The sequence below is a fragment of the Panthera pardus genome, unplaced genomic scaffold (genome assembly GCF_024362965.1).
Source record: "Panthera pardus isolate Hobbes unplaced genomic scaffold, ASM2436296v1 HiC_scaffold_16, whole genome shotgun sequence".
NCBI lineage: Eukaryota > Metazoa > Chordata > Mammalia > Carnivora > Felidae > Panthera > Panthera pardus.
The window spans coordinates 91,214,036-92,270,900 of NW_026526721.1; the positions used below are offsets into that span (position 1 = coordinate 91,214,036).

A 1,056,865-nucleotide genomic window follows, 5' to 3' on the forward strand; every position below is an offset into this window, starting at 1 on the left:
TTGCCACCATAGCCTGGAGAGATTCTAAAAGTATCATAGAAGACTACAGAAATGTTACCTCCCTGCAGAGGGAATTGGCTTGGGCATGAACCCATGAGCAGTTTAATGTCATTCAGCTTATGTCGTGTGTTATCCTTAAGCTAACTAAACTCCGCCATCAGAATCAGGGCCGCTGCTTGGGGGCCGGGGATTGGGGGGGTTGAGGGGATAGTATTCCATTAAACTTGGCATTAACTCCTCTTCTGCATATCTGCAAACCAAATGAATTTTCAGCACTTCCTCTTTCTCTCCCTCTCCCACCTCTTTTCTTCTCTCTCTTCTTTCCTGTCTCTCTCTCTCTCTCTCTCTCTCTCTCCTTTGTTTGCTCATGTAGTTTGTAAATTTTTACCTCAATTTTTACTTGGCCCTGTGCTAGCTGATATGTGTGAAAAGATTAAAAAAATACAGTGTTTTTTTTTTTCCTCATAGAACTCATAATCAGGAGAATAATATACAAATCAACAGTAATGATATGCCTTGATAACTGTTTGGAAGGTATTGTGCAATAAAAAGAAAGAGGAGCAATCCATCTGGAGAAGGGAAAGGAAGGGATAAGGGTCAGGGAAGACATTCTGAGTTGAGCCTTGAAACATAGCTGTGTGTAACTATGTGCATGTGTATTTCCTTTCTTGGGAGAAATTACTGCATCTGCACAAATCCTGAGGCAAGAAGGCCGCACATGGAAGAATTTGATGGAGAGCTGAACTTTCTGCCCCTGCTCCAAATTGTGGATGAGAAGTTGAGCCTCAATCCTACCACAAAATTCAAATGCCAAACTAGAGTTTTTCCCTCCTTCTCTCCTCTCTTATCACATCTCTCTACTCTTCAAATGACATTGCATCTAAAGACTTTGTCTCTACATACACCTGCAGGCCCTAGGACCTTGTCTTAACCTGTTTGTGCTGCTCAAAAGAAAAAGAAGAAAAGTAACTTTTTCTTTCTTTCTTTCCTTTGTTCTGTAGAGGAAGTGTCTATGTGCTGTCACCCATTTTTACTATTTAGGTTGCTGATAAGAACAGGACAAGGTCATCATTAGGGAAAGTGCCAGTAATTTAGAAGGGCTAGAAGGTACAAAGAGGAAAAGAACACAAAGTATGAGATTGGAAAGGTAGACAGTGGACAGATCTCAAGATGCCTAGTATGCCTCTCTAAAGAAAAAAGATCTTAGCCTGAAGGTGGTAAGAGCCAATGAATATTCAAGGAGGGAAAAGACACAGTCAGACCTACATTTTATAATGGGAATGATTAATCATATTTTGTAGTGTGTGGCATTGCCCAGAGAGAGGTCTGGCTTTTGCCCTCAGTTTGGGAGTTAATCTCCTCAAACCTGAGAGAACTGTCTTTGTTCAGGGTAGGGAATGACCATACCAGAGCTTAGGGTGGAGCCAGTAACATCTGATAATCTTGTGTGAGGGCTGGGACTAATTCTGTCCAGAGAGGCCAACCATATGATTTAGGGTACAGTATCAGTCAACCCAAAGGCTGAGATCGAGCACATGGACAATCAATCAATCCTGTGTAATGAAACTCCAATAAAAACTCTGAAATCTGATGCTTGAAAAAGCTTCCTGGGGTTGGCAATACTCCATGAGTATTATCCCATGTTGGTGCTGGGAGACTAATACATCCCAGCATGTTGGGGAGTGAACCAAGGAAGATAACATCTGGAATTGCCCTGGACTCTGCCCTATCTGTCTCTTCCATTGTCTGATTTTAATCTCTATACTTCCCTGTATTAAATTATAACCACGAGTATAATAAATTTCAGTGAGTTTTGAGTTGTTTTACTGAATTGTTGAAACCGAGGGTGGGTTTGGGAACCTCCCTGATGCTTGCAATTGCTGTCAAAATTGAGGACAGTCTTGGGGACTGTGCCCTCTAACTTTAAAGTTCACTGGAACTTCTTGCACATAGTAATTAAAAGTACAGGCTTTGGAGTCAGACCTGGATATAAATCCTAGCTTGGTTACTTTGCAGTCTGCGTTACCTCTCAAAAAGCTTTCTTTATGAGAAACAGATGACTTTGGTGCTTTGTGTCACCTCCCCTTGGCTTACCTTGGATTTAGCTGCAGCTGTGCTTAATAGTTTCATGTGAGCTCAGGCTCACCTTGCCCTGGTACTGGTCCAGCTCAAATGTGTGCTGTGTATCTTTTCTCTTTTTGTCCCTGGGCTGTGGGAGCCTCTCAATCAATGCAAAATTGGCCCAAGGTCAGTCCTCGAATAAGGGGGTTGCCAGCTGTAGTCATATTTTGAATGGCCATTTCTTGGGGGCATTCTGTTCATTTCTCAGATATTCCACCTTCTGTTGTTGATAGCAGCAATCATGATAATGCACCTTATTTTAGCTTTTCCTGCCCATTCTCTCACCTCTGCTTTCTACCTAAGACCTTTCTCATGCTCTCTTTTAGAAGCTAAATTAAGACACTATCATACTCTTGCTATGAAGATTGAGATATTTACTTAAAAGAGTTTTAGTACTTCATATATAAAGGCTGCTATTAAGATGGTGAGATATGCTAAGGGATAGTGAGGAATCTGAGATGACTTCCAGAATTCTGACTTTACCATTCTTTGAGAAAGAGACTAGGAGAGAGAGACAGGTTAGTGGTGGGAAGTACTGAAAATCATATTTGACATAAGAAGCTTGATACTCTTGTGGGTGGACAAATGTGACTGTCCATTATGATATTCTTTCTACATATCTAGAGCTAAAAAGACAGGAGGTCTAAAGAACAAATTACCATTGACCCTGAGCAACCCTTAACATCATCAGAGAAATGTATACCGAATAGAGGTTCCAGATTGGACCCCACAGGCCACACACATAGATGGCTTTTATTTGGTCTGACTACTATTTCCCCATATGTTGGTATTTTTGTTGTTGTTGTTGTTGTTGTTTGTTTTCATTTATTTGGAATAATTTTCTAGCTTATTTTACATAAAAATACAATACTAAGCTTGCATTTATGAATGGCAGCACTCAGATGGGTCTGAAGAGCATGTCAGCTTTAGAAAAGGACAAGCTCTCTCCAACCCAATGCAGGACACACCATCTGCTCTACCTTTAGACTGAGAGTCAGTTGCTCTTTATCATGAATGTATTTGTTAGTTTTCCTTGTAACAGAAGCACATCACTCACTTTTGTTATATATTTGCCTCCTTGTAGGCATTTGTGATTGAAATCTGTGCAGAATAAGGAAGTAAGGGATGAGGCAAACCCTGGGGAAGCATTACATTTTAAGGGGAGGATACTTTGGAAGAAGATCTGAGAAAGGAGACTGTACTGGGGTAAAGGGTGTCCCCTTAAAATTCATGTTCATCTTGAACTTGTGAATGTGATATAATCAAGTCAAGATGTAATCAAGTTAAGATGGCGTTATACTGATTGAGAATGGACCCTAAATTGACCGTTACTGGTGTCTGTTTAAAAAGAGGGAACACACATGGACACACACGCACAGACACACAGATACACGGACACACACACACAGACACACACAGACACACACCCCATGTGACAACAGAGGCAGAGATTGGGGTGGTGCATCTGCAAGCCAAGGACTGCCAAGGATTGCCAGCAACCACTAGAAACATTCTCTCTTAGAGTCATCAGAGAAAACATGGCCCGGCTGATGCCTTGCTTTCAGACTTCTAGCCTCCAGAAGTGTAAGAGAATAGTACATTTTTTGTTTCGTTTTGCTGTAAGTCACCTATTTCATGGTACTTTGTGATGGTGTTGCTAGGAAACAAGGGTAAGGATAAGGTGAAGAAGAGAAGGGATCAATGCAGAAAGTCTCTTCAAGAAAAAGGGTATTGCTATTAAAATGCTGAAAAGTGGTCAAATAAAACAGAGACTGAGATTGTTATAAGTGACAAGTAAGAATTTAGTGCTAACCTTGGGTGGAGCACTTTCAAATGAGTGATGGAAGTATCATCGAGATGGAAGTGGGCAGAGGAACTTCTCCTGGAAGGAGATGAGAATAACAAGAAAGAAAATAGAGGCAACAGAAAATATCATGTTGTTCAACTGGAGAGTGTGATGCTAAGTGAAACAAGCCATACAGAGAAAGACAGATACCATATGGTTTCACTCTTATGTGGATCCTGAGAAACATAACAGAAACCCATGGGGGAGGGGAAGGAAAAAAAAAAAAAAAAAAAAGAGGTTAGAGTGGGAGAGAGCCAAAGCATTAGAGACTGTTAAAAACTGAGAACAAACTGAGGGTTGATGGGGGGTGGGAGGGAGGGCAGGGTGGGTGATGGGTATTGAGGAGGGCACCTTTTGGGATGAGCACTGGGTGTTGTATGGAAACCAATTTGACAGTAAATTTCATATATTAAAAAATAAAAAAAATAAAAATAAATAAAAAAAAAAGAAAATATCATGTTGTTCAGATAACTTTCTTCAAAGATAAATACTTGTGCATTTCTGTAGTCACTAATTGCTGAATGTCACCATAAATCCACTCAGCACCCTTCTCTGGCTATTCTATCAGGAAGATGACATGTAAGAACTGCATCAATGAGCTCTCTTGCCCTCTGACTTCTGATTAGGTTTGATCAGTGGGAGACACAAGCAGAAGATGAAACGTTGTCCACAAGTGAGTTCAAGGTATTTGTTGCTCTGTCTTCCTCCCTGTTTGGGACATGGGTTAGAAGGGCTAAGTTCTACATGGCTTTTGTCTGCTGGTACTCTCCACAGCAATGGGAATCCTGCCTTCTGGTAACTGTACCCTTTTCTTTCTCCTTCAGGCCTATGGGTGGAGAAAAGAGAGCATCACTTTCTTTTGATGATTTCCCTTTACCCTTTACATATTCTCATATGCAATCTCTTCATTAAATGTTTTTCAGTTACTCCATTTCAACACATCACCTATTGGGAAGAAGCCCACGGAAAAGGCAACCCATAAGGACTGAGACCATGATTCATATAGGGAGAGAAATCCTGAGAAGTTGAGAAAATGTGAATTTGGAATTTCTTTCTACTTACAGTCAATTGTTCATATAGGCACCAGAGTGATTCCTTTAATAACAAGAGTCAGATCATATAGCTTCTCTACCCCAAGATCTCCAGGGACTTTCCATGTCACTGGGAATGAATCTACAGCTTCTCCCAGGGCATCCAGGCCTATATGACCCAGTCCTGATCTCATTTTCTTATAGGCTCTCTCTTGTTCTCTCAACTGGCTTCCCTGCTTTTCCTAGAGCAAGACAAGCATGCTTGCTCCTCATAACCTTTGCATTACTCTTCCCTCTATCTAGAATGCTCCCTCTCAGATACCAAAGTGAATTACTTCTTCAATCGATTCATGCCGTTGCCTGACATCCCCTATCAGAGACAACTCTGTGTCACCTATCAGATGACAGCTCTCTCTCTCTCTCTCTCTCTCTATGTATCTCCAGGCATCACATCTACAGAGTCCAGATGACGATGTACAATATTAAAAAATCCCCAGACTACTCTCAAAATGAATATTGACCCATTTTTATCCAAAATGGCAAGTTCAGGATATTTAAGTTGTGGCCATGAAAATGCCTATCTCAGTTCTCTCACCAGAGAAAGAATTCATGTATGGCCTTAGCGGCAGCTCTCTCAAGTATGACATCACATTTATGACAGCACAGCATTCTGGGGGCTGCTCCCAGCCCTTGACTGAGTGCAGCAGGGATACTAAGGAAGGCTCAAACTGGGGAATGTGGAATTTGTCTGATGGACAACTTTGGCTTAAGGAGTCTGACGTTTTTAGAAGTAACACTAATCTAAGACTCTTTTACTTGACCTTCGTTTCTTCCCTGTCTCTTTTACAAGAGTAGATGTACATTGCAGTCTTTTGGCTCTTCCAAGGTCCCCTAGCCTCCTCCTCATTTTCCCTCATAGACACTCCTTCTTGTAAGTCTTCTCCACATTTAATTCCATCTTGCTCTCTGCTTCTTGAAGGACCTGGACTAACACATAAAGGAATCTTTTCCCCAGGGCCCATGACATTCTCCCTTGCTCAGGTCTTTGCTTTTCCTGGAAAGCATTTTGATGACAAATCCCAAGGTGTTCAGAAATTCACTATCCAAATCAATGGGTTCCAAAGAAGAATTTCCTCCCATATTTTCCATTAGTGCCATTATTCTATTTTCTGACCTTTTCCCCACACTTCTCCTATTTCCCTCTTTTTCATTCTAGTTCTTTCCACTGCCAGAGAAGGCAAAGTGCTCCACCATGGTTTTAAGCCATGGAATGTGTCCTGTATGCCTCATCTGAGGGAAATACAACACATCACCAACAAATGATGGTGAACTGTGCACACAGAACCAAAGCTCATTATTGAAAGTATATGTGTGTGTGCATGCATGCACGTGTGGGCATAAAAGGGATTTGTTGGCATTCCAGAAGGCAACAATGGAGAGAAGTTTTACTTAATGTGGTTGAAATGTCAGGTTCTTGGCTTTAGTTCATGCTTTGCTAACAAACAGCATATGACCCCTGATAATTCCAGGTTTAGAGTTTTTCTTCCTTTCTCCAGCATTTTGGGTTCCTTTGTCTTGTCCTTCTAAGGGGTCTGACTTTTAGATCCTTCTTTCCCTCTCATATACAGAATCTGCTGCCTCTTGAAGGAGTTCTTCTCTAAAGCCTATAAGCATGCTTAATTGTCTCCTATCTTAACAAACAAAGAAACAAACAAAACACAAAAGACCATGCTTTCTCCACCTACTTCACAGGAATGTTATGGATGGGCATGAAGTTGGCTTGGGTATAAACTCCATGTAAGCAGGGAGTCTGTCTACTTTAATCTGTGCTGCATCCCCAGACCATTGCCTATTACCTAGATCGTGACAGAAAAGAAATAAACAATTATTGAACAGATACATGAAATAAGATAATACATGTGCTTATTGAAAGATAATATGTGTGATTTGAAAGTGGTATTCAGTACAAATATAAAGGCACAGATGATAATTTTTATCTTCCTTTTGAGCAAACTTTTAATCAGCTATAAAACACATGCAGAAAAGTGCGCATATCACAGCACAGTTCAATGGCTTTTGGTAAAGTATTTGTGCTTGTATAGCCAGGACCAAGATCAAGGAAAAAAATATTACTGGCACCCAGCACCCCTAAGTTTCCCTTATTTTTTTGTTTTTGTTTTTGTTTTTGTTGGTTTTTGTTTTTTGTTTTTTTTTACTACAGACCTCCATATACCACGTTGCCTTGTATCCAGTTTCACTAACTCAACGCTTGTTTTGGAATTTCATCCATATTATTTTGCATAGTTAATTCATTCCCCCCACTTTGTAACATTCCATTGTATGAATATACTCAAATCTACCAGTTCTACTGTTGATCGATATTAAGGTTATCTCCAGTTTTTGGCTACTGTGATAAGTGCTTCTCTGAACATTTTGAGCATGTCTTATGGTGGATCATATCCAGAGGCTGGAATTCCTAGTTTGTTAAGGCTGTGTATTAAAATGCCTCCTAAAATATCCAATAAGTAATAACAACTCCCTCAAATCCACTCAAATAAGAAGGGTTTTATTGAAAGGCACACAGGTTCCACAGAATTCAAAAAAATGGGGCATCCATCTGAATTCATAGAGCATAGCACTTGGGTTTGAACAACTTGACATATTTTAATAGATCCAGAAGCATTTCAAATTTTATAACTCAGAAGGCTGCTCATGAGGAGGCCACTAAGTTTTCAAGAACAAATTAAATTGTCAGGGTTCTATCATGTATTTTAGAAAAAAATTTATTGACAAATTAAAATATAATTTAGATCTTAATAAGAAAAATATTCAGTAATGTGGAATATCTTCTATTCTAATCTGGCTTTCCTAAAAAGTCTAAATAGCTGCTATTTTATTGAGAGAAAAAAACCCCACTATCTTTTTATATAATGAAGAAAAATATGAGGAACACCAAAGTTTATTTTTAGCATATTTCAATTTTATATTCTCATATATTTGAATATACAGTTATACATAGTAACCATTTATTAAATATATTGCTATATTTATAAATTATATAATTATCTTACATATGATATACACATAACGAAGTAGAAGGGCTTTCATTAAAATGTGTTGATTACATGATTATAGAGTTCATATAATATGTGCCACGTAAATTTTATCTCCATGTACCTACATTATTAAAAGTTCTATTGGCCACACAGTTCCTCAAGGTAATGAATTTGTGCTATAATCTTTATTCTGATTTCCACAGTGATATCCCGTCTACACCACTGGAGAAGTAATTACTGTTTTCTCTAGGTGCTTACATAGGTGACCTCCTGCTTTGTTATGCAACCTTCACTGAAATGTGTCATGAAGTGCAAGAGAGAACAAGTCTATTATATTATTAGATAAGCATACCTGTCCCCTGGCTAGTTCAAAAGAACATTGTAAGAATTAATGAGATTATATCATTGGAGTACCTTTAAATACTGGAAAAATTCAAACTATGTAAATGGTTATGACTTTAAAATGATCACCAAAGGTATATTTCAGGAGTGTGATTGTATTCCATTCAAAAATTATTAAGTCAATAAATTAGCTTTATAATGTCATTTTTCCTAAATTCAAAGGGTAGAATCTTAAATTAATTTAACTTTTGTGAAAGAGACCTTTTCTATAAGCCAGGATTCTTTTAGTTGCAACTCTGAAAACCCAGCCCAAAGGAGCTTAACTATTAAAGGGAATTGATTGGCTCAAGTAATTGAAGAGGCTGGGGGGTGGTATACCTTCAGGCAGGACTGGGTGGAGAGTCTCAAAGGATAGAATACTGCAATGATCACTCTGTCTTCTCAGTTCTGCTTTCTCCTAGGTTATTGTTATTGTTGGGCAGATTCTCCTACGTGAGAACAAATTTTGTCAGTAGCAGCTGCAGAGGTTTCTCAACCCATGTGGAAACCCCAGAGGAAAAGGATAGCTTATCTTTCCCAGCAGTTTTATGAAAATCCTCAGACTATTATTGGCCCGCTGTGGCAATGCATTTCCCACTGTGGTCAGTGAAATGCAGCCTCTTTTAGCCAGGACAGGTCACTGGTGTGTCCTGGAGTCAGAGGGTTTAATATTGTCTGATCCAGACCAAGAGGAAAAGTATGATAGGAAAAGATAGGATTCAATAGGCAGAGAGGGAAAGATTAGGACCTGAGCTCCCTGGGTGGGGAAAAGCACGTATTTTGCAACAATGCTGGGAGTGTCTGGCCTCAGCAAAACCCCTCAGGCGTAAGGCTCCTCTTGAGAATGTAACAGACCTCACCTACTTCCCCTCAGGTTTCCCTGAGGAATTTGACACAAGACCATAGGCCATTGGCCACCTCTCATACAATGGAATCCTGCCAGTCAGGAATGGACAACTCAGCACCTAGAGCTATAAAGCAAATAAGGGTAGAACCTGAGAAGGAATGAGAGGGCAGGGGGTGGGGCAGAACCTTATAAAACAAAGACCCTTGCCTACAGTCTGCAGGCATTCACTTTTAAATGTCTCCTCTATGTAAAGAGAGCTTTCCTACTCTTCTTACTTTCTGATTTTGTACTCTAATAAACTTTTACCTGCTGCTCATTTTGCATCCACCTCTTCATTCTTCAAAGTTGGGAGACTCCCGGGTATTGAGATAATAACATCCTGCAACAAAACGGCTGCCTGCCCAAAGGAAGAAAAGGTGCTGCTACCAAGAGTACACTGCCAAAGGCAAAATCAGCAAAGGACCAAGTACCCTTTTACCAGTGTGCAATGTGTAAATTAGAAAGTTCAAAAAAAAAAAAAAAAAAAAAAAGAGAAATGATTCCAATAAACCCAGTTTTATTTTTAACATTTGTTGAAGATTGACAAAACATTTAACGGTTTGTGTCTAAATGTTCTGCCACTGTAAATTACCTCCTGGGTTTAGCAAAACTACTTGTCGAGATTGTATTGACTCGGTGTTGCAGAGATTCACTGCTACATTTCTCCTCAGCAAGATCACAACTCTACACATGTGAGTCAGGATATTTGGGGCTCATAAGAGAACATTCAGTGAATACATAAGGCAAATTGGATGCCCTTGTCGTGTTTGAACATGTATTAGCTAGGGGCACTGCAAGGTTTGAGAGAGCAAGTGACAGGTTAAATTTCTAATGGTTAGAGGAAAACTAGAAGACCAATCAACTTGATTTTATTTGTAGAAGAGATTCTCTACAAATAAATAATTAAAAAGGAATTTAGAGCCTCAAGGGGAAAATTAAAGGTCTTATAAAATAGTAGGAAAAGTAACAAGGGCAAAGAAAGTCAAATTACAACAGATGTACTTGTTGGTGGGTCATTTGAATTTTGCTGGCGGGGCAACCCCAGCAGGAGGGGTATTTTCACATCGTTTAGCAGAGGCCACAGCAGGGATAAGGAGTTCTAATCACTTTATTAGAATCACAAAGTCGTTAAAGGAGGCACAGGCATGTGGGAACTATTTATGGAAATATTCAATGAAATGCTTGTATGACCACAAGAAATAATGGAAAGTAGATGTTGCTTATGGACACATTAAGAGAAAAAAAATGATTTATTTTGGCTGAATAGATGGACTCATGAGCTTCTCTTTGGTGAGGAAAAGAATTGTTCTGAGAATGAGGCATTTCGCGGGCAGCTTTGATGCACAATCTTGGACCATTGACTCCAATTAAGTCCTTTTGTCCCTTTGCTAAGAGTGATGAAAATATCAATTTACCTTACAATGTTGATTGTAACATATAAACTTGCTTGGAGTTTTTTAAAAATCACTTCTGATGGGGGAATTTTGAACTATTTGGGATTCTGCTCTTCTTACCAAGGAATTCTTTTCTTTCTTTTTTTTTTTTTTAATGTTTATTTATTTATTTTGAGAGAGAGACAGAGAGAGACCATGAGTTGGGGTGGGAGGAGACAGAGAGAGAGAGAGAGAGAGAGAGAGAGAGAGAGAACCCCAGTAGACTCCATGTTCAGCATGGAGCCTGACACGGGGCTCAATCTCATGACCAATCTCAATACCATGAGATCATGACTTGAGCTGAAATCAAGAGTTTGATGCTTAATCAACTAAGCCACCCAGTCACCCCCCAAGGATTTCTTAAAAAAAATTTTTTTTTAAACCTAGACACAACAGATCTTGGTGATTCTACAAACCTAGCTCTGCAATGTAAAATCTGCTAGCTCATAACACCAATCTCACTCATTTGCATGGTTCAGGGAAGTAAAAGTGTGCCTAAGACTGGGTATTGTCACCAGCTAAGCCCCAAGATCTGACCTTCACTGCTCAACTACTTATACCCATTGACCTTTGTCCCATATATATATATTTTTTTCTTTTTTTTCCTTTAACCTCTTCTTTCCAACTTATCTCATAACAAAAGACCCTACAGGCATAATATCCCATGATGAAATAAAAAACTACCCCTCAAGCAATAAGGACCTCCCTGAGGAAGAGCTCTGGTGGTCCAGACCACCAGACCAGGTTGAGTCAAACCCCCAACTTGTTCCTGTGCAGATGGGCCATAGAATGACCTCTGGAATGACCCACGATTACCTTTACATCATTATAATACTAAAATCTCTGCCCCAGGAGGAGCACCAGCCTCATTTGCATAACACACAATGTATGTATAGCATGTTTACTTAAGGCACATTCATGACCTTGTGCCTACTTCTGCATACAATGTCGAGGCTTCCCTATCTAATTACTCATCCTAACCCTAAATAAAAGGGACCCACTCACCCTTCTGAGGAGAGTCACAGCTTTGGAAGTTATTCCCCATGATCTCCTGATTTGCTGCAGATAAAGTTTCCACTGTGTGACAACTCATATGGTGTAGTTTCTATCGGTGAGTCACCAACGAGTGAACTCACATTGGTTGGGTTATACTATCACAACAGGCCAGAGGCCCTTTTGGGCTAAGGGAATATGTATTAGTGTTCTATTATTGTGAAACAAATCACCATAAATTTAGCGGCTTAAAACAATACCCATTTGTTAGCCCACATTTTCGTAGTCAGAAATTCAGACATGGGAATGGCTGAATTTTCTGCTCAGGGTCTTGCAAAGCTGAAACCAAAGTGTTGGCCAGCTCTGTTTTCATCTGGGGATTCTGGGAGAAAATTTGTTTCCAAGTTCATTGAGGTTGTTTCTTTGTGGGCTGTCACCTGCGGGCTGCTCTCTACTCCTATCCTAAAGATTGTCAGCATATCTTGCCACATGGCCCATGGCTTATCTGCAAACCCAGCAATGGGGAATCTTGTTGAATCTCTTTTGTGTTGAATCTCTGATTTCAGGAAGAGCCCAGTCCCTTTTAAAGGCATACCTGATTATGTCAGGCTCACCTAGGATAATCCCTCTTTCTTAAAAGCCACTGTCTCGTATACTATAACCTAATAATGGGAGTAAAATCCATCATATTCACAGTATCATGGGTTATGCAGGTTATTTGCAGTGGGTATCTTGGGGGGGGGGTCATCTTAAAATTATGCTTACCACAGGAAGGACAATATCTTTCTTTCACCTAAATGTAGGTGGTTAAGTCTACACTGGTCTATATTTCAAACAAAGAAATTATCACTCTAGTGTTCAACCTGTTTCTACCTATCACTGTCCTCCTGTCCCAACAACCGTGAAAATTGCCAAACTATGACACATTAGGCAGTGGTTCCTGTGAGAAGTAAATGAGACTATTCATTTTCAGAAATATGAAATAAAAGCTGTGCTGTCTAGTTAACAATAGGTTTACAACTTATTGGAAATATGCACAGACCCCTCTCCCCCCAGTGGAGTCCCAAACCCTTAGACACTTCACTTCCTAGTTCTTCTTCCCCTCTCCATTTCGTGGGCTTATTTTTCACAGGCTTTGCAATGAGCATGTGCCAAAGAACTGAAGTCTCTGCAACACCTCAAGGAATGTACATTTATTTGTTCCAAACAGACTACTTTTTGGTCTTACATGGGCACAGGTGACTTCTGGGTAAGGCTCTAACCTCTCTAGTACTCAGCCAATGAGGAATCAGGGGAGGGACTTCACACCAGGAGATAATTTGCCTGCTGTGACCACCTCAAGTGTGCCTGTCCATCAGACACCCACTCCTGCAAGAATGTTGAAAGCCTCACTTAACTGTGCTCCAAGTCTCCATGTCCCTCCTTTGTTTGGGTCAGTGGGCTTCTTTCTCACATTCCTGAACTTAAGTGTGCATGAGTCTTCTGGGAAAAATGTTAAATCTGTAGCTTGCTGGCTACCAGTCCTAACAAATTCTGGCTCAGTAGGTCTCAGAGAGAAGTCAGGAATATGCATTTTAAAACTGATTCTGTTGTATGCAATCAACAGAACACAGTTCAAGAAACACTATGGTTTCAGAATCTGTGTAGTGATCCTTGCAGTCTGACAGTGTGGCCCCTATTCTACTCATAGCCTGATGTACATAGCATTTTTTAAACTGTAAGATTTCTGAAAGTATTTGAGAACTAAATTTGAGATCTACTTTATCTAGTTCTTGCAAATGGCAAAATATTTTAATGTAAAGCAACTTTGGATGTGAAACATAAAACAGCCAAAAAACCCAACAAACCACCAAATATTATAGAGAAATTGCTTAAAGAGTTTTAATGTTGTTTGAGTGTCATCATTAAAAATGTCATTTTTTTCCATCTGTGCTATATTTTGCTATGTTTACAGTAGGCATTTTTCACTAAGATGAAGCATCATGAATATTGACTGCATTTTGCTTTCATTCATACATAATGATGATCACGGAGCAAAACATGAAAAAAGTGCGGTAGACTATGCGCTCATGCTGAAATAGACATTGTATTTTGGGATCATCAGTTAAAGTCTAAATGCAGAGTTAGAGTTGATTTATGGAGAGAAATGAGAAATGAAAAATGAAAAATAGCACCATAATAAGCACCACACTTAAAAAGACTGCTTTTTTTTATACAACAATTTTTTGGAATTACTCTCAACATTGGATTGTTTCATTTTTTCTTAATTACAGTGACTTCAGTTTATTCATATTTTATTTTTACAGGTCTTTCATCCCATCATTAAATTAAACCCTGTTTGTCTCTGGAAAGTATTAAACACTTTAAAGAAGAAATTTGTGCATTTCAACTAACATTTGCAACCAGGCAGGTAGTGAATTTCCTTCGCGATTATGCCAGTCTTTGAAAAACAATGCAGTAGATACACATTCAAATACTCTCTTTAAGAATTGTAAGCTATATAAAGTGCTTACCTTGTCTTACCTGGTGAAATGCAAATAAATCTTTTCAATTGCCATTTGCAAGCAATGACTGTGGTAATAAATGAATATGGATATCCAGCATCACTTACTTACCCATTCACATAAACCAGGATAACATAAATTGATCACATTTTTATGCCTGCTAATTCTACTATTAGATAAAAATAGTGGCTTTTTAAAACCAGAGTTCCATATGACATCTAAATATTTTATGATATTATTACTGAATTTACTAATTTCAAAATATATGTGATGATAATATTTAAAGATGACCAAATGAAGTGAATTCGGGAACATTAATTCAGCTAATATGGTTGAAAATGCAGCATATATCAATGTGGGTTTTTTTTCCAAGAAAATAATTTTCCCTTTCTTTCTTTCTTTCTTTCTTTCTTTCTTTCTTTCTTTCTCTTTCTTTCTCTTTCTTTCCCTTTCTTTCTTTCCTATAACTATTTTATTTTATTTTATTTTTTTCAATATATGAGATTTATTGTCAAATTGGTTTCCATACAACACCCAGTGCTCATCCCAAAATGTGCCCTCCTCAATACCCATTGCCCACCCTACCCTCCCTCCCACCCCCCATCAACCCTCAGTTTGTTCTCAGTTTTTAAGAGTCTCTTATGCTTTGGCTCTCTCCCACTCTAACCTCTTTTTTTTTTTTCCTTCCCCTCCCCCATGGGTTTCTGTTAAGTTTCTCAGGATCCACATAAGAGTGAAAACATATGGTATCTGTCTTTCTCTGTATGACTTATTTCACTTAGCATCACACTCTCCAGTTCCATCCACGTTGCTACAAAGGGCCATATTTCGTTCTTTCTCATTGCCATGTAGTACTCCATTGTGTATATAAACCACAATTTCTTTATCCATTCATCAGTTGATGGACATTTAGGCTCTTTCCACAATTTGGCTATTGTTGAGAGTGCTGCTATAAACATTGGGGTACAAGTGCCCCTATGCATCAGTGCTCCTGTATCCCTTGGGTAAATTCCTAGCAGTGCTATTGCTGGGTCATAGGGTAGGTCTATTTTTAATTTTCTGAGGAACCTCCACACTGTTTTCCTGAGTGGCTGCACCAGTTTGCATTCCCACCAACAGTGCAAGAGGGTTCCCATTTCTCCACATCCTCTCCAGCATCTATAGTCTCCTGATTTGTTCATTTTGGCCACTCTGACGTGGCGTGAGGTGATATCTGAGTGTGGTTTTAATTTGTATTTCCCTGATACGGAGCGACGTTGAGCATCTTTTCATGTGCCTGTTGGCCATCCAAATGTCTTCTTTAGAGAAGTGTCTATTCATGTTTTCTGCCCATTTCTTTACTGGGTTATTTGTTTTTGGGGTGTGGAGTTTGGTGAGCTCTTTATAGATTTTGGATACTAGCCCTTTGTCCGATATGTCATTTGCAAATATCTTTTCCCATTCTGTTGGTTGCCTTTTAGTTTTGTTGGTTGTTTCCTTTGCTGTGCAGAAGCTTTTAATCTTCATAAGGTCCCAGTAATTCATTTTTGCTTTTAATTCCCTTGCCTTTGGGGATGTGTCGAGTAAGAGATTGCTACGGCTGAGGTCAGAGAGGTCTTTTCCTGCTTTCTCCTCTAGGGTTTTGATGGTTTCCTGTCTCACATTCAGGTCCTTTATCCATTTTGAGTTTATTTTTGTGAATGGTGTGAGAAAGTGGTCTAGTTTCAACCTTCTGCATGTTGCTGTCCAGTTCTCCCAGCACCATTTGTTAAAGAGACTGTCTTTTTTCCTTTGGATGTTCTTTCCTGCTTTGTCAAAGATTAGTTGGCCATACGTTTGTGGGTCTAGTTCTGGGGTTTCTATTCTATTCCATTGGTCTATGTGTCTGTTTTTGTGCCATCCTATAACTATTTTAATTACATGCTCTAAAGTCATTCCTCAATGGGTTGAAAGGCAGATGTTTTTCCTCAAGTTCAGATCTTCCTTCAATATCTCCCTTTACACACATGTCCCTTTCTTTTCTATATCCTCCCCTCTTTTCCTTCTTGATTTAAATTCCTTTTTGGTCTTGAATTTCACTAAGGTGTTGGAAGATAAAGGTGGTACATTACAAAATTTCCATAATCTTCATCACTTTTCTCATTACCCTTATCACCTAAAGACATGGCATATAATCTTCCTCCTATTTTATTGAGTAAAATCCAAGCTCTCATATATAAACTCCCTCTGATTTTTTTTCTTCTTTGCAACTCAAAGTATATTCACTTAGCATCCTCGGCTTGCCTGACAGTAGGAATGCATTATTATATTAATGCTAATCCCTTTGACTCTGGTCCAGATTCCAAACGATAATGTCTTTTCTGAGAACTATTCTATCACCACCTGCTTCTGGATCTTCAGTGTAGCCACTAACTTTTTCTTTTTAGCTTTGTAACAGGGGAAAAATAATTTTCCCTCTACCTTTCAAGAGTTCTTGGCTGAGATGCCCCTGTAATAAAAAACAGATTACCAGTAGAAAAAAATTAATTACATATGTAATGTATGAGAGCCCCACAAAATATGAGACTCAGAAGGCAGCCAGACAATTGAGGCTTATACACCATCCACAGCTAAAGAAAGCTCAGACCCCTATGGGGTCTTTGTCTTCAAAAGGAGGAAGGTAATTTATGGGAAGGTGAGAAGAGGAAATGTTTGGTAAACAAAACTTGCTCTGCCTTGCAGATAAGTTTCTCAGGGTGGATGAGTGGCTTTGGGGGTCCAGGTGGGGTGGAAAAAGTGATCTTTGATAATAACTCTTTTCCTGGTACAGGCCCCTTTTCTAATGTAATTTCCCTCTAATATAAAAGGGGGAATATAAAATAATATATAAAGTATATATAAAAACTCTATTTTCAGAGTTTCTCTTGTGCCTGTTGTTTTTCAAAATAGTTCAAGGTAATCCTAATGCCAATGAGGCATATTTTGGGTTGACACAATCTGCTACTTCAGTTTATAAACACACTCAAGCATCTCCTAATTCTCCCACAAAGAACCAAGATTATCTCAACCTGCTGATTACTCTTCCCAGTGCCAAGTTTTCTTAAAAGGGTAGTCTCCATGAACTTCCCCATTTCTAATAAAAAGCTAACAATCTCTTATATTCTGGCTTTTTTTTTTTTTTGCCTTAAACTCACACTTTCCTTCTGAAACATTTCTCTTTCTGCTCTTTTTCTATTCCATCTCTACTCTTTTTGTTATTAATGATGCCATCTTTTTGGAAATTGTTTTATATAGATCAATATCACTTTGATGATATTCAGCATTTTTATTTTCCTATTATTTTATATCCATCTCTATTGCTATTCTAAGTTAGTCTTCTTTGCTTACTTTTACAATGTATATTCATAATTATCACTGTTATAGTTTCTGTTTCTACATGTTACCTCTTATTCTATTCACTTTCTTTTGGTAATTTCATAATAGATAACTGGAAAATTATTTCCTAATCAGATTTCTCTTGGTCCAACTTCTGCTTTGAATTTCAAGACCACCTTCTCCGTTGTTTTTTTGAATATTTCACAAGGGTGTCTTTTGTGAATCAACATTTTACCTTGTCCAGGACTGCTGCCAGAGTCACACCTGTCACTTTTTCAGAATGGTGCTCCTTCCTGATCATCTTTATTTTCCTAGTGGTTGGCACTGGGAAGGATTCAACATATGTTGAATAAGTTACTCCTTCTCTGTATCAGTGGCTTTTCTATTTTACTTGTTATGTAGGTGTAAGGCCATTTTCTTGAAATTCTTGCTTTTCTTGACCATCAATATAAAGAGGGCTCTGTCAACTCAATCTTTGCAATAACTCTTGCTGTCATAGTCTTCTTTCCTATTGCTTTTTCACTCAGTTGCTTATATGTCAGGGATGATACACTATTTTGTTCACAATTTTAGTACTTGGCATACAGTCAGTATCAATAAATATTTGTTGAATGAAATCAAACGTTCATTGTTTTTTTGCATGGAGTGTTATAATAGACTTGGACTCTCTGCACCCAGTCTTTTCTCTAATCCATCCCACACATTGCTAGTGGTCACAAACTACTACTCTTTTGTCTACGTATAAAAATTTATCCTGCCTCTTGGTTATCATTGACCAAATTCCTGGTTATTTCCCAACATGTGTCCAAGCTTTGGATGTGCAAAATACATTTTTCTTTTCCATTTCAAATTCTTCCATTACTGTGAATACTTTAGTATCTAAGTGTATGACCATTCTATATCAAATATCACAATTTCTAGTTCACTGTACCAATCTTCCAGAAATTCTTTAGTATCTTTCAATTTGTTGAAAGTTTACAGTCTAAGCCTTTGCTGAGGCATCTCTGTATCTTTTAGTTTGTTCAATGTATGTTTAGAAGTTTTCACCCAATATCAGAAAATAGCCTTGATAGCTTAAATGAGCTTTCATAATACTTTGGTTCCACAAAAACACATTGAATATCCACAAGACTGCCTCTTACTTTCTGATATGGAAAGCAGTGTGATGAGATCAAGAAACACTGTTTTAATCATATTACAAATTACTATCTTAGTATATTGAGAAGATAATATTCCATAAATGATAGTGCCTGACATTGTAGAAGACTGTGCTCTTATGAATAGCTCTCCTGAGAAAAAGAAATCATTTTCTGTATCTGAGTTGCCAATCCATTTATGTTATACTTTAATCAGATTAGTAAGACTTTATTTCTCATTTTATTCTTTGTGTTATATGTAAATATAATATTATCGTAAAACATCATATTTTGATTTTCTTTATAACTGTGATACACGTTGGTCTTGTTTATACTCTGTATCTGTTTTGGAAAAGATATACATAAAATGAACACCATGATCTACAGTCATGTCTGTGTTAATATGTCTTTCATTTCATTCCCATGGAATAAGATTCCTTTGACAACAAGCAGAATATGTTCCTTGGACTCTCCATATTTCAACTATAATTTGCATGATTTTTGGTATCCCACAAGTTACAAAACTTGGGTTGTTACAAAACAACCCAGAGATAATTTTCTTTTCACATTGAGTTATTTTCATTCATTATAATTGAGTAGTTTAAGGTATCACTTTGCCATTGCTTGCATTCTTTTGCAGAAAGTTTGGATTAGAAATGTTATCAATGATACTTTGGAAATGGAGCTCATATAACATTAGTAGCCATTTCTTGTATCACCACAGATGCAACAATTTGCATGGTTTAACACTGATTTGATAGATTAAATAACTACTAAGCTGAGTTATTTAACAACTCTAGGTAAGGAAAAAAATTACCCAAATTAAAATCAAGAAAGACCACAAAAAGGATAAAAGTTTTAATAAATTGGAAAACCTTAATCAAATGAATAATTTTCTAGAAAAGTATAAGCTACAAAATTTCAGAATAATTTTAAAAGTATAATTAGTAAAATATAGGGATTTCTGGCCTATATCTGGAGGAAGATGGCTTGTTAGCCAATTATTTAAAACTCCAAAAGACATATAATGCTTATAGTACATAATATGTTACATAGCATAGCAAAAAGGAGAAGACTATCCAAGTTGATTTTATAAATTAGAAAACCTTGGTAGTTTTGGACTTGACAAAAAACACAAAGCAAACTTTAGGTCAATATCTTTAGAAATATATATGTATAAATTATAAATAAAATATTAGCATGTCAAATTCAACTCTACATTAAAAAATATCATCTATCATGACCAAGTACAGTTTATTCCAGTAAAGTAGAGATGATTCAAGCTTAGGAAATCTATTAACGTAATTCATCACTTCAAACTGTCAAGGAAGAGAAGTCTTATGATCATCCCAATTGAGTCCAAAAATGTTATTTCCTGAGAATATCTCCAAGAAAACTCAGAAAGAAAAATGCTTACTTAAAATCATAAACAATATCTACTTTGACCAATGGCTCATGTCACACTTAATGGTGAAACATTTAGAAGATTGCCTTTAAAAATCATGAACAAGATAAGGATGGCTTCTGGTTGTCATTTCTAAAGGAAATATGGCCAGCATCCCTGAGTTTTCTAATCTCTTCCAATCAGCAGGTGTTGATATATCTACCCTTAGTTTTTACATGTGAGAAATGATAGCCAAATGGATACCTTTTCTTGTATGCTATGGCTTCAATCATGTTATCAGGGAAGATGTGTGAATCTGAAGGATCAAACTTAGCCCCTTGTGTGGTTTATCTACTAGTGAGAAGGGAGTCAGTCGAGCAGGAAGTCCCATCAGTTTCAATGTTATGAAACTATTCACATTAGACAAGGAAGAGAAAAAAGATATACAGAGGACAGAGAAAGAAAAATAATTTGAAATGAGTGGCTTCTCCCAATCCATTTCTACTTATTTAACCTGTTAGTATAGTCTGTTTTACTGTAGTTACACATTAACTCTGAAATCTTAGATACTACAATAACACAAGTTTGTTTCTCATTCATGCTACATGTTTAATGAGAATTAATGTGGGGAATTGTTCCATGTAGTTATTCAGCAACCTAGGCTGCCGGTGGCTTCCCCATCTTGTATCTATATCATATGGCACACATGACCTCCTCATATGGCTTCCCTAGAAAAGATAAAGAATGGTGATTGCTCATGGGCTTTTCATTGCCTCAGTCTAGTAGTAATTAGAGTCAATTTCAATCACATTTCATTGGGTAGAAAATCTTATGACCCTTTAGGAAAGCAAGTGGGATATTTGTTGAACACAAAATGTTGTCTAGCACAAAGATCAAAACCAATTTTCTTTGGTGGCCCTCAGACTCTAATCAGTATATGAAATGAGATCACTGGCTAGGATGGAAAAAGCAAGAAAAATGGAATGACTGTTAGTTCATTTATTCCTTACTCTAAGTAGCTGTGACCTCCCAGGTGTTACCAATAAATTGATTTGAAATGTACATACTAAATATATCCTATAATTGTTCACTTGATCAGTATTCTCTGCTTACAAACAAGCCATATGGGATGTCAACATTATCAGAAAGTTGAAGTGACCCTAGACTCAGAAAGTAATAGTAGCACTATGACAACAACAGGTACTACTTGTATTAATCTTCTGTAGTTGCATAACGAATCACCACAAAGTTTGTGGCTTAAAATAACACAAATCTTTTATCTTGCTATTTCCATGTGTCAGGAGTCTGAGTATGGCTTAACTCGGTAATTTGGTCAAGATCTCACCACAGTGAAATTAAGATATCAGCAAGAGCCGTCACCTGATGTTCGAGGTCGTCTTCCAATCTCATTGGTTATTGGAAGAATTTATTTCCATATATATCTTGTAGGTGCCCATTTTGTTGTTTGTTTTCACCTGGGGACCACTTTCAGTAGCTAGAACTCCTTGTCAGGTGCTTGCCCACAGCCACGTCCTCTCACAAAATGACAGTCCACTTAGTCTTTGAAGCCAGTGGGAGAATCCTCCTAATTCTAAAGACCCACCTGATTATGCCAAACCCAATGGGGATAATATTTCATTTGATTAATTTACAGATAATTGATTAGGAATCTTAAACATGGAAGTGATGCCCCATCATATTCAGTGATTCTTACCACAGTCAAAGGGAAGTGATTAGAGAGGGTGCATACATGAGAAGAAGGAATTTTGGGAACATCTTTGAATTTAGCCTACTACACTCATAACATTTACTGAGTAGATACTTTGTGCCAGGCATTATAATAAGCATTTTACATGCCCTGTTTCACTATTTTGTTTCACAAAACCCTATGAAGTAGGTATTATTAGTCTTATTTTAGAGATGAAAAATTGAATGTCCCAGAACAATCTACTCAAAGTGTCAGGGGTAGCTATTGCTGAGCCAGAATTTGAACCTAGGTTTGATGGACCCAAAGTCAGTCTGCTTCACTTCTATACTATATTGTACTTCCTTTTATTGCCATTCACTTAATAGAGCAACTGTTGGATGTGCCCACTATGACTGTCCTAGATATTGTTTGCATTGGTGTTGGATATTTTGTTTTTTCTCTATGCAACATCTATGTCCACATCCCCTTCTTTAAAGCCTTTTATTTATTTATTTATTTAATCTTAGAGAGAGAGAGAGAGAGAGAGAGAGAGAGGGAGAGAGAGAGAGAATCTTAAGCAGTCTCCATGTTCAACATGGAGTCCAACTTGGGGCTCGATCCCACAACTGGAAGATCATCACTTCAGCCAAAATAAAGAGTCAGATGCTTTACCAACTGAGCCACCCAGGTACCCCTGTCCACATCCTCTTCTAATGGACATATTCTTTAAGGTTTTATATTAGATTCAAGTGTTGCTGATCCTAGAACTATTCTGTTTCCTTAAGAGAGCTTTAGTTACCTCTGATCTGGTCTATCAGTTTTTAATGTAACTTCTTGAAAGCCTGTTTATTTCATCACATGACAGGTAGTTCCTACAGATACAAAAGTTGCAGAAAGGGACATGATGAGAGACTGAGGACTGGAGAGTCTACTTATAAAAATTTCCAATTTTTCTGACAGGCACTGTTCACTGAGAGAGAAGGATGTCTTTTTAAGTAGAGTTGTTGTTTTTAACCCAAGGCTATTGAAATCTTAATTTCATAATTTATCTCCTTCAGGGGCATGTCATCTAAGTGTTATGAAATTTACTTGTGATAGTTTCTGAAGAAATGGCACAAAATGCCTGACACCTGGTGGAATTCAGACCCTGGAGCCTTCTTCATCCCTCTTTAGTGATTGTATGCTCCCCTGATTCACTTAATCACTAATTCTCTGATTTAGTATTCAGAATGCTGATTCTCAGGGTGACAAGGAGTATAAATTTCAACTACAGTGCATTCTTTTTTTTTTTCAATTAAAAATTTTTTTTCAACTCTTTACATGTGGTTGCGTATCCTAAGAAATACTTTCCTTTAGGGGCACCTGGGTGGCTCAGTTGGTTGAGCGTCCAACTTTCACTCAGGTCATGATCTCACAGTGAGTGAGTTTGAGCCCTGTGTCAGGCTCTGTGCTGACAGCTCGGAGCCTGGAGCCTGCTTCAGATTCTGTGTCTCCCTCTGTCTGCTCTTCCCCTGCTTACATGCTATCTCTCTCTCAAAAATAAATAAAGGTTACAAAAATTTAAAAAAAAAGTACTTTCCTTTGTGTACCCTTTGCTCATCTCCATACCCTCAAATCACTGCTGTAATGAGCCACCTTACCAATGGCAGTAGATACTATCCTTTGGATGTATTGATATTGAAAAAGTATTTGAAAATAACTGGACTAGAAATGAGGAACTGCGTTGGAATCTTTTACTCAAATTTGAAAGGAAAATACTATTGTAAAGAGAAATATTGCATAGATTAATAGCTGTTAAAGTTGTTACTTTTGTTCTGGGATTGATTGCATTTTTTAAAGTTTGCGGGTGTGGTGCTGACATATTCTTATGTGACTGACTTTGGAAAACATAAGTTTGATAATAGAGTCTTGGAGCTTAAGTCATGCAATTTTTGGAGGTTGTGGAGGAGTAACCCAGCTGTAGCTGTTGAATGAGAAGTCTAACCAGTGACCCTCTGAGTAGGATTCAAGAGAATAGGAAGAAAATTGGGAGGTTGGTGGTGGTTTATGTACAGTTAGACAATTAAAACATACATTAGGTGATTTCACTGACTTAGAACATCAGATAGAGTTGGAAGCTTTATATTTTATGGAATGGAGTGTCAGACAATTGTATGTTGCATTATTTGGATTGAGATGATACTTTTTGGGGGGCAAAGGTAGCATAGAGGGAAAGCACTCCCTCTTTGGAGCCAGACTTCATGGATTCTAATCCCCTCAGTTAGTGGATGAATTAACTAGAGGTAATTACTCGGCCTATGCATTTGCTAATCTATAAAATTAGAATGGTAGTAGCATCTCCTAAATAGGGTTATGTGAGGATCAAATGGATTAATGTCTGTCAAAGTACTCAGCATAGTGCCCAACATGTAGTAATTAATCAATGTTAGATATAAACAGGGTGCCCTTAGTGCAGTAGGACAATAGAGTCAGTAATATTTTGAGAATTGGGAATAGCATAGGGGTGACTGCTGGACTCAGTATGTAAGGCCACCTGAAATATTTCACTAACAATCAGCATTTACAAATGACTACGGGACTGGAAGGAAAAAACTGGAAATAATTCTCATCAAGATGCAGACCCTTTTTAGGAATAATCCTTAAGAGACAAAAACAACAGCCAGAAAAAACTATACATTTACAAAAACATTGCTTTGACTCAAGGAAAAAACAAACAAACAAACATGATTGAGAGTGTGGGTTACAGGATTTAATCTCTTAGGAGAATTGAAGTATTCCCACCCCTCTTGCTACTTTAGTCCTCAGGAAGAGTAACTGAGATGGGAGACAAATACAAAATGGAAACCTCAATCACATTATCTTAGACCAATGGCTTAGGGCTTGATTTTCTGTGGGAGAAATGTTCATATCACAAGTAAATCTGACTCTACCTTGAATACTTTCTGAAACGGGTTGAGTAAGGAACAAACAGATAACTGTCTCAAATTTAGAAACAAATTAAATGGATTCATTTGATCATTCTCTTACACCCCTCTTTGAGCCCTCTCTAAATCTTTCTTGCACTGTGCTCTTTGATTTCTTTCATTAGCATTTGTGACCCGCGGTAGGATCGGCCTGGGAGAACATGAGAAGTCATGAAAGAGACTGGGTGTGTCCAGAGGAAAGAGTAGTGATGGATGCTTACACCTGGCCCAGCTTTCTTCATCAGAGAAGACATGATGAAGATTTGGATCCAAAGCACCAGATGGAAGTAAAGGACATACAAAGCTTAGGATATAACATATATACTAATGATTTGTAGTTGTAAGTCCTTTGGGTCCTGCTATCTTCCTTTTACATTACAAATACTCACCATTACTAGTATTACCATCATTCTCAAATTTCTCCCCAATGTGTAGAGATAATTCAAACTGGCCCCTCAAAATCCATTTTTTTAAATTTTTTTTAATGTTTTATTTTATCTTTGAGAGACAGAGAGAGACAGAGCATGAGCGGGCAAGGAGCAGAGAGACAGGGAGACACAGAATCCGAAGCAGGCTTCAGGCTCCGAGCTGTCAGCACAGAGCCCAATGCGGGGCTCGAACCCATGAACTGTGAGATCATGACCTGAGCCAAAGTCAGACGCCTAACCGACTGAGTCACCCGGGCACCCCTGAAAATCCATTTCTAATGTATCTCCGGTATAGAGGTTGGAAAGTAAATTATCTCTGGCAGAGTAACATGTAATCCAGTGATGTGTTGGCAAAAGTCCCCAGGAGGCCTTCCTTTCATAATGGGAAACAAAATCTCACCAAAAGAAACTCCTTCATTCCTTCCCGGGATTTCAGTCCTTTCCCTGGGGGGAATGCAGAAGTAATGCCTGAAGGGGGAGCAGCCATCCTGAATGATGAGGTAATACAGGCAACAAGCTGAGCTTTAGAAAAGCAGGAAGAAAACCCAGCTGCTAGGCAGAACTTCCTTCTTCCCAACTTCCTTAGATAAATTCTTAGTTGAAGTATAACAGAGGTAGAAAAGTGTAGACATCACGAGTACAACACACATCTGTGTAATGACTACTTGAATCAAAAAAGAGGATATTATTAGCACCAGAGAAACCCCGCTCATGCCATTTACTTGTCATTAACTCTCTCCCCAAAGGCAATTCACTCTTCTGAAATCCATCATCATGAAATAGTGTTTCTTGTTTTGGAACTTTATATAAATGGAATCACACAGTATGTATTTTCTTTTTAAAAAATTAAATAGCAATGTGACCAGTACTTTTCTGGACACACTGGAAATATATTGCTGGGTGGGCGTGGGGGTCAGGAAAGATTATAATTTTAAATCAAGTGATCATGAGAAGGAAGTATTTCAGTGAAGGCTTGGGAAGTTGGCAGGGAGACCTAACCTGGGTGTTTGCCAGACTCCTCTGTTAGAAATAACATTTTTATGTACACTCTTATGAAGACATAAGAGTACCAGGTTTTCTGTAAGTCATGGGGATAGGCAACGGTTTCCTCTTCTTACCTTGCTGAGAGCTTCTTCACCAGTCATTCAGACTTTGTTTTGAATAACCAAATGGGAGAATTCCACTAATTAGCAAAAAGTGGGAAAAAATAACAACCCTGAAAAGGCCAAACTTCACAACATGAAAAAGAATGGAAAAATTGGATTATTAACAAATGGAATATGGGACATGTAATATTGAGCCCTTTATCTTCCCTCCCTGCTTAACAGTGACCACACGCTTGACTATTGTTTCTTTCCAACCATATACAGAGAGTATACCAATTGGATAATGCATTTTTCTCCCTTGTCTCCAAGATGCATTGACTCCAGCAGCCCCAGCTTCACTTTCAATCTAGATTTATTTCAATTCTTCCTTTACAGTAGTGTCAGAGGGTCCTTTCTAAAATCTAAATGTGACCCACTTCTCTCCTGAAACGTCTTCACATAGAAAACTCTCAATATAATTTATAAAGCCCTTCAAGCTTAGTCTGTGCCTACTTTTCAAGCCTCCTGTCTCACACTTCTGCCACATACCTACCATATGCTAGCTAGATATGTCACCCTTTTGTCTTTCTGCGTGCTATTCTATTTTCTTGGATGTCCTTTCTTCTTCGTCTCCTTCAGTGATGGAGGGGAGTGTCTCTGCCATGGCGTGCTGGCAGCCTTGCACATATATACATAGGGCATTCAGGCAGAGGCTTGAACCACAGCTAATCTGAAGCTTGAAAGAATGTCTTCATGATCGATCATTCCAGGACTTGAAAGGATAGGACGCTTGTAAGGAGCTCCTATGAGGTCATCTCTTGCTCACCTCCCTATTTCGCCAGGGAGGCTATTAACAACTTCTCATCACCCCCGAAGTTCTGATGACCTGTGAGGCTTTCTGTCCAGTCTCCTTCGGACGAGAGCTGCAGACCATAACACCACTTAGCAGCAGTCTGGAACTGATTCCTCGGCAATGGGGTGTCCAACAACTCATACTGCAGTCAACCAGAATTTTTGTTTTCATGTCATCCTTTCTTGGTGTGTAGCACAGACTCACGGAGCTGGCACTCTCGTCTATTCTTCCTTTCACTGTTAATGCAAATAATAAGCTCCCTAGATCTAGCCGTGGCTCATTATGTCTTCACCGACTGTGTCCTTTGGCTCTCCTGCTGTTTGATGCTCAACTGGTAACTCCCAGGATTCCGTCAAGTCTCAACTCAGTCTTCTCCGCATTCTGAAGACTTTCCTGTTCAACAGCCTGCCTTAAATACCTTTCTCTCCCCACTCTTTTATATCCTGTACACACCTTCCTCTATCTTAACAATTAGAACATAATCTATTTATACCTCCTCTGTGTGGTATGATAGCCATTAGCCAGATGTGAATATTGAGCACTTGAAGTGGGTGTAAAATAAACACTGAAGTGCAAATATTTAGTATGAAAATAAGCATAAAAATTTTATTAATACCGTAATGATATTGATTACATGTTGAAATATTTGGGATCTATTGAGTATATTATTAAAATTAATTTCACTGATTTTTTTTCTTTTTAAATATAGTTTATATTTTAGAGCAGTTTTAGACTTACAGAAAAGTTTCCCAGAAAATACAGAGACTTTTTCATACCTTTGTCCTTCTCAGTTTTCCCCATTATAAATATCTTGCATTAATTTGGTATATTTGTTAGAACTGATGAACCAATACTGATATATTATTATTAACCAAAGTCCATAGTTTACATTAGGTTCACCTTTGTGTTGTATGTTCGAAGAGTCTTTACAAATGAGTAATGTCAAGTGTCCATCATTTTTAAAAAAAAATTTTTTTTTTTTTAACATTTACTTATTTTTGAGACAGAGAGAGACAGAGCATGAACAGGGGAGGGGCAGAGAGAGAGGGAGACACAGAGTCGGAAGCAGGCTCCAGGCTCTGGGCCATCAGCCTAGAGCCCGACGCGGGGCTTGAACTCACGGACCGCGAGATCGTGACCTGAGCTGAAGTCAGATGCTTAACCGACTGAGCCACCCAGGTGCCCCAAGTGTCCATCATTAAATATCATGCAGAATAGTTTCTCTGCCATAAAAATCCCCTGGGCCCCACCTATTTATCCTTCCCTTCCAATCTCTGGAAACCACTGATCTTTTTACTCCTTAGTTTTGCCTTTTCAGAGTGTTATATAGTTAGAATCATGCAATATGTAATCTTTTCAGACCGGCTTCTTTCACTTAGCAATATGCATTTAAATTTCTTCCATGGGTTTCTCTGGTTTGCTAGATCATTTCTTTTTAACTTCATCCCATTGTGGTTGCAGAAGATATTTTGTATATTATATTTTTAAAATGTATTGGCTTAATTTGTGGCCTAACAAATGGTCTTTCTTGGAAAATGTCCCATGTGCACTTGAGAAGAATGTACATGTTGTTGTTAGGTAGAGTGCTCCATACGTTGGTTAGATCTAGTTGGTTTCTTGTATTAAGTTTCTATTTCTTCACTTACCTTTTGTCTGGTTGTTCTATCCATTATTGAGAGTGCGAGACTGAAGTCTTCAAATATTTTTGTAGAATTGTCTATTTCTTCCTTCAGTTCTGCCAGGTTTTGCTTCATATATTTGATGGTCTGTCATATTTATGATTGTTACATCTTCTGGCTGTTTTGAACCTTTTATTTTTTAAAATATGTAACTATTTAATATATAATGTCCTTCTTTGTCTCTTGAGAAGGTTTTTGATTTAAAGTATGTTTGACTGATATTAGCAAAGTCACCTATGTTCTCTTTTAGCTACTATTTGCATAGAGTATCTTTTCACCATTTCATTTTCAATCTAGTTGTGTCTTTAGATCTAAAAGTGAGCTCTTCTAAACGGTATGTAGTTGGAGTCTGTATTTTTATCCATTCTACCAATCTCTGTCTTTTCTATTTAACTTATAATTCTACCACATTAGTCCTCAGGAAGAGGAACTGAGATATAAGACAAATACAGTATTAAATCTTCCAATTCATGAACATGAATGTCTTTCCATTTGTTTGTGTCTTGCTAAATTTCTTTCATCAGTGTTCTGTAGTTTTTAGTGGGTGTGTCTTTCCCTTCCTTAGCTAAGCTTATTCTCTGGTATTTTATTCCCTTTGGTACTATTGTAAATGGGATTATGTTCCTCATTTCCATTTCAGATAGTTCACCGTTCATCAGTTGCAGAAATACAATCCATTTTGTATCCTGCCACTTTACTCGATTAACATTTTTTAATAGAGTCTTTAGGATTTTCTCTATATAAGATCATGTCATCTGCAAACAAAGACAATTTTACTTCTTTCTTTATGATTTAGATTCTTTTTATTTCTTTTTCTTGCCTAATGCTCTGGTTAGAACTTCCAGTATGATGGTATATGAAGGTGGTGAGAAGGAATTTCTTTGCCTTGCTCCTGATCTTGGAGGAAGAGCTTTTAGTTTTTTGCCACTGAGTATGATATTAACTGGCGACTTCTTGTATATGGTCTTTTAAACTGGGGTACTTTCCTTCAATTCCTAGTCTATTGAGAGTTTTTATAATGAATGCATGTTGAATTTTGACAGTTTTTATCTATCTATAGAGATCATCATGCAATTTTTATCCATTATTCTGCTAATGTGGGGTATCACATTAGTGATTCGCATATGTTGAACCATCCTTGCATCCCAGGAATAAATCCCACTTTGTCATCATGTATGATTCATTTAATGTACTGTTGAAATAAATTTGTTAGTATTTTGCTGAGGATTTTCACATCTATATTCATCTAGGATATAGGCCAGCAGTTTTCTTTTCTTTTAGTGTCCTTATCTGGCTTTGGTTGCAAGGTGATTCTGGTCTCATAAAATATGAGTTTGAAAGTGTTCCTTCATTTTCAATTTTTGGAAAAGTTTGAGAACAATCGGCATTAATCCTTCTTGGAATGTTTGGTAGAATTAGCCAGTGTGACCATCAAATCTTAGATTTTTTTTTTTGTTGGGATGTTTTTGATTAGTGATTCAATCTCCAAACTAGTTATACATCTATTCAGACTTTCTTTAATTTTTTAAATGTTTCTTTATTTTTGAAAGAGAGAGAGAGTGTGTGTGTGTGAGTGGGGAGAGTGGGAGGGAGACAAAGAATTGGAAGCAGGCTCCAGGCTCTGTACTGTCAGTGCAAAATCTGACGTGGGGCTCAAACCCACAAACCATGAGATCATGACGTGAGCTGAAGTTGAACACTCAACTGACTGAGCCACCCAGGTGCCTTGTGACTTTCTATTTCTTCATGATTCAGTTTTGGTATATTACATATTTTTAGAAATTTATTCATTTCTTCTAGGTTATCTAGTTTGTTGGTTTATACTTATTCATAATAGTCTCTTAGGATCCTTTTTAATCCTCTGGCATCAGTTATAATGTCTCCTCTTTTACTTTAGACTTTATTTGAGTCTTTTTTTTTCTTAATATGTTTAGATAAACATTTATCAATTTATTTATCTTTTCAAAAAAATCAATTCCTAGTTTCATTAAAGTTTCCTATTGTTTTCTATTCTCTATTCCATTTATTTCTGCTTTAATGTTTATTATTTCCTTCCTTTTGCTAACAGGGGTTTAATTTGTTTTACTTTTTCTAGTTCCTGGAGTTATAAAGTTAGGTTCTTTATTTGAGGTCTTTCATCTCTTTTAATGTAGATGTTTAATGCTATAAACTCCTCTCTTAATGCCACTTTTGCTGCATTCCTTAAGTTTGGTATGTTGTGTTTTCATTTTTATTTGTCTCAAGACATTTTCTAATTTCTCTTTTGACTTGTTTTAATCCATTGGTTGTTCAAGAGTGTGTTGTTTAATTTCCACATATTTGTGATGGGCCTTTAAATGAATGTTTTGGAAAGTATATGGCTTTCATGATAATTGTTTTTAATTTGAATGCCTGTGGGATATTTAGCAGCTCTTTTTTTCTCTGCAGCATACTGTATCCATCTCAGTCATTATCCATATCACACTCTATTCTAATAGTTGCTTACTCCATTGTACGCAGCATCCTGGATTGTAACTATGTTGGGGATACATTCTCCTTGTGTCTTCACAGTGCCTACCTCAGTGTCTGGTGGCTTATGGGTACAAGTAAATGTTTCTTGAATCAGTGAACAGATGAATGGGTTTAAATGTTTGCACGTCATGTGTGTTCTAATATCCTTTAGCCAATAAGAGTATGTATGAGAAATAATTGTATGCTATACACGTTGGTTCCGAACTCCAGGACAATTTTGAGAAGAAGGAGGTTTTGAAAGGAGAGAGTGGCATGCATGTGTTACCCCAGGAGGCACAAAAAGTAATCCCATGTTTGAAGGCATGAATAACACTTCATGACAAAAGTCAATTTCCTGCCATATCCCTAGAGCAGCTAACACAGGAATTGTCAGTTTTTAACCTATTTGCAACTGCTATATTTTATTTTTCTCTTCAAGGGCAATATGGATTTTAGTAATTTTAGTGCTCTAGAGAAGCAACACATTTGAGCACAAGCCTCTGTTCTAATAAAGCAAGTAGCTGACCCCTTAATTCTCTGAATGTCATATTGTTGTTTTGTTGTTTCGCTTAGTGAAATAAAAGATTTTAGAAAATTTTTACAAAAGCTTTAGGAGTAACAGTAGGCCAGAGGACAAAAGAAAAGGAAGAAATCTGGAAAATTGATAAATGTCAACCACTTACTGCATACCATTCAGCTTATAGCAATCAAAGTATGTCTAAATTTGCAAAACAGATGTGTAATATTGTTTTTTTATTTGATTCAAACAGATGTCAAAGATAATTTGCCTTAATATTAATGTCTAAGTTTTTGCACCTTTCATCTAATATTTATATGCTAAAACCATCATATATTAATTCATATGAAAGGGTTTGTTACCAGAAAAGACATTTGTTTGTACCTGTTTATTCTTTGCTTTATATTTAAGTTTTACATGTCTAATTTGGCAAGGTTTTATTCCTACTAATCACAAATAGAGATTTCAATCTATATCCAAGGTATTTAAATATGTATAACTCTGCTGTAGTTGGCACATGCCATTTTGATGACAAATCATACTGATTATTCTCTCTTGAACCTACCAGAATAATAGCATATTTAATAATGTAGGAGAAAATCATGGTGAAACATTGGTTTCATATAGTACCAAAATAATGGCAACTTTTTTTTTTTTTGGCTGTTTACAAAAATTTTCCTCTAATAGCTGCAAAATGTTTTCACATGTATTTTTTTTTCACATGTGTTGTTTAGTCTTCAATTCATGTTATTATTATCCTCATAAGAGGTTCAGAGGTTCAGAGAAGTTAACCAACTTGCCCAGCATTGCTCAGCTCAAAGGTACAGTAGAGGTGCCAGTTGAACTCAGGTCACACTAGGGGACATTTTACAGACAACCTGTTAGGAATGTATCTGTTCCATGCATGTTTTATGAAGCATCTTATTTAGCTTTGAGAAGAAAAACAAATGTCCTACTTCTCAGAACCAACTAACCAATCCCTAACAAGTAACAAATACATCCATGCATAAATAAACTTTATTGCTAGCAGTGAAGTAACTGGCATTTCAGTTTCCTCCAAATATTTTTTTTAGGTTTATTTATTTATTATTTTGACAGAGAGTGTGCAAGTGGGATGGGGAGGAGAGAGAGAGAGAGAGAGAGAGAGAGAGAGAGAGAGAATCTCAAGCAGGCTCTGCACAAGATCATGACCTGAGCCAAAGTCTGAAGCTTAACTCAGCCACCCAGGCACCCCTCAGTTTCCTCCAAATCTTTTAAGGCTTGTAACAGTAGTAGTAGTGTGTTTCAGTTGATAGTATATGGTGTCTCCTTGCAGGAACATTGTCATCATAGGATCAACTATTTCTTTTAGGACTCTTAATCATTTTCAAAGGATCAGCTACTTATCACAATGTTACTTCTGAAAAGTAGTTTTCAAATATTTATGGAGTTCTTGTGTATGTTAGATTTTGTTCAGAATATAAATAGCTTAAATCCCTATTACTTGGAGCAGTAGTTCCCAACATTCTGCCACCAAGGGCTTTTTCTTACAAGTTGTCTGTCTGCTGATGGGTCAGACAAATACTTAATCATCCAAACAAACTGTTTAGAGCAGCTTACCATGGCCTCATTTGGGAGAAACAGGGTTTTTTCTCTAAGGATTTTTAAAATACTTATATTTATTTGAGATTTGTGTGGCTACTTTTTGGCTGCTTGGGTTCAAGAATTCTAGGCTGTCAGGTGCCAAGGTTTGGCTCCTTGGCCAACCTCCACACAGCGAGCAGGCAGAAGCTCCGTAATGAGGCTGGGGTGGTAACCATCTACTCCTCTGCCTGGGCACACTCCCTGCCCTACAATCCCTGCCTTAAAATGTTCACAATTTCCTTGGGTGAAATGAATCCAGACTCCAGAAGAGTCTTATTTTTTAGTTCAGAAGTAGTTTTAAATGAAAGAATGTTGAGAATTAATGGATTAAAAAAAAAAAAAGTCCTGAGCAAAGAATTGGGGAAAATTGAGAGAACCTGACTACATGAGAGGGGGAAGGATGTGGGAAGGTTAGACTCAGGAGGCTGTGGGAAGCTTGGAGACAATTTGGGAACAGAGACCGAGTTAGATGCTTAGGAGATGTTGTTAAGGAGGTGAGTAGTAACCAAGTGATAACTTGTATCACTAAGCTTAGCCCAGCCCTATGGTAACACAACACATTTTCTTCTCTTTCATTTTAGTAGCCTCCCACTGCAACTACAAATGTAGCATTCTTTAGAAAACATTATTTTTCTCTCTCCTTCTTTCATTTTTTAAAAATTTCTTATTTGGTGTGATATTGGTAGGGTAAGATTTCTCTGATAGCGTTTGGGTTCAAGTTTAACGAATGTTGAGAGTTCTTATTCTATTGAACTGAGTTTGTGGATATTGATTATCAGAAAACATTAAAACCTAACATTAAATGAATTATGTGATATTCAAATAGGATTTATTTTTAGTTGTGATATGATATGGGTACTACTTTTGGCCTCAAAAAACCTATCTCTAGTTTTGTAGTCACATATAAGTCATGTATGCTATCCGAACTTTAGTTTTTGTTCTGTTTAGTCTGGACTGGGGAGTGACTAGGAAGACTTCCAGAAGTCATTTCACCTCATGTTCAGTGAGAGAGCACCAGGTGGCCTTGGTGATTTGAGACCTTACAGAAGACAGGTTAGAGAAACTGACTACGAAATATGAGCAGATATTATGAAAAATATAAACCTGAAAAAAGATTAGATTATAATGGTATTCAAACCACAAAGTTTACTCTGAAATACTAGCTGAATGTAGGATCTTCTAGATTTAACCAGATGCCAGAAATATTGCTTCAGGCACATCTTTATTGAAGAAGTAAAACGATGTACAAAAATGTGTGTGTATATACATACTTGCATTAATATAAATATATACTATATCTTTCTGTACATTATTTTTAATGGTGAAATTAGTATTGGAAATTCTGGTTCAGTTTCTGTTCCAAGTTAGTCAGAACTACGGTTAGCAAAACAGATGTATAAATCACAATCCTTTGGGTAGCTGTTTCATTTAAACATTTTTTAAATTGTACAGTATAATATATATTTAAAAAGGGATAAAACATAAATATATAGTTTAATGAATTATTGTAAATGCAAACACTTGGGTAGGCACCTCTCAGTTCCAAAAAGAGAACGTTGTTAGCGCTCTTCAAGCCCTCAGTGTGCCCCTCAATTATAACTGTCTCCCTCTGAGAAGTAACCACTAATCCAGTTTCTATGGTAATCACTTTTTTGTTTTGCTTTATAATTTTAGCACCAAAGACTGCATTCCTAAACAAAGGAATTTAGTTTTGCTTGTTGACAAAAACAATACATTTTTGGCTAGAAATGACTTAGCGTATGTGGAAGACCAGGTCATCACCACTCCGTAGTGATTAAGTCAATATAATCCAATCACCATTTTAGAGACAAAGCATGCTCCCACAAACCAGCCTAGCTATGCCTTTATTAACACGAAGTTAATTGATTTTCAAACAATATTTTCTTCCATTTAGGTTCTTTTCCTCTTGATTTCTCCTTTTAATCTCCCTGCTCCTTTAAAAATGTTACTGGATGTAAATGTGAAACCATAGTTTCATAATAATGTTTTGTTTGTTTTTGTGTTTTACATCTTGGGCTATTTCTACATTCATGACTGTAGACGGTTCCAGCCTTGACATTGATTAAGCTAATTGATTGCTGTTGTCTACATAACAGCATGATTGGCAGAAGCCGGAGATACTGATTAATTCAATCTTGCTGATGTCTATGAAGACTGTTGAGCCATTTGAAAGAAAGTGGCTTGGACAGCTCTTAGTACCATTCTGCGATCTCCTGTGTAGATCAGACTATTGATCTCATAAAACTTATGGATGTACTTCAAATTGTGTTACTTGTACAAACCAATCTAAGAAGAGTTTAGCCCTTTAAAAAGCAGCTGCTGGGCATAGAGAGGCTAAGAGTTCAATGCCTCAGAGTATCTGGGGCTAGTAGAAAAAAATGAAGTTATTTTTCTTCAGATCAAAAAAGACTAAAGGGACAAAGACTCTAACACATTAATAAATGAGACATGACCCTTTACACTGATCCCAGATATTAAAGTTGCTTTTCCAAAGTAAGAGTTTTATTTTTCAAGAGAGACAGGGTCATATGGGAAAGAATAAGATCAGAAAATGAAAGGTGATGTCACATCAGAGTAGTTATAATTAATAAGTGCTACTGAAAACACTGTAAGAAATGTCAAGAAGGTAAAAAAAAATAATTTTAAATGACTATTGTAATTTAGAATATTGTTTTCAAAAGAAAAAATACTTTCAAACACAAATTTATGTGTACTTAATTGGATCAAGGTTAGTTATAGTTAGATTAAATACCAGATATACACTGAATGATTTCAGGGCACATGGAATTGATCTTTCTTAGTTCATCATGTGAAAAAGATAAGTCACCCTATAGCCCATGTCTCTTCCTTATTTGGGGAACCATGTGTAGCAACAAGTTTAAAGACTTTGTAGTATTGAAAATTAATAACATATAAAAATAGAATAAAACTAAAACAGAAACACCCTCCCCCCGCCACACACACAAAAGTAGAATAATAATGGCTCCATATTTCCATCATCCAACTTCAAAATGAGCAACTCGAGGGGCACCTGGGTGGTTCACTTTGTTGAATACCTGACTTTTGATTTTAGCTCAGGTCATGATCCCAGGGTCATGGGATTGAGCCCAGCATGGGGCTCCTGTTGAACATGGAGTCTGCTTAAAATTCTCTTTTTCCCTCTGCCTATCTACCCTGCTTGCACTCATTCTCTCTCTCCCTCAAGTAAAATAAATAAATAAATAAATAAATAAATAAATAAATAAATAGAAATAGTAAAAAAAAAAAAAAGCAAAAGTGAGCAACTGGGATCATTGTTGCACTACCAAAACACCATGTTCTTTCATTAGTAAAAAACATTCCAACACTTATCTCCAAATATATGGATGTTTATTGTCATTTTCATAGTTATCTTTGACGTTTTACATTTGTAAAATTTTTTCCCTGAAATAATTACTCCATTTTTTTCTTCTCTTGCATAACAGTTCTCAAACATCAGTGCAGGTGGGAATTATCAGGAAAGCATCTAGGATAGAGGTCAAGAAATCACATTTTATCTTACTTTATTTTATTTTTATTTTTTAACGATTTTATTTTTGTATAATCTCTACACATAACATGGGGCTCAAACTTACAACCCCAAGATCAAGAGTCACATGTTCTAGCCGGCCAGATGCCCCAGAATGTGCATTTTAAACATACATGCTAAAAATTTTTATACTATTGATCTGTGGATCCCACTTTGAAAAGCATGACTGTAGAAATTCATACTAGAGTTTCAAAGTATTTCTGTGAAGTTAAAAGGAATGTGTTTCACGTGAAGGCCACTTTTAAGGTGTTTTCTTTTATTCCCCTCTATGTCCATTGTAAGTACTTAGAATCCATCAGTGTAACACTATTTGCCATTTCCTTTCATGATGATTCTACATTTGTTCTCAGTTTAAATGATTTTCAAGTTTGATGTAAATAAAATCTAGGTGTTATATTCTTACATGAATGGAGGTTTTATCACCTCTTTTAGGAGAGGTTTGCTTTAGAAAACAGTTGTTTCTGATCCTGTCTACATTTGCTATGGGAATTATTATTTAATTTTGTGAATTGTGTAGCTGAAGTACTCTTTGGGAAGGAAGAGTTAAATTTGGGTTTCTCTGAGAAAAAAATAAACAGTAGCTAAATACAAAAAGGCATTCCTCTTATTGGTTAAAGAAAAATTAGAAAATTATTCTTCTGGTGGTGAAATGCTTGGGTGCTCTCATTCCACTTTCTGACTCTGCTCATGAAGAGAGATACAAATGAAGGAAAGATGAGTGGGCAGACTTAAAAGACAAGCTAACCCTTGGCCAAAATTCTTGGAGGAGAAGGATCATTGTGAAGAAAAGCTAAAGACGGCTCCTTTATAAGTTGTAAGTAAGCAGGGTTCTCACTAGAGAGATAAAAGTGTTCCCTGTTCAGGAAGATCTAAACAGACTTTGAAAAACGCTCTCAGCAGGTATCATTAGACATGATTTGGATCTCTATTGACCAGAGGTGGAAATCTGACCAGCAAAGGTGTGCAGTTACCAAACATTCCAAAAGAAAAATGAAAACCAAAGATCAACTTTTCTGTCTGTAAAGCACCATTAAGGATTTGCCCTTGTCTTGGCTGCCCATGTTGGACTCCAGATGAAAGAGCCTTCACAGTGAAGACAAATTTTCAACTTATTTTCCTAAATATCCCAACACTGCACATCCTACCTTTTCTTCCTGGTCTCTTCTCTGGCCTCAGACCAGATCTAGATAAGTCCTTGCTTTCTGCTTGCAGCTAGGCTGTATTTCAGACTCTTGGAATCCCAATTCTGTTGGTCCCTTCCCTTGTGCTGCTTCCTGACTATGTAGTAATAGGAAGGTTGAGGAGGTAACTAGGAAGGACAGCTCAGGGTTCCTATGTTAACCCATATGCCACTTCCCCACATCTTTTCCCAGATAAAGCAGAAATCATATTTCTTTATGGAATGTTTTAGTCCTGCATGGGGTGTTCCAAATTGTGGAAGGACATTTTTCCACATTTTCCAAATTGTGGAAGGACAGTTTTACTACTGGTCTTTTAGGAATAACAGTTTGTACCGTTAGGAGAGCACCATTTTCTGGGTAACATAGTAGTTTCTCATCTTGTATCATTCAGTGGGGGCTCTGGAGCCCGGGGTATAAGTACACTTATGGACAATGATATGGATATGCCTGTGGAGGAAAATAAAATGCAATTATTAAGATAGAGGCTTTTATCATCTTTAGTCTCTTCTGCTTTTAGGATAAAGGTAAGTGTGAATGTTGTAGGAAGGCCCAAAGAATATCTCACACCAGGCCCTGGTGCTGCTTAATGTAATTCTTGTACAGTTCCAGGTACATTTGAGATCCTTCTAGGTACATTTGAGATCCTTCTAGGTCACCAGTTGTACAGATCAACTGGAAGTTATTAGTAGATGTAAAAGGCAGATGTGGCACTAAGGGTTGAAGGAAAGCAATGAAAAAGGATCTCAATCTCTGTGGAAGCTAATATGATGGGTAAAGGAATGCAGGGAGCCATATTCAATTACTATGGTGTAATTGATAGTTGTGCTAGGATAGTTGTGCTAGGAATGTGCTAGTAGGCAGTAGAGGAATACAGATCAAGGGATATGCTCCACTAGGCCATGAGTTTAATTTCTAAGTGGGAGATTTGTTAACATAGCCTGTGAGTTCCTTAAACAATGTCACCAAAGCCAGGAGACATTTGGAGAATAATACTCTAATTTTATTTTATTTTACTTTATAATTTATTATTTTATTATTTTATTTTATTTTGTTATTTTATTTTATTTTATTTTATTTTGTTATTTTATTTTATTTTATTATTTTATTTTTTGAGAAAGCAATTGAGAGACCATGTATATGTATGAGCACAAACAGAGGTGGGGCAGAGAGAGGGAGAGAGAATCGTAAGCAAGCTTCATACCCAGCATGGAGCCCAACATGGGGCTTGATCTTATGACTTTGGGATCATGACCTGAACTGGAATCAAGAGTTGGTCACTTAACCAACTGAGCCACCTAGGCACTCCCCTCTCCTTTTTAAGAACACCCTAATTTTAGAGGATATGTGCTTAAGTATTTGTAATGTCATAATATGTGCAACCTACATCCAAATAGTTTAGTCAAAAGAGAAGGATAAAACAAATGTGGCAAAATGTTAACAATCAGTGAATCTCTGTGAAAGGTCCAATTCTCTCAGTGCTTCTGTGGCTTTGAAAATTTTGAAAATAAAAGTTGGAGAGTAAAAGAAATTATATATATGCGTATATATATATATATATATATATGAAGGTAAATGCCATATAAAAGAATCAAACCAGATGAAGTTAATTGTCTCTGGGGAGAAAAATATAATTATAGTGGCTGACTGTTGTTTTTCCTTATGTGACTTTTAGTACTATTTGGTTTTTAAACCCTCTGAACACATTATTTTGACAAAAATTAAACAATAACTTTATTTTTTTCCTTTTTTAAAAAATTAAATGTTAGTTAACAGTGCAATATTGGTTTCAGGAGTAGAATTAAGTGATTCATCACTTACATACAACATCCAGTGATCAACACTAACTTTAAAAGGAAAAAAAAATATCAAATAGACAAACTGGAACACCAGATTGCCAGGTGCTTCATGGAACTGGAAGCCCATTGATAAATATGCTGGAACAGTTTTATTTACATGTGCAAGAAAACAAACAAACAAACAACATCTTGGTGAAAAATACAGCCACCTCAGGGAGAGGATGATAGCCATAATGAGAGAGAGCAAATCAGAGATGAAACAGAAGGAATCTGTCAGGAGAGGGGACAGTATTCTCCTAGCCACTCAATTCAATCTTCCTTAAGAAGTAATATAAGGGGGCGCCTGGGTGGCTCAGTCGGTTAAGCGTCCGACTTCAGCTCAGGTCACGATCTCGCGGTCCGTGAGTTCGAGCCCCGCGTCGGGCTCTGGGCTGATGGCTCAGAGCCTGGAGCCTGCTTCCGATTCTGTGTCTCCCTCTCTCTCTGCCCCTCCCCCGTTCATGCACTATTCTGGTGTTTATGTTCAATTTTATTATTGTTTAACAAAAACACAAGGTCTCCTAAGGGGAGAGGGAATCCTGCTGATACTTCTCCGTATTCCGAGGGTTTTATTAGTGTACTTTTAAATGGCCTTATCCTTGATCTCTAAAGGAAAATGTAGTGAGGTGATAGCCAGAGCAGATACTGGACCCTTGAGTAGCTTGGGCAGTGGGTGGATGATAGGACTAAGTGGTTGAAATGCTCTATACCTATAAATTAATGGGAATAATAATTTCAACAGGAAATAGCCTTACATGACCAAGGTTTGGGCCATTATGCTGCTGCATATTTCTGAATCTTGACACCAGTGAATATGGGCTGTAAGTCTTCTTTCTCTGCTCTGTTATTCCATTCTTATTCTTGGTTGAGGTATAAGAATTGTACTGCCTTATTGGTCACTGATCTTGCCTCATGTCGAAGCTGTAGCCATCTCATTATAGATTGTCACAAACTGCAGTTTAGGGCTGAGCTGCCTGGGAGGCCATGTGATCCAAATGACTTTGCTTCACGATGGAGGAGAGATTCTGACTCACATCAGTCTTTATGAAAAAGAGAATGAAATCTTTATTATGTTAGGCTACCATTGAGACTGAGAATTGGGTGTACCTTTATTATGGCAGCTAAAAATGATTATCCTCATTAAATGCAATATGATTTGAAGAAAGAACTGGAAGATCTCCAGGTCCACAGTGAACCACTACAATGGCATTAGGGACCTCAGAGGCACTTGTGGAATAAGGGTTCTGAGTTCTAAAGTAAGAGAGTAGTTTCTGCATCTGTCATTAGATCATGTTTCCTGGCTGACAGAATTAGGTGGGAGCCTTCAGCAGCTGCCACAGTCAGGCTCTGCAGCAACTCTCAGTTGTTCCTTAACCAGAAAAAAATAAGACACAAATCAGACACTGAAGGACACAGAGAGGCTCATGAGAGATACTACTCCAGGGTGTTCTCGTATGTGGATCCCAGATGTCTTCTTAAGGACCCCTGGAGAGTGGGGTGTGAAAAGTGGATTATGAGAGTCACTTGGTGTTGATCTCACATCCATTTCCAGCCTTCTTTTGCTCTGTTTTGTATCACAAGGGTTTGACCTTGTTGGTTTACATTTGGTTTGGCCAATGGAAGGAACTGGCAGGAAATGGAAGGTAGAGAAGTCAAGTAGCCAAGGTTTTATTCCCTTTACTCTGACTTGGGAGAGATTTAGGGCAATGGCCATGTCTCTTCTTGTGGTACTAGCTTAGCATTCTGTTCTTCCTTCTGTGGTCTCATTTTCTATTGACATCCCTGGCTCCTGGATTCTAATAATTCCATATATATATATATATATATATATATACACACACACACACACACACACACACACACACATATATATATGTATATATATATATATATATATATATAAATATATATTCCATATAAATATATATATACATATATATATACACATATATATATGTGTGTGTGTGTGTGTGTGTGTGTATATATATATATATATATATATATATATATATTTAACCCTTCAACCCAAGGCATGATGGCAGCTTTCTGCTCTTGCTAACCTAGGGGTTCTCTTGTCATCCCTTTGAATTTTACATCTCTTCCAATACTTTAGAATTTATCCCTGTATTTAAGGTCCCTTTTGAACTACCTGTCAAGGGCTCTGTTTTCTTGATTCACCCTGACTCACTTGGGCTATAGACCTTGCTGAGGTTCCAGGAACCAGGTATGGATGAAGTAATGCATAGAAATGGACCTTTAGACTTGGGAAAAAGATAAAGAGTGATGCCATGGGTTTGTGGGGGGAGATTTGGAAAGGATTCTTGGCACAATGGGTCATTAGGGGAGGAAGATATCTTTTATGGGGCGCCCACATTTGAGTCTTTGGTAAGATGGTACATATTCTGCATCCCATTAGTCATGTTTTAGCCTCCCAGTTTTGACTAGGTGTGCTTGGGAAATCCTTAGAGTATCTAACTTTCCTTCTACAAGCTCTTTAGCAGGACCTGAATCTGGGTTTCTTTCCTAATGAATAACTATCCTCACTATCCCTCCTGGTGTTTAGGGGAAGACCTAGACCTCAGTAACATAGAAAAGTTGTTTTGGGGATGCTTAAGCTGTTTTGCTTAGGTCAATTTTATTTTCCATCCAGATGGGTTGCCTTTTGCTGATGATAAGGCCCATATGCAGATTCTGACCCACTTGCTAGGTAAAGGGATTGAACTATGCCAATGCTTAAAACATTTGGATTCAGGTTTACAAATGCAATTATTGAAGTGAAAAATAGAGACTAAAAATAATTAAACTAACAGAATTCTCATTTATTTTCTCAACAGTGAAGTATTATTTAAAAGCTAAATGTAATTAACACTGCATATTAATACAATAAAGGTTTATTTATCAACTTAATTATTGATCAAACATGAAAATGCACTATATTCTACCAAAAGTACTTAATATAGGCTTAGCTTGCATTCATTTATTTTTTGAATCATTTAGTTAGTGTTACAGTATTATCTTTAAGCAGTCACTTAGGAACTACTCTAATTGGTTTCATTACATTTCTACTCAGTTCTTCTAATATTATTTACTATTATTTTTTCTTTAATTAAGTGCATGCATGTATTTGTAAAGAATTAATGATGCCATAAAAATATCCTTAAAAATTCAGGTGTAAGTTCTCAGATTTTCTACCCTTAAGTTCACTATTCACACTGAGATATTAGAGAAAAAGAAAAGAAAAACTGAACGTTAATGCCATGAACTTAAATTTGTTGTAAGCTTTTGGAGAGAAGGTATAAATTGCTAAGGAGGAACCTTTAAAGACCAAACTGAAAAACACTCTATTTTATTGTAGCATGCTTCATTTCATGGTTTTTAAACTTAACCAGGGTGCTATGTACTCATGGTGGCAGAGGTGTTCTAGGATTGTTTCCACAATTCCACTCAGGCAAACTGGGTCAAGCAAGGAGGTATGATTGAAATGACATATCATTCAAGTTCTTTTCAATTCTTTTCTCTTCTCTATCTAGTCATCTCTAACTTGTCATTGAAGACCAACTCAAGAAATAGATATTGAGCTGTAAAACATTCCACTCATCTCACCACATAGTTTCTGCTAGCTGTGCTCCTCTTCTTTCCTTATTAAGTTTTGTGCAAATTAAGTTGGACAAAAGGATACGTGACATGTGTATGTCAAGCAAGACGTGTGTATAATGAAAAAAATTAACTCTCACATACGTTCAACCACTATGCTCCGATACAGAGTCAGAAAATCCTTTAGATAATAGGCTACTTATGCTCTCATAAAAACTGATCAAAAGAAGTAAAAGAAATAAGAAACTTTGAGAGGATTGGTGTTCCTGTGATGTCACAAAAATCTTTGTTGGGTAGACTGTAGGAAATAAAATTAAAAGCAATTTCTGAAATTTATGTGCTTCAGATCAGTGCTTATCAAGTTTGTAATGTGTAAATGAGTTACTTGGGGATCTTGTGAAAATGCAGATTCTCATTCAGTAGGTCCCTGGGAGGTCTCCAGGTTTTCCTTCTTTAACAAGCACCCTTGTGTGTGTACGTTGTTTGTCCATGGACCATTCTTTTTTTTTTTTTTTAATGTTTATTTTTGAGACAGAGAGAGACAGAGCATGAATGGGGGAGGGTCAGAGAGAGAGGGAGACATAGAATCCGAAGCAGGCTCCAGGCTCTGAGCTGTCAGCACAGAGCCCGACACGGGGCTTGAACTCATAGACCGTGAGATCATGACCTGAGCCGAAGTCAGACGCTTACCCGACTGAGCCACCCAGGCGCCCCCATGGACCATTCTTTGAGCAGTAAAGCTTTAGACCATGTTGACCATTTCTGGGTTGCTGAAACACTGATATCTTCTAAATAATTGCTAATATTTGCATTTTGAAAAAAATGCATTGCAAGCTGTAAACAATGTCCAAAAAGTGATGGTTTTATCTGGATTAATGATGGTGGAAGGCCAAATCATGAGTCAAAAGTGAACCTTTTGGGCGAGCTTCAGTCACAGTGAAAGCAGCTTCAGACCTGTTTTAATTCATATGAAGATAGGTCTACGTTGCTTCTCATGTCTGTAAGTGTTGAATTATTCATTTGAATGCTTCAGAAAAGCTTTCTATAAATCAAATGAAGAGAAATGAATTGGGAATTGTAATGGTGAGAAATTCTGAGCGTCTAACCTGATTTACCTGGGCACTCTCTCAGTAATCTTTCCCTTGTTCTGATCAAATCATTCCTGGTGATTTAACAGCACCTAAATTTAGCCCCAGAGACTCTTTCATTATGGTATGTGATTTTTAAGCTCTTGATTTTAAAGCCTTGTCAGATGGATATTAGAGTCAATATTGAAATCTCAAGGTGCCATGTGAGAGAACTTCTAGAGAAAGTTTGCAATGGCTCATCCAATTGCTTTTTCTCTGTCAACCATGTTGGATTAATATGGCTGTCTCATAACAATGGTTAATTGTTAAAAGTTCTTAATCCAACTCTTTTTACAGAAACATTTTGTTATTCCATCTAATAATAGTACAATGTTCTCCCTTCTTCCCCTTAAGACAGTTTGGCATATGTAAGGATTGAAATATTTTATATGGCTGAATTTCATTCATTTCTGTTGATTTTCTATTGATAAATGGCTCCTGAATATTAGAGGCTAGAAATATGACCAAAATCCTAATACTCTGATTAAAGTAGTAAGAAACTGAGCACATGTAAAATTATACATAAAGCTTTAAAAGTAGGTTGAAATAATTGTCAGTATCATACAAGTGATTTATGATGATATAAAAGATGTAAGCTTTTGATAATGCTTTGTCTTACTTGCCTCACAAGATTGCTATGAGGATCAAGTAAGACAGTGTCTTTTGAAAGTGATCCGTAAAGTATAAATGGTATTTTGTCTTGAGTCTCATTTCCTACCAACCTATTTTACATAAGGTCACCAGATTAATCTTCTGAAAGCATCTCTTTGATTACATCATTTCCTGGGTCAAATCCCTTCAGTGCCCATCCCAACCTCCTTCTGATGAATTGAGTTTGACTTCTCTTGGCATTTAAGACACATCATGTTGCTTTTCTGGCCTTATCTTCAGCTATTTTCTTATTTCTCTTATATTCAAAGGCTGTTTGATTAAATCACATATCCTGAGCTTCTGGACCAAATTTTCCATTGTCTCCTGGAGACCTCCATCTGGTCATCCATAATGACTCTAATACCAAACATAACCAAAACTAAGACCATAAGCTTTTTTTAAATATATTTATTATTATCCATTCAGTGGCCTAAGCCAGAAAATGAGGACTTTTTGTTTTGTTTTGTTTTGTTTTGTTTGTTTTTTACTTGCACTTCTAAAGCCCACCTTCAGTTAGTAATGGGGAATTTTTTCTTCACCTACCCTTCTCCCTCAAGCCACCCTCTGTTGCTATCAACATCCATTAATTCTCTGTTATTTTGTAGTGTAATATCTTGTGGTTCTTTTAGTGAACAAATATTTGTGAATCATTTGCCATGTGTTGGCTCTTGTATCAGTTTCACATTATTGCCATAATATATTACCACAACCTGGTGGCTTACAATGGCACATTTATTATTTTGGACTTCTGGATGTCAGAAATCCAAATGGATTTTACTGGGTTAAAATCAAGGTGTAGGAAGAACAGTGTTCCTTCTGGAGGCTCTAGGAGGGAGACTCCATTTCCTGGACTTCTCTGGCTTCTAGAGGCCACCTACATTCCTTGACTTGTATCTTTCTTCCATCCTCAAAGCTACCAGTTATATGTTCCAACCTGTGCCTCTATTGTCATAGCTTCTCTAACTCTTCTGCCTCTCTCTTTTATTTGTAAGGACACTTATGATTATACTTAGGTTCCACCTGGATAATCCAGGATAGTCTCTCCATTTCAAATTTATTGACATAGTCACATTTGCAAAGTCACTTTAGCCACATTAGGCAACATATGTACAGCTTCTGGGGATTAGGACACGGCCATCTTGGGAGAGGCATAATTCTGCCTACCACAGCGATCTTCCTAAGCAGTGTGAACACAAAAGTCAAAATGATGATACAGTCCTTGCCCTCAAGGACATCAGAGACAAAGCAGTTAAATGAGTAGGCAGCTATAATATCCTATAATTACTGCTATGGAATTATAATAAAAGCTATAGGAAATCTTTGGGGATCAGGGAAGGCCTTGGAAAGAAGTGATATCTAAGACATGATTAAAATTCTATTTGAGACTCTTGTTACATTTTAAGAGGGAGAATAATGGCACTAAATAAGTTTGGTACAACATTTTAGGCTTTAATAAAATCAGACAATCTGATTCTCTCACTTTTACAGTGGTGAGATTGGCTTAATATAGATATTAGTTATACTCCAAAGTTATAAATGCAGGTACTGTATAAACATATTATATTCATATACATATTCTTTATGTATATGTAATATACCATTCAACACATAAATAAGCAATAGAATCGACAAGTATGAGCAAAATCCTTTTCTACGGGCAAAGGGGAATAGCAAAATCAGGCACAAATTCTGCTCTCTGGATGCTCACACTTTACAAAGGGTACAAGATGTGGGTATAAATATTCACAAAAATATGAGGCAAAAGAAATGACTATCATAAGAGAGATATTTGGTATTGTGTATATATAGAGCTGGAAGGAAATACTTTCAGGTTAGAGATAGCAAGAAAGATTTCAAAAATGATGTCTGGGGTATCTAAAGATGGGTGGTTGGGCTTTGGCAATGAGAGAGACATAAAGAGGGGCAAGTGTTTCACTTCTTAGGTAGAGGAGAAAAAAAGTTCTTGTTGGAGATCTTTGAGTCTTTGAAACATCAGTTGAAGATATGCAAATTCTAATTCCAATTTCACTTCTAGTGAACAGAATTATTCACATGCTTCTATTACTCTCACTGGGTCTTCGGAAGGATTTCTGCTGCAGTCTAGTAAGGAAAATATGTATAAATAAATCACATACTTCCTTGTTAGAATGGGAAAGGGTAAGAAATTTACAAATGGGAAGTATTATTATCAAATATTTTCTGGAGGAAACACAGTAAAGTTTATAGCTTTGGGAAATTATTTCATAATAATTCATTCAGTATATATTAAACCCTGAATGCAAAACTCTGTGATAGATGATATAAGGGATACAAATCTATTAAGACTTAGTTCCTATTTTTAATCCATCTATTTTGGGAGAAAAAAACCAGAGATTGAGTATATTGCAAAGCAATGTGTGATTCATGTTACATGGTTAGAATATAAATCAGATCCATTTTAGTTGGTCTGATTAAGCTAGAGTTCATGAAGAAGAGAATACCTCAATCTGACCTGAAAGAATAAGCAGGGTTACAATAGACCAAGGCATGTACATAGGGCTGGAGGGAGAGTAGATTGGTAGGGATGAGATTCAGGCAAAAAGACAACATGTGAAAAATCACAGAGGTAGGAAAGTCAAGACTTTTTCAGGGACTGTACATTGCTATTTTTGTCCCCAAATTAGAACTGAGCAGTAAGCACAGAGAATACAACTGCAAGTAAGACAGTCCCTGACTTCAAGGAGCTTATAGCCTTGGGAAGGGAAGAGAGAAACAGACAATTACAGTAAAGTGTGATTTACCTTGTGGCAGAGAGAAAACACAGTGTCCCGTTTTTACCTAGTCTAGAAATCACAAATACCAGAGAGAGCCACCCAGAGGAGGTGGCATGTAAGCTAAGTCCTGAGGGATTACTGAGTTGGCTGAGTGAAGAGAGGGAAGCTGGAAAAGTATGTGCAAAGACCCATAGCAGAGAGCAAGAGCACAATGCATTTGAGGAACTTCAGAAAGATTTTTTTGGTTGGAGTCCAGGATTTATGGGAAGAGGTGAGGAAGCCTATTGATGTAAACAGCAGCTGAGTCATACAGGATTTTGGAGACCAGGTAGGAGTCTGTTTTAACATCGAGATCAGAATGGTTAAGGGTCAAAACTATGAAACGGCAATGAGGATTAATAAGAGAATACAGATGAGATAGACATGAGATACATGAAAGAAGATACCTAGAAACCTGGGTTATTAAGGAGGGGTTTTTATCACAGAAAGTCTCTATGAATGTATCGCTATACAGAAGTGATGAAAACTCGCTTAGGAGTAAAGCCAAGGTGAGAAAGACAAAGGTGGTGCATCTAAGGAGAAAGGATGAAACAAGATCGCAATAAAGGTTAGGGTCATGGGAAGGCAGAAGTGAGGGAAGAACTCAGGAAACTGAGAATCTGCAGTGAACTATTCTTTTTCATAGAAACTAGTATAGACAACCGTAGGTCGAAGGTAGCCTTTGTAATGAAGTCACCTTAGCTGGGTAAATGCAACTTGATGAATCTTTTTACCTACTGTACAGAAGAGTGGTTAGATGATTTGGCCAAGATATTTAAGGCTAAATCTTCATAAGAAAGAGACAATGTCATGAGCCTCAAATCATCTCTCAACTTTTCTGTTTTGTTGGTTTACATGGCAAAGACAGGATGTCATATTCTCTGGTAGGTGAGCATCGTTCCCTTCATGTCAAATGTATATAAAATCTATAGTTTGATATCTCTTGGTTTTTGGTGAATTTCTTGATTTCGGAAAGGGGAAGAAAATACAGTTTAACACTGGATTTTAACTGTGGAAAATTCAAGAGGAAATTGACAAGACTGACTCTTATCTTGATCATTGCTTCTTTCTTCTTAAGATTTTTCTCTATAAATAATTATTTCAGCTTTAGCTCAATCTTTCCCCATGTTTCCTATGTAGTTTTTACAGCTCTTGAAGCAAATGTATGCGATTATTATTCAAAGAACTTTTTCGTTGCCAGGGGAAAAAGATACTTAGAGTTCCCCCTCCTTAACACATCTGTTCACATCTGCTGGACAGCCCAATTCTTTCCTCCTTCCCTTCCCTCCCCCAAAATGTCTTATTGGAAACTGTGCACATATTGCTAAGCTTTTTTTTTTTTTGTCTCCCATAACACTGTGCAGACTTTGTGCAGAATAGCAACCCGATGTAGACGTAAGATAGATGGATGTTAAGTGTACTTGGACCATCAACTAAAAGATTTCTCTATATACAGCCTTGCTCACATGGTACCCAATTAACCTTTTATCACTTTTTAAAACATACACAGCTTCATGGCATGAGCTCATTCATCTTTGCTAAAAGCCTTCATGGAAATCTGAACAAAAGTAGTTTCCATTAAATTTTCTTCAACTCTAATGTTCAGCCTTTTATTACTTCCTTTTAGTTTTCTCTTCCCTTTTTTTTTTTTTATTAATAGCTGTTCTTAGGCTCTTTAAGGTTTAGAGTAAAAAAGTGTAGAAATAAGTCATGTAGCAAAGTGCAGACCCCAAGAGTCAGTTTCAAAAAAATGATGGCCAGAGAATCAGAGATGCAATAGATGTCTTGGGCAATGGATGAGGAAATTAGGCAGAGTGAAATTAGATTTCTCTTAGTAATGTAGAAAACGTGATCAGAAGACTACTCTATAGCTGTACAATTTGGGAAGAAACCTAAGACAAGAAAGATACTGTAAAGATGCCAAGACAACCATTGTTGTCTTTAAGATACTGTACTCGGTAGAAATCCCTGGCAATACTATGGCAGCATCTACCTAGCATTTGGTTTAGGTCTGTGAGTCCAGGGGCAGGTGGAGGTATACTTCTGTTGTAATTTCTCTTTCCCGACTCAATCTAGACCAAAATACTTACCCATTATAGTTCTTTGCTTGCTGCTGATTTTCTGATAATAGGACTCAGCAAACTTGTTATTCTTAATCTATTTTAAAATTGAATGGCAGTTAGAAAATAAGGTCTTTAGACATGAATATATTTTATAATCCAAAGCCCATAGCAGCACATATAAGCAGACTGGGATTATAAACCAGAGGACTTTCCTTTCACTGGCTGGATAATTTTAAGCTTTTTGGCAGCTTCCTATTTGGAGATAAGATGTCACATAGTAACAGGGCAGGCAGGTTTCAGTCATGGGCATGTAAGAAGACAGGCATAGGTAGTAACAATCCACATGTGGTTTAGTTAACGTCTTGCTCTTCTATAGTCCTGTAGATTTCAAAATCTGAAAATAAAAAGTTCTTATCTTTACAATAAAATACATTACTTTTACTCAGGTCTGAAATGTATTAAAATCTTGACTTAATCTGGGACAAAATAAAGCTTAACTTCCTCCTTAATCTGTTACGACAATATACATTTCAGATGGAGTAAAGATTTAACTATAAACAATGAGGATGTCAATAAAGAAAAAAATATGATTAGATTAAAAATTTTGGAATAGGGAACATCATTCCAAGCAAGACAGAATCCAGAAAACATAAAGGAAACACTGATACATTTAAATAATAAAATGCAACCATTTCCACCCTACACAAAATAACATAAAATTCAAAGGGAAATTGAGCAAAATTATTTACAACACGTGTGACAAAAAGTACTGATTTTATTCATCTATAGAGTGCTCTTATAATTCCATAAAAGATTAAAAAACAAATAGAAAAAATATACAGAAGAAGACATTTAATATAAAAAGAAATACAATGGCTTATAAGCATAAGAAAAGATGCTTTACTTCAATTTAAAATGCAAATTAATACAATAATGATATCCCATTTATATTAAAATGAAAAGGTAAAAAAGTGCTAATTACAATTTTGGCCATAGTATAGGGAAACAGGCACTCAAATACAGTGTTGGTGGGAGTGTAAATTTGTATACCATATTTGAAAATAAATCAGGAAATAGTAAAAAAAAAGAAAATATCTTTTGTTCTAAACTTTCTATTTGTAAGAATTATTCCTTAAATGTACTTCTATTCATGTGCACTTCTATTCATGTGCACAAATATATGTTCAAGGATTATATTCCATTCTTATAATAATTTTTGCTTTTCTCTCATTAACAATGGTCTTTTTGTTTGTTGCTTAGTTTTGTTTTTTTTTTACATCCTTCCCAAATTCAGCAAAGAAAATATAAAACCCGTACAAATAACTTTTTTCTTTTTGCATAATGAAACACATCAGATACTCTATCACTTTCAATTTTATTCTAGTGACATCTCTACCTGGGTCCCCTGTGTCACACTCTGAAGCTGGATTGGTTGTTCTCTGGCTGCCTGAGCAGACATGTTGGGTGTTCCCTTAGCTGTCCTCCTGGATCTATGCCTTCTTGGACTAATAGCACTGCACCAATATTTTGTTTAGATATAAATTCTAGATTGATCATAATTTCCCCTAAACAAATGTGAAGGCCATTATTCAAGGCATCTATTCTTATAGCTTCCAGGACTGGTGTTGAGAACCCCTTTTCTTCCTTTCTGGAAGCTGTAAGAACTTTTCTTTTCATCTGATGTCCTGACATTCCTTGATGGTATGCCTTGATAGGGTGCTTTTTACATCCATTATAGTAGGTGGTTGAAAGGCCTTTTCAATTAATAAACTCGTACCTTTTAAGTTTAAAACATTTTTATGTATTATCTCTTTTATAACAATCCTTTTTATTTAATTATAAAATGTAACACTGGCACAGAAAAAACTTATGAAATAAGTGGTTTGAAACATCATCAGAGCAAAACTCGGGAGAAAAACACCCAGATTAAGAAATACCACTTTGGAAATTACCCCAAAATCTTCCACATGCACCATCACAACCACTTCTTCTTTCCTATAAATAATCACCATGTTGAGGGCTTACTACTCACCTTGTTTTTCTTTATAATTTTATCCCCCAAAGGTACTTCCCTAAGCAGTATATTTTTTACATTTTTGTAAGTTTCTTTTAATCTACATGTTATCCCATCATATTTTTTCTTTTAATTATTTGTTGAAGAAATCAAGAAGTTTAATTGATAAAACTTCCTATAGTATGGATTTTGTTGATTTCATCCCCATGGTATATATTGACCTGCTCTTTTGTCCTGTGTATTTCCTGATAGTTGGACCTAGAGACGTCATTAGATACAGGTCCATTTTTGGGTGCAAGACCCCTTCAGAGGTAGTGTTAAGTATTTCCATTCAGGAAGCACATAATGACTGGTTGTTTTTTATGATGATATCAGCCACTGATGCTCAATAGTTAGATGCATTAATTCATTAGGAGTGAGAAAAGGGTGAAATTCTAATATGATGATTCCTTCTTTTATTAGCTGCAATAAATTTTATAAAGTGTACTTCCCTTTATCTGCTATTTGGCTACTTAGTTATATAGTTCACAGAAGAATAGTAGGACAGATTCTTTAATGCTTCCTTTTATTTATCAGTTTCAAAACAATGAGCTGAATTCCAGTTATCCTTCATATGTTCAACTTGATTTATTTCAATTAATGGAGATTATCCTTATTGACGTTCAAACTGTCCCGTATTTACGTAGTCAGATCTTCAAGTTGGCTTTTGAGTCTTTTTCATATAACCATACAAGTCTTTGACAAGATGTTCCAGGTTCATCTTGTATAGTTTCTTCCCCAGCTCTCTCTCTCTTTTACTTTCTGTGTGTGTGTGTGTGTGTGTGTGTGTGTGTGTGTGCGTGTGTGCGTGTGTGTGTGTGTGTGTGTATATTTTATCATAGGGAATGTTATTTCAAGATTATAATCTGAGCCCAGAGATGCTCTTTGCTACTGGTTTCGTCATTTTTTTGCATAACATTTTTCATGTTTATTCTGATACTTCCACTTTAAAATCCACACCATGGGGTTTAAACTTAACATCACTTATCCTGCCTCAGAATATCCTTTCTTCCACATTAAGATTGTTCATTCTCAAGACAGTGGAGGTGTCAAAATTAGCATATCACAGTATTCCTCATCTGCTGTAATCCTTGTTACACTGGTAACAGTCTCAGGGTAGCAATAACACTATTACCAAAACCAATATGATGACTGAAGGTAACTACAATTTCTGCATATGATTTACCTACTCTCCTCACATTTTTAAAAATAGTTATAATCTGTATCCATTGTCAAAACATATAACCATTATAGAATGTACTTTCCACCTTGCAATCTTCATTTAGTCGTAGTTCTTTGAGCAAATATATATATATATATATATATATATATATATATATATATATATTAAGTACCATCACCAGTCCTTGCATCAGTGTCACCTTTATGTTTGTCTGAAGGTCATTGTCTGTTAAATTTCTCAGGAAGTGTTCATAGGAATAGTATTACGTGAGCTCTTGAATGTGGATAATAGTTTCTTGTGGCCTTTATATTTGTTTCCTAAGTAAAGTTAGTTTATGACTTAATATAAAAATCATTGACTCACATTCTCTCTTCTTGAGCATCTTACACACTCAACTCAATTTTCTTCTGGCATAAAGCATTGTTTTCAAAAAGTTGGATGATAATCTATTATATTATGAGAGTCTCCCTTATAAGAGACTTGGTCTTTTTATCTGGATGTGAATGCCTGAAGAATTTTTTCTTTGATATTCAATAATCTTCCTGGAATGTCTTAATGGTTTTCTCAGATACTCAGTGCACCATTTCAAAAATGCAATTTTAAATACTTTTCTGTTGCATTGAGAATGTTGTCTTGAATTCTGGTTTTTATTGTATTTGTTCTGTCCCCTATTTTGATTGTCTTTTCTGAAGACTCCCTATATACATATATTGAGTCTTTTTTTGTCTGTCTTTTTATTAGTCAATTACTCTTGAATTTTTTCTTCTATCTTCTCTTTTCTTTTGGACATGTTCTCCCTTTTACCTTATATTTCTTTTTCGACATTTTTTAAGTCTCTTAAGGCATTCTTTGGTCCTGTGTTTCTTTCAACCCAATCTTCATGTTTTTAAAAAACATGTATATTTATTTATTTTGAGAGAGAGAGAGTGTGTGTGAGTGGGGAAGGGGGTCAGAGAGAGAGGAAGAAAGAAGCCCAAGCAGGTTCCATGCTCAGCATGGAGGCCGATTTGGGGCTCCATCCCACCACCATAAGATCATGACCTGAAGTGAAATCAAGACTTGGGTGCTTAACTGACTGAACCATTCAGGTGCCCCTAATCTTTACTTTTGAAATCATTCTGTCTTTTATTTATAATTCTTTCTTGAGTTCTGTTAAAGCATTTCAACTTTTCTAATTCTGTTTTATGTTATTATTTATAGATTTTATTATTTCCTTAATATCTTAGTTTATTTAATTTTAATCTTCCAAAAACGTTTTAGAACTTCTTAGCTGTTATCTCTTCTTCTATTCTCCTTGTTCTGATAGCCTTATGTAATTTTTTCCCTCTTATATTTTTGTGAGGATTAGGGAGAGGAAAGAAACAAAGACATATTTTCAATCCATAATATTTAATCAGCCTCATTTTTCTTGGGGATTGTCTTTTCTTTGATTTATAGAAGTTTTCTATCCAACTCATTAGTGAATTTTTCATTGCTATACATATTATAAATATTTACTTTTAGTATGTACTTGTCATCATTTAAGTAATCTTGTTAATTAATTTATTGAGATTTTCATTTCAATTTCTTATCCTTTCCTTTATGGTTTATACTGTTTTTTGTCTTCTTTAATAAATTGTTTCCTATTCAGAAGACATGGCAATATTTTCCTATGTGTTCTTCTAAAACATTTAAAATCTGCTTTTCATGTTTATGGATGCAATTTATGTAGGATTAATTTTTGTGTGCAGTAGGACATAGAGATTATTTTCCCTCAAGTACAGAGCCATTTTTAGCTGAAGAGTTTGGCATTTCCTCTTGGTTTGTAATGTTTAGCATACACCTAATTGTTCCTTTTTCATAGGTCTCTTTATGAGTTTACTATTATTTTTCATTTCTCTCTCTTTAAATTGATACTACTGTTTTAATTACAATAGCTTAATAGTAACTCTGAAGTGAAGTAGTTGCTCCTTGTTCTTTTGCTTCAAAATGATTTTGGCCATTCTCCACCTTGACCCATCTAAGGTCTAAACACAGACACACACAGAAACATGCTCTGTTACAATTTTGATCAGAAAAGCTTTGGGTTTGTGGATAAATTTGAGACTTATTTTAATGTACTTCAATTTTTTCATAAAGCAGACATGTACTGTGCTTTCATGGAACATGTCCAGATGAATTTAAAAAAGAATACATACATATAATGACCCTTGCACATATACATAGTACACATTTGCATGTTTGTATATGGATGGAATATTGGTAGAGATAGATATACAAATTAGCACCTGTCAATGTCTCTGGGGAAGGGGACTGAGGAATTGGGATCTGATGTGAGTAGGATGTTTACTTTTCACTGTAAAATATTTTATCATATTTGGGTTTTATTAACCTTGTGCATGTATTACCTTTTCTCGTAAGCAATTCCATTTGAAGACTACACTTGACTGACCTACATCAGCATCTTAGTTATGACAGGTGACTGGTATGAGAATTGGGGAAAACATCATAGTAGCAGAACCACATTCTTTTTCCATAATTTCTTTCATTTAATAAGCACCAGCAACTCAGAAATCTCCAAATGGGTCTAAAGTAATCTCAATTTTCTTACTTAGGATGACTATCACATCATTCAAATATTTTAAATGGAAGAAAACAGATTCTTCAAATTTATCTGATAATGTAGCTTGTGCTATGTGTGTAGACCAAATGAAGAATTAGTCAGTTACAAAAGAATAAAGGCTACATTTTCTTTCCTTTTCTATCATCAGTAGCTCAGTGACTCACATATAATAATAGATCCTTAATAAATAGGTCTAAAACTATTGATACGTTTTTGAGGGTGGCATGTAGTGGTTTATTGTGGGGTATGATACAGAATCTAGGATATAGTAAGTGCTCAGTAAATGTCAGCTGTTGATTTTCTCAGTAATATACATACTATTTCTATTAACATTACTCCAGAACTTTATCATTAACCTGATTCTGCATAGTATCTTTGTATCACCTGGGTGAAGATAAAAAAGGTATATTTATCACTTTATTGGATGTAATTACTCTGGGGTGGGTAAAAAGATCTTCATAGGCTGGAACAATGTGCCGAATCTAATGAGGTGGAATGTAATAGTGTCCGGTATCCTGATGATGAGATAATCCTCAAATGATCAAGGACAGGATGAAGGCATAATTTGCTTAACAGTAGTACATGTAGAAATTTTAAGGAGTTTTAATAGGGAGTAGGTCTCAATCTGAATTACCAGTGCACTGTGGCCACCAAAGAATATAATGTTATCATGTTATATTAAAAGAATACAGTTTCTACAATGAGGATATTGTTAGTAGTGCTCTATTAGGGATCAGTCTATACTTAAATCATTTGTTATATGCAATTATAGACATCACACATCTTAAGAAATATAAGATTGAGAGAATATTTTTAAAAAAATGATCAAAATGGTGAAGACTAAGCTATTATGTATTGAAAATAGGAAATTTGCTTTGAGAAGAAAATGACTCATGAAAGATGTGATAGTTGTCTTTAAATATTTGAAAGGAAGTCATGTGATGGAGACTTTATGACTTTCAAAAGAAAAAATAGAGTAATAGATCAATTTAAGGAAGAAATTCCAAATGCTCTCAAGAGTAGCCACCTGCTTTAGAATTCTAGACCAATGGTATGCAATAATAAAGTTCACAACCACATGTTAGAACTGTGGTAGAGGATTAAGGAATCAGTTAAGTGGCTGGATTGGATGAACTTTAAGCTGGATATTTCATGTTTGATTTATTTTGGCATAGTATAATGTGGCTTCAGATATTGCTATATTTATCATTGGAAAGGATTGTCACACACCTGCCTTTATGGGTGAACTTGGTCAATAGAATTCAACTAATATGGCTGTGAACTCAGCAAATACTGTTTTATATTTACTACTTTGAGACATTTAAAACAGATAAAACAAAGTATTGTGTAATGATTTGGTACAGTGGAGAGTAGAGAAGGATATCTGAATAGTTTAAGTGTTTAAACCTATTCCAAGGGTGGTAATAGTTGTATTTTATGGGGTAAGTGTTTAACATTCAGGCCATTGTATTTAAAATTCAGCACATTGGCCCATGATGAGCACTATTTGTTGAATAAATGAATGACTAATTCTTCTCATTGCTTGAATGATGTACACTAGCTTCTAACCTGTGTGAGGAACAGAGGAAGCCAATTCCTAAGGCACCATTCATTTGGATCACCTGGACACATTCCCTATAAATTCTACATTCTTGGAGAAGAAGTCATAGATAGTTATGGAAGATGGCGTGGAAATAAAAGCTGCTGGTAGAAAGTAGCTGGTAGGAAGATCTCTAGTGCAGAGGACAACTCAAGAATGAGGCTGAATATTTTTGTGGGAGAGAAAGAAATGTTTTAAAGGGATATTCAAGGAAACTCTCCAGATTTGGGGCAGTAAGAAGAACTGAAAACTTTGTCACTCCATTGGTAAATAGTGTTTTCAAATAAACATTTATGGAATATATTTGGGACTGTTTTTTGAACTCAGAAATAACATTCTGTAACCTACAAGGAAATGTAAAGATGTGGTAAGAATGTAATCATGTAAGACATCAAACCCTACAAAACATCTAAACCCTTTTGTGGAATGTGAAACTCTTTGAACGTCTTTTTGACATTTGGTACTGATGGTTATATGTGGCCCCAGAGACCTGCAAAACAAGACAGTTCTGTTATTTAGCAATTTGGAAATATTGATCTTTAGGGCATATTTTGGGAAATTCTATGATGGCTTATTTGTTTAACTGTATTCTTACCTAAGGTTATATATAGACGAGCAATGCCCATACCTCACTCAGTCTTCTCTATCAAGATCACTATTGATTAAATAGAACATGACTAGAAATATATCACTCTAGATTTTATTTTTATTTGTTTCCAGTGAAACAATTTGACCAAGGCCTGGATTAAGGATTAAATTCATTGTCTCTTCCTAAATCTTATTCTCTAAGGACAGTGGATTATGGTTTAAAGAGATTTATTTAAATTTCTACTCTTCTTTATTAGTTAGCTGTCATTAACCTCTAAAAAATAACTATTTGGAGGTATAAAGTCATTAATCTAAAACTGAGAAGTTTTTCTTCTTTTTTTCTCCCTCATTTCCTTACTCCTTCCCTTTTTCTCCTCCCCCTTTCCTCTCTCTTTTCTGACAAGCTGAGCAATAAGTGTTCAAGTTCCCCAAATTCACTCTCTAGATTCTTCCTCTGCATTCACCAAAGGTGAACAGACCATTGCTCTGTCAAATCAGAACTGTCAGCACATGTGTGGGCAATACAAAGAAGTTGGAAAGGAACATTTATCTTGGAAATGTTTTTGTGTGTGTCACACAGACAAGAAATTATTTCTGAGTTTAAAAATAGTCAACACAACTTGGAAAACATGGTAATATTTATTCATGATAATAAATGTGTTTTAATGAAAGCCATGGATGCCCAAACACAAACTGAATCATGACACCCAATGGCCTTTTTTACAAAAACCATGACATATGTCCCATTAATTTGCTAAATGATATGAGTGCAGAAAAGATGAATCAAAAACACTAAAATTCTTTTGAACATACCATCTAATATAGACAACAACCCTAGACATGGCATTCAAAAATAGTCCCTTTGTTTTAACTTCATCTGCTGTGTTTTTGTTACTGTACCTTTACAAATTTCTTTAAAGCTTTAATTGTTATTGTTCATTTCAACACAAAACTGCTAGCACTTTGGCTTGACCTTCTACAGAAGATTAAATTCTATGACATTAGTACATATGTAGAATGGAATACAAAGTCATTTGAAAATATATGAGTCTGGAAGGACCATCACAAACATCCTATAAACCACATACTATATAGGATATATATACCATGTGGTATATATAATGGTTGACTAGAAAAAGTGATATACTTTCTAACTTATGTTTGTCCCTAATAGCTTCAGACTCCTTTTAAGTTAAATTTACTTATTTGGAAAAAGGCTAAAGTTTGTTAGAGATTTAAGTTTCTACACTTAAATACTATTACATCAGATGCCTAAATAATTATTTGTTATTTTCCAAAAATTCACGTTAATCTTTTGTAGGAGTAGTTTGGACCCATTTGCTGTCATACAAAAATCAAATTAAATGCAACAAAAGATCTTTCTAAATAAAATTTTCTTTTTGGAAATTTATAACATGGTCGTCCTATTATATCTTTTGAGTTGAATTATCAGGATCTGCAAATTTAAAAAAGACAATAAGAAATAAAACCCTAGGAAGAAAGGCACTTATACCCTGCACATGGTAATTCTAGGCTGTATTCTCCATAATTCTTATCAAATGTAATTGATTTTTGGCCTATATACAAACACACCCAAGTGCCAGAATAAAGAGAATCAAGTTGGCTACCAAATGTTTCACATTAGCAGGATTTTTCTTTAGAGGCTTCTGATGGAAATTTGAAGTGTATGTTATCATATCAAGTGCAGGAGAGGTATAAGGCTGTTGGAGAAATTCCCTTAGTTTATTGACTAAAAAGCCAAAACAGTTGTTAACAGTAAAGCTTGACAAGATAATTAAATGAATGATAACAAAAATCTCAGCAGGGAAATGCCCATTAATTGAATTTATTTGGGAGCATGTTTTCACAAGTATATATAACCAAATTATCTAATTTTCACTCATGTTAAAAACTGATAGTCTATAACAACTAATTACTAGAAATGAAGAAAAAGCCCAGTACTTTAAACCAATAACACAGAGGAAAACAAACATCAAAGGATTGCCATGATATTTGACAGCTTCCTAAAAATTCCATTCATCATTTTGCCCTGTGAAAATCTTTCAGTGAAACTCGCCAAAGAAAAAACCCCAGTAGTTTTTATGTAGTAGTGCTGTTAAAGCTGAAACATATTTGCCACATTCTTTGTATCTTTTCATGATATTAATATGTGTGTCAGTATGAGTATGTCAATAGGTGAAATCACTGAGAAGAATATGATAAAGATACAACAATCGAGTTTTGGCATTTCTTTTCTGTAAGAAAATTAGTGAGTTGTTTTCCTTTTAAGTATTATATATGGTTAATTATTTTTAAAAATTTGTTGCTGTTTTCACATTGTACAGATCAAAAAATCAAATGAAAGCATCATTATGGTCAACTTTTAAATTTGAAATGAGGAATGAAACAATTTACACTTTACTCAGATTTTCTTCTTTGAGCTGCTAGCATGATCTCTCCAAATTCAAATTGACATTTTTAATGCTTTAGCAAATGACTTTCCAATTTTTATAAAGCTAATGAATCTTAGGACACATCTGTAGTAGCCAACCAGATTGTGTTCAGAGTCAACATATTCAATAGAAATTTAAAACTATGGAAATTATCACTTTCATGTTTCTAATCCCATACTCTAGGACAACTTTAATCTATTGATAAATGTCTGGCAATAATTTTATAGAATAGCAAAACAGTGAAATAAAGTCCATTTTGGCTTAATGTTGTATAAATTCTAAGCAGCCTTGACTATTTGCAATTTAATCTGAGGGAGGAAAATCTGAATTAATAAGTAATGTCAAAAATATTCTTTTAATTTTGTGACTTACTTCTTTCTAAAGAAGATTATCTAAATAAATACATTTTAAAGATATTGGTTAAAATTTAACAATATCCAAAGTCTTTCTTAGATTTAGAAATTATGTTTCAGCTTTAAAAACAGTTCTTAATATTCTGTTTATTGTGGGAAATCATTTTATGTTCAGAAAACTAGCTGCTGTAATTATAAAACTAACAACTAACACTCCTTCACAATGACTTTATCACAACTTGAGAACAGTAATAAAACCTAGAAATGCTTCTTATCTTTCACAGAGTTGGTACTACATTAATTTAGAAAAAAGAGTAGGACTACGCTTTGTTTTACTAAATCACTTCCCTAAATTAATATAACATAGATGTCAGTTATGGCATATATAGGTAGATTGATAGATTAATTTAGAGCAACAGCTACGTAGGTGGACGTAAATATGGCCATCATTAAGATATAACGGAATGCCTGATTTTGCCAAGTGAAGTAATGCATATGAAAGATTTCACTCATATCTCATTTTGTTACCATTTCTATTTCTGCTTTTTAACCAGTGTATTAAAAGACGGGTTTCTGATTAGCAATATTTCAGATGCTAAGCAATTCGTTTTCTTGGTTTACATTGGCAGTTCACAGCCTAAAAGCATAACCACATCAGGCAAAAACTGCAGGTAGACCGCTCTGGGTTTTGAAGACTTTTTGCTTCTAACAGGGATTTTTATTTGAAGTTATAGAGTAATTTCTACATTTAATTGATAGTTAATAATTGGGAGGGGAAATTACAAGCAAAGAAATTCCTTGATATAAAAGATTTTATCTTTTAGTGTCAGCTTAATGTCTTGCTCAGCACTTTTAAATTCTCTTAGGAAGATAACTTCCTATCCATTACTTTATGATAGCTTAATCACCCTTATATTATGAACCTAGCTATTCTCATTCCATGAAATATTGCACATTTATTTCCAATAGACCTTTTCCTTGACAATGAGAATTGGGACCTGTGTTTCTAATTGAAAACAATTGGCACATTTTATTTCTACAACACTTTCACATAAGAGGTATTTAAAAGTACAAAGCTAATATTTTTCATGAGTTCCTGGGCTTATAAAGTTTCATCAATTTCATCTTAGATGACTCTTGCCTTTAAATACACGGTGTGTTTCCTGTAGAAGTTACCTGTATGTCTTCAAAAACCCTACTGGTCTAGAAAAATGACTCTCTGAGACAGTCATGTTTCTTTTCTTTTCTTTTCCTTTTTTTAAAAAAAAGACAAAACAGCAATAAACATTTTAGCTCTTTAATGAGCAAAGATCATGTCTCTTAGCATTGGACTAATAGTCATTATCCAGATTATCTTTATTTCACGCAATGACCAGTGACATGGCCAAGATGTACAAAGTTGTTTCCATCAAGTAGTATACAATTTTTTTTTTGTATAATAAGCTTTCATTCTTGAAAAAGAGTAACTGAAAAGAAAGGTTTCTGTTACTGCAGTTAGTTTGTCAGAGAAAGTTCTTTGCATTATCTTACAAACTATCAAAATTGCTAGTCATCTGAAAAAATGTAAAAAAAAATCACATAACTTTAGTCTAATAGAAATATAGTACAGGTAAGAGAGAAAGTATTTATCAGGATGTGCTCTTTAAGTCCATCTCAATTTTTTTAATATAAATGTACATCTGATTACATATACAAACATTTGGAAAGGTCTGTGATATACTGTTACTGGTAAACAACAGGGGGATGAAGAGTTTCCTGTGGTCTTAAAGTATTCATTTAAAATCACACATACGTGTAAGACTAAAATCCTCTAGGTGTTGACTCTCCTTCTAGGTTCTGTATCTATGTTGTACTCTACTGAGATTGCGTCAGTAAATTCCAGTGGATGAACCTCAGTGAGAAAGATAAGTGATATGAGGAGGGACATAACTGTATATTGAATTATTAGTAGTAAACATTTTGTCATGCAACATGAGTAAATCAATTAACTGAGAACTGTAATCAGAGTGGTAATTTGGGGCATCCTCATATCATAAAAGACTGTTGCAAGTAACTCTTTGGACACACTTCACCTTACCAAAAGGAACAAAATACAGAATAACAAAAACCACAGAAAATTATAGATCCTGTAGCACATGTCCAAATAGGGCTGTATTTCTATAAATTATTTAGGTTGGCATGAAAATAACATTAAAAACACAGGAATGTTTTTTTTCCTGGGATTCATATCAGCGAGTATTCACCACTATAACTATAGTTTCTTCAAATACCTTTAATAACTAATTCTTTCTATTATCAAAACTACTGTGAATTATTTACTTCTAATTACTTTTGCCCCTTACAAATCTTCTTTAGGTTCTGCCAATTGATAGAGGAAGCTTCTATTAAAGACTCCAATGGGATGAGAAGAATTTTAATTACGGCTTAATCAGCAGCACAGCCACCAAGCATATAAATTATCATGCACATCGTGCTAAAAATATCCAGTTTCCTTTATCCCCACAACTTTATACTGACAGCACTTATGTGATAACGTTGTACCTGCCAGTCTTTAAACTTTGTCTTACTGGCAAATTTCAGCATGAGCCTCCGCTAAGGCCATTAACAGCACTGGTGCTTTGTGTACTTATCCAAATATGTAAATATGGTCTACACAATAAAACAGCTCCAAATAAAAACTGGTGAAAATTATCTGACATTCCATTGGTGTGTCCCTTGTGCATATTCATGGTTGTTTTTTTATTTTTATTTTTTATATTTCAGACATAGTTCTTTCCTGTTTGGTGTTCCACATGCCTAATTCCATTATGTAACATAAATCTTCAAAAAATTAATTCTTGAATATGAATGAAAAAGTATCATTCAGAACAATTGCTTCAAGCAATTGAAATTCATTTTTAAAGTTGATTTGTGTATATATGTACAATTTAATTTTTTCAAAACCCCCAAAGTTCTTGATATGTATATTCACATAATATTCCTCCTTATTTAAATAGTAAGAGTCTTGTAGGTTGAAAGCCAAGGAATCTTCAGTAATCTTTTACTGCAATCCATCAAAAAAATAGAGTTTGTTTCTCTTATCTGGCTATACCCTGGTTGTTGAATGTGAATGGGGGTGGGGATGGGGATGGGGCAGAGTATTGTTCTGTCCTCCGGTAAATGTATTGAATGTGTGTAAGGGTTGAATCCCTGGTATAGTATTGGGAATCATTGTAATGGTGTTGGGTGTCATTAAGGGAACATCATCAGGTGACCTCCTCATAGCTAGTGTGTAATCTGGGGGGCAGGCGGTCCGAAGAACCACCTCATGTGGATGGATGGACTCACATTCATGATCCAAATCAGTGTGCTTCATTTGGAGGGACATGATCTCCTCTTCTTGTGCGTGGGTCAGATCGTTGGTTGTAGTACGCTGAGGGCTGCATCTCCTATGAACGTCATGTCTCCTCTTATCCTTTTTGTAGTACAGGGCTGCAAAGGCAAGGATGTTCAGAAACAGCAGTGATGCTCCAACTGCAATAGTGACGCTCAGCTCTGTGGAGTAGTCCCTTTGATCGACTGAAAATGGACTCGGTTGTTGTTTGGGATCATCCTGCTTGGCAGTGGGAAATGCTGATGTGACAGGTACAGAATTCTTTCTCGTAGGTCTGAAAGTGATGTCAGTTGATGGCACTTTAGTTGTTGTCGAGGTATACTGAGAAATGTCATTGAGATTATGCAGATGAGGTACCAGCTCCAACCAGAGGTTCACTTTATTGGCTCTATAATGTTCTTTAACTCTTGGTTTTAATCCAATATGGAGATAAAGTTGATCTTTCTGGGAATATCTGGTCCATGCTACTTCTTCAAAGCGGTTGGGTTTGGTATGGATGAATTTTGTGTCTTGAGGGACTGGTTGATTTGGGTCACTAGGGGAAGAACAAAAGCGCTCATGAGAACAAAGTTGTTTTTGTTTTTGTTTTTTCTTATTCAAAATAGCACTAGTTTAACATCTAATTGAAGAGGTAACTTGGCAAGTTAGCAAGGCCTTAGATTGTGTTTTAATAACAATTTGGGTCAACTTAGAAATATAGATCCTATCATAGGCAGGTTAAATGGATGATGATGTAATGCGAGTAAGCCTCACAATCTTGCTCTCTCTGGCCATTTAGAGATGGGTTACTGTCTACCCAAAGGTTTTTAAATTCACACACATACACATTGTCTCATAGGCAAACTAGCAAGGACAGCATGGAATAGTGGAAAAAACCTGAGTTTTGGAATTGGCAGGTGAGGCTGTAAGTCCTAGTACTGCTATGTATATCATAGAGCTATGAATATCTATATGAGGCTAGGCTCTCATCACCTCAGTCCCTTATTTACAAAACGGATTAACGATACCTGACCTGCCCACCTAAAAAAGAAGTTGGAAGGATCAAAGGACAAACAATAGTCTAAATTGGAAAGCACTATAAAATAATATTTGTCACTACTAAATAACAAGAATAAGTCCCGTGTAATTAAAAAATAAAATAAATTTATTTATTGAGTAATACAACAGAAATATAAGTCTTTCTTTCTTTCTTTTTCCCCAGAGGTATGTCTTTCTTAATAAACTTCTAAGAAGTAAGAGCTAATAAAGCAATGATTTCTGAAACAGCACAATATACAAGTTTGAATAAAGAGACTTAATGTATTATTGGTATTAATCCATTAAGTTAAATCATTTGGACACAAAGTATGTATTATTTTTAAATGCTTACAAGGATATTTTTATTCAATTATAGGTAACTTTATTACTTAGGTACATACCCAGTTTTAGCAAAATTTGTCCAGTATGTCATTACAACTGCACTCAGCATCACATCATTTTTGGAGAAATTGCAAGGAAATAACTCTGTAGGTCCAATCATGGGGATTCCTAGTACGTAGGGAACTTCATCTCCATGAGCTGCATCAGCCCAAGCTGGAACCTGATCTGTTTGGCAATGATGGTAAAAGGCATAGAAATATGTAGGTGAACCAAAGTTTGAGTGAAGATCTGCTGTAGCTACAGCTGGTGCCACCCACTGATGGTCTGTAAACAAAGCCAATAATGTCTTCCTTCTGGTTTCAGGGTTATGACGGTCAGCCCAGTCAGTATACATGAATTTAATGGTTTCTCTCAAAACATCTTTGCCTTCAGGATATCCATATAAATTATCAACAAAATTGGAAACAGCAAAGTCAAAATCACTAGCTGATATACCGTCATCACTATCTACTATATTTTCAACAAATTTTAACCCTTCCCCTTGATTAACTCCTAACATTATATCATAGTTGAGAAACTCTCCTTGCTCCATCAATATCTGAGGGTCATCTGGTATTACATCACCATCAATCACAGGTCCAAAGGCTATGTGGTATCGTGCTGGTTGAATATCTTGGTCAACAAGTTCTTTGTAAGGCTTCTTCTGTAGGCATTCCACTAACTCTACTGTATCTGAAACATTGCAACCAACTTTTGTGGCCAACATTCTAGCATATTTTGCAGGTTGGAAACTAACAGCCCAGCTGGAAAGGGCTGTTCCACTTTGAGCTATTGCTCGTTGAAAAAGTCCTATAGGAAAAACAACAGAGTTTGAGATGACTTTTGAATAATGTTGTGGTAAAACAATAACATCTGATATTTTAGCTGTGTATATAAAAACCCATATACAACTCAAGAAACAGGAAGATAGAGACATTTTTGCTTAAGAGAAGGTACATAAAGACATCCCCAAGGTATAAGGAGTCAAAGAGGTAAAGTCTTATGCTTTGAGTGGCAACTGCTTTAAGGATCAAGAGGTCTAAATTGTTTAGTGTCTCAAAGAGGCAATAAGCAAGGAGAGATGGAGAACATGTAAATATTAGTGGTAAAAAGTCCCAAGTATTTTTTCACCCAACATGTAAACACCCATGTTATTATGAAAGCCAACCAGGTGGGCTTTCTCCCCCTTAACTCTTCATTAGAATTTGTACTGTTTTTTTTTTTTTTTTTGAGAATATTTCTTCCAATTTGGCTGCATGTATCTTCTTTCAAAATGGCTCTGTATGCTTGTTTTAATCAGATTTATTAAAAAAAAGAATTGCTGGGAGCTCACACAACTACTGGGGCTGGGGAATTTGCTAATACCCTGGGGATGGCCCAGAAGGCACACAGAACAGAATATCACTTTAGACATACTCTTTCCAGCTCTTCATGTCAGACATAGTGTGCTGAATATTCATCTTTCAGAAGAAGATATAACATTTGAAGTGTTTTCACTAGGTTAAAGAAAAAACCATCAGAAGAAGGATTCAGTGTGTGTTTGTGTGTGTGTGGGGGGTGATTTAACTTTTTCTACTGTTGAATACTCACTGCTATATTTTATCATAAAAGATGAAAAAGTCATGGTCCACTGCTTTTTACTTAATTGCGTTTAAGAATTATAAATCATGGTCCCAAATGCAGTTTGATAAGGGCTGCATCCCATTCAAATTTACAAATGCACTTTATCTACTCATTAAGATATTTTCAAATAAAATTTTTGTTTTTAAAACATAATTTATCTATTTTCTTTAAAAATTACATTTATTATCAATTTCCAAAAATACCTGCATAGTTGTTATTTAAACACATGCTCAATTATTCATATGTGTTAATGAGATAAGAATTATTCTTTTCAAAAAGGTGTTAAAGCAGTGTCTGAATTAGAAGCAAAGTTCTAGATTTTTCTCCAAACGTGTACATGTATTCAAAGTGTCTATAATGTGTTCTTAGATAATTCTAAAAATATTCAAAAAATCAAACAGTACCAATTTAAATTTGTTTTGGTTTCTGACTTCTTTATGAACATATTTTTAGTTTATCAGAGCAAAGTATGCCAGAGCAAATGATATAAATACAGATAATTTTTAAAAATTACATAGGCTATGTGTTTGTTAAAAATTGTTCAGAAAAATATTTTACTAATTAAAAACTTTACAACTAAAATAAACTTGGTGATTGTTTCCCATTTCAGGGGCTCATTGAGATTAATTAAATATACCAAAGAAGATTTGAAAAAAATATATATTTCATTATAGTCTGAAATATGCCATCTAGATAGTATTAGAAAAACCAAATACTTTATCATTAATGAAAATGCTTATTATGTTTATATAAGTTGTGGTTGACTCCTGGTAGATACCAGGAGTATCTGAGCATTGCTGTAACCTTGCTGTTTACAGACTTTAATTCAATGTCTGCACTGGAGATAGAATTAGCTTGATGATTTTAAGGTATCTCCTGGGCATCTCCTGCTAAAAATCATGCAGCCTTTTTGTAGAGATAGGCTTAGGACTAAATAAAATATAAGTCCATTTCTCTGGCCCTGCCATGGACAGTCTTCCTTGAAGAGTGTGATGGAATATTATATTTTCAACTATTGGCATAGACATTGGCCACTGTTCATTAAATCATCAATTGATGAATAGCAATGCTGGCCAACTTACTAATTGGTTCATCTCTTTATCAAATGTTAGTTTTATACTAGGTGATTAGCTTTGGTGCCCATTTTTGCTCTACATTTAGAAAAACTTTTAGAATAAATAGGAAGAAATAATATTTGAGATCAAACGACCCTAAGAAGTCTGAACAGATTGTCTAATGTTAACCTACATAAATATTGGCATTCATATAGTCCTCAGCTAGAACAATCTAATCTCTTCAATGAAAAAACAATAACAACAAAGTTTATTTCAAAATAAGTCACTTCATTATAGACCAAAATCCCTATACACTTGGAAATGTTCTCATATGTGTCATTTTGTCATCTCAAATCAGAACTCTATTAACTCTATAACATAAAGAAGATGTCACATAAACTATATCTATAAATTAAGTCTATGAAAATATATGATTCTCCAAATATATATACTCATTTAGTGATAGGCTGTTCTTTTGAAATTCTACATCAATGTATCTTTGATACTGAAAACACATATTCTATGTCTGATGCTCCATATCATAAAACTCAGTCTTACAGATCAAGATGCTTCATGAATTACACTTGACAGTATATACTTCTTTAATATATATAAAATGACAATAAAAAAAGCAGAAAACATAAAATGGTCTGTGTTGATGTGCCTGCTCTGTCTTCCTCTCTGTTATGTATAATAGAGAAAAAGTATTTGCTTTTGCAGTCTTTTCCAACAAAACACTTCTGTTCTTGTGGATATTTCAAGTTAATAATGCAATTAGAATGAGTGAATTAAACTCATGGTAAAATGGAAATTCATAAAAAAAAAACAACATGATGAGCCTTGGGCAGGCACTTTGGAAAAAGGGTGTCAAGGCATGAAAATGGAGACAAGAAAAATGCTTCATGGGTTTAAGCAGCCTCAGTGCTCCAAGCTGCTTTGCCAAGCTTTACAGGGAAAAAAAATAAACACTTTGGAGGTTGAAAATAGAAAAAGCACAAATTCAAACCTAATATTCCTTTTAATGAAAAGCTCTACTAGTGACCTTGATGCTTTGACAATTTTGGATCATGCATGCAAAATAATCAAACATCCATTCTCTATTCAGACAACAAGTGAAAACCTTGTTTCCAGACAAACCAGCTTGTGACTGCTTCCTTATCTTCCTACTGGTGAAGGGTTTTAAATGCCTATTGTCTTGAAAATAGATAATACACAATCCTTGCATTTAAAAAAAAAAAAAACACCTGTCTTTGATTTTTGATTACTGAATAAACAGAGATGACAGAACTGTGAACATCTTTGATTTTCCCCAAAATCACCTTTTAGAGGAAAGAAAAGTAACTGTAATGCTAACTATTCTGAAGTGTGCTTGAAAGGGCATCCTTACCAAGCTCCACAGGAGACAAAGAAAAGAGTTTGACAAAAATTTAAACATGCATAGAAAAGCTGAAGAAACAAAAATTTAAACAGTTATTGAGCTCAACCTAACACTCAGTTTCAACAGAGAAATATGTACAGAGCATCACATACTACTGATGGTGGTAGCATGCAGACACCAAAATTGTCAAAATTTGCAACCTGCATAATACCTTTGGTTGAATTGCTCCAACGGTTACCTTCAGAATAATGGGATAAAGTCAGCAGATTGACACATGAACCCCCAGCGCCAGATCCAAAAACAGTGATTCTTAAGGGGTCACCACCAAAGAATCCAATGTTCTCACTAGTCCATCTTAAAGCCTGTATGAGGTCAAGGAGTCCATAGTTTCCTTTTGCAGCCTGATCCCCTGTGCTTAAGAAACCTGGAAGATTGAAATAAAAGAATACCTTAGATCACCTTTTTGAGTTGACATGAATCAAACAGACATTCAATTAAAATACAATTAAAGAGGGGCGCCTGGGTGGCTCAGTAGGTTGGGCGTCCGACTTCGGCTCAGGTCACGATCTCGCGGTCCGTGAGTTCGAGCCCCGCGTCGGGCTCTGGGCTGATGGCTCAGAGCCTGGAGCCTGCTTCCAATTCTGTGTCTCCCTCTCTCTCTGCCCCTCCCCCGTTCATGCTTTGTCTCTCTCTGTCTCAAAAATAAATAAACGTTAAAAAAAATTAAAAAAAAATACAATTAAAGCTTGGGGCGCCTGGGTGGCTCGGTTGGTTAAGCGTCCGACTTCAGCTCAGGTCATGATCTTGTGGTTTGTGAGTTCGAGCCCCACGTCGGGGTCTGTGCTGACAGCTCAGAGCCTGGAGCCTGCTTCAGATTCTGTGTCTCCTTCTCCTTCTACCTCTCCCCTGCTCGCGCTCTGACTCTCTCTATTTTTTAATAATAAATAAACATTAAAAAATACAATTAAAGCTTGTATTCATCAAGGTGAGTACAGTACAAATTCTTTAGTAAAAAATTATTTCCCACCAGAATAGAAGAATATACTTGAGGAAGAATAGTAGACACTGAAATCTGAAAAGTGACATTTATCCTCCCCAAGTTACCCAGGTAATAGGTAACAAGGGGCAGATAAAGAGAATGAAAACATTCTGAAAAACCTCAAGGGAGACATTCTATAGGCCAAGTTACTTGGTGGAGATATTTGAGATAGTATCATGGGGAATATGAGAATGTGCTTTTGCATAAAACACTGTGTCAGTCCTCAAGTTGCTCATGATCTAACATGGTTGGAATTTAAGGAATGTGTAGCACAGGGGCAGGATGTGAGGGTGATGAGCACGGGTATTTTTCTAAGACTTGTGCATAAAATTATATGCAACTCTTTGCATGTAGATATATATGCACATTTTTATCAATGATGGTCCATGTTTAAGAAATAATCACTGTGTTGGGGCGCCTGGGTAGCTCAGTCAGTTAAGTGTCCGACTCTTGATTTCGACTCCAGTCATGATCTCGGTGTCCTGAGATTGAGCCCCATGCTGGGCTCTATGTTGAACATAGAGTCTACTTAATATTCTCTCTTTCTGTCTCTTTCTGCCCCTCCCCTACTTGCACTCACTCTCTCTCTCTCTCAAAATAAAATAAAATATAATCTTTAGTATATGTGCTGCCGAAGCGAGCACTAAAATATAATCTTTAAAGGAAAAGAATGAATCAGTGTGTTAGAGGTAATTTGAGAACACATTTGGAATACCTTAAATGCTAAACCGAGCATATTTGCTCAATTAGAAAACAACATAGAATAATTGGAGGTTTTTAAAAAGTTCAGACTCATATATCTAGAATGTTTAAAGCTCTGCTTAACAGTAAATCTGATAATGAAGAGGAATATATATTGCATAATACAAAGAAAGGAGGTAGAAGAAAGTTTATAGGGATCTGAATTCACAGATTGGCAAAGACCATTGAAAAAGGGGGATAGAAAAGATATTGTGGCTGTAACAGCTGGCTGAGTAACTTTCTTTATATATGAAAGTTTTAGAGAGGAGTCAAAGATAGTACTTTAATAATACTTTAAACATATTCACTCATTTCACCGACTTAATAGCTTTTATATTATGTTTATTACAACTTGTAAAACAAATATCTACTCTCTAATATATTTCCACATTTGCTATAAATGAAAAAGTATAAAGTAATTCATAAAAGATTCCATTTTATAGATTATTCACATATTGTGTAGGAAATATTTAGAGATATATTACACATAAATTGATTATATTTAGGGATATAATTTCCAATCTCACCAAGTGTATAGAACTCATCTTTTTAATTAGATATATTCCCTTATTGCAGACCCATTAGAGGAACTCAACATAAAAAAAAGTAAAAATTACTTTGTTCAATGTGAAATATACCTTTATTTTATAACTGACATTTATACCTGACTTTTATTTATAAGTCAGGAAGTCAGTGATACTTGTGAAAACCAGACTGTGATAACAGTACCTATCAGTTAAGTGAATCAATCCATACCCAAAATGAATAAAGGGACAGGAAATTCTTAGGATCACTGTAGGAAGCAATAGATGAAGACAAATCTTTTTGAATAGTTTTGCAAAAAAAAATATGAGTTAATGTTGATTAGTCATTCTTTTTCTATAAGACCAAAAAATTTAAGAAACAAAAACACAATCTCTAGTCCATTATGCGAGCATATGTGTTCACGTGTGTGCACGTGTGTGTGTGTATGTGTGTGCGTGTGTGTGTAACCACAAAACCAATCACCCTTGATACAGAGGTTAATTTTTAAAAAATAGGATTCAAATAAATATATCTTTCTGGACATACTCATTACTTTTTTATTAAATATACATAACAATTTAAGGAAATCTTCATGGTATCTTCTTAACATAAAAGCACTTTTGAATATTCAAAGGTCATATAAATGAGAGCATATTAAAATACAAAACAAAACATGGCAAACAGCTCTTTTAACTTTATTTGCTATTAAGTAAATTTTGGTATAAGATAGAACCATTAGTTTAAGTTCCTGAACGGGTCTGTTACACCTTTTTTTCTATAAACATGGACTGATGTGTGAACTCTGAACACAACCTTATGAAAGGATTACTATGCACTAGATACAAGTGACTCTTGAAGGATAAAGTGACTCTTGAAGGATATAATAAGGGTGTGTGTGTGTGTGTGTGTGTGTGTGTGTGTGTGAAAGAGAGAGACAGAATAAATGAATGAGAGAATGGGAGTACACTCTAGGTAGTTTATTACCTATAATTTTATATCCAGATAGAAATTAGATTTCTGAATATAGCTTATGCCACTCAGCATAAACCCCAGGATTTGTATTTAATTCCTTTTGAAATAATATTGAATAATTCCAGTATTATTCAAATAAATCTCTATATTCATACAAAATTGACTTCCTAATAAAATAATCATAACTTAATATGTAGCATGTAGAGAACCATAGTAATAATATTATTATCTCTAACTTAACTAAAATATAGGGCCTCTATAATTCCAGTTTTAGTAGCATCATTTTAAGGACTCTGGTAAGTTGGTCAAGTAATTTTGTGTTTATATCATAATACTTGTAAAAGCATGTCAATTGGCCAAAAAGCAAGTTCTAATTTATATATGATTTAGTGAAATCTTATAGCATCATCAAGAAAAAATAAAATAAAGTCAATTCAATTCCAAAGTTGCACTGTTAAGTCATAGCATGGAAAATGGAGTAAATCATCAGATAAAAGATTGTGGTCCTAGGCTTGGAATGCCCAAGCTACTCTGTCAAACTTCATTTTTACCTTTCATTACAGAATTTCCTTTACTATTAATTTTTATTTCATGTGTATGCTGTAGTTTATCTATATCTATCTATCATCTATCTATCTCTCTATCTCTCTATCTATCAATCATCTATCATCCTCTAACTAAAAGCAACTGATCATTAGCATGAATTAGGAAAAAATAATACCTACTGCCTTTATTAAGGTCAGCCAGCCAATCAAAATCATATCTCTTTAGACCTGATAAAGTAATACTACATGCTTTTATGAATTCTTTGATTTCTGATGCTATATTCAAACAAGAGTTTGTGGCTCAGCCAAGAGCAATAAATGAGGAAAGTTAAGTAAATCGCTGCCTCAAAAGAGACACAGTTCGCTAATTACCCAAGTGATTTGCATTGGCAGTATTCTTTATACTTTGCTATCCAGTGAAGTGTCATTTAAAGTTCTTTTTAAAATTGACTTAGCTGCTGTGTCCTTAACAGCAGAATCATTTCAGATCACTCTACTTGGAATTTTACATTGGACTTCTCAACTACAGGCCAGCCATGGCAGAACTCAGTTTTGCAAAGATCCCAGTGTTCCTTACCTTCCTGATTACTTTCGAGAAGGTTTTTCCCTTAATGTCACTTAAGTCATTCTTTATAGTCATTCAATTTATCAGGCCTTTCCTGGCTTTCAATTGTAAGCTCCTAGAATGTATGACTAATTATTGTCCTAACACAATTACACATTATTTTGTAATATAGAACAATAATGATTACAAGTTCTTCTTCTTTTTGGGGGAGATAGCAACAGAATTCTCCAGAAAACAATATTTACCTATTTAATTTACTTGACTCATGAGTATAAAACCTGAAAACATTATTACATTTAAACTTAAGGTAAACTTTTCAAATTCATAATTACAAGTATGCCAAGAATTGTTTCAGTGGCTCATGTACACACTAGAATTCTCACCAACTATGTGTTCAAATAGAATTTATTTAATGCCTTTTTTTCCCCACCTAAAAATTAGTCCTACTAAAAAAAAAACAAAAAACAAAAAACAAAAAACTTCTCCAATCATTGTTTTTACTACCTGGACTACTAGTTTTACTGATCTGATTAAATTTACTGAGCAGGGTTTGATGTTTACCTGATCTGGCAACTAGGATTACTTTCAGGTGTTAGAAACCAAGCAAACTGAACATGGGTCCACAGGCCCTTGGAATGGAAAAATCAGATCAGGCATAAAATAAATTGGCAAGGGAGAAATAAATAAAAACAGATAATGGCTGTAACCAGCTGTTGGCTTGGGCTACTGATGCCCACCAAATTCAGACAGACCTGAGAGAGTAGGAGAGAAGCTGAGTTAAGCTGTCTGGCAGCAGCCCTGCAGCTTCTTGGTTGACCCGATCTATATTCAGGTCGCTTACAGTATAACTGTAGAGACAACATATTTCGAATGTAAAACAAAAGGAAAGCAGGGTGCTTCTCAGTAAAAAAGATCTAAACATATTCAAGGAGGACACTGAGAGTAGCAAAAATGCAGACTGTTTACATCTGAGATGACATCTAGATTTTCAGAAATTAAGATGTCAGTGATTCTAGGGGCGCCTAGGTGGCTTAGTTGGTTAAGCATCCGACTTTGGATCAGGTCATGATCTCACAGTTTGGGGGTCAGAGCCCTGGGTCAGGCTCTGTGCTGACAGATGAGAGCCTGGAGCCTGCTTCAGACTCTGTGCCTCTCTTTCTCTCTGACCACCCCCGCCCCCCACCCCCTGCTTGTGTTCTCTCTTTCTGTTTACAAATTTGTATAAATAAATAAACTTAAAAAAATAAGATGTTAGTGATTCTATGTTGTAGTTATGCTTTCTTTTTTAAGGGCAGAAGGGCAAATCTGAATGCCTATGCTTATAGTGTTTGATATCTGACAGTGTTAAATATATATATATGTATATATATGTATATATATATACATATATATATATATATATATATATATATATAGGAGTCCTCAGTATGTGTTCGTGCTATAAAAAAGTAAGAAAGAAATCTTGTCTGTTTATCAATGCTGTTGCCTGGATACAGACGGTTGTGGTTGGTCTTTGAGTCAAATTGATAAGAACTTCAAAATAGAGGCCATACTGAGCATTCAAGAGCCTGCCTTCAAGACATGAGACTTTGAATGATAGCGAGGCATCCTTCTAGGGACTTGGGAATATAGATCAGAAAAATAACTCATTAAGGATTTTGCATCTTAAACATAAAAGGATTTAAAACAGTAGGATTAATATCTCAAAACCTCCCAACTAAAAATCCGACTGAAAATCCCATGTACTAACTTTCCCTGTCTTCTTAGCTGCCAAATCCAGTCTGTTCTTCCTCTGTACTCTGTCTCTATTTCTTGCTTTTCACTCCTGTTCCTGACTTACTCTAGTTCCTCCTCTTTCTTTCTTAGACTCATGAAATTCTTTGAGCTAGTCATTCAACCTCCAAACTTTCAGCAAACAAGTCTACCTTGCATTCTGTCACCAGACTCACTTTTGAAAAATATTCTGTTCTAATGGTGGACATTGTTATATCAAATAAAACCCTTATGTTAACACATATTGGACAGTTTCTCCTCAATTTCTCTTTGAGTCAGGATTGTTTAAAATATGATGGTTTAAAATTCCCCAAATTGGACAATTTGGGGTCTGTGTAGGGAAAAAGAATACACATAATATTATTAATTACTCATCACCTCGAGCTTAACTTCCCTGCTAATGTGTTCTTTTGAGAGCTATCATCTAAATTTTTCTTAGAAAGCAATAAAAGACAAAGTCAAAATAATTCCCTTTTTGTATGTATCCTCCAGAAAAAACTTGCTCTGAAATGGGTGATATCTTAATATCAAATAACTTGGTGGTATTTCCAAACTTTATATCTTGGTACATTTACTATCTATCTATCTATCTATCTAATCATCATCATCTATCATCTACCTATTTTTTTTATTGTGAGGTAATTTGCTTTTTAATGGCTCATGTTTGGGAAAAGCAAACTGAATTACTGGCCACATCTCTTGATTGCTGACAGCTGAGATGGAAAAGGTGAAGGTGACCGCCAGCAGATGTCTGGAAATAAGACACCTGTAGATGTCTCTCTATTTTTCAATCTTCAAATTTCCCATATGTTTGCCATCTCCAAGGTAAACAGGTGAGTTTGGTCTGTCTATATTACAGTCAATGGTAACATTTGTGACTCTTTCCCCCATAAATAGTAATGAAGAAACAAAGGTTCTGGTTTGCTTGGCTCTGAATTGTGTACACTATTCCCATCTCAAGGATAGCCCAAGATACCAGGGAAAAGGTAACACTCAGTTCCTGATCCCATGCCATCACCTCTATTCTTCACCCCAACCTGAGACTATTAATGTTCACAGTTCTTGGTCTCCATGTCAAGAAATGCTTATGCAACACTCCTTGAAGTTAGGCTTTGTGCATTTTCTGGCTATTTGAATCTGGACAACAGACCTAGTACCAAAACTGATAAAATTCCCATCCTTTCTGAATAACTGTTCTCACAAAGAAGTGAAAAAGGACTCTCCCTTCTAAAAAAGCTATTTAGAGGAAAGAAATCACATCGTTAATTTCTAACTGTTCTGATTATGCAGGAATGTGTCTAATGACTTAAAAGCATAATTTACTTCAAAGCAGGACATTCAAGGAGACACAATGGCTGCCATATAAGAAAAATCTTCAACACCTATATATATAGTTCAGAACTATATAGCTTCAGGAACTGTAAAGACTATAAGAATATTCCAACTATCTGTCTAATGCATATTTTGGTCTTGTTATAATGTGTGTGTGTATTTTGTAATTTATCATTTGTATTTACAATTTGTTCATCTTTTTTATTTCCTCTGAACTGGATGCTCCTTTGTACCTGCCCCCAAATGGCCATTCTGTACATGTTTTCTGAATGAAGGCAGGAATTAACATGTTATAATTCTGTTATAATATGGAGACCAACAATTAAATTCTTTCCAAACAGAAAAGGTCTATGTATCTTTCTTTGATGGCAGCACTGAAGTGAGAAGTTAGGAACCTCTCAGCAGCCAATCTGTTTGGAAATTGCTCTTAAATATAGAGTGGATGGTAGCAACATTAAAGGGGGAAAAGTAGAGCCATACTGGGTAGAGACCTCCTGATGGAAGAAGAGGACATGCCAACCAGCAAACTGGCCCCGATATTGACTCAGATTACCGTCCCAAGGACATAAAGTTAGAAAGGCATTTGAGATTCTCTCAATAGTTAGTGTTGTGAAAAAAGCACAAGGCTTTAATAGGACAACTTTGATGTACAAGCAAGTTGCTGGGTAAGTTAGTCAGCCCCTCTGTGCCTCAGTTTCCTAACAGATAATATTAATAGTAGTACCTACCCTACAGAGTTATCATTATTAAAAGATAATGTCTTGACACACAGGAGGGCTTAATATATGTTAGTTAAAACTGCTTTGGTTTTAATTAACTAATTTGACATTTTCCTCATTTTCACCTGTTTAATTAATTTTTTTTTTCCATTTTGATTGAAAAAATATGAACTTCAAAAGGATTAAAAAGAAAAAAAAATTTGGGGTGCCTGGGTGGCTGAGTCAGTTATGCGTCAGATTCTTGATTTCGGCTCACATTGTGATCTCATGGTTTGTGGGATTGATCCCTGTGTTGGGCTCTATGCTGACAGCACGGAGCCTGCTTGGGATTCTCTCTCTCCCTCTCTCTCTCTTCCCCTGCCCTGTTTGAGATCTCTCTCTCTCTCAAAATAAATAAAAAACATTCAAAAAAATTAAGAAAAGAAAAACAAATTTCAATTACAAAAAAGTTAAATGTATGTATATAGACAATAAGGTTAAATTAACCAGAGGTTTTTATTTTATTTTATTTTTTATTTTATTGAAGTATAATTGCCATACAATATTATATTAGTTTCAGGCATACAACATAGTGATTCAACTTCTGTATACATTACAAAATAATCAGTTCAGTAAATCTAGTTATCACTCACCACTATACAAAGCTACTACAGTATTATTTTCTATATTCCCTGTGCTGTACATTATATCCCAATATGACCTATTTATATTTTATAACTATATTTTATTTATTTATTTTGATCCCCTTCACCCATTTTGCCCAACTCCCAACCCCACTTCCCTCTGACAACCACCAGTCTGTTTTCTGTCACAGAGGTATTAAAATTGTTCTACGGGCTGTGGTTGGCAAGACAACTGACGATACATATGTTGCCCTCTAAATTCTAGTCAGGTCGTAAGGATATTTGTTGTGACATAAACACATTTAGGGAATCCTATTAAGCATAGAAAGCATGTTTGTATGCATTGTAGATACATCCTTCGAATTCAACTCAAACATATAATTGGGTTGAATTGTAATGAGAACAGTTTCATAAGCCAAAATACTGTGATGATGACTAAATAGAACACGTGGCATCTTGATTTGCTGATCACTCATTATTTTAGAATAGTCAGCAAAATTGCTGAAACATATTAGTAGTACATTTTTTTATGTAGAAGAAAATAGCAGAAAAAAAAAGATAAGTGATTTTTTTAGTAATTTTGACTATTATAAAACAGGCAACAGTATTCAACTGCACATAGCTGAGACCTGAGAGAGACGGAGGGGTGCTGTGTTCTTCAATCCCACACTAGCTGACCTCTGAGAAAGATACAATTAATTAAAAAAAAAAAAAAAAGAAAGAAAGAAAGGTAGGAGATAAGGTCTGGGTAATGAATAAATGTCTGGTAATGAATAAACTTAACTAACTTAAGACAATTTAACTAATTTCATATGAATGTTAACCAAACCAGATTGTTTTATGTATTTTGTTTCTACTATAGTAGGAGTTTTTGAGAAGATAATATTGTCCTAAGGTATGACTAATAAAATTTGATAATCTTTAATGCTGCTTCCATTGTATTCTTCTCTACTAAAAGCTACCCTGATTTACCAATTTAAATTTTTTTTTATTTTTGAAAACTTTCAATATTACCAAACATTTCAAAAAATAGTACACAAATTTACCATGTATTCATCACCCAGATTTCCCACATATTAACATCTTCTTTCCTACCTTCCTTCCTTCCTTCCTACCACTAGTTCTCACTCCCCCTCACACCATCAAATCTAGAATCACATGCTGAATTTAGTTTTCTACTTAATCTCCTTAATTTTGAACAATTTGTTGGTCTTTCTTTGTTTTTCTTAACCTTGAAATTTTTTAAAGAATACAGATCAGATCAGTTATTATGTAGAATGTTCTTCAATTAAGATTTATCTGATGTTTCTTCCTGATTATATTTCCTCAGGTTATCAATTTTTGACAGAAGGTCCATGGAAGTAACGGTGTGTTTATCTCAGTTCATCAAAACAACAGGCACACAATGTTGATTTGTCTCATGACCACTTGGTTAAGGTGGTAATTTTCCATGTTTTTTCACTATTAAGTTACATTTTTTCCCTTCACAGTTAATAAATATAAGGTAGGCAGACTATATTGATACTATGTAAATATCTTGTTTCTCATCACACTGTCATCCACTAACTGGCATCTGTTTATGATTCTTATCTGAAACAAATATTAATTTCATCATTTATTTTATTGTTAGTTGGAATTGGCAGCAAGAAAAAGGCCTTCCCTTCTCTGTACTTTGTTTTCACTCATTTATTTGTATTGTAATGGACTCATGCGTTTTTATTTTATTCTAGGAGTTTGAATCTTTTATCATTTACTTTTATACTTAAATTGTTCCTTATTTGGCCAGTAGGATTCCCTCCAAGCTGGCCCCTGTGTCATTTTGACATGTCCTTATCATCTTCGAGCACATGGTTACTTCTCCTTGAAACAATAAAAATAGTATTTTTGCAAGAAACCTCTAACTACTCTTGGGGTGTTGGACTTCCCTTTGGTTAAAATTTCTGAATACTCTTTTCATATATAAAGCAATTACATTTTTTTTAGTAATTGCAAAATTAATTAAATTTCCAAAGTAATTTAGTAAAGGTAAACTAAGATTATGAAAATCATTTACAAAAATAACAAAAATATTTAGTAATACAAAAAAGCAGAAACTGAAGCTTATTCTTGAATTTTGGAGTATAAGGTATCTCATTTGTGAAAAAGTGTCATACAGTGAGGTTGAAGCCACTACCAACTAGTGTTGGAACAACACTAAATAATTTCACCAACACCACATATAAAATATTAACATACCACCACACACACACACAAACACACAACTACATACCAAACAAAAACAATGGCAGTAACAAATCTATGACTCACCCTAGCTAAAAATATTTTAATGCCTCAAAGTATACAGATTATGGAAAGAACATAGTAATATGGGTTACCTGGAGTGAAAATCTACAATATAAAGTAGTGGAAGCTACAATATGAAGATTACACTCAACTACCTTCCAGTAGTCAGATCTCTGATAAAACTTGAATGATAATCCAAATTTCTCACTCTCCCAAATTTAAAATTACAAAGGTTATTTATTTATTTATTTATTTATTTATTTATTTATTTTTTAAACTAACTTTTCCTAAGAAGTTTCAATTAGTGATTCTTAAAAGGCAAGTTTGTGAACCCTAGATTAGGACCATATGGTATGCCTTTGAGAGCAGCTGCTGAATGTACATAAAGGCACCAGAAGGGACCCAAAATATCCTGAGGCAAACCAATTCCAGGGACCAATGTAGCAGCACCAGCAGCTAGCCTTGTGTAATCTCATTTACTAACGCCAAAGGGATATATGATAGGTGTTACTTAGATGTTAACAATAAATCCACCTAATCTTGAAAATTGGAATAACTTTTGGGTTTGTACTTGAGCATAAGTAACACAGGGCTATTAGCCCCTGCAATCCATCGGAAGTATGGTCTGAAGCCCCAAATCTATTGCTGTGTTAATCTGTGAAAGCTCACCAAGGAGAAAATTACTCATGTAACTTGGCCTTCAGTTGGAGGAATTTTTCAAAAGTCTTCCTAGACCAGCAATTCCTACAGTAGCTAATATGGATCTTCAGCTCAGAGGGTCATGGAATGCTGTTCAATAGTGAAGGAAATATTGAAACAAGTAGAAGGTCAATTTAGAAGAAGCAGTGATCTGAATCTCCCCCAGGGTGCCCTCATATTAAGCTTGGATTTGTAATTGAAAATAAATCTTTCATGTCTGGGTGACAAGTCTGAGGTCCTGTCCTGGGTACAGTTTTCACTAAGCATTATATTTTCCAGTTTGAAGTCACTGTCCTTTTCAGCTGGTTTGACCTGCAATGCCAGAGTAGGATGTTGGCTGCCAAGTGATTAGCTATTCAAGAAAAAAGTGAAACTAATCTCTGTATTAATATACATGAGGGGAAATGAGAAAGAATCGGAGACTCGAAGGCACGGAGACTGATGTTACAAGCTGTGCAGTGAGGCATACTCCCCCGGATCCAGTAACAGAATCAAACCCCACAGAGGAAGGGTGACATGTGGCAGAGGTGGTGCAAGAGACAGCTGCTGTGGGTTGAAGTGACAGCTTGATTCTCTAGCACTTTAATGGAAAGAGTTACTCCTTTTTCAGAATAAAAAGAGCATCCTGTCATTATGGCACTTAGTAAAATGCATACAAGTGCAGAATTCAATTTTTTCCTTTACATTGAGGATTGGAGAAGTGCGATATTGAAGAGAAGCTATGATTTTTCTTTTTTTAATTTGCTGACCTACAAAGCACTTCTACATCACTTTGTGGCTACCGAGGATCTTTATATAAACAATTTTCCCTCTGTTAGAAATACCCCTTCTTTCTCTTAGAGAATTTGATAATCATGGAGATCAATTAATATCACAAATATGAATCTTTTAATGAAAACAGTTGATTAAATCCACATTCGGTGGGACCTACTCTTTTCCAGGCATTCTGCTAGTTTACCCAATATATGTCATGTCCTCTGTCCTTCAGAAAGTTAGTTTTCGTTTGAATGTTTCTTGAATGTATTCCTTGATTTTCCTGCAATCTCACCATGGAGAGAGTGTGTGAAAAAGATTCTGTGGACTCTACCTGTTTAACCAGAATGTCTGAGAGAAGGGCCCAAAATCTGGGGGTGGAATATGCACTTTGAGCAAGTTCCAAGGTGAGTTTGAAGCATACCAAAATTTGAGAACTCTGATGTCTTAAAGGTAAAGAATGTAGGGAATCCTGACCAAAAATATTAGGGCTGGAAGGAACTTTAGTAACTAGTGCAACCACATATGTTACAGATGAGAACACTGAGGGTTGGAGAGTGAATATAAATTATCTGGTGTCACACAGCTGGTTAGGACCCCAGTTTTCCTGTTTTCTAAGCCCAGTGCTTGCAAAGTAAGAACATTGTTTTGGATTTCTTAACTCAAACAATGCATTGTATATGTTCCCCTCTTGTTTTTTATTTAGTAATCAATTATTTCCATCAACTATGATGACAAAAGTTTGGTATATGAAGCTCTCTAGTCTCCTGACCTTTTCTACAGACTACCCTTCATCCACCCTTAACTATCTAGACAAGCAAGGGTATTGTCCCATGCAAAAATTAGATCTCCTGCAACAAAAAATGATTATGTGAGGCCCTCCTATTCTACATACCTTTATTAATTTTTCTTGCAGTTAAAAATGCTAATTTTTATTTACAAGTTATCCTTTTATTTCCAAAGTAAAGTAAAAACTGGATTTTAAAGTGTGAGGCAATAGGGGTGCCTGAGTGGCTCAGTTGGTTAAGATTCTGACTTTGGCTCAGGTCATGGTCTCAGGGTTTGTGGGTTTGAGCCCCGTGTTGGGCTCTGTGCTGAGAGCTTAGGGCCTAGAGCCTGCTTCGGATTTTGTGTCTCCCTCTCTCTCTGCCCTTCCCCCACTCACTCTCTCTCTTTCTCTCTCTCAAAAGTAAATAAACATTAAAAAATTAAATAAAAATAGAAAAATAAAATGTGAGGCAATAAAATCTTTAATCTTACTTTTAAGGTTCTATCTACCTTGGGGGAAAAAAGTTCTCTTCTAAACTAATTTTATTATTCTCTTTGCTAGGAAATTCTTTTCAGAGTTGAAATATCTATGTAGCTTAAGCCAGTTTACTTTTGTTCTGTGCTCAGAGAAGATGGAAAACATCTGGCAGGTTCTTTTGGCAGGATATCCAAGGAAAATCTTTACTCTTCAGGCAAAATAATCCAATTCCTTTTTGTCTACATTGTGTGGAACTCCTCTCCAACTCTTATATAAATGGATAAATTGCATAATGGAGATGGATATTTGTTGATCAGAGCCAACTTATAGTAGTTTAATTTGCCATTTCTTTGAATAAAGTTAATTATAACAAAAGCAATGTTAATAAATTCTACAGGAAATAATTTGCTCTTTAGGTTTTTCATCTGTTAGCCATGCCAAAAGAAATATCATTATGCAGCATGTTAAGAATTTTTTTTTTTTTTTTTTTTTTGAGCTTATCTAAGAGGAAAGGCTGGCTGGTAGCCTGCATTTGACCAGCCTTTACCAGGTGTCGTAGGGGTGCCTGTAAGCAACTTCATGGTGAGGAAATCATCACGGCACAAGGCTGCAAGGGGCACCTTTTTATCTAATTTACACAAAGGTGCCTTATGAGTTAGTGGCACCTGGCCCGAGGTCCACCACAAGCTTCCACCAGTTGTTCAGCATTGTATTTGTACAGGTTTAGACTCTTTTCCTAGACATAGAGAGAAGGCCATTCTACCATTCTCACAAAGAAAAAATAAGAATAATATATTGTACACTGCAAATTGGTCCAACATTAAATGAACATCATTCGAAAAGTTTTCATTTTTTAGTAGCCATTTCTGTGAATATTTTAGAGTTCTACAATTAGCAGCTTTCTATTTTGTACATAGCTTCCTTTTTTTTTTTTTTTTTTTTTAATGGAGTTAGTGGATTTTGCTAGCATCTAAGATGAAAAATTCCACAAAAGCACACTTGGTAGGCTGACTCTAAGTTTGGCAATGGAGCAAAGCTTGATTTCCTACTAAGATGGGCTAGTATAATCACACTGTACTCAGTGGAAAAACAGAAAAGCCCTTTCCTTATTAAAACAGCATGTCAGATTCTGCCCAGAGAAACCTTGCTCACAGGAACAAGTAAGGCTCTGAGGGCAGAAGGGGTGATCAATATTTGATTATCTATACATCCTAGGTCACAGCTGCTTCTCTTCCTGAGCTGGGCCATAGTTCTTAAATTATTTACGATCAGAAGTAAGGAATGTTAACTTCTCAAACTCAGCTTGGAGGCCTACCACCAAGTCTGCTCCACTAATATGACCTCCTTCTCCCTCTCTTTCTTTCAGCCTCTTTGATTCAGCCAGGCATACTTTTATTCCTTTCTTTTCCAGAGTCTTCCTCCAGGCTTTCGGTTATGCCAGTGTCCTTCAACTTGTCTCTCCTTTGCCGTTTTAAAGTTTCTCTGCATCAGATTCTCACTCCTCAAGTGATCATTTTTTTCTTTACCATCTTTTTTCTTGAATACAAATAAACCCCTTATTCCAAGCCAAATAAAATAAAATTTAAATTAAAAAAATATAAAATCTTGTGTATATATATATATATATATATATGTAAAATCCTTCCAGAATATGGGCTAATTGTGTGATTTTAATAATTCCTATTCTATTACTATAATAATTAAAAATAATGGTGATTAGTCCTGTGTAATATGGCTACAAATTACTGAGAACCTCACATCACTCTAGGCACTTAGTTAAGTACTTTGCATGCCACATTTCATTTAACCTATATAATAACTCTGAATAGTAGATAAGAGTTTGAGGTCACCTAGTGAGTTAATGACAGAGTAAGACTTAAGGATTTGCTCTGAAGAATGGTATACACTTAATATTTTGATAATGAAGTGTGTCTTTACTGTATGATCTTTTTTTAAGCAAAATATTCATCTGCTGTAGCAACATAAAAGACAAACTTTTCCTGGGCTTCTAAGCGTCTCTATTCTGAACACTTAACATTTTCCCCCCTTAACAAATCATCCAGCCTACATAACCTCCTTCTATTCCTTGATAATATAATCTTCTCCTTTCCATAGGTCACACACTGGAACAAATGCATGATCCATTTGTGACAATGAAACACAGCAGCCTCCTTCTTATAATACAAAGGCACAATCAGAGAAGAGAAAAATAGCTAGGCAAAAAAAAAGGAAAGTGAGAGAAAAACTACTCTGATTTTAAACATAACTCAATAGAAAATTTGTCTTTCATCAAAAGTATTTCCAGGCTAATGACTTGTGGTTTCTTTAGTCCTCATTTAAGTAGAATAGGACTCACTTTTCATAAAGTAGGTAAGTGGATAAAGTACTCATTCAATTCTACATTAATTTTAAAGGGAATGTGAATTAGCTCCACTTGATATGAGCACTCATCTCAAAGAAAGCAGGTTGTCAGAGTTCCTGGGGACAGAACTGTCTAGTCTTATTTCCAGAAAGGGCCATGTTCCCTGGTCATGCAACTTAAAGAAATGGGCATTGGATCTTTGCCCTAAGTGCTCCATTTTTCATAACTTCTGACCATGTGGTTCTAAGGGGGGTAGGGTGGGGGAAAGAGTGTCCTAATTATATTCAGAATGTATAGTTTAGTTCAATGGAAGATTTATTGGAACATGTGACATGCACAGCACTAGGCACTGAATTTGGAGAGGCATAGAACAATCACATTTTAACGACAATGAAGGAAGAAATGCATTTCTTACTTATTGCTCTCCAAAATGGAGCAGTGCCATAATATGAAAGATGGGATGTGGGGGGAGGGCAGTATTACAATAGGTACGTTTTTAACATGTAGAAAATATGGGGCATCTGGGTGGCTCAGTTGATTAAGCGTCCAACTTCAGTTCAGGTCATGATCCCACGGTTCATGGGTTCGAGCTCAGAGCCTGGAGCTGCTTTGAATTCTCTGTCTCCTTCTCTCTCTACTCCTCCCTCACTTATGTGCTGTCTCTCTCTCTCTCTCTCAAAAATAAATAACCAAATTTCAATAAAATGCAATTCTTTTAAAGGAAAACATGTAGAAAATAAGACTTTGGGTGTGCATTATTTTATTCAGAGTCTAAGGCCATAACATGAAGAGACAAAGATATGGGCACTAACATAATTGTTATATCTCCTTTAGGGTTCCTTACAACTCTCATCTGAAACTTTCAATTGTATATAGTACCATTACAAATCTCCTGGACATGGAATTAAGGGGGCAGAGAAGGAAGGGTGGAGAAAATGACAGTATAGAAGTAGTATAAAATACTCTATAGTGTACATTGTATGTATTGTATACTGTAAATTGTATATTGGATTATAGAGCTTACTTTTGTTTCTAACCTCCCAAACTATTATCTGTGAGATACAATCTTTATATTAGAATTCTTTATTGTATAATACAGTAAGTGCTCCTAGTATACTTTCTAATAAATAATAAATACTCAATTAATGCTTGCTGCCTTGGTGACTATACATATTTATTGTGGATAATCCCTTTTTTAAAGTTTTTTTTAAAAATTTATTTGGGGGGGGAGGGGGCAGAGAGGGAGAGAGAGAGAGAATCCCAAGCAGGCTCCTTGTTGTCAGCACAGAGCCGGATGTGGGGCTCCAACTCAGGTACCATGAGACCATGACCTGAGCCAAAATCAAGAGTCAGATGTTTATCCAACTGAGCCACCCAGGCACCCCAATTGTGGATAATCTTTATAAATAATTATGTGCATGACTTTTTTTCCATTTTAGACTACAAACATTTGAAGGAGATTGAGGGAAGAGAAAGAGAATTCACCTTTGTATCCCCTCCCAGACTCTGGCACACAGTAGGCCATATTTTATAGAATGGCAAAATGTGTAATTGAATTTGGGTATCTTTTCTTCTAACCCCAAATGGGGTCTTGGCTCTGCCAACCCCTTGCTTGTTAATGATCTAGCTGAGCTCCACTTGCAAATCTGAAGGTGGAGCTGGAAGTCTGGTACCTACCAGTTTGGAAGCTGAACTGATCGTGCAGTGATCCACATCACTCGCTAACACAGCCAATATGAATGAATTAGTCATGCCTGGTCTGCTTATTTCTTGTGTACAGACACAAGCTAAAAGCATGTCATGTGGATTATTATTTTTTTCAAGAATCTATAATTTACACACATCTGCAAATTTTCAGGCAGCTTTACAGACACTCTCAGCCCTTATTCAGATGAGGTTAGATATTGAGCAACGCAGAGCAGTAGCCATCACTATGAAACCTGAACAGGCTAGTCTTTCACAGCCAGGGAGGTTTCCAGCTGGGATGGCTGTTAGTGACTTCCTGAGATAGTGGTAATGGACTGTTGGCTTAGGCTCTCTATCTCTTCTCCGACCTGGGCTGCTTGATTGGTGAATGATGAATGCAAGCTGGTCTAGCTGACAGCTGTCTACTGCTGAGGGGCTATAGATAACTGTAAGTACAGTTAAAAGATGGGAGACTTCTCAGCTGCACTGATAAAATCATTTAGATGAGAAGTCTGAGTAAGAGGTGGAGTCCTGAGATAACCAGGACAAGAAAGACCTGTCACAAGGCCCTCGGTAAAGGTTTTGAGAGACAGACCCTTAACAGAGAAATAAAGGTTGGGTTTTTCTCTCAGACATTGAATATACCTTCTGCCAGATAAGGATGGAGAACTCATGTTAAGAAGACATTCACTGAGTGGTGAGCCTGTTGAGGTCAAAGATTATTTTTACAGTTTTCAAGTGATGTGTATCCCTAGGGCTAACCACAGAATAGGCTCCTAATACCTGTACACAGACTTGAACTAAAATGGCCACAGTACTGTCAAGACTAGAGCATCACCTTCGATGTTGATCTCTAATGCCAAAAAAATAATGACAACCCATACATTTTATTGGCATTAGAAAGAGACATATGCAATCTTTCCTACTGTATGATTCACAATAATTTAGAGAATGCTTAATATGTATCAGTCTTCAGAATTGGAAACATTCCAATTGAATAGGCTTTTGTGGTATTGATTCTTAAGAATTATTTTCTATATACCTATCTGACCCATAACATAACTAGGTTAAGAATCAATGGGCATTTGAGTTGGATGAACTCAATTTACTAGTCACTTTCTTACAGTATACTAACTGTGCTCCCTTTAGTTCTTACTGATCACGTCCATCAGTGTGAACATCTGCTGATTATCAAGAGCCATTTTTCACCACTGCAAGGAACTTAACCACCCATTCATTCTTGAGTGTGCTTCCTCTAGGATCCAGAAAAGGGTCTTGTTAAAAATGAAACTAGGGTCATCCCAGTGAGTTTTTTCTAAAGCATACCCCTGCCCGTTTTTCCCACAAAATTTTGTCTGCTTGTAGAGCTGGTTTTACACTGATAACCAGATGGGTGTGGAGATCACATATAGAGCAATCAATACACTGAAAGAACAATGACTTCATTTTCATTAAACACGACTTAGGCAAAATAGATAAACAAGAGTGTGGTGGGAATCTTGACATTGCTGCATTTCTTTTAGATCATTCTGCTTTCTTCTATCCTCTACAGGTATCCAGTGCTATCCAGGGCCAGCATTACCATTCTCAGTCCTAAAATATTTGTTCTGGGACTAGGTAAATAATCTGATGAATGACTTTAGGTATGTAAGGGCTTGCCAAATAATGTGCACCCAATAAATGTACATTGCATTTAATTGATGATAGGCACAACTTTGTCAAGGCTAGAGAACCATGTTTGATGTTAGTCTCCAAGTAATGCCAGTTCGCCTCCATATCAGATACCATATTAGGTTACCATATTGGGTAATATTTTCATGTAATAGGAGGCTCTTGGAGACAACGTTCAGAGCTGGCTATAGGTTTAAGAATGTGAAAAGTAATTGGGCAGGATATTTTAATCAAAACATAAACTGATCAATTTGTTCTTATAGAGAATTTACAATTTGGAAAACACCTAGAGGTATCCTTGATATAAATAGTATTTACTAGTAAAGAGGAAAACTGGGAAGCAATTTCATCAAAACTTTATAGTTTTGTACAGTTAATTGTATCTATATCTGTTCAATTACTGTTGTGTTTAGAGGCCAGGTTTATTGTCTTCATGTTTTTTTTTAAATTTTTTTTTAACGTTTATTTATTTTTGAGACAGAGAGAGACAGAGCATGAACAGGGGAGGGGCAGAGAGAGGGAGACACAGAATCTGAAACAGGCTCCAGGCTCTGAGCTGTCAGCACAGAGCCCAACGCAGGGCTCGAACTCACAGACCGTGAGATCATGACCTGAGCCGAAGTTGGACGCTTAACCGACCGAGGCACCCAGGCGCCCCTGTCTTCATGGTTTTTAATTCCAGGTAAAAACTAATAAACCAAGAATATTTTTCCAAATGATACTGGTTATGATAAAACAAAAGACCATAGTTTTAAATCAGTTACCTATTAATATTCAGCAGCTATTGGTGATATGTTCTTCCAGCTGTTTTTAGAATTGGTAGAGTGGAATGCCTAGTATTGAGTTCGCTTGTGTTGCCCTTCCCCACAAACCAGACAGAAAGCTTAACATGTTTTATATATTAAACAACAGCAGCTATGTAGGAGAATTCATTTAAAAAATAACAGAGGTAGTTGCCTTTTGAATTAAAAATCACAGACTCTAAATGCCACTTTGAAAAAAAAATGAGTGCTATTAATCTACACTTCCCAAATGGAATCTGGGGAGATTAAGCTACTGCTGGCTGCACATCTGTTACACAAAACAGCTGCATCAGAGGGTAGAGATTAAAATAGAAATAGATTGTGTAGATGCTCTTTTGGCTCCAGCACATCCTTATAAAACACCTAGTCACACACAGTCTCCCTCTAATTTTCCAGCAACAATTTAAATAAATACAAGATGTCAGACAATAGTCCCAGTTCAGGGAAAAAAAGGGCTTCAATTCCACCCAAGTTAATTGAGGCGAGAATCATTCCTGCAACATCTATGGCAATTTCACATTGGTGCACTTCAATTAAGGAATAATAAGAGTGCAAAGTAATTTATACTCATAGATTAGATGTCGTCTGTGAAAAATTACCGATTAACTCAAAGGCGGCCTCTGGAGTGCTCACCAAGCATTTTAATGGGGGTCTCTCTGTCACCTCTTGTCCTCATATCTGGTCAGAAACTAGCAACACTCTAAATTTGCCTTTTAAAAGACTCAATATACCTGTTTTACACATCTATGACTTCTCCTTTTTAAAATTCCCTAAACGACAAGTGTTTTGCAGTAATAATCAATTTTAATCATCTCCCATTTTTTTTCTATTATTTTGCTTACACATTTTTCTTTTATTTCAATTCTGGTTTTACTTAGCATTAAAGGACATTTTCTTCAATAAAGTAACAATAAGAAGACATTTTTTGAATAACATTGTTATTCAAATGTTCTGTATTGTGTTTTCACCTCAATGAACATACATAACTAACTTTCAACAATGTGAAAATGTAGTGTTTGTAGTAAAAAGAAACCAGATTCTTAATTACTGTTTTCCTCAAACTAAAATTTTAAGTCTTAGTAGATGATGATCATCATGAAGAAATTTTTGTGCGTAATATGTTAAACTCTCCTCAAATTAAGCAGGAGGATTATCCTTGATTATCTGTTCTCAAATCAGTACTTAAGTGTCTACAGACATGGCTAAGAAACAGTAAAGAAGAGAAGTAAAAATAGCTTTATTGAAACCATCCCTTTCTATTCTTCAGTTATTATCTGAAGAAAAACAAACTGAAATATAAAGAAAACTCACATTTATTGTATTAAGAAAGAAAATGGTCTACTTAATAACTTACTCGTAGATACAAAAGAGCAGAATTAAACACAAGTGAAACAAGTTGATTTTTCCCCTTTTCCTGTGATGATGGAAGTATCCAGAAGCTTGGACCTAATAAAGTCAGACAATCTGTGTCCTCAAGTGAGTTCTACCACTTACTAGCGGTGTGAATTTTGGGTGGACATTTTGATTTCTGTGAAATGGGATTCTCTGGAGAATGAGATGATAGCTCAGGGGGTTGTTACAAGGACTAAATGGATTAGCATATATTGACTGTGTGTAGTAAGGGCAATTGTCATTTTTGCAGGGTACTTTTCAAATAGGACACCAGGATAATTTCTAAAATGTTTCTGAGAGGGGCTCCTGGGTGGCTCAGTCGGTTAAGCATCTGACTTCGGCTTAGGTCATGATCTCACAATTTGTGGATTTGAGCCCCACAGCGGCCTCTGGGCTGACACCTCAGAGCCTGAAGCCTGCTTTGGATTTTGTGTCTTCCTCTCTCTGGCCCTCCCCCATTCGTGCTCTGTCTCCCTCTCTCTCAAAATCACATAAATAAATAAGTAAATAAACATTAAAATGTTTCTGAGACATTTCTTTTTCTCTCTGTAGCAAGTATTCTACGGTCCTTTTACTAAGAGGAAGGAATCACATTAATTGTAATTAGTGAGCACCTGTAAAACCACCAACCCAATCTGACTTCTAAAGAACATATTAGGAAGGTTTAAAAAGTTGTTGGGGTAGAAAAGGGGTCACAGAGGTTAATTTTAAGGAGATTTTGAGAAAGGAAAGACCTGGGTAATTTAATATTAGGTAAAAATTTCTGCACCTACAGTCATTAAAATGTGGTTCTATGTTTAGTTTAGAACTCTTGCTTTGTGGCAGCAGTTTATTTATATTGCTGACACTGTTAAAGCTGTCATTGCCATAGTGACTAAGTCCCTGGCCTGCCCACCTGTGAGCCTGAAAAGTCACATTCAGTTATTCTGCAAGCCCTGTATCTGGGAAGGACAAATTTAAATATGATCTCTGGTTTTCTTGAAGAAAAGGGTTAGCAAAACAGTAGGCAAAGGGAATAATTTTTTTGAGAAATTAGAAATGTTTGTAAGTGAATATTTAAATACATCAGTAGCTTGGACCTGCTTAGATATCCTATTCAGCTTTGGAAGATTTTTGATTAAAAATGGCATATGATTTAGCCCCAACATACGTTCTCTCAACTTCCCTCAAATAATAAAAAACACATAGAGAAATTAAAAGCTGGAAATGACAAAGAAGTCAAGGCTGGGAGTTTAGGTATAATAAGCATCTTGGAGGATTTGTAACTGATCATGAAGTTGATCGAGCTAGATTTTATTTCTTTAACATCTGTAGATCACATGTGATGTACTAAGCAATCTAAACAACTTACAAATGTTGACTCATTTGATCCCAATGAATCCTATTAGATCAGTATTTTTTTAATAAATTTTTTAATGTTTATTTTTTGATGTTTTATTTTTCATTTTTGAGAGAGAGAGAGAGAAACAGAACAAGCAGGGGACGGGCAGAGAGAGAAGGAGACACAGAATCTGAAGCAGGCTCCAGGCTCCAAACTGTCAACACAGAGCCTGGCGTGGGGCTCGAACCCATGAACTGCGAGATCATGAACTGACCTGAAGTCGGTGCTTAACCGACTAAGCCACCCAGGCGCCCCAGATCAGTTTTATTAACATCAGCTCAAAATCACAAAACTGGTTAAGTAGTAGAGCTTGGATTTGAACCCAGATGCTCTAATTCCAAAGTCCTCTCAAAAACATTCCACTCTGTGACTGTGAGATAAAGGGTTACTTTGGGGAACAGAGCTGCTGTGCTGTGTTAGCACATGCCCAATTGACAAGAATGTGTATGCAGGTAGGTTTATTGTTTTAGTACCTGTATCCCCCAAAGACACAAGATCCTTCAAGACAAAGGCTATGTTGATTTTGTTGTGTTTTTTTTTTTTTGTATGTTAAATACCAGAAAATGTTTGAAGAAATTTTTTATTTGTGGATAAGTGTATGCCTGAACAATAGCTAGAAAATTGTTTTCAAGGATTCCTGGCTCCAAAGTCCAAGATCAACAATATCTGATTGGGCATCTCTCTCTCTACTGTATGAGAACAGCTTTTTGAAATTTTAATCATCTATTGTTTCTTTTTAATCATAAAAGCAGTAAACTAAAGAATATTTAAAACCTGAAAAGTAAAACAACAAAAATAAAAATAAATTAGAGAAAAAATAAATTACTCAGTTCTTACTAGACAGACAGGGAAACAACAACTTAGGTTATAAGATAAGAATTTTAAAAAGATATAGAAAGATATGATCAAATTTCCTAATAATTATAATGATTAAAATTGAACTTTATCCACCTCCACTTTTCTAGGAGGGAAAGAAAGGATAAAAAAGCTTTATTCAAGATTTTTTTTATAAAAAAGCATTCAAGATGGTGTGTAGCTGTCAAAACTAAGCTTGTCGTTGTTAGCAAGTATTAGACTAGGACAGCACTTACTATTTTAAGTAGTGACCAAATAAGTCAAGAGAGGCCATTTCAGTTGTTGGGGTGCCTGGGTGGCTCAGTTGGTTAAGTGTCCAACTGGCTCAGGTCATGGTCTCATGACTCATGAGTTTGAGCCCTGCATTGGGCTCTGTGCTGACAGCTCAGAGCCTAGAGCCTGCTTTGAATTCTGTGTCTCCCTCTCTCTTTGCCCCACCCCCCTGCAAATAAACATTAAAAAGAGAGAGAGAGAGAGAGGCCATTTCAGTTGTAACGTGGAAGACAATGCACAAAAAACACCTTTTGGAAATTGATGGGAGTGTGGAGGCAGAAGGGAAACAGCTGAGGAAAATATTAGAGCCCAGTAACTCCCTTGGGTTGTAGAATTCTCTTGACATGGCGTAGTCCACCTGGATTCCTGAGTTGGGACCAAAGGTATGAAAAGAGCCATAAGTCCTCTTATAGACTTGTGCTTGAATCCTTACTTTTGTTTCAAGATGAATGCAGGTGTGGTGTATATTGTGAGCCTTTGAATATCTGAGAATAGAATATTATCCTCAGGTCACAATGTTTTTGCCTAAAACTATGGATGCTGCTCTGTCATTTTCTGGAATGACGTTCCAGAGAGGGCTGAGGCCAGTGTGATTTCTTTTTTTTCCTTTCCACAATAGGTATACTATTGTGTGTTAGTTTTGTTGTTTTCTTTGTGGATTTTATTTGCGGTGGGGGTTGGGGTGGCCTGGAAAATGAGAGTACGTGTTTTTCATTCTTTGTAATTAAAAATGCTTTAGGATTTATTTAAATATGGGTATCTTTTTTTAGTCATTGCTTACATTGAAAGCTTTTTCAGTTTGGATACTCGAGCCATTTTTATCAACTCAAGAAAATTCTTCCATAATATATTTCATTATACTTCTATTCCAATATTACATCTTTCTTAGAAAACTCTTCTAAGGTTAACTTTCCATATTTTTAATATCATACCTATTTTTTCTCCCTCCTCATGTCAATGCTATTTTCCTTTTTTTCCCTATATTATGAGTAAGCTTTTAAAGTATGACCTCCACATCAATGAATCGACATCAATCATTTTGGATTTAAAATCTGCCATTATTATTTCATTCTCTTGATATCCTTCCTTATCTCACCACCCATTTTTTAATATCAGCCTGCTGCCTTTTATTTCAATCTGTGTTCTCCAAGTTGATTTATACCTCTGTTTCAAAGGTAATGTATTATATATTCTAGGAAAATGTCAAATTTCTAAAATTATATTCTGGTTTCTACATCATTTTCAGAGGTCTGCTTTTCTTTTTGTATGATGAAATCTTTCTCTTGCTTGATAATATTTTAAAATGGGAAAAATGTATTTTTAATGTTTTCTGGTTTTTTAGTTTTCACCTGGAACATAGTATCCAGACAGGAATTTTGTCAAATTATGAATTTTGACTTGTTCTTACTTCTACTCAGTCAACTTTTCAACTGGTAAAATGCCCTTCTTAGATCTAAGACTTGTTACCTGGTTGATGTCCACTCTCCTTAACCCTGCTTTAGTATCTACAATTTTACGGGCTCTCTTTCTGACATAATAAAATACATGAATATTAATAACTATTGTATTAGTCAGGATTCTTTTATAAAAGGGGAAAACATAAAAATGAATCCAGCAAAAAAGAGCAACAACAATAAAAGGAATTTATTGGGGCATATGATGAAATAACTAAAAAGTAATTGGCATCAGGCATGGTTGCATCCAAGGGTTTAACCCCTACCATCAGGACCTTCTCCTGAATATATAAGTTCTAGATACAAGATCAGTACAGTACTAATGCACACTAAAAGCAAAGATGTAAGTACTCAGATTTAGGCAGCATACCATTCTGCCTTTTACCTATAGGTATGAAATTGGTATCTATGCAGCTCTCAGGGTAGTCAGTGATTGGAGCCATAACCTTCTACCCACACTATTGAGTATAGATGATATTTCATTTGACGATAAGTAAAGAAAATTAAGGAGAAATTGAAAGAGAGAAAGAGAATTATCTGTATGACTGAAGATGAGTTTTTATCTCTAAAATTATTTACTACAGAGGTTGGAAAACAAATATAGACAGTACTATTTTGCATTCTCTCTAGGGTACAAAAATATATAGTTTATAAAACTGGATTAGGAATTCATAAGAATCAAATAAAGCTTGATTTGAAAATGGAATCTGTAAGGAGAAAGAAAAACTTAGGAAGCTTCCCTATAATAGAAAATAAAAGGACAAAGATACAAAAACAAAGAGAGAACAGAAATTAGATATTGAGAAAATGGCTATGTAATCTTAGAGTTATAGATATTAATTCCAGAGGAAGACATCATCAGGGCAGTTACAAAGTGGGCAATTAGCAGGTACAAATTATCAAAGCAAAAAGTCAAGTACAGGGATACTTGTACTTGATTGAAAAACAAAACAAAACAAAACAAAACAACTAAGTACTCCGATGATCTAGCATGAAAAGATATGAACATATAGGCATGTAGTAGAACAAAATTTTGGAATCAGAAGGATAATTAATACATCCTACTGTCAACTACACAGGTGAAAAGGCTGTCCACAAAGGAATAAAAGTCTGACTAGCAACTAACTACTTTGAGACATAAAATACCTGGAGATAATAGAAAAGGTGCTACAGAGTGTTCAGGGCAGGATATAAACTTATGGCTTAAAATTGTATACTAATGTAAAAACAATGGAATGATAATTTCAGATATGCTTGGCTCAGCAAGTTATGTCCATTTTGCAAATATTACTTAATGATGCCTTTCACCTGACTGATGAACTAAAACTCGGAATTGAAAAACAGGGAAATTATATCACTAAAGGACTAGTGTGATTTAAAATTGTTAAACATAATTAATATTCTAAGTAATTATAAATTTGGGTGGGCAAATGAATAAAACATAACACATTGCTAAAATAAAACTATAAATAAAAATCACTGTAACTGTTTAGATCTAAACACATAGAATATATTAACAAAGTCTTTAAATTGGGAGGGCAGCAAATAGAGGTGAAGATAAAGTATTTGAAATTCCCAACATTAAATTAGAAAAGCAGAAAGGATTTTATTTACTTGTTGACTTTATCAATGAATTAACTGTAATATAACACTTTTTTTTTTATAATTTCTTAAAAGCAACCCATTAGATTGCAAATTCCATAATTTTTGTATTTTGGCTACTGATATACCTCAACTGCCTACAACATTTCCTAGCACATGGTAGATGCTCAATAAATATCTGTTGAATGAATTAATGAACTTAGAGTTAGAAGCACAGTGTATATATGTATTTGTATTTATTTTTATAGGTTTGAAAATAGTTGTACTCATTGGGAAACTGAAAGCAAACCCCCAGAATCCATATAATAAAAACACAAAAAATGAAGATAACAGCCAGAAATTACAAGCAAGATAAAAAACAAATGAAAATATTTAAAACTAGAATAAGGAGGGCCAAGAAGTGGGGTGCCTGGGTGGCTCAGTTGGATGAGTGTCTGGGTCTTGATTTCTGCTCGGGTCACGATCCTGGGGTCAGGGATCAAGCCCTGCATCAGGCTCTGCGCTGAGCATGGAACCTGCTTAAGATTCTCTCTCTTGCTACCCCCCCTCTCCCCACTCATGCATTCTCTCTCTCTCTCTCTCTCTAAAAAAAAAAAATTAAAAAAAGGAAGATCAAGGAGAGTAGCAATCATAATAAACGCAAATGGGATAAATTCTACTTTTAAAAGATGAAGAATTTCTGACTGGTTAGGATGCAAATTCCAAATAAATGCTGACTGCAAGCAATACATTTAAAAATGTAAAAATCAATGGGTGAACAAGATTTGCAAGGTGATACAAACTAAATGGAAGCACTGAAGGCAGGATTAAATTTAGACAAAGTAAAAGTCAAGAAAGAAAGTAGTAAACAATTTGATTTTTTTTCTTTTTTTTTAAATTTTTTTAATGTTTATTTATTTTTGAGAGAGACAGAGACAGAATGCGAGTGGGTTAGGGGCAGAGAGAGAGGGAGACACAGAAGCAGAAGCAGGCTCCAGGCTCTGAGCTGTCAGCACAGAGCCCGATGCGGGGCTGGAACTCACAAACGGTGAGATCATGACCTGAGCCCAAGTCGGACGCTCAACCGACTGAGCCACCCAGGCACCCCTTGATTTTTTTTTTCTAAAGAGGAACTTTTTTTTGTTTGGACCAGAATTATAACCTGCAATGATAATAGTTGTCATGAATCTTTACATGACAAAGAGAAGAACATTAAAATTTGTAAAATAAGCCTCTTAGAAATATAACAAAAAACAAGGGAAACATTGGTAGAAACACAAAGTTATTTTAGAAGACTTTATGTAACTCTGGGCATTTGACAGATTACATAAAAATAAATATGGGTACAGAGAATTTGAATTACATGATATGAATGCATGTTGTTTGGATTGTAGGTTGAATTAACATGCCTAAATAGGACCACAAGCACCCTATAGAGAATACAAGTTCTTTTCAAGCACCTATGTCATATTTACCAAAATTGATTAGACAACAGACCTCAAACCTTTATAGATATCAAAAAGCATATTAGCCATATTCACTCATTTATTTATTACTATTTATTGAGGGCCAGCACTCAATATTTATGAGCCAGATTTCTTCTAAGCATTAGAAATACATCAGTAAACAACACAGAATAAATACTTCCTGCCTTCTTGGATTTTATGTTTAGGTGGGGAAAGACATGAATAAACAAATAAGCCAGTAAATATATTGTATATCAGATGGTGGAGAGTGGTATAGAAATAAATAAAGAAAGGTCAGGGGAACGAGGGATGATGATTTTGGAAGAATTCACTTTAACTACTTGCTTTTTTGGAGTCATTTTTTCTCAAACCTACTGGAAATTTGGGCTATTCTTTAGTTCTGCTGTTTAAGACAACACTATCCTGTTTAGAATTAAGCCTTTTATAATTTCACATAAGCTATCTGACCATAACAAAGAGGGTAAGTTAACAAATCCACACTTTTAACATGTAAGTAGCAACCATATATCCTGTTTGTACCCACAAAGAACTTAAATCGATAGAAAGAATATCAGCCTATTAAGGAGGATTTTCCATTTTTAATTAAAACAGATTCCTTATTTTTTTTTTTTTTTTCTGGGTTTAGGAATCTGACCTTATGATTCATCTGACTAGGATATTATAAAAGTACAACTAGGTGGGGCGCCTGGGTGGCTCAGTCAGTTAAGTGTCTGACTTCGGCTCAGGTCATGACCTCATGGTTTGTGGGTTCGAGCCCCGCATTGGGCTCTGTGCTGAATGCTTGTTCAGAGCCTGGAGCCTGCTTCAGATTCTGTGTCTCCTCTCTCTGCCCCTCCTTCACTCATGCTCTGCCTCGTTCTGTCTCTCAAAAATAAATAAATGTAAATAAAATTTGTTTTTTTAATAATAAATGAACAATTAGGTGATATGTATTTGAAAAGGTTTGATAAATCACTGAGTTAGAGTCACATTGTCTCCCACAGATACAGAAGAATACCGGAGTGTGAACAAGTAATCATATTAAGAAATATGTGCTCTCCATTGTTCACTTTTCCTTACACCAGACTCACTCGAGTTAATTATTACCACTCCCCAGGACTGAGGTTTTGGCCCAGAGAAAAAGTTCAAGGAAAGGGCAGGAGAAGGACTGGGGGTTACATATTTTCCATATTCCAAAAAGGGGTAAGAAGGGGACAATGCTTATTGGGCTAAATGTTCTTAAGGGGAGATTTCTAAATGAATTTGGGGGAAGCATACTTAAACTTCAGAACATATGAAATCTGAGTTCTCAGTCCAAGTCAGTGACACAGTTGGAAAAATTCAGGTCAAAGGCTCCACATGTTGATTTCATTATATGTTAATACTAAAACAAAACAAAACAGGAAACAAACAAACCTAGCCATCATTAGATCAATGAGAGGAATAATTTCCTTTTGTTGTTGTTGTTGTTGTTGTTGTTGTTTTACAAAGCCCATAAGGGTGGGTTATAAAAATATGCACCAAAGAGAAGAAATGTGAAGGAAAATTATTTTAAAATTCAAGATATAAGATAATTTGGGGAAGAGAAGATTTTATATATATAAATATTTTTTTAAATTGAAGTTATAAACTGCACAATTTTATTTTACATTAATTTGGTGCTAAAAGCATAACTGAGTGATTTAGTGTGGAAGGGTTAAATGCCATATTCTTTTTATTCATATGGAACTTTAAGTAGGTTACTGAAAAAAAAAAAAAACTATAGAAAATTAAAGTTTAAATGCCCACATAAAGAATAAAAGGAAAAAGAAACTGTATGTCAGTATGTCACAGGAACAATCAAAATAAGCTAGAAATTAACATATAATACTGAATATAATAAATACTGAATTTGCATTATTACTAAAGAATTAAATGGCTAGGGTGGTAATGGTGACTACTCTTTAGAGGTTGGTATTCACTAAATGCCATCTTCAGTGCAAAGTTCTCTCTGCTGAAATCTCCAAATTTGTAAATCATTCCTTTGGCTCAAGAGGATACTCATCTAAATTTTCCAGTATCATTGTGCCATAAAAACAAGGAATGTGCAACTTCATGATTTTATAGAGGATTAACCCAGACTTAGATGATGCCATTTCTCCATGTAGCCACCATAAACAGGAGCCTCACAGGTGAGAAAAGAATCAAGTATGGAGCATGTCAGCATCGGCCAGGCCGACTTGAACGTGGCATCCCAGTTTGGGTTCTGGGATGATAGGAAGGCATGAGAGCCCAAGATTGCGAAGCATGAGTGCAGAGGCACCTGGATTGGGGAAAGCGCTACTTTGCAGAGAAGCACTGTTGGCAAGTGTGTTTGCAAGTCTGCGTATTTTACCACTCTTCTAACACCAGTCCTGTTGGCAGCCGGCAATCCTCAACATTGCAGACACACTCCTTCGGAAACCATGGAAGACTTGTCCAGACCTTTTAGGCTCCCTCACGTCTATCTTCAGCACTTCCTGTTTGTCATGAGCTAGTCCTCCATGTCTTAGACTCAGAAGGCCCTAATTTTTCCCACTTCCCCTTATAAATCATTCCTCAGCAAGTTGACCCATTGGAAAGACTGTGACAAACATCAATCAAAAATTAAATTCTATTGGGGGCACCTGGGTGCCTCAGTTGGTTGAGTGTCCACCTTCGGTTCACGTCATGATCTCACGGTTTTTGAGTTTGAGCCCCTCATCGGGCTCTGTGCTGACAGCTTGGAGTCTAGAGCCTGCTTCAGATTCTGTGTCTCCCTCTCTGTCCCTTCCCCACTCCTGCTCTGTGTCTCTCTTTCTCAAAGATAAATAAACATTAAAGAAATTTTTTAAGTTAAAATCCACTTGAATAAATACATACTTTTGAGCACCTACTCCCAGGCACCCTGGGAATATAAATAAGATCTAGTCTTTTTAGGTCAGTGAGGAACATAATTTGTAATAAAATATAGTATGAAAAATTTGGCAATAAAGAATCTAGAAAACAGACGTGGCACAAAAACCTAGGGAAGCCTTTGAAATGATATAGTTGGTTATTGGAGGATAATAATAACAAAAGCTTGCTTTTATTGAGTATTTTCTGTTTTGGGTAGGAGCCATATTATGAAGGATCATATGTGTCATGCTGAAAATGTATCTTCTAATCTTACACCAAAGTTCAGTGCAGGGCTTTAATATGCAGGAGAAAACAAGAGGTTACATGGATTTTCCATCAGTTTGACAGCAACATGGAAAGTACATTGGGGAAGCATAAGGCTAGAGGGAAAAAATTTATTTTAAAGATTATTGGATTATTCTTAGTGTAGAATAATATCAACTAAAACTAAACCCCTAATAAGAAGGAAAATAGTAGATGTTTTTTTGCACATAACAACAGTTCAATCTATTACTCTTTGAGGTTTATTTGTGTAATATCAGGGATTACACCTTCATCAAACCAGGACATTTTTGAGAGTGATAGTGGACATTACTAACAATTATATCTAGAGAAGAGGTGTAAACCAAGACTATTCCAGGTAATCTTTTAAATTAGTTTTTAAGAACTAGTGCTAGACTGACAGAAATCATTTGGGGGTAGAAAGAAGAAACATTTCAGAATGTCCAAAGTACAAGTGGTCAACTTTTAAGAACTTCCTGCTGAATCCTAACTCAACCTATTTTTTGGAAAGCAGAGGACGGATGTGCATAATTTTTCAGCTATGAGTATCAGACATAAAACCACCCAACATTTAGAGGCTTCCAGACTCATTGTGACAACCAACTTTCCACTGAGGTGATTTCTCAATGTCCTGCCCCTGCCTGTGGCTCTAGTTTGCTCCTCCTTTGGACATTCCCTGATTCTCACTGAGTTCCTGGAGGGACAGAACTAAAGGGGCAGGACGTTCCATTCACCTAGCTGTGCGGTGATTGGGATGTCAGAGAGTTGCACAAATCTCTTCTTTAGAGCTTGAGCAGTACAACTTTTAGCAATGGGGCGGATGTGCTTCTGGGTGTTACTGCTGGACAGCAAATTGACACATAAATGAAAGCAGAGGGTTATGTTTCTTTCTCTTTGGATTCATTAGACAACTTCCTGCCATGTGGATGAGAGTTTAAATTAATTTTCATAAACCAATAATATGCTAATATCTTAATATTCTTTGCTATGTTTTCTAATGTCATTTAAATCAGATTTCTATAGTTTTAAAAGGCATTCAGTGACTATAATACCAGTACATGCCATTGTTGAAGAATTAGAAAAAATAAAACTATAAAAAATTAAATTAATTATCACCCATAATTTCTTCACCTGGGTATCTCCTGTTAATCAAGAGAATTTCTTACATTTATGTATATAGTGTGTATAGCTTTCATGTGGCTTTTTAACTTAAAATTGTATCAGAAATAATTCCCTATATCATTAAAGTCACCTCAAAGTATAATATGTAATAACAAGATAATACTTTGTCTTATAAATCTACTGTAACTTATTAATGATTTCTCTATATTTGTACATATAGATGGATGCCAATATTTCACTAAAACAAATAATGCCAAGGTGAAGGCTTCTGGGCATATATCATTTTTTTTCCATATTCTGATCATCTTTAGCTTTTTAGCAGTGAAATTACTGGGGAGATTTGTACTCATATTTTAAGGTGGATATATACTATGAAATTTCTTTCAAGAAAGTTTATATCACTTCACACACTAATACTATTGAATGTTAGATCCATGTTATTATATTACCCTTAGCACTGGTTATTATAGTTTTTGTAATCATCTTTGATAATTTCATGGGGGAAAAATGGCAGCTCATTTTCTTTTAATTTGTATTTCTTTGATTTTTAGTGAGGCTTAAAATTTTCTCATGTCGTTCACGAATACATTTAAGCTCCTTGATTGAAATTTTCCCAGGAAAATACTCATCTCAATTCTCAGGCATCTTTTGAAGTTGAATGTGGTGTTTTTTCAATTTTATACTTCCTCTCCAATGACAGGGCCTCATAAGGCACCAGGAAGGCACTGTGCGCATAGTGGGTGTTTAATATGTATTGGAGTGAGAACCTTATTTGCATCTCACTATATTGCCATGAATGAACATGTAAGGATTTCACTTGTAGGAAACTCTTCTAGAAAAATGTATCTGAAGACTAAAATGAAATGGGGGGAAATGTTTTGATGAGAAGGAATTTAAGGACTTTTCTGAACTTCCTTTAATTTATGAATTTGAGATGAATATGTTTCTTGTGAAATTAGTATCACACAAGAATTGGAGGCTCCCGCATATTCTGTTCAGACAGAAGTGGGGAGACAGATCTCCGTATGCAAGCAATAAATGGCAACAGGAACAGGTTTATGTAAACCAGACCTAAGAACTCCTTTTAAAAGTGACATTACATAATCATAATTACAATAAAATAGAGACTTATTCTATTCTTTTGATTTCTTCTAGTCGAACACTTCCTTAAATTAATGCACCAAAATTCCAACAATATTTTAAAGATATTTGGCAAATTCTGTAAACAAATATATCTATTAGGTTTTTTTTTTTTTTAAAACATTCATTTGCAGGAGACTGCTAAAGAAAAGGGCCTGAAAGAAAATCTATTATACTTCAAATTAAGCTACTAAAACAAACTTATCATTTGAATTTTATTAATTTTGGCATTACAAAATCTGATTTTGTCTCAAGTTTGTAAACAGAGTTTGAAGAAAAGTGGTGAGGGAAAAGGGTATGTAAGTATTATAAGCCTGGCTTGATGGGTACCTGAGTCCTATTTTTAGATGAGGAAACTGAGACTCACAAATTTTAGAAAACTTGTACAAGATCTCACAGGTAATAAAATGGCAGATTCATAATTAAAACATGGGCACCAAAGCCCATGTTCCTTCTAGTTAATTTTTTGCCTCCCAGGTAGCTCATTTAATTTTCTTAATACTTCTATATGATAGGAACTATAACTACCTATTTTACTGTGGGGAAATTAACATAGAGAGAGGTAAAGAATTTGCTCAAGGTCACACAGCTAGTAAGCAGCAGGGCTAGGAATCAAATCCAGGTAGTCTGAGACTAGAGTCTGCACACTGGATCACAACACCACACTACCTCTTGACGTGCTGTGGAAATAGATGAAATCAATGATCTTCAGTGAATATATGACATCACAGCCTAATTTCTACCATGTGACACTCTCCAGGAAATCATCAATGTCTGCTTTATCCAATGTCTGGATATAATAGTCTACTTACATAATGAATATTTGTACTACTTCTTGGTTCCCACAGAAACCTGGTAGACTAGAAACACCATGTTATTTTCCCATCAATAGATTTGTACAAAAATGCTTATTTGGAGACAGGGCATATTCAGAAGAAAGCTGTGAAAAGAAAGGGCATATTTCAGGCTATAGTTTGAAATGAAATTTTTTCACCTAATGTAGATAAAGGGCAAATGGAATTTTATTCGCAGGAATGTAATATCAGTGGAATTAAATGCAACTGTATAGTTACTATATAGCATCTATGCCACACTTGTTTTCTAAAAGATATTTTCAAAATGTCCACCTTCCCCTTATATGCACAGTGAAGAAAATACATTGGCATCTCTAGTTTTGTTTCCGTAGCCCCTATCATGTAGTAGTATCCTGCAAATGCATGCCTTTGGGGGATTAAGGTAAATGATTTATGCTAATAGAACCATGATTAGACTCATAATTGAGCCAAATTCTGTTATGTGGAACTGCATGCTATTTGATTTGCAAAAGTTGTTCCATCCGACTTTACGGGAAGATACACTGATGATCTATCATTTTAATTTCTTTCATGAGCACTCACTGGAAAAAAAGTAGCAAATGACAAGGTTGTTTATTTGTTACAGTAGTGTTCCTCCAAAATCAAATGAACAAAGGTAATCTTAATTTCATGAATCAATTATCTTAATAAATACCTAAATAATTAATTAAGGAATTCTCTTTGGGAAAGCCAATTGAGAAATGATTTCAATGTAAGGAAGTAGAAAGAGATAAACACAATAATTCTAAGGTAATAATAAACTCCCCCCCCCAAATATGGTATAGAAATTTTCCTAGGCATATGTACAAATATACATCAAATATGACTTAAGTATATATAATGTGCGAATTATATCAGGTTTGATTTTGTTATTTGGGCTTATACAGTGGCCAAGTTTCCAAGCAACTAGCCAAATTATATTTTTAATACACTTGGTATATCTAAGACAAATATGTATCAGATAAGGCTAACATTAATTTCTTTCTCCATCTCTGTACTTGAACTATAATTCCACTGAAATTAACTTAGTAATGCTATTTTATAAACATTTAATAAATTTATTAAAAATATTTATTAACAATTATTAACAATTTTGACAGATTGTTGAAATCTGGGTCCCAACACCAGACACATTTGCCACCAGACATTTATCAATCTTTGACATTTTCTTTACCTGTTGTGGTCACAGTTTTCTCATCTATGAAATAAACGGGTTTAACTAGATGAAATCTAAGGCTTGTTTTCTGTTACAAAAATATACTTTTAAAAATATGACTATATTGATAAATTATGAAGTCATTAAAAGTAAAAATAAAATAATTATATTAAGTGGTATGACTACTGTGTGCTTAGAGGAATCAAGAGCAGATTTGTGGTCAAATGCCTGCTGTAACTCTGGTGAGCTTTATGACTTTATACTAACTTCTCTGAGTTTTTGCTTCCTCATCTGTAAAATGAACATGGTAGTAAAAATGTTGTTTTTCCCCAGGAGGTAGCAAAAGCGAATATTCCTCTCAGGTGGCCATATTTTAGTCTTACCATTTCATAGGAATTTGATTAATGTAATGAATCCATAGTATTTATAATTACTTAAGTGTTCAATTAGCTACTTGTAAAGGTAATAAACATGGATTTATGCTTTTCACATAAAGTCTATGTGAACCTGGCAGGTAAGTACAAGGATTGTTCATTTCCATGTATAAATTCAGGTAAAGCCTATGAAATTAATCCTCATTACTCTTAACAACTTGTCTACTATAAAACTTACTAGACCAAGCCTAGAATTAGTTTTAATATTTGAATGACTAAAAGTCCAGGATCCTGGGGTGCCTGGGTGGCTCAGTTGGTTGAGCATATGACTCTTGATTTCGGCTCAGGTCATGCTCTCCTGGTTGCGGGTATGAGCCCTGAGTCAGGCTCTGTGGTTGGGTGTGGAGCCTGCTTTAGATTCTCTCTCTCTTCTCTTTCTCCTCCTCTCCCTTGCTCATGCACTCTCTCTCTCTCTCTCAAAAATAAAATAAAATAAAATAAAATAAAATAAAATAAAATAAAATAATCAAGGATCCTATCTCTACTTGTTTTCATTTCTTTTATACCAGCAATAAATAATCAAGTCTTTAACTTCATTAAAACATGTGCTCCTTTGCAGCTAGGATAAATGGAAAAAGTTATCACCCCCTGAAGTGAATAATTCTCTGAACTCCCAATTTGGATAAAATAGCCATAATCAGGGAGCCAAGAAGTAGGGGGAATATTCACAAAGGAATATTTCAGCAAGTCACTTCATTTTAGTGTTGTTTTAAATTTTAGTGGATGGTATATAACCTTTTTTAATTGAGTAACAGACATATAGCACCTGGTTCTTATGTCATAAAATACTTCAGAAGTAGAAGAAGTAACAATAAAATTCAATGCATCATGAGTCTAGTAAAATTTGAGTTAAAGAAAAACGAGCCTAAAAGCATCTTATACATAGATTGTCTTTAATAGCACCCTAATGTTACAGCAATAGAGAAATCTCACACAAACTAGCATTTAAAATTACTACTTCAGTATCATGCTAAGTGAACCAGGAAAAAAAAAAAACAACCAAAAACAACTCTAGAGAAAATCCCTCTTAAATCATGACCTGTTTAGGTCTTCATACTATGAGAGATGGATGGTCACAGGTACACCTAGCTAACCAGGGGAGCAGCTAATGGCCCATCTCCCTCTATGACTCAGTATGTGCTTTTAATTAGAAACCATATACTTTCTTGGCATCCACAATCGTTTTCTAGTTGTATTCATAAAGAACTTCCATGCTTTCTTCATAGCGGAGACAATTCCAGCCATCTGTCTCTTAATCATCTCTTTGAACATATTTTGATGATCCAGGGGATAATGAAGACTTGGAGGCCATTAGTGAGTTTCAATTTTGTTTCACATAGGAAACATGACATTCAGTATAACGGAGAAAACTGTATGGAAAATTGTGATCGTATCTGCACAAATTCTAATAAAATAAGATCCTTCTGTTCTTTTGCTATATTTCATATTGATAGTTCTGCTGTAGAAATCTTCTCCTTGACTTGTTTAATATGCTTTGCTACTCTAGAGTTTAACTGTAATGATACAAAATACAAACAACTCTAAATACCCAAAAAAGTAAAAACACTTCATAGTCCTAATTATAAGCTTTGTTTTTCTCCTTGCTTGTATTTATGGTTTGCAAGGCTAATCTAATAGTACAGGGATAAACCAACAGTACAAGGCATGTTATATCACTTTGGTTATCCATGTTACAAGATGGTTGGACCAGATGCTCATTGTTGAATTTTCTCTTCCCCTTATCTACCACACAAAATGAATGCCCATTAATCCCTAGGGTAGGGATTCTCTACATGGGATCCCTGGAAGTGTTTACTGGGATCTGAAAATCCTTAAAATTCTAGACATTTTTTTTATCTGTAGAAAAAGGCCATATTTTTCATTAAGATTTCAAACAAGGCCCTAAACTCTTGTCTTGAGATTATTTAAAAAGATTATTTTATAACTAACATCTCAGGCTGCACAGATAGGACAGTTGTCTTTTCTGTTCTGGGAGAGAGGAAAGGGGCAGGAGGGACAAGGAAGAGCTTGTACTGAACCCCCCCCCCCCCCCCAATGATGGGTTATTAGAAGGTTTGGATCTTCATTTTTTTAAAATATTTATTTATTTTGAGAGAAAGAGAGTGCAAGCAGGGGAAGAGCAGAAAGAGAGGGGGAGATAGAATCCCAAGCAAGCTCTGTGTGGTCTGCACAGACTCATGAACCGTGAGATCAGGACCCGAGTCAAAGTCAATAGTGGGACACTTAACCAACTAAGCAACCCAGGTGCCTCAGATTGACTTAACCCATGAAAACTTCTCTAGATTTATACTTATCAATTGTCTCATTTTGGTCTTGGATTCCTTGTCTCTAAACAGAGTGTGTTGGGTTACATCAGTGTGATGTTCAAAGCATGTTCTTTGATGTCCTAAAGGGCCCGGGGTGTCTGGAGAAGTAGTGCAGTGGCCCTCCCAAGATAAAAAACTAGTGTAAAAAAGCTCAGTTAGCTTCACGCACCTCCTAAAAGGAAAGGTAGAGGTGGTAGATGCCAAGTGAGTACATAGATTTACGTCTTCAAGTTCACCAATTTAAATTATGTTAGGTTGTTCCCTTGGATTCTCACATCAGATCTTTTCGAGATGTTGAAATTGCCCGAACTTCTAGGAGAACATTTTATATGTGGTGTGGTAATTATTAGTTTACAATTTTATTTCCTCCACGGGATTGTTAGTAACTCAGGAGAGGCATTATTTATTGCCCATGTCTATAACCGAGGAAGTAGTTGTTATATAGAAGGAGAAAGGTAAACAGAAGGTGAAGGAAAATAATTTGTGCAGCAGTATGGAAGATGGATTAAATGTTCATGAGACAAATAAGACACAAGCAGAGTGTCAGGACTGTCATGCACTAGTCGTCCATGCAGTGGGATGGAAGGATGGGAGTAAATTTGAGAGACAGTCTAGATGTAGAATGCTTCTGACTTCATGGCCAACATGGCAAGAAAGATGAGGGAGGAGAACCCAAAATAACTTTCAGATTTCTCTATTGGGGTCTCATTAACCAGAAAAGAAAATACAGAAGGAGGAGCGATTTGGGAGGTAATGATGATTTGTTAAATTAAGGTCATGTTATTGGGAGCACCCAGTCAGGTGTCCCTTTTGTATCTCTGGGTATACTTTGTGATTTAAGATGCCAAACGTGTTTATTTCTGTGGGCAGCAGTCACCATAGTTTAAAAAACATTTTTTTAAAGAAGTACGCATGAGATATTCAGTTGTCAACAAAGTACTTGTTCTCAATTTAGGATACATATTTAGAAGTTAGCAAAAGACATCTGGCTGTGCAGAATAATTTGAGAGTTGCCAGTGGGCAGGTTAGTTGAAGGCAGGTGAGTGGGTGAGACTGGGTAAAGGAAAAGTGAGAAAGAAGAAACTCTGGAGAATACCAACAGTCAGAGACTGAGGAAAAGGAGACAGGAAAAGATACAAAAAAGTGTCCTGAAAGCTAAGAGAGAAGACCCAGCTCATCAGGGAGCTAATTGCGTCTGATTCTTAGGTTTTGTGCCAAGAAAATTACACAGATTTGAAAATTACACAGATTTCCCTGTAGGAACTTATCATCAAATACCAAGTCGACATTGGCCAGATTAACAATAAATATAAAAAGCAGAATAGGCACACTAATTTGGCACAAAGGGAGAGTTAAGATAGATAAAACACATATTTGGTGAGGAAGCCAAGGGTAGGAGGAGATGTGGGAGGTGATGTGAGGGAGGGATAAGAACAATGTGAAGTTGTCAGTTCTCCTCTGATCAATGTGAGAACCCTGTTAGCAGAAGGGAAAGTATTCTCAGTGATTTGCAGAAGAGATATATAAAACCCCAAAGGAGTTGTGATCAGCTACTCACCTCTCTGGTGGCACAAAACATGCAAGAATCTAAGAAAATAAATCAGATGAAATGTGAGAATTGATTTTGAAAATGTGAAAAAATTAGTGGTACACTTCAAAAAATAAAGTACAACCTTAGAATAGTAAAAGTATAGGGAGAAAAAAAGATGTGTTTTCAAATAAACACTTCCATTTATATCAATTCAACAACTCCATATGGTAAAATAGATGCAAACAGCAGCTAGGATGGTCTAATCAACACCTGGGAAGACATGGATGAAAGAAATGAGCCAGTGGTGTGCAAAAGGAGATTACATTTACATGTGTCTTGTGAACCTGAAAAATGGAAGAGAATTGCAAACCCAGAGAAAACATTGCTTGCCCAAACAGGAATCTTATTTGGCCAGATATATTGACTGAGCTGAATCTAATGAGTTCTTGTGCCAATGCAAAATGGACCCCAAACCTAACCTAGGAACCTTTTATTCTAAAAATGATTAAGTGAGAGAGAACCATGTTGATTGTGAAAGAGTAAGTTATTTGCTTTGCAAGCCACATATTACATCTGTTTAGACAGTAGTATATGCATTGATTTGGGGAGGGGAGAATGCTCTGGTTTAGAAGTTTTCTAAATTCTAAATTAGATTAACTTTTACCTACTGAGTCTCCACATAGAGCAAAAGAATGAACGCTTAACCCTAGAAGTCTTTTGTTAGTTGAAGTATTTGTAAAATAAAGTTCAAGAAAGAATTATAAAATCTGCTTCTATTATAGCTATCTAAGAGGTTTCAAATAAAATAAATGCTGCATAAGTTAACATACCATAAAATCAAGCAGACTGTGTCCATGTATAATACGTATATGCAATAGCCCATTAATGAAAGACTTATGATTTAAATTATTTGAATACTCATGTCTAGTCAGCTCAAAATATTAAAAGATTTGGGGCTATAAATTTAATTCTCCTCATGAAGGGGGCTGAATAGTGTCTTCTCAAAATTTATGTCCCCCTGGGACCTCAGAATATAAACTTATTTAGGAATATGATCTTTGCAGATATAATTAGTTAAGATAAGGTCATACTACATTAGGGTGGGCCTGAAATCCAATGACTAGCGTCTATAAAAGAAAAGAGAGGGACATTCAGACACAAGCATGCCGGGGGGAGAAGCCATGTGATGATGGAGACAGAGACTGGAATGGTGCAGGTATAAGCCAAGAGACACCAAAGACTGCTGGGAGTCATCAGAAGAGGCAAGGCTGGTTCTTCCCTAGAACCTTAAGAGAGTACATGGCCTTAGCAACAACTTGATTTTAAATTTCTAGCCTCCAGAACTTAAAATAAATTTCTGGTGTGTTAAACCACCAGTTCGTGGTAATTTATTATGGGAGCCCAAGGAAAGTAAAATACCCAGTATTTTAGAAAAGGAGATGTTTATGTATGTTTACATAAGTACTGCTTATCCAGAAATCTGACTTTAATGAACTTCAAGCATTGTTTGAGTCCAAGAACTTGGGTGATTTGCTCAAGGTTATTTGGTACATGTGTCTTTGTTTTGTAATTGGAACTCAAGACCACCAACTATTGGGAGTGTTTGCAGTAGTCTCTGTCTCTTGCTGCCTCTGACTTTACAAGGATAATTCTATAGAAAAATGACTCTTGTAAATTCTGCTGTCAGTCAGTGGGAGCTGGCAAAGTGCTGGTGCTGATGGCTTTTGTGATTAGAATGCAGGGCAAACAGTCCCACACTCTGGCTTATAAAACAAGCTAAAGTGTCGCCTGCTTCCTCACCTCATCATTTCCAGAATGGTACTTATCTTTCAAGCCACAAAACAGTGCTGATGCCAAGGCCATAAAAAGTATTATATGGTTCTGCCTGCCATCTTTTCAAGGTGGGCTGGCAAAGCAGAGGACCACAGACAGAAAAATGGAGTAATAAAGTTTAAATAGTAGGCAATAATATTAATCTGCTGTGCTGCAGTGCCGATTAAGAGATTGAACCAACTCCCCGCAGTTCTAATTGGATTTTCCTGTGTTTTCTACAACCCTTAGGGCTCTACCCTGATAAATCCTATTTTTGCTTGCCATTTATTCCCCATGAATGACTCTATATAATGGACTTATCTGTAAAAACACACAAACGTTTGTATTGCCATAGAATATTTTGTGATTTTCTTTGTAGGTTGCTGGCATGCAACTTTCTAAAAAGCAAGTAATTAATACACCAAATCGCTGGACTGATTGCTGTCTAAATATTTCATATGCATTGTAAGATAGAAGGCTATAGCTCAAGTACTGAGAAAGCATGGTCATATGTAAAGTGATGTCCTAGAAAACTGTATTATGCTGAGACTAGCAAAATAGATCCATACTTCGTTATGGATAATATCTGAGGTAATCAAATGTAAAATGAAAGAGGAATAAAGCTTTATATTTACACATGTCAGGGATATTTCTCAAATCTGTGAGATCATTTTCACATGGTCAATTCACTGTTATTTTTAATAATGCTGTCTTTGTCTAAATTTGTCTTCAAGTATGTGTATGTGTAGTCAAAGAATACTTTGTTAGAATATTCTAGTCACTGCTTAGTTATGATTCCAATTACAACCGTTTAGCTCCAGTTATAAGGTATTAATTATGTATTCCTAGGTCTAGATCAGAGATGGAGAGTATGTGAAAGAGGGTCTCAGTAGGTGCATTTCTTCAGAAGACCGCCACGCTGATTTACAACCAAAATTTTGATAGAATAGGTCTGCCCAATTTGTTTAATTTTATCATAGAACTACTGATGTTTCTATTTTCTTTTGGTATGTTTTACTTTCAGTTTAATCTGGTACCCTGAAACTACTTACCTTTGACGATTTGTTCACCAGAAATCTCACAAATTCTCAGACTCAGTTAGTCACCCAAATTTTCTGCTTCAGACTGTATGGACAACATCTCTGCTCTCTAGCTTGTGGTGTTTTGCCCATCAGACTTTGCGGACACCTTAGTCCTGACTGCCAATGAGTACTGCATCATCTCTCTGCCTGGTTCCTTCCTGCTACAGTATCCATTCTATCTTCTACCTTCTTCCTTTCACTGTCTTCCAGATGGCTGCTACTTGTGTGATACTTGCTGGCTGCTCTTCTGCCATAATGCTGACATCTGGAAAAACTGAACTGCAGTCAACAATCCTGCTTCCTTTCTGATGGTATGTCTTGCTTTTATGCTGTTTCACTTGAACCAAACATTCCTTGACCCTCCTGGTTTTCACCTCCAAGTCTGACCAGTGATTTCTAACCATCCATATCAACAAACATACACTAAGCATTTACTATGTGCCAAGGCATTGCATATTGGGGATCCAAGGTGGAACAGAATTTGTCCTTATTTTCAAGGAGCTAATAGCTTGTACAAGATTGCTCTGTTTTGTTGTATTCCTACTATGTAGCAGGAGGGTCACACTTAAATACCACAAATGTGGGTTCTCTAGGCTTGGCAGACTTGGTCATCATCTGGGATGTTTGCAAAAATACCAGAGATCTGCACTGCATTCTAGATTTAGTTATTCAGAATCATCATGAATGGGGTCAAAGAAACTGCCTAAGCAAACAACTCCTATGATTATGTGATTATGTAGTAGATGATCTGAGGACCTTACCTTGAGACATACTGTCATAGCAACTCTATGGACTAGGTTGAATAATCCCCATTTTATGGATAAAGAATCTGGGGAAGAGTGGAAAGTTATGTAAGTTTCCCAATTGAAGAGTGGAAGAGGCATGAACCAAACCCAATCTATATGGTTTGAAAACCATTGTCATTTCCACTCTCCTTCACAGAGCATCTTACCTGTGGGTCCCTGATTCACCTTCCAGAGTGGTCTCCCAGACAAACTGTATAATAGCAGTAGCTGGTACTATTGACAGCAGTAATGGTTAATTATATGTGTCAATTTGACTGAGCCATGGGGTGCCCAGACATTTGGCCAAACACTATTTTAGAAGTGTCTTTGAGGGTTTTCTGGACAATACTAACATTTGAATCATACGCTGAGTACAGCAGATTGCTGTCCCTAATGAGGGTGATATTTATCCAATCAACTAAAGACCAGACTAAAACAAAAAGGCTGAGTAACAAGGCTTGATTGTTGAGCTGAGGTTGTTGTTGTCTCCTGGTCTTTGGTCTTGGAAAGAGACATCGGTTCTTTTTGGGTCTTGATCCTGCTGGCTTTTGGACTGGAATTACATGTTAGCTTTTCTGGGTCTCCAGTTTGCAGTTTGCAGATTTTAGGGCTTCTCAGCCTCCATAATTGCATGAGCCAACCATATATATCATCTCCCCTGTTGTATTTGTTTCTCTGGGGGACCCTCACTAATAAAATAGCATTTTCTAGCATTTTAGAAAATATGGAACCATTTTTTGGATATCTTGACAAGTTGCCTGAAATAAACCTGGACATTCCATACTTGCTTTAAAGAGGGAAGACTGAGTGTGAACAAATATGGCAGAAAATGTTCTAGGTCAGAATGAGTCACTAGCTGAACATAAACCAGGATTGTTCTGTCAGAACTAGAGCATCATCCCAATGTTGATAAATGGCAATAACAGCCCAGAGGCAATCCTTGCACTTGAGGGGACTGATGAAATGCTCTCAAACAATAGAAAATGGGCTACTGTCAGTTGGATCCCTGAACAGAGTGGGAAACTTGGAGAATGCCAAGAATCAAGAAACTACAATTACAATGTAGCCCAAGGGGGGAAATAAAGCTTGAGAAATGTAGGTTACTTATCTGATACAAGGCTCATTGAGCAATGCCTCAATTATGCTGTTCTGATGCACTTCTCCTCTGAGAGGTCTTATTTTAAAGGGTCATGTTAGCTCCCATCAAGAGTTTTCCAAAGATGAGGATGTCTTGTTTTGAAGGAGGTCCACAGCATGGACCTTGGCTACAATACTATTACAGAGTAAGGTTCTCAAAGACATAGTGCTGTTTACTGAAAAAGTTACTCTATGTTTGTGTCAAAAGGCAAAGAAAAGGAGGAAGGATTTTGGTTAAACTGAGAAAAATCTGTAATTCTGAGTGAAGTAAGGCAGCATTGTACTTAAACCATTTCTGATAATCTCCTTCCTATTCCTTAATCTCCCTCAAGGAGAGATGGTACAGCAATACTGGGGGGGAAAAAAAAACAACCTGTACTGGGAGCATTTTTATTATCTGTCTTAAATCCTCCCTAATGCAATTTTACCTTATTACTCTCGGGAAGGTAAGGGGTGGTCAATGAATGGCATTAGTCATAGTTTTCTTGGTAAGCTATATTCCCCTGGTGGCAGATTCTATTACCATGAATATTCTCATTTTAACCTTGCTTGATTATTTAAAGGGAACTTAAGTGGTATGGATTCAACTCGTCTAAAGCATTAATTTTTCCCATGAAAAAAATGGTATAAGCCATAAAAGAGCTGTGAGAGGGCCAAAGACAATTTTCTGTGGAAATTATTCATTGACTTAATTTACTTTAAATTGCAAAACTCTGCTTCTAAAGTTCATTTGTCTTCTGGCCCAGGCAAACTTATGAAGTAGGTAAAGTTTGTCTTTTTCAGCCCTCCTCACTCCTTTAGCTGGCATAATCTTGTAGCCACCCCCACCTCGATGCCTCACATACTTATATGTGTGGATTCTGGGTTGTTGTTATTATACCTCTCTTGGGCCTGGCATCCTGGCTTCACTCTTTGCTCCTTCACGATGCTGCTATACCCTCCTAACCCCCACTTTCACTTTGTGAGAACTTATTCATGTTGTTTATCATTTTTTAAGGGTTCTTGTTTCCTGCTAGGTGAGGTCTGACAAATCTGGTAAACAACTTAATGTGTGTTACTGGAAACTGTTATGGTTTGAATTATGTCCCCCCAAAAGAGATGTTGAAATCCTAACCCCCATTATCTTAGAATGTGACATTATTTGGAAGTAAGGTCATTACAGATGTAACTAGTTAATGTGAGGTCATACCCTATTAGGGGGGGCCCTAAATTCAATATGATTCGGGTCCTCATAAAAAGCAGACACATGAAAAAAAAACCACCATAAGATGTCAGAGGCAGAGTGATGTTGTTACAAGCTGAGGAATACCTAAGGCTACTAGAAGCTGCAAAAGGATGGAAGCATCTTCATCGACAGGCCCTGGGAAGAACATGACCTTACCAACACCTTGTATTCAGACTTCTAACCTCTAGAACTGTGAGAGAGTAATTTTTGTTGTTTTAACACAGAGTTTATGGCAGGCACAGGACACTAATACGGAGACTAACTCACTAAGATGCTATTTCTGAGAAACTTACATACATGTCTATTTTAATAAGGCCTTCAGTAGACAAAGTCATAGCAGAAGCAATACCACCAATGACCCAACCGGTCAATGAGGAAGGTATTTTGCAGTGGAAAGGGATGTGTGGTATCTACCAAGTGCACATGAGAGATTCTGATTTCTGACCTAGCATCACAACCTAACATCTAAACTATCCCGTGGGGCTTCAGTTCTTAAATGTTGCAATACAAAGAGGAACATGGCAAGGGAGGCAGTTGTCACTGGTTGAGAGTCTAAAGTATTAGGCACTCTGGTACATCCTTGCTCTCCTCCCGCACTTTCCCTTCATACAGTCTTCTCCGATTCAGGAAGGGGCACTTCCATCTACCCAGTTGTTCAAGGCCAACGTAATATTTTTCTTCCCCTTAAATCCCCAGCTCCTTTCATAATGCATAGGACACAGTATGTATTCAAAAATATTTGAAAGAATGAATGAAATAATCAGTCCAGAAAGTCTGAACTGGTTTATCCTTGGGACAGGGGGGGTCACCATTTGTTGTGATTTCATGGGTGCTTTGCTGGGGGACTCTATGCTCCTTTGTTTATCTCTCTCATTGTTTCTACAAAGCCTTTATTTTATTTTTTATTATTTTAATTTAATTTATCTATCTATCTATTTATCTATTTATTTATTTGGAGAGAGAATGCAAGCAGGAGAGAGAGGAAGAGGTAGAGAGAGAGAGAGAGAGAGAGAGAGAGAGAGAAAACCTCAACTAGGCTCCAAGCTCAGTGCAGAGCCCAATGTGGGGCTCAATGTGGGGCTCAATCTGGGATCATGACCTGAGCTGAAACCAAGAGTTGGATGCTTAATTGACTGAGCTGCCGAGACCCCTACTCCATGAAGCCTATTTAAAAGAAAATCTGAGAATACAGATCAATTGGCTGATAGCAGCATGTATAGAAGGAAGTATTAGGGAGTCAGTGGGAAGAGTCTGGATTCTGGTCTCAGCTCACCTACTAACTAGATACCCAAACCTGGACAGGGCACAATTTAACAGGAATTATTAACAAACACAGTAATGCAATTGAAACTGGATTGGAAATCCACTAAAATTGGATTTCTAATCTCTGTACTGCCAAAAACTCACCCCGTGGGGTTGTCCTGAATCTCCTCTGGGTCACATTTTTCCCCTCAGGATTTTAAGGAGATTTGACTAGTTAAGAGGAAGTAAGCATAAAGCCATTTGGCTCTGTGGGGTGAGGGGCTTTGGAAGGATGAGCTGAACGGAGGGAAGAAGGTTGTCAAGCTGGGAGGCTGCGGTAGAAAAGATAAAAACACCATTTTATTTGGAGCCAGTGATGAGTGTAGAAATAGTTTTCTTTTACCGCCCTCAAGTATATTCATTGGCAACACACTGCCCTTCTGTTAGATTTCCATGGTTTTGTGTGACCTACATTTGCTGTGATGTTTTACTGACTGCTTCATTTGAATTAGCTGCTTTTTTTTACATGCTTCCAAATGCCATTATGAATCACTGAAGCTCAAGACCATCTATCACAGTTACAAGGCATATAAAAGATGACAATCATCAGTCAAATATCTTCACTCTGCCTGAAACAAAATTTTCTCAGTACAAAATAAATACTTTCCCTCCTGCTGGATTAGCTAAGATTTATACTCCTTATATGCAAATAGTCCTTAAAGTTTCAGATGAAGGAAAGCATTCAGTGCCTTGGCTCAATCATAGGCAGGAGCTATCATTTTAAATAGGTATTTCTGCTTTGAAGCTTATCCACAGCTTCTGGGAGTGTCACATTTTTTATTAGTGGGACAGCACGTTGCACTCTGTATGCTTAAATATTTCTCCAAAAAGTTCTTATCTTGTGTCTTGAGCATACCAGGAGCCTATATTAGATAATAGTTAAATCCAACCATAATTTGTTTCTTAGACCAAGAAAGAAATGTTACATAATAGGAAAATATAAATAGCAATGCATTGTAAAATTACTGAATTCGGGAACTGGAAGAAACCAACACATGGTCACTGTTAAATCAGTTGATGATTTGTGACTCAAAGTTTAGAAAGAAATCTCCTAATTAATAATACGTGGACCTGAAATTCAGAAGTCTTGACTTTGATTTGAACTCCCTGTCAATTCCATCAGATTCTAATAAATAATTAATTAAGCATGACAGAAACTGCTCATTGCTACTGAATAATCATTTTTATCTTTTCCTGATATTATTCTCAGCAACAAGGCATCTAGTCCAAAAACTACATTTTCCAGGTAACTTTTAGACAATAACATTTAAGTGTGAGACTGGCGCATTTTCTAAGAAGTTGCCATCTTGGACTACAAGATGACTTTCAAGGAACACAGGTTACAATTATAGAATCTTGGGTCCCTAGCAACCACAGATCCATTCTACTTAACATCTGTGAATTTCTTTCACTTGAGAAACAAATAATCACCTATTTTATAAGCTACTGTTATTGTGGGTTTTCTATACTGTATAGAGCTAAGACTAATTCAAACTGTATACTATGCTATTGCTATGCTTGAAACAAAACAAAATGAAAATAGAAAGCTTTCTAAAAACTCAATAACTGAATGTTTTGGAATCTGCCATCTTGGATCAACAAAAGGGCACCTAGGTTTATCTCAGAAAATAACACTAAAATGTATGCCCATAACAATGTTAAGAACTTATTAATACTTTTAATAGGGACCACTGTGGCTCCCTGGCAAAGAAAGCTAAGAAGTCACTAAAAGCAGTCTGTTTTTATAAGATAGTTTCACAGCAATTTACTAAGCATTTCAGAATAGCTAATGCAAATCCAGGTAAATAATTACATAATTCAGAAAATCAGAATGTGGTGAAAATAATGATTTTGAGGAAACGATGAAAATAGTGGGTATGTTTAAATTCTGAGGACATAATAGGCACTGCAAAATTTCATCTCTGGTAATGTGGATTACGATTTGCATCCATTAAAACAAATCACAAATATTCTAAAAGACACAAGCTGTATCTAATAAACTACGGTAACATCAAAAAAGCCCTCTAGAGTAGGTCAAAATCTTCCAAGTAATGAGTAACATTGTCTTAAATGATTTATTGTTAAAGTGCTAAAATATTTTATATATATTAACTTGCTAATCCTTTAAAAATCCCTTTAAGACAAATAATTGTAAATTAGTTATGGTAAAATAGCATCACAAAGCCGGTGCTTTATATATATATATATATATATATATATATATATATATATATATGTAATTTGCATACATTATAAATATACATTATTTATATACATTATATATACACATATATTATTTATATACATATATATACTATATATATACATATATGTTTATTTAGTTTTGAGAGAGAGAGCAGGAGCATGAAAGGGGAAGGGACAGAGAGATGGAGACACAGAATCCGAAGCAGGCTCCAGGCTCTGAGCTGTCAGCACAGAGCCCGACACGGGGCTCGAACCCACAAACCATGAGATCATGACCTGAGCTGAGGTCAGACACTTAACTGACTGAGCCACCCAGGCACCCCATTCATTCCTAAATTTAAATCTAAGGGAGACAAACACCATGAACCATCACCTGCAAATGCAGTAGTTTTCAAAGGTAAATTGTAACTTTGAAATTATAACTTTTAACTCAATAGTCCTTTTAGAATTTTATTTATTTTAGTTAAGAAAAATTATCCAAGGTTTAGGAGTAGAGCAGAGTGACTATAATCCTTTCCAGTGTCATTATTTTAATAGGCACACCCAGGAATCAAAAAATTATCTAAGAGAATGAACCTAGATGTTTGATGACAGTGCAGGCATTGTAAATGACATCTTAACTAGTAGATTTCTATTTTATAGAAAAGAATAAATCCAAAGGTTATAATTTTATGGTCATATATGTTTCTTAACATTAGCAAAATCATTTAGCATTTCTTTGATTGATTATATACATCTTAGTTCCTCATATACTCCTTTGAACCAGTCTCATAATCATGGTTCTATTATTAGATGATAAGTGAATAAAATCTTTGACATGTGTTTATTTTAAACTTATATGAGAGTTTTATTTTTAACTTTTGATAAAGTATATTTTAACAGAAAAATGAACTATGGATCTGGGCAACTGCTTCAGCAGAATTTATCAGCACCAAAAATTGCCTACAACTCAAATGGTACCACACACTCCAATGTAAACCATAGTTACTTTGGAAGAGAGAGACTTTTCAAAACATTTTTCATATTGCTTCTTGTAAGATGAATAATGCCCCCCAAAGATGTCCATAGCCTATTCCCCAGAATTTGTGAATGTTCTACCTTACATAGGGGAAGGTTGCAAATGGAATTAAGATGGTTAATTAGCTGACCTTCAAATAAGGACATTATCCTGGATTATGCAGTGTGGCTCAGTGTAACTGCAAGGTTCTTAAATGTGGAAGAGGGAGGCAGACCAGAAGGTCAGAGTGTTATGGTGTGAGAAGGATGTGACCATGCGTTGCTGCCTTGAGAGATGGAATGAAGGAAGGGCCATAATCCAAGGAACATGGCTAGCTTCTACAAGCCAGAAAAGGCAAGGAAATGATCACCTGTTAGAGTCTCCAAAAGGGAATACTGTCCTCCTAACACTTTAGTTTCAGCCTAGGGAGACCTGTGTGTGACTTGACACACGTAATTATAATGTAATAACTACATTATTTTAATCCACTACCTTTGAGGTAACTTGGTATATAGCAGCTATGGGAAACTAATAAACTTTTCTATATTTAAAAATGTCATTTGTAATAAAGTGAGTAGGAAAGCATAGTTTAGAGCCTCAAGGCAAGGGTTGGAAGGGAGAAGGAAAGCAATACACAAAGACTTTGGACTTAGTCTCAGCTCTGCCAATTATTAGCCAAAACACTGAATATCTAATTTTCTTGGGCCTCAAGCTCTTTTCAGCTTTTAAATTCTATGGCATTTCAGGGCCTTCGGAAAATTTGGTCATCAGGGAAAATATGCAGTGGTTCTCCCACTTTCACCTTCGCTGACACCAGTCATGTTTATTAATCCTTTCTGCAATACACTTTGAAGGACACATTAATTTATTCAACAAATATTTGTTGTATACCTACTATGTGCCAGGCACTCCTCAGGGTGCTGGAGTTACAACAGGAGGGGATAGAGACAAGGCCTTTAATCTCATAGATCTCTCACAGTGGAGAAGAGAGAAATACACAGGGTAACAAATAAAATAAATAGAATAAATTTATATGGCGACAAGTGAAATGAAGAACACCAAACAAGGGGATGTGACAGGTAAAAACCCATGGTAGTGTGCAAGGAAGGCGTTGGGGAACATAGATGATTTAAGTTTCATGGAAGTCATATATGAGCTTGGATGTAAATATTAGAAGGGAACCTGCCATGTGACGAGTTGGAGGAAGAGGCAACAGAAAGTCCCTCAAATAAGAATGAGCTTAGTGGATCTATAAAGAGAGAGAATTCCAGAGGGTCTGAGAAATGGTGATCTAGGTGGGGGTAGTAGGAGATGAAGGTAGAAATGTTGACAGACAAGCAGTGGAGTAGCCAGAGGGGATGTACCAGTGTGGTCAACTTGGTCTTCCTCCAGAGTGATGATGTGTCTACTCAAACACATATTCTTATCTGACCTAACTACTTCATTAAGCATTTACTTGTAGGAACAAGTCTACAGTGTGTGGTGGAGTGATCTACTGGAAAACACAAGATAAACACTATTTTTATGGTGCCAAGCACTGAAACAATAAACTTTGTGTTGTTCTTCCACACCCTGATCTAAAGTATGTATAATGCGCAGTGCTAAAGATCTCAGTAAGAAAGAAACAGAACTGCTGCGGTCACAGGGAAGGATAAAGGATTTAACAAATCATCAAAAGGAGAAGTGTCACAGTTAAAAATGTAGAATTACTACCTGCCTATATCACTACTCCCTGTCTGAAATATACTAAAGACCCTCACAAACTCAGAAGAAGAAAGAAAGATGAGTGTTCAGTTCTTTTAGGTCTGATGCTGATTTCCTATGGGCCTTTGCTGATTGAATTGAGGTTCTAGGCGCTGTGCTTATTTTCTTGGCTCTCATGATTGATAAATTATCATTTCCTTTTTTTCCCTGTAAAGGCATTATGTTGGAATAATGGAACACCTTTGAAGGCAACATATGGATAGGCTGTCAAATTTATAAATGCAGGCTACTTAAGGCCGGCTGTGTGCCCACAATATTAGAGAGGGTTAGGGGACTTTCAGAGAGAGCCCAGACTACCTGATCCCAGACTTAGCTCTCTGAAGTAATGCTGATCAGATTTAAATCAGGTGTTTGAAATGGGGGTCATGTCAGCTATAGTAATGGTGTATCATCTACCTTGACATACCATTTGTTTCCTCTTCTTGTCTGGATAAACTCACTGTTAAGCTGTGGTAGCAAATCAGATGGCCCCCATTTCTGTTCCTTGCTTTGTAGGTTTAGTACAAGCTTTGCAAAGCGCAATAAAATTTAACCTGACTGAATTCAACTGTGTCTCCCCACCTCCTACAGACTACTCTCTTTCGGAAATGAGCATACAAAGTTAGGGTGCTGCTTTCCTTTGGGTGGCCATGCAGGAAACACAAAATTGGAAATGAATGATATTTTCATGATCTAGAAATAATGGGAAGCGGATGCTTTTTTTATATCATTCATTCATATCCCCCAAAGGCATTCTTAAGAAGTCTCTGTGAAAACAAATTGATTTGCCTTTTGCTAAAGCTTTGTTTTATAATGTGTGAAGGGGTCTGAAAAATATAGGCAGTATTCAAAGAAAGCAAAGCAAACACATGCCCTATTTGCATTATTTACCAATTAGAATTTGGCAAGCAGCTCTAGTTTGCATATATTTGAATTAAGAGAAATTCACTTGTACATCTCTAACAAGAATATTAATTCAACTTTCACTGAAGGCCTAGAATGTGCAAATTTCTATGCTTGGTACAATGAGGGGTTCAAAGAGGAGAAAGATTATGGTTTGGTGAGGCAGCAAGATATACAACGATTTAATAGTCATGAAAAGTTACAAGTAAACATCTTTGGGGACAGTTATTCTTGGCCATCTTACTTGAAGAATAGAATAAGAAAGGTATCCTGGAATACAAAATATCCTTACAGTTGAAATTTCTCATAGTCAGTGACATCCATGTATAGGAGCCACATACATTTGGACTATAATAAAATCCATTCAGTTTACACACTTAGCTTGGCAAGAGAGGATGAATCAATTTCTTCATAATAGAAAAAAATAATCATTTGATTTCTAAATGAATTGAGAACAGACTGCATTCTGTCTGTATCCTTATGTATTTGCTGGGAAGATATGTATTGAGTGTCTACTACCTGTCAGGCCCTGTGCCTGTGGCTGAAGAACCTGTTGGGGTCTCACTGTATGTACGGTCTTGGTAGGGCCGCTACGCTAAGAGATACGATAGAGGAGTGCTCTGGTCACCGAATGTTCTCTTTATTCATTATTAGCACGTACTGTTCCCAGATCTTGCCTTCATCACAAACGAGCTGAACAAAACAATGTAGAGTCCTCACGTATCCCCTAGATTTCTCAAGTCTAAATACTAACCTACTAGGTCTGAGTATGCACCCAGGCATTTCTTATTTATTGTTCTTTCTACTCTTTTCAGACCCCACTAAATCTTAAAAACATAAGCACCATTCAGTTTTAAAATCTCACCACTCCAGAAGAAGAGGAAAGAGGAAGGCAATTTTTAATATCCTTTTACTATTCTTACAAAAGGCTAACCCAGCAGCCCTTGGAGCTGGGCAGGGTGGTCTTAGCCCTTGGCAAGTCTTTGATGTGTGTGTGCTTCCACTGTAACTTTGCGAGCAGTCCGGGGTCTAGGGAAAGGGATGATAAGGCAAGTATGCAGAAGTCCATACTTCATACTCTCAACCAGAAATAGGCTCATAGGCTCTCTTGGATAATCTAGAAGACTCATGCCAATTGGTATCTCTTTTTTTTTCCAGACTTTGTACTAGGTCTCCGTGGGTAAATAAAGGTACATCTGTGCCTTTTGAAGCTTATCAGTTTCACAAGGATAGGAGCATATGGTGCTGCCTGGGTTCTAGAGTTCTTTTCTCCATTCCACACAGGTCTTCAGAATGCCAGTTATGAAGAGAAGACTAGCAAGCAATTCACAGCAATAAAATATTTTTTTAAACATATGTTTATTTACTTTAGAGAGGAGGGGGGGCAGAGAGAGTGGGAGAGAGAATCCCAAGCAGGCTCCTTGCTGACAGCATGACGACACAAATCATGAGATCATGACCTGAGCTGAAATCAGGAGTCAGCTGCTTAACTGACTGAGCCACCCAAGTGTCCACACAACAAAGACCTTAACCTGCACTATTTACCAGGAGCTGCAAATAAAGCCTGTGAAACTCCATGAAGTTACTCCTATAGAGCACTGACAGGTTTCCAGAACATTTTGAAATGCGAGCAGTAATGGAATGAGTCTACACACAGGATGCTTCTTCCTCATCTGGGAGTGGGAACCTTGTGGAGAGCAGTGATTAGATCTCTTGAGTAAATAAAAAAGGTTTGAGGGGAAGCCTATGAGTCACAAAAAGTGGTGTGAAGTGAAAGAGGGGCTCTCTCCAGAAAGATGGAAAGGTGTTCACACTAAAACATGATTCATGATTTTGCCAAGGACTGGCTCTGCTTCTGAGGTGCCTGACCATGCCTCCTTGATCTGGATTTGCCTTCCTGATCTTGGTGGCTTAAAGCTGATGTGAGCCCTGAGCCACCATCTGATTTCTCTCCTCTGGCCACAGACAAAAAGATTAAATAAAGAAAGGAACGTGATGCATCTCTAAGGCCTTTGGAAGTCTCTGCTCAAGTGATGATCTGTGGTTATCTTCTTGATCTGAAATCAAGTCATGTGTTCTTATTTTTGACTCGAAACAAATATGGTCATCACATCTGGAGAGTTTTGGTAGACTCGTGCAGACATTAACAATTGAGATGTGTGCCCAGTTGCTCCATTTGTTTTTTGGGTTCTAGACTGACCAAATTAACCACACAATTTCCATATCCACTTCTTATGTTGATGAAAATATTTAATAAAAATAATCATGGCCACAATCTGTTGGGCACTGGGTACCAGGAACTGCACTGAGGCACTTTACATGTAACCACCTCAGCAATCTTCACAAGAACCTTCTAAGGTTGAACTTAGAAGTTTGGGGAAACAGTCTTTAAAACAGTCCTACTCCAGAATATATTGGGGAAACATTAAAATTAAAAGAGCACATTTTCTAACCTGAATTTAAGGGCTTCTGTATTTCTTATTTAAAAATATACAGTCCTTTATCTCCATAATTTTAAAATGCAAATTCATAGAAATAGAAAACAGACATATCTTCTAATTTATATCTTCTAGTTTATTTAGTTAATTATTTTGCTATTGTGAGAATTAGCTTCCAAATTCCTTTGTTAACACAACTTAAAAAGAAATACAAAAGAACTGTGCACACACAGATACTATGGCTGAAGAGTAAAAGTCCCGAAGAATTGAAAACTTTAAAAATGACTACCATAATAAGCATTAAAATATTATTTTCAGTAACAAAATACAGCTACTTTGACTTTTCAATGCTAAGTGAAGTTTAAATTTTCATTTAGTATTAAAGTTGGAGAGGTATAGAGACTAATTTGAAAGAAGTACTGAAGTCATAGTGAGCAATGGAATTTAAGCGTCTCCATTTTCTTTTTGAAAAATGCAATGATATAATATTTAGCTTTAACCTCAGGCTAATTGTATTCTGAAAAGGGAATATGACAGAATCAATGTTAAATCTTCAAGTGCTTTGTTTTGAATATCTTAGTTTTCTAAAGAGAGAAATTCAGTGGATTCCTAAGGGTAAAATTACCACAACTATGTTTTCATGTCACTTGAGATATTTGTTGAAGATATAAAATGGTTTTTTATTTTGAATCATATTGAAATTAATAAAAGTCTCATAATAATTTGCTAACTATTGGTGTTAAGCACAGTTACATACATTCTGGTCCCAGAGACTTTGCAACCACATGATCACGTGACTAGTTTGCTAAGTTCCATTTCTGTCAATTCATTGCTGGCTATCACATTTAAATCCTTCTTTAATAAGCCACAGCAGGCTAAAATATGATATCTAGAGGTGGGTAATCCAGAAGGATTTACAGGTGGCATCTAAAAAAAAAAACCTGTTTGAAGTTCAGTTAATATGCACTTTAATGTTTTTCATGCCTACGAATTCAGAAGTTGGAAAGTTGTGGTAGATGACAGGCTAAGCTGTCTTAGAGATAAAGGAGTGCCCACCTTAACAACCGAAGTCTTCATCTCTCGAGCTTTTCTAGGAATTAGTCATGGAAACACCACGATCTTCTACAATTTACCATGCATAGATACAAATCCTGCTAATCAGATTACGTTTTTGCTTCTTCATGAGCTTATGCTGTCTCAGAACTTTCACCCCAAACTTCATTATTTAGGGGAAAAAAAGAAAAAAAAATCCTATGCTTAGTAGAGCAAATGCCAACAGAATCTGGCACACTCCACTGAGACCCCAGGGGCTTCAGTTACCATTCATAGATGAATTTATCTTATGAACTAAGCCAGTGATTGATCAGCTGGAACATTCAATAAAGAGTTCTTTACATCAGCGGAAACACAATTAATCTATGCTTTTGCTTAATTAAATTTTAAATTAAAAATTTGTTTGATACGTGAAGAATATTTCTCCTTTTGGAAACATGTTAAGAGTGTTGTGGAATGTTAAAATATATTCTGATTCACTGTCCTTGAAGAACAAGAAAACTACTCTGGCATTAGAGGTTATTAAAGACTTTAGCTAATGATATGCTAATTTTATAAAAACAAAACAAGAACCCCCACTGCTGTGAAAAAATTGGAGATTTGGAGAAATAACTCTAATTAATAATTACTAACTGATCTAATTTTACTTATGTAGATACAAGTCTGTTGTCTCTTACGTCTAATAGAAAGATATAAAAATGTATTCTTTTACAAAATGAGTTTCTTTCCCTAAAAATGTTAATATTAATGTTAATATTAATGCTTTGAGAAAAATATCTGTACAACCATTATAATTTTAAAATGGTTCTAATAGAAGTTCTATATTATCTGAATCAAATTATAATATCTATTTAAGAAACCTATTTTGTGTCTGTGTTGCTGTGGAAATGTTTTTTTAATAAACAAGGATTGGATTCAGTGTCTAATAATAATAGAATAGCCACAGCTTTATCATTTGAATCTAGAAATTCTGTAGAAATATTCTTTAAAAATCTGCCTCTTTGAAGATCCTATTCCATTAAGTATAATTCCACAACTGTTAGCCTATATGCATGTAACAGGTCATGTTACGTTTGTGATGCTGGAGCAGAGGTGACGGGAGGGTGTTCTCTGGTCTTTCATCCATTTCCTTCATACATCTGGGTACCCTGGTTGTATCAGATCTATATCTGCCTTCTGCAGCTGAAGCAGCATGGCTGATGATGGAATAACAGTGCCCTGGGCAAGAGAAGAAAGTCCTGAGACAAAACACTACAGGAAAGCATGTTTATGATGGCTTCTTTTTCTCCTAAGATCCATCAGCCTCCAGCTGTCCAAGAACAAATGTGCAACTAACTAATCTGTAGGGGTGAATGCCTACATACTCCCCTCACTTTCTGCCCACCCCAGGACCTTCCAACAAGAATTCTAAACATCTCTCAGTGAAAGAAATCCTTAGTGGCAATTGGAATAGTAACCTTTGCCAGACTGCACAGGGGCAGAAAATTACTCCTCTTGTCTAGGTCACTGCAGCATGAGGAAATTTCTACCAGTCAGGGATGTGAGATGGTGGGTAGACATGGCCAAGAACTCCAATAATCATAGGAGAAGAGATCTTAAGTGTGTGCTTCAGTAAGCAAGCACTTCATACAGATAGATCTGTTCAGTGACACGTTCAAATCTGTCAAAAAAAGCTCATAAAACTTGTAAAGGAAGTGCTTTCTTTTTATAAGAAAAAAAATCCAGAACTTCTAGCAGAAAGTAAGGGCAATTTACTTGACTGACATGTTTCAGCACTCACTGAGGGCTAAAATCCTGCCCTCCACAACTCATGTGCAACTCATTGACTTCTGTGAGTGCTGACCTCTATTATTACTGCTGCAGATATTTATTCTCGAATAACAGATTTTTGGATGAGTCACACTCAGTTCTCCTCTAGTTCTTCCCCACAGTAACACCAGAATTCTTCATTTGCATCTCTGTTGCCATGGAAAAATGAACATTCTGAAAATCAGCAGGCAGGATTATGAGTTTAAGGCAAAGTCTAATAGTAGGGGACAGAGAGAATGCAGGTTGAAAACATGCCCCAGCTAATATTACAGAAAAGTGCCAACTTAAATAATAAGAAAAAGAAAACAGAATTCCATTAAATCTCTGATAAGTAATCTTTTAGATAAAATACTTTATTTCAAAACTATTTTGCAGGTTTTGTTTGTTTTTTAGTAGAAAACACCCTCATGTTTAGGAATAAAGTAAGCATGCTATTTTCACCACCTGGTGCAGGGCTGGTAGACATAAAGGCCATTGTACCCCAAACAGCAGATAATTGGATTCCATCTACAATGTGAACCTGCTACATCATTAACAGTCTTTTCGTTTGGAAATAGAAATGGCTCTTTAAGAGGAGCAGGAAACAAAAATGAAATACCAAACACTCTGTGTTTAGCTTCTTGGACAAGAAGATTTGTATTTGGATCAAGGTCATTTTATCTCAAATTCCTCCTGTACTATGGGTATTGTGTATAGAAGACATGTTTCAAGGGGGAGAGATAAGAAAAAAGGCAGAGAGACATCAAGAGATAGGGACATGTCAAGATAGTGAAACAAGAAAAAAGGAATTGATGGACTGTATTAAGTAGAAAAGGAGAAGAAAAAAGAGAAAGGAAGAAATATATAGAGAACAGGGAAGTGAAAGAAGCATAAAAGAAAGAGAGAGAGAGAGACAGAGAATGATTAAAGAATAAGAAGCAGAGAGAGAAAGATGACTGGAAGGAAATTGGAATGAAAAAGAGAACACAATAGGAAAATTCCCACCTTTAACAAGAAACTTCACCCAAAAGATCTGGGCAAATTAGGTAAAATGGGACCATGGAAAGAAGCAAGTAATGGAATGCTACCATCATCCTACACTCATTATCTTGTCCATCCGAATGAGGCTTCTTTCCTTCACACCCCAGGCACAAGCTTTCCTTGGGAGCAAGTGGCAGTCCCGTTGGGAGACCTTTCTAAATGAGAAACCTCTTTGGATGTTGTCTTCTCCTTTTACATTTAAGTTCTGAGAAGAATTTGACATCTTGATCCCTCTACTTCTGGTTAGAATACATCCATTCAAATGTGCAGTCCCTGGATCTCCAGGCTGCAGGGTTTTGTTTTTTGTTTTTGTTTTTAAATTAATTAATATATTTATTTTTTAATTTACATCCAGGCTGCAGTTTTTAACCCACCTATCCAGGGATGAGCAAGCTGTCAGCGACCTGCCATCGCAGAGGAGAGGTGATACGCTGCAGTAAAGAGAAGGCAGAACTGAGAGTCAGGAGACATGGAATCAATCTCAGCACTGCCACTAACAAAAAGAGACTTTAGGAGAGGCAAGAACAAACTGCAGCCGATTTCTACCCTCAGGACATGCACACGTGTAGATTCTAAGGATGCTATTTCTTTCTTTAGGGGGAGAAGAAAAGGTTGTCAGTGCTTTATACCCCATGCGATTGGAATATGTGTGCTTGATGGCTAAGGAGAATCAGTAGTGAGAGGAGGGCTAAGTGGTCTGTTTAGGATCCAGTAAGGTAAAGTTGCCCAATTTAACGGCTGAGAGGGAGGATGGAGTGAGATTTTAGTCCCAGATAAAAGCTCATATAAAAGGAAGGGTTGTTACTATTACTATCTTGTGACCTTTATTAGTTGAAATTAACCTTTCCTCAACATTTAAAAGGCTTTCTTTGAAATCTATCCTATTGAGGGGCGCCTGGGTGGCTCAGTCGGTTAAGTGTCCGACTTCGGCTCAGGTCATGATCTCGTGGTTCACGAGTTCGAGCCCTGCGTCGGGCTCTGTGCTGACAGCTCAGAGCCTGCTTCCGATTCTGTGTCTCCCTCTCTCTCTGACCCTCCCCCCATTCATGCTCTGTCTCTCTCTGTCTCAAAAATAAAAAAACGTTAAAAAAAAATTAAAAAAAAGAAATCTATCCTAGTGAAGCATTTACCCCTTTCTACTATGTGAACCAATTATTGATGTTCATACTTCACCTTGTCTGCTAGACTGTAAGGACTTTCAGTGCAGAATCTGTCTGCTTAATCGTAATGCCTTCCACAGCCCCTGGATAGTATCTTGTGCACAGGAAACACTCAGTTTACACTCAGTGCATAAATTGCATAAATCTTAGAAGCAGTGAAGGGGGTCTGTTTCTGGGACAGGATATAAAGACTTAAGTTTTGAGTTTATCTCTAATTTTGTTGCTAATTTTGAGGAAATTGAGCTGAGAACATAGTTATTAATAATAACTATCAATTGCTATTATGTGCTAGGATCTTTAAAGCAGTTACCTTTCCTCCGTGAATTAACATTCCTAGCTAGTTGTTATTATCCTCATTTTGAAGATGAGGAAACAGAGAATTAAGTAATTTGTCCAAGGTGATGTAATGAGTAAAAGGCAGAGGCAGAGAGGCTGAATTCAAATTCAGGGCAGCTGGTGCATTAATATTGGACACATATTGGTCAGATCAGGAATTATAAAAGTTCCCCTGCTAAATCCAGACTGCGTGGAGAGCTCTCTATGCATAGATGATTAAAAAAGGTCACAAGCAAGGAAAAAAAATGCCAGACAAACTTAACTATAACTGTGGGCTTGGGCAGATATTAAACTCCTATGGCATTTGTTTCCTCCTCTGCAAATAGTATTACTCTGTAAATAACAGTACTTCCTCCACAGCTGTTGAGTATTTTTTTGTATTAGGTTAAAATGAGATGCTTGAAAAACTCACCTAGAGCAGTACCTTGGCACATGATAGGTACGTCAATGAAGGCCATTTGAATCTGTGTTTCTGCAGAAGTAAAATGGTGGCATTTGTGGTACCACAATGATAATTGTGGAACTCTTTCCCCAGCATTTGTAGCACTTTCTCCAAAGTCTATCCTATCGAAGCATTTACCACTTTCTAATGGTAAATTATTGAATGTACCAATTATTGATGTTCACACCTCAATATATTTTCATGGTTCAGAGTGCGTATTTGACACTCCTCCACCTCCAGCCCTAACTCCAAGGCAAATAAATCTCATCTAGCTGTCATTCTTGTTCATTGACACAGGTGTCTGCCAAGCAAGAGGACAATCCTGAGAGGAGATCTCCTAGATTTTGAGCTCTACGACAACCTTTCTACCCTGTCCAGACTTGCTCTCTGCGAGTTATTCAGATCAATGAGAATCAGAAAATACTGCTTTTAAGAGAAGATAACCTTGACCACACAATCACCTTCACTGTTCATACTATTACCGTTACTACTACTACTGATAGTAACTAACACTTGTTAACTCATAGTGAGTCACATATTGTCCTAAGCCCTTATGTTTTATTTCATTTAATCCTCAAACAAACCTATGAGATGTGTACTATTCTTTTTTTTTTTTAAGTTTATTCATTTTTGAGAGAGAGAGACAGAGACAGAGCATAAGTGGGGGAGGGGCAGAGAGAGAGGGAGACATATTCTGTGCCCCTTTGTGTGTAAACTTTGTATATGACAGCTTCTACCCTAAGTACTTTAACTATGTTGACATTATTAATCTTTATAACAACCCTATGAGTAGGGAACAGTTATTATTTCAATTCAGATGAAGAACACTGAAGGTTAAGTAGCTTTCTCAAGGTCATTCAGATTGCAGGTGGAAAAGTAGGAATTAATTCCAGGTGGTCAAGCCCCAGAGTCTGTGTTTTAGTGAATATTTCATTCTGTCTATTTAGAACGAAGTCTGTTGTAACATTTCCTGTTACTAGGGATGCATAGATGGCAAAAAAAATCAATTTCCTGTTTAACCATGACTTTTCCTGAAATATGGGGGAAGCTGTGCCCACAGAAGGTGAGAACATTTTATGTACCCAGTTTTAACAAATAGAGCATAGAATTGAAAAGGCAAGGATAAGTTTCAACAACATAGTGTACGTGTTGTGTTCTAATGATAAACTAAAATTCTTTGTATGTCTTAAAACCAACTTATTAGTGTTATTAACTAATAAGTGAATGAGTTTTTATTTAGTCATTTCTTCAAGACTGGATTCAATTACAAGCGAAGTGATCTCTGGATGCAAGCGGCAGAAGACAACTCTGGCTACCCTAAGCAAAAGGAAATGTATTCAAACAATAGAGGGAGGCCACGGAATCACAGGAAGGCTGGAGAACCAAGCTGGGAAACTAACAGGGACGATGTGATCTTGGTGGAGAAGGAAAGCAGAACTATAGATTCAGTTTACATCAGGTAGAGTGGTTGAGGGAATCATACCAAGATGACAGAATTCCAAATATTTTTGGTTCGTTTAGCTACTCTACTCAAATTCTAGATTCAAAGTATAATAAAGGACTTCAATAACATGATTCTTTCTTGGCTAGAAAAGGAAGGGGACTAGAGTACAATCCTGCTAGACTATGTTCAGTGAGGACAATATGCCTTTCCTGAAGACCATTGAGATTACTATTAGGAAATGGAAATAGATATGGGCAGTCAAAATTCCACAAATATCCATAGTTGTAACCTTCAAAATAATTACCACTGTCTTGTGTGTCTGTGTTTGTGTGTGTGTGTGTTGGTAGGGGAGAGTGTGGTTTAAAACAATCTATTGATAAAACTGCTTTAAAATCATATTTAGCTTGAGGCACCTGGGAGGCTTAGTCAGATAAGCGTCCGACTTCGGCTCAGGTCATGATCTCACGGTTCGTGGGTTTGGGCCCCACATCTGGCTCTGTGCTGACAGATCAGAGCCTGGAGCCTGCTTCGAATTCTACGTCTCTCTCTCTCTCTCTGTCCCTTCCCCTCTCACGTTCTGCCTCTCTCAAAAATAAATAAATGTTAAAAAATATATTTGCCCTGTTAACTTGTTGAGAACAACATTCCTGAGTTACAACATCTGCACAGCATCACTTATTTCTATAAGAATTTAATATTCTCTTAGTTGCATCTTCGATTGGACACCAAGCAGCTATTTGAAAAGGCAATGTTACTCCAAGAAATTACTAGTCATCAAGTAAGCAAAAAACCCTGTGTAATTGATTGAATTCATTTTTCAAAAATAAACTAGAGTAAACACGTAAACAAGTTTTCTGTTTAAGATTTTGAATTTTTCAAGATAAAATTCCTTAATGTGTTTCAAAAATCCTATGATAGCGTATCTTTCAAGATTTTTTTTTCAAATAAAGCAATTTTTCCCACCCTCTGACACTGTCAAAAACAAAACATATATGTCTGCTCTGGGTATCCTGCTGTATGGTCAATGCACAACAGCATTTCTGGGGTTTAGGCTCAAGGGAGACTAACTGAAGTGTAAGTGTTACTGACTTTGAATAAACCACAGCCATTTTTGTTTGTTTTAACAAACTTCTGTCAAACAGCATTGACAAGAAATTCTAATGGACTTCATTTGCAGAACTGAATAAGATACCCACTTGAAGCAAATTTTATAGATAAACAAAATGCTTACTCAGATTATTTTATTTGAAGATAGACCTTTGAAACTGAAAAAAAAAATCTGAAAATGTATGTTCAAGCTTCAAAGCCTGGGATACCGCATTTAAGTAATCTTAATGATTCCATTTCTCTATGCTTTGTTGCAATTATAATTTTGCTAAGCAGACAACACCTGTCAGCACTTTCTTCATAGCTTGAACAAGGTGGCCTGCTCAAACAAGCATACAAACACTATCAAACAACATGTGATTTATAGTTTCATTTTTGGCAACAGACACACTTCTCACATAATGACAGGTCATAGAGTTGCAAGCCAGCCTCACTTTTTGCTCTCTGTCAAGAGCAAAACTGGGGAGCAAAAATAGCTTTGTTCATTTGTCTTTTGCTTATTAGCTGTATGATTTGACTAACTGCTTAAAAGGAAGCATAGCTGTACCACTCCACTATGTACTAATAAAATATATACTTTGATTACTTCATTTCCCATGCATAACAGAGCAGTGGTTGTGACACCACCATTTTTACTTTCTAACAGCAGGTGGAATTTAGCTAGAGCAACAGTATGTTAGGGAGATCACTATACAGGTTTGCTTATTTGCATAAGCAAATTTCCTTACAATAAACTGGTGGAGACCAGAAAATGGATTTCTAAGGAAGACTAGATCCATGAATGAGCCAAACAAGGCTGGCAACTTTGGATTCCTTTCATAATGCATGCGATATTAACTATATGCAAAGTCTTCTCTTACATAGAAGTAAAAATGCAATGTATTGGGTGCATGCAGGAAAATAAAAGACATATATTATTTAAATATATGCATTTATATAAAGTACATAAGTATAAAATATGTAAATATATTGATATATAAATAATATATAAATTTTATATGAGTAATATGTATATCAGTATACAGCCTTATGTGTTTATAAATATAAATATATTTACATATATTATAAATATATTCATATTTTAAATTTAAATATATTTATATACTTTATAAAGTATATAAATATAAATATACATTTATATATCAAGAGGAGAGAATACAATAAAATTTCAGTTATCAGAAATTCCTGCAGCCAATCAAACCCTTAATATTTGCCTTTGGAAAGACAGATTTCTGGATTAGTTGCTTTGGCTACATGAAGCATCAAATATGACATTCCCTGATGAGTATGTAAACAGAGCTTGTTTAGACACAAGGAAAGGGATTCCAATTTGTGTGGGTAACACTGAGGTGATGACTACCCGAGGTGGGGACTTACATAATAATTATATGCAGTTAACTAATAAATTGTGTGCACATGTGCAAACCAACAGCTGTGTGTAGCAATTAAGAAAACTCTTAAGTGTGTACACATGCACAAATTAATATCTTAATGATTAGAATATAATGATCTTGGTGAACATAATCTATATTAAAAATGTTTGTTTTTATAATTAAAAACATGTTATTGTTGGGGTACCTGGGTGGCTCAGTCGGTTAAGCATCTGACTTGGCTGAGGTCATGATCTTGTGGTTCATGAATTCGAGCCCTGCATCAGGCTCTGTGCTGGCAGCTGGGAACCTGGAACCTGCTTCAGATTCTGTGTCTTCCTCTCTCTGCCCCTCCCCCAGTCATGCTCTGTCTCTCTTTCTCTCTCAAAAATAAATACACATTGAAAAAATTAAAATAAAATTTATTGTTAATTTTAAACTGATTTCATAGATATATCACCAAAAACAAATGCCTTTCTCTGAGTACTTTAAAAAGTTACATGTTTTCATTTTTTTCTAAAACTAAAAATTAACCATTTGATGACCTTTTCTAATACTGTGAGTTTCACAATAGGGTGAGTTTCAGCCAATCAGCAGGTTCATTTTCTTTGCTTTTTAAATTGTGCAAAATCCTGGTAGGTGCTATTCTGCACTTGAAATTATCTTTCTTTTAAAAAACATGGAGAAAATGTTGCATTTAAAACCATAAACAAGAGTCTAAAACTCTTATTCTCCACGCTACTTAAATACCACTCAACCAAGCAGGAAATGTGTTTTCTAAATCGAATAATAATGCACTGTTAAAAACTGAGTTGTAGCACAGTGCTCAAGTGTTGTACCTTTCTACTCTTAAGTCTCAAGTGGCATCATGTTCTCATTTATTGAATACCCCTGATAGTCAAGTCACCTAGCTGTAAATTGGCTTTCCTCCCGGCCTAATAACTTGGAGACTTTTTTTTGTAAAACAATTGTAATATTAAAATTCAGGCAAGTGACCCAAAAATGGCCCTAGAGGGCAGGCCTGCAATTTCCTGATTTGCACTTTCCTTATTCCCTCATTTGTTAAGTTTCACAACATCAATTTTTATACTGTTGCTGTTTTATCCTGGCCAAATGGTTGTTGAATTTTAATGAACTGTCTCTTTTGACAAATGAGTTATTGTTTGATATATTACATTAGGGATATAGAGAATAAACTACTTATGGATACTAGATATTTGGATAAAATACATTTACATAATACTAGACTATTAGTGTAATGAGTTCTATTAGTTGTAAAAAAGACAATACACAGCAGATTTTGAAACATGCTGAAGAATGATGGACATATACATAATTTAAATCTCAGAACCTCAAATGAAATGGGAAGTATGTTCACATTACAGAACTTGATTTTTTCCCTTTTGTCATGGTGCTAGAGAAAATTTTGCTTTCATGAAACAGATCTGAAGGATGGGGAAACTTTTTCTGGTTATTAGCAATTACTCAAATAGGGTGGTACTTGATTGTGCTGTTAATGAAATGAAATAGGTGTTGAAGAGTAATTTAAAAGGTTGAAACACTATCGCTAAGCGCCCTTTGTCCCATAATGCTTCCATCTCTCTGAGGAAGAGTGGTATTTTTTCTCTCACGTGAGAGCGTAGGGCTTGGATTGAAAGCACTCTTTGCTCTGTGTCTTCCGTTCAGAGTCGACTTCAAAATAATTTACCCAGACACTGGTACAGGAAAGGAAAATGTTTAAAGCCAACTCCCACATATTCAGAAGCTAAATGGCCCAAAGGTTCAAATACCCACACTTTAAAAATATTATTATGTGCTAACTATGTGTATGATGAAGCACTTCAACATTCTGAAGTACCTTTCTAATCACTGTAGAAAGAGGAAATTCTATTTGGTATGACTTTAATGTTAAGTGTAAGTATGTTATTTTGCTCTAGCTATAGTAAAAACTCACATACTCTGAGTATAATAATTTTCTCCTACCCAGAATATTTGATTACCGTTAATAGATGGTGGTGATTAAGAACATTGCTGTCTCTTAGAAGCACATTTGAGTTCCTTCTCTATTCTAACATTGACTAGCTTTGTGAACATGGGAGAGCAGTCACGATTCTTCAAAACTCAGTTTTCTCATCTGGGAAATAGGATGACCACGTACAACTCCCTATTTCTGTTCTGAGGATAAGTAATACAATGAAGATCCAACGCATAGAACATAGGATGAGTTTACAAATACTATTAGTTGTTGTTCTTCTTGTTATTTAGGCCTGGGGAAACATTTAGTGGGGGTGGTGAAGAGTCAGGACTTCGGGGGCAGACAAACTTGGCTTCTGTTCTGGACTTGCTATTTCCTTGGTGTATGATCTTTGACATTCTTTTAAGATTTCGAATTCTGAATTTCCCCCACTATAGCAGGGAGCTTCCAATAGTCTCTATTTCATAGAATTGTTGCAGGGATTAAATAAGATGACACATGAGAAGTATTTACCATATTAGTTGAAACATAGCATGAATGGTAGCTCATATTTTTGATGTTATTGTTGTTCCCAGTTTTATTATTATTGGCTATTATTTTATACCTTTTCATTTCTCCAAACATTCTGGGTAAACATATACTTATTTTATACAAATTCAAATATACTGATTTCATAAATATACAAAATACAAAACTAAAACCATAGAAAATGTCCAAAAGAATTTTAGAAAAGCATAAACTGTACAAACGTGTGGTGATGTAACCGTGAATGTTACTTTCATTATTAAAATCATTTAGCTGTTGTTAGCTCTGGCTTTAAAGTTTTGTTCTCTTTGATAAGTGCTATTTAAACATACACATTATAGAACTCAAATAGTTATTTAAGAATATTTTCCAAGTCTGTGAATTTTACTCTTGGATAAATACTAGAATATAGTTATTCAATACTATGTTGATTGATTGATTCATTTCTACCATGCAGTAGAAGTTGTGCTTAGTGTGGAGGATACAAAGGTAACTGAAGCACAGTCCCTGGCATGTAAGCAACCCATTGTCCCAGCACACCTACAATATCACTTCTCCCAAGGAGAAAGCCACGGTGGAAGTTAGAGATAGGAAATGATTCTCCCAGGAGACCATCAGGTCAAGTGAGGCTAAGAATAGTTGATGTCATCATTCCTGATTCCTAAGAAACTCTTCAGTTAGAGGCTTTACCCTAACGTATGCAGCACTGGTTGACAAATATAAACCAGACTCCAACCTATCAGAAATGATAAATTGAATATGCTAGTCAGCCTGCTTGGTCTGAAGCAGAAACATCAGGCAAAACTGCAATCTGTCCCGATTAGTCTTTGATGACATTTTCCCCTTGCATAGTGTTAACCTCTTACTATAAGAAAGTGAAAGAAACTCCATACAGGTCATGAAATATTAAAAGAAAATAGTGAAAGAGCCAAAGTGGTTGAAATTAAATGTAAAACTAAAAGCAATGGGACTGTATAGAACAATAGGTAAGGGACAGGGAGAAAACAGCAATTGTGATTTTGTTTTAGGAAAAGTCTTTGGAAATAACATTTACAGGTTTCTCAAGCACAAGGTGTAAATGCACGTATAAAGCAGGTGTTGCAGAATGTTTACTGATGATCGTTATTTATGGCCTTTGCAATAACTATCTTTTCTTTCTGAACATCCACTCTGCTAGTTTTATTAAAATAGTTTGTTTTCTGTTTTCTCATTCATTTCACTTATCCAGTAAATATTTATTGAGTGCTTACAGTGTTCTAGGCTTTATATTAGGAACTGCAGATACAGTAGAGATTAGAAGTTTCTGTTCTCAAGGGTGTCACAGCATTGTGCGTGAAGACTTAGATATAATGAAGAGAGTACGCTTTAGGGAGATAAATGTATTATAAAACATAAACAGAGAAATAATATAGAGCATCAGTATTTCAGCAGATTTTTAGTTAGTTTGCATTCTAGGCCACCGTTACCAATAATTTTTTAATGTAAACTCTATTCATGTCACATTATTTTTCCTTCTTATCTTTCCATAGTTAGTTTTATAATAAATGTTTATTCACTTTTGAGAGACAGAGACAGAGAAAGAGAGTGGGGAGAGGTAGAGAGAGAAGGGGGCAGAGGATCTGAAGCAGGCTCTGCGCTGAGACAATGAGTCTGATGTGGGGCTCGAATTCACAAACCATGAGATCATGACCTGAGCTGAAGTCAACTCAACTGACTGAGCCACCCAGGTGCCCCAATAGTTATTTTTAAGTGCCCTTAAAATTTGCAACATTTTCATGGGATCTAATATTTATATTCATTACTTTGAATACACATTGGGACCCACTCAGATTAGACCATTCATTTTATTGGATACATACCACAGTTGAATATGCTGAGGTATATGGATGATAATTCTTTCCCCTAAGAAGGTGGAAATGCACTGTCTGATACAGTAGCCACTAACCACATGTGGCAAGTTAAATTTTAATTCAAATCTTTGAAATTCAATAAAATAAAATTAGCTCCTTTATAACATTTGCCACATTTCAAATGCTTGGTAGCCAATGTGGGTAGAGGCTCTTGGACAGTGAGGATGTGTTTTCATCATTACAGAAAGTTCTATTGGACAGTGCTGGTTAGAATATGTGTGGGAGGGTTAGTAGTGAAGTTGGTGGTATGATTAGTTTTTAATTATAACCTATAGAAAGAATTGTTAATAGATGTACAGAGTAGGATGGAAATACGAAGATCTGGAAAGGCTTCCCAGAGGTGATAATGTTTGGGTGTCAAAGGATGGAATCAATGTTTGGGTCTCAGAGAGGCTTGAAACAGCATGTGTTCAGAGAGTTGTTCAGTAGGACCTGTGAATACAGTTAAGCAGGTTGTGCATGTCACAACTTTGAAGGGTTCCATTTGTATCTTAGTTGTACTACAGGTGCCCAGCTGTATGCCATACTCATTCTGGTCTCTGGATCTATGATTATGCCCTTTCCTGAGTCTGGAGACATTTACATCTCCTCACATCTCTTCACTCTGGACTGCGTGTCTGGTTCCTCTTGACATCTTTTTGATCTTTCCATCCCCAACCGTAAGACCATGCCTGAACTGTAGAACTTCTCAACACTGAGACCCCAAAACAATTTCACTCTGAGCTACATTGTAGAGACCATATACTGGCTTTCACAGTTTCTCACTGTTCCCACTGTTAGGCTTCTGACTACACTTTAATGCCCAGGAAAGTAGACAGAGTCCATGTCCTCTGTTTCTTCTATTTTCCTCAGGTCAGTACTTGGCATATAGGTAGATGCTCAGATTGGTTTATATAGTAACTAATTATAAATCATTTTTATTCCACTTCAATACATACAGAGTTTACAACCCAAGTAGGCACTCTAAAATAGTGGGGATAAAAAAAATGAAAATGAAGGAAGATATGGAAAAGTTCTATAATAATTTGGAGGGGGGACTAAATTATATACGGCTGCTATAGAAGAATGATGGGATATAGAGGATTACTGAGGTTAATCCTCATGTAATGTGACACCATGCTTTACAGTGTGAACAATCATCCATTGATGTTTCTATGTAAATTAATTTTTGGTGTAGTGGTTTTTGTTTGGGGTGAGATATAATGAAATTTTAAATCATTTTATTCACTGCCAAATTGCTTTTATTCACGTTAATGATGTAAGATTTCTGAGTAACAACAATTCGTATAATATAATTTGTTCAGGGTAAATGACAGGTAATCTTTCAAACGTTCTGTTTGCTTATCACTTTGTCTAGTGTTTTTTTGACTTTCATATTTTTATATGGAGAATTAGTCTAGAAAAGATGCTAAAGATATCCTTTTTTCTTACAAATATGATCATCTGTGTGGCTTTCTCATGAGTTGCTATGGGACATGATTTTTTTTTTCATTCAGGATCATCTTTGAATTGCTCCCTGATATTCAAGGTTGAGCTTTGTTTTCAACTGAAAAATAATAGTTCACAGATGTGTCTATACACACAGATATGCCCTCTCTAAGTAGGAGGAACATTGACTCCTCTTGCCATGAGATTTTTCATTTCAGCTCAGTCTAATATTCAAGACACAATTCACAGGACCTAAGCAAATAATGGAGTACTTTGAAAGGAAGGAGCAGTCACACACTTTTCTGTCTTTTCTGCTGATTTCTGGAGATGGGCTAAAATTAGGTTAGATTTTTTTAAGGCAACTTAATTATGAATGTGTGCACATGTGCAGGGGAGTAGAGACTTAACATGTAAGTTAGAAATATGTTTTCCCCTCGTTGCAGTGTTTCTTAGAATTTTCCTCCTCTATTTTCCCTCTCTTCTGCCCTTTCACCCCAACATTTACGTCCTAAGTAAGTAATTAGTTAGGATTTATTCATTCAGTCATTTTTTTAAGCAATAGTTATTGAAACACCTTCTATATTTTAAACATAACCTTATAAGTAGAGGATGCAAAGAAAGATGAGATTCGGAAGCTTCCAAATAGAGGCTTATATGTAAGTGTTGACATCAGTGGAAATAAATAGGTGTTATGTAGTATGGAACTAAAAAGAACACTGAATACTTAACTCTTCCTGGCCAGGTCAAGACAGGCCTCAGGAGGAGGGAAATTACCTCAAAGGATGAGTACACTTTGCCTAATAGACAATGGGGACAGAGCTTTCTGGGCAAAGGCAGCAGCCTGTAAAAAGCAGAGGAAAGAAAGGATGGGTGAGGGGCATCTGGGTGGCTCAGTCAGTTAAGCGTCTGACTCTTGGTTTCAGCTCAGGTCATGGTCTCACAGATTGTGAGTTCAAGCCCTACATCGGGCTCTGCACTGACAGCTCAGGGATTCTCGCTCTGTCCCTCTCCCACTTGCTTGGGATTCTCGCTCTGTCCCTCTCCCACTTGCTCTCTTGCTCTCTCTCTCTAAATAAATAAATAAATACATAAACAGAACAAATTAAAAAAATAAGAAAGCATGTGGTGAATGCAGGTTACGTGCACTAGCAGTGGTGGCAGGTGAGGTGACAGAACTGGGCAGGGCCAGTGTGGGAAGGGTCTTCAAGTCTGGAATGTATACAGCAAGTGATGGATAGACACTAATAGGCTTTAGGTCTGGGCATGGCACAGTCAGATTTGTATTTTAGAAAGAGCTTTCTGAGTGTACTTTAGAGGGTAGGTAAGAAGAGGGTCAGGAAGAAGGGCAGCAGTGTGACTGTGCCAAGGAGTTTCAGGAAGTCTTTGGGGATAACATGAAAAGTGAGTCAAGCCTTATAGGATTAGGACATAAACTGTCATCTTCTCAGCTTACATTCTTCCCTCAACATGGACAGGTTTTCATTATATCTCCTATTGCGTCCACGAAGCCTGTCTGCCTTTAAAATCTTCACTAGGAAGCTACTCTAAGGCACTCAATGGGTTTTAATATCTTTCTATTCAAAGGGTGTTTCATGGTCCAGCAGCACCTGCGTCACCTGGGAACTTGTTAGAAATGCAAAATCTCAGGCGTCACTTAAGACCTGTGGAATCTATATTTTAGCAAGCTCCCTAGGTGACTTGTATGCGTGATGAATAGGAGAAGCACATTTCCTGGTGCTCTATGCCCACATTGTATTTTTGAGGGGAGGGGAGTGTAGAGTGGTAGTTTCTATGCTCTGCTTCGTTTGGCTCCCCCGAAGCACATAATAGTGCATGTGGTAGGTGGGCAGCAAGCACTTCCTAGTTGATTTATTTTCAAAATAAGAGTGTTACTTCAAACAGTTCAACCATTTCAATTTAATAGACATTTATTGCAACTGGGAGACCAGTTAAGAGGTTATTGCAATATTGTCTAGGTGAAAAATGAAGTACTGCATTAAGGCAATGATAGTAGAGGTAAAAAAAAAAAAAGAAGTGGCAATAGAAAAGAAATATTTAGAAAGAAAGATTGGTAGGCTTGATAATTAAATATAAAAAGTGAGGGTAAGAGAAAGTACAGGATGTGTGGGTGAGGTGAGGACATCACCTGCTGATTTTATCGGCCAACTGAAGATTGGATGTGATTCCAATTTTATTCAGACATTTTCCCTACATTTTTCTATTTTTCTCTCTAGTCAACAAATATTTATTGAGTTGGTGCCTTCCAGAATGTGGGCTCTCTTCCAGGTGTTATAGATAAAAAGGCTCATCTGATATTATTTGGTCTCTGCCCTCAAGGAATTTACAGTCTAATGGAAGGGAGAGAAAAACAAACTGGCAACTGGAATGGAGTAAAGTACGTGCTGTGACCCAGGTAACCCCAACAGGCTACATGGCCCCGGGGAGGAGTCTGAATCTAGATTTGGGGTGGGTGGTTTCAGAAAACGCTTCTCAGAAGAGGGGACTCACACAAGACCCCTCAAACTCAATAAGCAGCCAGACATATGTGCATATATTCAGTGGATAAGAAGAGAGGGTGGGTAGACTTTCGCACACAAAGCAAATCATGTAGGGAAGACCCTGGAGAGAGAGTGTGGATGGTTGATTCAGTAAATTTATGTTGTTCTATGTGGCGGCAGGGCCAAGAGGAGGTTTGCTACACTGAAAAATATAGGTAAAATAATGTAATAAAGTGTCACTGATCTGGTTATTGCAGATCAAAGTACAAAGTAATTTCTTGCAAACCACGTCTCTCATAAGGAAAACACAGCAATTTAGTGTTATCCTTGTTGCTTGTCTGCTATGAAGTAAATCAAATTTAAATCTGTTTTCTCTGCACTCCAATCAGTTGATAGAATCCCACTGATCTTTCAGAATCCATTTAAATACTTCTTTTTTTATTTTTTAAAGAAGCTAACCCTATTCTCTCTCCCTTTTCTGTAGTTGCAAAGTTTTTCTAGCTCATTATCCATGGACTGCCCTTTTTCTTTCGTGAGGTCTGAGTCTTCTACTTGCTTGCCAGTGATACAATGTCCTTGGTGTTTTACTCTCCTCTCCCTAATGTGTGCTAACGTGCGCTCACATTTTTGCATTGTGTTTAATTTTTCTTTCATCTCTAACTCTTCTGTGACTCTTTTGCCTCCTTACTAAATTGAAAGAAGGGGCTGCGTTCTTTGGCTATAGAAATGGTAGCAGGGAGCATAAATAGTATTTGACAGCTCTTTTATTTTATTTTATTAAAGAAAAATAGATGGCCTCACTGAATCAGCTTGGGATTATATTGCTATAATTCTGTCACTGTTTTGGAAAGAACGTCCCTCCCAACCCAGGGCACCATAAATGATTAACTATGGGCACAGATCAAAAGCTGTTGCTATATAGGTTCTGTGGAAGGAGGTCACAAGTTAAAACGACGTAGTAGAGGATGGCTTTGCGGATGTTGCTCCTTAGAAATGAATTTCAAATTAAAACTCTATTCTTATAAACTGTGAAAGGCCTTGTGAGAAAGCGGAGATCATCTTTGGATAGCAGCTTTAGGGTAATAACCTCCAGAACTGTTTAATTTCTCTAGAGTTCAAATATACCCATTTTCTAAAGTAGGATATAATACTCTGGTTTTGCAATGAACTATGCATTGTCCTCCTTCCTCTCAAGGGCTGACATGGTGTTCTTTAAAAATATACAAAATAAAAGTTGTAAGTGAAAAATACATTTTTACCATCCTAAACTTTTTTCCTGTCAACATCTAACACATAATATTTAAGGTAATATAATCTCAGTCAGAGACACTAAAAAAAATCTACTTGGTATTTGACCCTGGCTATGTATACATCAGAAACTGAATACTGATGTTTTTCATTATTCTATTGCAAAAACTACAATATATTTCTTTTCCACTGCACCCATCACTTTCTCAAATACACAGATTCAATTTTACCTATTTTTTCCCCTGCAACTTCTAATATTTCTTAATATTCTTGCAGGTACACATGGACCTTGCAATCTCATTTTGTCTGCCCAATTAAAAACAAACAAGCAGGGTACCTGCTACTAACCAAGAACTCAATTTAATCCTATCTAGGCTTTAAGTTTAAGATGCTCTTGTGAGGCACACGATTCATTTAAAATAAGCATGGTGTTTCTTATGTCATAATCTTGGCCCAGAAATTGTTGGATATTTGAGGAATCTAACGAGACCCTTTGGTTTATCACTATGATTATCATAACCTCCACTGCTATTAATAACCTAGTGACTTAAAAAATAATCTGAAAAACAATGATGTGGTAGTTAAAATGAGTTTGAATTACATATTCTTTATAGTCTTCCCAGATGTATCACAGAATGATTTTATAACCTTGGGAAAGTCACTGAACCTCTCTATACTTCTACTCTCATCTCTTTAAAATAAAGATAATGACTTTGCCTTATTACCTAGTTCAGTGATGAAGGTGTGAAGACTAATAACCATAAAAAGTACATCAGGCTTTCTGCAAGCCAGGCTCAGGATAAATATAAAGTATTTATGAAAGAGAGCACACAAGGAGTTTTTAAATGCAAAGAGAAAGGTTTTATATAAAGCGTCTTGGAAAAAGAAAATACATAGAGCGAATAAATCATCTCAATAGTCATTTTCTGAGGTACTCCTGTGTCCACCATATCCCATGAACTGTTAGTCAAAATGAAAGACCTGGGGGAATTTATATGTCGTTGCATTTAGCATTCAGCTACGGCTTCCCATTGCTAGGCAGTGAAATACTCATCTTCTACTTTAAGCACCAGATTTACTGCTCCTAATGGGAGATTTGCATTTGTTCTAAGATTACAAATAACAATTATGCCAAAGCAATTACTCTTAACCTCAATTTGTAGCTCTTGCTTGCAGCAGGGCACTTTCATCTGTTCCATTTATTTTCATTCTCATTTTGGCCTGGAGGTATTTCTAAATAAATCAATCACGGTAGATGTTGGAACAGGTCTATTGAATAACACCTAGGCTGACTATACACACTGTGTGGAGAATGGAGAAAATTATAACTATAATTCAAGCATACTTCAGGGGTCAGTTATCTGAATAAATCAAGAGATAAAGCTTTTTGCCCTAGATTAGCTAGTGTGCTCTCCTTTCCACTTATTCTGGTGGGTACAGAGACAGCCTTTTATGTGACAAATATAAAACAAATAATGCACTTCCTGTTTAGAAATAATTTGAATACTTCAAATGGTATAAATGAGTTTCCTTTATCAGTAACTATAATTGGTAGAAATCACTAATTATAACTATAATAACTGTTCATCTTTATCCTGAACGTCCCACCGTGTCAGGCACTATTAAGCATTTTACCTCCCTACCCCCATTTTGCAGATGGGAAAACTGGGGCAAGGGGAGATGAAATTCATAAAGCTAGTGAGTGGCAGAACAAACAGTCCATCCTGGGCCTGACTCTAGAGCCTGAGCTCTCACTACTTGGCTCTCCTATCTTCCCATGGTGGAACAAATGTGTCACCAGCAGTACCGTTGTCTGGGTTGTCTTTCCATCATGATTAAAGACCGATTCCAACATGGAGAATAAATCAAAGGTTTATTAATTGTGACTATGCTTTTACTTCTATTCTCAAGACTACTCATATTTCTTGGGAATATAACACAATGAGAGGTCAGCAGTAAATGACTATGTTTTGATTGTAGGCAATTATAATTGAATTTAAAAGTCTTACATTTTTCTTTCTATTGAGACTTACTAACCAAAGAATAGTCTTTTATTTGGTGTCCTAAAAATGAAAAGAAACTTGTTGCACAAATTTCAATAATGTTCTCCCTTGCTGAAGACACTGACTTTAATTTGTTATTTCATCATATTTATCATACATGATGTATATGGAAAACCAAGAATGGAGGTTATAAACAAAGGAATCGAGCAGCATTGATCACCAATCATATGGTCATAACTTCAAATCAGAATACTAATTAATGTTAAAATTTTCAGTAAATATTAAAATTTTGTACTTGACAATTTCCTACATAGCTTTTAAAACAAAAAAATATAAGATATGTACTTAGCATAGGAAACTTGGGAGAAAGAAACTGTGAAAAAGGAGAAAAATCACCTATAGGTGATACACTCAGTTGGAGAAAAATAATGCGTTGATTTATTTCCTTCTAAAATATTTTCATGAATATTTTAATAAGGAATTGTTAGTTAGTGAAGCAAAATGTCCATGCAGCCCAAAATTCTGAAATCGTTTCCAAATTTTTAGTTTCTTACATAGACAAGGGCACAGTTGAATTATAATAGCATATTGGGGCACCTGGGCGGCTGAATTGGTTAAGCGTTGGACTTCAGCTCAGGTGATGATCTCACGGTTTGTGAATTGGACCCCGCATCAGGCTCTGTGCTGACAGCTCAGAGCCTAGAGCCTGCTTCAGATTCTGTGTCTCCCCTCTCTCTGCCCTTCCCTTGCTCACACTCTGTCTGTCTGTCTCTCTCTCTCTCTCTCTCTCAAAAATAAATAAATGTAAAAAAATTATAATCGCATATCTTCTACACTAACTGTTTGTTCTACAATAGCATCTTTTTAAGTTAAATATTTATAGCTTGTCAGATTATGAAAATCTCTTACTCTAGGCCTTGACCAGATAGCTATTTGATGTATTACATAAAATTTAGCACCTCACAATCAGTAGCATGCACGGATTAATTCTCAGTTATCAAAACCAAGGCAGTGTTGGGTTGAGGCAAGTCATACACATTACTAGTAGCTCTCTTTTCTGTCAGAATGTAATGTATCTAAATTATGGCCAAATTATATTAGCTGTGACTATATGGGGGTGCCTGTATGATTACGTGCACAGGCTTACATTTAAAGATATACGTTTTTGATCTTTAGGTCTAATTAAAATGATATTACTGGCTTCTGTTCTGTTCTGTTTAGACAGCAATCTATATCACAAAGCCATTACTCACTGTTTCTTCACTGTTCTACACTTGAACACACACAATAACTTACAATCCGCAAAAAAATAATATAAAATAAAATAAAAACAATTCAGAGCACTAAGCTGTAATGGTTCTCTCCTTCCCAAGGAGGCAGACTACTCAGTAGAAAAAAGGAATCTTACATCTGATGGCTCGCAGAAAAGCTATTTACTTTAAATGCAAATTTCTGTTGTTCTATACATTAGGGTAGGAACTTTTAAAATGCCACTGGTGATTTATTTCACTTATATCTATGTATAGCTGGAGGTAACAAAAGACAATAAAGCTTTAAACATTTATATGGAGATTTTTACTGTAAAAATCCTGAATGTTTGTGTAGGTAACGGAGTTACGGAGATTCTTATTTGGCCACTTCCTATATTTGATAGAAATGTATTGAATGAGGCTCCATTGGATACTCTAAGGTAAAAAGTGAAGGGTATTTTGCACTAAAAATGTATAATTACGTGTTCCCATTTCCTAATGTGACTCGTAAACGATGTAGTAAAATACATTATTCAACAAAGCTGATACCAGAGACAGAAATCTGACCTGAAAACAGAACTCCTGGATGCGTGGTACAGAAGTCCTCCTAATAATGTATGCTTTGAACTGCTAGTGAATGTGGATTTAATATGGGAAGCATATGCACAGTGGATGAAGGGGAAAAACAACTCTAACATTTTCCCCATGGGTGGGAGAAGAGAAATATCCCAAAGACGTCTCAGTGGCAATCTGACCAGTGGCAAGCACAGCAGAGTTGGAAGCATTTGTGATATCTCTAGCATGCAGCCACCCAGGATTGGTGTGGCTCTCTTCACCACACCAGGATTACGGTGGGCAAATCTTTACCCTCCTTTGAGCTTTGTTTTCCTCACTCTGAAAATGGTGAAAAACACTTGTGGTCCTTTAAAATAATTAAATATTAGGACGCTTTATAAATGCTAAAGCCATCTGCACATGAGAGGTGGAGGGGTTAATAGATGCCACAGGTTTCTCGCAATGAAAGTTTAATGATAACTTTCTATGCAAAATGCATGCCATTAAAGTAGGGGGTGGGTATTTAAAGGTCAGGAGAACTTCATAAGAGATATTTAGCATGATAGAGAAGGCTTTGGGAAAAACTCTTGAAATCCAAAGATCCAAAGATCTGGGTGAGCTTAAATTCTACCTAAGAATTACATTGGAATTTGGGGTTTAGCAAATAAATTGGGAAACGTGAGGGAAAGAATTAAAATGTGAGGGAAGAATAAAAAAATTGAATTCATGTGAAACATAAGCATCTCAAGGTCACAAAACTCGGATTGAGAGGTAGAACAATTGGTGATAAGGAGAGAGTCCTGGGACTGTTAAACAAGAAGGTAACTGATGTAACTAAATGCTTCATAGTTTGGGAGTAAAGTAATACCTAAAAATTCAAACTCCCAAAGTATGATATGATTTGTGGTACTGGTATTATGAGAACTCCATGAAAATGCTTATGAACTCATTTTACCCAATTTTATTAGTGGCCTCAGAAGGAAATTAAAGACTTTAATATTTAATTTTTCAACATAAAAGATCTCTCTAAAACACTAAAAGAGTTATTAGAAAAAGATAAAAACTAGTTTTTAAAGCTCATATTCTAGATCAGGTTCTCTGCCAATAGTGTGCCACTATTTATTTTTGAATGGCAAATCCTATCATTGAAAAATGATACAGAGGGGGCATACTCAGGATAATAGATATAACAGGTTTTATTGTCAAATTCATTTTATTCATGATGCTTTTTAATTTAGTAGCAAAGAAGAACAGTTACACAGTAAGTCTTTCAAAGCCCATGTTTTCTGCACTTTTTAATGATTACCAATAGTGACACCTGATTTTAAATTATTTTTCAGATTTGTATGAAATGTTCATTTAATTTGCTTGCAAAAATATTTGACTTGTTACTCTCAAAAACATGACATTGCTATACATTTCAAACTGAACTTTAGAAAAAAATGTTTATTTATTTATTTGAGAGACACGTGGGGAACAGAGAGGCAGAGAGAAAGGGAGAGAGAATCCCAAACAGGCTCTGCACTGTCAGCACAGAGCCCAACACAGGGCTCGAACCCACAACCCGTGAGATCATGACCTGAGCCAAAATCAAGAGTTTGGTGCTTACCTGACTGAGCCACTCAGGGGACCCTGAATTTTTTTTTTTTAAGGAAAGAAGTGAACTTAGAGGTTTAGTCATGCATTTGTCTATCTATTCCTTCCATAGACTTATTAAAACCCTATGAAATGTCAAGTATTGAGTAAATGGATAACAGGGTTTATGATTGGTCTTCCTAAATAAGAATGCAAATTTTTGTTTCACATTTTGTTTCATGTATAAAAATATGTAAAGAAACATGTAAATAGGTACATTTGACTCCAGAGATAATTCTGTCATCTGATAGGAGTACAAATGTACATGTAATTAATTAAACATTTGGGTTAATAGAGCACCAGAGTACATTATTGAAGAACCACAAGTACGCAGATTAAAAAAACTTATACTGATATTACTTAAATCTTTTCTTTAACTCAGATAATTGATCCAAAGTTCCTTGGACGTTGCCAAACACATGGTCACCGTTAACCAACATTAACTGATATCATACTTTTCAAATGAAAAGAAAATTCTATCTTGTGAACCAAGAAAATCTGGTGCCTGATTTCTCATGTATATAATTCAATATACAGTTGAAAGGTATAGTGAGTTTTCCCACTCATCCATATCCTTTCAAAACTTTTTTTCTTTCATTAGGACTAAAACAATTTATGGAAGAGGTCTGTTTGAAGCACTTTCCTTCCTGTCAGCCCTTGGGCTGATGATGTAATACAACAATCCATCATGGAGCCAGGGAGCCCTGCTGATGGATTAGAGTAGTGGATCATCCGTGTGCCATGTGCTCTATAATACACTCTTACTGGGGCACAAAACCAAAGTAGCTTTGAAAGAACTGGAAATTCCAGATAAAGCTCTCTATTTTTTTCCATTTTAAAAGACATTACCAAAGGTGGAAAGAGGTGAGAAATGTTGATGGACTAGTTGAACACATTTTTAGGTGACACAGAAGAAAAAACAAAAATTTTTCTAGGTTTCTGATCCAAATGGAAATATACTCTGCATAGTTTAAAAATATTTTTAATGTTTTTTTATGTATTTTGAAGGAGAGAGAGAGAGACAGAGCATGAGCGGGGGAGGAGCAGAGAAAAAGGGAGACACAGAATTCGAAGCAGGCTCCAGGCTCTAAGCTGTCAGCACAGAGCCCGATGCGGGGCTCGAACCCACAAACTGTGAAATCATGACCTGAGCCGAAGCTGGGCACTCAACGGACTGAGCCACCCAGGCACCCCAACTTTGCATATTTCAAAGAAGCAACACAAGTTTTATTAGAGAGATTGGGTTTAGAAATATCCATGGGTAGTGAATATGATTTCATAAAAGGAGAAAAAAAGAAAAAAAATAACTTTCTAACCAGGAGAAGGTTGATGCTTTTTCTCCCAGTCTAGAAAATATTACAGTCTAGCAGGTAGAGATGTCCTGTAATTAGTAATAACCTTAATATGGACAGTACTTATTAATGAAAAGTCTCTGGGGGCGCCTGGGTGGCTCAGTCGGTTAAACGGCCGACTTCGGCTCAGGTCATGATCTCGTGGTCCGTGAGTTTGAGCCCCGTGTCGGGCTCTGTGCTGACAGCTCAGAGCCTGGAGCCTGTTTCAGATTATGTATCTCCCTCTCTCTGACCCTCCCCCGTTCATGCTTTGTCTCTGTCTGTCTCAAAAATAAATAAAAACGTTAAAAAAAAAAAAGTCTCTGTATAGTTTAATCTCATCTGCTCTCCACTTTAAGATATAGATTCAGGGTACTTGCTTGGAATGCATAGCTCTCAAGTGGTGGATAAAAAATGTGAGCCTGTCTCTGGATTTTCAATTCAGTGTGGCAGACTACAAAGAGAATATATATGTTTATATTTACCTCTTAGTGTCAATAAAAACTGATAATTCATACACTTAGTTCTGTGCCAGACAGAGCAAACACAGCCGTAAAGTGATCTTTTTTCTTTCCTTTCCCTAAGCCTCATTTAATTACATGTTTCTTCCTTGAATTATAGGCTCTCACATTATCGTACATTTGAACCCACAGAGAGCTTGCATTTTCTCAAGATGGTAGAATAGCCATAAGGATGCTTTAAATTTGTCCCATTTCTTACTTCAAATCCATAGTCAGTATCCATACCCATTCTCTCACTGGGGGCAATCCAATTGTTTCTTTAGAAAATAGCAAAGTAAGATTTACAAGAACAAATAAAAAAATCTTGACTAAATTCAAGACGTCATTTGTATAGTACAGAATGGGATATAATTCAGTTGATACAGTTTATCTTAAAAAGCAGAACAAAAAATAATGGTTTTATTGATCTCTTTTTTTTCAAAATTACAATCCTTTTCTAATCCTATTGCCCAGGGAGGAGATAATATTAATATTCTCCAGCTTGGGTAAAAATGTGGTCATGTCACCTTCCTCCTGTATTATTAAACCCAGTATCTTCACCCTGGGCCTCGCCCTCCTCCTATCCTTTTGTGGGGTTCATTTACTGAGACTAACAGGGTCATCCACCCTGTCAATCACTTTTTTAATAAATGAAAAAACTATGAGGCGACTGCTTTAGAATTAGAGGAATGGCGGGGCGCCTGGGTGGCTCAGTCGGTTAAGCGTCCGACTTGGGCTCAGGTCATGATCTCGCGGTTCGTGAGTTCAAGCCCCGCATCGGGCTCTGTGCTGATGGCTCAGAGCCTGGAGCCTGTTTCGGATTCTGTGTCTCCCTCTCTCTCTGACCCTGCCCGTTCATGCTCTGTCTCTGTCTCAAAAATAAATAAAGGTTAAAAAAAATTAAAAAAAAAAAGAGAATTAGAGGAATGGCAACAGTTTATATTAGTGTTTTTATTCCCATCAAATTCAATCCATACCTGGATTACTTGGTATGTCTCTGGATGTTTCATTTTGACAAACTAAAGCAAGATATTAGAGTCTGGAAACCATCTCATGTTAGTTAGAAACAGAAAAACTGACTAAATAAATCCAACAAATGGGGGACAAAAATCCCAAGAAGAACATGAGAGGTCTTGTCTTTGTTTGTGGGTGAGGGGTACAATGTAGTCATGTTTATATTGCTCAAGAAGTTATAGCGAGTACACATGTGTACAACATCCTGGGAGACCAGACAGTTCCTCAATTTAGACACTAAATTGTCCAGAAGTAGGTTTGTCTGCTTTTTTATATGACTTATGAGGGGTCAACTGTAATTGTTAAATTAAATGATGGAAGACTCCTGTGTTGGATAGAGATTTGGACCAGCCAGCTAAGGCCCTTCCAACCTTAGAATTCCTGTTTTGTGAAAGCAGATGGAAACTGAGGCTCACAATAATGAAAACAACTGAAACACTTTTTATACAAGTATGTACAAGCACACATGTGTATTGAGCACACAGTAGGTACTCTATACATATTTTTCTTCCTTGATTCCTCCAGAAGTTTCTTGTAAACACTAAGCCTATGTGAAGTCCAAACAAAATATTCTTTTCTTTTCTGAGTAAATATTGTGCTTTCTGACATGTGAAACTCCGACAGTGAGTTATGGTTTTCAGGTGAATTGTTTTGGTTGTTATTGCATTTCTAAGCTATGATCCATTGACTGAATATTATTCATATAGTTTTCCATCACAGATTCAGAGTTGATTTCACAACGTTTTACTCAACTGAGTAGAAAAAGGGAAAGATAAAGAAAACACAAATCTACATTATCAAGGTGTTTAGAAATTGGTCACTATTTTCTTTATGAAAATGGAAGTGACTGTATATAGTGTTACAATTGATGTTTAGTTAAATTAACTCCTTAAGGACACAGTAATTTTCATTGTTGTCACATTGGTTCAAGAATAGAATTATATAGGTAATAAAAAATAGAATATTATCCTAACTGATTACAAACTGGAGATGTTAAAATGTAACATGACCATAATATTCCACAGGGAACTTTATAGTCTACAAAGTACATTCACAAATATTCTCATTTAATGGATAGATAATAAGAGAAATAGATTACAGTCAATAGGAGTATTGGAGTGTGGAGGGCCTTGTTTCCAGTGTTTGGAGGAGGTAACCTGGGAATGTAATTTAGAAAGAGTAAATGGGGGAGACATAATATGGTGAGGCCTGGCCCGGGCTGGTGACAGTAATGACAGGAACACATGCTATTACAAAAGCAGAAATAATCAGATGTATTTGCTAAAGGATAGGAATAGGAATGAGGTGGCAGGGACTGAAAGGAAAGCTGCTTATCATTCTAAGAAATTGAACCTGGATGCTTGGGTGCCTCAGTCAGTAAAGCATCCAACTCTTGATATAGGCTCAGGTTGTGATCTTGTGATCATGAGATCGAGTCCCGGATTTGCCTCTGTGTTGGCAGTATGGAGCCTGCTTTGGATTCTTTCTCTCTCTCTCTCTCTCTCTCTCTTTCTCTCTCTTTCTCTGCTTCTATTCCCACTCCCTGTGCATGCATGCACGCTCTCTCTCTTGAAGTAAATAAATATTAAAAAAAGAAATTGAATGTATGTGGCTAAGAATATGATATAACCAAGGAGAGCAGTAGGAAAATAACAGAAAGGAAAGATGGTTTTGAAGAATTTTTTGATATAAAAATAATAATAGTAGATCTTATATAATACCACCAAACATTGTTCTTAAGTTCTTTACATTGATTAACACATTCAGTCCTCACAAAAACCTTACATGGTAGATATCCATATTGACATGGTTTCAGTGAAGTTAGGAATGCAAAGATTGTTGTTCTAGAATTTTACATTGGCTAACCAAAATAAACCATTTTCAGTTCTTCAAAACACCATTGTTAAAGCGGTATAGTATATTATACTGGTATGATTGAAAGTTATTTAGGATTGAAATATTTGTAGGGTTAAGCCTGGAATTTAAGAAGGAGGTGGGAATAAATATTTAGAGGAAAAACAGTGTCCAAAGTTTTATGCTTTGCAACCATCTCCTCCAAAACGCTTCACAAAAGGATAAGAATGAATATGAAGAGACGAGATGTCAGTAACTGAAAAATGCTCTTGTGGAAAGAAAAGCCAAAATAAAGATGTTTTTTAACCACTGATTTTATTGTAAATAAGACATTCAGTAGTAGAGGGTGCCAATCAATTTTAATAGTAGAAATAGTCTTAAAATAACTGATTGCTATGGTTAAATATAAAAGAATTTCTTTTCTTTTTCCAGGAGGTGGGAGGAGGGAAAGAAGTATTTAGGAGAAAGAGAAATCAGGATGTACAGGTCTACAAGTTCCTCACAAATGGCTCAGACAAAAATAATAAGAGAGACAAAATGCAAAGGTGGTAAAATACTAACGTTTGAAACATTTCAGTATAATTTTTTGAATAATTCTTATAACTCTTCTTTAAACTTGAAATAATTTTAAAATACAAGATAAAAAAGGAAAAAAGTAATGGCTTCTGTTTGTAGAGGCTGTGTGTGTGCATGAGTGTATATGTGTGTGTCTATTTGGGGATTCTGGAGCTGGATGAAAGGAAAAGTTCCATGCTAAAAATAAGGGAACAAAATGAATATGTGTTTTGCATGAAAAAGAAAATCCCATAAGAAACTGATTTCATCTGGCCCATTCCAAGTACTTATGAAATGATACTGCTATGATTGTAATGCTGCATCTAAGAATAAAATCAATCCCCCATGGAGGCTGTCATGGTATCTTGTTAAATGCTTACTGAAGGTTAAGCATAATAAGTATAGTTGAATAGTAGTGGCTAGTGGATAATTGCTGAAAAGCTCATTGGAATTTCAAAGGATAGGCATAACAGGTGATAACTTACTTTGATGACTATCCTACAAATAAACTGTGGAATCAGACTAGCAGCCTAACTTAATTAACACATCAACCCCATAGCCTAGGGAACTTGTCTCTTGCTGCCTCTCTAAATTTTTTTCTCTTCTGTGTGATCTTCTCTTTATAAATTTTTTTGTCTCTCCACCTCTTTTAGAAAAGCTTATTCTTTATTGGGCTTTCTTTTTCCTTTCCCTCTCGTTACTTTTCACTAGATCCTGTTTGTCTCCCTCTTATCCATTTCTGTCTTTATAAGCAGAACAAACAGGACTTTATAAAATTGAGTTGTTGCAATTGATGAATACAATGTGTGCCTTACTATTTTATACTTAGATCTGAAGTTTTAAAACTTTTCTTGTAATTAAACTGCCCTCAAATTGCTATTTCCTTGGATTTGGTCCTTTATTGGTTTATTTTTTGGGGGGAGGGTGGTTGTTGGTTGTTGGTTGAGTGACATTTAGTTTTTAAAAATGGATCAAAATTTAACAGCAGTCATATAGGGGTAGATACCAAGAGTAAAAATCTCTCAAATATCCTATTTCATACTTGGCTTTAGACACCATGGGTTCAGAGAACTGTGGATAAAGAAGAAGTCTTGCTTTTATGGTAGCAGATATTCCCTAGGGAGCCAGTCAAGCTATTTCACAATAGATACAATGCTACCCAGTGCATACTGGATGAATATCAGCCTGGCTATTCCTGAGTCGACCCAGTGGTTATTCAGTAAGGAATTCTGCACCCTAGAGAAAAAAATTTTAATATCTTTCACATACATTGTGAAGACTTCAGAAGCAAGATTTTTGAAAGGGAATCTAAAAAAAGATGAGGACACCCAGTAGCTGTGAGCATCTGTTACCATAGCCTGGATTAACATAGAAATTGATGGGAAATGCCTGAAGAATGAAGGAAGTTGGTTCATAAGGTGGTGTTCAGAAGCTCAGATATGAGTCTGATGTCTGTACTAAGCAATCCTTGATAGTTTGGTTAACGGCTTTTTCAAACTTGTACATATATCCTGTCCTGGCTCCCCTCATCCTCTTTCCACCTCCCCAGATCCCTCATCTTATAAAATACGTACACACCCACATAAGAAAAATACTGTTCTATGTAAGTGTTTCTCAGACATTGATGTGCATATAAATTACCTGAGGATATTACAAAAATGCAAATTCTGACTCGGTAGATCTGGGACAGAGTCTGAGATTTTGCATTTGTAACAAGTATCTAAGAGGGCCTAGGGCTTCTAGTGGATACGCCACAGAGTAGCAAGATCTATATCTCAATGACTTTCTGGTGATTTTCTACTTTATATTGTCTCTAATGTTTATATGATTATAAATGTTATGTTATCCTTCCCCCCTCCTTAAATATATAAACTATTTAGGATCTGGTTTCTACTTATATTTTATCACCATATAATATATACAGTGAAAATAAATAAAGGAAGCTTTATTAAAAATAGAGCTGGGAAGCCCTGAAGGGAGAGCTTTCACATGCTATTGCTCAGACTCCGAATAGGAAAAAGCTTACTTTACATATCCCAGAAGGAGGAAAAAAGAATTTCTCCTTGTACAGCAACAGCTCAGCCAATGAGAAACTGCCACACTTAGTGAATGAGAGGCCATCACCACCTTGAACTTTTTGAAAGAACCCCTCCCGGCTTCCTCCTTTCCTCCATAAAAGCAAGCCCCTCTCTTCTGTTCTCCTGACTTGCCTATGGTTGACCATACTTTGCTTGTCCTGAATTGCTATTCTCTGCTATTCCCAAATAAACCCATTTTGCTGGCAAAATAGCTGAATCTTTTTTTTCTCCAAAGGTTAATAACCTCGAGTTCCAGATGCACAGTAGGCACTTAATGAATGCATTCTCAAGTAAGTTCCACCTTAAATTTTATCAATTTATCTAATTTTTGAATAAAAATTTTCTTCTTTGCACAGGGGAAACTTATAGGTGAAATTTTGTTGGTTAGTACTCCAAAATAAAGTAGAAAAATAATTATCATGATTTGAGGAGAGAAAACACACTTAACAACGTCAGTAAACACAAAACATACTGCTGTTCTTTGTGTAATCTTAATGCCATAGGGACATAGCACTTTATTTATTACAGATATTCTCTCCCACTTACAACCCTCCAGAAGCCTACAATAGATGGACTAGTCTACTGGAAAAGTGCTTTCTACTTAGGACAGTGGCAAAGAAGTAGTTTTAATGAGTGGCATTACAATCTTAGATTGTTGATTAAGACTAAGGAGTAGTGAAGAAAAATTATGTAGTAATGAATAAGAGAGTTCTGAAGAGAAGGAGAAAAAAAGGATGTATCTAAAAAAAAAGTGTCTATTAACATTTCCTCAAAAATATTTTTCTTCCCTGCCCTCATTCTGTTTTTAATATCCTTTCAGAATTCTGTCTGCTTCTTCCCTGTGCTTGAGGAGATGGCTAGAAATCATGACCACGGCAATCTATTTCCAGGAGGTCGAGGGGTTTGGGTTGGAAGTAAAAGTTCTCAGGTAAGAGGTATTTGCAATTATCTAGTCCAAATATGCAAGTAGAAATATGTATAAATGTGCAAGTATATATACTTTATATATATACATATATATATATATATATATATATATATATATATATATAAACCATGCAAATATATAATGTGTATATATATATATCATGCAACATTTAAAAAGCTTACTCTACTTTCATAATGAATATCTCAACTTTATTGAGTACCACCAATGTATTAAGCATTTGTCTCTTATTTACTTTTTTGGGGGGTGGGGAGAGGGGTTATATCAACTGATGTCTGTGGGGAAATTCAAAGCATATATTTTGAAAGTATATCTGAATTGGGGTGCTTGAGTGTCTCAGTCAGTTAAGCATCTGACTCTCAGTTTGAGCTCAGGTTATGATCTCATGGTTCCTGGAATCAAGCCCCACATTGGGCTCTGCTGACAGTGTGGAGCCTGCTTCGGGTCCTATCTCTCCTCGCTCTCTGCCTCTCCCTCTGCTTGTGCTCTATCTCTCTCTTTCAAAATAAATAAATATTCCACATCCGAAAAACAAATAATCCAGTGAAGAAATGGGCAGAAAACATGAATAGACACTTCTCTAAAGAAGACATCCAGATGGCCAACAGGCACATGAAAAGATGCTCAACATCGCTCCTCATCTGGGAAATACAAATCAAAACCACACTCAGATATCACCTCATGCCAGTCAGAGTGGCCAAAATGAACGAATCAGGAGACTACAGATTCTGGCGAGGATGTGGAGAAATGGGAACCCTCTTGCACTGTTGGTGGGAATGCAAACTGGTGCAGCCACTCTGGAAAACAGTGTGGAGGTTCCACAAAAAATTAAAAATAGACCTACCCTATGACCCAGGAGTAGCACTGCTAGGAATTTACCCAAGGGATACAGGAGTACTGATGCATAGGGGCACTTGTACCCCAATGTTTATAGCAGCACTCTCAACAATAGCCAAATTATGGAAAGAGCCTAAATGTCCATCAACTGATGAATGGATAAAGAAATTGTGGTTTATATACACAATGGAATACTATGTGGCAATGAGAAAGAATGAAATATGGCCCTTTGTAGCAACGTGGATGGAACTGGAGAGTGTGATGCTAAATGAAATAAGCCATACAGAGAAAGACAGATACCATATGTTTTCACTCTTATGTGGATCCTGAGAAACTTAACAGAAACCCATGGGGGAGGGGAAGGAAAAAAAAAAAGAAGCTAGAGTGGGAGAGAGCCAAAGCATAAGAGACTCTTAAAAACTGATAACAAACTGAGGGTTGATGGGGGGTGGGAGACTCTTAAAAACTGATAACAAACTGAGGGTAGGTGATGGGTATTGAAGAGGGCATCTTTTGGGGTGAGCACTGGGTGTTGTATGGAAACCAATTTGACAATAAATTTCATATATTAAAAAAACAAAAAAATAAAAAGAAATGGAAAAAAAGACAAAATAAATAAATAAACATTTAAAAATATATCTGAATTATCTAAATCTATTAATGATAAAGGAATTTTTAGGAAACTTGCATTAATCATATTTAGTAATATTACTTGTAATGCTTTTTAATAAACAAAAGCCTGCATATTATATAAATATGTGCTACATTGTTTATTCTTAATATGTTAATGCACAAAAATATGAAAGAGAAAAGAAAAAGTGTTTTGAGGTTACTGATTACACTTGTCATTATGTTTATGTTACCCATTAAACAAGCATCTTGTTAAGAAACATCCTTGATCTAAAATCTTCTTCAGAGCACTGTGGTCAAATTGGCTTTTGAGTAAAATAACCATTTTCTCTCCAACACATCTCCAGGTCTACCTCTCACCAAGTGCTTTTGAAGTTCTCATGTTAATGAATGTGTAATTAACATACTGGGCATTTCCATTTTATTTAAAGAGCATAGAGTTTAATTTTTAAAATCGTATGTTTAAAATTAATCTTTACACATGATAAGGAGATATTTCTATTTCCCATCTCAAGTAGTACTCTAGTATAGAAACAGAGTAGTAATATATATTTATAATTCACTTGGTCAGTTAGCTTTGCAATTTTGTTATTTTTGATGTTTTTATTTTAATTTCGGCATAAATTTTTATTTTGTATAAAACCTAGATTTTGTTAATATTACCAATATCACACTTTTTCAAATTTGTTAATTGGAAATTATATTTACCTCTTAAATATGAGGACCTCCTTAAGTGAGATGTACCCCCTTGTGTTTAAATTTAGACTGCGTTAATTAACATCATTCTTAAGACAATTACCTTTGATGCATAGGTATCAAACTTACGTAACCCATAATTTTGTAGGCAAACCTCACTCTGTTGACAGAGGAGTAATTATATAAAGTCACTGAATGAAAGGGGTTTCTAATTTTCAGTATATGTGCTGCTGAAGTGAGCACTTAAGGAGGTTTCTAAATATTCAATTCAAGTTAGATCATCTTATTTTCATTCAGAAAACCAGGAGCATTAAAAGAACGAAAACAACAAAATAGGTTTGAAAAAAAAAAACAAACAAAAAAAAACAAACCCTGGGTGCTATGGACTAAATTGTGTCATTTCTCCAAATTCATATGATGAAGCCCTAACCACCAGTGTGATGGAATTTGGAAAGAGAGCCTTTGGGAGATAATTAGGTTAAGATGAGGTCACCAGGGTAGGGCTCTCATGATGGAATTAGTGTTTTTTAAGGAGACATATCAGATAGCTCTTTTTTCCTTCCCTCCCTGTTTCTCTCTCTCCCTCTCTCCCTTTCTTTCCTCTCTGCTCACCACTCCAGACCTCAGCCATGTGAGAACAGAGTGAGAAGGTGGCCAGCTGAAAGCCAATGACAGGGTCTCATCAGAGGACTAAATTGGCTGTTGACTTGATCTTGGACTTCCCTGCCTCCAGAACTATAAGAATACATGTCTATTGTTTAACCCACATTGTTTAATACATGTGATTATTTGGTTATGGCAGTCTAAGCAGACTAAGATATCAGTCCACAGGGATAAACATATTTCTGGAAACCCAACTGACCCTGATTGAAATATCTCCTAGACAGATTTTCTAGAGAAATAAACTGTTCTGGGAATAGCTGTTAAAAAGGTTTACTACGGTATTAAGGCAGTTGACTGGCTTAAAAGATATTCCTAAAGTCATATCCAGGAAACAATGAGTTTCAGCTGCTATAATGCTATAAAGTCCTTAGAGTAGAAAAAAGCAGAGCATGATGTTAATTATCAAAGGAAAATAACTTTGTACACCAAAACTCTACCACCGCTCTTTATGCCTTGACTGGTTAAAGGTGGTAAATTTTCTTCTCACAGCCAACGTATCACGCTCCTTCAAATAATCAACATGTATCCTAAATTTGGCCTCCTGCCAGTTTACCTTATCATGGAAAGGTATTTCAAAGTATTGTAGCTAGATTATAAATGAAGACAGAAACACTTGTAAGGGCAAAAAAAATTAAAGGAGTAACTTTCTTTCTTTTCTGTAAGGCTTATAAAAGGGATTTCTCTAAGATCTACTTTACTCTCTGGAAAACCTGCAAGGCTTTCTTTACATTTAAAAAACAATGTGGGGGCACATGGGTGGCTCAGTCGGTTAAGCCCCCGACTTCGGCTCAGGTCATGATCTCACAGTTGGTGAGTTCGAGCCCCGCGTCGGGCTCTGTGCTGACAGCTCAGCTTCAGATTCTGTGTCTGCCCTCTCTCTCTGCCCCTCCCCTGCTCATGCTCTGTCTCTCTCTGTCTCAAAGCTAAAAAAAAACATTTAAAAAAAATAAAAAAAAATGTGAACACACACACACACACACACACACACTCCAGTTCTTGCCATCCTTATTTCTTTATTCATTTTCATACTTCTTCATTCACTTTGCATGCTCTTGCTTATTTTCATTACAATTTATGCTATATACAACTTCTACAATATAAAGCAACTCCAGCTAGGGAGATGTTTCTTTTGTCTGAAAATGAGAACTAAATGGAAAAAAAAATCCATTACACCCTTAGTAACTATATTATTTGACATATCATTGAAACCTGAAAGACATACCAGTAAGATATTCCTATATTGTTTAATGAAAAGTTTGCAAGCATATTTTCACTGTATATTGTTCACAAATGCTTCATTGTCCCCTGACAAATGGTCTGTAGCAAATCTCTAAAATCTTCTTTTGCAGTACTACAGCTTAAAAGATTCATACCATCAAACACTGTACCTCAAAGGCTAATGTCTATTTTCCAAATTTCAAATACCATAGCCTAATAAAAATTTAAAGAGTCCGAGTTCCTCTCCAGGGAGCAGCTGTCAAGCTTCTCTTGAAAGAAAGAAACATAAACAGCTTCCACCTAGAGTACCAATGTCTTGTCTTTGAGAAAAGACATAGTAAGGGCAAGATTTTTTAATAAAAAAAAATCCAAGTTACGCTATTTGATGTTAAAATGATGGACTTTTGATCTCTCAGTAACCAAGGAACAAAAACATTCCAAATATATCAGATGTATTTAGAAAAGAAAAATGAAAAAAATGTATATTATATATATATACACACACATATGTATAAAACATGTATAAAACATATATATGTATACACACATGCACAAACACATATACCAAACATATATACATATCTATTCTATTTGGGGGACATTACAGTTTCTTTTTAACTGCTTTCATCGTCAATTTTTTCTGCAGTTTGATTTATTGAACTCAAAGCTGTATTTCATTAAGTCATGGCTGCCCTGGAGACAAAACAAAGTTCATTTTAGTTCAGCAGCATTTCACATTTTGCTCTCTTCTCAACACATTTCATCAATTATCCTTCATTTACACTTTCTGGTTCAGTAAAATTCTTTGTAGTAATATTCCTTCATAAAAGCTTGATCTGAAAAATCCTGTGTAGATAGGACCAAACCACTTACTTTATTTCATCTACAGAACAATTTGAGAACAGAGAGCCCTAGATTAGATTGGAAAGATTGCCACTTGCTTCCACAGAAAAGGAACTTCATTTTTCCATTATAGCATTTTAAGGTGTATTTATACCATCACCCCAATAAAGAGATTTATTTAAAATCGGTTTAATATTGAAGTTCTTTATAAAATGAAGCACAAACTATCTCTTTTGTAATCCATATTCTAAGATGCTTTCTGCTGACTTCTGCCTTGAGAGGAAAAAATGCACATCCTAAAAAAGATACTTCTAGATTCTTCTTGGTTCTCTAATAACCTAATATGATTCAGTGAAGAGGGGTTGTCTTCAAAATTTTCCATGGGCATTAACCACCTGCAATTACATATTATACCTACTTTTGTAAATGTCAAAGACAACAGAAAACACTAATAGAAAAAAAAAAAATAGGCAGCCACTGTGAATTGGTTAGCATTTGAAAATAATGACTTCTTTAAGGAGAAAAAAATTCACTCAAATCATTTGTATATAAATTCAGTAGTTAAACCATATTCATTCATAGTCTCTTATCCAAATTATTTTGATATTTGATTATATCCAAACATTGTAAGCCATTATAATCTAGTACTGTTTAAAAACAAAAACAAAAACTTTAGAGGCACCTTAGGTGGCTTAGTCAGTTAAGTGCCAACTCTTGATTTTGGCTCAAGTCATGATTTCGTGGTTGTGAGATGCAGCCTATGTCAGGCTCTGCACTGACAGCTGGGAACCTGCTTGGGATTCTCGCTCCCTCTCTCTACCCCTCCCTTGCTTGCTCTCACTTTCTCTGTTTCTCAAATAAATAAATAAACATTAAAAAAAACTTTGAAAATGACCATTTGCTAATTAAAATTCAATTATCAAAATGCAACAATAAAAAATTATAAAACAAGATTTAAGTAAAATTTTAAATCCTGGAGGCTCAAAATGCAGCTGATGTTTTTAAAAATATGCTACAACATATTGTGGCTTTATTCTATGATGATATGCCAACTTTAACTCAATTTAAATTTAATAGAATCGTAAGATTTAAAATATTTTTTAAATCTTAAGTATAAATAAGAATGTTGTTATAAAATGGTAGAGTTGACATTAAAGATGAAGAGAAAAGTTAAGACCTCTAGCCAAACTATATGCTATTTTTGGTACTATTTGCTGAATAGTGTTACATATATCTATACCTATGAGTATTTTAAACGTGTGGGGGAAAGTGAATATCACCATGTTCACTTCCACATTTTTTTTTCAAACGTGAAGGAAATAGAGGTTAAAATTGTCCTTGAAATGTAACCTTGCTTACATTAGCTACACTCATCACACTGACCATTGTTCTATAAAATGCAACTGTCACAATATGTCAAAATGATAAATCGGGGTAAGTTCTATGAAGTGCTGAGGAAGACTAATAAGTTAGTGACATATTAAGGTAAACATCTTCAAGGAAGTGCCATTTAAACTAAGACTTGACGATGAGGAAGTCAGCTAACAGAAGAGTCTAGTTACCCATAAAGAGCACCCAAGCAGGTGTTTAAAGGCTGTCTGGTGCATAGTGAGAGAGGGAGATGAGAGAAACAAGGTAAAGCTGGGAAGGTAGGCTAGGGCTAGACCATACAGAGCTTAGCAGAGACTGAAACAGAATTTTCATTTTATTCTGAATGAATGAAAAGCCAGTGCAGACATAAAAGCAAAAGAGTAAAGTAATTTGATAAATTTTAAGAATTGATAGATCATCCAGGCTTATGCACAGGTAATGGATGGTGGTGATGACATGTGGTACACAGAAGTAAATGGTTCAGGATCTTCAGTTATATTATCTGGATTTCTTAGATGAGTATTAAATAAAAAACAGTTTTCCCACAATATGACAGAACTCACTGGATGCAATGAACACCATGTGCAGGCATAAATGGTGTATCCTTTAAAGCTAATATATTTGATAGGTAACATACCATTCATCTTTAAATTATTTTGCTTTATTGAAATTGAGAACATCCATCCTCTCCTTCTGGTGAAGAATCCTAAATATACTAAAAGTGATTTGATTGTATATTTATGCATACAGACAGACAGGCAGATAGATAGATAGGTACATTTTATATATAAATCTTGTTATATGAATAACATATGGTATATTTGCGATAAATATAGATGAAAAGCTTAGTTCTATTTTCCTTTAAACATTTTAGAATTTTAGTTAATATTATTTATTTCCCACCATTGTATTTTGCAATTTAGAAGAATACAAAAATGAGACCTATTCTGGTTGGCTGCTTTTTCATGTGATTTGTGGTTAAAGCCTTTCCACAATGTTTTGAGATGAAAACTGATACACAGAGGTGTTTGGGGACTTATATTCTTTCCCTCAGAGCCATTTTCTTTTCTATTCATATTATAAGGTCCCCAAAAATGCTAATAAATGTTCATGAGATATTTTTCCTTAGCCAACTTTTAACTTGGAAATGGATTTTTGAAATATGTATTTTGTCCATCTGTAATGTGAGGATCAGTTAAAGAGCTGAAGAGGAACTCTTGACAGTTCAAATACTGTAGGGATATCTAGATCTTATTTAATACACAAATGGTTCAGGCAGCATATTTGATCTAAATCAGTCAATCAGTCCTTAATGCCAAAACCTTTTTAGAACTAGGTTTCACAAAGGAAATCCATCAACATAACACAATGATCTGAATAAATCCTTACCAAGCTATGCTTGTTTTCTGAAGGCTATGTAAAGGTTTACAAAGAACAAACATTCTAGAGATTCATGGGAATGTAATCTGTCTGTGATAAGTTCTTATGAGAAATTTATTTGGGAACATAAATATGTTCTAACTTAGAGGCCTGAGGACAATTCAACTTTTCAGAGAAATGTAAATGAACATATACTATGACAGAGATGTCAGAGGAATATTTTTAATTATGCACATCACCAGCATATTCAACATGATAGCAACTATTTCAAAAGCCTGCAAAGGTTGTCAGAAGGTGATGAAGGTAGAAAATAAAATTTTAAAGTATTGACAAGTATAGAGTGATCAACCAACAGATAGCAACCTATTTAATAACTTTTCTGTTTAATAAACACCTTTTTCTAAGCTATAGTACAAAAGCAGCTTTTTTAAAGCTTGCATAAATAAGAATGAGGAATTAACTTCTTTTATGTAACTCAATATTTCAAAATGAAGATTGTTTTTGTTGTTTTCTATATGTAAAGGTCATCATTTGTCAGCATATAAAACTGCAGCCTAGCTCTGTCAGACATACACACTTAGATAAAATGAAAGAGGGAATTATGTGAGCAAAAGAGATGTTTCCAGACTTGGAGAAAAACATGTCTATGGCCCAAGGAATTCTAAGACAGAGGAGAGTAACTGCAATGGGGAAAATGCTATTAGAGACAAATGACCTGCTAGGTCAAGTCCCGTTCGTTTGAGAGGACTATGTTAGATGCCATAAGTAATGTGATATGATGGTAACATATGAGGGAATTAATTAAAAAAAATTTTTTTGAGAAAGAGAGAGGGTGAGCGTAGAGTGGGGTAGGGGCAGAGGGAGAGGGAAAGAGAGAATCTTTTTTTTTTTAATTTTCTTTTTTTAACGTTTTTTTATTTATTTTTGAGACAGGGAGAGACAGAGCATGAACAGGGGAGGGTCAGAGAGAGGGAGACACAGAATCTGAAACAGGCTCCAGGCTCTGAGCTGTCAGCACAGAGCCCGACGCGGGGCTCGAACTCACAGACCGCGACATCATGACCTGAGTCGAAGTTGGCCGCTTAACCGACTGAGCCACCCAGGCGCCCCAAGAGAGAATCTTAAACATACTGTATCTATGCCAGCGTGGAGCCGGATGCAGGGCTCGATCCAACAATCGTGAAATCATGACCTAAGCCACAATCAAGAGTCAGATGCTCAACGAACAGAGACCCCCAGGTGCCCCAAGAATTAATTTTTATTTAGAATTTTTATTAGCAAGAACTTAACGATTGAATATTTAATCTTTTCTTATGCCATTGCATTCTCCAATATTAGAACTTCCTAATCTCTTTCCACATCTACAGTTTCCACTCCAAATAGAACTAGTGATCTGCCATCTCTACCTATATACGTCTCCTCAATCTCTGTAGATCCTGGCCATATCCCTGAACTGTAGCTTCAATAGCAATTAATATGAGGCTTCAGGATTCACATAGTGTCACATTATGTTAGGTTGTGTGATTTTCCTGGTTCTGGCTTACCTGTAGCCCGTGCTCCCAACATAACCCTGGGACACAGGGTTGGCTTTAGACCAGTGGTTCTTAAAAAAATATAAAAAAAAAACAGCAAAGCAAAACAAAAAACAGTGGTTCTTAACCAGGAGTGATTTTATCCTACAGGAGACATTTGGCAAGGTTAAGAGACATTTTGGGTTGCCACAAGCGAGAGACTGCAGAGGTCAGGAATGCTATTAAACATCCTGAAATGCATAGAACAGCCCCCTACAACAAATAATTAACTTGATACAAGATGTCAATAGTGCTGAGATTGTGAAGAAACTCTGCTCTAGGGGCATTTGTTTTGTAATCAACTTTGCTGAAACACATGAATCTCAGTATGAAAAAGAAAAGGGGGCAGAATTTGTTTTTGTAAGTGTTCGTAAACATTTATACTTCAAATAATAAGAATTTCTACCACATGGCATGATTTCTGATATTTTAGAGGAATAATTAAGTTTCTATCAATGGATTTTCCAGTCTACATATAATCCAAGTTACTAGCTGATTCCTTCCTTTACGCTGTTAATTACATTGTGACTATTTGGCTCATCCTCAGTAATAGAGTCTAAGAAGATGGGGAAAATAATGCTTTTAAGTTTTCCTGGTAAAAGAGTAGAGATTATCCGTCAATAAAGATTGAAAGCTACCCATGTATTGGAATGCCATATCTTGAGTTTATTTGCAAGAAAAAAATGAGGTTGTAAGTCACTTTTGACAGCAGGCAACATCTGTGTAATTCAGCATGCTTTCCTTTTTCTGCCTAGCTGTTCAGAAGCTCTCAAGCAAATTTATTACCCATCCTCCGTGATCTGCTTATCCAGGTTTCTTGTAGTACCCAATTTTGTTTTCTTTAGTCTCTATTCTCTTTTACTACTATCTATCATACGTTGTTCTAGGTTTCACTTGTAAATCACTTCAAATATCTTCAGAGATCTTTGGGTTAAAATTTTTGAATTTTATTGTTTATCAAATATTTGTTTAGTGCCTGTATCATTTTAAGAAAGTGATAAAAGGGGCGCATGGGTGGCTCAGTAGGTTAAAAGTCAAATTCTTGATTTCCCGTCAGGTCATGATCTCACAGTTTGTGAGATGGAGCCCCGCACCAGGCTCTGTGCTGACATTGCAGACCCTGCCTGGGATTCTCTGTCTCCCTCTTTCTCTGCCATTACCCCTCCCCCTCCCTCTCTCAAAATAAATAAATAAATAACTTCTAAAAAATGCGCCAAAAGGTTTGAAGGCCATAAAAAATAAGAACCAAACTCCTTACATTGAAGGATGTTTAAAATCTGATAAGTAAATGAAGAGAAGCATGCTAATAACTATTAAGCAAAACAGCAAAAGTAAAGGGGGAGATACGGATAGACTAAATGTTCAAAATACAAGAGTCACTCCTTTTTGGGAAGGAGTATGAAAGCTTCAGGTTAAGGCTGGCTATTGAAATGCAGGCTCTTCACAAGTGGAGATATCAGAGGAAGAAGATATTGCAAAGGAATAGGATGTGAGAAGATGAATATTTAAGAGAAAATAGTTAAGTTCGGGTTACAGTGAGTGTTTGTGGCAGATGCTATTGGTGGATACTTTTGGCTGGAGCATGATGTGACCCGATTCTAGCGAATGGAACCTTGGGGAACATGAGGGGTGGTTTTTCCTCCTTGTTAAATACAAAAGTATGAGAGCTGGACAAGGTCATGACTGCTGGGTGAAGTTATACCTTTAGCACTTCCTTGTTCATTAAGTCCTTGCAAATAAAAGTATTCTAATTTATAATATAATCAGATGTGATAGGATCATTGGCGCACATAGAAAAGTAGGGAATCATGTCAGAAGGAGATTATATACTGTTGCGACAGGTGTACAATGATATACTGTGGCAACTTGTACTTCATTTGGTAGATCTGCAGAAGGTGTATAAACAGAGTAATATAACTATGGAAATGTGTAATACAAGTGATAAATGCTTTACTTTATTGCTGTATTATTTACACTTATGCTAGGGTAAGGCACATAGTAGGTGCTAAGTAAATATATGATGAATAAATGAAGGAATGAAGCCACACAAATAGCTATTATAAAGTCTTCAACAATTCTCAATAGCTTATTGTCTTTTATCCCTGTTTAATGATCCTACTTGAATTTATAACATGTAAAATTTCTTAGAATACACGTACAAGTGTAGATGGTGTCTGTATCAAACAGATCTATATACTTAAGTGGGAGGACATAATTAAACACTAGTAAATTCAGTTATGCTGCTGAGTATTAATTACATGTTACTGAAAATGGATTTAAAGAAACATAGGCAAGAGAGTGGGAAGGAAAGAAAAAAATGTAAATGTAGCTATAAGCTTATGGCAATTTGGCATGTGTTTCCAAATCAGCAAGGTGAAAAGCGTTGCATATTTATATTTATTTATTTATGCACCTGGAGAAGAAGTACCTACCTTTTTGGAACAATTAGTTATATTCTACTTCCACAGGTAATGTGTGGCTTCTATAAGAACATATTATCCAGAACACATTATGTTACTTTTGAATGCAATCTAAACTAGTGAGAATGAATAGAAAACCAACATATTCATAAGTGACACATTTTGCTAAGGCCTTCCTTTTTTTTTTTTTTAAACCAGAAAAAGGATGTAACATTTACAAGTGGGAAAACACCAATACTCTTTAATCAGATTGGAGAAAAGCTGATGTTTGTCACTGACAAAATTAAAAATTCATTGTTCAGTTTAGGAGCTTGAAACCCTGTTATGTCACGTTCTTCACAGAATGACACACATTCTTTTGTAGAAGTGTTCTGCTAAAAGCACACCAGAATGTTGGCAATTGGGGCATGCAAATTTGTTCTGCAACTAGGAACAAGAGGAGGATTTAGAAGCTATTTTAATTTATGTGGTGGTACATTTATGTTTAAAGTACAATAATATTCATGTCATTATCATGTATTATTCATATGCAGTGTTAGAAGTAGAGGTCTTTCCAAATATATTAAGAAACTCTTATTCACAATAATCTAATTAATTCCCACACCTCCCTTCCTCTAGCTTCAGCAAGTGTGAATCTTCAGGCTGAATTATATCACAGGCTATAAACTGGCACCTCATGGGCCAGATCAAGCTAGCCATGCGTTTTGCTCATACAGTGTTTATTTTTTTTTAAGTATTTGCCAGAATCTAAAAATAGAAAGCATTCCACAAAAATTCAGATTTTCAGCCCCTTTTGCAATAATCTGCCCTAGCTCAGTAGACCTCTGAGTAGGGCCCCTACAGTCTGATTTTGTGCAGGCCCTACCGCACGCAACTTGTCTTCCCTTGGCTTAAAGAGGACTTCTGCAGACACTGGGAACATACACGGGTGCTACGTCCTTGCACACAGCCCGATTCAATTTCATTATCTATGGCTTTAGCTATAGTTTGGCAGGAATCAAAAACACTGGTGGCAACTAGAATACTGTTTCTGGAAATGCGGATGAATGGTAAAGCTGATCTCTACTATTAGAGGGGCACCTTGGTTATCTATATCCGTAAGCCATCTTGAAGAGAAAAGTTTTTAGTTCTTCAGTTTTTCACCCTTGTTAAAAGACAGTTTCCATGACATGAATTTTATTTTTCTCATAAACCTGTTTTATATAAACCCTACTAAAGAGAAGGGTGAATTATAGATTATGGACTAGTTTGTTAAAGGCTCACTTTGTAATTCAGGTACACGTCAGCTATTTTATAGATATTTTTATTTGAAACTTTAAACATGCAAAAGTATTTGCTTTTGATTTAAAATTAAAACTACCAACACTTTTACTGATGTCTATCATTTGTTGAGCAATTACTATTTGTTATAAAATTGTACTGATTGCTTTATATGCATTATTTTATTTATTCTCACAAAAACCATATGAAGTATGTGTTATTATCATCCTAATTTTATAACTGGAGATTAAATAACTTTCCCAAGGTCTCAAAGTGGTGAAATCAAGTCTTGAGGACAGTTTTGCTTGATTTCAGAGTCATGTTCTTAACCACTGCAGCAGTGTGAGAAAAGGAAGTAACGAAGAAGGAAAGAAGAAGCAGGGAAGAAATGACAGAGTAGAAGAGAGTAGAATAGAATAGATTAATATTATTGGTTATATCTAGGTCATGCCTATATTAATGGTAAATTTGATTCTGAAACTTTCCATGCAGTTATAAAGTTTGTGCATGTGTGAGTATGTATATGTTTTCATGTGTGCGTACATCCTAGAAGTGGTATATTTTTCCTTAATGTGAAATCTGATCAAAAAAGTTTAAAGGTGGGGCACCTGGGTGGCTCGGTTGAGCGTCCAACTTCAGCTCAGGTCATGATTTCACGGTTCGTGAGTTTGAGCCCCATGTCGGGCTCTGTGCTGACAGCTCAGAGCCTGGAGCCTGCTTCTGATTCTGTGTCTCCCTCTCTCTCTGGCCCTCCCGCACTCACACTCTGTCTCTTTCTCTTAAAAATAAATAAACATTAAAAAAAAGTTTAAAGGCACTACACTATAACCTAATGTCTTCTCCTATTAGAACTTATAATATTTAATGAAATTATATTCATATTTTAGGTATAGAGTTTAGATTTAAACATCTTTTAAAAACACATTATGTTCCTTTAACATTACAGTGCAAAAAATTACTAAAATGTATTGCAACTTTCCAAATTAAGAATAATGGTTATACCTTAGTCTTTTAGGACATTAACTAGTCTTGTAAAAAGGAGAATGTTTTTGGAATTGAATCAATGTGCTATAAAATTCAAGTAGCAATGTCAGAGATTTAAGACTGATGACTCAAAAAAAAAGTACAATATATGTTTTGCCAGTGCTTTTTTTAAACCATTTTGTCTAACTATTTTATTTTAAACATCTTATTTCTTCTGTGAACACAAGGTAGACACATTAGTTAGGCAACGTTGCTTTATTCGGCTCTGTAGATATTGTTAATGAGTAATTAATTTCTGTTGTGAGGAATTTGTTAACAAATCCTGAACTCATGTTTGATGGAGAAAAATAAACACATTGGAGCCTGAAATAACTGACCATATTTTTATACTTAAGCTGTTTCTCTGGGATTGTACCAAAGGGTGCCTTGTGGGGACAGGCGTTAGACCTCAATAATCTCCAATAGCACCTCACAAAGTTGACCCTAAATAAAGTAAGTTTAATCTAATAGCAGTTTCTTCTGCTGGCTGCTTCATAACCAATTTGCACAACAATGGAGTCCGTTTGGAGCAGAGACATTATTAGAGGGGACATCTTGAGGTAGGTGGATTGATTGCATCATATGTTGGAAGAATAATAATTGTAAGGTTTGGGCCAAACATCAATAATAGTACCTTTGCTTTCCGTGGTTTTCTTCCTTTTGGTTTCATAACTTGGATTTATTTTATAAAACACAGATTTCCCAGTGGCTCATGGTGGCTCTGGTTTTCTCCCTGCTCTATGAAGTCTGTAGCAATTTGTAAATTACACACACACACACAGGCACAGGCACACACACACAATATTGTATTATGTTATAGATTATAAATTACTTTATATCAACATATTATATAGCAATATATGTTGCACATTAATATTATTATATATTAATATATCATCCATATATATTATTGATATAAAAGAAATGTATCTATATTTGAAAGTTACCAACAATTTGGTTTAGTGCAAAAAATCATGTGCTTCTCATCCTGATCACTATTTCAAATGTCTTGCAAGACCTCATCTGATCTGGCCCTTTCCTAAGTTTTAGACCTTTAGCTATATTTGGGCTTCTTGGCCCTTTTTTCTCTTCTTTGAACAACAAAGTTCATCCCACTTTAGGGCTTTTGCTTATATTCTCTTTGTGTAGAATATTCTGCATCCAAAGAGTCTCATTTCCAGTGTGCATAAGTACTGCTACTTGAAAAAACAGAAAATGTATCTAGAAAATTTGAACACTAGCATACGCTGTGACTCAGAAATTCCACATCTAGGCACATATCCATAAAGAAACACATATGTATCAGATTACAAGTATCATAAAAAATGATATGTGAGCTATGTTTGCTGTAACAGCAAACAAAGAAAACAAACATCCTGGAAACAATCCAATATCAATAGAGAGCAGAACGGATAAATATTCTGTAATGAACTCATACACTGAAATTTAATATATAGCATTGAAAATAAATGAGTATGCATCAACAAGGATGGATATCAGAACAAAATGCAGACTCAAAAAAGCCAGTTATAGTAAATAGCTATGATTTCATTTTTATAACATTTTAAACACACAAAACAATATATTTTCAGGTAAGTGTGGTAAAATCATCAGGAAAACTAAGCAAATGGCAAGTACAAATTTTAAATGGTGGCAAATTCTGGATGTAAGGGGTAAGGGAAAAGTTGAGATAGGAAGGGCACATAGAGGCTTCAAATGTTTTATTTGTTAATCTTTAAGAACACTTTAAGAACCTATGTGTTTTAGTTTTACACATGTGGTATATACATGTAATAAATAATATAAATAAGAGTATTAAATAATAACAGCTTTATGTATTTAATATTATAAATTAAAACAATGGACCATCAGTCCTTTTTAAAGTCGTCCTGTTTTATTTTCTCATAATGTATCACTATCTGAAGTTACTATATTCATTTACTGCTGAGGCTTCTAGTCTGTCTCTGTCCCTTTCCCTACTAGACTGCAGGCTTCACAGAAGCTGATACCTGGTTCAAGGCTCAAGGTAGGAGAATGCCTCATACTCAGTAAGCACTACATACACTTATTTCTTATTTTAAGGAGTCCTAGCAGATTTGTTTTACAAATAAACTAACTACAGAGAATTGTGAGGGGGGCATTTTTTTATCATGCCCTTTAGTTGGATTTGTTCAACATTACATATCTTCAGTGAATCAAACCATTTTCTCTTATCAAACTGACTTTATGTCCATGTACCCATTGCTCTTCCTTGGATAGCTGACCACTGACACTTGTGATTTTATTTTCTTCACAGCAGACATACGAATTTTGGCATTTAATGAATCCTAATGTGGTAGGATGAAAGATCAGGAAGTGCTTCGGCAACCCTCCTCTCATCTATTCTATCACTGGGTAGGAAAATTAGTCACAAATTTCCTAAAGAATATAATCTTATTCCGGTTAACTGCCTGAAAAATAATTTGCTTGTATTAAAGGAATGTCTTTTTCTTGTTAATTTCTTAATGAAAAACAGTGTAGAAACTATTACTTAAATGGCACGGAAAATCCTGAAGTACTTAATTACCAAGAAAGACCAGAAAAATGTTAAGTGAAGTGTAACAACAATTATAAAATGAGCTGAGAAGCCATTAAACAACACTTAACATATGTATTTTAAAATTTTGCTTTTACTCAAATGGTACCATTTGGGTGTTTAATTATTTTAGAAATAATAATTGATAATACTTTAATGTAGAGATTAAAAATAAATTCCTAACATCATTTTCAAGAATTGAGTCATTAGCTAAGATAAGTTTTTTCCAATCACAGAGTTATACAAAATCATTAAAATTTTGGCTATACAATTTATGAACACTTACAGAAAAAAATAACCTAACTGGGGAGATATGTTCCTCCTCAGCTCTTTCGTCAAAATTTAATCTCTGTAAAAAAAAAGAATGATCTACAAGATAGGAAATGGAAGGAGATACTACTAACCAAGAGCAATCATGAATTTTAATGTTGCAGAGAAGAGGAACATGACCTACAGTAATGAAATGTAATAGACAAATCTAGGTTGTTGGACTATATTGATTTCTTGGGTTTGAATACTACTTCTATCACCCATGTACAAGTTATATAGCCTTCAGAGAGTTACCTTCTCTTTGCCTTGTTTCCTCATCCACAAAATGGGGATAATAATAATAGTTCCTGTCTCATAGGATTTTCAATGTTGAATGAAATAATACATATAAAATATCCGGAACACCCCCAGCATATAGTATAAGTTTACTACTACCTATATAAAACATGGAACTTGAAGTGTAAAGATTAATTTATTTAATGCTTAAGTTCTGTGTGAAAGAAATGATGGGTCCCTTACAAAATATTAACTTAAAGCTAACTCTAGTCAATGAATATGTCTAAAATAAATCTGGAAAATATGTTAGGAATAGTCGATTTAAGATATAAATTCATCTGGTAAAAAAAAAAACACATGGATCAATTTGATGTTTACAGTCTTATAATAAATCTTGTCTGTCCAAAATCAAATCTGTTTAAAATTGAATAAAATAAATAATTTATGACAAATCACCTTAGAGATATAGCTAATATTTCCACAGAAGAAAAGTATCTGGTCAATAGAAGAAGACAAACCAGAGACTAGGAGAAAATATTTGTAAAAGACATATCTGATAAAGGACTGTTATCCAAAATATAAAAAGGAACACAAAGTTCAACAGTAAGAAAACAAACAACACAATCTAAAAAACAGACAAAAGTTCTGAAGAGCTAAAGAAGATCTATAGATGACAAGTGAGCATATGAAAAGATCAGAGATTTGTACATTACAACAACGAGATACCATTATACACTCATTAGAATAGCCAAAATCTGAAACATTGACAACACCACAGGCTGGCAATGATGTGGATCAACACCATTCATTGCTTATGCAAAATGGTAAGCCACTTTGGAGCACAGTGTTACAGTTTCTTACAAAATGAAACTAATCTTCTCATACAATCCATTAATTGTGATCCTTGATATTTACCAAAGTCAAATGAAAACTTATGTCCACAAAAATACTGCACACAGGTATTTATAGCAGCATTATTCATAATTGCCAAAACTTGGAAGCAACCAAGATGTCTTTCAGAGGAGAACAGATAAATAAACTGTGGTGCATGCAGATAATGGAATATTAGATAATGCTAAAAAGAAATGAGCTATCAAGCCATGAAATGAAAAGATATGGAAGAAACTTAAATGCATATTACTAAATGAAAGAAGCCAATCTGAAAAGGCCACATTTCTTTATGATTCTGAAGGGGAGCAGAATATGCCACCCCAAATATGCCACTTTGGCCTATTGATTATTTTATTATATTTTTTATTTTTTTTTAAATATTTATTTTTAAGAGAGAGAGAGAGCAAGGGAGGGGCAGAGAGAGAGGGAGACACAGAATCTGAAGCAGGCTCCAGGCTCTGAGCTGTCAGCACAGAGCCTGATGTGGGGCTTGAACTTGTGAACTGTGAGATCATGACCTGAGCTGAGTCAGATGCTTAATGGACTAAGCCACCCAGGCACCTCTGATTATTTTCATAATTGAGAAATAGTTGGTGCAAGAAGGACTCTCTGACTGTCCTTTGTCCCTCCTGAAAGTAGAAAATAAATCTCCCATGTGAAGGTATCCTCCCTATAACAGGAGAGGAAAAGGCATACTTAATGCCAGAGATAGGGAATTCAAGGCCGAGAAGGCTGTATAAACAAACTTTGTTACTTCCTCACTAATATACTGTCTTAAGCCCAAACCTCTTTGCCTTGTCAATTCTTCACATTTTTTTTTTCTTTGCCTAAAAGATATAAAAGTTGCCTGCTTTGGTCACTTCTTGGAACCTCATTCTTTGAGGCTCTCATACATATGAAATTTTTTCTTCTCCTGTTAACCTGTTTTATGTCCATTTAATTACTAGACCAGCCAAAGAATCTAGAAGGGAAGAAAAGTTTTCCACACCTATAATTCTCACTGTGTGACAGTCTGAAAAAGGCAAAATTATGGACACAGTAAAACAGTGGTTGCCAGGGATTAGAAAGGCACAGCACAGAATACTTCGGTGACAGTGAAACTATTGTATATGATAATACAATGTAGATACATGTCACCATACATTCGTCCAAAGCCATACAAAGCACAACGCCAAGAGTTATCCTTAATGTAAACTATGGACTTAGGACAATAATGATGTGTCAAAGTATGGTCATCAATTGTAACAAATGTACCACTCTGGTGCAGGTTGTTGATAGTGGGGAGGTTGTACATGTGTGGAGACAAGGATTAATGGGCACCCTCTGTACTTTCTGTTGGATTTTGTTGGGAATCTTAAACTGTTCTAAAAAAATAAAGTTTATTAATTAAAAAAATATCCAGGTGGCCAACCGACACATGAAAAATGCTCAACCTCACTCATCATCAGGGAAATACAAATCAAAACCACAATGAGATACCACCTTACACCTGTCAGAATGTCTAACATTAACAACTCAGGCAACAACAGATGTTGGCAAGGATGCGGAGAAAGAGGATGTCTTTTGCACTGTTGGTGGGAATGCAAGCTGGTATAGCCACTCTGGAAAACAGTATGGAGGTTCCTCAAAAAACTAAACATAGAACTACCCTACGACCCAGCAATTGCACTACTAGGCATTTATCCAAGGGATACAGGTGTGCTGTTTCAAAGGGACATATGCACCCCCATGTTTGTAGCAGCACTATCAACAATAGCCAAAGTATGGAAAGAGCCCAAATGGCAATCAATGGATGAATGGGTAAAGAAGATGTGGTATACACACACACACACACACACACACACACACACACACACACACACAATGGAGTATTACTCAGCAATCAAAAAGAATGAAATCTTGCTATTTGCAACTACATGGATGGAACTGGAGAGTATTATGCTAAGTGAAATTAGTCAGTCAGAGAAAGACAAATATCATATGACTTCACTCATATGAGGACTTTAAGAGACAAAATAGATGAACATAAGGGAAGGGAAACAAAAGTAACATAAAAACAGGGAGGGGGACAAAACATAAGAGACTCTTAAATATGGAGAACAAACAGAGGGTTACTGGAGGGTTATGGGAGGGGGGGATGAGCTAAATGGGTAAAGGGCATTAAAGAATCTAGTCCTGAAATCATTGTTGCACTATATGCTAACTAATTTGGATGTAAATTAAAAAAATTAAATTAAAAAAAAAGTATCTAGCATGTAGATATTGACCAAGCAATATACAATAATATCAGTAGAACATAGAATCTGGGTTTTCTGCACAAAGATTTGAAACTAGGTATTAAAATATATTTAGCCTACATACTCTTTAGCCATAATTATAAAATAACTAGAGAATTAAATTCAAATAAACAAACAAAAATGTCTGTTTCAAATTTACTGCCTGGAATTAACTGATCAACCAGATGATTTAATTTTTTTTTTTTACATTTAGCACCCGCCCTCCCTATTTGTCTTTTTGTGAACAGCCAAAAATAAGGAACTAAAAACAGATATTTGAAGCAATATACTCATTATTTTAAAAAACATTTAGAATTATATGCAGAATGAAGTAAATCTTAGTTCAAGAGTAGTAGGAAGTACTAATAGTAGTAAATGTAGAATAAATTATAACTTTAAAACAATGGTATCATTCATTTTAAATTACAACTAGAATTATGTCTTGAGAAGACAAAAAGCAACCTTATTAAAAAAGTTTGCATGAATTTTGACAATCAACATTTTTTCCTAGTAACTTGAATTTACTTACCAAGAGAACATTGGAGACTAAGTTTCTATGCCAAATTTCACATAAATGCCATATATATACATTCTACTGAGACCAAACTTGCTGTTAGACTATTTAATATACCCAAATGCCAAGTTATTTATAGCTTATCTTAAGCATTATGCTAGATTTTAGGGGACCGAAAACTTACTAGTGTTTGGGATGATTAATAAAATAGTTAGAACATAGTGCCGATTCTGACTGTGAGTCAAATGGATTAGTAATGCAACTGGAGTGATCAATTTCTTCTATGCTAACAGTGTTAACAAGTAGAATGACACTTGACCAAATGTGACCAGATGAATGGTTTCCACGATAGTTTGGACACCTTATGTACAAATAAAACCTATTTTTGTCTTTCTAGAAATCAGGAGCTGGTATTACCCCTTTCTGCCCATGAAGACCAGAGGGAATCATTTACTTTTCAACATTTAAGTTCCCCCAGATGTAAGATAGCTGAAATAATTCAGAAGTATATGTATTTTCTTACACCCAAAAATGTCAAAATTAACATGTCTGTACGATTCGTTATGTGTAACAGTCTTCTGTTATCCTAGGGCATTAACTGACACATAGTATTTCTGGTAAAGCATAAAAATAGTCCTTCCATGTAAGAGTTTTTAAAGTTGCTTCATATCCATGACCTCATTTGAGAATTCCAATGATCCAGCAAGGTTGCCAAAATAGATAGTATTCCCATAGAATCAATGAAAAAACTAAGGTTCAGAGTCGATATTGCTTTCCCAAGGTCATATGACAAGTAAGTTAGGTAGAGTCTAGATGAAAACCTAGACTCCTAAACTGATCTTCTTAACTACAAAATAATGTTTTCATTCTTAATATTAAAGTGTTATTTTTAAATAGCCTTAGGGCATTGTATAGTTCATATTTGTTTATAAATTTTTATGTTTTGCTTGTCGGTATATTTCATTTTCTTTTAGATTACACAGAAATATATTCCAGGAGGTATTATTCAAAAAATAAAACTTAAAGCAGTGTTTTCCAAACTGTGTTTAGTGGAACACATTGTGTTCTGTGGGACTAAAGTTAATAAGTATTCTAGAAAAACAAGATTCTAGAGTTAAATTAGTTGGGAAATCTAGTACATTAGCCCCTTTTAAACAGTCAGTGTACTAAGCCCTGCAGTAAAGCTACCTGTTTAACTTTGCTGCATATCTGTTGTATACATAGGAATATAACCTAAATTCAACCTATCATTAGCTTCTTTTCTCATGGAATGTATTAATGTATAATTGACCTTGGAACAATTTCTGAAACATTTCCTTAAAGAAAATGGAATGAAACATAAATTTCTGTAGTTTTCTTTAATTTTACTTTTTCTAGTAAAGGCCTTGAATCCTTTCTAGTGTTAATGACAACATTTTCATAACTTTAGGCACTCAGAGGGCAGGGACTATATGTTACTCATCCTCTTACCTCCTACTAACTAATAATTGCTGGACACATAATGGTAAGCTTTATATGAATACAATTACCAGACATTTATTAAGTTACTATGAATAAAATGCTATTACATTAAGAGGAAAAACAAATTTATGATCACTTTGTACTAATTTTCCTAGTATTGAGTAAATCAATGATGAAAAGGAAAGATTAGAGCTCTAACCTTGAGATTTGTCTCTTCTTTTCATATGAGAATACAAATGCATTCCATTCTGATAGGGAATGAAGAAGAGCAAAAAAGCATATTTCCCCAGTGAGCCCCCAGGTTCAATAGGGGAAAACTGGTTCCACTGTTGATAAGATAAACTAGAATCACACACACACACACACACACACACACACACACACACACACACACTTTTTAAGTAAGATGAAATCAGAGGATAATAGCACTGGGGGCAGGGCATTGATTGAAGAGTGCTTTCATGATAGAAAGCAAGTGGATCTTCAAGCATTGATTATAATGTTCTTAACACCATTCACAGAATGGTATGACTAAACTCTAACCCTCACGAGGCCGAGACTGTTTCCTTTGCCACACAGTACCTGGAACTTGACTGAGAGCTGACATAAGGCAAACACTGAATGAGTGTACAATTGATCCGGCCCTTTCCAGTAAAATTTAACTAGATTTTTCATTGGGCCAGAAAGTTAAGAGTATTTTTAGGTGAAAACTCCTACTATTTTCTTTTCATAGTTTGTGTGCACTGAATAAGTTTGAAAAAAAAAAACAAAAACACACAAACCTCTCACCAAGACTCGAAAAGCAGTAACTTAATACACAATAATGTGTATTCAATTTAATTCTCAGGCATGCAGTTGCACAGTAAGATAATTGCAGGGATAGATCACTGTAAGCTATGCTAGTGGGAAGTCTGAGCCAGGGCCAAAATGGCCGCTAGGTGCTATTACAATTACGAATGATTGCCCCTCTTTGGTAGTATCTGGCTCTAGAGATAGTTAAGAAGCCTAGAGAGCTCAGCCTAACACAGGATCCCAACTCCTTGCCCTAAAGTCTTATGCAAAGCTGCTACGCAGACCTGCCTGGACCAGACATTGTTTTAAATGGAAGAGAGCTAGTTTATTCATAGTAAACTGAGTTGTTTCTCCTGGACCAAATGAAAAATGTCCGTGTATCTTTTCTGCCTCTAGTAGAATCCCCTCCCAACTTCCTTTGAGCCAGATGGTCTGTTCTTGGTGTGTTTTATTATATTGGGGTAATTTTTACTGTCAGAATAATGTTGCAAAGTTTTCCAAAACGTGCAAAAATCTCCCTGTATCTTATCTGGCTTTGTGGTGTCACAATTCTATGACCAAGTTTTATAATACCGAGACACATAAAAACAGGTTCATGAAGGCAGACTTCAGTCTTCATTTGAGTTGGTACCTTCCTGAACTAGCTGGAAAGTGAAGGTAACAAACACCAATAATACAATATGTATTTCTATGTGCCTTTGTTTTCTTGTTCTGAATATTAATGTGAACATCCATCCCACCAAAACACTGGACATATATTTTTGTAGCTTACAGACATCTGCTATAATCCTGTGTGCTGCAAAATATTCAGTAGTTGAAGACTGTCCCAATCTTGCAATTTTTGGAATTCAAGATTTAGCAGAGATCAAAGCCCTCTACATGTGTGTATAGTGTCAAACATATTAGAATAGAAGCTAAGCTATGTGTGGCAAGAAAACAGAAGGGTAGAATTTTAAATTTTAAAAACAATGGTTTTTAAATAATAGTCACTTTTCACTTCATTGACTTTCAACTTTCAATGATACACTAACAGTTTATTTATTTCACCAGATTTAATCTAGAGCTGAATCTTAGAAATGGCTTTTTCAGAAGCTATTAATTTAAAATATTTCAGAACTACTTACTCAAAATAGTTTATGTTCTGTAATTTTTTGGCTACATACTTAGCACTTAGATAAACTTTAATTTTTATTCTAAATGAAACTAACGCATCAAATGACCACAGTGATGAGTGCATATTTTGAACATCATTCTATTCCACAGAAGATCTGGAAGTGACAGAATATGCTTTTAAAAGTCAAGACTGTTAGAACTTTAAACCCATGTACCTAGAACTAGAGTGAAATAATGAAATTGGGTTATTAATAGAAATCATTAAAACCCGCTGAGAGAAAAATATTTGCTGTAAGCCACATATTCTCTAGGCAACTACCAGCCTTCTCCAAGCATGGTTAACACTGTTTACCTTGAAACACATGTAACACCCCATGTCACCTACTTATTATTAGGATGTAACAGAAAACAATCCTATTGCATGTTCTAGCTAACTGCTCACAATTTTATTTGTCAAAAAAAAATAAAAATTTTACCTCATTCACTCAGCATTTTCAGACATTTATTTAATAAATGATTTAAAATAAACGTTCTGAGAAATATAATCTGTATGAAATTGCCTCAAAAATGGTTAACTTAGGAAATGCAATGTCTGATTAAGATGCATTAGAAATCTTAAGAAACAATAAAGTTACATGTGGGACGATCAGAATGATAGCTATTATAATAAAGACATTAGGGAAATGATTTTAATAATCTCAGAACTTTGGCAGAACTCTAAATTGCCTTTTTCTGTATCAGAAGTAGGTACAATTGCTTCTAAAAAGAAAGAATAAATAGCAGGCTCTTGCAGGGAAGGTGCCATCCACTCCAGGAAAACAGTAGAAGGGCACCGCCCTGGATCTCTCTTGGATACCCTTCAGAGAATTTGTGTGATAGTTGGGAAGGCAGGATCAGACAGACCCTGGCTTTTGCTTTCATCTGGATCCCCAGCTATATCACAACTGGTCAGGTAGCTTTTCACTGTGTATGATAAATTGATCCAGTGTTCACACCCCTGGTGGCATAAGAGTGTTTCCTCAGAATTGCTGGGGCCCACACCATGTAGCTTCAAGTCATTTACTTAGAAACTGCAGCCTCCTTGGGGGCCGTGTGGAAATATTAGGATAATCAGGTTTCTCTTAGTACTTCACACGCCTCAGTCTCTTTGTGTAATATCATGTTGGGCATTCACTGTAGGTAGGGCTGGTTTCTCAGCCTCTCAGTACAGGTCAGGAAGGGGACAGTATATTTCATTCAGGTTTACAAAGGAATATAGATTTTTCATCCTCAAAGCCTCAAATGCAGATATAATTTAAATTATAAAGATTCCCCAAATGATCTATTTATTTACTTGGCTAAGTACATTGCTTTGTATACATGAAAGCATTGAATGGATAACCAAACATGGGCCATGCTGCTTTCCCATTGTTTTCAGCTTTACCCTTAGATTTTGTAAAAATGCTGTTGGTTTTTATCTCACCAACTCCTCATGTTCTCTTCACTCCTTAATGTTTTGCAAATTGGCTTTCCCATCCACCATTTTCTAAAATGGTCTTTTTAATTTTCTTCTTAGTATGTTGACTGCTTAGTCTGTTACTCTCTGATTTCTGATTTCTTTTAACTACAACCATTCCTTCTTGGTCTCATGGTTACAATAAAATATAGTTTGTCCTCTTCCTTCACCTTCAAGATCAAAATTGAGGAGAAGGAAGGCCTTGCCTAAGAACCTACTAAGAACCAGGTCTGTTTCGAATTCTTAAAAAGGCTCAAATAAGAGATGTGTGTGTGTGTGTGTGTGTGTGTGCGCATATATGCACATGTTGTGCATGCACATGCACACACACATGACTGGTATCGTGGGGCAGAGATTTAAAAAAATATCACTGTTTTGTGTGATAACAAGATCCATTCATTCCATTGTGAGAAAGATGGCCTTGCTAATTAAGAAGGCAGGCAGGGAGGGGCACCTGGGTGGCTCAGTTGGTTAAGCATCTGACTTCAGCTCAGGTCATGATCTCACGGTCTGTGAGTTCGAGCCCCGCTTTGGGCTCTGTGCTGACAGCTCAGAGCCTGAAGCCTGCTTCGTATTCTGTGTCTCCCTCTCTCTCTCTGCCCCTCCTCTGCTCATGTTCTGTCTCTCTCTCTCTCTCTGCCAAAAATAAATAAACATTAAAAAATAAATAAATAAATAAACATTTAAAAAATTAAAAAAAAAAAAAAAAAGAAGGAGGCAGGCAGGGAAAGGTTTTCTCTCTTGGGACTTGACAATCTGCCTCCAAAAACTTGTTTATCTTTGGGAAGTATGTGAATTAGATCTCATGGTGAGAACAGTAATTAACAATGTTTTCAGGTTACCCTGGAGGGAAGAGTCTCAGGGGGACTAGACTAGGAGATCTTATTCAACAGATACTATTTGGCCTAATTGGGAGTACCAAGGCCTCTTTCCCTATCTCTTTGGTGCCTGCAGTTTTATGATGTATAAGAAATATATATTTTGTTATTCAGATGGCCAAACTTTATTTCACATATGCATTTGGTTTGCCAAGGCTCCTGGCTCACAGCTACTAACACACTTGGAATTTTCTGCCATAAGAGCAATAAAGGTGTCTTCTATTATGTTAATGATGTGGCTTTTATAAATTAGCTCCTGGGTAACCTAAGTGTGGGGGGATGGCTGTCAGGAAAACCAAACTTTTGATTAGAGGGTTGGAGCTTTCAGTCCCACATCCTTCCTTACCTTTGAGGAGGGGGAGAAGGGCTGGAGGTTGAATCTATCCCCAGTGGCCAATGATTTAATCAAGCACGCCCATATAATGAAGCTTCCATAAAAACCTGAAAGGACAGGATTTGGAAATCTTGGGGGTTGATGAGCATGTGGAGATACAGGGAGACTGGAGTACCTGAAGGGGACATGGAAGCTCCAATGCCCTTACTACATACCTTGCCCTATGCATTTTTTCCATCTGGCTGTTCCTGAGTTATATCCTTCCACAATAAACTGGTGATCTAGTAAGTAAATGCTTCTCTAAGTTCTGTGAGCTGCTCTAGAAAATTGATCAAACCTTAGGCGGAGGTCCTGGGAACCTCTGATCTACAGCCAGTCTGTTAGAAGCACAGGAAACAGCCTGAAGTTTGCCTCATTGGTATCTGAAATGGAGAGTGGGGAAGGCAGTCTCATAGTACTGAACCCTTAACCTGTGGAATCTGATGCCTGCTGGTGCGTCTGGTGGGGTGGGGGAATCTCTGTCTCCCAGTTTGGAATTGGGTCTAGGAACCCTAGAAAAACACTTCTCCACATGTCTCCCCCAAAAAGTAAACATTGTTTTTAATTCAAAGGACAAAACCCTCTAAAAAGTGATTGCCAGGTGACCTATAGCATGGATTTACACTGAATTTCCTAGACTTGGAACTTTCACTGTTGGGGAAAGGGGGATGGGTCCTGAAGGAGAGATTAAATGGATGGAGTTTCCTAGAAGGTCATTGGAAATTTAGATGTTAAAGGTTAGAAAGACATTTTCCCAGAGAGGCTCAACTTGAAGATAAGGAAACAGGATAGAATCTACAATTTTTTATGACCTGTGCAGGTTTTAACTTCTTGGCTGCTTTTTCTTTGTTTTACATATGACCCTTTCCTGCATAAATTAATGTTAGAGTAGGCATTTCTTGACTTTAACAGGATTCCTGGAGGCCAGCAAAGGGTCATGGCTAGCTATTGGGAGAAGTTAGAGACCTGTCCTGGCAGCACTCCAAAAGCAAAGCCACTAGAAGCCAGATCAAACTAGACAGGCCCAAGGCAAAGAAGATCAGAGACCCTGATCAAGTAAGGAAGAAAAAGGATGAAACCCTGGTCTCAAAGAAATCCCCTCCCCCAAGTAATAAATACTCTACCCCCTAGTTAACAATTGTCAATAAAAGAGAGAGACCCAAACCCTTGGGTTTGGGTTTGAGGTCTCCTTTGGGCTCACTCACTCTTACATCTCATTTTAATAAACTTTCCTATTTGTACCACTCAACCATTGTGTCTGGTCTATCCCTGAATTCTTTCTTGAGAGGAGACCAAGAGCCTTTGGTTGCATCCTGGGGATGGGCTGGATGGAAGCCTCAGGGCCTAAGGGTCTCCCCAATCTACCTGGCAACATATCTGACCACATGATCTCTGAGAAAATTCTAATAAGTATATAAAATCCTTGTTTTCATATGAGAATCAAGGAATCAAGGAGTGGGGACTGAGCTGCCATGGACAGAATAAGAACCGAATTAATTCACCATCAGATGAGCAGAGTCTGAGATGACCATGAGAATCTATAGCACCCAGGAATTCACAACAACCTTGGGGAGGGCCCTGGACTTTCCAAAAATCATGGAGTAAAGGTTAAGTCTAATTTATCTGCCAAAAGATAGAGTGCTCCTAGTAGATTTTTGAATCCCACACTTAGTTAACATTCCCTACAGTTCTCTCAACCTCTGTGTCCTAAATTTAAGCAAGCTCATCCACTCTCTTGGCAGACAGCACTGAGTCTTATACCTGGGACATATTCAGTCATTTGTTAGATTGAATTTCCCAGTTGAGATCACTTAAAATAATCTCATTACTAGATAAAGAACAGAATCATTTTGCTGACACCTGAGGCACAGTGACTGAGTCCACTCTGAACACTATTAAGCCCACTGTGACTAGTAGAGTGCCTTGATCTCTGGGAAGTGCTTAGTAAATGTTTATTGATGATTAATCCAAAAGGTTCCAGAAGCTTTCCAGGAGGTTATAAACAGACTGAAAAAAATCCATAAATCCCTCGAGCCAGGGCCAGTCTTACAAGAGTATTCAAACTATTTTCTCTGAAGCAGTTTTAGAAGAAAAGAACCATGCAAGGACAATTCTAAATATCCTATCTTTACGACATGTGTTTGCAAGTGCAAGCAGAATGCCAAATATTCATATAAAGGGCTTATCTCCTTTTTTGTTGTTTTAACCTTCCCTTATCCCCCATTTGATTATGAAAAATTTCAAACAGAATACTCATATGTTTATCATCTAAATTCAACAAGTATTAATATTTTGCCACATTTACGTGCTCTCTCTCTTGCTCTCTTCTCATTCTGGGAGGAACATGTCTTTCCCATGAATAATTCAGTATTTGTCTCCTAAATATAAGCATATTTTCCTTTGTAGCCATAATACATCATTATCACACTTAAAAATTTAGCAATTCTGCAATATTATTCAATATCTGATTCACATTCAAATACTGTCAATTGTCCCTAAAATATCTACTATAGCTATTTTTTTTCAGACCAAGATCCAATAAATCTTCCCATATTGCTTTTGTTTGTTTTGTTATGTCTAAAGCATTCTCCCCACCACTTTTTTTCCCCTCATTACATTGACTTTTTGAAAACATCAGGGTAGTTGTTTTGTAGAATGGCCTACAATCTGGATTTCTCATATTGTTTCTTCCTGATGTTAAGTAACCTGTTTCTCTGTCCTCTGCATTTCCTGTGAATTGAAAGTTAGATCTAAAGGCTTGGTTAGATATGTTAAACAATATATATATTTTAAATTTATTCATTCATTTTGAGTGGGGGAGGGGCAGAGAGAGAGAGAGAGAGAGACAGAGAGACAGAGAGAGAGAGAATCCCAAGCAGGCTCCATGCTGTCAGCCCTGAGCCCAACGCAGGGCTTGATCTCATGAACTATAAGATTATGACCTGAGCCAAAATCAAGAGTCAGATGCTTAACCAACCAACTGAGCCACACAGGCACCCCTTAAATTAAACAGTGTTGACAAAAATACTCTCTAGGCAATAATTTGCACTTCATATTACTTCAGAATGCACATAATATCAGCTTCTCCCACTACTAATGAAGTTAAATTTGATGTCTTGGTTAGTGGTTTCCACCAGATTTTCTATAGTAAAGGTAAGTTTTCCCAGTTGTAATTAACAAGTAATCTATAAGGTAATATTTTGAAACTTTACTATTACTCTGTTAACAACCTAAACTTTCATATAATGGTTTCAGCATCCATTGGTAATCCATTTCTGAATCAATCATTTTACTGGGGATTTCTCAGCACTTTTTATTATTACCATAAACACAAGTTAAGTGATATCTTAGAGGAAATACAAAGAGGAAGCCAAACCATTAATAGAAATGTTTTGTCTTGAACTCATCTGGGAGCCTCCAGATTAGCATATAAATAGATAGCAGATGGGATATGTTGAATATATGGCAGAACATGTTTGTTTCTGTGCAAAAGATACTTCAAAATTAGTTCAAAGATTTAAGGAAGTTTGAAGAAGATATCCTTTATCGTTTGTCATATACACTATGGAGGTCTTCATCCATTGTTGGTTATTTTAAGAGAATCTGGAACAGTTTGATAATAAGCATGTTAGAATAACTTAACAAGAAACAAGAAACAAAGGTGGGGGATAAAAAGTAAATACTTTTGAAGTCTGAATAGTAAGACAGTAAAAGTAACTTAAAAAGACCAACTGATACCTTCAAGAATGGAAAGAATTTCTAAATTCTCTAGTGCAGATCATTTCAACACTATCAAAATCAGAAATTGAATAAGTACAAAGGGCTGGAAGTTCCTTGAGTCATTAAGAAACACAGCTCATCAGCAAACCTGAGTTTGTGAGTGAGAGTGACCCAAGTGACCCAAGTGATTTTGTTAGCCTGACTGCACAAGGTGGTTTTCTAGTACTATGATCTAAGATAGAAATAAGTTTGCCTTTATTTTTTTCTGCTTTTATATACACACACACACACACACACACACACACATATATATATATATATATATATATATATATATATATATATATTTCTAGGCATCTCATTAGTAAAACATGCAAAATTATAAGAAGAATAATAAAGTTATCCCCTAATTACATTTTCTAGATATATCCTTTTCAAATATTTTAGTGTACATCATTCAAGATTTTTTTCTATACATATATATTTTAAGAAAAATACAATGATGCTATTTCACTGTTTTTTTGTAATATGTTTTTTCATCTAATGTATATTATAGACATCTTTATGTGTCAATAATATAGTTTTATATTATCATTGTAATGGTGGAAATTATTACATTGTATAGATGTACTATAGTTTACTAAATAATAACCTGTTGAAAGTAATAGGACATTACTAGATTTCCCTGTTGTGAAAACTATAACAGTGATCTTTCCTGTATTTCATTTTTTTATATTATCATAATATTTTCTCATATAAAAGTTCTAGAAGTAGAATTGCTAAATCAAAAGATACACACTTAAAAACAACTACTTGTGATACATTTAAATCTATTTGTTGCTGCATATTTAGCTTTCTGCTTAATTTTTTTGTTTAAATTTGACTAATTTTATTTTGCCTAAATTTAGTTTTAGAACATTTTCTTATCACATATTGCTTTAAAAAGTCTACCTATTGCTCTATAAGTCTACCATAAGGCTAGATATGACATCACCTTCAATTGTGTCCTTGTTTCGTAAATATCTTTAGCCTAGTAATCTAAGGCAAGTCGAGTTCTATAGATCTCCAGGCTACCAGGTGTTTATTACAATAACAGCAAATCTTACACCAAATTCTTTTACAAGGATTGATTGGCAAGCAGACACAAACATCATACATCCTTTTCTTGTAAGTTCAAGGGAGGCTTCTCTCTGTCCTGAGAATCTTTAGGAAAAAACTGTGAATGAATTTTCCTTTTCTTTTACATTCTAGGCATTTGCTGCAATGGAAGGACCAGCCAATTTTTGAGCTGGGTCAGGCAACAAAATATTCCATGAAATGGGAATGACATAGTACTACATGGTTGTTCAGACCTGAAACACATTTTTGAAAGTATTGAGCTGTTGGGCTTTTTGAATTCTAATACTTGCTTAGGAAAGGGCAGTGATGTCCTTATCGTCTTTCCAGGCAACAGCGAACTTTAAACATCTGTCATTTCACTACATAGATTTCTAACATCCTTCATACTTATTGGCAAACTTTCTGGTGTAGTTTCATTAATAATATTTGAAGTGTTTACCTTGGAATACGGATTCTTGATCAGAGCTTTTCAAATACTAGGGAATAATTTACATTTAATTTAAATAGTCACATATAGATACATATTACACTGTTTTACCAGAATTTTAAAAAAGTAAGTTATCTCAGGCAGTAAAACAGGTGCTATTATTTCTTGTTTTTGTCATTAATATTATCATTATTATTCCCATTTTATAGATGAGAGAATTGATGCTCAGAGTTTAACTAATTTGCTCTAAATCATACAACTAATATGGAAACAACTCTATGTTCATGTAAATCAAAACTTAGCTCTGGGCTTTCATCTTCCACAATAAAGAGGTAAACACTGCAGTTATGTAATTTTCACAGGTAATCAAAGAACTTGGAGAAAAAACACATATATGTGTGAAAACATAGATATTAATCATTTTGGAGAATATAATAGAGAATACACCTGTTGTTAATAGTTTGAACAATGCAGAGATGTTCCCATATATGATTATTTCCCATATTAGCCTTGGAGAAAGGCCAGGGTATCATGCTACCTACAGGAGAAGTTAAAATGCATGATGATGCTTAAAAGCTTCTTGGTAACCTGGCTTAATATAGAGATGAAGCTTAACAAATGAATGATTAATATATCCATTATACTATTTCACTATTTTTTCTCTTCTTGGGAAGAGGGTATGGTGAATAAGAATCTCATGAAGATCTTTCACAATATATGCCTACATCCCTATGACAATTTTTAAAATATTGTCCCAGTAAGCATTTGGCAGGAATGCCAGACATTACAAAACACAATTTCTAGCAAGTAGTTTCAGAATAAGTATTCTCTGCTGTTGACCGAGGGATGTTCTGCATGCTCTAAACTTTCAGTGTAAAAATCAAATTCCTAAATTGAGTTTTTATTGTCTTTTCTCATTTCTCTTTCTTTTTGTACCCCATTTTTTCTGTCTTCATGAATGACCACAACTCTGTTAACATTCTGTCGTGCCCCTTTGCCTTTATTCTTATTGCCTGCTCCATCTGGCACACCTTCGCCATACTGTGTCCTAGCCACCATCTCCCAGCTTTTTTTTATCTTGTGTCTGTCATATACCACATTATCAGACATATCACAGGTCCTCAAGACTGTGTGGAATGAATAAAGGCATGAATGTGTATTCATTTTTATTTATTACATTTTGCTTGATCGATTTGGATTTCCCAGGCCTTGCAGATGCCAGGAAAGGAAAAGATTTTGGTTTGGTCACTGGAAAAAGATTTAGAGGCATGTGGTGGGTCTGCAACACCTCAGAGAAGTATCATCTGCACTTTATCCTGATGTTCTATTTCTTACCTTGTGTGCACTGTGGCTGAATTCTGTATTTTAGCAATAGACAGGCCTGAACAGAGGCTGATGATTACATGAGAAGTGTGGATTTAGTGACCAACATAGTAAGATCAGTAATAAATGGAAAGGCATTATTTACTTGAAAATTACACATGAGTTTTCAGTGGCAAATGTATTGGAGCAGACACTGAAAAATTATACGTATGACCCATTTAACTTAAATTTAGGTATCTTATTTTATGAGGCACATTAGCTACTTTATTTTTGCATGATTTTAAGCAATTATTATTAAATACAAATATTTCTTTACCTATATAGTGGTATGGACTGGTATAGTTCCCAGTCCTAGGCTTAAAGATAAAGTTACACTATTTCATTGGCTGGGATACCCCAACTAGCCAGCAGCACAGATGATGTCTAGCCCATACAAGTTTTAAAAATGTCAAAGAACCTAATAAACCCATCTTAATCCAAGTGTCATATGCACCTTGATTGCTAAATTTAACTTTGTGAATTTAGGAAAATTCTTATTTCCTAAGATTATATGCATTTTCAGCTCCAATGAACACTTTTTATTAGATACAGTGGAATTAATGAATGTCTGTGTGTGTGTGTGTGTGTGTGTGTGTGTGTGTGCGTGTGTGGTATACCTGGTGGGGGAACAGGAGGAATAGGTGGTGTATTGAAACTCATTTATTCATCCATTCCATACCAACTGTCTGGGATTCTTATCTCTTTATATTATAAACCAAAAAATGGATTGTTTGGGCCCTAGTACTTCTAAGTCTTGAAGGTACAGACGATTTCCCTGGCAGCCTGAGACAACTGAAACCAAATGAAGGTTTAATAAGGAGCGAAAAGTCACCCACTTTTATATGATGCCTATCTGCTGATATTAGGTCTTTCATTCCAGATTTGACAGCAGACTAACCACACATGCTTGGACATGTTTGAATTGAGGATTGTTACCTATAATGTCTAGGTAATGACCTCAAACAGATGCAGCATTCTTTTGCTCTTCACAGGACAAGGACGCACTCTGAAAATAAATTTGTCTCTAATTTCCTTTGTTTCCCGTTTCTATTTTGATTTCCTGAGACTGCTGTATTTGGCAGGCAGACACATTTTCCAGATGAGGCCGTGAGAAAAGCAACAATCAGGACATGCTTTATGATGTTCTTTTCAGGTTGCTTTATGCAGCACCATATCTAAAGAAACCAGCCTTCCTGAATGTCCAGGCAGGTGGCTCCTTTATGAAGCCCACTGAAATAGCTCGTCCCAAAATGGACAAGTTACAAGCTACCAACTGAGCAGGTAAAAGCACTGCACTCTGAGTTCTCTGAGGTCAGTCAGTTTGACTAAATGTACAAAGACGAGAACTACACGAACTTTGGGGCTGCTTTTAAAATGGGTCAATAAATAATCACCATTCAATCAGAGCAACAGTGGAAAGACTGGATGTATTCAACAGCAGTAAAATGGAGTTGAAAGCTACTTTCTTTCCATTTAACTGAGCTGTTGTAAGGATCAAGTGAGAATCCAAATAAAAATGTTTCAGAAAATGTTAAATGTAATTCCTATCTATCCTACACATTATCTTTTCTATTATTATTTTAGTATTTTTTTCATGACTCCAGCTGGAGAGAAGCTAGAAGTAATATCTGAATTGATACCCTTTACAAACTTATTAAAAATGAATGCCCTCTTAAAAAAAAAACAAATATAGGATGGATAGTAAATTACTGGCTCTCAGGTTAAGCTTGTAGTTGTATTTGGTCAGAACAGGCTTTTCATCATAATGGACTTTGTCAGTAGAATTAAAAATTCAGAATGCTTCCAACAGAAATGTTAGGTTTCTCTTCTTTATTGAGAAATTGGGATATCTGGAAGCAATGGGTTCTCATTTAGCATTAATTCAGTCACTCATCCAACAATATTTATTGAGGTTCTACTATGTGCCAGGCACATTTCTAAGCATTAAGAAAATGACAGAACAAAATCTTGCAGAAAGCAGCTAAAAATATCAGGGGCTGCTTCTATGTATAAGCACATGCTGTCTAGTTTTATCACAGCACACCCCCATCCATATTCTGAGTACCAAGCCTACTGTATTCATTTAACTACTTGATTCCTGTAAACATTGCTGTCTGTGATGCCTGCAATGCATTTGCACTTTACCCATATACATCTATGTTCTAGAAAAAGCTATTTAATGGACAAAATTTATTCATTCCAAATAGTAGTACATGAGAGGTTAGTTTAGGAGGAAAATTGCTGTTATTAAACTCAACTCAAGCCTCTATCGAGTACCTGCTACATGTATATTTTTTGAGAGGGTGGTCTGGAAGTTGAGCCTTGAAAGGAGTGGAATTTCCACAGTAGAATGTGTGTGGGGAGGTAAGTGATATGTCTGGAGAAGGTGGTAGAACTGGACTAGTCAAAAGTGTTGAAGAGACCAGCGTGGCAGGAGCATGGGACAAGGAGAGGAGGAGCAATATTTCCTAACACTCCGCACAGTCAGAAGGGGCCGATGCTACTGTCACTCTGTTAAAGAACTAGCTATTACAGGTAAACAAATCCTCCAGAAAAGAACAGAAGGATAACATAGAATCAAGTAGCTTTAAAATACTATATTCTTATAATGCCTACATAACAGAACATGAGCACACACTTGGATTATGCAGTTGCTACTATACTTGTAAAGCTTTGAAAAGGGGAAAACTGATAATTGAGTTTTTAAATGTCTACCTTTGGTCCCACATAAATCCCACATACTTGGGCGTGATTGAGCCATTTAAATAAGTTTTCTCACACAGTACTCCAACATATTAAGCTTGATGAGTCATCGGGATGAAAATATTGATTAAGCCCGGCTTCAGTCTAGAAAATAGTTTTATTTAGCTTGTTCATGGGTCAGACATAACCTCTGAAATCATATAACTCCCATGACATTAAAGGGTGGTAAGCTGTAGTGTATTGTATGTGCACATAAATGATATATAACTATATTACAAATAGAGCTTAGAGCAGTAGTTAAGGAGTTAGAATGCCATGTTAGCACATGACATTTTGTAGTTCAGGAAAGAAAACTTCTAATGTCTTTAGAGGGCAAGAAATCTCTTCCTCATCAACATCCAATTTATTTACCTTATTTTCGTAAGTACTGTGTAAATACCATGTGCCTGGTGCTAGATTAAGTACAATGGAAATGGCAGCTTAGAGACATCACAGAACTTGTCCTTGAGGAGCTCATGATTTTCAGGGGTCTAGTTTTCCAATGTGGCATTTGCACAGGGTTAAGGGAAAGCAGAGTATCTCATTTTCTATTCTCTTCTCAGTCCCAGGGTAAGCAAGTTTTTGTTAGGAGTTGATTGACTCCTAAACTATATTAGCAATTATGATGGGTACAATTAACGGATGAAGAATTTATTATCACTTAACAGTATCCTAAGAATTAAATCTGATATATATTTCATCTTGTTGTGTAAAGCACACTGGGCAAAGAGGGATACAAAGAAATAATAAAAATCACATCCATTCAACACTTGGCTCATCTGTACCTGTCACTCCACTAGACACTTCATGGACATTATAATTTTTAAACTATGACCCAGGTCTGTCAGGTTGCAAAATCTATTTTCTTTCCCCCCTACACTATGCTCTGGTGCTTGCCCTTAGCGAACTCATAAATCTAGTGGGAAAGGCAAGGCTACTACATCCACCTAGAGCAATAACAGAATAAACAGAATCTAGTTCGGTGCCCTTGATTTTAATGCTAAAGCAAGCAAACAAACAAACAAACAAATAGCAACAAGAGAAACAGCAAAACTAATTCAGGAAAGGGCTAAGTCGTGCAGAGCATGACCATAGGACTCCATCTCTCCTGTGTTATAGACTTAGGTTTGAACCTCAGGTTTTCCCCCACCACTTCTTAATGTGTGACCTTGAACACTGATGCTATTTCCTCATCAGCCCCATGGCAATAAAACCTACTGCACTATGAGAATTACAGTTAGATGTGAGGCACCCTGCATGGTGTATGCCACAAGGAAGAACCTCTGTGTTACTGAATTCAATGGGCATTTTTTTGCTGCCTCATATTATTTGACCACAGTAATTTTTGACAAGGTAAGTGGTGCTAATTCTCTTGAAACAACTTCATTCCTCAGGGCCTAAGATTCCAGTCTTAAAGGTTTTCTTCTATATCTTTGGATACACTTTTATTTATTTATTTATTTATTTATTTATTTAGGGCTCAGTGCTAGGCCTTTGCTTATTTCTTTTATCATGGTACACTCTCTTTCTATACAATCTCATGTACAACCAACAGATACATAGACACATGCATTCCAACAAATCCATACAGGACATTTCAGACTTTGACTTCTCTTTTGAGTCTTAAACTGGATTATGCCACTGTGTATTGAATACCTCCACTCAATGATGAATCACTACATTCTATTCCTGAAACGAGTATTCCACTACATGTTAACTAACGAGAATTTAAATAAAAACTAAAAAAATACCCCCCAAACCCTCCACTTGACTATCCATGTGACCAGTATCCCAATAGGAATATGTCCATATTCCTTGAGCTCCTTATATCACACTGACCCCCGCACTCAACCACCTCTTCCTCTACTCCTGTTTTAGAGAATGACACTACTAACCTCCTAGTTGCTCAAACCAGACAGTCAGGTGTCATCTTTAATAATCATTTCCTTGTCCCCATATCAAATTGATTGTCAAGTTTTTCACAATATATTTTAAATATACTTTTGGGGCGCCTGGGTGGCTCAGTTGGTTGAGCAGCCGACTTGGGCTCAGGTCATGATCTCACAGCTTGTGAGTTCGAGCCCCACGTTGGGCTCTGTGCTGACAGCTCAGAGCCTGGAGCCTGCTTCGGATTCTGTCTCTGTCTATTTCTCTGCCCCTCCCCTGCTCGCTGTCTCTCTTCTCTCTCTCTTTCAAATATAAATAAACATTAAAATTTAAAATAAATAAATAAATAAATATACTTTAAATCAAAACTTCAACTTTTTATCTGCCCTCATTGCACCCTTGTGCAAGCCAACTTTGCCTCCAGACTGAACTATAGAATTTTATATACTTTTTCTTTTTTTGATCCACGTCATCCTACACACAGTCATCAAAAAGTTCTTTTAAAACTGAAAACCTACTTACACGGTACCTCTACTTTAAACCCTTTAATGGCTTTCCATTGTTTTTGAAATAAAGAAAAAATCTTAACCTTTGCCTACATTGTAATCTGCCAATTAAGTATTTCTTCAGCTTCACCTCATATCATTTATTCCACATCATGTTCAATGATCTTCAGCTAGATTATCCTTTGTCAAGTTTTTCAAATGCTCTAAGTCCTTTCCTGGGTCAGGTTTTTTGTACCTCCTCTCCCTTCCTCATCTTTGCCTGGTAAATTCCTCATTAAAATTACAAGTTTTAGTTTAAATTTTCTCATAGAAACCTCCAGGAACCTCCAGACTAAGCTTGGTGTGTGTGTGTGTGTGTGTGTGTGTGTGTGTGTGATGCTTTCACAGAACTCTGTGTTTCTACTTCCTATAACTCAGCATATTCATAATATATTTGTTTCTTTTCCATTTTTTCTGCTGAAGATTGATCCAAAGAACAAAAATTATGTTAGTTTTATTCACCAGTGCCAGTATATCCCCACTACTTAGTACAGTGCCTTGTATAAAATAGGTGGTCAATAAATACTTGTTGATAGATTTTTTTTAATGTTCAACAAATGGTAGCAAACAAAAGAAAACAGCCACTTGACTACAAACTCAGCATTGACTACTCATCAGCAGAAATCTTTGACCACTACAGTGGCTACATAGGCTCTTACGTATCTATCTCCTATTAATTCACCAGCAACAAATACCACTGTTCTGCCTACTGAGGTGACCATTACTTTTTCTGTCTTTTATTATTGGTTTCCATTTCCAAAACATACTTACAAATGGTTCTCTATCTTTACTTTGGGATTCCCAGTTGTGAATCCTGATGAGTTGGTATGGTATAGAAATATATTTGGTCCTTGTCCCTGGTTCATGGGACAGAGCTCTTAAAACCTTTGGGATTTTCTGAATGACAGCAGTGTCTTTTGTTATTTGTAAGGAGCTCCTTTTGAGCACATCTGAGTTTATGCTAATGAGGTGATTTGGGATGGGGTTGGTCACCAGAAAGACCTAGTGTTTAGAAGGTAGAGTTCTCAGCCCCACCCACCAACCCTTGGGAAGGAGGTGCAGGCAGAGAAAACTGGAGATTAAGCTCTATAAAAAGTATTGAACCATGGGATTTGATGAGCTTCTAGGTCATGGAAATGGGAGAATGTGGTGCATTCAGAGAGGGCAGGGAATCTCCACACCTCTCTCCTTAAGCCTCGCCCTATGCATCTCTTCCCTCTAGCTGTTTCTGGGTTGTATCCTTTTATAATAAATCACTAAATGTTTCTGTGAGTTCTGTGAGCCATTCTAGCAAATTATCAAACCTGAGGAGGGGATTGTGGGAATCCCAATTTGTTGCTGGTTGGTCAGAAGTATTGGTGAGGACCTAGACTTATGATTGGCATCTGCAATGGGAACAGTCATGTGGGACTGAGCCTCTAACCAGTGGGATCTGAAGCTATCTCCAGGTAGATAGTATCAGAATTAAGTTCAATTAGTAGGACACCTAGTCATTGTCAGCTGAGAAATTGGAGAACTGGTTGGTGTAGGAAAACCCCCACATATCTGATACCAGAATTATCAAGAAGAGAGGAGAAAAGTAGTTTTCCCTTCCAGTTGGAGACTACACTAAAGAGCCTCATGTCAGGTGAATTTACCTTAGATTAGGTATCTGTAGTGCCATTTGCCTACTACCTAAATGCGTAACTGGTAGTGTTTGGTATTCTCATTCTTGGTGTTTCTAAATTGTGCTCAAATATTAATGGTTATTTGAATACAGTTGACCCTTAAACAACATGGGGGTTAGGGGTGCCAAAAATCTACATATAACTTTTAACTCCCCTAAAATTTAATTTCTAATAGCCTACTGTTGACGGGAAGCCTTACTGGTCACATAAACAGTTGGTTACCATATTTTGGATGTTTATGTATTATATACTATATTCATACAAAAGATAAGCTAGAGAAAAGAAGATGTTATTAAGAAAATCATAAAAAAGAGAAAATATATTTATAGTATTATACTGCATTTCTAAAAAAAAAATTCATATATAATTTAATCTGTGCAGTTCAAACCCTGTTGTTTAAGAGTCAACTGTATATGCTTAGTATCATAAAAAGTTTTCTCCTTATCTCCTTTGAAGGAAGAGACATGCATTTGTTTGTTTATTTATCTATTTATTTATTTGTTTTAAAATAACATGGTGCTGAAACCAATTTTCTTTGTATATCTCTGACTATGAAAGTCTCTGACTATGAAGTGTATACAGGCATGACAGATTCAGCTATGAAAAAAAAAAGAAAAGAAAGAAATTTCTCTCCTCTGTTATTTAAAAACCATAAAAGAAGCAAGGCTAGGAATGATTTACCAGGTGAAGGAGAAGCCAGGGCAAGTGATCTTTGCTTTCTGAGATCTAGTTCTAGGTTTTGGCTTAAAAACAATGTCACTGTTAAATCTGAAGGGCAAATTTACCACATGATAATCACAGGATGTCGTAAATTGCATTCTTTCCTTCTCCCTGAAGAGGTTATTATAGAGCAAGAATTATTTTGAAAATGTCATCAGAGAGGTGGAAAAAAATAATCTTCACCTCTAGGTAGAAGATAATAAAAGACTAAGGGATCCTGGTGGATTTTCAGCTAACACAGGGCACAAACCTTCTTTCAGTTAAAGCAAGAAAGAACGCAGCAAGGTTACATTTCCATTGTATGACCCTGCTATTTTTATGTTATGGTTATTAAGCCTTCATGCTCAAACTCTTACAGAACATGCAGAAAGCCAGTTTTAAAAATGGGTTAAAACTTTAAGTGAAAAAATTTTGCTCTCAAAGAGGTTACCTCCTAAAAAAGGAAAAATAATCAGTTGCAGGTGGCTTTAAATAACATACAATGTTTTCATGGAGACTCAAAATGGGCAATATCACTCACTGGGCTTGGGAAATATGTTTACTCACTTCTCCTTTCACCTAGTTTCTTAATTCCATAGGACATTTCAAGACAGCATGATCAACAGCTAGTCCAGAGGTGAAGTGATTTCAAAGAAGGGAAAGAGAAGTCTTTGCTTATAAAAGATGGGAAATTTAGATATAAAATATGGTAAAAGAATAGATGCAGGAGCGTGTGAGTGTCATTTAAAAGCAGGAAAGTCTGATTGATGTAGAGAAAAAAATGACAAGTGTAAGAATAGTGAGTTTGGTTTCTCATATTTACATGCACATATAAGTTCAGCTCTATGAAGTAAAGAAATTAGAAACATATGTTCGGGTAGTATATTCCAGTTTTTGTTCCTGTAAAATCCTATGTACCTTAAATGTTGGGTGCTTTAATATATGAGTGTATAGTTCTCATTGTGTAAAATCCTGGAGGTGTAGGAGTTGTTTATATTTGATGAAAAATTCAGTGATGAGAATTGGAGATTGAGCATCCAGAAATGCATCTATTCAGAACTAAATCTCATTCCCCCAGCTAAGGAGCAAAGTTTTATTTTCTTCTTCTTCTTCCTTCACTGTGCTGAAGGTCTACCTTAGAACTAATTTCTAGGGCTACTGGAAGCTCAAGCCCTAATCACTGATTGCATTCATTTCATACACTTGCCAACTTGTCTGGAATACAAATGTGGATCAATGTGGCAGTGTTGCCCTGTGCTCTACACACAGCATTTTCACACAAAGCACAGGTCACCCTATTGGGTGGAAATGTGTCTGGTCAGTGATCTCAAAATAAAATGCTGCTGTAGACAATAGCACTCTCAGGCACACTCATTCCACTTAGGACCTATGGACAGAATGGAGGCCAAGTAGAGTTGAAAAGGTCAAGTGGCTCTCAGACAGAACTCACTGCTTTTGTTCTTTCAAATGCTGTCACTAGTCTCTGTTCCAAAACAGCAAAAATAATGAGTATATGTGCTTGGTCTGAACCCTCGATGTTTTACCAACTGTAGGGCACATACAGGGCTAGCCAGTTGACTCTAAAGGTATCATTCAAATTGAACTTGAATATCTGTGGCTCTGAGGTACTTCCTAGTGCATAAGTTACAGGAATTTGAAAGCTTCAGACAATTTAGATTACCAAAGTGAAGAGCTAACATAACAAGGCCTATTGCTGTGCAGATTCAGATATATCTCAGGCCAGATAATGACTGTCGGGCCCTATTTTAGCAAAAGCCAGGAACATAGGCAGCATAGTGGTATTAAGTGAAGCCTAGATTCAGAGTTAAGTAGATGGGAGTTCTAGTCTTGGTTCTAGCACTTTTAAATTATGATACCTTGGCCAACAAGCTTTATATTTTGAGGCTTAAAACTCTACCTCTTGGGGGTTTAACTTTCCTCTATCAATTCAACCTCCACTCTAGATGGATGGATGGAGGAAGAGAGAGAAGGAGAGAGAGAGAGAGACAGGGAGGAAGAGATTTTTCTAAAACTCGAACGTGACCGTGTCATATCCTGCTTTAAAATCTCCAATTATTAAATGCCACGGGATCAAAGTTAAGTTCCTAAAGAAGGAAAGTGTGTTTCTGGTAAATATTTTCTAGAGAGTCAAATTAATAAATGATCCAATGAGATGATCAGATAGGTAGAACGGATGATGAAAACATTTTTTTGAACACCTGCTATGTGCTGATGTCCTGTTGCATCATATAATCAATTTATTTGATCCTTACAATCACAAACTTCTAATGATATCCCTAGCTCTATTATTTTGTGATATTTGGAATCTAGTTTCTTAATGTTTGTTATTTTTAATGTTAATGGACATTTTGTGAAATACCTAGGCATCTACACCAATGGTTCTCAAACTGTGACTACAGTATTTCATGAGATATCATGATTATTAAAAAAGGTTTAGGGGCACCTGGGTGGCTCAGTTGGTTGAGCGTCAAACTTCGGCTCAGGTCATGATCTCACAGCACGTGAGTTCGAGCCCCGCATCAGGCTCTGTGCTGACAGCTCAGAGCCTGGAGTCTGCTTGGATTCTGTGTCTCCCTCTCTCTCTGCCCCTCCCCCACTCATGGTCTGTCTCTCTCTCTCAAAAATAAACATTCCAAAAAATATTTTTAAAAAAAGGTTTAGTGTCCATATTAAGAAAAGCTAGATGAAACAAAGATAAATAAGTTTCTTTACTATAGGAATTCCTGACTTTTAATAAAAGTTGGTGCCCCATGAATGTCCCAGGGGTACTGGGATACTATTGTATTATATGCCGAAGGATTCTTCTTGGTTGAACACGTATTGAACTCTATTAGTGCTCGACAGAACACACTTGGAGAAATTCTAATCTAGATAAATCAATCCTAGAATGATGAGTCCTTGGCAAATATACCCAGAGCACTTCCCAAGTCAAAAAGAGCTTGCTACCACCTGAGGGTTTAGCTTCTAAGTAAGTCATACAGCAATCTTGTAGTCATTCTAAGAAGAAATGCTTGTTCTGAAGCAGTTTTAGAGTCCCCAGCCAGAGGGGCTGTCCTATAGAACAGAGGACCTTAATGCAAGTCCACAGAATAATTTGGTACCTGAAAAAGCTTTCATAGATCCATGTGAAATTAGAACACTGTCCAATCTAATGGGATTGCACAAAATTATAACACAAGGAGGACTTAAAAAAGTTATGGTAAATCCAGTCTATGTAGTACTATGAAGTGGTTAAATACAGTGAGGTAGACCTAGGTGTACTTCAGGGGAAATTGTCTATGGCATATTATTAGGTGAGAAAGAAACAAATTGAAGAAAGCACATTCTATAATGATTTTGTTTATAATGTTAAAAAACATGTACATTTAGAAATACATAGAAATAGGTCTGGAAATATGCATACAAAACACTGAATGGTTTCTGCTGAAAAGATGAACTCTGGGGTGAGGGGTTGTGGGTGAAGGAAGACATTCAGTTTTACTCTAATAACCTTAGTATTATTTGAGATTTCGATAGCTGGCATGCATTAATTTTGTAATAATTTTATTTTAATTGAATCATACATATTCTAAGCATGAGGAAAAAAAACCATATTCTGGTGATTTTCTTTTCCTTTGTCTACAGATGGAATATCAATTATTAATGCCTTAAGAATACTGGGAATACATAGGGTTATTTACTATAGACTCTGGAAAACATCAGGCATTGCTCACATGCAACTATGTACCTTATGCAAGCCTAGGGTGTGAGTGGGAAAGTTGCTTTTAGTATGGAACCGAAGCCCCAGTACCTTACTTGCACTCCACACGTATAAAACTTCTTCCCAGATCCTTTCAAATGTTCAGATTTCTTTTCTTTTCTTTTCGACCACATAGGCAGCAAATGTTAGAAACATCCTTCGTTCTACTACCCATCCCACCCCCATGTATTTGTTGACTTCTAAGAATCCTTCAGGAATAACTTCAGAATTTTATTCTTTCATGAAATGTTGCCTGACTTAGCTCCTTCTCCACCACAAGTGAATAAATGATGCTTTTATTTACCATTTATTATAATGCATTGAAATTATTGTCTAACCTTAGCTTTTGTCACTAAATCATATACACTTTAAAATATGTATGTATGTATGTATGTATGTATGTATGTATGTATTTTCAATTCCTGAAATGGATGGCTTGGTGCACCTAGGTGGCTCAGTCAGTTGAGCATCTGACTCTTGATTTTGACTCAGGTCATGATCTGAGGGTCATGGGATTGAACCTTGCATCTGGCTCTGTGCTGAGTGTGGAACCTGCTTGGGATTCTCTATCTCTCTATCTCCCCCCACCCCACCCCATCCCTCGCCTCTGCCCCCTCCCCCATTGTCTGTATCTCTCTAAAAAAATGAAATGAAAAGAAAAGAAAAGAAAAGAAAAGAAAAGAAAAGAAAAGAAAAAAAATAAAGAAAATGGATGGCTTTGGTCATGAAGTTAGGATGCTATGTGTAAGATGGTATAGTGAGCTCTTTGAGGGCTTGAGGCTTAAGCAGGCTCCTCTAGGAAAATAAGTGAAATGCATACAAATAAGTATGATACTAAGAAGAAAGTGATTAGGGTCATGAGAAGAATTTAGAGAAACTTCTTGCTGTTCTCGCCCCTAAAAACATTGCTGAAAAGTGGTAAATAGTCATTGCTCAAACAATTTATGAATTTTAAAAATAAAAATAAATTAAAAGAAGAAAATCAGCAGTTATAAAAAGAGATGAAAAATCCACAAAAAAATAAGTAATAATGGCATGACCTTAATTATCAGAAAAAAGAGAAAGAAAAAAAAACCCCACTCCTTGTGAAATAGATTTATTCCCTGCATGTAGGATATTTTTTTGTTCTCTGTGAAGCCAGATTAGAATCAATTCCTGAAAGAGAGTGTTGGACTTGAATGTGTGTTAAGATTATGTTAAATAAAGGGCATTTGTAACGGCTAATAAAATAAAATCATCTATGGAAATGAAAGTAATAAAGTTTCCCTCCAGTCTTTGGCTGAATCAATCACATCTTTTGTACGGGTTTCAGAGCTTCCAAGCTGGTGTGTTGCAGAGGTTGCAGGTGTATTAGATGTTGACCTCCTGCAACCCTCATGGTCATTCCTCACCAGCCATAAGCAGGCTGGCTCATTTGTCCTAGTGATTTTCTTTGTGTGCTATGATATAAGAAACTTGAGACACATTGATCTACTGTCATTTGAAATCTTCATTCTTTCATGTGAACCAGCTTTTTGATAAATGCCTATTACAGATGGTAATATAATCGAAGGGAATGGCAGCACAACAAAATAGGATATAAAGTTTAAAAATTGATGATCATTAACAATTCAAAATTATCTGTGTCCTTAAAGAAGTGACCTAACCTCTTTATCCTTAGTTTGCTTATCCATGAAACATACAAAATAATATCTGCCAAACCTATTTTCACGTGACTTTTACAAATATCACATGAAATAATGGATATGAAAGTGCTTTGAGCATTGTGTGTTATTAAATTATAAGGCTGTCAATGCCAGCTTACACTCCCCCCCCGTATGGACTAGAAATCACTTAACATACATCATTTTGTTAATTCTTCTAAGAAATGAAAAAATATTGTAAGTGAAAGTCATTCAGTACTAAAATGAAATTTAACTGGAATAAGGTTCAGTTGCCTTGTGTTTCAATTGCCATCATCTATGAATATTTGAATTCTACACTTGTAGCAAGTTAATATCAAAATCCAAAATCAACATTTAGCTTTTTGGCATGTGAGTGTACAGTTTCCAAATTCTATTTTTTGCCTGTGTTTTCCCAAAATATCACATGTCTCAATTCATAGTGCAGTATTCATAAATGTAAGAAGATAGTAATGTTTTGATGATGATGATAGCGGTGGTGGTAAGGATGGGGATGAGGATGATGATGGTAAAAATCTCTTACTTTTGACTCAACCTTTGTCCAAAGCCCTTATGTCATCTAGTGCAGCATTTATAAAAGTGATTTTAGAAATTCCTTAGAAGCTGTTAAGTTTTGAATCTGAGGTGTTAATAATTTTCCTTTTGTACTGCACTTCCTACAGGTTTAATATTTCCTGCAGGTTTTCACTGTACATTTTCAGAGGGTAGATGGCAGATACAGAATTCCCCATGGGAACATTTCATTCCCTCACTCCAAAACACCAAGTGGAATATTAACTATTTGGTAGATTATACTTTATGATGCTTTCATCTCATGAATAAATACATAGAACCTTAGTGCTAGAGATGACCACAGTCTCATGTCATCTAGTCCCACATCTTCACTGAACATAAGGGGCTTTGAAGATCAGAGAATTTAAATGACATCTTCTGGGCTACATAGCAAATTAGCGGTAGAGGAGAAATTATAGTCCAAATTTCTCAATCTAGGGCTGTGTCCTTCTCATTACATTAAGTAATGAAATAATAGCCCCAGGCTTCCTTTATCTCTGCCCAGTCTCCAAGTTAACCCTGACAATCCTTTCCCTCATCACCTAGTCCTAGACTCTCATGCTTTTCATTTCTTGGATCAGGGATTCAAAAGTTATCTCCATGACCTCCAGGCTCTCTGGCTTCAAGGACTTCTCTATGAATCATTTATCTTTATTTGGATTCTGTAATATGGTTTTATATATCTGTTTAACAGATGAGGAAAACAATATCCAGAAGATAAGATTTGTTCAAGGTCAGGCAGCAGTTTGTGACATGAAGAACTAGGGTTGAAGCCTAAACAATGCCTGATATCTAAACCTATTTTCCCATAAGCTTTAATTTTTACAAAATAATGGCTATCATTTATGGAATTTAAATGTCAGTCTTTGTGCCTGAGTACTTTAGTTATCTCATTTAATCTTTTCACTGGCAAATGAGTAAACTCAGGGTGATTAAATTACTCTCCATAGTCCCAGAACTAGCAAGCAGCATTACAGGATTTGAACCCAAATCTAACTTCAGTATACTACTCTGCTGACCACACTTGGCTGACTTTGATTTTTAATTTTCAAATAAGAAAAACCCAAATCATAGGAAATGCTGAGAGAGACAGTCCACAATCTTGGGACCACTTTAAATGTCAGTGTAGTTAATAGTCCTTTGCTAACCGGACAGCATGGATGTTCCCATCAAGGTTTGGAAAACCTAGGTCCTGGTCCAAATTTTGCTTTTTATTGGCTTTCTAATCTTGAATGAATCACTCTGAATCTCAGTTTCCTTGCCTTGAAAAGATGAATAATAATGCTTACGATTTTGTAAAATAGCTCTGAGACTAAGCAATCTGGAGAGTCAGAGATGATAGGGAATCAGGAAACCCTAGCAGGTGAGAGAGGAGACCTAAAAGCTTTGCTGGAAACCTTCCAGTTTGGGTAAAAATGAGCCTAAAGGAAAGCCATGCATTTGCTGGGTACTTCTGTTGAGGTGGACAATGATAACAGCACCTTACAGATTATATAGAAGTACATGGAGACTCTGCAGCATAATACGCATGTGCCAAACATAACTAGAAGCTATGTGAGCAAAATCATGTTTCCCAAATTCAGAATTTAAGAGGAAACAGATTTTGAAAGAAGGGAGTCATAGATTTTGTTTTCTTTCATTTTTGACAGATTAATTATTTGTGTGGCTTGGTCTGGTTGAAACTGAAAGCCTCATTGAGTGAGGCATCAGATAAACTGGTATGAAGCATCCACTTTACAATATTTAGAGTACTCCTGGGAGTTTTGGAATTGTTTATATGCCATTTTAAAATGGAAGATTATGCAAAATGAGAGAAGAGATCATTTTTACAACTTCAGTCATATTACTAGGGGCTTTATGTTGATATTTGTAGATTGGTATTTTAATGAGTTACATAAAGTCTCCCCCTTAATGTTTATGACATATGGTTGTTACTGCAAGCTGTGTTTCTAGGAACTCAAATGCCTAAATACTTCCAGTACCCTAAAAGCCATGTGGGTAAAAACAGATAGGAAACACAGTAGTTAGGATCGCGTGGCATAAAAAATCAAAGCCTGTGGATGCACAACACTGAAAAATTAAACTCAGCACCTCAGTCTAAATAAATATGATGCGGAAATATATTTCTGTTACACAAGAGTAGTTCCATTTAACATATGCTGAATATTTCAAGCTAATATTTGTACCACTTAATCTAAAAATAGAGAAGGAGAGGGAGATAACGTTGGGGAAGAAAGCTGGCAAAATGAAAAATTATCTCTATTAGAGTGGCACTTACCATTGCTGGGTTGTAGTTAAGTTCTGTCTGAGCCGATGCAATAAATCCTGAATTCCAAAGATTTATAGTGTGACTATAAAAGGGGCTGATATAGCCCCTTCAAATTTTCAGCGCTTAAGATTTAAATTGACTCATCCATGTTCAGCTACTGATATATAAACTTAACAGTGTGCTTATCAAAACATCAAATATTTTAAGGATCATTTTATATGTTATATTTCTAAATATTAGCCATGTAAGATCTATACAAGTGATTTTATTAAATCTATACAACAGCTCTATACCATAATTGTTATTTGCATTCACATTTTAAATAATTAAATTGAGGTTCAGAGTAGTTCAGTGATGATTCCAAGTTCGCACAGCTAATATATGGCAAAGCAAGCATAGAAACCTAGCTTGGTTGATTCTTAGCTGCAATTGTTTATGTTGAAGTTAAGCTCATTAATTCTTATTACCAGATCTGAAACAACACAGAGCATCTCCATTTGCTGTCCTTATGACAATAATTGTTACAAAGCCCTTGGGACAAAAGGGTATTTAAATTTATTTTAGCTAAGGAATACAAGAACGATAAGAAAGTTGTACTACCACAAAGTTTTAAATTACCTTTTACTGATACTTTCCCCTAATAAATACTACAGTAGAATATATTTGAATTAAATAGTAAAGATCATGTCTCCTAAAACTTTGTCTCATTTTGAAAATAAAGCCTATCTTTCTTTTTTGTATTGCTTTTACTTTACGATTTTTCTTCAGAAACATTTGAAGCTCAAAATCACTGTATGGTATTGATTCTTGGAAGATCAATTGTTTGAAAGTATATGAAATTAATATCCTAATCTACTGGCACGTGAAGATGTATGTTTGGAGCTTGCATATTGTTGAGAAGCAAATGCTGTTAAGAGGTATGCATCCAAGTGAGGGAAAAAATGTCAAAGCTCTCACTCATGGTATAGAATATAAAAAGTAAACACTAAAAGTGTTTGAGGGGTGGGATTATTTCTATTTTGACTATTCTCATATTCCTTTCTTTACTAATGCTTCTATCCTATGATCACATGAATATTCCTTGAAAATGGGAATGCAGAAATTATAGAGAATACTATGTGCATGTAGGCATATTTGTTTATATGCATATTCTATAAAAAGAATACAAACATACATACATGCTTATGTTTAGCCAAAAAGATTTGTGATTTGTATCAAGTTGTTTTGAGGATCAATTAAAGGAGATAAAGGTCAAACCATCAATTCATTTTTTCACTATTTATTGAGTGCCTACTATATGCTAACCACTGTGCCATATTCATGATTAATCAGTAACAGGCCCTAAATAAAGAATAAATCATATTTGCATTTCAGTCAAAATATCTTAAAAATGTGATATTATTGGATTATAAATAAGCACTTCTAAATCAATTTATTTTTGTCTTCTGTTTGAATTCATCATTTTAATAGAGAAGCAGGAGTAATGAGTGACATTTTAGAATGACTTTTCAATACAACTGAAGATGTAAAGTACGTTCTGCATCCAACTTGGGCTGTTAATCAGTGTCATGGATCTATTGAACAGTGAGAAGACAAGAGTGATATTAGCAAATATCACTGAAAAGGCATTGAGTCAAAAAAAGAGAAATTGGAATTTTAGTGTTAAGTTCAGATTAATAATAATAATAATAATATTGACTTCTCCCACATTTATTTTAATGACTATATGCACAAAGTTCAAACTCTATTTTGTGAATTAATTCTCAGATTCAAAACAGTCTTCCTAAGTATAGAGTTTTTTTAACTTAAGATATGGTAATAGATTAAAAGAAAGTTTAAATTGATATCAATCTATCTATTTCAATCTCCAGATGACTGTATTTTTCAATTAGATAATTTGTGAAGTTCCTAAGTATGAACTACTTATACATCAAAAGACTTAGTTCTTATACCTCATTTAGAAATCTTTCCAAGCCATTAGAAATTTCCCTAGTTCATGATCTAGTATCAATGGCTTATATATTAATTTGGCAAATGTTCAGATATTACTTTGTGACATTTTTTGGGTCATTCTACTAAATTATGTTTTTCTTACACATCAACTTCTCAACTGGATAATAATCATCTTGCTAGCTGGGTCCTTCTTTTAGAACAGTAGTTGAAAATTGGTCATTCCCGGACTAGGTTCACTGGTAGATCTAACAGTACATGTATTTGATGTGGTCTAATATATTTTTAATTAGACTAAATATGCACAGAATTTGACCCTTGTTTCATGACATACTTTCCTTGTAGGTTCGTGTGTGGCACTCATTTATTTAGTTCTCATTTAATTGATTATTTTTAATAATGTAATAGCTCTCAGGAACCCTTCACTTAAATCATAAGACAGGACCTTACTGATAACCTGTATCCAATAATTCATTCTTTTCCTTCCTCCACCAAATATAAGTACCACATTCTGTATCCCTTGTGTTCATCATTCCATTGCTTTCTTTTTCTAGGTTTTATTGCATATGTATGTATTTATGAAAGACTGATTTTAGAACTTTAAAGGTTATTTATTTATTTGGATGGAGAGAGAGAGAGTGAGCAGTGGAGGGGTAAGGAGAGGGAGAGAGAATCCCAAGTAGGACCCACACTATCAGCACAGGCCCAATACAGGACTAGATCTCACAACTGTGAGATCATGACCTGAGCTCAAATCAAGAATCACTTGTTTAACAGACGGAGCCATTCAGGTGCCCCAGATTTTATAACTGTAAACTTTACAAAAAGGTAAAAAGACTAAGTGAATCATCTGGGGACTCTATTTTTCACTTAATATATTGTTAAGCTTCATTTTTATTTTGCGTATTCCTGTAATTCATTTGTTTTGGTCACAGTGGGTTTAAAAACACATGAAATAGTAGCTCCTGAGTGGCTCAGTCAGTTGAGTGACCCATTCTTGGTTTTGGCTCAGGTCATAAACTCATGGTTTGTAGGTTTGAGCCCTGAGTCAGGCTCCATTCTGATGATGCAGAGAGCCTGCTTGGGATTCTCCCTCTCTCTCTCTCTCTCTCTCTCTCTGCCCCCTCCCACCTCAAAATAGATAAATAAAAAAAACATGAAATATTTGCCACCATTATTTAAAGACTGGGAGAAATCCAAAGTTCTCTTAAGCAATTTTAAGATCTGGAGATATTTTGTCCCCATTTTTACATATTATAGATCAGAGGTAAGAAGCATTACTTTTGGACTGTGCTTTCCAGACCATACCATATGGTACATTCCACCCCCTGTTGATTTCACCACCTCACCTGGCATACTATGGGATATAAGTTGGTTCCTCCTTTCTTAGACTGGCTGGTCAGAAATTGACAAAAGTAATACCTAATAGTTCAGAAAAGCACAGAATCTCAACTCTTTAAAATGACTTTTTTTTGGGGGGGGGGGGGAGAGACAGTGAGAGAGAGAGAGAGAGAGAGAGAACTTTATTTTATTTTATTAAAAAAAATTTTTTTTCAACGTTTATTTATTTTTGAGACAGAGAGAGACAGAGCATGAACAGGGGAGGGGCAGAGAGAGAGGGAGACACAGAATCTGAAACAGGCTGCAGGCTCTGAGCGGTCAGCACAGAGCCCGACACGGAGCTCGAACTCACCGGCCGTGAGATCATGACCTGAGCCGAAGTTGGACGCTTAACCGACCGAGCCACCCAGGCGCCCTGAAAGAAAACTTTAAGTAGGCTCCATGCTGAGTGTGGAGCCTGAGGCAGGACTCATTTCCACGACCCTGGGGTCATTATCTGAGCTGAAATCAAGAGTCAGAAGGTCAATTTACTGAGCCCTAATGTGACTTTTTCTTTTTAAAAAAATGGTAATTTAAAAAATAGTCTGCTCTGGTTGATCCACAAGAACAAAGTTACTGCTGCTTAGTGCCAGGTGGTACCCAAGTGTGTATAAGAAAGACTGACAATAACTATTTCTCAACACTTGCCTTAGGTATTGCTGAATGTGACCTTTAAAAAAATAGCAATAACTGTTTACCAAAAGCCAGAAGAGGATTGTTCTCTGGAATAATATATTTCTTGTTTAGTGCTTTAAATTTATTTAACCTATCCACATTTTACCCTGGGTCTCCCTTGGTTAAAAGAAAATGTTCCAAGGCGCTATGTTTATATAGTCAAAGTACACTGAAAATTGAAGCATTTGTCCAGATAATTTAAGCAAAGAGTCATGATATTAAGAAAATAATTCTTTGGTCAAAATAACATATCTTGGCAGTCTACATCAACCAAACATTTTAACCCTTACAATTATTCATTTGTTCATACACTGGATATATTTTTCCTGTTTAAAATTATGGTTTTTTAAAAAGTTTTTATTTAAATTCCAGTTAGTTAATATACAGTATAATATTAGTTTCAGGTGGACAATTTGGTGATTCAACGATTCTATACATCACCCAGTGCTCATCACAAGTGCACTCCTTAACCCCATCACCTATTTCACCCATCCCGACTCACCATCCCTCTGATAACCATCAGTGTGTTATCTCTAGTTAAAGTCTGTTTCTTGGTTTGCTTCTCTCTCTCTCTTGTTTCCCCCATGCTTGTTTGTTTTGTTTCTTAAATTCCACATGAGTGAAATCATAGAGTATTTCTCTTTTTCTCTTTTTCTGACTGACTTATTTTACCTAGCATAATACTCTCTAGCTTTATGCATGCCATTGCAAATGTCAATGGAATATTATACATATTAGAATACGTATATATATTGAGTATTATATTTATATATACTGTGTACACACACACACACACACACACACACACACACACACATATAGTATCTTCTTTATCCATTGATTAGTTGATGGACCGAGAAGACATTTGGGCTATTTTTATTAGTTTGGCTATTGTAGATAATGCTGATATAAACATCAGGGTGTATGTATCCCTTTGAAATAGTGTTTTTGTATTCTTTAGGTAAATACTTAGTAGTGCAACTGCTGCATCATAGGGTAGTTCTGTCTTAAATTTTTTGAGAAAGCTCCTTACCCTGGATATTTCTTGAGTATTTACTATGTGGTAGGCATTGTCCTTGGGATTGGTGTTGCAATAGCTAACTCTCTTTTGACCATGTTCATTCATTTTTACAAGGTACTTAAACCCAAAGGAAAAATACTTGAAAAGCCAGTTAGTAAAGAATAAAACAGTTTGTTTTCCAGTAGTTTCAGGTTTTTATGCTTTTTTCCCCTACATGTTGGATCCAAACAACAACAGAAATAATATTTAACTTTATCTGAGAAAATGAAAGGAAACAAACATTCCTTTAAAACAGTAAGATAAAAATAAAACCAGGATACAGCAAAAATGCAAGCAACCCAACTGAATGCTGTGATGAGTCCATGTGGGAGGGAGATATGTGGAAAAGAAAGTACAAATCTACAGGGAAATGTAGCACTGTACTCAATGGAATAGAGAATTAAATAACTACAAATCAGGGAAATGTTCGCTAAGGAGAAGCCACCCAAGTGAACATCTGTAGTTTCAGGCTTTAACAAGTCTGGGGAAGTATGTACTGGCAGAATGTTCTAAAAATGACAAATCGAGTGCATACCACTCTGAAAACCGAAAAATGTGAAACACTCCACAGAATTCACTGAAGGCAGTGTTTTAGGTTTTTGTAGTTCTTTAACACGTTTTTAACTCACAAAAAGGGTTTTGCATTTTCTCCCTGTTCAACTAAGTGAGAAATAGTTTAGCAACTCATGGACAGCTTCTGATTTTACCTCAGACGTGAACACTACAGCATCAGCAAACATGAACCCACATTTAAATTTCAAAGGATTTGTTCCTAGAGAGTAACACCAAATGTAACCCTGGAATGGATCTTTAGAGGCTTAAAATATCTTCACATCTTTGCTTATCATAAATATTCTAATAAGGTACAACCCATTAATGGCTAATACTTTTTCCACACTGAATAAAAATTCAAAGAATCCAAAATAAAGAAGGATAAAAGAATATGTTTAATATGTTAGTTTCTTATGGAGTCCTAAGATCAGCAGGGAGAAAAATATCATCAAAGGAAAGGAGAGGTAACTCTTTGACAGTGTAGGACAAATAAAATGTTTATGAAAACTAGGTGGCTTAATGAAATGTGCATGGTCAAAAAAGAGGATGGGCTTCTTATAAGTTAGGAATGGAGAATAAAAATTGAGAAGCAACTTCAAAAGGCTATAATGGCCATTTGGCAGCACATAACAGTGACTTTTCAAAGCTGGTTAAATCCAAACTAGAAAGTGATGCACAAGAAGTAATGCACAGTCAACGAGAGGCTGCAAATAGATATGGGGGAAAATACTTTTGAAAGATTAAATAAGGGAGTTTATTTATTTATGTATTTATGTATTTATTTATTTAGAGGGAGAGAGAGAGAGAATGCACAGGGGAGGGGTAGAGCAGGAGAGAGAGAGAGAGAGAGAGAGAGAGAGAGCGAGAGCACATCCCAAGTAGGCTTCATGCTGTCAGCACAGAGCCCAACGCAAGGGTCAAACTCATGAACTGTGAGATCATGACCTGAGCTGAAAACAAGAGTCTGTTGCTTAACCAGCTGAGCCACCCAGGTGCCCTGGGGGGTTATTATTTTTTAAATTACTCCAGAAGGATAAATCACCCCCAAAGTAAGATAATTTAAGATCATTAGAAGATACTTATTTTAAGATTATAAAATTCTATTAGCCATTTTTCATTTCTCCCTTTCCAAATAGACCCATTATTTCTAAAAACTTAGCAAAGAAAAAAAGTCATGTGTACATACACACGCGCACACACACACACACACACACACACACACCCCTGATGAATCTCTAGAGAATTAATCAGAGTGAAAAATGCCAATCCCAAACCTTAGTTACTACATGATTCCATTTGTATAATGTTCTTGAAATGACAAAATTATAGACTAAGAACAGATTAATGGTTGCCAAGGGATAAGGAGCAAGGAGTGGGTGGAGCTGAAGGGAGTTGGGTGTGGCTAAAAAAGGGCAACATGAGAGTTCCTTGTGGTCATGGAATTGTTCTTTATCTTGGTTGCCATCAATATCAAGATCCTGGTTATGATATTTTACTGTAGTTTCACAATATATTATCACAGCAGAAAATTGGGTAAAGGCAACATGGGATCTCTCTGTGTAATTTCTCACAACTGTATGTGCATCTACAATTATCTCAAGTAAAATTAAGAAAATTTCATTAAGAAATATGGTGTTCCAGAAATCATGGCTATTAATTTCTTTGAATAAGTGAAGTGCAGTAAAATAATTCTCAAAATCCTTATGAAAGACAAGAATATTTTGTTGAGTAAGCCTGAGCATGGATGGCTGGAAGATTTTTGTACATTTGCTCTGGATCCAGGAATATTAAGAGAAAAGGTAGAAAAATGTTAGCTTTAATTTATAATGGAAAAATGTAACCAATCTTGAATTTTTGAGAAAATACTACATACAAAGAATACTACTAAATTCTTGGTGAAAAAAAGCATATATGAGAGAGCTCCTTAATCTCAAAAAGATATCAGGGCAGTTTACAAACTTTACACTAGGTTTAGATTTTAACATCAGTTAAAATTGTTCTTCCATGACTCTAGTTGTAAGAGTTTGGCCAGATGGTTTAAACTTTTTGAACTTCCTTTTACTCATTTGTAAAAGAAGACTAATAATTCTTATCAAGGATTGAATGAGATATTTGTATGTGTGTATGTGCGCGGGTGCCTTGTATATATCTGGGTTTTTAAAAATCATTTTATTTGAGTATAGTGGACACACAATGTTACATTAGTTTCAGTTGTACAACATAGTGATTAAACTCCTCTATGTGTTACCTTATGCTCAACGCACATGTAGTCACCACCTGTCATCACACAAAGCTATAATGGTACCATTGACTACATTCCCTATGCTGTGCCTTTCATTCCCGTGATTTATTTATTCCATGACTGGAAGCCTGTATTGTCCACTCCCCTTCACCCATTTTATCCATCCCCCTACCCCCCTTCCCTGTGGTAACTGTCGGTTTGTTCTTTGTATTCATAGGTCTATTCTGCTTTTTGTTTGTTTATTCATTTGTTTAGTCTTTTAGATTCCACATATGAGAGAAATAATATGGTATTTGTGTTTCTCATTGCAGCATTATTTACAATAGCCAAGATATGGAAGCAACCAAAGTGTCCATCAACAGATGAATGAGATATTTTATGTAAAGATCTCATCACTAGGTCAGATACAATATAATTCCCAATAAATGGTAGTTAATGCATTAATTTCAGGGATTCAAGATCCCAGGTAAAGACTAATCTACCTTCTTCAGCAGATTACCAATGTGCCCCAGACACATTTTGTGGCCATGGGATACTGTACCCATTCATACAATGCTCCAAAACCAACATCACTGATAGTATACATTTTCATGGGGTCCCTAGTGTCTTCTGTACTGTTATTTTTTTATTGGAGAAGTGGCAGGAACTCACCAGGTGAAAATTAAAAAGGTGGGAACAACAGAAGCCAGAGAGTTATATATTTCCGAGGGAAAAACAAAACAAAACAAAACAAAACAAAACAAATCTCCGCAATATGGTGAAGACACTTACCCAAAATGAAAATGACCTGGTGTCACTGATTTAAGTGAACAGCAAAATCCTTTAATCGAAACAATCAAGCTAGAAACTCAGTTTCAATTCCTCCCCCTCTGGCACCTTCCACATGAGTCAAAACTTAAGTCTTAGAAATTAGACTTTCTAACCTACTTTTTGGTCTCTCCTTTTTCTCAGCTCTACCCTACTTTCCAAAACATAAGTATATGTTATTTTTTACTCATACTTATGCTGTAGCCTCCTCACCAAAATCTGTGAATCTGCATTCTTTTCCTTTCTTGCTGCTGGTTACAATATGAAGGTACATATGTTGTTCATTATTGCCCACTCTTGCCACAAGCCATACCCTATAAACTCATTTCAAGTCATGTAATTTCCTGATCAGAAGAAATCTTTAGTAGATCCACACTGGCTCCAGAATAATTTCTGAACTCCTCATCATGGCACTTTATACCCTATATGATCTAACCCTAATTTCATGCTACTCATTTAACACAACCTATGATCCTGCCAAAATAAACTATTACCTTTAACTCTGCTGATTTGTATATCTTCACAAATATGAGCATATCTCTCCACTTCTTCATCACTTACAAAAATCCTATTCATTTGCAAGATTGTACTCCTCCCCGAAGCCCTTTTTAATCGGAGTTAGAATAAAAACAAAACCAAACAAAGAACTGCAACTTTTTATGTACATTACAGCCTACAAGATATATATTTATTATTTTATTATTTTTATTTATATTATACCTAATTTTTGTGTGTCTAGCTTGAGTTATATGTCATGTTATATATTGAATTTTTATTTTTATTTTTATTCATTTATTTTTCTAATATGAAATTTATGGTCAAATTGGTTTCCATACAACACCCAGTGCTCATCCCAACAGGTGCCCTCCTCAATGCCCATCACCCACTTTCCCTTCCCCCCCCCCCATCAACCCTCAGTTTGTTCTCTGTATTTAGGAGTCTCTTATGGTTTGCCTCCTTCCCTCTCTGTAACTTTTTTTTCCCCCTTCTCCTCCTCCCTGGTCTTCTGTTGAGTTTCTCAGGATCCACATATGAGTGAAAATATATGGTATCTGTCCTTCTCTGACTGACTTATTTCACTCAGCATAATACTCTCCAGTTCCATCCACATTGCTACAAAAGGCCAGATTTCATTCTTTCTCATTGCCAAGTAGTATTCCATCATATATATAAACCACAACTTCTTTATCCATTCATCAGTTGATGGACATTTAGGCTCTTTCCATAATTTGGCTATTGTTGAGAGCACTGCTATAAACACTGGGGTACATGTGCCCCTATGCATCAGCACTCCTGTATCCCTTGGGTAAATTCCTAGTAGTGCTATTGCTGGGTCATAGTGTAGTTCTATTTTTAATTTTTTGAGGAACCTCCACACTGTTTTCCAGAGAGGCTGTACCAGTTTGCATTCCCACAACAGTGCAAGAGTGTTCCCGTTTCTCCACATCCTCTCCAGCATCTATAGTCTCCTGATTTGTTCATTTTAGCCACTCTGGCATGAGGTGATATCTCAGTGTGGTTTTGATTTGTATTTCCCTGATGAGGAGTGACATTGAGCATCTTTCATGTGCCTGTTGGCCATCTGGATGTCTTCTTTAGAAAAGTGTCTATTCATGTCTTCTGCCCATTTCTTCACTGGATTATTTGTTTTTCGGGTGTGGAGTCTGGTGAGTTCCTTATAGACTTTGGATACTAGCCCTTTGTCTGATACGTCATTTTCAAATATCTTTTCCCATTCCATCAGTTGGCTTTTAGTTTTGTTGATTGTTTCCTTTGCAGTGCAGAAGTTTTTTTTTTGTTTTTTTTTTAATCTTCATTATGTCCCAATTGTTCATTTTTGCTTTTAATTCCCTTGCCTTTGGAGATGTGTCAAGTAAGAAATTGCTGTGGCTGAGGTCAAGAGAGGTTTTTTACTCTTTCTCCTCTAGGGTTTTGATGGTTTCCTGTCTCACATTCAGATCCTTCATCCATTTTGACTTTATTTTTGTGAATGGTGTAAGAAAGTGGTCTAGTTTCATTCTTCTGCATGTTGCTGTCCAGTTCTCCCAGCACCATTTGTTACAGAACTATCTTTTTTCCATTGGATATTCTTTTCCTGCTTTGTCAAAGATTAGTTGGCCAAAGATATTGAATTTTTAAAATAAATATTACAAATACTCAAAGACACAATCTATGCCTAGTAAGATTGTCTTTGAATTTCTAGTATCCTCCCTGGTGTTAGGTACATGCAGAGTACTCACATCGAAATGTTCCATAGATATTTTTTGATTAAATGAATGAATAACTACACATATCTGTATCTCTCTACAAATATACCCCAGTGCAATATATCTAGTAAGTGCTCAGTAAAAGCTGAGTAAAATAGCTTTGAGTGAAATATTATTATAACATTCCTAAAATTCATACAGCCAGTTTGATTGAAGTATTACTATAATATTTTTAAAGCTCAAATAATCAAACCATAGAACAGGGATAGAAGGAGAAATAACCAAACCGCTATAGAAGAAATAACGAAATACAGGCTAAAAAAAGATGATATGTAATGCTGAAAGAAGAAATGAGAACCTATTGTGAAAGACTATGAAATGGAAAATTGTATTAAATATATGTGTAAACAAAAGATAAAGTGAAATATCATCACTCTACAAGATGAGAAGAAACAGCCAGGTGTTCTTATGTTTCTGCCTTTACTCAAAACATAAACTAGGAAATGTTACCAATAACCTACATGCAGGAACAACAAAATAATAAATATCCGTTGTGTGAAGTACATAGCATTAGTTATCATGGGAAATGAAAAAAAAAGATGTTATATTCTGGCCATTTCCCCTCAAAATTGTAGAACGTGTGTATAGAATTTGACAGGTAAATAAATGTACAGCTATGCCATATAAACTATATTCCAGAACATTGGTAGTGGGGGATTTAGGTGTGATTCTAATAGGTAATAGTATCTTTTATGTTATGTACAGCAGTTCACCATACCACTAATATCCTGCAGCATAACAAAAAGCCTATTTTCAAAGGCATGTTTTCTTATAAAATGCAGATAGGTTATATTATTTGACTGTATTCTAATAACATATTTGATAATTACCTCTTCACCAGAGCATTTAATTGTCAACTTCCGTCATTGTTTTTAAAATAATATCTTCTCCAGTTCCAAATAGTAAGATGAGAAGATTATCTGGCTATTTGTGATAGTCCTTTCCAACAGTAAATTCTTAATTTGAGGAAAAGGTGGTATTTGGATAAGCAGGAATGAGCCTTTATCTGTAAAATTAACTACTTTGAAATATTTTTGAAAGCATTTTAAAAATGTTAATAGCAATTATTACTCTGTAGAATATTCCCTCTCAAGTCCAAAAATTTTTCAGGAAATTGCTTTTTATCTCTAATCAGTTTTATGCTTAATCAAAACCTTTCTTGAAACATTTCAACAAAGTGACACACTAGGAATTTCTATGTAGAAAAATGAAATGTTACTCACTATGACTAACTTCTAATGCATATAAACCAAATGTCAAAACAATGTTGAAATTATAAGTACAACAGCAAGCTGCGAAAAAGATTTACAGTTCTTCTCAGTCCCCCATTTATTTTATAGCTGCCATATGAGATTTTATTTCTGGATGAAAGCTGCATTGATAAAGAGGTTTAATTGTCTGTCAGTGTGCCTTATGGTGAAGTTGCTTCATTTACTTCAAGCCTGAATCTCATTACCAGTTCAATTCTCCAGGCTCCTCTTCATCTTAAGGCGGTGCTTAATTAGTGCAGCCGTGACGATGAAGGCAAATACGGTGAATCTAATAGACTATTGATTTTCCATCCTTAAATAGATCAGGCACCATTCAATCATGATATTAGCTGTCCATTAGCTGGAATGCCCCACTCTGATGGGCTGTCAACACCACCAAGGCCACCCAATCAACCAACATCAACCAATCAACAACTGGGTAGCACCTGCAAGTGGGGATCTCTTTAAAAACCAGGCCTAAAATGCTGGTCTTTATTTTTTTCTTTAGAGGAGTTTCTATTCCTATCCTCATTTTTCTTATTTAGCATTTGAATAAGGCTTTCATTTCCTAACAACTATACTACTTGGAAAGAGGTGTTTGCTTTTGAAAGGTTGATTGTGTTATCTGCCGACAAGCCATAATTTTACTCAAAACTAATTCTACCCCTTTTCCACATGTGTAATATTTTGAAAATAATCTGACACTATAAACAGAGCTTGTCAAAGCAAATAGATCCTTCTAATTTTAGAAAAAAGATCTTTATTAATTTCTACTGTGGTTTTAGGAGCTGATTATCATATTAAAAAGCAAAGGGTGGGGGGATGAACATTTCACTTACCCCCACCACTCAAACACATGAACATTCAACAGTAAAACCAAGAGGAAAAGAGCCTGACTTTTGTGATTTTTTTAAAAAATTGCATATTGACATAGGAGAAATCACAGCTAGCAACACCTCTGTCATTGAAAAGAATGGCAACCATAAATGCCTTCAGAGGGTAGAAAGTCTGAACTTTTGCATTGATTTAAAAATACTCTTCGTTGTTTTTTAAAGTTATAGTACATGTTATTTACTAAGATTTTTATTGTACAATGAAAATAATGGTGCTCAGGGCCTCTGTCTAAAATGCCATTTCTTCTCACATCTTTCTACATGTTGAAGTTTATTCAAGTACCATTCTCTCTGTGAATATTCCTTAATCACCCCAGTGGACACAAGTGCAATTTCTTCACTACTTACATTATCTTTTATTTCTTAGAGCACTTCTGACGTATACTATGGCTTCTGTAAAAGCACTTTTCTTCCCTTGAGGGCAGGTAATCTACTTCATTCATTCACTCATTCATTCATTCACTCAGTGAGTCAATCATTCTTTTAGTCATTTTTCCATTTCATAAACATTAATTATAAATCTATAATGTGGCAACAACTGTGCTAGGTCTCAAGGAAAAAATGGATAAAACACAAACACAAATCTGTCTTTAAGAAGTCACAGTCCAATGAATAGACACTCTTCCAAAGAAGACATCCAGATGGCCAACAGATACATGAAAAGATGCTCAACGTCACTCATCATCAGGGAAATACAAATCAAAACCACACTGAGATAACACCTCACACCGGTCAGAGTGGCTAAAATGAGCAAATCAGGAAACTACAGATGCTGGCAAGGATGTGGAGAAATGGGAACCCTCTTGCACTGTTGCTGGGAATGCAAACTGGTGCAGGCTCTCTGGAAAACAGTGCAGAGATTCTTCAAAAACATTAAAAATAGAACTACACTATGACCCAGGAATAGCACTACTAGAAATTTACCCAAGGGATACAGGAGTGCTGATGTATAGGGGCACATGTACCCCAGTGTTTATAGCAGTGCTCTCAACAATAGCCAAATTATGGAAAGAGCCTAAATGTCCATCAACTGATGAATGGATAAAAAAGATGTGGTTTATTTATACAATGGAATACTACTTGGAAATGAGAAAGAATGAAATCATGCCATTTGCAGCAATGTGGATGGAATTGGAAGGTTTTATGCTGAGTGAAATAAGTCAATCAGAGAAGGACAGATACCATATGTTTTCACTCATATGTGGATCTCGAGAAACTTAACAGAAGGCCATGGGGGAAGGGAAGGGGAAAAATAGTTACAAGCAGAGAGTGAGGGAGGCAAATCTCAAGAGACTTAAATACAGAGAACAAACTGAGGGTGGATGGGGGTGGGGGGGAGAGGGAAAATGGGTGATGGGCATTGAGGAGGGCACTTGTTGGGATGTGCACTGGGTGTTGTATGCAAACCAATTTGACAACAAATTATATTCATAAAAAATAAATAAACTTAAAAATAATTTTAATACCAATTGCTATTGCCTCAGCAGGGCAAGGTTTGATTGATAAAAATAAATCTCACAACTATAATGATTCAAGAAAGCTTATCTAATTTATCAATGTCAAAAGAGCAAAAATTATGTGAAAAATTGTTCGTAAAACATATTTTGTAATTTTGCTTAAATGAAAGTAAGGAAAATATTTTTATTAAATAAATGAAAAAAAAGAAGTTCGTAGTCCAGGGGCACCTAGGAGGCTCAGTTGGTTAAGCATCTGTCTCTTGATTTCGGCTCAGGTCACGTCATGATCTCATGGTTCGTGGGATTGAAACCTATGTCGGGCTCTGTGCTGACAGTGCAGAGCCTGTTTGATATTCTCTCTCCTCTCTCTCTACCCTTCCTCCACTCACAGCCTCTCTCTCAAAATCAATAATAAAAACTTAAAAAAAAGAAGTTCATAGTCCAGTGAAGGAAGTAACATGTAATTACTACACAGGGCCATTATTAACTTTACAAAAAAGGCTGTAATTTATTGAAAGCCTACAATGCACAAGAACTAAACTGTGAATTTTATATGCATAATTGAATTTAAAATCACAAACCATTAGAAGTAAGCTATCATTGTTCCAATTTTATGGATAAGGAAATCAAGGCCAAACAGAGCTTAGTCAATACCTGCGTTCATATCCTATAGTTGATAGAAGGTGAAAGTGGGGTTTGAAATCAGACCTGATTGGCTTCAAAATAGTCATGCTCTTGACCTCTTACTTGCTGCACAAGTAAGTGCACTTCTACACAATCTGCAGAAGTGTGATGGCCTTGTAATATATTACCCAAACCTAGAAACCACTATATTGCCAAGTAAAGGGGGTACTACCCAAATGGAATGCTGAGAAAACAGACATAGTTAGGTTTCCTAGTCAACCAGGACAATGGTTGCTCCATCCAGAAGGGGCATCTTTCTTACCCTTTAGAAGGATTTTACAATGCTTTTGGCAGGAGATGACCTCTGAACTGAAATTGGGAGATTCTCGAGAAAGAACACAAAGTGACTTTCAGATATAAACTACGGCCTCAGTAAAGGCCTGGTGGTTTGATGGGGGAACCACTCTTAGAATTCAGTATGATTGGAATCCAGGATGTGAGAGTAAAGAAGTTGGACTGTAAATCAGGTAGGTGAGGCCAGATCCTAAGGAACCTTGCATGCTACGCTAAAGAGGTTATGACTTTATTCAACAACTTTGTGAAGCAGAGCCACTGCAGGACTTAAACTGAGAGACGGGATTACCTATGCACTTTTGGAAGATGATTCCGTCAGGCGGACAAAGTTTAACAGTAGTATGTTAAATATAACCTTCAATAAGAGCTAATAATGTTACCACACATTTAAATGGAATCTGATGTTAGATCTAATCAACAAATTCAGTGAAGTTGCAAAATATCAAAGTAACATTAAAAAATCAGTAGCACTTCTCATGTCCTACTCATTCAAGTAAAAAAAGTAGTTGGAGAGTTTAACAATATGTAAGTTGTTTTAAAGATAACAATTGATTTTTTTACATAGTGCAACATATTAGCAACCTCGACAAGAGTGGTTTTGGCACAATGTTTGAGAAAAATATTTAGTCTGCAGACATGGTGACAGAATAGGAGGTGCTGAAGAAGAGACGGATCAACATAAAGAAATGTATCTAAAAATTTTGGTGAGAATAAGAGGTTCTAACTGGGTTATAGCTATTGATATATATGGTGTTAAGTGACAGTATTTAACAGGTAATATTTAAATTAAAATTTTTATAATGACCTTTACTACCTATGATTCCACTTGTAATATGATCTAAGAGCCAGGGAAGGGAGAGGTTGGAATACAAGGTAAGGTAGAGTAATTGTTCTTTGTCAGAAGCTGTTATTGGTTGAATTTTGTCCTCTAAAAGATATAACCAAGTTCTAAGTCTCCAGAGCTGTGATATAATAAATTTCTATTGTTTTAAGCAAAAAAGAATGATAATAAAAAATAAAATAAGTTAATTTAGAAAAATAAGAAAGAAATTTAAATTAAAAAAATCAGTAGCACTTCTATACGCTAACAACAGAAGCGTAAGAACAGAAGCGTAAAGAAAAAGAAGTAAAAGAAATTATCCCATTTACAACAGCATCAAAAACAATAAAGTAGGAGTAAATTTAACAGAGGAGGTGAAAGATCACTACATTAAAAACTGTAAGACACTGGGGTGCCTAGGTGGCTCAGTCGGTTAAGCGTCTGACTTCAGCTCAGGTCATGATCTCGCGGTCCATGAGTTCGAGCCCCGCTGTCGGGCTCTGGGCTGATGGCTCAGAGCCTGGAGCCTGTTTTCGACTCTGTGTCTCCCTCTCTCTCTGCCCCTCCCCCGTTCATGCTCTGTCTCTCTCTGTCCCAAAAATAAATAAACGTTAAAAAAAAAATTAAAAAAAAAACCCAAAAAAACTGTAAGACACTGATGAAAGAAATAGAAGAAACAAATAGAAAAATATGTAATGTTCATGGATTGGAATAATTAATTGTGTAAACCATGCCTATACTACCCAAAACCATCTATAGATGCAATTCTTATGAAGAGTCCAATGGCATTTTTACAGAAGTAGAAAAATAATTCAAAAATTTTATGGAACCACACAAGACCCCAAATAGCCAAAGCAATCCTGAGGGAAAAGAAAATGGTGGCGGGGGCAGGAAGGTATCCCATTTCTTGATTTCAAGCTGTATTATAAAGCTAGAGTAATCAAAACATATAGTATTGGCAAAAACAAAAACAAAAACAAAAACAAAAAACAAAAAACAAAAAACAAAAAACAAAAACAAAACCAGACACACAGACCAATGAAACAGAATTAAGAGTCCAGAAATAAACCCCAGAATATATGGTCAACAAATATTTGCCAAGGAGCCAAGAATACTCAATGAAACAAAGACAGACAGTCTCTTCAATAACTGGTGTTGGAAAGATTGGATATTCATATTTAATGGATGAAAGTAAAGCTCTATCTTATACACCACACACAAAAATTAACTGGAAATGGATTAAAGACTTAAAAGTAAGATTGAAAACAATAAAACTCCCAGAAGAAAACATAGAAAAATTCTTTTTGTCCTGGAAATAGTTTTTTTTTGGTTATGACATCTAGAACAGAAGCAATGGAATAAAAAAATAAGTAAATGGGGCTACATCAAACTAAAAATCTTCTGTACAACAAAAGAAACCACCAGCAGAATAAAAAGGCAAACTAAAAATAGGTGAAAATATTTGCAAGTCATATATCTGATAAGAGATTAATAACCAAAATATATGATGAACTCATAAATTCAGTAGCAAAACATAAATAAATAAATAAATAAATAATCCCATAAAAGTGGGCAGAGGACCTGAATTTACACTTTCCCAAAGATATTCAGTCAGCCAACAGGTACATGAAAAGGTGTTCCAAGTCACTAGTCAGTAGGTCATTAGGGAAATGCAGATCAAAACTACAATGAGACATCACTTCATGCCTGTTAGAATAGCTAATTTCAAAAAGTCAAGAGATAACTAATGCTGGTGATAATGTGGAGGAAAAAGCTCCCTTCGGTACTGTTGGTGGGCAGGAGTGGATTATAAAGTGGCAATCACTAAGCAAAACGTTATGGAGGTTCCCAAAAAAATTAAATGAAAGGAGAACAAATATACATCCAGTGATGTCAATTCTGTGTGTGTATGTATACATACTCATATATATATATATATATATATATATACACACACACACACACACACACACACACACAAACACACACACATATATATAAACATTCATGTATATATACACACATATATTCATATATATACATATATCTATATTCATATGTATATATGAAACAAACTTGCTATTTCGAAGATATATGGCCATATTCATTGCAGCATTATTTAAAATAAACAAGACATGGGGCACCTGGGTGGCTCAGTTGGTGAAACATCCAACTTTAGCTCAGGTCATGATCTCATGGTTCTGAGTTCGAGTGCTGCATCAGGCTCTGCGCTGACAGCTAAGAGCCTACAGCCTGCTTCAGATTCTGTGTCTCCCTCTCTCTCTCTGCCTCCCTGCTCACACTCTGTCTCTCTCTGTCTCTCAAAAATGAATAAGACGTTTAAAAAATTAAAAAAAAAACAACAACAAGATATGCAAACAGCCTACATGTCCATTGACAGAAAAACGGATAAAGCAGAGGTGGTATATATACACAATGGAATACTATCCAGTCATAAAAAAGAAGGGAATTCTGCCATTTGTAACAACATGGATGGACCTTAAGAGTATCATGGTAAGTGAAAGTCAGAGAAAGACAAATATTGTATGACCTAATTTATATGTATGTAGAAACTGTGCGTGCGCGCGAGAGAGGGAAATCAGATTTGTGATTACCAGAGGTGGGAATGTGAGGAGAAATTGGGTGAAGGTGGTCAAAGGTACACATTTCCAATAAATAAATACTGGGCTGTAAGTTACAACATGATGACTATAGTTAGCAATGCTGTATGATATATTTGAAAGTTGCTAAGAGAGTAAATTCTTAAAGTTCTCATCATAAAGAAAACATTTTTTTTCTTTCTATATGAGATGATGGATGTTAACTAAACTTACCATGGTAATCACTTCAAAATATATATAAGTCAAGTTATTATGCTGTGCACCTTAAACTTTTACAGTGCCACATGTCAATTATTTCTCAATAAACTGAAAGAAACAATCTGAATGAATGAATGAATGAAATCTGAGGTTAAGGAAACTCTAAGCATATCTTTTTAAGGTGAAATCAGGGCATTTAAAAAAGTACACTACCAAATAAAAATGACCACCCTTTCCTTCACATATATTAAAACCTGGAGATTATAAACAAACTTAAACACTACAAATTAGCATATGCTCTAGCATGGCCTATATCATGGTCTGTTGTCTACAGCAGAAAATAATATCTACAACTTAAAACGTGTATTAGGTATAAGTTATAAGTTATTTCCAAATGCATACATGTGAATGACCATATTCACATCTCACTACATATTTATGAGATTTGAGCCAGATGTTTATCATCTTCAATTTGTAGATAAAGAAAGCTGTTTCCATGGCAGAGCTGGGATAAAATGTCTGCTTCATAACTCCTACTGTTTTCCTTTGGACATCACTTTTTGATTTATATAGTTGTTTGTAAGGACTGCTTCCGGTTTTAATAGAAATGTCCAGTTTTAATAAAGCAATTTATCTTTAATACGACTATCAGAATTTCAGAGCAGGGAACCGGACTTAGTTGATACTTTCATTCTGTGGCATTTTCATTCATGTAAAGAGGTCTTACTTATGTTAACAAAGCTAAAATTTCTGATATATGCGTAAGTAGGCTCCTATTGAATTTTCTAATAATTTATGTATTTGGGGGGGTTACTCAATTTTTTGGGTCTTGGTTATAATACTCATTTGCTTTATGTCCAGTTCTTTAAACTAGATGTGATTCTACCTATTAATAGTTTAATATACTACACTTTTGCTACTCAGAGTATGATTGATTTATGGACCAACAGCCTTTGTGGGATTTGGTTAGAAATGCGGAGACTCAGGCGTCACACTGGACTGACTAAATCAGAATCTGAATTTTAATAAGATGCTCAGGTGGTCTGGATACACAGGAAAGTCTGAGAAATACTATTCTATACTCTACTTAAATAGTGTATCACTGCTGAATAGGATTGCAGAAAGCAGAGACTACCAGACATCCAACATTTACGTATGTTCTTATTGTCTACCATACTTGAAAAAGCATTTGAGGTAGCACGTTCCCTGAATTTGATAAAAATGTTTGCCACTGCTCTTCCTTTTACCTTCACCAAATAATTTGCTAGGTGGGTGTAGAGACAAATGGTCATGGACGTAAGTATAGTACATAAAGAAAATTTTTATCATGCACATAATTACTCTGAGTTTTCTCATTTTATTATAAAAACAAGTTTTGCAGATTTGCAGAAACTGAATTACAAGATGTGAAATATAGATAATCAAACATACTAAGTACATAGCCATAAATGAAGGAAAAATGTTTGGGGAGGTTAATGAAACTCTCAATGGAAACAGGGCTCAATCCTAGATAATCTCATTAAGAGCTTTACTGCAAGTAGCAACAAATTAGCAACATTATGAAGGCGATTTGTATTTAAATTCCCTTTTTATTTTTCCTGCGAATGTGTTTGCTTTGGTCCAACATTTATGGGGAAATGCTTTGATTTTATCAGATGACTGTTAATACCACTTCAGTGATATGCTGCAGAGAAAGTACTTGGAGGAGAGACAGATAAAACAGCTAATTCAGACACATGCTTAGAGCTACTTTAAAGGGTGGGCAGTTTTGCCGGTAACTGCACCACTCACCCACTGACAATGACTCACCACCTTATTAGGGCAAACTGGTGTGGAGTGATAATAAGTGGGTGTCCTTGTTGCTAATTAGAGCTGTGCCATCCCTGACCACTTCCATCAGCACTTGATCTTTCCATGAAACTCCATGAGTTATTTCAGTGACTCTTTGTAACTGCTTTCTTTGTATTCTCAGAGCAAAGATTTTCTCCATTATATACTATGTTTTTCTTCACAGCTGGATACACTGACTCCAAAACACTACATAATTGTGCCCTATATTCATATCAGTTGAAATAATTTGGGATTTAATGATTGACTATTCAAAAGGTTGAGTGAGTGACTGGCAGAATTATCTGTTTTTAACACAGACTTGATAGAAATGACTCACGAACTTTGTATTAATACATAAAAACAATTCTTTGCAGATCCAAATCCAAACATTTTTAAAAGCTCCCTTTTGGGCAATGAATATTCTATTTGACAATCTACACTGATCAAATAAATTGAACAACTGCCAAGTTTTCACTTTGGTGTTTGGTGCGGAGACCATCCAAAGTGATTCACATCCATTCACTGATTTTTGCTCTGAGGAATAAATATGAATGATTTCTAAAAGTGCTTTGAGTTCTAAGCAGAGCTAGACTTGAAATTCTGAATAGTTACAAAAATGAAATGATTAAGCCTTTGAAATTCCTTGCCATGAATGGAAATTTCCCATCTGCTTATTAAGAAAACATTGAGAAAATTGGATAATTATAATCATTTATATGAAGCTAGCATCTTTCTACAGTGGGGCTCATAGACCCACTGTCTCATTAACCCTCAAATCATTCCCAGAGTGGAGAAATGGAATCCCTTAAAATATGTGGTGGCAAAGCCATTGGTTCAAAAATTACACACACATACACACACACGTGCACAATTTAATTATTTAGTTACTTAATTCACTCCAGGTTATTACTTCCAAAAAGATGTGATTTGCTTTTTAAGGTCACTTATGAAAGTCTCTTAGTTTCTAAATACCACTGTCATTGAGGTTTCTAGAAATACAGTTACACTTTTTAAAAATTCAAACAAATATTAATTAAGAAGAATGTTGAGAGTGCCCACCAAAATAATAGAGTTCAATAAGTTTTCTCAAAAATGATCACTCCTAACAAAAACGTAAATAATATAAAGAAGATCAGGTGGTTTTCCATTGTTATAAATTCTGTTATTCAAAAAGTCATAAAGTATTACTAGAAACCCTGTCTTACTCAAGTGTTCATTTTTCATAGTCTAGGTTTCTACCTAGAAGTTTCTACATTTATAATTTATCCACTTTCAAACTGACCTCGTATCTATTTTTGTAAAGTAGACATATAGTCATAATCTCTTGCTATTGTTTTCCATGGTCTCTAACATTCCAGGTAGGATTACTCTTGATTAAGCCTTACAGGTAATTTTTGTTTTATTTTATTGTATTTTATTGTATTTTATTTTATTTTATTTTATTTTATTTTATTTTATTTTAGAGAGAGAAAGAGTGTGTGAGCAGGGTAGAGGGGCAGAGGGAGACGGAGAGAAAGAATCTTAAGCAGGCTCCACCAAGCCACAGGGTTTGGTGCAATGACCCTGGGATCATGACCTAAGCAGAAATCAAGAGTCCTGTGCTTAACTGACTAAGTCACACAGGAGCCCCCTTACAGGTAACTTTTAAATGCATGTATTCTAAGAATGAAAGAGACCTAGGTATTAAGCTATTCTGTTGCTATTAACACCTACTTATTAATCATTATGTATTAGTCTATCAGATGAGTTGGTTGTCATCTGGATTGTAAAAGAAAAAAAGTAAATCTGGATAAATGAGTGTGATCGTAAGAGGTATTAATGATAGAAGAAATGACTTTCTCAGGAGTGGTTCTTAGCACAGACTGGGGGAACTGTACCATCCATTTACCCGTTCTGCCATCAGTATTTGAGGGTGCAGTATCATTTAAAGGAGATGCATAAAAGACTGCTGTCACTTGGTTACAAAAATTTTGAGAGGCTTATTTATGAGGAGTGCTATTTGTTGGCACAACTTGAGTTTACCCATTCATAAAAGTAATGTTTCTATATTAATGTAAAATTGAGAGCCCCCAATGAACCAGAGGTTGTGCAAAATGGCTACAGTAACAATATTACATGGTCTCTGCCTTCAAGTATTTGTAGTTCACTGGGGACCCCTAAAAACCACTCATTTCATTCTTTCTCTGTGGGAGTGGAGGTGATGAGAATGAATTCTGACCACCCTCTAGAGTGTGTGTGACCAGCTTTGCCATTTAGACCTTTAAATATTAATAGAAGTTCACTTTGCAAAATTTCCAAAGAACTGCACCCTTAGGTATTTACAAATTAATAGAGCTAAATACACTGAGAAACTTGTAAAAAAATAGGATTCCCTACTTGTATGATTTGGTCTTCTTTGGTCTTCTAATTTGAGACTATTCTAATCTAAAGTTATTGTGAATGTACTGAAGTCTGTCATAACACTTGTGATATTCTTTGTGACCTTTATGATGAGCAGCACGTAGATTGATATGTTTGCTATCCAAGTTCCAGGTGATGGAATTCTAATGTCAAATCCGGAGGAACCACTTGATTTTTAATGCCCATGCCCTCCTAGGAAAATTTATGACAATAAAGTCACTACGAGCCTCGTTTTCTTCAAAACATGTGCCAAATTTCCCTCAAACCCTTCCTGAACTCAACACCTTTTGTGAAAATATTTATTTCATCTCTGATTTGTTGCTGCAAAAATAAGGTAAGAAATATACAGATAATTAATGCTCTATGAAATAATATTTCCTAGGTTACATTAAGTGTGTTTTAGAAAGTTTTACACTATTAAAGTATATTGGCGATATTACCTGTCATTGATTAAATCAGACCAAGTTGCATGAAAGACCATTCGGGGGCCATGATGGGAGATGGGGGAAAGACCAAGTGTGTGGGGTTCCCAATTCTTTTCCATAACTGTTTTAATCATAGTCATTCTATTTTTATCTATTTTATACATTCAAGGTCCATTAAAACTGGCATATGAAAAAACTATTCTACTGTTAAAAATGCTTGAAAACTCACTTCTTGGATTTGGTGCTTATGGTAGTGTCTATATACACTATATATACACTATATATATATATATATATATATATATATATATATATATACACAACATATATAATGTTTCATATGAAGTTTACTAAGAATTATGGTAACAATGTGTGTGTGTGTGTGTGTGTGTGTGTGTGTGTGTGTGTAGACTCTTATATAAGACAGTGACTCCCCTATCATGTGTATACAGTCTGCTTTTGCATTGATCATTGCAATTGCTAGTGACTTTCCAGGAAAGTAATCTATAAGATGAGTGAGGACTGCCCTTATTTGATTTTCATTGACTACCTGTTTGTTACTAAAATTAGGTTTTTCTTCTTAACCTTAATCGAGCTCCATACCCATGTAATTTATTTTTGACAGAACACCTTTATAACTTTTACTTTTGAAACTTCCTCATCAGGTTCAGGATCTATTTGTCCATTTTCAGACCGTGTCATGTGAGCCTTATACATTTTCTTACATCTGCCATGGTGACTGGGAAGAAACACCCTGACAAGGGTGCTGAGGCAAGAAGGGCCTGTCTGGTTATAAATACACACATGACCCAAAGAAGGTGTCCAGAACATTTGATACAATGGCTGTGTACCTGATTAACTCTTTTTTGCCCTTTTCTGGGGCAGAGAGAAATGGCCAGGTGTTGGATGCCAATCTTTGATCAACCTCAGCCCTGAATTTCCACTCTGATTAGTTTTCAAAAGGAAGGACTATTGCTCACCAAGTCCCCAAAACTGCTGAGATTTTAAGTTATAGGCTTCATGACTGGCTTACCAAGTTTCCCTTTATTAGCTGAAAATATATGCTCAACTCTTTTTTTTTTTTTTTTTTTTTTGCATGGGGCCAAGGAATGTTGAGCAGGGAAGCAATTCATTTTCCCTATAAACACAGAAGGAGAATATTTATAGATGTTTAATAGGGTATAACAAGGGAGTCCTAAAGAATAAATAATAGATACTATTGTTTATACCCTCAGGGCAGATTGCCTGAAAGAGAGGGAAGAATCAGGCTTTACAGGTTTTGTAATGATGATGTTTGAACGATTACCAAATTAGAGCTAAATTATGAGACAAAGGATTTGAATATATTTTTTAAAGTAACTTTACCAATATAAGTCATAATTATTAGAAATTATAACTTGGTTTTACAAAGACATGTGTAAATTACTGAATCTTAGGATAACGAAGTGAACTAAGTGGGAATTGACCATGTGTATGTCACTATGTTTGCAACTACAATAACTAAGAGAATACCTGCTCTTAATATTTTTATAACTTAATAGGAGATATTAACATGTAAATAAGGATAGAGGAACAGGAGACATGGACATGGGCCTGATAATGCAGATTTTCAGGTAAGAGACAAATGAACATGAAATAAGAATGAATCTGAAAGACTTTCAGATGGGAAGATCTACTTGGATGTACAGAGTGAGAAGATGAGAGACCTAAACATTATCCCCAAATTTACTCTTAAACTAGGAGGTGGATGGAATCATAACAAGAGATAGGCAGTGCATAAGGATAAGATGCTTTGGTGGAAACTATAGGAAGGAGAGAAATAATGAGCTGAGCTTAAGGCATATTGAGCTGAACTGGAGCAAGAGTTCCATAAGGAGATGATCAGTCAGCAATTAAAACCATCCAATCCAATCTTCTGAGATGGTGTCTCTAAACAAACTGAATGTTCACAAATGTGCTTAAAATGACACTGCTCTATTCTTTATTAATTTATTCATTTAATCAGTAAGTATTTATTGGGTGTCTTCTAGGAATCAGACCCTCTTTTAGGTATATGGAGAGGAACAAAAGAGTCATGGCAATCTTTTCTCATGGAGTTTACAGTCAACTGGAGGAGGCAACAGCAAATAAAGAGATAGAAAGGTCTATAATTACAAAATGAGATCATGTATTGAAGGAAAAGAAAAGGGTAAAATAGGGGGATGTATTTTAGATTCTGTAGTCAGAGACACTCTTTCTGATGAAATGACATCTAATCTGAGACCCAAAGGATAAGAAGGACCTGGATATTCAAAGATTATTTTAGGCAAAAAGAACAGTATATAAATGATAGATAGATAGATAGATAGATAGATAGATTGATCTTGAGGGCCACAAGACCTTGTCAATTTTAGGAATGCAAGAACAACGTGGTATGAGATGAAATTGGTGGATTTGTTAAATTTGCAATGACAGAGACCACTAAATGGAAATGTAAAGTGTGTGCCAAATAGGAAGCCAGTTTTGTCCAATGACCAGAAAGAAGAGGGAAATTTACTAAGAACGAAGACTCCTTTGAAAATATAAACATTTTTCTGATTTGCATTTAACTGACATCACTCTTCCTCCCATTTTGAAGCATCTCAGTTAAATGAAGCAGAACAGGAGTCCAATGAAGAAGACATAAGAGTAATCCTTCAGCAGATAAGCAGATAAGCAGGTGACGTCCACATGAACTTTGTTGTGAGAATAGGGAAGCCATACATTTAGAAATCCTACCCAACAAGGAATGAATATTTTTAAGATAAGCCATTTAAAATGTGAACATAATTTTTTTTTTGCTCTTTATAACACAAAATAAAACTGGTAATAGCAATCTGTAGAATGATATTATTGATAGCCGTATACAGTACAACTTCACAATTTACGAAGTGCTCTCTACACATTCATTTATTTCTTAGACTAATCCAGCGAGGTACATGTTACTATTATAGTTTTTATTTCATCAGAAAGGAAGCTGAGTCTCGGAGAAGAAAATTTCCTAGGACATTATACTTGCAGATGAATAAATCCCAGATATTACTAAAATCCCACCTTTATTCCATGAGACAATTATGCTGCATAATGAAAGCTTCAAGTAGAATTTCTCACAGAGATTTATTGGGGATTAATAGAAAGTGTAATCTTCAAATGTGAACCCAACAAAAACAACACCCAATGGATATCTGATAAATCTTAATGGAAAATGGTATAATAGTAAGCATCAATTACCATATGGGAAAACTAAGGCAAAGTGACATGGAGGGATTTGAGCCACAAGCCACACATGCTTCCAACCAGCTAAAAAATGGCCACTTCACTTTGTAGCCACAGGGCTCAGGAAGAGATAATGAGTCCTTACAATACAAATCCTTAAACATTTTAGATGGAAAACATTTTATATAGGAAATATATACTATTTATATAAAATCTATATTATATATCTATTATATTAGTATTATTAAATATATATTTCATAAAGATGGAAAACTTTATGCTATTTTGAGGATACTATGCTATTTTGAGGATATAGTTAATAAATTGCTTTTTAGACAATCAAATGGTACATCGATGAAATATAAAGTGTCTAAAATGTTTTTTTTAGTTTTTTTATATTTATTCATTTTTGAGAGAGAGTGACAGAGTGTGAGTGGGGGAGGGGCAGAGAGACAGGGAGACAGAATCTGAAGCAGGCTCCAGGCTCTTAGCTGTCAGCACAGAGCGCATTGCGGGGCTCAAGCTCAAGAACCACTAGATCATGACCTGAGCCGAAGTCAGACGCTCAACCGACTGAGCCACCCAGGTGCCCCTAAAATGTTTTTTTGAGTTTATTTATTTACTTTGAGTAGGGGCAAAGAGTGAGGCAGAGAAAATCCCAAGCAGTCCTTGTGCCATCAGCGCAGAGCCCGACACAGGGCTCGAAATCATGAACCGTGAGATCATGATCTGAACTTAAATCAAGAGTCAGATGATGAACTGACTGAGACACTTGGGTGGCTCCAAGTATCTAAAATGTTTTAAAAATATATAAAATAATCCTGTTACTTCTAGTTCTGTATGGGTTGCTACTAATTTGAATCTAGTCTATATGATACAGAACACTAGGATATAGATTTTTACTTCTTTGGATAATGTTTATATTTATGCATTCCTATAATAAAGACAAATTTCCTCAAGTTAATTTCAATAGAAAACAGAATTTCCTTACTTAAATACCAAGACCATAATAGCAAATTTAATTATATTATCCTCTTCAGAGATATGAGAATACAGACAATAAAGGCCATTAAAGAGAAAAACACATTTATGAAATATTTGTGAGTGGGTATATGTTGGGGGTGAGAAGAAACAAAGATGCTCAATCTTTATATTTATAATAGTGGATATTAACTAAATTATTCTGACATTGGCTACAAGGATTTTCAGATGTAAACCAACTAGCAGAAAACATTATATTTGCGGTGTGGACAATTTAATCATAAAGTCAAACTTGCAAAGCAGGCCATCACAATCAAATGCACACCTTGAATAAATGTTTCCCATGGTTTCATTTATATCAACTAAGCTAATGTGCAGCATTAACTTATTACCAGGCATTAGCATTATTGATGAATTTGTGTGTAACTATTAATTAGTTTGCTTCACAAACTGCTGTTTTAATTTATTTTCTTAACTATACTGAGATCTACCTTTATTTCCTTCCTCGAACCACTATCTCCTGTACAGCTGGGGTATGTATTGCAGCTGTTTAGTTGGAAGCTGTACCTCTAAAATACTCTCATCTTCTAACAGGCTGTGTGGGATGTCACTTATTAAAGAAAGCACTATTCTGAAAACATGTATCTTTATTGCTTGTACTTTTTAGCCATAACTGAATTCTTGTATCTGGTTAAATTTATTTCATATAGGTATCTCAATTCTTCCTTCTCCTTCTCTTCTGCAAAATCCTGTTTGCTGAAAATAAGGCTTCGTGTTGGTACAGTGCCTTTCTGGTTAATGCAAATAAATGGAAGATTGTATTCCTTTAGATCCCTGATGTGCTAGGCAAGGTTAAAGCTTCATTCTCATAAGAAAAGTAAGCCTTTTAAAGCCATCCCAGAGTTTGATTTATTTTTGCATTCACTGTTAGGTATGGTCCCTGGGACTGGCTAGCTCAAGGGAATAACAATGAGCTATGGGGTTGCTCCCTTCTAGAATCCTGGTACAAATCCAGCTCATCTTGATAATGACTTAGAAAATTTAAAGACTTGATGGATTAAAACTTGGGGAAAGGGAGATAGATGACAGATTTGAAGTTAGAATCCATGGACCACATTTGAATTGGCAATTGTCCATAACTTTTGAATAACCATAAAGCTGAATGGTCATGTTCTCTTTAGTGACACCAGGACTGGATTAGCTATATATTTTCATGAGATGACCAGAGTTGCCATGCATTAAAGTATTTATGTGGCAGCAGACGTGGCTCTAGAGACCCACTTTCCTCTCTGAAGTGAAAAAAAAATAAGAGAAATGTTATAAATCATGTCACCTTTTGGTTTGTCTAAAAAATGTGAAACACAGATCCTATTGTTGGTATCTATTTCATTTAGTTTCTCTAAATTATCAAATGACAACCTATTTCAGTAGTTTTTAATGGGAGGTAAGCACAGCTCTTAGAGCACCTATGGAAGAATGAAATGTATTGATGTACTAAAACTCTCACATAACCTCCCACACAACTTTCTTTTATAATTGCTAAAAAGACAACATACTGTATCTGTTATACCATGGTACCTGTCTTCCATTTTTTGTAAGTTTATTTTCTTTCTCTCTTTTCTTTTGCACTTGTGTATTTTCCTCTGCAGGCCCTCTTGCCTCTGGTTTATCTCATGTATCTTTTTCCAGATCAGAGTTTCTGCATTTCATTTGCTAGCCCACTCTTCTTACGAGCTCAAAAAAGTCATCTGTTTTGGACCTCTTCTCAGAACAACTGCACTTTATACTAAGTATTCATGTGGCTACCAGGTACCTCAGGAGTGCTTTGCACAAAACATATTCATTTTTTTCTTTCTTCATACTTATTTATATTCCATATATTTTTATTCATAATTATAATTTAGGTAAATTTGTCCTTTTATATGAGAGATTTATAAGCTCAGAGATGGATAATTATTTTTCAGCTAATTATCTCGGGACTTCCTTAGTACAGTATTCTTAGATTCAGTGAACTTGGGGGACTTGGCCATTTTTGAGGAGGCTGATAATAGGAGTGATATTATCAAAGTCTAAATGGCAGAAGGAGGCAGAGGAACCACCGGTTAGTAATCAATGGATTAGAAATATCATTCTAGGGGCGCCTGGGTGGCTCAGTCGGTTAAGCGGCCGACTTCGGCTCAGGTCATGATCTCACACTCAGTGAGTTTGAGCCCTGCATCGGGCTCTGTGCTGACAGCTCAGAGACTGGAGCTTGCTTCAGACTCTGTGTCTCCCTCTCTCTCTGACCCTCCCTCATTCATGCTGTCTCTCTCTGTGTCAAAAATAAATAAACATTAAAAAAATTAAAAAAAAAAAAGAAATATCATTCTAGGGGCGCCTGGGTGGCTTAGTCGGTTAAGCGTCCCGACTTTGGCTCAAGTCATGATCTTGCAGTTTGTGAGTTCGAGCCCCACTTTGGGCTCTGGGCCAACAGCTCGGAGCCTGGAACCTGCTTCGGATTCTGTGTCTCCCTCTCTCTGTGCCCCTTCCCTGCTTGCACTCATTAATTAATTAGTTAATTTATTTATTTATTTCATAAGTATAACTGGAATCAGGCAGTCTTCATAAGGTTTTATAATATCTTAAATGCAAAAGAACCTCCCCCCAAAACCCACAAACATATTCCTTTTAGAATGGCAAACTGTAACATTTTTACATTTTCCAGTTCCTAAGGAAAGAAAAAATAAATGATTCATCGAGCTATATTAAATAATGATATTTCTGGATTAAAAATGATAGTAACCGCAGCATGATCTCTTTGCTAGTTTTAAAGAAGAAAACACTGTGAAAGATCAAAGAATAGTTTTGTATCTAGTATGGTCCCTGGCTGAATAGTATACTATGCCAGCTAAGAAAATATTTCTACAATAGGCAAAGTTTGAAGGCAAGCTTATTATTAATGTGAAGTTTCCTTTAAGTAATTGGAAAGTATTTTCTATCATCAGATGTAATTAAACATAATACGCCTAAATAAATTTTTAAAAATTCACAGAGAGGAAATATATTCTATAATTGTTAAATAAATAAAGAAACCACAAGAGGCACCAGTCACCCAAACAGAAAGCTATAAAAACCAAATGCTGTTTTCAAAGGTTTAACTAGAGATGACCACAACTAAATCCCCTGAATCATCCATTTGCCCGATTGATTAGAGAACACCGCAAAGTTCATCTTGGCTTCACAACTTCCTTCAGTTTAATTTCCTTCAGGTACCAGGTCAACCAAGATCAGTCACTGCTCTGGGAAGGACAGAGCTGTCTGGAAAAGAGAAAGTTTACCCCACAGCTTCAGCACTCTACTTCCATAAGGGTACAACAGCTTATGGTCTAACAATGTTGCACCATTATTTACAAAGTGAGAATCAGGAGGAAAATCAAGTATTTTTGAAGGCTAAACCTTACTACTCTAGCTTTAAAGGGAGTGAAAATCACCTGGATGGGTCACACTATGGCAGAGATTAACATTTTCTTTCTTTTTTAATGTTCACTTACTTGAGAGAGAGAGAGAGAGAGAGAGAGAGAGAGCACAAGCGGGGGAGGGGCAGAGAGAGACACACACACACACACACAGAGTCGGAAGCAGGCTCCAGGCTCTGAGCTGTCAGTACAGAGCCTGATGTGGGGCTCAAACTCACAGACCACGAGATCATGACCTGAGCTGAAGTCAGACGCTCAACCAACTGAGCCACCTAGGCACCCTGAGATTGGCATTTCTAACCAGCTCCCTGGTCTATGCTGCCAATCTGAGGACCACACTTTGAGTAGAAAGGGTCCAAAGATGGCTGATAATCTGGAAAGAAAAATCTTTGCTCTCTTATATCTCCCTGTGCATCATGTTCAAATATTGCCAGTCCTCTGAGTTATCCTTATGTGCCCATATATTCAAACTGAATTCTACTGGTTTCGTGACAGAAAATTCCTTTTTAGTTTGGTTCACAAAAGACTGATACTCCCATTCTGTAGGAATTGATCCAAGTGTTCTTTCCCCCTGAAATATTTTTGTGAGCATTTCTAAAGCTATAAACAATTTTCTTAAGTAATTGTCTATTTTTTTCTATTTTCTCTTTAAAATTCTAACACAAAATAATTTCATTAAGTATATGGAACACTTTGTTGGTTCTTACACAGAAACCAAATGATTACACATAGGAATGCGTGCTTTTCTTATAACAGGCAGGTTGATTTCTCCCTACTTTTACATCTGTTCTATTTTACATGCATAGAATTTTTTCTTTATTCCTCACTTTAGAAATTAATGCATTGAGTGGATGCCTATTTTATGCGACAAATGATGGCTGATTCTTTTTTATTTTTTTAGTTTATTTATTTTTTGAGAGAGAGAGAGGAGGGGAGGGGCAGAGAGAGAAGGAGAGAGAGAATCCCAAGCAGGCTCTGCACTGTGAGCACAGAGAAATGATGGCTGATTCCTAATGAAAAGCACATCTTTATCTATTGAACTGCTTTTTGGGTGATAAAGAGTTAATATAACAGGTCAAATAAAAATAACGATAAATCTAGATATAGTGAATGCACCACCACAAAAACCTGGGTCTACCACATATTATCTTGAAAGAAAAAAAAAAAAAAAAAAGGTCTGTTCATAAGTCTCTAAGACAAATACTACATAGCATATTTTGCTTCCTGAAGGCATTTGTGAATTTGCCATAGAAATCCTGGATGCCTATCAGTGAGAGAATTACTTGAACTTAATTGGATTAAATGGATCTGTTGCATACTCCACATGAATACTTCAGAGCTCTCTTGAATGATTTATTGGTGGCCTCTTCTGTTATAACAAGAATAAAAGTGTTGCTAAACGATCTTCTAGTTTAATATATTTTAATTACTTTTTAATTTTTTTAAGTAGAGGCTTCTTTTACCCCAAGGGCTCATAAACACAAAGGATAAGAAATATTTTCAGGTAGTTGGGAAAGACTATGTGCTTACAAAATTGCACATGTTTTTAAACTTAGGAAACTCTGATTACAAATTTCTTAAATCTTTTCTTATTTTTGAACAAGGCTGCAGTTTCTAGGGACTCTGGATGACATGTCCTCAAACCTGAGTCAGAGGCCAAATTTCATGATATTCTGATCAAGTTCTAGTTGAAAGAAGGAAAGCAGTAATGAAGCACAGGCTAGAGGAAGAACCACATACTGAGAATGGCTAGATAAGTTTCCAGGGAAAATATTTTAAGCAAATGGTACTGAAAGCAGGTTATATGTTTATTTATGGGACAAACTTCTACATCTCCCGTTATTCTCTGAAGTGAATGAATGCTGATCATGCTCCAGTCCCTGGAACTATATGCATTTAAATTAAAAATATAGAAAGTACAGTATATACTGAGGTGGGATCTATTGACTGTGTCAGTAATAGGAGCGTTTTCATTTTTCCTTTTGTAATAGAAGTCATTGTGTGTGTTCAGGATGGATTCTTGGTCTTTATTAATCTCAGCAGTGAGAGCACTTGGGATTTTAAAAGCTATTGATTTCTAAAAAAGAGATCGCAGTCTTATTCTGGGTTACCCTCAACTCCTATTTCCAATCTGTCATGAAATGGGTATTCAGTGCAGAGGGTCTGCAACTTGGTGGTGCATTTTAGGCACCCTCTTTAATATGTCCTGAAAGATTTGGATATGAGTTTAACTTTAAGGAATAAAACAATCTTGTTTTGATTAATGATTTTCCTCCTTCCCCTCCCCATTCCTTTCTTTTGACAATTTGATAAACAAGGTCCTGGATTGTGATAATAAAAGTTGCAAAATGGATACTTTTAATGTGTCCCTCATTTTCATGTTGTCTCAAGGCCTCTAAGTGATCTATTTTCCCTGAAGTCACCTTTTTAACTTTCACTTACCTCTGAATCTTACTGCCTTCTCTCTAGAAGTATCTGAACCTCTGTTGGCCCCTGGAATGAATTGCTTACTCTTCTTCAAATGAACCTTACATTAACTTATGTTATTAATGTCAATATGAAATGAATCTCGAAACAAAATGGGTGTCTTTTTCCATTACTCGATGATATTACTTTATTTTACATCATGACATTATAGGGAAAAACACAAATTGTAACGAATGCTAAATATATATCATGTAGTAAAATCTATTAAAACTCTGCTTGCATTCATAACAATTTAAAAGTCTCTGCCCTGAGCGGTAAATGGTACTAGACTGCAGGAATACAGAAGTAAAGATGACGGTAAAAAATCCTTCCTGAGACGGAGAACACATTTGCTTTCTTTCCCTGTTACATAGCTTGGAATTAAGAGAATTCCATATATCACCACAATTCTCGTTCACAGCTATTCAAATGAGTAAAGCATGTGGCAATGGATTCACTATCAATGATGGAAAGAATGATAAGAATTATAAGAATATGGGCAAATATGAACATACTGGCATCAAATTTGCAGTGACTGTAGGTATAGCAGTGGCATAGAACTTTACATTACATTTAAAGGTCAAGATATATTCTCATTAAAAATCCCAGAGAATGAATGTATGAAAAGATCTAAAACTCATATTTGGGTTTGGATTTTGAGAGTGGAAGAGTAAAGCATATTAGGTAGTGAAATCACCTAAAACTTGGCAACAGTATACTTTATTTTTTTCTTTCACGCTCTCTCTGTGGCTCAAGATAATAAAGGCATTTATACCTTTAGCAATTTATGTATGCATTGGCAGTTTTGTAATTTTACATTTAAAGACCATAGAAAGGTTGATCAGCTTGTTCTTGTTGTGCTAGATATAAAACAAAATGGTCCTAAGGAGATGGGTGCTGCAAACACACTCCCACATGATAGTTGAAGATAAAAACAATGGTTTGTCTATGAAAAGATCATAAATAATATCCTTCAGAAAAGATTTTGTATCACATGCCCAGATTAATCACATTTTGGATGTGAAAAGGTATCCTTAATTTTGTCTTCAGGGATGTGTAACAAGAAAAAAAAAACCTACAAAATGTAAACATAATTTCATAGAGATTCTACAAAATCTTTTGATTTATAATAAGAAAAATTGATTCCTGTATTATAAATTACTTAATATTGTATTTTTCAAATATTCACTTCAAATAAGGTAATACTTTGAATATTTTGAAAAGTTTTGAACTGTTTTTGGGAGAATAGGAGGGGAAAAAATTTCGTGAATTGTACCACAAAGGTACAGAGACTATTAAAATTTCTGAGCTTTCAATTGGTAATGAAGAAGTAAAACTTATACTATTTGCAGATGGAAAGGTACTGCATATAGAAACTCCAACAGAAAACTGCTAGAACTGATAAATGAATTCACTAAGATCACAGGATAAAAAATCAATGTAAAGCAATATGTTGCATTTCTATACACTAATAACGAAATAGAAGAAAGAGAAATTAAGAAAATAATCCCATTTACGATTGCACAAAAAAAATCCAAAAAGATATCTAGGAACAAACTTAACCAGAGAGGTGAAAGACCTGTACTCTGAAAACTATAAAACATTGATGAAAGAAACTAAAGAACAACAGAAAGAAATGAAAAGACATTCCATGCCTATAGGTTGGAAGAACAAATATTGTTAAAATGTCTATACTACCAAAGTAATCTACACATTTAATACAATCCTTATCAAGATACCAACATCATTTTTCACAGAGCTAGAACAAACAATCCTAAAATTTGTATGGAACCACAGAGGAAAAAGAAAAAGAAAAAGAAAAGAAAGAGAAAAAGAAAAGCTGGAGGCATTACAATTCCAGACTTCAAGTTATGTTACAAAACTGTAATAATCAAAGCAGTATGGTATTGGTACAAAAGAGATACATAGATAAATGGAATAGAATACAAAATCCAGAAATAAACCCATAATTACATGGTCAATTAATATTTGGCAAAGCAGGAAAGGATATTCAATAGAAAAAAGTCTCTTCAACAAATGGTGTTGGGAAAACCGACAGTAACAGGCAAAAGAAAGAAGCTGGATCATTTTCTCACACTATACACAAATATAAATTCAAAATAGATTAAAGACCTAAATGTGAGATTTGAAAATTAAAAATTCTAGAAAAGAAGAGGTAATAACTTCTCTGACATCAGTTGTAGCAACTTTTTCTAGATAGGTCCCTGGAGGCCAGAGAAACAAAAGCAAAAATGAACTATTGGGATTACATCAAAATAAAAAGCTTCTACACAGTGAAGAAAACAATCAACAAAACTAAAGAGCGACGTAACAAATTGAAGAAGATATTTGCAAATGATATATCTAAATAAAGGGTTACTATCCAAAATATATAAAGAGCTTATAAAACTCAAAAGACAAATAATCCAATTAAAAATGGGCAGAAGACTTAAACAGACATTTCTCCAAAGAAGACATTCAGATGGCTAACAGACACATGAAAGGATGCTCACCATCACTTATCATCAGGGAAATGCAAGTCAGAACTACAATAAGATATCACCACAGTGTGTCAAAATGGCTAAAATAAAAAAACAGAAGAAACAACAGGTATTGTCAAGGATGTGGAGAAAAAGGAATCCTCCCACTGTTGGTAGGAATGCAAACTGGTGCAGCCACTCTGGAAAACAGTATTAAAGTTCCTCAAAAAGTTAAAAACAAAGCTACCCTATAATCCAGCAATTGCACTACTGGGTATTTACCCAAAGAATACAAAACACTATCTCAAGGGACACATGCACCCCTATGTTTATAGCAGGATTATTTACGGTAGCCAAGATATGGAAGCAGCCCAAGTGTTCCTCTATTGATGAATAGACAAAGAAGATGTGGTATATATACAATGGAATGATATTTAGCCACAAAAGAATGAAATCTTACCATTTGCAACTACGTGGATGGAGCTAGAAAGTATAATGCTAAGTGAAATAAGTCAGTCAGAGAAAGACAAATACAATGTAATTTCACTCATATGTGGAATTTAAGAAACAAAATAAAAGAGCAAAAGGGGAAACAAAAGAGAGAGAGAAAGGCAAGCCAAGAAACAGACTTCTAACTATAGAGAACAAACTTATGGTTACCAGAGGGGAAGAGAATGGGAGGATGAACGAAATAGGTGATGGGGGTTAAGGAATGTACTTGTCATGATGAGCTTGAGGTGATTAAAATAAAAACATAAAACAAAATAGTTTTGAGTTTTCCTTTCCAGTTATTTTAAGTAAGTGTACTGTTTATATAGTTGTTCATAGAAAGTTATAAAATTTGTATTGCTTTCTGGATTTAGCATTATGCTACATTCACTTCTCTACAGTTCTACTGAGGCTTTTTTCCTATTGTGTTGAAGGCTGTCATGAATATTTTTTACACTTATGACTTCTTTTCTTTAAGAGTGCATATTCGAGTTATTAATAATTAATGTATCAAGATCAGTAAAAACTTAAACATCACTTGTTTAACAATCACATATTAATCCCAAACTGTATGTATGTATACTTATACATGGACATATATATATACATGCTTCATCAAATATTTATGAAAGGAAAAAGTGATTGTGGTTGAGATAGGAGATTGGTGAAATATTTGGTACATTTGGTCAGAAAAGAGTAACTCTTCACTATATGTATACTTTTGTACTATTTTACTTTTTTTTTATTAAATTTTTTTTTTAACGTTTATTTATTATTGAGAGACAGAGAGACACAGAACTTGAGCAGGGGAGGGGTAGAGAGAGGGGGAGACATAGAATCTGAAGTAGGCTCCAGGCTCTGAGCTGTCAGCACAGAGCCTGATGTGGGGCTCAAACTCACAAACTATGAGATCATGACCTGAGCTGAAGTCAGTAGCTTAACCAACTGAGCCACCCAGGTGCTCTAATACTATTTTACTTTTTAAAAATCATCAATATTAACATTTTTATCCAAAAGTGTATTCATTTTACTAAAAACAATTGACAATTATTATTGTAATGGAAATTAGAAGACTGTTCTAGTGCAGATTGTTCTCAACTCTGGTAGGACCTCAAATTAAGTATGTTAAAAATATGGAATAAATAAATTCATTTGAAACAATTGAACTTAGATTCAGATATATTTTAAAATTGGTTTTCTGCTAACAAACAGGTATACTAGCTATTTCACTTTTCAATAAGTTGTTAACAATAAACCAAAATTAAAATTTTACCAATTAGATGTTTAATTCATGCAATAAAAAATGACCTTTTTCCTCTCTTCCTCAGGCTATCCTTTCTTCCTATTCTGTAATACTCTGCCATTGAGGACAAAATACAAAGAATCTTCCCTCAAAATGTTAGGAATCAGACACAATGACCACAATACAAGGTAGAATCTGGGAGGGACCTTAACAGGGGAAGAGTTGTATGAAACGTTATGAAAATTACTCTACATGAGGTGTTAAGTATCAGGGAAGAAGGAAATTTGAACAAGACCCAAAGGATAAGAGAGAAATTACTTATAGGGTCTATATTGCTCAAGAAATGACTTGGAGTCATACTCAAGCTTCATGAGATACAACTTCATGAAAACAGATTCATAAATGAGGGAGGGGTGGCTCAGTCAGTTAAGTGTCTGACTCTTGATTTTGGCCTAGGTCATGATCTCAATCATGGTTATGAGATCAAGCCCTGCATTGGGCTCCATACTGGGCAGGAGCCTGCTTAATTAAGATTCTCTCTCCCTCTCTGCCCCTCCCCTGTGCACATGCAATCTCTGGCACTCTCAATAAATAAATAAATAAATAAATAAATAAATAAATAAATAAACTTTTTTTTTTTAAAAATGAGCGATAATAGATAATTCAGTGAAGCAACTGAAAGTCTAATAAATGTTATTTTTCTTCATTTGAATAAGGTATTTTTAATTACTCTATTCCAAGAAGTATATTTTTCCCAACATTTTGTTTGGAAAAATTTCAAATCCACACCAAAGTCCACAGAATGCAGTAAGCATTCATATAGAAACTACATCTAACATTTTATTATACTTCCTTTATCACATATGTATCCATCTACTCATTCCTAAGAAGCAAATTTTCAGAAATTATTTTTATATTTTTATAATTGCAACTTTCATGATATTGAGTTGCATTTCACAACCAACATATACATTAAATATGATAGTGTTGTTTTTCTTTCAAGGATTGTTTCTAACTTAGTGATGATTCTGATAATACTTAGTAAATGAGGAAATATAGTCTTAGTTTTGACAAAAAAAAAGACAAATTGTAATTCAGTCTTCATATTAAGTTTTTTAAAGAGGTATTTCACATTTTTTAAATATTTGGAGTCAACTTGAGCAAGATTTTAAGACTGAAACTCATCATTCCAGTATTAAAAATATGAATCATGTTTGAATTACAGAATAGACTTTTATGGCATGTAAAAGAGCGAAACAAAGAATTTGGAGCACTAAATGTCAGGTACAGTATTTCTCGGGGAAGTTATTAACAGGTTGACATCCCTATCCGTGTATTTAGGCCAGAGAATCCTTTTCATTATTTTTTAACTTTTGAATGCTGATAAACATAACCATAAGAACTCCGTTATTTTGGTTATCTGGGTTCTTTTATTCTGAATTCTTAGAGAACAAATAATATGAGAATATCATTTATATGTTCAATCTCTGTTGATCTCCCTCTTCATTTTGCACTCTGTATCATCTTTCCAAGAGTAGAAAGAAGACTGCTGAAAAAATAATAAAATAAAATAAAATAAAATAAAATAAAATAAAATAAAATAAAATAAATAAGTAAAACCTGGAGAAAAGGCCTATGAAAAGCTATGTAAATTTTTATTATCATCTTCTCATTAATAAATCTTCAAGGACTACCGTTAGTTAAATTAATTGACTATAGCTATAATATACGTGCCTGAACAATCTTAGAAATATATCTGAGAAATTCAAAAGGAGAAAACTTTTAAAAACCTGTGATTTGGAATTTTTGTATTAGTACTCAATTATCCGAAATTGTTAAGGAATCTGCGATTTCATGTAATTATTTCTTCCCACATCCCATCCCACACAAAAGTATTAAATTAAAAAAAATTTCTAAAATGTGTGAAAAAAGTTCATGCTTTATGAAATAGTGAATTCTAATTGCACCTTAATGATAACAACTGAGCAGAAGCATCTCCTTTTTGTATTCACTGTATTGTAAAATACAAAATTATATTTTTCTGTCAGAAGCTGTTTGTCCACAGAATGAATGGTTCTCAGGCTTTTTGTTTTACTTTCGTTTTGTTTTGTTTCATAATGTACAGCTGGTATATCTCTGTCCTCCCTATGTGGCGCTTGGCTCTCTGTTTTTTCCTGTTGGAAAGCCTGTTATGAATGGCCACCATCTTTCCATCGGTTTCTTATTTGCTATGCTTATAAGGGGAAAACTGTGACCCAGTATTAGCACTGGGTTGAAAATAAGAACAAATCCTCTGAAGGCTTGAGAATTTTTAAAGAATGAATTACATTAGCATCAGAATATGAACTTTCTGATATTGAATTGTTTAAATATTCAAACCCTTAAAATGCATATTTTTAATTATGTTCCAAATAGTTAAAGATTTTAAGTAAATAACCTCAAAATTTGGGTGTTACCGAATATTATAAATCAAATTCTAAATTTTAACTATGTGCTTTCAGAGAACATCGCATGTTAGGTTGTCCTCAATTTGAAATGTAATTTTAATTACAAATTTAATCATAATAGCTAATACCATTGACTACCAACCTATGTACCAGGCATTATCTTAATTGCTTTATATACAGTAACAAATCTGTTATCACAACAAGACACAGGGGTTAAAAGTCTAAGTATGCACATTTTATAAATTAAGAGGTGGGGATAGAGAGAGTTGAGACAACTTGCTGAAGAGGAATCACCGTTTAAGCTCAATCAGTCTTGGTCCACGATCTACATGCTTAACCACTTGGCTATCCTATGCAAGTTCACATTAACATAAGTTTATCTAGATTTGTTACTTTCTTTTAAGAACATAATTTATGTTCATTAAGGAAAACTATAAATAAATAAAAAACAATGTAAAACAAAATGACCAGAAATTCTGCCACACACACGAAAAAAAAACTATTAATATTTTGGTACATTTCCTTATTTTTAAAAAATTTCATAGCACTTTAAAACAAAGCTCCAATCATAGTTGGTATATATTGTATATCCTTTCATTCAATTTACTGCTGTATCATAAACTCTTCCGCAATCTATTATGTAGTCCTTTTGATCATTATTTTAAATGATGGAATAACATGCCAGCAACTACTTTAATACTGGTTTAATTTTAAACCAAAAGTCATAGAAAAATTATTGCTAAAGGTAGTATCAACAAGGCGGATAAAATATCTACCATCTCTCTTTAAATTGCTACTTTTTTAATCAAATGAACGTCTCATTGGCCCAATGATCTGATCTAAACAAGGTCTTAGGTAAATGAATATTTATACTTTGAAAAGAATATTTGGATATATAAAGAGGGAGGGATGGGTAGTCATATCAGGAAAATATTGGTAATATATGGAGAAACAGGTACACAAGTATAATTTGGATAATAAAATCCATTTTTTAGATTCTCATTTTAACGCACACCACGAGTCAAATAATAATAACAATAATAATATTTAAGTAAAAGCCATATATGAAAGGCCCAGAGCTAATGTCCTTAATGGGGAGAGACTGAGAGCTTTCCCCCTATGATCAGGAACAGGACAGGGATGTTCACTCTCACCGCTGTTGTTCAACATAGTAGTGGAAGTCCTAGCTTTAGTAAGCAGACAACAAAGAGAAATAAAAGGCATCCAGATCAGCAAGAAAGAAGTCAAACTTTCACTCTTTACAGATTACATGACTGTACATGGAAAACCCGAAAGAGTCCACTAAAAAACTGCTAGAGCTGATACATGAGTTCTGCAAAGTCACAGGATATAAAATCAATGTACAGAAATCAGTTGCATTTCTATACTCCAATAATGAAGCAGCAGAAAGAGATATCAAGGAATTGATCTCATTTACAATTGCACCAAAAACCATATGATACCTAGGAATACATGTAACCAAAGAGGTAAAAGATCTATAATCTGAAAACTATAGAAGCTTATGAAAGAAATTGAAGATGACACAAAGAAATGAAAAAAATTCCATGCTCATGGATTGGAAGAATAAATATTGTTAAAATGTCAATACTACCCAAAGCAGTCTACACATTCAGTGCAATCCCTATCAAAATGACACCAGCATTCCTCACAGAGCTAGAACAAAACAATCCTAAAATGTGTATGGAACCACAAAAGACCCTGAATAGCCCAAGTAATATTGAAGAAGAAAACCAAAGCAGGAGGCATCACAATCCCAGACTTTAGCCTCTATTACAAAGCTGTAATCAAGACAGATTGGCACAAAAACAGACACACAGACCACTGAAATAGAATAGAGAACCCAGAATTGGACCCACTAATATATGGGCAACTAATCTTTGACAGAGCAGGAAAGAACATCCAATGGAAAAAAGACAGTCTCTTCAGCAAATAGTGCAGGGAGAACTAGACAGCAACATGCCGGAGAATGAAACTAGACCACTTTCTTACACCATACATGAAAATAAAATCAAAATGGATGAAAAACCTAAATGTGAGACAGGAAACCATCAAAATCCTAAAGGAGAAAGCAAGCAGCAATCCCTTTTACCTTGGTAGCAGCAACTTCTTACTAGACATGTCTCTGAAGGCAAGGGAAATAAAAGCAAAAATGAACTATTGGGACTTCATCAAGATAAAAACCTTTTACATAGCAAAGGAAACAATCAACAAAACTAAAAGGCAACCAATGGAATGGGAGAAGATATTTGCAAATGACATATCAGATAAAGGGTTAGTGTCCAAAACCTATAAAGAACTTACCAAACTCAACACCCCAAAAACAAATAATCCAGTGAAGAAATGGGCAGAAGACATGAATAGACACTTTTCCAAAGAAGACATCCAGATGGCTAACGGACACATGAAAAGATGCTCAACATCGCTTATCATCAGGGACATACAAATCAAAACCACAATGAGATACCACCTCACACCTGTCAGAATGGCTAAAACTAACAACTCAGGAAACAACAGTTGTTGGTGGGGATGCAGAGAAAGGGGAACCCTTTGCACTGTTGATGGGAATGGAAACTGGTGTAGCTACTCTGGAAAACACTATGAAGTTTCCTCAAAAAATTAAAAATAGAACAACCCTACAAACCAGCAATGGCATTTATTTATTCAAAGGATATGAAAATGTTGATTTGAAGGGGCACACGCACCCCAATGTTTATAGCAGCACTATTAGCAATAACCAAATTATGGAAAGGGCGCAAATGTCCATCAACTGAAAAATGCACAAAGAAGATGTGGTGTATACATATACACATTGAAATACTACTCAGCTGTCAAAAATAATGAAATCTTGTCATTTGCAACAACATGGATGGAACTAGAGGGTATTATGCTAAGCAAAATAAGTCAGTCAGAGAAAGACAGATATAAGATTTCACTGCATGGAATTTGAGAAACACAACTGACAACATGGGGGAAGGGAAGGAAAAAGAAGATAAAGACAGAAAGAAAGGCAAACCATAAGAGACTACTAAATACAGAGAACAAACTGAAGGTTGCTGGAGGGGAGGTGGGTGGGGGGGATGGGTTAAATGGGTGATGGGCATTAAGGAGGGCACATTTTGGGATGAGCACCGGGTATCATATGTAAGAAATGAATCACTGGGTGTGTGTTAACTAACTTGAATTAAAAATAATAATAATAATAATAATAATAATAATAATAATAATACTGTAGCCATCATCATTTTTCAATAACAGTCTTGTAACCTAGATGGTTCAAATTAGAACCCTCAATTGCTCTCTGGTATGAGTTAAACTGGGACGTAGATGTGCCCTTAAATTTGATTAAGTAATTCAAGGTAAGCTTTTATAATGTCAGTGTCCCCCTTTCCCCCAGGTCATAAAAACATATTACGTGTGTTTTTTCCCTCTGACACACACCAATATGGAGCAATGCAGACTTTTTCTCATCCAGTTTGCAACTCATAGTTGAGGTATGTAGCAGAAAGTTGCAGCCTACCAACTGATGAAAATGATCTTCAAACTCAGCAGCCTACCCAACACAGCAACCAGATTTCTGGCATTTAATTTCTATAAGAACTATAGGCAAGGGTTAATTTATTGTCTGTTATGATTCAGCATCTCTGTCTTATTGGCTATATATTTTGGATGCAGGCAGTGGCAAAATAGTTGTTATGACAGAAATTATTCCAATAAAGTGTAAAGAATCAGAGGTAATATATGAAGAGCATGCAGTCTAAAGCCAAATGCACTAACATTGCAATATGAGAGAAGGAAGAGCAGTATATTTACCTGTACACACGTGTACACACATAGTTTATACCATGGCATTTTGTTTCACTAAGGTAATATGATCTGCATTTTCAGAAATTAGAAATAAATGTTCTTTAGATTTGTAGGTGGGAAAGGGTTATGCAAGATACAGATAGTTGGGAAGAATGAGATAAAATTTTTCTTGAATTAACACAACCAATATCGCTTGTAATGTAAAACAGCAGTAATCAAATTGCTGGCCCCTTTCTTTTTCAGATACTGTGATGCAGAACAGGGAAAGTAATTTGCATCCTTAAGATCACCTTGTAAAACAAGAACCAGAGTCCTGTTACAAAGGTTTGAAGTGAGGATCAGGATTTAAGTTTTGGTCTTTCTTTTGACCCCAGAAGGTAACTTCTCTCCATCAGGTTATTACATTTTTGTTTGTGTGAAATATCAAGCATTCTTGTGAGAAAGAATCCTATATATACATGAATAGAAAAACAAAATTAAGACAACAGAATTTTAGAGTCGTAAGGGCCTTCGGAAACCATATAGTCTAATTTCCACCAAAACTCTTCCAATGGACAATTGATCACTATTAATTCTTTTAATAAATGCTATGGAATACCTCTCTTTCCTCAATGAGCAAATTGTGCTCATTCAGAACAACCCATTAACAAAATGGGTTTTCACTCTTTTCTCCAAAGGGATGAATCTAACATATGCAATCAGTAAAATAATCTGTTTTCCATATGTTGCTCTCCTTTGAAAACCTCACTGAATAGTAGCTCCTTTTCTAAAAATACAATGAAGTCATCATATAGACTTTTTAAAATACTGTACTTAAGTTTTAACAATCTAAGTTTTTCCCTCTGTACACAAAAGTCTCTATGTAGCTTATACAGCATATACAGCATACATATGTATAGAAATCATATACGGCATGAATGTTTACCTGTTAGGTTTTGTTCCTCCGTTCCCTACCTCACTACATCAGCTTTAGGAAACAGCCTTGTAATTCACTGGAGAGTAGTGGCACATTTGTGAGATTTTTCTGGCTTTCGTTCCCTCTATAGACCAAATGCCTGATATTTTGAGCCATACAAAATATGCCTTCCTTGAATGAATATTGTTAACAAGGAAACTGAGCAATAAAGATAAAAGTCTAAACATACCAACTTTCTCTTTGTTATGTGAATATTTTCCCAACATTTGCAACGGTCTATACAATCAGTTTTCCCCTCTCTATTATCACAAGTGTAGAAAGTAAAGCGCTTCCCTTAAACAGATTCCACTTTAAAACTAAGCTAGTTGAAACTTTTTCACAGATTTCAGTGTTCTAGTAGTGCATTTGACTCTTGTAAGGTTAGTCAGGGTATCTAGGTTGATGCCTTCCAATCTTCATGGAGTAACATTTTGTAAGTGTATAATGCTTCATTTCCTCCCACAATATTTCCTATATGATCTCATTTTAAGAATGGGGATAGATATTTTCAATTGGAAAAGAAATCCATTATTTTTTCTGTAACTTGTCACTTGATGTGCCCATCATAGTGCTGATTTAGCAGCAAAATAGCACACAAAAAACATAAAGTAAACTCTCTCCTGGAAATCAGTTTAAAATGTCATTGTTTGAACAAATTAGCTTTTATTAATACCTGCAGAAAATTCTGTAGACTAATTTTGTTCATAAGCTGGCATACCTAGAGCTGCTTTGGATAAGAGAAATTTGAATTAATTTAGGTATCACTGTCTGTGATTTCCAAGGGTTCCAACAATCTCATAGCCTCCTCAGCCAAATGGTGGTGCTCTTTAAAAGCAACAGGGAGTGCACATAGTCTATTCCTGTATCCAAAATGTACAGCCATGTAGGCAGAGGAAATGTTATTAAACAAGAAATCTTCTTGACTCACATGTTTGATTGTTTTGGTTTAAAATATTCTTTGCCCTCCGCCAGCCTTCTCCCTGGTATTTTCTCAGTGGGTAAGGTAAATATCTTATGCTACGAAAGGTCTTTCTCATCAAAATAGAACCTAGTGGTTCTTCCTTATTGGGTAAGATCAGAAGCTACCTGCTATAAAGAGAGCTGTTAAAGGTATATTAGCACTAAATTGAGAGTCTTTCATAGCTACACTTAGAATTATAAGAGAGAAACAGGCAGAATCTTTTCCTAAAACGTTTTGCTAATAGGATAAATATTCCTAATGGCAGTTACATTATTTTTTGATTACTTGCTTTGATTGCTTAGATATACAAAATATTTTAATTTTTTTAATGTTTATTCATTTTTGAGGAGAGAGAGCATGAGCAGGGGAAGAGCAGAGAAAAAGGGAGACACAGAATCTGAAGCAGGCTCCAGGCTCTAAACTGCACAGCTTAGAGCACAGAGCTCGGTGCGGGGCTTGAACTCAGAGCTGTGAGATTATGACCAGAGCCAAAGCTGGATACTTAACCGACTGAACCACCCAGACATCCCGATATATGACATATTTTAAATATATTATCGCTGATCTTCCCCAAACTCTGCCAGAGAGATACCATTATTTGAATTTCACACATATAGATATAAAAGATTAGAAATTTTAAATTGATTATAGTTACGAGTATACCCTATAGTGAAGGCTAGGTGTGGGACTTGGACTTTGAATTTTGATCTCACTGGCTTTAACATGTTTGTTTCTTCCCTACTACAATGTCTTTATTTTTTAGTCTTTAGAAACTTCACCTTGCAAAAATTACATATGAACAGAAAACAAGAATAAAACCAAAGACTTTTATAGTTCTAATATGGGGCCTCAGCAGGACCCACTGCTACCCTATTGAATGTAGTGATTACTGCAAACAAATGCCAAACTTGCTCACTAGTCCAGGGCTGGACTCCCCTGCATCTACCTTGCAGTTTCAAAAGAGGAAGTTCTGTGGTGCCTGAAGCTTATATTATTTGGGGCGCTTCCCTTAAGAAAAAGAACAAAAATCAAACACTAACTTAGGTAGAAAATAATATCTATTTGGAATAGGAAAATAAGGGGCTCCTGGCTGGCTCAGTTGGAAAAGCATGAGATTCTTGGTCTCGGGGTCGTGAGTTTGAGTCCCACATTGGGTGTAGAGAGTACTCAAATAAATAAATAAAAACTTAAAAAAAAAAATAGGAAGATAAAACACACAAAATATTTAAATCTTGGAATTCAATATCTTTACTTGAGATATCTACCAACAATTTATATAAGCAAATGATTTATGGACTCAATTGGCCCTCTCAACCTAGAACATTATATACCTTCCAGTAACTCCCAGTATGCCAAGGGGCCTGTGCAAATAAGAGGTCCTGAATATGAAGCTTCTTTAGCATCATGTAAATTACTTTGAGTGTGGATGATTCAAATGGACTTCACTATGACTGCAAGTTATTCCTGGTAACAAAACTTAAATCCACAACCACCAATAGTTTTAGAAACACATACACATGCGAGCATGAACAGAAACACACACTCTCATACTTTCTGGCCTGGGGAGGGGGGAGGGGCGTGGAAGAATTAACTCCTCACTCTCCCTGGCAGTTTCAAAAACAGCCAGGACAGGACAATTTAAAGGGACTGCAAAAGTTGTATAAGAATTTGTTAAGCAAAGGAAACATAGAGAAGTATTTCCAGTTGAGATGAAAGCTTTGGTTGAACACGGTGGAATATGCCTGGGTCTTCTCTGACCCATTCTGAATGACTGTAATTTGGTACAGATCTAGCCATTCTGAGCTTTCAGAAAATCTCACTGATGTTCAAATAGAGTGACAGGAAGAAGACTAAAGCTTTATATTTATATGCCCACACAGCAGCTAAATGAATAAAAGAAAATTGAGTCTAAAGATTAAAGATTACATCTTATATGTTCTAAAACTTAGAATAACATTTCCTGTATCATTTCTAAAAACAATATTCAGTTGAAAATAAATTATTCTTAAACTTACAAAGCATCCTGCTTTAAAATTGCTAGTCAAGTTTGGACACAAGATATATATGGTAGACAAATAACATAATGTATAATAGCTATAAATAATATAAATTATAATTTAATTGAGTTAACAATTATAAGCTAGTTCAGTGGTACAGTATGGGCAAAGATATATAAAATAAAGTGCTGTTTCTTAGTTTAATTACTATCTCAGATGCTGTTACACCCACAGTGATTCTTCATACAACAATGTAAAGTGTACATTCTTAGTATAAATTAGCTATTTCTATGCATGATTTGATACTGATCAAGTTAATTAAAGCAATGAAATTAAGATGCTAATAGCTTATTTTCAGTTCCATGGAGGCTTATATCTAAATATTGATATCCACAAGAATCAATAATCCACATATAGATTATTTCTATGTCCTCTTTATTTTCCTTTTTAGCTCTAATGGTAAAAAATAAATATCTTGAAGTAAATGTTATTTACCCTTAAGATATTCTTTAATACACAAATGCTTTCTAGGCCTAGTGGTAAAAACTGAAGGAAAAGTCATATTAATTTACAGAAATGTCTATTCCTATGTGGTTCCATTCTGCCCTCAATTAGAATGTGTAATTCCTGGGCAAGTTATACTGCTAACATGAGTATCAGAAATAAAATTTGTGACATTTTCAATCGTGTCTGGCATTTACTTTAAAGGATCGCTTAATCAAAATTGTGTCTACTCTGGGGGTTCTGATTATCATTTAAATTGATTTGCTGTTTATTGATTGATTAAGAAACATAATCAGCCAATATTATGTGGTTTTAAATCACTGTCATCACATAATAACTTATCTTGACAGTATGCATCCTTAAATAAATTATTGATTATATCTTCAATTTCCTCAGATCCTAGGACATGGAAATAAATATATATATATATATATTTATATATGTATATATTTCAAATATTAGTGGAAACTTTTCAGACAAGTTAAAAATTAAGTTAGACTACTGTAAAAACACCCTTTAAATGCCACTCCCATTTGGGATGAATATTCATGGTAGATTCATGGTAGATACTCTTCTGTCAAATAGGTCCTAGAGCTCATCCAAGGTCTATTAGCTTTACTCCAAGAGATATCTGGGTAGCTAAATTTTGCTCTGGTTCTTTAGCACTATATTCAGGAACGTACTTGGTTCAAGTGCGGTAATCTTGGGAAGGCCAAGAGTGCTGGATGAGAAGTTTTTTCAGAACTAAGTGAACAAGGTAACTTTATGCACTTCAATAATAATGTGCATTGTAAAATCCTAAGGTTGATCAGAAGCTGCCGGTTTAGGAGTAGATGGTCAAGGGCAAGGCTGCATCTCAGCCTGCTTTAACTGGTGTTTTTCAGGGTGGACTTACAGAAATGATTGAGTTTTCAGAAAGTGTGATGTGACCCTTACTCATGAGAATCACCCACAACTGTTTCCACTAGTGATGCCGCATTGGGGAAGCCCAGGAGCTTATATCAACCTTCATCATAGAATAACGTTGCTGATTATCTGCTGTCAACATTGACTGTGCTGACCTTGCTTTCTATTTCTTAGAAAAGCAAACATTGTATCATTTGCTAAAAGTTAAAGCATGGAGTGAAATCCAGGTCTGATCCTAAACTTTGACTTGCATTTTGTTCCATATTTTCAATATGTTCTCCAAAGAAAACAAGTAATACTCCAGAAATTAAACTCACTTTTAATCTTTTCATTGGTTATCACCCAGAGAGACAGCTTTGAATTAAATATTTCTCTTTTCGTGTCTTATTTTTCTACTACAATAATTACCACCTAAGTAGTGTGAAAATTATAATCATGAGCAACACCCAAACCAGGGAAGTTTAACCATAAATATTAGCACGTCATCATCTTTGCCAATAGGACATGGGCAGTAACTATGACTCATAAGATCTGCTTAATTCTCTTTATTTTTCTAGGTATTTAAACAGAGCTAAGCAGATGCATGTGAGCGTTATCTTTTGTACCCTCAATCTTCCATTTGGAATCAAGTCTGATTTTGAGATGCTCCTTCTACACTGGACTCAAGCTTATGTTATAAACATTCCCAGGAGAATCCTGTTCCTGACCTTTCCACTGTTTTCAATTTGATTGACACTTTTTCTGCATATTGTATCCATCTCTGCCTTCTGCTAGTTTGTTTGGTAAACCAGCCTTTGATTTTATATTAGGTGGGGCCAACAGTTTACTATTAACTTCATTCTAGGCAACGTTTACATTTTAATCAGGATGTTATGAAGACTGTAAAAATAGTGGTTCTTATTTTTCTTCAATTGCTTTATTCTTTCAGCTGTAGATCTTATGTTTGGAAAGATTTTGACTATCACTTTAAATTTTTGTGGAAAGAAGTGATCAAAATCGGCGCTGCGATGACCAGACATGCGATGCAGTTAAGTGTGTCGTCTCCACCAGTCACATCCCAGAGGTTCGTGTGCTATCACTGAAGTTAATCTGAGCTGCTGATTAGCATGAAATTAGGGCTGCTATACTTTCAACCAAATGTGAAGGAGTATATTATGTTTTCATGAGGATTTCCAAAATATTGAAAATAATCTTTTAGGCTTCACTGCTACCTATGCAGACATCTAGAAGGAAGAGAACTGAAGCAGAGAATAAGGGTCTTAATCCAAAGGAGTGATTTCAAGGTCTAGAATTTTCTACCAGTGGGGGAAATGCTTTTAGGTAACTCTCATCAGCTCTATGCTCACAAGATATGCTCTTAAACATTTATCCTGACAGTATTCAGATATTCTAAAGTGGCCTTCACATCTAAGAATTCTGAAATTCTATCTTTTAAAAGTTATTGAAAGAAAGCATTTTGAAAGTTATTGAAAGTTATTGAAGTTATTTGCAGCATAAACTTAGTCAATCTTAATGAAATAAAATGCTAAAATATGTAAAAGTTGTATATAAACTATGTAATTTATTAGAACATCATTTGGTATTAAAGGAATGTCCTCGCTACCCCTAGTATAACTTCATTTGTTTGTTTGATTGTTTCATTTGGAAAAAAACCCCAAAGGACTGGATTAATTTTTTTCTAGGTCCAGCCCTGACAATCTATGCTTCTTGACTGCATTAAATCTAAAAATTTTAGTTTTTATTTACTTGTAATTCTCTTGAGAATCTGATTAAATAGCTGAGTTATATATTTTATATTAATATTATATAAACATAACTTAAGGAATTATTTAGGTAATGAAGTCATTTGATACTTGGATGAAGTCCCACACAAGAAGGCAAATTTTATTCACCCACTCACTTTATTAATAACACCCATTACTTTGGGAGCAGCAATGTGTCTTAATGTCATCTTCAGTTTGAGTCATTTATGTTTCAAATACACTTCACCAGAATCCACACTGAATAACAACAATGATTCACTCCTCTGTTCCCCAATTGCTCATATCCCAGTAGCTTCCTCATGGCTACTCTGGTCATGAACTCATTTTGGACTGACTCCATTGTCAGTTCCTTCTGTGGGGTTTCCAAACCAATTCTCGACTCTTTATGCCAAAGCAGCCACACCAATACCCTTCCCTCACCCAAAGTGTCTTCTTTGTTCCTATCCTGGACTACAAACACTGTGGGGAGCTTTACCAATCTGGCAGTATTCACACTGCTGTTACCCAATTTCAGCTCAGACCTCACCTTTGTAACCCAGTCTTCTATTTTGCCATCAGTGCCCTTGATGTGCCCACTACTTTCATAGTTTTATTATTCTAAGTTGTCAACTATAACTCCTGAGTCTACACTTTCCAATCTTGGTGTGGATGTCGTCGTGTCATCTGTTACATAACAATCTCAGAATAAACTCTTCGTCATCGTTCCAAAGTTAGTTTTCGGCTGGCTCTCTGGTCTGTGTATAACAATACCACCTTTTAGTTCACCCAAGATCAAAACCTCCTTCTCCTTTCCTCCTTTCCACAAGGACATAAAGTCTCTCTTCAGGATTGGGAGTCCTCATATCACACTTTCTGCTTAAGTGATTTTAGACAAATCAAAGATTTTTTTGGTTCTCAAATTTCCCATTTGTAGAATGCAAAGAGCAAGCAACTATTATTCAGTGGAACTGTGAAGATTAAATACAATAATATGAAAGCATTTTTCTTACCCTAGACTTAACTTTCCAAAGATACTATAATTGTCCTCTTCTGCAGCCAAATAGCGTAATTATTTTTATTTCTCTGTTCACAACCATGTAGCTCTTCTACCCTTTTATTCATTCAGGTCACTTCCACATAGAAAGCTCTCTATGTTCTGCCAACCAAAGTCTTTCCTGAAGTTATTTCCTTTCCAGTTCCTTCAGAAGGCTTTCCGGATTCTGTAACTACATCTAACCTGTATGTAAGTTACTGAAAAGTAGAAAATTATTTCTGTATCCTTGGAAATACTTCACATTGTTTTTCAAAGGACGCATGTGCTTAATAAATAACTGAATGAACTGAGAACATTTCTTACCTGCTTGCCAGACTTATATTTCCATATGCCCACCTGACACCTCCTTAGGTGGAATAGCCTATTCTTGTCCTAAATTCCATGCAACAAAACTAAAGTCTCATCACCTCCTTCTTAATTGATTATATTTCCCTACATTACTAAATCCTTCCATATTCTATGAACATATCTTTGTCTTCCATGATCAAAAATTCAGTTATCTTGAGGAGCCTGGGTGGCTCAGTTGGTTAAGCATCTGACTTCGGCTCAGGTCATGATCTCGCAGTTCCCGGGGTCGGAACCTGCAACCGGCTCTGTGTTGACAGCTCAGAGCCTGGAGCCTGATTCATATTCTGTGTGTGTGTGTGTGTGTATCTCTCTCTCTCTGCCCCCTGCACCCCCACTCGCCCTCTGTCTGTCTGGCTCTCTCTCAAAAATAAATAAACATTAAAAAAAATTCAGTTATCTTAAAAATAAATTCTGATCAAATAATACAGTAACAGAAAACTGGAAGATGCCTCAGATTCCTGTGGTCACAAATAAATTAAAACATTTTCCTATTTAGACTTTAATTTTTTAAAAAATTTCGTATCTTAGCCATGTCCTTTACTCTTAATGAGTACAACTTCACAGTAATTTATCGCTTTATATACTTAGCCATTCCTGACACTCTAAGAAAAATAGTTTTAAATTAATGTTCTGATATTTAATATACAAACTTTTATATTAAAATGTCAGGGATTGTGAGGTGCATGTTGTAAATTATCTGGCAAATAATAACTAACTACAATGCATAGTTACAGTGCTTTGTCCTGTATGTAATAAAAAAAAAATCTTAGGCAGAGTATTCTATCTAGGTTCTCTTTAATTCAGCCTTGCACAGTCTTTGTTTTCTTTGAGAGTTGCAGAAAAAGTCAGACTTCCACTCGCTTCTTACCATCTCCCAAGTCATCGGTTTGCTCATTTGTCCATATTACAGCAATATCACACTAAGAACTAATATTTATGTAATGATCAATTACTATATGCCAAACTTTACAGTCAATACTGTACATTAGCTGTCTTATTTCATTCTCTTAATCACCCTACAGGATTACTCTACTGTTTCCATTTTATAGACAAGGATACTGAGATTCAGTGATGTTGAAGTCATTCAGCCCGGGTCATATAAGTAGTAAGTTTTAGAGCTGGAGCTCAAAACCTGGTCTTTCAGCCTCCAAATCCTCTGTTAATAACCACTCTATTCCATACCCTTTTCAGAAATAACAAGACTGAGGTTCAAACAACTTTCCTGTCACTTACCTGGAACACTAAGATGGTTTCTTTATCTTCTCTCAATCTACAGTCCAAAAGCTATCTAGAGAGCTGCACCATCAGTGAGCTCTCTACACTGTCCCCTGTGTGGCCCAGTGTCACGTTTCCACACACTCCTATCAACTAATTGGTTGGGTTTCTCCTCCAATCCAACCTTAAAACACTCACTTGCTTCAGAAGATATATGTTTAGATAGCAAAGGTTTTATTTTTACCATATATGGGAAGAAAATGTATGATGCACACGTGAGTGGTTACCCTAGGGATATCATAGCCTTCCTCCAAATTTTTCATGTAGAAACATGAAGTCTTATTAATTAATTCTTCAAAATGTCTCCCAGGGTATTCCCTTCTTTTTCATTCCCACTATCACCAGCGGTCTGGTCACTACAATAGCCTTCTTATTTGTCTATCTCATCTGGTCCCTTCTTTTCTTCTTCTTCTTCTTCTTCTTCTTCTTCTTCTTCTTCTTCTTCTTCTTCTCCTTCTTCTTCTTCTTTTTTTTTGTCCCTTCTTTTCTAATCTGCTTATGCACAGCTGTCAGAGCTACATTTCCAAGACACTACTTTGATCATATTATACCCAGGTTCACAACCTTCAGGACATACTTTCAATTATTTAGTCTCGCATCCAAGGCAATTAAGTTCTTCTTAAGTATTTAACCTTACTTCCCCATGAGATTCTGCTACAGATAACATATTACTTATTTTATACCTTATGCAAAGTTGCACTTATTCTTACTTTAAAAAAATTTTTTTTAATGTTTACTTATTTTTTAAAAAGACAGAGTGTGAGCGTGAAGAAGGGCCGAGAGAGAGGGAGACACAGAATCTGAAGCAGGCTCCAGGCTCTGAGTGGTCAGCACAGAGCCCGATGTGGGGCTTAAACCCACGAGCTGTGAGATCATGACCTGACCCGAAGTCGGATGCTTAACCGACAAGCCACCCAGGCACCCCACACTTATTCTTAATTCTATATCATGGGACTTCTCCTTAATTTTTCAGAAACATTAAACCCCATTCTTTCTACTTCTCCAAAGGTTGTACAAGTCTCCTGTCTTCCAATGGGACCTTCGAAACTCCACATCCTCCTTGATCCCATCCCATAGTTTAGCACAGAATTATATACATATGCGTACATATGTATGGCAAGACCTCTTTTCACCCCACCAACTTATTTTTTCTCCATAGCTGGCATGCTATAAGTGTAAGTAAATGCCTAGTATCACACCAACCTATCTCTTCACACCTTAATTTAGAATATACTTGCTATTCAACAAAAAGATTTTAGTTTGATATTTCACATTAAAAATTAAAGATGTGTTTTTACTCAATCTATTACCTTAGATAAATATCATATTAAAAAGTTTAAATGAAGCAGAATTAAGATCCATCAAAGTAAAGTTGTGGTTTGGATCATTTCTATATCAAATATAACTCCAGGTACATCATTTTCTAAATCCATAAAATTAAAAGCAAAAAAAACCCAAAAAAACAAAGAAAGCCTACAAGTAAAGTGAGTGTAAGATAAACATTTGTGATGAGCAAATAATGTTTTGCTAATTCTAAGTGCAAAATGACTTCGGTTCAAATCAAGCACACGTGCTTTTGTAGAGGTCAGAGTAGCTAGCACACCAGGCACATGGTAGCAGCCTGGGACAGAAAAGCTTGCCAACAGATGCCTTTGTATTTCATACAATGTTTGCATTTCGTACAAATTTAACCAATTTTTTCCTAATGTTTATTTATTTTTGAGAGAGAGATACAGACAGACAGACAGAGTGCAAGCAGGGGAGGGACAGAGAGAGAGGAGACACAGAATCTCAAGCAGGCTCCAGGCTCTGAGCTGTTAGCACAGAGCCCAACGCGGGGCTCGAACTCAAGAACTTTGAGGTCATGACCTCAGCCGAAGTTTGTTGCTTAAATGACTGAGCCACCCAACCGCCCCTCATTCAATTTTTTTTTTTTTTTTTTTTTTTTGCTATGCTACCTACCTATCGTCAAGATAAGGCCCTCGAGTACTTAGAGTAACCAGACACTGTATAGTGAACTTAGAGGAGTTTTAAAAGTCCATCCTACTCAGAAACGCTTTTTCTCTCAGCTATTTTCAGTGTCAGAAATAACAAGTTTCCAGTACTTAAAGCAAGAGCCCAGTTAAAATGCAAATGCACATACCTAACTAGAAGGAATGACACAAAGGGGGAAAATACTCAAATCTCACCTACTTCCCTGTTCTGCCTCAAGCCAGCCTGCTGAGAGGAAATCCAATGGAGCTTCAAAGTAAAGAACTAGGGTGTGTTATTCAGGACTTTTGTGTCCTGATTCTCAAGACAATATTCTGTATTTGAACATTCCACATGAACTTTCTTTAAAATTTACGTCCTTTTGAGTTTTTCCCCAAATGCCCCAAACTATTTTCTTCGAATAGATGAATTTGATGATCCCATTTCTAAAAGCGTGTCTGTGTGTAGATACTGGTTTGGGGCGGGGGTGGGGGTGTGGAGTGTGAGGGGAGGTGATACAGAGAGCAACAGATGACTGAAACCAGCAATGGAGCTGGTCTGCACAAATTGATAACAACTTTGCCAAATGAAATTCCCTTGGTAGAACATTGTGTGCCCATTAGAACAGAGGAGACCTGAGAACAATTATTTTCATGGAAATCTATTTAGATTTGCCTACCTTAACCCAATTAAAACTTGATCAAACTCAGTAACGTTACTGAGAAGAAAAGGAAGACTGACTCTTCACATGGACTTTTAAGTCACATTTCCTAAACAAACACCATTGTAAACTTCTAATATAAGACAGAAGAAAATCAATTCTAGATATTGAATGTACAATTATTGATCTGCTATTTCAAAATGCTCAGTAGAAGTAAAAGTTACTATAGTTCAGATTGCCTTGATAGTCAGTAAATGATATACCCTCAAAATATGTTACTTTTACTAAATCCTATTTGCACTATGATTAATTTAATAGGGCTTGGGAGTTAGAAAGGTAGATCTATCAAATTTATTTTATTGTCTCAGCAAAAGAAGAAAAAAGATCAAGATTTGCCAACTTGACAACTTTAAACATAGCATCATTATTTACCTAATTTCTTTTGTGACTGCGTTTTTTTTTTTTTTTTTTTTTTTTTTCCTTTATCTGAAGGAGTCAGTTAAGGAAACTTCTTTCAGTGAAACAGTGAAATAGTTATAATATTTATTAAGTGAAGAAGTCAGGAATACAGAGAATAAAAGGATTTTAGATTAAGTGTGTCAAATAAGTTTCTTTGTGTTATTATTTTTATGGCCAAGAGCACCACAATCTGAGAAAAACACATTAGTGTCAGTGAGGATATTTGAAAAATTTACTTCCTATCAAATCTCTCCTCAAACACCCAACAGTCATTTGAACAAATTGCTGGCTCTGATCCTTTGTGTATAGGTCATAATTTCCAACATAAACAAATCATTCAGGTATGAAGTCCTGCTAAACACACCTTGCCCCTAGCAAGGACCAATTTAAGTTTATCACCGAAAGGAAAAGTATGTCACAGAGACGTGATTTTACCTTCAGATCATGTAATACATCTTCGCTGACAAGACACTAGTGTTTTCACTACGTTAGAATTAACCATAACCTAAAACAACCAATATTATGGGGTACATAGTGAGAGAGAGAGAGAGAGAGAGAGAGAGAGAGAGAGAGAGACCCAAACAGATTTTCTCCATAAGCTCCGTGGCTCATTTGGTTAAGCATCCAACTTTGGCGCAGGTCATGATCTCAGGGTTCTGGAGTTGGAGCTCCGTGTGGGCCTCTGTTCTGACAGCTCAGAGCCTGGAGCCTGCTTCGGATTCTGTGTCTCCCTCTCTCTCTGCCCTTTCCCTGCTCCTGCTGTCTTTCTCTTCAATGTAAATAAGAGCCTCCTGGGTGGCTGACTCAGTTGAATGTCCGACTTTGTCTCAGGTCGTGATCTTGTAGTCCGTGAGTTCAAGCCCCACGTCCGGCTCTGTGCTGACAGCTCAGAGCCTGTAACCTGCTCCAGATTCTGTGTCTCCTTCTCTGTCTGTCCCTCCCCCACTGACACTCTGTCTCTCTCTCTCTCCCTCTCTCTCAAAAATAAGTAAACGTTAAAAATTTAAAAACAAGTAAGTAAAAGCTGTATTTAGATGGAGTTGACGTCAGAGTCAGTAACAAAAACCAAACTAGAAAAGAAATATTTTAAAAGTATGGAATAAATTGACAGGTTACTTAAACATATTTAAAGTAAATTGACTGGATATCAAATACCCTATCTTGATATACCTTCATTTTTTTCTTTGAGCCAGACGATTCTGGAATTAAAATAAATTGAAAAAAACTGTCCATAATTTTTAAGTTACTTTAGTTACTAGATTATGTATTCCTAATGAGGGGAACAGAAGGAAAAAAACAAAGAATCAACTGCCTCTGCAAATTTCTATTAAGGAGTTCGTGAATAATTAGTATTATGTCTATCTAGCTATTTTTGTCATTTTGCTATCTAGTTATTCAAATTTGCTTTAAAATACAGTATTAAAAGCCCAATTTAAAATTTTGCTTTTTCAATCCACTGTGTATCCTAAAAACAATTCTGTACCTTTATATTGAGATATTTCTTACTATTTTCCATGGTTTTATAGTACTCCATTATATGAATGTATTAGAGTTCATGCACACTGTGTGTCCTAGAAGATTATCCATGCTGCTTTACTTTTCTAATCTATTTGCAGAGTTAGGCAAAGTAGTCTCATGATTTTTCGTTTCTTCTGTTTGAATATACTTACTTCTTTTAATTTTTTATTCTCCTCCTTTTTCTTGATCAAGATAGATAGTGATTTAGTTAATTTGTTGATGTTTCAAAATGCCAACTTTATATGGGTTTATTATATCTACTGTTCTTCCCTTTCCTACTTAATTAACTTCAGTCTCTATTTTTTCCCAGCTTGATTTGTTGTTGTGTTTTTACCTTTCTGGGTTGAAAAATTAACTAATTTATAGGATTCTTTCATCTTTATTGATACAAATATTTAAGGTTATAAATTTTCCTCTGTTCACTACCTTTTTTGTATCACACAGGTTTGAATATGTGGAATATTAGTATTAATCTTTGAAAATTCTGAAATCAGGGTTTGTATTTCCTGTTTTTCTCAAGAGTTGTTTAACAGAGAATTCTAATATTTCCAAGGAGAACGAAGCCTTTTTAAATTATTTTCTAGTTTTGCTATGTATTGATAAAATGTTGATATTATTAAAATTTTATATAGCACACTAAAATTTTCTTTATAGCCTAACAAATGGTCAATTTTTATTAATGTTCCAAGAGAACCTGAGAAGAATGTATATGATCTACTATCATGATGTAAATTTTATTATATATTTACAATATCTACCTGATTATGTTATTCAGTTCTTCTATTTCTATTTCATTTGTCCTTAGAGTAAGACCGTTAATGTTAAAGTCTTCTTTTACTTTGCCATGCCATTTTATTTACTTAGAAGTTTTCTTTTGTTGAGTACAGTCGACACACAATGTTACATTAGTTTCAAATGTACTACATAGTGATTCAGCTTCTCTATAGGTTATGTTACACTCACAAGTGTAGCTACCATCTGTCACCATACAATGCTATTAAATCATTGACTATTTCCTATAATGTGACTTTTATTCTCATGACTTATTCATTTATAACTGGGAGCCTATACCTCCCTCTCTCCCTTCTCCCATTTCACCTGTTCCCTATCCCCTATCCCCTTTCCCACTGATAACCATCAGTTTCTTCTCTGTACTTATAGGTCTGGTCCTGCTTTCTGTTTGTTTATTCATGTATTCTTTTTTTTTTTTTTTTAAGATTCCATATGAATGAAATCATATGGTATTTGTCCTTCCCAGTCTGACTTCTTTCACTCAGCATAATACCCTCTAGGTCCATCTATGTTGCTGCAAATATTTGTCATACTATTTTAAATGTACAACATTATAAGTTAAATGAAAGAGCTATACCCTTCAGAAGGGTTTGGATGCCCATATGTTAAGGAATTTCATGGTATGATCAACCCTGCCTATCCCTTAACTCACTCTCTCCTTGAAATTCATATTCTAATACTAGACTACCTTGCCATGGCTTTTCAGACCACCCTATTGGTATATTTTTTATTCCTGTTCCTTAGATCAACTTCCATTGCCCAGGAAACCCTCTTCTCTATACCAGCTGCTTCTTTGTTTACTTTCTTCCTTCAGTGAAGTCTTCCCAATCCACTAAAGAGGTAATTAGTCCCTGCCCTCCAGGTTGCCAAAAGCATCATACATTGTTTTACTTAAGCACTTATCATACTGGATTGTAATGATTTTATTTCCTCTACTAGTCTATCACCTCCTCTACTTAGCAGTAAACTCTGTGAAGGTGAGAAGCTTGTCTTCTTTACTTTTACATCTCAAGAGTCTCACACAGTGGGTGGCATATAGAAGAGGCTCAATAAATATTTGGTATATGGTGAACCAATTAATTCTAAAAGCCCTGAGTGTTTTCTGAATGCCGTACCCTCAGATTATCACATTTATTCCTCACAATCACCCTGATTTATTCTATATAACAAAGAACCCTTTGATAACTACTCTACTTGCTATACTTATAAGTACACATTTCCACTATATACATTACCACGTTGGTCTGTAATTTTCCTAGATATCTGCTTCTTAGCTAGGCTCTTCTCACAGAGGAAACTTTCTATAGCCTAGTGTACAACAATGACTAAGAAATTGTTGGATGAATGAATGAATTAATTAATTAATAAGATAGGCACTATTGCCAAGACAAAGACTTTGGTTGTTATCATCAGTATGTAATGTAATATCATACTTAGGAGAAAACAAAATAAATATAATAGTTATTATTCATAATTATCAAAAAAATCATATGATTAGTAGCTAGCATGTTTTCAGTATATACATTTTAATGGAAAAGGCAGTTTCTAAAGTGATAAAGAAATAACATTAATAAATGATTATGTTTCTGTCATGATAACGGCAGTAATTTTTTCTAAAAAAAATTTATGTATTTTGAGAGAGAGAGAAATCATGAGTGGGGGAGGGGCAGAGAGAGAAGGAGAAAGACAAAATCCCAAGCAGGCTCTGCACTGATAACGCTGATGTGGGGCTTGATCCCATCATGACCATGAGATCATGACTTAAGCCAAAGTCAGATGCTTAGCCAACTGAGCTACCCAGGTGCCCCAAATAAAGGCAGTGATTTCAATGATACTTATATTTTGGAGAAAAAAAAATAGATAGAAAAATAGTGTTCTTCTCCGAACAATGAGACCATTTGAATGAATGATACATATGACATATAGAGATCATTCTAGTTTCAAAGGCCTGTGCTATATAATTCCAGTTCACACAATTATTTATTTCTTCTCAGAAATACTTTCAATACACCAAATTGTATTGTCTTCTTAGATGATATTTAATTTCTGGAAAATAAGAACTTGAGAAATGTTGGGATTGTTATATGTGAACAACAGTAAGAGGTACTCAAACTCCACTTGGCCCAAGGAGGTCATTTAACAAGTGTTGATAAAGAAAAATATCAATTTCTATATAAAATAGGTGCTACTTATTGAAAATAGAGCTATGGGAAGTTCTTCTACCTTATATTATAGGCCTTGATACCTTAACACTTGATACTTACAAAATAAGCTTTTGGATAAAATCATCAGTAATTTCTCATTGTCCCACATTCTCATTTTTTTCTAAAAATTTTAATCATTGAATTTAGGTAGATGGATCTTAATCAAGTTGAAACTCCTAAAACTAGTGTTAATTTTATAAACATATCTTAATGACTCTTTATCCTTCTCTAGAAAAACCTTTCTTATCCCCCCCCTTTCACATGTACTCCTAAAAGTCCATGCATAAATTAAAGAAACACATTGAACTAGTCTTATGGAATATCTAGGCTTCTAATTATTTCCAAGTAAGATTCAGAGTTGACTTAAGTCAACAGATGGTTCGGGGCTTGTTTAAAGAAGAAATTATATCACTCCATATGTACACTTGTGAGATGTGCAATCAACTGCTGCACTTTTGCACATAATTTCTAGAACTCCATTTTAAGAAAATGGATCCACATAACATTCAATGGAGAACCAGTAATTTTAGAGTTTCTTTCTCTTTTTAGAGTAGCCAAGACCTCATTAGCTTACCTTGCTGGTCCTTACTAAACAAACTGGCTTGAAGCTGCTGCTATTTTGATGCTATTTTTATCTTAAATTCTTTTACTTAATTCTGTCAATAGCTATTTTAAGCATTTTAATTAGCTATACTTGCAACTCTGAACCACTGAAGCTAAAAACAATTCTGTATATCCCTTTAAAGAATTAAAGTAATCACTTATGCAAAGTTCTTCTGAGACAATTGTTTCATATGGGTTGACAATACTTCTTATACTGGCAACCAGGAAAGCTGATATGCTTTATCCCTCTGGTTCTACTCCTCTTTTTGGCTGGCCCATCTACAACGCATTTACCAATTCCACTGGCTTTCCTCTGAGTGTAATGACTTTCCTTGTACTCTGTTAAAAATATATCCCCACAAATCAAGAAGAAGCAGATTCAGACTAAGTGGCTGAGAAGATTTACATTCTATTGCTAACCCAGTTATTACTCTGCTGAAAACCCCACAGCATCAATATAATGAATCCCTCAAATTCTGCAGCAAGCACAATTTTTCTTCCCAACCTCATTGGCTCCCAACTTTCTGCTTGACCTTTTACAATCTGTGTGCAGCAGAACTTCATTACAACCTTTTAATGATGCACAAATGGCACACAACACCAAGGTCACAGAAGATCCCAAGTGAAAACTTTTCAAACACCACGAGAATAGTTATTGAGAACTCATTTAAGAGGCAGAATAACCTTATGGAGAAATCATATCTTAGGATTCAGTATGTCTCCCAAGGGCTTATAATGCAAAATATTGACAATGTGGTAAGTTGAATACCTTCAACAAACCTCTTTTTAGGGGAAAAGAATCTGAATTCTCAAGCCATAAAAGGCTAAGGGATCCTAAATGGCTCCTTTGGTGTCCTATCTCAGTACTGGAAGGATAATAGCTTTAGAATTCCAACCCAGACAGGTTTCATTATGTAATTCACAACACTGATGCAAGCTCAAGAAGCCAACACTTCTATATATTTTTTCTCATCAGTTTGAGCCAGAAAAAAAGCACCTCAAAACCCCATTGTAAAATAAGTTAAGAATGTGAAAAGTACAAAATTACAGCATAGCTCTTTGCATGATTGATTGAAAGTGGAAGAATCTTGAAGGCCTAGGAGCAAGCAAGTTGAATTTAAGGCAGGACGGGATGTGGCAAGAAAGAAGAAGGGAGAGTTTTATTCTGATCAGCAATCTCCTTCAAGAAGAATGAGTATTTGCTTGAGGAAGAAGAGAGTTAAGGGAAAGAGCCTCAAAAAAAAGTTTAGTTCCACTTGCTTTAAACCTTATTGCTCAGAGAGTGAAGGAGAACATGTGATCTGGTTCTTTTTTTTGCAATTTTAAATCACTTCCAGGGTTGGTTTCCATTTTGTCCTTCCCTATTCTACCTCTTCTTCTTCTTTCTCTATTTTTCACATCAATTCAAAAAGCCCAAGTTATACAATTCATGGCTGAGTCTGTGTGAACTGCTAATGTGAGATGGAGAGACGCCTGTCCAGGTTTAGTTGGAAAAAGGGAAACATTCCAATTCACTGCTCCTCCTCCTCCTTTCATCCCCTAACTCAAATTTTTATTATAGAGTATATACTGAGAGCCATGTGAAAACACAAATGAAAAACAAGAAAGTCTCTTAATTGAAGACCTCAAGTCCAATATCGGTGGTACCATGATGACCATCCTCAAATGCCCTTTAAAATGCTAAATAATTTCTATGGGTGCCTCTCCTTCAATTCACACATTAACCATCAGCTTTATGGAGGACAAAGATGAGAATTCAGAAGCCACAGAAACTGGTTCTAAACCCACTGGGGCCTTGAGTGCTAGACGCAGTGTGTACACTGAAATAAGGATGTAGGTTATGCCTCCAAACACAGCCAGGTTCAAATCTGCAGCTCAGGCACTTGTAACCCTGTGAATTCAGCCCAACTACATAACTTCTCTGTGTCTCAGTTCCTTCCTGTCAATTTGTAATAGCATATAGAGCTAATCCATATAGAACTTCTTGCACATAGCTTGCTACTTAACGGATTCCCTTTAAATGGTAATGGCGATCATCATAAAGTATATGACTTGATTCAAATATTGCAAGAACTCATGGATGTTCATTTTCACCAAAAGCCTCAATAACTGTAAAAAACTGCTATCAGCTTAAAGAGTAAGAATAATTTTCCCAAAGTTTTTGCAGAAAAGGCCAACTGATTCAGTTTTGCAAATTGTTTGATAGGGGGTAAAATTGGGAATAGAAGCTGATGTATTTTATATACAACCCCAGAATTTGATTACTTAAGTTTCTCCAATGCTCCCCCAAAACCTTTCTTTTACTGTAGTTTCACTCTTAGCCATTCCTTCCTATTGGCACTGAAAATACTGTTATATGGAATTATAATGTACTATCTTTTCCATGAAGAGTTGCCTTTGAGGCCATAATAACCCATGACTTTCTTTCATAGTCTAAGTCGATGCTGGGGAAAAAGTGATCCTTTGACCGGATTAACTAAGTCCAGCCTGGGAAGAAATACTAGATGGCACCATTTACCCTATCAGGCTCTCTGCCATAGGTTCTGGGTCCTAAGCAGTATGATGGCTGGCAGCTTTGCTAGTGAGCACAGACGGAGATTAATTGAAGTGCCCAGTGAGCACCAGGCACATTGCGAAAGCTCAGGAAAGTACTATACAGCAAGGGGAAACTGTTCACATCCTCTCTTCATACAGCTGTTATACACATTTGTGAATATATTTGTAGGTCAGATTATTCACATTTCATCCTCAAGTCGTCAGCATTAAATGGGAAAGATCTGGCATTTGCTTTAAGAGTTCTCAATATCTTGCCCAAGAAAATGCTGAACCTTTGGCAATAGAAATTATCTATAGAAAAGGTGGTATCAACACATTCATTCTTTATGTATTTCTGCATAGACATTTGCTGCTTTAAAATCTTAAGAAAATGGTATTGATTACTGTAAGTAATAAGTTTTTTTCACAATAACCGTACAAAGCACATGCCTACTTCTAAACTATTTTTACATATTCCAGCAGAGGTAGGTGAGGTAAAATTAAGAATAAGAGATGTATTAAGATTTTTATTAATATTTAAAATACATATGCAAGTTGATTTATGACAACATCTTTAAGTATTTTTTGATTAGTATTCATCTATTCACCCATGAATTCTTAAACAAATATATGGGTATCTACTTTCTGTGGTTTAAGCAATTTGATGGGCCCTGGGCAAGGAAGAAGCAGGATGATATACAAGAATCTCTCCATTAGTACTGTAACATGGCACTCCTAATGCTCTTTTCCAAAATCTGTAAAAGTGAGAAATTCATCTGCAATGAGATGGGAAGTATGTCCAATTCATATACTTTTATCTAATTTAACTGAGACAGGCACTCTTCAGTATAAATGCTTCACTTTGCCATAAAATTTCATTACAGATGGTGTCAAAATGGTGTACAAGAAAATGGAGTTAAAGAAGTTAAATTTTCATAATTCTAAAAAGTCAGCTGTGAAAATAAAAACTGCCTCTCTGGCTAATTCCCCATGCACAGACTGCTTATACATGAATAATAATACAAAAGACTCTGAACTCGTTCACTTGACAAAGGAGGCATAAAAAATACTGGTAAATATATTCTTACCTGCCTTGTTACCACTTGCCATCTGTATTGTTACTGCATTCTACAGTCACTTCACTGCAAATGTAAAGAAATCATCTTAGCTACAACTCTCTCTTCCCTCAAAATCACAATCAATGCCCTGGGATAATGCCAATCCAAATCTTTTACTCTTCTTTCCACATCTGACTTCACAAAGACTTCTTTTCAACATCTAACACTATCTCCTTCTATTGTAAAAGAGGTAGAAGGACTTAGCAAATTAAAGGAAACTGTTTACCCTCCACAAACAGAGCTAGTTTCATAATGACACTTGGGGAATTCAAGAACTTTGATTCCCTTGCTTGAAAATGATTTCTTCTCTAAATGGGAAGGTCATCCTTTTCAACTGAGTTGTGGGAGGGATGCAGATGGAGAGTTGAAGGTAAAAAAAAGGGACCCCACTTAGCAAGTCAGAGTAGCAGAACCATCTCTGGAAAATACATGGGTAATAGATGTGGTAGCCAGAATGCCCTCCCATCGACATCCACACAAAGACCATGGCAGGATCAATGTTACTTTCAGCCAGAGCTGGCTTCTTGTGGTAATGATAATATATGTGGAAGTTTAGAAAACTTTACAGAGGGGAATTCCTCAAATCTAATTGCCAAGCAACGCATTTCTATGCCTGTGGCTTTGTAAAAGTTTTCACATATATATACAATTATAGTTTCACCTTTCTCCCTGGCCACTCCAAGACCTGGGGCTGGACTGCTAGCATGGGAGTCCCACTGTTGCTTGTCTGAGGCTCATCAGCGTGCCACAGGTGCTGACTTTTTTTTTTTTTTGTCTGCTAAGCATTGGAGTATTAACACATGTCTAATTGTCAGGAGGTTCCCTCTCCCCTACCAAAAACAGATCAACACCTCTAAATTTTGTTGTGATAAAAAATACCTAAGTTATGACTTACTTCTCTTCTCCTCCACTAATTACAATCTAAGGGCAATTTAAAACCAATTAAGTTCTTAGTTTTTTCCCCAGTCTGCCATTAATAGGCCCTAAATTACAAGAATATAAGAAGCTGTGGAACATCAATCTACAGTCACAATACTTTCAGTAGAATTGTCATGAAATTACGGAAGAATAAGGAAATGATTGGATGTAATTAGGCGGGAGGGAAATAGGACCCAACTCAAGATGTCAATCAGCAAGTAATTAATCTTAAGGTAGAAAAATGGAATATATATATATATATATATATGGCTTAAAAGTCATTTTATATAAACTGTATTCCCCAGGGAAATGAAAGCATCCAAGATGAATTAGAAGCTCTATATTATTAATTTGATCAAGTTCATGTTTACCGTAATAAATGACAAGTCTTCTAAATTTATTAAAACCGCCTGAAAGGAGAATGGTTTTCTTAAGTCTGAAATATAGCACTTGAGCTTATTTGCAAATGCCATACAGAAATTTAATGTTTTATTAAATGGTTCATTACAGGAAAATAAAAACAGAAATGGCCATTTATCTTTGAGGAGTGACTATAAAAATCCCATTATATGTACTGGTCTTAGAGAACTTCTATGGTGAGAGTTTTGAATTCTTTTTTGTGCTGGAAGTAAAACCTCCTCCAATGAAAGATTTAAGGTTTACTCATCTTTTAAGAAAATTATAATCCTGAGTTAGTAGGAAAGAGAAGTCAAATAGACAATTTGTTTAAATGACATGTGACTGATAATAATTTTATATTACATACAATTCAATAAAGAGAAAAAAGTTACTCCTAGAAGGAAAAGATGAAAAAATATCTTCCAGCTCAACGTTCCTCCCATCCATATGAACTGCCTTCGGAATCCCCAGAACCTAAATCTGAAAAAGAGGGAGAGCAAACCTGTTCTGATCTTAATAAAAAAAATACATTAGAAAGAGAACTAAGCATGAAGTATGGGGAAAACACAGACATGAGGAATCACTTAATATACGTCATTATTACTGCAAAATATCTAAATGCATCTCTGGACAAATAGGCTGTAAGATGTCATGGTTAAGGACTTGATTTCTGGAGATAGACCTGTGCTCAAATTCTCTTGGGCAAATTACTTAAATCATTTGAACTCTAGCCTCCTCATCTTTGAAAAGAGGGTAATAATAGTATTTGCTTCATAGGGTTGTGAGGATTGAATAGTAGAGGTAACACATATAAAGCTTTGAGGACAATGTTTGGCATATAATCTGCTCTCAATACATATTAGCACTTACTGAAAAACACAATTTATACTTAAATTCTATTGGGACAGATACAGTTGGTTGTAACCTATTTCTAAAAGAGGCAAACAAAGCAAATTCAGTGTCCAGTGTCAGTGAGTAGATACCTAACATTAAGGATACTGTGAATTTATTGATAAAATTAAGGGAAAAGTCAAGAATGGGAACAATTAATCGTTGATAATTTATGGAATGCTTATAATATGCCAAGTGATGTTTTAACTGTTTCACACATGTTAAATTACTTAATTCTCACCAAAAATCTTGAGATAGTTTCCATTGTTGCTTGTCTGACCACTCCACTAACTGTTTGAAAATGCGAATTATGTTTTAGGAGCAGGACAGAACATAGAACATGCCATTCAGTTGTTGCTTAAGAGCTGTGAACTGAACACATGAATGAATCTTTCTAAAATGCCCCAAATCTTTAATGTTTTCACACATCCTACAAGTTAAGTCCAAATGTTTCCTTCTCCAGATTTCTTTCCAGATTTATCTGCCAGAGGCCCACAATTCTAGCTACACAAGACAAGTCACAGTTTCTTGGTCAGATCATAAATTCACGATCAATGCTTATTTTCTTTCTTTCTTTTTTTTTTTGCCCTTGCCATTTCTGCAGCCTGAAATATTCTGCTCCTTCAAATGCCTACCATCTTATTCTTCTTTCTAGGGCTAGTTCGAATACTGCTTCTTTAGTGAAATCTTCTCTACTTCCTTCAACCGGAATTAATACTTCCCTATTCTGTGTTGCCAGAGCTATTTGCATGCTCTTTGGTTCATTTGGTGTTCATTTATTCACAAATTGCATATTAAATGTCAGTGATGACCACCAGGCACTCTCAGACACTGGAAAGAAAAGACAGGCCTTTAAGAAGTTCATACTCAGAAATGTGAACCTACTTGCCCAAATGCATGTGATACATGCAGAGAATAAGCATAGTAATGGGGTTTTGAATCAGAGTCTTGGAAGGCTTTCTGGAAGAGGTAACTTGACAGTCTGAGTTTTGACAGGCAAGTCGGGGATTAGTCAGGGGAGGTCGGCTCATTCCAGGAAGGAGAAACCACAAGTGGAATGGCAGAGGGTGCCACACAGTTTGCAAATTGCAACTAATTTAAAAGAGTGTTACTTAAAACTGTGATCCACCACCTCACTGGCAGATTGTGCAAGAGATAAAGTCAGAGATTGAGAGTAAGTGTGTAGAAACATTTATAGAAAGTTGACCCTGCTGTGACATGAAAGCCTTAGTGGACTCATACTTGCCTTGAATATGGTATACATCCAATCTTGTACTGTTGAACTAGCATAAGGAGTCACATGTGGCATGAACAGCGTCCTAATCACTTGTTGTAGGACGGTGTACATGTCCACTTGGATTAGAAATAAAACAAACAAGAGTGACAGATCCTTCAACCCAGTTTGAGAAATACTGATTTAGAACATCTGAAGCATAGGAAGGAGGGATGGTGAGAAACTAAGAGGGGACAGGGTGGGTCAGATCCTAAAGGGTTATGTGGATCAACATAATAAGTTTATTACACAACTCATTTAGTCTGTCCCTTTAAGATTATAAAGTTTTTATCAATGACTGATTTGAATTTAGACATCTCTGTATTCCTCACAACTGCCCAGGTTTGTGCTGTCAAGTACTTTTTGAATAAAATTATTTGTGTATGTGTGTGATTTCCTTCATAGTAAGAGGCTAGTTAGGTTCCATGTAGCATTTGAAATTTTCCTGATACATTAGTGTTGTGAAACACTGGCATAGATTTACAACTAATCTGTCAATTTTCCATTTTGTTTAGTGACTCAGAACTCCAAGCTAGGCACTGTGGATCTAGACATGAATAGACATGAATAGACATGAATAGACCCTACTGTCTAGTTGTGTCAGTGGACATAAATGAAGGAGCCAAACCTGTCATTCACAATGAAGCCATATATTGAACAAATAAAAGTTTGGCAAGTTATATGGTCTTAAAAGTTCCAGTGATCTTTTCAAGGCTTCTTAAATGTTAGAAAGCCGTTCAGATTTGTATTGAACATAAAGAAATATTTAAGAAGCAAGGCATAAATATGTCCCCTATATTGAACATTTCAGAATTTTCAATAAGACTACAGAAAGGCAAAACTTTTAAAGTAATAAGTTTTAGTCAGTGTTGTAAATTTTCTTCTCTAGACACTAGATACCAGGCAGAAAATAGTGAAATGAAACAAAGGAGGAATTGAAGAGTAAAAGTTGGGAAAGAAAGACAAGGGTTAAGGAATAGGAAAGGAGAATATAGACAGATGGCTCTAGGGGGAAAAAAGAAGAAGAAGAAGAAGAAGAAGAAGAAGAAGAAGAAGAAGCAGCAGCAGCAAAGGCCAAAGCCCAAAGGGAAGTAATTGTTAAATGTTAGCACTTGGAACTCAATGATCATTTGGCTTTATCCACTCCTTAATGGTCCTTTTCCGTACATGAACTCATCAAAACATGACTTCAAAAGTGTACAAAGATTTACTTGGAATGGTTTCAAACTAATAGAAGCCCAGTAAAGCTAGCTGAAAAAAGTACAATCAATTAAGTGAGATGTCAAAACTATATGTAAATAATGGAGTCAATTTTAAATGTCATATTTATAGTTAATAAAATTGTGTTAAGATCAATAGAAGCATAGATTTTTCAAAAAATATAACAATGATCATTTGTCTCTGGCCTCACAGTTTACAAAATAACTTTCATCATATTTTATTATCATAACAACACAGATCTGAGTATAACAAGGAATTTTACTCCTATGTTGTTGATGGGCACACTGACACTCAGAGATATTGAGGAAGTGGTCCCTCCCTAATTACATGATCTTAAATCTTGAAGACAAGAGACTCACCCAACTTTTTTTTAAGTTTATTTATTTTGAGGAAGAGAAAGCACAAGTGGGGAGAGGCAGACTGACAAGGAAGAGAGAGAATCTCAAGCAGGCTCTGCACTGAGCTGAAATCAAGAGTTGGACACTTAACTGACTGAGCCACCTTGGCTCCCCCCAACTTTTTAAATGCCAGTTTCAGAGCACTTTCTTCAATACTCCATCATCCTTCTAAAAAGACAATATTTCTCTGACAGAATGCAGTGACTCTAAAAGTCCTATACATGTGCTTTGGGAATTGCACGAAGATAGACATGGAGTACAAATAACCCCATTCCATAATGGTTCTCCCTGGATAAGGTAGCAATTAGTTAGCTATAAAATATTACTGCTATATCCATTTTGTTAGAAGCATTTTTGATAGAGCATTGCTGCTACTCATTCAGAGCATTGGCACTGTGATGTAATCATCTCAACTGATTAACAAAATTGGGGATTTTCTTAGAAGTCTATTGATTGTGAATTTTGTTGTTCAAGTCCACACTACTGAAAGTCTCACAGATCTCTGCATGAATATCAGTGACACAGATGCTAAAACTGTACACCCTCTAATAGAAGCACTCAATTACCTCACCTTTGTCCTATTAAAAACAAATAAGATGAAAATTTAAATAAATGGTACAGTAAAATATTAGCCCCAAGGCTCCCCATCACACAAATTTGGTTAGTTCCATTTGACTTTTATCACCGTATTAAAATATACCTGTATATCACCCTATTTAATGCATTGAAATATATGCTATAAAAATATAGCTATTCAGTAACATGTATTCCAGCTAAAAAAGAGGTCCCAAAGAACTTTGCTTCATGGTTCTTTAAAATGTTGATGCTTATTTATTATAAATTATGCATTCTAAAATATATCCCTTGCTTAATTAAAAGAAAAACTCATCAATTCTCTTGTTAACTCTTCAATAAAGTTTCCAGAGAAAATAATTAATATTCTTTTTGAGAAAAAGGAAGAACAGAACATGTAGAACATGCTATCAAAAGAGCCCAGAATTATGTCAGAGTAAGTCTTACACATGTATTACAAATTAATGCACTGAATAATTTTGCCCCTACCAAACACATGCCCTCCCTTTGCCCCAGCTTAAAATGACAATCTCATTTTACATTTCCCACCTGGCACATTCATAAACTGGTTCACAGGAAGAGAAAAATCCCAGTGACATCTCAATATGAGTGTGAGGCTGCAAGTAAAAGAAGAAATTAACATCTTACTGAAAAATTGCTCGGAGTTTGTGAGCCTTGAGCTAAGTGTTAAAACAGATTATGTTACATGGAAAACTAAATTTCCCCACAGAAAGGAAGAGGATTTTTATTGGCCCTGGAAAGGCAGAGGATTCGAGTGTCTAGAGCTATTACTGTCAAGCACATACATCTACATCTCTTCTCAATAGTATCACGTTGTATCTTTATTCACACAAACAGAAGATTAGATAGAACCAAAACATATGAAGCTCATCTGTCTGCCACGGGTGTACATTCCACCTGTGGGTGGGTGGGATAAAAATTTTAATGATACGAAGCATAATTCCACGGTATTTCTGAAGCTGTCACACAAGTTAATGTCACTCTCAAGGAACATGTTTTATTAGTTTGATCCCATTAGTTCTCCCCATAGCCCCAAGTTCTATAATTACCCTCTTCCTTCAGTTTTTGTAACATGCCCTGGTTTGTAAGCTTTTCAGTTCCATTCATATCCTCCAATCCCTGAAGCATCCTTCAGGCATCCATGTAGAGTTGATTGCCATGCATAAGGGTAAGAGAAAGTCAGAGCCATTCCAAATTGATTGTAAGAAATCTGCCTCTCAGCTAGTTTGTTCTGCTACAGCAAAAACCAATTCACAAAAAGCAAATGGGAGCTTTGGTGTAGATGGCGGCTGACCAGCACACAGAGGAAAGAATGGAATGTCTCATCAGTGAAACCCCAGACTTGGCAACCGTTGAGAGGTGACATGCCAAACCTTCATTTAGTCTGTCTCTTAAATGGGGGCCACGGAAATTGAATCCACTTGGGACTCTACAAATCAGCACAATGACATTGTGGATGGCACCTGGAACTGGAAAGCAACTTTAGGTGAATCACTTTGACTCCCTAAATCCCAGTTACTTTATCTGATAAAACACTTTTTAGAATCTCTTGTTTCCTAACACCTGGAACCCCATTACATGAAACAGGTACAAGCAGAGTTGTTGTGGTAGAATCAGAAGGTGGGAACTGGAGGCCCTCCCACCTGATTTCTTACCTCCTGCACTTGGCCATGAGGGAAGTCTAAGAATATTAGACTCTCACAGAACTCTGAAAACTGTGGACTCGGTGATTTCACACACTCACCAAATTCTAACCTCCTGTGAAATGTCCCTGCAGCTGCTAGTAATTGTACTGACAATGTTCTTACAAGCACTCCTGAAGGCAACCTTTGACAATCTTTCACTGGCTGTAGAATTCTAAGCAGCCCAACCTCTCCCAATATCTGACCTCTCAGCCCAGAGCTCTCTTCTCTGTGGCTAGAGTCCTCATGATCAACTCAGACAAACAGACAGAAGTAACACCTCTAACCCTTTGAGCACTACATAGCTCTAGTCCCCATTTCACCAGTATAGCTTCCCTCCTGTGATTCTAGAATGTTCTTCAACATTCATTAGTTGACTTTAAACATATCACGAGCCGAGAGAAGAAAAAGTTTTAACAAACTTTTGGTGAGGAAAAGACCAAACAGCTGGTCCAATAAAGGTGAGGGAAGGCCCAAGAGACCAACTTCATCTTTCAACCCAAAGCAGAGCCTCCTCTCTGCACCAAGCTACAACATTAGTTGTCCAATTGAGGTACAGCTTATTTTATGCTAAATTATGCACTGTTTTCTAATGGTTTATCACAGACTTTCAAGCTATGATAAGTAGTAGGTCAATCTGATCCATAATCATGCTAGAATAAAGCAAAAAAAAAAGTTTCGAAATCCAAGTTTTACTCAGTGGAAGTTCTTTCTCTTCATGGTCATCAATACAGGTATCAGCTAAAACTGTGATCCAAGAGTGATTTTTGTGGGCTCTCTAAGTGTCTATTCCCTAATATTGAGAACATAATAGCCTATAACAGTGCCCATTCTTTTGAATTCTAGTCAAAAATTCTGACCTCTAGAACTCTAGCAATTGTCTTTAAAATACAATGCTACTCTGCAATGCAGCTTTGCATAGAAGTAGTGATCATTTTTGGTATAAAATTCAAAATGTACACGTATATACATAATTTTTCTGATCCCTTTTCATAAATGCTACAAATGGCCTCAATTTTATATTTTTAACTTTTTTCTTATAACTCCTTTTTTTAAATTAATTTTTGAGAGAGCATGAGCAGGGGAGGGAAAGGAGAGAGGGAGACAGAGGATCCAAAGGGGTTCTGCATGACAGCAGTGAGATGGATGCAAGGCTCAAACTCAGGAACCATGAGATCATGACATGAGCCAAGGTCAAGAGTCAGATGCTTAACTGACTGAGCCACCCACATGCCCCTCTTATTACTTCTTAACACTGAACTCTAAAATACTCACTTTTTCTCTTGAAGTTATTTTTAAAAATTTTTTAAGTTTATTTATTTTGAGAGACAGAGATAGCATGAGTCAGGGAGGGGCAGCAAGAGTGGGGGAGAGAGAATCCCAAGCAGGCACTGTACTGCCAGCACAGAGCCTGATGTGGGGCTCAAACCCACAAGATCATGACTTGAGCCGAAACCAAGAGTCCTATGCTTAACTGACTAAGCCGGCCAAGCACCCCCTCTTGAAATTATTTAAGGTAACATGGTCCTCTTCCATCGTTCCTAACTCCCAAACACATCATCCTCTTCATTTCCCTTTTACTCCGTATCCTTCCATCAATGTCTCTAGCCCTCCAAATTCAACACTGTATTGATTTTCTAGCTTCTTCTCCTCTTTATATTCTTAAACAGTTCTCTCGTGTTGGCTTGGCACATCTATCATTCTGTGGCCCCTTTTATACATAATGAATAATTGTATTTACATAGTGTCCAGTTCCAAAGAATTAAAGGACTTTAGATTACTTTGGGGAAATATGTATAATCAATTCTGACAGCATCTCTGAGACAGGTAGAAGCAAAATACCGTAATCCATTTTTACTAAGTAAGAAAGATGGCACTGGAGATAGGGAATTAGCTTAGGTCACACTGTCATTTTCTAGTAGTTACAAACTGACATTCAATCGCTGGCCAAGTTTGCTACTTCTCTCAGTCCTCTTCTTGCCATTCCTTCTGTGACTGTCCTAGTTTGGGACACCTACACTACTGCTATAACTGGACTTCCTACTAAGATCTCCCATCCCAGACTCTATCTGCTCAAATTCTATTCTACTTTGTCATATCCATTACCACCTGATGTGTCTTTCTGAAGAACTTCTCAGATCATACCACTTACTGGTTCATAAACCTTCAATAGCTTCCTATCACTCACCAAATTAAATTAAACTTTTCTTATATCAGCATTTGAGGATGTCAACCTTTTTCAAATATATCAATGACTGCCTTAAATATATTCTTACATGCTACTTGACCAATACAGTTATGAGCTCTACCCTGCAAGCCCCAAACTTTCCCACTTCCAAGTCTTTGCCCATGCCACTTTTTTTTTCCTTTGAGACAGAGACAGAGAGAGTTCAAGTCGAGGAGAGGAGCAAAGGGAGAGAGAGAGCGAGAGAGCGAGAGAGCAAGAGAGAGAGATTGAGAGAGAGAGAGAGAGAGAGAGAGAGAGAGAGAGAGAGAGAATCTTAAGCAGTCCCCATGCTTAGCACAGAGTTGAACATAGGGCTCAATCCCACAACCGAGGGATCATGACCTGAGCTGGAATCAAGAGTCAGACACTCAACTGACTGAGCCACCCAGGTGCTCCTGCCCGTGCCACTTCTAATGCTCAGAAACACTTGTCTCCTCGTTTCTGCTTATCCTGTTGCTTTTTTTCTTTTTGGGAATCATTTTGAATATTTTACTTCCGTGAATTCCATCCTGGATCTGCTAGCCATATGTAACCTATCTTTTTCAAAGATTCAGAAAATTGTACTTGTCTTTTGGCATTTATGATAGTCTAACTTACTTTCTGTGGGTTTTTTTAAATTTATTTTATCACTTTTCATGGAATATAAAATATTTTAAAGCAATAACTATTTGCCTTATATTTTATAAAACCTTCTGTGTTACCTATCATCTAAAATTACTTATCTAATAAAAATTCTTCTGTGTATTTAACTTGAATTCATTAATTGTATTTCATCATACTTAATATATCTTAGCCTCAAGTATGGTTTTTCATTACATCATGAATCATCATTTTCCTGAACTCTCTTTTTCTGTATCCCTATTGTTGGCTCCTCTTTTTTCTCTTAATTCTGGCATTCCTTATGGATTAATACATGCATCCCATGGATTGGTTCTTGACTCTTACCTATATACACCCTCCAGGAGAAATTATTTTTCTCATAACTCTAACTTGTGACACTAACCTGTAAGATGTTTTGTCTTTTTTTTCCAGCCCCCTCTGTTGCCTTGTTTCCAAAGGATTCCTTAAAATTTCTGCTGGGATGTCTACCTGTATGTGACCAAACTTAACACCTCCTCCTCCAAGCCTCCTTTCCATCATTGACACAAATGACTTCACTTCTTTTTGGCACACTAAGCTGAAATTTCTTCTCTAAATCATCTAATCCTCAGTGTGCACATGGGGAAACTAAACTAAAACTTAAAAAGGGCAAGTCACTGGTCCAAAATTACACAACACAACTGTTCTTCAGATAAAGTTAATATTAAACCAGGAGCCCATCTGAGGGGATGCCTTAAAACAATCCTATGGAACTTGTGTTTATAACAATATGTTGAGGATGTTGACTCTGCCACAATGTTCTCTTCTTTAAGATAGATAAAAATCATTTCTTCCCTTTCTGAGTTCTGATAATAGATAGGTTGCTTCCTCTGCAATGGCTTTAGCTTAGCTTTCTGCGACAAACTTGAACAGATCTTCCTATTACCTTCTAGAAAGTTCATATTCCAGTTTTTGCCCACATATAGCAAGTGTGTAAGACCTCAGAGCATCTGGTTTGAACCTTAGTGTCCCTTTTGATTTCAAATTACTTTCCCTACCAATATTTTCCCTTTGCATAAATTTCATCAATTACCATTCTTAAAGAAACAACTTGTAAAGTATATCTATTTTTGGACTATGTTGAATATTTTGGGTGAATAGAACAGAATAAAAATATTTAATTATGTAAGGAAAATAGTGATAAGTAGACAGATAAAATAGTAAAATATAGAGATTGAACTAACTACAAGGTCCCTAGACTCCTAGTAGCACGCCATGTCTTTTCTGGCTGTTCTTTATATATTTTGATACATATTGCTGTGTATCTCTGTGTGTGTATGTGTGTATGCATGTGTGTTTAAGATTTACTTGTGTTTTTATATCTGATCAGATTGTAAAATCCCCAAGGACAGAAATTGTCTCAAAAAAACACTTTTTTTCAACCTTCTCCAGCAAATATAATAGTATGTGCATATGGTAGCAACTCAGTAAGTGGATTTGGATGACTCTCAATCTTGCTAAATCCTAACCCATATCTCAATTCTCAGTCACCATCTCACTTATATATAGAATTGTATGTCTGACCTTGGCTAAAAGTCTAATACTTTACTTGACAGAATAGATATGTAATCTAAGGGTTTATTGTAAAATAATATTCCGTTAATGGAATTGTGTCTTCTCATTAACATGGGGGAAATGGAAAAATGTGCACTTCATAAAGATATACTTACATAAGGTAGCCAGTATTTAAAATTAGAGCATGATGATAATGTTTAAATGCATGTTAGTATTCAGAATATTGACAATATTGTTTTGTATTTAATGTAGACTAAAGATTGAAAACATACTAAGTAGAAAGACAAAGAGAATCTCTGATCCAATGGCATCTATTTTATTCTTTCCTTAATATTTCTTTCTCTGTGAAGGTAGAAAAATGTAAAAATTTAGAAATCCCACTTATTTATCATCAATAACTCTCTTAACAATTATATTTTTAAATGCAAGGCAGATTTGCTTTTAACTTTCCAAAAACTTAAAAGAAATTCTTTCAAATATAATGCACAAATTTCATATATACTTACTATTAGCTCCTTAAAATTTGCTGGGTGGATGATGACAGCACTAAATAAAATTAAAAAATAAAAAAACAGTATCTTATTGAGCAGTGGAATCCACACCCTGGTACTTTGCAGAAATACATTAATTCAGAAATTTTGTTTGATTTTCACCTCAATATTATAAAGAAGGCAACACTAATGTAGGGAGCCCCTTATGAAATAAACTAGAAGTCTATATTTCCTAAGACATAATCCTTACGAAACAAATACTTACAAAGTTGCATTGAAATTGTTTTCTTTATTCCATGTAAGCACAAAGAAGTATGTGTTTGTTCAACCTAGTAATATGGGCTCAAACACAGAAACAGGAGGTAACTGGAGTCCAAGAAGTGTCACACTAGGGGCACTGCACCTGTAAGATTACAAGCAAATCCCAGAGCTTCTGCACAGCCTCATTTCCCATGAACTAGTGCAGAGCTACAGGAGGCATAAACAAACAAAGGAAAACAATTAAAAAAAACTTTTTGCTTCTATTAGAGCCTATAGTACCTACTCTTATTAAAGCAAGACAAAATATGTTATTCCACCAATGTTCAATTTTCCATTACTATTTAAACCACAAAACTCTTCTATTAGAGTCCATTTGAGGAAATACTATTGTCATATTTTTATGTATAAAAGCAATTTCAACTCACTGCTAAATTATACTTAAGAAAATATAGTATGGAGCCTCAATTTTTCACATGCTTTTGCAAAACAGTAGGCGCAGTTCTTACTAATGTGCTTGCAATAAATCTCACACATATTGAGACTGCACCTTTTTCTTAGGTCATTGTTGAAACACTGAGAGTATAATGGCCAAATATTCTCCAAACAAATAGGATTCAGTTTTTACCCTAGTAGTTCTCTAAATCATAATGTATTTTTTCAGACTTCCTGAAACTAAGAAAATATGACTTAATATCAGAACTCTTATTAGAGGGGCGCCTGTGTGGCTCAGTTGGTTGAGTCAGTTGGTTGAGTGACCAACTCTTGATTTTGCTCAGGTTATGATCCCAGGGTCATGGGATTGAGCCCCACATCATACTCCATGCTGAGTGTGCAGTCTGCTTCATCGTACTCCATGCTGAGTGTGCAGTCTGCTTCAGATTCTCTCTCTCTCTCTCTCCTTATTCCCCACCTCTCAAATTAAAATAAACAAAAATCCTTTTTTAAAAAAAGAACTCTTGTTTGATAAATCATTTTAGAGGATTGAAAAACTTGCTTTGTTTCAGCTGATAAGAAAAACTGATTTTTAAAAAATTTTTTAATGTTTACTTCATGTTGAGAGAGAGAGAGAGAATGAGACAGAGCGCAACTGGGGAGGGGAGGGGAGGGGGCAGAGAGAGAGGGAGACACAGAATCCGAGGCAGGCTCCAGGCTCTGAGCTGTCAGTACAGAGATACGGGGCTCGAACTCATGAGCTGTGAGATCATGACCTTAGCTGAAGTAGGATGCTTAACCGACTGAGCCACCCAGGCGCCCCAGAAAAACTGATTTTAAAAGCTCAGCTTTCCATACTTACTCTCTGCTACACAATTTTTAATCACATTTGCAAATAAATTCATTCAAACACTGTCGGTAATATAGGATAAGACATAACGAAAGGATAAAAACAAGTCATTAAACACATCAAGATACCATATAAATAATGCTGGTCTGAATTACAGTTTTCTCAACGTAGTGTGTGGATTCAAATATGCCTGCTTTCTAAATAGTAGAAACAGTGCTGATACTAAATCTCTTCCTAGCAGGTTTAATATATGATTGGCACACTGTTCTTCATTAAGGGGCAATATAACACGTTGGTAAGAGAGCAGTTTAAAGATTCAAACAGACCTAGGGGCAAGTTTCAGTTTTGTCACTTATGAGCTGTGCGACTTTGGCAAATTATTTTACCACTCCAAGTTTGTTTCTTTATTTCTAAGTGGACGTCATATAAAAATTTATTTAATGGAGTTGGTATGAAAACTAAATGAGATAACCTATGCTAAGAAACTTGACCAATAATTTTTTGCTATTTATATTAGCATTTTTTTTTCATTAGCCACAATTTTGGGGGAAATAACCTAAATTATCTTTTTCAGTCAAATGTGAGTGTTGACCGTTGTTTCTTGGTTTACTACCTGTGAAATCTTGGGTAATTTATTTAAAAGTCTCTGAGAAATACCAAAGAAATACAATAGAAAAAGAAAGGTCTTTTCAGCAAAGGGTAATGTAAAACTAGATATCCATATGGAAAAAATAAATTTCAACACCTACTTCAAGCCATAATATAAAAATTAATTTTGAACATTGACCTAATTGTAAAATCTAAACTTCTAAAGCTTTTAGAGAAAAAATACAGGAGACTATACGTATGACTTGCAGCTAGACAAAAGTTTCTTAGATCATAGAAAACAATAATTATAAAATAAAAAGTGACAAATTAAAATACATCAAAATTAAAAACTTTTGCTCATCAAAATATGCCATTAAGAAAATATATAGGTAAGTTACAGAGTGTGAGAAAATGTCTATGAAACATGTCTGATAAAGAACAGGTATCTAGGTTATAAATAATTGTATAATTTAATAATAAAGGTCCAATAACCTAATTTTTTAAATAAGCAAATTATTTGAACAGACTTTCAATAAGAGAAGATATAGGAATGGCAAACAGTACATGAAAAAGTGCTCAAAATCATTAGTCACCAGGAAATGAAAATTAAAACCATGATAAATACTACTACAAATACCTACCAGAGTGACTAATATTAAAAAACTGACCACACCAATTTTGGGAAAGATGTGGAACAATTTTAACTCACATATTGTTTGTAAGAACTTGAAATGGCATAGTCACTTTGGAATAATACCTCATAGCAATTTCATTCCTAGGTATTCACACAAGAAAAAAAGAATATATGTTTAAAATTTTTTTTAATGTTTATTTTTGAGAGACAGAGCTAGAGCATGAGCAGAGGAGAGGAAGAGAGACAGGAGGAGACACAGAATCCGAAGCAGGCTCCAGGCTCTGAGCTGTCGGCAGAGAGCCTGATGCAGGGCTCAAACTCACAAACCCTGAGATCATGACCTGAGCCAAAGTTGGACCGTTAACTGATTGAGCCACCCAAGTGCCACAAGAATATATATTTATATAAAGATTTGTACAATAATGTTCACAGAAGCTTTATTCTTAATAGCCTCAAACTGCAAACAGCCTAGGTGTCCATTAACAGGAAAATGAGGGGCACCTGGCTGGTTCATTCAGTACCACATGCGACTCTAAATCTCAAGGTTATGAGTTCAAGCCCCACTCTGGGCGTGGAGCCTACTTCAAAAACAAAAACAGGAGAATGAATAAATACACTGCTGTATAATGGGATAAAATACTACTCAACAATAAAAAAGGGAAAAATAGTAATAAACCAACAACATGAATAGATCTCAAAATAATTATGTTGAAAAGAAGAAGCCTTACAGGAAAAAGTACATACTCTTTGATTCCATTATAAGAACTTTTAAACAGGTAAAATTAAACTGTTGTGGAAAAATATCAGAACAGTGGTTACCGCCTGGAAGACTCATTTGGGGAATGACTTAGACGGAGCATGAGGTTGATGCCACTGTTCTGTACCCTGAACACAGTTTACTTGCACAGTTGTGTTTGCATTTGTCAAAACTCAGTGAATAAATACTCAAGATTTTGTTTCATTACATTTATGTGTGTGTGCGCATGTATATTATATTAAAAAACTCTATAAGCAAATACTGAATTCTAGTTAGAGCTATGCATGCTGAGGTATTTTGGGAAAAATGTGTTGATGTCTGTGATTTACTTTGAATTGCGTTAAAAGATAAGATGGACTTAAGGCTACGTAGAGGGATGAATAGATGGATAAATATATAGTAAAATAAATAAAATAAAATGTTAATGACAGAATTTAGGTGATAGATATCTGAATGTTTATTCCAAAATTCTTTCAACTTTATTGATGTTTGAAATTTTCCATAAAAAAAAAAATTGTTGAAAAGGAGTGCCTGGGTGGCTCAGTCGGTTAAGCGCCGGACTTCAGCTCAGGTCATGATCTCACAGTTCGTGGGTTCAAGCCCTGCATCGGGCTCTGGGCTGACAGCTCGGAGCCTGGAGCCTGCTTCAGATTCTGTGTCTCCCTCTCTCTCTGCCCCATCCCCACTCATGCTCTCTTTCTCTCTCTCTCTCTCTCTCTCTCAATAATAAATAAACATTAATTTTTTTTAATGTTGAAAAAATTAAAGCTTTCTGATGTTCTTTCATCTTCTGGAAAGGGTGAATTATAATTACTACCTAAAGAGTTCTTCAGAGATAAAATGAGACAATGACATTTTAGAGATATGTTTTGTAAATATCTTTTCCCACTCTGTGATATCAATTCATCTCCTTATCGGTGTCCTTTGATGAGCAGAAGTTTTACATTTTGATGTAATTTATCAATTTCTCCTTTAGAATGAATGGATGAGGTGGCCCACACAAAGTTGATCTCCGATAAGTGTTGGTTCTTTCATCCCTTACTTCACCTGCATTCCCTTTCGGGGTCACAGCAAGTTTTATCCATAATAGCCTCAAACTGCAAACTCCTCCTTTATGAGTCTAGATTCCACTCAGATTCCTCAACCTTACTTTCAACTCCTCATCCTCCTGCACATGGTTGGCAGTCACTTGCTGAGTTCCTTCTGAAGAGTATCCTTGACAGGATATCTTCTGAAGGGTATCTCATAGTGACAGACTTCCTTTCCCTCCCTTCCCTCACAACACACAGAGTTCCTCAATAGATCCATGTAGACATTCAGGCTTTTTTGGCCCCCAGCCCCTTTTCTCTCAAAAGAGAGAAGAGTAGACAAAAACAAACAGAACTGAAGAATTCAGCAGCCAGGATGTCAAATGAGGGTCTCATGACTGGTTGGGAGCCAGTGTCAAATGCTATGGAAGGTCAGGGAGAATTAGAACAGAAGAAGATGCCTTTGAATTGTGAGAACTGTGAATACTGACCTCAGAAGGATCATTTTCAGGAAAGTGGGTGGAACATCAGAGGATTGGCCTTATTTCTATTCTGGGCTTATCAATAGCTCAAATTCAACAAACTTTCCAGCTACCCTTGCTGTAGGATAAAGGTCCTGCCTATTTTACGTTAGTTTCCCACATTCTTAAGCAGAAAATTGTTACCTCTCAATGTTCCTTATCTTCCTAAGCACAGGCAGTCACAGGCTTACAAAGGCACCATGAACACAAATGATTTCAAGCGTATGGCATGCTCACTGCCAGGAACCCCAGCTATGTTTGTTAGTTCTGGAAAGCACTCTATTGCTGTTTTCATTTTTCGGGTGTATATATTTTGTCCAAAGTTTCACCAGCTTACTCAGGTATATCTTTCTTATCTAATGCATTTTAATGCTTCATCCTCAAGGGAAAAAAAGTCACTTGGAGCCAATGAAAAGACTTTGAAAATACAAATATTAACCTAAGGATCTTAGACAGTCCTTCCTACATGGTCACCTTTTTTGCAGTACAAAACATCTTCCAGATCTTTAGGTTAAAAACCATGAGGTGAATTGTACTGGAGGCTGGATGTCTCCTTCCTAAATGATCTGCTCCTAAGGGATCCTCTCTTGTTTTCTGGTACACGAGGAGTCATCTACCATATGCAACAAGTTCAGTTGAAACTAGAGCTAGCTAAGAGAATTTCATTTACATTCAACAAGCAATTTCTGATGCTCAAGCCTATGTAGGTTGTTTGAAGCCTATAGAAGAAAAATGCCACATGTCCTTTTCCTCAAGACTTATGTACATGAAACAATTAAAGAACAATTCAAAATGCGAAACAATAAGGCATCACGGGCTACTGTGTATATGCACAGAGAAAGATTAAGGGGGCTGGGGTATATTTCCTTAGTTCTTCAAGCTTTCTAGAAAAGGAGAGGAAAAACCTCTTTAAGAATGTGTAGGGTTTATGAAAGGTAACCTGAATGCTCAGGAAAAGAAACATAAGAGATTTAGGACTGCTGCAGAACCAGAACATAATTTTTCTTTTTCCAAAACAAGTTTTTAACTCTTGGTAATAGCTATTTTTAGGTTTTTTTTTTTTTGTTTTTTTTTAAGAAAAGGATTTCCTTAAATTAACCAACAATAGATTCACTACGTATCCTTAGAGGAAATCCTCCATAAGATATGACACACGCAGGAGCAATTGCAACCGTAGTTGTAGAAGAAAGATAAAAGAAGTTTGGCATTGAACTTCATTATTAGTATGCACTACATGATGCAAAGACCATCCTTAGGACAAGTTACAGAAGTGGCTTACTGCTGAGAATCTTTTCTGAAGAAGTGTTTCAGGAAGAGTCTGTTTCCCGTATCACAAGAAGGGCAAAGGATATAGTTTAATTCCTTGCTGATATAGTGAATGAGTTGAAAACTAAGGGAGAGACAAAACAGCTGACATCTCAATGAATCAGCTTAGTACACTGAGTAAACGCACACACACACACACACACACACACACACACACACACACCCCACACAAAACAAAAACAACCTGTCCACTAGCAACAGGGCAATTAGACATTGTATTTAAAAAAATGTCAATTTTGGCTCAAACCTAACAATCCAGTGGGGTAGTGAAGTTCCATGACTTGTTCACAGAAGCCAAATGAGATTTACAGAGTTAAAACCAGATGAGAATTACATTGTCCAGATTCACACTGACTACTAAATTCTCTCTTTATTACCTTATTTTAGTTAATATTCTTCAGGAGGCTTCATGCCTCATAACATTCTTTGAATAATAAACAATTTTCCACATTTGCAAATGTATTTGTGTCATAAAATTCATTCAATATAGTTTTATCATTACTGGAGGCATTAATATCAGGCATCATCTCTGCCCTTACTTTTCACATCAATAATTCCTCCTTCAATCTGTTTAAACCACTGTTCTCATAACACCCTTCTTCAATAATGTTTCATCACACTGTCAATTGTACATTGTTATTGTTGAAATTACTACCCAATTAACGTGCTCAAAACCACTCTCTCAACCTTCATCTATCGCTATTAATTACCCTTTTCATGCGTCACCCCAGAGGAAGCCAAAGTTACAGAAACACAAAAAATAGCATTAGTGACATATTTGCCCCTAAAAAAAATCATTGCCTTAAATTAACACACTAAAATCAAGTTCATCCTTAACTAACAACCTTAGCTAATATCTAACCAGTTTTGCTTCCTATTTCCTCCCAGTGCTTATCAATACAGAGAATTCTGTGGATGGAACTTTCTAAATGTCTTGTTCCATGGACCTCTATGTTATTGCGCCTTTGGCTCAGAGGAACATTGCATTGCTAATGCTTTAATCAACATGGTGAACGCTAACGTCAAGAGAGTTTTCTCAAACTCCATCACACTGGTGGAGATCATTCCACTTGACAGAAAGGTGACACACTTGTTTCTGAATTGAGCGTACAAAGAAAATATCACCAACAATGCTCAGTGTTGAAACATAACAGAGGTGGATGAAAGTTGTGCCTATACAATGTAGGCTATAGCCTAAAACCTCTTTCCATAAATACTAAGTCCAGATAGAATTTGTTTTGGTGTTGCTCCCTAATTTTTCTTCCTCGGAATTCTCAGCTTCCAGATTTACAATTTGATTCAAACTTCCTCATACTTAATCGGAGGTGGGATTATCCTATTAGTCTTTATTTGCATAAAAAGAACATGTTGAAAAAGCCAGCTGAAAAGTGAGGGAAGAAGACTCATACAAAAGGGAGTCTCTAGGAGCTTTGGTTTTTACTTCTTGCCAGTGGGTTAGCCTGCATCAAAACCACTTGGAGAACTTGTGAAATCATGTATTTCTGGATCTCATCCCCAAGGTTTCTGATTCAGTAGGTCTGATGTGGATCATGAAAAATGTGTTTCTGACAAGTTCCCAGGTGTTGTTGAGGCCGCCCAGACCATACCTTGAGGACCATTGATATGCTCATCTTTCCCTTACCTGCCACCTTCTTAATCCATGGGATTACTCTCTCATTACCCTTCTCACCACAGGCTTTCTGCTCTCACAGGTTCCTCCTACGGGCCATGTATCTTCAGATCCTATTCATCTCCCTATTGGGGCACCCAGTTCACTCATTCTCAAGCCCAGTTGAAACATCATCTCCCCTGTGAAGCTTTCTCTGCGCTACTTTTCTTTCTAAGCCTCTAAAAATTTTGACTTATCTCCACCTTAGCACACTTAAACATCTATCTTCCCCATTAGACCGAGTTTTTGAAGACAGGTCTCCTTCACTTTGTATTCCCAGAAGACAGCCTTGGACCTAGTTACATAGCTAGTACTTAGTATGTAGCTATTCATAATTTCATTGGCTTCCAGGATAAAGAAATATATTTAAGTAAAGTTTGTTTCATCCAGCTAGATGTTGTGAGGCAATTAAAAAAAAAAGTGGAAACACGTGTCTGCTGTGAAAAGAAAAGGAAGTAAGGAGCTAGGTAGGTACTTACCCCCTTAAAGATGCATGGGAAGGAAATGGAAAAGCCAGGTTAGGGACTAGGTTCATCTGACTCCAGAAACTATAGAGTTATATAGTTATATACTGACTCCCCAAGTAATACAATTATTCCAGGATACAAGACAGACTAGAACTTTAGGCTTGTGATCCCCAGCCTGTGGTCTTTTGCCTACACCAGGCTGCCTCACTCATTTGACACTGTTGTTTTAAGTTTATCCAAGGGGGGCCAGTCAGTGTGACTCTCGGAAATATAATTTTTGTCAGATTTTTCCTCTCAACACTGTAAATCTCATTTATCTTCTATGCACAACTCACTAAACTTTACTGTCCTGCTTAATTGTTAGTTTGGGGTCAAAATTGAGCTCCTTTATGCCTTGTCTAGTTCTGCTGCAATCAGGAAACATCTAGGGTGTCCTTATCATGATTTCTTAGAGGGAGTAATAAAATGTTTCCATAAAGCTCACCACTGGGGATACACTACTGTGTGTCTGAGGCTATAACACAGAGATGGTTGTGACCTCAGATTGTGCAGCACCTCTGCCTCATGGAATCTCACTCTGCCCCTTTCTAACTGTGTGACTTTGGTGTGTTACTTCTTCGTCTGTGCCTCTGTCAATATGGGAATGACAATCGTACCTGATTCATGCAGTTGTCACAAGCATTAAATGAGTTCATACTTGTCAAGTACTTAAAAGAGTACTTGGACTATAATAAGCATTATATAAGAGAGTGTTGAAGAAAACTAATATGTATTTAAAAAACCAAACCACAAGTGGAGAGGAGGCCTGCAGCATTAACATCCAGGTTAAACTACTTGCTTATTTGTTTCATTTTGTTTTTGAAGTCTGATCTCAGTTTTATTTGCCAAGTTTCTCTACTTGATTGACAACTTTTGAAAAGAATAACATTTGTAACATAGCATTAATGTTTGGTTTCTTGCATAAGTTGCTGAACTGCCAAGGACACTTAATAACCAAAAGACACCGACCATCTCATTATTGTAAAGATATCCTAAACCATGCCATTTCCCAAATCAGGCCAAATCATATGTTGTCTGCTTTGTAATGGAGAGTATGTAAGATTGGTGATCCAAAGGTTCATGTAACCATGAATGAAGTTAGTAACCTGAAATACTGATGTACAGGGCAGTGATAATCAGATGTAGAATTGCCATCACATGACTTTCTAAAGCAGTTTCACCAACAACATCATCAGCCCTTTTTTTTTTTTTTTTAATGTTTATTTATTTTTGAAGGAGAGAGAGACAGAGTGTGAGTGGGGGAGGGGCAGAGAGAGAGGGAGACACAGAATCTGCAGCAGGCTCCAGGCTCCGAGGTGTCAGATGCAGGGCTCGAACTCACAAACCGTGAGATGATGACCTGAGCCGAAGTGGGACGCCCAACCGACTGAGCCACCCAGGCGACCCCATCAGCCCTTTTTATTGAGTAGAATTGCAGATCTCTGGCCAAGAGACCCTGGATTCCAGCCAGCGCAGCCAGGCTGGAGGCACACTCCTTCTGGCTCTGCTCTCTCTGCAGGGTGAGGTGCTTGTGGATGATAAATGGTAGCAGGACACCAACACAGGAGCTGCTGTAAGTGGAGCAAACTCAAACTTGGCAGGCAGATGAAATGTACCAAGCACATATCAAAAACAACATCAAGCTCCCAGGAAACAGTGGAAATTGCCAGCAGAAAGAGTAGCCTATGAGTCAAGATGATCACATATCATATATGACAACAGGCTGGTGTGAAAGTTCTGCTGACCACTCATCTTAGGTCTCTTGCCTAGCTGGGAGCAGTACTACTGTGAGCAGTTTTGAATAGGTTCCCATGACAATTATTAATGTAATACAAGACTAACAAACATAATGGTGTGTTGAGTGCCTGTTTGCAGTTTTCAAATGCTGGTTTCACATTTGCTGTTTCAATGTATTAATATAAGGAAATTGAGGCCATGCTATTTTCTTGCATCTTTATTATCTTTACATTCAAACAGATGCTATCTACCAATTGGATTTTCATGAGCAATGAATGAGGTAATGTAAGTGAAAAAAAATCTGTCATGATGTTAAGACACACAGCAGGTGCTTTATATGTAATAATCCTCTTAAACTTTGACAATCTCCTTGTTCTGAAATTGCCTACTTCTGAAATTAACATTGCTACTCTAGCATTCTTTTGATTATGAGCACGGTATATTTTCCTCCATCCCTTAACTTTTGACCTACTTAAGTCTTTACATTTGTAGTAGTTTTCTTTTTCTTATTTTTTTAATTTTTATTTATTTTTGAGAGAGTGTGAGAGAGAGACAGAGTGCCAAGTAGGGGAGGGGCAGAGAGAGAGGGAGACACAGAATCTGAAACAGGCCCCAGGCTCTGAGCTCTCAGCACAGAGCCCCATGTGGGGCTTGAGCCCATGAACCATGAGACCTAAGCTGAAGTAGGATGCTTAACTGACTGAGCCACCCAGGTGCCCCTGAAGTAGTTTTCTTATAGACACTTATATTAGAATCTTGTCTTTCTATCCACTCTCAGAATCTGTCTTTTAATTGCTCTGTTTAGACTATTCACAACTGAAGTAATTATTACTGTTAGATTAATGTCTACCTACCTTTTCTATTTGTTATATTTATTTTTTGTAGCTCTCTGCCCACTTCCCCCCTTCTTTTTTGTGCCTTCTCTGGTTTTAAGCAAGCATTTGGATGCTTGTTTTATACAAATTAACTCATCAATATACAAAACCATTTCCCTTATCCTCAATTTCATAATTCCAAAAAGCTATAAAAATCAAGCTTTTAAAAACTCATTTTACAGCAAAACTTCACTCAATTTGAGTTTATTTGGGGGCAAAACTTGACCTGAACTGACATCTCTATCCCATATAGTATGAATATTCATATGTCTTGTTAGATAAAAAAAAATGTGGGGGCACCTGGGTGGCTCAGTGGGTTAAGTGTCCAACTTCGGCTCAGGTCATCATCTCATGGTTTGTGAGTTTGAGCCCCGCCTCGGTCTCTGCTGACAGCTCAGAGCCTGCAGCCTGCTTTGGATTCTGTGTCTCCCTCTCTCTCTGCCCCTTCCCCAGTCTCTCTCTCTCTCTCTCTCTCTCTCTCTCAAAAATAAATAAACATTAAAAAAATCCTTTAAAAATAATGTAATTGTCATACATTAGTGCATCCCTGTCTCCTTAGTGGTATTTTTTATGTACCATATTTCTTTTAAAAACCTGAAAAATCTGAAATTCTGAAATATTTCTGGCTTCAAAGGGATTGTGGCCCTGTGTAAGTATTTATAACCTTTCCCTCTAAAGCTTACCTGTTAGCTTTGTGTTTTGTTGATTAGGGTTATGAGTACAGCTGAAGAGCTCAAAATGAGAAATGGAAGTAGTTATAATAGGAAGAGGAAAAACTAAAACAAATCCAAAAGTTGGAGAAGAGGGTGTGAGAGAGAAAGATTGGAACTGTTCAAACAGTCCAAGAAGATAAATTTTGGAGGGAGTAATTGTCAGGATGAATAGTTGTTGGGCAGACAACTGGATAAATGGCATTTTTAGGAATTCCTTCTGGGTGTTCCACTATGCAGAAACTTTAGTATAGGCTTGTGTTGCTTTAGAGGTTTAGTGAAAATCAATTTCTGTTTATAGGGGGTTCTTTTTCTTCCATTTTAAAAATGGACCTGGACCTAACTTAGCCAAGTTTTATATGGCTTACCCTTCTAGCTGTATTCTTCTTGAGCATCTAGGACTCACTCAATCAATTTCTTGCACACACATATTGCTTAAAAGTGCTTTTGAAGTTTATTTAATAACCCTTATTGCATGAATCTACGTAGTGTGGGGAATATTTAGTATAAAAGGAGTATGCTTTTATAGAAAGCTTTTTATAGAAAGAGGGTAAGATTAGGGACAGAAAGTCTTGCAACCTAGCTTCAAGTTCTGCCTTTGCTGTTAATAAGATATATAACGGAGTGAATTTTGTTTGATTATTGAATCTCAAGTGCAGAGAATTGGGTTAACTATTACTGATAGTTCATGGAACATGGTCATGACAAGTACTCTAAAGCTATTTATTTATTTATTCTTTCCTTTGTCCCTGACCATCTCTTTCATCCAACTTCTCCTATCTCATACTCTATTATGCCTGAAATATGACCTGAGTTATGCTTGCAAAGTATGTAATAGTGTTGTATGTTCATCTGTTCTGTATTTACATGGGTAGTGCTTATGATGTAGTCTACATTTTAGTTGATTTTTTGTTTTTTTCTTAACTTATTATTTTTAAGATTAGCTATGTGGTTGAATGTACACTGGGGTATTAGGGTTGGAAAATTATCTCTGTGTATTTTTTATTCACTTATTCATCTGAAACTATTTATTAGTATCAAATACATTCAGGGCATAATAATGGACATAGTCTTTGGTCCCTGGGAAGACAGGACTAAATATGTAACTATATCTGAAAAAAATTTTCAATTTCTTTATTGGTTTCAATTTCTAGTAAAGGGTTTGAAACCACTGATAAAATTTCTCTCTTATAAGAAAACATGTCCCACAAAATACAAGTTGCTGTCTCTTTATGACTTTTTAAAAATTTTTTTTTAATGTTTATTTATTTTTGAGACAGAGAGAGACAGAGCATGAACAGGGGAGGGTCAGACAGAGGGAGACACAGAATCTGAAACAGGCTCCAGGCTCCGAGCTGTCAGCACAGAGCCCGACGTGGGGCTCGAACTCACGGACTGCGAGATCATGACCTGAGCCGAAGTCGGCCGCTTAACCGACTGAGCCACCCAGGCACCCCTATGACTTTTTAAATAAAGGAGTTTTACGTAGCTAAATTCTACTGTGTAGCCAGTCATATGGCAGCCTTGTAAAGGCTTCTCTCCAGTGATAACCTTTTCTCCAGAAAGGCCAATCATGTTTACACTCCTATCAACAGTGCCCAAACGTGCCCAGCTACCTACATCCTTAGCAATCCTGACAGTTATTCACCTTTCCAGTTTTTGCCAAACTGATTCATATAAAATAACCAACCATTCACTGTTTTAATTTGCACTTTTGTCTAGTTGTTAGCAAATGTAAACGTCTTTTTACATGTTTATTGTGCGTTTGTGCTTCTCTTTCTGCATTTCCCTTTCCTAAATACTTGGCCCATTTACTCTTGGAGTCCCTGGCATTGTTACTGATTTGAAGGAGTTCCTAGTATATTCTAGATAACAATCCCTTTTACTAGTTTTAAATGCTGAGTATATCTTCTACCACCTTAAGCTGCTGTCTTTACTTTAGCTTTGTGTATAGTATAATATCTTTCATTAAACAGAATATCTTAATTTTCTTGTGTTTGCTTTGTATTTTTGGTTATGCTTTTTGAGTCATGTATAAGTCATACTTATGTAACTCTAAATCAAAAGATTATAAACTTAGTACTTAATGATTCTCAGTAATGGTGCCCTCATTTGGAAAATCTGAGTTTGGCCTATGTACTTGTTAATCAGTTTGTCAAAGTTAAGTTTCTAGAAAAATCTACAGAAATTTGTTATTAGTCAGAACTCAGAATGTAGTTAAATGAAATAATACGGGTCAAGCATCTCCAATTTCTGGCCCATAGGAGGCATTATACTAAGTAGCATTTTCCATTATTACTATTAGAAGAGGTATTATTGGCCAGAAAAAAACAGAGAAAAAAACATGTGGTCTCATGAAAAATGATGGGTGTGATTTAAAGATGGGAATTTAATTTTTATTTGTTTACCTTGTGCAATTAAATGCTGATAAAATGAAATGCATTTATTTTCTGTTTTAAAGATTTCTAAGTGAAAGATGCCACAAAACCTAAATGGCATCTCTACAGAGCAACCTATTTAATGACAGCTAGATTAACAGCAGAGTGGTTATCTTATATTGTCAATAAACAGATTTAAAAAATTCCAGAAACCATTGGAGTTTATGAAAGACTTGATTCATGGTGACTTTGGTAGGCAATCTGACTTTCACCAGCCTTTTCACTGTGTGATAGAAGACTTCAGAGTCTTCCATGGCTCTGAATGATAACTAAAATTTTATTTTATTTTATTTTTGCCAGAAATACCCTGGGGTGGTCTACGGAGGGCCAAATACAAATGAGTGTCTTGTGTACAAACAGAAAATTTTTCTCAGTGGGATATAGAAAGTGTAAATCTGTGAGTTGTTATATACGCACCATAAACTTCAAGAATTCCCAATCCTAGCCTCTCTCTCATTCCTGAAAATATAATTAATTCTGCCCAGCAGATTAACCTATTTTCCTGAAGAGAGACATGGTACTCATAATGCTCAGTGCTTGTATTACTCATTTATGGGTTAACATTTACTGGCAGGAATCATGGGATCTCTCTCTATTCCCCCAAGTACCTACCACTCCAATCCTTATACCCACTAGATACTTAAAAAAATATGTGCTGACTTATCAATGATCTATGCTCTACTGTAGCAGTTTACTATGGTCAAGTCCGTGTTATTATTATAGGGATGCCAGGAATACCAGAGAGTGATGATGAACTTCTGCATGTAGTGAACAACAACAACAAAAAAATCCTGGTGCCCTGTTTGGATTTTTGCAATAAAAACTAGTTTTCTCTTCTCTCTACATTAGTATCCACATGTACTAACCTGCACCTTGTGGTGTTAAGAGCGTGTTTTATTTCCCAAGCTTCTACATGTGATGGGTGGTATACAAGGAGTGGAGAGACTCACTGAACCAAACCCCCAAGGTGTTATTGGCAGTTGGCTCTTCCCATTTTCCGGATCAGTCTGCCCTTCGCATAAAATCTGCAGCTGCTGACTGCAGGGCCTGTCACCGTTACCAGTTCTGCCTCTTCATCACACAGTCAGCAGGACTTTCTTGCTCAATCAAACTTACCCCGATTCGGATTGTTCCATTGGAGTGGTCTGGCTGCTGCTGCTGCTATTTCCCAGCTATTAACATAGACATTACAGTGCTCCAACCACTCAAAGACTGCAGCAACACAGTCATCCTGGACGGCAGCCACTTCAGGGAGATCTCAGACAGATGGCTGTTTGCAGAGGGCAGAGAATTTAACAGCAGTGCCTCTCCACACTGCGATGATGAATTTCCACCTCAAAGGAAGTAATGGGCATTAATCCCCTTGAGATTTCATGATACTCATTCTGTGTTGTTTTACCCATATCCCATTCCTCACCCTTGCAAACAGCAAGCAGATGCCAGCATTTTGGACGCCTGAAAAGCAGGAGCTCCTAAGATTACCAAAAAGCATTATATATATCCTGGGAGAAGGAGTTTGTCTCTGAGCAGTCCCCTAGCTCCTGCAGATACCAGGTTTGTGATCCTAGAGTCATATAACTTTGCTGAACTCCTTTTTTTTTCCACTTGTAAAATGGAGATAATAAATTTGACCCACCAAATTTTGGGGATAACTGAATAGCTATATAACATCTTGCACAGAGCAGATTCCTGGCACTCAGTAGATGCTTAGTAAACGTGAGCTACAGCAGGGAGCCACACTGGTGCAATGGCATGTTGCCTCTCTTACATCTTTTTTTTTCCTTTTCCTCCTTATTTATCAGTGACTCCCTCTCGCAGTAATTTATGTGTGTAATTTTTATGTATCAATTAGAGCTTCCTTGTAGATATTTTTCATTTTTAAGTGAAATTGCACTTAATACACTACATACATAAAAAGCACCCAAATTCTAAGTTATAGCTTACTGAACTTTCACAAAGTGAACACACTTGTGTAACCAACACCCAGATCCAAAACAGACCACTAGCAGCACCTCCAGAAGGCCCTTTTTGCCCCCTTCTAGGTCCTATAAACTTCTGAAGGGCAATAATGAGCAGGAATATACTTAGCAGATACAGTTTTTTTATATTCTATATTGTTTATTTCTGCTCTGATCTTTATTATTTCTCTTCTTCTGCTGGGTTTGGGGTGTCTTTGCTGTTCTGCTTCTATTTCCTTTAGGTGTTCTGTTAGATTTTGTATTTGGGATTTTTCTTGTTTCTTGAGATAGGCCTGGATTGCAATGTATTTTCCTCTCAGGACTGCCTTCGCTGCATCCCAAAGCATTTGGATTGTTGTATTTTCATTTGTTACCATATATTTTTTAAATTTCTTCTCTAATTGCCTGGTTGACCCATTCATTCTTTAGTAGGGTGTTCTTTAACCTCCATGCTTTTGGAGGTTTTCCAGACTTTTTCCCGTAGTTGATTTCAAGTTTCATAGCATTGTGGTCTGAAAGTGTGCAGGGTATGATCTCAATTCTTTTATACTTATTAAGGGATGTTTTGTGACCCAGTATGTGATCTATCTTGGAGAATGTTCCATGTGCACTCGAGAAGAAAGTATAATCTGTTGCTTTGGGATGCAGAGTTCTAAGTATATCTGTCAAGTCCATCTGATCCAATGTATCATTCAAGGCCCTTGTTTCTTTATTGATCCTGTGTATAGATGATCTATCCATTGTTGTAAGTGGGGTGTTAAAGTCCCCTGCAATTACCACATTCTTATCAATAAGGTTGCTTATGTTTGTGAGTACTTGTTTTATATATTTGGGGGCTCCCATATTTGGCACATAGACATTTATATCCATCAGGAGTGGTCTTCCTGATGGATAGACCCTGTAATTATTATATAATGCCCTTCTTCATCTCTTGTTACAGCCTTTAATTTAAAGTCTAGTTTGTCTGATATAAGTATGGCTACTCCAGCTTTCTTTTGACTTCCAGCAGGGGACCACTGACGGCAAAGCAAGCTAAGCCTTCCCCTCCTGCCCTGTGGACACCTTGCAGATCCACCCCGGCTAATATGCCAGATCCCATCGAAGCAGCACCACAAGCCTGGCAGTGTGCAAGTAGCCCAGACAGGGGCCACACCACTCCACAGGGAGTCCTGCCCCTGGGAGAGGGGAAGATAAGGTACACACCAGCCTGACTGTGGCCCCAGTGGTGGTTTGGGGGCAGACATCTGGTCTGCCTGAGGCCCTGCCCACCAACACAAGTCACTCTGGACAGCACAGGGAAAGTGTCCTGCAGTTTGGAGCCACTGCAGGGACTACCCAAAATGACAAAACAGAAGAATTCTCCTCAAAAGAAACTCCAGGAAGTAGCGACAGCTAATGAATTGATCAAAAATGATTTAAGCAATATAACGGAACAAGAATTTAGAATAATAGTCATAAAATTAATCACTGGGCTTGAAGAAAGCATAGAGGACAGCAGAGAATCTATTGCTACAGAGATCAAGGGACTAAGAAATAGTCATGAGGAGCTAAAAAATACTATAAATGAGGTGCAAAATAAAATGGAGGTGACCACAGCTCAGATTGCAGAGGCAGAAGAGAGACCAGGTGAATTAGAAGATAAAATTATGGAAAAAGAGGAAGCTGAGAAAAAGAGAGATAAAAAAAATCCAGGAGTATGAGGGGAGAATTAGAGAACTAAGTGATGCAATCAAATGGAACAATATCTGTATCATAAGAATTCCAGAAGAAGAAGAAGAGAGAGAAAGGGGCTGAAGGTGTACTTGAACAAATCATAGCTGAGAACTTCCCTGATCTGGAGAAGGAAAAAGAGAAAATTCTGAAAGCAGCTAGGGATAAACAGGCTCTAACTTACAAAGGTAGACACATAAGAGTAGTGGCAGACCTATCTACTGAAACTTGGCAGGCCAGAAAGGAATGGCAGGAAATCTTCAATGTGATGAACAGAAAAAAATATGCAGTCAAGAATCCTTTATTCAGCAAATCTGTCATTCAGAATAGGAGGAGAGATAAAGGTTTTCCCAAACAAATAAAAACTTAAGGAACTCATCACCACTAAACCAGCCCTACAAGAGATCCTAAGGGGGATTCTGTGAGTGAAATGTTTCAAGGACCACAAAGTACCAGAGACATCACTACAAGCATGACACCTACAGATATCACAATGACTCTAAACCCATGTCTTTCTTTTTTTTTTAATTAAAAAAAAAATTTTTTTTATTTGTCTTTTAAGAAACAGAGTGAGACAAAGCGTGAGTGGGGGAGGGGCAGAGAGAGAAGGAGACACAGAATCTGAAGCAGGCTCCAGGCTCTGAGCAAGAGGTCAGCACAGAGCCCGATGTGGGGCTCAAACCCATGAACTGTGAGATCATGACCTGAGCTGAAGTCGGACCTCAACCGACTGAGCCACCTAGGCACCCCTAAACCCATGTCTTTCAATAATAATACTTAGCAGATACAAAGGATCTTGGGAAATTTTGTACCAGGGACAAATAATGTATCATACACCAAATGAATGTTCTTCCAGAAGAAACTCTGGAGCCACAGTTTTCCCAATCTGTGTCTCACTCTGCCTCAGTACTCTTGGTCAGCAGTGTTTCAGTAATTGACCCAGCTTCCACTCCAGAGATTTCTTTCCTGACTTGTCCAGAGTCCATTTTCTTAGCTGTTTTTAAAAGATGACTCTCTCTTTCATCTTCCTACAAGCAATTCCATAAATGGTATCTTAGTGATGAGAAATTCAGCCTTCAAGAGGCAAGATAATCCACTCCTGGCCAAAAATGTTGGCTTAATGGCATTCACTTGATATGCATTCTGATGTGACACTGTTAAAAAATTTAGAAAAAAATGTAAAAATCCCTAACATCAGGATTTAGTCTAAAAACAACTCTAAGATTTTTATGTGGTGTAAACTTGTATTGGTGCAGCCCTAGTAATTCAGTTCTATTCAAGGTATACTCCATAAGAGTAACTGAAAAATTCAAATTTTAATTGTTACTACAAGGCATACATAATTAACAGTCTTATCAAGTAAAGGTACTTCAGAAGATGAGTTTGAATGTTCTAAAAATAGCATATCAATTATTTGCAAGTATATGCAAATTTAAAGTGATTCAAAAATTAAATATTACCTTAATAGTCATGCTTACAGTATTGGTTTTCTCTGTAAAAAACATTTTCCAGGGGCGCCTGGGTGGCTCAGTCCGTTGGGTGACCGACTTCAGCTCAGGTCATAATCTCACAGTTCATGAGTTTGAGCCCTCTCAACTGTGCTGACAGCTCAGAGCCTGGAGCCTGCTTCGGATTCTGTGTCTCCCCCCTCTCTCTACCCCTCCCCTGATCACACTCTGTGTCTCTCTGTCTCTCAATAATAAATAAACATTTAAAAAAATTAAAAAAAAACATTTTCCACTTTATGACGGTAAAGATACATCAATTTACAAAAAATTCCCTATCTGACTTATGCAAATTATATACTACTAGAATCTGAATTAAGGAGGATTTATTATTTAATTGACCTTAAAATGAGAGAAATATGAGAACTATATGTCATTAGAAGGGAAGGCAGAAAAAAATGGAAGTAATTCCAGACATATTTCAATAAAGATTTCCAAGATATGATCTCAGAGAAGTAAAGGAAAATACTGTGTTGAAAATCATCAAGTAAGCTCGAATCGCCTTGTTTCTGTATTTATAGCTTTTGAAAAATTACATGTTCATGTATTCCTTCTCACCTTGCAAATGTGGAATCTTCTAGATTATTTTATGTCATGGTAATAAATATATGTTAAATTTTTTTAATGTTTAATTGCTTTTGAGAGTGAGAGAGACAGAGCACAAGAAGGGGAGGGGCAGAGAGAGAGGGAGACACAGAATCTGAAGCAGGCTCCAGGCTCTGAGCTGTCAGCCCAGAGCCCAGACGCAGGGCTGAAACCCACGAACTGTGAGGTCATGACCTGAGCCAATGTCGGTTGCTTAAATGACTGAGCCATCAAGGCATCCCAACATATGTTAAATTTTAACTCAGTTCCAGAGAAAAATGCTGTATAAAGCAAACTGAATAAACAGAGGGAGATGCTTGGTTAGGATTGAGGAGAGACCCTAGGGCTGCCCACCTTATGCTTGACATTAAAAGGAGATCCATTCTGAGTGAAAAGCAACCAAGCATCCATCAAGAAACCTAGAGAGAAAATGGAGCATCAAAAATTTGTCAAAGTTGTAGGAGGTGCCCACCACCTACTAGCTATTTTCAGAACACGCAATGGAGCCTGTAGAGGGAGGGGAGAGGAAGGCAGCATGGCAGGCCCCCCTCAGACTTGTGCCACCTAACCCAGGTCTAGATTCTCATTCCCATATCTGCCTGAAGGCACGCTCTTGAAAGAAAATGTTCAAAGACCGCTCACATAGAGCTGGAAATTGCCCTTTCCAGAATCTCCACCTGGACATTCTTATTTGCAGGTGACTGAAACCCAACTCAAACTACTGCATTCAAAAAAGGGAATATGTGTATACTATTTCAGGTAACTAAAATCAACAGAAGAGCTGGACTCAGAGATAAGGAACCAGAAATGTGGTGACCACTGGATCCCTCTGTCTTTTTCCTAAGCTCTCTGTCAGCCCCTCTTGCGTGCACTCTCTCTCTCCCTGCTTTTCTCTGCATACAGATTTATTCTCTCAGATCTGCTTTTTCCACAAAGCTAGAACCATCACTGCTGCATTTCCCACGTGTGAATTTTCACCTGAATGCTGAGAGGAACTGTCTTTCTTCTCTTAGCTTCTATTACATTGCTTCCAAGATTATTGTATTTTGCAAAATAGTCAAGTTAAAGTTAAGATATACACATACACACTTCTAGAAAACCAAGGCAGAATGTCCATTTTGTTGCTTTCCCCAGAAGAGAAAAAAAACAAAACAGAATGAACTTTCTTCTACTAACACTATCATTTCATTAAACAAAAGGACATTTTTAACTCAAAAAAAAGGGGTGGGGAGAGTTTTATAATCTCAAAATAAAGGACAGTTCTTTAAATGGAATATATTTAGTTTTATGAAAAATTTATTACAGTGCCCTTATTTTTTTTGACATTTCACCCATGAATGCATCGTCACTGACCAGCATTAGTCCTTGTAAATCACTGTTCAGAGATACCAGGAGATACAGACTACTGTCGCGGGGACCTGCAGGGTTGATGTATTTCTCTTTCCACACAGTCTTGCTTTAAGTTTCTTGTCTTCGCTATTGCCCAGTGCTCTCAATTCATTAGTACCCAGAGACCAGAGCCAAAAGAGATTCATCAAAAGCAAGAAATCAAGGCAAAAGAACAAGAGAGGGGCAACAATTGGGTAAAGAGACACCTCAGGCGGTAAAATCAGTTATGGGAAAGATATGGAGCTTGAAAGAGATCAGGATATGATACCCCAAAAGAAACCACTTTAACATCAGTTTTATTTTGAGCTGAAAACATTTGAGTTCCTGAAATCACTTATCTGCCTAAAAGCAGAGCCTCCCAAAAGAACTCAATTGTCATAAATCCCTTGCCCTGAAGCAGGTCATAGAAATGGTAGGTGCTGAGAGGCCTCTCTGACCTCCTCTTTTCCCCTGAAGCAGGTCAAAAGACCCTCAGGGGAGAGGTGTCTTCCCTAGCCCCATATTGCCAAAGATGAAAGCAATCCAAAGGAATCTGAATGAATAAGCCTTGCTGTTTACCCTGGTTTACCACCCTTAGTTCCTACCTTCTGTCCTACCACGGTTTTCCAGGACTTTGCATTCCTCAACAAATCTGGAATAAAAATGCTCAGGTTAACCATTTCTTCAGGTCTTAATTTCCTCATGAAGGCTCCTGTGTCACATAAAACTTACATTAAATAAATTTGTATGCTTTTCTCCTGTTAATCTGTCTTTCTCAGTTTAATTTTCAAACCCATCCTGGGACTATAAGAAGAAAAGGTATTCCTCCCTACAAACTCTTCTTCCCTTTCTGGAGTATATGCTTTTAAATCCTTTCCTCTCTTCGATTCTGCTACACAATATAAAAACATAGACCACACCCCTAAATCTTTGCTTTTAGCACCAATTAAAGAATACAAAATTGCTTTTGAATTCCAAATATTCATGTAAGAATACAGTATGCTAATTTGCTGGTATTGTTTTATAATTGCATTTTACCCATCCCTCCATATATCCAGAAGCATAATGAGGTCTTTAAACTGAAAGTTTTTCTCCTCTGCTAAAGAGCATAACCCAAACTGCTGTACTGAAATATATTCAGTCATTCAACAACCAGCCAAGCTTTCAAATTAGCATTTGCATTAGTGAATGACTCTGATATAATATAAAATTAATCCTTTACAAATTTATACAGGCTTCCTCAAATTGTTACTGTAATAGATTTCCTTATGAAAGCACATTTAATTACATCTTTTAGGAAGAGTAGTACATCAAGACCTAGACATCAATGTTTAAAAAATTAGGTAAAATTGCATTTCTAATGAGAAAAAAATAAAAGTAAAAAATAAAACAATACTAAAATTATTTACATAATTTCCAATCTTTAAAAAGAACTGGTATAAATTCCCATCAATCACTTGGAGTCATTTTTGGCAGGGAAAATTTTTTTTTGTCCTTCCAAGGCAACGTAGCTTTCACTCAAACCTCGAGTTATATTTTTTTCTCTTTGACAAAAAAAATCACATCATATTCATTTTACTTCCTCAAGAATTTATTACAGAGTGAATCAATTAACAGTAAAGTTAATTACAAACTATAAAATTGCTAATTGAGACAAATTACACATGATGGCTTTGCAATTTGGGTAAATGACAAGTTCGGATGGATATGTGACCTACAAACTTATATTATCCAAGATATTTGTCTTTTTAACAAAAATTTCAAAAAGACACATGCATTAAAATACCAGAGGAGCACAAGCTACCATAATGCAATATATTCCAGTACAAAATTCAGTAACAGGAAGTCTCCAGCCTAGAAGCTTTATTACTTCAAGTTTTAGAAGCAAGCCATTGAACATTGTTAAACTCAACCTATACAATCTAGGGACACAGACCCTGAGGGCTGAGTTACAGTGTGAATCAAGGTTTATCGTTCAAATGGTTTCTATCATGCTTTCTATTTACCTGTTATTATTATGGTAGCAGTCAATCATTTGTTCTAGTGCATAATCATATAAAGTGTTTAAACCAAATACCAAAAGAAAATAGAGCTCTTTGGAGATTTTTTTCTTTGTGAAAACTAAGTTTTCCCATTCTCCTAGTATGAAGTGATACATACTCATTGTAGAAAACCTAAATGAGTAAGAAGAAAAACAACAATCACTGATAATTCTACCATCCAGGGATACTCACTGTAAAAATGTTGGTGCCTTTCTGTCTACTTATCTCTAGTTGTATTTGCATATTTGAAAGTGTTTACTTTCAACAAAATAGTATCATACTGTACATATAATTTTATAATCTACTTGCATAACATATAGATGCATTGGTAACACATTTTCTTGCTTAAATTCAACTATATATACATGTATATATACACAACTATATATACATATATATACATATATGTGTGTGTGTGTATATATATTAGTACTGCTTGTATATGGTATATCTGAGTATGTCAATTCATTAATACTCCAGTTTTATGATATTTTGAAGTTCCCTTTTTGGACACTATAAATAGCATTATGGCCATCAACCTTTTAGCTAATATTTGTTTTTTGGGAGTTAATTTTCAGTTCTTCTTTTTCATATACATCTTTACTGATTTAGTCTTATCTTTAAAAAAATGTGTTAAAGTTAACACACACATATACACACACATGCAATGCACATTGTATTGGATCTAAACTGTACTCAGTATTTGAATCCAATCAACATCGCTTAACTCTTTCATTAATGGAGAACCCTATATATAATATGCTTTAAAGGCAATTTTAATTTTGTTTTAAGAATGTTTCTAGATGTATCTATGGACTCTCACTCCTTGAGACATCACGTAGAACATTCTAAATAAATCCATTATGAAATGACTACAAACTGTACCAATATCTATGATTCTACCAAAGAGACAACTGATATGAATGGATCTCAACCAACTAGGATACTTTGACAGGCTGTCAAAGAAATGATTCATTATACACATTCCAGAGATTAAATATACATATATGCATCATAAACCTGGCTTTGAATAAAATGTTCACAGAGCAACCATAGACTTCTGTTAAAGTCCTAGACAGCAATGAAAAATGAACACCTTTTCAAAAAATGAAATAAAATGAACAGCTCTAGACCCAACATTAGCCAAAAGAAGGGTGGAAAAACAAGCTAAATAATGTATTAACACTCTGAGCCCATGCATTAGAGTTTTCCTCTATTCAACTAAATTCATCCTTCAAATAATGAATACCTCCAAATAATACATACAGTTTTGAAGGCCCCTAACAATAGAGTAGCAGATGATGGGGTTCAAGACATGCTACTCCCAAATCTGGCAATGTGGCACATTGAATATTTTAAGCTGAAGGAAATTGAGGAATGGCATGTGAAGAAGGGGTTTTCTGACTTTTCCCTGAAATGGGTCATAAAACCCTCATGTGAGCGGTGCCCTCTCTCTGCTAGAGGAAAAGGGGCATCCTTATCTCTAAGACATGAAGAGGAATATGAACAAACAGGCCTTGCTCTTTTATCCTGTTTAATACAGTTAGCTTTTTTACCCTTTTCTGAATCTCCACTCTTCATCAAAACTAGCACAGAAACACTCAGGTCAACAACTTCTTCGGGTCTCCATTTCCTTATGAAGCCTCCCATGTCATGAAAAACATATTAAAAAACATGTATGTTTTTCTCTTGTTTGTCTTTCTTGTGTTACAGGACCCTGTTCCAAGAGCTTAGTAGAGTGGAGGAAAATGGTATTTTCCTCCCTTATACAGCCTTGATAGAGTTACTTACTTATTCATTAAATTTTGTTTCGTACATATGGTCTTCTTTCTCAGATGTTAGCATTCTGTTGTCAGGAGCTGCTTCTTTATAAAAAAAAGTCCATTTATTTAGTTTTGAGCAAGGGGGGCAGAAGGGCAGAGAAAGAGAGACAGAGAATCTCAAGCAGGGGACATGGGACTCAAACCCACAAACTGTGAGATTGTGAACCAAGCCAAAATCAAGAGTAGGATGTTCAACCAACTGAGCCACCCCAAGGTACCCCAAGAACTGCATCCTCTGTTCTCCAGATCATATCAAACATTTCCCTGTCCTTCATACTAAAATAAGTCATTCAATAATATTTTCCTAGCCCCATCTCCTTCCCAACCCTGTCTAATGCTCCTGGTAAAATAAGACTCCAAATGATATTCTTCTTTAGTGGCCTGGGAATTTCTACTGTTCTTTGTGAGGTAATCGTCTTGGCTGCTATGTAGCTTCAGGTGTATTTCCTTCTTTTTTGCTGAGATCTAAAGTGGAGGATATTCTTTGTAGCTTTGTAGCTTTGTAGCTCATCCAAAGGAGCAAGTCAATTATTAGTATCCACAGAGAGTGCAGCCATTTTTTTTCTGGCATCTTCTCTGTCTGCTTATGCCCAATATTGAGGGTGCTGCTGTCTGTGCCAACAGAACCAGCTCTAGTCACAGTTGCCAGCCCCAGGGCTGCTAATGTCTTGTACACTCAATATCCCATGGTCATTTTAATGAGAAAGCTCTTTCTGGGACTTACTTACCCTTTCATTATAGTGTTATGTGAGCAAACCATGACTCCATGGGGAACTGGTTATAACACAATCTCAGTTGTACTTGGACTTGTACCCTTGGACTCTGTCCCATATACTTCTAAGCTCTTTTACTTTAGGATAAGTTATAACCCAGCACTTTCTCTGACTCTCACTCTAAAGGTCTTCTGACAAACCTATATTTCTAGGTTTCCAACTATGTCTCAATCTTAGCATAAACACATTTTGGTTCAAATTGGAGCATCTACTACTTATACAGTTGTTGGTCATTATTCAGAACGCTTGGGGACATATTATTGCGCCCAATACTGTATTCTAATTCCTGGGAGGTCAGGGATGCTGCTGCTTTCTATAGAATACTGTCTCGTGGTCACATATGCTATTCTTTCAAGGTTGCTTTAGGCATTCCAGACATTATTCTCTCCTGTTTTACGATCTCTTGTCACCCCTTTGATGTTCATTCTCAGTCATCTTTCTTCTTCCTCTTCCAAAATTTTCTGTTCTCTTATTTTTTTTATTTTCACTCTGCATGTGCTTTCTTCATGGTTTGTGAATGTGTCACTTATGTGCTACTTATACACTAAAAACACTAGATGAAGACTCAAAGAACCTGAGTTCTAGTTGTTTTTTTTTTTTTTTTTATCTGTTATTTGGTGTGAAGACTTTGGATAAGATACCTAACCTATCTTTTGTTTTCTCACTTGTACAAGATGAGATGTTGGATAGATAAAAACTAAGTCCCTTTAAAATCTATAGTTGTATTGAGTTTATGATTAAATACTCGAATGTTTTTAAATACAGCATATACTTTGATAATAGATTCTGTAAGAATATAATGTGTTATTTCTAAACTGATGGCCATAAAATTAAAATAATGGCTTAACATATTTTCATCCAAAGAACTATAGGAATAAAGAGCAAACACGTAGTTTACAACCATGAAACCACCACTTTGAGACACAGACTAAATAAGACCATGCTTTTGTCCTTGTGAGAATTACTCAAATACATGAGTTGGTAGAAATTTTCTCCAGCTACTCAATTTGTTCCCCAGCGCTGCCCCTATTCGCCATTTCCACTTTCACCACTGCTTAGATAGACTTGAAAATGAACTCCCTTCTACTACTCTTTCCTCAAGAATAGTGATCACCATTTATTAAGCCTGTACTCAGGGTTAGGTACTGTGCTAAGTGCTTTACATGGTATCTCACTTGATTGCCATAACAAGCTTAAGAGGTAGGTTAATACCTTCATTTTATAGATGAGCAAACAGAGGGTCTTGCTCTGGGGCATAACACTTGTGAACTAGGATTCAAAATCTTACCTTGTTTGTCTGGCTCCGAAGACTCTATCTTTTATCACATGCTATTGGAGATTAAGGAGAGGATAAAGCATCCTCTTTCTTTGGAAACCAGCAATTTAATGAGTGAAGGAAAAGAGCAAAATGCAATCATAAGGTGAGATGGTAATAAGTATTTAATAAAAGAATGCACCAAGTGCATCAGGTGAGGGGGAGGTGATTATTTCTTTTCAAAGTGGTAACATTTAAATAAGGCCTTGAACTGTAAGTAGAATTTTGACAGGTGGTAAAAAGGGAGAAACAATACAGATGGGCTCAAGGACAAGCAACTGCCAGATGTAGCTTAAACCTAAGCAAAACCTGGGATAATCTGACAAGGTAGGTGAGGATGATAGAGTAAAAAGTTTAATATGTTAATAAGATTGGTGTTTATTATGTAGGCCCCAAAAAAAGAATAAATCATATGTTTACACATTTACATAGAACAATGTGGTTTTCCTATTCTGAGATATTTTAATGTTATTATTTTTTTAATTTTTTTACATTTCCCATGGGGCTTGGGTGGCTTTCAATTTTGAGAAACTCTGTTAACTATCTTGATATTTTTTCAACACTTGGAGATTCTTCGATAAAGTTTCACTTCACTTAATACATGTAGCAGTATCAATCATATCTTTAGAACATACCAGTTCAAGATGAAAATAGAAAAATGGATAATTTCTCTGGCTTAAAGAATGTATTTGAGACATCACACATTTCTTGAATTCTGTCTTTTAGTGTGGAATTTTAAGTTCTATTACAATTACCAAAAATGTTAAACAACCGCTAGATGACCTTGTAGCTAATTAGCAGTTGACATCATTGTATTGAATTTGATCTTCCTAAAGATAAATTCTCACTCACTAATTTAATTGCATCTGGGTTACTAAAATACTATTATTTTAGCATCTTTAAAAATGGTTTTGGTTAATTTTGAGCATATGGGTGTTAAACTCAATTGTGCTGTTATTTTGAGGGAAAAGAGGTATTTGTAAATCATAGAGCATTAGAAATATTCAAATTCTTCATAATAAGATATTAACAGTGCAAAGTCTGCTGGAAATAGTTTATTGAAGAAGACTCAAAATCCCAAGTGTCTGTTATCATACCCTTGAACTGGTTAAATACCCTTAACCAAGAATTGGACTTATTCAATATGCACTGCTTTGTGGAAAATCTGGAGGTGCTATTTGAAAGACTTCACCTGTCACGTGCATCACAATTTAAAGTTATTCTCATTTCTGAATTTAGTATCCTCTCACATTTTTGCAAAAGCTGCTCTTTATATTTGAAGATGACAATTTTGATGCATTTATTGCCTATGTATGAGTATCAATGCAGTACCCCGCTTTTCCAATTCACTATCTGATTCACTTTTACTGATCTAATCTAAACTTTGTGCTCTGTTTGGTAGTTTACACTGAAGATTGTGCTACCCAAAATATGCCACTTTGGCATATGGATTATTTTGAATTGAAAGCAACTGAGAAGAAACAGATGCAAAAGAAATAGTTTTCCGCCTTCCTCCATTTGTCCAGAAGTAGGACATACATTTACACGTAAAAACAGGTGTCTCTCTTCCCCTTTCTACCAAGAAGGACAAAAAATTAGTCCGCAGAGAAATCTCAGCTTAGAGAAGGAACCAGAGGAATCTACATAACAAACTTTACTAACTAGCCTTTACCTCTGCTTTATCTCTGCTTAAAACTGCTTTGTTTTGTGCTGTCATTTATCTACAGATTTACCATTCTTTGGCTGTTTGTTGAAGATGCTGTATCTAGTGGAATTCTAAGTCATCTAAGACCCTCATTTCCCCTAGGTATTTCCAATGTTTTCATGTATACTTGTTAATCAACCTGTTTTTCTCTTGTTAATCTGTCTTGTTTTACAGGGGTTTCAACTAAGAACTCAGAACGATAGAGAGGAAATTATTTCCTCCTCTACAGCAGCATATCAAAAATCCTTAAAGGACTGAAGAAGAGACCTTTGTTAATCGTTAATTGTTATATCTAAATCTAGCATCTCTACTACATACCTTGACACTGGTATCTACAATTTCAACCTCATTACCAAAAAAAAAAAAAAATTATTGAACATTTATTTATAGGGATCAATAAAAGGGAGTAGACCATCTGTTGTTCTTATCTTAGGTATGAGCTATGACCAAACTTTGACTCTAGTTTCTCTGAAACTATGAGAATGAAGATAGAATTGCAAATCTGTAAGTAGTTGGCTTTGAAGCTAAGAAGCTGGGGCAAGGATGGTGGGAAGAACTTGTAGAACTCCCTCACTGGAGGAGAAGTGGTAAAGAGGATGTGAACTGGACAATAGACACCTGGTAGTGTTAGGAATGAGTGACAGGATACTTTGTTATGTTCTGCTAATTACCCTGCCAGAAACTGAGAGTAAAAGCATGTGTCCTTTGTGTAGGAAAAGGTACTTCCTTTGAAACCCATGAGATTTCCCAGACATTCATACTGGAGAAAAAAGAAAGTGAGAGATAAATTAAGGGATTGAAAATAACAATCAGAGAAATGGAGTTGGGGTAAATTCTTTTCTGTCTACTGGGGAGTAGGGCAATGTGGACTTGGTATTCCCTGAGGCTAGGATGTAGGTAAGAGAGGGAGGAGGTGAGGGGCACCTTGGGGGTACAGGGCTGTACCAAGCACAAGTTCAGCAGCACAAGCTAACTGACTTAGTGACCTGAGGAGGGAGAGAAAGGAGACAATTTGAGCAAGTTCTCAGAGCTTACACCAGATGGCTCTTTGGGGGCTCAGAGAAGTGCTGAATGATACTTTGAAGAGAAGCTCTGGTCCTACATCTATCAAAATTTGGCATTTAAAGGAAATGCCATCTCATTTTATAGTCATAGTCTGAAAAGGTCTGGAAATCATTAGCACCTACTCTACACCATAAAATGGCAGTTTTTTTTATATGGTAAAATATAAAGTTCCAGGGGAGAAGAGATTTTTCTAGGTTTTGTTCACTGATGTGATTTGTACTTACGCCAGTGTCTGGCACAATATGGGCTTCAGGGAATACTGTTGAATATGTGTTATTTTATTTCATCCTTATAATAACTCTGAAAGGAAGTTTTAGAATCCCAATTGTACAGATGGGGAAATAAGACCTGGAGAAGATAACAGAACTGCCAGCACCCTACAGTTTCGTGGAGAGAGAGAAGCACAATCTAGACTTGAACCTGGGTCTTTTCATTGCACACAGCTATTCCAGCATAGTTGTGGATCCAAGAAACATAAGCTAAAACTTTAACAATAAATAGAAGCTTTAAACTTGCAAAGCTAGTTTGCATTTTGTGTTTATAGCTACTGTTCTGAATTGAAACTGAATGCAGATACTTTTTTTTTCTCTTAGGGGTACCAAGGAAATTAAAATAAATGGGCCACATTCACTAATGTGAAATTGAAAACATTTTCCCTCTAGTCAGTTAAAAAATGAAGGCACATTATACCATACAGCAAAACAGGATGGCCAAAGGAGGAGAAAAGCCAACAAACACTAAAGCCAATTTATTACTTCAGTTAATGTCAGGGCAGTAATTGTGTGGGATGTGGATTAATACTGAAAAGAATGGATTTGTGTCATTCTTAAAATATAAATATGAATGCTTTTACCATAGAGTTAATAAAAGTATGTTGTCTGCAGTCACTGGTAATTGATGTGAAACAGTTACCTTTACTTTATCCTGTAAATGGCAGACACAAAGCTTCCACTGAGGGGGCTATTCACACGTAAATTGTGTTTAATGGTTTCCTGTTAATGTGTTCTATTTTTATAATGAAAGTCTAGCCAAATTATAGGAGATGCTCTTAACTCCTTTATTGCTATCAAATTGAGCAGTAATTGAATCAGGCAAGAAATCTCTTTTTGACCTTGAAGTCTGAGATTCAGATTTTACGTACTTGCCCATCATCAAATTCGAGGGAGACATGGTATTAATTTTTCTAGTTTTTTATATATTTTTTTACAATAACCTAATGGTACTAAATAAAATGCCCTCGAATGGAAAATGCATGAATCATCAACAAATTCATCCACCTGCATACATAAACAAAAAATTTTGAGGAAGCCCAACTTGATTCACAAATCCAAGTTTTTCATTTAACATTTTATCTGCTATAAAAAAATTAACAATAAGCAGTTTAAAGATTATGCAAAATCTGATATAAGAAAGATTGTGACTACATGTGGGAAGAAATGTGGTATATGAAATAGATAATACTATGTTTAAATGCCTTAATGGAATTATTCCTAAAGCATTTAAACAATATTTAATTCAACTGAAGAGCTTTATGCCTTTGTATTATTATGTTATAAATTTTAAAAATCAAATAATATTTAAAAAAAACAGTGTATGTGGGTTGAACATGTTGAAAGGACTGTCCCTTTATATAACTTCTGTGATTTTCAGGAGAACATGATTTTCATACAATTGGTAAATTACAAGCCACATTAGACAGATCTATCCTCATTTTAAAAAAGTAAATAGCTAATTGAATTCATGCTCATTTGAACTTCAAAGACTGAATTGGCCTTAAGCATCACAGAGTTTGTTTTCAAGGTATTATGTTTTGATTACAAAATTTTTTGAAGTCCTGTTTTTAAGCCATCTTTAAAGCTGTCATACCATATTTCCTATAATACCCATAAAAACATTGATTTAGTGGGGAAGTAGTTCCCATTGACTTCCATAGACATGTTCACATTCCTTTAGTGTAGTCACTAAGGTCCTTTGTGATCCCAACTTCCTCTAACTCACTAGGTACCCTCTTCATGTAGCATCACCCAGATATGTACTCTGTCCTATCCACATGGCCACATCCCTCTGACCTTGCTTGAGTCACAAACGACCTCTGTGTAGGGAATGCCTACTCATCATCCATACTCAGCTGAACCAGTGCCTTCTTGATGAAGAGAACTCTTATGTCTCCCTTCTGTTGCCTGTTAGAATTAATCACTCCTACCTTTCTCTTTTCTTCTATGGAACTTAGCTTACAAATACTACATTTAGTTTTCTACTTTTTATTTAACCTAGATATTTAGAAATTCCTGATTCTACTCATTATCAACTAGATAATAAGATTCCTAAGGAAGTAAACTGTGTATATTCAGTGGTTAGGAGTTTGGGCTAAGAAGTCAGAGACCATGATTCATGCTCTAATTCCACCAATTTCTGGCGAGCAAATATGGCAAAGTTATTAGCCTCTCTAAGCTTTTTTTCTTGTCTACTATGAAACTATAGTATGTATCTCTTAGGATTTTGTAAAGATTTAAAGAAATCATGCAACCTGTAATGCATGTATCTTGGTGACTGACATATAATAAATTCTCAATAGCTGTTAGATATTTTAATTACTGATTATTTAGTATCTTTCATAGTTGAACACAGTAACACAAGGCAGATGCTCAATACTCCTGGATGAATAACTGAATAAATGAACAAAATTAAGTCAATAAAGAAGAAGAAAAGTCTTTAATTTATAAAGGGTTTATCGACTCTTCCTAAGAAACACTGTCTGAACATCTAAAACTGTGAAAGGATCCTAAGTTTTATGGAGAAATTTGTTTCCTTGTTGGGAAGGTGATTATATAGGGAAGCTATATCCCTGCTCCCCTTATATAGGCATGCCCAGCATGTCTGTATAAGCAAACCTGAGTGCCTGGCTAAAGAGCTAAGAGTGAATCACTTTTGCTCTGATGTTAGAGAAAGAGCATAAATGAGGAAAAAATAGAAAAAAATACAGGAAGGAATATGTTGGAAGCAATGGGAATTTAGGATTCTTCTGTACCTCCCTTAATTTTCACATTTTTTGAAGTTAGCTTTATACTCCGAACCACAACCCCAAGGTCAAGAGTTGCATGTTCTACTGACTGAGCCAGTCAGGCACTCCTCATATATTTTCTTCAAAACTGAGTATATATAAGCCCCATTGATAAAGGGATTCTCTATGGGGGGAATATAATTCCCAGACCAGTGCAACCAGTTTCAAGAATGGAGATTTGGGGAATTATTACCACACCATAAACCAACAAACTACAACTGATATAGAACTCATCTGGGATTCATTCTTAGAGCAATTAAATCCTCCTGCAAAACCCCTCAGGAGCTTCCTCTGCCCTTGTCACACACACACACACACACATACACACCCCAAAAATTAGCCAAGACTAGTCTGGGCCAGCAAAATCAAGGTACTCACTATACTTTCTATTCACTTTGGAAAACTCAGTAGTTAACAACTGCTACACACTTATACAGCATCATTCTGTTTGTGCATGTTCAAACATTAACAAGTATATGTGCATATGTATGTGTACACATTGATTTTATAACTGACTGTATCTCTAGATATGCATTATGAGAAGACCTGACTCCTGCTTTCTAGGACTTACAATACTGATGGAACTTCACATATGAAACCCTGGGAGCATGAATAAGTAGTTATTTCATTACATCAAACACTGGTTTGTCCCACACAGTTAGTGTGCTAAGTATAGAGGATGATGCATACACATAACATCTTGCTAGATGTGGTTTCTGTTATCAAGGAGATTGCCTCCTAGCAATTATATACCATATATATATATATATATATATATATATATATATATATACACACCAAATATAGCATATTTATACCCTAGCATAGAGGGTATAAATATGCACATGATCAGCTAGAAACTATCTTAAGATATAAAGTAATATATACCATAAAGGAGGGTGAAACAAAGTGTTCTGGGAGATCATATTCAGGAAAGATTTGAGATGTTCCATGATGAAGTAGCTTTTGAAATTGTTGATTGATGGGAAGAGAGTCATAGCATTTGAGAATGAGTGTATGCTGTGATTAAAATCACAGAATGGGAAATAATAACTCGTTTTGGTTAAAGCATGGGACTCAGAATGACTTAAGAGATGTATATTAGTTTTCTAGGGCTGCCATAACAAATATCACCAATTGGTGGTTTAAACAACATTTTCCCACAGTTCTGGGCTTTAGAAGTCCAAGATGAAGGTTTCAACAGGTTTGGTTTTTCCTAAGGCCGCCTTTTGGGCTTGCCATGGCCACCTTCTCATTTTGTCTTCATTTGATCTTTCTTCTGTACAGATGCATCCATGATATCTCTTTGAATGTCCTTTTCTTATAAGGCCACCAGTTCTATCAGATTGGGGTCCCATCCTAATGACTTCATCTTAATTAATTTAATCACCTCTTTGAAAGACTTAGCTCCAAATACATTCACATTCTCGGATACTGGGAGTTAGGGCTTCAACATATGAATTTTGGGAAGACATACTTCAGTCCATAACAAGGTGAGTAGACTGAATAAAGTAGAGGCTGATTGGCAACTGGGAAGAACTGAAAATTTGTGATCAAGATAAGGACACACAATTAGAATGGTGATTTAGATAGTTCATGTGAGGTTTGTAGGACCAGCACAGATTGGACAGATGTTTTCAAATATAGGCAGCCAATAACCTGGTTAAAGATAATATCACTGGGTGTGGAGGGAAAGGCATACATATGGGAGGAAATGTGAGACAGAATAAATAATGACAACAAAACTATAACTGATTTTATTTTGGTGACCAGATGTTTTGTGGCCAGTTATGGCCACAAAAAGGTAAGAGTCTTGAAGAGAATAGAAATGTAAGTCTTAAAAACAGAGCTAGAGTCCAGAGGGTTGCCTAGATGGCTCAACTGATTGAACGTTCAACTCTTGGTTTTGGCTCAGGTCATAATCTCACAGTTCATAGGTTCAAGGCCTGCATTGGGCTCTGTGCTGACAGCAGAGAGCCTGCCTAAGATTCTCTCTCTTTGCCCCTCTCACAATCTCTCTCTCAAAAATAAATAAATAAACTAAAAAAAGAGAAAGAAATGTAGTCTAGAGAAGTAGAAGGAGATTCTGAAATGAGCTATGAAGTTAGAGGAGGTAATTTTACAATATCAGTAGAGTGTTTAAAACTGTGTATGGGGCAAACAAAAGCACATTCTGAAAAAGGGTGTTAGATTTGGTAACTAGGGAAATATTGGCAACCTTATCAGTCTAGAAGAGAGCAGGGATGAGTTATAGAGGAGATGGAAGTGGAGGCTGGATAGAAGCTTGATTGCACAGCACAAGGGAGTATAAAAACAAGGTCTTAAATATAGTAGAAAATATCATAACGTTAACTTTGTTAACTATTTGGTCATTTAATTTTACAACATCTCATGAGGTAAAAACTATCATAATCCCCAATAAGCAGATGGAGAAGATAAGACATATAGGTAAAATATCATATTTAATGTTATATAGCTAGTAAATCAAAGAGCTAGATCTGACCTTAGGCATCTAACTCCATAATACATATATTTCACTATTGTTATTTTGTTTCTCTACATAAATTTGCTTGATGGTGAAAAGAAATTCATTTCACGAGTTTGTTACACAGCAGAGGGCTTATGTGAGTACTCATCATAAGCAATAAAATGGGAGCAAGTTGAGGGAATAGGTAAAATTTATGTATTTGGACGTTGCAGTATGAGTCATTTCCTAAGTGAAAGAGTCATACATATTACCCTTCATTGGTACATTTATTCAACAAATATTTGTTGAATATCTACTACATTCCAGGCACGTAACACCAGAATCTAAAGATATGATGGAAAAAAACCCCACAGAACTGGTCCCAGGACTTACGGATTTTTCATCTAGTAATGCTTACAGAGACCATCAGCAATTTGATAAAGAATGGAGCTAGCTATTTGGTATCAGAGGTCATAGATTATAATAAACTACCTTCACCATTATCAGGACATACAATTCAAGGAAAGTCATTATACCTTTGATATCCCAGTTTGTCCATCAATAAAACAGAGATAAAATTATAACAGACTTTTATATCTTTGAATAAAAGGTACATTGGAGAGGTGAAGCAATATTAATAAATGAAGATAGCATATAATACTGTTTAATAATAAGAAATCTCCATTTTATTTTCATTAGGGAAATATTAATTATTGGATTTGACCCAGGCAGGCTTGTTATTTCAATAATCTTTAGAGGCTTTTATGGTTTTCCCCAGAAGTAATAAAGCTATAATTTATAAAATCAGAAGTTAATTAAATGAAAAAATCTTACAGTAAAATTGTGTTATGATTGAGATTTAACATGAACATAATTTAAGACATTGTTATGACTCCTCTAGTAACCATACTTCACCCTCTCTCTATGTCTATGTCTATGTCTATTTAATAGACTCTAAGAGTTGGACTGAGTTGTTGTCTGACCAAATACATTAAAGTATTTGCATTTTGAAATCTCGATGAATATTTTTCCATTTTAAAGGTATAGTAGAAATATTTTTTCTTATTGCTTATAAATTAGCACCTGCATGTGGAAAGTAGCAAACTGAACAGAAGAAGCCAGCATAGATCTCATAGAACTTTCTTCTAAATTAATTTTTTAAAGGGTTTCATTTTTTTAAGTTTATTTATTTATTTTGAGAAAAAGAGAGAGAGACAGAGAGAGAGGGAGAAAGACAGCACAGAGGAGGGGCAGAGAGAGAGAGGGAAAGAGAGAATCCCTAGCAGTTTCTGTGCTGTCAGCACAGAGCCTGATCTTCATTCCATGAACCAGGAAATCATGATCTGAACTGAAATCGAGTGGGATGCCTAACCGACTAAGCCACCTAGGCATGTCCAACTCATTTAATTTTAATATAGTTACTATTGGTAAATCAGGGAACAGGATATCTTGACTTTAGTAGAGCACTCCCTTAGATGTGAACATTTTGGTCAGTAATTAAATAAGGAAATAAAAAAGTGTATAAAATGTATAGATGACACCAAACACAGAGGGCTAGCTGTTACGAGAAGTAACAGAATCAAGGTTGAAATTTACCTTCACAAACACTAACAAGGTAATCCTAAACCCAAACTACTGGTGAGGCAGAAATTAGGTTTTCACACAATCAACTGTACAAGCCTAGCTTGGTAGAGAACTTTCTTGCCAAGAATTTATGGGAAAGTTCTAATAGTTTAGATTAACCATAATTTTATTTTTTTAAATTTATTATTATTATTTTTCAATTTAAATCCAAGTTAGTTAACATATAATGTAATAATGGTTTCAGGAGTAGAATTTAGTGATTCATCACTTACGTACAACACCTAGTGCCTCATCCCAACAAGTGCCCTCCTTAATACCCATCATCCATTTAGCCCATATCCCCACCCAACACCCACCAGCAACCCTCAGTTTGTTCTCTGTATTTAAGTCTCTTATGGTTTCTCTCTCTCTCTCTCTGTTTTTATCTTATTTCTCCTTTCCTTCCTCTATGTTCATCTGTTTTGTTTCTTAAATTCCACATGCAAGTAAAATCATATGAAATCTGTCTTTTTTTGACTGACTTATTTCACTTAGCATAATACACTCTAGTTCCATCCATGTGGTTGCAAATGTCAAGATTTCATTCTCTTTGATCGCCAAGTAACCCCACACCTTCTTTATCCATTCATCAGTCAATGGACATTGGGCTCTTTCCCTACTTTGGCTATTGTTGATAGTGCTGCTATAAACATTAGGGTGCATGTGCCCCTTTGAATCAGCATTTTTATATTCTTGGGATAAATACCTAGTAGTGCCATTGCTGGGTCATAAGGTAGTTCTATTTTTAATTTTTTGAGGAACCTCCATACTGCTTTCAAGAGTGTGATTGGCCATAGTTTGTAGACAAATGGCCCTGAACAGTGTTAATACAGAAATAATAATAACAAAGCTAACAGGAATCTGTAGGCCACCCAAATCAAACTATAGGTTCCAGATAATAGAGAAGTGATCATTGCTTTGTGGATCTGGTGCTTGATTCAATTCTGAGAAACATAATTTAAGTGACACTGATAATCAAAACCTCATCCACAGAGGAAGAAATTACAGAATTGAATGTGAATTATTTTAGGTCATTTATAAGATCCATTCTAGCATCAAAGTGCTATGATTCCATGAAAAGTGTAAACTGTTGCAGACCATGTTTGTATCAAACAAATCCCATTAAATACTGTACATATAATCCAGTACTTCTTATATACCAGTACTTATATACCAGTACTTCTAAAATCTGAGTTTGCATCAAAATTATTACCTTGATAAATCCCACTGTAAAACAATACCAGCTCTCCTCATATTAACTCAGGGGAAGGCATCTAATCATTTAGGCTTTATAGATAAGATAGGCAAATATGGTTTTTTCTTCAAGAGTCTTATTTTTCATCCAGCTTCTTTTGTAACAAACTCTATTTTTACACTGAAATTTACATAAAGAGATACATTAGATTTAAAAAAATATTCTATGTGCATTTTTGTAGGAAAAGGTATCTATTAGACAAGAAAATCTTTTAAAATTGTGTTTAGGCTAAGCATGAATTGGAATATAAAATAGTTTCCCCGAATCATTTTGTTTTAATATACATCTACTTCATAATTCAAAGCAGTGCTTCTCAAATTTTAATGTGCATATAATACACCTGCAGATCTAGCATAAAACCTCAAATTATGCATTTCTAGCTAGTTCCCAGGTGATATGCTTCTGGTCCACTGACCACTCATTGACTAGCAAGGATTTAAAGAACTGTGCTCTTCTAATATTACCAATTATTCTGAAATAATTCCTGCTAAATATATCATGTAAAATTAAAGAAGTTATCTTCAAAAAGGGAAAAGAACCTTTGCAATTTTCTGTTCCTTGAAAGTCCTTAGCACTTCTGATATGATTCTTCTGAATAATGTCACTCTTTTTCCTTTGAAACATCAAGGCCTTCTTCCTACCTCCTCCACCTCAAAGGTGAGGCCCTTCCTTTACATGAGGGCTCACCAACTTGCCTCTCATTCAGTGGTTGCCATTTCAGCTTCACTCCTCCTCAATTCCCTGCTACTCCCTTTGGTTTTATGCTGTACTCTTTCCCATAGGGCTTTGAGGTTGTTATGGACTGAAAGTTTGTGTCCTACCCAAATTCATATGTTGAAATCTTACCCCAAATGTGATGTGTTAGGAGGAGGGGGTGTTTGGGGAGGTGACATGGGTGGAACCTTCATGAGTAGGGTTAGTACTGTTCTAAGAGTTTTGATAGAGCTTGCTTTCTCTGCTCTGCCCTCCATTATATGAGTTTGCAACTGGAAGAGGGACTTCACTTTGCTGGCACCCTGATGTTGGACTTCTAGGCTCCAAGAAATAAGTTTCTGTTATTTAGATACCACCTAGTTTATGGCATTTTGTTAAAGCAGCCTGAGTTAAGACAGAGGTCTTCTATATACTTCTCTAATTTCCTTTTCATAAAGTATTGACATTTTGTGGATATACGAATTACTCAAAAATCTTTATCCCAACCCAACTTAAAATCCTGACCTATATAAAAAAACAAAAAACAAAACTTCTTGCTATGAATAATCATGCTTCTGACCCATACAGGACCATGAATGAGGAAAGCTGGGACAGCACCAACTCCTTTCACATGCCTTCTCTGCTCCTCTAAACTTCTTCCCAGTAGGTGGTGCAGAATGACTTCCTTAGAGGCAGAAAATTTAATGTAAAACTTACTGTGGCCTTTAACACTTGTCTGCTTCTAAGGAAAAAAAAAACCCTCAAGGTCCAGTTTCATACAACCTGCCACCTATTAGTGATTTCATCTAGGCCAGCCGTTCTTAACTTGCAATGCTATTGGAATCACTTGGGAAGCATTAAAAAAACATTGGTTCCTGGACCCCAATTCCATTCCAGAGTCCCATTCCATTGGGAGGAGCCTGAGCATTGGTATTTTAAGAAATATGTTTCGGTGATTTTGTTAACTTAACTTACCTCACTTTCATTCCAAACTCCCATTTTTGTTTCTAAGACATCTTTTTTACTCATGTTAAAGCATTTCTTCTTCAAAAGCGTTTTTCAACCTCAGCAGTATGGACATTTGGGACTGGATAAGTCTTTGTTGTGAATCTATGTTGTGGAGGTTCCTCAGAAAATTAAAAATAGAACTAACATATGATCCAGCAATTCTACTTCTGGGTATTCATCTGGAGAAAGCAAAAATACTAATTCAAAAAGATATATGCACCCCTATGTTCACTGCAGCATTATTTATACTAACCAAGACAAGGAAACAACATAAGTGTCCATGGATAAATGAACAGATAAATATATTGGTATATCCACCAATATATAATATAATGGAATATTATTTCATTAAAAAGAATAAAAAAGAATAAAGTTTTGTTATTTGCAGCAACATGGTTGGGCCTTAAAGGCAGTATGCTAAGTAAAATAAGTCAGAAAAAGACAAATACCATATGATTTCACTTATATGTGTATTCTAAAACACACACACACACACACACACACACACACACACACACACACATACACTCATAGGTGCAGAGAACAGATTGGTGGTTACCAGAGGTTGGGGGTAGGGGTGAAGAAAAATGATGACCTTTTTAAAATTTAATTATATTGAATAATAATGTATCAAAAAAGAAAATTAAAAGTGTTCCAAAATCAAGTACAGCATGTGCACTTACTAATGATTCCAGTGCAAATTGGTACAGCTTTAAAAAAAAAAAAAAAAGATAAATCTTTTTAAAACCTGGATTTTTAACTCATTACCTAGCCAGTTCAAATCATTCTATCATAACCTTTAAAGGTAAACCTGAAGATTTTAGGCTGGTAGTTTGAAAGCACATTTTAATTTTGCCTCCATCTGCTTTCTAACTTTATCTTCCATGAAAGATATTGGATTAGTGTGCTTTACAAACACCTTTTGTTGATGAATCCTCAGTACAATTAAATCTTGCATTTAAGCCTGACAAAGTATAATTGAGCTGTGTGTGTGGCAGGGGTGGGGGATGGTGTACAGTAGGCTTAAGTACCACGCAATAAACACTAGAGAGCCAGTCCTTGTCCGGGCTCCCTGGGTCTCCTGGGGTTTGGAAGAGCCCAAGGGAGGACCAGTGACCACCCCATTCACCCCTCGCTCTCATCCCCCACCACTCACAGAGTAATTTAATCCCGGTTTACCAATGAACACATGTGATCTGACGCATGTCTGGATTTGCACATGTTGCCACATTGCCCCGCTCAGGTCAGTTTTGCCTTTTCCCTTCTTCACCTAGAGCATTTAAATTTACTGTCCTTTAAGGTCCACTAAATTCGTGAATTATTCTCTAGTCACTTCCACCCAATGAGATCTCTCTCTTCTTTGCATTCTTACTCTCATTGTGCAACTCTCATATTGGTTGCTTAACATATTTTACCTTATATGAAACACAAAGGCAATTTCTTAATCAATACACTAGAATTTTCTTAACAATCATTTAGCCAACTCCATGGATTAAGCAAACTCTCTGTTACCTTTGTGAAACCTATTGATTGCTCTCTAGCACTTGCAGAATCTCAGAGGCTGTAGGATTTTCTCTAACTCATCCACTTACTTTTGCTTTCACAAGTGGAGTTGTTTGCTTAGCAAAATTATTTCATACATTGTTTATGCCAGTTGAATTTGTGTAGGTGTATATGTAAATTCTTTCTCTTAACAATGAAAATGAATGTCAATATAAAGAGTCACTCCTATGAAAACTAACTTAGATGCTTTGAAAAAAATTCAGGTGACTTGTGAATTAGGTGTGGCAGCATAACAATTCAAAATAGCTGCTCATATTGATGAACAACTTTCTTGAAGATTTACTCTGTTTAAGGAAGTGAAAGCTGGGCATTTGCAGTCAGGGTATCATAGATGAGAAAGAATGAAAAGAATTCCCATCAGTGGACCAGGACACAAATGCAAGTTGTTGTTCCTACATCAAAAGACTGGCACAGTAATGTGTATTTACATGTTTAGGGATAAAATATTTAAAGTATTCATGCAATTCTTTATTATGATCCCCTGTTTTAATGGGCTTTTGAAGACTTAGTCATATTATTAAAGAAAACATCTGTTACTTCTTCAAATTAATAACTCTAGAAAGCCTTGTAATTATCACATTATTTAAAGTAAGTTTTACTCTTCTTTTGGAGATGTGATTGTATTTCAAAATGCTTTGCCCTGTGTACTTATTAGTGATACGTTTTCATTATTCAAGGGTGGATTCAATTCTTTGGAATTAGTTAAATGCCAACTGAAACTACTTTTGCGAATAAAATAGTGATCATGCTGGGTAATACCAGCTTCGGGCAAAAAGGAAGTATAACTAGAAAGGAAATTGATCTCTTTGTCTTATAAATTGGCTCAGAAGGCAACTGAAGAGGTAAGTTCCCAAAATGTTATTCGGATCTTAAAATATAAAGTGGTAGTAGGCGAATAAAGATACCCATTAGCTATAACTCTTAGAAAATTTTATATTCTTTTAATCAGTGAGTTTAAAAAAAAATTTCAAACGTTATGTTCTATAAAACTTGTATTTGCATCATCTAACTCTTAGTAATTTTTTCCATTAATAGTGGAAATTCTATTTCTGGCTATTTACAACATAGATTCAGACATATCGAAGGTAAGATCATCTCTTAGAATCCCTCTAATGTTATCTATGACCAAGTACTTCAAATGAAATGCAGTCCTAGAATTTTTAAAACTTTGCTGGGTAGAAGTTTGGAAAAAAAATGTCATCTAAAAGTTTTTTTTTTTCAAAACTCTATGAAATCCCTTTTGGGGCAGATTGTTCTTGTGTTCTGGGAAAACTACCAACTAGACTTTCTATTATGAGAATATCAAACAGCCACGCTCTGCTAAAATGGATATAACTAGTCAGTTGTATCTCTAAGGAGTTCAACTATTCCATCAAGTTATTTTATGGGGCACCCAGAGTTGCACTGCATCTCTGGAAATAATGACGCCTATAGAGACAGGTTTGTAAGTATGGAGAAAGCATGCTTTATGTCTAAAGACTGTTGCTGACCCTTAGAGAAGTAATTGTATTTCCTTTACTGGTGTGTACAACTCCTGATAGGAATTTAGAGGCTGAAGACCAGCAGCAGAAGGAACTATTTGCAAGGGACCTTTCACAGGCTGTATAATGAGTAATACCATTTTCAGACTCAGGTGATAGCATTTAGAGTGAGGTTAGAGGGTGCGTGTCCGTGAATGATGTTCTCTTTATCTTTGTCCAGAGCCCAGAATCAGGCCAATATCTCAGGGGGTGACTTCACTGGAAGAACTTAAATCAGCAGGATCGTTGGTGCTCTTAGGGGATCTGTGGTACGACACGAAGCGATTCTCTGATGAGAATGAAACAACGTAGGTAGATTTAATTCTAAACACATGTCAGTGCTCTGGGGACTCTATGAAATAATTGGACTATAGGTAGCTAATCCCTGGTGGGCAGGGAAGGGATGAAATTGTCATAATTTGGGTTCTAATAAAAGTTATATTTTTATTTCACACATAATCAAGTGAAGCCTGACTTTGAGATTACACTTTACCATTTCTTCTTAAGGTATTTTAGCCACCTGCTAAAGAGAAATCATAACACTATTATTTCTTCCACTTAAACACTTAAGGCACGCAGAAGTTTTTTCTAAAGATGTAAGAGTGTGCCTTAAACTTAGATAAATTACATATGAATGGGAAAGCTGCCTGTGAACTAGGAATATTCCAACCAAAGTAACATGACCATAGAGTACCTGGCAAGTGAAATATCAATGGATAAGATAAAAGAGATAAATGCTCTGGAGATAGGCTGTCCTGAGTGGAAAGCCTGCTTGTGCTTCTTACTAAAAAAGTAACACAGGAAAAACTATGTATCCTTGTTGTACTTCACTTCCCTCCTTCATAAAATGAGTATAGAAAGAGTACCTACCAGGAGGTTTTACAGATCCTCTCAACTAATCTCAAGTGTAGCTCAATTCCTAGAGAAATTTGTGCTGATGGTATTATGTTGCCCACCAGGACATTACTTGTCAAAGTATACTTTAAATGGGCAAGATCCTGGCTGAATCGTTATTTAGTGAGAATAGCACTGAACAAACCGTGCATCTCGATTCTAGCTCTGGATCTCCTGCAGCTGTGGAGCCTGGTTCCAGTATTTTACTTCACTGCAATGTAAAAGTCTCCTTTTTAAATTAGGTGTTTGAATTAGATCAGGGTCTTTTAAAAATGATTTATTAGTCCCCCCCCACACACACTTTTTTTTGTTGTTTTTAAGGCCCTTATTTTTCTCTTATCTGCAAAGTCCCTTTTGCCATGTGAAATTAACGTTCATTAGTTCCATAGGCTATGAAGTAGGTAACTTTGGAGGCCATTATTCAATCTACTGTAGGAATTAATCACATTACTTTATTTAACGGCAAAGGGGTGGGGTAGAAACTGAAGCCATTGGAAGCCATTGGATAGCTACTTGGCAGAAACCCTTCACTATGGAGGTGGGAATAGGAGAGCTAGCTGACTCTGCCACGCTCCTCCCGAGGGTTGTCACAAAAATTGAGATAATATGTGTAAAGATCTTTAACATAGTGCCTTGCTTATGTAAACCTTTGATATGCCATATCTATTATTATTCTGTTTACTTTGTGCTCATTTGCAGTATTCCTCTCTTTGTATACACTCTCTGTTTTACTACTTTGATCTTGACTCTTTTGGGTTAAGGGTTAAAACTTTGGGAAATATTTTCCAAAACAAACTCTTTTTCATTTGTGCTCTGGGATACTTACTATATGAGAGGTATTTATGGTATAATGATTAAGAACACAATCTGGAAATCTGGGCAACTTAAATTTACCCTGCCTCAGTTTCTTCAATTGAAAAATGGGGGTGGGGCATCTGTGTGGCTCAGTCAGTTAAGCGACTGACTTCAGCTCAGGTCATGATCTCATGGTTCCTGAGTTTGAGCCCTGTGTTGGAGTCTGTGATGACAGCTCAAAGCCTGGAGTCTGCTTTGGATTCTGTGCCTCACCCTCTCTCTCTGCCCCTCCCTGAGAGTGCTCTCTCTCTCTCTCTCTCTCTCAAAAATAAATAAAATTTTTTTAAAAATGGGGCTGAATATAATATTACCATCCTCATAGGATAGTTATGAAGAAGAAGAATGCTTAGAACAGTGCTAGAAACATAGTAAGCATTCAAGAAACACAGTTAACTCTAGAATCCATTTGATAGAGACCTTACTAGAGGTAGGATTAGAGATCAAAAGCCCCACACTCTTGGCCTCCATTTGACAACTCTCAGCAGCCAATGAAACTCTAAGGCACTCTTAAGAGTCTATAAACATAGTTTAAAAGTCACTGTAATAGATGATTCTGGATGTTCTATCCAGCATAAAAGTGCTATGACTTTTGAAACTCTTCAAAGATGCAGAATCTTAATCAATTAACAGGGGTTTACCATGTCTACTCTGTTAGATAACTCATCTCTATGTTCGCTATGGATAGGTTGCTTCTCCATTATAATTTTGCACAAAAGTACCCTAAAGCCTCATTGTAACATAATTCAGTTTTGTTATCATTTATATCTCACCCCCTTCTAAAAATGATTTAATGCAGTTTATTGTGCATTTTTTTTAAATTTTTTTTTCAACGTTTTTTATTTATTTTTGGGACAGAGAGAGACAGAGCATGAACGGGGGAGGGGCAGAGAGAGAGGGAGACACAGAATCGGAAACAGGCTCCAGGCTCCGAGCCATCAGCCCAGAGCCTGACGCGGGGCTCGAACTCACGGACGGCGAGATCGTGACCTGGCTGAAGTCGGACGCTTAACCGACTGCGCCACCCAGGCGTCCCTATTGTGCATTTTTATGACGAGAACTTGTCTTGTGAAACAAGTTTCACAGTATAATTACCTGTGTATAAAATATATTCCATCCTTGGAGCGCCTGAGTGGCTCAGTCGGTTGGGCGACCGACTTTGGCTCAGGTCATGATCTTGCAGTCCATGATTTCCAGCCCCATGTCAGGCTCTGTGCTGACAGCTCAGAGCCTGGAGCCTGCTTCTGATTCTGTGTCTCCCTCTCTCTCTCTCTGCCCCTCCCCCGTTTGGGCTCTGTCTGTCTCTCTCTCTCAAAAATAAATAAACATTAAAAAATTAAAAAAATATATATGTATATATATATGCCATCCTGTTCCATCCCCCAAAGATGGATATAACCTTCTAAATTGATTTCACCACTCACTGACATATCACAAGCCACTATTGGGAAAAAACATTGCCTTGCATAAATTTGGGGCTTATATTATACCTTGTTAGGATGTTTTTTTTTCTGAGGAAATTCCTGGAAGGAATTCTTAGGAACCCATTCCAGACTTACTGAATCAGAAACTCTGGGTGTAAGACTGAGCAGTCTGTGTTTTAACAAACATTCCAGGTGATTCTGATGCACTAGAAAGTTTGAGGAGAACCAATTCAAGAAAGTAGCATTTCTTTGCTGTTACATATGCAATAAGGATCTCAAAATAGAAGTAGAAATAATTTAAGACATGTGGAATGGAAAGAAAGTGCTATGTAAATTGTAGATGCTGAGCCACAACCATTGAATAAAAGCAGGAATTAGAATTTTTCTATTTGACAGCATTTGTGATTCTAAATTTTACTTTAAAAAATGACAATAAAGATACACTAATGCTTAGACTGATACTCTATGCTCTAGGGCATTCAATACATATTTGTTGGTGTTTTGGAACTTATTAAAGTCTGTTGTGATTAAAAACAAAACACAAAACAGTCTACCGTTAATCAGGAGCATTTTGGAAGTCTGATCAATTCACAGTAATCTTTTTCTTAATCCCCACTTCATTCATGGTAGAAGGTTCTCTGCAGTCATTTTGTACAATGGGATGCCACCTGGGCACATTTGATTTGATCAGGAGGAGCACCTGACTTATTCCAGCTCAGATCCTCCATTTCAGGAATTTGGGCTTGGGCTTCATGGAGATTTATTCATTCCATCTTTATGCAGCTAGACTTGAAATATATAAATTCAGGAACTAAGGAGAGGCTAAGTTTTTTTCCCATGTGCCTTTGAAAGAGAGAAATCTGGTCTACAGAAAGAATGGGGAAAGGCACCAAGAGGAGCAGAAAGTTCCCTGAGGCTCTAAGTCATTGGTTGCAGCTCCTTCCTTGAGAATCTTGAAATTCTGGCCTTTGGGTTCATGACTCCTGAATAATCTTCTAATAAAACCTCCTTTCAGCTAAAGTCAGCTCTGGTTAGTTTCTCTCATATGAAACCAAACCCTCAAAACATAGGCTGTTTGGCACGATAATTTTTAACAAACTAGGAAGAGGAAAGATGAATTTTCTGGTGCATGAAAATCCACAGAAGTTCACATGTAATGAATGCGAGATAAACACAAACGTTAGAGACTTTCACTCAAAGTCAGTATTATACTTTTAAAATATCTAATAGTATTTGAAGGTTTGGTGCCCAATTCTGCTAGCTTTAATCTCTCACCTTCTGTTTCCTCTTCACAAGGGTAAAGTTTCAGACATTTCCTCTGGAAAGCTGTTGATGTTGGTCTAGCCTTCTGCTTTGTATTATTACAGTTATTTGACATTTGTGAGGTATTCATGGTGTTCCAAAAACTGTTCAGAATTTTAAAAACAAAAATTTCAGTACCCTTTAAAAAAAGCACTTGTCCCCAATTATAACCTAAAGCCAAGGACTTAGATGCTGGTAGAGAGAAATGAAGGATTTATGCTGTCACTTAATTTTGCCTGTGTCTTTGCCAAACAAAATGTTTCACTGTAAAAGAGGTATGAATCACACATAGCTCAACATTTTGCCATCAGATATGATAGAGAACTAAATTTTAACAGGTTTTAAAACAGAGTTAATGCATTACTAATTAGGTTTTTTTTTGCTTTTTCTCAAGGTTAAATATAGAAATTTTCACACCAAAGAAACTCTCACTAAGTAATACCTGCCAATATATCAATTTATGTGTTTTGCAGTTTTAAGTGAAGTATGAAACTTATGTTTTTAATTTATTTTACTTTTTTCATAAAAGTTAAACCTCCAAAGTCCTTTATGGCAATCTACTTACATGGATTGAGGTGAAATATTTACCTACAATAATATGAGGCAAAAAAAACTGTGTTTCTCTTAACTTGATTTGTAGGCATTTATGTGTGTGTGCGTGTGCACACACACACACACACACACACACACATTTTACTATTAAATTACTGAATGAAAAAGCTGAGCTACTCTTAGTTGTCCCCTGCACTATATACATCTATGGATATTCTGCTTTGAATAAGGTCAAAGCATTAAAAAAAAAAAAAGCAAAACAAACAAAACAAAACAAAACAAAACAAAACAAAACAAAACAAAACTCTTTGGGACCTGCAACTCCATCTACTGACCAAAAGTTACTATAGCATTCTCCAGACACACAGACGTGCACGCGCGCGAGCACACGCACATATAGGCCTTCTCTCTCTCTCTCTCTCTCTCTCTCTCTCCCTCCCTCTCTCTCTCTCCCCCTCTCTCTCTCTCTCTCTCTTGAGAGAGAGGGAGAGAGAGAGAGAGAGGGAGAGAGAGAGAGGGAGGGAGAGAGAGGGAGGGGGGTAGAGGGATTGGGGCAGAGAGAATCTTAAGCAGACTCCACACCCAGTGTGGGGCACGACGTGGGGTCCATCTCACCACTGTGAGATCATGACTGTGAGATCATGACCGGAGCTGAAATCAAGAGTGGAAGGCTTAACCGACTGTGCTACCCAGGCACCCCACTCTCTCTCACTAACGTTTGACCTAACTACTAGTAGCTCTTTTCATTTCATGCTATGATAACTTGTGTCTGCTCTGCAGCAAGTGGCATGAATCATATGTTCAAATTTGATCTGACGTTATGCTGCAAAGACAGCACAGAATGGACCTTTTACTACACACCTGGCATATCCTTTATAAACCACAAGTAGCAATATAAATAACTAAATGAGTGAATTGCCTTGGCCACATACAGGTGAACCCATGGAGAACTGATCTTTAAGATGGTTTACATGCTCCACAACAAATTTAATATGTTTTAATGAAAATGTTTTATCACTGAATATAGGATCCAACCATGTATAGACCACTCATTATGAGAGTATTAAACTGTGTCCCAGTGACATCAAAATAATGAAAATGCCTGTAAGGTGTCCCTTTTCTATTTATTTACACATTTTAATCAGAAACAGGAGGAATAATAAATGATAACGAAGAACAATTTATCCCTCAGGAATTGAATAGCTTCTTCTCCTATTATACTACACAATCATTAATTTTAATTACTTCAGATTTGTAACCCACATGGATAAAATTAAATCCATTCCAACAGGTGAGAAAAATAGACTAAGACTGCTGTAAATAGAAATAACTTCCAGGCTATTTTTTAACAAATAAGCACAAGTACTGCTGAATTATTTGGCTTAAGGATGTAAGATAAATATTTGGGTTCTTATGATAAACAGAATTTTAGATGATATTCATGCCATTAATATATTCTTGTCTCTTTGCATCTATGAAAATGAAAGAATATGTTAAAATCTAACACAACATATTCTAAGAGTGTGTTAAAGCTACACATTTACTGTTCAGCATAAAAGGTCACCACAATATCTATTTCTGGACAAATTCATCATCATATTTTAAAAAGATAAACCTATTTCTTTTCAAAATTTTTTTTGAAGTTTATTCATTCTTGAGAGAGAGAGAAAGAGAGAGAGAGAGAGAGAGAGAGTGCGAGCAGGGGAAGGGCTGAGAGAGGGAGACACATAATCTGAAGCAGGCTCCATGCTTTGGGCACAGAGCCCGATGCAGGGCTTGAACCCACAAACCATGAGATCATGACCTGAACCAAAGTCAGACACTTAACCAGATGAGACACCCAGGTGCCCCCCAAAAAAGATAAACCTACTTTACTTACAAAAATACTTTCTACATGGGACATTAATGTTTGATGTTTCTGGCAGTTAGACCATAAATATGTATCTTATTCTTGAACCACTTAAAATTAAATAAATAAATAGAGCCACCAGTGCATTTGTTGAATTAGAAATCTCTTAGCTGTGCAGGTGTGCCCACAGCTTAGTGCAGGGTGGAACAAAAAAAGCTTTCTCCACTTCCTGTCTCTATACTTCTGCCCTGAGGTTCTATGAACAGCTTCAGGGCCAGAATCATGACTATCCAGCACAATGCTTTTCCATTTGAGTACTGACACATTATTGAGTCATAACTCATTTTAATGGGTCACCACCAGATTTTTAAAAAATCAAATAGAGAAACATAACTTAAAAGACTAGAATTTCTTGCACTAATAAAAGTAAATATGGCTTTATAACATTTATATATTTTGTATTTATACATATGTATTATATATATTTATGAGTAGTATACAAACATATATAGATATATATACACATGCATATGTATAAACATAATATATAAACAAACATGAATATACATATGTATATTGTGTGTGTGTGTGTTCTGGGAAATGATAACCTTATTTCATACTATTGAAATTGTTGACAAAAAAGTCAAAAATGTTTGAAAGTCACCATTCAAGTGAGAGCAGCCACTGATAGCGAGGAAAGGAAGACCCTATGACAGTGTTTCTCAAAGTGTGATTCTTAGACTACTTGTGTCAGAATCACCTGACCCTAGGCTCCACTGAAAGCCTCCTGGTCAAGTACCTCTGGTGTTGAGCCTGTTCATGCAAAACTGGTTCTCCAGTTAATTCTTCTGTGTCCCAACATTTTTGGTTTATTATTCTAGAGACCATCTCCACACTGAGGGGGGTGTCTAGAGCCTTCAGTATGTACAGAGGAATTATTATCTTCTCTACATTCTACTTCATTCTAGATCTGTGATGTCCAATACAGTAACTACTGGCTACATACAGCTATTTAAATTTAAATTTAAATTAATTAAAATGTAATAAAGTTGAGGAATCATTTCCCAAGTGACACTAATCACATACCAAGTGCTCAAGATGCATATGCCTAGTGGCTACTTTATTGGGTAGTGAAGATATGGAATATTTTTTATCATCACAGAAAGTTCAATTGGACAGCTCTGCTCTAGAGGTTTACAATGAATTATGGAATTTGGTACACCACGTTTTGACACTGAGTACATTCATACAAATCTAGGATATTGAATCACATACAATTTCTAAAACGTATATAAGTCACAGGGACGATATATTTTTATTGATATTAAAATATTTTCTGTTGGATTATAGCAATTATTAAGATTTTTTAACATTTCAAAAACAACAGGTAGGCAAAGGAGGGATAAATAGAGTATAGAGGATTTTTAAGGAGTGAAACTATTCTGTATAATACTACAATGGTGGACGTATGTCATTGTACATTTGTCCTAACCCACAAATGTACCATACCAAGAATAAACCCTAATGTAAACTTTGGACTTTGGATGATAATGATGTGCCAATATAAGCTCATCAGTTGTAACAAATGTGTCACTCTGGTGGAGTATATAGATAACCGAGAAAGCTATATGTGTGTGGGAGCTGGAAGATCATGGAAAACCTTTATACCTCCTGCTCAGTTTTGCTGTGAACCTAAAACTGCTCTTAAAAATCAAGTCTATTAAAAAAAGAATATATGCTTAGAAAAAATATTTTTTAATGTTTATTTATTTATTTGTTTTGAAGAGAGAGAGAGAGAGAGAGTGTGCACAAGTGGGGGAGGGGCAGAAAGAGAGAGAGACGGAGACACAGAATCTGAAGCAGGCACAAGCCTCCGAGCTGTCAGCACAGAGCCTGATGTGGGGCTCGAACCCATGAACCGTGAGATCATGACCTGAGCTGAAGTGGGACACTTAACCGACTAAGCCACGCAGGTGCCCCAGAAAACATATTTTAATAAAAAATTAAAACAGAGTCAAAAAGCATTCTTTATATTCTAATATCATATACCATTTTAAATAAAAAATATATTTGATTAGAATACAATATTTATGAATATTCATAACTATACACACATTTCATATCAAACAGCTGTGAGTTGTTTACTAATTTTCCCTTTAAATTATTGTCTCAAGAAGGCACATACTGCTTGAACTATTATAATCAAGTTGCCAATAGAGTAAACAACTTTCATGATACTAGCTGTGCATCAAATAATATTCAAAATAGATTAAGACCCTCTGAAAAATAAAACTTCAAAGCAATGGAATATTGTAAATTGAAATTGTTATGCAAGTCATAAAAATTTGCATACTCATTTGCAAAAATTTTCAAACCAGTTGCAATCTTAAGTATGTATCAAACAAAATGTATTTCTTTATAAACGTATTGTTGACCTATCCCTTTTAAAATGTGTTCGCTCATGATAGGGAAGTAAAGAAAATAGTCAACAAGTAGAGTCTAAATGAGAGAGAAAGGTAATGTAAGCAATAAGTACATGGAGAAAATTGTTAGGTTTCCTAGCACCCTAAAAACTAGGAAATAAAGGAAGTCACATTTTCCTCAAGTATAACTATATAATCATCCAATGGAGTTTGGTGCGGCTCATTGTTGGTGGCCTATTTAACAGCCATTTTTACTTCTTGCTTGTTAAGCATCCTCCACTCTCATCCTGGGCAATGTGCCCAGCCACTGAGAATGGATCATGATTATTCTAAACCAGTTATGCCAATCCTATTTTTCTATGCCAGTAATTTGTCTAGCTAGAATTGAGCTGGTGATCCAGGTCTGCCCACAGAGAAGTAAAGTGTGACGGGTAGCTTGGACGAGATGGGGTGCCAGAATGTTTCTGATAAGACAGTGCTCTAAGATTAAAGAGCCTTGTTGTCCTTTCCTTCCTTTCTTGGTTTGTGTGATGTTCTACAAGCACTTGTAGCTGTGAGGATCGTGAGATGCAAAACCAAAACACTGAGCCTGGAGGAAAGGAAGGGTGGGAGAAGAAGGTCTTCGATGAGTTAGTTGAACTGCCTGTTACACTTGCCCTGAGACTACAAATTCTCGCGTTTCTTTTTATTTTTTTTATTTAAAAAAAATTTTTTTTAATGTTTATTTATTTTTGAGAGAGACAGAGACAGAATGCAAGTGGCTTAGGGGCAGAGAGAGAGGAAGACAGAATCCAAAGCGGCTCCAGGCCGTCAGCACAGAGCCCGATGCGGGGCTCGAACCCACGAGCTGTGAGATCATGACCTGAGCTGAAGTCGGATGCTCAACTGACTGAGCCACCCAGGCATCCCTCATGTTTCTTTTTAAATGTTTTTATAGTTTAAGCTAAGGTGAATGGAATTTTTGGTTACTTTTGGCTAAACATATTCTAACTGTTATAGCGGGTGAGAGTAAAGGTATGCAAAGTAATATTAAAGTTAAAAAGACTCCTAAATTAGACTATAACTTGACTCAAGTCAATCTAATTTAAAAAAGGATATATCAATCATAAAGGAGGCTGCTCAGGCATGGAGGTATAGAAAAAGAAACAGAGAAAAACATAAACCCTGACCCTTATTCAAGTACTTCACATGGGAGAGAGAATTTTGGCAATAGACTTGAAGTATTATGATCCTGTTGTCAAAGTTATCTTTATAACAGGGTTTTTTCAAACTTTCTTAGCTGAAGATAATTTCTTAGGAAAAATGGACTCAGACTGTTTTGAGTACAGCATGTGACTTCCCATGTAGATTTGCCTAAAGGTAAGGAATGTGTAAGTCACGCTGATGCTGTTACAGCAGTCGATGTGACTGTTGGGGTTCTCATTCTAGGATACCAACTGTCTTATACCCCATGCCCTGCAGGCCTCGTTAATAAGTAGCAACCTGAGAAAGACATGACAGAATGAAGTTAGCTGGACCCAAGCCTGGTGACTTCACCAAATTAAGTGTCACTTCATGAAGATTCTTGCCAATCAGCTGGCTAGTCTCTCCTGCCTTATCTTGCCTTCAGCATTTTAAGTGAGAGAAAACAAAAGTGGATTGGACAACAGAGATGGAACCAGAGAACAAGGTTGAGAGGTGATGAAGTGAGATGATGGGGACGGTGGATGGAAATGTCAGGGAGGTTAATAAGATGCTTAGGAGAGAGTAATGGTACTGAAGGACAAGAAGAAGAAAAGAGGACGTTGAAGTAGGAAGGACGTTAAAGTAGGGTTGATCAATTAAATTAGAAAGTGAGAGATAAATATTATTTAGGGATTAATAAATTTTCAAAACAGAACTATTGGTATATGGAATTCAGAAAATTTGAGCAGGGAACAAAGAAGGTAGAGAAGAAAAGGTTAATTCCTGCCTGGACGCTGTGCTTGAGAAAGCATTAATAATTACTGGAGCAAATATTAATATTCCTTGGAAGTTGTGACAGGTAGACTTGTGCTAATAAGAAGGTAAAGTATTTCCACCTTGGTTCTCCCAGTTAAAGTCAAAGCAACCTGCTTTTTTTCTTCATCTATCCTAGAATTGGCTGAAAATAATGGCTATGAGAAGCCTTACTAAGAGTCTATGAAACTATATTTCAAAAGTGGGCTTATTCAGTAATTGGGTATCTTTTTACTCGAGGTAGTAGAAAAAAGTGAGCTTTCTCAAAATGAAGCTGTACATCTTTATCGTTGCTCTAGTCACATTAACTGAGTAGAAACTACTAGCTTTAATAAAATGAAAATATACTTTAAATCACTGACATTGATAAGGAAAGGCATTTGGGATATTTGACAGTAAAGCCATGACTAATTGACAATCTCATTAATTCTCAAAGCAAGTGAGAATTAGGAAGTAAGACCTTCCTTTACTGATAAAACCAAAAAGAATTATTAAGTCAATTGTTAAGTCCAACTGAATCACAGTATGGCATGTTCTCAATGCAACCATATAATTATAAATAACTACAGGGCAGAGCTGGATCTGCACATTGCCCTTTGCACAGCTGAATAATTGTTTTATTGGTGAAAATAAAGGTAAAGGTGATGATGGTAGTGTTGTAGATGGAATTATTCTACTAAGGTAAGCCGGGTTAACAGATATGGAAAGGAACTATAAACACAGAAACAAAACACGGGAGAAGTCATGGCAATTTTTACAGACTTTTGGATTCAAGCCTTCGTATTTTTCATATAATTCTTGCCATATTTTCGCCAACCCTCTTACGTTGAGATTAGTGCTAAATAGAAATCAAGCGAGGGCATTAAATTCTCCTTTCCAACTGCAAATTACAAATGGTGATCTCATTTTCCCAACTGGTAGCATTTTCATAGTTGATTCCCTCCAACTTGGATTTCTTCAGTCAACGACAGGGCCAAAGTCAATTTGAAATAACATCTGAACTAATTAATGACAAGAACAATTGGACTCTTTCCTTTGTTACAAGTGCCATGTTAAAGCTCTGACCTCTCTCTGTTAGGCTGAAGAGGTAGGAATTGCATTAGACCAATCCCCAAAGAACGTTGGCAGTGGTAGCAGTAATTTCAGGAAGATTCGCTTCAATTTTCTGTATTACCTGCTTCTAACATCCACTTTCAAAATCTAGGCAGTTTTGCCCAAAATGTTGTTTGCTCAACCTTATGGAGCTGTACAAAGTGGGTTTCAAAGTAATTTCATTGCCTTTTATCTTTCCAAATATTTGTAATTTCTGCCAATCTTGGCTTATTTTGACTGAAGCAAAATACACTAGAACAGTAAAGGAAGGCTTTACCGAAATGTCATTAAGGGATCTACTCCAAGACTTGAGCTATACCAGCAGTTCTAAGCACAAGAACTAAAGAACGTGATCTGAGGAAGATTGCTCACTGAGTGGCTCTGTCATGCCCTAGGACCACTCAGACATTTGGTATTCTGGAGGGAGGAATTTGTCTGGCAATAGGATGTGTCCACACAGGACCAAGAGACCTGATTCCAACAGTTACATCCTGTATTACTTTGCTAGGGCTATTGAAACAAAGTACCACAAATTGAGTGGGCTGAAGAACAGAAATTTATTGCTTCACCTGTTTGGAGGCTATTAAGACTGAAATCAAGGTATTGGTACCGTTGGTTCCTTCTGAGGGACTGTCAGGGCAGCATCTATTCCAGAACTCTCCTGGATTTAAATGGCCACCTTATCCCCATATCCCTTCACATCACCTTCCCTCTGCACATGTGTCCAAATTTCTCCTTTTTATAAGGACACGAGTTATATTAGATTAGCCAATATTTAGCTCACTAGCATTAGAATTTTGCAGCATGGGTTGCTAATGTGGTCTTATTCCCTTGTTTTACATATGCAGAAATATAGACTCTGAGATAAAGTCCTAAAGAGAGAAGTCCTAGAGTCTAAAATCTCTGGTTATTTGGCTGAATAAAGATACATAATAAATCAGCAGAACCAGGACCTAAAGCCAACGTCTTGACCCCAGCCAGTGAACTTCTACACTGCCACAGGGCAGTACTCCATATACCTGAGTACTCTTGGGGGTTTCAGTTAGACTTGATTTGCCTCTGAGAATATTTGCTTACCCAGAAGAACTGGAATCATCACATTGCTTTGTTTTTAATTGAGAAACATCCTAGTCCTAAGACATCCTCTAGTCCCATGCTGTCAAATCTTAAGATCTGTGACAGTAACCTGGGGAGCTTGTTAAAGAATTCAGTCATTTAGTTTACAAGTATTTGTTGGAGCACTTTCTGCAAATATAGCAGTGAACAAAGCAGAGAAACAATCCTGTGTCAGTGGAATTTCAATTTTAGCAGAAACAGATGCTGAATGTTAAAAATAAGTAAAGAAATAAATAATATGTGACACTGCTAAACACTTTGACACACATAAAGCATACTAATGAGTAGAAAAGTCTGTGAGCGTGGTAGCTGACTTTGGATAGTCATTGAACTCTGCTCTATGGACTTGACAGTGAAACTCGTTGAACTACGACTTGAATGAGGAAAAGTAACCATTGATGGAAAGTGGGAAATGAGAGACTCAAGCAGAAGCAGAGCTGTGCATGGCCTCTGGTGGAGACATACTTGCCATGAGTCAGAGACTAAAAGAAGCTGGAGCATAAGGACCAAGGGATAGGAAAAGAAATGGGCATTGAGATCATATTCCTGGGATCCAGGGAAGATTTTGATTTCTTAGGTCTGGGATAGACCTAGGGATCTGCCTTTCAAACAAAGATCCAAGTGTTTCTGAATCAGGAGGTCCATGCAATAACCTAATGAAATTTTGTACTAATCCTTTGGACGTACACTGGACTCAAAACCGAAATACAGAAACATTTGCTGAGTAAAGAGGAATCACTACTCTCCACTCACAGCCCTATGTTAAGGAAAACTTAGGAACAAATCAACTAATTTAGGGAAATTTAAAGAAAGGGTGCTCTATAGTCATGCTTTATATAAAGTAACTGACTAGTTAGTGTAGTACGTGCCTATTGGCAGTGCATCCTGTCATGCCCATGTAAGACCAAACACAGGTGTCCCTCCTACTTTGTGAAAGTTCAAATTATGTCACTTTGCTTTCATAAAAGACCACTTTTGTACCTGTTTCAACTAACCAAAGAATTTCCAAGCAACTTATGCTTTTATGGAAAAAAGGCAAAAAGTAAAAATAATGTCTGACATCCGTTTTGCAGCAAGCCATTACAGAGGAAGTATGCAGACAGAGTGGTGCCTCCCAACTCTTTCGCCAGGTATTACAGTCAGCATCAAGCTACTGTAGCTTTGAATCGTGACCATGAGCATCTGGGCTTTATCTCAATTTATTTTCTGCATCCATTAGTAAGATGTGTCCCTAAGTTATCAGAAAAGCCTAAGAGAGATTCTTTTTGGGTTTGGGAATGCTAAAAAATTTTTCCATATAAATTAATGGTAATTGCTTCCTTGTTTTATGCTGTTTTGGTTTATGAAAGTTTTCATAGGAATGTTCTACTTTCAGATAGCAGGGGAAATCTGTAAGGTTAGTTGTCCTTCAAATATGAAGGGGAAATAAAGAAAATTGATAATTCTTATGGAAGGCATGCCAAGACACTCACCCAAAATAATAAAGAAAAAAACCCAGAAGAAATCAACTACATATGCTTTTAAACTTAATTATCCTGTATTTGGTTTCTTTTTTTCTTCAGAAGGAACAGGTATAATAGAAATAAAAATGTTTTTATAAGGAAAAAAGTAAAACTCCAATAGTCCATCATTCTAACTCTATCCAGTATCTCTAGATGACTGTACATATATTACTCATTTGGCTAGTGACCAGTACCTTTTTTAAGATGGGTGCCTGGGTATGGAGTGCCATCATGTTGCCATACAACAAAGAAAAGTCTGATGGTGTCAAGGAAATGCAACGCATCATCCCAAACTTGCGAATATATTTTTTCGAGTAAACTGCAATCAAACTTAACTTCAAAAACAGAGTATGATATTTCTGAACTACTTAAATGTTCTAGGTACATGTCAGCACGGTTCTCACCAAAACTCACAGCAGCACTAGAGATGAAAACTGGACCAACCTTACCAATATGACAGGTAGCAGTTTGACTCAGAAATTGATACAGGGTATGTCTGACTGTGACCATCAATCAATTCATTCACTGCTTATCATTCCTAAACTTATTCTCTAGAATGATCAATAATTCTTCACCTGATAGAATTAACTGCCCTTACTCTAAATTTACTACCCATGACATTCTCTGGCTTTTTACCTGTGGGGTCTTCCTTAGCTCTATGGATCAAGCATTTAAAGATACATGGCAGAATTAGAATGATAGAGAGGCTACTGGATTTCTGTTTTTTCTCTAAAAGCATTTTTCCATTAGCATATTCTTTCTCCTTCAAAAAAAAAAAAAGGATACGTGTAATAATTAAATATTAAATATATAATTATTCAATTTCTTGTTATTTCTTTATTATTTTAGATAAGACTTCTTAGTATGTGTCTTGGAAAAAAAATACTTATTTTCCTTTGATGCTCAGAAACCTGAGTGTCTCTGGGCAATTACATTTATATCAAACCAAAGAATGGCATGCATGAATGGTTAGGATACAGCTAATGGTTAGGGAGCTGAGCTCTAGTCCTAGTTATTTTACCTCATTTTCATATGATTATACAACATGCCATTTATGTCTTGAAGTCTTAGTTTTCCCATCCATAAATTAAGGACACTAATATCTGTTCTCTATCTTTCACATGTTTGCGGTAAATATCAAACAAAAAAAATTTTAATGTGAGTGTGAGTGTGTTACAAAAATCATAAATGTGGTACAGAGTGTCAGCTATTAAAATCATTTTTCTTGGGGCACCTGGGTGGCTCAGTCGGTTGAGCATCTGACTTGGGCTCAGGTCATGATCTCACAGATTGTGACTTTGAGCCCCGCGTCTGGCTCTGTGCTGACAGCTCAGAGCCTGGAGCCTGCTTCAGATTCTGTGTCTCCCTCTCTCTCTGCCCCTCCCCCACTCACACTCTGTGTCTCTCTCCTTAAAAAATAAATAAACATTAAAAAAAATTAAATCATTTTACTTAAAGCAAAAAAAAAAGCAACATGGCATTTAATTCATTTCTGTATCATGACACTCATATGTGTCTGACTTTAGTCAAACAACATTTATTAATCAAAGAGAAAATGAACGCTTGTAAAATGCTTTGAAAACTATAAAATGCTATATGAATATGTGTGTTATTGCTAGAATGTGATTATATGTAAGAAATTATGCTTGGTATCATGATGAATATGAAGAGGTAGATAATGAAAAGAGCAGACACTATTACATAGATATGTTAATTCTATATCGAAAAAAGGACAAACCCAAGAATGTTAAAATAAATAGCACATCAAACCATGATCTTAGAAAACACTATAAGAAACAGAAGACATTATTCAGCCAATACCATTGGACAGCAGACGTAATCCATTGAATTAAATGAGATCCTTGCTTTAATGTAATATTGAAAGAATTGGAATTATATGGTGTATCAGTGATACCTGTAAACGATGACCTAAACTCTTTAGCAGTTTGAGCTAAAACAACTTCAAATGGAAATATATTTGGTCAGCATTCCCACTAAAGATTTTACCATTCTATATTTTTATTCATGCCATAAAACCATCCAAACACTACCAAATGAAATTCTTGGTGAATCTACAACAGAACGATAAAAGTAAAATAAACTAAAAGAAAAGCAGTTATCTTAACTTGCTTGGTTGATAATCTAAGTCACTGAGTAGCCAAGCCATTAAACATAATTCTTAAGTACTTGATATTTAATCCTCAACTGTTATACTGTAGTATTATCCCCGGATGAGGAAACTCTGAGGTAAGTCATCAGTAGGACAACCAGAGATTCAGAGGTGGGCTTTACTTAAAGTTTTACATGACTACAATCCCTAGAGCCTCAGCCAATAATATCTTCTTTAATGTAGGCTTTAAGTAGAAATTTGATATAAGTATTTAATTAAATATTTTATGTAGAGTTGCATATAACAAACTTAACTGTAGTTTAATAACTGGGAAAGTGTGGAGTAGAAAGAATATGTGGATCAAATTATAAGGAATGATTTCTCCAAAAGAAATAACTCAAATAAATTGATAAGGAATAACTGATTTTCCTCAAAATATAAATGAGACAATCATAGTATGCAAATATTGGAGAAATATTCACACTAATATGAAATAAGGCAGAGGTGCCATTTTACATATAATTAACAAAAAATTTATACTTGATGTTGGCAAAGATAAGATGAGTCTAGACCAGTATGGAATTTATACAACCTTTTTTCTGAAAGCACATCAGCATTTGCTTGAATGTCTTTATCTTTTGATCTAGTAATTTCACTCATAGGTACATATCCTAGGAAAACAATCCAATAAGAATGAACTATATTCCCAAAGATGTTCATTAAGGTATAATGAGGAAAAAATAGAAATAAACTAAATGTCAAACAAAAGGGGAATAGCTGAGTAAATTATAATGCATCAACCCAGTGGCATTTTGTGCAGTTATTAAAAATGATAAATATGAAGACTAAATAGCAACATTGAATACTTTTATGATACAATGGAAAGTGAATTGAGATATAACATTTATGATTGAATAATAGAAAATAAGAATTAAAGGTAAAAATAACATGAAAGAAAAGAAGAATGCATGTTCTAAAATACTGTTATTTTGTTCAATGTAGTCTTGTTACTTCTTGTTTAACAGATATTTGAAATGAGGGATTTATATGTTAAAGCTATATAATAATTTTTCAAATTCACTTTCCAATAATTTAAATTTGGCCAAGAGGCATAACAGGTGATACAACTCACTGTATTTGTATTGAGTAGGTGTGTTTGGATGAGGGGCAACACTACATCTAAGTCTCTATATCATTAAGATACCATGGTTCAACCCAGAAGATGGGATGGAAGTAAATTCATGCTACTGCTGCTACTTGAGAGCTGAAGATCAACTTCAGAGGTACAAATATAGTAGTCATTAAGATGTCCAATGGGAAATCTCATTTCAATCCATTGAACCCACTATAGAGTATTCTTACAGTCAAAAATATTTGGTATGCTTGAAGTGAGTAAAGAAAGGAATAATCTAGGGCCTCATAAACTAGACTCATCTTGACAGATACATAAGCAGTCAATGAAAGGATACGGTGAAAGGACTAGAACAGGGACATAAAAAAAACAGTACCATGTTTGTATAGGAGGATAACGTGTTCCTCCAGTAATCTTGGGCAGAGTTCCAGTCCCGTGCTTATCTTGAAAAATTCTGCATTTCATTTAAGGCTTAGCATGAATTATGCTGTAACAGAACACCTTTGAGATATTGGTATTCAGTTACACTAACCACTGCTGTTGTTTGTCTCATTGGAGTCTTCACATCATTGGTACTTCTTTTTATTTCTTACTCTTTATCTTATCTTCACACCTCTATTCAACCTGGATTCTAGGAGCCATCATTTTAATAAACTCTTACGTTTAATAATCCTCTGACCTTGTACTTGGTACCTGTCTTGTCAAATCTGCACTCTGAATTTCATCCTTTCCCATCTGTTGATATCCCTTTTATTTTATAGACCTTTAGTTTCTTCCTTTCTGTTGGATTAATGCTATCCACATTGAACATGCCTAGGTGTCTCTCTAATCAAACATAATAACTTCTCTGATCCCTCTTTCTCCTTTAGCTACTGCTTTATCTCTTCCTCTATAAAATTAATTATTCTGAAAGACTTATCTGCTTTTATAGTCTAACATCCTTCCTTAGTTCTTGTTTCTCCATTCACTTTTTAATTCACTCCAGTCTAACTTAACCCTCCCCTCTCCACCTGCCTTTGCTCCTAGTTTATCAATGAAACAGCTCCTGATATCACCAGTGTATTTCATTGCTAATTAAAATGGTTGCTTTTGGTTTTCATTTTACTCATCCCCATTTTACTTGCTTCTTGGGAATATTTGCAAGGTTGGCCATTTATTTCCTTTTTCTTGAACGTTTCTATTCCTTTGGCATTGGTGACACCATATTCTTTTGATATTTCCTCTTCCTAACTGCTACTTTTTGTTCTTATTTGGTGGCTCTTTTATCTGCACCTAACCCTTAAATTCTAGAGTCCCACATTGCTGGGTGCGAGGTGCGAGGTGCTAGGCACTCTTCAGTTTCTTTCTGTCTTTGTAGGTAATCCCATGCATTTTCATGACTTTACTTAGCACCTTCTTTTAATTTTAACTGCTTATGCAACACCTGCACTTGGATGTCTCACATATCTCCCAAACTCAACATGCTTATAACTAAACTAAAAGTTTCCTTCCCAAACTATTCTTCCTATGTGTTATTCATCTTAATAATGCCAGTATATGATCAGTTGCACAGCTGGAACCTGGGATCCATGCGCAATATTCCTTTATCTCTCATCCTTCCATCTAATCAATCGAGGATGAAGATAAAGCAAATGTCAAAGAAGGCATGAGGAGACATGTGGTTCTTAGTGAAATTGTCTGATCAAGGCTTGAATAAAGCCTGATCAGTGCCAGACATATGATTACCAGAGGTAATGTATACTTCATTACTCGACTCATGACCTTTTATCCCTTGCTTAGTCTATCATAAACACTGATATTGTTGGTATTTTCTCTCCCCTGGTTTCAACACAATTCTCACTTTGTTTTCCTCTTTTTTTCTCCTTCTTTCTACTCTTTTGGCATGCTCATCCTCCTTCAAGCCACAAGGTGTTGACATTCCACTAAGATTGCGCCTTAGCTCTATCTCCTTTTTTTTGTTTGGTATTTTCTCCCTGTGTGATCTCATCTATCCTCACAGATTCAATTATCATCCAGTCACAACTGATTCATTCAATTATATCTCTAGGCAATAACACTCTTCTGAGTTCCATATTTGTATAGCCAACTGCCTACTTTACATTGCCCCTCGGTATTTCAAAGACATCTCCAACTCAACATGACCAAAATTGATATACACGATTTTCCTTTCCTCACTTTCCCAAAGTCTGGATACTGTCTATTGTTTCCAGTCTCAGTAAATAGCACCACTAGTCTTCCAGGAGCACAAACCAAATCACTAAAGTCATCTTTAATACCTTCATCTTCTAATATGAAAAAATTTAATTCACGCCTCAAAACTTTGGTAGCTGCCTATTTCATTTATAATTAAGAAACTTCTTAATTTGTCGTACACGATCCTGCATGATCCAATCTCCACCCACGTTGTCAACTCAGATAAAGCTCCCCTTTACCCTTTGCACTGCGGTTACACTATTACACTGCTCTTTCGCCTATCCTTTGCCATGATTCCTCCCATCACAGAATCTTTTCACATGTACCACCCCCCTCCTCCATCTCCAGTACCCCCATAGGAAAGCATTCTTCCCTTATTTGTCTAATTACCATCTGGTCATGCTTCAGATTTCAGCTGAAGTGTTATTTTCTCAGAGAAGCCTTCCCTGATGTACTTTGCAGTGTCATACAGCACTCTCATAGGTTCACATAGTTTGGATATCTTTCTATTTTAGTGTTCATCACAGATGTAAATACGTGTATGAGTGCAGGTGGGTGGGTGGGTGTTTGAATGTCTCTCCTCCGCTCTGCTTGCCTGGAAACCCTATAAAGGTGGGAAATTGACTATATTTTCTCACCGTTATATCCATAGTACTTGGCATAGCGCCTGGCACACGGTAGATATTCAATATAAATTTGTTAAATGGAAGAATGCATGAAAGAATGAATGAGTGAGTGAATTTCTTTGCTGTAGTGCTCAGAAGACTTTTAGACCACTGTGGTTGAACCTGGATACAAATCAGTAAAATGAAAATATATACACTTAATAAATTAGCAAGTGCCTAAAAAACCAAATTAGTAAGAGGTTGAAAAAGTATTTGTTAGGAAAGATGAAAAGAACTGCCAATGTTTGCTTGAGAAAATGACAGTTAAGAAACATAAAAGGTCATAGATTCCTTAAGGGCACATGTCAGGGAAAGAATCATTGGCTTAGAGAATCACATTCTTCAGTGTAGCCCAGAAAAACTAACTGAAATGAAGAAAATTAGAGAAATTGTATCATAATGAAGCATATTTATCCATGATAGAGAAGCAGTAAGAGAATAACTAAAGTTCATAACCATTTAAAGTAGAAAAAATACTGACTGAGAATCAGGAAATCTGTGTTCTAGTTCTGGCTCTACTATTCTCTCTCAGCTTGCCTGGCTCAATCACTTAAATATACTGACTGTGACTTCTTCATCAGTAATAGTTTTAAAATTCTGATTCTGTAATTCCAGAAGAGTTTTACATGAAATGAGACTATCAACCACTCAAAGGAAGGATCACATCTTACTCATTGCTGCACTCCCCAGGCTCTGGCATGGGATATTGTGCCTAGGGATCTGTGATGTTAACCCAGTTGAATTGTTTGTTCTATAGCATACACTTAAGAATATCTTAAATCAATAAATCTCTTATTAAAATATATGCAAAAATTTATGTGTAGGTTGGAGGTGCATTTTTTCCTGGGGGGAGAAGAGCAGAAGCTTGTATAATATAGTTAAATAAGGGAATAAAGCCCCCAAGTGTAGAGTTATTAAATGTTTATGTCATTTCCATAGCTCTTTTTATACTCAATGTATATTACTCAGTTGGGATCACCCTGATTTATCACCATCTACCCCACTTTCTATAGTAAATAGTCACTTAATAAATATTTCTTTTTTATTTACCAATAGTGTACCAGGAGCTGGGGATACAGCGGTGACAATCAGATTTAGAAACAACAATGAATAAGGCATATTCCTGTCTTTAGGAGACTTAGTTTCCAGTGGAGAGAAACAGTGAATAAATACCCAAATATAAGAAAATAAATCAATGACATGAATATAAAATATCACAAAAAGCAAGATATAGGATAATGTGATGGACAATTATTGTGGGGGGAGGGAGTTGTTAGAGTGGGCAGGGAGAGCTGAAAATTCAGTTTCAGAGTAAAAAGGGCACTGGAATAGGATTCATAAGATACTATCTCTAGATAATAGCTTCTATTAGTTGTACAACCTTCAGTAGGTCAGGTATCCTGTCTGAATCTTCATTTTCTTGTACCTTTAAAAAGGTATCCTATATTTATTTTTCATACATCAAAGAACTATTACCCTTTTAGGTTGTTGTATTAGGATATTCACCTTCCTTGGAAATCAGTAACATTTCCATATGCAACCAATATTATCCCATGGTTTACATAGCAGCAAACTGTCACTTTCTTCTGATCAATAATTCCTGTCTTGTCATTCTTTCCCTCCCACAGCCTCTTTCCCTAGCTAACCACTCTTTACTGATTGGAAAGGGAGGGGGCATATAGGAGTGGAGGAGAAAAGAGGGAGAGATTTGGAGGAGATTCCCATCCATCAAATATCCATGTAAACTCACTCCTTACTTTCCCTGAATCCCCAAATTAATGAGACAAAGTCTAGATTATTTTTAGCCCAAGGTATGTAGGAAGAAGCAATGGCTGTATCTAAAGAAAGTTGAAGCTATAAACACACTCATCTTCAGAAATTGGTACAATACGATGCTAACCCAGCCCTGGAAATGCATAAATCCAATTAGCCAATGTTCTTTATTTTTCTAGAGAAGTGTGAGCTTAGGTCACCACTATTTTTTGAGCTCATTGAACTGAATATTAAATATTCAGGGTGGCCTGTGAGAAGAGCATTATTGGTTCCCGAATGAAACTAACAAAGGAAAGCCTAATATTTATGATTTATGATCTATGGCTTTATTTCTAGTTTCACTTATCTAGGAAGTAAGATGAGACTATAAAATCAAATATGTATACTTGCAGTTATAAAAGAATACACATGGACCAACAAAACATAAAGTAGGGCCCGCTCTGTGGAGTACTGTAAAACATCCCTATCTTTACCACTATGTGTAACAGATTCTTCAAACTTATAAGAATTAGGGAACAATCCTTAGCTTTCTCTCAAGTCCCCACAAAAGCAATCACTTCTTTTAAACTTTGTAAGTAATTTACCTGTACCTTTCTTAAAGAATTTTCTACTCCATCCACATTGAACCATAAATTTTTAAAACACATTTTAATTCTTCACCGAGCTCTGATTTCAAAGGTCAGGATTTGTGGCTGTTTTACCTCTTCTCAACAGTGTTTTATTTAGATCCTTGCATATAGTAAATGCTTAGTAATTGTTTGTCAGGCGAATGAATGAGTCAGTTTGAGGACTCATTTAAATAAAAATACATGTATTTTATAAAAAAAATATCAATTCAGTATGAAAAGTCTTCAATGCTTCCCAAGCAAAGTTGAAAGAAAAACATACACGGTAATTCACTCCTTTAAAAATTCAATGATCACCAAAACTTCCTTTCAGGAATGAAGTAAATCTTCCATCAAATACCCTCCTAAAACTTTACAATTTTATCTTTCAGCCTCTCTTAATCCTAATCGCACAATAAGACTTTTATTAACTTTACTTGCTCTTTGATCAGACTTTTGATTATTTACCCTGGGGCCACATTGTAGAGTCTAAGTTGTTTTGCACAGTTGTAATTACCATATGTTTTCATTAATCTAATTCTGCTAGCTGTCTGTTTACTGAGTGGTCTTAGTGTCAATCAATTATCCTGCCAGCCCAAGCATCAAAACAATTAGAATGGGGTTTAGTTCTCAAGGTGTAGTCATTAGGGTATTTTATTACACATTTCCAGCCTATTAGAGGGTAACCAGAAAAAGACAAATAGGAGATTTTCAAATGCAGTTTTATCACTGCTACTAAGTACAGAACTACCAGGCACTCATCTATGTGGCTAACATTATGATCAAAGGATATGGATCTTGGAAAACATTATTAAACCTTTGAAAAATGAAGCCATGTAGATCTAAGTAAATGGAAAAATAATCAGTGCAAACTGACATCTCCTTTCAAATACACTGGAAACTGGGCTTTTCTAGTTAACACAGAAATTGTCCTTCACCATACCACTATATTTGATGGTCTCCCAGCAATATTTCTTCAAAGAAATACTTAAAATGTGTCAAAAAAATCAAAACACAATTTATTCCTCAAAAATTAGTTATCATATAGTTTTTCAAAACCTCTATAGAGTTTGACTACTTCTATATGCATTGCTCTGCATGCATTATTTCACTCTTTCCTACATTACTTCCTCCATTTTTTTCATCAAGCAATCCCTGAGCACATACCTCATGCCATTAAAGACATTGCACAAAAAGAAAAAAGTGCAAATCTTGGGCTCAGAGTCTGTGGCAAGAGACCGAAAAAATGAGCCTGTACCACTAAGAGGGCAAATGTCACAAAGCACATCAGACTAACAGAACTATCAATTCTTACAGAGGTAATTAGCACTTTATTCTATTTTCCTATAATAACAATTATTGACAGTTTTTGAGCATTTGCAATATACCAGAGACTGGTCTAAAGACTTAAGATGCACTGAGTCATATAGACTTTACAAGAATACTATGAGTTGGTTGTTATTAGATATCCTCATTTTACAGATGAAGAAACTGAGGCACTGAGAGGTTGAATAATTTGCAAAAAAAAAAAAGGCACTCAATTAATAAGTAACAGTTCTGTGACGTAAGCATAGAGCTTGTACTTTTAAACCAGTCTTCTCCAGTGGTTCTCAAATCCTACAGTGTGCATGAGAATCACCATGCACAGGTGGGTTTGTTAAAACACTTATTGTTAATGCATATATTTGTCCTTAGAGTTTCTGATTCAGGAGATCTGGCTGGGGCCTGAGAATTTGCATTTCTAGCAAGTTCCCAGGAGATGCTGATGCCCCGTCCACAGATCACACTTTGAGAACCATTGCTCTACTGTATTCCAAACCTCTCAGTCTCTTCAAGTCTCCCATCTGCCCACCATCTTACCACTACTCTTAATTCTCAGGAGAGAAACCGACCCCTTCTCAGAGAAAATGAGGCTCAGTAAGTCAAATTTCTCTTATTTTCACTTTCTCTTATTTCTCACTTCCCCCCTCCCCTGCCTCTTCCAATTCAGTTTTATCTTCTTTCATTTATCTCTCTCTTCCACATTTGTGAAAATTTGCTGTTTAAGGTCCATTTTCCCATATGTGGACTCCATCACTCATGCTCCCTTGGGATCACATGTAACAGCATGTCAAATGAACTTGACTTATACACAATTAAAACACAATTTATTTGTATACTCTCATGTCCCTTCACATTTTTTCAGTGGAGGGGTCTCTCCCCTCCACCACCACCACTATAAAAATCCAAACAGTTCCATGAATTTTCTGGTCATGTCTAGGCAGTAAAGAGGGCAGAGCACTTTAAATAACAAACAGAATATCTCTAACTAGACCTAGCAATCCAGTTCTAAATAATAATCAAAACTCTGAACTCATAGCCAAGTAGAAGCTTTTCTTACTGCAGGCAGGCAGATCTCCTGTCATCAAGGAAAGGCATATGTATTTCTTACTGTCTCCTCTCTCACTAGGAAAGGGAAGGTGCAACATTCTTACTTGATTAATGCTGTTGTAAGATGCTTTATCCTCTCTAGTCCTGTTTATATGTTTAAAGCTGATTTTTCTTTCTTCATGGGGACACTTGTAGGTTCTTCAGAAGCTCCTCAGCTGAGCACTTTCCATTGTAACTCTCATGATGTGGCTAATGACTTGCTCCCTTTTTGGCTTCTGGTTTCCTGGAAGACCACTCCCTACAGACCTATCTCATTACCACCCCAGATAGTCCATTTGAGCAAGGGTCAAAATGACAGTATGCCAGTTCTCTGTCTCAGAGGTAATCCTTACACATCCTTGGCCCTGGAAATATAGATATGCACAGGGAGGTCTTAACTTTCTTGGTGTGAGTTGAGTACCAGTCCTCTGTGCCCTGCGACTAGCAGGCACCCATATCATGTCCTCTGGGAAGCCCAAGAAACCTAAACCGGCCTTTCTATAAAGCAATCCACTGTCTCACTTTAGGATTTTACATCTACTGTTTCTCAGTGATTTGGCAGAATTTTTCTTTTTTTTTATTTATTAAAAAAATTTTTAATTATTTTTGAGAGATAGAGAGAGCAAGCACACACAGGGGAGGGGCAGAGAGGGAGGGATAGATGATCCAAAGCAGGCTCTATGCTGACAGCAAAGAGCCTGATGCAGGCTCGAACTCAAGAACTATGAGATCATGACCTGGGCCAAAGTCAGATGCTCAACTGACTGAGCAACCAAGTGTCCTGGGGGAAATTTTAAAGAGAATTATGTTACAAAATTATTCACCACTTTCTTGTGCACTTACACTCCTTAATCAGCTCTTTCTTTGTGGTATGATAATGCACTCAAATTAAAGTGAAATAAAACACATCTTTCACCTCCTCTATTAGCATCATGCCTCTCTCTCTTTCCCTTTTCAGTCAAATCTCTGTACTATTTCTCCATTTATTCATGTTTCAATCACTCCCCGTCCCACTGAAATTTGATTTTAGCCCCTCTCCCTCCCTGAAAGTGGCCAGTGATTTCCTAGTTGCTCTTTTTTATGGGTATCTTTTCAGCCTTTATCAAAGCTGACTTCCATTGGCAATCTGCAGTATAAATAATTACCTTTCTGGAATCTTTCTTTGACTATTGTGGCATCACATTCTCCTAGTTCCCTTTATGGTTTCCTCTTTCTCATTCAAAGGCTTCATTTTCCCCCGGACCATTCCTCAAATATTAGAGCATGTACCCAGGTTTTCATATTTGAATCTTCTTGTCTATATTCTCTTCCTAGGCAATTTCACCATTCACCACATCATTGCCAATAACTCATGAACCAATTTCCACAAGCTCTCAACTTGCCAGCTCAAATTCAACATGTCTAAAACACCAAACTCCAAACACATTGTTCTTCCTGTATTTTCAGTCAGTTCTCCAGTAGCACTCCATTCCTCCATTACCTCTAGTATTCAGTCTTTCTTCCCACTTTTTAAAAAAGAAGTTGCAGCTAGCATCAGCAGCAAAAAAGGTCACTTAGGTTCAGAAGCTGAATAACGGGCCCAAACCACAGAACTCTTAGGTGGCAAGGCCAAGATTTGAACCCAGATCTAGATGGGTCCTCTCAGTCACTATGTTATGTTGTATTCTCTGATAGATCTGGAACTTATCTTTTCTATAAATCCTCAAGTTTAATTCATGCCTTATAAGCCTCAGATAAAATCCAACTTTCTTTCCATTTTAAGCAAAGTCCTTCATTATCTGGATTTTCTATCCCTTCCTACTTAATCTCTTCCTACTTACCCATAAAACATCTGGACTGTAGCCACATTGAATGTCTTGCATTTGGGTTTGATTCTCATTAAAACGTGGTTCTTTCTATCTCAAGTGCTCATCATCTAACAGATGACTTTCTTCTGTTCTCACAAAGCACCCTGAACATCTCTTCTTATAGAACTTACCACAGAATATTACATTTAATTTGTCTGGTCCTCCACTAAACACAATTGCTCTATTGGTCTTTAGCAAAAAGGACTGTGCTTACCTTATCATAGTTGCTCAATAGACCAGAGTATATTATTTAGAGATGTGTAAGAAAAGACAAACTTAATTGCACCTACTTTTTTAGGGATCAAAATCTATAAAAAAAAAAAGAGTTAAAAGAGAAACTCTAACAGTCAGAAATGAAACAAATGATAGGCATTTATTCAATGCATTTCAATGATTGTATGTAGCTCATGTAAAATATTATAGTGATATAATAAAATAGGGCATTAAAAGGTTTTATTTTATAATTAAAATTTTTTAGTACAAATATCCTCATCATGCTTCCTGAAGCAGAACTCTGAGATTTCTAATAAACTATTGGGCAATTACTTGGGATGAGTAAAAACTCTTTTTTGAAACAATTTGTATTTTACCCATAGGCACCTTTCTGTGCAAAAGAGTTAAGAACACAAATCAAGTTCCCAAATTTTCCTAACAACTGTTAGTTCTCTACTGATATACCACGTTTAAAGAATATTGAATGAACATCATAGAATATTGGTATTTCAGAGACTCATCACTGAATCCAGGCCTGAATTGACTATAGCCTAATTCTAAAACAGGCTCACTTAAATTAAGGATTTTTGAGACAGACTGCTCAAGAGACAGGCTAATTCTTGCTCTAGTTTTCTATTATCCATGTATTAATTTAGAATCTAAACTGTCTAAATTTTAGAAAATACCAAATATATTTACTAGTGGTATTTAATTCTTGGCTTCTCTAAATGACTGATATAAGAATATTTGAAGAAATTCCCCCCTTCTGCAAAATACATCTGCCAATTATGTTACTTAAAAACCCATTGTAAGGCTTTATAGGTTAAACTCCATATAAAATTCAATACTAGGAAATAATCTGTCTTCCAGATGACCTGGTATGTGTTCATTTATTAAATATTTAACATCATATTGTACAGCATAATGTCCTGTGTCTTTGACTACGAGAAAACCAATATGTCTTATAATTTATTTTATTTTTGGTTCTCTTTGGATGGTCACATTGTAATGTTGATATCATCCTCAATCTTATTTTTGTTTAGATAATAAGTGGGATATAAAAATAAATAAAATAAAAAATATATATCAACAAGTTGACAGTAACAAGACATTTTTTTATTCTCCTTATTTTTTTTTTTTGCCTTATCCAGCTAACAATCTGATCATGTCAAAAATTATTTTTAAATGATTATAGAGTATTAGAGAAGGGAACAAATCATAATAATTTTTCAGAAAGCTTCATATTCAATAAAACATTCATTGACTACCTTCTGGATATAAAGGTGTGTGTGTTTGTGTGTGTGTGTGTGTGTGTGTCTGGTTAACACACTTTATTACAAGTATCAGGAAATATTGTGTCAAAGAAATAAAAATTGTCACTGACTCATTTTTTAAAACTACTGAAATTATCTAAAGAACTATAACTGTTTGAGAGATACATATAGATACAGAAATAGATATATAGATATATTCTATACCTCATTGTTAAAAGAAATTAGGTTTAATTATATTTGAAAGGCAAAAGTCCAGTAACCATATAGCTTGTGTAACAGGTAAAATGGCAATTCAAAGTTCAGTCAGTATTTAAAAGATTCATTTTCTCTAAGGGGAAATGATGTCCTGGATAGTTCCTAAGCTAGAGTTTAGATATGGTGGACTTGTTAAATGAATGTTGTAAGTTATATGACCTATTCTAAAATCATGCAACTGAAAGTCTCCAAGGTGTTTTCAAAGACTGTGGAATTTTTAAAATGTAATTTTACATTTTATTTATTTACTTATTTGTTTGTTTATTCATTCATTTATCGTGAACCACCACAAGCGTGAACCACTCAAGTTTTTTTTTTTTTAATTTTGTTAATGTTTATCTATTTCTGAGATAATACGAGAGACAGAGTGCAAGCAGTGGAGAGGCAGACAGAGGGAAACACAGAATCTGAAGCGGGCTCCAGGCTCTGAGCTGTCAGTCCAGAGCCAATGCGGGGCTCGAACTCACCAACAATGAGATCATGACCTGAGCCGAAGTCGGATGCTTAACAGACTGAGCCACTCAGGCGCCCCTTGAACCACTCAAGTTTTAATGTTGAAAGTTAAGGTTGAAAACCACAGCAAGTCTCATGTCATCACATTTGAGTTGTATATTACCGGGCACATGTCACCTACCAGCGAGGCTTGCAGGGCCCTCAACCCAGCCCTCATTAATGGAATAAACTCGAGTACGTTCCAATCAACTTTGCTATTTTTGGAATACTTAATCCTAGGGCTTAGACTTTATGTCAAGTTTCTAAAAAAGTAAAAATAAGTGCTTAGAGAAATGGAAACAAGGATGAAATAAGATGATATGTATTTACTGGACCTCTTGATTTTCTTCTCAGCTCCCGTGAAAGTAAGTGTTCATGGGACTGCCAAGTTTATAGACAGGATAAGACAGAGGGAAATGGGATGAAATATTTTTCAGAAGGATTGAGAATCATAATAGACCTTGAAAGCAAGATATAAACATTATAAAGTACATACCAAAGGGAACAGAAAGCCCGTAAAATTTTCTCAGAAACTGAACTATGTAGTAAGTAATATGAAAACTTAAACAGAGGTTATAGGGAAGTTTGGGGTGACTGCAGAGTGAAATAAGGCACTTTTTTCCTTGGGTGACAAAGGTCAGATTTTGACAAGGACTCTTTTTCAGTGGAAATGTTAGTTGCGTCCAGATCAATACAATAAAGACTGATCTATACTTAAACTATTTCTAAGAGAAAGCATGCCATTACACACCTCTATAGAGTCACCTTATTACAGTTCAGGCAAGAGTCCTAGGGCTTGCAGAGCAGTCACTAGAAGGAAGCCACACAGGTTCTGACTGCTGTGCGCCAGCATGGTCTGTTTGCTGCTATCACCGTCCAGCGGTCAGGAGTTATGCCACATTGCTTAAAGGCCTTAGAGAACTTCTTTTGCCTACTGTGCTTACAATTACTCCATTTCGGCTAGTCTATCAGCTGTTTCGCCACCCTGCTGTTATCCATCTTCCACACATGTCCAACCCAGTATATCTGAATTTCAGTGAGCTTGACTTCTACCCTGATGTCCAAGGATCCTGCTGTTGTTGACCTTGTCTTGCCATTAGATGTTAAGTATGACTTGTAGGCAAAGTTGATGAAACTATTCCAGAAACTGTATGATTTTTTTTAAGATTTTAGTTTTTAATTCATGTACTGGAGAAATTTTGGCATTGTCATCATTTAGTCCTAGACTTTTCTCTTTGAATGAACCTAAATGTTTGGATTACATCATAGTTCCATATACTTACCTTGCAAAATGCATTCTAGTTCATCCAGCCACTTTCAATTTGGGGGTTTATCCATGTTTACTACCAATACTGCAATAGTGGCACTATTTTAAAGGAATATTTCATCTATTTTTATATAGTGTTCTTTTCAACTTTTGTCTTTTTAAATCTATCAGACTATCAAGGCTGATTCTGCTAAGCAAGCAAGTAATACAACTCATAAAGTCTGCTTATTACTAAGCCTGATATATAGCAGATGGAGTCAATGTATGGGATGTACATATCCTTTCAGCAACCAGCTGAGGCATCTTAACATTCTTAAATTGATAACAACAGGTTTCCATGTTCTTTTACATAATGTGAAAAACAGGTGGTACAAATAATTCACATACTGTCTTAGTTTATTATTTAATTATTTTTATGTCCTTTACTTGATAACACAAAAATATCTGTTTCTGATGCTAGCCCCTTTGGACTACCCTTCTACTTCAAAATAGTATTTCAAATCAAAACAAATATGTATATATATATATATATATATATATATATATATACACACACACACATATATATCTTGGCATCTTCAGATTAACTACATGTCATACACTTTTTCATTTAGAAAACCATGTTATAACCTATAAGGTGAATGTACTAAAGTGAGCTCTGGACTTTTTACTTGATCAGATGGTAAGTATGGGAAGGAGAGATTTCAGGCAAGAGGTCATTCGCTCTATTGTTACAGAAAGGGACAAGAAACAAAATTCCACTGGAAATAATACTTATCTCAAATGTCGATGCCATCCAAAGCTAAAATATTTCATTCTCATAAAGAAGATAAGGTAAGTATTACTCAATTGTAATTGAAGCATTTGCAAGATTGTAAGCCCAGGTAAAGATTGATAATTATACTGATCTCCCCCTTTCCCCAAAATCTACATACACATATGCACATGTGAATTATATAAAGTATGTATACTTAGAGGTGCCTTGTTGGTTCAGTTGGTAGAGCATGCAAATCTTAAGTTCAGAGTCTTGAGTTCAAGCCCCACATTGGATATAAAACTTACTTAAAATAGATAAATAAATAAATAAAATGTATAAATTATTATTTTTTACAATGTCAGTATTGATAGTATTTACATGTACAACGAAATATGTTTTCCCTTTTGTTGTTTAGCTTAGCAGTTTTTTAGGGCATTAAATGCACCTTTACTTCAGGGCAATATAGACATTTGTGTCCAAAGATGTCTTAAAAACTTGGCTACATAATGAAAGATCCTGAAAAAAAAAATCTAACTTAAGAAAATTTTCTACCAACTAAGGAACACTTCTGTCTTTGGGATGCTAGTAGATGTTCTAGGAAACAAAACAAACTGTGGTCAAACAAGTTTGGAAAATGTTACTCAACAAACCTAATAGGGGTTCTTTACTGCAAGGCTGTTTACGCCTTTAATTCCACATTATACATTTCACATAGGGGATGAGGGAGTGTATACTAAAAGTGTGGCACCATTTAATCATAGACTTATTTATTCAGAGACTACGTATCAGTAACTTAAGAAACACATTTGGAAGACAATAGCTGAAAATATAAACCAAGATACCAGCATGCCACTCTTCAGGGTATGTTCTTACTCAGAATGGCCATGCAGATTTCATATTAAACAATTATCACAAAATCCAAAATTTTCTCTAAATTTGATCCATGCAGTTACCAATCCCCTTCTCATGTACAACTGAAAATGTTTATTGTAACTCAAACAATAGTCTTATTTTTAAAAAACTTAGCATAAAATTCCAAAAGCATAATTATTTGGATTCAAGGACACAAATGTATAAGACCACCATAAAAACCAAACTTTTTTGATTTTACCATGCCCTTTTTTTTTACCATGCCCTTTTAAAAAATTTTTTACCATGCCCTTTTAAAAAATGCATTTAGAAAGAACAATTATTAAAAATTAAAAGTCAGAATTATAGCTGATTCACACAGCTTTCTCAAGTAGGGCAAATTCAGAAAGTAAGAGCAATGTATTTCAAGCCTCCACCTCATATCAGGTGAATTCAATACTCAGGATGCTGTCAAAACGTGCTTTGACATTCTATCACCAAAAGTGCAAGGTTTAGTCTTTGTTTCCTGCTACACTGAAAAGAACATTGAATTGGAAATCAGAAGTGAATCCTGGTCTTGGCTCTCCCTACCTAGTTACCTAACCTTAGGCAAGTTCCACAACCCCCTGAATGTGCTCATATGTAACATGTCCAAGTTGCAGCAGATAACCTTGGAGTCCTCTCACCATTTTATGATTTCAGTATGGTAACGAGATGAACTACAAGACTCTGTGTTGTCACTCACTATTCAGAATACATAAAGTAATGCCAGTGAATGCTAAAGTCTGGGCTGTAACTAGCAAATACTAATTTTTTTCAAATTAGAAAAAAAAAAGATATCTCTTCTGGGAGGGTAAATTGTAAAAGGCTTCCTTTCTGAGAAAACTAAACAGAAAAAGAAGCCACATTTATTGGGACTATTAACAAAAAAGCACCCTTTCTCCATCAGCCATGGCTTACCAAGCAAGACTCAGGCTGGATTTCAGCATCCAGTCTCCTCTCCACTCACGGCCCTACATACCCATCTGGGTCAGTCCTCTCAGGACATCATGTTGACTTATCAAGACCTAATTTTGGTATCATCTCTCTGTTCTATATCTTAATTTTTTCTCTCTCTCTCCAGACAAATGTGTTTAAGTCTAATAAAACTCTTCTCTTGATTTCTAGCTGCTGACCTCTTAATCTGCTTCTCTGAACACCCTGGCTTCTATAAAATTTCCATTTACTTTCTCACCTCATCACCTACCATACATTCCTGAATACTCCAGAGCACTGAGTGCTCAAGCCTGCCTACCTCTACTCTGCTCATTTCAAACTAATAAGCAAACCCTCTAGACAAATTTCAAGCCTTATCTTACTTGATCCCAGAATTTAACATTTTGACCATTTTCTATATCATAAAACCTATCTTCTATTAGCTTTGGTGATAATACCCTGTGCTAATTCTCATATTATCTCTAATTTTTACTGCTCTTTAAATATTACTGTTCACCAGATCCTATCTTTTTTCTTCTTCTCAGTCTACAAAACTCTTTAAAAATACTTTATCCATACCCAAAACTTCAACTTCTATTTTCTACTGATGATTTCAAAGCTAACATTCAGACCCCTTTCTTGAACTCCAAACCTCCACATCTAACTAAAAGGCAACACCTTCTGGAAATCTATCATGTTAAGCATAACATATATGAAATGGAATTGGTCATTTTTATTTTCTTCAATGTTTTCCTTTACCGTTCCACACTATCTAAGATGTACCCACATTACTAAAGCAATTTATAAAACTACAAAAATGTTCTTGTAAGATCTTAAAGTTCTTTAATGAACCCCCTCTTCTAACTGCCCCTTTTAGCCCACCATTCAACTCCTTGACTCCAATCCCTGTGTTAGTTAAAACTATCTTCTTTTTTCACCTCAGCTGCTGTAACTGTAGAATTGAAATGATAACTCTCTCACATAGTTGTGGCATGAGTCAGATGAGATAATGCATTTAAAAGGCTTGGAACACAGCAGGAGTGCAATAAATGGTAGAATATTATTATTGCTGGAATTATTATTTTTATTACTAGTAGGATTATGAGGTTCCATAAATTGTAACTCGACCATAACTACCACTAACTTTATTTGCTATAGTAATAATAGTTTAGAGTTGAACTTGATCTGATTTACTAAATTAGCGTTTTTCAACTGCTTCATAATAGTGAAAGGAAAGATTATAGACTAACTCAACATAAGAGATCCCAGCTTAATTTAGAATTGGAGACAGATATGGTATACTGAGCATCAGCTTTCAAAATTTTAATTAGAAAGCACCCTTGGCTATTCTATATCAGAAAGATAACTTTGTAGTTAATGAGTCAAATCCAAGAATTTGTTTGTTAGTTAATGAAACTAACACATGCCTTGGTATTAATAGAAAGTTTCCTAGTTTATTGCAGAGAAAATTCTTTACCATTTCAGAACTTTAATCTTTGGGACTAAATTTCCACCTGAAATAAGAAATGACTAGGAAATATTTGAGCCACTCTAGCATGCCTTTCAGAATTCAAAACCATTTTCAAGTGTGTTCAGGTAAAATAAAGCAATAAAACGTCCAGTCTGAAAGCTTTGAATACAATGTGACAGCCCATGGTAGAGCTCTATCCCAAGCACACATTTGGGGTAAGCTCAGTCTGAAAAGTATGTTTGACTTAACATACTGTATTGTAAAAGAGGGAATAAAATGCTCTTTTCATTGGGCTTCCAATGGAAGATTGTACTTGACTAAGAAACTTAGTGACCTACTTACAATGACCTCCAAAATGCCTCCAAAGACACAGAAAACAAAACTCATCTAACATTCAATCTGCTCCTGACATACCGATTGCCTGACTATGGGAGGAACTCCTGCTAACTTTTAATTGAGGTAAATTAAATATAAATATAAATAATGTAGATATAGATATAGAGATAAATATATATTAATTCTGAACTTCATCTTGTTGTAAACCCAGTGTCTTGTGTTTGGTTTTCAAAGTTCAACCTCATTTTAAAAAAGTCTCTTCCCAGTTAAAACTGTTTATGAACTGAGTACAAATGTTCAAGTCTCTTCAAAACAGCTTATTGTTTTTCTGTCTTTGAGTCACTTTCTACTCAGACAAGCAGAAAGTTAAGAAGCAAGAAGCAGAAGAGATAGCTTAAGGAAGATTTCCATATGTGACACAGCAGCTGGGAGTCACTTTTGGGGCTCCAAATAGCTGAGTAAACACTAGGGTCAGCCCTCGCAAGATTTAAGGTAGAAGTGGTTGATGAAGCTTCTCTAACTTGGGTGGCTTGCGTGAATCTATTTTCTCAATTCTCTCAAAGGAGAAGAAGAATCATCATAAGCCTGAATCCTCAGGCCTTCCATTCAACATGGAATATAGCCTTCTCTGTCTGCATACAGAATGTCATCCCCATTTCTGCTGAACTATGAGACCTCTGTCTTGTCATAGGTTTTCCTTAGGTTTATAAAAATTGTACCCACCTTAACATCTGTATCTATATTTAACTTCTAGATCTAATGGCCTTTTTTGTAATCATCTTAAGTGGTACACAAAAGTGAATTAGTCATATGTGTATATATTCCAACTATTACAAATTACTTGTCTACTTTGTAATCTTTTCAAAAATAGTCTATATGTACAAACAATAATTTCATAGAACCCCTAAATTGGCCTTGAGACGGAAGGGGAATCAAATCACAATATGTTGTGACTGGTAAAGTTGTGAGTATATTAAAAGTTTCCCCAAATCCAAGATCTGCTACATATCTTTGGTTTATGTTTTGGGTACTGACACTTTGAGGTTCCCCTTTAATTATTTCCAGCAGATCATATTTCTATTTTCATTCAGAGCTAAAATGTATCAAAAAAAATAGAAACAAGAAGGAATGGGACAGAAGATCGGTTGGAAAAAGTACAGACCTATAGACTGACAGATTGATTCATTGATAGAATTTGCATTCTAGTTCATATAAGTAAACAATGTAAAGCATGTATATGAAACAACAAAGAATCACAAAAATAGAAATTTGGTTATCAAATTTGTTTAAAAGCCAAATCCAAATGCTATCCATAAAGCCACATCTAAAGAATGTGCCATAAGAAGATTAAAAATGAAAAGACAGATAAGGATAACTCATCTAAATTCAATGAAAGATAAGGAATGCAATACTATAAATTTAAGTGGTATTTCAGACATTGATATTGCAAAATTGATGATGTGTAAATATATATTAAAGATAGGCCATACATGAGAATTTACAAAATAATATTTTATTTACCTATACAAAGAAAAACAAATTTTATAACTTCAAGAGAAAATGTACAGAAACATTAGAATAGAAGGAAAAACATAACTTGCCTTACTGTCTATTTTAAGTATGAACAGATAAGGATGCAAAGGATGTGAAAAAATTAATACATATATAATATATTTCTCTTTTTATAATTTATAATTAAAGGTATAACCTATTTCTTTGTTTTAAAACTTCATGCAAATGTATTTAAGTGATCATGTATAAGTACCAAAAAATCTAAATAAATCTCTAATGGTAGATAGCTCATAGGCCACATTCTCTAAAACTCAACATGGTAAAAGTTAAAATTAGTTATAAAATTTCAACCTTTCCTAAATCACCTGAAATTAAAACAAAGAAACAAAGAAACAAAAAACACCATAAAATCACTGCTGTGGCCAAACAGATACAATTTTCATTTAGATATTAGTAAAGAAATCACAGTGAAAATACTACACATTAAAAATTTGAGGCATGGTCAAAAAAAAAATTTGAGGCATGGTCAAAGGTTTAACCAAAAATCAAACTTTTATCTGCAAATGTTTTATTAGTAAGCAAGAAAAACTAAAAATAAATTGACAAATCAAATATATAAAAGGAAATAAAAACAAGGAAAACAGGCAGAGACATGTTTTGGTAAATAAGTTAATGAATCATAAAGCTGAAAAAATCAGTGAAAATTATTTGACAAAGTAATAAAATAGACAAACTTCTGGCCTTATGTACTGCTGAGAAAAAGAAGAGAAAGAAAAAAAAACTAAGTGTATAATTTCAGAAAAAAATGTCCAAAATCTGAGAAAAAGCTTAAAAATGTGATATACAAATCTGTGCAATCTAACATGCAAATCTCAAAGTAAAGATGATTTTCTAGATACATGTCATTAGCCAAAATCAACCACAAACAATAACAACAAGAACGCATTGGAATATCAATAATTATGGAAGAAACCAGAAAAGTTGGCAAAAATGTTGAGGACCAAAGAGGTTCAAAAGCAACTTCTTTCAAACTTTCAAGAAACCAACATTCTTTTTACATATTAATAATGAAGGAGCATAGAAATTATGGAAGATTCTGAAAATTGTACAGATCTAGCATAATTTTGTCATCAAAACATTAAGAAAGAAAAATTTCTAGGCCAATATCACTTTTTTTTATGTTGATGTAAATAGCCTAAATAAAATAGCACCAAACTGAATTTATTGCAGATTGGAACGTGTAGAGTTTGTTTCAAGAATGCAAAATGTTTGCTCCTTGAATATTGGGATTCAATATTTATGTAGTTCCTCTTACCTTTAGATAAAGAAAAAAACTACATGATCATCTCGATAGATAACAAAAATTTACAAATTAAGGTATAAAAAATAAGAGTGTATTTCTTTTGTATCAGTGTGTAAGCATGGTCAGTCCAAGGCTTGTTTGGTGGCTCTAAGCACCGAAAACCCAGACTCCTTCTCTCTTGTTACTCTGCTGTTCAGTGTTTCCTGCTTCTGATCTGACAAAGATGGTTCACTACTAAATGTCTATCCAGGACCACAGAAGGGAGATAGAAAGAAACTTCTATTTATGTCCCATTAGAGAGAAATTATGCACATGCCCCATTTAAATGGGATTATCTAGGAATCTAAGTAGTACAGCCTTTATTCTGGGCTAAGAATCAGGTGTTTTCCAAGAAAAGAAGCATGCATAATAGGGAAACATAGCAATATATGCTTCAGATCACATGTCTTTTATTTGTCAGTATTTGATTTTAAGCCATGAGTGCAAAAGAATAATATTTCAAAAGTTCCCAATATACTAACAGCTATCTAAAATATAATGAGCTTTGATATTTATATATACATTATGATCTGAAGGCTTTGAGCATCTGTTTGGGGAGAAAATTTTCATAATATTGTCTTTTTTGTCTTAATGCAGACAATGATTAATTAGTATTGGTTTAACCTAAACAATTTATCCATACAAATAAATAACACATTTGCTTCTCTCAGAAAGGCATATACTTTTAATGCTCAGATACTTTAAAATTTGTATTACATAGTATTTGATCCTCATTAAATCACTTTACCCTCCAAATGGTTATTTTTTGGTAATTTTATGGCATTAATCATAGTTTTATATCTGTATCTCTAATATTTTTTGTTATTGATAGCCTTTCATACAGATGCCTAAAATCACCATTTCATGATGCTCACCATATTATCAACTCATTAAAAAATATATAAAGCTCTGTTGGAAAGAGTGAATTCTCTGAAGAAAAGAAAATCTGCCATATGCTCAAATCGGTGGGGAAAATGAATTTTCCCATCCCCATACAAAAATGTAAGCTATTTACCATGCAAGGTTTTACTAATGTTCCTTAGGATTCATAAGTGAGGATTACACACAATGTTATTTATCAATAAGAAGTTTTAGTCATGAACAGTATCATCATGTTTTGTTTGGAATAAAACAAATGCAATGCAATACAACTCTTTAAGTGTATTTAGTATATCATAAATATTCGGAAATATTCAAATATACAGGACCACCTTGTAGGAATTAATGTTTCATAAAATACAATTTAATTGAGAATACATAAAATACATTTTTGTAGGATAGCAATAATTACAAATAATATTTAATTTATTTTAAATGATAACATTAATAACTTACAACTAGCTAATTAAAAAAGAAGGAGGAGGAGGAGGAAGACGAGGAGGAAGGGGAAGAAGGAGAGGATGGCAATGATGAAGGACCTTTTGGCCAATTTCAGATACTGTTATTTTCTTTCCTCAGTTCATAAGCTGGTTTCATTTTGTTTCCTTTAATTGTAGAATATTGCTAGATAAAAAAACTGGATTCTTGTCCCTATTTACCACTAATTTGCTGTGTGACTGTAAGTAAGTCCTTTTGCATTTCTGTACTTAATCTCCTTGTTCTAAGCAGGGCTTGGACAAACCACATGATGTAACAAAGCAAGTCACTGCCCCATCAAATGACTGTTCTATTAAATCCTTATTTACTAAATGGGCAGTGGACTGGATTTGACCTGCTATGTAAAATAAAGCACACAGTTTGTTGACTCTTGATCTTAGTTGAATGATGGTTGACAGATGATCATTTTATTATTTTGTTTCATAATTTTCAAGTATTCTTACATATGAAATATTAGATAATACATTTTAAAATAGATAAAAATATGTCTTGGGATAATTGATTAAATATGAATAAGATCTGTAGATTGGATAATAGTATTGTAACAGTTTTAAAGAAAACTCTACCTAATCAAATTTGAGTGATTTTATTTTAATGTCATTAAGACTTCTATAAGCTCTAGAAAAGCATTTTCTTTGTAGTTTAAAAAAATATTTTTTAATGTTTATTTTTGAGAGAGAGAGACAGACAGACAGAGACAGAGACAGAGCATAAGCAGGGAGGGGCAGAGAAGGAGGGAGACACAGATTCTGAAGCAGGCTCCAGGCTCTGGGCTGTCAGCAAAGAGCCCAACGTGGGGCTTGAACTCACAAACTGTGAGATCATGACCTAAGCTGAAGTCCGATGCTTAACCAACTGAGCCACCAGGTGCCCCATCTATGTAGTTTTAAGTTAAAAAGAGAATTAACTTCACTAGTAAAAGTATAACATTAATTCTGTTTTTTACTAATAATTGGCATCAGATTAAATTTGCTCTTTCATATGATAAACCATATTTATTCTTGAGTGTTCGGAATGGTCTCTAATTTTATTAATAGTACTGATATAGGTAATAGAAATGTATTCAAATGAATTATTTGACTAAACGTAAATTAAATGATATCAAACATTTCCAAGGTCGTTTCTCTCATCATTAGATCATATCTTGACAGTTACAAAAGAAACAATTTTAGAGTAATTCCTAGTACATTGATATGTTAGTAATATTTTTCTTCAACTATTTTTACCTGAAATCTTAAGTCAAGCAATTATTCTCCAGTTTCCTGTTTATATTCCATATTCCAACCTATCAGTCAAACTGTGATTATGCCCAGACATGATGTCACACCCATCTATAGCATCATTTGATTGGCAAGAAAGCTGGTTACACATGAAACTGACATCATATCCCTGCATGACAAAGCATTCTTTTGACAGCGTATTTGTCATGGACTCTTTATGTAAAAACCAATCAGAAGCTATTGTTTTTATAGACTTTTCCCAGTGGTATAACAATCTGTACTTTTTAAAGGAAGAAAAAAATTTAGCACCACTTTTTAGACATATTACATATACCTTGAAGCACATTTGGAGAAGTTTGTTGAAGGCCACATACAATTCTCTACCATTTTTTTTTGTTTTTAAATTCTGGATCGGACACAGCGTTAATGTTCTATGACAGAGGTCAGCAAACTATGGTTCCAGGCCAAATTCGGCCCATTGACCGTTTTTCTGTGTCCTATGCATTAAGAATGGTTTTTAAATTCTAAATGGTTGAAACAATTCAAAAGAAGAATTTTATTTCATGATTTGTGAGAATTATATAAAAATCAAATCTCAGTGTCCCCTGAATAAAGTTTTATTAAAATATAGCCACATTCATTGTTAACATTTTAGCTATGGCTGCTTTTGTGCTACAATGGCGGAGTCAAATAGTTGCAGCCCAGATCATCTGACCCATAAAACCTATATTTACTATTTGGCCATTTGCTGAAAAAGTTTGCAAATGCCTTCTCTATGGCAAATGCTTTCTCAAATAACATATACATGTATTATACTAATTTGAATAAACTGAAAAACTACCACAAATTTTCCAAAGAAAATTTTCTTAATATTTATTTTTTCCAGTTAGATGGAAACGTAGTTTCTTTTAAAATCTAGTTATAGAAATAATGCCATGTTTATTTTTTATTATTTGTTATCTCTTAAGAAGAAGTTTGAACATGAGTATATTTGTTTAAATTCTCCTTTGCCTAAAATATGTGTATTTAATGAAATTAAATTTACAACATGCACTTAACATTTCAATTCCAGACAATGTTTATAACCATGAAAAAATATTTTACAGTTCACAGTAATTATATTTTTATGTCAGCAAATGTTTACCTAAATATTTATAAATGAGACCAAACAAACTTGGCTACATAAAAGTCTAACATTCACAGAGGCAAAATTTCAAAGTATTTACCAATTTGTTCCATTTGTTCAATGCAGTTTAAAAGTTTAGCATAAATTATTCTATTAACTATTCTTTGGAGCATTTTATAGGTAATAAAGAAAAACAATAACTTTACCAAATTCCCTTAATTTTTTTAGTAACAAAAGGATACCAAGTCTCAATATAAAGTGTTCATATGGTACTAACAGTTGTTTTAGCCACAGTAACGACCCAACAACTATTTGTATCTTACGATTGCTAATACTTAACAAGCACTCCATTGAAGCATTTTCCAGGTCTATAAACAGAAATCACTCCAGAAGCAGATGGTTAAACATCCATCAAAATCAGAGGACAAAATTTATTAGAAGCCACATAAGTAATTGATCCAGAACTGCAAGACAGAATGATTTCCTCCTGACACCTTCCAGTCTAGTAACACTCTGGCAAATCTACTATAATAAATTTTTATAAATTCTAGCTTGATATAATTTTCATTTTAAGATTATTGCACTGTTGTGCTTCACTTTCTGACATAATATTATACACATATTCTTTAGTATTTTTAACCTGAATGTTTATAGGATGCCTTCATTTTTTAAGACTTGGTTTTACCAACTGAAGACTATTTCACAATTCATCATATTTAGCCTGAAAATAGTAAAGACAAAGTTTCAAAAGCACATTTCAGACGCCTCTTTTACCTCAGAGTATATAAATTGATATTTATGGCATTGGCTATTATAAGGATTTTTCTGAAAATATAAGTAAGCAGGGTAGGACTTACAAAATGCCCCAAGTTATATAGGAAAATAAATCTTTCTAATTATGTTTTATGTATAGTTTTGCTCTTTTCTACCGTGCAGATTAGGAAGTCTTATATTTCTTCAATGTATTATTTCTGTTAGGAGAGGAAAATGACTAAAAGCTGTATCATAATTAAAGCACTTCCCTTTTGGCAGCCAATTATTTAAATAATTAAGAATATACTCAGAAAAATATGTGTATCTTGAAGATTTACAACTACTGTAAAAGACATTTAAAGACATGCTACCCTTATGTAAAAGGAACTGTATGTCTGGAGAGAATGTGCTAGGAGCTGTTTTTCCAAATGCAAACTTCTACTGATTATCTAATTATTTAGCTCTTTTTCTTTCTAAGTACCATTTTTTTTTTTCAAGATGGGGAGGGGCAGAGAGAGGGAGAGAGAGAGAATTCAAATCAGGCATTGCACTGGCAGCGAGGGGCCCGAGCTCACGAACCACTGTGAGATCATGTCCTAGGCCTGACCTGAAACCGAGAGTCAGATGCTTAACCGACTGAGAGACCCAGGCGCTCTTGAGTAAGTACCATTTTTTACATGTGTTGACTACAGTGAAAAGAGTGAAGAGAGGTGTCTACACATAAGGCAATTTTCCCTAGGGTATAAAACTGTGATTTAAAAAATTTAACAAACTATCTTCCATTTTTAAAAAAATGTTTTTTTTAAATGCATTAATTATAAATTTTTCCAAATCCCTTTATTTTACCAAGCATCTTTCTGGATTGCCACTCCATTTCAGTTTATTGTAATTGACTAAAACTTCTAGATAGAGGATCACTTTAAAATAAAACTTTAGGAAGAATCAGGATGGAAAGTATTAATTGTTAACATTCATAAAAATAGGTACTTGAGTTTCAGAGCAGTTTAACACAAATATCATATAAATATTCATGCATCTGTCTGCAGCCACCTTTTGCCTTCCCTCATGTCACAACCGCATAACTGTCCATCCCTCTTCCTGCCTATGGTCCTATCTTCTGGCCCTATTCCCTCCCAACTTTTCAGGGGCTTCCTCCTGGAACTTTTACGTCTCTGCATTTACCACCCATATACTCATGACAAACAGATTGATTTCTCAAACTTAGATCTTTATTCTAAGTTATAGGCAAGCACAATGCCATGTCTTCCCGTCTTCTCCACAATGATGTTCTGCAGATGCCTCAAAGTCACATCTTGACACATCAACAGAACATTTGTTGGATAACCTATCATTGTCCATACAGTAATTAAAATCAACACCTAACATTTAGTTGACTTATGTGCCTGTGTGATGAGTTTGATATTCTTTATCTCACTTAATTTTCACATCAACCTCTCAGGTAAACATCCTCATTTTGTAAATGTAATGAGAGCCTGGAGAATGTAAGCAACACGTCCAGTGCCAACCAACTCTAAGTGGCGGACCTGAGATTTAAGATCGGTTTTACTGAAACACAATATGTGCCCCTCAGCAACCTCTATGCTGCCTCCCCATTGTCTCACAGAGGCATATCTGTTGATGATAACTTTAAAAGTCACTCATGTCCACTTGAAGCCACTCATCAGATGTTGAGAAGCAAATGAACATAGTTAAGTGTTTAAACTCTCAGCTGCTTGTATTTCTTATAGTAACAGACACTACAACTGAGTAAAATGGTGACGCAGTTGTTGTTTTTTTAACTGTCCAGATAGATTGCATCCACTATTCCAGTTTGCTAGATATGTGCTTAATTCTACTCTATTTAATCCGTATATTCCAAATGTAGCAATGAGTATGAACATCGAATACTGGCACTTGATAAGTCAACAATAATTCTATTTCTTATTAACCTATTTTTTAAACATCCATTCTTCTCATAAGTTTGTCTTATGCTAAGCTGAAACAATCTTAAATTGCCACTCACAATATTTAATGTCTATATTTGATATTGTAAAGCAATTTTATGTGGATAATCTGAAGATGGCTTGATAAAATTAATTTCATCCATAACATCAGTCCATGTGCAGTACGCACTATGAGAAAAGCATAATAATTAAATAATAGCAGTCATGAGGGTTTCCTATGAGAGTTAACTATGTACTAAGCATTGTGTTAAATGCTTTATATACACCTTCATGTATACTAAAAGAGTTAACATATATAAAGCACTAAGGACAGTGCCTGGCACATTGTAAGGACTACAGAGATGTTTATATTATTACTATTCTTACTATTATTATATAAGGGAATATATGAATCTTAACAACTAATCCATGAGATGGTTACTACTGTTGTCCACATCATATAGATAAGCTAAGGCAATTGACACAGGCCACATGTGGGTGCACTGTTATGGAGCACCAGGACACCTGGTTTTAGGGACTGCTCTCCCAAACACAACACTGAGCTGCTACCTATGTTGAGTTTCCTGTCTAAATTGAAATCACCATTAAACATGTGATAACCGTTTCAGCTCACCAATGTAATTTAACAAAAAAAAAATTTTTTTAACATTTATTTATTTTTGAGACAGAGAGAGACAGAGTGTGAGTGGGGAAGGGGCAGAGAGAGAGAGAGAAACACAGAATCCGAAGCAGGATGGGGTCCCTGGGTGGCTCAGTCAGTTAATCAGAATCTGAAGCAGGCTCCAGGCTCTGAGCTGTCAGCACAGAACCTGACACGGGGCTCAAACTTGCAAACTGTGAGATCATGACCTGAGCCGAAGATGGACGCCCAACCAACTGAGCCACCCAGGCGCCCCTCACCAATGTAAATTTTGAAAAGTATCCATATTTCACCTGTCATGTTGGCAATGATTAAAGTTACAATGTGAGTCTTAGTAAGCAGAAGCTAGTGTACAGGAAGAGTCTTTTGTCCTCCGTGAATGGAAGTATATGAAGAGTTAATCCTTCTGTAGGGCAATTTGTGATAGATAGATCTAGCATGTAAATAATATTTTATCCAGTAATTCCATGTCTAGGAATCTGCCCTAAAAGACAAGATCCAGGAAATGCACAGACGTAATTTATGCATAACAAACATTGAGAAATAAATTAAATAACCGTTAATAGGGAGGTAGGTTATGTAAATTATCACACTGCCACATGAAAGAGTATCATAAAAATCATACTGTAACAATACTTACTGACATGGGAAATGTTCATAAACTATTGTTAAATAAAAATACATGCTACAGGGGTGCCTGGGTGGCTCAGTCAGTTAAGCATCCGACTTCGACTCAGGTCATGATCTCATGGCTGGTGAGTTAGAGCCCATGTGGGGGCTCTGTGCTGACAGCTCAGAGCCTGGAGCCTGCTTCAGATTCTGTTTCCTTCTCTCTCTGCCCCTTCCCCCACTCATACCCTGTCTTTCTCTTAAATATGAATAAATATTAAAAAAATTAAAAAAATATATATGCTACAAAATATTATATGAAATGCTACCTTTTCTGTGAAGAAAATATTAAACGCCTGTATGTAGATACACACATAAATACACACACAAGCATACAAAAGCCCTTACACAGTCGTCAAAAGGAATGCATCAAAATATTAAATTGGTTATCTGTCTGGTGGAATAACAAGTTATTTTGGTTTATTGGCTATAATTTTTTTAACTCCAACCTCTCTTTAGATTGAATGAACATTACTGCTGTTATTAGACTGAAAGAAAAAAATAAATGTTATTTTGAAAATCTAATTTAACAAGAGGAAAACATTGAGTTGGTTCTTTCCTATTCTGTGAAAGTGGGTCTGTGTGAAAGAGGCTGATGACATCTCTCAGGAAAGGGACAGATGACACAGACACATAAATATGTACTCAGCATTGGTTTATGGCACCAGGCAAAAATCATATTGTATTTGACTCAAAGTTGTCATGCCAAGACCCACCCTGACAGCCCAGAGATGCTTCCCTTAAGAAGCACAGTCTACTTTCACAGGGCAACTGCAACTCGTCCTTTCCTTACAAATGCAACATGTAGAGTGGAAGACTGACAGCTTGTTAAAAGCTAATTAGGAAGAGAAGGAAAGAAGCAAGCCTTGCGCAACCAAGTGGGTACATTTTTCTCCCTCAATTATGCTGAAGACTAAACCTCTCATAAATGCAAGTGGGAGAAAAGTACATTTATATACTGAATGTATCATGTTAATATGTGTTAAGAGTCGAAATCCTGGATTCAGAAACATAATATATGTGTAAAATAAACAACTTTTCATTGGCATTGAAAATATGTGCATATTTCTTACCGGGGAAAATGGCATTCCAGCTCATTAAATTATGTCAAGAATCATAGCTGAAACTCAACACAGACTGTCACCAAGCATCACACAAATAATATGGCATGGGCTGGCAGCTGAATACTACAGACTGTGCAAATAATGACAAGGAAAGCCTTTATTCTCAAACCACTTAGTGCAGATTCCAGCCAGCTCTGTATACTCCAGAGGCACTAACATTATGCACAGGGAAATTAGGTTTACACCCACATCAGAAAATGTATTTGTTGGGATAGAGGTGTGGGAGGAGATGCTGCTGGCTGCACAGATGCAAGCAATGTAACCAGAGAGAGATTTCTGGTTCCTGTTCCCACCATCCCTCCGAAGGGAGCAGAGAGTGGATGGAAAATACCCACCTATTGCAGAATTTCCAAAGCACTCCTGAAATCAAGCAGATGAGCCATAGATTAGAGTCCTTCTATCAGATCACATTATAGACTTTCAAATCAGGTCAAATGAAGCCCAGTTTGGATGAAAGCAATCCAATAAAATTTTCATTTAAGTCCAGGTAAAGGAGGCTTAAGGATCTAAATTATTCAGAAAGTGGCCTCTGTCTCATTTTTACTTTACCATCAAAGTTTGTCAATATAAAGTGACCCAGAGAACTGTTAGAGCAACGGAAAAGCTTTGGCTAAAACTCTTGTCTTTACTATATATTCATTTGTACAAATGATGGTTACTGAATGACAACTCTGGACAACAAATAAGAATTTGGCATGGCCATTTCTTTCAGGAAGCTAACTAACAATCTAGGAGGGTAAACAACAATACAAAACAAATGGCTAAAACATTGTGCATCAAGTTGTCAAGCTAGAAAGCACCGGAAAGGAGAAAGGTACAGTGGGATAGCAGGGGGACTACCTTGCAAGGGAGTTTCACAACTTTCTAGTTAATCTAAATCGATAACAGGAAAGCCAGTGAGACTTGATGGGGGCATCCTCCGTTCTAGCTTGAATCACATCCCACATCCACCTTAGCCTTGCCAGCCAACTCTACCCTTGACAGTGAACACTCTGGGTTTCAGAGGGGGATAATTGACTGCTAACAGGTCATCCCAGTCAACTTTCCCAGGACCAGAGAAGGCTGCCCCTCCCAGTGTCTCTGTGCAGTCCAGCACAGAGAGCATCAGGAGGTGCTTTAGGGAAGGTCTCCATCGACTTCTCACTGCCCGTGTAAACAACACTTCAGACAAAAGTTCAATTTTTGTACTTTTTTAACATGGTATTTTAAGCACATCTTCCATGCACTCATTCACAATTCGTTTCCATTGGGCTTAGTTTGGAATTATCAAAAATAAAATAGGACCTAATTGCTTCTAAGGCATACAGTATTTCCTTCCTGGGCTATTTGTTTGAATTCTCCTTGCACAGAGACCAACAAATTTCTATAATATGTTACTGGACACTTGAAATGAGGTTTTTAAGTAAGAAATGATAAAATGTTTTGGTTCCTTATTTTGTATTTCGTTTTTTCTAATATTAGCTGGCACAGTTACATATGTCTGTCAAAGAGTTGCTTAATATCCCCGTTTCCTGTCACTTCTTTTGGAAAATATAAGCAAACATACTTATTACTAATAATGTTAGAAAGAGATTGATTTTCCTCTGTTTTACTACTTAGTGAATAATTCTTTAGCAGCTGCAAAACATTAAATGTTAAGTAGAAATACAACATTGATTTCTGAAGTGGTTCTGGAATAACAAAATGTCACAGCTTCACACTTGGAAAGCTTTGTTGGGCTCTCTAAATGCTGTTCTCACTTTTATAGGCAATAATAGTAGGAGATGTGAAAAAATCAGATGGCAGGGAAGGAAATTTGTCTGTAAAACACAAAAGCACAACCCCACCCCCCAAACTAAAAAGTTGAATTCCTCCAAAAGCTTCAATAATTGGTTCATTTTCAAATTCTTAGAGTTCTCTTACAAAGCACAAGACACAAAATGTTACCCAACTAACTCAAGGGGGAGTAAATACTCTAAGTACCTAAGAAAGGAGAAAGAACTCAAATGTAATTGACTGTGAATGGCCTTCCACTGAAGCTAACTTCTAGCCTTAGGTGTCTTCCTGAGATGGCTGGTTTTTCTGGTGCAAGTGATACCCAAAGACCTGTTAAGTTCTGAAAGCCAAAGAAAGAACGCGTGGCTCAGCACGGAGTGTGTTTCAGTTATAAGAAGTACAGAAATGTATAAGGTTCCTTCAAAAAAGTAATAAGGAAACGCTTCTAAAGGAAAAATGTGTAAGTATTTTATGTCTTTTATTACCTTCATGGCTACCAGTATGCTAAACTGTCAGTCCAAAAAGAGAAATAAGAGTAAAAACAAAACAAACAACAACAAAACTGTTGTTAAGTTACTTAACTGTTGTTAAGATTAAGTCCGTCATGCAAGGTAATATTAGACGCTGTAATAAAACATGGGGAGAAACAAGGGAAACAGATACAACACTGATCTCATAGGCATAAGAGTTTCATATCCCTTTGGACTGCATTTTGCTCTTAGCAGTTGAAAACATTTTTCCCCCTCCAAATTGGGAAAAATAAAAAAGCTATGAAACTAACCCTTGAACTATAAAGCTTATGCCACACTTTCTTTCAGTAATTGTTGGTGCTATTCTGAGACCAGAAAATGCTGGAAATACAGTAAAATCTGAACCACATGATAATCACCTGAGTCAACCTGAGGTCTCTCCCCCTCATACTATAATGGCCACTAAGGTAGTCCCCACTGACTAATACACTTCAGGTTTATATTTTGTTTTTTGTTTCAAACCAACACCATGAGAGTGAATTTCTCTTTCTGGGTAACTTTAATGAGTTAATCAAGCAGATGTGACTAAACTTGACCGATCATAGCTCTTAGCTCTAAAACAGTAGAGCAGCCATTACAGGCTGCCAAAAATACACACATTACTTTACTATATATTATATACTACACACACACACACACACACACACGTATGTATATAATAAGCTAGTGTCCCATGGCATCTGTGGGTGTTTGTTGTTTATAAGTAGGATGCTTTTATGATACATAATACACATGTATTATTCATGGCAAGGTGTCAGAAGCTGACAATGGCATCAAATGAATAGTGAAATAATCAAAATGGGAGAGGCAAAGTCTAAATAATTCATCGAGGGCATAGTTAGCTTCTGAAGGAGCCAAAGATTATTGCAGAAGGACAGTTAGTTCTAACTCCATCTTGTTTTCTCTTGAAATAAACAAAAGAAAAATTGAGAGCCAAGGACACACAAGCCCATACAGATCTTTATCTCATCTATCTATCTATCTATCTATCTATCTATCTATCTATCCATCCATCCATCTATTATCTATCTACCTAATCTCTATCCATCCATCTATCTAAATAAGTTCTCAAAAGCCTTTGGATTTTGTTTATTTGAACATCTTGCACAATAATACATTTTGATATGCTTAATGTAGAGCGTGAAGTGAAAGTCACCTTTTAAGCCAATTGTTTTGTTTTAGGCTTCAAACCATCAGAAGGAAGGGGTCCAATAGGATGATCTGAGCTGTCATTCTAAAACATTTAGAGATGCCTGATTCTAATTAAGCATATCAAATCTGATGCTTGACTTCAGTGAGACAAAGGGTGCCATCAATTTGATAAAACTCTGCTAAGCAGGGTTTAAAATTAATTCATAATTTCTTTTATGTTTGTCATGTGTTGTGAAAATGAACTGCCATTCAATTTTTCATAAGCCATGCACAAGCAGAAGATTTAATTTTAGGCAGTGTTCTGGAGGGCCTGGGTAAGTTTGGGGAGCAAATTATGATTCCATACTGTGATCTTAGAGTAATTGGAACAGCAAGCAAAATTTTCTGGCATGCCGATATTGACATTCACTCTCAGAGTCTATATGCATTTATACAGTTAGAGAACCTCCACTGTTTTCTCCCCATAATTACACCCTGACAGATCCTCAAAAGCCCCTTTATCAAACTATACCAAATGTAACATTTAAAACTTTAAAAATTTTCTATAATTACGGAAAATGTAGGGAGAGTTGTGAAGTTTCAGAAGCAGTGGAAGTAAAGGTGACTATTAAAACTAGATAGTCAGTATTCATATAATATAGTATAAGTTGATCTTCTTATAAATGTATAATAATAAGCAGCTGAGTGGCTTCAAGAAGACCTAGCTGACAAATACACATGGAGACTCAATAATGTTAAACTGTTTATGAGAATTATGTGGCTATCAAATATCATCTGGGGAGAAATTATGAGACTACTTTATGAAATAAGAAAATAACAGGATATTATTGGAAGATCTCAAGGAATTTCAGATGAGATATTCTGTCTCCCAAGGCACAGGTGTTCTCAGATGGGTCAGTTTTCTTCATCCTTGTTGTTGGGAGTTGGAGTGAACACTTTATTTTAAAATTTAATTTGTTCAAATCGACTTTTCAAAATGGAACATATCAAATCTACACTTTTAAATAAATGCCAACAGTTTTAGGACAAAACTCAGGAAAGATAAACTCATGTTGATTGAATTAATGGTTTCCATCATTTCCTCCAAGAAGAACTAGGTATAGTATATACTATAGACCAGAATTTACAAGATAAAACTATTAGAATGTGAAACTTTAAAAACTGAGTTTTAATTTATTCATGGCTTTATTTTTTGTTCCTAGACCAGTGCTTGAAACATCAGTTTTAACATATTTTAGTCGATTTCACACAATGTGCTTTATGTTTAAGACCAACTAATCATTTTTAAGTTGAAGATACACTGAACCACTTTTAAAGCCCTAAGATAAATATCATCCAACTTCTTTTAGATGATAAAAGTGACTTGATCAGATGCTATAGGCAACAGCAAGGTAAAAAACAAAAATCAAAACAACCAGTAACATTCCAAAGGTGACAAAAGGCATGTGTCACGATTATTTGGGCAAAAATTCAAAACAAGAATTGAATTCTCTATTAAAATAAATTTTCTAAAGATTTTTTTTTTCATTTTTAACATCATTATAGTTAGACAAGAAAAGTGGATATGAAAGCAAAATGTTAAAAACATTTTTCTGCCAGCTGGAAACCCTTATGTCTGTTTTGACAATCCTATCACACATATACAGACTGTCACAAAGGGAAAATCTTTCAGTTTCCTCTCAGGAAGATCATTATGAGCCTTTTTTATTGATTGCTTCCTGTGGTATGTATAATCCTCCTCGTGGTTGTGTGCTATCCAGGGAACCTGTTGTGTGTAAACAACCACAGGTGATCAGCGATCAATGAATGATTTTAACCTACGAGATAAATGGAATAGAACATGGACCTTCATGTTAAGGGCTGTTTAGTTTTCATTCCCTACAGATTTAACTTGATTCTTTTCAGCTGAAGGGAGAAGAACATGGAAAATCAATGTTGCTGGTTGAGGCCAACACAGTTGAGCTCTGCTCAAAAGAACTGTTAGGTAAACATTTCTGGCTGAAATTTTAAGCTATATTGTGGGCAGTAATTTTTCTAGTATGTGCATATTTGGCATTTTGGGGTATGCTTTTACAAAATATGCTGCTAACAATGCATTTATACAAGCCCATTGTGCACAATACACACAATGCCACTCTAGTGTAAAAAACAGTGAAGTAAGGTGCGGAGAAGATTCAAGATCAAAGTTATTTAATCATCAAGGTTAAATAGATGGTAGTTATATGAAGAACCAGTGACAATGTCACAATTTTATAGTTTTTATGGACATATCTTAGAATCTACAACTCTCAGAACTGAAAGGAATCTTATAGCTCACCAACTGCAGGAGTTTCCAAAATAACTGACTCCTGCATTTACCTGGTCAGCTTTTTAAATATAAATATTTCTGGAGTTTTCTTTCATATATATTCAATCAGAGCCTATGGAGGTCTGGTAATCTGAATTTTCAAAAGGTCCTCAGACGGAGATATATTAAGACGAAAAAGCAACAAGTAAAAATAGTATGAAAAATAAACCTATCTTAGCAAAAATAAAACATTAATAATAATAAATAATAAACAATAATAAAAGACTTTCCATGTGCTACACAAATACATAAATACATTGCATATTTCTGGATGCCTAAAAAAACTATTTATACTAATTCTTTCTTGGAGGAAGATTCACAGTCTAGTGAGGGAAGAGATTTATCTTATTAAATCTTTTGGTTTGGCTTGTTTGGTATTGTTTAAAAAAGAAAATTCAACTTTTAAAATTTTTTCCTCAGGCCACTGAATTGACCAATTAGTTTTGGGAAACACTGATACACTCATTTCACCCCCAAATATTATCCCTGACTCAGCTGAAAGGTAAAAGTTGTGTGGGGGCATAGATCACCATCCCTACATTCTACTCTTGCCACCAAAGACATCTGTCATAAATCATTGACTCTGGGAGCTTTTGAGGGCACACTTCTTCTCAGCACCTCTCTCTTTGTAGGAGCCGATCAGATGGGATGCAGAATAGAAAAGGAGAGGTAGGAGACTTCTCCAGTCTGGAAAGTGTTTCTTCTAGTCCTCCTGTCAAACAACAGCATTGGAGAAACCAAGCCAATGACTAATTATTCATTTTATTCTATTTCTTACAAGTTGGAATAGTATGATCAGAACTTCCTTTGTGCTTCCTTGACATTTCATACAAAACAGTAGTTTCAGCCTAGATGGCTAAGTTACACTGCAGTAGAAAAGAACGCTGAAGTCTCAGTGGCTTAACAAAACAAATAAGTATTTTTTGCTCTCTGTACATGTCCAGTGCAGATCACCAAAGCCTTCTCATTCTGGTAACTTGGCCATGGTGGCTAAAGTCCTATGAGGAACACATGCTTCAGTGCTCAGCCTGACATGGGAGCGGAAGGACTGTGGTGACTCATTCTGGCTTATACATTTTATGCGATGGGGAGGAGACACTTGCTGGGGAGACACTTTTGGTTACATTTAATCTGCTAAAACTAGTCAAGTGTACATAACTTCATGGGACTGTGGAGTGTAATTGTACTCTGAACTTACAAAGAGAACCAGATTACATTCAGAACTGGATGCAATTTTTTGGATTCAGAACTGGACGCAATTTTTTGTTTGTTTGTTTCCCATGCTAGAAAGTGAGGTTCTTGAGGACAAGCACCTTCTCTTAATCATCATTGTATCCCACTGTTTGACAAATAATAGGTGCTCAATAAATATTTGATAACATAATTACTGATTTATGTTTAATTGTTTTAAGTGTTACATTTACCTAACATTAACATTAGAAGGGTTATTTTTAACATCAGAGTAACTATATTATTGGATCACATCTACAAATACATTTCAAATTTTTAAATGTTAACAGGGCATTTAGTAGTAACTTTGTAAAATGTAAACACTGACATATATCTTCTTACTTAATTGCTTCACATTATGTGATGGAAGACATTTGCCCCTACTACCCTATCTTGGGCTAACCACATTTTGAGAATACCCCAACATTTTAGAGAGATATAAACAAATAGCTACAGATGATATAAAATCACTTATCAAGGGTATAGTGGCTATTAGTGGTTTATCTCTAACAATTGCTTACTAAGGGATATAGCATAGATAAGAGAAGTCACAGATAATATGCTTTCTCCTGTATATTAGCCCTATCTCTTTCTTTGCATTCTAATTAATTAAAAAAACAACCTTACTAACTTTGGATAGTTAATTCTCAGTAGTAATAAATCAGTTGCAATTTAAAGATCTTATCAAGGTCCACCTGCTGTTTGTAGTACCATTATTGAGTGCTTGTGGATTCTGATAAATCACATCTCCCAATCTAAGACACTATAAAGTTCATAAGGTCTATTGATTTTGTCCTGTGAGCTAGAATCTTTGTTTTATTGTACATATCTCAACACCCCTCATTGGTGGGTGAATTATTTCATAAACTCACTAGTAATGAACTCAGTTTATAATTAATAAACAAAAAAAGGCACCTGAGCCGCTAATGTAGTCACAGTCCATTAACTGAAGATTATGCATTCATAACTAATCGCGTATGCCCTTACTTACAGTCAATGTATCCTAAATTTGCTCTTATTTCTAACAATCTCAATGGTCTTTTGCTCATTATATGGTCTGGGAACTGCATTACAGAATTAGAGGGAGCAGATGGAAAAGGAATAAAGAAAGTTATTAGTTCTATAATCTGAAAGCTTATCTTACAAGTTAATTCAAAAAACTTGCATTATGTTTCTGTGTATGTCCCTGTGTTCACATGAGTCAGATTTTATATGATTTCACATGCTACTGTAATTAAGAAAAAAATTATTTTCTATTACATTTTAAACAATTAAATGTAGTAATCCAAGACAGATCTCGCAAAACTAGAGTCACTTCCAAATGCTCCAATTTGTTAATTTACTCACTGCCTAACATATGATGGTCAATGTTGAAGCAAGAGTACCAATGTTAGAATGAAAACCTGAGGCAAGAGTCTGCCATGGTATAACCATTGTGGTACAACAAAACAAGGCATATAAAGAATAATAGAATCAAAATGCTAATTCATGAAATCTTATGCAAGTCTTGCTTTGAGATTCTTTCTTCGATCTTGTGATACCCTTTCAGCTGAGAATTTCAATTTAAAATTTGTGAAAATGCTGCAGTGAACTGCAATAACAATGCCCATGGTTTGCCATCTGCCATTATAATTCTGGTCATCTACACAGATTCACAACAGTGTCACTGTGCTTAGATGTAATTACCCTTATAATGCCAGAATAAATGAGAGAAATAATTTTTATAGTGTTTATTAACCTGAAATTTCTAAACTCATGGTGTAGGGACCAGAAATAATGCAAATTAAACACACTGTAATAAACATGAAATGCATGGTACTTATCAGGAAGTGTGGGAGGTAGACACCTATACGGCCATGCTTAAGATGAAAAATGGTGCCCTTAAGGAGAAAGCAAATGTAGAGACTGGATTAATAAACTACAAAAGCAGAATAAATGAATGAAACATATAAAAGCAATACAAAATCTGATCACTCACTCCTAGCTTATTTTGTGAGAGCAGTTATATATGATTGTAGATCTACTTTCTGCCTTAAGATGTCAGAAAGCCCACCCAGCATTTGAGTAGACACAGAGAAGGAGGATTAACATGCATTGAATATCTACTACAAAGTTGAAATATTACAAGTTTTCATCTTTGAAACTTGAGTCATTAATACATTTGTACTACACAACAAGGCTATGAAGTTGGTATACATATTAAATATCCTACACAAGATTAAATATCCTACATAAGAATTTGAATCAAAGTTCATATTTTTTTGATTCTAACATATAGTCTGAGGAAAAGCAACTTTTTTTCTTTAAAAATGAGACTTCCAGAATCTTCCTTTCAATAGAGGCATCTGCTTAGAAAATTTACTTGCGAGAAAATGTTCTTATTTTAAGTATTTAATTATCTTTGTAACTGAAGTTGCCAACATTATCGATGTAACAAATATTCTAGGCCTTGAGAGAGACCTGATAAAAGTAAATGAAAAAGGTTTCACATTTTGGAAAAAAGGGAAGCAAATGCCTTTCACATTGAAAGTAAATTTGACAATTTAAAAATCATTGTCTTAGATTAGGATTTGGTACATTTTACTGTAAAAGTCCAGATACTAAATGTTGTTGGCTTTGAGGGCCATCGGGTCTTTTTCCAACTATTCAGTGCTGCCATTATAGGCACAAAACCAGCCATAAGCAATACTTAAATGAACAAACAGGGCTATATTCCAATAAAAGTTACTTTATGAACACTGAAATTTGAATTTCAGGTAATTTTTACATGTCTTAAAATATTCTTTTCTTTGATTTTTTTTTCAACCGTATAAACATGTAAAAAGCATTCTTAGTTTGTGGGCCATACAAAAGTAGGCAGCATTCTAGACTTGACCTATGGGCTGTAGTTTGTTGATCCTTATTTTAGATGTCCTACTGTTAAAAAACAATCCTCTGCTAGTTGCAGGTGAAAATAATAAACATTTGAAAAAAACATTATATAAAAAAGAGGAAACTATTCTCTTTACAGGGTTAATATTAATGTGGGAATCCAAACATTGTTATTAAGTAAATGACAGTTTTGCACAACAGATTCCATGTCTATGAGAAGTTTTGGCAACTAGTTCAATGTTTTCCCTGAGGTATTACTCTTAAAAATATGCTTAAGAAATTTTAACTTGCTCAGAACAACACTTGCTGAAGGCTTTACACTGTCCATGGGGATTGATAAGTCTTTGGAGTCTAAAAATCTACATTAGTCATAACCTTCCCGCATGGTATAATTCAATATTTTCTTTTAGTCTATGAATTCTAATAACTTTTTGTGTCTTGGTTACATCAAAAATACATTGCTTTGAACACTAACAGTTGGTTAAAAGACTTAAAAACACATACACATATACCTAAAACAAAATCTCAAATAAACTAATTGGTCTATCCAAAACTTAGTTTCCGGTTTTAACAGGTGGGGTTTTTTTTGTTGTTGTTTATTTGTTTATTTGTTATTTATTTTTGTCTGAATCAATTTAATGGAAAGTGTGTTTGTGTGTGTGTGTATGTGTGTGTGCATTTGTGAGTACTATATAGACTCCATATTCTCATAACAAATGGAACCTGCCACTTTGAACTTCAAGGGACTAGAACTTGGCTGACTTTGTGGAGGTGTGGCATTATTGGATTTTTTGTTTCTCCTAGGTTCCAATAAACCTAGCATCTTTTGACCTTTAGGGCAGGTACAAAAATCCATATTTTCATGTTGGACTGCATAAAAGAAAAGTTTTAGATTAGACTTTTACTATTGATTCTTGTCCCAAGATTTAACTAAGAATTGTATCTCTCATTCCCTATTGCAGCTAAATCCCATGTCTGATATTTTTTTAGCTGTATAACCTTAGGTGAGTCTCTTAACTTTTTAAGCCTCAGATAGTTTAACTGTAAGTTAGCTGACATAGGCAAGATGAAAGATATGTGCTAGATAACTAGTTTGGATTTGATGCAAAATGATGAGGTAGTGGGATTAAAAAGGAAAAGACTCCAGAGCTCTTAGAAGGAGGGAATTTAGAGAGCAGAATTTAAGAATAATGGCTACTCTGAAAAATTAGCTTTGCTTGTGAATACCCACTAAGCATCACTTCTTCATCCATTTAGTGGCAGTAACAATACTTACCTCACAAGGTTGCTGTGAGCAATGAAATCATGAAAGTAAAACTTAGGACAGGGACTGACAATAAGCCTTCGCTTAATGTTGGCTTTTTTATTGGACACTTTACCACAAGCATGCACAATCTCTTATCTCTTTAAAGAGATATTCCTGAGTTTTTAAATCATACTCATCAGATAATTAGCGACATGTTGGTGGCAAAGCTATGACCTCAACCCTCCCTGTGATTGGATATTTACCTAAAGGTTAATTTTGTGATCAAGACTGATACATCAAGAGCTTTTTTGAAACAGACAAACAAACAAACAAACAAACAAAAAAGCAGTTTGAGAATACTGATTAAAAACAAGAAAATTGTAGCTTATTTATAGAGTGCTTTTCCAGGGTATAAAAGATTAGGGGAAAAATCTTAATTACCGGGGATAAAGATAAAGAGCACAATGTGATTTCTACTGAAGAAAGGAGTCAAAAAGCTAAGTAGCCAATGAGAAGTGAACAGTTGTTCAAAGTAATTCTTATCCTTCATTAAAAAATAAACTTTTTGAGTTTTATCATAATATTAATTATAACTTATAGTTAGCATGTAATCAATAAAAATATGTGCTTATAATTTAAATGCAAATCTACTATTCATATTGCTATTCAATTTTTCTTTCAACCCTTTCATAAAACAACAAAGTAGAATGAGGAACTTAGATATTCATTGTTTTATTTATCTTCCACAGAATGTAAAACATCTCAACTTTTTCTTTCAAGATTCTGGTAATTGTTATTTTTTTTCTGGTAAATTGTTACTTAAAATTGTCCATTTATATATAGTTGCTTTACTTTACTTATGTATGTGCTTTTTTCTCTAAGGATATTATAAAGTCTTAGAGAGTGACCCAGTGTCCCCTAATACTGAGAACAGTGTTGTGCATTTTTCAGGTGTTAAACATTTCTTCTTCAATGAATGAAATATTTGTTTATTATACCACTCTTAGCAAAATATCCTTATTCAATTACAATATATATTTATTACAAGGACTGTGATCTGACAAATATCTTAAGAGAAAGAAAATCTATCAAAAGCAAACTTAGCCTTTGAGATTTGTTGAAATATATGAGATTAACATTTATGGAGTGCAGTGAGAGTCTGCTTGATGTTATTCAGAACACAGAAATAACCTACTCACTACCTAATGGGATTTGTGTCTACATTAAGGGAAAGTAAATAATATATCACAAGAAAGCTCAGTTGATTTATCTGATAGTCATTATCATCTCATCATATGTTTCTGAAAGAGGAAATAGAAAAGGCCAGAAGGAGCAATAACTAATTATATCAAATCTAACTCCTCCTAAAGTGCTTGGGGTTCTCCCAAGCACCAGTAGGTCTGAGTCACTTGTAATTTTGTGGCAAGTTAAATAAACTGTCTCAAACACCTGTTACCTTTAAACTTTTTTTTACATTTTTATTTTATTTTTGACAGAGTAAGACAAAGCATGAGCAGGGGAGCGGCAGAGAGAGGAGACACAGAATCTGAAGCAGGCTCCAGGCTCTGAGCAAGCGGTCAGCACAGAGCCTGATGCAAGGCTCGAACCCACGAACTGTGAGATCATGACCTGAGCCGAAGTCGGACGCTCAACCGACTGAGCCACCCAGGCACCCCTCAAATGCCTGCTCTCTTTATTGATCACCAGGACAGCTATTTTTCTACCCCTTCTTATCACTTCCTTTCCAATGCCCTCTCTCTAGAACCCCATCTGTAGTCATCAAGCTCCCTTAATCCACAATTCCTTTTAACTTCTTGTCTTACCTGAAATGTGTTTTATTATAAAGGGTTCTGCTAGTAAGGCTCATTTTTATCTTATTTGTGAGTCCACTGGTGGAAAACATGTCCCTTCTCTTCACAATGTGGCTTCCAAACCACCACAGTGGTGGTTTGGCCCCCTTCTCTTGCCATTTACTTAACTTCTTTTTTAAATTTTTTTAAATGTTTATTTTTGAGAGAGAAAGAGTGAGACAGAATGTGAGTGTGGGGGGGGGGGGGGGGTAAGGGCCAGAGAGAGGGAGACACAGAATCAGAAGCAGGCTCCAGGCTCTGAGCTGTCAGCACAGAGACTGACGCGGGGCTCGAACCACAAACCGTGAGAACATGACCTGAGCCAAAGTTGAACGCCCAAATGATTGAGCCACCCAGACGCCCACCATTTACTTAACTTCTAAAGAATTCACATCTGATTTGTGGTCATTTCTAATCTAAGTGCTACAATTCCCTGGATGATTCCAATGTCCTTCTGAATGTTTAATTTGTTCCTTCTCATATCTTTGACCATTGATTTCTATATGTTCCATTCAATCATTCAATGACTCCCAAGATACCATATTTTTGCTCAGACCTGGTACCTCTCTTACTGGTCCCTAAGGCTCTCTGAGCTTCCCTGCCACTGTGTTTCTCAAGCTTTTGTTGTTTAGGACTTCTGTGATTCTCTGAGCATCCTTCAAATATATCCCACCCTCACCCATCACACCAGCCACCTTTATGCTTGAGTTGAATTTCCTTGCTTTCAGGTGGCTTCTACCAAAAGAACCTTAGCAAATACTCCCACACTTACACATAAGCTAAAGTTATAACACAGCAGCTCCCTGAGGCAGCCGGTGTCTGGGATGAGTCACATTTACCTGACTCACCCTGCATGCACATCAGTCATTCCCTGGTCCTCAGCCAGTTACCCAGACAGACAGCCTTCAAGAGTGCTAACCTCGTTCATTCTCTTTAGCCTGGAAAAAATGTGATGAAACCAGCATTCTAATCAAAGTTAACAAAGAAAACACATTTTAGGATTTCCATCAGCTTCGTGGCTTAGTCCCCTATCCACCATCACCACATCCCCAAAGAATCTGTTCACACACAAACTACAGTCACCACGGGTAATGCTCCTATCTTAACACTTTTACCAAACAATAATATCACAGTTATTTTTTTTGTTCCTATTCTTCTACCAGACTTAAAAGTGATCACACTTTTTAAATAATAAGCACTTTTCTCTCACAGATTGCCTAGTTGAGGATGAGTTCATTTTCTAACTGAATATAACTCATTGCTCTCCAGTATATTGGAATTAATCAAAACATACAAACATATTTTCCCCATATACCCGTAGTTTAGTAATAAATAACAAACATGATATAGAAAGAGGAGTTATAGCCCAATTTGTTTCTTATGAATCAACTTCAAAACAAAATTAAGGACTAAACTATTGCCACAACAACATAAATCAATTTGAAATACTACCACTTTTTGCTTGATAACAGTAGGAATACAAAAACTCATTACAAATAACTGGAAAAATATAAGCAAGTAACTTGTCTAATATTGACCCCAGATACCCACATGTGCACCCAAACACAAACACACTAAAAAAACAAAATGAAACAAAGCAAAAACAAACCCTGCTTTCCTGTAACAGAAACCAATTCTTCCATTTGCTCAGGTGAAGAAACTTGGAGTTATCCTGACTTCTTCTTCTTCTTTTTTTTTAAATTATTTTCTGTCACATCGTTCATCTGAACTTTGAACAAATTATTTTGGCAGTACTTTCAAAGACATCTAGAATCTTAGCACTTCTCCCTATTCTCTGTATTTCTATCCTTCTCCATTTTACCACCGTTTCCTACTTGAATTATTAGAATAACTTCTTAACTGGACATCTAATTCCTCCACAAAGAAGGCACACTGATTCTGTTAGAATATAAGTCTGGTTTTGTCATATGTCCTTTCAAAACTCTCTCTTTCTTCTACTCATGCACAGCAAAAGATAAAATTCCTCAATGACCTAAAAGTCCCTATGATATTTGGCCTCCTACTCTCCAACACTATATTTCTACCCACTCTTTTCCTTATTCACTTCTTTCCAATCCCTCAGGAGTTAGTGATGTTCCTCAAACACCAGGGACATACTTCTGCCACAGGGCCTTTGCATTTGCTGTTTTCTATGCCTGGAATACTCTTTCCTAGATATCAACAGGACTTACTTGCTCACTTACTTCAAAGTGTGTCCTTAAATATTTCCATATTGATGTTTTCCATTGCCTATCTATTTTGAAAATACTGTACCCACTTCCCCTCCATCTCTGCAACCGTGCATACTCCGTATCTCACTTCCATGCTCTATTTTCCTCCAAAGCACTTCTCATCTGTAACAAATTTTATCTGCTATGGAGTTATTATGTTAGTATCTTGTTGACATTCTCTAAATAAAACATAGGCTCTATGCAAGTGGAATATTTTATTTGTTTTATTTGTTGCTTTATCTTGAGCCTCTAAAATGATGCTTGAGATGTAATTGGCTTCCATTTCATATTTATTGATCAAGTATTTGAATTCATTTATTAATTCATCTATTATGAGAGAAAAGAATAGAGGCAATGAATGTAAAAATCTCAGTATAAGTAAGCAATCACAGAGATTGGAACTAAGTTCCACACGTACACTGAAATGAATACTAGGGAATTATAACAATGGATAATTCCATGGTGCATTATCATTTATAAAACTTCTGCAAACATACACTCTCCTTAACAAAACCATGTGAGTGAGGAGTAGCATTATTTTCATTTGACAGGTAGGAAACAGCACCATAGACCTTAGTGACTTACTAGAGGCCACACATATTTTAAGAAGAAAGCTACCTTGAGTGCTTGAAAAATGCTGTTTCCAGCAGCCTGTTTTTTTTTTTTTTTATACCTCTTCTATAGAAACTCTCTAGACCTTCAAACCATCTCCTCAAGTCATATGATGATAGTATGTTTAAAAACACTTACTTTCTATTATGAAGACTGGACATCAGAAACCCCAGGATAAATATGACAATTGAATTAACTCTCCATTTTCTTAATTCATAGTTTGGAGTACAAAAGGAGTGGTCTAAACTCAATCTTCCTTTCTTAGATTATCTCATTCTATCCTGTTTCCTTAGCTGAGGTGTAAGAGCTTTTCACTGACTTGCACTGCATTACCTTAAGTACTTAAATTTCATTTTCAATGAAACCCTGTTTAATGAATATTTATGAGTATGTCCCTGCAGTGTTCATTCAATGTGTAGACTTCCCTTCACAGCAGGCTGCGGTTTTACATTTTGCTTTTTATTGCTAAAATGTTAGCCATACAAATCGATGTCGCTTAGGAAATATGAAAATAACAGTTCCTCCTCTAACTGGAACATTTCCACCAGAGTTGCCCAGTGCTGCACTGATGGTGCTCAAAAAATAATAAATAATAATAATTAGAATAATCAGCCCCAACCTGAAGTAATATGCAATTTACATTTTTGATAGATGACATGAAAGTATAAATCTCCCAGGAGGTGCAGAGTTTCCTAGCTAAAACATTCATCATTTCTAAAAACATCAAGTGCAGACGTTGGGATAGATATTCTCTTCTCACCATGAAAGCACCTACTAGTTCTTTTGCCATCAGGTGTCATCAGAGGGAAGTGTAGGGAGGGATTAACTTGAAAGAGCTTACTGGATACACACACACTTTGATAAGGAGATTTTTCCTCCCAGAAAAGATTTGGGAGACTTTAAGCTGCTCTTTTATTTTTTTTTTTCTTCTCTTTGTGTAAATGACAGTGATCATCTATAAAATATCCCATTATAACTACAGAATCAAAAGTCACATAATTCCCATCCACTCAGCAAAAGGTAACTCCAATTAAGACTCTCAGTGGGTGGTCTGACATCTGATACTGTGTGGGCAAATCTGACAACCTGCCATATACTTTGAATTCCTTTAAGGTGAACATACAACTTAGCTGGTAATTTGCAAAAAGAAAGAATATGCAGGAGTGTAAAATAAATGACACCAACCATATGGCGCTCAGATTGGAAACCCTTGATGACAAGAACATAGCTGATCATCTTGCAACTGTTACAAGTTTTTCTTCCATCTGAAGCCATTGTGAGCCATTGAATTATGCAAGGAGCATTTTGCTCCTTTCAAATCAGAAAAAAAGTAAGCATTTCATGTAACTTTTGTGTATGAAGCATAGAATAAATGGAATGTATCTAATTTGCCAGTTGATATAAAACCTGGTTTTGGTATATAAGACTTGACTTTCGCAAGAAAAACTAGAAGTTTTTTCATACAGAATTCTATAAGGATGAGATTTATAATAATAATTGACCTCTTCTTTTAAAATCCCTCTCAAAAATTACTATACATTATTTATTTTGAGTACCTCTAAATGCCACTTCATTGATAGTAGAGAAAGAGAAACACAAAACAAAACAAATATGAAGTTGAAAATTAAGGCAAAAGTCTTATTATCTGTGAGAATTAATTCAATACAACCAATGTTAAGTGTCTTTCATGTGTCATGCACTATGTAATATAGTCCCTGCCCTTGGGTATTGTACATCTTAATTATTCCAATAAGTCTCAGAGATAGGTATTATTAAGATTATTTTATTTTAACAGATGAGATCATTGAGATTCAAAAAGTTCAAGTGGCTTGTCCATGATCACAGAGGTTGATGTACCACTCAGTAGGGGATCACAGCATTCTTCACAAGGCAAAATGGGAAGTTATCAAAGTTTAATTGCCTTACTGAAACAGGCTATGTGGTGACCCCGAAGAACAAAGGATCAGAAGGCTCTGTCACAAGCGTGTGACACTGGGCAAATTAATTAACCTGAGTCTCAGTTTCCACATATAAGAGAATAAGGACACTATCCAATTCTTAAGGTTAACAGTAGGTAACTTGTAACTAAGGATATCAAATCTGCTTTTACATTAAAATTGTTTAGAATAACTTCTCCTTGGTCACAGTAATAAAAATAAATAATGGAAATCTATCTACACTTGATGTATTCTGGGAAATCTGGGTGTGACCCTGGATATTGGGAATTTCAACAATTCAAGAAAAGGTTTATAGTCCTAATGAATAAGGCACTGTGCTGGACATAACCAGATCTACAGAGAAGTATGAAACTCTTGGCAACTCCTCTTCCTATCACTCTAAAAGCAGGGTACAGGGACATAAGGGGTAGGTTCCCTCAGCAGATGCTCCCTGGCTCAGAAAGAAGAAAGGCTTTGTTCTTCTTGGTGGCATACCGGAATGACTACGTGTGAACATGCATGTCTCTGTGTTTATTTTCATATGTTACATGTGTGTCTTTACACATGTGTGCCTATGTGTATGAGAATGGGAGGCCAAGGTCCCCTCAATGGTCCCCATTGTCTCCTCTAACTTGAAAATGAAGCCATTCTTGAAAAATGTATAAGTTCCAAGGGAGGTATTTCTAACTCCATGCCCTCTCCTGTTCTTCCTCTTCCTCTCCTTTCCCAGCTTGGGAAGAGGAAGCAGCAAATGGACAGAGATGTACAGTAGTAACTGACTGTGTTCCCATCCCCCCTAGAAGTTTCTGAGCCTCAGTCAGGCTCAGAGACAGAGAAGAGAGAATTCAAATTTGATGAGATATTTCAGTTTTGACAGCAGATTATACTAGACTTTAAATACTAAAATTGAGAAAATTCACTAATTCACAGAATGTCTGGAAAAGCTATGAGTTTTTTAATTACGGGGAGAAAGCATTAAGTCGTCAGAGCTTATTAAAAGGGGACGTGGGGGGGCGCCTGGGTGGCTTGGTCGGTTAAGCGTCCGACTTCGGCTCAGGTCATGATCTCGCAGTCCGTGAGTTCGAGCCCCGCGTCAGGCTCTGTGCTGACAGCTCAGAGCCTGGAGCCTGTTTCAGATTCTGTGCCTCCCTCTCTCTGTGACCCTCCCCCGTTCATGCTCTGTCTCTCCCTGTCTCAAAAATAAATAAAAACGTTTAAAAAAAAAATTAAAAAAAAAAGGGGGAAGTGGTAAGGGGCGCCTGGATGGCTCAGCCCATTAAATTGCAGGCTTTTGGTTTTGGCTCTTATGATCTCAGGTTTCATGGGTTCAAGCCCCAAGTTGGGCTCTGGGCTGACAGCACAGAGCCTGCTTGGGATTCTCTCTCTCTCTGTCTCTCTCTCGCTCTCTCTCTCTCCTCTCTTCCCATCCCCTAGTCATGCTGTCTCTATTTCAAAATAAATAAACTTTTTTTAAGAGGGAAGTGGTAAGAAAGATTTAATTGGCTTTTTGCTTATCCCCATCCGAAATCAACCCAGTCAGTAAAACAGTAATACAGCTATAATGACATTTTGAAGATGGTACTGGGTTGCTTTAAGGTTTAGTAACACTAAGTTAAGGCCTATATTAAAGTCAGGACTGATAATGTATCCCGCCCTGCATCTACCCACCTTCCAAACACAGTTTCCTAAAATTTCTAAATTTCATGGAGCAAGTAGCCACATATACATTTGTAAGGTAAAAGAATATTACAAGGGACAACACACAGTAGGCACCAAAGATAGTATGGTTAATAAAACCCTCACATGAGCAAAGAAATGAAATTCACTACACACTAATCTAGAAAGAGAAATGTTTTATTTTTTAATTAAAAAAATTTGATATTTGTTTATTTTGTGAGAGAGAGAGAGAGAGAGAACAAGCAGGGGAGGAGCAGAGAGAGGGAGAAGGAGAATTCCAAGCAGGCTTCTCTGCTGTCAGTGCAGAGCCCAACACAGGGTTCAAACTCAAGAACCATGAGATTATGCCCTGAGCTAGTATCAAGAGCCAGGTGCTTAACTGACTGAGTCACCCAGACATCCCAAAAGAGAACTGTTTTAATGTGGACAGAATCTAGATGGGTGATAGAGAATGATGGATGTGTGAATATATAAAACAAGTAGGTTTTTTTAAGCAGATTAGTCTCAGAATTTAGTGGAAAATAAGGTGGGGAGACACTGTAGGACCAGACTGTAGGAATCAAAACAGACTCAGGTGATCTTTATTATCTGAGAGCCTACAAATTGTTTTTTGATTTTATGATTAGAAAAGAAAATGATGAAATAAAGTAGCATTATCTAGGGGAAACTAGAGTTGGGAGCATAGCCTTTTTTTTTAAGGTTTCACAATATACTTAAATTACAATTAGTGAAATTAAAATATCTTTTCCAGAATGCAGAGATAACTCTTTTGTAGACAAAATAGTTGTCTTTCATGAGACAGTTCTTTGTTTTTTCAATGATAACATGAAAACAAACAAAAAACCCCACACCATTTAAAGAATGAAATTATATTTTAAAAAAATCTTTAGAACTGAAGATTTAGAAGTATTTCATTGCATAATCACTTAAGGTTTTTCTTAAATGGAATTAGATTATAGTAAGATCTTAACGGTTTTAGTACAGCGTGATTCTAATGAAAATGGCAGCACTAAAATAAGAATGAATGACAGCTAAAGAAGTTTTGAATGACACTTAAAATTTTTGAAAATTTTTGCATCCTAAATGGAAAGGGAAAAATGAGAACAATGACATAGATGCTATTTTTAAAAGAGAAATACATTTTTTAAAGGTACTGTAATGTTCTGTTTCTTAATCTGGACGCTTATTGACTATTAGGTAAACTATGAGTATGTATTTTTCACCCTTCCATATCTGTGGTATATTTTTAAATAATAATTTTAAAGATAGAAATGTTTCAAATTTGTCTTTTTAGAATAGATAATGGATCCATGGGGGGTGGGAATCTAATATTATCTCTCCCTATTGTATAGAGATGGGCTTTGCCCTGGAAGCAGTCTCTCAGTTATCATTTGTTCCCCATCAGGCAGGACTGTATGCCCTCCAGCTCTTTAGTTAGCAGCAAGCCGCATTTGGTTCTGGAGGTAGATAGTTAAAGAAAACATGTGGGCAGTAATAGTTCTTACTACTAGGCATTTGTCCAGGTAGATAGATGCCTTTTCAATTGTTCTGAATTAGTGAAATAAAAAGCAGCTGCCTTGGAAATTTCTCTCCTCATTCTTGAAGGCACTGAACTAGTTTGTCAGTCATGGAGTTCCTACTCTGAATTTTTTACATGAACTATTTTTTTTTCTTCAAAATATTGTTAGTGCAAAACTTGCATCAAAATACCAACATCCCCAAAAGAACCTCAATGGCTTACTTTCATTAGCCACGTAGGCTTTCTGAAATGTCACTTTTTAATTAAGTACTTAAAATGGATTATATTATTAACATTTATAAAAGGGAATTTTGTAGTACACCAAATAGCATTGTAATATCCCTGGCTTCCTCCTCTTCCCCCTACCACCCTCCCACAAAAACTTTCACAGGTCTGGCCTTTTGTGTGTTTCTGCCTGTGCTTATTTCCTTTTCAATTTTTAGGAAGAACATCAAATTTCCAAAGAGAATTTCCACAAAGCAAAAAAATAAATAAAATAAAAACTAGGTCTTTTAAAGATCATAACACTAAATATTTCTAAAGCAATTCTGGATGAGATTCCAAATAAAAGTTTATGAAATACATGAAGTTAGTGTTTCATTTTCAAAATAATGATATCATCTTTGAACCAGATGATTCCTTGAAAGTTTTCACCAGCCAGTGGTTCTTAAGCATTGTTGCCCATATGCCATCTAAAAAAAATCTTAAAAACTATGTACTTTCATACATTTAACATCTAAGATATTTTCTCATAAATTTAACATTTGAAAATATTTAATTCGCAATGTACCATAAATATTGGCAGGTGAAAATAATTGTTTTTAACTTTTATTTGTTTTTAATTGATTCTAAATGTCACATCAACTTAATAAGCACCATCATATATTACAAAGTAAAATACATCAACAAACTCTGCTTAGGTAGTTAAAATATGTTTCATTGTTTCTTTTTCTCTCTGAACTTTTATTTTACCTGTCCTACACCATTACATTTTAGTGGAATAATTTGTTTTTTACATTGGAAGATCTGTATTGATCATCCTCTTATAATTTTCTGCCAAAAAAAGTATATAAATAGAAACTTTAAAAAATTCGCTGATCACGAGAAACTGTTAATATTTTTCTTCAAGATTTAGCCTTTAGTATTATTTTAATAATACACTATTAATAGTATATATTTTTAGTATATAAATATGTATATTATATACTATTAATTATATATGCTAGCATTTTAATACATATTAAACAAATAAATATGCTTGATAGTTATGAAACATAAAAATAAAAATATATTGGAAATTCATTTCTTAATGAGATAAATGACCTTTATTTCTCAATTAGTCCTTATATTCATATCTGAATATTTTTATTGCTATAGTAAGAAAATATTCAACATAAATTTGTTAGTTTTTATTTTTATATATGTCAGCCCTGAGAAAATTAATTCACATATATAACAAAATGAGAATCTAAAGAGTTTTCTTATAAAATATCATTTACTGCTTTGAACTTCTTCCAAGTTATGTGCCAGAAATCACATTGTAATCTATAATAAAAAAAATACTGTTAATGATCTCTCAGCTGACAACTCAATTAACATCACCTTCAATTTTTTTGAAAAGAAAGAACTGGAAATTAATTAACTTATAAAAGAATTTTTTACCCAGCCATTTTCTTTCCCAATACAATTACCAATATCCTAAATTTTCTTTGTTTTACGACTGAAGATATTTTTGTTTTAATCCATTTATCAGATGTATACTGAAGATTTCAGGAGCTAGAAAAGGGAGGTTATATCATATCTCACTCAGAAAACCAGATATGTCCTCAAGATTGCTTCATCTTGGAAGATGTTTAATCTGTCCCTGAGATTTTTACATCACAGGGATCAGTAAACCTTAGGAAGCGAGAGAAGGATGCCACCGTTTACGAAGCGCACGCACGAAAGGAGAAAAAAAAAGGAGCACTGTACGATACCTCTGTAGCAAGCATATTCTCAAGCCAATCCATCTTAGCATCATATGTGACCATTTGGGATGCAGAAAGATATCGATTCTTTTAGTAGTATTGATTCTGAAACCTTTGAGGAATCTTGAAATTCCAGAGGTTTGCCAGTTTAGTTTGAAGAACAAAGTTACCATCCAACAGGACCCTCTACTAAAGGGTCCAATCTCTACTGCCAATCTTTCCTCTGCCCTCTCTCATAGACCTTAGCAACCATGGCTTTGAATTGACTTTTTTCCATCTCCAACTTTCTTTTCCTCTTCATTTCTAAGATTCATATAGTTAAATGTTTAAATTATAGTGAGATAAGATTTGAAAATACTGGATGAGGCATCAATCTTGCCTGTTAGCGTCTTAAGTAAGACTCTATTGGAAAACAATAACAAAATGTATGTGAAACCATAATAATGACAAAGATGATGATAGCAAACAGTTATGTAACACTTATTATGCACCCATCATTGTAACTAAAGCTTTTCACACATTAACTTCCTCAAATTTCATTGGCTTGATTAAATTCTTCTGAGGTAGGCACCATTACACTCTCCATTTTACCGACGTGGGAACTGAGGAATGAAGAAGTTAAGTGACTTGCTCATGGTATTTAACCCCAAGTGGTCTGTCTCCTGTGACTGTACACTTACCACTATCCCATAACAAAACCATTTATTGGTCAATGCAATGAATCCCCAGTGAAGATACATAGCTTTACAAAATAAGGCAAAATGAAAAAAAAAAAAAAAACAAAACCAAAAAACAAAATAAGGCAAAATGTGGTTAGTTATTTCCAGTAAAGAACCTCTGGCATCTTTTTTGTTTGTTTATTTGTTTGTTGTCTAATTACTTTATCCCAAATCTCCCATCTCCTCTATTTGGAAAAGAAATTCCATCGTTTTTTTTGTCTTTTTTTTTTTTTTTTTTTTTTTTGAAATTCTATAGGTCTTGATGAAGTGTGCAAAATTGACATAAATGAACCAGTGTGGGAAAAATTCAGCCAATGCCCACTTTGGATGAAATTTTAAATAATTCTATGAACATATAACAGCTTTTATAAGACATAATGTTTAATGTCTTTATTTCTAGAATAACTTCTCAATTTTAGAATGTGAACAAATATGGATGCATGAAGAGAAATAGCTTTTTTAAATTTGTGCTTTATTTCTTAATAAAGTCAACATTATTTATGAAATAATTAGCCATGGCAGCTAAATTGTGAGTTGATTGGTTTTAAAGTAAGTGATGGAGTATTTGTAAGATGTTAAATTTTCTTATCAGTTTTAATTGGACTACATTTTCAATTTTAGTATTCACATGGGAATTACAATTAGTTGAAAGTTACAAAAGGAAAGTATTGTGTTTTCATATTGTTAAATGCTCAAAGAAATATATGCAGTTTCTTAATATTTATATTTTGAAGGTATTATTAATATATTAAAAATGTAGTGAATATAACTGCTCAATTAATTATGGTATGAAATCTTCATAAGTCACTATTAGCAGTAACAAAGACTATTTAATATAGCAATATTAATTTTAATGTATCCAAATCCTGATTTTTTTTAATTTTAATTTTTATTTTTTTTTAATTTTTTTTTTAACATTTATTTATTTTTGAGACAGAGAGAGACAGAGCATGAACGGGGTAGGGGCAGAGAGAGAGGGAGACACAGAATCGGAAACAGGCTCCAGGCTCTGAGCCATCTGCCCAGAGCCTGACGCGGGGCTCGAACTCACGGACCGCGAGATCGTGACCTGAGCCGAAGTCGGACGCTTAACCGACTGAGCCACCCAGGCGCCCCCAAATCCTGATTTATTTTATTTTAACATGTCAAATAGTTCTGAAAGATCTGTAGAATATGGTTTGCAAGATGTTTATTGGTCAGAACTTTTTTTCTTGCTCAGTTGTTTCTTTGGTTATGTTATTATGGTTAATATCCATAAACAAAACCAGCAATGATTAAAATAATTAGATAAAATCTGCTACTGTGATAAAATTTATTATATGAAATTAAGTATAAATGAGCCCTTGCCAGATAATACAAGGCTTTGTAATTTATTCATGTTTTGTCAAAGTAAATCATATTGTATTTTTAGTGAATTAAATCCATAGTTTATTTTAAAAGGAAAACAATGTGAAATCAGAAGGGGAAAAGATAGATGTACAAAATCAAAATTTTAAATATAGAAAAAATTAGAATAGTACACATATAATTTTATACAATAGCTATTAGAATATATATTTACATCATTAAAAAAAAAAGTAAAACAATACTTTATGCTGGTAACACAAAAAGGTCTCAAACCCAAATGCCTGTGGTGGCCAGGCCATAGCTAAGTATGAAGTGTGTCAGGTACAGAGTGTGGGGGATGGAGCTTTCATGATATGCCTGAAAGAGGTAGCCATTTCTCAGTTATATATCATTGTTCCCAGAGTTTCCCATTGTGTAATGGAAGACAGAAATATGTATTTTTAAAACATGTAAAATTGTCTGCTTTTCAATATCAGTCATTGACTTCATTTCTTTTTAAATTACCATGTTATCTTACCTCCAAAATGGCTGCTATAAATTCTTTATGCCCGATCTGCACAAGGAATTCCCCCACAGAGAGTTGGTACAAGTGACACTGTGTCAGCTGCAGATTTTTTTTTTTTTTTTTTTTTTTTTTTTTTTGAGAGAGAGCACGCTCCCATGCAAGCTGGGGAGGAGCAGAGAAAGTGGGAGAAAGAGGATCCTAAACTGGTACCTTTCCCAGCGTGCAGCCTCATGCGGGGCTCGATCTCACAACTGTGAGATCACGACCTGAGCTCAAATCAAGAGTCAATAGGACACTTAACTGACTGACCCACCCATGCGCCCCAGCATACATATCTTTTAGTAGAGCCAAGGCCAGCTTCATGGGCATGTGACTGCTTACAGCCACACAGGATCCTGTGTTTCCAAGGGCCTCATGTTTGGCTTAATGGTGTGCTCTCATCATCTTGAAATTTATGATGGTGGAATATGAAGCCCACATTCCATTTTGCACTAGGCTTCACAAATTACATAGCAGGACCTAAATAAGGTTTGTAATCTCTGCCTTCTGGGCTGGCTCCTGGCAAGAAGTCCAAGCTGCTCTGCTGCAGAGGGGCCTCAGAAATGATCACAGAGGCATCTCACATGAGTGAAGAAGCCATTTTAGATGTTAATCCTCCTCAAGTCAAACCAGTCAATCACAGACCCATGAGACAGCTAAAAAATAAATTGTTGTAAGCCACTACGTTCTGGGTTGGGTTGAGATGCAGCAATCAATAATCAGAATAGGCACAATGTTTAATTAGCCTACAGTGAGCCTCAACTTTGTGACCTCTGATCTACTTGGCCTGTAGCCCATTGACCTCCAGGGCTGATCAGCTATCAAGACATTTTTATCAAAATATAATTTTATTTGAGTGTTTTAAATTCTTTTATTATCTTGATTATATTGTTTAAAGTAAGAGTTCAGGAAATAGGTTTTATTTTTCTTTTCTTTTTTTTAATGTTTTATTTTTTTATTTTTGAGAGAGAGAGCCAGGGAGGGGCAGAGAGAAAGGGGACAGAGGATCTGAAGCAGGCTCTGTGTGGACAGCAGCGAGCCCAAAGCGGGGCTCAAACTCACTAACCATGAGATCATGACCTGAGCCGAAGTCAGACGTTTAACTGACTGAGCCACCCAGACACCCTTATTTTTCTTTTCTTCGTACTGAGCTATCTTATCATTTGAACTGATATTAGATCAAAAATTACAATATGAATTAAATCATTAAAAATGCTTACTATAATTTGCTAGTCACTTGATATATATTTGATTAGCACATGTTGCCAATTCAATGTGTTTTTGTTTTTATCTGAAGACAACTTGAATTGATAAATTCAGTTTAAAACCTCGCATTCCAAATCTACCTTTCACAAACATATGTCTAACAAGCCATCAAATTCTCCCCTGAGTGCCCAATTTCCCCCTAAAATCTAAAATTATTGTATTTTTCCATGAGACAATTCCTCAAAACCTTTAGGCCATGTACCTTAAATCACTCATTTGAAGATGCCTTGCAAACAAATGATTAAATAATTCTCTCTGAATTTATTTTAGTAAACATGCAACTGGAGGCACAGTGCCTGAACTATATTTATATATTTTTTTTCCTCTATCATGCTTGGCAAATAGCCTAGGGTTGCTTGATCCTTTCCATTTGAAGTCCAAAGAGAGTTTCTTAATGAAAATTGATCAAAAATACAAAAAACCATAAATATTTAGTTCTTCATACAGCTTGGCTTATATTCCAAGTCAGAAAGAAAATCCATTTCTATATTTTTCCCTAAAGATTTCTAGTTGTATTTACTTGGATCAGTGTGGCTGTTTCCTTAAAATATTATTTTGTAAGTGATAAATTTAGCAACTAATGAAGGAACACCATTACAAGACACTTTCAGTAAGTCCAGGAAGTGTGTAGAACCACCTTGGTTGCAGAGGCCCTGAAGTTTGCCTTGCTATGTTTGTTGGTATAATGCATTTGGAATGGCATAGGGAAAAATATTCTGCTTAGGATAGGAAATGAGCATCAAGAAAGAATAGTAATGCCCTAGGGGTTTGTTTCAGTCAATCAAGTGATTCAAATAATCCAACTGCTACAATTAGTAATGATCAACAGCACTTAATTCTTCATGATGTCAATTTCTGATACTTGTATTGTCAAAGTTTTTATGTATAGAAGAAGGGACACCATGGTGAAAATACATACTAGTTGTTAAGAGTCTCCAGTTCCTTTTTTCATTTTGACAGTCATTGTATGATTTGGGACACATCATAAAATTCATACACACTTTAATTGCTTCCTTTAATGACGATTGTACTTTCCTATTGGAAAAACACCTTGATAATCTCTTAAGTGAACTGAAAATTCATATTTATATATTCAATTAAATTTGAGTTGCTGAGCAATGATTATTTGCTAGAGTAAAATAAATAAGATTTGATCACAATCAAAACAAAAGAAACTTAGCATTTAGAATGATGAAAGAAAACCATTTTGAATGTCTCTAAATGCAATCCCAGTATCAACTGAACTTGAACACAGAAAAAATAAATCACTACAAACAAAACAATAGATTACTAAAGTCAACTGCATTATTTTCCACTGTATGTACATTAAGCATCAAATTGAAAAGAAATCTGTTGCTATGAGCTCCATATGAATTCCAAGTTGTTTTGGGGGATTTTTAAGGTTGAACTCATTTAAATTCTCAAAAGTTGAAAGCATCTTAGTTGAAAAACAAGTCAACAATAAATCTTGAAATTGTAACACATAAGCTGAAATCCAATTCACTTTTATATTATGTTCCTAGAATTTATAATTTAGTATTTGAAACTGCAAGCTTCTTTTATTTTTAAATTTTTTAATGTTCATTTATTTTTGAGAAAGAGAGAGATAGAGGGAGAGAGCACAAGTGGGGAAGGGGCAGAGAGGAAGACACAGAATCTGAAGCAGGCCCCAGGCTTTGAGCTGTCAGCACAGCTGAGCCCTGATGTGGGGCTCAAACCCACGAACTGTGAGATCATGACCTGAACCGAAGTCGGATGCTTAACCAATTGAGCCATGCAGGTGCCCCTGAAACTATAAGCTTCTCATTTTAAACATGTTTATACATTTGTCAACCAGGTATAAAGTGCTAGAACAACGATTTTCAGATATTTCTCTCTCCCTCCATCTCTCTCTCTCTCTTGTTCAAAACAAACTAAGAACTAAAAAGGAAGGAAGGCTTGGGACACTTAATCCTTCCTTTTCGCAGTAACCTTTCCTCCTTCATTTAGGTGATTCATAAATGAATTCGTGAACAGTTTAAAACCTCTCACTTGGGCTAGAAATTGAATCTTCAAGAAAGTGAAATGAAATAATGGTTCATATTTTGAGTGTAGGAGGGAGTTATAACAAATGAGATGTCAGATATACATTCTTACAAGTTTGAGGATGGCTGAGGATAACAGTAACCAATGAGTAAATTGTTGCCTTTATGGTAGAGCTGTTCCTTTAACCAAGAACAATCTGCACCAGTTACATTGGGTAGCCCTTCTACCAGACTGTGCCTTCTAGTTTTCTTGTATCAAATGATACATGATTTTGCCCAAATTTGAAAAGAATGAAGGGTTAGAGTTTTCAGCTCTAACTTAACTAATCACACTTTTCATTTATTACATGAGTATTCTCAATGACGAAATAATATTTATATTTCATTTCCACTATCTTTCTAATACACCTACTTTAGGAAGTAATGAGTCATTCAATTCAAAGGGTCATGCATTTTGGCACTTAAAATATATATATTAGACTAGTCGCCCATATAGGTGGAGTAGAACATTGAAAATCATTAGTAATAATTCAATATTTTATTTTATTTCCACTTCCCTTAAAGTATTTGTATTTAACCTCTCTTTTCAGACTGGAAGATCAACATTAAAACTGCTAGATTCATAAGTTATAAAGTTTTCTCCTCTTTTCTCAATGTCTCATCCCTACTCTGGGCAGTTCACAATCTAGGGTTCCTCTACAAAACCTTAAAAAATAAATAGCATTTCAGTACACTTGTTTGACTAAATAAAGTTGCAAAGCTCTTCAGCAACCACATTAACGTTTTAAATTTGGATTGAATATCTTCTAAGATTTATGCAAACCTTAGAAAAAAGTATCAATTATCCATCATGAAAGAAAAAATAATCTTTTTAGCAAAAAGACTCTTTTGCTAAATATTTAATAGCTTCATATGTAATAGAGTAATATTTTCTGTTTGCATGTTTTCCATTTTTAGTTTAGTAGAGGATAAACTCACAGGTGAAATGGTTAAGCAATTAGTCATGTAAAATATTATAGGAATCCTTGAAGATTTTATTTATATTTTAGGAATCCTCTTAAACCATTCTGGTGAAGATGTAATGAGTTATATGCAGAGCATGATCTATGCTAAGAATGCAAATTTAAATATGGTTAGGCTTGTTCTAAATTCTTGATTCCACCACCATTTGGGTGACTTTGGACAAACTGTCCTACAAGTCCTGTTTCCTCTTCTGTGAAATAGAGTAAAGCCAACTAACAAAGTGAGTGTGGCTTAGATAATTTTATGAAATTATGTAAATTACCTTGCACAATTCTGTCACAGGATAAAAATCCAATAAAAGTTTCTTCTGTTATATCCTTTTTTTTTAATATATGAAACTTACTGTCAAATTGGTTTCCATACAACACCCAGTGCTCATCCCAAAAGATGCCCTCTTCAATACCCATCACCTACCCTCTCCTCCCTCCCACCCCCCATCAACCCTCAGTTTGTTCTCAGTTTTTAAGAGTCTCTTATGCTTTGGCTCTATCCTTTTTGATTTACACTTGGAAAGGAGAATATGAACATTAAACTTGAATCTTTTTCATAATATGCCTTTTATGACCTTAAGGAGTAAATAGCCTTTCCTTTAAATTCACTGCAGTAAACAAAATAATGGCTTCCCTAAGATATCCAAGTCCTAATCCCCAGAATCTTGAATAGAAAACCTTAACTGACAAAGAAGATCTTGCAGATTTGATTAAATTAAAGATGTTGAGATGGGGAGATTATCCTGGATCCTGTGAATGGAAAAAGTAAAATCACAGGGGTCCTTGTCAGGGAAAGATGGAAGCGGGAGAATGGGAATTGGAAGAGATGTGATGAAGGAGGCAAAAGTCAGAGAGAAGAAATGCAATTTGAAGATGCTAGGCCACTGGTTTTGAAGATGCAAGAAGGGGTCAAAAGACAAGGGACGAAGGTAGCCTCTAGAAGATGGAAAAGGCAAGGAAATACATCCTTTACTGGAGCTTGCAAAAGTCGTGCAACCTTGCCAACACCTTGAGATTTGGACTTCTCATCTCCAAACTGTACGATAATTACTTACATTGTTTTGAGCCTCTAAGTTTGTGGTGATTTGCTACAGCAGCAATCGAAAGCTGATACAATCAGTGAAGGCTAGACATGAATTAAAAGAAGCTATCATTCTATAAATTTTAAAAATTCTGGTGTCTAGTATTTTTGGAGATAGAGAGCAAGCTACAGAGAACTGTGATATCTGATAAGTAGGTCATTTCATGTTGTAATACCTCATGAAGCAGTAAATAAGTACAGTTACAGTCCCATAAAAACATATTTTAAAAGTAATATATATATATATGTTTTAAAAGTTACAAATCCCACACTTGATATGTAATAATTTATTATTTATATTAATAAATAACTTAAAATTCACTATAATTCACTGTATATTTACTATGTGCCAATAAGATAAGCATTTTACATACAATATTTCATTTAATTCTGGAAAAAACCTTAGAGAGAAGTATTCATACTATGGTTTTATAAACAAGGGACTAAATTTTTGTTTAACTTGCAAAAAGACAAACAAAAAGAAAGGGAAAGGATTTGAACCATAGTCTGTTGATTTAAAATCCCATGTTATTCACCAAAGATAAATTAAGAGACCAAAACAAAAAAGAACAAAAACAAAAGATTGCTCTGTGAGAATTTTCGAGTGCTTCCCTCATGACTTCAGATGATAATATTTCAATTTGTCATAGAAATGAGGTTTCTTGAACAAGGTGAAGGTCATCAGGCACCCCACCATTTCTGCCTTACTTTTGCTCTGAACATCTTTTTTTTAATAGGGAGCAATTGACCTACCCATCACTAGAGAACTCAGGACTGGCATTTTAGGTCAGGGCTTAGAAAAATACACAGGTTAAAAAAAAAAGGTGTATTTACTTCTTTCAAATTTTACATAAAATCTGCTTTTTTATTCAACTTATGTTCTAGCTCTTGCTATTTTCTTAAGAGGTGATGCAACTCTGTATAAGAAATAAAAGTAAAATTAAACTAATATTAAATGAATACTGATTTTGTGCCTAGTCTTATGCCAGTCATCATCACATATAATATTTTATGTATTTTAATGTTCCTATTTTTACAAAAGAGGAACCCAAGCCTCACAAAGTTTGTCCATAATTACACAGTTAATTGAATCCCAGGTGGGACAGACTCTCATAGTCATGATAGAGTATCAACTAGGAAGATACAAAGTAATCCAAAAGATTATTCTCTCCTAATAATCTTCCTTTATGATAAAATCCATGAACTTCCTCCTTATATAGGGAGGCAGTATTTGATTTTGCAAATCAGATCTTTCATCTCGAAATTTGGCTCTAGCTTCTGTCATGTGGATTCTCCCTTTGGAGTACACTTACTCAGATTTCTTTGCTAGAACTGGTTTTTAAGCAATGTGTATCTTCTTCCATTGTAAGTTACTCTCATTTAATTAAGCAGCATGCCGGAAATCAGCTTATTCTGCAATTACAGTCTGCGGCTGGGGGGAAAACTGCATCCAGATTGTCACAAAATAAGTCTGCTGTCCTGCCCTCTGCTTCCTTTGACAGTTTGGTCCAATCATTGAAACCATCCAGAACATTCATTTGTTCTTATATTAAAAAAATTTATGCTGATTAAAGCATTTCAGATTTGTTCTCAGTATTCTCCAGGAGGCAATGAGGCCTCAACCTCACAAGACCAGGATATCCTTTATGGATAAAATGAAACATTCCCTCTTTTTATAATTTGATCAAATTCAAGCACATTTGTGAAAAACCAGCCTCATCTCCATTTTCCATATATTTTTTGTAATTCTCACTAAAATATGTATCTCTTTAGGCTTTACAATAATAAAAAATAGCATTAAAAGAGCCATTCTACTGAAATTGCTGTCTTGAAAGTCACCAGTGATTAACTGGTCATCATATCGAATGGCTTTCATGTAATTCTTTATTGTCACTATTATAACAACACATACAAAGAAATTTTACATGTATCCAATCATTTCATAGTAAATACAATACAGTTGACCCTTAAACAATACAGGGGTTAAAGGTGCTGACCTCCCACACAGTCGAAAATCCACATATAACTTTTGATTCCCCCGAAACTTAACCACTAATAGTCCACTGTTGACTGGAAGACTTAACTATATAACATGAACAGTAGATTAACACATATTTTTATGTCATACATATTATATACTATATTCTTATAGAGACAAAAGAAAATGTTACTAAGAAAATAATGAGGAGAAAATACATTTACAGTACTCTACTGTATTTATAAAAACAATATTTGTGTATAAGTGGACCCACGTAGCTCAAACTCATGCTGTTCAAGGGTCAACTGTAATTAGACTGCATTGTAATTATGTGCTTCTCCTATGTACTTCCTTAAGCCAGAACTTATTATTTCCTTATTCCCAATGTCTCTCCACTTGGGGTGATCAACAGGTGAATGAGTCAATGGATGGACAGCGTATTTCTAGGATGCCACAGGTGTGTTTTACCAGTTGTGTTTAGAGTTCCATAATACAACAGACATGATACCTGCGGTACAATGTTAATATCTTTCAAAGTAGGGGATTTATAATCTTTTTAATGAATTTCATATGGCATCTTAACTGCACTTGTTTATTGCTTCATGATGTGTTGCAACATGAAATGACGTAGCTGTCAGGTATCATTACAGTTCTGAATAGCTTGCTCATCAAACTCAGCAAAAGTGAGGTGGCTGAAAGGCAATTGGATGCAGACCTCTCAATGAGTGATGATCAAAATAAGTAATCACAACCGCACGTACTTTCACTATGTGCTACATGCTTACACGGCATTAGTTTATATAATGCACTGATCTGATCTCATTCGTACAAGAAACCTAAGATATCTAAATGTAAATATCTAAATTATCTAAATTTTATAGATATGAAAACAGGCTCAGAAGAGTTACTTTCATGTGTTGCCTTCCCACACAATCTTGATTTAGCCTAAAATGATATTATAATCCAAAAATGACATCAGAAAAAAAGAAAGATTAGAATAAGTGTCAAATATGAGCATTAATCTGGAAATAAAATCTACATGGACATTGGATGCAAAATAAGACATTATGATTCTCAAAAAAATAAATAAATAAATAAAAGGCTAGTCAAGGGCCAGAATAAAGGAGAAGCAGATTACAAGTTACATGACTGGAGCCTCTAAAACTGTGGTTCCCCATTGCTATTTCTGACACATTTACTCCAATTTACAATAGTATCTGCATGATTTAACAGACAAAATGGGTCTTTTTTACTTTATTACTTTAAATAGAATGTATTACCAATGGTCTAAATAATTCTAGAAGTTACCTGGTTATTAGCAGGAGAATATATACATATATTTTTTTCTTTCTTGAATGCTCTTGGAAAATGTTGAAAAGCTTAATTGGATTTCATTCAAGATCAATAAATTTCCTGCCTACAGATATAGACTTCAGTCTACTGATCTGTCCAGAGTAAACAATGCTTTTAATGTAAATGTGTTTAATCTTGACATCCATGTAGACAGTTGCACTTGAAAATGAATGAATTAATTGTGTCTTCCATATGCAAAGGTGTTGGTTATTCATGAGATGTAGGTCATGAAGTTTGAGTTTGTTCCCAATAGGAAATCAATTTCCATTGATTTGTTCACATACTCTTACAAAATAATCCTTGAGACCAGAAAAATGCATTTATAACTGGTAGGTTGGGGTTAGAAGTATAATCTATAATTATGGAATAGGGTCAGGTTAGCCAGGCCCCAAGAAATTCATGCCCGTGATCTGGACCCTGTTAATATGTCTCCCAAACCAGCTAATCTAAAGGGCCAAAGTTAAATTAAAAGTGTACATGATTTTAAAAAGTTACAATTAATGCTATTAATAATTTCATTGATTATTTTTAAATGCACAAAGATTATATGTCATTCAAAATAAAATCCCATGCCACATCCAAATATAGGCACATCATCTAATGAACATCACCACAAACAAGGTATGGCATTCTTTTAGCTTAAAAAAAAGTCCAAACAAATGAACTTGAAATAGTTATTGATTTATGAAACAGTGTCTCTAGAGCTGACCCAGCATTAGTGTGCAGGGCCTATATCAGGGAACTCAAATCGTTACTCCACTCAACCTGGTGATCTTGCAGTTATTGATTTATGTTTGCTTCAGTCTCTCCCTGTCTCAAAGACTCCACACCTCCATGCTTTCACTTTCACACAGCAATAACAACCACACACACATGCACACACGCATTCACACACATACACAACTTCTTTACTTTGTACTTTGTCTTGGGCCATGAAAGTATGCACCTTATGGATAATACTATTTTTTCTCTCTCACTCTGTATTTTCTCCTTTTTTTCTTTTCTCTATTCTAGTAGCCTCCATGTTTCATTGCTTCTAGAGATATATAAGGCTGACCACGAGGCAGTCTATAAGTCCTACTGGCCTCTGTTTTACAAAAGCCTAATTCCTTTGAAGAAAAGGCAAAGGGATTGGGAAAGGTTGAAGTGGAGCAGGAGTTCCCTCTGACTCGAAAGTCATTTGTCCCAGGATTTGGGGAAGGGGAGAAGTCTGTGGGAATTAGCCACATGTCAGAGAGTGATGAGATCTCAGAGGTGAATCTTGGGGTGAACTAGGAAGGCAGAACCACAGCTTAAAGATATGACACGTTCATTACCGTAAGGAAGAACAGGGCCCCCCAATTTCAAAAGACCACCTTGGCTTGTCAATGAGAATGCCAGTGACAACCACACTTGACTGAGGTTTAGTACCATATCCTTGTTTTGATTATATCATGTAAGTCCACTGGAGTGTGATGTGATTCTGGTCTGGGGAGAGGACCCTAACAATGAATGAGATGGAGTTTTCACTAACCAACAGGAGAGTGTGTTTCAGTCTATAGTTTTAATCTTTTTCAGTATATATTCTTCTGTTTTAAACAGCAGCAACAACAGCAAGTTAACAGAGACTCCTCAGGTAAATTAAGAATCACCTCATGGTTAGAAGCAGAGCAGTCTTGGTAAGAATTCAGTTTAAAAAAAAAGAGCAAAACATACATATATATATATATATATATATATATATATATATATATATATGGCATCAAGCACTTTTCTTTAGCTATTACTGAGTTCTTCTGTTTGACATACTTTTTGCATGAAGTGAAATGTGGCCTGTCCTTGCCAGAGTAGATAATAGTACCTGGACTCTAGCCAATTTAGTTAGAATGTTGAGAGAGGAGAACATGTCAGCATTCACTGTGAGCCTTACCCAGCTGCCTCTGTCAATGCCTTCTTATCTGTCTTCCTCACTCCTTCCTGGGCTGTCAGCACTGAACCTGGCATTCAATGAACTGCTCTACTGCTACTTAAAAAAATTCAGCTAGAAAATCATGTGGCTCTTAGTTCCTGTGATCATTAGTTTGCGGTTATAATGAACTTTTAGTCCTATGGAAAACTCTAGAATGTGGACTTACAGCTGTTCTTCCCGTATGCCAGGATATCTAGTGTCTAAATTCTAAATTTGAAAGAAAATGCATTCCAAATGCAAACCACACCTTTTAAGCAACCTTGCAAATTGCTTTCACTCTTCCACTAATTCTATCTCCTTGGTACATAAACTGGAATTCTTTCACACATGGATTCTTTCTTATAAATTCTTTTCTGTTTCTCACTTGAAGCAGCACTGCTCTGGGGACATAAAGGAAATATTCAAAAGTGTTGGCAGAACTACATTTTAGTGTCTGCCATAGCTTGGGTGAATGAGTTTTCTTAAAAGAGAAAGAGGAAATTAAGGATGCATTCTGGTTGCTGTAGACTCCTGAAGGGGCTCACCTCACCACTCCAACCTCTACATGCTTTTCTTTCATTATCTTTTTCAATTGAAAAGATAGTAATGTGCCTTAAAGGAGGTGTTCTGTACAAATACAGAAATCACTTATAATCATATAACCCATACTAGTTTCACTTAGCAAATTACCTTCCTCATGCATGTATATTGTATATAATGATAGTGTATTACAAAGCCCATAATTCTTCTTCTGCTATTTCTAATACTATTATTTTTTTATTAAGTTTATTTATGTATTTTTGAGAGAGACAGAGAGGGTGAGCGGGGGAGGGACAGTGAGAGAGGGAGAGAGAGAATCCCAAGCAAGCTCAGTGCTGTCACTGCAGAGCCTGACATGAACCATGAGATCATGACCTGAGCTGAAACCAAGAGTCGGACACTTAACCTACTGAACCACCCAGGCGCCCCATGTAATATTGTTATTTTTATATCATAAATGTTCCTCCATAAGTCAGTTTTAAAATTCAAATCTTTTATGATTACATTATATTTAATTCTGTTGATATATCTAATTTAGTAATATAGAATTTACTAACTTCTATTTCTAATTTAGTACCTATGGATTGTTTTTGAGGTTTTGCTTTATAGATGATGCTGCATTGAGAAGAACCACATACTGAGAGCCCTGATAGATACACGAGGCATAGACCAGACACTTAACACATATGATTTATAAGGCTCCCAATCACCGTTCAGGGTGGATACTCTCGTCTGTTTTACAAATGAGGGAACTGGAGTCTTATAGAGGTAAAATACTTCCCCAAGGGTATTCAGTGAGCATGTGGCAGAACCAGGATTTGAAATTCATATCTATCTGGCTCCAAATCTCATTCTTTCTCCTCTATGTCATAGAACTCTTTATTTAGTGGAATTTCCCCAAGATAGAATCCCAAGAGTGGAATTGTCGAACCAAAGAGTGTGACTATCTCTGTGGGCCTTGTTACTTACCCATCACTGAAAATAACAGTGAAAAGGAGACAAGAAAAATCATGTGCAAACCTATTGTCTACCTTTCCCAAAGATCTCACGCTCTTTCTGATCAGAGGGGAATGCTGTCAGGCTTCATTTTTTATATGTGAGAAAATTATATGCAGGGAAATTTAGTTATTAGTTCATATTTCATGCAAGCAGATTTCTTGTGATTTTATGAAAAATCTTGGAAAAAATGCTGTTCAAAATTTAGCACGTTGTAAATAAAATATTATTACCATAGAAGATTTAAATATTTGCTTGCAACTCTATTTAGCATGGATGGAATTCTTAGTAAACAGAGAAACACATATTTAATCTGTGACTAAATAAGGGACCTTTGTGTAACAAAAATTAGAGGGGTCCCTTTAACCAGAATAAAAATAAACGTCAAGGAGACAAAGGGACGCTTTCATGGTTTGAGATACACTATTATTATTATGCCTTTTCAACAAGTATCAATGCTCTCTCTTCCCTTTCACTGGAAACAGTGGAACCTTTGCTGAACTGACAGTCAGTTAGAGCCAGTCAACAGAAACTGCTTTGGGGCACGTGGTACCAAGAACTGTTGTTGCCATCGCAACTGCACTATGATAAATTAGCCTGTCGCCACTAAGTATTTGGTTTGCCTACATGCCCTAGAAGGTGCCGTTTTGATATTCTCCTTGACAGTTTTGAGCTCATCTCTGATTCAACCTTTTCAGCAGGCTTGCTAGCATTTACATATATTGGGGGAGAGTTAAAGGAAATTAATATTTTTTCACTCATTAGATACATTGTGTCACTGTATCTGAAGAATTATCATATTTAAGGAGTATTTTTGCATTCTGACGAAGTTTGATCATTCTTTCAGAAGCCATTCTATGCAAGGTTAATAGGGATTTATTTCACCTCTTGGATACTTACGTATTACTGTCACTGAATAATTGAGATAAACTACTAGATATAGTAAAACTAGAGGAAAAACTGTGAGCTATAAAAGCACTGGAGCTTGTAATAGCTTAAATAATTATTTCTCAAAAATTAGCACATTTTTATTGTTTAGGGGATTACTTTCTTAATAAATTCTGTGTTGATACAAATCAACAGTTTATTTTCTTTCCAGAGGTACGATGAGTTTAGCAGGTGTTTCCTTTTTTCTTTACTCCATTTCTTATGCTTAAATTTAATACAGTTTATTGATATTGGCATGTGAAATGTAATAAAATATAATGTGATTTCAGACAATGTACATGAAAATTTAATAATAATTAATATTTAGCAACTATGTAAAATGCTTTCAGTTTTCAAAGTGTTTCACATAAATTTTCTCTTTTCATCTTCAACACCCCTCACTTTATTATCACACCCATTTTACAGATGATTAAGAACAATTAGAGAAGATAAGAAATTTTCCAAAGTTATAATGAAATTAAAACAGCCCAAACTTAAAATCAAGTATCTGACTCCAAATATAGACTCTTTATGCTACATCATTACCAAAATAATTGCTTCTCTTTTTTCCAAACAAGCACATTATATATACATAATATATACATTAGCTGAAAGCATTATGTATTATTTATAAAAATTCAGTAATTTTAAAATCTCAAATCCAGTTAAATATATATGCTTGAGTTGCATGTAAATCTGTATACCATACATAGAACCTAAATAAAAGAATGTTAAAGAAATACAAACTATTTAAGGAAGTATCTACATCATTATTTCCATATTCTTTCCTGTATGAGGTAAGAAAAGAAGAAAAAAGAAAACCTCAGTAGAGCAGAGTAAAATAGTAGCAAATTTCAAATTTTAGACTTAGAATGATCACTTGAATTACTGCAAGTGGGGGATGAAGGCTGATATTCACATTGTTGTAGGAAAAGACTGCATTTCTCTTTCTATGTCCCTCAGGGTTTGTCTCGTTCCTTAGTCCATGCTTTTCAAAGTATATTCCATGGATAAGCAACGCAACCTATATCATTGGAGGGCATGTTGGAACTGCAGAATCTGAAGCACCACTCCCCATCTACTGAAATAGAATCTGCATTTTAGCAGGATCTCAGGTGATTCATGTGCATTCCAATGTTTGACAAGCACTGCATTTACTGGAATCTCTACCAGTAATCAGGAAGGAAAAGAAGAAAAATACAGAACACCAATGCCAGTGTCTCAAGTGCCTGGGTGAAGACTACACTGACATTAGGGTTTAAAGCTAATAACTCTGTCACACACTGACCTGACAGATGAGACAACAATAGAATCCATAGCAATGACTGGTACCTTCAAGTGAATTGGTTGCTCAATAGTGCAGACTGAACAAGTGAATCTTGATATGAAATTATAAAGTCTCGGATGCCAGGGACTGTACCTGGCACAAAACACACAGACGCACACACACATACACAATCCCTTTTGAATTAAATTCTGTTAAGGGAAAGTCCCAAAGCATGCAATGCTTTTGTTTGGGAAAGTCTATGATAAAGGATGATCTGTAATGCAGGCCCCTGGGAGCAATTTATCAACAAAAGTATCTGAAAGGGAACAGAAGACCAACAGCCTGTTAGCCTTGTTAGCTAGTCAAGTCCAGGGTTTGCAGTTTTGCATTGTTTTACTTTCTAAGTGCCAGACGCCAAAGCCTGGGGTTCTTCTTTGTCTTAACTAAGTCTCCCTTACTTCCCTCAATCAAATCTTTCTTGCCTTGAATCATTCCATAAGGACTTCCTGACTTAGAAATTAGCTAATATAATAAAATGCATATGCCAGTCATTTCCTAAAAATGAATAATATTAATCTTGGGAGACAATGTCTTAATCCAAATGTGTGCCAGTAATGAAAGAATGATCCATTTTCCTCTTCCACTGATAGGAAGAGATTCTTTGTGACAGTGGAGACAAATGTGATTCTTAAGGCACCGGGCTTAAGGTACTTGAGTCTGGCCAGTTGATGTTATTGCATTTTAATCTTCAGATTAATTAATAAAGCTAAAAAAAATCTCTTTAGCCTGCCAATAGTTCCCATTAAAAATGTTTGTACAGACATTAAAATTATGTTAACAGAATTAAAAATGAAATAAAAATAATTATTGCACAATTCTACTATTCCTACAAACCAAATCATTCATTTTTTTTTTCTATTTCCTTCTGGTCATTTACATTAAGTGTCTATTTTTTTAAAAATATAATTTCAGTAATGACATCAATACCAATTGTCCCTGACTTTTCAAACCCTGCTAGAGTCCCAGATAATCTGCTACCATTAGGCTGCATTCAGCTGGTCCCAGAGCCAACTCTGCATTACACAGGCTTCCCACCCCACATAGGCAGGTGGTGTTATATTGGTGGGTGTGTGGTGATGGGGAGAGAAATTACTATTGTCCATTAAATATTTAGGCTGTTTAAATTTTGATGTATAATAAATAACTGAACTCTTCTCACGTACCCTCCCCTTATTATGAATTATTTCTTTAGGATAATTTACCATAAGTGGGATTATGAGGTTTGGAGGTGTGAACATTTTTGGAGTCTTTTAAATATTATGAAAATTACTTTCCAGAAGCATGATTTGCTCCATCCCTGAGGATCGGGGGTGGAGATAGAGGGCTGGCATTGGTAAGTCACAAAAACTGCCGACTGGGTTCTAATGTGCAGCCCTAATTTGAGAGCAACTACAGAGTGTCATGTTTTTACTGCAAACTAGTCTGGGTATTAACATTTAAATGCTGTTTTTGTTCTAATTTAGTCAATATAAATATGCCTTTACTTCCTTGTTTTAAGAGCTTTAACTGACACATATCTATCATTTCTATCAAATGTTCCTTGTTTTCTCCTCTTAGCTGTGTAGTTGGTGGAAAGGTGAAAAATAATTGAAGCAACTGTAAGTTACACCTGCTCTAGGATACTCTTCTTTTACTGTCACTCTCAGCTCTTTATATGAAAAAGAAGAGAGAAAATGACTTAGCTTGAGGATAGAAATGTAGGGACGTGGGGTGGGGGGGGAATAGCGTTTGTCCTTGACACTAAAGAAATCTGTGGAATCTGGACTCTGGAAATGCCATGCAGGTCTGTTCTCCAACAACTGGAAGGGAAATACGTATTTTAAATGGTATCTCAAAGTCAGAGGGTATCACCTGACATTATGTTTCAATGTGAAATAACAAGGACTTCCTGGGGAAAACAAACAAAAAACCAAAATAACAACAACAACAAAACCTCTTACACTTAAATATCCTCTCCGAAAGTGATGTGAGAGATGCTGGTGGTGAAGCACAGCTCTAGGCTTTCTGGGTTTTGAATATTTCCTGCTTGCTGAGCCTGACCAGGGATAATAATAAGTAGATAATTCATACCACCAATCCCAGTTCTTTAATTTTAAATGATGATGACGCCCAGACAATGGGAAAGACCTTCAAGTGTCAGGGAGGACCCGTGCCAAAAGCTATAGGAGAAAACAGTTTACAATTTGCTTAGTATTTCAGGCTTTCAAAGACATTTTGTTGTTTTTTTTTTTAACATTTATTTATTTTTGAGACAGAGACACAGCATGAATGGGGGAGGGTCAGAGAGACAGGGAGACACAGAATTTGAAACAGGCTCCAGGCTCTGAGCTGTGAGCACAGAGCCTGAGGCGGGGCTCGAACTCCCAGACCGCGAGATCATGACCTGAGCCGAAGTCGGTCGCTTAACCAACTGAGCCACCCAGGCGCCCCTTAAAGACATTTTCAAGAAGTTATTAATTAATCAAAGAGAGCCTTGGTAAGGTGGACATTTTTTATATTTCATAAAGAGAAGAAAAAAAAGGAAAGAAATACAGTGCTACAGAGGCAGCAGATTTGAAATAGCCCAAAGACCACAGTGACTCTGTGTTGGGAATGATGGAAAATATGGTTATAATTTATCACAAATTTGTTCACAAAAAGTGATAAGTTGTCTAGAAAGATGGCAATGCAGTAATGTTCTGGAACTTTTCAGGGCAGTAGTGATATCTCTTTTATATCTCTAGAGACCATTCACAAAGTAGGTGTACAACAAGTGTTATAAAGCATTGAGTCTTATTAACAATTAACATGAGACATAAATTAGTTTATCATCTGCTTGTGAAATCAAAAGTAGCAGAGATCAGATTTCTGTTGAGTAAGATACACATAAGTGAACTGGATAGTGAAGAAAATGGACGGCGATCCATTTTATGATAATAAAATGGAGAGCAATATGATCTTGTGCATAGACCATATAGGTTTAGGGGCCAAAGTTGGATTCAAGTGTGCTATAAGACTAGCTGTGTGCTCTTAAACACATCACTCAAACTCTCTACTTTTAAGTTTCCTAATCTATAACACAGTCAGTAATAACTAGTGGATAAATACTAGTTTTCTTTCCCCTTGAAATTAAAGAGACCCAATTGGTTAGGGTGCCTCTGTTTCCTCAACTAGAAAACAATAGCAGTGGAATCAGTGACCCTAGCATCCCTTCTCCCTTCAAGAGTTCTTTAATTCTATAATCTATTTACATAGGAGAGTTCAATTTCCTTGGTGTACCACAGGGATACATTCCTTGTGATTAAATTTCAAGGACCTCGCACAAACTGATGGAATAAATTTTTATTTCTGTTATGGCAAGAATTTTCAGAACCCCATAAATCCTACCATGTCAATGACATAATTTTGCCTCAAGGAAAGGCTATGCACGGAGACTTCCTTGTAATCATAGAGACAAACCTGCTAGAGAAAGTGTGGCTGTATCCATGTCTTCTGCTATTTTTACCCGACATTTCTGTGCTTGCTTGAAATGCCTCAAGTGTTGTATTTCATATCACATCCATTGTCACTGACAGATCTAGAAATGTAAAGTCACAGCCAACATCCAATAGGCCGATGAATGCCCCAGTGAAGGCCACACAAAAGGTATGTCTTCCTCTCTTTCAAAGATTTTGGATGGGGCGAGGCCAGGGATGGGAAACATCAGGAACACGTGCCATTATTCCCTTCCTTTGCCTATGGAATGTATCCCTGATGGACCAGAGCCCTTTTTCACTGAACCAGAGTGAAGCGTTAGAATTCTCCTTAACATATTGCTCTAAACAGGCAGTACAAATTGGGGTTGGAAGTTAACAAGAAATGTTTGGCTCCCTTCACTTTAGAGTTGTTTTAACAATTGAGCTGAAGTTGCAAATTCAAACTGTACACAATAGGAACAACAACAAAAAATAACCAAGAAATTGGCAGTGTTATTCATCTGTAAAAAATGAACAGTGTTTGAAACCTGTAGGAATAGACCTCAGCAGGCCTGAGGCCTAATTCTGCTATGGCAATGGTCCACTTGGGAAAGAGAGCGTGGGCAAGCATGTAGGGAGATTCTGGAATTGTTACCAATCGCTTGTATCAGGCAGCAGCCAGAACCCGCCTTTATTGCGAGGAGGAGCCAAGGAGGTTAAAAACCTCATGAGACCAGAAAAGGGAGCTTTTCCAAAGTTCTTATGGAATTTTCATCACAAGAAAATGGCAGAAGCAGCAGTATCAGGGACTTTATGGGGACTGGAAAGCAGGGGTGGCCTGGCCTCCTCACTGGGAACACTGCGGTGTCTCCAGCTTTATGCAGTCTGTGTTAGTAAATTATCCTTTACCTACCTGAAAAAGAGGTCACTCTTGTTCTGCATCTGTTGGTATTTTTCTATCAAGTGTTATCACCATCATTTTGGTGACTACTAAGCAAAGCCACAAACGCAAATAAATGTGTCTGTATATGGTCAGATCTGGTCCAAGGCATTCCCTTCCAGAAGGAGAAGTGATCCAGAAAAAGAAATGGAAGGATGTGCCATCCACATCTTCTATCTGCCATGTTGAAGAGGAAAACATTCACTGGGCCCCATGTCACCCATTTGTGCTTGCCTACTTGAAAATTAAATGAAAAAAAAAAGCTATAGGGGTGTCTGGGTGGCTCATTCAGTTGAGTGTGTGACTTTTGATTTCGGCTCAGGTCATGATCTCGCAGTTCATGGGATGGAACCCACACAGGGCTCTGCACTGACAGTGTGGAGCCTGCATGGGATTTTCTCTCCCTCTCTCTCTGCCCCTCCCCCGCACATACTCTCTCACCCTCTAAATAAACAAATAAAACATTTTTAAAAAATTATATTCACATATAAACAATGGTCCATTGATGAGGAAAAAAAGGCAGAAAATAAATTAAGCAAGGTATAAAACAAAAAAGGTGAAAGTTAAAAAGAGAGAAGCAGGTGTGATTCTAATCATGTGGCAGTAGGAATAGCTTTTTACTCTCTTCGAGTTTCTAGGGTAAAACAATGCCAAACTCAAAAATAAATATTTGTTGGACTGAAAATGAATAGAAGAAAGGGAGGGATAAGAAGAAAGGAAACAGAAAAAAAATGAGAAGGAGATTTTTACATCATACTTCTTTTATTTAAAAAGGCCTTGCAATAACAAATAATGGGTGGCCCCTAAAGGAACCCACAAGAATTTATATCAGACTAAAAACCTTAGTTTGACTTTTCAAAAAATAAAATTGGCAGCCTAAAGCCACAGAAGTTGAATATATTACAAAGTTCTTAAAGTTCAAATTGGACTGTCATATAGAAGACCTTCAACATTTCTTAGAAAAGTAAATCTCTACTTCAAAAGTAAACTTTGTAGCTCCTTGAAAATGAAAAAAAGAAAAAAAAAGGATTCTGAGTCTGCATTGGAGAAAAAAAGAAAGACTACAAGTATTTTAAAGCCAACTTCTAGAGGGCACATCAGGATTTGAAAGGATGTAATAAAAGATCTCCTTACAGCTCCCTGAAATATATGACAGTATTTCAAGGAATCTGGCTGAGACTGACACTGGCTCTCATCTGAGACTTTAAAATAGAAGACAAACTGTCCCAGCTTTCAGCAACCGCTTCGTTGTTTCAGGAGGTGTATACCCACAGGTAGAGTTTCCTACCTTCTCTTCTTCCATATCCTTTACCTCCAGTACAGCTGCCTTGATGAGGTAGGCCTGACTTTACCAACAGAGAACTCTCACCTTTTAATCACCTTTTCCCAATCTGCAGCTGCCATGTGTCCCTTCTAGCAAGGAAATATGAAAATGAAGTAATAGAGAGCTTTGCTTGTTAAAGAGTTTAAAGAAACCTGTTTATATTTTATATATTATATATATAAATAGTCAAATAGTGAAATATACAACATAGTCAAATTACAAAGCTTACATCATCTTTATCATGCAAAAGTTTTTAAATATCGGCACACACATTCCTACAGTAAAATCCTCATCCATCCAGGCCATGATTAACTTTGACTCCTCCTATTCCCTCACTATGTCTCACCCCATCGATAGCCAAGTCAATTCTGGTCTGTTCTCTCTCTGAACCATCCTCTTCTCTCCATAGCAATCTCTTTTCCTTAGATCTGATCACCAATCTTGCTGATTATTGCAGATCTGATCTAATAAGGCCATAGCCCTCCTAAAAGCCCATCAACGGTGCCCCTTTGTCCCCAGGATAAACCTCCTAATAGAACATAAGATGCCCTTCCTGACCTGGTCACTATTCCACAAGTCTCTTCTCTGTGCTAAACTTGTCTAGACCTTTACACATGACATTCAACTCTTCATAGAATGTCCTGATCCACTAAAGCTCAGTTAGGTGATAAATCCAAGAATTCTCATAGTATATTTATTATAGCACTAACCATAGTCCTGTATTTGTTTTTACCCATGGCCTTACCCATGAAAGCCCTTTAATACAAGTACAGAGACTTGTGTTTTGTTTTTAACACCGGAATAGTGCCTGGCACACAGTAGTCACAAAACACACATTTATTAAATGGCTGCTCCTGATAGCATATTTAGACTTGATGTTATGGGTTCACAAAATAGTTATAGTAGAATGCAATTAAAATCATGTTCTAGATTTTCAGCTGGCCTAGAAACAAGCCAGAAGGTACTATTCCATGCCTGCCCTATGCTTACCTCAATGGAAACAAACAAAAAGTAAAGCTATCTAGTCTGTTGAAATAACTAATGATCAAATATGAAAATATAGCTGCCAGAGGCTTGCCAGCTTAAAAACCGAATAGCCATTGGTTACTGAAAGGTCATTCATAAGAATAAATACAACCTTGAATGTTTCCATCTTTTGAAAAGCTAGTCAATACACAGGTAACTCCTAGGACTCAAGTTGACCTGTAACTTTGAAATATTGTATTTTTCTTTACCCTCATACAAACTCTCTTAAAAGCCACAATTTTTTGAGCCAAGGGTCAAGTCTTTCTATGTCGGTCCTGAAATCCTCACCCACCAAGGAGGGAGATGAAGACATGGGCAAGTCGTGTGTCCATCCCTGTGCGAAGGTTAACACCACAGACAGAAGCTGAAATCCCTAAATGAAGTGTGTCATCGGTCCTAAACAAGAGGAGGAGAAAAACTAAAATTTGGAAAAGTTAAAGAAAAAGCATCCAGGCTATAAGAAGTGAAAGTATGGGATATGGAAGAATGGGAAACATGGGAAGTCTTTTTAAAAAGTATGAACATGGATTAGGATACTCAAATAATATTCAGTCAAGGGCTATCTGAGTAAGGAACCAAATTTTGGATGCCAAGCAAAGTGCAAACTTGTCAGAATAAGATCTATACCAGAGGATCTGATCATTAGTTTTTATTCTAGCTCGTCATTAAAATGACTTAAATATAAAAGTTGTATTTTAGACAAGCAAAATGTATCTGAAGTTTCAATATATACTGTGTAATGTTGTGAGACAAATGGCTCCATCTCTGACACAGCAACTGCAATACGTCCTTCTGATTCAGCTCAGATTTCTTGAAGGACAGTGCAGTGATTCTCAAAGTAAATCAATAAAACTCCACAGCATTTGAAGGCCGAGTTTTCAAAAAGAAATTAAGCCCCTGTGTAAATTCAGATCATTTCCCAATATAGTTTCCAAAATGAAGTGATCAATTCAAAATGTCTTGAGCACCACGAAGAGAGATTTCATTCTTTCAAACTTCAGTTTTGCAAAATAGAATCCTTTATCGTTTTGCAGGGAATCTTAGAAATAAGGATCTCATTTACCTAAATTTTATATACAGAATATGCAAATCTTGAATAAGAAAAATAAGAAATATTCTTTAGGGGGCAGCTAACAAATAGAATAAACTCCAAAATGAGATTGCAAGCAGATTTAAATGGAATTTCATATTATTCAAATCTAATATGCAATAGCAAGAAATGCCAAGCCCCTGAAAGAAAACACATTTTTAAAAAATTCGCACAAACGACAACAAAAATATGGTAACTAGCTTCCAAGTATTTTGTTTCTATTTCTGTTTTCGTTATTGATTTCAGAAGGGGTCTATATATTAACTGCTTCTCCCTTCCCAGTCACACACACCATGGTGGGCCACACACAATACATGTACATGTTAAAGGGAGCACTCACGTGTGAATTCCTAATGTGTTCTTGGTCACAGTGTCATGCTAAACCCTGGAGAAAGTTTTCCTGGGAAGCAAGGGGAAATAAATCTATATTCTAGATTCTGATAGGCCAAATGACATTAACTGAATATTTTAATCAGATGGTCAAAAAGTCCTAAGAGAGAATTTCTAAGGTGCTTTTCTTGAACTTGGCACCATGGAGTTGAAAAGCAATTGCAAAAGATACGAATTTGGAATCAGAAGACAGACTTATGTTAGTTATTGCTTTTGTGACCTTAAAATAGTCACTTTGTAATTACCCAGTTCTCTCTGCCACAATGTGGGGAATATATCTCATACTCTCCTATCAGGATAAAATGCTAAGCAAATGATAATTAAACCTGAATTGTTTTACTGATATACCAGGATTACTTTATTGGCCAAAATGAATGTTGCCCTGTCTCAGTGTCAATTCTATCCCTGAATCTTTGTACTTTGCGTGTTTGTCTTCCCCTGAAACTCAGAAGATCTCAAGATAGCTTGAGATTTGGATAGATAATCCTAAGTAAATTTTGCCTCTTAAAAATGAGAACTTAGATTCCCTCTCTTCTACCCATATTTATGAAAACTACACGGAATAGAGACAGAGATAGAATTATTCAAAATCATATTTAGTAATATAAGGAAAGTAATAAAAAGGGATTCATGGGGAGAAATTCATGATTTTTCAAAATCCACTTTTGTCTATATTTGGCTAGCCTTAATCTGGAGATAATTAGTTTTCTTCTTCTGACTGGTTAGCTGCATTTGCAAATAAGTCAAGACAAATGACATTAGGCTATATTCACACCTATGCTGTAACAGATACACTCAAAGCTGTGGCCAGGCTCTCAGAAGGTCCAGATGATTCCAATCATTTGAGGCTGTTGGTGTTAAAAAATGAAATAATACCACAATAGAATTTATAAAACTTGGGCATATTTTAAAAGTATACGTTTGACAAATTAATGCTTACAATATACAGAAAAATAGCACACAATATAGTTACAAGATCTCTTTATTATCTCTGCCTTGAGCATTATCTTCACTGACATTTTTAAAAAGACTTCCAAAAACCTTTGCCCTTTTATCCTCTATGCTTTTTTGTGGAAGGAACATGAGTAGAAGATCCACCAGCTGCTTAAAAGCCTTTGACTGGAAACTATTGAGAGGAAATGGAACAGATGATTTGTTATGAACTCAGTGGACTGACTATACATCATCTTATTTCCTTGTTTATATGTTTCATAATTAACTTATATAGCTATTTGATATCCTTAAGAAAATTGTTGATCTTGTTAATTTGATTCAAGTCAAAAGAATGGAATTAAACACCAAATAAAAAATAAGTGTATTTTACTCCATGCTTAAGCAAATTTTGGTCAAGTGACATTTAGTAAATATTTTAGGCTTTGAAAGCCATGTAATTTCTGTTGCAACTACTAAACTTTGCCATTCTGGTCTAGAAGCAGTCATAAAGACATGTAAAAGAATGGGCATGGCTACGTTCCAATAAAAGTTTATGGAAATTGAAAATTCATATAATTTTCACATGTTAGAAAATGTTCTCTTTTGATTTTTCTCACTTAAAAATGTAAAAATCATGCTTATCTCGGGAGAAATATAAATCACATGGTAAGCCAGATTTGGTCTACCAGTCATAGTTCGTCAGGCCCTGGCTTACCCTGGCTAGTCTAGTTTTGCTAGGAATTGCAAACTAGTGGACAAAGTTCACCTATGTTTCTAATTAAAAGTTTCATAGAAGAAACATTTTAGGTTTATTCTAAATGTTTTTGAAAAAAAAAACATTAAATTATTCTACTAATGCACATCACTCTGAAATTTTTTTTAACCAATTAGTTTGAAAATTTCCAGTGTGTTCATTTCAAATTGCAAAAATGACAAATGCAGACTCTATTCTCACACTGTAGCAAGTTCAGCAAAATTTTGTTGTCTGAGGCTATCCTTTAGGTTATTTAAGCTATGAGCCTCCCAACCTCTCAAGCTTTCTGCTTCTGCTAAACTAACCGAAACCCACAATTTGATGGAGATTGGAATGAGGCAGTGAAGGAAAAGCAGAAGGAATGGAATTGGCTCCATGTCAATATTATTTGGTTAAAAAATTCAGAGATGTGTGTTTATCATTCCCTCTCTATGCTTAATTATTTTAAGAGTTGGCATTTTCAAATAATTCTATTATTTTGATAAACAACTGACTTCTTACCCCACTGATCAACTTGACTTTTATTGCTACAATCACTTTTAATGTTCTCTTAAAGCTCTATCTGAATGACCCACAGGACAATTTCATTTTTCCTTTAGGTTCAGTATGCTTAATGTCCTTGGATGACTCTGAAAGTATGTTGATAGTGTGGCTGATAGTATGTTTATTACACTGATTATTTGTAGTTGCTGACTTGTCAGAAGAGTATACAACCCTACTACTAAAAAAGGATCCACAGTGCATAGTGGCAGTTTTACAGCAGAAATGAGTAAGTCCCCAGTTAACTGCAAAACAAACAAAAATAAGCAACAACCCAAAACAAACAAAAATGACACCATGACAGCAACAGTAATAAGAGAAATAAGGAACCAGTACAAGTGTCTCCCTAGATTTAGCAGCTAACTATATTGTTAGAGGAGGCGTATACACACTAATATCAATGGTATGCCGGCTAAGCTTATACCTACCTTTCGGGGAGAACAGCCTTGATTTGTAACATTTGCTGATTTCCATTGTGTGAATACTCCAAACCATGGCCCGTTTTAAGCAACAATGTAACATCTCTGAATGCAGGACTGGAAAGAGTTGCACGCTATGGAAAGACTAGCTACAGCACAGCACTGTCAGGTGCTATACTAAGAGATTGTGGTACTTTTTCTGCTCATGTCTAAAAGAGCAGCTGAAAAGTGAAAGTCCTTCCAATGTTCACTTAAACAAAATGTAAGGTAAAAATGTAGGTGAAATATAACTGTACAAAATGTATGATAAAAATAAAATCCTCTAAATGATTAGACTGTGGCCAAATACTGGACTTAAAACACATCTTCAAGATAACTTACAAATAAAGGTTTTGACAGTTTACATCTTTTAAAATTGTTATGTATAATGAGAGGGAAATTTAACAGAGAAATGATCATTGATAAATGTCAGCAGAAGCTTCTTTTTTAAGATATAACCTTTTGTTAGATATTTTTCCTTTCTATATTCATGGCAATTCAAGTATAATCTCAAAATGCATTTCTCTTATGTATGACTTTTAAATTCTTTTTTCTCCCCAATATTAGCTTTTTACAGTATACCATGGCTTTTATGAATGCAAATCTGATTGATTGCCATGACTCACGTAGTCTAAAGGGGGCAAGAACACCATGCTATTCTATTAATATTGATTTGTAACATGAGCAGTAGATGTTCATGGCAAGGAGAGAAAAAAATCTATGGTTTCCTTATAGAACTGAGTCCCTAAAGCTTATCCAGTTCAGTGAACAAGGCTTTCCTCTTGTAAGATAATCTATTGTTTATCTTGCCTTCTCTATTAGAGCAAGAATGCTTTACTTGTTTTACATTTAAATGAGGGTATCTGTATATTATACCTAACCTAGACATAATGAGATAGAAATGTAAATTGCCACTTAATTTAAGGTGCACATTCTAAAAGCAAAATTTCTCATTTGCACGAGCCATGCCTGGTGGTGACGGAGATGATACTTGGTCACTAAACAACTTATCCAATCTTAGATGTTCATATTCGAATTCTAATTTCAAGATTCTACAAAGCTGCATTGGGCCTCAGCAAGGGTGTTTGTTAAACGATAGACTTATAGGAAGGCAGGAGCAATATGGAAAAGTACCCATTGAGGGGAGATTCCAAATCTTACTACCTCAATTTAATGTGTTGGTTATTTAGGAAGATAGTGGGTGCTTGAAGATTTTCTTATAAAGGCATCGAGGTGCTACTCAGGTGATGACCTCTACCAGGGCTGCCAGAAGGTAAAGCAGTAGAACTGAATCTTGAGGGATCTTATTATGAGGCAAAAAAGTCAATATAGATGGTAAGGAATTTAAAAATATGTGAAAACTGGAAGAGTAAAAACATACAGGGTCAGTGAATAGCGTCTCAAGAAGGAAGTAGCCAAATGCAGAAGAGAAGTAAGGTACATGCTTCTGGATGAAAGAACCCTGATTCTGACCAAGGAGATCTTTGAAGACCTTGGAAACAGCATCAGAATAAGACATCAGAATAGTTTATTGTGAAGATTTGATGGGATATATTCAGCTATAGGTTTGAGAATCAAGCTATATATTCAGCTATAGGTTTGGGAACACCAAGTGACAGTCCAGTTCAAGGAAGAGGAAAAAGGAGTGTGCCAAGGAAGGAAGTATTTATTTGGGTGAAATGGGAATTGAGAGTCACAGTCTCTAGCTGAGGGAGAGGGTGACTAGGTGAGAAGAGGGATTGAAAATTACATTAGATCAAAAGGCTGGATTGAGAGAGCTGGAGATTTTAGGGCCGAGTAGCACCTTATAATGAAGAATGCAATGTCCACTGAGTGGTTGGGAACTGAAACCAAAGACTGGAATGGAAAGGAGAATGAAAAAGTAGAGGTAATGTCAGAGAATGCCTAATAGAGACATACCAACTTTGTCCCACAGGCCTGAGTTTTGTAAATCAAACTAACACATGCCAAATACAATCTTAAATACTAGGGAAGTAAAATGCCTTCCAAGGGCATGAGACACTTACTCAGGCGATCCCAAAACCTTGCTACACTAGAGATGGAAGTCTACCTCTGGTTATTTCAGATACCTCAAAACAAGATGTTCAGAGGACTCAATTATCCTATTTCTCAGAACCAGGGAGATTTTATTCTACATATCAGAAGTCTCCTAGCTTTCAGAAGGATCAGACTGGCAGTAATTATTGGGTTCTATACATAGTGGGCAAAACATTCTCCCCCAAAGTGGACCATGCCCAAATCCCAAGAACCCGTGAATATGTTACCTGCATGGTAAAAGGAACTTCACAGGTGTGACAACGAGATGGGCTCAGTCTAATCATATTAGTTCTTCATTAAAAAAATGCTTTTAATGTTTATTTATTTTTGAGAGAGAGAAAAAGACAGAACATGAGCTGGGGAGGGCAGAGAGAGAGAGAGAGAGAGAGAGAGACACTGAATCCGAAGCAGGCTCTAGACTCAGCTGTCTGTACAGAGCCTGACATGGGGCTCGAACTTGTGAACTGGGAGATTATGACCTGAGCTGAAGTTGGATGCTTAACTGGCTGGGCCACCCAGGCACCCACATATAGTTATTTAAAAGACCTTGGTCAGAGAGATACAAGAGGGAAGCATAAGCAGGAGTGACTCAAAGTGAGAGATTCTAGAAGCTAGGGATGGCACTCAGCTGATGTCCAACTGAGAAACTAAACACCAGCCCTACAACTGCAAGAAACTGAACTCTGTCAACAACCTGAAAAAAAACAAGGAAACAGATTTTACCCTAGAGACTGCAGTAAGGAATGCAATCCTCCTGGCACCTGATTTTAGCCCAGTGAGACCCTCGTCAGACTTAAATTTAAGATAATAAATGTGAATTATTTTAAGCTAGTAAATCTGTGGTAATTTGAATGGCAACAATGGCAAGCTAATATACTATATGACTCTGAAGTATCTATGAGACTGTATCTTTAATGAACATCAAAGAAGAATGAGAATCAATATATTTAATCTTCCAGGACAATGAATGAGTTAGGGACTCCTCCTCTGACCCCCAAAACTTGCAGGAGACAGAAGACTTTTCCATCCCTATAAACTTGAGTCTCTGGAAATGAATTACACTTGAAAGCTAACTAGTTTGAATGCCTTCCTTTTTCCTCTTGGTAAGCCAGTATCCTCCATTAGTTCCAACCCAAGGCTTCCACTCAGGTTTCCGGTAAGTGGTGTGCTAGATATTGACATCCAGTAGGACCAGACTAACTGTATAATTGTTATTGTTGTTGAATGGTTACTATTGCACCACCCTGTGAGAGCGTTGTAGTGGAAATCTATACTAAATATAGCACGTCCTACAAGAGAAAGCAACCAGCTTCCTTTCAGGGATTGGGAATGGAAGGAAAGAAGAAGTGGAGGTGCTTTATGGGAATTTAGTGAGTAGGAATTTGAAAGTTGGATAAATTGGCAGGACATTTCAGGCAGAAGTAAGGGTACAAGTGAAGACATGAAGAAGTGAAATGACTTTGGTTCCTTCTCATTCACATTTTGCATAAACGGGAATAAAGGGTGTGAGTGGCAGGAGGCCAAAGATGTGGTTAGATAAATATTCAGGGTCCATATCATGCAAGACTTGCTATGACATAAAAAGGAGTTTGGGATTTATAAACACTAGGCAAGCTACTTCAGAATTCTAAGCAGAGGAAAACAAAATTGTATTTATGCTTCTGGGGCAGCATGAAGGACGAATGGAGGTAGGTTAAGCAAGAAATAAAGACACAGGGAAGGAGCCCTTACAATAATGATTATGCAAAAAATAATTAGAGCTTGAGGTAAAGTGATAGACATAAAGTGAAGATCTGGGGGCGCCTGGGTGGCTCAGTCAGTTGGGCGGCTGACTACAGCTCAGGTCATGATCTCACACTCCGTGAGTTCAAGCCCCGCGTCGGGCTCTGGGCCAATGGCTCAGAGCCTGGAGCCTGCTTCCGATTCTGTGTCTCCCTCTCTCTCTGCCCCTCCGCCATTCATGCTCTGTCTCTCTCTGTCTCAAAAATAAATAAACGTTAAAAAAATTTTTTTAAAAATAAAAAATAAAAAAATAAAAAGTTAAAAATGAAAGATGAATAGCCAAAGGTCAGAATATATTCAGTTTGGAGCATGCTGTGTTTGAAGTACAAGAGACATCTAGGTGGAGAGACAAAGGGCTTTTGGATTTCTGGATCTGATTTCTCAGATACCTGTTTCCTGTCTGATTCTCACGATGCGTCAAAAATTAATGTAACTAGCAGGTATACAAGAGGGAGGAACCCAGGAAATACACAGCTATACTACAGATTAACCTCAGATATTAAAAACCAGGGGCACCTGGGTGGCTCAGTCAGTTAAGTGCCTGACTGGATCAGGTCATGATCTCCTGGTTCCTTGAATTTGAGCCCTGCGTTGGGCTTGGTATTGTCAGGACGGAGCCGGCTTCAGATCCTCTCTCTCTCTCCCTCTCTCTCTCTCTCTCTCTCTCTGTCTGTCTCTTTGCCCCCACCCCCAGCCGCTCATCCCCCTCTCTCTCACTCTTTCTCTCTCTCTCAAAAATAGATAAACATTAAAAAATGTTTAAATTAAAAAAAAAAAAGCAAAAACAAAAACAAAGCTTCACCAAATCTCCAAGACAGTATAATATCACCACCTACAATGATGGCTATCAAGGACAACATACCTTGAGTCATTGTAAAACCTATCTAGGGGGTTATGGCTGTACATTTTAGGCACTCTTCACTTCTTCTTTCCCTTTACTGCTGCAGTCACCTTCCTGTGTTGCCTCCTATTTTCCTGCCCTGTGGCTCCTGAAACATAACTGGGATATAGAGCTAGGGAGGAAATCTTCAAGTGTCCAGCAATTGGAAATCATAGCAAATGTCCCAATTTGTAGTGCTAAATAGACTAATATTATCTCTTATTTTTCATTTCTTAACTGTTATTTTTTTGTTTGCTTTGTCTTTTCCTGTTGCTGACACTTATTAATCTGTGGGAAGTTATAACACTTTTTGATACTTATTTTTCACATCTGTAAGCTGGGGCAGCTAATGTTTACCCAACAGTGCTATTCTGAAGGTTCAAAGAAAATGAGGTACACCAAATATGTATAGGAAAAACTCAATAATATTTTGTTCCTCCCACCTTTCATCTTTACCAACCCACATTTTGAAAGGATACAACATGTCTGGGGAAAAAAGCTGCATAAAATGAAAGCAGAGAACAGAGATGAAGGAACTATTGGAGGATATGACATAGAGACTCAGGCCCAATAGGAAAAGGAAACTAATGTGAATATACATAAAAATTGTGGAATTGAAAAAATATTTATTTAAATATGGTCTTGATGCAAAATATAATTAAAAGAGATAAATACTAATAAACTAAAAATGGATGACTTCTCTCAAATATAAAGCTTCCATGATAAATAAAACCATTTCATTTATGTGTTTAAGTAGAACAGTGATTTAAGTAACTGTTACTTCCCCTCGAAGCCTGCTTCCAAAAAAGTAATTGCTTTGACCTTGGCCGTAGAATATGCATTCTGCCATTTAGTGCACTTTACTGCATATTCATTCATCAAGTATTTATTACTCACTGCAAGGTGTGAGGCAGTGTGCTAGAAGCAATTTTGTCTTTTCTGCATGATGGGCATTATTGTGACTTGATTAGGACAGAGCTGGAGAGTTTATTTAGGGATAGTATAATCGGGTTTCATTTGAGCGTGAGGTATTAGAAAAACTCAACCTTTCTAAATCTGAATGTGTTGGATTTGAGGAGTCCCCAGGACCCTCTGTGGGGGCCACTCACACCCACTGTCCTGGTAAGTTCTGAGACTGTGTTGGGGAGGTTGACAAATGGCCCTGGACACTGGCCAGAAGTAAATCATCCTCACTGTTCAAGGTTTGTGGACATTTCAGCCAGGCAAAATTGGATTTGAGAATTTTAGAGGCAAAAATAAAGGTCAGGCTAGGTATACAGGGGAAGAAGGATGTGCTGGGCAAAGGGCATAGAACACCTGAGAAAGAGAAACTATTTTAGGGTTGGGCTTTGATCAAATGAAATACTCTGGAGGGATTTGAAAACCCTTTGCTCTATAAATATCTGAAATGATTTTCTGATTATTCAGATAACTTGAAAATCCAACAAAATACCACATCAAGTTAAAGAGAATCTAGGGAGGTATTGTTATTAGCCCGCAATGCTCCCAGCTGGGGACTGAGAGATCAAGGTATGTATTTGCTGCTTTCCATTGTTTAGGCCATTGCACCTGATCAATAGTTCAGAGAATGAGCAGCGTACAATATTACTAATGTGTCCAGAGAGTTCACAGTTCTTTGTTGGCTTTACCTGTCAACCTTCCCAACATCTCTGTGTTGTGTGGAACAAGTAGTCTTGCATCATCCTATTTCATCGCAGAACTAAACATGGAGGGAGAAACGGTTGGTTGCAAAACAGCTACTTAGCAGTAAAAAATAAAGAGGGCAGGCCATGTCTGTTAATCCGCACTATTCTCCTCTCCAGTCCATACATTATTCTCTTCAAGATGGACACTGAATGATGAAAGATTCAATATTTAATTTCCTTCTAGTTTTTTCTAAGATCATGTCATTGAACTCTCATTACAGGCGCAACCAATTCTTTTTTAATTTGTAGCCGAAAACTGCCATAGCACACAGATTTCTGACCATATTTTAATGAAGCCTTTTATTAGCAGAGTGGCTTCTATTGCCATGTGTGAAGGAGCTCTCAGATTTCCCATTAGAGGCCATGCTTTGGACGGGTTTATAACTTGGAAGTAAACCTTTTTGTCAGGTTGAGGGAGGGCAAGAAGGTTTTAGCCTTAAGAGTATTTTGTTATTTCATAATAATAAATCAATTTTCCTTCAAGATCAGAGTGCAATAACAATTTTCTTCCAATGCTATCTCCTTGTATTTCTCCAGGTTTATATAAATGACTACCTTTCACACATTTATATCTCCAAAAAGCATTTGTTTAGGGTCAGGAAAAAGGGTTCAAGAGTAAGGCAGGTGAACATTTTGTGCATGATGCTAATGCAATATCCATAAAGGCCAGTTAGATTTTGTGCTGAGAAGAATGTCTGTACCAAAGGCATAGGCTTTATCTCCAATCCAGGCAGCCTTTTCAGAAATGCCTTCTGTTGATCACCCAGGAATTAGACAAACGTGTGTGGGTGGTTCTGAACAAAACTCTCACCATTATCTGAAAAACAACTGAGGGGTAGGTCTTTGAAATGAGTGTTAGTATTATGGTCCGAACACATGAGAGACAGTCCCCTGTGCAAAAGATAATACCATCACTTTTATAAGGGAATTTCCTTTTCCAGTCCAGGTTAGTACATGTATAGTCTTAAATAGAACAGCTTTTGATTGCAGATACCTACACCATACAGCTAAGTGGGGTAACTGAAAATGATTACTGGATCACCAGAAAATGCTACAGAGCCCAAATGAACTCATGTGATTTTACCTAAGCAAACACACATGCATGCACGCGCGCGCGCGCGCACACACACACACACACACACACACACACACACACACACAGAGTAAGCCCTTTATTTCAGGCAAAACCTCTACTGACTTCCACAATTTGACACATTCTTTCCCATGTCTATGAGCTTAAAGAATTTAAGTGTTTTTTTGCGAGTCATTCAGCATTGGAACTGGAGATGGTTCCTTTACAGTATAAATTTATACACCATATCTCTTTGGAAGGATGTGTATTTTATTGGATGCATCTGAATTAAACAGCTTTCTCACCCAGTACAACTAGTTCTTATTACTGCTGTTGGCAGCTGAACAACTATCATGGTTGTTGCCAGACCTTATGTTTGCTGTGTTCTTTTATTCCTCTTCATGTATCACTGTCTTTCAGTCTCAACCATCCTAGCTACCTTCTTTAACATAAATTGGACGGGATTTTAAAACATCATTTAACAACAACAAAAAACCTTTTTACTTCTTGACAACCCAGAGAAATGGATTCTTCTAAAAGGAAACAGATTGCTTTAAAAACGACATGTCACAACTAAATAGTCGTGCCACCGAGCTTTATAATAAAACGTATTAACCCCTTGGGATTCCTACACTGACCTCTATTTTGCTCTCTTTGTCACAGTCTCCAGTAAAGCAATGGCAGGGAGCTGGCTAGAGGCTACAGTTATGCAGAAAGAAAGGGCAGAGAAACAAGATGGCTGCAAAGATGGGTAATCCACCTGTCAGCGATTCACAATCCTCCTCCCCTCATAACCATCATTTCATGCTGCCTACAGGCAAAGCTCCTTTTGCTTATATGCAGCTCTGAAAATTATGCTTATTATTGCCATGATCTCAAAAAGGCAAATTATTATTATTATTCATTCCCATGACCTACTTTCATACTGAACAATTATGACTTCAGATGAGAAATAACAGTTTCATATCAAAATGCTCCTACATTTATGGAAATACATAGCTGTCATTCTGCATAAAATTAGAAGCCTTCAATTTTAGTTTCAAAATCATTCTGCATGCAAATAGTGAATACAAACAAAAAATTTCTATAGCCGGGTTGAAATGTAGTATTCTATCCTAACAACTGAAAGTTTCCAGCCAAAACAGTTAATTAACAACTAAATCATGATAAGCCCGTCTTTGTACATGTCTTATAAATCGTGACCTGTGAATAGTCCATATGAAAATGACAAAAAAGGTAACAAAAGGAGGACCTTTGAGCCTTGATTTTTATTGGGATGCTGTTGAGTTGAAATACTCCTAAAAATCTTAATGCCCTCTTCAGCATCTAAAAAAAAAAAATCATGTAGGTATATAATGGAGGAAAAAAAAAAACATTTCGTGATAAATGTTCTCCAATCTATTATTTTAAATAGAATTTTTGAGGACTCAAATATGCATATTAATAAAATGTCATAATATAATAATATACATTCATTATGCATTCAAAAGATTCACATATATTGAAATGAGCATAGTATAAAAATATTTTCAATACTATTTGGTTTATCTCTGGTGTTCAGAAGCACTTCAGTATCTTATTTTGCTTTAGGATATCTATTATTAAATCAATTATTATTGGACTGAAAGGTTTAGATACGCTTATAATTGAGAGTTTTGGGAATACAATAAAGAGGGTATTGTGATTCGCAAAAAATGTTATTCCTTGCCTTATGTTTGTGGATCATATATGCCAATGCATTTCACTGTCACTTGCAATATGCATTTTCTATTATGCTAAATATCTGCATTATTTCAAGAAGTGAGATATAGTTAGAATATTAGCAAAAGGTCACTTAGAAAGTTCTAACTGAAGTTCATAAATTATTTCTTTAAAAATAACCCTTATATGGGGGTGCCTGGGTGGCTCTGTCGGCTAAGTGTCTGACTCTTGATTTCTACTCAGGTCATGATCTCACGGTTCGTGGGTTCCAGCCATGAGCTGGGCTCTGTGCTGACAGCATGGAACCTGCTGGGGATTCTCTGTCTCCCTCTCTTTCTACCCCTCCCCTGCTTGCTCGCTCTTTCTGTCTCTCTCAAAATAAGTAAATAAACATTTTTTTAAATACAATAATACATATTTTGGCAATGGTGGTGGTGGTGAAAGTGGTTTTTTGTTTTTGTTTTTTTATGTCATGTTTGTTGTTTTGAATCTTCTGAGTAAAATTTTTAAAATACAGATTGGTAATTTTAAAAACCAATTATTAAAATAACGATAAAACTTGTTTAAAGACTCAGTTTATAATTTAAGAGCTATAGAAATCTTGAGAACCAGAGAGATTCTTGTACTTGCCACCTGTTGAAAACTCGTCTTTATAAGAAAAATAGTGATTAGTAAAATGATGAAACTATTAAACATGTAGAATTCACAGTAGGGTATCTCTAGTATTAAAGATACACATTTTTTTTTCTTTTTTTCTTTTTATACCTTAACATTTGTTTTTGCATTTAAAAAAGTAATATTCATATAATAGCAAATTTGAGGACTAGAAGAAGGAGGACAAAAATTATTCATGGTGTTTCTTTCATAATGCACATACTCTTACAATAATGAAGTATTTACTTTCATTTTCTTTTTGTAAGTGTCCTTCTTTTAGCTATAGCTTCTTTTAGCTTATAACTATACTCATACTGTTTTTATAATTTTATATGCTAATATTTAATTTAATAGTATATAATAAACATATTGCTATGACCTTATAGGTTTTGAGTGACCATTATTGTAATGCCAGTCTAAGTGTCTGTGTGGATGTACCATAATTTACCTAAGTATTTTTCTACTGATGAGCCTCTAGGAAGTGTGAAATACTCTGTCTTAAAAAATATTGAAACAAACATCCCCATGTAGGTGTATTTTTTTCACATTTTGGATTCTTTCCAATTAATTCATTCTTTGTCAAGGAAATAATAACAAATAACGTTATCATGTATATGGTTTCTGACACAAACTTCCAATTACTTTCTAAAAAATTTTTACCAGTCAAAATACAACTGAGAATATGGAAGATAGTATTATTGTTTATTAATTGCTAATTTGGGGATTGGTAATAGATCTTTAATGTCATTTCAATTTATAATTCCTTAAATACAAGTAGGGTTAATTAGTTTTTAATACATTTATTAATTACATGTTTTGTCACGATCACTTCCTGTCTTTGTCTATTTATCTGCTGAATGCTAATATATTTTTAGTATTTATGAATCCTTTAGCAAATAAATATTTGTATTGTTTTTAATGTTTGCTGAAAATGACGTTTCAGATAATTAAAATGTTTTCTTCCCTGCAGTTTATTTCTTCCTTGTGTTTATTCTGTTTCCTTAGCTTTCCTATTCAGCAGTTTAAAAATATTCTAGTGTTTAATTGAATATTTAGTGAACAGATAATGATGAAGTTATAAATTTTATTTCCTTTAGATATTTATCCCTTAACCATTTATTTAATGGCCTTCTTTTCTATTAGTGGTTTACAATGCTATTTATCATATATTTAACATAGTACATATAAGATAGCAAATTCTTATATATAACAGGATCTATTTCTAGACTAACTAATAACACTATGTTAAGTATTTTAGTTTTACAACTAAAATACAACTAGTACAATTTTAGTTTTACAACTAAAATACAACTAATATTTTAGTGTTTCCCTTGTCTTTAAACTCTAATATGGTAGTGACAATGTATGACTTAGTCATTCTTTTCAACTCTGAATCATCTACTGTATCTAGTACAAGTACTTTGAGTTTCATTTATGTAAGGTACTTCAAGTGAGCTGGATAGACATAATGTATTTACAAAAAAATAACAAAATAGAGAGTATGCTTATTTTTCTAAGATGGGTCGCCTGGGTGGCTCAGTTGGTTAAGCAACCGACTTTAGCTCAGGTCATGATCTCGCAGTTTGTGAGTTCGAGCCCCGCATCAAGCTCTGTGCTGACAGCTCAGAGCCTGGAGCCTGCTTCGGATTCTGTGTCTCCCCCTCTCTCTACCCCTCCCCTGCTCATGCTCTGGGTCTCTTTGTCTCTCAATAATAAATAAATGTTAAAAAAATTAAAAAAATATGTGTGGGGATGATTACAAAAATTTAATTAAGTAATATAATTGAGGGCAGGGGAAAATGTACAACACAATTTCACAGTGAAACATTAATACTTGCTAGATTCCTCAGGGAGGATCCTCAGAATCCACTAACATTGTGACAATTTACCTGAATATTATGGTATTGGTAGATCATATATGTGTTAATCTGATTTTAATTCACACAAGATACAAATATATATACAGACATAGATAGAAGGTCCTAAGTATATGCATATGTAGGGGACTTTTTTTTGTAATATGGGTATGGATGGGTGTAAAAATTTCAACTCATTTCCAAATATGTAGGTCGTTATTAAATAACCTAAATCAATACCTCCCATCTCTCACTGTTAACAATGTATTAGCAGGTAGCACAGAAAGTGTTATATTTATTCTTCTTACATGAAGATCACTATGAACAGATGTAGGGCACGCCATAAATCTGAAACCATCTATATTCTACTGTGCCTCATTAGAAATAGTACGTAAGGATAAAACTTTAAGACTAGGATGGGTGGATTGAGATGTCCAGAAATAGAAATTAGGCGCTAGGAAACATAGTCATAAATAGCAGTTGATCCCTTCTGAGTTTTCTGCCTTATTTTTAATTTTTTAACATTAAAAGTAGTTCTATCTCCTACAGAGAATTCGTACCAATTATAGAATAGATGATTCCTAGCAAAGCAATGTAATTTTTTTTTTAATTTTGATCTAATTTACAAGAAAGAAAACCTTTTCGGATTATCAAACCCATTAATAGGTTTAAAAGTGAGCAAGAAAAAACTATATCTACTTATAGGACATAGCCACAAAGTAGTGAAATTTTAAAAAGTCCAAATAATTTATATGTCCAGTAATGGCCCATCTACAAAATAATACTCTGGTGCTCAAAGCATTTTAAAATACACTTGGGAAATACTCTCAAGAATCAGTTTACATGGAATTATGTTTTTGGTCATGGCCAAGTAGCTCCTGTTGAAGTCTCAAATACAACAACTATAAATTCTGGGCAAAAGACAAAACAATCTGAAGACAGTGGACAATAGCTACAAAGAGGCAGATTCTAGAGGACTATATGCACACCTTTGGAAGAACATAACAGAATCTAGAGTCTCTACACTGTGCTATTCATGAATTACATTAAAAGAAATAAGAAAGCAAGATCCATACTCAATAAAGAGACAACTAATAAAGACCAATTCTGAAGTGACCCTGGTGTTGGAATGAGTAAATGAGGATTTCAAACAGCCATTGCAACAATGCTCAAGGATGTAAGAAAACTATGTTCTGCATTAATGCAATAAAAAATATGTCAGCTGAAAAAACAGGAACTGTCAAAAAATGAACCTTTGGAACTGGACAATGCAAAACCTGAAATAAAATTTCACTAGATAGAGTGAACAATAGATTGAAGATACCTAAAGATTAAGTGAACCTGAAGATAGAGAAACAGAAATTATCCAATCTAAGGAATAGACAGAGAAAATATTGAGGAATCAGTTTACCTGGATTCTGAAACATTTCTGATGTGCTTGCACATTGCTATAACTCCTTAGGCAATAATGTGACAAATGGGCCACAAGATATAAACATGCAGAGGGGTGCCTGGGTGGCTCAGTCGGTTGAGCATCCGACCTCGGCCCAGGTCATGATCTCACAGTCCATGAGTTCGAGCCCCATGTTGGGCTCTGTGCTGGCAGCTTGGAACCTGGAGCCTGCTTCAGATTCTGTGTCTCTCTCTCTCTCTGCTCCTCCCCCATTCATGCTGTCTCAAAAATAAATAAACATTAAAAAAAAAGATGTAAACATGCATGTAACTATTGACTCAGCAATTCCATGAGTATCAGGTCCTTGAGGGCAAGAGAAACATTCTTTTGTTCTCTGCTGTATCTCTAGCACTTAGAACAGTGCCTGATACATAGTAGGAAAAATAATATATTTGAATTAATGAATGAGAAAAAGGATGAATAAATACATACATGTATAAATAAAAATGATACAAGAATGTATATACAAGAATGTTCATAGAAGTATTGTTTCTAAAAAAATAAAACCGAATGCCCAAAGACAGATATTTGATTGTATGAAGTCTAATATATTCACAGAAATAAATGTCATTCATATTAAAAATGAGGCAGATGAGTATTTATAGATAAGGAAAATACCCATGATCTAATGTTTACTGAAAAAGTAGGTTGCATATATATGCAGCATGTATATGTCATGTGTTTAACAGACTGAGATGATTAAAACCTTTTCTTTAAAATTTAAAAATAGAACCTATAATAAGACAAAAGACTACTAGAGTCATTCCTATATGACCACACCTTATTTTTTTTATTTCAAGCTACCTAGCTTATTTGGCACTAAATGATTTTTTTTTTAATTTTTTTTTCAATGTTTATTTTTTTATTTTTGGGACAGAGAGAGACAGAGCATGAACGAGGGAGGGACAGAGAGAGAGGGAGACACAGAATCGGAAACAGGCTCCAGGCTCCGAGCCATCAGCCCAGAGCCCCACGCGGGGCTCGAACTCACGGACCGTGAGATCGTGACCTGGCTGAAGTCGGACGCTTAACCGACTGCGCCACCCAGGCGCCCCACTAAATGATTTTTAAAGACCAAACACATTGTCAAAGGACAAAGAATATTTACTTTAGAGTTAAAATCTGGGCTAAGGTCCCAGCTCCACTATTAACTGACCTTATGTATCCTCTTTTCATAGTCTTCTCATCTTGAAAATAACAGCTACAAGGTAATGTTGTAAACATTTTGAGTTAATATATGTAAAGCTTTTAAAGCAGTGCCTAGCACATGTTGCTATGTAAGTGTTAGTCATTATCTTACAATTGCATATGTAAGTTTTGTCATCATAGCTTTATTTTTCATAGTTTTCATCATAGTTTTATTTTTTAACTTTTTATGTTGAGATAAATTTAGACTTAATAGAAGAGTTGCAAAAATAGTATAATTACCATATATCCTTCACCCAGTTTCCTCTTATGTTAACATCTTACATAATCATATACCATTTATGAAAACTAAGAAATTAACCTGGGTGCATAATATTCAGTAAAGTACAGAACTTATTCAAGTTTCTCCAATTTTTTTCCTCAGCACTTTTTTCCTGTTCAAGGATCCATTCCAGAACCCTGAATTTTATGTACTTGTGTGTGTTCTTAGTCTCCTCCAATATGTGACAGTTCCTCAGTCTTTCCCTATCTTTTTCTAAATTTTTTTTTCATGTTTATTTATTTGAGAGAGAGGGAGAGAGAGAGAGAGCATGAGCACAAGCGGGGGAGGGAGGAGAGAGAATTTCAAGTAGGCTCCTCCCTGTTGGCACGCAGCCTGTAGTCCCACAAGGAACTCGGTTTTGCAAACCATTAGATCATGACCTGAGCTGAAAACAAGAGTAGAACGCTTAACCAGCTGAGCCACCCAGGCGCCCCTCCTTGTCTTCTTTGACCTTGACACTTTTGAAGCGTAATGGTCAGTTATTCCATATACTGTCCCATAATTTGGGTCTATCTAATGTTTCCTTATTATTAGATTGAATTTATATGTTATTGGAAAAGATATCAGAGAGGTGATGTGCCCTTCTCAGTGCATCACATTGGGGTACATCATATTGATGTATATTATCAGTGAAATTAACCTTGATCATTTCGTTAATGTAGTGTCTGTCAGGATTCTTCACTGTGATATTATCTTCCCTTTGTAATTACACATTTGGGGAGGGAGATACTTTGAGACTGCAAATATCCAGTTTTTGTTTCAACCTTTACTCACCAGTTTTAGCATCCCTCAGTGGATCTTGAGTAAAGCAATTACGGCTTTGGTGTTCCAATGAGGATGTCCTATTTCTCTCATTCCTTCTACATTTATTCACTGGAATTCTTACGTAGAAAGAGCTATCATTTCGACTCCATTTATGTATTGATCCACTTATGTACTGTGTCAGTATGGATTCATAGGTATTTATTTTAGTTCAGGGGCATAATCTAAAAAATCATGTATTTGTTCACTTATGTATTTACTTATGTTATTTATCTTGTTGCTTTCATTGCTTCAGCTTTGGTCACCAGGAGCTCTTTCCATTTAACTAGTAAGCCTTTTGGATACCACCCCCTTTTTAAAGTATTTTTATTTTCTGTTAACACAAGATGCCCCAGGCTCATCTTAAGTTTTCCTGCCCCAGCTCTAGGATTGTATAATAGCTTTTAAATCACACTATTTTTAGCAATGCCTATACATTTTTTTCACAACAATGTAAGCCAACAGTATCCCTCTAAAATTCTCTAATTACTATTGAATTTTAGTTGCCTCATTATTTGATACATGTAGACAAACCCCTGAACATTATTTTAATTAATTAGAAATAATCAATGCTTGCTAATTTTTAAAATTAAATGAAACTCCCCAAATATTTTAAACTATAAGATATAAATATTCAAAGGTTGGGTTATAAGGAAAAAAAGTGTTTTGTAAAAGTGATTTAACCTGTTCTGATGCATAACCACCACAAATGCATTGTCAAAATTACCCACTGCCACAGTCCTCATAACCTACTGTTCAAAAATTATACATCTTGTTTCCTCTAAGAACCCCTACCAACTTGACATTTCTTAATATGTCCCTGCCTTCCAGGGGAATCAATTTGATTTTTCAGCTCTTTATCACTGTTACTATACTTAGAATGTTATCACAGTCATCAATCAGTATCTTCAGTTTCAAAATTTTCTCAGACTTTTAAGGCATGTGGTAAGCTTAAAAATTCTTATCTACCACAGCCTGACCTGCATTAAACTCTTTGTACGTGTCGCCTCGGTTCTTACTGGGTAGTTAGATTTCATTTACAAAGACATATCTGACACACTACCTGCTAATCATATGACAATAAAAGTCTGTCATTAGATTAGAAATTGAATTGAAATGATGAACTCTTCTTATAATTTTATAGAGTCAGAAGTTTTCTTACATTTAGGGACTCTATCCTGTTTAATATTATAAAACTTATTAAAAATATAACTCTACAAAAATATAGGCCATTATTAGGAATATATTTGGGTAAAAGAGCTAAAATTAAAGTGCATTCTCATTTAAAAAATAGTGGTGCCTTTTTTGTTTAAAATTGTTTTGGATAAATAAAAAACCTTGCTACATTAATTTTCATTTGCCAGTACAACGTTCAGTATATTTATTTTTATTATCATATTATTACCTTGTATTTACATTGAATTACACAACTTATGATAAATGGATTTTGCATGTATTATTACATCTGATGCTTCAAACAAATCTTTTTAGAAAGCAAAACAGATATTTTTATTATGTGCATGTCTCGCTTAGTGAGAGAAATTCAGTGCACAGTTGAGAGTCAGGACTTGAATACAGACCCTAGGAAATGAGGCTCCAGACACAGATTCTACCTGTGGCAAGTGAGGTTTGGATGAAAGTAAGAAGGAGCTGAAAGTCATGGTCACATGTACAACTAACAATTGCCATGGGCTCACGAATTTCTGTGTTACCTGTCTTAGTGCCTTTGGGCTGCTATAACAAAATAGCATAGACTGGGTATCTTATAAAATGATACATTTATTTGTTACAGTGCTGGGGACTGGAATCCTGAGCTCAGGATACCAATACAGTTGAGAGAGAGCCCTCTTCAAGGTTGCAGACCTCTTGTGTTCTCACATGGAGAAAGGGGTTAGGGAGCCCTGTTGGATCTCTTTTATAAAAGCACTGACCCCATTCATGAGAGCTCTACCCTCATGATCTAATCACCCACCCAAGTCCCCATCTATTAATATTACCATCACATTTGGGGATTAGGAAATCAGTATGTGAATTTAGCAGGGGTTTGAGGAAACGCAAACATTCAGACCAGAGTACTGCCCCACCAAAGCATACATTCCAGTAGTTGCCAAACACCTTCTGTGTTATTCTTTGCAATGCTCGAGTCCTGGATGTCAAAGTCTGACAGGATGTGAGGAAGTGTGTGAAAAAATTTCTTGCTTTGCCACGGGAATAAATGAGGGGGAATGGTTTATAGCTTCAATAGTACATTGTCTTTGAAAAACAAATGCCCTAAGACCTGCTGAAGTTATTAGACATAAGTAGTCATATTGCCTGTAGTACACACACTCCCTAAACACTTCAGAACCTATTAATTTAGAAAGGCAACTTTCTTAGGATTCAGGGGTTTTTTTTTTTTCCATCTGTAATCAGATTGCTCCCTCCTTTCCATTACCTGTCAAAAACATACCACTAGTGACAAAGGGGAATGACCAAGAGAGATGAGATAAACCTGCAAATTCATTACTCAAAAAGTGCATCTTATTAGGTAGTCTCAAATCCTTACCTTTTTAAGAGTGACATCAGCATCATGACAGAATGAGTCATTCCCTTTGTCTCTCCCCTTTAAGTTACAACCCATAGGATATCCATAGCCCTGCAAAGAGCCCTCTGCACAGAACACCAGGACGCCTGAGAGACTCTTACATCTATACAACTTAAAGTAGGTGGATTGGATGTAACAGAGGTGGTGGAACCAGGATAGCAGTGGCAGTGCCAGCTCTGGGAGCAGGGGACACATCAGTGACCTTGTCAACCTCAGCAACTGGGACTGACTGTGATACCTGATGACCCTGGCAGTGGTGGCAGCACCTGTGACACGTTTACCTCTCTGCACGATGCCAGAGACCCCACGACCTTAGCAATGCCCACCCCCAACCCTGGCAGATGAGGTGGGGGGTGGGAAGTGCAGGTTCCCAAATAGCCACAAGGCAGCTCTGTGAAGAGAAACCAAAAACTTGTGCTATAGTGCCACCTGCTGGAAGGAAGAAGAAAGGCCTCTAATTGCCAACCTGTTGAACTGTTAAAATTAAAGCAAAAGTTTACCTAAATAAGAAAGGTCTTTGCTATTCAAATGCATGGAAAGAGGCACATCTCATCAAACATCATGAAAAATCATGGCAATACAGTACCATAAAAAGAAAATAAAATGACAATCCTCCAGCAACCAAACTCAAAGTCATGGAAGATTGGGATTTAAGTGAGAAAATTCAAACTAGCTGTTTCGAGGAAATTTGATGGGCTACAAGAAAACTCAGAAAGGCAGTTCAATAAACTGAGGAATAAAATTAATGAAGAGGAGTACTCTGCCAAAGAGACTGAAATTCTAAAAAAGAACAAAACAAAAATTCTGACGATGAAGAACTCAATAATGAGATGAAGAATACATTAGAAAGCACAGGAATAGAGCAGATCAGATGGAAGGGACAATACAAGGTCTGTTAGATAGGAATCTAGAAATGATTCAGGTGGAAGAGAAGAGAGTATTAAGATTTTTTAAAAGTGAAGAAACCCTACGAGGGTTATCAGACTCCATTAGGAAAGCCAACCCAAGAATAATGGGTATACCAGAAGGAGAAGAGAAGAAGGAGGGAAGAGAGAGGTTATTTAAAGAAATAATAGCTGAGAACTTCTCACACCTGGGGAAATAACCAGACATATAAATCTCTGAAACTAATAGATCCCCTTCCTATCATAATGCAAAAAGACTGTGTCCAAGACATATTATAATTAAGCTATTAAAAGTCAATGATTAAGAAAGAATCCTAAAAGGAGCCGGGGGGGGGGGGGGGGGGGATAGCCAGTAATCTACAAAGGAACCCCATTAGACTATCAGCAGAGTTCTCAGTAGAAACTCTATAGGCCAGGAGAGTGGAATTATGTATTCAAAGTACTGAGAGATAAAACTTGCCAGTCAAAAATAATTTGTCCAGCAAAATTATCCTTCAGAAATAAAGGTGAAATAAAGACAAAAGCTGAGTTTACCACCCACTAGACCTGCCTTACAAGAAATGTTTAAAGGAGCTCTTCTACCTGAAACAAAGAAACAAAAAGCAAAACTGCCAAAGCTTTTGAGTAAGGTATTAAATAGAATCAGAAAATTGTAACTGTATTTTAGAATAGAGTGTTGGGCACCTGGGTGGCTCAGTGGGTTAAGCATCCAGCTCTTGATCTCATCTCAGGTAATGATCTCGCAGTTAGTGAGATCAAGCCCCATGTTTGGCTCTGCACCAGCAGTGCAGAGTCTGCTTCGGATTCTCTCTCTCTCTCTCTCTCTCTCTCTCTCTCTCTCTCTCTCCCTCTCTGCCCCTCTTCTATATGCATGCACTTGGACACTCCCTCTGTCTCTCAAAATAAATAAAATAAAAAAAAATGGAATAGGATGTTAAACTCTACAGCATAAAGGTTAAAGAAAAAAGTATTAAAATAACTATAGCTAATGCACTTTGGTAACAATCTCATAGCATAAAAAGGGATAATTTGTGACAACAAAAATATAAAAGTGAAGGAGGAAAACGATGGAACCTGTATAGGCAAATGAAGTTAAGTTGCTATTGGCAGAAAAAGAACTATTTTATCTATAAGGCAGTTTATACAATTCTCATCACGGCAATCACAAGACAAAAATCTAGAGCAAGGACAGGAAACATAAAGAAAAATAAGGAAACAAAACAAATCATCATACAAAATAAAACACCCCCCTTTGCAAAATTTATGATTCTAAAGTCTGCAATCAAAGAAGTAGGGTGTGTACCTGAAAGAAGAAAATACTATGTCTGAAACCAGATGATAACAATTTTATTATTATTATTATTATTATTATTATTTTGAGTATAGTTAACATACGATTTTATATTCGTTTCAACATAATGTACAAAATAGTGATTCAACTCCTCTATACATTATGCTACCATCTGTCAGTATATAACGCTATTAGAATGTCACTAACTATATTCCCCATGCTGTGCCTTTCGTTCCCATGACTAATTCATTCCATAACCGGAAGCCCGTATCTCCTACTCCCCTTCACTCATTTTAGCCATCCCTCCACCCCCTTCCCTCTGGCAACCATCAGTTTGTTCTCTGTATTTATAGGTCTATTATACCTCTGTAGTTATAGATTCTTTTTGTTGGCTTATTTGTTTTGTTTTTTAGATTTCACAATTGAGTGAAATAACACAGTGTTTTTCTTTCTCAGTCTGACTTATTTCCCTTAGCATAATACCCTCTGGGTCTATCCATGTTGTCACAAGATCTTGTGCATGGCAAGATCTCATTTTTTATGGCTGTGTAATATTCCTGTGTGTATTCACGTGCATATGTGAGTCTGTGTGTACACCACATCTTTCTTTATCCATTCATCTATCTATGGACACTTAGGTTCATTCCATATCTTGGCTATTGTAAATAATGTTGCAATAAACATAGAAGTGCATCTATCTTTTTGAATTAGTGTTTTTGTTTTCTTTGGGCAGCTATCCAGCAGTGGAATTACTGGGCCATATGGTATTTCTATTTTTAATTTTTGAGAAACCTCCCATGCAATTTCTACAGTGGCTGCACCAATCCACATTCCCACTGACAGTGCACGAGAGTCCCCTTTTCTCCATATTCTCACCAATACTTTTTATTTCTTACCTTTTTTAGTTTAGCCATTCAGACAAGTGTGAGGTAATAGCTCATTGTGGCTTTGATTTTTATTTCCCTAATGATTAGTGATGTTGAGCATCTTTTCATGTTGCCCAGGCAGGGCACCGCCCCCCCTGCCCTGAGCATCTTGGGATACCCTGGCTTGTACTCAGGTGAGGGTAATTTTAAAAGATTGGACTTCTATAGATGACCAGGCCATACTGACTCGAATGAAAGACAACTCCAAAAACATTTGCAAAATTTATGCATCTCTTTTACTAAGAAAAAAATTCCACAATGAAACAAAACAAGAATTTTAAATAGTTTCTTGTTCTTGTTTCTTGTTCTTGTATAAATATAGAGCAAAAACATCTAGAATTACAAATAGCTCTGTCTTTTAAATAGTTTATAGGTAAAACTTTGAGCAGTTATAAGTTAATTTTTAAGTTTCTATATTTTGAAAGAGACAAAGACAACATGAGTGGGGGAGGGGCAGAGAGAAAGGAAGAGAGAATCCCAAGCAGGCTCCACTCTCAGTCAGCACAAAGCCGGACATGGGGCTCAAACCCATGAAACCATGAGATCGTGACCTGAGACAAAACCAAGAGTCGGACACTTAACCAACTGAGCCATCCAGCTGCCCCAGTAGAAAGAGGTTTTTAATGCAGGTTTTTAGATTAAAAGTACAATATTTTAAGATTCATAACACATGCATTCCTGTATTTACCAAGTTGTTACTGAGTTCCTTCATGTGCTAGGCATTTTTGGCCTGGGGTTTAGGGACATTTCACAGTAGTATGACGTGGGTGACATCATGTCATCAAACTCTAAGAACTGACTCACTTCTTCTTTCACCTACTTTCCTATATCCCCTCTGTCTCGCTCTGCAATAAAGAACAAAAGACAAAGCTGCCAGAGGATGAAGGGAAGTTCCAGATGTTATTCAAATGAAAGTCCTTTGTGCAGAGATATAAACTACAGATACTTAGTGAGATTATAAGCTTCAAACTGACATTAAAACTTTACATTTAGAGAAGCCAAATAGAAAGAAAACACTAAAATCCTTGAAGCAAGCTTCAGGGCCTCAGTGGGAAAGAAAAGCAGTCATTCTGATAGCCCTGAAGCCACTTGGGCTCACCCCAAACAATGAAGATTCCTATGCAGTGCGGTTTCTGTTTAGCCTCAGGAAACTAAGGAGCTTCTGGAGGTGCACACGCGCACACGCGCGCACACACACGCACATACACACACACACACCCCCCAGGTGAAAGACGTCTCTACAGTAAAAGTAGCAGAAAAACAAATTCCCTGGTTTGGGGGGGCAGAAAGAACCCAACACTAACAACTTTGTTTTGTTAAGACATCAGACACCATTGGACAAATCCAGGGGTCATTTAGGCATTTTTCCAGAGGCTCTGTCTGCCTGCAGAGATAAAGGAAAGATGGCAGAGATAGTACAGAAGCGATTTGTAACTCCAGATTTTTCACTTCCTTTTCGTTCAACTACACTGCCATCTAAATCATGATCACCCAAATCACCAGCACAGGCCCACACTGGAGACACATTAGAGACCCTTCCATTGTCCGCATGCTCAATTTAGAGCATTTTATTTAAATAGAGAGTCAGTCAGTCAAATCAAATTCTCCTCCTGCCTGTTTGGGTAGACAAGGGGACTGCCTTGGCTACCCCACCTTCTCTCACTCCAATAGAGGGAGGCGACTGCCAATGCCCTTGTGCATGCCTTCCTGTCTCATTACCCAGCCACCCTTTGGAGGCTAGCTCCACCTCACCTCCTGCTGGTGGGTATTCCAAGCAGTCTTCATCTATTTAAATTACAGACCACAGGTGGTATTCAGGAATGTGCTTCTAATGAATTCTAGTTAACTGCTGCAAGTGTTTGAAAAGGAAAGGTCCTATAAATAATTAATATTTCAAATTTTATTTGAATGCCTCCGAAGTTTAAAATATTTTACATCCTAAACAATGTCCTAAGGTTTCTGGCTGAATCAAGACAATGATTGTGCATTTCGTACATTAGTACTTTACCTGAAGCAGAGAGGCAGGCATGCACCTATGGCCTCTAGACCATTCTACCAGATGAAAAGTAACAAAAGCAGTAATATGCAGGCTTTACCCGGTCAGGAGCTTCTCTGGATACATCATTAAGACTGTGGTCCAGATATGGTCCTATGGTATCACTTCTGGGTTTCAGGCATCATATAGCTCCTAGTAGGACTATACTATCCTTTGGAGAACTAAAAAGAGTGATCTATTTCCAACTTGATTTTTTTTTAATTTTTTTAACGTTTATTTATTTTTGAGACAGAGAGAGACAGAGCATGAACAGGGGAGGGGCAGAGAGAGAGGGAGACACAGAATCCGAAGCAGGCTCCAGGCTCTGAGCTGTCAGCCCAGAGCCCAACGCGGGGCTCAAACTCACGGACCTTGAGATCATGACCTGAGCTGAAGTCGGATGCTTAACCGACCAAGCCACCCAGGCGCCCCACCAACTTGATTTTTAATTGAGATTGAGATATGTCAATTCAAACAACATTTACTGAGAACCACTTATGTACCATGTATTTTGCTAAATCCTAGGGAAACAAAGATCTTCTTGCCTCTGGTGGCTTTTCAATGTAAAATCCTCACTGAGTAAACATAAAATTTCACACTGTCCTTTTTCATTGAAGGCTAACATAAGAAGCATGAAGACTGTTTCTGTCCCTTTTGAAAAACGATATGTTTTCAACTGCATTCCAGGTTGATACATTCTTAAAATTCAGAACCAGGTAAATATCTCATCCTGAGTGCTCTTTTTTAAGCAGAGCAAAATCAAACCAGTTTCCATTTTGCTGAAACTATCAGAAACTCTGAACTAAATTAAGTACTAAATTTTATCATTAAAAATCAGCTTCTAAATCTTTGTTTTTCTAGTTCAATTTCTCAAACTGCCTCAAACTAAGTAAGGATTCATTCCTTCAACATATAGTCACCGCTATCATGAGATATCTACAAAATTTCTTCAAAAGCTCAGATTTAAAATAAGATTAAAAAATGGCAAAATATAAACAGCAACTTAGTAACAGGTCTGAAGAGACACATAGTAACATGTATAATCGTTTCTACAAAAATAAGGATCTCTACTAAAACCTAGGACCCCTTGCTCTGAACAGACTTTATGATAATCTGGCATGCTTCACACACTGAAATGTATTTGTACTGGTCAGCACTTCCTCTCTTCCAGCCTCTGGATCTATTGCCGAACATCACAGCTAGCAATGAAGTCAGCCGTGTCTAGAATAAAAGACTTTCTTTCAAATGTGTGCTCAATTTATCTGAATCAAATGCCTCTGGCTGCTGGAATTCTCGATACAGACTGAAATTGTAATTTGTTCTCTGTTGAGCATCTGATGCAAACAGCAACAAAAACACCAGTCAAAAAGACAATGAATTAGAGCCTTGTTTGTGATATATATGTTATAAATGATAATATAAATTATATTTAATATAAGAATATATGATATAATTAGTGTATATATTTAATTCCATAAAGATCAGTAAAAAAAAAAAAAAATGGGGAATAGAAATAGAAGGAAGTTTTTCTTTCTTGTGCTGATTTGAAGGGTTCTTTTCCCACACCAAGAGGCATGTGTTTTCACTGACATGATCAGATGAGGTTAATAACCACCAACAAATGTGGCTTCCTACAGACAAATATTTTCATCCATTTCCTATTTAACAAATAGAAAATAGAGTGCCCTCTTAAATGTAGATTCTTGGTATGGATTTATTTTTTTTTTTAACGTTTATTTATTTTTGAGACAGAGGGAGACAGAGCATGAACGGGGGGTGGGTCAGAGAGAGAGGGAGACACGGAATCCGAAACACGCTCCAGGCTCTGAGCAGTCAGCACAGAGCCGGACGCGGGGCTCGAACTCATGGACTGCGAGATCGTGACCTGAGCCGAAGTCAGACGCTTAACCGACTGAGCCACCCAGGCGCCCCTCTTGGTATGGATTTAAAGTGAACCTTCACTTTTCCTTATAATAAAGGATTATAGGTTTCTGATGTCCAGGGAATAAAACTAAACAACGTTTTCCATAGGCCATTAGTTAGTATAAATATGAAATCCTAAATATGATTATGTCACAAAGTTAAGAATTGCTTATAATTTTTATTAAATTTATGGATTTTTAGTACCATTTTTATATGTAGAACTAGTTTTAAAGGCATATATTCATATCTGTGTTGAGACAATAGCTCATTTTCATTAATTATGAGCAATTACTAATTGAAAGGAATTACTTTTATTTCTTCCTAAATCTGATTGCAATTTTAATAGTAGTGCATGATGCTGCCATTTAAACTACAAAGTTCATGTTGAATATTATTCACCATTTATCTGCACTTAAAAAAAATAATGGTGTAGCCAAGTGATATCCTAAGCAGTTGGCATTAACTTTTCTGATCTATTGTTACGTTCCTTAAAAGTTTGAAATATCAGTCAGTAAAAATATGTTAAAAAATATGAAAAATGACATTTAAGTGTAGAAGCCAGTATCATGTGCTCTTTGAGAATATAATGAGAACTTTTGCCTTTCAGTTAAACTGTGGGTGTTCCAAGGTTTTTTCTTTTATTTCTCTCTTTGCTTTCTTTGTTCTCTCTCTTCCTCTCTCTCTCTCTCTCTCTCTCTCTCTCTCTCTCTCTCTCACTCTCTCACATGCTCTCTCTTGCTCTCTTTCTTTCCCACTCCTGTGGGACACCTGTCTTAGATTACCTGAGCTGCTTGTTAAAATGCAAGAGTCATGTCTGAAAAGAACTACTGAATCAGGGTGTTTTTGTTTTTGTTTTTGTTTTGAGATAGGGTCCCAGTAAGTCCACATTGTTAACAATGTTTGATATGCCTGATGAAGTCTGACAGCCACAGCTCCAGAATTTATGTAGAACTTCTAGATCTGACTGATATCTGGTTGAATCTCTCCTTTCACCACAACTGGAATCATTTTGTTCTCACTCAAAGGTGTGAAAACCACAACTACAAGGGACACAAGATGCCCAAGTGCATTTTCATTCACTAATGAGTGAATGACAGTTGGTGTAACTTTACTCTGTGATTTACGGTATTCTAATGACTTGAAAACAACAATCCAAATAAAGTCTATATGATGCAATATATACCAGAATCTCTGGGTAGCTAAAACACAGTATTTCCTAGCCTCTGAATAATACTGATATAGATATAGCTGTCGATTGAACGTATATACACAATTAACATATTATTGACTTCAATATCTTCCCTTAACCTCTTAGTTATCCAACTCCTATAGATTCTCCAATCACCTTATCTACTGCCTATATTCACCCACTTCACTTACTTCTCCCCACACTTAGTAATCAGACCAATAGAGCTCTGTAACTGATGAAAAGTTCACGACTTTCCAACTGTTGTACTTTTACCAACCATTTATCAATTAATGATGTGAATAGAAACCACAAACATGAATTGTCTGGCATTTACAAATGTAATTGGAAAATATTAGAAAGCTGCAGTTTCACAGTGCACATGGGAAACCTAAGATATGTTCAAGATCTGAACTACTGTCCATGTGAAGATCCAGGCTTCTGGACAGTAAGTAACTTCTTCTTAATGGCAATAGCCACATAAGAATATTCTCTAGGGGTATAGTTGGTATAGTCAAAGCAAGTGCAACTCTCAGTTCAAACAATGAATCAGTAGTCCACCTCACTTTGAAACACACAAACACACACGCATTTATGTATTTTTAGTAAGTGAATTTGAAACTTCTCAACCTATCACATGTCCCTATCACTCTGTCTCTTCAGGTGATTTTTTTATGGAGCCAAATGTGTCTATATTATTACAATTGAAAAAGTAATTTAAGTATCCTCCCAGCCACCATTACATAATAATGATAAACCACCTTTGTTCACAATGTTCATTATAAGTAGTTGTCTGATAATCAATATGAACTAATATTTTAATTTACTAACAAGTCATGAGGTTAGAAAATATACCTACATTGTATATTTGTTTAATAGCTCATATAGTCTGTTTAATTTCTGGAAAGTAAAGTCATATTTATATTTTAAAAAGAATTATTCATAGAGTAAATTACCATAAAAATCAATTACCTATTGAAGATAGAAGTCAGAAACATCCTATAAGTGACACATAGTGGCAAGGTCGGTAATCTTGTGCAACGAATTTTAAGTTGGCAAATACAGAAAAATATACTTTTTTTTTTTCATCTCATACAGCCTGTTTAGTAGATGTATGAACTCAAGCTATTGGCCATGATTGCCTCTACTTTGTGGCTAAATACAGGGAATACATTTGTTGGTAAGTTGAAACTAAATTTAAGGGAGACAAATGACTGATTGTTATTCTGAAATGCGATAACATCTCCCTAGATTTGGGTCAGGAGAGGGTTACATTTTAAATTTTATTTGATAGTTTCTATATAAATCAGTTTTAAGACAGCTTAATTGATCACCAAATAAATGATCCTTAAAGTCCTGCTCAGATCTTCCTAGTAGTGCAGACAGACTGTACTGTTGGAAGATAGTACTGTGCCTAAACTATCTATAAACATTCAAGAATTACAGTTTGAAGCTTACAATTATGAATGGTGTAATTTCCTAAGTTTTAGCTCTTCTCTGTTTTTACCTCTCTCTTCCAAAAATGCTGCACATCTTTCTGGAATGAGTTAAACCCTATGGTGTCTAGGTCCAGGAGGACGACTATCTCCGGAAAGGTGCCATTTAACTAACACCAACACTACATAAATCTCTACTGCCAACCTAATGGATATTCTCAAGTCAGAAATCACTGGCTTTATTGAAAAAGGGGTCTCTTCAGTGGCTATGTGTTAAAACAGGCACTACATCTTCTACAAGATTCCTTTTTACCTAAAACCAACAAATTAATTGGATTCTGCTGAGGTTTCAAATTTGATATTGACTGAAAGTTAGTTAAGAACATAAAGTCAACCATGTAAATCAGTTGCCAAAAATTCAATTTCTAATAGAGTTTTACTCATAATAGATGATAGTAAACATATGGCCAATTTCTCATCAAAACATCATTATGCTCCCTCTCTTTCCCTCTCTCATTACTCATTCACTCATTCATATATAGAGCAACATATATTAGCTCATATCAGTTATATAATGTAAAAAAATAATCATTATCTAATTACTTTCATTACCATTTTCAGCTGCCTGCTTGCATTATCAGAAATTGTCAACACTGGAGCATTTGGCTGGCTCAGTCAGTAGAGCATGAGACTCTTGATCTCAGAGTTGTGAGTTCAAGCCCCATGTTGGGCATGGAGCCTACTTAAGAAAAAAAGAAATTGTCAAAGTAATGATCCGCCTTATTATTTACAAATGAGCTGCTTTATTATTTCACGAAGATATTCTTGCAATCACCCTCTCAAACTATAAAATTACCTTGATGAAAGAAAAGATGCCAGGCCCAAGGGAAAAAAAGGATATGTAGTCAGAGGTGTCTGGTTCCTCTAGGGGGCTCTCTCTACTGTGCCTTTAGACTAATACCAATGCTGTTAGACTAGTCAGCTGAAGAGCAAGTCTGCCACCCCTTACTTCTCAGACCCAGGACCGCATGGCTAACAGCACAAGACAACTCTTACACATTTTTCTTTTTTTCAACGTTTTTTATTTATTTTTGGGACAGAGAGAGACAGAGCATGAACGGGGGAGGGGCAGAGAGAGAGGGAGACACAGAATTGGAAACAGGCTCCAGGCTCCGAGCCATCAGCCCAGAGCCCGACGCGGGGCTCGAACTCACAGACCGCGAGATCGTGACCTGGCTGAAGTCGGACGCTTAACCGACTGCGCCACCCAGGCGCCCCTCTTACACATTTTTCTAATCATAATTGTGAAGTAAGGGTTTTGCTTCCTAAAATTTTAGCATTTAGTTTCTTGTCATATATCTTCCCCCAAAGCCATCTCTCATCCAGTGTTAAACGTATGATCATCAAAGTCTTCTTCCTTGTCATTCACCGAGGTGCATAAATAATGTCTAGTAACCACATTAAAGGGGTATTTGAAATATAAAAGCTCCATGTTTAAGATTCATGACAATGTTTCTAGAGTCAAACTACCTGGATTTAGACCCCAATTTTTCTACTTTTCCACTTCTTAGCTGGGCTACCTTCTTGATCACGTTTCTTCATCTTTCTGTACCTCAGGTTTTTATCTGTAAGCTTGCAAATATAAGAGTACCTCTCTCACAGGGATGCACTCAAGAATAATAATAATTATTATTATAATACTTATAATAATACTGATAATAACAATAATAATAAATACATAAAGCACTTAGAATGGTTCTTGACACATATGCCCAATACATGTTAGTTATTATGATGTATGCGTAAGAACTAACCACAGTTGTTGAGGCTAGGGCGTTTTGGAGGTGAGGAAGTGTCTTTCCTAAAGACACTGAAATAACAATACATACATGATCACATAATACACCTGGATTTTAGGACCTTGGGAGATTAAAGAGCTGAAGTTCAAAAAAAGTTCAAAATTGAGGACTTTTTTTTTTTTTTGCAAACTGGACTATGTCAAGCAACATCTTTAAGTTTATTTTAAATAAATAATTAAATATAACCTCAATTGTGTTAATTCATTTTTATTCCCCATATTTATTATATTCCTCATATTTATCATGAGGTATAAAAGTGAAGAATTAACATAATTGAGGTTATATGAGGTTATATTTATTTCATTATTTATTTTAAATAGACTTAAAGATGTCACTTAATATGGAGTAGCCCTCAGTTTTGACAAATACCATACTGAACTCACAATCTTACTCTGGAATTAGTGCCAGCCAATTATACCATTAAATTGACAATCCAATCAAAAATAATCTAAACAAGTTTCATTAGTTAAACATCATCTATATGCATGCTTTCTGTTATACTTGCAACAGAAGCTGATAGATATCAAATCACATCCAGTCAAAACCATGTCGTTTTTTTTTTCTCCCAAAAGACAATTCAGACCATCTGACTCTCCTTTTTCCATTTCCCTCCTCCACCACCCATATTCCCAAGTTCCTCTACAAATAACTCCTTACCAGTAGAATTGTTTGCTTTAAAAATCCCTTGATGGGCTAAAGAGATGTTATGTGCCAGTGTTAAACACACGTAGATGATTCCTGCCCTCAGAGCTGACCAGCAATATTTAATTACACCTGCATTTAAGTTTTCATTGTTTACATAAACAAAGCCTAAGTCTACTCAGATTTTTCATGGCATGATTACAAAATTAATGGTAAAGTAATTATATCTTTATAATTTTAAGATAAACAGAAAAAAATATGGACGTTCTTGAAGAGGCAAGTGTGCAAATACCAGTCATTAAAAATAAAATATTTTCTATTCTTTTTTTTAAGACACAAAGTAGTCTGAAAATTCAAAAGTTAAATGATTCCTATAATGGTTTCTCCTTCATGTAACAGTTTTGGTGAAATTGCTTTATGATAAATAAAGATTTTGCTTAAGGGAAAGAAATTTGTCATCCATGATGTAAATAGATTAAAGACAATGGAAGATCACATTCTAATTAAAAAAGTGACAGTAAATGATAATCTACTAAGCAAATTGCCAATATTTGCATCTATTAGCTGTCACATCCATGAACTAGGACAAATTTATAATATGTTACTTATACCTCATTTCTAAAATGGAGACAAGAGGTTATTTTTCCTGTCATATTTAATGCTTATGAAACTAAGGAGTACAATATAGTATTTCATGAATTCAATACTAAATTCTTGCATTTAAACAAGCCATTCAATGGTCTATTATTGGATTGACAACTTTATTTATACCAAAGCAAATAGTTAAATTTTTCCTTTCTAATCATAATTTTTCCATTTGAGACAGATCATTACTCCTCCAATTTTCCTCTCATCACCATCATCCAAATATCAGAAGCTCTGTCAGGTTGTACTTTGGGTTTGAAGGGAGAATTATCTACGCCCTTTGCAATAGACTGATCACTTTCCCTTCATTAATATAAGATGAAGGCTCAGTGACAGCCGATCAAGTTCTCTTGTGCCCAAAGACTTCCAGGCCTCACCTTGTAGGTTTTAGTAATATGGTCACCGCCATTCTGTGAAGGGCCAGTCCTGCCAGTCCTGCCAGCAGATTGCTTAAAGTGAAGTCAGAGAGGGGTGTCTCCAGCATCTTGAATTTTACTTTAGCTTTCAGCTTGAGTCCAAACCCTGAAGGGAAATGGAAACTCATCCGAAGCCATAGCCATCAAATTAGCCCATGTGCATATTTTCCCTCTTCCTCACTCTGGTCATGACTGAGGTTTATTGTCTATTGGAGATATTCAGAATGCCTTCATTGACACAAGTTCTAGCACATTCACAATGAAATTAATTGAGGAAGGAAATGCCATTATATACTCTTGTACTCAACAGGATTTTATTGTAGATAGGACTTAGAAAAAAGAAGCATTACTCTGCTTATTAGAATTCTGAAACCTAAAAGTAAGCAAAGATTTGCTGCTGCTTTGCTGATATGAAAGATGATAATGAAGAAGCTTTAGGAAATGTATTATCCATTTTGGAGAAATCTGGATTAAATATGAACCACAAAGAAAGACAGGTATATGCCATTGAGAAAAATATAAAGGCACAGATGAGAATGTTTGGTTTTTAATCTTGAGCTTAAACAATCTGGCATTAGCTTTTTTATAGCTTTTTAATGTAAAAAATGGGATGCGTCCAAATAGATAAGTGAAAATCAACAGGCAGGAAAATAATAGAAGAAATGTTTTCCATCACGCTTCACTTACATTGCTATCTGAATGATTTTTAATTTTAATTACTAAAATCTATCAATTCTTAGTGGCTCATATAGACTGACAAAAAGAGCTTTCATCTATTGCATACCTACTATATGTTGCATATTATATTAAGCACTCAGTTTATATTTATTAATTTATTCCAGAAATATTGAAAGGGTTTATATTATGGGTAGGGACTAACTTGGGCTAGCTGCAGGGGTTAGAGCAGTGAGCAAGGCACTGAGAATTTCTGTACCCATAGACCTTAAAACCTGAATTAGAGGCCCAGACTAATGAGGTTAAGTTGGATATCCTACCGACAAAGTTATCTAGGATCTCAATTATTTTTACTATTAAAATTTTATTATATAATCAATGCATTGCAGTAGTGAAAAATTTATATAAGTAATATATGGAATACAAAATAAAACACTACACAAGTAGTCACTGTTATTATTTAATGTGTTTATTTCTGGATATTTTTCATGCATTGATTAATATAAACATATGCATTGTTACCATTTTTAAATGCTCAGGATACATACAATTATATGTATTATATTTTTATTTTACTTATAAATATATTGTACTTCTCTTTCCTTATCAATACATATAGATGTGGCTAATTATTTAACTGAACAGTGTTTGTTTGATTGACTATAGGATATTAAATAAAGTATTATAAGTCATGCCCATGATTAAATATTTTCAACCACCTGGAAGGGTGTAAAATTAAAAGTTTGGTAACACACACACACACACACACACACACTCTAGTCCGTCATCTCTGCTATCCTAAAGTTTCTATTTTCAATTGTTCTGTCGGGAATCAAATTTGTATTATTTGTTAAAGATTATAATTATGGTTGTATAATTGTTGTTGTACAGTTAAATTATTATAGTATCTCTACAACTTATACACACATACATGACAATCACTTGACTTACCAACTCCTAACAGTATATATTCATTAACTAGGCATTATGAAAAATAAGGAATTCAGGAAACTAAACACTATCTCTCCTCTCCTCTGTATCTCTCAACTCTAGATTCTGTTATTTCTTTTATCATTATAATTTCTTTTTAAATCTGTAGTGGTTGCCATAAGGACTTTGAGATTTTTATTCCTTCACTAATTTTTCTTGATTTGTCTAAATAACACATCTATTGACTTTATATTGTGGAAGACAAGAGGAAATACTTTTCTTTCAAACTCTCCTTTTTATACCATCGAATTTGTGTTACTTTATAATTATTATGATTTTTATATTGTCAAGGTTTAAGCATATGTTTTAAAGTTTGAGATATGATAAAGTTTTCAATTAGCCTTTACAATAGACTAATCAAACAGGGGTTCATGGGTTAATCAGTCATTTAAAGCATCTGACTCTTGATTTTGGCACAGGTCACGATCTCAAGGTTTGTGAGTTTGAACCCCCTCACATTGGGCTCTGCACTGACAGCTTGGAGCCTGCTTGGAATTCTCAGTCTCCGTGCTCTCTCTCTGCCCCTCCCCTGCTTGTGCCCTTGAGCATGCACTCTCTCTCTCAAAAATAAACTTAAAAAGAGTGTCCTTGAATACTAAAAAGAAATAAAAACAGATCAATGGTATTAATGTATGAATCATATGCTACGATGGATCTATACAGAAAGAAATATAAGCTTATATTATAAAAATTTAGTCCACTCAAAGAAGATGTCTAACACTCCTTGGCTATCCATTTATGTTTATTTTGACCAATACAGGCAACTAACATGGATTTCTTTGACAGGCCTATAAGCTTCTATCCCACAGGCCTGTCCCTTAAATGCGCCCTCCTACTTAGATATGTGTACATTTAGGTCATGTCAATGGGCAAGTTCTCCATCATATTTTAATACAGAGCAGAACAGGCAGACAGACATTAGGGAAGATCCTTCTTTAAGAACAAGGTTATAATTAATTAAAATTATTTACATTTCATCTCCCTAGAGAGCAGTTCTCTTTGTAAGAGAATAGAAAAGGTTGAGTACAAATATCCCTGCCTTTTGGAATTTTTAATGAATCAACCTAATCACATTGCTTACAAGGGCAGTTTCTTTGCCCTTTTAAGTGAATTTTAACTAGTCTATTAATGACACTCACTTTTACTTCTGTGCTATATTTGTATCTGTACCTTGATTTATTAATTTTAGAAAATATTTTTGATTCTAGAATGAAATAGTTTTGTCATAACTACACTGGATGACAACTACACTGGATGATTCTAGAATGAAATAGTCTTGTCATAACTACACTGGATAACTACACTGGATGACTCTTTCACTCAAGAATAAATAAACATTAAAAAAATGTTTGAACGATTTATAAAATAACTTTCTAGCAGGATTGATTAAGAAAATAAAGGAGAAGCAAAAATTTTTAAAGATTAGGAATAAGAAGGAGTAAAAGTGATGTAACTATTGGTACAACTGAGATTTGGAAATAATGAGAAAACTGTGAACAACTTTATGCCAAAAATTTAAAAATTTGAATGAAATGGATGAAGTTTAGTGTATGTGTTCTGTATGACATATTGAACAAAAATTTCATGTATGAAAACTAGGAGACCAGATCTATACATTATTTGTTTCAACGGCCTAAATATACAGATGAGAAAATCAATGGGGAAAAAGCTGCTAAATTAGCTGATTCTATTTACTATATCAATGGATTAAAAAATATTATCAAGTACCTCTTTTATTGTTATCTCCCTAGTTTATATCACATGACAGCATAGCTTCCTAAAGAGTAAAACAGAGCCCTTACTGATGTTTTCCATGACTCCCACTTGCAAGCAGGTCTCTGAATACAATGGGTGTGGCTTGCTATGGTGCAAAGAAATAGACTAACAGAAAAAGGAGAACAACTTTGCTTGGTCACAGTTAGGTACGCTTGGGGGATCAAAAAAATAAAGGAGGCTCAAAGGCAAACTTCTTAGAATACAAACAGGAAGACAGTGACTTTTTAAGGGAAGTACTAGATAGTAAGCTCTTTGAGAGCTATATATAGTTTTCACAGTGTTAGTTATGTAGAAGATACTCAAAATACCCAATATTTTACTGTCAAACTAGATAAAATACAAAATCCCTTGAATTGAGAAGGTTTTATTCCCTTCCTTCCTTCCTTCCTTCTTTTTCTTTCTTTTTTTCTTCTTTCTTTCTTTTTTCTTTCTTTCTTTCATTCTTTCCCTAAAGTATTTCAGACTTCATTGCTGTGCAAAGCAAAGCAAGGCAAGAGCAACGATAAAGGTAAACTAAAACATACTGAAATGGAATATCAAATATACATATTTTAATAAGAAGTGAAACAGCCTTAATATATACTATGATTTTTTTTCTCCAATCTAAAACTGTAGACAGTTTTACTGCAGACAAAAGCTGCACAGACATTTTCAAACTAAGACATGATCCACGATTTCAATTAACCACTGACATTACTAGTGTGGTTTCTATGGTTGTGAAGACATGAATAAATGATTTGAAGATCATTTTTAGGCCTAGCATAAGTATTTTGCAGAGATGCTGTAGTAATGAAAAATCCAGAGCTACCTGTATGAACTATACACGCAATTTAGTTCTAATGATGAATAAGGAGTCTCATATAAAAATTTCATTTGGGCTCAGTACTTAAAGGTTTGAAACTGGGATTCCAAATGAATAAAATCTAATAATGTATGAGTTAGGAATCATCGAGGGAACCATCTACACCGACTCCTTTTGATATTAAAGTTGTGTGTTTACAATGGGATAACCAATGTTAGAAATCATGACCCATTTTAATCAACCACTATGATAAATAAGAGTGTTCAGAAATTGGAAGCCTATTCAAATGGCAGTGCTCCTTGAAATAAATCAAATCTTAGCATTTTACCAAGGCCTTACATAGGCTTGATTACCAGAATATAATTTTAAAACAGAAGGTAACTGTTTTTCCAGTCCTTGAAAAAGGTATCTGAAATTAAACATTCCAGAACAGGAAATGACAAATCATTCTATCCTTCTGTTTTGTCTGGTGTATGGATATAGGGAAAATATATGACTCTGTCCAAAGCAGAGAAATCTGACAGAGCTCATTTTTCTTCACTCATGCATCTTTTAAAATCCAGCACAGTATTGTCCCCTGGGAATTCAAAATGGAAGAGAAGAGGTTGAAAATCTCTTTCCAGGCTCACTGTGCATGTGGAGATACTAACAAGGAGGAAATTGCAAAAATGAGGTCATTGAAATAGCAAGATGTAAAAAAAAGAAAAAATCACAAATAGACATGTTTTTGCATGCAGAATAATACTGAGATTTAACCTTTTATTTTCATATTTTTCCTATTAGGAATCATTGTTGACTTAATTTTTAAAAATGTGCTTGGGATAGGGAATAAAGGGATTCTAAAGTTCTTGGATAGTAAAATAAGAAAATAGTAACATCCTGAAGATATATACAGCTCAATAAACAAAATCTATTTCAGAGGCCCCAGTCTTTAACCATTTTCTCTCTTTTTCCCTTCCAAGATGGCAATACGATATCCCATGATTTTTTTTGTACTGGCGTGTTGCTTTTCAAAGCTTCTTTAATATTGTTATTGCCAATTCCAAAAGTATTTATTTTGTGTCCACTTTGTAGGATGGGGAAGTGGGAGAGTTAGAAGATCAGTTAGGTCAGTCAGGAAAATGGGAACATTGACTTGGGTTTTGAAAAATAAGTGATAAAATCTCAAAGACAGACATAGAGGGAGTTTTAGGTTGAGAAGACTTTCTACAAATCATGAAACTGGGGATTGTTTAGACATCAAGTTGTCTCATCTCTTAGGATATTGGTCACAAATAGTGTGGGAGTCTCAACATCCCAGATATCAAAAGTCAGTGGGTTCAAATTTTATCAACAATAAAATTTGTGTCCAAATTAGCATGACTCTTAGCTTCCATCTGTTTGACCTATGGACCCTCACCCAAGGCTCTCTTCAAAGCCTTTGGTAGTTATTCTTACATGTTTCTAGAATGTTTGCCGGTAATTCTAACATGAAATTCCTTTTGTGCTCAAGAGGGAGTCCTAAATAAGAACATAAGCTGCATGAAGAATATTGTTTCTTTCTTTTCTTTTCTTTCCCCCACTAATGCTCTTGGAAAATGCCCAAAGAATCTTTTCTAGATTCCCAAGTCCCCAGTGTTCCAGGAGCCAAGGTCCTGTCAGGTTCTGTGTGGAAGAACAGTGACTCCACCCCCTGCAGTTTGTACTTCCCTGTCAGCTTGGGCCCCTAAGTTCATCTTATCGTGAGTTTCACAAAGCCTATCATGAAATTGTATTTGTCAAGTTCTGGCTTTCAGGTGATATTCATGCCACGTGTTTCACACTCTAGTCTTCTACCACTCTCTTGACCTCCATGTACAAAACAACTCTCATTTTATTCAGACTCTCCTTAGAACAGTCTCCATGCATATGGATTTATGCAAATAGACTCCAGGAAAGATCATCAACCTCTTAGTTTTTGCAGAGCTGGTTTTGAATCCCAGCTTGAACCAAGCTGTCACACCTGCAATATATAATATCACTCTTGCTTTTGCTGGACAATAGCTTCTAGCTACAAAGTTCCTGATGGTAAACACACTTACTAAATATTGAGTTTGTGATCTGTATATAGTCAGGTAGTTTTTACCCTAGAGAAATCTGTCTTATATTCCCATTTCCACTATAGGACTTACATAAAGTTTTTAAGCCTTTTCAAAGTTTAATTATGCTCAGTTGCAAAATAGGAATAACTCCACCTATACCACAGGTAGTTTTAAGGATTAAATGAGATAGCCTGAGCCAAATGCAGGGTACAGTAGATAATGTGTAGCAAAAGGGCTACAAAATGCTACTAATTCCTTATTAGTGATGTTACTGTAACTACTACTGTGATAGCCTGAGTCTGTTGCAACAACACTCCCTAGAGGCAAAGTCTCTCTAACCCTCAGAAAGCAACTTTTGTTTTCTATCCATACTAACGCAAGAAGACATATATTTGACAACGTACCCCAAGAGGAATGCTTCCAGATCCCCATACTGCACACCACTGAGGAATAGACAGAAATAAAATCTTGGCTTTTTGCTCTTAGTGGATAAATAAGACCTGGTAATGAAGATTCAGGGAGAGGAAAGATTCTCAACAGTACCATTCTTTCATCAAAAAGCAACTAATGTGATGGGGGAATCTGAAATGAAGTGGCTTCTTAAATGATAAAGGTGTAGTAGTATATGGTCCCAATCTACAGCCTGGCCACCATTAATGATATAAATTAGAAAATATTTGGCATATTTATTTATAGAGTTGAATTAGGACATTGCCTGTCTCTACTGGGAGCAAACTGGCAATACTTAGAATTATTTAGAATTTCATGTTAAAATTAGTTACAGTATTGCTTGACATTCAAATTATGCATGTCAAATAATAGAAGTTTATTAAAAGTGCTAGTGTTGGCAATTCTCTAAACAGCCGTGGTCATCTTTTACTTTGTTTGTGACATGTCTCTTGGTTTGTGACTCTTAGGAAAGATTCCAAACTATGGCACATCTTGGAAGACTACAAGAATACATTATGTTGCCATAGAGGCATCTAAAATTAATGTTTCAAATATGTAGGGCTTAGTGCATAAAACTCCTTTGCCAAGTACATATTCTCAATTTTAAAAAATCAAGAATATTTTGTTATTAGTTGCCTTCTACTTAATGTACCAAAATTAACATTTATAAGGCAAGAGAGTACAGTTATTTGTAAAAATTTAAATATTTTCATGTTATTTTAACTTATAATTTTATTTTAATTGGACATACACACTTCAGTGACAATATATAAACATCCTGAGAAAAATAACTTGAGCACTGAAAACGTTTCACATTTGATGTATCGTAATTTTCCTTCAAAAGGGTCAGCTTTAGTCACTAACTTGGTATCACATGCAGATAAGACTAAATTTTAAAATATAAATTTTTAATATCACCACACTTATAAACACTATCATCAATCATTAATAATAATTGGCTTAAAAAAATTCACCCACAGTTTGGCAAATTGTTGTTAAACAATCTAAAGTGACAGACTTTTAGTCCTTCCTTCAAACCGTGAAAAATGTGGAATATTGCATTAATATGTAACAGGCAAGGAGTGATACACTCTGCTCTACCAAAAAAAAAAAAATTCTCCATGGATTTGAATAAAATATTTAGTCTCTTTTGTTCAGATTTGTGATCTTATACTTATGGTATAGAAGGAAAAAAAATAGCCTGATGGGGATCCGAGTTGTATTTTTTTTTTTTTTTTGACTCTTCTAAACACTAGATATAACTAGGGAGGTAACTTAATCTCGCTGCGCTTCATCTTGGCAAAATGGTAACAATGCCTTAATCTGTGTTTCTTTCTATTTTAAAGCTATATATTCTTTGGGACCCAGATTAGGAATCAATTTCTCCTATGTTTTCCCCAAAGGATATCACCTTCAATGGTAATCTACCCCTGAACTTCCATATATTTTTTTAAATCTGTCAATAATGTTGAATTTCCTATGCAAGCTCTCCTTTGGCTATCATTGAGATAATGAAATAATGAATGCACACATTGATTTTAAAAAAGTTAAATGAGTTATTCATTATCTTGTAGATAAGAAATTAGCTCTGGTTATGATATTTGTGAGTATTATATAGACACAGAAAGTTAGAACAGATTCATGCTCACATAACCCACCCTTCTTTCTTTATAATTTTCACTATTTTCATATGTGCTTAAGGAAATGGTCTTCCTGGGAGAAGCCAAAAAATAAAGCTTACAGTTGGCATTCTTGCACTGTTTTGCTTTTTATATATTGAAATGGCAGAGTGGTTATAGGACATTTAATTTAGGTAGCAAATATAATTTGATTGCTTTAATTAAAATGAGTTCCTAAGTAACTATCATTTTTAAAAGCTATACTGATGTATTTTGCAAAAGAAAATGGATATTTGAATTATGGATGGAGGTTTTTTTCCATATTAAAAGTGTACTTTACTTTTAAAAACCTAACATAATATTCCAAAGCATAAACGAGATAAAATGAGAATTTGGATATTTGAATGGTAAAGTTTACTTCCCTTGTTTTTTACATTGCTTAAATATTTGATAAGGATGTTTAAAATTAACTTTCACAGGTACATTAAAGATATAATATTTTACATATTGAGTACAAATATTTGGGGTGTAATACATCAACTATATAAAACGATACATCGCCATCAAAAGTACACACATTTTGATAACTAAATTATAAAATGATTATTTCATTAACTTTAAAATTCTAAAAAGATATCATCATTACTGCTGACCCTGAGTTCCTATCACAACTGGATTATTTTAATATTTAAAATCATAATATTTCTAGGGGTGCCTGGGTGGCTTAGTCAGTAAAGCATCCAACTCTTGGTTTCAGCTCAGATCATGATTCGATGTTCATGGGATTGAGCCACAAGTCAGGCTGTGCACTGACAGTGCAGAGTCTGCTTGGGATTCTCTCTCCCTCTCTCTCTGCCCCTCACCTGTTCTCTCTCTCTCTCTCTCTCTCTCTCTCTCTCAATCTCTCAAAATAAATAAATAAACTTTAAAAAAAAAGATCATGGTATTTCTAAAGGCACTAAAAATCTGCAGAAAGCATGAAGCTTATATACAGTCTGTCTTTTTAAGTAATGAAAGTTTTTAAGATTAGAGTAGTTTGTCAAAAAACATATATTCGGTCCAAGGTAAAAGACAGTAAAAATGCACTTAGTAATAAATACATACAAGAATTGTGCCACTCTAATTCCATCCATTTATGCACTTCAACTACTCATCATGCTGCAGTGTAAATACATAATTTCCCCCATGTTAGACTTTTTGGACACTCTATTGTGTATTTGTTGTATTTATTTTTATATTGGATCTAATGTTAGAACTATTACTTTAAATACAAAAGTACACCTTCTGAAAAGGCAATTGGATTTGGAAGAGAAAGTTATTAAGGCTATTATTTAAAAATGTATTTACCACTGTACAAAAATCAGGTCATACTAGGTTTCCTGACTTTTCAGATGTATTGAAACTATTTTATATGAAGTTAATAATTAAACTCAATTCTTCTCTTTAAGCCCCATAAGCATCAGCAATGGAAGCATTAGGAGTATATGAAAGAGGAATATTTCTCCACTCTACAGATAATTTACTACCTGCCAAACTTATAAAGTATCATTTGTTGCTATCCTGTCTGGGATGGACCACCATGCTGACAACCTACAGCTAAAATCTGGGAAGAAGTCTAGGGCATTGACTAATGAGACAGGTTGCATGTGATTAGGGTAGTGTCTTAAAAGTAGAATAGTGTGCAAAGTGAAGAAGATATGGGTATAAATATGTAGAAGACTTGGTACATTTCTCCCAAATCTGTTCTCAGCAATCATATTGAAATAGCAATAATATTTTGGAAGAACACAAATAAACTCACTTGAGACTACTGGAAACATCTTTATCCTTATGATTTATCTGCATCAGCATGATGAGATTAAAAACATGACTTTTTTTTTAACGTTTATTTATTATTGAGAAACAGAGAGAGACAGAGTATGAGCGGGGAGGGGCAAAGAGAGGGGGAGACACAGAATGAGAAGCAGGCTCCAGGCTCTGATCTGTCAGCAGACAGCCCAATGCGGGGCTGGAACTCACGAACCGTGAGGTCATGACCTGACCCGAAGTCAGACACTCAACCGACTGAGCCAACCAGGCGCCCCCAAAACATGACTTTTTTAAAGGGCTCCTGGGTGGCTCAGTCAGTTGAACATCCGACTTTGGCTCAGATCATGATCTCACAGTTCATGGGTTCGAGCTCCACTCCTGGCTCTCTGCTGACAACACAGAGCCTGCTTCAGTTTCCCTGTCCCTCTCTCTCTCTATTCCTCTCCCCTGCTCTCTCTCTCAAAAATAAAGAAAAACATTTGAAAAAAAAATTTTAATGACTTTTTTCAAAGTAAAATGATATTGTTCTTATTAACAAAAATCCCTTAATAGATCTAGACAGGTTGTTATTGATAATTTCAAGAATATAAAAGACTTTTATAACTTTAAGCAAGAACATTCAGCTCCGCTGGAATATAGAAAATACAGAGAAAGGAAAAGCAATTTATTTGTTTTTACAAAACCAACCTATCATGGAATTAAAAACTCACAACTTCACAAATGTATCTTATAAAGAAATGATTCTGTAAAACAATTTTATATGAATAGTGATACAAAAGCTATAAACGCTTTAATAATAAATAGAAGTAAACAAGATATTTAATGAATAGTGTAGAGGCCGCTTTTAGGCAATAAGCTTGAACAGTGGAAATCTGAGTAAGGTAAAAGGGCTCACTGCCACCACCAGGCTGAATGTAAACAGGCCGATTGGGTGACCCAACTCGAAATAGCCATAAGCCTTGGCCGACCAATGGGCTCCAGGCACAGGCTCCAAAAGCGGAAAATTCCATACCTTCCCATACCTCCTCACCCTCCTCCCCTACCTACAGCAATCCCCCTCCCTCCCACCTGCTCCTGGCTGTCTCTCCTTTGCTGTCCTGACTGCTGCTCCCTTGCTGTGTATTCAATAAACTTCAATCTCCTTTGTTCTGCCTCAGGTGAATTCTTTCACCATCCACACCACTGGCCTCTACCCAAACCTGGTGGCCCCACAAACAGTATCTCATGAGCAGCAAGATTCGTTTCAGAAATACAAGGTTTGTTAAATATTAGAATTCTCAATAATTCTCCACAAGATGCAGACTCACTAGGAAAGTGATGAGGCTTTAGATTCGGGATCTTTTACTCCTGAGGGGCCCTCCCACTGCAGCCCTTCTTCTTCCATCCTAAATAACTACTTACTTTCAAGCCCTTCAGTGTGTAAGCTTTGGATCGCCCAAAAACGAGAAACACTCTAATTTACCATAATAATAGATAAAAAGGGGGGGGAGTGCTAAACGATATCAAATTGCATCTGATAAAATTTTAAATTTATTTTTAATGACTCTGAGCATGGAAGAAATGGGCGCTTGATTCTTAAACTTTTTGACATGAGTGTGTTATTAGCTGACCCAAAGATGGAGTCTGACTTAACCATAGGACTCTTGAAGCGTTCTTTAAATTAGGCACAACAAAGGGTTGATCCCTCTTTTGTTTAAATCCTAAGTACTTAGGATTTAATATATTCACAGATGCTTTTTGAGCATCTTCCAGGTAACTGGCATTGTTGATGAAGTGATAATATTGTTAACAAACAGACCTGGATCTGGTCCTCATAGAGTTAACATAAGCAGAGAAAGACAAGGATAACATTAGTAATATTTTCAAATGTCTTGGTTGTTTACATGGGAAATTTAAGTTATTAGAAAAGTTATCAGAAATTATAAGATGATTCTTTAACGTGGCTGGTTATAAATCACTTTAGAAAAACCGTTTGTATCATATAATTTAAACAATAGTCTCAAATATGCCTGTAACCAAAAGCCTGAAAGTCAAGGAATAAATACAACCACAAATTTATACGACCTAGATATATGTGTCTATTGAAATAAACATCAAAGACTCGAAAATAGGAGAGACCTTATTCTTGGAGATGAATGACTGGACATTCTAAAATTGTTTATCTTCATTAACTTAAGGTACACAGTCACTACAGGATTAATGACAGTCCTATTATGAACATTAGGAGATTGGATCTGATGAAATGTTCTGAGACTTGTCAGAAAAAATAACATAGGAAGATGATGAACAAAAATAATGGATATGTGTGTGAAGTGGTCTTGACTCACCAGATATTAAAGCATAATATAAAGCTAAATAATAATACCATGGTATAAGCAATATAAAAGTTTAAAAGATACATAGAACAGAAAAGATAATCTAGAAAGAGAGCCAACTAAATATAAAATGAGACTTCTGGGATCTTAATACTCTTGATTATATTTTTTCCTGTGTTATTTGAATTTTCTACATCAAGTATTACAGTTACATGAAGAAATATGTGATGTATGTAATTAAAGCAAATACATTAATATAGAGAAAATATTAAGCTCATATAAATATATTTCATTTTAGTAGTATATATACTCTATTACATTTGAACTCAAATAACTTGGTGGTATCAATGAATCACACTTCTGAAAGAACACATCTATTACGTGGAGATTTTTCATGGTCATAGGATCTGAGAATTCTTTTTTTTTTTTAATTTTAATGTTTATTTAGTTTTTGAGAGAGAGAGAGAGAGAGACAGTGTGAGCAGGGGAGGGGCAGAGAGAGAGGGAGACACAGAATCCTAAGCAGGCTCCAGGCTCTGAGCTGTTGATACAGAGCCTGAGGCGGGGCTCAGACTCACCAACCGCAAGATCATGACCTGAGCAAAGTCGGACGCTTAACCGACCGAGCCACCCAGGCGTCCTTAGGATCTGAGAATTCTGTCACAATAGAGGAACATAGAAGTTATCTGGTTTAACTGTCATAATTTTATATATGAAGAAAGAACCTCAGGCAGTTGACATGAGTTACCTTAATCCACACTAGAGGCTAAAGCCAGAACAAAGATAATTTCTAAATCGGTGCCATTTTCACTATATCACAGTTTTCCTCCCAAGTTTCCACACTGCCCCATAGTGTTGGACTAGGGACAGGTAATTAGCAATGGCTAAAGCAGTATTTTAATGCTGAATTACTAATCCTAAAAATAACTTCACATTTTGCATAGCACAGATTTTGTGTTAATAAAATAGTATGAATTTTCAAACAAACTTCTAGTAACATGTGACCCCTACTAATGTTGGTAGTTGTTCAAACACATTCAGATGAAGGACCCACTGCCACTCCGCAGTCTCTTGCTTCTCCTGATTTGTCTTGACATTTCAGATGATTAAGTGTCACACAGAGAGGTCTGGTTTCTTGAGAAGGTAACTCGGGTTTGTCAAACATTTTATGCCTTAATGTCTATGAACTTCAGCAGAACTTACAGAAGTGACTAACCAATATGAATTAAAATTAAGTGCCAATCTACCTGGTACCACATACAAAGTCATTCAAATTCAAACAGAAGTATCTACCACGTTGAAGGAAAAAAATGTAATACTTCCCCAAATGCAAAAAAAAAAAAAAAAAGTTCTCTCTTCACTGTATGGCGGTTGCTATAAAGCTTATATAATATTTTTAAAAAATTATCTATAATTCAAGCAGAATTAATGATAAGTTGTATATAAAATCATGGACTCTTCAACTAGTTTCTTATCTCATATGCAATTCTCCTTTCCCCCACAGGCCACCCCCACAACACACACCTTATGCCTAGAAAATGCTTTTCAATTCTTTATGAGTTTTGTTTAAAAAGAAATCTATTGCAGGTAATTATGACTAATTTAAATATCAATAAACACTTTTAAACTTTATAACAGCTAGAAAATAAAATAGTTACATCTCATTAAAACTCAATAGGAGGTAAAACAATCCACATAAAGGTAATAAATAAATAAAATATAGTGGTGCCTGGGTGGCTCAGTCAGTTGAGAGTTGGACTTTGGCTCAGGTCATGATCTCATGGTCCTCACTGAACTCAATGCTGTCGGCGTGGAGGAGAGCCTGCTTAGGATCCACTGTCACCCTCTCTCTCTGCCCTCCCCCGCTCTCTCTCCCTCCCTCGAAAATAAATAAACACTAAGAAAAGATTAAATAAAATATCTATTAAAAATAGAACAAAAATATCTGACAAAATCAACACTGTATTCCAGACTGGAAGATGATTGCTTATACTTCAATAAATACAGGCCAATATTCTAAAAAGCCTATTGGTTATTTCAAATCTTCTCTTTCTTAGCAATTCAGGGGAAAATGGCATTTTGTTGTTATTGTTGTTGTTGTTGTTGCTGTTGTTGTTATTTTTAATGCTAAAAGCAATGGAAGAATAAGACATTTTAGCATTCACAAAGATGACATTTGCAGTAGGGGGAAAAACCCAATATAATTTGATATTATTACTGTCTTGTGAGATAAATGACAGGAAGATTTCTAAATATTAAAATTCCTTTGAAAACGAGTGTAAAGACCAGTGGATTTGGGAGTCTGGTGAGTGACATGGGGCTGAATTATTTTCCCTTCTCTAGAATACAACCTTGAGTGAATGGTTTGACTTCTCTAAAGTTCTCTGTCAGAGATTATGTCACTTACCTCATAGATGTGGATGAGGATTCGAGTAATTAATAGCTAATATTGATTTCATGCTTACTGTGTGCTTACCACTCTTCTAGGATCTTTAGCCTCATCATTTTATTAAATTGTCATAACTACATTAGATATTACAATGATCACTATTTTACAGAAAAGGAAAGTGGGATTAAGTATCATGTTCAAGGTCTCACAGCTAGTAACTGGAGAATCTATAATCTGAATCCAGGTGATAACAGCTCAGGAAATCATGTTCTTCCATTAACAAGATAGATGGCATTGAGTAAATTTTCAGTAGACGGGAAACTAACATACATGTTTGTTACTAACTTCCTTCATTAGACTGTGAGCTCACTGTGAACAGAAAACTTTTGTTTATTGAATGACTGTTATTTATTTCTTTGACATTATATTCACTTAACCTGTTTCAAATCCTCCGTATATGTTTTAATTATACAAGTAAATAGCATTGCATGTAAGTTTTTCTCCTATTATTCTTATTGGTTGAAAGAAAATAACATTTATTTGTAAGGGAATAATTGGTATAGTTACCTTTATTGTCATTTCTAAAAATGTACCCATATAGCCAAGGATGAATTTTAGAGAAATGTAGGTTAAGAAAAGGTGAAAGTGGAATAAATTTCATAATATCAGAAAGTTTTACCTTTTTCTTTACATACTTATAATACAATTTTATAATGAATATGCTTTTTAGGAATGCCTAAAATAAAACAATAATATAACTTAAAAAAAACATTCTCATTGGAATAAATGACTCTCTTTAGAGACAGCATTTATAATATAGCTGGTAGCAGTCATTGTGGGAAACATTTATTTGAAGAATTGAAGACTTGATCAAAAAGTCTGTTTTCCCTTTGTGTTTAATTTGCATTTGGTAAGTAATATAAAAACCTTATCATCTTTAAGATGTGAGAAAAATGCATTGAGAGATCTAAGTAATGTATGAACAGTCTTTCTGGCAAAAAAAAAAAAAAAAAGAGCAAAACAAAGCTATTCATCAGTTGTCATTTTAGAATGCAATCCCAAGATATCTTTAAACAACCTTCTCATTGCAGTATTTTTTAAGCAAGAACATATTTAACTGTCTTTTGCAAGTGCATCTTTTCAAACAGTTGTTCTCTAAACATTTAATCAGATAAAGGAAGACATGTAAGAGAGGCACCTTTCATATATTTTTTAAGACAACCACTGTGGAATATTATTAAGCAGCATGGACAATTTAACACTTTCCTTTTTTATGTACACATAGTACGGTAGGAAAGAAAAAAATATTAACCAAAGGAAGCCTTTAAAATTTTTAAATTATTGATACTTCAGGGAGATATTTACTACAGTTGTTCTTAGATTCCTTTAGACATAAGGACAATGTTTACCCACTTTGAAGACAGCTACCAAAGAGAAAAGTTCCCATTTAATTTAATAGCACATAGAGGACAGAGGAATGTATTTGTGTGAGGTCAGTGATACTAACACCTGGAAAGTGGAGTGTCAGATTGGTGTAGAACTCTGAGCACACTTAACTCATTTTACCCTTGAGCAAATGATTTCATCTTCCCATGTCTCAATTTCCTCCTCAATAAAGTAAAATAACATCAGTCTCTCCCCAATAGGATGCTCCATGGTTCAGAACATTCATAGAAATGGGAGAGGATGGCATACAGTGAAGTCAGATTCCCCATCTCTCCAGGTCAGAGTTCTGGATGGAGCATCAAGAGAATTAAGAAACTTGCAAGTTTGGTGGGATCTTAATGAATATTCCTAGGCTTGAGTCCATTGTATGTTCCTTCCATCTTCCCTGATCCCTGACACTCCAGCTAATCCCTATAATCTGTTTTTAACTCCTATTCTAAATTACTTGGGATGCACCCCTCAGAAATGTCCCTGAAATACCAGAGTTACCTTATTGGAAAGCACTGAGCCCTGGGTCATCCACTATCTGCTGAGAGTGCACCCTGCTAGGCCACAGAACCTAACCTAGTGACTTTTCTGTGCAATGAGGCTTTACTTGGTAACACTGGATAGAACTTTACGTGGAGAATTTAAAAATTTGGGATTTAGAAAAGATGGATTCTCTAAAAAAGAAACCATCTTTTAAAAAGAAACTGATGGCTCCTTTTCACTGTATTTCAACTTCTGGCTATCCGTTCACTGTTGTTTCTTTTCACTTATGCTGATCCATCTTTTTTGCTGAGATTCCCTCTATGTCTATAGTGTTTCCAAAGTTTCCACTTTTGTTCTCCAATATTTTGCCTTCAGTAATTGCACTTGCACCCAGGAATTCAGGTATGCTCTCCATGGATGCTATCCCCATGCACATCTTCAATTCAATAGCTCTTCCCAGAACTATAGATCAGTGGTGGGGTTTTTTTGTTTTGTTTTTTGTTTTGTGTTGTTTTTGTTTTTGTTTTTGTTTTTTTTTGGCATCTCTACCTCACTATCTCATTATAAACTTAAATCAGCAAACATGTTAATGACTGAACTCCTCCTTCATCTCCCTGGAACAACCTCCTTCTGTCCTACATAGTTCGTAAATGCCAAGACAATCTTAATTCCATCTATGTCACATGCTAAATTCAAAACTCCCAAAGATGACTTAATGGACAAATATACCCCCATTCAAAAGGAATGCAAATAATGATCCCCTTATAGTATTACAGTAAGCAATTTAGAGACCACCATGAAGTTATCACAACTGATTGGTATTTGATTTGGGAGATACAGATATAACTAAATTGGTCAAGGTTTCAAATATTTCTAAGAACTTTAGAATTGCTTAGACACTCAAAAAAAGTGGGGAATAATAATTATAAACCTAATACCTTTTATGTTCACAGTGTGAAATTGTCTGCATTATTATAATTCTTAGCATGGGGTGACATCTATGATACTCATAGGGATCCTGAAAGAAATGAGGTTATATAGGTAAGTTGAAGCCAAGTTGTGAGAATATTAAAAACTGGGTTGTGCTTATCAAAAAAACAGTTTCATCTTTGGCTCCTCCTTCCTCCATCTATTCTTGAGATGTCCTGTAATGTCTTTCACAAATGACAAAACCCCTCCTTTTCATGCTCACATTCTTAGTGCAACCCTCCTACCTTTCTTTGCAGGAACCTCATATTCTCTTCATCATCGCCCACCATTATGTACCTAGTTATTATCTACCATTATTTTCTTAATAACAGTCCAGGCATATCTTTTTGCTTCAAAAACTGTCACTAGATTTCCAATCTCAATTTGTCTGTCAACATGAGTATAAGAGATGCCCTAACCTAGGTTTTAATTTGTAAAACAGCATGGTAGTTAGGCTGGAATTTGTCTCAAGTTGTCTCTGGGCTCAAATGTCCACATTGACCATTTACTAGCAAAATGAATATTTCAAGTTACCTTTATTTTTCTGTGCCTCAGTTGCCTTATCAATTAGGTGAGGGGAAATAATAGTAGGGCTAGTAGCTATAGTTGTAATAATACATTTCTTGAAGTGATGCACTGGTTTTTCAGTCCATTTAAATTTTCTCCTTTCTGATTGTCACTAATGTTTGGATGATTTAAACATTATCCACACATCCTTAAACCTAGGATTTTGTTAAGAGGGTAGATACCATGTTAAATGTTTTTACTGCAAAACAAACAAACAAACAAACAAACAAACAAACAAAACACACTGGTTTTTAAAGCCTCTCAAAGGGTCTTCAGGGCCTTGTCATGCTGATGACTTGGCCCAGATCATTAGCAGGTGAAAACTCATTGTGTCAGAAGATGACAATTTCATACGCATGCAAATGTTCTAAATTGACTTGAGACTTGAAAAAAATGAAAACAAGTAATGAAATGACAAACAGGGCAGTGACTATTATCTTATATGACTTAAGTTTAATGAATTAAGAAAAGGTTGATGGATTTTTTTTCCCTATTCATATAAACTAAAGGTGAAGTAATTTACTGGCTTGTATCCTAATCTGTTAAAAGAAAAAAGAAATAGCTATCTGATTCAAGAAGTCAAAGAAAGAATAGTGTGAGGGTTTAATTTTCTCTTCAAAATTTGATTCTTGATAATATGAAATTAAACTAAGAAAAATGGTTTCTTGAGCAAAAAATAACACACTCTAACATCTTGAACTGAATGAATATATGCAGAAGAAAAAATATAGTTCAATATCAGTAAGACTTTTCATGTGAAGCATCAGTCAAACTAGACTGCTTGCACATCATATTTTTATTCGCACACTCTCAGGATTCCAAACATAGAGACAATTTCACCCTATGAGTATAGAATCCATTGCCTCAGCAATCATAAGTCCCAATTTTTTTCTCTCTCTCTAAGCAATTCAGAAGTTCTTGGAAATATTCTGAAACTCTACCAACATCATTAGCCACTTAAAAAAAAAAAAACAACAAAAAAACAAGTTCTATGGAAAAGCAACAGTGAATGATTCATTCATTCAACAAATACTTCTTGAGAGGTTCTTGTATGACAATCAGGAATTTAAGACTGGGATCCAGCATTGAATCAGACAGACAAATCCCCAGTTCATATCAGACATACATTCTAGCAGAATGACTTGGGGCCTAGGGTTGGCAAAAGCTATTTATTGTACTAAACCAAGAACTTAAATTTTGAAGGGTGTACAAAATTATTAAGCAAATTTTTATTTGATAAATGTAGTAACCTAATCAGTATCTGAATAAACCACTACATAAAGGGTAAAAGTTAACTTTCAAAATAAAATATTTCTTAAGTTTGCAGTTGGTCAAACAAAATAAGATAAATGTAAGTTATCCAAAATATAATTGATGTAAATTCTCCAAAACTTGGGGGCCATACCTATTTTATAAAGCTATACACTTGGCTAAATCTGATGTTAACACATAAAAATAAAATTTTATTCCTGTATAGTCTATTACTAAAATATATCTTTTAATTTTTTCCTGTTGAAACAAGCAAGTTAATTAGGTGGTATGCAATTTCAAATGTTCACATTAAGCAAAATGCTCAGGTTAACCAGGCACTGTGTAACAGGTCAAACTTTGACTTAGGAATCAAACAATCTGGTTCTAGACTCAGTTTTGCTTTCACTTCCTATGATTTACCTGTGTAGCATTATTTCTTATTTTGTCAAATCAAAGTCAAAGTGGTAAATTTTTTTCAGTCTAAACCAACATAATATCCATCAATAGATGAATGGATAAAGAAAATGGGAAATATACACATGATCAAGTATTACTCAGTCTTAACAGAGAAGGAAATTCTTTTGCAACAACATGGATGAACCTGGAGGACATTATGCCAAGTGAAATAAGTAAATCACAGAAAGACAAACATTTTATGATTCCACTTATTTGAGGTACCTAAAACAGTTATAAAAGCTGGGAATAGAATTGTGTTACTAGGAATGGGTGGGGAGAGGAGAATGAGGAATTGTTTTTCAATTGATAGAAAGTTTCAGTTATGTAAGATGAATTAGTTCTAGATATTTGTGGTATATAGTGCCTATTGCATTTAAAAAATGTATTAGTATGGTAGATCTCATTAAGTGTTCTTACCACAGACAACAACAACGACAATGGAACACAAGGAGACTTTAGGAGGTAATGTATACGGTTGATTGATACCTTGGCTGATACCTTAATTGCAGTGATGGTTTCATGGTTACATGCATACATCCAAACTCATCAAATTGTATACAATAAATATGCCCAGTTTCTAGTATATCAATTATGCCTCAATAAAGCTGCTTAAAAATGTAAGCTGATTTAATTACTTATGAAAGTATATAAAAATTTCAGATCAAGAATACTTACTGTCTTGAGTTTCACATGATCTCCACTCCCTTCCCACCTCCTTCTACTGCATAGAAAGTCATTGTAGCCACACAAACATTTTGGCTAGTTATTCTTTTATATTTTTCTGATTTGCCGCAGTTAAAAAGAAAAATAACTTAAATGTATACTAATGTATGCTGGGAAAATGCTCTGCGGTAGAAAAAAGTAATTAGCACTTCAATATATGGATACAAATGTAGAACATCTTATACAGTGGAATTTGAATTTGAATGTTCAGCATGTCACTGAGTTTGTTTTTCTGTGCTAAGCTCAGATAACCATAGAGTCTACCTCAGGTGACAGCTATTCCTTTTGCTCAACATATTGTACATTAATGAATATCATTATGGAACAAAGGCTTTTCAGAGTCTTCAGACACTTTTATAATAGACATTCTTTTAAAATTCAGATTGCCTCAGAAAGAATGGAGACTTGTCTATGTTTACTGTCCTGAAGCAGAATTTCCTTTGTTCTATAATTTCTATGGTAAGTACATTTAAATATAAGAAACCCTTTTAAAAATTAATAGAAATGTTACTTTAAAGTATAATATCATTTGACTTAATTTTATATGTATTAAGAACACCCTTTTGTCTTCAAAAAATAAACTAGTTATAGTATGAGCCCGCAAGAAGGTGAATTAAGAATGAAATGGAGTTGTCTTAATTTCCTATTTCTTATCACTTTTATGTATAGTTTAGGGGAAAAGAAGAAAATTGTTTCCTCAACCCACAATTTTTAAATTATTTGGTCCATTGTGTAAATATGTAAAAGGGATTCAAAAGTTCCAAAGGAGATGTTAATATCTATATGTAAATATATTTTAGATGATTTTAATAATATACATTATGGTGTTTTCAGAAATAAATATCATATTACTCAGTAGATCAATATAGGGTCTTTAAATCAATCTAGCAAGTGATTATATATTTAAGATTCCTTTCTCCATGTGAGCATTATCACATTGTTGACAGCCTTAGAAAAAATCCAAACCAGAAATGCTCATTTTAACATGAAATTATAGGAAATGCTATAGTGTTCTAACTTTTGATGCCACAGTCTGAATGTAGAAAAATTATGATACAGGGATACTGATAGGGATCAGAAAAATTTTCTTTCTCAGTAATGGAGGAAATGGAAGTCAAATTTCAAAAGTCTAGAAAGTTCTTTCATAAATCATAATACTAGGTTAGGGTATAAAAATTAACAAGGTCAATTGAATTTAAATTTCCTGGGAGAAGTTCCTAAAGAAAATTCCCTAAAACCGTAATTTCTTTCCCCACGTTTATATTTTTCCATTGGTGAGAATATATTGTTGAAATTTAGCCATTTTTCTCTAAAAAGTAAACTTCTAAAATCCTCCAATCCTGCATGTATAGTAAGGACTATAAATCAATAGACCATTATTATCACTGTTATCATTAGTATAATGATTATTACCACAACAGTATTAGTTGAGGTAATAATAGAAATAGCAGTTATGGTAATATGGTACTAATCCCAAAGAATAATTAACTTCATAGAATGGATAACACTTTAAAATTCTAACATATGTCTTATAATAATATTATAAGACTCTTCAGTCCTTATAGAATTGTCACAATGGTTGAGACTTGATACAAAGTCATCGTAAAGTTAGGGATGTGCTCCAAAACATTCTAGTGTCTTTACTATCCCCTATAGTCATGATGGTATAGGTTTATGTTATGTGTTTATTGTAATCTTATCTTATAAGATTTATTTATCTTATTTTTTTAATGTTTATTTATTTTTGAGAGAGAGAGACAGAGCGTGAGCAGGGGAGGGGCAGAGAGAGAGGGAGACACAGAAACTGAAGCAGACTCCAGGCTCTGAGCTGTCAGCACAGAGCCCAACGCAGGGCTCTAACTCACGAACTGTGATATCACGACCTGATCCGAAGTGGGATGCTCCATCCACTGAGCCACCCAGGCATCCCTTATTTATCTTATTTTGAAGTTACATTTTTATCCTGAGTGAGGATACCTGGTTTCAAGTTCCAGCTCTGGCATGCAATGACTGTAGGTGGAGATATTCTTGCTAACATCACTGAGTCTCAGATATCCCACATACAAAATGCAATTAGGACTTACTTTGCCAACTTTACTGAAATGTTGTAAGGGTCAAATCAGATAAGAACTGTGAAAATAATTCATAGGTGCCAAAGTTATAAATAAATATATTATTTTTATAACTTCTGTAAGCCTATTGAGCTCTATTTATTCTCCAGTTCTTTTTTTTTAATTTTTTTTTTCAACGTTTTTTTAAATTTATTTTTGGGACAGAGAGAAACAGAGCATGAACGGGGGAGGGGCAGAGAGAGAGGGAGACACAGAATCAGAAACAGGCTCCAGGCTCCGAGCCATCAGCCCAGAGCCCGACGCGGGGCTCGAACTCACAGACCGGGAGATCGTGACCTGGCTGAAGTCGGACGCTTAACCGACTGCGCCACCCAGGTGCCCCTATTCTCCAGTTCTAAGTTTCTCATATTCAAGATTCAACAAGTGAAAACTTCTTTCACTCCCAAAAGAAAAATCTCGTGATTCATGACTTTAACTCAATATTAAAAACTTCACGTTTTATGTATCTGTTGCATCCAAATGTTATTTTACATTTTCTTGGAGACAGATGAGGGCATAGGTGAAAGAATGTATGTGTGTGTTTGTAAAATACTGAAAATATTATTTTTTACCTATATATTACATATAATAACACATGTATTATTCAATATAAACTATATTTTTACAAAATTAATAACCAATTGACTTAGATTATTGACAATGAAATGTGTTCCAAAGAAAACATTTGGGACTTAAATTCTGTTGCAAAATTAAATTATCACTCCAGGAAAATTTTAGCAAGGAAAATTTTATCAACTATCAATTACAAATAAACATCTTTTCCTGAGAAGTTTCTCTTTTTATTTGTCTGTACACTATCAATACCTATGATTTCTTGTATGATATAATGATGAAAAAATAACCATATATTAAAGTTCAGAAAATGTTTATGAAAATGTTTTTTTCTGATAAAATATTTACAATATTCAGAGTCGAATGAAAAATCACTACCAACTTCAAGGGAAATTACAATGGTATAAAGAGACAAATATAGTAGGGGAAATTATTAATAATTTATTAATTAGAAATTAATAAGAATTTTATTAATACTTATTATTAATAAGATATATTACTTATTTTTTTTTAGATATATTACTTATTAATAAGTACTTATTAATAAGAAATGTTTCCTCCTGTGATATATTTGAAGAAATTATCAGAAAATTCAGGTAAGCATCCACTGGCAGAATAAGGCGGCCTACGTACATTCATTGTCTACAGAACAATTAGTGACCTTTATTCTGGTTTGACGCTGGTATAATGGAGAGCATAGTGATGCCCCTTTTTTCCAGTGAAATGAACAAATTTATCCTTGGTTACAACTCCTGGCCAGTTGGTAGATATACTTTGTTTGCCTTTTCCTCTCCCTTGATAAGTGAGAAAGATTAAATAGAGATAAATATAGTTTAGCATAGTAAGGACAGCATGAGCTTTAAATTCATGTATATTTGTGTTTGATAATCAGTACTGCTTCCTACTTAACTGTGAACATATGTAATTACTTCTCTGATGTTCAACTTCTTCACTTAAGTAAATACATGGTGCAAGAATTAAATGAGACAATATGTTTAAACCTTGTAGCACAGTGTTTGGAAAACACAAGCTCCCTAAGGGGTAATCGTTGTCTTTGTTGTTGTTGTTGTTGCTGCTGCTGTTGTTATAGAATGTAGAAGAACTCCAGGTCATTTGGAAATGTGGAAATTCACTAAAAAAAAAAAAAAAAAAAAAAAAAAAAAAGCTCTACTTGAACAAATGGAAAACTACATCTATTTTCTATAGACTAACTCAACATCATGAAAGGTATTCTTAAGTAAATATTTAATGCAATCCCAATAAAAATATGATGAAAATTTAAAACTAGGTGAGCTGATTCAAAAATTCACATAGAAGAAATAAGACACGGAGAAGGTCAGAGTTTTTCTTAAAAATAGAGTAATAATGGACAGGGACTAGCTATGCCCAATATCAAAATGTATTATAAAACTACAATAAATAGTTTTGGTATGACATATAGATATACAGTTAATCTAAAAGATAGAATAGTCTAGAATATGAATGTGTGTGTGATGATAATACAAATTTGGAATATGAAAAGTTGACATTTTAAATGGGGGGAATAGATAATAATAAATGACACTGGGTCCACCATTTGAGGAAAACATGGTTTTGAACGGAAAAGTTTGATCCTTATTTTCCACATTCTAAAGCAAATCTTATTTCCTACATACCAAAATAAATCCTAGAAGACTTATAAGTTAATTGGAAAATAAACTGTAAAAATAATGAAATTTTCAAAAAATTATTTTAAAACTTATTTAAAAAGTAATCTTAGTCTGATTTGAAATTACAAATCAGTTTAGTTTTTGAAGACATAGAAGATGGAAACCATGCAGGAAAAAATGTAAATTTGACTACATAAAAAGAATTTAAAGTCAAAGACTATGAGTCAGGGGTAAAAGGAAACACTCATGTTCATAACTCTTTTCTAATCTTCATTTATTTACTTTTACTACACACTGGTGTTACTTTTAAAATAAAAACTAATTATAATAATATATTTAATGTGGCTTAGAATTAACTTTTCATACTTTCCTAATTAATACAATTTAATAACTCCAGAAAATATTAGTTTTGATGAATAGCAAGAGTGGTATTTTATATCCTAAATAATCTTTCTGTTCTTTAAAGGGAGGTAAGTATTTCATACATGTCTTTTAGCTTTTAATGTTTATATAAACTTTTCTAACAAATATTAGTCTCAAACTGAAGGATCTGTTTCTGCAATGGTAAAAATATAAGAATGGTATAACTAAAGAGTAGCATATAATAGAAAATAATAATCTTATATTATGTGGTAGAGAATTAAGGAGAAATGATGTAGTGAAAGGTGAAAAACAAAACAATAAACTGAATAGGCAACATAAAGGAAGTTTTCCAGTTTTAATAGAATGTTTTACATGTGTTGAAAGAAACATGAGAACTTTAGTGATTCAATGGTCAGGAAAAATCACTTTTTTTAAAGAATAAAGTACAACATGGACCAAGCTGTATGAAAATATTAGTAATTAATAATGAGTTGGTCATTCTAAGGTAAATAAGAAAAACAACAAAGATAAAAGGGAATGTAAGTAACATTCCCTTTTGCTGCTGTGATACGCAGCAAAAACCTATAAGTCCCCCAAATTTCTAGACCAAGAGCTGTCAGTTTAAAGATTTAACAAATTTTTAAATATATTTTTAACTGGTATAAAGTGGGCTAGACAGTCACACAATGCGTGGCACTATCCTGCAAAATGAAAATTGCCCCATTTTCCTCATGACAAATAAGAACAACAGTTATGACACTATGTATAGAGTACAAATGTTGTACTTTGTTTTATTTGAAACTTTATCAAAACTTTTATTCTATTTCAGAAAATGGCGTCACCTACAATGCCACTAATGGTGTCTGAGACACCAGCACAACACATCAGTGTCTGTCAGCCTGCCTTCATAGTTGTGTGTTCACAGTGGTGCTACGTACCAGGGAAGACATATGAATATTTCACTATGTCTCCTAGCATGATCCTGAAGCAAAACTTGCACTTTGAAACAAATTTCTTTAAAATTTACTTTTCTTTTATCTCCTCTTTATTTTACAGTAGAAAATGTGGTTGATATATATATTTTTAAATATATGTGTAAGTACATAATACAATGCTAAACATAATTTTTTTTTTCCTAGGGTAGTTACGGATGGTTACAAACTATTGCTTTTAAGGAAGATATTGGAACTGACCAAGTTGAGAACTATAATAACTCTAGATCAAATCTGAAATGATCTGTCTATTCCTATTAAAGAAGGCCAATGCTCAAATATACTCTTTATTGATGTTACTCTGAATCAGTCTCCTTGAAAGTTCTGAATTTCAATCTTCATGTAGAAATAAGAGTAAATAAATATCTCAGGAATACAAGGTAAATATGGACTAGTTAGTCACATGTTCCTCTTAGAGTATTTGCTATACTGACCAATTTTTATAGACATACATGCATATGACAGTTAATTCATCCTTAATATTATCTCTGTATACAATGCAAATAATATATAAATAATGCTACCATAGATTGCTTTGTGTTCTAGAAAATTACATTTTTCCTAAGTTGTGAAAAGCTAAATATCACAACAGTGATTTTTTTACAAAAAGAATGTGTTCCATTTGTTACATGAATTAGATTTCTTCAATATTTCCTAGCTATATGGTGTCATCATATTTTAAAAAATAATAAAGCAACCATGTGTTCTAAATAGATGAATAATGCCAATCTATTTTGTTGGAAAGGACATAGAAATGAGATTCATATGATAAGAGCTATATATTTTCAAGAGGTTCATTTCATAAATAACTTGCCTGTTGTGCATTGCAATTGATGCTGTAGGCATATCAAGCACTAACCTATTGTTTATTATAGACCCATTTTGTCATTTTGATGGTACAGATTCAAGTATGGCAATCTTCTTTCCTCTCTCTGCTTCACTAGCTACATGACTTCCCTTGGCTAAAACCATACCGAAACATACACTTGAATGTCATAAGTTATGACAGCCTGGGAGCTGAATGGGAATCCTATTAACTGACCTATGAAATTAGGGAAATATAAATCTTGGTGAGTACAGGTTGGGCTGTATGCATAGCTTACCATATATTAAAAATATATATTTTAACATGTTCAGATAAGTCCAAGTGAGCACAATTTAAACAGTTGGAAACATACTGATAAATTAATTGAATATAAAGACTTTTTTAAGACACACACACATATATATATGTATGTATATACATAAAACATATGTGTGTGTGTATGTGTGTGTATGTTGATATATATATCAATCCACTAATTCTATAACTGCTAAAACTGATCTGGAAAATATTATGACCACTCAGCAGGACATTTTGAAACCAATCAACTATTTAGTGCAGGTAAAAAGAAGACATCACAGAAGTTTTTACAAACCATTAGATATATGACATGTTCAAGTCCAATTTAAATAAAAAAGACTGAATATTAACTGTTAGAATACAAGGGGGCAGAAGAATAAATGGAAATCTAAATGAAAGGATCTGAGAAAACAAATCAGTTAAATCCTGCCAGAAAATTCAAACCCTGAAAATCATGATTATTTAGATTATGGAAACCCAATAGTTTTCCAAATTTTTCTCTCTCTAGTCCAGACCTCTCCTCTAAACTCCTGACTTGTATATCCAATTACCAAGTAGAAACCTCCACTTTGATACCTAAAAGTCATTTTATAGAATTAAAAAAAATTTTAAGTTTATTTATTTTGAGAGAGAGCGCAAGCAGGGTAGGGACAGAGAGAGAGAAGAGAGAGAAAATCCCAAGCAGTCTGCACTCTCAGTGCAGAGCCCAATGCGGAGCTCAAACTCACCAACCGTGAGATCATGACCTAAGCTGAAACCAAGAGTTGGACACTTAACTGACTGAGCCACTCAGGCATCCCACCTAATAGGCATTTTAAACTTGATATCTAAAACTGATCTCCTGCCTTGCCATCACAAAATTTTTCATGCCATTTTCTCCTTCTCAGAAAAAACCTTGGAATCATCTTGACTTTTCTAATTCATCCCTCAATTCTTGTCAGCTCTGCTTTAAAAATCTGCACAATCTAGGGGCACCTGGGTGGCTCAGTAGGTTAAGCGTCCGACTTCAGCTCAGGTCATGATCTTGCAGTTTGTGAGTTCGAGCCTCGCGTCGGGCTCTGTGCTGACAGCTCAGAGCCTGGAACCTGCTTCAGATTCTGTGTCTCCCTCTGTCTCTGCCCCTCCCTTGCTTGCGCTCTCTCAATAATAAATAAATGTTAAAAAAAATTTAAATCAATCAATCAGTCAATAAAAACCTGCACAATCTAGTCACTTCTCATATCCTCTACACCTACCACTCCAGTCCAAGGAACCACCATACTTTGCCTGGATTATTGTAGTAGCCTCCCACATGGTTTCCTTGCTTATAGTCTTCCTCCCCTCCAATCCATTCTCAAACACAGAAGCCAAAGGATGACAGCTGAAAAGCAATTCAGGTCATTGCATTATTTCTCAAAACTCTTTAGGGTCTTCCCATATTACTAAGGAAAAAAAAAAAAAAAGGAAGGAAGGAAGGAAGGAAGGAAGGAAGGAAGGAAGGCCGTCCAAATTCCTTCCAATGACAGATCTACATCATTTGCCCTCACCTACTCTCCAGGGCCTATCTGACTCATCTGCAGACCAAGCTGATTTTTTTTTTGAACATTTGAGTCCCTTTCAGCTCATATCCCTTGCTTTTGCTTTTTTCTTTTCCTAAAACACTCTTCTCCCAAGTATCTATTGGTGTGATCTCTCCATCAGGTCTTTATTGAAAGCCTTCTCTGGCTACCCTATCAAAATGCACTCCTCCTTTGCCAAGTTCCCATCTATCTTCTATGATGTATTTTTCTTCTCAGCACCTATCAGTACCTAACATACTCTGTATTTTACTTATATTTTATTTTGTTTATTGCTTTTCTCTTCTCACTAGGATATGAGGCACAACAGGGAAGAGGACTTTGCCTCTTTGATTTGCTGCTGTGTCTCCAGTATCTAATGGTATCTATCATGGTAGAGTATCCTGTGACTATTAGCTGGATGAATGTTGAAGGACTCTTACTATCTGGGAATCACCTGCCTTTATTACGTATCACGTAAGACCTCTGTTTCTGAACATATACTATTAGCCTTTTATTTATTTTTTTTAAATGCCATATGGGTTTAAAAGGCTTACACAACTGGTTAAGTCCTGAAAAACATGACAGGGTTCATACTGCAGAAAGAAATCTGCAATGTCAAAATTAATAAATGTTTTAAATAAGTGTCTACATGACATGACAGCAACTCAAATCATGCCATTGTATATACACAAAATGAAGAAGCTCCAATCACAGAAATGAAATAAATAATTTTAGCAAACTCAAGTTTATGAAAGTTATAAAACATCTTTTAATTTTCTTTTCTTTAGGCAAGCAAAACATTAATGTGTGAAATGGTACAATTTTGTTTATGTTTTTATGGAACACAAAAAGATATGATGGGGGTCTTAAGTTGCTGTCTTTTTGCTGTCCATGCCTCCAAATTCTCAGCACAAGCAGATATATCTTTACTAGTCCGTTCCTCCCATTTTCAGCTGTCATAATAATTTTACAGCTTACAGTTCCCTGCATGTACTGACCCCTCCACTTTTCTGGGCAGCTGACTCATATTCTTCTTTAAAATCTTGCTCAGGTATCCTCTATCCCAAATAGTTTTTCTAACTAACCCCCTATCCTACTCTAAGATAATAGGACCAATTTGGTGGCCTTAAATAGCCTGCGGTTTATTTACATCTCTTCAATAGAATCCTTACCTCAGTTTACAGTCCCTATGAAATCGGGATTTTGCCTCCATCTCCAAATTCATTCCTTACCACTTTACTCCTGATATATTATTCTCAATGTCACTGGTCAACATTCTGTACACTAACTAATTACAATTTAAGAAACTTGGTCCTTCCTGGTCTTCCCCCCACTAGAATGCTGTATTCTCAGATATTGGAATGGCTGGTTCCTCAGGTCTCAGCATGAATGGTTCCAGTTTAGGGCATTCTTTCCTGATTACTTAATCTAAAGTAGTTTTTCTAGCTTCATCTCTCAGCATCATAATGTTTTATTTTCCTCATCATACTCATTATTCTCTGATGTAAATTTTGTTTGGTGTGTTTATTCCCTATACACCTTTCCCTACCCTACTCTAAATATAGTCACTAGAAACTAGAAACTTGGTCCTAATCCCTATTTTAAGACCCTTATGGGTGATAAATAAATAATTATTGAATAAATGAGAGAATGTATTTACCAGTATAACTTAAAAATTTATATATCTTTTTCATAAATAAATAAGCTTCTTGAACATAGAAAGACTATGGCGTGGCTTACTCCTTGTCCCCAGTGTCTATCTAGGATAAATTAACCATTTAGTAATTGTTGTTCAAATGGATGGATCATTATTAACACCCTCATCAGAAGCCCTTATTTTCGAAACACTGACAACTAGATTTTACAAAATATTCAGATGGAACCTGAGAATAAATCTCTGAGAAATCAGACACATGAAGTTCAAGTGTTGCCTTAAATGACTAAGGCATTGTGGCAGAAACAGTAATGACACACAACACAGTCTATTGCTTCCTTACATTTATCAGTCCTCTTGTAGTTAGGTGGAACTGTATCACTTGTTCTGGCCAATGGTATTATTCACTTTGAGCTGAGGCAATGTAAAGGCTGTGTGCAATTCTGTGATCTTCCTTTGCTTCAGGAAATGAGGAAGCCATGTATTGAGACGGCAGAGACACAAGATCAAGATCACGGCAGTCTGAGTTACAGAAATGTCTGTCACATGGATGGCTGATCAAGAGAGTTGTCGGTATCTCCAGAAGAATTTGAGTGAGCAAGAAGTTTTGTCATACTAAACCACTAATATTTTGAGTTTATTATCCCTGCATCAGAATTTAGCTTATTCTAAGGGACAAACATCCTTCTATACACACATAATGCACTTTTTGTTGTAAAAAAAATATTACATTTATACTCTAATTTAAATTGTGGGAATTTGTCAGTTCTGTTCATTAATATGTCTCATTGGTTCAAGTATATAAATAAACAAGGAGATGAACATCCACCCTAAGTGAGTTGGGGTAATCTTGCCTATTTCCATGAGGGCTATGACTCAAATCCACTGCATTTTGCTCTACCACAGACCTATTTAAAAAACCAAAATCAGGGGCACCTGGGTGGCTCTGTTGGTTGAGCAACCGACTCTTGGTTTTGGCTCAGGTCATGATCTCACATCATTCCCTGGGTTCGAGTCCTGCATCGGGCTCCAGGCTGACCGTGCAGAGCCTGCTTGGGATTCTCTCTCTCTCTCTCTCTCTCTCTCTCCCTCCCCCACTCACTCACTCTGTCTCTCTCAAAATGAACAAATAAACTTAATAAAATAAAAAAACAAAATCACAGATTAAGATCAGGCTGTCTTAGCTACTTACAGAAAACATATTATAGTAAAAGATTACTAATCTTTCACCTGGGACACCTCAAGCCTTTTTGGATTTGATATAAAAGATCAAAATGAGGAGTATGGTGATTTTAATTTTACCATTATTTAGATCTAACCCTCTCAGATCTATTTCTCATTGGTGGAAAACAGCATATCAAGTACCATGAAAATAAAAATCACATTGAATAGAGATCATCATCCAACTAATTTGGCTGGGAAGTGCCTGAGCTTTGGAGAAGAGGGTGTAAACATTGATTACTTTTGACTAAAGAAGTCTTTATAATTTTTGGAAAAATAGAATAAAGGAAAAAACTTTAAGTACAGAATGCATTTTATTGATATTAGCCATACAAAAATAACAAGGATGAACAAATGATATAAAAACAACAATCAAATTGAAATAAAAAATGGCATATTTTTACAAAATATGAAAAAAATCCCTTTTCTATCACTCATTATCAGCATGGCATTTAAAAATAAATGGTCAGACTTTATTTTATTTTTTATTTTTTTAATGTTTATTCATTTTTGAGAGGCAGAGAGAGACATAGCATGAGCGAAAGAGAGGGAGACACAGAATCTAAAGCAGGCTCCAGACTCTTGAGCTGTCAGTACAGAGCCCAACAAGGGACTCAAACACACGAACTATGAGATCATGACCTGAGCCTAAGTTGGACGCTCAACCAACTGAGCCACCCAGGTGCTCCTAAAAATAAATGGTCAGACTTTAAATTTAGTTTTAAAGAATAAATAGTGGCACCTTGGTGGCTCAGTCAGTTAAGTGTCTGATTTCGGCTCAGGTCATGATCTCGCAGTTTGTGGGTTTGAGCCTCACGTTGGGCTCTAGGCTGACAGCTCAGAGCCTGCAGCCTGCTTCAGATTCTGTGTCTCCCTCTCTCTGCCCCTCCCCCCTCTCCTGCTCTGTCTCTCTCAAAAATAAACATTAAAAAAAATTCAAATAAATAAAAATTAATCATACTAGCAACATTTTAAAGCATCCTTTAAAATGTTTTCTTTTTTTTTGCTAAAAAGCTTTCTTAGTCCTTTTCAGCAGAGTAGCATAGTCTGAAATGTAATAAAGCATAATGTGAATTCTTATGAAGTGAATGAAAATGAGGAATATTTTTAAAATAGAGATCTTAATTCCTCCACTCTTACATTTGCTCGTTAGCTGGCACAGTTTTTTGTGCTCTTCTCTTGGGCACAGTTTGAGGAGGTCTAAGTGGCTATTTGGGTCTACTTTAAGACTGCCAGATTGTTGGATGGAGTTTTTATATATTCACAAAGCTGAAAGAACCCATATAAAGTCTTGAATCTGCTTTAAGAATATTATGGTGTTTGAGGGGGTTCCAAGATTGAGGCATAGAAGATCCTGAACTCACCTCCTCCTCCCACAGACATACCAAATCTACAGCTACATATGAATCATTTCCCTCTGAAAAAGATCTGAAAACTAGATGAACTGCTCTTCACAACAAAAGATTAAGGATCACACTGAAAAGGGTATGAGAGGCAGAGACACAGTCTCAGCAAAAATCTTCACGGCTGGCACTGAGGCTTACAATAAGACGAAGTCTCCCCAGTCTGGAGTTTCTCTTGCAGGAGCAAGTGGTTGATGCCCCACATCAGCATCCTAACCCTTGGGATCTGCACTGGAGAGGTGAGTTTCCAAAAATGCTCGCAATAGAATATGAATGGGGTTGATATCCTATGGACCCAAAGTGCTATATAAAACTGATTCTCCTTTTAAAAGTCTTACATACACTCTGACTCCCCTGGGAAACCAGAGCAAAAGCACCAGTTTGAAAAGCCCCTAGACTGTGTTTGAAGGAGATTCATTTGTTGATCTTGGGGCATCTGCAGGAAGGGCAGACAACTGGGGCTCTCTCCAGAGATGGAGGCACTGGTGAATGCCAATTGTGTGCTCTCCACGTACCTTGCTAGTACAGGCAGGCGCACGCAGACAAAGCATGTCCTACTGCCTTGCTACGATGGGTTGGAGCAAAGAGTCATTGTACTGTCCCACTGCCTTGCCACAGCTGGAGAACAGGGACAGTTGCAGTGATGATCCTCTGCTCCCTGGGTGGGGTAGTTGAGCACAAATGGTCGCAAAATTCTCCTGCCCAAAACTGGGGCCAGCACATGCACACAGAAGGAGCACTTGCCAGCAACACTGTTGAAGCTTGTGGGCATGTGCAGCCAAGGCATGTTGCCTTTCTGACGATGATGAGCATGCCTGCTTCCTACACTCACCAGCTGCCCTGCTAAAGCCCACAGACATGCATAAACCACACAGGGGATGCCCATTGTTCACCTGGCTCTGGTGTCAAAAGCAGCTGACATTCCTGAGCTATAAGGGACTATAACATTTGCTAAAATGTCTTGGTAAGCCAACACACCCAGGATACTGTACAGACAGCAGACTAAAACGTACCCTCAGTGAGAAAGACCTGGTTACTTATCCTGGAGCTTTAGCCCAACAGACAGGCTTCGGGCTTCCCACTCATCAAGATGGAAAGAGGTAGCTATTTCATCTAATACATAGAAACAGAGTTAGAACAGAGAAATATGTTCCAAATGACAGAATAAGACTAAGCCTCAGAAAAAGATCTTAATGATAAAGATAAATAATCAACCTGATAAAGAATTCAAAGTAATGGTCATAAACACATTCACCAAACTTGGGAGCAGAATGGATGAACACAGTGAAAACTAGCAAAGAGAACACACTTTTTTTAAAGTACCAAACAAAAGTCACAGAACTAAAGAATATAATAATTGAAATAAAAAATACACTAAGCAGACTGGGTGAAACAGAAAAATTAATCAGTAAACTGGAAAACAAAACACTGGCATTCACCCAGTCAAAACAGTTAAAAGAAAGAATTTTAAAAAAATTGAAGACAGCTTAAACACTAATAGAAAAACATCAAGCAGAATAACCTTCTCATTACAAGGCTCCCAGAAGAAAAAGAGAAAAGGGCAGAAAACTGATTGAAAGAAATAACAGCTGAAAACTTCCCTAATACAGGGAAGGAAACAGACATTCAGGTCCAGAGCATTCCAAATAAAATGAACCCAGATATCTACACCAAGTCACATTATAATTAAAATGTCAAACTTAAAAATAAAGATCTTAACAAGAGAAAAACAAATTGTTGCATACAAGGGAAACCCCTAAGGCTATTATCAAATTTTTAACAGAAACTTTGCAGGCCAGAAGGAAGTGGCATGCTATATTCAAAGTTCTAAAAGAAAACATTTTCACCCAAGAATACTCTACTTAGCAAGATTATTCAGAATTGAAGAAGAGATAAATAACTTTTCAGATAAGTAAAAACTAAATTTTATCAACACTAAACTGGTCATGTTAAAAATATTTAAAGGGACTTCTTTAAGCTGAAAATAAATGGTACTCATTTATTTCTTGTGGTAAGAAAACATACAAAAATAAAAATTTCACTGGAAAAGGTGAATATATAGTAAAGGTGGTGGAGAGGTCACTCAAAGCTAGTATGAAGTTTAAAAGACAAAAGAAATAAAAGTAACTAAAGCTATAATAATTAATTAAGGGATATATAAAACAAAAGGTAAAATGTGACATCAAAAACATAAAATGTAGGGGAGGGGATAAATATGTAGAGTTTTGAAATTTGTTTACATTTAAGTTACTATCTACTTAAAATAGACTGCTATATACATGGAATGTTATATGTGAAACTCACAGTAACCACAAAGCAAAAATTTATAGTAAATACATAAAAGAAAGTGAGAAAGTAATCTAAACACACCACTAAAGAAAAACAAAATACCTCAAAGGAAGAGAAAAAGAGAAGAAAGAAACAGAGAGTAGCTATAAACTAATAATAGTAGGGGCTTTAACATCTCACTTATAGCAATGGGTAGATCATCAAGACAGAAAATCAATACAAAAACATTGGCCTTAAATTACGTGTACTTAATTCCACTAGATGGACTTAATAGATACATACAGAATATTCCATTAAAAAGCAGCAAAATACATATTCTTCTCAAGTGTGCATGGGACATTCTTCCAGATAGATTACATGGTAGGCCACAAAACAAGTACCAATAAATTCAAGAAGACTGAAGCCTTCAGATATCAAGGATCTGAAGGTATGAAATTAGAAATCAATTGCAAGGAAAAAACTGGAAAACTCACAAAGGTGTAGAGATTAAATAATATGCTACCAACAACTACTGGGTCATTGAAGAAGTCAAAGGAGTAATTTAAAAATAAGTAAAGAAAAATGAAAACAGAAAACCAATGTACCAAAATCTATGGGATGCAGCAAAAGCAGTTCTAAGAGGGAAATACATAGGCCTAACTCAAGGATCAAGAAAATCTCAAACAATCTAACTTTATTTCTAAAGGAACTAGAAAAAGCAGAACAAATGAAGCTCAAAATTACTAGAAGCAAATAATAAAGATTAGAGTAGAAAGAAATGAAATGAGACTAAAAGCACAATAGAAAAGATCAATGAAATTATGAACGGGCTCTTTGAAAAAATAAACAAACTTGACAAAACTTCAGTTTGACTTGCTAAGACAAAAAGAGAGCTCGAATATATAAAATCAGAAATAAAAGAGAAATTACAACTGATATCAAGAAACACAAAGGATTATAAGAGAATGTTATGAGCAACTATACACCAACAAACTGGACAACCTACAAGAAATGGATAAACTTGTAGAAACATACAGTGTTCCAAGATCGAATCAGGAAGAAGTACAAATCTGAATAGACCAATTACTAATATGGAAATTGAATCAGTAATCAAAACTTTCCAACAAACCAAAGTCCAGGAACAGACAGCTTCACTGGTAAATTCTACTAAACATTCAAAGATTTAATACTTTTTCCACAAATTCTTCCAAAAAAAAATTTTTTTTGAAGAAAATCAAATGCTCCCAAACTGATTTTATGAGGCCAGCATTACCCTGATACCAAAACCAGACAAGGACACTACACAGAAAAGAAAATTACAGGCCAATATTCCTAATGATCATAGATGCAAAAACCCTCAGCAGAATATCAGCAAACCAAATTCAACAATACATGAAAAGCAACATATCCATTATATATACTATTCCACAGATGTAAGAATCGTTCAATATTTGCAAATCAATTAACACAATGCACCACATTAACAAAATGAAAGATAAATCTCATATGGTCATTTCAATAGAGGCAGAAAAAGCATTTAACAAATTCAATATCCATTTATGATACTAATTCTCAACAAAGTGGGTATAGAGGGAATGTACTTCAATATGATAAAGGAGATATATGACAAATCCATAGCTAATATCATATTCGATAGTGAAAAGCTAAGAGCTTTTCCTCTAAGATCAGGAACAAGGCAGGAATGCGCACATCCCCACTTTTATGCAACATATTATCAGGACTCCTAGCCCCAGCACTTAGGCAAGAAAAAGAAACAAAAGGCATACAAATTGGAAAGGAAGAAATAAAACTGTCACTATTTGCAGACTGCATGATGTTATACATAGAAAACCCTAGACACTCCATGATAAAACTGCTAGAACTAATAAATGAATTCAGTAAAATTGCAGGATACAAAATCAATTAATTTTATTTTAAAAATCTGTTGCATTTCTACACACTAATAATGAAATATCAGAAAGACAAGTCTAGAAAACAATTCCATTCACAATTGCATCAAAAAGAACAAAATACCTAGAAATAAATTTAACCAAGAAGGTTAAAGACATATATACTGAAAAGTACAAAGGTATTGATGAAAGAAGTGAAAGAAAAGATATTTCATGCTCATGAATTAGAAGAATTAATATTGTTAAAATACTCATTCTACCCCAAACAATCTATAGCCTACCCATTGCAATCTCTATCAAGATTCCATTGGCATCTTTCACAGAAATATAACAAAAATTCTAAAATTTGTATGAAACACAAAAGACACTGAGCAGCCAAAGCAATCTTGAGAAAGAACAAAGTTGGAGGTATCATGTTCCTGGATTTACAACTATTCTATAAAGTTATTGTAATCAAAATAGTATGATTTGGCATAAAAAGAGACACATAGGTCAATGGAACATAATAGAGAGGCCAGGAATAAACTCATTCATATACAGTTAATTAATATGACATTGAAACCAAAAATATTAATGGGAAAAGGACAATCTCTTCAATAAATGATGTCAGATGTGCATTGGTGGTATAGTGGTAAGCATAGATGTCTTCCAATAAATGGTGTTGGGAAAACTGAACAGCAACTTGCCAAAAAATGAAAATGAACCACTATCTTCTACCATACAGGAATTATCTCAAAATGGATTAAATACCTGAATTTAAGACCTGAACCATGAAACTCCTAGAAGAAAACATAGGCAATAAGAGGCTTGACATTGGTCTTAGAGATGTTTTTTTGGTCTGACTTTAAAGTTACGGGAAACAAATGTAAAAATAAACAAATGTGCCCACATCAAACTAAAAAGCTTCCATATGGCCAAGGAAACCACCACCAAAATGAAAAGGCAACCTATTGAATGGGAGAAGATATTTGCAAATCTTATCCAATAAGGCATTAATATCTAAAATATATAGAGAACTCATGCAACTTAACAAAAGAAACAAACAATATGATTACAAAATGGACACAGGATCTAAACAGACATTTTTCCAAATAAGAAATACAGAGGGCCAACAGGCATATGAAAATAGGTACAACATCACTAACTGACAGGAAAATTCAAATCAAAACTATAATGAGATATCACCTTACACCAATGGATGGCCATTATCAAAAAGAAACAAATGTCAAGTGTTGTTGTGTACATGCAGAAAGGGAACCCCATGCACTGTTGATGAAAATGAAAACTGCTGCAGCTACTATGGAAAACAGTATGGAGGTTCCTTAAAAAATTAAAATAGAATTACTATATGATCCAGTGAGTCTAGTCCTGGATATTTATCCAAAGAAAATAAAAACACTAACTCAAAAATATATATGTACTCCTATGTTTATCACAGTATTATTTTCAATAGCTAAGATATGGAAGCAATTAAGTGTTCATTGATAGATGAATGGATAAAGAAGTAATGTCACATATATGCAATGGAATACTAAGCCATGAAAAGGAATGACATCTTGTCATTTGCCACAACATGGACGAATCTTAAGGGTATTATGCTAAGTGAAATAAGTTAGACAGAGAAAGATAAATACTGCATGATTTCACTTATATGTGGAATCTAAAAAACAAAACAGACAAACCAAAATAAAACCCAGACTCATTGATACAGAGAACAGATTAATGATTACAGTGGGGAGAAAGAATGGGGAGGGTGAAATGGGTGAAAGGGATCAAGAAACACAAACTTCTATTTATCAAATAAATAAGTCATGGGGATGTGATGTACAGACTGGGAAATATAGTTGATAATATGATTTTAACTTTGTGCAATGACAGTGAGAACTAGCCTTATGGAGGTGATCATTTTACAATGTTTGCAAAAATAGAATTATATGGTGTATACCTAAAACTAATATAACATTGTCTGTCAATTATACTTCAATTACATTAAAAAAATAAAAACTATATTCTGGTATTAAACGTTAGTCAATGAAAGATATTTCTAGTCATTTATATTATATACATTGAACCTGCTATCAATGTTCAATAAAAGAAAAATCCTCAAACCAAAGTATCAGCATATAATACCACCAAATCATAATCCTGATGCTAAGGAGCATTTTAACTTATATCAATAGTCTTCATAATGATAAGTGGTTACCCAAGGAAGACACAGTGATCATGATCAGTCATATGATCTGAAGGGGTATGAGAAAAAAACAGGAAAACATGTATTTATATTTATCTTTTATAAAAGCAAAAAGAAATCTAACTTTTCTAACACACAGAATGACACTGAAGCCTTTCTTGGGTATGTAAAAGAAACATGTCATTTAAGTGCACATGTCATATAAACTTGTCATTTACAGTGCATGAGGGCAGGGGGACTGCCTGGCAAGCCTGTTATGCCCTTGTTAATTTCATTATTGTAAAGTATGCTGCAGATTACACAAGCCCGCTTGGGTAGATCTATCATTTATGTCATCTAATTTTAATAAAACTAGCACTCACGGGGGGTCAGTGGCTTCAAAAGATTCCTGAAAATTCACCACAGACTGAAGACGTTACAGATACCAATAAATCACAAAAAAAGGCAAAGCTGACACTTTCTGTATGTGAATGTGTTAAGAATGAGCTCATAGCCAACTAAATTCCAAGGTAGAAACCATGACAATTCAATCCCACCTGACAAAAATTCAGTCTGCAAAATTGTCAAGACTATCATATGTACTTAAATATATTATGATAACATTGAACTTCTTAAATGTGTAGTTTGTTGCCTTTGTAAACCATCTTTTTCAGTTCTAATAGTCATTACAACTAAATATTAAACTGATTGTAGAAACAATCTTCCAAATATATGGATCACAAAATGTAAAACTAATATCTTAAAAATAATAAAGCCTGTTTATCACATAATTTTAAAGTAAAAAGCTGTTTTTTGGGTTTTTTTTAACTTTATTTTTTATTTTTTAAAATTTACATCCAAATTAGCTAGCATATAGTGAAGCAATAATTTCAGGAGTAGATTCCTTAATGCCCCTTACACATTTAGCCCATCCCCCCTCCCACAACCACTCCAGCAACCCTGTTTGTTCTCCATATTTATGAGTCTCTTCTGTTTTGTCCCCCTCCCTGTTTTTATATTATTTTTGTTTCCCTTCCCTTATGTTCATCTGTTTTGTCTTTTAAAAAGCTGTAAACTAATGTAACATTATGTGTCAACTATACTTCAAAAAAAAGAACTTTTTTAAATGAAGATAAAATAACTATTTTTTATTAAAAATTTTTTAAATGTTTATTTAATTTTTAAAGAGCAACAGAATGTGAGCAGGGGAGGGGCAAAGAGAGGGGAGACACAGAATCCAAAGCAGGCTCCAGGCTCTGAGCTGTCAGCACAGAGTTCAACATGGGGCTCAAACTCATGAACCATGAGATCGTGACCTGAGTGGAAGTTGGACACTTAACCGACTGAGCCACCCAGACACCCCAAAATAACTATTATTTTAAAGTGCTGTTTCACCTTCAAGATTTTTATCTTCTGTCTAATTTTGTAATATATAATCCATTAATACCCTGGTATATGAATGTAACTTGTAAATATATTCATGAATTGAGGGTCTTTGCTTCAAAAATTTTACCTAACAGATGAGTATAATCAAAAAAGTAAAGTATCTAATGTCTAGAGCTGCACTGTCCAGTAAGTAGCCACTATCCACATTAGACTATTGAGTACTTAAAATGTGACCTGTGTCACAAAAGAACCATATTTTTTTAATTTTATTTAATTTTAGTTGATTTAAAATTTTAAAAGGGAAGCAGCACCAAATATTGTTTTCTGATACAACTATATTATTTTGGGAAGACTACATTTCACTTTAGCTGTTGGAAATATAGCATCTGAATTTAGATGTTCTAGAAGTATAAAATATTTTAATGAATGAAAATGCATATGTTCCATTAATAATTTTATAGTGATTCCATCTAAAATTGGTAATATTTTAGTTGAATGAAATATTAGGTTCAATGAAATAAAGTTTTTAAAATTAATTTTGTCTCTTTATTTTTCTTTAATGTGGCTACTATAAAATTTAAAATTACATATTTGATTGCATTGTATTTCTATCTGATCCAGAAGCAAAGTAGTGAATAGGGAAGTTTCCAAAAGGAATATTTAAGAGAATAGGTCTTTTATAAAATTCAAGACTAGAATAATAAATCGTTTTAACCTATACAAGGTATACATATACACACAAATTGAACACAATGTGAAGATACTTTTTATTGGGATTTATTGAGCTTAATGCCAATACTGACATATAGAGTTAACTGCCATGAAATTACATTGAAATTAGCCAATTTTAATTGTATTTCAGAAAAACAGCAGATTTTTTGCTTCTATGTAAAAACTAGACCAAAAGCAAAGGACAGGAAAAAGAAGAAAAGGATAAATATAGCAATCTTTTTATCTTTTTAAGAAAATGATAGAAAACAACAAGTATGGGATATGGATCATATGATTCTATTTTTAAAAAGGAAAACTAACTAAATTATTCTTTCCTCTTAAAAACAGCAGATGATCTGAGCCAGCCACAGAAAAGTCTTTTTTATGAAAACCCACTGACTCAGTCTTCCTATACTAGTGGATTAACAAAGTAAAATAATAGGTAGTTTTCTCATATAAAACAAATATCCAATTAGATTTGCCTATAGAATACACACATACCATGGAAATGCATCTCTGTACATGGCTTTAATTTCTGTCTCCCCGTCCCCTATCTGCTCTGTATCTGAAAGATCCCTCTTGCTGGACTCCAGCAACAAGCAGAGAAAATGTAACTCATAGGCTAGACGATTGCAGGAAATAGAGCATAACAAAGTATGGTGCATGAATAAGCTTAAACAACAGGATTTGGGCTGCTTATTTTTAAGCATTTCATCATAAAGTTCTATTTTTATAATTGCCCCTAACATGAAATCTCACATAAGAAATTTCTTTTGAAAAAATCAGTGCTTAGAATAAATATCTTTGATTTCTCTGAAGAATTGTCATGTTTTACACCCCTTCTGATAATTACAAATAAATAAAACTTGGTAGAGTTCCAGCTCAGAGTGCAAATCATCAACTCAAAAAATGTTCTGAGATTACGTTTTTTTTGTCTTTTCCAGGTCTTCTATTTTCTCTAGACTTGATTCATTATTTACATCTGACTATAATTTTATGTATATACTCTGCATAATCTGTCACAAATACTTTCTAGAAAATGGAAGGGTAAAAACACATAAGTTTACTAAATGTGTGGTTAATTGTCTTTCTAAATATTAAGATTATATAAATTATGATAAAATATTACTAAAGGAATACATGGATAATACGCATTTGAATGCAGAATAGCCTGGGATTAGGGAAAAGTTATACATGCCTGATGTGGTCCCTGTAAACATCTCCCAGAAAATAAACCCAAATATTAATTGTCAACTATAAACTGTCTATTTTGGTAAATATTGCAGATTGGCTTTAAAACAGAAGAGTCAAGGGGCACCAAGGTGACTCGGTTAAGTGTCCATTTTGGCTCAGGTCATGATCTCCCGGTTTGTGAGTTCGAGCCCCGAGTTGGGCTCTGTGCTGACAGCTCAAAGGTTGGAGCCTGCTTCAGATTCTGTGTCTCCCTCTCTCTCTGTCTCACCCCTGCTCACACTCCATCTCTCTCTCTCTCAAAAGTAAATAAAAATTTTTTAAAAAAAGAGAAGAGTCAAAAATACACTCTGAAAAACATATTCTTTGTTGACTTTAAACAGATACAACTGTGGTATATTTCAAGGAAAAACTGTATCTAGTTAAGCATTTTTCTAATTTAGGTTAAAAAGAAAGAATGCATATGTTTTAAAGCTTATTTCATTCAAAGTCAAAAACCTTAATTCTAGCATAATTAAATGACAAAAAATCATTACATATTCTTTTCTGTCAGAAAAAAATGCTGCAAATTATAATGTTACTAACAAATCCTTTTTAATAATTTATTTCTGTTTGAGTATGTTACATAGTCTTTTAAGAGAACTGACTCTTCTAGAAAAGGTACTGCTTTGAAAAGCTCAAATGCAAAAAGCTAACAAACACCAGAACAGAAATTAGTATTTCCCTTGGATATGTCTCGTCTCAAGATTATGCCTCAGCTCTTCAGAAAGGTTTCTAAATGGTGACTTTGTTGATACATAAATCAGTTGAGTAATACAACTTGCCCAGTATTTAGAAATTTTTCTTAAAAAAAAATTAAATGTATTGTCTTCACTGTTCTGTTAGATAAAATGGGTGGGTGTGTGAGTAATCAATAGTTTAAGATCTCTCACCCCAACCTCTGTTTGTGGCAATAATTGAAAACCTGTAATTAAACTCAAAACAGCTGAAGTATCAAAAGGCAAAGAAATTATAATATTGTTTTTACAAAAGAACAACCTTAAACTGGGTTTAAAAACATAAATTTCACAGGCCATTACATACATAAAGTCAATAGTTATCCTTTCTTTAATATTGTATATATTTTAATTCGAAGAGTTGTGTTTCATCACTCTTTTTATGTTTAATCTAATTCTCATGAACACCAACCTTCTCACTCACTATATGTTATGCAGGAAACAATTAATGCAGATTGTAAAGGTATGATAAATTCAGAAATCACTACTCAGTTTAAAATAAATTACTGTTGGGGCGCCTGGGTGGCTCAGTCGGTTAAGCGGCCTACTTCAGCTCAGGTCATGATCTCAAGGTCCGTGGTTTCGAGCCCCGCGTTGGGCTCTGTGCTGACAGCTCAGAGCCTGGAGCCTGTTTCAGATTCTGTGTCTCCCTCTCTCTGACCCTCCCCTGTTCATGCTCTGTCTCTCCCTGTCTCAAAAATAAATAAAACATTTAAAAATTTTTTTAAATAAATTACTGTTGTCATGCATTACAGTTCCAGTACCCAGGGCATTTTTCCAGAGGATCCAGGGGCTTTTCATACTACTGCAATTGGGAGCAAAGTATTGCTACCATCAACAAGACCTCACCTCATTTATGTGGGACAAGACATGAGACCTGGCATGCACATGGTTAGTAGTCTTTACTACCCACATCCTCCACTATCAGCCACTCATTCTATCTGTTCTCTATCCTAAGACACGCATATCATAATAATAGGACAAAGTGAATTAATTTGCATGCTTATTGATTTTTGGATTATGTATGCAGAACACCCTGCAAGTCTTGAGGATATTGGAAAACCAGATTTCTATTTATTTTGTATGTATTTTCTAGTTTGGGATGCAAGGCATCTACTATATTGAGCAGTTAATATACACAAAGTAACAAGGGGAGTTGGTTTTATGCATGCCAAAATGAAGGGTAGGCTGCCTAAGCTATGGAAGCAGACAGAAGAGATAAATCAGTCTGGCCTGAGATAATTTTGTAGAAGGTAGGGTGATAGCCAGGCTGTGTAGATTGAGCAAGATGACTATATTTGGCAAGTAAGCAATTGGAAATGGTCCTGGTATGCAGTGAGGAGGCTAGCCTGGCTTGAGTGTAAGGGACTTTCCAGAAACTAATAGAAGATAAAGTTTGCTAAGAAGAGAAGCAACACACTTTAACAACCCTAAAATGGAAGGAAAAATCTGGAATGGATTCCAGAGTTAGTGAGAAATATTTAGAAATACAGAGCAGAGAAAAACTAAATAAAACTGGTATTCTGTTATATTTTTAAGGATTATTTAAGGTGAGGTGCCTGGGTGGCTCAGTTGGTTAAGCATCTTGGTTTCAGCACAGGTCATGATCTTGTGTTTTGTGAGTTCTTGCCCCGCAATGACACTGTCAGCAGGGACCTGCTTGGAAATCTCTCTCTCCCTCTCTCTGCCCCTCCCCTGCTCACTTTCTCTATCTCTCTTGAAACGAATAAAGTTATTTCTTTTAATTTAAGGTATTTTTAAGGTAATTTGGCATGTAAGTTTGGGTCTGGAGGCTTTAAGTCAGCCGGACAACCTGGTAACCTAAGGTGAGTAGTTAGTAGCAACAGAAATAGAAAAAAGGAGACAAATAGAAGGTATTTTTTAAAATGAACTATGCCAATTAAAAATAGAAAGACAAAGGAAAAGGGAACAATATCCAAGTGTTCATGGAGTAAATTATTCAAGGAAGAACTTTAGAAAGAGAAAGACATTACAAGGTGTTCTGGCAGATGAAATTGCAGTATATTTTTAAGGCAAAGTATTGAAAGTGGATGAAATACCAAGGACCATGGCACTAGATCATGGGAAGGTACGGGGAGTAAGGCCTTAGTTTCTTACTGAGGGATCATCAGAGGTGGGAAAGGATCATTTGAAAGCAAGCTAAACTAAAAAGCAAAATCCGAGCCATCACTTTGTTTGGAACAAAGAGGAAAAACTTGACACTGGGTGAAGAAGATATTTATATTTCCATTTAAAAAATCATTAATGTGACTAACTTACACACTGCATGGCTTTTTTAGTCACAATAGGACAGGTGAGGGAGAAAACCTTCAATTGTCTGTGAAAATTCCTATGATTATACTCTCATTCCATAGACCCAATAGTTAAGGGCTGGTCACTCCCCCCCCCCCGGGATCCTTTCCCTGTTTATTGTATTTCACAGACCAATTTTGCTCATTACATTCAAATAGAGAATTTTGCCTGGTTGTTTGTGGGTGGTCTGTTTGTTTGTTTGGATTTTTGCATTTTTACCACAGCTGCTTGTTTAAATGCTTATTTAGCTTCTAAATACATCTTACATCTTTTAAAACTATTTCAAAATATTTTATCTGTCATTTAATACTTCACTTTGTAAATGCATGAGGGGAAAAAACAAACAAACAAAAAAAAACCACAACTAAGCTAGCATGAGAGGTAACAAAAAACAAAACAAAACAAAACAAAACATAATGTTTCCTGAAGCCCTCATTCTACATTTCACTTCCACAAATATTCTTTTTCTTGACATCCTCATCTTTTTGAAAACACAACTTACCAAAATTTGTACGAATAGCTTTGTTGGTTTGTTTCATGTCGATCTGCCTTACATACTTTGAAATCCAGAGAGGAAGGATTGAGTCTGATGTCTGATATATATATTATTTTATATATATTTTTTTGTATTGTGAACACTGACCACCCCAACTGCTGGGAACCTGTAGTGGGCACTTATCAAATACTTGTGAATTAATGAGTGAATAAATGAATGACTGAGTTAAGATGATGACTTCTGCTCTGAAAAGGAAACTAAGTACCTTTTTGCTTATGGTTTGTTAGTTGAAGTCTTTTGAGTACTTGAAAATGGTTGTCCAATTCTGGACCCAGAAGAACACCTTGAGTAGGAATGGGGGAAATTTTTATTCTGTGTTCTTAGGTCTTATTCCAAATGACTGATCTTAATGTCTCAAGAAAATCATAAATCACATACTACCAACTTCCTCCCAGGATTAATAAAAAAAAAAAATTCCTTTTTAGGAAGCTAAGAGCTTAAATAAGGAAACATCATAATATAGTAATTTATTACAGTTTCTTATATTGGCCAGTCTCTGGAATAATACAGATCATATTGATTCACACTCCTTCAAAACAGGAATTCAAAAGATCTCTCCATAACACTGGTTTGATTCATTCCATTATTAAAAGATGTAAGAAAATTAGAACCAAAATTAGTCATTTAAATAAGCAGTTGTGGTAAAAATGGAACATGCTGGCTTGATTCATTCCATTATCGTTCATTCCATTATTGGCAAAATGTTTATGTTGCTTTTTGTGTAAAAGACAGATTTCCATACTCACCTGAGTCAGCCAAGGCTTGGCTGGTCCCTCAATTTTCTATGAGCTAAATATTTGCCTTATTCACTGACTTTACCAAGCATCTCACTTTAATGAGGCGCAAGCCGTGTTCTTTGTATCCGTAGCAGATTGTCAACTTTGATCAAAGTCTAGGCCTGCTCAACACACTTTTCGAAATTCAAATCTAATCATGTCATTTATCTGCTCAAGGCCCCATTATTGTTTCTCATTGTTCTTAGAAGTCCTACATCTTTAAAGAGATGCTGCATAGTCCACTGCCTGTTTTCAACCTTACCTGACACCAACTGCTCTGTACTCCAAACATTCCAGCTGGGTTTGCTCAGTCCTTTTAACATGCCAAAATTCTCTCTTCTTCCAGCTTTCACCCAGATTTTCCTCACTGCCTGAAGCTCAGCCTCACCCTCCAGTCAAGGACCACGTTGGATTAACACCTATTGATTCTTCAGATTCACATAAATTCATTCAACAAATATTTTCTCAGCAAATTCATTATGTCAGGGACTATTTCAGATTAGAGACCACCAGACAACAATAAAACAAACAATCCAAATATAAATAGGAGCTAATCAGGTATGATCATTGTAACGCAAAGAATTTTAAAAAGATTACTTGTGATATGGTGGCTCTTGTTAGATTGACTGCACATGGATGGTCTCTCTAAGGAGAAACATTCAAACCAAGATCAGAAGAGCAGGAACAAGTCCCACACAGGTATAGGGAGAGGGAACAGCAAGTATAAAATATCTAAAACGGGAATGAATTTGGGGTATATAAAGAACAAAAGATGGGGGCACCTGGGTGGCTCAGTCCACTGAGCATTGGACTCTTGACCTCAGCTCAAGTCATGATCTCACAGTCTGTGACTTTAAGCCCCATATCAGGGGATCCTGCTTGGAATTCTATCTCTCTCTCTCTCTGCCCTCTCCCCCCTCAAAACAAACAAACAAACCAACAAACAAACAGGAAAAAAGATGACTGGAAATGAGAGGAGCAGCATTTTGAGATGAACTAAGATATAGGTACAAGAGGTACAAACACTAAGAGATACAGATACATGACACAGATTTATGAAAGGTTTTGTCAGGTCAGGGAAGGAGTTTGAATTTTATTCTAAGTGAATAATGGAAAGCCACTAGAGGGTGGTAAGCAGAAAAGTGAGCTGGTACACTTTATGTTGTAAAAAGATAATCTGGTTTTGCTGTATGGAGAATGGATTATAGGTATGGAGCAAAAATGAAAGAAGAAAATAATATAAGAGTTTCAAGGAGACTTAGTTTGGTAAAGGGGGAAAGCGAAAGAAGAAGATAGATCCAGGATGCATGGAATAATTCAGCAAGAGAAGCTGATGAATTGGATGTTGAGCATAAAGGAGAGACAAATCAGGGAAAATCTATAGAGTTTCACTTGATTATCCAGACGGATGGCAGTGCTAATGCCATCAGTACGGTGTTGAAGAGAAGACTGCCTGGGTTAGAAGCCTGGCTCCACCACTTAATGCCATTTGACCTGTCTGACTATAAATAACACACTTAACCTCTCTATTCATTTGTTTCTACACTCATAAAATTGGGAAAATAACAACCCTACCTCACAGGGTTATTGTGGAAATTTAATAATGCAATTAATGTAAACTGCTTAAAATAGCTTTTGGAATATAATAAGTCCTCAATGAGTGTGGCTACTATTGCTATTGTTGCAATTATTATAATAATTGTGGAAGACAATGAAATACACTCATGAGAAAATCAACATATTTTAGCCATGAAGGTTGAAATATTCATTAGATATCTCCATGGAGATGTTAATAGGCAAAAGTATGTAACTGTGAAGTTTTAAGGAATAGGCAGTCCTGAAGATACAGTTTTGGAAGTCTCTTCCATAGAGATGGTATTCAGAGCCATGCATGAGGTTCCCTAGGGAGACATTGTAGAGAGGAAAAGGAAGGGAGCCAACAATTCTGCATAATGGTATTTCAACATTTAGAGATCAGGGTAAGAAAGAGATAGGGAAGGAGACTGAGAAGGAGCAGATAGTGAGATAGGAAGTAACCCTGGGGTGATGCCAAGAAACAGCATACTAAGAAGGGACTAGTTAACTGTCTCCAATGCAATGGAGAGATCAGGTAAGACAAGAACAGAGAAGTGGCCAATGGAATTAACAAAGTGGAGGTGCTTGGGAATCTTGACGAGGGCTTTCTCAGTAGAATATAAGAAATGGAAACTTGAATGTCACCTCCTTTGAGAAACATTTTCTGACTTTCTAGAATAGATTAACACTTGCCATTTCTCTAGTACATATCATCTAGATAATTGTAAAGAAAGTTGACTTCGCACTAAATCATCATCTATGTAAAAGATATCATTTGTATAATTATTCATTTATTTTCTATCTTGCCTAATGGCTAGTAATCTACTGGATAGCAGGGATTACATCTATCATGGTTTTCACATTATTCTCAATAACTAGTAGAATGTCTGATACATAATATTACTCAATTTATAATGAATGAATTAATTAGTTACACTACATGACTGCTTCAAAAACACAATTTTAAAGAAAACAAACTTCTTTTGACTAACACTCACACTAACCGACATGCTTACTTTCAGGCTACTTCCAAATTGTTGGCATAACTAAATAATTGTTTTTATCTCAAGCCACCTGAAATCATTTTGGAGGAAGTAGGTTGAATAAAAATAGTGAACAAATAGTGAAGCTTCTCCTGTGACATTATCTGTCTTATGTCTCTTTATTCCAAAGGACAAACAATATCTCTACTCCAGTAGCTCATTTTAGCATTCAATCTAAAATTGATTGCCATCTCATCCTTATTAAAACTGAGTTGATATAGATATTTGAGAAAAGAAATCTGTGGACCAAGTTAACTGTCCAAGCTGTCAATTGGTTTTTAGCTCTATCCTATTATGAGTGAAATCACCAAATATCTTACTTGAATTGCATTTGATTAGGTCTTTTTATGACACTGTAGAAATTGTGGACATTTATTATTATGTCCTGGCTTTTATAGAGCGTTAATATAAATAATCATATACTGAGACTATATCTGTATCTTTTAAGGACATCAAAACTATCACAGGATTCCAATATTGTTCAGGGTTCCAAATATAAACAAGCTATATGATAAATTTTGCTAGAGTATAGTGTAAGAAAAAGCCGTGTATTTTTTATTAATAAGTATGTTTTCTTTATCTGATTATAACAATTATGAAATACAATCCATTATCCTTTTTACTTTCCTTCTGAAAAATTAAGATATACATTTTATCTTCAACTCTAATACAGATTCATGACCTAAGTTTCTGTATCTTTTCTCTAAAGCATATGTATTCCTATATGATTTTAGCAGCCTATTTACATCTGTGTTTTTGTCACAAATTATCTCCACGTTTTTGAAGTAGAAAGAGTATTAATCAAGAAAAACTGAAAGAAAGACCTTTTCTCTTCCCTTCAGTTAATCCCAGACATGATCTACTTTTCATGATCTTACTCAAATAAAATCAATCTTATGAAGAATTTTTGACTCTTCAAGGACAGCCTGACTCTCTCTTCTACCTTCCAAGAAAATATTTGGATCATCTTATAAAATCTTATATTTTATTATACATTGATCTCAAATATAAGGTCACATGTAAAGATTTTTATTTGTCTGTTTTAGGATTTATAGCCAAACAGAAATAAAAACAACGCAAAAAAAATAAAAATAAAAAGACAAACAAAAACCAAGAATAATGACAAAACATTGTGCCTCTTCAGAAATTAATATGCTTTTCTCTTTTTAAATTTTTTTCCTTTAATGTTTATTTATTTTTGAGAGAGAGAGAGAGCACGAGCAGGGGGCGGGGTGCAGAGAGAGGGAGACACAGAATCCAAAGCAGGTTCCAGGCTCTGAGCTGCCAGCACAAAGCCCAATGTGGGGCTTGAACCCACAAACTGGGACATCATGACCTGAGCCGCAGTCTGTCACCCAATGGACTGAGCCAACCAGGCACCCCAACATGCTTTTCTTTTTAAATCATAAGCATAACTTAGACTTTACCAAATTTCTTTGCTGCTACACTGCTCAGATTCAAATATGAATCTCAATCACTGCATCCATAGGGATCCATGTGATATTCTTTGCTTTTTAAAATTATAATTATAAAAATATTATTATAAATACGAAACAGAATGTCGATTATTGTTCTCTAGTGAATGTTTATTTCTCCCCTCTATTAGATTGAAACTGTCTAAAGATAAGTACTATATTGTTCTTACTTTTTATCCCTCATAGAAGATGTATGTTATTGGAGCAAGTACTATATATTTGATAATTGAGCACCACCAAAGTTATAGTTAAAGTTATAGTTCTTTCACTTGTCTAATAATACTTGAAGTATTATCATAAGGTAGAGAATATAGTTATAAGAATCAACAAATTTCATTAGCCATTTCTAATAGAATAAAAATTAATTCAGGTGTTCATTAAAGTTGATATGCAGTAAAGTTAAAAAAAAACTTGTGTTTTAAATGATTTAGCCCTGCATTATAAAGTAAGCTAAGTGTAATTGCATTATATTATTGTGTGATTGCTAAGTGTAATTGCTAAGTTTACATTGCATTAAAAAGTAAGCTAAGTGTAATTCTTCAAATACAAGTATGTACACTTCAAACTTTTTCACCAGACATTAGACTGCTAAAACTTGCCAAATTTCAGATAGATATCGGTACTTCCAAAATCTTTAAAACAATTGTTTTCTAATCTAAATCATATAGGTTAGAATTATGAACACATAATTGCCTCCAAAATATCCATATAAAGATCCAAGTTACATTAAATTTCCATCAGATAAAAATTGTGTTTGCCTAAATTAGATCCTAACAATGGTATAAAACTTTTTCATTTTCTCTAAAAATAACTCTTAAATTCACTCTAAATTTAAAGAGGCAGTTGAAACACATTTTTAACACTAATTTAGTTGATATGTTTTTTATTTTTGAGATTTGAAAATATATCATTTAGATAGTTTCTATTTTCAAGTGTTAATTGCACAATACCCCATCCTAATTGTGTGAGATTTATTTCATATTTCCTTCCAGTTCTTGTTCATAAGTACATATGTTTATCTTATTTAGAACCATAATATTTAATATTATTTCCCCCTCTAAGGCTTTTAAGGACATATGATCAAAACACTTCTCCCTAAATTTCCATTATGGTACTTTTATTAACTATACACTATAATATTAAAAATAAGTCCATTAACAATGATTTTAAATGTATTTTAAAAAACTATGCAACAATGTACTAAATAACAGAGGATGATGAGTTAAAGCTGGCTAAGGACAAAGAATGTGTACAACCAGAAGTGAAAGAAAGTCTAAATGTTCACTGGACGGGTGAGACTGAAGAGATAGGGTTGCAGAGAGCTCGAAGACAAAACAGGGGAAGTGAGATTAGCAGGCAGAGCCCTGATCTTTTTTTCAACCTTTCCCCCCCTTCCCTTTTTTTCAAACTTATTAGCAGTGTTTCTTATGATCATAATAGTGATAGTCTATGTTACCACTCTAAAGGAAACCCCAAAACGGTCTCGGTTGATAAACTAACTCCCACTTGTTCCTAGCTTCGTTAGAACAATGCTACAATAGGAGATCTTTTTTTCTTCTATGCCACTTTATTTTGCAGTGAACAAAATCTTATTTTCAACATGAAATGCTTTAAACTGGAACCTTGCCTCTAGATAGCTGTATGAATTTTATTACCAAAACATTATCACATTTTTAGTTATTGCTAAAACAAACAAACAAACAAATAAAACCTGTAATATTTCTCCTCTGGGATGGCAAAATCAATCAACACTAATTACATTACCTGTTTCAGACATCTTGATTTTTTTCTGCAAGTCTTCTGAGAGCAATAGTCTTGTAATTAGCTAAATTGTACACTGAACCCCAAAATTCATATTCTTCATACCAAAGCATCCAAACCAAAACACAGATCAAGATTTCCTCTAATGTGGAACCAAATCTTATCTTCTACTTAATTTCCAACACTCCCAAATGCAAACAGCAATAATTTTGGATCCCATACCCAAGAAACCTTGGCTTACCTTGTTACTATTAGACGAATTATTAACAACAAAACCCTATAATCTTTATTGTTGTAGATCACCTGTCAGATGAGCTGTTGATCTGGTTGTAGTATACTACACATGCTAAGTGTACTGAAATGAATGTTTCAATAATTTATTTTTCATGAACTAATTCACTTAAATATATTTTCACAAAGCCCAATACATATTTTAGGAACAAAGTGACCAGAATATACCTGTTCCAGAACTAGTGTCCCAAAAGGCATTTAAAATTGTTCACCAACAGAGTTTTGTGCTTTATCATGTTGAGAGGTCTAGAAAGGACACCTGATTCTTAATGTTGATTATTAGTGAGCAACAAAGGAGCCAACTGAAAGTTAAACCCTAAACTGAAGTACAGCAGAACAAATATTTAGCACTGAGAAAATTATCCATCATCAACACCAACTCTGTTTGCCATTTCACAGACCAAGCAATTTCTTCATTTTTTAGCTGGTTAGTCTACTGTCCTGCATTTCAATCATTCAGAGCATGGCGTTCAGAGATAGGATATGAGCACAAATACCGGATTCAAATTGGACCAAAATCAAGTCCTCATCAATTCTGAATACATTAAAAAAAACAGGCAAAGATTTAGTAACATAACAGCTTGTTTTATGAAATCTTACTTTATGTGTGTACAACTAAACAAAGTGAGGCAACATAAAGTGTGGCCAAAAGATTTTTTTTAATAAAATAAATATATATGATTAAGTGCATGGTGAAGTTCTTGAAAACATTGCTGTCACAATTCGGCATTTAATTTTAAATTTTCAACTGGCAAACTGTTGACTGCTTCAGGATTTTCAATTTGAAAAATTCATAAGAAACTTGAGAATATAAACAACTGAGGTATAAATAATACTTAAAGTTAAATATATTAAAATTTATTAATTAATGTATTAAATAATTAAAATTAAATGTATTAAAATGTTAAAAATTCTTGCATTAAAGTCTTGCATAAAAAACAAATGACAACAATAGGATATTTAAAGTTAAGAAGATGATTATGAACAGCTCTTTATATATCTTTCTAATATACAGTTTCATTGGTGGGAAAACACACATTCCTGCTCACTGAAATTATTAGAACATCCGAAGCAATGCCTGATTAGACACTATGGGAAACTAATGTGTATTTGAAAAATGTTACAGAAATATTTTATACCTAAGTTTGCCACGTTATATCTATTGTCCACCATACTCCAAATTCAAAATAGAAAACCAGAAAGAGATCAAGATTTCACTTTGCAGGGCTAAAATATCTCCTTCCCCAAGACATGTAAAATCTATTAAAAAAAATTATTCTTTTTTTATATTTTGAGATTGGCATGAACATAGGCTTATGATTACATAGAAGTAACTAACACTGAAGAGGAAGACAAAACTGATTCTCAATGGCCAAAATATATGATATGAACAATTATTATAAAAGAAAACCTAACTTAAATTGCTTTTTCAAAATCTTTTAAAGAATGAGAGTGAGGTCCTTCTTTTTGTGCAAATAACAGTATAAATTATATACATTTAAAAAATGTATAGTATAAGACTTTAAGAACAATTAATATTAAAAAGATAAAATCTTTTGTGATCAATTGTACTCTTTTAGCAAATACTCTTAACTAATATACCACAATAAAGGTGTTTTATTAAATGATAAAGTAATTTCACTCCTCAGATTGTGGCAATACTATGAAAATATACTTACACAAGTAGAATATCAGGTTTATCTTTTAATAATGGTTTGTTATTACATAAAACAGTATTTCAGAGTGCTTGATAAGTTATTTTGAAAATAGTATTTCCCTATATTTTCTTCAAACCAAGAATCTCCAATTTGATTTTGTTTTACATATATATATATGTATATACATATATATATATGTATATACATATATATATGTATATATATATATATAAATAATTGACTTGAACTCTTTATCACTTTATGATATCAACACATCTTTTCCAAATCAAATATTTCAATATAAATGCATTGAGACAAATATTTTTAATTCTTATCTGACCAGCTTTTTAAAAACCCAAACCTATACCACAATGACAATCATTCCCCAAAGCCAGTCCATCCACATATTCTCAGAGACTATAAACTTGTTTCTAAGCTCATGTCAAATTTCAGACAATTTTATGGCATTGTAAAAAAGAAAAGTAGAAGGGAAAATTTGTCCAGGGACTAATTTTTCTTTAGAAAGGCCCTGATGTTGTTGCCTTTCACAGTTCTGTAAAGTGAAACCAGGAAATACATTACTCAACAATGTGAATAATTTCAGTACCTTTTACTTTCAAATTTTAAAATCAACCCTGTCTTTCATCACGTAATTTATGAACATACTTATAGAATTTATTAAAAATATCAAAAAATTTGGTTCAAACAAAATCAACAAGCATAGAACAATGAGTGAAACAAAGCAAAGCAAAACAAAATGAGTCAAGAGCAAAACTATCACATACTTCATGGATTAATGGCGAAAAGAAAAGAAGAGACTTCTTACCAAGTACCCCAAGTCGATAGTTGACTGTGATGACGATCACATTGCCATAACTTGCCAAGACACTCCCATCATATAAATTTCCAGTACCTTCCATATATGAGCCTCCATGGATATACACCATCACTGGTTTGGGACCCCCACTGTCCCGAATATCTGAAAAACAAATGGTTGGCAATTGTTCTTATCCTCAAAAAACACACATCATGAAGCAGAGAATAAATTTTCCATTTTAGGGACGAAAGAGTATGATTTTAATATAGTTATTTAAATTGCTGTTTTGTTAAAGTGTTTCTTCAGCAACTCATATAATGAGCTATTGTAAAGGAGAGCAATAGATATCCACTGTTTTCTGATAAGATTCCGTTAAAAATTATAATCTGAATTTCAAAACTTGGACAAATTGAAAATAGGTGCTTTTGATTGATTTCTAAAGTGACAGTAGAACAAAAAGAAAGAATGATAATAGTTCTTAGAACTATTTTTTTTTAATGTTCTGGACCTCATATGGAATTTATGAGCCATATACTAAGGACAATGTTAGCACTGCTATTGTGAATAAAACACTCTGTTTTTTCATTTCTTATTTACTATAAGGATTTTATTAAATGCATAATGATTATATTGAATAATTTATGCTCTAACTTGTGAACATAATTATAACACTGTGTTATAGGTTGCAGGAAGTTTCATTTCACGACTCAAGTATTAACTGGCAAATGAATGTTTGGGTAATAACATCTGTATTTTTGTTGTTGCACTTAGGGGACTGTCACTTAAATGATATTTTTTAGTTAAGTCTGTGTTATCCGCCCAATTCACCTACTCTACCCTTTGGAAGAAGAAAACAGACTAAATTATACTTTTCACCTCTTTGTGTAATATTGTACTCTTCTTAATCCCACTTTGGCTCTCTGATTTTGTCTTGTAGACATGAAACAGAATATACCTAAGTCCAGTTGTCAAGTGCAAAATTTAAGATGATGTTAAAATGATTTCTACAGCTCTGGGTTTTAATCAACTGTGTTTGCTTTTCTAAGATACTGTCCCCAAATTTTGTAGTTTTCAGTAAGGATCTAGAAATGATATATAAGGGAACCATAAGATACTTTTAATAGATATTAAAAATGCCCTAATCTCTAGAGAAATACATGCTTACCTTTGTATTGGCACACACGGTGTTAACTATTATATATTGAAATATTATATATGTATGTATATGATTATGAACATTCACATACATACATACATATATAAAACGTTACTATTCTATAATAGCTCATTATCTCTTCTACTTACAATTGAAACAAAATTAGATCAAGTGTATTATCTTCTTGTTAATGCCAATATTAGAAGTGTCATTTAAAATTATAGTTTTGTTCCTTTGCTTTTGACATTTTTTGGTCAAACTTAAATTTCTTATCTTTACAAGTGAGGTTTCTGCTTTCAGAATGGCTAATATAATACCAACTCATTGAAAAATCTGATGATTATTTAGGTGCTGCTTTACATTTCCTGTGAAAAGGATGACTAATATAAATGTGCCCATTTTTCTACTGTAATAACAAAGTGATTTTCTTAAATGAAAAATTCCTTTTAGGATCAGGAATTGCAACTCAACTCGTTTGTCCAGATTTTCAAATTGGGGAAATAAGCTCATTGCAGAATTTAGAGACTTTTTAAAAAGACTATTTTAAATTTGACTTAATACTAGCATATGAATTTACCATAAGCCCACCACTCCCAAGGGCGTACTTGAGAAGAATGTCTTACTTTTAAGTGGTAGAGGAGGATACTTTGACATAGAAACTATCCACTAGACACAGTTCATTTCGAAGAAAAATCTAAATTTATTTTCGCCTTAAATCCTTGGGAGGGAAAATGGTATTCACTCATTTGTAAAGATTTGAGGGCTTGTGGAGATGTTAGGCTTACACAGAGAAAATAATCCTTTGGAAATTTTTAAACTATCCTCCATTTTTAAATGCCTGTTTGCTACATACAGTTTTAGCTTATTTTTCTAGTATGGCTGGCACTGAAGAAGCAATAATAAATTATTAAACTGAAATCATTAACTGACTGTTCACAGCAGACACTGTACTCTGCTAATTGTATGCTTGTAGGTAGCACAGAGGGAGGCTGTTTCAGAATTCTTCTTTAATTAAAATTACATAGAATTACAAAGCACCAACTGTGAACAGTAATGAAATCTTGGTAGAACCATTCTGTTCACCTGGAAAACAATACAGGCACACATTGAGAAGACATGCCACATTTTATACTTAATAACAGAATGAAGTGGACATTGTCAGGAAACACTGAAAATATGACAGTACATCCTAGGAACCTTTTGAGTGGTGTCTCTTTATTTTTCTTTGAAAATCAGACTTGAAAGAATTACTGATAGTTTGGGCCCATTCTCATTTCCATTTTGTCTTTTCAAACTTCTCAAAGATTTCAGCCTTGTCTAAGAACTTAATATGTTAAGCTCTTTTCCAGAAAGGTACATGAAATTTGAATGCTATGTTCTGAACAGTATTTCTTTTTGTTTGAAGTAATCCTGAAGCTAATTCTATATGGGGTATTAATTAATAAAATAAGTAATATTACTGTATGTAACATCCCTTAAAATTACTGATAGTTTGGAAAGATGCCATATTTCTATTACAGAACAATTGGTATTCTATGATAGTGTGTATACAGAGGTCTACCCTAGACTTTATTTTCTTCACAGTATACAGTCTTTTTGATGCAAATGTAAGTCGTAAATAGTTTAAATAGCATAATAATATAATGATAAATATAAATAGCTTAAATTGTATTTATATTTCCTTTGTTTTTTTTTCATACAGAATCTTTATAAGTGAGACTAATATATCACATAGCTTACTATTGAATACTATTTGCTAATGCCATTCTTTTAGTAATAAAATTTTGGGGAGCCATTATGTCTTTCATGCAAATGTATTAGATGTCCTTTGGTAATTGCTAATGAATTTATTAGAGCTAAGTCATCCTTCTAAAACGTGTCTAATATTTTTTTTTATAAATAAGGTAGATTTCACCTAAGATTTCTGATTTTGCCTAAACAGCTGCTACTGACTTTACTAAAATCAAAACCGCTCTCAAAGCCTTAAGCACTAGTTCAGGTCCAGTGAAAAGACCAATGTTCATAACGCATATTTATATTTTCCATTATATGCATTTTTTAAGGCTTTACCAAACATCTAAATCTCTGAAAAGAGTAGGATGGTAAGGGGGAAATACTACACTGAAGGTTATTTTTTATGGTAAGAAAGTATTTAAGTGTTTCAAGTTAAAAAAATTAATAAACTTGGAATCTGAGTAAATATCTCGATTTTAAATTTTAGTAACTATTTTACCTTTCTGATAAAAAGTTTAAGCCAACGTGGCAAGTGCCAATAGTTCTAGAGCAATTAATGGGGATTTATTTGTGCCTGGCAACCATGGTTTTGAAATCACTACTCTCCTTAATGGTCTTAATGAATATTTATTAGTCACATAACTCCTTAAACAAGTTTAGCGGTTTCCTTTTTCTTAAAAAAAACTCATGAAGTTTTTAATTGCCCATAATTTAGAGGTTTTGGCATTTAAAAGTTTTTAAAATGTGGGGTAGTGCCGCAATTAAATTTTTCTCTGATACATTTAAAGATATTTCAAGATATTTTTTGTGCCCCTCTTTACTGAATTTACCAACCTCAGTTACCAACTTCATTCCAAACCAGCAAAAGAATATAGAAGTGTTGACTGAATATAATTCTTAGTTTAAAAGTGTGTAAAAATCTACAAGAGCAATTTTTAAAAGGCTCTATGTAGAATATAAAATTGCATTTGAATACTGAAATATTAATATCAAGGTATTCTTAGCACAATTAAAAACATTTAAACATCTCTTAAATTCCCAAAATAAATTGGTAGAAATCTCGGGTGTTGCTTTGACCCACTTTTATCACTTCAGATTAGTCTTTTTGGAACCATGGAAATAGTCTATGAAATATGTAGTTTTTTGAGGTATTATAAAACACAAATGAAAAGTGATACAATTGTGTCTGGCCTAAAATTAGCAAAAGAATAACGGTAAAGACACAAAGGAGAATAGGAAGTAACAATTACGCTCCACTGAGAAGCATGATTTGGGTTAGTTTAAGTGAATGAGGGGCACACCCCAGTCAATGCCTCTGGTAGCCTCTGAATGCAGTGGCTGTCATAGGAACCTTGAAATCTAGTAAAGGATTTGGGTTATCAGGGAGTAATGGAGAATGGGTAACTAGACTTTTGACTAAAGTAAAAGGAATAATTTATCAAGTAGTTTATATTTGTTTGCTTTATGTCTAGTGATGTTGATTTAACATTTGGAACAAATTAAATGTGAAAGTTGGCCTTGATTTTTATTCACACTCACATCTACAAAGTAACTGTAAAAGGAATTGAATAGAAGATGCTCAGACTTTTCTGCAAAGTTTTTTTTTAATCCTAAAAGAAATTGATTTATCTTTCTTGTCTTCTAAACAATTACCCAAAACGACAGCACAGAGGAATAGACTCAACTTGAATTGACTGCTCTTACATTCTACACTTTTGAGCATTTAAAAATATTTATTGATTTGATAACTCTTGTGACTGACTAACTGGCTCAGTACTTAATCTGCCAATTTAAACAGGAGTTTAGTACATTTTTAATGGCTATTTAAAACTGTTAAATGTGCTTCAAAATAGGTCTATAAAATAGATTCACATTGACAGGGCTTAGCTCACTATGGTGGCTCAGAGGTATCTTTTGTAAACATGTAAATGTCTTACTTGATACATTTTACCAAAAGAAAAGAAGTACATTAAGTCACCAATCAAAATATTTTTTTAAATAGGAAAACTATGTGTACTGACCTTGTAAGTACTTTCAGATAATTTGGAGTTTACAAGTCTACACACTAAGAAGTCCTTTATATTTAAGTATTATTTTAGATAACAAATGTCTAAGAGTTAAGAATTTTCAAAGTTAAGAATTTTCTCAACAAATCTCAAAGCCCCTAAGTGGAAGCAGGCTTCTTAGCTGTGAGAACAAAGTCAATAAATGTGTTGAATGTTTAAAAACTTCAGATTTCCAACAGTGTTTTTAAAAATCAAAATTTGCATTTTGACATTATAAGTTTATTCTTAGCAATTTAGCATTCAAAGTGATAACTCTTGGACAGTTTTAGTGATTTATTTCAAATATTAATGACAGCTTTGTGTTTAATCTTTAATCCACTGTTGGGGTTCATAGTAAACATATTTTTAATCAAAGGTCATCAATTTCATTTAATCAAAATATTTCTTGAATGTTATAAAAATATTAAAAGACAATAATATTTTTAAGCTTTCAATACTTCACCTTCAATTTTTTACTATGAGGTAGTTTATTAAATATATATGTCAATGAAAATAATTCAAATTGTTTAGTAAGGATGCATTCATTCATAGTTGTAACTCATGGAGATAGTATTTCTGCTGGTCTGCTTGTGGATTTATTTTCTTTTGAAAAACCATTCTCCCATATTATTAATATTTTTATGAAATTTAATTTCTAGGGTTCTGGGAGTTACTTTTAAGCCTGGGATTACATTAGTCACTTCTCTGAGAATCGTAACGAGGGTAGCATTAAAAAAAAAAAAAAAAGTCCTAATTGGAATGAAGGTGAACTGAAAATATCAGTGGACACTCCACCTAATACCAGATAAAGGGACACACTGGAAGGAGAAATGTCAAATCAATCCAGCAAGTACTTACATTTATAGAGTATATCAGAATTGTACATCGTAAGAAAGTTAGAAAGACAAAACAATTTTGATATTAGCAAAGTAGGAAATATTTTACTGCTTATAGCTGGCAATACTTTGAAAATCAGAACATTTCCATTTGCCGGTCTAGAAATTATCTAAATAGGTGGAATACCTTTATCTATACAATTAAATTTATTTACATAATATTTAAGCAAATCAACAGAAAATAGTCTTTTTGTCTTCTAAATTATATTGCTCAAGAAACACTTTAGTTTTCCTTCATTTTATTGGGTATGGGGTTCTTTTTAAACAAATATCATATGTAAAAATGAAACACATTTTGATATTGGGTAAAATGTTTACATATATTAGAAAACATGCAAAATGGGTACAAAGAGACTACAGGGGAGAGATTGTTAGTTCAAAGAATATGGACAAATTTCAGTCAAAACATGGTATGAAACATATCAAAAGTCAGTTCAAGAAAACAAAAAAAAAAATGCCCCTCTTTCTAAAACATTTCAATGGTTGGCATCAAAATGTAAAACTTAACATTCATTTTGAAAAAAAATTAAAAATGTATATTTATATGTAACAACAAGCAAGAAGACAAAACACATCAAAAACGGGAATTAAAAACAACTCTTCAAAAAAAGACAAGAAGTAAAAAAATAGAAAGGGGTGGAAAAAGTGATTGAGGCCGTTGTCATGCAAATAGATTTGGTGGAAAAAAATACCTTCATCTTCAGCACCGTCATTATCACCTAAATCATCTGTCTGTTTCTTTGTAAGGGGACCTAGGATTGAGAACGGAGAAATGGAGGGAAAAAAAAAAAAAGACAATTCAAGAATAAACAAGACTGAGGGGGAAAAAATAAATGTAAATACTAAAATTCTCAAGGGTATTTCCAAAAAGAGCAGGGAAGTGGTTACGTCAAAGTGATTATCTATTTTGTTTAAGGAAAAAAAAAAAAAAAGAATCCCTTTCCCCAAAATATCTTATAGAAGATTTGGTTTGTGAATATATCCAGCATAAAAAATACATTATGGTTTGAAACTCAAGTCATAAGCAAAGGAAATGATTTTTTTTTAAATATCTACTGCATATAAAAAAGTAAACAGTTTTAGCTGAAAGAACTTAATTTATTCAGTGTCTTTTCTAATTTGAATTGGTGACAACAATAAAGTAGGCCAAACTCATCTTTAATTTGGGACAATATAATAACATTAGGGAAAACAGAGATATGAACATTTTTATGGTGTTTTTTTTTCTTTTTTTTCTCCTGTTTTTTCTTATAAGAGCGTTAACACTTGAATTTTACACATTTTTATATCATACATTTTTCGTAACTGTGACTTTTTAAAATTACTTGTCATAAAACAAATATTTCCCCATTTGTTTTAATTAAATATTAGCTGTGGATTTAAGACATTTGCAGCCTGCACAAAAATATGAACAGATAATCTCATCACTCTGTAGAGAAAGCTACTATCATTAGAAGTCAGTGTTTAGTTATTAAGGAAGTTACAGAGTCAGGCCTTATATTTCATAAGCAATTTAGTAATATAACAGAATTGTGCCCTTGTGCAATTTCACGTCCAGTAGAGTTATTTACAATGGAATCATGTTTTAGGATAATAATTGCATTAAAACACTGTGAATGTTTAATAAATGTTTTATTATACTTAACAATACTAATTTGCTAAAATAAAGAAGCACACCAAAGGGGAAGCCAAAGGCCAGGTGAAAGTAATTTTAAGTGTCACATTCTTGACATATTCAGCACAATGAAAAAGCAAGTGAAGCCCCACATTTCTTTTTGTTTCCACAACCATTTAATTTGTATGACATTTCATAATCCTCATGCAAAAAGCAATCATTACAAACACAGGACACTCAAGTTAAAAGACAGCCAAACACAGCAGTAAGCAAGAGAATTTTGTCATGCATAAAATAAGAGTCATAGAAAAAGGAAGGGGGAAAAAGGACTGAAAGTCATGTGTTGATTTCAATAATATAAATAGAAAAAAAGCAGGCATTAACTGTAAGCACACTTCATACGGAAAGATTGTTAAACATTTCGAGAAAGATTTCTGAGTCTTTTCAGTGATTACTGTGCATTATGTTTGTAATTCAAACCATACCTATTATCACAACCCTCAAAGAATGAAAAACACCATCCCAGAAAATGGAAGAAAAAAAGAGAGAGCGAGAGAGAGAGATAATCCAGTTGTTTCATCAGCTCAGAGAAACATCCCTGAAAAATAGTAGTAAGTGGTAAAATCCAAAATTGGAAATGAAGAAATTAACGATGTAACTGAAGGGACCCATTGACTACTCAATTCCAAGGTCATGGTTTCAAGGTCATTCCAAATACGGAGAAGGGGTACACAATAAATTAAGTGATACACTTTTATAGTCACTCTTGCAAGCAATCATTCCATTAAAAGAAAACCTAGATGAAAACAAGTCTATGTTAATTGACACTCAGCTATAAGTTCACAGAAATCTACGTTTCTTTAATATGACCCTGTTTAGTGGAAAAAATACCCTCAATGTTATTGGAAGTCCATGCAACAATGATGCTATGTTTCTGAAAAATAGAGTTTTTTTTTAATTTAAATTTAAAAATTACTATATCAAAACCTTTATTTGAAATAGTCCCAATTTTAAAACATCACACAAAATGTTAGGCTCATAAAATTATGTTTTCAAACTTTTTATTTTTCTTTAGCTACCTTAAGCAGTAAATGAACAGACTTCAACAATTATGATTTTTTGCATTTCTATTTTCAAAGATGCTATATAGAAGTTACAGTTTTATTTACTGGTTAACAACACAGATTAAGTGCAATGGTCATTATTTATTGCTGCCAAAACCACTATCTACTTTCCAATTTTTGCCAAACTACTTAATTTGCTTAATTCTTTTTTTTTAAATTTTTTTACTGTTTATTTATTTTTGAGAGAGCAAGAGACAGAGTGGGAGCAGGGGAGGGGCAGAGAGAGAGAGGGAGATACAGAATCTGAAACAGGCTCCAGGCTCTGAGCTGTCAGCATAGAGCCCGACGCGGGGCTTGAACTCACGAACCGTGAGATCATGACCTGGGCTGAAGTCGGACGTTTACCGACTGAGCCACCCAGGCGCCCCTTAATTTGCTTAATTCTTGACTCTATTAAGAAACCACTAATATGAGCTCAAAAATTTTTTTTTGCTGAATCATCAATTCACTAACATTTGGATACACATGTAAAACCTGTAACAATTAAATCAAGTCACTGTCTTCATTTTGTGCAGGCTTCTTTTGGATAATTCAGGCGAAGCCGTCCTAGGGTACCCGAGGAAATTTACATGACTTCTTCAGGAAATCATTCAGCTTCTACAGCCAGTTTTACCTACTTTGCACACACACAGAACTGCTGGTTCTTAGGTCTGCATAAAATGCACTATTAAGAGAACCTTCATTAAAACCTGATCTCCCACTTGTTTGCATGTGGGACAGAGTTCTCAGTTTTCTCAGTTGCTAACTGACTCTGGGTCTGCATAAGTAGGGAATCAATGGAAATGATACTGCATATACAATGAGATGACTTTTTCATGGATGAAATGGTTGAACCACCTTTTTTGTTTCATTATTTATTATCACCTTCTCTACTCAGGAAGCTGCACGCCTCTTAACTGATGCAGAATAATGATTACATACATGCACTGTATGCAACATCTTTTACTGTAGTAAATCTGAAGAGTTAAAAACAGATATAGATACTGCTTCAGCATCATAAGTAGATGGTGACATCATTATTGTAGAGAAAGAGTAAGTCAAGTTCTCCCAACTAAAGAATTTCACTTACTGAATACTAAATAAAATCTTATTATCATAGGATATCAAATTGTTACCACACTATGGGTTCCAGCAGTAATTTCATAATTCCAGCATAACTGGGTTTTCTTAACATCAATAATTGTTTACACATCTGATTTTCTAAAGGCTCCCTGGGAAGAAGAGGGCTGATAACAGTTTTTGGTAAAAATGATTATAAGAAAAAAACAAAAAAAATAGAGTTCGTTTATCTCATATGCTTAAAGGCACAGAGAACAAGTATCTGAGAGTGTCCAGGAATGCAAAATAAAAAACTCAATCTTGCTTTCCCCGAGGAAGCCTCAAGTAAACATATACTGTGGATTACAGAAACAGATCCCTACATGATCTCAAGATTCCTTATTCTACAGCTAGAAGGAAAACAGTCTGTTGCCTTAAACTATCTTCTTTTTAGGATATCAGCAACACTGGTTCATTTTTTCTTTTCTCTAAACTGACATAATTTGGTATAATTACTGATGTTAATTTTTTTTTAGTTGAAAGAAAATACAGTAAAAGGTAATTGTCACTAATTGTTTTAGGAAAATTAGACAACCACATTTCAGAGACCACATGCTCCTATAAATTGATCAACATGATTTCCCCAGAAGGTTAAAACATTTATCCTTCAACGAAAACACATAGCAATCATTAACAACAATCCAACCACAGCTTATGCTTCTTTTAAACTACAAACAGTGTATTTTCAATACCAGCAGTTTAAATGGGTATCTTAAAGCATCAAAATATAAAGCGAATGAGTCCTCTACAACCTGGAGAAGTGATTTATTTTACCTTGAAACTCTATCGGATCTGTCCTCCTTGAGGAATGCACACATAACTCTCATTAGAGTTAATAGGAAAGTGGACCTCATGTCATTTTGAAAGGGAGTGAGAGTAATTACTATATTTTATATCTCCTGTAGGCAATAAATAGATTCAGTGGTGAAACAACAGGACTAGGAAGGGAAAGGGAACTCCTAACCATGAACTTTCAACTCATTTAAATCCAAAATAGTTCCTTTGCCATTAGTATAAGCATAATTCAAAGCACTGGCCTTTACAAAGGACTTATGATACAGTCTTACATTTTAGGATCTGACCACAGTGCTTTTTATTTTTTAAAAAAAGGAATGAAAATATCAGCATTTCTCTGTAGTTAACTGGAGAATAATTATGAGGCTCCGAAATAATTACTATCCACCCATATTAATGCTGCTTTTTATCATTTTCTTTGATGAAGGGCTAATATACTTTAGGTCTCAAATACATTAGAACTGATTATAAATTCCTTCATTATGGGTTCAATTTAGCAGAAATTATCTGTACTTTGTGTCACACATATCTGCAAAAGGCAAGCAGGTTGAGGGTATTATTAGCTCCTGAGTTAGAAGGCTGGCTATGAGAAATGTGTCCTTCTTAAGAGAAGGAGTCTTTGAAATTTTTAGGATTATTTAGAGCTCCAGGCTCCTGTGAATACAATTGTGATAGATGGAGAGTCCTGGCTAACGACCTTGCTCTATTCTTTCCCCACCAGACTTTGAGGTAAACTGACTCCATGGAACGCCTAAGGCTATTTCCACAGAATGGGGAAATTGAAGAATGTTGCAATTTATTTGGAAATTATATATCTGATAAGAATTTAATATCCAAACTATATAAGGAACTCATACAACTCAAGGCTGCAAAAAAAAAACAAAACAAAACAAACAAAAACCAATAATCTGATTGAAAATGGGCAGAGGGCTTGAAAAGATATTTTTCTAAATAAGACCTACGAATAGCCAATTGATACATAAAAAGATCACGAATCATCAGGGAAATGTAAATCAAAATCACACTGAGATATCACCTCACACCTGGTAAAATGGCCATCATTAAGAAGACAAGATGTTAGGTAGCAGCTAGATATAAGTAGTAGAAAGCATACCCAGAGGCAGAGTCCCAAGTCCTTGAGGGGGAAATAATAGAGACAGGAGTTGGAGGCAGGGATGGTGATAAATAAGCCACACATTAAACACCCAGGGGCACAACATTCTAACCTTGTGACTTCCAAGATCTTGGGTCTGACAGACCCAGAGTCACTTGTGCAGAACACACACTGTCCTCTTCCACCCCAGGCTAACTCCTAGACTCATTAGAATATATTTGCATTGCAGGGGCACCTGGATGGTTCAGTCTGTTGAGCAGTTGAGCTTGGATTTTGGCTCAGGTCATGATCTCAAGGTTCCTGGGTTCAAGTCCACGTGGGGCTCTGTGCTGACAGTTCAGAGCCTGGAGCCTGCTTCAGATTCTGTGTGTCTCTCTCCTTCTCTCTCTCTCTGCCCCTCCCCTGCTTATGCTCTGTTTCTCTCTCTCTCAAAGATAAATAAACATAAAAAAAAAAAAAAAGAATATATTAGCATTGCAGACACAGCTGTTCCTAGGGAGAAAGTCTCCTTTACTGTTTCACTACAAACCTGGTAGGTTTCACATCTCCCCCCCTCCCCCCCACCCGCCAGCCTGTGGGAGGAATTCCCCAGGTGATTGGAAGCAGCCCCCATTAGAGACCACCCCACTACAAGTCGTTGCTTCTCCCAGCCCAGAGAGAAGCAACAAATATGTAATCCCAAAACAACCCAGGGCCTGGTCCACCTCCAGGAACCTGCTTGCTCTCCTGCTCTCCCACCGAGAGTGTACTTTCTTAAATTGCTTTGGGCTTGCCAAAAGGAAAAAAAAAAAAAAAAGAAAGAAAAGAAAAGAAAAGAAAAAAAAATGTTGCCACTTATTCTGGGACAATTGGAAGCAGTTTAAATCTTTTCAGGAATGTTCATAGTCTTTATAAAACTAGAATCAAAGATGTAAAAATCTAATTATATCTGCTCTTTATGGAAGACAATGCCAGAATTCAGTACTTTATAAATAAAAAGAGCAGTATGTTACTGTATTTGAATTTTTCTAAATTGATAAACATTAAAATACAATGACTTAAAGAAATCAGATATCACAACAGTTGGCGTCATTGCAAAGGTAGTACATTTTACCTATTGAAATTTAGTGGATTTTATAAAACTATGATACATAACTCTTGAGAATATAGAAATGAATGAGATAAACTGATTTGGGATAATACTCATTAATTTGATGTTAGTGTTATTTATTAAAGGTTATTATACTTCTTAAACTATCAATTATATGAATATATAAAGAAATCATAGCTAAAATAATTTTTTAATTTTTCAATTAAAATAGAGCATTCTTATACAATATCATAAATATGCATTATGATAAAATAAAAATGTAAAGCAAACTTCTGTGATAAGGTATTGGAGGCAAACTTTGGGAGAATTCATAGTTTCTAAAGGATCCATACCTGCGAAAATTTTGGTGGCACTACTATGCCATGTATGATGTTTGAGTATCTTTTAGGAAATCTGCCCGTTTAGGCTAGTCTAGTGGTTCAAGTATGCTATGGAAAGGACCAGGTTACAAGGTTATAAAAGTAGCAGACATGCTCTGTGTTTTATTTTTGCATTAGGAGAGAACACCTACATGTACAAAAAATACATTCCCTCAGACAGTTCTTCAGAGGCAGAGCACAGCTTAAAACATGACTTTTGGGGAAAAGAAAAGTTGATGTTAAGGCCAGGAAAAAGGGAAAGAGAAATCATGGATCCAGTACATTGAGAAGAACTCATTCATATTTATAAGAAAAACAAGTTGTTTTTTCATAAAATTACCTTTGTTACAATACTTTGAAGTCAGAAGAAATCTTGTCTAGAACAAAAGTGATAGGGTCTGGGGAAATTTTTTTTAAGTAGATAAAAAGAAATTTAACTAGGCTAACAATCTGAGCATCACCAAATTTGCACAAGCTTATTATTTTTTTTACATTATATTTGTTTGATTTTTAAAAAATGCACATGCAGTATTTTATAGCATGAAGAATGTCAGAATAATGCTCCCTTCTCATCTGGAGTAATGTGGCTGTATGTTGTATAACCAGTAGTACTTTGTGAAGATATACTCTCCACTGACCTGGTTTTCCACACATTATCCAGAGATGTACCTAAGTATGGTGAGGACACAAGTGCCACAGATGCCCAGAGCTCTCTGAGCAAGGTTAGAGGATTGGGATGGCATTAATAGCCCAAACTCCTTCACATGGCTTCCAGTATTTACTCATCCAGGCTTTCAAAATATGTGCTATGCTAGGTCCTCAGGATACATGGTGAGCAAAACAGGCAAGACCCTAGCCCTCATGAAAATTAATTTTGTCAGAGAAAGAGACATTCGTCAAATAATCACACACATAAACATATACTCACAGACTGTGTTAAGGAAAAGAATCTTAGTGTTATGAGGGGTTATACAAAGCGACCTAGCTGAGCCTAGGATGTCTTCACTGAATAAGTGCAATGTGGCCTGAGGACTGAAGGTTGGCTCAGTACAAAGGAAGCCAAGAGGCTGGGGATGAGTAGGTAGGGTGGAAAGAAGATTCCAGCCAGAAAGGCCCTACAATGAGAGGAAGCCTGGAGGTCAGTGTGGCTGGCAATGGGGAGCAGAGAGTAGTGGCAGATGAGGATGAGCACACAGCTCCTCCAGCCAGAGGATTTTTGTCTTAACCCTAAAAGCAATAAGGAAAGTCATTTAAAGGGTTTAAGCACACACTGACAAATTCTGGCTTATCTGAATCTTCAACAGAAAATCAGAAAGAGGCAAAGTCACTCCAAATAATATGGCAGAGAATATCTTACATAGAGATCTACATTATGTTCTTATGAGATGAAAGGAGTTTCATTAGAAGAAATCAGACGATGGAAAAGGAGTCTATAATTCTCTATTTTCTGCTTGCAAATAAAATGAATATCACCAAAAAGGAAAATCTAAGACTCCAGCACACCTAAAATTTTATGAGTATTTTTATTTTTTTCAGTTTATTTATTTATTTTGAGAGAGAAAGAGGTGGGCATGGACAGAGCAAGAGGGAGAGAAAGGATCCCAACCAGTGTCTGCACTGAGAGCTGGACTCGAACTCACAAATGGTGAGGTCATGATCTGGCTTAACTGACTGAGCCACCCAGGCACCTCTATGAATATTTTTAAAGTTTTCTATTAAATATGTATTTAAAGTTAAATTTATGTTGCCTAAGAATTAACATAATGAGAATTAACATATCATAACTATTCTAATATTCATACAAAGGCAGATATTCTTTAAGTGATTTCTACTTGGATATCTCACCCCCTTCTCACTACAATAGGAATACCCACAAGGTCCACCTCAAGGCCAGTTGTATCTCCCATACAGGTTTTGCTTTCAGACTTATAACTTCCCTCTGCTTCCAAACTTTAAGCCTGGAGGTAGTCATTAACCATTTCCTCTTCCTCCCTCTGGTCTTACCCAGATTTCATCAATTTTCCAATAGAAATTTTATTCTTGTCACACTCTCCCAAAGCTCTCTATTATTGGCCTTGTCTGTAGCCATCATGATCACGTGCCTGAATTCTTGCAGTAGTCTCATAGCTGTTCCCACTGTCATCTAGACTCTAGACTGTCTCCAAGCCATTTTGTATACCATAGGTTTTTGAAGTTGTACATAATAATAGTGGCAAACCCAAAGAGAAAAAGATTTAATCACCACCAGCTAAAATGTATACACATTCAACTCCTTCTAAGACTAAAATTGCAAGCATTCCAAGGGAACAGGAACTCAAAAGCGTATACAAAAAACTTGTACTGTGAATTTTAAAATAGCTATAACAAGACAGATGAAAACTAAATATAGTTTAACACTCATTTTGATGTTTTAGAAATTCATGAGCAGAAAGATTTTTTTATTCAAAATGGAAACAAGTCATTTCAAATATTTTTTTTAAATGCAGTTCAGATTACTGTTCATTGAAGACCACTTTCATTGTTTCACCACTGTGTTAAAAGTTTTTACTATCTCCTTCTTTCTTATTATTTTAGACTAAATGCCCCAGAATAAACCTTAAGACTCTCCTTATTCTTTCCAGATTTTATCTCTTCATTCCACTGCTTTCCAAAACACATCTTTTCTGAATTCTGCCAAACATTTAAAAAAGAACTAATACCAACATTTCTCAAAGTCTTTCCCCAAACTGAAGAAGATGGAATGCTTCCAAACTCATTTTATGTTACCAGCATTACCCTGATAGCAAAGCCAGATGAGCACACTACAAGAAAAGAAAATTACAGGTCAATATCCCTGATGAACATAGATGCAAAACTACTCAACAAAATATTAGCAAACCAGATACAACAAAACATTCATAGGCTCATATATCATGATGGAGTGGGATGCAAGGATGGTTCAACATTAGCAAATCAATTAATATGACATATCATGTTAACAAAATGAAGGCTAAAAAATCATACGATCATCTCAATAGATGCAGAAAAAGCATGTGACAAAACACATCTATTCATGATAAAAACTGAACAAATTGTATATACAGGAAATGTATCTCAACAGATAATAAAGGTCATATATAATAAGTGCACAGCTAACATCATATCTAATGGTAAAATGCTGACAATGATGCCCATTCTTACCACTTTTATTCAACATAGTACTAGAAGTCTTATTCAAAACAATTAGGCAAGAAAAAGATATGAGATGTATCCAAATTGGTAAGAAAGAAGTAAAATCACCTCTATTTGCAGGTGACATGAAATATCTAGAACGTCCTAAAGACTCCACCTAAGTACTAATAGAACTAATAGACAATTTCAGTAAAGTTGTAGGAGAAAAAAATCAGCACACAAAAATCAGTGGTGTTTTTATAACAATGAAATACAAAAAAACATTAAGAAAAAAATCTCAATCACAATAGAATCAAAAAGGTTAAGTAAGATATTTAGTAATAAATTTAACTAAGAAGGCAAAAGATCTGTACACTGAAAACTATAAGACACTAATGAAAGAAACTGAAGAGGACATAAATAGGTGAAAAGATATTCCATGTTCATAAATTGAAAGAATAATAATGTTAAAATGTCTATATTATTCAAAGTGATCTACAGATGCAATGCAATCTCTCTTAAAATTCCAAGGGTGCTTTTCACAGAAATAGAGCCAACAATCCTAAAATTTGTATGAAACCACAGAACACACAAATAGTCCAAGCACTACTGAGAGAAAACAACAAAGCTGGAGGCATCTCACTTCCTCATTTTAAACTGTATTACAAAGCTATAGTAATCAAATCAGTATGATATTGGTATAAAAAGCAGACACACAGATCAACAGAACAGAATAGAGACCCCAGAAATATACCTAAGCATATGGTCAATCAATTTTCAACAAAGAAGCCAAGAATATAAAATAGGGAAACGATAGTCTCTTCAATAATGGTGCTGAGGAAACTGAACAGCCACATGTAAAAGAATGAAACTAGACCCCCGTACAAAAAGTAATCTCAAAATGTATTAAAGACTTGAATGTAAGACATGAAATCATAAAACTCCTAGAAAAAAACCTAGTAACAAGTGAGCTCCTTGACACTGGCCCTGGTAATATTTTTTTGGCTTTGATACCAAAAGCAAAGGCAACAAAAACAAAAATAAAGGGACTACATTAAACTGAAAAACTCCTACACACCACAGAAAACATCAACAAAATGAAAAGGCAAACTATGGAACAGGAAGAAACAGTTTCAAACCACATATCCAATGAGGAGTTAATAAAATATACAATAAATTCATACAACTCCATATCAAAAACAAAAACAACACACGCACACGTGCGCACGCACACACACACACACACACACACACACACACCAACATACAAACACAACACAAAAAACCTCAAACAACCCAATGAAAAAATTCAGAACCTGAATAGGCATATTTTTTTCCCCAAAGAAGACCTCTATATGACCAATAGGTACATGAAAAGGTGCCCAACATCCATACTCATTAGGGAAGTGCAAATCAAAACCCTGAGATTATCATCTCACCTCTGTTAGAATGTGTTAACAAAAGATAAGAAATAAATGCTGGCAAGAACGTGGAGGAAAGGAAACCCCTGTACACTGTTCATAGGGATGTAAACTGGTGTGGAAAACAGTATGGAGATTTCTCAAGAAGTTAAAAATTGAACTACGATAGATTTAGCAGTCCCACTCTGGCTATATAACCAAAGGAGATGAAATCATTACCTCTAAGAGATGTTTGCAACCCCCATGTTCACAGCAGCATTGTTCACAATAGCCAAGGTATGGAAAAACCTAACTGTCCATAGGCAGATGAATGGATAAAGAAAATGTGGAGTATATATACACAACGGAATACTATTCAAACTTAAAGTTCTTTCATTTTTAGTAACACGGATATACCTGGAGGGCATTATGCTAAGTGAAATAAGCTAGACAGAAAAACAAACTAACAAACAAATACTGCATGGTATCACTTATATGTGGAATCTAAAAAGAGTTACAAATAAGGAAATAAAAGTCAAATTCATGGAAATAGTAGAAAAATGATTGTCAGGGGCTGGAGAGTGGGTGAAATAGGAAGACGTTCAGAGTGAAAGGTAAAAACTTTCAGTTATAAAATAGGTAAAGTCTGAAATTCTTAACATGGTTACCATAGTTGATAACACTATATTGTATAATTGAAATTTGCTCAGGAGTACAGCTTAAATGTTCTGTCATAAACACACACAAAGGTAAATATGTGAGAAAAAAAAATACATCTTTTTCCATTGTGAGTCTTGTCATTGTTGCACAAATGATCTCACATTCACATCTTGTGTGTTTTGTCTCATAGAGTTGATTCCTTAAAGTTCTAATCAACTCACCACAGAGGAGGAAAGAAGGATGATGAGCATAGGGAATCTCCTCTAATATCCCATGTAAAATTTGTTTTCACATTGAAAAAAAAGGGGTACTATTGTATGGTTTGGCCTGAACTGTTGTCTCCAGGATACGAACTAGAGATAGTTCTATATTGCTCAGCAAGACCTGACTGTGAAAATACCTTAATTCCTGTACATTACTAAGTTTTATCTCCATAAGTGAAATAAATAAATTGAGACAGTAATCTTTTTTCTTAGTTTTCACATATTTACTAGTATTTTTGCTAACACTCTGTTCCCTCCCTTCTTCCTTCTTCCTTCTTCCTTCTTCCTTCTTCCTTCTTCCTTCTTCCTTCCTCCTTCTTCCTTCTTCTCTTCTCTTCTCTCTTTTAATATAATTTATTGTCAGGTTAGCTAACACACAGCATATACAGTGTGTTCTTGGCTTCGGGAGTAGATTTGCATGAGTCATCACTTACATACAACACCCAGTTGAGCCAGTAATTTTTAAGATCTATTTTCTGAGTGGTGCTCACTGGGAAATAAGTCAGTAAAGACAAGACCTCTACTGTTGAAGTCCCAAAAGAGGTAGATTAACTGTGAGTGTATGTTCCCCTGAAGTGACTTCTTGACAATTTCTAGTCTCACACATGTCCCTCCTGGCTAAATATCTCTTGTCCTCAGTGAAGTTATTTCACTCTTTCCACCTCATGCATTCCATTAGACATGGATTGATTCTCTCTTACCAGGCAATCAGGAGTCTTTTGGGGACACAGTCCTGTGCTCCCTCTTGCCTGATACAATAAATGATAAGCTTACATTTGATATATATATATATATATATATATATATATATATATATATATAACCCACTTGTGAATCTAGTAATTATATGCCCAGACTCATAGGATGCTAACGCTGGAAAGGACCCTACTGACTACCAAACTCTCTCATTTAACAAGTCCTCAAACAAACAAACAAACAAACAACCATTAACTGATTATGCACAAGCCTCAAAACTAATTAAAAGCAGAGCTCAGTCTAGATCTCAGGTTTCCTATCACTTCTTTATAGTAAGTCACACGGCAATAAAAGATAAGCAGAGAAAAGGAAAAAAAAAATGGGTGTTGAGGTATTGGATGTAGCATAGATACCTTTTAAATAAACCACAAATCAACAGGCAGACCATTATTATAACTATGAAGCCTTTAGTACTCCTCCAACCAACATGTATTTAGATGTCAGTGAGGTCAAACTTTAAATACAAATAAATATTTATAGAAATATTTTCCTTTCTTTAAAAGGAAAAAAAACAAAAAAAATTTAAAACAAACCAACAGATTTGGAAGGACAAAGATCATAGAGTTTAAACCAAATAAGTAAAATCAGTTAAGAGGTACAATTTCCCAGTATTATTAAACTGAGTGATGTGTAGAATGAATACAGTGTGAAAAAAAATAATCCACTTGACTTAGAAGAAAAACAATAGCTAGGGGATGTATGGCCCACAGGCCAATGAAATAGTGAAATGCTCTGTACAGGCTAAATGACTACTGTCCAGAACTCTTGAAGTCCCTGTACTCTAGCACCTAAGATGCTTTAGCTCAAACCATTCCTCAGATCCCCTAACTGTAGCATAATTAAGAAACTAAAGGGTTAATGTTTGGTATAGCAGGGGCTCCCATCACCGACCTATAGTGCTATCGACTGATATCCCTTCTAACTAGGTAATGTTAGCATTTTAATATTCCCTCTGGATTACTTTCAAAGACATTTTCAAACCTAGTAGTCTGTGACTCTAATACATTTCCTAAAATACATATTAATACTACTTGAGAGGCACCTGGGTGGCTCAGGTGGTTAAGTGTCCAACTTTGGCTCAAGTTATGATCTCATGGTTTGTGATTTTGAGCTCCACATAGGGCTCTCTGCTGTCAGCACAGAGCCTGCTTCAGATCCTCTGTCCCTACCGCCTCTCTCCCCTGCTCGTTTTCTCTCCCTCTCTCTCTCAAAAATAAATAAACATTAAAAAAAATAGTACGTGGTATTGTGACTGTGTTCTAATGGGTTTGGAAACAGATACATAAATATACACACACACACACGCATATAATTGTATATATACACACACAGGTTTGGATAGTGGCTCTTTCATGTGCTAGTGGTGTAATCCTGGACATTTTTTTTTAAGTCCATAGCATCTTAGGAACACAGTGCCACCCCATCCTCAATAGTTATGATATAATTCAAAGTGCCTACTAAAGGGCTTAATGCAGAGAAGTACAGTTAAATTTTTGTTTGCCCTCCATGTTTCTTTTATTTATTGTCTCAAATCAAATGCTGAACACATACGCACCTGTGTGCCTGTGCACACACACCCCTACACTCACACATATGTCTCCCATTGTAATACATGCTAAAGAAAAAGGACTTTAGTGTTTTATTTATTTTTGACAGAGAGAGAGACAGAGCATGAGAGGGGGAGGGTCAGAGAGAGAGGGAGACACAGAATCTGAAACAGTCTCCAGGCTCTGAGCTGTCAGCACAGAGCTCAACGCAGGGCTCAGGCTCACAGACCGCGAGAACATGACCTGAGTGAAGTCAGATGCTCAACCGACTGAGCCAACCAGGCGCCCCAAGAAAAAGGACTTTGGAATTAGGTTGTTCCCACTCAGCTGTCTACTAGCTGTGTGATTTTTATAACTTTCTTAACCTCTGTAGTATTCAGTTTCTTTAAATGTAAACTTGGACAATATCCACCTACCAGGACTATCAAAAGGATTCAAGATCATGGATATGAAATACCTAGTATAGTGTCTAATTTATAAAGACACTATAATAATAATGATAATTATCACTGAATTATCTAAATGCGAGATTAAATTGTATTTAAGATGTACTAATGTCTAATATACACATATGACAACTATTTCCACTGAACTTACAGAATTGACCCAGTCTTCCATTGCTTAATCTACAAACATCTAATTAGAGTCTAATATTGCATCATTCTCCCCAAATAATCTATCAACAGAATATACTGGCAAAAGATGGTTATGGTATCTTACACTCACCTAAAAGTACTGACACGAATTTACCAGAATATTCCTCAGATGGTAATAGTATGTAAGCTTTATGAAGTCTACTGAGCACCAAGCATCCTAGAAGGTGTGTGGCAATAGTTGACTGTATAAACATTATTTTCCACCAGTGACCTCCAGGAAGATTATGTCAAAGTACCTCTTGGTAGTACCTGCCAGGAGCAGTTTTCCTGAAAGTTATACATAGCTCCAGATTTTTACAATGACTGTGGTAGAAAGAAATTTTCTCAATGAGTCAATAATTGAGCATCTACTTTTACACATCTAACATATAATGGATTTTCACATATTTTTAATTATAAAGTCATGCCAAAGAATGGGACACAATAATTAAAATTACAGTTTCTAAAACTATGCTACCCGGTTTCAAATCCTGTCTGTAGTTATTATAAGCTCTGTGATGCTAATTTCTCTGTCTTCATTTCCTCATTTGTAAAATAAGTATAATTAATAATGGTACCTACTTATGGAGTTACTGTAAGAACTAAATTAGTCAATGTACCAAATTGCTTACTCAATACACTGTAAATGGTGAAGCAAAGTGTTACCTATTGTTATGAGATGGGTAGTGATTATCTTCATTTAATAGAAATTAATGAACTGTTCAAAAAACCTGATGCTATGTTAACTACTCCACAAGAATTATCTTATTGGCTCCTCACAACTATTCCAAATCCCAGGATTCTTATTATTCCATCTGTGGGTGGACTGGGAGGGGAATTTGGGGCTTAGAAAAATTATGTATTTTTCCAATATCTTCCATCTAATAAGTAGGGATGCCAGGATGCAGGACAAGTTCTGTATTATTCTGGAATTCACACAATTAGGCTTCTTCTGTGCTTCCAAAGGGTATCACAAAAGTGTCACAAAACTGCTTTCAGGGAGATTAATAGAATAGCAGTTAAAACTAAGACTGTCTCAATGGGATATCCATACATATGTGTATATATATATATGTATATACATATATATATATATATGTATATATATATATATATACATATATATATGCACACACATATACACACATAGTTATGTATCTATATGTAGCTATGTATCTCATGATATCTACTCATAATATATACATATTTGGATCTCTGCTCAGAGTAAACTTTACTGTTAACTTATTGCATGACATTAGTTTCATTGAAATGATGAAGAGAAAAAGAAATGAAACTTTAAAATGTGGGGAAGTGCAAAATTAGATGTGTTGGGAAACTCTTTTATGGTGTGAGGAAAAAGAAGCAGGGTTGTGTATACAGAATTAATAAAATAAAATAAAATAAAATAAAATAAAATAAAATAAAATAAGATGACATGTGAGTACTATGCTGTGCAGAAGGACCAAGTCTTATGAATGGCTTATCCCTAACAGAAACACTGGGTAGGCAGGATGGAGTTCACTTCATGGGAGCAAGACAGTCTAGAAAAAGGCAAGAAATGTTTATTCAAATGGAGAACATCAAAGTTGAGCCTGGGTTTGTTACTTAGTCCCAGGGGTGTGGTCCCTAGGCATACTAGGGCCCAGATGGTGAAGCTGTGAAGCAGTCTCTCCCACAGTAACCAGAGGCCCCAACAGCATGAGATGGCTCATTTTAGAATGCCAGCTGCCAAGTTCTCTGGTAAAAGAGTCCAAGATGAGCTATATGATATTGTTCAAGTCACTTCATGTCTCTGAGCCTTCCTTTAGCTGTCAAAAGGAAGACAATATCGTCTAGCCACCTCATGCAATTGTTGTAAACCAAATCACGTGGTGTTTGTGAACACATGGCAAAAGGCTTATCATATGTAATATGAAAGCTTTACATTATTGGCTCTGAACAAGTGGAAATAGTGGGGACTGCTCATTACAAAGGTCATGACTGACACAAAGGACTGGCTGCATCATGTATTCAAAAGAAGAGTATCTACACTATCTTAAAGAAAAAAGTCCATATATACATGTAAACATTTTTTTTTAATTAAAATCCTCTTGCTTCCCTATGTGCCTATCAAAACCACAGGTTCTGGAATCAGATTTTCTGATTCCATCAACCTACCCACTGTCAGACTTCTCGAAAGTCATTTGACAACTCCACACCTCAGTTTGCCCAACTGTAAACTGAGGATAGAAATAACACCAAGCTCATAGCATTGCATCTGAGACTAGAGGTGGTAATATATATGTAGCGCTTAGAACAGTGTCTGGCATATTTTAAGGACACAATGCATATTAAGAATTTGTATTAAAACACAGTAAATACAACATTTAGAAAACTAGATTAATTGTCATTTTACAAGAGGAAAAAAATGGGTATTTTCTGGTGTCTTTAAAAAAGTGAAGGCTCTGAATCTAATTAATAATATGTTTAATATTTAGTCACTACAGGTTTGAAATTGATTATCTGCTAATGAGAATTTTAAAGAGACTTTCTTTTTTGGCACAATATCAGGTCTGAATTTGTAGTATTAGGGGAAAAAAGTGCAGAAAATTTGAAAGCAAAATGCCATAACAGTTCTCTATTTCCATTGTAATAATAGTCATTAAGGAAAGAGTTGACAGGTTTAGGACAAGCTAGAATTCTTAATACTTTATCCAGTTGAAACACCAAGAATTTTTATAGAAAGGCAAAAGTGATATTCTGGGTAGAATTATACTTTAAATTATGTGAATATTAAAATATTTTTTCTAATTCTATTATTTATCAACTTTGATATTCTAGATTTGTTTTCATAATTTGTAGTACTGTTTAAATGTGGTTATGTATGCCAGCACTGCAAGAAATAATTGCTTGCGGGTGACTCCACTCACAATGTGCATTTAAGATGCTCAGTTTAAGAACATCTGCAATAGGAAACATGGCCACCGAAAGCTTACATTCTATATTGGGCATGATGGTGTTTTGGGAAACCCATGAGCAAAATTAAGGTATTTGATCTTCAAAATATAAACATGCCATCTTAAAAGGGGTTTATCTCTCAAGTATTTAATGGTTGCTGGATTACAAGAATCAATATGGGATAAGAGGCTCCATGTTTTATTGATTTCTCCTTCGCTACATTTTCGTTCTTCCTTTAAGCTATTAAAATGCTTCAGATGAAGCTACTTTTTGTAAGATGGTCCAGAATAATAATATTTATCAAAGATAACATATCTAATACTAATATTTTGCTATTGGCAGTCAAGATTGCCTTTGAAGAAAATATATTTACTTATATCAATATAAAAGCTTTTGAGTTTAGTTGCTAGTATTTTTACAACGAAGGCACTTTTTCCAAATATATAGAGATCACATTTGATTTGTTAAAATATTTCACATTTAGGTAAATAGCCACTTCTTGAATATCACAGAATTTTTATTTTAATATAGAAATCTAGAAATAGCTGTATTAAAATTTAAAGCAATAAAAATATGCAATTGACTTTAGGCAAGAGATGTGTTTCAGAAATTTGCACATGAATCAATGTTTGTAAATTTGGAATACACTAAGAAAGGCTTAGTGTTGGCACCCTGTAGTGAATTATTTGGATAAATAAATTTCTCTTATAAGAGAAGAGCCACCTCAATATGTGTTTTCTAAGTTACCATTCCTATGTATTTTTTTTCCTTTAAATATGGATGCATCTATATTTATTTAGTAGTAAACTCAACTCTTCTGGTTCATGTTAAGAAATAGTATCTAATGTTTTAATTGTTTATAATTAGGGTTCATTTATCTTTTATATTCACCTAAACATAATTTTTCACTGAGAATGAATGATTTCCAACATTACTTTGCTGAAATGGAGTAGAAATTTTCTTCTGCAGTCAGCTTAATTATTGTAGACATTTCTTTTTTTTTAATTTTTTATGTTTATTTATTTTTGAGAAAGAGAGACAGACAGACAGAGTGCGAGTGGGGGGAGGGGCAGAGAGAGAGGGAGACAGAATCCGAAGCAGGCCCCAGGCTCTGAGCTGTTAGCACAGAGCCCGACGAAGGGCTTGAACTCAGGAACCTTGAGATCATGACCTGAGCCAAAGTCGGATGCTTAACCCACTGAGCCACCCAGGTGCTTCTGTAGATCTTTTTTTTTTTAAGCAGAAGGGCAAAGAGAAAACTCCTAAGAGAACAGGGTGCAAAAAAAGACCAAAATGGTTCTGCGTTAAAACAAAAGGAAAAGAAAAAAAAAATGAATAGATAGAAATATTCAGGACAATTACATTGTACAAAATTCTCAGGTGGAATCCTTCCCTCACATGACTCTCCCTTTGTATTTGAACATATCTTTCAGATTAATCCCTGTAGGAAAATCAATAAAATTCAGTTCTCTAGACAGTGCTTCTCCTATATGAGTGTACATAAAAGATACCCAGGGATCTTATTAAAAGTGACAATTCCTACTCCCCTTCCCTTTGAGATTGATCAGGGTTCAGTCCAGAGTTCAGCAATGGAATGATGAATGAGGTCTATGGAACACACTTTGAGGAAAGCTTGGGATCTAGACCCTTTTCCTATTTGGGGATTTTGACTCTTATTTTAACTCTCACTAGGAATAAAACAAAAAGATCTACATAAATATATGAAGTTGACAACATTGTGTGCATGTTTAGTTATGACCCACATCAGCTAGAAATATTTCTCTGACTCATATGGTGTCTTCTCTTTGAGAAGAAAATACCCAAAAGAAACAGAGTGGTCTATTCCCAAATAAAGCTTTATTTTTTAGAAAACTTTAGGTGATATATAGATTAGGTAGATATGGATAGATATGTGTATATATGAACATGTATACAAACATATGTATACATATGTATACATATATATAATAATGTATACATGTATACATATATATAATAATACACATATATGTCATTGAAAATATTAAATGTGTCTATTCCTTTGCTTTAGTATTTAGAAATTTAGTCAAGAGATAATCTCCATCTCAAAATATTTCACAACATATTTGTTTAAAATGTACTTAATCCTGACAATAATTTAGATTCTTTGAGGCTCACATATTACTAAGAAAACTCACCTTACTATCTCATGTAATATCATACCAGACCTTAGTAAAACTAAGGCTGGTAGGAAGAAATAAGTTTCAGACAAAGCAATGAGCTCAACCTGAAGTAGTTCAGAACATACTTCTAGGAAAATTAAGGAATGTAACGTAAGGACGATGTAAAATTTCTTAAGAGATATCTAAGGGGTATAAATGTCCAGGAGTGAGGGAAATATGCTCCCTAGAACATAATGAAATAAACAGAAGTATAAAAATACAATAAGAACATAGCACAGCAATCTAAGGGTGGCAGCACCATCGTTGGGGCCCCCCCTCCATCCCCTACTCCTACCCCCCCACCCCCCCACCCCAGTGCAGGAGCCAGGGAAGCTAGGAAGCTTTTGAATTATTATAGTGAGAATTAAAGTCTTATTCTTTTTGTCTTCAAGCTATGAGTAACTAAGTCTCTGCTTATTTCTCTGTGTGTGTCTCTCTCCATGCATGGATGTCACATCTACCCTTGTGTGTGTATTTCTTTGTGTATAAATGTGTGTGAATTTTCCTGTCTAGTTAGGCGCACATTTCATTCCTATGGGGTTACGTGTCATTCACTTTGTCTGAATATATGAGATCTTCCCAATTACATCTTGCTGCTTATTTGCATACTTTGTTCTGCCTTGTGTATCTCTCTGACCAAGTGTGTGCTTTTTCTCCTCTCTGTTGTATATGTGCTTTGTGTCTCCATTTAGAAGACTTCTTCTGCTTCTGAGTGTCGTTGACACCTTGTGTCCCATTCTATCTGTACTTTTGTGTATTTCTCTTTGTATGCCTCCCTGATCATCTCACGGTGTTGGAAGGTTTACAGTGGTTGTCTCTGCCTCTGTGTTTCTGAGGGCACATGTTATTGTTTTTACATATATCCATCTCTATGTGTCTCTCCCTCTCTTCCTTTTTGCGCCTCTGGGTATGGCCTGTATGCGTGTTTTTCTTGCAAGCTTGCTCCCCTTTATGTGGGCACCTCTGAGCATCTCAATGTGTCCTCTTTTCTCTATATGTCTCTCTGTTGAGCATGCCCTGTGGGAGACTAGGCAGACGAGAAGCTCCCATGATATATACCCTCTCTCAAGCCCAGTCTGTCAGTTAAAAGACTCAAGGAAATTATCTAGTCTTTTATTGCCTCCAGACAGAGCTACTGCTAACGTATTCCACAGAGAGATGTTAATAGTCATCTTTCTTACCTTTCCTAATATATTCTGTTTTACACATAGAATATCTATTCCATGACCTAAATGTCTCTAAGCATTATTTCCTCAAGTAAAAATTATGATAAAAAAGCACCTTTTTGTAGGATTGCTGTGAAAATTACAGATGTAAAGTTTCTAGCACATTATCTAGCACATAGTTGGTGCTCCATAATTTTATGACTCTTATCAGGGCACATTTCTAGGCTAAATTTTGTTGAAAAGTTAAATTCCTCTAAGGAAACCTGCTATACAATTAAACAATTTTAAGAGAGATTATTTCATGCAACGTTCCTACCTTTAAAAAATATAGCTAGAAGAACGGTATAAAATGGATCTCGTCTAAGAAATACTATGACAACATTTCGGATGGAAAATATATTAGAACATATGTTTCCATGCCTTCCGTGGCCTATGGCACTAATCCAGTAGCTCCAGATTATGCACAATCTTAGATCAATTAAAATATAACTCATAATGACATCTAAGGTATGAGATCATTTACTGTAACCTCTTCATCTGTAGCAGGTGCGAACACTGAAGCCAGGGAGATTGAGTCTCAGAGACCTGTCCGAAGTTCTAGGCAACAGTGGCAAATGTGCCACAAACCTTCATGCCCCTCAGGTTTATAGTCTATGCTGTTTCCAGTGTGTTTTGCTACCTTCACTATGGATTGAAAACAGTTTTTTTTTCATATAATCACATCGTTTGAATAGATAATTCATTCACAAAGTTAAAAAATCATTCAATAAATACGAAGGGATACTGAAAAGTCATGGTCCATCTCACCTACCCTTAGCTCTCCTGTTCCTGCCTCATCCTTGATCCTGGAGGTAAGCACTCCTCCATTTTGTGTGTGTCCTTTCCATATTCTCTATGCAAATTCGAGGAGATTATTTATATAGACACAGTAGTTATAAACTATATGTATTTTTATTTCTTCTCTTTTTTACATAAAGGATAACATTCTAAATTCACTGTTTTGCCCCTTTCTTTTTTTTACTTAACCGTATATCCGGGAGATCTTTCTATATCAGTATACGAAAAACTTCCTCATCTTTTTTTTTATAGCTGCACAGTGATTTCAGATTTTTTTTTTAAAGAATCTAATTAGTTGTGAATACTTAAACCAAAGGGGAAAAAATGAAGCTTGGTAAAATGATACAAGGCTATATGGAAAAATTCCCACACCAATTTTATTTCATGGGTGGTGAGGAATAATGCAAAGAGAAGGGTCAAGGCGAACTTTGAGCACACAGTAAAAGCCGTCTGGCCACACGTGTTCCCTTTCTTAACCTCCCAAGGGCTGCCTGAGTCATGAAACAAATAGATAAAATGTCTACAGTTATTTTACTTTTTACTCCCAGAAGCAAAAATCCATACAATACAAACATTCATAAAATAGGAGCTCCTAGCAGGACCTGAACGTCCTGAAAATATGCAGTGCTCAAACTACCATTTTAAGTTGTAAACTTACCAAGACAAAAACCCATACACGTACACACAAACTCAGTTTTTTCTTAGAGTAATTTTTTATGGTATTACAGTAAAACAAAGTATCTGGTTGAGAATTTTTTTTACTATAATTCCATTATCCGTTGTCTTTACTACAGTCTAATTAATTCGCTTATCTATATTATTTCAGGGAATTAACATTTTAGTGACTAGAATCCTGTCAGGAATGTTGTTAGGTGTTGTATGTACTTTATCCTAGTGAGCTCTTTCAACACCCCATCTTCCCCAACTGTCCATGGAAACACAGTTAGATCTATGTCTGATTTGCCTTATTCCTCCCTATCCAAAATACACAGTAGATAACAATCCGCAAAGGTAACTAAAAACTTCAGAAGCCTTTCTAACAGGAGAATTGCTTTTGTGGAGTTCACAGTTCACAGTAACACAGTAAGTAGCAAAGAGAGGTAGATTCTCCTATTCTACGTCCTGCCTGTTGCCCAGTGAAATTTCAAACTTCCCTTAAATCTCAGATCAAGTTAAGTCTAAAATAAAATTACCTTAAGTTCTTTGTCCATAACCAAGTCACATAACAAATACTGCCCAGGTTTGAGCTAATAGTTTATTTTATGACTCTACTAAGAGTATGGATGCTAAATCTACATTCCATTTTTAAGATTTCATTTTTTAAAAAAATACTTCAACATATATTGCTTCACTTATTCTAACCACGTTGTAAGTCAAGGGCTGATGTTCCTGTTTTAGAAATATATATATTTTGTAAATCTAATCATAGAAACATTGGAAGATAACCCATCCTATCCAAAGTTACATCACTAACAAGTGGTGGCAACTCTGTTGCTCATGTTTGATCTAATGTTTTTCATGGAAACCATCCTAACCTATGCTCAGATCCAGAAATGAATAATTGGACTTGATAACAATTTAGTCATTTAGTCCCAAGAAAGGAAAGACAAAAAATCAAAATGGCAACTAAAATATCCATCAAAGTTCATCCATCCTTAATGGTGAACAAATTCGGTCTTGTGCACTTGATAAAATGAATTAGATGGATCCATGTTATTATATTAAAGTTATCTAACATACATACTTTTTAAAAAAGGCAAATTTCATAATAACATGAAAAGCATCATCCCATTTGTATACAAAAAATATTACACACACAAATGCTTAACTATACATAGACATTTCATGGAAGGATATCCAATAGTTGTACTCTCTAGAAAGTGAGTATAATATGGGGGCACCTGCTTTGCTCAGTCACTTAAGTGTCCAACTCTTGAATTCAGCTTAGGCCATGATCTCACGATCATAAGATGAAGCCATGACCTGCATTGGGCTCTGCACTGGGCATGGAGCCTGCTTGGGATTTTCTCTATTCCTCTCCCTCTGCCCTTCCCCCGCCTGTGCTCTCTGGCTCTCAATCAATCAATCAATCAATAGAAAGTGAGTATAGTATGTCATATGGAAAAATAGATAGAACTTTTTTTTTACTTTTTCACTTACACTCTTCTCAATGCTTGTAGTTTTTAAAAGCATGACTATATATTATTTTTATCACTTAAAAATATCATATGGTTAGAATTTTAGGGGTGCCTGGGTAGCTCAGTCGGTTGAGCCTTCGACTTCTGCTCAGGTCATGATCTGGTGGTTCACGAGTTCAAGTCCTGCATTAGGCTCTTCGCTGACAGCTCAGAGCTTGGAGCCTGCTTCAGATTCTGTCTCCCTCTCTCTCTGTCCTTCCCCCTCTGGAGCTCTGTCTCTCTCTCTCTCTCAAAAATAAATAAAAACTTAAAAAAAATAATTTAAACTTGCTATTAAACTTGGGACAAATCAAGCAAATACTCTATGCATACCTTTAAATGTCTGCTTCTCTTAGATCATTCATTGAAACTTCGACTTTATTTGTGCCCAAATCTTTATTGACTCTTTAAATGAATATTTAATTTCTCCAATTAATTATAATGCTAGTGGTAAGCTTAAACTACAGGGATAAATGTATTGGAATTTTACCTCATCAATAAAATAGCCACTCAGAATGACATTCTGGTTGGATTAGCAAGACACATGCCACTGTCTGGATGACCAGTGTACATGACATTGAGGGTGCTGATGGGCAATTCAAAAGTGTGTATGTTTCATGAAACATTCTCTGAACCTTTAAAGTCTTCCAGTTATTTTCACTTATCATAGAAATGATTTCAGCAGATAAACTATTGAGTCTGATTTTAGATTCACATTTTAGACCTAAGTGTAACATTTTAGCTCATTCGTGATCCCAGTAAGCATATACATGGACATACATGCATGTGTTTATGTATCCAGAGAGAAACATGTAAGAATCATCACTAAATATATGAACCAAGTGACAGCAGTAGCAATTGTATTAATACATTCTTTAACTCACATTATTATGTAGGGAAGTTAGAAGCACTGCAGCATGAATTAAGGACAAAGTGTCAACCTTAAGTTTAAATATGGACTTTTCAAATAACAAATGATATATTCCATGGACAGCTGTCTAGAAAATGTGTTGCTTTTTATGCATGCATTTTTGAAATTCTATTCATGTGTTTTAATACCCTGACTCAGAGACCTTGTAGGTAAATGGATAACACTTTTTATCAAAAATAAGAACTGACAGAAATGAAAAAATAGTTTAAGGAAGTTATAAAATGAAGAGTCAAATTATGAACATTTTATATAATCTTGAAAAAATAGTAATTGATGAGAGATAATTAGTAAAACATTTTTCATTATTTTATTCCATATTCTGCCACTCATCCCGAAGGTCTGTTACCTAGTGCTTGGGATCTACAGAGCTGACCAATCTTATCAAAATCTCTTTAACTGAAATTAAATCAGCTTAATTTTATAATTTTTGCAGATTTATCTTATGCCCCATAATAGTAAGTTCAAACCACATTAATCATCCCTGTCACACTGCTTTCAGTTTCTGTAATGCTTATCTGGTTTCTCCAGTAGATTTTGAGCATATGAAGGAGAGATCATGCCAAACTCATCTTTATACCTGAAGTCGCTGTCCACGGTTTGACACATTTCAGAACTCAGTTTCTTAAATAAATAAGGGGGGGGGGGCAGGGTAACAAATATTCTAAAGACTTTAGTGAATCTCTTCTCTTTATATATATTTACAGGCACCATATACTGTAATTTAAATTGATACTCAGGATGCTGATCCTAATATAAAGGGAAAAATAAAAACAAAACCAAATGTTCTGTCTGCATTCAATACAGTGTACTCATTAAGACAGAACAAGGGGTGCCTGGGTGGCTTAGTTGGATAAGCATCTGACTTCAGCTCAGGTCATGATCTCATGGTTTGTGGATCTGAGCCCTACGTCAGGCTCTGTGCTGGCAGCTCAGAGCCTGGGTCCTGCTTCCAATTCTATGTATCCCTCTCTGTCTCTCTGTCTCTCTCCCGCTCGTACTCTGTCTCTCTCTCTCAAAAATAAATAAACATTATTTTTTTAAAAAATACAGGAAAAACAAATAATATTTTCTAGAAAGATTATTTTTAAAGTGTTAAAAGAAAATGAATTTCTGAACTAATGTCTAATTAACCAGAAAATCCAAATGCAAAGTTTTCCAGCTTATCAAAATCTTATTGTTTCTATAATCTTATCATTTATTTCCACAGAATATTGGTGTAGAATATAGTATGATTAGCTCTTATTTAAAGAATATTATTATTTAAAATATTTGCTATTTTAATGAATAAATCATTAAATGTGATGTTAGCCCACTCATCTTAATTGGTTATTATATCAAGGATGTATTAGACATGCAAATTAAATTGCATAATTTTGCATTACTTTTACCTCATGAGAATAATTTACTATTGTAAATTATTAAACCATAAGTATATCATAATCTTTGATCATATCAACTAATTACCCATATTACTCTTTGTAACAGGTAACCCTAAATTCTACTTTTGTTCTTATATTTAAAGAACATGAAGTGATTTAAGTTGCTTATTGAATAGACATCAACTGCCAGTTAAAATTGATTTTGCCATTCATTTTGGAGCATTAACTTCATTGTTAAGAAAGGGAAGACTAAGAGGCAAAATCCACTCAATAGCAATATGTTATTTTTCCTGCAAGAAACATGGAAGCTAAATATTGTCTTTGTAGGGGCGCCTGGGTGGCTCAGTCGGTTGTGCGTCCAACTTTGGCTCAGGTCATGATCTTGCAGTCTGTGAGTTTAAGGCCCACGTCGGGCTCTACACTGATAGCTCAGAGCCTGGAGTCTGCTTCAGATTCTGTCTCCAGCTCTCTCTGCCCCACCCTCGCTCTCACTGTGTCTCTCTCTCACAAAAATAAAATAAAATATTGCCTTTGTAGAGCAACCTTAAGGTTGCAGATTATATATATATACATATATATATATATATATGTATATATGTGTATATATATACGTATATATATGTATATATGTATACGTATATATATACATATATATATATATATATTAGTAGAGAATGATGGCAAAAACTCATTTTTAAGAGCAATATACTATATTATTCATATATTCTTAGGAAAATGATGGCAAATTTATTGGCTTCCCTCTGTCCTTATCCTCTGCCAGAAAGAGCCATCTGTAATAAGATGGAAATATTGGCACACACAAAAAATTCACTTCCGTTTCCTAAAACTATTGCTTAATAAAGTCCAGTGCATATTTTCTAAGGCTCTAGTCTTTTCCATTTTTTAATAGTGATAGGGATAATGAGGTACTTCCTTTAGGCAATTTATAGTCTAATTTCAAACTAAATAAGAGATTCTTAGAACTAGAAAAGATAAAGTGAATCCACATGAACAAGACACTCATATTTTTAGATATAAATGTGAAAAAAAGTGTAAATAAATATGGACACTAAATAAATTGTACGCTATTTTAAAATACACTTTAACAACTCCAGTCTCTATATCAGAAATGTCCTTTTAGGGACCAGGGATGATCTTTAAACCTCAACTGAAAAGTGAATTTGATTAATATTTCATAGGATTATATTTCTTAGGAATATACTAGTACCACTAAAGTGTTGGTTATTTAATGACATGATTATTTTCATTATCAGTCACAAATGTGCTAGATTTTTCACATATGAAATAAATACTTTGGAGAGTTGCATGAATCCTTACAGACCAGCATGGATTTTGGAAAAGAGTTTTGGAAAATGACTTCAAAGCAGTCACTTTCAGGTTCAGGGATAGAGCTTATCACTTATTTACAAATATTTACTCCAGAATCCATTAGACCACTACTTTGGGTATTCAAAGTACAGTTGACTCTTGAACAACAGAAGTTTGAACTGTGTGGGTCCATTTATACATAGATTCTTTTCTGATGCAATATAGTACTGTAAATGCATTTTCTCTTTCTTATGATTTTCTTAATAGCACTTTCTTTTTCTAGTTTACTTTATTGTAAGAGTACAATACATAACAAAGAAGACATACAGATGGCCAATAGACACATGAAAAACTGCTCAATATCACTAATGATCAGGGAAATGCAAATCAAAACACAATAAAATATCTATCAGTCAGAATGGCTAGTATCAAAAAGATAGGAAATAATAAGTGTTCCTAAGGATGTGGAGAAAAGGGAGCAACACCTGTGCACTGTTGGTTAGAATGTAAATTGGTGAAGCCACTAGGGAATACAGTATGGAGGTTCTTCAGTAAACTAAAAGTAAAAATACTATATGACCCAGTTTTTCCACAACTAGGTATTTACCAGAAGAAAACAAAAAACACTAATTCAGAAAGATACACACAGCCCTATATTTATTGCAGCATTGTTTATGATAGCAAAGATATGCAAGCAACTTAAATGTTCATCGATAGATAAATGGATAAAGAAGATGTGATGTATCTATATTTATATATCATACTTCAAATGGAATATTATTCAGCCATAAAAATAATGAAATCTTGCCATTTGTGACAATGTGGATATACCTAGAGGATTTTATACTAAGTGAAATAAGCCAGATGAAGAAAGACAAATAACATATGATTTCACTTATATGTGGAATCTTAAAAATAACAACAACAAAATTAACAAACAAGCAAACAACAATAACAACAAAAAAGACAGAAGTAGACTCATAAATATAGAGAACAAACTAGTAGTTGCCAAAAGGAAGGGAGACAGGGTTGGGCAAATGGGTGAAGGGGATTAAGAGGCACAAACTTGCAGTTATAAAATAGTAAGTCACGGGGATGAAGAGTACAGTATAGGGAATATGGTCAATAATACTGTAAGACACATTGTGGTGAACATTCTGTAATGTACATAATTGTTGAATCACTATGTTGTACACTTGAAACTAACTTAGCACTATATCTCAACTATACTTGCACTAAAAATAATTTTTTTAAAAAGAATACATTATATAACACATATAACGTAGAAAATAGGTGTTTATTGACTTGTATTATCAGCTAGTCTCCTGGTCAACAGTAGGCTATTAGTACTTCAATTTTGAGGGAATCAAATTTATATAGGGATTTATATTGGGAGGGCCTGGTGTCCCTAAACTCTGAATTGTTCAAGGGTCAACTATATAGTCTTGTGGTTGTGATAAAATCTAATAAAGCTAACATTTATTTTCTATTAAATTCTGGGCACTGGGGAAACAACTATGTATGAATGGCCTCATTTCTGACACTCAATAACTCCATGAGGCAGGCACTGTTATTACCCCTATTTCATAGATAAGTAAACTAATACTTCTAAACAAAGTAATTTGCCCAATCCAATGAGTGGAGAACCCAAATTTATAGCAGTGTTACAGAACCTGTAGTGTTTTCTTTGTTCATCTGTTTTGAGTATATTTGACACACAATGTTACATTAGTGTCAGGTGTAGCTTGGTGATTGGCAGGTGTACATGTTAGTTTTAGTCACTATTATTCTTTTCTCAGTTATGTAGATATTCTATTTTGACTGGGTTTTATTTTTGAAAATTTGAATTCATTAGCACTTATACCTGTGTGGACTATACAGTCCACACAGCTTGCTGGATTGGATGACAAGATTAGGGCATTAATAAAGTCAGGGTCACAGGTTTCATTTGTGCTCAGCTCATGTTTCCCTATGAAAGTCTATGCTATTGCTACTGAAACCCATCTATCCAACTTTTCCACAAGAGTTATTTTTCAGTGGATCATAAGAAAGAATCAGAGAAGTATCTGCATCTAGGTTGGCAAAAGCAGTCACTCTCGTTGGAGAATCGCTCTAGAGTCCCCCATATTATTTTTGTGTATAAAGGCAAATAAACACCTAACAGCCAAGTCACTCATATTGCTTCCAGCAAATCTGATATACCATCAGGGGATGATCCCATATGAGGAGATTCTTTTTAATCATTTAATTGGCTTCCTTCTTTCACATTCAAAATACTAAAAATGTGATACTCAAAGGCAATTACTAAGAGTTAGTCAACTAAACAGATTTCTCCACACACATCGCTAGAGTAATCGCAGCTCTATTAAGTTGTCAACACTAGAACAGATTGAACCTGATCATCGATGTCAATTGATTGAATTTATTAACAATAAGGAAACAAAATATCTTCAAATAATTAATATTGTTATTGTTGAATATTAAAAATAAGAGAGGAATAAAGCTGTAATTATTATTTTAAACAAGCCATGATTTCCATAATATATCTTACCAAACTCCTCATATAATCCACATTAATTAAATTTCATTTATTGTCATATTGTTTATATTCAGCTTACGGGCTTCCTAAAACCAGCTGATATAATTTACAAATGGAAAGATATAATAAAACATAATAATCTCTCAGTAAATATTCTTGCTTAGTACCCAAGTATTTGAAGGAAATTACAATTATTTAGAATTTCACTCATTTGATGGTCAAGGAAGAAATTTAGTTAAGAAAAATAAAAGTGTGACCTCTTCATCTGTATGTTTTTGTGAGGAAGTGAAGGAAAATCAAGGAATAAAACTAGTTGGATAGACAAGGTAATGTTGCTGGTAGAAACTGACTACAATTCCCAGTAAAGAACCCCAGCAGAAAATCTGAAGCAGACTGATAAAGGTTGATGTTTTTGTATCTGGGTAGTACTGTTTATAATGATTATCCTCATTTAGCTTCAGTGCTGTGCAGCCCTATCTCACAATTGCTGTCCTTCCCTTTATTTTGTAACTATGTAATAGTGGTATACTTTCTTATGTCCTAAGTTAAAAAAAGGTGTTACTCTAGTTCTGTTTTTTCTACTTTGAATTTTTAAAATGTTTTGTTGTTTTTAAAGTACTCCAATGTCCACTCTCACATTTAATTAACCTCAAAATTCTATGCTGTCTGAAATATCAATTTGCTTTTTTGAGATTGTACAACTAATAAATGGTGATGCCAGAATGGAAACCCAACATGCAACCAATAAGGAGAACAATGGTAACAAATGTACTGAGAACCAGGCATTGTGAAAGGAGATTTAAATATGCTACACTGCAAATTATCATGCAGTAGGCATAATTCCAACTTTATGATGAGAAAAATAAGTATTATGGAGATTAGTTTTTTACCCAAGGTCACAGAGTGGCAAAGCTAGGATTCAAATCCAGGTCTGTTCAAATACAAAGACCAAAGTCTTAAGGGAGAGCAGCACATTCCCATTAAAAGATTAAAGAGTACACAAGAAGAAACATATGTATTTTAAAACTGATAATATAAGAGTAACAAAGAATATAAAGATACAAAATAATCTATATAATCTGAATATATAATAACTAATCATATTTTAAAGATTTATGTATTGGCGATTTTACTTTTTGATTATTATAAATTCAATACAGATTTAGAAAACCCAGTAATTCCTATAAGTACTCAGAAAATATAAGCATATTAGATTATGTAAATTTGCATTGTAATGAAAACGAGATGGGAAATTTAGGAAACTAAAAAATATTTCATTGACTCACGGTTGTCTGCAATAATTTGATACACAGACAAAAGTTTATAAAACATTCTCAATAACTGAAGAAGATGTAGTTGTAAAGTATCAAATCTAAAAACTTTTCAAAACTAATAGATACTACATTAAGGTATAGCTAAAAGATTTGAAGTGGTTTATATAGTGCAGCAGTAAGGAAAATCACTCTATGTTAAATCAATATAAGCCATATCATTTGTGTACGTGTGTTTTGGGAGGTTATATTAGAGTTGTTTGAGGTCAAGACTGTTGATTAAACAAAAGCTAGCATCTCTCTCACTCCCCACATATTTAGGTATTCCGGGAAAACAACAGAATAAGACTATCAATGTACTCAGACACATCAAAGCATCCCGGAAAGATAGAGAGCAAATAAGATTGGATCGAACAAAGAAACCACCATCAAAATGATCACCAGAAAACTACCATGGAAAGTGGATTCAACACTAAGCAAGGACTAGAAGTAGAAGGGAGTCCTGAGAAACCATAGTATAGCTATTTGGGATATGACAATTGGAGCAGTTGGGGAATCCTAAACAGACCAGAAACAAGAGTCACTGGTTACTGGATTCTTTTTTTTTTTTTAATAAGGAGTAGGATGATCAGGCGGCTGAAAATTTAGAGGAAGACTAGGGACTGCCCATGGGCAGAAGGTTGGCTACTGAAGCATCTGGCAGGATGCTCTTCTCTTCTTTGACACACATTTCATACAAGTTCTCTCCATCTCTATACTGATACTTTTGTTTGAGTCACTAACATTTCCTTATTTTGTCTATCTTAATATCCTTATAAATAGGATGATCACACATCAAGGTCTGCTTGTGACAGCTTCAGTTTATACCTTTAGGTCCCTCTCCTGCTTAAAACACTCCAGTTTCTTCCAATCATTTAAAACATAAAGAACAAAACAAAACAAAACAAAAAAAACACTGTTTACCATGGTCCACATGCACTGCTATTTGAATGAAACTACCATTCTCTGCCTTCTTTGTTGTTCTCTAGCTCTACTGCCCTTCTTCCTGTTTCTTAGACATGCAATTATACTGCAACTTTATGACTTTGCATGTGTTACTTTCCCTGATCAGAATGTTTTATTCTCTATTCCTCACATGACAAACTCCATTTTTCTAATTCACCTTCATTGCCACTTCTATAGAGAAGCCTTTCCCCCCACAACTCATCTTATTGCAAACCTTAGTCACTTTGTCATATTACTATGTTTTGTTTATTTCATAGAACTTATCAACTTCTGAAATCATTGTACACATTTATAAATATAATTACCTTTGTGCATTTTAAATTTATGACTCTCTAACTACAATGTGAAACTGAATACCTTCTAACATTCCATTATTCAATATGAGAAAATGTGAAAAAATGATTTTTACTTCATTATAATAAAGTGTTTTCCAAATTAAAAATAATCTCTACTGTACACTATTTAAGGTGAGACTACATGAGTCAAAAACTTTAACATCTACACAAGAAAAAAATGGAAAAGAGCCAGTAATCTTTTAAATCTCTTCATTTCTCCCTTTAATGAAAAAACACAGTTATGTGACTAAAAAATATGCTATGAAGTTTGTTGCCTCTCTGATAAATACTAATGAACAGTATATTAATCAAAGGGAATTACAGAATTTTTCAAAATAATGTTACACTTGGGGTGCCTGGGTGGCTCAGTTGGTTGAGCATCCGACTTCAGCTTAGATCATGATCTCACAGTTCTTAAGTTTGAGCCCAGAGTCGGACTCGCTACTGTCAGCGAGGAGGCTGGAGCCTGCTTCAAATCCTCTGTCCCCTCCTCTCTCTGCTCCTCCTCCACTCACACTCTCTCTCTCAAAAATAAAACAAACATTTAAAAAATATATAAGGTTATGCTTTGTTTTTGTTTAAATTCTAGATTGAAAAGACTGCAAGTTAATTATAGCATTAATGTTAAAGTTAAAATACTCAGCCATTTGAAGATGTACATATAAATATGTATGTATATATACATGCATCTTTAGAATTATAATATTTTGTTTCCCCATCTTCTTCTCGAAAGGATTGTATCTTACAATACTGCACGTACAAAATAAGTTCGCTTATATATCAAAATTGAATTAAATAAAAATCAGGTGTAAACACTGACCAACAAGACTAATGTTGTTATATTTTAACAATATTGAGTTCTTAGAAGGTAAAGTCTTAATAATCTTTCAAATTCTAGAATCCTGCTAAAGGCTCAATAAATATTTGAAGAAAATGAATGGATGAATGAATGAAGCTCCAATTTTCTGTGTTTCCTAGCTTGTTATTTTAAAAATACAATGTCACATACAAACCTTGTACAATTCAAGCCCTCAATTTTCTCCTTGAGTACTTAATCATTCAAGGAGTATTTCTTTTGCTCTGTTAATTAAAAATGAGTTAATTTTGGGGCACCAAGGTGGCTCACTGGTTAAGCATCTGACTTTGGCTCAGGTCAATATCTCGCAGTCCATGAGCTCAAGTCCTGTTGGGCTCTGTGTTGTCATGACAGGTCAGAGCCTAGAGCCTGCTTCAGATTCTATGTCACCCTCTCTCTCTGCCTCTCCCTCTCCCTCTCCCTCCCTCTCTCTCTCTCAAAAAATAAATAAAAACATTTAACAAAATTTTTAAAAATAATGGAATTTATCATTGTTTTCCTATCAAGAAAACTACTTTTTCTACAGTTTTCTGAAATTATAAAATTCCTCAATGCTCAAATACCCTAAATATCACATCTGTTTTTCAGTTTATAGATTTGATTTTAAATGATGGCAAATGATTGCAAAATTAAGACAAACCACTAAATTTTTAAAGTTCCTTATTTTATTTTCAATTTCGTTCAACAGACATTTGCTGTAAAAAGAACCTACTATGTGCTAAGCGTTGTGCTAACCATTCCCCATATGCTCAGAGCTCTCATTGTATTAGGGAAAGATAGACAGGTAGACAATTGTAAAATTAAGATTCTCACAATAAGTGATATAAAAGTGACAACAGCAAACCACAATGGGAAGGGAAAGAAATGGGAGATTAGATTTCTGTGTGCAGTCTCAGTGAAGGCTCCTTTGTAGAAGTGCATTTGAGATGAAACTTGAAAAATCAAAGGGCTATTGAGAGGTGAAAAACCACTGTAAGTTGAGGGTACAACTTGAACAAAGGAGTGAGCAAAGGATTTTTACTTTATAAACGGAATGAACTCCAGGTTCAGTTGTAAAGGACTATGTTATTGGCAGTATGTTTTCTGATTCATAAGCTGTACTATAAAGGTTGAAGGGCTTTTCATGACAAAATGACAAAAATAGGAGACATTCTTTTTCATTTTATTGGGTGCTGCTAACTGTTCATTGCATCACAGGCGTATCTTATTTAATCCCCTTAAAAGCCTTATGTAGGAGGAACATTGTCATGCCCATTGCACAGATGAGAAAATTGAGACTTAGAAAGGTCAATTAATTTGTCTGAAGTTGTATTTCTTGCCAGCAGTGGACTAGAGTTGTGATTCCATTTTTTTTTTAAACCCAAGCTTGTTCATTATACCATACTCTCTCCCAAAGGAATTAGGAATCCAAGGGAAATAGCACTGAACTAGAATGTTAGATATATTGCAGTAAATATTGATTTAATATTCTACAAAAAAGTAAAACATCAGGAGGTAGCAATAAAGTAGTTAAAATATTTACACATCACTCTATAGACTGCAAAATTTAAAAAACTATTAATTTTAGAAAGAGCAAAAGATAAGAGTTAAGAATGCTCATTTGTACCCTACACTTTAGCTCCATCACCAATTATCTGTGGATGCAACCTTGGGCAAGTGAATCCATACCTCTGTGGGTCCAAGTTCTGTAAATGTTTCACTTGTATACTTATCTTATTACACATCATTATTTATAACTAGACTGTGAGCTCCCTGAAGAGCATGCTTACTCATCTTTGTCCCAGCACCACACATTTTCTTGGCATGTTCAATGATGGAATGGATGATGGATGAATGAGCAAATATTTCTTCATCTGTAAAATAAGGAGTTGCTCTAGTTCTCGTAAGGTTCCCATCATCTTGAGAATTCCCTCTATTAGGGTACACCACTTTCCAGAATTCCAGGAAAACAATATAACTTCCAAACTTGTTGCATCTTTGGAACACAATAAAAACTAGAAAACTCCACTAATTGCCTTGATCTTTGAAAACTGTAGATTCTGTATATGGAAAATATAAACAGCATGAATACTGGATATGTTTCTAGTGTCTTAGAGGGGAAATTCCACCTTTTTTTTTAGATATTTCCAGAGGGGTGGGTGAGGGAAGAGTGTAGCAATAGTCAAAGGACTCTGAACTCTTCTTTTAGGTAGCTGATATCAAAACCAATTTATTAATTGGCATATGAATAAAAAAAGTTAAATAGATGAACTCAACCTTATACTCTTCTATCTTTCCAATCCGCATGTCTCTTAACAGCCTAGAGCCCATCTCTAATCTTGCCCTCTGCTATTTGTGCCAGACACTGGAAGAACTGCTATGAATACAAGATTTCTGAGACACAGTCCTATGTCTCAATGTGCTAAGCACCTAGAAGGACAGACAGCTGCATGCATAGAATATATTACTCCAGACACATACATGTGTTGTCATAGGAACACATCATGAAAGTTTAAAAGAGGTTCTGAGGAGGAGCGTAACTGGCAGAAACACACAGCACTACTATGTGTGTTTGGGAAGAATGTTGGGACGTGAAGTATGGATTGAGAGGCATATAGCTTAGAATTATTTGAGCATACACCAAAACTCAAGGAATGGTGGAAGATCAGGGATGAGCCAGGTCATGGCTGCCCTTGTAAACCATGTTAATTATCTTGGCCTTTCTCCTGGAAGGAACAGTGAACCACTAAAGGATTTTTGGCAAAGGAGTTTTATGGTAAATTTGATATTCTGGCAGTTGCGAAAAGGCTAGATCAAGGGGGCAGGGGGAAGTTCACTATTAATACCTCCACCAAGTCCCTAATTTGGACTTCCTGGTCCTTGTAGATTCTCAAAGTAATGGAGACATACTTAAATCAATCAAAGTGTTAGTTTTGTTTTTGAGGTTGTTGTTTTGCTTTTGTCTAAAATAGTAATTTAGTATTTCTTATTGGCTATTATACATATATGTATGTGTGTGTGTGTGTGTGTGTGTGTGTGTGTATAAAAGTAAGAAAATTAATTAAAATATAAATACAGTTTGGTAGAATTTTTTTGATAAAAGGTCCTAGGAAGAGCTAATTAAACGGTGACCTTGAAGAAATATTTGGTGTATGTAATATGTAAGGTGTAAGCTGATGAAGAGTGACCATTCCAAGAGTTTGAGTATTTTTTTTAAGTTTATTTATTTACTTTGAGAGAGAGAGAGAGAGAGAGGGAATGAGCTGGGGAGGGGCAGAGAGAGAGAGAGAAAGAGAATCCCAAGCAGGCTCCACACTGCCAGAGTGGAGCTCCATGTAGGGCTCAAACTCACAAACCATGAGATCATGACCTGACCCGAAATCTAGAGTTGGACGCTTAACCAACTGAGCCACCTAGGCACCCCGAGCTTCAGTACTTTTTTTAAAAGAGTATTCTTGAGATAAAAATCTTCTGAAGATCCTGAGAAGCAAATCTGCACAAGATTATTTACTAGTATTGGGGGAGGGGACTATTCATCCATTCATTAATAAACTACGTAGTGCATTAGTTGTCTTGCAATTTTTCTGTCACTTCCTGTTGAACCATCATTAGTAGTTGATGAATGATAAGTAAATTCATTCTCAATAAAAGGAAAGCTTTATAGCAAGCATCTCTGCTTTTACATGGTAGCAATCAAATATTCTCTAAAAACTCAGTGAAGTATTGTTGTCTGAGCAATACTTTTCTTTCTTTCTTTCTTTCTTTCTTTCTTTCTTTCTTTCTTTCTTTCTTCCTTTCTCAATCCCAGACACTGGTAAATCAAATTACTTTATTATATATTGGCTACCTAATTTTCAGTTTCTGAATGGATAAATTAAATTTTCTAAGTATTTCATGAATACATATAAACTTGAGAGAGAATTTGAAGTGGGAAAAAATAAAAGTCAATGTAGGAACTTGTTTCTGAGTAGTAACTGTACTTATGTAATGTTGAAATTAACTGACAAGTTTAAATAAAATTAACTTTTAAATGTTCAAAATAAACTGTTAAAAATTATAATTTAAACTACAAAAAATTAATTCTTCAAAGGCATAAAGTGATGATGGATGGAATTGCATCAGCTGTGAAGGTTGTTGAATTTTGACAAATGACTTGATTTTTCTAGACTAGTTTCTAGACTTGAAACTAGCAATTAACTAGAGAAAGTAAAAAAAAAAGAAACTTTAAAACATAAAATTAGAATATCAATGTGTGCCTGCTTCTTCCAAATTCAGTGTGTCATTATTGTTTACTCTGGGTCCACTCTTACTTAGTAAACAATATACTTACACATACGAAACAAATTACATTACTTAATAAATTAGCTGGATAAAGTAAACCAAATAATAAGTTTATCATGGAGAGATCTTGAAGAGTCAGTATCTGAAACTGTCTGAAGATTTTTTGGTACTCTTATTTTTCATTGATTTTCCAGTAAAAATGCCTATTCTCTTTGCAAATACTTTTTGCACCCTTCATGATTTTGGCCATCATTGCCTGTATACAAGAAAATACTTTTTATTCTAAGTATAAGCCAACTATCAGTCTATGTTATCCATTATTCATTTATTCACTAACATCTGTTGAATGTTAATTTGTGTCAGGTATATACTAGACTCTCCTTACTGAAAGAAGCTATAAATATAATTTGGTCATCAAGTGTAGGAAACCCTTTTAGGTTTATAGTATTGCTTTAAGTACCAATTTCACATTTCTGGTTCAATGTCTGTGAGAGAAAAATGTTCAACATTGAAGTAAAATATGCCAGCCCCTTCTTTTATTTTTCCAGGTTGTTAAGTTATGTCCATATACATATATATTACATATAATAATTACATATTAAACATTTACAGCCTCTTATAGCTGAAGTTTTAAAGTACCCTCTCAAGATAAACTATAATTACTATTTATTTTATCATTGATCTAAAGAATGGAACACCAATGAAGGAGATAATTTTAGGGGGAGATGCAACAGATAACTTTTAATAAAAATTTTAAAATCATTTATTTAAATAAAAATAGTAATAATCATTTTTCAATTAATTAATGAATTCCTGATACTATTTACACAAGATTGAGTTATAAATAACTCTTAGTTTATACCCTGCCTTTGTTTATAAACTAATTTGTAAGTTACACAAATGGAAACTGTTTATTATTTTTTGCATATTGTAAAACATGTTTCCCTTTGTTCTTTTCAGTGTCCTTTGAGACCAGTTCTTAACTTTATAAATTGTGAATTTTTAGCTTCAATAGTAACCTGACTCCTAAAATAATTCCATGCATGGATCTTGTTCTATTGTATAACTTAACCTCTTTTTCCTTTGCTTTACTCCCATAAAATGAAGAAATAATAACATTGTAGGGGCCATTTTTAGGACTATACATAGTGTATGTGAAATTAGAAGCACACAACTAACATGTGGTCTTTGTTCAACAGAAGATAATACTGTTGCTACTGCTACCAGTACAATTACTAATATTGCTACTACTAATAAAAATAGGAGGAGGAGGGAAAATAAGGTGAATGAGAAAACGTATGAGGAAAAGAGAAAGAAAAGACGAATATAATGAAATTTTAAGTGTTTGTGCATGTGCGTATGCATCTATATAATAATATGTATGTAATGATTTAGAAAATAGAAAATTTCCTCCTCCACCAAGTCCTTCTATGCCACTAAAACTCTGAGCATGACCTATCTCCAAAAGAACTAAGTGATGGAACACAAGGATGATGGAAAAGGACCTCTGACAAAATAAGTATATATACGTGCTGAAAGGAAATGGAGGTCATTCTTTTGTTTTCTCATGGAAGCAGATACTGAAAATATGTGAAACAGCTTCTCCTGGTATTCTTACTGCATGATTTAAGTATAGGGATCTGCATGGTACCAGTGGTCATTCCAAACCCTAGGCATTGAAGGAAACTGGAAAAAGGTATAGACACAGACTGGACCAATGGACTTTATGGTTTGAAGAGAGCATGTACAATTCTCTAGAGCAGGATGCCATTCCTATCAAGATGATTACTGACTATTTTGGGTTCTAGAGAAAGGAGATGGAAATAGGAGGAATGATTCCAACCTAGGAGGACAAGGAATACCAGTTCCTTTTTCTCCTTCCGGTTTTACTGGTATATTTTCTCTTTGTTTTTTTTTGTGTGTGACATTTTACCATCTCTCTAGAGACATCACTGGACATAATCTCTTTTTCTCAATTTGCTTAGGCCATAATAAGAAATAGCTCTTGTCTGTCCAATCAATTACTTTTTATCATCAAGCCAAGGGAACTTTCCCTTCACATTATTTTAGATTCTGACAACCCATTGTTCTGTATATCTTTTTTCACTAAGTTAAAGTTTCTCTGCTGCCCCAAACTTCTTGTTGTTGTTGTTGTTGTTATTGTTGTTGTTACTGTTGTTCTTCTTAATCCTCATGAACCAGGAGTAATTCTGCGAGCCAGAAGGAATCTTGTCTTTAAGTAAACAATCTCCCCCATAACAAATGTATGTGTACACACACATCTACATGTGCAATTTCTGGCACATGTCTTCACTTATCCATCTTGAAGCCCTAATGATGGACATAAAGATATTTTTTCTACTGTATAAGACAAAAAAATTCAACAAAAAATATCAGATGGCATCATGTAGTGCTATAAAAATAATATAAATGACTGATGGATTCATTGACATAAGGTAATAAAAATTATTTATTCCAGGAAAACTGTACCAAGATATTTGCTAATAAATGTATCTTTTGATGAAATGGAGAACTCTATATTTCTATTTCCTATTCCTATTCAGAAAATTGTGTTTTAGAGTAGAGACACAGAAATCCATTCATTTAACTACCCACCTGATGACCAAGTCCTTTCAACAAAATTCTTACCAAACAGTTATCCAGATTGCACTAATTATGACCAGAGGTCATTTGGTGTAACCCAATCTATTATTGGCATCTCTATGTATGAGAATATCATCCCTCAAAAAGTGAGCTAGAATATACTTTTTACAGTCTTTCCACTTAACCTTTTGGGGACACACACAAAAAATACCTGCTCCACGAGGCAGCCCTTCAGATAAGTGAAGCTAGTCATGCTACCCTCCCCGGTCCTGCTCTCATTTTGCTTAATCAGCAGTAAAATCCCACGGAGGCAGTTTCTCACTTTTCTAATCATTCCCTCTAAACAAAGTATAGTCTGTCAGCAGCCCTCTGTAGTAACCGCAAAATCTAAGTTGGATCTAGTCAGGTAGAGTAATTATTACCGCTTTGGCAAATTATATTTCCAAAATGCCACTTAAGATCATACCAGTTTCCTTGATGACCACATCCCACAATTTAACCCATATTTAAGACTTGACTGTAATCTCAAGATCTTTCGCATCATGAGTTCCTGTTAAACTTTTCTCCATCCTGAACTGTAGGTGGTTTTTGTTGTTATTGGTCCTTGTTTGTTTGTTTTGTGCTGTTTGTTTGAAACTCATCTGTGGGAACACAAAAATTTTCCAGGCAATTTCAAGGAGTAATGATGCCCAGTGAAAATAAAGTTTAAAAACAATATAAGAATAGTGTTTTGCAATTTCTTAAATGCAGTGTCTCCGACATTTGTTAGAGTATTGGACATAGTAAAGATGTTCTTGTAAATGTGTGGGTATAAATGGTTATTTACCCAGAGGAAACAGTGAGCGGCCATGCTCAATGTGTGAAAAGATAAATGAGTGTGAGTTTGCTTGTCTTTAACATCATTGATTATGTGCTCCCTCTTCTGAATGTCTTTGTCTTTCTTTTACATATTCTTTTTTCCTCCTTTCCATCTCATTTTTTTTCCATTTTCTGTGTTCCCTCTTCAATTTTTATCTTCCTCATATCTCTCCCTTTTCTTGTATCTCTCTGATAGAAGAGAGGACAGTTCATTGGGAAGTTCAGGAAGAACAGAGTTGGAGTCATGGGACAGTTCTATTACCTGTTAACCAATACATGGTTAGCTATACCCTGTATATGGTATACCATGTATGCAAATGAAACGATGAACTTCATAGTATCAAAAGAAAAAAAAACATGTTTCACAGATCTAGGAAAAATTCACAATGAGTGAGAAATAGAAGGTAAGTTAAAATATAATAAGTGCCTTATCAAACCAAAACCGTAATTGTAATTTGAAAAATAAACTCAGGGGGTGCCAAGGTGGCTAAGTAGGTTAAGCGTCCAACTCTTGATTTTGACTTGGGTCATGATCTCACAGTTCCTGAGTTCAAGCTCCACATTAAGCTCTGTGTTGACAGTGTGGAGCTTACTTGGGACTCTCTCTCTCTCCTTCTCTCTCTACCCCTCCCCGCTTATACTGTCTCTCTCTCTCTCAAAATAAATCAATAAACTTAAAAAAATAAATAAACCCAAACCATGAACTTCTCCCTTATTTTCTCATAAATTTCTAATTTTATTCGGAAGGACATGGATATATATCTTATTTTTTCCTTATCCCTTGCGTATTAGCTGGCACATAGTAAATGCATCAATAAATATTTGTTGAAGAAATAAATTCCATCAAACAAGAGAATATGTATTTATACATTCTTAATGGAGGCTGGAACATAAGTGGAAGGGGAGCTTCCTTTACATCATGTTCTGGAATAGCAGTCATTATATAATCAACAGTTAATTATCTCTGTCTTTATTAGCAGTATAGGATGTATAGACACATTTTCTCACCACATAAATTGACCAGATTGGGAGGAAGAGAAAGAAGGAAGGAAGCTCCCCAAAACTTGCCCATTTTCCCCTTTATTTTTTAGCAGTTGTAGCAGGGAATAGGTTGCAGTCTGGAGAAATGTGAAACCACATGCCTCATGCCCATCAAAGATCTGTATGTGTCTATGTGTATTCATGAGTCATATCAGAGACATACTCTCCTATTATTTGTAAAAATCTGTGATAATTATTCAAAGAGATAATCCTAGAGTAGCATAAAAATAGTATTTGGAATTTCTGTTTCAATGAACTTAACCCCTTTCCTTCTTCCTTTTACATTTCTCGACATGCTCCAACCCCACCCCAAACCTTATCCTAATCTTGGCAGAATAAGAGTCAATGAACAAACAATCACTTTTCAATGTCTAAGTTACTCCCTTGTAGTGAGCTGAGCACTTAAAGAGATACATTAACTTTCAGGCCTCTTGGGTGCTATTCAGAGTAATGGTTTATAACAGTTAATAATGTATAACATAACTAGAGAATGCCGAAGGCAGGCTCATTGTGTAGTAAACATAATAAAACAGTTTCTTTTTAGTACCAATTGGAAGTACATTATTTCCCCCACCATTAAGACATAGTAAATGAAGAAAAAGATCACATCATTTGCATATTTTATATAGCTATACTATATTTTATCTCATTTATATTTTAATCACTCGAACGCTTGGCTGTGCACTTCTTTTTATGTATTATCATTTTTAAAAGGTACAAATATTTGTTTGCATCATCACTTTTATGATGGATACCATGTTTGTCAACCCAACGTTATAGTAAACTGCTTTCCATTTTATTAAAAAAAAAAAAAGTGCCTCATTATCAGGGAAGGCAAGTTAGACCCAGCACATTTGCTTGTCAGAGAATATCTTTCTCTGGGGTCTACTTTAGCACTGACCTGCTGTTATTTCCCTTCTTTCCAAGGGAGTCACTTTTCTGCCTCTCCTCTAAGCTCACGACCACCCAAGCCACCCTTGGCTTATTTCCTGTCCTGGAGAAATAAAATAATAAGGATTGGATCAGAATAATGCCTCAATATTAGAGACTAGTCCTAAAACTACTAGCAGACCATAAATTCTTGCCCCTCCAATCTCCTCTAATCTGTTTTCTGGTATTACTTCTTTGCTTTGAACTCTGAGAACTAGATATCACTATTGGCCCATTCCAAAGATTTAATCAAAGACTGATATTAGACTGTCCATTCTTGGCTCATTGTTATTAGGTTAGCCTTCTGTCACTGGATTTGTTCCTGGTAAAAAGTCTACATTGTCTACCTCAATTAAGAAGCTTAAATCAGGGGTGCCTGGGTGGCTCAGTCAGTTGAGCATCTGACTCTTGATTTCGGCTCAGGTCATGATCCCAGGGTTGTGGGATCAAGCCCCACATGGGGCTCTGCACTGAGTGTGGAGCCTGCTTAAGAGTCTCTCTCTTTCCCTCTGCCCCTCATCCATAGTTTCTATCTCTCAAATAAATAAATAAATAAATAAATAAATAAATAATAAAAAAGAAACTTAAATCAGAGAAAAAGTGTAAAGGGGATAAAAAGAGCATCCATCGAATGCATACAATGGTGGTCAAAACCTTGTTTGCTCATTTGGCTAATTATGGAGCCATCAGGTTAGAAGAAATAATTCTGAAGGAAATAAAAGCCATAGAAGAAATCTATTAAAACATTAATAATTGGCCCCATGATATCAGAAATGTAATGATCTATTTAATAAGAAATCTCAAAGGGAGCTGCCCAAAATGAAACAAATAGCCACAGTTAAAGATGACAATGTTCCCTTAAGCTTTCCAATTGACTTGCCTCATTAGAACCCCCCAGCTTTTGCCCCAGTGCAACTGCACTTTTGATTCATACTCGATTGTTGACACTGGCTCCCTGGCATCTTACCCATTGCTCCCCGTCTGTCAGTGCTACTATGTGTAGGCTATCTGATCAACCTTTCTTCCTGGTTTGGAACCCCTGCTAACCTGCAGGAAGATAGCTTCTCTCACTCTTCAATAGAAGAGAAAATAATGGGTCACACCAGTGGACTTTGAGTTTCCTATCAGCACAAGCAAATTAGGTTTTGTGGATTTTGTTGTTGATGTTTTGTTTTTTTATCACAAGGACTGCAACTTAGGGATTATCATTACATGTTAATTTGAGTATTAAAAATTATTGTACACCGGTTTATATTCAGTTTATATGCTGAATATAAAGACAGAAAACATGTCAAAAAGGGCAAGATTGAGTCAGCTTTCAACATTTCTCAGTGTATTGCACAAAATGTCTGGGAATGAAGCAGAATTTCCTATTTTACTTTACCCAGAGGCTACCACAAGCATTTCCTCTACAAATTGCTATAGGCCTAGAGTTAAAGCTGCAGATTTTAGGTAGCTGCAGGTAAACATCTGTTAATTGCTCTATTTTGCTGACTTGAATATCATGATTTGTGTAATGCCAACACATTAATGAGTTAGAAATCTGAGTTGCCATAATTGTCATTTGTTACGTATTATGACAAAATTCGCATCTCAAAAGCTGTGATTAAGAAAGTGAATGAATGACTTTTTATATGCTTGTATCTGGTTTGGTTTAATATTATCAAAGTTTTCTGGATCCTGCAGATGTATGAACTCATCTATGTCATTTTATGACTTTAATAAGTAGAAAGATGTAATAAACAAAACTAAATTTAAATGAACTACCTACTAACTGTTTATATATTACAAAGAACTATGCTTGATGGAGTAGTCTGGATTTATGTATTGATGAGTGAAACACTGAGAGATTACATAAATGAAATTTCTTTGTTTAATTCCATTCACTGTAGCAAGAACTTCTGAAGTAAAGTAAGAACAAAGACCTGCCACATCTTGTCTAGAATCACTGTCACTGTGAGTTTCTAAAATTGTATGAAATTGCAGCCACTGTGGAAAACAGTATGAAGGTTTCTCAAAAAGTTAAAAACAGAACTGTTCTATGATCCAGTGATTGCACTACTGGGTATATACCCCCAAAACACAAAAACACTAATCCAAAGGGATACATGCACCTGTATGTTTATTGCAACATTATTTACAATAGCCAAATTATGAAAGCAGCCCAAGTGTCTATCAATAGATGAATGGATAAAGAAGATGTGGGATATATGTAATGAAATATTATTCAGCCACGAAAAGGAATGGAATCTTGCCATTTGCCATAATATGGATGGAACTAGAGAGTATAATGTTAAGTGAAATAAGTCAGTCGGAAAAAGAAAAATACCATATGATTTCACTCATATGTGGAATTTAAGACACAAAATAAGCAAAGGAACAAAGAGAGAGAGAGAGAGAGACCAAGAAACAGACTCTTACCTTAGAGAACAAACTGATGGTTACCACAGGGGAGATGGGTGGGTGAATGAAGGGGTGAAATGGGTGATGGGGATTAAATGGTACACTTATCAAGGGGACCCTGGGTCCCCCAGTCAGTTAAGTGTCCAACTCTTTGTTTCAACTCAGGTCATGATCTCACTGTTCTTGAGTTTGAGCCTTACATTGGGCTCTGTGCTGACAGTATGGAGCCTGCTTGGGATTCTCTCTCTCCCTCTCTCTCTGCCCTTCCCTTACTCATTCTCTCTCTCTCTCTCTCTCTCTCTCTCTCTCTCAAAAATAAACTTTAAAAAAAGAGTACACTTATCATGATGAACACTGAGTAATGTACAGAATTGTTGAATCACTATATTGTATACCTGAAACTAATATAACACTGTATGTTAATTATACTGGAATTAAAATAAAAAACTTAATTAAGAAAAAAGGTACCCATTAAGAAAAAGTAAAATACATACCCTAAATTTCTTAAGCTTCTACCGCATATGCTGGGGAAGATACTGGAAGCTACTTCAAGAAATTCAGAGTGAAATATTAACCACAAACTGAGTTTGAACCTTGATCATTTTCTCTGGAGGAAGAGGAAAGGAACTGACGTAAACATGTCCCAAGAGTGGTTTTCTTTAGAGCAGAATAAACACTAAGTTACCCCCCAAAAGTAAATAAAAATTGCATGGAACTCTTATGGTTTTAATAATTTATATTTAGTTATTAGTGTATGCATTCAATAGCTATGTCAGAAGTTTCTAAATAGCTCAAAAAACTGAAGGGTGCAAAGATAATTTAGATGGGGATTTTCCTTTCAGGGATTATAAATGAGATCAAGGAGTCATGTATATAAGCAACTACAATTTGAGGTAGGAAGTGGTAATTGCTTTAAGAGAAGTAAAAATAAAGTGCTTTGGGGTCTCAGAACAAGAAGACAGAACTTTCAACTAGTCAGAGAGTAGATTTTATATGCATGTAAAATTTTAAAGCCACTGGCAGAGTAGCACACATGGCTAAGAAATGGATCACAGTATATTGTGGAATATAATGGATCACTGAGGAGGTATTTTAATTCACATGAAAAGAAGGGTCTAATTTAGCAAATGGATATTACAACTGACTTCCATTAGGAGAAGGTACATTGGATCCCAGTCTCACCCAATTCCTGTTGATTAAAGGTACAATTATAAAACAATAAAAATCTTACAAGACACTTAAGAGATTACATATACAACCTAGATATTTGAGATTTTGTTAAAAATAAGATAAAAAGCCTAGAAGTTAGGAAACAAGAAATGAATATATTTGCTACAAAAACTTTAAAATTTGCATGTAGATAACCATATTTTAAGAAGTTGATGAATAATAGATTGGGACACAAATACTTGTAATACAGATAATAAAAAAAAAAAGTGTTATTGTATTTACTATACTACAAGATTTTAAGACTGGTAACAAAAAGGCTGACATCTCAGTTGAAACATGGGCCAAAGAAGAAGAATAGACAATTTACAGAGCAAAGCAAAATGACTAATCAATACATGGAAGTATGATGAACCACCCAGGGAGTGAGAAAAAATGCAGATGAAAGAAATCTTGAGATAAATTTTTCCTGAGTGGATGGCATATGGTCAAAAGTGTGCTAATGTCTAACATCCTCCCCATGTAAAAGGGTACTCTCATACATTGCTTAAAGAAATGCTAAGTCTCGGGGCGCCTGGGTGGCTTAGTCTGTTGAGCGTCTGACTTCGGCTCAGGTCATTATCGCATAGTTCCTGAGTTCGAGCCCTGCGTCGGGCTCTGTGCTGACAGCTCAGAGCCTGGAGCCTGCTTCGGATTCTGTGTCTCCCTCTCTCTCTGCCCCTTCCCCGCTCATGCTCGGTTGCTCACTCTCTCTCTCTCTCTCTCTGTCCCAAAAAATAAATAAACGTTAAAAAAAAAAAAAAAGAAAAGAAAAAGAAATGCTAGGTCTCACAGGCTTTTCAGAAAGCCACATGAAAGAAAGCATGTGTTCAAGTTAAAACACACATACCAGTGATTTCACTCCCAAGAAGTAAAACTGCTACTATACACAAGAATGTTCATTGATACACTGTGTTGGTAGTAAAACTAGAAAAGAAAAAGTGAACGCCTATCAGTAAGAAAATGGTTAAATAAGTTGTGCTTTATCTTTGCTGAGAAATACTATGAAGTTATTTTTTTTTGAATGAGTCAAATCATCAGCTGATGTGGATGGATTTCTGTAATGAACTGTTAATTAAAAGCAAGATGCAGAGAAGTATAAATGAAATATTTGTATTTTGTAAGCCAGAGTTGAAACGCGCGCGCGCGCGTGTGTGTGTGTGCGTGTGTGTGTGTGTGTGTGTGTGTGCGCGTGCGCGTGTGATTACATGAATGAATTAAAATAATATGGAAGAATGCATACTAACAAGTTAAAACCGAGATCCTGAGGGTGTGCATGAAAAAGTGGGTGGTGGGAAAGGGGAAGAAAATGGGGAAGGTAAAAGAAAAATAACACTTAATATGTATGGTCTGAGCATCTTACACATATCTAAGTGCAAAAGTAAGAACTCAATAAAGGCGTCAAAGCTAGGAAACCACACTGCACCAATGGGGCTCCTAGTGTGACAGCCATGGGGGAGGACCCACTGTTGTCTCAGAAGTAATCCTTGAGTTGCTGATTCGGTATTTACCACTTTCCTAAGAAGGAAAAATTGAGGGCTGATATCAGAATCTACACAAATATTCATTTATTTAGCTGCATATAACTGGGTATAATAACTGTTTAGTTATCTTTCATTTTAATGTAAAAATTGAGCTGAACTAGAAGAATCACTACAAATAAATGGAGAGAGGACATTTTTGATGATGTAAGGTTTCTTTTGGTTGAAATATAAGGATATGTTACAGAGAACAAAAGGAGACATTTCTGAAAAGATTCATTTAGAGCTCAATTATGGGAAAGACTGCCTGGCTAAGCATCTTGGACTTCTCTTGTAGGCTGAAGTACTGTGGATGATACAATAATAGGAAAGCTACCAGGTTGGATAGATGGGGGCAGGGAGCAGAGTCACAAAATCAGAATTTATATAACATTTTATTTCTAGTAACATAGGTGAGAAACTTTCAGCAGCAGATTTTTTTTTAATTTTCAAAATACACAAAATTAGAGAGCCTAATAAATTCCCATATACCCATTGTCTTAGTCTGCTTGAGCTGCTAACAAAATACTGTAGAATGGGTGTCAACAGAAATTTATTTCTCACACTTTTGGAGGCTAGGAAATCTAAGATCAATCAGCCACCTGATTCAGTTTCTGGTGCAGACTCTCTTCCTGGATTGCAGAGCCATCTTCTTGCTCTGTCCTAATATGGCCCTTTCTTGGTGCATATATGCATGTGGAGAGAGAGATCTCTCTCTCTCTCTTCCTCTTCTTATAAAGTCACCAATCCTATCAGATTAGGATCTCACCCCTAAGACTTCATTGAATCTTAATCACCTCCTAAAAGCCCTATATACAGTCTTGTTGGGAGTTAGGGGTTCAACATGTGAATTTGAAGGAAACACAATTCAGTCCATAGCACCACCCATCATTCGAGTTTGATAAACATTAAATTTTTAAAATTTTTTTTATATTTATTTATTTTTGAGAGACAGAGTGAGACAAAGTGAGACTGGGGGAGGGGCAGAGAGAGAGGGAGACACAGGATTGGAAACAGGCTCCAGGCTCTGAGCTGTCAGCACAGAGCCTGACACGGGGCTTGAACCCACAGACTGTGAGATCATGACCTGAGCCGAAGTCGGACGCTCAACCGACTGAGCCACCTAGGCGCTCCAATAAACATCAAAATTTTTGCCACTCTTTTATCATATATCCTTCTTCTTTTGTTATAAAGTATTTAAAAGGAAGTCTCAGGTATCATATCATGTCATACCTATAAACTTCAGTATATAATTTCAAAATATATGGGGCTTTATTAACATAAACATTTGGATTACACTGATTATCTCTAAAATGATGTTTTTTGTTGTTTTGTCTACACCAGAATATAAACAATGTCTCCACATTGTCATTTGTTGTTAATATCTTAAATTTCTTTTATTATAACTGTTTCTCTCACTAACTTCTCTCACTAACTTTCTTTTCTATCATTAGCTTAATTGAGAAAATGAGTTGTACTTCTTTTGGTAGAATGCCATATATTCTTTTTTTTTTTTTTTTTTTTTTTTAGTTTATTTATTTACTTCCAGACAGAGAGAGAGAGAGAGAAAGAAGAGAGGGCAGAGAGAGAGGAGAGAGAATTCCAAGCAGGCTCTGCACTAACAGTGTAGTCCTAACAGCCCCCAATCCTGGGCTTGAACTCAGGAACTGTGAGATCATGACCTGAGCTGAGATCAAGAGTCTGTCACTTAACCAACTGAGCCACCCAGGCGCCGCAGGAATGTCCTATATTTTTAATGCATGCATTTTATTATAATGTCATTTAATTTGTCCCACAATCACCTGCATTTCTTGCAAATCATCACTTAAGTCTAAAGACTTCATTATAGATACAAGTACAACTTTTAATTTTTTTCCAAGAAGATTTCATAAACGATGCTATATAGTTCATTTCTCAGCATATCAGGATGAATGTGTCACATAACGTTGGTTTGTCATACTTCCAGTGATTCTAAGATTGAACTGTAGATCAAGATGGTAACATCTGATTCCCCATTAATCTTTCATCCAATGGTTTTATCTATTGATGATATTACCTAAATCAGTGACTTTGATATTGCAAAAATGTTGATTTTTCCTAGTTATATCATCTTTTACAACTTACTTACAGAACTCTTTTGTAAAAAATAATTTTGTCTCTTCAACTCTTAAATGTTTAAGAAGGTTTGATACTATCTTGGTCTAAGACTTGGATAATGTGTTTGAATATGTATTTTCCTGCATTAGTTGTATTTGTGCCAGAACTATCATTTATTTTCCTACAGATTATTCATTTATTCATCAAATATTTGTTGCATGCTTACTATATACTTAGTCTAGATATATCAGTGCACAGATAGTAAAAACAAATTCTTATACTAACAAAATTATTAATGAGGACACAGATAATAAACCATATAAATAAGTAAATTTCAGAGTATTTTAGATGGTGATACAACCTCTGGAGAAAAAATATAGCAGAGAAAGGATAAGGAGTATTGGAGGAAAGGGGCATTGCTATTTCATATAGCATAGTTAGAAGATGCCTTATGATATGATGACATTTTAGTGAAGACATGGAAAAATTAATAGACCATACCATGCAGATAGTAGAAGGAGAGAATCCCTGTAGAAAGAGCATCAAGGTTTGCAAAGGCCCTGAGGTTAGAGTATGCTGGCTCTGTTTGAGGAAGAGCAAGGGGCTTGTGTAGCTGGAGTATAGTGAGAGAATAGAGAGAAAGTAGACTACTCAGAGAAGTAACAGGACCTAGACTTTGTAAGGCCTTGTAGGCCACTGTGTGGATGTTGGCTTTTATTTTGGGGGAAAAAGGAACCATGGAGGGTTTTGAGGAGAGGAATAATATGATATGACTTATTGCTGAATATAATTACTGTGGCTATTGAGTTGAGAATAGGTCTAGTGGGACAAGGATAGGAAGGAAAGTATAATCCAGATGAGAGATGATGGCGTTTGGTCCAGGGTGCATATAGTAAGAAGCGATTAGGTTTCAGACACATTTTGAAGGTAGAGCCAACACAATTTACCAGCAGACTAGATATGCGATGTGAGAGGAAAACGGAAGTCAATGGTGACTGCAAATTTTTTGACCTGAGCCACTGGAAGTCTGGAGTTGCTATTAACTAAGATGAGGAAGACCAAGAAGAAAGTATGGAAGGAATAATAGTTGGGGCATGCTAAGTTTGGGATAGATATTGGATACTCAACTAGAGATGGAGAAGCAGAAAAATATTCAAATCTGTGTTGAAGGAGAGGCCTAGAGCAAACATTTAATTTCAGCATTATAAATTCATGGATAGTATTTGAAGCCAAGAGTCTAGATAAAATAAATAAGGGAGGAAGTATAGCTTTACAGAAAAGTTGAAGGATTGGGCCCTGTAGCATGTACACATGATGATGGAAATGATCTAAGAGAGATAAGTGGATGGTGTTGAAAAGGGGGTTGGGTAAGATTTTCTGGAACAATGCCCAGGAGTTGGCAAAAGGATATGGTGTTTAGCTTAGAAGTCGAGGGGTTGGCCTTTCTTGGAGTATAAGGGCAGAGACAGGGATAGGTAGTAAGTAGAGGGAGGAGAGTGAACATTCTCTTCTAATTGCTTCTATGGTTTCACTGAAATAGGAAGCAAGGTGATCAACCAAGATTGAAGACTATAGAGGAACTGCTGAAGATTTGAGGGGGTGAGGGGAAGTCATCTAAGGAAGGAGGAAGGAGAATGAACAGAGAACTGTAATATAATTACTGGCAGCTTGGCAACCACTTGAAGTTGGCAGTATATTTAGACTGGCACACCACTCAACATGGTTATGACTTTTCCTGTCATGTTTAACAGAATATGTAAGCTGTCTAAACAGGTAGAAGAAGATATTAATGGGATGAGAAACAGAGAAGAGTTGGTTGAATCAAGAATCATATTGCTGGGTAGGACTGAAGACTATGTCATGTTTGGAGCATTGAGGGGAAAAAAGTAGTTAGTAGTTGGAGAATGGAATGCTTGAAGGCAAGATTATGGAGGGATTTCTGCTTTTGGTGAGGTATAGGGTGTGTCTGCACTTGTGAATAGCTGATAAGAAGGTGGAGGGGCAAGAGATGCCTGGGTGGCTGAGTTGGTTAAACCTCCAACTTCGGCTCAGGTTGTGATCTCTGCAGTTTGTGAGTTTGAGCCCCATGTCGGGCTCTGTGCTGACAGCTCAGAGCCTGGAGCCTGCTTCGGATTCTGTGTCTCCCTCTCTCTCTCTGCCCCTCCCCTGCTCACACTCTGTCTCTCTCTCAAAAATAAATAAACAGTAAAAAACCCATTTTTTTAAAAAAAGAAGGTGGAGGGCAAAAAGAAAGAAGGAAAGTTCAGTAGGCCAACAGTTTACATATTAAAAATTGGGTATGTTTTCCATGTAGAGAGAAGTCAATTCAAAAATACAAATCTATATTTTTAAGACACCAGGTAACATTTGTTATTTGCTTCTCAGAAGTCTGGCAGGAGGGGTATTTTGTATCACCATAATCCTGGGACTAGCTTACATTTACGAATGAAATTTTGAGAATCAGAAAAATACAAATAGAGTGTACATGGTTCCTTAAGGCCTTCACTAGTCCCGTAAACAGATTGTGATTCTATCACTTCTCCCAGAACCCTTTTCTCCAGCTATGCCAAACATTCACATTCACATTCACATTCACATTCACATTCACATTCACATTCAGACAGTGTTTTAACAGTACAGGCCTTGGAGTGAAAACAGGATTCAAATCACAGCTCCATGATATGTTAGTTGTACCAATTTGGTCAAGTTATTTAACCCCTTAATCCTCAGCTTCTTATCTGCAACATAAGGAGAGTAAACTTAATTTGAAGGATGGTTGTGGGACTCACATTAGAAAACATACATAAAGCTTTTAACATAGTTCTTGGAACAGTGCTTAGAAGCTATTATTATATTTTATTCCCAAATCCCTTGAAATATTCACACTTCTATGACTTTGCTCCTGGTGTTCTCTTTTAAGGATATGGTCTTCCTTGTCTATATACAACAGAATTGTTGATTTGCTTATCTAGACTGTTGATGCCTTGGCTAAAGACTGTCTTATCAGCATCTGATTCTTTGCATATCAGACTTTAACAGAAGTAATTTAGTTAAGGCCTGTTTGAGTGAATCAAATAAATGGATGTGACATGCCTGCATTTAAGGAGATATGATAGCTATGCTCACATGCTTTCATTATTACAAAAACATACAGCAAATAAAGATGGATTGAAGTAAAGCTACTTTGTTAAGTACTAAAAAATTAATAAACAAATGTTGGATTGATTGACAAGTTATGACTATTGCATTTATTTTTTACGTATATTAGATATTGATAAAAATGCTATATGTTTTGTTTCTTTTTTAGTTTATTTATTTGTTTTGAGAGAGAGAGAGAGAGAGAGCATGAGCAGGGGAGAAGCAGAGAGACAGAGAGCGAGAATCCCAAGCACCATACTGTCAGCATAGAGCCTGATGTGGAGCTCTAGCCATGAACCATGAGATCATGATATGAGCTGAAACCAAGAGTCAGATGCTTAACCCACTGAGCCACCCATGTGCTCCGATAAATATGCTATACAGTTTTATGATCTTTCTTGACAAGCAATAAATGAAAATTCAGAATATTTAGTCCATTTGAAATTTAATCATGTCAGTTATTTTCTGTCCTCGCACTAAACATTATTATAATCTAGTATAGTCCTGTTATAGATATGCCCTATTCTGGTCATCCTGGAATCATATTTTGAAATTCAAAGCTATACTTCCATAGTTTGCAACTAGAATTCACAGTTTCAAGGAACATATTTGTCACATGCTCAAACAATTGGCCTTTCAACTGTGTTTTGAAACATGTTCTTCTGGAACTCATATGCTTAATGTACTTTTTGCCCCAACTCCCATAGTTGAAGTATTTCTAAAGCACTGTTATTTCTCCAGGCAGTTGAGTTGTGCTGAAATGTTCTAATGATCCCAGGGTCAAGTACATTACAAAGAACTTTTTTGGCTTTGAATTTCCTCCACACATCATAACTCTGTTGGAGTTTAGACCTCAATGTAAACTGCAGGAATACCAGCATTTGCATAAAAGGATTATGCACCATCTAAAGAATTAACTACGGGGAAGTTGATTTATCTGCCCTTCTGTCAAAAGAAACCTCTACTAACTGCTATTTCTGCAGTGTACAACAATAATTAGTGTGCATAATGATTCCTTTGAGGCACAGGAGTGCATTTTGAATTCTCAATAGATATAAAATTATTTTGGTACATATCCACTACTGCTTGTACTGTACTGTGTTCTAGTTCTTAGAAAAATCGGCAAATCCCATTCAATCTGCAAGCTAATGTTTTGTTAAGTTTTATTAAGTACAAAAGATAACATGCTGACTATGCCAAAGAAATTAGTTTTCTATCTTAGTTCAGTAACCTCCAATTTGCAGAGGCGATGCAATCCAGTGAAACACCCTCACTAGAAACTTCATTACCTGAGTTTAAAACAAATTTAGGAAGCACGAGGGTGTTGTCCAAGACATGAGAAAAGTGATATTGTGGTAATAAAGTAACATTAAGTATGGAGCAAAATAAAGTCACAAAGACTGGACAACATGAAATAAGCTTCAGCAGAAAGTCCGAAATAATGAGCAAGGCTCTGAGAGGTAGAAGGAGAGAATAGGTGCTCTTATGTGAAGAAGGGCAATGGATAAGGAAGATCACTTTGGTACAAGACAAATCAGGGCAGGGCAGCTTCCACATTCTGGAAGCTTCTGATGGGATGGCAAAATCAACTCAGTTCAGTCTCCAGAGTTCTAGTTGGACAAACTTCTGACCAGAGCAGAAGAAAGGTACAGGGCTGGGGACAAACTTCATCAAGTTTACTTAGTTTGAGCACTGTTATCCTCAAATGAACATGAATACACAAAAGGTACACAAAATTTACCAAGAATATTTCCACTGTCCAGACAGTTAACTGTAGTTTTTGAAGTTTTTATTATCATATAGTCACCCTTTTACAAAGGGAGTTATTTACAGAAAATCAGATACTGGAGGCATACTTCATTCTATTGTAGTTAATATGTAGTGGTCATCATACACAGTGACAGTAATTCTTAATGGGTTATAATAATCTTTTGTTGGAAGACAAAGGTTTTGAACCTACATGTTACTATCAATTGATTTTTGGAGAAGAAACACTAGTCAAGGGAATGGTGTATTACTCATGGAATAAGGATCTCTGGTATTGTTTCAAACTGGAAGGCTGGGCCTTTATTTTGGAATTCAGGAGGGGTGGGGTCTTTCTAGTTAATTAAATCACAAGTTATTTGTCTATATTAATTAAATTTTTCAGCAAAATGTCAAATTCAAGTCATGTAACACACTATAAAATATATAATGTTACATTTAGAAGGGATCCTTAGTGATCTTTCACCCAGGACAAACTTCTTCTTCTATAGATGAGGAAACTAAACCTAGAAGGACAAACCAATCCACCCAGGGCCACCCAGGGTTCCTAATATCTGTTTGATAGTCTTGAATAAATTATTTGATCATAAAAATTACCATAAATCTAGCAGACTGTAAATCATTTTGTTTTGCACTGTGACTTTATGCCAAGTTTGCTTTCTAAATTCTCACAAAAATATGCTTAGATTAAAAAATGTTTAGATTAAAAAAGATGCTTAGATTAAAAAACTGACTGGGTGGCTCAGTCAGTTAACTGCCCAACTTCGGCTCAGGTCATGATCTCGCGGTTCGTGAGTTCCAGCCCCGAATCTGGCTCTGTGCTGACAGCTCAGAGCCTGGAGCCTGCTTCGGATTCTGTGTCTCCCTCTCTCTCTGCCCCTCCCCTGCTCACACTCGGTCTGTCTCTCTCTCTCTCAAAAATAAATAAACATTAAAAAATTTTTTTAAATAAAAAAGTGAGAGAGAGAGAGCAAATGTGAGAAATATTTTTCAAAGATAAGCTGTACTTTTAAGTTATTGGGTTCTCCACCTTATGTTTTCACCTTCTTATTTTACTCTTTGGTTAACTAAAACAAATTAAGCATAAACTAAAATGTAGTCTACCTAAGGTTTGTCTTTCTCAACTATAACATTTTTGGTTTCCTCAAGAAAGAAATGAAACAGAAGGAATGTAAATGAATAAAAGAAAAAGGAAAAAAGGAAAGAAAGCATGCCCAAGAGTGTGACCAGGAAAGGACGACCATAGATCCAATTAGATGTCAAAACAGGGACTGCAGCCAGGAGGAATTAATCCATATACCAGAATCTTGGAGTACAACTGAATGATGTTCAGGTATTCTATTCACTTACATATGATGACATCAACCACACAGATGTTTCATATATGCAAACAAAACATATCCATACATTTAATTTTTTTTAATGTTTATTCATTTTTGAGAGACAGAGACAGAGCATGAGCTAGGAGGGTCAGAGAGAGGGAGACACAGAATCCGAAGCAGGCTCCAGGCTCTGAGCTTGTCAGCACAGAGCCCAATGTGGGTCTCGAAACTCACAAACTAACATAAGCATGCATTTAAACAGATTTGTTTTTTTTCATTCACAATAACTCAATCATGCTATATGCATATCACCACTTCATATATTTTGCAATCACAGGGCCACAAATAACTCAGATTCTATATACCTAAGGGCAGCACCAAGGAGTTACCACCTTATTATCTCAATTAGTCTTTTTGTATCTCAGTTCAAAGTTCTGCAAATAAATAAGCAATCTTATTCAAACAGTAGACTTGAGCCACAAATGTAGCTTTCAGAAGTTACACAAATCTTCCACTCTGTTAACTGTATCACTACCAAAATCCTCTCCTTTATAGAAACTTAGGAGTTTCTCCTCTTTATGAGAACTGTAGAGGTAGGTTAAGTCACATTCATAAACAGTAATGTTTAAGAGAAAGGATCTAGGACTTTGGGCCAATTTGTAGTAGACATGAATTTGGAGTGTATGTGAGAATTCAGGTCCAATAAGCCATTCAGCAATGTATTTATCATAGCAAGATGCAATTTGTTTTAAAGAATGGAATTTTTGAATATGTATAGTATAAAAAATGGCTGCATGTAAAGAGAGGTTTGATCTTTGTCCTGGTTCCTTTAATCTTTCGGAATTTCCTGAGTGATAGGAGCACCTTCATATTTAAGGTGCCCCTCCCCTCATATCTGATAGTTTTCCCTACTAGGTGACCCACGGAAGGCCCCATGGACCACATCTGATAGTTTATGCTAACAAGGCATCTTAGAATTAAGAGGTAGCCACACTAAAAAGACCAACCACATGGTTTTGTGCCACATATCTTCTCATATCTTTGGGGAGGTTGGAGGTGTAGGAGATTGGGTTCAACTCTGTTGGCAATAATTAAATTGTGGTGATGAAGCCTCAGTAAAATTCTGGATACGAAATGCTCAAGTGAACTGACTAGTAGCAAACGCTCTTTAAGCATTATCACCCATCGATGCCAGAATAGTAACTCATCTGTGAGAATTATGGAAGCTTCTCATTTGGAACTCTCCCAGGCTTTGCTCTATGTGTCTTTTCCTTTGGTGGGCATGTGTGATAGAGGACAATTTAATAAGATACTGCTCTGACCTCTGTGGTGGCTTTGCCTACATTTCTTTTATCAGGCAAGAGAACTTGCCTCAGTTGCTGTGGTTCTTGGCTGCTAATGGTCACAGCTTCCTCTTTATTTGGAGAATTGTCTTTGGGCAAACAGGAGCCACTTTGCCCAAGAGATTAAACATTGTACCCATGGCATGACCGTCCCCCACAATGGACATGGTGGACAAAAGGTTGTCCCTTCTCATTTCAAGATCAGGTCAGCTTTGTGGAGTAATTTGTGCTCCAGGGCTCCTGGTGGGCTCAGACTGCAGCTCAGTTCCCGCTAAGAGCACCTTGCTTATAAGCTTTATCTCCTACCCCATCCTGCTTCCTTCATGCCATTTTTGCATGTGCACTTCCTCTACAAGAATTTTCTACCTCAGGCTCTACTTCTAGATAACTTGAGATACAATGAATAAATTAGCCAATATATAAGATATTATATTTTAAATGATCTTTCTATCTTCTAATCTTACAGTTCATACATTACACTGTGAAGAAACCTATTTGCTATTGCTATAATAATGCTAGCTTCTTCCTTGCCTTTAAACAGAAGACAAGTGAATATATTTTCGTATATTTTAAGTACTGAGTACGGGTCAGATCCTATGCTTGGGCACTCCCACACTGTGTGTGTGCCTGTGTGCATATGCACAAAATCATTTCATCTCTTCCATCATTCCAGGGGGTCAATCACCCTTATTTTATAGAAGAGGTAGAAAGATCCTTAGGGTCACACACATAATGGGTGAGGAGCTGGGGATCAGACACAGGTCTGAGTCCTAAGTTCATCATTTTCCAGGAGCCATTCCCTCACAGGATGATATAAAAGCTAGGAGTTATAGTATAGCACTCTGTAAAAAAAATATAAGCTATAATTCTGTATATAAGCTAAAATTCTGACACTTTTCCAATGCTGCCTCTACTTTGCATGCATCTGCATTTATTTATTTATTTATTTATTTATTTATTTATTTATTTATTCATTCATTCATTCATTCATTTATTCATACTCCACCTTGTTCCACAAAGGCTTTTTAGATAGTTAAGGTTAAACTGCCACATTTTTCTTCATCTATGTGAAAAAAGTATATGTTTCAGCTAACTTTCCAACCCTAAACACTCACATGTAATAACCTAGAAATAGATAGCCCATATATACCTAAGTAAAAGTCATTTTAAGAGTAATAGTTTCAACTTATAATTATTTAATTAAGGGATAGCATTAAATGCTAACAAAAATTATTTCAAGTTAAATATTGGATGCCAACCAAATTTATTAACTAGATAGAAAATCATTAGATATTACTTTACCTGTAACTTTTAAAGTATTTTCAGAGACTGACAGTAACTGATGCCAACAATATGAACTCTAAAAGAGGACAGTATGTGTCTGTGTGTGTGTGTATATATATATATTTTTATATATAGTAAATATTTATATACAGTATAAACAGTAAATATTTAGATACAGTATATATTTAATACATATAAAGTATATATATATAATGTATATGTATAAAGTATATATATAAAGTATAAAGTATATATATATAATGTGCCTTAAATACTAAGAATTACATCAAACTAAACTGCATATACACATTAAATATTTCTAAGCCATGTCAAAATATTTATTATTAGCATTAGCATTTACAACAAGACAAATACTAGTGTTAACAAGGGGCAATCTTAGCAACAGGAGAATCTGAATGCACAATGTGTCTTAAGAGTTCATACGGTAAGTTTCTGAAACTGTTCTATATCTGGTTATATATTTAACAGACATGATTTAGACCCAGAGAATAAGACTTGGCATCTGAAAATCTGGATTTGAGATCCTACTTCAATGTTTATTAACTTTTGTCACTCAATCAGGGTAACTTTCTGATATTTATTTTCACATATTCCAGAGAATTATTGTGAAAATTCAATGAGAAAACATATGTAAAAACACCTGGTAAACCTTCAAAGGTATTTCAAATACAGTTTATCTAGCCATAATAGATTCATACAGAAAATGAATAGATTCATTCATTCATCCATTTCATTCATATTCTACATAATAGATTCATTCATTCATTGAGAAGAATTTGGAACCACCATGAGAATTACTTCTCAGATCTCATGTCAATACCTCAATGTTCTGATATGTCTGTTTTAAATATGTTTTCCAGACTTATGATACAATGGCTACATTTATAGATAAGGAGATGTCTTCACAGCTAAATACTCCAGATGAAAAGTAAAATACATAAGGCCATATCCAAGTATTTTTCAGTAGTTAATGGGTGATCTTCTGGGAAAAGGTATTTTTTAAATATTTTATCTGGATGTTGCGATAATATGTAGACATACTCAGTTGCCATGAGGCTAATTCCTCACATCCATCCTTTCCTCATTCTCTATCATTTAGATATATGAGAAGGCAAATGGTCAATGTTTATACAAATATGAAAAATTCAACCAGTTTCTTTCACACACATTGAAGAATAAACCTGAAGGAAACTTATTCCACCATGGCACTTTCTTTCCAGAAGTTGCCAGCAAGAATCAAAGATTATTCTGCACATACTAGGTGGATACCATTTCCTTCATTTTTCCATTTGCCCCATGTGACCAGATATAATGTTCTGCCTGTGAAAATAGGAAAGTCAGCAGCAAAAGTCAACTTAAGGAATAAACTCTTTTCTCTCTTCTGCACTTGAAATTTTCTATTACGTGCACCCTTCAAGATGGAATGTTTCTTGATTCTTACAACAAATAGAAAACAATGCAGTTATTTCTAGATTGGTAATATATCAACTAATAATATGCTTTGGGGTTCTTAAATATATGTTTTCAAGAGAAAGAAGATTTTGTTTTATTAACTTCTCATCATACCCCAATGTTTGCACATATCTTAAAGAATATTCCCTAAATGAATACGACTGTGAATAGCTTTGGAACAAAGAGTGTATTATTTGGTTTTGGATACCAGTCCTATTCAGCAGGTAACAAGTTAATCTGTGTCAATGAATGAATGAGTGCATGAAGAAGCATCTCCTAAAGGATTTAGAAGGGATTATGAAAAAACATACCTTAGAAATTAGAAAGGGACTCTCTCTTGCCAATCAAGCAGAGCACTGACAAGTCAGTCTAAGAGAAATTCATTCATCTATTCAGACATTTGCCATATAATTGTTGATGGCCTCCTGAAGGGTATTTGGATTCAGACTTGAAAATAAGTCAGAAGGAGCTAGTGCAGAGGCAAGAGCATGTGGAAGTCCTACAAAGAGCCAGAGAGAGGGATGAAGATTTCATGGCCAGTGGATAGAGAGGAGTATATTAAAAGATAAGTTAAAATTGTAAGAAGGGAAGATTTAGCTGTAGAAGGCCAAGTAGATTCTAGGTTAAGGATTTTAAACTTTATCTTGAGAATAATGAGAAAAAAATTGAAGGATTTTTATAGAGTCTCCTTAACTGGAGATCAACTTTTAATGGATGGTATAAACCTTCCATTCCTTCTGCTGGCTAAGAATCAGGAAAACCAGTTTCAATCTTCAGGGAGCAAATTTTATAATTACTTCCATAACCCATTGTCCTAGATGGCATTCAATGATACTAGTTTAGTTTAGTCCAATGCCCTGGTTGCAAATCAGTTTCACACCCTTGGATAACTGATTTCAATATTCTGAGTCTCAGCTTCTCTATCTATGAAGTGAATGTGTCTGATTTATAGTTAGTCTGAGATCTCTTTTAATCTAATAGTTCATAATTCAAATAAGCCTTTGTCAAAATCTAATAAAGACATAGAAATTTGGCTCTCCTCCCCACCCCCCCATCCCCCCACCCCCCGCTCAGAGTCCTGGTACTAAGTAACTAAGTCACCCAATAACCTTGTTACATTGCATTCAAGCATCTAATGGGATGCTTGAAGAGTCCCATAAATGTCTGCCATGTGATCTTGGGCAAGTCATATAATCTCATCTACAAAACCAGAGGTATGGACTTGATGGTCTTAAAAAATTCCTTTTTAGTCCTTAAATAATGCACATTATTTTCCTCTCTATTTTGATCAGTGATGCAACTCAGGCAGTTCCAAGTTTGGTTGAATTTATGTCTGTTTAAAATAAATAAATACACAAATAACCAACTCCTTCTTGTGAAAAATGCTTTAGATGTACTTATAAGAAAGTAAGATCAGTCATTTATTTAATTAAATTAGCTGATTACTAAATGTTAATCCAATGAAGCATAAACTAAGTAGGATCTCCAAGACTTACTTAAAGAAATGATGTTCAACAACATATTTGGATGAGTACATGAATATAAGAAAGGGAAAAAATTTTCTTTCAGTGCATAAAAAAACTGTTATCTGATCCCCATTTCCCTTTTCCCTTCTTTCAAACTCTAATAAGGTCATTAGTCACAAGCAAGGCATCTCTGAGCACAGAAAACATGATAACTGCTGAATTATCAAGTCACTAAGTTCTAAAGACATTTCACGGTAGATGAAGAGAACCGTCATTGTGTCTGCTCATACACAGGGCTCATCTGCCCTGGTCAGGAATGGGTCATTAAGAATGCACATCACTGATCCAACTGTACCTCCCAGTTTCAATTTAGTGAAAGGAAAGACAGGTGGCCTGTTAACAATGCTGAGAACATCTGGAGTTGGTAATGTGGACAAAGACTGATTGATACGACTCTGCTGGAGGATACAGAGATTTTTTAATTGGTTGGATGGTATGTGCAATAGTGGATGGAGATCTATCAGCCTCATCCCAACAGAGCAATAAAGACAAAAGATTAAGAACAGCCTCTTCAGTACCACCGCTAATGAGTGGCCTCTACAAGGCACCAAAGGCAGGGACATGCATAGAGAAAAGTGGAAAGAAAGACAAGAATGTGAGGCACAGCCACTGCAAAATTCAATGAATTACAAAATTTGGGGTGGGTTTTACTTGTCTGGACAAACAATGAAAAGAAGTTTGTATTTTATAATGGTGATGGTGGTGATGATGATGATGATGGTGATGGCTCTTCACTCACCACTTTGCCAACTTAACTCCTATTTATCTTTTATATCTTAGCTCAATTATTACCCTCTCACAGAAGTCTTCCCAGACCCTCATAACAGGCTCAAATTCTTCTAAAGTACACTCTCACCTCTCCCCCCCTCCTGCAGCAGCTGCTCCAGTGACAGTGTGCTTCTATTTGCATGACTGTTCTTTGTTGTAATTTCTCTCCACTCATTTACACACTCCCTGTGAGCATATAGTACATCTGCTTTTGCCTCTCATTATCTCCTTACCTAAGCACTGTGTCTGGAGACTCAATAAATGTCTGTTTAAAGGAAGAGGGGAATAAAAGGGAAAAACACCTTTGTACATCTAGTGCATAGCATGTATTGTCCTGATGTGTCCTGCATTTCTCACGACAACCCTTCAAGGTGAGTCCTATTATTTCCATTTCATTGAATCTTGGAGAATGAAGTCAATGGCCTTAGGTTCCATAACTAAAATGGGTGGAGCACAGATATAAACCTGATCAGTTAGGCCCTAAATCCATGCATTTTCCACCAACCTTTACTATACCATGTTGCCTCTTTATGTTAAAGAAATTTATCTGAATTCCTAAGTAGCTTCTCTTAAGTTAAAATAAACTGGTGGTGATGTTACAGTATTCAGAAGCATGACATAGTTGAAAACTGCCTCCTTTGACAGGTTTTACTAGATTAAACTTACAGCAAATGAAATCTGACGGTCTATCTCTGAACATTGGATTCTGCAGGCAGTCAAAGAAATTGTGTAGGCTGAAGTTAAACCTGAAGGAGAGACAGAGAACCTACCCAGATAATCAGAGTCCATTCTTGAACAATTTATTCTCCTTCCTCATCAAATGGCCCAATCAAAAGCCAGCAGCTTGCCATCTCTTTTATTTCAGCCCTGTAACCCAGCAAGGATAAAACATTTTTCCCTAAGACAGAAAACAATGCAGGCAATACTGTGTTTCAAAGCTGGGAAAAAAAATGAAGAGGAAAGTCTAAAGAAAACAAAAGCCCTGTTTTTCTTCTCAAGTCCTGTGTGAAGGAAGCAAAAGATGTGAGTACTTGCTATGATATATTTGATTGTGCAAAGTACTGACATGAGGTATTATGAATAATAAGTAGCAGCTGTTCAAAGAAGGAAATATAACTCAATAGAGTAAATGGTGTATTTGTCCCTCGAGCTGATGAGTACTTAGTCACTACGAAATCATCCTTCCAGAGAACATAATTTAGACTACACTCCAGGACAAGCTACTCAGGATTCTACACATCTCACTACTCCTCGCTAGGTATTTGTGTGATTTTAAATATTAAAGCTGTTATCAAATATTAATGATAAAAATAAATTAAATGTAGACTGCAGAACTCAACTGTTGCCACATATTGCTGAAGTGTGAGTTTATTATGAGTCTTTAAGGGTCAACAGCTTAGAACTTCCATCTGGAGAAATGTCCCAATAATAGTGCTATCCAAATCTTGGTAGACATACCATATACTGAGGGAGCCAAAGGATGCCCTGTAGCAAAGCTGATGCTATTAGAACATAGGTATAGCCAGGCAATTTCTTCATTTAAGCTTTGGGGAAAGATCTATTTAATACAAATATGTTCAAATAATTTTATAGGTGTAATACAAACAACCCACCCCAAATCTAGAGGAATAACTTACTCAAAGTCACATTAAATGTATTTTCTGCTTTTCTAACATCAGAGATGACCAGTGTGAAGAGGTTCCTAAAACATCAACTAAAATGAGGAAACCAGGGATGTCTGGGTGGCTCAGTCAGTTAAGTGTCTGAGTCTTGGTTTCAGCTCAGGTCATGATCTCACAGTTTGTGGGTTTGGGCCCCACGACCCTGCCTTGTGCCATTAGCACCAAGCCTCCTTGGGATTCTCTCTCTCCCTCTCTCTCTCTCTGCCTCTCTCTCTGTCAAAATAAATAAACTTAAAAAATAAATAAATAAATAAGGAAACCAGGTGCTACTTGCATGAGAACAAAATCACAACTTTTGCCTTCTAGCAAAGGAATCTGGCACAAGTCAAAAGTAAAGATATGTATACATGACTCAGAATTTGTTGCACCGATATGTCATATAAAAAATTAAATCGTGATTTCCTTATATAGTCCATTATCTTTTATGAAAGAGAATATAAGAGTTTAGAGTTATATCCATAACATACCTAGTTATGAGTCCTTAAAGAAATCTCTTAATTTTTGTGACTACTTTCTTATTTATAAAAAGGGAATGCACTAGCTACCTAAAAAGATCATTGTAAAGATTAAATAAGATGTTGCATATAAAACGTATGTAGCATGTAGTAGACACTTGAAAATATATCTCTCACTTTCTTTCATTAATAAAAACAGTATTTTTGAAAATGCATTAATTACATTTAATCACTTGGGATGTAGAAAACCTCCGTATTTATTACTTGGTACAGTGACATTGGTCCTAATATTATAAGAGAATCTCAGTTCTTCTGTTCCCTACCTCTTCTTCCCCAGTGTCTCTATTGATGATTGCTTGTCTTTAATTTCACTAAAACCATCAGATCCTTTAAAGGGAAAATGTATATACTGTGCATCCCTAAGAAGAGGTAATATAATTGGGGTGCCTGGGTGGCTCAGTCCGTTAAGCATCCGACTTTGGCTCATCTCATGATCTCATGGTTCATGGGTTCGAGCCCCACATTTGGGCTCTGTGCTAAAAGTTCGGAGCCTGGAACCTGCTTCAGAGTCTGTGTCTCCCTCTCTCTCTGCCCCTCCCCCACTCACACTCTGTTTCTCTCTGTCTCTCAAAAATAAATAAACATTAAAAGAAAAATTTAAAAAAAAAGAAGAGGTAATATAGTTATGCTTGGAGAGAATGAAATGGAATAAAATTCTGGAAAAGGAGAGAAAAAGAAGAAACAAATCATATTACCGAAAGGATGGAGAACATCATAGAATGAAGACATCTCTGTGACTTGGTTGATGTAAGAGTTGAAGTGAGACCAGCTCTGCTTGCTCACCAGAGGGCCTAGAGGGAATGAGGATGTTGGTTTTGATGAATAGAGCATGAATTAGAGGCATGCAGTACATGGACACACACCAGACTTTCTCAGGGATAGAAGCTTTCTCACTTTTCTCAGCCTTTGTATATTGGGCTTTCTTAGCTGGACCATGACTATATGCTTCCGTGAGTTGGAACATTGTTATAAAAGATCACAGTAGGAGTGCCTGGGTGGCTCAGGGCAACTCAGGTGAGTTGGTTAAGTGTCCAACTTTGGCTCAGGTCACTATCTCATGGATCATGAGTTCAATCCCCACATCAGGCTCTGCACTGATAGCTCAGAGCCTGGAGCCTGCTTTAGAGTCTGTGTCTTCCTCTCTCTCTCTCTCTCTCTCTCTCAAAAACAAATAAACATTGAGAAAAAATAATGGTAAATAGAGTAGATGCTAATGAGCTCATTTATGCCATTTCAAAGACTGTCATCCCCTTGGAACATTGTGTGTCCCTTTTGTCTAGCACATCGTAGACATGTAAGAAACATTTGGTAGTCCAGTAATATCTTCTGCTCCGTGAAGACACTGGCCAGAACTTATTTCTACATCACTCAAGAACTAGTTATTGATTGCTTGCTATGTGCCAGATATTGTATTGAGTGCAAGAGCACAATTGGTGGCTGTTAATGAAAATCAAGCAGCAAGTGAATGGATTATTACTGCGTGGATTCTTATGATGTCTAAGAGGCAATACTTATGTACTGATAACTATCTTCATTAGACTCCATTAGTTTATAAAATATTGACTAAGTCAATTTTCTGTGTATTTAGTCCTTCTTGTAACTAACTGCATATCTATATGCTGAGTTTTCATAAATCTACTAGCTTTCTTTTGGATGCTAATAGTACAATATGTGTTTTGTAAGGTCAAAACTTTTTCTGCAAGCCCTCAAAGTGTCACAGAATATAATATAAATCCTTCTTGATTTCATATCTCATTGACTCTTATTTGGCTCTTCTTTGTCAGTGCTGGTCTTTAGCATTTCTGTCTTATGTACAGTTTTTCCAGTTTTTGAGAACAATTTATTCTTTCCTTTTCTCTTTTAATTCTAAAACCTGTCATTATCCAAGAATTAAACATATAGATGCTTCCTCATCTATGAACTGTGGTATGAGGCAAAACAAGCACATTTTCATTTTAGACATCACTGCCCATCACCATGACTTTCTTTTCCATGGTCTCCATTTCCTAAACTTAACTTAATTTTCTTTTAACTTCTATTCCTTTCTTTCTTTTCATCTATAACTCATTTTCTTCTCTTTCCAATCAGAATTTCATTGGAAAAGAGAATTGGGTGAAGGATTAGGAAGAAGCTGTGGCCAGGATGCCGATTTTATATTGGCAGGTCCTGACTTCATCGACAGAGCCATGTTCATTCCGTGCCATGTGCAAAAGAGAATCGGTCCTTTAGCTGTTAAACCTACCTATAAGAAGGTTATGAAAATGGAACTCTGGTGTTAAAGAACAGAAAAGTCATACATTCTCAATTACTTCTACTGTATGATTAAGCCAGCATGTTACAAAATCACTGAACTCCTTCCAACTACCTGGTTCCCTTGATGCCCAGCCATTTCAATTGTCTGGCTTCCATGGCACCCCTAGGGGTAGTACGGTGTGTTAATTTACTTACCTTCATGTTTTATGTGTTTATCACAGTGAGTTGGACCCATCACGAGAAATGAATGGTTTTTGAATCACAATACTCTCTTATCAGACTACATAACCAAAAGCCAAAGTAGGTTTTTTACCTTGTGTGTGTGTGTGTGTGTGTGTGTGTGTGTGTGTGCGCGCGCGCGCACACGCGCGCGTGTGTGTGCATGTATATGTGTGTGTGTGATTTTTTAAAAAATAAACAAACTAAATTAGGGAATAGGCAGGAAGCAGCTACAACTACTTCATCCCCAATATATTTTAAACTGTCCATTAGGAGACAAATCACTATTATATCATTCTGTTCAATTTTCTTCTGATCATCAATCCAGAATGAAAGAATCCCACCCAGAATTCAGAAATTTCTACCAGCATTATCAAGACAAGTAATGCTGAAGTATATTCACTACCCTTGTTTTGTTAACAAATAGTCTATTCACTGAGGCTTCTGGCTTGGAAGTCCAGAACCAGTAGGTAAAAAGTCAGCTTTTTATAAAGTATAAAAATATTTTGACCAGACATTCATATTTTACAATTTTCCAGTAGAGTCATTATTTTTCCCTCTGCCCTTGCTGTGATGTGACATTTAATTATGGATTCCCCAGAAACCTTTCCCTGAGGTCTTTTACATCAGAAGTACCTTTTCCGGGAGGACTCCAGTGGTGTTTTTCATCATGACAGCAGCTCCCTATGGCTTAGCTTGCTATTAAATCCTGAATTAATATAAGCAAACCTCTTCTATTGACAAGATAAACAATGTTTCCCTTTGTTTTCCAGAAGATCTACTATGCTGATTGTCAAAGCCAGGACCTTTAGTGGGTAGCCTTTTGTATAGGTTAAAACACTTACCCATACACGTGCTTTCCATCTAACCAGATTTTACAACCTCAATCCAAAGACTGCAATGGTTCTGCATCGCCTACCAAGTAAAGGCTAAAAACCTAGAAAATGGCATTTCTCAACAAATATGTTTTAATTTTGTGAGACGTTGAGATACATGATGATAGACAGATTATAGATGATGATGATGATGATGATAGATAGATGATAGATAGATGATACATAATAGATATAAATTGATAAGATATTAGATGATAGTTCTAGATCTGTAATTTTTTCCCCTTACCTCACAATGGAGACAGGGACACCTTTCTGGGGCATAAAGATTCAGATTCAAAATGTTTCTTTCTGGCTACCACCAGATGGTTAGTACTGGCATGATTTTGATATTTTATGTATTTCTTTAGCCATGCCACTAATGTAAAAGGGTGCTAAAAATACCAAACACTTTAAATTTGTATCTCTTCATTTTTGTTGCAGATGCCAAATATGTGGTGGAATAAAAACAAGACAAGTGTGGATGCATGGTCTGTTTATATCTTTTAGCTTGGTTTTTGCAAAGGGTTTGCATTGTAAAAGTGAAGATGCTCTGAAACAACATACTAGCAAGCTATTCCAGCAAAATTTACCACGACCAATTAGGATTTATCCCAAGAATTTAATATTTGTTTTATACTTAATTAATGTAATGCACCATACCAATTAAACAAAGGACAAAAATTGCATGATTGCTTCAATGTATGCAGAAAAAGCATTTGAAAATACCCCATACTTCATGATAAAAACACTAAACAAACTGGAAATGGAAAAGAGCTCCCTCAATCTTACATAAGGTATCTACAAAATACCCAGAACTAATGACATCATTTTAATGGTGAAATACTGAGTGCTTTCCCCATAAGATCAGGAACAAGATAAGCAAATCTGCTCCTCATACTCTATTCATATTGGTCTGGAGGTTTTCACCATTACCATTAGGCAAGATATTAAAATAAAAAGCACCATATTAGAAAAAAATTAAACTCCACCTATTTGTAGATGATATATCTTGTTATATAAAATCTTAAGGAAGCCATTAAAAATTTATTAGAACTAATAAATGAGTTTAGCAATTTTGCAGTCTACAAGATCAACATAAAAATAAACTGTATTTCTGTATACTAGCAGCGACTACTCAAAAAATGAATTAAGAAAACAAGTCCTTTATAATACCATCAAAAATAACTATAAAATATTTAGAAATAGATTTAACAAAGCAGGGGCAAAACTTATACTCTGAAAATTAAAACAAACAAAAATCATTATCAAAATAAATTAAAGGAGACTTAAGTAAAAGGTAAGACCTCATGTTCATGTGTCAAAGTACTTAATATTGTTTAGATGGCAGTGATCTCCAATTGATCTACAGGTTCAATACAATTCTTATAAAAATTCTACCTGTTTTACATAAATTGACAAGTTGCTCCTAAAATTCATATGGAAATTCAAGAGACCCAGAAAAGCCTAAATAATATTGAAAAGGAACAAAGTTGTAGGATTCAAAATTCCCAGTTTCAAAACTTACTACCAAGAAAGATTATGTGGTACTGGCTTAGAACAGAAATATAGGTCAATGGAATAGAATTAAGAATCCAGAAATAAACCCTCAAATTTGCCGTAACTGATTTTTGACAAAGATTCCAAGACAATTCAATGGAGAAAGAACAATTTTTTCAACAAACGATATTGGGTCAACTGGGTATTCACATGTAAAAGAATGAAGTTGGACCCTTTCTTCACACTACACAAAAAATTAACTAAAAATGGGCCATAGACCTAAAGGTAAGAGCAGTCTATAAAACCCTTAGAAGAAAATATATGAGTAAATTTTTGTGACTTTGGTTTGGCAAAGCTCTTTTAGGTATGACACCAAAAGCATAAATAAAAATAAAAATTAGTAAATTGGATTTCATCAAAATTTTAAACTTTTCTGTTGCAAATAATACCATAAAGAAAATAAAAAGCCCACCCACAGAATGGGAGAAAGTATTTACAAAGATCTATCTTACAAGGAACTTGCATCTAGGATATATGAAGTTCTCTCACAACTCAGTAATAAAAATACTAAAAAAAATTAAAATGGACAAAAGATCTAAATGCACCTTTTTCTAAAGAAGATAAGCAAATGGCCAATAAGCAGTGAACCTATGTTCAACAGCATTCACCCTCAGGGAAATGCAAATTGAAACCACCAGGAGATACTACCTCACATTCACTAAGATGATTATAATCAAAATGATTATAATCAAACAACAAAGGTTGGTGAGGACGTAGAAAAGTTGGAATCCTCATGCACTGCTGATAAGAATGTAAAATGGTCCATCCACTTTAGAAAAACAATCTGAATGTATCTCAAAAGGTTAAATGTAGAGTTTCATATGACTCAGCAATTCCACTTTAAGGTATATACTTAAGAGAAATGAAAACATGTATTCCATGAAAACTTGTACACAAATATTTATAGCAGCATTATTTATAATAGCCAAAAGTAGGAGGACCCAAAAGTCCATCTACTAATAGATAAATCAAATGTGGCATATCTATACAATTAAACATTTGGCAATAAAAAGGAATTAAGTACTGATACATACTACAACATGGATGAATCCTGAAAAAAGCTGATAACTGAAAGAAGCCAACAGATGAAATATTGTATGATTCCACTTATATGAGATGTCTAGAACAGGCAGATCTATAGACACAAATTAGATTAGTGGTTGCCTGGGCTAGGGGTTTGGAAGGAAATGGGTAATGACTGTTAATGGGTTTGGGGTTTGGGGGGATAATGAAAATGTCCTAAGGTTCACAGTGTCGATAATTGCAAAACTCTGTGAAAATACTAAAAACCATTGAATCATACACTTTAAAATAGATAAATTGTGTGGCATGCGAATTCTATCTCAATAAAACTGTCAATAGTTTTTTAAATGAGAATATTCAATATTAGCAATCATGGTACAGTACAAAAAATTATCCTTTATTGACTAGTAATAAACTCAGCTAACATGGATCCATACTATTCCTCCAACCAAAAGAAATCTGAGTTTCAGATTCATGGTAGATTTTGGCTTTTGTACTTATGATATGATCTAATAATTCAAATAGGTTTGGTTTAATAATATACCTACAATTTGAAAGATTCTTTGTAAAAATTAGTAAGCATTTTTGAGTTGGCAAAATTAAATCATAAATAGGTCCTCTGATTTACTGCTAGGGATTAAAATTTCAGATAAGCTTTAAAATGAACTATGTGTGCCAACATTGCTCATTATTAAACAAGAGTATTATATAAATGTTTATAGGGTTGATTTATCAATAATGAGCATTTCCAGCCAATACTAAGGTATATATCTACATGGAACATACACAAGTATATTTCTACTTTGAATTCACAATTATATTGTAGATGACTTAAGTTGAGCTTGTAAAGTTATTTTATAGTTTAATAAATGGTTTACTAGCATCTCTACATATTTCATATGCACATGGATTTCCAAGTGAAGACTCATTTTGGTAACCTAATGTCTTCTTTCTCACATTGCAATCCTCCCCAGGGTCCCACACCCCCCTTCTACAAAGAAGGCTCCATGAGAAGTGAGAAAGGAAATACTTTGTTCAGAAATAAAAACAAAGGGGAGAAGGCTTAGTCACAAGTTATAACTATGTTCTAGTCCTTTTCTGGGTTTTTATTTCTCCTCCATTCTTTGATATTGGTTTTGCACACCTGTCTGTAAATCATGTCCCCTGAACATTACGTTTCCCAACATACTAAATATAAAAAATACATAATGAATTAATATACTTTTTCTAAGCTCAGCGATCACATTTGCAGGGTTTTGCAGAGAAGGAAGATGAGGTACAGGATAAATTTCCTCCTTCTTCAGCCATAGACATTAGTGAGAAATTTCATGTCCATGTATGAGAAGGTAGGGAAAAGAAGGAAGAGCAAAAAGAATTGAAGGTAGGTAGAAACCATTCTCATTTCATATATTGTATTAAATAGTGAATATAAAGCCTAAAAATAAATCAAGCTGAGTTTCTTTTTACTCTATTCCCACAATCCTTTTGTTTTGTTTTGTTTTGTTTTGTTCTTATTTTAACTCCAGTTAATTAATATATGATGTTAAATTACTTTCAGGTGTACAGTAATTCAATAATTCAATACATGACCCTGTGTTCATCACAAGCGTCCTTCTTAATCCCCATTCGCCTATTCTACCTACCCTCCCCAACCCCTCCCATCTGGTAACCATCAGTTTGTTCTCTATAATTAAAAGTCTGTTTCTTGCTTTGACTCTCTCTCTCTCTCTCTCATTTTTTTTCCTTTGCTTATGTGTTTTGCTTCTTAAATTCCACATATCTCTAACCTAGGGTATCCACGCCCTTCAGTCCCTGCCTCTCTTTCAAACATGAAGTGTTCCATCTTTTCTGTGCTTCCTTCTGTTTGGTGTCTGCCTGAGAAAGAAGTTTCTAAGAGCTACTCCAAACACCGAAATCACCCTGAAGGACAGTATGTGTATACAAAGATAAAATATACTTTTATGTATGTGAATGACACACAATACAGGAAAGCATTTTTGAAATGCCACCTGTAATTGGAAAAATAAAATTTCTATGTAAAAGATATTTTTAAAAAATCATGTGGACGTCACCATTCCCCTGTGCAATATGAGTCAGCTGTGGCCCTGAGAGCAACAAGTCCAACTGAATTGTCAATCTTTAATGTTATTTCAAGACCCTAGAGCAGAAAATTATTATACAGCCTCCTGTGAAAAAGGAATAACAAAAATAGCAAAAGCAAATTTCATCCCCAAAGGGACTCTACTCTTCTCAAAACTTATCTCTATGCAGATTTGAGACAGGAGAGTTGGCCTGGTGAGCAAGGAATCGGCCAGCTGAAAACAAGCGTTCGTTCTATGCTGCAGAATCAAAAGTTAAAGATAATTCCTGAACTGGTAAGAAATTTTAGTCCGTCTTATAAACTGGTAAGAGGTGTCTTTTTCTTAATCCTTTAAGTTTGATCCACAGCACTCTGGGACATAAGATAGAATTGTTTCATCAGTATTTTATATTTCTTGTCTCTAGTTCTGTAATAAAATCAAGTAGCCAAAGATGAACTGGGACAGGAGAACATTTGTTTCCAAAGCAAGACCCACACATAGAAAGGATATGAAAATAAGTTCCTGTGTATAAAAACAAGAAAACATTCCATTCCCTGAACCCAAAATTGCTTGGACTTTGGATTTTGGTTATTATTTTTTTTCAATAGCAGTTGGAATTTGAATAAATCATCTTTACATTTTGCATCTAATGTTTATTCATAATAATAAGAACATGGAAACTGGAATATTCATATGATATGAAACCCAGTGGATCTCACACAGGCAAATAAAATTCACTCCCTTTATCAGAGACCTAGCAGACCCCTATTTGCATAGCCTGATTTATAATTGACAAATACTGTATTAAGTTTAATTCTTAGAGGGAAAAGAAAAATCTTTGCAGAGAAGGATATGATACCATGTTAATCATATAGAAGGAGGTCTGTATATAATCTAAGGAAAGGTCTATTATTTTATTCACTGTACCATTGCTGACACCATCCAGTCTGACTACTTTGAACCAGAGTTCAGAAAGAAACCATTACAATAATTGGTTAAAAATATTAACTCTTGCAGGGAAAATTTCTACTGAGGAAAAACAGGAGAAAATGTTTTCTTTTTTGGGGGAGAAAATAATTTATTCAGATTGCTTATTAAAATGAATTAACTATCCATATAATTGAATTATTATTAATATAATTCACAATGGATTCACAATGGATGGAGAAACAGCACAGGACACCTATTACTTTAAGAATAGAGGGTAGTTATCATCGTAAACTAAAGCATGATGCAAATAAATTAAACTCTAGGACCTCAAAATTATCAATGCTACAAAACAAAATATTATTTAATAAAAGCAACCAATAAAGGGATTGTCTAAAGTTAATAAATACAGTTATAATCTGCTCTCTGATTATTTCTGTGGAGATAATAGACATCTAACACTTCCATAAGATTTAATATTTAATAATTAAAGTGTAATTAGTAAAAGTATACTTGATAGGCGTATGGAAAGAATCAACAACACTAGGTAACCAGCAGTATAATGTCCTTTGTTATTTAGGTTCTATGCTCATTCACTAGAGTTAGTACATCTAAATAAAAAATGCACAATCTATCAAAAAGCAATGATTTTTTATTTTTTCTTGAATTTAGCCAAATGAACAACTCTTCTTTAGTTGTTAGTTCTTTAGTACATAAACACCATCCTTGTACTGTGACAAATGTTGAAGGACATAATTTTGTTACCTTTCAGACCACATGTACTTTGGGGACTTATTTAAGTAAAGTCACTGTGAAGAGCTCTGCATGCTAACAAACACAGGCAAAAAGAGAGAGCAGGCACAAAAGAGTGAACTTATGAAGTAAAGCCGTAAATATGCACCGAGATTTAAAAGTGAAGATAGGAATCTCCCGGAGTCTCTCCCAAGTGAGAGAGTCTTTGCACGTGCCGGCAACATGCCTGCGTCTCTCCCTGTACACCTGACTGTACAAACAGTACCACTCCCACCACCCAGGTGCTCTGCTTTGGAGAAAAGATGTCATCCCTCCTCCCTGAGAGTACAGCTGCAGAAAGCCACTGTAGGACAGGAAACAATGATTCCAGAAAAGCGGAAGAAGGGAGGGAGCGAGAGAATGGAAAGAAGTTAAGCCTATTGATTCTGGTGACAATTCAGAAGCCCAAAATGATATTTTCCCTTCTAAGATATAATGCCCCTTATGAAATATACAAAAACAAGAGCAACCATTCCTGAAGGTTTTGCAGGTTTAAAAAAAAAAAAAAAAATCTCTACTCTAAATGCACTTATAACTTAAGCACCACCTGCTGGTTCAGCACTGGATCTTCCCACTTCCTCAACAACAATTCCAATTTGGTTTGCAGTCACATCAGCCAAGAAGACAATTCAATTTTTCATAGGAAAAAGTAAGGCAAGGAAACTACTGATTTTTAAAATCAGACAACCTAAATTTTGCTAAGATTTAAAACTAGCTTTGTATTTCCATCTCATATTTAAACCCAAACCAACTTTTGGTGAAACATTAAAAATACACTGTTTCAGGAATTGAAAGGTAAGCTGTTAGTGTGAAAGATACAATAACCTATACACATAATAGTGACATTTTATGTCTGTTTTTGTAGTTCAGCATCAAAACTCTGGTGAGTTACTAGGTTACAATGTTGTCTTGCTAGTGATTATTTTTCTCGTAATAATACTTTTATGATAACACATGAATCTTTCAACATCTTAATACAAATAAACTGTGGTCTGTTTTAACCATACAGATGAAGTAAAAATCTAACAATAAAAGACATGACCCAATGAAGAAGCTTACAGAAAGGACTTCCTGTGATTTAGCTAGTTACCTTTTCCACTATTTCAGTCACAAAAAAATTATATTATTGGAGAATGTGTCTTAGAATTAGGTCACTGAATCAATTTTACATTTGTTTAAAAACATTTGCTTTTAGCTCTCTCACAGAAAAAAAACAAACTAAACTGAAATAAAAATAACTGTTTTCAGTGTAACCACTCAAAAAACACAGTTGGATATTTCATTAATCAAAATGAACTCCCCCCACCCAAAAGTGTCACTGTTAAATTCTCCTAATTTATTAAAAAGCAGCTATATGCAGCACTTCCAGGCATGGTCTCAAAGCCTAACTGGTAGCAGCATCTTAGGGCTACATTAACTGTGTATCCTAGGCAACCAAGTAATGGCTAAAGCACCACAGTGTTTGTTTAAAACGTGATGTGGAAAGCAATCAGAGAAGCTTCAGTTCCGGGGAAATTCCTTTTCAATGTAAGCCTCACACTGTATTAGAGTGGTGTTATTTGCACCATTATAATTAAGATTGTGTCACCATATTCATTATTTTCAAGGGTTTGTAACTGAGCTGTAAAAAATTAGTCATAGTAATTAAAAGACGGAAAACATCTAGTTATGCTAAGATGTCCTACTGGGGCATTTAGGGTCCTAGTAAAGGGGATTTAAGCAATTTAAATGACAGACAATATTTTATCTTAACTAGCTTAAAATACTATCCTAACCACTGATAAATTGGAGGTGTGCATAAGAATGAATGTAAACAGTAATTTAGTCTGTACTTCTCTTGATAAAAACATATATTAGCTATTCTTAAACCATAATGATTATTCTTTTATGATTTTTATTGAGTTAATTCCTCAGTGATTTTTATCTTTTGATTAATCTGTTGGCAAAGAGAAGCCATTTAAAACAATGGTAATTTAAAAAAACCAATTTTTGTTTTTGACTACTTCGAGCGACCAGTCATGATGTAAGAAACTAATTACATGTTATTTTGCATTTTTTACTTAAACATTTATATACCTACATATATATAGGGACAAGATTTTGTTCTGGATGTAATTTTTTAAACCAAGTTTATTATTTTTTTAACTCAGTTTTCTTAAGAAGGAAAAAAAAGGTTTCATCTACTCTGTTTCACATTGAAGAAAAAAGTTGGTTGTTTTTTTTTCTTTTTTAACAGAAAAATAAGCTGTAATTTGAGATTCAGGGAGAAAGGATAACTAACCTTTATTAAGAGCCTGATGTAATACTCATACATCCTATGTATCATGCATTTATTTCATTCAACCCTCTCAAAAGCTCTGTAGTGAAGGTAATATTGTTCCCATCTCACAATGAGGAAACTCATAACCCTAATGGGACCCAGGATCCAAACCTCCTACATTTTTCACACCATTTGTGCATCTTTGAAGTAAAGATTTAAAACAGAACATAGTCCATCTTATATTTAAATGATTTTACAAAAATTATCAACAAAATTATAAAGTAACTTCATTTCTCTTTTCATTCTCCAGAATTTTTTGCTAGGATTCATTGCCATGTTTAATTAACAAATGTATAAAATTCATCATAACTATAAGCTCATCAAGAATGAAATGAAACTAAGAATTGAAGAAAAAAAAAACCCAACAACCCTATTTCTTCTTAAAGCTGTTTACTAATAGTGCAATCTAAATTATGCATAAAACCGTACTGAATTGTGCCAGAGAAAAACAGAAATTTTCATCTGAGACTCAGTGTGGTAGACACTGGAATGGAAACAGTCACAGGTTATATGTGAAAATTACCCTGCGGGGCTGCTTTAAGAGAGAGAACCCCTCACTTGCTGGCCAGGGATCTCTCAAGGCACGTATCATATGTACCTGAATCCAAATTTATATATGTTTACTTTTTATTTAGATTTCTAAACTTAGAAAATGTTGTTTGCTCAATTATTTTCAAAGAGACTATATCAGAGATTTTATTATCTGTTTTTGATATTGAAATTTTATATTCTTATAAGAAGCTCTGAACAGTTTTATCTTTACATTTTTAAAAAAGGCCTCTCAATAAATCCACTATTTTGGTTTTATTTTGGAATATTGGAGAAAACCAGAGAGAATATATTTTTATTCTTTTTCATTTGCAGAATGTGGAGCAAAAAAGAAAAAAAAATAGAAAGATATGAATTAAAACCAATGTCCCCATCTTAAACGGAGAAGGCAAGGGAAAAAAATCAGGCATTAGATAGACACTATCTACTATAGTCATCACCAGTCACACATGGCTATTGAAAACCTGAAACGTAATTAGTCTGAACTGGGATGTATTGAATGTGTAAAGTAAGCACTGAACTTCATACCAACACATACACACATGTAAAATCTCAGTGAGAATTTTTACATTACTTGTTGAAATAATAATACTTGGAAATATTGAGTTAAATAAATTGTATGGTGACAATTTACTCCACTTATTTTTCTTTACTTTTTTTCACATGGCTGCTGAAAAATTTTAAGTTATATATGTGGATGAAATGTGTAGCTAATACTGTATTTATTTGGGGCAGCACTGTGTTAGACAAAGCAAGAGGCACGGCAGTTTGTGTCTGAAGTCATATATTATCTACAAGATATTTCCTAAAACAATTTTGTTTTACTCTTTCCCTTATACCCTAATGTATGTTTCTCATATGCTGATAAAATTATGTTATGCATACATATATATAAGCATTTACGTATATTTTACTCTTTGGTTCATTGTTGTATATTCAATACCTAGAATAGCGTCTGGCCAACAGTAGGTGTTCAGTAAATAATCGTGGACTGCATTTTAAACCAATGTGCTTTGCCAGCACTGAATGCAATTTGGAGTTAGAAGGGCAAACAGCCCCACACAGAAATTCTAAGCCCCATAAATGAAATCTTTGAAACAAAGAGACATGCTAATGCAACAAATGAAAAATGTGGCTTTTGAAGCATTTGTAATAATATAGAAATAATACAGAAATTGTAAAATAAATTGTATAAGATCAGATTACAGAACCCACATTTATGAGTGCAACAATGTATACATTTATAATGGGGACAACGTGGAAATTTAAAATGCATTCACCTTTAAAATACACAAATATGGCTATAAAGATATTTGTAAAGCTTCCTATTCAATGTTGTTGATACTTTCCTTCGAAAGACAAAAAGTTCACTTGCCAACATGTACCTTCTACAAACAGCAGAAACTCCAAAGTGCAGATTTGCATTCCATCAAAAACATTAGGGATAAATTAAGAAGAATCATTAGAAAAGCTCAAATATTTTGCATATTGCTACACTGTGACTTCAAGTTTATGGGAGTGTGTGTATTTTAAAACACCCACACAACTTACATCCCTTGGTAAAAAAATTTAAGGATTATAAAAACCGTTAGATACCAAAGTCTGGAGAATTGCAAGAGATGGAAACAGAATGACGTTACTGTAATCCCCAAAGACTCAATGGCCTACAGAAAGCCCAAGAAATCTAAACACATAGATAAGATGTCTTAGCCAGGGCAGGAACCCTTGATCCATTGCTGAACGTGATTACTCAAGAAAAAATGTTTTCCAGAGACCCTTAAACTTTAAAATACATTTGCTAGGAGTTACTCAGAAACTCAAGGAATGGAGGAGAGGTACATTGTTTGGTGAATCTGAGTCCAACTGCTATTTTAAGAATCCTGGCTCCATCAGTTATCAACATATGTCCTTGGTCAAAAACCCTGGAAGCCTCTGTTTGCTTATTTAAAAATAATACAGTAATTGTCCCTCCAACACAGGTTTCTGTGAACTCATTTGAATAAAGCACTAAGAACAGTGTCTACAACAAATTACCACAAACTTGGTGGCTTGAAACATGACAATTTTATTCTGTCACAGTTCTGGAGGCTTAAAGTCTGAAGTCAAGCTGCAGGCAGGACCATGCTTCCCTGGGAGGGTCCAGGGAAGAATCACCCCTTGTTTCTTCCTAGTTATCGGTGGCTCCCGGCAACACATGGTGTTCCTTGACTTGTAGCTGCTTCACTCCAAACTCTGCCTCTGTCTTCACATGGGGTTCTTCCCTACATGTGTAGCTCTGTGTAGCACCTCTTTATCCTAAAAGGACACCAGTCAATGGATAAAGGGCCCACCTTAGTCCAGCATAGCTCATTTTAACTAATTACATCTACAAAGATCCTATTTTCAAGTAAGGTCATATTTTCAGGTTCTGGGTAGCCATGAATTTTAGGGTGGCACTGTTCAACCAACTAGAGATATTTAACAAAATCTAAAGCTCATATGGCTTTAAGCAAAATGAGAGAAAAGTCAAAAAACAATTGAGTGTAAAAGAAATAGTCATCTCTGTTACGTATTGTCTTCTTATACATACATACACACAATGTCAACCTAGACCTGCAGTGTGAAAATACAATTTTTCCATTTTCAAAAATGTGTCTTTAAGTGAGCTTCTACTTATGTTTTTGCTTGTTTGTTTTTGGTTTTCTTAGGGCTTATACAGTCTAGCCACATCTTATGCTTTTTCACTTACATCCTGACGCTAGGTCTAGCAATTTTCTTCTACATATCTCTAACACGGATTTTTCTTTCTCACTCTTAATTCTACTTAACCTTAGCACCAGCATGAATATAATCACCTTTAAAGCAACAACTACCTCAACACTTTTGAATCATAACACAAACCATGAGAGATTAATTTCTTACATTTTTTTCACATTTTTTCATGATCACTAAGCCATCAGTGGCTCCCCATTTTTTTATGGTAGAATCTAAGCTCTTCAGACCAACTGGAAAGACATTTATGATCTGACCTAACCCACTTACCCACTTATACTTTCTTTTTTTTTTTAAGTTTATTTATTTATTTTGAGAGAGACCATGCAAGTGTGTGTGTGTGTGGGGGGGGGGACACAGAGAGAGAGACAGAGAGACAGAGAGAGAGAGAGAGAGAGAGAGAGAGAATCCCAAGCAGACTCTGCACTGTCAGCTTTCTTTTTCAACTAAATGAGAAACCTCATCTTCAGGAAGCCTGGGTCAGTTTTCCTTATTCACTTCTTGCTTGGAAAAGAAAGTAATTATAGAAATTCCCTCTCAGCAACATCAAAAAACGTACAGAATAATTCTGCTTTCATCTCAAAGGGCACTTTTTACTAGTGTTCCAAGGTAGAAAGAGTTTGTAAGTGAATCAGAGTGTTTTCTCTGAATGGAGGATAAAGAGGTTGAATACTTACTTGTTGTGGGCTGAGGCCCGTAACATACACAAGGTGTTGATGCGCTTGTGGAGATAAAGAAGGGAAAGTGGTCGGGCAACAGCTAAGCTGGAAGGTTAGAAATTAGTTTTTACCAAAGTGAATTTCAATTGAGAAAAGAATATCCATTTGGAAATATCCAGCAGACGGTGAAAGGGAAGGCTGAACTGTGTCAATATCATTTCTAGGAGAACAATTAAGATGCCAAAAGGGGATAAAACTCTAGCACAAAGATGACTGGTGACAGGCATAAATGGAAGATATTGGCCAGACTCTATTATTTTAAATGAGTAGAACTGGAAGATGAATTTGATGAAAGTTTTTCCATTTTTTAGATAATTGCAAAATAGATATTGGTCTGTAAATGCCCCCCCCCCCCCCGCCCCCGTTCCCTGAAAAGTCAGCTTTGTAGATAACTCTGTAAATTATCTTAAATGACCTAGGAATGATCGTTTAAGTTTGTCACTTTGACTAACTGACATGGTGCCATGAAATACTTATGGTACCTGGATTAGTTATGTCCTAACAAAGCTGCTTTCCCCTAATGCTTCACTGTTGTTGTCTCCTCCCTATTATGGATATAGGTCTTCTGGGATTTGAGGAATCAACTCCTCAAGCAAATTCTCAATGCTATTCTCAATAGAGAGATGCCGAATAGGAAAGTTTAAAAGTTTTTTTTTTTATTTCTTTCTCTCTCTCCTTTAAAAAAAAAAATCCCTTGATAAACCACCAGAAAGTTTTCTGATTTTTTTTATAAGGAAATGGAAACTGAGTTGCTTCCAAAGCAAGGAACATAACTTTTATTATCCCTATTCCCTGTTACTGACTGTTATTAATTTTAAACTTTTGTTGCATTTTTCAGGTAATAAAAAAAGCAATAAAGTAGTCCTTTAGTACAAACTGTGCAACACTTGTGGTTTGTTTTAAAAATCAAACATACTTTATAAAGGAAGGTAAACGATCTATGGCTCCCAAGATAAACAAAACTAGTTATAAGCCAAATGGAGAAAAACATGGTTGATTCATTCAATAAATATTTGAGAGCTTGCTATGGACAAGGTTTAGAGTGAGGTGAAAGGCTATAAGCCATTTATAACATTGCTATAGACTTTCTGATAGCCAATAAGAGCTCAGAGAACCAAAGTACAGAGAACCAAAGTATAATCGTTATAATATAAAGAATAATGTCAACTTACAGTTTTTTTATACTGTTACCATTTTATAGTTCAAAATCAAAATATACATTATTTCATATAATATTCATGAGAGTCCTATGAGAAAAGATGCTGGAAAGAGACTTCCCCATCACTACTTTAAAGATGGGAAAACCAAGGTTCTAACAGATTAGTTACCTTGTCATCTTCACATAATAAAAGTGAAAGTACTAAGAGTAAAGCTCATGACTTTTTCCCTTAGTCTGTGCTATTCTATTTCATAATCAAGATGAAGAACAGAAATCTCACTGTACCACAAGTCCCAGGCTATGGGGAATATTTGGATAAGAAGGAGATAGGCAGAGGGACATACCCTAAAATGACCCGCAGTAAGTCAGGCCCTTATATAAGTCTTCTCCCCTTGAGTATGAACATGAGAAATAACTTCATTCTAAATAGAGTCTGACAAAAGTGATTTTATTCTCTTGATTAAGTTACGCTATACAGCAAAGGTGGCCGGTTGTCATTCTCATAATTGTGTAATGCTATATAAGACTATCTCTTAGCAGACTGAAGTTTCAGAGACTTTCCTGCTGTCCTTGAGGAAGTAAAAGGATTGCTCTAAATTGTTTAGGGAAAGAGTCACATGACAAGGAGCAAGAGGTGGCATCTAGGAGCTGAGAGTAACCCCCAGCCAACAGCCAGCAAGTAAGTGGGGACCTCAGTCCTACAACTTAAAGAGATGAATGCTGCCCACAGCCTGAGGAGATTTGAATTATATCTTTTCCCAGTCGAGCCTCTGATGAGAGTACAGCCATGGTCAACATCTGAATTGTAGCCTAGTGGGATCCTGAAAGAGAAAACTCACCTAAACTGTATCCAGACCTCTCAGGCATCAAAACTGATATAATAAATGTGTGTTGTTTTAAGCTGCAAAGTTTGTGGTGATTAGTTAAGCACCATAGAAAGCTTAACATTAGCACCTATTTCCTTTTCTGTATATAATAGCTTAATCCTTCTACGAAACTGATAAAAATAAATCAAGGAATATTTGGGGGAGGAAGTCTACTTTAATATAAAAACTAACATTTGTTGAGCACTTAATTGTTTTGAGCTAGGCATATGTACATATTACATCAATTAGAGTTCTGTATGTTGAAGCACTCCAAGGCTCAGTCCTGGGAACTCTTCTCTTCTCCATCCTCATTCACACTCTAAACCAGTGTTTTTCAACCTGAGTAACATGCAGTAACTTTTGGCTTTTGAACAAAAATAAAGGCAGAAACAAACAAACAAACAAACCCCAAAATGTATCATACATGGTAAAGCCCTAGGTGATGTCATCCTGTTTCATAGTACTGAACAGCATCCAAACCAGGATGGAGTCATTTTATGAGTTTTATATCTCTAGACTGTATCTCTTCTCTGAACTCCAGAATCATTTTCTGACAGCTTGCTCAACATTTCCACTTGAATGAATAATAGACAATTCAAATGTATCATGTCCCAAATCAGACTCCTGACCTCTCTATGGATACCAACCCATCTGCCCACAGTCTTCCCCATCTCAAGCCAAAGAGCTGGGGGTCATTTTGATTTCTTTCTTTTCTTATACCCTACATAAAATTATCAGCAACCTTGTAATTTCTGCCCTCAAAATATATCAGAACCTGATCATTTCATACCCTTTCTGAACTACCACTTCAAGTCAAAATGTCCCGTCTGAATTAGTGTTTTTAAAATAAATGTCCTGGCCACTCTCTGCTTCCATCTTTGCTCATTTCACTCAGCCTGTTATCATCATGGGTGCAAGAGTGGTTTCTGAATTAAATCATTACCCCCTTTCTCAACATCCTCTTCTGACTTCCTATTTCATTTACATTGCATATTTAATTTACTATAATGCACATTTATTTATTTATGTATGAAATTAAGAGGTGTCTTATATTTGCATCCAATGCGGCAGTGGTCATTGCTTGTACATATACAAGCAATAGACATAGTTGTTCATAGTTCATAGTTCATTGTTCATAGTTGTTCATCATGGTATCACTTCAGTTGACTTATAGGCATTGCTGAAACATCTTGAGTTTAAAGTCTTCAAGACATTTTCTCTGAGATTGGTCATTGAGGTTAGAAGTTACTGTACATGCAAAAACTCACAGTGGCAGACAAGCATGGAATATAAAAGAATCTTTGTCTAAATAAGATTAAATGAGCTCTGTAAATAAATACAAAATAAAAAGTTGTATTTGATTAGAAAGTATTGTGTCATTGTTTACATAGAAAAGTTTATTTTTCCTAGTCATACATGGAATAATGATAAAGCTAACACTCAGGAGTCTCTTAAGTTTGATGACATATGGTAAAAAGCCAGTCCTTATAATGTTCTACATGGCCCTTATATGCTGTGCTCTTACCATCCTGATACCTTTCTAAACTTATCTCTGAAAACTCTCCTCTTTGCTCACGTAGCTGTAGCTGCAATGACCTCCTTGAAGTTTTTTGAATATGCCATGAACACTTGTGTTAAGACCTTTGTCTTTGCTATTCCTTTTGCCTGATGTACTCTTACTGCACATATACCTGTAGGACTCATCTGCTCATTTCTTTTAGGTCTCTGCTTAAATCCCATCTTATTAGGTCTTCCCTACATATCCTATTTAAAATATCTCTGCTTCTCTCAAATTACGTTTTCCATACTCTATACTTTTCTCATGCTTTTATTTATTGCCTATCTTTCCTCCATTGAAAAACATCATAGTGCCTGACACATAGCAGGTGCTCTTAAGAATCTGTTGAGTGAATAAATGAATAAGTAGATCTTCACAAAAATTTTATGATAGTCACTGACATTATCATCCATAGTGATAATATTATCATTCTGCTTAGACTGATGAAGAAAGTGAAGTACAGAGAGATTAAATAATTAGGTCAAGGTCTTACAGGTAGTATAAATGAGAGGTCTTGGGTTTTTATCGTTATTATCGTCTCTCATGGCTTAATATATGAGTGCAGGTCTGAGGCCATTTATGAAGATAAAGAAAGAAAAGCTTGTGTAGGACAATGACTTTCATAAAGCTATCATGGAGCATGCTACTGAGATAGCAAAGTCTACCAACCCAGTTTCAGGCACTCATTTTGGAGCAATTTTGTAGTCAATTCTGGTATTTTACTAATTCATCAGAAGTGCCATTGCATAAGGTATCTTTCCATTCTAGGACATTTGCAATTTTGTAGCAGACTCCAGAAAAATACAAAAGACTCCAAATCCCTAATAATTAAATATCTAACGCAGGTCCATTGGTATCCCTTTTTTGCCCAGCATATATTCATGATGTCCATCAAGTCACAGCAGCTTTATACTCAACTCTAATGCATGCCTGGTACTTTATCCTGGCCAAATGGGGGCCACTTTTCCAATCTGTTAAAATGATTAAATGGCTATGCAGAGTGAAGAGCAAGCCATGCTTTAGTGATTATTATATTGTAGAGATGATACAAAATTATTTTATAATTCCTCTAGCAGCAATAAACATATTTTATTGCTTTTAAAATTCTCTACTCTCTCCAGGCATTCTGTAATAATCTCCATAAATAATTACATCAAATTTATATAGTGTGTTTTGCCTTAGAAAAACCTATTGAGTTGTTGTAAAGATGAAATAAGATAATTCATAAATATACTCAGAGCTGTACTTTGCAGAGAATCAGTACCCTAAACTTATTATTATTATTAGTAGTAGTAGTAGTAGTATTGTTATTATAATTATTAAATGCTTGTATTTTACTTTAGAGTTCGGTGACCAGAAGTGAAAAATTGGGAAATAGAAAGTAAAGAAATGATTATGTACAACTGAAACTATAGAGTTTAGTTAGAAAATATAAGCTGTGCTGCATATGAACACTCAAAAACACAGTCTTTTAAGAATGAGAGGATATACTCTTCACTCACATTGTCTCTCTGCCTGAAACACTCTATCTGACCCTTTGCCTGGTCAACTCCCTCCTGTTTATTCTTCAAGACTATGATTAAATATCTTTCCTCAAGGCAGCCTTCCCTGATCCCCAAAGTTAGACCGGACACACTGGTCTTCTTCTTACATACTTCTCCTCCTTACAACTGTACTTAGATGTCATTAAAAATTAATTTCACAAATAGTTATTTCCTTAGCATTATCAAATGCTCCTTGAGAATAGGTACCAAGTCTTTGTTTCTCCATCTCCATATCTTAGCAGTATGCCTGCTATCTAGGAGGTATTCAATAATACTTGTTTAAAGAATAAATTTAACTATGTTACCCATGCTTGTAGGGATATTTAAATGGAAAATCTAAATGTCTGGAGTATCCAAAATGTATTGGCATAGAAATATAAACAAAACATTTAGTTTTGTTATATTTTCTCTTTAGTGAAATTAGCTTCCTAATAATGTGTGGTATAATGGAAGTTTTGTTTTGTTTGTTTGTTTGTTTTTTTCTGAAGCTGAAAAAAGATGAAAAAGTTGTCGACTCCTATTTTCTCATTTAAATTTTTTTATCTTTCCTAAGCAAATAATTTATGATATACTGGAGGTTGGCTCTGCCTATTATGGAGGTGAACTTTTGATAAGTAGGCCAGAATTCCCTGGAAGTTTCTATTGGCTAAACTGTCCTTCCATGTCACATGGGCCCAATGCCCATTCATAACGTAAAAGGAGAAATAAGTAACCTTTGGATCACCAGCATAAAGGGACATTGAAACTTACCTTCAAACAAGCTATCATAGACACTTTTCAACATGAAAAAAATGTTTAAGTATGGGTCTTCAATTTAGCATGCATAGGTATTATTTGAGGGTTTATTTAAATTTATTTTTTTAATGTTTTTATTTATTTTTGAGACAGAGAGAGACAGAGCATGAGCAGGGAGGGGCAGAGAGAGAGGGAGACACAGAATCAGAAGCAGGCTCCAGGCTCCGAGCTGTCAGCACAGAGCCCAAGGCGGGGCTCGAACTCACAGACTGTGAGATCATGACCTGAGCTGAAGTCGGACGTTCAACCGACTGAGCCACCCAGGCACCCCATTTGAGAGTTTATTTAAAGGAAAGATTCCTGGTTGCTATTTTCAGAAATTGTGATTTAACAAGTCTGGACTATAACTCAGAAATAGGAATTTTCTAGAAGCACCCCAAAATCTACAACCACAGTTTGAGAAAACCCTATCCTAGACCCTAGAAAGGATATATCATATCATCACATCATATCATATCATATTATGATATGATATTTCTCATTAACCTCTGCCCCCAGCATAAGTCTCAGTGTTTTCTGAGGAGAGTTCAAACATCAACTCCATGAGATTATTTACAGGACATTGATACAGTATTATCTTTTCCCATATCTTTCCCATATCTTTCTGACAGTGCTAGTAAAACCACCATCTAATACGATGACTGTTCCATAAAAATGGTTGACATTTAAACTCTCCTGGAAGCAGTTACACTATAAGTCATTACTGAAATTTCTTCATTCTTTGACATGAATTTTAATTAGTGTGTAACTAAATGGTCTGAGATACTGGGCAGGCATTTTAAATTTTAAAAAGGGAAGGTTGGAAGTTTAGGTAAGCAGGAAAATACAGAAAGGAGTTTCAATCAAATATGAGACAAGAATATGTGTACTTACTAAGGGAATTAAGTCTCAGAAAAATTGAAAGAAAGGAAAACCAGAGATGAAAAGAAAATTTTGCTATTTACAAGTTACCTAGGGCAAGCCTTACTAAAATGGACTCATTCATCCATCCGTCCACTCATTTCTGTTTATAGAAACAACAAAAATCTAACAAGTGCACCAAGTGGTGCTTTCCTTTGTGGACAAAAATGGTCAATAGGCTGAAAGATACTGTCTCTGTCTTTATGAAATTCCTATGCCCACCTAGTCTACCCTGGGGACAAAGAAAATAACAGTGGTATGAAAAGTGGACCTCATTACCTAAGTTACTTTCAACTGTGGCTAAGCAATATAAGAAATTATTTCATTTTCACGGTTCAAGAAAAGTTTTTCACATTCAGTTCACCAATGTTAATACACATTGCTGTACTTTAACAGAAAGCTTCAGGTATCATTATAAGTATTTTTTTGATAATTAGTGAAATTTTACATCTGAGGTGCCTGGGTAGGTTTAGTGTCTGACTCTTGATTTCAGTTCAGGTCATGATCTCACAGTTCGTGAAATCAAGCCCCTCATCGGACAGCATGGAGCCTGCTTGGGATTCTTTCTCCCTCTCTCTCTGCCCCTCCCTCATTCATGCATGTGCTCTCTCTCAAAATAAATAAATAAACTTAAAATTTTTACATCTTGTTACCTATTTTAGAAACAATTTGCATCAGAGCCATATACTGAACAGGATCACAAAGGCAAGCAATGCATCTATTGGCTTATTCAGGATATTCACTGACTTGAATCTAACATGTGAAAGTCATATCTACATGCATTTTCTACTCAGAGTCATAGATTTTTACGGTTGAAAAGAACTATTAGAAATTTATTGTCTATCTCCCTCCCTCCAAGTTGTGTAACTTGTGGTCTAGAGCAGGTTTTACAAACTGAGACCTATTCATGGATTGTGAAATCATTGTAATGATCTGTGACCGGCATTTCTTTTTAGTGAAATAGTACACCATAGGATAGAAAATAGAGTCGTACTCTATACAAAGGGCACTATTCTGGGAAACATGTTTTCAGTTGTTAACATACGCTGGTATACTGTGTGACCATGGAAAATGTGTTACCTACTATGGATCACAGCCTAAACAGTGTGGAAGCTGCTGGTCAAGAGCTATTACATAGTAAGCTGGAACAAAACTTCTAGATTCCAACCTGGCATGCATTCCCAGTATTATCTGGCTTGACATACTTTTTTTTTTTTTTTTTTTGTAAAAATGGAAATGGGCAACTATCAAGTCACTGTATTTTCTTTAGGTGATCTAAACAGCTTTAAAAACAAAAACTATTTAATTGTATTATTTTTCTGAAATTTTCAATCACATTAAATTCAGACCAAGTTAGATTAAATTCTATAAAAGACTGAAGTTCATGCTCAAATTCCACTAACTCTGAGGATTGCTAGAACATCATCTTACCCAATTGTCTAGCTGAAGTTTCTTTTGTTAGATGTTTCCCTAATGAACTTCTCATGACAATACAGTCCAGGAATGGGCTTAAAAGTGGCTAAAAACCATCTGCTAAGGCTGGAGTCACTTAATAAAAAGTAACTTATTAAAGTTGCTGGAGGCAAAATCAAATACTAGAAATGCATTCAGTACTGGGATCAAAAGTGCAGTTTCATTGATTAATGTGTCAAGATAAACGGTCTGAGGTAGTCCCCTCCTTTCAGTGCATTCAGTGTGCTTCCGTTGCTATGATATCTTCATAAAGAAACATAGCAATTATTCACCTTGGAACAGTGGGCAATAAATGACTATAGAAGAAGGAAAAAATCCTAATTAAAAGGCCAATTTATCAAATAATAATCTAAGTTACATTATACTTCACTCTGATTGCAGCGTTCTCTCTTGGACTTAAGGGATACACTTGGCTCCCAGCAACACTAAAGCTCATTATAATCATCATTAAAATAACACTTTTCTCAAGCCAGCAGGAGTTGGGTGTCTTGCTGAAGCTGTGCATTCAGCCTCTGGAAAGAAGGAGTATCAGGCAATGGATCCCTCAGGATAAACCTGAATGGGCTCTGATGAACTCCAAAGGGGTGTGAACCCAAGGTCTTCTGGAAGGGAAAACCCTGCTGCCTCTTACTTCCTATATATTACTAACACTGATGCTGCTGCTATAAGAGAGACTCTCGAATTTAAATACGTCACTTTCTTACAAATTATATACTGGTGCTTCAGACTGAAATGCAGACATTACGTATGTATGTTATATATTATACATGAACAAAAATTATCCTATTGATAAGCATTCGTATATTTGGGTAAAATGAATGCATCTAAAAAATCTGTGACCCCCTTTCTAAAAACTGAGGAATATTTTAGTTAAATTAAGAAATTATAAATATCTGTAAAGATTAATTACTTTAAATCCCTGTTCTTAAACTTCAAAGTCATTGTGTCTACCATTTCTTGTATACAGTCAATTTTTAGAGGAAATGAAGAGAAATGTACACTCACTCAATTTTGTCTGTGAAATAACTTAGAAATCTTATATTAGTGGTAGAACTGTCTTATGAATATCTCTGGCTATTGTAAACATGTTTACTTATTACGTACATTTAAAATCCTTCAAGTAATTTAAAATACAACCCTTATTTTATTTAAATGTTTGTTATTTTGAAGAGCTGAAAAACATTAATCAAAATAGAAGCAAAGAAAAAAATTTTTTAAGCCGGAAACCCTGTTTTTCCTAGTGTCAAGACATAAAAGACACTTTAAACACGACAAAGATTTTATTTTTTTCATTTAAACATTCAAAGGAAGCGGTATATGGACTTGTTTATATATTCTTGGCTAATGAATTTTCCATCTGCAAAAACAATGAATGCAACCTATTTGAGTAATTTCAATTTTTCTATATACTGTTTGGTGGGCAGAAAGTGAGAGAAAACTGAAGTCAAGTTTGTTTGTAATAAAAGAAATTGAAAACCTTTCTCCTGAATAGTTCACCAAGTTCCTTTGTTTGCTGTCTTTATTCTGCAACAGTGCAAAGCAAGACTCGCAAAAGTTAAAGCTCTTCAGTGAGATGATTCACACCAAAAAAATCATTCTGCTATTACTTACTAGGTACGAGTTCCTAGGCAAACATTTCACTTTCTCTAAATTTCAGTTTCCTCATCTGGAGATCTTAGTATAATACCTACACTACACTGTAAGAATTAAGTGAGGGGCCCCTAGGTGGCTCAGTCAGTTAAGCATCCAACTTTGACCCAGGTTGTGACCTCGTGGTTCAAGGGCGGTTCCTGGGTTTGAGCCCTGAGGCAGGGCCCCTGCTGTTAGATTGGCTGGGAGCTTACTTTGTCCTCTGTCCCCCTCTCTCTGCTTCTCCCTCTCTCTCTCTCCTCCTCCCCCATTCCTGCTCTCTCTGTCTCTCAAAAATAAATTTTAAAAAATTAAAGAAAAAGAATTAAGTGAAGTAAAAAATAAAACTAAGTGAACTAGCAACAAACAAAACACTCAATGTAGTGACTAGCATATGTATGTTACATGCCTTATAAATTATTATTAAGAACAGCCATAGAAATGTGTACCTCCTGATCTGTGTTCAGTTCACTTTTAAAAGCTGGCTGAAAGCAGGAACTAAATAACACACTGTGGTTCTTAACAAAAGTGATTCAAAAGTAAAATGACCTGCATTGCTCACAGTTTTCTATTGCTCACTCTCTGACTCAGTTAATGATTGGCCTCGATCTCATTGCCACTCTGAACACTCTGAAGCTGGAAAAAGTATAGTCCCTACCCTTGAGGGGCAGCGGTGCTCAATACATTGGATGGCATTCAAACAGCCTCATAATCAGTCAAGTTCCAGTCTGTATTCTCACCTCCTTGGTAGATGGGCTAGCATTTCAAGGGGACCCAACATCACCTTGGTAGGCCAATTCCAGTAACAAGTATAAGCAACCACCATACTTAGTGGGAACCTCAAAAATAGGTAAAAGATAAGAATGATGGAGAGAACCACACCAGGCAAAAGAACAAGTTCTCTCAAGCCCCCACTTTTTCTTTTAAGCCTTCGGCTGACCTGACTCTAGAAATACAAAAATAATGAGCCATGCTGCCCTCACACATTACCTTAGGAAACACAGACACGCAGTAAGTGATAGCTGTAACATTTTGTGTTTTGCCAGCGACTTCTTTATGTGCCTTGTTTCAACTTGGGAGATTACCCTCTGCCTCCCTGACCTGAAAACAAATACGTGCTGATTTTTCTCCCACTGTCACCAGAAACAAACTAACAGGCCCACTGTGGTTCTCAATCAGAAAACATCTAAATTGCAGTATCTATAAAATATTATCCTGAATCATTTAAGTCCAAAAAGATGAGCTCAACAAAACTAGGTACCCAACATTAAATCACTACTATTTGATTGTCTGCATCTCACAAGTTTATATTTTTCCTGTTTCTCCAATATGGCAATTTGTGGACCTTCTTGTCTGTGTAGCTAAATATTGAATAATAAATATGTATACTAAATGGGAATCTGAGTTCTAGAATCTCAAACTTGTAGCCAGATACTCAAATTTTGCCCAGGAGAGTGTTTAGTTTCACTGACATAGTATATTTTAAAATATTAGTTCTAAGTTGAATGCTCTTAAGAGGTGTCTATACTCCCAGATCACCACAGGAACTATAAGTTCCTATTTTCTTATGGATTACCCAATTTGTTCTTTTAGGGTACTTGACTGGTTCTTGTTATGTTTTTGTGTTTTCTAAGCCTGAATACATGCCTCCAAAGTATGTATTACCTCCAAAGTGTCTCAGATATAAAGGGACTTTATTGTTAAAAAGGACTCAGTTAACCAAATTTTACAGATGTGATTAAAAATTTAATTATTAAAATTTCATTAACAAAAGCCCTGCCATTTGAGGCATTGCACTTGTGTGCTGTGGGTCATTCAATGGTCGTTGTAGGCATAGATTTAGAGAGCATTCATAAACCAAGTTTTAGAAAATTACATTACTTTTAAGTAATATGACTCACTTTTAGTAGGTAACAATTGGAATAATTCAGAAAAATTGCATTTAAAACTAAGTTTAGATATTTAAATGCTGAAAAATTAGACTGTTGTAGACAGTCAAGTAAGAAGGAAATGAATCCTGGGAAATCTTTGCAGAGAATTTTTATTTATTTATTTTTAATATGAGTAGGAATACAGCTAATAATAGAATATTAGATTAAATGTTAAACATGGCAGTACAGAGATTCCAGAATCTACAGTTCCAAAGAAGTCAAGAAGGTCAAGCTGGGTACCTTGTTGGTCCTTTTCTATTTTATGTATGGCTAATCTTTTCTACCATATCTTTACTATGTCATTTTAATTGTTTTACATTGTCAGATTAGATATATATACACTCATTAAATATTTGAAAAATCCATAATTAGTGGTGTCTACCAAATGTCAAATTTAATTAAAGAGATGTCTATCACCAGTTTGGCATGGCATGAAGGCATAATTAATGCTAGATGGACAAATATTTTAATTTTCAACATGTAAGTATTGCATTAGGTATTTGTACTTTTGAATTCCATCACAAAGCCTTAGTTTTAAAAACATTACAAAAGTACTAAAAACACAAAGTTTTAAAATCATAAACTCTACACCCAAGGAAATCATTGTTAACAATGTGGTGCATATGCATCTAATCTTTTTTTTTTTTTTTTTTTGCTTTTCTAGATATACATTTGTACACTCTACCAGATTAGTTGATTAATTATTGGTCATGTTAGCAAACACCTAGATCTCCTGACGAGTGCATATACCCATGGCTATAGCTATGTCTGTTTCAATTACTTGATACATTTTGTGTCTCTGACACATAGAAACTAGATTTCTCAATAACTACATGCCCTACAAATATGTCAAGAAAGAAACAATAGCACAATACAACAGAAATCATGTTATTGAGAACCCTGCCTTTAAAATAAAATTAATATACTGAGTAACGCATTGGCTTAGATATAAAGCTTTATTTTTTTCTAAAGTGTATATAACTTAAAATCAGTACACTTGACTTATCATCATTGAGATGTTTGTGCCATTATCTAACTGACATCTCTGAAATATATTCAAAGTCTTCATGTATATGATCATTACCACCGCTAGATCCAGGAAAGGTAGACCCCTAGACCCTGTACTTTATAAGACCTCACTATGGCTCTTACCTTCCTGTACTCATCAGGGGACAAGGAGTATGTAGAGCTGAATGAACATGTCCATCTGCAGTGTACAGGGACTTCCCTAGACTATTCTCCAGGTATTTAAAACTGACATTTCTTGCCCTAAAGGTCCTGAGCCCAATGCAGGACCTGTGCAGGCCTCTTTCCTATTCCATCTTCCTGGAGGTAGATGCAAGTATGTATCTCCCTAGATCAGAAGGTTGGCCAAGACACAGCCTGTTGGGGTGGGAGTAAGTGTTAAGGCGTTTAGAAGTACGATTCACTAGATATGAAGCACAAAATCTCTTGTGCAGCCCTTGAGCTTGGGGTGGAAAGGCAGGCAACAAGTAAGGGGCCTACTCTTTAGCCAAGATCTGATGTGGAAGTTCAAGAGTTGAAGAATTAACCCAACCTGGGATTCTAGGTCATTCTGAAAGTATATCTATCAAGATAGGCCAGTTGGTCAACTTATTTTACAATTTTTATGTATTTTCCCATTCACAATAAAAATTTAAGGGCAAAGCCATACAATTAGTACTCTTAACTTCAATGTAAAACTGTGATGATCAAAACATCATTTCTTATATAACTGCAATACAAATTCCATCTGACGGTGAGGAGCTTTACCTGTCACTGTTAATTAAAACTGTGCTTTGTCACCTGTGATGATCCATTTACTACAATAAAAGTCATTAATTTTTGAACCAATAACAAATCACAAAATGTAATTGCAAGGGCTATTTTATTTCTAAGGATAGGTAGCAAAATTGCCTTAATATTCAAAAATGGTGAGGTAATTTTTAGTGTTACCATATTCTTATCTCACAGTTCACTGAGTTTAGTATTAACAGCAGGCATGGTGTAATTTTTCAGTTTCTTAATTAGATGTAGTCATTAATTTAACTATTCTATCATACAGGAAAGTAAGTTTAACTCTATTTGTGAGCTGATTTTACTTTCTGCTTTTACTAAACAATTTCTGATCAACGCTTATGGTTATGGCATTTACATATGAAATCTTGCTATCTATTTATGTTCTTAAGATTCACATCACTGAGCACACATCAGGAATGGGGGACTCAGTCTTCTTATTTACCTTCAACTGACATAAAAATTCACATCTTAGCTGTAATAATATTTATGTTTACAGAAAGTGTACAAAGCATTTGTCAAACTATTATGTTGCTTATTCTTCATTACTATTTTGTGAAGTATATTGTTATTGCCTTCATTTCACGGATAAATTAAACTGAGGTTCATAGAAGATGAGGAACATCCCCAAAGTCACACAGCAATCAAGTGGCAATTTCTGTGACTCTAAATCCCATGCTCTTTACCAGAACATTATACTTCACAAAAATCATACCTTTTATGGCAGACAACAATGAAAATCTATAAGTACCCAACACTGACTTCCTACCATCCTCAAATCAATAAATATTGCCAGATCATAAGGTATTTGTGGAACATAAAAGGAAAACGTGTGTGTATATATGTGTGTGTTTGTCTATGTCTACATCTGTATTTGTACCTATATCAATAACTATGTCTACATCTCCATCTATATGATCTAGATCTATAACTACAGGTAAATATCCATATTTATACCTTACATAATACCTGTTAAATCTGAAGGCTGAAAAGACAACTGACCTACTAATAACAAAGGGCAGCAGATTTTAAAAATAATCAGATATATTTTAACCTATCAGAGTAACACAAGAAAAAAAGATAGCTAAAAGCAATGTTACTAAGGGATGTGGAAATCCAAATTTTAAAACACGGATGGTAGGGGTTTAAAATAGTATTAGCTGCCTGAACACCTTTGAACCAGCAAATCTAATTCCAGGAACCGATGCTAAGGAGGTAATTGAACAAGTATGCAAAGATATAGGAATAAGAACATTTATTACAGTAGTGTTTATAATGGGTAAAATTTTGAAAACAATCCAAATCTTAAGCATATGGAATTATTTAAATAAATTACAGTGCATCTATTTCTAAAAATTATAGATCTATATGTATTAACAAATCCTTATTATATTGTTAAGTAAAGAGAGCAAATGATGGAATAGTAAATACAGTGTGCTTGCACTTAGGATGATAAAATAAAGGTATATGTGCATAAAAATATAGAAAGGTCTACATCAAATCATAAGCAGTATTTATCTCTGAAAATAGGACTACAAGGAACTTTCAACTTCTATTTAGCACTAATGCTGTTTGTATTTGCAAGGAGTATGCAAATACTTTCTAATTTAATTATTTTAAGTTTAATTACTATAAGTTATCTTAACTCACAACATGTAAACTCTATTGCATACAAAGGATAAATTACTCAAATAATCCTAACTTTATTTAGATTTTCTTCCTTGGTTATGTTTGACCTTCTGGAGACTACAAAATAACACTACAACTGATTTTCACAAGGCCTACATACCTTGAATACAAAAGAGCTTTTTTGTGGGCAAAATGTCAAAAACTGCATAGGCAGGTTTAAAGGATCACGCTCTCAGTGGAAACTACACTTAAAAATAAGACAAAATAAAAACAGGCTAGGTTTTTTCCATGACAGAATAATTATTCCATTTATTTTTATGACAAAAACGTCAAATTATTTCAAATAAAACTTTCTATTTAAGTTTATTCTTGAATTTTGTTTTCTTCATCTCTTTTCCATAAAAATATAATACCTCAAATTATCTTTAAATAATATTTTAATTAGCCAATTTCTTATACAACTGTAAACACCTTGGGATTTCAAAAATCTCAGGCATGCTTCAAAACAACAATATGCATTTTTGCTTGTCTGAAATTCATTACCCAAAATGGAATCTTCCAGGTAATATAAAGCAATTTTCCTGTTTCTTTTTTTATCCAGGGAAAGAATTTGAAAGAAAGAAAAAGAGGAGAGGAGAGGAGAGGAGGGGTGGAGAGGGGAGGGGAGGGGAGGGGAGGGGAGGGGAGGGGAGGGGAAGGGAAAGGGAAAGGGGAAGGGAAAGGGAAAGGGGAAGGGAAGGGAAGGGAAGGGAAAGGAAGGGAAGGGAAGAGGAAGGGAAGAAAAAGAAAGGAAGAAAGAAAGAAAGAAAGAAAGAAAGAAAGAAAGAAAGAAAGGAGAAAAGAAAGAAAAAAAAAAGAGAAAGAAAAGAAAAAAATAAAGGAAAATAAATGAAATGAAGAGATTCAGAAAATAAACATCTAGGTACCACTGGTTGCTATGAAATATTTTCACAGTGACCTATATATCAAAAATGACAGGCCCACCCAACTCCTCACCAGTATATTTCACTGTGGATTCTGCAAATTTACATGACATTTTCCAAACTTAGCTTTAAGTTTGCTACTAGATTTAGATCACGAATTCATCTGGCTTCCATTATTTCAGTTAAAAAAGTTTCAAAGGATATTAGTTGAAAAATAATATTGAGTTGTACATGTATATGTCTAAGACTGTCAGTGTTGTTTTGGGATTGATAATGCCTGACATCATAGATTTGAGTGAAGATGGCTTGTCAACTGGAATAGTAAAAAGTCTGTGCAAAGTAATTTTTCAGTACAGAAAACTGTCAAGATTGAAAGTACCTTGACTGCTATCGATTATATGGTAGTAGGAGTAGAGTTGCTTGAGCAAACGGTAACTGGCTAACATGTTGAAGACACAGAGAGGACAAAACATTAAGTTCAAGTGAAACAGAACAGTATACATATATTTCACTCCCCCTTGGTGAAAGACTATTGGAAAAATGAATACCTACTGACCACCACTCCTTAACAAATAACTCCAAGGTAACATGCACTTTATAGGGACATTCTAATATAGAAACGACAATGATTTTCATTCTCATTTAATTATGAACAATAATCTCATTGAGTCCTCCTGTGTCATGAAGAAATTAAGTAGGCAAAGTGACCAAAATAATGCAACAAAACTTTCACCACAACACAAGTTTCTCTCCAAAAATCTATTAGAATTGGCAAGATTTTAGATACTACTTCTATCAGATCTCACCAGTGAATTCTCTGACTCATCATATAAATTGATCTCGCTTATAAATGAAATGATTTCTACAACTGTTACAAGCACTTTTGAAAAGTGTCTCTATTATTTACCTCACTGCGCAACAAATAATTCCCAACAACTATGGGAAGCAAATAAATCATTCTCGTTGAACAAATCCATACATACTAAAAGCCTACAGTTTGACCAATTCTGACCATTCTTTTAGACAATAAAATCACTATGTCATTTTAGAGAGTGGATAAAGAATTGCTCTTCTACAGTTGAGGACATAATTATTTTGGGGACAATGTCAGACATCAGGACGCACTGCCATGTGCCAGACTCACAAAACATCTTCTTCATAGCTTTTACCTCCCAAACCAAGTTTTGCATTGGCTAACCATTACTCTGTGTACTCGCAAGTAACTGAAGCTTCTGCATCTGCTACTGCAGGTAAAAAATAAAAAGCAGGCAATAACACAATATGTGTGTGATTTAAGGAACAGTTCTGCCACAGCCTCTAATTGCTCTCAGGATCTGAATTGGCAAAACCATAAGACATTCAACAAAAGGCTCTATGCAGGTAGGCCTATAAAACCTAATTATTTCTCACAAAGCAGACCATTCCATTTAAAATAAAAGAAAGCTATGAGCAATAAAGACCATGCCAATAACAATTAGTCTTCTGCACACATGATTAGACTCAGAAAGATAAGGAAGCCTCTAAATTTAATGACGAATCCCATATTTCTGGCGGGGTTCAATATTCTGTGCTAATTATGTTGAAAGACCTTGTGCTACTTAAAAGTACGTAGACTGCAAAGTACTACGCCATCTCCATGGATTCACTGTTAACACTTAACATTTAACTCTGATATTAAAATATACTTGGATATATAAATTCAGGAATGATTCTTTTTTTGGTTTCTTAAAACTATTTTTAGGAATGGTGTTAAGCTTTTGCCAACTGTAATATTTACTGATATGTATGTAACTCGGCATTTTATAGGACTTAAAAAAAAAAAACCACTTTAGTAAGGCAGAGAATCCTATTTTTAAGAGGGATAAAAATGAATTTAAAAAATCCAACCAGTAAATAAAGCCAGTGTAAAAAGGGAATTCAGAGCATGGAATCCTATCTGTTGTTTACCAAATAGTTCTTTAAAAACTTATTTAAAATGAATGATGCAAAGAAGACAGAATGGATGCATCTGAATCCAGGAAACAGATGCTAATGTAGAATTTCTTTATTAAATAGAATTGCCCTGCCTCTTCTAAGTAGAAAAGATTTGTTCTTTCACATGGCTTTGTACTAATTTGGTTCTGTAAAGGGTACTTTCCTACTAGCATGCAAATGTAACTTCAGTTAATATAAACGAAAGTTATCTACACACCACAGCTGTGCAAAATACCAAAGTTGAAGTTTTTGGTAGTTTTTAATGTATAAATTATTATTTAAAAAAAACTGAAGTAATGTAACACCAAGAGAATTCTAGATTTACAAACTATGCAGAGGAAACACTATCTTTGTCATCAGAATGGGATGTCAGGAAAGATCTCATTTTCTGTTGGTACTGTATGTAATTTGTAAATGTTTATAATCTTTGCGAAATAAAAGGGAATCTTACTGGCATTGAAGTAATATTGCTTAAAAGAAAACCATTTTAATTTTGTTTCTGAAACTGTTTTAAAGCCACAGGGAAGCGGAGGAGTCTTTTCCCCCTAACTGCACAATAGTTAGTGTCTCCATAGAAACTGATGGCATTGCTGTAAAGTGTCATCAACAAACTTGGGCTTCTAAAATATACACGAGTATGTTTCCAAAGACATTGAACAACACATGTATCCGTTCTTCCCCCAAATAGAAGGCAATTATTAAATATTTGCCAATAACAACAAACAGCTCAAGACTCACATGATAGCCTCTTGATGAAATTAAGTTCTTTTTTGGTCACCATCTTATTGAAAGACATATAGATAAAAGGGAAATTCCTTGGACATTGTGACATTTGTGACATTTGCAGAATCTTTTCCCTTTTAAGTTATTAATGAATTATAATGATACGGGTTTATTTTGCCTTCAAAACTAATAATTAGCAAGAGGGCAGGGGCCACGGCTAATCAGTTCATGACTGTTTGCCTAATCCAGAACTTAATGAGACATATAAATTCTTGTTCTGAAGTAACTCTTCCTCAGCTCTACCCCTTCATTGTCATGCCCACTTTTACCCCTACTCCTTCTCATGACATTGGAAAACACTTCTCAAATGCTGACTTTTTGTATGCAAATGTTTTCATACCATGAAACAGAGGCAATATGATGTAACCCCCAATTTAGTCTCATCTCTTGATAACTAGCTATGTTACCTTAAGCAGGTGATTTATCTCCTCTGGTTTTAGTTACTCAAGTGTAATAAGCTTCTATCACTAAGATTTATTCTACTTCTATTATTTGAAAAGGATGTAGACTATGGCTCAGGGTAGAGTCTGAATCACTGTTCTAAATTTCTTTTTAGTTTTTTTAATTTTTTTTTTAATTTATTTTTGAGAGAGAAGGAGAGAGAGAGAGAGAATATGAATGGGGGAAGGGCAGAGAGAGAGGGAGACATCTGAAGAAGGTTCCAGGCTCTGAGCTGTCAGCACAGAGCCTGACACAGGGCTCCAACTCGTGAACCATGAGATCATGACCGGAGCCAAAAGTTGGACGCTTAACTGACTGAGCCACCCAGGCATCCCTGAATCACTGTGTTCTAATTTGAGCTTCAGAATTCTATATTCTAAAGTTGAAAATCATATTAACAATTGTGTATTAGTTTCCTGTTAACAAGCTACCACAAATTTCAGTGGCTTAAAATGCTAGAAATTCCTTATCTGACAGTTTTGGAGATTAGAAGTCCAAAATCAGTTTCACTGGCCTAAATTAAGGTGGCAGCAAGGGCAGCATTCTTTCTGGAGGCTCTGGGGGAATCACTCCCTTGACCTTTAAAGCTTCTGGAGGCTACCCTCTTTCCTGTCTCATGGCTACACCACACTGCCTTCTGCTTCCTTCCTCACTCCTCTGACTGGATCTCTCCTGATTCCCTCTCATATGGACCTTTGGGATTACAATGGTTCCACACAGATAAGCCAGTATAACCTCCCCACCTCAAGATACTTAACTTATTCATATCTGCAAGGTGCCTTTTGCCATATGAACATATTCACAAATTCCCTGATTAGACATGGAACCATCATTCTGGCTATATGCTTCAGAAAAACTATAGATAAACTTTAATGGGATTTTCTGGCACCTGTGTGAGGTCTGGATTTTAAGATTTCTATAAGCCACTCCCAAACACACACATTGGCACTCTCCTCTGGCTTCTCAATAATTGGTTTGTCTTGCCATATATCAGTCATAGCTTCTATGGAAATCTTTTGCATGCAAAAAATAAATGTGACAGAAATCTTTGGAGACTAGATTACATTCAGGTAATAGTTACACTTCAAAAACACAAATGAAGGTTTCTGCCTAAAGATGATTCATCAAAGAGGAGAAAACAAGCATTTCATTATGTACAGATGTTATGAAAACTCCATGAAAATATGACAGAAGCTCTGCATTCAACAGAAGAAACTCATTATGAAAACATAAACCACTACTGTTCAGCTTTATTCACACAGTCTTAATAATGGTGGAATTTATTTGTTTCTACCTGTAGAGTACAAGGTGCATTACAGTGGTACAGAGGTCTGGGTATATCTTTTCTCACCTCGAGAAGGTCACTAACAAAGGTTCACATCTATAACAAAGCAGTTTTCTGTAAGAATTAATTAAAATGAACCACTCTGGCTCTTTTGATTGCTTTTCAAATTATCTTGTATTTTTCCAAGAAATGGAATGTTATAAAAAGTAAGGAAAAATAGCACTTCTATAGTAGTGATTAACATGAGTGCATTTACAAGAATTTTTGTAGATATACAATTAACAATAATATTTTAGTATATTTCCCAGGAGCCTGTGGATTTTGGCATTTGGGAGTACATTTCATTTTGCTGATTTACTCCATTGCCCATATCTTACCCAGTTATTTCCCAAAAGATGAATAACCGGCTATGTGGAATCTCATCCTTCAGATGGAAAGAATGTAAATTTTCTCAGTTTGGTAGATGAATTTGCTCTTTTTAGCCACAAAGGTCCACTTAATAAATTATTACTACTAAATGGTACCTCTGTGACCAGCAGAGTTCTTTTTCTTTTTCTTTTTCTTTTCTTATCATCCTCTAACCTTCCATTGGTGGCCAATTTTCTACCCACTGATGGGAGAGGAGAGCTTATTGGGGAGCTTTTTGGGGAGAGACACTTTACAACATCTCTATTAGCCAGTTTTCAAAAAAATTACCTGCTGTTAATCCTACAGCTTCCTACATTATTCTTTTCCTAACATTAGCACATAAAATCTATCATATTACAATTCCTATTTTCATGAATGAAAGCCAAGAAGTCAAAGCCACAGAGGGTACATGGTGACTCAGTATAGGAGGCCAGAACTCAGATCTGTGACTTTAAACGTCTTTCCGTTGCTTAGCTTACTGAGACAGGAAGTTTACATTTATACTCACTGCAAGAGAAAAATATCTCAAATAATCCATGAGAAAGCAGAACAATTTTTACTTCTGCCTTGGAAAAATCAGGCCATCTGGCTGCCCTCATGACACATTTGAATAAGAATATCAGGTTGAAAATTTAGGTCAAAGCAAACCAAGAGAAAAGAGCTTGACAAGAGCAGACTAATGTATTTAATGTCAGCTTGATTTTGGATTTGCCCTAAAATTTATGAATGTACATTTTTAAACTGTATTGGTAATGTTTAGTTTGGTTCACATTTGGTAAATCTTTTGTCTTACGTTCACATTTGGTAAATCGTCATGAAATTTGGGCTTTGAAATGGAAAAATAGATAAGGTAGCCAGAATACAGTATAAAGTTAAGATAGAAGCGATACCTACCATTTTAAGTATCTCCTTTCTCATAGAAAAGTGCTAATTCATATTTAGGGAAATAAAAAACAGAGTACATTACAAAAATTAATAATCAAGCTACTGAAAATATCTACGCATGTACATCTATATGATGCATAAGTTGCCATTAAGTTTTAAATCAGAGTCATACATATATCTGTTTTGAGTTAAGGCATTATGTGGTGGTTTTGTTTTGTTTTTAATGAGGTATCCCATACCTCATGTCATATTTTTGGAAGGGAAATGTATTTGAGTATCCACACCATTATTAGTTTTGATTACAACTATGAATGAAAGTAGAAAGGCTAGTAGGGAGCATAAAAAGCATAAATTAAAACCAATATGTTACAGGTTGCAGTAGTGAGGTCATATGTGTTTTATGTATGTAATGCTATTAATCCAAATAAAATAAAATTTAGATTAATTTTAATGTTCATTTATTTTTGAGAGAGAGAGAGAGAGAGAGAAACAGAGTGTGAGCAGGGGAGGGGCAGAAAGAGAGGGAGACACAGAATCCAAGGCAGGCTCCAGGCACCCAGCTGTCAGCACAGAGCCTGAGTCAGGGCTCGAACCCACGAACCATGAGATCAAGACCTGAGCTGAAGTTGGACGCCGAACTGACTGAGCCATCCAGATGCCCCTAGATTAATTTCCTATTAAGCTTTTTCAATTAATTATAAGAACATTGTGACAAGTGATATGATAAATCATACTATTATTAAGCTAAGTACACATAGGACAACTGAAATAATTCACAGTTCTAGTCAAAACATATACTTGTCAGCTTCACTGTATAATTAACTCATCTGAAATTGTTATTTAGAACTGGATTAAACAGTCTTTTGCCTTATTTTCTCATTTTTACGCAATAAAACAATGAATAGATGTTCCTAAGATTGACTATTGCAAAAATTTAATCATTGTTATGGTGTGACCAAATAGAATAGTAATCTAAGAAATGGCTTTGTCATGATTAAGGGGATGGCAAAGTTCCTCATTGCTAAGAATTCAGTTTCTAACTGTACTATGTCCAACATTTTCCCCCATTTCATCAGTGGCATTATCCTAACTCCAAAGAGGCAACTACTACCAAGAGAACAAAGTGAAGGCTTTTTGAAACTAATCATTCATTCATTTAGGAATGCTTGCCTTGGGGCGCCTGGGTGGCTCAGTCGGTTAAGCGTCCGACTTTGGCTCAGGTCACGATCTCGGGGTCCGTGAGTTCGAGCCCCGCGTCGGGCTCTGGGCTGATAGCTCGGAGCCTGGAGCCTGCTTCCGATTCTGTGTCTCCCTCTCTCTCTGCCCCTCCCCCGTTCATGCTCTGTCTCTGTCTCAAAAATAAATAAACTTAAAAAAAAAAATTAAAAAAAAAAAAAAAAGGAATGCTTGCCTTGTGTGTGTGGGCAACAGAGTCAGTATTTTAGATATTTTTTCCTACAATATAGGAAAAAAACTAGCAAAAATCTTTCTCTTTGAGGACATACTTCCTTTGTATGTTCTATAGGGCATGGTATAGAACAAGGTATATATTGAGAATTCAATTGAATCTGAGAAGCAACTATCATTTTAAGGCATTCTGCCATCAGTGGGTGAACCCTTAAACATCAAAAGGGAATATGGTTGTTCTCCCATTAGAAAGTGCATGAATACATTAGATGATCAGAAGCTATTTAATGGAATGATTTGGGAGGTCTCTTATTTCTCATCAGTGGAAGAATAGGCATTTGGAAGAACACCTGAGCCCTGATTTTGTTTTCACTGGCATGTGGGGAAAAATCTTCCATTTGATATTTTCATATTGTAATATGTCTTTTTTCCTGAATTTCCATTTCTTGGGAAAACAATAGCACCATTATCATCAAGTAGCATTTATTGATTCTCTAATAGTTGCAGAACAGAGTACAAAGCTCCCCAAATCAGCAAACTTCTGCAACAAAGCAATGATTCTCCTAAGAATGTATGGACCTGATAAACTAACACATGAGGAAGCAGAAAGAAATGAAACATATACAAAAATTTTTTTCTCACTTTTTAAGCCTTATCTTTTTCTTTCTTCCTTCCTTCCTTCCTTCCTTCCTTCCTTCCTTCCTTCCTTCCTTCCTTCCTATCTTTCTTTCTTTCTTTCTTTCTTTCTTTCTTTCTTTCTTTCTTTCTTTCTTTCTTTCTTTCTTTAATGCTTATTCATCCTTGAAAGAGACACAGTGTGAGTGGGGAAGGGCAGAGAGAGAAGGAGACACAGAATCGAAAGCAGGTTGCAGGCTTTGTCAGCACAGAGCCCAAAGCGGGGCTCAAACCCATAACTGTGAGGTCGTGCCCTGAGCCGAAGTTGGCACCTAACCAACTGAGCCACCTAGGTGCCCCTTTAAGACTTATCTTAATGGCTTTAGGCCACTGGTTACCATTCAATGCACTGGAGCACACATTTACAAAATGGCCCCAGTAACCTGAAAAAATAAATAAGCCACTAAAAAGTGAGTAGTTAATCCTCTAATCACAGAAAAGGTCCAACCTGTAAGGGAGAATGGGCATAAAAATTGGATTGAAATCTTTCTCCCTCACCCTGTCTCTCTAACAGACAATATAGACATTTGCACACAGCTCTTTTAACCTTATTTAAAATTTTCATAAAGCAAACAACAACAACAAAAGAAGGGCCACTAACTCATTATAATCACCTCTATCATCACTAACCAATATTGAAATACTATGTGTTGGGGGACTTGGGAGGTTCAGTGGGTTAAGTGTCCAACTCTTGATTTCAGTTCAGGTCATGATCTCAAGATCATGGAATGGAGCCAGTGTTGAGCTAGGCATGGAACCTACTTAATAAGATTCTCCCTCTATCCTTCCATGACTCATTCATTTCTTTCTTTCAAAAAAAAAAAATACTGTGTACAAAATACTTTGCCTGCATTTTATATTTAATTCTCACAAAAGATCTTAGGAGGTAAGTACTATTATTAATTCTTCACTTTCTTTTTTAACAGATGTAGAAACTGAGGCTTAGAAAAGTAAAATAGGAGTGCCTGGGTGGCTCAGTCAGTTTTTCCCGAGATTGAGTAGTGTGTCGTGAGTTGTGAGTCGTGAGAGAATTCTCTCTCTCCTCTCTCTCTGAGCATGTCCCCTCCCCCTACTTATGCATGTGTGCTCTCTCTCAAAATAAATAAATATTTTTAAAAAGAAAAGTAAAATAAGTGCTTAAGGACACTTAGAACAAAATACTGACTCTCCCTTCCCCCCCCAAAAAAAGATTTGATCCCTGCTCTGGCCCACTTCAAATCTTTGTTTCTATTAACTCTCATAAGATTTTCTATGGATATCTATGAATTATATATCTTCTAATTAAAATAGTACATAGTATCCTATAATTAAAATATGTATCTATATGTTGGCAAATAAAAGCATAAAAATTGAAGAGAAACATTTTAATTTCTCCACAGTCAAAACTAGTATAGTAATAATACTTCTGAGTATATATTTTTTTAATTGTATGAAAAGAGTAGCATTGGTAATCACGGTCAGCTACATACGGTGGCTTACTCAGTGGCTAAAGAAGACTGTCCATTTTCAAGATATGTACTGTTTTCCTTCACAATAAACCTCTTCTTATCTGGCAGAATACTTCTGTGAAACACACTACTCTATGTTGGTGTCCACTTCATAATTTATGCAGAGTCCCTTGTAGGTGGGTAAAGATTGTGATGTAATCATGGAAGTCAAGATACAAAGACAAGCCAAAATGAAGGTTCAATAGAGAATGTTTAAATCCTTGGTTGTGGTTATTTCTGATGACCTGTTGCTCCTGTACCATGTCACTATCTTATTGTTCAATATTTTGTTAAAATGTATAATCTGTAGATTTCCATTTTTCTGGTAAATTTAGTTGGAACTTAGTTTCTTTAAAAGGCACCACAAAGAACTGCAAATAAACAGCTGCCACATATCAAGTATCTCAACATATACTGGACACTGGGCCAGATCCTTCCCAAACTGTCCCTAATGTTCACAGACATCCTATGATACAGGTATTACTGTCTACATTTTACAGGTAGAAAAACTGGATGAAAGACAATAATTTGCCCAAAGTTTTACTGCAAGAAGTCGCAAAGACAAGGTTGAATTAAGCTTAATATGCTTTCCAAAATAGTTGGCTAGAGAAAATCTATTAAGTAGACTGTTGGACTAATAACAGGTATCAGATTTAAAAAACAAAACAAAACAAAAAACAACAACAACAACAACAAAAAACTTTTAGAGGTAGCATACTGGTACAATGGCATTGAAAAATAATAGCATCAAAAGATTTGAAAACAAGGCCCAGTTTTGCCATTAAAACTGTATCAATAATCCAGAACAAAAAAATGTGTGGTAATAAAAGTCCAAGTATGAATGTATCCCTGTGGGTGGACTCTTTTTGAGGAGGATTTTGTGGGTCAGTCTGGGAACCTAACCACCATTTCCTGCATAAAATGTGTTTTTATTGCCAAGCTATTGACTAACAAGTGAATGTTAGAACACTACTCCTTTGAAATTTGGGGACTGACTGTACTAATGATGTTCAATTTGATAGAATACTTAAAATTACAGAATCATATTTTAAAGTACTTCTAGGTACAGACAGTATATATTTGTCTTTTTCTCCCGAAAAAGTAAATTACCTTGAAATGAATTCTTTATTGGTGACTTTATTTAGGCCATAAAATGCATGATTAAAAAAATGACTAAAAAAAATTAGGAGTCCTTGATTATAAGGATCAACGTATGTAGCTAATAGTCTCTGGAAACATCTCAAATAGCCAAGCTAAAAGTCTCAATACCATTAGTTAAAAAGTGAGGACAAGAAAAGATATATATGCAGAATTTATTAGTAGAATCTGATAAATCTAGAAATTTTCAACATATCAGCTATCTGTCTACAGTTCAGTGGAAGGCTGCCCATGGAATACCCTTCCATTCTCCACCTTTAGAATTTATTTTTTAATCCTCTGAAGCAATTGATTTTGTATATGCTGCATACGTATTGCATCCTGGTCAATAAAAGACAACACAAAAATGCATATGTAAAAGGAATCTGATCAGGAGCACTGCATAGATATGGTGTGGGCCCTAGGTTAATAAACTTACTTTTCAATTTACAATCAAGGCTTACATCTATCAGGCAAATAATATTTCCAATGGTGCCTATGCAAAAATGTCAGGTTTTCACTGTAGATACCAGAAACTATGCACAAAGACAATCTTATTTATCCAACCCATCCTCTAACAGAAATTTACCCAATGTTGTTTCTTTTGTAGCACAAAGTAATGTAATAACAAAATGTGTCCTTTTGAATTAATTCATACATCAGTTTATTTGAAGCCCTCAATTATGTACCCATCAATGTGTCCCACATAACAAAACACACTGAGACTTTAAATGGGACCTTTTTCTTATGGGTCACAAGCTTTCAGCACCCCACTTGGCCCCCAAGTGTCCAAATCATTTCCAGTTTGTTTAACACCTGTAACATTATGCATTTTATCCATTATGTAATGTTTTATTTGGTGGTTCATCTTACCATATCTTGTCCTTTCCTGCCCACAATGAATCATTGGCTTAAACACATAGAATAAATATAATTGATAATTGATCTGATTTTATTCGAAGCACAAAGAAAAAAAGACCATAAATTTCATAATTCCAACCAGCAGCAACAGGTGTGCATCCCACAAAAGCACTAATAGGGTGGTTCTATCTCACAGCACTCTGGCTGATAATTTAGGATTCAGTTTCCCCTGGGGGCTCCTGGGTGGCTCAGTGGATTAAGCGTCTGACTTTGGCTCAGGTCATGATCTTGCAGTCTGTGAGTTTGAGTCCTGCGTCAGACTCTTGAGACCCACGTCAGGCTCTTGAGATCCATGTTGGGTTCTGCGCTGACAACTCAGGGCCTGGAACCTGCTTTGGATTCTGTGTCTTCCTCTCCCTCTGCCCTTTCCCCGCTTGTGCTCCTTTCTCTCTCTCACAAAAATAAATACACATTAAAAAAAAAAAAGAATTCAGTTTCCTCTGGACTCTCTCATACTTTTTAAGAGCTGTTTTCTGGGGCGCCTGGATGGCTCAGTCGGTTGAGTGCCGATTTCAGCTCAGGTCATGAACTCACGGTTTGTGGGTTCAAGCCCCGTGTCGGGCTCTGTGCTGACAGCTCAGGGCCTGAAGCCTGCTTCGGATTCTGTGTCTGCCCCTCTCCTGCTTGTGCTCTGTCTCTCTCTTTCTCAAAAATAAAATAAACATAAAAACATTAAAAAAAAAAAAAAGAGCTGTTTTCTTCCCATTATTTTCCTATTCTTGCCAGTGTGTTGTTCTTAATGTGTGTTTTTATGCTTTCTCTACAAATTTCATTCTGTAGCATGGATTAAACTATACCTCCATATTAATAGTTTTCTAATCAATTTTTATCTTCTCCAATTTTTCTCCAAATATTTAACTTTCTCTAAAAATATTTGCTCCTAATACTCCTGAGACCCTAAATAAACTCAAGAAAAATCTTTTTGGGAAAGTTACTTTTTTCTCATTCTTCCTAACTGTATTTTCCTTTTTTTGGTTTGTTCATTATTTTCCATGCCATTTTCTCCCCCCAAACATTGTGATTCTGTTATACAGCTAGTATAAGAGGGAAAATTTTTCTTTAATTCATGCTACTAAAATTCAGAGGCGTAAAGGCTAATATGCATTAAAGTTCTAATAAAACATGAATATAATCAGGCTGTCAATGTGATACTTAGAGAGGGAAATTCTCTTCAATAAATAGATCATTTAATTGATACACATATCAACGTTTTAAGTAACTATCTACATAGTGTTTGAAGTATTGGTCAAGTTTGAGCTTATAGTATAGAATTTCCACTAAATGCTATTTGCTAATTATAGTCAGTATTTCTGGTGAACATTTTGACATATATCAGAGGATTCAGTCTAAAATCCTGCAGCCTGAAATTGGGCCTTCAGATGTTTGCCTTTCTGATGATATGTAAATCGGAGTTGAATACTTGTAGGTGGGTCATTTAGTCTTCATTTTCCCACGTACTCTATTATTCTCCTTTGTTTTCTACTCAGACAAGTTACATATATATGCTACTCAGCTGTCTGTGAAGGAATTTGCAATAATGGCACTTATTTCCCGTAATAGTTAGGTAAATTTTATTTCAGTTCCTCCTTGAATTTCATGATTAAAACATAGTCTCAGACCTTAATAGGACTGACTATGGATGGTTTCATCATCATCCAAAATATTGCCTCCAATGGTGCAAGATCCTCAACATTTCATCTCATTCTGCTTCCAGATGTCAAATCACTCACTCTATTATTTTTCTATAAAATTACCTTAGATATTAAGATACCTTAAATATTCCTTAGCCAGCTTCTCACAACTCTTGTTCTTACTCTCATTTACAGTGTATTCTTGAGGAAATCATCTAACAAAACTCTCTAGGCCACAAATTTGTACCATGCGAAACAGCAAGGATATTTGATTTGATTGAACTGTCCCACTGGTAGAGAAGATACTTGTGTAATCGGCTCTTTCTGGAATCAGGCACGTACTTTTGACTCCATACAGTAGCTCTTAATGGGAAAGTGACCCCTCTTTATTTCTATCCGTGTCCTTTCCAATGCATTTAACCCTGTTCACAGAGACCATCTTCACAGATGTATTCTGAGGATTAGAGGTAATACAGCTAAAGACTTCTGAGTATCTTGCAAAAAAAAAAAAAAAAAAAAAGTTAGCTCTTAAGAATAAGTATTATCATTTTAGTCATATTAAATTCAAGCAGCTCATCTTTGCCTTCAGGGTTCTGTAGCTTTCTCTGCACTTCCAAATCTCAGCTATCAAACACATTTCTGAAATACTCAATATAAAAGTTAAACTAGTATATTACCAAGGATTTTCAACACCCACTGCAGATATTTGATAAGTCTAATCTTACCTCTGTACTGCAGAAAAATGTGATTGAAAAAAGTCATATTTTGCACTTATATAGTATTTTACATTTTCAAAGACATAACTGATCACTTGCTTTATTATACAGCAGTCACATGGTATTTGGGGATTGTAGAGATAATTGTCAATTAATCCTTATGCTACAAATGTGAGTATATATCATTGCTCTTTTTTAAAAAAATAATTGAGTAAAAATGAACTTTTTCCATGCACTGAGAAGTGATAACTGCCAAATAAGTTTATAGCTTACTCCTTTTATACCTGAAAAGGCAGTGAGTACCCCAGTAAGTGATGTAGTGACATCTACAAGGTTATTATCAGAACAATCTTCTTCAAACACTAAAAGGCTTTAAAACATGTTCATTTTAAGTGAGAATTTCCTGTCTCTAACAACTAAATATAAAGGGAATCATACTGATGCCAGAATTTGTTATAATAGGTATTATATTGAATTTTATTTATACATTGAATGTTATTTACTGATTATTGCCTCCAGAAAAATATTCAAGTAATTTCTGATATATTAAATCCACAGTATGCAAGTTGTTATGTGTACCTAAAAGCAATAAAAGTAATTCTGCATTCAATTACAAAAATATGTACTGTGCTTGACAATCTTGGCTTTCGTATAACTGAAGTCCTTCCACAAATGGGAATATTTAACTTGTATTTAAGTTACTACATAGAAGTCAATAACTTTCTTTCAAAAAATCTTCAATAGTGAAAACATTAGAGGGAGTATTTATTGTTGTTGCTTCATTTAGTTTTGTTTTGGGTCAGAGGAGTATATTCAGAGTCAAGTTTGGTGAGTCTAGCATATGATCAAGCTACATAATACCCCTGAAGGTGAAAAATGTGATACAAACCATTAGTACTGATTTTATATTTGATCCCAACACAAGTTCTGAAGAGGACTCTAAGGTCCCTTCTAATCCTTAAGCTTTATTTATCTTTGAGTTGATACTTGGATCTTAGGTTCTCTCACTTTAAGTTAAAGATACATATTAAATACCCACAAACCTAGATCTAGCTATTTAGAGCATACAAGAACATTATATACAAATCTTGGCTTCAGGGACCTTATTTTTCATATATGTACATGAGTTCTCTGGGCTATTGAATAAGACCATAAGACAAAAAATCTTTTAAAATTCAATTTATAATTAAGAAGAAAGAATTAAGAAGGGTGCTAATTTTGTAGTGAATGCAATAAATACAGAAGGTATGGAGAGGGAGAGAGAATGAGGAAGAGAGAGCGAGAGTTTGAGAAAGAACGTGTTGGCTTGAATCATCAGAAAACCTTCAGAGATAGAAAGACCTGCACTAATCCTTGAGGGAAAAATGAGCTACACAGAGGTTGAGAAAAGAGGAACAGAATTCTTACAGATGGAAAAAGAGCGAGAGTGAAGGACAGGAGAAGGAGCACTACCTAAATGTTATTTCAAGTTCCCCTTCTCAGAGTAGACAATGGCTTCCGATTATCCTTTGAACGTAATTAAGACTCCTAATTACAGGCTTCAAGACTTCCACCCGCCACTCCCTGGATTCTCCAGCTAATACTTACTAGGCATATCAACTTAATAGAGTCTACACAGAACTAATGCTCACCCTTCCACAACTTTTGCAATTTCTACAGCTTCTCTTAAGGCACTTTACCTAAAGTACCATAAACCGCTCAGCTCATACTTCAAAAGTGGTTTAAACTCAAGTCTTTCCATTTTTGTCTTTCTTCACTAACCACACGTGGTTAAGATCTCCTCATATACCAAATGAGTCCCATATCTATTTTTATGCTTCAATGTGCTTTTTATTCTTGCATGCATTCAATGTTGCTGTAAACAGAAGCAGAAACCATGTCCTTTATTAATTAGATTAGATTGTGAGGTTCTTGAATCATTTATGTACTAGGGATTTCTATGGAATCTAGAATCAGAATCATGGGCTTTCATTATATACTTTATGTATTCAAAGCACCATATACATTTACAGTACATAGTATTTGGACCACAAAAAGTTTTCAATTCAGTGGAAAATTGAACTGCAATGCAAGCAGAATGTGAAAAATACCAAAGGAGGTGATTTCAAGAGCTAAGAGATTATTTTTAGATATGTTAGATATGGTAATCAGAGTTGGATTCATAAATAAGGATGTTTCTGAGCTGGAAAATATTACAATGCCTAGAAATAAAGTAAGATGACATTCTAGGGATGAGAAACAAAATGCTTAAAGGAATGGCATATGTAAGTCTGGATTCAGGTGGTCAGGAGCCTTGTTTAATTGGGGCTGAGATTTGGTGAATATTTTATAGCATAGTATTTTATAAAAACCAGTGTGACTTGAAATCATGCCAGAACCATTATTTTATTTTATTATTATGGGTCCACTCAGCAAGGATTCTAGAGTCATGCCTTCACTCATGACTCTTATAGTAACTAAAGGATTGCTATTTGGAAAGTTCCAAGTCTCAGTTTCTTCAACTAGAATCAAAAGAATAGAGCCACCCAATTTCTTCAAGCCTCACAATTATTTCCCACTTTAACATTCTGTTTACGTTTTTTGTAACACAAATTCTAATTTATTGTATTTGTATTTATTTATCTTGTACCCATTCTCCAAAAATAGAATAAGGGTAGAGATCATATCTACCCTTTCCACCTCCGTATCCCAAATTCTTAGTTTACAGGGTATACGTTTTGAAAATTATTAATGTACTTTTCTAGTGTACATTTTGGAGAACAAGTTTTTTATTATAGTACCTAAATGAATGGGGCAAGGTAATATGGGAGGATTAGAATTTGTTACAGATGGAATGTAAAAAGAAAAACAATCAAGATAAAATTCACCTTTGATACTCAAAATATGACTTTGCAGCACATATGAGGCTCTCAAGTCCGGCCATTATCTTGAAAGATAATTGTCAAAATTCCTTTGGCTCCTCTTTTAGAATAACAAAGGTCAGACTTGGCAGGGCCAATAGGAAAAGACTGTAGAACCAAATTCCACTCTCTTTGTTTTGCCTTAGAGAGTTTTGGGAAGAAGGAAATGAAAGTAGAAGAGTTATTTCAGCAGATGTGTGTCTTGAGTTTCCAGGATTTGTCTGAATACAGGAAGGGGCATCAAGTAAGTAGGAGTAAACTTAAGAGCACACTACCATTACTTTAGTCTCTACAACTTTGGGAGGAAGCCACATCATGGGCTATAATACATACTGTTCTATAATACATCTAACTCTCATACCCTTGGACACAGAAGTTGTCAAGCAAAGAGAGGCTCTTGGGTTTGGTTTTGCCATATTAAAGGCACAATCCTGGAAGGCCAAGATATTGAGCTGAGAACCAACAAGCCTGCTATGTGGTCCACCAGGGTAATATACAGGAATCCAAAGCAGGGTATGGAAGTGAATCAGGGTATAACCTAGGATCTGACTTTCTTGGAACCAAATAGTGCCAAGGCAACCAGGCAGAGCAGATCAACGTCTATCAGAGCAGAATATATATAAATTATACTAGCTGCAGATGTCAGTCATAAGTATTTGGTAAACCCAAGTAGAAGGTGCAGGGATGAAATGAGACAACAGGATAGTGACATGGAGACTAAACTTTCACCATGACTCATATATTACACCTTACCAAATATTCCCTGACATCATTTTAGAGAGATACAAGACCTTAAGAAAAGTTTGTTTCAAAGATTAGCAATTGTGTCCATGAGATCTTGAAGACTAATTCTGAATGCTGATTAAAAAGACTGTTTAGGACAGACTGGACACTTAGTTAATTTCTAACCAGCAGAATAGTTTTCTTACACATCCAGTTAGAGTAAGAACCTGACCATGTGACTTGTCTGTAATATCTTTAATAAAGTAGTGTCTGGCATATGTTTAGTGTTCGATAAAGAGCTTTATTTTAATGACTGAAACAACTAAAGGGCTCTCTAAATAGCTATGATTGTTTGATTCCAGTGTACTGCTAAGATTAAAAAGAAAATGTAAATGACCTTTTAGTTGCTCTCTACTGCCCAGCCATGCAGTACTCAGAGGAAGACAAAGTCCTAAGGAAACAGTATTGTTTTGGGAGGCCAAAATCCAATGCCTAATGAATCATTAACTTTCTTTCAGCTTACTTAAACTTACTACCCCAGGAGAGCAAGTGAATTAAGAGGATCACATTGCCTTCTCAGGAGTCAGTATTTAAAGAAATCTCTACAAGAGCATTGCTAACATTCATAGTTGGCTTAATAGTTCACAAAGCAGGTTCACATAACACTATGTCATGTAGTGTCATTTAACATTTGAAGAAAAGGGTTTTGAAAAGTCAAGCCACATGGTCAGCAGTATCTCATTCAGATTTGGTCTAGATCTACAACCCAAACAAATACATACATGTCTATGTATAAATTGCAGAATGTCCCCAATATCAGGCATTTTAGATGCTAGCATGACTTATTTTACATCCCCTACCATTCTATTTTATCTTAGACCCTTCTTAAAGAATTAATATTTCTTGAAACTTAACCAAGATTTTAAAACCTGGTGCACCAGTATAGAGGAACAGTTCTCAGCTACAGTGGTTGTGTCTGCTATCCTGTGTTTTCATTGTTTGTTTAAGTTGGGAGGCGCTCTCATTGATTGTTGGCCACTACTGGCTAGGTGCTCTTCATTCAAGAGCAATCCTGTAGAACGAAGAATTATCCTACATCTCACACATCTTTCAAGTACCTTGCTGGACATATACAAGTGAGAAAACTATGTATATTCATTGAAGCCCATAACTTGACTCTTTTTTACATATCAATATTTTAACATTTTATTTTTTCAGTTTAACATAAAAATGCATTCTCCCAAAATACAACTATTTTACAAATGCAGGTAAATTTTCATTTTAGAATATTATCAAGAGTTCAGTTAGCTTATAGGAAAATCAGGTGACTGACAGCAGAGCTGTTCATGGTATTTGAGTCCCCAGCACAGCATACCTGTACCTGCCTGCATTTTAGCCTTTCCATTTTAATAATTCTATGTATAAGCATAAGCACCTAACTACTTGATCTATCTTCTAGTGAAGCCATGCACATACATTTATATAATAAAAGTATATATTATTATTAAATTATTTCTAAAGCTTGCATGTGTAGGTAGAGAATATCAACTCTTAAGTTCATTTCAGTATAATTAAAAGTACATTACAAAAGACTTTATACAAATGAGCTATTGGATCTGATCGTATTGAGAACCACTATTTCAGGAGAATTCATCATGGTTCTACAAGCAAAATGTTAAATCCAAAATCCAAGGAAAACAACCTGTTGTGGATTTCATTTGGAGTTTCTCTGTAATCACAGCAGACCCAACATACATAGACTACCACTGTCCCAGAGCTACACACTTTACCCCTCATAATAATCACTATCCTAGATACAAATCACTATACCACACATACCATTAAGATTTATTACAAGGTCCTTGACTGTCTATTTACATGCAGGATATTGAGGTTATTGATCTCATCTAAAAGGCTGTGAGAAGAATGCATAAAGCAATAGCACACTTCTGATTAGAAATTTGCAGAAATTTACACGGTGGTAAAAACAAAAAATTAACTATCCTTAGGAAATCACCAGAGACCATAATTTGAATTTAAAAATTTTAACAATACAGTAATTCTGACTTAAAGAAATGTGAAATTAAATATAAGTAAAGTTTAGAAAACCTTTTTTTGAAATGAATAAAGGAGGAGAGAAAGTAGAAGGAACTTTTACTCATTATACTGTTGGGGTTATTCTGTTTTGTTTTGTTTTCTGGGGTTTTTTTTCAGACAAATACTTGGTGCTCACTTCCTCATCATGGTACAATATTAAGAGAACTCTGAATTCAGCAAGAATAAGTTAAAATTTCTTCAGCTTCACAGTTATCACTGTATTATTCCACAGTTATGCTGTGAAAAATCAGTTGTATACTGTGACCAAAAGAACAAGTTTCAGCCCTGGGTTAAGTCAATGTATTTCTTTGTAAAATGTTTTAAAATTTGGAGATAACTTGCTAGACGATGACACCTCCACAAGGGAGCATGTTCAACGATTACTGGAATCTGCTATGCTTCTTTTCCTCCTTCTTCCTTTTACCTTCTTATAGCTTGATACAGTGTACTCCCTTCCTCTACAAACACACCTCATGAGTTCAGGTTCTGTTTCTCTCAACCAACTGAGAAGAGTATAAATTAGATTTTAGTCGTATGATGACATCTGAGGCTGTGAAGTAGGAAATGCTCTGTCCATGCTCACATCAAACCTCATCATGGTTACCCATGATGAAAAAGCCCCAGTCTCTGCTTTGGAAGCACCTGTGATCACCCTATCTAGATACAACACTTTCAGGTTGATTTTCTGAATTTCTGGATTTGGGTTCTTATCTGACACTGCCATCTTCCTGCTCTATGAACTTAGAGCTCACTGTTTTGAATCATTGACTTGAGTCACAGCCTATTTCTGATTATTGGACCCTAATATCCTCTCTTCTTTAGATTTGGCATCTGCCTGGTAGCCCATGTTCTATGCAGGGAGTGAGGGAGGATAGTGATACCTATTAACTTAAGGTTTCAAAAATGGTTGAGAAGGAATCTTGGGAGCATTTTTATCATAGTGTTTAGGACACTTCAAATTATTGATGCATTTAAAATGTGATTAGCACTTAATTTTCATAAGGTATTAATAACCTCATCCCACATAGCTCATAAAACCTAGGAATATGTCCTAACTACACATAAAAAAAATGATTCAAATCTGTTCTCTTCTTGTCCATGGGGTTCTTAATGATTTTGTCTCATAATTAGTAATTACCAATAAGCTTCATTTTGTGTCTATTATAATATTGGGAGCAACTTATTTAAATTGATTTTCAACTGAAGCAACTACTAGGTATCCTCTAATTATCTTTTATGTAACACAAACCATATATTATTAAATGAGTTTCCATTATTAAAGAGAAAGGCCCTTGCATGGTCTAATAATAAGGGCTAACATCATGGAAAGAATCATTTGGCACCATACAGGGACATAGAGGATTAAAATGGTGACACAAATTAAGTTCTATCAGTATGAAATAATATATTATCTATAATTCAAAAGAACTTTATTAAAAAATAGTAACTTCTGAATCATCAGATGTAGGGCAAGGATTATTTACCTTGAAGACTTTAAAACAACATTCCGTTGTTCATTCGATTAAGTTTTAGAATAGCTTAGTTATGATCTTAACTGCTATGATCAGGAAAACACTGAATTGAGATGAATAAATATTCAGTTAAACTACATCCAACTTATAAATTTCAAATATTTTCTCCATGACATATTCGCTTCATGTAAATTCTCAATAGGGAATCTTCAAACAAAGAAGCAAACAATAACCTGATTTAGTAACTGTCATTTCCAGCATGCTTAAATGGGACATCACGGAGCTCAAGGATCTAATGGGAGTACTTCAACACATTAAAAAAGTTGAGTTCTTTGGTCATCACAACTATATTTTCCTTTGGTCTAGTTCTTCAAGGCCCAGATGTGTGGTAAGCTAATAGCCTATAAGTAAATTAGGGCAATTAACATCCTTCACATCCTATCACCCAGGTATGCTTCAGACTTACACCATTGTGGAGACATGGGAAGTACACTATATAAAATCTGACTTTTAACCTTCACATTTATCTTTGTTAAATGTGCTTCACCTATTTCCTGAACTCAAAGTGAAAAGGACCGGGAGGGGCATATTGATCTAGCCAAAACACATGTTGCTGGAAATCTGTACATGAATGAAATCCTTAAAATACAAATTGGGTCTTAATTGCACTAGAAAAAAAAAAAGTTCTGTTTAAAAAGACACTATTGTATCTTCAAAGCAAAGAATTCTTTTGAAAAGCTAATAATCACACCAAATTATTTTCTGTTTTGGCAGGTTTGAATTTTAACACACTGAGTATAATAAGGTACTCTTGTTATGTAAAATTAAGTAATAATAATAATAATATCTTATATTTGCATATTATGATTAAAAAATAAAACCCCCCAGCTTTGGAATCATCTGGATCTTGCTCCATCTCAAACTCTATAAACAATTACTTGCTTGCATCCTTAGCTTCTGTTTCTTCATCTGCAAAATGGTGCCCATAGGCATCTCTTAAGGTTGAAATGCTGATTAAACTTGGAAAACATTTGCAAAGTACAAAGCATAATACTCAACATACCCTTATCAACTTCACAGTTTCTCCTGGGCCTTCATATGTATTGTTTTATTTGATCCCATCAACCAAGCAAAGGGATCTACTATGTCTCAATTGTATGGACAGGATCTAAGACTGAGTAAATAAGCATAAGATATTTGCTCACAGTAAGTGATTAACTGGAAGTTAAGTAATTAAAATTTTTCATTACCACGAAATTAAGGAATGAGAGAAAAAAGGGCAAGGAAATACTATTTTGAGTTGCTACCTCTAGGTTATCAAATCCAGTATTTTCTCTCATTCTTTACCTTTTACAAGCAACAGTTATTGTCTTGTCCCTGGGAGATCCACCCCATCTGGAATTAATTCCATATCCTCAATTGTCACAGACTGAGGGAAATTTCAACTCTATTTCCTGGAAAGATAGGGCCAGCACTCACTAAGGACGGTGTTTTCAAACACACAGTGCCTGAAGCAGTATTAAAGTTATGTGGAACCAAAGAAGGGGAAGGGAAAGAGGACTTGAAATTGTAGGGATGATCATTTCTTCCACTGAGGACACAAGGGGATAAAAACGAAAGAAAAGCAAATCAAATGAAATCTCTGTATTTTAAAAGGAGCAAAAAATAGCTACTTATACATCATTTATAAATACATGCCAGCTGCATATTAATACTAAATGGAAGGAAGCAACATTTAAATTTATTTTTGTAAAACTAACCACAAATATGCATGCAGTATACAGAATGCCCTGTAATGAAAAGCACAGCTTTAATCTCTGTCAACAGTTGCAAGAACAGCAACTTATACAGGATGACAATTTAATAAAAATCTTTAAATATTCTATTATGGTGGAGAAGACTCCTTAAATTACAACAGCTTTGATAGATTTTTTCAACTAAAGAAATATCTATTTTTTAATTATTATTATTATTTTTTATTTTAGAGAGAGAGAGAGAGAGCAGGGAGAGGGTCAGAGGGAGAGAGAGGGAGGGAGGGAGAGAGAGAGAGAGAGAGAAAGAGAGAGAAAGAATCTTAAGCAGGATCCATACCCACCACAAAACTTGATGCAGAGCTCAATCCCACGACCCTTAGGGCTCTATCTCACGACCCTGGGATCATAACCTGAGCTGAAATCGAGTTGGATGCTCAACCAACTGAGCCACACAGGCGCCCCAGGAGATATCTAAATTTTATATGAGCCTCAGGTTTTAACATCCATTACTTTCCAGTATATAATTCATTAACACCTCAGGCAGCAATTTAAGAGATATGATTTCTTAAATATGGAAAGTCATGGCATATGTAGTAATAGCTATTGTTATGCTAGGTGGGAAGAGACAAATTCATAAACAGAATCACTTAATGAAAAATTTCAAAATAATATTAATAATGACAAAAGGTATCATTTCTTGAACTCTCTATATCAATCACTGTGTGAAATGGTACATATACACACTCCTGTCTAATTCTTTCAAAACCCTATGAGGTGGATATTACTATTATTATCACTATAATGACTAAAGAAAGTTTAAACACATTGCCCACAAACACTAGTAAATGGCATAGTCAGGTTCAAATCAGATCTAACAAACTTCATAGTCCATTTTCCTACTAAATAGGGCTTACACTGTCTGTCAATTCTTAGTGAGTTCATTTCACAAACCTCAGAATCCTTTACAATAGTTTTAGAAGTGAGGAGGTTAACTGGAGTAGTTAAGGGAATTTCCAAACATCATAGTTAATACAATATTGAACACTCATTGAGCACTTATTAGCACTGTGCTGAGGGCTTTACATGCCTGATGATTCAATTTGACAATGTCCTTGTGAGATAGGTTACTGTCAATATTCCCATTCTCCGTGTAGGAATCTGGTGTAGAGCTTAAATAACTTGCTCTGATCATTCATCAAGTGGGTAGTTACTCTGCATCCAGAGACAAAGCACTTAATCAGAGCATTCAAATGCTTCTTATTCAGGGAGTAACCCATAAAAACAGTTCCAGAAAGAGTATGCAGGTCTCACCCTGAGAGGTGGGTGCAGAGATGCAAACCTCAAACACATCAGCAAGGGAGGGTTATAGAGGTCAAGGACAGATTCATCATGCAGACTCCAGATGACTGACTGTCACAAAAATACCTACTTACAATTACTGATAACAGCTTGAGCCACGGAAATATATTATTTAGAATGACAGCAAGGAAGCATCAGTGCAAATTCATCCTTGCTTTAGAAGAGTGAGAACAGCTAAGAGTCAATTATTATCCATCAAAACATCAATCTTCTTCTATTTCTCTTTCATATCCAAACACTGACCATAAAGCCATTTTGTTACCTTGTCTTGGAGCAAACATTTCATGTTTCTATTTCCTTACCATATTAAAAAAAATAGTGCTCAGCATATAAAACAACCTCTGCTTATCTCATCTCACAGGACAGAAAATGTTGCAGACAGTTTGAAGAGAGAGTAGTTTGAACATATACAATTACCAGCCAATCCTGTCATGTATTTGATTGCCTAACAAATTTCAAATGAAAATATGTAGCTTAAATCTCTACCGGTAAACATTATTTTCTTGAAAAATATTGTTTTAACATGAAGCAAATGGGCAATCTTTAAGATGAATTTTTCTAGTTGTTTTTGTTTTGTTTTGTTTTTAATGTAGCTTGAAGCAGAAAGAAAATCTGGCCCAGTTTCTCATGTCTCAATTTCCAATTCCAAGGCATCAAATTGCTGAAGTTGGAACCAGAAAAGGTGCATTTGTTTCAGTTCTTGGTTCAGAACATTCTTTAGCCTTATATATATCAAATGTATATGTAATATAAACATATAATATATATTTAATATATATGTGACATACATATTTAACATGCATGATATATATAAGTTCATTTATATTTCAAAGAATTTTCTGATCAACAGCTAAAATAAATAATATATATATTATTCAACCCCCAAAGTTTCAGTTTCCTTACCCTAGTGACAGAAGTCTGACTGGATTGTCAACTAATGCTCCCCCTTCAATTCCCCCCTTCAATTACCTGCCATTAACACTTTCAAATGTATGCTGGAACACTATCATCGTCATAAAATGTCACTGAGCAAACACAAGGATCCCAACCTTGATACATCTTGCCACTTGACATTCAGAGAATTAGAATTTAAAATGAATTTAGTTGCTTAGAATTTTAAAAATTTGCCACCTTCAATGTTCAGAGAACATTAGTCTAAAAACTCATGATTATATTTAAAAGTAACCCAAAGATTACATTATTAACCTTTCACCTTTGCTTTTACTTTTAGGAGTTTTTAGAACTATGACAGCGATGATTTATACTAAAAGTGTATCTCTGATTATCCCTAAAATGATCTCTTCTTTTTCAAATCAATGCTAGGTTACTTTTAGACAAATTATTTTATCATTGAGCACTATATAAGTAAAATTTCTAAGAAACCTGCGGTATATTCATATAAATTAGCATAAAAGTCATAACCCTGCTAGGGAAAAACAAAAACAAAACTCTTTTAAAACCTCATTTTCCGTACAGGATAGTCTTTCCGTCCTCATCTCCCTTCATTCTAGCCTCAAAATATCTGCTATTCCAAAGTATTTCCCTCTAACTCCTTCTTTTTTCCTCTGGCCAACATCCTATGCACCTTCAAAGTATTAATCCAGTATTTTTTCTTTTGTAGAACGTGTCCTGATTTCTTATAACCATAACTATTCCTGGAGCATAGACTTTCCAAAGAAACCCTGTCATAAAGCGTGCCATTGTTTAGGACAGGGAGGAGGTTTCTATGTCTCAGTCATCCATGGTCAGTGTCTAGTCATAGTATTTGTAGAGCTGGTTTCTCATAGTGTAATGATTACAAAGTCAGATGCAGAGGCTACCTAAGGCATTTTCCTGGCTCCTGGCTTCAACTTTAAGAATATAATTAATCTGCTCTTGAAAAATTCCTTCCTCCTTGAAGCCAACATATTTTATTATAGTATCCTTTACTCCTTCCTTGAATCGTTTCTTCTACTGACCTTCAGATCACCCACCTACATTCATAGAAATACAACTCAGCTTACAATCTCCCTCTTCAATCCAACTCATGTAATAATTTTGAGTGATTTCAATACATGGAGATAGCTTATCTAATTTCTTAGGTTCTCACATTTTTTTAAATCTCTTCTCCTATAATAACATTTATCCTTAAATCATGTCAGTAACCCCACTCTATAGGATTCCTTATGACTCAGAATTGTTGTACCTGTAAAAACTTTCAACTATTTTCAGCTCTTTCATTCCCTTATTCTTTCCGAAATCCTGGAAACTCTAATTCCCTGATCTGTATGTTTTCTGCTGATTTATCAGTTTCTTCCTGTTCTTATTCTTTTTTACTAGCTCTGGTGAATCATATTTTTCTCTAATCAAAAACCTCAGTAAACTCAATTGCTACTCATCTTTCCTCAACTCTACATTACTTCTAAAATCTAATCGTATATAATTTGCCACTAGGCTACATAACATAGCAGAATGGAAATCTTTGTACTGACAGACTAGATCAGTACTCATTGGTGGTTTCCAGAGTATTCTCAAACTCACAACACACACAAGCCAAACTTACTTAATTCTCAACTAACCCTTGCTCTACTTAGCTATGTCCTCTTCCACTTAATGGAACCACCCATTTATTACAGACTTTTCAACTCCAACATGTTATAAAACAATACATTCTCCTAAATACAGTAAAACCTTGGTATGTGAGCATAATTCATTCTGGAAACATACTTGTAATCCAAAGCACTCATATAGCAAAGAGAATTTTAAGCACCATTGGCTCAGTTTTGATCATGTGACATTCGGGGTCACGTACTACTCGTATTTCAAGATATCACTCCTTTAGCAAGTTAAAACTTATTAGAAATGTTTGCTCATCGCGTGGAACACTCATAGAACAAGTTACTCTCAATCCAAGGTTTTACCATATCTTGAAAATCTGCCAATTTTCCAAATTCTCTGACAATGCCTTAGTTGAAGGGCCCCAATATTTCTCACCTAGATTAGGTCTGTGATCCCTAATAAGTATTCTGCCTTTAAGTTTGTCTAATCTTTTTTTCCACAATGTTGTTAATGTGACTGTTTTGAAATTCATATCTGACCATATCACTCTTCTGATAAAAAATTAGCCCATGAGTGGTTTTCATTACCACAAGAATGAAAACTAAATCCCTTGGCTAGCGTACAAGGTCCTTTAAAATCTAGCTTCAGCATACCCCTCTAAGCCTCATTTTCAGTCACACCCTCAACTTCTTTATCTATTGTCACTATAGTTAGGACTGGTGAACTATTATAGTATCCCTGCAACCTCCATGGCATGGATCTTTTCATTTGGAATGAGTCTAGACTTTTTCCACCTAACATCTCTACTACTCCTTTAATTCATAGGTCAAGAATTACCTTCTTTGTGAAGTCTGCCCTAGTTTTTCTATGGCTTCATAATAACTAAGCAAAGATAAGCTCCTTCTTCTTTGTATAACCAGTGGCTTTTTCTTTTATCTAGATTGCTAATTACTTTGTGTAGTTATTCTTTCTTATATATCCCTCCTACCAGGTTCCTTAAGAGGAAGGAACCATGTCATTTTCATCTCAGTTTCCCCAATATATGGGAAAAGTACTGATAAAGAGTAGGCATTTAGTATATGTTTGTTGGATAATATATCAGATTTTTAATAGAATGAACTGCTCTTGTCACATTAAAGGTCTGTGGGCACTCAGGTTGACTAGACATATTGTATTTCAATTCAGAAACTGTTTCAATAGCTGATATCATAATTGCTTCCACATACAGAAAGATAAGGGACAAACTGAGGAAATTACAAATACACAATTCCACTTACAGAATGGGACATAAATAAAAAAAAAATTGCACCAGAATCTGTAGATAACTGAAAATTAAATTATACCACCCTAGGTCTTTGGGGGCAGGGGTGGAGTTAAAAACACTTACTGTTACCGAATGAACAGGGTTCTGTAGTCAGCCATCAAATTCAATCCCATCTCAAGTATTTGTGTATGACTTTCAGTCAATTAATGTTTCCAAAGTTCAATTTCTGTACCTAGCAAGTGTGGAAATTGATACTCAATGAAGGGACAATTGTTAGGAAGATTATGTGAATGGTTAGCATACAGTGTCTGGCTGATAGTAAAATTGTCCATTTACGGTAGTTCTTTTTTCCCATGTATCTAAATATTTATACATCCATATATATTTCTATCTATCTACATTAATTTTTGAAGAACATATATTCAGAATCCATAATTTTTATGCACCAGTTATACAGTTATCAAATCTATATGGTGGTCTATGGGCAACAATATTTCTGTCCATCTGTGAAGCAACTGTCCTGGGTCAAAACAAAAAACAATGTTGCTAAGGAAGTCAAAATTAACTTCTCTTTTCAATTTATCAGCAACTTAAAGACTTTAAATGATAAATTTATTAATAAATTAAGGCAAATTAAAATGAAGCAATGAAAGCAGTCAAAAAGAATTATGAGGTACGTGGAGTTACAAGCAAGTAAAGCTTAAATGTTGTACATACTTCTGGACTAGGCTGGATACCAGAAAAATATTCCAGCATCTAGCTCCAGCAGATGCAAGATGGCACTATCTTTAGACCTGGTGCAAGACAGTATTCTACATCATTCGCTGGCTTCCTATTTGTATAGCTAGGTGTGAACCTCGGTCTCCAGATCACCCTTCTGGCCTTGATGTCCATCAGCTGCCTTCACTCTACAGTTGGCTGGACATCTATACACCTTGCGCTAGTCCCTCAACCAAGTCCTTGTTTGATGGCTAACGAAATATTCTTTCTTGGAGTCTCAGGTCTTTTAGTTCTGATTCTGTAGGATTCCTCCTCCCTGGAAATTTCACCTGACCTCTTCTCCTAATTCACTTTTAAATTATTTCAGCAGACATTAATTAAGTGTCATTATTTGCATGATATTATGCTAGACATTTGGGCCTAGGATAAAAAGAAGAAGAGAGACACAAACAAGTGAAGAACTGTTTCACAACTCTAGGACTCAATGTCTAGTTAGGAGAAACACATGAAAACAAATAAATCATAAGAAAGCAGAACGGTTGCTTTGTTTGGAGTATGTTGAGATGTGTGGTGAACATTTAGGCATTCTTAAAACTAAGGATGGATCTTCATTTAATATCTCAGTTTATAGTAACTACTATATAAAATAGAAATAAAAATCTTTTGTGAATTAAATGAATTTTGTAATATGTAAATTTATATGAAAAATATATACAAAAAATCAGTTATACATTTACTGTGTTACCTTTATCTAAAAAAACACACAAAAATGTTATATTAACTGGAAAAGACAGCATGTGTATTCTCTATACTTTAGCAATTATTGGGGGCTGAATGGCCATTGTAAAGGCCCAGGAAGGGTAGACTGGCTAAAATTCTTTACATAGGATTTGTACTGATTTGGACTCTGTACTGACTTGAGCAGGGCTCTGGACCCACTGTCCGGCCTTACTGTTAGTTCCAGTTTCCATCTGCATCCTGTTTATGCTCAGTCCTGTTGATCTGCCTGTTAGCCTGCTCAGATCGTACAATCTGTCAAAAGCATCACTACCCCAGCTCTCTGGCTGTTCTGAAAGAAGGGAAGACCATCAAGCCCCAAAACTCACTGAAAGTCTCTCTTTCTAGGTTCCCTTTGCTATCCTTTGTAAAATCCAACTTCCTTTTTTTAGATAATTGTAGATTCATGTGCAATTGAAAGAAATGTTGAGAAAGAGCCCACTTACCCTTTATCCAGTTTCCCTCATGGTAACATCTTGCAAAACTATAGCAGATATCACAACCAGGATATTGACATTGGTACAATCCACTGACTTTATTCAGATTTCTCCAGTTTACTTATATTTCTGTGTATGTGTGTATGTTTGTACATGGGAATATGTGGGTGTTGTTAGTGTGTGTGTGTGTGTGTGTGTGTGTGTGTAGTTCTATGCACTTTTATCACATTTACAGGTTCATGTATCCTATAGCAGAGTCAAGATTCTGAATTTCATCAATGAAATCATGACCCCTTGTGTTGCTCTTTTTTAACCACATCTACTTCCCTCTTGCCTTTTCCCACATCTGCTCCCTCCCTAACCCTTAGCAACCATTATTCTGTTCTCATTTCAATAGTTTTGTCATATTACAATTTGTCAGTTTTACATAAATGGAATAATGTAGTATGTAATTTTTTGGGATTGGCTTCTTTTTTCCCCATTCAGCATCATTCTTTTGAGTTTCATGGAAGTTGTTGAGCACACAGATAATTCATTACTTTTTATTTCTGAGTAGTATGCCATGGTACCATTGCTATATCTTTTAGCATACTGTATAATGGCATAGTAGAAAAGATCATAGGCTTTTGCATCAGGCAAGCTCAGGGTCAATCCCAACCTATGTAATCTTGGACAAGTTACTTAATCTTTTCCATGTACATACCAACCCCAAATGTTTTGGCAAATATTAAATTAGACATTTATAAAATATCTAGCTTGGCTCCTGACATCAGTAAATGGTAGTTAATAAAGTACTAGCAGCCACCAAGAATAAAATAATTGGTTAAAAACTATTCGGTAAAGTGATACCTCCCTACCTACAACCACTTTTTTCTTATTTACAATGACTTGATTTTCAGAGTTCTTCTATGTAAGAATTTACTGGAGCTTTTTTTGTTGTTGTTTATTTGTTCTAATAAGTTTCTCAGTTTACATCTGCTACTTGAAGCTCCTAAATGTATTAAAATAATCAGGTCTAGAGACAGATTGGGCTGAGTGGTCAATTGGGAGATGTATGTGCAATGAAATGAGCCTGAGATTCTGGCATTTTGCAAATCAGCTACTTAGAAGACCAAAAATGACCAAAAAAAAGGTATTCTGTTGATATTTATCCATGTTAGAATAAAAAATATTTCATTAAGAAAGATCCACATGGACATCAGTGCAACCATTTCCAACAGGATTTCTTCCCAATTACTCCTCTCCTCCTTTATACCAAATCTAAAACCATATTATTCTTAAAGACTAACAAACACCATATAAATAATCAATGTATTTTACACATTAAAGGTATACTTGAAAAATTGTTCAACATCACTCATTATCAGGGAAATACAAATCAAAACGACAACTCAGGCAACAACAGATGTTGGCAAAGATTCAGAGAAAGGGAAACCCTTTTGCACTGTTGATGGGAACACAAAGTGGTGTAGCCACTCTGGAAAACAGTATGGAGGCTCCTCAAAAAATTAAAAATACAGCTACCCTACAACCCAGCAACTGCACTACTAGGTATTTATCCAAAGGATACAAATGATTACCTGAAGGGGCACATGTACCCCAATGTTTATAGCAGCACTATTGACAATAGCCAAATTCTGGAAAGAGCCCAAATGTCCACTGACTTATGGATAAAGAAGATGTGGTGTATATAATATAATCAATGAAACACTATTCGGCAATGAAAAAGAATGAAATCTTGCCATTTGCAACAACATGGATGGAATTAGAGGGTATTATGCTAAGCGAAATAAGTCAGAGAAAGATAGATATCATAAGATTTCACTCATATGTGGAATTTGAGAAACAGAGCAGATAATATGGAGGAAGGGAAGGAAAAATAAGGTAAAAACAGAGAGGAGGCAAACCATAAGAGACTCTTAAATAGAACAAATGGAGAGTTGCTGGAGGGGAGGTATGTGGGGGGGTGGGTTAAATGAGAGACAGGCATTAAAGAGGACACGTTTTGGGGATGAGCTCTGGGTGTCATCTGTAAGAGATGAATCACTGGGTTCTACTCCTGAAGCCAAGACTAACCTGTATGTTAACCTACTTGAATTAAAAAAATAAAAGGTATATATGTGCTGATCAAAACCTGTGGTCTTGGCAAGATGGTAATTTTATATTACTGTTTTCCCACCACAATTTAATTTTTTTAATAAAAAATACATGAAAATACATACATACATATATGATTAAAAAAAGAAGAGCTCCTTTAGTCAGCATGGAGAAAACAATGCTACCATGTTGATTGAATTTGAGTAAAAAACAAATAAATTTAATCATCATGCAAAACCATGGAAAAATAGTTTTTTATAATAATAAGGCACATCTGAAATCCCTATTACCTTGCAGATTCCTGGGAGTCAGAAAATCTATCCTAATCTGGATCATTTTCTCAAAGTTTACGAACCTGTGTCTCATCCCAACTGGTACTCCCTAAATTCTCTTATTCTGTCTTATTTAACTTAAAGTGGAAAAAAATAACTTTAGAAATGGTCTTTATACTAGAAATTTTAAAAGCTATTCTAATAATTAATGCGCTTAAATCCTTAATATACTATTGTCCTAGTTAACTCACCAGTAATGGTATCTTATGCAGATACAGAGTTACCCATTCATTTCTGAAAGGATAGGCTTTTATTTCTTTAACACATTTTCCTACAGTATTGAATGACATGTCCAAAATTTACCATGTTTTTTTTTTCCCTACAGGGCTTCCTCTTCAGCCCAAGATATAATATAGTGACTAAGTGCAAAGACTTTGTAGTCATTCAGACATTACTCAATTTTTAGCTTTTCCAAAGCTTTGTCACCTTCAATAAGTTATTTAAACTCCCTAGGCATCAGCTGCCTCATCTGTAAAACTGGGATAATAATACAAATGCATAATTCTTGGTACAAAATAAGGAATCGATTAATATGTTTGATGCAATGAGTAGTAATTCATATGTGAAATAAGTAAATTTCAGATATGACCATTCTGCTATTGATTGTGTTTATATTTTCTTTCATATTTTACAGAAATCTGCCACAAAAAGTTTGTTATTTTGTATACTTTTCATTTACCTCTTGTTACTCCAGAAAATGAAACAAAACTTTAGCAGCTTAACATAGGTCTCCAGATACTAATGATCATTGACTGACTGCATGTAACTGAGAAACAACAACAATAAATAAGGGATATCATAGTCAGATAGAGATTGCATTCTGATGCCTAACTAACTGGTTATGTGACATTAACAAGGGTTTATCCTCTCCAAGCTCCAGTTTCCTCATGTGTCAAATGAGATAATACTATTGAGTTTACAGGGTTCTTCTAAGAACTGAATACAATAATGTAGGTAAGATAGTTGGCACCATGCTTGATACTCCTTTCCTTTTCTGAAAAAGTTTTAGTTTAATATTATTGCAAAAATTATCAATAGGTATGCTAACTTGACAAACCAGACCAGTATTTCAAAAAGAGTAAAACAGACTTATTTTAAAGCCTTTTCTCTTAACGTATACCCTAATGCTCTGATACTGCTTTTAGAATAAATGCACAAGGATCTACCGTAGCAATTGGGAAGATATTATCTTCCTCTATGTGGATGATATGATACATCATTATATGCTAAGGGTGGCATCAGGAGTTAACTAGTACTGGTACTTAATTATTGACAAAGGAATGACTCAATATGAATCACTGAAATCACTGTATTTGGAGACATTCTTCACAATTTGACTGGCCATTATGTGTTTTCAGCATCTTATTTTTCTCAATTACCCAGGGGTACATTTCATAGCAACAAGATAATGCCATTTTGATCATGTACAGTTATTCTATATTAGTCATAAGAGAAAAAATGAAACTGATAATGTAAGTCTTTGAATTACACATTAAATTTCCTAAAATCTCCATTTAATCCTTAAAAAAAACACCTTTATCACAACCAGCTCCCATGTCATACCATAACAATTCTTAAAAATATAACTCAGTCATTTCAAATTCTTTTATTCTGAGATATCAATTCTTTATTGACAAGGATAAAACCAGCAAAACCTAAAGTGAGTCCTACCCGTCTGCCTCCTTCTAAAAATGTCCCCTGAATAATGAGTAATACATAACCGTTTGTGCTGTTATATAGTGGCATTGACCTCTACTTTTCAGCAAGGGTAATAAAACAATACAGTTGAAAGAGGTACACTATAAAAGGTGTTTAAACTCTAGAATAAAACTAAAATATACTTATACATATGGTAATGAGGTAAATAGTAACTAGGTTTGATTGAAGTAACATAACATAAGCTGAAATAATAGTGCATTAGGTGGTGGGGAGAGGAGAGAGAGAGAGAGAAGAAATATGTCTTCTCAAATGTGTCAGGCCTCTGTTTGGCAATTTACACGTGTTCTCCCATTTAATCATTAGGTCAACTCTGTCCAAGAGGTATCAGCAACACCCAATTGTACAATGAAGCACAGAGGCTCTCAGAAGTTAAATAATTTGTCCAAAGCTATGGAGAATTTAGCCAGGATTTAACCTTCACCTGTCCAAGGATTTCTACATCATCAGGCATTAGAACAGACCCTTCTGTAAACAGGGACTTTATGCAGGTTACTTAAGTGTTTGGGTCCGTCTTTATTCACCATCATGGACACTCTGTGCTATCTCACAGGTATACATTAATAACACTTGAAAAATACCTCTATTCTCTTTGGAGGAAAGGCAGCCTATAAATCTCAAATGTTAATCTGCTAAAACCATAAAGACCAGTACAACTTCACAGCTCTAAACAAATTCTTTCTTGTTTGAACTCTGCTGTTCTGCATTTAAAATATCATTTTATCTACAATACTCTATAGTGGAGCACTGCCCTCTAGAAGACCCATTTTCTAGTCCCAATCTTTCAAGCATTATCTAGTGCTTGCCCTTGGATCAGATACTAGAAATACCAGAGGCTCAGTTTCCTCACCCATCAAATGGGATTTCCTACCTATTTCATCTGCATCATGGGGAGGAGCAAATGAGTAAAGTATAGGTGAAAGTATTGGGAAATTGAGCAAAACGTCAAATGTAAAGTGGCAGGAGAAATATTGTTACAAATATAGTGAAGCATGGAGGCATGTCTTAGGTCTTCTCTCTTCCAACGTGCTTATGTTAAGGTAAGTTGTCCAATCCCACATTATTTCATTAGAGGTTTTGTGCTAGTTCTTCCACTTGCAAAGAATTTTGTCAGGGAAGCAAAATTATATTTTCCCAAACATATTAACAGTCACATATGTATTTAAGAATAAATGGTATAGGGGAGCCTGGGTGGCTCAGTCGGTTAAGCATCCGACTTCGGCCCAGGTCATGATCTCACGGTTCGTTGGTTTGAGCCCCATGTCAAGCCTAGAACCTGCTTCAGAGTCTGTGTCTCCTGCTCTTTCTGCCCCTCCCCCGCCCCCCTCCAAAAAAGAAACATTAAAAAACTAAAAGAACAAGTGGTATAGGTGTGAAGCATGAACTAACACCACACCGTCCCTCAGACAATTTAAAAAGCCAAGGCAAGCCATCCTCTAAGAGTAAAATTAAGGAATCTGCCATTATACTCTATAAAGCTGTTTGCTATTTATGGCATTCTTAGCTATTATAGTAAATACTGTAAGTTTGAGCACTTTTAGAGTACTGTGTTTTCTTTTTGTACATTGAGATTTACAGTACAATAGATGCTTAACTCTTGGCCTTTATTTTTATGCTTAGAACTTCTGGCATTTTAAATCTCGACATTTATGATTAACATCTTTGCTTTATGCCAGAAGCTAAAAACTTAGGCCTCTGCATATAGTAACACCTTTCAACAGTCACACACTCCAGCAGTTACTAATTTTCCAACCCAGTACCTGAAGATGACATTTTGATAAATATGCAAAGGACTTTCTGAACTATTTATTAGTTCGGGATATGAAAAAGTACACCTTCAGTAATGACATTTTGTTTCCAAAATAACTTTGTATACTTTGTCCATGTTTTAATTTTAAATTGAGTTACTTAAGGAATTTCTGAAAATATCACAAATAACTCATAATTAACAAACGGCATACTTCTATTTCTCATCTCATCACACTCAAAAAGCACTGTATTTTTTTTTTGAGTCAAAAAATTGCTTTTCCGGGAAAAAGAATCTGCCATGATACTTTATAATCCACCTGTAAATGAATGAGGTGCATATCACTTTTTCATCCTTACTCTTAGTTAAAATGAACTAAGGAAATTTAAACTTTATGGCTTTCAGGATCAAGAAATGGGCCAATAGTTAAAATAAAAATGAAATGCTCAACATCACTCATCCTCAGGGAAATACAAATCAAAACCACAATGAGATACCACCTTACACCTGTCAGAATGGCTAACATTAACAACTCAGGCAACAACAGATGTTGGTGAGGATGTGGAGAAAGAGGATCTCTTTTGTATTGTTGGTGGGAATGCAAGCTGGTGCGGCCACTCTGGAAAACAGTATGGAGGTTCCTCCAAAAACTAAAGATAGAACTACCCTATGGCCCAGCAATTGCACTACTAGGCATTTATCCAAGGGATACAGGTGTGCTGTTTCGAAGGGACACATGCATCCCCATGTTTATAGCAGTACCATCAACAATAGTCAAAGTATGGAAAGAGCCCAAATGTCCACAGATGGATGAATGGATAAAGAAGATGTAGTATATATATACAATGGAGTATTACTCAGCAATCAAAAAGAATGAAATCTTGCCATTTGCAACTATGTGGATGGAACTGGAGGGTATTATGCTAAGTGAAATCAGTCAGAGAAAGACAAAAATCATATGAGTTCACTCATATGAGGACTTTAAGATAAAAAACAGATGAACATAAGGGAAGGGAAACAAAAATAATTTAAAAACAGGGAGGGGGACAAAACAGGAGAGACTCATAAATATGGAGAACAAACTGAGGGTTACTGGAGGGGTTGTGGGAGGAGGGATGGGCTAAATGGGTAAGGGGCATTAAGGAATCTACTCCTGAAATCATTGTTTCACTATGTGCTAACTAATTTGGATGTAAATTTTAAAAAATAAAAATAAAATTAAAAAATTAAAAAATTAAAAAAATAAAAATGAAATGGATGCAGTAAAATAACCCTGTACTCTACTCACTTTCCATATTACAACTGAGGTGTAGAATTAATAGTCACATCACAACACCAAGCATTTTCTAAGCTTCTTCTATGTGCTCAGAATAATGATGATAGCTTTCAATGCATAGAAATCAAGATCTGAGTCAAAACTATCAGGTTTAATAAATCAGCTGATATTTTGGATTTATCTGCTTTTGCCTATTTATAAGAAAAATCAACAAAAAGATAATTAGAAAAAAATCATAATCTTAGTATCATAATAAAAATAACATTTCTTTTTAGCATGTTAAATTTCAGACACGCATACACATATGCATATTCCTGACATAGTTTTAATCATATCACAAACAAAATTTTGTATTTTGTTTTATTAAAACCTGACACCGCTTAATTTTAAACTACTTGATCCAAGAACTACATGTATCAATAAATAGAAGTTATGGATACCACCCCACACTTGCCCAGTATTTGAATGATGATGCTTGTTTTTGAATAGCGACAATGAGCTGAGACAATTGGTTCTATTACAAAGCTAACATTATAACTAAAAATTAGTTATGAATTCTCACACATAATCATTACCATAATCCTAGGAAACACCTAGAAAGAATCATGTGACCCTAAGGTCAGAAAAAACAATGTTATGGGTTGAATTGTGTCTTCCTAAATTCATATGTTGAAGTCCTAACCCCCAGCACTTCAGAATGTAGTGTTATTTAGAAATAGGGTTGTTGCAGACACAATCAGTTAAGAAGAGGTCATACTGCAGTAGAGTGGGTCCCTAATCCAATATGGCTGGTGTCATTAAAGAAGCCATGTGAAAGACAGACATTGATATAGGGAGAATGCCATAAGTATATTGGAGTTTTCTTGCTACAAACCAAAGAACTACGACAACCTAGAGGGAGCACCTTCAGAGGGAGTGGGACTTTCTTGGCATCTTGATTTCAGATTTCTGACCTCCAGAAATGTGAGAAAATAAATTTCTGGTTGTCTATGCCACCCAGCATATGGCACTCTTTTACAACGTCCCTAAGAAACTAATACAAACAATGTATTAAAAAATTTTACCTCATTACCCTCTACATACTCAACAAATGTAACACTCTCATAAGAAGTCTTACTGTCTCTTAAGTCCCTTCAAGTCATTACCCAAATTGCTACAATACTGTTCTGTATTAAATTAAGAATGTGATCATTTCAGGGGTGCCTGGGTAGCTCAGTTGGTTGAGTGTCTGACTCTTGCTTTCAACTCAGGTCACGATCCCAGGGCTGTGGGATCCGAGGGTTGTGGGTTGAACTCTGCATTGCATTCTGCACTGCCAGCCTAGAGCCTGCTTGGGATTCTCTCTCCCTTTCTCTCTGCTTCTCCTCCCCACACTCTCTCTCAAAAATGAAATAAATAAACATTTTTTTTGAAAAAACAGTAGTTTCAGAAATGTAAATGGGTGCAGCCACTATGGAAAACAGTATGTAGCTCCTAAAAAATTAAACATAGAACTACTCTATGATTCAGTAATCCCACTTCTGGGTTTGTAACCTAAAGAAAAGAGAAAGGATATGGAAAAGATATCTGTACTCACATGTTCTCTGCAGCATCAATCACAATAGCCGAGATACCAAAACAACCTGTGTTCATCAATAGATGAATAGATAAAGAAAATGTGGTATGTATAAACACAATGGAATATTACTCAGCCATGAGAAAGAGAGAATCCGGCCATTTGTGACAATGTGGATGGACCTTAAAGGATTATGCTAAATGAAATGAGCCAGACAGAAAAAGACAAAGTCTGTATGGTAACATTTATAAGTAGAGTCTTAAAAAAAAAAAAGCGGATTCTAAAAAAAAACCTCAAATTCATAGAAACAGAGTAAAAAGTGTTGCCAGGGGCTGGATGTGGGGAAAGTAAGGAGAGGTTGGTAAAAGGATGAAAACTTTTTTTTTAAAGCTGTGAAATGAAAAGGTGTGAGGATTTACGTATAACATGGGTGACTACAGTTGATATACTGTATTGTAAAGCAGAAATTTTCTCAGAGTAGAACCTAAGTGTTCTTACCAACAAATAAACAAAAAACATAAATATGTAAGGCAATGGATAAAAAAAAGGTGAAATCATTTTTTTCTATTAAACTCAAAATGAAAAAATAAACTATTACCCCATCCCAACATTTTAAAAGGTAATTATTTTACTGCTTAAAATAACTGTAAGGACTTCCTCATGTTGATAGGAAAAAATTAAACACAGCATGCAAATGTAGCAATGACAGCTTTAATATTTATGATAATGTACTATGGGCTATGCATGGGGTTTAGTCACATCTATTATACCCTCATAGCACCCATTTGAACCCAGTAGTAGTGTTCCAATATTAGAGATGAAAGAACCAAGACTTAGTGAGAAAGTGAATTGCCCATGATCACACGGTTAGAGAAGAGCCAAGCCAGGTTTTACCCAGAGTTATCCTCCTTGAGGACACACACAGTTAGCTGCCATGAGGGAACTACAATAGCTGAAAGTCCCTTCCAGATATGGCTTCTATATGTGTTGTACTTCAGTATTATTTCCTGATTCTACAATATCCTTCCCACTACATACCTGCCGTCTCATGCATTCATTTTAGATTATGTGCCTTTAAATTTAACTGTATGTGTCTCTCCTCATTACTTCTACTAATACCTTTTTTTAAAATTTTCTTCTGAAAGCCCAACCAAACTGAGAGCTACTTTCCAATATTTACGATTTGGTAATTATCACTTCCTCTGTGAAGTCTAGTTAGTTTCTCCTTAAGAAAAATCTGATGATCACTGCCTGTTTTCTGAATTCACGATAGCTGGAAAGATGCCAATTATAGCATTTAGACAAATATATTACTAGTCACAAGTTTATATCTTTCTTCTAGACTATAAGCTTCTTAAGGAAAGCACATTATATCCCTAGTGCCTACAACAGATGATAAGTATGGATTTGTAGATTATATAAATGAATGAATGAGACATAACATTATTTTTAAGCTTTACTGAGGCATAATTAACAAATAAAAATTGTAAGTATTTAAAGTATACAACTTGATGATTTGATATGTGTCTATATTGTGAAAGGACTCTCCTCATCAAGTTAACACATCCATCACTTCACATATTGGCCCAGCTTTTTTTTTTTTTCTTTTTGGTGAAAATATAACATATGATTAAGTTAAGAAGTTTTCATGGTTTCAAGTTTTTGCTATTACACCACAATATTTGTCCTAAAATGTAAATCTTCTTTCTCGTTAATGGATACTCTCTAAAGTCAGAGAATAGAACATTTGCTGGCCCCATCATAACTGCTCAATAAATGAGTTGAATAAATGTTGAATCTTAAGCATATTTCCTAGAACATATGAAATATTATTCAGCAGTTAAAATGAATGAACTAGATCTATATGTATCAACACTGATAAATCTAAAAAATATAATGATAATATTAACAGGTAAAAAGCAAATAGAGAAAGTATATTTAGCTTTATATCTATGATATGGTTTAGATAAAATTTTGATATGCATAATATTTTACAATATTTGTGATCAAATATATATGCACATATGTAATTAAAAATGCATGCAATGGATAAATGCCAACTTCCCAGAGAGGTAAGGAGAGTAAAGGGACAGAAGGGAACTTACCTATATCCATTATGTTTTATTTCTAAAGAAATATCAAAACAAAAAACATGTGCAAAAATAAGAGATCTAAAGCTAATGTTCCAAATGTTACCAGTGTATTAAATCAGGTTGGGAAATGCAGAGATAATTGTTTTACTGTTTTTTTGAATATTTTACTTCTGGAGCATTCCACAATTAAGAATAAAAACAAGTTATTTAAAATGTGTAGCATGAATCTAAAGGGAAAAGAAATTAGAAAAATCACCACTGGGTAAATGCCATTGTAAGGATTGTTGCAGACAAGATTCACAAGTGGATGCTAAAACTAGTGGGCAAAAAATGAGGAGAAATAGAAGATTTGCATAATCTCAGTTTCTCCTCCAAGACAGTTATAAATTACAAAGGTAAATATAGCAGATTTACAGTGGAGAAACACAGCAAGCACCATGACATGCACATGTTCAGGGTGGATAACATCACCAGTGATGACACCTGAGGACATCACAAAACCCCTGGTCCTATGCACTGTGAGGGATGCAACGTGATTTCTCCCATATTCTTGCCAAAAATGCATAACTTCATCCAAGTCACGGGAAAACCTCAGACAAACCTAAATTGAGGAACATTCTACAAAATAACTGACCAGTATTCTTCAAAAGGGTCAAAATGATGAGAGACAGGAAAAGACTGAGGAACTGTCACAGACTGGAACATGCTAAAGAGAAGTAACTAAAAGTAATGTGGGAGCCCATACATTTCATTTTCTGTGCATTTTCTTAGCACAGAAAAATGAAAGAGAAAACTGGCAAGATTCAGTTAAGGTCTGCAGTTTAGATAATAGTTTCCTACCAATGCAATTTTCTGGTTTTGTTAAGTGTGCTATGGTTACACTACATTAATTTTAAAGGAAGCTGGGTGAGAGGGGTTGGGGAAATCTGTGTATTATTTTTGCCAGGTTTCTGTAAGTTTAAATTAGTTATATTTCCAAATGTAAAAAAAAAAGTGTGCATACCTATTAATCTCACAAATTTACCTGTAGGAATTTATTCCAATGAAATAATCAGAAAAGCCCACAAAGCTTTATGGGTGTATGCATGTTTCTGTGTGTGTGTGCAGGCGCGTGTGTGCGTGTGTGAGTGTCTTCCACCATGGCATTATTTAAAAAATTAAATTGGGAATAACCTAAATTCCCAATGAATAATTATGTTGCATCCATAAAAAGCTATATTAAGCCATGCAAATTATAATATTTTCTTTAGATTTACTGACATACAGTGCTGTTTGCAATCTATTGTATAAAAAAGCAGGGTAAAATACAATGTAATTATTATTTTATGTGCATATTTTGTATTTTTAGGGGCGCCTGGGTGGCTCAGTTGGTTAAGCATCCGACTTTGGCTCAGGTCATGGTCTCATGGTTCATGGGTTCGAGCCCCGCATCGGGCTCTGTGCTGACAGCTCAGAGCCTACAGCCTGTTTCAGATTTTGTGTCTCCCTCTCTCTCTGCCCCTTCCCTGCTCACACTCTGTCTCTCTCAACAATAAATAATGTTGTCACTCAACAATAAATAAATATTAAAAAAAATTTTTTAATTGTTTTGTATTTTTAGTCCAAAGAGTTTTTCTGTTTTTGAATATGTGCAAAGGAATGGATCTTGAGTAATATACAATATTAAGATGTGCTTTTTATGAGTCAGGGTAATGAGTTTATTAATATGCATTTTCAATAGTTCATTAATATGCATTTTCAATAGTTCCATTCCAATAGTGCAATTAAAAACTATGTTGTTTTTAAACTTCAAGATGTTTTGGGGTGCCTGGGTGGCTCAGTTGGTTAAGCGTCTGACTTCAGCTCAGGTCATGATCTCACAGGTCTTGAGTTCAAGCCCCACGTCAGGTTAGAGCCTGGAGCCTGTTCCAGATTCTGTCTCTCCCTCTCTCTCTGCTCCTCCCCTGTTAGCACTCTGTCTCTCTCACCCTCAAAAATAAACAAACCCCAAATTTTTAGATTAAAAAAATAAAATTCAAGATGTTTTGGTGATGGATACCATAAAAAGCTACTATTATAAATAAAGTTGCTCATCCTTGTTATAATTTTAGTTATTATTCATTGAAATGTGGACTTTCTTTTAAATTTATCATTGAAGCAGAGTTTTCACCCTCAGGGTAGCAATGAATCTGTGACACATCAAAAGAGAACTGGGATCATTTTCAAAGAAAGACTGCATCATCAAGAGAGTTCCTGTTAGGGAATGATTGATCTGTTAATCATATATCTAGGCAGGAGAAAAGATACTTAAACTCTGACATCCTCTGATTAAAACAGTATTGTTTCTAACTTAACACAACTTTCCTCCTAAAACAATAAACTGTTTTAACACGAATACATTAGGCATACTTCCAACTCCCTTCATAGTATAACTTTTAACTCTCATTAATTATGGTTCATTTAAAATGATACACATTTTGGTTGGAGCTTATGGTTTGATCCAGAATTGCACCAGTGTAACCTACTAATAGGAAATTTAATTTTTAAAAAGAGGATATCCTTAGGCTTATGTTTATCTATGTCAGTAAGATATGACTGCCAGAGGGAGAAAAGACTTTATCACTACTGTAATGTTTATTTTACTTATTAGGAACTCAAAGTCAAGAGACATTTAAGAAAAGATTGGGGGATGGTGTTTCCAATCTAGGCATGATGGTTTTCTGAGTATATCACAATTTGCATCCTCAATCATGCACAACAGTATGGTAAAGTATGAATTCACCCATTAACCACCTGCAGGGCTACAAAGATGAATAGTCAGTCTGTGCCCTCCAGGTGCTCATGGAAAAGAGGTCAGGCATATAAACAAAACACTTGGGCAACACTCCATTATCATATTAATGGGAGCTAGAAACTAATACCAATTATGAATCCCAAAGTAAGAAGAATTATAACAAACCTCACATATTATAGAAACAATTTACCAAAAGAATTTGGTCACTACTCTTTTAAACTTAACTACAGTTTATTTTTTCCTTTTGCACATTAGGTAATGCACACACCACACAGGTAAATGTAAATGCTTTCCTTTGAAATACATATCTTTTTATTTTTCTCATATTGTTCTTGACATTATTATTTCTGAATGCGTACTTAAAGGATTTTTTTTGGTAAGGTGACTCAAGTAGACAGAAGTTAAGCACTGTTTACACATGTTAGAGTCTTCAGTGTCAATTATGTAAACCTTGCCACTGCAGTAGAAGTGTAGTATAACTACACATGTATTTAACATTGATCTTCAGAATATCTAAATGCTTTGACAGGTATGCCACTCTACCACCTTTGTTTGACAAATGGGGGAAGAAGCTGTACTTGATGAATGTTTTCAACCTTGGCATCTATTTAACAAATCTTTGTAAGAACCAACCATATGCCAGTCACTAATACTGAATATTTGATGAGCACTAGGATGTGCAAGTCGTGGCTTCTGACATTGAAGAACTCATCTAGCAGTGGAAATTTAAAGCAGTTTGGTAAGTGCTCAAATAGAAACACTATAAAAGAACAATAAATAATGCAAGTAGTGTGATTTCGAGGGAAGGGCATTAAACTTTAGAGACCTTCACATTTGGACTCAAACTCAGACCTACTCACTAGTTGAATTAGCTTACCCTCTCTACAACTCAGTATCCTCATCTATTATATATATGCCATTTGATTGTACTCACCCTGCATGGTGGCTCTGAGAATTCCATGAGAACACATGTGGAGATTTCAGAAAAATGCTGGATGTTCAATGACTGGAAACTTCCTTATCCTTTGCTTTAGGATCACAGGACAGGGAATTACTAATTCTGTCTAGTGCTCATTTTTTTAGACTTTTAATGGTTCCCTTACCCAAGCTGCTCATTTCTTTTTCATAAAAGGGATGATCTGGCCATACTTATTCTTTAAGAGTCTCCATGTACAATAAAGTGATTCTGTATGTCTCAAAAGTAGACATGAATTCTGTTTTAAGTGTTCATTTCCAGAAGGAGGCATCTTAGTAAAAAAAAAAAAAAAAGAAAAAGAAAGACAAGAGATGGTGGATATAATCTATTCTAAATTAAAGATGTGGTGAGCTTTCAGGGAATTGTTGAAATTTTTCAAAAGTTCATTTTAGGTCTAACTGGGAGAGTCCCCCTTAAAAATGTACTGATAAGGATTTTAAGTAGTTTGTTTTTTGCAAAAAGATATGATTTTTATTATTCAGAAAATACCATTCTCTTCGCTAAGATATGTGCATAATTTAATAGGAATCCAGTCCAATTGTTTCATTTTGTGGAGAAGTACATTTTTTAACCATTCATATTGTTTTGGCACAGAAATAAATTACAGTGCTGAAAAGGCCCAGAATAAATATAATGACAGCACACCTCATGCTGCATACTCCTCCATCTTCCCAACGGTTTGCTAAAGGGGAAAAACACCTAGGAAATACTTCTGCAGTTCTTTCAAACAATGCACTCCTACTCATCAGGCAGGATTCCTTTGGGGAAAAGACTGCTCACAATGGAAAAGAATAGCACTGATTTACAGATTTTAAACGATGATTTTCAAGGAACTTCGCTTTCAGGAGTCCATGAGATCACAGATCTACACTTGAACATGTTCTAGTCAAGGTTACTGACTGGTACAGGACATACTAGCACAGAAGAGACAGAGCGTTTAGAAGATGAGCAGGTCGAAATAGTCCCCAGCTCAACTACCAATAGATTTCAAGCCATCTTTCAACTGCGGCTTTTTTTCTGATTCATTTGTGGGTGGTTTTAATATCTCTAGAAGCTTCTTTTGTTCAGCATAGTTCTTTAGGTATCTTTCCAGTGCCATTTATTTATTTATTTATTTATTTATTTATTTATTTATTTTCTGGCACCAGTGTCTATATATGCAAGTACTTTCTTTTTTTAAAAGTTGTTTTTGTCATATTTTATTCTCTAGTTTCAGTGAACAATAGATGCATACCTCAGTGCTTCCTTTCAACTGTAAAACCTTAATAAGTAAGTCAAACGACCGGTGCAAGTTAAAATTGGTCCAGTGAGATACAGTAGTACCCCCTTATCCAGTTTCACTTTGTATGGGCTCAGCTGCCTGTGGTCAACCACAATCAAGAAGTAGATGACCCTCTTGAGTATCCTCAGAAGGTCAATCAATAGTAGCCTAACGCTATGCCATAGCCTAATGCTATGGCACTGTGACATTTAGCTCATCATGCAGGCATCACACATCATCACAAGAAAAAGAAGGGTGAGGACAATACAATAAAATATTTTGACAGAGAGACCACCTTCACATAACTTTTGTTACAGAAAATTGTCATAATTGTTCTAATAATATTATTATAATTAGTTGTTGTTAATCTCTTACTGTGTCTAATTTATAAATTAAACTATCATAAGTATGTATGTGTGGGAAAAGACAGTATATACAGGTTCGGTATGATCTGCAGATTCAGGCATCCACTAAGGTCTTGGAACATATCCCCCATGGACAAGGGGGTCTCCTGTATTCTGCCTTTCTTTGACAACCAGATTTTGCCCCTATACCTGTGATATCTGAAACAAGTGCTCCATGGATGTCAATTAACTTTAATGAGTGATTCATTGTACAATGGAAACTACTTTGCATTTCCTCTAGATGCTTTCACTGTGTGGAAAAGATAAAGCTCCATTTAGCTTGGGGCTGACATAGTGAAACATAATTCACCTGCCTCCATTGTTTTCAAGTCATGGAGGTTTCTACAGAATGGCAAGAATAACCACTCATTTTACTAGAACATATGCCACATTTTTCCTTGCTATATACTTAGAACAAGCGACCTACATAAACCAACAGAATGCAAGAGAAGAAAACCTGCTTATCTATCAATTAAATGCAAGAGGAAAGTAAATTCAGAACAAAAATATATGACTTTTAGGCATGATACTTAATCTCCAAGACTGATAGTGAGGTGGGGGCCTACTGTGATAAAGAATTTTGACAAAATACAGGACCACACAAATATATCCTCTAGCTAAAAACAAACACCAGCATGCAAATGATTAAAGCAGTGAAGACAAGACACCCAAAAAAGGCAGACAAACAAACCCAGAAAAGTTACAAATAAACAGCAACAATACACACATCAAGATTTGAAGCCAGCAATGCTCTAAAATGTGTGATCAGGGATCAAAGCATCACAATGTCCCTTTTATATAATAAACCCAGTATGTTAGCTGGCAAAGAAGACTCTGTGGCCCAAGGCTATTTTTTAAACTGCTGCTCTGGAAGGTTCTAAGTGCTAAATGATCCTGGTCATACTTACTTGCTTTTTAAATGACTCCCACGTGGTTAATATTTCTGACATACCCAGGTAGATGGTTATGTCATGCAGTGATTGTCATTTCAGCTTTCACAGAGTTGACACCAGCAAAAAGAGGAGTCAGCAAATAGAACAGACTTAGAAATCTCCACTTGCTTATTTGAAAAAAAAATTGCAGTACAAATGCATTTTCTTTAATCTGCTTTGGTTTTAACAGTTTATACATCATCATTAAATATAATATGAGAATACATATATCTTAATTTGGCACTCTTCTGACCTCTAAAGTTTTTCTATATTTGTGTTTTATTTTCACTGGATATTATATTATTATCTTCACTGGTTATTGCTCACAATGACACTAATAGTAAGCCACGGTTCTTTGGTTAAAATATAAAAATAGAGGCAATAGAAGTTAAGGGCTCATCAGTCTAATGAGACAACCTGAGGCTTCAAGTTCCTGGTGTTACGTTTCTCTTTTGGAGTGAAAGAATTACAATAATCATGTGCCTGTCTTCATGGAAGTATCAGATAAGGCTACCTGAGGACATTTATTCTCTTTGAATTACTTTCTAATTTTATAAAATAGTTTTACAAGCACTTTGAGAATGGACCTCCATTCTATGCATGTGTAGACATCATATAAATGTAGTACCTAAAGAGTAGATTACAATGCACATTATAAACCACAGACATATTATGGCCCAGTGGGTCATTGGAGGCCTCCACTTAGATACTACTATTCAATAGCGCTAGAATCAATCCCATGCCTTCATAGCCTGATAGAGGGTCCTAGGGGAGGAGGGGGGGATGGGTAGCAAGATTAAAGCACAAGAAAGTCTTAGTTTAGCAGCATCCTTAGCTTTAAACCAAAGCAAAGTAGGAAAAGGATTTTGATATCTTCTTCACCCTGATTTTTGCCAACTCTGCAGGAGTATACACAACTGAGAGTAGACACATCAAAAGTCATGTGATGGAATAGGATCGTTCTATGCTATTTCCAAAAAAGTTAGAGTAGTCACAATATAGAGATTAGACTAGGATTAACCAAGCATGTAAAAAATTTAGATTATCAGTGCTGTAGGTCACTATCCTGGATTCTAAAAATGTAGATTGCTTTTCTTATTTCTCATCAAAACTTCTCTGTCCCAAGTGAATTCTCTTTTCCATAAAGTAATTAATGTAATTACACCCAATAGAGAGTCAATAAAAGAGTACATCAAGTCATTATAGCTTCCTAATAGCACACCTGGTAGCAACAGACCTAAGGAAAATGAGAAGCAATGGGGCCTGTGTCAGCAAAGGCCCAAGATGATCCCGATTGCTAACAGTTACATGATGTGGTATCTGGACTTATGGTATAAATATGTACAGCCACAGCATCTACTAATGTAGACATTGCCCCCATATCCACTAAAGTACTTTCACTTAGACATATAAATTATACCACTTTTCTTTCTTTAATTATCTGTTTTATTGGTAAGGTTGATAAACCTAATTTCTTTCAGTCTCCTTTACTAGATTTTGGTGAAAGTGTCCATGTACTTTCAAACTTAGGTTTATCACTCCTATAGTAGATTTAGGAATACTGCTGTCACATTTTTGAGCTTTTATAGGAAAAAAAAAACCAACATGAAATCCTAAGAGACTTTTGGGAAGAGCATTGCCAACAAGGATCACCATCCAGTACTTTTCAAAAATATTGACATCCTTTATTCATGGCTCCCTCTTTCAGAAAAGCCTTTTTACGTTTATTTACATACTTCTTTAATGTTACTGAGAGTAAAATGAACGGACCTAGGGCTTTGGAGTGGGTGGGATAATTCTAATATCTTTAGCTGAAAGCAAAACATATGCACCATATTTTCAAACATTCTTAAGATAAGAGTGTAAATAAGGTTTCCAACTAATGAGTTAAGAGAAGGCATTTACACTTTAAAAGAATAAATTCAAAGCAAAAACCGTGTATTAGCACTCCTCACTACTCCCCAACACCCGGTTAAATGATAGTTCAGAGCCTTTGAAAGATGCAAAATCTTATGATAACAAAAGAAGAGAGGGCAGACAATAGTACTATTTTGGAAGCTAAATGCAAAAAATAAAAAACTAAAACACACAAAAAACAAAAAGTAAAGTACTTAGCTAAGAAAGTTGCTAAACTGGCAGTAGAGAAGGTAAAAACCAACCCAACTTGCACTACAGAACTCCAAATGTCCCAGGAATTGGCAACACAAGTAATTCGAAGGGTGGTGAATCCAAGAGTGAAAACAGCAGGATCGTTTGAAAGTCTATGTAAGAAGCAGAAGGATCCCCAGATCCCTTCATCTTCATTATTTAAGGCTCTTACCTAAGATACCATAGTGAGTGGGATTCAGGAGTCACACACCGCAAGATCCCAAAGCCCCCAGGCCATACAACTTCCTTAGTAGTTAGATTATTAAACCACATGTTTTCAATAATAACAATAATAACTGGCTGTTTTTTAATTTCATGATTTTCAAAACATTTTTACATTTAGTATCTAATGTAATCATCACAGTTCTCTACAGCAGGCGAGACAAAATAAAATGCTTTTCTTTATTTTTACATGAAGAAGAAACAGGAAAAATTAATCAACTCACTAGTTGTAAAACCTTGAATAATGGTTTCCAAAGTCTGTAAATACCAAATGTCTTGTAGCTTAAATTGTCCTTTGATCTCTTCCCATAGCTCTCCCTCTCCAAGTGATTTGCCATCACTGGTGCTCATAACAACCCCTTGAGGAGCTTAATTAAAACAACCCAATCCCAAAGATTGATTGAGGAAGACTGAGGTGAGGTCCTAAATAGTTAACAAATAAATAACAAATTATTCAAGTAATTCTAGGCAGGTGGCAAGAGGACCATCTTTTAATAAATGCTTTATTAATTAAGGCATATGTACTTTTCCACTGAGAACCCCTCCCTCGCATACACTCACATGAGTCTGAGCTATTTTTAGTTTAATTGTCTTATACATGAATTTTAAAAAAGCTATCTTAAAATCATTTGGGAAGTAGGCAGGGTATAAATTATAAATAAATACACCTGAGAAATATGAAGTAAACAAATTCATGCAGGAATAATTTCAACATGAAAAAAGGACAGGGAGCTAGAGATTTGCTGTGGTAGATTTTTTTCAAAACATAATTCTTTCAGGCACAGTTGGTAAGTACACCTGTCATATATGCTTCCAAAAATGTAGCTCAAAATGATAACATACTGAGAGAAAAACAAATCTTGGGAATACAAAATTCATTTGTTATAACCAGTTTTGCTTACACTCTCTCAAAATAGCCATCTGTGCTAAAGTGTGTACATAACAGAACAACTTGCTACAATACAAAAAGTTCACATATATTTAGACCTTGGAGTTTTCTAAGGAATTAAAAACTTTTCAAAAGCACCTTTCATTTTAGCTATAGAGAGGCTACATGTGCGGGAACAGGAGTTGACCTAAATGAACAGCAGCTGTTTAAATAAATCTGATTATAATGTTGTCAGTTCTATTTCTTTTTTCTTTCTTCCCCTAAGATACTTAGCTATCTATCCCCCTTCTGAGGTCCTCTCTGGCTTTTATTTAACAAATACTTGCTTGATGCTTACTACATGAAGGTAATTTGCTGTGTGCTTTTTAATTTTAGTTCATTTAATCTTCATAGCAAACTATAATGTAGGGAAAATTTCCCCAAATTACAAAGTACTGTGGAAGAGTTGAACGCAAGCAATCTGCTTTCAGCATCTGTGATCACTGCATACTCAGCCGACTCTATGATATATATAAATATATATAATGTATATATAATAAATATATATATATTTATACAATATATATAACTTATATATTTATACATTAAATATAAATATTTAACATTTATACAAATTTTAATATTTTGTAAATATACAAAAATATATTTAAAAATAATATATAATTTATGTTATATATAATTTATATGTAATATATGTGTGTATAGCTATATATTACATATATGTGTGTAACTTACATGTTATATATTATATATACATATATGGCAATGCCTTAACAAAAAATAATAGTGCCATACATGAATTCCTAACCTCCTATATGAATTGGGATATAAATCCATCTACATTTTCCATTTCAAACAAAATGCCTGAAGAATCTTCTTGTAGACACTAGACATCTATAGATGCTTATTTTATTTTGGGAAAAAAAAAAAGAAAACGAAATGCTTCACGATGTGTACATGGTTCCTCAATTGTGATGTATTTCTTTGATTTAATAATAGCTTTTGGGGAAGGAAGAAACACTATATTAAACATATATGTCAATCACAAGAAGTATTCAACTTGAGAAACATTAAAATGTTAAAAGAATGAAGCTTAGAACAAAGAAAACAGTATAATAATTTAATCTCTTCTTTTTATAGGTTTCACCTTCTATATTGTTATAACAAGAACCTGACCTATATGTAGCATTTTAAGCACCCTGAATACTTATTTAAAGTAGATAGGATAAAAGTAATAAACAAGTTGCTTTCAACTGTTAGAAAATATTCTGTTAAGATAATCTTATGTTATGCTCTTCAGGATCAATGTTTTATAAGATGTCACTAGTATTGTTGATGTGTTTAAGGTAAAACACTTCCTTAAATCTACTATACTCCCAACAGTTTTTTCAATAAAATAAGGTAGGTAAATTAAAGTGTAAAGAATTTACAACAGCATCTTAGTTCAAGACGTAAAGTTAAAATATTACCTAGTTTAACTCTCCTGAACATAATTGCTCTGGCAATCTACTGCCATGTAATACACTACACTAAATAATAGCAATAACATTTAGTAATTATTCATTTTCTCCAAAAATCTCCAGTTTGATAGGGCTTAGTGGGGATGATTCATCTCTGCTCCATACAGCATCAGGTGAGGTAACTCAGTATAGAATCTACTTCAAAGAAGAGACACTCAAGTGACTGGCTAGTTGGTAGTGGCTGTCGACTCAGCCAGGGTTGTGGGCCAGAACCTTTGGTTCCTTTCCATGTAGCCACTTCATTGAGCTGTCTGGACTTCCTCACAACACGGTGTCTAGGTCTCAAAAGGTCCCAAGAGACCTGTAAAGTGTCTGTGATGCTTTCTCTGCCCCAGAATTCACATTGTTACATACTGTTAGACAAGCAGGTCACTATGGCCAGCCCAGATTCAAGGAATGGAGAATTAGACTCCACATCTTCTTGTATGAGTAGCAAAGAGTGTTCAGCTATCATTAATCAACCATATCAATATATAAATTGAACACAATATCTATAGAAATGGTTAAGCTCATTTTCTTGAGCTAAACAATTTGATGATCAAATTTATATAAGAAAATAAACATGTAAGAATAGCTAGGAAGTCCCTAGATAAGAATAATAATCAGGTTCCAGTTATTAAAACATACTCTACAACCTTAAAATTAAAACTAGATGCTGCTCCAATGGAATAAAATAAATACCTAACATATACTCAAGAATATATGAAAATTTAGTGTATGGCATAAAAATAGTATCTTAAATCAATGCGAAAAAGATGTTTTAAAAAAATTATGTTGAGACAAGTGTGTAGTCACTTTTAAAACAATCATATCAAAGGGTGCTCAAAATTTAACCTAAACTGTGATACTATTCCAAATCTGTCAAATTGGTAAAACTTCATAAGTTTGGCAACACACCCAAAGGCGAGGCTGTGAGAAAATGGTAGTCTACAGATTGCTGGTGGGAGTGTAAAGTACACAACCACATGGAGGGGAAATTGGTAATACCTTCCACAACAAAAGCAATTCCACTTCTAGGAATTCATCCTGAAATAAACCTCCAAAAGTCAAAACCAATACATGCAAAAGGTTATTCATTTTGCCATTATTTGCAAAGGCAAAATAGGGAAACCATCTAAATGTCATCCTTGGGAAACTGATTTGGGTAAAAAATGATGAAAGAAAAATATATAGCGGAAAATGAACGAAAAAGATGTCAATGGACTGAATGTTACATCCCCAGTATATTAAGTATAAAAGCAAGCTTCAAGAGAGTAGCTGGATATCACACAATATGCCACCTCTGAAAAAGAAATTAGAAATACAAAATAAGTGTGTGTATACACATATATGCATACACATATATAACAATTTGTTTCTTTTTGTAAAAAGAAATTAAGAAAATAATTTTCTTTCTATGCAGGTGGAGCAAATTATTATGGGACAAAGATTTGAGTATATGTTTTCATATAGTTTTGCCTTTGGGATCATATAGATATATATTAAAAAATTAGAGAGGATGGAAGGGGCAAATCATACAATTCAATCCATGTACAAATAAATGTACTGTACCTATATATCAAATGTATAATTATTACCAAAGAAAACTGAATAATTTAAATAAATTAAACACAGGTTGCTAATTGTACACCTTCAGTGTACCCTAATGAGTATACATCAAAAGGACCAAAAGAACTACAATAAGTCTTTTTTTTTCACTTTTAAGGTTAAATTATGTTTTATTTTGAAAACTCACACAGATTTCTAATAATTATTTATGATGCCCATCATTACATTCATTAATTCATTCATCAAATATTTATTGACCACCTCTTGCTTATCAGGCATTGGAAGTATAGAATTAAACTTTTAACTTCTTTGACTTTCTTTTGGTAACAGCGGTATAGATGTGATCCCAAAACTAACTAACTGTGTGTGTGTGTGTGTGTGTGTGTGTGTGCATGCGCGTGCGCGTGTGTGTGTCTGCATGTTGAAAAATAGAATAATGAGTACCTATTCTGATCTTGTAAAGAGCCATTTTTCACTATGAGAGAAGGAAAACACAAACATAGATTCTGGGAAGTCGAGAAAGAATTCTATGGTATTGTGTTTGAATTTGAGATAGTGATGTGAACTCAACATTGTTTTTTAAATGCTTTGTTTAGATATAACTGGCATACAATAAACGGCATATGCTTAAAATGTATAATTTGATCATTTGCATTCATATTGATCACTCCCCACAGTTTTCACATTTTCCTTTGTAATTCTTCTATTTTATCTCTCCTCTCCAGTCCTCCTTCTTGCACTCTTTGCGACCACACACACTCTTTCTGTAATTATAGATTATTTTGCATTTTCTAAATTTTTATATAAACGGAATTATCCAGTATATGCTCTTTTCAATGAGAAGAGTTGGGCTTTTCCATTCAGCATAATTATTTTGAAATTTACTAACGTTCTTCCTTTTATCAATACTTTCTTCTTTACTACTGAGTGATATTCCATCTTATGAATATTCCACAATTAACTTATCTGTTCATCTATTGATGGATATTTGTGCTATTTCAGATTTTTGGCTAATACAAATAAAAATTCCATAAATGTGCACATACAAATCCTTTCATGAACACATGCTTTCTTTTCTCTGGGTTAATTACTAAGGAGTGGGATGATTCGATCAAATAGTAGGTGTCTATGAAGATTTTTAAGAATCTGCCAACCTGTTTTCCAAAGACTTTGTATCTTTTTACATTCCTACCAGCAATACACAGAAGTTTCCATTCTTTCACATCCTCCACTGATTTGGCATGGTCAGTCTTTTTAACTTTTCATTCTAATACATGTGTAGTAGTATCTTATTGTTTTAATTTGAATTTCTCCAGTAAGTAATTATGGTGAGCATCTTCTCATGTGCTTATCCCTAAATCTTCTTAGATGAAGTATTTGTTCAAATACTTTGACCAGCTTTTATTTGTGTTTTGGTTTCTTATTACTGCATTTTCAGACTTTTATTATATATTCAGGATATGTCTTTTATAAAGATATTATTTTTAAATATTTCTCCCAATGTATGGCATTTCTGTTTTCCCTTGACAGTATCTTTTGATGAACAGAATTTTGAATTTTAGTGAAGTCCAACTTATCATTTTTTTTTTCTTGAAACCAGGTAGTTTCTATTCTTCTACTTTGTTCTCTTTCAAAGTTTTTGGCTCTTCTAGTTTCTTTCCATTTCCCTATAAATTTGAGAATCAGGTGCTAATTTCTTTAAAAAAAACAAACTAGTGCTATTTTTATTGGCATTACATTGAATCCATCCATCATTAGAGAAAGAACTGACATCTTGACAATAGTGACTCTTTTGACTAATGATTAAGCGATATCGCCATTTATTTCAGTCTTTTTCACTTTCTTTCAGCAATATTTTTCGGTTTTCAGAATGCATGTCTTAAATATCTTTTGGCAGGTTTATCCCTAGGTGTTTTGATGTTAAACATGGGTAGAATTGTCTCCTATTTTTCTGGTTTCATGAAGCGAAAGCTGATGCCATGGGTTTGAGATGGCTCTTCTTTTCTAATATAAGAGTTTATTGTTATAGGTATTTCCCTATATCCTGCTTTAGAGGTAGCCCCTAAATTCTGATATACTGATTTTCATTTTCATTCAGTTAAAAATACTTTATAATAGTCATTTTGATTTGCTTTACACATATGTTATTTAGAAGTATATTATTTACTTTTAAATATTTCAGAATTTTCCATAGACTTTCTCTTATTGATTTATAATTTACTTCCATTAAGGTCAGAAACATACTTTGCATTCTTTGCATACTTTGCATACTTTGTGGCTCAAATATGGTTTGTCTGGGTATATGTTCTGTGTGCACTTGAAAAGAATCTATTCTGCTCTAGGTTAGGTGGAATGTTCTATATATGTCAATTACATCAAGTCGCTTGATAGTGTTACTTGTTGATTTTATGACTACTGGTTTTATCAATTATGGAGAGAAGAATATTGTAACTTCTTAGTTTTTTGGGTATTGTAACTTCTAACTAAGATTTTGAGTTTATCTATGTCTCTTTAAAATTTGATAGGTTTTATGTATTTTTTAAGAACTATTATTAGGGGTCGGAACATTTAGACTTGTTATTTTTTCTAAATGAATTAAGTCCTTTGTATTTTAAAATGAACTTTTTATATAACTCAGGTAATAGTCTTTGTTCTCAAATTAACATAGCTTATATAAATATACTAATAAGACATACAAACTTTATTGTAATCGGTGTTACCATGACATGTTTTCCCTATCTTTTTACTTTTAAAGTACTTATATTTAATAATAAAGTGTGTTTCTTTAGGCAGCAAAATTATTTGAATTTCACTTTTTTATACAATCTGACAATCTCTGCCTTTTAAATGAAGATGTCTAAAGCCATTCATCTTTAATGTGATTACTGATATGGTTAGGTTTGGCCCTATCTTATGTATTTTTAATTTTTCCCATGTGTTCTGTATTCCTTTTTGCCTCCTTTTCTGCTTTGATGAAGTGAATGATTTTATAATTCCATTTTATATCTTTTGTTGGCATATTAGACATAACTCAGTTTTGTTATTTTAGTCATTGATTTAGGATTTATAATACACATCTTTCGCTTACCATGATCCACCTTTGAGTAATATTATATAATATTATGTATAAGAATCTTCTAAGAGTGTATTTTCATTTCTCTCTTCCTGGACTTAATGCTACCATTGTCATGCATTTTACTTAACATGTGTTATAAACCCTTCAAGTGTTTTGTTTAAATAGTTATTTTCTCAAGAGATTTAAATTATTTAAAAATCATATGCAAGTACACATGTGGCTTCTATTTCCAATGCTCTTCATTTCCTTTGTGTAGAACCATGTTCTTATCTGGTACTATATTTCTTCTGCTTCAAGAACTTTCTGTATCATTTCGTATAGTGTCTGTCTACTGATGATTAGTTATTTAAGCTGCCATTATTTTGCTATAGTTTTTGAAATATATTTTGTTGAGTATAGAGAATTCTTGGTTGACAGTTTTAAAAACTGCTTTGCAGTGTTTTGCTCACTGTCTTCTTACTTGCATTGTTTCTGATGAAAATTCTACTGGTGTCACTATCTTTTTCTTCTTTTTTTATATATTTCTTCTCACTGGGGCTCATTGAGCTTCTCATATCTGTGGCTTTATATTTTTTTACTCCAATTATATACATAGTAAGCCTCTTGAAGTTGTAACACAGATCACTGATATACTGTGCATTTTTCTAAATTCTCTTCTTTATGTATTTCATTTTGAATAGTTTCTATTCTTATGTCTTCAAGTTCATGACTTTTTTTCCTGCAGTGCTTATTTGTCTTTATCTGTCAATGTCATCATCTTACATACTGTAGTTTTCATGTTTAGAAGTTAGATTTGGGTCTTCTTTTATATCTTCCATGTCTCCATTTAACTTTATTTAGACATCTAGAATAGAGTCATTGTACCTGTTTTAATCTTTTTCTGCTAATTGTAACATCTTTGCCTACTCAAGTTCAGTGTCAATTGACCTATTTTCCTCCTTAAATGTTACATTTTCCTTTTTTTGCATGCCTGGTAACCTGTTATTGGACACCATACATTTTGAATTTTACCTTTTGGGTACTGGATATGTTTAGAGTCCTATAAATATTCCTGAGCATTGTTCCAGGACTCTGTTAAGTTACTTGGAAACAGTTTTGTCCTTCAAGTCATGCTTTAGGAAGTGTTAGGTAGGTACAGAGCAGTGCTTAATCTAAGGCCAATTATTTTCCACATCTACCAATAGAAGAACTTCCTATATACTCTACACTACACTGTACCTCATGAATTATGAGATTTACCATGCATTGTGTACTGTTCACTTTAATACTTTTGGATAATTCTTTCCCTGGCCTCTGATAGTATCTACACATGCATCTTCTAATCATTGTGCTGAATACCTGAGGTAGGTCTTATGAAGATCTTGGGGCTTCTCTATGTGTGCAGCTTTCTCATCTCTTTACTTTATAGCTGCCTTGACCTCTTGGACTCTATTTCTCCAGGAGCTGGTTAGATTCTATCTGGATTTCCTGTCCCTATGTTATGGTCTAGAAACTCTCTTAAGGGAAGAAGCTGGGACAGTTGCAGGATTCACTTTGCTTGTTCTCAGGGATTGCTCTCCTTTGTTTTTATTGCCTGAAATACATGGTCTTATAACTCCTCGTTTCATATACTTTGTCTGGTGTTATTTTGTTTTGTTTATTTCAGGCAGGAGGTAAATCAAGTCTTTATTACTCCATTTTGGTCAAAGGAGAAGTAAAATCGTGACATTAAAAAATGTATTCCTAAATACACTAAATCCACTAAAAGCATCTAACTCAGAGGTTGGTGCACTTTTTTTTCTGCAAAGGGTCAAATAGTATATATTTTAGGCTTTGAAGTTCATATGGTCTCTGTTGCAAGTACTCTACCATTGTAGTGTGAAAATATCAATAGGTAACATGTCAACAACTGAGCATAGGTGTTCCAATAAAATGTTATTTACTGAGGCACCTGGGTGGCTCAGTCAGTTAAGCATCTGACTTCAGCTCAGGTCATGATCTCATAGTTCGTGAGTTTGAGCCCCATGTCAGGCTCTGTGCTGACAGCTCAGATCCTGGAGCCTGCTTTAGATTCTGTGTCTCCCTCTCTGTCTGACCCCTCCCCTATTCATGCTCTGTCTCTCTCTCTCAAAAATAAATAAGCATAAAAAAAATTTTTAATGTTATTTACCAAAACAGGAAGAACACTAGATGTGGCTCACAAGCCCTAGTTTACCAGCTTCCGAGCTGGATCAATGTCTGTCGCCCCAATATCTCAGTGGTGAGCTATAATGAGCATTGTCTTAATCAAGTCTCCAAAAATACAGCATTATCAATAATAAGATACCCTGACATTACTTGCACCTGATAGGGGTAAGCAACATCACCAAGGTAATATTCTTGCTAAAAATGTCCAAACTAATCTAATTATGAAAAAATAATCGAATATTAAATGTGGGTTATTACAAAGAACACTTGGAGTAGGCCAGAAAGAACATGCTGGTCAGGAAAAGTGTTTATTGATTAGATATTTTATTCTTAATGTCCTGTCCTATTCACATTTAGAGTCAGAAAGCAAATGTAATGAATAAAATTCTGAGTAGGTGAAGTATCTTATACCAAAGTTTCAAGCTCAACAATCCTTCCCCCCTATCCCTACAGCACTCATGATCCTTTCAGTATTCTTGTTTGTCACAAAAAAGACTAGGAATAATATAGAGACATGATAATTACTCATTATAAAGTTCCTATTTGTTTTTCTATTTTTATAAGAACCTCTCCCTTTATTCAAAAAAACTAAGATCCTATAATTCATTTTATGTGAATAATTCACCTTTGGTAACATTAAATATGAACATGGTGTAATTTAAAAGTATGGGTGATACCAAACATGGAGCTAAGTTTGGACTTTTCCTTAAATTCTCATTTCTTTGAATTTTTAATATTATAAATATATTTCTCCAATTTAGGAAATATTTCCTTCAGTGTGTGGCAATACCTTCCTGTACTACATATTTATATTCTATCAGTTCAGAAAGCAATTAATGCCTGTATTTATTACATGAAAATTAATACATGAAAAAATTCTTCCCTCCAAAGTTTCTCTGGTTACTTCTCACAGTGTTCTCACAGGAGAAATGATATAACCATGAAATTATAAAGCATATTTTAAAAATCAGTACTTTCATAAAGAAGATTTCTTTAGGGGCTCCTGGGTGGCTCGGTCAGTTAGGCGTCTGACTTTGGCTGAGGTCACATTCTCACGGTTCGTGGTTTGAGCCCCACATCGGGCTCTGTGCTGACAGCTCAGAGCCTGGAGCTTGCTTCCGATTCTGTGTCTCCCTCTTTCTGGCCCTCTCCTGCTCACACTCTTTCTCACTCTCTCTTTCAAAAATAAATAAACATTAAAAATTTTTTTTAAATATTTCTTTCATGGAGATTCTATCTCTGATAAAATAATTCATTACATGCAAGCGGTCTCACGTTTTATCAAAATTCTCTCACATTTTATCATCTAATTGCTCATGAATTGTGTAGTAGGTGTCATCATCAATTTACAATTGAGAAATAACAATAGCAGAGGAGTAAAAGACCTAACATCACATATTTAGAGGGTAATGGGAGAGAACTGTGAAAACATAAAAACAAAATATTTAGAAGAATATGATCCCCAATTTTATTTTAAAATTCCTTACTTATATATATATATTAATAATGCTCACAAACCTGCAACTTGTCCTTTTAATTTTATAAGGATTTTTGCATAACCTTTTTCTATTAAAGGATAAAATTAACATCTGTCTACTGAAGTTGACTGAACCATCAGACTCATTTCATACCCACTTCATTTCACAAACACAATTACACTTTCTCAGCCTGGAACATCAAAACAGAGGCACAACTAGGCTTTTTCAACTCTATGGCTACATAAAAGAAATATTCTAACAAACGAATTTCCCCATTTATTCATTGGTTTAAGAGAAAGAGAGAGAACTGTACTAATGAACATGAAGTGGCACAAAACCAGAGTTTTATCCTAGATAATATATCTCAAGTTTTAGATCTCTGGAGGATGTAGAGAAAGCAAATATGTCTGCTGAAATCTATCAATGTTCCTACTAGCATATATCTTCAACTGCAGTAAGTGGTTTACCATCAAAGTTTCACAACTTTCCACTTGCAAATGTTGAAAGGCAAAGAATGAAACAGCATCTCTGGTGATTTTTATCTGGGTCCAGAGGACTAAATCCAAAACACAGACACAAAGAAGAAACACCATTGAGATTTATACCCTATGCACATATTATGGTGACTAGGAACAGAAGAAGCCATTTTCATGGTTCTACATACTAATATGTAGATACATATTACTACATACTAATATGTCTTCTCACCCATAACTCAATTCTGTATTTTAAGGCATCATAGAAACCTTCCTGAACTCAGCCACCAAAGAACAAATGCCTACCTGTGCTAAATAGACATGCTTCATAATGTCACAGTATCTCAATATCTCAAAATCTTAACTCAATTATCTCAGCCTATGAAAGCAATAAGGGTCATAAAAGTCAAATTTTGATTGTATCAACAGCCTTAAATAAATATAATGTTATCAGACTCATTTTTAAATATTACTTTCACCATTTACAGTAATAAAACAAACTTACATATGAAGGAATAGTGGTAAAAATAGTTTTCTATATGATTCACACCAAGGGTGAGTCATCCAATTTTCTTGTTATTCAGAGGCCAATTATGGACTATTATGATCATTGTCTTCTTTATGTATTAAAATAGCAAAACAAATGAAAAAGGAGGAAACCAAAAATGATTTTCAATATTTTAAACTGCATATTTCCAAAGATATTTTATAGTAAACTCTTAGATACAGTTATCAAATCATTCCATGAATAATATGCTAAAAAGTCTTTTAATGGTCTTTTTATTATTTTCCTTGACCTTCAGATGATGGAGACAGGTGAGTCCCTACACAGCCAAGTCTTTTCCTTGGGAATAAAGAGCGTTCCATATCACCCAATGTCCCCTGTTTAACCAAGATAACAATTTTCTTATGAATTTATCATTAAGGTAACCCCGATTATCTTAATCAGTATTAGACTAATATAAGGAGACAAAAAAATTCCTAGAATTTACAATATTTCTATTTATTCTTTACATCATGAAGTTAATAACTCAGGTTTTATTTATTTTTTATACGGCTTTAGGCACAGCACTGTCAAGAGACATCCAAATATCTTCTATTGACCTCTCTTCACTAGAAGTTATTTTCAACTTAGTTCTTTAAGACTTTTAATTTTGTTTATTATAACCTTTCCCATTATGCTTATTAATGGCCTCAGTAGTGTGTAAATTCAAGAGAGAAATGAGAGTCACTATGTTATCTAGAAAACAACTTCCATCCATTTTTAAAGTTATATCAATTTAACATTAAATCCCCATAGAACTATTTTCCAGCTAGTTCCAAGAATGAACAAAAAGTTTATAATAATCATATTTTGAAGTTCCAGACCATGAGCCCAATTCTCTTGGCTTAATTTTTTTTTTTCATTATAAAATACCTAAGAATATCCCTATGTGAAGAGTTAAAAAAAAAAAAAAGGATACACTAAAGATGAGGAATGAGAGAAATACCATGGATAACTTGTGATTGTAGGGAAGATATTTAACTTCTGAACCTCAGTTTTTCAATCTATACAAATGGGTATAATGCCCTTGAGGGATTTATCACACCTTTTCAACTCCTGCACCTTGAGTCTTTCCTTTGGGGCTCTATATTATCCCTAAGTGTAATAAAACCACTTCACTGTGCTATTAGTTATACAATAGAAAAGGTGGTTGATAGAAAGCATTTTCTCCTCTTCTTTTTCTTTTCTCTTTTGGCACTGGTGGAAGGGCCAAAAAGAAATGACCAAATGTGACTTCTCTGCAGAAATGCAGCAGAGGTAGGGGGGATCACAGATAATCTATTATATGATATTTTTTCCCTTATAGTGACTAATTATATTCTAGTAAATGACAAATTGATAAAATACCATTGTTGAGTTCTTTTCTTACTTTTTAGTAGAAGCATAGAAATTAAGGTAAGCAATTTGTGAAATACTAAATTAAAATAATTTAGAAGCTAGGAATAAAATACTGCCACCCTTGATGTCTTTTTGGAAGGCTAGTAAGAAAATTACAGTTCTCCTTTGCTTAGAACTGCACATCAGGAGCCTGTCCAATGTTCTTCTTGATTGCTATCTTCTTCCATACTTATTTATTAAGACTAAAGTGTAAAAGAATTCAATAGAAATGTGAGTCTCTTTTTATTAATATAAAACTCAGTCCTTTCAAAAATATTTTATGCAATTAACTTAACTCCCCACAGACACAGTCTTTAATAATTTTGAGGGAAAATGAATGATATTTCAAGATTTTCATTGATATAAAATGTCTTCTAATTAATAACAGTAATGAGAGAAAATTAAGATAATAAAGGAAAATTATTTCCAAATATAGAAACATCAAAACAAAGAAAGATAATTCAAATTTTAGTCGGTTCCTCGAATGACCTGGTGAGCATTCATTTCCAGAAAAGTGTCTTTTGAAATCATTTTCTTCAGGTAAACATTGTATATTCCTGTTAGCAATACAATTAAGAAACTAGATATTTGTGCTTGCTTTCCTCTTCTAAAAGCAGGGGAAAAAATGAACCCAAACTTTCAATTCAAAACAGAATAGTGGAATAACAGTATTCCAAAGTGGAGCAAAGACTCTACTTCTATGCCATTATGCCTTATTTCATACTTACTAGAGAACTACTGAGAATTGATATAGCAAACAGAGCTCCCTTGTCCTCATCTGCCGAAGCAGTATAACTCCAAAGATAATAACCCCTATAAACTTAAATTACTTAGTACTTCTGAGCTACATAAACAAAATAAAATAGGGACGGCAATGACTGTCTCACAAGACGATGTAGAGAGTGGATTCTATATGTATAAAAAGCAAATGGCAGGTGGGAACATACAATAACCCATAGATATCTGTTATTATTCATGGTATTGTATACTTATTAGTATTTTTAGGCAAAATAAGTGTTCATGGACTCTGTAAAAAGCAAAGCAAAATGTTACTATTAATGACTTATTTTTTTAAGAGTGCTATATATTAGGGGCGCCTGGGTGGCTCAGTCGGTTAAGCATCCGACTTCAGCTCAGGTCATGATCTCACGGTTTGTGGGTTTGAGCCCCACGTCGGGCTCTGTGATGAATGCTTGCTCAGAACCTGGAGCCTGCTTCGGATTCTGTGTCTCCCTCTGTCTCTGCCTCTCTCCCACTTGTGCTCTGTCTCTCTCGCGCGCTCTCTCTCTCTCTCTCAAAAATAAATAAAATGCAAAAAAAAAAAAATTTAAAAAAGTGTTATATTTTAGAGGAGATCCAAAATTAAGTTAATGTATCCATGTGTAACAATAACATTCCTGCATTATGTAGCAAAGCATTGTCTTCTTGTCTCCTCCATGTCTGCTTAAATGCTCTATTGCCATCTTAAGAGCTCCTTCCCTGACTCTGCTTCTTCCATCTCTCAGTGTCAGCCCCTCCTCTGCCCAATCCTGCTCTATCTCTCTACATCTCACATTGGGATCATCACAAGGATAAAAAATATCTTACTGCTCTTCTTGCACACCTACTTTCTCAGTTCCAATTCTTCCTGCATGCCAATGATAGAACAATCTTCCTAAAGCATAGTTCTTGTTAACAATAGTAAATAAGCTGAATTATAAACGCACTACTTAAAATAATACTCAGCATGCATTTAAAAAATTTTGGGGGGGCTCCAAGGTGGCTCATTCAGTTAAGCGTCTGACTCTTGATTTCGGCTCAGGTCATGACCTCACAGTTCGAGAGACCCACACTGGGCTCTGTACTGGCAGCATAGTCTGCTTCAGATTCTCTCTCCCTCTCTATGTCCCTCCCCCACCTCTCTCAAAACAAACAAACAAAAAAAAAAATACAGGATATTTAAATTAACCATGGTGCACTCCTCCTCTTAAATATGTATTAAAAATTAGTAAAAAAATTAAAAAGTATGCATTACTAATGTGGAAAACAATCTATCATTTATTGTTAATTTAAAAAAAGCAAATTGCTAAATAACATCTATTATGTTACCCCATTTTGTAAAAGAGTAAATTATATATTCATATGTTAGATATTTGAAATATGTATGTGAAAGCATATTACATAAGTCATAGTAATATATGTAAATATACTTAGGATTATGAATTTGTTCACAGTGATCATATCTGTGGGATGAGATTGGGAACAATGGAAGAGGAGATTTTATTATTCATTTCTTTTACAAGAGATATGGGCATTTTGTTAAACTTTATTTTTTGTTGTTTTAAACCATATTTTTCATATATACTGTCAACGAATTATCTAGTGAGATTAAAGTAGTCAATAGGAATTTTCACTTGTTGTTTTATCCAACACTGTATTGCTTGTTTTTTTAAGAAACAAAGTACATGTATTTCTTTACTGATTTGAAAAAATTTTAAGCCCATGATATTTTTAATTAAAAATATGGATTTGGGCAAGGTTACCTTTATTGGCAGATAAAGCCTTGAGTAGATTGTCTTTATTCTAGTAAGGAATTACTTAAACAAGTTGTCATTTATCACACCATCTCAAAATTCTATTAAAATGGGCAACAGTACAATGCCTTGCAGTGTTGTTTTGAGTTTAAGCTAATATAAGTGGATTATGCATAAGAGGTTTAACAAGCTATGGGGGATCAGAAAGGGCTATGAGAAAAAAAATACAGCCCAATATATTCTCTTTTGAATACTGTACTGCTAAATGAGAATTATAAAATGAGAATCAGAAAGTTTCTTTTTGTTGTTGGCCTTAGAAGTCTAATTTTCTTCATCTAAAAGACTTCACCAGAAATCCTTTTCTCAGAAAAGGTGTTGCTAAGAGCTCAGTGGACTGGGCTTCCTTTATAGGTGGCAGTTTCCCTGCCTGTCACTGAAGGTGCCCACATAGAACCCATGCTGCCATTTTTGAATGCTATGGTGAATGGCTTGAATTACATACCTCTGAGGTTCCCTCAGTGGGTAAGCTCCTGGGCTACAAAGTTCCTCTTTTCAGGAACTTACAAAATGTCCCATTTCCTATCAGATTAATTATAGACACCCATCTTGTCACTTAATGATATGAAGGGCATATATGTGTGACCAAGAGCAAACAACGCAGGAAATTAGGGAAGAGTACATTAACATTGCTTAAAGAAGGACAAAGTGACTGTAGTCCCATTAGCACAGGTGAGTGTGGAAACCAGATAAAGGTAGAAAAGTCGGCAGAGGCCAAACCATGAGTGTATCGTATGAAGACCAAATGAACACTACAGAAGGGTTTTTAACTGGAGTCTATGAAAGGATGATAAAATAACCAGTCTTGTTAAGATGTCATTTTAAGATACCAACTGTGGCTGTCGTGTTAAGAACAGATTGAAAGGAGCCAGCAAAAATCAGTTCATGTCAATCCTTGGAGCACAGCCCTTCCGAGATTCTTCATCTCAAACATAATAAAAGCTAAAATCCTTAAAGCATCCTAAAAGCTTTTCTGTGATCTGACCCCCCATTTCTCAGATTTTCATTCCCACAAATCTCTTTCACATAACAAATATTTCACGGTATCAAAAGTCAAAAGTATTTTAAGAGCAAACTACAAACTTTGGCCACTGAAAAAATTTTCTTGAAGCAAATTAGACTCATATTGCTCTGGGAGCAGTACAAAAGTATTCTCATCCCACTCTTGCTATAGAAGGCAACAACTACAGAAACCAGCCCTCAAGACAAACCCTGTGTGGTTATCCAAAATCCTGTCCGTGTACCGGTGAACCGATAGTGTTAGAGAAACAAGTGTCTGGGGCTGTTTTCCCTGGCTCTTAATCTCAAGAGAGAAAGACTGGATGGTGGAAGCCTAGTCAGCTGATAAGAAAATCCCACCTGCTTGAGGCAGGGCATCCAAATATTCAAGCACCCAGCTTGTATTCAAGAATCTAATAATTGACTGACTGACTTCTCTGACCTTCACCTAAACATGAAGCACAAATGACAGAACTAAAAGTAAAAAAGGTCATTTTTCTCTGCTACAGTTTATGGCAATTCTTTGCGTGTGTATATATAGACCATCAACAAAAGGATCTCTTCAGATAAAATAAGCTCATGATGACTTCAAGCATTTTCCACAAGACTGGGATATACCAAATTTTTGAAAAAGAAGCAAGATGACATTCTTTACTCCTAAGAATTTCAGACCTTTGTTTCCCAGAAATTCTGGGGATAAAATGAAGCAGAACAAATGTTTTCACAACCACCAGCTGGGAAGCCCCATGCTATAACCAAAATATCTAACAAAATTCAAGAAGCATTAAGTGATATGTATAGCATAATAAACCCATTTCCACAGATGCTGACCTTGATAAAATGAATATGTTTGTTTGTTTGTCTCTTTTTTTCTCTAAAAGTAAGACACTTCATTTCCTACATCTGAAATGCTCAAGATAGACATTGCAGATGCATCTGAAAACTAACTTCTACGTTATCAGAAAATCATGAAGCTTGAAGGCTGCCTCTTAGCACTGCTAGATTTAAAGTTATGGCAGTATTTCCATTATAAACACCATTTTCCAAGAGTTTATAAACCAGCTGTAAAAAAAAATCTGCTCCTGGATCAAGTTTTGTAGGCTTAAGAAAGGAGAAAAATATTAAAGTTTATTATCAAATAAAAAACATTTTAAACTCCATCTTGAAATTGTAAATTACAAAAACATGATTTTTAAGGCTTTTGTGCCACAACTTAATTTTAATACATAATGAAATAAAAATAATGACCAGAAATTTGTGAAATGGAAACCTATTTTCACCTATTCTGAATGCATGTTGGAAAAAAGCTTCAAGTAAATAGCTGTCATTCCAGAGTAGATTTTACTCCTAGTTAGACTGGATTTACTCTTGTTACCATAGTTATAGGTATACATAACTACATAGTTATACATAACTACAAATATGTATTCTTACTGAGTTGTCAAATGATACTATATACTTCAAAACTTACTCAGGATCAAAACCAACAAGTACAAAGGTAAAACTGAAACCCTTGTTCCTGGTAGCGTTTCCTTCTTTCTCACATATATCCATAAATTCATACACTGACACCCCCACACATACACACACATGCATACACATTAACACACAAGTATGTATATGTCAAGCACAAAGTCTTTTGTTGTTTTTGGTTCTTCAAGAATAAAGGAAAGTTAAGCCCCAAAATAAATAAGGGGGGAAAAAAGGAAAATTAAGACTTAATTTTTTTTCTTAATCTACACATACAAAGGATGGACCAATAGTATCATAACCAATCTTTCTCAAAACAAGAAATCTATATTCTCCACATGTGAGAATCCTCTACTTGCTTGCTTAACAGACTATGTCTTACTCGGTGACAATTTAATGTAGATAGTTGCCAATAGTAACGATTTGAACCACACATTTGATTTAAAATAAGCACTTTGAGAATGAACTTGTCTCTCTCCAAACATTTAAATCTACAACTACCTATACGATTACCAATCAGGAATATCACTAGGAAGGCCAACTTGTAATACCACATCTTCATGTCCTGAGAAAGCACCTTAACTATTGGCTCTCATCTTGGAATTTTCTTTGAGGGTCTCCATCTAAACTAACTTCCACCAAACCATTCTCCCTTAGCACACCTCTCAAGTTTCATTACAAGAGTCTCCTTTTCCAAAGTCCAATACATTAGTATTTGCATACAATGTTGCATAATTGGGGTAACAAAGTCAACAGGCTTATGGCACTTGAAAAAAATTTAAGCAAGGCATTTCAGAAGAATATTGTTCTACATTAAGAAAACATGTTCAAAAGGAACTTTTAAAGAATACTCGTGCCCAGTAAGAGATGTCCTTGAAGAGATAAGAGACCCCACAAAGGACTGAGCTTCCTTCTCTGGAAGAGAAGGAATTCTAAAAGATGATAATATTAAATAAAAATTATGTTAAAGGGGAAAGACGGAGGAAGGAATCTAATTATAAGGGTCAGTAGGATCTACCTGAAAGGAATATACTTGACCACTTGATTTGGAGGGAAATGCAGAACACTGCCAATTCACACATACTTTAATCACGTTTTATTTTTTTTTATTTTTAGATTATATTCAGCTTTATTTTGAAATGGCCTTTGGTTTCTATCTTCTTACATATAGTAGACTTACTCCTAAATCGAAGAAAATCAGGTAAGAGTATGAATAATTTCAGTTAGGGATTCTAGAACTTCATATTTATTACTTAAAAACAAGATTACTGTTCACTGTTCATGATGCCAATAGGGGGAAACATTAACTTTGTGCCTTGGAAATCTTCCTCATACTTTGGACAGCATATCAGTCATTTAAGTGCTTCAGTGAAAATACTTTTCTCCTTGTCTGTGTAGATTTTGTGATACCTTCCAAAATAGCTTTGTTTCCCAATCACAATTGACTGGCTGTGCCTTTGTTCACTTTCCCAGGCAGGTTTCATAACTGAGAAACATAGTTTACTCTAAAGTCATACATTTTTTTTCACTTTTTCTTTGTCTATAAAAAAGAAAATCATTCTCAAATAACTCCTGCCTTCTTTAACCTTCAACATTTTTTAAGTTCTAAATTTTTGGTATGCAGTATTAAAAAAAAACTTTTCTATAAAGGTTAGAAAAAGAATTGATTGAGTGTTCAAGCTTTTTAAAGCTATAATTATACAAGTCTGATAAAGTCTGAAATGGAGATTGATTTCTTCACTATTTTAACACAGTCAAGACTTTTTTTCTAAGCAATGAAGGTACAGATGTTTAAACCAGCAATATTAAACAAGATGTGAAGGAGTTGGAGATAAGGGATTAGTTACGCGTATATGATTCAAAGGGAGTTGTCTCATAGAAACTTGATATACAATTTGCTAAAATGCCCTTTATCTAAGGATTCCCGAGTTTCAAACAACCTTTCACTGGATGTTTTATAACCTATTGTTACACGGCTCTTCCTTTGAACCTAAATTATTATTTTCCTTTTTAATGATAACTAAAGCTATGTCTTTGAATAAAGAATATTTCTTTTAAATTTGAAAAGTATTTCTTAATTAAAACATAATTGTCTATTGATCATTTTGCTAGTCTGAAAGTCTAATTTTTAGGAACACAGAGATGGTGTTTGCCAACCTAATTAACATTGGATCAACCCCAGTCTGGGAATATGGTCCAAGCACATGCACAAAGAAATAATTAGCTCCTTCTGTTTAGAAGACTTATTAAAAATAAAAAAGCAACAAGATATTCTAAATACAGGTATGTCCCTCACTGTTGTGATCAAATTAAAAATAAAGGATTATAGAAATCTTAATATTGCTTATACGGTAAAAATAGTTATTTATATACTGCTCTACAAAGTGCTTTGACCTCATTGAGTAAGCAATTAAAATATTACATTCAGCTTTTTCAGGACAAAATTTCAAAGTTACATCGGGCCCCAAACAAGTTATTTTCCTAAAAAATGAAGATGTAGCTTAATATATCTCTTAAGAGTCTTCCCAGTTTTATTAGACAAAAACTGTACAGAGTTTTACATATTGATAGAATTTATATTAAAACTTGAATTTTCTTTACGTGCACACTTGCATAGATTTCTTCATTTCTAACCAATCACAAGACTAATAGATTGCTCAGAGCAGTTTGGATGCTCAGTAACTATTGCTTTAGGGTAAAACCTAAGACATTTTCACATGAATTTCTGGCATAAAAAAATCAGTAATAATCACAGAATAAGAGAGGTTGTGTGTGTGTGTGTGTGTGTGTGTGTGTGTGTGTGTGTGTTTCCCCACCTGAGTGGCTTACCTTAAGGGTAATGACAAATGACATTCTCATATCTATATACAGGAACAGAAAACAGTCTCTACTACAAAGAACGCGTTATGGAGCAAGGTCATCCCAGAGGTGAGGAATCCAAGCCCTTGCAGATGACGGTGAGGCTCCAGGAAGCTTGTTCACCCCAGAAGGCCAGGCTCACATAGGTAAAAACTTTTACACTGCCTAATTCTTCATGCAAATGATAGAAAATGAAAGCACTATCTGTCAGGAAGAGAAACAAGCATTCACATAAAAGAGAAAAATACAGAGAAAAGAGAGAGGTTCAATGGACAAATACTGGAATCAAGTACGACATCAACAAAAGCCTCACAAAAAGACAGCAGACTTCAGGTAATGCATACAGATTTTCAGGGATGATTTCTTTTGCTGAACAGAAAACAAGAAATTAGAAAGAAAAAGTCTCACCTGGATGAAACGTAGAGCCTTTACATTTGCTTGAATAACTTAAAGCATGAGTCTTTGTGAGAAAAAAGTATACAAAATAAGTGACATGTATCTTCCTAAAGATTAGGAAAAACTCAGTTGCTATCAAGAAAATCATGAATGAAAAAATAATGACCTAAAAGGAGGTAGTTTCATACCAAGAGCTAGAATGAACCCATTTGCTACAAACAAATAAAAAACCCAGTACTAAGTGAGATGATGCAATATGCAAATAATAAATATTTTGACTCTGAGGTTAATATGTTAGAAAATCACAAATTGCAAATGCCTCTATATAATGTGTTCAACTTAAAACCAGAGGAGATGAGAATAAAGAAAGAAAGAGAAAGAAGATACAACTTTTGATGACGTCAGTTTACTCGTGAGCCAGTCTTATGGAAATGTTTTTGTTTCCCAGTCAGTGACTTTCAAGAGGTCCCAAGGGAAATATACCTTTCTTTCCCACTGGGATAGTTTTACTATTTTTGGCAATAGCTAGTTTTCAAAAATAAAGAATAGATTATGAATCATAAGCACAGTCTTAGAAAATGATTTGAAAAGTCAGTGGTTATAATAGTCAATTCAAAACCTCTAAAAACAAACTGCATAGCAAGTTTATAAGCTGATTGTCAAAAAACAGCTAAAAAAAATATTTCTTAATGATTAAGTCATTTGTGAGAGATGAATTCTAAAATATCTGGGGCGGTGGGGGGGGCGGGCAGGCGGTATGTGGCCCATCCTGGTGTATATCCTTGGGAGAAAATATTGTATACATTAGTTCCAGAAACAAACAAAATGTTCTTAACTCCATAGATCTCTTAGAAAATATTAGCAAGAACACTTGCTATATATTAAATAATCCTTAATGTAATAAATTGTTCTGAATTACTTTTGTTTTAATTTTGAAAAACTGAGAATTAATTTATTAATTTTTTCAAAAAATTTTTGCAAAGACCTAGTTAAATTTTAGAGTGTTATAAAAAAAATCCCTGAAATTAAAAATAATCATACTTGACACAATGTATTTGAACAAGTTCATTTCTTATAAAAAAATTAGCTACTATCTTCTAAATTCAAAAATTATCACAATATGGAGACTAAGTTTTACTCATATTAGAAAATCGTAGATGATTTTTATCTTTCCTCTGGTGATACTAATATTCATTCTCTAGTTACACTGCCATAAATGGTAACAACTAATGAAAGGTAGCTGCTTAAAATTTAATTTATTCTAATAAAAGTTAAACAAAATTAAATAGTTTCTCAGTCACATTAGCCATGTCTTGAGTGTTTAATAGCCACACGTAGCTAGTGGCTACCATTTCAGTCAGAGCAGATATAGAGTATTTCTATGGCTGCAGAAAGTTTTATTAGCACTAACCTATAGGCTATAAACAGAGATGAGATTTCATACATTTGAATGTATTGTTGATATAAAACTAATATAAATTCAATTACCAAAGCTGTATTTCTTAGCTACAAGAAAAATTAATCATGCTAAATTTCAAAGATGTTTCTATCATCTTTTATATTTTGACCAAGTCAGACTCCTAACAGTACGTTTATTTTAATTTTGTACTGAGTTTTTCACACTAGAAACTCTGGTAAAAGTCATCTGATTTGTATCTATGGACCTCTTAAAAAGATTTCTTTTATCGGGGTGCCTGGGTGACTCAGTCAACTAAGTGTCTGACTATTGATTTAGGCTCACATCATGATCTCAGGGTAATGATCTGAGGGTCATGAGATCGAGCCCCATGTTAGAGTCTGTGCTGAGCATGAAGCATGGGAGTGGGGGTGGGGCGTGAATATGTAGGCATATTCTTTCCAGTATCTATAATCACAAAAACCGTGTCCACCCTCTCAGAAAATGGTCCACATTAGCTTATCTCTAAAACCCACATCAAGGATATTTTTCCTAATCTATATAATGTCATTCTTTTACCCAAATTCTTTACCATTCCAGTTAATCTTTCCATTTTTCTGCAAAATTAAAAAAAAGTGGGGGAGTGGTACTTTTAACAGTGGTAGTCTCAGTCCTCTGATGACTCAAACTCTGCTAAAGGCTGTGTAGACATAATAGAGTAAATCCAGAAAGAGTTAATGTCTCTCTAATTAGAATCAGGCAAATGGTAAGTGGGTACAGTCAAGAATATTTGGCTCACCCATTCTCTACACCTGTCTGACCAAATTGACATGTATGAAATCTCTAACAATTACTGTAGAGCTCAAGAAGATTCTCACTGGGGGTGGGGGGGGGGGTGGCACCTGGATGGCTTAGTGGGTTAAGCATCTGACTCTTAATTTCAGTTCAGGTCATGATCCCATGGTTCATGAGATTTACCCCACATTGGCTCCAAGCTGAGCGTGGCTCCTGCTTTGGACTCTCTCTCTGCCCCTCCCCTGCTTGTATTCTGTCTCTCAAAATAAATAAATAAACATTAAAATTCTCACTGGAATATATTGATCATGCTGTCCTCATAAGCCTTTTATAAAACTATATGGAAGCCCCCAGAAAAAAAATACAAATAGAGAAAGTGAATAGAATATCAGAATTATAAACCTTATCATTTAGTTAAGAATAATCAGACAACTTATGAGCTATAAATTAGTCTTGGAAACACAACCCCTGGTTCCTTAATACTCTCTACATTCTATTATAATTCATTTAATTAATTAATTAACCCACTGATTGAAATAGTTTCTGTTTGTTCTTACTGCATTTGGTCCTAGCTGTCTTGCATTCGTATTTTTAAAGTATTACAAAGCACATCTAGCTGACTTAAATTATTCCCTATGAAACTAAGATATACCAATATTACATTGTGACTAATTTATTTAAACTGGTATTCCAAGTCTTCTTAAATATAAAGAAGAAAATGCATCCTAATTCGTTGTAAAGACATGGAAGCAGGCATCAGCAAAAGTTTAACTTCTTGGAAACAAGGAAAAACACCAAGAGTTTCACGACAAGAAAACATTAAAGATGGTATTTAAACTGTTGCAACAAATGAATTGAGCTCATGCTAAGTTAAATCCATGCATGAACTTAAATCTTCAACTCCTCCTCCTTACTAGGATTCTTGGGAAGTCAGTGAAATAGGCAGAAGAAAACAAAGACGGACATTAACCCTTTTATCCATTGCAATTCACTTTGTTCCTATAAAGATTCTGAAAATGTGAAAGCTGGAAATGACTCTAGATGTCATGGAGCCTGAAGCCTCATTTCACACAAGTGAAAACTGAGACCCAAAGAGGTGTGACTTGCTCAAGGTCACGCAGCAATGCAACGACAGAGCCAGACCAGGAAGCCCTGCGTCCAGCATTCTATCCTGAGCTGATATGCTGACAGAAAGCCAGAGAATCCAGCACATCTCCCCTTTTAACCTTACATACTGGTACTTCTGGCATACTTTTTTTTCTTTTCTTAGAAAGAAAGAAAGAAAGAAAGAAGGAAGGAAGGAAGGAAGGGAGGGAGGAAGGGGGAGGGGAGAAGAGAAAGGGAAGGAGGGAGAGAGAAAGAGAGAGAGAAAGAAGGAAAGAAAAGAAAGAACAAAAGAAAGGAAGAAAGAACAAAAGAAAGAAAGAAAGAAAGAACAAAAGAAAGAAAGAATAAAAAAAGAAAGAACAAAAGAAAGAAAGAAGAAAGAAAGAAAGAAAGAAAGAAAGAAAGAAAGAAAGAAAGAAAGAAAGAAAAGGGAAGGAAGGAAGGAAGGAAGGAAGGAAAGAAGAAGGAAGCTAGTAATACTCCTTATTGCCAAATCTTTGGAGCCTTTTAAATAGATATCAGTGGCATGTTAGGAAAATTTAAATATTTATAAGATTTTTTAAATTACTGATCAACTTCTTGTCAGATGACACAATTGTAAAAGTCTATTAACTATTTTTTTCCAAGCACCAGCCCCTTGCAATATCCATCTAACCAAAGACAACTGCCAAACTAATCTTCCTAAAACAGTTTTAATCATGTCACTCTCTTATGCACAAACATCTGCTGGCTCTCCTTTGCCTACCAAATTAAATGTTAAATCCTAACACGAGCATTCAAAGTCCTTCACAAAAGTCCCAATCAATCTTTCCTTCCTGATACTTATTACTTCTTTCCCAGCCCAACTCCACCCATGTGACAGTCACATCTTTGTTCTTTCCCATCTTCACGCCTCCCTTTGCCCATGCTGTTCTCTCTTCCTGAGAGAACAGATCTCTCCTTCCATATCTATCCATCACAAGTCTGCATTATTTCGAGTCACTTTCAGTCCTATCATTTCCTGGTTGTCTACTCTCTAAACTCATCAAAAACACGTTCATGATTAGGTATCATCCCTCTCTCCTTTAACCCTCCAAAGACTCTGGGTTTTTTTGTCTTTTATGAAAATTATCATATTCCTTTACATTTACATTATATATGTAACCTGCCCAACTTCCTTTCTCATCAGACTAAGCTTTTTGATGACACAGGTCAATTGTCACCCCTGCTGCCAACATCCACTCAGTATTGTGGACTTCCATGCCAAAGCACTTTAAGGACAGAATACACAAGAAGCATCCAACCTTCACCAATGTTAACCTTCACTGAGGTTTTATGTGGAAGTCATGTTAGAGGCAGGCCACCAACAGGGACATGGCTAACAAGGTAGACTGTGAGGAATAAATATCATATGTTGCTGTAGAATAGTGATGAGATAGGATGCTGGCATTTTAAGCTTCAGGAATAGCCTAGTGTAGTTCTTCATTTAGCTTAGCTTCCCTGGGACTCAACATTCCCTTGGGTGTAGAATGCAGTTAGGAGCTCTTTTAACTCTTTCAGCATAATTAGTGCACTGAAGAAGTCATTTGTTCAATGATCTGGAAGGCAGTGTGCAGCTCCCCTAAGGCTTGCATCTGTTATTGGGCAGGAAATATGGCAACTTGCTGTGTTTACTAATTGGGTCAGTTAGTAACTTTGTTCTCTTTTTTATTTTTCAGAAATTCCCTAAATAAGTACTTTGCCTATTTGAATCATAAGAAGAAAAGTGATCCCCATGATCACTCCAGGTGAACTTTTGTTTCTCTAAAATCTCAAAATGAGTTTGATATTTTTACCTCTCTTTTGCCTGGAACTATTTCTCTTCTTCCAGCAGGTCAGCATCAAAAAGCAATTTGCGCATTCTATCATGCTCTGATCTTGCCAGATGTTCTTGCCATTGCTTTAGACAATTTTCTACTTGATGTCGCACATTCCATATTCTCAGTCTTTCTCTGAGGTTTATGTGGTTTTAATGATCTAGGTGTATAAGTCTCAAGTAAAAGTCTCTCCAGTCCCATCTGTACTTCTCACAGCAAGGTATGTAGCTTTGCTGCTTTCTAGTTCTTTGGGTCCATTCCACTTCCATGCAAATAAACACAGCACTTGATGTGAAGAGTTAAATAGCTGGAAAAACACACTGAGTCTGTGCAATTGGCCTTATATACATCCTTCAATCTTGGCTTGTCAGTGAGAATTATACTCACACACTATGGCAGTGGGTAGCCTTTTCCTGAGAGAAGTATTATGTACCCTACTCATTTCTCTTTTGGAAATCTAGAACTATGCACAGCTCAGAAATGACAGTAATAGAGAAATTTTTGCACAGAAGATGCATCACCTTTTTTCTCCTTTTTGGTAAGAAATGAATGTAGGATTTTTTTTCAGAGCATTTGTGTGTGTGTGTGTGTGTGTGTGTGTGTGTGTGCATTGATGAAATTAATGAAATTAATGTGCATTGATGTCTGTGTTTTTGCCATCAGTTTCCAATTCTGCTAATTCTGCTTTGAAATGTCTCCCCAATCCATCATCTTTGTATTGCCATTGTCAACCACTTTCCATATGAACTATAAGGCAATTACCTCCTATCTAGTTTTCTTTCCTACAATCGAATTAGTTTCCACCCTAGACAAAAGTTCTCATACCCCTACCTGCTGAGAGTCTTCCAATCCTTCAAAGCTGATCCAGACTATTACCTCTTTTAGGAAACTTTGCTGATTCACACCCATCTTAATGAGTTCCTGTATTTTTATGAAGATTTATAACATTTCATTCCCCTAATGACCTCTCTGGTCTTATAGTACATATATTTGGTTATTTATAATTTGCTTTCATACTACATGTTAAGTACTGAGTTCCGTGTGTGTATGTCTGTGTGCGTTACTAATGTGCACAGGCTGGATTTGTATTCCAATACCTAGCATGAAGCATGCCACACAGTAAACACTTCAAAAATACATGTTGAATTCAATCAACATGTATTTTCTGAGTTACTAGTGTTCTGAAAAATTAGGTTCATTTGTTTAGTCATTAATACAAATCTACATAAATTATACACCTGTCTGTTCTTTTTAGCAATTTACATTTTGATAGATGATTTTGCTTTCTTTCCAGTTGACAGTTTGTGATTTGCTGTCTATGTATGTCTTCCTTCTCATTTTCAAGCCTACCCCAATCAAAGGTAGGTTACATAGTTACGACTCTTTCCTCTGCCTCATTGCCACACATCCTTGTCACCTGTCTCTGTCTTGTTCTGACATTCTTATCTTTTCATCAAGTTCCTTTTTTAAAAGATGGCTCAGTAAAATAAATACATATATGTGGCATTATTTTCAAGAGTTTACCTTAATCTGTCACATGAGAAATTAAAAAAAAACTGTTCAGTATTCCATCTAGTCCTTCCATTTGTTTTCTGGAAATTTTCTCCCCCTTCTCTCTCTCTCCTCTGCAATGGACACTTTCCCATTCTCGGACTTCATTTTTTTACTCTAACTTACTCTCTACACTTTCCTCCCTTCTTGAGTCCTGGTGAAGAAGCTATGTTAAAGAAGGCTTGGTCAAGGGAAAGTGAGAGCAGTAAGTCAAGAAGGAAGGCACCGGGCAGTGAGCCATCCTAGGCTCCATCCCTTCTTCAGCCCTCCTGACAACGAGCCAATACCCTCAATCCCAATTGAGCTGCCAAAAAAAATTGCTTATCCTTCATTTCCTCCTTTCTACTCTTCCAGCCATTGTCTTTGTGAAGTCCCTCAGGTTCACTGACACACCACTGCCATAATCTTCTACTTGTCTCTACTGTGAGTTTTTATCCTTGGATTCTATCATTTACAATGCTGTTGTAGAGAGTATTCTATAGTTATTATCTGATCATGTCAAGTCTTTGCTTAAAAATTTTAATGACTTGCCATCCCTATATAATACCTTCAAGCTCCTTAGACACAACATCTGGTTGCTGCCTAGAGCTCCAGGCTTACTTCTCTGCTATCTACCTATCCCAGCCCCTCCCACCTCATCCCAGTACATTCTCTTCCTCAGTGGATGGGCCACTTCCTCATGCTTCGCAGTCCATTTCAAGCAAGATGAATTTGACAAAACCTTCCTCACCAGCCCCCTCCAAGACAGAACCGGTAATTCCCTCCTTTGGGCAGCCTCCTACCATGCATAACCTTTGCCTCCTTCCCTCATAGCACCTCTAACATTTGTTGCACTTAGTGGCTAAGGGCACTAAGTCAACAAAGTTAAGCTACTTGGTTTTAAATCCTGGCTGTGTCACTTTCTAGCTCTGGAATCTGTAGAGTTTATGCGACCTATCTGTGCATCACATTTCTCATCAGTAAAGTAAGGATGTTAATAGTAATAATTTCACAGGGCATTTGTGGGAGGATTAATCACAGGGATTAAGTGAGCTAGTATATAAAACCCTTAAAACAATGGCTAGTCCTTGATAGATATTATACAGTATAGGTACAGTAGGTAGCTACAATAATAAGAATAATTTTTTTATTATCCCTTAAATGCCCCTTGTGGGTAAACACCACGTTTAGTTGTTTTTTTCCTAGTGTTTAACACAGTCTCTAGGACATAGTGGATACTCAATAACCATTTTGTGAGACAATGAACAAATACATAAAAATAGGAATAAGAGAAAAACAGACCTTTTGTTTCCCCAAGTTACCATGTGGTCCCTTTTGTTCCCCTTAAATGTGAATGAGACTGCAAGGGTACAAACACAAATGTTCTTAGTGTTTAGTTGAGAGTTTTAATCGAACTTTCCAACATGCACAGAGGGTTTCTGTTTTACTATCTCTCAGAATTGTATGAACATCAGTGGGTATGAAGCATGGGGGAAATGCCAGTGAAACAAGGAAGCAGAACTGGCTGTGTAACTTGTGGGGCCCAGTGCCAAATGAAAATGTAGGATCCCTTGTTCAAAAATAAATATGAATTTCAAGATGGTGACAGTGGAACATTTAACTAAGTATGGAGCCTTTCTCAGCACAGGGATCAATATGACTGCACAGATCGCCCTCCCGTGAAGCCAGCCCTGCCAGGAATCTAACATTCTCCTCTCCATCAGCTACGCAATGTGTTTGGAGACACAGATCTAGTCTATGTGACTGCTGGATTTGTCTCTTACAACTAAATTAAGAGATTATAAATCTGTAATGCTCTTACTACACCTCTCTACCCTGAACTGTCCAGGATCCAGCCTCCACTGTCCACTACAAAAGCCAATGGCCTCTCCATGTAGCTTAGGAATCTAAGCTGCCGATTATCTGTCATGCTCAAAATGTTCCTTCATTTATCAACCAATTATTGGGCACCAACCATATTTCACAAGCTCTGCCTATGGTGTTATATATACAATAAGGTCTCATTCTCTCATGTGCCCCACTTTATAATGTGATTTCTGGATTTTCCTGGGAAAGCTGGCAGTTGCTAATATCTAATAAAAGAAGAAAATAACAAAACAACCTTCTGGATGCATGCACATGTTAATGGCAATTTGAGACAACTAAAGGCTAAATCATAAGCACAGAGCACTGAAGGAACTATTTCATGTTATATAGAAAATCCCTTAAACAAATCCAGTTAGACCTTTTCTTAGATCCTTTAGTACCCAGATTCTGCCTGTTTAGTAACCTCAAATGACATGCCTTAGAAACACTGGCAAGAAATTCTATCATAGAGGTAGATGGTATAACAAGGACAAAGAAAGTAAAATAATTATAAGAGAAGATATATTTGTAGCAGGGGGGAAATTGGGGTTAGGTAAGAGGAAAAGGAAATTAAATTAGAGGGTGGGAAGGGAAAATGAAGCTTCTGGCCTGGAAAAGGGAAATCATTCTCTGTGCTTCTATTACACAAATGCGTTGTTGGCGTCCTGTATTAAAATATAAATTCAGTGCAGAGGCAATAAGGCTGGCAGTAACGTGCACAGGCAGAGAGCCAAGAGCCTCGGCTGTTGGCAGCCACTCGGCCCCAAGGGCCCTTGCAACAGAGTCCAGGTTATATCTGTCAGACACTGAGCCACTGAACACTGTTATTTCTTAGTTAAGGACTCTGATGTTGGCTTCGAAATTTTCTCCATTTTGGGAGCCATAAACAAACAGTGATTGCAGAGCAGAGAGGAATAGAATATATTCTTACCTGCTATGTCTGGTGAGAAATGATAGCAGGTGTAGTATTACTCAAATAAATGCAGATGGTAGGAGATGAAGGTTCTCTCCAACAAAGTGCATTGTGTCTTAAGGCTGTTTATGTTTTCAGTGAATATTTATTTAATCCCTTGTGAGTACTAGGGATGTAACAGTGAAGAAGAAAAATGTTCTTCTGGGGCAGACAGAGAGTAAATATGTAAGCACATAAATGAACAAGATAATTTCATATGGAGATAAAATGTAATAAAAGAAATAATCCTGGGTATGTAAAAGAATACCTGGGTGAAAATAGGTTACTTTAACACAGTGCTCAGCAAAGGCTGACAATTTACCAAGACTTGAATTATAAGACTTAGACAAGAAAAGAGGTAGATGCTGTATATTCAAGTTAGAAGGAAGAGCAAGTTCAAGGGTCCTGAGGTAGGATAGAGATCGGTAACCAAAAGGAGATCAACAAGGCCAGACTGTAGACAGCAAGGGGGAAATATATGGAAGGAGACTGCAGAAGTGGGCAGGAGTCATCACAGAGTCATCATATGAGGAATGGAATTCAGGAGCAGGAATGGAAATGGAAAGACCTGGTATGAGGCTATTACAGTGGTTCAGACAAGTGGCTCCAGGTGAAGGTGAGGGAAGTGGAGAAGAAGGGAAAAGGTGCCCCAGGATGGAAGGATAATGTCTGCAATGTCCTGAGTATCAGAGGTAAGCAATGTCTGTACACATGTCCGAGAGGTGACTTTGTGAAGAGAAAGGGTTGGCTCCTATAGCTTCACAACTAGTGAAGCACAGTCAGCTTCAAAATCAATAGGTGAGGTGTTTGCCTCACGTATTCGGAAGCTACCTCTTCAGCAGCCTCATTTATTCAGAATATGAAATTTAAAAATTATTTTTGAACAAAGCCTACATATTTAAGTTGTTATGGACTACTCATACTGCAGACACTTTTTTTAAGTCTATTTGTTTTTCTTTCACAAACAAGTTTTTTTGTTTGTGTGGTTTTTAAAGTGTGGTTGCTCAGTCTTCCAACCCATGACAGTTTTAATCACCTCAGAAGTGGGCAGGCAGTGTTTCTACAGCCTGGCAAAGTGAGAGCAGTAAAAGGAGACAACCCAGAAAAGAGGAGGAGACACATGGATATACATACATACATACATACATGTCCCCCAACACATACAAACAAACACATTTTAAATAAACACAAACATTTCAATCTGGAGTAACTCAGTACAATGGTCCCACACACCACACTAGACTAGACGGATGACAATATTTATTCCTGAGTGGTCACATCAGGGACAACTTTCTACCACAGAACATCTCTAAACCACAGACATCTCTCCTATGTGTCCCCATCATGCCCCCTGCTTCCATTCCTCAGGGCACTTACTACTTTGCTATTTTCTGTTTCCGAATCTGCTACCTCCAAGAGTTAGTGAGTGCTTTGAGGGCAGCCCTTTCAGGCCCTTCTTTTATCTCTGTGTGTCTGGGGCCTACCACAGGGCCCTGCGCAGAGAAGACACTCAACAGAAGTGTGGAAAGAACTACAGCGCAGCAGCTGTTAATTTACCTCCAGAAGAGACAGCCTATAGCCCAGTAACTCAGCAGCTGCTATATCAGTAGCCAAAGCATTCTCAAGCTTTCCAGAGATTTGTATAGGTACAGTGCAGTTTTTTGGTTTTTTTTTTTAACAGATGGATAGAAAGTTTTAAAGCACTGCTTCTTGGCAGAGCAACGGAGGTGGGCTCAGGCACAGGGCTGATATAATTATAGTTTTGGTTATGCCTGATGTGTTTTATTCTGATGTGCATATTTTGTGCTCCATACACATTTAAAGATTTAATTAAATGTTTTATTACAGGGAACACAGTGCCAAATATCAGCTTCATTACCTTTTTTTTCCCCCCACAGAAAGAGCCATTTCCTCATTTGGTTTCGAGATTTTAATACAAATAAGGCTTACATTTACTTGGTAATATTGACAGGGCCACCTACAACAATATCAGATTTCTTGTTACTGGTGTGTTCTCACTGCAAAGGAAGCTCCCTGAGGGCGAAGAATAAATCTGTCCTGCCCAACTGAGCCTCCAGTAGTTGGGGACATATATTTTGCCTATGGTAGGCTCAAGAGAGAGACAGAGAATGGCCATGTAGGAAATTTAAGACAGTGCCTTCTGGACACAGAACACAAACTAAACCAAAGCAACATCAATACTACAGAGAGAGACAGAGGGAGGGAGAGAGGGAGAGGGTGAGGGAGAGGGAGACAACAAAAGGAAGAAGGAAAGAGAGAAAGAGAGAGAAGCATCATTCTGATAGTCAAAGACTCTACTTAATGACAATCTGAGGACCCAGCAAACATTTTACAAGGTTTTGTTTGCGCCCCCCCCCCCCCAAATGCCTTTGCTGAGCTGGACAGGTGGCCAAAGGCTTTCACACTATAGAAACAGAAATAAGCCCAAATATCATCCCTAGCTTTTCAGAGTGAATTGGAATACAAAATATTTTAAATGGTCATTATAGAAAAATTGTTTTCTCTTCAAAATCCAAATTTATAGATATTTTAGTTTCCATGGAAACAAAGTTAATTCCCTAAATAAATGCCAAACTTTTTTTTAATAACAAAAGAAAAAATCTCACTTCCCCCCACTTTTTTTTCTTCTTTTTTTAGAGAAATCTTGGCACTATAGGTGGACTTTCCCTACATGTGTAAGGAATGAAAGCCGAGCTGTCCTGTTGGTGTTGGGATGTGTGGGAGTGTAGGGGTGTGCGATGGTGGGGACTTGGGGGTAGGTCAACAGAGGCACTGTCAGGCTCCTTGGTTACCTAGCTCAAAGGCAGGTCAGAAACCTCAGGCTCTGCCTGGCCTGTAAATTATTGTGCCAAAAGGACAATATTAATCTTTGTGATGAAAGCTTAGAGCTACAAACTGAGGCCTGAACTCACTGCCTGCAAAGATGATGAGCTGAGGAAAACGGTGAGTAGGAACTTCGCAGGAATGCAAACTTAGCACGAGCTATAGGCATTCCTCTCCAAAGATCCACTTCACAGGGACATATCTATTCCAGAAAGGCCCAGGAATCCAAATCAGAAGGAGCATATGTGTTCTTAATAATTCTACCTAGGCTTCCCTCCTCCTTTCCTGGGAACAGCTATATTTACAATTTATATTCATGCTTCTTATCTACCTTTCAGGGTTATATTTGTCCTCATGTCATACCTGTGCTGCACTCATTTATCCTTCTATTCCCTCTCTTCCTCCTTCCACTTCCACTTTGAGGAAGTTGGAAAGATTCTAGAAGAGGAACCCAGAAGTTTTTTGGGGAAACAGAATAGGAACTCTTTTGTGAGAGAAAGAGAAGAGAGGGAAAGTGCTTTTGTATCACCCTCCTAAGACTAGCAGACAACATGTAATTTCTTTTTTGGCCTAACTGTTCCAAAAGTCTTTGCCTCAAAGAAAAGAGATAAAAGGGAGGATGAACTTTTTTTTTTTTTTTTTTAGTCCTCAAATGAGAAGCAGAAAATTAGGACTGTTGATTAATCAGATTTTATAATTTTCCAAATTACGGCTGCAATGACCCCAACGCCTTTCATTAAGATTTCTTTTCGTAATTGTTTAAAACTGATTCTTGCCACATTTTACATGCTTTAATGAAAATTAAGGACTGTAATTAAATTGCTCTAATGCCATCATTACATAGATACCAGATGAGCAAAATTACAGCAAACAAAGAAATAGTTCTTAAATTTAAAAATCATTTTAAAAAGAACTTTGTTCAACTGCCTAAATATGACAAATGAGATAGTATTGAAAATCAATGCTACTACAATGTTAAATTTATAGGATCTTAATTTTAACTGAAACCATATTTGCATGTAAGTAACCATCTGGATAAAATGTTTAAAATTCAGGGAAAGTTTAAAAAAATCAGAATCATTTTATCACAGATCAAACACTTGCATATTTAAAAGTATCTAAACTAATGCATAGCATCCTCTCTTGATAGAAAAATACTGAAAAAACAAATTAAAGAAACTTCTTAGGAGAGCACAAAGAATCTACAGGTGTTGGAGGGCCTGAATATTACATTTGACTTCTGATTTGCAAAGAAGCCCCAGCTCCTAACTAGCAGCATGTGACCTTGGGTAAGTTATTTAACTTAAACAAGAAACCTATAAAATGGATATAATGATGACCCATTTTGAAATTTTTAGGGGGATTCAGTTTAAAGAAAAGTGGATGTGTGCTTAGTGTCCCTCAAGAATTCATGTCTAACTAGAACCTCAGCATTTCACTTTATAGGCTAAATTGTGCCCCCCCAAATATGTTGAAGTTCTAACCCTGAGTACCTCAGAAGGTGACCTTATTTGAAAACAAGGTCTCTCTCTCTCTCTCTCTCTCTCTCTCTCTCTATATATATATATATATATATATATATATATATATATATATATATATAAAATTTGTTAAGATGAGGTCACTAGGGTGGACCCTATCCAATATGATTGGTATCCTTATAAAACAAAAGGTAATTTGACAACTCAATAACAAAAAAACAATCCTATTTAAAAATGGGCAGAGTATCTGAATAGGTATTTTTCCAAAGAAGACATACAAGATGTCCAACAAGCACAAGGAAAGATGTTCAACATCACCTATCATCAGGGAAATATTAATCAAAACCACAATGAGATATCGCCTCACACCTGTCAGAATGGCTATATCAAAAAGACAAGAAATAACAAGTATTGTTGAGGATGTAGAGAAAAGAGAACCATCATGCACTGTTGGTGGTAATGTAAATGGCACAGCTGCTATGGAAAGCAGCAAAAGGGTTCCTTCAAAAATTAAAAATAGAACTACCACACAATCCAGTAATTCCTACTTCTGAGTATTTATCTGAAGCAAATTAAAACACTAATTGGAAAAGGTTTATGCACCCTTATGTTCATCGCAGTATTATTTACAATAGGCAAGATATGGAAACAGCCCAAGTGTCCATCGATGGATAAATGGAAAAAAAAGATGTAATAACCCACATGCACGCAGACACACACACACACACACACACACACATGCATGCACACACAGGAATACTCTTTAGCCATAAATAAGAATGAAGTTTTGCCATTTGTGACAAATGAATGGATTCTAAGGGCATTATGCTAAGTGAAATAAGTCTGACAGAGAAAGATAAATATTGTATGATCTTACCTATACATGGAATTAAACAAGCAAACCAACAAAAAACAAGCTTATAGATATAAAGAACAGATTGGTGGTTGCCAGAGGTGAGGGTGAGGGGTGGGAAGAATGGATGAAGAAGGTCAAAAGGTACAAACTTTTAGTTATATAATAAGTAAGTCATGGCATGTAATATACAGCTGGTGACTATAGTTAATAATATGGTACTTCACACTTGAAAGTTGTTAAGAGTAAATATTAAAAGTTCTTGTCACTAGAAAAAGAATTTTTGTACTTATGTATGGTGATGACATTAACTAGACTTAGGTGTGGTGATCAATTCAGAATAAATACAAATATCAAATATTATGTTGTACGTTTGAAATTAATATGTTATATGTCAATTATATGTCAATTTAAAAAAAACAGATTTTAAAAGGGAGTAATTTGAACACAGATATACATACAGGGATAATGCCATGCACAGAGACACAGAGAGAAGACAGCCATCTGTAAGCCCAAGGAGTGAGACCTAGACCAGATTCTTCTTCATAGCCCTCAGAAGGAATCAACCCTCTCGACCCCTTGATCTCAGACTTCCAGCCTCCAGAAATTTGAGACAAAATTTTCCTGTTGTTTAAACCATACAGTTTGTGATACTTTGTTATGGCAGTCCTAGCAAAGTAAGACAATGACCTTATTTGGAAACAGAGGCTTTGAAAATGTAATTAAGATAAGGTCATACTGGATTATGGTGGGCCATAAATCCTGTCATTGGCATCCTATGGAAGGCCATGTGAAGACTCACAGACAACAGGGAGACCCAGGGAAGAAAGCCATGTGACAACAGAGTAGAATCAGAGAGATGCATCTACAAGCCAAGGAATGCCCGGGAGGTTTGGCAACCACCAGAAGCTCAGAGAGAGGCAGGGAGATTCTTCTTCAGAAGCTCCAGAAATCATCAACCCTGTCACCTCCTTGATTTTGGACTTTTCAACTCCAGAACTGTGAGAAAATAAATATCTGCTATTTTAAGCCCCACAATTTGTGCAATTTGTTACAGCAGTCCCAGGAAACTAATATAGGAAGTGTTACATTAAGTACTCTGTCCTCTTAGAAATGGTTATGAGAAGATTGATGAGTAGAAATTATGTTTCCACATCTAGTCAAGAATTTAAGATGATCAAATCTAGAATGAGTTCATATGATTGCTTCTAGCAAATTTATATACTGGTGTGATTTTTAAAATTGGTCATTTCCTAAACTATTTTAGCATGTACCACCATGATGGGGAGGAAAAAGAAGAGCATTCATAGGAGAAATATTAAAAACCAAAAGATTATCAACAAAATCTGTAATGCCAAGTAATGTAGAAATGAATTAAAGCAACAATTATATCATAATTGTTATGCTAGTAGCATGTCCCATATGTGAAAACAATACTCGAAAGAAAATATATTATTTATTATACACTGGATAGGAGAAAGAAAAGCAGTTTCTACAAAGGATTTATTTTGTGGAATAACTCTTTTTGCTGGTAACATAAGTCTTACATGTTTTCAACTTCAACCCTAGTTTCTATAAGAAAAAAAGGTATTTATTCTCTGGAAAAATTGAGTTGGACAACTATAATGGTCTTTTAATCATCCGCTTCAGAAGACTCTCTCTGCCTGTCAGTAAACAATGGAACAATTGATGTTACTCTTTTAAAACTTTACAACGCTTTAGATCTACTTCATTTCAGAGTTCCAACTTAAACTGTTTAGCTTTTAGAAGACAACCACATCTGTCCAAGGCTACTAATTCAAATGTGATCCCAAATCTCTGGTACAATCTGGCTTCCCATTCATCTTTGAACCCCCAAATGAACCAGATGTTGTAATTATTCCAGTATATAATGATTTTTTTTTTTCTACTGGCCACCAATTTCATTTTCTGTTTGATCTGGGATCCCACATAAACAGGATTGCTGTTGTTGCTGTTGTATTGTTTTGTTCTATTCTGTTCAAAAATAGTCTCCTCAAAGAAAATATAATTGGTCACCAACAAATTACATATTTTAGGACAAGATATTTAACCTCTTTGGTCCTCCATGTCTGCATTTGTAATATGGTAATAAGAATCTCATAAGATTGTTATGATATTAAATTAATGAGGCTAAATTCTAGAACAAATTAAGAGCTTGCCAATGTTAATTCTATTCCCATTCCCTTTAATATTACACACCAAACAAAATAAAAATAATCAGATACGGGGCGCCTGGGTGGCTCAGTCAATTGAGCAGCCGACTTCGGCTCAGGTCATGATCTTGTAGCTCGTGAGTTCGATCCCTGCGTCCAGCTCTGTGCTGACAGCTCAGAGCCTGCAGCCTGCTTCAGATTCTGTGTCTCCCCCTCTTTCTACCCCTCCCGTGCTCAGGCTCTGTCTCTCTCTGTCTCTCGATAATGAATAAACATTAATTTTTTTTAAATACTCGGATGAAAATAGAATCCTACTACCACTTCTACCCATGGAATCCCACTCATGAACTCTTCTTAGTTATTAATGTTAATTTAAATTATCTGCCTATGCTCTTTTTAATCCAAAACCTCCAAATGTGTACTAGATCACATCTTTCTATAAGAATGTTATTTTAGCAGTCCACCATCTTCTATATTTTAAATTGTTCTCTTTCTACTATACAAATATTTCTTTCTTTCATCTTAACATACAGCAACAAAATCAACCTCTATTTTCCTTTGTTCCCATTTTTTTTCTTCTTTTTTTTATAGCAAGACTCCTTAAAATAGTTATTTATGCTCAGAGACTCCAAATCTCCCATTTTTTTCTTAGACTCCACTCCAGTACATCAGACTCCACAAAAGTCCATTTGATAGAGTTGATAACTGTGTTTACTCTGATGCGTTTTCTTTACTTAGCTTCTAGGACAGCAACAACAAAATCTTGGCTTACCTTCCATCTCACATGTAACACATTTTCAGTCTCCATTGCTTTCTTTCTCTTCTTCCAGCCCTCTTAATGTTGGAATGTCTCATGGATTGGCCTTTGGTGTCTTTTTCTTTTCTCTATTTTCATTCAATTCCTTTCATTCTCACTCAGCCTCATGACTTTAATTATTTACCTTCTATACACAATGATTCCTAAATGTATTCCTCCTATACCTCTCTCTTGAACTTCAAATTGGTTCCTTGATGTCTGTACTTGAATGTCTAAAAATGATTTCAAATTTAACACGTCCTCTAAACCATTCTACATTCCTTTTTTTTTTTTCCATAGTAATTGATGGCAAGTTTATTTATTCTTGTAAGGACTTAGACAAAAAATCTAGGAATCTTCTCTGACTCATTTTCTTTCACAGCCCATAGCAATTTAATGGGGGGAAAATGTGACCTTCAAAATACATCGAGACTATCACGTCCATTGTTATTTCCCTGGACTGAGGCTGGACCAGGCTTCTATGTTGTCTGGACTATAATAGCCTCTTATCTGCTCTCCCGGTTTCCCCACACTCTTATACAATCTACTCTCAATTCATCAGCCATAATAACTTTTTCTTCCCCTTTGCTGAATCTTTCATCCCAATGACTTATTCATTCTATAACTGGAATCCTGTACTTCCTCACTCTCCTTCATCCATTTTTGCCCATCCTCTTACCCCTTTCCCTTCTGGTAAACCATCAGTTTGTCCTCTGTATTTATGGGTCTGTTTTATCTTTGTTCATTTATTTGTTTTTTCTTTATTGTTCAGATTCCACACATAAATAAAATCATATACTTGAGCATTTAGGTTGCTTCCATATCTCCATATCCATAATAGGTTGCTATTATAAATAACGTTAAAACAAACATAGGTGTTATGTATCTTTTTGCATTAGTGGTTTTGTTTCCTTTGGGTAAACACCCAGTAGTGGAATTACTGGATTTTATGGTAGTTTTCTTTTAAATTTTTTGAGGGAACTTCATACTGTTCTCCACAATAGCTATGCCAATTTGCATCCCCACCAACAGTGCACAAGGGTTCCTTTTTCTCTACATTCTTGCCAACACTCATCTTTTCTTGTCTTTTTGATATTAGCCACTCTGACAGGTATAAGATCATACCTTGTTGTGGTTTTGATTTGCATTTCCCTGATGATTGGTGATGTTGAGCATTTTTTTCACATGTCTGCTGGCCATCTGTATCTCTTCTTTGGAAAAATGTCTATTCGGGTCCTTTGCCACTTTTAAATTGTATTATTTGTGGAGCTTTTGTTTTGGTGTTGAGTTGCATAAGCTCTTTATATATTTTGAATATTAACCCTTTATCAGATATATCATCTGCAAGTATTTTTCCCCACTCAGTAGGTTACCTTTTAATTTTGTTCATACTTTCATATGCTGTGCTGGCATTACCTCTTTAATAAAAAAAGTTGGATCATTCTGAATCTCATAGCCTCTCTCTCTCTCCCCTTTCATATATACAATAGTCATAATTGTTCCTTAACTACACAACACAAACTGTCACCTTAATGCCTTTGTACTAGCTCTTTACTCTCCTCTTTCTCCGAATATCCACTTCACCTCCCCAGATAACCACTTCATCTCCTTCAGGTCTTTGCTGGAATGAGGGCTATGCTAAGTATCTCATTTAAAATTACCTTCATCCATCACATCAGCACTCCTGATCCTCCATATTCTGTTGATTTCTCATCTTCTTACACCTTTTAACTTTAACTGTTAATTGTGTTTATTGTCTATAATTTGTCTCCACACACTAGATGTAAGCTCCAGGAGGTCAAGGATTTTTTTATTTTATTTTTATTTTTTTTAATTTTTTCACTGATGTAATGTATCTCTGGGTCTTAGAACAGTACTCTAATTGGCACAGAGTAAGGACTCAATAAATATTTGTTAGATGAATAAATTTGTTAAAAATATATGAGGCAAGAAGGAGAGCATTCTGGAATATAATCTCCTTTTAAACACATTAACAATGAAAGGAGTAGTGTTATACATATTTAATTAGGGAAAAATCAGTCTCTATGTACAACAAAGAACCAGATAGACCCTAAATGTGTGGAAAAGACTCTTGAATGAATTCAATGTTATCTCAGGTAATGACTACTAAACGGAGAATGCACAAGTAAAATACTTATGAAAATATGGAATAAAATGCTCAAGGAGTAAACAATTATGCAAGAGTTGTCTATTAAGATTCTAATTTTCTGTACATTAAAAATTGAGGTAAATGAGAAAATTAGGTTAACAATTTCTCACCACTGCAGAAAGGAAAATCAATTCTGTATTCATCTCAGAAGAGCTATGCAAATAACAGTCAAAGTGCTGGAGAAATGCAAAGCTACACAACTCTAGGGTATCCATGAGCCAATCAATTTGTTTGTGGATTCTCTGGGTCCCTTGTTCCTCCTTCTCATGTTTACTGCCTAATATTTGACCACTCTTCTGTTTGTTGGCAACTCTCACAAGACAGCAAACTAAAGAAACAAAATGAAACATAAGCAAATTAAAGCTACTTCTGATAGTAGCCAGGAGAAATATGCTGAGATTTTGGCCTAGACAGTAATAAAATTATGTGTAGGATTGAAGATCCGAGTAACTACAATGGTTACTAGCATGTTTTCTGGAAATCAGTTGCTATCATTGTCTTGACCCAATTCAATTAACGGGAGCATGAAATTTACCTAAAATAGAGTCAACAGGTAGAAAAAAAGAATTCATGACATTTTTGAAAAGAAAAAAAGGAAAGGAAGATCAATAAGGTAGAGAGATATGATATATTACCAAAGCTATAGAAATCTCTAGAGGAGGGGTGCCTGGGTGATTTAGTAGGTTAGGCATCCGACTCTTGATTTCAGCTCCAGTCTTGATCTCAAGAACCATAAGATGGAGCCCCACATCTGGCTCTGCGACTACATGGAGCCTGCTTCAGATTCTCTCTCTCCCTCTCTCTCTCTGACCACCCCCCCTGCTTGCTTGCTTTCTTTCTCTCTCAAAATAAATAAATAAACTTAAAATCAAAAAAGAAATCTCTAGAAGAGGTAATTTAACACGATGGAAATGCATCTAATAGAAGCAAGAACTAGAGACAAACCTATCACTTATGGGTCAGAACACTTAACCTCAGAACCTACTTTCTTATTTATATAATAAGGATAGCAGTATCTTTTCTCATAAATTTGTTTGTGATAAATTACATCTGTCCTCTACATCCAAATTCCAGTTTCTGTCACACGTTATCTGCCCATTTGGCCAAGTGTTGACAGCCATCCCATTTTAAGCCCCCATGTTTCACTTTGCAAGGATAAAACCCTGAAGAAACATCTAGAGAGTAATTAACATATGGCTGAAACTATCATGGGAAATATAAAAAGATAGATTGAAAAGTGCAACTAGGACCTGTTTGAAATGAGTGGGAGCCTATTGGTAAAATGTTTTTCCCCCTTCAACTGAACAGGATAATATTACAAAAGCTCTATTTAAAAACTATAGCAAGGGATCTCTTAGACAAAGTAAAAGATCCTGTTATACAGACTAAAGTGGAGAAAATGCTTTGTTCTTTGTATATTTACTTGAATGCAGTAAGTTCTATGAGAAGAAAGATCTTTGTTTCATTCATTACTGACTCCTTTGCATAGTGCATGATTTAAGCAATTAAGAAATAGTTTTGGATGAATACAGTATGCACAGATTATAATGTCCTTGGCACAGGGATGGGGGTTCACCCGCCTTGGAAGATGACTACACACAATTTTTTTAAAAAGATAAATAATAACAAACCAAAATATCTTATCACCTATAAAATGCAGCACACCTATTCCTATACTTCCTGAATCATCATTTATAAACATCTAGAATTCTGTTGAAGAACTTAGAGTCCATATGAGGTAAATATTGGCATAGATAGATAGATATTATAAATGACTAATATCTTCTTAAACCAGAATGCTATGATTTCATGAAGTGACCAAAAGAGACTTTCCATGATAGAGAAGGAAAAAAGTTAAAAGTTTGGAAAAAAGAATTCTACTCCACTGCTTAAAGTCAAGCTCTAAAATTTAGTTTTATTTAGTTTAAGAAAAGCTATCTATATAGAAAGCTACATTTAAAATCTTTGTTATTTAGACTTTGGAGTAATATACAAACAGCCAATGAATGATCAAAATTTATGTGTTAATAAGATATATTAAATACCAAAGCAAAATAATTGTTTGAACTGCTTAACATAAAAGCACAATAGATTTGGACTATAAACCACACAGACTGAAGTAGGTATCTACAGATTTTGTCCTCAGGCTAATTATAAATGAGTTCAAAGTTGCCAAAGTAAATAGCACAGCCTTACACACCTCTTTGCCAACTCTCATACAGCCGATGGAACCGACCATCTAAAGAATGATGAAAAAGAATTTTCTAATGAATTCATTCCCCCCTGAAGTTATATGAGAGGAAAGGTCACTTCTCACTTACTAGCTTACCTTTTTGGTTTTTATCATTTTCTTGATTGTACATATTTTCATGTATTATGCTCTATTTATGCATTCTTTAATAGCATCTTTATTTATGACTTTGTGAATCAACATCTTTGTGACAGGAGGTGAAAGTCACTTAGTTAATTACACGTGCTTGACAAGCTGCATAATAATAACCACTGCAGTATTGTACATTAGTCAAAGATATGTAAATTACTGCAGTTATTCTCATTTGGGGAAAAACAAGAGACTTTGTTTTGGTCATTTAGAACACTTTTGCTGTGTCTGTATCTGTGCTTTTCTCAAGTATACTGTGCTTTTAACCCAAATCATGGCATCAATAATAAAATAGAGGTTAAATCCCATTCTACTAGTATGACCAAAGAAATAAAAAGCAAGCCAAACCAAACCAAAACTCAATTGAATGCGAACACTCTGGTCAGCAGTTGAGAACTTTGTTATATGAAGCTTCTTCCATATAATGCAATCCTCGTAAAACAGAACAGTTTAGACACTCCCTGCCCCACCAGGATGTTGTAATGAAATCTGACTTGGTCCAGCCAGATTAGAAGTGCATAGGGAGACAGAATGTACAGCACTGGAATGTTAATATGACTTCTGTATGAAGATTGGAAATTCTACAAAGTTATGAATAAGGTCAAAATAACACTTAGATGATTTACTGCCATAAAAAATCATACTCTCCTATGAGCGATTTACTGGATGTTATATAAAAATGGAGTGTGGACAAGCTACATTCAGATGCAAGCTTGCAGCTGTCAGTGTGTACATGTGCTCAATCTGGCTAGAGGATGATTTGAAGGTTGATTTAATTGTAGCTTCTGAATCATGTTCTTCCCTATGTGTTAAATTGTTTAACATAAATACAAAAATGTTAAAGTAATTTTAGGACTGTAAATATTTAGTATAAAAATCTGTAAAATCTCATTCTTTTCTGGAAGAGTAACTGAAAATATAGACTATCTGGGAAAAAATACCATGACTGAATAATGGTGACTACCAGACAGTTACGGCAAATTTACCCTTATCTGAGAAAGTTCACAGGGCTTTCAGAAGTAGCTGAGAATAAACAAACAAAAAACTAGGTGTGTGACAGAGCTGACCAGTGTTAAGAGGAACAGAAATCTGTATCTGTAGAACAGGGTTCAGAGATAAAGTCGACCAGTTGGTAAGGCAGCATCATTTGTGTTCCTTGTAGGCAATGTCATAGCCTAAACATATCTTGTCCTCTGAACACAAACTCAAAGCAGAGATTCAACTCCTATTGATGCTACCAGCACCAAAACATAAGGCACCACCAATGAGCTTTGTCAATATTATCCACTCAACTACAGCTCTCCTTAATCATCTTTCTATTCCTTGACATGCCTTCATTAAATTCCAAATATCACCTAACCATTTACTTCTCAGCTCAGCAAATCATCCTTAGGGAGAATATCTTCTTCCTCTGTAAGCTTTTTCCCCCATTTTTTTATTTCCACTTTTATACATACCTCCTTTTCTACATATTTTCTTGCCGGGTTTTCTGGCACATTCCTTGGATATTCTTTTTACTGAAAAATGAATAGAAGACTAGAAAATAACATGGCGCTCCATCACAGACCGCCGGAACATGCAACACCACTATCTAACTTAATACACTCCTGCATTTACTGAGTGCGAAAGATCCCCAATTCGTTGAGCCTGCACATGCAATGGAGAAATGTTGATGCATCTTCTCAGAAGTCATTTGGTAGGAAATGGAAATTAGGAACCCATTTCTACCTAAATATACGTGCTGTGGAGGAAAGAAAATGAGTAGGCACAGGAAAAAATAAGAACAGAAACATTAACACACATAAACAAAAAGAGCAGCATGCAAGCATGTAAAATATGTCTACATGCCAACAGGAAAAGCCATGCATGCTACCAGTACACATGAAACAATATTGTTAGAACTTAGAATAGAAAAGAAAATATAAATTTATCTCCCTGTTTTTCCTGCAGTAAACTCACCATCCTCAGTCGGAACGTATATGTTTAAATATAGGCAGTCTTCACTCTGGTCTTGCACATATGACGAAACCACATCCAAGTTATTAGTAAACCATACAGGAAGCATGACTTCTGGCAATCTGCCATCAATGATATTCTGGGGACACACAGGAGCAAACTGAGTTGCATTCCTGATATCTGCCCAGGGAGATGGTGGTTCTGGAGGCTGAAAACGATGTTCCCCTGTTGGTGGGGCTGCATATGGAACCCCAAGAAACTGAATAACAGGCCCCAAAATTTCATTATTGAGTTCTTTCTTCATCCCTCTTATCTTGCCGAAGTTGGTAGTGACCAGTGGGTCTGCATCATCCAATTTTTGTGAAAGCACATGGGCAGCCTGAAGTAAACATCCCAACACACAGAGAGTCAATGAGGCACCCAATCCCCTGTGTACCAAGCATGCCATTACTGCTCTCCACACATAATTTGGCCACATGCATCTGGGCAGTGCCATGGTCCCACATTAGTTGTGTAGTTGTCTGGTTACAGTGAGGCAAAGGTATTTGTATCCGCTTTAGAAAGACTGGATAATGGTAGAACGCACCTCCAACTTCTTCAAGGCAAGCTTGTCAAGAAAAGCTCAGAAAGCTCTTTATGCATCCAGTATCTCCCATTGATTTCACATGTATTGAAGTAGCATCTTCAATCATCACTATTTATCAGACCATATCCTATTGACCATTCTGTTTTCCATAGTAGCAATGTGACAAGAGTGGTCATTGACTGTAGATTGCCCTCTTACAAATCAAATCCAGTTAGCAGCAGATCTGCATCCTAAAGAAAATGAAAATAAATCATTAGGATGAACAAGCTGAAATAGAGCAATAACTAGATGTTTTACAAGCTACAGAAATACATAAATAGCGGCTAAAGTCAGTTAAGTTAAATACTACCATAGGAAAATTATGGTTTGATGTGAGGTGAAAGGGGAAATAACTGATTATTAGATTCTTGAAAAACTTGCCTGCTGACTTACACACATTTAAGTGGAAGCGGGCCTTTTCAACATATGCGATTTCAGGAGCATTTCACAGTACACGTTTTTAAAAAAATACTAAAGGCTATATGTAAAATTTCCCCTTTATTGATGGTCTTCAATCACATCAAGGAACAACAGAAGTAATCAGCAAACACGCTAAAAATTAGAATTAAATAGCAGAAAACCTTTTGAAAATTATTGGTAGGGAATTAGTGGAATGTAAACAAACTATAAGAGTGACTATATATATTTAAAAGCAAACAAACAAAAAGGTGGTCCCCAATATTATGCTACATAGAAAAAACAAAGTTAATGTTAGAGCAAGAAAACTAACACTAGTTCAACTGTGATCATTTAAGTGCAACTACCTTATAAGATCAACCTCCTTGATGTTTCTCAAAAGTTTGCACCAAATCATTGGGTATAGGTCCCTCACCTTAAATTAAGTTTCAAAAATTTTAAAGATAAAATGGCTTCAGACAAATTTGAAAAAGAAACAGAAATTGGCATCTTTTTGAGGACTAAAGTGTTTTTAGTTTTTTTTTTTTTTACAATCTAGTTATACTATTTTAAAAATCAGTAAATTCTCAACGTGAAAATTAATTTCTGCATCAAAGTCAATGTATTGTAAGTTACAAGTTTTGTTTTCACTACCTATCAGAGATCAAAGGAACAATAAAAAAAATAAAGTGTAGTAGTTCTGTGAAACAATCATACCTAATCACCACATCTTGCATATTAACACTAACAGAACATCTAACACTGTTTACCCAATTCAACTTAAAACACATCAGGATAAAATGTAACACTCAGTGCAGTGCAATTCACAGCATAATCTTACTTTAACTGCAAGATAGCATACAACTCGGCAAATTCATCTTTTCTTGTTCAAGCAACCTTTTAAAGTGCTTACTTTGAAAATAATAGTGTTGATTTGTATTACAAATGGTTCTAGCCTGTCATATTATGAGAAGATTCCCAAAGAAGTGCTGGTCTGGCAGTGAGGTTGCCCTGACTTTGTGTTACCGAAAAGGAGATTGTACAAACTATATAGGGCAGTGGGAGATTTGATTCAGGCCTGGTGTTCCTTTAGCTCTGAACAATCCATCACAGAAGGCAATAAGGAGATAAATGTCTTTCTTCAAGAGTACTTCTGCCTGTGTTAATTCATAAACCTTTGCTGTGAAAGCTCATTAACATACAAAAGGCAGGCTTAGACCCATCCCATTCCTGTCTCAAAACTCGAGCACATACTGAAGATTTAGCTACACGAACCCATTTCTACTAAGAGTACACAGTGTTTATTTTTGTGCAGAATCGTGGTGAGCCACAGCATGGCTGAGTCTTTCCTAGTCACATTTGGTGGTAAAAAGCACCGTATCAACAGATGAAACACAATAGTCAGTCAAGTTAATGGTAGAAAAGCCATTGTAATTACGTCCAGGAGCCCCACAAAGATATGAGACTCCAAAAAGACAGCAAGCAATTGAGCCTTATATGCCATCCTGAGCTAAGGAAAGGGAGAGGGGTGTGGGTGCTTCAAAAGGTAAGAAGGCAGATCACAGGAAGATGAGACAAGGAAATATTTGGTAAAGAAAATTTGCCCTGCCACACAGGGCTCCTCCAAGGAACAAATCAAAGTACACCTGGTGGAGGGTCCAAAATATCACTACGAGTAGGGTAATAAAATAACCAAAGTCACAACAACAGAGAGCAAGTAACAATCTCCAGAAAAACACCTCCTGAAGGGCCAGGCCCTGGACAGTGTATGACCCTCCTTTAATATAGTAGTGCTCGCAGGTGCAGAGCACACAACAAGCTTTTAAGACACATAAGGGACAGAAAGCTAGCCAAAATGATGAAATGGAAGAATTCTCTTCAAAAGCAATTCCAGGAAGTAGCGACAGCTAACAAATTGATCAAAACCGATTTAAGCAATATAACTGAACAAGAATTTAGAATAATAGTCATAAAATTAATTGCTGGGCTTGAAAACAGCATAGAGAGGACAGCAGGGAATCTATTGCTACAGAGATCAAGGGGCTAAAAAATAGTCATGATGAATTTAAAAATGCTATAAATGACGTGCAAAGTAAAATGCAGGCTGCCACAGTGCAGACTGAAGAGGCAGAGGAGAGAATAGGTGAATTACAAGGTAAGATTATGGGAGCATCTGGGTGGCTCAGTGGGTTGAGCGTTTGACTTCGGCTCAGGTCATGATCTTGCAGTTTGTGAGTTTGTGAGTTTGAGCCAATTCAGGCATTGGGCTCTGTGCTGACAGCTCAGAGCCTGGAGCCTGCTTCAGATTCCATGTCTCCCTCCCTCTCTGCCTCTCTCCTACTCATAATCTGCCCACCCCCTCTCTCTCTCTAAAAAATAAACATTAAAGAAAAATTGTTTTAAAAAATTATGGAAAAAGAGGAAGCTAAGAAAAAGAGAGAGAAAACAAAATCCAGGAGTATGAGAGGAGAATTAGAGAAGTTAAGTGATGCAATCAAATGGAACAATATCCGTATCATAGGTATACCAGAAGAAGAAGAGAGAGAGAAAGGGGCTGAAGGTGTACTTGAACAAATCATAGCTGAGAACTTCCCTGATCTGTGGAAGGAAACAGGCATTGAAATCCAACAGGCACAGAGAACTCCCTTCAGGCGTAACTTGAATTGATCTTCTGCACGATATATCATAGTGAAACTGGCAAAATACAAGGATAAAGAGAGAATTCTGAAAGCAGCTAGGGATAAATGGGCCTTAACATACAAAGGTAGATACATAAGGGTAGTAGTAGACTTATCTACTGAAACTTGGCAGGCCAGAAAGGAATGGGAGGAAATCTTCAATGTGATGAACAGGAAAAATATGCAGCCAAGAATCCTTTACCCAGCAAGTCTGTCATTCAAAATAGAAGGAGAAATAAAGGTTTTCTCAAACAAACAAAAACTGAAGGAATTCATCGTCACTAAATGAGCCCTACAATAGATCCTAAGGGGGACTCTGTGAATGAAATGTTGCAAGGACCACAAAGGACCAGAGACACCACTACAAGCATGAAATCTATAGATAACATAATGACTCTAAACCCATATCTTTCAATAATAACACTGAATGTAATGGACTAAATGTTCCAACCAAAAGACACAGGGTATCAGAATGGATAAAAAAACAAGACCCATCTATTTGTTGTCTACAAGAGACCCATTTTAGACCTGAGGACACCTTCAGATTGCAAGTGAAGGGATGGAGAACTATCTATCATGCTATAGGAAGTCAAAAGAAAGCTGGAGTAGCCATACTTATATCAGACAAACTAGACTTTAAATTAAAGGTTGTAACAAGAGATGAAGAAGGGCATTATATAATAATTACAGGGTCTATCCATCAGAAAGAGCTAACAATTATAAATGTCTATGCACCGAATTCAAAAGCACCCAAATATGTAAAACAATTAATCACAAACATAAGCAACCTTATTGATAAGAATGTGGTAATTGCAGGGGACTTTAACACTCCACTTACAACAATGGATAGATCATCTAGACAGAGAATCAATAAAGAAACAAGGGCCCTGAATGATACATTGGATCGGATGGACTTGACAGATATATTTAGAACTCTGCATCCCAAAGCAAAGAATATACTTTCTTCTCGAGTGCACATGGAACATTCTCCAAGATAGATCACGTACTGGGTCACAAAACAACCCTTAATAAGTATGAAAGAATTGAGATCATACCATGCACACTTTCAGATCACAATGCAATGAAGCTTGAAATCAACCACAGGAAAAAGTCTGGAAAACCTCCAAAAGCATGGAGGTTAAAGAACATCCTACTAAAGAATGAATGGGTCAACCAGGCAATTAGGGACGAAATTAAAAAACACATGGAAACAAATGAAAATGAAAATACAACAATCCAAATGCTTTGGGATGCAGCAAAGGCAGTCCTGAGAGGAAAATACATTGCAATCCAGGCCTATCTCAAGAAACAAGAAAAATCCCAAATAAAAAACACCATATTGACACCCAAAATACAGAAACTGGGTGGCACGTTAAAAATCTCCATCACCATTTTTTATTCAGCCTTATTTCCAAGTACAGTGATTTCCAAAAGTTCTTCTTTATACACTTGGTACCTTATTAATATTATAAAGTAATTATTTCATTATTAACAAAGAACACTCATTTTTGTATTCACAAGCCCTTAACTGTGTTAAAAATAAAGGGGGTCCTGTTTACCACTGATGTGATACTTTAACACAAGATGTGAAGGATTAGATTTCTGTACACCAGGGTAAATTTTCAAATTCTAATAACATTTTGTTACTGAGGTTACAAAAATGTCCCATTTTACAAGGGCTTACCTGTATGGAGAATTATGGTATTGACCCCAAAGATTTTTTAGAAGTTGGTGTTATATTAATAACAGTTGTCCAAGTCTAACCTAAAAATATGGCTTACTTAAGTTAATGAAATTTTAAATATGTGTGTAAATTAGTCTGTGTGTGTGTGTGCACATACATGTATAGATTACTAAATATAAAGACTCTCAAATTTCTTGGAAGACTTTTTTTCCTATTTATTGGTGCTTTCTTAGCTTTTTTATATGCCAAACCCTTAGCTTTTATGCATTTACACTCATTTACAATAACCCTATAACATAAGTTCAACAGTTATCCCCTTTTTACTCAGAGGGACTGAGACTTCAAGAGGTTAAATACCCTGACCAAGGTCTCTCAGCTAATCAATAGCAGATCCAGGAGCCCAGTGGAATCTGATTTAAAAGCTGCCCTCTTGATCACTGCACCTGATAACACTCTCACTTCACAATTAACACTTTTTAAAAAATTGATCCTAGTGCACTTAAAATTGAATTGTAAAAGTGTTTTATGTTCCTTCAGAAGGACAGAGTCTAGGTAAATACTCTGACAATTTCATAGGAACAGAAATTTAAATGGATTACCCTGTTCTTATTGGAAATTTCAATTTTATTTTGCTAGATTTCTTCTATTTTACTTTTTTTAACTTTTTTTTTTACATCTATTGCAGTGATCAGTTATTCATATGTGTTTACCTAAGATTATGCTAAAATAATAATGGGTAACAAAAAAATTACAACTTTGTAGCCTAATAGCCTAAATGTCCATTAATAGATATTGATAAATGAATTATGATATATGCATAAATTAGAATTCTATACATCAATGAAGTAAAGGACCTGGACCTAAATATGTCAACTTAGATAAATCTCAGAAGTTTTAAACAAGCAAATTGCAGATGAGACAAAGTAAAATGTTATTCAAATAAAGTACAAAATATGCAGAGCAAATCTATATATTATTCACAGATTACATAAATATGTAGTAACAGAATATTTGTCATCCCTGGGTAAGGAGGAAAGCATATGAAATTAGTCTAATGGTTAATAATTAACATTATTAATTAATTGGCACTAAGATTGATAACCTGTGGTGAGGTCTTAAAAGACCATAATTAATTGACTACAATAAGTTTTACAAATCTAACATTTGATAGCATTAGGTGATACATACACACACACCTATACATCTTTGTTATGCAATTCTCTGTATTTTTCTATGTGTTTGAAATCTTTTATAATAAATATGTTAAAATAATAAGATCAGCAAGCCTTATTCAGCAGGCCAGGCAAGTAGATGAGACTATTAATTCATGTAGGACTAGCTCCATTGGACTTTGCAGTTAGTGCAGACACTAGCTCAAAAAATTCTTCCCTTTGGGTTAAAGTATGAGTAATTCCACTGAATTATAACATTTTAAAATAAATAACATTTTAAATAACATTTTAAAAGGCATCATAAATGGATATATATTATCTCACTTGCATTAATTCATCATAACTGGTGGAACTAGTTTGTTCCTGAGTAACCCAGATCAAAGAGATGACACTGGAGAGAATAGAGAGAACTTCTTGAAACATTAGATAATCATTCATCCAATCTTCCACTCATTCAATAAACATTTATTGTGTATCTATAATATATAAGCTATTGTGCTAAATGTTATGAGAATTTAAAGACAAGTACAATTGCGTCTTTGCTCCCAAGTAGCTATAATAGTGTAAAGGAATAAGTCACATTAAAAAAAAATGACTCTAATGTAGGTTGGAATGTGACATGTGTGCAACAAATACACAATGAATGGGGATATGGAACCCAGCAAAAAGTTTCTGATTGATAACTTTACATAGCCTTATATGTCTTTTTTAAAAATATGACCTATTTATTTTCTACCTTGCTCTGTTTTTAATTTGTTTTATTGTTGAACCCAACTCCGCCCTCCTCCCACTACTGAATTTCTTATTCAAGGGCAAGGATTTTGTTGTTTTTAAATAGTATCTTCATATCCATCATAAACTCTATGTTGACAATCCTTTATATAATGCAGACATGGGTAAAACCTCAGCTCATATGGACTGACTGAATGCTTATCACCAGAGTGGTGTGGAGTCTGCTCAATGCTATACAATTGATTGTTGTTATTCACTGTAGTTATGCTCCATAAAGTCACTGCAAACGTCAAGTTAAGAAACATGGATCCATGCTCCTAGGGAAATAGCTATAAATTACTCACATAGTTATAAATCATAATCTCAATTTCAAATTAAATATTTATAAATCATTCACATAGTTGTAAATTATAATCTTCAACCCTAAAAACAGTTCATCCTAGTAGATTCTATTTTCTTTATTTTACAAAAGAGAAAACAGGGTTCAAAAATGTTAAGTGACTTGTCTGAGGCCATTCCACTAACAGGTGCCAGAGTTGAGATTCAAAGCCCCTTCATCTGGCCCCAACACTGGAGCTTCTTGCACCACACAGCACTATGTCTACCATTTCTGTCCTCCATTCATTTCAGTGTGACAGCTGAAACAAGGAGGGAGAAGATACCCTTGTATAACCTCAGCTGGAAACTATGCTTATAGGAAGACGCAAAGTGTTTGCTGCTCTGTGAATGGCTGCGTATCTGTGAGTATTGACTTTGGGGTTATAAATAAATTTTAGTGAATAGGCAAATTTGAAAACACAGGTCCACGAATAATGATGATTGACTGTATTAACTAAAGATAAATAATATTTTATAACTATGGGTCGATGAGTCATTTTGAGGTCAGAATATATCAGCCTGTCACCAGCCTGTCACTACTAATAACTAGTAATAATCATTGGTTTTAAGAATTGGATTTACTACTAGTAATTTAATAATAATTGCATTTAATAATAACTGGTTTTAGTGGAGTACAGTGTTCTCAGCCAGCCGACGCCACCCATGTAACTGGAATGTGCTTATTGTAGCCGGCTCGCTATAAGAGAATCTGACCACCAGCAGATTTTAGGATTCCTATAGCAAGATGTTTCACATACATGCTTGAGGTGGTTCAAAATTTGGAGATAAGGAGTATCCTGCGTGACCCAGCAGTGGGAAAACAAGGAAGGCTGCATCTGAGATGTCCAGACCCCATTCAATGCATATCCTTCCCCTGTTGTTGCTCTCTGGTACTATTTGCGTGTAACAAAGCTGTCCAAGGAGTATAAACTGTTTGAATCCCATGAGTCCTTTCAGTACCTGAACACTTAAAGTAACTAATGTGTAATTAATTCACACAGTAAGTACTTAGAAATAGGATGAATAAACAAATGAATGCAATTGCACAAAATTCTGTTAGGCTTTAAAGGAAAAGACAGGTCTACCTCTAGGTAATAGATTAGGAAAGAGATTTGAACAAATATTGATGGTCATGGAAGAGATTCCAGGCAGGGGGCACATTCTAGAAACATGGAAAGAATATGTAGTGGACATTGCAGTGCTCAGTCTTCCTGGAAACAGCTCACATTCCAGTGACTGGTCCACATCAGTGTAAGGCCTGGCCTTTTTGCCTCAATGCAAACCAACTCTGAGGGGCTATCCTGGCCCAAAAGCTTCCTACTGTATGGAAAGAGATAGAAGGAGGAGTTGACTATGATTCCTTCACTCCCTCCCATGTGTTTTTCCCAGCGGTGTGCCCTAGTAAATTTCCTGCAGGTAAATCCCCATCTCAGAGTCTTTTTTGTTCCCCCCTGGGAAACCTGACCTATGACAGAAAGGAAAGAAGCAGCAGTGTTTGAGGAGGGCACAGTTTAGTTTGGCAAGAACACAGAGTAAATGAGGTTCAGTACTGAATGAGACTGGAAAGGCAGGTTACAGCCAAATCAAACGAGCCCTTTCATAAAAGGCTAAAGAGTTTGGATTTTATTCACAGGATGATAAAAAGTCATTAAATATTCCTTGCAGGGGAAGAATATTATCAAATTTATTCAGAAGAAAATTAAACTGGCAGTACTGTGGAGCAGGGATCTCCAAAGCACTGTGCTCATACCCTACTACAAGATGACCAGATGAGAGAAGGAAGGTAATCGTTGAACTATGTATCATAATTTTTATATAAAGCTAGAAGATAGAGAATTTAAGCTTTGCTAATATGAATATATGGTTTAATACCAGTGTCTCCACATGGTTGCATGACGTGTATAGCACTTGAGATATTCTTGTTCTACCATCTAGAACATGGTAGGATTCCCAGCAGTGACAATTTTGCTGTTATTGTTTCTTTCCAACACACAATGATATATTAGAGTTAACATCACTAGATAAGTAGATTTATACTTTTTTTCATCATGTTGTAATTAAAACAACCGTCACAAAAAAGAACTACTGAATTAAGTTTTTTCTCGCAAGATAAATATATGTTAAAGGACATACTAGTAACACAATCATAACAACAAGAAACAAGCAGATATGAAACTTCTAGTTCTGATACAAGCTCTTCAACTATATTGCAAGACTCAAAACTATGGCTATTGAATCATATACAATAATAAGTTAGACAAACATTTTCAAAAAATCAAGAAAGTAACTCAGAATGCAGATTTAGGGGCGCCTGGGTGGCTCAGTCGGTTGAGCGTGCGACTTCAGCTCAGGTCATGATCTCGCGGTCTGTGAGTTCGAGCCCCACATCGGGCTGCCCCACAGCCCCACAACAGAGCCTGTTTCGGATTCTGTGTCTCCCTCTCTCTCTGACCCTCCCCTGTTCATGCTCTGTCTCTCTCTGTCTCAAAAATAAATAAATGTTAAAAGAAAAAGAATGCAGATTTATATCCATTTCACTAACTGAACTGTGTCCTTAGGATCTCAGTGGCTTGATATATTCATGAATGATAGAATGAAGGCGTCAACATTTATAAAATATTAAAAATACTAATTTTATCTTTCTCATCTTTTAATGCCTATTTTTGTGTATGCCTTACAAGTTGATACACAAAGATATTTGTGTAGGAATGTATGCATATATTTATACTTTTTTGGTTTGGTTATCATAAACACAGGATTGCATGATCACAAAAATGTGGAGACCATTACCTTAGTGAATGAAATGGTGGGAAAGAAAGAAGAAACAATTTTATTTTTATGTTCAGTTTAAACTATAGGTTAATATACCACATTTATGTGAAAATGACAGCAAATTGACTAATATTATAAATCACCAATTACTCACCAAGCCTTGTCCAAACCATTTACATGTTTCATGTCATTTAGTCCTCACAACCAATTTATAAGCCAAGTACTGGTATTAGAGATGAGGAAAATGAGGATTTGTGTACTTAGGTAACTTTCTTAAGGCAAGGGTAGGAAAAGGCAGACCCAAGAAACAAGCTTGGGACTTCCTAACTCCACAGAATATGCCCTGAACTTTTATGATACATGACATTTTGCTTTGTTCTCCAATGAGACCAACTCCATCAAGTCATATGTTCAGTTTGAGCATTTGAAGAAAGTGAAACACACCAGACACTAATAGGAGGAAAATAAAAAGGCTCTTGATCAGCTTGCCAGGGTTAATTAATAGGCATAGTTTAGAGCAGTTCCAAGCACTGTGATATTGAGACTTCTTCCAGAAACATTCCATAATATAGACTAGAGAGTAATGAAAAAAGTTAGGACTGGCGATAAGCAAGTCAAGAATGTTAGAATTTCAAGAAGCAAAGATTATGAGAAATGGTAATTCCAGTGTTGAATAAACTATATCTAGGTAGAAAGGTAAGCAGTACCTGAAGGGTACAAGGAGAAAAAGTAAGAAATAATTAGAACCAAGGATTATTATGAAAGGTCTACTCTGAGATGGGAATATCAAAATTTGAGATTTTGATCATGCGGAATTTCAAGAGATGCCATGGTCCATATTGTGGCCATACTACCATGGAGCTATTGAGAACTAATGCGGTAACAAGTATATTCTGCCATTACCATCATTAATTAATAACTTGATTAATGGCTTGCTCCAACTGAGCATAGACTGGGGCCAGTGAGCTAACAGCATCATCTCATTTAATTGTCTCTAACTACGATGAAGTAGAGATAGTTACCATCTCCTTGTAACTGATAATTAAATGGAAAATCAGGAACACAAAGCCACTGAAACATTTTTCAATAAAACAAGACCACAGTTTTATTAATATACTGAGTTCTAATAAATAAAAGGAGATAAGGCTGAAGAATTAATACACTCTAAAGATAAGCCCTGCTCCCTTCTCAATTTTTTCCAGAGCCTCTTTTTCAGAGAAAAGGGTAGGCAGCCTTCAATAATTTTCAGTTATATACCATCCCCCTCTCTTCTGAAGAAAATGTAAGCAGTTCTATGTTTTCTTTCTCCTTGAGCTACTTCCACTCTAAATGAAGCTCTCCAGTGATGTGAGAAAATATCAGAAAGAAACAATTATTAAGAAGAAAAAGCAAACTAAAATTTGACAGTAATAAAAGAACAAATTTTACGACCAAAATATTTTAAAGATTAGCAAGGAAAAAATCATGAATATGTTGCCAAGGTTACACCGGGTAACAAAGTATCTTTGCAAAAAAAACAAGACTACTGGAAGGCAGCGCACAGCATGGGGAGCAGGATCCAGTGAATTGGGTCCAACAGTTCACCAACATCTTTCTGTCTAGGAAGTACTCACTTGAGCAGTGTTTGCCTGAAGGAACCCCAGCTAGCATCCTCCAAAGCCTGGCTCAAATATCATTACTTCCTTCCCAGATCCTTCCAGCCACAAAAATACTCTTTTCCCTCAACTCTCAAAGCACTTGTTACCTTTCTTGTAACTGAATCTGTAGTACATTCTATTACAGTGATTTATAAACAAAGCTTCCCTCTTCATCCTCTTATATTGTTTAGTGTCAGCCATTGGTGAAGCCCACATGAGCAAAATAGGCATAGTGTTAACTTAATTCTCATGGAGACTAAAATTCCATGGGAAAGACACACTTTATGTAAATCAATCACACAGACAACTATTTAGTCATAAATGCTTTGCCAAGAAGGATAATGCAGGGTGCTCTGAGGGAAGACTTAATCAGTCTGGAGTGGGATGGATGATCTTCCTGAAGAAGAGATCTATACAGTGGGTTTTGAAGGATGAGTAGAAGTTGGCAGGTGAAGATCAGGGGACAGACAGGCAAGAGAAAGCCCAAATGCTGTGAAGCCTGGGGCTTTTCAAGAACAAAGAGGTAAGTGTAATTTGAGAACAGAGTAGGGCATGGGGCTGGAGAGGAGCGGACAATTCAAGAAAGTCTAAGCCATTTTAGGAATTTAAGATCTTATCCCAAGTATGATGAGAAGAATTACAATCACAATAATGACATAATTAGGGTGGCCATAGTCTTTGAGAGAAACCCATTCATTTATTATATTATTTGCCATCAATTAACCCTACCCTCAGATTTTATCCATCAGTGATGTCTGACCTCTGTGAAGGCATTACTTTAGAGTTACAGCAAGAGAGGGTAATACAGAGAAGAGGTAGAAACAAATTAGAGTAAAACAAAAATTCCTCATCATGCAGGAATATGCATGGATGACCCATGTAGACTAGTAGCTAATTCCACTGCTGTTTGGCAAAAAACGGGATTCTGAAAGGCCATAGCTTTTCTGACAACACAAAGAAAAAGAGACCAAAATGACAGCACTTCCTTCTGTATTCATATCTAAATATTTCTACTATGGCCATCATTACAACTAACAGCTAACTATTAGAGAGTTTCTTGTTTGTTTTGTTTTGGAGAGATGGCTAAAACAGGCTGTTTAACATTTAATTGTATATAATAAGCTTTGCTTTCTGTTTACTCTGAATCTACTTTCAGATAAGATCTCCAAATATTAATTGTTAAATTTAATATCTAAATTAGTAATCTCAACTTCTGAATGAACAAGAAGGTGAAGAAGGTGAGAGGGACAGGAATTCATAAGAGAGGATGCTGAGGAAAAAAAAAGCATGGGTAGGTAACACTTTTAATGTATATGTAAAACACTGCAGGACATATTTTTAAAACCAATTGGTGACCCTGTGATCCCCCAAAAGAAAATGAATAATCAATCACTCAAGAGCTCAGAGAGCCAGCAAGGTAGGGCTGATTACTTCCCTTGATATTAAGTTGATGCTTTTGTCTGAAAGGGGCCACTTTTGGGTCACAAGTCGTTGCTTCCAGATGCAACTTAATTACGGCTGCCGGTATCTTTATAGAGAAGATAGCACAACCTAAGAGCACTGCTACATTCTCAATTCACTGTTTAAGCTTATTTTTGTTTCTAGTGAGCTGCTGTGCCTGGGAAGAGTGGAGAATTGCCATTCCTGGTGCCCTGCTTAATTAAAGTCCTCTTTAAAAAATCCCTTGTTGCCAGAGAATAGCTACAACTTTGGCAGAAGCAGTGCTAAGTTTCTCAGTATGGACTTGTGCCAGGTTGTGTCAATCTTGACCCCTTGGAGGATGATTAGCAGAGAGGGGGTAGTTAAACCTTTGTGCCCATTCAGTCCCAGGCTTCTGCTGGAATTGGCAAACACTATAGTGACTATTGTTTAAGGAGTAACTGTCTAGTAGGAACTGGACTAACACCACCAACTCTTTTCACGTAAGGCACCAAACAACAATAATGGCTTCCTGCCACTCCTGACCTGGCTTAGAGCTCAACCAGTACCCCAAAGGGGAAAGCATATTACACTTGCAGTCATCTTCAGATATTCACATCTTTTATTTTCCCTTCATATTACAGTTCTATTAGTACTGACAGTAACAAAATTAAAAACAATGCTCTATTCATGGGCCATTTCTGTAACAGAACATCAATAAATAGATATTTGCAAGAATTTAACATATACATGGAACATAAGTTGCTAAATGAATCCATCATTTAAATGATTTCACCAATTAAATGATTTCACCAACTTTAATAAAATTGAATGGGGGGGGCTAGAATTATGAAGTGTTAAAAAATGAAAAAAAAGTGTTTAAGATTATAACCAAAACACCAAACTTTACTGTATTTTAGATCTTATTGTCTATGGTCTAAGTGTTTATAAGTGTTTGACTAATTTTTAGTCCTTCTGAAGTTCCTTGAGAGACCACATTTTCTTCATGGCAGAAAATAACTCTAATGTATTGTGGTAAATTACAACCAGAAATAATCCTATTATACTTGTAAGTCTTAATAATTTATCAAAATTAAAAACTGTAAAAAATCATTACAAAGTTTCAATTATTATTTTTCTTTGATTAAAATTCACTCCTTTTAAATATATTCCTTTCTACCTTTGGGATTTGCATATAACTTCAAAATATCTGTCAATTCAAATAACAGCTGATTTATGTTAAGGAAAAAATGGCAAAAATGAAGAGACCATGTATTAAGCAAGAGGTTACATATTTAGTTGTCAACATTCAAGACTAGAACCCAGTGTCCTTATTCACTTAACAAATATTTATTGGTCACCAATAATGTGCCAGGTACAGCTTTGAAACACCAGACAAAAATCCTTGCCATCATAGAAGTTATACAGTTACTACTATATTATTTCAGTGTGCAATATATTTTGCCTTTGTATATTCAATAACTCCTCAGAAGTTATTACTTGAAGACCACAGCTCTAAATAATGAGAACTTTTGGTATCAGCTTCACAGCAACATACATATTTAGAACACTTGGCATTGTTAAAGAGGTAATGAAACTAGTGACTTTTTTACCCATAAGAAAGAGGATAGATAACACTGTCACTTGTGTGTAAAGTTTTAGACAGCTAAGTAATATAGATTTAAATTAAAAATGACAGATGCACTGACTTGAAACATGATGGTTACTGAAGTGAACCTTTATTCCTTGTAGTGTTATGGTTAACTATTAAATGGCTCAAGTACTATTTTTAGGTGTGGGAATATTGTGACAACAGTTGGTCAATGTCATATGCTACAATCATTATTTTCTTGGTTAATTCTATCATAAGAGGAATGGTTATCAGGGAACCTGGGTGGCTCAGTCAGTTAAGCGGTCTGACTCTTGATTTGGGCCCAGCTCATGATCTCACGGTTGTGAGATCAAGCCCTGAGTCTGATTCCATGCTGCTTAGGATTCTCTTTCTGCCCCTCCTCTGCTTGCACATTCGCGCATGCACTCTCCCTCTCTCTTAAAAATAAATAAACATTAAAAAAAAAAAAAGAGGATTGGTTATCTTATAGGAAAAATTTATACTAGTGACAAACCCAAGTTAGTTTTTATCAAATCAATATTCATTGATTTCACGAGGGACCTTGTTGAACTTCCAAGCAAAGTGGGTATACCATATTACAGTATGAAAGTATTCACCATAACTCTTTTCTTTTAAAGTCAGCAGGAATTTTCAATTCACTTTAAAATGTTACAATTAGGGGCGCCTGGGTGGCTCAGTCGGTTAAGCGTCCGACTTCAGCTCAGGTCATGATCTTGCGGTCCGTGAGTTCAAGCCCCGCATCGGGCTCTGTGCTGACCGCTCAGAGCCTGGAGCCTGTTTCGGATTGTGTGTCTCCCTCTCTCTCTGACCCTCCCCCGTTCATGCTCTGTCTCTCTCTGTCTCAAAAATAAATAAATGTTAAAAAAATAAAAATAAAAAATAAAATAAAATGTTACAATTAATCTCTTTTCTCCTAAAAGGCAGCATTCACTGGGTGTGTTAAGGGAGGATAAAACTCCTATTACATTAAGTGATACCAAAGACCTATACAAAAGAATATTAGTATATCAGGTGTTTCAAAAAGGGAAGTTGTTGAGGAACACATACAAGACCTTCATATCATTTCCTGACATCTTCTCTCTTTCCAGAGTATAACTGTGTTATTTAGATATAGGCAAAATGTAAGAAAACCATATTCTAAGAAGATATTTGCCCAATATTCCATCTGCTTCCCAACTGCTGCCCTATCTGTCCCCACTGGCATTACCAAATAAACAAATATGGAAGGAAACAAATACGTAGGTCTACTTATTTTCTAAATTATGCCAAAAATTAAACAGAATTATAGGTGCAGGTAAATCGATAAACAAGCAGTTCTCTTACTGAAGCACCACTTACAGCACACCCAAAGGGATGGTATGGGCTTCATCAGGTACCTCTAATTGCAGGCATATGTGGTGTTAGAGAAGAAGACTACAGAAAAAGAAAAGGTTACTGTGTGGCTCAACTCAAGAGAACTAGTATTATGTTTGAAAAGTGTGGCTGGCTACATAGTTAAAATACTAAACTAAAATGCTACAGAAACCAGAGAAAAGGGAAATCACTGTGAAAAAAATATATATTCTTCCATTTCATACATCAAATCCAAGCTCATGAACTTAAAGGCAGGTCCTAAGATGTCAACTGTACTAAGTAGCTCTAGTCTCAGGCTGGACCCTTTATTTCCGGTGATGTTATCACTGTGGTTTCTGATTTTACATCTGTAGCAGTAACTTAACTTGCTTTTGTTCCAAAATGAATTTCATGCTCAACTTGTTTTTCTTAATTAAACTTCCTTTAGCAGTCCCTAGTATGTGTATTATTAAAACTCATTAGTCCCATTCACGCTTGCCTGTCATTTTTTGGCTACACATTCATATATTGAAGTGTTCTGTTGCTATATATAGGAAGAAAATTAAATAATAAATATGGGGACTTGAACGTTTTATGAGTGTCAGGATGAGAGACTGCCTGCAAGGCCCATAAGGTTTCACACAAAAGAAGCATTACTGCTAAAGCTAACATGCTGACATGTCTCTGATCTATAAAGTCTGCAGTAATGGCAGCAGTAAAGCATTTTGCCATTGACTAGAATTTCTCTTACATGCAATGGAAATAGGCACAGAAGAGATTGTACTGACTGTTATAAAACGAATTCATATAAAATCCCCCAAAAGTTTAATGTCTAATAATTTCAAACGCCTGAAGTGATTTACTAGTTTTCTCTAACTTCAGTTAAGCTTAGAGTTGGCAGTCTTTCTCTTTCGTGTAGGTTTACTACCAAATAGGTGGGGTTTTTTTTGGGGGGGGGGGTATTTTAAAGGCAGAAATAATTCATATCCTTTTATAACAACATAGACATATTCTATATTGTTAATGTGATTCCATTAAAAACAAAGCCAAAACAAATTTGTTACTGTTAAGGAATCACTCTTCTTAGAAACAGTTGAGAATGTAGCTACCCCACAAGATTAACAGGTTAGCTACCTCAAAATATTTTCAGTTACCTTTTAAAAAGTATTAAGAAGGACACTCTAGATTCATCATGAATATTCGCTATTTTATTTTTTAAAAATTTTCTGGGCTTTGCAAATTTGAGACATTAAAACATTGAAATTTAAAATGAACTGAAACTTTTGTTGTGTTTTTACATTTCTTGAGAAAGCCAGAGATGGAATATTTGCATCTTTGGATGTCATATGTTAAATTTCAACAAATCATTAAAGAAGTATTTCCCTTTTCATTTTACTTTCAATTAAGAGTGTATAGCAATTTTCTTCTCAAAAATCGATTAATATAGAATAGCATTTAACTGTATTTAATCATCTCAAAATCACAGATGGAAGCTGCAGTAAATATCTTAACTCCCACTGAATGTAAGGTCAATTAGAACAACACATGGGAGGCTTTTGAGGGACAGGTGAAGCTGTCCAGTGAATGCAGCATCAGTTTTTCCACAGTCATAAGCTTTGGGCAACCCAGTGCTATTTCTTATCACATATATCAGGCTCTGTGCTTCCAATTTTTTGGAAGGCTTCCATCCCTTCATCCCAAACTGCCACAGTTTGTGTTATTCTTCAGCAAAATTGGAACAGCTGATCAAGACCACCATGTTCTTTTTAACAATCACAACCCAAGATATGTGTTTGGATAAGGTAGAGCAAAATGTAATTAATTTTCTAAGTGAATGCTTGGGTTTTTCAATTGTTCTTACAGTGATCTACTCTATTAGTAGAGAGTATTTCTGTAACTGGATACCTTGCTCTTATTTTTTGGCTACAGTTTTAAAAAATTTTGTTGTATGCAATTTTATTTTTATTTCCATCACTGTTGACCTTCCAAAGTGGACCCACTACCTGCAAAGGTACTGAAGTTTGGTGCAGGCACTGCTTGTAGAAACCAAAGAGTAGGCCAAAGTTTCCCCTTTTTCTTTTTCACTGATGAAAGGGAATAAAACAAGAGAGTAGAGGGTATTGATTACTCTTGACAGAGAAAAACATTGTCCAGCCATGACAAAGGCACTTTAGGTTGAGTCTTCTGCTTCAGCACCATGGTACGTGCCATGACCACCAGTTCAATGGTTGTGAAATACACAAATTAACTTCTAAAAGAACCTATTTCTCACGTTTCATATTCTCCATCTACCTTTATATCAACATTACATTCTCTACTAGACTGAAAAAGAAAAATTCCAGTTCATCACCCTTTAGCATTCATTATTTATTTACTATCATCATTTATTATGTTATTTACTGGCTGTCTTTTTTATTAATTTAAACTTTGAAAAAATATGTTAACTATTATTGGACTGTGTGGCTACGATCAGTGGCTAGAATGTACCAATACACAGAACATCCATTCTTCTAGCTCACTCTGCACATGAACCACGTGACTGAGAGCTGCGTAAAAGCAAGGCAAATCTAGCCTCTCAGATATCTCCTTAAAACTAACAGTTGGGCTTATAAAAGATTTTATTGCTATTTTTGTCACCTTTAGGCAAGCTTACACAAAATCTGCATAAATAGGAAATATTTAACTTTACCACCATAGAATCCATGGGGGACAAAGTTTTATATTTTGCTATTTCATCTTAAAAAAGAAAAAGGGAATGGCATTGTGCTTGTTTCAGAACTTAGATTTAAGAAACACATAGACACACATAAAACCAGGAACAAAGTTTGGCAAGACTCCTCGTTTAATACCAGAATGTCTGATGTATTTGGGATTCCTGAAATAAGTAGTGGGATGATGAGTGCTTCAGATGACAGTGAAGAGTTGCCTTTCATGAGTTCACACATAATGGAGAGGCTTCAGTGCTAAAGCCATAAAGGTATCCACATTCATATCATAACCTGTAAACAGAAACCCCTGAAAAAATATTTGGTGCTTTTCTTTAAAGATAAAAGTGTACAAAAAAATTATTTTATATTTTAACAATTACCTATCTTCATTTTATTCTAATGTATTTGGATATCTGAAGGTTTAAAATTTAGTGAATTGGCCTTAAATAGGAAGAACCAACTAAAATTATAGTGCTGAGATGTCAGAAGGTACAAAGGGCTGGGGGATATTCATTAACCTGTTTAACATATCTATATCTATCTATCTATCTATATTTAAATGAATTACTTCTTTATATGTTATTGTTCTGAACCTATGTGTGTTCCATATTCAGAATAATATGCTTTACTGGATTCCAAAGCAACTTTTAGTTTCCGAAGTCAATTAATATTCACTCATTTGAGTGATTAATTTTAATTATATCTGCTGAAATTGATTTTCCTTCTGCAAATAATGATGATCTTTTCTTGAGAGCTAAAAAAATAAATTAAGATAATAAAAAGGGGGAAAAATCCTTGTATGTATTCAGCTGCAAGAAAATGTCTGGGAACGCGCGCGCACCGCTCAGTTGGAAAGAAAAGCCAGTGAGTGGCGAAGCAGCCAGGGCAGGGATGCATCAGAAATGCAGCCGGCTGCCTGGCGCACTCGCCAGTCGGGGCCCTCGGCATAAAGGCTGCAACGCCTTCCTGGACTCTTCCAACTCCAAGAAAGTTACCTCGGACTGTATTATGCAAAGTCGTGCAAGTGAATTACAAGACAACATGTGAGGCCAGTCACCCACCTCTGTGTCTACAGGATGCAGTGACCCTGTAACCCTTTAGCGTTCGGCTGAGAGAACGGGAAGGTGGGAGGGGAAAGGGAAAGAGGGAGGGAGGGAGGGAGAAGAAGATAATAGGAGAAGGGCCAATTCCCCCTGCAAAATTCCCCTAGAAGCCAAGCCAGCCGCCGAAGCCAAGGCTGAGGCAGCAGCGATTTCTACTTGGGTTTTCCTCCTGCACAAGCAGGTTTTCCAAGGCATCACTGCTACCTCTCTTTAAAGTATCACTAGGAGGAAAGCCCTGGATCCAAGAGGGATCTCCTAACTGAGAGGTTTTCAACGCAAAGTTGAGAGCTTGGGGGTTGTTTGGCTTCCCCTCCGACGCCACAAAATAAGGTTTTTAAGCTCGATCTGGGTAGCTCCCTAGCGATCCACCCCGAGATGCGCGACGTGGCTTTATTGCATACCCGCTTCTCTCCCCATTTCACTGGCACCGCGTCCGCAGCACCTACCGCGCAGCGGCACACAAACCCAGGCAGACAGCCCCCTCCCAACAAAGACCCCCAAACTTACCCTCAGTAAGATAAATCCACAGAGGGAGCCCCCTCAACCTTCCCTAGTCCCCTTCCAATCATTCAAGGAGACAGTTTCTACAACACTTCGCCGTCAAATTTAAGCTGAATTGGTCAAAGTATTTATCAGCTTCTAGACGCTTTTTTTTTTTTTTTTTTTGAATCTTGAGCACCGGTAATTCTTGTTTCAGAATTCAAGATGCTTCCTTTATTTATCTTTCTTCTTTAAGCAGCCGCAACCCCAGTTTCGCGCCCCCCCCCTTTTTTTTATTCACCCACGGACACTTCCAAAACGTGTCGATTGATCCTTTTTTCTCTCCAGATGAAACCACGATCCAGAATCCTCGGGACCCAAAGCCACCTCCATGTAATTCCGACCATCAGGCAAGAAATACAAATGATCAAACAACGTTACTTCTTTCGGCTGCAATCAGATAATCCTACTAATCCAATAGATTTATCTCGATTGGAAATTGACCTCAAAAATGAATCCCTGGCGCTGATGTCCAGTAGAGCGATTTCGTAGCCCTGTTCGGGTGACCGAAGGAACTATGGTTTCTTTCCTTCTTCTTCTTTTTAAAAAATCTTTTTGAATTCTGGGTGCACTGCTCGCAAAAAATGCCGAGGACCCTGGTTTTCCCCTAATATAGGTTTCTACTCCAAATCGGTGCAGGATGAAAAATGGTACAAAGATACCCCTAGTGGCTCGAAGTGATATTGCAGGGAATCTCACTTTTTTTTTTTTTTTTAATCCCTTCTCCTCACCTTCCCCCCCCCACCATCCCCCGCCCCCCACTAGATAACTGGCTGCTGTAGTAGTTAAATAAGAAGAAGGTGAACCGAGATTAACATGAATAGTATATGACTACTTGAAACGTCGTCTGATCTCTCTTCTTTGTTTTACTTTAAAGACCGAATCTTCTGTGTGTCTATCTCCCCAGTATTGCATCTTTTTTTCAACAGAATTTTCCCCAATGGCATTTAGTAGCTAAAATGCCAGTTTGGAGCAGCTAGTGATTTCAAAGCAAATGTATTTGTTTCCTGAATAACTACAGATACCCAAAGAAACCTCAGTCTTCCTGAGATGCTGCTCTTTGGAAAAAACCTTAATGTTTTGTTTTCTTTAAAAGAATATGATTATGGATACATATTTTTTAGACAAGCTCTTCTCATTTTGGACTTTTGATATTCATTCAGCAGAGCAGATGATGGATGCTGTAAGCCTATGGTCAAAGAGCAAGACCTAAGGGTCATCATATACCACTTCTCAATGTTTATCTGAACCCCGTGCAATTCAATGATCTCAAGATCACTACTAACATTTTTGACAGGTTTTAGAGAAAAAACTGATGCAATCAATGTCAAGACTCCATTTTGGTAAGCAATACTTCACAAACTTCACTGTGCCTACCAAAGACCCAGGAATCTTTTCAAAATGAGGATTCTGTTTTGGTAGCATCAGAGAAGGAATGAGATTCTGCATTTCTAACAAGCCCTCTCACTACACGCTGATTATCAAGGATTAGTAAACTTCGGAAGTTTAATTCACTTTCATGAGTGGGCGCAATGGCTGCAAGGACTCCACCATCTTCATTCTTAACTAACTAAATAATCAAGTCTTTTTAGCATATGAGCTATTAAGGAGTCAAGAGATCTTCTATTACTGGTTTTATTATTAATTGGCTATGTGACCTTGAGCAGTCACTTTTTGGCCCATGGCTAACTTATCTATTAAAATTAAAGAGTAAACCAAAATAAATGAACAAACATATCTGTTACTAGATGGGACACTCAATATTGTAAATTAATTTATAAAATTAATGTAATTATTATTAAAAGCCCACTATAATTTTTCATGGAACTTGAAAAGTGAATCTTAAAATGTGTTTGCAGGGTTAAAGGATCAAACTTGTCAATACGATTTTATATACAATACAATACAATATAGTACAAAACAATTAAGAACAAGGTATGGATAATTTCCATATAAACTTTTATGACTTAATATAAAATGCCAGTAATTGAGACAATGTAGCTTTGGTTCAGGAATAGAAATTAGTCCAGTGGAAGAGAACAGAGGGCTCAGAAACAAATCCCTGAATTTATGGAAACTTGATAAATAACAGGTGGCGTTAGAGAATAGCGAAGGAAAATGAATTATTCAGACAATAGATTAGGCAAATGAAAAAATTATAATGCTAGCTTTCAAATTCACACCTAAATATGCATTTAAGGTAGGATAAAGGCTAAAGATACAGAGCAAAACTTAAAACCTTTTAAAGAGAAATAACTTTGTGATTTTGAGTAGACAAGAAGTGTTTATTAAACATTAAGACATCGAAAAGGAAGTCCAAAAGGAAAAATATTAATTTTGATATATTAAAATTAAAGATGTATGTGTATCAAAAAATCCAAGGCATACACTGAGAGAAGAAATTTGCTATGCATATAACCAAAGAAGGACTAGTATTCTAGTACATAAAGCTTTCTTACAAACTTACAAAGAAAAAAAATATGATAGGAAAAAATGAGCCAAGAAGATGAACAGTCAATTGACAGAAGGGGATTTTCAATATCCAATAAACATCTGAAAAAGATACCCTAGTTATTAGTGAAATGGAAGCTAAAATGGTGAGATATAATTTCACAGGTATGAAATTGGCAAAAATGTGTAAGTCCAGCAATATGAAAGATGGATAAGAATGTGGAGAAACCATGGGAGGTTTATAATAGGACAATTTCAGAGAGCAGTTTAGAGACAGTTGAAGATTCTCATTTCCTAAAATCTAGTCTTTACTCCTATGTACTTCTCTTCACATGTACAGAAAATATCCATTGCAGAATTACTTGAAGGAGAAAAAAAAAAGGAAAAGGAAAAAAAAATCTAAACACCTTTAGATAAATAAGTGGACAAGTAATTATGGAATAGTCGCATACTGTGATACTTGAAGCAGAAAAAAAATGCACTATAGCTATTTGAGTTAGCATGGATACCTCTCAAAAATGCGATGTGAAGCAGCCACAATAAATGGAGGCTGCAGAAAGATACTTGTGGGATGATACCATTTATGTATCAAGTTTTAAAACATGCAAAAATAATTATATATATATATATATATATATATATATATACATACATACATATATATAATTTGAGCATATGTATATGTGACAAAAGTATATAAACATCCATGATAATGATAAACCTGAAATTCTTGGTAGAGGTTATCTCTGGGAAGAATGGAGGTTAATGACACTGGAAAGACATCACAGGGAACTTCAGCTGAATTTTACATGCTTTATTTCTCAGACTAAATCTTGAGTACACATGTGTTTATATTATATATAAATTGTATGTCTTAACTATTTCACTAAAATGAAATATTTAAACTGGATGATTTCCATGAACACTTGACAGTATTAGAATATTTTAAATTAGAACAAATATAATGTAGAAGTGAAAAATTAGTATGAGAGTCTAGAATTTAATAATGTGCTTTTTTAAAAAATCTGAAGTACTTACTATTTCTAGAAAGTGGAAATGGATCAATGCTTATTTATTTCTACCATAGGTATGAAAATTTCAAGCTGACAAGCAAAAACTACCATCTAAGTGACAAAAATGTGGTTACGTACAAGGAAAATATAATCCTCAACTAGCTCCTTTTTGTATTTTCCTTTGATCTCACATAGAATAACCAGGCTCTGAAACTATGAAACAGGCAATCAATCAATGGATGTTCAATTCTGACCAGTTAACTAGGAACCACCAAAACCAGAGTATCCCTAAACCAAACTATAACATAATTCTTCCATAATATTTAAAATTACACATGTGAATTCAAACAGGGAGGCTTTGTTGATATGAAATATAAGAACTGGAAATCTTGTTTCAAAATCATTAGACAGTATTTTTCATAATTCATAAAAAACTGGAAGATATCATATCAAATATTAGGAAAGAATTTTTTAGAACCCAATGTTAGAAGTAAAAGTGAGTTAGATTAGCAGTTAATACTACTCAACTCACATTGAACTCAGTAAAGATACCTGGACAAATCATCAATCAATTTTCAACCATTCACAACAGCATTCCTGAGCAACAGCCAAAGCAGCTTTGTAATAAAGAGAGAGGGGACAATTTAATATCGTTCAATGATAGAATGAACAAGGGGGAAGAGCAGATGTAGCATTTCCAAAATTTGGAGATGTTGACATATTCTTTCAGCAACCACTTATGGAATACCTCCTGCAAATTGGACATAGTATAAAGTATTCCACAAGAGAGTTAACTTTAAAACAAGTAGCCACCACAAACCCTTAGTTAGCTATTGATAATTGATTCATTCATTCTAAATGGTTAACAGTTATTTTGAATTAATATCTCACCATCTATACTGAAAATGAGATATCAAACACTAATATAGAACTGAAGGTTCATTTTCAGTGTGTTTAAGTACAAACTGATGTGATGGCTTAAGGTAGTCAATGAAGGAGGAAGAATAAAACAAGAAGTAAAAGGATGAGGGTTGTAGAGGAAAGGAAAAGACTGAGGATAAAAATATTAATCAAACTCATTTCTCTACCTGGTGATTTACTTTACAGACAACATAGAAACTTAATCTTTGGATCCCTCAGAGTACAAACGATTAGTGAATGAATGACTTAATGGACCAAAGTGTGAAGCTAGTTGGCACATGAAGAAAACAAATTTATTCTCTATATTGGATAAGCTTGCTAATATCTCTTCAGAAAATGAAATTAATAGAGTAGGGAAGTAAAAGACTACTGTGACTAACAACAATGGGAAATGAAAGGCCAAGATTGGCAAACTTGAGTGCCAATTGGAATATGGGATTCCAATTTGATGGTGTCACTGATTTCAGCTCTGCTAAAACTTATAGTAGGATTACAAATCTTATTTTGGTTTTTACACTTCAAACAAGCAAACAAAATGATTGATTAATACCAAATGTATCATGTAAAGAAATGGCATAGTTCTACTAAAAAACAGATGAGAAAGTGTTTAATTGTTGCTTTTAATACAAGAGTCATTATGAAAAGAGGGTTATGATATTTTTTAGATAATTGATATAACAGTACATCTTATGCGACCAAGTCAAATCAATTAAGTTCTGCCTGGTAGTTAACATTTTAAGATGCTATGGAATATTGGTGTTCTATGTCTGAAAAAAAATTAATCTTATAAAGTATTGTAAAACAGATTTTCTAAAGCAAGTCTTGGGAAAATATATTCTTCTACCATCTTCAGAATTCCCCTGATGTACCCTCATTTTACATGCTCAAAACTTGAATCTAAATGAATGGCAACTGGAAATTATGAAAGACATAAAAATAAAAAGTATTGCAACATCACAGGCCTAACTACTGCAAAGGTAGCTGTTTATAAAGAGGTTCTCTCTACAGGGAAGAATGTGCTCAGACAATTCTGCTTAATTAGAAAAGACTACTTAAAACACTTGACCGATACTGAATATTTCAGGTATGTATTGGGAGAACACACCTGCTTGAATGCTAAATTTACCAGATGTGTCTTTATATTTCATGGTTTGAAGACCTGTAATGCAAACCAAGGAAGTAATGATCAAGACTAGATATTTTAGGATGAGACTGTCAAATAAAGAAATGGGGCTTCATCAAGATTAGTTTGAGATTCTAAAACATATTTTCAAAGCTCAAGGGCTTAAGTCAGAACTCTAGATTTTTGAAACAAATTTAAGTCAGTTTGAACTGTTACAATTTCTTTTTTTTTTTTTTTTTTAAATGTTTTTTTTAACGTTTATTTATTTTTGAGACAGAGAGAGACAGAGCATGAACAGGGGAGGAGCAGAGAGAGAGAGGGAGACACAGAATCTGAAACAGGCTCCAGGCTCTGAGCTGTCAGCACAGAGCCTGACGCGGGGCTCGAACTCACGGACCGTGAGATCATGACCTGAGCCGAAGTCAGACGCTTAACCGACCAAGCCACCCAGGCGCCCCGAACTGTTACAATTTCTAAATTTTGGTGACATTATGCTAATAATTAAGAATCTGTTTTGTTTCTTTTTGAAAGAGGTTTTTTAAATCTATGATTTATATTAAATTGGCACAATTATTCTTTACTTAAAAATATGTGAGTTCTCATCTTCAAAGATTTTGGCTGTTAACAGTTTACTACATTATTATTTTACACAGTATTTTAGAGTTTAGATTTTTATATTTTTGAAATTGAATAATATTAATATTATTATATAAATAATAACTTCATAGCAGATTCTCTATTTTAGCTGCTTTTGACTCCATCATACCTTAGTTGATTTTAATCCATTGCAGTGTAGCCTAGAATTAAATGATATAAATGATCTTAAGTATTTCTTTAGTAGTGAATGAAAACAACCAAACAAACATCCTATTGTACATCATCCATTGAAGTTTATTGTACAATATTACTTTATCTGAGTCAATGTTTCCAGTATTAGTAAAATTTACTATAAACTTTAACTCAATTATGGAAAAGTCACATGAAAATTAATGATCTGTATTTCAATCTAGAAAAGGAAAAATTTTGTTACATGCCAATGACATTACCATCTCATTGGCTTCACATACATGGGTTGGGTACTCTTCCCTCTCTGGATAGAATTTTATGCTAATTACACAATTAGAAGTAAACACTGGCCTGGATTTTCATTATTGTTCAATTAGTGATTTAATGAGCATCATCTACCTGTCCGAAAATATCTAGTTTCATAATTTCCTAAAATATTAAATAAAGGAGACCTTTAAATCACATCTTCAAAAGGAATGATCTCTCTGTCAGTTTTTCTTCCTCTTTCTGCCTCACTCTTTCTCTCTCTCTCCCTATGTGTACATGTGTCTTCATGTCTCTTTCCCTCTGACTCTCTCTGTCTCTCTCTGAGAATCTCTGAACACATAAATCCACCTCCTTAGTTAATTTTTTTATCATTTGGAGAAAACTGTAAATCATGTCACAAACGTTCAAAAGGATGAATTTTCCTAAAATCATTTGTATTTGGTTTAGAGCTTGCTTTTTAATTATATATGAATAAAAATTATTTCTGATGACCTCGAAACAAAAAGTAGAGTGAACTAACCACATTAGAATGATATATTAAAAAGATGATTGTCAAACTATATTAACACTAAATGCATAAGTGGCTCAAACTTCCAACCATCCATTCTCAAAATCATGATTCTCAGCCTAAGCACTATGTTTTTTTCTCTAAAAATTTCCCAAACCTTCTTAGAGTTAAGTATATTATTCAGAGAAAGTAATATTTAAAAAGTTCAAGGAAAGATTTGTTATGTCACCAAGTTGATAGATTACCAGAGTAGATAGTTTACATATTAACAGAAAATTTACCTATTATAAGATCAAACAAGAATATAATTCTTAACTATTTGTAATATATTAAGCCTACTTCACAGTTCACATCCTCATCATGTATAAGTCTGATAAAAGATACATGTCTGAAATTAGTTTCACCATTAAAAATGGTTTTACCATTAAAAAATTAGTTTTACCATTAACTTATCATTAAAGCAAGCAGAGTACATTTGAACTGTGGCCCAAAGAAATGCAGTTTTATAGTCCATGTATAGACTCCATAGATCTCCTTTTGCTAAATAGAAAAAAAAAACCTAAGAAAGCAAATGACTAAAATAACCAAGGTCACACTGAGGTCAATAACATTGCTAGATGAGAAACCACTGCACCATGCCACTTTAGATTTGTTTTTCCTTTGGTTCTTGGTATTAAAGTGTCATTGTTCTTAAAGTATTTGACCACAACCAAGCTTCAAAAATTGCATATTAACAAGCCAAAAAAGCACAACATTAGATATGCTCAATATAGTTAGCAGAATAATGGCCCTCCAAAGATGTCCACATTTTAATCTGTGGAATCTATGGATATGTTACCTCACGTGACATGAAGGACTTTGCAAATATGATTAAGTTAAGGATCTTGAAATGGGCCCAATGTAATCACAAGGTGCCTTATAAAAGGAAGGCAGAAAATTTTGAGTCAGAGAAATAACAGAAGCAGAAATCAGAGACAGATAAAGACAGAGAAAGAGATTTGAGGATGCTATACTGTTGCTTTAGAAGAAGAAGGAAAGGGCTATAAGCCCAGGAATGCACGCAGCCTCTAGGAGTCGGATAGTCAAGGAAACGGATTCTCCTCTAGAGCCTTCTAAAAGGAACGCAGCCCTTGCCAACCCACTTTGGACTTCTGACTTGCTAAACTGCAGGTTGACAAATTTCTATTGTCTTAAACCACTAAAGTTGTGGTAAATTGTTACAGCAGCAATAGGAAGCTAATACACTTAACTAAAAATATGTATTAAAATTATTCTGAGACTAATCATTTCTGCCCAATAAAAACATAATACGTGCTACATATGCAATATAAGATTTTCTAGTATACACTTTTAAAAAGAAGCAGCTGAAATTAAATTTACTAATATATTTTCTTTAGCCCAATATATAAAAATATAATCATTTTCATATGTAATCACTATTGAAAATGATTAATAAACCATTTTATAATTTTTGTAAAAGTCTTTCAAATCAAATGTATATACTGGATATCTAGGTATCTACAGCACATCTCATTTTGGACTAAGTCCACATCAAGAGCTCAGTTGCCATATATGACAAGCGACTACCATATTGGGTAGCACAGCTTTAAACTATAAGAAGCAAATTAAAAAGAAAAATCCATATATTATTCTATAGATTATTCTAATATTCTCTTACCTATAGCAATCTAGGCTAAGAATCACAAAGGCATCTAAAGAAATCAGGATGGTTGTACAGGCAGTTTTCTAATAACCATGTGCTTGAGAAGTGTATTTCAAAAGGGAGATCAGAAAAGGAGCAAAAACAAAAGAATAATGTGAGAGAAGAGTATGATCACTTAATGACAGAGTTGTCTGATGTTTGTGAAAAATGCTAAGAATAATAGAAAAGAAATTTCTCTGGTATTTTCAAAGCAAAAAGATAAACCAAGTAAAAGATAAGAATGACATTGCTTGGGGCCAACTATGTAATATGAACAAATGACCAAGAGAAAAGCAAAACTATTAAACCACAGCTTCCAATTTCTCCACAGAGAAGAATGATGTTTGAACTGGAAAAGAGTTTGATGGTGAGAAAATGATAAGAAAGCCTGAAGGTGATTTAAATTAGTTTTAAGATTCCAGGTCCAAATCAGTTACCTAACAGGATACTAAAAATACTTGAAGATGTGTTTTTGGAATGAATATCTAATATCTTTGAGTCACCATGGAAAAATGCCATGAAAACTGTTAACTGTCCTGGTTTTCAAATAGAATTCCAGAAACTGACATTTACTATTCTTGACATTAACTGAAATTCTAGAACTCATGCTCACATGTGTTCACTAAGTATATGACAAAAAGAATAAAATCTTATTAGAGTTATTGGAATGGCAGATCAAAAATGTGGTTTGAATTGTTTATCTTGACTTCATGCAAGGCCTTTTATAAAAAAACACCACTCATAATTTTCTACTGGACAAAATTATGAAGTATAGGCTGAATGATGTAGTTGAGTAAATCTTTTGAAAGTTGAACAATCATTCTTCTGTAGCATCCACTGAATGTTCTTTGATGTCTACTTCTTTTTTCCCTTTTTGAGAGTCAAAATTTCTAAAAGAATTTGTTTTGTAATCAGGACTTTCCATTAAGCAAATTAGTCTAGTGATGGGTATGAATGAGATGCTTTAGTAGGAGATGGACTTAGACCATGGACTTTTAAATAGATTACTTAAAACCATTAACTATTTTGGGAATTATACTTTTCAATGATGCTTTTCCAAATTATTTATTAATAGGAGTTTGACATAAAGCATTTAAATAGTAAATTTTAAATTGAATTTTAATTCAATTTAATCAGATTTTGACATCTGGATCCTCTGTGTATCCTCCATTGCAACATAGAAACCAAAGTCTCCTTATTTTTAATTTACTCACTGATATAAATATTTCTATTTAATTAATCAAGCATGTTTTTATCAAAAGGCATTTCTTATTGATAGTATTGAATTGGATTACAAGGAAATTCAGGTTATAAGTAGAGTAGTTTTAATAAAAGCTTCAAAATCAATCTAAATTTAAAGTGAATCAATCAAAATACAACTCAATATCAATCTTAATTTTGGCTACATGCATTTCAAGTGAACTCTTATGATATAAAGACATGGAAGTGTTCTTTAATCTTTTTTGATTCCTAATTTTGGCAAAGTCAGATAACCTTTCTCTATCCTCTCTCTCCCCTGATATATCAAGAAATAGATCAGAAAGCAATATAACAGACAAAATAATAATAATAATAATAATAATAGTAGTAGTAGTAACTAATAAAAACAGAAAAGAGAATAAAATCTCAATATAGGTTGTTTTCCTCCTCTCATTCTCTTTCCTTCCTTCTACACATCTTGTTTTTAATATACATATTATATTAAATATATGTATGTATATACATCTATAATATATGCATATTTATATATAATTTATCAATATACATATCATTAAACATACATAATATACAAATAAAGATATACATATTCCCATGTGGTTATTGCAAAGACTAACAGTTTTAACTACTCCTTTGCTCATGAGTGCTTTTAAGACACGAAGATATAATGATCATAATAACAAAAATAATGTCTACTTTCATTTGTTTAATGCATCTTCTGTACTTGGTTCTTATTCTTATGTATGTCTTTCAAGTTTGAATTGTTCATATAATTTTTCCTATTTTTACAGAAAACAGAAACCTCATAACACTAAATGACCTGCTGCCACTATAAATGGATTAAACTAGGATTGCATTCAAATTTAAATCCAAGTTTCTTGTACTTCCTTTTTACTGCAAAGAGAAGTAAACTCACAGGTGAAGAGTATGGGTACTGAAGAAATGACTCAGTGTTCAGGAGTTCATACAAATGGAATGACCCCCAAAATGATAAGGGGTCACCTTTGGGCAAAGGGATGCCCCCATGCACTCAAGAAGCAGGGATAATGCCAGGATTAGGTTAGCTTTACTCACCCTGCCTCACATAGGGCCAATGCTGCTGACTATTTTGAAGAACAGTAGAGGGTAAGGGTATTTCTTGTAGTGAGACACCATGGTGATTTCACCCATTGAGAAGGAAAACTATGTACTTAAGTGAGGGACTACAAGAGGAGAGCATTGCCTAGTGTTCAACTTAGGAGCAGTTGGCAAAATCCTCTTTAAATGACCATCAACTAAGGGAAAACACCAGGCTACCAAAGCCAACACTGCGGTTTGCTAGCAAAAGAGTTGGTTTCCCTGATTATCTTGGAAAGGGTGCTTGCTGCCTATAAACCACAGGCAGGACCAACTTTGAAAGATATAGCCAGATGCACCAAGGAAGCATATTCAGAGTAGACTATGACAGCAGAAGAGTCAACTAAGGTTGGGGAGACAGATCCTAGAGGACCAGGTAACAGCAAGATTCTTCATCAAGAAATTGCAAGTGACACTGGACTTCTTGATGTGGATCCATATACACTCATCCTGCATGGCTGTGCCAGCCTCCTCACTGGCCTCCACTCCCCTCATCTAATTTTTTTTCAATCTGTTCCCCATATGGACACCAAAATAAATTGTTTATAAAATAAATCTAGCTGGGGCACCTGGGGGGCTCAGTCGGTGAAGCATCCGACTTCAGCTCAGGTCATGATCTCGCAGTTCATGGATTCAAGCTTCACTTCAGGCTGTGTGTTGATAGCTCAGAGCCTGGAGCCTGCTTCAGATTCTGTGTCTCCCTCTCTCTCTCTCAGTCCCTCCCCCATTCAAGCTCTGTCTCTCTCTCTTTCTCTCTCTGTCTGTCAAAAATAAACAAACATTAAATTTTTTTAAATAAATCTAGTTGAAACACTTCTGTATTAATTATTACCAGGGTTAGTGGTTCTCACCATAGTTGCCCACTGGAATCACTTAAGGGGAGAGGTTAAAAATACCAGTGCTTAGCCCTACCTCTCTGCCCCCCACAAACCAATTAAATCAGAATCTCTGACTAGGTCATCAACATTTTAAAAACGCTCCCATATAATTCTTATGTATAGCCAGATTTAAGAACACTGACCTAGAGAGTGCATTTTAGATGCCACAGAATGATAACAAAGCTTTCTTAAGTGACATGCACAGGATTTGCTATCAGAAATGCACAGAACTACGTATCATTTTTTTTCTTTTCAAATCTACCATGCTTTTTATTAAGCATTAAACTTCTGCACATGGTTTTCTCTTTGTCTGCAAAGTTCTCTCTTTGAATGCCTTCCTTCCCAACCTATTCACTTTTCTAACTTCCATAGATCCATCAAACCTTAGCACTGACTCTAAAGACCATTCCTCAACAGCACCCACCCATCCCCCCCCTCACTACCATCCCACCCCACTTCATACCTCTCCCACTCCCAAACTGGGTTAGCTAGTAATGTATCTCTTAAGAACACTTGCACTTTCCCTAATTGCTCTCTGAAGGAGACAGTTTTGACTTTTTCTATGTTTATTAACCAGCATTTTGAACCTATTCAGCATTACAATAAAACAAGAAATACAAGATTGAATCAACGCTATTTTCTAAGTAACTTCTTACAAAGAAGCACGAATGTGGGACAGTGTGGTATATATTCCAGAGAAGTAGGCCTCACTTGAACCTGCTGCATATGCTGTATCATACTGCCAGAAAATAGGACAGCCATGGTCCTCAGCAACTCCTAATTTGCAGCTCTAGAACTTTCCATTACCATGACAGAAAAACCTTGCCAGATACCTACATTAAACAATCTAATCCTTTATTCATAAATTTGAACAGAAAACCATAAACAGCAAGCATTTGAGGAAAACCAATAGCATTAAAGAGGAAGAACAGATAAATAGAAAAAAATATATATGGTGGGGAAACATATTTAAGGAAACAAAGAAATATATATATATATTTTAAAATTTAATGTTTTACTGAGGCTCAAGGGACTGCTATTTTGAGAAAACAAATATAGGCTTCTCTAAAAACATAACTATAAGAAAATAGTTTTTATAAAATTTATTGAAATGAAAACTGTAATAGAAGCCTTGAGTAGCCGAATGCACATGGGCTGCAGATTAATTTATAAGCTGAAAGATGAAGTAAAAATACCTCCTTTAAGAATTCTACAAAACACAGAAACATTTATATGAAGACTCACAATTCCATGTTTTCCCTTGGTTTCTTTTACTTCTGTTGCTTTTAAGGAAAACTTAATAAAACAATTTTATTAAAATTATGTCTAATAAAATATTTTCAAGTTGTACACAATGCTGTCATAAAACTGACTAGATAACCTAGCACATTATTTGTGTAAAAGACTCTTGAAGAATAATTTTACTGTACTTTTCAGGAACCATCAGATTATCGTTGTGCTTTTGCATTTTTCACCTCAGGCAAAAGTACTGAGAAAAGAAACACAGAATGTTGAAAAAATAAATCCTGGAAATTCCTTTTCCTTCTGAAGCTGTATTTATTTCCCTAATTTGTTTTTTTTAAATAATTTTGACTATTCGTGAAATATCTTAAATTGTTATTCGTCACTAATTTAGCTTCAGGATTTTGAGATTAACAGATTTCTTTAGTAAGAAATAAATTATTTCCTTTTTCTTCTATAGGTGTGCTCTGGAGGTGGACCTAAACTAGTGATTTAATTATCTCTTCCATCGATTACCAATAATCCAAAAGAAGACCCACATAGGAAAAGATGTTCCTTTCAAAATAATTTATAATAGCAAAATTAGAAGCAATCAAAATATGCAGAAGTAATACAATATTTAAGTAAAATATAGTAATATACTTGATAAACATTATTAGGAGATTATGTAGCAACATGGAACAATGTTCAGGATAAAATGGAAGTGAAGAAAACTATTCAAAATTAAATCTGTGCCCCTATTCCAATTATATAAAAATGTCAACATTTGAATTTGAAGAATTTTGAAGAACATATACAATTTTCATTTTATTTGAACAAGATTTTTTAAGGGAAAAATAATAGAATTTTTCTTCTATCCTATCAGTATCTCAAATTTAAGAGTACCCTAAAAGAAAAAAGTTGATTCACTTTTGAATTAATAGTAAAATGTATACGTGGTTCATACACTCAACTCTGACATCAAATAAGTATCTTGAAATTGCTAATCTGTCCGCTAATTTATCTCATTTTATCCAAGGTGACCATTTTTAATGTAGAAATAGAAACTTACATGTATACCACTTTATAGTTTTCAAAGTACACACACACACACACACACACACACACTTGTTCAGTTCTCTTAACCATGAAGCGAGGTTAAAGTAGATAAAGGAAATCGGTACTATAAAAGGAATAGATATTATAGGTATTATCATCTTTTTCAATATATAAGGATTAAGGGGTCAAGTGAATTTAAGGTCCCACAGGGGCACAACATGAAACCCATTTCCAATCCTTTCTTCTACATTAGCATCATCTCATGACCCCACTTAATAACAGATAATTCATTATATGTTTAACTTACAGAGGATAAATTTCTTTTCATTAAGTTTTTAAAATGTAGGAAAATTTTAGTTTAGTTTATTTATTTATTTTTTGAGTATAGTTGACACATGATGTTACATTAGTTTCAGGCACACAACATAGTGGTTCATCAACTCTAAACCTTATGCTATGCTCACCACTAGTGTAGCTACATCTGTCACCATGCAACACTATTACAATATCATTGACTATATTCCATATGCTGAACCTTTTATTCCCATGATTAATTTATCCCATAACTGGAAGCCTATATCTCCCACTCCGCTTCACCCATTTTTCCCATCCCTCTATTTCCCTCCCCTCTGGCAACCGTCAGTTCGTTCTCTGTATTATAGGTCTGATTTTTGCTTTTTGTTTATTTATTCATTTGTTTTTTTAGATTCCACATATAAGTGAAATCAGATGGTGTTTGTTTTTCTCTGGCTTATTTCACTTAGCATTATACCCTCTCAGTCCATCCATGTTGTCACAAATGGCAAGATCTCATCCTTTTCATGGCTGAGTAATATTCCATTATATATAATATATATGCATATATGTATATTATATACATATATATGCATATTATATAACTATATAATATATATTATATATGCATATGTATTATATGCATATGTATATATGCATATATATTTATGCATATGTGTATATGCATATATATTATATATGATATATATATATAATATATGTATAATATATATATACACCAAATCTTCTTTATCCATTCATCTGTCAATGGTAAGTTGGGCTGTGTCCATATCTTGGCCATTGTAAATAATGCTGCCATAAACATGGGGTGTGTATATTGTTTTGAATTAGTGTTTTTCTTTTCTTTGGGTAAACAGCCAGTAGTGACATTATTGGATCATATGGTAGTTCTATTTTAATTTTTTTTTTTTAATTTTTTTTTCAACGTTTTTTATTTATTTTTGGGACAGAGAGAGACAGAGCATGAACGGGGGAGGGGCAGAGAGAGAGGGAGACACAGAATCGGAAACAGGCTCCAGGCTCCGAGCCATCAGCCCAGAGCCTGACGCGGGGCTCGAACTCATGGACCGCGAGATCGTGACCTGGCTGAAGTCGGACGCTTAACCGACTGCGCCACCCAGGCGCCCCGATTTTTGTTTAAGTTTATTTATTTATTTATTTATTTTGAGAGAGACAAAGACAGAGCAAGTGGGGCAGGGGCAGAGAGAGGGAGACAGAGAATCCCAAGCAGACTCCATACCATCAGCATTGAGCCTGACACTGGGCTTGAACTCACAAAATTATGAGATCATGACCTGAACTGAAACCAAGAATCAGATGTTCAACTGATAGAGCCACCCAAGTACCCCTTCTATTTTTAATTTTTTTAGGAATTTCCATTCCTCAAAATACTGATTTCCACTGTAGCTCTACTAATTTACATTCCCACCAGCAGTGCACAAGGGTTTCCTTTTTCTCCACATCCTCACCAACACTTTATTATTTCTTACCTTTTTGATAATAGCCAAAAGGTGATATCTCATTGTGGTTTTGATTTGCATTTCCCTGATGATCAGGGATGTTGAGCATATTTTCATGTGCCTGTTGGCCATCTGTATGTCTTCTCGGGAAAATTTTAATTTTTTACTTTTCACTTGTTCATTCCTATTTTTATGCAATAAAAATTTGAAGACACACAGGCAGTCTACCAAGTGCTAGAGATAAAGAAATGCCCAAGATACCTCCATCCTTAAAGGATTTGCAGTTCAGGAAGGAAGACATCCAAATAAGTAAAGAAGTATGAGTCAATGCGATAACTGTTGAGGCAGAGATACCAATTATATACAAACAAGGAAATGTTGAATCATTTGTGGGATGGGTGTAAAGAGGAATTTGGGGAAAGTATTTGAGAAAGGTCAAATCTGGAGGATAAGTAGCAGTTAATAAGATAAAAGATGGCGCAGAGAGTGATCATATTTTAGAAAGTAAATTCTTTTTCCAAATTAAAGGGTTTCATAGAATTTTGTTAATAGGTATCACTAAAAAATCCAATTTTGCAAGCACTATTTAATTCCCAAATAATTTAGTATTGATTTCATACTGTTTGTTTAACTACACATGTTTTGGTCACCTGCTAACTCATACAATGAAGTAATTTGTCTGAATGCTGTTGAAGTTGAGGTTAGGGAAGGTCAACAATGCCTAACAATTACAAAGCCTAGGGGAGAAGCTAGGATCTGTAGCTTCAATATTCATCCTGAAGTTATTTCCCACTGAAATCATGACTCATGAAACTTGTGCATCAGTTAACCCATTTACTAACCAGACATGTTGGTGGATATTTTCAGGCTCTCTTTAGATTAATTTGAAATAATAAAGTTCTGTTGTGTAATAACTGCCTGACATCAGCCACTCTCAGTGCCATTAATTATAGGCTTATATCTCTCCACTATACCTGAACATTTATAGGCCATTCTTTACATAACACCACTACTCTTAGGTCCTCTTCTTTCTCTATGAATAAATCTGTTTGCTTTGAGTTTGAAGAGGATGAACATAGTGAGGGATTAAACCTCTATTCACAGTTAATGGAAAAAGCAGTTTGATTCAATAAATTCTAATATTCCTAAAACAGTTTTAATGGATATTGTTTTAATTCAATCAAAAGAACTGTTCTTCAATACATACATCTAGAGTCCTAATAAAATTCTCATCGTAACATCTGCTTCTCCTTCACTCCAACTATACCTGCTGAATTTGAAACTGTCAAAGCACCTTGGTGGTAGTATAAATCAGTTTATCTTCATGTGGTAGTACATATGACCAGGAAGAAAAGCCATGTCTCAAAACCATGTTTCTGGAACTACTCCTTCTTTGTCTGAGGTGACAGATATCTTACAACGGCCTTCTGTTTCCCTAGGCCAAGTAATAAACCTACCCGTCTGGGGAACTGCTTATGTTTCTTCCCTCACTTTTCAGCACCTACCCTCCTCTGGGCCCGTTATAGTTATTAGAAGTAGGCATCAGCTTTCTGAATGCACTCTAGCCTCAGTGAAGTAGAATGAGTGGGAACTCAGCAATTCAGGTCCCGGGATTTAGTAGAGTTTGAAAAATATAATTTTGGCGCTCACTCCCAAAGTCTAGTAATTTTCGGGAGATCTCCTTCTTCCCATTTGCATGCTGTCACAAGGCATGGTACTCGCCTTCACCTTCACATCTACTTCACCCTCCATCTGTAAGGCAGCCTATCGTACTCAGTCTACTTGAGGGAGGTTACTACTCTCTTGTATTCTTCATCTGGCTCTCTGCTCTCTTCCTCATCCTCACGGGGCCCATTTACCAGGACTGGTCCAACTCTCCCCTGTTGCCTTCCAGCCCCACACTGGCTTATAACCTAGCGTGACATCCCTTCCAACTCTGCCCTGCACTCCCTCATCCTCTTCATCCTAGGCTTCCCTTTTGACCCCATAATTCCTTCTGCTCAACACTTGACTCCAACTTCTTTTAGACTGTAAACTACATGAAAACAGGAAATTTTGCTTATGCCTGTATTCCCAGTCTTTTAAAACATAGAAATAGCTAATACATATTAATTGAGTGAAATAATGGATTTTCTTCTTCCATGAATTCCAAATAACTGTCTTACCACTTCATAAGAGATAATTCTGGTAAAACAAGATGGAAGAATTAAACAAGACAATAGTATATCATTCAAAATAATTTAGGTTAGGCTATAATAACAACCTTAAAATTTCAGATTGCTTATAACCATAAAGATTGATTTTTTGTGCATGCATATGTGCAACTTTATTTAATAAGGATTCTCATCTTCACAATCATTGAAGAGTTCTGGGAATGAGGCTGGACCTATCTTGTGAAGCTACCATCTCCTCATGAGTCCAAAATTCACAAAGGGGAAGAAAGCCTGAGAATTGCACACTGGCTCTTAAATGAACAAATAGCGTATCTGTTAACATCTCTTCATATGGACAAAGCAAGTTATATAGTGACAATCAAACTTCAAGAGGATATGGAAGTATAATCCTCCCATGACGCTGGATGAAGAGAACTGAAAATATCGATGAGAACTAGTCATGTTTGACACAATTAATAACAAAGTTTTATATCCTTAAGCACTCATTTGTCAGTAAAATCAGCACAATTCTACTTAAATATCTTTCTACCTAAACAAGGAGGATGAATAGAAATCTGCATTCTTCAGTATCAGTCCTACATCCCTATATATTCTTTTTACTCCGGTCTATAAAGAGCACAGAGGAAAAACAGAGATGTTTAACAGAAACCTATGCCTACAATAAGTGAAAGGTATAACAAAAAAAACCCACAAACTTTTAGGGGGAGAAAAACATTCTAGGCAGAGGAAATAACAAGTGCGCTTCTATGTTTACGGGGCAGGAATGAGGAAGTGGGGAGGAAAAGGGATGGGATTCTTCTGTATTTTGAAGGTTGATCCAAAACGATTTCCTGAATGTATAAGGGTGTGAGAAAAGGAACTGGCCCACAGATGATACTAAGGTCTGTAACCTTGTTGCATAACATTATCACATTTGCAAAGAGCTCAGTAAAATGTAAATCTGTTTGAGAGCAAACAGATACAAGCAGATTGGAGAGAATCAGAAGTCCTGGCAATGCTGGGGATTCCTAATTAGATAAAGTTGTTGCTTTTTTCATCTTTTCAGCAACATAACTTTACTACTTGATGTAAATAAATGTCTCTTGATGGTAAAAATTAAATCATTCCTTGGCTTTTGGTGTACATGTACTTGTGCTTAATTTCCCTTAGTTTTTCCCTACGTATCTAGTTATTTATTCTGAATGTCTCATGCATTGGTTTTTCAGGTAAAGGTAAGGGCATCTCTAAATTGATGATTTTCAACTAACAAGTGCATGTACATTATCAATAATCCCATGTTGTTTGTGAATTTTCACCTAACAATAATTCACTCTGAGCAGGCACGCTGTGTTCTATTATACAATGTTTGATGACTGCAAAGCTGCAGGCTTGTGCTGTAACCAGCTGATGTCCTCAGATGACCCAGATTGGAAACAGGCTTCTCTACCACTGCAACATACCATTCTATAAGCCAGAGTGATTAGAATAGTGGAATCCCTGTCATCTCAGGTGGTGAAAGCTGTGTGTAGAACAGGCTTTTGGTATATGTGTGTGTGCAGGTTGTAAAGAAAAAGATTTTACCTTTGGATGTGTTAGGTAAAGCTTATTAGCTATCATAGAGGACATGTCCAATACGTAGTATGGCTTTGTATCTTTCAATACAAGCCTGGAATTCAGAATTACTTCCAGGAATAGAGATGTAACTTTGAAAATGGCATATAGATGCTATTTTCAGCTACAAGACTGGGTGAAATAACCAAGAGAGTGAGTGTAAACACATAGGATGAGAACCAAGAACGGAACCTCAGGGCACCCAAATGTTAAAATGTCTAGATGAAGAGGAGTAAACAAACCACCAATGGAGACTAAGGAGTGATGAGTGAGGATCACTGCTGGGAAATAAAGTAAGATGACATATAAATGCTCTTCATAAATTGTAAAGTGCCATCAGAGCACAGCCTGCTTGGGATTCTCTCTCTGTCCCACCCCTGTTTGCATGAACTCTCTCTCACTCTCTCACAAACTAAATAAATAAACTTAAGAAAAAAAAAAGTCCAACTGTTCTGACCTTCCATGGCCCAACTTCTTCAATCTTTTTGCAATACCATTTTAAAAACTGAACCATTAAAACATTGTTCCGAAATGTTTTATAGCCTTCAGCAGATTATACCTTGTACTATACTTGTTAATGTACATGTTTTATCTCTCCTGCTGGCTGGTTAAATGCTTTATAGACAGATGTCTTAAATAATCTCTGTATTTCTAACAGCATCTAATTTAATCCTTAATATGTCATATGGAGTCTATAAATTTTTAATAATTCAATGAATCAAAGAATAAAGTAATAAATATATGTTTATCCTGAGCAATGTTTCATTTCTTTTGGAGAGAAAAGTCTTCAACTAATATTTATCTTATGATACAGTATTTGGTCTCTAATTTCAATTGATTTTATATTATTGCCAAACATATTTAATGTCTGCTATTGTGTTTTCTAAGTGGAAAGTGGAAGTCTAGTCCAAAATTTAAAGGCCTGAAGAAAAATTAGCACTGATATAAACATGGTGGGTACTTAAACAATGAAAAAGAAAATCAATCTGTTGATTACTTTAAAATTACAGGAGTAAGTAACAGGTTAGCCCTCCTTCCCCCTTTCTTTCTTTTCTTCTCTGTCTTTCCCTCCCTTCTTCACTTCCCTCTTCCCTCTCTTCTTCCTTTCCTTTGCATTTCTTTTATCTCTCTTTTCTTTTTTCTTTTCTTCTCTCTCTCTCCCTTCCTTTCTTTCCTTTCTTATTTTTATTCAATTTCCTTGTTACAATTATACACTTAGATGGCTAGAAAAAAAGTCATCATGCTCAGATTTACTATAAAGTTGACCCAGACCAAGTAATGTTATCACTGAAGCCAAATTATAAAAAGCTTTAATGTTTTTCATTAATGAAAATGTATTCTCTTCATGACAGAAAATAATATTTCATATACTATTTTAAAATCCATTAATATATATCTTTATTTATATAAAATATATGTAAAAGCATTCTAGAATTTAGAATATAAAACATATATTAAAGTAAAATCTTCCTCTAAAACTATACCAAGTCTCTATCTCTATATATCTCTATCTCTATTTATATCTGCAGGGAGAGAGTTTCATTTAAAGTATTTACTTGCTGGTGGGTTTTCTGCTTCCAAATAGGATGTAGAGGGATCAAAACACCTTTCCTACCATCAAATAATGAGGAAACACTAGATAAATTAAAAATCATAATATTCTGTGTGGTTATTAAAGCCTGGTACATGCTAGGAAACCTTGGTAAAGCAAATTCCAGACAAGAACAAACACTTAATACATGAGCCATAAGCATAGCAGCCACTACACCTTGGGCTAAATAGTTGGTCTGGGCAGACACACAGTGGGTCTGCCACAGAGTTTTCAGGGACAAGGTCAAATCCCCCATGTCTTAGACAACAGCGTGGGAAAGGCAGGTTGTATATGGATCTGAAAGACATCCAAATGCTAAAGCACATTGTTTGAGCCATAATTCTTCCCTGCTAAATTTTTCCCAATCTGTTTTTCCAAAAATGCAGCAGTGCATGAGAAATACGTAGTATTTCCACCACCTTAGATTCTAGGGCTTTGCTAGGGATAAATCCACAAATACACACAAATATCTGAAAGTGCAAACCCTTTCCTCTTCCTGGAAGATAAGGTGAGGGAATACCCTTTCAGCATCTTTGTAGGTTGAGTTGACCTGGTAATATCATTCATATCAATTCATTTTTGGAGCTCTACATAATCCTGATACCAAAACCTGACAGGGATATCACAAGAAAAAATATCCACTAATAATCCTTGTGATCATAGTTACAACAGTCTTTAACAAAATATTAGCTAATGAATTAGCAATACATAGAAAAGATTTAATCTGTAGTGCTTATCCTACTAATTAAAGGGAAGTTTAACATTTAAAAAATCATTCAATACAATTTATCAATTAAAGGTTAATACATAAACATCTCAACTGATGGAGAAAAATAACTTTACATAATTCCATACCCATTTGTGATTTAAAAATATGTATCAGCAAACCAACAATAACAGGAATGTTTCTTGATCTGATAAAGACTTATACTCAGAATCAACAATACGTAGATAAATCGCACAATTAAAAGTTGTCAAATATTTTAACAGACCACTCACTAAAGATATATGAACAGCCAATTAGCATAGACAAAGGTGTTCAACATCATTAGTCATCAGAGTAATACAAGTTAAAACCACAAGGAAATACAATTTAAAACAACTACAATAAAAAGGACTAAAAATGCCAAATGTTGGCAAGGACGTGGAGCAACTGGAACTCTCATACGTTGCTTATGGAATGCAGAAAGAGTCAACTATATAAAAAGAATTAGAAGTTCTTTATAATTACACATCTACCCTAATAGCCAGAATTCCACTCCTACTTATACAAAAGAAATTAAAAATTTGTAACAGCTATTTACAGGAGCTAAAAATGTAAAATAAATGTCCATTATCAAGAGAACAAATAAACAGCAGAATGCTATTTGTTAGAATATTCTTCATCAATAAAAGGAACAAATTGCTGATAAAGTCAACAACCTGGATGAATCTTTAAGAACCAAAAAAAAAAAAACCAAACATGTCATTTATATTGAAATGGTATTAGTATTGCCAAATACTAATCTAGACTAATCTATACTGATTAGTATAGATTATATTAATGATCCTATGTAAAAGATTATATTAATCTTTACTGGTTAGTATAGATTACTAATCATGCTAAAGGTTAGAAATACTAATCTATGATCGTTGAAGTATGATAAGATTCAGAAGAGTACTTTCCTGGGATGTGCAGATGTTGGAGACTGACTAGAAAAAAGCACAATAAGAACTTTTGGGGATAGCAGAAATACCCCATTTGGGGATGGTAGAAATATTCCATATGGTATGTTTTTCCCCCATGTGCTGGATTTTCCCTTAAAGTCACCACTACATCCTGAAAACAGTAGTGAGTTAAACTTCATTGTTGATTCAGTCATAAGCAAACCTACTTCTAAACATTTTGAACCGGAGGAAGAAACTTTAGATGGTTTTCTCTTCTAAAGTAATTTTAAATTATCTTTCATCTTTAGTTTAAGAAACTAACATTACTTAGTTAATTATGCTTTTTGAAGCTTTATAGAATTATAATTCTCAGCCCGGTTTTGGAAATACAGTTGATTTAAGTATTAAAAAATAGGTAAAAGTTATTTGCTGGTGTCACCATATGGCAGCAATTGAATCAACTGCTATAACAAAGATAATAAAAAATAAATTTCTAAGAATCAAACAAGTTGCAGCTCTCATGAGCTATCTTAATTAACTTTTCCCTGCTCTTTCTTAGTACCTCTCTTTCATGTGCAAATACCTACTAATATTATGCCCAAGGAGGAAGTTCAGTCTCCTTTCCGATCTAAAAATCAGTGCTGCCCTGCTTATCAGCCAGCAGAGGGCATAATGAATGAATTCCCAAGTCCTCAGAAAATAGCTAAGAGCACCTCTGTTCTTCGGCTTTGTTAAACATGTAATTTGCCTCTTAAATCTGCATAGGCAGTGTAGCTGATTATTCTTATTAGTTGTTAAACTTAACCACTACTTATGTTCATTCAAACAGTTCTCTTTTCACTTGTCACATATATCCAATTATTCACAGGCATTTTTAGTACCTGAGTGGACAAATCCTAGAATTTTAGAGTTCAAAGTCACCTCCGAGGTTGTTCCTCTGAGATCTTTCATTTTAAACCTCTCACATAAAAGGCTCTTTCAGCAGTGCTCCTGACTAATAACTGGATAGTCTCTTGCTTGTGGAAAGGAGATAAATAGATATCATTTGCGAGAGAATGTATTGCACATATGCACAGTTCGGTGATCTGGCGCCAAAATCTCTTTTGCTGTAAAATCTATTCATTGATCCCAGTAATTCTCTCTGTACCTACATGGAGTTAGTTCAATTCCTCATCTAGTTAGTGGACAGCGCTTCATATATTTACAGCCTCTTATCAATTCTTTGGGTTTTGGTATCAGCCTTGGTAAACAATATGATTTCACACATATCCGTATGCAATTAGTTCTCATTTAATTTAGATTTGTTTCTTAATGTACTAGTTAAATGTGGTGATTCCCATCACTTTGGAAATTTGGAATTGCAAGGCAAATCCTCCAAGTATTTATAATATGGAGGGATAAGGACCTCAGGAATAGCTTTGTGACCTAACCCAATGACTCTCAAACTTTAATGTGTATTGAATTACCTGAAATCTTATTTAAATGTAATATTTGATTCAGTAGTTCTGAGGCAGATCCTGAGAGTATGCATTTTTAACAAGCTACCATGTTACTGGTCCACAGATCACATTTTGAGTAATAGGGTCTAAATAGAATTTCTTATACAGGTTTCATTAAATTCCAAAAATATAATATGCTTTTGTATACTACTGTATTTTATATAAACACATAATTAAGGCAAAACATTAGCACTAGCATATATACACAAAAACACAAGTGATGCTGTTTAATGCAAGAAAATTGTAGAAAAAATAGATTATTACATTAATTCTCCACTGCTAACAATTATTACCTAGTGCATGGGTGGTTTGAGCTATGAAAAAAAAAATTCTCTCAAATTACCTTGGATTGTTTAAAGGACAATGATTGTTCAAAACTTGTGAGGTAATTAAAACACCACAACTTTTCTAACCCTATACCTGTTAATTGAGTGTCTCATTTCCATAGGCTGACTTTCATTCCTCCCTGCTGGCCAGCTCTCACTTTTACCATCAAAAAACCTTGTCTCTATTTTCACAAAGGTGAAAATGAATTTATTCTCCAGGGTATTAGCCACACATACTACAGAAATTTTCTCATGTGTTATGACATGAATTTTCCACAGTGAGTCTATTTCAATATGGAATAATTTTTTTTTTCTCTTCTAAGAAAAAAGAATCATCCATTACTTAACAGTCATTGTCTCATGGCTGGATTACAAATAGTATTCTCTGTCATTTTGGATATACTTGTTTTACTTAGTTTTCTACTAACTTATTAATAAGATTTATTATAATTTACAAAATGAAAATTATGTAATTATATAGATTATAATAACTAATAATTTGCTTTGGTACCTAAGAACTATCTACAGAGATTTTATTAATACAACAATAATAAAACAGCTACTACTACAATTTACTGAGCACTTATCTCATGAAAAGTACTATCCTTATTCATGCTTACAGAATTCTAGATAAGTAAGTATAACGGAGAACATTATACAGATGCAGAAATAGAAGTTGATAGATGTGAAATAGCTCGGTTGGGGTCAAATGAGTGTAAATGGTTAAGTTGAGGTTTGGAGCCAAATAACTTTGGCTCCATGATCAGAATGCAACCCTGCCTGCCTTTGAAAAGTATTTCATATTATTCATAATAGCTTTTATCTTGAAGAAAGTATTTATAGCAATCTTTAAGACTGGAAGGTTCCATCAAACTAGATCCAAAGTACATCTAGAAGACAAGAGGATATTTTAAAATGTAGAGTATCCTCAGGGCACAAGAATAAGCTTTCTTAGGATCAGGGATCATAAAAAGAGAATTTTTCAAACACAATGCTTTATTTAAGAACATAAAACAATTAGTCTAACAATTGCTTTAAGCTATTCAAATCTCACATATTAACTAAGTGGCAAAGAGCATTCAACCAATTTAATGAATCCATAATATAGACCTTAGCAGAATTAAGCACTCCTGGCTTTAGTTTAAGTTAGCAATGAAGTGGCTTAGCTTTGTGTTTTGTTTTGTTTTATTTTGTTTTCCCCAAGATGCCATGATCCTTAATTTGAATTCCCCCAACTTTTGCTTCTTCTTTTGTAAATCTTTGGGTAAGAACCTGAAAATTATACTGCCTATCACTGGCCTTCCTTCACTTTCGCAGTCATCACATCTGCTCATCTCCACACCTCCAATCCACTCAATCGGTGACTCCTGTACTATAAATGTCATAGATGAGAGCAGGATGAAAGTGCCGGTGATTAGAAGAATTAGAATGACCTTTTTCAGAATAAGTATAGTAAAGTGAAGGAAGCAATCTGATTAGATCCATAGAAATGCTTGAGATGAGGGGCACCTGGGTGGCTCAGTTGGTTAAGCGTCTGACTTCAGCCTAGGTCATGATCTCGCCATTATGAGTTAGAGCCCCACATCAGGCTCTGTGCTGACAGCTTGGAGCCTGGAGCCTGTTTCAGATTCTGTGTCTCCCTCTCTCTGCCCCTTCCCCACTCTCACTCTGTCTCTGTCTCAAAAATAAATAAACATTAAAAAAAAAAGAAAAGAAATTCTTGAGATTAGAAAAGAGAAGTTATTTTATGTAGGGAGAAAAATACTGCCAAGGAATTAAAGTAATAATGCATTCCCTACAGAATACAGCTATAATCAACCAAATTATGGTGCATCTTTTAAAGACTCAGAACCTCTCCATATCAAGATGTTTCATGACAGTATCCCAGTTTTCATTCTATTGTTCAAGTCACTGGTCTACTGTTAAGGTCTCTGTTGGTAAAATTAACTTCACTAAATAGCATAATGGTTCCAAAAAGACATTGAGGGCTCTTTTGCCTGGGCTGACAACAATGCCATCCAGACTGAGGAAGACCAGGAAGCTTCAGGGTCATGTGAGCCATGGCCATGGCCTTACGGGGAAATGTGGGAAGCACCCAAGAGGTAGGAGTAATGCTGGTGGCATGCATCACCACAGGATCAACTTCAACAAAAATCACCCAGGTCACTTTGGAAAAGTTGCTATGAGGCATTATCACTTAAGGAGGAACCAGAACTTCTACTCAACCATCAACCTTTATAAACTGTAGACCTTGGTTAGGGAGCAGACATGGGTAAATGCTGCCAAAACAAGACTGGAGCTGCTCCTATCATTGATGTGGTGTGACTGGGCTACTACAAAGTTCTGAGGAAGGGAAAGCCCTCACAACAGCATATCATCATGAAGACCTAATTCTTTAACAGAAGAGCTGAGAAGATTAAGGGGGGGGGGGTGTTGGGGACAGGGTGCTGTGTCCTGGTAGCCTGAAGCCATGTGGAGGGAGGTTCATTAAATGCTAACAAATGCTTTCCTTTAAAACAAAACAAAAAAAGACACTGAAGGTTACAAATGTTTTTTGTAAACTTTGAGAATTTAGCTAATACTTTCAATATTTCTTTTCAGTAGTTTCAGGAAATATACTAAAATACCAAGTGGCCATCTGATAATTATGAAGACTCCCAGGTTATTTGCAAATTTTGTGTGATGAGTGTGTTGAAGGGAAATGTAAGGTAAATATCTAACATAATTTTTATTGATGAACTCATTTAAGTCCTTTGCTTTAATTTATTCTTTTATTTTACTTGACCTTTAGTCCTCTATGTAGCCTGATGGAGGACATAATAACAATAGAAGATCCTTCCTTAGCACCTTGATATGCATGTGTGCCTAAACATGCTTTTTATCCAAGCATGGCACATATAGGATCCCAAACCTTATCAAGGGCAGAAGAGAAAATCATGGATGATTTTTGTTCTAAACTTCTTCATATATTTATTAAAAACAAAATTATTTCCACCTTAATTGTCCAAATAGAATTCATGTCACATTTCATTTGGAAAAAAAATCTGCAAGATTGCTAAAGAGAGGTACCTGGGGGGCTCAGTCAGTTAATCCCCAACTTTGGCTCATGTCATGATCGAGCAGTCTGTGAGTTCGAGCTCCACATTGAGCTCTGTGCTGACAGCTCAGAGCCTGGAGCCTGTTTTGGATTCTGTGTCTCCCTCTCTCTCTGCCTCTCCCCTGCTTGCACTCTGTCTCTCTCTCTCTCTCTCTCTCTCTCAAAAATAAATAAACTTTAAAAACAATTAAAAAAAAAGAGGGTCGCCTGGATGGCTTAGTTGGTTAAGTGTCCAACTCTTGACATAGGCTCAGGTCATGATCTTGCAGTTGTGCGATTGAGCCCCACATTGGGCTCTGTGCTGAGTATGGAGACTGCTTGGGATTCCTCCCTCCCTCTCTCTCTGTCCCTCCCCCATTCATCCTCTCTCTCTCTCTCTCTCTCAAAATAAATAAACATTAAAAAAAAAAGATTCCTGGGGCACCAGGGTGGCTTATTTGGCTAAGCCTCTGACTCTTGATTTTGGCTCAGGTCATGATCTCAGGGTTCATGAGATCAAGCCCTGCATCCGGCTCTGTGCTGAGTGTGGAGACTACTTGAGATTCTCTCTCTCTCTCTCTCTCTCTCTCTCTCTCTCTCTCTCTGCCCCTCCCCCACTCATGCTCTCTCTCTCACAAAGCAAATAAATAAACTTTAAAAAAAAAGCTTGCCAAAGAGAAATTTACAACAAATTGCAATACTGTATAGAAAGATACCATGGATAAGTTCAATTGAGATATTAAAAGTCAAATCTTGACTGAGCCAACAACAGGATTCAGGACTCCTTACCAGCTTTCAGAGTCTAACTCAAGTGACAGATCCTCACAATCTCCTCATCACCTTCTGCATTTTGAATACCATCATCTGCCAGTAACATGCGGAATTTATCATTGAGGTAGAAGATAAGGTTATGTCACCAATAATGGCCCACTGGGAAAGGTTAGCTTTTAGGAAAGACAATGTTACTGACCTCCATAGTAGAGTAAACAATGTTGGTAACTTGCAGGCAGAGGAAATATGAAATAATTTTCATAAATATATTCTAAATATAAGTATAAATATAAAATATATATTCAAAAATAATTTACAAAGGATTGGTTTTTCTCCAAATCCCACGGGTTAATGTTGTCAGCTGGCTAAATTTGGTTCAGAAATATGCACGGTCATCTTTCCACCAGTAATATAAGCATCATAAAGAACTGGTGCAAACAATTTTTATCACAAGCATTGCATGATTTACCATCATGCCTATAAATAATTTAATCTAATAAAAAAAGAGGAAGCATTCTTTTCATTCAGGGAGAAAGTAAATTTTAGTATAAAATGAGAAGCAACATTTTTATTAACACAGGAATATGGACCAGTAAACAGAGGGGAAAAAAAAAACCTGTATGGCTCACTGGCACTATATTAAAATAGGTATACAAAGTGAAACATATTATATATCACTTTGCTTAACCAAAATTTGAAATGTTTTCTTTTATATTTTGCTAAGTAACATTTAAAGTTTACAAGTATGCTGGAATAATATGTTAGAAAGCAGTCTTTTATTTATTCAGGAAACAGATAAGTAGAAATAAAAGAAAAATCCTTTTAAACACATAATTTATTTGAATTTACTATCTAGTCATGTGAAAGGGAGATAGTTACAGACTATTTAGTTCCATGGTGATGGTGAACATATTTTTAGTCTTCATTCATAAAATGTGGTACCTTTAATCTAATAGAAATTCAGTTAGTGGTTAAAAAAATCTCCAATGTAGAACATGTCTTATCACAAACCTTTTTCTGACATAAAAGCAACTGTGGTAGGAAGGATATAATATAGATATATATTCACAATTCTCAAGGGGTCACAATAGATCAGTGTTTTTATTAAAATTTTATTTTTAAATAATCTCTACACCCAATGTGGGGCTTGAACTTATAGTCCCAAGATCAAGAGTTGCATACTCTACCAACTGAGCCAGCCAGGAACCCTTAGTGTTTTTCAAACTGTAATGTATGACATTACATGAAATAAATCTAATGGGATGTGGCCAGCTATTTCTTAATGGTACACAGCAGAAGAAAAAAGAATATAATATATTGGAGGGCACTGCAGATAGTAAAGTAACAAACATTTAATAAAATCTCTACATCATATCATTTACATACACATACAAGTATGCATATATATATATTATATATGTATATATATGTATACACACATGTATCAGTATGTTGTTATATACTAGATCCTAATATAAAATAATACATTTTTGTAGGCCTGGTAAAAAAAATTTTTTTTGAAAACTGCTTCAATAAATAATATTAAAGCCCAGTCTTTAATCAACAATATTAAATCATATATTATACTTTTTTTCAGAGAATTGTCTTTAAATTAACTGATCATCATTAGCTTTACAGTTAGATTGTATTACATATCATATTAAATCTATAATCAACACAGAACCATCACATGATCTAGAAAGAAAAATTTAGGTTTACTTGAATTTCCTCAATACTTTCTCTTTTGCTTTTTTATTACATTAAAGCATGCAAAAATTTGAAAGTCTAGCTAATATAGGAATCATTTAAGAATTTTATATATATTTTTATATCCTAGCTTGACATAGTCAAATGTGCACAAAGCTTCCTTGATATACTGACCAGACAATTAATTTTAGAGAAGCAGTATATATCTACAGCTCCCATTTGATAAGGTGATGTTATGGGATCCAGAGAAACATCGGGAACAAGATGGTTGCAGATGTTGAGTGAGGGGCCAAAGGTGTTTCTGGTGGGCATTATTTTGGAAAAAGGAAAAATAGAAACAATTTCAAAGAACTTTATGAGTGTTGGAGAAAACAGTAAATGAGTAAGTTAATAAATTAAAGAATTACTATAGTAGAGGAAATGACTGGGGAGAAGGACTACACTATCCCTACTCCCGGGGATAGAGCTTTTGGGAAAAAAAATTAAAATGTGTTCAGGTTTTGTTTTTATAAGCCATTCAAAGGAAACATCTGCTGTCCTTACCAAGACTTCTGTCTCTGCCCTCTGTAACAGAAATCATGCTCCTTCTTGCTGGCCTGGAATTATAATCAGACCACCTTCATTTTATATAGACCCCAAGAGAGTACTAACAACTTTTGACTACTGATAGTCTGGGAAGAATTCAAACCACTAATCCATTGTCTGTAAGCACTTTATTCTCATACCAATGCCATAAACAATCTAATTCTGTAAAAGCTGACACATAATACCTAGTACGAAGAGAAGAACTTATGTTTAGTAGCAACCTGAGGAAAAATAAGTACATAAAATCAACAAGGAAGCATCAGTATGGTTCATTGGAGATCTGGGACTGCATATCTGGATATAATATTGGATAAATTGAGAAAATTGGGGCAATAATGGATCAAAAGTTATAACACAGCATTTTTGTGCATCACAGAGACCCTTTAGGGAAACCCCTGCTCAACAGTGGGTTCATTTATCAAAGGGATAATGACCCAAAAACATTCTTTTGGAGACAGCGTGGAAACTATCTCCTTTTTAAAAGAAAGGCACCTGTGGAACTAATTAGGATGAAGTACTTCTTTCATAGTATGGGCTATAATCCTGTTGAGTGAATAAAAGATTTACAAGACTATAGTTCAGAACAAGAGAGAACGCAAATGACAGCTGATGGCAGGTGGCTTCTGGTATGAAAATAAGAATATTTGGAAAGATTCAGACTGATATTCACTGAGATATTCACAAGAGAAAATACTAATTGTACCCAAGAACAATTTAAATAATTCAAGTCACTCTAGCCCCAAATTCAATTAACTAGTGCCCCAAAGTAGGTAAGCCTCTCCTGAATGCATATCTTATTATAGATTCAGGGAAAAGTTCTGAAAAGATAGTTCCCTCCAAGGAGTAAGCAAGGGGCTTACGCTAAAAGGTTACATTTTTACTTTATACCTTTTAATTTTGTACTGTTTACTCTTCTTAAAAGCATATGCATGTATTAATTTTAAAATATTATTTATAAAGAAAGAGTATTGCTCATTAAATTACAGAATGTAAGATATTTAATTATTTTCTTCATTCAAGATGCAATAATTTTTTGTTTGCCGATTTGTATGTATTGCTCAACTTTATGTGTATAAGTAAAAGAGTATGTAAAGGAATGATATTGGACATTTGTTATCACTCCATTGTGAGTTAAAAAATAATTCAGAGATTTGATAACATAACCCAACTGTCAAGGCTTATCATACCCATGCATAACACAGAGAGAAAATATAATAGAATCATACAACTGTCACCTGGTAAGAATCAGGGACCTTAGCAATCTAGTGAAATCTAACTTATTTACATTTTCTTTTTATTGTTAGTCTTGTAAGAAGGCCTCAAATTTTAGTTAAAATCAATCTATTTATCAATCTAGTTTAATCTCTATTCTTCCCTGGCAGGGCTTCAGAGAAAGCTAATTCTCATAATACTTCCTTAGTTATAAGTCTCCTGGAATATACATTTGTTTCTATCTCTGCCTTAACACCACCTCCAAGACTTCTCTCCATCTTTGACACTAAAAACTTTGCAGAGCCATCAATGACCATTTTGTAGCAAATCTAAAAGATAACTTATACTCTATCATACATTGGTTTGTCAGGATCATGTCACATTCTGGATTATGCCCTCCCTCCCTCCTGCGTCTCTTTCTTTCCTCGGTTCTGTGACAGTGCTCCTTCCTGGTCTTTCTCCTAACTAAGGCCTTCTAGGTTTCCCCTCTCTTGAAAGTTGGGATTCCTCAGTTTTCTCTGTAGGGACCCTTTCCCTTTTCACTTTAGTCTGTCTCTGGATTGTGTCATGAACTCTAGGGTGTCATTTGCTACCTACATACTGAAAATTTCCAAGTCTATATATCTAGGTCAAATCTTTTTTTAAACCTATTTTTCTGACTGCCTACTACATACCTCTATCTGGATGTTCCATAACTACTTCAAACTCAATATACCTCAACCTTGCCTCAAGGGATTTCTTCAAACCCAATCCTTTCCATGTATTCCTTTTTTTCAGAGAATGGTACTGATAACCACTTTAGTGCCCAAGAAAATATGGTGCTTCTTGAGTCCTTTTTCCTCATCCATTATAACCAATAAATTACTAGAATGTACAAATTCTATGACACCTACTTTTTTCTTTGTACTCATTGCCACTTCCTTATCTCTTACACAAATAAATGATAGCCCTCTGTCTCCCTGCCCTCCTTTGCCGCTTCTCTCTAAATCATTCTCCACACAGCAACCAGAGTAATAAACACGCATACACAAAATCATGGCACTTTCCTACTTAAATCAAATAAGTGTCCCCTATTACTTTTCAGATAAAGGCTATGTCCCTATTATGATTTAGCACATCATTATTACTTACCACACGTCACACCCAATCCAACACAATAATTCAGTCACTCAAAATCATTCTGTTACTCAATTATACCATTTTCCCACCCATACTTCGGAACTTTCCACATGTCTTTTTTCTAAACCACACACGTTTGAACTCTCGTGCCTGGTTAATTTCTGTACATCATTTAGATTTCAGCTAAGGCATTATTTCCAATGAGAGGATTACTCTGACCTCCATCTCTCCACCCAAGTCTTTTTTACTGTCACTCATCTATGTTCCCATGACAAGTAATATTTTGTTGCATTTATCACATTGTATTATAATTATCTCTTTACTTGTCTCTAAGCTTCATGTGGGCAATGACTGCATTTATTTTGTTTATCATTTTATTCCTAGCTTCTAATGTAGTGACTGGTACAGATTTGGTGCTCAATAAACATTATTAATTGCATATATAAATTAATGAATCATCACCATCAATCCTATCAATGTCTTATTCTCAGAAATCCAAGATTCTCTTACAAGAATTTCACTTATGATATCTGACTTTATTTAATCAGTTTTAGCCATGTTTCAGAACACAGGATAATAAAATATGTATGCTATCTTCTGACATACTTTCCACTCAAGGAACACTTGTCAAAGTCATCAAACATCTTCAAAACAATTATTCAAGAGCTGGTTTTATCCTAATGGATATGCTCCTAAGTATACATCAGGGGTTCATGTACTACTTTGAAAAGGCAGAATAGTACTGGGAATGAATCATTACCTTGAAGAAGCTCAAAGTTCTTTACTAAGTTGTGCCAGGGAAGCCCCACATTCAGTGACAGATTTCATTACCAGCACATCCGTTTTTGCTATCTTTGTAGAACACTGTTAAGTGTTATGCTAATAGACAAAAGTAGAAAATCAGAACATATGTTATGAAATTAGCTGGAAGCTTTACAAGAAACATTTTTTTTTTTTCTGGATGAAGAGATTGAGTTCAAAGACATAGTTGCTAACATACTAGTGTGCAAGAAAAGCAACCAATAATGGACATTTTAAACAGAATTAAGAAATCAGACGGAATTAAGCTAGGTGGTATTCTCATCTGACACACCTCAGGGTTGCAAGAGAAATAAATAAAATGCTGCAATTAAATACTGAGTTTTTCTTCAGTACATTCTTCTAGACTACCTACTGCAAATTAAGAGCTAAAGACAAGTCATCTTAGCCTGAGGGAGCAAAGTTAGAGGAAATATTTAGAACTCTAGACACAAATAACAACTATTTAGACAAACGATGTATCCTATAGTTACTGGAATGGAAAGGACAATAGACATGGAGCATGTAATGTCAACTTAGAGTATTAGTTGACATTTGTATCAATGCCATCTTTAAATTAAAGGGCAAGAGTATATAAATAACACTAGGGATTAAGACAAACTAAAAAAATGGGGGTATTGATGAGAGTCTCTAAATAGAAGACCTGAACTAGCAAAATACCTAGTAGTTCATCACTTATCCCAGGTAAAAACAAAAACAAATAACAGAGGGCTCTTCTCTGAAGAAAATATTAAAAGAAATCTCAGCATATGACATTTCCTGTCCCCCAGTATAAAGGCTGGCTTATTGATGTTCACCATAAAGAGAAAGGTAATGATCAGTTCTGCCCACATCCATAGAGCTTCTAGGAAATACCTCATTTCTAACCATTACAGGTAACCAATGATTAATGGACATTTAAGGAAAACAAGTGATGTGGAAAAAAATAAAAGATCAAATTAAGCAAACAGAAAAGTGGACTCTAAAAGAGAAAAAATTTAGAAAACAGAGTAAGATTTTTTTTAATTTTTTAATGTTTATTTATTTTTGAGAGAGAGAGACAGTGTGAGCGGGAGAGGGGCAGAGAGAGAGGGAGACACAGAATCCGAAGCAGACTCCAGGCTCTGGGCTGTCAGCACAGCTCAAATTCACGAACCGCGAGATCATGACCTAAGCCGAAGTCGAGCAACTGAGCCACTCAGGCGCCCCAAGAATAAGATTTTTTTAAATGTTTTAATTAGGGGCACCTGGGCTCAGTTGGTTAAGCATCCTACTTCGGCTCAGGTCACGATCTCCAGGTTCCCGCCCCACATCAGGCTCTACTGAAGCTTTGATAGCCTTACATTTACTTCCACATTTACACCATTAGATCAGTTCCAAACTTTTAAACTTAATAAATATTTTTACTATGATGCTACTGCTGCAAATGTAGTTTATTGCAATCTTGAGTCACATACTAGGATTATATTTCATCCCCTATAAGTCCAATTATTTCCACAAGAAAAACACCATCTTGTGTCATTTAGAATGAATTCTCCTTAAATCCTCTACCAAATGCCTTTACCATATTCCTAATTTTGTACAATTTGGAATCATTCTTTATTTTTACAGATTCTTCCTATCTCCCAGAGCCTTCTGTCCAAAGCCTTTGTTCTACTGCTAAGGCAGAGTCTAGTTATTGTAGAGAGATGGCATGTTACTGTGCTTCTAAGTCAAACCCATTCTTTCTGTGATATCATGTATTCATCTTTCTTGGTATACCCTCTTCTCACTATAGTACATCTTTAATTAACTTTCCAAGAAGGCAAGATAATAGGGGGGAAGGATCTGAGCAGGAAGCAAAGAGAAGGTTGATGGTGTGAATGAACTAGACTCTTTTTTCATAGCGGCAAGTCAACACACAATGTATAAGTAGATTTTTTTTTAAGAGAGATATCAACATATCATTTTAAAATAAACATCAGAAGAGCTAAACAGAAACTGAAGTGGTTGTCACTTGAGGGTAGAGCCTGGCAAGAGAGAGGACTTTGATAATCAACATTTGCTTTTCAATATAACTTATAATTATTTACTGATGTTCACCAAATATTCCCAGTTCTCTACCCCCCAAGAATATGGCAGGACTGCACCTCTTGGTCCCTGTGGGGCTGCATGGAAACATATTACTAGTCATGGCTAAGGACTTGTGAGTGAAAGTGGCATGTGTCACTTCTAGGTGGAAGCAATACACAATTCATCACCCTCTCTCTTTTTTTTTTTTTTCTCTGTAACATGAATCAGAAACTTTGGTGCCTAATCATCAGCCTGAGTACCAGAATGAGAATACATGTTTCAGAGCTAGGCCCCAGACAACTTATGATATGCAGCATGGTCTAGAAATCAGCCTTTGTATTATGAGCCACTGAAATTTTGGAGTTACTTGCCACTGCAGCAAAAGTTAGTTAAAGAATGCTATTTGATTTTTTTTCACATGTGCATGATTTATTTTGGTAATAAGATATTTTAAAACATCAGAAGACATGGAAAGATTCTAACTTGTCCTAAATATATAAATATAATGACTTAGTTAATGCCAAATCTATAAGCTTAATAAGATAATTTTAATTCTTTTCAACAAGGTTCTTCCTCTGAACCTCAGAACACAGAAAATTGAGCAATTATTTTCTCCATTCTCCTGGGTTGGTACATAAATGGTATCATTCTAGAGGCATAAGAGAAATTAATTCATTACATATAATAGATGTCTTAAGTCATCAGGGCTTAATTTCTTGTGGAGCCCCAGATGAGGAAATCTACTTGGACTATAGTCCCCATAAGGAATATGGTAATTCATGGAAAGACAGCTAGTCATTCTTTAACATTGCTATACCACAATAAAGCATTAAATAATTAAAACCATAATGATTAAATAAGAATTACTCTTTTGCTATGCTAATTTATATAAGGTACCGGTTCTCAAACTTCAGTGGGTCTGGAGTAGGAACCAGAAATTTGCATTTTATCAGGCACCTGAAGATATTCTGAGATAGGTAATCTTTAGACACACTAAAAATATTGCCTTAATGTTTTACTATATACACATTGAAATTGAAAAGATTGTTTACTTCAGCCCCCAAACATCAGTGAGTGATTAACTCTCTCAATAAACACAGTGATAAAAATGGAAACTAAGAGAAAGTCAAAATCACACTTCAAATAGAATTAAATCCTCATTATCAGGGATGATTAAGCATCTCAAAAATTGACAGTGATTAAAACATAGCAGGAACCTGATGAGGGTTGTGCCTAGTCATCTTTCAGAAGAATTCAGTGATTGATAAGATACCAGCTGGATCAATGGCCATCTTCCCATTCCCACAGACACATCCCAGAGAGGCAGTCAGGCTCAAGGAGGAAGGGATTCACAAAGCCAATCAAATTTCCTAAGGCCCCAACACCACTCAAACAGAGCACTCCAGGAGGCAACTTGGTTTCTATTCTCCCACCTCATAGGGGACCACTGCCTGCTGCGGCCTAGGCACAGAGCCTTGCTTTGTAAAAATTCTGAGATTAGGCTCCTCTTTTTTTTTGTCACATGACTCTGCAAATCAGTAAATCAGTTTCAGATCATAACAGTAGAACTGATGATTGTGAATATATTCCCAGTTCTATTAAAACTCATCTATGCATACCCTTGGCTATATTAAAATCTTGCCATATTTTGAAACTTAAAAAATGCCATAACCATTTGATCTTCTGGGTTTTTTTCTGGTTATTTTGATGACATAAAACTAAAGGCTAGCAATGATTGCTGGAGAAACACTACTGAAATGTGAACAAATATTAAAAATGATGTATATGAAGTCACTATTGAAAACTGATCTTGTCCATCATCACCAAAAGTGAGTCCACATCTGTGGTGACTGTCCATACTGGCTTACCATTCACTCCAGTTTGGGCCTCTCATAACTTTGGTAACCTAAATACAATCCTATTTACATATCTCCCCTTCATTTTATATCTCATTAAGACACAAAGCACCCTCCTCAGTCCTGTCATTTGGAGCCTGATGTTCAAATACGGTAGAGAACAAGATTGGCTTTTGGTAGAAAGACAGAATACACACTGTTTAATAAGTTTTAAGTTTCACTGAGCTGCTGGGTCTCAAAGTCAAACTTATCAAGTAGCCACTGAAAAAAGTAATGTTGAATGTAATACACATTTTTCACTATGCCAAAACGTGCCTGTGTATGATAAATTTTCCATGGGTGAGCAGTCTTTTCCATATTAGTAACACTAAACTTTATACCTGATTATATTTCCACTTTACTTTGGTGTAAAGAAGATTAGCATTAAATTTACAGTCTTTTCCCACTCACTGCCTAGGATCTTATGATTTGCATCTTTGTAATTAAACCATAACCCTGATATCTATTTTTTCTACCCTTATTTTTCCTTTACTCTAATCTTTTTCATCTGTTCATTGTTATTTTGTTAAATGGTATGTATTTTTATGAGATACCTCAAAACAGAGACAAGCTAAAAAAAAGTGTAAGTAATAGGTAGGCAATAAATGAAGAAGAAAGAGAGATAGAAGGGGAAATGGTATCTTTCATGTAGATGAGCCATGAGGGAAATTCAAGATGGTGGCATTGCAGTTTAGAAAGTAGCTCCTGCCCAGCTGAAACAGAACTTCTTACCATGTCCTGAGATTGGTCTTTTTTTTTTCACTAAGATAGTGGGAGAGAGAAGTATTACTTTCTGTAGTGTTTAAGTTATGAATGCTTTGATACTTTCAGTTCTTATGAGTAACATAAGAGTTGCCTACTGATAAAAATATTAGTGGTTAAGAAAATTTGAATTTATTTATTAATCAAGTAAAAGCATGAATCAAAGCACTTTGCTGAGTATTCAGGGGTGGAGAGTTCCACAGGACGTGGGTAGGATGAAGGCAGGAAATGAGGACAGTGGTTCAGAATTTGAGTTTTAGATAGAGGCAACTTGGATTTGAATCCTTCCTATTGGTGTCACATTGGGTACTCACTGTTTTAGCCTCAATTTCCTTTTTCTATAAAACAGGAATAACTTTGTGTCCTTTAGAGATTTACTTGAGATGAAGGCCTTAGAGAACTTAGTACAGAATATGTTTTCCATTCACTTTTGCTTTTTATTTATGACAGCTCCTTTCCTAAAAAACTTGAGATTTATAGAGCAATTAAGTCATGTATTCAAGACTATAGTTGACGGGCATATGTAATAAATACCATGATGGTGGCATATGCAAAGTGTTATGGGGGTAAGAGAAACAAGAGAAAAATGATCAAAGTCAGAGACCCCAGCTGTAGGGTCAGCTTGAAGAAAAGCCTGTAGTTATTTGAATGAAAGGCTACCTAATGTGTTTGAAAACACGTAGCAAAGCTATATCAAGAATTGGGTTGAAGTACAAATTGGAATAGACCGTACAATGTCAAGGTAAAATGAAAATGCTATCAAGAAGAAACTAATAATGAGAACACTGCTTTTGCAAAGGAATCATTCTGTGAAAAGTAACATGCTCGTTATGTTGCCACCAATTAGGATATGTAGCTACATTATAGTTCTTCTCATAACAACTAGCATTCAGTATAGAATTAATATGTTCCAGAAGTCTTTTAGATACATAATAATCAAGCAAGATAAGAATTATCCCCATTTTCCAGAGCAGAAGATGAGGTTTAATAAGCTTAAATACTTTGATTAAAGTCACTTAGTAAATAATGGCATGGAGATGCTTCCTGGCTACAAAGTCCATGTTCCAAAGCCTGTGCCCTTCTCACTATCATCTTTAGCCTCTCTATATAAGTGCATCTTACAGGATCTTTTTTAATGACTGTGTCACAAATGTGGTTTGATTGTTTACATGAAGAGTGAGCCCTTCACATAGGATTTTACATTAATTCTCTGAACAAGTCAAAATGTGAATTTGAATAAATAAGAATACAGGCTTTATCTTCCAGAGAAGCAAGTGACACCAATACCAGCAGTGTCTTATATAAGGAGTGGTTGCCCCCACACTTATGGGGTAACAACTAACTCAGTATTTTCTTTTCTACTAGTGACTATAGCTCTTGACAGTGTGTTAATTGTTTCGAAGTCTCTGCTAAACTGGGAGCACATCTCTGTAGCATTCTGAAAAATAAAAGGTCCTTCAGTTTAAAGGGAGAAAAAAAAAACAGAAAAACAAAACAATGTATAAGCAAAGAGAATAAGTGATAACCTTCCAGTGTTTGCTTTTCTAAATTTTCAAATACATATTTAATTTGAACTATAACAATTTTACATGACTTGTCCAACAACGACTATGCTCTAATCAGAAACTGAAAATAATTAAAGCTACCTCTAAAGATTAGCTAACAATTATCATTATTCTATAAAAAATAATGGCAGAGTTGCCAATATAGCATTTCCAAATAGCCAACTATAGGAAAACAGATATTGAGGCCACTTTGCAAGTAAGAGACTATTAGAAATGAGAAAAAACATCAGAAAGAACTTTTCAAAAGATCGTGTAGTATTTATTAGTACCATTCATTGTGTTTTTGACTCTCCATCTTCTGGACACACTTTCTGATGCTATTGTTACCGTGTTGTACCCTGTGACTTTTGCTGGTCAGTGAATCAGAGTATATATGTAAAATGTCATTTCCAAGCTAGATAGAACATTTCATTATTTGTTCAAGACCCTCACAGTTCTCTTTCCCTCGATTCCACTGACTGGTTGACTTGGACAGTGGCTGCTCCATCAAGCTGGGTTCAAAAGTGACAGAATATAGAACACAAATTTCAGTCAGCCAGCAACAGACATGGAACATGAGGGAAACTTAGACCTTTGTAGCTGTAAGTCACTAAGATTTTGTGGTGTGACTGTAGTAAATCCTAGCCCAGCACTGTCCAAGAAAAAAAAAAAAAACATGATCCACATATGAAATTTTATGTTATTTTTTTTTAATGTTCATTTATTTTTGAGAGAGAGAGAGAGCACGCACATGAGCAAGAGTGGGCAGGGTAGTGGCAAAGAGACAGGGAGACAGGATCTGAAGTGGGCTCTGTGCTAAGAGCAGAGGGCCAGACACGGGGCTCAAACTCGCAAACCATCAGATCATAACCTGAGCCAAAGTCGGACATCCAACTGACTGAGCCACCCAGGTGCCCCTGAAATTTTAAGATTTGTATTAGCCACATTTAAAAATGAAAAAGAAACAGGTGAAATTAATCACAGTCGTATTTAAAGTGCTCAATAGCCACAAATGGCCAGTGGCTACTATATTGGACAGAGCAGATTTTGCTTATTATGGTGATACAGACAATATATAGTATTTAATTAATCACTAAGATTTCATCAAGAAGCACACATATATACAGTAGGACAAATGGCTTAGAAATTGGAGAAAGTTGATAAATTATTTGTTTTAACATGGCAACAATCTATTCTAGTGGATATGTCCTCTGGGCAATGGGAAAATACAGAACAAAGAAAGCACAGAACTTTTGGAATATAAATGTAGTTCCAATTATCCTTCACTTTGCTAGTCTCTGCAAATAGAATAGAGGGCTCAGCTATACCTTGAAAAATCTACAGTTGGTCCTCAAGAGACCAAATAATATAAATGATTTTTTAAAACACTTTGAAAGACATATCTGAAAGACATGACATCAAACATCTAGCACTCATAGGTCCTAGAGCTAAGAAAAAAATATAAGCAATGAATAGAGTTTTGAATATACCTAAAGTAATCAAGAGTAAAAGAAATACAAGAACAGAGTGAAATCTTTGGGTTTTTAACAAGAAATAATTATTAGTGACATTTGGAAGTATGGCTTTGGTGAACTCATGAGTTAAGGGACCAATAAAGAAAATTCAAAAGATATCTAGTGAAGAGCAAATTCAAGCAATGAATGAAAGGCAATAGTAATAGTAGGAGTAGAAATACACTTCTGTAAAATAGAGCTCCATTTCAGCTGAAGAGCCCAGGGAAACTTAATAAGAGAAAACAGCCATTTGTGGGTCTGTGTGAAGCTAATAATGAAATGCGGGATTTTACAAGGAGATGAGTGGCATGAGGGCAAAAAAGAGCAAAGGACTTAGACAAGGATCAAATACCCTATCTGGAGGCTTAAAGGAATAAAATGTAAGGCAGAGCTTTAGATTGGCTGCCAATCAAAGACAAAATCTTTGATCTATTGAGAATTACATGTTTAAATAATTGGTTACCTCGACTTTGAATGAAAGAAGGCATGGGATTTATAGGTAGTTGTAAGTTTAGCGGGAATAAAGGAAATGAGAACTTGACTGACTAATAACATGATTTCTACAGAAATAGGTATGTATTTTTTTCACACAGGTAAAAATGAATAAAATTCTTAGGGAAAATAAAAATGAATCAAAATCAAGTTTATCGTATGAACTAGAAATAACTCAAAAAGGAAGAAAACTTTAAAAAAATTGAATTTTTTCTTAAAATTGAATACCATAAATGCCTGTGACTTTAAACATTTCAGAGAATGAGCAATAATATGAAATTTCAGAGAGTTTTTAGAACGCCTGTCACAGTACCATGTTATTGTGCTTATATACTGTTTTTCTAAGTTTATACCAAACCAAAATTCTTGAAAAAATCAAGTTCTGCAAGCACTACGCCCCTATATATTCCCCACAAATATCTCTTGATGTTAAGATGTTTAGAAAAATTTATGGAATGTATGTAGGTTTCAAAATTGTCACTATAGTTTAATATATAATTTTTCTAATATGTAACAGTATATGTTAAAAGTAAAGAGCAATGTAAGTCACAGAATTCCAAAAACAACAGCAAGGATTTTGGAAGAAAAAAAAAAAGTATTTTGAAAGTTTCAAAAACCTGGAGAACTGGAAGGTTGTGTCAATTAAAGCAAAGCCCAAGATAATAAAAAATACTTTAAGAAACCTAATTTTTCAAAAAGAGCATCAAGCAGTGAAAAGAATTTCAACTAAACCAAAGAATATTTTAAATATAATTATACAGTAAGCAAATGACAAAAGTGATGACGTGTAAAGAAATAGTCTATGAAATAATTGTTTAGACCCTATCTCCAGAATTAAAGCAAAAGACCAGGCTTTTGCTTATCATCAAATCAGATTTATGAGTAGAAACATGAGAAATTAAAGAACCAGCAGATTAACACCTTAAGTGATAATTAACTCAGTAATGTTTTCTTTGCTGATAAAAGACCAACACTAACAGCTCTTAGTCAAAAGTGCCAAATTAAGTAAAGATGATAGAAATTCTTCATTCATTGAGATGGTTAATATCTGGAAATAATCCTACTGAACTCACCTCTGGAAATTACCCTTACAAATAGCTTTTGTGTGTGAGGGTAATATCTACTACTGCCCAGGCGAGAAGATGTCTCCCTTAGGTAAGTTTAGCTTCTTCCATTCATCCCTCTTCCTTATCCAGGACGACAGTACATTGTCCTTTATTCCTTCCTCTCTTTCATGACCCCGCATGGACGTGTGGAGCTAGATCAGAATGAGGGGTTGGCTCTAGGCACAGAGGGAGAGAGGTAGTATGGGTCTGGGAGTCAAACAGGACTGGGCTTAAATTTTTCCAGATCCACCACCTAGTAGCAAGTTGTTTAACCTATATGATACTTACATTCCCCATTTACCAAGTGAGGATGATAATACCTGCCTCACAGAGTGATGGTGAGAATTAGAGCTAACAATTCAGATAGAGTGCCTACCACATCTTGGCATGTAGAAAGTATTCAACTAGTTAATTTCATTCTGAAGATCTGAGTCTAAATCCTGTTCTGCCACTAGAAGCTCTGGGGCTCAATTCCTGATGATATAGTACCTACCTCATAAAATTACTGTGAGGACTAAATAAGTTAAAATATGTAAAGCACTTAGAATAGTGACAAGCAAATAATAAATGCCACGTAAGTGTTATCATTATTATTACTAGGCTCAGAGTATCTAAGTGAGCTGGGAGTTTCTGGAAATAGCAAAGCCCTAATGTATAGACTTTGTATATGTAACATAGAGGCCAAGCTTTCTATGAAAACAGACACAACTAGGATGATTAGAAACGGGCTAAGAATGAATGACCTTAAAAATTAGTACAGAATAAAAGACCAGCCCATAGGACAGTGCTGATTCTAGGCTTCACCACCTTTTTTGACAGTCACTGCTACATGGAGGTGTCCAATGCTTATAGGCACATCATAGCCACAAGAAGAATTGGGTTCTTACGGATGCAATTTGTGAGGATGAAAGGCTAGTCCCCAGGGAGATCTTACACACTTCTCTGAGTTCCCATAAGTCTCACATTGGCAAGTCATACATGGGACTGTGATATCAGAAGGCATCACTTCAAGTATGTGGTGTTGTGCTTGATGCTTCTGTTCTCTCACTATATTTCAGAACCAGGCAGGCATGGGTTCTAGTCCTGGCTCTGTCATTTACCAAATTTGTGACCTAAGCATATTCTATAGTGTATCTGATGCTTCACTTATGAAATACCTGTCTCCCAGGGTTGCTGTAAAGTTTGGGGATATTATACATAGGAATGTCTGACATGCATTCAGCAAGTGGTCATTAAGCACCAGCTACACAGTCGCCTTATCTGATTTCTTTCTTTGTCTCACACCATCAGAATGTGTTTATTCTCAATGGTCTCTCTTTATGTAGTGGAGTAATTCTTATCCCTCTCTGGGCTAAATATCCATGATGCGCTAAGACCTCCTTAGGCTCTTGCATACATTGATATCTACTGTGACTTTTTACATCCTGGTTGCTTCTAGTCCAATCTCTCTATTCCTAGCTCTCAGGCTAGAGAAGGATGCTATCAACTAAGGTGGCCATATAAATGAAATGAGTCTTAAGTTTCCTTGCAGCCTTTATATTCAATAATCCTAGTAAACTTAGTTCTATAAAAGCTTACACTTTAAATTCAAGTTGACACTTCTCCTAGGTATGGGTTACCTGAAACTATCTCTTGGCTTTGTTTCCTAGGAAACTACATCCAGTTGGTGTTCCATGTATATTTCACATCAAACTTTCAGTCTCTAGCATGTCATCATGATTTGAGAATATCCCATGGGCCACCCTCTGTTCTGCATTTCTTTCCTTCCATTTCTCATGCCAAATTTAAACTTGCCCTTCCAAACCAGATCATTTGTCACCACCTGTGATGCCCTCCCCAACTCCCTCAAACATTCCAGGTCCCTGAATTTCCTAGGTTGCAATCAGGTAAAAAAAACTGACCACACTGTATTATGATTTGTTGAATGTTTTTCTCACAATCGGCTATGTGTTGGGATTTGAAGATAGGAATAATGTCCTACTCATTTTCTTAACCCCAATGCACACTACCTTCCTCTAGCATGAGCTTTTAAAATGCTTTGTAATTAAATAGATTATCACATCCCTTCAGTGAAATGACCAAGTTTAGTAACAATAAGGTCCCACATTTGCTCATTCCCATCTCAACATAATTTTGTATCTATTCCTATCATATAAGTCTAAGTACAAACAATTCAGCAGCATATCAGAAGACCGAGTAAGATTTGTTCCCAGAAATGTAAGGAAATTTAAATATTAAAAAAGTATCTGTATGGGGCACCTCCTGAGTTGGAGGCTCAGTCAGGTGAGCGTCCAATTTTGGTTCAGGTCATCATCCCATGGATCGTGGGTTTGAGCCCTGCCTTGGGCTCTGTGCTGACAGCTCAGAGCCTGGAGCCTGCTTTGAATGTATCCCTCTCTCTCTCTGCCCCTCCCCAGCTCGTGCTCTGTCTCTCAAAATAAATAAACATTAACAAAAATTGTTTAAAGTATCTGTGTAATTTATCATAATAATAGATCTAAAGTTAAAAAAATCATATGATTACTCATTATTAAGTACAGAGACATTAAATTGTATAGTATACTACATTTTATATAAACCCAAATCCATTCTTGATGGATTCTTGATGAATTACAATTCATATTTTATTAGTATGATAAAATATATTTGCCTAAAATCATAAGCCCACAACACATGTTTAATAAGTTTACACTAGACACATCCCCATTAATGTTATAAACAAGACAGCAATGTCCACTCTTACACATAATTTTTGTCATAGGTAAGGAGGTACTATCCAACGCAATTAGATAAGGAAAAAAATACAAGTTGGAAGGAAGGTGGTGAACATATCATTTGATACTAATATAATTATTTTGTGTGGAAACCCAAAGATAATTAATGACAGTGAAAAATTAATTATAGATATCAATACCTTCAATACATGCATGCACACAAAAAAAACCCTAGTTATGTTGAATAATGAAAGAAAATACTCCATTAAATGACAACAAAACACCAAAAATCTAGGAATAAATTATAAGAAACATGTAAGTTCTATATAAGGAAAAAAATTCTAAACCTCTGAGGAACAAATAAAACTATAAGGAATAGAAGCTATATTTTTGCCAAGGAAGATACACATTCATTAAGTTGTTAGTATTCTGTAAATTAATCAATGCAATAAATGTACTTTAATAAAAATATTCAACAGAATATTTTAAAGCACATAGACTATTCTAAAGACAACACAGAATAATCATCATGACTAGCTAGTAAAAAATAAAGAGTAATGAGAAAGAACTATCTTTACCATAATGATATCAAAATATAAGACTATAATAATTAAAAGACTGATGTCTTGGTGGGGAAGTAGAAAGGAAGAGGAATCAAGTCAAATTGAATTGAAACCTTATAATAAACCACAGATGAAAACTTAGCAAATGATCAGTGACATATATGAAAAGAATGGCATTTCAAGTCGGTGAAAAAAATATGTATCATACAATGAATAGTATTGTGACAATCTGGGAAACTATCTGAAAAAAAGTTGGAGGGGCACCTGGGTGGCTCAGTTGGTTGGGCATCCAACTATGGCTTAGGTTGTGATCTCACGGTTTGTGGATTTGAGCCCTGTGTCTGGCTCTGTGTCGACAGCTCAGAGCCTGGAGCCTGCTTTAGATTCTGTGTCTCCCTCTCTCTCTGCCCCTCTCCTGCTTGTGCTCTGTCTCTGTCTCTCTCAAAAATAAATAAACATTAAAAAATTTTTTCTTTGAAAAAAGTTGGATATAACTTAATATTTTATGACAAAATAAAGTTCTGCTGAATCAAATAAGAGATGTCTAAATAAATAAATAAAGCAGCAAAAAATTTTTAAAACATAATTTATAATAAGGAATGACTGTCTGAATTATACAAAACTCAGAGGCAATAAAATAAAAACTGCTAAATATGACCTCATAGAATTAAAAGATTTTCCAAAGGGAAAAAAGCTCCATGAACAAAGTCAGAAATTAAAGATAAATGGGGGACATATTTTCAACTCATATCACAGACAATGCACATACATATCTGTATATGTTTGTGACATGCAACTATAACTCTATAACTATATATACAAAACTATAACTCTAGATACAAACATATATAATAATTACAGTTATAGTTGTAAATTCCTAAATATAATTATATGTTATATATGTAAATATTTGTAGCAATATGTAACTTTGATGTAAATCATCATAAGACCCACTCCACTAAAAAATATTGAGCAAAACATATGGACTATTTATAAAAAAAAATACACAACATATGGCTCTTAAACATAGAAAAGGACACTGCATCTCAGTCATATTAGCAGAAATTTAAATTAAAACTAAAATGAGACATTTTTAACCCATTACTTTGACAAAAATAAACTTGTCTGGCAACATATCGCATTGGTGGCAATGCCTACAAAGGTAGTCGAAAATGCAGCTGGTGGGAATGTAACTAGTACAGCTTCAAAGAAAGGCAGCTTAGTAAGATATTTCAAGATTAAAAATATATCTGCCCTTTGATTGGGCGCGTGGGTAGCTCAGTCGTTTAAGTGTCTGACTTCGGCTCAGGTCATGATCTCGCGGTTTGTGAGTTCGAGCCCCGAGTCGGGCTCTGTGCTGACAGCTCAGAACTTGGATCCTGCTTCGGATTCTGTGTCTCCCTTGCTCCCTGGCCCTTTCCCTCTCAAGCTCTGTCTGTCTGTCTCTCTTTCTCTCTCTCTCTCTTTCTCAAAAAAAAAAAAAATAAACATTTAAAAAAATTAATATATATATATACACACATATATATATGTCCTTTGATTTAACATTTCTACGTTTAAGTATTATTTATTTTTCATGTGAGTAAAATGATGCTTATATAGGGTATACATTGTGGTGTTCTTCGTTATTACAAAATTGCCCGTCAGTGTGGAGCAGATTAAATAAAATATGGCCCATCCACATAAGGGAACTCCATGAGGTTTAAAAAGAAAAATGTAATGCTATATTACTAATGAGGACATGATAGATAGGTAGGATAGATAGATAACTGCAGGAGCAAAATGTAAAAGAGAAAAGTATGTACTATGCTGCTGGCTCTAAAATACATTTTTAAAATTAACACATATAAACATATAGATGTTTATGAATAATAGGAAAAAGAAAAAGAAAACTGATCATAGTGATTATCCTCAACATTGGGGAAAAGGATGGTTGGGTGACAGGAAACACAGATTAACTTTTTGCTATACATTCTGGGGTACTTTTGCTTTTTTTTTTCAATATATGAAGTTTATTGCCAAATTGGTTTCCGTACAACACCCAGTGCTCATCCCAAAAGGTGCCCTCCTCTATACCCATCACCCACCCTCCCCTCCCTCCCACCCCCCATCAATCCTCAGTTTGTTCTCAGTTTTTAAGTCTCTTATGCTTTGGCTCTCTCCTACTCTAACCTCTTTTTATTTTTCCTTCCCCTCCCCCATGGGTTTCTGTTAAGTTTCTCAGGATCCACATAAGAGTGAAACCATATGGTATCTGTCTTTCTCTGTATGGCTTACTTCACTTAGCATCACACTCTCCAGTTCCATCCATGTTGCTACAAAGAGCCATATTTCATTCTTTCTCATTGCCACGTAGTACTCCATTGTGTATATAAACCACAATTTCTTTATCCATTCATCAGTTGATGTACATTTAGGCTCTTTCCACAATTTGGCTATTGTTGAGAGTGCTGCTATAAACATTGGGGCACAAGTGCCCCTATGCATCAGTACTCCTGTATCCCTTGGGTAAATTCCTAGCAGTGCTATTGCTGGGTCATAGGGTAGGTCTATTTATAATTTTTTGAGGAACCTCCACACTGTTTTCCAGAGTGGCTGCACCAATTTGCATCCCCACCAACAGTGCAAGAGGGTTCTCTGGGGTACTTTTGAATTTCGTGCCATGGATATATATTAGTTCAAGAAAATAAACAAAACATTTTAACATTTAAAATAAGAGTTATGCTTTCTCTCTAATACTTTTCTTCCTACCTCTTTCCTAAGAAACATCCTCCTGCTGTTCCCCTTCTTTCTCTTCCTTCCAAGCATCTTCATATGCAGCCTCCCCTTTCTTTCTGTTTAATTACCGCAAACCTTTGTGAGAAGAACTTGAAAAATGCAAACAAACAAATAAAATTCCCTCCAATTATTCATATTGTTTTCTGTCTATTGTTTCAGTTTTATTCCTCCATTAAGAAAATGCTTTTAACTACCTATTCCATGCCAAACACCGTGTTAGATTCCAGGGACACACAACATTGAGAAAGGTCAAGGTCTGTGTTCTCACGGACCTTGCAATTTGTGGAGGAGACAGCTAATCAGACAACTAATGGAAAGGTGTATTAGGTCGTATACTACAGAATATACAAGATGATATAGGAGTTTATAGAAGGGGCCCCTCACACACACTTTGGATGTCCATAAAGTGATTTCCAGAGAAAGTAGCATTTAAGCTACAGAAGAAAGATCACTAAGAGAGAGTTCATCATAAGAATGAGTTCCATTCAGTGAAAACAACCTGAGTGTACACTGATAGGAGAAAAAAACCCACTGTCCTTTTTGAAAGAAGATTAAAGTGGTTGAAATTTCAACAAGAGGTTATAAAGAGTTTGACAGAGGATAGATATTTGAAAGTAGAGAGACTGGAGAGAAGACCAATTAGGAGATAATGATGACAATCCCATTCAAATGTGAAATATGATGATAACACGGATTTGAAAAGACACAGGTAATTGAATATATTCAAAAAAATTTGAGGAGTTCAAATACAAAAATTGGCGATTGAATGGATATTGGAAATGAGAAAGAAAAGAAGTTAGGAATTATTCCAAATTTCTCTGCTAGAGCAACATGATATGGTGATTGACATCATGAACTAAAATAAGGAATAGAGAGAAAGGACTAAAGTTATAAGGAAAATCTTTAAACTCAATATTCTATCCACTGAGTTTAGGGTGTCTGAAAGATTTCCCAGTGGAGTTTTCTAGCAAGCTCTGGTCTGTAGCTTATGGAGGTTGACCTAAACTGAAAGTGTATGTGAAAATCCTAACGATAAAAATTGAAATTTAAGCCACAGATATGAACGTTATTGTCTCAGGAAAGTGCACAAAGGGAGAAAAGATGAATATTTAAAGTAATGTCATAAAGGGAACCATAGTCTACAAGGTAAGACAGGATAAAAGATCTGAAACAGAGGAGTAGGAGAAAAAAGTTAGAGAATAAGGAGATTGTAGCATCACAGAAAGCACAGGAAAAGAATATTTCAAAAGAAGAAAGCATCTGTATGTGTTAAATACAGTTGAGGGAACAAATAAGATAAGGACTAAAAATGACCTCATTGGATTTAGAACAAGCAATTTCATCAATATGTGTGCAGAATTAGTAATTGCATTTGGTTGAGGAATAAGTGAGAATGGTGAGTCCAACTAAACCTCCATAGCTCTCCTATTCTAACTCCTGCATTCATTCCTTCCTTGTTACCTCATTCAGGCACTACAAGCTGACAATGGAAGAGCAAGCACAATTATAAGGGATTAAGAGATGTCATACTAATGATAAAGGGGTTAAAACTTCAAGAAGATATATAATTCTTAATGTACATGTGAGTCAAGATACATGAGAGACAAAAACTGATAGAACTACAAAAAGAAATAGAGGAATCCAGTATTATAATTAGAGATGTAACACCCCTCTATCAAAAATGGAAAGACTCAAGGCCACCTGGGTGGCTCAGTCAGTTGATCTTCTGACTTCGGCTTAGGTCATGATATCATAGTTTGTGAGTTCAAGCCCCATGTTGGGCTCTGTGTTGACAGCTGAGAACCTAGAACCTGCTTCGGATTCTGTGTCTCCCTCTCTCTTTGCCCCTCCCCCTTTGTACTCTGTCTCTCTCTCTCTCTTTTTCCCTCAGAAATAAAATAAACATTAAGACATTTTTTAAAAAAAGAAATGGACAGATTCAGTAGGCAGATAATCAGTAAGGATACAGATGTAAACAGCACCATCAATCGACTGGATATAATTAACAGACATAGACGGTTCATCCAATAATAGTATATTACACATTTTTTCAAGATCACATGGACCATTCACCATGAGAGACTACATTCTGTGCCATAAAACACACCTTAATATATTTAAAAGAATAAAAAACATACAATGTCTGATCTCTGATCACAATAGAAATAAATAACAGAAAGATAGCTGAAAAACTTCCAAAATACTTGAAGATTAAAAAATACATCTCTAGATAAGATATGGGTCAAAGAAAAAAATCTCAAGAGAAATTTTTAAATATTTTGAACTAAATGAAAATGAAGATATAACTTATTAAAATTTATGGGATACCGTGAAAACAGAGTTTAGAGAAATTTTACAGCATTGAATACATATATTTAAAAAGAAGAAAGATTTAAAATCAATAATCTAGGCATCCCCTTAATAACTAAAAAGCAACAACAATAACAAAAAGCAAATTAAATCCAAGTAAGCATAAGAAAATAAATAATAAAATTAGAGCCAAAATCAAATAAATTCTAAACAGGAAACCAATAGAGAAAATCAACAAAACCAAAATCTGGTTCTTTGAAAAGATAAAAACTTGATAAAGGATTACTAGAAAACACTGACAACACCAAATGCTGACAAGGAAGTGGAGCAACAGGAACTCTCATTCATCGCTGGTGGGATGCAAAATGGTACAGACACTGCAAGTCAGTGGACAGTTTCTTATAAAACTAAACATATTGTATTATTGTCAACCATGCCCCTTAGCATCTACCCAAAAGAGCTAAAAACATGTCCACATTAAAACAAAAAAACCTGTATATGGATGTTTACAGCTCATACTTGTCAAAACTTGAATGTCCTTCAGTAGGTGAATGGAAAAATAAACTGTGGCACACCCAGACAACGAGAAATGAGCTACCGAGCCTTAATAAGACACGGAGGAAACTTAAATGCATATTATTAAGTCAAAGAAGCCAATCTGAAAAGGCTACATACTTATGATTCTAATGATATGACACTCTGGGAAAGGCAGAACTATAAAGATAGTAATTAGTGGCTGTCAGTGGTTGGGGTGGGAAGGGAGGAATGAATAGGGAGAGTACAGAGGGTTTAGAGTAATGAAACTGTTCTGTATGATACCATAATGGTGATATGTCAAAACAACAGAATAAACACAAGAGTGAACCTAATGCAAACTGTGGACTTTGGGTGATAATGATGTGTTAGTGTAGGTTCATTGACTATAACCAATGTACCACTGTGGTGTGGGATCTCAGTAGTGGGTGAGACTATGCATGTGTGGGGACAGACCATCAATAATGGGAAAAGCTCTGTCTGTGTGGGATCAAGGCTTATATGAGAACTCTCTGTCCTTTATGCTCAATTTTGCTATGAGCCTATAACTGCTCTAAAAATAAGATTTACTCATTAATTTAAAAAAACAGCAAAACAGCTTATCCAGCTGTAGATTTGGACACATTTTATTTAACGGAAACATAGTATTGTAAAGAAATAAGTTAGTTTTTTCTCTTCAATACACAATGATATAGGTTTGATATCAAATGATTCCCTAAATTTATCATGCATTAGTAGAACAATTATAAAACTGGTATTGTCTTAGCTCTGTTAGAATGTTAAGCTTTCCTTTATATCCAAAGCACACACAAAAGAACATTTGTCTGTGCTAGAACTGATGGCTAGATTTAAAATAATTTAGTATGGGTAAAAGCAGATCTTCGGTTCTATAAATTTGTAATAATCTATCACATATCAACTAGTAGTAACAATGCAAGTTTTATGCTTTGTCCTGGGTTCTTTCCACATTCACTTCCAGACAGGACCCACAGCATACATCCTACATATGATTTGTGAGAGGAAAAACTCTCTGTGCTCTCTCTAGGGCCTTTTCATCTCCTGCCAGGCCAGTGAACAAGATGAGTTTCTTTTTATAACGACAAGGCACAGAGATAATTCATCAACTGGAGAGCACAAACAATCCTTTATTCAGCAGAATGACAAAAGGTTATTTAGCTTCTGGCATCTACTATAGTTCTTGCAAGAACCAGGCCCAAGAGCCAATATGATAATTAATAAATTTCCAACATCTGGGCAGTAAAACAATTTTTTATGAATGTTAAACAATGCCAATGCCAAATTAAAACCTCCCCTTCTTGTATTTATCTATCTGAACTCCTCATTGTACAGCCAAATTTGCCTGTGTTCTGGCTATAAAATGGGGATAGTGATGACATAGTAGGAAGATATTACACAATTTGGGAAATCCATATTACTAAGTGTCATTTAATCATATGGACAGTGATGATATCACCCACTGAGCCTAATGGACAGTAATCCTTGCCAAGAGTAGAGTATCAAGTTAAATGATAGGTGAGTGATATGAATCATCACACTGAATAAAGGAATCAAATTTAAGAGAAGAATTGGAGTCTCAGTTTCTCTAACTGTCTTCCAGCAGCCTTTTTTAATTTTCTTTTTAAAAAAATAAAAAAATAATTTTGGTTATGTGGATATTGCTTGCATAGATCGAGAAAGGCCACTTTCAAGTCCTAAAAGCATTCATAAACTAAGAAGCACCAAATCTTAGAATCAAACTTAACAGATCATCCAGTTCAAGCCTTTTCCCCTGCCTTAGACTTCCCAACAAAAACAGTATATGATGATGACTATGGTTATGTACACTATATAATATATGCTATTAAGATTTTTAAGGAGAAATAAATGTAGGCTAAATTATTAAGGACATTTTATGAGGCAGAGTAACTGTAAATCATAAATCCTATGTAGAATATATTATAATTTATGAAAGATTCAATAGATACAAATTAAAACAACATAACCTGGAATAAAAAGTGGCTGTTTTTAATTGCATTAAAATAGATTCACAAAAAGGGGAATTTTCTTGAATGCATGAGGCCTCCCCCTTTGTTGTTTAATTAATGTGTCTATATATAAAAACATATATAATGTGTCTGTACATGAAAAATGTCCCTTTTTATTTATTTATTTTAAATAAATAAATTCACTTTGGTTGAATCTACCATTAAATATTTACCCAGAAATTATATTTTAGATCAAATTATCCAAAATGTATTGATTTTAAAGATTAGTTGTAATAAACTTGGAGTTGTGTGAAAAAAATCAGAAAATTCAGCAGTGAATGATATTTTCCAAAATGGGTTATGCAAACCCCAGGAGATTAATAGATGATGCACAGGATTTCAAGAATACCTTAATATGGTAATAAAATATATGCATATAAGCTATGATAAGAAAACATATTTGGATGTGTCACCTTAAACATGATTTACTAATGGGGTGTGTGACCAAAACAGCTTGGAAAGCAATGTTCTAGAGTGGCAAGAAGGTAGACTGGAAGGTGCACATTCCAGTAAAAGTTCTGGGTATGTGATAAAAATCCACAGACTACGAGTTGGAAGAATAATTCATTCATTCATTTCTTCATTCATTCAATGAATTTAGTTTGAACCATCTGACATTATTAGCATTTGATTATATCTGACTCTAGACAAACAGGTCCTTTATATGCAAGGACCATGTTATCTATTGCAAGGAAAACAAAGATAGTTCTGCCACCAAAAGGGCAAATAGATTTATAAAATTTGTATGGAAATAAATATAATATGTTAAACTCCCATACTACTGAGGACAGAAAGAGAATATTGAGGAATGGCACCATTTTGTGTTTATTGTTACTTTCTTTTCTGGATTGAGCCACATGACTTACCAATTTTGTGTGAATTTTCTACTACTGAAGACAATTACTACTTTGTTCATATCCAACAATTAAATGAAGGGAATGGGGGCACTTTTATTAAAGTTCCATGATCACAAAATGGCATGAGCTTTGGCAACTGAGCTAATGGATATGTGAGAGATTCAGAAAGATACTGTGAAACATGGTTTTATTAAAACCTTTTCTCAGTTGGATTTCTAAATATGTCCCCAATAATCCCATAAAACACTCTTAACATCTTACAGAAAAGTAATCTCTATAATAAAAATAAATGTCTTTTCCTAAGCCATTCAAAATCTTTTGGATTTATTCCCTCCAGAAAAATAAATAAATAAAAATTACAACAGAACCTTTCAGATTCAATCAGTTTTGTCACAAACAGCAAACAGTGGCAAGAAAGAGCGACTATATAGTACCTATCTATGTCTAGAAATGTGAAACCATGTTTATCTTGACTAGACAGATTGCTTAAGAGTTTAACACAGTCATTGGGATGAAAGCTATATTTCTTTGAAATAATTATCTAGTTTTAATACAAATCGTAGTGATTCCTAGAAGAACCCTTCAGATGAAGCCACTTCCCTGTTCTCTGACTTGATTTTATATTACTTCCCAAAGTAAAGCCAATGTGATATAAATGCTTATGTGTATTTTTCACTTTTTGTAATTTTTAGATTTTAAATGTTTAATTTTTCCCATTTATCATACTTGAATACAAAAAAAACAAATCTCTAATAATAACCCATATTAATCACAAGCTATGAGTGGAATTCTAGGTCCAGCACCCAAAAATTTGATTTCATTTTTAGGAATCTGCTATGAAATACAGAAATATTCCTCTCCACACCCAGTTTAAAACTGGCCCTCTGCATACTTGCCAAAGCTCTCATTTCCTTTGCTCTGTATGAGTCAGTTGTCTGTGGATCTCTTTGCCTCAGTAGCTTAGGAGCTAATTCAAGTTCATATCTTATTAATTTCTGTCATTCCATAGAATCTAACAAAGCTTTTTCCAGATTCGGCATGGAATAAATGTTTGTTGAATGAAACTGTGAAACAATGAAGAAAGAAAATGCTTACAACAACAACAACAAAAAAAAACAGTAAAAAATCCCCACAACCAGACCAAACCAAACAGTAAAACCTATCCTTTACGTAGAGTCACAAAATAAACATTAGGAGCAAACAAAACTAGAAGCTACTTAAGTCTGCTTTATATTTTGATCCCTTAAATGAAAAATTTACTTTGCTCCATTGCTTCATATAAATTCCCATTACAACTGATGTGATTCCTATCAAATCTACTCCAATGACTGAGAACCGTTCCAGGTACTGAAGCATACTTCCTCAAGCTTATCTCCTTCACAGCATGGGTCATTTGAACATTAAAATTAGATATTTATCACAGTCTTTTGTTTGTTTGTTTTTGTTTTAGAATGAGAGAGAGAGAGAGCAGTAGAGAGGCAGAGTGAGAGGGAGACAGAGAATCCCAAGCAAGCTCTGCATCCAGTGTGGAGCCCAACAAGGGGCTCAATCCCACAACCCTGAGATCATGACCTGAGTCAAAACCAACAGTCAGACGCACAACCAACTGAGCCAACCAAGCGCCCATCTCACAGCAAATCCATTCTCCTAAGATGAACTTGTTGATTAAAAACACATCAGTGCAATCAGTTCATGAGTTCAGAGGAAAAGAAAGTCTATGATGGTATTTTTGAAATTCAAAAAAAGTTCTACATGAATCTATAATTTCATGTCAGGTATAACTTCTAATGTTCACAAATTTACCTAAAATTTTTAGAACCACTATTACATAGATATGCTGTTTAGTTAGATATGTTGACTTATTGCTTGTTAGTGAAAAGAAATGTATGAAAAATCCATGAATGTAGAAATACTATTTATAATTTAAATATATTTTAAATAGTAAAAATTTGACTAAAAGAAAAGTAAACCCATAAAGACAGGGTAAGAGAAACAATGAATGGCAAAAGCTTCACATAGGATAAAATGACTTTTAAAATCTTTCCTCAAAATATCTAAATGTTGAAACAACAAGATTTGCCAAACTTATTTTTGTAACAGCGTGTTTTAGCTTAGCCAGAGCTGAAGATTATATTAGAATTTTACTTTGTGCCTCATTTGGAGTGGGGGACAAGAGAGGGAAGGGAGCCTAACTATTACAGAATATTTGATGAACTTCCCATCTCGGAATATTCTTAAATATGGGCCTGTGGGAAAGAGATCTGAACCTATTCCAGAAGCATCATCTTTCTGATGGACTTGGAGTGACAGAACTATGAAGTGAGAATGTCGGGAAGATGGCAAGACTCTCCAGGAAAATTGTGAGAAAATGAGTGAGAGTGAAGACATCTGGTGGAAGCAGGATGGTTGACCTAGAGCCACAAGGTCAGGGTGTCAGATGCTGTCTGTTCAAGCACGCAGGTTAGGCTGGGCTCAACCCCTCCAGGACCCATACTGCCTACTTCAACCTCACCCTATACCTGTCTGCCCCAGAGAGAAGAATTTGATATGACTGGAGAACTGTATTCCTGCGAGAGAAACTGAAGAGCTGTGGGCTTCTCTCTTAGTGAGCAGGACAAGAACAGTACGTTGCACAGCTCGGGGACTGACACATGCCCCACAGGTCTGGCACACAGAGAAGCGGAGGGAAGCAGGAGTAGTGTGTTCCAGAGGAGAGGAACTGTACCGCTAAAGGAATCTCTACAGGACAAAGCATGCACCCTACCCAACCCACTATCTTCTGGCACACCTAAAGGTATAAAGATGTCCCCTTAGTTGTGTGACCTGCAGACCTAAGCAACATTTAAGATTACACAGGAAAGCAGACCTGATTATACTTGTTTATTCGTGGTAGTTCCCATAATCTCAAAAGGGACCAAACAGAAAAAGAAAAGCCTCTAGACAATATAAAATCAACATAGGATCTGTGAGAAAAAAATAATCGCATGCATCATAATATGATTCATTAATTTGTTGATCAAATGTACTGATCCTGTCTATAAAATGACAGAATTGCTGGTCATAACACTAAAAATTATGAACAAAAATTATAGAGAGGAAGAAAAAGCCAAGGCAGGAGCTTTAAGATACAAATACCTTTTCAGCAGTGATATGCTAACCACTAAAAGTACACAAAGCAACATTAGACCAGACCTTTCATAAAGGAAAACACAGAGTTTTCAGTTGTCTTGATGATAGACTTTTTTTAATTTTTTTTTAACGTTTATTTATTTTTGAGACAGAGAGAGACAGAGCATGAACGGGGGAGGGACAGAGAGAGAGGGAGACACAGAATCGGAAGCAGGCTCCAGGCTCCAAGCCATCAGCCCAGAGCCCAACGCGGGGCTCGAACTCACGGACCATGAAATTGTGACCTGAGCTGAAGTAGGACGCTTAACTGACTGAGCCACCCAGGCACCCCAATGATAGACTTTTATAACACACTAATACTGTCACTACCATTTATTAGGTACCAGATATGTACCTCTCAATGTATATCTACTATTTCATTAATTTAATGAGGTAGTATTAACACCCTCTTTTTACAGCTGAGTAAACTGAGCTGTGGCTAAATAAATTGCCCATGTTCACAAAACTACATGCTGAACAGAAGAACCAGAAATCAAGCCCAGCTGTCTTGCTTCAAAGCCAATGTCCTTTCCAATGCCAACACTTGCTGCCATTATTAGTAATCTGAAAATGTCAGAAAAAGTGGACCACAATTACCAGAATGTGATGTTTATGGTCATAATGAAATAATTTTTAGAATGCAGACGTGTGTGTGTGTGTGTGTGTGTGTGTGTGTGTGTTGTGTGTGTGTGAAAGCAAAGATATAATGCATTTAGAAATAACTTCATCAATAAAATATATGAAACAAAATTTCTACATGTATAAAATAATCAATAATTATTTGTAAAATTCACTAAAACAAATGGTTAATTGCTAGTTTGTTTAAGGCCATTATATATATCATAGTAGAAATACTGAGTGGAACTATACTTTCAATAGCAATCATAGAATTCAACTATGTTATCTCTTCTTGGGTGGTTAAACCATAAAAAATGGAAAATTCAGTTCAAACACCACCAAAATCTAGCTTAAAAGAGAAGGGCAATTGTGCTCTCGTTTTTTCATTTTAATTGGATGGATTTGATTGTCCTTCACCAGGCATGAAAAGGTTCCTACACCACTTCCTCCACTCTCAGTGTGACAGAATGATAAGGATGCTCCTTGCAATCTCCTTCCAGTCAGAAGCATAGATTTGTGTGGCCCAGAATAGAGTGAGCCTGAGGTTTATTCTTTCTCATCAGCAGCAAACATTTATTTATTTCCTACAGTGGAAGTAAAAAATGTAATCCAAAAGAATTTCTTCCATGCAGAAAGGTGTGAAGTAGCAAGTGTTCAGACACCCAACTGCACTTTCAGCCTGAAAGGAGTAGAGTCTGGGTACAAAGCAGAATGGAGATGGAAAAGAATACAGGTTTTACAACCGAACTTGAATGTAGGACCTATGGCATTCTTTTCAATTTTGATCTTTCTTTTGAAGATTGGAATATCCTCCCTCAAGAGTTTTTCTGAATCAACACTAAACCTAATGTATGACACAACTAAAAAAATAGTGTAATACAGGAGTGCTTTACCGTTGATGTGACATGGAACCTTTGGCAATCTGGTAAAACCTATCATCCTCTTCCCAGAATAATGTTTTTAAATTCATTTTAAAAATGCATAGAATTCCAAAGGAACCAATCATATGGTCATCAATACTTTAAATTAATCAAATATATAACATTTTATGTGCATATTAGCACATTAAGTAACAAAATATAGTAGCAGGTCAAAAAACTACCATAATTTCAGAATAAAAATCACTTAAAAATTAAAATGCCACAGCTAGCTTGTAGCAGGGCTGAGATTGAATTCAGGGGCCTTGATTTCATATCTGGAATTCTTTACACTATTTTGAAATGACTGCAACAACTAGAATATGATATGAAATGTTTTTAATTTCGGTAGGTAAAATTAAGTCACAATTAGAGCTAGTACTAGTATGTGTATTGTCTAAATTCATCATCAAAGGAAATGCTACAATTCAGCAGAGGATACTGAATTTGTCCTTGAATGCTTAAGAGTTAAAAAAAAATCTGGAATAATATAACAAAATAAGTTAAACATAAAAGCTGCAGAAAATTTTATTCAAGCTTACTTTGTTAAAATCTAAAATATGTAGACTCTGACAGGAAGAAACTTCCTAGATATTAAAATGGTAACTATCAGCTTTAATATGTTGACATACAAGAATTCAAAATTATTGTCTCTGAAAAGTAAGCTTTCAAGAAGACAAAAAAAGAAAGAAAGAAAGGAAAGAAAAGAAAAGAAAAGAAAGGAAAAGAAAAGAAAAGAAAAGAAAAGAAAAGAAAAGACAAGACAAGACAAGACAAGACAAGACAAGACAAGACACCCAGGTGGCTCAGTTGGTAGAGCATACAACTTTTGATTTCAGGGTCATGAGTTCAAGCCCCATGTGGGGATAGAGCTTACTTAAAAACAACAACAGAAAAAAGAGGACAAAAAAATTCTTTTGCCAAAGAAAAAGATAACAAAATTATTTTTATAATAAAAGATATATTTAATAATCCAGTCAGGATTCAGTGTTTATCAGGAACATTCCTTATTTCAACAAAAATGGCATTTTAAAAATTATATTCCTTGATATATTTATAAACATTTATTAAATACCTACCATGTGCCAGTAGCTTTAGAAATACCTAGTATCAGTTATCATTTAAATGGCAACTTATTTATTTAACCATTCATTAAGTAAATATACATGCAGTGCTTTCAGGCCAAGGTATTATTTGAATGCTGTACAGCAAAGAGCAATATAAATACAGGTTTTTATCCCATAGAGCATATATTATAGCAGGTGAGAAAGACTTCAAACAAGTAGTTTTATTTCAGCCATTAGTTAATAATTGTGCTAAATTCCACAACAGAGAGGAACAGACAACTTATGACCTCTTTATAACAAGAGCATCCTGAATGGTCACGGAAGGCTTTTGAGAAACTAACATTTTCACCGAGCTTGGAAATATATGTAGTTATTCACTGGTAAAGGGAGATGAGATAAGGGTTCAATGAGTACAGAGAACTTTCACGTCTGAGGGAATGGCATGTGATGAAATCCTGAGACAGAAGGGTGCTTAGTACAGTGAAAGACAGTTAGGAGGAGAACAGCACAAAATAAAGCTAGAAAAGGAGCAAGGATTAAATTCTGTAGGGCATCATGGGTTATATGAAACATGTGATCATTTTCCTAAGAATTATGGTAAGCCACTGCAGAGTTTTAAGTAAGGTAGTGATATGACAGATCTGTTCTTAACAGTTCACTTTGGCCACAGGGTGGTGGCTAGATTAGACGTAGGTTGCTCGGTGAGAATCTGCCAATGCAGAAGCTGACCCAGGCAAAAGATCAGAGTTATGTGAATTCAGGTTATGGCAAGGAAACTGGAAATAGGCAAATCCAAGGTGGATTTTAATTCATAAATAAAAATGATAACTTGATAAAGGGAATGAAAAAGAAATAGATTTCCAGCATGAGTCCCTTTGACTCAAGCAATGGTTGAAAAGAGATACTCTTTACTCAGACTCAGTTCACAAGAGGAAGGCTGGATCTAAAAGGGGCGTGGGGAGGACAGAAGAAAAATACACTTTGTTGTTAGAGACTTATTAAACTTGAGACATCTATGAGACATCAAGCTGGAGATCTCAAGCAGGCTTTTGGATTTCTGAGCCTGCTGCTTAGAATTGGGGCCCTACCCATATATATCTATTTAGGAGTTTTTAGTCTTGAGGAAACCTGACAATAGTCACATTTCAGAGGACAAGCCTGCAGGAAATTCTGAAAGAAAGAAAAAATGAAAGTGGTAGGAATAAAGGATAAGGGAAAGAGGCAGTGGCCAGTCAGGTCAAATGCTGTTGAGAGAGCAAGAATTAGGAGAAATGAAAGATGATGTTTGGTGACATCCAGGTCTGATCAAATCTATTTTGGTGTGGAGTTGATGTGAAGCCAGACTGGAGTGGTTTGAAGAGTGAAAGGAAAAGGAGAAATGGAAACAGTGTAAATAGGTATGTCTTAACCTCAGGCTGAAACTGGCAATAGGCTAGTGTGGAGACCAAATGTGAGGTCGAGATACTTCAAGTGTCCTCATACCGTCAGAACATTTGAACCAGAAGATACGCACTTTGCAGACTCTTCTTTTTCCTCTTTTTTAGGCTCTATTTTTAATTATTGAAGCAGATGAAGCATTTTAAGTAAATTTCATGCAAAGGAAATTAAAACATTATTTCTGGAAATGCTGAAGCACACATATGAGTGAGCTATCAGCTTAAGAATCTCGGAATGTATTCCACACATTACATCATGAATTCACCCAGTACTTTATACACATGTTCTGTATAATGTATAAATAAGAAAATACATGGATTATATTCAATAGCTAGAAACAGTATTCCCTATAGTCTACAGACGAACATTTTGAAGTGGAGTAAAAAAAATGTGCCTATAGTGATTCAATGAAACAGAAGTAAAGTTAGAAACTGCACTGACCATTGATAGTTGTCAAGATCTTCTTGAAAGAGGAATTACTGGTAACTAAAGTTGACTACATTTCTTATCATCAAGATTAATTGGCAGTTTATAACACATATGTGCCATTATAGACCTCCTAATTACCACATTTCTCATGTTGCTATTTTCCTACTTTGTTGCCAATAATTTGAATGTGTTATTTTTTCTCTTCAGTGAACAAAGAAACAAAGTGTCTTCAGTGGGGGATAATAAGTGATGGAGAAAATAACTCCAGCCAGGGCTCCCTTTTAGACATGCATTCAGAATTACCAATGAAAGATATCATAAAGCGAAAATTACCAAGTATCAGATTTACAGTGCTGTTCCCCGTAGCACCTTTGGAAATGGCAGTAAGTATTTCAAGATAATTAGAAACTGGTAAACCAACAAATTAATAAACTATCCCCAGGTGGCCTCGAAAAGATAATGTGGTTCCCACAAAGTGACAAGCATTCCCAGGGACAACAGCAGGAACTAGGAATGTCTGCTTCTCTAACAACTTAGTAGGCCAAATTAATCAACAATCTTAAAATATAAGTGAAAATAAATGGCTTAATTCAAAAAGTAAAATCTTTTACAAATTATTTTATATAAAACGTATTTATAGAAATCTTTCTTATGGACTATTTTACTTTTATAAATTATCAGATGACAAGAATAAGCCTTTGCACATTATCTCATGCTGTTCAGTATTTGGCTTGAAGCCCAGAGAGGGTCATGCCTTTATAATGATGAAAATGCAACTATAAAACAGCCAAGGGGTTTAGAAAGTGTAGCTAAGCAATGAGGAAATGGGGTTCTTTCCTTGTTTTGCACCCAGTAGGCATTCTGCAAATATTTGCAAATGGATTTGTTTTATTTGTTGCCATATTGCTTCTTATATATTTACTATCGACTTTAACCAAGATTCTAAGTATCCAAGAGGTTATATATAGATCTTAATAGCTGTGAGGCCTCAGGTTAGTCATCTGATGTTTTTAAGTGTCAATTTTCTCATTTGTAAACTAGGGTTAATTATGCACACACCCATACATATTTGTACATATATAAGTATATATGTCACACATACATTATATATGTATATGTATACACACACAAATGCACACGTATCTTTTTGTATTAATTATAAAGAAAAAGGAAATACTACACATGATAAGGCATCACAAGTTGTAAAAGGTCAATAAAATTATATAATTCATAAATATATCGCAACCATATACCATTCAGCTTTAATTTATAAAAATACAACAAATAGTCTCCAAGAACCAGAAGTGCTTTTTTAGCTTCTTTTCCTAGCCTAATCACTGCTTCCTCTAAATGTTTTAACAAGAACCCCCTTTGTGAAGTTCCTATAGGAACTTATAAGGCCTGCCAGGGAACAGGGTCTCAATCAAAATTCAGTGATGTGTGCCATTTGTGATTCCTCTTTCCCAGTTGTTCAACACTTAGTATTTATATGCTGCATCAAATTATTAATACCTCTCTTGCAAGTGACTGACTTCATAGACTAGAAAAAATATCCCTACATACACTTTTCAGTGTAAAGAATTTACTTAAATATTTGGCACAATACACACACACACACACACAAACACACACACACACACACACACTTAAAACATGTCTGCACATGAAGAAAACATTAGCTAAAAAAGTGTGTAGTTCCCTTGTGAAAAACTGAGAATCATGGCAACACCAGAGTAGTGCTTCATATTCCCTGGAAGCATTTATTAAATACATCGCTTGACATGGCACAGACCTCAAATCAACTTAATTTGTGTCATCTAAGAGTTCACACATGAATAAAGGTATCACATTTCATTGAAATTACTCCTCTAGATCTGGAGATTTATTTATATACTTCAGAGATTTGAGACATAAGATACTTTCTTCCCAAGTCTCTAGGAAAATTGCCAAGAACTAGACTTTAATGTTTATGGCCAAAAAAATTAATAATCACTTCAGAACACTGAAGAATTGAAATCCACTCTTGATAATAGAGTTTGATTGCTGTCAAAATGAACTACTCACCACTTGAAATGTTTAAACTTGCAAAAATATTTGTGGAAAAAATTATTACATTATGAGTTAAAATATAAAGTCGTAAATGTCTAACAACCTCAAAGTCTGGGTCGTGACAGGTATTATTAAATCAAGAATGACTGAGAGGATACAATGTTGGGATCTGCCATGGACTTGCAAACTGTGGGTACCCAGACACACTGTCTTATTACTGCTAAGGCAAAGACTATACTGAGGTATGTGGGTGCCCTGGGTAGGCTAATAATTTAGAACTCTTCCAACCAATAGTCTTTAAATGATTGTTCAGCATTTATTTAATGAAGTAAGGAGAAACCAACTTTCTTTTGATAAAAATTTTATATCTATATCTATTCTTTACATGATGGTTTTTCTTAAGATGCACTGAACATAAAAATAAATTATTTTAATAAGTTTGGAATTATCTTCCATTATTTCACATGATTTCTCTCCCATTTGTCAAAATGGGAGGTGGTCACAAAACGGTGGTCACATAAATGGAACATAGTAAACAGAACTACTGTAATAGGATAAAGGAGAGGTTCTGCATGAGAAGTGGACTTTAGGTTTTGTTTTATTTATTTGTTTGCTTATTTTCAGAATTTTTTTAAGTTTCTACTATGTAATTTATTACTGGAATCTGTGGAAGTCTGAGAGTAGGTTGTCATGGGATTAAACCCACCCTGGAGAGTTAGAGAAAGACTCTCCATGAAAATGAAGGTTTTTAAAGGAATGGTCCTACTCGGTATTGGGGGGAAGTTTAAGAAAACTGGCACAAATGACTCTGTGGCGTGGGAATTGTAAATTATTGCAAATTTAAAAGGAAGCAAGTTGTTAATCACAGCCAATGCCTTATAAAAAGTGCCTACCTTCAGTCCAACAAGAGTTTTTATTATTAAAATTACCAGATATATCCTTCTATGTATGAAGATATTTATTACAGCATTGTTTATGTAGACTATTTTTAGACACCATAAAATAAAACAAGTGCTATAGTTACTGAAGATCATTATTTTAAAGCAAACATTAAAAAGTTTAGGCTACGTTGGCCTTGAATACAGATTTATTTTTTTTCTCAGACAAATGTTCATTTTATGACTGAATTTTAATAGAATATCAATTTCTAAGTTGTCAAAAGTTCTGATGAGTTCATATTCAAGATTTTTCAAAAGATGAGGAATAATTTGAAAACAATTTTTGTACCTTACAAGTCATTTAGTGACTGTTTAATAAATTTACTGAGTTTAACATTATATTATGAAATAGGTATATATGTATATGGGTATATTTTTAATCCCAAGATTTTCAAGAAAATAAGAGTCTAAATCATCTTGTGAGCAGATACTGCTGGTTTACTGGATATCTGTAGCGGTTTAGTATAGGACACAAATAAGGCTTTCTGAAGAAACAATGACAAAGTCAGAAAACAAACACTCTTTGTCTAAACAAACAAACAAAAAAAATGTATTCATGATGATTTGTGAAGAACAGTGCCCTCACATGGCGGTATAACTTTATTTCCCTGCCATTCTAGAAATAATTGGTACTCTTTGCTAACAAAATTAAAGGACGGAATAAGAAAAACTGAAAACAGCTGCTGGTAGAGTAACAGAAACCCAAGCTGTATTTAGATATTTAGGTATTTAGTAATTAATAAAGATTAATAAGACCTCTAGTTAAAACAAGAAGTCATATTTCTTTAAATTTTCCTCTAATTCAGTATATGCTCCGTTTAAACATATGAGTAATATTAACTAGCTATACCAAGATATTTCTTATATTCTCATTAATATATTGTCTATTCTTTCTCTCCATCAGTCACACTTACGTTCATATTCCAAACTCACAACCAAAGCATGTCTGTCAATTATGATGAGATAACCTCAGAAAGCTAAATATTAATGTGCCCCTGATTGAAGAACCATATATTTAGTCTCTCCACTACTCATTAGTTCAATGTATCTCAGATTTTTTTCATGTTTTGATAAAAATATTTCTCTTTAATAATCCAATCACCTAATTATTTCCAATTTTCTGCAAAGTAAAGAAAAAATGAAATTTAGTACATGTATACACACCTTCAAGTTAGTCCTGTTCTCCTATAGTATATGCTGCTTTTTTGATGAATATAAATTTCAATACTTTGTATGCTTACATAACATCACATTTTTATTTTTATTAGATTAAGAAATATTTATTGCTCTAACCTTTATCTCCTCAATATCCCAGAATACTCTAGAACCTTTAAATATGGTTCTTGAACCAGCAGTATAGGTATCACTTAGTAGCCATCATGCAGAAATGCAGACCCATTCCAAACTTCCTGAATTAGAATCTCCTTGTTGATAGGATTTTCATGCAACTCAGACATGCACTAAAGTTTATGAAACACTGTTCTAAGAACCTTGAATACTACTATAAATGAGCAATTAGTAAGATATGTTAAAGCTGTCTCATTCACCAGGTTTTTAATTTTTTTAAGTGGGGGTAGGAGCAGAGGGAGAGGGAAAGAGAGAATCCCAACCAGGCTCCACACTCAGTGCAGAGGTTGGCATCGGGCTTGATCTCACTACTGTGAGATCGTGACCTGAACCAAAATCAAGAGTCAGATTCTTAACCTTAACTGACTAAGCCACCCAGGTGCCCCTCATTCACCATATTTAAGGTAACTATTGATGGACTGATAGGAGTAATGATGATTATGGGTTAAATAAGAAGAAGATTTTAAATAAAATGTTATGATTTGAATAGAGACTGGGAGTTTAGGCTAGAGATTGAATTTTGCAGAGGTGATAATTTACTACAGCTTTAAAAAGAATATACAGTATAACAAAAGACTTATAAATGAGGGTGCATCTAATTACAGACTCTTTCTATAATAGCTATTCAGTTCAGTGTTGCACTGTTTGTTGCAAGGTGTCAAGTTAGGGATTGACAAAAGTGCTGGAGATGAGGTGTGAAAAAGTGTGAACTCTATCAAAAACAAATACAGGGACTACAGCTTATACATCTTTGCATCCTAGATGCTCAAAACTATACAGACACAAAACGGGCATTCAAAAAAGAATGGACCGAGTGAATATAAGGATGATGAAGACATGGTCTTTGTTCTCAAAGTTGGGTGATGAAGAAGGAATGGAATACTGTTAGGGAAAAACCTAAGAAAGGGCATAGAGATATGAAAACCCAAGTACACTTGGTAACACAAAATACATAGAAGTTGAGAAGAGATGAGAACAAGAGCACAGAGATTAGCCTTGTTAAAAAAAATCTTGAATGGTGAACTTTCAAGGTATAAGGAAGCAGTTAATTTTGCAGCCAAAATCTTCAATATGAAGAAATAACAAAATGGGCAAAAATTAATAAATAAGTAATGAAACTAAACTGCACTTGAATTATTTGAATTGGAAACAAGAGAGAAAATATAGTGAAGACAAAAATGGAAGGAGCAAGAGAAAAAGAGAAAAAAATAAGTGGGGCTGAACCAACATCAAATTGTGACATGTAAAGAGATATAGAAGGAAAGACACAGGCACATGTAAAACCATCCTAAATCAGGTAGAACAAAAAGAACGGATGAAACATTTTATCAGCTATTATCCAGAGACACGGAAAAATTTGACTTTAGCATTCAGAAAAAGTTAATTGCACACTTAAGTTAAATAGGCAAAATATACTCCATAATCTAAGAAAGTTTTGTTTTGTTTTGCTTGCTTTTGTACCAAGTATGATATTTTATAGGAGCTGTACCTAAGAGTAACTACAGTCTCAGCTATTGCTTTATGTCAGAGATAGCTCTAGTAACAATGATGGAGTGGAATTAGGTTCAATAAGAGCTCTGCTTACTCATAATATCATGCCTTGGCAATTACATTATTTTCAGATAGTATAAAATAACAATCTAAGCAGATGTAGAAATAATCACAACCCACTAGCAAGATGGGTAACTCTACCAGCAGAGTCTCAAAAAACAAGGTACAATTTTAGGTTCTATAGTAGATATAAAGAAGGTGGGGTCTGTGGCAAGGTCTCAATACTTAATTCTCACTATTTCTGGCTGAGTAACTACAGAAAGAACTATAACTGAGTTTCACTAGTGATAAATATGAGAATATACAGACAATGATTCTCCTCCACGATCAGTTGCCAGTTGATAACCTGAGTATCAACTGAGAAAATAATTTTTACTCTGCATTAAAAAAGAAAACCATTTATCAATTCATAATATAGATAAATATCAAATCATTATATTGCACATCTGAAATTAATATAATGTTAGGTCAACTGTACCTCAATAAAAATTTTTTTAAAGAAATAAAAGTTTTAATAAAAGCCATAGTAGTTACTTCTTTTAATTCACACTATAATCATTTTTCAAATATTTCTAATATCATCATCATCACATCATCATCACTATTATTATTGTTATACAAAAATAACAATACTTCACAGGATGATATGAAACTAAAAGACTCTACAACATGACATTTACAATGTCTAGGTTAAATCCCAAATTATTCAGCATATGGAAGATAAATAAATATAACCCATTCTCAAAAAAAATGAAGATCCATACTGGATGATCTTAAGACTGAAATTAGCAGAATTTAATATAGTTATTGTAACCTATACACTGAGATAAAATAACATATGCTCAAGTAAAAATAAAAGAATTCTCAGAAAGAATAAACTACTGAAAATAAATAATACAAAATAAAATAGTAGAATAAAATTGGATAGCAGAATGGAGACAACAGAAAAAGAGTCAGTGGATTTGAAGACAGAATAATAGAAGTTATACAATTTAAGGAACAGAGAAAAAATATTTTTAGAAAGTTACACACACACACACACACACACATACACACACACACACGATGAACAGAAAGTCTTCAAAGTAGATAGAGGAAAAGGATATATTACATGCAGGACGGAACAAGGCAAATGACCACTGGGTTCTCATCAGAAGCTATACTGACCAGAAAACTGTGGAAAAACATTTTTAAAGTTCTTTTTAAAAAGACCGTCAACCCAGGATTCACTACCACTTGAAAATATTCTTCAAAGGCAAAAGTGAACTAAGAAGAATTCATTGGCCAATCTACAGTAAAAGCAATACTAAGTAAAGTTGTTCAGGTTAGGGTAATTAGTACCAAAAGGAAATGCGAATCTTCAGGAAAGGATGAAAAGCACTGGCACTCAAAGTATCTAGATAACTACAGAAGACATTTTTTAACTTCTATTTCCTTAAAATACGTAAAGCTAAGTAAAAATTACATTATTATATTGTGTAGTTTACAGTGTGTGTGGATATAATATATATGACAACTATAACTGAAGGGTGAGAGGGTAGGATAGATGGACCAAATGGATTCATGTTTTCTGTTTTATTGGTGAAATGACAAAATATTAACTCTAAGCCGACTGATACATTAAGGAAGTATATATTTGAATCCCTAGAGCCACTACAAGTAATACAAAAAGATTTAGAAAAAACACTAAAAATGACATTAAATTTAAAATCTAAAAATACTTTATATAATCTAGAAGGCCAAAATGAGGGAAAAGAGGATCAAAACAAGAAAAGAAAAACAGAAACATAATAAAATAGTACGCACAGATTCAACCATAACAATAATTACATTAGATAATGGACTAAACTCCCCAATTAAAAGGTAGAGTTTACCTAAATGTATAAAAAAGAGACCCTACTATATGCCAGCCAGAAAAGATACACTTTAAATATAAAATAGAAGGATATAGAAAAATACACCATGAAAACAAGATAATGGGGATTTTTCTATAATATATCAGATAAAATGGAGTTCAACTCAAAGAGTATTACCATGGATACACTTACTAATGATAAGTGAGTTAATTCTTCAGTAAGACAAAACATTCAAAAAGATATTCAGACCTAATAAGAAATCTTCAAACTACATGAAACAAAAATGACAAAATTAGAGGTGAATATGGTCATTTACACAATAATCGTTAGAGATTTTGATACAATTTTCTCAGATTACATAGAAAAAAGTAGACAAAAACTAAGTATGCTCATAGATGATCCGAACAACATTATTTGTCTTCTGAAAGAGTCTGTGAATACAAAATGTCTCAGTTTATAAGTTTACCTTTAGACTCAAAAATAGATGGGATGTTGTTTTTTAACGATTATATACTTAGAACCAACAATTTCCACTAATTTCAAAGAATCCTCTAAAAGTATTTTTTAAATAACTGATTTAAGGGACTACAGTATATCTACCAAATTCCATTAAAACATTTATTTTTTTTCAGATTGATTAACATGATTCCTACATAACACAAGCCAATATATTCAATGATGAGCCTTTTCATTAAGTCAGAAATGACCTGAAGTTCTATTTTATATTGATTATCAGTCTATGGATACCGGTATGCATAACTTAAATAAATAATTATTTACCTTAATTATTAAATATTGGAGTTCAATGTAGACAATATGAAAAGATACATGGTCAGAGGCTGAGAGTACAATAGCAGATTTAATATTAAAAGCAGTAAAAAATATACCATGGGTACTGTCCTTATGACTGGAGATTACTCTTTTTCTATTTTTTAATATAATTCTCGTACACAACTCTATGTTTAAAGTGGATAATTCCCTACTATTCATTTATCTATTTTGATCCCCTTCACCCACTTCTCTGACTCCCCACTTCCTACTGATGGGAACCACCAATCTATTCTCTATACATATGAGCTTGTTTGTGTGTTTTTTGGTTTTTGGAATTTTTTTTTTTAGATTCCACATAAAAAAGAAATCATATGGTATGCGTCTTACCCTATCAAACTTATTTACTTAGAATAATTCCCTCAAGGTCTATCCATGTTGTCACAAATGACAAGATTTCCACTTTATGGCTGAATAATATTCCATTGTATACATAGGCCACATTTTCTTTACCCATATAGCCACTGATGGACAATTAAGTTTTTTCCATATCTTGGCCATCATAAATAATGCTGCAAAAAACATGGAAGTGCTTTTCAATTTCGTGGTTTTGCTTTCTTCAGATAAATATACAAAAGTGGAATTGCTGGATCACAGGGTAGTTCTATTTTTAATTTTTTGAGTAACCTCAGTACTGTTTTCCATAGTGGCTACCAGTTTACATCTGCAAAAATGCACAATGGTTCCCTTTTCTCCACATCCTCACCAAAAGCTGTTATTTCTGGTCTTCTTTATAATAGCCATTCTAACAAATATGAGATTGATAGCTCACTGTGGTTCAGATTTGCATTTCCCTAATTAGTGATGCTGAACATCTTTTCACGTACCTATTGGCAATCTACATGTTTTCTTTGGACAAATATCTATTCAGACCTCCAACTCATTTTTTAATAGAATTTTTGTTTGGTTGGTTGGTTGGTTTTGTTTTTGCTATTGAGTTGTAGGAGTTCCTTATACATTTTGGATTTTAGTCCTCTTATCAGATATGTGATTTGCAAATATCTTCTCCTGTGCAGTAGGCTGACTTTCAATTGTTAATGGTGTCTATTGTTGGGCAGAAGATTTTTAGCATGATGTAGCCCTACTTTTTTGTTTTTGCTTTTATTGTTTTTGCCTTTGGTGTCAAATTTTAAAAAATCATTACCAAAGCCTATGTCAAGGAGTTAACTTGCTATGTTTTCTTCTAGAAGTTTTATGGTTTCAGACATTACATTCAAGTCTTTAATCTATTTTGAGTTAATTTTGTGTGTGTGTTGTAAGATAGTAGTCCACTTTCATTCTTTTACACATGGCTCTCCAGTTTTCCCAACACCATTTATTGAAGAGACTGTCTTTTCCCCATTGTATATTCTTGACTCCTTTGTCATAAATTAATTGACCACATATGAATCGTTTTATTTCTGGACTCTATTCTGTTCCATTGATCTATGTGTCTGTTTTTATGCCATACCATACTGTTTTAATTGCTACAGATTTGTAATATAGTTTGAAATCAGACAGCATGATTCCTCCAGAGTTATTCTTCTTCCTCATGATTTCTTTGGCTACTTGGTGCTTTTTTGTTGTTCCATACAAATTTCAGAATTATTTGTTTTAGTTCTTTTAAAGGTGCCACTGGAATTTTGACAGGAATTACACTGAACCTGTAGATCGTTTTGGATATTATAGACATTTTAACAACATTGATTCTTCCAGTCCATAAGCACAAAATATCTTTCCATTTATTTGTGTCTTCTTCAATTCCTTTCATTAATGTCTTATAGCTTTCAATAAACAAATCTTTCACCTCTGTGGTTAAATTTATTCCTAGGTGTTTTATTCTTTTTGATGCAATTGTAAATGAAATAATGAAATGTTTTGTTAATTTCTCTTTCTGATAATCTGCTATTGGTATATAGAAATGATACCTACTTTATGTTTTAATTTTTTTCCTGCAACCTTTCAGTTTTTAATGGAGTCTTTAAGGTTTTCCATAAATGACATCAGGTCATGGGCACATAGTAACAGCTATATTTCTTCATTTCCCAATTTGGATGCTTTTTTATCTTTTTTCTTGCCTAATTGCTCTGGCAAGGACTTCCAATACTATCTAAATAAAAGTGGTGGGAGTGGGAACCCTTGTCTTGTTACTGTTAGAGTAATGGCTTTCAGCTCTTCATTCAATATATTAATTGTGGGCTTATTATATATAGCTATGATTATGTTGAAGTATGTTCCCTCTACCCCTATTTTATTGAGAGTTTTTAATCATAAATGGATGTTGAATTTTGTCAAATGTTTTTTCTGCATGTATTGAAATGATCATGTGGTTTTCATCCTTCATTTTGTTAATGTGTTATGTCACACTGATTTCCAGATGTTGAATCACCCTTGCATTCTGGAATAAATTCCACTTGATCATGGTGTATGATCCTTTTAACATATTATTGAATTCAGTTTGCTAATATTTTGTTGGGGATTTTTGCATCTATGTTCATCGGTGATATTGGTCTATAATTTTCTTTTCTTGTGGCATCCATGTCTGGTGTTGGCATCAAGGTTATGAGTTTGGAAGAGTTCCCTACTCTTCTATTTTTTTAAGAGCTTGAGAGGATTGATATTAGTTTTTCTTTGAATGTTTGGTAGAATTCACCAATGAAGCTGTCCTAAACCTTTGTCTGTTAGAAGGTTTTTGATTAATGATTCAATCTCTTTACTAGTAATTAGTCTGCTCAGGTTTTCTATTTCATCATGATTCAGTCTTGGTAGGTTTTATTTTTCTAGGAATTTATCCATTTCTTCTAGGTTGTCCAATTTTTTCAACTGTAATTGTTCATAGTAATCTTTTATAATCCTTTCTATTTCTGTGGAATCAGTTGTGAAATTTCTGTTAACTTCTGATTTTATTTGAGTCCTCTTTTTTCTTACTGAATTTTGTTTCTCTTTTCAGAGAACCAGGTCTTAGTTTCATTGATTGCCCCTATCATCTTTTTAGTCTCTGTTTCATTTATTTCTGTTCCAGTCTTTGTTATTTTCTTCCTACTTACTTTGGGTTTCATTTGTTCTTCTTTTACTAATTCCTTGAGGCATAAAGTTAACTTATTTATTTGAGACTTTTCTTGTTTCTTGAAGTAGGCATTTATTGTTATTAACTCTCTTCTTAAAATTGCTTTCATTGCATCCCACAGTTTGGTATATTATATTTTCATTTTCATTTGTCTGAAGGATTTTTTATTTCCTTTTGATTTCTTCTTTGACCCACTGGTCATTCAGTAGCATGTTGTTTAATCTCCAAATATTTGTAAGTTTACAGATTTTCCAGGTGTAATCAATTTTTAGTTTCACACCATGTGGTCAGAAGATGCTTGATATGTTTTCAATTTTCTTTTAAGTTATTAAGAGCTGTTTTGTAGCCTAACATATGGTCTTTCCTGGACAGTGCTCCATGTGCACTTGAAAAGAATGCGTACTCTGTTGTGTTGTTGTCGGTGGTGGTGGGTTTTTTGTTGTTGTTGTTGTTTTTATTTAAGTTTATTTATTTATTTTGAAAGAGACAGAGACAGAGCAAGCAGGGGAGGGGCAGAGAAAGGGGGGAGACAGAATCCCAAGCAGGCTCCACACTGCCAGCACAGAGCCTGACATAGGGTCCAAACTCACAAAACTGTGAAATCATGACCTGAGTAGAAACCCAGAGTCAGACGCTTAACCAGCTGAGCCACCCAGATGCCCCTACTCTGTTGTTTTTAAATGGAATATTCTTTATGTATTTGTTAGGCCCATCTGGTCTAACATGCCATTTAAGGCCAAGATTTCCTTATTGGTTTTCTGTCTGGATGACCTATTTATCAATGTAAGTGGGGTATTAAAATCTCCTACTATTACTGTATTGCTAGTCTATTTCTCTCTTTAGGTCTGTTAATATTTGCTTTGTATATTTAGTTGCTTCTATGTTGAGTGCACAAATGTTTCTGTATGTTATATCCTATTGTTGAATTGACCCCTTTACCATTGTGTAAAATACACCTTTGCCTCTCATTTATAGTCTTTGTTTTAAAGTCTGTTTTGTCTGATATAAGCATAGCTACTCCAGCTTTCTTTTGATGCCCATATGCACAGAATATCTTTTACTGTCTCTTCCCAATCAGCGCTATGTGTACCATTACAACTAAAGTGAGTCTCTTGTAAGCAGCATGCAGATGGGTTTTGGAATTTTTTTATCCATTCAGCTATTCTATGTCTTTTGATCGGAGAATATAGTCCACTTACATTTAAGACAATTATTGATAGGTATGTACTTATTGCCATTTTGTTAATTGTTTACTGTTTTATGGTGCCTCTTTGCTCTTTTCTTTTTATCTTGCTCTCCTCCTTTGTGGTTTGATGACTTTCTTTAGTATTATATTTAAAATCCTTTCTCTTTATGTTTTGTGTATTTACTATAGGCTTTTGCTTTGTGGTTGCCATGAGGCTTACATATAACACCTTCTATCTATAACAGTCCATTTAAGTTAATAACTTCAGTTTGAGCCCATTCTGAAGTTCAAAATTTTATTCTTCTCTCTCCATGTTTTATTTTTTGGTATCACATTTTACATCTTTTTATTTTGTGTATTCCTTAACACACTATGATTGTTATCATAGCTATTTTCACTAATTTTGTCTCTTAACCTTTATATACCTTTACAAGTCATAAATCTACTTTTACTACATATTTACATTTTCAGTGAGATTTATTCTTTCATGTTTTCTTGCTACTAATTAGTGCCTTTTCTGTTTAGCTTAAAAGAGTCCCTTGAACATTTTTTGTAAGTCCAGTTTACTGAGGATGAACTCCTTTAGCTTTACTTGCCTGAAACACTATCTATCTCTCTTTCATTCTGAATAATAATAACTTTGTCCAGTAGAGTATTCCCGGCTGGAAGTTTTGTTTGTTTTGTTTTTGTTTGTTGTTGCTGTTTTTAAGTCAGCACTTTGAATATATTGTGCCACTCCCTCCGGCCTGCAAAATTTCTGCTGAATAATATCCTGATGGTCTTATGGGGTGGGGCTGAGGGTTGTTCCTTCTAGTAACAAGTTTGGGTTTTTTTCTTGACACTTTTAAGATTCTCTCCTTGCCTTTAACTTTTGACATTTTAGTTATTATGTGTCATGGTGTGGGTCTTTTTGGATTCATCTTGTTTGGAACTTTCTGGGATTCCTAGATCTGCATATCTGTTTCCTTTCCCAGGTTAAGGAAATTTTTAGCCATTATTTTTTCAAACAATATTTCAATCAATGTCCCTTTCTCTCTTTTCCTAGGATCCCTATAATGCAAATCCAGATGTTGGTGTATTTGATGTTGTCCTATAAACCCTTTAGCTATCTTCGCATGTTTATGTTCCTTTTTTTCTTTTGACTTATCTGACTGGGTGAAGTCCATCACCATGTATTTGAGTTGACTGATTCTTTCTTCTGTTTCATCTAGTCTGTTGTTGAAACCCTCTAGCATATTTTTCAGTTTAGCTATTGTATTCTTCAGCTCTGTGATTTCTGTTTTGTAGTTTCTTAAACTGTCTATGTCTTTATTGAAGTTCTCACTGTGCTCATCCATTCTTCTCCCAAGTTCAGTGAGCATCTTTATGAACATTACTTTGAACTCTTTATCAGAAATATTGGTTATCTTCATTTCATCAAGGTTTTTCTCTGAGGATTTATCCTGTTTTTTCATTTGAAACACATTCCTCCATTTCTTTATTTTTCTTGATTCCCTCTGTTAGTTTCTTATAGAAGATCAACCATCTCTCCCAATCTTGAGGGGGTGGCCTTAGGTAGGCATTGAACCTTCTCTTTCAACCCTGTTCCAACTCTTTGTTGCCTCTCAAACTTTTGTGTTTATCCAAGCAGCCTATTATTATATTGTTAATGGCTTTCAGTTGTTGAGGATGTGCCAAGACCTGTCAGTGTCCCTAAGGAGGAAATCTCAGCACCTAGATTCATGCTGCTTGTAAGCCAGACCCTCAGTCAGTGGCTCTTAATGCAAATATATACAGTCCTATGGGACTACCAGCATAAGCTCCTCCGGGCAGGTGATTGAGCTGTATTCCCTGGGTGATAGTTACAAAAATGGGGCTCAACCTGCTGCCTTGGAAGTACCTTAGGGTGTATCCTGCCAGAAGTGTCTTTCTGATAGCCATGGTCCTGTAGGACGCAGAAATTTAAACCTACCCCCCCCCCAACCCTGGCCACCATAGCCAGGTGATCAAGGAACATCCCCCAGAAAGCAGCTGCACACACTGGAGCACCAGATGTAAGAACCAGGGTACGAGCCACATATAAGGGTCCCCTCCAGGAGATACTGGTGCTCTGAAATATGGCAGAGGGAAAGTGCAAAGGCAGTGCCTACCCTCCAAGGTCCCTGGAAAAGATTATGGTCAGCCCCTAGATATCTAATTAGAAGCCTTCCCCTCAGGCTTCAGCCATGATGATTAGTTAATAGGTCTCCTTCTCAGAAGAACAAGTTCCTGACTCTGTTGCTTCTTGTTGTGCCCTGGTGGTAGTAGCTATTTAAGAACTCTTTCTCCATTGGTTACAATCTTGTGGGATGGACAAGCATAAGCATCACTGGCTTCCAAAGCCAAATGATACAGAAGTGTACCTTGACAGCAACCATAAAAATTGGAATGCCAAACAGAGGTATGAGCTTCTTTCTGGGTGACACCAATTATTTCAGTCCCATGGGACCAGGAACTCAAGCTCTACTCTGACTTCCAGAGCCAGGCAGTCAAAAGGTGTTCCCCTGGATGGTAATCACAAAGATCACAGCACCAGACAAGTATAAAAGCTTCCTTCCAGGAAATAGTGGTGCTCCAGCAAAGGGAGAGTGTGAAGATGGAACAGTTCCATTTATGATAGCATCATGATATGAACTATAAAGAGATAAATTTAACAAAAAATGTGAAAGACCCATGAAAGACAATGAAAGCCACAAAGCACTGCTGACAGAAATTAAAGAATTTCTAAATAAATGGAGCAATATGACATGTTCATGAATTGAAAGATATCTATCTTCCCAAATTATTCCATAGGTATAATAAAATTATAAAATTTATATGCATATACAAAGAATTTGAACAGCCAAAACGATTGACAAGTTGCTTATAAAACTTATACAAAAATGCAAGGCATCTAGAACAAAGTAATTGAGTAAAAGAACTACATGAGAGGATTTACACTATCTGACTTTGAGAGCTCAAATAATGTTACAGAAATCAAGACTATATGGTAGTGGCATAAGAAGTGAAAAATATATCAATGAAACAGAATAACAAACCCATATTAAATTTCCACTTATTTAGTCATCTAATATTTGACAAAGATGTAAAGGAACTGAAAAAACAAGGACTAGAAGAACAAGTTGAAAACACACACAAGCCACTAAACAGACAAGTCTGGATTTTTAGAACGGTTTGTAGATCATTATGATATAGCAGAGTACTGTAACTGTTGAAGCGAGGTAGTGACTAAACGGAAGTTTGTTATAGTTATCTTTCAATTTTTATAAATCTTTAGAACTTTCAAAAAATTTTAAAAACAAGAATATTAACCCCAAGGAAAAGTTGGTTTTATATACATTTAAATTAAATCATTCACTATGCATGTTTTAAGACTTTTTTTTTGAGACAGAGTGGTGGAAGAGAGAGAGAGAGAGAGAGAGAGAGAGAATCACAAGTAGGCTCCACGCTCAGTGCAGAGTCTGACACAGGGCTCAATCTCATGACTGTGAGATCATGACCTGAGCTAAAGAATCAGCCACCAAGGCAGCCCTTACTATGTATGTTTTAAATGTTTTTCTACGTGTATTTGTTTTATAGAGCAGTGGCCTGATGTCTAAATTCTTGTGGTTCACTGCTTGCATTTTAATTCCAATTTTCCATATACTGGTTGGGTGGACCTGGGCAAGAGAATTAACCTCATTATGCTTCAATTTCTTCATCTATAAAATATAAGTAATAAGAGTACCATTTTCATGTGGTTGTTGTAAGCACTGAAAGAGTTTACACATGTAAGGCACTTCTAACTTTGACTGGCACAGGGTAAATACTTAACCGCATTAGCTATTATGATATTATTACATACATACATTAATTCATGTACATCATTCGCTCCTTATATATTTGCAACAGACAAGACTACACACTAAAGTTGTTAAGTAACTGATCTCCATTTTTATTAGCAGGTTCAATTGATTAACACAAATTGCAGTTTGTTATTAGATGCTAAAATTATCCCATTTTATTTTCTTTGGACCAGGGAGCATATAAAAATGAATCCCTTCACTACTTAGGCAAAATATGGCACATATCCAGAAGGCAGAGACTGTGGTTCATACCTCATAAACACGCCTGGATTGAATTCTCAGACAAGTGACTCAACAGCTGTGTAACCTGGGGCATGATATTTAATGTTGCTGAACTTCAATTTCTTCATTCGTAAAATGAGGTTGATAATACCCACAGGCATATATTGGGGAATAAATGAAATTTACTATTTGTAAAACTTTACTACGGAGTATGGCATATAATATAAACTCAATAAGTGGAATTCTTATTTTTTTTACTACTTGAGAAATACGTATTGATGTATAATAATAAGATGCCTCGGGGACTACTGACAATGACCCACAGCTAGAGGATAAGGCAGAAAGATCCAGAAAGTTCCTTCTATTAGGACTTCTAGAAACACATTCAATTTACCATGCTAGAATGTCAGTATTCCAAGTTTTAAGCCCCAAATAGAGGGTTGCATTAACACAATTAAATTTTCAGATATAGAAAATTGCATTTGCATTTTAACTAAGTTACTGTTATAAAACAAACTAAAAAGCTGTGCAAGTAATTTTCAGAGAGGAATATGGAATGGTTAAAAATAAATTCCTGAGAAAAATGGAAGGATTATGCTTAGAACACTATAGTTTATATGAATATTGTTTGGATATTTTATTACTGGAGTTGACATCATCTTCTTAGGTAATTTATTTGCCTCTCCAGAATTTAAAAATGAAGTATATTTATCTGGAGAGATATGAGTATATATATATTTTTAAGTCTGTGCATTTTAATACCAACAACAAATTTGGGAAAATGTCATTCTTGTTGCCTAGTTGCAAAGTGCTGTAAAACCAGTTTATTCATGCAGTCATTTTGTTTAATAATTCAGTGCAAATAATTTAATCAGAAGTTACTTTTTCCTTTATTCTTGGATGTCCTTCCAGTCTATTCCACTTTTCTATTGGCTCTCAGATACAGTGAACTATTATATTTGCAATGAATTCTGATTTAATATGTTTACAAAATCTTCTCTTGCCAATTATATTTCTTATTATGTACTTATGACTAATTCACTGCTATACTCTAATCTCTTTATAATTTAATAATTTTAATAGAAACATGAACCAGATATATGCACACTAATTTTAACCTTGCTTAAAAACATCCAAATATACAGGAAATCCTATGATAAAAAATGCTATCATTTATACATTTCATCTCTTTCTGCACGCAAATATTGCTTTTTTGACTCATAAGTGTACGTGTACCAAAACAAGTTAAAATTCTAAAACAAGTTGAGATAATACATAAAATGGTGAGGTGGTAGTGATTAAAGTTAAATGGTATTCTAAGATTCTTATATTGTTATAAAGAAAAGTGTAGTTGCTATTTAATGTTAGGTACTGTTTTGGCAGGGAAGAATGTTTAAAAATATAAATATAACACTAAAAATTAGCAATAGAATATAAAATGTACAAAATAAGATAAAATGTCATCAAACACAAGACAGGAAAGAAAAATTAAAAAAGGAAACAAAACAAAATAAGACAAAAGGAGAAGAAAAAACAACACACACAGAAAACAACAATAAAATAAAACAAAAATTTGTGATTAAAGAAGAAATTCAAATGGGTCAGTAACCATGATAAATATACATTAAATAAACATATTATTTCAGAGATATAAACCCTTAGAATGTATTTAAAATGACAGCTGTGGCTGTTTAAAAAAGAAACAATCAAAACATATGACAGAGAAAGTATAAAAAAAAGGAACGAAAAAGAAGAAATTAGGCAAATACTCAGAAAACTGGTGCAATTATATTGATCTCAAAGAAGATATATTACATGGAAAAAATATCAGAGGTAAAATGAATAATACAGAGTGATAAGAAAGAATAATTCACTAGAAAGACATAATAATATTTCACCTTTTTGTTCCCAAAAACATTGTTACAAAATACATTAAAAACCTTGAAAGACGTATCAGGAGAAATCAACAAAAATGAAAAGTGAATTTGTCAATTTTAACATAAGTATCTTAACATTTATCAGACAAAACAAACAAAAACAATACTAAGACATGGAGAGTTTAAAAAAGACAAATAATTCTATCTAATGAATAAGTACAAAACTCTAGCCAGAACAATTAGTGAATTAATATTATTTCAAACCCACATAGAACATCTACAAAACTGCCCACAAAGCAGATCTTAACAGACACCAAAGGATTGATATAATACAAATCACACTGCAACAAAACAAAATAAAATAACAAAACTTTTTAATCTCCTAATCCCCTTATCATGATTTGAGAATTTATAAATATACTTTTAAATAATTCACGGGACAAAGAAAAAATCATAAAGGTAATTAGCAAATATATAGATTTGAAATGATAATGAGAACGCTACATACATTTTGTTGAATACATCCACAGCAGTACTAAGAGGCATATTCATAAGCTTAAATGCATATATCCAAAAAGTTTAAAAATAAACTAAATTTCTAACTTAAGCATTAGACATATTTTTAAGAAATATTAATTTGAAATTTTTAAAAGGAAGAAAATTCTGTTTGACCAGAAATTAATGATATATACAAATTAGTTAAAATAGAATAAATCAGACAAAAGTTGATTATTAGAAAAGAAACTGGGAAAACAGAAACCCCAAAACCGAAAAGGACACTCTTGCTCAGGTATGAATCTTCAGCAGGAAACAGCCAGCCACAAGTGTAAGAGGATAAAATAGTGAAGAACAATTAGAATTATATTTTTGCTTCGCTCCTACCACTGACTAGAGCTAAATAATACCTTTCTGAGAGTCACAGTGATTCAGATCTCTAGTTCAGGTATCCAGGAAGTAGCATCGGAGGGTACAGAGCCCTTTGATTTTGGAGGGCTAAAGATAGAAGGGGAATTAACGAGCTTTATGAAGTCTTTTCTCCACAACTTTTGCTCCAAATCCCTAGACTGATAACTACAATCTAAGGTTCTTAGCTTTTGTGTGCAATGAACTCCTTGACAATCTGGTGAACCTATAAATCTCTTCTCAAAATATCAAAAAATACAGTAAATAAAATAAAGCATTACGAAGGAAAGAAGTTAAATTGAAATTCAACCATATTTTCCAAACTCTTTATATAGCACTATGTGTGCTTTAAAAAAAAAAAAAAAGTATAGCATTAAATATGATAGCTATAGGCTAGTACTTACTGTAATTCCAAAATAATAAGCAGAAATAATATCGGACGTATCTCCAACTATAAATGGCATGAAAATATCTGATACATACTGTAATGTCTACATTCATTATTTAAAGAAACGTTAAATTTCAATTAGATAATAGTAAAAAAAAATGTGATTTTGTTTCATGTGCTCATGGGCCCCCTGATCTGATGTTTTCTCCTAATGCTGCCTCTCCTTAGGGGAAAGAAGTATAGCCTTAACCTGAGGATTTAGTCTGTGGAGCAAGATAGATCTTCTATGAGTGTGTGTTGTTTGGGCTTCACTCTGCTCCCTGTGGTTCACCCCCTACCTCACTGCCTAGCTGACTGGGGCTAACTCAGACTGTCATCTCGGCCATCCCCATAAGGAATGCCAGACAGAGTAAGCCATACTCCCAGGGGAAAAAGGGATGTGGGGAGGGGGAATGAGAGGGAGGAAGAAAACAGTGACTTTCCCTGAGCACTCTATCTGAAACAGCCTCCAAGAGAAACATTAAAACTAAACAGATCTCATTCAAAAAGCCAAGGGATTTAACCCATTTTTTTAATTAAAATTCCTATGTGATATTTTGAGGAAACAAAATTTTTCCTACAATTCACTTGGACAGGAAAGCCCATACAAATATCCAAGTGTATTGATAGTGTATTGAATCTGTAAAGATGTGGGCAGTGAGGGCTAGGAATACAAAAGATTACAAAAACCAGAAGAGACAGGTAAATCCATGTGGAGAAAAAAAAATCAAGTATATTAAACCATTACATTGAATAAGCTAGTAATTTCAAAAGTACTTTGAAAAGAAATGTGAGTTCCTCCTCACACCTTATATAAAAGAAAATTTCAGTTATATTAAAGTTTAATTATAAAAATGAAAATGTAAAACCACCCAGACATGTATACAGATTAATACATTCTAAGAGTAAGAAAGATATTTCCATACACACCATCAGAATGAAAAATAACACATAAGTGTCCACTTGATTTGAATACACACAAGTGAAATGTCATCTAACATCACCAGAAACAAAATGGGGAGACCAATGACAATTTAGAAAGGATGGAAAGGAATTTGAAAAACAAAATCACTATGTTTAAATTAATAAGAAAGAGATAAATAATAAAAGACCTCAGCAATTCATCCAAGAAATAAAAACGACTAACAAACGTTAAAAAAAAATGTTTCAAAAAAAGTGTTTAAAGTACCAATGAAATTTAATTTTGTCACTTATCAAAGTGTCAAAGATTTTTAAATCGAAATTTTTCATGCTAATTAGGGTGTGATGATATGAATACTTTCATACTCTGCTGGTGAGAATGTAAACTGGCATAATAATATTACTGTAGAGCAATTTTGGAGTACCTTCCAAAGAGCCTTAAAAATCTTCATGTATTCTAATTGAGCAATTCAACATCTAAGTAACTATCTTTAAATTTTTTTCAAAATACATAACAATGATCATCACATTACTATTTAAGATATTAAAATACTGGACTCATAAAATACCCAACAATAGAATACTAATTTAATATATCATGATACACCCATATGAAAATGTTATATACAGACACATATTGATTTGAAGAACGTGTAATGACATATAAATATATGTGGTTCTCATGAAATGTTAAATGAAAGAAGCAAAGCAAAAAATTTTAAATTTTATCCAAATTTTGTAAAATAAAAAAATTAATTTCATAATAAGAAGGAAAGAACAAAATAGACCCAATCGATAACAGCTGTTGGCTCTGCACAATAGTGTATGTGTAATGTTTAATTTCTTTTTTAACTTTTCCATGATGATTCATATAACCTTACATTCAGAAAAATAATAAATGTTTTAAAATACTCCACTGCAAATATTTCTTTAGTTGTTATGAATCATTACTGAATCTTAACAATTCTGGAAAAATATGAAATTCTTCATAGAAAACTTTTTTAAAATAGCTTATATATAGAATATAATTATTGCATCATCAGGAGCATGGATTCTGGAGCCAGACTGCCTTGGTTTAAATGTCAGCTTTCATGCCTCTGTTTCCTTATCTAAAAAACCAGAATATGACCACTGCACTAGTAATGGTAACACCAATAACTATCTCAAGGCATGTTTGTGAAATTTAAATGAGCTAATATATGGAATTTATAAGACTGACACATAATAAACACCATGTCAAGGTTTGGGTCACACAGACACATACATACATGCACACGAGTTCATTGTGCTCATGAAACATTAATTATTTAATTACTCAATTGATCTTATTTTACTTCCCTTGTTATGAACAAACGAACTAAACACTGAAGTTTGGCTGCAGTCTAGGTAGTTTCACAGACTCCATAGTTGCTAAATTCAAGTAACATTTATTGAAAGCGCTTAGAGACCTAGATAAGTGATTGACTAATTAAGTGGAATAATTAAAAAGCAAGAACTATCACCTAGCCAGATTATCTAGAGATTTCTTATTGATAAATTAGAAAATTTACTACATTTGCTGCAAATTTAATCAGACTAAATCCTGTTGATGTCCTTGATTGGGTAATTATGTAATGAGATACATAAAGCAACTGCTATAAATCTGTCTTAGTATCTCTCCAGACTCCATGAGTAACATCTTGGACCTCTTCCTCTTCTTATATTTTCTATCAGTTTATTCAAATCTGAGGGTTTGTGTGTAGAGCATCACCAATATAGTAGGTTCATTTTTAATATATTTTAAAACTGGAGAAGGGAAAGTGAACTTTGGTTTATTTTACATTTTCCATTCAGTGGAAGTTAGATATTAATTTCAAATGGAAACCTATTCTTCATTTCTTTTCCAAGAAGCAAGTCATGCATTTGTCCTCTATATCACTTTAACGTCATTCATCCGATTCTGAGTCTGCAAATCCATAATGTAATACCTAGTTTGCGGTCAGCCTTGGGATTCACATGCTTTGCACATTTCAATTGTATAAATGAAAAATGAAAATAATAGGGGGTCAGAAGAGTTACCTTAACTCATACAAAAATATATGGCAGCACTAAAATATACTCTAATCCCTCTGAACCAAATCTAGTATCTTTTCAACTATCTTACATAATAAACACCCTACAACTTGTCCATCACTTAACAGATCCAGGTCAGATTCCTTTCTAGTTCTCTTCAATTCCAAGTAGAGTTGCAAATTTCCATCACTGCCCCCTACTTGACTCTAATCTGTCTCATTTTTATAATTTCTCTTTCAACCTCACATATACAAAATAACAAATAATAAATATAAATAACAAAAAATAAAAATAAAGATGATTGTGTATTCATTACCTCAATCTTAAGCCCAATCTCAAATTATACCAAATCTTCTTCATTGAGGACAGATTTTTCCCTGTCCCAGATTGTTTTGATGGTTTCTCCCCATCCCAATCCCATCCCCTGTGGTCTTGACTGGGTTGTCAACCACAGTTCCCCACCTCCACCTTGTCTGTAATCTGGGGCAGGCACATGGCCAGGAAAAGTCAAGCACAGAACTCCTCTGGTTTGATATTCAAACATAGGGAGTAGACTCTTCTACATTTGGCATGAGGTTGCCAAAATGAGAGGAGTGGGATCTAGACCTCTCAGTGACCACCAAACTAACGATGTGCCATGAGAGACCATGACTGTCACAGCTGCAGTGACTTTGATCCTTTGGTTCTAGCTCTATGGAAGCCAGTTTGAAACCTGAAACACACAAGTATGCGTCAATAAATTCCCCTTTTTGCTTGTGATATTTTGGGTTAAGATTTTATTATATATATCACTTCCATCTCCTCTTTCTTCCCCTCCCCCACTTTCTCCCTCCTTTATTTTCTTAGTTGCTTCATCTTCACTCTTACCTAAGGCTAGATATATATTGACCTGTATTCTGGATTTCATTCCTTCCATTTCCTGAGGAACTCTGCTTCACCAAATCATTTCCAACCTAGACTTTATTCTCTATGTCTTCAAATGATGCCTTCTATTATGTATTTTTTCTATTGCATGCAAACACATACAATTCCATGAAATAATTCTGCTCTATTTACTTCCTTCTCATTCTACATTCCTTTAAAGTAAGCTTCTTGAAAGGATAGCCTATACTTGTTTACTCCACTTTTGAAACTGGTTTTACCCTTGTTTACTCTGTTGAAATACATTATACAACAGTCAAAATAGACATACTATTTCTCAAATCCAATTTTCATTTTTCTGTCTTTGTTTTACTTGGCCTATCTCTAATACATGAATATATTGATTATTAATTCTTTGAAACTTATTCTTCCTTTGTCTTCCATGCTTCCATTCTCTTTGCTTTTTATCTTTTGCTATCCAAGTGCAGGTCCTTTCAGGGGCTCCCTTCCTATGCTTATCCCTTAAAATGCATCATTATTTAGTGGTTCATTCTTGGTCTCATTTCATTTTCCATGCTTCCTCCTATATGTAAATGACACCCATGTCCACTTTTCCAGTTCAGACCTCTCTCCTGAATTTTGAGCAATATATCCAATTGGCTGACAATGCCCATTCCATGTAGATGTTACACAGATACTCAACCTCAAAAAATAAAAACATTAATCTGCCAAACTCTTTCCCAACCTGTTCTTCCTCTCTTCCTTTTCTCGGTTAGGGTTACCACTATTCATTCCTACAATGAGCTTGACTCAGATAACACTTTACATTCCTCCTTCTTTCTCCAACTCCTAATAGGTACTATGGACTCTACCTTTTATATGCAGATAAATACATTTTCCACCTCTTCTCGAACATTCAATATTTTATTACTGGTCTGTCCCTGGTAAAGTATCCACTCACCCTCCATAGAGATGTCAGAATGACCCTTCAAAATACAACTTTAATTTTTCACTCAACTTTTTTTGAAAAAAATTTTTTAATGTTTATTTTTGACAGAGAGACAGAGCATGAGCGGGGGAGGGGCAGAAAGAGAGGGAGACACAGAATCCAAAGCAGGCTCCAGGCTCTGAGCTATCAGCACAGAGCCCGACGTGAGGCTCAAACTCACAGACTGCAAGATCATGATCTGAGCCAAAGTTGGACACTCAACTGACTGAGCCACCCAGGCACCCCTTCACTCCACTTTAATGATAGATAAAGCACATATTTTTTACTTAGCACACAAGGAACTTTCATCTTCTGGCCCTTCTTACTTCCTTAGTCTCATCCCATCACCTATGATATAGAGTTATTACACAGTTCCCTAAATGCTGCATGCCTCTAGACCTTTACCCATCGTATTTATTCTTCCTGGAGCCCCAACTCCAGAGTCAAGCAGGTTTAAAACAGCCAAAACCCCCATAGTTTTTAGAATAATTTTTCAAGTACTTGAAAAATAGATTTATAATTATGTATGCAGTTATCTTGCCTAATAATTTTAACTCCTAAAAGCTGCAATGTTAAGCTTATCCAAACCTTTCTTCCATATACAAATTAATAGATGAAAAATCATTTTATATAGTTTATAAAATTTTGACTTTTTCTAATACTTCCCTGGAAACCCATATTCAACTTTTAGTATTACTGCAATCTGTAGAGGACAAAGTGCCTGCTCAGGCTGTGCTCCACTGGTCAAAGGGAGACATCGGCTTGCTTCCAAGTTGAATTATGTCTTCCGGCCACATGGGGTTTTTGTTCTCTTCTTGGCCTTCTCCTTAGGTAATTCTCCAGCTTATCTCACTCTACTCTCAAGTAATCAATATTTATGAGACACTGGAGGCAGAAAACTACAGTCATAAAATATCATAACACTATGTCGACTTCACTAATTTCTCAGAGAAGAAAATGACTCCCTTCCTGCCTTTCATTCCATTAGCTAGACTGAACGCCAATTCTTTTAAAGCACAATGCTTGTTAAGTTAATAAATGGACCCAGTTAACTGATTTCTAACAACACTTAGCAGTTTGTTTATTTTAGAAACTGTTTCTGATACAAAGATTAAAGTATTTACATCACTTCCAAAATTTTATAAATTTACTAAGGCTAATGTGCTTAGTCAAAAAAGATTAAACATAACTTGAAGAATGACTAGTAATAATTGTTGTTCATTAAGTGAATCAATCATTCATTAATGTGTGCTGCAAGTATCTCATCATATATCAATCATCATGCAAGGATCTGAGGAGTCAATGGTGGACAAGATGTAGTACTTGCTGCCACAAAGTTTTGTTCTAATACGCAGTCAGGTTTAAGCAAAAATTAGCATAGTATATGAGATGTGCTGCTTTTGATCAACTCATTCTAATTCCTACATTTTGTTGGAGATTTGGAAATAAAAACAATAATGAACAACTCTACATATTTAAATGGCAGGTAAGAGAGGTGTGACATCAGATGCTAAGAAGTAGATACATACATACATACATACATATATGCAAAGATTATAACTATCTCACATAAAGGATATTATTAATCAGAAAACAACATCGTAATTCATTTCAGAAAAAAGTTTAAAGCATCAGACACATGTAACTTGTTACATATATAAATAGCACTGACCACACTAACAGTTATTGCAATAACATTACATGAAGTAAATTCTATCTTTCACAACTTTTAATAATTGTAGAGGTGATCACCTGACAGTTTAATTAATGAGTAAAAAATAAAGTGTCATTATTTTCTATTCTTATTTGGAAAATTTATTAGCCAGGGTATAACTTTATTTCAGTAAATTTGATTCTGCATTTAAGATAATGTAAACATTATTTTTTTGGTTTACATATAATGTCAGAATATCAGAAACCATGCTAACTTGCTATGCATAATGTATACCATTTCATGAGAACATATTATAAATTAAATACACATATGTACAACCAAGGAAAACTGTGACAATCAGTTTGCATATATTAGTCAAACTGTGTCAGAAAAACTTCTAAAATTTATATTAAGCAAGTGGTTCTCAAGTTTCTCTGTTCTATTCTTAAAAGTAATCTCGAACATTTCATTAAAGTTGTATATTTGTATGTATGGATATATACTTTATATATGTAAGTATTTATATGCTTACATGGAAGTATCTATATCTATGAATATAGACACAGGTATTTTTAAGAAAATTAAATATAATTAACTTTTTTAGGATGATGCAATATTCTGCAGAATATGTGGCACTTTTCCAGTGTATGAATTACAGGATAGTTTGTTGAATAAAGTATTAATTCAGTTTTATTTTTTTTTTGTTTTCATGTAAAAGAAGGACAATTCTTTTATAATGCACTAAAGATCCTACCTCATGCTAGTTGAAGGCAAACTAAACTTCAAAATAATAAGATGATCAAGGAGGAGAAGGAGGAGGTGATGAAGAAGAAGAAAAGTTACACAGAGATCTAAACTTTGCTAGAGACTTGGTCTAGGTTAACAACATATTTTACTTCCAGTCTGTTCTAGGTTTGAGTCTAATAGTGGCACGCTTTTTGCTGCTACTAGAAGAATTTTTATAAGGAAAAGGCAACCCTGGCCAAATTACTGCAGAGACCAACATTCTTAATTTTCAGAGGTAAGAAATCTGCCACCTCGTTAAAGGGAGGGCTGTGTTATTAGTCCGCTGGCATCTCAGCAGCTGTAGAGTACACAGCAGGCTTGTCCTCTTGACCAGGAAAAAGATGCTGAGAAGCTGACTTAGGAATACTTCTTTGGGGACTGACTAGGGAATGCACACATTAAAACAGACTAGGAATTATTGCCTAATGCAAAAAGAAATCTATTGTTTTATTATATAATAGTCCTACTTACAAACGGACAATTGAAAGTGAGGAAATTGAAGGGGAAGAGTAACAGTTTTCTGGAAGACACCATGTTGTATCACTATCTGAAAGGAGTAGTATTCAAGGTTTGGATTCCTTAAGTGGAAATTATTTCACAAAAGTTTCAGACGTATAATTTTTGCTTCCTGGATTCAAGGTCCATATTTGAAGGTCAAGGTAGAAAAAGTGGAATATATTCTAAACACTTTTCTGCAAATCAGCATTTATAGAATTTCAATGCTCATTTTCCACAGTGGAGAATTAATCTCTACTTTTAACCCAATGGCCAACATTCAAAATGAACAGAGAAAGCAATGCCTTCTTTGAAACTTTGCTTCATTATTCTAGAAAGCTCAGGTACTCTTTCTGAGACAGTACAGATTCTCAATTTGCAGTAATGGTCAATACAGCTTTTTAAATATTTCTTTTACTTCGTAATGGCTTAAATTCTCAAACTTTAAGACATTTAAATTTTTCATAGGAGATCTTAACAGAAGGAAGGATAATGGATCTTTCATGGATTTCAGTTGTGTCCTTATTGGCTCTGGCTATCAAAGATTTTGATTTCTCATTACATGAAAAAATACTTCATACCACACACTTGAAAATAAGCTTTATATAGATTTGGCACATTTGCTTCCTCAGTATATCTGTCTTTTGTGAAATAAATACTAATCTCTGAGATATTGTGTTTTGATGGAATTTACAATCCAACACTGTTTAATTATTCATGATGAGCGATACATCAAGCCAAAAGATTCCTGAGAGGAAAGATAAGAACAACTTGTTATCTTATTTGGGTCAAAAACTCAGAATTGAGTAAAAATGCCTTAACACTATATAAACAATGGATTTTTTTTAAGTTGATGATTGAAAATACTAAGAACAATACCGTAGGCACAGTAATTAAATTCACCAAGAACTTGCGTGCTTGTGACATTTCTTATATGTTCACATTCCAGGTAAGCCTATTCCTTTATTAGTAATAAAAAAGCAAAATATTAATTTTTAGATAAAAATATTGAATAGAAGCTCATTTTAATAAGTCCAACGGGGTTGGAAATATTAATAAATTCTGCCTACCCAAGGCACAATGCTAGATACTGGAAGTTCCTCAAGGTTAACTCAAATATAATTTGCTAAATGAAGCTAATTCTCCATTTTAACTATTTAATATAAATCCTAACTACAAATTTTACTCTTAAATATCCTCTCTGGGCAAAGGACATCATTTCCTGTATAGCTCACATATGAATGTTCTATATAGGGCAAGATTTCAGGATATAAAACAATAAAATCATTCAAAAAGACATTACAAATTAGGACAAAATAATAGAAAGGACAGAGGAGATTTTTTTTCTTTTTAAGGAAAAAGAAACCAGAAAAAAATAGACATGCTTTTAAGTTTATAGTCAAATTGTAAGAGATCTTACCACTGGACACAGTACGAAGCTATGCTTCTTCAAATTTATCTTATACACTAATGTAACCAGCATCCCATCTCTGCTTAGGGACTGACAATGTTATGTTCTTTCTTTTGGATGTAACTATCTTTTCTTAAGAGAAGGATTCTATGTTCCCCAAGTCCCTGAATTCTATGATACCTCCACAGTTCCTCTAAATATTTTACTTTCTTGAGTTTTCTATTAACCCAAAACACTTCTGCATTAATAACCAGATTGAATTTCTGGAAGTTGGAATTCATTACTTTCTTTCTTGGAATGTCAACACTGCTAAAATTTGCAAACCTGCCTGCTTCAGCAAAGTTCAGGTTCATGATCTCTAAGCAATCATAAACCTATCTATTTGGATAGGAAATTTCTCTAGTCCACAGAAATATCAGGTATCATAGATACAAGTTTAGAAACAATAAATGTGTTTACTCTTGGCACTTAAGCTCGGAAAAACAAAATCAAAAACAAGGTCATTGAAGATGCAGTAGAATATAATCAAATACAATGAAATTCTGCCTTTACTGAATTTTAAACATGTTCTTTAATGTCTATTGTTATGGGCTGACCATGTCACTCCAAAATATGTATGTTGGAGTCCTAACTCCCAGGATCTCAGATTGTGACCTTATTTGGAAATAGGGTCTTTGCAGACATGATAAGATGAGGTCAAGTCACACACTAGAGTAGATTGGGGCCCTAATCCAAAATGACTTGTGTCCTTATAAACAGGGAAATCTTAAACATAGTCATGCACATGGAGAGAATACCATGTGAACATGAAGACAGAGAGAGGGGTGATGCATATACAAGCCACCAAGATGTCCAGCAAACCACCAGAAGTTAGAAGAGAGTCATGGAACAAATTCTTCCTCACAGCCCTCAGAAGGGATCAACCCTGCTGACACCTAGATCTCAAACTTCCAGCCTCCAGAACTATGAGACAATAAATTGTTATTTAAGCCACCTGGTTTGCAGTACCTTGTTATGGCAGCCCTAGAAAACTAACATATCTATTAGAGATTTTGACCTTAGTTACTGTCTGATTCTGAAGTGCTACTGGCTTATTGTAAATTTTTATTCTAATGGATGTGTTTTTTGTAGTCTATCTCCTTCATACTTCTGCCACCTTGACTGCACTAGAGTCTTTCCTGAAAATTGCCTTTATTTCCTTGAGGCTGGCCTGAACCAACAGGTGTATCCCAAAGTATAATGTCTTCCCTCAATAAATTGCTGAAACGATAAGGTCTTCTATTTCTTTTTCTGGAGATCAATTGACATACCTACATTTTTTCTAAAATAAATGACAATTCTTATTTGCTCATTATAGATTATATGAGTAGTTATAAGCTAAAGACTCCTCAGTGCAGATCTCGCTTTTATTTTAGGTTGTGTCACCTTGAGATAACTCTTGTAATCTACTCTAAGAAAGGTATTACCTGTAGAATTAGCAGTATTTATTACCCAAGAGTCAACTGTACTGAAGGCTGGGCTGGAGATATGAAGATGAATAAACAAGATTTTAACTATTAAGAAGTTCATAATTTGCCATGGGAGACTGATATATAAACAACTAATCAAAATATATTGAGCTATGTCTGAAAAAACATGCTACAGAATGCTTACTATTTTCCATAGACTATTCCAGACACCTAAAAGTATTATCTCATTTAATCCTGTAACAGCTTCGGGAGGTTGGAACTGTTATTATTCTCACCTTACAGGTGAGCAGTAGAAAAAAGACAAGGAAATTAATAAAACTCACAAGGCTAAAAAGTGACAGAAACTGAATTCAATCAGACAAATCCATGCTTTAGTCCTTACACTGTAAGTGCTAACAGTATTAGGGGTTGGAGAAAGAGGACAGGGAAGTTGTAACAAAAATATTTAAGCTGAGCCATGGATGAATTTGACAATGAGATAAAGAGATGGATATATCTGGAAGAAGAAATCTCCAGAAAAATGATGCAAGACATGGGTAATCAGAAGCAGTTAACTACAGGAGGGGCTGATGACAGATAAGAGAATGGTGGCACCAGACTATGTAGGACACAAGATTGAAGACAGAGTGTGGAGCACTCTGAATGCCCTGTAGAGCGGTTTGTAATTACTCTGTAGAATAAAGGAGTCTTCATTGGATTTTGAGCATATGACAGAAACAGTCAGCCTCATCTATGCTTTAGATGCACCCTTGCTGGCTTGTACAAGAAGGTAAGTCAGTTCTCAAGAAGGCAAATCTGTCCATACCACACAGGTGTCTGAGGGTTACTTTCTTTTTTTTGTTGTTAATATGAAATGTATTGTCAAATTGGTTTCCATACAACACCCAGTACTCATCCCAACAGGTGCCCCCCTCAATACCCATCACCCTGAGGGTTACTTTCAAAATGGTTCAGAAAATAAATTATACCTAGATATATGTATATATAATTATACCTATATATATAAGTATATATATAATTATAAATAAACACATCTATCATTAACATATAATTATAATAATTACATATATAAAGAGGGAAGTAAAAGGGGTAATAAGTTAACAATAGGTGAATCTGGATACAGCATATACAAGTGTCTTTTGTCATAGTTTTACTTGGCAACTTTTTGTAAATTTGAAATTATTTCCAAATAAGAAGTTTTAAGAAGCACAGAATTTAGATCGGTGGTTGCCAGGGTCTGGAGTGGGGGAAGAGAAATGGGGAGAAACTTCTTAGCGGGTAAGAGATTTTTACTTTGGAATAATGAAAATGTTTTGGAACTAGACAGAGGTGGGGGTTACATGACATTGAGACTGTACAAAATGCCAATGAATTCCTTTAAGAAAAAAAAAGAAGTGTCTTGGAGTATATTCACCAACATTTTGAAGACTTAATTCTCTTCACAAACATCCCTCAAATGCCAGTTCCAATCCAACTACACTAAGAATATTCTCCTGAATCTTTAAAGGTTATAGGTACAAGTGCTACAAGCCAAGAAGCATTTGAAATGCCATAGTATTAACTGGCTAACTAAATATATATTAGTCTATGTAATGGTGCTGCTTTCCCAGGAATCATCAGAGAAGGGGAGGCAACCATCAGGGTAAGCGGATGCGGGAGAACTAATTGACAATCAGGGAGGTATTGCTATGTTTCTGTGGGCCAACTCCCAGGCAAAGGCCTAGTTGGATGTTGAAAATATTGCTCTCTTTGAAGAGATATTTTAGAAACTATTTTAAAGGTGCACTATCTATTATAATGTCAGGAATAAATTATTGTAATTTTGTGTAAAATATATCCAAGCAGTTAGAAAAATTAGATGATTAAAAATTAAGAGCTTACAAAAAGTACAAATAGCATATTATTTAATAAAATAGTATTACCTTAAGTTTTGATAACATTTTTCTTTTTTTTAAATTTTTAAAAGTTTATTTATTTTTTAGAGAGAGAGAGTTGGGGAGGAGGGAGAGAGAGACAGAAAGAGAGAGAGAGAGAGAGAGAGAGAGAGAGAATCCCAAACAGGTTCCACACTGCCAGTGCACAACCCAATGTGGGCTCAAGCCTACCAACTGTAAGATCAAGATCCTGAACCAAAATCAAGAGTTGGATGTTTAACTGACTGAGCCTCCCAGGCACCCCACACTTTTTATTTCTTCTGACTACTTTGTCTCACCTAAGTCTGACAACCTTATGATGGAGACAGAACACTTTAGTATATTATAAAACACTTTTCAGATTAAAACACCTAGTAGTAGTGGAACCAAAGTAGCTCTTTCTACCATACCTTAGTCATTTGTTCTCTCTTTTTCTTTTAATGTTTACTTATTTTTTAGAGAGAGAAAGAGTGTATAAGTGGGGGGAGGGGCAAAGAGGAAGAGGGAGACACAGAATCCGAAGCATGCTCCAGGCTCCAAGCTGTCAGTGCAGAGCCCTATGTGGGGCTCATACGCACGAACTGTGAGATTATGACCTAAGCCAAAGTTGGGACACTCAACTAACTGAGCCACCCAGGCACCCCTACCATATCCTAGTCATACACCAAATAAAATCGGTTCAATTCCAGAATACATAGTGAATTTCCTTATTATATGCTAATTTTTAATTCAATTGCAGTGGACATTTAGAACATATTTTATACCTAGTTTTTTCAACCATAATATGAAATTGCATTGCTTGAACTCACTTATTACAGGTGCACTATACAGCATGGTTACTATAGTTAACTATAATATTGTAATATATACTCGAAAGTTGCTAAGAGAGATTTTAAATGTTCTACACACACACACACACACACACACACACACACACACACACACAAAATAATTATGTGAGGTGATGGAAGTATTAACTAACTCTACTGCAGTAATCACATTTCAATATAAACATGTACCAAATCATCACATTGTACACCTTAACTTTATACAATGTTATATATCAATTATATCTCAATAAAAACAGGATTCTGAGACCCTGAGTAATGGTAGAGCCAACAGATGGAAGAAACCTGGATCTCTGAATGACTACATGGAGCAGATTCTTCATTGATCCATAATGAAATGTGAATAAGAAACTTTTATTGTGTCAACCATAACTGTGACCTAAGTAGCTATTTTATAAATAGTGACTATGTGCCAAGGAATATTCTAGGCACTTTCCCTTTCATTATCTCATTTATCTCACTTACATACACAATGATGACTCTGAGTCATTATACTATGTAGCACATGGCTTGAAAACAATGGCAAAGATAGCAACACTTGCTGATGGCAAGAACATAGAACAATGGGTACTCTCAGACATTTCTTATAGAAATATTAGTTATCAATATCTTTCTGAAGTCAAGGTTTGACCAATTTGTACTAACATTTGACCAACTGCACTAAAAGTCTAAAACAGTATCTTTATCTTTTGACCCACTAATTCCACTTCCAAAAAAATTATTATTAAAATAAAAATCTTCTGGGGGCAAATGGATGGCTGAGTCAGTTAAGTATCCAACTCTTGATTTCGGCTCAGGTTGTGATCCCAAGGTTGTGGGATTGAGTCCCGCTTAAGATTCTCTCTCTCCCTCTTCCTCTGCCCCGCCAGTGCTTATATTCGCATGCATGCACATACACATGAACTCTCTCCTTCTGTCTCAAAGACAAAAAACAAACAAACAAAAAAAAAACCCACTTCTGCACAGTGGAGGAAACATCAAAACTAAAAGGCAACCTATGGAATTGGGAGAAGGTATTTGCTAGTGGCATATCCAATAAGGGGTTAGTATCCAAAATATATAAAGAAGTTCTAAAACTCAACACCCCCAAAAAAACAAATAATCCAATTAAAAAATGCACAGAGGATATGAACAGACATTTCTCCAAAGAAGACATAAAAATGGCCAAGAGACACATGAAAAGATGGTCAACATCACTCAACATCAGGGAAATACAAATCAAAATTACAATGAGATATCACCTCACACCTGTCAGAATGCCTAAAATGAACAACAAAAAGAAACAACAGGTGTTGGCAAGGATGTGGAGAAAAAAATTCTTGCAGTGTTGATAGGAATGCCAACTGGTGCAGCCACTCTGGAAAACAGTATGGAGTTTCTTCAAAAAGCTAAAAATAGAACTACCCTATGATCCAACAATCTCACTACTGGGGATTTACTCAAAAGATACAAAAATACTAATTCAAAGGTCTATATGCACCCCAGTGTTTACAGCAGCATTATCTGCAATAGCCAAAGTATGGAAACAGCCTAAGTGTCCATTGATTGATTAATGGATAAAGAAGAGGTAATACACACTCAAAGACACACACACACACACACACACACACACACACACAATGGACTATTACTTAGCCATAAAAAAGAATAAAATCTTGCCATTTGCAACAATGTGGATGCAGCTAGAGTATTGTGCTAAGCACAATCATTAGAGAAAGACAGATACCATATGATTTCACTCATACCTGGAATTTAAGAAACAAAACAAGCAAAGGAGGGGGGAAAGAGAGAGAGAGAGATAGACAAACCAAGAAACATGGTTACCAGAGGGGAGGTGGGTGGGGGATGGGCTAAATAGATGATGGGGATTAAGGAGTGTGCTTTTTGTGATGTGCTGTATGGAAATGTTGTATCACTATATTGTACACCTGAAACTAATATTATGCTGTATTTCAACTAACTGGAATTTAAATAAAAACTTAAAAAAATAGCAATTGACAAGATATATCATCATTCGTGGTAAAAAAATAAAATAAAATTTCATTTAACTAGTAAAAATAAAAAGAAATGTCATAGATCTACACAGAGATATGTGAGGTTATCCACTATAGCATAAACTATAATTATAAAAAAATGAAACAACCTAAATGACTAGCAGTATTCTTATATTTAAAATAATTCTAATATATCTATTTGATGAAATATTATGCAGCCATTAAAAATCATATGTTCTAAGAATAGTTAATGATGTGGGAAAATGTTCACAAATTTATGTGACATATACTAGATACAAAATACTTCGGTTTTTTGAAAATATTAAATTAATGCAAATAATAAGATGTAGAGGAAATAAACCATCATGTTGATATTAATTACCTCTAACGATGGGATTAGAAATATGCTAATATCCTCCTTTATATGTCTCTATTTAAAAATGTTATATAATGATCATGCATTATTTTTTATTCAAAATATATGTTATAAAAATAAAGAAGGCAAGGAATTTGCTAACCCATTTTTGAAAAGTTTCCATACAAACTGGTGCTTAAATCTGTAATTCTATTTAATAGGAAAATTCACTTATGTGAAACAGCTAATTCCCTGATGATGTTAGATAAGTGAGGTGTTATTACAGTATTTCTAAAAGTTGTCTACCATCTGTGAGTTTATTTTTTTAATTTTCTGTGGTTTTCCACAGCTAAATTTAAAATTGTTTTCACATATAACGATCTATGACTTGTGGTGATTTTTTGATAGCTTACATTTCTTTCTCCAGTTTTTGGTTCCACCAAAACTATTCAAAAATAACCTCCTTCCTCATAATAACTTAAAAACATTTTCTCCATTTACAGGCAAATCAAGTAAAGGCAGAGATATGTTAATATATCTAGAACACAAAACAGGACATGGAGACAGCATGGTATCATGTTCTACCTAGAAATTGGCCAACGTGTGAGTATTTACCTGTATCAAGGCTTTTTATTTTTTATCTTTTTTTTTTCCTGTTTATTAGCAAACCATGGCATATACATAACTGGATAGTGCTTCTAATGGTGCTCAATTAGCCTAAGTATTCAAAAAAGATGTCAGGCTTCACAGCATAAAGATTTTGGTTCATATTTTTCACTGGTGTATGCCAAGTACCTAGAAGAGTGCCTGTATGCCACAGGTGCTCAATGAATATATGTTCTATGTGTCTAGTAGACAACCTGAGATAATGAAACTTTTCTTTCAAGTCAACTATGCATCATTGTAACCTCATTTATCAGTCTTTTCTAGAACCTTGTCTATTTTCATATCTTTATTTATAATGGTTTTCTTTCCATTAGTTCCTGAAGTTATCATCTTATTTCTATTCTTGTGTATCCTGACGTAGGATCTAGCTCTCACATCAACAACTCACAAGTCACCAATAACTTCCTTATTAACAAGTATGATATTCTTTTCCTTTCTTTAGTCTATCTTCTCGGAAACGTTTTATACTGTTGATGAAATACTCTTTTCCAAAACTTTTTTCTCACTAGACCTTAGAGGCACTTGCATATTCTAATTCCATGTTCTACCACATTTCATTTTCTGCCATTTTTATCTTGTTCCCTCCTTCAGTCTAACATAGGATTTGTACAAGATTTAGCAGTCATCTCTTTAAGCTAGATCTTTATGATTTCCATTAAAAAAAAAGTATGGCTTCAGCTCTCACCGCTAATTTAAAACATTCACTTCTATAAATTCCATCCTGTTCTTTCCCTAAGCTCAGTCAGAAATTTCTGCTTATTCGACATTTCCATTTGAAAGTCTAGCCTTTACATCAAAGTTGGCTGAAACTAAATTTATTACCTTTTTTTACAAATTCCTTTCCCCAGATTAATCCCGTGTTTTTTGTATGCTAGGTTGGGGTATTTCTCTTCTCTCTGCTTCCCTCGTATGTCTTACCTACCAAGATCTTCCCCAGCACAAAGTTTATATAGGGTTGCTACAAGATGAGTCAGTTGTCCTGCAGAGCTCCTTCCTCCAAGAAGTTCTCAGGAACAAATAAAATCAATTATTCATTCTTTTTTTCCCTAAGCATTACGTCTTCAACGTTGGCTCAGTCTACAAAAGCCAGCATCCTCTGTGATGCTGTGTCAGTTTCCTGAGTTGCAGGACACAGCACCCTGCAAGCATGGCAGCAGGCCAGTTAATTGAACAAAGCTTAATTATGCACTGATAACTATGAAAATCTTAATTCTTCTGTGGAGAAATCACTAAGTATATTATCGGGAAATGGAATTATGAAATGTTTCCAGATCAAGTTAAGGATCTACTGGTGAATTAACATAGAATTAAGCTTCAAAAGCTTACTTTAAGTAGAAGTTGAATGAATTGTGTTCATTCTTTGAAATCTATTGATTTGCAAAACCAATACCTCACTGCCTACAGGAGGCAATCCAGACCTGAAAATAATTCAGAGAAAAAAAAATAGTTCTAAAGAGAAATATCATTTGAAGATTGACCTTTGCCATCAATGGCTCCTGAAAAATGGGCTGTCCATATGTATTCAACAATCATTTTGTTCATTAACTCTTTGTGTATGGAGTTGTAACTGGTGGTCCAAGTAGTTTCAGGAATAATAAGCATTTATAAAAAGTAGTGTTAAATAGTAAAAAAATACTAGGAATTTGGGGTCAACCAGCAGTCTTGTTCTACTACTTAGTTTCTGGGAAAACTTGAGGGATTCCTTAATGTCTCTAAATCCCAGTGTCCACATCTGTACAACTAGAATAAGAAAGCTAATTTATAGGTTTATTGGGTGGATTAGAGATAATATATATAACATGACTCTCTATAACACTGTCAGTAAAAGATGTCTATGATTACTTATGAAACTAGGGAGTATGAGCAGATATATAGTAACAAAACATCCCTTACATCTTAATGCTAAAGAAATAGTTTTCAAGGTTTTTGGTCCCTGGACATTTTTAGACCCTTAATAATTGTGGATTATCTCAAAGATATTGTGGGTTCAATTCTGGACCATCACAATAAAATAAACATCACAGTAAAACAATTTTTTTTTGGTTTTCCAGTATATGTAAAAGTTATATTATACTGTAGTCTATTAAGTATGCCATCACATTATGTCTAATAATAATGTATATATCTTAATTTAAAAATACTTCATTGCTAAAAAATTATAACCATCATCTGAGCTTTCAGTGAATTGTAACCTTTTTGCTGGTGGAGGGTCTTGCCTCAATGTTGATGGCTGCCGACTAATCAGGGTGGTGGTTGCTGAAAGGTGAGGTGGCTGTGGCAACTTTTTAAAATAAGACAACAATGAAGTCTGCCACATTGATTGACTCATCCTTTCACAAACAGTTTATCTGTAGCATGTGAAGCTGTTTGATATCATTTTACTCACAGTAGCACTTGTTTAAAATTAGAGTCAATCCTCTGAAACCCTGCTGCTTTATCAACTAAGTTTATGTAATACTCTAAATCCTTTGCTGTCATTTCAACAATCTTCACAGCATCTTCACCAGGAGTAGTTTCCATCTCAAGAAACCACTTTTCAGCATCTGGGTGGCTCAGTCAGTTGGGAGTCTGGTTCTTGATTTTGGCTCAGGTCATGATCTCGTGATTCGGGAGTTTGAGCCCCACATCAGGCTGTGTGCTGACAGCTCAGAGCCTGGAACCTGCTTCGGATTCTGTGTCTCCCTCTCTCTCTGCCCTTCCCTCGCTTGTGCGCGCTCTCTCTCGCTCTTGCTCTCACTCTCAAAAATAAACGTTAAAAAAAGTTTAAATGGTAAATAAGTATTGGCTTCAACTTGAAGTTAACACCAACTGCATTAGTTCCTAACAAGTGAGTCAGCCTGTCATATGAAGCTTTGAAGCGAGCATATACTTCTCTCTAGCTATGAAATTCCTAGATGGCCTCTTCTTTCAGTAGAAGGCTATTTCATCTACATTGAAAATCTGTTTAGTGTAGCCACCTTCATTTCTTATCTTAGCTAGATCTTTTGAATAACTTGTTGCAGCTTCTACATCAGCACTTGCTCTTCACTTTGAACACTGTGATAGAGATGGCTTCTTTCCTTCAACCTCATGAACCAACCTCTGCTAGCTTTAAACTTTTCCTCTGAAGCTTCCTCAGCTCTCCCAGCCTTCCTAGATTGTAGAGTTAGAGCCTCACTCTGGATTAGGCTTTGGTTTAAGGGAGGGTTATAGCTCGTTTGATCTTCTAACCAGACCACTAAAACTTTCTCCAGATAAGCAGTAAACTCTTTTGCTTCTTTATCATTCATGTGTTTGCTGGAGTAGCACTTTTAATTTCCTTCAAGAACGTTTCCTTTGCATTCACAGTTTGACTAACTGGTACAAGGACCTAGCTTTCCGCCTATCTTAGCTTTCAACACACCTTCCTTACTAAGCTTAATCATTTCTAGAATTTGATTTGAAGTGAGAGATGGATCACTATTCCTTTCACTTGGACACTTAACAGACGATCACACAGTTATTAATTGGCCTAATTTCAATATTGTTGTGTCTCAGTATATAGGAGACCTGTGGAGAGGGAGACAGAGAACAGCCAGTCCATGGTATAGTCAGAACACACACATTTTTCAAGTTTACCTCTTATATGGGCTCCCAAACAAGTACAATAGTAACATCAATGATCACTGATCACTGTTCACCATAACAAATATAATTATGAAAAAGTTTGAAATATTATGAGAATTACCAAATGTGTCAGAGACATGAAGGAAGCAAATGCTGTTGAGAAAATGGTGCAGATAGACTTACCTGATGGAGGGATGCCAAAAACCTTCAATTTGTAAAATATGGAATATCTGCAAAATGCAATAAAGCAAAGTGCAATAAAATGAGGTATACTTCTACTCCAAAGAGTTTTTTTTTTATATTTAGGATAAATCTATGGATATTAACCATAATGGAAAATAAATTTTGAAAATTTTAAAATATTTGTGTATTGCTTCACCTTTAAATAACAATAATGAATCCATTGCCTATTAATATTAACAACATATTTTATATAAAATAATGGTATTTTCAGAAACAAAAATATTCAGTAAGAACATAAGTATTAGTTTATACTTTTTTAAGTGTCTTTAATGCTGGGCTTCATGTAAAACAGCTGTATTGCCCTATATACTTCTGCATTCAGTCTGCTGTGATATGTTGTTTTTCTTGATATGTTAGAAGAAAAGCTGGCCACACATAGATACGCAGTTGAAAGAATATCAGGAACACTGAAGGATTCGATTACCCATTAAAAACTGCTTGCCTGAAGTTAGTCAAGATACTTTCCCCCAGGAAATGAGTCGTAGGTCCATTCAGTGATGATGAAGATGATGATGGCAATAATAATAATGACAATAATCACAAATAAACCCTAATCAGAGAAAAACTATAAGAGAATATTCTAGGCAATGATAACATCTGTGGTTAAAGTTGAAATGTGGAACTGAATGTGCCCAGTGTAAAATATCATGAGAAGATTATATCAGCAGGAGTAATAGATCTGTACTGAAGAGAACAGAGAAAAAAATCAGAGATAAATTAGGAGTTTTAAGGGTGGAGGAAATGTGGAATATGAAAACTTCTGAATGCAATTGGAAAAAAAAACCCATATTTTGATTTATATTTTGCACTGATTTATTTTCAAATTATTTAGAATAAACAATGTGCTACTGAGATTTTTGAGCAAGATAATCCTTATTAGTGAAAGTGGAGTTTTAATTATGTAGAATAGTTAGCAATACCAATGCTTGGGGTACATATAGAGTCACAGACCACCTGGAAAAAATTCTAGCACTCCACAAAGATCTTCAGCTCATAATTTGGGAAATCTAGCTCTCACAGAGCTAGATTTGAGCAAAGAAAATGTCCCAGAGGGATTAAGGCAAGGTGGAGATCATAAAACAATTGTGCATGACCAGAGTTATGAACAATTTTAACACAAAATGTGAGAGATGAATGATGGATGGGTGGAGGAAGCTAAGAGATGGATTTTGAATTCTGAACAGAATATTTAGGTACAAAACTTATTGCTGGAGTTAAAATAAACCTCAGGAGAAAACAAACACCCCATAGAATTTCCTTGGAAACACCAAGTCATCAACTCCTGATAGAAATTTAAGAATGAATGAATGAATGAATGAATGAATAAATAAATATCATTTAAAGCAGAGATGGGGTACTAAAATGGTGGGATAATAACCACTGCATACAAAATAATTTGAAACAGAAATAAAATGATGGTAGAGAGAGCAGTAGGAGGTTGTTACCTTAATCTGGGAGTATAATAACAAGGCTGAAGATTAAAGTCACCTTGGAGGCAGAATTACCTGAGTTGGAGACTGGGTATGGGAAGACACATAACCAAAAGAGGAAGCAGAAAAGGCCAGGACGAGTGATTTGGTGATCACTACTGGAGTGATAAGGAGTGACCTTCTAATGAAATTAACAACTCAAGGTAATTCATGTAAAAAGAGAGTCTCAAATCTGAGAGTTAAATTTTAAAGAATTTTCAAAATAAATGAGCCAGAGCAATAAAGGTGTTGAGGAGGAAGTGGTACAAATCTAATAAGAGAGAAACCTCAGGGAGTAGTTTGGATGACAATGAGCAAGAAAAGTATGAACTAAGAGTGTCATGGGTACCTTGTTTGCTTACAATGGAAATGCAAACACATATGGAGCATTTAATATGCTGGGTACTCTTTTTGGGACTTCACATCAGTGTCATTCAAAATAGGGCCAAAGGACTACTGCCCTTCAGAAAACTATTCTCTATCAGTCTGCAACGAAACCAGTACAAAAATGAGAGTAGGCTTTGAGAAATTTCTACAGCAATTTGACATTTAATTATAATTTTTTTAATTTAATTTTTAATTTAATTTTTCCTTAAGGAAAATACTCCTTCCAAAAACAGTACTTCACCATTGATAGTTTGAGAAACACAACTTTACAGGCTTTATCTAATTTATTTCTCACAGCTATACCATAAAGTAATATTCTTTTTTTTTAATGTTTATTTATTTTTGAGAGAGACAGACAGAATGCATATAGGCAGAGAGAGAGGGAGACACAGAATCAGAAGCAGGCTCCAGGCTCAGAGCTGTCAGCGCAGAGCCAGACGCAGGGCTCGAACTCACAAACTGTGAGATCATGACCTGAGCTGAGGTCGGACGCTCAACCCACTGAGCCACCCAGGCGCTCCTCATAAAGTAATATTCTTATGCCCATTTTACAGAAGAATTGAGGCACTGAGCAAACTCATACACCTATTAGCTATTTAAGTGGTAAGAAATTCATATAGTTTTCAAAAATTTAAAACAATGGGTGAAGAGAAGAAAAGGAGAAGCAAGGGAAGGAGAGAGATTTTTCACACAATATTACAGTACACTTTCAAAATATTAAAAAAATCACATGAGAAGAGAAATTTTCTAGTTTCTTTTGTGAGTGTATGGCTTGTGATTTGATAATATTTGTGGATTAAATCACAAATGTTTATAGAACAATCCTAAAACCAACTTGAAAATGAAAAGAATGATATTAATGTTGACTTCTGAGTTACTACTCTTTTCCTCAAATATGTATTGAAAAACTACTACACGTATGACATAGTGCTATGATGAAAAGCAGGCACTGGGGTCAAGTGATGTTCTAACTGGGTGAAATTAAGTAAGTTAACTTTTCTAAGCCTCAGTTTCCATATCTCTATAATGGTCATGACAGTAGAATCCTCCGCATATGAGAATTAAGTGATGTGGTCCATGTAAAATGCAGCACAATGTCTGGCTAATGCAAGGGCTCAAAAAAAATGAGAATAGAAATAAATGTGTTGTTAGGTACAAGTGCACACAAGTTCATTTTCCCAAGTGAACTAGAAACCCATATGGTTAGCTAGAGTGTAAAATTCCCCAAGTACTCACTAAAAGCTCTAACTGAATTTGGTACTTTACCATCCTTTCAATTCAGAATCAAGGATTTCAGCCATGCATAGACAGTTCAATCTGTTTGATTGATTTCCTTACATCAAAGCTCATATAGGTGTTAACTGCTTAGAGTTGACTGAGAGATGTATCTGACTTGCTTATAATGGACCTCTCTGGCACTCAATAATGTCTAGAGTAAACTCCTGTCTCTCCATACTCCTGCCTTTCTCTCTGATTCATCTTGGTGAGGGGATGCTGTCTAGATGTCTCTGGGGAAACATCCTAAAGTCCCTGTCAAACTCAACTCTGTAAGATGGTTACAGAATGGGCTGAATTGTGCTTTAGGTGTAGAAAGAGAGAATTTCTAGACAGCTTTTTACGTTGTGGGAATATCAAAGTCACTTGAGACCAATGTTTATCCCTAAAACTATTTATCCCTGAAAATCTCTCTTTTATTATCATATAGACACCAACAAATCTGATTACAACCAAATTAAAATTTATTTACCCTTTGTAGATTCAACTTTTGTCTGGGACAAGAAAATATAAAGTCCGCAATATAGACTACATCTAACTTTTGGCAAACAGTACAAATATAAAGAGAGAAAGAAAGAAAGAAAGAAAGAAAGAAAGAAAGAAAGAAAGAAAGAAAGAAAGAAAGAAAGAAAGGCAAAGAAAGAAAGAAAGAGAAAAAGAAAGGAAGGAAGGGGGGAGGGAGGGAGGGAGGGAGGAAGGAGAAAGAAAGAAAGAAAGAAAGAAAGAAAGAAAGAAAGAAAGAAAAGAAAGAAAGAGAAAAGGAAAGGAAGGAAGGAAGGAAGGGGGAGGGAGGGAGGGAGGGAGGAAGGAAGGAAGGAAGGAAGGAAGGAAGGAAGGAAGGAAGGAAGGAAGGAGAAAGAAAGAAAGAAAGAAGAAAGGAAGGAAGGAAGGAAGGAAGGAAGGAAAGAAGGAAGAGAAAGAAAGAAAAGAAAGAAAGAAAGAAAGAAGGAAAGAAAGAAAGAAAGAAAGAAAAGAAAGAAAGAAAGAAAGAAAGAAAGAAAGAAAGAAAGAAAGAAAGAAAGAAAGAAAGAAAGCACAAACAACCAATTGCTGACCCTACTGGTTAGTACTTCTACCTCTAATGGTTCCCAGGGGGGAAAAAAATCAATTAATTGTGCCTTCAGTCCTTGAGCTCTGAGGTAATATTTAGGTCACAACCTCCAACATTTTAATATAGTATCAATATTAACTACTTTGAACCAGCACAAGAGGAGGGGATGCCAGTGTTTGAAAAGAAAAAGATTAGAGAATGTTTTCTTTGACTATCCCTTTTTTTTAATCATTTTTATATATGTCTGATCTCTTCAACTAAGCACTAAACCCCCTTAACTTTCTGGAGGCCACACTGATTGTCTTAGTTATGAAACATGTTGGATCCTTTAATTCAATATAATGTGTTTATTTCCTTAAGTCTGCCTTCAGCAAACTTAGGAATATTTCACAAGTAACTAAGAATGTCTATAATAATAAGTCCAAAGGGTAATTACAGCACATAAAAATTCTTACATGATTTATAAAAGTATTCCAACTCTGAGTTTTATAATCAACACTTATTGCCACAGTGCCTGGCTTACATTAGTCGTTTTCTAAATATGTGTTAGTTATTATGTTAATTAATAAATATTGATTTTTAAAATTACTATTTAAGGTATGTATCTAAGAATTCTCATTGCAAAAAATAATTCTGTGTTGCCAATTTTCATACACATACACTAGAAAAATAATTGCTTCTCATGTATTTTTATTTTAAATAAAAGCTCAAAAATTTCCAATAACCCTGGATAACAGCTTTATAAATAAAATCCCTGATTATAATTGCTTTTTAAATAAAATAATACATATGTGACACCTTTACAAAAAGTGCTATTATAGTATTTAACTCCTAATTATTCAAGACTTGCCTCTCACTCAAACCTATTATAAACACTCTTTTGAAATGTATCTGTATATGGGTTATCATTATAGCATAAAATTATCATAAATATAGTAATGGTAATAGTTTTATTTTTCTTCAAGTGCAATCAGACATTAATATTTCTTCAGAATACTTCAGTTATGAGAAAAAAATGTGAGGAAAGAAAACTCTGACATAATTTCCTATGATCTTCTCTTCAATAAGAAATTAAATAATATCTCATTGATCTAGAAGCCACCTATTTGTTAATTTGTTTACCATAACAAATTCAAGAATGAGAAAATTAGCATGTAAGGCTTTGATCAACCAAATAAATGTCACAGAATTTGTGCATTAGTTACAATAGTTGCCAATACTTCTTTCCAAGCCAATTTGCCATGACATTCATCACACACACACACACACACACACACACACACATACATACACACACCTGAAAGGACTTGGGGATCTGCTTAATCCCCAGCAAAGTAGAAACAGAAAATTAGAATTGTGGAAGTAGTTAACTGAAAGACATGAAATTCATTGTTTCACTCATTAAACAACTACGTATTTAACTGAGTTACACAATGAGTTGAGTTTTCAGAATAAAATGGTGAACAAAACAGACACTGCTATAAGATCAAGTAGTTTAGTCATTCATTGGTAATCTAATAAATATACAAACTGATGAAAGGAATAAGATAAAAGTACAGTAAACTATAATACTGAAAGAGGGGGCAGAAGAGAGGAGGTCAGTAGGAGCAAATGAGGAAATCGTTCCTTGATGAAGTGACTTTTGAACTGAAATTGGAAGATAGGCATAAACTAGATGAACGGATGGGAAGAATTCCAGGTAAAGACCAAATTGCATGTAGGAAAGTGCTAAGGTTAGTGTGTGTGTGAAAGAAGATCTGTGTGGCTGAAGGACAGAAATCATGGCAGGGGATCTAGTCATGAAATGCACAGGCTGGTAGGCTAGGTTAGGGATTTAGGTTTATCCTAAGAACAATGGGACACCATTGAGAAGTAGACAATAAGGAAGGAATGCAGACCGTGGTGCTCCTGAATCCAAAGGATGATGCTATTTTCTAAAAAGAAGGGAGGTCAAGTGAAGTAATTGATGTGAAAACTCTTGGTGGAGGGATCTAGTGGAAGCAATATTGGAGTACTGTGGCAGCCAGCATTCTGTTGCCTATCCAGCAATCACTGCCCTCTTCTTTCTTGCCCTCTTGACAGAGCCTGTCTCCCACCAATGAGGCTAAAGATGCTACAGCCCTGCTTTACCAGCCTCCCTTGCAGCTAGAGAACATAGTGTTGGCCAGTGGAACCTGAGTGCCCTCTGCTGGTGGCTTCTTGAAAGGTTTTCCTTTCACGTTTCACTTAAACGTGAAACATTGAGAGATAAAGACATGCCCTATGTGAAAACCTACCCTTAAAGTTGCTAGAGCTGCCTTATACCCATGAGGAAAAACCCAAAAAGATCACAAAGCATCAACACTCCTGAATTGTTGAATTACACATGAAGTCTCTTCTTACACTAAAAAGTAAATCTTCATTTTTAAAAAAAGTCACATTTAGCTGGGCATTTAGTAACTTTCTACCAAAAGAATCACAACTCATTAACTGGATTAAGAACTGCCTGGTTGATAAAGAACTAGAAACTGAGAGTTTACACAGCTCTTGGAAATGACTGAAATACTGAGGGATGGGGAAATTGCTGGATCTGGAGTTTGGGGACAGATTTGCAGTTTTGGGTTTGGTTTGGCTTTTGTTTTTGAGAGAGAAAAGATTTGAATACATTTAAGTGATGATTGCAAGGATCCAATATAGACCAGAAGGTACATGATATAGAAAAAGAATTATCTTCAGGGTAAGCTTCCTGCGACTGAAAGAAGGAGGCAGTATGTCCAGCTCCACAGGACACAGGATACCACTCCATCATTCTTGAAACATTTACATGTCATGAACACTCCTGGTTTCCTTCCTACTTCACCGTCAGCTTCATCTCAAGCTCCTATGCTGTGTACATCTTTGTTGTATCTCTCAACATTGAGGTAGACCCCAGGGGCTCAGCCCTTAATCCTCTTAACTATACTCTGTATAGCTTTAAATACCATTAATATGCTGAAGACACCTAATGTGTATTTGAGGTCTTAATTCACCACTGACTGCGGGACTATCTCCTTAATATGTCTACCTGTTTGTCTCACAGACATATCAGAACTCTTAATCCTACAATTACTATGTGTTACCCCTTCTTACTCCCCCACCCCCTGAAAACACACATGCAAAACACATATATTTCTTCTACTTCCAGGCTTTAACTTTTGGTAAATGCCAATCTCTTATACCTAGTTACTTAAGCCAAAGTCCTGAAATCATCCTTGATTCCTCTTTTTTCATCATCTCCAACCCCCCCCCCCCCATTCACAGTCAATCAGAAAGCCTTATGGGCTTTACTTCCACATATTCGGATTTGATCCACTACTCTCCACTATAGTCTAAGCCACCATCATCTCTCACTGAGTCTACAATGGCAACCTTCCTGCTTCTACACCTGCTTCTACACTTCAATTGTGTTGAAGCTCACAATTCAATCTCCAGGTAGTACCCAAAGTTGTCTGATAAATACAGATCAGATCAAGCCACTTTCTCATTGAAAATCCCCAGGGTCTTCCTATTACATGTAAAATAAACTGTGTGGCTGTTAGCATCAGCTATAAGGACCTAGATGACCTGGCCCTGCCTATCTCTCCAGTTGCAACTCTCCTTCCATATACCTTATTTATTTTATTCAAACCACACTTATCTCTCTCCTTTTGTGGACATAGCCTCTAATACCAGCTGTTAGAGTTGTATGGCACAAAATCTGCACAACAACAAGTAGCAACCTTTCTTCGGGGCATTGATGTTCTCTCTTTCTGGCACTATTCCCCTGATCTCTGAATTACCTGACTTCTCAGGTCAAGTATCTGATGATAGCTGACTGCCTACTCTCTGCCCTTCTCTTCCTTACTCTGTGCCTTGGAAGTATGACCTCCACTGACTGCCCCATCTAGCCTCCGTTATCCCCTGAATTCTGGTAGAGTGCCCTGATAATAAGCACTGCTGAAAGGTTAAAGAATAGGAAGAGAGAGGTCAGGGTATTATACACGCTTCCCTTCCCAGCTTCCTCCCTGCCAAGCCACTCTTTAGACAGTGGCCAAGTTTCTCTATGACTACAGCACTTGTTGGGGGGGACCCTCTACCATAGATAGCTATTGCATCTTCCCATCATTTCTCTTTGTCTCTCCAGACTTAAAGGTAGTAATTAATGGATTCCCACTGTTGCCATTACCTGAGTGATTTGCCATCTCCTGCTGGTTCCCTTAGCTAAACCCATACCTCTGTAAATGCCCCCTTCCTCACAACCTCTTCAAATGAACTCTTTTGAGGAGACTAATTGATATTTGCCAGATACAACTGAACATTTCCTATAATCCAAGCACTATTCTAAACTCATTGCATGTATTTAATCTTCACGTTAACCCCATTATAAAGGTCTTGTTAACGTTCCAACTATTTACAAATGAGGAAACTCAGAAACACAGTTTAAGTAACTTGCTTAAGATTATGCAGCTTATAAGTGGTAGAATCCAGATGCCAGGCTATGCCCTAACACCATGCTATATTGCATCACAAAGGCATCTTCCCTTGCCACCCTAGTATGCTGCCTTCTCCCATCCCAGCCACTGTGCTTCCTATCACCTGCTTTATTCTCTTCCTAGAACTTATTTTTTAAATAACCATTTATATTTAACTCCTATATGAGTGTACTGTCTGTCTCTACTATGGAATGATAGCTCCCATAAGACCAAGAAACTAGTTTAGTTTTTTCATATGTGTACACAATGTCTAGAACAAAGTTACCTAGCATGAGTATTCAAAAAGGATGACTTTGATTTTAATGCAGGACTAAGAAAATTTGATTGTGAATGCTGGCAAGAAAGTTTACCAATTTTATATCTGATTTCTTCTCTCTATAAAGCAGAAAGAGGGGTCATCTGCTCATAATAAGACACAGAGTGAATAAATCACATGTCTGCTGAAGGTAGAAAAGTTTGAACTTCTCATTACACAGAAGGGGAAACCAGAGAAAGGCAGTAGAATTGCTAGATTGTGCTGAGGGCTCAGCTGTACTTGGTCAGTGCAAATTTAAAGTGTTCCCAAACCTCCCCGTTTTGTGATTTCCTCCAACAGTGCTCAGCTGCCCTGGTGCAAGCACAAAGAAAATAAACCCTAGCGGAGTCAACAAGAATGAAGAAGGCTGCTGATCTATAAAAAGCACAATGCAAAGGTTTAGTAATCTGAAGCCATTTAGTGTGAAAGAAAACTATCTAAAATACCTCAGCAGGTTCTAAAAGCATTAGTGTATTAGCGCAAAGGGCAACAACTGACTCACCACATGGGAAGGGCAACAAGCTTAGAACTGGAGTCAGTTTGGGCATTTACTAGCTGTGTGATCATTGGCAAATTACCTAATCTCTCCAAGTCTCGGGTTTTGCTTCTATAATTTGAAACATGTATGCCTTCCTTGAAGAGTTGTTTTGCCTGGGAATTAAGCTCTCATTAACCTGGGAATGTCATACATGTGGAACAGATCATTCTACTCTAGTATCAGATAAAAGAAAGGTACTGATTGACAAAAAAAAAAAAAAAAAAAAAAAAAAAACCAACATGATGGTTCTTCATATGAGCTTTTTATATATTTCTTTATAAAATTAAAATATATATTTCTTTATGGTTTGCATTTCTGAAACAGCAGGATAAGACACCAAAAATACATTTTTATAACTTTAAATAACTATAAAATATAACATATATGTGTATATATGTATATAATGAATTTAATTATCTCACTATGATCCTGCAGCCTATAGTGTGAACATCTAGCCTTTGAAGGCAGGGAGCATAAAGAATACACTAATATGATAAGGGCATTTTCAGAGTTTAACCTTTTTGATCACTATCAATTTTCATCGAAGCAACCAAATTGAAGAAAGTAAAAAAGAATATGTATTTTTTGGTCTTTGATTTTACTTTTACAAAAATGATAAGAATCAGGGGCAGGCAGGTTTTAAGGACCAAAATATAAACATCTGCACTTAAAGTAACTGCTGTAATATCCGGATAATAGGTCAACTATGCAAAAGTTACCTTGTCAGGACTGGAAGAAGAGAATGGCAGAAGTAAAGATGGAATAAATGTGTACTGGACTTGCATGAAATTACATCAGTGGCTCATTTAATTCAAGCAGAAGCCTAAGTTTTATCTTCCATTTTATGGATATTAGAACCTATCCATTTTGATGAGTAGTGTTACCTGCTCTCCTTCTGCTGTACAGACAGGTAACCCCAGAAATCTATCAATCATTTTATCTGGGCATGCAACATAATATCAAATATGAAATGGACTCTATAATAACCTTAAAAAAAGCAGACATCTTTCTGAAAAGATGTTTTAAGTCAGAGTTTTATACACAAGAGTGTATTAAAATTTTGAATTTCTACAATTTGAGTGTTGTATTCCTATAATGTTGCCAAGACCTTTAAAAAGGTGCCCGTCGGTGCTATTTTTCAAGCTGCATTTTTTGCAGGTTTTTTCAAGTTAAAAATATATATAGATGTTACCAAAAATAAACTGGAACATAAATTATGAGCAAACAAATACCAATGTCAATACAATCACATATAGCTTTTTACCCAATAAAATATGTTCACTGGTCAGTTAAGTGAGTTGGTATTTACAGAGTGACATGCTGTCAATGAATAAGTATGCGTAGGTACAAATGATCTATTTCAAAATTGCATTACCTGGGAAGAACTTGATCCCTTCTAGTTCTTTATAGCATTACAATTTTCAATACTTAATGGTTATGAGTTTAACTTCCATAATAGTCTTTCCACTGAGAAAATACAATGAAATTGTTTGCTAGAAAAAATTTCTAACCTAACAGTAATGTTTATACTTTTTCCCCCTAAAGCAATGGAAATTCATTAATCGAGAAAAGTAAATACTGAGGAAAGTTGGAAATTAAATATCCAAAGTCCAAGTCTGAAAGTAACCTTAAAAGATCTGTTATGAACCAACAAAAATACAGCAGTTCTACAATCAACCATAGAGACTTGATGTCAAATCTTATCGATACTGCAAATACAAATACGTATTACTTTTGTTTTCTCCCTTCTCATTAAATGCTTTCTTAATTAGAAAACAATTTTTAGAAAAACCTCAAGGCAATGGAAATCGTGATAAAATTGTGTCACACAGTATTGGGAGTAAAGTCCATTTTCAAAAAATAATAATTTAGTCACAAAAAGCTTCAATGTCTGTCATGAATACACATATTATTAAAGGGAAAAAACTAAAATTTGGCATTCAATTTTAAATCTTGTGTTTCCACTTTAAAATATACATATAAAATTAATAACACATATATAACAATATAATATAAAACATATAATAATATAATTATAAACCTAATATAATTGCCTCCCCTAGAAATATAAATGATGCCAATGCTTTATTATACACCTACTTCAAACCACCATGTCATTTCTTGTAGACTCCTTATACAGAGTTATAAAATTACATTTTATTAATACTGAAGGTTCCTGGCTTACTCAAAGATATGTATGTGTGTGTGCGTGCATGTGTGTGTATGTGTCTTAAGTTAAGTCTTACTATAATTAATCTGACAGAGTGTAAATTTTAAAAGATATACAACTACTACTACTAGCCAAGTTATTAATATCCTGAGATTCAAGATCTCTAAGTTACACCATCTTCCATGGTATTTATCTCGTAAAACTTGAACAGAATGAATCAAGCACCTTTCAAAAAGAATGTAATTTTTAAAGTTTCAATATAATCATGAAAATAATATTTTATAGTTGTTTTGAGTCTAATGTTAAGACTCAGTAATTACTGAAAATATACGAGAAAACTGAAATGAAATTTAAACACTTTGACACAGACATCTGTACACAGTCATTTATGTGGTAACAAAGTACAGTTATAAAAATTAGTCTGTAGGAGTCTATTCGTCCTTGGATTACACAATTTGAATGCTACACATTATTTTTAGTTGAATACAAGAAAAATGTGGTCTACTTTATTAAAAGGAGGGACTAAACCAAGTCAACACTAGAATGAAAATAATTAGAAAGAATTAGATGGGATAGAATTAGTATTTCAAAGGGAAAAATAACCATTCAACAAACTTTAAATACACATAACTCAATACTCTTCATACATTCAACATCCCCTCTAGTTCTTTACAGTACTACAAATTTCAATATTTAATGATTTTAAAAGCAATAGTAAGTTGACAATGTACTCAACATAAATCATTGCATGGGGGAAACCCAGTAACAGAATTAAGCTCCCAAATGTTGTTGGCATTTTTCCAACCTACAAGGACACTTTCATTCCTCCAAATTTAAGTTAATTGCTGTTTAGAGATATTTTTACATAATTTGAATGCAAGTGTCGTGATTTTGAATTTAAAAGGGCTAAGATGCACCTTGACTTTCTATAATAAAAATTTCTTGAGGTTTATTTCACAGTACTAAGATTAATGCAGAAGGCATCCAGGCATTTACGTCATGGGCTGATAGTTTAATAGATTTTACACTTCATATACATTATTTTGCAAGTGCATGAAGAATACTTTTAACAGTATAAAATAAACCTCAGGTTCTCCAAATATGTTAATCCAGTATATTTTCCTTTGTGTTTACATCCTGGTACACATATTTCATGTGAATAGAAGCATAAAGCATTCATGCAACCTCAAGGTAATTTCTTTGTATAGTTTTGTACATATTTCTTATTTAATTCTCATTCATCCCTTGGATTAAATTCCACAAGTTCATAATGATTTCTTAATATAATCTTAAAAGTCAACAGTGAGCCTCAACAGGTTTGGAAATTCATTCTCCAGGCTTTAAACCAGTGCTTCCTAAACAGGCCCCTAGAGGAAACTAAAGAATATGATGTGTGCTGACAGTGGGGGAGGAATTCTTCCCTGTGCACATAAACTGTGTTGCCTAAGCATTAAACAGACTTCAACAAGTTCCTACCTTTCCAGGACTTCTCAGAGCCTGCAACATGCTAATGTGTATTGCTAATATCCAAGAAGAGAATATAATATGAAACATTTCCCGAACATCTTTGACCATGGAAACCTTAGAAAAATGAGTATCACTGAAAAACTGTGCTTCTACTGAATGTAATTTGGGAAATGCTGGAAATTTTTTCCAAATAAGTCTACTTTTGAAGAACTTCAGAAAAGAGATTTCTAAAAATGTCCACATAGAAACCATGGCTTTTACTTTTCTTACTAACATATGCTACTCACTGTTCCTTCTTCTTAACATTCAAGGGAAAAAAGGAACATTTAGTGCCCATTAACCCCCTAAAGGCAAGTGTGCCTTCATCTTTTCTTTCCACTGAATAACTCTAATTCCTTTAAGCTTTCTTGAGAGGTCCCATTTTCAAACTTTTGAGTCACCCTTCACTGTTCCTGAATAATCTACAGTTTGTATTTGACTTTCTTAAAGATGGTAACCCTGAACTTTGAAAGTAAAACTATAAAAACAAATAAATTTTTTCTCCATGATTCCTAATTATTAAGAGAGCTCAGGATCATGTTAATTTCATTTTTTAAAATAAACGTTTTATATTATACACCGCCCAAGAAAGATCGCATACTAGATCTGCAATCCCAGAATGGTATAGCCCAGAATTTGGGGAAAATTTTCTGAAGAAAGTTGGCAGGTCTCTCTTTTGGTTCTTTCCTTCATTTCATAGTTTTTTTTTATACTTAGGGGTTTTTTTTTTATTATTGTGTAATTTGACTTAAATTAATAGTGCCAGAGAAAAAGTGAGGGGAAACTAAACAAAACAACACTGAAGAGCTGATAAGGAGGTTACTTAATTCATCATTTCTCACTAGAATCCCTATAACAAGGAATTATCACAAACTGGAGTTGTAGAAGATAAAGATGTAATTTGTGATAATTTTTATGTAGTTTTAGTAGGAAAGACAACATGTATAAGACTCAGTTTTTTCATCACCTTATTTAAACTCTACTCCTATCTTAACCAGGAAATTGAATTTCTGTTATAGAAACTTTACTGCACAAAACATGTATGAATACAAGGTATAAGATTTTCTCCATTGTCAAATAAATAGGTTTTTAGTTTGGAAATAGAGTCCAAAGGAAGAAAAAAAATTAACACTATTAAAATGAAATTTATCTCATAATAACCAAGTGATCAAAGGTGTATTCCTATTTTCTCAAGAGAACAATATATTCATATGCACCTGCTATAACTGCCAAACTAATGAATCCTTGAGGACTAGGTTCCTCTCTTTATTATAGTAAATCTGAAGTGTTAAAAACAAAGTCCAAAATACCAAACTTCATTATCAATGGGGACTAGATATTTGGGAGCTCAGTTTAAGGGCTGAAATAGAGAAGGAAACAGGCTGTTCAATTGGCATTTGGTGGAAAATACAGAGTTGATGGTGGAGATGATGGTGGCTGCAGGATGGCAGCACAAGTGTGTGTGATGGGGGTGGAGGAAAGTGTGAAGGGGTGGGGATGGTGATGCTAAAGGCATTAGCAGAGGCCAAACCAAGGACGATGGATGGTGGCAGGAACAGCACTGGAGAAGACAAAGATGGTAGCTCCTGTGTTACACTTGGCATATTATGGTCTGGGGGTAAGATTTAAAGGGCATCAAAAGTGAGTAGCCAAACAAGAGGAAAGTCCAATACACTAAATGAAGAATCAAATCAGAGCAGGAAAAGCCAGCTACAAGCTGAGAACCAGAGAGCACAACTGGGATTAGAAATAAAGGTTCAACAGTAAGAGGAGTGCTGGATAAATTCCAGCACAAGTTTTATTGCAACTTCAACTGTCATTCATTTATGTTCCTGAAAAAGCCTTATCTTCCCTCATCCCACTTTAAAAGGTTTCTGATCAATGTATGCCATGGGGTCCCCACTATAGGAGTGAAGGTCAAAGAGTAGCTATTGCCACAGTAAGCATGGTGGCATTGGCGGTGACAGGTGATAACCAGCAGCTGAGAAGCTGGTTATCTTAACTGGGAAAGCAGGAGCTGAGAAGCAACACAGAGCAAAACTGAAGCTATTTCAAATATAAGTACTTTCTAGACAGATCACATCTTAAGGATCTTCCTTAGGTTTCCCACTTTATTTCTATATCCAAGAACTTAACAATCAAATGTGTTACACAGTGTTTCTAATTGCTATTACATGCTGTGTCAGTCATTCAGGAACCAGAATCCAAACTAAGATTTTAATGCAGAACCACTGATAGAGTTATGGGCAGGGTGAAGGAAACCAGAAAGGAATGTTGCAGCACCCAGAGAATAGCAACTGAAAGGGGCATTTCCCTAGGGCACTTGTTGCCCTAGGGAAAGAGGAAGAAAAAAACAAAAACAAAAACAAAAAACAGTGTTACTGGAGTACAGTTAGAGCTGGAGGCATGGACCTATGCCAAGGTCGCAGTCCATAGTCATGGGAGGATACAGGCACTACTAGAAACCATGGCACACGGTGGGAAAGAATGGCGAAAAAATAACCCAAACTCTCTCTCTTACTACCCTCCATTCCTGTCATTGACTTGCCTGTGTTTAAACAGGAAGCTAACTGTCAAGGCAGCTTGGGTAAATGCTCATAGAAGACAAGGTCAGCCTTCTAGGGCACAGAACAAGACAGAGAAAGGCAGAATGTAGATGTGGATAGGGCAGGGTCACAAACAGATAATAAGTAATAGATACATTACAGCATTACTGGGACACAGTTAAACCATCCCTAGAAATGAATTCTCCTGGCCACAAATATAGAGATCTCCCCATTTGTCTTCCCTATAGCATGAAATCCTCAAATTATGAGAGACAGGTCATGAGTGGTAGGAAATCCAGAGTTATTAAAATATATTCCAGAACTCCTATGTGTGCCATGTGTTATTTGCAAAGGAATGGGAGCAGCTAATCACAGCAAAGAGAAAATGTGTAGTGAGTAGCAGTCTTTGTTTGCTTCTAAATACTGTGAAATAATTTGAATATTGGGAAATATATCTAGATGTTTTCATTCGCATTTTGAATAGTAACGATGAAAAATTATTTTGCTTTCAATGAGGGTCATTTTTTTTTTAATCTTTAAAACCTTTATTTTTTTAAATATGAAATTTATTGTCAAATTGGTTTCATACAACACCCAGTGCTCATCCCAACAGGTGCCCTCCTCCATGATCATCACCCACCCCCCCTCCCTCCCACCCCCCATCAACCCTCAGTTGTTCTCAGTTTTTAAGAGTCTCTTTTAAGAGTCTCTCCCTCCCTCTCTAACCTTTCTTTCTTTTTTTTTTCCTTCCCCTCCCCCATGGTCTTCTGGTAAGTTTCTCAGGCTCCACATATGAGTGAAAACATATGGATGGTATCCGTCTTTCTCTGTATGACTTATTTCACTTAGCATTAACACTCTCCAGTTCCATCCACGTTGCTACAAGGGCCATATTTCGTTCTTTCTCATTGCCACATAGTACTCCATTGTGTATATAAACCACAGTTTCTTTATCCATTCATCAGTTGATGCACATTTAGGCTCTTTCCATAATTTGGCTATTATTGAAAGTGCTGCTATAAACATTGGGGTACAAGTGCCCCTATGCATCAGTACTCCTGTATCCCTTGGGTAAATTCCTAGCAGTGCTATTGCTGGGTTATAGGGTAGATCTATTTTTAATTTTTTGAGGAACCTCCACACTGTTTTCCAGAGCGGCTGTACCAGTTTGCATTCTCAATGTCAGTCATTTTTTAGCAAAGGCTATAAAATAATCATTTCTTTTTTTTTTTCTTTTTTTTTTTGGCGAGTGCTGGATTCACTTGGGATTTGATGAGTTGATTTAAAAGGGGAGTTTTAAACATGCTCAAAAGTAAGAATGACAAAAAAGTAAGAACAATACTGCTAGTAAGGGAGATCATGTGTTGTTTGACTTTGTCTTTGTCTTTTAGGTTTGTCAGTTTCTTAATAATAGTTATAATGAGCAATACCAGTTTGGTACTGGTGTTTCTGTATAACCCCAAAGCCACTATTTTCTCCTCATAATATCTCTCCCTCATTTAAAACGTTAGCCTCCTTTCTGGACTGAATGCATGGCATGGACTATACATTTCTCCCTAAAAATGACTTTCTTTTATTGAACTGATGCTGAAATATTACAAAATAATGTTTCAGTGAGCATGGGGTTTTTATATGTATCTATACTATTTTAAAAGAGGATCTAACTTTATAACATAAAACACCATATATTTAAAGTGAAAATAACAGCTTAAAAGGCTAAAGAAATTTTTAAAAATAAAATCAACTTTTCTATGGCAGATGATGGGGATAGAAGGAGGAAAAATGTGCGAAATAGTGGCTTACACTCAAAACACCCTTAAAGGATTATGCCAGTTTATGAAAACCATACCATAGATTACATGGAGAAAACTATTAAAATTATCTGACAAAAAAAAAATCCATGGAACAAAAGACGTAATTCATGAGTAGAGAGGACTGTTAAGAAACAAAACTGCTGCTTTCCGTGGGAGCCTTTGTTGTTACTTTTCTAACACTTCAGTGGCTGAAAGGAAATCAAACTGGGAGAACTTACTGCCAGTCCAGTGAGCCCTGGGGGATTTGTCACAAATTTGGAACCTGAGTGGCCTCAAGCATCACAGCTCTGGTCCTCAGAAGTGACAGAAAGCAAAGGGACCAACAGAGAAAGTGGAGCATTAGTTATGCAGAATTGAACACCAACATATTTGAAATTATTGGGCAAACTTCAGGCCCCCTTTTCAGTTTCACATTAGACCAAACGACCAAATAATTTCCTCCCAAACATGTGCTATACTTAGGAGCTTACAAGGAACAACCACTATTTTGTAGCTATTCACAGGTAATTCTGAACTTACTCTTGCCTGGAAGAAAGCTTCTTAAACACTGAAAATTGGATAAATAACTAAAAGCAGAGTAGCTCTTCAACTCCTTTTAGATGATTTTATATAGTGTCATTTTACTAAAAACCTAAGAAAGGATAGGAACATTCAAGGAACTTAGCTCTTAGTCTCAGAGAAATGAACATCAACAGACTCTTGTGGAAGTAGATTATATAGAGTGCAGTTGACTTCAACCACACGATGCTCTCCAGTCCCTGAATTCTAATCTCCTCACTAGAAAACATGCCTGTTTATCTCCACTTGGAACAAAAGTGAACTAGTTGAAACATTTACTTAAACACTATTTCACTCTAAATCAGTGTTTCTTAAATGAGGCCCATGGACCTGGAATCACCTGGAGTGTTTGATTAAAATGAAAATTCTGGGGCCCCTGGGTGGCTCAGTTGGTTAAGCCTCTGACCTCGGCTGAAGTCATGATTTTGTGGTCTGTGAGTTCAAGCCCCGCGTTGGGCTTTGTGCTGACAGCTCAGAGCCTAGAGCCCGCTTCAGATTCTGTGTCTTCATCTCTCTCTGCCCCTCCCCTGCTCATGCTCTGTCTTTCTGTCTCTCTCAAAAATAAATAAATTTTATTTTTTTTAAAAAAAATGCATATTCCTAGCCCCTATACATAGGTAATTCATACGCATGTTAAAATTTGAAAACCACTGCTAGAAAGAGCTCGTGTATTATTTCAGGAGCAAGAACATGAAAATTACAATCTACTTTGCTATGCTGTTGTTAACTTTATTTTTTTTTTTAATATATGAAATTTACTGTCAAATTGGTTTCCATACAACACCCAGTGCTCATCCCAAAAGGTGCCCTCCTCAATACCCATCACCCACCCTGCCCTCCCTCCCACCCTGCCCTCCCTCCCACCCCCCATCAACCCTCAGTTTGTTCTCAGTTTTTAACAGTCTCTAATGCTTTGGCTCTCTCCCACTCTAACCTCTTTTTTTTTTTTTTTTTCCCCCTTCCCCTCCCCCATGGGTTTCTGTTATGTTTCTCAGGATCCACATAAGAGTGAAACCATATGGTATCTGTCTTTCTCTGTATGGCTTATTTCACTTAGCATCACACTCTCCAGTTCCATCCATGTTGCTACAAAAGGCCATATTTCATTTTTTCTCATTGCCACGTAGTATGCCATTGTGTATATAAACCACAGTTTCTTTATCCATTCATCAGTTGATGGACATTTAGGCTCTTTCCATAATTTGGCTATTGTTGAGAGTGCCGCTATAAACATTGGGGTACAGGTGCCCCTATGCATCAGTACTCCTGTATCCCTTGGATAAATTCCTAGCAGTGCTATTGCTGGGTCATAGGGAACTTTAGAAGGCTTTAGGAAATGAATGGAAACTTGAGGAAGGAATCTATTGATTAATTCAAGTAGGCCTAAAATTGTCTAATATGAATCAACAATAACAAATTGTTTTATTTTCATAATTCCCCATCCTACCTAGTCTTACCTTCTGGTTAAGGATTTTGGATTAAAATCAATTTTAGAATTCTTTGTAATTGTATATTTTCTACTTCTATATGTGAAAATTAATGTTATAGGAAAAGTCCAATTACATACATATGAAGAAGCAAAATGACCACTATTTAAAGATAAAATTATAATTCCAAATTGAAAATGATTAAATCTATATATAAGAGTTGGAGAACTTGGTTAGTTACAAATTAAGCATTCAACATATAAATAAAACTTTCCTAATATACCAAAAATTAGATGAAAATAGAAAATAAAATAAATGTTCACAATACAAACAAAAACACAAGATGGCTAAGAATCTAACAAGAAAACTAACAACAAAGTATAAAGTTTACTGAGGGACATAAAAGATCTGACTCTTGGAGCACCTGGGTGGTTCAGTCGGTTAAGCATCTGGCTCTTGATTTGGGCTCAGGTCATGGTCTCATGGTTCGTGAGTTTGAGCCCCACATCCAGCTCTGCACTGACAGTGCAGAGCCGGCTTGGAATTCTACCTCTGTCTCTCTCTGCCCCTACCCTGCTTTCTTTCTCAAAATAAATAAACTTAAAAAAACATAAAACAAATAAAAGATCTCTCTGCCCACTCCCTTATTTTCCTTATTAAACAATTAAGTAATCAGGTAAGGCAGAGGAAAGACAGCATCCTCATGGGGCAAGGAATGAGCCCAAAAGGGCCAAGAGCAAGGTGTCAGACCCTGGCAGGGTGAGGAGGAGTTTAACAGGGATGCAACCCAGTGTGGGGAGTCAGAAGATGAGCAAGGTGAGGAGGGCATCCATAGAGGGGCAAGCCCAGACATGGACTGTCAGGGCCCAAACTGGCTGAGGAGGGTGTCGGCACAGCAGGGAGGCTAGTGAGGACTTTCAGAGCCCAGGTGGCATAAGGAGGACATCTATTCAAAGCAAGGAGTACTGGCAGCAATAGGAGATTGGTTTCATGCAGAACACTTGATCAAATGAGTAAATATCTTTAAAATGCTGGGAGACTCTTAAAAACTGAGAACAAACTGAGGGTTGATGGGGGGTGGGAGGGAGGGGAGGGTGGGTGATAGGTATTGAGGAGGGCACCTTTTGGGATGAGCACTGGGTGTTGTATGGAAATCAATTTGACAATAAACTTCATATATTGAAAAATAAAATAAAATAAAATAAAATAAAATAAAATAAAATAAAATAAAATGCTGGGAGCTATGTTCCCAGTAACAGATAACAAATTTGCAAATATGGAAAGGGAGAAAACCAGAATGAATTCTATGCTGTTTGATCAGAATTTGAAGTATTAATGTAAACTCACTGCTTTAAATAGATAGGTAGAAAGATATGGAAATATTTACATAGCTGTGTGTGAACATGTCCATTGAGACATGTCCCAGCTCTGTCCATTGAGAAGTCTAGAAGGAGTCATGCCCCAATAGTAATAATTCACACCCAGATTCTGGCTTTTAAATATTATTTTCCTCTAAAAGGGAACAATCACTCCTGATTACTTTTTAAATACAAGACCAAAGCCACACTCTATGAAACAAATAATTCATTACCTGGACTTCATTAAAATTAAAAACTTCTGCTCTGCAGAACATTCACACTGTCAAAAGAATAAGAAGACAAGCTACAGACTGGGAGAAAATATTTACAGAAGACATATCTTATATAAAGGACTACTATCCAAAATACACAAGGAACTCTTAAAAGTCAACAATAAAAAAACAAACAACTGGGTTACAAAACTGGGCCAAAGACCTTAATAGACACCTGACCAAAGAAGATATGCACATGGCAAATAAACACAGGAAAAGACGCTCCACATAATATATCATCAGAGAAATACAAATTAAAACAACAATGGGATACTACTACATATCTATTAGAAAGTCCAAAATCATTACACTGACAACACCAAGTGTTGTTGAGGATGTGGCACAACAGGAACTCTCACTCTTGGCTGGTGGGAATGCAAAATGATACAGCTACTTCGGAAGACAGTTGGTCAGTTTCTTACAAAACCAAACATGGAAAAGGAAAAACTAAGGAGACAGTAAAATGATCAACAGTTGTCAGAATTCAGCAAGGAGAGAATGATGAATAGACAAAGCACAGAGGGTTTTTAAAGCAGTAAAACTACTCTGTATGATACTACAATGGTGAATATGCATCATCACACATTTGTTAAAACCCACAGAATGTACAAAACCCAGAATTAATCCTAATGTAAACTACGGACTTTGGGGAATAATAATTTATCAATGTAGGTTCATTGAATTGAACAAATGGACCACTCTGGTGGAGGATGTTGAAAATGTGGGAAGTTATATATGTGTGGGGCAAGAGTATATGGGAACTCTCTGTACCTTCCACTGAACTTTCCATTGAAACTAAAACTGCTCTAAAAGTTAAAATACATTTTATATAAAAAAAAATTCATGCAAAAACTATTTACCAAAATGGAAAAAAATCTAACAGATGTTGATTTCATCAGATTTGTCAATAAATGTGCAAATAAAAACATTTATATATATGAAATATTTTGTATATTACAGGTATCCTCCACTTTTCAAAGGTTCATGTTATGGCAATTCACTGTTACGAAACACCATTAGTACTTGTGTTCATTAACCGAAAGGAATCTGAAGAGGATTTTTGCTTTTACGAATAAAAGGAAAGGTGAAAGCTCTCACCTTTTATTCATAAAAGCAAAAGTAACATTCACTGTTTGATTTGCAGTGAGCCATTACAGAAGCCACAGGTCCATAGCAGCGAGAGTAGCCCCACCAAGCTCCTTCCCCAGGAACTACACTCAGCATGAAGCATCACCATGAACTGTGTGAGCATCTGAACATTATCTCAATTTATTTTGTGTATTCATGAGTAAGATGTATCCTAAGGTATCAGAAAAGCCTACAAGAGGTTATTTTTGGGGTCTGGGAACACTAAAAAAATTTTCCACTCCATTAATGGTAATGCTCCTTCACTTAATGCCATTTAGGCTTACAAAAGGTTTCATAGGAACGCTCTACTTTCAGCTAGCAGGGGAAACCTGTATCTATATTGGCTAGATTTGATAAGAAAACTAGCATGACTAAAACCAGATATTAGCTTCCTACTTGCCCCAAAACTGCTCTCTTCCCTAAGGAAACAAAATGAAGTATAAATAACCAAAAGAAGAAAAAGGAAAAGGAGGAGGAGGGAAAGGAGGAGGAGGATCAAAAGGAAACGGGGCTCCTTGGTGAAATGCTTGGTTCCAGGACAGAAGTGAAAATGCAAGATTAACTTGGAACATCTTACTGTGTCAGAAAGCAAGGTATTCCTCCAAGCATGGTAGGGACATGCCATCCACCCTGAAGTGCTCCCACTAATCAAATATGGGAAAACTGATCTGAACACAAAAAGAAAAATGAGAGTCACATAACCTATTAAATAAAAGTGAATATCTTGAGCACTTCCTGATTTTTTAAAAATTAATTAATTCATTAAAAGTTAGCTGGGAATGGAATATTTACAGTGTTAAGGTATCTCCTTCAAAATACTTTTTAATTACAAAGGGGAAAAGAAGAACTCTACAGGGAAGGAGACTGGCAAACATCACTTTAATCAAGTGCCGCCACTGATGATGCAATGGGAAGAGCGCGGCATCACTTCCGTGATATACCTCCCAAAGACGCATGCGCTAAAGCTAAACGCTAAGACCAAACAAACACAAACTAACAGACTACCAAACAACTGCCCTATATTCCTTAAAAGTACCAAGGTTATGAAGTCAAAGAAAGATTGAGAAACTACATCAGGTTGAACAAGGTTAAAGAGACAAGGCAACTAAAAACAGGATTCTAAACTGAACCCTTTTGTTATTTATAAAGGATATTATTGGAACACTGGACAAAAAACTAACAGGGTCTGAGAATTAGATAGAGTCATGTATCAACCTTAATTTCCTGATTTTGATGGCTGTATCATGATTAAAAAGAACAATGTCTGTATTTTTAGGAAATGCACAATAAAGTATGTGATGGGAAGATGGGCAACTTACTTTCACATGGCTTAAGAGAAAAAAAGCCATTCGTATTCTGCTTGCAACTTTTCCATAGTAAGATTGTTTCAAAATAAAAAGTCTTTAGCAAAAATTATTTGAAAAATGTGATAGACTGGGTTCCTGATTCTGAAAATTCAACAGTACAAAGATTATCTAAAATTTGCTTAATAAAATCCAATACTATTACTTTTAACTTATCCTACATTACAACTGAAGAAAGAGTGGACACGATAGTAAGAAAATATTTGAAAAATAAGACTAATACACAGGACCTGTATTGCTCAATATTATAAAGTATGAAAAATTTATAATAAACTAAAACAATGGAGAACTTTTCCAAATAAACAGATTAATGAAACTGAAGAAAAAGTCCAAAAGATGCAAGTACATGTAAGTATTTTGTACATAATAAAGAAAACATTTCAAATTAGTATGGAAAGATGGGCTCATCAATACTGCTATTTAGAATCTTATCTCCTATTTCACAACAAAACAAATTCCAGATGAAATGAAAATTTAGTGGTAAAAAATTCAAAACATAAAGGTATCTAAAGAAAATATAGATTAATATGCATATAACTGACATCACAGAACCTAAGCTTGATGTCAAAGAAAAAACCATAAAGGAGATCTATATTCCCAAAAACAGAATAAACAGACAGTAGATTAGAAAAATTAGGCAAGTCTTAAAATATGGAGTTCATGTGGCAAATAAATATATTTTCAAATGTTTAAATCATTAGTAATCATAGTTCTGCCAATTTAGGCAATGAGAGAAAAGACTACACCTACTGGATTGCTAATATTATAAAGACTGTAATGTTAGTATTGAAGAGGGCACCCTGAATTTTTGCCAGAGGGATTATATATGGCCACCACTATTAGGGAGGACACATTGCGAATATTTATTCAAAGGACTGAAAATGTGCATATCCCTCCAAAAATAAATAAATAAATAATAAATACTTTAAAAATAAAGAAAATGTGCAAATCCTTCACCCAAAAAATTCCCCATCAAGAATTGTTCATAAGGAAATAATCAACTGTGCAATGTATATGCAATGCTTCTTGCTGATAATAGGAGAAAAAGCTAGAAACAATTGTACAAATCAAGTAATTAGGTGTTAAAGTATGTCATTAAAACAACCAGCTAATAATTATGTCATCCAGTATTTGGCATATAATTACAAGAAATGAATGTATGACAGAGCATTAACAGATCATCTTTGTATTTAAAAGTGTGTGTGTGGATACACACACATTTTCAAATGCTGTACACACATAAACTCTCAGAGGGAGAAAATTAGTAAAAGAAAGTCAAAGAAAGAAAATGGATAGGTAAAAGTAGTTATATCAGGGTGACAGGATTCTAGGGTTTTTCTTTCTACCTGTACAACTATTTCTTATCTAATTATGATTAAATGAGCATGTGTTTCTTATTTAATAAAAATAATAAAAGTTATAAAAGTTGTGGGGAATACTTAATCTGAAAATTCATAAGGAGGGAGAAAATTTATCAAAAAAAAAGTTTAATGAAAGAAGAAATGAAACATCTAAAAAATGTAGTTACTTTTTCATATTTCACATTCTTTTCATATTTTGTATTATAATATCTGCCTTGAAATCTCTGTGTAGCTCCATTTAGCTACAAAATAACTATATAACTGATAGAGATCCAACATCACATATTTAAAACTGCAAGTCATTGTTGCAAGCAACCTGTTATAAATTTTTACATTACTCTGTAGTATAAAATATAAAACTAAGCAACCCAAAAGAATTAGCATTAGTATTTGATAAATATTTTCTAAGACAGAATTTAAATCTATATAATGATAAAATATGAATTACTAATTTCATAAAGAGACTGATTGTTTCCATAAAATTAGGAATGCTTCTATGATTCAGATAATTAAGCAAAATAGGAAAACACTTTTTAAATATAAATAATTTAGAGAATTCAGTTGAATATCATATCAAGAACTATTTTAAATAATTGTAGTGAACTTTTAAATGTCTAATTCTATAGTCTTAAAAGGGAAGAACACCAATTTAAAAAAAAAAAAAAATGCATCAGGGACGCCAGGGTGGTTCAGTCACTTAAGTGTCTAACTCACTTTCAGCTCAGGTCATGATCTCATCGTTTGTGAGTTTGAGCCGCACGTGGGGCTCTGCACTGACAGTGAGGAGCCTGCTTGGGGTTCTCTCTCCCTCCCTCTCTCTCTCTTTCTCCTCCTCTCTCTCTCACTTTATATTTATATTTCCACTCTCATTCTCTGTCGGCCCCTCCCCGCCCCCTCAAAATAAATAAATAAATAAACTTTTTTTTTAAATGCATCAGAAAAATTACTTTTAATTTATTTACTACTGCCACAAACTCTTTTAGACATTTATAGGATATTTAAATGCAATGACATAAGTGACTAATACAAACATAACTTGTGTGGCCACAGGGAATACCTTGTGACATGGAAGAATATGTCCTAATAAATATCTAATACATAGGTTATCTTCTATAAAAAAAACAAACAACACAAAGTACTAATTCCAAATAAGGGATTCCCAAGGTCACCAGTGTGTAATCACAAATAATCTTAATTTTACAATTATAATAGCATACATTGACATGGAAATAGGTGTTAAATTAAAGCAGACAGGTGACAATGTTACAGTTCAACCCATGGTAACAAAAGAATTTATTAGAATTAGAAATCCCAAGAACATATTTGTGGACTTCAAAATAAACACTTGGGTTTTCTTCTATCTCTTTCAAAGTGCATTAGACCCACTTCAACTATATATTTTAAAGTGATATAATCTTTGTGCTTGAACCATGCCAGTATCTATTTAATCATATTAAATTCCAAAGGATATAATTATTATTTGCATCCATGTATCTCCTCACCTCTCATTTCCAATACTGACTCCTACATATCCTGGTATGATATCCAAATAAGGAATAACATATTGTTTTGAAAGTAAATTTTTACATGGCTTTTCCCAGGCAAAGTCTCAAGGGTCCCAAAGACCTGACAAGGGTCTGCTTTGTGATCAAAGGAAATACTCTTTTTTATTTTTTTTAATTTTATTTATTTATTTTGAGAGAGAGACAGAGACAGCCAAGGGGGAGGGGCAGAGAGAGAAGGAGAGAGAATCCCAAGCAGGCTCCTCCCTGTTGGCGTGAAGCCCAATGCGAGGCCTGAACTCAGGAACCCTGAGATCATGACCTGAGCCAAAACCAAGAGTTAGATGCTTAACCGACTAAGCCACCCAGGTGCCCCAATGGCAATAATTTCTTAACTGAAGCAATCATTGAGTAGTTTGGAAAACAGAGGAAGTGTGAGTCAAGGAAGAGACTTTATGGAGAGGAAGAAGCTGTCCCTTGGTGCCTGTTTTTCCTTTGGTTCTTTAATGGCATCTCTGATGTTGGGCTATCGTGGAAAGAACAGAAGGAAATCAAACCAATGAAAGGCCACATATTCTATATCCATTATCTCATTTAATCCTCCCATACTAAGAGGAATATATTTTTATTTCCACTTTATAGATGAAGGATGAGGCTCAGAGGGATAAGGAGCTTACGGAAGGTTCATAAATTCGGGGGACAGAATGTCTATCTTGGGCATTTATCTTTGCTTACTCCTTTGGTGATCTAATCCAGTCTTGAGGATTAAATACTATCTGTATGCCAACAACTCCCCAACTCCAGCCTCAGCTGCTTCCTTGATGCTCACACCAGGCATGTTCTCACTGTAGGAATTTGGCACTGACTGTTGTTCCCTCCACCTGCAATGCTCTTCTCCCCAGTACACCTATGGATTGCTCCTTTACCTCCTTTAAGTCTTTTCCAAACCACCAGTTAATGATGCTTACTCTGACCATCTGATTTTGAATTCAAACTGATACCTTCCCTCCCCAACATTCCCCACACCCCTCCTCAGCCTTATTATTTTTCCCATGGCACTTATCATCTTTGAGCACATTATACAAATTATTCACTCATATTGTTTATAGTTTATCTCCCCCAAAGTAGGACATGAGTTCCATGAGCATAAGGATTTTTGCCTGTTTAGTTCACTGGTGTAGCCCAAGAGACTAGAACTGAGCCTGGCACCATAAATATCTTTGACAAAATGAATGAATCAATCTAACTTTAGATTCTAGCCAGTTTTCACTATTAATCCTATCTTACCACACTTCTTCCTCCTTGTCTCTTACTGAGGAGGATTTTACACTTCGTTTAAATATCCCTGGATTGATCACCACAAATTCCATAAACATCTGATTATTCAACTGCAATGGAAACTTCATAAAAAACGTGCCATGAGTTAGCCAATCCAAACCAAAATATGAAAATGTATTCATCCTCCACTGAATTTTTATCAGCCATTTTTTCCAGAGATTCCATCTTGATGTCTAAATTCTTTATCTTATATGAATCTCAAGGAATAAGAATGTATGACCCAAAGAACAAAATAAAAGTAAAGTGGTGAAGTATGAAAAAACCTGGTGAAAAAAATAGTAGAGTGAAAAATAAATGCAAAGATAAACCAGAAAAGTTATTTACAAAGCTTATCAACAAAGATGTATGCCCATGATATGGAAATTAATGTTTCAAGATCTGGATCACGAAAAAAAATCTACAAAACCATGATGAGTAAGAATAAAAGATAAAGGGTAGTAGTCACATCACCAGGAATATTTAGCCTATCAAGTTGCTGGTAAAAGGTATCACAGGGCACCTGGGTGGCTCAGGTGGTTAAGCGTCCAACTTTGGCTCAGGTCATGATCTCACAGTTCGTGGGTTCGAGCCCTGCATTCAGCTCTGTGCTGACAGCTCAGAGCCTGGAGTGTGCTTTAGATTCTGTGTCTCCCTCTCTTTCTGCCCCTCTCCACTCATGTTCTCCCTCTCTCTCTCTCTCTCTGAAAAATAAATAAACACTAAAAAAAAAAAAAAAAGGTACCAGAAACGTTCCGGGAAAGCATGTCAGTATCTGTCCGTGAAAAGTAGAGTTAAGAATGAAAGGCAATGAACCTTTACTGAGGTATCAATAACATACTGCACATTTAGCAACATATTGATGCTCAAAGAAGTTAGTTAGCAGAGATCATAAAATGGCCAGAAATAGAGAATGAATTAGAAACCATTTCTATCTCATTCTAAAGCTTACTCAGGCAATTCAGAAAGTAATACCTGTTCTCTGCTCTAGGCCAAAGCAAAACTTTTTGGAGCCAAATAGCAAAGACAATTGGGGCTTAAGAAGAAAGAAAGAAAAGAAAAGAAAAGAAAAGGGGGGGGGGGGGCGCCTGGGTGGCTCAGTCAGCTGAGCGTCTTGACTTTGGCTCAGGTCATGATCTTACACCTCCTGAGTTCCAGCCCTGCATCGGGCTCTGTGCTGACGGCTCAGAGCCAGGAACCTGCTTCAGATTCTGTGTCTCCCTCTCTCTCTGCCCCTAACCCACTTGTATTCTGTCTCTGTCTCTCTCAAAAATAAATAAACATTTAAAAAAATTTTTTTGAAAAGGAAAGAAAGAAAGAAAGAAAGAAAGAAAGAAAGAAAGAGAAAGAAAGAAAGAAAGAAAGAAAGAAAGAAAGAAAGAAAGAAAGAAAGAAAGAAAGGAAGGAAGGAAGGAAGGAAGGAAGGAAGGAAGGAAGGAAGGAAGGAAGGGAAACACTGCATTACCATGCTACAGGTCCAAAAAAATCCATGCTTTTGTCTTAATACCCCATTCCAGGACTTCAATAACTGGTAGACCCCTACTCTTCTTTAGAGACTGAACTGAGGTGCCCCTATCACATTATCACTGATCATCACTGCATAGCATTTACTACCCTGTCTATGCAAACCTACCAGCAGCAGAGGTTGAGAAAAAGTCTTCCAGTAGAATGGCAACAAACCACCGGGAGAGGCAGTGGAATGGTCCAACAGTCTTTCAAACATTTACTGAGAACCCACCAAGGCTAAGCTCTCAATCTGCTTGATACTAGGAATACAGGGCAAAAAACCACAAGTCCTCCTGTCTTAGTCTATTCAGGCTGCTATAACGAGATACCACAGATTGGGTGGTTTAAAATAACAGAAATTCCTCAGTCTGTAGGCTGGAAATCTGAAATCGGTGTGCCAGATTGGTTCAGTGAGGGCCCTCTTCCAAGTCACAGACTTCCTGAATCCTCACAAGGAAGGGGCAAGTGAGCATTCTGGGGACTCTTCTTAAGTCTCATGATGAATTCACCTCCCAAAGACCCCACTTCCGAATACCATTACACTGGGATTTCAACATACAAATGTTGGGGGTAGGGAAACATAAACATTTGGACTGTTAGAACCTCCCTTTCATGGCATCTGGATAGAATGAGAAAGGGAGATCTCAATGGGCTGCAAAAACTCAGAGCAACATTTGAGAGGGCAGCCTTGGGCATGGCACGTGGCTGGGAGGGACTCAAGGCCAATAAAATATCCAATGCTGGGGCAGACATGGTGACAGGGAAGTTGGAAGATCACAAAGATAAAAAGTTAGCTTGAAGATGGGCTGAGAGCAGGCAGCAAGACCTCAGTCTCTCAGGTAAGGCTCAGGGGCACATGCCCTGACAAAGTATCTATTTACAAGGAACCTGACAGATATCCATTTACCAACTGAAGAACAGTAAAATAAGAACGGGCCTCAGAAGTCAACCAAAGGTCAAATTATCACTTAACTTGTTGCATCCCCAAATTCCCGAGCTCTTATAAACCTATTTTATGCCCTTGTGCCCTCAGGAAGTAAAGTGGGATTTTCTATAGCTACAGCTATAGCTATTCCTATATAGCTATAGCTATAGCTATAGCAAAGCTATTGTACATTAGCTTTGGAAAAAAAACAGTAGAGGCTGAGAATTAGGAGGGGTCAACAAAGACAAGGGTAAAAAATAAATTTTTCATTTATTACACTTCTAAGTATTTGTTTGGAAAACTGCCAAGTCATAAGCAACTGTAAGGAAAAAAAAATAATTGGCAAACAATAGTAGGTATTCAAAATGTATAAATAATATTTATAATGGTCTTTAAAAGAAAATTATCTAAGCTAATAATAAAGAAAAGAAGGAGAACAGATAGGGAAAATGTGGATAGGGCTAAGTACAAGGCAGAAAAGAAAAGGAGAAAAGAAAAATAAAAAGCAGATAATAGAGTAGAAAAAGAGAGACAAAGAGAAAAAAGAAACACCTCTTGCCCTTCTTTTTTGTAAACCATCTGTGAACCACTGGACTTTGTGTCCTCATGGCTATAATAAACATGGTTGGGGTCACAGAATGGGAAAGAGGTGTTCTCAGGATTCCTTCCTCTTGAACAAACAGGTCTGTCCATTACATGATGTTCATTGATCCTTCTGATGACAATATGACACAACAGATGAGTGCTGAAGGATGCAGCAATCCACAAAACTAACTAGATAGATAACAGATAGATCCCAATAATGCAATGCTAAATTCTGGGTCACCAAATTATCCAAGTGAAAAAAAGTTAATGTACTTCCTGTACATTGTTAGCTATATAATACACAGATTTCAGTCTTTGATATTTTAAGTTATATACTTAGATAAATTGATGTGAATGTGATATAGAAATACAGTGCTTGGACTTGAAGATCCCTTTCTGTGAAGTTCATGGGCTTATTATTTCCAAGATAAATGAACTCAGTAGAGTCAACCACAATAATCACACCTAGTAATAGCTAATCTTTATTTTACTATGGACTCTCATGTGTCAGGCTCCATACCAAGCAGTTTATGTACACTCTCCTTTAGTCTTCATTACTTTGTAGTACACCAAAAGGAGACCTACCCTTATCTTCCTTCATAAATAAGGAAACTGAGGCATAGAGAGGCTAAATAGTTTGATGGTAAAGCTGGAATTCACATGTAGACTCCTCTTACTAAAAGGTCTATGCTCTGATTCCCTCCACTGCCTGCAAGATGGTGCCTTCTGCTCTGTTATATTCAACAGAATCCTATATTTATATAGAGCTTAATTGTATATAAAATGCCTTTTCAGACTGTGACCCATTCTAGCCTTACAACTATGCTATGAAACAGGCAAAGATACGTTGCCTTTCCCATTTTATAGGTAAAAACATTGAGATTCAGCCGGGTTAAGCAGCTGAATCTCAATGTTTTTTTTCCACCAAATCATCAACACATGGCAAAGTTAGAACTTTTATGTACATCATCCAACTTCAAGTCATGTACACTATCCACTGCATCAAGTTCTTTAACATCCTTCTTCTTCCAGAAACAAGCAAGATTTGTCTTCATACTGCTAAATTACTTGTTGAGGACTAAAAAAATAAGGATCAGAGAAAGAGATATAATGCCTGTCAATGGCCTGAAATAATCATCCTTCCCACCCCTGCCATCTTATTAGATTTAAATAGCAATCCCTATATAATAGAGAGCTATAAATTTGCCTGATTTGCAGACGACAAAGAAGGTTCTCTGAAAGCATTACTTGAATGCCCAGAATTTAAACATATACCACTGAGTTACTATAATTATTTGGAGGACTGTTAAATCTAAGTATTTGAAATCATCCTTTAATCTCAATTATTTTGCAAAACAAATGTGGTTAAGATACTCCAAATGTTCTGACTTTGCTTGATAAACATTGAGCCAAAGACCAAGGAAAAATCTTGCTCACTTTGCATTTTCCTCCCTGGTCTTCTTCTGGATCTTATTGTAAGATCTTATTCCAATTTGTTTGTTTAGAGGTCCCAGATGGACTTATTTGATAGAGGTTTTTCTATGTGGGTCTTAGGGCCTCTCCACTGCTATGTCCCAGGATCTCTTCCCATGTCAGACTGTTTCTTATTGTTTATCTTTTTAGGGCCTACACCTTCAGCCTTCTCAACATCACTCACTCCACTCCTTAGGGTCCTGCTCCAACAAATCTGACTTCATCGTGAGTGGTTGCTCCCTAAATTCTCCTTCTTTGCTCCCGCTAAAGACATAAATGTTGAGGGTGTTTTTCCTTTCAAGACTTTACTCTTAATCACAAGAAAAGAAAGAGAAGATGGAACTAGTCATGGAGAAATTACACAGCTACACAATGCCCTTCTAATTTCTTATCTAAAACTCCTGATTTCCTTTGAGGAGGCAAACTGAAGCCTCCATGTACCCTCTGCTAATTCTGGGAAGATTACAAACAAAAGACCACTGATCCCTTAAATTTATTGGTATCCTAGCTGCCTGGGGATTGCTCTTTCTCTAGTCCAATCCAAATATAGCCATTTAATCATTCCTGGGTAGGACACTGGATCCTCTATTCACCCTATCCCTCGCCCTTGCCTAGCTTCTCGAGTATTACCAGTAAGAGGACCACTACAGACTGAATGTTTGTGGGCTCCCCACCACAATTCATATGCTGAAACCTAATCCCCAGTGTGATGATATTTGGAAGTGGAAACTTTGGAACGTGATTAGGTTATGAGCGGGGAGCCCTCATGAATTAAATTAGTGCCTTTACAAAAGAGACCCCAGGGAGGTCTCCTTCCCTTTCTGCCATGTGAGGACATAGCAAGAAGATGGCTGTCTATGAGCCAGGAAGTAGGATCTCCCCAGGCACAGAATCTGCTGGTAACTTGATCTTGGGCTTACAGCCTCCAGAAGTATGAGAAAAAAAATTGCTGTTTCAGCTGCCCCTCTTTGGTAATTTTGTTATGGCAGCCCAAGTGGACTAAGGCAAGTAGTATATACTATCTCCTTTGTCACACTCAAATCAATGTTCAGGCATTGCCCCCCTCTTTCTCTTACGCCAGTGATACAGCTACCATGTTGCTGCCAGACATAGCTTGGAGACAACAGTATGAGAACGACCACTTCAGGCCCTACATGCCCCTTTTGTCTGAGGGCTTTCTGTTCGAATATGTCACATCCCAAGGCAATCGAAGTATGGAGATGCCACTGAGGCAATGTGGAGGCACCCTCTTTGTGCAAAGCTCACGCCAACCTTTCTATGCCTTTGAGGGTGGCCTTGCACACCACTGCCACTACTGCTTTCTCCCTCACCTTCTTCCCAGAGAGAAGAGGTATTTTTCTCCTTCTTGCCTATGGGGTAGGCAGATCAACTGATATCTTTAGGTACAGGTCTTCCCAACTGACCCACTGTCCTAACACAGCACTTCTCTAGAACATCTGGGGGCTGAGGCTTCCTGAAGAAGTGCTAGTCCTGCGGACTCTTTCCTCAGTAATGGTGCCTCTTGCTACACTAAGAAGTACTATTTTAAAAATTAAAATAAAACACACAGATGCAAGGATGGATGAATAAATACACAGAAAGTAGGTAGATAAAACAACCGAAAAATAAACTATATGTGCTCCTTTGCCTCCGAGGCAAATTTGTACACCTGAAGTCCCATAGGCAGGACATTTTGATCAGTCACATTGCATGCCCCTAACTCCCCACCACCCACCACTTCCCTCACAAATAGATTAGATATAGGCAGTTTGTCAGGGGAGCAGTTTGGCTGGGTGGCAATGCAGGAAAAGAATGAAAGGCTGTTATAAGGAAAGAAAGATAAGTACTGCCAGAGTCAAGTGCAACTAATCTTCACTCTCATTTTCTCCTTTCCATCTGTAGCACAAACCACAATAAATACTTTCCTGAAGAGAATGACTGTTATAAGGACAGGAACCTAAGAAAGCATTCTGTATCAATATTATGCACTGCAGACTTTATTGTAATCAGATCAACGAAGTGCCATTACATGAGCTAGTGGAGATCATTTTATTTTATAGAACATTCTTTCTTGTGATTCTATATAATGAGATTTACCTGATTCTATCAGAGCTGGGGGGTTGAGGAGTATTAAGCATAAAGCGCTTTTGTTTAAAGAACTACAGCAATTCTGCCTGTCCAGTTTTTTTTTATGATTTGAGTTAGAACTACTAAAGATAAAACAACCAAAGACCTAGCAATCTCCCGTCCAAGAACAGACAGTTGGAATCAATACATTTTCCTGAAATATTCTGTCAGAGTGGTAATTAAGAGAGTGTCCCCAAGACTGCATACATTTGACTGCTTCTTTATGAAAAAGGTCAGTGTGCTAATAAAGACACGTGCCTATTTTTCTTTAGGTGTACTAATTTTCTCTTTCCTGCTAGGGGACCCAAAGACACGCTTATCTGATGTCCGTACAGCAACACTGCTTCTACTGATTGATAACAAATACTAGAGGAAATATGTACACGTGTGTGTGCATGTGTGTCACAAAGAGGGGCAGCAGAATGTGTTTGAGCACTGGCATGTGCATCCAAAGAGTTTATTCTTCATTTTTATTTTTGGTAGCATAATTTACATTACAAAAACAGTAAACTGGCATAAGTTTCAAACATACAAACTTGCTAATACTATTCTGTAGAGGGACAATGACAGGATCAGAGAAAATACCTCTTGCTCCAAATACAATTTTACATTTTGAAATATGATTTACTTTCTGGATTGCAGCCAGGCAATTACCATTCACAAATATTTCAAGTGGGAGAAATGAAGTGGTTGCTGCTAGTCCCATAATCTGGAATTGCTGCTAACAGATTTTATATATCATCAACTTTTCTGCCATTCTTTTTAGAAAATACAATAAAAATCTTAATATTTCTGCATTTCAACCCTTATAGTTAGCTTTGCTGATGCTTGAGACAAAACTGTGTAAGTGGCTCCCTCTGGTGATGCTACTAATATTCATTGTTGTTTTGTTTTATTTATTCTTTTTTATTCACAACCATAGATATAAACCAGATTAGCTGGGAAAAGTAAGTAAAGTCATGGCCTGCATAACTACAGATGTCTCTTGGGATACAATTCCACTTGGAATCAAATTAGATGAAAGGTGACATCTTTCACAGTATAAGAATAGACACAGGAGAGCCTGGGTGGCCCAGCCAGTTAAGCTTCCAACTCTTGGTTTTGACTCAGGTCAAGGTTCTTGTTAGATCAAGCCCCGAGTCAGGCTCCCTCCCTCTCTCTCTATCTCTCTCCTGCTCATGTGCATGAGCTCGCTCTCTCTCTCTCTCTCTCTCTGTGTTTCAAAATAAATAAATAAATAAACATAAAAAAGAATAGATACAATATCTTCCTTGCCCTTTTTTCTTCATTTAATATAAACCAAAGGAAACTGCAAAAGGTAAGAGAAAAATCATGTTCACTAAACCCTGGCCAAAGTCCCCAAGAAACTACTTAAATAATACTCAAAGATTTCATTTAAAGACTTCTAATGGACCTCCGAAGCCATCAGTCACCAGCCCAAAGCTCCACTTTAACCTATGACCTACATAGCAGTGATTAGAGCAAACATGGGGTCATAAAATGTCCTTTCCAAGAGGCAACCAAAGGCTCCAGAACAGCATTTCTGAATGACAACATCTTCTTCCATGGCTCTGATCCATCATTTTCTCTGACGACTGCTCTTTCAATATTAAGTCCTACCCAAAGACAGCCAATGTTTGAAATCAGGGCTCCCAAGTCAGTCACCACAGTTAAAGCCACAGGGATTTTTCTTAAGGCAATTTGCAGGCTCCTTCATGGTGATCTTGTCCTCCTTTCTGCCCAAGAGGCAGCACATCCTCCCTGATGTACTTCTCTAAAACAGCGTATCCTCTACCACCAGCCAGAATGTTAATGCATTATCACTCTGTACACTGAGAAAACAAGTGACCATATGTAGCCTATGCCAACGGAGCTGTAACTGTGAAGAACAATGGCTCTGAGTCAACAGCAGAATTAAACTACTCCCTCTTATGAAGCTCTTCTGAATATTTTAAGTGTTGCCTTGAAAGTGTGGGATTATGTGCAAGCATAAACATTAGCTTAATGTAATTTTTTGGTTTGGAATATGCCAGAGTTTAAAAATCAGAATTGAAATGCAGAAAATAACTTTGGTATAAATTTAATTTTTTCATGTGTGATTAAAACATGATTGAAGAGGCATACTTTATGTATAATTAAAGTTGCTTTGTAATTAAGAGATTTAAGCATGTATAGAAAATGATACAGCTTAGTTTGGAGATTTTACAAAGGCACCTATTAAACACTCACTCCCTAGCAAGCCTATGACTCAAATGTTTCCACATCCTAATGCTGATAGAGTCCTTGAATTTTTTTAAAGCTGCCAATTTCACCATTTCTAAATGCTTTATCCTTCCTTCCATGTGTTAATAAAATAAAAACAGCCCTATCTTCCTTACATTAGGCAAGCCAGGAATATAGAACATTCTATATCTGAATTTCAAAGGCTCGGGGGGGAAAAAACAAGTATTCCCAGGACATTTGAGACAAGGTTTGACTTGTCTTTGCTGTCTTCATTGTGACTAGCACTGCACGGCACACAAAAAGTGTGGGATAAATGGTTATTATTGAGTGAGCAGAGAACGTGTTTGTGTACACGTGTGGAGGGTTATCATGATAACAAGAGCACTCAGAGACATTGTTTATGTGCCAAGCAAAGGTACTAAATACATTATTTCACTTAATTCCACAACAGCCCTACGAGGTTGACATTATCAACCCTATTGGACAGATACATAAACAAAATCAAAGAAAACCTGAAGGCTACAAAAAACCACATATTTTAATACTATCGTAGCAACAGGATCACCCTTGGGACTAAGAGCAAGACAGAGGTTTGTTTGCCTCAGTCTTGTTTATTTTATAGTCCTTTTCTCACACCGAAGTTTCTCAATCTCCCACCTTCTCCAGGGATTCCCTCCTGTCCTCCCTTTGGGGCTCTAAAGCATCCTTCTGGTTAACACTTGGCATGAACCAAGGTTCGTCTCATTGGCAATGGTCCTGGTTTAAACTAATATTCCTGGCCTTCCCCATAAATGCCTATTTTACATTTCATTCATTTTAGATGAGTATCACATGGGGAAGGAAAGAATTCAGACAAATGTATTCATATAAATAAACATAAACACTTATTATTCATGTAAACATTTTATGTGTATATATACATATATATAACTGTTTTGCAAGCTTGTGTCTAGCAGAAAATTTAAAGGATATTGCAAATGATGCTCTTTATACTGTCTATATGTCCCTGATAGACTATTCCATTTCAGTGACTGGGACTTCTCTCTGCCCTGTAATAACATCACCTCACTCTTTTGTTATTTTCAGGTTTGCATAGTAGAGAGAGGGCCCCATGAGAGGTAGTTCTGTGGAGTTTCATGCTTCTTTGGAGTTTTAGAGAAGACCAGTGAGGGAACGACATTCTACACTGACTACTAGGACTATTCCCAGTGTATTTCTGACTAGCAGAGTCAAAATGCACCGATTCATGAGAAATTACAACCGTGTTTATGGAGTTGTATAGAAAACATGCTCATGCTTTTCTGATGCATTCTCTGTTCTCCAGCTGCTGGTTATTCTAAGCACTGATTCCTAAAATGAGCTGTTTTTACAAAAAGTGGATTGAAGGAGAGTCGGGAGGGACATGTTGATTTCATGTACAATTTAGTAGAAACAGAGGAATATATCTCACTTGAAATTGCACGTCTTAGGCCTTGGTAATATTATAATCCTTTAAGTAATGATGAGGATGATCTCTGGGTGTTAATAGACAGATTAGCACCAACTAGAACCTCTCTCCCTTAAGCAAATGGGACATTTTGATTATAAGTGTCCTGTAATCAGAAGTTCTGAAGGGACTGACTAGAGTATTATACTGAATGGGAGCATTGGAAAGATGTTTTGGGTGCACCATGTCTCTAGTACTTTCTGGGGAGAGGCTGCCCAGGTTAGAAAACAGTATCTGGGCAAGTTAGGATAAGAAGAATCTTGTTTGGTGACAACAAATGATCTCAAATTGATTTAGTACTTTTTTTTTCTTCTTTTTCAAATTTTTATTTAAGTTCTAGTTAGTTAACATATAGTGTAATATTGGCTTCAGGAGTAAAATTAGTGATTCATCACTTACATATTCAAATTGATTTAGCATTAACCAGTTATATTACTTGACATATACTCAGAAAGTTATATTTTCCATTTTAAATAATTTAATTTGCTTTCTAGTTTCTTCTGATGTGAGTAATATGAACCAGTTTTCCTGAGGAAACTGATTATCTCAGGGGAAATACATAATTGACATTTCTGATTTGCAGAGGTCCTAAGCCAAACTACTGAACACAGAATGAGATGTACCTTTTCAATAAGCACCTTTCTTTCTCTTCTACAATAGTACTTCTTAATGTGGGTTGTCTTATTTATTTACTTACTTTACTTTTGAAAAAGCGTAGAACGACCGATTACCTCTGCTACATGTCCTATTCTTAATTTTTTTGCTTTTCTTCAAGCAGTGCTTTGCTCCCTTTTCTCCATTTGTTCATATCTCAATCTCCTTTTTCACAAAACCTTCCTAAAAGTAAAACACCCTTCTTTATAACTTCTGTCAATTATCTCCCTGTATTTACAAACTAATAATTCTATAATCATATATATATATATATATATATATATATGTATATATACATATATGACACAGATATATGTATTGCTGTCTTGTACATAAAATTGATGCATGAAAGTATTACATGAAGATTGGGATGTTTTGGTCCAAGTTCAATCGTTGTATAAACCCAGCAAAACATTATTTATTTTGGCCTGCTTTGTCACTTGCAAACTGAGGAGGCTGGCCTACACTTGTCTAAAAAAACATTATGGCCCTTTCAGCTTCTCAGATAGAAATACCATTGGATATTTATTTTAAAATTTTAAAAAGGAATTATCCTTTTTAACATCATATTTTTCATATTATCTGGGGTCAAAAACTAGGATTTTCCCCTTTACTCAAAAAATATTTATTGCAATGGGAATATAACCTCAATACCCTAGTTAATGGTCTAAAACTCTAAACCATTAAACATTTTAATCTTAAATACTAGTATTAGTTATCATGGATATTTTTCTAATAGACCAAGTAACCTAAATAGAGGATTAAAATAATTTAATTAATTAAATTCAATAAAAATCTACTTCTTTGCAGCAATATTATGCATTCTATACTTGACTTGTATGAAATGGGAGCTTCAAGAATATCTCGTCAAAAGAAAGGGTTTTCTTCATGCTCTAGAAATCAACTTACTTTTATGGCCAAAAAGATAGGTGAGAGGCCACAGTGTTTTCTTTGTGGTGACTATACTACAATGAGAGAAAGGAGAGTGGCATACCTCTGCAGAGCTTGTTAGTCATCAGAAAGTAAGTACCCAGCTTTCTGACCACTTAGGAGCAGTGGCAATTTTCAAATACAATACAGAGAACAAACACTGTCGCCTGTGCAATTGCACAGTAAGAACTGTCAAGATATTTCCACAAATAGTAGCATCTGACTGATCCAACCCAAGACTACTCTTTCTTTTATTCATATTTTTTTAATCAGTGGTATGCAGTTGAGTAATGATAAAACAAAAAAAAGTAAAATTCATTTTTACCTGCCAATTTCCTCTTGCTTTTTACTGATGACTCTTTCTCTCTCTTTTTTTTTTTTTTAATGTTTATTTATTTTTGAGAGGGAGAGAGAGACAGAGCATGAGCTGTGGAGGGGCACAGAGAGAGGGAGACACAGAATTCCAAGAAGGCTCCAGGCTCTGAGCCGTCAGTCCAGAGCCTGACGCAGGGCTTGAACTCAGGAGTTGTGAGATCATGACCTGGGCTGAGTTCAGATGCTTAGCCAACTGAGCCACCCAGGCGCCCTCTGATGACTTTCTTTTTAAGCGGAATATTTATATATAGTGATAGTTAATTCCTTGTGTAAGTTTTCTTTGTTCTTGGTATAAAATGCATTTTCTCCTTGCCTCTTCCCACTTTTTCACTCTTTATTTGGCTTTGGTATATTCAGTAATCTTTTTCATCCAGTATATTTGAGGAGAAGGGTCCTAAATCCTAACTGTTCTGTTGAAACTTCTGTATTGCTTATAGTTGTTTTAGAGAGCAAACAAGATATATGTAAACCTCCAGAAACTGTAAAATCTTAAAGCTATACAATAAATCTTAAGGCTATATAATATCTATTATATATATTAAACTTACTAACTTAAAGGAACACTTATCATTACATGTTTATATAATACCAGCTTAATCATATATTATTATAAACATTCTTTATTACTGATTGTCTTTACCCCAAACAGTTATGAGAGCCAAAAGACACATTAATTTCAATTAGTCTAGCTGCACATTTTAAACATGGAAACTGAGGCCCAGAGAGCTTACATGAATTATAGGAAGTGACAGTTAGTAAGAGTCCACTCTACACACATAGGTTTCTTGATTCCTAGTCTGTGCTTTTCTTCATCCTACCATTCTCTCTTTGGAAGACTAGCTTTGTTTTATATAATACAAGCTGGGAGGATAAGTAGAGAATAAAAGGGGCTAGAATTAGATTCAATCATTCTGTCTAAGAATTATGTAGTAATCTCTCATATCCAAATGCTTAGAGATTAATTAGTTGGTTAATTAATAATCATTACTGCATTAGCTCCCTTAAAAAATGAGGACAGATGTAGCATTAAAGTTGCCACATTTCATTGATTCTGACACATTTTTTGTAACCTTTAACATCTTTGAAATCAGGATGCATTTTAGAATTCCTATAGCCAAGCAGTAGTGGAAGCACAGGTGTCATTGGCTTTGTGTGTAAAAATTGGTTGTGTTCCTCTTGCCATAAACAGACAGCCACGACTTCTGACATTTCAAGACAATTTAAGAAATAAGTATGAGATCTGGTTGTCATCTGAAAATTCTCAGTTGTCACCTTCTAGTAGGATCAACAGAACACCAGCATCAAACTTTTCAGAAGGTATCAGCTGCTTGGAATGAAATGCTGAAGATAATCATGGAGCACTCTTAAGAAATAGCATACCACCAAACACAGAGACTATCATCAGAAAAAAACATGGATGTGGATACCTCTGAGTCAAAAGAAAAAAAAAAAGATTCAGAAGAGTGAGGATCTAAATAGAACAAATTTTCTTTAATTCTTAAACCAATGTATTTATTAATATTATGCTTCTTATATATTTACAAGACTGATATAGTATAAAACTATACACCTGTTTAATTTAGGTTGCTCTTATAAAAGTATAAAATAAAAATTCTAAGTGCTAGGAAAGAATTGTGTAATGATTTAATTGAGGTGTTTCTTCTTTCAAAGGTGTACTTAAAATAAGAATGTGTCCGGTAATCAGGTATTCCTCAGTTTTGATGAAACATAGTATATTCAATATATAATTAACCATTTTATTCCCTGAGAGAAGCTTTATGAACCTGCAATATCTGGGGTCAATTCTGTGCACCATAATTATTTCACAGGGGATTTGTCAAAGTATGAGATACTGCCTGGGTCTAGACAAGAGAATGTCAGATGCTTAGAAAACATGTTCTCTTGGTGGTCTTCATTTGATACAAGAGTGCCCACTAAAACGTGGATCTGTTCAGAACAAAATTTCACTATGGTTCCATTTTTAATCATACCTTCTATTAAAACAAAAAGGAGAAGCATCTGTTTCTGCCCGTAAACACAGATGGAGTTACTAATTATCATTTTAAGTTTGATTCAAATAATAGTTCACCTGGAGGTGAGCAGCCCAGGTCAGAGGTGGTTGCTGTGGCGCAAACGGCTTCAAGCATGGAGCCCAAAAATAGAGCACTGGCAATGGAAAGATGAGATGCTAAAAATGCATTCATTCTAAAATACTGATAGTTAACTCAGGAGATAGATAGCCAATGGCCATCACAACATTTGTTTTAAAACAAAGAGAGATCAAATCCATTCTTTTCTTGCTCATGGTTCTTTTACATGGTGGCTTTGGTGTTAAAGCTCATTTGACCATTTTTATTAGGGAGAAAGTTATTAGATAGGAATGAGATCGTAGAAATTCTTATGCTACAGAGGAAAGAAAAGTTGAAAACCCATTTCTATATGACCACAGAGCAAAATACGTGTGATGAGTTCAACTTTTTTACACTTTCTCCACCTACCCTGCCTTAGTTTACCATCAAGCTGTAAACTACAATGTTTATCAAAATGATTCAATCACTGCTGGTATCTCCTTTCCCTGAAATCCTATTGCACATGTTAATGGAAGCATAATTCAGCAGTTTATTGCACACAATATTGTCTAATTTCTGAACATGTATTCATTCAGAAGACACTTACTGAGTGATATATGACAGCACTTGTTTGTACATGCACATATACATATATTCTTCCTCTTTCAGAAAAAATTGGAATCACAGATTATTTATGATAAAAAGCCCAAATACAATAAAATCTTAGAGCAAAGTTTAAGTTAAAAAAATAGATTCAAATAATAAAGCAGGGTAAAAGGAGATGGTTAAAACCCCTTTTCAACTGAACACAAAATTGACTCTATCCTTCCATGAAGTCAGACAAAAGAATGAAAATAAAGCTTTCTTTGTTTTAAAAAAAAGACTCATAATGTTCATTGAGAGAGATACTCCCTGGCATGTAGACTGAAAACCCTCCCCTAGGCCCTCCAAGTAAACAGTTATCAAAAGCAGCAGGGTAGTTTTAATTTGGGCATAACTAATATCAAGTCCTTCATCATGAGAATAATTGGCAAAGGATTCAGTTATTTCTCTCATTATTCCTGAATTATGATTATAAGGTCATGTGACAAACACAGATAATCTATTTAGTAGAAGAGGAAATGCTTTGATTTAACTATGGCTATATTATATAATGAAGGCATAAGTTGAAAAGATAGGGTTTTGTATTTAGACATGTAATGTAGCATAATTTAGTGTTTGTAATTCTTCTATCCAGGGCCCATTCCTACATTTTCTGATTCTCCAGGTAGTATTTTTTTAAATCTCTGGAGCATAATGAAAGAATCATTCTATATCAGAAGCATGCAGCCTGACATGTATTCAGTTTATGTTCATGGATTCAAAGACTGGTTAATGCGTGTGTGTGTTTTCCAATATTGTCATTCCATGCTATAAGAAGTTTGAGGAAGACAGAGCATGATGTTTATGGAATACCCTATTAGGTACCCAAGGTTACAGCTATTGCCTCCTTCCTCCCAGTTAACAAAAGCTCTGATTTTAAGTACGACCTTGCCATGTCCATAGGGAAAGGAGACCTCCCCTCAGCCCTAGGGGAAGGACCATGATTAACCAAAATCAATCATGCACAATGCATTATCTCTTTGCCAGTGATCATTTTAGGAGTAGGATGTGTCATAGTTTTAGTCAATCAAGCATATTCTCATTTCCATAAGACTGCAACTCTTTGCTTTGAGTAGGACTGTTTGGCTCTGTGATAGCCAGCCATATTGTTTTTCTTCTTCCCAAGATGGAAAGCCAAGAGAATAACAGCAAAGTTTATCCTAGAGCCCTGACATCCTTGAACTTCTGAGTTAGCTGGACCAGTATACCTCCAGGATCTTTGTTTTGTGAGATGTCTTCACTGTTAAAGCCTTTAATCGGCTTACTTTATTCTGTTACTTGAAGGCAAAAGTTTCTTAATAAACACCATATTTTATATTTCTATATTCTACATAAAATTGAGCAAAAGTTGGCATTCAAAAGACTCATAAAGAATGAACGACAAGGGTAAGAAGCAGAAAAAAAATTGTAATCAATCAGACAAGATTACTGGCCCATCACAGCAATGTTGATATATCTTTGTAAGGTAGAATTCTCCCCTATAATGATATCCAATAGTACTTCTTTACCACACTGAGGTAAACAACTGAGCAATCTAATTTAAAGCTACTATAGCCCATGCTAACATAGCTGTACAAGAAACCATTATTTTATCTAATGCCATCACTAGCATGTGCTTTCCAAATACAAGCATTAGAAAGTTGTATTAAAACACTAGATCTGCATTTTCATCTTCTCTGACAACATTTCTCACTATTGACCACTAATTTATAAATATGAATAACAAACTTTACTGCTTTCTTCAGTAGATTGAAGGCGATGGAGTGCTGTCACTCACATACACACACACACACACACACACACACACACACACACACACACAATGTTAGGAAGAGCAAAATGCCTCCATTCTGCCCACTTATTTTCCAACTAAATTAGCATCTAGAGGGAGAAAACACAGTATTATCCAAGTCATTTTGTTAAATATTTAGCATGTGAAAAATTTTATCTATCGTCTTTTATTATTGTTTGTTTTCCTTTTTTTACTTTTTCTCCTTTTAAAATATTTAGATGAATTTTCCATATTCATTTATTCTGTCATAGTGGTAAACACTTCTAGTTTCCAACTACAAATCCATTTCCCTTTCTTTTTTCAGATTCTGATTTTCTCTGAGGTACTGGTATGCCACACTAAAAATATTGTTTCTGACCTCTCATGTACCTAGAAGTAGCCATTTGACACAGTTCTGGCAGTGATATGAGAATGGAAGTCTACAGGAAGAATGTCCGCATCACAAAAAAAGAGATAAACTGCCCAAGGAGAAGTTTCATTTGGCCTTTTCCTCTCCCCCTTTTTCCTCTTTTCTTTTCTTTCCTTTCATTTCCTTTTCTTTTTTTCTTTTTTTTTCTTTCCTTCCTTCCTTCCTCCCTCCCTCTCTCTTCCTTTGCCCCTCCTTCCCTCCTTTCTTAAGCAATCACATAAAGAGTCCACTACCATTTATTAAGCAAAAACCAAATAGATCCTCACCACCACTACAATGCAAAGAAAAAGAGGAAGTAGTAACCGGGAATTACCTTCCTCTGACTTTGGGAAATCATTGCCAATCCAGGACAATTTTACCTCTAAGGGCATTTGGCAATGTCTGAAATAACTCTTGGTTGTCAAAACTGGATGGGTAGGGTGTGCCACTGGCATCTAGTGAGTAGAAGCCAGAGACACTGCTAAACATCCTAATTTCCCCCCAATGAAGACAAAGGTTTATCTGGCCCAAAATGACAATAGTGCCAGTTGAAAAATCCTAGAGTATTCTCATTATCTTTCTTTGGGCCTAGAAAGCAGACATGATGCCAGAAGCACAGCAGCAATCTTATGACCATGAGAAGAAAAATACCAAGATTATAAAAGAAGTCTAATTCTTTCACCAAATGTTTAAACAACTGTCTTCTTGAGTTTTTATTATATGAAATAAAGAAACCCTTATTTGCTGTTAGCCAAGTTTTCTGTTACCTCATAGCCAAATGGATTTCTAAAGAATACAGTTTTCAATCATTTCAATCATTTTTCAATCATTCAATCAATACAATTTCAATCAATTTCAAATTATTTATTTCATGTTCATACATGGGTCTAAGAATTCTGAATAAAAGGATAAATCAAGTATGGTTTTTCACCTATGGGAACTTGCTATCAACTGAGGAAGCCAAACATCAGGAAGTGTAAAAGGCAGGCTACTCCTGGTATAAAAAACGTGTTGTGGGAGCTCATGTCAGAATCCAGGAATGAAGCAGGATGGTGGAGGAAAGGCCACTCTAAGGAAACAAAATGTTCTCCTATCCTACATTTGGGGTGTGTGTGTGTGTGTGTGTGTGTGTGTGTGTGTGGCAGGTAGGGGATGTGGGAAAGTAGTCCATGGAGAAATATTAGTATAAGTCAAGTACAGAGGCATAAAATGGGGTGGTATTGGGGAATGTAACAAGTTACAGTCTTGTGAATGGAAAGAGGAAAGTGGGGAGGAGTTCTAGGTGGAAGATATTTTAACCTAAAAAGTAAAGTTGGGGAGTAAATTGTGCAAAGAATTAAAAGCCATCTGCATTCTGGACATTAGCATCCATGCTATAAGGAACATTGGCCATTGTTAACAAGAGATCTGCAAGACCAGACCTGCATTCTAGGAAAAAAAATAAGTTTGATGAACTGAACTTGGGTGATTCCATTTACAAATAATTAAAATATAAGTGAGGAATCATATCTTCCTACTTACACTCTAATAAGATGGAAACAGACTTCAAACTTCACTTCAAAATACTTTAAAATGTGGCAAAAGTGTACTGTTGAACTGCGGTGGTTTCAAATCTTACTGTTAATTCCAATTGTGTTTTGCTTACAAAAACTACAAACTGGCATGTTAGGTAATTCATAAAGTAATTCCTTTGTATAAAAATTTTAAAAAAGGATTACTATGCTTTGCTAAAAATACTCAAAATTATTTGTTTCAACACATGGCAACCCAGAGAGGCATTTGTCAAGCATACCTAAATCTGCATTAATATTATCCCAAAGCTGTCAATAACATTAAAACTTATATGGAAACAAAAAAATTTTTTTTAACTCAGAGAGCTTAGATTTGTATCTGTAGTCTCTAGTTACAGCTATTTAATTATCCTATTTTTAAAAATCCTAACTAATTTAAGGAAATTTGAAGGAAGATGTAGATCCTGTCACTGGATAGCCATGTGAAAATAATAAAAGTGGAAAAAAATATGAAAAGTTCAGAGTTGGAAGAGGCTTTAGGAAGTCAGGGAAGTCACTCAGCCCTGCAAAGAATCACCAAGCCTTCATGCACTCTATGTGCAGCAAATGGAGTTCTCTGCCTACCTTCCATGAGTGTATATTCCAATGTCAATTTCAAAACAAGTCACACATTTTTATTTGAAAATGTTATACCTAGACACATAAGAAAATTTTCACAAATGAAATGACACCATGGGAATAGAGAGAAGACTGACAGAAAGTACTCTGGGGGTGAAGGAAGGGAGACTGAAAAGAAGGGGAACTGAAGAAGAAGGCTTTTCTTTACCCCCACACTGCAGGAACTCTAGGATAGTCTGCTAAAAGATTGACTCCTTCAATTTCTGCTTATGTTAAGAGGATTGGAAAGACTAACTGTAGAATAGCAGGCTTACAGAAAACAGTTACTTATTTTAATCAAACCATGTAATCAGAAGGCCTGAGTAATGATTAACTTCCACTTTCTCTGTAAATCATTCAATCACTCAGCAGTGCAGGTAGCCTTAAATTCATTCTCTGCCAAGGGCACAGTAAACTTAATGTTTTTGTACTTAACATTTAATATCTTAAATGTGTGCATGGCCATTGCTTCTGAGCTCATTTAAAAAGCTGGTGTTCTGCTAGGTTGCAATGGCTGATTGAAATGCCGAGACATTTTATAGCTTTTACACTCAAACACACGTACCCACACCTTTCCTTAGTGATATTTTTATATCTATGTTCTTATTTGTAATTAAGCAAAATTAATTTTGGAGAAATGCATTAGGACCCTGTAATTTTCATACACAGCATAAGAATTTATTTAAGCGAAAATAGTCTACTGTAGTTTCACTATAAGAAAAAGAAAAATGAGAATATTAAGTACCTATAAAATGCAGAGTAACAGATACAGGGTTTGCTATTTGAATTCATGTTTCCTAAATCCTACATGTATCACTATGGCCCTGGAAATGAAAAAGAAATAGTATAATACCTTTGTGGAGGCCGACTGCCCATAATTTATAATAATCACAAATGAATCGAATGTTAGACACATGATTTCCCTCATCTCTATAACACGCTAACAACCTCCTCTGGAATAAATTATTCCCAACTCAAAACCTCAACCTAAAATAATTTTAAATTCACTGCAGGTGGTTTTTCATTTCTACTCACAAAGCACTGTGCTGGACGGTCAGGAGCCAGGGGAGAACGTTTGCAATGTTTGGACTACCTTGTCTTCCTGGGGGACTTTATTGCCCAATATGCATAATCTATTAGCTGCTCGTCGCGGGGGGATCTAGGGAGTGACATCTTGACTTGCACCACGCAGATCCGAAAAGCTCTTCTCAGGAAATGCGGGGAAGAGCAACTTTCTTATCCCTGTCAAACTAAGAGGCGGAACCACCCCCTGAACTAGCCCGAGGCCTGGGGAGAGCAGGGGGCTGAAGGCAGCTCCGCCGCCCTCCGCCAGGGCTTCTGGGCGAGGGATTTCTTTTGGAGGCGGCATTGTTCCTCCATCTGTTCAGCCTCCGTATCTCGCCAGCAAACCCTCCCCGCTCTTTCGTATTTTTTTCCTTATTTCTTTAGTACCTCTCGGCCGATTTCCTGGCTCTTGGTCTCTGTGGTCCCTGGGCACAGCTCTAGGCTGAAAAGCTGCAGTGACTGGGGCGCCGCTCTAAGGCGTTGGAGGCGACTGCACTCGTCCGCACGAGCTCAGGAAGCGTGCGCGCCTCACACTCGCCCTCTCCCTTTTCTCGGCTCCCTCCGGCTCGGACGGGCTCTCCCGGCCTCGCGTCCGCCGACTACGGCTCGCCTTTCCTGCGGTGTCTCCTCACACCAGCTCCGCGCGGCGTCGGCCGCCGGGTCGTCGGCGCACGACACGACGCCCCCCACCCGCCGGCCGGGACTCGGGATTGAAGGGTCAAGGCGCCGCGGGGAGGCGGGGAGGAGGAGCGAGGAGAGCTGGGGCAGGTGGGGAGCGCGGGGGCCGGGGCGGGGGCTGGGGGTGGCGGGGCGGGCAGAGGCGGGAGAGTGAGCCCAAGAAGAGCCAAGATGCATCTGCTCCGAAAGCGCCAATGAAGAGAGGACAGAGGGGGGCAGGAGAGGAGAAGAGCAGAAAACACCCACTGACTGGGGTGGGCAAAACGGGCAATTTGCAAACTGCCGGGGCGAGCGAGGGTGAGCGGAGGGGGAAGGAGGCTGAAGGGAGAGAAGAAACACATAAGGGCAAGTTTCCACCTCTCCCCAGAGGTCGAGTCTGAAAATGCGTCCCCTGGGCAGGGAGTTAAACAGGGACTGGTCATGGTGTCAAGGGTGGATCTGAAAAAGGAATTTAGTATCGTGTAGTTTTTCCTACACTAGACTCCGCTCCATCTCGCTCAACTCTGGTAAACGACCCTCCAAGTAAAATGAATTGGCTTAATGTAAAAACGGAAGCTGAATTTCCTCCACTGTGGACTCCCCCTGAGGTATGGGTTTGTTTTTAAATGAAAATAAGCGTTTGGGAGGTTCCATGAACCCCAGTGCTAAAGAAACCACCCAGTTCATTAAAGTTCATTATTTTTTTTATTGCTTTTATTTTCGTCAGAAGAAAGAGGTGAGGGGTTGGCACCATGAGATGCTTAAAACAGCTATCTAGGTAGCCTTCTTCTTCAAAAAGACAAAATGGGTTTCCTAAAAACAGCTAAAGGGGGATTGGGAAACTCGGTTACTCGGCTGGGAAAAGAGAGAGAGAAGCATTTAAACTCTAACAGACGATTAAACCTTCAGCACCCCCTCTCCCCAATCCATCGGAACTGAAAAAGGGTTAAGCGTACCTAAGAGAGTGAGCAGGGCAGGGTTGGTGGAAGGTGGGGAAGAGGAGAAAGAGGCAGGGAAGTAGGAAGTTCTCGGCAATCCCCGGGATTAAGATAAACGCCTGAGGTCGGCGGACGCAGGAAGCTCCCTTACCTTTCTCTCTAAGCCCCGTTTGCACCTGATCTGCAACCATAAATACTTCGTGATGCTTAGTGTGCAGCCAAACGATGGCCGAATGTTAAACAATTCTTCACGCTCCCTCCCCTTTTTTAAAAACAGGCTCAAAAGAATGTTAATACTGTTCTCGTTATCCATCGGCTCCGAAACATTCCGCTTTGTCGGGAAGAAAGACGAAAACCAAGCGCTTGGGCACGCATATATGTATTTACATATTATGCGGTCGGTATATAAACATATATACGTTTTCTGCATATAAATCCAAAAAGAAAAGCACCACAGATGCCTCTGGAGAGGGAGGGGACCGGGAAGAGAAAAACTTGGCAAGCCAAATATATCCAAAGATTTATCAGGAGCCACCTGCTTCAATATGCAGAATTCCCGAGAAGATTTAGAGGGAGAAGAAAAAAATTTTAATAAAATACCCAAAACACACACTTGCAACTGGAAGACGCCTAAGACGCGTGGAAATGGAGAGGATGAGAAGATCTCCTGAGGGTAAAGATCCGCCAGCTAAGTGAGCAATCGCCTCCGAAAATCACAGGCGGGGAGGTGGCTGCAGATCGTCCCCTGCTCCGGTCCCCGCCGCCGCCGCCGCCGCCGCTGCTACCTGTAGACACGCGCACACACGCGCGCACACACACACACAGCACAACCCCCCCCCCCCGCTTCTTCTCCCACCCCCCCCCCCCCCGTGGCGTTGCCGGGTGCAGGAGTCTGAATTAAGCTAGACCCATCTTTCAGACCCCGTCCTGCCCCCTCAGAACCAGGACTCCCCCCCCCTCCGCCACCCCTTCTTCTCCCGGTTTATTGCTCAGCATCCCCTCCCCTATGCGTCCCCTCCCTCCCCCCGGGCCCGAGCGGCGATCGCAGTGGGGTGGGCTTTCGGGGGTGCGGGTCCGGCGGTAGCTAACGTTTTGCTAGTGGTGGTCCCTCCCTTTACAAGTTCCGCCCTCCCCCCTTCCTCCTCCCGCAGAGACCGAGCCTCCTCCGCCCGCAGCGCGGAAGGCGGCAGGAGGGGTTAAGGACTCCGGGCGTCACGTGTGACGTTCACCGAACCACTCGGAGGAGCGTGTGAGTGAACGGGCCCGGCCGCCGAGCCGCGAGGCCTCGGACTCGAGGAGTTTCTGTGTTCTCGGCGTCATTGTGCTCCCTTCCAGGCGTTTTCGTCTTGGTAACTGAACGCGCAGAGTTAGAGGCAAGAGCCTCCTAGCGTGCCTCTTCAGTTTTCGTCCCTGTGGTAGAGCTCTTGCTACCAAATTCCCCCTCATTTTGTTTCCACCAGCCAGAGGCAGAGTAAGCTCCGAATTGTAGCGTCTGTTGTAGCCCCATTTGTGGGAATAGTGTAGATAAATGCTACTGCCTTTGGCCTCTCCACCCCCCCCGCCCCCCGGCTGCTCCCACATCTTCTGCCACTGGATAGGTGATATTTAAAAATTCATCATAGCTAACCCGTGTTGGCTTTTGTGACGGGTGTGACTCACTATACCACATCGTTTACCCACCTCTGATCAGCTTCTCTGTGTGAATTTTTGAATGAAAGTGAATTGTGGGACAGGGCCCTGACAACAGAAGCATTAAATTAATCAATTGCAATGTGTCATAATTCAAACAAATAAATCCACCAGTGGGAAATCGCTAGAAGAAATTGTGACACTTAGTGTAGAAAAGTGGTGTTTTTTCTTATTAAGTGCTTGCCTCAAATTTCTCAAACTCGTGTTTTAATGAGATTTAATGAGTATGTTTTCATCTGTAAAATTTAGATAAAAGAAAGGAACTTTTTTTATTTTTAAATATGATTTATTGTCAAATTGACTAACATACAGTGTGTAAAGTGTGCTCTTGGTTTTGGGGTAGGTTCCCGTGGTTCATCGCCTACATACAACACCCATTGCTCATCCCAACAGGTGCCCTCCTCAATGCCCATCACCCACTTTCCCCTCTCCCCCACCCCTCATTCGCCCTCAGTTTGTTCTCTGTGTTTAAGAGTCTCTTATGGTTTGCCCCTCTCCCTCTCTGTAACTATTTTTTCCCCTTCCCTTCCCCCATGGTCTTCTGTTAAGTTTCTCAAGATCCACGTATGAGTGAAAACATACAGTATCTGTGTTTCTCTGACTGATTTATTTCACTCAGCATAATACCTTCCAGTTCCATCCACTGCAAATGGCATGATTTCATTCTTTCTCGCTGCCAAGTAAAGAAAGGAACTTTAAAATAACCAACATTTAGATTGCAGTTGTCCAGAAGTATTACTCATTAATTAATTAATAACACTAAATAAGAAACCTAAGTTTCTAGAATATACGATCTTTTAAAAAATCATCTTAAATATATCCTTCCTTCTTCTTAGAAGGAATTTAGTTTCACATTTTTCTGACAGTTTTAGAATTTAGTCTATCTTGTCATTTTTTTCTTTTTTTCTTTTAAAGTAACTTTTAGGTGATGTGTTGACAAATAGATCTCAGTATTGCTCCCATGAAAGTGAAATTTCATTCAACTAAAACATGCATCTGATTTTCTTGGTGAAAGATCTGCCTTGCCCAAGTTTGTCTAAATTCTAAATCCTGTGAAAATTCTCGGAAATTTCTAAAATTCACTGGAATTTTCTAGGAAAAATTAGAAATAAGGATCTATTCCAATACCAGTAAAAGTACATAAGTGAATCCTTTCAGCTTTCACGAGACTACACAATTGAGGTAGGCTGATAGAGGACATCGTTATCAAAACTGCAAAATCAAACTTTTAAAAGAGAAATAAGGATAATGTGATAAAGCTATCTATTGTACTTTACAGAGATGAAGTTTTGTATACTTTCTTATAACTCAAGGCTTTGGGACCACTTCCTAAATGCATCAGATGATGTTAATATTAGAACCCTAATGGTAATAACGACTGAATGTTTTTTTTTATTTCTAATATTTGGTATTTATAGTATGAGATTAATTTTAAGTAGGTTCTATTGTGTTTTTTCATTATTCTTTTCACAGCTGTACTTTATCAACTGGGCACTACTATCTCATTTTTATTAGTTAGTCTTACAAAAAGCCCAAGAATTTTAACAAAATAGAATTACCTTACAAACAGCATTTATCACAATCTGTAAATACAGGCAAATGAGCCACACTCTTCTTGCCCATTTTTCCCACTTTCCCCGTCAAACCCCCTGAGGAAAATAAACCTATCCTATACCATTTGATGAAAGAAAAAAAAAAAAAAGAATGAAAGCAAGAAGTTTTGTTTCTCTTATGTTTTTCTTCTTTTGTTGGTATGTAGTTAAGAGTTGGGACTCTGGTAACAAATTGCCTGAGTTTGAATCCTGGATCTGCACTTAATTTGTTATTGCATGGTTCATGTTACTTAATCTCCCTAAACCTCAAATTCCACCTCTGCAAAATGGAGATAATAACTACCTACTTTGTATGAATGTTGTGAGGATTATCCAAAATAATGCATGTAAAGCACTTGGCACATGAGTAAGTAATTTTTCAGCGTTCACTTTATTTTTGGTATCTATGCTATATCTTTCCTCTTCAGGTTCAAACACCAGTATATGTAGTGACATGTGGGGTTAGGGTTAAAAACTGACATGACATTTGGTTGCATGGAAGCCATTAGTGATTAGAGAGTAATTGCTAGACCCTTCCTGCCTTCTCTTTTTCTTATGGTACAATATCTGTCTTCTATTAACTAATTTCAGTGTAAGGGATCATACTAAATGTGTTAAATGAGATAGAAAAGAAAACATTAAACACATGAATAGGTGATGAAGGCATCAATAAAACGTAGGAAGTTGAATTCAATTCACATTGCCAATCATGTGATCTTCTAGATTGTGACATTAACTGTGCTCAAGTTTGCTGCCTTAAACCAGGTCAGACACTGTTTGGAATGAATTCTGGAACTCTCTGTAAGGTCAAATGCAAATAAAAACCTTGTGAAATTTGCCCAAATGCATCTGCTCATCTGTAGATTGGGAAGGAGATCTTAATATGACACATATGTAAAGTATTAGCATTTTCTGAAAATATTGGCTCAGAAGAGCCAATCTCTCTTGAGTGAGAATGGCAGAAAATATCACTAAAGGAATAGTGAAATCAACTTTGTAAGTATACGTTTATTCCCTAATTGTTGTGATGGTAAAATTTCCTTTCCCAGAAATAAAAAAGAAAATATTGGCAAAGGAAATTAGGCTTGAAGGTAAATATTATAGTGTATTTTCAAATACTCAGTACAGTGGTATATAGACTCAGTTTGCTTTCAGTCCAGAAAGTTATTAAGTGGGAAGATCTTTTCCCCTCAGTAATTATATGTATATATATATATAATTAAATGGCATGTAAAAAAAGAAAGCACGAGTACTACTCATTCTTTGGAAAATCCCAAAGACTCAGCAGGAGATTAGTACCCCCCCCTCCCTGCTTTTTTTTTTTCTTTTCCAAGGGGCTTCAGAAGGAAAAGTATTAACATCATATCATGCTTAGATGAAATTTTACTGCAACTTTCCTCATAAATCATATGTATATTACTTAAAATGGGTTAAATATAAATAATATACTGAGAACGATTTCATAGGGGCAGTGAAAAGTTCATATTTCAGCTCTGAAAGAAAGAAAAAACAGAGCTGAATAATCTTTCAAGTTATGGCGTTTGCCAAGTGTACCACCTGCATAGCTTCCTGACAGTATTTTGTTATAACCTAGACAAAAGACATACATGTTATTCATACAGAAAAGACAGACCTAACTTCTTGGAGTACCACCATAGTCTAGTTGTATATAGTATCTCTTTGGCCACCATCCACCTGGTCTTCAACTCCAGTCTGTCCACAAACCTCCTCTCCATCCCATGCACTTTGTACAGCATGGCCAATTGATCTGTTTTTAATCTAGCCTTTACCAAGTCAAACCATTTATTTATTTTGAGAGAGAGCATGCAAGTAGGGAATGGGCAGGGAGAGAGGGAGAGTAGGAGAGAGAGAGGATGCCCAGCAGGGTCTGTGCTCTCAGCACAGAGCCCCTGGACCTCACCAACTGTGAGATCATGACCTGAGCCCAAATCAGGAGTCAGGATGCTTAACAGATTGAGCCACCCAGATGCCCCCTGAGTCAAACCATTTTTGAAAATCCTTAATGAATCTGTAATTCCCATCACATGAAATACACACTTCTTATCCCAGGATCCAAAGCCAACATACTCTCAGTTCCATACATCTTTAGTCAGCTTTCTCTCCCATTACTTTTCTACCGCATCTCTGTTTTTTCCCTAAAAGATATAACTCATTGGTCTCCAAGGACAATTCTCAAAATTTCTTCTCTTGGGCTACCAAATCACCATCCCTGCCTACTGAAAATTCAAAAATACTACCTCAAAGATTCCCTCAGCCAGAAATTATTTTCTCTAGCTCTAAATACAACTGATGTGTACTTCCCATCATGCAATTGTACAGTTTATCCTATCTTGTGTTACCATTATTTCAGATCTTTTGTGTCTAACTTATTTACAGAATACTAAACAATTTCTCACTCCAGGACCTTTGCACTTTCCAATCCTTCTTCCCTGTACTCTCTCTTTCTGATGGCTATATGACTCGCTCTTTCATATAGAACTCTTCTCAGATGTCACTTTCAAAAGATGTCTTCACGGAATATCTAAAACAGCATTCTCCTCCTCATTCACCCTGTCTCCTTAACTTATATTTGCTTCAGTGTTCTTATTATAACCTGATTATATTTATTGTCTGTTGTTTGCTTCTCCTCACCAGAAGGTAAATTCCATGAAATCAGATACTTAGTCTGTTTTGTTCACTGTTCTGTACCAAACACCTAGAAGTATGCCTGTGCATTATAGTGCTCCATACATAGTGAAACAAATGAATGAATGAATGTGGTCAATTTGATTCACTAATAGCAATTTTGGAGGCATGATTACTGACTATCTCTAACTTCAGCCAATAATTGAACATAAAGGCATAAGAATTTGCTCAGATGTTCTTGAAAGACATTTCTTAAAAATATATGTCTTACTTAAAATACATTAAAGCCATAATTACAGAACATAAGCCCACTTTTTAAAAATAATGTTTAGAATGGGTATATATTAGCCCCAAATGTGTTCACAAAGCAATGATACTATATTGTACTACCAAAAATATGCTATTCTTTTGAGAGCCAATGCTACTTTATTATGTATGACTTAGATTCTGCATTTGCTCATTTCCCAGATTTTAATGACTTTAAACTGTGTATCCAGGTAATGTTCTTTATCAAAGGTTCTAAAATTCTTTTTTGTAATTATTTAAAAATTTAAAAAATTTATAAGAGCAGTTATATAAACCCAAAATGACATTTTTAGTATACTATGAATTTAGTTCTTAAATAGGTCAAGATTGCTTTGTTATTAAGTAAATGAATTCTCACTCACCCATCCTTTGAGTGCCTACCTGTACCCATTACCTCATTATTGAAGGATCAAAAGAACAAAAGACATGGTCCCTCTCTACCTATACAGTATCTCTGAGGTAAGATCATACCTAAACAATATGATGACTTTGTCCACTATACAAAAAGACTTTCCAGAGAAGGACATTCCAAGCAAAGAAACAACATATGCAAAGGCATGAGCTCACTTGAGTGCAAAATATATTATTAAAGGCAAGCAGCTCAGGTTAGCTGGAGCATAGAAGATATATAAGGGAATAGCAAAAATGAGCTTGTGTGTAAGTAGGGTCAGATAATGAGGGGACTTGCATTTTAGACAATGAAGTTTGAATCTGACCCTCAGGCAGGGCCAGTGGTGGCAGGGTGATCACATTTGCCTTTAAGAAAAGTCTGTCCAAAGTAGGATGGGTAGTGGCTTGGGAAGCAGAGGTAAAACCAGAGTCAGGGAAGCCAGTTATGAAATTATTGCAATAGTACCCAGGAGAGATGCAGGTGTCTGAACTACATAGCAAAAACTACAACAAGAAATTAAAAGTAGTGCATTAAAAAGCTTAGAAACTGATTGGCTGTGGAACGTGAGAGAAAGTGTAAAATGATTTTTTATTTTTGAGTTGGAGCAACAAAGTAAATGGTAATGTCAATTACATCAGCTTGATGAAATAGTGATTTTTAGTACACTTATTTCAAGATGGAAAACCTCAACCTCAGTGGTAAAATTACTAGATCCAAGTCAAAACAGTTTAAACTTGAAACTGTGTCTTCCGACTCCAAAACCAATTAACTTACCACTATGTCACACTATCCTCCTGAACTTAATAGGAATGAACAGGTATGAGAATATGGCTTTCAAATATTCAAGTTTGTACTTAATATGAGTTAGGAAGAAACTGTTGAAGCTAGAGATTCCTGGTAAATGTCTGAAATTTAGGTATTCTGTATTGTTAATTAAAAAGAAGTTAATATGTTTGATGTCAAGAACTGTGTAAAACTTCGATAAGCATACAGGAGAGAGGGAAGAGAGAAGAAGGGGAGGCGTGGAAAAGCTCAATTGAGGACTGAATTTCTAGTTAGTCTTATAGGATCAATCTGACTTAATTACGTGGAAGAAGCATACAGAGCTAACAGCCTGAATAAATTCACCTTCTAGATAAACAGTAGTATTTTTTTTTAATATGAAGGACTTGTTTCTGGTAATGGCTGAATAACATCTTAGACTAGCCTTCCTGAAGTCAAAAATTTCCATAAACTTTGGGCATAACACAAAAAAAGAGCTACAGAAAAGCACTTTATAGCAAACAGAAGCATGCAGATTCTTTTAGTGAATCAACACACAGAGGAGGAATTGTGCAAAGTGAGTTCTCATTTTTCAGATGTTAGCCTGTGGCCATGAGTCAGCATGGTAGGAAAACCAGTGATACCTTGCATTGGGGGAATCAGAAGTCAGAAGCCAGGAGAAAATGAAAAATAGTGAAAATCTTGGGGAAGATAAAATAAATGTAAAGGAGATGCTCAGATTCTGTCTGCTTACATCTTTGGTTGACCCCTGAACCACATCTATGAGCACAACATCATAGTAGCTCAGTTAAAGAAAATTTATTTAAGTATTGGAGTCATTGCCCAGTTTGTAGCTAGGTTTCCTGCTAAAGTAAAAGAAATAATACTCTTTGGAGGAAAAACAGTAGAACTCAGAGTTCCCATAACTTAATATTCACAACATTCAAAATGTAATCCAAAATTATTTGACAGACAAAAATTCAGGAAAATAGAATGTGTTCTCAAGAAAAAAGAAAATCAGCTGAGACTAAACACTAGGTTATATAAATGTTAGAATGAGCCAATCAGGATTTCATAACAGCCATTGTAACTACCCTTTATGAAGTAAAAGCATATATACTTGCAGTAAATTAAAAAAATAGGATATTTAAACAGAGAAATATACATGATAAAAAGAAATAAAAGGACAATCGAGAACTGAAAAGTACTATGTATGACATAAAAAATTCATTGGTTGAGGGGCACCTGGGACACTCAGTCAGTTAAGCTTCAGACTCTTGATTTTGGCTCAGGTCACGATCTCATGGTTCCAGAGACTGAGCCCCAGAGTCAGGCTCTGTGTGGAGCCTGCTTGGGTTCCTCTCTCTCTCTCTCTCTCTCTCTCCCTTTCTCTGTCTGCCCCTCCTCTAATTGTGCTTGCACCTGCGCATGCTCACTCTCTCTCAAAATAAATAAATAAACCAACAAACTTTTTTAAAAAATGTGATCTTCGTATTTATCTTAAAATACGAATCTTAAAGCATTATCATGCTTTAGAAATATTAATCTAATAGCAGAATACATGATAGACTAGAAGGGGAAACGATATGGGCTAAGAAATCTGTCTGGGTCATCAGGTCAAACCTTATATGGTAGCAATTGGAATGAAAATCAAGGATGTATATGAAATATTTCAAAGGAAGAAACTGATTTTTGGGATACTATTCCCTAAATAAAAGAAAAAATTAAAAGTGCTGTACATGAATGTAAAAATAAGATATGAAAGCATTTACCTAAAATACATTATCAGCATTTACCTGTTGGGACAGAGTGAGAAATTACATGTTTTATTTTCCATACCATATAGCTACCCCACATTAAACATTTTTCGGTCACTCTCCATTTATTATCTTTCTTAATCCTCACAACTAAATTATGAAGTAGGTTTACCAACCCCATTTTATAGATGAGGAAACCGAAGCCCATGTTTAAGTGAATTGTTCAGTGAAGCCAGATTCAAATGAAAGTCTGGCACAAAGCCTATCTTTTTCAGCCTTACACTCTACTGAGAGAATGAATTATCACTGTCATCACACACTGTAATGAAGTCAAGAAAAAAGCAAACTGAGAAAGGACCTTTGAATCTAGCGACAATTTTTCAAGAATCAATTTGAGTAGAAAAAAGAGGAAGACCTCTGGAGTTAAGAAAACTAATCAGAGAACACATAAGTAGAAAGCTGATATAACTGTAATTATCTAATACTTTTATCAGACCTTCAGTGTTCTTCCATCTTTATAGTAAAAACACTGACTACATTTCAATATAGTCCACTCTCTTTTTAAGGCAACTGACAGAAACTTAACTCAAGCCCAATAAGTAAAACAAACAAATTCCTGAAAAGCAAAAACACAGTTTATTGTTGTAACTGAGAACTTTGGACTTTACAGAGTTCTCACCATGACTATTTAGAAGCTAACTGCGGTCCTTAAGTTTTTCTCTTTCGTTTTGTCATTCTTCAGTTTGACGCAGCATTACTTTCTGGCAGCTTCTCTTCACCCCTGGGGCAAGGTGCAACTCCAGATTGCCCTTTCAACCTGGTATCCTCAGGGAAAATTACTTTGTTAACTCTAGAAAGAAATCTTATGAAGACTCCAAGTGGTTTTGCTTGGATGACATGTTCCTTCCTGTGACTGGCAATGGAGTTAATTTGCTTTATCAAGCCCAGGACACATGATTTACCTCTACACCAGGTAAGAGAAGCCACCAAGATTTCCACAGACAGTGGAGGCTGATGTAAGAAAAGCCCTGGGATGGTTACCAAAAGAAGAAAAGTGAAAAACTTTTCTGGGCAAACCTACACTAAGGTCATAATGGTCGTACACTACATACTGCTCTTAGTTTTTCTCCTGTGAGCTCCTTTTCAGTTCTTTTATCTAGCAAAAATGGATTATTAGATGTTGCAAAACCACATCTCATGCTTCCCCATCGCTGAGTCTTTGTTCAGTTTATTTATGCTACTTTGAGTTCCTCCCCTAAATCTGCCTGATTAAATATAAATTCTAGGAACTAATGCATTGCATATATTAGGTGCTTAATGAATGTTCATTGTGGGGAATTGTCTAAGCAATTCATTAGACATTCAGGAGACAAGAAGACACACAGGGTAGAGTCACTAACCTCAAAGAGCTTTTGATTAGAAGGTTATAGAAAACACATATACAAATATCCAAAGTATGAAACAAAACAATGCACTGAATACAAAGAGTAAAGGAAATTCAAAGAAAAGGATGAAGCACATCTGAGAGGAGGGGGATATGGATTCCAGAATAAGCTTTGCTTAAATGAAAGTATTTGATTTAGCTCTTAAAAGTGATTGAAATTCAGTGCATATTTGTTTTGAATTGAATAGATGAACAAATGAATGAGCTGATGTAAATGAACAAACAGATAAAGCATTTAAATTTTCGATCATCTGTAAAGAAATATTAGGCTTTTAATTCTAAAAGGTAGTAGAGTCAAGAAAAGATAAGTTTCTTTTTCTTTCTTTCTTTCTTTCTTTCTTTCTTTCTTTTCCTAATTTAGTAGGGAATTGAACATGTTTCAAGCAGAAAAATATGAAGTGGGATATTTTAAATTCATTAAGAAAAAAATTGGTTAGGTGTAAGATTTTGGCCTAGGAAAGTTGCGAATGAGATATAGAAAATAAATGGAGTTTTAAACAAATCTTTTAAGAAAAAAATAATCTTAAATAGATTTAGGAAACCAAAACCAAACAAGAGAAGTTATAGGAAAATACCTTTCTTTAAATGATAGGCTTAACTTTAAAATAGCAAAAATTAGTTCACAGTGGATTTTCCTGTTTATAATAGATTACTGTGTTTTGTTTTAAATCTGTTCAATTGTAACTTATGGACTACATTAAAGCAAGAAAATACTTCCTCATACAATATCTAGTGCCTATTTCTTAATAATCTACCTCAGCCGATAGTTTAAAAGTGTTTTTCCAGTCATTTATATATAAATAGAGGTGTTAAGTGTCCCTTACAGTATTAGGAAATCAATATAAATATTTAATGTAAAGGAAAGAAGAGATGATTTAAGCATCTTGGGATTCAAGTTGGAGATAATTGCCCTCTCACATTTCTTTCTCGTTTTCTCTGTTTCAGAGAAATAAAAGTGCTATATTTGAAATCTAAAATAATAATTACAATTTTTAAACTCATGAAACAGATTGCAAGCCTGAAGTAGCAAGTTCTCATTTATTCTAGTGCTCTCACAATGGAAAATACAGTAAAACTCGATATCTGTGATGTAATTATGAAAAGAAATCTTTTAGGTTTTACCTTACCATATTCGTATATGCCAAGATTTCTGTTTATTTATGTAACAGCCACTTAGAGCTAACTAAAACATTTTGATCACTAGAAGGTGCTAGATATTTGCTCCTCCAAGTACAGGGAGGTAATGTAAAGCCTACAAGAATTCCCTAGTAGAAATTTTCCCTTGTAAAGATTGCATGTATGGGGAAGAACCAGGTAAAATGTAATTCTCAAGTTGTTAGACTTGATGAGTAACATGCACTGAAGGGTCATTTCGTTATTCTGGGTCACACCTCATTTTTGCAGAGGCCAGAGGGATCTCTTCCCTCCTTCAATTTGCTAACAATTTCAAATGTGGCCCTCTCCTATCTCTGTATGTTCCTAATAAAATAGAGTGTACAGAGGAGGGAATGTGGAAACAATACACTCCCATGAATCATGTTAAGCATTTATTTCTGAGCTCTTCTAAACATCTTCAAACACCCTGCCTAGTAGCCAGCCAGATTCAGTGATTTGCATACTTGCCCCCCACAGGATTAACTTCATTCTCTTTTCTCCTCCTGGAGCATTCCCCTTCCATGCACTTCCTTCCCTTTATCATTTGCAACTCAAAACTCTCAATACAAAAAATGTGAAGTACAACTCAAATATCCCCTCTTCCATGAAACCTCCTCCCTTCCCACCTCATGATATAATACCTTCCTTGCAGGCATCACTAGTAGATTCATTGTGATTTTTATGCGTTTCTCATCTACCCTATTGGAAAAGTGCTTTGCAGATTTTTTTCTTTTTAGAAAATTTGTTAGAGTCCCTGGCACATAGGTTATCTTGCACAAATAAATGCTTCATGAGCATTTTGGGATACATAAATATGTGAAAATGAATAACATAATATAATTAATAAATAAGTGGAAAATAAATGTGGTAGAAATAAGAGCAGTTAAAAAGTTATTGCGGTCATTCAGTGGTCACACCTTTCAAAGCAGAATGATGGGAGTGTATACACTAGGGTGGTGGCAAGTAGAAATGGATAGAAGTGGAAAATTGCGAAAGGCATTCGGGAAACAGGGCATGGAGAGGAAAGTGAGGGAGAAGGAGAATTCAATATTATTTCCTGATTTCCTGCTTGAAGCAATGAGCAGCTGATTGTACCATTTACCAAGATAGAGAATTCTGAAGAAATAACAATATCAGGTGAAGAAAAATAATTCCTTTTATTTGGATATCTCAAGCTTTAAGTGCATGTGAAATCCGAGTGGAAAAAAACAACTAGGGATTGATGATGGATCTGAAATCAGGAGAGGAGTGTGGATATGTATTTTGGAATAGCCTGCGCACATGCATGGTCAATGAAGCTGTATCAGTGACCGGGAGAGATCACTAAGGAGACTTTGTAAACAGGAAAGAGAAGGGGCTAGAATCAGAGAACAACGGCATTTTAAATTCAGGTGAAAAAGGATTCTGGAGACCTAGTAGTGAGTGTCTAAGGGACAGAGAGGTGACAAGCATCAGATCCTGATGAGAGAGATCAGAATGAAAACGAGACAGGGTCCAACTTAGACCATGGTATCTTCAGTGGAAACATTTATTGTGGAATATTCAGAGCAGAAACCAGACTGAAGTGTGTTTAATAGTTAGAGGAGAGAAAATGAAAACAGCAATTATGGAAAATTCATTCAAGAAGTTTGACTGTAAAAAGGAGGATAAAGATAGATTCCCAGCAGAAGAGGGAAATTTGGTCAAAGGAGGGGCTTTTGTTTTTTGCTTTTAGTTTTTATTATTGGAGAGATTATTTTGAAATGTTGATGGAAAGAAGCTAGTATAGAAGGTCAGGTTCATAACAGAGAAGAGGAAGATTGATAAGGTTCCTAAGAAGGCAGAAGGGCCTGGAAAATAAAGCTAAGAGGAAAGATACCACCCTTCTAACAGGAAGATAAGTACAGATGCAGGTAAACTTACAGATTTCCTGGGAAGTCGAGAAGCTTCTGCCTGATGGTTTTATTTGTTCAGTGACTTAAGATTCAATGACATGTATAAACAGTGTGTGTAAGTGTGTATTGTAGAGTGGTATTGAAGGTTTGAAAGGACCAAACAATCAATATTTTAAATAGCATAAATATATTTAATGGTCATTAAAACTAAAAATTTAACAATATGTCATTAATAGGTGTATTTAAAATTCCTTCTGTGTGTGTGTGTGTGTGTGTGTGTGTGTGTGTGTGTGTTTGTGTGTGAATGGACTTGTCCATTTTATGGATCTAGGTTTGTAAGGCTAGCAGGTAAAAAACCTAATGCACAATGTTTGCAATCAAGACAGCTGGGATAAAGAAATTAAAATACAGAGCAAAAAGTCCAAGCCTTTTTGTATGATCTTCACAATAATCCTATCAAATAGGTACTATTTACTATCTCCGCTATATCTGAGGAGAGTGAGGCACTGAGTTTAAAGAACCTGAAAAAATTTCAGAAGTCATAAACTCCCATAGACTTAGTAACTGCTGGGAATGGGATCTGTATCTGTCTCTATTTGTAAATATATGCTCAATATCTTTGTGGTAAAATCCCCTGAATTATTTCCTGTACACAATTATCCAAGTTGTATTACTGGCCCAAATATTTATTTATGTTGGTAACCATACATTAAATGGAAGTAAAATTGATCTCATCTAGATTTCTGGTCAAAATGGCACTGTGGTGGGGTGCCTAGTGGCTCAGTCAGGTAAGCATCTGACTCTTGATAACAGCTCAGCTCATGATCTCAAATTTCATGAGACTGATACGGAGCCCTGCACTGGGCCCTGTGCCGACAGCACAGAGCCTGCTTGGGATTCTCTCCCTCTCTCTGCCCCTCCCCTGTTTACAGTCTCTCTCCAGCTCTCTCTCAAAATAAATAAATAAATAAACATTAAAATTAATGAAAATAATTTTTTAAAATGGCACCGTGGGTTCAATGTTTAAGTGCTTCTCCCTACATCATATTTATGCCAGTAACAAGTAAAATATATTTTTTAAATGAAATGAAGCAGAGAAATTAATTTTATGTGTTAGCTTGACTGTGCCATGGGATGTCCAGATATTTGGTTAAACATATTTCTAGGTGTATCTATGAGAATGTTTCTGTAAGAAATTAGCATTTGAATCATAAAACAGATTGCCCTCCCCAATGTAAATGGGCCTCATCAAATCCACTGAAGGCCTGAATAAAACAAAAGGGCAGAGTAACAGAGAATTCTTTCTTTACCTGGCTGTCTTTGAACTGGTACATCAATCTTCTCCTTTCTTCAGATTCTGACTTGGAGTGGAATGTGTATATTAACCTTCTTACTTCTTAGGCCTTCAAACTCAGACTGAAACCATACCATTGGATCTCTGGGGTCTCCAGCAAATCTTGGGAATCCTCGGCCCTCAAAATCAGGTGAGTTGACTCCTTATAATATGTCTATATACATACATATATAGAGAAACAGAACCAATACAATGTTTCTGTTCTATTTGTTCTGTTTCTCTGGAGAACACTAATACAGTAGTAATACTCAATGACATGGTAAATATCTCCACTACCTCAAAATAGAAGAGAAACACTGTGGTAGGAAGGGTTAAGACCACAGGCTGCTGGCTTCTAGGTCTGGAAGAACTTAGGAAGCCATGAGGAAGTCAATTCCTACAAATAAAAGGGACTAAAAGCATTCCACATACAATCAAGGGCCAGAGCCAGGTTGTGTTGTGACATTAGGAATTAGGAATTAGAACTGGACTTAGGACCCAGGGATAGAGAGACCAATAAAATCACTTGAGAGAGGCAATGGGCACATGCACACACATGCACACACACATACAGAAAAATCAACTACTCAAAAAAGGCTGTAAAGTAGTATTCCAAAAAAACAATTGAACTATTGTTGAGATACTCAAATAAAAACTATAATCCAAGAAATAAATTGACTAAGAGTAAATTAAAAATACCAGCAATCTAAAAATCACTTTAATCTAAGTATATTTAATATTGTCAATAAGATAAAGGAAGAAATGCCATTCATACATAATAAAGACTAGGAATCAAAAACAATCAGATGAATGAAGAACAGAAAAATATGGAAAATAAGTAGTCTGGAAGAAAATTATAATTACTATAAATAAGTAAAAACTTTTAAAAAACCCCTCCAGACTGGATAAATTCAGAAATAGTATTGAAGACCTCACCCAAAACATAGAAGGGAAAGAGCAAGTAAGCAAATATTAAGTACTGAGAAAAATTAAAGCCTGATGCTTCTGCCTAGAACATAGAAATATGGAGAGTGTTGTTCCTACCCCGAAAACAAGAAAAAGCCTAATAAATTGCAAAATTATAACTTCTGTTGAACCAACAGGCAGGTAAGTTCACAGGGCACAAAGTAGCATGAACTCAAAGGAAAGCCAGGTATCTCCAAGTGGAGACAGGACATGAACATGCTTTACCTGTGATAGAAAGTGTGAGGAGGAGAGAAAGAAATGGATACCAGGTGCACACAGTGGGTGAGAAGAATTCAGTTATCATGTTCACAAATTGCTAAAGGCAGTTTGTAAGAGAATAGACTCTCTGGGAGTCATAGACACAGGGGGAATTTGCACCCACTTACATGTATCTTCTCCACAGTTTCCAACAAATGCCAGTGAGAAAGATTGCTGGCAGGGTTGGTGACTGGAGAAAGCTTCACTTAGTGGTGCAGGCCTGGAGGAGGGAAGAGGTCTTTCTTGCATGAAAAGCTAGAGGCCCCACCTAGACTCTAGATTCTATGGAACAAAAACCATCAGTCACTTAAGGAAAGGCAGCAAACTATCACCCCCAGAGTACTGCTGAAGGAGACCCATCGCAGCTGGAGATGAATAGCAAAACTAAAACGAAAAAACAAAAACAACCTCTACATTGCAGATGATGCCAGATATAAGTCTGACAGCATACTGGCATTTCTCCCCCTCTAATGTCATATTGTAGATCTTTTGCTCTTTTTTAAAGTAAAGATTTAATAATGCATAAAGCTGAATGACTTCCTGGGCAATGTAATTTAAGTTTAGCTATCAAATAAAGGGCCATATCTTGCCAAGTGATGTTGTTCTTACTCTTTAGACAATCACCTTCCTCGCAGTTGCTGTATAACCCCTTGGGCTTTTACCGCCACTATTTTAAAAAATTATCAGTAATTTTAATGTCAATGACACAATGACCATACTCCTCATTATCAGCCTGCATACTTATCCAAATTTATGTGTTCTGTGATGGGTATGACAATAAAATTTTCCTTATTGTTTCAAAAATTTGCTAGAATGTTTTCAGCAAAGTATATTCTTAAAACATAAAGCCTTTGTCACTCTGTGAAGATGTTGTACTACTGCTGACATGACAGCAGGCCACACTTTTCTTCAGACTCTCCCTAATCCAACTTTGAGGAGAACCCCAGGCATTGGTGATTACCTCCCCATGCCCTACTCCTGCTGAGAAGAGGTTCGGAGTGCCTGTACTTGTCTCCTGCTTAAACTGTTCTTTTAGCCTTATCATTCAAATGGGTCATGATATATAAATTTCTGGACTGTTTAGGGGTTAAATGAAATGAGGTAAGAATTCAAGGATTGAACTAATACCCTAAACCACCCACAAAAAATTGTATTTAAAGACCATTTTTATCCAAGTTCAATGCCTTCAATAGTTTCTTCAAAGTATTGAGCAACTGGGATTACACTTGAAACTTAAGAATCTCAGGAGCCAAATATTTTCCTGCTATGGCCTATAGGGAGAATTCACCACAAAACAAAACAAAACAAAACAAATCCAAAACCCTAAACCAAACCATGCCTAACCAACACTGCAGAAGAATTCAAGAATATGCTATCTGCATGAATCTACTAGCCACACCTTTCTAAAATGGCAGCCTCAAAAACTATCATTATAAGTATGTCCCTTCTCACTTTTATCTTTGGCCACTGGACAAACACCAAGACACCATACGAAACTACTTTGTCAGTCCCGTTGTCCACATACAACTCAGTGCTTTATTCTCTTTTGAGTATAGTTGATTTTCTTTTCAATCCATCCTGGTACTCTTTAGAATTCTAGTTCTGTGGTAATCCTATTTATTTACATCTTTTTCACTCAGTGCTTCCTTAAACTTTCTACACTAACCAAAACCAAGTCAGGGCATAGCTTCCCCTATAGCTTCCCCTGAAGACCTGTCAAGTACTGCCTAGTCATAGTCATACGCCTTGGTTCTATGTTACTTCTAAGAGCAAAAGACACTTTGGCAATCTCTTAACTCACCATTGCTGCCTCTAGATATCTTACTTTTTCTCTTGAGTGCAAAATATGTCTTCATTTAATGTGTAATATTTGGAACTACTCTTTTTTGCTACTGTCTGTCACCCATTGACCTTCTGGTTATTTCCCTGTTTGTTGAACACTTCATGAAATGACTCGTGATTTTCCTTACCGTTCCAACCCTGGCCATCATCATAGAAAACTTCGATTTTTGCATGAACAACCTCCAAGATTCTTAAAATTACTTACCATAATAGAAAGTTCTAGAATAATGAATGATATTTGCTCACAATTACCATAGAGTATGGCACTTGGAAGCAAAAATTACATACAAAGAGAGGCGATTACTTTTTCTCTTTAACTATATCCAGACAACTTTAGTCAGCTTCCTAAAACTCTCCGCATTTGGACTGTGCTTCTGCTAAGTGCAGCACACTTACCCAGGAATGAACTTTTTTAAGGTAACCATCTATATGGAAATATGTGAAGAAACAAAAGGGTTAGTATAAGCTAACAGAACATGTGGATTTTAGGAAGCTCCATAAACAGTGTTCAAAAAACTACCAACATAGGGTTGTATACCAAAAACTATAAATGACCACCTTGTGCATGTGTGCTCCCCTTTTGCCAAGGAGGGTAAGGGAAATAGTTCTGTCTCAGGCAATTTGGATTCTCTTCCTCATCATCTAGTGCTGCCATCTGCTGATCTCTTCGGCATGTCACACTTTGTATGTCCCATATTAGATCAGAACCAAGGTTATTAATTTTAATAGCAGAAAATTCTCAAACTCCCTGGAGAGAGCTGCCTTACATTCACTCTTTGGAGGCTTTATCAGTGGTATTTCTATAACCTGTAGCTACTCCATTGTCTGCACAATTCTTGGATTTAAGAAGATTTGCTCTTCTTCCAAAAGCTCTGAAAAATGCCAGCCGCAGCCACTTATTGCCTGGGAATGGCCTTTCTGCTCTGCGTGCTCTCTTCTCTGTGCCTTTTGACTCTCTCTGGGCCCCTCTGAACTGTGCTATGGAAGTAAGAGGCTAGCTTATTAAGCTTTCTGGCAGGAAGAGGGATGTTTGGTCCATTTCTGTTCAACAAAATGTTACTGGGGCTCCCCATTTGAGTCCTGCCTCACAAAGGTTCCTTCTCTGCACAGAAAACATGGAGTCCTGATTACTTGATTGCAACACCTGATATTGCTTCCAGCCTCAGATACCCAGGTTGTACTGTTTAGCTGTTTGTGCTTTCTGTAGACTGCAGGCAGAAATGACTTCGTGGGGGGAAAAAATACCACAAAATCTTAGCGTCGTGCTTTTCCAGATGATTTAAAAGAGCAAAATCTGACTTTCTGAGTTATGTATCTGTTTGAATCACTAAAATATCCTTTCAAAAATCACGTGGTTTAGTTAACATGTGTTCTTAAAAATATTTTGCCCTTCTAGTGAGTTTAAGCCAGATCTTCAAATTTGTTCACAGAGAACCATCAATAAAAAGTATGGCTGGGACCAGTGTATTTCAAAGTACGGTCTGGGTCCTGCTTCCATATATCATTCCTGGGCCCCAGTCCAGATCCACTGAGCACGCCTGCTGTGGAGTGGGGCCTGGGTATCTGCATTCCCAAGGTGCTAATTAGTGGTCCTTAGGCATAAAGTTGAAAATCAGTGTGCACATGGAGGCTGCATTAGTAGCTCTATGTTGGTGGTGCATCAGCTTCATCTGCAGAGCTTTTTAAAAATACAAATGCCTAGGGGCGCCTGGGTGGCGCAGTCGGTTAAGCGTCCGACTTCAGCCAGGTCACGATCTCGCGGTCCGTGAGTTCGAGCCCCGGGTCAGGCTCTGAGCTGATGGCTCAGAGCCTGGAGCCTGTTTCCGGTTCTGTGTCTCCCTCTCTCTCTGCCCCTTCCCCGTTCATGCTCTGTCTCTCTCTGTCCCAAAAATAAATAAAAAACGTTGAAAAAAAAAAAATACAAATGCCTTTCCCTTACCCTAGACCTGCATTGACTCAGGACCTTCACAGCTAAAGCTTCCAAAAGCTTCTGACAGAGAGCTAAAGAGCGTCTGCATTAGGCAAATACACATTTTATTGGTTAAGAATAACCGCTGTCATTTATTAAATACTTGCTAAGCAAAGTACACGTTAACAAATCATTTAATCCTCACGATGACCCTCTGAGTTTGGTATTGCGATTAAGCAGTTGTCATCGTTGTTGTTTTTCAACATACAACTGAGAGATGCTAAAGAATTCGCACAACATTGTAGGAAGGGGATTGGAACCAGTTCTGCCTGACGGTAAGGGCTGGCGGCTCTTCACTATCACACAGGGCCTCTTGCTATCAGGTTTTTTACAGCTACCATTTTAAATGTTAGTACAGATTTTCTTTCCTTGGTTTGCTTTTCTTCTTTTTGGTTTCAAAATTAGCATAATCTTTTTATGTTTTGGCTCTTTATTTTTTCTTTGTAATTGTTGATGTAGAATTAATTCTCTGAGACACCTAACTTGTATGCTGCTTGTGCACAGAACATTTTATGAGAGAGGGAGTCTTACTATAAAGTTTCAGGGCTAAAGCTTGGGGTGCCTGTGTAGCTCAGTTAGTTAAGCGTCCGACTTCAGCTCAGGTCATGATCTCATGGTTCTTGGGTTCGACCCTGGTGCGGAGCCTGGGGCCTGCTTCAGATTCTGTGTCTCCCTCTCTCTGTGTTCCTCCCCCACTCACACTGCCTCTCTTTCTGTCAAAAATAAATAAAAGATTAAAAACATTTTAATAAATAAATAAAGTTAATGGCTAAGCTAGTCACCGGAGAAGTAGTCTTCACCTGCAACAGAATCCTTTTGACTATTACTTTTAGTCCAGTACCTCTGGCAAGATGCTCCAAATATGTGTGCATCTAAGAAACTTTCTTTAACTGCGTCTTACCTGTTATATTATTATAATGATATAGTTAGACTGTTCTACCAGACAATCAGCTTCTCAAGGAAGGAGGTATGTCTCTTATTTCCGCACAACCATGGATGATAGACTGAGGGCCTTCAGAATAAAGTATTAAGAAGCAAATAGTTCTGTGTACCACCTCTACCACCATACTTTCACCATGTGTATGTGTACACGTGACTTAATTTTGCAGAGCCCTGACTCCTTTGTTTGTAACACAGGAATAATAATGTCTATTTGTTAGGCTTGCTCAAGAGAGGTAAGACAGAAAATAAACAAATGATAAGTAGCTATACATAACAAATAACATAGCATAGCATGTTAGAAAGTAATGAGTGCAATGGGAATGAAAAATGTAAGGCATATAAGGGGTGGTTAGTGTGATAAAAAAAGTAAGTTAGAATAACATAGGATAATCAGGTTAGGACTCACTAAGATAGTAATATTTGAAGAAAGCTTAAGGAGATGATGGTATTAGCACATAGATACCTGAGAGAGGAGTATTCTAAGCAGAGAGAACAGTCAGTGCAAAGACACTAAAGCAGAAGTGTGCCTGGTTATGTTTTAGGAATAGCTGGAGGCCAGTGTGGTTAGAGCAGAGTGAGTAAGAGAGATGTCAGAAGATCGGTGCTTCTCAAACTTCAATGTGCATAAGAAATGTCTGCCATGAGGAATGAGATTCTGCATTTCTAATATGCCCCCAGGTAATGAAGATTCTATAGGCCCATACAGCTCTGCTCTGAGTAGCAAGGATTTAGATGACTCCCATTTTGAAGAGTAAGAAGGTAATTATATTACGGAAGTATAATATTATTGTGACATGGTATTAAGGGCTCAGTTGAGGTTGTAGTCATGAATTTAACACAGTGTGATTATGTGTTTTCTTCAATCACATTCACTGATTCAGAGACAGGCATGAGGCTGGCATAGAGTTTTAACTAGGATTGTAGTTTTGCCATGATGAAGGGAGAGAATTCAATGGAATCAAGCATGTATACAAGGAAGTAGTATGATGACTGACTACAGGATTTAATATGGGTAATGACACAGCTGGTGGGAAGTCAGACAGACCTTGTGGCACCTCACAGTTAATAGGGCAATGGTTTTAAGCCATAGTTATTGAACATGTGATCTCACCCTTCATTGCATCCATGGTTCATGTGGTAGGTGGTTTCAACAGTTTAATGGAAACAGCATTCTCAAAGCAACTTGCATTGAAGTGTCAGTGGTGTCAGGAAGTCTGTAGTGTTGATGTGCAGATGCTATTAATGCACACACACACACACACACACACACACACACACAGTAATATACTATACACTGTTAGAAAATGGAAATTTGAGATTTAGGAATTATCTCATATTGCCTTTTTATTTTACCTCTGCTCAGCACTGAGTATCTGCTGTCCATAGCCTTCAATTATTTTATTTATACGTAATCATGACTGCAGGTTATTTACCCATCATTGCAAAAACTTCCTGATGACCCCAAAGGAAATCCCAAATGCTGCTGAGTTATAAACTATCACACAGAACTCTTCTCTCCTTTATGTGAGATCTCAGTTTACTTGCATTTCACCTTGCTGGCTGGTTTCAATCCTGGTGTCCATACTGGTTTTGATCTTGGCCTCTAATACTTAGAGATTGAGCATGTTTCCTAATCCTCCACTCATCTTCAGCATCTAACCTTTTCTACTGAAGATCTTCTGAGTTAGTTTGCCCCTCTGGCCTTCCTACATTATTTCTAATTAGGATTCCCTGAATCAATTACAGACCCCTCCTCTCCTCATCTTTATTTTCCCCAACATCAGTAAGAGAAAAGATGCTGTTAATTTCCATTGCTCTCTTCCTTCTTTCTTCTCTTCTCCTTTTTTATCTCATTATTTCCTTTTACATAATATATGCTACCCTTTCTCACACACACAAAAGTCTCATTTTATCTAGACTTTAATCTTCCTTTTTTCCTGTTGAAGAACTAATCAATTACAATATGGGACTGTAATCTTTGAGTCTTCATTTTATCAAGGCTTGTTCATTTGTTTATTTCAGTAGTGTCTACAGGAAACAAGTCTCCATGATAAAAAGGAAATGGGCAGAGGTGATGCTGTGTGTGCATGTTTTCTCCAGTTGTCTTGAGATTTGGACCAAAGCCTGAGGTTTTAGGATGCCTGGTCTCCAGATAGCCAAGCTTTACTGTAATAAGCAAATTGTACATAGAGATTAACGCTAATAGCTACAACGGGAAATAACATTAACTCTGCAATTAGGACAAAAACTTTATATACACAAGGAAATGGAAGGGTTCTTTATGGAATCATAACCATTTCTAGAGCTGGATGACACTGAGAGATCTTTCAGATAAATCCTGAGATGAGAGAAATGAAATATGTTCTTATTGATATATGTCATCACCTCCATCACTTGGAGGAATTTTACTATAAGCCATATTGGAATGATAGAGATGAGATATTCATTAATTCACATGTGTCCATTGATACGACTTTAAAACATTTACATCCCTCTATTTTGTTTCTAGAATGCTTCGTTCACATCTTTACTATTCAAGGCATACCTGGTGGTAGAAGAAATAAGACCCAGGGAAATAAGATTTCCCTGTGTAAGCTGAGACTACTTAAATAACATATAACTGGGGAGACATGTCTCTTTGAAATAGCTAGTTATAGTTTAATCAGTAATAGTAACCCATATAAAGAAAGCATTTTTTAAAAATCAATTTCTTCCAAAGACTCTCTAAGCAATATAGAAGTTACAAGTGTCAATTTTAGAAAAAAACTGGGTTTCAAATCCTGGTTCTTTCAATTCCTGGCCATAAATTAAGCAAATTACTTAACCTCTCTATGTCTCATTATCCCTAGCTGTAAAATGAAGATATTATTTCCTGCTTTATAAGGTTGTGCTGAGGATTAAAGAAGTAAATATATACCCCAGAGTAAGCTCTATATGTCTTTGATATCATTCCTGATAATTAGAAAGAAGAGTGTCTTAGAAAGGGAATATGAGCATTCTGACCATGGCAAAAGAATATCTTTAGTGATGTATCGATTAGTGTCCAGAATTTAACCATTATTTCCTTGTTTGAGAGGTTGATAATCTCTCCTTATTACATTAATAATGTCCAGTTTCTGGACCTAAAAGGGTGACAAATATACTTTGAATTATAGTAAGTTGGCTCATACCATCCAATCCTGTAAGGTCACTTGCCTACTGATTATGTTCAGGATAGAGCTCTTCCATTTAATGCACATTTTTATTCACTTGTCTGCCTTCCACATTAGATTCTGAGTTCCCCAGGACAAGAACCAAACTTACTTATGTTGGTGTCACCTTTGGGCAGGAGTACTCTTCTTGTATTTCAGTAGAATTTGAGTGTTGTTCTCAAATATAAACACCTTGCCGGTAGGGTTTATTATTTATATTTGCAGTGCTTGTTTGTGGTGTAATGCCTAGTTCACAGCAGGCAGTAAATGGATGTTGGCTGAACCTAACTAAATAAATGTTGACGTTCTTTTATGAAATCTAGATACATTCCAAGGTGTATCAGGGTCTCATACTGTTCATTTGATAAGGGCTCATTGGCACAATCGCTCACAGAAAGAAATTAAATTAATCTTTTTCTTTTTAAATAAAAATGAAAGCCATTATTCACAGATGTCCATTATCTTATTTAAAAAATTAAAAAGATAGAAACAAAATATGCTTTTGTAACCTTTAAAAAAATTTTTTTTAATGTTTATTTTTGAAAGAGACACAGAGCACGAGGTGGGGGAGGGACAGAGAGAGACAGAGACGGAATCCGAAGCAGGTTCCAGACCCTGAGCTTTCAGCACAGAGCCCGACATGGGGCTCAAACCCAGGAACCATGAGATCATGACCTAAGCTGAAATCAGATGCTTAACTGACTGAGCCATCCAGGCACCCCCTTGTAATCTTTTTTATGAACAAAGTTTCTCACTTGTTTCTATAATAATAAAATGGCCTTTACAAGTCAGTGGTTGCCTAAGAAAATGAAAATAAGGATTAATGAAGTGATATTTTACAAACTTTAAGTGAAGCAAATGTTGGAGCACCAACCAACCCAAAGCAAGCTTTCCTTGTTTCATGTTTTCTATGAAGAAATGTATTTTTGTATAGGCCGGAAGCATAGGGAGAAAGGACAATTCATTTCTTAAATTGAACACTGTTCCACACCATAGATTTTATTACTCTGATGACTCCCACCCTCAAAATCTTCCAGCTCAAGTTCCATTTTATGATGCAAAATTTAGTAATGTCATCAAGGGTATGAAACTTACTAATCTATTTTTTATATACCATCTGGTGAAGGACTAAAGTCACCTCAGGTCAAGAACTGAGCAGATCCAAGAATTTCAGTGAACACTAGCTTCAATACAAATTTCTGGGATGGACATTTGGAAGAACCAAAATGACCATTCAAGAGTCATGCTTAAGAACAGATGGACTCCTTCCTCAAACCTTGACTAGGTTTTGAAAGGTATGAAGAAAACAAGACCACACTTCAATCTTCACTTCCTGCATGCCCTTCACAGGACTGTGATGTTCAAGCAATTCCTAAAACGCATGTACTACAGACATACAATTGGGACCCATGCTACGGTTCATCCTCTTTTAGTCTATAATAGTGCTGAAGCAGTTTCCATTGGTGAATGAAAAAGCACTGAAGAAAAGAAAGATTAAAATAATTTACTATGTAAAATTGTTTGACTTGTATTCTCATATTCAATAACTTTCTTCCTAACATTTGAAACAAAGAAAGAAGAGAAAGAATCAGACAGAATTAACATGATTATTTGGGGCCTATTATAACTGGAAAGAATGTTGTTCATGTTTTGCAAATTGCAAGCATGGCTTTTCTTGCAAACTTTGCCACGTACCTTTTGGGGACACATTGCCCCAAATAAGGGATACTGTGAGAGACAGAATAATGATTCCTCCAAAGATATCCACATCCTCATCCCAGAACCTGTTACTGTACATGGAAAAAGAGGCAACACAGATGTGATTAAGTTAAGGATCTTAAAATGGAAAGATTATCCTGGATTATCCAGATGGACCCAATGTAATTACCAGGTCCTAGAGAGAGAAGAGTCAGAGAAGCTGAGGTCAAAGTGATGCAGCCATGACCCAAGGAATGCAGGCAGCCTGTAAGAAGCTAGAAGAAGCAATAACAGATTCTCCCCTAGAGCCTCAACAACAACAACAACAACAACAACAACAACAACAACAGCTTTTCTGACACCTTGATATTAGCCACAAAAGACCCATTTCAGATTTCTGACCTCCAGAAGTTTAAGACAATAAATTTGTCTTACTTTAAGCCATGAAATTTGTGGTACTTTGTTATAGCAGCAATAGGAAATTAACACAGATACTAAAATTAAAATTTAGTTTTTGGTGAAAATGTAAAACTAGGTTTCTGGGTCCTGAGAGGCCCAGGAAGTCCAGGCAAAATAGGAATACTGAAATGATCACACTGGTATGATGTACCACACAAGGCAACACTAAAATAAAAGTTCACAAGGGACTAAGGAAGGTGCTAAGGGCACATTGCCCTAAAAGTAGTTCAAGAGGCATGTGTGAGGAAAGACAAGGGAATGCTTAACTTCAAAATTCATCCAGGTTTCTGGGGTGCCTGGGTGGCTCAGTCGGTTAAGTGTGTCTGACTTCAGCTCCGGTGGTGATCTCCTGGTCCGTGAGTTTGAACCCCGCCCCCCACATTGTAAGGCTCTGTGCTGACAGCTTGGAGTCTAGATCCAGCTTCTTGCTTCAGATTCTGTGTCTCCCCCTCTCTCTGCCCCTCCCCCTCTCACACTCTCTCTCTGTCTCTCTCTCTCTCTCAAAAATAAATAAACATTAAAAAATAATTTTAAAAAGTTCACCCAGGTTTCTGACTCTTGGTAACAGTAATATATAAATTTTTCTGAGAAACAAGGGAAAAAATGACTATCAGCTAGTATTCTTTGCCTTATATCATATAGTCTAACCCATAAACATTTTGTATCTACAATTTGATTATTGCTCATCAATCTCCATCTTGGTTTGTCTCAAACAATGAATTCCCACTTCATCCTAAAGTTATCCCTTCCTGATTTTACACAAGTTTAAGTAAGTACAGGGGCACCTGGGTGGCTCAGTCGGTTGAGCGTCCGACTTCGCTCGGGTCACGATCTCACCGTCCGTGAGTTCGAGCCCCGCGTCAGGCTCTGTGCTGACAGCTTGGAGCCTGGAGCCTGCTTCCGATTCTGTGTCTCCCTCTCTCTCTGGCCCTCCCGCCGTTCATGCTCTATCTCTCTCTGTCTCAAAAATAAATAAAAATGTTAAAAAAAAAAATTTTAAAATAAGTACACAAATAGAGCAAAATTGTAGAGTTGGGATCCACCAGGTCAAATATCTCAGGGAAAACAAGACAAAAAATCTTGAATTTTATTTTCAAAGAAACATGTATGAGTGAGTATGCCCACATTATAGTATATTAACCTGGGCCTATGTCTTTTGTTATAGGATTTTCAGATATAAGCATGTTGAGCTTTATTTTGCTTTAATACAGTGATTAAAAGTAAATCCTGAGTCAATCAACTTTGACCAATACCTTGCTCATCTGCCCTTGAAATTACTCAACGTCTCTGTGTTTTAGTTTCATGGCTATAAAGTAGTGATAATAATAGTATCCAGCTTAACATGTTGTTGAAGAATTTAATGGAAAACATAGATTTAAAAACTCAGCAGAGAGTTTAAATAAAGTTCCATTAAAAGTAGATAATATTAGTATTTTTATTAACTATTTCATGAAGAGGGCTATATCACTAACAACTATTTACTATATTCCAATAATAAATTTGCCAAGCGAACATATCTACAGTACATTTTATCCTAGGAACTTAAGTTATAAACTAAATTTTATACTAAGCTCTGCCAGATCTTTCTTGCCTTTAAACTAATTACCTGTCCAGGTGCAAAACAACAACAACAAAAAAGAATATTTAGAGTGTCTGAATGCTCTTTGGAAAATCAGGAGGTGTTTTTTTTTCAAAGTTCGAACATGTTTTCTTTCTATTCTTTCATCAGTTATTTGGTGATTTGCCAATATGAACCTCATAGGGAATCCACTAGATAGACTTATTCCCTCCCAGTCTGCATTTTTATGGCCCAATTTCATAATTTATTCTAATACTGTTTGCAATGATAGTATTTATAGGTTACTCTCCCCAATTAAACTGTTCCTTGATAGAAGACGCTGTCTTATTTAGCTTGAAATATCTTGTATGTATTTAGTGCTCCAAAATGTTATGTGATTGAGTGAATGAATGAGAATTAGAAAAAAGTCAGTTACTGTATTTGGAGTCGTATCTGCACCTAATTTTCCAATGGTGAATCTATGATTTAAGTTCTCTACACTAACCAGTAATAGATTTTGCATTTTCTAATACTTTTCCAATAAAAGGTATATCAGGGGAACCGACCAATGGCCCAAAACTAAACTAACATACCACTTACTGCAAGTAGTGTATAGAAATTAACTGAGAATCAGGAATTCTCATTTTATTTATCTGATTAGCTGACTATATGTTAAGACTACAGGCAATCGATATTTTAATCATCACCCCTATAAAAAGCAAATTAATAGGATTTTTGGAAGTCTATCTCATCCCTCTTCTCAAATAACTTGCCCCTTCACTCCCCACCAATTCTAAATTTTTTTTTAACGTTTATTTACTTTTGAGACAGAGAGAGACAGAGCATGAACGGGGGAGGGTCAGAGAGAGGGAGACACAGAATCTGAAATGGGCTCCAGGCTCTGAGCTGTCAGCACAGCCCGGACGCGGGGCTCAAACTCACGGACCGTGAGATCATGACCTGAGCCGAAGTCGGGCACTTAACCGACTGAGCCACCCAGGCGCCCCTAACTCCCCACCAATTCTAACAGACCAGATTTGATTGTATTGCTGTCCATCATTTTGAATGGCCATACTGTTGCCTAGTGGATAATAAATCATACCCTAAAGCTGATAGACTTCCAATAGGCAGGCAACCCAGTGAACAAAGAATACATTTTCAGAAATTGCTCTGTAAAATTATTGGGCTATTGTTTCCAATGACATTACTCATGTAAGCAAATTTATACATATTACAAAGAAAATTAACAAAAAATCTGTCATAATTTATTGTCCAATGCCTATTAAAACACTTCATCATGAAAGGGCTATGTACATTAATTTATCTTTACATGATTTTGCAAAAAGCCCTGGAGCCAGAAGTTTTCAAAACAGAATTATAAGTTACCGATTCGAGTCTATTTTATTTAATCACCTATCTGTAAATTGATGCTTTCGAGAATCAGCAAGCATGCAGCAAACTTGCTAAGTAGGGAGAGAGATTGGAAAGTGAAAACCTTTGCCTAAGTACCTTCATTCTGATACAGACAAGAAAGAAAACCGTGATTGCTACAGGCAAAATACATAAAACTGCACATGGTTGAATGCCTAAGAGACCTTAACAATGCCAGCTATTTAAATAACAACTTTGAAAACATATTAAAAGGTAGCAGAAATAAAAAACTGTTTCCTCCTTTGACAGCTACCTAGACCACACTTTTCTTGTAAAAACAGTAGAGGATATGCCACCAACTGAAATGAAAGCTTTGTTTCTTCTCTTTTGCATATGGGCTCTCAATTGATGTATAAAATATTTTGGGAAACAAAGCAGAAGAGAGTCAAAATTACCAGGTTGATTTTGCTCTCGAAAACAGTTTCCTTTCACTTTTTGTGTAGTCTGCCAAGCTCATCATACTTTTGGCAGATGTAAGGCACCTCTTTTGAATCAGTTTCATGAAGCTGGTTAATGCTACTAGTAGCCGCTGTTACCTGGCAATACACATCAGACGTTTTTATTATTGCTATTAATCAATGAGGTGAACTGACATTTAGAATGTGCATATAACAGGCCTGGTGACTTTCTCCCTGTAATCAATAGATTTTAAAGGCATTTGGAAGATGATTTATTAAAACAGCCAAAGACTTGGAATCAAAATATCTTAGAAGTGCCTGGGTGGCTCAGTCAGTTAAGCGTTGGACTTTTGATTTCAGCTCAGGTTATGATCTCATAGTTGTTGTGAGATGGAGCCCCAGTGGGGCTCTGCACTGAGCATGAAGCCTGCTTAAGATTCTCTCTCTCACCCTCTGCCTCTCCCTTTGCTTGTGGACTCTCTCCTTCCTCCCCTCCCCCACCCTTCACTAAACAAACAAACAAAAACATGATGCATTTGGGGCACCTAGGTGGCTCATCTGACTCTTGATTTCAGCTCTGGTCATGGTCTTATGATTCATGGGTTCAAGCCCTATGTCATGCTGTCAGCAAGGAGCCTGCTTGAGATTCTCTCTCCCCCCTCCCCGCCCCTCCCCTGCTTTCTCTCTCTCTTTCTCTCTCTCTCTCCCTTAAAATAAATACTTTAATATATATATTTATATCTTTATATATCTTTATATATATATATCTTTAATATATGTATATATTAATTGTTTTATTTATATTTCAGAAGACAAGTGTTTTCTGTAAAGGGACAGATAATAAATTATTTTTTTAGCTTTGAGTTCCATTTACATCCTCCTCCCCTTGTTATTCCCCCTCTTCCTTTTCTCTTCTTTCTCTCTTGCTAAAATGCTTGAAACTTTAAAAACTTCTTAGCTTGTGAGCTAGATCTGGCCCACAGGTGTCATTTGCTGACACCTGAATTAATTCATTCAGCAACTGTTCTTAAGTGATGAGGTCACCACCCTCATGAAACTAGTTGAAACAGATGAATAAGAAAGAATTGTACCACAGTGTGTCTGGTGCCATGATGTTGTATGGTCTGTCATACCCATTCTAAATGTCAAAGGTGAGGTAATTTGTGATAAAATGATTAGCAGAGGAAGTAGGAGATTAGAAGTGAACAACTTCTGAGGAGAGAGAACAATGTGTACAAAATTCCAAAAAAGAGAGAGAGTTGATAAAATTGAGGAATCACATGACTGTGCATGCCCTAGAAGGCTGAGAACACTGGGGAGGAGAATGGGACAGACTTAGAGACAGACCTTGGAAGCCATGTTGGGTTTAATCTTGTAGGAAATGGGAAGGCATTAATTGAATAAGCAATTTAATAAAGGATACAAAGTGAGGAGATTTGGACTTTAGAAATACCCCTTTGGTTGCAAAAGTAGGATTCAACTGGAGAAATTCAAAACAAAACGGAGATCACCACTTAGGAAACAGAAAAGTAGGTAAAGTTGAGTAAGCAACTTGGGAGTCGAGTTGAAATCCCATTTTTAAAATCATTCATTCTCTTGGCATGCACGAAACCAAACTAATGATATTTTCTAGCCTATTTGTCAAGGTTTCCATGGAACTCAACTGAAATGGTGTTTATAAAATGACTAAGCAATTCTGAAGTGCTGTAGCTTCTTACAAGGGTAAAAGTTTTCATTATGATGGTTAAGTTAAAAATTTTTTAACACAAGAACCTTGATAAAATTATAGCTTAAATAAGATTCAAGGAGGTAATGGAAATTTGCAAACCCTACTTTATCTCTTCTCACCTAGATCTAAAGGCTTGTAATTTGCTCCAGCAAAGCCTCCCAGTTGTTTCTGGTCTATCATAAGATGATTCTAGATATCTCATCCCTTTGTAGCCTCCTTAAGTTTACTTTAGAACTGGAAAACTGGAAAATATATGATTATCTAAAAATATGTCCCAGAATTGCTAGGGAGTACTGCCTTTGTTTAGATTAGAAAAGAAATACTGTAACTGTTTGGTATAAATCTTGAGGGTATTCAAAGATCTCACAGCAAAGGGTGGAACTTCTCTGTTTAGGACAGGCAAAGACTATTATTTTTTTCCTCCAGAGAAGTAAGGGAAAAGGAGTATGAGAGGGAAATAGGGGACAGTGCAGAGAGGAAGAAGTAACTAACTGCTGCATGGGGAGGTAGCCAGGAGAGATACCCACAGACCTATGGAAAAGAGATTTCAATCTTAGAGTGTTGACTGCATGAAAAGCAGAGACCACTCCACCCTTTCACATGACTCAGGTTCTGTAACACATCAGGAAATAACTTAGTTGTGCCATATTTGTGGATATTTTGTGAGGTGTGGATGTTGTAGATAGTTGTAGTTGCAGGTGGAAATTGGCAAGGGGAGTTGCATTTTGTAAGACAGTGGCAGGTGGAAATAGGAGGTCAGGTGATAGAAGAGATCATGAAAATGCAAATTCCTTGCAAGTCTGAAGAAATCTTGGGAGAGTTTTGGATTTGCATAAGTCATGGAGTTGAGTTGAGGTCTTGTAGACAGTATATAGAACTCCAAGGAGGAGAGTGCTTCTCAGCTGATACTGTTGGTTGCAGGATTATCATGAATTATCGGGAAGTCTTGTTTCAGGTAACCAAGTCTATGGTTAAGAATGTTTGAAACCACCTATTGATGTGGAGTGTTTAGAGACAACCAGCTATTAATGCAACTGAATTATGAGAATGTATATTCTTCATGCTTTACTGGTAGTAGCACAACCTATTAAATATCCAGATAAACTTCAAGTTTCCTGTGAGCCTATGTTTTGTTTTTGAAAATTATCTATTTTATCTCTTTCTTGATACCTAAAAGTGTAAAATAGAAATATATGGATTTCTTTCCATACGATCGTTTGAAAATTACAAATATGAAGCAACATTTATATGACTTCTGGGAAGAAGATATTACTTTATTCACTATACTGCTGGAGCAATGAAATGAATAAAATATTAATAGCAAATGTAACCCTATGATATTCTAAGAAGTAGTAAACTTCATAGGCCTTTCTTGCACATTATAACTACAACTACACGCTATAACTTTTAGCATGTAGAAGATAGATCACTGGCTTAAATCCCCATAGTGTAATTACCACGTCTATGACTGGGTAGCTATGGGCCCTTTAATAAGTCATTTCACTTCTCTGAATCTCTGTTTTCTCATCTGTAAGATGGATTGTTGAATATAATGATTTTTAAATATCACAATTCTCATTTTTTTGTTTCTTTTATGATTGCAATGAAAAGACCAGAAATAAGCAAGGTGTTTACACTGTTGTCTTAGTGACAATCAGAAATTTCTCTCAACATCATAAATTCATAGTTATATAGATGGAATTACTTTTAACCCTTACAGTTGTAAGATCATAAAATAATAGTTGTAAGGGATCTCTGACTACATTCCATTAAAACTCTACTTTGGCACAATCTGATGAATATATTTCAAAGTGGTCTTAATTTTAGAACATTTCCCATGACAGAGAATTCACTAATATATGACATCTACGTACCTATTTGCTGGCATCAAATCCTATGAGTTGCCTGAGACATTTATTTTGATGTCAGTTTAAAGATGATGATAACTGTTAGAGATTTTACTTTAAAGATAATGAAAGGCCTTCTCCTTGCTCTGTGATTACAGATCCAGAAAAAGGGGGCTATTTTCTCTTTTTTCTCCAATTCATTATCTACCCTATTATTATCCTTTTATTTCTGATTTTCTCTCTCTCTCTCTCTCTCTCTCACACACACACACACACACACATACACACACACACACACATTCTTCCCAACAAATAGAAAATATTGTGCACCAGTAAATAGGTCAGTAAGGTCATATAAAGCTAATATGGAAGGAGCTAGCTTCATCTGTACGTAACAATGCATAGGCAGTCAGACCTAAATTCATGATCTTTAATTTTTTTTCACTTCTAATGCAGTAGTAGATAGAAAACAGGTATAGGCATTTTGGTCTTAAGATGACAAAAATCCTTGAAACAGCATATGCATTTGTCTTAAGAAAGGTTTGTAAATAGCATCCTCTAATCTTTACATAGATGGTACCATTTTGAAATGCCAAGCAACCCATTTTTGAGTACAGATTTGGAGGCTTTATTCCTGAAAATATTTCAATAACTATAACTAAATAAAAGGCTTGAAGCTCAGTACTCTCTCTTTCACTCTCTCTTTCACTAACAGAAAAATGTTAGAAGTGGACTCATCGTTCAATATGAGAGAGGTGCCAAATGAGTGAAAGAACTGGTTACAGAGGAAAAACAGTAGAGTCTGGGCAACTTGCCTAAAGGGACACTTAAGTTGACCTTCATATAGGAATTGAAAATGTGAATCATTTTCTTTTCATTTTTTTCCTGGATTCTAACAATGAAGACAGTCTTTAAACTTGTGTTGTTTCTTGTTCTTTTATCAAGGCAGAAAAAGGGAACAAGAGAGCAGGCTTTCGAGTCAGAAAACCCAGCACTTGAATCCAAGGACCACTATTTGTTATATGATCCTTGTGAATATACTTAATCAGTTTAATTTCAGTTTTCTCATCAAGAAATTAGTTATGAAAATAATTATTTTATAATGGTATTATGAGAATTGTACAAAGAAATTACTTATAAATGCTTTACAATGTACCTTGTGCAAAGGCGTTTCTTAATAAAATGTATCTATTATTGTTATTTGAATATATTGAACACATATATGAATTTGAGTGTATATATTGAGAAACCACTAAATAAAATTGAGAGATTGAACTCTTATTGTTTGACTTTATAAAGCTTCCCCTCTATTTTAAATAATATGAATGAATAAATAGCCAAAATGACTATATATTCAAAATTATGTATGGGAATAAAAACATGTGTAAATGCAGACACTTGTGTATTTTTGGAACTAAGAAGTTGTAGGATGGTTGAGTTTATTACATGTTGCAGTCTTTGGATGCTTAGAGCAGAGGATGAAGCCAAAGAACAATACAACTTATTTACGAGAATAACTTTTTTTAAGTGACTAAGACAAAAATCACATGGGTAATTTATGTTGGACATCCTCTATTTGCCCCATCACATCTTCGTTTTGACATTCCCCACCCTCATCTATAACCCATGAGATAATATTGGTTGTCAGTATTAACTGTTTCTCTTGTTCACTGACTTTGGCTACAGTTCAGCAAATGGGAAGCACCAACAGGAGATCAAAAAGAAGCAGGAAAAAATGATCATGTAAATAATTTAAAATTTGGAAGATTTACAAATCTTGGTATCAAAACATTTTATAAAGCTACCATAATCATGAAAGTGTAGAATTGGTATAGAGACAGACTCAAGATCAACTTAATAGGTTAGAGAGTCCAGAAAATATGTGTAAAATCTACAGACATATGTGAATTTTGCCAATGTATGAAATTACTTCAATTAGAAAAGAAGAGTTTTTTGGGTTTTTTTTTGTTATTTGTTTGTTTGTTTGTTTTAACTAATGGTGCTTGAACAGTTGGAGATTTCTATGAAAAACAAATGGACCTTATTTCACTCTACAAAAATTATTTTAGATGAATCATACACCTCCTGTAAAAGCTAGAATCATAAAATTTCTACCAGAGATTATAGGATAATAGCCTTATGAACTTGTGGTAGGCAAAAATTTCCTTCTTTAAGTGTGAATGGATATATGTATTCAGAATGAAAATAGAAATAAAAATAGATAATAAATTTTAAAATGCCAACAAAGACTACTAGTAAGCATCAAAAATTTCAGGAAACTAACATTGTATAGACCCATCATTAATTATCTTCTTGGCATATTTATACAACACTTTTTCCTAAATATTTTCTAGCTGCAAACAGTGTGATTGCCTTCTTAAAAGACAGTTTTGCAATATTTTCTATAAAGAAAACTCAAAGACCATTTAGACTTTCCTCTCTTATGGTTGATGAAAAACATTTCACTTTTTGACTTTTCCGGAAATTTCTTTCAGCTTCACAAATTGTTATTTGTAATATCCCATAAATTTATAGGATTCTTTTTAAGTTGGGGAAAAAATCTCACTCAGCTTTATTTAAGACCTGTAAGACTTCAGAACATTTCAAATTTTCTTGTTCAACAACTAATCTTAAATATTCTTTAAAATGTTAGCATTAATTAACTGTTTTGTTGTTAAAATTCTCATTATATGCACATAATATGACAATTTTGTATCTTCACTCATCATATTTTATAGAAATGCATAAAATGTATACTTTGATTTAATATTTTGGTGGACATGCATAAAACACATAACTTGTTTCATAGAGGTACCAGCTGTTTATAGTACTGCTGAAGGTTTGGGCTCATAAATACAAGAATTCTTATATATTCTTTGTTCTCCAGCTTTATTGAGGTATAATTGATAAAATCTATATATGTTTAAGATGTACAATGATTCGATATATGTACACATTGTGAAATAACTACCACAGTTGAGTTAACTGAGACAACCATCACCTCACATAGTTACCTTCTTTTTTGGGAGGGGGAGAGAACACTTAAGATCTACCTTCTAGCATATTTCATATATGTAATATAGTATTACTAACTATAGTCATCAGACTGTACATTAGATACCCAGAACTTATTCATCTCATAACTGAAAGTTCTTTGACCAGTTTCCAATTCCGCCATACCACACCCCAACCATTGGCAACTACCATTCTACTCTCTCTATGAATCTGAGTTTTCTCAATTCCATATATAAGTAAGATCATATGGTATTTGTCTTTCTGTTCTAATTTATTTTACTTAACATATTATCCTCCAAGTTCAATCCATGTGATTACAAATGGCAGGGGTTCTTTCTTTTGTATGGCTGAAAACTATTCGTGTGTGCGTGTGTGTGTGTGTGTGTGCAAGCACCACATTTTCTTTAACCATTCACCCATCAGTGGACACTTAGGTATTTTCAATATCTTGGCTATCATAAATAATGCTGCAATTAACATAAGAGTAAGGTATCTATTTGAAATAGTAATTTTATTTCCTTTAGATACAAACCCAGATGTGGGATTGCTGGATCATTTTAGTATACATATTGATGAAGCGAGCACTGCTGGATCATATGGTAGTTCCATTTTTTTGAAGGACTTCTATACTGTTTTCCATATGTTATATTTGCCATAACACTGTTTATTACAGCTTTCAATTTACATTCCCACCCACAATGTACAAGGGTCCTCACAAACATTCATCATCTATCATCTTTGCTAATAGACATCCTAACAGGTGTGAGGTGATGTTTTATTGTGATTTGATTTTCATATCTTTGATGATTAGGGATGTTGAACACTTTTTTATATACCTATTGGCCATTTATATCTTTGGGAAAATGTCTATTCAAATCATTTGCCCACTTTTAAATCTTTTTTTTTTTTTTTGCTACTGAGTTAGAGGAGCTCATGCTCTGTTTCTTTCAAAAATCAATAAACATCAAAAAAAATTTTTTTTTCAAAAGCCAATCTACAGATGAGGAAAATATATTTACAAAACACATGTCAGAAAAATAACTCATATCCAAAAATATAGAAAATTATGTCAATATAATAAAAATATAATTTACTAAAAATAGTCAAAGGGAATGTGAACTAGTACAGCCACTCTAGAAAATAGTATGGTGGTTTCTCAAAAAGTTAAAAATAAAATCATCCTATGATCGAGCAATTTCACTACGAGGTATTTACCCAAAGAATACAAAAACACTGATTCAAAGGGATACATGCACCCCAATGTTTATAGCAGCATTATCTACAATAGCCAGCTTATGGAAACATCTCAAGTGTCCATTAACTGATGAATGGATAAAGAAAAGGTTATATATATATAGATGATAGATAGATAGATAGATAGATAGATGATAGATAGATAGATAGATACACACACACACAATGGAATATTAGCCATAAAAAACCAATGAAATCTTACCATTTGTGACCACATAGATGGAACTAGAGAGTATTATGCTAAGCAAAATAAATCAGTCACAGAAAGACAAATACCATATGATTTCACTCATATGTGGAAATTAAGAAACAAAACAAGCCAGCAAAGGGAAAGAGAGAGAGAGAGAGAGAGAGAGGCAAACCAAGAAAGAGATTCTTAATAGAACTGGTAGTTACCAGAGGGGAGCGGGGTGGAAAGATGGATTAAATAATAGGTGATGGGGATTAAGGAGTGAACTTGTAATGAGCACAGGGTGACTATGGAAGTTTTTTTTTTTTTTAATGTTTATTTATTTCTGAGACACAGAGAGAAAAAGCATGAGTGGGGGAGGGGCAGAGAGAGAGGGAGACACAGAATCTGAAGCAGGCTCCAAGCTCCGAGCTGTCAGCACAGAGACCGAGGCGGAGCTGGAACTCACAAACCGTGAGATCATGACCTGAGCCAAAGTCGGTTTGACTGAGCCACCCAGGCGCCCCATGGAAGTTTTAAGTTACTATACTGTATACCTGAAACTAATATAACACTGTATGTTAGTTAACTGGAGTTAAAAAAAAAAAAAACAAAGGATTTTATTTTTTATTTTACAAAAGAGGATACAAAATGGTCAATAAACACACAGGAAAGGTGTTTACACCATTAATCTTCAGGAAAACACAAATTAAAATCACAATAAAACATCATTTTATGCTTTGTAGTGTAACTAAGATTTAAAAATTTTTAATATAAACGTTGGCAAATTTGTGGAGCAATTAGATCTTTCATTCTTCAATGGTGTGAGTATAAAACGATACAACTGCTTTTGAGAACTGTTTGGAATTTTCTCATGAAGTTGAACATAAGTCTACCCTATGATCCAGCAATTCTACTACTAAATATTTACCTAAGATAAATGAACACATGTGTTATACAAAGACTTACATAAGAATATTGATAGCAGCTTTAGTTATAATAGCTAAAACTACAAAAACTCAAATATCCATCAAGAGGTAAAAAGATAACAAAGTATGATATATTCACAATACAACACATTCCTCAGGAATAAATATGAACAGAGTACTGATAATTTCAACAACAGGAATAAATCCCAAAAACGTACTTAGTGAAAGCATCCAGACACAAAAAAGTGGATACTATACAATTTCATTTTTATGAAAGCTAAGAACAAGCATCACTAATGTATAGTTTTAGAAAACTTCTTGATTACCTCTCAAACGTATTAAACTGGCCTGAGGTTTCTGGGGTGAAATTATCTCTGTCTTTCCTGGAGTTGTAGCCACACAGGTTTATACAATTATTAAAACTCATTAATCTGGACACAATATTATACACACATCATGCCTCAAAAGTGACAACTTGTTGAAGACTTGGGTTAACTTGAAAAAAGCAACATAGTGCTGGAAATAAAGGAGATAGAAGAGACTTGAAAGAAGGAAATGATGGACAGTCTCACATCTGTGTTAAGGCAAGGAAGACGCATGGAGAAAGGAAGAACTGAGAACATAAGATAAACCATCAGTATGATTAAAAGTACCCACCAGATTAAAAAGAAAAACTGGAAAGATGATGAAATATTGTTGTTAGGTACAAAAAAATTAGAATTAGCAAAATAAAGTAAATGGCAAGTAATGAATAGGCTATAACTTGGAGATTTCGAAACCTGAAATAGGGGCATTATGAGAAAGTTCATATACAGAGGCATAATGTCTATACAGGCATAATGAAGTTCCCAGTAGCCACTTTTCTGACTCATTCTAGCTCCAAAGTTAACACTACTCTAGCTTTGAAATCTGTGCTGAGAGAAGAATCTTTCAATTCTGACATAGAGAAAGAGAGAGGGAATAATTTTCCTTAATTTTACATTTTTCATGTTGTGAATACTCAAATACATTTTTTAGTACTTCTAATTATTTTAAGAAAAAATATTTTGCCTTTTTCCTGCCAATCCCTCAACACAATAAAGTCACTATATGGTTGTTTATGCTAGAATGGATATGTTAATTTACTCATTTGCATCATTTATGATACTCTTCCCAGAAAGTGGAAAACATTTTTACATTTGATTAAACACACCTTGTCTGATTTAATAGCAATCTTTAAACTTATTTTTCATCTTGGTATTATTTTCTAGCAGTTCTGCTGCCCTGACCTCTTGTATGTAAAAAAAGAGCAAAAAAAGATCTTCCACAGCAAGTAAGGAGGACATCTTTATGTTATTGTCATAATGTGTGCATGGGTCAATTGCCAGCTATATAAAAAAAAGTATTTTAAGTAAAAGATTTTTCCACACTGAAACAGTATTCATTGTTTTGGTTTGGCTTTTCTTTTAATTATTTAGATTCCACCTTGCCTGTCACTGTATTACTATGATGACTCAACATAAGTCAAAAACATTTATAACATTTACACAAATGTACTCTTTGAACTACATAACTATATGCATTAGCAATTATTTTTGTATTGCCTGTGACATTTCTTGCATTACCCCCTTAAAATTAAATTCTTTGATCCCTGTATTTATTTTTCCTGCTTAAAATATTATTTTCTTTTAACTGATAGTCTCTTCAACAAATTCAGTATTAATAATGGTATATTTTCTAATACCTTAACCCTGCAGATCCTTAATCTCTTCAAAACCAATGACTATCTTTCCTAAGAGTTGCTTTTGTGTAGATTTGGTGCTGATGTTCTCAGGAAGATGAAATACATTTCTTCTCTGTTTCCATTGCATCTTGTATAATACAATGGTAATCATCACACTGTTATAATTAATTATGTATTAGTTTCCACTGTTAAATTCTCAACAACTAGAACTATTTAATGTACAAAAATGCATTTTCTAAAAACCATTTAGACTTTTCCTTTTTTCCCATTCATTCTAAATTTGTTTTTTGTACTCAGGGTTATAGTTTTTTTCATCTCCCTATTCTTCTCAGCCATACTCCATTTTATTACTACTAGCTAACATTTATTGGGTTTTATAAATTAAATGCACCCAAACTGGTATCTATATCTATGTGAAATCTACATTTACATACATAACTGCAACTATTCTTGTATATAGAACAATGGGCCCAATACTATGGCTGACATAGATATTCTGACGTCCTATTGGTGGGTCTTTTTATGGTGAAAACACTGTAAAGCTGGACATCCTTGATGCTGCTGCTACCAACAATAATAAAACAATCCCTAATCCTTATTTAACATTTTTGTGTGTGCTGGAAACTGTTCTAAGCATTTAACATTTAATCCTCACAAACATTTGATGTGATAGTCATAATATTTTCTCTATTTTGTAGACAATGGAACTGAAGCACAGAGAGGTGCATTGTAGTGAACTGGAATTTAAACCCAAAAAGTTTGACTTTAAGTTCGACGTTCTTAATCACTATGTCAAAACATGTTTCAATTAAATATGCTACCTCATCAATTGGATTCAAAATAAGGAAAGGAGACACAAAATATGAGGAATCCATTTTCCTGCTGTAGATTATGGTGAAGACAGTTTGGTTCTGTAGTTAGCACTTCCAGATTTGATATTTCTCTGCAGTAGTAGCAGTTGCTTTCCTATTCAAATAAAAAATGATGTTATACTATGGCCTAAGAATTGTTGCTAGAAGTTCACTGGAGTCTGTTTCTCTAGCACTCTCAATTCTATTGATAACCACCTGGCGATAAATCATTTTTTCCCATAAATAAACAAGAATAGTGTCCATTGCAGCTCATGGTTTTTAACCAATATGATAATTGGTTCTAGAAGCAGCAACGGCAATTGAAAGGAGGCACAATAACAAGAGACAAGATGGGTGTCTTGCCACAGAAATTTTGCAGTATTGCTTAGCAAAAATGAGATTAAGGGTACTGCTTTCATACCAAATTTGTTCCTAGGTCAAAGCGGCCACCTTCAGTTAAAAAGGGGAACGGAGGACCACAAAAAATGGAAACATTAGATGAAACAATAATGCTGAAAACTACTGGCTATCAGGCAATGAAGGACAATCCCTGACAAAGTAGGAAAAAATGAGGTGTGCTCTACAATTGCTCCACCTTACAGTTATAAAGACATTTCCAGGATATTTCCTTGGGAAAAAGAACTGAGTCAATGCCTGTTGAACTCCCTGAATTGAGGAAATAAAGATGAGAGCCTAGGGAGAGCTTGTGCTACCAGGGAAGACTACCAGAGAGAATAGAGCAACACAAATAGAGAATTCCAGAGATCTTCAGAGAATCCCTATCAAGTATTCTGCTAAGTGCTAATCAGAACATGAATGAGGAAACTATCAATGACTGAGGAAGGTACAACCAAAAGATTAAAAATTAATAGCGCCCAACAGTCATATGGGGCTGGAAATAGTGCTTGTTCTAACAGCCAGATTGGAAAACCTCATCATTCACAGGATATTGCATGGAGTATTCAGAACACCCTTGCCTTAATAATAGAAAATAGTTATCTCTAGACTGAGAACAATCAGAGCTCTGTCTAACAAACCTCTAAAGCAAGACTCAAAGAGATCAAACTCTTTCCAAATAACCTAATTGTGTACCCCCCCAAAATCAACATATTTATAAATTGAAGGAGACACAAATGAATGGAAAGATATTGCATACTCATGATCAGAAGAATTAATATTGTTAAAAAGTCTATATTACCCAAAGCCATATAGAGATTCAATGCAATTCCCATAAAAAAAACCAATGGCATTTTTCACAGAAATAGAAAAAACAATCCTAAAATGTGTATGGAACTACAAAATACCCCAAATAGCCAAAGCAATCTTGAAAAAGAACAAAGCCAGAAACATCACACTTCCTGATTTCAAATTCTATTAAAACCTATTTTAATCAAAACAGCATGGTAGTAGTATAAAAGCAGATATATAAACCAATGGAATAGAATCAAAAGCCAAGAAATAACACCCCACATACATGGCCAATTATTTTTGACAAGAAAGCCAAGAATTCTCAATAGTAAAAGATAATCTCTTCAATAAATTGTGTTGGGAAAACTGGATATTGAATGAAATTGAACACATATCATATATTATATGCAAAAAATAACTTAAATAGATTAAGGACTTAAATATAAGACTTGAAACTCTAAAATTCCTAAAAGACAGCATAAAGAAAACCTTCTTGACCTTGGTCTTGGCAATCACTTTTTGGACATGACATCAAAAGCACAAGCAACAAAAGCAAAAGTCAACAAGTGGAACCACATCAAACTTAAAAGTTTCTGCACAGCAAAAGAAACCATCAACAAAATGAAAGGCAATTTATGAAATGGAAGAAAATATTTGCAAGTCATATATCTGATAAGGAGTTAATAACTAAAATATATTAAGGACCTCATACAACTCAATAGCAAAACAAAACAAAACAAAACAAAAACAAAATACACAATCCAATTTAAAAGTGGGCAGAAGACTCGAATACACATTTTTTTCAAAGAATACATACAAATGGTCAACAAGTACATGAAAAGATGCTCAACATCCCTAATTCATCAGCTCTGTATCCCTTGCCATCCTTAATCATTACAACAAAATATCACTTTACACCTGTTAGAATGGATATTATCAAAAAGACAAGAGATCACAAATACTGGCAAGGATGTGGAAAAAAAGAAACCCTGGTGCACTGTTGATGGGAATGTAAGTTGGTACAGCCACTCTGGAAAACAGTATGGAGGCTCCTCAAAAAAGTAAAAATAGAACTACCATATGATTCATCAATCTCACTTCTAGGTGTATACCTAAAGGAAATAAAATCACTATCTTGGAGTGATATCTATACTCCCTCATTCATAGCCGCATTATCTACCATAGCCAAGACATGAAAACTACCTAAGTGCCCACCAATGGATTGTTAGAGAAAATGTGACAGATATATTACATGAATAGACTTGGAGGGCATTATGCTAAGTGAAAAAAGTCATGCAGAGAAAGATAAATCCTTCATGGTATCACTTATACATGGAATCTAAAGAAAAAAAAGTTGATTAAAATAGAAACAGGGTAGAATGATGTTTGCCAGGGGATGGGGTGGATAAATGGGAAGATATTGGTAAAGGGTTACTTTTAGACTTTGAGTTATAAGATGAATAAATTCTGAGAATCTAATGTACAGCCTGTTGACTACAGTTAACAGTACTGTATTGTATATTTGAAAGTGGCTATGAGAGTAAAGCTTTCATATTCTTACCGTTCCAACAACAAAACGGTAATTACATGAGGTGAAGGATGTGTTAACTAATTGCAGTGTGATAATTATGTATTTCACAATATATACATGTATGAAATCATCACATTGTATAGCTTGAATTTATACAGTGTTATATGTCAATTAGATCTCAGTAAATGGGAAAAAAAGACTATTCAGAGTAATACAAAAATATCCAGGAACCAATATGGTAAACTACACTGTGTCTGACATCCTATTAAAAAATTAATTGTGTCCAATTTCCAATAAAAAATTATCAGCCAGGAAAAATAGCAGAAAAATATAACCTATAGTAAGAAAAAGAATTGATCAACATCAAATTACATCTGGCAGAGTTATAACAATTAAATATCTTGATATTTAAACAGTTGTTACAGCTTTATTCCCTATGTTAAAAAACCTATTGGAAAAACTGGGCATGAGAGGAAAAAAAGGATTGAACATGTTAAGCAGAGACATGGAAGAAATAAAAGGGATTTAAATTGAACTTCTAAAAATGAAAACTACAATGGTTGAAGTTAAAAATACACAGTATAGGATTAATTGCAGATTAGACATCGCAGAAGAAAGACTAAGTGAACTTGAAGACAAAGTAATTAAAATTATTGCAAACAAAACAAAAAACAGTGCATAATGAAATTAATGAAGAATTAGTGAATTGCAGAACAACTCCAAACCACCTATTAAATGTGTAATTACAGTCCCTGAGGAAGGTAGGGGGAGAGGTACAAAATAAATATTTGAAGAAATAATGATCAAACATTTTCCAAGTTTAAATAAAAATTAAAAACTTACAGATATAGGAATCTCAATAAGTGGTAACAGAAGCAATATGGTATATACTTCTATATACCAAAGTATATAAAAATCAAAACCAGTGATAAAAAAGAATTTTTTCTAAGTTGTCAGAGAAAAGATAACACATTATATGTGGAGGAACAAAGATAAGTAAGGAGGCAGACTTCTTGTTGGAAATAACATAAACTAGAAAACAAGAGAGAAATAATTTTAAATTACTAAAAGAAATAATCTAGATATTAATCTTTTAATCTAGAATTATATAACCAACGAAAATACCTTTCAAAAATGAAGGAACAGTAAAACTTTTCCAGATGTACAAAAACTGAAGGTTTCCATCACCAGTGACTTATTCTACAGGTATTAGTGACAGTCTTCAGATAAAAGGAAAATGATACTAGATGGAAATCTGAACCTACACAAATAAATGAGAAGCACTGAAAGTGATAACCACATGGATAAATTTATAAATACCTTTTAATTCTGTGTAAATCTCTTTAAAATAAAATTATTTAAACACAAATATTACAGTGAGTGGTTTACGACATATGTGAAACGAAATTACATGATAATACAATAAGGTTCAAGATGAAAGAATGGATATAGTATTGTAAGGTGTTAACACTATGTATTAGGTGGTATAATATCATTCAAGGATATACTGTGATAGGTTAAATCTGTATATTATAAATCTTAAAACAACAACTAACATAAAAAAACAAAGAATTATAGTTAGTATTTCAGTAAAGGAGATAGAATCATAAGAGCAGGAAATTAATCTACAATGGGACAGAAAATGAAAATGAAGGGAACAAAGGGCACATGACACAAATAGAAAACAAATAGCAAATGATAGATTTAAACCTAACAGCATCAACCAAAAAGCATTTAAAGCAAGTGGTCTAAATATTCCAAATAAAAAACAGAGATTATTATACTGAATAGAAAACAACTCACCACTAAATGTTGCTAACAAGAAACACTCTTTAAATATAATAAAATTAGGTGACAATTTAAAAGATGGAAAAGACATATCCCATGCTAATACTAATTTAAAAAAAATCCTAAAGTGGTTACATTAATACCAAATTATATTTCAAAGCAAGAAATAGCAAGGATAAATAAGGTCATTTCATAATGATAAAAGATTACATTCTTTAAGAGGATTTAACAATCCTGAATACTTAAACATATAATAACAGAGCTTCCAAACACATAAGGCAAGAACTGATAGAACTGCAAGAAAAAATAGACATATCCACAATTATAATCAGACACTTCAATTAACCTCTCACCATAATTAATAGAATTAACAAATAATTTTACAGAAACCCTCTTATAATAATTAATATAATTAATAATAAAATGATTATACAGAAAATCAGTAAGAATATAGATTTGAACAATACTAGTACATCTTGACCTATTGACATTTATAGAAAGTACCACATAAATACAAAAGAATACACATTATTTTCAAATGGAAATTTTACAAAAATATATCATATTCTGAGGAATAAAACAGGTATCAACTTGTATGAAGGACTTGAGTCATATAAAGCATGTTCTCTGACCAAAATCAAAGTATTTTCATAATAAAACTTAGGCACTATTTGTCCTTTTTTTTTCACTCTCATTCTCTCATGAGTTTTCAGTGGAGTTTTCCAGAATCTGTATCATAAATGACATTGCAGAAACAGATATGAGAATCCAACTGTCTATTATTAAGCCATGGATTAAAGATATTTTCAAAAATTTAAAATAATACCTACCACTCTACTTGATAATATTTTTCAGAAATGTTTTTTTATAAAATATATTAATTATGTTGATATACAAGACTTGATTGTTTTAAATTATTAAATACTAATTTCTAAAGTTTCTCAGTTTCTAACCTTGTAAATGTTCATAGATAAAACTCCTATAAAGAAAGGTCCTCTTGGGGCGCCTGGGTGGCTCAGTCGGTTATGCTCTGTTCATGCTCTGTCTCTCTCTGTCTCAAAAAAATAAATAAATAAATGTAAAAAAAAAAAAAAAAAAGAAAGGTCCTCTTTGGAGATTTCAATAATTTTTAAGAGAGCAAAGGAGTTCCAAGACCAAAATCTTTGATAACCATTATATCAAAACACAATGCAAACATGTTGGATGCCAAACTCATCTCATCCTCGCTCCTCCCATCAAATCAGTTCGTTCTTTTGTCATGTGTGTTTTGTTAATGCTCAATTCTCTGAGTCACCTGAACCAGATATAATTTTTCTTTTTGGCCTATCTTTTGGTCTCATTGTTTGGTGTTTGCATTTTGTCAGTTTACTTGATGCATCTACTTACTAGATTCTATGTTCTTTGAGGATAGAGTCCATATATTGATCATCTTTTTTATTTTCCATAATACTGATGGCATACTGAACACCAAAATCTATCAGTGGAATGATTCATAACTGTTGGATTAAAATGACAGCAAATTGGTACTGACAATTTACTGAATATTGTGAACACAATATCACTTGCATAACCTAGAACATTTACATTATTTTCTGGAATTAATTCATTATTTAATACAAAATTATGAGTCTTGGAGCGCCTGGGTGGCTCAGTCGGTTAAGCGGCCGACTTCGGCTCAGGTCATGATCTCACGGTCCGTGGGTTCGAGCCCCGCGTCGGGCTCGGTGCTGACAGCTCAGAGCCTGGAGCCTGTTTTGGATTCTGTGTCTCCCTCTCTCTGACCATCCCCCATTCATGCTCTGTCTCTCTCTGTCTCAAAAATAAATAAACGTTAAAAAAAAATATTTAAAAAAAAAACAAAATTATGAGTCTGTTCATGAGCCTCTGGACATAGTTAAATGCAACAATGTGATTTTAATTATCTTTGAATTAGTACCATTATAAAATACCAATATGTTAGGTAGTGATAAAATACCAATATGTTAGTATATGAAAGACCTCAAGATCAGTTTAGAGATAGGCAGAGGATGCACTAGGTGGAAGGAAATGCAATATTGGCAAATAGTGTAGATTCTGCACTTAGCTTTTTGCACCTAAATTTGTGCCCCTAATTAAAATAGCTATGAGTGATGAAAGCTGGGAAATTCATTAAAAAAGGCACCAGTGCCAGGCCCTGGCTTCACTCAAAGTAGAGACATTTCAAACCATATGATAATGATATTTCAGGAGGGTGAGTCATACTGTCATGACTGAGAACTGGAATGGGGTGGGGGGGCAGTTTGACAATATGGCTGCTGACTGACATCTGTTCTTAGGAGATAATGCACGCTCTGGTGGAAATTCTTTGCCCAGGAGTAGAGAAGCCAACAAATGCAGGTTATTTCAGAATGGAATAATATGGGAGGACAAAGGTAAGAGCACTGTGCTGGTGATGAAGAAGCAGTAGGATCTTGATGGCAAATTATCTTCTGTGGGTGTAGCTGAATGACATGCACGATTCCCTCATTAGCTTTACCTTTAAGGAATATCATATTATTGACATTTTGAGATGATTACATCACATTGTTATACTGCTTGTAGACCACAGAAAGTTATATTTACCAGAAGTTATCCGGACAGCTAACGCAATGAGGGGATCACCATTCCTTAGTTGTCTGAACTGATAGGTGAAACAACAAACCTTGAATTATACACTTTTTAATAACTAATGGCTTTTCCACTTTTGTTTCTGAGCCATTTGCAAATTTAAGATTAGACTTTAAACACCACAGCTATCAACCATGCCTACAGTTACAATCAGTTGTGCTATTTTGACTCCTTTTTTTTTTAAATCAAGCATAGCATGTTAACTTGGACCAGGCATTGATTTGCTTTTGGCTAGGCAATCCAAATAAGTGAATTTTGGAAATTGGTTGAAATTATGAAAATGTAAGAAGAACTTCCTTTTTTTTAGTTTATTAAATTCATATACAAGTAAACCAGCTTAAATTTCTGGACTAGAAAACCCAATCAGGAAGGAAAACACAAGGACTATTTTAATTTAAATTTAGTAATCTTTTGGAGATCTCTTATGTACCAGTGTTTAATATGTAGTATAGAAACATTGCAGGTGGTTGGGAAATGAACTAATCTTTCATTCTATCAACAAACATTTATTGTCTAGTAGGCACCAATTAAAAAGTCGCTACAGAAAATATCCTAGTTACTTCAATAGAATGTGGCAGAAGTTACTTCTAGAAAAAGTAAATGGTCAATATTCTAGACCACAGGAAAACTGTGGGCCTAACTGTATTCATTTGTTTCTATTACAAAGAGAAATGTTATTAGCAGCAACATGACAGCATCCTTAAAAACAAATAGCTATTTTAGTTCTTTTAAATAAGGACTTAGATAAAAATGATTTCAGAATTTCTCAGTCACTGAAGTATGGATAAATTATTATCAAAAGAAGCAGTTAAATCAAATGTACTCGGGGCGCCTGGGTGGCTTGGTCGGTTAAGCGTCCGACTTCGGCTCAGGTCATGATCTCACTGTCCGTGAGTTCGAGCCCCGCGTCGGGCTCTGTGCTCACAGCTCAGAGCCTGGAGCCTGTTTCAGATTCTGTGTCTCCCTCTCTCTCTGCTCCTCCCCTGTTCATGCTCTGTCTCTCTCTGTCTCAAAAATGAATAAACGTTAAAAAAAAAATTAAAAAAAAAAAACAAATGTACTCAATTTCAATACAAGTATAGATAAGACAGTGTACAATTTAAACTCCATTTTAACCATCATTCCTTCTACCCTAGAGAAATGGAAACAGTTTTCTAGTATGGAGACTAGCTCTTTGTCTCAGTCCATCCCTTCACTTCTTAGTCCCTGGTCTTGCTAACTAAATTGCACTTCTCTTCTTACAGCTTTTTATTTATTTATTTATTTTGCAACAAACTGTGCTATCCCTCTGCAAGTAACTTAATCTTTAGATAGACAAAAATTTCTCGTGTATATTGCTTCTTATTAGATTTCTTTCTTTTTCCATTTTTCTTCCTTTTTGCTTTATGTGCTATTAGACTGTTCTGCTCTTTTCTAATTCCTCTGAACCTTCTGTTCATACTACTGTTGCTTTACTGCTTACCCATATTGTTCTTGGTGTGTTTCTGTGCCTAGGCCCTAAAACTGCCATCTGACCTTTTCTCTCTATGGTTGCTTTTGCTTCGATTATTTGAAAGATAGAAAGAGCTATTTATCTGCCACGTAGAAAATCCCATCATTCTGGTTTGAAGAGAGAAGCTTCCAGGCTGTATCTTCAGAAAGGTACTTACTTGGTACAAGGGAGAAAACACACTCTTTCTGCAACATGCCCATTAGCCTTCATGATAAAGCACCTGCCACTTACCAAGGATTCCAGCTGAATCAAAGACCCTGCAAAATCACCACCTCTATAAATCCACTTTTAATTCATACTTCCTGGGTAAATAAACATATGATGTCAAAAGATTTTTGAGAAACACTGAAAGATTTCTAAAGAAAGATCCTTTTCCTTCTAATTCTAACTCATCATGAATAGATGAGTGTAGTCCAAAAAGTTCTGAGCATTTTTTTTGAGTATAAGCTGGGCCAGCATTTCCTGGAATTGATCTTGATTGGAGGCATCTGGTTTATAATCTTAGCATTACAAAGAGGCTCTGAGACTCCAACTTGAGCTGGCAAATGAGTTCCAGTGAGTCGTGTCTGGAAAAGTCTCTCCTTTTGGGACAACGACTTCCACAGGTTCTTTTAAAATTGAGATGCTTTGTGAAAACTGGCACTGACGTGCTTCAGGGTTCCTTAAATTTCAAAATTCTAAGAACATAAGAGCCAATCTGATAATAATTTTTGTCTATAGACTAAGAAAATTGATAATAGTCACTGTAAAATTCAGAAGTTTTCTACAATAATTAATAGAACTTGGGTCATCATGGTATTCAGTCTTATTAAAAAATGTTCTCATTAGTCATGCTCATGAAATTGACAAGTAGTGTTTATTCCATGAAAAGTCTCTTCTGCTCATTGCACATATCTTTCTCATTGTTCAAATGAGTCATCATAGGCTTGATGTGTTTCAAATATTTGTAGGATATGTTCTGTTTGATCCATTACAGTTGTTTTCCAGTTTTTTTTTCAGAAGTGTACTATATAAAACTGATAAAAATGAAGTTGCCCAAGTCAAAAGAAAAAAAAAAGGAGGAGGAGAGTCTTGTACCCTACTCATATTCATTCTCCCTTCATTTCCTGCCTAACCCCCAAGGCACTTCAGCAGAACCCCTAAAACCATGCAAAGCTCAGACAGAAAATTAGGTTGCTAATCCAAAGCAATCAATCTCTTAGCAAAGTCCTGCACACAACCCCAATTTTCAGCCTCTTGTAAAAATGTTATGTTAGCTGCAACATTTTATAAACTTAATATTTAAAGTTTAGTAAAAATGCAGGAACTTTTACATTTTTAGGAAGTATTTGTACCTGTTGTACGTATATTCATATGTATTTTCACATTTAATTTTTTATAATTTTTGTATCACACAAGCTGTGCATATTACAACAAAGTTGTACATATTGTAGAAAGATCAGAAATCAGAGTACAGCTAAGACAGAGAGGAAAATAGTAACTAATATTTATACAACCATTTGCAGACCTGCCTAGCTCTATTTTAAATGTCTTTACACATAACAATTCATTTCAATCTCTCAACAATTCTAGGATGTTGTTATTATTATTATTCCTAATTTATAGATATGGGAACCAAAGAAGAGAGAGGGTGAAAAACTTGCTCCGTGCTACAGAACTAAAAGAAAGACCTGCATGTGACTTTTTGTGTACATAGATAGCCTCATACCCTATTATTCTTTTCACTTGAAAACATATGTCCATGTTAATAAATATGCTGCTTAATGGTGATTCCACATACATTCATACAAGCCCTATATGTTAAAGTCACTTGAAGAGGAATCAACACACATATTCATTCTCTCTCTCTCTCTCTCTCTCTCTCTCTCTCTCAATCTCTCTTTCCATGGACTTGATAAGCTGGACTTCACTGAAATCAAAAACTTTCACTTTGCTCCAGACAATGCCATGAGAATAAGAAGACAATTCACAGACAATTCACAGGGAGAAAATACATGCAAAAGGTATATCTGATAAAGGACTATTATCTGAAATATATGAAGAATTCTTAAAACTCAGAAATAAGAAAATAACTCAATTTAAAAAATGGGTTAAAGAGCACTTAAAAAAAGGAGGGGGGTCGCCTGGGTGGCTCAGTCAGTTAAGTGTCAGACTCTTGGTTTCAGCTCGGGTCATAACCTCATGGTTGAGTTCATGAGATTGAGCCCCATGTCAGGCTCTGCATTCAGAACAGGGAGTCTGCTTAGGATTCTTTCTCTCTCCCTCTCTCTTTGCCCCTCACCCACTCACATGCTCATGCTTTCTCCCTTTCAAAATAAATAAATAAACTTAAAAAAAATGGACTAAAGAGTTTAACAGACACCTCACCAAGAAGATATAAAGATGACAAATAAGCCTCTGAAAAGATGGCCTATACCATATGCAATCAGGGAAATACAAATTAAAATAACAGTTATATAATACTACACACCTATTAAAATGACCTAAATCTGGATCACTAACACCAAACATGTCATTATATATTTTTCTAAACTCAGAAAATGTACAACATGAAATGTGAATCCTAATATAAACCATTGACCTGGGTGATAATGATTTGTTGATGTAGGTTCATCAATTATAATAAATACACCACTCAGGTGGGGGATGTTGATAATGGAGGAGATTATGCATGTACAGAAGCAAGGAGTATATGAGACATCTCCCAGTTTCACTCAATTTTGCTGTGAACCTAAAATGGCTCTTAAAAAATAAAATCTATTTTTAAAAATGTAACAATATTTCTGCTTCCAACCATAGTGAAGTAGGAGGGTCTGTACTGAACTTCCTACTGGAAACAACTAGAAAACTGGACAAAATACATCAAACACCTGTTTTCAGATACTGGAAAATACACAGTGTAAAACTGTGATCCCTGAAAAAAAAAAAAAAAGGAAAATGATAGAAATGAGCCCTATAAGCATGTGGTTCTCCTTCTGGAGGCACAATCAGGACTCTACTAGAATGAGGACAATCACAAGCAAGGCATGATGATCTCACTGAAAAAAGAAAAAAAAATAGCAGTTCAGAGAGTATAAGTTGACCAGAAGTTGAAAGGCAAAATTCTAGATGAAAAAAAAAATTTTTCAAAAAGGGAACTTCAGGAATCTTCATAGTAATCCCTTTGAATCTATTGCTAAAACTAAACTGTACATGCATATAGCAAAACTCCATGACACCAGGTGAAAAAAAATGACCAATGTGCTGTAAACTATTCCAAGAGCTCATATAGGGAAGGGAGACATTCAGATTAACCAACTAAGGTGGACTGTCCTTGATAATCCCTAGGGCAGTCAGTAGAGATCCCAGAGAGCCATACCTGAGTAGGAGAACTAACTTATTCTTAAAGACTAGTCAAATCTTAAAATAAGCCTCAAAAAGATTGAACTGATCCATAATAATTAAACTATCTTCCAGAAAAAGTACAACAATCTTTAAAGAAAGATCACAAAATCTAAGCATTCAACAACATAAAACAGAATACCCAGCAGCTAATCAAAAATAATTAGAAAGGCCAAGAAGTAAACTGTGACACATAACAAAACAGTCAGTCCCATAAATTCTCAGCAACTAAGATTACAAAATAATTTCATCAACCTGGTAGTGGACATCTATCAAATTCTACAACTAATATCTACCTCAGGTTGAAAAACTGAATACACCCCTCAAGCTCAGGAATAAGAAAAGGAGATAGATTCTCACCACTTTATTTAACAAAGAATGAAAAGACTTTCATTTTGGATAGGAAGAGATTAATTCATCTTTATTTCTAGATGACAGGATGGTGTATGTAGCAAATCCTAAGGAATCTTTTTTGATAACAACTCAAAATTATAAGTGATTTTAACAAAGTTACAAGATAAAAAGTTGATATACAAATACCAATTTTCTTATCTTCTATGGCAAGGTATTGGAACTTGAAATTTACTTATTTATTTATTTATTTATTTATTTATTTATTTATTTATTATTTTAGAGAGAGCGAGCATACATGAGTAGGGAAGAGAGGTAGAAGAAGAGAAAGAGTCTTTTTTTAACTTCAATCTTTTTATTTTTTTTAACTTTAATTTTAATTTTTTAAAATTTACATCCAAATTAGTTAGCATATAGTGCAACAATGATTTCAGGAGTGTATTCCTTAGTGCACCTTACCCATTTAGCCCATCCCCCCTCCCACAACCCCTCCAGTAACCCTCAGTTTGTTCTCCATATTTATGAGTCTCTTCTGTTTTGTCCTCCTCCCTGTTTTTATATTATTTTTGTTTCCCTTCCCTTATATACATCTTTTTTGTGTCTTATCATTCATATGAGTGAAGTCATATGTTTTGTCTTTCTCTGACTAACTTCACTTAGCATAATACCCACCCTCTAGTTCCATCCACCCAGTTGCAAATGGCAAGATTTCATTTTTTATGATTGCCAAGTAATACTCCGTTGTATATATATACCACATTTTCTTTATCCATTCATCCATCGATGGACGTTTGGGCTCTTTCCATACTTTGGCTATTGTTGATAGTGCTGCTATAAGCATGTGTCCCTTCAAAACAGCACACCTGTATCCCTTGGATAAATACCTAGTAGTGTAATTGCTGGGTCATAGGGTAGTTCTATTTTTAGTTTTTTCAGAGACCTCCATACTGTTTTCCAAAGTGGATGCACCAGCTTGCATTCCCACCAACAATGCAAAAGAGATCCTCTTTCTCCACATCCTCTCCAACATCTGTTGTTGCCTGAGTTGTTAATGTGAGCTATTCTGACAGGTGTAAGGTGGTATCTCATTGTGGTTTTGATTTGTATTTCCCTGATGATGAGTGATGTTGAGCATTTTTTCATGTGTCGGTTGGCCATCTGGATGTCTTCCTTGGAGAAGTGTCTATTCATGTCTTTTGTCCATTTCTTCACTGGATTATTTGTTTTTTGGGTGTTGAGTTTGGTAAGTTCTTTATACATTTTGGATACTAACCCTTTATCTGATATGCCATTGGCAAATATCTTATCCCATTCTGCCCGTTGCCTCTTAGTTTTGCTGATTGTTTCCTTTGCTGTGCAGAAGCTTTTTATTTTGATGAGGTCCCAGTAGTTCATTTTTGCTTTTGTTTCCCTTGCCTCTGGAGACGTATTGAGTAAGAAGTTGCTGTGGCCAAGATCAAACATGCTTTTGCCTGCTTTCACCTCGAAGATTTTGATGGCTTCCTGTCTTACATTTAGGTCTTTCATCCAATTTGAGTTTATTTTTGTGTATGGTGTAAGAAAGTGGTCCAGGTTCATTCTTCTGCATGTTGCTGTCCAGTTTTCCCAGCACCACTTGCTGAAGAGACTGTCTTTATTCCATTGGGTATTCTTTCCTGCTTTGTCAAAGATTAGTTGGCCCATACATTTGTGGGTCCATTTCTGGGTTGTCTATTCTGTTCCATTGATCTGAATGTCTGTTCTTGTGCCGGTACCATACTGTCTTGATGATTACAGTTTGTAGTATAGCTTGATGTCCGGGATTGCGATGCCTCCTGCTTTGGTTTTCTTTTTCAAGATTGCTTTGGCTATTCAGGATCTTTTCTGGTTCCATACAAATATTAGGATTATTTGTTCTAGTTCTATGAAGAATGCTGGTGTTATTTTGATAGGGATTGCATTGAATATATAGATTGCTTTGGGTAGTATCTACATTTTAATAATATTCGTTCTTCCTATCCAGGAGCATGGAATCTTTTTCCATTTTTTTGTGTCTTCTTCAACTTCTTTCATAAGCTTGCTATAGTTTTCAGTGTATAGATTTTTCACCTCTTTGGTTAGGTTTATTCCTAGGTATTTTATGGTTTTGGTGCAATTGTAAATGGGATTGATTCCTTGATTTATCTTTGTGTTGCTTCATTGTTGGTGTATAGGAATGCAACCAATTTCTGTGTGTTGATTTTATATCCTGCAATTTTGCTGAATTCATGAATCAATTCCAGCAGTTTTGGGTGGAATCTTTTGTGTTTTCCATACAGACTATCATGTCATCTGCAAAGAGTGAAAGTTTGACCTCCTTCTGGCCGATTTGGATGCCTTTTATTTCTTTGTGTTGTCTGATTGCTGAGGCTAAGACTCCCAATACTATGTTGAATAACAGTGGCAAGAGTGGACATCCCTGTATTGTTCCTGACCTTAGGGGGAAAGCTCTCAGTTTTTCCCCATTGAGGATGATATTAGCGTTGGGTCGTTCATATATGCTTTTTATGATCTCGAGGTATGCTCCTTCCATCCCTAGTTTCTTGAGGGTTTTTATCAAGAAAGGATGCTGTATTTTGTCAAATGCTTTCTCTGCATCTATTGAGAGGGTCATATGGTTCTTGTCCTTTCTTTTATTGATGTGATGAATCACACTGATTGTTTTGCAGATATTGAACAAGCCCTGCATCCCAGGTATAAATCCCACTCGGTTGTGGTGAATAATTTTTTTAATGTATTGTTGGATCCAGTTGGCTAATACCTTGTTGAGGATTTTTGGATCCATGTTCTTCGGGGAAATTGGTCTATAGTTCTCCTTTTTCGTGGGGTCTCTGTCTGGTTTTGGAATCAAGGTAATGCTGGCTTTATAGAAAGAGTATGGAAGTTTTCCTTCCATTTCTATTTTTTGGAACAGCTTCAAGAGATTAGGTGTTAAGGGGCGCCTGGGTGGCTCAGTCGGTTGAGTGTCTGGCTTCAGCTCAGGTCATGATCTCACAGTTTGTGGGTTCGAGCCCCGCATCGGGCTCTGTGCTGACAGCTCAGAGCCTGGAGCCTGCTTCGAATTCTGTGTCTCCCTCTCTCTCTGCTCCTCCCCGACTCATGCTCTGTCTCTCTCTTTCAAAAATAAATAAAAACATTAAAAATAATAATAAAAAAAAAGAGATTAGGTGTTAAGTCTTCCTTAAATGTTTGGTAGAATTCCCCTGGAAAGCCATCTGGCCCTGGACTCTTTCTTGTTTTTTGGCATATTTTTTATTACTAATTCAATTTCCTTACTGGTTATGGGTCCATTCAAATTTTCTATTTCTTCCTGTTTCAGTTTTGGTAGTGTATATGTTTCTAGGAATTTGTCCATTTCTTCCAGATTGCCCATTTTATTGACATATAATTGCTCATAATATTGTCTTACTGTTGTTTTTATTTCTGCTGTGTTCATTGTGATCTCTCCTCTTTCATTCTTGATTTTATTTATTTGGGTCCTTTCCTTTTTCTTTTTGATCAAACTGGCTAGTGGTTTATCAATTTTGTTAATTCTTTCAAAGAACCACGTTCTGGTTTCATTGATCTGTTCTACTGTTTGTTTGGTCTCGATAGCATTAATTTCTGCTCTAATCTTTATTATTTCCTCTCTTCTTCTGGTTTTGGGTTTTATTTGCTGTTCTTTTTCCAGCTCCTTAAGGCATAAGATTAGGTTGTTTATCTGACATCTTTCTTCCTTCTTTAGGAAGGCCTGGATTGCTATATACTTTCCTCTTATGACTGCCTTTGCTGCATCCCAGAGGTTTTGGGTTTTGGTGTTATCATTTTCATTGACTTCCATATACTTTTTAATTTCCTCTTTAACTTCTTGGTTACCCCATTCATTCTTTAGTAGGATGTTCTTCAGTCTCCAAGTATTTGTTATCTTTCCAAATTTTTTCTTGTGGTTGATTTTGAGTTTCATAGCGTTGTGGTCTGAAAATATGCACGGTATAATCTCAATCTTTTTGTACTTACTTAGTGCTGATTTGTGTCCCAGTATATGGTCTATTCTGGAGAACGTTCCATGTGCACTGGAGAAGAATGTATATTCTGCTGCTTTAGGATGAAACGTTCTGAATATATCTGTTAAGTCCATCTGGTCCAGTGTGTCATTCAAAACCATTGTTTCCTTGTTGATTTTTTCATTAGATGATCTGTCCATTGCTGTGAGTGGGGTGTTGAAGTCTCCTACTATTATGGTATTACTATCTATGAGTTTAGTTTGTGATTAATTGATTTATATATTTGGGTGCTGCCACATTTGGTGCATAAATATTTACAATTGTTAGGCCTTCTTGGTGGATAGACAACTTGATTAATATATAATGCCCTTCTGCATCTCTTGATACAGTCTTTATTTTCAAGTCTAGATTGTCTGATATAAGTATGGCTACTCAGCCTTTCTTTTGTTGACCATTAGCATGATAGATGGTTCTCCATCCCCTTACTTTCACTCTGAAGGTGTCTTTAGGTCTAAAGTGGGTCTCTTGTAAACAGCATATAGATGGATATTGTTTTCTTATCCATTCTATTACCTTATGTCTTTTGATTGGAGCATTGAGTCCATTGACGTTTAGATTGAGTACTGAAAGATATGAATTCATTGCCATTATGATGCTTGTAGAGTTGGAGTTTCTGGTGGTGTTCTCTGGTCCTTTCTAATCTTTGTTGCTTTTGGTGTGTGTGTATATATATATATATGTATTTTTTTTCATCTTTTCTTCCCTCAGAGAGTCCCCCTTAAAATTTCTTGCAGGGCTGGTTTCGTGGTCACAAACTCCTTTAATTTTTGTTTGTCTGGGAAACTTTTTGTCTCTCCTATTTTGAATGACAGCCTTGCAGGATAAAGAATTCTTGGCTGCATATTTTTCTGATTCAGCACATTGAATATATCCTGCCACTCCTTTCTGGCCTGCCAAATTTCTGTGGATAGGTCTGCTGTAAACCTGATCTGTCTTCCCTTGTAGGTTAGGGACTATTTTTCCCTTGCTGCTTTCATGATTCTCTCCTTGCCTGAGTATTTTGTGAATTTGACTATGACATGCCTTGTTGATGGTCGGTTTTTGTTGAATCTAACAGGGGTCATCTGTGCTTCCTGGATTTTGACGTCTGTGTCTTTCCCCAGGTTAGGAAAGTTTTCCACTATGATTTGCTCACATAACCTTCTACCCCTATTTCTCTCTCTTCCTCTTCTGGGACCCCTATGATTTTGATGTTGTTCTTTTTTAATGAATCACTGATTTCTCCAATTCTGAAATCGTGCTCTTTTGCCTTCATCTCCCTCTTTTTTTCTGCTTCATTATTCTCTATAAGTTTTTCCTCTATATCACTGATTCTCTGTTCTGCCTCATCCATTCTTCCTGCCATCGCATCCATCTGTGATTGCAGTTCAGTTATAGCATTTTTAATTTCATTCTGACGAGTTTTTACTTGTCTTATCTCTGAAGAAAGGGATTCTAATCTATTTTTGACTCCAGCTAGTATTCTTATTATCGTGATTCTGAATTCTGGTTCAGACATCTTGCTTGTATCTGTGTTGGTTAAATACCTGGCTGTCGTTTCTTCATACTCTTTCTTTTGGGGTGAATTCCTTCATTTTGTCATTTTGAAGAGAGAAAAGGAATTAATGAGGTAATAAAATTAAAAGTAAAAAAATTAAAATTTAAAAAATATTAAAATTAAAAAATTAACATCACATACACACAAAAAAATTGAATAAATGATGCTAGATCCTAGGTGTGTTTTGGTCTGAGTGTTAAAAGTGGTTTGACAGATTAGAGAAAAAAAAGGGGGGAGGAAAAAAAAAAGGAAATCGTTTGAGAATTTGAAAAAATGAATACAGTGAAGTAGACTAAAATAGATGATGGGAGTAAAATACAATTTGAAAAAATTTACACAAAAGTAAAGAATATAGTAGAAAAAAAATAAAGAAAAATATTTTAATAAAAATTAAAAATGAATTTTTTCTCTTTCTGTATTCAAGAAAATAAAAAGAAACGAAAAAGAAAAAAGAGAAAAAAAAGAAATCGTTTGAAAATTTGAAAAAGTGAATACACTGTAGTAGACTAAAACAAAATGATGGAAGTAAAATAGAATTTGAAAAAATTTACACAAAAGTAAAAAATATAGTAAAAAAGTTAAAGAAAAATATTTTTAATAAAATTAAAAATAAATATGAATTTTTTCTCTTTCTGTATTCAAGAAAAAGAAAAGAAGTGAAAAAGAGAAAAAAAAGAAAATTTAATAGATGGACCTGCTAACAGATTGAAATAGGACTAGAATTACTTCGTTTTCCCATAGAAGTCAGACTATGAAGCGCTTTATAGACCATAAACTAAACTGGCGGTGAGACTTGTGTTCTTGAAGAGCGAGGTTGGCCCAGTTGGGCGGGGCTCTGTGTAACGGCTCTGCTCTCCACTAGATGGCGCTGCTAGCCTACTGGGATGGAGTGTTTGGCGTTCATAGGTGAGTATGCGCGTGTGTGGGAGTGGTGAAAATGATGTCACCCAGCTACCCAATCTGTTCTCCCAGATCAGCAATCGAGCACCCCTCCTCTGTCTTCAGCTCTTGTCCACTCCTGGCTTTTTCACTGTCCGTGACCAGGCCCCAGGCAGTACCTCTCTCCCGAGTTTTGTCCAGATGAGGCTGTTTTCCCCGGCCCCTTACTTCTTTTTTAAAATTTTTTTTTTTTTAACGTTTATTCATTTTTGAGACAGAGAGAGACAGAGCATGAACGGGGGAGGGTCAGAGAGAGAGGGAGACACAGAATCTGAAACAGGCTCCAGGCTCTGAGCGGTCAGCACAGAGCCCGATGCGGGGCTCGAACCCACGGACCGTGAGATCATGACCTGAGCCGAAGTCGGCCGCTCAACCGACTGAGCCACCCAGGCGCCCCCAGCCCCTTACTTCTGAAGGACTGCGGCTTTGACCCGTTCCGCCCCTCTGTGGGAGGGTCTCACCGAGAAATGGCCGAATAAGCAATGGCTGAATGTCGGCTGCACCCAGGAACCCTCGCTGGACCCTGCTGCTGCGGGTGCCCCGAGACTGCGGCAAGGTGCCACCCCGCCCCAGAAAAAGTTCGCAAGATAGTGTAGCAGCAGCATTTTGGGGATAATGGAAAATCACAACACACATCTGGCACCAGGCTTCACCCTGAAGGACCTTGTTCCAGCTCCAGCGAATGTGGCCGTTCTCTGGGGTGTGCTCGGACCTGGTGGCCTCAACAGTCTCTACCAAATGTCCTTCCAGCAGTGGAACTGCTTTTCCCCATGTGGCCCGAGAACCTCCTGGACTCCACTCTGCTCCTGGGGATTCACCTTTCACACCAGAGCACCGCCAGGTATGGAGCTGCGGAGTTGCAGACTTTGTGTTCCCCTTGTTTACAGTCTTAATGGAATTTAAACCCTCTCCTTTCTCCTTTCTCCTTTCTCCCTTTTTATTTTAGTCCCTGTGGCTGTTTCCAATTTTCCACTTTCTCTCCAGCTGCTTTTAGGGAGGGGTGCTTTTCCTGTATTCTCCCCCCGCCCCCACCGTCTCCATCCTCTCTCTGCCTGCAAAACACCTCCCTTCCCGCGGCTTTTTGCTCCCCAAGTTCACCTCTCTGCGCCGCATACCTGGTGAATTTTGTGGTTCAGGTTGTACAGATTGTTGTGTTAATCCTCCAATCACTTTTCTAGGTGTGCAGGATGGTTTAGTGTTGGTCTGGCTGTATTTCATGGGTGTGAGACACACAAAAAACTTCCCTGCTGTTCTGCCATCTTGGCTCCTCCCCCAAGAGAAAGAGTCTTAAGCAGCGCCCTGGAATTTGAAATTTAAAGACCGTCAGTTTTAATATCATAATATTATACAAACCTATGAAATACTGAGGACTCTCTTTAACAAGATACATGCAAGAGACTCCTGAGAGAAATTAAAGGTTCTGAAAAAGGCAAGGATTTTTCCCCTCACCACTTGTATTCAACTTTATACTAGAGGGCACAGGCAGTGAAATTCCTCTGGATAACAGTCAAAAGAATACTGCATTACTATATAGTAGAGGAAATAATTATCATTAAAAATATTTATGAATCTCAAAAAAAGGCAGAACCGAGGAAAGCTTACCACTGAATGGAAGTGGAGAGACAGTGACTAGCAACAGGTGGAAGAAAACGAATAAAGTTCTGTGGTTTGTTCTTTTTGTTTGTTTGTTTTGAAACTAACAGACCTGATAACTTGTTTTCATTCTACTGGTAAAATTCTAGTATTAAAAAGGTAGCTAATATAGTGAGAAGAGGGAACCAAAACCAAATTCGTTGAGCAGGTGGGAGGAGATACAATCCAGTGCACCCAGAAGGATTAGTAGTTGATGGTGAGAAAGACTCTTCCAGAGAACCTATTTACTCCTTAGTACATTAGGAACAGTTTTAGGAGCTCATAAATGGTTTTAGGGCCCCCCCAAAATGTTTTCCTTAATTCTAAAGTCAGAAAGCCATAATGTTCTTCTCTTCCTCCATTGAACCCCAATAAAACTAGTGTGGAAGCAAATCCAGGTTGGTGGACTGATTCAGTGATGGGGATAGCAGAGATCACCCATCTGACCACTTCTATATCCTCTATAGAATATGAGCTTATCTGGCAGCAGTAATGGTTGGTACCTAGGCAGAGATTAAACACACTAAAAGCCAAAAAATATATGATAGACACTTCTGAGAATAGAGTAGTGAGCAGAATAGAGAAATATAGAATCTGATTAGGGTTGGGTGAACATGAATATGCACAGCAATACCTTTTTGTTGGGCTGTGTGATCTACTCTTTCCCCCACTCCACCAAAATAGGTGGCTCACTTCATGTAGTCTCTGAATTGTCCTAGTTGGTTGCCACTTTAAGAGGAAAAAGGACAAAAAGAAATCTCTTGCTCTTCTCCTTGGCCTTGGTGTGTCTTTCTCTCTCACCCATATATACATATATCTCCCTAAGCAAAAGGGATTTTTACTTTAAACTTCAGGATAATTTGAAGCTTTTGTAGTAAGCATTTCTCAAACAGGTAAAAAGGAGTAAATATGGCTCCACTCTTGGTTTACAAAATTATAAAAGTCATGGGCTCGGGAAAGTAGGGCAAAATTCGAGATATTCACTGCTGTGCAACCTTGGACAAGATGCTTAATCTCTCTGAGCCTTTATTTTCCTCATCTGCAAAAATAATATGTAACTTATAATGATTTTGATAAAGGTTTATTAAAATGATACACAGCAGTTTTGAACAGTTTTGGTATATAATTATTAATTGAAGGACAAACTCATCAATGAAGGGTATTAGCAAAAATTAAACCAAAATCAAATCTTCATATATTGCCAAAAAATTTTAATGTGATTTCAAAATTGACCAGGAAGATGCATATAATAAGACTTCAAAAACATAATATCCTTGGGAAATCATTCATTCATTTTTTCATGCTATTATCCATTTACATATTATATAAATATTTATTTAACATGTACTTCCTGAATGCCAGGATGCAGTGGTGAAACAGGCTTCTGAAGCCATTCAATACATCTGGCCTTTTTTGATTTGACACTGAGTTAAACTCCACATGACTCTTAAAGTTTCATATGCAGAGAACAGGTAATCAACCCAGCTTCAGTTCTCAACTCTGCCCTTCCTTTACGGAACTATTTTGGTTATTTTGATGGCAGATAACTGCTAACTCACAATGACTTTTCTACATGACTTCTTTTCGTCTCTACTATCATCTGCCATTTGCCTGATATTTCTTTAAAATTAACTTTTCTGACAGAGGAAATTATCTAACTTTTTAGAGTCCTGTTTTTCTCATTTGTAAAACGGGGACCCTGGGTTTTGGGGTTTGGGTTTTTTTTTTCTTTTTTTTCTTTCTTTTTTTTTGGAATCCAATGAGATAATATAGTTGACCCTGAAACAACATGGGTTTGAAATATGTGAGTCCACTTACACATGGATTTCTTTTTAATCAATACAGTACAGTACTATAAATGTATTTTCCCTTCCTTATGACTTCTTAATGCCTTTTTCTTTTCTTTACTTTATTTTAAAAATACAATATATAATGCATATAACATGAAAAATATGTGTTAATCAATTGTATGTTATAGGTAAGGCTTTCAGTCAACAGAGTATTTTTTTTCAGTATCTCATTTTATCTCTAATAATGGCTATTTAACTAAGACTCCTTTTTATTATTTTTCTGAGGGTTTTCTTGAAGATTTATAGGCTTAGCACAATTTACCTTCAAGTAATATTACAATATTTCACATATAAGAGGCTTACAACAATATATTACCATTTCCCTCTCCTACCCTTTGTGCTGTTGTTTTCATACATTTTAGCTTTATCTATATTTTGAAGATGAAAATAAATTACTTGTACTTTTGCTTTAAATAGTCAATACCAATATTAAAAAGAGAAAATAAAATATTTTTTATTCCCTGTGTACATCCCAGTTTTCTTCTTGTATTACAAAGACTTTCCTTTGACATTTCTTGTAGTGTAAGTATGTTGGCAATAATTCTCCTGACACTGTGTTTTCCTGAAAAAATTTCTTAACTTTGGTTTTGAAATATGTTTTCTCTGGATATAAAATTCTAGGTGCCCCCCCCCCAAACACACACTGCTTCAGCACTTTAACAATGTTAGTTCTTTGTTTTCTGCTTTGCGCAGTTTCTGAAGAAAAGTGCAGTAATTCTCATCTTTGGTCTTATACATTTGATATACCTTTTGTTTACCTGGGTGTTGTGTTATTTTCTTTACTGTTAGTGGTTATCAATTTGATTATCTGTTCTGGCATGAAATTTGTGTGTGTGTTCAAAGAATATCTTGGAAACTCAGTTTATAGTTTTCACTTTCCTTTTTTTTTTTTCACCTTCTTTCAGATATAATTTCCTCAAATTTTTTTTCCTTCATCACACCTCTCTTTCTTCTGGGATTTTAATTAAATATGTGTTATATCACTTGATGTTTCCCCCATGAGTCACTGAGGTTCTGATCACTTCTTTTGCAGTCCTTATTTTCTTCTGCTTCATTTTGGATTGATCCTATTATTATATCTTCAAGTTCACTGATATCTTCTGCAACATCTAATTTGCTTCTAATTACTTCTAATAAAATTGCCATCTTTACTATGCTGAACCTTCTAATTTATGAATACTATATATTTTTCTACCTAGGTTTTTGATTACTTTAATCAAAATTTTGTAATTTTCAGCATACAGGTCTTTCTAGATATTTTGTTACATATATACCTAAGTATATCATTTTGGGGGAATAGTGTAAAGAGTGTTTTTAAGATTGGTTTCCTTTTGTTCATTGCTAGGAAATAGTATTATCGATTTTTTCATGTTGACTTTGTATTTGTGTCATTAGAAACTCATTTATTACTTCTAAGAATTGTGTTTTGTTTCGTTTTCCCACCCTTGGGATTCTATAGACAGACAAGCATGTTATTTGTGAATAGAGAGACTTATTTCTTCTTTTCCAATCCATATACTATTTATTTGTTTTTCTTTCCTTGTTGCACTGGCTGAGACTTCTTCTATAATGCTAAGCAAAAGTGCTAAGAGTGGATATCCTCAACTTATTCTTTAAGGGAAGAAGCATTAAGAGATCATAAAAGAAGAGCATTCAGTGTTTCACCATTAAGTATTTTGTTAGCTTTAGCTTTTTTGGACATGGCTTTTATGAAATTTCTCAAGTGTATTTCCATTCCTAGTTTTCTAAAAGTGTCAGTCATAAAGAGTTGATTTTGTTAAATAATTTTTCTCCATCAATTGATATGATCATGTAATTTCTCAATATAGTACATTATCTTGATTGATTTTCCATTGAAAGCCATCCTTACATTCACAAGGTAAAAAAAACATTCAGCTTGGTGTGATTCTGTTTTTTTGTTTTGTTTTGTTTTTTACCTGATGTGATCCTTTGAGAGAGAATTTGTGCTTTATTTTAACCAGTGACCCAGAATGCCATAGTATGGCATCTTTTAATGTTAATTTCGCAGGATAGCATTGCCGTGCCAGAATACGTACAAATATTAGGTAAAGAGTATAGTGTTGAACAACAAACCTGCATACAAGTTGGCCTTCAGTTACCATTTTTTAAAATAAATGTTTTTGGTTTTGATTTTGTTTTTGCTTAGACCCTAAGCCAAGATAGAGAATTCACCTGTCTTCTTACTTTGTTGGTGAGTTAGATTTCGTTAGTCTATTCTTTTACTAAGGACAAAACTTATTGAAAATTTCACTTTATTTTTCTTTTATTTTTTTTTAACATTTATCTTTTTGAGAGACAAAACGAGACAGAGAATTAGTGGGGGAGGGACCAAGGGGAAGGGGGAGACACAGAATCCAAAGCAGGCTCCAGGCTATGAGCTGTCAGCACAGAGCCCGACACAGGGCTCGAAGTCATGGACCACGACATCTTGACCTGAGCCGAAGTCGGATGCTTAACCAACTGAGCCACCCAGGTGCCCCTGAAAATTTCACTTTAAATTAAAGATTCAGTTCTAATTCTCACATCACACGGATAAAGGACTTGTCTCCTGTTTGTGCATAGTTAACAAAATGCAGATCTCTTATTTTAGAAGCTACAAAATTGCCCCAGGAGTTTTACAGCTCTAAGATCGATTTATTCCTCTGGATTTCAGCTATTTGGGGTTTTTAAAAATATTTTGTTCATTCTTTAATTTCTTGAATTCTTAGATTGTTGATGGTTTTATTTTATTTGGTTTTATTTTATGTTATTTGTTTTTAACTGGGAAACTTTCAGGATATTTAATAGCTATACAGAGCCAAAAATAAGAGTCTGTATCACTTTCATTTTCATTAAAAAAACAATAAACCTGATTTATTTATTATTCATGTTCGGGGTTCCATGCACTGGTGTGTCATTACTGTCTTGCCTACTATTTTCTCTTTTTTTGTTTTTGTTTACTATTTTTTAAAATAAATAGTCAATGGAAACTTGCAGATATGTATGGCCAAAGCAAATTCTTATAGCAATGCAAAGATAGAACGACAATGCATGATCATGGCTAACCAGCACAGAGATAATACAAGGTCAAATCAAATGTGGATGGTTCTTGTTTCATTATTTTTTTTAAAATTTTTTTTCAATGTTTACTTTTGAGAGAGACAGAGTGCGAGTGGGGAAGGGCAGAGACAGAAATCTGAAGCAGGATCCAGGCTCTGAGGTGGCCAGAAATAGCTCCCCCACTCAGTCCTCAGGAATTGTGAGATCATGACCTGAGGCGAAGTTGGACACATAACTGACTGAGCCACCCAGGTGCCCCAAGGGTGGTTCTTGTTTTAAAGAACCAGTTATTAAAACCAAAAAAATAAAAACAAAAATGGAAAATAACAACAAAAAAAAAGTCTTAACCAAAGACTATTAATACAATGAAGAATTTAGGAGAAACCACAAGAGATTCCTGAAACCTCATGACGCTCCCTTTTGGTTTAGAAATGCCCATCGGGATCTGGCAATTCTTATGAATCTGACCTTTCTGTACCTCTTCATTTCTCTGAGACGTATGCTTGTTTTCTATCTCACGTCATTTCCTCAGGGTTCTGCTGTGTGTTAATGAGTTTTAATAAGACGGAAAAATTCATGCTATTGTGTTTGGGTAGCAAATGATTTACCCAGGAAATATAATGCCTTAACCTAATTGAAATGGTTGTCTCCACAAAGCCCTCAAGGGACAATGCTAATTGTAAGATTTTCAGACATTGTGTCAGCTTCTAGGGAATCCTTTTTTGATTGTGAGGGAATTTGGCATCCTTCAAGTTTTACTATCACTGAATGGAAGATCGAGTTAAGCATCCAGTTGATTTATAACGTTTTTATGAAAGTGAAGAAAAATTTATGATACACAATGTAATTTAAAATTTTTTGGGGCGCCTGGGTGGCGCAGTCGGTTAAGCGTCCGACTTCAGCCAGGTCACGATCTCGCGGTCCGTGAGTTCGAGCCCCGCGTCAGGCTCTGGGCTGATGGCTCGGAGCCTGGAGCCTGTTTCCGATTCTGTGTCTCCCTCTCTCTCTGCCCCTCCCCCGTTCATGCTCTGTCTCTCTCTGTCCCAAAAAAATAAATAAAAAAAAAAAAAAAAATTTTTTTAATTTGTGTCATGTGGACTACAAGAATGTGAAAACAAAATAGTTAAAACTCGACTGGAGAGACTTTTATTAAAACTTCATTTAATATTTATATTTTATTAAAACTGCCTTACACATTAAGACAAATTCTTTAATTTTAATTTAGGAAGTATCTTTTTGTTTCTTTTGCATTTTTAAATTATGGATTAAAATATTTGAATAAGTGACACATTTACATGGTTCAAAATCAAAAATGAGAATTACTACTATATTTTGTAATCAGATATTCTAACCAAGGAAAAATAGCTTTTACCCAATAATTTAGAAGTCATATTAGGAAAAATTGAAACTTCTCACATATAGAAGTATCCAGAAAAACAAAAACAAAATTAATAAAATCTCTGCCTTAAATTTTGAACTTTGAACAATGTCAGACTGAGTGACTAAAATTTTTTGTGCACAAATACACAGATATCCAGCTGATACCTGCATAAGAATGCCTTAGTAAAAAATTGAAAATTATTGCTAAAACCAAAACTGCTCACAAAGAAAAGAGATCTCTAACAGATAGATACACTTGGGGTGTTCCAGAAGAGAGAGTTTTCCTCCTTTGGCTAAAGATTTTCACCAATTACACATTACAGAGGAATTAGACATTTCCATCATTAATCAGCATAAATATATATATATATACACACACACACATATATGTATATATACATATATATACATTTATTATATATAACATATGTGTTTATTATATATGTATGTTTATGTACATATAAATATATGTCTATGTGTGTGTGTGTATATATATATGTGTGTGTGTGTGTGTGTGTGTGTGTACACACACACACACACACACACACACATATATATATATTTAAAGTTAGAGAAAAATTGACCTATTTTGATACTTGGACTTGTGGCTCTTACCTGACTGTTACAAGCCCAAGATAGAATTTTCAGTTAAACAGCACCCTTTCCAGAAGGTGCTCTATTAAGACACATTTTATAAATCATAAGCTGTTACATTATTTGCACCATGATGTCAATGTTTATAAAATGCAGTAAAATACAAAGCATCCATCAATAGCTTACATTTCCATATAAAGAGGGCAATAGAGAAGATCGTAGAATCATAAAACCTTAGAGCTGCAAGGAACCTAACAACAACAGCTAAATTCAAATAACACTAATTATGTGACAGACACTGTTCTATATACTTCAAATATATTGATTTATTTGATCCTGATAACAACACTATAAGATGGGTACTATTATTATTCCTGTTAAGTGGAGATGCAAACTGAAACACAGAAAGTTTAAGTGAATTACCCAAGGTCACATAGCTTAACAGTTTATGAGTTGAGCTTTGAAACTGGCTCCATAATCTGTGTTCATGACCATTATAATCTAAAGATCATTCCCAAGTAAATGAAAGTAGACAGTATTACAATGGGGGTAAAAATGTTGGGTTGGAATACATTACAAAATTTATGACCAATGGAAAGAATTTGTTACCTATATTTTTAGTTTTTTTATTGCAATGTGAGTGGATTTAAGAAAAATGAATTTCGCTGTCCTTCTTGATTAGCCTAAGCAATTATATACTTTCCTTTATCTAAAAGGAAAAAAAAAACCTACAAAAGTCTATTAACTCACTATGGATAATAGGGCTCGTTTTTTTATGGAAATATAAAGGCTTGAGCCTGCCACTCTTAATCCTCAATGAATGTTTAAAATTTAAGACTATTTTCACTTAATACAAAATGATTTTATTAGAAATAATTGAAGTAATTATTCCCAAATTGATCTATGCTTCCCACTGCTTGAGATTTCTAACTTTTTCTTTTGAGCTTTCAATGTTTCAAATGCTTTAAGACTTTTGTAAAAAGATGTTTTTAAAAATACATGCTGTCAAAGTGTTACTAGTTTCTATAAAACTCAGTTACATCAGACAGTGTACATATTAAAATGTTGAGTGACTCATCTTAGATTCCCTATGTTGCTTGTATGACCTACCCAGAGTCAAATGGTTTTAGAGAAGAAGAGATTGTCAGTACTTTTAGTAAGATGACCTTGGATGAATACGTGAACTAAATTGTTTTTTTTTTTTTTATTTATTCCTAATTTAAAGAACATTTTTCTCTCTCTCCATTTTCAACTTGCATGGTCTCTGGGGGACTAAGTGATGTTAAAATCTCAAAAAAAAAAAAAGAAAAGAAAAAAAGGTCTCAACCACTCTCACATAGATCCTACCTAGAATTCTGGAAATATAAAACAAGAATTGGAAGTTCATTTCTGAAATTAAACAAATGACAGGGCACCTGGGTGGCTCTGTCATTTGAGCGTCCAACTTCAGCTCAGGTCATTTTCTCGCAGTTCATGAATTCGAGCCCTGCATCAGGCTTGCTACTCTCAGTGTATAGCCTGCTTCGGATCTTCTGTACCCCTCTCTCTCTGTCCGTGGCCCGCTTGCGCTCTCTCTCTCTCTCAAAAATAAATAAAACATTAAAAGAAATTAGACAAATTGAAGAGTTTCTTTCTAAATAAGATTGTTATTTCTTCAAGTATTGTTTTAAAGTGCTTGGTAAATTCTAATCAGCCTCTTATTTTGAAAGTAAGAACTTTTGTGATATTCAAGGAAAAAACTGCTATTTTATAATTTACAATGTTTCTATAAACATGAAATTTCCTCATATTGGTCTATATGCATGAATCCTAGGAGCCATCTGTGGCATTCTCTTACTTGCCCCCCTAAATACCCAGGAATTGAAGGTAATCTGCTGCAAAACCACCTGTGAGTGTGCTGTGCCTCAGGAAGCCGCTGGCGGCTGGGTGCTTCTGGCCATTGTGCACGGCAGGCACTAGCCCGCAAAGAAGCTCCGAGTGCTGCTATAGGAGCATGGTTTTGGAGAAGACCACACATACTTCAAGAACCCACAGAGTGAGTAAGCATGAGACTATTGCCATCTCCAAATAATACTAACACATAAACAGCCATAACATAGAGATAGGCAAAAATGTGTCTAATGCTTCCTAATTAAATATATATAGATAAAAAAGAGAGAAATGATTGCAGAGAGAAAAGGCTATGTGAGGATACAGTGGGAAGGCAGAGAGAGGAGAAATCCAAGGAGACAGACCTGAGACTCCAAAACTGCCAACACCTTGATCTGAGCCTTCTTGTATTGTGAGAAAATAAATTTCTCTTATAAGCCACTCAGTTTGTGATATTTGTCATGGCAGCCCTAGGTGACTAATGCAATCTTACAATATGGTCAAGAAAGCGATAAAATGAATGTTATTAATGAGCACCCACTATGTGCATTGGCCCTAATTCTAGGTTTATTTAAGCTAACTCCTGCCTGTAGATGGTCCTCAAAATAGTTGAACTGCTTTTGTCTATGTCTGATGTCTCTTTGACTTTCCCCAAATCTTCCATTATATTAGTAATAATCAAAAACTGTAGTTTTTGTATTTTTTGTGACAGATTCCAAGCCCTTGACTACAATCAACAAGTTTGTTAGCAATTATCATGAATATCCAGAAAAAGTATAAGCATTCACATTAATACCACAAATGTTAGCACAAACCATACATTCAGAGAAAACTTTACTGTCAACAAGGATGGCAAACTCATTAACTAATATACTAAAAGTACAGCTAACATTAAGATATTGTTTTGTAGTTGTATTTTCTAATCTGTTTACATTTGTCTTGAGTGTTTTCATAGCTCAGGGTATTTAAAGAAAAAATTATTTAGAATCATTTAAGGGAACAAAATATCATAAGAGAGACATGAGGTTCAATACTTTAAGTATGAAACATCCTTTTTTATCATTTAAAAATGTTGTATATTCACAGAACCATGTTAGACAAAGATAACAACCTTGATTTGTAATGATTTTATGGGTTTAGATGATCAGTTTAATTATATTCAATTTCAACCAGCAGAAGAGAATAAAAATTATCCAAAATAAATTTTAACACATAAAGGGGACAGTGTTCAAATTGACTTATTACATAAATGGACCTAAAATATCACATTATTTTTGGATCAGGACAACATACCAATTAGTTTGTGTCCTTGCTGAAATCACTTGACCACCCACAATCTTAATTTCCTCAAATGTGAAAACAGTGAGGTACTACCAAAGGGTTACTGTGGAGGATCAGTGCAGAAATAGCCTCCAATTTGTTTCAGCCCCCAGTATCCATGTCCTTGGGTAGTTTTTCCCACATTGACTCTGAGTATAACCATGTACTTTGCTTTGGCCGGTGGGACAATAGCAATTGTGATACAAGTAGATTTGAACAGTGCTTGCCCATTTGGACTTGTCCCCTCTTACTGGGCTTAGAACCCTGACATGTGAACAAGCCCAGCTTGTTCAAGAGACATGTCAGCATCCATCCACATGGTCTCAGACTAACTTGCTAACTAACTGCAAGCACAAGGGTGAGCCCAAATAAGTCCAACAGAATTCTGAGTTAAATAAATGAATGTTGTGAAACCATTAAGTTTTGAGTAGTTTATTACACTGATAGGGAATGATACAGTTTTCTAAAGTCTTCTTTAGTGCTGAATGCTATGATTCTTCCATTTCATGTTATAAAATTGCAAAAGCATTCTTTGAAGATAGAGAACCTGTCCAAATGTTTTTATTTGAACAAAACTCTGAGCCTCAGTTTTCTACTCACATATACATAGGCAGTCCTTCCACCTGGTTGGCCAGGAACAGTCTTAGTTTCCCCTCGTTGTCTTAATGTAGTTCTTAATAGCGTGTGTTGTCTCAAAAATATTTCAGTTAAGGGGTGCCTGGGTGGCTCAGTCGGTTAAACATCTGACTTTGGCTCAGGTCATGATCTTACTGTTCATGGGTTCGAGCCCCATGATGGGCTCTGTGCTGACAGCTCAGAGCCTGGAGCCTGCTTCGAATTCTGTGTCTCCCTCTCTCTCTGCCCATCCCCTGCTTGCACTCTGTGTCTCTCTGTCTCAAAAATAAACGTTAAAAAAAAATTTTTTTTTAATATTTCAGTTAAGCCAATAAACTACATGGTAATCTTAAGATATATTTCCTAGGTTTGGAGTCAGGAAAAATGAGATTAAAAATAATGGTGATTATTATCATCAATTTTTAATAAGCAATTCATAACTTTATTGGGACCAAATATGCAAAGCTCTATTGCAGGAGTTATGAAGATATAAAGATCAAAAAACATGATCCATGGCTTCAGACATTTACAACCTACTAGTGTTTTGGACGGAATTGTGTACCACAAAATTGATATGTTGAAGTCAATGAAACAGTGTTTAGAGAGAGGATCTTTGGGAAATAATTAGGTTTAGACACTTTCATGAAGTGAACCCCTAATGATGGGATTAGTATTTTTATTTTTTTATTTTTTAAAGTTTATTTTATTGAGAGAGAGAGAGAGAGAGAATTTGTGATTGTGAGCAGGGTAGGGAGGGGGGCCAGGCAGAGAGAAGAGAATCTCAGCCAGGCTCTACACTGTCAGTGCCAGGCTGAGGCAGGGCTCAGTCCCAGGAACCAGGAAATCTTGACCTGAGCTGAAACCAAGAGACAGACACTTAACCCACTGAGCCACCCAGGCACTCCAGGATTAGTATTTTTATAAGAAGAGATACCCAACAGCTTGCTTTCTCTCTCCCTGCCATCTGAAAACATGGAGAGAAGCTGGTCATTTACAAGCCAGGAAGAAGGCTCTTACCAGAAACCAATCATGCTCATGCCTTCATCTTGATTCACAGCTTCCAGAACTATGAGAAGATAAATTTCTGTTGTTGAAGACAACCAGTCTATGGTATTTTGTTATGGCAGCCTAGGCTATGATGACCATATAATTCCTCTAGAGTACATAAATTTCAGAAAGTCAAACAACCAGTAGGCATGAAATGACTTGTATAGTGAATCTGTACATGGAAACTTATTTATGTACTATGTAAATATAGTAGTTGAGAGGATGATTTTGAAGCCAAGTTGCTTGTGGTCAACTTTTACATGAACATTGTGACTTTCAGTAAAATACTTAGCCCTCTGTACCTCAGGTTTTTCATCTTGAAAATTCACCATATTTTCAGATAACTAATTTTGTGTATACTATATATATATATACATATATATAGTATTATTATATTATATTTATATATAAATATTATATTTATATATATGAAATAATATTTAGCAATTAGTGCTTTGTTAGCATGAGATATTATTACAGATAAAATAATAAAAGTGCCTTAGTTTTTCCAATAACAACAATAAAATGCATTAATAGAATCTTGAGAATTATATATTTATATGCCGTATTACTTAAATATGAACTACCTTTGAACTACAATGGAGTCAAATCTTGGAACTTATACTTATTAAGTGAAACATCAGGTCCTGACACTATTTAAAAATCTCTCACTCAGGGCAGTGATTCAGTCAGTTAAACATCTGACTCTTGATTTCGTCTCAGGTCATGATCTCAGTGTTGTCAGGCATGGAGCCTGCTTAGGATTCATTCTCTCTCTGCATCTCCCACTAAATAAATCTCTCACTCTTCTTTTCTGAGTCAGTATAGTTGATTTTGATTAAATTTAATGCAACTATGATATATTTGTACCTCTGTTGTCAAAAGAAAGCAATATTTTGTTTTTTCAAATGATAGGTGCTGCCATTAGTTGTTATTAAGTGATTAGAATAATATACACTAGGGTTAGAATGCTGATAATGTTATGATTATATTTAGTCTTTTGTTTTCCAGACTAATTTAAATGTGCTTTGAGTTGCCAAAAGTACTTATTTAGGACTGGAACAATTCTCATTGGTTAAATGAGTAAATCCCTGGTTTAAGAGAAACTGCATCAATATAGCACATAATTGAATATCTCAGAGGTGGCTTCTAGGTGTATTATACACAGGGATATAGATAAGTACTTTAAAATTGTTAATGGTGCTCTTCATTACTTATATGTGACTTTAAGGAGTGATATTACATGTTTAATACATGTTATAGAAAACTCCTCTTGCGTTTAGCTATTATTTCTAATTTTCAACCTTGTCTCTGTAAATACATCTTCTTTACCAACTCTTTTCTCAGATCTGGCCTTCATACTAATGACTAGTATGTCCTTTGCTTTTGCCAGCTGTTATTGATTCCAGTGGGTCAAAGCAAATACATAATTTGAATTGTCCTTTATGTTTGATGGCTCTTGTATTTGTGAGTCAATGTAGACATTGTTTCAGATAACTTTCATTGCTAAAATTAACTGACAAATCCTGGAAGGACCACCATTACCAAAAGTGATTCCTTTCACTTGATTATTCCACTGACTTTCAAAATATTCATTTTTGGGGTGCCTGGGTGGTTCAGTCGGTTAAGTGTCTGACTCTCAGTTTCGGCTCAGGTCATGGCTTCATAGTTTCATGGGTTTGAGCCCCGCATTAGGCTCTCCACTGACAATGCGGTGCCTGCTTGGTATTCTCTCTCTCCCTCTCTCTACCCCTCCCCCACTCATGCTGTCTCTGTCTCTCTCAAAATAAATAAAACTTTAAAAAAAGTATTTATTTCACTTTGGTTTTACATATAAAGACCGAATTGGCATAAACAAACATTGATATAACTATTCTTAGTTGGGATTTACAAAATTAACAGCACAAACAAAAGAGAAAGTATATACGATTTGAATAAGAGCTCATTAAAAAAAAAAGAGCAAAAACAAACAAACAACAAAAAAATTACATACTTTGATCCAAGTAGAATTCAGAATGAGAAAGAGCTAGCACTAAAACTTTAAAAGTTGTATTTCCCTTCCTAATACTCACTATTTTCACGGCTGGCTTTATAGGAGTCTTAAAGGAAAGCACAGAAAGTAAAAGAAATGAAGTTTCCTCAAAATTTTCACCTGATAAAAATGTCAAAGAAGCTATAATTTTAGTCCAAACTAGGCATATATACTTAGCTACAGGTACTCTTTCAAATGTGTAGCACTTTTTATTTGTATTGCAGTGACCTTATTTTCGCTTTTCTTTAAAATGTTCTAACCCACCACAGAGGAGAAAAATTGAAAAAACTACAAATGCAAAGTGAATTTTTTTTTTCTGTGACTCCAACCTTAAATTTGGGCACAATAGCTGGTAAAAGTGAATATATGAAAGTAAGAAAGATTACTTGATAGACACAAATTGCCTGTTGAATAGCAATTTCTGGCAGATTTTTGCTTGAGCACCTAACATGTAGAGGATAAGAGCTGTGTACCTTAAGAATAACAGGTAATTTGAAGGTGCAAGGTTTTAGTAAGCAGTAAGCACCATGCATGGAAGCAATAAATATGGTCACTAAAAAGTCTCATAGTATTTTAGGCTATTCTAAGAAACCCAGCAAAATGGAAATTCTTTCTACTTTGTTCTGGACAATTGTGATCAGATATAGATGTCACACTTAACGTAATGTATATCAATAGCAGTGACCAAAGAAGAGAGAAAAGGGTGGTGAAAAAGTTCAAAACAATATGCAGTTGAAAGACCTGTAGGTTCAAGAAAGACACGAGAAGACTCAACAGAAGAAGGATAGGGGTCAATGGCAACATGCAAACACTTGAAGAGAAGTGGACCCCCAATTTTTTCCGAGAGAGAGATTTTGTTTAATAATAAGAACTTTTTAATAGATCAGACTCTTCAAAGAAAGAATAGATCACCTCCAAAGATAATATGTTCCCATTCACTGAAGTATTGATTCAGGTCACACAGATATTTAGCAGAAAAGCTGTAGACTCACTGATATAAGAGTAAATGAGCTATATAATGTTTAATGTTCTTTCCAAACCTAAGACGACTTGATTCCAAGACGTTCAAATGTACAATTAGCTAAGAGAAACTAAAAACTATTTGTCTTTATAATGAAGAGTATATGTGAGTACCCGTGAAAAAGAATCCATCCAACACATAACTCCATAAATTTTGTAGGCAAATTTTTTCCAGAGTGAAAGAGGTCTAAAAGATAGGTATAAACTTGCCTAAGTAAACATGTCCTTGTTTTCCTACCTGAGATTTATTTACAAAGGGATTCAAAAATTTGAAATTGAAATAAGAAAAAATAACAGCAAATGAACAAAATTTTAAGTGGGCACAATGTAGTATTTCCAAGAAATATAAAGATTTTTGTTTTAAATGTTCAGGTTTGTACAAAGAGAAAAAGAAATGTACAGCTTTTTTTTTTTTAAGGGAAAGCAGAATGTTCACAGAAAAATGCTATTCTCTGAGTCTTTTAAAATATCCCACATCTATGTGTTCCTAGAAGTTCATAAACTGTTTCTGTTCTCATGGTTTCCCTACTCAAACTGCCTCAGTATATTTTCAAACACACCTCCTTCAGTATCTAGCTATTGTTTGCCCTGGTCTCCTGAACTAGGATGGATTTAATTTCTGACCTGCAGCCTCTCAGACTACATGGTCTCGAACTTTCACTCACTATTCCTTTATCGCACCCCATTTTAGATTCCAAAGAAATGGGAATTGCAATCTTTCTTATCTATATATTCCAGAAGGAGAATACAGTTGCTGCATGCAACTTTAAAATATTCCAAAGGGATATAACTCAATAAAAATTTATTTCCAGTCTTACTTCTCATAGATATCCATGTTACACTGAAGAAAATCAATTTTGAATAATTTTGGAGCTCTGTGAAAGCTTCTTAGAAATTATCCAAAAATGGTTCAAATTCACTGGACCCTAAGGGCCATCCTCATACTGTTCATAAGATGCATACAAAAATCCCACTCCCTTAAATAAGAGTACAAGACATGCCTTAGAAGATTTATTGAATATTAAGTTTTTTATGCTTAGAATTCTTTTTTTTTCCACATGTAATAATCATCAAATACCATTTCACTCAAGTGCTCAAATATGCCACTGGATCTATAAATGGACTCAATTTATGTTTTGTTGGATCAATGCATGAGAATGGAAACCAGAACATTATTAATATTGATATATGGAACTTAAGTAATTAACATATAATCATATCAAGAAATGGCCCAGAAACATGGGATCATTTAATCTTGTCCTTTCTGAGACTGAAGAGTTCACCATGTATAATCTGAGATCCAAGATAAGAGTCACTTCTACAGCATTCCAGACCAAGGGTGGTCCCAGCTAAGGTTGAATGAGTTTGTCCAATGTGCCATAGATACATGTATTTACCAACCTTAGGAGGTATATTCTGAAGCAAACTATGCTGACATACTCATATGGTGCAACTCTATTCACAACTGTAAAGTTTGACAAAGATAACAATAAGCTTCATTTGTAGATGAGGGAGCCTGGGACTAATAGCTATCAGCATTTCCAGGTTGAAATCATCTCTTTTATTCTTTTTGATGCATAGCCCCACAATTTCCATCAAACACTTGACAAGGAACTTGTGTATTTAAAAAGAAAACTTTTTCTGAGGGAAAATTTTCCATGATTATATCTGGAGCAACTTACAGATATAGGTTGTTAGGAATATTTCTTCAACAGTATAGTTGGAATTAGAAATGTTTCTTCAACAATATAAACCATTGGCATTCAGATATGTCAGAAAATGCTTACATAAAATAGCAAAGACTGCAAAAACTATGGCTGGAACAAATGGAAGTTAAGAGGGTATAGTCAAAGAAAGAATTAGTGAACACATAGTTCTTTATTATATTTTTAAATTCATTAGATGCCCAGAAAGGAATGTCCTTGGAATGCATTAGTTTAACTCCCTAAAGAAATACCTTCAGTTAATTGCTTCTATGTGATATGCTTTTCATTTTAAGCTAGATGTAAAGATTTAACACTTGAGGTGTTTTTATTTATCTTCTGCAGGTAACGTGTAAAATTGCCTAGTAAAATGCCAGATACATAGTAATGCTTGGTAACAGTACACAAAATGGGGAAGGATTGTACTGGCATCATAGTATTGGCTAATATTTCATTCCAGGTGAACTAAATGCACCAAATCTTTATAGGAATTTCTTTCAGTTAGGCATTCACATCTTCTACATATGTAATTAATCTTTTGTATTTAAATTCATAGCACTCTCTGTTTCTATTTTTAATTATATTCCATTTGTTTTGGTAAAGTATTCCAGCCTCCTGGGATAATTTTAAGTCATAGTCCTGAATTACTGAATTTACCATCCTTTCTCGTTTATAGGAAGTTCCCTCTCCTTTCATTCAAACATTGCTGACAATAGTGAATTGTACAGGGCCAAGGACAAAACAATATGATACTCAATGGATACCTTTTCAAGGGCAAAGATTTGTTCTTTAGGGAGAATGACAGTACGGTGATTTAATTCTATTCATGCTTAGAGCAAATGTGGCCATTCAGCATAATATCTTAATTATGATAAAAATGAAAATGTAAAGGAAATTATTTCAGACCAAAGTAAAGGCACATAGAATGAAGATACTGTGTAATCTACTTTATGTCCATGAGAGATTTGGATCTTTTATATTAATCACATTTAATTCTTTGAACATCTCACCTACATCATTTAAAGTCATAATTAGCACTAAATAGCAAGAGAGGATCACCCAGTTGGAGGTCATGGAATAAAGCCAGAGTATTGACATTGGAGTCTACTAACATTATTTGCTTCATCAAACTCCACAAGTTTGATGGGTACAAAATATGGACATTCAGTCAGTAGCTGTGTGATGAAATGAAGTGGGGTCAATGTGCAGTAGAAACATTTAAAACACACAGGCAACTTGGAATATGGCAAGTACAAGTGAAATGGTACATGTTGAGCAAAATGATGAAACCATAAGGGGAGAGAAAGAATGTCAATCTGCAAAGATGTCTGTAACTAGTGACTCTAGTTGTAAACCAATATGCAGCCTCAGCCTTTTGAGTCATGGTCACAGACACCACTGTCTTTGCTTATATCTTCACAGAACAGGATGAGATCTTGAAGACACATGATTAACATTTGTACTTATATTTGAAATATGTAATTATGACCATTACTAAAAACACAAAGAACAAAACAAAACAGAATTTTTCTGTGTCTATGTCTGGTTGTGTCTAGAATACTACATCCTTATATATTAATAATGTGGAGCAGATTGTGTAACATTTCAAATTATTTTTCATGTTGCATATGTTTTCATTATGAAAGGTAGTGGAAAACTATCGGAAAGCAACCAGTCTTAATTAACATACCAGAATCAACCCACAATGAGGTTCACATTTAACTCCCTCTTTATGCAGGAAGGGCTAGTATTAAGTCAGGCAGCATGAAAAGGAGTCACCAAGTGGCATAATGCTGTGAGAGGCACTTGGCAGAGTGGAAGGTCTGAGCTTTAGAATCAGGAAAGATTTAAGCTGGATCCCTGCGTTGCCTCTCACTTTGCACAGTCACTTAACCTCTCTGAGAGTCAGTTTTCCTACATACACAATGAGGATAATAACACCTGAGATCCCTGTGAAAAGTATTGAGAAAATATAACATACACTAGAGTAGTGGTAGCCACAATTGCCATTTCTCTAGACATATTATACCCATTCCATTTGTTTGGACAAGAAACATCACAAAAATAAAGATACAAGGATCATTTATTTGGGGGTACAAGAAGTAGATTAGATAATTTCTTTATTCTGTAAGACTTTATTTTACCCTAAAATAATTGACCTCAAAGAATTTCATCTAAAATAACTGGGAATTGGTCTATAATTTTAGACTAAATCAGAAATGTAGTATACCAGGTAGATAACATACCTTAGTGGTTTAAAAATCAAGGTCCAAGTTGGGGTTCCTGGATGGCTCAGTTGGTTACACATCTGACCTTGGCTGAGGTCATGATCTCATGGTTCGTGAGTTCAAGCCCTACATTGGGCTCTCTGCTCTCAGCAGAGAGACTGCTTCAGATCCTCTGTCTCTCTCTTTCTCTGCCCCTCCCCTGCTCACACCCTCTCTCTCAAAAATAAATAAACATTAAAAAAAAAATCAAGGTATAAGAACTCTGGAAAGTGTTTTAGCAGTCTCTATTATGCTAAAGCTAAAGACATAATCTATGACCCAGCAATTTCACTCCTAGGTCTATACTGAACAAATACATATACCTGTTCACCAAAAGATGTGTACTAGAATACTCATAGCAGCACTATTCATAACAGCTGCACACTGGAAACTACACAAAAGATCATCAACAGTTGAATAGTTAAATTGTGCTATATTTGCACAAAGGAATAATATTTAACAATAAGAATGAATGGCATATGATTAGAAGTAATAATATGGATGACTCAAAAACAGTGTTAAGCAAAATAAAATGAACACAAAAGAATACACACTATGTGACTCTGTATAAAGTATAAAAACAAAAGAAACTAAACTATGCTGTTAGATATCAGGATAGTGGTTATTCTTGGGATGTAGTAGTAGGAAGGGGGTGCCTCGTGACTAGATGGAAGTAAGGAGAGGTTTTTATGGGGCTGGTAATTTCTTATTGTTTGATCTGTGTACAGTTGCATAGATTTGTGGTTTGAGAACATTGATTAGCTCTATACTTATATATGTACAATTCTGTATGTGTATTACATTTAATAAACATTAAAAACTTAAAGTGAGCTAGGGGCACCTGGCTGGCTCAGTTGGCTAAGTGCCCAACTCTTGATTTTGGCTTAGGTCATGATTTCCTGGTCATGGGATTGAGCTCCATGTCGACTCTGCACTGAGCATAGAGCCTGCTTGGGATTCTCTCTCTCTCCACCTCTCTCTCTGCCCTTCTCCTGCTTGCACACGTGCTCTCTCTCCCTCAAAATAAATAAACATTAAAAAAAGAAAAGAGGGGCGCCTGGGTGGCTTGGTCGGTTAAGCGTCCGACTTCGGCTCAGGTCGTGATCTCACGGTCCGTGAGTTCGAGCCCTGCGTCGGGCTCTGTGCTGACAGCTCAGAGCCTGGAGCCTGCTTCCGATTCTGTCTCCCTCTCTCTCTGACCCTCCCCCATTCATGCTCTGTCTCTCTCTGTCTCAAAAATAAATAAACGTTAAAAAAAAAAAAAAGAAAAGAAAAGAAATTAAGGTGGGCTAATCATCAGTGCTTGATTTTAGCATATTCTTTGATCCTTTATTCCATGGTTTTCAGAAGACATCAGTATGTCAGCAAGAGAGAGTTCCCAGAAAACTTTTGACCAGAACAAGTTTAGTGTGTTACTCAGTTCTTGAATAAATGCCAGAAAGCACATTGTTTAGAGACATTATTAAAATTCATGCAATTTAAATGTTAATGTTTTAAGCATAACCTTCTGCTAGTGGAAAAATGCTCTATTTGCTATTTGTTTCCAATATGCAAATTTAAAATTTACATAGCTGTATCCTAATATTGTGCTTATAAAAAGTTGAATTAGTATAAGAAAACTCTTTTATATGTCTACTGCATATTTGTATTCAATATTACCATCTGCCCCTTCAACTCATTTCTGGACATAATAAATATATTGCCACCTACTGATAACTCCACCTGTAAGTGCAAATGACATGTGAATCATCAAAAAGATAAATATTGTAAACAAGTATTACTTTATAACTCATATATGTTGACATATAAAATCACATTCACATTTTAATGTTAGTCCTGTGAAGTTTTTCTTTAAATGAAATGCTACTTTGCATATTTAATTCTACTTTATGTATTTGAAATATTACTCTACATAAATGGCTTATATTTATTGAGATGGCTTAGTTTCATTTGGAAAGTACACTCTTCTGTTATCCATTCCTGCTGAGCTAAAAATGACATTGGTTCTGAAAGTTTTAGCAGAACTTGAGTGTATGCAGTCATTTGTTGATGAGATAAACCCCTGGCCTTGTTCAAACATTTTCTTTATACTTTTTGGAAAGTATTTATTTTTATTTATAATAAAATAAAATTAAAGCTAAAATATTTATTTCTATTAAATCAAATGTACTGTTTTCTTTGTGAAAGGCAACCTCACGATGCTTCCGAAAACCACTTGTTTTTATAACTTCCTTCAGTTGGTATTTAGACTTTAGTTTGCAAAAGAATACACTGATTTCCATAATGGATTAATTTGCTTGAGTAATGAACATGTCACATGTACTTTTAGGTCCTTGAATTTCCTCTAAAGCTGGGACTCTAAAGAGATGTTAGTTTGGCCTGAAAACAGCATGCATAAATTTAGCAACAGGTTTAGAGTTCCTGGAGCCTTCTCCTCCATTGTCTTTGACTTTCCTGTGTCTTATGGAGAAAACATTCTTGCTCTGACAAAGCCTCCATCCAAAGAAGAATCCTGGACAGTCTCTCAAAGGAAAGAAACTTCCTTTTTTTTTTCCTTCTCCATATTATTTCATGGTATCATATATTTTTGTGGGTCATTGATTTTTGGTTTTCCCCCACTGCCTTGTCTTTACCCATTTCCTACTTTAGAATATACCCTTCACGGTAGTGATATATTTATCCCTCTCCCTCTCTCTCCTCTCTATGCATGGCCCTGTTAGCTGCTAGGGACAAGGGAAGGGTATAAAGGTGATTAAGAGGCAGCCTCTAGCCTCAAAAAGCTTACAATTTAATGGCCAGGACTGCCTTTTTTGAGATTAAGAGAATCAGTAGCAAAAGGCTACTAAAAACTGATCAAATGAATATATTTTCCTATAATTGACAAGAGTTAATTTCACTGTGAGACCTGACAATTTCCTCCAAAAACAATGCTCAAATGTATGGTTGTTCTATTCTCCAAATTTCACATTTGCTCATAACTCATTATTGAAGAATGAAGTCTCTATGGCCTCTCTTTAATGGGTGTTGGATTGCAGTCTTTCAATCTAATAGCCATCTCACAAGATAAAGAAATCAGAAGAGTCAGAGAGCAGATGAGGACTATATTTGAAGGGGCAGAGGGCTCTTCAAGTGCTTCTGAAATCACCCCTGTAGGCACCTCATGTCAGCCAGACAGTCTATAGCTAGAAATAATATTAACGATGTAAAATGATGTTCCTGAATATTAGATCTAGATTCGCATTAATGCAAAATACATATGTAGAAATGCTATTATTTCAACTGCAAATTAATTTGGAAGAGTGGTGCAGAATGTTAAATAACTTTACAGAATAAAAGTTATTTTTTTCCTACTGTCTGCGGGAATATTTTATATCTGTAGTCAAGTTGTTGTTGCTGAGATACCTTGGCTTCCTGGTGATTTATAAAAGCAGGAAAAATCTGTGAGCGTTATTGGTATCGTGTGCATGCTGTCTCTAGTTATGTGCCCCTACTGTTCGCCCCAATGTTCCCAAAATTCAGCCATGGTAGGCTAATGTTTCTCTAGCCACAATTATGTAAGGGTAATAATTACAATTAATGAAGTGCCACACAAGAATGGGTAACTTTACCAAGTTATGAACATCTACCAAATACATGCAGAAATAACTTGTATAAAGTTTTCAAAAATATATATTATAATAAAGAGATGTATTGACTTAGGCAATATTTATTTATCATCTATTATTTGTCTTATTTTAGGTTTTTGGTAAGATATGAAATGGTTCCCCCCCTTAAAGGACTTAGTCCCCCAAACGTGACAGACAGATGTGACATACGTGACAAATAAACACTGTGGTGAAGCTGGAGTAGAATATACTGCCTACTGGACCATTATTTCTCAGTCTCTGTTCTTGGCTCCTCCATCATCTTCTCATGTCTTCTTAAAATGGGTGTTCCTTGGTGTTCTTTCCTCCTCATCTCGTTATGCATTATCACTGAGCAAATTCTGCTCTATAATTGGCTTCAATTAGCCCCATGCCAGTGAGTCCCAGATATTTCTTTTCACTCTAGACAGCTCCTTCAATTCTCCTCACAGAGCCTACTGAACATCTCTACTCAGATATCCCAGGCTTGTCTCAAAAGCAACCTATCTGGAACCAAATGCATCAGTTTTCCTTCTCTTCCTTCTCTATGTATTCATCAGAAAAGAAAAGCAAATGGAAAGAGAAGGGAAGGGAAGGGAAGGGGAGGGGAGGAGAGGGGAGGGAAAAGGAAAAGAAAATCAAAGAAAAGAAAAGCAAAAAAAAAAGAAAAAGGAAAAGAAGGAAGGGAAGGGAAGAAAGGGAAGGGAAGGCAAGAGAGGGAAGAGAAGGGAAGGGAAAAGAAGAGGAGGGGAGGGAAGGGGAGAGGAGGGGAAGGGAAAGAAAGAAGGAAAGGAAAGAAAGAAGGGAAGGAAAAGAAAAGAAAAGAAAAGAAAAGAAAAGAAAAGAAAAGAAAAGAAAAGAAAAGAAAGAAAAGAGAAAAGATATCATCATGATGCTCTGTGGCTGGGCCAGAAACCTAGGCATTACTCAGATTCTCTTCTTTGTCTGTTTCTCACTATCTAGTGTGTGTGCCCCTGTCGCATGCCCCATGATGCAGCTCGCAGCCTTGCATCTCAGTATGCTCCTTTCCCTTTGCCTCGGTTCAGGCTTCTATTCATCCACATACTCATACATTACTTTAGCAAATATTTCCGAAGTAGCATCTCCATTTCAGACCTTCATCTTCTTTTTTTTTTAATTTTTTTTTAATGTTTATTTATTTTTGAGACAGAGAGAGACAGAGCATGAATGGGGGAGGGGCAGAGAGAGAGGGAGACACAGAATCGGAAGCAGGCTCCAGGCTCTGAGCCATCAGCCCAGAGCCTGACGCGGGGCTCGAACTCACCAACCGTGAGATCGTGACCTGAGCTGAAGTTGGACGCTCAACCGACTGAGTCACCCAGGCGCCCCAGGCCTTCATCTTCTTGATGAATCTCCTGTTTTGTGCCCCTAATATCATCTTGGTAAAACATAGAAGTTTTATAATTTTGCCAAGAGCAATGATTCTAAGATGTAAATCTGGTCCTATAACTTCTCCACAAAATATCTCCCTTGGCTTTTCATGGCCCTGAGACATGGTGTTCACATACTGGGGATGAGAGAAGGAGGTGTTAGGAGCTGATTAAAATAATAATAATCTTTTAAGCATCTAATCCTAAAGTAGAATTGATATAAAGCAGACAGAACATGTCAAATCCACTCCCCTTTCTTCCACACTGTATCAGAGCCCCATTTCAGAATAGCTTTGAATGGCCAGATAACACTAATAATTGATGCCTTCTTTTTTCCTTTCCTCCCGACTAATTTAGAAAAGATAATAAGTATGTTTTCTACTATCTGGTATATGTATTATAGGGGTTTTCTAAATGTTTACCAGGGGAAAATGAGGAATCTGGTGGGAGTATATGTTAGATACCAAACCTTTCGGCAGAATATCCCCACCATCCTATCCTTGTGAGATTCTCTCTATTACCCAGTTGGCATCCCTTCCCTTCTTGTTGATATGAGTGGTTGAAATGGTATGAAAAGAGAGAAATGGAATTACCATGGAATACTGTAATATGATAATGGTATCCTTTCCACTGTGTTTGTGAAAACCTCTCTCTCTGTCAGACTTAGCCCCATGACAACATGGCATAAGGAATATAATCTGTCCAATAATGTATTCAAGCCAAATCTATCTGTCTTAATTGCCCCAAGAGACTAGAGGCCATGGAAGTATGGATTCTGGAGTATGTTAACATAAAATCTTTCTTAAAATAAAAGTTCAATATGCCAAACAGATAAATTTGGAGTCGCTCCTGTTGAGGCTAGTTTGATCATTGGAACTCTGCTTTCTCCTCTACCTGTCCCTGACCCCAACGCAACATCCTTTGCCCTCCCCCTACTGAAAGCCTCTCCAGCTCCTGCTTTATGTTAAAGAGCCTGATTTTAAATCCACTAGCCTATAAAATAAAGTCTGTGCCCTTTAATACAGCATGCTAAAGCATTCCAGAGTCCTGTTCCTAATATTTTCATTCTGATCTCGTACTTTGCAACACCCTCCCAGCCACCAAATTACCCCTTCCTCCACTCCCTTCCCTAAATCCCCTGCTCTATGCACTCTCTGAAACTGCCTACTGGTTTTGTACCAGGTTACTTTAAGAAAATGATTGTTGCTCACATTATTCCTTCAACATTCGTAACAAGAGTCTTGGTACCCCTTCCTGTTTCCACCCACCCATAGCATCTCATCTTTTAAGGGCAGCTTAGGGATCACCATCCATTGGAAACATTTGCAGGCCCCTCAGAACTGACCACTTCCTAGTATCTTATCCCAGTGCACACTATATACACTTCTGAGGCAGTGTCTATAAAGTTATATTACGTTTATTATCAATTGGCGTCTTTTAAATATGGTGAACTTTAAAAATACAGAAAGGCAAAAGAAGAGAATAACAAGCATTTACATTCCTTCCATCCACAATTTACACTTAAAATGTTATTTATTTATTTTAATCTTCTTGTTTTTGTATTTTTAGAGAAAGTCACCTTTGCTTAAAAGTGAACTGTGCTTATTGTAAATAATTCAGAGAGTGCTGAAAATCAGGAAGATGAAAGTTTAACAAAACTCAGAATTTGATCACCCAGAAATAAACTTCATAATTATTATTCAAGTCGTCATACAAAGCATATGTACAGATACGATGAGGAAGCCAGTTTGGCTGAGACTTTATTAAATGGAACCATACTGTAGATATTAATTATGTGATTTTAACAAGAGAAAAAGAAACTAAAGAACATCTGAAGGAACTATTTAACCAAGAAAATCAGTCTTCACAGTAACAGATATTTAAAAGACTCTTCTAAGTTTGCAAAGTTTATGAAAAGCATTAAAATTCTGGACTCAGAGTGATTTTCTTTCCCAAAACACATTAAGTGTCAGACAGTATTCATTAACTTCCTGCTATGGAACATGAAAACTCTAATGCCTTTATAATTCTATCTATCTTTTCCTCCTACCTTCCTATTCATTAATTATATTAAAATTTCATATTGTCCAGGTTTTAATATTTACATGATATTTTAAAAAATCTTTTATTCTGGTGTAACTTCAAACATACACAAAAGAAGCAAAAGCAGTACAAGGAATTCTTGTTTACCTTCTACCTAGATTTCCCAAATATTACATTTTACTAAACTTACCTTATCATTGTATATATCTAGAGGGTTTTTTAATGAAATGTTTGAGAGAAAGTTAGACATCACTTCTTTCTACCTCTAAATTCTTTGGTGTGCAGTTTCTAACAGCAGGGAGACTCTCTTATATAAATGCGGTGCAATTATCAAAATCAAGAAATTAACATAGTTATAGTAGTATTATCTAAGTCCAGGCTTGGTTCAGATGTTACCAGTTATTCCACTAACATCCTTGTACTGATCTAGGATCAATCCAGGATCATTTATTGACTTTAGTTGTTATGTCATTTTACTCTCCTTTAATCTTTAACAGACCCTCTGTCTTTGTCTTTCATAATCATAACCTTTTTGAAGCTTACAGGCTATTTATTCTGCAGCCTGTCCTACAATGGTTCTGTATGTTAATGGATTACACACAAGATTTTCCAAAGCTTTGCCTTCTTGGCTTCTTCATTTTTGTTGTTGTTCAGGAATGGCTGGATTTCCTGAGTTCCTTTACCTGTGAGATAACACCTTGACTACTTTGGGACTTGGGGGGTTCCATTTTCTTCCCTTCAGACCGATGGTTTTCAAACCTGGCTGCACGTTGGTATCACCTAGGTAGCTTTCAGGGATGAGAAGTTCTCATCTTTGTAGACTGACAGGAGTAGGGGATAGAGTTCAGCTGAGGTGTAGTCTTTGTTGGACTACTTGGGCTTCACATTCTCTGAGTCTTGTTACATATACTACACACAGTTCACTCTGTCTGCTAGCATCAGAGAGTTCCCTGTCCTTTGCATTATTCCTCCAAGTGGATGTATAGATGTGGAGTCTTTATTTTTTTGCTTTATTTATTGCTTGTTCAGAAGCATCCAGCCCCAGTCTAGTGTCTCAGTTCTACTTGTTTTTTCCCAAATGCTGTTTTAATTACCCCCCAGTAACAATAATCAAAAGATATGGACACACATTTGTTTCTCCCAACTTTGGGGGTATCCATAACTCAGTACTTTGTTGGTCTACCTATATTGCTCAGGGCCTTACTAATGCTCTGCTCCATTCCAGAATCTTATTTCTTTCCATGAGGGTCAATTTTATTGCATGAGTCTATGCTCATTTCCTTATTTGGTTACTGTTGATTATTTTGTTGTTGCAGTTTTCATTTTCTCATATTGTGAGGTGTTGGAGAAGGGGAGAGATTCTGTGATACAATTTCAACCTATCATCTTAACACAGAGCAGCACTTATTTATACGACTGTCCTTTTCTAGTGGACCATAAGCCCCAGAAAGGCAGGTCTTTTTTTTTAGATGACTTAGCCATGGCAGAGTTCCTGGCACATGATAAGCATTCAATAAATGCGTTTTGAGTGAATTTTTAAAAATATAAGAAGAAAACAAACAGAGGGCACTAAAATGTTATTCATTGAATCAAAACCCAGACTTTTCATTCAAAGTGTCTATTGTTATGTGTTTGTACATCAGTTACACACATCATAACTGTATACAGTATCCAATGATTTCTGACCTCATCTCAACATTTGCTGAATATCACTAAAATCTTACCCTTTCCAAACCTTTCTCCCAGGTATTTATTTTTCAGACCAATGGATATAAAGTAGGATTCAACAGACTCACTAATATACCAAGCATCCTTTTTCTCCCATTTCTTTGGTAATTATAGGCACAGAAAGATCCCTTAGAATTCACAATACCGTCACTGCTTCCAAAAACAAATCAAAACAACTTTAGTCCCTAAAGATTCTGTAAAACCATCCAACTCCTTTATTTTTGTAATAATTTCTTTCCTGGCAATGTAAAAAACAGGTATTCTTCTCCCTCTGTACCCCATGTCCCTTTGTAAAGCATTACTCATTGTCACAGGATGTTCCTCTATGAATAAACAAAACTACTTGTTCTTTTCCTATATATTGTTGCAGCAAAAAAAAAAAAGAGAGGCGGGTGGGGCACCTGGGTGGCTCAGTTGGCTGAGCAACTGACCTCCGCTCAGGTCATGATCTCACGGTTTGTGGGTTGGAGCCCCAAGTCCGGCTCTGTGCTGACAGCTCAGAGCCTGCAGCCTGTTTCAGATTCTGTCTCTGCCTCTATCTGCACCTCCTCCACTTGTCCTCTGTCTCTCTCTGTCTCTAAAATAAATAAACATTAAAAAAAAATTTTTTTTAAGTGGTCTATAGGTTTTATGAATGGACATGGAGATGATGTGAGCTTAGAGCCACACTCACTCATGCTACGAGTAGCTCACCGTACCCCTGTCTCTTGTTCTGGGTAAGCTCTCCTGGCTCACAATTATCCCATGACCTCCCACCATTCAGTTGTATATGAATCGAACTGTTTTTTCTTAAGCCCTGAAACTCTGTTATACTTTCTGTCGAGCATCTTTTAAAGATACTACTTTCTTATATACATTCAAAATCTTTTAACTAGGGAAGCTTGTTAAAATTAAGTAAATGTATAAAACATGAGGTCTTTAGAAAGAGAGATAGATGTCAAACAATTACACATAAGTATTTATACTATTAAAATTTTTAAAAGAATTGGATGAATATCATCCAATAGAAGATACTTAACAAGGAGGGCAAGTTACAAGGAAATAGTTACAAGGAGGACAAGATAGTAAGGTGGAAGAAGCCTGTTACACCTATTGAGCCATAATATTCGTACACAAGTGGATGAACTGACTTAACTGGTTAATTAATTTACACTTCCAAAAACAATTTTTAAATATTGGTTACAATAACACTATTCAATAGGTGAAAATCAAGGACGGGAAAAATTAGAATGGAGTAGAATAAAATACAAAGAATAGGTTAGGATTTGTGGAAGGTTAAATAATGGCATGACAAATATGTCTACATTCCAATGCCTGAACCTGTAAATATGTTACCTTACATGGCAGATTATGCAGATGTGATTAGGCTAAAGAGTTTGAGATGAGATTATTCTGGATTATCCTGGTGTGTCAAGTGTAACCACAAGATTCTTTTGGAGGTAGGTAAGAGGCTCACAGTGAAAAGAAGACAGCTAGATCAAGGTCTAGGTTGGAGTGAAGCAGCTATGAGTCAAAGAATGCTAGTAGTTTCTAGAAGCTAGAAGAAGCAAAGGGTGGATTCCCTCCCAGAAACTGCAGTAGAACCCGTGCTGCCAATACTTTGACTTCAGTCCAGTGAGACTGATTTTGGACTTCTGACCTGTGGAACTGTAAGATAATAAATTTGTGTTGTTGCCACCAAGTTTGTGGCAATTTATTACAGCAGCAGTAGGAAGGTAATGCAGGATTTTCTTTTTTTTTTTTTTAATTTTTTTTAATGTTTATTTAGTTTTGAGACAGAGCATGAGTGGGGAAGGGGCAGAGAGATGGAGACACAGAATTCAAAGCAGGCTTCAGGCTCTAAGCTGCCAGCTCAGAGCCCGATGCAAGGCTCAAATCCACAAACTGTGAGATCACCACCTGAGCTGAAGTCAGATGCTTAACTGACGGAACCACCCAGGCGTCCCCATGCAGGATCTTCAATGCCTTCCATAAGGGCCTATAAAATATCTAGAAATAAGCTGCAAGGGCTGTATAATCAAGTCAAAAGTAGAATGTTTTCTTTGTTGCTTTCTTAAAATATGTGATGAAACTATTGCTCATCATCATACTGCCAGGTTTCAGTTGTGTCCAGCTTTTAGTAGAAATGTTTCATATTCCTGTTTAAAGTTCTGTGTGTTGATACACATGAATGTGAAATTCTCCATAGCCTTCTGCAACATAAATTCATTTTGTTGTTGTTTTTTTTCTTTCAATAACACCTCTGATGTAATTACATCTTACTGGCTTTATAAAATAAAGCTCCCTAATTGTGAAAGCAGAGATGTTATTTGAAATGTTAGTCTCTGTGATCAAGATATCTGTGACATCAAGAAAAAGCCACTAATTCCCAGAGCATTTTCACACCTGAAAATTAAACCAATTTGTTTTGCAAATCTGTGTTATGCAAATTACAAAATCAATCACTAAATAGAGATGTCTTAACAAAGGATTTTCCAAAAGGATTAAAGTTTCTCTACAGAGGTCAGTTTCTCAAATGTCCCTCAATAGAAATGTATACATTAACAGTCTATGGTGAGACTAGTTATTTAACTAATGCCATTCTATAGAATATATCTTAAAATATTTGACTGACATGGGACAATGCTCTAGACAATATCATAATATAATTTTCTTTCTTTCTTAAAAGAGTATAGATTTTCTGTTTCTAGAATTCCTTATGTGCATGTCATGGTTAAATGTCTGGGCTGTGAAGCCAGACTGGCTTGAATTCTAGCTCTGCCCTTTGTGACCTGAGGTTAATTACATAATCTCTTTCTGTTTCATCAGGACAATGGGAAAAATAGTAATACCCATTTCTTTCGATTGTTTTGAGTGTTAAATAAGTTAAAGCAGGTAAAATACTTACTGATGGAATGAGGCCTTGTGCCAGTAAGCCCTTAGCGCTTATCATTAAAGTCAGGAAGATAAAATAACTGTCAATCAACCTTATATATACAGATGTAGTTACTTACCATTATGTAGTCAGCAAACATTTATTAGGGTCCACATATTTTAGGCAGTAAAATGTCAGCATGATTTATTACAAAATGAATTTCTTTTAGCCAAACTTTTCACAACTGAGAGCAGAAATTTTAGCAGTCAAAAAAGGACATTTCTTTTCTTTTTACATAACTTTTTTTTTCTTTTAGACATCAAAGAAAAGTTAGCCAGAAAGTCAACTCTTCAGCCACATTCATCTGCAAAGGATACAGCATGTTCAACAAGAACATCATGTTCAAATGCAGGCATATATTAGCCTCCCAGAGAAAACCTGGACCATTGTAGTGGCTATTTATTTGCAACTGGGTTGCAAGGAAAAGTCTGGAAATTGAAGGAAAACTTGTAATTGTTTTTTTCTTTGTATCAACCTAAACTTGATTATATCACCCCAGATGGGGTTCATTATCAGTCCCTCTGAGGCATTTACCCCCAATTTGATCATGACAGGGTGTCAGGGTCTCATACTCAAAGCCCTCCACACTCCACTCCACTATTTGCTATTAATTACTCATGGTCCAAGGCAGGATATATATAGTTCATTGATGTTCTCTGGGTCTGCTGTTTCCTTGCTTGGGGTACAGGAACTTCTGCCTGAAAACCCTCAGGCCTGGCATTCTGTCTATATAGGTGTATTCATTTCTTTCTGAATTTTATAATCCCTTTCCTACTCTAATCAAGTAGAGAACAATGCAGGAATCAGAAGATGACTGTGACAGAGACTTCTGTCTCTTAATATATACTGTTTTTCTTCCTTTCAGTGCTAGAATTTTCCAGTGCTAGCACTGGAGAATACACGTGCTAGCTTCTTCCGAGTTAGGTGTGACTGTGTTATATTTTGACCAATGGGAAGTGAAATAGAAGTTATTCCTTAAGTCCAGAGGATGGCAAACAACCAAAAAAAAAGTAACTACCTGCTCATGAGATCACCTAGGAGCTCAGGTTTCTTCTTGCTGATTGTTCCTCTATTCCCTGGTATGTTATCTCTGTCTACATTGTTAAAAATGGATCACTTCCATGATGCCCATTCACTGCAAGACAGGAAAAATAAGAGTGGAGGGAAAGAAACTTCTTCTGTAATGAAAATACCTAAAAGTTGCAATAATAAATTCTGAAGTAAGTGGAAATGAAAAAACTACATATAAAAATTTGTTGGATGCAGCTAAATCAGTGTTTAGAGGGAAATTTATAGGATTAAATATTTATATTAAAAAATTAAAATGATCTCAAATCAATAATGTAGACAGAATTCCACACAGTAAAACCAAAAATTTTAAAAAAGATGAAGAACAAAACAAACTGAAAGGTAACAAAAATAGACTATAAACCAATGACATTTAAATCAGAAAAAAATATACAAGATCAATTAAAAGGTAGACTTTTGAAAAAGTCAATAAAACTAGTAAAAGTTGATCAAGACTCTCAAAGGATTAAAAAAAAAAAGAAAAAACATAAATTACCAATATCATGAATGAAAAGGGAAATCACTAGTTACTGCCAGCACATTAAAGGGACTTACCAAATAATTTCATGCATGTAAATTTAAACACTTAGATAAAGTGGATCAATTTCTTGAAAACCCAAAACTCTAAAGTCACCTAAGATGAAATTAATAACACAAAATATCCTATACCTGTTAAAACAATTAGATTAACAGTTAAATGTCTTCCAAAAAAGAAATCTCCATGCCCAGCCAGTTTCATTGGTGAATCTGTTTGTGTTCCGATTATCACAAATCTATACATATGTTAAAATTCACAAAGCTATAGACGTATTAAAATTCATAGAAATTAATACAGTGGCTCACATACAAGTTAGACATTTATTTCTCTAATTTCTCTACAGGGCATGTAAGCATCTTGTCTCCATGTCATCCAGGGTCCAGATTCTCTCTTTTTTGTTGTTCTGTGAATCCCTAAAATTTTGGAATGTATGATCACTTCCTGCTGGGGAATATTTGGAGACTAAAGATTTATAGTAAAGGGTCAGTTTGGGCTATGGGTGAAGAGGTAGAGAAATGGGTGTTTCAAGCTGGGGAGGTACTGAGCCAGAATACAAACATATGAAAAACTGGAGCTATCAAAAGAAATAAATTTCCGAGAAATTAATATGTTTTTAGTGTACACAAATTTTCTGAATAAGATATTCAATCTCTCTTCATAGATTCTAAAACTGACTTTTTACTATTCACTTGCATAGCAAAAGGGTCGTAATCAGAACCCCAAGTTGTGGACTTATACACAATTATTTATTAGCTTCTATAATTTGTAATTTCCATATATTTAGGAAAGTTTTAAAACAAGATGGTTAGCCTTAAATAAAATCTGGATATAATATTTAATCTTTGATACCTCCAACCTCCTTTTTCCAAACTTTTGTTCTCCCCTTCCACCTCTAAAGTCTATCCTGTGTCTCACTTCTCTCACCTTATAGTCAACTAATTGCTAAACAAACATCAGCAGACTACATTTTAACATGTTATTTCTCCTAGGAATATTTGCATTTCAGTAAGTTCTCTTGTAGGTTAAATCCTCAAGACCCAAAGGAATAAATCTCTAATGATGGAAATGACAGGTCAAGGGGTAAAGCATTTGAGGACCTGGTTTAGCCTTATAAGCCCTCCATGCTCTCTTGTCTACATGCTTTTTCAGGGAAATCCTTTCATTTGGCTCACATGGGAATGAAGTAAAGGAGACAAATAAGGAAATACCCAAAGCTGATACTAGTTACATAAGCTGTTTCTTGATATTCTTTCTAAAAGTTATTACTCAAGCAATTTTACTTTCCTATAAGTAGGGGAAAAGGTGAAACAATTTGCATATAATTTTTATTACTTCATTAACTATAACTGCAATGGTTTGAATTGTAAACTAAGTGTGAACATTTTGAAAGAGTATTTAAAGTATAAAAGAGTGTATCTACATGTATCTATCTACATTTATCATAATAACATTCATATAATCAACAAATTCTGTTTAATGTAAATAAATTATATAATTTTCCTATAGAGTGATTTGATGATTAAATTCAATTATGGTGTTTTTACTAAAAAAAATTATAGTACCTTGTAAAACTAGAACCAAATTATATATATACACATCTATATACACATGTATATATATGTGTGTGTGTGTGTGTGTGTGTGTGTGTATTTATATATGAATATAAGAGTGTATTGCAGTTTTAAAAATCACATGTTCATATAATTTTAAATTCCATGTAATAAATGAGTCTATATCTATAATATATATATATATATATAATATATATATATTTAATATACACTTCTTTTCACTGAATTACACTTGGAGTGATATCTTTAGCTGGTACTTTTGTTAGGTAGAAGCTAGACAGGAGCAGTGAAAGGAACACCCTGAGGCAGAGTCCTGATTCCTTGAAGGGGAATGATTGAGATGGGAGCTGGAGGTAAGAACAATAATAAACAAGCTACACATTAAAAGCCCCAGGGCACAACATCCTGACCTTGTGGCTTCCAAGAAGTTGGGACTGACAGATTAAGAGCCACAGAGGTGGAGCATGCTATTTCCTCTTCCACCTCTGCACCTCTGCCCCAGGGTAACCCCTAGATTCATTATTATGCATTGAATTGCAGTTACAGCCATTCCCCCCTCCATGACTGTTGGGTACAAACCTTGTAGAGGCAAAAATTCCCCCTTCCAACTTGTGGGGGGAGTTTCCCAAATGCTTGGAAGCAGTTTCCATTAGAGACCACCCCACTGTGGCTCGCAGCTCCTCCCAGCCCACAGAGACCCAATAATATCCAGTTCCAAGACAACCAAGGGGCCATTTCCACCTTGCAGAACCTGCCCACTCTCCCACCTTGAGTGTACTTTTTGCTTTAATAAACTGCTTTGTGCTTGCTACTTGCCTTCTGGCTGTCTTTATTGGAGCATGGATCCTCATGTATATCTTTTCATGGGGAATCCAAGAATGGAGACCTCCATTCACACAATACAGACTCTCCCACTGGTAACACTTTCAACCTAGGGACTTTGCCCTTTCTTTTTTGATCATGCTGTTGAAGGAAGAGGCATTAATACTTTTTTGGAATTTACCATCACCCATGATTCTGGATCTTTTTATATTAACACATTCATTTAAAGGAAAAATAATTTTCTTCTGTATCCACTTCTGCAACTAGAACCTCAGTCCTTAATCAGGCTAAACTGTTTCGTCCACTGGGTTAGGCATACTGGCTCATGTGAGCCTCTCAGGCAGGGGCATAGTATGGTACTCTATCAAACTGGGATGCTTTAAATATTCATTGACATTTATTCAGAGATAAAATATCACCAGAGAAAAGGATGGAGAAGAAAGAGCACCTTCCTAGTGCTTAGTAATTCTATTTACCAGAAAAATTTAGCTTTGGTGAAAAATTCTCACACCATCATTCAGCAAATTAAAACCTTTTTGGTTAACTGGACTCATCTTCCCCAGAGGCAGTTTATTATCTATTGTAACTCAAGCACAGAGCTTTATTCTCACCTTCAGTGCCAACTAGCTCATCAAAATATTTTCATATGTTTGCATTCTCCCTGTACCAGACCAGTCCCAATAAACAGAATTTTGCCCATTTCATAAGATTTCCATAAGAGTTGTTTCCATACTTCTAATACTTCTTGAAGTTGCTCAGGAGCATTTGATAGTATCCATTCATTTCAGTGTTGCAGGATTTTTTTTTATCACAATACTCGGGATTCGTTGTCTTGCCACTTCAAGGAATGAAGAGGTGAACACAAAATGAGCAACAGGCAAAAGTTAGAATCTTATTAGAATCTTATTAGAAATCTTATTAGGTTATAAGATTAAATCTTATTAGAATATAAGATTATAAAGGAAGAATGGTAGGAAATCTCTCTTTATAGAGAGGGGACATTCAAAAGTGAATGCCTGGGACAATAGCCAAGGGTCCTTGCTTTATAAGATTCCTGTCAGCCCTCACCCTTCCTTTCCCCCTTGTTCCTTCTCAGGTTCTACCCTTATTGGCTTGATAGCTCTAAGTGCTGGGTTGTCCATTCCTGATTGGCTCATTTCCATTGTATGAAGCTTTGTCTATGGCCTATGGTCTTTTGTCAAATTCCTGAGGGAAACCTGAGGGGAAGAAGTTGAGTTCTGTTACATTCTTAAGAGGAACTTTACACCTGAGGGAATTTGTTGTGGTCAGACACTCCCAGCATTGTTCCAAAAAGGTGTTTTTTTCCCCAGCCAGGGACCTCAGGTCCTATCCTTTCCCTCTCTGCCTATTCTATCCTACCTTTCCTATCATATCAGAACCTCCTCTGCCTTCTCTGTGTCGTGTTGTTTGCAGAATACAACCCCAAACCATTGCATTCCACATACATGTATGTGAAACATACATTGTAAATACCAATTTAATCTATGAAATATAATTTACCGTTTAGTATCTCTCGTTCAGGTCTGTGATTTAGAAGACACAGAATAAACATAAAACCTGGTTATTGCCTTCAATGTACAGTCCACCATATGTATTCTTCCAAAGGTAAATTATATTGGGGAAATTTATTCTTTAAAAGTAACAGTGGATGTGCTTTAAATCCACCATGTTCTAGAATATGTTTTGAATTTCTGGGTCTCAAAAGGAACCATAAGTTTTATCTGTAGCTATATACAGAAAACAGAAGATCGGGGCAATGAAATGGACTGCAAAGATGAAAAAAGACTGTCCCTCTTCAATATATTTAGATAAGGGGCAAAAACAAAATAAAAAAAACATTTGAAATAGCACAAAGGCCCTCAGTTTATTAGTTTTTTTAGAAGCTTGTTTTTGTAGATGTCATGGTTTTCTGTTTGGAATACAGCCCCAAACCACCACATTCCATTATAATTAACTGGGCTGCTATGACTACTCTACTGATGGGCTGATTTTGAGATGAAAATTTTTGAGGAATCACATCAAATGCTAGAGAATGCACACACATTTAGTATAAAAGAATTGTAATTAAACTTCAGTCATCCTCTCCTACAGAGAACATTGAATTAGAGTCAAAATTGGTTTCTATTATGTTTAAGTCTATCAGAGGCACCGGGGGAAGATCATTAAGACACTAGAGCAAAATGAAATCTGTGGGCAAATGTTCTATTTATTATAAAGTGTGGGTGAATTCAAAGCTGTCCATAGGGCGGGTGCTGAGGGCAACCTCCTTGGAAGGATGCAAATGTAGTCTACAGTGATTCTCTCCAACAAAACCCTGCCACAAGAGCAGAGACTCTGGGCCATTTAGATAAGAAATTCCTCCATGGAGGGCACAGCTTCTGTAGAAAAACCTATGAAGAATCAGGAAAAATATGGAGTCTCCTTGGATTCAAACTTAAGTCTGCTCTACTGTTCTCCCTTTTTCCCACTTAGATTCAGATTAAGTTACCAAAGTCACCCATATCCTTACAAAAAGCTTCTTCCTTCTTATCCTCTCTGTAAGCAGAGTTTCTTGGGGAAAGAGGAAGAAAGACACTTCTCTAATGTTGAGTTGGGAAGAATGAGCCATTCTTCCCATTGCTATGATTCACTCTTGTCAAATACCATCAGCAGAACAAAAGGAGATTTGATGAAAAATGCCAAATTAAGAGTCAAGCTGAGCACAAGCAGGATAAATGCAAAGAAAATCATAGCAAGACACATCATAATTAAATCTTTACCACTCTGTAAACCAAACATTTTCATTATGAAAGCAAAATGTACGGACTATCTCTAACTTGCCATTCAGTTGTATTTTAAAACACATTTTTAGATGACTATTTGAATGCCTCTTGTCAGATTCACAGTAATTTCCATGGTGATATATTCTCAGGTTAACTAGAGAAATAAATTTAACTCAGACTATATACAAGAATATAGAACAAATTATAGGACGTATACATAACAAGAATTCTGTAGAAACTACAGTTACTGATTTTTCAGGAAATGCCTGGAACACACCCCATGTTTGCTCTAGTGGGATAGGAAGCTTTCCTTCCAGCTCCACCCTGACTTACATGGCAGTTAGAATGAACACTATATCAACTTCAAGCTAGTGCAGGAATTTTGGCAGCCAGAGTTGAGGAAAAGTTGGAACTGAAGCCCGTTGATGTTACCATGTCTTGGAAACACTTCTATTGCCATTTGGCAAACATCTTCTTTGTTTTTTCTGGTCAGCCATAAAGATGGGTCAGGTTGTAAGACTTATGATAACATTACCTTTGGATTCTCACTGGGATTTGTCTTCTTTCAAGTCAGCTTAGAGCAACACGGTTTTGCATCTTTCCTCCTATTTGACTTTTCCTAAGATGGACTCAAAAGGACTTTCTGGAGGTGCCTGGGTGGCTCAGTCAGTCTAACGTCTGACTCTTTATTTTGGCTCAGGTTATGACTCTAGTGTCCTGGGATTGAGCCCTTTGTCAGGCTCCGCACTGAGTGTGGAACCTCCTTGAGAGTCTCTCTCTCCCCCCCCCTCTGCCCCTCCCTGCTCATGCACACTCTCTCTCCTTCTAAAATAAAGTAAAAAATAAAAAAAGGATTTCCCAGGTGTTTTGTTTCTTTTGAGTTTTGTCTACTTAAATCAATTCTTACTGCAACTTACAATGCAGAAACAAACAGAATTTCCTATTATGAGCCTCTTGGATTTTTCTTTTTCATGTAGACTCAGTTGTCTTTACACACAGTGTTACAGCAAGCTTGTTTATCAAAATCTGAGTGATGGGGGGCAAATATTTCTGATTAATGACAATTTAATTACCAATGTTTTTATATAACTTTAAAATAAATTATAATAAATTTAAGGTTAGCTTTCTAATAAATGTCTTTTCCTTACATTCTGGTGTGTTTTTGTAAAGCGGAAAAGAACATGACAGGATTGCATATATATAAATTGGGAACTGAACAGTATCTAAATTCTACTTATCAGTGCAAACATGACTCATATGACCTGAGTGACAATGGGCAAAAAATGTTAAGAAACATCTCTGTCAAAAATATGGAATCTTTGTGGACAGAAAGAAGAAAAACATATTCTGAGTTTAATATAAATACTCATGCTTTCTCGGGCATTTGACAAGGTATCTTAAGGTAAAGTCTGAGGTAATACATTAAGTGGCATGTGCCCAGGCTCAGCGTTGCAGTAGGGATAGAGGAGAAATGGCAAAGCATGTTTTACTCTTTCACCACTTCACTCTGAAATCCTGCCTCCTTGAAGTTTATCTTCAATCATATCAGAAGCAAGAGGAGAAGTTGGATGCATCCCTTTCCAATGAGAGTTAAGAGTGTTAAGAGTGAAGTTAAGAGTGAAGTTGGTTCGGGTAAATACAGAAAAGGAGAAAGAACACAAAGAGCAGAAATACGAAGTAAAGTTAAAAGATTTATTATGTTCCCATAAATATGGGAGGGATGTAAAATTTTAAGCCTACCTTTTTATCATGTCCCATATTCAGAGTTACCTTGAGGAGTCGGTGGAAGCATAGTACAATGCACAGATCAGCCAGCTTTTTCTAGAAAGAGTCACATACTAAGTATTTTAAGGTTTACAGGTCATATGGCCTCTGTCACAACTACTCAACTCTGCTATTGTAGCAAGAAAGAAGCCTTAGACGTTATGAAAATGAATGGGTGTGACTGTGTTCTAATAAAACTTTATTTACAAAAACAGGCTGTAGGCCTGATTTGACTTGAGAGCCATAGTTTGTTGACTCTTGCTACAATGAATAAAACACTGGGTTTAGTTCAGCTGTTAACTAATGTAGTCTATAACCTGAATAAGTTTACTTAATCCCCGTCAAGGTCTCCTTTTCCTCAGCTTCCTCATATGTAAAACGGGCATTAAGCTAATTCCGCAATAGTGTATGTATACATGATATACATGTATGCATTTATAGAATATATAGGATAAATTTATATTGTATTTATCAGGGTAAATATTGTAATAGACAAACCTTGAGGCTCAGTGGCATAGCACATTGAAAATTTATTTCTCACTCCCATAAAGCCCAAAGCTGATACTCCTTGTGGGTGGTTCACTGGGGCAGCCCACCTGCAAGCTGTGATTCACAAACCCCAGTTTGCATTGTCTGGGACCACCATTCAAAGACATCTCAGTGTCATCCAGCCAGCAGTTCTAAGGGAAGAGTACACTGGGGATCACATGTCCCACACTTACCTACCTCAGCCTGGAGGTGCACACATTCCATTGGTCACAGGGATACAAGGGAAAGTGCCTGTGGCATGGAGACCCCTAAGGGGCAGCTACAAATGCACTCTACGGCAGGGATGAACAAATCTACAGTAGTCAGCTAGCAATATTTTACAGCCAAACACAAAATATGAAAAAAAATGTATGCATCTGTGGGGGTATCCTACCAAAATTTTCATTATGGATATTTGCAGATATTTTCCGGAAATATTAAGACCCCTGTGTAAATTGGATTAGAATGAATAAATATATTTATTGTATTAATGAAGTAACAGACATCAAAAATTTGAGCAATTACTTAAATTTGCTACAGTAAATCAGTAGTAAAATTCAGGTTCAGGGCTTTGGGTTAAAGCCACTGATTCAGTTTTCTTTGGGTTTTTTGTTTTTTGTTTTTTGTTTTTTTATGAACTCACATGTATAATGAATTCAAATTTCCACAAGCAGCTGGTGTTCACACCTACAAACGTAGAACAATAACGGTTTCCTCCCAAAGTCCAAATGCAATTCTAGTTAGGCAAAGAAAGTTTCAGAGTCTGGAGATGAGCCAAAGCAAAAGAATTAAGCATAGTTAAGCAGATTTTCAAACATAGAAAGCAGTTGAATTTCTTCTTAGGGATTCATAATTATAAGGAGATCATTAGAAGAAGATTTAAAACAGTATTGCTGCCTTGCCTTTGATGCTGCAAAACCATACATCTTTGATGCTTATGCTGCCCCTTATGCTCAGTCACTACAATTAGTTTTAAGCACTATTACAAACTAAGGGAAGCTGTTCATTCATTTGTTTACTCTTTCTGAATACTGAACACAGCACACACTCCTTTCTCAATAAACTAATTATTTAGAAGTGAGGGTATCATCCAGGAAGCCTACCAAACAAATAAAACAACTCTTTGAAGAGCATTATTTTACTCAATATGTATGTAATGTTTCCATGTGCCAAAAATGGTGTTGGAAAAAAAAAAAAATAAATAAATAAATAAATAAATAAATAAAATAAAAAAATGCTGTTGGCACAGCATATGCCATGGCACCTGAAACCAATAGTCATAAGCCCTGCCCTCACAGAGCTTAGAGTCTAGTAAGGAAGTAGACATTGAACAAGGAAAGAGATAAATTATAATCCAAAAGAGTAAGCATGAGAAGGAAACAGGCAGAGAATACTACATGTAGGGAATATCCACTTATAAAGGGTATACAGGGACAGTTTGAAAGACATTTATCTTGAGATTTAAGGAAAAGAAAGTACCAGCCAGGGAACTTAAGGCATTTAACTTAAGACTTAAGTAAAAGAAAGCCCCAGGGGAAGAGAATCCAGGGAAGAAAAACAACAACGATAACAACAACAACAACAACAACAAAACACTTCACACACACACACACAAAAGCAAGTGAAAAAGATCTAAGGCAGGAAAACCTGGCTTATATAAAAACAGAATGAAGCCAGAGTGAACTCCACTTGGTGAACTAAAGGAGAGAGTTGCCACAGGAGATGAGCATGGGCCGAATCATGGAAGGTTTTCAGGTTGAGGCATGCGCTTGAAATTTATTTATTTTTTTTTAAATTTTTTTTCAACGTTTTTTATTTAGTTTTGGGACAGAGAGAGACAGAGCATGAACGGGGGAGGGGCAGAGAGAGAGGGAGACACAGAATCGGAAACAGGCTCCAGGCTCTGAGCCATCAGCCCAGAGCCTGACGCGGGGCTCGAACTCACGGACCGCGAGATCGTGACCTGGCTGAAGTCGACGCTTAACCGACTGCGCCACCCAGGCGCCCCTTGAAATTTATTTTAAACTGCATGAGGGAGACCACAGATGGTTTTAAAACAGAGACAAGATCTTCATCTGATTTTATAAGAGAGCACTGTGGCTGTTAAGGAGAGAATATATTAGGGTCTGGGCAGGAGAGGAGGAGGCAAAAATAGAGGCCCAAGAACAGAAATTAATTAAATAAAAATCAAAATGAACTTTAATTTTGTTTTCTGTATTTAAAATGGGCAAATCTTCATTTCTCCTGCTATGGGTCTAAATAGCTATTTAAATGAAAACCAATCAGGGCTGAAAGTTGAAGAAAAGTTCTAAACAAAATATAGTATACATAAAACTTTATTTGGGAGTGTTGCTCTAGCTCTCAAGGGTATTTTTACACACACACACACACACACACACACACACGTTATAAGCTTTTAATATCTTACATCCCTATGTACACACACATTTCACATATATGCATGTGTATGTGCATGTACAATTTAAAACAATATACCACATATCTGAAGATATTTCTTTAGAATAGTTTTACCAAAGTTGGTGAACAAGAACTATATTGGTGGTAGAGACATGGCTTTAGGTAACATTGGAGGTGGCATTTGATGATAGAACATAGTAAAAAATAACATTCATTCAAATGGCAAGAACATCATTTCCTTTCCTTTTTTTTTTTTTTTTAATTTTTTTTTCAACGTTTTTTATTTATTTTTGGGACAGAGAGAGACAGAGCATGAACGGGGGACGGTCAGAGAGAGAGGGAGACACAGAATCGTTAACAGGCTCCAGGCTCCGAGCCATCAGCCCAGAGCCTGACACGGGGCTCGAACTCACGGACCGCGAGATCGTGACCTGGCTGAAGTCGGACGCTTAACCGACTGCGCCACCCAGGCGCCCCGATCCTTTCCTTTCAATATAACAATGTAAAAGAGGAAAACTCAATTTAAGGTTAAAATTACTTAACATCTCTCTGACATGAATTAACCTTTACTTTCCATTTAAAAACTCAGATCTCAAGCTCCCATACTTTAGCAGACAGTGATACCTAGCTGGAATTTAATGATTTTTGCTTGCTTCTGTTACCATAAGCTATGTATGAAAAGAAATATTGCTTTTTCATATTAGTAAGAGGATAAAGACTCCTTAAATCCAGTATTGAAATTAAAATGTGAATTAATTTTAAGAAAAGAAATAGTAAAGATATAGTGGTTTCCAAAATTGTGCAAAAATTGTAAAGGTAGTTCTTAAATTACTGAAGTTGGGAAAACACTGCTTTAGAATAAAGTTTGTTTCAAAGATGAGGAATGACTCCAAAAGTAATAAAAAGTTATGAAATTATCTACAAAAAGACTAGAAAGTTTTCAGAGCATTGCTGACAGCAGGTCTTATAATTGTTAACAAGCCCAGTGAGGATCAAATTAAAGTGGCAATTGTCCAAAGCCATTCAAGTCAATATCTAGCCTTCTCTCTCATGTAAGAGTTATTAAAATGATGAAGAAGATGACAATCTTATTCAATTTTCTATTATTTTTGTGAAAAGAATAAGGTATAAATAAGCAACACAATATATACGATTTATAAATGGGCAATTGCTTTGCCGATCTTTCTTTACAATCAAGGAAAAAAAATTCAAAAACAACTAAATATAATAGACTTATGAAGGTATGGATGATTAAATCTTTTTTGATATTAGATATTTGATTGACTTGGAAGTAAAAAGTAAATGCATTTCCTCAAAGTACTTCAAAATCTCAAGATTATGACATGAGAAATCCGATTTTGGATTCTTCTGCAATATCTTACTGTTTATTAAACACAGTTATCCCCGAAGAAAATGTAATTTTATGTGAAACAAAACATGTCAAACTTTGTATTGCATAAGATAAATATTAAATTTTCCCTCTATTATCCTTATTAAGATATTTATTTTCCTTAAAATACAGAAGAATCAGATCATCTCCTAGAAGCCCATCTAGCTCTGTTATTTAATCATTTTATTAGTCCATTCAGTCATTCATTTTTTCAGCAAACATTTATTAAGCGCTTATTTTATACCCATCACAGTGCTTCATGTTGCAATAAAGAGGCAAATAAAACATGTCTTTGCCCTCAAAGAATTTAGAGTCTAATAGAGGGAAAGGACCATGTAAACTGCTATGAAGAATCAGTAACTATATAAGATGGTTCTTAAAGTTCTGTTTTATGCTTTCTCTCCACTTGGAGCATGCTCTCCAATGATTGCTCCAAATGTAGCCATAGAAGACCATCGATGGGAAAGGTCCTTTCAAGAATAGACCAGGGACACCTGGCTGGCTCAGTCAGCAGAATGTGCTACTCTTGATGTTGGGGTTATAAGTTAGAGCCTCACACTGGGTATACAGATCACTTAAAAATAAAATCTTAAAGAAAAAAAGAATAGATCAAACTAATTGACCCAATCCTTTTCCAGGGCAGTGGTTCTTTGTTATGCCTTTCTAGAAAGATATTATCTGTTACATAAATCTAAGATGACCCTTGTGTTTTGTTTCCCATTCACACTTTTATTGTAGTAATCACACTAATTTTCCATCATTTTATATTGAATATTGGAGAATAAATACATTTACCAGTTATCTACATGTAGGAAACCATAAGGATCCAAAATTAGAATTAACTTGGAAGACTAACATATTATTCAGATATTTTTAATTTAGCTTAGATAAGATTTCAGTTGTCTGATTTTTTGGGCCGGATGAGAACATTCAGTATAGACATGAACATTTTGAGCACATAGATTAAGACAGATGGATATGTATAGTAAACATGGAATAGTCAATTAGTCAGATAGTAGTGGAAATATGTCATTTTTAGATACCAAAAACCTTTCTATATTTTAATCTCTGTCACTATCAGCCCATGTTCTCCTGCTGGAGATAAGTCTGCCCCCATCCACTGATTGGAACACATAGATCAGTCCTAATTTAATCAGGGGATCACATCTGCTTAATCCTTATGATTTGGTGAAAATGTGACCTAAGTGAGGCCTACCAGAATGAATCTCAGAATAAAAGCTATTGAAAGAGACTTGCATTCTTTTCCACTGGGCCTGAAATTATGAATAAATATAACAAATGGCAGTATAGCAGCCATTTTGTGGCAATGAGGAAAGATCATGGCAGAGAATTAAATCAACAAAAAGTACAAAAACAGAGCTAAGCTCTATGAAGAAATGGAAAGAACTGAGTCCTAGTGAAAAATAAAGTTATCTTAAAATCAGTTGGGCACTAAATTAATACCGTCTTCAGTATTGTTTCCTCTCACTACTTATTTTACAGGTCTCTAGAACAATCTAGAAACTCCCCCTGATTTATAGTTCCTCTTGTGTGTGTGTGTGTGTGTGTGTGTGTGTGTGTGTATGTGTGTGCACGCATGTGTGTGTGTTTATTTACTGATTGTAGTTAGTTCCTAAAGATACATGTCAATTACTTAAACTTAGAAAAATATCATTTGAAACATCCACTTCTCTGTCACATTTAGCCATCCTACAAATATTAGTTCTTTCTCTCTCTTTCCAACCAGGTGTGATAAAATAATTTATATTTCTAAAAATTTCTTACAGAAGCCTTTAAAGAGTACTGGTGGACTTTGACTTAAACAGTGTAGTGGAGTAAATAAACTGAAAGAACTTCTAATACAAAATGTCTAGAAATGTTGGATTTAATGTAACAAACATAAATTCATAACTAAGCAAACAAGAAAGCAATGGAATTCACAGAGCCAAAAAACCAGAGTTTGGGGAGGTTATGGGACTGAAAACCAGAATGATAAACTACATTAGTTGATTTCAATAACTGAGAGACCTCACAGAGACAAGAAATATGACAGAGGGTCCACACAAGTTGGGTGATTGGAACTAAAGCCCTCATGTATAAGTTAATCCTCAAAGGCCATATCCTCATGAAAAGTAAGTAAAAAAAAAAAAAATCCACCTGTCAAAAAAGGTATACACACACACACACACACACACACACACACACACACAAAGACAGAAAAACAGAAAGAACAGAAAAGAAGAGAAAAGAAAGGAAAAAAACAAAAACAAAACAAAACTTCTCTATCTTTACCTAAGATATGCATAAGGTGAAAAATATTGTTTCCTCTTACATAGGTCTGAATTTAACTACTTATGAGATCCAGGTAACTTCATAATATAGAAAAGTTCCATGTTGGTAGAAATCAATTACACCCGAAACGCAACAACAATACATTAGAACAAGCCTAGAGGATTAGACACTTAGAACAAGCCTAGAGGATTGTCATGGATAATGTCTCACTAAATGTGAACTTGCCTTCAAAATTGCATAACTTATGAGGAAACAAATCATTCTTAATGAGAATCCATAGAACTGAAAAAACAGCTAAAACAAGCCTCTAAGAATATTAAATCATAGAATTTTCAGATTTAAAATATACTGTAGGTTTGTTTAAAATGCATAAAATATTTGGGGGCACCAGGGTGGCTCAGTTGGTTAAGCGTCCAACTCTTGGTTTTGGCTCAGGTCGTGATCTCACAGTACATGAGTTCAAGCCCCACATTGGGCTCTGTGCTGACAGTGCAAAGCCTGCCTCAGATTCTCTCCCTCTCTCTCTCCTCATCCCCCTTCCCTCTCTTTCAAAATAAATAAATAAACTTAAAAAAATGTATACAAAGTGTTTAAAATATTATGAAAGGATTACAAAAGAGCATGATACCCTTAAAAATAATATGTAGCAAATTTGAAGAAAACAAAATAGAAATTTCGGAAATGAAAAATATTACGTTGAACATAAAAACTCAGTGAGCAGGTTAAACAGAAGAACAGACATAGGTAAATAGAGATATATTAAGTCAGCAGATAGCTCTAAAGAGGCTAACCAGAAAGTAATAGAAAAAATAAAGAGATAGAAAAGATGAACAAAGTAAGAGATCTGGAAAATAAAATAACAAGGCTCAACATTCATCTAAATGATATTAGAAAAAGAATAGAATGGATAATAGGCAAAATTAGAAGAAATAATGAGTTAGAATTTGTCAGAACAATAGTAATGAGTGATCTATTCATAAAATACATTACTGGTGTAGATAAAAATAAATACAAACCTAGACATATAATGACAAACTTCAGGTTACCAAAGAGAAAGAGAAGATCCTAGTAGTTGTAGTTAAAAAACAAATAACATATAAAGGAATGACAGGTAGATCAAAAGCCAAAACAAAACAAAACAAAACAAAACAAAACAATAGAAGACAGCTGAATGGTATCTTGAAAGTATTGAGTGAAAATAATTATCAACCTAGAATTTTGTATCTGATGAAATTGTCTTTGCAAACAGTTGTAAAATAAAGACATTTCCAAGTAGATAAAAATGTTGGAAAACTTTAGCCACAATAGACCCTTAATAATTTAATATCTAAACAACATACTTAAGAAAGAAAGGAACTGAATCAAGGGCCGAAATTACAAAAGAGTAGTTAGTTGTAAGATCTCCACATGGTTTTAGAAGCAGAGATTAACTGGTTAACTGACTCTGAGTTTGTTAAACATCATTTAAAATTTCAAGGGTAGTAACTAAAGGACTGTAAAGAGAGTATATAAATTTTAAATCCTCTCCAGGGAAGGAAATGGAACAAAAACAAAACAAACTGATATATCAAAATATAGACAAGAAAGAAAAACAATTCACAGAAAAAGAAGGATAAATGGAAAACCCACAATATCAGGATTGACAGTAAATGGCAGAAACTGCAAGAACATATTTTTTTAAAAGTTGCCTACAAAATGTACATGTAAAAATGGCAAATAGGCTGCAATTAAAATGTTGAAAATATATAAAAAAGTATATAAGAAAATGCCTAGTCAAAAGTAAGTTTTTGTGGAAAAAAATAAGCTTTTGTTTAAGCTAGTATGGCTTTATAGATGCTAAACAGATTCTGAGATCAAAAGAATTTCAATGAATACAGAGATTTACTTCATAATTTTAAAAATGAATCTTGTCAGGAATCTTTTAGAATTCTAAATATGTATGCAATTAATAGTAATTCTCAAAGCTATTAAAACAAAATGACAGAATTTTACAGAAAACAAATCAACAATCATGTGTGAAGTTTTGATACACCTCTTTTGGTAACTAAGAACTCAAGAAAAAAAAAGAGAGAGAGAGAGAGACTTGAACAATTACAAAGCTTGACTCATTAGTCTGCTCAGGTTACCATAACAAAATATCATAGTCTGAGTGGTTTAAACAACAGAAATTTATTTCTCCCAGTTCGGAGACTGGCAAGTCCAAGACCAAAGTGCCCCGTGATATGCTTCATTCTGAGACCTTTTCTCATGTCTTGTAGTTGGCCACCATCTCACTATGTGCTCACATGACCTCTTCTTTGTGCACAGGTGGAGAGAGAGAGAGAGGGAGTAAGGGAGAGAAGTGTCTCTTATAAGGCTAGTAGTTCTCTGGGATTAGGCCCCACCCTTATAATTTCATATAACTTTAATTACCTAAGACCCCTATCTCCAAATACAGTAACATTAGGCAGTTAAGGCTTCAACATAGGAATTTTGGAAGGACAAAAGTCAGCCTACAGCACTTGATATGTAGAACCTTGATTCTAGCAATTAAAAAATGCACAAGAACACAGAAAACAGTTATAAAAAATGTCCAATACATTAGGCCATTAAACAATGCTCAATAAACTTAACAAATCTATATTATTCATACCACATTCTCTAATCAAGGTATAATTAAGTTAGAAATAAATAATAAAAAGAAAACTAAAATAAAAATTTCTATACTTTTTCAAATAAAGAATTTTTAAATTTTTAAATTACTCATGGGTCATAGGGCACCTGGGTGGCTCAGTTGGTTAAGCGTCCAACTTCAGCTTAGGTCATGATATCGCGGTCGATGAGTTTGAGCCCCGGTTTGGGTTCTGTGCTGACAATTCAGAGCCTGGAGCCTGCTTCAGATTTTGTGTCTCCCTTTCTTTCTGCCCCTTCCCTGCTTGCACTGTCTCTCTCTCTCTCAAAAAAAAAAAAAAAAAAAAAAAAAAAAAAAAAAAAATTAAAAAAATTACTCATGGGTCAAAATATTAATTACAAAGGAAATTAGGAAAACTATGAACTTGAAAGAGAATGAAAACAGGTTTTTGTGTGCAATATGATATAGATAATGCCTCTGAAACTTTGATTTCTGCAAAATCACCCTCTAAAATTAACAGTGTATCAGAGGAAAGATAGATCCAGTAATAAAACACCTAAAATTTATGTATTTTGTAAAATAATAATCCTAATGAAATAATAATTTACATAGTTAAAAAAAATGTTTATTCTTAAATACTATAGCAAATATGAACTCCCCCGCCCTTTTTTTTTTTGAGAGGGAGAGAACGGGGCTTGATGTTGAGACCCTGAGATCATGACCTGAGTGGAAATCAAGAGTCAGACCCATAACCGACTGAGCCACCCAGGCACCCCACCTTATTATTTTTTTTAAATAGGCAAACATAAGATATAAGGAAGCATTGAGCTAAATTAAAGCAAAGGAGAAATGTACAAAAATGAGAAAAAAATCACACAGTAAGTCATTCTAAGAGGAAGCATGTGACTGAAGTAAGCCAAGGGCAGGAACATGAAGGGAACAGGTAGCCTGTACAGTACCATGCTCACTCACAGCTGGCAGCATTTCAGCAGCATTTGTGCACTTTCTATTTTACTGTACTTTCTGTTTTACTGCTATTACTTTTTGTAACATAAAATATTAACACGTTGACATTTTAAAAATGCAGGAATCAAAGGAATGTATGCTTTCTGCTGTCATCATTCTCTTATTTACAAATCACACATGAACTAATTCTTCTTACAGAAACCCTTGTTACTGGGGCACCTGGATTGCTCAGTCAGTTAAGCGGGGCTGGAGGCTGCTTTGGAGTCTGTGTCTCCCTCTCTCTGCCCTTCCCCCACTTGTGCTCTGTCTTTCAAAAATAAACATTAAAAAAGTAATTAAAAAAAAGAAAATAAACCCTTGTTGTAGCAGAAGAGTCTTACCATATATAAAACTTCATTATTAGAGGGGAATTAATAGCCTTAGCTCTTCTTATTACAAAACATACTGATATTAAGTTAGTATCTATATAAGCTAGGTCCAATCAGGACAAAGAAATTAGAGAAAATTTTGTATTATTTTGATTTAAAGAATTATTAATTATGATAGGAGAGTTACTGTAAAGACAGAGAATCCTAAAGAGGATCAATCCCATTCCTGAGGGAAAGTCTCCAAGGAAGGACACATCTGAAAGGGTGGTTCAAACCTTGTTAAAGGAGGTGTGGTTGTAGCCAATTAAATTTTTCTTTTCAACGTTTTTTATTTATTTTTGGGACAGAGAGAGACAGAGCATGAACGGGGGAGGGGCAGAGAGATAGGGAAACACAGAATCAGAAACAGGCTCCAAGCCATCAGCCCAGAGCCTGACGCGGGGCTCGAACTCACGGACCGCAAGATCGTGACCTGGCTGAAGTCGGACGCTTAACCGACTGCGCCACCCAGGCGCCCTGGTTGTAGCCAATTAGATAACAAAGAAGTTTGGCGGATTGCCGAGCCAAAGCTGGTCCACACACACCAGAAAAGCAAGAGCACCTCTTTGGAGCACAGCCAAATTGAGGCTGAGGATGAGCAGGTGACAGGTGGCTTTGGGATATCACTGTGGATTTAAGAAATAGAGTGCCGTGCTCACATCAGGAGAGGTACAGGAAATAAACCTCAAAAACACATGTAAGCTGGGCTGACAGGTAGGCAGTTGGAGATTGGTAGAGAGTGGAAAGGGTACAGGTTGGAAGTGAGACTGCTTATGCTACTGGAACCAGGAGCTGGGTAAGCCTCTTTCTGTGGGAATTTGGTGCTCCTCTTGGGTGCAGCTTGACCTGAGTGATTCTGGGCCAGCTGCTGCGGATGAAGGTTGGGCAGTAGTTCCACTAAATGGCAAGCCCATTGAGTCCCCCAACACAGTACCAGTAGGACTGAGGGGAGGGTACAGGGAGCCAGGATGGTGGCTGAGGCACCATACTGTCAGGGCATCCTAGTCCATGCTGTCAGGGGCGCTAGTTACGTTTTTGCTGCCCAAATTAAAAGTTACAGAAAGCACACAGCAGCCAAATGCTGAAGGAAGCTGATTCCTCTAAGTATCTAGCACTAGGGATTCTGTGCAAACCAAGAACCTGGGGGGAAAAAAAAAGTACATCCTCCAGGAATCTGGTGAGCAAGCCCCTTTGGAAGCAGGAATGCCCCTTATGATTTTTCTGGTAGGCAAAGGAGAAATATTTATAAGGCCAAGCTCCTTTTCAAAAAAGCATGAATTTAGAACTGAAAGGCAATAAATGAATGACCACCATACCATTCATCTTGTGAATCTAAAAAAAGATATTTAAAGAAATAAAGAAATATTTAAAGAAATAAAAAATTCAATGAAAGAATCAATAAACCAAAAGAACAGACTCTTGAAATGACAAATAAAAGAGGCAAAACTCTCAGGATTGATCAAGGAAAAAATTGTGAAGGCTCATAAAAAGTTAGGATTAATAAGGAATATGTAGATAGGATTACAGTAGAAGCATACAAAAATAACACTATAACTAAATTTAAGCCAATAAATTTGAAAACTTGGGGAAAAAACCTATCTCCTAGGAAGATATAACTTGCCAAAACTAACTTAAGAAAAAAGGAAAAAATCCAAAACCACCAATGATCATTAAAGAAATTGAATCAGTAGATACAAGTCTACCTTCCAACCCACACAAACCCAAAAAAACAATATCAAAAGGGCAAAGACAAGTAATTCTATCGGCAGTGTATACCAAACTCATGAAAGAAAGAAGAAAGAAAGAAAGAAAGAAAGAAAGAAAGAAAGAAAGAAAGAAAGAAAGAAAGAAAGAAAAGGAGAAAACCATTCAAGTAATTTTATAAAGTAAGTTTGATCTAAAATAAGAAAAGGACAGCATAAGAAACAATTATAAGCCAATTTCACTTTTGATATAGAGTGAGGCTAGAACAAAAAGGCTTGATTTCAGCCTAAAGACCGCAAAGAATGATGACTGAAATCTAATACACTGTGACCGTCATTTCAGTTTCCCTGTTGAACCAGTAAACAAGTGAAACACAAATATATGAGATAAAGACACAAGTGAGAAAGTGAATACAGTTTCCTAGTTCTTGGCTGGTTTCTTATCAAGGTGCTTCCTAAATTTTGTTTTCAATGAAGAAAGGGCAGGATAAGAAACCCACCACACCAAAAAACTCAAGTCACTAGCTCCCTTCCATTTATGCATTAAAAAAAAAAAAAAAAAGAGAAGGATCATATCATCATTCAAGAGTCTATCTACTTACTATATTATAAAGCAATTTCTTTTTACATGACAGTGATACAATTTTGTGTCATCAATGCATTGTATTTTTATTGAATTATTGAATCCAAAAGAGGCTTGACCATAGCCTATTAAAAACATGCACAAAATTCCTAAAAAAATATGTATCTGCGCCTTGAAATCTGCAATGTATTTAAAAAAATAAATCATGATCAAGATGGGTATATCTTAGAAGTGTAGGGTTGATGCAGTATTAAAAGCTCTCATAATGTAATACAATACATTAATAAAGGACCAAGAACATTTTTTTTGTCCATGCAAAAACAGCCACATTCTTTTAAATCAACTCCAATTTAATATTTTTTAAAAACCTTATCAAACCAGAAACAGAGGAGAACTTCCTTAAGTCAAACAAAATGAACTGTGCAAACACTATGGTTTAGTTAATCTAATATACAATTTCAATTCCTTGTCCAATGCTGCCTTTCATGATATAAACTGGAAAGCTTAACACTCACTTTCCCAGAGAGTGAATCTGCCTTGCAAGAGTTTTGGCCTAGGTGGATGAACTTGCAGCAGGCATTTTGAGAGCATGAGGAAAAGGTCTACATCTGGGCCTATTTTTACATGAGAAAAGATAACTTCTATGTGTTTGAGATACTAGATTCTTGTCACATTTTCTGTCACCTTACAAATGAACACATTCATGAGAGATCCAGATTATCTGACAAAAACCTACAGAGATTTCCATAATTAATGTTGAAATTCTAGAAACATTGCCTTTAAAAATTAAAATTAAGACAAAGATGCCTGCTATTACTGCTTCTATTAGCAGCATACTGACTGTTCTTGTCAGTCCGGGATGACAAGAACAAGAGCTAAAATCTATGTGATTTGGGAGGAAAAAAAATTAAAACTGTAATTATCACAGAAAAACACTGATGGGATATACAGGCAAATTATGACAATAATTGGAAGAGTTAAGCAAGAATACTGGATAGAAGATTAATACACAAAACTCAATTGAATTCTGTAATTCAGCAATAGTAAAATGTGGTTTTTCAAAGTAACAGTAACTTTCAGTAACCTAGGAATAGAGGGAAACTTCCTAAACTTGATAAAGTATACCTGCAAAAAAAACCCCACATGTCTAACATCATACTAAATGGTGAGAAATTTGAAACTCTCCCAATAAGATCAGGAATAAAGCAAGTATGTCTCCTCTCACAACACATTTGAAATTATAATGAAAGACCTAGCTAATGCAATAAGAGAAACAAAAGGTACAGATTGAAAAGAGAGAAATAAACCTGTCTTGGTAGGTGACATGATTGTTTATGTAGAAAACTCAAAAGAATCAACAAACTCCGGGAATTAATGAGTGATTATAGCAAAGCTGTAGGACACGAGGTGAATTTATAAAAGTCAATCACTTGCCGACATACCAGCAATGAATAAGTCAACTTGAAATTTAGAACAAGATACCATGTACATTATCATCCCCAAACTGAAATACTTAGGTATAAATCTAACAAAATTTACATATATGAGGAAAACTACAAGGCTGTGTAAAAAAGATATCAAAGAACTAAATAGGTGGAGAGATATTGCATGTTCATGGATAGGAAGACTCAATATTGTAAAGATGTCAGTTCTTCTGAACTTGATCTACAGAGTCAGTGCAATCCCAATCAAATCCCATTGGTTATTTTGTGGATATTGACAAACTGATTTTGAAGCTTATGTGGAAAGGCAAAGACCCATTAGACCCAACACAACATTGAAGAAGAATGATGTTGGAGACCTGACATTACCTGACTTCAAAACTTACTACAAAACCATTGTAACCAGAACAGTGTGGTATTGATAAAAAAAAAAAAACAAAAACAAATAAATTAGTGAAACAGAATAGAGAGCCAAGAAAAAGATCCATATAGTCAGCTGATCTTTGACAAAGGAAAAAAGGTAAAAAGTATTTTCAATAAATGTTACTGGAGCAATTGGACATCTATATGGAAAAAACAAAAACAAAAACAAAAATAATCTAGACACAGACCTTACATCCTTCATAAAAATCAACTCAACATGGATCAGACCTAAATGTAAAACAAAAAAAACTATAAAACTCCTAGAAGATAACGTAAAAGAGAAAAACTAAGGGACATTGGGCATGGTGAGGACATACAACACCAAAGTCATGATCCATGAGGGAAATAATTGATAAGCTGGACTTTATTAAAATAACAAATTTCTCCTGTGCTAAAGACAATGTCAAGAGAATGAGAAGACAAGCCATAGACTGGGAAAAAAAATATTTGCAAAAGACATCTTCTAAAGGTCTGTTATCCAAAACATACAAAGAATGCTTAAAATTTAACAATACGAAAACAAACAACCTTATTTAAAAACGGGCCAAAGATCTGAAAAGACATCTCACCAAATACTATATACACATTCAAAATAAACATGGGGGGAAAAAAGTCCTTCAGCTCATATGTCATCAGGGAAATACAAATGAAAACAATGAGATACCACTATACATCTAACAGAATGGCCAACAAGCAAAACAGTGACACCAAATCCTCATGAATTTGTGAAGCAACAAGAACTCACATTCAGGGGTGCCTGGGTGGCTCAGTCGGTTAAGCTTTCAACTTCGGCTCTGGTCATAATCTCACTGTTCGTGGGTTTGAGCCCCGCATCAGGTTCTGTGCTGATAGCTCAGAGCCTGGAGCCTGTTTAGGATTCTGTATCTCCCTCTCTCTCTACCCCTCCCCTGCTTGCTCGCTCTCTCTCTCTCTCTCTCTCTCTCTCGTGTGCACACGTGCTCTAAAGAATAAATAAAAACATTAAAAAAATTAAAAAGAAGAACTCACATTCATTGCTGGTTGCTGGTAGAAATGCAAAAATGGTATAGTCACTTTGGGAGACAATTTGATAATTTCTTACAAAACTAAACATGCTCATACCATATTTCCAATGATCATATTCCTTAGTATTTATCAAAAGGAGCTAAAAATGTATGTCCACATAAAAGTCTGCACATGGATGTTGCTAGCAACTTTATCTACAATTGCCAAAACTTGGAAGCAAACAAAGTGCCCTTCATTCAGTAGATCTGAATGATGAATTGACAAATAAATTGTGATGCATCTAGACAATGTAGTCTTATTTAGCCCTCCAAGGAAATGAGCTATCAAGCCATGAAAAGACATGCATAAAATAAATGCATATTACTAAGTGAAAGAGGCCAGCCTAAAAAGGCTACATACTGTATTATTCCAAATATTTGACATTCTGGAAAAGGCAAAACTATGAAGACAGTAAAAGGATCAGTTGTTGCCAGAGGTTTCTGGGGGAGGGAGGGATAAGTAAGTGGAACATAAAGGATTTTTAGGGCAGTGAAACTACCCTGTCTGATACTATAATGGTGGATACATGTCATGATACTCACAGTCTGTTCAACATCAAGAGTGAATCCTAATGTAAACTATGAACTTTGAGTAATAAGGATATGTCAATGTAGGTTCATCAGTTGTAGCTAATGTATCACGCTGGTGGGGAATATTGATGATGAGGGAGGTTAAGCATGTGTGGGACCAGGAGGTAGATGGGGAATCCCAGTGCCTTCTAAATTTGAACCTAAAACTGTTCAAAAAAGAGTCCATTTTTAAAAATACAGCAATAAGTCTGGTGCGCCCAGCCATGATGGAGTAACAGGACTTAGTCTGCACTTAACAAACTGGACAAAATACAGCAAAAACCCATGTTCAGTTCTGGAAAATACACAGGGTAAAACTGTTATCTCTGAAAAAAAGGGAAATGAAAGGAACCTCACAAGCACCATGTCTCTTCTCCTGGAGAAACCATCTGGACTATATATAGTAGAATGAAGAAAATCACAGTCATGGCAGGTCTCACTTATTGAAGAGCAAAATATTTCAGTTTGGTGAGTTTAGGCATCTAGAAGTTGAAAGGCAGAATTCCAGAGGGAAACTAGTCACAACAACAACAACAACAACTACAACAACTCCAGGAATCTGTAGAAAAATCCCTTTGAGTCTATTGCTAAGTATCAAATTGTGCATGCATACTATAAAACTCCATGAGGTCAGATAATAATGGCCAGGGTGCTATAAGTTGCAGAATTATCAGAGCTCACACAGGAAAGAAAGTCATTCCCTGATGATCACCAGGACAGTCAGTGTAGACTAATTTATCCCTAGAGTAAATATCAGTCAATATCTACTCTATCAAACTTTAAAAACAAGTCTAAAAAGGGTCAAATTGATCCATAATAATTAAACTGTCTTCCAGAAAAAGCACAACAATCTTTAAAGGAGGATTATAAAATCTAAACCCTCAATAATATAAAATCATAATGCCCAGCAACCAATCCAAACAAAAGAAAACTATAAAAGTCATGAAGCAGGAAATCGTGACCCATGAGCAAAACAATCAGGTGCATGAATTCTCAGAAACTAAGATTAGAAAGTAATTTCACCAACTTGATAACAGGCATCACAAAATTCCTCAACAAGCATCTACTTCAGATTGAAAACTAGTGTTTCCCTCAAACTCAGAAACAAGAAAAGAGTATCAGGTTTCACCACTTTATTCAACAGTGAATAAAAAGGCATGAATCATGGAAGGAAAGAGATAAGTTTGTCTTCATTTCCAGAATTTTTGCCAACTGTTGGTGGAAGAACAAATTGGTTCAAGAGAGTTTGGAGGTCAATTTGCTAATATTTTATACTTTTAAAGCCATATAGTTTCTAAACTAGCAATTTTGCTGCTATATAATATGACCTAGAAAAGGTCACACATGCCCAAGGAGATAAATACAAAAATATTCATAGTAGCTTTGTTTGCAAGAGCAAACACTTGAAAACAATCATCAACATGAGAATGGAAAAATAATTGTGGTGAAGTCACATAATGCTATATTACAGAGCAGTGAAAATGAATGAACGCGAGTCACATATGGGAAAAATCCTCAAAAACATAATGTTGTGTAAAAAAAAGTAAATTGCCAGAATATATAGAGAGAATATAATGTCATAATATGCAAAATGATGTTATATATTAAACAACACACTCTTAATTGGTAAAAATATGAAACCGTATAGAAGAATAAATGACACTTTAGGATAGTAATTACTTGTAGGCTTGATCTTATGCAATGAAATCATGGGGCCACAAAAAAGAGCTTCATCTATATTTTAATGCTTTCTTTGTTAGGTTGCATAGTAGATACAAGGGAGAATAGTGTGTTATTTTTATATATATTTTTTTGAGGTCGAAGTATATGATAATATAGATGAGTAAGCAAAATAAATAAAACACCATGAAACTATCCAGTTAGATAAGGAAAAAATGTACTGAACGTTATGGCCTAAAGTGATTATGCTGGCTTAGTTAGAACTTAGAATGATAGATCTTAGAAGAATCAATAAAAAGTCTTTCAAGAATAAATAGGGGAAAATGTTATTCACTATTCATGAATCTTCAGCTGTTCTTATTAACCTGCCAGAGGCTCTCTCTGAAGAAGATAGCCAAACAGCTTATCAAAGGAGTATTTTTCTCTAGGTTTCTATACCATATTGATTAAAATCATCTCTTAAAATATTTTTTTTCATCCGTGATAAAACTAAATTTATAGCTAAAGCAACACCTGTCCCATATGTAAGACCAGCCTGGTTTATAGCAACATGCATATTTATAAAATGTGTATCTCATTATCAGACAAAAAAGATATGCGTGTTAAGATATTGACTATCCTCTCTCCAAAGTTGTAAAACAGAAAAGCGTCGAGAGGCAGCTGGGCGGCTCAAGTCGATTAACTGACTTGGACTCAGATCATGGTCTCACGGTTGGTGAGTTCGAGCCCTGCGTTGGGCTCTGTGCTAACAGCTCAGAGCCTGGAGCCTGCCTTAGATTCTGGGTCCCCTCTCTCTTTGCCCCTCTCTTCCACTCACACTCTCTCTGTCTCTCAAAAATAAATAAACATTTAAAAACAATTTTTAAAAAAGGAAAGTGTTGAAACTCGAATATTAGGTTATTCCTCCTCTGGAAGGTACCCCATGGAGAAAGCATGTATTCACTCCCTTAATTCCACTTTTGGGACTTTTGCAATAAAGAAGAATCTGCTACAGTAATAAGGTAATGTGTGCAAAAGAAATGCAGAGCATAGCCAATAGAATTGCCTATTTCTGTGTCATGATTTTGTTGTTTTTCAATATATATATTTCACTCTGATTCTTCTATTATTATTATTTATTATTATTATTAGTTTGATCATGACATGTGGACTCTTTAATGCCTCACCTTCTTTACCCATCCCCCCACCTACCTCGCCTTTGATAACCATGTTTGTTCTCTATGGTTGAGAGTCTGTTTCTTGGTTTCCCTCTCTCTCTCCCTCTCTCTCTCTCTTTTTCCTTTGCTCATTTGTTTTATTTCTTAAGTTCCACATATAAATGAAATCACATGGTATTTGTCTTTCTCTGACTGACTTATTTCACTTAGCATTACATCTCTAGCTCTATCCATGTTGCAAATGGCAAGATTTCATTCTTTTTTGTGGCTAATATTCCATTGTATTTGTAAACCACCTCTTCTTTATCCATTCATCTATTGATAGACACTTGGGCTGTTTTCATAAATTGGCTATTGTAAATAATGCTGCAATAAACATAGAGGTGCATGTATCTCTATGAATTAGTGTTTTGTATTTTGCACTACACCCAATAGTGTGATTCCTGGATTGTAGGGTAGTTCTATTTTTTATTTTTTGAGTAACCTCCATACTGTTTTCTACAGTGGCTGCACCAGTTTGCATTCTCACCAATAGTACAAGAGGCTTCCCCTTTCTCCTCATCCTCGCCTACATCTGTTCTTTCTTACGTTTTCGATTTTAGCCATTCTGACAGGTGTGAGGTAATATCTCATTGTGGTTTTGATTTGCATTTCCCTGATGATCAGTGATGTTGAGCATATTTTCATGTGTTTGTTAGCCATCTAGATTTCTTTGGAGAAATGTCTGTTCATGTCTTCTGCCCATTTTTAATTGGATTACTTGTTTTGGGGGCATTGAGTTGTTTCAATTCTTTATATATAATTTTTGATAATAACCCTTTCTTTGAGAGGTTTTTTGCAAATATCTTCTCCCACTCCATCAGTTGCCTTTTAGCTTTGTTGATTGTTTCCTTTGATGTGCAGAAAATTTTATTTTGAGATAGTCCCAATAGTTTACTTTTGCTTTTATTTCCCTTGCCTCAGGAGACATATCTGGCCGATGTCAGAGAGATTACTGCCTGTGCTCTCTTAGAGGATTTTTATGTTTTCAGGTCTCACATTTAGGTCTTTGATCCATTTTGGGTTTATTTTTGTGTATGGTATAAGAAAATGGTCCGTTTCATTCTTTTACATGTAGCTGTCCGGTTTTTCCAACACAGTTTGTTGAAGAGACTTTGTCATGTCTTAAGAATATGTCTTCTTTGTGTTTAGAGAGAAAGTCATTTTGATGAGAAATATGCAATTATGCTTCAGAAGATAAATTTTAGCTACATTAAAGTGATGATCTAATATATAGTCCTTTTCACCTATTCTCACACATAAATATATATCATATAGTTCTAATTATAAAGCAGTATATCTGATAGTGAAGCCACATGTAAAAAAATCTGTGTGTATGTGTGTATATAAGAAGGCGGAAAATAAAAGATATATGAACTGTCTACCTTGATCCAACTTGCAGAACTGTGCATGACAAGATAATTTCAGAATTTCTACTTCCTAAAACTGCTTAGATGATACATGATCTAAAAACAACCTAAACAATTAACTCCTACTCATTCTTCAAAATGAAGCTTAGGTAGAACCTCCCTGGGAAAGCTCTTCCTGGCACCTCATTCTTTCCAGAGGCTGAATTAGGCACCCCTTTCAGCAGCTCCATTGTCCCCGGGCCCCCTCTATTGCACCAGTAACATCAGTATTCCTAACAATCCGCGTGTGTCCATCTCCCTCATAGAGCGTAGAGCGTAGAGCATGAGCACCTGGGATCTGATTAATTCAGGCACCTCAACTCAGCCTCATGTCTGGCACTTAGGATTTACCCAACAAATGTTTGTTAATCTAACAAATCTAACCTTTTAATGATATCTACTGTGGACCTAAATGCCCATGAATATAAATCTAATTAATATCTTATTTTACCTGGAAAAAGAAAATGTTTCAACTAAAAAATGTGATCATTTCCTAGCAACATGTTACCATTTTATGTTACCATTTTCTTTTCTTCTGCTTCTCTAGCAGAGGAACCCCTATGGCATAACCAGACACAAACTGACATTCCTTAATAGAAACAATAGTTACTTTTCTACTTTCCAGAACATTGTATTTAAAATCTACTGTAAATGAAGTTGGTGAAAGATGCCAATGATATAAGCTTACCTTGATGCATATCTTAGCCACAGAGAAAGTATTTGATTCAACATGCATTAAAATTTTATACTGGATAATATTTGATATAACTTTTTATAATACACCTGGATTCTTGTCACAGTATGTACAGATACATGCAAGAACTCCGCATCTCAAAAAATGTAATAAGGGATACATTGAATTATGTATTGTATGAAAAGAAGTGACAGATGGTATTATAAAGCACACTGAAACACTGGTATTTATACAATAAGCATTAAATACATTTCTCTAGATAAATGAGGTTATTTGCAGGTATGACGCACCTAACACTCAAATAATGATTTATTTTAGGTTTGAGTGCATCACACAGCTTATTTTAGAGGCTGCATCTGTCAGAATGAAACTGATGTGATGCAGAAATTCAAAAGATACCAGAAAGTACTCCAAGTAAAGCTAGAAATGTGGGAATACGAAAAGATCATAAAACTAAAGTGTAGATTTCTGTGGTGGTGAAAGAACTATTGAACTTAAAAGAGAACTGAGGAAAAAAGATTTAAATTCATGGATATAAGTTACTTAAACAGCATTCCATGAATAAAGAACTCTACCCTAGTACAAGATATCTAAATGACAGTTGAAAATTTACAGTAATCCATGGAATCAATGCAATTTACAGGAAAATAAATCTCCTGAGGGTGCAAATGCAAAATCACCTTTTGCTTTGCATTTTGAAAATTCATCCTTTAAAAAAGCTGAAGAGGGGTACCTGGGTGGCTCAGTTAGTCTAGTATCCAACTCTTGATTTCGGCTCGGGTCATGATCTCACAGTTCCTGAGATAGAGCCCTGTGTAGGGCTCTGTGCTGACAGTTGGTAGCCTGCTTGGGATTCTCTCTCTCCATGTCTCTCTCTCTCTCTCTCTCTCTCTCTCTCTCTCTCTCTGCCCCTCCCCACTTGTCCACACATGCTCTGTATCTCTCTCAAAATAAATAAATAAACTTTTTTAAAAAAGCTAAGGGAAATGAATGAAATTTTTTCATTATACCCTGTGTCACTCAATTTTTTTCCCTTCGGTGCTTTCAATTTTCTTCAAAATACTGGTTTTCCAGCACCTAGCCGTGAAAAGAATTACCCCCAACTTAGACCAAAGACCATCTTTTTTCTTGAGCCCACCAAAATTTTATTTGAGAATTCATGATTTATTCATGTAGACAGGAAAAAAAATACATGATGAAAGTATATATTTTATCATATTCCTTAAGATTTCTGCATTTTAGGAATAGTTTTCATCAACATAGGGCTTGTTTCGGAGCCAGTCTGGTGTTTCCCTGGCCCTCTGTGCAGCTGCACAATGGACCGCATTCCCATGCTAAACTAAGACTAGGATACTCTCTGCCCTTCACAGATCACTTACTAGTACAGTAAAATGTACCCACTCCTTTTAAAAGAGAATGAAATACTAAACTGAAAGGAAAATACTTATTTTTCACTTGTGAAAATTTTTGATGATGTAAATTTATAAATACCACTGTTTCCTTTTAAATATTAATTCCAGCTTTATAAAATAAGTTTTCAAATGTAACATTGATGATGAATATCTTCAGGACAAAGTAATCATATAAAAATCAACCAGCATGTTGCCAAAGAACAAAAAACTTTTATGTATTCTCTCTGGTTATCCTATTTAAATATATGCTAAATGCTACTTTTGAATACCAGGAATAACCAATATAAAGTGGAAAGGACATAGGTAAATAACAAACATACAATAAAATCTATGTATATTGGACTTAAAAAAAAAGATTATTAATGCCCTGACCAAGCTTCCTCATTTCAACATGTTTCTATTCTTGCTCATGATTTTCTACATAAATTACTGAAAATACTAGTTAGGAATTATATTCCACTTCTGACGTGTACTATTTTCTTCTCCAAATAAAAATGAAGCATTAATTCCACTGAGCAAAAATCTGTATCACACAAATCTTTCTTTTTTCTGTTCACCACCATTGTTTTGTTCTGTTTTAAAGGAAGGAGAAGCAAACTATGTGAAAACTGTATGGTCCAACTGATGTGTTGTAAACCTACTGAATCATTGACACAGGACCAATTACACATATAGCAAATTTATAATCGTAAAGCACCTGATGATTAAGTATGAAGGGTGGAATACTTCTGGAGGACTCCAATAGTAATATAAACTGAGACAGACATAAGTGGCAGGAAAATTCTAAACCACAGGACATCCATCTCTAAATCTGCAAGGAATATACACACATTACATATTGCTCTAAAAGATAATTGATTTGGACTGCCCAGCATTTTACAAAATTGGCTATTTTGTATAATAGTTCATAATTTTGATTGTTCTTGAAAAATCAGAATAGTGATTATACTGGGCCTAAGTCCCGGATGGCAGTGGTTTTCAAACTGTTGTCTGGACTAGCAGTATCAGCATCACCTGTGAACTTGTTAGAAATGAAGATTCTCTGACCCCACACTAGATCTACTAAATCAGAAATGCTAGCGGTGCGGCCGAGAAATCAGTATTTTAACAAGCCCTCTAGGTAATTTGAATCTTATGCTGCAGTTTGACAGCCACTAATCTATGGCAATAAAAGGTAGAGTTTTGCTTTGTTATGTGTTGCTTTGTAATGACAAAAAAAGTGTTATTTTATGCAATCCTTTTATTTCTGCATTTATTGAGATGATCATAAGGTTAGTCTCCTTTAATCTGTTAACAATCTGAACTATTTTATTGTTTACTGCTATTAAACTATCCTTTCATATCTACTTGGTTATTCGAATAGTTTTCTAATTTGGTTTGCCAATAATATTTTATTTGAATATTTCCTCTATGTTATTAAGTGAATCATCTGATAATCTTTCTTCCTTATCTAGTTTTGTTATCAAGCCTAGAAATAAGGTAAGAAGATTTCATTTTTTCCTTTCCCTAGAATAGCTTGTATAAGACAAAGATTATCCATTTGTTGGAAGTTTGGTATAACCTTCCTCTGAAGAAAAATGGGATTTTGTAATTTTTTGGATATACAGTTAATCTCTAGTGTGAGAGAATGCTGTATTTTTGAAACTGCCTAATCGCTAAAATTTACTTGTAACCCCCAAATGACTATTCACAGTGTTTTTGTAGTCATCACAGATTTAAATGGAACTTTAAAAAATCTTGATCCCCCAAAAGGGAATCTTCCTACCTAAAGTCAAACAAGGTGACATTCTGCCTTCTTGTTCCAGATACCACATTGAACACGGCGTCTTTTTTGTGGTCTGTTCGGTGCCATGTTTTTCACATTTTTGTACTTTTAGTTGATGATTGTACTGTTTAAAATGGCCCCCAGATGTAGTGCTGAAGTGCTGTTTTAATGTTCCTAAGTAACAGAAGGCTGTGATGTGGCTGAGAAAGAAAATGTCTGGGTTAGATTAACTTTGTTCAGGCAGTTATAATATCGTGGGCTGTGAGTTCAATGCTAATGAATAGACATTAAACATTATATTATAAATGGCATCCTTAAGAAAACACACATAAAACAAGACTATGTATTCATTGGTTGGTGAAAATGCTGTGGCCAGAGGCTGGCAGGAATCTAACCTTGTATTTTCCTCTAGGAGTAATGGTTCATATTTCCTCAGTGTTCACAGTCACTTATAGAACAGACATATCTATTGTGAATAATGAGAAGTGACCATGTTAAACTACGAATTCGGTTTCTTTAATGGATACACATTTAGTAGGTTTTCTCTTTCTTTTTTGAGTCTATTGTGCTAATTTAAATTTATCTTGAAAATTATTCATTTCATAAATTTGTTTTGCCGCTGTAAAGATTTTTTTTAATCTGTGGTTATGTCTTTTTTCCTAATTTTGTTCAATTTTGCTCTTTTTTTCTTGATCAATTTTATCAGATTCTTTGCCTATTTTAAACGTTTTTGTTTGGTTTTATAAAACCTCTATTTTCCTTTGTCTACTTTATTAACTATTTTCTTTTTCCTCTACCTATTTTGATCCTCATGATTTTTCATTTTCTAAGTTTGTGAGTTGAGTATTATTCTTATTTGTCTTTTTTTAATGTTTATTTATTTTTTGAGAGAGAGAGACAGAGCATGAGCGGGGGAGGGGCAGAGAGAGAGAGGGAGACAGAATCAGAAGCAGGCTCCAGGCTCTGAGCTATTAGCACAGAGCTGGATGCATGGCTCAAACTAACAAACAGCAAGATCATGACCTGAGCTGAAGTCAGACGCTCAACCTCAACCGACTGAGCCACCCCGGAGCCTCTTCTCTTTCTTAACATATGAATTTAAGTGTAAAAATGTTTGTTCTTTATTTTACAAGATTTTACTTTCCTTGTCATTTAATTGTAATTATTTCATAATTGACATTGTAATTTCTTTTTTTGGACGATGAATTTCTTAGAAAAGGTGTTTTTTTGCTTGATTTAGATTCTAATAATATAGAAATTGCAGATTTTTTCTTCCAAATTCTATATTCATTTCTTTGAGATTATAAAATAAGGAATGCATGATTATGATTTTGCAGATACTTATTTTGGGTTCTACTGTGAGTTTGCCCAGTTTTGGTAAATGTTCTATGTATGCTGGAAATGAGTGAGTATTTTCTATGGATGCAAGTTCGTTATATATTCATCATATTAGCTTATTGATTATGCTGTTCAATTTCTAATGTTCCCAATAATTGCTTTGTCTGCTTGATCATTCATCGTCAGAAAGAAATGTGTCAAAATCCACCATTAAGATTAGGAATCTATCCATTTATATTCCTACTTCTGTCCATTAAATATTTTTTTTCAATTAATGTAATTCTATGTTTATAATCATTGTGCTTCTTTTGTAAAAGGAATATTTATTTTATTAGATTTTCTAATTTAGTTAGTTCTATAATCTTATTTCTATAATTAAACTTTATTGATTTCTGTATATATATTAAATTTGTACTTAGCGATCTACTAAATTTTTACTTGTCATAGTTTTCCAAGTGATTCTTTTAGGTTTTCTAAGTAAACAGTCACTTTTCTGTGATAGCAACGATCCTTTCTACATTCTACTTTTGTACCTTTTGCTTTTGTTCTCTTGTCTAATTGCATTGGGTAATAGCTCTATAACAATGTTAAATAACAAAGATGACTGCAGATATCCTTATCTTGTTCCTGCTGCTAGTGCTAAAGCATGGTGCCAGCTTTTGGCTAACACATTACATCACAACTATGAAAGTGTCATCTATTCCAATTTTAAAATATTATGGAAATGTGTGTCACTGGTTTATCATAGTGTGAAGATGTTTATTCACATATTATTACATCGTACAAGTATGCATTGATTCTTATTTTAGATACTAAATGTTACCTAATATTTTTCAGACTTTATGGAGATAATCACATTACTTTTCTCTTTGGATATATTAATTTTAAAGATTTAATAGAATATCATTTTAACACTACATAGTCTTAAGAACTGGGGCTCTAAGGGGTGGGTAGATGTGCATTATTTGCTTTCTAAAAGTTCCTTGTTTTTACCATAGCAACTAGTCTGCTTGGGTTACAGAACTTTACTTGAATTAGTTTTGTAATTTTTATAAATAATCCATATGCATGTGAAAAAGTAGTGTTTTCAAGGTACAGATTTTTACATATACCTTATCATTATGTTTTTTAGCTTGTATGTGGACAGTAACATGTTAAATAAAGTGTCTCATTACTACTGAGTTTCTATTTCACTGTGTATTTCTAGCAGGTTTTTTAACTGTTGTATTTTCCTTCCTAAAATGTTTTTTGAAATTATTTTCCCAGAGACGATTTCATTCATAACATGGAATTAATGTGACTACTGCAACTGTAGTATTCATGGAAATAAGACAAATTTCCTTTCAAAACTTCTGAATTCTTGGGGCGCCTGGGGGGCGCAGTCGGTTGAGCGTCCGACTTCAGCCAGGTCACGATCTCGCGGTCCGTGAGTTCGAGCCCCGCGTCGGGCTCTGGGCTGATGGCTCGGAGCCTGGAGCCTGTTTCCGATTCTGTGTCTCCCTCTCTCACTGCCCCTCCCCCGTTCATGCTCTGTCTCTCTCTGTCCCAAAAATAAATAAAAAACGTTGAAAAAAAAAAAAACAAAAAAAAAACTTCTGAATTCTTGACAAATGCAAAATCAAGATGCAGATTATAGAGAAATCATTATCTTACAATTGTCCAATAATTGATTTTTTAAAGGGCCTATAACTAATGTCTTGGATTCCAAAAAGAAAGAAGGATTCTAAAGGCCAAGAAATAAAGAAGTTATTATTTTCCTATCTTAGAAATATAGATAATTCTTTTAATAAGTTGTTTATTCTTCATATTCACCCTAGTTCTCCTCAGTGACCATCCCTGAAACAGGATTAGATTTAGTCAACAATAGTGTTTGACTGTGTAAAAGGACCTTAGTTGATTAGCACTTAACTAGAATATATGGCCAAATAATTATGTGTCAATCTGAACCAATAGAATTAGACGGGAAGGCAAAGAAATATTTGGTAATAATATTTGGTAATAATCTGTATTCAGTAAATCTAATTTCCTAGATGAATACACACACACACACACACACACACACACACACACACACACACACAAATAGCTTGGCCCAGAAATTATGTCAGTTGGCATCATCACTAGGCTTCTTATAATCACATCATTCATGTTCTGTGCTCTTATTTCTTTACAGTGAGGCTTATGTTTGATGTTAAATCCTACCTGACTTTTGAGAATGAGAAGTAACCACCTTTTGTCAGCTCCTTGCTACCTCCTGCAATTGCCGTGTTATAAGGGATATCCTCATCCTAGACAGATAGCAGTTACCCTTCTTTTCTTCAATGCCATTGTCTTCCCATAAATCAGCAAGCAGAAGGAACATATGTGACAAAAATTACGTCTTCCCTAAAGCCCAACTGTACCAAACTGCTGTTGCATTTAATTGTCACTGTATGAAAAAATGAAACCCAGAATCTCTCGTCTGTCTCCCTCAGCTATGCCATCGAGCTGCCTGTCAACCTATTTTCAGTCAGGAACTTACAGCGTATCTTGTGAAGATTTCTTTACATAAATATTTTCTAATTTTGTGCCGTATTTTTCTCCTTATTTCTTTTTTTAAATGCTGTTTCTCAAACTGAAAAGCCCGTTCTAGCTTGGCACATGAAAAACAATTCAACAGATGTTGCACCCATCACTGTGTGTTTTCTGTTTCTACACAAGAATAGAAAGTTGGCTGAGAAAGTGAGTCTCTGTTGATCTTTATTTGCTCCCAGTACTATCAATGCCTTGCTCAGAGTGCACCTTCCCTCCTATCAACCTCACTGTAAGCCAGCTGTCGTGAAGATATAAATTACTTCATTCCATGTCACTTTCAGACCCATCTCCTATCTGGTCAAACAGTACAATGGCTGTTCTGTTTCTTTTTCAGTGTGACTGTCTGCAAATATTGTCACTGGCTTTTTTAAACATTTTTTTGTATTCTATATTTTGTAGTATTTTCCTCTAGTGTCTTTCCTGGGCATCTGACTTTTCTGAAAGACAAAACACAGTATCTGAAGAGAAATAATTTCTGATCAAGATTTCCCTACACCAAACTTTTGCAAAAATTTGATAATAGTCTTTATAGGTCACTATGCTTAGGGGCACCTGGGTAGCTCAGTCGGTTAAGCATCCGACTTCAGCTCAGGTCATGATCTCGCGGTTTGTGAGTTCGAGCCCTGCGTCAGGTTCTGTGCTGACAGCTCGGAGCCTGGGAGCCTGCTTCAGATTCTGTGTCTCCTTCTCTCTCTGCTCCTCCCCAACTTGTGCTCTCTCTATGTCTCTCAAAATAAGTAAATAAATAAATAAATAAATAAATAAATGTAAAAAAAAATTTCAAGTCACTATGCTTAGAATTTATATGATTATAATAAAAGCTTGTTTCAATTTAAGAGTCACTAACAAAGAGTAACTAAACATCTACATAAACATAAATTCAACTTTGCAGATGTTTCATCAGTTCATGTCACTAAACATCCACATGATTACATGAATTATTTTACATCACTCAACACATAATTATTCATTTTCCACTCCTTGCCTTACATTTCTATTAGGCAGTTGAGGAACACAGAACTTCAAGATTCCTGTTCTTCAAGTATCTGGCTTCTAGTCAGTGAGATGTAAATGAATATACTGTAAACAACTGGAGAATAGCCTTTATCTTTGAACATACTCTAAATACAAAATATTTTTATTATAAAGAAGCAAACACTGTAATTTAGTTGCCCAAAGGGTCTATCATCTACCAGTTTCAAGGCTGCCAATGTCTTCCCCATTCAAGGCTGATGTGTCCTTCAATATAAAAATGTGAAACGTGGGACACCTGGGTGGCTCTGTCAGGTAAGCGTCCGACTCTTGATTTGGGTTCTGGTCATGATCACACTGTTCGTGGGTTTGAGCCCAGTGCTGAAAAGGTAGAGCCTGCTTGGGATTATTTCTCTCCCTCTTTCTCTGCCCTGCTTGTGCTTAGTCTCTCTCTCTCTCTCTCTCTCTCTCTCTCTCTCTCTCTCTCTCCCCCCCTCTCAAAATAGATAAACTTTAAAAAGAAAAAAAAAAGTGAAATGTAGTGTAAATGCCATTCTTTTGCTACTTTAGTACAATATCTCCACATAATCAATGCTCTATAAAAATTGAATGAAAACTGGTTGAATGAACATTGTTATGATTTAGATATCATTATTCTACTAATCCTCCATAAGAAGGTATACAACTGCTACTTACAAAAACTGCTTTAAATATACTAGTTTTACTTTCATTTTTGTTTTGAGCCATTCAACTAAGAACAGCAAAATAGCTCCCTAATTTAAATATTTCATATAATCAGATGCATCATAATCAAAAGGTAGCCTTCTCTTCTAGCCAATTCAGTGACTTCAATTTAATAAAACTAGTCTTACACTAGTCCTGAAAGTTCAACAGTTCTTCCCAGATAAAAATATAAGGAAATAGATGCCTTGATTTTCTTATGTGTAAACATGGAAACTACAACCCAGGAGAATTCGTCTATCCTGACCAAAGCTAAGAATGTTGGAAGGAAAAAAAAAGCACATTCTTTAAACTTTCCAACCATTAAATATAATTTGTTTGTGTCATTGATAGAAGTCCCCTCATTTGTCTGCCTTGAATCATTTAAGAGCTTATGATGCTGGTGATGGCTACAAGAATGTAAAACAGCATTTTCCAGCAAAATATAAACAAACCTTGAATATGGGACAGGATTCTGGGTGTGCTCTGGCTACAGGCAAAGCTGGAAGAGGCTTTGTGAGGAAAAATTGCTGAGTTTTAGAACTTTTTAGAAATGAACCTTAAACACGCAAGGAAGTCTTGATTCTAATGAAACAAATTATAGTATCTTATCATCATAGTGCCTGGTTGGAACTACTGGGCAGGAAGACTCACATGTATTTGTCACTCAAAAAAATGATTTATAATTGAATCCTAATAAAATGTAAAACAAAACCTGACATATTTCCAGGCCATGACTGGATGGCCACCTGCAGGGATGATGACCCCTACCTGGTCAGGCAATGGACTTCTTGGATGATTTCCCAGAGCCTATGGTACTTTGGTTGCTCTCCCTTTCATTAGACATGTATTTGCATAGTTTGAAAGCATGTGAATTTGAACAATATCACTTAGTTTTTCAGATGAATGGTCTGAGGAGCTTTCATACTTAGAAATTGTGTTCCCTGTTACAAATTGTACTCCAAATTCGGAAAATGGCCTTCGAATGTCTTCAGCTAAGATGCCTCCACAAACATCTGTCTGCATTATTGAAAAGCCCACCTACTGTGTCCCAGGACCACAAGTGGACCAATGTCTCCGGAACAAAGGGATTAAAATGGTGAGTTGATACCGGAGAGTAACCAATTCAGAGATGCAACAGGAAACCAGGCTTGTGAGCTATTGAAAGGACCATTGTTTTTATTCTCAGGGTACAGTAAAGCCAGTGTAAGGTTTTGAGAAAAGGAATGACTTGCTATGACTTTTTGAAGGGTCTCTCCAGCTGTTGCACGCAGAAGCAGCTCATTAAAATATCTGTTAATGGACATCAGTACAAATTAAATCCAAAGTTCTCCACCACGCTGTCATTCTCCTTTATCTCTTCACATCACTCATCACATTTGAATATTGTCCAGGACTGGAAGGACACATATAACAAACTCAACCAGCATAGGTAATTGATGGCCATGCATTAAAGGGACTATTCACAGAGTTGTGGGCAAGAGTAAGTGAAACGAACAGTTGGTGGTGAAATCACCCAGAGTTAGAAATAGCAGGGAATTGTTACCACCCTTAGCTCAGAAGGGGAAAGGTGAATGGTGGTTACCTGAACCCAGAAGTGATTTCTGTAGCTGTATGAGAGGATACCTACAAAAGCCACATCTCTAAGCAGAAATGCAGACAATCTGCAGCAAACTGCAGCAAAACTCTTGTTTTGAGAACACATGTTTGTTCCAATGTGATTAATATATCAGGGAACAATTTGAGCATAACTGAATTTGATGTTTGCTTATGCACAATTTCATCCATGAGAAATACCAGGTAAACAGAGAAGACCGCATAGCTGAACTGTGCTGAGTAGGAAAACCCAAAACGTACACATGCACACACCTCAAATATCTACCAGCTACTTCAGTTCACTGTGTGTTATGAGCCTCGTCCATCCACATCTGGTGGTACAGCTTTCCTTCCAATTTCAGATAACCCTCCTTCCACCACTTGATGATAACTCACGTTCTGCAACTTTTCTAATGCCCCCTTCTGCAAGCAAACATCAGGGCTTCTTCAAGGTAAAATGCCATATTTATTGGAAGATGTGTATTTTTTTAACCATTTATGTGCAAAATTGTACTATAGTTTTTTATTAGGTTCCCATCTCTCTCTCTCTCAATCTCTCTCTCTCTCTCTCTCTCTCTCTCTCTCTCATTCTGTGTGTGTGTGTGTGTGTGTGTGTGTGTGTGACTGACCAAGATTTTGAATGTCCTGTCCCTGATCCCATTTACCCCAAAGCCTTGTGGTTTTAACTGCATGATTTTGTACACTGTGGTGATTTTTTAAGACATCAAATGTTCTGTTTTAGCAAAATAACTGTAAATACCCAGATTTCACTCACTTCTCTCTTTCCAGTTTCAGTCAATTTCTCTTACTGTCCAAAACCAACAGGAAACCCCAGCAAAAAGAAACCTCACTGATGTGCTCCATAAAGGTCAGCCTCTTCAGGCACAACTCCAGGTGAAGAAGGGTGGAAGGTGGATCTGAAAAGGCAAACTGTAAGTGTGGAGCACAGAGACCTTCTTTAGTTTTAAAATCCTCTCTTTTGATTTCTAGTGCCTTGCTGCTCAAAAGGTGGTCCAGGGGTCAGTGACTTCAGCATCTTCTGGGGCGTGTTAGAAATGCAGAGTATCGAGCTTCTCCACAGACCTACTGAATCAAAGTCTGCATTTTAACAAAATCCCTCAGGTGATTTGTATGTACATTAAAGCTTCAGAAACACGGTTCTCAAATCTTATATTGGCTCTTCTATCACATACCTTATTGGCCACTGCCACTTTCAAGGCTGTAATGAACCACAGCTGGCCCATAACCTGAAGAAATTTCAGTGGTGGACCGAACTTGAGCTTCAATGAGAGTATTTCCATCCTTATAGCTAGCTCCAAGAATACCGGAGAAAATGAAATAACACCTGTTCCCCACCCCCACCCCCACCCCCAAAAAAACAGATTAAGATCACTACAGTCCAGCTTAACTAATTCATGCTGACTCGAAAATACCAGATATTATCTATCAGCTTGCAGGAAAAATAACATGAGACCCCTAGGCTGATCAAAATTATGAATCTACAGTTGCTAATAGATATGGACTTTTAAAACGATTTAAAATAGCAAAGCCTAAGAAATTTAGTTGGCTACGAATGCTTCATTGATTAAATTCAGTAAATAACTTTATCTTTACACTTTATTTTCAACACCTGCCAACTGAAAGCAATGTAATCTTCACCTTCCCTCTCCTCTGTCAGTTCCTCCAGAAGTTTCTCCTGGTCACCTACCCTCAAGTGCTTAGAATTAAGTTTGATTTATTTCTTTTTCTTGATCTTACTCTTGGAAGCCAAATAATCCCTGAAACTTAATACTGCTTGTTTCTCAGTACCTCTTATATATTTATCATCCTTGTCATTTCTGTTTCTAATTTTCTGGTTTACATCCTATCACCATTTACTTTGGAACACATGAATGACTTAAGTGGTCTTCCTAAGTTTATTATTTTCTTACAGTAGTTAGTTCTATGCAAATCTCCAGATCATCATTGCTTCCAGGATAAAATTCATGCCTGCCCTAAAATTTATAATTTCTGATAATTTAGTCTCAACCTAGCATTCCAACTTTGTGCTGGAACCTGCATGGTGTTCTTCACATCTCCATCACCAAACATAGGTGAGACCACAAGTCTCTGTGAGTGCATCCCTCCATGTCAGAGCATTTTGGAGAGCTCCTCAACATTGGTCTATTGTGTGCCCATTGAAACTTGTTCCTTTCACCCTCCTTTCCAAAAGGCATTCACTATACTTCATGGTTTTCTGAACTGACCACCTTGATTTTCATTTGTTTTTGTCCTTGGTGTTATTTTTTCAGGAACCTATTGATTCTAGGCTTCAAAGTTATAGATCATACCTGCACCTCCTTCAGATCTCAACCCTGAGAAACCCTAGCTCAAGTCAGTGTACCTGGACACTTTTTTTTTTTTTTTTGGCTGAGAAAAAGAGATCGAGAAGCCCTATTTCTAGTCCTTTCTACTTCTCTATTCCTCTACCAAATTAGTTTCTTGAACAGATCTTGCCCCATTTTACCCTCCATGAATGGCATACACTCTCCTTTCTTCTGTGAATCCACACATTATATCCACGTTCCAAGAACCTGCTGAATTCCACTTTCTCCATCAGGGACTGAATTCCACATCCCTTCAGCTGCACCAGTTATCCCTTCTTCCTTTACTTTCGGGTACTTTTTTATTTTTTATATCAGTCTTTATTTTCAGTTAGGACTCCTATGGTTTTATGGCATTGGGTGAACTTTTCCTGAATTGCTTAACTTCTGTTTATGCCTTACCTCCCTAAGAAGGACAGGGACAAAGCATAATTTTCTTTTTATGCCTTACACCTTTTGCTTGTGTTCACTTATATTTGTTGATTGAAGCCATAGAATTTTCTCTTGTTTGTCTAATGGAAGAAGAGGGGTTTTTTTTGTTTTTTTTTTTTTACTTAATGGAAAAGATGGAGCTGGGACACTGTGAAGGTGCATTCAAATACTAGAGATACAACCCACATGCTGACAGATTAACAATGCTTTTAAAAGTTGCATTAAAGATCCAATTTAAATCTACCTTTCATTAAATTTTAATCCCATAGCAATTTCCTCTTCCGGTGTCCATTCTCAGTTACATTGTCTCCATAATGCTATTTAACTTTAACCATTAGGAAACAGGGTAAAACAAACCCATAAATTGACACGGCAAAGTTATCCATGCTGCTTTTCAGTGCAAAGCTTTCTATCTTAAATATATTCCATGTGTCTACTGCTTATCTGCTTTACCTAGTTGTTCATAACTTTATTCCACTGAAGCTATCATTTAAATGTACATGAAGATATATGTGTGATTTACATACATGTGTATTTAATTTTATACGGTTGGGTAAAATAGATAACTAGGTACTTTTAGTAAGTCACAGTAAATTTTAATATAAGAACTATTTTAAAAGAGTTTCTAATATTTGGAATATTTAGCTTTGAACTTAAACTTGTAATGGGCCTATAACATTGATAAAGTTTGTAGCAAACAAAATATGATTTTTTTATTTAATTAGGAAAATCTTATGTAGTGCTTACTATGGGGCAGACACTATTCTAACTTTACAGGTATTAATTCATGTAATCCTTATTACAATGCCATGAACGAGGTATTACTGTCATATCCACTTTACAGATGGGAAATCAGGCATAGCTAGTTTGTGGCAAAGAAGGTATTCACACCCAGGATTTTGGCTCCTCTGGGCTCTTAACCATTATGCACTGCTGCTTCTCTTGTGAAAGAACAAAGTAATGTTATGGTATATTTTGTGTGCGCATATAAGTTTGAAATGTTCCTATGTCTATATCCAAAGCTATTTTTCCAAATATAGAGAAAGATCTATTAGACTATGTAAACTTGACACTCTTTAGAGCCACATAAACTTGCCTTCATCAACCTAGTGAATCATGTTTCTCCTGTTACAATTCTCAGCATTCCTTTCAAGGAATTTTTGTTTAGATTTTAAAAGTTGTTTTATCAGTAGTGTCTACTCCTGTGTGAATCTGGGCACGTTTTAATTTTTTTAATGTTTACTTATTTTTTTGAGAGAGAGAAAGAGAGAGAGAGCACAAGTGGGGGAGGGCAGAGAGACCCAGAATCCAAAGCAGGTTCCAGGCTCTGAACTGTCAGCAGAGAGTCCAACATGGGGCTCAAACTCAGGGACCATGAGATCATGACCTGGGCCTACGTCAGATGCTTAACATACTGAGACACCCAGGAACCCCTGGGCATGTTTTAATAATGGTTCATTCTTTAAATTTAACTTTTATGTGTATTAAGGTGATATATATACATAATTATAAAAGTCAAATATTTCTATAACATTTTAAAGCCCTTCTACCCCAACCCTTTTCATTCTTTACTTCTATCTCCCAGAAGCAACTATTTTCAATTTATTTTAACTATTTCTTCAGGTGTTTACCTCATTTTTAAGAAACCTGATTAAACTGTAATTTCTTTTTGCTCATTTGTTTTAGGTACTATCTACTGACTACTGTGATAGATGAGAACTCTCTGTGGTGCAGGCTTGGGGAATGGCATGCTTCACTCTAAGGTAATGGCGTAAACTCAGACATCTAATGGGGTTATCACTATAATTAGCATCTACAGTATTATCACTTTTCTATTTTTTTTTTTTTTTTTTATCCAAGGAAAATCTCCCAATCTCTTATGGGTGGGCAAACTAGGGAATAGAATGAGCATATACACATGAATGGCCACTGGGGGGATGGCAGTTGGAAAGTTGCATTTTCTTTTACTAAATAGAATTTTATTGAATTCTTTCATTTTCAGTACAGTACCAAAATACTCATCTGGCCTAATGTCAAAAATCCCAGACTCTCTCTCTTCCAACCCATCTGGAACATAAATCTCTAGTGTACTGCCAATGTTGAAAAAAGTATGGTCACCTAGTTATGTTGAGAAGCTAAGTGTCTTTGGGAAAGGAAGAAAGTTCCATCACATTTGGAATGAAATCTAAACGTCTCCTTATCAAGGTGGTTTTCTAACCACCCAACCTATAGTAGTCCAACTGAATCTATCATAGAGCTAATCCCTTCCTCCCTTCCTGCTTTCCTTTCTTCCTTCTCTCCTTTACTATTAGGATAGAAATTTGCTAATGTCTCATAAAGCACTCCAGTATCTAGAATAATATTTGATACATAGTTGTCACTCAATAAAAAATTTTGAATGCATGTCAGTAGAAAGAAAACTCACAAATTGAACTTCAACTTCCTTTACCAATGCTTTGCAGGTAATCTTCATCCTTAGCTCAGGGAACCAGCACATTTAATGGGTGATAGTAGGGTCTTTAAAACCAAGGTTTCTAGCTATAACCCAGATGCATGACTTAAGGCCATATGAATCTCTTATCTGTAACGTAGGATGATAGCAATAATACTGGCCTCACATTGCAGTAGGAGGATTAAATAGCTGCTATTCAGAATGCATTTCTCAAATGTCAGCATTCTGCCTTATCCCCCTTGGCTAGGAAAAACTTCATTTCGACTTCCTGTTCCTGTGTATGTTGAAGAGGGCGTGTTCTCAGTCTTCTCTCTCTCTGTTTGCTGGAGGGTCCTGGCTTCACCTGCTCAGTTCCGGATCTTTTCCAGCCATCTAAGGAAGTTTCTTTTGTTGCCATGTTAGGTTTTTTTTATTTCAGCATTGCAGAATTGGCAAAAAAGTTCAAAACGTATAAAAGCTACAACTGTGCTGGTAGATTGTAGAGAGAAATTAAGTGAAAGTAAAAGAGCAACCATGCTCTGCAGCGGGCTGTGATGCTGAAGGAAGAAGATGACAAGCTGGCTCAAGAGGAATTAGGTTGGGAGGGGAAGTGTGTATTTAGGAGCAGAGAAGGAAAGACATGGAAGGGATAAGAAAGTCATGAAGAACAAAATAGTCTTCTAAGTTAACACTGAAAATTGCTAATGCTTATTGGGTGCTTACCATGAACAAGTTCAACACATATTATTCCTCTTAATAGGAATAGTAGGACGTAAGTAACTTAGAGGTATAGGGTTTTAGAGAATAGGAGACAATCTGGAATTTTCATAAGCTTTTCTGTGAAACACAACTCCTTCTTTATATTCTCCTAGAGAAATGAAGAAGCAATGAAATTCTTGTTTAGACTATACATCTCTAAAAGAGAGATTACTCTTAGATTGACTCATATAGGTCACAGCTTCAAAGGATGACACATGCAGTCAATTTATACCGATTTCTCATTCCTTGGTATTAGCTATGGATACAACAGACCTTCCCTTTGCTATCCAAGTTTGGAAATTCCTTTACTCAATAAGAGCGAAGGGCCTAATTTTAAAAGCTCTAAAGGCAAAAACATCCAGAGGATTATCTCAAGCAAATTCAAAGAATTAAGCCATGTTCATTCTCTGTGGTAGGTATAAAGATTAAAGTAAACAAAAAGAAAAGTTCATGTTTTTCTTCCTAGTAAGTTGGGAACGTAATTATTAAACATAAATGAAAGACCTCATATTTTAAAGAGAAGCCACACAATTAAAATTCAAATTTTATTTCAAATTATAAATTTTGAAGATCTATAAAATTGGTGTTCAATTAATTTCTCTTTTATTGTGTTTTCCTTGATCCTGAGGAAGGCAAAACTTCACTGATAATAATTGTATTTCTTTTAGGAATACTGTGCCCAGATAATGGCATTGGTAAGTGGGTTTGCAATTCCATAAACAAATAAATTTGTATTCACTTCAGAGAGTCAGAGCATATATTCCAATGTACTCTGTATACTCTTCTAGTGTGGAATTCCTTTGTGCTTTGGCTACCCACAGGTAGCCTTGTTTACAAGCTTCGTTTTCTTTCTTGACTTTAATTGAAGGAATAAAAAGCCTTAAGAATTTTAAGGGCACAGCTCTACTTCAGGCTCATATGTTATCTTATTAGGTTTGGCTTTTAAGTGTGTTTAATTTTCATTTTCATTGCAAAGACAAACTTCTATCTCCTTGGATCTTTAACATCATGGTCTGCATTATTTTAATTCATATAAGTATAAAATAACCTTTTTTACTGCACCATTTTCAGATTATTGAGGATTTTTTTTACCAGTTGTCTTTTCAAAATAGTAACAAAAACAAAAACGTAGATCTGCATAACACTCATGGTTTCAAATCAATTTCATATCCCTTGTCTCATTTTTTTCTTCCAAAGCTTTAAGAGGTATGGAGACTGGTATTATTTTCCACACTTTATAGATAATGAAACTGAGGTGCAGAGAGTTTAATGCACCTGCCCTAGGACATATAGCTAATAAATGATAAAATAGAACTACCACCCAGGACTTCTCTTTTCTGACCCACAAAATAATAAATCACATGTGTTTTTTCAAGCCTTAATTTCTCTTCTAACCAGGCTTTTACTATTAGATTGGAGCAAATGTTTATCTGTTATTATTATAACACACTATATTCTAATGGTAAGCCAAACTTGGGAGACAGATTTGCCTCAATTTTCTTGTTCGTAAGAGGGAGATGATGACAGAGTCTAACTCACTGTGTGTTGGGAGAATGACATGACTTAACACAACGAAAGGGGTTAAGCAACCTCCACATGGACCAACAAGGGTTAAAAGCACAGTACTAGCTATGCAAAGCTGGGCCAGTTTCCTCGCCTTTCTGAATCTATAAAGTGCTAATAACAGCCTAGCTTACAGATCCTTGAGAGAATTAACTGATATAATATATGCAAAGAGCCAGTACAGCTCAACTATCAGTTGAGTGGTAGATGCCACTGCTGTTGTTTTCCTAAGTATTAGTCCTTGTCAATGTCACCACTTGTTTGTTCCACTCTGCTTGTTATTAGTGCTGTGATTCAGGATTTCACTCCATCATTCACTCCACTGATCAACATTATTAGTTACTTTTGGGATAGTTTTTAGTTAAAAGGGCATTTCACTTTTATTCACCTACCTTTATCCCCCATCTTGCCCACTGGAGGTAGTGGGATATTTTTCAGAGGCCTTAATAAAAATAAGCCTAGTCGTCTGCTCCATCCACTGGGTTCCCACAGAACCTAGTTTGTACCTCCATAATAGCACTTGCTTTTTTACAATAAATTTCTGTTTTTACTTCTATCACCTTGAAATCAGATGCCAACAAGCTGAGTGGAACTATGGATCCAGCCAGCTGTGTCCCAGGGAACAGGGTTCTGCCCAGAATTTCAGGACTTTGTGCCCATGCTGGCAGCTAGAAAACCAAGAAGCAGTTACTAGAAGCAACACTTTATGTGGGTACGCAGTCGACATTCCAAAACAGGGTGACCTAATCCAAACAGAATAAAGTCAAATGGTGGAAATCAAGATTTTAGCCTGAGTATGTGAGGAACAACTGAATCAAGAATTGACGCAACACAGTCTGATGAATGAGAAAATTTGAAGTTTATGAAAGGAGGGTAAAACTGGAGAAATTCTCTGAGCTAGAATTCAGGTGTATCTGATTCTGATCAGACTTTCTATGTGCCTGCTGGGGGCAGTTACAAGAACTGATGCAAAGAGGGAGTATCTCTGTCCTACTTAATTCTGGTTTTTCCAGTGCTGGACATGAAATGAAAATCCTCCTTCACAGCCATGTCAAGGCCACCCACAGCTTCTTAACCCATCACAGGAGGGTGGTCATGTTAAGTCTTTTCCTCCTGGGTTATTAACAAGATTCTTCCCGGTTGGTGGAGCCTATGATTCTCCTGTGTATCAGTGAGAACAGCACACGGTTTCTTCAAGCAGTCCCCACACACTGCATAAGAAAATCCTCTTAACTGGGATGAAATTCCCATATGGACAGATTTTCTGTTTGTGCATTTTATTGCTGTTACTGTTTTCTTTTCCATTTTTTATTCTGAGTTACAAACTTCCATTCACAAACTTTTCATTGATTTCCTCTGTTTTATGCCCATCTGACTTACTTCTTCCAACCCGTCTGCAACAATTCACCCTCTTAATAAAAGAACATTTGCCAGAGATTTCCTTTCACCTTTTCCTCCAGCATGGACAGGAACTTGCGTTTGCAGCCCACAGAGCCAACAATCATCCAAAGCAAAAATACATACATCGCACAGAAGCTATAGATCACTGGAACAGATGCCATCATGCTCAAATGTAATGGGTCTCAGGAGTAATTCTTTAGCTCCCCTGATGTATTTCTCCCTATAAATTGTGTGCGAATTGCCTCTTTGCGGCGCCTGTTCCCAGAGAGAAGAGCTACTTCTTACTTACTTAAGACTCATCCTCTCCTACTTGGTAACTTGCAAACCTGCTGTAGATTAGCTGTAAGCAAGATTTTAACCCCGTCTCTAGTACCCTCACCCACAGAGAATATCCAACAGAACCTTGCAACAGATTTCACTCTCTCTCACAGGCTTTTGGTCTGCATAGTAACACATGCTTCCGTGCTTTCTTACCTCGGTAGCATTTCCTGCTTCTTCGGTGATGTATGGAACTTGAGACTGGAAAAGACTGTCAGCATGAGATAAATAGGTTATGGTTTTCTTGAGTAATTACAAAGGAGAAATGAGCATGATGCAAGTGTCTTCTATGTATTGGAATGTGAGGTTGAGAGAATGGTACTGAAAGTAACTCCAAGGTTTTAACTCAGAAAGACCAAGAGGATATAGCCCACATAATATTAAAATGTTAGACTATTCTGAATTTTTCTAGTCATCTCAAAGCTCTGGAGCCCCTAATACTAGCTGAGAGGTATAGTGTTTTGTGCAGGAAGTCCAGGAGTCTCACTCAGTGGACATAAAAAATGAGCAGTTAAACCCAGTGTAGTTTTTCTGAGGATTTGGAACATTTTTTTTTGTTTTTTGTTTAGCTAATATTATGTCATACTACAGAAAAACCACAACCGACTTATCAATTAGTATGTTGGCGTATTGAATATAATATATACATATATTTGTGTGTGTGTGTGTGTGTGTGTGTGTGTGTGTGTGTGTCTGTGCATGTGTGTGTGTTATATAATCTACAATCTCTGGTTCTGGTTCTACAATCTCTCTGTCTCTCTCTCTCTGTATGTATACATATATATATGTATACATATATATATGTGTGTGTGTGTGTGTGTGTATGTACCTGGATGGATATATATTCCTATCTCTAATACTAAAAATTATTTATGTAGTTCGATGTTTGATGACTTTAATTATTTTAAAAACTTGAACATTTCTCCTATAGTCCGACATTTTTAAGTGACAGGCATTAGCATTCCTTCCTTTAGTTCTTTAGATCCTTCTTTTATTCTTTTTTCTTCCTCTTTTCTTCTTTTTCCCATCCAAACCACCCCTCTTCTCCTACTACCAACAACCCCAGTTCAACAAGACAGTGATGTCTTCTCAGCCACAGGCATCCAATTTGAGAATCGCAGCATTTCTGAGCTTCACCATCTCCAAATCAGAGATGCTCATTTTCCTTTCAGGAACTTACATTAGAAAGAAAGAAAAGATTCACTTCTAACTAAAGCTACAATTAACTGAGTGCCTGGGGGGAAAATGCTTCATAAACATTACCAATAATCTATTTCCATAAACTAAAAGGAACAACCATTTTCATATCTAAATAGTCTTATAATCCAAAACTGATGCCAGCTGATGCTATTAAGTTGTTAGCATCTTATTGGGTGCTTGTTCTGTGTCAAGCATTGTGTTAAGCAAAATTCATTATTTTGTTTAATCCTCGGTTTGATGCTATGAGATCAGTGTTAGTAGTAGCACTGTCATTTCTAAAATGAGAAAATTGAGATTTAGGATGGATAAACAACTTACCAACAATCAAATATCTAGTAAAAATGTAGGATTAAAACCCAAGTCAAACTCATTTTAAAACACATGGTTTTAACCCTGGCATTCTAATGCTTACAGGATTTTTTAAAGACTCCAAAATATATCTGAGATAAAGATGAAAATAAAATTCTTGATCAAATAAAAGAATAGACTTTTTTTTTTGCCAAATTCTAATTTACAAATGGAGCATATACCTACTCTCTTTCCTTTCAAACAGAAGGAATATTTCAAACAAGAAATATTATAATGATTTGTTTGGTCATATTTTAAAGGAAACTTCTGACATTTTACCATTTCAACTGTTAAATAAATCTGTAAGCGTGTCTGCAAAATATAGACATTTAATCGCATGCTATTATCATACCCAAGAAAATTAATAACTTTCAACATAGAATAGTTGGTCCATTTCCTTATTATTATTATTATTTTTTTTTTTTTGGTAGTAGGGGCAGTTCTACCCCTCCCTCTAGTCCTAACAGGAACAGAGGACAAATGGGCTCATTTGCCATATTTAAATATTTAAAATTTTATACTAAATATTTAACCACTAATATTTTTTTGAGAGAGAGAGAGACAGCACAAGTCGGGGAGGGGAAGAGAGAAAAGGAGAAAGAGAGAATCCGTAGCAGGCTCCACACCATCAGGGCAGATGCCGGACCATGAAAGGCAAGATCATGATGTGAGCCAAAACCAAGAGTCAGACCTTTAATCAACTGAGCTACCCAGATGCCCCAATCACTGATTGTTTGATTTACATCAAACTAATAAATTACTAGATATATTACATTTACCCTTCTACCCTGACAAATACACCTTTATATAATAACAAAACCTGAAAAATATGTGCACAATTGTAGTTTTTATATGGATGAAACTTTAAAAAAATATCAAAAGATGACTAAATTTAATTATTCCTGCATATGCCTGGGCATTCCTTGGTTAGCTAATAATGTTTAGATATGTAATAAAAAAACAGTTATACATAATCCATAAGTATGATATTTATTACATAAATTTTATTTGTCTCTATTTCACTTTAGCAGAAACACTGGCTTTTATCATTCTGATCATATTTTTTAACATAATTTTTTCTCCTGATGGGAATAATTTAAATAAACAAAAGTAATGTTATTTTCAAAAGTATACAAAATTTATATATACTTCATCAAATGCTGTCAAATTTTTAAATCAAAATTATTTTCATGTCTTCTAAAAAGGTTTTTCTTATAAAATAATCTGTCAAGTATTACAATTATAAAAATATAGTAAAATTAATGAATATTTAAAAAACAATGAATATTAAAATGTAAACCCATTGCTTAAGTCTGATGTTTAATTTTTTGAAAATTTAATTAAGTCATTACTTTTTCATAAAACCACAACTATTCTCAATCCTTGCATTCACTGTCTTCTTTTTGCCAACATAAAAATCTGGTGTCACGATTCACCTCAATTACCTCTACATCTATGTGTATGAAAGTTTCAGAGTAAATAGCAATGATTTCTTATTGTAAAATTTCCTCAGTCATCATGTGCAACTGTTACAAATTTCACACTGTTTCATTAGCACTTCCAAAACCATGAATTAAAATAGAAAAATAAGTAAAATAAGGAAATCTCATCACTACTGAGAAACAATACTTCATTATACTTCAAAATCTATTGCAGTCAAGCTGTCTAGAAGAAAACATTTGACAAGTTAATTAATGTGTCTTTTCTGCCGATAAAGCCCTTCTGCCTCTCAAATCCTTCCTGTACCATAAAGCAGTGTCATTTTCTGATGTTCAAAGGCATAATCCTTAAATCTTTACCACATTTGGAGGCTGTCTCTTATGATATCTAAGACATGAAGCTAAAGACATGGAGAAGCTTTCCCCTGGAGCCTGAATACAATTGGCCACAAGAACTTTAAGCCATGTTGTACAGTGGTGAGTGCCAGATCTCAGGTAACAGAGGTTGTTTTTGGTTTGTTTTTCTGTCCTGTTTTGTATTTTTATGTATGTTTGTGCTATGCAGAAATATGTAAACTTATCAGCCCAGGGAAGGGGACCATTTTGGGCAGGTCAAGTGTTTAAGGGTCATAGGTCATTTTCAACATCAGAGGAGCATCTGTTGAAGAAGCAGCCAATTCCAAAAGCTTGAAAAAGTGCCTCCATATTGTCTCAAGCTTAATTAAATCAGGGCTTCTATATATGATTTATTTTTGTCCAATTTATTTGGCAATGGTATGTAATATTTCAAACCTCATCTGTACTTAGCTAACCCAGAAGAATAAGTCAGATCTGTAGAGTGTCCGTGGAGTCCCATCTAACACTGCACAATGAGACAAAAATACACTTAAAGTATAAAAAAGAGAAAAGAAAGCTGTTCATCACTGTTTCTATGCAATTTTGTTTTCCATTATACCAAGAAAACTTAAAAATACAAAACCAATAAAAGAGATTTTAGGAATAGGAACTGCTCTGAAGATTTTGCAAACAAGTGCTAGAAAAATGAATTTAAAAAAGACACCCATTCTCCATTCCAAGAATGGAAGATTTACGTTCACCAAAGGAAAACAGATGTGTGTCAAATTGCTACTTAATCCTTGTCCAGACAGAATTCAATCAGGGCAAGGTGCCTGATCAAATTACTGTGATGATCTATTGAAGTTATAAATATGACAATTCCCACAACAGAAAGAAAAATGAGCTATCAATATATATAAGAATATATATGTACATTGAATGGAAGAAACAAGTTACAGAATTTCAGAATCTAGATGATATTAATATAACATGAAACACTTTATGTTGATACAGAAATTCTGTTAAAATGTGTATGTGTGTATTAGTATATATGTATAGTACATGCACATTATACACACACACACACACACACACCATAAATATATTTGGGTATGTTTAGATAGGTCCACCAGAAGTTTTTATATAAACAATATGAATTGTATTCAATAAACAGTGGAAGTCATTAAACAGTTAAGGACACTGATTTATAGGGAAAGACTAAAATAAGTAAATATATGAAGTTCAGAAATAAAAAGATTACTGGCATAATTACATTATGCACTATCTGGAAAAAAAATTGTGGCCATGACTATGAAAGATGTCTTAATTTATAAAGTAAAATAAGAGCAGCATATGAAATTACAGGTCTTCCTTAATTATCAAAAAATATTTCTTGGAAGATTGGGAACTAGGATATAGAATGCAGGGGAAGATCTTTTGTGAAATGAGTCAGTGACAATTAAGGACCTATATACACCATCACCAGTTCAGAGCACCAAAATATTTCTGCTAAATGTTTCCAAATTTGAATATCAAGAAACCAGAAGGAAAGTATGAGTCATTGAGATGCCCTGATCCAGGATTTCCTCATGTTTTAACTACTACAAAATCCAGTTTGCTAAACTCAAAGAATAAAAACATCTAATTTTCTATAAGCAATGTTTTTAGTAGGAACAGGAACTTGTAATTGTTTGACTGTCTGTATTATGTGTCATTTTCACCTACACCAGAGATTCCTATGCATACCAAGGGCATTTCAAATTAAAAATAATTATAATATAATAAATGGAGTTTCTTTTCCAATCAGATAAGAAAGCTATGAGACTGTTACTCTCACCCAATCAATAATAACAAAAGCCAGATAAACTACAAAAATCATAGCTCTTAAAACTCATTGAAGACTTGGATACACACTGAAACTCAAACAAACTAATATACAGAAAGTGTTGAGTCCTGCATAGAAGAGAAGAGACCATGGCTGCTGAGAAAGAAAATACACCATGAAAGTGAGATACAGTGGGGGTGGGGGTAAATAAGTTGAAATTGGATACAGGTTTAAAGAATTGTTAGCAATAACATGTAGGCTGACATGGCAGATTAGAATTTGGAGGAACCCCACTCACAGGCCAAGTCTGCACCTACCTACCAATTCTTGCTCATAAGTATTCACCAAGTGTAAGGAGTAATACCCTAAAAGCAAGGGATAGTGGTGGCAAAGAATGAGAGCTAAGAGATTGCTCCATTAGGCTGTTCAGGGCCTCTTTCAAGTGCACATTTCCCTCAGAGGAGGGTAACTAGGGATGACAGCAGAGACAAATTCATCATCTGAAAAAGGTTGGAGAGATCAGAGAGCTGAGAGGAACACACACACACACACACACACACACACACACACACACAAAATGCAATTACAGTTTAATTTTAAATTACCAAAGCTGAAAAAAAATCTCTTTAAGGCATTCTACATCTTCATGGAGTATAGGGCCACAGCGCTCCAAAGGCCAGGAGAGAGGTAACAGGGGTAAAAGATCTCTAAAGAGATCGCCCACAGATTCAGAAACCATTGGGCAAGACTGGAAAAGATAAATCTCCAGACATCTAATAAACTGGAAACCAGGCTGTAAACTACAGAGATATTCCATAGTTTCAAAAGCTGGTGGCTCCCACTTTGAAGCATAGGTAGATCTCTGGAGTCTTGGCAGTACTTTGGCCCCAAGTTCAGCAGAAAGGAAAGCCCTGATTTAATCCTCAAACCTTTTGAAGACAATGAGAAACAAAATAAAACTAACGTTGAAAGAAAGAACAACCCAGGTCAACTAGAACATATTGACTCAGTCCCTTCTCTGGTAGCCTGATTAAAAAATGTGCCCTTTCTAGAAACAAACATAACTTACATCAGTTTCTTCTACCCTTATACAAAATGTCTGGCACACAATGAAAGATTACAAGACAAACAAAAGGCAAAATATATGAACAATGGATAAGAGAGGAAATAGTCAATAGAAGTAGATCAGAGATAGCTCAAACATTGGAATTATTAAACAGAGAATTTAAAATAACCATGATTTTCAAAAAGTTAAAGAATATAGTAAAAATTGTGGATAATAGGTATGAATAATTGGCAAGTGTGAGCAAAGATATGAATTACAAAATTATAAGTATAAAAAAGATCTAAACAGAAATGTTACATGTGAAAAGTTTGATATGAGGTACACTTACAGGCTTCCAGTTATGTAATGAATAAGTCACAGGGATTAAGTGTGCACATAGGAAATATAATTAATGGTATTACAGTAGTGTTGTATGGTGATTGATGGTAGCTACATTTGTGGTGAGCACAGCATAATCTATAGAGTTGTTGAATCACTGTTTTGTACACTTGAAATTAGTGTAACATTGTGTGTCAACTTTATGTCAATTAAAAAAAGATGGATTTAACAGAGGAGTGGACAAAGCAGAGAGCAGTATCAGTGAACTAAAGGCAGATCAAAAAAAAAAAAAAGTTTCCTAACAGACACAAAGAGGGAAAAAAAAGTACAAATAGGAATTAAAAAGAACAGAGTATCTGACATATGAGGAATAATATCAAACAGTAGAACATATATATAATTGGCCTTCCGCCAAAAAAAGATGAAAGAAAGGGACAAACTACTAGAAGAGATAATGACTGTTGTTAATATGAGTATGTAAAATGATACCATTACTATGGGGAACTTTTTTGGACTTATTATAATTTGTATACACCATGATCCAGATATTTTACTCCTAAATATTAGCTAGGAGAAATAAAAATATCTGACCACCAAAATATTTCTCTAAGAATTATTATAACCACTTTGCTTACAATAAGCAAAAACTGGAAACAAATCAACAGAATAAATAAACAAATACTGGTATATTTATAGAATGGGATACTACTTAGTAATAATAATAATCATTAATATTGATACATGTAAAAAGATGGATGACACTTAAAATCATTATATTGAGCAAAAGAATCCAGACACAAAAGAGTACCCATTGACTATCTGCATTTATAGGGAAAGCCAAAGGCAAAACTAACCACAGGTAATGATCAGGAAGTGACTTGTTAAAGAAAGGAGAATGGGAAATAGAATTGATGGAGAAAAGACATGTGGAAAATTTCTATGAGTGATGAAAATATTCCATACCTTGTTTTAAAAGGTGGTTACAATGATGAACCCAACTGTCAAAGTAATTAAGTTGAACAATTAAGACATGTGCGTTTGATTGTATAATAATTATACCACAATAGAAAAAAGATAAATAAATAAAAAGAAATTTTTTCAGGAACATTATTGTAATCAGTGGGAAACTGGAATTCTTGCAGAAGAAAGAGAAAGTAATTCGACCAATGAATAAAAGGCTTTCAATTAGAGTATTCTAAAATTGTGTTTGATTGCTATTTGCTTAATCCCCAACTGCCTTCATATTCATATCTCCAGGACTACAATAAAATTTAAAATATGCTCAGCAGACAGCCAAAATTTTTTAATGTTCTATCATTCCTAGTGGCTGACACATATTATTTATTCAATAAAAGCTTATTAAGGGCATTTACACTAAAATAAGAAAGGATAAGCCCTACACTAAAACACCTGGGGTTAAAAATAATTCCAGCCCTCAGAAGGTTCTAAAACCATATTTTGCCACCAATAAATTTTAACTTCCATATTTCCCATTATGTGCATTTCCTTTTTCATTGTATATTTTTAATGACTCTGCAAAACATACAAACAAAATTCTTATTTGAGTATCAGTTTCTGTTAATTTCTCTGTCTCATAATTCAAGAAACAAAAAGAAAGAACACGCAAAATAGCAATCCAATACGTTTTTTATTGGCCTTATAAACAGGTATTCAGACACTTGCACACTAGTGATTGAAGAATACTCCCTCGAAGCTGGAAAATTATCCTTTCTCACCTATAGTTAATCTTTAGAAGAGTCATTTGTGGAGCAGTAAGAAAAGAAGGAAAAGCCATTATACACAGCTGGAAAAGTAGAAAGAACTCTGTTGTCTTCACGTTCAATAAGTACTTCTTGACTAATTTGAAAACTATCTATATAGTATTACCCACAGAAAATTTGCTCCAACTTACTCTTATTTTCCATGTAGAACAGAAATTCAGATATCTCAAGTATGAAAGCAGGAATTGCAAATCTCTTCCCTTCCTATGCTTAAGGAAGAGATCAATATTAATCACCATATTCTATCCTGCTGAGCCAGATATGGCTTTAGAATCTTTCTCACCACAGCACCTGAAACAGTCACTACCATCATGGCGAGATGAAACTGTTTGCCATCCTTACTCTGAATCTCCATTCAGTGTGACCTTGCTAGATCCGGATTCGATAGCTATAAACTGAAGAGCATAATATTTATGATTTAAATCAAAGAGTCAGGAGTGTTGTACTAAAACCATCATAGCCTCTTCTAGCTTCAAATGACACAGAGACCATGTGAGTTAAAATGACTTACTATTTGCTAGGCGTTTTGAGTGCATTTGGTGAAATAGGCTGAACATGAACAGTGATGCATTATTATTTTCAAAGCATATTTATTTGTCCACCTTTAGCAAACTGGGGGAAAAAATGCCAGTTTTCTAAAAGGATACATAATTCTGAGATTCTCAACTATCTGGAATCAGATTAAAACAAATCTACTTGTTTATGATATCAAAGAATTCTGTTTTTCAATAACTACTTCTTAAGCACTATTTCTTCCTTGGAGATAGACCTTAATTATGTCCACCCTAAATTTACAATGTTAATATGTACTGCTAATATAGAAAATTCAGCTTTTTGAACAATTTTTTGTTATATGTGTGGCTGATTAATCTTTAGTCTAATCCCTTGCCATTTTATTTTATATTTTATTTTTATTTTATTTTATTTTATTTTATTTAGAGAGAGAAAGAGAGAGAGCAAGGGAGAGGGGCAGAGGGAGAGAAGAGAATCCCAAGCAGGCTTTACTCTCAGAGCTTGACACAGGGTTGATCCCATGACTGTGAGATCATGAACTGAGCTAAAATCAAGAGTAGGATGTTCAACAGACTGAGCCACCCAGGCACCCCTCCTTGCCATTTTAAATTCTATTATCTCTAATTCTATTATCTCTAAGGTGACAAATTTACTAGATTATAATAGCTTTTCAGTCTTCTCAGCTAGAAACAATTCCTTGTTGCAGATCAGTTTACTGATGCCAATAATTGTTAAATAAAAATACAGTGGTAATCTGGGTAAAGTGGAAAAACTAAATGAGAATGATATACAGAAAGCAATAGTCAGAGGAAGGAAGAGGATAATCTGCCATTTTTATACTTTAAAAAATTGTTGCAATGACATCCAGGCAAGAGACTGAGAGAATTTTCCTTCTTTAGCTTCTCTAACAAATATTAACAGAATCCCTTTTGTTAGCTGAAAGTAAACAAGCAATGATATTTTAGCTATAGAATTTAAAATTTAAGACACAGATGTACTAAGATGAGAGAGATTAATATTTCTAGACTTCTCTTGCCCCACTCTCTACAAAGCGAATCGTAACACAATTCAACTCAAACGGAAACCTTTTGTATTTTTGATAGCCCAGTATTTTCTGAAAAATTATTAAGCTTATTAAAAATATACAAAAAAGCTGCCAAGTTTATTTAAAATGCAAGAGACATTAAACTCTGTGGATTTGGGCAGACTACATCATATATTTAGAAACTATCAATGGTGGACTTGTTGCCTTTTAGAAAGGATTTGCCAACTGACTGTAGAAGTCCTCAACTTCTCCCTTTCATTTGGGTATTCCTGACTCATCAACATCAACATTCTCCACTGGACACACAGTCTATATTCTCTACCCTTCTTGTAGTTAGGTGTGTCAAGGCGTCCATCTGTGACCTGTTTGCTCGGAGATAATTCCCCTTTCCCTGATCAGTTCTGCATTGCAGGGTGTTGACCCTTGCAGCCAGCCTTTCTATCTCAGGCTTGCATGAGTGGCTTCTAGCTGGATTTCACAAGTGAGAAATACTGGAGGAATATTAGGGGGTGGGAGGAAGGCAAAGACCAGGAAGGCATTTATACCAGTGGTTACATACCCTGCAGAGCTCTAGACTCTGTAGACAGCCCCACCAGAGAGCCCCACCATGGTTTTTGCTTCCAATATGTAACATGATCTAGAATCTGGTAACCGACCTGCTCCGACTAGACAAAGTAACAGCTTCCTGCTCCTGGGGTATCTATTGTCCCTTATTTAAAAGAGTTCTCAGCTCTTTTATTAGTTGTGTAATTTCCTGTACTAAATTTCTTGAAACGAATTCCTCATTCAGATCCTTAAAGTAGTTTCTATCTGGTAGGGCTCTGACTAATAACACAATTATTTCTGAGTTCTGATCAAGGTAATATGAGCTCAAGAGATGAAAGTCATTGCAAGTAGAACTTCCCATAGGATCCTCACTCCTTTTCCTCTTCTCCTGCTGAATAGAAAGGGCTGCGAAGACTTGCAAGGGAAGAGTCCTTACCCACCAGCACACAGTCTATTTTGACATTAGCAAGAAATTAAACATTTGTTAAGTTTCTGGGTTTTCGGGGTTTATCGATTACAGTAGCTAGCACTGAACTTAATGAATGCAGGTGCCTTCCTGCTTTGTATACACTGTATAATTTTGGGTTTCTATACTCACATGTGGGGTAATTATTATTGTACAATTTTTTTCTGATATCCAAAATTAGAGTTCAGTAACATTTACCAGGTAATGAGATTTTTAAATTAATCCTCAATAACTATCTCAAAGAGAAATCATTTAAAAGGTGGAGTTAGAGTTTAGAATATTTCATCTGTTTTTTAAGGTTAATCCTTCAGACTATTGTGACCCTACCTTATGCTAACATAGCAGTTCTATTTTCTCTTAAAATACATTGACTTCAACAAAACAAAAATTTATTTTTCTTATATATCAGTAAGCACAGATGATCCAATGCTAGTAGGAAGAATCAGTGGTGTTAGAACATTTTTCCAGCAATCCCTGGTTTTTGGTCCTTGGGTTCACTGTCAGAGATGGCTTCCACCATATTTACCCTCCAACCTCAGCAAAGAGGGAAAGCAAAAGAAGATAAGGGGACAAAGGTGGAGGAAAAGTTCTTCTTATTCTACATACACAAGCTAGAAATTGCATATATCACTTCCGTTTGCATCACATGAGCAGAACATAGTCACACTGTCAGAGCTCAAGGGAAATGGAAAATGTGTCCAACCAAAATTCCTGTTACTCTAGAAAGGGATAATATATCCAGGGACCAAAGGAATGGAACATCTGTTGCTTCTGTCGTAGAGGCTTGCAAAGCACATTCGATCAGGATTTTAGAAGGTTTTGCACAAAAAAGAATGTGATTCACTCTAAAATAAGGAGGCTAAAAGATTTTACTGAGAAGTAAAGTCATATTATAATACACACATTTTAAAATTATATTTTCTTGACTTTAAAGAGCTATCAGTTCAATAATTATTAGTGCACTACTATCATAACCCCTAAGAAGAAAAGTTCTTTTTGAACCATAGCACAGTGCTTTTTATTATTTAGAATTTTTACTTTATACTCATTGCACTAACTCCTCTAGATTTATTTATATATACATTTCAGCAATTATTCACTGCTCTGTTTCCTGTATTTTTACGCATTTAACTGTTTGTATTATTACTGAATTATAGGGTATTCTTCCTGATGATATTTTAAATACCAATTAAATTCAAAGCATGTAGTACCAACAGTGTGAATCATTTAGTTAAAATGATGATATTATAAGTAGTTGTGGTCAAGTTTTCACATGAACACCACCACTGCCTGGCCAGCAATAGCTATAAGATGCATCCCAAATTTAGAGATGTTTGGATGTTAGGAGCAAAAAGTTCATCTTCAAATAAAGAAAATACAATAATTATATTGTAGTAAATGTACCCTCTCATCCTTCTCCTCAGCTCCACTCATTCCTGTTAGCTATGTGTCTTTCTGAGCAGCACAGGCTTGTGAAGTAAGAGCACACCATTTTCTTTTAAAAGATTCAAATTCACTTTTGTGGTGAACATTTACATAGCTCTGAATTTATATACGTTGACCATTGTTTATATTTTTATATGCTGCCTATAAGCATAAAAAGGAGGACTGATATGTAGTAACAGAACAGAAGGTAAACAGTGATGGCCACAATATAAAAGTGTGGCAATAGGTAATTAAGAATTGGAAGGGCTAAGAAAGGATGGAAGAATATTTAAGGGCACAAAATTCCTTAGTTTACCTTGTGAACATGCAAGCTGTCTAACATTAGACGCTGTCTAACATTAACAGATAATAAAGGATTAGTATATTAAGTGACTCTTGAAATTAAACCAAGAGACTTAAAAGGAAAAGCATGACTAGGAGAAATATAAGGATGGAACAAAGGGACAAGAGAAAGTATAGACCAAGTGAACTGAATTCTTCTTCTTTAATTGTGGGGAATCCATAGACACAGTATAAAGCTGTTCTTTCTAGGAATTAGGGCAGGAAAGGCAGAAAAATCTATTTACTTTTCATTATACAACTTCTGTCGTTTTGAGAAAACATTTTTTAATTTTTAATTTCAATGATTATAATTTTAAAGTTTTTTTCACTCTTTTAGGAATAACTGGTTGTTTTTAATGATCCCTAATTGTTTATTTACATTCCATTTTTATTTCTTTATAAATTCTGTAAACATTTTACTTGTACACTTTATCAATAATTCCAGTCATTAAAGTCCTTGGAAATCTGTATCTCAACATTAATTCCATCTGTGGTTGCTTGTTTCCCTTTTGTTTGTTATTGGTTTTATTTTAACTGTGATTAATTTTTAATATAATTTGGGGAGATTACCCTAAAGGCCTGAATAGTGTATACTTCTCCAGGACACTATTGACCCGGAACCATGTTAGCCCCACTGAAGGATCCTTTCTGATCTCCTATCTCACAGTGAAACCCAATTTCAGTCTCCTATTCCCAGAAATAAGTCAATATTTATCCTAGGATAAGGTTTCCACTCTCAGGTTTTAGTTTATTTCATCCTTGGAAGTATCTCTTATTTTCTGTGATTCTAGTGATTCAAGTAACACATTAAAAAGTGTATTTTAGCTTGAGTTGTTGTATTATAGTGGGAGGGTCCTTCATAGTATTCACTTACCTGTACTGGAAGATCTAGAAGAATATGAAATTCTATGAGATTTACTAGTGCCCTAAAACAACAAACATCTATTAGCTCATAGTTTCTAAGCCATGCATAGTTTCTAAGCATGGCTTAGCTGGGTACCTCTGGCTCAAGGTCTCTCACAAAGCTGCACTCAAGGTGTTGGTTGGAGCTTCAGTCATTTCAAGGGCTGGACTGAAGGAGGATATGCTTCCAAACTCACTCACTAAGGTCTCCATTGGCTGTTGGCCAGGGTTATCAGCTCCTTGCCACATGGGCTTTTCTGCAATGTGACAGCTGGTTTGTTTGGAGGGAACAAACAGAAAGAGATCAAGTGAGGACAAGATGAAGCCACAATCTCTTTGTAACCTAATCTTGAAAGTAGCATCCCGTTACTTTGGACTACTCATTAGAAGAATCATTAAGTTTAGCTCACACTCAAGAGGAGGGAAGTACTCAAGGATTAAGAGGCAGAAGTCACTGGGGGCCATTTTATAAGCTGTCTATCACAATGACAAAAATACATAAATTTTAAGAGAGTAAATTTGGTATTTATATAAATCACATGTCACTCTTATAGGTGTCTCTTTCCTTGAGTCCTTATTGCTATGTTACTCAACTGAATTGCCCACCATGAATCTCTTTTATTTCATTCTGTATGCCTTTAACATGATCTTTCCTCTACAAACAATGTTTTCATCATGTAATTCCTCTTCAATAAATCTTTCTTTGGCTCTTTATTTGCAACCTCTCCTCTGTTTCTTTGATCTATCATGCTACTAATCAACCTTATTTCTTCTTCTCCCTGAGAAGTAGGTTTTTTTTCCTTTAACTGGTCTTTTCCTTGCCACTTCCCTACATTTATTCAGGTTATTTTGCATGTCTTCATGGCTTTCCCTTTATCCAGCTTCCTGACAAATATTCTCATAATCTTTCAAGATCCAGTTTGTCTCATCTCTTCCTTCTAGGCATTCTCTGCCTCCCAGCTCATAGAGTTATGTTTTATTACCTATATCACTCATTTGACAGTTAATCACATACTATTTTGTGACAACTCTTATGTGAATATTATCTTCAACTCCCACTGATATTTAATGTAAATGTAATATTTCTTCAGTTAGATTATTAGTACATCAAAAGCAGGAATTGATTTTCCAGGATACTTACATCATTCAAAATGTGCCTAACATATAGATGTCACCCAAAAAACCCTCTGAGGGGCACCTGGGTGGCTCAGTCGGTTAAGCATCCAACTCTTGGTTTTGGCTCAGGTTCTGGGATTAAGCCCTGAGTCAGAATCTGCTTTGGATACTCTCCCTCATTCTGTCCCTTCCCTGCTCACGTCTGCATACTCTCTCTCTCAAAATAAATAACTAAACTTAATAAAATAAAATAAAATAAAATAAAATAAAATAAAATAAAATAAAATAAAATATAAACCATGTGAAACATTGACTTATGCAAAAATAAGCCAAAACGTATACCTTTAAATCTACTTTTCACCTACAACCATCTGAGATCCAACATGCTGTATATATTGATGACTCTTTTGCATTCCAACAAATGAAATTTTTTATTGGATACTCAAATGTATGAAAAATGTGTGTCAAAGCCAAAACACCAATTATAATCAATAATGAGTAAAAATCAATGATGATGATGTTTCAAAGTTCACATGGAATTTTAAAAAACCTTTAGGAAAATCAAATTCAGTGGTCAACCTTTGTGACCTTTGTTTTCACAACCGTGAGTGCCTAATTATCCAAGTGCAGACATTCTTAAAGATACGAGGGGAAAAGCTAGGGGCAGTGATAAAGGACATGGAACATGAGTAGGAAAATAGCCATAGAGAGCTTTAAATTATTTTTTAAAAACCCTTAAAAATGAAAACCAACATTTAATCCTATTCCCACTCATGAAGCAAAAATCAGGTTGAAACGTTGGTAGTCAAGTTCCCAAAGTGCATAGCAAGCCGTTGTTGTAGCCTCAGGGATGTTCGCGGTGGATGGTTCTGCAGGCTGCCCTGTTATAGGATGACCCAACGCAAGGCCATAGAAAAGAAATAATAGGTTAGCCATACTTCAACGTTAAAGATGCCTTTTGAAGAGATCCTCACATGAAGTCTAGAAACCTTTCAATCTTATTTCTGTTACAAATTATGCTTGAACAAATCACAGCAGGACGCCCAGAATCTCAAGTACTTTAAGAAAACAGAGCGACAACACAACGAAAGAAACTAAAGTTTTCTCATTCCAAACACAAGCTACTTTTGAAAAAAGGAAATTTTTACTAGGTTACAACGTGTTAAGTGAGGTGTCCAAGGGCAGAGAATGACTCATGGCAAGGCTAAGAATAAAACATGAGTTTTACACCCTAGAAAACTTTTATTTAAAATAAAAATTTAAAACCTATGTGTAATTGAAAAAATGTTCTCACGAATTTCTAAGTGTTTCACCGAAAAGTTCCTCTTCTCTGCCTCTCTCTTTCTCTTTAGATTTAAGGTAAGCACTTGCAAAAATATTGTGCTAATAGGATGGCATTAATCTCAGGATATAGAAACTTTAAATACAGAGAGCTGAAAGGGGAAAATGAAAGTGAGGAGGGAGAATTAAATGAAGTTAACTTTTCTATTTTTTGTAATAGCTGGACTACTCTAATAGGCATTTATGTTAGAGGACATTCTCATACAGTGCAAAGAGCATGCATTCTAAGATCAGAAAATCTGAGTTCAGGGGCACCTGGGTGGCTCAGTTGGTTAAGTGCCTGACTTCGGCTCAAGTCATGATCTCACAGTTTGTGAGTTTGAGCCTCACATCTGGCTCTGTGCTGACAGTTCAGAGCCTGACATGTTCTTCGGATACTGTATCTCCCTCCCTCTCTGCCCCTCCCCCACTCATAATCTGTCTCTGACTTTCTCAAAAATAAATAAACATTAAAAAAAATTAAAAAAGAAAAGAAAAGAAAATCTGAGTTCAAATGCCTGTTCTGCCCTATGAAACCTGGGTAAATCACTTAGTCCAAGCCTCAAGGTCTTTATCTGTAATTTGGGTTACAATTCCGCCCAAAAGAGATATTTTGTAGAAAAAATCCTTTGTAAACTCTAAAGCTTATATAAATATTAAGCCACATTTGGCCCCCAAGATTTTGTCATTTTTCCCCTAATGCACGAAAGGATAGCAGCTAGCTCTAGGCAAAACTGCAAAACAGACTAAATCATATTTCACCACTCTTCTCTTTTCCATGTTTCACCCTCTTCATTATTTCTTACCCATGTCTGCTGCTACTGTGGAAATACAAATGCCCTCCTTCCATCACCTTCTCTCTTTTCCACATCCACCAAGATGAGAAAAAGGTATCTATCCATATCTATATGCACATACCCTTGCATAGGCATGTAAGGATGAGGGCTTTTGGAGGAAGAAAATAAGATCTGCTTCTCCACCTGCTAGCAGTTTATCAGACACCAAAAGACAGTGTCTCCTTCCCATATCCCAGAAAATTTGCTACTGTGATGCAGATCATGGACCATGTGAACAGAAGACGTTGCAGTAGAATAGGAATTTGGGGGGAGAGTAAATATTTGTGCAGCACTACACACAAAATAAGACACCAACCATTGGCCTAAGCCCTACATCTACTTTCTATTTCATTTTTCTAAAGCACTAAAGGTAATTTCTGGGTACATGGCTTTATTTGTAGGGCAATAATTGACCTTAATAGTGTTCAACACTAGAACCAGTAGGTATTTATAAAACAAAGTTGCCCAATATGAATGGTATCTGTTTTTAAACATGGAGCTCCAAGTAGTGTTGGATAACAATTTGGTTTTTATTATTTTTATTTTTATTTTTTTTAATGTTTATTCATTTAAAAGAGAGAGATAGAGAGCACAAGCAGAGGAGAGGCAGAGAGAAAAGGAGAGAGAGAATCTCAAGCAGGCTCCACACTGTCAGTGGAGAGCCCAAGCGGGACTCAATCTCACAAACTATGAGATCATGACCTGAGCTGAAATCAAGAGGCGGTCACTTAACCAACTAAGCCACCGAGGCTCTAAATAACAATTTGAAATTAAAATATAGTTTAATCAGATTTACATTCATAAATTGAATGATTGCCAAAGTATGTTTTCCTTTGACTGTTCTGGAGACATTCCAAATATATGAAAAACAATTTTTTCTGCAATATGCAAAAAATTAAGTGAAACATTGAAAAGTAGCCCACTATAATCTGTGTGACTTGATGCTACGAGATTTAAGCAGTTGTAGAGTCACTAGTGTTTTTCTGATTGCCATTTAAAATGCATGTTAGAGCAGCCTGGTTGGCTCAGTCGGTCGAGCATTGACTTCAGCTCAAATTGTGATCTCACAGGTTTATGAGTTTGAGCCCTATATCAGGCTCACTGCTGTCAGCATGGAGCCCGCCTTTAGATCCTCTGTCCCCCTCTCTCTCTGCTCGTCCCCCACTCATGCTCTATCTCTCAAAAATGAATAAACATTTAATAAATAAATAAATAAATAGAATGCATTTTAGTAAGAATAATTACACATTCCAACTAAGATTTCCATACTATTCTTATACCAAAAAATGTAATAGTAGTAGTTACATAGATTCTAGAGGATCCAGTGATTTCTCCCTATTTGATATATATTATTTCCAAAACCACTTGCTTCTAATATGGAATATGCATAATCTTGATATTAGCGAAACTGTTTCAGAAGTGGACTGTTATTAATATTATATATTTTAATTATTATAAATGTGTTTATTTTTATGTGCCATGTGCAATCATACATTTGTCCAACTCCATACATCCTAGTAAATAGTTATGCTCATAATTGAAGTTTATATATGATAAAGGACTTTACAAATTACATGTAAACAATTATTATTTGTTTTCTAGCTTTCAATAGTTATCTTGTAAAATCCATTTCCTATTGTCTGTAATACATGCTCCTTCCTTGGGAAAGTGCTACATCTATATTCTCAAATATATTTATGCACTATAAATTCCCACTGACATTATGGTAATTTTCATTTTCATTTTCATGTAATAATCCACAATTTTTCTATAGTCATGTTGTATTTCCACCATAGCTATTAATTTATTAATTTATTTCTAATGTTACAAATTTCATTAAGAAAGTCTTGGCAAGCACCTGTCTTTGCAAACCAAAGTTCTTATGTGGGCGTTTTATTTGAAGATGTTATTTTGCTCTCCATGTCTCTCCATCCTCAACCCTCAATTCTCCATGTCCTTCAATAATCAATTCTTCCTCTGCAGATGTCAGTTTCCTCATCTCCATGGTCCTCTATTCTTCCTCTCTGGCCAGGAGACTTTTGCCATTCATCACACTGCCTGGAACTCCCTAGGCTTAAATCAATTTCATTGCCTCCTTTCTTAGCCTTCACATCACCACTTCTGAGCGCTAATGGAGGAAATCACACAACTGCTCAGATTGACTCCATATTGTTTATGGCTTCCACATCCACTGGGTACTCACACCTGTCTGGTAAACCTTCTGGGTTTCCCTAGGCACCCTCTCTCCCGGTCTCAGATTGGCAATTTCAAATGTCCTCCCTCTCCTCACACCTCCGATCCCATCTCCTGATCTGTCACTCTCAACACAATGAATCTCCTATTCAGAGAGAGAGAGAGCATTGGGAGCCTCCTTGGTGCTGAGCTCTCCCTCCTCCCATACCTGGCTGGCCTCTGCTGTGTCCTCGACCCCAGATGTCTGCCCTCCTCAGAGAACTTGCTCTCACACTCAGACCCTCCCCTTCCTACTTCAAAACCCTTCTTCTGCTAACACCTTCCTCCCCCAAGCACCACTCTCCCAAGTCTCACCCACCTTAAAATAAACTCTCCTGACCTTTCCTATGCTAGTTACTTCCATTTACTCTCCTCCCACACATTTCTCAATTTCCTGCATCTTAGCCCACCCACAAACTATTAAAACTTCCCTTGCTAATGATCTCTTTTTACCGATCCAATAAATGCTTCCTAATCCTACGCTTACTTGATATTTTGGCTCCGTGTAACACGTTTTATTGGTCTTTTTTTCCCCCAAATTCTCCCTTTTTCGCATCTTCCATGACACTACACTCTCCTGACTTTCCTTGCCCAGTCTCTTTTTTGGGGCTTCAGTCTCTTTTTTAGTCTCCAGTCCCTTTTTGGGGGCTCATCCTTTTAAGGAGGGTATTGAGGTTCCACACTCAGCCTCCTTCTCTTCTTATGTTAAAATATTGCCCCTGGGTGATTTAATCTACTGCCATAGATTCATTTACCATCCATATGCCGAAAACTTCCAGAATTACACCCCAGTTTTCTCTGCTGAGACTCAGACCCATGTAAACAACTGCTCATTAGGTATTTCCACTGGGACATGCAGTGGAGTCCTACAACTCCCATGGTCAGAGCATAACTCATTAGGTACTCACATGTAGCCTGCTGCAAATCCTCTCCTGGGACTCTGGAAATTTCTCTGGCTTTAGTACATGGCTTCCCAAACTCTTCTGTTTTATTGAGCCAGAGATGTACGTACATATGTACAAATTAAGAGTGATACATATAGAATTTTTCCCGACATCGTTTCACATTAAACACAAAATCCACACAGTTTTTCTTTCTCTATATACCTGAATCTGTCCGTTTCTTTCCATGTCCACTGCTGCTTGCCTAATTCACACCACCATCATGCCAGGGTCAATGCTGGTGAGAGAGAAGCTGTAAGCAGAAGGGGGTGTTGAAGTGGGGAGGGCCTGAGTGTGAGAGCAAGTTCTCTGAGGAGGGCAGACATTGGGGTCCAGAACACAGCGGAGACCAGCCAGCATGTGTGGAGGGAGAGCTCAGCACCAAGGAGACTCTTGAGTTCTCTCTTTCTGAATAGGAGAGGTCTTGTGTTGAGAGTGACAGATCAGGAGATGGGATCGGAGGTATGAGGAGAGGGAGAACGTTTGAAATTGCCAATCTGAGAATGGGAGAGAGGGCACCTAGGAAACCCTCTTCTAGATTACTGTTACAGCTTCTAGCTCATCTCTCTTCCTCCTGTGTGGTCCTTCCAACATACTACACCCTGTAGCCAGTGATTTTATTAAACAGATCTCCTTTTTAAATACTTCTGAACGCGACCCACAGTCCCTAGGAATTTCTAAGCTGCTGAGCATGACATCAAGACAATTGCAGTCTGGACCCTGCTCAGCCCTGAATCTCACCCCTTGTCACTGCAAGCTCCTTCACTCACTCTGCCAGTCAAACTGAATCCCTTGAAATGCTCCAAAAGTGTCATGCTCTCTTTCCTCTTGAACCTTAGCACATGCAATACCTGTGTCTAGAGTGCCTGTATCTACCTACTCAGCCTGCCCTCCTCCTCTGTATAATCCCTCCTCCTATTTCTTCAGTCTTAATCTGGAGGTTATCACCTACAGAACACCTTTCAGATGCGCTTTCTGCAAGAAGTTACTTTTGCCCACAGTGGTGCCTCCGTATCTCGTGCTTTAGCCCTTTATTAACATGTATGCTGCATCATGATTCTCTGTTCACTTATTTTGGCAAGCATTACGGCAAGGCCAGAGGAAGTGCTAAGTTAATAATTTTGAGTGAATGAAAAATGAAGTCCACCCACAGCAAAGCATTTGTTGTACAAGTGTTTATACCTTATACACGATTAATTTCCAAAGAAATACGGAAGAGGAGGCAAAAATCTGTGTCCTCCTTAGATGAATACGTATATCCACTTTAAAACAGAAAATCAAACCATGTGAGAATCTCTCAGCATGAGAAGCAGAGTACATATGGAACCTGGATGTGGTTAAACTGTTGTGCTCAGGCAGGTCAGGAGCTGGGGCATCTATTGCTTGCCATCAGTAATAAGGCCTGTCAACTGGTGGGTAGACAATAGAATGTCAGCAGTCACAATACTGCTGTGGCTCCCGTTATCTAGTTAATAAGCTCTACCTACTAAATATGCATTAGACTAATGGAAGAGAGCGATGCAATAATCTTCTGCACAAATGCATGACCGTCGTTTTTTGCAAGCGGCTGAAGATTAAGAAAATACTGGTGCAGCACCCTGATTAAATGTTACACTTATTTAACACTTACTAAAACTTTTCCACTCTTCTATTATTAGTTTTCTTTCTCCGTTTTAAATACAAACTACAAAGTCATTCAATTCCATTCCTGAACCAGACGTAATGCTAATATTTTCTGCTTTAAGTAAAAAGTCTAATCGTTTTTCTTTCATCTTTCCCTTCTTATGGTAACTGATCTTTCCTATCTACAACTCCATGTAGAGTTCTTAGGTCTATTTGGGGATTAGCCTGGTGACTTCTTATGTCAGTACTAAAATGTCACACAGCTTTTTTTTTGTTTTTTTGGTTTTTTTTTAAATCACAGAAGTGGTATTACAACCTGGGCAAAAAAAGAAAAAGCAACACCTTCCCCACCCCATGCTGCACAGGTACCAAGTGATTACCCACCTCTGTCTTTACAAACTGATGTTCTGTTCTTTGCTAAAATGCCCTACTTGTCCAGCCCAACTTGTCGAGGCAGATTATGCTGTTATCTGCCATTAGATAGAGTTGCCAGACAAAATACAGAAAAACAGGTTAAATTCGAATTTCAGATAAACAACAAATAATTTTAGTGTAAGCATGTTCTATGTCTTATTTGTAATGGATGGGTACTAAAAATTATTCATTGATTATCTAAAATTCAAATGTAACTGAGCATCTTCTAATTTTGATACATCTAGTAACCTTAGCTGTGAGGGCTACAGTCAGAAAGAGTCCATCTCAAAAATCACCTATTTCCTCACTAGCCACATCCCACAACCCTCCAACCCCACCTCATCTTTTTATTACTGTGAAAGTTACCAACTCAGGGATGCAGCAGGAAAGGACCTAGCAATCCAGGTCCAAGTTTAAGCCCCAACCTCCTCATTTTCCATTGAGGAAACAAAGGCTCAGGGTTCAGGACATACAGTAACGCGATAGTAGAGTTGCAAGGAGTTCTGGTTTTGTTGTTGGTGTTGTTGTTGTTCTTGTTGTTGTTGTTTACAAGCCTTCTACTCTAAAGGTGTTAGACAGTGTTTGTTTTTGTTTTTGTTTTTTAAGAAAAGAGGCATTTTCAGGATACCACTAATAAAATACAGCTAAGCTTGGTTGGATGGGACATGCTTATTGATCCTCTCTCAGAAAGTCTAAAAGTCATATAAATATCCATTTAACTAAAATGCATGCAATATAATGCTAAGCAAAACAGTGGCTAAGCCAGAAATAAGGATATGGGTATGGTGGCACAGCAAGAAGACAGAGGTGCAGAAGCTGGAGGTGTCTACATGTCCATGGAAGCAGAGAAGTCCCTGGACACCCTGAGAGTTTCTCCTTAGGACTGTATAGGAGCCTTTATATCCCCATGATGGGCTATATGTGGCACAGCTAATACTTATCAATGTAAAGGTACATTGGAAAACGATCAACATAAAATGATACATGTACATCTGAACACATTCAACTTACTTATGCACCAAGACATAAGTAAGTTGCCTTTGTGGGGGTCCAAGTCTGGGCCTGCTCTTCCCATGAACTCTCACTGTACTCCCCCACAGATATAACTTCCTCTGTATGACATCTATTATGTTTTACTAAGGTGCAATATAATTTTAATATTGCAAAATCTCAGGCATATGATTCTCAAGATCACACTCCTTTGCCCCCAGCTTCCTGAAGGATACAGTCATCAAAGAAATCAATTGGAAATAATACTCTGAGTAGAGAAAGGCTTCATCATGCATGAAACTCAGAACCTGTCTGCTGTCTGTCCTGAAAGAGACCTAAAAATAATAGAATGCTTTCCTTAAGCAGGAAGAGGGAGTTTAGCAAGCAGCCATGTGCTTTGGAACAACAAGGAATAACAGGTACATTGTGCTGGTGGCCAGAGTGATGTGATGTAGAACAGCATGAGAGAAAGGCAGTGGGCATATTAGAGGGACCCAGTGACAATATAGACAATGCAGAAAACCTGGCTTGGAACTAACTAGCCAAACAAGGGAAAAAAATAAAAATAAAAAAGGATTTTGTCTCCTAATAAGTGTAATTCATAAAAAATTAAAGAAGATAGATGGATCATGGGCAAAAAGCCTAGAGATATCTAGGACCGAAACTCAGAAGGTGTCTGTAAAGAAAAACAGACATGGTGTGCTGGAGCCAGCTCTTTACTGGCTTCTGGGAGCCAATTGTACACCTCTCTTCCCAATGCCATGTGCAGTGACCTTGTGGTAGTGGTTTAAAAGAGGCCACTGTAAGGAATATTTATATATGGAAATTGGCACACTGCCAATCAGTGTTTGTGTGTATGTGTTTGTTTTCCTGAGAGCTGGTTTATAAGCACAGCACTGCCCACTACCTAAAACCCAGCAGAGGAAACATGAGCGGGATGGTATAAGACCAACAGGCTCGGGATGCCTTCAAAGAAGATGGCCTGGGGCCAGAGGATATATTCACTGGGGCAGAGGGAGCAGAACCAGAAGTAGAATTGGAAAGAAGAGTCTGGCATAATTTCCCCAGACCTAGAAGCTCTACCTATCCAAATCTAATTCAGAACAGAAATCTAAGAAGTTTATCTCAAATTATGTGGAGGCAGAGAAAAGAGCATGGGAACTTTCAGTAATATGTAGAAACCAATGCTCTGTAAACATGAACATTTTTATTTTTGTTTGCTTCCAGATTTTACTTTTAAAAAATTCAAATCCTGTGTTTGCTATTCTAAGGACTATTGTTTCTAAACTTTAGCCTTGAGAGCCCCAAATGAAGTATCTGCAGCTGGCACCGAGAGCAAGAGATGCCGAAACAGGCAAGAAGGATGTAAAGTTAAACTTCGCCCATTTCCAAACAGAAACTAATAGCTATTTGACCAAGCAGGGCTATACCTGGAATTTGCAAAATTGGCTCCAGAGGTTCCACAGGGCTCCCACACCCTGTGAAGGCCCCAAATGTAATAATGAGACTTCAGCATGCATCCTCAGGGGTAGCCCCTGAATTTGCTCAACAATATCAAGCCTGCTCATTAATTTGCTTTTCCCGTAACTTCAAGACAAGGACAAAACTTAAACAATCTGTGTTTGCAAGGGAAAGCACATAATTGCTTTTGCACTTTAGCAGAAGGTAATTGCTAAGCCTATTCCAAAGAACAGGAAACACATTTCTTGTATTTTCCTCACCAAAAATTTTGCCAATCATAATAAAGAATTTTGAAGACAATTCAGATAATGAAATTACACTATATGTGCAAAAGAGAGCATTAATCTCTTTGGCTTTTTTAAGAAATTGTGATATTTACTATTACAAATAGAATAGGTATTTTATAAAGGATATGTAAAAGAATGACCAGGGATAATATCAGAAACAAATATATAACATCCATTCATGATAAAAACCCTCAACAAAGTATGTTCAGAAGGAAGATAAAGTCCATATATAAAAAACGCACAACTATTATCATCCTCAATGAGGGAAACTGATATCTTTTCATCTCCAGTCAGGAACAAGACAGGGATGTCCGCTCTCATCACTGTTATTTAACATAGGACTGGAAGTCTTAGCCTTAGCAATCAGACAACAACAACAAAATAAAAGGCATCTAAATCAGCAAGGAAGAAGTAAAATATTCACTATTTTCAGATGACATGATACTATATATAGAAAATCTTAAAGAGAGGCGCCTGGGTGGCTCAGTCGGTTAAGCGGCCAACTTCGGCTCAGGTCATGATCTCGCGGTCTGTGAGTTCAAGCCCCACGTCGGGCTCTGTGCTGACAGCTCAGAGCCTGGAGCCTGTTTCAGATTCTGTGTCTCCCTCTCTCTGACCCTCCCCCGTTCATGCTCTGTCTCTCTCTGTCTCAAAAATAAATAAACTTGAAAAAAAAAAAGAAAAAAAAAAGAAAATCTTAAAGCACTAAAAAACTATTAGAACTGATCAACAAATTCAAGAGTCGCAGGATACAAAATCAATGTACAGATATCTGTTGCATTTCTATACACCAATAATGAAGAAGAGGAAAGAGAAATTAAGGAACCAGTCCCATTTATAATTGCACTAAAAACAATAAACTTCTCTGACATCAGCCATAGCAACTTCTTTCTAGAAACGTCTCCTAAGGTAAAGGAAACAAAAGGAAAAATAAACTATTGCTACTACATCAAGATGAAAAGCTGCACCATGAAGGAAATAATCAACAAAACTAAAAGGCAACCTACTGAATGGGAGAAGACACATCTGATAAAGGGTTAGTATCCAAAATACATAAAGAACTTATAAAACTCAACACCCAAAAACCAATCCAATTTAAGAAAATGGGCAGAAGACATGAACAGACATTTTTCCAAAGATGACATACAAATGACCAACAGATACATGAAAGGGTGCTCGTCATCACTTACCATCATGGAAATGCAAATCAAAATTACCATAATACCTCACATCTGTCAGAATAGCTAAAATCAACAACACAAGAAACAACAGGTGTTGGTGAGGATGTGGATAAAGGGGAACACTCTTGAACTGTTGATTGGAATGCAAACTGGTACAACCACTCTGAAAAACAGAATGGAGTTTCCTCAAAAAGTTAAAAAGAGAACTGCCCTGCAATCATCAATCATCACACACTTGGGCTGTTTCCATAATTTGGCTATTGTAGATAATGCTGCTATAAACATTGGAGTGCATGTACCCTTTTTAATTAGTATTTTTGTATTCTTTGGATAAATACCTAGCAGTGCATATATATACCTAGTGTGTGTGTATATATATATATATATATATATATATATATATATATACACTCTCTCTCTCTCCATATATATATGTATATATATATATACCCACACACACTCAGCCACAGAAATGAATGAAATCTTGCTATTTGCAACTACATGGATGGAGCTAGAGAGTATTATGCTAAGC

At 35.4% G+C, this 1,056,865-nt stretch overlaps 1 protein-coding gene and 1 pseudogene across 10 annotated transcripts; one reads left to right on the top strand and one right to left on the bottom strand.

Annotated features, from left to right (window-relative positions):
• Positions 1-62,376: 62,376 nt before the first annotated feature.
• On the bottom strand, positions 62,377-889,418 carry NLGN1 (neuroligin 1). 10 transcript variants are annotated; one of them, XM_019463200.2, is made up of 8 exons: positions 889,268-889,418; positions 714,752-715,564; positions 714,250-714,309; positions 522,042-522,101; positions 515,528-515,680; positions 70,132-70,344; positions 65,885-66,674; positions 62,377-65,001 (listed from the first exon to the last, which is right to left on the bottom strand). In XM_019463200.2, exons 2-8 carry the CDS (start codon positions 715,242-715,244, stop codon positions 64,179-64,181), a joined length of 2,592 nt encoding a protein of 863 aa, XP_019318745.2. In that variant the 5' UTR covers positions 715,245-715,564; positions 889,268-889,418; the 3' UTR covers positions 62,377-64,178. The 10 variants fall into 10 exon arrangements, with proteins under 10 accessions (XP_019318745.2, XP_019318744.2, XP_019318743.2 ...); XM_019463199.2 differs by lacking the exon at positions 889,268-889,418 and adding an exon at positions 888,806-889,241; XM_019463198.2 differs by lacking the exon at positions 889,268-889,418 and adding an exon at positions 887,447-887,624.
• LOC109275107 (60S ribosomal protein L27a-like) lies at positions 762,434-762,888 on the top strand (annotated as a pseudogene).
• Positions 889,419-1,056,865: the final 167,447 nt, after the last annotated feature.

Excerpts from the sequence above, each read along its gene's own strand:
- NLGN1 (XM_019463200.2), bottom strand. The coding sequence starts at position 715,244 with ATGGCACTGCCCAGATGCATGTGGCCAAATTATGTGTGGAGAGCAGTA. Across the intron at positions 515,681-522,041 it reads TGACGGTGCTGAAGATGAAG|ATATTCGGGACAGTGGGGGT; the intron begins GTATTTTTTTCC and ends TTTGTTTTTCAG. Across the intron at positions 66,675-70,131 it reads TTGGAGCAATTCAACCAAAG|GACTTTTTCAACGAGCAATA; the intron begins GTATTATGCAGG and ends TTTTTCCTATAG.